General features: G+C 36.4%; 2 protein-coding genes across 10 annotated transcripts; both read right to left on the bottom strand.

Moving 5' to 3' along the window:
• Positions 1-25,343: 25,343 nt before the first annotated feature.
• ETV1 (ETS variant transcription factor 1) lies at positions 25,344-118,049 on the bottom strand. 4 transcript variants are annotated; one of them, XM_082845943.1, is made up of 14 exons: positions 117,941-118,008; positions 117,646-117,842; positions 117,377-117,508; positions 116,477-116,564; positions 115,060-115,107; positions 105,705-105,758; positions 67,415-67,544; positions 63,657-63,845; positions 59,111-59,358; positions 41,721-41,787; positions 40,055-40,125; positions 36,358-36,527; positions 30,601-30,702; positions 25,344-25,756 (listed from the first exon to the last, which is right to left on the bottom strand). In XM_082845943.1, exons 3-14 carry the CDS (start codon positions 117,419-117,421, stop codon positions 25,535-25,537), a joined length of 1,434 nt encoding a protein of 477 aa, XP_082702069.1. In that variant the 5' UTR covers positions 117,422-117,508; positions 117,646-117,842; positions 117,941-118,008; the 3' UTR covers positions 25,344-25,534. The 4 variants fall into 4 exon arrangements, with proteins under 4 accessions (XP_082702069.1, XP_082702070.1, XP_082702067.1 ...); XM_082845944.1 differs by lacking the exon at positions 117,646-117,842 and having other exon boundaries at positions 117,941-118,049; XM_082845941.1 differs by having other exon boundaries at positions 117,377-117,842.
• A 163,975-nt stretch (positions 118,050-282,024) lies between these two features.
• On the bottom strand, positions 282,025-919,780 carry DGKB (diacylglycerol kinase beta; the record flags this gene model as incomplete). 6 transcript variants are annotated; one of them, XM_082846621.1, is made up of 25 exons in its annotated part: positions 282,025-282,132; positions 317,790-317,850; positions 318,930-319,050; positions 470,063-470,258; positions 480,403-480,493; positions 591,669-591,733; positions 678,330-678,490; positions 684,013-684,102; positions 685,569-685,654; positions 709,393-709,467; positions 712,707-712,780; positions 721,145-721,261; positions 729,622-729,657; positions 755,256-755,354; positions 765,488-765,604; positions 765,687-765,775; positions 768,373-768,490; positions 776,686-776,805; positions 780,903-780,977; positions 784,195-784,244; positions 795,910-796,050; positions 810,583-810,736; positions 821,931-821,951; positions 825,815-825,891; positions 919,711-919,780. In XM_082846621.1, the coding sequence occupies 25 exons, from the start codon at positions 919,778-919,780 to the stop codon at positions 282,025-282,027; spliced, it is 2,412 nt and encodes an 803-aa protein (XP_082702747.1). The 6 variants fall into 6 exon arrangements, with proteins under 6 accessions (XP_082702747.1, XP_082702749.1, XP_082702751.1 ...); XM_082846623.1 differs by having other exon boundaries at positions 729,622-729,654; XM_082846625.1 differs by lacking the exon at positions 729,622-729,657.
• Positions 919,781-1,153,433: the final 233,653 nt, after the last annotated feature.

Below are 1,153,433 nucleotides of genomic sequence, written 5' to 3'. Positions count from 1 at the left end.
CTAGTAACAGGTGCATCTTGATTCTGGGGCCTTGAAACATGACAGCCTGTAGAAAGACTATTAAAATCGCTTTGCTAACAAAGAAAAATCAATTGTTCTCCACAAGGAGGTGCCCTCAGGCACAATCAATATACAATAGCACAAGGCTGGGCTGTAAAGCCTGGGAACAAACAGATTGAAGCTTTTGATTAGGTAAAAGCAAAAAGAGTAGCCATTTTTCATCTCTCTGATGGACTAAGAGAGATAAACATGTATTTTGCTGCAAGTTGCATTTGGTTTTCCTTCAGCAGATCAACATGCTAAAGGACAGTTTTTTTCCTCGGAGTATAATCCTTTCTAAAGTATCATTTTACCTGTGTTCAGTTCAAAGTATGTGGGAGAGAGCCAGAGTTGATAAGGGACCTACTTATGAGACTAGTCGAAGAATCAAAATGGAGAGACACACGGGAGCCGTGACACCATCAAATTGTTAAGTGCTCTGGTTGAAAAGTATACCGTATTGTGATTTCTCTGCTAAATGTAAGAGATACATGAGTGAAGATGTGGGTGAGGTCAGTACTTTTTGTGCATTTTTCTACCAACAAATCAATGATCGTCTGTCATTTACAGACATATGTTTCAAGAGTAGAAAAGTGGCATTTTCATGGCATTCACAACCTCCATGTACTTTCATAAAGCTTTACCTGTGTGCCAATAGTCTTTGAAGCAGGTACAAAATTCAAAATAAAACTCAATTCAGGCTGTTCAGATGTGTAAAAGGCACAGTCTCAGTAACAAAACTTTATGCTGAGAACATGAAATGCTTTTTTACTCAAAGGAATGTTATAGTTGAATAGTGCAGACAAAACCCATTGAACAATTGTCAGTAACTTTTCAAACTTAGCTAGAATGTGTAAACATTAACAAATTTGAAATTCAATGTCAAAAAATATTAAATGGTCTTGATTTTATACAATCAGCAACATACATAATTCAGTTTTTCATGGAAAATTAACTATATGAATTGATTGAGCATAAAACAAAAAGATACTTTGTAATTTACATGGTACTGGGAAGTAAACATAAATTAGGAGGTAATTTTTGTTCAACGTAGATCAGCTAGTAAGTATCGTTCAGTAAAACTTCCAGCCTCATGAGTTTGAGTTTAACCAGATTAATCTCTGGTTAATCTTGTCAGGTAGATTGCCCAACAGAATGCAATGTGGTTCGCAGTCTATGTATCCAAAATAAAGATCTGGAAGTTTGACAGTTAGTGGTAGGAACTGAGGCCAAAATTCTAAGACAGAAGAGTGCTGTAGAGTCAAAAACCAGGAGAGGTCTATGAGATTGTTTGCTCTAACAGCCGCCTACATACTACTGCCAACTTTTCAACTGAAATGAATTAGACATAGCTGTAAGTTATCCCCGATCTGCATCTCCAGAAAAGGGCTATGTTCATCTCTGATCAGACACCGTCACTGTCCATATGTTTTGCTCAGTAAATTCTAAAGGGAGTTTATCAGGCAGATGAAACTGATAAAAGAGGGAAGCATAAAAGTGAAGAAAAAGTATTTGAAAGAGCAATGTATTTGGAAATCCATAAGCAAACTTAGTTATTGACAGTATAAAAGAAATACAATGTTTTAAGTTTAAAACATATACTGGTCCAAGGTCATTGTATTGTCTGGAAAATAGTAAAGGTATTCATTTATATTTGACTTTAATCAGTCAAAAACGTGTGTTGTAATCTCTAGGGCGGATGTTAATATGTCAAGGAATGTTGTAACAGTAAAAATAGTACAAGAATGTATAACTAACAAGCTAATGGGTATGGAATTTAACAATTAAATACAAACAAAAGAAGACTTAGAAAGAGAAAACAAGGTACATAGGACAGATAGAAGAAACAGAAAACAAATAAGATGGTAGATTTAAACACCAATATATAAGTAAAAACATTAAATGTAAATGAACTAAAATTACAAGATGAAGATTTAAATACTTGAAAACAACTAAACTCAAATAAATGCTGCTTGTAAGAGATACTTTCAATTTTAAAATTCAGAAAAGTTAAAAATAAAAGAATGATAAAAGAATTATAGAGCAACATAAAAGGAAGTTTTTAAAACTACACTAATATTAAACAAAGCAGACTCTAAGGAAAGAGACATTATTACAGATCAAAGATACATTTCACAATGATAAAAGGGTAAAACCACTATAAAACCAGAATAATTCTAAATATGTACACACCTATTAGCATAGCCTCAAAATAGTGAAAAAATTCACAGTTCTACAAGAAGAAACAGTCAATTTCAGTTATACTGAAAGACTTTAAAACAACTCTCTCAGTGACTGATAGGACAAGCAAATAAATCAGTAAGGATAAAAGACTTGAACAACGTAATTAACCAATTTGACATAATTGACAAATGTAGAATATCCAAACCAACAACTACATACTATAAACTAATTTAAGCTAAAACTAAAGGGAATCTGTTGATTTATTATAATTTATTATAACTAGGAAGTCTGTGCTTGGATCTTCAGGTTTCAGGCATCACTGAACCAGGGACTGAAAATACATTATGGATGTTGCTGCATTTTTTTTCCTAGCTCAGTTCTGCTTAATTTTACATGTTTGATCTCATTATTTCCTGCTGCAAATAAGCTGTCTTTTTGAGACCTAGTAATATTGACCCAAGCAATTCTAAATCTGTATTATTCTAGCATTGAAATTCCAAAGGCAAGAGACAGTCATCCATAGTACTACTTGCTAAAAAAATATGGGGAGTACACTGATTGACCTGGATTTGGTCTCATGCTAATCCCTGAATTAAACACTGAGGGCTGGAAGATGGGTAAAGTATCAAATTCTGTAGCAGCCCCATTAAAATTCCATGGAGCAGAAGAGGAGTTTGCCAATTAAACATGTTTCATGTGACTGGATAACAAGTTCTAAACTTCCATCTTCCAGTACTGTGACCCCAAAGACGGTCTTTGATGCTGGATCATAATAGAAAAGTTATAAGAGAAGTTATGATTGGTCCATTTTGGGTTACAAATTCATCCTTGAATATCTAAAGCCATCCTTTAATAACTTCAGGGAATAGAGAGTATTCTTATTTTCTCCTCTTTCAACTTTTTATTTGGAAATAACTTCAAATTTCCATAAAGGTTACAGTAACATTATAATTAACTCCTTTATTTCCTTCACCCAAATTTACTAATTGTTAACATTTGGTCACATTTTAAAATTTATCACAGTGTTCATAATGTGTGTGTGCACGCTTATGTTTCTAAGCCATCTCAAAGTATGCTGCAAACATCATGGCCTTCATCCTTCTCAGCACTCATGTTCTAAGTACAAGGACATTCTTTTATACATTATAGCACAATTATCAAAATCAGGAAATTTAATGTCAATAAAATTCTATTATATAATATATAGCCCATATTCAAATTTGATCAGTCATCTCAATATATTTAACCACTTTCCAGTGTTGGATATTTAGGTTCCTCTTTTCTATCCAAACTACTTTTGATCCTATACTTTCTGAACCCCTGTATACCATGGTAGATCATCTACCTTCTGTGTCTCCTTTGTCTTGTTGCCTTCTGCTATTTTCTTCTCTCATTCCTTCTCTGTGTTGCGTCTTTTGAGATCCATACATACAGTTCGTGTTTCCTTCTGTCTCCTGTTATATATAGCTACACCACTGTGTTTATCCCCTTTTGATGTCAACAGCTATGCCTAGGTCTGCATGTCCTTTGGGATTCTATGGTTCTATGGCCATAAGATATTATTCACTACAAGAAAATTTTTTTTTTCCTCTGAAAGAAAAAGGAGACAATGTTCCTAGGTCTTTACCAATGTTCCTCCTAAGCCCAGAGTATATTTACATCTCCCTGTAGCTAATCAATTACCCTAATATTCAATAAACTATCCTGAACTTCCAGTCACGTATCTTAACTGAAAAAATTTCATTGATTTGTTTTTGCATGGTTACCTTTTATTCAGGAATATGGCTTCATTATTTTCTCAAAAATGACCTTTGCTGGTTGATTAAAACTTCAGCAGAAGTTAAAATAATGCGACAATAGCATATCCTGTGATCCAGTGATTTCACTCCTAAGAAATTTAACAATAACAAAACCCTAAGATAAAAATATGAAGATAAATCTATCTAAAATTTATAACAATACAGAAAACCCCTAGAAGCAACTAAGTGTCCAAATTTGAAAAGTGGTTAAATAAATTGTAGAACACCTATACGTAACTTTAAAAAGTCACAATGTACAGTTATACTCAAGAACACAGAAAGTCATCCAGGTCAATAAATCAGGTTAGAAACTGATTATTCTAGAATTATTCCCAGATTTAGTAGCAAAAGTTGAGATGAGACAGAATTCTTACTCTGGAGACAAAAGGAAAACAGAGCCAGAAGCAAAAACTAAAAATGTTCTTGAGGGAAACCAGACAAAATACATGAAACCCAAAAGAGTTTTCCGGGCCAAAATCAGTCTTAATACAGTGTCTTCCATATCTATTAATACCCACCAGTAACACTGTACATTTATAAGAATAGCTCCCTCAAGACCACTTGACTGCCAGATTCAGAGGATGCCCATACTCAGCCTCTGTGCCTATCACGGAAGGACTCAATCCAGTACCTTACAGAGCTCAGCGGGAGAGCCAGACTCTCTTAGCAGTGTGTACAGTTTGTATTCCTCTTCTCTAACCCATCACTCTCTTAAGCATGTTAGCCCTCCGGCCTAAGTATAGTGGCGAAACAAAAAATATTAATATAACACAACTATTCCTTTCCCTTCCTCCAACCCATAGGCAAGGTTGGGATATTTCTTATGGCAGAACCAAAATGACTGGGTTCTCCTGAAGCAGGAAACAGTGGACACATTATAGGCTCTGCAAGTCAGGTCTGACACACCCAGTCAACACAGTCCAGGATAATTTTGCACATGACCTTTATGGCTTTTATCTTCTGCTTCTACAGGACAGACACAGAGGATAGTGCCCTACTGTGCCACATACAGGGGTAAAGATCGGCTCTAGACTTCCCAACTCATTAATATCCCTGGTCATCTTCATGTCTGTGCACATAAGATATTTGGAATTCCATTGCCCCACTGTCCCTGCTGTGTTTATCAAATTAGCAATAGGACACAATTATTCAATGTTTGCTTACTATTTTATTAAAATACGTGTCACACAAGGTCAAATTTAAGCAACTTATTATTTCAATTAGTTATGAGACACTAATACAAAATACAGATAGCATAAGCAAGGAGATACAGTTGGAGGATGAGCTGTGGAAGACTTCCCAGAGTAAATGCTTATAGGGTGAGGTGTGGGACCAGTGCAGGGAAACAAAGGGCCTGTAAGAGGATAATTGTTGGGTTCGGTTTGGGACATGATACATTTGAGAGTCTTGTGGAATACCCAGATGTCCAGCAGGAAATGTGAAATTGGGATTTGGAGCTGGGGTTACGAATTCGATTTTTAGAATACGTCAAAATAAGTGGTGATAGGAACCGCAGGCTTCAAAGAGATAACCCAGGGAGAATCCATAAAGTGAGACTAGAAAAAGGCCAAGGATGGCCAGCAGAGCAAGAAGAACACACACAAGGGACTGACAAGAGTGACTAAAAAGGCAGGACAGGGCAATAGCCGGAAGTCTCTTCAAGACAGAGAAAGCGGCCAAGTGTTACTAAAAGATTTTATTTGTCTCTAAGTCCCCCACAAATTAACTCAGAACTCAAATTTCTCTAAGTATTTTCATTATAACCCACCCCCTCTGTGCACAGGAGAAACCGCCCCTTCTGATCAGAAGCATCTAGTGCTCGATAAGAAGGTTGCTTCCAGTTTTCCTTGGTGTAGTCTACCTATGTGTGTGACTCTGGCTGTACTCAGCTTTTAGGTCCTGTTAAGATCCTTCCTGATGCACTGGCTCCTGCTCACCTTGATGATGGGCCTTGGCCAGATACTCCTTTTGCTTTGTTCCATTCCTTGTCCAGCCCCCATCCACTCCTGTTCATGCTGCGATGCTACGAGACCAGAGTCTACCTCTTATCTGGTTTCTATTGGCATCAAAAGTTTTCAGCTACCCTGTTTCTCAGTGCCAATTATTCTAACAGGCCCTAAGTGATGGATGCCTGAACTATATAGGGCTATTTTTGCTCTTTTAACTTTCTGATTTAAATCTTTCGCTCGTTAGGACCTGTAACAGGAAGCATTGGTAACAGAAGCCAGGTTGATTCACTAGCCTAAATACATATAAATGTGTGTGTTCAAAGACACTCTACTCAATAATGCTTTAAAGGCCATCTTCCTCAAGCTGGAAGCCCCAAAACCTCAACCCTGGAATTCTTTTTTTTTTTTTTTTTTTTTTGCGGTACGCGGGCCTCTCCCGTTGCGGAGCACAGGCTCCGGACGCGCAGGCTCAGCGGCCATGGCTCACGAGCCCAGCCACTCCGCGGCACGTGGGATCCTCCCAGACCGCGGCACGAACCCATGTCCCCTGCATTGGCAGGTGGACTCGCAACCACCGCGCCACCAGGGAAGCCCAGGAATTCTTTTTTTATTAGGATGAGTTGATGGATCATGATAGTTAGAGAATAAAGACATGCATCCAAACTCCTATCTTCAGGCTCACACAGTATTCTGCAATGAAGGCCAACACTGAATAACTGTTCAAACAGACCTGCTCCTTCAGTCTCTTCTATAACTTATAAATGAGCCACAAGGTTACTACTGAGCTGCAATTTAGGGCAGAATTTCAAAGACCCTCCAACCAACTTGTTTCAGCTGTGGGTATTATGCTGACCTCCCTAGCATCATTGGCAATGTATTGAAAAGCAGTCTCTCCACACCAGGGTACCCCCGTTCTTATCCAACCAAGCCTGCGCTCAGAACCTTCCCACACACCCTTTCTTTCTTGGTTTATTCCTTTTCATCATTTAGAATGTCAGATTTTAAGCTTCTTGAGAACAAATGTGAAGATGATAGCTTTGTATTCTCCACAATTTCCTTGTGCTTTTAACATGGAAAGCAGACACTACTGTTGGGTAAGGGGAAAGGGAGGAGCATAAACCCAGGGTCCTTCTCTTAGGCTCTTCCCAGAGGAAGTCACAATTTCTAGAAAATGAGGCTCCAGGGTCTAATTATGATCCTCACCCATCTCTTGCCGTAACTAATTGCATTCTAATTGATGAGCTTGTCTCCACTCCACAGCCCCCAATATACCCTTCACACGCCTACAAAAGAACATTTTTTTTAAACAAAAATATCACTCTTCATACTTACGCTTAATAGACTTTGATGGCTCACCTTGGCCAAAAGCTGAGTTTCTAGAACTTGATTTATATTAAGAATCAGTTGAGCCATTTTATTTTATGCATTAAATTACATACAGTAAAACTGAATTTTTTTCCTACTGGTTTGCAATCCTATGCCTGCATGTTGCGGTAGGCAGAAGAGTGGATCCACATATTTACAGGCCGCACGAACCCCTTATCTTTTTTTTTTCTGGTTTTAGTTTTTTGTTTTAGTTTTTTTTTCCATTTTTATTGGCGTATAGTTGCTTTACAATATTGTGTTAGTTTCTACTGTACAGCATAGTGAATCGGCTATACATATACACATATCCCCTCTTTTTTGGATTTCCTTCCCATTTAGGTCACCACAGAGCACTGAGTAGAGTTCCCTGTGCTATACAGTAGGTTCTCATTAGTTATCTACTTTATACATAGTATCAATAGTGTACATGTCAATCCCAATCTCCCAATTCATCCGACCCCCCCTTCGCCCCTGGTATCTACACGTTTGTTCTCTATGTCTGTGTCTCTATTTCTGTTTGAACCCCTTATCTTTCCACAGAAGAATTTCAAGCCCTAGTTTCAGCCTCTCCCAATAACCTCAACCCCATACTTCCTCATGTCCTATATCCCATATAAGCGAGGTTGGTGGATCACTTATAGTAGAATCACATGGGATTAGGATTCCTGGGCCTTATCCCAGGCCTACTGAATCTGACACTCAGGCATCTTTATTTTAAAACAAAACCCCAAGTGATTCCAATGTTAAAGAACCCAGCTGGGTGGGTTGTTGATCTGCTGGAGAGCAGATCAAAGCATGGAGCGGTGGTGGTGATGATATTCGTAAGGGTTGTGCGTGCATTAGAATCACCTTGGAAGTTTTATCAGAATGAGCACGTCTCCCGCTTTTTTCTGTTGCGCCATGGGGAGTTGGGGGATGGGGATGCATAGCTTAAGAAAGGTTCCCAGAAGATTCTGACAATCCCAGATTTTCTCTCTCTCGCTCCTCACTTGCCAGTCTCTATTATCTACCTGAAATTATCCACCAAATTTACGTGCTTGGGCCCTACATCATTTCATCTAGAAAGACGTCTCCACATCCACATTCAAGCAAGATTAACTGCTCGCATAACTGTACTCAGATACTTATTAGATATCTGTAATATAAAATTTCACACATTGAATTACAGACAACGATCTGTGTCTTTCTTGCCTCCGACACTGACTTCCTCACGAGAAGCTGTCTTCTTTATTTTTCTCATTTTCAGAGCTTATTCAATAAATATGTTGAAGTAATTAAGAATTACTTGTTTTATAAACACAACAATACACATATCACAGTAACAGGAGTAAGGAAGTCAGTGAGACAAGTTCTGGTGTGGTAAATTTGACCCTCTCATCTCTAGAAAACTCCACATGGCCAGATGCAAAGCAGTTCTGTTCCATGTTTCCCTAACATTTTTACTATGAATATCGGTGTAGCAACCATCACCTTGTTTAAAGGTGTCATTTCCACTATGGGAAATTTTATGATGACTTCCAACGTTATTTTCCTTCAAATTCAAAACGAATATTAAGAGCCAAAGACGGTTTGTTTACTCATATTAAATGCCCCTCCCAGCAGAAAAGTTGTATATCCCCATTCTCTGGAACTCAAGCACGGGCAAGTGACACCCTTCGGCCAATGAGTATGAACCGAAGTGCTAGTGTAACTTCAGAGCAGAAGCTGGTTACCATGTTCTTTTTCCCTGTGCCATAACAACCATCAATGTTCTGCCTTAAGACTGCACTATCAAAACAAGTGTGAGACGGGACTGCCGCTGACCTATGGTGGATACTTAGACAGAAAAAGAAACTTTGTTTCTGTAAGCCACTTAGCACAAGCTAATATATCCTGACTGGTACAAGGTTCTTGTGACACCGACCCTTGAATTCCCCAAGCAGGTATGACAATAAACCTAAATATGGAAACCTTAATTAATGAGTTTGCTATGATGAGTGTGCTTAAAACTTTTTTGAACTTTTCTGGGATAGAGGGTGACATTAGGGGAACTTAGAAATGTGTGTGTGTAAGGGTTTGACTGTTATCGTCCTGGAGGACCTACTGGCATGTAGTGTCTGGGGGTTGCAGATGCCATACATGCTATAATGCATGGGAGTCCAGCTCAAGAATTATCTGGCCCAAATGCCCACTGTTCTGGCTGAGAAACAGGGTGGCACACAAACCACTTAAAAACATGGTTAATCATACCAAAAGAGAGAGAGAGGGAGAGAGAGAGAGAGAAAGAAAGGGGGGGGAGAGAGAGGAGAGAAGGGAGGAAGGGAGGGAAGGAGGGAGGAAAAAAGAAAAGGAAGGAAGGAAAGAAACAGAAAGAGGGAAGGAGGGAGAGAGGGTGGAAGGGAGAAAGAAAGAAAGAAAAGGAAGGAAGGAAGGAAGGGAAAAAGAAAGGAGAAAAAGAAGGAAAGAAAAAGAGAGGGGGAGGGAGGGAGAGAGAAAGGGAGAAAGAAAGGAAGGGAGGGAGGGAGGAAGGAAGGAAGGAAAGAAGGAAAGATGGGAGAAAGGGAGATAGGGAGAAGAAGGGAATGGCGGAAGGAAGGGAGGAAGGGAGGGAGGGGGAAGGAAGGGAGAAAGGAAAAAAGGAAAGAACATGCAGATCCAATAGTTATGGTCATAATGGATATATGAAAATGTGTATTGGAATTTGAATTTTTATTCAAATAAGTTATTGAATCTCTCAGTTTGTCAAGAAAATTCTTAAGTTCTTGGCAAACCCTTGTTCAGAAAGCCATTGCGTTTCTCTACGGTAATCAAAACAGTGTGGTATTGGCACAAAAACAGACATATGGATCTATGTAAAAGAATAGAGAGTCCAGAAATACACCCACACACCTACGGTCAATTAATCTTCGACAAAAGAGACAAGAATATACAATGGAGAAAAAACAGTGTCTTCAGCAAGCTGTGTTGAGAAAGTTGGACAGCCGCATGTAAATAAATAAAGTTAGAACACTCCCTCTCACCATACACAAAAATTAACTCAAAATGGCTTAAAGACTTATAAGATATGACACCATAATAAGATATGACACCATATAACTCCTAGAAGACAACACAGGCAAAACATACTCTGACATAAATCATACCAATGTTTTCTTAGGTCAGTCTCCCAAGGCAATAGAAATAAAAAATAATGTTTTTAGCACCTTTATCGGAATATAATTGTTTTACAATGTTGTGTTTCTGCTGTACAGTAAAGTGAATCACCTACACGTATACATATATCCCCATATCCCTTCCCTCTTGTGTCTCCCTCCCACCCTCCCTATACCACCCCTCTAGGTGGTCACAAAGCACAGAGCTCATCTCCCCGTGCTATGCAGCTGCTTACCACTATCTTACATTTGGTAGTGTATATATGTCTATGCCACTCTGTCACTTTGTCCCAGCTTACCCTACCCCCTCCCTGTGTCCTCAAGTCCATTCTCTACGTCTGCATCTTTATTCCTGTCCTGCCCCTAGGTTCTTCAGAACCACTTATTTTTTTAGATTCCATATATATGTATTAGCATATGGTATTTATTTTTCTCTTTCTGACTTACTTCACTCTGTATGACAGACTCTAGGTCCATCCACCTCACTACAAATAACTCAATTTCGTTTCTTTTTATGGCTGACTAATATTCCATTGTATATATGTGCCACATCTTCTTTATCCATTCATCTGTCAATGGACACTTAGGTTGCTTCCATGTCCTGGCTACTGTAAATAGAGCTGCAATGAACACTGTGGTACATGACTCTTTTCGAATTATGGTTTTCTTAGGGTATATGCCCAGTAGTGGGGTTGCTGGATCGTATGGTAGTTCCATTTTTAGTTTTTTAAGGAACCTCCATACTGTTCTCCATAGTGGCTATATCAATTTGCATTCCCACCAACAGTGCAAGAGGGTTCCCTTTTCTCCACACCCTCTTCAGCATTTATTGTTTGTAGACTTTTTGGTGATGGCCATTCTGACCAGTGTGAGGTGATACCTCATTGTAGTTTTGATTTGCAAGAAATAAAAATTAAAATAAACAAATGGGACCTAACCAAACTTACAAGCTTTTGCACAGCAAAGGAAACCATACACAAAATGAAAAGACAACCTACAAAATGGGAAAAATATTTGCAAATGATGAGACTGACAAGGGCTTAATTTCCAAAATGTACAAACAACTCATACAACTCAACAAAAAAACAAACAACCCAATCGAAAAATGGGCAGAAGATCTAAACAGACATTTCTCCAAAGAAATACAAATGGACAATAGGCACATGAAAAAATGGTCAACATCACTAATTATTAGAGAAATGCAAATCAAAACTACGATGAGGTATCACCTCTCACTGGTCAGAATGGCCATCATTAAAAAGTCTACAAACAATAAATGCTGGAGAGAGTGTGGAGAAAAGGGAACCCTCCTGCACTGTTGGTGGGAATGTAAATTGATACAGCCACTATGGAGAACAGTATGGAGGTTCCTTAGAAAACTAAAAATAGAGCTACCACGTGACCCAGCAATCCCACTCTTGCGCATATATCCAGACAAAACTCTAATCCAAAAAGATACATGAACCCCTGTGTTCATAGCAGCACTATTCACAATAGCCAAGACATGGAAACAAACTAAATGTCAATCGGCAGATGAATGGATAAAGAAGATGTGGTATATATATACAATGGAATACTACTCAGCTATAAAAAAAGAAGGAAATAATGCCATTTGTAGCAACATGGGTGCAACTAGAGATTATTATACTAAGGGAAGTAAGTCAGAAGGACAAATACCATATGATATCACTTATATGTGGAATCTAAAATATGACACAAATGAACCTATCTGTGAAACAGAAACAAAATCAAGGACATAAAGAACAGACTTGTGATTGCCAAGGGGGAGGGGGTTGGGGAAGGGATGGAGTGGGAGGTTGGGATCAGCAGATGTAAACTATTATATATTGAATGGATAAACAACAAGGTCCTACTATATAGCACAGAAAACAATATTCACTATCCTATGATAAACTGTAATGAAAAAACAATGTATGTATATTTATATATGTATAACTGAATCACTCTGCTATACAGCAGAAATTAACACTGTAAATCAACTATACTTCAATTAAAAAATTTGATAACCAAAAAGAAATCCATTGCATGTCTAACTTTTTGGCATATTCAAGTCAATTAATCAAAGGGTGAAACTTGAAGACTTTCTCAGATATATAGTGTCTCCCCTTCTCAAGATTTTAATTTTTTATTAATGTGGTTGTAAATTTATTCTCATTTTTTCAACTGTTTTACTGCCTTTTAGAAAATACTGATTCTCTTTTGCTACTCACCTTAACAGATATTATTATACATCTGCAGATTAACTGTGTAATTCCTTTTCCTTTTAACAATACTATACACATTTTGATCTTTCATTGTGAGACTATCCTGCCACTTCATAATCATTTTTTGTTGCTATGCTCTGATTTCCCTCTGTACCTTTTTGTTATTCTGGAAAAGGATGTTTCCAAAGGGAAAAAGCTCAGTCTTCCAGAAGGGACTTTAGCATTATATTAGAAACTGATGAATCTTTTTCAAACTGATCTAATAGATCAAACATTCTGCTACATCTCTTGGGTGATATCTGACATTGTAAACTCACGTGCAACTTGCTGTTTCCTGTCGCCTCCGGCGTTTCTGCTGAATGTTTTTCTCCTTTCCAAGCGACTCTTGCGCTTTGCATTTGACATACACATCTCTCAGCTGTGCCACAACACCAGCTTTAATTTTACTGGTCTCATTGCTTTTAGCAGCACCTCCCAATTTAGCTATCAACTGCGAATTTCATTGGAATGCTTCTACTGCTTCCTATTTACTTAATTAGGTATCCTTTTAACTTGCACCTTGAGGGCGGTAGCGAAGTCCACACACAGGTGGTGGGATTTAAGTCTCCTGAACACTAAAAAGTCGGGCAACCAAGAGAGCTTGTGTTATCTTCTTCATTGATCTTTAGTATAAGGCCAGCCAGACTTATACTAAAGTACACTATGACTTACCCTACGTAAGAATATGGATGATGTCAAAAACTGGCTCATCCCGGGCTTCCCTGGTGGCGCAGTGGTTGGGAGTCCACCTGCTGATGCAGGGGACGCGGGTTCTGACCCTCGGTCCAGGAAAATTCCACATGCCGCGGAGCGGCTGGGCCCGTGAGCCATGGCTACTGCGCCTGTGCGTCTGGAGCCTGTGCTCCACATCGGGGGAGGCCACAACAGTGAGAAGCCCGCGTACCGCAAAAAAAAAAAAAAAAAAAAAAAAACTGGCTCATCTTGAGACACAGAAAAGGGATCAAATAATAGCATCACAACAAAATCTTGGAGCATTAAGTGAATTAAATGATCCAGTGATATAAATAACTATTTTTAAAGGCATCAAAAACGTTTGAAGCTGTCTATTTTCTCCTTCCCCCAAATCTGGACTGACTGTACATACGGCCTGAAATCATGGGGTGCATTCTGAATCCTTTATTCCATTTCTTTTTATCAAGCCTGAGAAAGCTGTATGAATGTTAATATGGACTGAATAAATCCTGTGATCGCTGTAGTACCTATAATGATGTGTTCCCAGGCTGCCATATCATGGTTGATTATGACTTCTTTTTCTTTGCAATCCTTCATTGAATTTCTATTCCTTACCTCAGTGTTAATATTCCTGACTCTTTGAATTCATTTCAGAGTTCATAAGACGCTGTATCAAATGTTTTGCTAAAATCCAAATGTATTACATCTCCCACTTTGCATTCACCCACTAATCTTGTAATTCAATAAAAAAAGCAATCAGGTTTGTTTGGCATGATTTGCTCTGTGTAAACCCAGGCTGCTTGTTGCTCAATGGTGCTTAAATTATAAGCAGTGCTCAACGCAAATTTCCTCATCTAACTTCTCATTTTAGCCTAGAAAAGTTTACAGTGTTTTTGTTCATAGATTTTTTTCTCCTAGCACAGAGCAAGTTTCTAGGTCTTAAAAACCAGAGAACAGAAACAACATACTAATTTTTTTAGGGTACCACTTTTTCTTCTTTTTTTTTTTTTTTTTTTTTGCCTGCACCTTGCAGCATGTGGGATGTTAAGTTCCCCGACTAGGGACCAAACCTGCACCCCCTGCATTGGAAGCACAGAGTCTTAACCACTGGACCGCCAGGGAAGTCCCCCTACAATTTCTTATTAGATTTTCATTTTATTATGTGAGCAATCCCTTTACTTCTATTCTCCTATAACATTTTTTTTAGGAAAAGTGTTCATTGGTAGTGGGACAAGAGGACGATGAAAACAAAATTTATTTTGAACATCCACATTGAAAATAAAGGGCAATGCCTTGGTTATATTTATGCAATATCTTTATCCACATTAGTCATGTAATATAAGAAAGATACAGTTGTAATTTCTCTCTTAAGCTTAAATCTCACATGTAATGGATAATAATTTCATTTTAATGGATTCTTTCACTTTCGCTTGACCATAACTTGCTACGGGTTGAATTGTGTTCTCCCCCAAAAAAGAAACGTGAAGTCCTACCTGCAACAGGTCTGAAAGTGACCTTACTTGGAGATGAGACTGCTACCGAGCCAGGCTCGTCTTACCTGTCAAGTCAAAGCGCTGAGACACCGAGGTTTTCAGAGAAGAGAGCGTTTACTCGCAAGGCAGTCCAGCGAGGAGCAGGAAAACGAATCCCAAAGCCGCCTTCCGCCTTCCCAGAAGGCAAGGGGCTCCGGGTACCGATGGGATAACAAATGAGAAAGCAGGGCGGTTTGAGGCCTGGGGAGCATGGGGAAAGGTGATTGGAGGAAGGTGTGTGGTTCTGCGCAGGCGTAACTAAGCTACAGGCCTCTCAGTTCAGGTCACCGAGAGGACGCCAGCGCATGCCCAGTTGGAGGGTCTTAGATTCAGATTGATTTAGAGGCAGCTGACACCAAGTTCCTAGAAAACAACTCAGGCAAACAGCTTATCGTTAAGGCTACCTGCGGCCTGGAGGGCATGCAAATCTTAAAATGGCCTTGATTAGTAAAGGCAGGTGAAATGGATTTAACCATGGTTTCAGCGTCTTTACAGAAGTAAGTTAAAGTGAGGTCATTAGGGTGAGCCCTAACCCAATATGACCAGTGTCCTGAAAAGGAGAAAGTGAACACAGAGGCAGATGCAGGGGAAAGACGATATGAAGAGAAATGGGGAAAAGAAGAACAGCTAGAAGCTAAGGAGAGGGACCTGCAACCCATTGAGCTCCACAGAAGATACTAACCCTGCCAAAACCTTGATTTTAGAGGTCTAGCCTCAGAACTTGAGATAATACATTTCTGCTGTTCAAACCACCCTGTTGATGCTACTTTGTTACGGCAGCCCCAGTGAACTAATATGGTACCTGTCCTATATGCATGTTGGTTTGTTCTCATCGTTATTCCTCTTAGATTATACTCTTCTAGAACTTGGTAAATACGTCCAGTTCTTGCTAATCACTGCTTTTATGCACATTACCATGTCAGCAGGCTTTAAGGACCTATAGGAATCAAAATACTCTTGAAGGAAATGGAAGAACAAAAAGGACATTCTATATTCAGCAGTTTTCCCATTCAGATAATATTAATTTTGGGGACTTTGAGAAAGACTGAACACCCCCAGCCGGCAATTCCGCTTCTTGTTTATGCCAGTTACTTGAGGGAATTACTTCTCATCCAGCATGCAAGGGCTTCACGGGACTGTAAGATTCCATGCCCTTTTACCTGCAAAGGGTGAGGACACAAACAAAGGGCAAACCCTTGGGTTCTCTCTCCTGGGCTCTGAATCTTGAGTAAAGTAATACAAGAATGGAACGATAGTTGGTAATCTTTGATTTCAGTAATAGTGACCTGAATAGATTGATGACTATTTCTTGCTACTAGGATGTACACATACACAGCAAGTGGGCATTTGATAAATGCTTTTAGTCAACATTCTCAGGGTCAAGATAGTCTGGAAGTTAATGAGTCAGTAGTCTGCCCTGCCTTGATTTTTAGTTAAATGTTCAGCATTCTTGTCCATGATGGGCCACATAGACTTGCATGTAGTGATTAATTGAAAGCTTCATTTTATAGCAACAGGCATGATTGACCTGAAACACTCATTATATTTGAATAAAAGTATCCCTGCTTCCCACTGTCACTAGCATTTTAAAGACCACTTCGTTACCATACTCCTTCTCCACAGACTTTATGCACTAAATAATGGATTATTTCAGCCTAACTGATATATCATATGTAGTTCTCTAAGTGTGGGTTAGATTCATGTGGGTTAGTCTTATGTAGTTTGAGGGCAGGAATCGCTTTTATAAATCTACTACATCCTCCATAGAGTCTACTTATGGGGTGGGGTAACTTAATTTGGGTGCAGTAAGTACACAATCAACTGATTTTATAGCAATGTTTAAGACCAATTTGTAGAAGATTCATAATTGGGGATTTTTGAGGGATGAAATCAATGGATTTCCCAACAAAGAACAAATTGAAATGAATAATCCAAAGTCTGTTCTAATATGAGTGAGTTAATACTCACTCAATGAATAAATTAGTGAGCAATGTATTTCTCCTTTGAGATCTAAATTATCCAAATATTTATTTTCATATTTCTCCTTGTTTTGGTTTTGGAAAACTGCCTCAGGATTTCTACATGATCACAAATTTTTACGAAAATAACTAAACAGTAAATTCTAGGGAAGAATTATTTTTTCGGTTGATTCTATTTCATAACTTTTTAAAAAGATTTATTTATTTTGGCTGCATTGGGTCTCAGTTGCGGCGCACGGGCTCTTCATTGTGGTGCGTGGGCTTCTCTCTAGTTGTGGCATGAGGATTTTCTCTTCTCTAGTTGTGGTGCACAGGTTCCTGGGCACGTGGGCTCTGTAGTTTGCGGCACGTGGACTCTCGTTGAAGTGTGTGAGTTGTGGGATGTGGGCTTAGTTGCCCCGCAGCATGTGGGATCTTAGTTCCCTGACCAGGGATCGAACCTGCGTCCCTTGCATTGTAAGGCGGCTTCTTTACCACCGGACCACCAGGGAAGTCCTTCATAATTTTCGTGATGGTGAATTTCAAATGTTGGCATATGAAATAATTGAAATGGCAATTTTATGGGTGATTTGTTACACCTGTAAAGCAAGCTCTTCATAAAAGAGACAAAAATCAACAAACAAATTTGGAATGTTATCACATTTGGGCCTGGCATTATATATCTGAGGAAAAAATAAATAATAGACTTCTCTCTTCAGATACTGTGCTTTCAATAATAAACCAAAATTTACTCTATAAGTGAATGATTATAAACAAGTCACCTTGGGATTAAGCACCATATTTCAGGGGATAGATTTTGAAAGGAATATATGAGGTTTGAAAAGTCACAGAAAAATATTCAATTTCTGTTTTAATTTAGCAAGTTCTTAGTGTTTGGTGAGGGGATGGTGGCGTGATGCCCAGTGTATCTTGTTAACCTGATTTCACATTAATTCAGTACTTTTATTAAATCTCACATGTTTCTGTTTGGGAATTTTTTCCTAAAAAAACGTTACCTGAAATTATCACTGTATTAAAGAGCATAGCTTCAGTATGTTTGTGTCTTTATGATGTGTTAATCAAATCTGTCCATTCAAACTAAAGAAACAAGAGTGCAAAAGATCAGTTCTCTGTTTGATGTAGTTTGTTTTAAGGTTCTGGGCCGTTTTTATTTGTTAACATAGATGTACATAACTGAGTTATTTTCAAAGCATCCAGTAAGCTCCTTATCTAAATGAACTTTTTTTCCCTGCAATCATTGGGACTTTGTAGAAAAGTGTTTATACATAAAGTTCTTTTTTTTCTTTAATAACGCTATTAAACTACAGTATGAAATCAAGGCCAACCTATTAATAAAGGAACTACAAGTAATGTGAATTATTAGAAAGCATAAGGTTGCATTTTTTTACTTTTCTAATTCTAATATATAACAAAGTATCTCCTATAGTATTTTTTTAAAATACTTTAAGAATAAAATAATCTAAATGGATTGGAAATACTAGTGGTGATGGTTGCACAACACTGAGAATGTCATTCATGCCACTGAAGCGGACACTTAAAAATGGTTAAAATGGCAAGTTTTATGTTACATATATTTTACTACAACATTTTTAAATAGAAAAAATTTAAAGAATTTAATATTTTTAAATATCAAGTAAAATATTTCTCAAGTATTAAAAGTAGGAGAGCATTGTGCAGTTTAAGATGTAATGTCAGGACTTCCCTGGTGGTCCAGTGGTAAAGAATCTGCCTTCCAGTGCAGGGGGACGCAGGTTCGATCCCTGGTTGGGGAACCAAGATCCCACATGCCGTGGGCCAACTAAGCCCATGCCACAACTACTGAGCTCATGCCTCAGTGAGAGCCCACATGCCTGCAAACTACAGAGCCCACACGCCGTGGAGCCAGCACACCACAACTACAGAGAAGCCTGCACGCCGCAACAAAAATCCCGCGTGTGGCAGCTAAGACCCGACACAGCCAAAAAAATAAATAAGAAAATAAATAAATAAAAATTTTTTAAAATGTAATGCCACATGCATTATCTTATTTTCTCCCCATCTTTTTGTGCCATATTTGTCTTCTGTCAATTAAATTCACATTAAATTTTCTATAGGACAAATAGTTTTACTGGCTGTTCAGAAAATTTAAACGTACATAAGATGTCATAGTCCCCTCTAAAACAATGTGATAGTTTTTAAAAATTAAGATTTCTTTGGAAAATAGTTGCTGTGATTTCAGTTCTACTTTAAATATTCATTTGTTGCTTCTTCTGAATCACGTGACTTCAAATCTGCCATGCTTTAAAAGTGTTCTGGGCAATCTATTACTTTCAGAAGTCATGTCTAATAGCGTAAGTCATGGGGGCAGTGTTTACAACATTCTGAAGAAGTTGATCTGTCTCTTTGGGGATCATTCAGCTGTATCCTCCAGTGGAAAAACCAAAGTGATACTTCAATCATTTTGATTTCTAAATGCTTAAAGACTCAAAAAAAATTCATGTTATGATATTGCTATTGTTTAAGTAGTACTTGATTTCTTTTTCAGATTTTTCTATAAAGACTAATCAAAGACGTTTAAAGAAATACATTTTAAATAAGACTGTGTTTCAGCAAAATGTCACTGTTACATAATTTTTTTTTTTTTTTTTTTTTTAGTAGCTAAGTTTTATTTTCTGCAGTAATAAACATTGAAGCATCCCACTCCTCAAGCTGCAGGGAAACAAAACAAGTGAACCAAGAGATACCAAGGGCCAGTAGAGGCAAAAAATTAAACCCAAATAACAAAGTGGCAATTACTCTAAGTTTGAATTCCCTATGCCTTCCCTAGTAGGGACACAAGCTTAGGCCACAGCCCCCTTTCCTCCGCCTAGCCTTTGGGGAGGCAGGCGCCCAAAGCGCCGAATATTCCGAACCACCAGGGAAGCTGATCCAGGAATGAGTTGATGGAAATCCGGAAGAGGACAAGGTCTTCAGCAGACCGTCTAATAGCCAGGGCACTGCCATTCACTGTATATTCCTTATGAATCATGCCTTGGTGGCATTAGGCATCTGGGATCAGAGACCTGCGGGGCATGTCTGCCCCCACCCCCAGGGGGGGTCGGAAAGGCACTGTGAGTGTGAACACCAGCAGTCCACTTCCAGGCCCTACAGCCGTGGGTGCTGCATCTCCACCATGTCCTAGGGCACGTGGTGCCGGCTCACCCTTGGGACCAGCGGCAGCTACTTCCATCCCTGCTCCTCTGCCAGGCCCACCCCGGCCTTCTGAGCCCCGGTGACCACCCTCGCCTCCAGGGCTACCTGAACTACTCTGGCGATCAGGAGTTCATGAGCTTTGCTGACCAACTCCGCCCCCTGCCCCTACAGTGCTGTCCCCCGGGGCCTGCACGGCCGCCGCGTCCCTCTCTGAGCTGAGCAGAGACTTACATACATTTTTAAGTTATTTAAAATTTAAGTCAAGAAAGTAGCTAGGTCCAGGTTACAAAAAAAAAAAAAAAAGCATCGTTTATGAATTTGCCTGTGATCACATGACATTTTGAACACAATGACATTCTGGTTTTGTCTTTAGCCTCAGCTTCTCCTCAAAGCCAATCAGCGATGGAAACACTAACATCTGTCAAGCATGCACCCTGGCTGGCACATGGGAGTCACTGAAATAATTTAGATAGTTCCTTTCCCAAAATTTCTTTCTGATATAGCTGCTGAACAGATTAAGTGAAACCATGTATTGAAAGAGATTAGAACACAGTACTAGAAAAATATTTATCAGGTGTCCTGGGACCTAAATTACCAGAAAAAGAATAACACGTGGGAAGTGACAGGAGGGCAAAACACTACTCAAGTACACTGGTCATAAATTAAATGATTAAAATGATTCAAAGCAAGTCAACATCTTAGATGATATTTATCAGTTTTACATGTGCCACCTCCCAGAGTGATCACAATAGTGCAATATTTTCAGCTTCTGGGCTTTTATTTTAGATTTAAATTTTGAGCATATTTATTTGCTATGATCACATAAACTTCATGGAATGTTTTCTCAAACCGTAAGTATAATTTTAATATATCCAAGTGAATTAAAAATTTCTTCTCCATAGAAACATAATTTTAGGATGGAACTAAATAAGAATATTGGAGTCTATATGCAAAAAGAAAAAGAAAAAAAAAAACCCTATCTTACATATGAGTTTACAAACCACAGCTATTCTATGAATACTTTTAATGGAACGTTCTAAAATTGTCAATATTTTTCAGTAAAGGCATCCACTACTCTGATCAAATTCTCCTCTTCTTAAACTACATCTTTCCATAAAATTTTTTTTAATAAATAAATCTTTCTAAAGAAGTCTCATATATTAAAAAAAGAAGGAAAAAAAAAAAGCTAAGTCTTAAAAGTATGTACTAGTTGAGTTCTGAGTAAATTGAGCCGAATTCTTCAGTATCATGTCCAACACTGATATCTTATGGAAACTTGGCTTTGATGTAATTCTTCTCACAATTGCTCAATATGTTCATTTGCCTTCCACTTCCTTCTATTATTTTTACCCATCTTTATTTTTTTCTTACCATTCTATTTTTCCCCTTCCCCATATCAAACTGCAACTGGAAAATAGCTCACTCATTTCTTATTTTCAAATTTCAGTTTTTCTCTTTTGAGACACCAAGTAAGAAACATTCAAATGGTCTTCCCCTCTGTAATGTTTTGTCATTATACGCTCTGAAAATGCTACCTGATAGAACATTCATTTTAGAAGCACCTATGATCTGGCCAAATGCTAAGACATCTGGTAATAGATTTCTTTCCATGTCATATAAACATAAGTTGACTCATATTTTAAAATTGCTCTTTTGAGTAACAAACATATTCTACATATCATTCTTTCTTAAACAGTAATAACTTGTAGCTGTTAAGGCTGTAGAGTAACAACCCATACTAGCATCAAAAGAAATTTATATTAAAAAAAATAATCTGACTTGGATAACATAATTAACTATGCTATAACTCTGTAATTATCATACTATATTTTTCTCTCATTACATAATTTTTACATGTGGGGGAATTAAATAATCTAAAAGCTCTATGTGATTATCAGATGCTTTAATGGAGTAGGTGAACTTTAACATAGAATGCTTTCATTACCTTTTATGCAGAGTAAAGTGAGACCATCTCAATGGTAAACAAAAATGTTCTTCAGTAATTTCTCACCCTAGATCCATCAATAAGAACATTTTTGTCCATAGGTAAGTCAATCAGTATTTTTAATACACAGTGTCTTCATCTGTGTGGTAAGTTGAATAACAGCCACCCCTTCTCCTCCATAACCCCTTACCTGTGTCCTGATCCCTGTGAATGATAACTTACCTGGCAAAAGGGACGTCAAAGATGTGATTAAGTTAAAGATCTTGAGATGGGGAGATTATCCTGCGTTATCTGGGTAGACCCTAAATGTAATCACAGATATCCTTATAAGAGATAGGCCGAGGAAGATTTGACTACAGTAGAGGAAAAAGAGATGTGACCACAGAAGCAGAGATTGGAGTAAGGAAGCCAGGAGGCAGGAGCCAGAAATGACAACAGCTTCTAAAAGTAGAAGTAAGGATGGGCTTCCTCCAGAAGGAACCAGCCCTACAGACACCTTGATTTTATCCCCTTTAGACTCATTTTGGACTTTTGATCTCTAGAACTAAAAGAGGATAAATTTGTGTTGCTTTAAGTTATTAAACTTGTGGTAATTTGTTACAAAATCTACAGGAAACTGATAAAAATCTATAAAAAGGAGTTTCAATTAAGTGACCCCCAAGAACTTTCTATAATTCGAGAAAACTGCTCTGCACTGTCAGCTCTGCACTGTCAGCTGCATTTTTATTTTTAAGCATTTTTATAGGCATAACTTAAAGAAAACCATCTTTCATTAGTTATTGCAGAGGTGACATTCTTTGTTGTAATTAGTCTGTTGGGTATTAACATCAAAAGGCAGCAAACATGAGGGGAGATAATTCTTTTATTTTCCTTTACCAAGTTGAAGGAAAATGTTATGTTGTTGATTTCTATGTTTGAATAGCCAATTCAATTAGAAATTCAAAACACAAGAATCTTGCAGAAATCAGCTGCCAGATTTATTAATCTATCTGAAAATAAAAATACAACCAAACAAAAGGTAGAATAAGAACAGAACCAAAAAAAAAAAAATTTAGATACATTTCCCAAGAGTTTATAATGTAATGTCTTGAACCCTTCTGTATGAGAAATATACTTAATGTTGGCCAATTACTTACTTCATTCAGTGAGTTAGTACCGTAAACAGCAAAATATATAATTTGTCCTTAAATATTATATAATCAATACCAATTCTTCCTTGATTCCTTAAAATAACTCATAGCCCAATTTTCTCACTGTCAAACTAGAAGTTTTAAAAGAATAAAAGAAAAAGAGAAAAAAAAGAATACTCTATATAATTTTCACTTAGATCATATTTTAAGGACCCACTTTCAATTTCTCCTTCAATTTCTCCAAATGCGTCAATTCTCTTTCCAGTAAAACTTTAGCTGAATATTTTAAAATCTGTTTTTATTCTACATGCTGTAAATGGCCACATGAGCAAAGTGGGGGGGAAAAAGTTCTGATTTTTAAGGCATATTTATTAGCCCATGATGGGCCTAATGCTATATAATGTAAATGTAGAACAAGCCTTGAAATCACAGGTTACGTAGATGTGTTGAAATTAGAAGTTTTTTTGTAGGATTAAATGTGAGTAGTATTGATTATGGTATGTGGGTTTCCCAATAACTGTTCAATTTAAAGACATGAGTTGTGATCCATGTCATGTTGGAAAATGGGTAGCCAGGAGATCATCTTTCAACAATTTTTCCCGTGTTCATCATGAAAAGCTTTTATAAGTCGATTTTGGCTTTGTGTTTAGGACTTTTTAAAAATTTTGCTACTGACTCTTTAAAAATTTTTGTTCCTCTGGGATACTGATGGAGTGAACAAAATTCGTGTTTCTTGCTTGAATCATTTTAGCAAGCTCTTCAGAGATACTGTAACACCATTTACTTATGGTTTTGTTATACCCTGCTTTCAGTATTTTCTCCAAATGCAAAACAAAAGCAAAACAAAAAACCTTTGAAACTTTAAATCTTTAAATCTTCTTTCAAACAATCCAATCACATTTACACGAGTGTCCAAAACAAGATGATGGATAGTACCAGCGCCAGCACTATGTCATACAGCAACTTCCTCATATTCTTTGACAGTTTGTAAATAATTTTCCATTTCACCAGAAGTTACAAAATTTTCCACAGTTTCCCTTAGCAAGCTGAAGCTTACTCTTCATTTTGTCAATGTGCATAAAAGCTGCTTATAGCATAGCATGGCATAAGCTATTTTTTAAGCAATAAATGGTTCGAGTCATCTATTTTGTCCTGAAATGCTATCTGTAGTTAACTGCATTGCTTATAAATGGTCAGAGTAAATTCAGCATGAAAGAGAATATTACAGAAAAGACAGCAGCAGAAGCATTAGCATTATCTAATATTTATATATGTTTCAACATAACACAGCAGTAAAAGGTTTAAATGCATATCAATGGGTACCATGTCTAAAAATTACTATAGTACCTATTTAGTGTATTGGATATTTTTCTTAAGGAGTGCTTGCTGTATCTAGAACAGCATATTATGTGATTTAGTACAGTTAATTCTTATTGATTAAATAATGTTTTTATGTACTGAAGGAAGCGAAAGGAGACAGATATTTTTTGCTTCATTGTGATCCCAGATTTACCATTTAAATGAAGATCTCAAAGGACCATGAAAAATATCATTATTTAACTGACATGAGCTTCAAAATACTTTAACAACAGTATGATTTGTATCTAAAGAGCAAGGTGGCACCAGATACATATACTGCTACTGGCCTGTGACTCGGTTTGGAGCCAGAGTCCAAAATTGTGCCCCTCATTTACAGTCATGGTGATTACTCAACTTCAGAGAGAATTACCCATTTTATGGTTATCCTCTAAGAGTCATATATAAAGCAAAACGAAACAAAAAGCAGCAAATGCAATCTCTAGATACCTTTTTACAAGAGGTGCAAAAACAGTCATTTCTAACAATTAAACTGCCTTTTACAGTAGTTTTTTTTTTTGTACACCTTGCAGAGACTCAGAAATGATAGGGGAAAATGCCCAAGGCAAATAGTCTCCAAGTGGATATTTACACAATGTGAATTAACTGTGTACTATAGACACCCAGAGGAAGTGAACATTTTCTAGGTTGTTATGAAATCAAATCAACATGATAGAGCTTCATCATACTTAAAACCTGTAGGACCCCATCCCAAGCCTAAGTAAAAAGTAATCCCCCAATCCCCCCCTCCCATTCACCCATTACCTTCCTGTTACACAGAATAAATGTTTAGATTACTCCCACCCACCCTCAAATAAAGTGCACAGTCCATGGCAGACCATAGAATAATGCAACAGGAAAAGCCCCTTTTTGTGTATTATTATTTAAAAATAAAATACAAACAACAAAAATCAGACAAAGATTGAAGAGAATTCAGAGATTCTCTGCATCTCGCAAAAGAGGAGAGGCGCGAGGAGGCCCTTGACTGTCACTTGTGTTAATACACGTAGCCTTCGTTATAGGGGTGAGGGTTGCAGCAGCCCCCTTCTGGCATATAGGCCATGCTCTCGTCAAAGTGGGACAGAGGCACCGTGTCCTCTTCGTTGATATGACGCTCCATGTCTGTCTTCAGCAGTGGGCGCTGATTATCTGGAAAGGCCATGGAGAAGAGGGCTTCTGGATCACATACAAATTTGTAGACGTATCTCTCTCCAGCCACCTAAGGGAAACACGGAAGAGAAATCCCATCCTTATGTGCAGTGCCGGATGGTAACTGGACTTAGTGTGGTGAGCATTTCGCAAGAGATACAAATATCCAATCTCTGCGTTGCACACCTGAAACTAATGTGAGGTTGTTATGTCAACTACATCTCAGCTTAAAAAAACCCAACAACTCATCTTCACCATCCCAGATTGGAAGGGCAGAGAAAGAAATAAACAAAAACATGATTTAATACTCCAGAAAGGATGAATAACAAAAGAAGAAGCAATGAACTATTAACAGCTAGAAAAAAAATCCTCACTTTGTGTGATAAACTACGGTTCAATCGAGGGAAATGCAAAATGTTGACCTTGAGTAATAATTACATTCATTCCAGATATAGCTAGAAAGCTTAGCAGTTTGCTTGTTTTCATGTAAGTGTAAACTTACATTGCTATTTGGGGGGAAAAAAATCAACGATTTCATGCAGGCATCTTCACATTACAATGTTTTCCCCTCTGTTTGAAAAGGTAATATCTATAGTACTTATAAAATAACCAGGCCTTTAAAGTGTAGTGTCTCCCTCTTAACATTATATTTCTGAAACTGTAGAAAGACTAAACTTCCAAACCTTGGAAGAAAAATGTATTGTGTTCCTAATAAGACTAGACTAGTGATTCACTGATTTGCAGGGTGAACTGTTCTTTTTTTCTTTTTTTTTTTTCTTTTGCACTGTATATTCTCACCCGAAAAAAAAGATACATAGCCTTATTTAAACGAAAGATGGATCGAGATGTACCCAGCATTATCCTGGGTACATCACTTTTAAAAGTGAAAGCAAGATGCCTTAGACAGAAGGTAAGGATGTATATAAAGTGTCAAATTGAAGTAAGACGGTGTAAAAAAGTGAAAGGAATTTAAAATACACGATGCATAGGGAGGAAATGAAAAAAAGGAATGTGACAGCTGCCTGAAATAAAGGAGAAGTGGTGTAATCTGTAGGAAATAACATGTCCCAAACTTAAATTTTGAAGAGTAATGCTTCTCTAGGAAATTATAAACAATTGAGTGGAACAAATACAGCCCTGCCCCCGCTGCCATTAATAGACAATGCTGAGCTTCTCAAAAACCCACGGGGGGGTTGGGCAGGGCGGGAGTGGATGAATACAGTTCTTTGTATTAAGTTTGGCAGTAACTTTTTGTGTGTATGTAGAGTTCAGTAATTTTAGAAAGGTGCAAATTACTCAACCCCTCTGCTACTTGCTGTGTGACGTGGGGGTATGGTGAGTTCATAGTTTATAAACTATCTGTGCATGTTTGGGAAGGAAAAAAAAAATTACCAAAGAGCACTGCTGTTCTGGACTCAGATTTAGAATGTTTTTTGCCCTGGATTTTTTTTTACCCTGTAAGAGGAATCAATTTAGAGAATTCAAATACTCTGAATATCCTTAGGCTTGAAAACAGCCAAGACTTAGTTTTTATGAATTTGGACATGTTTCTTAAACTGCCCCCAGTTCCCCTTTTTTTTTTGTGAAATGGAGTCAGGAATGGCTTCTTGGAAAGCCTGTTGCAAGACTAAGATGGAAGTCTCTAGCACAGGGCATGGCAAACAGAGGAGTCTGGCATAAATTTATTCACTTTAGCCCTTTATAAAAAGGAAATTAAGTTCGTAAAGGTGAAATGGTGAAACTGCCATAAAAGTAAAAATAGACCATATCAGAAACAAAGCTTAACTATACTAAATCCTCGTTTCCCGTGTTTCTTTGTTCAAAGCACTTTGAGAATAAAAATAAAATAAATGGCCTGCATACCTCAGAGCATTTAATAACCTGCTTTGTTTTGTCTGCAGCCGCTGAGAAGGAGGCATTTGCTTTAGGATACTGGAAGTTTTTTTGTACAACCTGTTGCTATTGGTTATAATTAGAAATGATTCGATAAATCACTGTGGGGAATTAAAATGTATAATATACAATCAAGATTATAAAACCTCTTAAGGACTCTGCCTTGACTCACTGTTTTATTTTCCTTACAGTAAACATATTTAGGGCTACTACTATAATTACTGGACTGTGTTAAATGCCACAAAGTTTAGAACAAGGGCTGATAACCAGCCACGGGACAGAACGTCTTCTGTTATTCAGTTACAATATGGAAAATGCTATACATTCAGTATACACAAATTGCAATGCTTAGATAGATAAAACATGAATTTTGAAAGACTAGCTATTTAAATTATGTGAACTTTTAAAATTTCAGAAGTAATACAGGGATATTGGAAGAAAATTTTAAATTACAGATTAAGCCAAAAGAAATAATAATCTGATTATATCAACCAGAAATAACCAATGCTTAAATGTTTGTATATACTTTTCCCATCATTTCTAAATTTTGAAATTCATACATGTACTGTCTATAAGGTATAATGATCATTACTTCATTTCTTATTTCTTTCATAACTACTAAAATAATCAGGGTTTCTTTGATGTTTAGATCCACTTGGGTTTTATTTTATCCTCTAATCTTTCCGCTATATTTTCTTTTACATACACCACATACACACAGAGTTTTAAGTTCATTAACAAGCGTGGTCAGATAAACACTTTCCCCATACATTAAAATATAAAATTCTACATCAGAGTTTTCTTTTTTTAAAGGACTGCATCATTTTCCTCTGAATGACTATACTAGAACTTACTTAACCATTATGTTAACAGGTAAAGATAAGATGGCAGGACATTCTAAAAAGAGTGAAGCAATGAGAGTCACAGGTGTGTCAGTAGAACGGCTCAACACGTGGAAGGAAGAATAAGTATATGTACGTCTGTAAAAATTGTCCAAAGTCTTGATTGTTGTGCTAGTTATAAGTAGACTTCAACTTTTGCATTTTTCACCTTTAAACGACCTGGTTTTCCTTATATCATATGCAATACCCCAAAAGGCCTGTGATGTACAACATTTTGCTCTCCTATATTAGCTGACAAATAAATAGTTGCTAATAGTTTCCTTTGGCAATTACAGCCTAATAGAAAAAACGTGAGGAGCCACAACATTTCTCTTTGTTTTTTCAACATCTATGCTGTCGTTTGACTATTTGATAGCATCTTGCCTTATTAACTTATTAAAGTAAGGGGTAAATAAATAGGATATGTGATAACTGTATAAATAAATAGGAACATGGAAGTGGTGGTATCAGTAATAAGCATAAGTTTGAACACCTTTGAGAATATTTAAGACCAGACATGTCATCCTGAAGATACCCCCTCAAATACTGTGTCTAAAACCTGAGGTATGATTGGACATTTTACGATACTTTTTAGCTCTCTGTGACTGCTCCATTTAGTAAGGGACTTACTGGTCAAGACACACAAGCTAAATATGCCTTGGACTCAGGGTGTGAGATGCATTCACAGCTACCATTTGTTGAAGACTTTTGCGCCAGGTACAATGCAAGTGTCTCAAGTACATAATTTCATTTAATAATCACAGCAGCTTCACGAGGTAAGAATACCACTGCTTAGTAGCAGAAGAATTCGTTCAAAAAAGGTGATCTAATGAGAAGGTAGCATGCAAACCAAAGTCATGACTGCATTTTGTGTAACACTGCCCAGGGGACCTGCAGAGCACCTACTGTGCCAGCCCACTTGATGTGCCCAATTAGGAAGATGGTGATGAAAACGAAAAGAATGGGATGTATGTGAAAGGGGTTGGCTGCAAATGGGAGTGGTGGATGAGAGGAAGGGAGGAATTAAAAAAGACTCCAGGGTTGAGATGGAGAAGACAGAGCAGATAGTAACTGGTTTCACATTTTGAAGGTGAGATTCAGGGAAATAGGAAGCAATTAAGAATCTAATTCAGCCTTATCTTTTAAGGATCTTCCAAGTTCTAACTTCCAGGCTGGCCAACTCCAGAGCACAGATTCCCTTTGGTCTAGAAAACTCAATGATGCTGTTTCCCTGTCTTCTAGTAAGTTTCATGGATCAACTGGTCTAGTTTTTCTTGGCAGAGCCATGGTGACATAAAACTATGCCACAATCTGTGATATACGTCTGTGTCCCCCCAAATGAACAAAGGATGCATAATAAAACTATCATGTAATATTCACGATGAATAAATCCTAAACGTTGTTCACAGTCAAGACTATTAGATCGAATATGCATGCAAGGCTGAAGGATGTAACAATAACAAATACCCAAATGTTTTATCTTTATTTATTCATTTATTCATTACCTTCTTCAAAAATTTTATATTTTGTTCTAGGTGTAATTCATTTGTTTTATCTCACACCTTTTAAAAAAGCTACCTGGAAATATTAAGAGACACTCATTTGAAATAAAATAAATTTAACTTCATTATACCAATGAAATAAGATCAAATACTTATTTTTAATCAACGGTTTAAGATGTTAAGCTGTCAAGTAATGAAATCAGCCAAGAAAAAATGTTTTTCAGAATGAGAACAAGCAACGTTCTGAATGTTTTAAGAACCAGAACAAGAGGGAAAAGGTAACAATTCAGTTAGTATTCAAAATTATATACTTGTGGAGAATATAGCAAAATATCAATGACTTCTGGGGATATATGCTTGCCATATTAGTACGAAAACAACATTTTTTCTACCAAACACAGGAAAGTGGGGACTTCCAGAAAGTCTACTACTTTGTGTATGATATTATTACACATTTGTCTATAATGCCCATGCATTTATAAACAGAAAGGCTTGTAATAGCAAAACAAACAGCTAAGCATATGTTAAAGTGGGCGAAAACCTTGCTTCAGCAGTGTAATGATATGTGGCTTTAAAGTATGACATGCAGATGAATGTGCAACATTTCAATGAATTTTAATGCTGTATTAGCTGCTCACCTTTTGCATGATTCCTTTCTCATAATAATAGCGGAGTGAACGGCTAAGTTTATCATAGTTCATAGCTGGCCTGTTTTTCTGAATGCCCCAACGCCGGGCCACCTGCCACCAAAACAGAATTACAATGTAGTGTTAAGTATAAATTTATCAACATATCTCATAAAAATTAGTTAATTCATTAATTACTTCCAAACGCTCTAAAACACATCCAAATCAAAAACGTAAGTAAAGACACAAAAGCTATCATGATCTGCATATCCTGCGTCCTGGTTTGCTTTTTAAACCAGGCCTTCAGTGATCACCCTGGAGCCGAGGCATGCTTCGCACTCTGAGGTTCCCTGTTTTTTCCTTCTTATTTTTTCTTTTCAGATAAAATCTATAGATCAAGAGTGGCTTCGTGATCTCTTTGTAAAGGTGTTTTTGAGGTTATGATAAACCAAAGGAAAACAGATATCTTGCATGACGCTGAATAAAAGAGTGAACAAGTGGCACAGTGTGTACAGCAGAGGAAACAGTATACCAATCAGTAAGCTGAACTGCAAATAATTTTTATTGCCTGAAGCAGCATCAGGATAAAACTGTAGCCAATACTACACTGGGGAATTAAGCGTTCATTTAAAGAACAGTAATCAGATGCTAAAAATAAGAAGGTCACCGTGTATATGAGTCCACAGACAAAAATCTCTAAAGCAGAATATCTACTTTTGTTGTTTAGTGAACAATCTCCGAGCTTCAACAGAGCTTCAGCAAAACCTCCTTCCTCAACATATCTGCATCCCCTACCTCACCACTACCCTGGCTACATGCAGAACAGGGTGGCCTGCTTCTATGACCCCAGCTAAAGTCACCTTCGCATTAATTTCCACTTGTGCTTCATCTGAGCAGAAATTGCAGCTGCCATGCATACCTAGGTAACCCTGAGACACCATTTTTAAATAGGGTTAGAGTTTTCCTTCATGTTCACAGAATTCCAAGTTGTTGCTACGTGTAATATACTAAAACAGAATGCTTTGCAAAGAGATCATTCTGTCTCTCTCTACTTCATTAGCAATAACCTTTCTCCAGAGTTTTTTTTTTTTTTTTCTCTTTTAAAAACACTGATCCTTGCTATTTTCTCTCTCACTAATTTCTACTTCCTGAATGAAGATACAATGTAATTTAGTCACATATATCAGTATAATTTTTTAAGAGCAGAGAGATGTAACGTCACAGGGACGTGACTATATATCAAAACAGAGTCACTGTGACAGGCACATCTTAAAGTTCCAAAGATAAACTTCGTTTTAATGTAAATGTTCTAAGCAATAGCAAAATGGGCTGATGGCAATAAGAAGTGAAAGCAATAATTTCTGAATAAAATGTCTTTTAAAAAGCTAACAATGGACATCAGTGAATCTTTAATAGACATGACAACTGAACAGCCTGCGAACCTGGAGGGGATGTGAACATAAATTATTAGTATCTCCTGAAATTGAACAACAATTTCTGAACACGTATGCATTTGTAAATGATACTTTTCTAGAGGCTCACCAGGAGGCACCTAGAAAGTAAAATACCTGCAACAAACTAACAAACTTCAAGACAACACAGTGGAAGTCTTTGGGGAGAGAAAGATGTTTTTTTAATACCATAAGCAGAGTTTGACTTTTATGATGCCAGTTAATTCTCAGCACCATGGGTATCAGTAGACATTTTAAAACAATCAAATTTATTCTTCTTTTTTCTTTTTTTTTTGCGGTACGCGCGCCTCTCACTGTTGTGGCCTCTCCTGTTGCAGAGCACAGGCTCTGGACGTGCAGGCGCAGCGGCCATGGCTCAGGGGCCCAGCCGCTCCATGGCATGTGGGATCCTCCCGGACCGGGGCATGAACCCGTGTCCCCTGCATCGGCAGGCGGACTCCCAACCACTGCGCCAACAGGGAAGCCCCCAAATTTATTCTTAGAGCTGTTTCAATATCACATTCATTATAAAGTTGAGGGAAATGTATACTCATATGCCTGAGAGATGCAGACAAGTTGTGCAAGATGAAGGAATAAGATACAGATATCTGTCGTACAGCACTGTTCCTATAGTTAATGATACTGGAATGAACGCATAAAAATTTGATAAGAAGATAGATCCCATGTTGTGTTCCTATCATGATAAAAATTTTTTAAAAGATTGCAACTTAAAATGAACAGATAACATAAATAATTTCCAGGATAGGTTAGACCATCCAACAACTAAGAAAGTCCACTCAGCCCTCACATATGACCCCATCAATCACCACTATATCCGGTGCCACTAAAAGCCAAGGTACCAAATGTAAAACAGATAGCTAGTGGGAAGCAGCTGCATAGCACAGGGAGATGAGCTCAGTGCTTTGTGACCACCTAGAGGGGTGGGATAGGGAGGGTGGGAGGGAGACGCAAGAGGGAGGAGATATGGGGATATATGTATACATATAGCTGATTCACTTTGTCATACAGCAGAAACTGACACACCACTGTAAAACAATTATACTACAATAAAGATGTTAAAAAAAAAAAAAAAGCCAAGGTACCATTTTCAACATGGAGTGGGTACGATGATGGCAATACTTTCAGTAAATTCCTTTTAATACTCTTTCAAAAGAAAACTTTGGATGTTAATGAGGAGAGTGAAAAGATCTCTATAGCACTCTAGCATTTATCCTCATCACCAAATGAATTACACAGGAAAATGCAATCGTTCAATTATTATTCAATTTATTTTTAAAATCACGCTTGAATATGCAACAGTAAATCTAGAAACCACAATCAGGGCCTGGCTATCAGACTTCTCGATAACTCTTCCAGCTCAACAAGCTTGCATATTAGCAGAAGACTTCTACTCTGCCTCCTACAGATGCTTCACTATGTCAATAACTGTTCCCTGGAACAATTCCCCAGAACCCATGATTAATTAAAAAATAACATCTCGTTATCTTGAATATCTCAAAAAGAGATGTTAAAGATTATGTGCTTGCTAAAGTTATCCAAACACACTGAGCAGATAATCAGCCACAAGACTGCAGTCTCACTCAGTATCATTTGAAACTGCAAGAGGAAATACAAAAAGCGGAACTCATGAGTAATTCCAACAAGGATGGCTTCAGAGCCACCTTTCATGAGCTGTGCTGTCACAGACCCTCAATTAACTGCTGTGTAGTTGAAAGAAGAGGGTGACCGTGGGCCACAGAGACTAAAGAAATTTCGCAAACATTTTCCAAAGAAGAAATTTAAACATAAGCAGCACAGTCATTGCCTGATGGAAGCAATTGTAGCAGTGAGCAATGCAGCAATCAGAAATGGAATGTTTCATTTTGAACAAAGGGCCTTAGGAGACATTGAGCGCTTATTGCACAATTGCCAGGGAGTTAGGCTGACTCTGAATTCCCCTGTCCTTTTTTACTTTCTGAGTCTGATACAGAAAAGGTGTCTAAATGTTGGTTTGTTGTATGGAACAGAAATAATTGTATTCCTTCCCGGCATTTAAAAAAAAAAAAAAATCACAGAAATTCACAATTTGATGTAACTTAATGGTCCCCTGGTCAAGTCTCCTATTCTACTTGTTCAAACATGATCAGCTTAAAAATCAACAATTGCTATATAAAGAACTTAATCACGTGTGCCTAAGTATTTTTACACTTCTGAGTGGATCAATAATCACAGACATAATTCAGTCATTTCCCCCATCTTAACAGATAGATGGCAAAAATAAAAATTCTGTTTCTGCTCACTTATTTTAACCACAGATGGACGGAAGTAATTGATATAAATCCCTGTTGAATGTCCTCAGTTCTAGCATGAAGCAACTCTTGCAGAGATTATTAACATCTTTCACGAGGTGAAGAGCACACATTCCCATCATGTTAAAGGGCTTTCAAATTACTTTACGTTAAGTGTTTCTAGTCTCAATTTTTAGTGCTTCACATTTTTGCGGTTCTTTCACTTATATCATTTAAGTACACCTACATAAAAAATGAATTTCTTTTGACAGCCAAATTAAGTTTTAGATGCAGTACAAAATTCAAACACCCAAACATTTAGCCTATACTCAATTGAATTTCTGATTTAACTTGAGCCCTCAAATGCTACCAGGGTATTGATGTAACCCGGAGTACACTTAATTGTACTAACCATCTCCTCTGATTTCATACTTTATTTAATACATATTCGAATCGGATAATCTCTTAAATCTTAATAAGTAATGTCACCTTATCTTCTGGAAATCAAATTAGGACACGTTATCTGATTATGATTAAATACATGGTCTCATAGAGCAGAAAATGCAAGATGTATAGGCCCATCAGCCTAGTCTAGGTTGTAGATGTCTAGTCTACGTGAAACTAATCACTGTGAGTTAAAAAATAGCTGGATATCTCTCTCTGAATTTTGCGACTTTTCTGAGGTGTTTAGATCCTATAGCCAATATGATCAGTCATAGGCATGTTAGCTAAAAGTCTTCCATTGCTTTCTCAGCTAACGTAAACTGAAGTCAGTTTTAACAGCAGCAGAAAAAGCATCTTTAATAAGACACAAACATTTCATATAAAAGTCACCTTTCTTTTGAGATCCAAAATGCTATTCGGTAGGTTATGTTGTAATAATAATAGTAGGCTTGGGACTTCCCCGGTGGTCCAGTGGTAAGGAATCTGCCTGCCAATGAAGGGGACACGGGTTTGATCCCTGGCTGGGGAACTAAGATCCCACATGCCGTGGGGCAACTAAGCCCGTGTGCCACAACTATTGAGCTCACGCACCTCAACGAGAAAGAGAAATCCTGCATGCCACAACTAGAGAGAAACCCGAGCCCGGCAACGAAGAGACCGCCCCGTAATGAAAAGATCCTGCATGACTCAACAAAGATCCCATGGGCTGCAACCAAAAAAAGAAAAAAAAAAAAAAAAAAATAGTAGGCTTAAGCCTAAAGTTAGTCCAAGGCAGAATAAAAATTGAACTGAGAGGTTTTTCAGGAAAACACTCCATTGGTATGTGCATGGGGGAGGGTTGGAGGAAGTAAGACAGCTGAAGAGAATGAAAGGTGTTCCATTTACCTGTATTCTCTCTATCCAGAGTCTTCTTAGGTATGGTGACATTTTAAACTTTATTCCTACCTTCCAAAGGAGCGTACACAGCCCAGCTGATTCAAAACAGATGTCACCAATAATCAAAGGGAAACAATGGTTGTACAGGTCTGTGTCTCCTAAGAAACACTTAAGGAGTAAGAATTTCCCACTGTGGCCCTTGTGTGCCTTTATTGCCCACAGCTACGTCTCCCCTACACCCTCTTACACATGACTTTGTTCTCTAAATGTTCCTCTCTAACCCTCTTGACAAAAATCAAGACTGTCCAAATAATAACTGCTAATTCTCAAGAACAATTCCTCCATACCCAAAACTAGTTGAACTTTGATAGACATCTCTCTTCCTCAAAGACCATCAAACGTGCCCAACTTGGATGCACCTTTAGAGACTTCCCAAGCCCTGCTCTCTTGAATAAAGGATTATGCTAACAATCCGGTTGATTTCCTTCAATTCCTGTAGGATGGTATGCCACTGGAAAAAGCCTGCAACATATTCATGTCTTATTTTAAATACATTCCTGCTTTTTTTTTTTTTTTGGCCCACATTTTAATTCACAATGTTTCCCTATAGTTTTAAAATTAAAAAATACTTCTTTGGCATATTAATCAAGTCTATGTTTCCTTATATTAGAACATATCTGATCTTCCTAAGTAGAATCTACTAAACTCACCTCTTCAGGCTCAATCAATTTAAATTCCATGCCTCTCCCAGTCCAGGCAATGAAATGGGAATTGGAAGGGTCGTCCAGAAGTGCTACCAAAAACTGCCAGAGCTGAAGTGATCCCCGCCGCTGGTACGTGGGTCCTTCCCGATACATTCCTGGCTCTTGCTTTATATCTCCTAAATTAAAAACATTTTAAGTTTCTATGATTAGCCATGATATTTACATAAAATTTATATTAAACCAATCACTAAAATGGTTACACCACAACCAATTTAAGGGTGTCTATGAAATATACTGTTACCATTAAATAGGGATTTAAAATAGGTAAAAGGGTGAATATAACCCAGGAATCTACAAATTTACACACAACTGTATATATAAAGGTCACTATAAATGCACAAAGGCCAGAATAAATCCATGGAGGTCATTTACTTATAAAAATGCTGTATAACTTTTTCTTTCTTTAGATACTATTTTAAAAACTGTAGTATCCGATCATATTTCTTGCCTTCATTGTTAATGCTATTACTTACTGCTCTAAGTAACAATGCAGAGGGAGTAATCAATTTTAAGCTCTGTGCATTTTATTTGCACAAATTAAATTCTGCAATTTGTAAATACCTCATTGACCTGCACATGACAAACTAGTGAAAATTTTAATGCAAATACTTCAAAGCAAAAAAAAAAAAAAATACTTCAAAGCAAAGTTAATAGCATCTTAGGCTCTGTGAGTTAAGTAAAAACTAGGACAATGTCATGGGTAATTCAGGGCATACTGGATTACCAGTGTACCATCTTTCTTCCACACCTTCACTGGCACTCTGCTTTCTCAACTGGCAGCAAATGAAAATTCTCTCATTTTTCCTTGTCTCTTGTTTGTATTGCACTTATTTGAGTTTAGCTTGCTATTCTTTTTCTAAAAGTCCAATTTTATAATGTTTATACACACACAAAAAAGAATACACCAGAGTTTTCTGTAATCTATATTTTTAAACAAGAAAGGTTTGTTTGTGCTACATTTATTTGTTATTCATACAAAGTGTAAAAAACTCTATTAAATAGATTACAGCAGCAAAGGTGTTAGTTTCCAATTCTTTGGAATATCTGGCCAGATATTTTGATTTTACCAAAAAACAAACAAACCAAAAAAAAAAAAAAAAACACAACTCAGTTTCATGACTACTGATTATTTACTTCTATCTCCAGCAAATTGTCCCAAAAATATGTGGAATTAGTCACATTGGGGATTGAATGTCTAGGGCCCTACAAGCATATCACTATTAATGCATGAATTTCTCTCCTGCACTAAAGAAACAATTCAGACAGAATATATTCGAGCCGATCTTCTGACATTAAGTGTGAATTATAAACCAGACCAAATCACGAGCTTTTTAAAAGTTTCCTTTGGTCAAGAGACAGAAATACACCTCTTAAAATAATTACAGAAAAACACTTAAAAAACCTAAACCAGGGCTTCCCTGGTGGCGCAGTGGTTGAGAGTCCGCCTGCTGATGCAGGCGACACGGGTTCATCCCCGGTCCGGGAGGATCCCACATGCCGCGGAGCGGCTGGGCCCGTGAGCCATGGCCGCTGAGCCTGCACGTCCGGAGCCTGTGCCTGTGCTCCGCGACGGGAGAGGCCACAACAGTGAGAGGCCCGCGTCCCGCAAAAGAAAAACCTAAACCAAAATAAAATTATTCACTCAACAGCTGCTAAAAATCATTATGCTGTTTTGGTCTAAGCTATAAAATATAGAAAGAAGTGTCTCTTCATACTGATTTCAATGACAGGTCTATTTATCTCCGTTTTTCCTTCTGAGATTTAGAAATTTTCATGGGGGTAACTGAGCAATTATGCAGACAGAGTGAAACACTGTCAGATTCAGATTTTCTAACCTTTAGATTGTTTCTGCCTATAAATGTGACTGACCATACTGGCCTTGTACAATGAAAAAATAACCCTTTCTTCTTTCTTCTTGGTCTCTATTCCTTATAAAATGTAAGCCCAATACTATCTTCCCAAAAATATTTTCTTAGTATAAAATTGAGGAGTATTTCAAAGCCAAAGGGAAAATATAATCAAGACAGTTAGCTTCCCCAAACATGTAAGTGACTTAGACTTTGCCCTGTTAGATTATATCATAATCCTGTCTACAGTTTTGAGCTATTTTCCTTCCTTACATGCCCATACTAATTATCGCGATTTCTTAAAATGTTAAGCTCACTAAGCATGAAATAAGCTGATGAAGATCATGCCAAAAAGTAGACTTTATGCTTTATCTCAAGAGAAAAAGCTGGACTTTAAGGATGTTGATGCTCTGCGAATGATGCCAAAGAAAATAACACAGATCACACCTCTGAAACTCAAAGGTTAAAAGTAACATCTATTATAGAGTAAGGCTGAAAAAGTGATCCCTATTGGAGTTTAACCCTGTGACCTTGGCATGAATTTAGCGATGTAAAGGGAGGCTAAGGAAACAGATCTTCCCAAGACTTATATCACCCCTTCTGAAACGTCTACGTGTAGCGAAAGCCTGGGGAACACAGTAGACTTCAAGCAACTAATTACAGACTGAGAAGCAATCTGCACATACACTTTGCTGTTTAAATAATGACAATTAAAAACTCCTGAGAGCTAACCAGGCCATTACAGCCATGATCCCTAAAGTTTGTGCAATCAGCTAATCAGAGGGCCCCTGCTTGTTTCCTGTTAAACAATCAAAGCAGGAAATATGGAGACCGCTCTGAAGAACCACTAAGTCAATCAACTGTTCACTTTTTACCCAAGCCTCTGTGTAGATGCTGACTGCTGCCACCTTTGTCAAGAAAAGAAGATTCTAACTTGACACCCCTTTCTAACGTGTGTGTGTGTGGGGTGATATTTTCATTTTCATTGCCACAGCAAGTGATATTAAAAGAGTGATGCAGGGCTTCCCTGGTGGCGCAGTGGTTGAGAGTCCACCTGCCGATGCAGGGGACACGGGTTCGGGCCCCGGTCCGGGAAGATCCCACATGCTGCGGAGCGGCCGGGCCCGTGAGCCATGGCCGCTGAGCCTGCGCGTCCGGAGCCTGTGCTCCGCGACGGGAGAGGCCACAACAGTGAGAGGCCCGCGTACGGCAAAAAAAAAAAAAAAAAAGAGTGATGCTTTCCTAACTCCATCTGAAGCAATTACAAAGTAATGTCACATTAGTAATGAACATCTTCCCAGGGGAAAAACAAAAAAGGAGGACTCACAATCACTAACTAAATGGGCAGCTGTACTGTTCCTGTGTTCCATAATGCATGTTTTCGTGAACAATAAAAGGCAAGAGCCTGCATTAGTCATCCATGCATCCACAGTAGCACGCTTTCTCCTCTGCTTTGTTAATTACGGGATCAGCTCTCAGTAAATCTCAAGCAACAAGCTGCATGTCCTCAGCCGGGCAATGGAAAGGGCCCCCTTATTCTACATAAAGCCCAGCAAGAATGACACTCTGTCTAACTCTAAAAATGGGATCTCTCATAGGACAAAAGAAAAAAGCTTCTTAATGGGCAAAGGAAAGGGAATTTATAAGAGGCAAAGTTTAGCGAGACTTGAGTGCATCGTAAGTGACGGGCATAAAGATCGTTAAGTAGCGATGTTGACTGCTTTCAGGAGAGGCGAAGGTGATCTCTCCTCGCCCTCTTACAGAAATCAAAACTTGATACACAATGAAAAACCTACCATCGAATTTCTCTGGGACAACACAGGTGTCATCATAAAACTGCCTGGGGCCCTTTTCAAACATGCAGCCTGTGGGGGGAAATGAAATACATTTACTCATGACAGAAATAACACTCACAAATAAATCAAAATATAACCATTAACGCAAAAACGGAGGTAGAAAAGGACTCTTCTACTTTTCCACTCCGTGACCTTGGACACATTATTTAACCCCTGTGCCTCAGTCTCCTCATCTATAAAATGGGAATGATAACAAAGCATCTACCTTATAGGGTTGTTGTGAGGATTACATGATTTAATATATGCAACTTTAGAACACTGCCTAGCACATGGTAATACATGAGAGTTAGCAATTTATATTATTACTAACCAAAGCATAGAGCTTACGTAAACACTGGCAAACCTGGGATGTATAACGTATCGTTTCCTTTTCCATTTTCTTCCAAGTTTTGTTATTCAACCAGATGAGAGGGAAATCAGAGTGAATTACTGCCATGTACCTTGCATTATGACCCTGAGGAACTGAAACAGGTACGGTTTACCCCCTTACTTCTTTGCAGAAATATTTAGCTAGGTTAACTTTCTCATGTTTTCATCTTCAATAGCCAAGGCAGTTAAAAAAAAAAACTTTCCTTTTTTGCTGTAACATAACTAAGTCCACAGGAAAAATGCAAAATAAATTGACAGCTTTTCACAATCATTTTCTCCCCCAAATATCCTTGACTGTGGGACCTTCATTTAATTGCTGTTATCTTTCATCACCAGGAAGAAATTTCCCATAGTTTAGTCACAGTTTTATTTCTCAAAAGTATTGGTCTCTGTGGTAGGCACATAATATTAAAAATAGCAACAATAATTATATTGCATTTGTGCAAAATTTTTGGCCTCATATTTTCTGGATTTATCATCTCATAATACTACCCTTTAAACATGGGGATTTACTTCTATTAATGTTATTTAAACAAAACAACAAATGCTGGACTCAACCTAGAAGGATGGATCTAAGTCATTCACTAAGATACATAGTGTTGACATCAAGGACCATGCACATAATTCCGGAAATACTTTAAAGGGGAGTCTATCCAGATAAAATCATTTTCATTCATTACTTTGCAGGTATCATGCCCATTAGAACAAAACTTTCCCCCCACGGTTACCATAACACATCCACAACAGAAAACTCCTTTTCTAACTCTTTTTTGTGAAAGTCCATTCTTAACAATTACTTGTCCCAAAATGTAAAATCTAGGATATTTAAAGGTGAATGTATTTAAATCAACGGTGCTTTATTTCAAAACAATGACTTAGGTCTCTAAAGCAAAACTGAAAATTCCTAAAAGATACACTTCAGTAGAAAGCAGTAAGGTAAGGTGATCTTATAAAAGCACACGTTCTCTTTCAAAAGGATGTGGTTGCTGGCAAAAAAGAACAGAGAAGTCCACTTTTCAGCTGTTTATATGCACATGACTCATGTTAACAACCAAATATAAGAGATCATGACCTGAAAAATCTTCCTTTTACTTTAAAAAGAAAAGTTTTAAAATAATGGTTTAGTGGACATAAGTGATTTTCCCCATGTAATATAATGATAATCTGACAGCATCCTTAGGACGTCCAATTATGTTGACAGGTATTTACAAGAATTTCAATAGTGGAAAACTTAACTTCTGTTCTGCTGGGATGAGCCAGGAAGCCTTCTTGCCTCATATAAATGGAGTGGCAGCTAGGCACTTCTGCAAGAGGAAACAACAGCGGTCAAAGATGTCTGGAGCTGAAAATGTGCTGTTATCAGTGGACAGAGTGCAGAAAGGAAAAGTAACAGAAACTGACACGAGTCTCTTGAGGGGAACTTGTCAACACATAGTTAACGTTTCAGGCAGGGCCCACACAAGAAACTTAAGGATGAGAAGCATATCATGGTGGATACTGAGTCTCCTGAACAGGCAGGTGAATTCAAAGTTTTACCCACACCAACCTTCATAAAGTAAAGGTGGCTTTGCCAGCAACCCTGCATAAATGTGATGGTGTCCTCAAACAGTGTCATGACTTAAAAAATATTTCAGGACATGTATGGAATAGCTTTGTATACTCAATGTCATCCAAAGCAAAGATCAATAAAAGACTCATTCATAGTTTATTTCATGAACACTGCCTAGAAATTATTATGAGAAGACGAAATTGTTATATCTCTTAAAATTACTCCAGCCTAGTGAGGTGACTGCTCTTTTTTCTTCAGATATATACAAGACTGGCTTTTCATATTGTTAAGCCCACAGGTCAGATTCAAATCAGTGAGGCTATAAAAGAGAAATCCAACAACTTTTTAGCAAACACCATTGTTACCTTAAGAGTGAGGCCTTGCCTGTGTGACCAAGTTAACTCATCCCTGAGAAAATAAACTTGGTTAATGGTTAAACTTGAGTCATAGTGATGGTTGTGTATCTAATGTGTTTAGTAGCTTTAGATATGGGGAAAAGGAAAGATATATAGATTAAGAGACAAAAGATTAAAATTCAAGTCCTTCATTTACTACTAATAAAGCTACATGACTTTAGATAAGCCATTTTGTGTCTAAGTTTATATAAAACAAAGGGTTGGGTGAGATGTTATCTGAGTCTGTTATCGTCCCTAGTTATTTAACTCTGAATATAGAAGTTCACTCACATAACCAGAGGTCTATTCATGGTGAAGAGAGTGTAGTTTCAACCTCAAGACCCTCTACTTGCAAGAGCCCTACTGAAATCCTATGCCTAATTTTGTATATGTCATTTCCTTTTCCTTTTCTTTCAGAGGGTTCCCCAAATTTTATAAGTTTTAGGTACCAAAAACCTGGGCCCAACCCTACATATAACATATATAGGTTCCACAGGAATATATACACATGTGATTAAGTTGATTCTATCTTCTGTATGTATTACTTAAGTTTTTAAAACAACATGTACAAAACTAAATGTATAAAAATATATATGACAAGTGTGCTATTTAATATAAGAATATATCTTCCTTTCCACCACTTGTAGTAAGTACTTAACTTCTGAACAAGTAATAACATTTAAATGAATGGGAATCCAAAGGCCCTTATCTCTCTTTAACTATCCATCTATAGACTTTCATGCTGTAATAGATAATGAGCACTGTTTAGCCCAGATGTCATTCTTTCTTGGTCTGGAATGTTCCATTTTTAAAGTCTACCTGATGTTCTAAAATTTTTTCTAGTGATAAATATCAACCAAAATATGAGATATTATTTCACAGAAAAAAGCTTATCTTACGTGGTTTTAGTCAAAAATAGCTTAATGGCGATCCCTAATAGCAGTAATCTTGAAAAGTATGTGGCAATCAATACCTTACAAGCCGAAAATAGTGTAAAACTCATTTTCAAACACTTTATTACATTGTGCCTTCTTTATATAAAGTATTATGTGGTGTATAATTCTGGCCCTACAGGGTTAAACCGTGCTTTCTGATATCAGTGCTTACAATAGGGTTGCAGTGGAGTTGATCTTCTGGGTTAACAAATGATTAGCAATGCATTTTATCCCAACTCTTTAACCAATGGTACTTCAAATTAATTTTTCACGTTATTTTGATTTATTACCAAGGCGTAAGTTCCCTCAGGCAGCTGGGCCTGGAAACGAGAGTGTTAATGACTCTGCCATCAGCTCCACAGCTGCTTAGAGGCAAGCATTTTGTTGTACCAATGTTGACACCCTGCCACAAAATACTTTTACTGACTGCTGCCCAGCTGGAGTGTGGCTGTAAAAACAGCTGGCTGGCTCTGGAGGCAGCTAGGAAATGTAGAGGTTAAACTCTATTATATATTTAGCGTGACTAAATGTAGTTTCCTCCCCAAAGGGGGAGAAAAAGCGGAAGAAAGAAAATGCAAGCGTTTCTGAGAAACCCACTATTCAAAGTTGAAGGGTCGGCTTATAAAAGTGCCCTAACACCATATGAAATAATCATAATCCTGGAAAACTAGACATTTGACATCAAAGATAGGATTCGATGGATAATTTCACTAATACTCATGTCTATTGAACTAGCTGATTTATTGGTTTCTGTTGTACTTACTCTGTAATATTATTCATAAATTCTACTTATTATTCTATGACATTTAAAGTATACTGATTTAAAATTCATCGTAAATTAATGACATAAAATATGGCTAATGCCGCAGCCTCCATTACGTTTCCAAAGGCTCAACTTGTGGCCTAAGTTCTAAACAAAAAAGCACTGAACAGCAATTTAGAAAAAAATGCATACGTGAGAATATATTTGTGATTATGCCAGTTCTTAATACTATTGATTACACCCCAGAGTAAATAAAATTAACATCTAGCTCTTGGAATTGAGACACTTGGCCAGCATCGTTTAAGTCCAGTCTATCTTTAAAATCGGTGCCCTCTGTATGGTCCAGAGAAGCCTGAAAAAAATATGGCTAAGAGAAGTTTACTCCCCTAAAGTAACGAAAGTCATGTTATCCTAAAGCGATATCAGTTAATTTATGACCATCCGAGTGGGTCAGACTCTAATCAAATTGTAGAAACATTTCCAAAGTGATTATTCAATCAAATGACTAACATGGTTAATTAGGAGCCATAAACGTTGCTCTGAAGTTCATCAAAGTAATGACTTGCCCAGAAAAATTACTGCTAATTAAATTGCCTGCTGCTTTCATTTCTACCTTATCTAATAAAAAATCCAACCAATGAAGTTTGGCATTACATTTTAACTTTTGCTAAATGCTCAACTCAGATCCAAACTAGCTAAGTGGCGACTTCAAAGGGAAATGTTTTGTAGCAGGGAATGGAGGCATTTCATACGCATTTGTTTATGTTTATCCATGAAATAAAACTTACATAATTCAGTGACAATAATAAGCTGCAGTTTATCCTGTTCACAAACGTTAAGATGAGAGCATATTTACACTGTCTTAATATGCATCCATAATTATAATCTTAGGATCATTAGTCAGCAGTGATTACAAACGTTCACCTTGTCGTCTAAGAGACCTGGTTTTGAATCTCAGTTCTGATATTTTATGGGAGTATAACATTTTGTTAGTTATTTAACACCTCTTAACTCTCAACCTCCACATCTGTAAAATGGGAATAACAGTGATTTCCTTCAAAGGGTTTTTGGAAGACCATATGGAGTAAGCCACGGGCAACATTCTGCCCACTTTCTGCTAACACTCAGGATTCAATATAAGGTACTTATTATTAACAGAATCTACTTTTAAGTGAACCTCACAAGTATTTAAACTGTGTGAATCACCGTACTTAAAACTAGAAATAATTACACATCAAAATTATTTTTGTAACTTAATTTGCTATTCTTAAATCATGTATCTATTGAGATGGTTGACATTGCTTATTCGTGTACTTATTCAGTAATATTCTTCATAAATCTATTAACCTATGATATTTAAAATATATTGATTTTAGATTCATTATAAGTTTATAAGGTTTAGTGAGAAGCTCCATTATATTTTCAAAATATTTGGAGGTACCTCTTTTGAGCTTCTTTTTACAGTATTACTCCCTGGTATTTGATGCTAAATGGCTTTAGTCTAAAAAGTTTTAAATTCAATCTGTAAATTGAATTATGTATATTTAATTTAGGGTAAAGGATTGTTTTTTATTATTTGGAAACTTATGGATCAAAGAGCTCTTCAGCATGACCTTAGGATGGGGCCAAATCAGCTTGCAGAAACTAAACTGCCTATAATTTGTCACAGATGCGTTCATGGTGATGAAAGCTGATCTAATATGCTGCAAAAATTCAAAGCAGCAAAGCACTGTTGTCATTTTAATGCGCTAGTCATAGTCACTGTGGCGGAAGTTAAGAAGAAGTAAACTAACACACTAAACTACCTGATTTGATTAGTCTTCCCCTTTAGTAACGCAGTTAAAATTTCCTTTAAATTAAGATAAGCAAGTATGAAACTAAAAAGCTGTTTCTTGACTTGCATTTTAAACCTGTATTGGGAAACATAATACTGATTTGGGAAGCTTTACCAAAGGTCTGCCCACAAAGTGCAGTTTTGAAGTTGCTAGGCACTTTTCTGATTTGCATATGTGTTGCCCCATAGTACAGGATGAAGTTTCTTCTTCAGGTCATGGTTTGCCTAAAGTTTCTAGGAGCTATAACAGGCCGGATCAGAGAGAAACTATTTGCCACAGTTGTATGAGACATCCCTATGATTTGTTGAAATTCTTTGTTATCAAATAGTGTACGAAGCTGAAAACACTTCAGATTGTAAACTCTAATTAAGGGGGAAAAAGCACCTTTCTTTCATTTGATGCTTCTAGTTAAATTCCTGGAGAAACAATCAGTGTGATAACTTAATTAAGCATTCAAATCTCTGAGAGTAAATGAGAAATCCCAGTAAAATAGAAATAAGTTCGATGTTGTATTTTAATGTGATTTTGCTTTCATGTGAGTGTACACTGCAGAGATGGATTGATTACACACTTAACTAACTCCTTGAGGAGGTGATGTAACAAGATCAAGTCCACCTAAACTTGTTTATGGTATAATGATGATGGCGGAAATTAAAACTCCAGGGCCAAAATGTGTGTGTCAACATACATCCGAAATTAACAGGTACTTGGTGAAAAATGTGCTTGTGTGTGTGTGTGTGTGTGTGTGTGTATTTCAATGTAAACACAGGAGTTTAAACAAGTTTTCAAAGACATTTATTTATCATCTAAACAAATACTGAGCGGTACCAAGAACTAATGGCATCAATCTCATTCAAGAAAGAAGAGCATTATGACAGATCTTGCCTAAGTTTTGTCTTTCTTAAACTTAAGTTTTTTGTTTCTTCTCATTTCCTGGCAAATTCAGTTTATTGTTTAAAATCCAAAGGTTTTCCAGAGTGCATAAATAAATGAGCTTCATAAAGATGTATCTAAATGCACAGGTCTTCACATACATGCTAGTGTAGCATCCTGTACTCTGCATTTCTACTTACCACATGAAGAGATTACGTGTAACTAATCAAGAAAATATATTTTATAAAGTGTTCTAAAAAGGATGCTAACATGAGGATTTTTTTTACACCCATACAAGCTATTTATAGAACAAACCTGAAAGTAATTAACTCTAAAAAATAAGGCCCAGTATTAATATGTCTGAATTCAAGTGTGAAGGCTTTAAGTCAAGTTTTATAAGATCTATCTGTTGTCAGTCACAAAAGCTCTATATAAATATAACAACTTAGTCACTGAAACATGTAAAGAAGGCAGAAAAGTTGGAGGTGGCTGAAATCTTAAGAGAGTGATGCATTTGGTATTACTTCATTCACACTTAGATGGGAGCTTTGTCATTAGGATTTTTAGTAAATTGTGAATATAAATAATGTAAAATCTGCAGAGATATTTCTTTTGCCACAGATCAGATGTACTGAATCTACTGTTGACAGACTTTGAGGACAGAAAGAGAGCTATGTCAGTCTTTGTATGCCTAGAATAGTGCTTGCAAAACCTTAAAAAAGAAAAAAAAAAGTAACACAGTTATCTGCATTCAGATGCTTTTAAAACTTAAAGGCTATATAACCTAAAACAACAGCATAGAATTTTACCTAAGAAACCACAAACTTCTCTTGTAAGCATCTGGGTTTTTTGGCTTTTTTTTTTTTTTTTTTTGCAGGGGACAGTATCCTACACAAATAACCACCACATTCAAAGAGGATTAGCTTATTATGATCTAGTTGGCTCACAGTTTTACAAGCCTGTGGAGGTTTCAGTAAGTTAGAGTTGAAAATAAAGTTGCAATGATAGGAAACACAATTGCACAAAATAAGCACAATTTTAACTTTGACTACTTATTAGATATTATTGCACTCTGACAATTAACGGAAGTTTAAAAATATATATGAGAAAAGATGCCATTAGTTGCCAAAGCGGGCCACAAAAAAAATTCTGAAGTGGGGGAATTTTTCATGATGAGCTTCAATACTGAATTGTTCCCTTTCTGGAACCTACACAATTTGAAACAAATACATCATGAATTGCTTTGTCCTCTCACTCATTTTTCCTTGGATCACCTCAATATTCAGATGATTTAGTCTCCTTGCTTTAAACATGAATAACACTAGCAGTTAAGTTCAGTACGACTGTTTCACTACGTCAGAAACAGCATAATTGTACACTATCTTGCTGGCTATGCACAATATGATTGTTTTTTGTTTGTTTTGTTTTGTTTTTTTGCGGTACGCGGGCCTCTCACTGTTGTGGCCTCTCCCGTTGCGGAAAACAGGCTCCGGTACGCGTAGGCTCAGCGGCCATGGCTCACGGGCCCAGCCGCTCCGCGGCATGTGGGATCTTCCCGGACCGGGGCACGAACCCGTGTCCCCTGCATCGGCAGGCGGACTCTCAACCACTGCGCCACCAGGGAAGCCCCAATATGATTGTTTTAACATAAGAATATCTCTCTTATTTTGTCTTATCCTTTAGCACTGAAGTGTATTTATAAATATTATAATAGTGGCACCTCATTCAAGAACTAACAACAGTCTGAGGAAATCTCTAGAAGTTAAGATAAAATCATATCAACAGAAATCCTTATTCTAATTGCCTAGACCCCTAACACTATATTAGCAATTTTACAAACATAGTCATATTTAATCCTCACAAAAACACAAAAGGTATAGGAATTATTTTCCCCTTTCCATGAATGAGGAAACTGAGGACAAAAGAGGTAACAAAACATGCTCAAAATGACATTAGTAGTAAATAGGTAACAGGTCCAGGATTCAGTATAATGTTTCCAGTGTCATACCAAGTGGGTGGTTTTATTTTTTAATGCTAAGAATAACAAAAACATGTGGATGAAAACAGTGAACTGTGAGGGCCCACACACTGCAAAGAAGGGTTAGCAGAATGGAATGTTCAAAGATACTTTTCTAAACTTAAGAGAATAGTAAATAAATCATAATGATATATGCGTGTCATTCTTTCAGTTGTGCCTTGCTTTGTTTTTCACATGTGTTTTTGAATAGCTATCTTTGTAAAATTTTCAAGACTGTATTAGAAGCAATTAAATAGAAAATTTTCACACGTGTACACCCATGATAAAAACCATAATCTATTTAATCTGAAAAAAATTCCTTGAAAAGATTTCAATTAAGTTATGCCTATGTTAGGTAAAAATATTTTATGAAATAAAAAGTCTCCCTTTAAACTATTACATAGTTAAGTCACTTAAGTATAGAGATCCTTTAAGTGTAAAATATTCTATAACAATATTCTAAACCTAAAAATATATACTCAGACATATACTTGTAAAAAATAAATATTTATCTTCCCTCTCTTGTTCACGTTTATGAAACACACACAGAGGGAGAAATCCAAATGCGCATCCTTAAACTGTCTCATTTAATTGCAAATCTTAGTTGCACATATGAAAACAGTTGTATGTTCATCTCACCCACTCGCAATAAGCAGTTCTGGGCCTAAGCATCCTGGTTGTTTTCTTTAAAAAGAAACTAAAAATCCTACACTAAAAAAGTACACCCCCCTCCCCATTCTAATTCCCTTTTTTCATGCTAGTTCAACTCACAAGCAGATTATCCCTCCCTTCCCCCTTTCCTGCCTGTAAAATCCCAGTTAGACAAACACTGTGTGGCTGAAATGACATATTTGAATGGAATTCAGACCCACCAGTTCCTGTTTATGTTTCTGATTTGAGAATGTTGCCTTCTCATTCACTATACATTAGGAACACTGCAAGGCCATAAATAGTGTCAGGTTACATGCAGGCAGGACCAATGAGCATTAATCATTACTTCCAGTCAACTGGCAAAAGCAGCAGCTGATGGAACACTATACCCTTCAGCTCTGTATAAATGGACATTCCAGAGAGTAAAGAGTGTGTGTGTGTGTGTGTGTGTGTGTGTGTGTGTGTGTGTGTGTGTGTCCTTTCAGTCTCCATTTTATGAATGAAACTCCAGGCTCTATAGAGTCCATTCATGTAAGAGAAATGCTTACAGGGCTCTGCCCCTAGGGATCAATCAGTCATGGGTAAAACTGATATGATTGGTTTAAGACAGCCTTCAGCCTTCCATTACTGACTTAAAATACAGTCCCTGTCCATTTGACCTGTGTTAATGCATAAAGAGTAAATCCAGACCATAGTCTCAATTCTCAAATCAAATCACTAGCCAATGCCACTTACTGTAACTGTAGATTTAGAGCATACTGAAGTATTTCTTAGAAAAACTGATATAGTGGACCAAAGTACTGTTTGGGGAGATTTGCTATTTTAACCCAGAACTGAATGAGGAAAACTCATATGAGATCGGCTAAGCAATAAAAAGCAAAGTCAAATTGTGAGCTCTATTATAATAACAAAATCAACTAGGAAGGCATCACCGCCACTTTTCATAATTTAAGCACCTAAATATCAGAGATTAAGTGATCTACTAGTCCACAAATCACACACTGAGAAAAAGAAAATTATATTTGGATTCTAGAGAAACAGGTAAGATGTTAATTTTTTCTGAAGGATCAATAGCTCATTCCTTTAAATTCCCGAGTGATTCTCCACTTGAAATTTTTGGAGCAATGGTTTCAAAGTTAGGAGGGAAAAAAATCAGCTGCCATGTTTTAGGAGAAAATGTGGCCATAAGCAAATGATGCTTAGTAATGGAGTAGGGCCAAGGCTTGGCCTTTGGGAGCGTTAAATAGCAGGTACAAAAAGCCAAAGTTCATGCAACCATCATCATCACTGTGCTGGAAATTACTAAAGATGGTAATGCTTAAAAATATCCAGAGTTTTTAGGAGGGAAGAAAACTATTTATGAGCAATTATGGGAATGATTTGTAAAGAGTCAGTCCAATACCAAACACTGTTAAAACATATAATGGGTTTTATCAGCCATCTGTAACTTGGTCCTTGACTCCAGAGGGAAGAAAATACTTTTCTCTTCCAGTGACCTGAAGCCACATTGGGAAACTGTTGCAGTCAACAATCCCTGAATATATCTCTAACTGATTTCTCATAGGATCTTTGCTATGCCTATAGAAGAAGGAATGAGGAGAAACATGAAAAATGCATGGTCTTTGGTTTTAAATGTGTGCAAGATTTTCTACTATGGCGTTATAATTTAATATTTATCTTCCAATTTCTAATATCTGGCTAATAAAATGATAGAGAATAAATCAAGTTACTACCATATTTAACTTTAAACTAAAATTAAAATACTTGACACAGCCAGGAGGGGAGATGATAAGGAATCCTATAATCTACCATCCAGAGAAAACATGGAACAGAGAAAGACCACTGAAGAGTCAACGTACATTCAAGTATTACTTCTTAAATAACATTCTCTTTTTTTGGCTTTAAAAAATTTCAGTATTCTTTTAAGAATTAGTTTTTAAGGTGGTTCAAAGATACGTAAGTAAAAGTGATGAAGTAAAGCTTAATATTTTTAAATGTTTTTATTTCATATTTTTAAAAATTAAAGTTATAATTATCAATCACGGGGCCTTCCGTTTCAGAAATGAAGAAGCTAGTTTATGGCAAGCCTGGAAGTTCAAAAGAAATATCAGTAGCCTTTACTTCTCTTCTCTCTGTTCCATCCAACTTTAATGAGCATTTTTCAACAGTTTCCTTTTGTCATCACTGCATTCCTTGTATTTCTTGAACAATATTTCTGGTTGTTTACTTATGTATAACTCAATTGTTCAGAAGACATATAAGAACATTTATTATAAAATATATGAGGTTAGTTTCCCTAAAATATATATCCCCTCTTAAAAAGTAAATAATAAGAAATCATTAAAAAATAATATATCCTGATGACAGAATTTCTGAGCTATTACAATTTCTGAGCTAGTAACAATCATAGTAGTAACAGTTTAGAAATAAACTACTGAGTACATCTTGCCTTCTGAATTTTGGTGTTTTTTGGGTTTTGTTTTTTTGTAATTTTGTGCAAGTTGAGCCAGTTGATTGAGGCTCTGACAAATCATCTCCAAACACATAAAGCACTATTTACTCATATTTCCATGTGGCTGCAGAAAACAAGTACGTTTTTCTTGCTCTATTATCTACTGATTTCATCCTATAACTTTAACCTTCAAACCATATTCTAAATTCTGCAAGGGGAATCCCAAGCAATGCTCACTAAGAGCAGCATTAGGAATTACTACACTATCTTCTCTGCTATTTAAGATGAGTACCCATCAACACGGCAAAACACAGAATAACATTGACAACATAAAAATCTTCTCTCGCCACTTCAGAAACGCAAAACTATTTAACTCTTACGACTACGTTGCCAGCTTGGCCCTATGTGAGTACCAGATATATTTGTCAGCTTTCACAGATGAAAGTTAAACGTATTCCTAGTTTTAACATACTTAATATGAGCTAAGTATTGTGCACCTATTTTATCATTTCTCTGCCTACATATTATTTTTCTACACGCTAAGTACAGATAATTACTCTCTAAATTTGAAGGTTTGTCTATTGGCCTTCATCAAAGTCCTAAGGTGATGAAGTATATGGAAACTTGGAAAGGGTTGCTAGGATTTAAAAATGAAAGATATTTAAAAATGAAAGATTATTTTTCCAAATGTAAGCTTTCCTTATATGTTCTTTTGTTTGTTTTGTTTTTTAATTTTTTGGCCATGCCACACAGTATGTGGGATCTTAGTTCCCCAACCAGGGATCGAACCCTCGCCCTCTGCAGTGGAAGCGTGGAGTTCCAACCACTGGACGGCCAGGGAAGTCCCGTATCTGTTTTAGATACCGCAGTCCTTCATAAGCTTTCTGCTGAAAAATAGATTCAGCTGACAAAAGTTTGAAAATGACTCTTATAGTTAAATTTTAAGCCATCAAGCTATCAAGTGTTTTAACAAAGAGTGAAGTCCAATAAGAAAGAAGGCTCAGACACACTCAAAGTTTATATAATCAATCAAAGAATTTTCGAGCTGGCTAGGCCATCAATTTGATACTTTTCCTTCTAATAATTGTTCAGCCTTTTCCAGAAGAACTATTAGGAAAAGTTACTTCTCTGACAATCTCAATGTTTGATAATGTTTATGGTGTATTTTAAAAAAGGAAATAGAACACATTTTAATCTGAAATATCATTTGAAGTTTTATATTTTCCTACCTTACAACAGTGAGCACCTAACAGAATAAAACCTGGGGACTGTCTAATGTGAAATAAATACCCCCAAATTAGGAAAAGCACACCTTAAGTTTTAATGCAAATGCTTTCTTTGCCCTGGGTCACATAGAGCTTTTAAAAGACATAGGCAGGGCTTCCCTGGTGGCACAGTGGTTGAGAGTCCGCCTGCCGATGCAGGGGATGCGGGCTCGTGCCCCGGTTCAGGAAGATCCCACGTGCCGCGGAGCGGTTGGGTCTGTGAGCCATGGCCGCTGAGCCTGTGCGTCCAGAGCCTGTGCTCCGCAGCGGGAGGGGCCACAACAGTGAGAGGCCCGCGTACCGAAAAGACATAGGCAAATACTCATTCTAAGAATTAGAGAAAAGGATAAATAATATATCTAACAAATTGTAGATTGAAGTACTTTATTTTGGACAATTATATAGAAAGACAGGCTGTGGACTGTGCACTAAACTAAGAATAAGAAAACCTTGATTCTGGTTTTGGCTGTTTCACAAAACACCTTTGTAACTGATGGTAAGTTAACTTGAATGAGCCTCGGACATTTTATCTGTATAATAGGGCGTAAAGAAGGAATGTGAATTAGGCGATACCCCAGAGCTTTCATGAGTTTAAAGATTTATGATTCTATGAAACAGCTATTTGTGTCAATTTCCCAATTGAAAATAATGCTAACATTTACTACCACATAAATGCGACATGCCTCCAGACTGAAAGAAGGCCTCATCAGTACCAGGACTCATGGCCCTAAAAAACACAATTAAAAAATACAGAAACTTTTTCTTCAGAAAACATGACGTCAGCTTTCTCCCTTACCCTCTACAACTACTTCCTCCTCTCCCGAAGCTCCAAGCACACGCTTTCCCCCTTTTTCTTACTTCAGAAACCTTATTCTGTCCCTGAAAGTTCTCTTTCCCCTCTTCCTTCCCAGCTCCTAGCTTAAACTGCTCCACCACAGGGCTGGGAAGTATCTTTTAAACTAATTAAAGTAATAGAATAGGCGCTGAGTGTTAAAAAACACCTTATTAATGTACCACCCCCTCCAATCAACTCCTAGGTTAAGATTTTTAAGACATCCCAAAATGCAAAGGAACGTAATAGCATTACATGATGGTACTGCAAGAACAGTGCAGGGATGAACCTGAAACCCACCAAGTAGCATATTCATTCTCCTCCCTCTCTAAGGCAATCCTGGAAACAAACGAATAGAAAGTCAGGTTTGCAATGAATGAGACTGTGTCATCTTTAACTTAGCATTCTTTTCACTTATAGGACTGATGTGATTAATTTGGACACTTTTTTCCTTCAATTCTAAATTGGTTGATACTTTAAAATATAATACGTACTCTGTCTGAATAGGAAAGCAGTACGTAAGCACTGTTGAAAGACAAAGCACTTTACAGACAAAATAAATATTGCCTATAATAGCACCACGCATATATAACCACAGTATTTATGTCCTGAGTCTTATTTTGCATAAGTCGGGCTTTACACTTATAATTTTTTTTACTCAGTAGTCTCATTTCACTAAATATTTTTTAAAACCTGACTTCTAATGGCTGCATAGTATTTCTGTTATTGGCAGCCATAACTTACATTACCATTCAATTACTCTGTAATATTCCTCTCCCCCCCAAACATTCATCCTGCAACTCCCCTTCCTTAAGATAATTTTCTGAGAGTGAAAATACCTACTAATCAAAGCACATGAACATCGTGTGCTGATATTTTCTTGAGTCAAACTTTAGTTTCATGTGCCCACCACCCTCCTAAAAATACTACCCGAAGCTATCCAAAACAAAAACAAAAACAAAAGACGAATCAGCGAACACATACAATTCTAATAAAATATGTTGTTGTGAGTATCTAAAATATTTACCTCATTGGGCATTTTGAATCTGCAAAACCTCATATGCAAGCATGAAAATGGGAAAATAACCACGATTTTATGAAAATGGAGCATTGCATCCACATGAAGTGCACAATGCTTGTTCAACGCTTTTTACATAGTCACTTGGCCATAGGGGCAAAAGAGAGGAACCAGGTTGGATTCAAGACCAACCAACCAACCAACAAAAAACCTGTGTCCTGCTGTATGCAGCACTATTAGGCTAAAGAAGCAGAGGAGGAAAACAAGAATAATAGATGCAATTGGACTGCTGAGAACTTAATATCATATAATCATGATCACACTGTACTGGTTCACCAAATTGGCCCTAAATATCCATTTTTTTTATCTCCTCGGTGTCTTCTGATCCAAGATTTGTCCCTTTTCCTGAATAAAATTTCTACTCTACTAACATAATATTTTGCAATTTTTTAGCTTAAATACTCAGCAGTTGAAATTGCATTCCTGTAATTATAATTATAACTAATAGACCTTCCATTTCCCATATCATAATTAATGTCAGGCTTTATTAGAGCATAATCATGCTACCTTTTCACTTACAAAGCTTCTTTTATTTTCACAACATTTATGCTATATTGAATTAAGCAATAACGAGTTCTAGAGGCCTCCTTAAAGGACAACCTTTGGATCACAGATGCTGAGTAAATGGACTATGAAACGTTTTTGTATTGTCTTTAAATCACATTAAGTATTTTCTAATGTGCTACTTGTTCAACATCAATAAGTGAACAAAGAACTTAATGATTCAGTGATAAATACATTAGATTTCCTAAAAAGGTTATTTAATATTCTGTCAGCAAGGATGAAAGAACTAATGACAACAAAACAAAACATCTGGAGATCGTACTCGTTGACGGCAATGTATGACGTATACAGATGCGTCAACTTAATTGCAGCAATTTGGTGGCCAGTAAAACATATTTTGAAACACACAGGTTAATTTTTCATCTGCCCTGGTTACACAGTAACTACAGTTCTTTAGACCACATCCATCCAGAAGATACAACTTTACTATTTAACTATTCAAGCGAAACTGAAGTGTATCTTATTGGCAATATTGAAATTAGAATTCAAAGGTGTTGTCCAACTTTAGCAATTGGAAATATAATTTACAGGAGAGAAAGTAACATAAATTAACAGCTTCTCAAATATTAAACAAATATTCCACAAGTCATTTGTGGCAACTTACAAAAGAGATGCCCTATGTACGTTTAAAACAGGATACTGGACTGTTATAGACTGAATGATCGTGTCCCCCATAATTCATTGTGAAGCCCTAATGCCAAAAGTGATGGTATTTGGAGGGCGGCGGGGGCTTTGAGAGGTAACTAGAATAAGACTAGGTCATGAGGGTAGGGCCCCCATGGGGGAATTAGTGTCCTTATAAAAGAAGAGGAAGAGAGACCAGAGCCCTCTCTCTGCCACATGAGGACACAGTGAGTGAGTAGCCATCTGCAAAGCCAGGAAAAGAGGCCTCACCAGGAAATGAATCTTCTGGAACCTTGATCTTGGACTTCCCAGCCTGCAGAACTGTGGAAGTTAAATGTCTGTTACTTCAGCTTTCCCACTGATGATGGTATTTTATTATAGCAGATTGAGCTAAGGAATGGACTATCCTTCTTTAGGTTAGAAGTGACTGAATCTGTGCTTTTGAGGGTCAGACCGTAGCTGACTCGAATTCATATTATATATGGTCCACAAATAATGCAATTAAACCTCACAGCCCGAGTTCCTATTTTTTTGCCCTCAATGTATTATTTAAATCTTTTTCTTGTTTGGTTCACATCTTCTCAGGAAAAGTTACACGTCTTCAACATCATGTTACATATAATTTTATATATATATATTTATATTTATTATATATATAATAATATATATATTTATATATATATCTATATATACAATATAGATATAAGGAGAATATATACGTGTGTGTGTATATGTATATATATATGTATGGAAAACCACAGAATCAAGACAATGATTTCAATGATAATCTTTCTGAGATTATACATATAAAAACATTTCTAAAAAACACAAAGAATTTTCTAAAAATGCTATGCCCTACAAGTCCTTTTGAACCAATTATTTGGGCTATTTTAACTGATTTCCATGTAAAGTTTCTTGAAATCATGATGAATTCAAAAAACTGTACAGCAAATTAAAATGTGGTTAGGAGAGTAAGGATAACATCAGTTAACAGGACTAGAAACTTGCAGAGAAAAATGAATCGTGTCTATAATAAAGCCCATTGTAGTGCAGAGTTCTTAATCATGCCCGTAAATCATGGACAAACATAAAAGGTTCTAAAGTGTAAACACCATGGTACATTCTAGGACCGTCTCCAAATTACAGGGCCTGGGACAAGCATTCAAGTACAGTCCCTCACACCATATGTTTAAATTTTTAAACTATAAACCAGCCAAACAAAACGATAAATAAATATGTTCTCTCCTCCTATTCCTTGAAACTATAAAAACATAACAACTTGGAAGGCCAGGCCAAACCTAGAATTTGGGGAAATCTCTAGGATTAATGTTGAAAGAGGATGGTATGCAGCCAGTTTTCAGTCTTCAGACCCCGGCCCCTCCACACCCCCTTCCTGCCTCTCTCCCTATCCCTCAACCCCACCTCGTTCCACACCACGGGGGCCTCACACACCAAACATATGGGCACAACCAAGCTTCATCCTCATCCTCCCACAAGCAGCTGTCCCTTGGCCACCTCCTTGGACCTAGACAGGAACAGTGTGCTCTGCCTTCAGAAAACTAGGCCTGGGATAAACTTGCTCAGGCCCTGGAAGTGGACTCAAGGTTGGCTGGGCAGGGAATTCATGGGCCCTGGGTAACTGGTATACCTTCCAGAAGTAGAGGTATAGCCTCTCAGTGGGCAACTCCCCTTAGTCCTTTTCAACTTCTTGGCCAATGAGGAAGGGTGGCCAGAGGGAGACTCTCAGTGGTAGGGCTCCTTCTTGCTGAGCTTTAAGACCAGTTTATAATAAAACAGGTAACTTTATGCAAGTTGGAAACTGAAGACCAGCAGACAATTGTCTTTCCTCAAGTAGAACCGACAGAAAAACTCAGCAGAGTTATGCCTAGAGAAGCAATAGTTCCTTCATAAAGAACATCCACAACTTTGCATCCAGATGAAAGGAAGTCACATTGTTTTCCAATATTTTTAAGTCCACAACCATCTATTGACCGTGCTTACAATAACGTTAGTAATATTTTGCCTGGTGCCCTTCTTAGAAGCATTAGCTTTTATTTCATACTTTTTCCCCAAATTCCTGAGATTTCTGAAAGGCAGGTGTCCTGATTTTGAGATTATAACAAAAGAAATGAGCACAGAATAGTTAAGTAATTTTTCTGAGTTCTTAAGGTCAAGTATTGGCAAAGTTGGTGGTAACATTAACAATAGACATAAGCGCTTTTTACTTTCAGGAAACCCCAATTCTCCATCTTGACGTACTACTTAGTGAGATCTTTCAGGCTCAGTGAGACTAGAGCTAAGCCTATTATTGCTATTTTTGCTACCCCTCTCCCAATATGGAAGAATCCTTACTTCCGGACCCTTGGAATCTTGCCACAAAAATAAAGAAAGAAACAAACAAACAGTTATAAGCAATAAGCTACTTAGTACAGAAGAATATTGCTTTCTGTAAATATTGTTATTAAACAGTGCAGCAGGAGCAAATGGAAAGAAAGCCCAGAATCAAGAAAAGAAGGATCACGTTACTCTCTTGGGCTGAGAGTGCGCATAATTTTACAAATTGTACTCTTCTTTGGACAGGTTTCATTTCTAGACACTATTTCATCCATTGGCTCATGCCAAACTGGTTTGACAGTCCAACCCTTCACATAAAGAGAAAGATTCAAAGAAGGAATAAATCAGAAAGATTCCACCAAAAAATGGTCAGGAGCCACCCCATCTGTGGCCAACACTAATGAAACTGACAAGCAAGTGAAAAGATTTATCTTAAACATAACTTAAAGCACAGGCCTACCTGAATCATATGCAAAATCTCTGGGCTCCTGTTTGATCATCAGAGGAGGGGGGAAGCTTTGGCTGGCCGCACCACCAACCATGGTGTTGTGTTCATACACTGGGTCGTGGTACTCCTGCTTAAAGCCTTGAGGTGGGAAGGGAATGTTTGGCTCAGACATCTGCCGTTGGTACATGGGACGTCCTTCCCTTGGCATTGTCGGCAAAGGAGGAAAGGAATTACAGGGTTCAGAAAGTTGGCGGCGAAATCTGGGAAATAAGAGAGCATGTTTCAAATAAAATAGTAACAAGGAATACCCTTTAAAAATACTGGCACGATTTTTAACTTCTAGCTAATGAACATGACACCAGCTGACCCGAAGTGTGAATCTTTACCAAAGACTAGATACTTCCTGGGTCAGTAGCACTGTGATTTCTAATCATAATACACCTTGTGTTCCCCTTCTAATTAGTTCCATTCAGCACTATTTCAGTACCTGACAAAAAGTTAAAGATGTGCTTCGGGGAAGGCTAGGAGAGCATTGTAGTGTTTGCAAGAAATAACACACTCTAACAGTTAAAATGCCCAACTAGAAATCAACTGGATCATTTACCAGATTTCCTTATTAAGAGGGTCTCAAATTAATTATAGACAAGAAAAACAAAACAAAACAAAACAGGGGAACCAGAAAGAATCTGATTTCAAACTGCAGCCTCCAGCTTTTAATTCTGTTATCAAACTAACCAACCAACAAACAAAATCAACCACATAAAAACCTCCTTATTGGTTTTCCTTCCCTTACCATCAGTTATCAAGGGAGCGAGAAGGGAATGACTTTCTTCTCAAATGTGCAGGACTCTTACATCTTCAACAATGTCCTAAATAACACTGTATTCTAGTGAGAAATTAAACTGGGAAATATTATAGAGACTGAAATCCAAGCTAGTTGTAAAAGACTACTTCTTTACTGTCAAACAGCAACACAGAACTCACTGGCTTCCAAGATTTTCGAACAAAATATCAGGTTGATAAAAATAAGCATAAACTATTACAGCAGACCTCCAATGATGGAAGGAACATGCATGCGTCACATAGCTTTGGGACAGGTCGTGCCGTTAGGTCATGGGGAAGTTCTGAGGCCTTGGCAGAAGGCTGAGAGTGAGTCTCTACGCTCCTTCCTTCTTGGTTATCCTGTGTACTGATTGGCTAATCACTTCATCAGTTCAGTTCTGTGTTTCTCATCCTAATATCATTGACCCACCGCAAAGATGTGGATTAATTAAAGATTTAACAGCTCTAAACATGCCCAGGAGTGCTTAAAAATAACCTATCCAACATTTCTATGAGCAAATCTAAGCCTATTAACTCCCCTGCACCCGCCCCCAAAAGCATTCCTCAGACTTTAATTTGGAAAGTTAACATTTAATTTTGGTAACGTTAAATGAAAACAAGGTAAAAGCGAAAGAATGGCAGGGCAATTGCTTTAGCATTTCTAAGAACACTCCACCCTGTGATTTAACTCTCGCCTCTCTGGCTGCCATGGAAAGCACTGAAATTCCACCTACACCTGCAGAAAATAAACTCAGAAACTCAGATATAGCAAAATAGGCTGACTGGCACTGCATTCACTTCCCTTCGCTTGCTTATTTCATTAGCCAAAAAAAGAAACAAATTATCATTAAGAACTGTCAAGGAATGAATAAGAAAATTGTAAGTTGAAGTTAAAAAAAGAAACCAGCTCACTTGGGAAGCCTTCAAAGGAAGATAATAACACTTCTACTAAAAGCTTTGTTGAAAAATCAAGCCATTTGTTTTCACAAGTCAACATGATTCCAGTTGGTACTCACTGAGGACCAGGAATATATCAAACACACGTGCTTCCTAAGAAACTACAAGTTTGTGGTATCATTCTTATGACCCCCTGTAAAGAGAAAGCGACTCCAGAAGCTTTCTGGAGAGAGTTCATGGGTAAGGAGGGCGTGCTGACGAGCTCCTGGGTAAAGAAAAACAGTGCCTAAGTGGTGGGAAACATTGAGAAAAAGAGACAGGGCTCCTGCACAGTGGGTTCAGGAAAAAGTGCCAAAGGGCTGGCCCAAGGAGCAGAATGAGGCTGAGGAAAGGAAGCGGGGTGCAGCCCAGTTGGCCATGAAGCATTCCCAGAGTGAGGTGGGGTGCCTCGGCTGGATGGGGCTATTTGGGGGAAAGGATCTGTTCCCAGAGCAAATTTGCCAATTATAACTGAGGGACTGTCATTTGTTGGCTAGAGCTCTCCAAGAAATCCTCCTCAGAAGCATACGGCTTCAGAGATTTTTCCTGGGATCGGCCAGCTGGTGCTGTCCTCAACACTCAGTGGGGGGCAGTGGGAAAAGACCCTGAGCTTCCCTCTTCTAGTTCCGGGCCGGCTGTTCTCAGTCTCAAATATTTGAGTTCAAGTAGAGAAACTAAAATGGGTTTGGCTACAGCATTTCAAGTTAGGTCACCTAAAAACAGCCATACTGCTTGTTCAGCAGTCACCTCCCATAAGAAAGAACTATTCTGCACAGAGCACCGACTATGCAATCTCTAATTCTGGCCCTCATTTGAGGTGTGAGACGCGCTATCAAGAACTCTGGGGAGTCACCAGAAGTAGACAAAACAAAACTTGCTTTTCTTTGGTCGTCCTCTTTTTCCCTTTCAGCCCTGCACAATGTGCATCTGTTTAATGGCCCACCCGGCAATAAGATGTCTTTCATCTGTATTTACAAAACTGTTTACACAGATGCACATACCATTACACTCGGACAAAGTCTCAAGTCCACAGGGTGAGAAGGGAAAGATAATGGGAAGCATTTCATAACTAAAGCACAAGAGGACTCAGGGATGGAAACCAAGGTAGGAAAGTTATTACTTGGTCTCCCATTGGAAAGAATGCTTTCATCTTACCTTCATATCAAAAGAGTTACTGAACTTGAGATTGAGTCCCATTAAATAACCTATAAAAAGCAGATCTGAGTATTCCCTTATTTTCCGAAAGTTGCCAGTGGCACATCTTCTGGTTTCCTTTGCTGATCTGGGAGATTCCTCTGGCTGAGCTATTTTTATAATGGTGTGTCAGAGCCAATTTGCACGGGCTTATTGTTAAATTTTCAGGAATTATGGGAGCCAACTCTTAAACACAGCCATCGTTAAGAATTAAATTATGTAAGTTTAAAATTATTAAAAAATTATATTTAAAACAAAGGCAGAAAACACTCAAAACTCATCACTTCCTAATTCTTTTTCTACATTTTACTACTAATTATACTAATTATGCTCTAGAGGTTATGTCTATTGTATCTGTTTGGCAGAAATACTGTTTCATGGCATGTTACTACACATCTCTTTGCAATTCCACATTCAGGGTTGTCACAGTGATACCCTGGGGTCTGCCATGGGGGCAATATTTACATCACAGACACATCAAATGCTATAGATCAAGGTCCTTGGGTTTACTCCCATAGAGCCTCTTGTTAATCATTTACCAGCACACCACTCACTCTATATAAGTACAAGGTAGAAGGGGAAGAAAGGATGCTATACATAATTGACTTGTGTTTTAAGTTGTATTATTAAGGCCTCTAAAAGTCCTCCAATATTTTATTTCAATATGAATTTTTTCATCTCTAGGAGTCGAGAATTACCCACCGAAACATTCTCTTTAGCTCTATGTTGTGTCTTGCATTATTCCTTTCTAAGTAGTACTAATTGAGTCTCTACCTCTTTATATTCTCAGCGTTCAGGGTCATGCCTCTACTGACATTAAATATTCATTACTTGGAAAGGAGGAAAGATAGTTCTATCAAATAAGTTTTCTTCTGCAAAACTACGTACAGCTAAACCACTCATCTAAGGTAAAGAACCTCATTCTGTAAGCCACCTACTAAAATTAGTCTCCTAACTTTATAGAAAAAGTACACACATATGCTCATAAAAATGGGATGATCTGATTTAAAGTTTAAGTGAAGCAATTTAATTCAAGCAAACTGAAAGGGAAATGTTCAAATGTCAGTATATAGATTAATTTTCCATTTTAGCAACCAATTTAAATGTTTATAAAGGAATGTTTATAAATGACCTTCTCCATAAATTATTTATAGCTAAAGATAGAGCAAGCTCTTCCTAAAAATATTTTGCACAGATGTGCAAAATTAACACACTCCCCTTGAATTTATTATAGGTCTTAGGAATTGGTAGTAATAGGACTTTCTTCCAAGAATGCTAAAAACAGTTGTTTTTTTGGTTTGTTTTTTTAAATGGTACTTGCAGTTACCAGGGGGTAAGGGTGGGAGAAGGGATAAATTGGGAGATTGGGATTAACACATACACACTACTACATATAAAATAAGTAACTGATAAGGACCTACTGTATAACACAGGGAACTCTACCCAGTACTCTGTAATGGCCTATATAGGAAAAGAATCTAAAAAAAACAGTGGATATATGTATGTGTATAACTTAACCACTTTGCTGTACAGCAGAAACTAACACAACATTGTAAATCAACTATACTCTAACCAAAAATTTTTTTTAAATGGTACTTGCAGTTACCTGTGGTCCATGGGGTAGCTACTGTCTTGAATGGGCTGCGACGGAGGGAGGTGAGCTGGGAAGGCGCGGTCAGGTTTCGAAGTGTGAGCTGAGTTGGGAGACGCATGGTGCAGGGGGGACACTGGGGTGCTGGATGGTGTTGGGGGGTTGGAGGGCCTCATTCCCACTTGTGGCTTCTGATCATAGGCACTACCCAAGGAATGAAAGAAAAGAGAACATGTGCTTCTTGGGAGCAATTAAAACTTTTTTTTCCCCCCAACCCAAGGGTAGAAAAAATAGTTTAGGCTTAAGTCTCAAGGAAGTTGGAATTGCATGTTTTTTGGTTTCCGCAGCTCTAGAACACGTAATCTTTGAAACTGTCACACATTTAAAAAGAAAATGGGATAATGAATGTATAACTTGGTAACAGCATAAATATACAACATCTATTTTTAATATATATACAAACAACACAGTATAAGGAACATCTCTGTCAATGAAAGCAGTGGCATATTATTTCCATCTCGTCTTGATATGTGTCCTTAAGCAAGTTTCATAGATCTTTTCTAGATCATTAAATATTTCTGATACTATAATCCTTCTATATTACATAAGATTTTAGAATAAGAACTCACGTCAGTTTAACGAGATGCGGATCATACCTGGCTCGTCTTTATTTGTGGTAGAACTCTAAGAAGGCCATGCTTTTGCCTTATTGTCATTTTTTTAATGTAAAATAAATGACGCCTGGCATTAATCTCCTCACATAGGATAATAAAGGTTTATGAGGCAAATTAATAAAGATTTATGTCTCTGATCTCTTTCAACTTTCTTGGAGTATAAGAATAGGTACAAAATAATGTTCTTAAGAGTAAAATCCTGTTATCATCGTCTAACTTCTGAACACAGTTACAAAATAATAAAATGAGTAAGCTTGTTTTTATATACATTATGAATTTAAGTTGCTTTCTTTAGCGTAGCTCTCAGGAATATGATTTAACTAATTTTTGTAATCTAAAAAATATTTTATTGAAAACAAATTGTACTTAAATTTCTGAACAAAAAAAGATGTTCTAGATTAAAATACTGTATTTCATTTTAAAATAAAAAGCATTCATTAATATATATTTTTCTTTAAAAAAGAAACTTGAAAAAAAAACTGACTTATGTAATAATTTACCCTGTTGCATCATCTATACAACAGAATAACATCCAAGTGCAAAAATACTTTATAGAAGTGAAGGAGTATGTGCTGCATAAGTCTTCCTTGCTTTAAAGCAAAGTCAGTGGAACTCATATTATGTTTGGTCCTACCTATTTCACTTACCAATATTTCTGAATGTGAACCCACTTCTTTTATAAAATGGTTCACATGTCTCATTCCCACATAAAAAGAAAAAAATGATACATCTCCTGTCCTAGAATATTACTTTTTTCCCTTATGAAATGCTGTATTGAGTTATACTGTTTGTATAGAAATGGAAATAACAAAATTTAATCCATATATCACTGTGGGAATTACTGGTCCCCAAGAAGAACCTCAAAATATTCAGGTAATTCTTCTACCATTAATTTATGAAAGTCAGATATGTCTTTCTTCTTTCTAAGTCCATAAAGCAGCAGTTATTTCATAGTCACACTTCTGATCAATGCTAAAATGCAATGGCAATTCTATACCTATTTGGTTTATTAATTAAAAATTCCTCCGTATGTTAAATAATTACTCTGAGAATACACAGTACTCTTAAGGAGAAAATGCAAAAATTAAAAACATGATAAAAATAAAACTCAGATTGATCAATATTGTTTTATCTGAACTCAGTATGTTTTATTAGTTGGCGTCTACAAGAGATCTGTTTTATAAAAGCTTTGAAGTTCAACTGAACTGCCTCATCATTTCAGGCTCTGGTGAACCTCCTAGAAAAACAGATATAAAAGACAAGTTGGCAAGAACAAATAGTAATAGAATGTCCAAGCACTGGTCAGGTACTGTGAGACTGCACAAATCGAAGTTTCTCAAATCTTAACTATCTTGGACAACAAACTAGTGAATATAACAAAAAAGGAAGCAGACTCACAGATATAAAGAACAAACGAGTGGTTACCAGTGGGGAGAGTGAAGTTGAGAGGGGCAACACAGGGGTAGGAGATGAAGAGGTACAAACTACTAGGCATAAAATAAGCTACAAGGACATACTGGACAACACAGGGAATATAGCCAATATTTTATAATAACTATAAATGGAGTATAACCTTTAAATGTTGTGAATCACTATCTTGTACACCTCTATCTTATATAATATTGTACATCAACTATAGTTCAATTTAAAAAAAAGGAAAAAAATTATTCCACGAAAAAGAAAATATGTAAAAAAAATCTGAGGAAATAGAAGACTCCTTTGGATTATAACGTATTATGAACTGGAATCAACATAATTTATAAGACCACAAATATTTGTAATCATTTTTATAAGTTTCTAAACTAACTCCTTTAAAGAACTACGTACGTCTCTGCTATAATGGAGAGTAAAAACATACAATATACAGAGCCAACTTTTTCCGTACGCAATTAGAGGCCGATATGAAAAGCAGCAGAATGCAATTTACTATGAAGGGTTTTTAATGAACATACATGTTATCAAATTTTCCAACAAATGAACAATGCACTTCTACTGCTCCACCCCCCTTTATTATCATCCGAAGGAACAACTGGCTTTTTAATAGATAATAGCCTCTGCTAAGCCTTATAAAATTCTAACTTTACTGCAATTGTCCATGAATGCATCTTATAGATCATCTGCAAAACCTGTCAGATAACTAATGTACTGCTTAGACCTGCCAAATGGTTCATTTTTTCCTACACACTCTATCTAAAGTGCATAATGCTTTCTTTCTAATGAGAACTTTCAGCAGCTATTCATGCATGCAAAGTAAGAACCTCTCTCTCTCTCTCTCTCTCTCTCTCTCTCTCTCTTTTTTAAGTGAAGATAGACACAGGAAGCACCTTTCTCTTTTACTTGTTTATTTATTTATTTATTTGGGCACACCGCACAGCATGTAAGATCTTAGTTCTCCGACCAGGGATTGAACCAGTGCCCCCTGCAGTGGAAGTACGGATTCTTCACCACTGGACGGCCAGGGAAGTCCCCAGTCCCTCTTTTCAATCCCATAGTGCATCATTACAGTAGAAAAGTAACTCATGATTTGGATAAAAATGACTGCATTAAAATGATTCTGGGGGCTTCCCTGATGGTGCGGTGTTTAAGAATCCGCCTGCCAATGCAGGGGACATGTATTCGAGCCCTGGTCCGGGAAGATCCCACATGCCGCGGAGCAACTAAGCCTGTGCGCCACAACTACTGAGCCTGCGCTCTAGAGTCCGTGAGCCACAGCTACTGAGCCCGTGCACCACAACTACTGAAGCCTGCATGCCTAGAGCCTGTGCTCTGCAACAAGAGAAGCCACTGCAGTGAGAAGCCTGCAAAACCCAACGAAGAGTAGCCCCCCTCGCCGCAACTAGAGAAAGCCCCCACACAGCAACAAAGACCCCCCAAAAAAAAAAAAGATAGGTCTCTGACTTGACCTTTAATTAAAATGATTCTGAAAGTATGTAATCAGACAGTAAATGGTCCTTCCGAGTTCTGCTAAACACATAACCTAATTAGCTTGTTATATGCTGCAGGTGTAACTCATAAAATATGACTTGAGATTTTATATTATGCTGGAACTGTGTTTCAATAAGAACCATCAGGCCTTCTCTGTACACCTGATTGCTTTACCTGACATTGTACAGGCACTTTTCTCCATAGCTGAATTTAAAGGGCTGTTCTTGACTGCAGGCAGAGCCAAGTTCTGAACATGGACTGTGGGGTTCTTTCTTGATTTTCAGTGGGAGGCCATGAAAAGCCACTAGAAAACAAAACACAAATACCCACAAAAATGAAATACAGTTAGGAATTAAGTACACTAATCTGTTCTACTCCTCTTGGTTAAAATGTCACTAACATTTCATATTAACTTTCATACATAAGAAAAATCACATTGGATGAATTTCATGCAAGAAAAGATTCTGGAGGATCTCCATATACTCGTTGTTTGCTTTTACTGCATAACGAAATGCATGCTTAAACTCTCTCTCATTACTTAAAGTCAGATGAACTACTTGTAATTGGTTTAGCGGATACTGACAATACTAGAAGTTTTCAGAAAGTAAGCTTGAAAACATTTCAGAAAGGTTTCCAATGACTAAAGCAGAAGAAATACAGCTGATTATCCAAGAATTAACTGAAGACAGGAACATAAATTTAAGTATTATTGAAAGGAAAATACCTCAAATGTACCAATAGTAATGGTTTAATGGCATAACAACTGGACTATGAGAAAGAAAATCCAGATGCATGCAGTTCTCAGGGTAACTAATGATACTTTGGACAAAAGGACAAAAAACTCGACCTCTTTTTAGGCCAGCGCTCATATATAAAAATACACATAAAACTATTTGCCTAACTACTTACCACAAGTGTGAAGATACATTGTGAGAAATATGTTAAAGTTATCTTTCATATATAATCTACCATAAAACAATTATTCTATATGAAATGATGTTTCCTCCTTTTACATATGACTCAGTGTCATATGTCATTACTGTTCAATATAATATAAAGACAATATCATAAAATATGAAGAAATATGTATATTTGGGGTGGAATCACAGCTTTCAAACCAATAAATAAATAAGATTATATATTTTTATTCTTCTGTATGAAACTGAACAAATGCATATTAGAGATCCTCAGAATAATTGAAGTTTTAGTATAAATGGAAAATGAATAAAAAGATAAGGGGAAAATAGACATGAGAATGAATTTTATTTTCACACAATTTGCACAGGTATGAATCATCAAGGATAAACACAAGAAGGACACACTGTGGATAGTTACTCCAAGTCCTATAAAACCGGGGATTAAAACAAAATATTAAGTGTATATACTATAAAGGAAGATATTACAAGAGAAGCTTTGTGGCTTACGATGCCATTCAATCTTGATTATGATATTACATCATTCTGAACTTGTACTAACTTGAATGTCATATATAATTTTAGTATAAGAAATTGACATCAAGAGCTACCAAGCTCCAGGAAGATAAATGCTATTTGTTTACATAAGCACATAATTTGGACAAAAATGTTCAGTGGTACTCAAGAGACATCTGAAACACTGTAGAAAACAAATGTGCCACAGAAGTAAACAAGTTTCATCTAAATTAGTTGTCTAAGGAAAACTTAATAAATAATAATACAATTCTTTCGCTGAGTGGTCTATTTCAAAGTATTTTTTTCTAATTTAATGTGTGTTTAATATACCTACTCAAAGTAGAGAGTTAGAAACAAAGGGGAAATTACATGTCTCTTCATATGCAAAGGGTACGTATGTTCATTAACTTTACCAAGTCAGAAAGTTATAATTTATAAAACGTTACGATAGAAGAGGCTTAAGAACCTCAAGAATCAGTTGTAACATGAGGACTTGTTTGGATTCTGACTTGAACAAACCAACTGAAAGAGACACCTTTCCAACAAATAAGATATTTCAATGTGGACTAGGTATTAGATGTTTAAGAAATTATTGTTAATTTTGTTGGATGTGATAATGAAATGGCAGTTGTACCAAAAAGAAAGGTTTAAAGCTAAAGCTTCATAAAATATTTACAGATAAAAAATAAGCTCTGGGATTTTCTTTAAAATACTCTAGAAAAAAATGTATGAGGGAAGAATCAAATAGAAAAATGTTGATAAATGTTAAAAGCTGACTGATGGATAGGTGGGAGTTCACTACATTATTTTCTTTACTTTTACCTGAATTTGCAAGATGAAATGTTTTTTAAATGCGGGAAAAAAATCACAAAAGATTTAAAGTAGTATTCTATAAGAAAATTCTCTCCCTGTGTGTGTGTGTGTGTGTGTGTGTGTGTGTGTGTGCTACTTCTTAGAATGACAAATATTGTATGATGCAATCTTGTAATATCTTAACCATGCATTTGTTGCTTTCTTAACAAATAGTTTTCCACTGTTTATTACTTACTTGAACATATACAACAAAATGTGTATACCCTAGTTCAGCACTTTAGATTAAGTAGTAGGTTTTATATTTTCCTAAGAAAAAGCAGCAGCAACATCAAAGGAACTCATTTTGCCATTCAACTAAGTAACAAATCATTATACCTGAGAGATGAGATCTAAATTATATGAATGAAAATGGATAAGAACCTAAAAGCTAATAAATTGCCAGTATGATGCAAAGTTTATCATATTTATCAAAATATCAAACATACCAGAGACTGCCGTATTCAACATTACTATATTTTAAAAGTCTTTGGGACCATAGTGTAGGAAAAGATTAGTAAACAGGATGCAAAAGGCATTAACCATAAAAGAAAATAATCTACGAATTAGGCTTCATTGAAATTAAGAACTTCTCTTCATCAAGACACTAAGTTACAGACACCAAGAGGATACTTGCTATAGAAAGATCTGACAAAGAAATCATATTTAACATAATAAGAATTGCTACAAATTAATAAAAGAAAACAAGAGACCCAATTAAAACGGGCAAAAGACTCAAACGGGCAGTTCATAAAAGAAGATACCCAAACGACAAACAAATGAGCAACAAAGCAAGCATACATGAAAAAGTATTCAGCATCTTTACTCATCAGGAAACTGCAAATAAGATCACACGAGGTTTTCACTATACACCCACTAGAATGGCTAAACTGAAAAAGACTGGCATTACCAAGATATGAAGAAGACCTAAAGCAATAAGAACTGCTTATATATGCTGCTAAGAGTATAAACTGACAAAAACACTTTGGAAAATTTTTTGAAGTATCTACCAAGTCTCCATATAAATCTCCACTATGATCCGGTAACTATACTCCTAGGTAGGTATCAAAGAGAGAGGATTGAATATGTTTACTAAAGTACAGGTTCATAGCAGCTTTACTCATAATACCAAAAACTGGAAAAATTCCAATGTTCATTAGCAGAAAAATGGATGAGCAAATTGTGGCTTATTCATACAATGGAATATTCCACAAGAATTAACAAAGAACGCATTGATGACACATGCAGAAATGTGGATGGTCTCACAGATGGTAAATTGAGTAAAAGAAGACAAACACAAAAGAGTATACAAGGAGTACACAGTATATGAATTTCAAGTACAGACCAAACTAATGGATAATGAAAGAATCTCCCTCTGTTGGTGGATGCGAGTGTTCATGACAGAGAAAGGGCACTAGTAACCTACTAGAGAACTGTAAATATTTTATATCTTGCTCTTGGCGGTGTGTATATGAGTATATACCTATGTAAAATTCATCAAGTTATACACTTAAGATTTTTGCATTGTAATGAATGTGTATCTCCATAAAAAGACTTAAAAGTATGAGAAGCATCAAGCAATGCTATACAAATTAAGATGTCTGAAAATGTCTGGTGGCCTCCTCTTCCAGCAGAGACGTCTGATCATGTGCTTCAACTTCACATAATAAATAATTCCAGACGACTCGCGGGAGGAATGACAAGTCTGGGATACCACTGGGAATGGTTGCTAGCAGGACAGTAGCCTCCTATCAAACTGTCCATTAATATCAACCTAGAAGCAAAAGGCAGGACCCATCCTTGTAGATACACCATCTGGAGCTCTAGTGCTTTCAGACTGGCCCCATGAGTTTCCCAAAGTGACTTTAGAAGAAAGAACACATAAGGATTCCCAAAGTGCTATCAGAGGCAAGTAGATCCCTAAACAGGGGTCCCCCAAATGTGGCCAATCATCAGATTACCGAGGGAAATTCTGGAAAAAAACAAACAGGCATTCCCATACTCCATATGTTACAGGTTCAGTTGTGTCCCCTCCAAATTTTATCCTGAAGTCCTAACCCCACCTCAGAATGTGACCTTATTTGGAAAATTAGTTAAGATGGGGTCATTAGGGTGGGACCCACTTTGTGGTACCTTGTTATGGCAGCCCTAGCAGACTCATACCCTGTTCCCAGAAACTGATTCACTAAAGCTGGTATATAGATCAGGATTCTGTATCTTATAAAATTTTCTAGGTGATTCTCATAACCGGGCAAATTTCACATCCACTATGATGCTTGGCAACACCTGGATCCAGTGTGTGCTGCACTGAAACAGGTCCAGTACTTGAAAAGACGTTTTTAAAAAAACTAACGATGTCTTCCTTTTTGTTAGATGCCAACACTCAAGGATTCTCACAGGTTCTCCAAGAAGTTTAGGGCTCCCCTACTCTCTCCGTGTGTGGGCCTCTTAATCACTGTGTGCCCTTGGAATCATGACTTTTTTTTTCTAGTCGTAAGCCAAATGCGAGGATTTTTTTTTTTAATTGCTGTGTTGAGGGGAAAAAAGAAGCCAGCCTAAGATCGTCAACCTTTTGCACAAGAACCAGAGCTACGTTATTTTCCTCAATTTCACTTTTCTGCTTCCTCGAGATTTTAGATCACAAAAATGACTTCTGTTATTTATTATTCTTCAGTAAGAGTAGTACAGAGACTCCCACCAGAGAGGGCTGAGCTGAGACCCTGTTGGGTATTTCATCACAGGGCTGAGAGCCTGAGCGTCTGTGAACAGGCAGTTTTCCAGCTCACTGGCACAGTCACAAGTGGAAGCAGCACATTCATTTTGTGCAATTTGCTTTACCTTCCCACAAGGAGTTGGTGCATGTAAAAGGCTGTTAAGTACTAAATTATTCCTTATCAAATCACCATCATCTGGAGTCATGATCAACACTAATTAAATTACTTTCGCTGAACATGGCTCCAGCCTGCTGCCGAGGCTGCTTAGGTACATTTCATCTCGCTTACTGTACTGTCCTGGCTGGCTCTGGAACCAGGGCTACAGGAATCGGCATTGTTTGTAGTTTTAATTAAAGTGAATCTTTCCTTCTTCAAGTGTATCAAATCAAGTGAGTTAACTCCTTCATTTCATTTACAAAGAAGTGATGGTTCCCAATGATATTATATTATATCCTTATCCCTGACTTCAGACAGTTCAGATCATTTATCTATGAAATCTGCCGTCTTCCTCAAACACGTTTCCATGCAAACTTTTATGACCTGCAACTCCTCTGGACAATCAGATTTTTAGGAGGAGAAGCCAAGAGAACTCTCAAGAGATGATTCTTGCATTTTTTCTTTGATGGAGGCTTGACCTTTAAAACCACATCTTAAGGCTGACTTACAATGACTGAATTCCTCTAATGGTTAAACGTAAGTGCTCCAAAGTACCAGGACTTTAAAAAATGCACTTCCAAAATAAACTTAACCACTTCTTAATTCACACAGTTTACTTGGGTTTATGGTATTCATCGTAAAGTATTTGTTAGATTAGTGATTGTTTTCATTTTAGAACTATGAACTATGAGGCATCATCTTGGATTCCATTTTTTTCTGCCCACATTTTTGACCAGAGACCCACTCTTGTTGTCATCATTCTCCTGGAGCACAGAAATCCCCTTGGCTTTACAAATGCAACAATGCTGGTATACAACCAAGTCTTTGGCTCAGGGTAGACATATAAGTCATAAGTGAACACCTACAATATTAGAGATGGAGATAATGAATTTAAAAATTTGCTCATAGGAGAATAATTTCCTAAACAGTCATGACCCTGGAGTATTTTTTGGCACCACTAAATTGAGAACAGACCATGTTATGACTTACTGGTTCATGTTAGTCCAGAGAATAAACAATGAAACTTATGAATTGAGTTTCTGTTTATATTTCTATAGTGAACATGATATAAATTTAAGAAAGATAATATGCTAAACTGTAGGTGTTAACATACTGAACTCTGGTTGAGTTTGGAATAGTGCTAGAAAACACCAGCTATAATGCTTTTTTTTAAAAAAGACTCAAATTTACATAGTATTATAAAGTTTTCAAAGAATCTTCACCAACTCTCGATTCTCATCATTCAAGATAAGGACATTAGCATTCCAATTTTGCAAAACGAATTTTTAAAGGCATGAAGAAGCTAAGCTTCATGTCCAACTAAAGACCTAGGACTAACTTATAACAGCCTAGGAATTAAAGCCATGGGCTTTGGGCAGCAACTCTTGAACCCTTGAGCATACAATTCAAATATATTTTTGAATAAGCACACTTAAGATCTCCTTCATGCATGAGCACCACTACAACATTATATCAGATGGTTCTTTATCCATTTACTTCTTCATTAATTCATTCATTTTCTACAGCCCAGACATTATGCCAGTTGCTAAGGGGCAGGGAATGTGGAGCTATAGAAGAAGCTGAACAGTAAGGCACAGTCCTAACCATCAAGAGCTCACAGAAGTCCAATTAGAGCTTTACTTAGTTGTTTTTTTAAGAAAAGTTCTAATAAATACATTAGCCAGTCTTCTTTAAGTTTGATCAATTCGTGTGTATGCTATGCATATTTCTGTATACATGACCTTAATAATGTATTCTTGCACTTGCATCTAAATGAAAACACTTAGAGCATTCATGCTTGCTTTTAGGCATTCTGCCTTCTTTCAATTTATTGCTGTGGCCAAAGGCATTTAAAAATTCACACCACTCATATTCCACTGAAGGAAAAACATTGCTATCCAACATCTAAAGCTTCCCCTTGATTCTGATAACCAAAATGCCGCAAGTGATGGGTCCCCTTCTCTATGTGGACACTGAATGTAAATACGGTGATAAATTGTCTTAGCTCTGACCTTTCACTCTGCTTTCCTCCCAACTCTTATCCTAAGAGTGAAATAGAGCAGTAATTTCTGTGAGTACAAAACAATTACCCTGCAGAGAGAAGCACATCAGATTTTTAACTACTTCTTCTGTAAACAAAACTATGTCTTTGAATCACATCTGTAGTTTTTGAATCAATATTAGCTGGGAATTTAGAGCCTTGATGAGACTCTCCTGAGTTTGATGTTGCGATTTCTGGTCTGCTCAAAAAGTCTGTTTTAGAATAGTCTACTGTACAGTATTCTAGAACAGGGGTTAGCAAATTGCAGCCCATGGGTCAAATCCAGCTTCCCACCTGTTTTGGTAAATAAAGTTTTATTGGAACACCATTCTACCCATTCATTGAGGTAGAGTCTAGGACTACTTTGAGTAACAATGGGATATTTGTGACACAAACACTTTGACCCACAAAGCCTAAAATATTTACTATCTGAAAATAGAAAAACAGAAAAAAATGTCTGCTGATCCCTAGTCTAGATTATGGTCTGCAATGAGAAAGGAGAAAGATCTGCCACAGTGACCCCTGCTAGTGATAGGGAACAGCTAAATTAGTTAACAACGGATATTTAATTTTGCTTCACTAACCCTGTGTTTACTCTGGCTGTGTAGCCAATTTAAAGGGATATACACAAAAAAGATGGTGAAAATCATGACATGATATTCAGGCTCTAAAACACTAGAAATTTATGTGTTTTGAGGTATTTCAAGGCATTTACTTAGACCATGGTTATGTATAATGCAGAGAGTTTTTTACACTTGTCTACAAAATATAGCTGAGGAAGTCAAAACAAATCATTCTGTGGACACAAAAGTGTTTGTAAAATAATTTCACTTGGCTATAGCAGCAAATTAAAAAAAACTCTGTAAAAAGGGGAAAAAGTAAATGGTATACATAAATTAGGTTATTTAAGACCAGATACAAGCATGGCATGAAAAATGCATGTAGCCTTTTATACAAATCTATATAGTTGGGAATACACTCACTAGATGAAAAGCATTCACTTTAAGTTAACATCACTTCAATTTCAGGTGATAAATGGGTGGCAGTGACCTCAATTAGTACTGGGTTAAATTCCAGAAGCAAAGGGGAAGGCTTGTGTACAAATAAAGACAATAGTGTCACACACTCTGTAAATTCATCTTCCAAGTCTTACAGAAAATCGGCAGGCACTTCTGCTGCATCTGAGCCTCTCGAAGATTCTTTTCCAGTACATTTACTTCTTCCAAGCCCTCCCCACCCCCACTGTGTACACGTACCACTCACACATACACGCACCGACATCCATTACTAAAGGGCCTAATCTCAGCTATCAGCAGAGTGCCTCTACGGGGCCATTAAACCATTTCTCTTGTTTACAGTGCCCGAAGAAAGATGTGAATTATGCCTGTGACAAAACAAGCGATAACATTTCTAAACTGCTATCAAAATGCAAACTGAAACACATTTAAGGACAGAGACCCTGATTCCACTTTCCATGATTTTCCATTATTTACAGCATCTGGAAATAGATTCACCTATAATATTTCCGAGACAAAAATGTAGACCACTGCACAGCAAGTTGATATATATTTTTTCTGAAAGAATATTCTATGAGTAAAGCAGTTATCAAAAAGATGATACAATGTTTCTTAAAGGAATATTATCAGTGGGGATAGATCCCATACCTAGTTGGTCCTTTGATGTTAGTTTGGCAACACACAGAATGCTGCCCCGTAGTAATCACAAAGGTAAAGTAAGGGAGACTCTCACCTCTTGTTATCAATCTCAGAATTTTTAAATTGAAAACGTTAGATATGATCAAGTTTTAGCGACTGAGCCGGTGTTTGTACTGAGAAACCCCTGTGCTAAAGGAACCATAAGTGGACGCCCTTTGGGTAAAAATATAAACAAGAGGAGCTACTTTAATTGGAGGAAGGCAAACAGTCATCAAACTGCCCCTGCACTGCTCCCAGAAGTAAATGTTCGGCACATGCAAGGAACTTCCTGGGCAGTCTGAAAACCAGAACTGAACCTCAGAGAAGCCACACCTTTCTCAGAAGGGCATATCAAACTTTTTTTCCTAATCCCAAACTCCTCCTATCAGTAACAGGGACTGCATGCTCCATTGCAGGGATTCCTGAATGGTCCTGCCAGGGGTGTACATACCCGAACAAAAGAGGGGATGGAGCTTGAAAAAGTCCCGGAGGTCATCCTGCACCCCACAGCCCCATCCAGAATCTGCTGTGGTGTCTACAGACGTGGAAACCAGTGCTGAGGACAGAGCCAAAATCAGAAGCCAGGAATCCTCACAATCTACAGAGAAAAGCCTCACGCAAGACAGCTATTTCTTAAAAGTACACTTCATAATTCAACTTTCTCTACACCACAGACTACCGTTACGCCATCTTAATAGGCAGAATAGAATGGACAAGTATTCTGGATTTGGAACCCTCCCTCTTCAAAAGACGCAACCAACTCTGACTCATCTGAAGGTCACTTATCTACCAGTCCTGATGGTCTAAACCAGAGGTTGCCAATGTTTCTGTTTGGTTCACATAGTGGCTTCAAGTAATTTCAATTCGTTGTGATCTTTTTTTTTTTTTTTGCGGTACACCGGCCTCTCACTGTTGTGGCCTCTCCCTTTGCGGAGCACAGGCTCTGGACGCACAGGCTCAGCGGCCATGGCTCACGGGCCCAGCCACTCCGCGGCATGCGGGATCTTCCCGGACCGGGGCACGAACCCGTGTTCCCTGCATCGGCAGGCGGACTCTCAACCACTGCGCCACCAGGGAAGCCCCCGTTGTGATCATTTAAAAATCAGCTTAAAAATCTTTTTCTGGTTTAAAATTCTGGCTTCTCTAGAAAAAAACACAATATCCAGCAACACTGAATCCACTTTCCAGCCTGAAAAATAGGACAGCAGTTGACTGAGCCCTATATCACCTTCCCCTTTGGCCACAACCCGTGTTTTCCTATTTGTCACAGTTCCCACCATCGCTACCACTCCGCACCCCATTCTCTCTGGCACTAAATTCACTTCCCTCATTTCTATGCTTGGCATGAGAGTTTTCTACACCTCATCAAACACATAGCTAAGAAATCACTAGTCAGTGTGTTTCCACATGTGGATGTGCATGTGCCCAGACACACACACACACACACACACACACACACACACACACACTACCTCTAATCAGCAAAAATAACTATTACAAAACTTATAACACGCTCTGGCTTAGGTACTCAAGTACTCGTTCTCAGGCAATAGGGCAGAGCAGTGAAGGTAACAAGTACTTAAATCTGCCTGGTTTCAAATTTTGCCCCTGTTACTCACCAGTTGTAAGACTGGGCAAGCCTCTGTGTACTTCACTTTCCTCTCTTATAAAGTCGGCATGATAATAGCACCTGCCCTGTGGAGTCGCTGTTAAGATTAAGTGGGATGCTACGTGTAAAGTACGTAAGTGCTCAATAATATTAGCTATTGGCATTGCTATGATTCAAACCCAGAATATTTACACATGACAGCTAAAAGAGAACACGTAGATCACCCAGAAACATAACAGCAGTGGCTAAGAGCGTGGAGATGAAATTTGGCTTTGCTACTTACTAGCTTAAGGACTTCTGGTCAACTAGGTAGCTGCTACAGGATTCAGTTTCTCCCTGTGTAATATGGGGCTTACCATAGACCTTCACTCATGGAGTTTGTGTGAGAATTAAATGAGGTAATGCACAGGAGAACTCTGAAGAGTACCTGGCACGTGGTAAGAACTCAGGAAACGTTAGTTATTACCATTATTACTCCAAGCACTTCCTTTCACGGAAGATAAACTGAAACTCAAGAAAGTAAAGTGACCAATGATAGGAACGGGACTTCAACCATCAGAGTGTTACCATACTACGTTTTCTATTTCATCTTGGTTCCAATTTCATAGGGAAGCTTCACACATACTACACATACTACTTCACAGTAGTTATGTCAAGTCAACTACTCACTAAGAACAAAAAATGTACACATGGAGAAGAATCTATAAGGAAGGTACCTTGACGAGAGGAAAAAGCAAACAGTGTGGCCTGGCCGAATGAGCATTGGATAAGGAGTCAAGTACTCTGTACCTAGTTCCTACCACCGCTAACTAGCTGCGTGACCTCAGGCACAGTGTGCAACCTCTCTGGGCTTCTGTTCCTCATCTCCAAAACGAAAGCATCAGACTAAGCAATCTTGTAGTTCTAAAATGTAACTCTGGGTGGAAGTACCTGTTTGCTGCTGCTGTCAAAGAAAAATGTAAAAATCTGATGCAAGAATTCAGAGGGCGTAACATTCTGAGGCCACACAGCTCTAGGCACCTCAAGAATCCCTGAGGGCATTACTGGATTTTAGCAAACGGTGGTCACTGAAATTCATAATGAGACTTAATCACCAAGAAAAGGCAACATTGGGTGTGATCTACTATATTCAAGAAAGGAGGGTGCATATGCACATTAGAAAGGTGTACCTATGGTTAACATTTTAAAACACTTGATGCTTTAAAAGGCATTTCATGGACCACCTTCTTTCCAGCGGATGATGAAAAGTAATGTTATTATGTTGATAAAATAAAAAGCAGAATCAAAAGACAAAAAGTTATATTCCTAGTTTAAAAGCATCACAAGCACCATTAATTTAAAAATAGAGAGACCTCGGACAGTGTTGATTCATTCCTCTGAATTTTAAAGCCTAATCCTACTATAACAGTACTTCAGCAGGAGTGGCGCTAAATGATCCTCACCTTCACAATTTAACTGCCAGGAGAAAGTGCCCTGGTGGGAAACTGGTTCTTCCATCTGGAAAAGGGTAAGAACAGGGAAAAGAAGACCTAATGTAAAAACAATCCAAATCGAATCAGTTTTGCATTCTGTACTGGCTTCAAATCAGATCTTCCTTCCCCTACTGGTCCAGTAGATGGAAAGCAGCACGACACTATTTTTTTGGAAAGAGATTCTGTACAGCGAGCCCAAACAGAGAGTACTTCATATCCAGCTGGCAGGAATCAAACCTGAACAAGCTGCAGCTATTTGAGAAACAGATCTAATAAACTGAAATGAAGTTCTGAATCAAGATGCCCACCCAAACCCACACCCCTCAAAAACTGCCCTACTTCATCAATCACCTACTTACGACCTTTATAAATACACAAGATACCTCTTCTGCAGAAACTGTTCCATTGTGCTTTGATATGGATACTCGTTAAGACCTATACGGTTACAAAAATTAATATTACTTCTCTACCTTGTAATTCTGTAATTTCTTTCAAATAATGGACAATACTGTCTTGGAAAAGGCTGATCAGCATCTATTATTATTCCTAGGTGACTTGGAAGATGCCAACACTACCTGGTGTTTCTCAGTCTAGCATGAAGAAGTTCTGAAGAAGGCCATGACAGATGGGCCCTGCTGAATACCCAGACACCAAGAGTGCTCTGTCCTCCATACTGTGTGACCATGAAGACAGCTCCTTCCCATAGGAAGGACATGTAAAAGGTGGGCTTCTTCTATCCTGCACCCCCCTGCCTCGTCCAGCTCTCCAGAACAAACCTCAGAGTATCACCCTCTGCAAACTATCTGTATAGATCTCTAACAAGTGGTTCAGATAAAAGGTGGTACATATATTCTTTGAAATCTATTGATTAAAAAAAAGAAAGTAGACAACAGACAGTAGAGAAGAACCAAGGCAGAGAGTAGCATCTAAGGATATTTTTACTTAGACGTAGCAAACAATAAATGTAATCTTTAATTTTCCTTTTTTCTTAAATCACAAATACAGAAGCTCCAACCTAAAATTTTACATTAATTACTCTATAGACCATAGTAACATAAAAAACAAAATTAAGATGATATTTCATTGCCAAAGAAGACTGCCAATTACTAACATGCCTGTCATCACTTTGGAATAATAATTAGTAAAAAGACCAGCAGTTTTCTATGATTTGTAAGTCTTACTCACTAAGAACAAGTAGTCAAATAAATAAGTTTTTATGAAATAAAGTATAACCACTTTCTCCAGTATTATTTTCAAAGCAACGAAGTAAGTAATTAGTGATGCAAAGACTTGCTTAAACGAATTTGGTGGTCTTCAAAACTAGAGCAGTATAATTCTAAATTTAGAATTCATCTCACATGTAATGGCTTGAACTAGAAAAGTCTTTAAATAAGCCCAGAGGTAAGAGAAATGGTACATGGGCGACAGAGTGAATACCACCACCAAGACAACTGAAATTCCAAACGTATATGTCACACTCCCAAGTCTAACAAAATTCTATTATAGCACCATTTCTTCAATGTTTGGGCTTTACTTCTTTTAAAATTCACCTCTTGAAAAGAATCTTTCAATTCTGATTTGGTGACCCGGTACTGCTTGAAAGATTCTCTTTTCTTTCAAATTAGTGAATCCTCACTTTCGATTCATAATTTCAACATACTTTTCCTCCAGGCTGTATGTGAAAGAGCCTGTAATTTGCATGGTCTTAAATTGACCACTTTGGTTCCAAAATGATACACGGGATAAGTAGGGTACAACACTCAAATGGCTGAAGTACACCTGCAGTATTCTGATGTCACTCTCCTGAAGACATGATTGAGAACAATTCAGACATTATTAGCCACTTGGCTCCTTGTTCAAAAAGACACCATCGGAGACAAAGTTGAAAATATGTTGTGAATACCAGAGCTAGAAAAGTTTACCCCACAAAGAAAGGCAGCAGCCTAGAGCCAAAAAAAGTACCTTTCAGTAAATGCCAATAAACCTTTACAGGCTGCCAAAATAACAAAGAGTAATTACAAAGGAAACTTTGTAATTTTCCTGACAATAAACACCTTCTTAAAAAAGAAATTATCTGTCACTTGGCCTCAATTGTTACAGATGTTCCTACTAACGAGGATTAATCCCACAAACACATCTTACTTAAACCAACTACTAATTTGGTACAAAATGTTTAGAATTTCTTCCCCAAAATAAATTTGGGGATTTTCTTTAAATATGCCCTGTAATATTTAATTCAAGGTACACTAGAGCATTTTCCATGGAGAAATTACCATTCTTACAGAAAAGCTTTTATCCAAACTATTTTGCCCATCTTGAAAAATGGTTATTTAACTGTACCAGATTAAGAACTCTCTCCAAGAAAAGGGAGATTCATGAAATATAAAAGTAAATACTATGATTTGGGAGCCACATTTTTAACCCCAAAATAGCCTTTATGAAGAAAAAAATGTTTCATTATTACGTAGAAACATTTAGAAAAGTGCACGTTATTTTTCATACAGCAGATAATATTGCTGACCAAACTTCCTTATGAAAATCCGTAAGATTTTCTTAAAAAATGAGACTCATAGCTAAGTAGAGTGTTTGCTTCCTAAACTGTGACAATACCATCAGCACCTCCAGATGCCAATCAAGCCCTTTTGTCATTTCTTAACAATAAATATTAACTTAAAAAATCTATAGCACGAGTGATATCAGAATAACTATAAAAAGTCTCTACTGACACAGGCCCAGCCTTCATAAATAAAATAAGTAAACAAGCCAAAGGATGAAGGGAGCTTTGGATAGGCTTAAACATGGCCATGAAATAAACAGTCAAGAGATACTATGTAAGATACAGTATAGAAGGAGCTGATTTTACTCTGTAAATGTTTCAGAAAGCAAATGTAAACAATCAGTGTATACACAGATCGCATTTCCACAGCTAAAGGATATAATCCCAAGAAAACTGTTATTGGGATGAAGACTTTCAGAATTACACTAGCATTTTTTAAGTGGTTTCTGTGATTTCTTAACATACTTATTTTTAAAAGATTGCTTCCAGGGCTTCCCTGGTGGCGCAGTGGTTAAGAATCCACCTGCCAGTGCAGGGGACCTGGGCTCGAGCCCCGGTCCGGGAATATCCCACATGCCACGGAGCAACAAAGCCCGTGCGCCACAACTACTGAGCCTGTGCTCTAGAGCCCGCAAGCCACAACTACTGAGCCCATGTGCCACAACTACTGAAGCCCACGCGCCTAGAGCCCGTGCTCCGCAACAAGAGAAGCCACCGCAACGAGAAGCCTGCTTGCTGCAACTAGAGAAAGCCTGCACACAGCAACGAACACCGAATGCAGCCAAAAATAAATAAATAAATAAATCCATTAAAAAATAGATTGCTTCCTTTGAATATAAGTTTTTTTAAAAAATGTATTATATTATAGATTAATTTTTTTCTACAGGAAGACATCTCTAATTTTTAATTGGCATAACAGTTGGGAGTTATGAATCACAAATGCACCAAGTCAGTTTATGGTACTACATAAAGAGTTTAAGAGACTACTCTTGTCCACTTCCACAATCTTCACAATGAACAATTATTGAGAAAGACTTTAACCATGGATAATACAACTTTTTAAATATGATTTTTATACCCTGCAGCCCAATTTATCTCAAGACATATTTATATAAACTTACAATTATATGGGACTTACTTGCTATGATCTAGGGATATATAATCATAAGAATAGCTGAAAATACGAAATCAAGTATTATACAACTATTCATTAATTACACACACTGATAACCTTAGAAATTTCCTTAATTTTCACCCTATTCACAGTATTCCAGAAGGGCTTCTTAAATGTGTAGAAAATTATCCCCCAATTTTTATTACACTTCATAGAGTTGTTGATGTAACTTCGCAGCTGCTAGTTCAAAGGAAGTCTGTTCCTTTTTTCCCCTACTCTAGAGCCTTCCTATTGCATGACCCCACAAGTGCATCCTTGAGGTTACATTACAGGGGAAAACGCCATGTAATAAGATCATTCTGCTTGGTCCTTCAGGAACCAGCCCTGTCTGATAGGAACCAAGACTTCTCACCGGTTACTAAATTTGGCTCCAGAGCAATAGTGTCATGGCAACTTTCCAATGTACATTTTTTACTTTGACTTGCTGATTGCAAATAAGGGGAAATTAGATTACCACATTAAACATAAAAGGTAGAGCATAACTAGGTAGCAGTATTGTACAGGTGTTATTGGAAATAGAAAATCACAGCACGGAGGCAATAATATTTGTATATCACAAATCTTTTTACTTCTACTTTGGACAAAGCGTTTTGTGGTAACATCAAGGTACATATCAAATCATACTAATCTTTGCACAATGCAAGTCTTTATGTTATTCATAATATATAGATGCACTAACTGGGAAATAAATTCTGCATTGGATTGTATTTTCACATAAATTTCCCTTAAATAAATATTAGTTACTAATACTCCTTGTGGATTTAAAAAATTAAAGATGTAAGGTATATATAAATGGATCTCCATGCTCAAATGAGTTGGTATATCCAAACAATCAATGTATTCGCATGTTTAACTGCTTTCTTTTAAAACTGTCAAAACTAGATTTACTGCTGTGTCAACCTAAAGCACCTATTTAAAATTTGCCTCTTGAGATGCTTAGATGTTAACAGCAAGCCCCTGTGAATAAACGGATATTATAATGCCTACTGTAGATCACAAATTATACAGGAATAATCATTTTTCTACAACTGAGTGATCAGAGGATGACAGACAATGAAAACAAACAGCGTTTTTGCAAGCCGCTTAATGTTTTACCGATGTAACATAATGTAGGAAACTCATGAGTAAAATGGACTTTTTTATATTTCTTTTGTATGTTGTATTCTGAAATATAATCTCATTCTTTAGAACACAGAGCTCCACCAATGCGTCTGCTATAACTGCAGGTGTAAAGTCAGTATTAAGTGTGTCAAATACTGTAGCCAGCTGATATGTTCGGCAGCTTATATTAGCACTTAAACCACACAAAGAAGATTTACACAGCCCTCCTTTGTAATTGACATTTCCAAGAAACTAGAAAAATAGGAAGATGAAAGAGGACTCGGCTCTCCTTCCGTGTGTGCAAATAGAAAAGATGAACTTTGGAGAAACACAAGGATACCACCCACAAAACAAGCGTGTGATCACAAACAAAACAGGCCTGGTTTCAATTCTCCACCTCATTCCTTTGAAGTTAATCGAAGCTTTGTAAACTGAGGGTGTGCATAGGGATAAATATTGTCACATTAAGCTTGATTCCCCTCTCCCTTTACAACTGCATGCATATAAATTCTTAGCCACTGCACATTTCTTCAATTTACCACATTAGATTCCACCGACATAATTATAACATTTCTGATACAGGTGCATTACTTAGTATGTACCTCTTTTAAATATGGTTACCTACAGTGTGCTTATATGCTGAAATATATGTACAAAAAATATAGGGCTTCCCTGGTGGCGCGGTGGTTGAGAATCCGCCTGCCGATGCAGGGGACGCAGGTTCGTGCCCCAGTCTGGGAAGATCCCACATGCCGCAGAGCGGCTGGGCCCGTGAGCCATGGCCGCTGGGCCTGCATGTCCGGAGCCTGTGCTCCGCAGCGGGAGGGGCCAGAGCTGTGAGAGGCACGCGTACCAAAGAAAAAAAAAAGAAAAAAAAGAAAAAAAATATATATATTATGCGCCTTTGTTTTTTTCTCTCCACTTTCTCTTCCTCAATAACATGACATCTGATTTCATGCTTAGAAATTTCCAGGCTGGCCTGTTTGTCCTTAGGAATAAATCCCAAATGTACCTGACGGACTTTTGCTGACTCACAAATGTTGACTGTGACCTATCAAATTTCATCTTCCCACTATCCAATGCACACCTATTCTCCAAATACTGCTGCCTTTCTCCCCAAAGGACAGAAAATGCTCAGGCCTTCTTCAGAGAAATTAACACCTGGCCTTCATCTCACCTCACAGGCCCTCCCATCATGACTGGGGAAATCACACAAATCACGAAGAGCCAGTTGAGGTGGCGGATGCACAGAAGTATTGCAAATTAGGCGCTAAGAAGGATTAAGTGCCTAACTTCTTGGGCACTAACTACTAGTCACCTTGAGCAAATTGTTTTCCCCCACCAACCTTAGTTTTGGCACAAAACTCTATCTGGAACAGCATAGGATAGTGGTTATGGGTGTAAACTCTAGAGTCAGATCTGCAACTTGGTCACTGTGTGATCAGAAACAATCCACTTAACCACTCTGTGCCTTAATCTTCCCACCTGAAAAAAAGGAACTAATAGTTTGCAGTACACAAGGTTGTTGTAAAGATTGGATGATGCATGAAGATATATATAAAGTGCTTAGAAAAGTACCCAGCACACAGGGAGCACTAAACAAGTAAGTATTCACTACTACTGCCCATGAAGGGTGGATAATCTCTAGGTTCATTTCATTTCATGGATCATTTCATTCCATGAATCTGGGTTTCTAGTTCCAGGTCATATTTCATTTGCTTCATGAAGACATTCTCAACTACTCCAATTTACATTAATCTCTTCAAAAAGCTATAGAAGTTATGTAACATTTATTTAATTTGTTAGTCATGCAGGACTTTTATTAATTTTATAATAGTAATAGTGTCAATAATTATGAACGCCCTGATTAGTTGTATGCTTGTTCCCTTGTTCCACATCTATAGCATCCTTACCATTGAGAGCCTTTTTGTAAGCTGAGGAAATGGAAGTATTGGGAGACTAAGTGACTTACTAAGATCACTGAATTAGAAAGTAGCAGATCGAGTTATGAGCCTAACTAGTAGGACCCCAGAACCTGTACTCTTAGCTGCTATGTTAACTCCTCACTCTACTGTATCGTAACTATCCCAGGCATATTTCACCCTCTTCTTCCAAACTTCCCACTATGTTTTTTGAATTCAAGGATCATGGTTTTGGTTTTTAACATATTTTTACGCACAAGAACTGTACTCCATGTAAATAAAGACTTAAATATTTGTCTATCTTTATCTTGGCACTACATCTATGCAAATAATTCACACAATTTCTAAAATGGAATGACTCTTAACCATGGTTTAAAAATGGCTGGGTCTCAGAATTCTAAATTGTTGATATACTTTTTTTCCTCTACTAGAAATAAACTGAGGGAAAAAGATATTCCATGCAAATGGAAATCAAAAAAGAAAGCTGGAGTAGCAATACTCATATCAGATAAAATAGACTTTAAAATAAAGAATGCTACAAGAGGCAAGGAAGGACACTACATAATGATCAAGGGATCAATTCAAGAAGATATAACAATTATAAATAGCTGTGCACCCAATATAGAAGCACCTCAATACATAAGGCTACTGCTAACAGCTATAAAAGAGGAAATCAACAGTAACAATAATAGTCGGGGACTTAAACATCTCACTTACACCAAGGGACAGATCATCCAGACAGAAAATTAATAAGGAAACACAAGCTGTAAATGATACATTAAACAAGATGGACTTAATTGATATTTATAGGACATTCCATCCAAAAACAGCAGATTACACTTTCTTCTCAAGTGTGCACGGAACATTCTCCAGGATAGATCACATCTTGATCACAAATCAAGCCTCAGTAAATTTAAGAAAATTGAAATCATATCAAGCATCTTTTCTGACCACAGTGCTATGAGATTAGAAATCAATTACAGGGAAAAAAACGTAAAAAACACAAACACATGGAGACTAAACAATACATTACTAAATAACCAAGAGATCACTGAAGAAATCAAAGAGGAAATAAAAAAATACCTAGAGACAAATGACAATGAAAACACAATGATCCAAAACCTATGGGATGCAGCAAAAGCAGTTCTAAGAGGGAACTTTATAGCAATACAAGCCTACCTCAAGAAACAAGAAAAATCTCAAATAAACAATCTAACCTTACACTTAAAGGAACTAGAGAAAGAAGAACAATCAAAACCCAAAGGTAACAGAAGGAAAGAAATCATAAAGATCAGAGCAGAAATAAATGAAATAGAAACAAAGAAAACAATAGCAAAGATCAATAAAACCAAAATCTGGTTCTTTGAGACGATAAATAAAATTGATAAACCATTAGCCAGACTCATCAAGAAGAAGAGGGAGAGGACTCAAAACAATAAAATTAGAAATGAAAAAGGAGAAGTTACAACAGACACCTCAGAAATACAAAGCATCCTAAGAGACTACTACAAGCAGCTCTACGCCAATAAAATGGACAACCTGGAAGAAATGGACAAATCCTTAGCAAGGTATAACCTTCCAAGACTGAACCAGGAAGAAATAAAAAATATGAACAGACCAATCACAAGTAATGAAATTGAAACTGTGATTAAAAATCTTCCAACAAACGAAAGTCCAGGACCAGATGGCTTCACAGGTGAATTCTATCAAACATTTAGAGAAGAGCTAACACCTATCCTCAAACTCTTCCAAAATATTGCAGAGGAAGGAACACTCCCAAACTCATTCTATGAGGCCACCATCACCCTGATACCAGAGCCAGACAAAGATACTACAAAAAAAGAAAATTACAGACCAATATTACTGATGAACATACATGCAAAAATCATGAACAAAATACTAGCAAACAGAATTGAACAACACATTAAAAGGATCATACACCATGATCAAGTCGGAGTTATCCCAGGGATGCAAGGATTCTTCAATGTATGCAAATCAATCAATGTGATACACCATATTAACAAACTGATGAAGAAAAACCATATGATCATCTCAATAGATGCAGAAAAAGCTTTTGACAAAATTCCACACCGATTTATAATAAAAACTCTCCAGAAAGTGGGCATAGAGGGAACCTACCTCAACATAATAAAGGCCATATATGACAAACCCACAGCAAACATCATTCTCAATAGTGAAAAACTGAAAGCATTTCCCCTAAGAACAGCAACAAGACAAGTATGTCCACTCTCACCACTATTATTCAACATAGTTTTGGAAGTCCTAACCACAGCAATCAGAGAAGAAAAAGAAATAAAAGGAATACAAACCGGAAAAGAAGAAGTAAAACTGTCACTGTTTGCAGATGACACAGTACTATACATAGAAAATCCTAAAGATGCCACCAGAAAACTACTAGAGCTAATCAATGAATTTGGTAAAGCAGCAGGGTACAAAATTAATGCACAGAAATCAATTGCATTCCTATACACTAATGATGAAAAATCTGAAAGAGAAATTAAGGAAACACTCCCAATTACGATTGCAACAAAAATAATAAAATACATAGGAATAAACCTGCCTAGGGAGGCAAAAGACCTGTATGCAGAAAACTATAAGACACTGATGAAAGAAATTAAAGATGCTATAAACAGATGGAGAGATATACCATGTTCTTAGATTGAAAGAATCAATATTGTGAAAATTACTACCCAAAGCAATCTACAGATTCAATGCAATCCCTATCAAATTACCAATGGCAATTTTTACAGAACTATAACAAAAAAACTTAAAATTTGTATGGAGACACAAAAGACCCCGAATAGCCAAAGCAGTCTTCAGGGAAAAAAACAGAGCTGGAGGAATCAGACTCCTTGACTTCAGACTATACTAAAAAGGTACAATAATTAAGACAGTATGGTACTGGCACAAAAACAGAAATATAGATCAATGTAACAGGACAGAAAGCCCAGAGATAAACCCATGCACCTATGGTCAACTAATCTATGACAAAGGAGGCAAGGATATACAACACAGAAAAGACAGTCTCTTCAATAAGTGGTGCTGGGAAAACTGGACAGCTACATGTAAAGAATGAAACTGGAATACTCCCTAACACCGTACACAAATATAAACTCAAGATGGATTAATGACCTAAATGTAAGACCGGGCACTATAAAACTCTTAGAGGAAAACATAGGAAGAACACTCTTTGACATAAATCACAGCAAGATCTTTTTTGACCCACCTCCTAGAGTAATGGAAATAAAAACAAAAATAAACAAATGGGACCTAATGAAAATTAAAAGCTTTTGCACAGCAAAGGAAACTACAAACAAGACTAAAAGACAACCCTCAGAATGGGAAAAAATATTTGCAAACGAATCAACGGAGAAAGGATTAATCTCCAAAATATATAAACAGCTCATGCAGCTCAATATTAAAAAAAAAAAAACCCAATCCCAAAATGGGCAGAAGACCTAAACAGACATTTCTCCAAAGAAGACATACAGATGGCCAAGAAGCACATGAAAAGCTGCTCAACATCACTAATTAGTAGAGAAATGCAAATCATAACTACAATGAGGTATCACCTCCCACCCATTAGAATGGGCATCATCAGAAAATCTACAAACAATAAATGCTGGAGAGGGTGTGGAGAAAAGGGAAGCCTCTTGCACTGTTGGTGGGAATGTAAATTGATACAGCCACGGTGGAGAACAGTATGGAGGTTCCTTAGAAAACTAAAAATAGAATTACCATATGACCCAGCAATCCCACTACTGGGCATATACCCAGAGAAAACCATAATTCACAAAGACACATGCACCCCAATGTTCATTGCAGCACTATTTACAATAGCCAGGTCATGGAAGCAACCTAAATGCCCACTGACAGATGAATAAAGAAGATGTGGAACCAAAAAAGAAAAAAAAGATGTGGTACATATATATAATGGAATATTACTCAGCCATGAATAGGAACAAAATTGGGTCATTTGTAGAGACGTGGATGAATCTAGAGACTGTCATACAGAGTGAAGTAAGTCAGAAAGAGAAAAACAAATATGGTATATTAACGCATATATGTGGAACCTAGAAAAATGGTACAGATGAACCGGTTTGCAGGGCAGAAATTGAGACCCAGTTGTAGAAGACAAACGTATGGACACCAAGTGGGGAAGCAACGGAGGATGGTGGTGGTGGTGTGATGAACTGAGAGATTGGGATTGACATATATAATCTGTATAAAATGGATAACTAATAAGAACCTGCTGTATAAAAAAAAATTAAATTCAAAAATTCAAAAAAATAAATAAACTGCGTTCCTCATGGGAATGAAATACAGAATTGAGAAATATAAAGTACTTTAAAATACAGTATTGTGCCATGAATTGTATTTTGTCACTGAGATTCTTCTGCATTGTGTGATTTTGGAGAGGGTTGGGTTCTTTTTACATGCATTTTTCCCTCCTGTTCTCCAGGGAGCTTGTAGTACTTAAAACTGTGCTGAATAATAGTATAATCACTGTAAATTAAATGTGCCTCTGCCAATAAAAAATAAAATAAAATAAATAAAAATGGTTGGGTCTGTCAAACCACCTTTTTTTTTTTTTTCCCCCCAATTGTGAGTCATGAATACAGTGTTTATCTTTCCTACAGGAAAAACTTCAAGCACTGGGCATAGACAACCTACCACACCAACTAGAGAAAGAGCAGGATCTTCCACAATTTTGTAATGTATACGCTGCTACATCTGTAGTGTTTCTTCCTTGTGGGTTGGTAATGGAGCATAATGGAAAGGAGGGTGAGGTTTAAAGAACCATCTATTGATTATCTCTATCTAGAGTAGGTATATTACCAACAGGTGGTTAGGTAGCAGGAATGACAACACAAACCAAATTTCTTCACCACTAGGTCAATCAAATGCAGTCACTTTCAATTGTTTTTAACTGTATTATTAGCATTCCTATTCTGAAACTGTCACTGTAGCTTATGAAATCCTCTGGCCTCAAAAGAGTATAGACATCGATAACGTCTTACTTCTATAGAGTTACTGAGTTATCAAATACTAACTTGCATGCCAAAATCTTGACATAAAATATCTCATTTAATCATTACACCAATCCGTTTACTTTGTCCTCTTACTTACAAGGGTTAAAGAAGTTAAGTAATTAGCCCAAGATCACAAATATGGTAAATTGTGGAACTTAAGATTTGAACCTAAAGCCAACGTGTTGCCTTGTGAGATTATAGCTACTTTAAGATCTTTATTTACTTCAGTGCTGAACAAGCATCCAACGTTAGTAATTCCAGTTCTGTTTTAGGTACAGCTAGAACCAACTTTTCTTAAATTTAGCACGCAGAGTCCAATTCTTAGGTCGAACACAACTGGTCTGGTAGAAGCCCAGCCACTGCCTAACTAATTCATTCATCCTATTTGATAAGGATGATCTTAGGTCATTCACAACTTAAGCAACCAATTACTTTTAAATGGGCTTCCACAGGCCACATCTAAAGCTGAATACCCTTTCATTGCACGTAGTGTTACAGCAAAGGTCCTGGGGATTCATTTTTATTATTTAAATAAGAGAGGATCATAAAATTAGCACCCTTCTAATATAGTTCTCATCTTGATTATTGCTATGTAACTGGTGAAATTTTTTCTTCAGGCTGAGTGAACACTATAATTATTATCGCTTTGCACCGTAAAGGTTGCATCTTGAAAAATCAACACTTTTTTTCCCTTTCAATGAATACATCAACTTCAAAATCAACAAAAACACTGAAGATGCAGGCAATTTTGCTAGACCCACAAATCAGGGTGTCCTTGATCAACCAGAATGCATAACCCATAATCTTAAATGTAAGATGTTAACTGATCCTATAACCAGGTCTGTTTTTCAAGTACCAAATGTTTCCAGGTCAACTTTCTGTTTATGAATCCTTAGAGTCAAAATGACAGTAGGTTTGAACAAACAACACTTCTGAGTGTCTTCTGACAGTATCACTGTGGATATGCACTGAACTGCTTAGTGTGACCAACAGTAAAAGGTCAAATACTATTCTTTTGACCTTTTAAAATAGTATTCTTCTACTATTTTACAATATGTGTAGATAAGCCTGTAAGCTGGGAGGTATAGATAATTTCTGAATATGGCAAAAGCAAACAAAAACAACACAGAAAAGTAAGTTGATCAAAATAAATGCATTTGTGAAATATTATATGAATTATGTATTTTGTCTATTTCATATATATTTGTGTATATATAGAATAAAAGCTTATATGGTGTTTTCTACGTGCCAGACATACAGTTGTTGCCAAGCATCCTCAGGGTATTAGTTCTAGGATCTGTTCCCACCCATGGATACCAAAATCCCAATGCTCAAGTCCTTATTTAAAATGGCATAGTAGTTTATTACTCACTGTTCATTACTTACATATTTTATATAAACATACACAAGTGACCCTAAGGGATGGGAACATTATTATCCAGGTTTTAAACAGGAGGAAACTGAGGCACAATGATCTTAAGTTGCTTATACAAAGCCACACACCTAGTAAATAGAGATTTCAACTCAAGCATCCTAGGTCCAATGCCTTGCTCTTATGTAGTACACTGCCCTTGGTCCCCTGAAAGGATCCCATGTTTATATTACATGGCTTTAGTGTCTATAGCATTAATACTATAAAACAGCATGAATAGACATAAAAAAGTTGTACCAGACAGAATGTCAAATATAATGTTCAATTAATTTCTGCACAATATTAGGAATTATTTCTGGCCAAATTATACAATGCCCAAAGAGAAATAGTGTTCCAAACCAAAATTTAAAAATTCTCTTTTGAGAGCTTCATTATTTTGTTAATCAAACATTCAGGATTCCTGAAGCTGAAGGCTTATGTATACACAGGAGTTAACCATACCTCTCTACAACTCAAAGTATGAGCATGATTTTCATAGAGTAATAGGGAACTTAAAGGACTGTCTACTCCACCCGTGCTTTCCATATATGTTATTTTGTCCATTGTTATAAATTAGAAGAAATCCATAAACAGTAAGAAACTTTTGGATGTTTTCCATTTTTCCTTTAATTTATATTATACAAACACAAATTTATGTATGTATACATGCAAATGGAAAAAATACTTATGTTTTTTATTCACTTGTCTAGTCTTAGCATTTCAAGGAATGACGGGTTAACACATTCTGCTCAGATGCGTGTAAGAGAAAATGCTACAAGATGAGTTGGTTCTGACATTCACTATCTATGAGACTTTGGGAATCTCACTAAACCTGTATGACGTTGTCTGCTCTGCCTACATCCCAGGACCACTGCGAGGTACAAATGAAACGTGGGTGTGAAAATGATCTATGAATTCTAAATTGCTAAACAAATAGAGATTAGTATTATCACAAATATTGTTTTTAAATTTCATTCTATAGCACCTAGCATAATGCCTGGCACTATGAATATTTGTTGGCAAAACTTACTTTTCATTATGGAAAAAAAAAAAGCAATGGTAGGAACTCAACCAAAAGAGCAAGCTTCGATTTACCAAAATAAAGAAGCGAAATCTTAAGATTCTTAAGCTATTATCTATTTAACTACGTAATTAATATGAAAATAAGAGTATTATTTTTCTGATTTCACAATCAGCATTTGAACCTTTATCTCCTATGTGTGCAATTATTGAAAATTCACTTTAGGGGTTTAGAAGACATCTTAATACCAGTCTTAACAAAAATAGGTTTTATATATTTAGAGAGATAGGGAGAGAGAGGTTTACTGATCAGAATTTCAAAAAAAAAATTTAAGAAAAGTGAGAACGATATGTTAAATAAAATACAGTTAAAGACTTTTTTTTCTTTGCAGTACGCGGGCCTCTCACTGTTGTGGCCTCTCCCGTTGCGGAGCACAGGCTCCGGACGCGCAGGCTCAGCGGCCATGGCTCACGGGCCCAGCCGCTCTGCGGCACGTGGGATCTTCCCGCCCGGGGCACGAACCCGTGTCCCCTACATCGGCAGACGGACTCTCAACCACTGCGCCACCAGGGAAGCCCTAAAGACATTTTTATACGTGGATCTGCTTCTGTGTACATCACACACACACATTAAACTCATACGACTACCTCTCAATATACACAAGAGGATTGGGCTATACATTCCATAAGCACATTCTCCAAACCTTCAGAAACTGCCATTTAAAGGCTAAGGGCCTAATTTCCACTTTGATCAATGAAACAGTTTTATCACAAGATGGGATGCCTGAAGTTTATTGATTAGCTGATAACCTTCTAATGCACCAGCCTTTAATCTGCAATAAAACAGTGAACGAACGTAGAGCTCTCAGAAAGGAAAATAAGGTTTGATTACCCTAGAAGAAAACAAGAATGTGGAGAGACTGAGGAAGGCAAAAACATTCAGAAAAAAGGGAGCAATGACATCCAGTTACTTGGCTTTCCCTGCAGCCCTGTCAGTTGAGACAACTGAGTCACCTGACATTCTAGCCCCAGTGCCATGGACTAGAGAATCAAATCAAATCAATGTAATAAGGCTGTTGTGTCCATGAGGATGGAGGAAAACCACCTCAAACAGCAGTAAGAGTTCACTTCACAGCATGACCTCCATTTCAAAGGAAAAGCTAACACTATTGAAAGGTTTGCTTCAATATCATCCATACATCTTGATAAGAAAGAGCCACTTTTAACCGAGTCCAGTTGCCTTGAGAGTATTTGACAGAACTTTTCCAGGCAACTCTATAGCTGGAAGACAATCTAAGAAGAGCGCATTATGGTTTAGGATTAAATGTCAGTGTTGAGCAGTTCAGAGGGAAAAGTGGACAGAGCAGGGTATATATTTCTTTCTGATCAAAATGTATCCAGAATTTTGTAGCAGTTTATAGATGTTGATCATACTTAATGTGAAAAACCTAAATAATAGTAAACTAAGAATTAAATACAGACACACTAAAATTGGTAAAGCAGATAAACAAAAGCCTACCATAAAGACGTATTGAATTAAACCCATTCCTTTATCTGAAAAATACACATTTGTGCTAATAAGGTTGCAGAGTTTAAAAGTACCTTCTTGAATGAGAAAATGGTTGAGAAAAATATTTTTTATTCCAGGGTTACAAACAGAGAATTTGATAAAGAAAAGGTCACATATAAGTGACAGTGTCTAGGTTCATAGAATTTTGATTTGCTGTTTTACCTACACACAAGTGAGAGCATATACTCTTTTTAAAATCAGAGACAGCCCAATAATATTTCTGGATTTCAGTTTTTCATCTTTAACATAAGAATGGTGATATCACTAATCTATAATGTCTCTTCAAGCTGCAGCTTTGGGATTTTCATGAATATTTACTACATTTTGGCAATTCCACGGACACTACGACTGTGACTAGTACTCTTACTAATTCTGCTGCTGCTAACTACTACTACTGTCATAATTACCCAAACTATTCTTCTCCCTCCACCTCCTGCGAGGAAAATATGCCAGGTCTGAAACATTTCTGAAGTCAAAACCTGCACATAAACATGAAAATATATAGTGTTGTCATAAACCTCTCAAATGCTGGAAAAGTAAGATAAAATATTTGAGGAAGAGGAAAAAAAGCACTGTAGCCTAGATAAGGATTGGCAATAGTCCCCAAATACCAAGTCCTCCCATCTTGCTTTCCTGTAGGTAATTAGCTCATATCAGTTCACAGAATATCTTTCTTGGGACAAACGCCCGGCTCTCTTGGTCTCTGTCAGTTTATCACACCTTGATAAGAAGAATTTTCAAACAATATTGATGTCTCATATGAAGAACATTCTTTTTTAACAATGTAGGTTTTTTCCCAAGGGTAATAACAGTTTTGAAACCTTTACAAGTGGGCTAAGGAAGGGCTCTCAGGGAAGGAAGATTTCCACAGAGAAAGAAAGTACGAGCTGGGGTCTGACCTCTGTAATATCAGTCATCACATGCTTTACCTACTGAATTATTTTACATCCTAGGTTTCTCTCTGTATAAAACTGGAACAATACCAAGTTATGTCAGAGTATTCGTGCTAAATAGAGATTACTGAGAAATGTGAGATATGAGTCTTAAATAATATTTATCAGAGACCCCTAATCTGATAACTGAGACTTGGCTCTAATGTTACACAAATGCAGACAGCTTTCCATTATCCTTCAAATAAAAATGAAACATGGAAAATAAAAGAAGATATCTGCATTAGATTTCAAACAACTTAAGCCACCTGTGCATGAATATGTTTTTAGAAAGAGTCTAAGCACCCAAGAAGCTATTCATTCATTTCAATACTCATTCAACCGCCACAACATGTGAATCATACAAGGATGAGTAGGACATGATCCATCCTCTACAAGCCAATTGAAATAGTGTTTAAATTGAGATGCACACAAAGCATTTATGGGCATACAGAAGTCATTAATTCGAACATAATTAAGGAATAAATGACATATGAATGGAATCTTAAAGAACGAGTATGATCTCAAAATGTAGAGGTTAATACACTGTATATAGTAATATACAATGTATAGTATTGGGTTGGCCAGAAAGTTCATTCGGCATTTTCCGTACGATGTTACACGAACTTCCTGGCCAACCCAATATTAACATGAGAGTACATAATTTTTTAAAAGCTGTAAAATATTCTTCTTAGTCAACCATCACAGGAATTTAGGCTTAGGCTAAAGAGGTATGAACACAGAGAGTCATCCACTGGGAAATCCAGTGGCTACACCTTTAAGCAGAGTGCTTTCTGTGGAAATAAACATAAAATTTGAAAAAAACACCTAAGTACATTTTCTTCAGAACATAACAGATCAGAGTCTGAACAGACAATGACTATGAATACACACTGATCCCGATACAATTTCACATCCCTCAACATGGGATGAATAAGACTTTATCAGTTACATGCAATGAGAACGAAAGCTTCACGAGAGCAGAGGTATTTTTCTGGTTTGCCCACCACTGTATCAGCAATGCCTAGAACAAAGCACGGCATATAATAGGCTCAAAACACATTCGCTGAATGAATAAACTTTCAGTGTCTTATAAACTTACTTAGCATCCTTAATATACAACTGTATAGACGTATGTATCAGTAAATAAGTTAAATTAAAATCTCATAAGTAAAATAAAAATGTTTATACTACTAAGATATATTATTCATATTTTAAATAATAAAAATGAAGATAATGGGTATGGCTCACGCTTGTAAGCGTACATAAGCACTCCAATTTTGCAAACAGAAATATGAATATAATATTTCCCTATAAAACATAAAGGAACACTCACAATTCAAACCTCTTCCATGGCATCTAAAAATCGCTCTTAAAAGCACTGTAAATTCAACAACTAGGAGTAATTATGAAACAAACCTGAACGGTTTAACAATGTAGTATCTATGGCAAAATGAACTTTGCTAACCTTAGATTTAAATAAGATTTAAAGATGGCATATAAAATCATTAGCACACAAAAGTAGTTTTTCTTAAACTTTAATCAGACATTATGTAAGTAGGATTTTTAATCTAGCCACTCCTGATAAATTGCCGATAAATACGTTCTTGGGTTCACAAAAGCCTCAGCTAATGCCAAAGCAAAGTAGTGCTTGTTGGGGCACAATTCATTAGATTTAAAAAAGCAACCACATCAAACCAACCATTTTTACTCAGTGAGACACAGCACAAACTCTCATTAGGAGAAAATTCATTAACAGACAGAAGCAAATAAGCACTGTGCATATTAAGTAGACGTTTAATGTTATAAAAGGGAAAAAATGGAAAAAACAGAATGATATAAATAAAACCCCATAAGAACACTAAACATACAATTACGACATAAAGATTCTCATGTACTAGTTTAGCTCAGATTACCTCTTCATCGGTCCTTTATAGCTGATTTCATGAAATTTACATACATTTGGTGGCCCCCAAATGTACTCATTTTCATGACTGCTTTGGCTTTATTTGCAAATACTAATAAATGTTGTTTTTGCTTTTTTAATTCATCAATATATATATACGCATCTGTGTATATATTAAAAATACTAGAACAAAGAACATAACTTTGGTTCTGCAAATACTTTTCCACCTTCATCCCTTACCTAAATTTTCCAATAAATACTATTTGGCTTTCAGACTAATAAATCCAGTTACTGCATAACGATATACTTATTTAATATTGAGTAAGGTTCAACCAAAGGCACAGATCACTTTTCTCAAAATAATTTGTTACTAATTATAGGCAGGCTAAGTGGAAAGCATTTGTTGACGTACTCCCTTTGAGCATGTTTCTGAAGTTAATTTCTAGGATAATTTGTTATACTGAAGGCAAAATTAAAGAACGATAAAGAAAATAGGAAACAAAAAGCTAAAATCTTGGGTTGAAATACGTAATTTTAGCTTTCAGCTATAAGGAAACAACAAACTCCAATTTTTTTTGGAAGGTGGGGTTGTTTTCCTTTGTCTTTTGGTTTTCACTTTGGCACTGGGTCTGAACTATCTACCTTATGAAGAATAAACCGGTGGAACCAAAATTTGTGAAAGGGATCTCTCTCCTAGAGCAGATCTTAATAAAATTGATCCAACTGTTTACTTATAAGTACATAGTAATTTATTGTAATTTCTATTTATACATTTCCCCATTATGTTTTTTCTAAAGTCCACTTTCAAATTCAAGCAAGCATTTACCATATTTAAATGTTACCCTTCCTTTTTTCCCTTGAGCGTGGAAAAAAAGAGTCACAATCACAACGTGGCCTGGGTCTGAGAGATTATTTCTTTGTCATTTTACGGATAAGTAAATAAAGATTAAGAAACAGGCCCAAGGTGTATTATTTAGATTTTCTTTCTTCTCTAAAACTTCGTGGGTTCCTGGGAGGTTATCTAAAATGAAAATTATTGCAAGATGCAGCGTATTTTTCACTGGGTTTCTATTTTGGTTTGAAAAATACATTCCTTGTGAAACAATCAAGTACCAAATTAAATTTTTTTTGCTGAAAATGTGGCTGCTGGACTCAAAACTGGCATAGATAGGGCAGATGTGCACTCCCAAAGGAAGAGCAGACTATCTAATAACAAGAATCCCTAATGAATGTACTTGGAAGAGGATGGGGCCCCCAATGCTTGGTTCTCTCTAACCAGATTGGGAAAATTCACAATTTACTAGGTAGCCTTCTAAAGTAGAATTGATTGAAGGATGACAGGGATCTACAATCAGCCATGACTTTCTTACAGCTAAAGGTAAGAGAAAATAAGTAGAAAATAGTCTTTGCAATTGGAAAACACAAATAACTCAAGTAAAAATGATAAAAATGAAGAAACCACTTCAACAGCATCATTTTTATATAGATTCAATTCCCTAGTATATTTCAACAAGATGACAATATATTACTTAATAACATCTTCCGAAACTGTATCTATTACATAATGAATTGTGTATGAATAGCCAAGTCCATCTTACAACTTAACTGCAAAAAATTGATGCTGCTATCTTTAGTCTACAAATAAGTAAATAACAGGATAGTAAAATTTCTAACGTTGTGCTCCTTGGAAGGCCTGCATCAGAATCACCTAACAGCTCGTTAGAAATTACAGGGCCCAATTCCAGACCTAAACGGTCAAACTCTCACAGATAGGGACCATAAAGCTGCATTTGAATAAGCTTCCCAAATAATTCATATTCACACTCAAGTGTGAATAAGTTTACTGGACTCATGTAAAATTACATAGCTGATGACTTTCAGGAAAATAATTTAAACTTACCCAAAATGATTATCTATCTGAACAGGACAACAAAAAAACCCTAAACCTGATAAATCAATAAGTTGCAGTACAATTACATTATTTAGTATGTGAGCCAACTACAAAGGAAAAAAAAATGGTTGCCTCTAGAGAAGAGAACCGTGAAAAATGGGGAATGATCTCACTTGTGTTTTCCTACTCTATCAATATATTGCTTTGATAAAATATTTAAACTGTAAAAAAAGAAACAAGAAAAAAAACCCAAAGCAACAAACAGACCAAAACCAACAAAAACCACAACAAAAACCATACACAAAGGAATCAACCTTCAAGGGCTGGCAATGGCTGAGATCATACACAGACGTATGATCGCAGGTGAGAAAGGCAGAAGACACTTCATCCTTGAAATGGATAGTTTAAGTCTGATGACGGTGACATGCTTAAATTTACCTCCAAAAATGTTTAAAAAGGAGACAAAACACGGTAACAAACTCACTTCCTCAAATCTCAGAAACGGAATTCCTCTGTGAATGTGTGCTCACCTTCTGGTAAAAGCAGTTAGAGAAATAAAAAACAAAATCTTCCTGACCAGTCACATCCAAAACATGAATCAGGTAAGAAAGGTTTCAAAATGAGTAACAAAAAGTAAATTTTATAAAGTACTCACTGTCTGTGTAGAAAGGAACAGAATGCAGGAAGGTAGCTTAGTAGAAAGGAAGAAAATTAAGAAACACAAACACTAAGTGGAACTTTCCAACCCAGGACAAACGCATGTTAATATAAAAGGAATTATTCAGTCAGGGTCTGCATAGACCTAACTTCAGCTTTTTTCAGAAGCAGATTTGTAACATGAATCTGTTAAGGTATTTTTTTTCTCCACTTCACTGCAAAAAGCACCCCAAGTGCTATCTTTTTTTAAAAAAAAATTCCTACGAAGATGAAGTGCAGCTAGGACTTTCATTTACATAGACAACGTACCACCCGTGTAATAATGGCTTTAAACAGTTGAGTCCGCACACACTGGTTTGTCTTATTTTCAGAATGGGTCACTAGTATTGTGTTACAAACTTCAGTTAAAGTAGAGAAATTTGCAAACTTTTTATATTTACTTTCATAAATATATCAGAGAAGAGTCAAGGTTATTATTCCTTTAATGACATCATTCTAATTGATTTGCATTCCAGTGTTCTTTCTCGGGTGTGAAAGAAAGGTGTAGAGTTACAAGGATCTATCCTACTGGGAATTTTGCATAACCCTGGCTAAACCCCTGGGAATGTTCTGGGAGAACATAAAATGTAAATGTGAATATCATCTATCATGTGAATCACTGTAGAGGAAACATGGAAAGGAACTAATGTAATCAAATGGAAACGAACAAGTTAGAAAAATAGTAACACACAACTTTGTAAATGAAGAAAATGAGGGGTGGTAGATTTTAAGACTAGTGGTATAACTAAATTTAAAGTATATGACTTAAAATATAAGATAATTGATGTATTGAATTTAAAACACATGATTTACAAAAATTCAGTCTATACACAAATTTGTATCTACTTTGGAAAGATAAGGCTCATCTATTATTCTAAATACTCTTTTAATTCTCTTTTCTGAAGAGATATAATTCTACTTCCTCTGGACTAAAGCGTATCCTAAAGTTATTCTATCTTTTTCCACAGTGTCTGAATTCTGAAAAGATTCATGTCTAAGAAGCAGTTTGTTTGAGCCACATAATTGTTTTTCGTAACCTCCATTCAATTCCTAGGATGGGCTTGTATGATGTTTTTGTTTGTTCTCATTTGTTTTTAATGTCTATACATGCTTCAAATGTCAGCATCCTTCAAAGGTTACCAAACTATAGCATGACATCATTGAGATTCCGGGTTTCCAACAGAAAAACTTTATAAATAAAAATAAGAGATGCTCAGGAAAATTTTTAGGCAATACCCCAGTGTTATGGCTTAATTTCATTTTTCAGATTTTTTGAATGCTCTGTTCACTACTCTTCTACGTATGTTTATACACGTTACACTCGAATGTATGTTCTGTAATACAGTGCTGGGCAGAAACTTGCCATTCATTCTCCTAACCTACATTTACCAAAGGGCTAAAGCAATAAAAGCAAAAACAGAAGCATTTTATTCGATTGAGGTATGTAAGGAAATCTGATTATTCCCACTGGAAAAAAATAGCCCCACAGAAGTTATAGATGGGCCACACAGAGGGGATGGAGTTTCCTTCTGTTCCTAGAGATAGGATCCCTCTGCCCCACTAAGCTTTTCCAGACAGACAAGTATCAAACATTTGCAAAGGGCATTTAGGAGACAAGATGGCCTTTCAATTTCAATATTTGATAACCTTCTCCATCCAGAAATGCTCTTTAGAGTCTAATCCATATGCCCTATTCCTCTATTTAAATTATTTCCCTCTTTCTCCATCCTCAGTGAAGACTGAAATTAGCTGGTCACCATCATCCGAACAATAGTCCTTTAAGTCAGTGAAACTTAAAATAAATCACATCTCCACTTTCTTCTTATTAGACTATTTCAGGTTTATTTTTACGTGTGTTTATAGGTTTCCCTTTATAATCAGGTGTTTTATTCATAAGTCCTAGAGCCATATTTGTTAAACTGTAAATACTCACTCATTGAAGTAAAATAAAATTTCAGCATTCTGAAAGTGCTTGGCTAAATTAATTCATGGTTTTAGCATGTTTTTCCAGAAGGACACTATATATAATGCTTTAAGGCATGATCAGATGTTTCTACCTTAAGAAGGGAATTAGGACTTCGAAAATACTTAGGAGAAAATCAGCACTAAGAAGCTGATCATGGTTATGACAACAATTTTACTGTATGGTGCTTCTGAAACACGCCAGGCATACTGACTATGACATGCTCCTAATCCTCAAGAAGTTCACAGTCTTACTGACATGGATCTACAATATTATAATAAACAGAAGATACAAGATGCTATAGAGTCTAACTCTGCAGGGTAAGGATGCAAAGAAAGGTCAAGAAAGACCTCAGTGCGGTGAACTCGCAGCTGAGTCTGGAGTTGGAGGTACACCAGACTGCAAAGCAAAACTTAAAAAATTTTAAAGCAAAATGAACACGTGCAAAGGTAGAGGCATAAGAGAGCTCACTCTGTTTGGGGGACTGAAAAATTAGAAAGGCTCAAGTTTAGAGAATGGAGAGACACAGGGTGCTGGGATAGCAAGAGTTAAAACTGAAAAGATAGCCAAGGCCCAGGTTATAGAACAATGCTCTGTACAGCTAAAGAATTAGGACTTTGTCCTGAAAGAAGTTTAAAGAGAAAATTAACAAGGTCACATGGCTGTGTGTTAATATCATTGCAGAGAGCTGACTGGAAGGAGGGAAACCCGAAGGCAAGAACACCAACAGAAAGGCTGATTCACAAGTTCCGTGGAGGCAGAAAGTGGGTGTGAACTAAGGCAGTGAAATATTAGAAATGGAGTCGAAGCCATGAAATTAAGATACTTCTGAGACGTAGAATTAACAACTTGGTAAGCAAAGGGAGGTTAATGGTAAAGAACTGGGACGGACTGAAGATAAATTAAAGGTTTTCAGCTTGGATTGGTGATGCCATCAACTCAGAAGGGCAACAGAAGTTGAAGAGAGATGCTGGGCAGAAAAAAAGTAAAGATTTCACCATTGGCCTTACTGAGAGTGTACTGTCACTGGAGAATCACATTGAAAACTGGGGGTGCTATGTAAATGGTATTTTATGCTGATGCTCAGCTGAGGGCGGAGGGGGTGAGTGCAGAGGTGCTGCGTTTTTCTAATTTGCACCAGAACCTCAATGGTGGATCGGGGCACCAGATGTTCAGTAGACGGGGACAGACTGGAGACCCGCACTAGAGAAAACGACGTAGGAGACATAGCTCAACAGAAGCATGCTGACCACAGTAGCTGATAGCCACATGTGTTCACATACATTTAAAGTCATAAAAAATAAATAAATTAAAAATTAATTTCTTCAGTCCCATTAGCCACAGTTCAAGTGCTCAATGAGGAATGTGGTTAGTGGCTCCTATACTGAACGGTACAGACGTAGATTATTCCCATCATCGCAGAATGTTCTGTGGGACTGTGCTGGCACGGCATAAGAAAAGGAAGAGGAAAGGTCTGGGGACAGAACCCTGGGAAAGACAGAGAAAGCAGATGAGTGACTTGAGAAGGAGTAATCAAAGGAATAAAGAAAGAAAGAAAAAATCATATGCTGTGAACCTAGAGAAGTGAGTTCAAGGAGAAGAATTAATCAAGAATACGAAAAAACAAAAAGACGGCAAATAAGAAAAGGAATAAAAAATTACCTTTAGGCATTGGTAGAGTATTAAAATCATTACCAATTTCTTCAGATATAAAATGACTCCATGAGACTAACTCTCCCACTCAGATGACAGGTTTAGTTTTTAGAAAGAACTCCAGTGCCTCACAGGAAGGGACATGTGGAAATGTGACCATTCTCTTCCCACACTTCACCGAAGAAAGGGAGACCTTGCCTAGCTGTCATCCTTAGCCATCATCCTTCCGGGAATTTCTAAGAGTCTCTAATTAAGGTCTAAACCTTAGCTGAACAGGTTTCTTGAAGTCCTATGTCTAATAAATATATCAAACAGTACAGAAAATTCTCTTCTCAGATCAAAAATCAAGCTGATACAACAGCAGTTACCAGGTGCTGGGGGCAGGGTAAGTGGGGAGTTAGTTTTTAGTAAGTACAGACTTTCAGTAGGGATGCTAAGAAAGTTCTGGAAATGGATGGTGTTGGTGTTTGCACAACAACATGACTGCCATTGAACTGCACACTTAAAAATGATTCAAATGATAAATTTTCTGTAATATATATTTTACCACAAATGAAAAAAAATTGTAATGACGCCGAACTAAAATATGTAACATGGGAGAGAATCTGGAAGAAACCTCTTACAACCCTTGACACCTGGGAAATGTAAGATAGCAAACATAAAAGCTGAAAACATTGCACACGAACATCTGTTACTCAAAGTAACGTAGGTATTTGTGTTAGATTTATATTAGGTGTGAAAATATGGGTTTGATAAGTTGTAAGGTATTAAGCATCTGTTGTTGCTGTTGCTACTGCCTCCTGTGAAACCGTCAATGGCCTGGAAAAATGAAACAAGTTAGAGCTTTAACTGGTGCTAAAAGAACAAAAATGTATTAGGTCAGTTTTATAATCAGGATGGCATTTATACCCTTATCTTTACTATTCACACCTCAGGTCAATAGCTGCAGTTTGCTGATAGAGGCAAACCATAAATATCGGAAGCAAACCTGGAGGCAACCACGTTGATACAGGCCAAATGCTCATTCTTTGATTAGAGGAGGGGAGAACCCCTGAATCACTCCTCTCGCATGCTATGACAAGCCCTGGAGCAAGGCTCGGGGAAAGAAACACAGAAGGGATCCTAAGAGAAGCCAATGGCTACTTGCATTTGTGTGACTGCGACCGGGAAGCAGATAATGAGGCTAAAAATTAAATCCAAGCAGGTGAAAGTTCATGAGTGTAAAATAATACAATAAGCCAGAGGATGTGTGGTCTAAGATTTTTATGTTATACGATAAATCTCATGAGGATTTGAACTACTGACCGTCTCCCATCAGCACACACACTTTTCCTGCTGGACATACTGAAAAGCTGGAAGTAAACACTTGCATGTTCATGGATCACACCCTGTTTCTTCTCCAAGGATATTAACGAAATAGAGAACAGGACCCTCTTTTAATCCAATCAGTTTTCCTAAGCTCTTTTCAGATCCTACAGGGGTTCTACTGAGGTCACAACCTGACAAATACAATCACCTCATGACTGTAAGCTAAAAAGGCACGGACACAATGCAAGAAAAGACACTGGAAGTGGAGACCAACCAAAGAGAAAGGATAAAAGCAGGAAACAAAGACAAAGGAAAGTTCAAGAAATGAGTCATAGTATACTTACAACTTTCAGCCTGATAGTCTGGCACAAACTGCTCATCATTGTCAGGTACCTGAGCTGAAGAAAAAAAAAAAAAAGAAAACAAAATTAAGAGAGAAACTGCCAAGGCATAAAGAATGTCAAGTAAGATCTCTCATGGAAGAGCTTTTTAGACTGAGACCAAACCTATGATTATTTGCCAATGAGCTCATATTTAAAATGGCATTGACAGCAATATTTGGGAGGAGAAATAGAAGCCATCATCAGTGTCACCCAGAAAACACGTATGTCAGAAATAAAATGGTGGAAGTTGTAGTCCCTCTGAATTTCAGCTGCCACGTGGAAATAAAAGAAACATGCAAAATAAGAGAAGCTACAGGAATTCCATTAGATGCAGTGGGGTTTTTTTTCTTTTCTGTTTTTGCAAGAATGGAGTAAGAAGTATTTCAATTCACCTACTGCCGGTGCTTAAGCGGCCCATTTAAATTAACCACACAATTCTTCCAAATGATGTGTAATTACTACACATATCCCTCTGCTTTTTAGAAATATCTGCTTTTGATATGTTCGGTCTACTGCCAATTAGACTACCATAATTAAAAATGTTTGCCCTAAATTTGGCCAAAATATGTGACAAAGTTTTTTACATGAAAAGATTATCATTGATTTTGGTCATATATAATAAAATATTATATCTCAATGATTATGGTCACAATAATAAAAATAATAAATAATAAAAACAAACTCCATCTTTTCATGCAAAATATTTTCCAGGTGACTATTTAGTACTAACAAAAGAATATCACTATTTCATCAGTCCTAATGTCAAATGACTACCCTATTTTTAGTAAAGGAAAAAAATTCTGAAGAGCAAGAACTTAATGTATTCGGCAATCAAAACACAAGTATATTTTTCACTTCTAGAGTATTTTCATCACAGTTAAGTTAGGTGTCAAAATAACCTATTCCAAATTGACATATTAAAAAAATGAGTTTTCATCTGCACACACAAATATGCACACTTACAGACATACAAGCTACATAAAAGCTGGGTTTATAATGAGTTATAATCCTAATTAACTTTAGCTATAACCTGATTAGTTAGTATTACTTTACTAGTATTATCTAAGAGTGAAACTTTTTATCCAATCAAGTCATACTAAAACAGATGTCAATTAATTTTTTTAAAAGTGCCTATTTTGTATGGGGAATTCTTATTAACATAATCAGTCTTTGTTGAAAAAGTTTCGTGTTGGTAATTAAGAAAAAAAATTCATATAAAAAGAAATTCTACATTTTAAAAATTCTGTATAAAAAAGGAACACAACATACATAGAATTAAAATGTTGTGTCAGCTTATTTAATAGGATTTAAAAAAACAAATATTTGGTTGAATAAAATTTATGTTATATTATTAAGAGCAGAACAAATGATAATCTTGCCTATTACCAAGACATATGCAGTTTGACATTCAATTATTTTCTAACAACTTTCTTCTGTACACCAATACTTAAGTTTATTGAAGACAAATTCCGTCCTCTGCCACTTAAGAAAACCAAACAAATTAAGCTCTTTTTTCCAAATTAGAACTGATACCTATTTGATCAGCCTGTACTGGAGGAAGAGGTACTTTTTTCTTCCGATTCCACTAATACCTGATACCAAGGTTAACTAAAGGCCAACAACCTTCAAATCATTGTTCTATGTTATGCTGTGTAAACTGTGTAACATTATTTAACCTCTTTGAACTCCATTTTACTCATCAGTTTAATAGTGATAATATAGGTTTTTCATGAGGATTAAATGGAATAGTCTAAACACAACGCCAGACACAATATCAGATACTCAAGAAACATTACTTATATTCTTCTTTCCAAACCTCCACCACCCATCCCTTTTTTTCAATTCACACACGAAGTACTACTCAAATCATTACAATGCAAGTTTAATATCTTTACTTCTAATGAATTATATTGGAGACGGATAAAAATTGCAGCTAAAATTTGTACATTAGCATTCTCTTAGCTATAAACATTCTTTTGACAGTACAGTAAACCTGATTTTTCTCAAAGACTCACAAATTGTAAGTGGAGGAGTAACCATCAAAATAAGTCTTTTCACCAAAAAAATTACAAAAAGTGTTTTTAATATCTATTTAATAAATAACAGCAGGCAGACAGAATCAAATCCTACACATTTTTCCCACCATATCCACAGGTTTTGGTTTTCCTTTAAAATTAACAGCTAAACCCAGATAACTACTGAGATGCAAAATTATCAACCACAGCAATCACTATGCTTTTAAAAAGCCAACATTTACAAGAATCTAATAAAAACATAATATCCCTTTACAGGAATAGTTAAAAATAGCGGGTGAGTAACAAAAACGTATTTGTAACAGAATATGCTGGTATGACTGTCCCAAAGGCCAGACTTTTTTTTTCTTACTATCAGAAGACAAAGTTGCAATTCAATGATATATATCACTGCAAGAAAGGCGTAAAAATCGCTGATGGATAAGCAGCGTATGTTGGGAGATGGGAACTGGGGAGGGAAAACTTCAGGAGGAGAAGAAACCAGAAGTTCTACCTCACAAATACAGAAAATAGCTACATACCAACAATTTTGTAAAAAGAATAAGAACTGCTATTTCTGTTCTAACTCCTTAACATACTGAATAAATACTTCACACTTATGCCTGAACATATTCCAGAATTTTAACAAAAAACATATGACTCACATTTTCACAGAAGCTAATCTTAAGAAACTGAATAGACCAAATGAAGCAGCATGCTACTTAAATGGACAAAAGCTGAAGTCTACCTCTAACTTCAAGTTAGAGTCAAAGGAAAGCAGCTAACGAAAAACACAAGTTGGATCTGGGCAAGGAAAATATGACAAAGTATTGCCACACTCGTATCGTACATTTCCTTTTTTTCCTCCATTCACGGGGAATTCTGTGAAGTAGCAAACTACAGCTTCCTGAAAATTTGCGGCAAGCCATACCAACTCCAAAGTGGAAAATTAACAATAGAGGCCAACCTAAAAATAAATTAGTTTTTTCACTGCTATCTATAATAAACTATGCTTGGAATAATCACCTTTGGGGAATGAAAATGTTTCCCCACACTCTGTAATTAAAGAGGAAGGGGAAAGAGTAAGAAAGGAGAAGAGAAAGTATATACCAAAAGACCAATAAAAGGCTTTCAAGAAGATGAAGCATGTGGATTTTACTGGTAATAGCTGGAGCACTTCTATCAGTTCATCACACATTAATAGACAAGTTGCCATCAAGTCTCAGGACTTCGCCTTTATAAGGGAAGTATTTGCACTCTCAGCTATTTACCTACATTATTATCCAAAGTTGTTTCTCCTCTCTCTCCCCCCCCCCTCTCTCTCTCTCTCTCTCTCTCTCTCTCTCTCTCTCTCTCTCTCTCTCTCTCGTTCTACTATATCGCGATACATATTATGAGAAAGAAACCCATGAAAATATTAATCACAATCTTGATGTCACAGAATCACTAACCCTTATTTTGAATTTTAATATACTTTCTTAACTAACATTTCTTGGGCGGGGCTGGGGTGGGGAGTGGACAATTTTTAAACAGAGTTTGTCTGTCTTTTGTGCTTATTTTAAACCTTCAAATAAAGTAATAATCATTACTTAAGGAAAGGTGAGTGTTGAAATATTTTCCAAGTTTGGCTGCAAACAAGTAAAAACCCCCTTTTTCTTACAAACTAGGCGCCTGTCAGGTTTTCTTTTAAAGCTAGGGAAAAAGTGGAAAAATTACAACTGAAACAAACGTCAAGTTGAAAAGGGGTTAATATTTAATTAAAACCAGTTCTATCCACTGTAACAATGACCTGGAGCCAAACAAGGCGGAAGATGTATGAGTCATTCTTTCTGCCTGTGAATGAGACAGCTGATCTCCTCAGCAATTCCTCCAGACAAGCAGGCAGAGCTGGAGTTCCGCCTCCATTCACAAAAACACAGTCCAGCATGAGCCATGGGGCCCAACCGCAATCTTTTCATGTCACACCCTTCCAGAGAGCTAAAGCAAGTCAACTTGAACTTGCAGTATAAACATACCAGTTTTATTGCTCTGTCTCAAATACAGCTCAAATCCATTAAGGTACACGTTTAAATAAATGACAAAGTTAAATCCATATATATATTTACATATGTTTAACCCATCCTGCTTTATACGGTAATTTGTCACAGAAACTTAAATGTATAAAACTAAGAAGGAAAAAAGAAAAGAGGTAAAGATAGACGGATGGATGGATGGATGGATGGATGGATGGATGGATGGATGGGTGGATGGAAGGAAGGAAGGAAAGAAGGAAGGGGGAAAAAAAGCCAAACCATTAAAGAAATACCTTATTTTTCTTGCTTATTATTCAAATGCTCTTTTTATCTTAAGATTATAATAGTTTATTGCTGAACTTAGTAGCATTTCACTCTCACAGGGTTAAGAAACAAGTTTCTCTAAAGAAATTTAAATTTTCTTTTAAATAAAAGTAAAACAACAAGAAAATCAACCTTCACACAGTCATATTTTGTTTAATCCTAAAATGAAGCTTCAGGCCATGGAAGAAAATAATCATGAGGCCGCTAAGCCTGGTTTTATACCACATCGCTTTTAACATTAAAATGATTGTACCAATGTATAAACATTAATTAATGCAGAAATATAAATACACTGAAACAGATGAAAAAAGGGGGGGCATTTTCCCCATGACAAAAACATCTTTAATATTGATAAAGGCATTCTTTCTGTATGCTCTAAAAGAAAGAAAACAGTAAGTTTTAGTTGTCTTTAGTCTCAAATCAACTTCAATTTCCTAACTAACCTATAGAGAGTCTTGAAAACTTAAGTGTAGCTCAGAGCTGTTGTTATTATCCATATATTTTCTCTAATGCTACTGAGGTCTGACTTCTATTATTATTATCATTATTATTATTTTAATTACAATGTTGTGCACAGATCAAAGGAAATAAAGTTATATTATGAAATTCAAGAAATTATACATTTTCTGTAACTGAATTAGAAAAGTTCAGCAATATTTCATTAACATGTATTAGGACCCTCTGGAAAACCGATATCTAGGCTACATCAAATCCGAATTCTATTTTTAACAAATTTTTCTATTTTGCAAATAGACCCTAGATGAAAATGCATTTATATACTTCCAATAAATGTTGAGAAACAGAATACATCTACTCTACCTGCTATCCTTTAATGAAGTCCAAAACAAGAAGTCTTTGTTTCATAGTTTAGAGTATTTCCTGGTACAAGAAAAAGATGGAGAGTAGCTCCCCCCTCCCCCCATACAATGACTCTTGCTCAACTCTAAGAAATAGTATGGACTTCTGTAATTTAATGCCTAACTCTCAATTCCTTTTTTATTTAAACCACACAAAATAATGTAGTTTTTAAAGCTTTTTCTCCTTACTGCCTCACATTTAAAAAAAAATCGTGAGTACATACCCAATTTATGTTCCGTTTCAAAAAGAAACAGTCTAGTTTTTAAAAAATAAAAATGAGTACATTATGACTACTGTGTATTATGGGTGGCATTATGTATATTGAGTAACAAGAGCACATATTATTTGATGAAATTCATAATAAATGATTTTGATTATAAATTTAGTATCAGCCACTAAAGTGAACTGAGGAGATAGAATGACATCTCTACTTTTCAGCAAACCTGACTATTAATAGAAGTTCACATAAAACAAAAGGAAAAAAGCTTATCGGCATGAGGGCATGAGGTAATAATAATCTTTAGTGTAGAAAGGTTATTCTTGGAGGCACAACTTTGACTAAAGTGTCCTGGCAGCATGAAACTTGACTTACCACACAACTGAAAAACATTCTACCCTGATGGCAGCGAATCACTATCGACAATTTTCCTTAATATTACTGATGAAAAGAAACCTCAAGGACATCTAGACCAACATCAAAAATAACACTCAAAAGTTACTATGTATTTATATTAGATACATATGAAATGTATTATTTTTCTTTAAGTTGTGTTAAAGGTAAACTTTAACAAGCAACTTTAAAAGAACGTGATCCTCTTTTAACTCAATTTTACATCTTTCTACTTCTGTCCCCCCCACACAAAAGGTTCCATTTTAACTATGAATTTCTAGGACGCCCTTCCTTAAAGCACCACTTAAAAAAACAGGACGTTACCAGGATGTTGATAGAATTGATATTTGAACTCATTATTTCATGGGATCAAATAATTGGAATTGCCTGTCTGTCAATGGCAATCTAATTCAAAAGTCAAAGAATCAATAAATAAAGAATTGTACACAGTAAAATGACAATATAAACTGGCTATGGCAAAATTTAAAATAAGCACATTCTTCACTTTTTTAACTGCTACTCTGGTCACTGAAAACATTACCTTTTCAATTTTCTTCAGAATAAGATGTGATTATTTTAAATTGTGGTGTATATGTTAAAAAACCTTAAAATTGCAGTGTTAGTACTTCAGAACTGATACTAATATAAAGTTATATTCTTCAAAAACATATTTTTGATCCCTGTTTAGAAATTTGGGGGAAGAATGGAAGCATATTTTTTGGAGAGGACTTTAGTGAATTGAAAATACTGGTTCCAACCCCACCCTCAAATAAGTCCTACCTTATCTATCCAAATTTTTCCTTGGACATAAAACACATTTCATAATCCATAATAATTTACCTCTGACCAATCCATGTTACACTTCGGGTCTACCTTATAAAAATTTTTACAGGAAAAAAATAAATTAAACCTGAAACAATATATTATTTCCCAAGTATTTAGGGACTTTGATAATTTTTTAAAAATTCATATGACACATTACAAGTACCTTGACTCTCATGCCTAGTAACATTTTTAGACCTGTTTAACTTCCCAGTGGGATTCTTATGGGAGAAACTTGGTTAATTGCCAATGGTCTTTTTAAAAAGGGTCAAGATGACTTAAAATTCCATGGTCCCTTTCTTGGCGATAAAGAATTATGAAAAGAAATATGTAAACCGTTTATAGTCTGCCAGTTTGGCAATGTTTTAATTTCTGGATGACCAGAAGAACATAAATGAACAGATCTAGCTACAAATAAACTAGTATAATTTTGAGATCTCTTCTTAGCTAATATTGTTCAAGATGTGGGATAAGTTAACATGCTAATGCAAATAACATAATTATATAAAATTGCTAAAAATAAATGTGCAGTCCATTAACAGATAATTTTAAAAACCCACCTCTCTTCTTACTCTTAGATTTTTAAAAATAGAATTAATGTTATGCTTATATCATGACAGGATAAATTAACGTAAAGTATTCTGAACAAATGTTTAAATTATCCTCAAATGCAATCTTACTCATGGTTTGTAAATAGGAGCCCACCTGGGTATTCAATAAAACACTCCGAGGATTAATTCCTGAACTTATTTAAGCTTATAAATTCTTTTCTAAGTAAAAGTCCATGTTCTTTCAAATACATCAATCATTTTCTAGGTTTATTTTATATAAAGCTAAATCTTCAGATCTGATTTACAGGTAAGTTAATTATCATGGGTAAGAATATTCAGTGTAGAGTTTTAAAATAAACTTGGATAAATTACCAAATCACTTATCTGAGGGACAAAGAAACAAAACAAGTCAAAAGTAAAACACTGCACTGAAACTGATTATAAAATGGTAAGTCTGTCACAGATTCCACATTTTTAAATTCCAGGAACAGAGTTGCTGTGCACATTCAAAATCTGCCAGCAAGTGCACTGACTTGGAATCAATGAGACTTAAACATCTTAAGAACCAACAAACCTTCCAGAACAATTAAAATAGATATCTGAAGGTATTCTGGATAAGCGAATAAATTCCCTCATAAACATAGTGTTCTCACAACATTTAACTTTGCAAAACTAACAGATAAAATTCATGCAAGAGCCTCTGTGCAGATTTTTCTTGAGAAAGTTACATTTGAATATATGGCTTATGTTGCAATAATAAGTAATCTATTGCAATAAGTTTCATTTACAGTGACAAGCAAAATGACCTTTAAATGTAACTAAAACTTTCATTAATACTTACCTTTCATTAACATACAAATAAATTCACCCTTGCAAAGGGATACTGGAAAAGCTATTTAACTTAAAAGCTTTATAAAGATTGCAGAAGCCCTTTGGAAGAACTAGAATATCAGCAAAACAAAGAAACTTATTTTACATGCTAACGGCAACTTGATCAACTGCAAGCAAGACCACTAGAAAAAACACAGCAGTCTGCCTCAAAGTAGCAACAGCATTGCTTGGGTTCCTTTTAAAGAGACCCTCTCTCTTCTTTGAACCATCTTAAAAATCTGTTCCAAAAACTGCATGATTCCCATGTAATGCAAAGACAGAAATAACACAACTATACTCAATACCTAACTATCTATAATTTTCTCTTTGTATTTCCCACAAAACACATCGTAGGATAAAATTATTATTTCACATTTAGTGTACCAAATCCAAAAGAAAAATTTCAAATTATAGACGCCAACAAAAGTCCCTCAACATTAGACATTTCTCAAGTTGTATAAAGCTGTACTGAAGCAATATCTCCTTGTTCCTATAAAATAAAGTTTCACAAAAAAAGATACAATAGACTGCAACACAAAATTTTATCAAAATAAAAGTAATGCCTTTAAATAGCTCCTTGCTATATTAAATAAATCCTAATAAAAGTGTTATAATAGCAAAGATCAATTTCAACAAACATCACATCATAGTAACAAACAGAAAACATTTTTAAAATCCTCCAATCCCCCCAAGATTTATTTTAAAGCCATGGATTTCCTTAGCATTGGATACACACCTAACGTTCTGTGTTGTGAACAAGGTGGAAAGAAGACACTTGCACTTAAATCTTGAAGCATCCCGTCCTGATGAACCCAGAGAAACTAATTTCTGCCATCAGAAAAGTCCTCCGCCAGAACACCAAATAATGATATGCGCTGCTCTAAAGGAAACAGCAAGCCGAGTTCTGGCTCTAGGAGGTCTCTCGAGGTACAATAATATAAACCTGATCAATTGCAATTAAAATCTGAACAGAGGCTTAGAACTTGAAGTCTTGGTGCATTAGTTCTTGCCAAAAGCAGATGTGATTGTGAGCTGGAAGCAATTTCTCCTGGTAATTTGTGATGACACTGGGTAGTGCAGTCCCAGATTCCCCGAAGACAAACTCATCAGAGGCTCTAATGTATGCATGACACATGAGGTGGCTCTTTTAGAGCTCAATTAATTGGGCTGAACATTAAGACAGCAAGTTCAGGACTTTTTTTCCCTCCCCTTCTAGAGTTGCTTTTCCCCTCCTTTGAAAGCAATTTTTTGCCTTACCTTCTGCAAGCCATGTTTCCTGTAATTGACTTAGATCTTGAAAGAGTTCTAAAAAACAAGTCAAAGACATAAACAAAAGATTTGCAAACCTTTAGCCTACATTAAATGGAAATGTTTGTCATGAAATTAGTACTATAGATCAATTTAATTTGGGGAGGGGTGTCAATATAAAAAGAAATCAGGATTTATAACTTAATTATATCAATAATCCTGCCCATTTTGATGCCTATTAAGCAATACTTCTCAATATCTTTTTTTCCCCCTTTTTAACAGTTAGCTTAATAAATAAGCTTAGGGACCTCAAACAACACGCATACACTAGAACTCAAAAAGGCTGAGGTAAAGGCATGTCTATCCACAGAAACCTTTCTTAAATATATTCAACTCTTGCTAAAACAGTAGTAGGGGAAAAATCAGAACGACTGAAAAACGTTTTATTTCTATCTTCCGAATCTTATATAAAACATGTAACAGTACATTGTATAATTCTCAAAGTACTATATGTTTTGAAGTTCAACGTCTCAAAACTAAAAGGGACAACTTTTAAATACAAGATTTTGGAAGAAAATTTCTACAGGAATAGGTTTACAAAAGTCAGAGAGATAATTCTCTGGTACCTGATTATTATCAAGTCCAAAACTGTGTATTCTGTCATAGTGGGGAGGGAGAGGCACGTGTAACTTATTTATACTTATATGAAGATTTGAGGATGTTTCAGAATCCAATATACCTAATCTAAATGGCAAACTGAACTTTGGTAATTAAATCTAAGTATGGTAAGTTTATTAGGAATGCCTGCATAGGGCTGGAATAATTTATAATATATTGACCTCCTACCAACAGTTCATAAAAAGAATCTGTGACCCAATTTCCCAAATAGGTATTATAATTACTAATTAGGCCTTGATTATGATTCATTGAACATTTTAAGGCCTCACCATGTGGTCATCAAAATCATCAATGAAAAGTTTGATAACAGTATATTGTTTTAGTGTAAGGGGATGGGAAATCAAACAATCACTTACATTGCTCAACTTCTAACACAGGAGAAAAGAGAAATTAAGCAGTGTGCACAGCTGCCTAATTTGTCCCACTGTGTTGGATATTTCAAAATTGTTACCTTAGTGTATGGGATTACTTGTATGCCATATGGACAAAGGTATTTAAACACAAAAGAATGATTAAAAGAAGGTTGTCACTGTTTTTATTTCCTTCTTGCATTAGTTTGTGACAGAGCCATAAAATATCTCTCAACGCAAACTGTCACATCATGTTAATTGCTCCAAATAAAAGTCTTGGTGAAATGCAGTAATTTGAAAGTGTATTATTCTTAAGGTAAGACTGAAGTGCTTCTCTTCTTTATGAGGGTGGGAAGTATAGGTAAAGAGGGGGGATTCAGCCCAAAATCAAACCTCACCTTCTGAATCATGAGCCAGATCTCTGTTAATGAATTTTCTTTTCCTGACATTTGTTGGTTTCTCGTTACAATTTCTCCCACGCTGATTCTACAAAGGGAAAGATAAAATCCTTTAAAAGAATGTAAACCTCACATGGCACACACACATAGAAACACACATGCATACAAAAGTCTACTGGATCTTCTCCCTAAATAGAAAAATAAAAGTCCATCGTATCGATTCCAATAATCATTTTCTGTGTTCATTTGACAGTGAAAGCTTATGCTGAGAACTCAACAGCCAGGGAGAGTTGCTCCCCTGTGCCGATGGTAATACACTATTTATCAGTCATATATTCATGGTATCTCAACATCAAAACAACATTAAGCAATTACACTTAAAGTCGTTTTAGGCTGGATCAACGCCAGATTAAAACACAGTGAATTTTATTCTCCCTGAAACACCCCTAAAAAAAGAACAAAAACAGAGTAGTGAAATGAAAAATGTAAGAGAGACAATGAAAAAAAAAAAGAAAAAAAGAAACACCCCATATAAACAAAAAGTGTCAGCATTTGTCTCAACTTCATTCTTTTCAATGTGGCAGACAAACCCAGCCAAAAACTTTGAGAGCAGCAGCTGCTGCTGCCCCCCATCTCCTCTTCCACTCATCGTGAGCACTTTAATCAGAAAAAGGAGTCTTAAAAACAAAACTATGCCTTATCCAAATCACTGAAAGGTAAGCTCATTTTGAAGATTGGGCTTCTAGAAGCAGAGTCGCCCTACAGTGGCAACAAAGCAGATAAAGTATCTGCAATCCCAGCCCCCTTGCCCCCTCCCTCCTCATTCTCTCCCTCCTCCCCACCCCACCCCCTCCGTCGGAGTCAAGTTTATAAACAGCAACTTTCGAACTGATCACTCACATTGGTGACCATGTAAGGCACTTGCTGGTCATAAAATCCATCCATTCTGCTGCTCTTCGCAAATCTCAGCTCAGTATTTTATATTTTGAGCATTTAGCTGGAGATTTCCTCGGGATCTGGACTTCTATCAACCTAGAGGGGAACAAGATGGCTTTTAGGCTACAAAAAAAAAAAAAAAAATCATGAATGAAGCTCTTGAATTTGCATAGCTAATTACCCTCCGACAGTCCCATTCACAAAAATAACCCTCCCTACACCGCCTCCTTCACCTGGATCCAAAGAGAGACAAGAGAGTTCACAATTTACATATTTTCGGCAGTAGCAAAAATCCGAACCAGAGGCGATGTATTTATTTACACTCTCGATGTTTCCCTGCGCGGTCGGTGTACCCCGGGCAGCTCTGATTCGCAAACGTGTGCAAAACTAGCAATGGCGATCAACGAGACTTGCTTTGCACCTAACGGGACTAAAGAGACGGAGACACCTCTTTCATAAGGATAGTTTTTGCAACCCACAACCATGCAATTATCTGGAGAGACATAAAAAGTTGTTGGAAAGACCCACCTGAAGGCCACGCTAGGCGAATGGCTGCAAAAAATTCCCTCCAATTTTAATAAAAACATTAATTATTGCCCAGCACTTCCCCCTTGGAAGCCGAAAGCGCCTCTGACAGAGCTCAATTCGGTGGTTTTTCCTCTACTTCTCCTCCAGGGGCCTCCAATCCAAACTGATGGATCGCTGCCTCCCATTGGCTCCGCGTCTCTTTCACAAGATCGGATTTCGGGCTGTCAATCAGGAGGCTTGCTGCCCCTGCTCGTGAATCTCCCGCGCCCCTCTGCCCATACCCGTGCTCCGCCGGCTGGCGCGGTGACCACAGCCTGGAAACGCCACAGAGCAAATCGACTGCCGTCCTAACCCGCTGCTTATTGTTAAGGCGCCCGGGGACACCGAAGCCATGTGTTTCGAGTCGCCAGTTCCCCTTACTGGTGTGTTTGGTCCACTAACTGGGCTGATTTCCTAAAGCACATTCGTTCGGGTCAGATATATACTCTGAAGTGCGATCCACCAAGACCGTGCCTCCTTAGTCTCCCACCACCCCTCCCTCAAGATCTCCAGCCCCTCTACTTTGAACCTGATAAGGAGCCCACCTCACACTATAGCCTCGTTCCCACTAAGTTTTTGGCCCAGGTTCTCTTCCCATTTTTCAACACCCATCATAACCATTATGGCGCATCAAAAACATTATTTTTTTAACGTCATCCTCAAGTAAATCTTTCATGGGACAGTAAAATCTATGGGGAAAGCACCTGGGAGAAGCAGAGGAATTGCTTCAGGAGTGGTTGCGTTGGAAGGGAGAACTACAGAGCGATCTAGGTGAGGTAAAGTATTAAAATAAAATTTGTCCCACGTGTGCACTGGGACAAGGTGTTTCCAGTCCCTGGTGGAGGTGGGGAGGAGCAGGGATAGGTTAGGGGTGGCTCGGATATCCTAGGGACCCGCACGTTTCCTGAGCTTTTGTTATGTATACACGGAGGCGGAGGGTATCACTTACTGTACTTGACGCTTTCACTTCCTCTCCAGCTTTTAAACAGCCAGAGCCGGGAGTTGGGGGAGAGAGGCGAGGGGGGTCGGGTTTCAAGGACAATGACTAGGACGTTAAAAAGTGAGGGCTGCAATTCTGAAACCACTTGCCCTGACCCTCCTACGGGGCTTAGAGCTGTAAAGAGTCACTTCAGAAGCCTCGGCCCAACCGGGGATGAGAGGCCTCGGGGATGGGACCAGGGACTCAATGGTGTTGAAATTCATTTGTGATCCTGGTGGCGACCAGAGCTAGAGACCAAAGGATGTTTCCGGCAGCTGTTCAGCCCTTTGAGAAACGTGCTGCAGTTCTTAATTTCTAATTGAAAGTTTCCTTCCTTAAATGGAACGTTATGGAGCCGTATTAAACCGGAGTGTGAGCGCACAAGGCTCAATTCCGGACCCATGGAGGTCATGGGTCAAAAAATTTTTTAATATTAAAAAAAAACTTATTACTAGGGAAACACCCAGTAACTGTGGACAGCAAGGACACACACCGTGCGTTCCCTGAAAGTAGTAAATCGGAGTTAGCCCGTCCTGAGGCGCGCACCTACAAGCATTTTGAGCGGGAACTGCACATTTACCCGAGCCGGGGAGGGGTTCGGGCGCAGCCGGGCCTCGAGGCTGGCATCGTGACGCTCCAGGGTACTTTCTGAGGGTGCAGTCAGGCGGCAAGTGTGTCCCGCCGCCCAGCACTCCCGGGACAACCCAGCCCCCGTAACCTGACCAACAGTTTCCAAAGACCTTCTCTGCGGCTGGAGCCTGACGGGTAACGATGGTAACCGGGAGGGGGCGGAGCTTCAGACTCAGCCCCCGCGAGGTTCTCTCGGTAGCCAATAATTTACCGTCTGTTCCCAGCCCATTGTTGTTTATTGCTGACCCCGCAGCGCTCCGCTAGGAGATTGGCCGCTTTAGGAAAAGAGGCGGAGCCTCTCCCGCCCTGCAGCCACCTTTCGGCTCCATTCACAAAATTACGGCCTTTCTTGGTCACGTGGTTGGGGGCGTGACGGGGTAGGGGAAATGACACAACAAAGGCCCAAGTTTTCCAAACCACAAAACTTTTCTGCCTCGCTACCCCTTCTCTGTTCCGTCAACGAACAAATACTAGAATATGAGGAAAAGGAGGCTTGGGTCTGGGAGCAACAAAGAGGGGGGAAAAAATAAGTCCGAAATTAAAGGAAGACTCACAGGGAGATAATTACGGGGTACATACACTGCATATGAGAAAAGCTGCGAAAGAGGAAAGGAAGAGAATAAAGGAGTGGGGAGAAAGCCTTAAGGACAAGCTAGGAACTTAGGCTTGCTGTTTCAAGTCATTGCTTTTAGACTGTCAAAGAGTAAATGGATTTCAGTTTTCTCACAACACTCTAATTTTCATTCCCACCTTAGATTTATCCCATAGTGTGTTAACTTTTTAAAGCTTCTTTTAGGCACACTGCAGGTTTTCACTGGCTGACAGTTTTAGTTTCCATTTGCCAAGACTCCACTCTTTCACCGGCCCCCAAAAGCACTACCCCTACTTCCCACCTACGCTGGACTGACCAAGAGAAGCTGAGCCTTAATCTTCGGATTTGACTACGTATTGCAGGGGCTCCATATTTTCCCTTTGTATTCTTTAAACGAACTCAGCTTTTCTAACTATTTGATCTTAACAGTAACTGAATATGATAATATGTGAATAAGCAGACAAGCCAGTCTCACTACAGCTCAGTTTTGTTGAAACAGCACACAGTTTTGAGATTAATGTTTCCCTCTAGCAAGTGGACTATCGGACCACGCTCCCTCCTCCCTCCCACTTTCTCTTCTGCCCTTTCTCTTTCTGTCCTTTTTGTGCCGTGATACTTAGTGAGACGCTAGCTTTTAGTTTGGCTTCTGTTTATCTTCTCTGCTTGGCGCTGGGAAAAACCAGTAGACCTAGTGGCTGAAGGCATTGGAAGGGCTAAAAATTCGTTTTTCAGAAATTGTTACCATTGTGGAAAATGTCTACAGAGGCAGCTGTTGTATCCACAGAGAGGAACGTCAAAAGTTGCACAAAGTTTCCACTACTTTTGAAAGTGAGTCTTTAAAAATCAGCTTAGTAAACGCCAGTCCTTCTTGAATGGAAAATTTCATTTTGGCAGGATTTCAGGCATAGAATGGCAGAGCAGAGGCCAAGAGGCTTTGACATTTATTTACTTGTATTTTGAAATTCCATTTGGGTTTTGAAATTAGAGCTCTTGAGAGAAAGCCCACCTCCCCCCCTCCGCCCCCCATAAAAATCCATTTCTGAGTTTGGAAAGTTTTTAACTTGCATAAAAAGCTATTTAATCTTTACAGTTCCTTTGCTGTTATTTAATAAAATAAAATTCATTAGTGGCTTTTCTGCAGTTAACTTATTATAGCATTATACTGAAAATGCCTGATGTTAAAGCACATTTCTAAAAGCAGCAGAAACAAACTAAAATGGTACTACTGATAGTTTGAAGTGGTTAATATGATTAAAATTAAATGAAATTTGTTCAAATTGGGTTGATTATTAAGTAAAATAGTAACCTGTATAATTTTTTGAATTCTTTATAAGCAAACTGTTAATGGCCTAGTTTGCACAGAGCTACATCAAATAGATAAGGAAAAGACAGACCATTAAATAGACAAGTGGGCATAGGAATGAACAGGTGAATATAATTTTAAAGGAAAACTTAGAAACCTGCCAGAATAGTGAAAGATAATGAGTGGCTATAGTGGGCTCCCTGTGGGAAGAGAAGCAGGGATTTGAGAGGAGGGTAGACCCTAGGAAGAAGGTAAGGGTATCAAGAAAGTTGACACTGTGTACAAGGTGTTAGCTCCCACTCTAACCCTGCCATTCTCAGCAGGGGAATATCTCCAATATTCCCTTGCAGAGGAAATGTGATTTAAAAAATTGTTAACTGCACTGGAAGTCAGGACATTATTCATTAAAAAAATTTAAAACATCTTTATCCCATCAAATTGGAAAAAAATTCTAATGTCCAGGGATGTTAGTGTTGGGATAAGGGCACTCACATGTATTGCTGGTTGGAATGTGACTTTCTGCAACCTTTATAAAGCAAGTATCTACTAGACCATAAAATGTCTAAAGTAAGTATGAAGTCAGTATCTACTAGACCCTAAAATGTACAGTATCTATTAGACCTTAGTTAGACCCAATAATCCTGATTTGGGAAATCTGTTCTATAAAAATAAAAGCAATGTGCATAAGGACATTTACTGAAGTATTATGTATAGAGGGGGAAATTTAGAAGCAACTTCAATACCCACCAATGAGGACATGGTTTTTAACATAGTATGATCATTTCATACTTTGGAATTCAATTATGGTGCTTATATAGCTGTTAAAAAGTATGCTGTGTTCTTGGTTCTCAAACTTGAGATTACTTAAGAAACTCCTTGTTAAAACTTCAGATTCCTGGATGGACCCACAGAGTTTCCGATTCAGTAGACCTGAACTTGGGCCCAGCAAGCACATCACATGAAAATTCTGTTGCAGAGGATTTTGTTGTAGTTGGCCTCTGAATCTTTCTGGGGAAACCCTGGGTTGGACCTCTACCAGAAATCCAAAGGGAGACCTGCAAGGTTTACTAGTTTGCACATGTTTTGCTTGACCCACATAATGTTGACATGCTTGGAAATTTCATCATCAACACGTAAAATTTCGATTTCCACTATTGCTTGACAAATCAGAGAATATGATAACACTGAGACTGAATTCCCAAATAGCAACCATCAGCTGGAGCTTGTGAAGCTCTTGTGAAGGAGCATGGGTTTCAGTTTTGCCATGGCCCACACTCTTCCCTAATTCCTGTTTTTCTTATTTATGTTATGTTATTTATGTTACCCACCTGACCCCTGTAAGCATTTGCATGTGTCAATCCCGGATTACACGTGGCATAGCATGTTAATAAAAGCAAGGGACAGAATATAGAGTATCATATATTCTGTTTTTGTTCAAAAGAAAAAATAGTGTGCATAAAGGTGCCTGTATACACATATAGGAGACATATGTGTATATATACCTATACACCAGTGTTTGTCAACAATTTTTCATTACTGCCTCCCCAAAGAGGCTTTGTGGACATTTTTTATTTCTAATTGCCCCCCTCCCATTCAATTTTAATACTACAGATATACTATATATTTGTTTATATCCTTAATCCTTTGGAAGGTCACAAATTAGTGTAATATCTAACATTTATCCCTCCAAGAACCAGTTTTCAACACTTGGGGGCAATATCACCCCCACTGAGAATGTATAATATATACCTTTACTTTTCTCTTCCTATAGGTACTATATTTAGCTAAAAATACTGATTTTTATCATCCCGAAGAATACACATCCATCTCTTATTATTAGCTACAGGTACCTCTAGTAGGTCTGATTGGAGGTGTGAGGTAAAAGATAATCATAGGGGGCTTCCCTGGTGGCGCAGTGGTTAAGAATCTGCCTGCCAATGCAAGGGACATGGGTTCGAGCCCTGGCCTGGGAAGATCCCACATGCCGTGGAGCAACCAAGGCCGTGTGCCACAACTACTGAGCCTGTGCTCTAGAGCCTGCAAGCCACAACTACTGACCCCACGTGCCACAACTACTGAAGCCTGCATGCCTACAGCCCGTGCTCCGCAACAAGAGAAGCCCGCGCACCGCAATGAAGAGTAGCCGCCACTCGCGGCAACTAGAGAAAGCCTGCACACAGCAACAAAGACCCAACACAGCCAAAAAAAAAAAAAAAAAAAAAAAAAACCGAACAAAGAAATTTATAAAAAAAGATAATCATATTTTTCTTTTAGCACGTGGAATGGTTTGTTACAACATGCATGTATCAGTCATTGTTTAATCCATTTAAGGGATGAACACATTAGTAATTTAGAGTTAATTTTGTAAGAACCATAGAAATTTTCATTTATAGAATAACAATATATCTAGATAGTCATGGATCTTAACTTTGAGTGATTTATAAATTTTAGAATAAATAATGAACAAGGAACAAAACAAATCTTTTACCTTTCTTTGGAAAGAGGACTACTTGCATTTGAAGGCATGGCATTGGTAACATTAAACAGTAAGACATCAGCGGAGTTCACCAATCTCTACCCTTGTAGTTGTTTTCTGGACCACTGTGAGAGATGCAGGTTTGGTGGAGGTGCTTTCCTCATGTAAAAGGGAAAAAATGATTCTAAAAGTCCACTTTAGAAATGGAATTTTATTCTCCTGGGACACAACTTGATTTAGAACAATCTAAATCACCAGCAATAAAGTTAATCTTTTAAGTGTATTACACATTGGGAGGACTATTTCCAGGCTGGCTTCCCAAAGTACCTCCTCTGGGTGGTCCTCCTGGAAATAGTTTGTTTTCTCCAGTTCTGAATCCCGAGGTAGCTTTAGGAGAATTTCTTCTTCTGGCCTCTCAGAGCTGGCATTTTTTCATAGCTCTAAATTCTGTGTAAATGTTAATAACTGTCCTTCATTCAGTACTTAGGACCTGATTACAAGTATCTTAGCCACTGGCATATAGAAGGTGTTTAATGCTTGTTGTAGGATGAATGAATCAGTGAATGGATAGCCTACTACTGAACTGCCTCACTCTACAAATATAAACACATTTCAAATATTAACTAAGCAATGTTGTAGGCAGACTGTACTGAAAACAAATAAAAATTTGCTGAACAACTGAAAAGGGCCGATTTACCTGAGTACAAATGGCTTTTTGAGAAAAGTTTGTTCTTGATTTATTATCGAAAAGAAAATTAAAAGCTGCCTTGAGCTAAATATATTTCTCCTATGTATAGGTTTCTTTCATTTTTTTTTGACACAGAGAAACATTCTTTGTGATTTCTCAGGATCTGATATTTGTGACTGACAGCAAAGTATCTGAAGTATATAATTCAGAATCATAACTTGTACCAATGTAACCTTTCTTTCTTTTTTAAATGTATTAAATGAAGGGTTTGTAATAGATACCCTTGAGATCCCTTATGAAAGAAGTCTCCTATCTTATTTTTAGTCAATGACTGTGATAAAGTCACTCAGAGGAAAAAAAACAGTGGTGTAGTGGAAAGAGGATTTTGTATCAGATGGTCATAGATCTGAATGCCGGTCCAACACAGGCTAAATTATGTCATGTCTCTGAGTCTCAGTTTCCACAGCTATATAATGGATATAAAACCTCTTTTCCAAAATTGCTGAGGAAGAAATGAGCTAATGTATTTAAATTGCCTCGCAGAGTTGGTACTCATAGAAGTTGCCTTTCTTGTCCTGTGTGTTAGAGATTTTCTCTGACATGAGACAAAAGATTTCTCCTCTCTGGGTCAGTCCTCCTTGGCCTAATGTCACAGATCTATCCCTGTGACCTTCCAGATGACTTTTAGAACTGTCCTTAATACCTAAGAACAGTCAGCCTGACTTCCTGTTATGGACTTCCTGTCCATGTTTAAAATAATTTTCTAGCTTCCTATCAATGTGGAGGTCAATTCCTGGTCTCCAATACTTATCCTGCTCAGGCAGGGGCCTGACACATCAGATTCCTCTCCCTGGTCTCTAGTGATCAGCCAACGTGACGCCTGACACCACATGCCAATTATCTTGCAGTTAAGATCTCCTTGCTGAGTTCAAAACTCTAGCACAGCAGCTGAAGGAGAGAGAAAATGCTGCTTGACGGCAGTGCACAACAGAGGAATTAGTCTCAAGAAAGTAAAACAGAAAAGTTGTCCAAACAGAGCAGTTTCTGCAAAGGGGGCAAAAGAAGAGCCTCGTGTCCCTCACTTCCTTAATACCTAGAGAGTCTTCCCTGAATGAGGGTCACCAATGATCCTTAAGTCAGTTTCTTGGTATTTGAAGAACAATGTGTCTTTGAACTTTGTAATAGTGATTTCACTTCTTTGTGATCTTCCTGAATTCTCTTTTATATTTAAAATGTTCCTTTTGTCCTGAATTTCTTCTCAAGTTTAAAAATAGCCCTTTGACTACAGGCATTTCATGTGAGCACATCAAAGAAAGCTACAAATCTTCTTTGTATCTGTCTGACACACTCTAAATACAACTCAGGTTTTTATTCTTGGTTCACTTTTATATTCTAAATTGAAATTACTCCCTATTTCTCTTGTGTCAAATAATATCAATGCTCATAAGTTTATCAAATATATCTTGGAACAACATAGTCCACCCAGAAAAATAAGTTATTTATGATGAGCGTCTTACCTTTGTTAGGAAAGATTTGTATCTGACACTCTTGACATCATTTGAGTCCATAAAGGAAGGCATTATCAGAAAGGCATTCAGGAAGCAGGTATGTATATGGATGAGACCTAAAAATAATTTTGCATTCAGAGTTAAAACAAAGATATTCTTTCCTATACATATACATATTCTCACACCCACTCCTACTGAAATATCAGAATTCTTAAAATAATAAGTGTTATCAGTTAAAACAGAGGAAAAGGCCATGACATTCATTACAAATAGCTCTTGTTATTTGACTCATTCGTGACGTAATGTGAGATATTCGTGCTTGGTTTCTAGATAATTCAGTCTTATAGCTCAAAGGGGCATCAGTAGCTCATGAAGTTTGTTATCAATGCCATCACTACTCTTCTTATTTTCCAACACATAGAGCCATACTTATTTAGAGCTTATCAATTCTTACTTAAGCCTTCCATATCTGATCACTGATCAAGAACATTCTAGATCACTGTCTCTCAAATTATCTGCAGTGAAAGACCAGCGTTAGTTATCCATCACTGAGTTACAAACTATCTCCAAATTTAATGGCTTAAGTTACTCCACATTTATTATCTCACTATTTCTGTGAATCAGGAATCTAAGAAAAACCTAGCTGGGTATTTCTGGCTCAGGGTCTCTCCCGAGGCTGTAGTCAAGCTGTGATCTGGAGCTTGATCTGGAAATCTGCTGCCAGGCTCACTCATGTGGTGGCTGGTGCTCTCAGTTTCTTGTGACTATTGGCCACATAGCTCAGTTTTTCACCATGTGTGTTTCTCCATAGGGCTGCTGATAGCAAGGCTTTCAAGTACCAATAATCCAAGAGAGACAGCTCAAGATGGAAGTCAGTCTTTTACAACCTAATCTCGGAAGTGACAAACCATCAGTTCTGACATAGACTATTGGTCATACAGACTAATACAATGTGAGAGAGAGATGGCACAAAGGTGTGAATATCAGGAAGCAGGGATCTCTGGTGGCAATCTTAGAGGCTGACTATAAGAACTTTTTTCTTTTCAAATGTCCAGTCTATCACAGATTGAACACAGATTTACTTGCCATTTTAATGTATGCCAAGTGGCTTCCACAATTAGACCCAAGGCTCCAAGAGAACAGGGACTTCATGTTACTCATGGCTGTATTCCTATCACCTCAGTCATCTCTGAGGGATGACTGTTAAAGGACTTATTAAACACATCCTCTTGTTAAAGATGCGTGTATGGACTGAATGTTTGTGTCCTTCCTCCCCAAATTCTTATGTTGAAGCTCTAACCCCCATTCTGATGGTATTGGGAGGTAATTAGGGTTAGATTAGTTCATGGGGGTAGGGCCCTCACAAGAAGAAGAAGGAGGAAAAGAAAGAGGAACTCTCATTCTCTCTCTCTCTCAAATCCCTTCCCTCCCTCCCTCTCCACTCACAGCTTCTTGAGCACAGTGAAAAGCCAAGCCAGGAAGAGAGCTCTCACCAGAACATGACCACGCTGGCACCCAGATCCTGGATTTCCAATCTTCGCAACTGTGAGAAAATAAATTTCCATTGTTAAGCCAGTCTGTGGTATTTTGTTGTGGCAGCCCGAGAAAACTACAAGAACTTCAAATTACAACACCATTTAGGGATTTAACGCTTCAGGATTGGGATGTGCTTAGTAATAGCTAAACTAAATCCCTTATGCTGAAGTGGAAACTTATTTCCTCTTATTAAATTCTCTGTTCAGCAAATGAAGAAGTGCAGCTGCAGGTCTCAGCACTCATCATCACAGCATACCAGGCACTGTGTTATATGAGGAAGACACAAACAACATAGCACCCCCAATAGATGAAAAATGTAAGCTAGAAGGAGAGATATCCCAGCCAAGCAGTCTTTTAGAGGGGCCCTCCGTGACTCACCCCGTGTTTCCCCTAACTCACTGTTTCTCCGGCATATTAATCTGCTTTATTCATCATAGGATTTAGCTTGTTTAAAATATTCCCGCTTGTTTACATACAGGTCCTGGTTTTTGTTTGTTCCCTGACTCTTCCTTACCCACTACAAGATGTAACTCCAGGAAAGTTGGGTGGGTCCTGGTGGCCTTGTTGATTATTTTATTTACAAACCTGCCTGGAATTGGACTGAGCTCAAACGAAGCATTCACCAAATACACACTGAATGAATACAGTTAACTAGAGGTACGTTCAAGGCAAGATGGGATCTGTTACGCTTTTCTATAAATCCTGTCTCAAACTGTCCATGACAAGGCCTAAAATTCTACTTCGTTCATTTACGCTTTCACCTAATTTCTGGCCTTTCAATATTTTGATCATTGTTTTTTCCCTTCACTCCGTCCTCTTCTTCCGGCTTTTTAAGCTTTGGAGCCACAGTACAAGCACAATATTCTCGTGTCTGTTCAGTGATTCTACTTCATCTTTGGATCACCTAATTTAGTTTGGAATCAAGTGACATCAATGGGAGTTTTGCATGAATAAGGGCTGCAGAAGAATCTGTTTAAATTAAATGGAAATTAAAGAGATGTTTTCAAGGACATTTGTTCTAAAAATTGATCTGCTTTATAATTAGTCTCATGTAAAATTATTTTTCAGTAGTCATGGAAATTGCCAGGTAGCCCACTAACGCAAATGAGTAAATTAACCATTACCTAGGAATTTATAAAACTGGGATGGGATAAAGATGTTAAAAAAAAAAAAAAAAAAAGAATAAAAAAAAAAAACTAGGATGGGAAAGGTTTTTTTAATCAGAATTTTTTCTGGTTAATATTTAACTGTTTATTTGTGAAAAGAAACATTGAGTTCTGCTCTGTGCTAAGCTGTGCAGTGGGCATATTATATACTGCACAATTTCTCTCACTAGATCTTCAGAACAATACTGCAACAGTGGTACTGGTGTCCCATTTTACAGTCTAGGAAACTGATAAAAAAAAAAGGAAAAGGAATCACCCGAAGTCACAGAGCCATCAAGTGGAGGAACAGAGCTGCAAACCGCAGCTCATATGACTCCCAGGCACCTCAAGACCATGAATAATTGGCTGCTGAATAATTGCTCAAGTCTGGTTTGAAGCACTTTCTAATGTGTAGTCGGGACAAATGTGACTACACAATAAACAGAACAGAGTTCCCCAAAGTTTTTCTTGAGGGAAGGACTTGATCTTGAAATACTAATAGATATCTGGAGAGGAAAAAGTTGCCAGGGTAGGTTTGAAAGTTTGAGAAATCCTGAAGGGAACACAAATCAATTTACGACAAAACAAAAGAAAGCAAATAACCCTTTGGCACTTATCAGAACCTTCAACGCACTAATGCTCTGGGTGAATTAAATCTCCATGGTGGTGGTTTAGAGCCCCCTAGAGACTGGGAAGGTGGGGACCTGGATGGAGACAGTACAATAAAATTTCCAGAAGTAGTTGATCATCTAACATTTTTCCCTCTTAGAATATTTTTAGGACTAAAGCCCTATGGGTTACAGTTTGTAAAATACTTGCGTAAATTATTAGAGCAAAAAAAAAAGCAGCAATTCTGAAGGAGTTTACAATGAGGGCTGCTAATTATACTGATTCAATATTACCACGTGAACACAAAAGATGACCTTTTCGAATGCTCCTACACTGTTGGTGGGAATGTAAATTGGCACAGCCACTATGGAGACCAGTATGGAGGTTCCTTAAAAAACTAAAAGTAGAGCTACCATATCATCCAGCAATCCTACTCCTGGGCATACATCTGGAGAAAAACATGGTTCAAAAGGATACATGCACCCCAATGTTCACTGCAGTATTGTTTACAATCGCCAAGACATGGAAGCAACCTAAATGTCCGTCGACAGAAGAATGGATAAAGAAGATGTGGTACATATATACAAGGGAATATTACTCAGCCACTAAAAAGAATGAAATAATGACATTTGCAGCAACATGGATGGACCTGGAGGTCATCATACTAAGTGAAGTAAGTCAGACAAAGACAAATATCACTGATATCACTTACATGAAGAATCTAAATTTAAAAAATGATACAAATGAACTTATTTACAAAAGAGAAACAGGCTCACAGACTTAGAGAATGAACTTGTTTGACTTGAGTCCTAGGCTTTGTGAAATTGACCTCAGCTACCTTTTATTGTGTCTACTTTTCCTTATGATTGTCAGTATGGGTTTTAAAGTTATAAGTGATATTTGCATGAAAAGGATGATTCTTATTTCTTAATTTGTTTTGGTTGGGAAAAGATAATAGCATGCTATTGCCTGGGAAATATGAAGGATGCTAAATAATAGGCAGATAACTTTTGGAGAAAGTTATTTCTACAACAAAACTTAAGAGTGTTTGACTGTGAACTTTATTTTTTAATGAGAGGCAGCATAGCACAATGGTTAAGAACATGACTAGATTTGACTTCTTTGAACCCTGAATATCTTTGTTTTCATGGGCTCCTTCCTCCATTAAAAATTAATAGTAAAACTATAAAATTATATTGTTATATTTTAAGAATGTCTTGGCATAAGAAATCTGAAATTATATATTCAGTGTTATGATATTAGTTGTATCATACACTTGATATTATACTTATTATCTACTTGTTATTATTAAATTAATTTTTTGCTTCTGATTTTAAAAGAAACTTAAACTGAAACATTTTTTATGGTCCTCTAAAATATGGCAGGCCCTTGCCTCTATGTCTATGTGCCTAATGAGAAGTCAGCCCTGCTTAAGAATGTAGGTTCTGAAGCCAGACTGCCATGTTGCAAATCCTAGCTTTTCTACTTAGCAGCTGTGTGAGCTTGGGCAAGTTATTTTACTTTTCTGTGCCTTTATTTGTTCTTCTGCAAAATGGGGATAATTAAATACCTCCATCACAGAGTCGATAAAAGGAATTATCTCTTGTCAAGTGCTTAGATCAATGCTTGGCACATTCACTTTCTAGTAGGTTATACCAATTTATTTTATCAAATTAAAAATAGCTGATATTGGAGTTGAAGTTCTTTTGAATAGAAACAGGCTTCTCCTTGCCCAGGAAGACAAATAATAATAAAGAAGTGTGTTGCATTCAGCTGAGAGAAGATGGGAGAGGAGGTGGACATTGAGAAGGATGAATTCCTGGGGCTACATTGCCTGATTCCAAACTTGCTTCAGCCATTTAATAGCCGTGTGATCCTGGGCAGGTTGCTTAATCTCTCTAAGCCCTGTTTCTACATTTTTGAAATGCGGATAAAAATAGCATCCAGTTTATAAGGTCTTTGTTAATTGAAATGACCAGTTTATGATATACTTATAATAACAGCTACATACTATCAACAATTTTTTTAATTTATTTTTTCTTTGCCGTACGCGGGCCTCTCACTGCGGTGGCCTCTCCCGTTGCGGAGCGCAGGCTCCGGACGCGCAGGCTCAGCGGCCATGGCTCATGGGCCCAGCCGCTCCGCGGGCTGTGGGCTCTTCCCGGACCGGGGCACGAACCGTGTCCCTTGCATCAGCAGGCGGACTCTCAACCACTGCGCCACCAGGGAAGCCCAACAATTATTTTTATTTCTTAACTTTCTACCAGCTGTTTTGCACTTTAGTTCTCCCTTATTACTTCCACCTTTCCTTGGAATCCAGAGTGTTGGCCTCAACTCTATGGAGTGACAGCAGTAGCTGTACTTGGGGAGCCCAGAGTAGCCTCCTTGATCCAAAGTGTGTAAGGAACTATGAAACTAAGGAAATTTTACAGTATAAATACAAATTTTTTATCATTAAAAAATTCTTTGTCTCCATTTTCTCACCGATCTCCACAAGCACAAATCCTTTCTTGATTTGTATTATCAATTTAGCCATTACTAAAATACAAAAGTGGTGGAGTGTGAGGAATGAGGATGTAAGACAGAAATATTAAGTATAACTTCCAATGACATTTGCTGTATACATCATTGGTTCTAAAGAAGAATCTCTGATGTATGATCATTACCAAGAGTGGCTGAAATGACGTTTAAATGCAAGCTAATCAATCTTTTCAGGGCAAAATTATATTTGGGGATAAAAATTCATGTGAAGGCCTATATAAGTGTGGGACCCTTGTCAAGTATGAGTTCCCTCTTGTCTAAGGACAGAACTTCTTGGATGCTTCATAAGTCTCTTCTATTCCCTTCTATTCTTCCACACTTTTAAGAATGAAAAGGCATACGACACGTATGTACATTTGGTATTCATAACCTCATTCTAATGGTTGGCTTATGTTCAACAAGTCTTTAATTCAATGAAATGGCATATCTTTAATGGAAGAATAACAAAGAAGGGCAATTTGCATTTCCTGTTTGGTAAAGTGAATACAATATATAGAATTTAGGAAGTGACTGCTAATATTGTCAGGAGGTAGTTATATACTATTACAAAAGATTTGTTTTCCAAATAATATCATACATACAGACATAATTTTTAAGTCTTTAAAAAAAAGAGTTGTGAGTTTTATTTATTTTTTTAAAGATTTTTTGACATGGACAATTTTTAAACTCCTTATTGAATTTGTGACAATATTGCTTCTGTTTCATGTTTTGTTTCTTTGACCCCAAGGCATGTGGGAGCTTAGCTCCCCGACCAGGGATCGAACCTTCACCCCCGCATTAGAAGGCAAAGTCTTATCCACTGGACTGCCAGGGCAGTCCCCATGAGGTGAGAATTTTAAATCACAGATTGAAAATATGGGTATTTTAGGGTAAGTCTATGTGTGCATAGATAAATATACAAATATAAAGACATTTTTTAAATATCGGGAGAAAGAAAAATATTTATGACATTTGTCTATTCATACAAGTTTCTACAATTTGACTGCTTATTTTCTGTGGGTTAAAGAAACCAAAGATATGATTTCTTTGCTGTTTAGATGTAAAAATTTCATACACACTTCACAAGACAGACTGCATTCCCCCCCACCCCCGTATTATCTATTTTGTGTTAGTTAGTCGTATAATTTTCCTTTAGGGAATGGGCAAAAACTCGCCTTATTGGCTAAATATTCTTGTACTTCAGTACGTACAAAGTATAGCCAGAAAGTTTTACTGCGAGACTTAATCTAACTTTATTTCTTTTCATCCAATGGAAGATAAATGGCTTACGATTCTTTTTTTTTTTAATGGAAGTATTGTTGCTGTACATTTTTGTGGATTTTCCATTGAAAATTTCAGCAGTTCTGTTGATGTCACATGCTAACTGAAGTCCACATCGATTGCTCTTGATTTCTTGGAGTCTCATATTTTGGTCCTGATACATGAAAGGGGCTCCAGAATGTTTTAATTGGAGGATTTGAGACAACAACCAGGCAATAATCTGTCCTGGCTGAGAGGAAGGGCAGTGGAACATGGCAGTTGCATTTGCCTCACAAGTTTACTGTTCTTACACAGATTTTATTTAAGGTGTCTTGGGACACTGATCTTCAACTCAGATAGAAACAGAAGGAAAAAAAGGCCATAGTCAATATTAGAGCTATGTTAATTTAAATGTCTTTATTAGTTATATATTTTTCAAAAAAATGACTCGTTGGGTAGCTATTAAGGTACTAGAACTGATAAATGTGTACAGGGTCCTTTTGCAATAAAACTGACTATGACTTGAAAAATAATTCTTTTATGTTCTAGATTTAACATCAACATCCTCCATAAGTTTTGGAACTCAATTATGCCTCTGCTTCAGTTTTCCCAACTATAAAATGGAATTACTACCTTCTCTGCTTTCTTTCCTGCCCTCAAATCCTGTGGACTCCTCTGAGTATTGAGTTCAGATGAATGCCCTTGTTTTAGTCTCGTTAAAGTATTGCAAACAGTTCCCATTGATAAAGGCTAATGTACAAAAAATATGTATGCGTATTGTGATTGTGTCATTATTGAGCTGATTTCCAGCAAACATTCTAGATCTTTCAATTCAAAAGAATGCTGGCGCTTTGATATTTTGGCTCTTTGGTTAGCAGTGGGCATATGCCTAACAGATGCTTCTAGAAAAGGGCATTTCTTGAAGAAAATCATAAATAAGGCAAATATACATTCCTTATATTTAGTGAGTTGAATACAATATATAGACTAAAGGATGATGTTTATTTCAAAGACACCGCCATCACCTAAAGCACTTTCAGATTTCATCCTTTGTAGCTGGCATCAATGCTGGCAGGATATTCTTATTGAATAATTTTAACATAAGGGAGTCTTTGAGTATGGATTTTCTTTGAAACAACTAAAACCTTTTGGAGGGCATCTTGTGAATAAAACAAAGTGGGGGCTTCCCTGGTGGCGCAGTGGTTGAGAGTCCGCCTGCCGATGCAGGGGACACGGGTTCGTGCCCGCTTCCGGGAAGATCCCACGTGCCGCGGAGCGGCTGGGCCCATGAGCCATGGCCGCTGAGCCTGCGCGTCCGGAGCCTGTGCTCCGCAACGGGAGAGGCCACAACAGTGAGAGGCCCACGTACCGCAAAACAAAACAAAACAAAACAAAGTGGGTAATGTTGCTTTTGTTCAAACACTGATGTGAGTTTAACGTACTAGTATCGAGACTCACTCTGTTGTGTAACTCAGATGGACTCTGAAGACAATAAGAAAAGGGAATTCCAAAACTGTTAGCTGATGAGAGAATCATTGTAGTGACTCCTTTAACTTTCAACATTAATACATGAATGGCAGTTAAGATGGCAGTTCTTAGGATATTGGGCTAAAGGCCAGGGGAACAAAGTATTTGGAAAAAATTACCATTATAACAGAAAATTCAAGTTGGCCGAAGCTTTGGAGCCTCTTATCACAATCTTTTTAACTTACAGAGGATACTTTTGAGAATCAGAAGAGTTAAGCAATTTAACCAAGTCCACAGATGTAAAATCAGAAACTGGGACTAGAGTTAGGATACCTGACACACAGTAGAGTTTTTTTCGCACCACTGCATCATGAATGGTGACAAGTTCACTGGGCTGTCTCTCAAAATAACAAAGCTTTGTAGAGGCAAATCTCTTGAATGTGTGATGATGTACACAGATAAGGGCTAAAGAATGCTGTATTTTTTTTATGTTAGGTCTCACCCCTTGAGCTTGTAAAAACAAATTTGAGAGCTTTAAATTTTTCTGTGCATTGGAAAGTCCTAGAGAGTTTTTACCTACGATGATGCATTCTAACAAACAGAACATTGGATCATATATGTTTATTTGATATATATAGTTTGAACTTTGCCTTTTGATGTTTATAGCAGAGGAAAGTAATTCTAATTTAATTATTCAGTTATGTTTATAGTTAATTTTCAAAGGAATTTTTATTGCTCAATACTTGCAGCCATTATAATTTTCAGTTTCTAAGTACATGAGCAAGAAATGTCACATTATCTTTCTTGTTGTTAAATCAAATTGCATCTGACTCCAAGCCTCTCCTTGTTTGGCTGGTAAGAGATCCAAATTCAGTCATTTTGGCAACATCCGTCTGCCTCTCTAGGACCACACAGAAATCCACGTATTTAATAGGAAGACTGGAACATGGAAGAAGGCCTCAGTTCTTTAGTCAAATATGACTTTAGTGATATGCTCAATATCCAACCCCAGTTTTTTTCCTAAAACATAAATTATATTTTAATTTTATTTTTTAGTCAACTTATTTAAACTAAAAACAAACAAACAGTTCTTTCATTTATCCCATCCCCATCCCCAGCTCTGGCAACCACTACTCTGTTTTTGGACCTATAAACTTAGTTTTAGGTTTATTCTTTTTTATGCACTAACACACACACACATATATAGTATTTGTCTTTCTCTATCTGACTTATTTCACTTAGCATAAGGTCCTTGAGTTCCATCCATGTTGTTGCAGATAGCATGATTTCATTGTATTTTAAGGCTGAGTAATATTCCATTGTGTGTGTGTGTGTGAGTGTGTGTATACACACACCACCTCTTCTTTATTCATTCATCCATTGATGGACACTTACGTTGCTTCTATATCTGAGCTATTGTAAATAATGCTTCAATGAACATGAGGCTACATATCTTTCTGAAGTAGAGTTTTGGTGTTCTTTAAATAAATGCCCAGCAGAACTGCTGGAACATATAGTAGTCCTATTTTTAATTTTTGAGATAGTGTTTTCCATAGTGGCTGCACCAATTTACATTTCCACCAACAATACACAATGGTTCCCTTCTTCTCACATCCTCACCAACACTTGTTACTTCTAGTCTTTTTTATAATATCCATTCTAACAAGTATGAAGTTGTATCTCATTGTGGTTTTGATTTGCATTTCCTTGATGATTAACGACCTTGAGCATCTTTTCATGTACCTGTTGGCTATCTGCATGTCTTCTACAGAAAAAAGTCTATTCATTTTTTCTGCCATTTTAAAAATTGTTTTTGTTTGCTTGAGTTGTATGAGTTCTTTATATATTTTGCATCCTAGTCCCTTATCAGATACATGATTTGCAAATATTTTCTCTCAGTAGGTTACCTTTTCATTTTGTTGATAGTTTCCTTTGCTGTGCAGAGCTTCTTAGTTTGATGTAGTCCCACTTGTTTATTTTTGCTTTTGTTGCTTTTGCTTTTGGTGTCAGATTCAAAATCATCAACAAGACCTATGTCAAGGAGTTTACTGCCTATGTTTCCTACTAGGAGTTTTATGGTTTCAGGTCTTACAGTCTGTAAGTCTTTAATCCATTTTGAGTTAGTTTTTGTATATAGTATAAAATAGTATTCCAGTTTCATTCTTTTGCTTGTGGCTGTCCAATTTTCCCAATACCACACATTGAAAATACTCTCCTTTGCCCATTGTTTATTCTTGGCTCCTTGTCATAAATTAATTGACCATATATGTATGGGTTTATTCTGTTCCATTGACCTATGTGTCTGCTTTTATGCCAATACCGTACTGTTTTAATTACTATACCTTTGTAATACTTTGAAATCAGGTAGTGTGATGCCTCCAGCCTTGCTCTCTTTTTTCAGGATTGCTTTGGCTGTTTGGGGTCTTTTATGATTCCACATAAATTTTAAGATTTTTTTGTTCTAGTTCTGTGAAAAATGGCATTGGAATTTTGACAGGGATTGCATTGAATCTGTATATTGCTTTGGGTAGTATGGACATTTTAACAATATTAATTCTTCCAATCCATGAGCATGGAATATCTTTCCATTTATTTGGTCTTTTCATTTTTTTTTTCACTAAAATGTCTTATAATTTTTAATATACAGGTCTTTCACCTCTTTAATTAAATTTATTCCTAGATATTTTGTTCTTTTTGAGGCATTTGTAAATGGCACTGTTTTCTTAATTTCCTTGATTGTTCATTATTAGTGTATAGAAACACAGCAGATTTGTGTACTGATTTAAAACTACAACTTTACTAAATTTTTTATTAGTTCTAACAGGTTTTTAATGGAGTCTCTCAAGTTTTTTTATATATAACATCAGGTCAACTGCAGATAGTGACACTTTTCCTTCTTCCTTTCCATGGGTGAGTTATTTTTTCCTGCCTAATCATTCTGGCTAGGACATCTAAAACTATGTTGAATAAAAGTGGCAAGAGTGGGCATCTTTGTGTTATTCCTGATCTCAGAGGAATAGCTTTCAGCTTGTAACCACTGAGTATGATGTTAGCTGTGGGCTTGTCATACATGGACTTTATTATGTTGAGGTATGTTCTCTCTCTACTCACTTCGTTGAGAGCTTTGATCACAAATGGATATTGAACCTTGTCAAATGTTTTTTATGCACCTACTGAGATGATCCTACGACTTTTATTCTTCAATTTGTTAATGTGGTGTATCACATTGACTGATTTGTGGATGTTGGTTTATTCTTGCATCCCTGGAATAAGTCTCACTTGATTGCGGTGGCGTATGATCCTTTTAACGTATTTTTGAATTCAGTTTGCTAATATTTTGTTGAGGATTTTTGCATCTGTGATCCTCAGGGGTATTGGCCTATAATTTTTTTTCTTGTGGTGTGTTTGGTTTTGGTATCAGGGTCATGCTGGCCTTGTAAAATGAGTTTGGAAGAGCTCCTTCCACTTCAATTTTTCTTGGAATAGTTTGGAAGGATTGGTATTAATTCTTTGAATGTTTAGTAAAATTTACCAGTGAAGCAGTCTGGTCCTGGATTTTTGTTTGTTGGGAGGTTTTTGATTACTGATTCAATCTCCTTACTAATAATCAACATATGTTCAGATTTTCTATTGTATCATGATTCAGTGTTGGTAGGTTGTAAGTTTCTAGGAATTTATCCATTTCTTTAGGTTGTCCAATTTGTAAGTGATTATTCATGGTAGTCTCTTATGATCCTTTGTATTTCTGTGGTATCAGTTATAATATCTCCTCTTTCATTTTTTATTTTTTTAATTTGAGTCTCTTTTTTATTGGTGAGTCTAGCTAAAGGTTAGTCAATTTTGTTTAACTTTTCAAAGAACCAGCTCCTAGTTTCATTGATCTTTTCTATTTTCTTTTTAGTCTGTAAATTCATTTATTTCTGCTCTGACATTTTATTTCCTTCCTTCCACTAACTTTGGGCTTTCTTCTTCTTTTTCTAGTTCCTTGAGTTGTAACGTTAGGTTGTTTATTTGAGACCTTTCTTGTTTCTTGTTTTTTTTTTTTTTTTAATTTATTTAATTAATTTATTTATTTTTGGCTGTGTTGGGTCTTCGTTGCTGTGCACGGGCTTTCTCTAGTTGTGGCGAGTGGGGGCTACTCTTTGTTGTTTTGGTGGCTTCTCTTGTTGTGGAGCATGGGTACTAGGTGCGTGGGATCCAGTAGTTGTGGCATGCAGGCTCAGTAGTTATGGCTCATGGGCCTAGTTGTTCCGTGGCATGTGGGATCTTCCCGGGCCAGGGCTCGAACCCGTGTCCCCTGCATTGGCAGGCAGATTCTTAACCACTGTGCCACCAGGGAAGCCCCTTTCTTGTTTCTTGAGGTAGGCATTTATCTTTATGAACTTCCCTCCTGGAACTGCTTTTGCTGCTTGCCATAAATGTTGGTATGTTAATTTTCTATTTCCATTTGTCTCAGAGTATTCTTTGATTTCTTCTTTGACCCATTGGTTGTTCAGTAGCATGTTGCTTAATCTCCTCATATTTATGAATTTTCCAATTTTCCTTGTGTAATTAATTTCTAGTTTCATAACACTGTGGTCAGAAATGATGCTTAATATTATCTCAATCCTCTTAAATTTACTAAGACTTGTTTTATGGCGTAACATATGATCTATCTTGGAAAATTTTCCATGTGCCCTTGAGAAGAACATATACAATTGACCCTTGAACAATACAGTGGTTAGGGGTGCTGACCCTTTGGTGCAGCCAAAAATTCCTGTACAACTTTTGACTTTCCAGAAACTTAATAACCTACTGTTGATCAGAAGCTTTACTGATAACATAAACAAATGATTGACCTGTATTTTGTATATCTACATTTTTATTCATTCATAACATACCTTTTTCTTATTTTTTTGATATTTCTAGGCTATGCAGTTCACCTCTGAGTTTTTCAAATTGTTTCAAATCTCCAAAAGATTTTCCAATATCTTTATTAAAAAGAATCTATATATAAGTGGATTCAAGCAGTTCAACTCATGCTGTATAAGGATCAACTGTATTCTCTTGGTTTTGTATGGAATGTTCTGTAAGTACCTATTAGGTCTATATCATTTAAGGCTGATGTTTCTTTATTGATTTTCTGTCTGGATGATCTATCCATTGATGTAAGTGGGATATTATAGTCCCCTACTATTACTGTATTGATGTCTATTTCTTTCTCTAGGTCTGTTAATATTTGCTCTATATATTTAGTTGCTACTATGTTGGGTGAATAAATATTTACAAATGTTATATCTTCTTGGTGGATTGACTCCTTTATCATTATGTAATGCTCTTCTTTGTCTCTTATTATAGTATTTGTTTTAAAATGTAGTTTGTCTGATTAAATATGGCTATTCCAGCTTTCTTTTTGTTTCCAGTTGTATGGAATAACTTTTTCCATCTCTTCACTTTCAGTCTGTGTGTTTCCTTACATCTAAATGAGTCACTTGTAGGCAGCATATAGTTGGGTTTTGCTTTTGTTTTTGTTTTAAATCCATTCAGCCACTCTGTGGCTTTTGATTGGAGAATTTCATCTATTTACATTTGAAATAATTATTGATCAATTTATGCTTACTGCCATTTTGTTAATTGTTTCTGGCTGTTTTTGAAGTTCCTCTCTGTTCCTTTCTTCTTCTCTTGCTTTCTTCTTTTATGATTTAGTGACCAAACCCACTTCTTTTTTTTTTTTTTTACATCTTTGAGTATAATTGCTTTACAATGGTGTGTTAGTTTCTGCTTTATAACAAAGTGAATCAGTTATACATATACATATGTTCCCATATCTCTTCCCTCTTGCATCTCCCTCCATCCCACCCACCCACTTCTTCTTGAAGGTAGGTAGTGCCAGTGAAAGGAATCTTTGTTAAGGCCTTCAAGAGCAACCTCCCTAGAAGTCCCGTGTACTCAACCAACCTCCCCCAGCTTCTTCCGTACTTTTGGGGTTTCTGCAAGGCCTGAGGCCTGGATCCCTATAAATCAAGTGTTCAGTAGTCTTCCATTCCCTTCCTTTAATGCTTCCTCTACCTTGCATCTTTCTCCATTCCTCTCTCTCTCTCTCTCTCTCTCTCTCTCTCTCTCTCTCTCTGTGTCTCCAATCTCTAGTATAACTCCTCCTAGTAAACTGAAAACAAAAGCTGGGGAGTGAGTTTGTCTTCAGGTAACAAAAGGAATAAAAATTCTGGTCACTTACTGGAATGAGGACGGGAATGTAATAGAAATGTCAAAGTAAAAATAATTCGTGTTCTTTCTGATCCTTCCATAGCAGTGAAAATGAAACACAAATTAATATTTCAATAAATTATCCTATCACACATTCTGCCATGAATGTACATTGTATTTTGATCATTATAAACACTGGTATATAAAAATAATGGTTAAGCACAATTCTTTACTACTCTAGTATCCTATCATCAGAAGGGACTCTGAAGCTGAAACAGTATCGATTCCCCATTTTATAGGAAATGAAACTAAGATCCAGAGTGAGACATCTTCATTCTTACCATCGTATACTTTGGTAAAGTTAGTATTATTAACTCCCAGTGCAGCAACTTTGTATTAGAGAAATTCAAACACTTTTCCTTATCAATAGGAATAAATGACTCCAATGAAAACCAAAGAATTTCTTAAAGCACCAACACTGCCAAATTTGACAATAGTTTCAGAGTAATTTGCACATAGCTCTTCCCTGATATAGACTTAAACTCTAGTTAAAATCAATCAATAAAACATTGAATAAACGCATAGAAATATACAATTAATTTTCATTACAAATTACTTCAAATTAGAACATTCTTCCTGCCTCTCCACCCCACCTTATAGAGAAAGCAGAAAATCAACATGGATAGGCATGAAAAAATGAATTTTTTGTTTGTTTCCCTTTTTTTTTTTGAAAGAGAAAGCACCTTTTAATTGAAACAAATATTCATACAGTATAGGTCACAAAAATCCAGGTCTTACAAAAAATACAGAAAGGAATAGAAAATAACCACTTTTACACTGTCATCTAGTAAATCCCTTTACTGCAGCTGAATTATGAACACATTTATAGGTAGTACTGGTGGTTGTGTTTCCTCTTTAATGATGTAATGATAGTTTGGGGGCCCCACTTTCTTATGGAATCTCCCTTACCTTTTCTCTAACCATGGCAACTGGGCGCAAATAACATACTTGATGGGTTACCCTCTTCAGAATTCCTTATAAAAAAAAGAGAGAGAGAGAGAGAACAGCAATTATTAAACTGTGGGGGAAAAGAAAAGTCAGAATTGTTAGGCCCATTTTGACATGAAATTTCTAATAAAACTGGGCAAAGGATTTTTGGGTTGGATAGCCAACCCAAACAAATATAAAATAACTAAGAGAGAAATTTCAGTACTGAATCTTTAGGTTACAGTAACACCATTTAAACAACTTTATATTTTCAGTTTTCAGACCCCAGGTCTTCAGTGTGAGTGTTGTACAATAATTACTAGCTGCATATTAATTTCCAAGGGGAAAAAAAACAGTTAATCCCTAAATTCTCATTATTTTGAGCTTTCTAAAACGGTTCCATCTTGTATATAAGGGGTTTGAAAGCAATTTAAGGGTTTGACCATCTCAGTATTATTAATGAAAAATATAGCTAAAAGTATAGCGGTAGATCTTACTAAGTATCATGGCAAAGTAGTAGGAATTTTGAAATAAAATTGTATGATATATAGTATTTTGCTTCTCATATGATATTTTGATTAGACTACAGGCAATCACTAGCAATCACTCAGGGAGGCAAAGTTTTGGTAAAATTAATAAATGCTGGATATTTTGTTTAATGATGGCATTTTCACATGGAAGTCAATTTAAATGTGTAAAATATTCTGCAGTGTATCTATATAAACATGATTCATGAGGTTTCCCTTTTAAGGAAGGGTTGACTGAAACTGATTTTGGGTAACGTGTATCAGAATTAATCTGAGTAATTGTTAAAAGTTCAGATCTTAAGCAATTTTCTCATGAATTTTATTACTGCAGATTAAAAATTGTACCTTTTCATTCTTCTGTTTGGTGCAAACAGAAAACAAAATCCAAATCCCTCAATATTTTAAAACATAGTTTTACTCATTTAAATTGCTAGCATTGGGGCTTCCCTGGTGGCGCAGTTGTTGAGAGTCTGCCTGCTGATGCAGGGGGCATGGGTTCGTGCCCCGGTCCGGGAAGATTCCACATGCCACGGAGCGGCTGGGCCCGTGAGCCATGGCTGCTGAGCCTGTGCATCCGGAGCCTGTGCTCCATGGCAGGAGAGGCCGCGACAGTGAGAGGCCCGCGTACCGAAAAAAAAAAAATTGCTAGCATTTAAATGAAGTCACTAATTTCTCACACTAGTAGAAATATGAATAATCAAAAATAATCAGTATAGGCCAGTCATATAAACATTTTGTCAAGTATGAAGACAAAACTGAATATATATATATATATTTTTTTCAGTTTCGTAATGGAGATACAGAAACTAAATTTCTACATTGGTTAATTTTCATTTATTTTCTTACAAGTTGCACTTATTACAAGGAATATCTAGAATTGTATCTTTAGAAGTTAAACCATTTTGACATATATACATATTTCAGATATTAAATATAAATGTAAACATAATAAAAATTACTTCCTTTGGCCAATGGAATGTGGGCAGAAATGATAGTTTGACAAATCAGAAAAAAGCAAAACAGCATGCCCTAGGTAGCTGCTGCCCCTTTCGCTTCCCATCAGAAAGAAGACACATGAAGAAAACCTGAACCCACCCATCAGTCTGTAGCTAAGCCCAGCTGAATTGTAGCCTAATGCAGAATTCAGTGTAGTTCAGCTGAAGAACAGTGGACATCAATCTCCTAAACATGAGGATCGATGCTTCTTGTTGTATGCCAGTAGAACTGTGATGATTATACAGCATTGTTGAAACAATAGAATAAGCTTATACAGGACACTTACAGAAATGTGAAAAATAAATATACTGATGTATAAGTGTACACATATACAAATGAAATAAGTGTATAAATCATCTGAACAGAGAATTAGTCCAATATACTTCTGGACTCAGTGTCATCCTTAACAGTATGATTTGGGCAAGTCATTGTGTTACTCATATTTCTCAACTGTCGTGCTAGTGTTGGATGGGGTAGTTTTTAAGGTCCATATACAGTCGATAAAGCAAGAACACCCTTGCATTCCAAGAGTAATTAAAAGTGCCAAAGATAAATATTTCATAAGTTGAGCGTCTCTAGAAAACTATTATTGCAAGTTACATGTTACGATCATTAATTCATTCAGTGGTTCCTTTGAAACAACCATCCAGAGTCCAGTATTTATGCCAAGCACAACAAGGGATGAAGAGAAAGAGATAATGATGTGTTTTTTTGTCTGTAAGAAGTGAAAAACCTAACAGGTGACATAATACAAAAAAGAAAAATCTAAGTGTTTTAAGAATATTACAAACTAAGGGCTTTAAGAAGGTAATCTCTTGCAGCTGAAGAGATTAGGAAAAGCTCTTGGGAGGAAGTGCCATTCACACTGGATCTTGGTGGACATGATTTCAACCGGAAGAAATTTTAAGTCATTTGTTGACTGAAGGAAGGGCATTGAAACAGGGCAGAACTATTTATTTGAAATGCTGAGGGTTGTTTTTCTTTTTCTTTTCTTTCAGTAGAGTATACTGTGTCAGGGACAGGGTAGATATATGGCTTAAAAGAGAGGTAGGGGATATATTTTGAGGATTTTGATTTCTATGTTCAGAAGCTTAGACTTTATCATGTACAGGATGATTAACAACTAAAAATTTTGAAGTGTGCATAGTGAGTGCTAGAAAGTTCCTATGGGTTACATGCAGGAAGAAAAGAGATGAGGAAGACACAAGGGGAGTTGGAAGCAGTTTTCAATGGGCCTGAGCTAAGGTGAGTGGGGGGTAACGGGCATTTTAATTTAATTTTTTCCTCCAGTTTTACTGAGATATAATTGACTACAGCTCTGTGTACTTTTAAGGTGTAGACGGACTTTTTGTTTTGTTCACTGTGCAAAAGCTTTTTAGTTTGATGTCCCGTTTGTTTAGTTTATTTAATCCCACTTGTTTATTTTTGTTTTTTCTTGCCTGAGGAGATAAATCCAAAAATATATTACTGTAACTGGTGTCAGAGAAGTTACTACGTATGTTTTCTTCTAGAATTTTTATGGTTTCAGGGCTTATATTTAAGTCTTTAATCTATTTTGAATTTATTTTTGTGCATGGTGTGAGAAAGTAGTCCTGTTTGATTCTTTTGCACATAGCTGTCCAGTTTTCCCAGCACCATTTATTGAAGAGGCTGTCTTTTCCTCATTATATATTCTTGCCACTTTTGTCCTAGATTAATTGTTCATATAAGCATGGGTTCATTCTGGCCTCTTTATTCTGGTTCATTGATATATATGTCTGTTTTTGTCCTAGTACAGTACTGTTTTGATTATTGTAGCTTTGTAGTATAGTTTGAAATCAGGGCACATGATACCTCCAGCTTTCTTGTTCTTTATCAAGATCATTTTGGCTATTCAGGGAAGGGGGCATTTTAAATACAAACCCCAGCAATGTGCATTTATTTTCTTTCAGGAAGTTAGCATATTGATAAGATAAAATGGAGTTACTAAAGAGTGACTTTACACTACTGCCAGATGATAAGAAAACAGCATTTTAAAAAAGGAAATTCAAGTATTAAAGTAATGTTTCTCAAACTTTAGTAGAAGAAGTAAAACTGTCGCTGTTTGCAGATGACATACTATACATAGAAAATATGACACTATCAGTAAACTACTAGAGCTCATCAGTGAATTGGGTAGAGTTGCAGGATACAAAATTAATACACAGAAATCTGTTGCATTTCTATACACTAACAACAAAAGATCAGACAGTGAAATTAAGGAAACAATCTCATTTACTGTCACCTCAAAAGAATAAAATACCAAGGAATAAACCTACCTAAGGAGGAAAAAGATTTGTACCATGAAAAGTCTAAGATGCTAATGAAAAAAACTGAAGACCACACAAACAGATGGAAAGATATACCGTGTTTTGGATTAAAGAATCAATACTGTTAAAATAGCTAAAATGCCCAAGGCAATCTACCAATTTAATGCAATCCCTATCAAATTACCAATAACATTTTTCACAGAACTAGAACAAAAAATTTTTTAATTTGTATGGAAACACAAAAGACCCCAAATAGCCAAAGCAATCCTGGGGAAAAAAAAGAAGTTGGAGGAATCAGGCTCCCTGGCTTCAGACTATACTACAAAGCTACAGTAATGAAAACAGTATGGTCCTGGCACAAAAACAGAACTATAGATCAATGGAACAGGATAGAAATCCCAGAAATAAACCCATTAAATTAATCTTTGAAAAAGGAGGCAAGAATATACAGTGGAGAAAAGACAGTCTCTTCAATAAGTGGTGCTGGGAAAACTAGACAGCTACATGTAAAAGAATTAAATTAAAACATTCTCTAACATCATACATAAAAATAAACTCAAAATATATTAAATCCCTAAATGTAATGCCAGACACTATAAAACTCTTAGAGGAAAACACAGGAAGAACACTCTGCAATAAAGTGCACCAATATCTTTTTGAATCTACCTCCTAGAGTAATAAAAATAACAACAAAAATAAACAAATGGAACCTAATTAAACTTAAACTCTTTTGCACAGCAAAGGAAACCATAAACAAAACAGAAAGACAACCTACTGACTGGAAGAAAATATTTGCAAATGAAGCAACCTACAAGGGATTATTCCCCCAAATATACAAACAACTCATGCAGCTCTATATCAAAAAAAAACAAACAACCCAATCAAAAAATGGGCAGAAGATCCAAATAGACATTTCTCCAAAGAAGACATACAGATGACCAAAAAGCACATAGAAAAGTGCTCCACATCACTAATTATTGGAGAAATGCCAATCAAAACTACAATGAGTTATCACCTCACACCAGTAAGAAGAGCCATCATTGAAGTCTACAAAGAATAAATGCTGGAAAGGATGTGGAGAAAAGGGAAGCCTCCTACACTGTTGGTGGGAATGTAAATTGGTAAAATCATTATGGAGAACAGTAGGGAGGTTCCTTAAAAAACTAAAAATAGAACTACCATATGATCCAGCAATCTCACTCCTGGACATATATTCAGAGAAAAGCATCATTCAAAAAGATACATGCACCCCGATGTTCATTGCAGCACTATTTACAACAGCTAAGACATGGAAGCAACCTAAATGTGCATCAACAGAGGACTGGATAAAGAAGATGTGGTACATATATACGATGGAATATTACTCAACCATACAAAAAGAACAAAATAATGCCATTTGCAGCAACATGGATGGACCTAGAGATTATCATACTAAGTGAAATAAGTCAGAGAAAGACAAATATCATATATCACTCATATGTGGAATCTAATTAAAAAAATAATACAAATGAACTTATTTACAAAACTGAGACAGACTCACAGATTTTGAAAACAAACTTATGGTTACCAAAGGGGAAACATGGGTGGGAGGGATAAATGATGAGTTTGGGATTAACATATACACACTACTATATATAAAATAGATAACCAACAAGGACCTACTATATAGCACAGGAAGCACTACTCAATATTCTATAATAACCTATATGGGAAAAGAATTTGAAAAAGAATGAATATATGTATATGTATAAATGAATCACTCTGCCATACACCTGAAACTAACACAACATTGTAAATCAACTATACACCAATAAAACTTAAGTAAAAGAAAATATACATAAACATCAATGTTCATAGCAGCACTATTTACAATAGCCAAGACATGGAAGCAACCTAAATGTCCATCGACAGAGGAATGGATAAAGAAGTTGTGGTACATATACACAATAGAATAGTACTCAGCCATAAAAAGGAATGAAATAATGCAATTTGTAGCAACATGGGTGGACCTAGAGATTGTCATACTAAGTGAAGTAAGCCAGACAGAGAAAGACAAATATAATATGATATCACTTGTATGTGCAATCCAAAAAAAAAATGATACAAATCAGCTTATTTACAAAACAGATACAGATTCACAGACATAGAAAACACACTTATGGTTAGCAAAGGGGAAATGAGGGGGGGGGGATAAATTAGGAGGCTGGGATTAACATATGCACACCGCTATACATAAAAGAGATAACCAACAAGGACCTACTGTATAGCACAGGGAACTATACTCAATATTTTGTAATAACCTGTAAGGGAAAAGAATCTGAAAAAGAACAGATGTGTGTGTGTGTGTGTATACATATATATATACACACACATTATACATGTATATATGTATAATTGAATCACTAGGCTGTACCCCTGAAACTAATATAACATTGTAAATCAACTATATTTCAATTTTAAAAATAAAAAAAAAAACTGATTAAAATTGGAAAAAAATGTTTTAATATGCATAAGAATCACCTGGGGTTCTTGTGAAAAATGCAGATTTCTGGGCCTCAGCCCTAGAGATCTTGAAACAGTTGGTGCTGAGAGAGACCCAGAATTTGTAGTTTAATAAGTACCTCAACAGATAACAATGCAGGTGGTTTGCAAATCATTCTTTGACACTGGTTGGAATATATAACAGTAACAATAAAAGGAAACACTTATTGCCCACTTGGCTAAATGCATGTATACAGTATCTCAATTTACCCTTTTAGGAAGCCTAAAATGTAGCTATTAATATTATTTCTCAAAGGTACAAAAAACCAAGAATTAGAGGGGTTTTACAGCACTTTAAAAGTCATAGAGTTAATAAGTGATGAATTCAGAAGAAGAGTCAAAGACTGTCCAACTTCAGAACTCACATTGGATAAGTTCATGTTATTAAAGACTGTAGCTTTTGCCTCTCTTCTTATACTTTCTCTTTTCGAAACTTTCAACTGATTGGGACGAGTGCCACATTTAACAGGATTTTCTGATTAAATTTACTCCAGTAAAAAATTTCATTCCTAAGTAGAGAAAGACCAGCTGGAACATAATCAGTCATCATAGTGGGATGCCCTAGATATGAAGATGCCCATCCTACCAAGAATAATACATATGTGCATAGCAGTAATTCTAAAATAAATATAGGAAATTTCTGCAGCATGTGTTATTGTAACTATTTAAGCAAACACATAAGAACTTTAAAGTAGGACGTTATCATTGCCTAGAACATTTTTCTCTCATTTTTCTTTCTGTCTTAAAACTGACAGCTCAAAATAAATCCATCATCTAGAATTTGAAGCATTAATTATTGAAAGGAATGGTCCACAATAAAACATGCTAAAAGTCAGATTTAATTTATTCTTCTTAACTATCTCTTGACCTAAGCTACTATTTTTTTTTAAGACTGAAGGTCCAGTCATTTATCTACATTTCCTATGATAATGGAAGCAGTAGTAGCTTACGGTGTTTGAAGTAAAGGAAATGAGTTAAATATGTTACGTGCCACTATTCGAAGTCCAATCAACCGAGAAAAGACTTTACAAACACACTGAGAAAAAGGCCTAAAGTGGGAATCATTAATCGATTCTTTCCTCCAAAAATTTAAGGAGAAATGAACTCAAAATTTTTCCAGAGCTGGAGAAGCAATTGATATCTGTTATCAGTTGTAATTTTCCAGTTTCAAACCCAACAACTGTTCATTGTTATTTGTTCTTGAAGATGGTGACTGAGAAAAAGGTGATGGTAGTATATTGTCACTTTAAACTGATAATAGAATTTTTATTTGCTTTTCTTGTCAATGATATTCTTTCCAGTAGTTCCCTTGCTCCGCAAGTGAAAAGGATAGTGTTAGAAAAATTTCCTTTTAATTTCAGACTTACTAATCAAGGTCCATGTACAAAGTTTTCATTGTTTTCTCTAGGCCATGTAGAGGGAGCTTCTTTTATTTTTTTCGAATACATCTTTATTGGAGTAAAGTTGATTTACAATATTGTGTTAGTTTCTGTTGCACAACAAAGCAAACCAGCCATATGCATACATATGTCCCCATATCTCCTCCCCCTTGAGCCTCCCTAGAATCCTCCCTATCCCACCCCTTGAGTTCACCGCAAAGCACTGGGCGGATCTCCTTGTGCCATGCTGCTGCTTCCCACGAGCCAACTATTTTACATTCGGTAGTGTATATACCTCGATGCTACACTCACTTTGCCTCAGCTTTGCCCTCCCACCCCATATCATCAAGTGCATTCTCTATGTCTACCTCTTTATTCCTGCCCTGCAACTACATTCATCAGTACCATTTTTTTTTTAAGATTCCTTTTTTTCCCCACATCTTTATTGGAGTATAAGTGCTTTACAAGGGTGTGTTAGTTTCTGCTTTATAACAAAGCGAATCAGCTGTACATATACATATATCCCTAGATCCCCTCACTCTTGCATCTCCCTCCCACCCTCCCTATCCCACCCCTCTAGGTGGTCACAAAGCACCAAGTTGATCTCCCTGTGCTACGTGGCTGCTTTCCACTAGCTATCTATTTTACATTTGGTAGTGTATATATGTCCATGCCACTCTCTCACTTCATCCCAGCTTACCCTTCCCCCTCCCTGTGTCCTCAAGTCCATTCTCTACATCTACATCTTTATTCCTGTCCCACCTCTAGGTTCTTCAGAACCATTTTATTTTTTAGATTCCATGTATATGTGTTAGCATACGGTATTTGTTTTTCTCTTTCTGACTTCACTCTGTAAGACAGACTCTAGGTCCATCCACCTTACTACAAATAACTCAATTTTGTTTCCTTTTATGGCTGACTAATATTCCATTGTATATATGTGTCACATCTTCTTTATCCATTCATCTGTTGATGGACACTTAGGTTGCTTCCCTGTCCTGACTATTGTAAATAGAGCTGCAATGAACATTGTAGTACACGACTCTTTGAATTATGGTTTTCTCAGGGTATATGCCCAGTAGTGGGATTGCTGGGTCTTGTGGTAGTCCTATTTTTAGTTCTTTAAGGAACCTCCATAGTGTTCTCCATAGTGGCTGTATCAATTTACATTCCCACCAACAGTGCAAGAGGGTTCCCTTTTCTCCACACCCTCTCCAGCATTTATTGTTTGTAGATTTTTTGATGATGGCCATTCTGACTGGTGTGAGGTGATACCTCACTGTAGTTTTGATTTGCATTTCTCTAATTAGTGATGTTGAGAATCCTTTCATGTATTTCTTGGCAATCTGTATATCTTCTTTAGAGAAATGTCTATTTAGGTCTTCTGCCCATTTTTGGATTGGGTTGTTTGTTTTCTTGATATTGAGCTGCATGTAAATTTTGGAGATTAATCGTTTGTCAGTTGCCTCATTTTCAAATATTTTCTCCCATTCTGAGGGTTGTCTTTTTATCTTATTTATGATTTCCTTTGCTGTGCAAAAGCTTTTAAGTTTCATTAGGCCCCACTTGTTTATTTTTGTTTTTATTTCCATTTCTCTAGGAGGTGGGTCAAAAAGGATCTTGCTGTGTTCTGCCTATGTTTTCCTCTAAGAGTTTTATAGTATCGGCCTTACATTTAAGTCTTTAATCCATTTTGAGTTTATTTTTGCATATGGTGTTAGGGAGTGTTCTAATTTCATTCGTTTACATGTAGCTGTCCAGTTTTCCCAGCACGACTTATTGAAGAGGCTGTGTTTTCTCCATCATATGTTCTTGCCTCCTGTGTTGTAAATTAGGTACCCATATGTGCATGGGTTTGTCTCTGGGCATTCTATCCTGTACCATTGATCTATATTTCTGTTTTTGTGCCAGTACCATACTGTCTCGATTACTGTAGCTTTGTGGTATAGTTTGAAGTCAGGGAGCCTGATTCCTCCAACTCTGTTTTTCTTTCTCAAGATTGCTTTGGCTGTACGGGGTCTTTTGTGTTTCCACATGAATTGCAAGATTTTTTTGTTCTAATCTGTGAAGAATGCCATTGGTAGTTTGATAGGGATTGCAATGAATCTGTAGATTGCTTTGGGAAGTATAGTCATTTTCACAATACTGATTCTTCCAATCCAAGAACATGGTATATTTCTCCATCTGTTTATGTCATGTTTGATTTCTTTCATCAGTGTCTTATAGTTTTCTGAGTACAAGTCTTTCACCTCCTTAGGCAGGTTTATTCCTAGGTATTTTATTCTTTTCATTACAATGGTAAATGGGAGTGTTTCCTTAATTTCTCTTTCAGGTTTTTCATCATTAGTGTATAGAAATGCAAAAGATTTCTGTGCATTAATTTTGTATCCTGCAACCTTACTAAATTCATTGATTAGCTCTAGTAGTTTTCTGGTGTCATCTTTAGGATTCTCTATGTATAGCATCATGTCATCTGCAAACAGTGACAGTTTTACTTCTTTTCCAATTTGTATTCCTTTTATTTCTTTTTCTCCCCTGATTGCCATGGCTTGGACTCCCAAAACTATGCTGAATGAGAGTGGCTTGAGTGAACATCCTCGTCTTGTTCCTGATCCTAGTGAAAATGCTTTCAGTTTTTCACCATTGAGTATGATGCTTGCTGTGGGTTTGTCATATATGGCCTTTATTATGTTGAGGTAGGTTCCCTCTATGCCTATTTTCTGGAGAGTTTTTACCATAAATGGGTGTTGAATTTTGTCAAAAGCTTTTTCTGCATCTATTGAGATGATCATATGGTTTTTATTCCTTAATTTGTTAATGTGGTGTATCACATTGATTGATTTGCATATACTGAAGAATCCTTGCATTCTTGGAATAAATCCCACTTGATGGTGGATGATCCTTTTAATGTGCTGTTGGATTCTGTTTGCTAGTATTTTGTTGAGGATTTTTGCATCTACATTCATCAGTGATATTGGTCTATAATTTTCTTTTTTTATGTGATATCATTTTCTGCTTTTGGTATTTAGGTGATGGTGGCTTTGTAGAATGAATTTGGGATTATTTCTCCATCTGTAGTTTTTTGGAAGATTTTGAGAAGGATTGGTGTTAGCTCTTCTCTAAATGTTTGATAGAATTCACCTGTGAAGCCACCTTGTCCTGGACTTTTGTTTGCTGGAAGATTTTTAATTACAGTTTCAATTTCATTACTTGTGATAGGTCTGTTTATGTTTTCTAATTTTTCCTGGTTCAGCCTTGGAAAATTTTACCTTTCCGAGAATTTGTCTGTTTCTTCGTGGTTGTCCATTTTAGTGGCATATGGTTGTTAGTAGTAGTCTCTTATTATCCTTTGTATTTCTGTGGTGTCTGTTGTGATTTCTCCTTTTTCATTTCTAATTTTATTGATTTGCATCCTATCCCTTTTTTTCTTGGTGAGTCTAAGGGTTTATCATTTTGTTTATCTTCTCAAAGAACCAGCTTTTAGTTTTATTGATCTTTGCTATTGTTTTCTTCGTTTCTATTTCATTCATTTCTGCTCTGATCTTTATGATTTCTTTCCTTCTACTAACTTTGGGTTTTCTTTGTTCTTCTTTAGGTGTTTTAAGTGTAGTGTAGATTGTTTATTTGAGATTTTTCTTGTTTCTTGAGGTGAGACTGAATTGCTATAAACTTCCCTCTTAGAACTGCTTTTGCTGTGTCCCCTAGGTTTTGGGTTGTCGTGTTTTCATTGTCATTTGTTTCTATGTATTTTTTTATTTCTTCTTTGATTTCTTTAGTGATCTCTTGGTTATTTAGTAGCGCACTGTTTAGCCTCCATGTATTTTTTCTGTAATTGATTTCCAATCTCATAGCGTTGTCATCAGAAAAGATGCTTGATATGATTTCAATTTTCTTAAATTTTCTGAGGCTTGATTTGTGACCCAAGATGTGATCTATCCTGGAGACTGTTCCATGTGCACTTGAGAAGAAAATGTATTCTGACACTTTGGGGTGGAATGTTCTATAAATATGAATAACATGTATCTGGTCTATTGTGTCATTTAAAGCTTGTTTTTCCTTATTTATTTTCTGTTTGGATGATCTTTCCTCTGGTGTAAGTGGGGTGTTAAAAGTCCCCTACTATTATTGTGTTACTGTCAATTTCTCCTTTCATGTTTGTTAGCATTTGCCTATGTACTGAGATGCTCCTACGTTGGGTGCATAAACATTTATAATTGTTATATCTTCTTCTTGGATTGATCCTTTGATCATTAGGTAGTGTCCCTCCTTATCTCTTGTAACAGTCTTCATTTTAAAGTCTATTTTATCTGATACGACTATTGCTACTCCAGCTTTCTTTTGATTTCCATTTGCGTGGAATATGTTTTACCATCACTTCACTTTCAGTCCGTATGTGTCCCTAGGTCTGAAGTGGGTCTCTTGTAGACAGCATATATATGGGTCTGCTTTTTGTATCCATTCAGCCAGTCTGTGTCTTTTGGTTGGGGGCACTTAATCCGTTTACATTCAAGGTTATTATCGATATGTATGTTCCTATTACCATTTTCTTAATTGTTTTTGGTTTGTTTTTGTGGGTCTTTTTCTTCTCTAGTGTTTCCTCCTCAGAGAAGTTTCTTTAGCACTTATTGTAAAGCTGGTTTTGTGGTGCTGAATTCTTTTAGCTTCTGCTTGTCTGTAAAGGTTTTAATTTCTCTGTTGAATCTGAATGAGATCCTTGCTGGGTAGAGTAATCTTGGTTGTAGGTTTTTCTCTTTAATCACTTTAAGTATATCCTGCCACTTCCTTCTGGCTTGCAGAGTTTGCACTGAAAATTCAGCTGATAACCTTATGGGGATTCCTTTGTATGTTATTTTTTGTTTTTCCATTGCTGCTTTTAATATTTTTTCTTTGAATTTAATTTTTGTTAGTTTGATTAATATGTGTCTTGGTGTGTTTCTCCTACTGTCTATCCTGTATGGGACTTTCTGTGCTTCCTGGACTTGGGTGACCATTTCTTTCCCCATGTTAGGGAAGTTTGCCACTATAATCTCTTCAAATATTTTCTCAGACCCTTTCTTTTTCTCTTCCTCTTCTGGGACCCCTGTAATTCGAATGTTGGTGCATTTAGCGTTGTCCCAGAGGTCTCTGAGATTGTCTTCAATTCTTTTCATTCTTTCTTCTTTCTTCTGCTCCTCAGCAGTTATTTCCACCATTTTGTCTTCCAGCTCACTTAATCGTTCTTCTGTCTCCGTTATTGTTATTGATTCCTTCTAGTGTATTTTTCATTTCAGTTATTGTGTTGTTCATCTCTGTTTGTTTGTTCTTTAGTTCTTCTAGATCTTTGTTAAACATTTCTTGTATTTTCTCAATCCGTGCTTCCATTCTATTTCAGAGATTCTGGATCATCTTTACTATCTTTACTCTGAGTTCTTTTTTAAGTAGATTTCCTATTTCCTCTTCATTTATTTGGTCTTGTAGGTTTTTACCTTGCTCCTTCATCTGTGACATATTTTTTTAACGTCTCTTTTTTTTTTTTTTTTTTTTATGAGTGAGATTGTGTTCCTGTTTTACTGGTTGTTTGGTCTGAGGCTTCCAACACTGAAGTTTGTAGGCTATTTTGTAGAGCTGGGTCTTGGTGCTGAGATGAGGAGCTCTGTGAGACCTCACGCCGATGAGTATTCCCTGGGGTCTGAGATTCCCTGTTAGCTCAGTGGTTCAGGATTGGAGCTCCCACTGCAGGAGCTACCCCCCGACCCCAGGCTCATGAATCAAGATCCCACCAGCCACATGGGGCAGCAAGAAAAAAAAAGAGAATAACAAAGTAAAAAATAAAATTAGACTAGGAAAATAAGAGATATGTTAGAAAGAATGTAAAAATAAACATACAGATAAATCAACAACCGGAAGGTACATCAGTACCACAATAGTAAAACAGAGGAGGAGGGAAAAGAAAAAAAAAAAAAAAGGCAGGGGTGGGGCAGGAAAGGCCTTGGCTGTGGTGAGCGGGGCTAAGCAACAGCGAGGTTTGTGTGGTTTGTGGGGCCAGTGCTTAGGACCCACAGGGCTGGAAAACGCCCTGGGAGCTGTGGGGGATGGAGCTTAGGCTCAAGGAACAGAAGGGGCCCAGGCATGTCCCCCTCCCCTTGTCTCAGAGGGCAGGGGACCTCACCCGGGAGCCCAGCAGGCTTCCTGGGCTCAAGTGGGTGGGGTAAATACCTTCCTCTCCTCTCCTCTCCTGCTCCTCTGGTCTGGGGTCTAGGAAGTCCCCTCCCGCCTGCCACTCCTGATCTCCCCGGCCTCCCTCCTATGCCTCCAGGAACCACACTGCCTGGATGGGGCTTTGGAGGTGGGGGAACCAGCTTGGGAGCTCAGCAAGCTCCCCCCCCAAAGTGGGCCAGGCAATCACCCTCCACTCCTCTCCTGCTCTTCCTGGAAAGTCCTTCCCACCTGCCTCTCCTGATCTCCCCAAGTTCAGGGGCACCAATTTTGTCTGGCCTCCACTTCTCCTCCCCCCCTCGGTCCCCCTATGTCCTACCAGTTCATTCCAGGGTTCCTCCCATCTCCTTGGGGGTCAGAGTTCCCCACCAGGGGCCGGCAGGCACCATAGTTGTGGGGAGATGCTAACTCTGCATTTTCCCACACCGACATCTTGATTCCTCAGGAGCTTTTATTTAAAGTTTATTTAGAACCAACTATGTCCCAGACACTGTGCTAAACTATATGCAGAGCCCTGGTGGGTACTGATTTCTCTGCTTTGCTCTCCATTTGTATCCAGCTTGCTGTGTATCTTCTTTTATCCTCCAGGAGCTTATTAACCCTTCAAGCATAAGGGAAAAATTAAAGTCTACTCAGTACCATGAACAGAAATTTTGATATATGATAAATTATGTATATTTGAAAAATCTATCAAATGAGAGTGGCAGAATTTCTCTAATTCCTTTAAAAGAATCATTCATCAGAGGTGCTAGACATTTGGGGCTGACAGAAGATGTATCAGATAATCCTTCAAGATCCCATTTTACATATGTCCTCTGGTTTATACTTCAGTATAAACTTTTTGATTACTTGATAATGTGGAGAGAGCCTGGCAGTAGTTCTAGAAATGGAAGACTGAAAACAGGGTGCCATAGTTATTTACTTAGGATATGATTTTATTTATTATGACACCAAAGAGAATCCACTGAAACTATTTAAAACCAATGTATAAATACGAAAAGCAGATACAAAATGAATACATCTAAATCAACATTCTTACATTTATCAAAAAAATACATCAATAATAAAAAGAATATCCCACTCCTAGCAAAGAAATACAAAGTAATAAACCTAAAAAATGGACAGAAATTATATGAAAAATCTCTAGAAAATTATTATCTCTTTATGTAACATTTGCATAAATGAAGAGATAGCAGATGTGAATACTCAATATTGCAAAGATTTTGATCCATTCTAAGTGAATCCTATAAATTTAGCACAATTCCACTCAATATCCCAATTAGATTTTTCTTATAAAAATAAATAAGTGCATTTTCTTTTTGATGGAATGACTTTCTATCTCCAACTTTTGTTTCATTTTCTAGCAGCAACTTATATTCTTTAAGTGAATTATCAGCCTGCAATACTTGTTTTATTTTTTTCAGTTTAGAAAAATCTCTCTCAACCTCACGTATTCCTCAAGCTGCCATTTGTTTCCTCTTTCTCTTTACAGCAGTACTCCACCAAAGATTTGTCTATATTTTTAAAGTTTCCCTCTATCTAGTCTTTCTTCAATTCACCCTAACTCTCCACCAGAATGCTTTTATCAAGGTCACCAAGCAACATGACATCCAACATCCATGTTACTAAAACTAATTGTCCTTTCCCAGGTCCTTACTGTATTTGACCTGTCAGCCTCCTTAAACACAGCAAGTTGAGGCATGTTTCTCTCCTGACCTCCAGGATACCACACTCTCCTAGTCTTCCTATTTCCTTACACTTTTCTTCCTCTCAGGCTCCTACTTATGGATCCTCCTCAGCTCCCTGATCTTTAAATTTTGGGGTGACTCCCAGTTTGGTCCTTAGATCTTTTTTTGTTGATATATAAGTTCTAGGTGGTCTTATCTAAACTCAAGTCTTTAAATACCACCTACAGGTATTCTGAACATTCCCAAATTCATGTTTGCGATTGGGCCCTTTCCCTTGTTATCTGACTCATACATTCAATTGATGACTTGAAGCTTCACTTGGATGTGCATTAGGCATAGTCAATGGACAGTTGTCAGACTCAGCTCCTATTTCCATCACCTCCAAACCTGCTTCTCTCATAGTATTTCCCCATCTCTGTAGATGGCAGATCCATCTCACCAGATACTTTGGAGACATTGTTGACATTTTTCTTTTCTTTCCATACCCTCCATCTATTCCATCAGCAAAGTCTTTTGGTTTTTTCTTTAAATGTATCAGATTCTGATCACTTCTTAACACATCCACTACTGTCACCCTAGATTAAGCCTCCATCTTCTCGCTTGAACTAGAGCAAGCAAAAGCCTCTTAAAACTTTGCCATGGACTGCATGTTTGTGTCCCCTCAATTCATATGTTGAAACCTAGTGCCCAATCTAATGATATTAGGAGGTGGCATCTTTGAGAGGTGCTTAGGACATGAGAGTGGAGCCCTTAAGAAAGGTATTAGTGCTCTTATAAAAGAGGCCCTGGGCTTCCCCGGTGGCGCAGCAGTTGAGAGTCCGCCTGCCGATGCAGGGGACACAGGTTCGTGCCCCGGTCCGGGAAGATCCCGCATGCCGTAGAGCGGCTGGGCCCATAAGCCATGGCCACTGAGCCTGCGCGTCCGGAGCCTGTGCGCCGCAACGGGAGAGGCCACAGCAGTGAGAGGCCCGCGTACCACAAAAAAAAAAAAGAAAAAAAAAGAGGCCCTGCCCAACTCTGTAGCTCCTTTTAGCATGTGAAGATACAACAAGAACTCAGCAGTCTACAACCTGGAAGAAGAGGGTTCTCACCAGAACCCAGCTATGCTGGTACCTCATTTACACTTAAAGCCTCCAGAATTGTGAGCAATATATTTCTGCTGTTTATAGGCCACCTAATTTATGATGTTTTGTCATAGCAGCCTGAAAGTACTAAGATACTCTTCTTCTTGCTTATGTCCATATTCCCCTGAAATTACTGCCAGTAGAGCAGCAAGCAGAATCCTTTCAAAATGTAAGTCATCACAGCTCCGCCCAAAATTTTGCAAGAGCTTTTCATCTCACCCAGAGAGATAAAATGTCACCACAGTGGCCTATAGGATGTTAAATGATATATTAGTCATCTATGGCTATATAACAACTTACCCCAAAACTTAGAGGCTTAAGACAAGAAATGCTTATAAATCACAATTTCTGTAGGTCAGGAATCTGGGGGCAACTTAGTTGGTTCCTCCAGCTCAGGGTCTCTTAGAAAGCTGTAATCAAGGTGTCAGCCAGGGCTGTTGTCTCATAGAAAGGGTCCACTGTGGAAGACCCACTTCTAGTCTCACTCAGGTGGTTGTTGGCAGGCTTCAGTTCCTTGCTGACTGTTGGATGGAGGTCTCCCCTAGTTTTGTCCCAGTCCTCTCCTTAGGTCAGTTCACAACATGGCGGCTGGCTTCCACCAGATCAAGTAAGCAAGAAAGTAAGAGAAGTAAAGCAAATTTAGAACCAGAGTCTTTTTACACTTAACCTTGGAAGTGATATCCCAGGATTTCTGCTTTATTTTCTTTACCAGAAACAAGTCACTAGGTCCAGCTCACACTAAATCGTTGGTAGTGAAACACGAGCATGAATGCCAGGAGGTGGGCATCATTGGGAACCAACTTAAAAGCGGCCCACAGCAAATGACTGCCCCTCTTCCATTACACATGTGGCTTTTTCTCTTGCCATTTTCATCTCAGTCGCTCTGCTTTAATTACATAGGCTCCATGGATATCCCATGTGTGAGCTATACCCTCTCAGGCCATTTGGGCTAGACAGGTTGAAGAGATTTTTGATTTTTAAACGTTACACCCAAATCCTAAGAAGTTGTCTGGAGGATCAAGGATGGTAGTTATCTCATCTCAGCTTCATAGGAATCCACTGTTGTCCTGAAATCAGGAGCATGTTTAGTATCTTGCTGCTGAAACTAGGCTATGTGAAGTAGTACCATGAATTCACAGCATCGTGCATGATGGAAAGTATCTCAGAAATCATATGAAGCTGGCCTTGTAAACTGCAGGATTCTCTTGACCAGTTATGATTTTACCAGCAGGTAGGAAGTGAACCTCAATTAACCCAGAGCTTGTTCATTAGTTAAGATAAGAATGTCATGGTGGCTGCAATGTTCAGAATGATCAACAGCAACAAACAGACAAACCAAAAACCAAGAGGAAAGCAAAACTATTATAAAAGTTTACCAGGTTGAGCTTCACAGGACTTGAAGCAAAGGCTACAGACAAGCTAGAAAGCCTGTGAATGAACTGAAAAGTGAATATGATAGGATAGGGGTAAAATATACCATTATTATAGAAGCAAGGCCAGAGATGAGTACCTAAATTGTGACTGTGAAATAGTACACATCATTAATCTGTTCTGATGGAACGGTGAGAGGAAGCGAGAAGGTCTAAAGGACAATAGTATTACAAGAGCTCCAGTCTGATACAATATCTTGCCTTTGTTCCACCAGCTCTTTCATTAGTAACTCCTTATAAAGGTTGGCTACATTAGCAGATACTCCTTCAGACAAAGATCAGGCTTTGTGGGTTTCCACGGAACTTTACTGACAATTAATAAGTATTAAATAATTAATTTCAACTCAGCAAACAATGACAGGATCTTCAACAATAGCACTACATTTTCCCATTACATTATCTACAGATAAAAAAATAAAAAAAATAGTATGATTATTTAGAGTATATCTTTTTCACTAAGTTGCTATCTCCTACAAAACACTTATAGCGTATTTATTATGAACTCATATTTTCTATTTAAATATCAGGTAAAATTTGAGTATAATTACCAGTGTAAGTATCAAACACTAAGAAAGAATACTTAAAGAGAAGTAATTTTACCATAATATTAAAAGTTCTAGACCTTGAAAAATTCTTAGTCTGTAAAAAGTTCACTGTAAGTTAGACTACTAAGGCAAACATTCCCAGTTGGTTTATAGCACATAAATAGTAAGGTTTTTTAATATTATATGGTAATGGAAAGGGGTCATGGTTTGGATTAAATGTTTCTAATGCTAGCTAATCATATTCAGAGTTCTCTTTACCTAACATGGTTCACCTGACATTTAAAAATGGGAAGAAATGCATCTAAATCTATACTACACGTTTGAAATTGATAGTTTATATTTGGTATAAAAGGGATAAAATTTATAGTCCTGAGTGACAATTTTATGTAACAAGGCATGAGAATGTAAAATTCCATTCAAATTCCCCTCTTATCACTATTCATGAAAACAGCATTTCTCAGCTGGGAAAGCTAACAGCGATATTACATGGTGACATTATTTCAGAAGAGTTGTCTACGATGCAGAATATCTAATTTTTTCACACATGAGTAAGGACTATGTAAAATTTAGCATTTAAGTTGCATTCTGTACACAATATTTTAAAGGGCAAGGGTAAGTACTTTTTGAAACAATATAATAACCTAAATTAACTTCAAAACAAAATTTAATATTCATGTACTTCTTTTCTTTCAAGTCTTTCCAAACAGCTTTTCCAAAAAGAATAGTATATCTTGATATACTAAAAATACAAACACTCTTATTGCTGCTTTAGTAAAAAGGAAACTGGAGCATGGAATTGCATAAATGGTTTTTCGAAGGGAACCCAAATAAAGTATAGGGGTAGAAGAATCATAATATAGCCACAGTATTCCTAATTTTAGTGCTTGATGCTTTTCTTTTAAATATTAAACCCAGTGGAACAGCCTAATAACATCATGTGCAAGCAAGGAAGATGTTAACTGCTCTGTTTTCACAACCTTATGGAATCACAGCTGATGCAAAACCATGCAATTTAATCCCCTGTATTTATGGACAAGGAAATTTAAATTCAGAGGCATTGTGACTTGTTCAAGGCCATCGAGTATGTAAATAGCACATACAAGAATCAAACTCATGTGTCCTTTATCCCTTATATAGTGCTGTGTCCACTATGATTAAAATGAAAGAATTCATTCCGGTTGCCAGATATCAATACTTTGATCCTTTATGTAATTAGATTAATGGTATACAGAGTTTTGGTTTTGACTTTAGTATGTTTCAAAAATAGTCTGCACATGAGGCATTATACTGCACCTGCCTTTTATATTTAAGAGGTAACATAAGTTTAATAATCATTTTTACCTAATTCAGAAATAACAAGAAAATATTTGCTACTCTTCACAGCTGATTTTCCACTTATTTATTTTTTAACAAAATAGCCACCAACTCTTACATTCCTACAACTTAGCCATCTAAAGCAGGTGGCAGCAAGCTTCTTCTGTAAAGAGCCAGGCAGTAAATGTTTTTGTAACTACACAATTCTGGTGTAACTCCCAGGGTTTGTAGCATGAAAGCAGCCACAGACAATAGGCGACTGAACGGAAGTAGCCATGTTTCAATAAAACTTTATTCACAAAAACAGATCATTGGCCCATGGACTGTAGTTTGTTGACCCTATCTAAAGCATGGTGATTGCAGAATGAAGGACCAAGATGGTGATATGCTATGGCATTTCAGTTCAGGAGTATCTCAAGTTCTGTAATAAGAGCACCATCAAAGTCTGAGAGTTCTGGTTTTCCTAAGTGATATCTAGAAACCAGCTGAGTTGGCATAACTTTTAAAAAATAAAATATCTTAACCTTTCTCAGATTTCTTTTTTGTAATACTTATCTTAGTGTTATCACTGGCATCCTATTTTTAGGAGAGAATTAGACAATATACAGAGTTTAAACTTTTCTTTTGGCCATTTTGCACAGTTTGTGGGATCTTAGTGCCCCGACCAGGGATGGAACCTGCGCCCTTGGCAGTGAAAGCGTGGAGTCCCAACCACTGGAACACCAGAGAATTCCCTACAGACTTTAAATAACACATTATATTCCTTCTTAATTTGAACCTTTCCAAACCTTTGACCCTCACACCCATTTGTCTCATCACTCATTTTTGTCTCTTCAGAGTCCCAATGAAACGTCAATAAAAGAATTGGAAACAAACTAGTGAATGTAACAAAAAAGAAGCAGACTCACGGATATAGAGAACAAACTAGTGGTTACCAGTGAGGAGAGGGAAAGGGGGAGGGGCAATATAGGAGGAGGGAATGAAGAGGTGCAAACTATTAGGTACAAAATAAGCTACAAAGACACATTATACAGCACAGGGGACATAGTCAATGTTTTATAATAACTATAAATGGAGTATAACCTGTAAAAATCGTGATTCACTCTACTGTACACCTGAAACTTAAATAATATTGGACAGCAACTATACTTCAGTGTTAAATAAAGAATTTAAAAAGGTATAAACTCACAAGTTTACAGAGAGCCAGAGGAGTAAAATGATGGGCCAAAATTCTAAGCCCATTTTTGGAAGAAGGGAACCAGAGGGAGTGGTGTTGAGATAGATTAGTGGAGGAAGCTAAGTGTAAAGTACCTGCAGGGGAGGCCCTGCAGGGGAGAGGGCTGATCCCAGCTTCAGGGTGCAAAGTACCGGGAGACTCAGCACTTGAAGGCAAGTATCAGGGCAAGTTGACAAGGAAGTTAAGATGTGAGGCATGGAAGCAAAGACTGGATTAGAGTTTGCATATAAAAAGTGTAGTTGCCTTTTTCCCACTCCCAGAGTCCAACTGTCTCACAGCCTTACGTCCCTTCAATGCCTCCATAATTAGTAGGTACTGGACATTTACTTGGAAGTAACTGAGCCAGAGAAGCTCAGGGCTCAGGGACATCTAGTCTGATGGGGAGCTGGAGAGGAATGGGACAGAAAGCAAGGAGATCAAGCTCCAGTCAGCACAGTGAATTCGAGATCCTCTAGGCTTCCTTGTACCTTGTTCCTAGAACACCAGCCATAAAGCCCAAGGAGATGTCGCCTGAGAAACTAGTAGTCCTGGAGAAGAAAAGAGAAAACAAAAAAGCCCCACGAAAGGACTTCCCTGGTGGCACAGTGGTTGAGAGTCTGCCTGCCAATGCAGGGGGCTCGGGTTTGAGCCCTGGTCTGGCAGGATCCCACATGCCACGGAGCAACTAAGCCCGTGTGCCACAACCACTGAGCCTGTGCTCTAGGGCTCACGCACCACAACTACTGAAGCCCGCACACCTAGAGCCCATGCTCCACAGCAAGAGAAGGCCCCGCAACGAGAAGCCCGCGCACCGCAACAAAGAGTAGCCTCCGCTCGCCACAACTAGAGAGAGCCCGTGCATAGCAACGAAAACCCAATGCAGCCACAAATAAATTAATTAATTTTTAAAAAAACCACTATGTCTTAACATATGAGGGTCTCAGTTATTCACCCTAAATTCTCAAACCTCAGACTAAGGGCAAGTGGATTATGACACACTGGGATGATATGGTGAGAATAAAACATCAAACAATGAAAAATCTGGGTCCTAGAGCTCAGGATAAAGATCATTAAAATTGGAAAAGGAGAATATAATTATTCAATGTTAATTAAACACAATGCATCAAGTGGCAAGATAAGCATTTGAAACACATACATACTGATTTATTCTCAATGACAATCTTGTGGAATGATTATCGTTATCTTCAATTAATCAATTACTAAAGTGAGACAAAAAAATACAGGCGAGTTGCTATTGTTATCAAAGTAATTTTCACAGGTTGTATATTGTTCCCAACTCCTTTCCAGTAGAAGGATTATATATGTCTGCTCCTTGCTGTATCATTTGCTATGCCTCCCTGAGGAAGGAATATACTTTTGCAGATCATGAGCGTCATACTTGTTTATATGACTTACTCTAGACATATACGTAAGCTATATTCAATTAGAAACTTCAAGAACAATCACATGAGTTTGTTATTGTTCTTTTCCTTTTTCCAGAAGATAGGATTTTTCTCCTTCAGCCTGGCTCCAGTATAAATAAAGCATGTGAAACAGAGTAGAATACATATGACATAAAATATAAGCAAGGAAGTAAAATTTTGTGTTGTAAACAAACAAACAAACAAAGTTCTCAAACCTCCCTTCCCTGTCTCTCCTTTCCAATCTCTCCTCCCCACCCCAGCTCCTCTCAGCTTTTCAGCATTTTATTATTATATGTGGTTTGTCAGCTAAAGATCACCTGTTATTGCAAGAAATTCTCTGACACAAAAGCAAAAGACACCAAATAAAACATTAAAAACAAGAAAGAAAACTCCAGAATAGGAACCTAGAGGAAAGACCTAACACAGGAAATAGAAGGATACTTACATTTAATAGCGTCAGAGGGATAAGAATATTTATTACATCTCCAAAATGGGAACGGAATGCTATTATAAAGGAGCAGTGATAGAATAAAAGGAAATCTCTTAAAATGAAAAGTATGACCATGACTATAAATCAAAGGTAGAAAGATAAAAAGAGAAAATCTCATAAATTAGAACAATGAAGCAAGAAGTGAAAAATAAAGAAAAAATAAAATCAAAGGATTGATCCCAAGTGACAAACATCCAACAAAGAGAGTTTTCTGGAAAGACACAAAAGAGAAGGAAGTTCAATTATCAAAGAAGCAACAAAAGAAAAATTTTGAGAAATTATAAATACTTAAAAAAAATTCATAAAGTGTTGAGCATATTTTAATATTTTCTAGTCTATAGTACTTTTATATATAAAGAATGGTTATAATAGAGATCAGAAAATGTGATACTATAAAATTTAGAGCAATTTTGAAACATTGACAAATGAAATGAATTATGTATAATGTAGGAGAGGCTAATTTTGATCTATTCTGCTTTAGTCAGATTGGAAATGAGAATACTGTATTCTGTATCATACTTTCAAGGGATAGATACTCCAAGGATGGAGTAATGGAATGAGTAATGGGCAATTTACTGTATCGGTTATTTATTAGTAGGTATATTTGAAACCAAATCTTTGTGGTTTCAAACAACAATCATTTCGTTTGTTTGTGATTCTGGAAATCAGCAATTTGAGCTGGGCTCAGCCAGGCAGATCTTCTGCTGGTCTTGTCGGGGGTCATTCATACAACTACAGTCATCTGGTCACTAGACTAGGACTGGAGACCTCCTTTATGTGTCTAACAATTTGTGGTGGCTAACAGCTGAGCCGCTCTCATCCTCCCAGAGACCAGCCCAGGCGTCTTCACACGGATGTCTCAGATTCCAAGAAAGTGAGACTAGAGGCAACAAGACCTCTTTAGGTTTATATTCAAGCCTCTCATAACTTCACTTCTACCGTATTTTATTGGTCAAAGCAAGCTGCAAGGCCAACCCGGATTCAAAGCAGTGGAGCAACTCTCTCACTTCTTGTGACAAGCTACAAAGGTACGCGCATACAGGGATGGGAAGAAGCTGTAACCATTATTTTTCAATCTGCTATATTTACTCCAAACCACGTCACATGAAGAATGCTTGAAAAAGTTAGGCGTGACAGCTATGGTCATTATTTTTGACATTTGAAGTGTTGTAATGTGGAGGGGACATCACTCTTATTTTTTATGGACACTACAGATCAAATGAAGTAAGTATACAGAAGTTTCAGAGAGTCAATTTCCGTCAAATACAAGAAAGAAGTCTTTAAAACTTGTGAAATGCTCTATCAACAGGAAGGATTCAGGTGTATAGGGGACATATCTTTCCTGGGAGGATAAATTACCACAGCTGTGGGTTTAAAAATCTATGGTTACCTTCCAACCTCCTGCATTTTTAACTGAGTTTATATTTGGCCTCTTCTGAGAGAAACACAACTAAACAACCAGGAGAAGGTTGCATTACGTAATCCAGTTGTACATTCGTTGCAGGACAAAAGCAAACTCTAGCCCCAATAAGCAAGGTAGACAATTTCCTGGAGACTCTTGTGTTTCCTACTTCTCTACTTAGCTCTTACCTGGGACTGACTCTAGTAAGATAATGGTGATACAGAGACACCTACATTCTTATGAATCCCTCCCGACTCATATAGCAACAAGACCTTTATAAATTTAGTAGCTGAAAGACCACAGAAAGAATAAAAGCAAAGCTGTCGATAAAAGATTAATTATGAGAAAGTTTTCAAATAGAATCATGAAGCCTGCAGGTATATTGGACCAATGTAAAGAGAGGAACTTAATATACGCAGTAGACATTATGTTCAAAGTAAGAATGGGGTTCCTTCCAGACTTAGAGTTAGCACTGGATGTCATTTGATGTGGGTGTGTCCCTTTACTGAGGTGGCTTAAGGAATGAGGAGGGAACTGCTGGGCTGGAAGAATCCATGGATTCGTCCTGTGCCTTCCTCCAGCCTCGCAGGAGAGCAGACCATGACCAAGCAATGTGAATGTATGCTTTCCTGTCTGGGTTTTCCTATCTGGAAATCCCCTGGCTGGCACAATTGGCACTCACTTCCTTGCGGTATTTCTAGCAATGCAGATGTGTGTCCTACTACACCCATCATTAATTTTTTTCTACATCGTCTAAACTGGACTATGTCTAGGAAATTCATATTCTTCCTTCCAAATTCTTCTGGATTTTACTATGGCAATCTTTGACGACTAGGTAACCCACATAGCGCCCTTTTCCCCAGCTTTCTAAATGAATCTCAAATTTGGACGTTTATATTTATATAAATTTAACTTAAATATATGTTGTATATAAGAAAAAAATTTATGTGTATTATATATAAAAATTGATTTAGAGACATAAATATATGCCCATATATATTTTCATATATATGCATAATTATTTCCAATTTCTCTTTCTGTATCTTATGAAGTTTTAAAAAATCAAAATAAGGTTTTTAGGAGACTTTAAGTAGAGTTTCCTTCCTGGCAGCTGTTAGCTTTGGTATTTGTCCTCAGTTACCAACAACAAAAATGCCCATCATTTTATTTATACTCCCAAAGCAGAAAAAAAAATACTGGGATTAAAGTAATATGCTCACATTTCAATAACTTCAGCTTCTAATATATTTCTTTTTCCAATAGTTAACCAATCCTTGCTTAAAACACTTATTGCATATTCCTCAGAATCAGCAAGAACACCCCTCACTTACTTGAGAAATCACTAATTATTATTTTTGTTGATCCATGTTTTTATGTATTATTACTGATTCATATTCACATCACATTTGCGGGAAATAGATCAAGTAAGAGGAGAAAATTCCCTACACTTTTCCTCTAACCCCAAGTCTCAAAGGCCATTCCTGTTAACTATTTTATGTCTACCAGAATTCCCAGCTCCCAGCTCCCACCACTCTGTTCTTTTATTCCTGTCATTAACTGGCATCGTGTCATATGTTTTGATTTTGATAATTATATATCACTGACATTGTTCCAGATCAACATACATAGCTTTCTCATTAATCTTAATAGCTTACAGAATATTCCTCTATTTTATTTATTGATTTCTTCATTGACAGACATGTAGGATTTTTTTTTTACCCTATTACAATCAATGGTGCAATGAACATAAACACAGAGGCACAAACTTACACTTTTTTTTTTTTTTTACTATAGAGCATTATTTTTTAAGTGGAATTATTGAGTAATAAGAAACAAATTTACCTGTTATAAAAGACAGGTATATAAAAGTATCAAATTTGTACTCTCATCAACACGTTTTGAGAGTATCTTTTCTTCAATAATCCATGCCAAAATATTTTTAAATTTTTTAACTATGATGGGTAAAAAATATTAAAGTGGTACTTACTTAATTTTTAGTGGGAATAACGATTGCTACATAACCTTTGCCCATTTTTGAGTTGGGCCATCTTTTTTTGCATTGATTTTGTATCTAATGATTTGGCAAATTTTATATCTCTATATTTATGTCTCAACAGATCTGTTATAGTTGTTGCAAATGTTTTTCACCTGCCTATTATTTTTTCCATTTGTTTTTCTTTTTTTTCTTCACATTTTTATTGGAGTATACTTGCTTTACAATGGTGTGTTAGTTTCTGCCTTACAACAAAGTGAACCAGCTATACATATACATATATCCCCATATTCCCTCCCTCTTGCATTTCCCTCCCACCCTCCCTATCCCACCCCTCTAGGTGGACAGAAAGCACCGAGCTGATCTCCATGTGCTATGCGGCTGCTTCCCACTAGCTATCTATTTTACATTTGGTAGTGTATACATGTCCCTGCCACTCTCTCTTTGTCCCAGCTTACCCTTCTACTTCCCCGTGTCCTCAAGTCCATTCTCTACATCTGCATCTTTATTCCTGTCCTGCCCCTAGGCTCTTCAGAACAATTTTTTTTTTTTTAGATTCCATATACATATGTTAGCATATGGCATTTGTTTTTCTCTTTCTGACTTACTTCACTCTGTATGACAGACTCTAGGTCCATCCACCTCACTACAAATAACTCAATTTCGTTTCTTTTTATGGCTGAGTAATATTCCATTGTATATTTGTGCCAAATTTCTTTATCCATTCATCTGTCGTCGGACACTTAGGTTGCTTCCATGTCCTGGCTATTGTAAATAGAGCTGCAAAGAACACTGTGGTACATGACTCTTTTTGAATTACGGTTTTCTCAGGGTATATGCCCAGTAGTGGAATTGCTGGGTCGTATGGTCGTTTTTCTTATGAAAGAACTCTGTGTGCTGTCTCCTAATCACATCCTCTTATCTGTTCCCACTCCACAGAGATAATAATTGTCTAGAAATCTCTTTTCTCATTTCTTGCTCTTTTTCATAAAATATAATTTTAGCACATATGTATGTATTCCTAGACAACATGCTGCTGAATTTTGCTTGTTTTTGAATTCTAAAAACCTGGAATTGTACTGTTTATATTCTTCTGTATCTTGCTTTTTTCACGCAATGATATATTTCCAAAGCTGAATTCACATTGATATTTGTAGCTGAAGTTCATTTCTTTTCATGTATTACTCTTATGTTCAAAAAACTGGCTAAACCCTATTTTTAATTATAATAGATGATCCATGTACTTTGTTGTGTTTTCTATGTGGGCGATCATAACACCATTAAGTAATGACTGTTTTATTTCTTCCACCCCAACTGCTATCTCATTCATTTTTCTTCTTTAACTGATCTTACCCAGCCCTCTCTACTAGGTCGTGTTTTGACAAACCAGCTCCCTCCTACTGAGCCCCATTTCCCCCCACCCTCTACCCTGAAATCCTTGATTTGTAATATTTGCCAGATTCAGTAATGCAAATAACCATAGCCATTTTCAAGCTACCAATATTACCTTGGAGACGGGAAGAGGGAGAAGGCGTACCTAAAGGACTCTCTTTGAGCCTATAAAAGCAGGGTCCACGAGCCCATCATACTGTAGGCACTTTAGTCTGGTCCCTAACTTCTTTTTATCATTGAATCAGATGATTGCTGTAAGTTTTTTTGTTCTTGTGGTATTTTTTTTTAATAGATACCTTTGATAGGTTAGACAGTTCTTTTCTATTTCAAGTTTGCTAAGAGTTCTCATCATAGTTTTTTAATATTCCAGCAGGTTTTCTGCGCCTAGGGAAATGATTTTTTTTCCTTCCTCCTTTACCTGTTAATATGTAAATGAAATTTAGAAATTTTCTTGTGCTGATACCCTTTATTCCCTTGGTAACCTAACTTGGTGATTATCTATTAGCTTCTTTACATAATGTTAGATGTAGTTTGCTAGTATTTTCTTCGGGATGTTGTATCTGTGTACAAGTGGTAGTTTAACTTTATACATACCATTTGGCAATATAATACCCTTAGTTAGTCTTAATGTAGTTTGGGAAGCTTTTCTTCTTTATCTGGGTGAGTCTATACATGTTCTCAATTATCTGTTCCAGAAATATTTGGTAGAATTTTCCTAAAAAAAAGCAGGTTGAGACTGGTGCCTTCTTTGTGAGAAGATTTTTAATTAATAATTAAATTTAATTAATGAATATAGGAAATTTCAGGGTTTTTGTCCATAGGTTTTAATCACTTTTGATAAGATTTTTTTCTAGGAATTTTCCATTTTTTGTATACTTTTAATATTAATGAAGTATTTCATAGTGTTTACTACTATTTATCCTTTATTTTATCCCTAATTATGTCCCATTTCTAAATTGTCTTTTTCTTTTTTTCTTTATTAGTCTTATTAGAAGATTGTACATTACATAGTTTTCTTCAAAGAACAAATTTTGTTGTTCTTGGTTGAGCCGCTATTGTAAATTTGTTTTTATTTTATTAAGTTCTGCTTGTATATTTATTATTTCTTCTATGTTCTTTAGTTTTTATCTGTTTTTTAATAAATTTATTCATGGTGTACTTTAACATACGCAAGGTAATAAAAGTGGTATCATATATTTTCTTCCAGTACTTTTATCATTTCTTTGTTGTTGCTACTTACGTATTAAATCCAGTTGGGATTTACTTTTGTTATGGGGTAAGTTATTTTTCTCCCAAACTGACAGTTAATTGTCTCATCAAGGTTTAGTAAATGCTTTCAAAGTTTGATATCCTTCTTTGAAAACCATATATTAAATTCCCCTCTCTGCCTGGGTTCTTCATTCCATGCTACCTAGCTAGTTATTTATTTGTCTTGTGGTAATATGCTCTTTTAACGATAATAGCTTTATAGATTATTTTAACATTTAATAATAAAGTCCCCTCTAATTATTTTTTCATTTTCCTACAATTTTCTTAGCTATTTTCGCACACTTATGTTTCTTGATGAACTTTATTCCTTTTAGGATTTGGTAATATGTACGTGTGTTACAAAATTTACAAAAGGAAATACAGAGAAAAGCCTCTTTGTACACCTCTCTGCCAGCTCTTTAACCTCTTATTGGAGACAATTCCTCTTATTAGAGACATTCTATGCAATAAAAAAAACAAAACACATAAATATATTTCCCTTTTATTCTCATAAAATAATAGCATTTGTGATGTACTTTGCCTTTATTCACTTACTATCTTGGCCATTTTCTCAACATCAGACATAAGGGTTTATGTCTGATGAACTTCAGAAACAATTTGGCAAATTTTCAAACAAGTCTATATGTTCTCTCAAGCATATGACCAAATGCCATTTTCAAATGCTATTTCTAGCAACTTAAATCAAAGAAAGTAATATTTTATCATGTCGTATGAGGTCAATTTTTCAATTCAATCAAATAACAAATTATATCAATTTGTGGATAATATTCTTTAAAAGATGAAATATACCAGCTTTCCTGTTATCACATTGTACTGAGGCAGGAAATGCTAACTTAAATATAAACTTATATATATACATATATACACACATATGTATACATATACATATTTTTCATAAATTTGGGCAAAGTACTTATTCTCTCTATGCTTCAATTTCCTCATCTTTTACAGCAAGTATGAATAACTGAGATCTCTTTCAGCTCTAAAAGTCTACTATTTTATTATATTCTCAAAGTAATTACTTCCTGTTAGCTCAAACACAGCAATGTATTGGAAGGATAATGTAAAACATCATTGCCTTTTCTCGAAGAGGTGAATCGTTGATATTTAAAAAGCTTTGTGATCATAGCAGCGTCAGTGGCCTCAGCAGTAGCCAGCCATGGGCTGCTTAGCAAAGTATTGCCATTGATATGATTCAGCCTTCTAAACTTCCCTTTTCCCTGTCTCTGGGTTCAAAATTGCATGTTCTTAGGGTGGAGTATCTGGACTAGCTTGACTTGACTTGAGCCTCCAGCCACCTCTGGAACAAGAGGCCAAAAGGAGCAAGAATTGGAGCATTTCACTGTGAATTGAAGCTTTTCTGAAAAGAGGACAACATTGTTATGACTTTGGTAGCTGTATCAAGAGCTGTTTATTCATCCAATATGAACGGTACTCTGAGTATAATTCTGTATACTAGGCATATTATAGTTTTTGTAATACATTAGGGAAAGAGTACTGAACACCATTATTAAGTACATATTTTGATTTCACAAGGACAACTCAATTGTAAACACTAACTTTGCACTGCTTTATTTCTGTATACATAAAAATTCTTGAATTTTCTTTTCAGTTTACCTCCTTCTTGTTTGGGTGTGGGATTACTGCCAAAATGTAAGGTTGATTCCTTAAAAATATTTTAGAGTCTAATAGAAAATGAAGTAGTATTGATTTCATGAAGAAGTCAAAGATTTCTTATTATCTTACCTAATTTCTAAGATAATACATTCATGTTTGTTATTATATAGCTATTTATTTAATGGACATGGCAGTAGACTGAAAACCAAGGCATGTTACTTTATTTATCTACGAATGAGGACTAATAATTTTGACCTAAGGAAAAAAGAGACTGTAAGGGTTAAGTAATGTATTTAGAGGAACTTGGGAATGAAGGAAGTTGAAAAGGTGACATTGTAAAGGTTTATTCGTGGTCTAGCTTTTCCTCAATAGCTTTACCAGACTATTGCTAGTTTGTGAGCTCTCTAAGGGCTGGAATCAAATCCTTATCACTTATTATTCCTAGAAATTATGGCAAATGCTCAATGTCTCTGTATTTGATAGAAGGAAAGTGGTACTAGGAGAAAGTACAAATGGAATTACAATACAAAATATACTTAAAATGAGACTAATAAAGCCATAATTGTAAAGGTAAACTGGCATAGAAGCTCGACAGGAATGCACACACAGAGGAAACAGAATCAGGGAAAATGGAGGTCATAGCCCAGCTGGGCCAGACAACAGGCACACACAGAGGATTTGGCCAGCCCTCAAACTCTACTACCCTAGGTAACTGTTGATCATCTTCTTGTCCTTGCGCCAGCCTGTCACTCTCCTCTGATTCTTTGAAACCATACAGATTCTGAAGCCATCCAAGGAATATTTCTCTTTTATGGCTTTGAATCTTGAAATCATATTCGGTTGATATTTGACATACTTGTTGACAGCCTAAATGGATTTTTTAATAGTGTAGCTTAGATAAATCTCTCTTCTATTGTAGGGGAGCCAAAAATGTTTTTATGGCTAACTCTAGCTTAATAAGCAGCCACAGCTTTAAAAAATTCAACCATTTAATTTTTAATATGGATTGGTTCCCTTTGGTAATTAAAAACAAACATTTTGTAGAACTGCCAACATATTAATCAAAACAATATAGGGTTATGTACATCAGGCACTTAAATATGTTTTAAACCTTTCTGAGGTGGAACCATGAAATAAAATTAAAATAGATGGAAACAAGGCCTTTTATTGCTTATTCCCAGTATAGACCAAAGGTCATATATAAAGTTCAGTTATGGCCACAATAAACTTTAGTGGATTCTAAAGTTTGCTTGGGGTAATACATATCTAAATGTTGTGTCACTGTGTTAACATGTAGGACCAGGAAATAAAAGAACTATATAGCACTTCGGTTATGCAAGCCTCAGAGTTTTTGCCACTAGTCAAGGCTGATCAATGATGACCCAAATCTCTTACATTTTTCTTATTAGCAGCAGGGCGAACATGCTGCTCTTGGGTGAGGATAACAATGTAGCTACACCTTTTTTGGGAAACTTAGAGCTAGAAACTCTCTGTTTTAGCTGGAGACCAAATTTAAAAAGCCCCAAAAGAGATGTTTCTTTCTTTTATTTTCTGCCTAGAAAGCTAAGTAATTAGTATGCTCCCAGACATAAGGATTATCAAGTATAATTATTTCAAGGGCTTGAAATGGTTGTGCTTTGTGTAGTTCTATGCAGTGTGCTGGCGTTTCATTCACTTCTATTATTTCTGTACTGCCGGGGGTGTTCTAGAATTATTTTTTGCCATCTAACTGTTATTACATCAGTAAAAAGGAAATCAAATACTAGTTATCTTACATTGGTTTGTAATAAAAGCCAACATGTTAACACTTTTATCTTAATATTAACACGATATGTCTTACTCTTTGGCTAATATCTTACTAACTTTCCAACCTCAAATCCTGATATATACGTATTTGTATAATATTTTATTATGCCATCCTTGCAGTTCTCTTGGTTTAATCAGATTCTTAGATTATTGGAATATTAAGAATGATCAGACAGCATATGGAACCACAGAAGATCCTGAACAGCCAAAGCAATCATGATAAACCAAAGCTGGAGGCACCACAATTTCTGATTTCAAACTATATTAAAAAGTTATAGTAATCAAAATAGGATGGTTTCACCATAAAAACAGACATGTAGATCAATGCAACAGAATAGACAGTCCGGAAATAAATATGTGTGATTAATTTTCAACAAAGGAGTCAAGAATATACAATGGAGAAAGGATAATCTTTTTGATAAATGGTGCTGGGAAAACTGGATATCCACATGCAAGATAATGAAACTGACCCCCATCTTACACCATACAGAAAAGTCAACTCAAAATGTTTGATTAAAGATTTGAACGTAAGATCTAAAACCTTAGAAGTTCTAGAAGGAAACATAGAGGTTAAGCTCTTTGACATTGGTCTTAGCAATGATTTTTGTGGATTTGATGACAAAACCGAAGGCAACAAAAGCAAAAATAAACAAATGGGACTACATCAAACTAAAAAGCTTCTGCCCAGCAAGAGAAACCATCAACGAAAAGACAACTTACGGAATGGGAGAAAATATTTGCAAACCACATGTCTGATAAGAGGTTAATATGCAAAATATACAAGGAGCGCATACAACTCGATAGCAAAAACCCCAAATAATCCAATTTAAAAATGGGCAGAGAATCTGAATAGACCTTTTTTTCAAGGAAGACGTACAAATGGCCAACAAGTACATGAGAAAATAACATCACTAATTATCAGGGAAATTCAAATCAAAACCACAGTGAGATATCACTTTACACATTCAAAAGGCTATACCTTCAAAAAGACAAGAGATAACAAATACTGGTGAAGATGTGGAGAAAAGGCAATCCTGGTACACTGTTGGTGGGAATGTAAACTGGTACAGCCACTGTGGGAAATAGTATGGAGGTTCCTCAAAAAATTAAAAACAGAACTACCACATGATCCAGTAGGTCCACTTCTTGGAGAACCTAGCGGCAGGACAGGAATAAAGATGCAGACATAGAGAATGGACTTGAGGACACAGGGAGGGGTAGGGGTAAGCTGGGACGAATATATATATATGGTGAAATCACAATCTCAAAGAGAAAATCTGTAGTCCCATATTCATTGCAATATTATTCACAAAGGTATGGAAACAACCTAAATTTCTGTAGATGGACGAACTAATAATGAAAAATTAATGAATTTATGAATATGAATATGGATATTATTGGCCTGCCATTTGTGGACGAAACTGGAGGGCATTATGCTAAGTGAAATAAGCCAGACAGAAAAAGACAAATACTGCATGTTTTCACTATATGTGGCATGAGAAAAAAATAAAAATAGAGACAGAGATTAGAATGGTGGTTGCCAAGAGCTGGGGGTGAGGGAAATAAGGAGAGGCTGTTAAAAAGTACAAACACACAAATATGTGAATTAGTGGATGTATTAATTAACTCGGTGGGAATTGCTTCACAAAGTACACTATCATTTCATTGGTCAATTATACCCCGATAAAGCTGCAGAAAAAAAAAAAAAGAATGATCAGACATATTTGTCAATTCCACCCTTTCAAAAGGTTGAGCTGAGAAGGTCATAAAGTTCTTAATTCTGAGAAGGTCATAAAGTTCTTCATTCTGAACTTAATTTTTCTCAGTAAATAAAGCTAGTTTAATAGTAAGTGATCATCAATTAAATGATGAACTGAGTGTAGTTAGTTCAACACACTGAATTCAAGAGAACATTCCCTCTGCTCAAAGACAATGCAGCATCATTAATTTTCAGAGAACTGATAAGTTCCAAGTGCCAATAGTTTGGCCTATATAATATTTACAAGTTTTAAGCACTTTGAAATAATGTGAAGATGCAGATGGAGTTTGGAATGAAACTTGAACTACCATATAGATCTGTCTGCTTCCTCCTGATTGTTAGTTTTTCCATGTACTTTTGCAGAACTATGAAGGTGAAGATCACTAGACTCTCATTTTCTTTATGTTGATGGAGCCACTGAAAGCCCCAAATCACCACAAAGTCAGGAAATGTGAACTGTGGTCGCTTTCCACAACCTATTATGAAATAAAACTGCTTAGTCTTCTTACCTTATGTGAGGTCTCAGATATTGATCTGGAGCATACATCATCAACAAGCAAACAAATGAATGTGGCCCTCTTCCCCCCTTTAGTCTCCATAATAATCAGCCTGATATTATAGCCAGCTACAAACTTCTTTCTGCCCCCCCCAAAAGATTAGCATAGGTGCGCTATGAAAAAAGTGTTTTTTATTATTATATACCATTAATGTTCAGTTTATTTTTGCAATGAGACTCTAAAATTACCTTTTTTTATAAGAAGATTTCCTATAGTTCTGTGTTTGGGAAATTCAAGTATAAACAGTAAGAAATGCTCCACCTGAAATACAATATACTGAATTTTGGCCGTTGGAATGTAAGGCCATTTTATAGATGCCACTGAACTGAAATGGTCTTTATTCACTGAACAAAAGATAAGACGTATTTTGCCAGTTAATGCAGCTCTTCAAGTAAAAACGTATAGGTTGATATAAGCTTCCATTTAAAATAAGTTTTTGCCACAGCATCATTAAATATGTTCTTTAAACTTTTCATGTTTTCTTAAGAAATAACTTTATCAACTTTCCCCTGAAATAATCAGCCTCATTTGCAGCTGTGAACTAAGATTATTTATTGAGACAATTTGAAAATTCTTAAGAGTTTCTCTAAGGCCCCCAAAAGTCTGTAATGCAAAATACTATAGGATTTAAATGTGTTCTTTGTTTTAGTATCACTCTCCGCCATTACAAAAAGTAACACAAATGCAAGCCAAAATCCAAAACTAAAAACCCAAAACAAATTCTGTCATGACAATATAGTTGTGGAACATGTAGAATTTGGAACACAGTAAACTCAGGTTTGAATCTCAGCTTTCCTGTATTACCTTGAACAAAATATTAGCTTTTCTAAATTTTAAATTTATATGTAAAATTCTGGGCAATGATAGTGTCAATCTTGGGAGATTCTTGGAAATATTCCATGATATAGTCTGTTTAGAAGAGCAGCTGTCTCGCAGGAGACAGTGGTTTTCAGGCAAATGCTTGTTGGCTCTTATCAGACTTTATCTATTGTTATGAGCTGATTTATATTCCCCCAAAAGTCCTATTGAAGTCCTAATGCTCAGTAACTCAGAATGTGGCTGTATTTGGAAATAGGGCCTTTAAGGAGGTGATTAAAGTAAAATGAGGTCATATGGGTGGGCCCTAATCCAATATGAATGATGTTCCTTCAAAAGAAGAGATTTTGACACCGATGTGTGGGCACACAGAGTAGAGAGAAGTCAGCTACCCACAAGCCAAGGAAAGAGGCCACAGAAGCAACCATGATGGCACCTTGATATTGAACATCTGGCTTGTCTATCTATGAGGAATTAAATGTCTGTTATTAAAGCCTGTACTGTTTTGTTATGGCAGTCCTATATATCTCCCCAAATTTCTCCTCTTGTTTCAGACTTACTGTGTTGGACAGAAGGGTTGAGCTTATGACTAGGCTAGGCTGTGACCCTAGCACCTTATAACAGCCATAGTCATCAGGTACCCAGAGAGAAGTAAAGGTGAGAGGCAGAGAGAGAGAGTCCCAGAGCTGCCCTTTGATTCAGCCACTCTCTTTAATTTTGTGAGCTTCCCTCCAAACTTTTTTTCTTTTTAAGTAGGGTTGCAGTTACTTTTAGCTAAAAGAATACTGACTATTCTTTTGATTATTGTTATAAAATTGAACATATGGTTCCATGAGGAAAAAAGCATTCTCACATCAACAGAATTGACATGTTATGGGTTAAATTGTATATTCTCAGTCCAAAAAATAAGGTGTGTTGAAGTTCTAACTCCCAGTATCTCACAATGTGACTTTATTTGCAAATAGAGATTTTGCAGATATAATGAGTTAAGATTAGGTCATACTGTAGTAGGATAGGCCCCTACTCCAATATGACTGGTGTTTTTATAAAAAGATCACCATATGAAGAAGCAGAGACATGCAGGGAGAATGGTTTTTAAAGGCAGGCATCATTTCATATTTTTTAATAATACCAATGGCCTTCAATACAGTAGGTTTTCAAAAACTACTTGTTGAAGCTATTTTTGTATGAGGGTTCAGTTCCATGAGCAGCATGTCTTGTTTCAAACCTTGGATCACTACACTACTAGGTATGAGAAGAGTGTCTACCTCTTAAATTGTTGATTCTGAAGTTAGTCTTTACTTTTTCTGCTATTACGTTATTTTATTTCACTTTCTTATCATTTTTCATGTTATATTTTCAGTTTCGACATGCTATAATATTAATTGTATGAAATATCCAAATGAATGAGTACATTTCAGGTCTGTACTACAACAGGTTTTTCTATCTGGGAATACTGTAGTACTGACAAAAATTACAAACATTTCCATAATTCTCTCAGATTCATAGCTGATAAGTTATATCTAATTAAGTAATGGAATAGTCTCTTATGGAATCCTTTTGGCTAATCATTGTAACTTTGTTCTTTATGAACAAAAGAAAATCATAATATACTAGGATTTTTTGATATCATATAGATGACAAGTAATGATCACTTATCAGAGAAGAAAGAATATACATAATTTCACTGAAATGTTTATCATTTGGGGAAATATTTTAGAAAATCTTTTACATAATGGGAACCTAAAAGTCCCTGGACTGAATTTCCGAAAACCAGATTGAGGTTTAACTGCATAGTAATTGTGATTTCGAACCAAATGACTTAAATTCTTAGCATCCCAGCTTCCTTTCTTATGTATTATTTTCAAAGCATCTCATCAAGGTAAATAAATAGGAAGCCTTATTTTTCTCTTCTTTTAACAAGGTCTTATTCATACTTGTGTGTGAAGGTTCAGCCCTTTCTTTAAAATAAAAAATTTATGGCACAACTAGTCCTAAAATGAACATTTCAGCAGACATGCAACTAGTATGCAGTAGAGAATCTAGGCTACGGTTTCCTCACCTAAACATTATGTCCTAGTCATGCCATGTAGATTGAAAAACTGAGACATTTTTGCTTCCTTTCAAACTGGCCACTCAACTAGCATTCACAGAGTTTTGCATTTGAGTCAAACAGATGCTAAAGGGTTGGGAAGAAAGAAAAGGAAGGAATCAAATCTACATCCACTGCAAAAGGAATCTAAAAGACTAAATGACTTGTTGGAAGATATTCTAAATTGCAGCTATTACAAGAACGACATTTTAAAATGAAATTCTACATCAGGGGTTCATAACCTCACATGCACTAACCCCTGGATCCATAAACAAATTTCAAGGGCTGTGTGAACTTGTATGAGGAAAAATTACACCTTTATTTTCATTATCCTCCAACTGAAATTTACATTTCCTTCAATTATAAATGCAGGCAACCAAAGTAGCACTACATATAATTTAATCACCAATAGAAATCAGAGATATTTAAAATCACATTACAGTTGTTGGTGATATCATCAGCTACTGTTTACGCTCACACTGTTTTGACAGTGATTTTACACATTGCTAAGTCTTGTTATTTAATGTGTTAATGGAGTCACACCATTTTAAAAAATTAAATGCTGCATTTTAATATAATTGGCTTCGCTTTTTTTATAATCCTATATACTTTGTTTTATGCATTTCAAAACATCATTCTTAGAACTTAGTCAATAAGTGAATACCAAAAAGGTCCAAGACACAAAAAAATGTTAAGAATGTCTGATATTCTGTATTAAATTAGTATAATCTGCTAAGATTTGTGTTTTAAACCAATTTCAAGGACAAAATAAAAAGAATTGGGGGAAATTTTCCTTAAAATTCTCAAAATGGTATAACAATGTCAATTTTTAAAAAGCACTATTGAAAAGAATATAAATGAAACTTATAAGTTTATGTGTATTATTAAATGGTGGGAGGGTAACTATCTTCCAATAAAGCATACTAATACAATCCTAAAATGCTGACCCTGTGCCAGAAAAGGAAAGCTTTCTTATCTCTCTCACACAATTTCTGTAGTATGAATATGTGTCTGCCAGAGAAAAGACAACACTCACTTTCCATTACTTTGACATTGCCTTTGAAGAGACATGTGTGAAAATTCTCTCACAGAGATTTTGATATATTTAACATCAACTTCTGTATTGTTTGCACATTTTTGTTGAGAAATTTTCTAGAAACTATTGCCCTTGTGACGGAAATATACCAAAAAAAACCAGGTGTCTTTTTGTAAACCGAAAAGAAAAAAAAAACTTTAAATGTAACATTGGATTTGGATGCCCAAGAATAAGATTTTCATCAATCTTTACTCTTAAGAGCATCTCTACTTCAAGAAAGAGATAACTGAAATTTTTCCATTTTCTTTTTTAATTTCTGAGGAATTTTTGAGGTGTTGTTTTTTTCCTTGAGTTTTGCTTTTTCAAGTGGACATAGAATGTCTTTTATGTTACCATAACATTTGAAAAAACTCTATAGGCAGTGAGAAGTCACCAGATTGGTTCTGAAGATAAAAAGGAAGCATACTGACAAACAAAAATAAGCCCCAACATCAATAACAAATTGATTGTGAGGTCAAGGCATTACAAACCTAATTCAAAAAAATACTGGGCTTTAAAATAGGGTAAATAAATATTATTTATTTTAGGAAAGCCATACTCTGTTACATAGTCATTTGCATATTAGTCCTGATTTGTACATGAACATGACCCTAATATCCTCTAATTTCTTTTTCTCTGTATCTATCTTTCTTGAACTTGTGGACTGAAGTAAAGGGGTGAGGAAGAATGATAACAAGATATTTTAATCTTGCTTGAAAACTGAATGGTACAGTGCATACCAGCTCTTCTAACCATAATCTAACCATAATACACCAAAATAGATATTATGATAACCTTTAATCTCTCTATTGGGATTGTTTTCAAGGTGTGTTTTATGAGAGGTTAAACCAGAAATATTCCTTTTTCAAAAAATGGGGTAAATTAATTCAGAAATTATGAAACTAGAGCCACAGGTATTCAACCACCATCTAGTTTATATTTATTTTTCCACTTTGGGAAACAACATATGAGCCACAAACTGACAATAAAATATAGAGAGTTGAACAACATGGGGTACCTTCTATGTACCATGAAAAAGATGTCACTTTTTGAAGTGTTAGTAGTTAAATCTTTTTCACCATATCTCTTACTACCAAATAGAAAGGTCTTGAAATTGAAGGCTACCCAGTATTCCAGAAAAAACTGACTCATAACTTAAGTCTTTCAGAAGTTTTATAGTTGGTCCTTCTATCTATAGAGAGAAGCATGTTTAAACAGTAAAGTTACAAGAAAGAACGACTGAATTGATCAATTTTTTAGACCTTGAGTGAACAAAAGGTTAAAATCTCCCTCCGTTTTTATGATCAGAAAGCCTTTTCTCTCTCTCACCTAGGGAAATTTAACTCATTCATTAGCTTGTTAGTTATTCTCTGTTTGAGGATGCGTCATAAATTCCAACACAAATAAGGCAAGAACTGTAACTTTTGCTTTTCTTACTTTCTCTAAAACGTCTCACAATAATAATGATCCTTGATGTTTGTATGAATCAATTCTTAACAAATGTAGGCTCTCCCTCATACATTATTTTATTCAATTCTTACTAAAACTCAGGAGTAGATACAGCAGTGTTCTGGAGCCAGCCTGTCTCAGCTCCTGAGACCCAACTGCTAAATTTTCAGAAATAAGTTTAATAAAATTAAATATTAAGCTATATAGCTTATAATCACATAAATTATACTTGAAACAAAGGTACTAAATACTCAAGACTCATCATTTCCTAATTACCACAAACTCTATCAATCAGGGATCTTTTTCCTCTACTAAGTAGCTATTATTAGCCTAACTTTATTAATGGGAAAACTGAATCTTGAAGAGTGGAGAAAGTAAGTGACTTACTTAACACAATAGGAACTGGAGCGGGGCCTCTAACCCTTATCTTCTCACTCTCGTTTTAATTTTTCTGTGTCAGTTCCATAAGCCAAAAATATTGAGCACTAATCAATAAGTGAAAAGCATTATAACTGGAAATTTACAGGGAAATCCCAACACCACCTCCATCCTTACTCTCAGATGATGACTTTGCTCTCCACTCCATCAAGAACATAGAAAGTCTCAGGAGAGAATGTACTCAAGCTTCCTCAGCCACGTGTGATCTATCTCCTTGCGTCTACCCCTCATCTTAGGTGAGTTATTTGCATCACTTGATAGTGAGGACTACTCTTCTCTGAAACACATCCTTCTCTGGGATTCCAGGATATCACTGTGGGCTAGTTTTTCTCCCTACCTTTCTGACTGCAGTGTCTCTCTTGCTTTCCTTCTCATCTCGCTGACCTCCAAGTGTTGGGCTGTGACTAGGGAAGCTCACCATGTCTCATGGCTTTATAATCTGTCCATCTGTCTATTTATCCACCTTTCTATCAGATTTATATATCTCCAGTCCAGAAAGCTCCCCAGAACTCCAGATCTCTATCTCTCACTGACCTATTTGACATTTCCACTCAGATTTGACATCTTAAATTTAACATGCCTTAAGCTTAAGACTGAGTTCCTGATATACCTGCCTGCTACCTAGTGCTATATCAGCTCTTCCTACAGTCTTCCCATTTCAGGCCCCAAATCTTGATTCTTTTTTTCCCTCATCCCCCCAAATGCACCTAAAAGCCAATTCTTTCAGTAATATTTTCAAAATATATGTAGAATTTGGTTGCTTCCCAACACCCCCGTTGCCACCACCCTGGTCTAAAGCGACCATTCAGCAATCGTCTCGACTATAGCAAAGGCCTCCTAACGCACTTTTCTCTCTTCCCTTAGGCACCTGTTGTCTGTCACCAACACAGTAACCAAAGCGACGCTCTTAAAACTTGTCAGAACATGCCACTTCTCTACTCAGAACTTCCAACAACCCACCTCACCTGGAATAAAAGCCAAAATCTGTACTGGGACGGAAAAGGCTCATCGTGATCTGTGGCTCTACGTCTCACTCCCTCCTGGTCCCACCTCCCCACGCCCAAGGCTCTCAGACCTCATCTCCTAACATTCTTCCCCTTGTTTATTCTGCTAGTCTTTGAAAACACCTGCCACGAGGCCTCTGTGTTTGTTTTCCCCTCTGTCTGCATAGGATTTTCCAAGTATGCTCATAGTAATGCTCTTATTTACTTAAAGTCTTTACTCAAAAGTAATGGTCTCCCTGTGGCCTATTCTGGCCACTTTAAAACTCAACATCCCACCTTCCCTACTTCAGTGTTTCATATTCCCTTCCTTTGTCTTATTTACTGTCTTTCTTAGCATTATCACTATCTTATAAAGTATGTTTAACTTATTCATCTTCTTTATGGAATATCACTTTCTGTAACATAATTTTCAGGAGATCAGGAATTTATTTTTGTCTTTCTTTATTCAGAATCTTATCCTAAAACTTAAAACAGTGCCTAATGTTACTCAATAAATGTTTGTTGAATAAAAGATTAAATAACAAGACAAAAAATATGGAAATTGGAGCCGCGAACTATCCAGTTATGCTTATATTGATATAAAGAAGGGAAGTTCAGCCAAGCTTCTCCAAGTTACGAGGTAGTGATTGTGGGTATATATACCAGGAAGTCAGGAATTCTGAGGTTTATTACCAGGTAATTCCAAGTCAGTTCAGGGGACATGGGCTGTAAGAATTTGTGGATCCTCACTTAAGCACTGAACCATTTACTTGATTTTTTTCTCCCATCCTGCTAACCTACTTTCAGACAATGTATTCTTTTCTGCATTGTAGAGTTTTATTCTCTCATGCCTTTGGCTTGAACATAGCCCATGTCCCGCCCACCCCACTTCTGGCTTTATATACCAGGAACTTTCAGCTTCACTGCTGTTTACTTTTGTCTCTTACATGTAAATCATAAGAGATATAGTCCTCTAGTGGATATTTTTACAATTTAGGTAACTGGTCAGTCTAAGAATTGGCTGTCTTTGTTTCAGACACACTCTTAGAATGTCATCTGGTACAACGGCAGTCAGTGTCTTATTTAACAAAATGGTTTCCTAGGGACGAACACTTTTTTAAAAAAAATGTTTAACATGTCAGTTTTAATTGGAGACAAAATAATATGCCTTTGACTCTCTCGACAAATCTCTATTTCAGGATTAATGGCTACTATCAGTAATTTGGATTTAACATTTTCCTCACATCTTTCAGAAAATAATGTCAGAAATACCGCTATCTCATCTCATGCATTCAGTATAATAATTTTAGGTTAATTCATGCAGTTGAAAATATTTCCTAGTATTTATGCAAGAAAATGGAATATACAGAAAACCAAGACTGAGTCCTAAGGACTAACTCTTTAGCAGAGGCTATCAACAAGGAATGGTTGGCATCAAGACTGATGTATTCAGTAAAATCTAATGGCATAAGAAACATCACTATCATGTTAAAAATAGAACAATTATCACAATGCATGCTAGAGTGGTCAGTCATTCAACACATATTTATGGAGCAATTTTTATCTCCATATACTGTTCTAGGCACTATGCCACAGTGGTAAACAAAATCCATAAGGTCCTTGCTTGTATGATACTTAATGCTGGAGGACAAGATGGACAATAAACAAGTAAATAAAAGAATTTCTGACGGCAATGACTGCAGTGAAGAGAAGCAAAGTCCCGGCTGTTATTCTAGATTGGGAAAGAAAGTCTCTCAGGGATAGGTATTAAGCAAGATGTAAATAACAAAATGATACCAGTCATGTGAATATTGGGGAGGGGGCAATATTGCAGCTTAGTGTTATAAACTTGGTAAATTTGAGGAAATTTTATGATAGTGTGACTAGAGCATAATGGTTGAGATGTAGAGCCCAGACATTTTAAATTGAGGATTTTGGACTATACTCTAGGTGGGATAGGAAACCACAGAAAGTTCTTAAGAAGAGAAGCAGCCTGATCTTATTTACTAAGATCAGTTTGGTTGCATTTGTTGTAGGCAGACACAAGTGGAAGATGGGCTACAAATCAGTAGACTATCACAATTAGCAATCATCTAGGTGAGAAATGGAGGCCTAGGCAAGGAAGGTGTCAGTGGAGATGGCAAAAAGCGGGGAGACTTAGGATAGTTTTAGGGATTAAGTTGATGGACCGTGTTGATGAACTGTATTTAATAAATTAGAACAACTGGGGAGTAAGAAGTTTGGTTGCACCTAAATATTATTTATTGTCTCACAATAAACTCTACACTTTTAAATTGTTCTGTTTTGCAATGACTGAAAACATGGAACCAATGGTACTCCAACTCACTTTTCAGCAGGTACTGATTTCAGGTTTGCCAATGAGGGATTCTCGTGTGTGGTTTGGAAGTTGGACAAGGAAGAGGCATCGTTAATTTTCGGTGGGAGCTGTAAGCAGCTGCATGGCCATTGGAAACAGCAGTTTCCAATGTGACTTTCCCAGTGACTTTCAGCTTCCTGGGCAGCTAAGATTGGTAACAGTAGTCTCCCGCTTACTTCAATTTCATCCCTCCTTGGGGCTTTCCCAGACTTGCTAGTGGTTGTGTAGTTCTCTAGTTGCCTGAATTAAGTCATTTCCTGTATGAAATGCTTAGAGTGGTTAATATTTTCCTAAACAAACTCTGACTAATATAGGGAGAATAATCAAGAATTCTACTTTCTGGATTTCAAGAGAAAAAGATCAGAGCTGGAGATATAGATTTTGGAGTCACTGGTGTTTAGATAATGAACATGGGACAGGACAAGCTTCCTTAGTAGATAAAAGAAATAGGGCAGGAAAGCATCCTGTGGGTTCACATCTGCTGTCATCAAATAAAACAGAAGTTTTATTGATGAATAAAATAAAGAATACTGAGCAGGAGAGGTCAATCAAAAGGATACTCAGATGGGCATGGCATTATAAATGCCAAGGGAAGAAGATGTTTCAACAAGGAGGGAGGTTACTGAAATCTAGAATGGTCAGGGGAGGTTTAATAGGAAAGGAAGGGCCTTGAAAGGTAAATCTATTTTGGATTAGAAGGAACAATTTTTAGCTACTTACTGAAGACAGCTAGAAGAGTTTGAGCATGGGAGCAGAAATGCTAGAGTATACAGGGTCTTTGTGGATGGAGTAGGGTGTAAGAAACATGAGAGCCAGTAGAACTTGTGAAAGTTATACGTGGGGCAGGTTGTTGAAAAAAATAAGGTGAGGGCTTCCCTGGTGGCGCAGCGGTTAAGAGTTCGCCTGCTGATGCAGGGGACGCAGGTTGGTGCCCTGGTCCGGGAAGATCCCACATGCCGCGGAGCGGCTGGGCCCGTGAGCCATGGCCGCTGAGCCTGCGCATCTGGAGTCTGTGCTCTGCAAGGGGAGAGGCCACAACACTGAGAGGCCCACATACTACAAAAAAAAAAAAAAAAAAGTGAAATAAGCAAGAGGCTTTTCAATAGAAGACATTTAGTAGGTCTTGATGGCATTGATCATTGACATAAAATAGCTTGTTGGCAGTTTTAAGTTGGACTGATTAAGAGTAGGATAATATTATTGACAAAGAGGGAAGTTAGGAGAAGGAACTGATTCTGCCTTGTCTGTAAAAGTGGCAATTTTTTTTTTTAACAGGGAATAATTGTCATTCAACAGAATCAGAGTTAAAATTCATTGAATAAAAATTTTACTTGGAAATAAATTGCTTCTCTCTTTTGCTCTCTTATTATAGAAGTTCCAAACTTAACGCAAAGTAGAAAGACTAATCTGATAAATCTATGTGTTTTTAAAATCCACTTCAACAAGAATCAACACATGCCCGATCTTGTTTCATTAAACTTCCCCTTCAGCCCCCAGATTATACTGATGCAAATCTCAGTCATGGTATCATTTAACCTATAAATATTTTATGATGTAACTCTAGAACTCAAAAAAAATCATAACCACGCACAACTAAAATATTAACCAAAAAATCCCTTAATGTCAGTCCGATGTTTAGACTTCAGATTTCCCCGATTTTCTCATATTTCTTTGTTGGTTTGTTTGAATTAGTATCCAAATTATGTGGACAATTCTCTTTGGAAAAAACATGATGTGATGATAATACCCACAGAAGAATATACATATAACATATAGGAAAGATACAAAGCAGATAATACAACAAGTTATCTGAACCCCAAATCCCAACTCAAGAACTAGAATTTATCAACACTGATGAAACTACCTGTTTTCCTCTCCCCTGTTCAAACCCTGTGCCACTGTATCAAAAAGTAGCACTATGCTTGATTTTATATTTATCATTTCCTTGCTTTACTCCTCTTTAAAAAAATAGTTTTACCACATATATATGTGTTCTTAAACAATATATTGTTTAGTTTTACTAGTTTTTAAGCTGTAAGAAAATATTGCATACTGTAGTTTTCTTTTCACGCAACATAACATTTCTAAGTTTTGTCTGTATTGTTTTGCTTAGCTGCAATTAATTCATTTTCACTGCTGTGTAATCCTTCGTAGAATGACTGTCATCGTTTATTTATCCACTCTCCTGTTTATGAACATTTTGTTTCTGTCTAGTATTTTTTCCTATTATTAACTATGTGTCTCCTATTACACATGTAGAAGAATGTCTATAATATTAACCAAAGAATGACATTGCTAGATCACAGGTTATCATCACATTCAACTATGCAAAATAATGCCAAATTGTTTCTCAAAGTGATTATACCAATTAATATTCCCACTAGCAGTTTATTAGAATTCCCATTGTAGCACATCTTTACCAAAGCAAGAACTTTTAGAGTTCTTAAATTTTGCCTGTGTAGTTAGTAAAACCAACATCATCTTGATTTTAATATGTGTTTTCCTGAGTACTAGTGCAGTTGAAAACTTTTTGTTTTATTTACTGTGAAACTTCTCTGTGAAGTATCAATAGTAGATCATCTATTTTTGTCCTTTTTCATGGGTTGACTTTTTATAATTATTAATGTAAAGCTTTAATCTGGTTATCTATAATCCTATACTATTAGCATGATTTGAAACACTTTCTGCGAGGTTGTAGATTCTATTTTCACTTTCTTTGTGGTATTTCTTGATGAACAGACATTACTTTAGAATCATTTTAGTGTTAGTGATTTTGGAGTCGCTATTAAGAAAATTTTCTTACCTCAAGCTTATAAAAATTATTTTCTGTTTTCTTATAAAATTGTAGTTTTACTTTTCACATTTACATTTGTATTTTAGCCAGCTTTTGTTTGGATAATTCTGGAATAACTCAATATTACTTTCTTTTAAAGTATTTCATATAAAACTTTACTGATTATAAAATAAGTACCATGGGCTAGACTCCCTGGGAAAGACTGAGTTTTTTTGACAAGAGGTTGATTTGGAGAAGAACATCTGTGAGGGGTGAGAGTAGCTGGACTGGGCAAAGGGAGAGGCTGAACGGTGAGGAAATCACAACAGAGTTCTCAGTGACTCCAAGGAGGCACTCTGGAAGCCAGGCCATGCAGAGTAGTCCCAGTTGGGTTAAGGACCAGGGCTTTGTTCTGCCACGTCCACCAGCCACCAGTGCAGCTGCTACAGGGGCTAAAACTTTAAAAAGGCAGCCTCCTTACACCAAAGGCAGTTCCCGGAGAGGGACTGAGGTCTGGGCCTTCAGGGGGCAAAAACCCCTGGCAGCTGAGGGAAGGATCACGCTGAGGGGCATATGAGTAGCACACAAGAATGTAAAAACTTTAATGAGTTTACAAAATAGGGTAGAAAATTATGTTCCCAGCTTTATCTCCAGTAAAAACACGATGTCAGAAACAGAGAGGACATCCAATAAATGTTGAGGGAATGAATGTAACGTGAAGTAGACACAAAGGGAAAATATTTCTATTCCCCCTAAGCTGTTTTGTATGTATCTGATGTATTAAATAATTGAGTATGCCACACTGAATAGACTCTGTTGAAGTCTACACTCCGATCATCTTAATTGGAAATTGTTGTGTTCAGTCGGATCCTTTGGTTGCACACAGTGGAAGCTTAACTTGAAATAGATGATTGCCTGCCCTCCGTCCCAACTTATTCACCTACCTAATCTGCCTCTGACCATGTGCCCTCCACTGAACTGACCTTTTACTTTACCATTCAATTAAATAGCTATAAGATTTTGGTTGGAGTCCTTTTCCTTTCTAATGAAGTGTTATGATAATGATCATTAAGATAATTATTATCTTAATGATTATTGATAATTATCATTAAGATAATTAATTTTGGAATATTTCATTTTCATTAGTTCCATCAGGCCATGAATGTTGGTTTGCTTAAATACATGCCTCTCAATTAACGTATATGGAACACAATACTTGCCTGAGATGTTTCTTCTTCTTTATATGTGAAATTGATGTACCTGGGGGAATTTTTGCCATGTCATTTTTTAGTTTTTCAGGTAGCAGCCTACCTTAGATCACCTTATAGTCTATACTGAGAAGTCATGGTAAAGGTTCTTCTACAGTTGCTAACAAAGTTCTGTTTTAGAATTTGAGATAAGTTGGACAAATATGGCTAGATAGAACTTTATTTTTATTTTCCAAAGGAAAAAAAGGGACTTATTGAACTAGTGAGCCTTATGCGTTATGTTGCAGAGGAAAATACTTCTCTCTTAAGAGAACTAGCTGCTTTAAACTTGTGATAAATTTTTCAGTCATCTGAATTACACCTTCATTATAAAGCATCTAATTTTAGTCTTAGGTATTGTTCAATTTAGCTTGGTTCTTTGCCATCCTCATTTTAAATTATTTTCTACCTACTAGAGAAAAATATCTACATTATTTTCTTAAGCTTGTTGTGTGTTCAGAAATGATTATATGTATCTTTTAAAAACAGTCAAGAATTCAAGTTTTATAGTAGTTGAATAGGCTTTCTCCAATTTCTTTGAACTCAGAATTTTTTTTAATGCAATTCTTTTTTGTGTGTGGGAGGATATGGTAGAAAAGAAGTGATATACTTAGAAGAGTAATTACCAGAGGTTTTTTTTTTTCTTTTTTGAGAATATTTTTATCCAAGACAATCAGAATTTTTTGATCAAGTGAGCATAAGGGGATGAGGACAGGTAGGTGTGATTTTCCATGTGTCTGATTTCCCTCCATGAGACTGATGACCAATACTCCCTACTTTGGAAAATTACCTCCTATCCTCATATGTACGGTTATGGGGGGAGTGGGTGAGCAGTTTGAGATAGTCTGTCTTTGTCCCTCTTGTCATAGTTTATCCATCCAAAAATGGGCATCTGACTTAAGTCTGGTTCTCCAGAACCCTGTCTCAGGATTTTCAGCATTGTCATCCAGAATACTGTTTGTCTCTTTCTAATGATAACTGTAACATGTAAAGTGTGAGCTCTATTTTGGCTGACCTGAAGAAAAGTGAAGAATAGAGCTCAAAGAAGAGCAGAGCTGAGAGATGCTGAGAATATCCTGTGACATTTGCATCCCTGTATCTAGCAGCTCCTCTCACCCAGGCACGTTCTTGTTCTTGAGTTCATGAGACACAGTATCTTACATTAATGATCTTTTTTGTTAGTTATGAGAGACGAAATATTGTTTATGTCACATGCAACCAAAAGACTCGGGCCCAGTATGATTACAGTTTCCCCAGAAGGCTCTAGATAGTAGTCAACAGGTTTCATTTTGAATTCCAACTATGGTCCCTATTGGAACTAGCTGCCTGGGATATTGGGTTGAGAGGGAATTTGAGGTATATATACTTGATTGAGAGAGAGAGAGAGAAGGGGGCATGATCATGTAGAACAGGGCTTCTCGACCTCACACAACTGACATGTAGAGGTGAACATTTTTTGTGGTGGGCTGTGGGCTGCTGTTCTATGCATTGCAGGATGTTTAGGAGAATCTTTGGCCTCTACTCTCCACCCAGTTGTGACAACTAAAAATGTCTCCAAACATTGGTATATATCCCCTAGGAAGCAAAACTGCCCTTGGTTGAGAACCACTGGTACAGGGATATTTGCAAGGGATGGCACGGTAGCAATACGTAAACCAAATGTTTTCTAAAGCAATTTAGATCACATAAAGTGTGCATCCAATTTAGCAAAGGGAAATTAATAATGGGTATTTATTTGTAAATTAGCTGCCCTTTCAGCTAGTTAAAAAGATAATCACGTGTTTACATATAAGCTAAAGAAATCCACAGAAAGAAAAGTACATAAGCAAAACCAAATTTTACACTTCTGTTGCTTTTACTTGGGCAGCCTGACAGTGGTCTTCCTTGACATTGCTGTCACTCCTGCGGGCAGCAACCACAGCCTGAAACTGCTCTGACACTCTTTTAAAAACGACAGAAGTCGAGAGCAGTGAGGGCCCTCATGTAGAGGAAAACTATAGAGGATGGAGCCAACACAGAGGAAAGCTGACCTGAGAAATGGGTAATACCATTTGAGTCTGGAATCCAGCAGGAACTGAAGTCAGTATTTTTCAGATACTTGAGATAACATATCTCCCTCTCTGACTTAGACTGATTTTAGTTGTTCCCTTCTTTCACAACTCTAAAGGTCCTCAGCAATGCAGAAAAGTACGTCAAAGAAAGATCAGGATATAATTCTTTCATTATAAATGAACTTAGATTTATTTTGATGTTTGCATACCACAAAGAGAAGTTATAAAAGCACTGAAGATGGTGTAGTGAAAAAGTTTTATGAGGTAGGAAAATGAATTTTATGAATAGGATTTGTAACATATCTAGAGAAAATAAAATATAAACGTGCTTAGATATGGTTGACTGCTTTCTAGGAAAATTTCACCATGTATATAATATATATACACCAAATTTAATAGCGATATCATCAATCATTATGTCTCTCGGTATGTGGCTCCTCCCCTTGCGATCGATGGGGAATTATTTCTCTATGACTCCTGCTGAAGCCTTTCCTGGGAGCCACGGTTTATACCATGTGACCCAATCCCCAGGTACAGAACCAATTAGACTAGGAATGGTCTCGAGGACAGTTAATCTGTATGCTTAATGATGTCTGGAGCAAAACAATGAACTTTGCTAAACAGATTCCCTCTTTTAAGGACTTGGACACTAGGTCCTGGTAGAATACACCTGTTAGAAATGTAAGTTGAAGCAGAAATGTCTCCCACAGAAAGCAGTTAGAGAGACTATGATGAACATATACAAGTTACAATGATAAAGAAGGAACCCAAGAATGAAGAGAGAAGGGTAGATTTAAGAGAGAGATCTTGAGACAAGACTTACAGTCAGGAGAAACAGAAAAAAAAGGAACGGCTCCCTAATTGCAGACTTGATCGCTTATGATTTTCTAGTGTCAGTTATAGGTTCATTCCATTCACAATCGTGCCACTTATCACTTGAGTGCCTCTCAGCTCCAAATTCACCCTTCAGTACCTGCTCTGCAATAATGGATTTGACATCAAGCATTTCTCCCTTACAGGAACACATATTAAACCATCAGTAGAGGGCACAAGAGAGGCACGGGGGGAGGAAGAAGGCTGCTGACTCTGGGGTGCTGCCCTTTATCTTGTATTTTATTTTTGGCTCCTGCTGTATGTTCTGTCAGTGGTGGAAGTGTAGGGATATCCACTGATACTGTCCCAGTTGTACCCCCAGAACTTGCAGTCCCTCAGTGACCACGCACCCATGGCTCTCTGGTGACCCTCTAGGTGGCCTTCTCTCCTGGAACACATCATGTACGTAATGTTCCCTGCTCTGCGTGCTTGCCCACTGGCCTGCGCCTTGGACAGTTTTTCCCACAGCCCTGCCTATGAACACCAAGCACTTCAGGACTCACGGCAGTCCTCATGCACTCTGTGCACCTACTCCAGCATCGGCTTGTCTGTACACCTGGAAAAGCTGCTTCCCAGGGCCCTGTCTACACAGACACCACTGGCTCTAATTCTCCAGTGAAAGCTCCGCCGCTACTCCCTCTGTATACCCTTACTTAGGAATCTTGGCAAGCTGCGACCTTATATCCTTCTGTCTCAGCTGCTGTGGTGGACTATCTCTGACCTAAGTAACCTCACAAACTTTCCAGGAGGCTGCAACCACAACTTCTCCAACGAGATTCAATGCCTCCTTTGGAATTCCCTTGTCCAACCTTGTCCTTCACTGCATACTTTTCCTCTGCCCTTAATTAACCCATAGAGTTCTCTGTATATCCTTGTAGTTTCTCCCCTATCTTAATTTAATCATTCATTATACTAAAATTTGTACACACTCAAACTGCTGTGACTTTTTTCTCCTTATTGGACTCAGATGGATTCACCTTCTTTATAGTAAATTCCATTTCTCTCGGGCTAACTTCAATCAATTTCTATATCTTGTGATCACAAGAGCTGGATTCAAGCCGCCGGGACACACCACTTAATTCACTCTGAGATTCAGATGCTTCTGCCCTTTTCTTTGACTCCCATGGAATTTCATGAAACTGACCTCAAGGCCTAGATCTGACTGTACGTGCCAAGGTGTAGAACACTTAGATCAGTTTTGATGAACACAAGGTTTGACATATTTGTCAATAGTACCAGGAAGAGTTGTGCATACTATAATACTTAAACAACCACAGGAGAAGGGCAAACCTATATAATTAAGGTTAAGGGTATGTGGAATAACTGACTGAGAGAAGCTTAGTGTGTCCTTATTTCTATTTTAACTCTGTTCAGGTTCATGAATCAATGAGCTAAAGCAAAGACATACAGAAAGAGTAAATATTCAAAGAGGATTTGCTCAAGTTTCCCCAGATGAATTGTTAGTCATGCAGGTTAATGTATCCTTTGAGAAAGCAAGTAATTTTCCTGATATACCCATATGCTCTGGGGCTGCAGGTCAATTCTTTCATTTAAGAAATAAAAAATGACAAAATACCTTCAATAATTATCAGTGATTGATCTCATTAAGATGTATGTCCAACAAATTTCTGCAAAATTAGATTCACAGACGTTGGTCCACTTTGGCACAGAAAACTTTGAAAGGTGGAGATTTGGAACAAAGCTCCTATAACATATCAACCCTTTCTATTTTTAAATATGCTTAGTCATTAATTACATCAACTAACAAGCTAAAAATGTGCTATACAATTTTTTTTAAAATTAGCACTGATATAAAAATAGTCAATCATTTTAGGAAAAATGGATATAACACAATATTTCAGAGATTTCTATATATTTTTAAGTGATGTAGTTTATACTAACAAGGGAGAATTAAAAGTAGTCCGACAATCAATAATTATGTAATAATACTAGAAAGAGCAAAGTACAGTGATTTTCAGTATAGCTGACTCTTTAATTACAGGTAAAACATCTTACAGAATATGAAAAGATGAAGAGCATTTCTGCTTAGAAAATCTGATTAAACATTATGGTGTGCAATCAATATGATATTTGCAGCACATCAAAAATTAGTACTGAAATATCAACTACCTCAAAGAAAATTATGGCTAGGTCATGCCATATTAGAGAGTGACATTGAAAGAACTGATGAAAAATGTCTTTCTGCATAATTTACTTTTTCATAGTAAAATGTAAGGAAAAAGTTTTTAAAATGCCTTAAGAAATATTCTTGAAATAACATTTGACTGAGATCAACACTTCTATCATCTCAAGATAAAAAGAATAAAGGCATGAGCATTTTTGGTGAGAAGTGGAGTACCAATTTGGATTATCAGAGAAATTATTTCTCCTGAATTAAGCACACAGACATTATTTAACTATAATTTTAAGAACGTACCGAATAATACATTTCTAACGCAAGTATTCTTGCTCTGAAGAGCACACAGTATTTTGTGGGGATATTTCTTAACTTAAACATACTATTTACAAGTAGAATTACATACTTTGGGTATAAATCAAAGGTGCTCAGAAATTTTAAGTGTTCAACAAAATTTAAATTAAAAAGATTGAAAGAAAACTCCCCGAAAAGTAAGAACTACAGATTGTTAGTGAAAAATACTTGAATGCAAAAAGAAAAAAAAAAGATATTAGGGGAAAATATTAAATGTCTAACTCAGGCTCTAGATAAAAATAAACTTGTGGAAAGAACAAAATGAAAAGATATACAGAAAGTGAAACCCTTATGCCTTGTTTTTTTATAATTGAATTTCTGGAGAGTATAGTTCAAGAGCTAATAGATGAGTTTGGGAAAAAGAACTCAATTATTCCTTAGAGATACTGAGCCAAAATTGAAATATTCAACATATGAGTCCAAATGTTGTCCATTCCTGTTCTTTTGAAAACTCTAAAAGCTTTTTATTTCCACAGGACTCTGGAAGGGTAACATCACATGTTGGTTAAGTGTACAGTTCCACTCAGCTCCACACCTTATTACCCGGTTGAACTTGGATAATTTTCTTAGCTCTCTGTACCTTAGCTGCCACCTGTAAAATGGGAAAATAACACCTGTCTTCTAAGGTGATGTATCAAATAATCGCATATAAAGTGGTTAGAACAGTGTATAACTCATAGTAGCCACTCAATATTATTAGAATACAGTCGGATTATTTTGGTTTTTGGTTTTTTTGCTGCTCCACGCAGCATGTGGGATCTTAGCTCCCCAACCAGGGATCAAACCCATGTCCCCTGCGTTAGAAGCACAGAGTCTTAACCACTGGACTGCCAAGGAAGTCCTTACAGTCTGATTTATTTAGTAACCTTTCAACAGCATTGATTTTTATACACACATGACACAGTGATAATTAAAGATCATAATTATCGATTCAATCAGCCTATTCATTCCTTCCAGAATAGTCTTATTTAATTTTTCATCATTCTATTTCACTGTTCAAGAACTAATAATGCTTCCCTACTGCATAGGCCATCAGAGCTAAGTTCTATTTGGATTCTAAAACTTCTGTAATTGAAGCCCATTTTACTTATTTGAGCTCCTTTCCTTTTTCCCCCACATTACATCGCATCTGTTGCACTTGAGATTACCCATTCTTTCCTACAAGTGATGTGGATTTGTTGATCTGTTCCATTGGCCTAAACCAGCTTTCTCTTTTCCATTCTTTCAGAAACAGTTCCAAAGCATTTCACTGAGTCTTTGTGCTTGGAATTCCCTTCCTCCTCATTCTTTAACCAGGAATATTTGAATACCTAATCTTTGCAAGGCCCTGCTAGGTATAGCAGGGAGTTAGCCAGCATGGTCCAATGATCTTTAGTGATGATCTGTAGAGGAGATGCACAATGAAATAAGCAACCAGACCATAATCGATCTGCCTAGATTGTTCTTGCCAAAGCTCTTCACAAGACCTGCTCCTCCTTCACTTTCAGGACTTAGCTCCGATGGTACCTTCTCTAAGATGGCTTTTTTTTTTTTTTACCATCCTGTCTAAAAACAGCACCTGTCCTACCTACAGTCAGTATCTGTCTCATTATCTGTTGAATAATTTTTATAGAATTTACATTATCTTAAAACATCATTTCCACAAATGGATTTACTTCTCAAGAAGAGAGTTGCACTGTCCCCCAGCCCAAACCCCCAATTATCCATTAACAACAGTGATGTCGGTGCTTGGCGCTGATATTCCTCAGTTCCAGTGTGGGTCTTGATGGCCACAAATTCAACAGAATAATTTCTCCACCCTTGCCAGAGTAAATGGTTCAGGAAAGGTCAGTAACCCAGACCTAAGGTATTCAGTGCAAGACATCCTCCTGGCCACAACACTACAGCTCAGAGTCAAATGTTTGGAAGGGGAAGGGAAGAAAAGATTTCTCTTTTGCTCTGGACGGTATGGTATACACATGAGAAGTCTGGAATTGCTGCAGCCGTTTGGCTGCAAATAGGGAAGTTTTATTTTTTCCTTTCCTAACTGTGTGCCTTCTATTTTCTTTTCTTATCCTACTACGGTAACCAAATCTTCCAGTAATATGTTGAATATGAGTGATGAGAGTGGATATTCTTTCCTTCTTCCTGATCTTAAGAGAAAATGATCCAGTCTTTTACCATTAAGTACTGTGATGTTGGCTATAGGTTATTGTATAGACGCTTGTTAGCAATTCAGGTGACTGTCTTTTATTCCTAGTTTGCTGAAATTTTTTTCCTGAATTGGTGTTGAATTTTGTTAAATTCTTCTTCTGGGCCAATTGATATGATCAATATGATTTCCTTTTCAGACTATTGATATTAATCTCGGGTGGCCTCGGCCTGCTGCAGCTTGAAGCATGGTTTCAGTTCCCAGCCAGAAACTGAGGTTGGGTCGCAGCGGTGAGAGCACTGAATCTTAGCCACTAGACCAGTGGTCAGTGACAAGGCCCTGGCCCTTCGGCTTTGCATAAAAGAATTCCCACAAAGACGGAAAGTGGTGATATAAGTAAAGTATTTATTAGGGAAAAAAGAAGTACACTACGTGTTGATAGACACATGGGCAAGCTCAAAGAGAGAGTCGCACCCTCATGGCAGTTTAAATCACTTATATGGGGCATTTCTTCTGGGTTTCCTTTGGCCAGTCATTTTCATTTGCCTCGTTCAAAGCCCGTTTTTGGTATAGCTCAGGATTTTCCCATGTGTGCACGCACATCTCTTAGCCAAGATGGATTCTAAGGAAGAGGCCTATGGGTAGGTTTAGTCACTTGGCATCATTCCCCTTTTGACCTCCAAGGAGCCTTTCTGCACCATGTGTAGTCAGGGAGGTCTCCTGACTTTGAGAATGAGGAATATGTGGTCTCTTATCTTCTATCTGGGCAGGGCCCAGCCTCCTCTCTTAATTGTCCTGTTATTCCCATCTCGGCGGAGTATTGGTCCACAGGGAACGAACTCAAACTGTTTGCCCCGGGGCCCGTCTGTCTCCTGCCTCAGTAAGATGGATTATACTGATTGATAGTTGAATATTTAACTACCCTTGTATATTCAGAATAGTTACCACTTGGTCATGGAAAAAGTTTTTTCAATACTTGGTTGGGTAAGTTTCACTAATGCTGGTATGGAGGATTTTTATGTAGAAAGTCTTGAGAGACACTGGTCTGTCATTTTTTAGTACTGTCTGACTGTGGTATCAGAATAATTCTCTCATTCACAAAATAGGTTGGGAAGTGTCCCTTCCTCTTCTATTTCTGACACAGATAGTGTAAAATTTGTAAAATTGGTGTTAATTTTTCTTGAAGTGTTGGTAGAATTTTCCAGTGAAACCAGATGGTGCTGGTGATTTCCACTTTCCTCTCTGGGAGATTTTAAAATATGGATTCAATTTCTTTAATAGTTATGGGACTATTCAGATGATCTATTTCACCTCAGTTCAGTTTAGATAGTTTGCAGTTTTCTAGAAATTGGTACATTTCTTCTAAGTTGTCAAATTCATGAGCATAAAGTTGTTTGCCCTATTTCCTTAATATTCTTTCAATGGCTATAGGATCTAAGGTGACATTCCCTATTTCATTCTGGACATTAGTGATTTGTGGTCCTTTTGTTTTTATTGTTGTCAGTCTTGCTAGAGGTTTGTCAATTTTATAGACTTCTTTTGAAGGCCAACTTTTGTCTAATTGATTTTCTCTATTGTTCCCTTGTTTTTAATTTATTGATTTCTGCTCTTTTCTTTATTTCCCTCCTTCTACTTTCTTTGGGTTCCTTTTGCTCTTTCCTTTTTTCTAGATTCTCCATGTGGGAACCTAGAAAATTGATATGAGACCTTTCCAAATTTCTAAAGTAAGCATTTAGTGCTATATATTTTTTTCTCACATGGTTGTTGCTGCATCCCACATATTTTGCTATAATATGAAATTTACTTACTGAAATTTTCAGTTCTATATTTTCCATTTTCTTCTGCTGGTTCTTTTTTTTTTATAACTTCCTTTCTTTCCTGAGTTTTCTCTTTTCATTTGTTTCAAGACAATTTATAATTGATCTTGAAGTATTTTTATGAACTGCTTTAAACTGAATGTTGGCAATTCCAACATCTGATTTATCTCAGTGATGACATAAGTTGATTGTCTTTTTTCCATTCTACTTTTTATTTCCCTAGTTCTTACTATGATAAGTGATTTTTGCTTATACTGTATAAGTTTTGCTTGTATCCTATAAGTTTTCCCATTGTGTTAGGAGGTTCTGGTTCCAATCAGATCTTTAAATATTCTATTTTAGTAATCATTCACTCTGTTTAGCATGCAGATTTCAGCCTAGTTTTGTTCCATTGACAGTTTAATTTTGTGGGTTTTTTTTTTGTTTTGTTTGCCTTCATGGTTTTATTTTGGTCTTCTTGGTTCATCTTATGCTACTGCGGCTCTCACTGCTTCTTGCTGGTATTGCCTGGGGGAATGGATGGGATAGGGATTTAACCAAAGCCGTCTCCTTTGTGTTGCTCAGTACGAAAATCTCAGGCCCACAGGTTCCTGCTTGTGACATTCCACCACTATGGAAATGAAATCCCTAATGGATACCTGTCCCCCACCCAACTATAATTATACTGTAATAAAGGGACTCCTACTAGGAAAGCACTAAAGTGACTTTTGCTGTGAGAACTGTAGGAAAATGTAAAAGCAGCCATCACAGATCTTGTTTCCCAGCTTCCTCATAAGGGGCTTTAACATAATAAAAGGAGACAGCTATTCGGGGCATAATTACATGGGAGTCTCGAGATGGTTAATTATAAATGGTATGTATAAGGAGAAAACTGACAGTGTGTTCACTGAAAGCTTGGTGGAATTTTATAGGAAATTTCGGAACTTATAACTCTCTAACCTCGAACTTTCTAGGATATAAAAACCTCAAGGCATATATGCTCAGTCTAAGCTTAGACCAATAACTAAGAAAAGTTCTGATGCGGCTCCAGTATTGGTTGTCAAAATGTCCTCTTTTAACATTAAGTTTGTAATATAAGAAGAAAATTGACATGGACGTCAGGGTCCCTTGACCCAGTCTCCAATAAGTTACCCCAATATTGGGTGCAATGGTTTGAAGGCTGAATAGAAATGTTTAAGCCTATTAGATAAAGGAGTACAGTGTATAGTACTGCCTAGACCTGCCAGTAAGCCTGTTCCAGGTGTAGAATGAATGTATGGGGATATGGAGATGCTACAGTAGTTGGGAAAAATAAATGTCTGGTTAAATTTTGGAATGTATGATAAAAAAATGTATGTCCTGGTGGCATCTGCATTACTTGAGTGGATAATTGGTATAGACATAATATCTGAATGAAAATTCCTCCTAACCAGGTACACAAGAAAAGATATCTTCCCTTTGTCAAATGCTAAGTAGACAAGCAAAATTGAATCAGAATTACCCAAGCCAACTCAAATCAGAAAACATCAGATTCAGGTGTATTAGTGTTCAGAACTCATTGTATAATAGCCTGGTGTGGACAGTGAGGCAAGCCAATGGAATTAAGACACCAACAATAAATTACAAGAGACTTCATAACTCAGTATTCTCAATATCCTCACTTTGTGAGATGATATAACCTATTCAACTGATGAATATTGGAACTCTCCCTTATATTGTCACAATCTAATGAGGTGGGACCAAGTCTAATGCAACTGGCAAAATTATAATATACTATACTGATGATATTATAATTATTTCTGAAATTGAGGATCAAACTCAAAGCAACCTTACTATGGTCATGAATCACATGATAATCAGGGATTATTGATTAACCCAACAAAAATCCAGAACCCCACATAGGCTGTGAGGCTCTTAAGGATTACTTGGATGGGAGCAACATATGGCTTATCACAGATCACTAAAAACAAATCGTTTTCACTGCCTGTCTCTCAGTATGAACCATGCCTATTGGAATTTCTTGACTTTTGGAGAATTCATACTCCTTGCTTTGGGATACTGTTGGCTAGAATCCTTAACACCATTGAAAGAAAGTCCATATTTAACTGGAAGCTTGAGCAAAAACAAGTGTTCTTAGAACAGCAGAAGGTTGTAAATCAAGCTATTTCTTTATGACTACATAGTCCTAATGTTGAAATGACATTAACAAGTGTTGGCCACCTACACTCATGCCAACTGGAACCTCTCACAAAAGTCTGTACCTACTACTACTACTTAATGGCAACCTATCTAGTCTTTTGGACTAGAAGATTATCAGATGCGGTTCTCTGGCATACTCCCTTTGAAAGACAGTTACTGACTTGTTATTGAGCACCTTTGCAGACAGCCAAAATAAGTAAATGCTTAAGATTGTATTAAGACCTGAAATACCTATAACCATAGGTGATAGCTGGAAGGCATTCCAACAGAGGGCAACACCTAAAGAAGCTTCCTCACAAGATGGAAGGCAAATGGTACGTACAAGAACATGCTTTTTTTTTTCTGCAAGAAAGGGTCACTGCATTCATAAGCAAGTAGTCTCATTTCTCCTATAACCTACCGTAGAGCTGCCTGAGGACTTACTGATAGCTATTGCTTAATGGGCTTGCTTTTGACAGGGTGGCTAAAGATGCCAGGCAATTGGTCTGGTTTAGAGAGTGCAGTTCCAGAAGCATGACTGGGCCATGACTCAGTGTAAAAGTCAGCTACCCTGCAAACAGCAAATAGTAAAATCCTCATGTAAGAGCTGAATTACAGGCTCTGCTCCTTGCAATGGTAAAAGAACTGGGAAAAAAATAAAAGCCCTACTGTTTGAGTATACTGACTCTTGGGCTTGTAATTTGTTCTGCAAAATGGGTCATGAAAAGGACCTTTATAAGGGATACTACTCTTTGAAAATCTCTATGGAAATTCTGAGATAAAATCAAAGTGAGGTATGCTGACACTTAACCAAAACAACCCTATGGCCAGGATCTGAAGATGATCACAGTCAAGAAGTTGACACTCTAGTTTGATCTCTTGAAGTGGCAGCTTAGGTCCATGACAGGAACAGACGTAAGGGAACTCAAGTCATGCAACCATGTGCCAAATGGTGATATGTACTGGTAGCCCCCACCAAAGTCAAACGTTTAACAACCAGAAAAGGCAAAGTCTAAAGTTTACCCTTGCCAGCACATAGTGGGCTAGTAGATTACTTTCGCTTTTTACTTATGGCTGGGGGTAGGGAAGTGTACTTAAATGCACACTGACAGGACTTGATTCATGTTCCGGGTTTGGATTTCCATACCCAGTAAACTGAAGCCAATGTTGTTAATACTATTAAAAGACTGGGACAAAAAGGTGTCAATGCTAATACTATAAAAAGACTAGGACAAAAAAATATTGTACCAGTTTGGTCTTCCCAGTTACATTTCATCAGATCAACGCATTCACTTCTCTATCCACCTAATGCAGCAGTGGGTATAGAAACATCACTAACAATAAACATTTCATATTCTTTACATAATAACTGACATGGTCAATTAAAATATCTGTTTAAAATGATGGATGGTGACAAAAGATTAAAGGGCTAGTCTACAAACTTCTGGCCTTATATTTTGCAATTTAATATCAAGAGGTCTAATTATGGGTCTTCATTAGCTAAATTGTTATGCATTTGTGGTGAAATTGGGGAAAAGGGAATGAGGGAGGATACAGGAGCTTATATTCAAGACTTATATTTAAGCACAATATTTTTTCAATGCCAGTCTTAGTAGTTCCTAGACTAGAGCTACTGTCCCAGAGCGTGAAATGCCCAAAATGAGAAATTATTTCTGTTAATCTGAACCTATCTAAAAAAATTCCAAAGGGATGAGTGGGATGGATTATTTCCTCTCCATACCTTGCCAAGTTGGGGCTGATGGCTGTAAATGTTTTGTTGCCTAGTGAATGTGATAGTCCCACTCCGAGTATTTGTTCAATCTGACCCTCCGTAGGCAGAAATGGAATAAAGGAGATGTTTCATCTAGCTACCAGCAATATGAAGGGTCAGTGCCTGAACCTATCTCAGCAGGAAAGGTTTAGATGAAAATTAATGATAAATGAAAGAAAAAAGAGATTGTAAACTGAGGGAGAAGGAGTCAGTGAATGCATATAACAAAAGGGAAATGCTAATATAATTTTGGTGCCTTGAAAGAAACTTGGAGAAAAATAATAGCTACCTTAGATTTGACTCATATGCACTTGGAGGGAAGCACTCTGTTGAAATTTCCTCCTCATGTAAAGAACTAAGTAGTGAGGTGGATGGCAGCCATTCAACACATTCAGGAGTTGTCTGTGTACTCAAACTGGATAAAATGATAGGAGCTCTGACTATGATCATATGAAACAATATTAACATGGTTATGTATTTTGATTCTAATTTTCCGGGATGTGTCTATTACCAAAGAGACATGAAAGGAAGAAACTTACAGGGAATATTTACTCAGTGCAATCTGGAGAACACAAATTCATAATAATCTGAATAAACACTGTGAGGCCATTAATTGTGAGGGTAAAAGTTTAAAAAGGTGTTGAGATTTGCTCATGTAAGATTATCTGCTGCATGTCCCAACTGTCATAATATTATATATAAAAATAGGTAATTGCCCTGTTTTTGTGGGTAGAAATTAATATTGTAAAATTTAATAAAACTTAAGATAAAACTGATATTAATGCAACTAAACAACAACAAAAACATGTAACCCAATTTTAAGATTAACAAAGGACCAGAACAGATACTTCTCCAAAGAGGATATACAAGTGGCCATCAAGTATATGCAAAGACACTAAAATCTAATCATTAGAGAAATGCAAATCAAATCCACAATGAGATATCACTTCACACCCATTAGGATGATCACTACAAAACAACAACAACAAGTGTTCATGAAGATGTGGAGAAATCGGAATGGTGGTGCACGGTTGGTGGGAATGCAAAATGTTGCAGCCGCTATGAAAAATAGTATGGAGGTGCCTCAAAGCATTAAAGATAGAACTACCACATGATCCTGCACTTCCACTTCTAGGTATACACATATATACAGAAGAGTTGAAAGCAGAATATCAAAGAGATATCTGTACACTCATGTTCATTGCAGCATTATTCTTGATAGCCAAGAATTGGAAGAAGCCCAAATATCCATGGACAGATGAATGAATAAAGAAAATGTGGTATATACATACAATGCAATATTATTCAGCCTCGAAAAAGAAAGAAATACTGTCACGTGCTACAATATCATTGAAATTTGAAGACGTTATTCTGCGTTAAATGAGCCAGTAACAAAAGGACTATTACCATATGATTCCACTATATGAGATACCTAGTGTACTCAAAATCATGAAAACAGAAAACGGAACGGTGGTTTCTGGGGGCTGGGCAATGAGGAGGAAATCGGTTTTAGTTTAGTTTTTTAGAGTTTAGTTTAGTTTAGTTTTTTAGAGTTTTAGTTTTGCCAGATGAAAGAGTTCTAGAGATCTATAGCAATTAAATACAGTTAACACTACTGAACTGTACACTTAAAAATGGTTAAGAGGGTGAATTTTGTATTTTTCTTTCTGCTACAATTAAAAATTTTTAAAAACCACTGATATTGATGTCAAAGGCATGGGTAGATTAAGTGAAAACCTCCCCAGGTCTTTACATCGATGGAGGAGAATTGCCCTGAAGAAGATTCAGATTTGACTACTGATATATATATATATATATATATATATATATATATATATATATATATTTTTTTTTTGGCGGTACGTGGGCCTCTCACTTTTGTGGCCTCTCCCGTTGCAGAGCACAGGCTCCAGACGCACAGGCTCAGCGGTCATGGCTCACGGGCCCAGCCGCTCCGCGGCACGTGGGATCCTCCCGGACCGGGGCACGAACCTGCGTCCCCTGCATCGGCAGGCAGACTCTCAACCACCGCGCCACCAGGGAAGCCCTACTGCTATATATTTTTAGACTTATTATAGTTGTTAATCACTCAGTAAATGTGTACCATAAAGTACAGATAGCTGAAGATCAGAGATGCAAAAGAATTGGAAAGTTAGTACAAAAATACAAGAAAGTTTGTACTAATGTAATGGGATGATTCAGCTGTCTGTTTAAATCCATACCAACTATTACAAAAGTACAAAATGTAATCTGTAGGACATCTTAATTGTGTATTTAATTATGCAGTGTTGTCAGACAAGGGAACAGTTAATGACTAATGGAATCACTATCACTTCTGAATCTATTATTTCACCATAATACATGCACATTTGACCCAAACTGTATACTTTGTTTCCTACTACTACTAGGTTTTGTGGAATGACATATACACAGGAATAATTGTCATTTGTGGCCTGTCTTCCTATACCAAAGATATTTCTACTTTTTAGTTCTATTCTTCCTCTAAAGAATAGTACATGCTGATAGATTTTTAAAAAATTTGTTAGATTAAAAAAAAAAATTTGTTAGATTGGGGCTTCCCTGGTGGCGCAGTTGTTGAGAGTCCGCCTGCCGATGCAGGGGGCGGGGGTTCCTGCCCTGGTCGGGGAGGATCCCACGTGCCGCGGAGAGGCTGGGCCCGTGAGCCATGGCCGCTGAGCCTGCGCGTCCTGAGCCTGTGCTCTGCAACGGGAGAGGCCGCAACAGTGAAAGGCCCGCGTAGCGAAAAAAAAAAAAAAAATTTGTTTTTAGATTTTAAGGAATATAGGGGAAAGGTCAATTCCTTTATTCATACTAAATGATTAAAACTGGTATGATAGTTATTTTAAAATCTGATACTTCTTCTATTTATTACATAATTTTTATGACATCAACTGTAGAGTTACAGTATTCAATTATTATTGCCTTTTCTACAGCTACACTGAAGGACTTGTCTGTTAAGTTTATCTTAATGGTTTTGAGACCTTTATCCCAAGTTGGAATAGTTAGTACCATATTGGATAATAAATATTAACTATAACATATTTTAAAAAATGTTTTTTGATAAGATGCTTATTGAGCACATTGGGGATTTTCAGAACAGTTTTGAGGAAAAAAAGAACTGTTGAGTAAAAAGTGATGTAAATATTTCTACCAGCTATCTTACCACATATATAATTATTTGGCTATTTTTAAGGAAATAACACACACATACGTATAGATTTCGAGAAGTGAAGCTATAGATAGTTGTCTATAGTCATTAACAACTCTTTTCCTCAAAAATGGCATTCTATAAATGTCTCTGCAAATTCTTTATTAATTTAAATGATGTTATAAATTTGGTGCTTTCCTGTATTTCTTTCTATTTTTGTGTACTGTCTTCAGTTCTCTAGTTGGTCCATTTGAATAACCATAAAACTTAAAGTTAGGAGAAACTGTCAAAATTCTCTCATGGGTTAGCTGTGAATTAGCCTCTGGGAAAGCCCTTCATCTCTAGGTTTCCTTTTTGTTTGTTTGTTTGTTCTTAGACTCCAGAGTGAGACATTGAAAATGTCAATGACTTCAATTTTTTTTTTTTTAAGGTCCTGGAAAGTTCTTTCAAATCAAATCTTACAAAGAAACAATATGCAAAAACAGATGAAACTCAAAGCTTCTCTGATCATGATGGGAAGGCCTAGAGGAACCCTGCTTACTTCTATTATCCACATTCCCCCACCCTTGTTTCCATTAAATCCCCACCCAAAGGGACTCTTTGAAATTACCAGAAATCCATTTACCTCAATTTGAAAAACCTATGGATTCAACTATTGTCAATTTCATTTATTGACTTAAAATCCCAAGTACAGAACCTAATTTACATGTAAATGATTTACCTAAAATCAGTCTAATATATTAGCAAATTTCTAATTATTTAAAAGAATTAAATAAGATGTCATTTCTAATTTGTCCCTGCAAGGTTTCAGGACTAAGTAACATAAAAATACAGCAATGTGAGATTTTATATTTCTGTAGTAAGGGGGTCAGAGTTTGAGATACAGTAGCCTAGAGCCTCTTAAATTAAAGTAGATCCCATTTTTTTGTGAGACAGCCAAGAGAAAGTATGAGATTCCTAAATCTCATACTCAAATCGTATTTAGTTCAAGTCAAAATAAGACTAGATACACAAAAGAAATATGTTGTCTTATTAAAATTCAGAACTCAGGTTAAGAACCCCAGTTTTATCAAAGCATTTAAATTTTAAATAATTGTTGAAAGGGCATTGTTACTTATTTTGTGTCAATGGCAATTCAGCAATATAGAGGAAAAAAGCACTTAGCCCAAGAAAGGTAAAATAAATGCAAAGGTGAAATAAGGTACAGGGATGCTTTGGGCAACCGTGCCATGAGTATTCTGATGCTCAGTTTTCATTTCCTTCATTAGACCCAGATGGTGCAGTTTCTCAACATACCTAGTAAAAAGGCAACAACAAGATGTTTACAAACTATCAGGCTTCCAGAGATGAAAATGTGACTGTTAATTGCAAAGTTCTATTTCCAGATGTTCAGATAGCTGAGTGCTTTTCAAACAGCACAAAAAGATTCACAGAATAACTCCAAGAAAGTAAAGTAAGGCAAGAGATTAAAAAAAAAACAAAAAACACTACTGAAGTTTGAGAAATATGAACCCACCATAAAGGAGTGGATATTCAAAAAATCTTGGTGATGGGAACATCTGGAAGATATGTAAAAGATGCACTAGGAAATAGAACAACCAGTTTAGCTCACTTTATGAAAGATAAAGCTCATCATAATTTATTTAACTTGAATAGTAAAAAACATGATATACTTCTTTTATTAGGCCATCAGTTGTGAACACCAAGAATTCAACAAGAAGAAAACTAGTATGTTGGTTACTTGTTTTAATAAGTAAAATGATTCTCAGCAAAAGGAATATGATTCTTATCTTCTTTTTTTAAAGTGTTCCTATAGTTCATCATTCTTTCAAGAAAAAAAATCCTTCCAATGCAGAACATTGCTATATCTTTATTTAAGGACAGCTGCAAATTTCTGTGGATATATATGTCCTATAAAGTCAGATTCTACATATATATCAAAATTTTTCAGCAAAGACCATTGAAAAGCTTAATTTCTTCTGGAGCAGATCTGTGAACATGCTAAGAAGTCAAATACGGGTGGTTTTTGGAGCAGTGTAACAGGGTAATTTTCATAAACTGATCTCTAAACACTGCTGATCATATATCAATATTAGTGAAACATTTTAAAGTATGTACACCCTGTATATGTGTATTAATTTTGGTAATAAAGAATAAACCTGTACTTTTATTCTAGCATTCAAGCTACATTATAAAATATATATTATATATAATTTATATCTATATTTTAAAGGATTAAGTGGCTTCTGTGTTGGATGTAATACATCGTGGTAGGTATAACAACTAAACTTCAAAAGGATATCATAAAGAAAACTAATTTTGAGAACATCAGAGTACTCTGGATTAGCAAAGACTAAGTGAAATAAAATTCCAGAAATGAAAGGGCTCTCTGGGAGAGCTCCAGACCTCTAGCTGTTTCCTTTCCTGGGAGTATTTGCCAAATATTGGTATGAGCTGAGGTTAGCTTGGTTTAGGGAGAGGGTCCCTACTGGGGGGAGAGGGAAACCAGCAGAGCTTTAAACAACTGTACATTTTTAAATGATGGATTGATATTTGAGGAATCTCAAATGCATGACTGGCTTTCATCCTGGGATATTTGCTGACTTCTATGGTGGTGTGGGAAGCTGGGGACTGAGAAACATTTTAAAGGCAGAGTGAAATATTCTGTAGCTTTGTGGTGCTTAAGAGAAAGTTCTCCTAGAGGGACTGCTTCAAATTCACAGTCATCTCTGTCTCTAGATATATGTCATATTTTGAACCTCCACAGGGTAGAAGTTTAAAAAGCTTTTCTCAAAACCTAATAATGGTGGAAATTAATCCCTCCCAGTGTTTCAGGACCAAGGAAGCAGAGATCTGCCAGGCTCTCAATCAAAAGCCAGATGAAGGTCTGACTGAAGGTCAAACTCATCCAGACCCAGCCTTTCTTTTTCTTTCAAACTAAATAACTTACTCCACTCGGTTTCTGAATAGATGTATGATGTAATTCTTAACCTCTGCCTGCATAGGTCAAGATTTGCTGTTTGTCTTTGGTTTCTGCAGCTTGAACATGATGTCCCTAGGTGTAGATTTTTTTGGTGTTTATCTTGTTTGATAGTCTTTAAGCTTCTTAGATCTGTGGTTTGGTGTCTGTGATTGAGTTTGAAAAATTTTTAGCCCATATTACTTCAAATATTTTTTCTGATTTTTTTTCTCTCTTTTCCTTCTGTTATTCTCATTATGTGTGCATTACACCTTTGTAATTTTCCCAGTTTTTGGATCTTCTATTTTTTGTTGTTGTTGCTCTTTTTGCCTCTTTGCTTTTCAGTTAGACAAGTTTTATTGACATATCTTCAAGCTCACTGATTCACTCCTCTGCTGTGTTCAGTCTACTAAACAGGCCATCAAATGCATTCTTCATTTGTTACAGTGATTTTGATTTCTAGCATTCCATTTTGATTCTTCCTTAGTGTGTCTATTTCTCTGCTTATATTACCCATCTGTTTTTGCATATTGTCAATTATTTTTTCCATTAGAGCATTTAACGTATTAATCCTGTTTTAAATTCCCAGACTGATAATTCCAAAATCTCTGCCATGTCTGCATCTGGTTCTAATGCTTGCTTTGTCCCTCTAGACTGTGTTTTCTCTAGCTTTAAGCATGCCTTGCAATTTTTTTGTTTAAAGCCAGACAAGATGTATCAGGTAACAGGAACTGAGATAAATAGGCCTTTACTATGAGATTTTATGTTTATCTTCTAGTGTTCTTGTTATTACCTTTGGGCTTCCATAGAAACTCCATCTTAAAGGTGATGTCTTTCACCTCTCTTAGTTGTAATCTACTGTTATTTTCTTAGGGTCTCTTGATGTGTTGGTAGGCATTGGGGAGATGAAGTATTCTATAATAATTTGCTTAAATCTCAGGTTTTTTGTTTTTTTTTTTGCGGTACGTGGGCCTCTCACTGTTGTGGCCTCTCCCGTTGCGGAGCACAGGCTCCAGACGCGCAGGCTCAGCGGCCATGGCTCACGGGCCTAGCTGCTCCGCGGCATGTGGGATCTTCCTGGACTGGGGCACGAACCCGCGTCCCCTGCATCGGCAGGCGGACTCTCAACCACTGCGCCACCAGGGAAGCCCAAATCTCAGGTTTTTTAAAGAGGCCTTAATTTCTGGTATATGATTTTCAGAGTTTCTTAGCCTTTTTTTTCCTTCCCTTATGTAGACAGGAAGGCTAGCATGGCTGGAGTTGTCTAATAGCTCTCGCTCTAGGCCAGATAAGGCTTTGCCAAGGTAGTTTGCCTTGAGGATCCACCTTCGATATGGAGACCTGAAGGCTCTAGTCATATTTTGAAATGGTTACTTTCCTCCTTTTGCCATTCTGGAGCACAAGGGGACTTTTCTCTGATCTTTACCATGAGAATCTGGTGAGGATCCTGAAGGTAAAACTCATAAAAATGTGGGCAATCCCCCTAAGACTGTGCTCTTTTAAAATACATTAACTTTTTTATATTTAATAATGATTATATAGTGAAATTGTCCATTATAGAACTGAAACCAACATGTTTAGAATAAAATATAAAAATCCTCTTGGTCCCCACCAATTGCCATCTTCTCCTCAAAATTAACCATGTATCAGAGTTTGATGCAATCATATGTTTTGCAAACAGTTTTATCTCTTACTTTCTAACATTTATACCCCTTGTATTACACACATCTTACGTGAGGCTTTAGATCCTCTTTCACTCACCTATCTCTAGTCTTGCCAAGGCTCCCACTGTTCACCCCAGCCACAGACTTCAGTGCTTCCTTCTTAATAATGAAGGTATGAAACCCTATTGATTCTCAAGTATTTAAAAACAAAAAGTTTGGGTGTGTTAGCTCACTATGGGAGACCAAAGGGTCATAGAAGTCACTGGCTAAATCTTTAGCTTAATTTTCCTCCCAGACAAGACTTTTTAAAGATAGTTCTATGAGACAGAGCAACTAATTGTGCTTGACACCAAGTGATGGCCAGCTCAGGAATGCAACCTTGTATTGGTTGTTTTTCTTTCCTAACTCACTCCTGCTTCCCTATGATTGTACTCCTTAAAAAAGTAGCAGCACAAGAACTTTTGCCTTAAGGTCTGCTTCTTAACCTAGGGTAAAACACCATTTTTTTCCTTTTCTTACTCTATTACATTGGCCAGGACCTCCAAAAACATGTTAGAGAAAGATGATAATTATATAGATTTCATGTATGTGAATTTTTCTTTTTTCATTTTCATTTGACTTCCTGCGTGTGATGAGAGGCCTGATGTTGATTTCTTATTTTCCTTTTTTCTTCTTTTTTGAAGGAATCATACACTATTAATTTTTTAAAGATTTTAAAACTCCTCTTTTTTACACATGATTGGTTTGGTCTAGGACCTGGGAGTTTCTTAAGTGGCCTTAGATCTTTGTATCACCTCCTACAGAGGGCGACCAGTGCCTTCCCAGGACCTGTTGTGTGGCTACAATAAATAGTTAAGATCTCTGTTCCCTTCCATGAAATGGGATGGTTATAGTAATTAAGTGATTTGAATAAGGAACTACATCAGAGGTGCTTTATTCTTACCTGGAACTGATAGAGATGAGATTCTGGATTCTGGAGCTTATATACTTTTCTGGGATGAGAATTTGGGGGAACTTGGGAGGGGATGATAATATTTTGCCTGTGGAAGTGTTGTGAATTTTGGATGTCGGAGGGTGAACTGTAATAAATAGCCTCTAAGATATTCTATGCTTTTTATTCTGAACTTCTGTGTAGTATGTATCTATATATGTTTTTTTCCTTATATTTCAATTTTGTCTTTGATATTTCCTTTCCATTTTAAGACTTGAGTCTTTTCTTCATCTTGGGAAAATGTTTTTTAGCTGTTCTCTCTCTCATTATCTTTCCTTCTTTTCAAATTTCTTCCTTTGCATTCTTTTCCTTCTAACCCTCTGGGGATGAGATGCTGTATTTTCTGAGAACATTATGTCTTTCAACTTGATAACCTACACTTTTTTTGGTTTCACTCTGTAGTCCAGAAATTTGATTTTATCTTGTATAGTACTATTTATTCTTCATCTACTTATGATTTTACTCTAGTAAATTTTTATTTTGGCAATGACATTTTAAATGTTTCTTGTTCATACATTGAATCTTTCCTATAATCCCATTTTCTCTTTTTTATTTTTCTAGGTACAGTAACTTCTAAACACTCTGAAAATATTACAATTCTTAAATTCTTTTACTTCTTGTATTATATTCCTTTCTGTGGGCTCAACTGTTCTATTCATTCACTTTGGTCTTTCTTTTTTCTGCTGTCAATTTTCCATGACAGATAAATCTTAATCATCTACTTTTGCTTAAGAAATTAATGGAATATATTGACTTTCATAAACGAAATCTCTAGGAATGAGCAAGATCTCTCTCTTCCATTTCTAATCTCCATTTCTTATAGGTTCTTTTTTATTTTCAGGCAACAGTCTCCCAGTAGAGAGATGGCTACAACAACTCCAGGTTAATATTACCACCTTCATTCCCAAAACACTAGCTTTACTTTTGAAAACTTCAGCAAATGCCCCAGAAAATAATTTGTTTAGCCTGATTTAGATCATATATCTTAAGTCCATTTTTGAAGAATTACCAAGGAAATACACATTAGTTATAACACATTTCAATCTTAAACATAACATTCTTTTTAAAAATAGACCTCTTGCTCTTATTTCAAACTATTATATATATATATATATATATTTTTTTTTTTTTTCAAAGCTTTAGGTTACATGAAGTCAACTACTTTTTCCAGTGACATTTGAAAGACAAATTCTTCACTTTAAAATTGCGCTTTCCCATGTAACTAAAGGCTTCAAAATTCTGCCTTCTGATACACAATATTATGAAATCATAAGGAAGATTTTTGTTCTATTAGAATAAATACCAATAGATTGGACAGCTGTCTTGGTAGAACACAAATGAAAGGGTGAGGCCCTGTGAAAATGTAAAATGTTACTTTTTCTTTTTTACATCTTCTAAATTTGGGAGTTCATTTCTGAACATATATGGAATATTAGCAGAAATGTAGAATGTAAACTCTAAGAAGCAATTATTTTTACTGTGATTATGTCATAAGCTCATATTTATTATAGTGTTTAGTGTGAGTCCTGCAAATTTTAAAAGACTACATATAAGTTCAAATTTATTAGTGTTTTGACTGAGCCCTGTAAATTTTAAAAGATTGCATATAACTTATGTCCTCAAGGAAAGGTTATTCTGCACAATCTCTTCCATGTACTACCAAATCTATAAATTATCCAAAACACCAATAGTAATAGATTAAACTGTATTGACATGAAGAGGAGGACTTGCCTGTTGGAAAGAGGAATATCTTAAGTACAAAGAGATCACTACCAACCAGTAAGAAGTAGAATAAAGAACCGTAAAGATCAGCAGGAACCTGGGACAACTGCATTGAAGACATGTAATCTAGAGATAAAAAAGCCTATTTCAGAAAAGGATCAAAGCCCTAAGAACAGAGAGAAAAACCGCAAAAGGAAAATTTGGGGAGGTGATCATGGAAATAAGCTCTCTCCTGCGTTTTGGCACCAAATGCTCAGAAATTAAAGTTTTACAAAAAGTGGAAAAAAAAAAAAAGAAAGAAAGAAAGAAGCTCTCTCCTATTGGAATGAACTTGCTGAAATTTTGTTGCCTCATTCCAAAAATACTTCGAATACATCATAGAAGGGTTTCTTCAGAGACTCAGTATATCTAACATCTAAAAGTTCTTTAGTTGAAAGAGGGAGAAGAAAGGATTTTGTTATGTAATGTGCCATGCTTGATTTGAAAAACTTTACAGGTCTTGAAATATCTACTGCGTATATATATAGGTCAAGAAAGGGGAAGACCTTCAAGATGGCGGAGGAGTAAGACGTGGAGATCACCTTCCTCCCCACAAATACATCAGAAATACATCTACATGGGGAACAACTCCTACAGAACACCTATTGAATGCTGACCGAAAACCTCAGACTTCCCAAAAGGCAAGAAACTCCCCACGTACCTATGTAGGGCAAAAGAAAAGAGATAAAACAGACACAAAAGAATAGGGACGGGACCTGCACCAGTGGGAGGGAGCTGTGAAGGAGGAAAGGTTTCCACACACTAGGAAGCCCCTTTGTGGGCAGAGACTGCAGGTGGCAGAGGGGGGAAGCTTCGGGGCTGCGGAGGAGAGCACATCAACAGGGGTGCGGATGGCAAAGCGGAGAGATTCCCGCACAGAGAATCGGTGCCGACCAGCACTCACCAGCCCGAGAGGCTTGTCTGCTCACCCGCCAGGGTGGGCGGGGGCTGGGAGCTGAGGCTTGGGCTTCAGAGGTCGGATCCCACGGAGAGGACTGGGGTTGGCTGCGTGAACACAGCCTGAAGGGGTCTAGTACGCCACAGCTAGTGGGGAGGGAGTCTGGGGAAAAGTCTGGACCGAAGAGTCAAGAGACCATTGTTTTGGGGTGCGCAAGGAGAGGAAACTAAGAGCGCTGCTTAAAGGAGCTCCAGAGACGGCCGTGAGCCGTGGCTATCAGCGTGGACCCGAGACATGGGCATGAGACGCTAAAGGTGCTGCTGCACCACCAAGAAGCCTGTGTGCAAGCACAGGTTACTGTCCACACCTCCCCTCCCGGGAGCCCGTGCAGCCCACCACTGCCAGGGTCCCGTGATCCAGGGACAACTTCCCCAGGAGAACACCCGGCACGCCTCAGGCTTGTGTAATGTCATGCCGGCCTCTGCCGCCGCAGGCTCACCCTGCATTCTGTACCCCTCCCTCCGCCCAGCCTGAGTGAGCCAGAGCTCCCTAACAAGCTACTACTTTAAACCTGTCCTTGGGGCTTCCCTGGTGGCGCAGTGGTTGAGAGTTTGCCTGCTGATGCGGGGGACACGGGTTTGTGCCCTGGTCCAGGAAGATCCCACATGCCGCAGAGCTGCTGGGCCTGTGAGCCATGGCCACTGAGCCTGCATGTCCGGAGCCTGTGCTCCACAACGGGAGAGGCCACAACAGTGAGAGGCCCGCGTACTACACACACACACACACAAACCGTCCAGTCTGGGTGGGGAAGAGACGCTCTCAGGTGACCTACATGCAGAAGCAGGGCCAAATCGAAAGCTGAATCCCAGGAGCTGTGCAGACAAAGAAGAGAAAGGGAAATCTCTCCCAGCAGCCTCTGGAGCAGCAGATTAAATCTCCACAATCAACCTGATGAACCCTGCATCTGTGGAATACCTGAATAGACAACGAATCATCCCAAATTGAGGCAGTGGAGTTTGGGAGCAACTGGAGACTTGGAGTTTGCTGTATGTGACTGACTGGTTTCTGGTTTTATGTTGATCTTAGTTTAGTATTTAGAGTTTATTAGCATTGGCAGATTTGTTTATTGATTTGGTTGCTGTCTTCCTTTTCTTTTTTATCTGTAGATATATATATATTTTTCCTTTTTCTCTTTTTGTGAGTGTGTATGTGTATGCTTCTTTGTGTGATTTTGTCTGTATAGCTTTGCTTTTACCATTTGTCCTAGGGTTCTGTCTGTCCGTTTTTTTTTTTTTTTTTAATGTAGTTTTTAGGGCTTGTTATCATTGGTGGATTTGTGTTTGGTTTGGTTGTTCCCTTCTTTCTTTTTTTCTCTCTTTTCTTCTGAGCCATGTGGCTGACAGGGTCTTGGTGCTCCAGCTGGGTGTCAGGCCTGTGCCTCTGAGGTGGGAGAGCCAAGTTCAGGACACTGCTCCACCAGAGACCTCCCAGCTCAACGTAATAACAAATGGCGAAAGCTCTCCCAGAGATCTCCATCTCAACGCTAAGATGCAACTCCACTCAACAACCAGCAAGCTACAGTGCTGGATGACCTAGGACAAACAACTAGGAAGACAGGAACACAACCCCACCCATTAGCAGAGAGGCTGCCTAAAATCATGATAAGGTCACAGACACCCCAAAACACACTACCAGATGTGGTCCTGCCCAACAGAAAGACAAGATCCAGCCTCATCCACCAGAACACAGGCACTAGTCCCCTCCACCAGGAAGCCTACACAACCCACTGAACCAACCTTAGCCACTGGGGACAGACACCAAAAACAATGAACTTGCCGCCTGCAAAAAGGAGACCCCAAATACAGTAAGTTAAGCAAAATGAGAAGACAGAGAAACACACAGCAGATGAAGGAGCAAGATAAAAACCCACCAGACCTAACAAATGAAGAGGAAATAGGCAGTCTACCTGAAAAAGAATTCAGAATAATGTTAGTAAAGATGATCCAAAATCTTGGAAATAGAACAGACAAAATGCAAGAAACATTTAACAAGGACATAGAAGAACTAAAGAGCAAACAAACAATGATGAACAACAGAATAAATGAAATTAAAAATTCTCTAGAAGGAATCAACAGCAGAATAACTGAGGCAGAAGAACGGATAAGTGATCTGGAAGGTAAAACAGAGGAAATAACTACCACAGAGCAGAATAAAGAAAAAAGAATTAAAAGAATTGAGGACAGTCTTAGAGACCTCTGGGACAACATTAAACGCACCAACGTTCAAATTATAGGGGTCCCAGAAGAAGAGGAAAAGAAAGGGACTGAGAAAATATTTGAAGACATTATGGTTGAAAACTTCCCTAACATGGGAAAGGAAGCAGTGAGTCAAGTCCAGGAAGTGCAGAGAGTCCCATACAGGATAAATCCAAGGAGAAACACGCCAAGACATATATTAATCAAACTATCAAAGAAAAAATATTGAAAGCAGCAAGGGAAAAACAACAAATAACATACAAGGGAATCCCCAAAAGGTTAACAGGTGATCTTTCAGCAGAAACTCTGCAAGCCAGAAGGGAGTGGCAGGACATATTTAAAGTGATGAAAGGGAAAAAACTACAAACAAGATTATTCTACCCAACAAGGATCTCATTCAGATTTGATGGAGAAATTAAAACTTTTACAGACAAGCAAAAGCTAAGGGAATTCAGCACCACTAAACCAGCTTTACAACAAATGCTAAAGGAACTTCTCTAGGCAGGAAACACAAGAGAAGGAAAATACCTACAAAAAAAAAAAAAAAAAAAAAAACACAAACCCAGAATTAAGAAAATGGTAACAGGAACATACATATCAATAATTACCTTAAATGTAAATGGATTAAATGCTCCACCAAAAGACATAGACTGGCTGAATGGAAACCAAGAAAAAGACCCATATATATGCTGTCCACAAGAGACCCACTTCAGACCTAGGGACACATAAAGACTGGAAGTGACGGGATGGAAAAAGATATTCTATGCAAATGGCAATCAAAAGAAAGCTAGAGAGCTTCCCTAGTGGCACAGTGGTTGAGAGTCCGCCTGCTGATGCAGGGGACATGGGTTCGTGCCCCGGTCCAGGAAGATCCCACATGCCATGGAGCAGCTAGGCCCGTGAGCCATGGCCACTGAGCCTGTGCATCTGGAGCCTGTGCTCCGCAACAGGAGAGGCCACAACAGTGAGAGGCCCGTGTACGGCAAAAAAAAAAAAAAAAAAGGAAAGCTAGAGTAGCAATTCTTATATCAGAAAAAATAGACTTTAAAATAAAGAATGTTACAGGAGACAAGGAAGGACACTACATAATGATCAAGGGATCCATCCAAAAAGAAGATATAACAATTGTAAATATTTATGCACCCAACGTAGGAACACCTCAATACATAAGGCAAATGCTAACAGCCATAAAAGGGGAAATCGACAGTAACACAACCATAGTAGGGGACTTTAACACCCCACTTTCACCAATGGACAGATCATCCAAAATGAAAATAAATAAGGAAACACAAGCTTTAAATGATACATTAAACAAGATGGACTTAATTGTTATTTATAGGACATTCCATCCAAAAAGAACAGAATAAACTTGTTTCTCAAGTGCTCATGGAACATTCTCCAGGATAGACCATATCTTGGGTCACAAATCAAGCCTTGGTAAATTTAAGAGAACTGAAATAGTATCAAGTATTGTTTCCAACCACAATGCTATGAGACTAGATATCAATTATAGGAAAAAATCTGTAAAAAAATACAAACACATGGAGGCTAAACAATACACTACTTAATAACCAAGAGATCACTGAGGAAATCAAAAAATACTTAGGATCCAATGACCATGAAAACACGACGGCCCAAAACCTATGGAATGCAGCAAAATTAGTTCTAAGAGTAAAGTTCATAGCAATACGATCATACCTCATAAAACAAAAAACATCTCAAATAAACAACCTAACCTTACAACAAAAGCAATTAGAGAAAAAAGAACAAAAATCCCCCAAAGTTAGCAGAAGGAAAGAAATCATAAAGATCAGATCAGAAATAAATGAAAAATAAATGAAGGAAACGACAGCAAGGATCCATAAAACTAAAAGCTGGTTCTTTCAGAAGATAAACAAAATTGATAAACCATTAGCCAGACTCATGAAGAAAAAAAGTGAGAAGACTCAAATCAACAGAATTAGAAATGAAAAAGGAGAAGTCACAACTGACACTGCAGAAATACAAAGGATCATGAGAGATTACTACAAGTAACTATATGCCAATAAAATGGACAACCTGGAAGAAATGGACAAATTCTTAGAAAAGCACAACCTTCCAAGACTGAACCAGGAAGAAATAGAAAATATAAACAGACCAATCATAAGCACTGAAATTGAGACTGTGATGAAAAGACTTCCAACAGGGCTTCCCTGGTGGTGCAGCGGTTGACAGTCCACCTGCCGATGCAGGGGACACGGGTTCATGCCACGGTCTGGGAAGATCCCACATGCCACGGAGCGGCTAGGCCCCTGAGCCATGGCCGCTGGACCTGAGTGTCCGGAGTCTGTGCCCCGTAACGGCAGAGGCCACAACAGTGAGAGGACTGCATACCACACACACAAAAAAACTTCCAACAAACAGAAGCCAAGGACCAAATGGCTTCACAGGGGAATTCTATGAAACTTGTAGAGAAGAGCTAACACCTATCCTTGTCAAACTCTTCCAAAATATAGCAAAGGGAAGAACACTCCCAAACTCATTCTACAAGGCCACCATAACCCTGATACCAAAACCAGACAAAGATGTCACAAAGAAAGAAAACTACAGGCCAATATCACTGATGAACACAGATGCAAAAATCCTCAACAAAATAGTAGGAAATAGAATCCAACAGCACATTAAATGGATAATACACCATGATCAAGTGTAGTTTATCCCAGGAATGCAAGGAGTCTTCAATATACACAAATCAATCAATGAGATAAACCATATTAACAAATTGAAGGAGAAAAACCATACGATCATCTCAATAGATGCAGAAAAAGCTTTTGACCAAATTCAATACCTATTTATGATAAAAACCCTCCAGAAAGTAGGCATAGAGGGAACATACCTAAACACAATAAATGCCATATATGACAAACCCACAGCCAACATTGTTCTCAATGGTGAACAACTGAAACCATTTCCTCTAATATCAAGAAGAAGACAAGGTTGTCCACTCTCACCACTATTCAACATAGTTTAGGAAGTTTTAGCCACAGCAATCAGAGAAGAAAAAGAAATAAAAGGAATCTGAATTGGAAAAGAAGTAAAGCTGTCACTGTTTGAAGATGACATGATAGTATACGTAGAGAATCCTAATAATGCTACCAGAAAACTACAAGAGCTAATCATTGAATTTGGTAAAGTAGCAGGATACAAAATTAATGCACATTCCTATACACTAATGATGAAAAATCTGAAAGAAAAATTAAGGAAACACTCCCATTTACCATTGCAACAAAAAAGAATAACATACCTAGGAATAAACTTACCTAAGGAGACAAAAGATCTGTATGCAGAAAACTATAAGACACTGATTAAAGAAATTAAAGATGATACAAACAGATGGAGAGATATACCATGTTCTTGGATTGGAAGAATCAACATTGTGAAAATGACTCTACTACCCAAATCAATCTACAGAGTCAATGCAATCCCTATCAAACTACCAATGACATTTTTCACAGAACTAGAACAAAAAATTTCACAATTTGTATGGAAACACAAAAGATCTCGAATAGCCAAAGCAATCTTGAGAAAGAATACTGGAGCTGTAGGAATCAGGCTCCCTGACTTCAGACTATACTACAAAGCTACAGTAATCAAGACAGTATGGTACTGGCACAAAAACAGAAATATAGATCAATGGAACAGGATAGAAAGTCCAGAGATAAACCCACACACATATGTCACCTTATTTTTGATAAAGGAAGCAAAAATATACAATGGATAATAGACAGTCTCTTCAATAAGTGGTGCTTGGAAAACTGGACAGCTACATGTAAAAGAATGAAATTAGAACACTCCCTAACACCATACACAAAAATAAACTCAAAATGGATTAAAGACCTAAATGTAAGGCCAGACACTATAATACTCTTAGAGGAAAACATAGGCAGAACACTATATGACATAAATCACATTAAGATCCTTTCTGACCCACTTAAAAGCTTTTGCACAGCAAAGGAAACCATAAACAAGACGAAAAGACAGCCCTCAGAATGGGAGAAAGTATTTGTAAATGAAGCAACTGACAAAGGATTAATCTCCAAAATTTACAAGCAGCTCATGCAGCTCAATATCAAAAAAACAAACAACCCAATCCAAAAATGGGCAGAAGACCTAAACAGACATTTCTCCAAAGAAGATATACAGATTGCCAAGAAACACATGAAAGGATGCTCAACATCACTAATCATTAGAGAAATGAAAATCAAAACTACAATGAGGTATCACCTCACACCCATCAGAATGGCCATCATCAAAAAATCTACAAACCATAATTGCTGGAGAGGGTGTGGAGAAAAGGGAACCCTCTTGCACTGTTGGCTGGAATGTTAATTGATACAGCCACTACGGAGAACAGTATGGAGGTTCCTTAAAAAACTAAAAATAGAACTGCCATAAGACCCAGCAATCCCACTACTGGGCATATACCCTAAGAAAACCATAATTCAAAAAGAGTCATGTACCACAATGTTCATTGCAGCTCTATTTACAATGGCCAGGACATGGAAGCAACCTAAGTGTCCATCGACAGATGAATGGATAAAGAAGATGTGGTACATATATACAATGGAATATTACTCAGCCATAAAAAGAAATGAAATTGAGTTAGTTTTAGTGAGGTGGATGGACTTACAGTCTGTCATACAGAGTGAAGTAAGTCAGAAAGAGAAAAATAAATAGTGTATGCTAACACATGTATATGGAATTTAAAAGAAAAAAATGGTTTTGTAGAACTTAGGGGGAGGACAGGAATAAAGATGCAGATGTAGAGAATGGACTTGAGGACACGGTGAGGGGGAAGGGTAAGCTAGGATGAAGTGAGACAGTGGCATGGACTTATATATAGTACCAAATGTAAAATAGCTAGCTAGTGGGAAGCAGCCGCATAGCACAGGGAGATCAGCTCAGTGCTTTGTGACCACCTAGAGGGGTGGGAGGGAGACCCAAGAGGGAGAGCTATGGTCATATATGTACATGTATAGCTGATTCACTGTGTTATAAAGCAGAAAGTAATACACCATTGTAAAGCAATTTTACTCCGAAAAAGATGTTAAAAAAAAAAAGAAAGGTACACAGGGACACACTTTATGTAATCAAACTTAATGCTAATTCAGTTTCCACTTGTCAGATGCGGAAAACACTGCACTCTGAGGTACAGGCTAGAAGATGGACGTAATAAGAGAAAGATATCTTGACATTTATGATATGTATCATATCTTAATATCTCTACTGTATTTCACTCATAATTACCAGGAAGAATTCATGGTGGAGTGGAAATAAAACATGATCCACCAAATCTGGATTCTAGCCTTGATATTGGTACCAGATAGATGTGCCGTTTTGTTCAGGGCACTCATCCTTTCCTGGGTGTGGATCCTTTCTCTTTTAACTGTAGGGGTGAAGGGTGGAGTAGTAAACTCAAGTGGGTCCCTTCTAACTCTAGGCTGCCATGCTTCCTCTGATGTTCTCTGTCTAAAAACTAAATACCAAGGTCCCAAAGTATCTGCAGGTGATTCTAAATCGTTTCAGCTGCTTCTCACTTTACATGCTGGCAGCACTACAACTAAAAAAAGCCTTTCTGCCACGAGATGAGTAAGCAATTGGGATCCATCTACTCTGCGAGCAGCCTGGCTCCTTCTCCCTGCCACACGCCCTCAGAGTGAGTGGGATGTGCCTGCCAAGTCAAACACGATGAAACTGTGGATTTGAACATTAGCCTAAAACACAGAAAAAGTTAAATGCTATGACAACTGTCTATGATTCCATCTACACTTTAACTATGTATTCAATGATAGTATTCTGTCCTTTAAATCCATTTTTGTTGTTGTTGGTTTTGTTTGTTCTCTTTTGTTTTTGTTTCTTGCGGTACGCGGGCCTCTCACCACTGCGGCCTCTCCCGCTGCAGAGCACAGGCTCCGGACGCGCAGGCTCAGCGGCCGTGGCCCATGGGCCAAACAGCTCCGCGGCACGTGGGATCCTCCCGGACCAGGGCACGAACCCATGTCCCCAGCATCGGCAGGCGGACTCTCAACCACTGCGCCACCAGGGAAGCCCTAAATCCATTTTTATATTCAAATATTTCTATAGTGTTCCCCCTGCCACCTCAGCATTTTATCCTTGAGAATAGTGTTTGTGGCATTTTATCTGTGAAGAAATATAAGGAGGGGGAAATAATGCGTTTCATCTTACAAATCACTGATGCTCTGTACTCATCTGTGACTCTTGTGACAGAGAATTAAAGAGGAGCAAGGCGTCTAGAGCTGGTGCGAACCCCATGCCTTCACCTAAAATTGCAAGAGAGGTGCTAAGGTCAAGTTCCATTACACATTTAATTTTAAAGGGCAGAGATTTTTACCATGTTCCTTGATAGCTAAGATGTTTAATCACTGAAATAGGCTGGGGTTTGTAGTCAGGTTTCAGGTTCTGTTCATATGGGACCCCCTCTGAACCTTGCTTGCCTCCCCTGAGCAGACTCCACCGCTCTCTCCCAGTCCACATGGTGAACATGCACCTTAGCACCCATCACTTCTTTTTTTTTTTTTTTTTTTTTTTGCGGTACGCGGGCCTCTCACTGCTGTGGCCTCTCCTGTTGCAGAGCACAGGCTCCGGACGCGCAGGCTCAGCGGCCATGGCTCATGGGCCCAGCCGCTCCGCGGCATGTGGGATCTTCCCAGACCAGGGCACGAACCCGTGTCCCCTGCATCGGCAGGTGGACTCTCAACCACTGTGCCACCAGGGAAGCCCAACACCCATCACTTCTTGATGCAATCTATCTCCTTAGATGTTTGCAAATATGATAGAGCAGTCCTAGAGCAAAGACTTGTCCATTTTTTCTACTTTAGGAACTAAGAGCCACCTGTCACCTAGTAGGCTGTTATTAAATGCTTGTTGGATTGACTTATGAGTAATGTTCCCCAGATACTAGTTACATCCTCTGGAATTTCTTTGCTACAAGTTCTGCAACAGATGATGGCAGAACTTTGCCCAAGAAATTAATTGCCCAAATTTAAGAGGAAGTGAGGCTGCTTTTTTGAAAATGATAGAGAAAAACTTTATTCTAGCTAATACCTATTGTAGCTAATATTCAGGTAGAGTTTAATTCATGCCAAGCTATGTCGTAAATTCTTTACATATATTGACTAATTTAGTCCTTACTCAACCGTATGTGAAAGATGTCATTATTATTCTCATTTACAGATGAAGAAACTGAGGCACAGAGAGGCTAGTAACTTCAGCCAAGTCAGACAGACATTGGCAGAACTGGGAATCAAAGCCACACACACAGACCTTTTACAATGTTCCTGTTCTTAAACATTCATGCTATGGTTCTCTGGAGCTATATTCCATTGTCAGTCAGGTGGAACCGTAATTTTTTTTATATAAGTTATTTATTTTTGGCTGCTTTGGGTCTTCGTTGCTGAACACGGGCTTTCTCTAGTTGCAGCAAGCGGGGGGCTACTCTTCGTTGCAGTGCGCAGGCTTCTCATTGCGGTGGTTTCTCTCGTTGTGGAGCACGGGCTCTAGGCACACAGACTTCAGTAGTTGTGGCTCACAGGCCCAGTAGCTGTGGTGCACGGGCTTAGTTGCTCCGTTGCATGTGGGATCTTCCCTGGTCAGGGATCGAACCCGTGTCCTCTGCATTGGCAGGCAGATTCTTAATCACTGAGCCACCAGGGAAGTCCCAGAACCGTAATTTTTGAATTAATAAAGCTGATTTAGTTCATTAGAATTGGAATACATCATTCAGAAGAATTCTTAATCAGCTATACTGGTTAAAAATATTCCCTTTGGTGTTGTCTTTATTATTTAAAAAGAAATAACTCTATAGGATAAATGTAAAGGATTGCCCCATTTAGAAAGAGGATTGATTTTGCAAAAAATCTTTTGCCATCGACTTTGGTTTGCAAATCTGAGAAAGTGTAATTACTTAGCTCTCCCACATAGTTCTAATGTAGCTAAGTTTGTTAAACCAATGAGCAAACTCAAGAAAGCTTTACATATTCTCATATGGCTAGCCACTTGTGATTTTTTACTTTTTGCATTGCCTTACTGACCTTCCAAAACCATATTGGCTGCCTTATGATCCTTGTCAAAATGAGAATAGAAGTATGATAATGTAGACTTCTGTGGTCCAAAAATTGAAAATAATCTAGACAGTCTTAAAAAGCTAGTATCTGGGACTCCCTGCAACCCACACAAGCAGATTGCTGCCTTGCATTTCAGCAGTGGAATAAATATATTATGAATCTAAGGCTGCCTTAAGAAATAGAAAAGAAGGCGGAAAAAAGGTTAAAAAGTAGACACATACTTGGCATCAAGCCCTGTATTGTAAAAACAGATTTTGAATCTGCTGGGTCCATAAGTCATTATAGTACTGAGCAAATAATAAATATGCATTTGTAGGGGAAAAAAAAGTAGTGTTAATAAAGCTGTCAGACTTGAGAGAGGCATTTCCTAAATTGTCAAAGCACTTCCTGCTGCTTCAAATTCAGCTTCTCTTTGGTAAACTGATTATTGCAAAAGAGTATCTGAGGATCTCACAGGATCTATAGCAGTTTTAAGTTAAATTTCTTTTCCCATGTAAGTTACATTTTCATTAATTTCTGTGGGTTTTTTTTTTTTGGCCTTTGAAAAAAATAGTCACTTAAGGTATATTTACTATACGTATAATAATTTATTAGGAAATGGAAATTTGAATTACAAATCCAGAAAGTTTCATACAAAATTCCCATAGATGTTGTATTTCATGCAGAAACTGTGCTGCATAATGATCATATGTGATGGATTATTTTACTTTACAAATTATTTCTCCACTATTGATGAGTATTTGGAGTTTACTCTAAAAAATTGAACTAGTACCTGTACTGAAAATGGCATTTGCAGAGGGTGATGTATTTTTCAACTGCTATACTTAAATATATTATCTGATAATAGTGTTATTTAAATTACTATATCTGATACAATCTTTTAAAAATAGATTACGCATACATTGATGAAATTAAGATATATTTGAATATAGTAGAATGATTTTCAGAAAACCTGAAAATCCAGTAGAGTCTCATTCCAGAAAATTTTGGGCAACTACAGAAGCAGGAACGGTATGTGTCCCATGTCACACAGATCAATTAACACTTTTGAGCCTTCTTGCTTATTTACCTGTTGGCATTTTTTTACCTTATTGATTTATCTCTCCCTCTTGTTGTATGACTCTTATAATACAGGTCCCTACTTGTTTTTCTCTTAATTCTCTGGCTGTTTCTTCTGAGTCTTCTTTGCTTTCCCCTTCTACTCAACCTGTAAACGTTGATGTTCTTCTATATCCACAGCACAGATATCTCTCCTGAACTTTTTTGCAGATATTTAATGAAACATCTCCATCTCCATTTGAATAATTAATTTGTCCTTTTCCTCTTTCAAAAACAAAAACAGACCATGATACCTATGCTCCTGGGGCAATGTTTCCTATATTTGATGATTACACCAATAGCCATTCCATTGTTTAAACCAGAAATGAGGGAGTCATCCTTTTTTATTTCTTTTCTCTCTTCTACTCAGTCACCAGTAACTCTGTATTTTACCCTTCCAATATTCTCGCATATGTCTTATTTCTTTTCTCTGCATTCTCCCCTCATGCCAGGAGCAGCTTCCTTAAAGAAGAATCCAGAATAATACTAAGACTATCGCTTATAATACTTACAGTCCTATAACTGCATCATACTTTCTATCTCTGCTCATCCCGGTCATGACCAGTCTTTTCTCTGCATTCTCCCCTCATGCCAGGAGCAGCTTCCTTAAAGAAGAATCCAGAATAATACTAAGACTATCGCTTATAATACTTACAGTCCTATAATTGCATCATACTTTCTATCTCTGCTCATCCTGGTCATGACCAGATGTGGGAGCTTTCCAGGTATTACCATTCTACTTTCCTCTCCATGCTTGGTATCCATTCATCTGACCCAAGCACCCACAGTCTTCTTCACAAAAACCCCACAACTACCAGTTCACCCACTGTGATTACAAAGCTCCCTAGTACCTTTAACCTCCCCTTGAAATTTTCTTCTCTTCTCCTTGCCTCATGTAAACTCCAGATATCTACTGGGGTAACTTCTTCCTATTCTTAACTTGAGGTTGTTTTCTTTCTCCTCTTCCCAGTATTCCTTGCAATCCATTACTTCAACTTCATTATTTTCAGATTTATTCCTCTGGATAAGTTACTTCATCCTTCTCATTCACACTGTCATCTAACAGTCTTCCTTTCACCCAGCTCATTCACTGAATGCTAGAACTTACCTAATAATTTTTCTCCCTACTCATGTCACTTTTCTTTCCAACTTCAATATGTACAAATCCTCTCCCCTGGTCTTTCAGTTTTCTGCCGTTCTCTTTTCCAATGACCTTTTCATCCATTTTAGTGCTGCCATTACCTCTTCTGATAATATGAATAAACCTTGTTATCACTAGAAACTTTTAAAGTAGACTTAAAGTAATCCACTGTGAGATCAACAACTTCATTTTTATAGCTTTTCTATCAAATATTTCTATGGCTACAAATATCTGACCTCCGATATGTTAACTCCATCACTTTTTCAGTATCCATCTGCTTCCTAGATCAGCCTGGTTTCTATGGTCCATAAATAACATCTTGCTTTTGCAAATATTCTCAATTGGTTGTGTGGCTTTCCCTCTATTTTTCTCAACTAGTAGGTCTGGATGAGCCCTAACAGCTCTCTTTTCTGTATGTGAACTGAACTGCAGAATAGCTATTGAGGAAATCACCCACCTGAGCCAAGGAGATTTTGCTGCATACGTGTGACATTCACATTTACAAATTTAACGTGGTTAATTTAAGATATTTTGATTTGCACTCAGTGTGGCCCAATAATCATATTACATCTCAAATAGACTTATTGCCCCACTACCTGAAATTATTTTATACCGCTATCTTGGGGCAAAAATTGGTTAACTCCTCTCCAAATCATTTTGTTTTTCTCCTGGACTCACAAGCTCCCCTTGCCTCCTTTGCAGCTGGAAGTAGTCATGTTCCTGAGTTCTGGGCAATGGAATGTAGGCAGAAGATATATCCATCACTTTGGGACCTGGCCCATAAATAGCTTCTACATACAATCCTTCTCTTTCTGTGGGCTGAATGGAAAAGCACAGTGAGGACCTAGAAGATGGTGAAGTCACAAGTTGGAAAGAACCTGGGTCATGAGTGATTACGAAAACGGTAACTTGTCTATCAGGAATATTCACATTGGTTTTGTGTACACAATAAATAGGTGGGGTTTTTTTGTTATTTTCAGCTGCTGAGAAGTTGGGATTCGTTTTGTTATAATAACTAGTATTTATATTCTAATAGAATATTATTTCCTCCTAGTGTATGGTCAGGTAATATACAATTCATTAAGAAAATTGAAACCACCAGAAGCAAATTCTCTCCATTTTCCATCCCTAAACAACCTGCTTACATTAGTACCCATTTTTTCCTTCTTCTCTTTTGTTACAGTGGAATGATTAGCCCTGCTTGTTTCCAAGGACAGTCATTCTGCTAACGTTCTGTGTTCTATCCTCTTTAAGGAACTATGGCCCCTCACTTAATTATCTCCATCTCACCCACAGCATCAATTTCTAGCTACATAGGATCTTTCACATTAGCATACAAACATGCTCTAATCCTCTAATAAAAACCCTGCCTTGGGCTTCCCTGGTGGCGCAGTGGTTGAGAGTCCGCCTGCCGATGGAGGGGACACGGGTGCGGCCCCCGGTCCGGGAAGATCCCACATGCCGCGGACCGGCTGGGCCTGTGAGCCATGGCCGCTGAGCCTGCGCGTCCGGAGCCTGTGCTCCGCAACGGGAGAGGCCACAACAGTGAGAGACCCGCGTACTGCAAAACAGAAAACAAAAAACCCTCCCTTAAGTCCACATTTCCTTTCAATTATAGCATTTTCTCTGACTTAACCAAACCTTTTCAAATACTTTCTTACATTTACCCATTTAACACTTTCCTTACATGCATGTTTTATAAATTTTGACAGTAAAGTGGGGTGAGGGGATTCAGAACACAGCAGAAAAAAAAAAACACAAAGAAGAAAATAATCATTCACATGTCTACCACCCTTAACGCTGATAACATTATGAAATTTATGATTTTACTTTTTAAAATAACTTTGTTTTTCAAAGTGATAAATACAAGTTATAAAGTTTAAGTTTTGCAGAGAAATTATAAAGATGAAAGATTTGGAAAAAAATCTCCAAATACATCTCCAAATACATCTGAAATTATCTTCATTTATACAAAGCAAACGCATATATCATTCAATACATGTAAAAATGATTGATATTTTTTATAGAAATGGAATCATATTGTACATATTATTTTAAATAAGATGCTTCATTTGAATTTTGCTATTAATATTTTATATTCTGCAAACCTATGACTTACTTCTTTTATAAAAATAATTATTTTCAATGTTGTTTACAATTGGATTTCTGTGGGGTTTTTTTTTTTGGTTTAATGTTTACCACTAATTATTTTATGCTTTTGTCTTCATTTTCATCCTTCTCTTAATTTTCTGAATTTCTTTGTCAAACATTGTTTCCCTCCAAGAAGGGTGTTTAGGTTGTGTATTCCCTGATATTTTTCACAGCTGAGAATATATCCCTGTTGCCTTTATACTTGACTGATACTTTGGGCATAATATTGTTGGGTCACCCTTTTCTAAGACTGTTGTGGAAACTACTTCATTGTCTTCTGGCCTTGCAGTTTGCTAAGGAGAATTTTGATGTGAGCCTCATTTTCTCCTGTTGCAGGTGAGTTGATTTTTAAGTCTAGATGCTCTAAAAAGACTTCTTTAAAATACCACTTAAATAGCTGACTTAGAATATACGTTGGTCTTGACATTTCTATATCAAATCCTTGAAGAGCGTTCTCTTTCAATTTTCAGATTTAATTATTTCTTTATCTCAGGGAACTCCTCTTGTATTAAATTTAAAAATAATCTTCTGTTCTAATGTTGAGTTTTTCAACATTGAGAAAAATTATACTTAATGTCAGCTTATCTTGCTCTATCATCCGTGTCCAATTGTTTCTGTTTCTTTAAGCTTTTTTTAAATCTGTGATTATTTCAAACACTTGCTCTAGGTCAGCAATTTTATTTTTAGTTTTGTCATTTTTGTTCTTTGTTTCTAATTAATTTATTAATTCTATTATGATGCTTTAATCCTCATTCCCCCTTACATTTGCAATTCTTTTCAAATTAATTTTTATCTTATCATTTCCTCTTGGAGCTTTTTTATAGAAACCACATTTCTTAATTTGTTCTTAATTTGTTCTACAACGTGAAGCAGTTGGGAAGAATTTCATATTGTTCTTCAAGTAATGATTTCCTATTGGATGAGCTCTTTTTCTTTCTTCCCATGCTTTCTTTCTTAAGTTTTTTGCCATAGTGTATTTGCTTAGATGCCATGACAGTTAATTTTTTCTTTCTTATTCCTGGTTGTGCCTATCTAGACAGTACATTTGCTTGCCTAATTGTGAAAGTAACTTAGCTATTTTCCTGCAGTATCGAGGCCAGCACTGCTTTATTTTCTCCCTGAGATATGGTGTGAAGGCTGAATAATTGTCTCTATCCAATTTCTGTGGGACAGGGAACAGTCAAGAGGGTAGAGGTGGTGGTGTTACTTCTAACAGAATCTCTGCTTTTTCCTTTATGAAATTTTTATGTACACTACCAAGGTTTCCTCTTGTTAGTTATAGGCAAGGGTAAACTGACGTTTAGTGAGCTTATACAAATTTTAGGGCCCTTGTTAAGGAACATAAGGCAAAATTATGAAAATAAAATTAGGTTCAAGGCCTTAAAAGGGACTCACGTAAGTGAGTGAAACCTGAAGCTTAAGCTTTATTACCCTATAGTAAATCTGCCTTAACTAGGTGCTGCCTTAATTCCGTACCCACGTGATTCAAGATTATTTTTCTTATGCAATGTATAGTCCTGATGCCTTTCTCTCTATCAGAGTCACCTTCCGTTTTCTTTCTCCACTTTACATAACTCTACAGCACTTTCCAGATGCTGTTTCCTTTGTTTCATGATCAGAAGAAAAAGAGAGAGTGCCACCTTTGGTGGCTTCACTCAAGATTTTGCCATATTGCTCGGGATTGTCTTTGCAAATGTCAGCATGTCTGAGTCAAGGTTCTCCAGAGAAACAGAACGAGGAAGATACATATATTGATAATATACATATGAGGAGATATATTTTAGGAATTGGTTCACGTCATCATGGAAAATGAGAAGCCTTAAGATCTGCTGTCTGTAAGCTGGAGAAAAAGGAAAGCCAGTGGTATAATTCAGTCTGAGTACAGAGGCCTGAGAAATGGGGAGGCCACTGGTATACCCAGAGTCTGGAGGCCCAAGAACCAGGAGCTCCCATGTCTAAGGGCAGGAGAAGATGGACTTCCCAGCTGGAGAAGAGAAAGACAATTTGCCCCTCCTTTGACTTTTTGTTCTATTCGGCCCTCAGTGGATTGGATGAGGTCCACCCACATTGGTGAAAGCCATCTTCTCTACTCAATCTACTGATTCAAATACAAACCTGTTCCAGAAACACCCTCACAGACACACCCAGAAATAATGTTTTACCAATCCCCTGGGTACCCCTTAGCCCAGTCAAGTTGAAACATAAAATTAACCATCACAGGGAGGGACAGGATCTGTACCATGCTCTCTCTTTCTACTCTGGTATAGAGTCCTATACTTTTTCCTTTACCCAGTTTACTAATTTAGGTTATTATTGCTTGTTTGACCACTATTTATAAATTTTATCATGGGTTTTACTCTAGGAGACAAGACATAGATTTTGTGAGGAATTTCTTAGGGTAAAATTCTCTATTCACTCCTAATCCTTCCAAACTGCTCCCATCACTCCTCTGCTCGCATCAGGGGCACAGTCATCTCCTTGTGGAAAAAATAAGCAATTCTTTGAATTTGTCTTTCTTGATCTCCCAACATAATTTACTAAGACTGTCCACTGGCTTTTTAAAAAAATATTTTCCCCTCTGGGCTTCCCTGAAACAAACTGCTCTTAATTCACTGGCAGGGATTTTGCTGTCTTTTGGCTGGATTCTTCTCCTTGTCTTCTGAAGGGAAGTTGCCTTCAGGCTACAGTCTTGAGCCATCCTCATTTCCTCTGCACTCGTTCATTCCTGGCTTACGTACCTATTCCCGGGGCTAAGATTTCCAAACTGTTATCTGCAGCATGAACTTCTACTTTGAGCTCCAGAAAATGAACGTCTGTCTGTGCCTAGATATTTCACAACTATCTGCAACTTAAGTAAACAAAACAGAATTTTACTTTTGTCTCAGATCTCTACCTTGCATTCCACGTGATTGTGCATTTTAGTAAACAGGAAAAATAAATCACAATCTTGCTCATCTATTTACTGTTGAAAAATAAAACAGATGTACAAAAGATATATAGGTTCATAATATATGTACAATTTAATGACCATTAAATGACTATGAACAAGGTAAATACATACGTACATGCTACTGACCCTAAGAAATAGGTTAATATTAGGAACTTTGATGTCCTTTGCATGACCCTCTCAGGTCATCTCCTACCCAACTCCCCTATGTAATCACAATCCTGACTGCTCTCGATTTATCTTATGGTTATTGCATGTATGTAGGTGTCTGAATATAACCATATATGTATATGTTTATATAAATATACTCACATATATATACCTTATTTTAGAAAAATTAACCAATGAAAATTCAATAGTGAGCTCTGAAGCTAACACCTATATGAAAATATGATATATAACAAAGATGGTATTCAGAGATCATTGGGACAAATCTATGGAATAAATGGCACTGGGACAATTAAGCATATGGAAAAAGCTAAATTGGATTTCTGTACCACTCTGCTCATACAAAAATCACTGTTTATTTAAAACAAACACATAAATACAACAAGGCTTGGGAAACAGGGGTAGCACCCATTAGAACAGGAAGATCAAAAAAGATGTCATCCTCTTACACATGATGACCATTCTGTCCACTGTTCAGCTATGATCAAGATAAGTCAGAAAAATAAAAATAAGGAATGGGTAACTTTAAGAAGGAAATATGGTTATTAAAAGAAAGGGAGGGCCTTCCCTGGTGGCGCAGTGGTTGAGAGTCCGCCTGCTGATGCAGGGGACACAGGTTCGTGCCCCGGTCCAGGAAGATCCCACATGCCGTGGAGCAGCTAGGCCCGTGAGCCATGGCCGCTGAGCCTGCATGTCCAGAGCCTGTGCTCCGCAACGGGAGAGGCCACAGCAGTGAGAGGCCCGCGTAACACAAAAAAAACAAAAAAAACAAAAAAAAAACAAAAAAAAAAAAGAAAGGGAAAACATTCAACCAGTATTAAAGCAAAATTTTAAACCTATTAATTGATTTAAATGAGAAAGAGATAACCAAAAATTAAGACCAGAGACTAAAATTTGGAAAACTATAAGACTAAGAATTTGTAAGTTAGAATAAAATAATACTCAAAATGAGGAAAATTTTAAAAGTCAGGGAGATACTTTTTAAGTGGTAAAGTTGAGATACATCTGATAGCCAAAAGCTAAAAGATAAAATTGACAAATTCTTAACAATTTGAAGAAACAGAGTTGAGAGTTAACAGAAGAAAAAAAGTAAATAAAAACATTAGAAGGAGACAGGCACTGTGTATTATGGAAAGATTTTTTAAAAATATTTATTTATTTAATTTATTTATTTGGCCCTGCCGGCTCTTAGTTGCGGCACTCGGGATCTTTGTTGTGGCCTGTGGGATCTTTTAGTTGCGGCATGCGAACTCTTAGTTGCGGCATGCATGTGGAATCTAGTTTCCTGACCAGGGATCAAACCCTGGCCCCCTGCACTGGGAGCATGGAGTCTTAACCACTGTACCACCACGGAAGTCCATTATGGAAAGATTTTTGAGGGCTCTCCAACTTCTTTGGAAATATCGTATTCTATTACATATTTCATTTTCTCCACATTCTTTTTGGAGATGTGAGAAATAGAATCATTGATTGTCACTCCTTTTTATTTTATCTTTCATTCTACAGCACATCACAGAAATTTTTTATTTCTGGTATACTCTCATGCTTATATTGCCATTTTACTCTTTTGTTTTTCCTTTCCTTTAGAAGGGAAACCTGTTTGTCCATTTCAAGTCACCAAAGTTTTAATGTTGTTTTTTGTACAAATAAACCCATGCACAAATAAAACTCAGACAGCAAACTTTTTACAGGTACTAAGCATAATTTATGTATTTAATAGGTATTTGCTCAACACTCAAGAGAAAGAAGTACCATTATGGTTATCTAAAAGCAAATTGAGATTCCCAATATGAGACGTTTGGATCTCTCTGTCACTCTAAGGCAGAATCTTTGAGGTTTACAAAGTGCTTGGAACACGGGAGGATTTGCTCCTTAAATCACGGTAAATCCGATTATTGCTGTTTCTTCTTCCAATCACAACTAATGAACACCTGCTCTTCCTATTTCTGTCAAGCAATGATGCCTCTGAGAGGCTCAAAGATGAATCTCACTCCTAGCAGACTTAGCCATAAAGAAACTTGCTGCAGCTCTGCAGGGCTCACGTCTGGGATCCAGGCTTCCCAAGCATCCTGCCCTGCACCCCACCTCCTGCCTGCCGAGAACAAACAGGGGCCCTATGTCATCACTGAGAAAACTACACGAACTTCACCGAAACCTCTTCCCTTCCTAGTCAGAAAGAGGGTAAAACACACACACACACACACATACACCTTTCATTCTTTCAATCCCTTACTGTGGTGAAATCAACATCTTAAGGAAGAATTTCTGTGTAAACATGGTAGTCTTATCTGAATCCCTTTTGCATTGCGTCCCCTTCTTTTGCACTACTGGTCCCGCATCTGTAGCTCTCAGTGCCAATGTTCCACAACCGTTTATTTCTACAATTTCTCAGACTTTGTCACCTATATTTCTGTGGTTCTAGCCGCTCTGGATTCTACTGGTATTAGTGATGCCATCTGCGCCTGCATTGTCTACTCTGCTAAAAATTCTCCTGACTTTGACCCTTGTAAAGTATAAGGTCGTTTCTCTTTGTCTGACTGTATCTTTACTTTGAATATTTTCTTTGCTCTCTTCTATACTCTTCTCCTACTCAGAAAAACTGGGAGGAATAGTATGGTCCAGGCTGTCTTTTAGATGAAAGAAAGAAGCTTTCAGATCGCCTTTGACCCTCAGCCTTCTTTGATACATCTTGAATTGAAGCTTCAAACAGCATCTCCATTCTCCACTCCACCTGAAATGGCACAAAATTTTACAGCCTAACTCTTTCCTGCCCACTGCCCTGTAGGCTACGTCAAGAGATTCTAGTGTGCTTCCGTATTCGGCTAAATCATGAAAAGATTTTAATTAGAACTTAGGCTCATCAAGGAAAGCTTCCATTTTAACAGCTGACTTTCTTCTCTTTATGAAAAAAGAAATGGTGGCAATGTCTCCTATTAGCAACAAACTCTGCCGTTACCTAGTCTGATAAAACTCAGATAGGGCTTCTCTTGTCTTTCCTAAATCACCTATTCTTAGGTTTTTCTTTCTTCCATGTTAGAAAAAAGATTGAGCAGAAGAAAAAAACAATGGTAATTAGCTCTTTGGGATTCACGAATTACCTAAGACTTTGAAATTTTTGTTTTTATGCTAGAATAATTTTCTGGGTGACTAAATTATGTAATTTAGGTAGGTTTTTCTCTCAGAATTTTGCACTATCTAAAATGCATCTTCTGGCAAATGTTTAAATTTAAACTCAGTGATATGTTCCTACAATAGTCTGCTCTAGCCCTATGCTCAAAAATGCTACTATTCTTTTACTGTTTAGAAACATTTGAATGAAAATTTTCAATTTCCCCATAATTGTCTTAAAATCTAGAGCCCTAAAAGGGAAGATGAGTTTAAAAATCCATTAGCAGTTGGTAATTTCTTTTCCTTAAGTCTCAAAACTGTCTATGATATTAAACTATCTTGTATTAGAAGGCACTCTGCTATAACACAAGTTAGCACTGCTTTCATGTTCACAGGTCATTCCAATTCTTGTAAATTGCATAGAATAAACACTGACGATCATGTTGCTTTTCAACAACTGGGATTGAAGTTCTTTATCATCAGAAACCACTGAAAAATTCTTCGAACGCAAGTTGGGATGAGGGTATCTACTTTATAACATAACTATGGGAAAATTACTCAGCTGTCTGGATGTACACTAAATGCAGACATTCTTGGATAGCACCTCTCTGTTATTTCTTATTCTATTAGTACTATTTTTGACGTTTCTGACCTTTAGCGTCAGAGAACGTTCTCGTGATGCCAGTATTTGATCCATGTGCGCTGAAATTCAGATGGAGACACAACATAAACCTAGCTTGAGAGAAGCAAAAATATTTATAGGTTTGAAAAGTTTTGCTGGTCTTGGCTAAACATTTTAGCTTTCGAAACCTAATTTACTAGAAATTAAATATGAAATATGTTAATACATATTATATAAGTATTTTATACTGCTTTAATATGGCTCACCTATGATATTCTATGAAACTCTGAAGTGATACTCAGAGAATGGCTCTCTCAACCCCCTGCCTCTGCTCACTGTATAAACTTTACCCCCTTATCTCTAACAAGAAATGACATGACATCATCTCTTTGCCTAAGACAACAATGTATCCTTTTGTTATAGAGAGGTTCAAAAAGTTAGCCACACTAAATATGATTCTGGTTTTTATTATGTAACAAATGACACAACCTGTACTGAAGACAGAGTAACATCTCTCTACTGCAGATAGAAAATGAGACGACTGGAACTTGCTGTGCTAAACTGCTGAGATCACCATCATGCATTATTAATTGAAATAAATAAGAAATAAAAGAAAAAATGACTTTTGCTCCTGCTATTTGAAAGGTCTGTAGTGCATTATCTAGTCATCAGTTTGTTTTTACCACATCATGCATCCAGGCTTAAATGATGTGGGTGACAAAAACTCTTTCTGACCTTGTCACTTTAAGTTTTTTCCCCCACCCGGTGTCTGTCTCACAGTCATTAGAAACTCCCTTCCTTGAATCTTGTATTCACAATCACAGAGCCTTGGGAAAAAAGTACAACTGCTGTCATTGATAGGTTATTTCAAAATAACCAAAAATAATATGAGTGAATCTGTCACTTGGAAAACTTAGAGTTCCACATTCTGCTGGGTGACCTTGGAAAGAACACGTAAGTTATACCTACTAGATTTCCAAACAGACAACTGAGGTGGCCAATTGGGCAAAATGGCAGATTTTAGAAAAGAGAGGAGGAGCTGAGGAGAAAGAAGGAAAGGAGGAAGGAAGGAAGGAAGGAAGGAAGGAAGGAAGGAAGGAAGGAAAGGAGGAAAGAAAGAAAGAGAAAATTCAATTTATTGAAAAAGCCAATTATGTTTTAGTAAACTTACTAGCTTTTAGACTAAAGTAATCAGTATTTTAAGTTAAAAAATGAGGAAATTTTAATCTCCCAAATAATCTTTGGTGATTTAAAAGTATTTCTGCAAATTCACTGACATTCCTTTTTTCAAAAGGAGTCTAATTTCCCTACCTTAGAATGTGGGCTGGACTTGTGAACCATTTTTAATAAACAAAATGTGGTGAAAACCAAGGCTAGACCTCAAAAAGGACACATTTTTTGGTATCACTTCTAGAGGAAACCAGTTGCTATAATATGAGGATACTCAAGCAGCCCTGAGGAAGGTTTATGCAGAGAGCTGAGGCCTCTCAACGACAGCCAGCACCAACCTGCCAATGATATAAGTGAGCCGCCTTGGAAATGGCTATTTCTGACAGAGTCAAAGACACCAGATAACTTCTCACGTGACCAATATCTAACTACCATATCATGAGAAACATCAAGCCAGAACTGCCCATCCAAGCTGCACCCGAATTCATGACCCATATAAACCATGAGAGTTTAAGAGTATGTTGCTTTCTTGAGACTAAAGTTTTGGGGAACCAGACAAGGACATTACAAGGAAAGAAAACTACAGGCCCATGTCTTTGATGAACACAGATGCAAAAATCCTCAACAAAATATTGGTAAATTGAATTCAACAGTACATTAAAGGTATTACACACCACAATCAACTGGGATTTACCCAAGGGATGCAAGGATGGTTCAACAACTGCAAATTAATTGATGTGATACAACACATTAACAAAATGAAGGAAAAAAAAGCATATGATCATCTCAATAGATGCAGAGGAAACATTTCACAAAGTTCAACATCCTTTCATGATAAAAATCCTCAACAAAATTGGTGAAGAGGGAACATATCTCAACATGATAAAGGCCATATATGACAAGCCCTTAGCTAACACCATACTCAATGGTGAAAATTTGAAAAATTTTCCTCTAAGATCAGGAACAAGTCAAGGCCCATTTATTCAACTTAGTACTGGAAGTCCTAGTAACAGCAATAGATAATACTTAGCCATGATATACTTTCATTCTTTAGCATCTACCCTTTGAGTTAATGATGGAGATAAATGTCTATTATATATACGTATATATATATATATATACATTCTACTATGAACTTGATTCTTATAGTTCTCTGCTTAAATTGCAAAAGAAAAATAATGTAATAGAAACAAATATGAATTCCTATTAAAGATGGCTTTAATATGATGGAATAAACAGTCTCAAGGGTAGTGCTCATTTCTCCCTTTTTCTTTTTTGCAGCTAATTCATTCAACAGACATTTATTGAAGTCCAGCTCTGTGCCTGGTAGTGGGAATGTAGCAGTGAATACTATAGACACTAAGGACTTTACAGAGAAGTTAATCTATAATGTATACAATTAATTTATGCTATAAAATGAAGAATTGGAGTGATTCAGCATATTCACATTGTAGCTAGCAGGAAGGCCCTCCACATTTAATCTCTTTGCCTGTGCTACTCACAATTCTTGTCTATGAGGAGGTACATGAGTGTGCCTGAATGGAAATCAACACACTGTTGCCTTCACTGCAAAAGTCTTACTAAGAAAAAAATAGCAACTGAAGTTAAGAGTGTGCCTCATGATATAGGTAACTTATATTCTGGTACAAGCTCCTTATCTCATCACGCACATTCTACCAAGGTCCTTATCTTGCTGTAGACTAGCAAGAAACAGTCTGCAGATGGGCAGCCAGTCTTCTGACCTCACGTTGGGTTACACTGCTCTAGACTACATTCCAGCCTTATTAAGAGTTATCACCGGGGCTTCCCTGGTGGCACAGTGGTTGAGAGTCCACCTGCCGATGCAGGGAACACGGGTTCGTGCCCCGGTCCAGGAAGATCCCACATGCCACGGAGCGGCTGGGACCGTGAGCCATGGCCACTGAGCCTGCGCGTCCGGAGCCTGTGCTCAAGGGGAGAGGCCACAACAGCTAGAGGCCCGTGTACCACAAAAAAAAAAAAAAAAAAAAAAGGGTTATCACCTGTAGCTCAGTTCGCAAAAGCTGTAATTTGACTGCATGCATAAGAAAAGACTAAATCTTAGTATAAAAGGTCCCTAAAAAATCCCATTGAAGAGTATACTCTGGGGGCATAGTGCTTGTTTGTTTCATACCTGTCACGTGTGGTAGATGAAGGGTAAAATTTTACAACTATAATTTTTAGAGAAATGGTTTCTTTTTTAAATTTAATGTTTACCATTTTTCCCTTTCATCTGTATCATCCACTATTCCTTTTATCATTCTTTTCTAAGATTTATGTTGGTTTCATATATAATAGGAAATTAGTTATAATGCTGATCATTAAATATCGTGGAAATGGTTAGGAGAGAGAAATATCTAGGAAAATGCTTTCCTTTGCCTGGGCTTAGGGAAAGATAAATTTTACCCTTTTTGTTCTGTATTGGCATTTATGTCATTTTTTCGCTTGCTTTCTATAACAAAAACAATGTTTATTTAATATTATTTATTGAGCGTTCCAATTTTAAAAATTATATAAACAATTTTCAAATCGTTTAAAGCAGAGTAGTATAAAGGAAAGTTATTACAGTGAAACATGTTAAAATTATTTTCCTTGTCAGTAGGTTAAGACACTAAAATTTTAGAGCCAGGATCTTAGGATTTACCTGGTCTCACCCTCTCAGTTTATACTGTATATATTTTTCCTATCGAAAAATCAAAGCCCAATGAAATTGGGCCAAAAGTGGGGGGAATGATGCTAGAACTCATCTAGTAGAGGTTTTTACCACTTCTTTATCGTCTTGCTGCTTGTTTTAGACATACTTTTATCAGCGTGCCAAATTTACATTTGATATCATAGTTGCTATTTTATTCTCAAAATCTTACACGATTTTCTTACTTTCCATCTGACTACCCAAAGGAACATGCTTTTCTCTATCATGAAAACACTATGAAGCTACAGAACTAGAAATGGTTCAGAAAGACCAGAGGCTGTTCTGACTCTGCACTCTCGAATCCATCACCTGGGTCACTAGTGCATAGTTGCAGGTGAATAATTAATGCAATTGAACTGTGCTCTGGTTCAGCAGTACCTGCGTGTGTACACGTTATTTCTCCTCTACACCTATTTTCTTGAACGTATAATCAAGTTACTAAAGAACGGACTATGAAAACTTTTTAACTGCTTGTTCCACCGACAATAGGTCATCAGTGAAATCCCTCACATTCTTGACTTTTTTGCAGAAGTTGAAATCTGCCTACCTTGGAATCGTTTCAAGTGGCATAGGTTTGCTTCTTCACAGACTGCATGTTCCTCTCCCGGAGGTGCAATCAGCCACTTTCCTGCTCCTTTTTCTTTAAAAAATCCAGTTTTTATGCCCATGATTCCATGTCATGAGACTATCCTATCAAGTATCCTTCCTTGCTGCAGTTGGTGTTTGGCTCTCTCATCACTTTCTTTCATTCCTGGAAAATTTTAGTTCCTGGTTCATGGTCACTCTCTCCACCACTACTTCTGCCACACTTCTAAAGAATTTCAGTATCCACTTAGATGGTCCTTTCAATATCTTTGCCTAGAGTTCTTTGATATCCTTCCCTCCAATGCCTGTGTCTCCAGCTATTCACTTTCAAGGTCCACGCCCTAAATCTTGTCATTGCCAGGAACTACAGTCCCTCCACATTCCATTCACAAGCATTCTTTTTTCCCCCAGCAACCACATCCTGTCTTTCCAGTTCACTTAGTCTAAAATTCCAACTCCAACAATGGTCTATAACAACAATGGTCTATATAGGCTCATGGGTCTATAACCCATTGACTGCACCATCTTTGATTATCCCTCACCCATCCTCATGTTTCTACTTCTCTCCTTATTCTGCTTAAATTCCATGTTCAGTCACCATAATCACTCCCTGACCTCCACCCTTAGCTACCTTGACTTTCACTCATTTTCTCTGCTCTCTTGGCAAAGCCTGTATGTATCTGTTTACATCCAACTTGTCTCATTTTCCAGTCCTGCCCAGACACATACAGCTGAACACACTGGAGAAAAACATACCACATGTCTTCAAATATGACTGCCAATGAGTTTTTCGTGATGCCTGGAATTAACATTGTATTTCCCCAATCTAGTGTCTCTTCCATTTTCCTAGATAACTATTTCAAATTGTCTTCTCTCTCCTCAAATCTCCAACACCTACTCTTTCATGCACATTCTTAGTCCATGATGTAGCATGCTGTTTTTCTGAGACTAATGAAGCAACAGAAGAGAATTTCAAAATGCCCCAACAAATGCATATACCTACTATCTGTCCCTGTGCCTATGAACTGTGTCTATTGCTATAAACTGTTTGTACTCCAAGCAGTGATCAACCTTTCCACTTACGTGCTGGTTTCTACTCAACCACTCCAGCACATTGCTTTGGCCAATCTTCTCCCTCTGCTCCATCATTGTTTCTTCTCTGAGATTTTTCTCATAAACACAAAATATTCTCTATTAACTCTCATCTTAAAACAATTTTCCTTGGAGCTCTCTTCTTTCTTTAGATACTACATCAGATTTTTTCCACTACTTTACAGAAAAACGTCTCAGAATAGTCATCTTCATAGCACTCTCTAAATTCTCTTCCTTTCTTCTACCTTGAACTCACCTCATTCAGGTTTTCATGCTTCCAATTCCACTGAAATGACTCTTGTCAGTGTCACCAATAACCACTGCATTGCTTCTATTCTTAGTCCCCATTTACTGGACTATCAATAGCATTTGACAGAGTTAATGGGTCTCTCATCCTTAAAACACTATCTTAACTTGGCTTCCAGTTGTCATGGATTTTCTCCTGTGTAACAGGTCGCTCTTCTCGTAAGCTTTTTTACGCTGGGCTCTCCTCTCCTTGCCTACCTGTAAACTTAGAGTGTTCCAGGGCTCAATCTTTGGACCACTTCGCTTTTTAAACAACATATTTTTTTCTCATAAATCTCAACCTTAAGATCATTTAAATCTTGAGGAATTCTAAGTGAACATCTTCAGCCCAGACCTCATCCCTGAACTCCCAACTTGAACAAAAAACTGCCTACTTGACCTTTACACCTGAACGTCTAATGGGAGTCGTCAAGTTCACATATTATAAAATGAACTCCTTAGGTTCTAACCTTCCACATCCCATTTCCCTGCAATCTTTATCATCACTTAAACCCATTCTTCCAGTTGCTCATGCCAAATATCTTTGGAATCATCCTCTGACATCCTCGTTCTATCTGTCAGTAACTTCTTTTGGCTTTACCTTCAAAACGTATCCAGAATTTAACCACCTCTCACCACCACTTTTTTTTTTAAACCTCTCTAGTCCAAGCCTCCATTATTATTCACTCAAATTAATGCTCAAACCTTCTTACCGATTACCCAGCATCTGCCACGGGCCTTCTCACTCTGTTCTTATCCCAACTGTTAGAATGCTTCTTATAAGATATAAATCAGATCAGATCATCCTTCTGCTCATGATTCTTCAGAGGCTTCCCATCTCATTCCATGTACAAGCCAAGTCATTGGAAAAGATCTGGCCTTCTGTTAACACTTCTGGCCTCACCTGTTACAATATCTCACTTTCTCACTTTATTTAAGGCATATTAACTTGCTTTCTCTCCCTGAGACAAGTCAGACATGCTTCCACATGAGGGCCTTTCTTCTTGCTGTTTCCTCTGATGGCAATGTTCTTCTTAGGGACCCATATGTCACTTTTTACCTCCACCAGATCTTGGCTCATACGTCCCCTTCCCCAGGAAGACTTTTTGCAACTCTATTTAAAATTGTACCTTCCATGCATTCCCTACAATTCTTTTATTTTTTCCAATAGCGCCATCTAATACACTATGTATTTCATATGGTTTACTTATGATCCGCATTCACTCACTAATAAACTAAAAGCCCTGTGAAAGTATGGATTCTGCTTTGTTCACAGCTATATTTCTAGCATCTAGAATAGAGCCTGATGCAGAATATAAATATTAGTGGTATCTATGTTAATTATATTACACAAAGTAATGTTACAAAATGAATGAATTAATGTTGCAAAATGGTTTTTTTTTTTTTTTACATTCATGATGGTATGAGCAACATATACTAAAAGTGTGTTCCTTTTATTCCTTTAGAGGTGTTTAGCAATGGGTGGTTCAATACAGAAATGATTAAGAATGGAGACACAGGGTCTTCTAAGACTGGGTAGATATGGCAGGCCAGGATGAAAATGGTTAGAAGGGGAAACGTGAGGACAATTAGGACACGAAAGGAATATTTTCTGTGGCTTCAGAGTTAAAGCTGAGAGTCAATCAATTCAGGTACTCACGTGGTGGGAAGATCAAGGTACGGAAGATAATTTTATGAGCTACCCACGTATCCAGTAATTCAGACCAAGAAAAATGCACAGTTTTATCAACACTTATAAACTAGCAGGAGCCAGCATTCACCTTTTAAATAAGGTGCTAAGGACTAGCAGTCACTGATGGGGGCATATAACTCTTTACTATTTTCAAACACATTTTCACGTGTTCCCTTATTTGCCTTGGAAAAAGGCAAAGAATCATTTCAACTACAGAGATGAAGTTTAGAAGTTATGTGCCATAGGGGCAGGACAGGAATAAAGACGCAGACGTAGAGAATGGACTTGAGGACACGGGGAGGGGGAAGGGTAAGCTGGGACGAAGTGAGAGAGTGGCATGGACATATATACACTACCAAATGTGAAATAGATAGCTAGTGGGAAGCAGCCACATGGCACAGGGAGCTTTGTGACAGCTCGGTGCTTTGTGACCATCTAGAGAGGTGGGATAGGGAGGGTGGGAGGGAGACGCAAGAGGGAGGGGATATGGGGATATGGTATACATACAGCTGATTCACTTTGTTATACAGAAGAAACTAACACAACATTGTAAAGTAAAGCAATTATACTCCAATAAAGATGTTAAAAAAAAAAAAAAAAGCTATGTGCCACAGCTAATGTCATATGGCTTTAAATGAGTAGAATTGGTATCTTAGCCAGTCTCTCAGTTCAAAACACTTCCCTTTGTATCATTCCCAGCAATAAGCCAGGCATCCTGATTGGGCTGAATCTACCCAGAGAGGAGGAGGGTTTCATCTCTAGGGCACAAAGTTGCTGTACGGCCATTGGCATGGGACATTCCCTTCCAAGGCGCCAAAGGCTCTTTAGTGTGGCTCGATCCTTTCAGTGAGACAGGGCTTCATAACTGTTCAACACAGGGTACTGCTGCTATATTAGCCATCTACTGTACATAGCAATTTATCTCCACACATAATGGCTTAGAACAATAAACACTTATCATCTTTCAGTTTCTGTATTTCATGGATTTGGGAGCATCATAACTGGGTGGTTCTGGCTTTAAGTCTCTCATGAGGTTTCAGTCAAGATATCTGCCATCATCTGAAGGCATAACTGTGGCTGAAGGATCTCCTAAGGTTGTTCTCCCACGTAGCTGGCAAGTTGTTCTTGACTCTTGGCAGGAGGCCTCCTTTCCCGGTGACACTTCTTCCCCACAAGGCTACTTGAGTATACTTCTCTAACAATACCTGGCATCTCTGTAATCGAGTGATCCAAGAGAGCAAGGTGGAAGACGCAATGTCTTTTATTACCTAGCTTTAGACACCACATTCCATCATTTCTGCAGTAGCCTGTTGATTGCATATGTCAGCCCCACTTAATATGGGAGGGCCTGATAAAAGTGTGTGTTTATCAGGAGGTGAGGACCATCAGGGACCACTGTGGAGGCTGGCGCCCACAGCTGCCCGTGGGAGAACCAGGTCTCTTATTTCTAGCACGAGCATTCTATTTTTGAGAGGATGGGTCTAAATGCTGAGGCCTGGATAAATGGACTTTTCTAATGTTAGAAAAATATTTAACGTAGCTGTTTATGTTTAAAAAATAGTTTTCAATTCATACTTCCCTGCCTGCATTCAAAATATATCTCAGCATTCAATTCTTCAGGAAGCTTGGCCACATCAATCAGAGTAAGAGCAAAACAGTGACAAGACGGGATCTCTCTGCTCACATCATAATAAAACATCTATTACTGGCACTCTGAGAGTAGTCATGGGTGCATAATTCTCATTAATTTCACATTAAATGTCCAGCAAGCATTACCTCATCATATAGGCCCTGTTGCTATAGCACTATCACTTCAACTGTTTTCTAATCAATTTAAGAGTATTTTTGAGCAGAAATAGTGGTGTAACCCAAGTAATCTGTAGATTTATAACGTAATTTTTAGGTTGGAGGAAAAAACATACACAATCCAATTGAACTGGATTGATTAAATTGAGAATTTCATAACTCTCAGGGAGTTAGTGTTGTTTTTTACTTATTAACAGATAAGAACATGATTATCCACATTAGTAAAACAATTTGCTCAAGATCTAACAAGAAAAATACAGAATAATCACAATTTTAAGGCATCATGTAAAGTTCAAAATAACCTACTCTAACATAAGTAACAGGTAGTCATCTAGACTAGCACTCAGCCAACTATTTCTGTAAAGGGTTTGATACTAAGTATTTTAGATCTGAGGACAAGGTATTCTTCCACAAGTACTCAAAGAGCCATGGGCTATACATAAATTAATGAGCATGGTTGTGTTCCAGTACAACTGTATTTATAAAAACAGGCAGATACCTGGATTTGACCCATAAGCCATGGTTTTCCAACCCCTTTTAGACTATGGCTCATACACTGGTAACCCAGGCCTACATGAAAACAATAGTAGTTGCCTTTGATTACTATCGATTTCCTGTGTGTGTGTTTGTTTGTTTTTTAAGAATGAAATCCGTTAAGCAAACATGTTCTTGGAAATACAGCCATCTTACACTCTGCTGTTTCAAACTCAGTCAACTTTGAAACAATTGTGTTTATTGGCCACGTCCAAGTGCATTTGAGTCCAGTTCACAATTGGCTCAAAGGCCCTCTGTATTTGGGATCTCACTATCTCTCGAGGTAACTCATTAGCCGATTGATTGTATTTAAATGAATTAATCACTACATCCTCAGCTCTCCCTTAGTATATTGCATTCATTTATCACATTTTATTAATTTTAATAGTATGGATACTAGTCTCTTCTGCCTGACTGAAACCTCTTTGAGACGTGATATTTTGTCTCATGTACTTTTTTACCTCTGCATCAGGTGCATTGTTCAGCATATAATACATGCTTCAATGGTTTTTTGTTGCTGTTGAATTTATGTCCAAGTTTATCTTCCCCTTTGAACTTCCTTCCATGGGCCTCTCCTGCCATTGGGAGACTAATATTCTAGTTATCACTTCCAAATCCAAACCGTGTAGTCATGGCACACCACTATGCCACTACCTTCACGTTTTCTCTCAGGCTAAATAAATTCATTTTTTCCGAGGACTCATCACAGGGCATGGCCTTTGGACCCTTCATTACCTTCATCGTCCATCACTGGATGTGCTCCCACTTGTTGGCATCCTTCTTGAGATGCAATGCCCACAGTAGCACTCTACTGTGCAGTAAGTCTTTATTTAGCACTTACTGCATGCCAAGGCACTGGGCAAGGCACTAGTAAGCCCTGTGCTGAACCAGGGCAAGTATAAGTGGTGCTTTATCTTTTTGTTTTTTTCCTTTCCCTTGTAAGTGTTTTTTAAATATTCTGAAATTTAGCTCAAGATGGAGGACAAGACCCATGGTCTACCAGCACTGTTTCTGCACAGTTTTCACCCTTTGGCCTCTCCACTGGTCATCATACTGCATCCAATATAATGATAGGGGCTCTAGGAGATTTATTAGAACCCTTGGATATTACATTTCTGGACCAGAGATAAAACTTTATTTTGCAGTTTTATTGAGATATAATTTACATAACATTACGCAAATTTAAAGGGCACAATGTGTTGATTTGATACATTTCTATTGAAAAATGATTACCCCCACAGTGCTAGCCACCACCTCCATCATGTCACGTGATTACCATTTTTTTGTGATGAGAGCATTTGAGATCTACTCGCTTAGCAATTTTCAAATATACAATACAGTATTGTTAACTATAATCACAATACTGTACATTAGATCCTCAAAACTTACTCATTTTATAACTGGAAGTTTGAACTCTTTTGACCAGCAAGAGATAAAACTTGAAACAGTCACTGCCCTCTTTTAGGCTCATTATCTATTTTTGACTTAAATTCAGCCTGGCAAGTAAAGAGTTTGTTAGATGCTACTGGGACTCTTTTGGAATACTAATGAAGTAAGATTCCTTCATCTGTAACACACATGACTGACAGAATATATTAAAATTCTACAGATCCATAGAAAGGAACTAACAATCAGACTGACAGGCAATGATAAGACGATACCATTCACAGAAGAGGAAATGTGCATAGATAGCGAACCTCCTCAATGATCTGGGAAGCCTTGTAATACATATGTGGACACATGTAGTTACTTTTCACATGTATCTTATTTCCATTCCCTGGGTATTCATGTACATTAAGAATCTGATGCTAAAATTTGTGTTCCTGACACTTGTTCAGTTTTTTTCTGTACTGGCTACTCTATTTTCTTTTTCTATGTATTTCTTTTTCTGTGAATTTTAACTCAAGCCATCAAATTTTACTTCAATCTTTTCCCTAATCATAAACATACACACACACACACACACACACACACACACACACACACACATATACATACACAGAGTCATCTCTAATTTCTTTATTTCCTTTCCAATCCCCTTATTTCTCCTAACGAAAAGTTCAAAAGCACCAGCAGTGCCCAGGAGACTTCCAATTTCTTATTACAAAGATATGTAAGTTATGTTTCAGCTCTCTTCTAGAAACATTCCAACCTTCAGCATTATAGAAACTCAATAAATATTTGCTACACTGCATTAAGATGCATGTTCATGTTCTTCATATGAAGTCATAAAAGAGGTAGCAGTGATTAGAGTTGATATATACCACAGGGTAGAGAGATACTTTCTTACTAGCTCAGCTATACTTGCCTCTTGAGTACCATTCACCAATGGGTATTTTGACAAGTTCTCTGACTAAAATGAGAATTCTTCACCTCTCCCGTCCCCTAAGAATCATCCTTTCCACTTGGTTTCTCCTTCTTCCCAAGGCCTGGATCACTGTTTTACAAACTAATACTAATGAATCAGGAAACCAGTTTATGATTAGCATTTCTTAAATCAAGTGATACCTTAGCCGGAGTCCCTCCCATGCCTCTCTCCCCCAAAAGTAGAAGTTGAGTCTTGAGTATATGTGCAAGTGGTTTATTTGGGGTTTGATCCCAAGAAATAGTAGTCGGGGACTTAAGAGTTGTGAAACCACGAAGAGAAAAACCAAACCCCAGGTGTGTTGTCTTGGTCATTACTACAGGCACCAGGGGATAGAGCCCACCGGAGGGACTCTGAAAAGCCATGAGTCATGTGCCTCAGGAGAGGCATGGAAGAGGGATGGTTTTCCACTGGCTCCTATCCGCTCACAATCAAAGATACTCCAAAAATGAATTAATGACCTCACACTTTTAGTATCATGCATCAGAATAGTTGATGGTGTTCTCACCTAGTTCTAAGCAGAGGTGGTTGAGAAGCCCCATGGCAGAAAGCAAGAAACACCTGATGCAACCGAGGCAAATACTAGCTTCTGGTTGCACACCAAAGACCATAGTAAATAGGTGGAGAACATTAAGTCGCTCCAACACAAATAAACAGAATAGAATAGGATGGGATGAGATGACAGGGGATAGGATAGATCAGAAAATACCAGATATGTCACAAGTAATAATGGCAAGTGTTATTTCATTAAGGTGGTATTTCAGTTCTTCCTCACATGTGTGTGCATGTGACTGTGTGTGTGTTACTGGATAATGAAGTAAAAAATATATTTCTTGGCTTTGGCCTGTGGTCCAAGTTCGAAAGCCACTTGGGCCAGGCTCTTCTACTCTTGCATGTATTGATACCCTGACTTTCCTCTCTAGAACCCAGACTTTTTTTCTTACTTCTTCTGTGATCACTTTATATCGAACCATCATAATGTCTAATAAACAGAACGATACAGAGCAGTTCCTACATTGTTCATCCTCTACCATTTATAACTGAGTATTAATTTGTAGTTTAAGCATCTTGAATCATGTACAGAAAGCATGTGGACTGGATGGTGGTTTCCCCAGGAAGTTAGGCAAAAGTTTTATATTGTACTTTGTTTATAGCTGAGGAACAATGGCTGCACCTGGGAATCTACTTATGAGAAAATCAATCAAATAAAATGTGGGCAATGCATTGAATTTAAAACGAATTAAACTTCTGGAGTTTGAAACTGATCTCTATAAAATGCATCTCATTGTATGCATTTGCTTGATGCCCAAGGAGAGAGAAAAACTAAATAATATTTGGAGGCCTACAAATAAGGTACCATCTTTTTTAAAAAAAATTCAGAGATTTGATTATTAGATGATCTTCCCTGATTTCCTCCTTCATGCAAGGGTTTTAGCTATTGTTAGGATATTTTCAAGAAGTACAATGTTTGAGCACAAATGAAAGCACTGAGTTGGATCTTTCACCTGTTATGGCATTTATGTTGAAAGACTGTATTAAGGCATGTGAATTGACAGCTTTGGATAAATTATTCAAAACCCCCTCTATTTTTTTTTTTTTTTTTTTTTTTTTTTTGCTGTACGCGGGCCTCTCACTGCTGTGGCCTCTCCCGTTGCGGAGCACAGGCTCTGGACGTGCAGGCCCAGTGGCCATGGCTCACGGGCCCAGCCGCTCTGTGGCATGTGGGATCCTCCCGGACCGGGGCATGAACCCGTGTCCCCTGCATCGGCAGGCGGACTCTCAACCACTGTGTCACCAGGGAAGTCCTGGGATGGAAGTTTCTATTTCATGCTTAACATATTTGATCTTATTGGTAATTCAATCCGTCAAGTAGGCTAAAAAAACTTCATTTATGACTTAAATTTTTTCAGTCTTATAGAATAAAATTAATGTATATACATTTCAATGATCGCCTCATCTTTGTTTGGTTTGGAGCATGTGCTCTGCAAATCTTGCATTAGTGATGTCTAGGTATATAAACATTTAAACTATCATCTCAAGCACTAGAAGTCAAAATGAATTTACTGCTTTGGATTTTGACAAGCATGCGTCATTAGTGTGACATTTTCTTACTTAATCCTTGGCCATCCCTAGCTTTTAAATGAAATAATACTTTTTCAATTTCCATTTTCTACTAGCTCTAATGGCTTGAATGCTATTAAAGAGGGGCAGCCACTTCTTTGAAATGTGTGTTTCTGTTCTTGAAATCATTGACAGCATTACTCATAGACAGCTAACCAGTTTCATTCTAACTCTGGGTGTGTTGGTACTTCATCTGGTCTAATATTAAGTCAACTCATCAGGGAACAGAGCCAGAAGAAGTTTTGATAATGATGCAATTCTCTCTGCTGGGAAAGAAATAATAATTTGGAGCTAGATAGACACATGATAGGGAAGCAGAGGTGGTGGGCGTGGGGCGTGGGGAGGCGGATTAAACATGTTATCTTAAAGTCAGTAACGAGAATCCCCAGCTCCTCATTTTCAGTGGCTCCCTGTGTTGCTACAGGCCCACAGGAGGAGCACATTTATGTAGTAGAGAATGCCGCTACGAGCTCCAAATCCCTAGCTGGTGGTTCATGTTCATAAAGTAGGCTGGACCTTGTGAGAACTAAGAAAAATCCTTTTGCTTCTTTAAGGCTCAGATTAAGTCAAGCTCATACAGTCTACCATGATTTTCCTCCCAACCTTTTACTGAAGATTGACTCCCTTCATATGGTAAGAAACCATAGAAAATTCAACTCAGAGAAAAAGAATATCTCCCTCCCTCAAAAACTTGTGTGCACAGGCTGCACCTCACCTCCTTTGTGGCTCCAAACCCCACCCCGTCCTGCTCAACTTTCCAAAGGCAGAGAAGCAGATCTATGCTTACCTTCCTAGACTCTCCACTTGGAAAGAAACAGAGGAGACGGGGAATGCTGTCCAAATCCATAAAACTAATGATCAACATTTTTTTGGATCTTACCACATGCCAAGTGATGTCCTAGGCTATTTACATTTAATATTTTATTTTTATAACCCAAGAACTACTACTATTCTCATTTCATAGATTAAAAACCGAGAGTGCTAAGATTTGAGTAGAAGTCCACTGTCAAACAGCTTGTAAGTGGGGGAGCTGGCGTTCAAAAGATAAGCGTGGGGAGGTACCAAACAAAGACAATGCTTTATTCACCTCCCTCTTCCCACCTCAAGCCGTGCCCTTGAGCCACGCACCCCATCCTGCATACCACCCACCCACCTGTCCTCCTTAGGGCAGGGTAGGGACGGCTGGGAATTTGACTCACAGTAAGGAAGTCTTTAAATGTCATCATTTATTTAACTCTTGGCCTCTATTACTAATAGTCTTTCCTATGACAGAGTCTCTAGATTTCCAAGGAGGGAAAGTCCTAAGTCTTTGCAAAGGGAATCTGTTGCATTATGTACATTTACTGAGGTGCTTCTACAAACATTTCACTCCTGTTTGATGCCCGTGTCCAAACATCCCGGCATCATGCACAGCTCATCATCTAAAATATGTATTCAGAGCCTGTGCCCTTGAGAGTTAGTGTCCTATGGGATCGCCTTACTTAGGATGCAATTTTAAAGAGGAGAGATATTTTTACCAACTTTGTTTTTACATTTGTTTCACTCTCCTGCTGAACTTGTTTCTCCAAATATTCTCTAAGGACAGGAGAAATTAATAGTAATGAGCTCATTTGGAAAGCAGTGGGCTCATGATCATTTTGGCTTTGTTTACTCTGCTAAATGGTTCCTGCTCATTTTATTTTAAGGAATTTCGCTTAGGCAAGATGCTGAGCGCAGCAAGGTGGTTTTCACTAAAATAAACTTATTGAATTTTGGTGAGCCTCTGGGACAAGAAAGGAAAGACAATTGCCTACAAAATGTGGAAGTGTTATCTTCTGGTAAAGAAGAACAGTAGGTATACGCAGCATCTAAGTGACAAACATGTACATTCCTAACTTCATTTGTACACCTGCCAAATTTCCCCAGCAGCTGTCTGCATTACAGCCATCTGAGCACGAATAGAACAAATGTAAAATTTCCCTGGCAACATGCATCATAACTAAACTTGAAAATGGTTTTTCTATGATCAGTTGGAAAGTTTGACAGTATGTATATTTTAGAGTGTAAAGTTTGTGGAGATTTTTATTCCTTTCATTTCATATAAACATTATGGTTTCCAAAGACAGCACATTTAATACATGGGGATTAAGATGGCCACAGTTTCTTTCATGAAGCAAACTACCTGATACTGTTACAGAGACATTGGGTAGTAAGAGTAACTTGACCCAACAATGTCAAGGAAATGAAATGATCACATATCACAGCTTCCTGTTCTCCATGCACACAGTTCTGAATACCTGGGTTTTTATTTGCTTGTTGGAAAAAGTTGGGGACATGGAAATGAGAAGATACTCTCTGTTGCTTGAGGAGATTCTCCAAGGTGATGTTCCTAGGCTCACGCGTGAGTATCTCGGGAGTTGGCTTACCCAATGTAAGCCTTGGAAGGTAGACTGTGGAAGCATCCCTGCTAGTTTTGGCTTGTATTCCTGAACCTTCTCTGATTTATTCTGTTGCTTTATCTGTTTTGCCTTTCTGAGTTTACCCATTTGAAAAATAGGGGTGAGGACCAGCATCTATGGTACTCAGTTATTCCAGCTGTTAGACAACATAACGTGTGCAAAGTGCTTAGCATAATAGTTGGAACATATTCCTAAAGAAAGGCAATTGATCTTCTTATCCGTGTGAAAGCTGGAGAAATTTCTTTATGAATTGATTTTCTTTTTTTTTTGTGGTACGCGGGCCTCTCACTGTTGTGGCCTCTCCCATTGTGGAGCACAGGCTCCGGATGCGCAGGCCCAGCGGCCATGGCTCAAGGGCCCAGCCGCTCCGAGGCATGTGGGATCCTCCCGGACTGGGGCACAAACCCGCGTCCCCCGCATCGGCAGGCGGACTCTCAACCACTGCACCACCAGGGAAGCCCATATGAATTGATTTTCAATGTTCAGAAACTAGGACTCACGTTCAAAGGGCTTACGAAGGGGCCGAGAAAGTGTCCTGAAGGCTCTAATGGGACACCCTGAAAATGGCAGGAGGTCAGGTTTTGTTGTATAGTGAGGCATGATTCTTATCATACAAAGAAAGCTTTGTCTTTCATGAAGGAAATGAGGCAGATGACTCTGTGTGTGTGTGTGTGTGTGTGTGTGTGTGTGTGTGTGTGTGTGTGTGTAGTGTTTGCTTTTGGCATTCGAGGGGGAAAGAGAATTCAAAAGCATGTGAAGGCAGACAGAAATTCCAAAATTCTAAGTCTGATCTCAAAATTTAAAGCACAGGGGAGTTGGGAACAACATTCAGAAACTGATTCTCCAGAGGACGAGGGGGAAAAGGCGGAGGAGTAAGACACGGAGATCACCTTCCTCCCCACAGATACACCAGAAATACATCTACACGTGGAACAACTCCTACAGAACACCTACTAAACGCTGGCAGAAGACCTCACACCTCCCAAAAGGCAAGAAAGTCCCCACGTACCTCGGTAGGGCAACAGAAAAAAGAATAAACAGAGACAAAAGGATAGGGACGGGACCTGCACCAGTGGGAGGGAGCTGTGAAGGAGGAAAGGTTTCCACACACTAGAAGCCCCTTCGCGAGCGGAGACTGCGGGTGGCGGAGGGGTTAAGCTTCGGTGCCGCGGCGGAGAGCACAGCAACAGGGGTGCAGAGGGCAGAGCGGAGAGATTCCCGCAGAGAGGATCTGTGCCGACCAGCACTCACCTGGCGGAGAGACTTGTCTGCTCTCCTGCCAGGGTGGGCGGGGTTGGGAGCTGAGGATCGGGCTTCGGTCGGACCGCACGGAGAGGACTGGGGTTGGCGGCGTAAACACAGCCTGCGGCGGGTTAGTGCGCCACGGCTAGCCGGGAGGAAGTCCGGGGAGAAGTCTGGAGCTGCCGAAGAGGCAAGAGACTTTTTCTTCCCTCTTTGTTTCCTGGTGCGAGAGGAGAGGGGATTAAGAGCGCCGCTTAAAAGACCTCCAGAAACGGGAGCAAGCCGCGGCTAAAAGCGCAGACCCCAGAGACAGGCATGAGACGCTAAGGCTACTGCTGCCGCCACCAAGAAGCCTGTGTGCGAGCACAGGTCACTCTCCACACCTCCCCTCCCAGGACCCTGTGCAGCCCGCCACTACCAGGGTCCCAGGGTCCCAGGATCCAGGGACAACTTCCCCGGGAGAACGCACAGCGCGCCTCAGGCTGGTGCAACGTCACGCCGGCCTCTGCCACCGCAGGCCCGCCCCGCACTCCGTGCCCCTCCCTCGCCCCCGGCCTGAGTGAGCCAGAGCCTGCGAAGCAGCTGATCCTTTAACCCCGTCTTGTCTGAGCCAAGAACAGACGCCCGCCGGCGACCTACACGCAGAGGTGGGGCAAAATCCAAAGCTGAGCCCTGGGAGCTGTGAGAACAAAGAAGAGAAAGGGAAGTCTCTCCCAGCAGCCTCAGAAGCAGCGGATTAAAGCTCCACAATCAACTTGATGTACCCTGCATCTGTGGAATACATGAATAGACAACGAATCATCCCAAATTGAGGAGGTGGCCTTTGAGAGCAAGATTTATGATTTTTCCCCCTTTTCCTCTTTTTCTGAGTGTGTATGTGTATGCTTCTGTGTGAGATTTTGTCTGTATAGCTTTGCTTCCACCATTTGTCCTAGGGTTCTACCCGTCCACTTTTTTCTTTTCTTTAAAAAAATTTTTTTTCTTAATAATTATTTTTTATTTTAATAACTTTATTTTATTTTATCTTACTTTTTATTTTATTTTATCTCCTTTCTTTTTCTTTCTTTCTTTCCTTCTTCTTTTTCTCCCTTTTATTCTGAGCCGTGTGGATGAACAGCTCTTGGTGCTGCAGCCAGGAGTCAGTGCTGTGCCTCTGAAGTGGGAGAGCCAACTTTAAGACACTGGTCCACAACAGACCTCCCAGTTCCACATAATATCAAATGGCGAAAATCTCCCAGAGATCTCCATCTCAACACCAGCCCCCAGCTTCACTCAACGACCAGCAAGCTACAGTGTGGGACACGCTATGCCAAACAACTAGCAAGACAGGAACACAACCCTACCCATTAGCAGAGAGGCTGCCTAAAATCATAATAAGTCCACAGACACCCCAAAACACACCACCAGACGTGGACCTGCCCACCAGAAAGACAAGATCCAGCCTCATCCACCAGAACACAGGCACTAGTCCCCTCCACCAGGAAGCCTACACAATCCACTGAACCAACTTCAGCCACTGGGGACAGACATCAAAAACAATGGGAACCACGAACCTGCAGACTGCAAAAAGGAGACCCCAAACACAGTAAGTTAAGCAAAATGAGAAGACAGAAAAACACACAGCACATGAAGGAGCAAGATAAAAACCCACCAGACCTAACAAATGAAGAGGAAATAGGCAGTCTACCTGAAAAAGAATTCAGAATAATGATAGTAAAGGTGATCCAAAATCTTGGAAATAGAATACACAAAATGCAAGAAACATTTAACTAGGACCTAGAAGAACTAAAGATGAAACAAGCAATGATGAACAACACAATAAATGAAATTAAAAATACTCTAGATGGGATCAATAGCAGAATAACTGAGGCAGAAGAACGGATAAGTGACCTGGAAGACAAAATAGTGGAAATAACTACTGCAGAGCAGAATAAAGAAAGAAGAATGAAAAGAACTGAGGACAGTCTCAGGGACCTCTGGGACAACATTAAGCACACCAACATTCAAATTATAGGGGTACCAGAAGAAGAAGAGAATAAGAAAGGGACTGAGAAAATATTTGAAGAGATTATAGTTGAAAACTTCCCTAATATGGGAAAGGAAATAGTTAATCAAGTCCAGGAAGCACAGAGAGTCCCATACAGGATAAATCCAAGGAGAAATACGCCAAGATACATATTAATCTAACTGTCAGAAATTAAATACAAAGAAAACATATTAAAAGCAGCAAGGGAAAAACAAGAAATAACACACAAGGGAATCCCCACAAGGTTAACAGCTGATCTTTCAGCAGAAACTCTGCAAGCCTGAAGGGAGTGGCAGGACATATTTAAAGTGATGAGGGAAAAAACCTGCAACCAAGATTACTCTACCCAGCAAGGATCTCAGTCAGTTTCGACAGAAAAATTAAGAACTTTACAGACAAGCAAAAGTTGAGAGAGTTCAGCACCACCAAACCAGCTTTACAACAAATGCTAAAGGAACTTCTCTAGGCAAGAAACACAAGAGAAGGAAAAGACCTACAATAACGAACCCAAAACAATTAAGAAAATGGGAATAGGAACATACATATCAATAATTACCTTAAATGTAAATGGACTAAATGCTCCCACCAAAAGACACAGATTGGCTGAATGGATACAAAAACAAGAGCCATATATATGCTGTTTACAAGAGACACACTTCAGACCTAGAGACTCATAAAGACTGAAAGTAAGGGGATGGAAAAAGATATTCCATGCAAATGGAAATAAAAAGAAAGCTGGAAAAGCAATTCTCATATCAGACAAAATAGACTTTAAAATAAAGACTATTAGAAGAGACAAAGAAGGACACTACATAATGATCAAGGGATCGATCCAAGAAGAAGATATAACAATTGTAAATATTTATGCACGCAACAAAGGAGCACCTCAATACATAAGGCAAATACTAACAGCCATAAAAGGGGAAATCAACAGTAACACATTCATAGTAGGGGACTTTAACACCCCACTTTCACCCATGGACAGATCATCCAAAATGAAAATAAGGAAACACAAGTTTAAATGATACATTAAACAAGATGGACTTAATTGATACGTATAGGACATTCCATCCAAAAACAACAGAATATACATTTTTCTCAAGTGCTCATGGAACATTCTCCAGGATAGATCATATCTTGGGTCACAAATCAAGCCTTGGTAAATTTAAGAAAATTGAAATTGTATCAAGAATCTTTTCCAACCACAATGCTGTGAGAGTAGATGTCAAATACAGGAAAAGATCTGTAAAAAATACAAACACATGGAGGCTAAACAATATACTACTTAATAACGAAGTGATCACTGAGGAAATCAAAGAGGAAATCAAAAAATACCTAGAAACAAATGACAATGGAGACACGATGACCCAAAACCTGTGGGATGCAGCAAAAGCAGTTCTAAGAGGGAAGTTTATAGCAATACAATCCTACTTAAGAAACAGGAAACATCTCGAATAAACAACCTAACCTTGCACCTAAAGCAATTAGAGAAAGAAGAACAAAAAAACCCCAAAGGTAGCAGAAGGAAAGAAATCATAAAAATCAGATCAGAAATAAATGAAAAACAAATGAAGGAAACGATAGCAAAGATCAATAAAACTAAAACCTGGTTCTTTGAGAAGATAAACATAATTGATAAACCATTAGCCACATTCATCAAGGAAAAAAGGGAGAAGACTCAAATCAACAGAATTAGAAATGAAAAAGGAGAAGTAACAACTGACACTGCAGAAATACAAAAGATCATGAGAGATTACTACAAGCAACTCTATGCCAATAAAATGGACAACCTGGAAGAAATGGACAAATCCTTAGAAACAAACAACCTGCCAAGACTGAATCAGAAAGAAATAGAAAATATGAACAGACCAATCACAAGCACTGAAATTGAAACTGATCAAAAATCTTCCAACAAACAAAAGCCCAGGAGCAGAAGGCTTCACAGGCAAATTCTATCAAACATTTAGAGAAGAGCTAACACCTATCCTTCTCAAACTCTTCCAAAATATAGCAGAGGGAGGAACACTCCCAAACTGATTCTACGAGGCCACCATCATCCTGATACCAAAACCAGACAAGGATGTCACAAAGAAAGAAAACTACAGGCCAATATCACTGATGAACATAGATGCAAAAATCCTCAACAAAACACTAGCAAACAGAATCCAACAGCACATTAAAAGGATCATACACCATGATCAAGTGGGGTTTATTCCAGGAATGCAAACATTCTTCAATATACGCAAATCAATCAACGTGAGACACCATATTAACAAACTGAAAGAGAAAAACCATATGATCATCTCAACAGATGCAGAAAAAGCTTTTGACAAAATTCAACACCCATTTATGATAAAAACCCTGCAGAAAGTAGGCATAGAGGGAACTTTCCTCAATATAATAAAGGCCATATATGACAAACCCACAGCCAACATCGTCCTCAATGGAGAAAAACTGAAAGCATTTCCACTAAGATCAGGAACAGACAAGGTTGCCCACTCTCACCACTCTTATTCAACATAGTTTTGGAAGTTTTAGCCACAGCAATCAGAGAAGAAAAGGAAATAAAAGGAATCCAAATCGGAAAAGAAGAAGTAAAGCTGTCACTGTTTGCAGATGACATGATACTATACATAGAGAATCCTAAAGATGCTACCAGAAAACTACTAGAGCTAATCAATGAATTTGGTAAAGTTGCAGGATACAAAATTAATGCACAGAAATCTCTGGCATCCCTATACACTAATGATGAAAAATCTGAAAGTGAAATCAAGAAAACACTCCCATTTACCACTGCAACAAAAAAAATAAAATAGCTAGGAATAAACCTACCTAAGGAGACAAGACCTGTATGCAGAAAATTATGACACTGATGAAAGAAATTAAAGATGATACAAATAGATGGAGAGATATACCATGTTCTTGGATTGGAAGAATCAACATTGTGAAAATGACTCTACTACCCAAAGCAATCTACAGATTCAATGCAATCCCTATCAAACTACCACTGGCATTTTTCACAGAACTAGAACAAAAAATTTCACAATTTGTATGGAAACACAAAAGACCCCGAATAGCCAAAACAATCTTGAGAAAGAAAAACGGAGCTGGAGGAATCAGGCTCCCCGACTTCAGATTATACTACAGAGCTACAGTAATCAAGACAGTATGGGACTGGCACAAAAACAGAAAGATAGATCAATGGAACAGGATAGAAAGCCCAGAGATAAACCCACACACACATGGTCACCTTATCTTTGATAAACGAGGCAGGAATGTACAGTGGAGAAAGGACAGCCTCTTCAATAAGTGGTGCTGGGAAAACTGGACAGGTACATGTAACAGTATGAGATTAGATCACTCCCTAACACCATACACAAAAATAAGCTCAAAATGGATTAAAGACCTATGTAAGGCCAGAAAGTATCAAACTCTTAGAGGAAAACATAGGCAGAACACTCTATGACATAAATCACAGCAAGATCCTTTTTGAGCCACCTCCTAGAGAAATGGAAATAAAAACTAAAATAAACAAATGGGACCTAATGAAACTTCAAAGCTTTTGCACAGCAAAGGAAACCATAAACAAGACCAAAAGACAACCCTCAGAATGGGAGAAAATATTTGCAAACGAAGCAACTGACAAAGGATTAATCTCCAAATTTTACAAGCAGCTCATGCAGGTCAATAACAAAAAAACAGACAACCCAATCCAAAAATGGGCAGAAGACCTAAACAGACATTTCTCCAAAGAAGATATACAGACTGCCAACAAACACATGAAAGGGTGCTCAACATCATTAATCATTAGAGAAATGCAAATCAAAACTACAATGAGATATCATCTCACACCAGTCAGAATGGCCATCATCAAAAAATCTAGAAACAATAAATGCTGGAGAGGGTGTGGAGAAAAGGGAACACTCTTGCACTGCTGGTGGGAATGTGAATTGGTACAGCCACTATGGAGTACAGTATGGAGGTTCCTTAAAAATCTACAAATAGAACTACCATATGACCCAGCAATCCCACTACTGGGCATATACCCTGAGAAAACCATAATTCAAAAACAATCATGTACCAAAATGTTCATTGCAGCTCTATTTACAATAGCTCAGAGATGGAAACAACCTAATTGTCCATCATCGGATGAATGGATAAAGAAGATGTGGCACATATATACAATGGAATATTACTCAGCCATAAAAAGAAACGAAATTGAGCTATTTGTAATGAGGTGGATGGACCTACAGTCTGTCATACAGAGTGAAGTAAGTCAGAAAGAGAAAGACAAATACCGTATGCTAATACATATATATGGAATTTAAGAAAAAAAAATATCATGAAGAACCTAGGGGTAAGACAGGAATAAAGACACAGACCTACTAGAGAATGGACTTGAGGATATGGAGAGGGGGAAGGGTAAGCTGTGACAAAGCAAGAGAGTGGCATGGACATATATACACCACCAAACGTAAGACAGATAGCTAGTGGGAAGCAGCCGCATAGCACAGGGAGATCAGCTCGGTGCTTTGTGACCACCTAGAGGGGTGGGATAGGGAGAGTGGGAGGGAGGGAGATGCAAGAGGGAAGAGATATGGGTACATATGTATATGTATAACTGATTCACTTTGTTATAAAGCAGAAACTAACACACCATTGTAAAGCAATTATACTCCAATAAAGATGTTAAAAAAAAATTGATTCTCAGTCTGTTGTTCATTGATGTTGGATGACATACTGAGATGGAATTTGATGTGCTTCTAAACAGTGTTTGTTCTTCTACTAGAGGAGTACATAGTTCTCTTTTAGCTTTTAAGTTACATGATCTTTTGGGTTTTGAAGTCACCTGATAGACTAGAAAATTGATAGACTTCAAAGCAGGCACAGCTAAATTTGAATTCAGCTACTCTTATATCACAATGGAATTTTAGTTAAGTCAATTGCTTTGAACTGAGTGTCCATGATAAGACATTGGGGGGCTTTATACCTATCTTATAGGATTTTTGAGAGAATCAAAGTGAATAATCTATGAAACACCTAGGACCACGCTTGCCTCATTGCAGATGTTTGAAAGAGATTATGTTAGTCTTTTTCCCTTACATAATGGAGTTCTTGGTGTTAACTGTGGGTTGTGGTAGCTAAAGAGCTTATGGACATGAACAAGAAAAGGTGTTTCGTGTAAAAGAGCAATTGAATCAGATAATCTTAGGGGATGATGATTCAGTAAAGCCATTCACTTAGTAACACAAACTGAAACCAAAACAGGTACTAGGTTAGTTTCTTACATCCATCCTGACTGCCAGTCTGTACAAAAGCCCTCAAATAATAGGAAACATCTTATAAACAAGCAAACAATCTTAGAGAGAGTTGGCAGTGGTGCTTATTGTTCTTGTTACATGTAGGAGATAAAATGCAGATACAACCCCCTGTACACAAGTAATAAGCTCTAGCTCATTTTTAAAAACTATTATTTTCTAATCTGACTTAAAATGGAAGAGAAAAAAGAATTTTCTATATTTTGGTTTCAAATAAGACATTTAAATTACTGACAAAGTTAGATGTTCTTTTGGAGTACTTTTTTTTTTTTTTTTTTTAATAATGACACCTTACTATTAGTATCTTAAACTTGTCTGTGGTACATATTTGTAAAAGGTTTAGAACTTCACAATCCTCCTAAGAGGCAGTAGAGAGGCCAGAGCAGACCACCACAATCTTGAGTTTTCATTCCAAACCTGCTGCAATTTAACCTTCTAACTTTGGCAAAGTGAAAACTTTTTGAACCTCTCTTTACACAGTCATTGAAAGTATGATCTTGATTTTCTGTTAGATCTCTTCTTCAAAAAGCGTTTCAAGGTCATATAAATAAAACAAACAAATCATTTGAAATGACTGCTCTTTGACAAGGAAATCACTACAGTAAAGTAGCAAAATGTTTCCCACTACTGTGAAGAATCTGCTGTGTCATTTTTCAAAACCAGCTGAAGTGCATATTTAAGATTATTCATGAGACAATGTTTTAAGAAATACTCAATTAAAATTGTAATTTTATTCTTTCAAGTGTTGCAGGTTGGTTATGTACACGTTGACTCAAAATACATGTAAATTTAATTCTTTTATTTTAGACGCCACTGTTGAATAGCTTATCAATAAAACATTTTCCAAATCAATCCATGCTGAGTTTTCATATCTTTCTTTGTTTTGGTCATGTTAAATGTAGATTTTCCTATATGAGTTGCATATAGTAAGAAAATTATATTGTCACTACTAATAATACATATGAGAACTATTCTATAATCAATTCACTTTGGTTATTGGATTTATTCTTCTACTCCTTGCCAGAAGTAAGCTTACAGCTGGCATTGTAAGACTTTTGTTTAATATTAGAGGGCAAGTGCGATGGTTTCAGAGTTTGGTTATATGAGGGAAACATTAACAAACAAAATCAACGTGATTTGGAGCTTTCTAGCACTTAGTGGCAAAGTTCACTTTGAACTCTAAATTATTTATGGCACAGAAGGAGACACTCGGTAAATAACAGGAAAAGCTTAGAAATCAAATGCAGCTTGTGGTATTTGCTAACATTAACACTTGGGTTCCCAAAACCCAAGCCTAGCGATAATTTATTTACTCTGAATTACTTCCCAAAGAACAGTTACATTTCTGGTGGAAAAAAAAGTAGGACATTAGCAAATGACTGAAAAAAAAACTTCACAAGGGAAAAGAAAAATCATTCTTCTGATTTGATGTTAAAGCAAATTGTACAAGGCTTCCAGGAATCTGAAGATATTTTTTCTTAAAACTGATGAATGCTTGACAAATAGTCTATCTTATTTCAGTATAAATTAACATGGCATGTGTCCATGAAATGCAATATACCACTACCAGGGCAGCAAACAAATACTCACAAGAAAGTTAGAAGTTTAGGTGTGTGTATAAATTGTTACATAGATGTAAATAAGTACATTTTATATGTGTGTGTGTGTGTGTGTGTGTGTGTGTGTGTGTATGTATATAATCTGAGAACGCTATTGACTAAAGAAAAAAAAACAACAATGAAATCCAAACACTTTGTGTCAACTAACATGAATTAGAGTCTACTTATTCCAAACCAAGTTAGAGTTATAGAAAAATTGATCTCTTGAATTATCTTTTTCACTTAATGTATTTCAGTATCCCCTATGGTATGCAAGTAATTATCCTTAATTTTAAAGCATTATCTTTTAATACTTCAATAATTTTTATTTAAATTGGCTTCTACTTGTGCATTTCGTTTGACACCATGAACTTGAATCCTAAGGACTTGATCAACCTCCTTTTTCATGGAAGGAAACGGTCACAGATGATGCTTCCTTTTATTAAATTCAGTAGTGAACATTTTCATTGGCATCTGCTCCTGATGACATCTGGTTTATTTGTTATGTAACAAGGATTTTTTTTGTTGTTGTTAAAGTTGAAGTCATCATACTTTTTTCCTGGCACTTCCCTTAAAGTTTCACTATGCATACCTTCTTAAAAATTCAGTATTTATTATTTATACTGCTCAAGTTCATGGCAAACTCCCTTTAAATATAAATACCACATTATTCATTTTAGTTTCCAAGTGGTGGAGTCCAAATACAGTAATAACTAGAGCATGAGTGCAGCTTTTCCTTTTCTCATTCATCTTTGGGCTCTTACTCGGTTCCTTATTTTCCTTCTCTCATTATTTTATTTTTCTTAGGAATCTGGAGTTGAGTCAAGCTGACTGAAAACCCAGTAAACTTTCTGCTATGCAAGGCTGTTTCTCAAAGGAAGCACTTTATAAAAACTAAATCCCTATCTAAAGATGTGGTTATAAACAGTCCCCACAGACATGGGTTGTGTTATCAATTTTTTGTTCCCAGAGGCAAGTAAGATCTGTTTCAGTGGGAAACACTACACATTTTTGGTAGAATGCAACCATTTATAGTTGGGATTGGCAAGGGCACCCTTAGAGAAGATGACAAACATTGAAGGAAGGTAAGCTCTGCTGAATTTTGACCAAGGCCAGATCAGTATACACATGCCAGAATAAAAGGTACTTGATCAGACAGCATTTATGATTGCATCTATGCATGTGTGTAGGTATGTATGTATGGCTTCTCCAAAAAGAGCTGCAGATAAGTAGATCTGTATTATGGAATTGTTAAAGGGAGGAGCTAGGAGAGCAGGAACCCTACAAAATTGTAGGATAGAACCTCTTGTGACTTCATCATGACGGATTTCCTGAGGTTCCTCACTGGTGACAGGAAAAAAGAAGGAAGCAATAGGTATAACTGTGGGAGATTAGAAATCCTGACCCCTGGCTCCCTTAAATTTAAAGGTAAAGAGACCAGAGTAGAACAGGATGTTTTCAGAAAGACCTACTGGCAGGGAAAGTAAACTTCACTCCTAGAAGAAAATAGCTGTGAGGAAAGGTAAAATCTAAGCTGGTGTTTAGATTAAGACAAAGATCTAAGCAGACAAAGATCTAAGCAGTGAAAGTTGTGCGAACACAACTTTCGCTTGGAGGAGGAAGCATACCTCCGCAGAGCAAACGTTGCATGGGGTTATGTTTTATATTTGGGAAAATGGCCAAACATTGTGAGTAAAGGAAAGGAAGCACAACTTTAGAACCTGTGCTTGGGGTGCAGTCACTCTTAGAGCACTCAGGAATCTGCACCAGCATAGGCATCACCTCCAGGAGTTTGTGGACACCCTTTAGCGGTGTCACCTAGTGGCTGAAACAAACAATGGCACAATTGCAGGCATCAAGACTCATCTTGGCCTCTCTCTGTGCCATCATCACCCCATGCCTCCTTCTCTTCATACTACAGGATCCTGGTGATTCCTACACCAGAAGGAGGTATAACTTGGTTTTCATGTGAACAGGATATGTGAAAACATGAGCAATCAATTATAAAAATAAATGCTATGTGACTATATCTGAATCTTGAGTTGATAGAGAAGGTCAAAGATTGAATACATACACCTTTTCTTCTCTATCTGCGAGAACACTGTTAATCCACTGAAAGGGCACGAGCAAGTGATACAGACACCATCAGCAGAAGGGAAACAGACTAAGAATGCATGTCCATGTAAGCACAGGCAATGGTGGAAAAGGAGACACTTTCCTGTCATTTCCATGCAACCAAAGGTTGGTAACAAGCCTTGGGAGTGACTTTGACCTTAATTTAAAATCCATGTTAAGTTGGTAGAGATAAGCTAAAAGTGAGTGCATATACTACGAAATATTTATGAGGTATTTACTCTTTAAAGTGTTAAACTAAGGACTCTGTTTTATTGGTAAAATTGCTTCAAATCAGTTTTTAAAGAAATACGTTTTTAAAGTTAAAATAAATAAAAATATGCTCTTCTCTAATCTAAAAATCAAATAATGTTGTAACTTTGCTCTTACCATTATGATTGGATAGCACCATACCTGGCTGTAGTGTTTCTTAACCAATTTTTCTAAACCAAAAAAAAAAAAAAAAACGAACTTGAAAGAATCTGGAAGTCTAAACTTTTAAAATAATCAATAGTTAATATAAGTATATGCATGATTAGGTTCTCTTCTTGTTGTTGCTATTCTTAGTTATTTCAATTATAACTTTCAATTACGTACCTGATTTGGGGCTTTGCATTTTACCCAAGACATATTAAAACTCTGAAAAACCTTGCCAACTCCTGTCAACCCCACTCCTCAATTATCCATATTATCAGGCATTGTTTATTCAGGAGAAGTAAATTTTAGTATTTGCCTAATAAAACATAATTATGCAAATTGCCTCTAAAATTAAATATTCTCTAAAACCAAATATTTTGGAAATAACTATTCTACCATATACTTCTATTGGAGAATTCAGATTTAACTGAAAATCCTTCTATTTTAAAAGTCTCATCGTATTTTTTTTTTTTAACCATTTGGAAATATTTATGGAGATGGGAGTAGTTTTGGAATAGGTGGGTGTTTTATTCCTAGTTAACTGTGAGAATGCAGCCGAAGAACTTAAGCTATACAGGCATAATTTTTCAAGGTTTTTTTTTTTTTTTTTTTTTTGTGGTACTTGGGCCTCTCACTGCTGTGGCCTCTCCTGTTGCAGAGCACAGGCTCCGGACGCACAAGCTCAGTGGCCATGGGCCACGGGCCCAGCCACTCCGTGGCATGTGGGATCTTCCCAGACCAGGGCACAAACTTGTGTCCCCTGCATCGGCAGGCGGACTCTCAACCACTGCGCCACCAGGGAAGCCCTCAAGGTATGTTTAATGAGGTCTTCTTACCACCCTAAATATCTGCTTCTAAAACGTGCAAAGTATTACTAGGACTAATTTAGAGAAATTAACAATATGATAGAAATTAAATGATACTTTTGACAAGATAAAGACACCAGAGAATGAGAATTCTGTTCACATATCTGAAGTACAAATCCCAAGACTTAGAAAAGGAATACATAATTTAAAAACTAAAATGAGTTATTAAAAATTGTTTTTCAAATTTGAAAAAGTCAAATTTCAAAATAGCTCAAAAATGAAAATGTCCAACAATTTAAGAATTATAAAATTAGATGCTATTATGCTTTTTAAAAAATATATGGACTAGAAACCAATGGAAGCTTGAGTTTTAGCAAGGAATATTGATTTGATGTTATTGTTTTCTATTTTCTTTAAAGTCAACAGAGGTTTCCAGTGTAGGAGTATTTATAAACTAGAGAATAAAATCAACATAAAATCAAAGTTAAGAATTTATTCTTGAATTTATAAATGTTATTGTTCTTAAATGTCAATACTATTTGTTGAGCGGCAAAGTTATTTGAAACCAAAGGATCATTTAGAAACCTTCATTCATGCATTTGTTAAGCAACAGCATTTTTTTTTTTTTAAACTGAAGATCACCACTGATCTTCCAGCTGCATGAACAAAAGGGAATCTCTATTTGGCCTATTTGTTTTCTTATATGAAAATAAATAAACTAACAATTGAATGAGCATTTTCCAATAACATTCAAAATTCCTTTCTGCAATATAAAGTTTAATGCCTTGAAATTAATATAGGCTATACCTGACTCCCCCATTGTTCAATTCAATTTACTCTGCCAAATTGTGTGAGGTGGCATGTGTTATGTGTGTGAATAAATGAGAGGTAGACAAAACTTTTGTCTTTCTCTCAGAAACTCTCTAAAAGGTAGAAGACACATGCTGAGAACAAGAAAAAAATATCTATGCTGCAACAACTTTAAAAGAAACGCCAGATATTTAGAGGTGCATATGTTAAGGTAATCTAAAATATTACAAGCCAAAACCCAACAGAGGTCCCAGCAAGCAGTTACTAGAGAGCATAGAAAAAGTTACAAATATATATAAACATTTTGAAAATATTATTTTGCCCCTCTGCAGCTCTTTACAGATGCTAAGTGCTTTAAACTCCTATTTTATCCATTATTTCTTGCACCGATTGCATGATAAGTCACAATTCGTTTAATGACTGGAGGCAGGGAAACAAGTTTGGAATACATCAATGAATTCTCTAATATAAGCAATAAGATATTAAAAGCCCTGCATTTTCTAAGATTGCAAGGATGTTAGAGGGTAAAGGAAATATGAGGGTCGCGGCCTTGGAATTCCTTGGAGAGCTCCGAGTTGTTGAGAAGACTCCTAGAAGTCTTCTAGGTCAGCTATTATTCAACGCTTTCCTATCTATGTGGTGGTTAAAGTCCCCTCATCACTATCACACACCTAACTCGGCTCTGGATTGTGATTTTGATGAGATGATTGCTGCATATTTCTTTTATTCTCGTTCTTTCCTCCTTCAGTCAAACTAGCTTATTCTAATTCTAGCAAGTAAAGGCGTTATCATTTAAGAATTTTGAAAGCTATTCACATTTGTATGAAAAATAACTTCATTTTATTCAGTATATAGTCATTTTTCAGTATGTTATTAGTAGCGTATCAGTAATATATTGGTGTTTCAGAAAAAAACCCTTGCATCGTGTGGTAGATCACTGAAAGCAGAACAAAGCGAAACACATAGATCAGTTAGGTAATTATTGAAAAAAGTTCACATGAGGGGTAAGGACCAAAAGTTAGACAACAGTAGGGGGAGTAGAAAAGTAGAAGATGAAGGAAAAGATGCGAAATAAACCAAATAGAAAACCCGGGGTGACTGGTTAGATATGGAAGAGGGGGTCGTGTCATTTCCATGAAGTGAAAAAGCAGATACAGACAGGGGAGAAGGCTGTCAAGTGAGAATGCGGAGGAGGCAACTTCCGGGCACAGTGAGTCTGCAATACCCGGGGAGCATGCCAGGAGGCAGTTGCATACCGGACTGCACCTTACAAACAAGATCGGGCTGTTCGTCAAGATTTGAGTATGGGGCGGTGCTTTCCCCAAAGCATCTTCCAACGTTCTGACTACATAAACCAGGGAACTTGGCGGACTATCTGAAGTGACCTATTGCAAACCTTAAGTTTCACTTTAATATTTGTTCCGTTTTAAACATGTATATGGATTTGTGTTGGATTTTACATACATTTTTTTTTTCCCCAAATCTTAGGTAAATGTGTGAGTCCCAAAGATGCTCATTCTTTGGCACATTGTTACTACCCTACCTCAAAAGGCATGTATACATTGAGTCATGACAAGTACTTTGCAGTGATTTAAGCCTATACTCAATTCCTAGTTGTCAGCTATATGACCATAAGGAGGTTATCTTCAGCTCCAGTAATTAAAAATAGCAACATCATGTAATGTAAACAAAACATCTACCATATTGATTTTTTTTGTCCTTTTGCTTTCAGTATGTAAAGCCCTTTCAGTAAAAGTCCTGAGTGAAAATATGAGTCAATAAAATCTAACTGGGAAAATTGAGTAAAGAATGAAAAATATTCTAAACCTAATAATAATATGAAAGTTACTGCTTCTGCTGTAAAATACTTGCTTATAAACTTCCCTAGTACAGCCTCATGAAAAGTTTTTCATCACAAGTTTTAGATACTGCGATTTCAAATGGCTTACAGAGATGGTTTAACGGTCCCATCTGTTAGAATATAACCCACATGAGGACAATGGCATTTATTTTAGTCACGGATGTTTCCTGAGCTCACAGGCATCTTGTAAACAGGTACTAGACTTGTTAAAGGAACCAGTAAGAGACAGACATCATCTCTGTCTCAGTATTTCGGCACATTTCATCTCAGTTGAAACAATTCATGTAAACAATGTTCCAGACTTCTTAGCAGAGAAAGGGAGAGTGGTAGGACAGTAGTGAGTCTCATCATTACCAAGTAGACAAGTAGTTCTCCTTCTGACTGCAGAAGTGATGTTTTACAGAGGAAAAGGTTCTTAAATAAAAGGTAGTGAGTACCTTTCAGAGCCCGTGAGCCGAACAAAATTTATACAAGTGTTTTTGCTTACCTGTTTGTCAGCCACACAGCATTTTAAAATTAAGACTTCATACAAAAATCTTAGTTCGCCACTTCTCTTGGAAAGTGGAAGAAGTGGCGATGCCAGTGTACAATACCTTTCTCATTTGGTAAAAATCTGCTTGCCCCGAGTGGCTCCACCCCCTACAAACCACGTGTGAGTGGGCTAGTTCCAACACAGTTCTCACTGTTATCCGATGCCCACTCATGAGGTTTACCTGGTGGGCTATGCTATGTTACCCTTGTTTAAAAAACAATACAACAGGCCTCAAACGGAGTTGCTTATGCTAAGCTTTACATCACCAAACCGAGACCTAAATGTAGTTCCAGCTCTTGCAGAAATGGAATCTTAAACCAATCAGTCAGGAATCTCCCAATCAGCAGTAGTTAGGTAGCTGCCTAATAGATCCCTGCCATTCACTCAAGCAAAGGAACCTTGCAATAACCACTCAGATTTTTTGCCTGGAATTACTTTTTTGTTCCTGTTCCCTTCTGCCTATGAAAGGTTTTCCTTTTGTACAGATCCTTGGAACTCCTTTCTACCTGCTAAATTAGATGCTGCCTGATTCTAACGAAGTTTTGCTCAAATAAACTCTTAACATTTTTAACATGCCTCAGTTTATCTTTTAACGCCCTTAGTCATTTGATGTGCCACCCTTCCCTTCACCTTTGATATCTAGTTCTCTTTACAAGAGTGGTGGGCTTAGGTGGGACATTAATGCTGTCTTTGTGCTCAAAAAAGCTCCCTCAAAACAAGGCTCCCTCCAAAGCAGAGCCTGAGGTTGGGTGTCAGTTGTTCATTTGGAAGATAATGCCAGGAAAAACAAGTGAGAAACAGGCAAAAGTAAGAGACCCCAAGACAAGCTCGTAAAGGAGGCTACTGCTGTGTGGGCAAATGGGACTCAGTCCCACTGGGAACCCTCTAAGAAACCACACCTCTGAATTGTCAGACCTAAAAGGACAAGGGAGGCTGGGACACTCATCAGGGGACTTCCATCCCTGATCGGATGAAAGTTGAGCTGGTGGATATTACTGGGCAGCACACACTTCTGGGTAGAGCCCCCAGGATGTTTGCTTCCTTGCAGCAGAGTGTTCGCTGGCAGCGAATGATCAGCGTGTAGCGAACTTTCCAGAGCTGCAGGTAAACTCAGGTAGGATCTGGGGGATATGGCCCTTTTACAACCGCCTGTAGTATGGAATTGCAAATGATCAATGTCTTAAATCTTTGCATGGGTAAGAACACTACTTTCTACATTCTGATTTTTTCAAATTATTTTTTGATTGTATTTAATCTACATCAGTAGGAATACAAGGTGAATTTCCATAGGGAATATTATTTTATAGGGCTGGAACTTGGAGACAGTCCTTAGACTCTGGTAATATGCTGCCTGTATTATACCAATTTTCCATTACACCAAAGACTATTGTTAAAGAAAAAATTATTCACTGACACTTGTTAAAGCCTGCTAAGGAAGACTTTACTGGGGGAGAAGGTGGGGGATAGGTACAGGAACTGTAACTGAGCAGGACCCTAGGGAGCCTTCCTGGGACAGACCTCCCTCACCCATGACCTCCAACTGCCACTTGTTTGTAGAAACACCTTAGCTTCCTAGGCCTCCTCCAAGTTGCCAAGGATAAATTTAATCAGAGAAGTGAGAAAATGCAGAAACAAAGGAAGACAGTCAAGCAAGACAAAATAATAATAATTTAGCCATTAAAAAGTCAAGGACCTTTACTGCCTCCTTAAGGGCTCTAGATAATACCCTGAGCCATATACTTTGAACTGCTTTGCAGATACTGAAACCTCCACCAGGTGGAAGAAATTAATTGCATGTTGCCCACAAGCACATAGACCCCAGACTGGTTGGAACCAGAAGGTTCAGGATTTTTTAATTAAATTTATTTTTGGCTGTGTTGGGTCTTAGTTGCTGTGCACGGACTTTCTCTAGTTGTGGGAAGCAGGGGCTACTCTTTGTTGTGGTGCACGGGCTTCTCATTGCAGTGGCTTCTCTTGTTACGGAGCACCGGCCCTGGGCGCACAGACTTCAGTAGTCACGGCTCGCGGGCTCTAGAGCGCAGGCTCAGTAGTTGTGGCGCACGGGCTTAGCTGCTCCGTGGCATGTGGGATCTTCCCGGACCAGGGCTCAAACCCATGTCCCCTGCATTGGCAGGCGGATTCTTAACCACTGTATCACGCAGGGAAGTCCCCATGATGTTGACTCCCAATTTCCTCACCAGCAACCAGTCAGAACAATGTCCACAAGCTGGTCACACACCTGGTAACTCTGCCTTACCCTGTCATTAAAAACCCTTCCCTGAAAGCCGTCAGGGAATTCAGGCCTTTTGCCCACTAGCTGCCTTGACTCGTTGCTTGGTGCCCTGCAGTAAAAGCTGTACTTTCCTTCACCAGAAACCAGTGTTAGTACTGATAGATTGGCTTTACTGTGCAAGCCAGCAGACCCAAGTTTGGTTCGGTAACAGAACAACTGCAGTGGAATTATACGATAGGGGAGAGAGATCCAGGGCAAAGGGCATTCTTGTTGAAGGCAGGCAGGGTAAACAAGTATCACCTGGGCAGTAGTGGGGGATGAGAAACATGATTAGCTATGGAGTGATCAGCTATGGAGTTTGAGGAATCTGGCTAAACTGACTTAGCAAGATTCTTGCTAAAACTGGACGATGCAGAGACAAAGAAGTCCAAAAGTTCAGGCCTAGTTGGAAAAGCATTCAGGGGAGCCTGAAGTTCAAGGAGGGAGTTTCTGTCACTAAAACGTACTGAGAAGACCACCGAATTTATTAATGTCTCCCAGCTGTGTGGGTGGCAATAGCGATGTGTGAAACTCACAATAATAAAGGCTCTGGAATAGGAAAAGCACTCAAGTTAAAGATATGCTAAGTTTTCATCTGGCTGGCAACCTTCTTTGACTTGGGAAACTCTCATCTATGAATAAGAGGCCCGGAACGTCTTTCACACTGTAAAATATTTGCAAAGTACCTTAATTTCCCCCTCAAAACACCTAATAATTTTCAGATGAACCAGCTTAAATTCATTAGCATTTGCCAAGCACACTCTTCAAAAGCTTCAAACTGGGACAGCAAACCAAAAGCAGAGGTAAGGCTCTGACCCAGCGGGTAGGGGCGGCTTCATTAGCCGACTCTATTCAGCTATTGCTCCCGCTGAAGCTGAACTTGTAAAGTGAACGTGCAGGAAAACGTGGGGCAGACATAACATAAATAATTTAACTTGAGAGAAGTACTCTAAACCTCTCATTTACAGTCACCTTTTATTATTTCTTATTCCTACCGGCCAAAGTAGAAAGTGTCTTAGGTGTCCAGAGAAGGAGAAAAAATAATTATTAGATTGCAAGCTTCCACAAAACTAAAACCAGGACTAAGCGTATCACCAGAAAGAAAGAAATTACTGAGATCATTGTCTTCAGCAAAATAGGTCTCATCACAGCAGATGCTTTTATTTTTTTCAGTTTTTCCCTGCTAGAGTGGCATCATTCAAAAACGAATGAACTAAGAAATAACATTGCTCTCCCTTTCTTCCCCTTCCCCACCCATCAATTTATATACATAGGGTCCAAGGTGAGACTTGTGTACTGGATTCTGGTAATCCAAATGCATTTAAGTGAGGATTAAGCACTTCAAATGTATCAAGGATTAAAGTGAGAGAACTTGTACTCTATTTTAAAAGGCATCAACTTGTAGCAACAGCTCTGAACATGATTATTCTACTTGCCTACCTCCTTATGTTAGTTTCCTCTTGCTGCTGTAACAAATTACCACTAATTTAGTGGCTTAGAACATCACAAATTTATTATCTCACAGTGCTGCAAATCAGAAGTCCAAAATGGGTCTCACTGGGCTAAAATGAAAGTGTTAGGTTCCTTCTAGAGGCTGCAGATAACAATCCGTTTCCTTACCTTTTGCAGCATCTAGAGGCCTCCGCACTCCTTGGCGTGTGATCTCCATCCTGCTGTAGATTCCGACGCAGCACTACAGCACCTTCAAATCCCTTTTTGACTCTGACCTCTGACCTCTTCTACTTTAAAGGACCCTTAGGATTACATTACGCTCACCTGGATAGTTCAGAACACTCCATCTTAAAGTCAGCTGATTGGCATTCTTGACTCTATCTGAAACGGTAATTCCCTGTTGCTGTGTCACATAACATATTCACAGGTTCCAAAGATTAGGGGCTCATTATTCTGCCTAGCAGCTCCTCACCATTCCCTGGAGAATAGAAGGCAGCTACGCTAAATACAGACTATTTTTTCCTTCCTTTTAATATATTTTCTTCTGAAACAAGCAATGCATTTTATAGTGACTTGGGACTTGTTTTAGTGGCTGTCTGTTATTTACTCATTCAAAGATTATTGGGTATCTGATATGGGATGGCCCCAGGGGAACAGTAGTGATGAGGACCCAAGACTGGCTTTCAAAGGACTCACAAGTTTAATGAGAGAATCAGATAAGTAACTATTTAAAATACAAGTCAAAGAACTTTAGCATAGGTGTCAGAGTCTTAAAGGAGCACAAACGACTCACCAGAAAAACTCATTCCAATGCATTCGAGACCACGGTGGTTCCAGAAATCCTTCCGAATGGAGGTGAACCAACCTTGAGGAAGGGAATGTGCCAATCATTATAAAATCTTACAAGGTGCATAGTCATGGAAGAACATGGCATATCTAGTGAATAAGTAGAACAGTGTAGCTGGAACTACGTTTTGCACACGGGGATAAGAGGGAAGAGGTTACAGGAAAGGTTGACAAGGTCCAGCTTATGAAAGCCCTTGTGTACATGAGGGTTTTGAGCTTCTATCATGTAAAAAAGGGTGACCCAATAAGGAATATCATCTACTTCTAGAAAAATACTGTCGGCATCGTAGATGAAGGATTGAAGTAGGAACAAACAGGATTTTCCTGCTGTTGCTACTACTACTACTACTACAATTAATACTATTACATTTCCTTTGAAGCTGAAAGAAGTAATTTGAATGTTTGCCGATAGAAAATAATTTTGAAAATTATCTCTACTTAATCTTCACAGTAACCCCGAAACAGGTCTTATGTTTATCCCTATTTTAAAGGTGAGAAAACTGAGGCTTAGAGAGATTAATTTTCTCCTGAAACATATTCTGTAAAACAAGCAGCTGGGATCAAAATTTATACCTCTGTGCCCAGAATCCTCTTAAAGTTCCCAAAGGCAGATTTATCTTGAAGTTCTCACGCTGAATCTTCTGGTTATCTTACTGGCATGGGCCCATCCCCAAACTTGATGAATAGAGGGGGGAAGCAGCAACCTGCTCAGTCACAGGGCAGAGTCCCAGAGCGCCGTTTCACTCTGGGGACCACCATATCCACCAGGACACAAGACGACACCCTGTGTAGCCTAGGGGAGCATCCACACTAATCTTGACCTCAAGTAAAATGAACCCCAAGAGATGCTGCTCTACTCCAAGCTTAGAGGCCATTTTCACCTTGGCCTACTGGCCTCTGGGTCCTGTGAGGACCTGAATGAGCTAGACCACGACTACTGAGGGTCAAAGGGCTGGAATTCTCTGAGAAACCACCTGGGATGATATCGCTAATATGCAGAATCTAAAACAAAAATGATGCAAATGAACTTATTTACAAAACAGAAACAGACTCACAGACTTAGAGAACAAACTTATGGGTACCAGGGGGGAAGAGTGGGGTTGGGGGAGGGATAAATTGGGAGTTTGGGACTGACATGTACACACTGCTATATTTAAAATGGATAACCAACGAGGACATACTGTATAGTACAGGGAACTCTGCTCAATATACTGTAACCTAAATGGGAAAAGAATTTGAAAAAGAACAGATACATGCATATGTAACACTGAATCAGGTTGCTGTACACCTGAAACTAACACAACATTGTTAATCAACTATGCTCCAATATAAAATAAAAATAAAAAACAGTTAATTCAACCACACAAAAAGGTTACTTTGGAGAAATTACATTGGAACATTATCAACGGGAGTTAGGAAGCCAAAATAAATTTTGAAACAATCAATTAAAAAGCTTATTCAACCATCCTAAAGATTGTTATCTTTCTATTTGCTCTGTGAAAAAATATTACAAAACTGTTACCTACAAGGAGAGGACCAAAGAGGATGCAGCCAAAAAGTGTAGGGAAAAACAGGGAAGTGGACCAGGCAATTAATTCTCTTTCTAAAAAGATATTTTGCTTTGTAATTTTGTATTATTATTATTTTTTAATGAGATGTCACTAAATTTTATGAGCTTCAGGACAAAAAGGACCTGGATTGACCCCGGACTGCAATTATAATTTAGGTAGGAAATGAAGATCTGGACAAAGACCACAGGGATGATGAGTAGGGAAGGGACTTGATAAATATTAGGTGGTAGAGGGGATGGGACCGAGTGGACGGGTAGGAGTGGTATTTAGGAATGGTTGAGCCTTTCCCTCAATTCTCACTTCAGAGACCAAACTGGTGCAATTCACCTAGAAATTTGTACAGTAGGTGGAAAAAGGTTTGTATTATTTTGGAGATTTTTAGTTCGATACGCCTGTGGCGTACTCAAGAAAAGTAAATAGGCAGCAAAAATATAAACTGAATTCAAAAACAGCTGAATTAGAGATATACAATAGGGAGTCCTAGGTGTATAGGTATATTTAAAACCATAAATTAGGTGATGTTTATGCAGTAAATATAAGGAAACATGGGGAAGGCAATGATAGATGGAGAGAGAGAAGCCAATGAGCCTGGGCTGAAATTAAAAATATTTAATAACCTATATAAAAGTATGAGTGGATCAAAATATTTTAAAATTCCCTTTAATTTTTCAAAGAAAATACCTAATTCTCCAAAGATTTCTATGTATCTATGTACCTATCTATCTAATATCTATCTACTCCTGGAATATATTTTGGTGTAAGTAATCTATCAAATTTTTCCAATGATTTTCAACTCACTTGTTTCATCTGATGTAGCTGTTGCTAGTTGAATAACTCTGGTCCTTGAACTGTGCTCTGACATGGGAACAACATCAAATTCTTCCAACAACTTCTTTATACGTTTGTAGTCATTAGTCAACCCTGAATGTGTTTTTTCTTAGAGCAATTGACTCAATGAGATCAACTGGATATCTGGATAGAAAAATGGAGTAAGAGAGAGAGACTTTTGAACCTGCTATGACTCTGCTTCCATTTGTAAGATGTTAGACTATATTATTCTACTAGGATTTTTTTCTATTATTCTAGTCTATTATTATATTATGAATTTTAAACTTGTATTATTTTACATGGGTTTTCTAAATATTTAATTTTTATACATTTAGCATTAACACATTTTACAACTAGTATTCTCTATTACTTTAGTTTTCTGTAAGTTTTACAGTTTATAAAATTACTTACATTATTTTAACAAAACTCTCTGAAGATGCAGAATGGCCAGATATTGCTTTGAGGCTTTCTAAGCCAGACTTGGTAGTTGTTGTTTTGTCTCTCTTCCAGAATGCAAAATTAACTGACAGACACTTAATCCTAATTTGGGGTTTCGCCTTATTCTTTCTCCCTCCTTCATTACTTCCCTTCTTTATTTTTTCCCTGCTTCCCCCTTTTTCATCCTCTTCTCTTGCTCCTTCCTAATAATTTAAAATAAACCCACTATTCAAATGCCTGATTTATGAATTCCCTAAACTTTTAATGAATTGAGGCAATGAAGCACCCAGGACCTGGTTTCTATCCCTATGCCCTCACTCACCTTCTCTGATTCAGGAGCTCCTTCTTTCTCCTTCTCTCTTCATATAAAAGTCTAGTTACCCTGGAAAGCCATTTACAGATTTACCTTCTCTAGAGGATTTTTTAAAATACCTTCAACCAAATCACCTGTCCTCATTTGAATACGTATCATATTTTGCTTACCTTGGTTCTTACCTTGGTCAATAATTTACTTAACTCTTCCAACAGATGGAAAGACACTTAAAGAAGAGATTGTATCATTAAAAAATTTTTTTAATTTCTTCAACCCCTTTGTAAAATACCGTGTACCTAGTCAGTGCCCATGAGATATCTGGTGAAGTCAGTTACACAAAATAAAATCAGAAATCAGTTTCATCCAGAAAATTCAATGTAAGCCCTTACAGAACCCCCAGCCTAGTCTTTCAGTCCCCATGATTCTATCATCCAGTTTGCTGGCATTCCTGGAATCTCTGAAATTGGTGGAATAATGTTCACAGCAGCACCTTGGGGCCAAAGCACCACAAAGTAGAATGGTTTGATTCTTAATGACAACAAATTCCGCCCCCAAATACCCAGCCTCCTTTCTCCCTGACAAAAGACAGGTGGTCTGTCCGGTACCCCCAGTGGATATTCACTGGGGTAGACTGACTGTCAATTGCTTGGAGAGTTCATTTACGGAAAAAATCAGGGCAAAATGGCGGTAAGAAATGACACACTGAATGGTTAACATTTTTATTTCAAAAAAGCAGGATACTGTATGTAACACTTTCTGAGAAAATAATTAAGATAGTATAATGAAATGAATTCCATGTTTTTAAGCACAATACAGATGTATAGAATCCTTTAAATGTGAGTTTATTCAAACTTTATTTAAATAGAATGCACTTTAATTGAGAGATTTAAGGGGTGATTTCTGCATTTCACAAAATAAAAGTTCTTCTGCAAGTTTGTTTATTTATTTATTTAAACTTTACATTCTCAACATATATTACAAGGGCTTAATATTTTAATGTAGAACATACGTAGTGTATTTGAATAGCTCTTTGGGCTAATATGTGCCAAGAAAGGTACATTGTCCTTTTTATAACCAATTAAAAACAAACTAACTTTGACACAAAAAGGAATGGGGTCATAAGTTTCGTCTTATTCAAGTAGAATACAGTCTGAGATTCAAAACAGATTCTTCCTTGAAAACTGCAGTTGTTTCCCATCCTCCTAAACAAGGACAAAAGAACAAAATGCAAAAAAATATGTCATTCATTAATTCTCATTGGATTTAAATTTCCCCCTGCAGTAGAATACACTAAATATCTGAGTCTTTTGCTTTATTCTGGCTATAATCACATAAACTGTTTAAAAAATAAAAACTTTTAAAATTCTGTTTTCTTTACTTTCTTCCAGATATTTTCTCCTGCCACAATAAATTGACCAGCACTCTTAGCGTCAGATACACATGGTACACACATGTAAGTGGAGAAATACATTTATGTCCTTTAGAATTCCTGGATCTACACAGACACCTCCTTTCCTGTTAGAAGCATAGATATCCAGGTTTATTCTGGAATCTCTATTTATCTCCTCAGTGTATGGCAATGTTTAGCAAAGTACATATCTCTTTTCCCCTTTTCCTCTGACCCCTGCGATCCCCGTTTAATTTTTACTCAAGAGCTTCATCCATTTAAAACTTTGTACAACTACATCTGCTGTATTTAAAAGAGGTTGACTCAACAACACAAACACTCACCCACACATACGTAAGAAAAGTTTCCATCTTCCAAAGCTAACATTATTTAATATTCCTATATACCATGGAGCTTTCAGTTTGGAGTTTTTCTTAAAATATATATCCTTCACTTGAAGCTGTCATAAAAATGGGGAGAACACCTTCTCTGATTTCAAAACCATCAAAGTAGGTTTTTAAAAACTACTTTCCAAACCCCAGGAGTAGTGTACTCGAAGGGCAAGCTCATCAGTATCTTTAGAAAATGAGTTGGGAAAAGTAAAATTTGATTCCTATTTGAACATTTATTATTGGTACCAATGAATCCTACTGACTGAGACTGTAACTACGATCATCACTAATTATGATACAGCTACAGTGAAGTAAAGCTGCATCCCATTATTTCAACGATTGAAGTCTGATAGGCCGGCTGCTTGATTTCTCTCATCCCACTGTCTATTCAACAGCTTTTCATTGCACAGACTGTTAAAAATGATTCACAAACTGTTGCTGCCTTCAAACTATATACTATAAAAGGTAGCCAAGAAATAACGGTATGTTGTACTGAACGTAAAGTAATTAGTGGCTTCAGAATATGTTTTTGACACAAAGCCTGCCTGCCCATTGTAGAAAGTTTTGTCAATTTATGTGAAAATATTTATTACCTGTAACCATAGATACACAAAATCAATGTGTGTGTTATGTAACATGCCATCAGTAATGCATTTGTTACTGCTTTGAGATTTCTTCTGGTCTTGATTACAGCTCTGCCAAATAACTTTTTTTTTTTATTATACAAGGGCAAGTGATTGCTTGCTACATTTGCAATTGTAATGATAATTTTCCTGAGAATGTTAAATTATGTCTTAATTTATTCAAAAGATTTTATTTTCAAAGCAATTAAACTTATTGTTGATTGATATTTACCATCCAATGTTCCTGGAACACTAAAAGAATACGCTTTATACATAATCTTCCATTATAGCACAATGCTTGAGGGTAGCCATTTTACATAACAGCATTCAGTTGAGTCTTCAAATCAAAGAACAAAAATTATAGCAATTTCACTTGAAATCCATAAATCCATGCTCAGGATTATGTTCAAGAGAATCAATAAATGTTATTTGTAATTCAAAGATGAATGAATCAATAGAAAAATAGAACTGATAAATCATTAGTACTTTAATGCAGAGTGGAGAGAGAAACTAATAAATCATGCACTTCGAGCACTTGTTTTCCTTATGGCACGTTTGAAAACATAAAACATACAATGATAAGATGCAGGTCAATATGAATGAACAATACCAAATCTGCTCAGAATAGCATTTCATTTTATATCATAGGCTTAATGAAACACTTAAAAAATACTATTCCATAATTTCTTCAAACAATCAGAGAATCCACCCAGGCCATGAAATACTTTAACAACAATCTAGGCCGTTATTTCCAAATAAATATTTGAAATGTCACAGAGATGGGAGTAGAGGAGGTGAGGGGGAGAGTGCAAATGCATGCATGATTAACTTCAATGAGCTCAATATTATTACAGTATCAATTTATACTAGAAAGGAACTGATACAATCATTTACTTTCTCAAGTGTACTTAACTGACCCATTAAAAATTACAGACGTCTATACTTATAAATGACCAAAAAAGCAAGAAATCAGCCATTGAGCTTTGATTGTGTTGTACGGCTTATTGTCTGTGAAAAGTGAGAATTTTAATTATAATTAATGGGTAATTCACTCTCTTCCAGAGTTTTAGTCATCACAAAATTGCACATTAGAACCATAGATTTTCTCCACAATGCTTAATTAATTATGCATTAACCCATTTCTCTCAAAGCATCTTTTTCTGAATCTTTGGTGGGAAACACAGTTTATTAGGCACATAGTTTCAAACATCTATTTGGTTACTGTTGTGATTAAGAATCTTCTTCTAAATTCACATGCAGAAGGGAATAAGGCTTGCCATGTTAACATACTTTACTGCCAAGTAATATGTTTCCACTTATGTTTGGAACTAAAAACAAAACTAAACAAACTAAAAACCACTTCCTACTTCTTAGCATAAGAATACTTTATACCTGATATCTTAAATTCCACTCAGAAGCATCAAGATGTCGAAGAAAAACTACTTAGATACAGCAAGTAGACAACTATTTAACAAAACCTTTCAATTAAAAGCTTCTCCTCAACTCACAGGTCAAAGATCATTGATATACTGTTTGATTCTAAAGGGAAAAGTATAGCAATCTGCAATTATGATTATTGTAGCATTATTAAGTAGTGCTTATTAATAACTGGAATCACATTTCCCGTGATATTTCCTTTTTTTGTTGTACAGGTTTTTTTTACAGGTTAGTAAATGGAAATTGGAGAAGGAATGGGTAGGAGACAAAAAAATTTATGGGAATGCATGCAACAAAAATAGGCAGTATCACTTCATGTAAACTTCTGCTTTCTTCATGCAAAGATGCTTATAAAAACTGAGACATTAAATTTTCTAATAGCTGGATTTTACATTAGCTCAGTAACAAAAACTGTTAAACCAATTCCATGATTTTGCATGAGCAGGAGACTTGAAATTGTTCAACGATTTCCAGCATAAGTGTTCCATGGCCCAATTATGCTAATTAAATCTCTAAGAATGAAAAGATACAGGATTATTCCTTGCTTCGGTTTCTTGTTCTTTTGATGAGGGAGCAGAACAACCCGGTTTTTGGAGGAGGGCCCATCAGCATCGGGGCTTGGTTCTTGTGCATAATTTTTATCTAGGGAAAAAAAAGACAAAGAGGGTACAGTAATCTCCAGATACAACACCAATTTCTGAGAATCTCTCTTAAGGTTAATAATATCCCCTGAATTACTGAAACAACACAAGTGTAAAATGTATTTTCAGAGTTTCTATTATTTCAAAAATATTTTTAAGGAAGATAAGGTATGTATTTAAACTATATTCCAATGCTCAGGGTGATACCAAGAAATTAAATTTAATTGAAACTACATTTTAAATATCATATTACTTCTAACCTCTCTTGTAATAACACCCCCAAATTCTTTGTTCATGCCACGTGATTATCTAGTATAATTTATTGACCATTAGTTATGTATTATTTACTTAAGATAGGAAAGGCTGCACCATTATAGTATTCAGAATCCCAGTTATAGCCCAACATCAAGATGTACTTGATATCAAGGCAAGCCTTATTTACTCTGCTAATCAGATTGTTTCTCTCTTTCAATATGAACTGCAGGGCTTAATTTCAAAACAATCATTACGAATGAAAGTCAAAAGTTAGCGTGCATAAAAGGTCAGAAATGATGAACTAGCTTTCTAATTTGTTAATTAATTGGTAATAGAATAGAATCAAATATTGAAAAGCCTGCTTAAAACATTCTGAGAGACTGTTCTAAAGCTACTCTTTTTGATTTCTTTGAAATAAAACTACGAATCACCTTTAATGAGACAACCTTAAAGTAGATTATGTCTGCAATTTTCTCTAATTCAAGCCTAAATTAGAGAAGACATTTTATGAATATATGCTATGCTCAAAGCTAATTGAAAGCAATTATCAAAGTGGCATTTTGTCTGTGACTTTAAGATACATTGTAAGATAATAAATGATTCTCATTATGTAATAAAAAGGTCACATCTTGCCTTTGGGCTAGTGACGCTAAGAGTTTTTCAAAAGCAATCTGAGACATTTTCTTTAGAGAACTGCGACTAATATAAGAACCATCGCTTATTAAATATCAGTTGTCACCAGCACAGCACCCGCATCAGAGATGAGTATTTCTTTCAAAAAGAAACACCACCTCATTAAAAGCTGCAAAAATATATCTCTTAAAGTGCATAGCTGACATTTTCAAGTTAAACTGAATATCCTTCACTTGTCATTGACTAATAGCAATGAAACAAAAAAAAGTGGATGTCACGTGGACACGATCATTAAAATCAGCACTGGGGCTGTTGGGAAATGGAGATTTACTTCACAGTCTAGAAAGACAGAACTATGTTAAAAATCAGGATAAACGAACAACTCTTTATTTAACTCTGTTGGAATCAGGTTATTCTGGGAAGATTCAGTGTTCTTTGTACTGTAAAGATAAATTGCACCTGTAAAAGGCCACCAGGCTAAACCAGCCTCAAACTCTCTGGATATCTGATTTCATTTTATTTTATTTTTCTTATCTTATGAATTGGGGAATCAATAGCCAGACAGTTAAGATGCTAGAATGCACCTATCTATGTAGATTGAAAAAGATCTCTACCAGATTTTCTCTCCTAATAATTCACTTTCAAATTACGCCCTACCTTATGCCATTGATTTTATACTCCTCTAGAGTATAAAACCTAATACACCATCATTCACTCATTTATTCATTTCACAAAATGTATCAAGGCCCTACTATGCCTCAGACACTGTACCATGAACCTCTAATAAACAAAGTACAATCTCTATCCCCAGTAAATTATAGTCAAGTAAGAAAGAGAAATTTAACAAGCACGTTCAATAGTGTTATAGATGCTGAAATACAAGACTAAGCAGAAAGGCACTATTTTTTTTTTAACGCTGAAAATAAAAATGAATCTTTTTATAAAAATATGTTAGTTTAAAATGAGTACCTGATGAGGCAGTTAACACATATTACTTATGTCATAACCTTAGATTCAAACAGAACGTAAGTAGCTAAGGTAAAAAAATAAAGATTTCTGATTCCCAGTTGCTGGACTAAATCCTTTAGAGGGTATGATAATATTAGGGCCTTTTGGAAAACAAGATGATTATTAACAAATTATTGTTGTTAAGATGTTGGAAGAAATATATCATTCTAGTCACAAAAGATTAGCATCAATTTATGACAAGGCATAGCCAAAATACCTCAACTTATTGTGTATGAGATTTTGTTTGCCCTTTGTACTTTTTAAGTTATTTGGATTTTCTTTGATCATAGCTATCTTTTTATTAACAATCCCTTTTAAAAGAAATCACATGTTGCTATTCCTTTGAAAAATAGCACAGTATCTCACTCAGTGCTCCTGACACAGTGGGACCCTTAATCCATACTACTGACTAATTCGAATTCTAGGTTATAGTTTCAAAGCAGGATAATGGTCCTATTTTTAACATTATCTGTAATCTATCTTCTTGGTTATTTAAGCACTCCTATGGTCAAGGTACATAACTCTTTCTTTAATTTAACATTATTTCCGTACAAAATGCAATCTACATCTTTCTGTCTGTTATTCATAAAAATGAGAAACAGTTGGCTGTTCTCCTCTTAGGGGAGATTACATGGAGGAAACTCGCACTCATAAGATGTCTAGTATGTATCCAGGCTCTTTGCATACTTTATGTCATCAGATAATTATAGGTCTTTGTATATTTGAGCAGAGCAAAAACTACTCCATTAAGGATGAGAAAAATTCCAGTTCAGGTGAACTGTTGGTACTGTAGTCACAGCAAGTCCAGGTGAGGTTTCAGAAAGCTGTAGAGACTTAAGTGTAATTTAGGTTCAGATGGCCTGTGTTGGAGGAACCTGGTTAAGGGCGCCTCACCAGGCATGGGATGACTCACATGCCTGTTTCAACTCCACATCCTTATATTTTTATTACTACTTTTTTTAAGAACCTGTTATCTACAAGAAAAACAATACGGAGTAAGGAGCAGATTTTATCCCCCAAAGATTTTATTATATTAAGTCTCAGCAATCTGAAAACATGAACCAAACATTAGGTTCTCTTTGAGTGTTTCCATTTTTTTTGAGTCAGGTAGTTACTTCTTAGTTGTTTCTCAATACATCAAATATTTATGGAGCACCAGCTATGGGCAAGGCAGTTTGCAAGACTGTTTAGTTTGGAAGAGAACCTGAGATTATAATTGAGAGAGAATTGTGGGCACTCATAAGCAATGGTGATGGGGCTCCCAGGAGGTGGAATGGCTGTACGAAGGTCGAAGAGCATTGCTAAAAATGCAAGATAGATACTGTCAGAATTAGAATGATGTTCTATTAGGAACTCTTCATTTTTACTTATCATCTATTCCTTTGGAAAACAACAGCAGCAAAAGTCTCATGACTCTTTCTACTTCTGTCTTCCTATTTCAAATTAAGATTGGACACATCTAAAAATATAAACAGAAAAAAAATGATTTCAGTTTTATAATTATTCAATATGAAATAAAAATTCACATATAGAAACCAGATGAAGGATTATAAGGCACAGTTTTCTTGTTTCTATGACGTTGTCAGGGTTGCATGGTGTGATAGAGAGCTCCACCTCATAATTGTAATATGACCAATAATAACAAGAATAAAAATAACAAGATTTGGCTTTTACTGTGTGCTGAGTATTATGCTAAGTGCTTTACACACATTATTCACATGCTACCTGTTTCATCCAGCTCTTTGAGTTGCTCTTGACAAAAGTCTACTCCCATAAAAGTAATATTATCAAAGAACATAGAATTGAAAAACGATGTCCTAAAAGGGATAGAAGAGAGGTTTATATCTTACAGTACACGGTGAACAGTGTCTAGTCCCACCAGACTTTTGTGTTCTCTCTGAAGACTTTTAGTCCAACTAAAATTGAGGAAGACTGGAAGGTCTTCCTGCACTCATTCTCCAAGCAGTATTTGGCCCAGCTCATTGCAATTTTCTTTCCTAGCTCCCTGTCTCTCAGCATCAACTATTCCTAATACTCTTCATTGTGAAGAGTAGTTATTTTTCTTCCTCATGTGATAGGAACACCCTACTTAACACCCAGTCCCTGAATGACACATCTACCGAAGCAAGTGCTTATCAAAGCATCCTGATAAGATTGGAATAAAGATGGATCTATTCTATCTTCAAGGAATTCTCATACCTAATATCAAAAGAATATTTTTTCATAATTTTTAAAATATATTATCTAATTTTACCCTCTCAACAACCCTGGGAGGTAGGTGTCAACACCCTTATTTTACAATACAGGACAGAAACTTAGGTTCTGTAACTTGCACTACACCACTCAAGTTGCTAAGTACAAGAGCTGGGTTTTGAAAGCTGACTCAAATCTCCCAAGCACTCCTTGTTAATTCCCACCTCTGCACTTCTGTGTCAATTAGTGCTTTGGAGAACCTTCCCTCAAACTTTGACCCCTGTCCTGCCCAGCTCAAATAACACATTATTTTGAAATTTCAAAGCACAGTGAGATTCTAAATGCCCTCTGAGAGGAAAAACAGGTCACTTACAGAAAAATAAAAATCAGCATGGCATTAAGCTTCTCAAAAACATGAGTGGTAGAAGAAAATGGAGAAAAACCTTCAAACCCCAAAAGAAAAGTTAATTTTATCTTAGAATTCTATACTTAGTCAATGGATTGATTAAATGCAAGGGTACAATGAAGATACTTTCATTCATAAAAGGTTCTAGAGAGTTTACCATTTATGTGTCCTTTGAAACATTTTTGAGTGTGTTCTCCAGCAGAACAGATGCGTGAGCTAAGAAAGATTAAAAAAACAGAGGGTCACATTGACAACACCAAATGCTGGTGAGGATGTGGAGCAACAGGAACTCCCATACATAGGTGCTGGGAATGCAAAATGGCGCAGCCACTTTGGAAGACAGTATGGAGGTTTCCTACAAAACTAAATATACTCTTATCATATGATCCAGTGTTTTCACTCTTGGGATTTAACCAAAAAAGTTGAAAACATAGGTCTGCACAAAAACCTGTACACAGATGTCTGCAGCAGCTTTTTTCATAACTGCCAAAACTTGGAAGCAACCAAGAGGCCCTTCAGTAGGTGAAAGGATATATAAACTGTGGTATATCCAGACAAAGGAATATTATTCAGTGCTAAAAAGAAATGACCTATCAAGCCATGAAAAGACATGGAGGAAACTTAAAAGCATGTTATTAAGTGAAAGACGTCAATGTGAGAAGGCTACATCCTGTATGATTCCAATTATATGACATTCTAGAGAAGGGAAAACTACGGGGACAGTAAAAAGATAAGTGGTTGCCAGGGTTTATGGGGGAGAGTGATGAATAGATGAAGCACAGAGGAGTTTTAGGGAAGTGAAAATATTCTTTAGGATGTTATAATGATGGATACAAGACATTACACATTTGTCCAAGCTCATAGAATGAACAACACCAAGAGTGAACCCTAGTGCAAACTATGGACTTTGGATGATTATGATGTGTCAATGTAGGTTCATTGATTATATCAAAGATACCATTTCAGTGGGGAATTCTGCTAGTGGGGAGGCTATGTGTGTCAGGTGGTGGGAGGTATATGGGGAATCTCTGTACCTTTGTCTCAATTTTATGGTGAACCTAAAAGTGCTGTAAAAATTAAGTTTATTAAGAACAAGAATAACAACAAAAAGAGTATCCAACTGAGACCCAGGATGAGAGATCTGCAAGAAACCTAGGAAGAAACCTGCAGGGAAGGGCTTTTGCCATATAAAGAAGGGAGTGGGGATAATAGATTAATTGATACCATGTCGTTTAAAAAAATTAGAATTATAATGATTTTACAAAGAAAAAAGAGATTATAAAAGCTTTATAGGAAAGAAAATGTAATTGTGTGACAGTACTTAGTTCTACAGTTGACAACATTTTCATAATCTCAATCATTACATGTTTTATATTGATTTAAATAAAATTTTTCTTCAGAAGCAGAACAGCATACTGGTTAAAAATCAGACTGCCAGGGTCCGCCACTTCCTATCTGGAGACTTTGGGCAGATGACTATAATTAATTTCCCTCATGAATACTGTAGAGACTTTGGGCTTCCCTGGTGGCACAGTGGTTAAGAATCCACCTGCCAATGCAGGGGACAGGGGTTGAACCCCTGGCCCGGGAAGAACCCACATGCCATGGAGCAACTAAGCCCGTGCACCACAACTTCTGAACCTGTGCTCTAGAGTCCAGGAGCCACAACTACTGAGCCCGCATGCCACAACTACTGAAGCCCACGTGCCTACAGCCCATGCTCTGCAACAAGAGAAGCCACTGAAATGAGAAGTTCGTGCACCACAAAGGAGAGTAGCCCCCGCTCGCCACAACTAAAGCCCACGCACAGCAGCAAAGACCCAATGCAGCCAAAAATAAATAAATAAATAAAATAAAGTTCCATTAAAAAAAATACTATAGAGACTTTAATATAGTGTCCATTTCATTGGTTTCTTGTAAGGACTAAATGAATCAATGTACACAAAATGCTTAGAATGTTACCTGGCACATAAAAATCACTCAGTACATATTAACTATTATTAAGAGTTAAATGGAGTAATGTAAGAGTATTAAAAACCACTTTCCATAGCATAAATTAAGTAGAATATACCTAAAACTATTAAGTCAAAAAAGCTACAGCAAAGCAGATTGTTTACAGACATGCAGTAAACAATCAGAAGAGGCAGCCAAAGAATCAAAGAGTGGACCTGGTGACACAGAAATGATGGGACAGAGGCTAGCCGTTTTTCTTGGAACGCTATACATTCTGTTTTTTTTAATGTGCACATATTATTTTGATATGAGTGTTAAAAAAATTAACAATGAGGGGACCTACAAGATGGCAGAGGAGTAAGACGTGGAGATCACCATCCTCCCCACAAGTACATCAAAAACACAAATACACAAATACTCTTACAGAAGACCTCAGACCTCCCAAAAGGCAAGAAACTCCCCACGTACCTGGGTAGGGCAAAATAAAAAAGAATAAACAGAGACAAAAGGATACGGATGGGACCTGCACCAGTGGGAGGGAGCTGTGAAGGAGGAAAGGTGTCCACACACTAGGAAGCCCCTTCACCAGTGGAGACTGGGGGTGGGCAGGGGGGAAGCTGTGGAGCCATGGAGGAGAGCACAGCAACAGAGGTGCGGAGGGCAAAGCGGAGAGATTCCCGCACAGAGGATCAGTGTCGAGCAGCACTCACCAGCCTGAGAGGCTTGTCTGCTCACCCGCCGGGGTGGGCGGGGGCTCGGAGCTGAGGCTCAGGCTTCGGAGGTCGGATCCCAGGGAGAGGACTGGGTTTGGCTGTGTGAACACAGACTGAAGGGGGCTAGTGCGCCACAGCTAGCTGGGAGGAAGTCCGGGAAAAGGTCTGGAACTGCCTAAGAGGCAAGAGACCATTCTTCAGGGGGGCACGAGGAGAGGGGATTCAGAGCACTGCCTAAACAAGCTTCACAGACAGGTGCAAGCTGCGGCTATCAGCTCGGACCCCAGAGATGAGCATGAAACGCTAACGCCTGCTGCTGCAACCACCAAGAAGCCTGTGTGCAAGCACAGGTTACTATCCACACCACCTACCACCCCGGGAGCCTGTGCAGCCTGCCACTGCCAGGGTCCCATGATCCAGGGACAACATCCCCGGGAGAACACAGGGCATGCCTGAGGCTGTTGCAACATCACACCGGCCTCTGCCACCACAGGCTGGCCCTGCATTCCAATTATGACTACTGTACCCTTCCCTCCCCCTGGCCTGAATGACCAAGAGCCCCCTAATCAGCCGCTGCTTTAACCCCCTCCTGTCTGGGTGGGAACAGATGCCTAAGGGTGACATACATGCAGAGGTGGGGCCAAAACCAAAGCTGAACCCCAGGAGCTGTGTGAACAAAGAAGAGAAAGGGAAATCTCTCCCAGAAGCCTCAGAAGCAGTGGATTAAATCCCTACAATCAACTTGATGTATCCTGCATCTATGGAATACCTGAATAGACAACGAATCATCTCAAAATTGTGGCGGTGGACTTTGGGAGCAACTGTAGACTTGGGGTTTGCTGTCTGCGACTGACTTGTTTCTGACTTTTATGTTTATCTTAGTTTAGTGTTTAGCGCTTGTTATCATTGGTGGATTTCTTTATTGGTTTTGTGGCTCTATTTTTTTAAATTATTGCTATTTTCTATTAAAAAATTTCTTTTCCTTTCTAAAATTAATTTCTTTTTTTCTATTTTTTTTCTTTCTTTTGCTCTCCCTTTTCTTCTGAGCCGTGTGGCTGACAGGGTCTTGGTGCTCCGGCTTGCTGTGAGGCCAGAGCCTCTGAGGTGGGAGAGCCAAGTTCAGGACACTGGACCACCAGAGAATTCCCATCCCCATGTAATAACAATCGGTGAGAGCTCTGCCAGAGATCTCTGCCTCAGCGCTAATACTCAGCTCTACCCAACAGCCAGCAAACTCCAGTGCTGGACACCCCATACCAAACAACTAGCAAGACAGGAACACAACCACACCCATTAGCAAAGAGACTGCCTAAAATCATAACAACTTCACAGAAACCCCTAACACACCACCTGATGTGGTCCTGCCCACCAGAAAGATAAGATCCAGCCCTACCCACCAGAACACAGGCACTAGTCCCCTCCACCAGGAAGCCTACACAAGCCACTGAACCAACCTCACCCACAGAGGCAGACACCAAAAACAATGGGAATTATGAACATGCAGCCTGTGAAAAGGAGACCCCAAACACAGTAAGTTAAATAAAATGAGAAGACAGAGAAATATGCAGCAGATGAAGGAGCAAGGTAAAAACCCACCAGACCAAACAAATGAAGAGGAAATGGGCAGTCTACGTGAAAAAGAACTCAGAGTAATGATAGTAAAGATGATCCATAATCTTGGAAAAGGAATGGAGAAAATACAAGAAATATTTAACAAGGGCCTAGAAGAACTAAAGAGCAAACAAACAATGATGAAGAACACAATAAATGAAATTAAATATTCTCTAGAAGGAATCAACAGCAGAATAACTGAGGCAGAAGAACAGATAAGTGACCTGGAAGATAAAATACTGGAAATAACTACTGCAGAGAAGAATAAAGAAAAAAGAATGAAAAGAACTGAGGACAGTCTCAGAGACCTCTAGGACAACATTAAATGCACCAACATTTGAATAATAGGGGTTCCAGAAGAAGAAGAGAAAAGGAAAGGGTCTGAGAAAATATTTGAACAGCTTTTAGTTGAAAACTTCCCTAACATGGGAAAGGAAACAGTCAATCAAGACCAGGAAGTGCAGCGTCCCATACAGGATAAATCCAAGGGGAAACACGCCAAGACACATATGAATCAAACTATCAAAAATTAAATACACAGAAAAAATATTAAAAGAAGCAAAGGAGAAGCAGCAAATAACATACAAGGGAATCCCCGTAAGGTTAACAGCTGACCTTTCAGCAGAAACTCTGCAAGCCAGAAGGGAGTGGCAGAACATATTTAAAGTAATAAAATGGAAAAACCTACAACCAACATTACTCTATCCAGCAAGGATCTCATTCAGAGTTGATGGAGAAATTAAAACCTTTACAGACAAGCAAAAGTTAAGAGAATTCAGCACCACCAAACCAGCAGTATAATAAACACTAAAGGAACTTCTCTAGGAAGGAAACACAAGAGAAGGAAAAGACCTACTATAACAATCCCAAAACAGTAAAGAAAATGGTAATAGGAACATACATATCGTAATTACCTTAAATGTAAATGGATTAAATGCTCCAACCAAAGGACATAGACTGGTTGAATGGATACGAAAACAAGACCTGTATATATGCTGTCTACAAGAGACACACTTCAGACCTAGAGACACACACAGACTGAACGTGAGGGGATGGAAAAACAGAGTCCATGCAAATGGAGATCAAAAGAAAGCTAGAGTAGCAATTCTCATATCAGACAAAACAGACTTTAAAATAAAGATTATTACAAGAGACAAAGAAGGACACTACATAGTGATCAAGGGATCAATCCAAGAAGAAGACAGAAGAATTGTAAGTATTTATGCACTCAACATAGGAGCACCTCAATATATAAGGCAAATGCTAACAGCCATAATAGGGGAAATTGACAGTAACACAATCATAGTAGGAGACCTTGACACCCCATTTTCACCTATGGACAGATTCTCCAATATGAAAATAAATAAGGAAACACAAGCTTTAAATGACACAATAGACCAGATAGATCTAACTGATATTTATAGAACATTCCATCCCAAAACAACAGAATACACTTTCTTCTCAAGTGCTCATGGAACATCCTCCAGGATAGACCATATCTTGGGTCACAAATCAAGCCTTGGTAAATTTAAGAAAATTGAAATTGTATCATGTATCTTTTCTGACCACAATGCTATGAGACTAGATATCAATTACAGGAAAAAAATCTGTAAAAAATACAAACACATTGAGGTCAAACAATACGCTACTAAATAACCAAGAGATCACTGAAGAAATCAAAGAGGAAATCAAAAAATACCTAGAAACAAATGACAATGAAAACACGATGACCCATAACCTATGGAATGCAGCAAAAGCACTAATAAGAGGGAAGTTTATAGCAATACAATCCTACCTCAAGAAACAAGAAAACTCTCAAATAAACAACCTAACCTAACACCTAAAACAATTAGAGAAAAAAGAACCAAAAAAACCCCAACGTTAGCAGAAGGAAAGAATCATAAAGATCAGATCAGAAATAAATGAAAAAGAAATGAAGGAAATGATAGCAAAGATCAATAAAACTAAAAGCTGGTTCCTTGAGAAGATAAACAAAACTGAAAAACCAGTAGCCAGACTCACCAAGAAAAAAAGGAAGAAGACTCAAGTTAGAATTAGAAATGAAAAAGGAGAAGTAACAACTGACACTGCAGAAATACAAAGGATCATGAGAGATTACTACAAGCAACTATATGCCAATAAAAGGGACAACCTGGAAGAAATGGATAAACTCTTAGAAAATCACAATCCTCCTGGTTCTTCCTGAACAGGAAGAAGTAGAAAATATAAACGGACCAATCACAAGCACTGAAATTGAAACCGTGATTAAAAATCTTCCAACAAACAAAAGCCCAGGACAAGATGGCTGCACAGGTGAATTCTATCAAACATTTAGAGAAGAGCTAACATCCTATCCTTCTCAAACTCTTCCAAAATAAAGCAGAGGGGAAACCACTTTTAAACTTATTCTTGGGCTTCCCTGGTGGCGCGGTGGTTGACAGTCCGCCTGCCGATGCAGGGGACATGGGTTCGTGCCCCGGTCTGGGAAGATCCCACATGCCGAGGAGCGGCTGGGCCCATAAGCCATGGCCGCTGAGCCTGCGCATCCGGAGCCTGTTGCTCCGCAACGGGAGAGGCCACAACAGTGAGAGGCCCGCGTACCACAAAAACAAAACAAAACAAAACAAAACAAAAAAACTTATTCTTCAGGCCACCATCACCCTGATACCAAAACCAGACGAAGATGTCACAAAAAAAGAAAATTACAGGCCAATATCACTGATGAACACAGATGCAAAAATCCTCAACAAAATACTAGCCAACAGAATCCAACAGCACATTAAAAGGATCATACACCATGATCAAGTGGGGTTTATCCCAGGAATGCAAGAATTCTTCAATATATGCAAATCAATCAATGTGATACACCATATTAACAAACTGAAGGATAAAAACCATATGATCATCTCAATAGATGCAGAAAAAGCTTTAGACAAAATTCAACATCTACTTATGATAAAAACGCTCCAGAGAGTAGGCATAGAGGGAACCTACCTTAACATAATAAAGGCCACATATGACAAACCCACAGCCAACATCGTTCTCTATGGTGAAAAACAGAAACCATTTACACTAAGATCAGGAACAAGACAAGGTTTCCCACTCTCACTGCTATTATTCAACATAGTTTTGGAAGTTTTAGCCACAGCAATCAGAGAAGAAAAAGAAATAAAAGGAATCCCAATCAGAAAAGAAGAAGTAAAACTGTCAGTTTGCAGATAACATGATACTATACATAGAGAATCCTAAAGATGCTACCAGGAAACTACTAGAACTAATCAATCAATTTGGTTGAGTAGCAGGATACAAAATTAATGTACAGAAATTTCTTGCATTCCTACACACTAATTACGAAAAATCCGAACGAGAAATTAAGGAAACACTCCCATTTACCAATGCAACGAAAAGCATAAAATATGTAGGAATAAACCTACCTAAGGAGACAGAAGACCTGTATGCAGAAAACTAGAAGACACTGATGAAAGATATTAAAGATGATACAAACAGATGGAGATATATACCATGTTCTTGGATTGGAAGAATCAACATTGTGAAAATGACAATACTACCCAAAGCAATCTACAGATTCAATGCAATCCCTGTCAAACTACCAATGGCATTCTTCACAGAACTAGGACAAAAAATTTCACAGTTTGTATGGAAACACAAAAGACCCCGAATAGTGACAGCAATCCTGAGAAAGAAAAATGGAGCTGGAGGAATCAGTCTCCATGACTTCCTACAGAGCTACAGTAATCAAGACAGTATGATACTGGCACAAAAACAGAAATATAGATCAATGGAACAGGATAGAAAGTCCAGAGATAAACCCAAGCACATATGGTCACCTTATTTTTGATAAAGTAGGCAAGAGTATACAATGGAGAAAAGACAGCCTCTTCAATAAGTGGTGCTGGGAAAACTAGACAGCTACATATAAAAGAATGAAATTAGAACACTTCCTAACACCACACTCAAACATAAACTCAAAATGGATTAAAGACCTAAATCTAAGGCCAGACACTATAAAACTCTTAGTGGAAAACATAGGTAGAACACTCTATGATATAAATCACAGCAAGATCCTTTTTGACCCACCTCCTAGAGAAATGGAAATAAAAACAAAAATAAACAAATAGGACCTAATGAAACTTCAAAGCTTTTGAACAGCAAAGGAAACCATAAACAAGACAAAAAGACAACCCTCAGAATGGGAGAAAACATTTGCAAACGAAGCAATGGACAAAGGATTAATCTCTAAAATATACAAGCAGCTCATGCAGCTCAATATCAAAAAAACAGACAACCCAATCCAAAAATGGGCAGAAGACCTAAACAGACATTTCTCCAATGAAGATATACAGATTGTCAACAAACACATGAAAGGATGCTCAACATCATTAATCATTAGAGAAATGCAAATCAAAACTACAATGAGGTATCACCTCACACAGGTAAGAATGGCCATCATCAAAAAAATCTACATACAAAAAAGGCTGGAGAGGGTGTGGAGAAAAGGGAATGCTTTCACACTGTTGGTGGAAATGTAAATTGATACAGCCACTATGGAGAACAGTATGGACGTTCCTTAAAAAACTACAAATAGAACTACCATATGAGCCAGCAACCCCACTACTGGGCATATACCCTGAGAAAACCATAATTCAAAAACAGTCGTGTACCAAAATGTTCATTGCAGCTCTATTTACAATAGCCAGGACATGGAAGCAAACTAAGTGTCCATTGACAGATGAATGGATAAAGAAGATGTGGCACATATATACAATGGAATATTACTCAGCCATAAAAAGACACGAAATTGAGTTATTTGCAGTGAGGTGGATGGACCTAGAGTGTGTCATACAGAGTGAAGTAAGTCAGAAAGAGAAAAAGAATTACCGTTTGCTAACACATATATATGGAATCAAAAAAAAAATAGTTCTCATGAACCTAGGGGCAGGACAGGAATAAAGACGCAGATGTACAGAATGGACCTGAGGACACGGGGAGGGGGAAAGGTTAACTGGGACAAAGTGAGAGAGTAGTATTGACATATATACACTACCAAATGTAAAACAGATATCAGTGGGAAGCAGCCACATAGCACAGCGAGATCAGCCTAGTGCTTTGTGACCCACTACAGGGGTGGGATAGAGAGGGTGGGAGGGAGTCACAAGAGGAAGGGGATATGGGGATATGTGCATACATACAGCTGATTCACTTTGTTATACAGCAGAAACTAACACAACATTGTAATGTAAAGCAATTATACTCCAATAAAGATGTTAAAAATAAAAATTAAAAAAATGAAAGGAAAAAATAGAGCCACAGACAATTAAAAAAAAAAAAATTAACAGCAAAAGCAAAAATCCCTCTGCAGTGAACTGTCTTCCTCTCTAGAGCTTTGGGTCTCCTAATGTGGTCCACAAACCAGGAACACTGACTTCATTGTTAGAAATGCAGACTCCCAGTCCCACCCAAGACCTGAATCAGATTGTGCTTTGTAACAAGATCCCTAGGTGATTCACATGCATGCTTCAATTTGGGAAGCCCTGGTCTATTTGTCATTTACTTCTCTTTCTAAGGGGTAAGACCTATCAGAATCTGACTGACTAAACGAATGACCAGCACCTTCTTATACTCACCCCCCAAACATATGGCTGAAAGCTAATATCAATGGAACCAAATAACCTAATTTAACTCGTTTAATTAGCCTTATAGTTAATCTACTAGGTACCAGCTTATTTCAGCTTAGTGCTGGCGATTCCAAGTTGAACAGATACTTTTTAAAACATAACTGAGGTGCACATAGTCAAATGATGGTAACACATGCAGTGGTAGGATGTAACACGCCTTGTGCTATGGAGATATTCTCAGAATGCAATGCGAGCACAAAACAATGCCATTAAGATCATGGGGGAAGGAGCGGACATAATTAAACTGAGTCTTAGCAGCATCACTCTGGAAGTGTAGCTTAGGGGCTGTGTGCCATAACAGAGACAGGGAGATCAGATGGGAGGTGAATAAAATAATCTAGAAAGAAGTAAAATGGATTTTACTCGCAGCAGTGGCAATGGGGATAGAATACAGGGCAGATTTGAGAGATAGCAAGGAGGTACAATCTGCAGGACATGATGGATGTGTGGAGTATTAGAAAAAAGAAAGATTCTAGTATGACTTTCATGCTTTCAGCTTTGTTTGCTATGTGTGTGTGGTGGTGGTTTTTTATAGAAAGAGATGTATTTTTGGCAGGAGTGAGAACCAGGAAGTTAGTGAACTCTGTTGAGTGTGACATTCTAAAGGAGCTGCTTAGTGTCTTTGGGATATGAAAGTCTGGTGTTCAGAAGGGAGAACAGGTCTCGAGACAGATTTGGGTGTAACAATCCTATAAATAACATCATCCATTGAAAAGAGATTACTAAAGGACAAATGTGTATCAGATGTGAATATCAGACATTAGACTGCATAATGGGGGAACATGGACATATAATAGTGAAGTAAGAGTGAGATACTATGAAAGAATATGCAGACAAGTAGCCAGGGATGTAGGAGGAAAAAAAAAGGAAAGAAGTACCATCATACAAACATTTCCAATCAATCTTCAGAGAGGCCTATTCTTCTTCTATTGAGGGTGAGACCTTCAAATTACATGTATCTAGGCTAGGCATGCCTCCATTTGTCACAATCGTTTGCATATAAGTGATGTAAGCTACTAAACTGTTTATATTAATTCTAAATCTAGAAATCATATTTGAGAGTTATATACTATAGGATGCTTATGCAATTTAGGGGTTGGCAAGCATTTTCTGTAAAGGTCTATATGGTAAATATTTTAGGCTTTGTGGTCTATGAGGTCTCTGCCACTGTAGCACAAAAGTATCCGCAGACTTAATGTAAATAAATGGATGTGACTGTGTTCCAGTAAAACTTTATGTATGGAAACTAAAATTTGAATTTCATGTAATTTTAACATTATGAACTATTATTATTCTTGTGATTTTTTTCAACCATTTAAAAATGCAAAATATATTCTTAAGTCTTTGACAATGCAAAAACAGGTAGCTGTGCAGATCTGGCCCAAAGACCATTACCTGCTGATCCCTGATGCAATTACAGTCAAATACTGAAAATTGCATCTAGAATTATAAGGCATAAGGTGGAAGAAAGCAATTTTAATTTAAAATTATGACTTAATTGGTCAATAGCTAAAAGATGAATACAAGTGGAAATAGTTTCAAACGGCATGTCTTTGCTATACTGAGTGCCACCATTCAGAATTCCTTCTGTGAAAATTCTGAATTAGAACATATACTAGCTTTCCCAATTTTGGTAACATATCAACTGATCAAATTTGGCTTAAATGTTTAAACTCTTTATTGCTTTGCACCACGGTGGGCTTAATAATACTGTGTTTCTTAGAAAGTACATCAGCAGGTAGCGTTTTCCTTTTTAAATATTCTCCCCGTAACTAGCCAAAATTTTCTTTCCCTGATTCACCTCTTTAAGAGTTTATTATCGCTGGATTTATTCAGCTACCTTAAAAATGAATGGGGTTTTCAGAGCAAAATAAATGCCATAAAATATCTGCAGGGAAAGCTTAATTTAGCAATTACCTGGAACATTAAAAGTTACCTAGCTTGATTCTGGAGTAAGACTGTCTCTTTCCAATAATGGAAACCATTTTGAATTCATGCATGTAGCTGAGCCATATGACAGCAGGAATAAAGAGCACGCTAAAATTTTCAGGTCCATAACTGCCAAAAAGCAAAGCAATGAAACATAACAATTTTCTAAAATCCCTGTGCCAGCTTCTTTATGATTCCAGCCATTATTTTCTGGAATGATAGTAATTTCCAAATTTAATGTCAAAGTCTTTGATCTAACATCAGATTCAAAGAAATCATTGTGAAGATTTACAATAAAATCTCTAACAAATGGGTTTGAGAGGTTTACTTGCTGATTAAATTCACAGGAATTTTAAATAGGTATGGTAATAAGAAAAGAGAAACTTTCTCCTGAAAGTGATGGGCTATTTGGCCACACTGCATGGGAAATATTCATACCTGGATTTGAAATCTCTTTTAAGATATAAATTTGGTTCTCCTTTTATTTTATGGTTGTAAGTTGGTTACCAGGGATGGTCAATGACATTTTTTAAAATGTTTTTATAATTTTCATGTCTTTACAGAAAAATTATACCCACAACTTTAACACAGTCACTATTTTTCTTTTCTTACGGTCTCTCCAAATATTTTGTCATGTGGCAAAAAAGAAACAAAAACTTTAAAAATGAACAAAACAATACAAAAAATTCTCCTCTTTGACTATAACCAGAGAATATTAGCAATATATTCACAACTCGTGATTCTACTTCTTCATAATATTTCATATATCCTTTTTTACAAGGTTTTTTCACATAGCATTGGGGTTAAGATTATGGATTCAGGACATGAAGCAAGGGTTTGAGTGCCAGCTTGGCCACTGGCCAAAGGATCTAACATTTTTGAGCCTCAGTCTCTATTTACTAAATGAGGATAATGACACACCTACTTAAAAAGACCACTACAAGTACCAAAAGAGGCGATGCCTGTCATTTATATGCTTAATAACTGTTACCTAGTATTTTTAACGTAATTATGTTTAGTCCAATGGAAAACACATTTTGCTAACCTCTCTCCCATCTGAGACAACAAGGCTTTTGGGATTCCTTGGGTGACACGGAGAGATGACATTTATGGCCATCTGCCTTCTCTCTGAGGAGGCCAGAAGCACCTGGTAGGATTTCAGTCACATGCCAGGCTCCAGGTCTACCAAAGGAAAGACTAGAAAAAAATCCATGTCAGGCATTTACTAACCCCCAGAAAGTATGGGTGTTTTAAACCAAGGGAGACCAAAAGCCCATACTGACAAAAATGAGAGAAGAAACTTCTTTCCTGACCCAATTTCTACTCTCAGCTAGATCCTTAATTATCTGGAGCATCACAGCGTTGACCGAAAGACTTTCTCATCAACGTTAAACTATTTCATGGTAATCTAGTCAACATGTTGACAGGTTACTCATAAAAAATTGCAATCCCATAATGCAATGATAATTGATATTCCTAATAATGTGACTAAGATATTGATTAGGGAGCATAATGATTTGAATTAAATTGGAGTAGAGAGGACATAGCCTGATTACTTTCCAAATTCTCCTATTTCAGATAATTGTTCCGTCAGTTATTCAGTTATTCAAGCCAGAAACAGGGATCATCCGTGGCATCTTCCTTTTCCTCCTATAACCAATCTATTACAAAGCCTGATCAATTTTATCCCTCAAATATTTTCTGTATCTCTTGACTGGTATTTGGTCTTTCTATCACCACCATTCTAAGGCCTGAACAATTGCAAAAGTCTCCTGATTCGTTGTCTTCCCTTCCAATCTATTCCCCACCTACAATGATCTTATCACCATGCAAATCTGATCACATCACCTTCCTGCTTAAACTCTCTTTAGTTCCACCTGACTCTTAAACTAAAGCTAAAAATTCTTCCTATATGATTGAAGGTCCTGCAGCTCAGATTCCCATGGAATCACCTGCCTCACCCCACAACTCCCTTCCTTCTGTTCCACAGCCATCATGTCATCTTTCAAATCCTTCCTTGTAAACATCATGCTCCCTCCCACCCATGTTGTTCCCTCTGCATCGAACACTCTTCCCTCTGTTATGCCTAGTCATATGCTTCTCATCCTGTAGTTCTCAGGTCTATTTTGAGTTTCTTTGAAAGTCTTCTTGGATCTCCTCTGACAAGGTCAATTCTCTCTACTGTACCTTCTCTTATTACCATAGTTCCATAGTGTCACAGTTCACAGTACCATGAACCTTTCATTCACGGACCTTACATCTTTCTTGAATTTTTATATTTGTGTGATTCTTTGAGTAATGAATACCTGAAAAGAGTTCAGAGACTATGTCTTTGTTTTGTTTTCTCTCCATTATAACACTCTAGGACAAAATTCAGCACGTTTATAAAGAAGAAATTCAGTAAGAATTTGCTGAAGGAATGAAGAAATCAATCATGATATGCCTGACTTGGACTAAATAATTGTACTCTTTTCTTAATGTTTATTTACTGATTTCAAAATCACATTTAATAGTAAATATCTGTTTTGTTTACCCCATGAAATTGTGACAAGGATAAAGCAATGTATAGGCATACCTTCTTTTATTGCACTTCACTTTATTGTGCTTTGCAGATATTGCTTTTTTTTTTCTCTCTCTACAAATTGAAAGCTTGTGGCAACCCTCTATCAAGCAAGTCTGTGCACACCATTTTTCCAAGAGCGTTCATTCACTGCATGTATCTGTGTCACATTTTGGCAATTGTCACAATGTTTCAAGCTTTTTCATTATTATTCTATTTGTTGTGGTGATCTGTGCTCAGTTACCTCTGATGTTACTATTGTAATCGTTTTGGGGCAACATGAACTGTGCCCATATAAGATGGCAAACTTAACAGATAAATTTTGTGTGTTTTAACTGTTCCAACGACTGGCCATTCCCCCATCTCTCTCCCGCTCCTCCGGCCTCCCTATCCCCTAAGACACAACAATATTGAAATTTGGCCAGTTAATGACCCTACAATGGCCTCTAAATGTTCAGATGAAAGGAAGAGTCACATATCTTTCACTTTAAATCCAAAGCTAGAAATGATTAAGCTTAATGAGGAAGGCACGCCAAAAGCTGAGACAAGCGAAAAGCTAGGCCTCTTGTGCAAAACAGCCAAGTTGTGAATGCAGCGAAAAAGTTCTTGAAGGAAACCAAAAGTGTTACTCCAGTTAACACATGAATAAGAAAGCAAAACAACCTTATTGTTGAGGTGGAGAAACTTTTAGCCGTCTGACAGAAGACGTACCAGCCACAACATTCCCTTAAGCCAAAGCCTGATCCAGAGCAAGACCCTAACTCTCATTTCTATGGAGGCTGAGCAAGGCGAGGAAGCTGCAGGAGAAAAGTCTGAAGCTAGCAGAGGTTGGTTCGTGAGGTTTAGGGAAAGAAGCCGTCTCCATTACAAAAAAAGTACAAGGTGAAGCAGCAAATGCTGATGTAGAAGCTGCAGCAAATGATCCAGAAGATCTAGCTAAGATAGTTAATGAAGGTAGCAATACTAAACCACAAATTTTCAATGTAGAAAAAACAGCCTTACACTGGAAAATGCCATCTGGGGCTTTTATAGCCGTAGAGGAGAAGTGAACGTCTGGCGTCAAAGTTTCAAAGGACAGGCTGACTGCCTCTTGTTAGGGGCTAATGCAGCTGGTGACTTTAAGTTGAAGCCAACGCTCATTGACCATTCTGAAAATGTTAGGCCCCGTAAAAATTATGCTAAATCTACTCTGCTTGTGTTCTCTAAATGGAACAACAAAGCCTGGATGACAGCACATCTGTTTATAACATGGTTTGCTGAATAGTTTAAGCCCAGTGTTGAGACCTAATGCGCAGAAAAAAAGGTTCCTTTCAAAATATTACTGCTCATCGACAATGTACCTGGTCATCCAAGGGCTCTGATGGAGATGTACAATGAGACTACTGTTGTTTTCATGCCTGCGAACACAACATCTATTCTGCAGTCCATAGATGGAGAAGTAATTTTGACCTTCAAGTCTTATTATTTAAGAAACACATTTTGTAAGGTTATAGCTGCCATAGATAGTGGTTCCTCTGATGGATCTGGGCCAAGTAAACTAAAAACCTTGTGGGAAGGATTTACCATTCTAGATGCCATGAAGAACATACCTGATTGATGGGAAGAGGTCAAAATATCAACATTGATAGGAGTTGGGAAGAAGTTGATCCAACCTTCATATATGACTTTGAGGGGTTCGAGACTTCAGTGGAGGAAGTAACTATAGATGTGGTGAAAATAGCAAGAGAACTAGAAGAACTAGAATTAGAATTGGAGCCTGAAGATGTGACTGAATTGCTACAATCTCATGATAAAGCTTTCACAGATGAGGAGTTGCTTCTTAAGGATGAGCAAAGAAAATGGTTTCTTGAGATGGAATCTACTCCTGGTGAAGATTCTGTGAAGACTGTTGAAATGACAACAAAGGGCTTAGAATATTACATAAATTTAGTTGATAAAGCAGTGGCAGGGTTTGAGAGGACTGACCCCAGTTTTGAAACAAGTTCTCTTGTAGGTAAAATGCTATCAAACAGTATTGATGCTACAGAGAACTTGACTGTGAAAGGAAGAGTCCATCGATGCAGCAAACTTCATCGCTGTCTTATTTTAAGAAATTGCCAAAACCACCACAGCCTTCAGCAACCACCACCCTGATCAGTCAGCAGCCATCAACATCCAGGCAAGACCCTCCTCCAGCAAAAAGATTATGACTCACTGAAGGATCAAATGATAGTTAGCATTTTTTAACAAGAAAGTATTTTTAAATTTAGGTTTGTACATTCTATTTTAGAAACAGTGCTATTGTATACTTAATAGACTACAGTATACTATAAACATAACTTATAGGCACTGGGAAACCAAAAAAATTCATGTGACTTGCTTTACTGCAATATTTGCTTTATTGTAGTGGTCTGGAACTGAACCTGCAATATCTCCGAGGTATATCTGTAATATGTTAAAATCCTCTCATTTTTTAAAAGTCTTCTCAAATAACACATGTGCAACTGTGTTCTGACTATTCAAGAAAATAAAAACAATAAATTATTAAATTCTATTCAGTGTATTTTTGTTAAGTTTTTTCATTCAAATTCTTGTTTGAAATTGGTAACCCATCCTGGGAATATCTCTATGACACACTGTGCTCTGTTAGTGGATAAGAAAGCTTACTCTTTAAAACTTTCAACAATACAGTACGTTGCCTTTTGAGGAAAAGCTCAGAATATGTTAGCCATATTTTCTAATAATAATACACAAAATCAGAAGAAATGAAGAGCTTGATGAGGTCTTCCACAAGGCAGTTTGTGGGAGAAAAGTCAGGCTCAGGCCTTATGATTCTACAGTTTGTAGCCACCAGAAGAGAGACCTCTAACTGCTCTGGAAAGAAATCAAATCTACATACTAGTACGATGATGCACATCAACTAAGAGACTATTAACTTTATGCATTCTAGAGAAATATATTCAATTTTGAACCAGATGTAAATATAAATAAAATAACTATTGGTATTCTAGAAAGCTAATGACATAATTCTGTTAAGTGCATATAATTTTATCACTTTTAGTGTGTTTAGCAGTCCTGGATCACATCAGTATAAATGCATAAGGTATTATGTACTTAGTACATTTCTCATTTCAATTTTTGCCCTTTGATGTCTTTGGACATTGTGTCCACTTTGGGTTAGGAGTTCCTATCAAAGAACAAATCTATGAGAGATGCTATTTTCTTTGAGCTAAACTGAAATGAACTTTTGTAAATTAAAAATGAGTAGATTAATTCAGGTTTCACCATGAAAAATAAGAGAACAATGTAGGTTTATTTCATAATATTTACATAGAATGTATTAAAGAAAAGAGCTATAAAAAGGTAAGTATAATTGTAAATATAACCTGTTTGGGATAACTTTTAAAATATAATATAGTCAGAAAAAATTCTTTAAAATATTTTTGTATAAAATGCAATCAAATCTAATCAGTTTGGCATTAATTAAGCTCTAATAACATACTTCAGTATCTCCCCTAAGTAGTGTGATCCACTTCCCCTTCATCCAAGGCGATTTGTGCACATTATGGTGTCATGATAATTTTAAAACATACTGAGAAAATGACAGAGCTGCAAAATTAAAATAAATGATTAATGGTATTTTTTTTCATGTTTTGTACTAACAGGTATTACTGAGTCTTTAAATTAATAGAGCTGTCAAGCTCATGGGTGTTACAGATCCAGCAATGAACCAAAATGGAAATTATATATTCCAAAGACACCTAAAGATGACACTTCGGAATATTTTAAATTTTAATTAGTAGGTGCAATTGTTTTGTTCCCTGTAACTGCTGCAAATTAATTGGAAATTAGTCACAACCAATCCTTTTTCTTAACGGTCTGAGATGAAGAGGTTGGTGCTTTACACCTTAACATTCTTGTTTGGGGGCCAGAAAGTGCATATGCAGTAAATTGCATTGTCAATTACCAAAAAAAAAGCTGTTGTGAAATTAGGAAAAAATTATGCACAGGTAAACAAAACTAATTAATGCATAAGTAACAGGGGAACGGAACACGCAAACTAATGCCACTAAACACTAACATGCCAGTCTTTGGGGAAAAAAGGCTTAGAAATGCAAAATTATGTAAGAGTATTTACCAGTGAAGTCTTAGGTAACAGGACGCTTTTAGTTTATGTTTTATTTAACTGCTTTTGGAGTCTCACTACCACTCACACCTTAGAAAGTATACCCACCAGAACAGCAATCTGATTATCCAAATATGTCTCAAGATGACAGAAGACTGTTAGTTAATTTTCTGTTCCTCAAAATATCAAGATTTAGACTCATGGAATAATAAATGACAGTATTTTCTTAAGATTTATTCTTATTTTGTATTTAAGTATTAGGCAAAATGCAATTTCCAGGCACATCAAGAAAATATTCACTGTCTACACCTACCTATTAACAATTTTCCTACCGATAATTTATGGGTTACTCTTTTTCTTTTATCACTAAAAATACACATGTTACCTTGCCTGCTTTTCTCCCCCTCTAAAGTAAGCCATCAGAGCCGCTTAAGATTCTTTAAAAATGATGTGTCTGTCATCTCCAGGCGCCATGACAGTTCTGGAGGCTAACTATAAAAGGCCAAAAAGTGGGCAGTGTCCAATTCCTGGAAATCCCCACCCCTTCCCCAAAAGAGTCGGAATAATCCTCCTACTCTTTAGCCTAAGAAATTATCCAGCCCATAAAAACTAACCACCCCATATTTCAGGGCTGCTCTTGCCTTTTGAGACAGACCACATTCTGTCTGGGGAATCTGTATCTCTCTAAATAAATCCACTTCTTACCTAAAAAAAAAAAAAAAAAAAGAGTGCCAATTTTCTCTGATTTCAATGGCTTAAGCAAGTACTACTAGTTCAATGGTATAACTTACTTTGAAAATGCAACAACAGCTCAATAGGAGTTTCTTATTAATTTATTAATAAATATCTATTGAGGGTTAAAAAATATGGTGTGTCTGCAAAGGCAGCAAGTGTCACGTTTCAATAGCTGTGTAACTTTTAATGAGAAAATAATAAACTTATAAAATTTTCAAAATAAGACTGATTTCCAGGAAATCAACCTGGTACATTAGCTATTATTTAATATTATTTAAACTTAATAGACTTAACACAAGGGTCTTGGGAGATTCAAGAGTTAGGTAACCTGCAGGTTTCATGCACTATTCTATTCTGCATGAGTTTTAATATAATTTTCCTTTTAGATAATTACTAAAGATGTTAAATATTATGGGGAAATGATATCTTTTTTCCAGTATGAGTTTATCTGTGATTATAGGAAAACAGTAAAAGTCACTGCTACATTTTCTATAGCACTTTGGCTAAATCTCAAATAGATGTCATATATTATCCCAACATAAAATAACATGAGTTTAACTATTTTTTTCCTGTATGATTCAGGATAACAAGAAAGTTAGTCCAAACAATGAAAAAGAAGAAAATTCAGGTGCATTATAAAATATAACAATACTTAATATACACCACAAAATAATTAATACTTCCTTAGTGTTGATAAATGTGATGCAAAGTAATTTTCAACAACCCTTCAATACTCTCTTGTGATTTGTAGGTAGCTGGTTTTAGGAATAAGGAAATAGTTCCAAGATTAAGTAATTCTCTGAAAGTCCAGAGGTCACGGATACAACATATATGAGACACTGGATTCTGGCCTTTATTTCTGTTTTCTACCCATTGGGATCTAGTTATTTTGCACAGTATTATTACTAAGCAGTTCTTTCCTCCCCTTCATATAGAAATCCCATAAAACACTGTTTTCAAGGAGTGAAAAATATTTTTAACCTCAGACTACTTTGAATTGCTGCTAATGGGCTAGAGAAGTGGACCATTTTGGTTGTGGATGCCAGCTTGCTCAAACTAACTTCTAAAATATTAAAACCTAGAATGGGTTTCAAATAAAAAGCTGCCATACAGAAGTTGTAATAAAATGGTTGAGATTCTATAATTAAAGAGTGGTAAGGCTTTGTAATTTCTAACCTGTTTTCAGTTCCCAGGTCTGTGATCAGTTAATCCAGGTAGTAGGTATAAGGAGACCCACCTGCCATAAAGATAAGCAAATTCTAGCTGTTTTCCTACTTCTCGAATTTGCCCCATTCTCCCCATAAATCTTTTAACGTTCTGTTTATATTTAGGATTTAGTAGCTTCTTTTCAGGAAACATTGTTCTAGCCACAATTTGCCTTTAAAAGTATTTATTGTATCTTTAGTAACCAAGAGAGATGTAAGCATATAAACTATGGAAACAAGTAATCTGTCTGATATCCTTGTACTTCCTAATATAATATCGTGTGAAATTCTCATTCAAATGGTATTCCCAAGCAGAAAGAATTTTCATGATATTCAGCTGTACAAGTGAGTTGAAAGGGCTGTTAAAACAATCTCTTTCTGAAAATTGCTTAGTGTGCTTCTCAACTGTAAGTGCCCTATGTTTGGTTTGCTGTGGTTAGAGCTGCCAGAGAAAGTCTCACTGCCCCTGCCTGTTTTACACTCACTACTATGCATCACAGAAAATTTCAGAGACCTTGTATTTTCTTCTCTCTCAACTTTTTATCCTTAGGCAAATAAGCCTAATGAACTGATGACAGGTTTGGGAGTAGAAAAACAAGTTAGAAACAGTCCCAGTTTTATAACTCTTTGCTTCATGACCTTGAACATTCACCTAACCTCACCTCCACGGTCTAAAAGCCTCCCATATAATCACATAACTCACTTGCAATACTCTTAAAATGTTTGCCTACAGACAAAGTAATCTAAAAAAACATCTCATGTGGTCATCCACATCATTACTGCCTAGAGAAATACATAAAACTTAACTTTATCTTTATAGGTGAGTAGAGAATCTCTGCCTTTCTGGTCAATTATTTTCACTCAAATAACAAGGTAAGTGTAGTCTCAACTGCCTAAATGCAGGACATAAAAATGGGAAAAAAATTAATGACGTTTTCTCAAAATGGATAAGATTTATAATTCAAGGTTTAGAGTACTTCTCAGACTTATTTAGAATTTCTGTAAAATATATGTAAATGGGGACTGTACTGTGAAATCTGTAAGTTGGCAGATAAGTACTTCCGGCTAATAATATACCAATCTGATGGGGACTATTCATGCAGATCTCAAAATGGTCATATACAAAATCTAAGAAGAGTGGTGGTGTTTTCAGTTCTAGTCAAGAAGAAGTAAGCACGTGCTACCCTGTCTCTCCCACTGAAGGCAACTACAAACCCTGCACAGAATGCACGGAGCAGCTAACTGAGGATTGGTGAAAAGCAAATGACAGCACGTAGATTGGGGAAGGAAACCAGAGCATGAAGTGCCACTGAGCCAGTGATGACCTTTCTGTTTTTTCTCCCTTCTCATATTCCCCAGTCTGGAATTAAAGGCAGCTCAAAACCTGGAACTGTACACCAAGTACAGATGGAGAGCTCCAAGAAAAGCCCTGTGTTTCTGGGGTAGGAAATGAAGGACATACAGGGAGAGGTCAGAGAGGGTGAGAGAAGTATCTTGTGTCACTTCTCCCCCTCCCCCCCGCCACCCCAATCTCTCCCATCCCAGTCTCCTGGCAATTCCATAGCAGTGGCAGGTGACTACAACTCCACTAAAGGAAAGCCCTTCTCTCTGGTCAGTGAAACTACGGTCCCAAAAGCATGGGCAAATACCTGCTGATTTTCTTCTCTCTTCATCCCCTTACCACAGGGCCCTGGAAGCAGATACTATATGAAGAAGTACATGGTAGTTCAGAGAAATGAAAGCCTTCTGTTTCTAGTCAGAGGAGCCCTGGGAGTCAAAAAACATCAGGGAGATCCTAGAGTGGAGAGGGCCTCAAAAAGACTATCTCTTAAAGTTGTATGTGATCTCCTGAGTTTACCCCTGAGCAGTGTATGCACAGATTTGACCTTATGAAGCATACTGACAATGTAGAGCACTGAATTAGGGGATAGACCACCACCCAGGTTCCAGATAAGCCTGTAGATCTTGTACATGTAGGATAAATCTAAATAACACTGCAAAAACTTTGAAAATTGAACTGACATTAGAACCACAGCTCACAGGCAGCAGACCCGGATTTGTGGCCTGAACCTAACTGGGTCATTTACCTGCTAAAATAGCAACAACAATAACAAATCAATATTCCCCACAGGAATTAAACAACACCTAGAGTCTAATAGCATGATTGTATCATTGTTAGGATACAATCCAACATTTTTCAATATATAACGATCTAGGAAAATCTCAAAAACTCCCAAGGGGAAAGACAGCCAGTGATGCAACCTCTGAGATGATAAAAGTGTTGGAATTACCAGACAAGAAATTTACAGTAGCAACTATAACCATGCTCCAAGAAGTAATGGCACACACTCTTGAAATGAAAGGTAAGATAGAGACTGTCAGCTGAGAAATAGAGGATATGAAAAAAAAAAAAAAAAGGAACCAACTGAAAATTTTACAACAGAAAAACTCAACGACCAAAATAAAAGTTAACTGCATGGGCTCAAGAACAGCATGGAGATAAGAGAGGAAAAAGTCAGTGAGCTTGAATATAGATGAATAGATATTATCCAATATGAGCAATAGAAAGAATAAAGAGGAAAGAAAAAATTAACTGAGACTCAGCTATTGGGATACTACAGAAATATCTAAAACATGTCATCAGAGTTTAGAAGGAAAGGAGAAAGACTGTGGTGCTTAAATCAGTATCTGAAGAAATAATGGCTGCAAACTTCCCAATTGGGCAAAAGACATAAACCTACAGATTCATGAAGTCCAGAGAAACTAAAACAGAATAAGCTTAAAGAAATCCATGCCCACTCAACAAAATCAAAGTACTGAAAAGTAAAGACAAGGGGAAACATTCCTGAAAGCAGCCTGAGAAAAACGATGCATTACCTATTGCAGAGCAATGATTCACATGTGGACTTCCCATCTGAAACCGTATTATGTAAAAGACCCTATATGAGGTATGATGAGGAATTAAGGATGAAATCATAAAATGTTTACAATTAAGTCAGAAGAGCTGGACACATACATGCATTGCTGAAATACAAAGCTGTGCATTGGGATGGCATTAAGAAGATATTAACAGAGTCACAGGAGTATAAAGGATCAGGCAGTTATTTCAGACAAATGGGGAGTTAAAAGGTTTCATGAGGAAATTGTCGCTAAGTTTGGCATTGAAGGAAGGGATTTTATTTTATTTTTAGTATATATGTATTTATATCCCATCACTTTCCAGAAAGATTTTGAAGTAACTTATAAAAATATATATATATCCCAACAGCACAAGATAATTGATTCAGGCAAAATAATAAACTGTAGGTAAGATTAAATGAAAGAAATGCAAACCATGGGTCCTACAGAACTGCTGGAAGAAACCACAGATTTCCTGGGAGCCTGCTTGAAGGCCAGAAAAATGTGTCTATTTCTAAACCACAAAATAGGGGATGGAGATTGCAGGTACATAATTAAGCAGTATGAGTAGAAAGCCTTTGGAAAGTGGTCCCTATGAAGCATGGCTGGCTGATGGAAGCCTTGGGAGAATGATTTAATACCGTGACAAGGATATTGAACTCTACGCTGTGTGAAATGAGGAGGCAATGAACTTTGAGATCAGGGAGTTAGATGATCATAGTTATGTTGTTCAGCAGTAATTCTGGCAATGTGATGGATGGCTTTGGCTATACTGGGAAGCAAAAAATAATGTATTAAGTAAAGAGAAAAAATGTAAATAAGGTGAAAAAGAACTGAATTCTATTATAAATGGTAGAGTTGTAACTGATTACTAATACAAGCCACTGAGGGAGGCAACAAAACATCATAATTAAGGGAAAAGGCATTAGAGCCCACTGAATACCTCTAACTGTGTGGCCTTGGTCAAGTTGCTGGGCTTATCTGCTTCAGGTTTTTTTGTTTTTTTAATTTATGATATGGGAGTTATAATAACTTTACTGACTTCTTAGGGTTGTTTTGAGGATTAAACAAAAATCAATATGAATGTACAGAACAGAAACTAGTATATCATAAATGCTGCTAAATATTGTTAAGCATTATTACCATGGTTTCTTCCAAACATCTCAATGACATCTCAGTGTTTTGTAAATTCAATTAGCCTTCATCTACATATCACTAAATTCCTGGGACTGGAAAATCTTACATTTATAAAATGTTTATTTTCTATCTTAATGTCCTGAGATTAAATTGTATTTCAGGAAATGATTTAAGATTAAATAACACTTTAAAATTATGATTATTTTAAATAATTACAACAAACACATAAGAAAAAATTTAATAGGCCCTGAAACACTGTTCCTCTTTTTAAAGAGCTTACATTTTAAAGCTGTGCTGAATATATTCTCTTTGCAAAAACGAGTGTCAAAATGAAGATAAACTCCAAGTAACTGCAGTGTCTAGGGCCATGGGAAAAAGATCCAGCCTTCCTAAGAGAGGGTACGAGCAAAGGCTAGGCAACTAGCCGATGTGTGAATCAACTAGAAGCTAGAGCCAGAGACGCAAAGTGGCATGCAAGTCAGAAAGCAGCATCTTATAGAATGGTCCACTCAGTGGAAATGGGGACTGAAGGAGGCAGTGGCTCTTAGGGCACTAAATGACCAAGTATCTGTTCCAAGAATACTAGGGATCACACTTAAAGCAGTAAGACTACCAGGCTTGGCGGGGATTGGCTAATTACCAGCTCAGGGCTGAGTTGAGTGTTGAAGGTATTTAATACTAGAGGCTGAGACTGGGCAAGTGGGTCAGAGTCCTGAGAAGCATTATACCAAGGAAGGTATTTAAAACAGGCAAAGAGAGACCAAAACACATGTAAATGCCTTCCAGAAGTTGCCTTGACTTCAGCTATCACTTTCATATTTTACCTGTGGTCATTTCACCATTTAGCTTATGATCTGTTTGTGACGTCCCTCCCATTCTCTAACATGTGGAAGAAAGTTTCAGGAATCCTTTCTGACTTAATCATAGACAAAGCACCCAGAGTGATACTGCATTACAACCTGTTTGGCATTACTTTTCATAAAAATAACACAAGTAATAACTAGTACATGACTATTAATATTTCAGTGTATTAACAGAATGTAGCCTATACAGTGTGTAAAAGTTCAATCGTCCTATTTCAGGAAACAGAAAGATTACATCTTTTAAGGTTGAGAAAGTATTTCTTCTTCGATACATTCAAAATTCTTTGCTTTGCGAATGTAATGAATAAAGATAACTCAAAATAACTTTTACATGTATGTATATATGAAAAATATGTGAATGAATTGCTAGCCAACCTACATTATGTTCAGTGAAAGATTTAGTAGAAAGCAGTTTTTAAAATTATTATACTACCCCAAGAATTATTTAAGAAACTCACGAATTCAAAATGCACATGGTGTTGGCAGCCTAATGACGTGTGAGGCACAGTGCTATGCTCTGCAGGTACAGGGATGACTAAAATCATAGTGCCTGACCTTAATAAGCTTACGTCTACCCAGAAGCTAGTCAGAAAAGCCGATAACTTCAATTTAACGTAGTTAGTTCTTTGATAAAGCTATGAAGCACTGGGGCTGCGCTTTTAGACTAGTTGGGGTCAGGGACAGGATAGAGTGAAGGGATCGGTGATATTCGAAACAGAATTTATGGAGGAGTGGCAGCATGAAATGAATCTCAAAAAATGAGCTGTGTAACTCAACTAAAGAAGGAGAAAGGTTTATTTGGGCAAGAGGAAAGTATATGAAAATATGAAAAAGAAGTAAGTGATGACAGCAGTGAAACAGGAAGCCCGATTCAAACTATATTTTATCAGATAGAAAGTAATTAAATGTTCTAATTGGAAGAGTGTCATGGTGAGATTAGCATTTTCTAGTGATCGTTTTGGTAGAAAAGTGAAGGATGGATCTAAATAGAAAAAAAAAAAAAATGGGGATGGGGAAAGATTGATGTCACTATTGCTGAGAGTGAGGAGAAATGAAATGAGCCAAATCTAGGACAATGGTGGTAGGGATGAAAAGAAAAGAGTCCAGAAATATGCCATATTATCAAGTGGGCACAGTTAGTGAATTTTAGGGTATGGAGAGAAGTACAGGACGACTCTCAGATTTCTAGCTTAGGAAACACTGGGCTCTACTAACTCAATATGGTAAAGGGAGGAGCAGGAATTTTGGAATTGTAAGAAAAAGGTCATTATATGGTGGATGGGGAGGAGATGGAAGGAGGTACGTGATGCGTTCATTTTGGTTACACTGAATCAGAGGCTTAGCATGGTCACTCCTCACTTAATGAAACTTTACTAGACACCCATCACTCAGAATAAATTGGGGTGGGAGGGCTGGGTGTGCAGATACAAAATGAAATCTGACCGACTGACCTCCCCTATATTACTGCTCTTCCTTGTCTCCCCCCTAAGCTGTTCATTTTTTTTCTCCCCACAATGGGAACATATGGACAACAGAGTCAGTATGTTTGAAGTGGTCAGGAGGAAGAAATGGGGAGGAAGATAGGAAGGGGAATATAGTTAGGCTCTGAAGTCCACCCTAAAGAAAGGCTCTTCATGAACTGTTTCAATACAATGTCTTCTAGAATTAATTGTGTCTTTAGTTTGTTATGCTTATTAACATAGCTAACTGTTAAATGGCTAAAATCCATCCTCTGTTAACTCAGTGACTATTACAAAACTGTGAACAAAGGAGTCTCTAACAAGTTTCTGTTGACTACTTTATAGTGAGATAATTTAAAAGGTCCTAAAAATAATTACAACATGTGAAGAGACAGTTTTAAGCTTTTTGTTTTTCCTGGTAATTGGAACTTAGGATTAGTGAAATTTGTAAGTAAATATTATCTCATTTTTTTTTCAATTACTTTTTTTATTGTGATACAATATATGTAACATAGAATTTACCATTTTAACCATTTTTAAGTATACAGTTCAATGGCATAAGTACACTCACACTGTCGTGCAACCATCAACACACCTATCTTCAGAATTTATATTACTCTGATTCTTAAAAAAATATTAACTGATGTAAGAATCAAGACCCACTCATCACATGATCTTCTGTTTTATATATTCCACTTAAAGAAAAGCAGAACTTCTGCTGTGCTCTAAAATTATATCTAGAGCAATTTCTTCATAAATTGAGTATCAGCTTATGGATATTTAAATTCAGCGAAGAATTTTAACATTCTACCATTTTTATGTTCTGTAAGAGAAACGTGTTATTCAGTTGAAGCAAAGAACACTCTTAAGTTCAACCATACCAACACTATGAATACTAAATACTCTCTTTAGTTAAAGTGAAATTTAAAGTTCAGATCTCCATGTGGTTCTAGGAAAAGAAGAGTAGGCCAGAATGTGAAATAACAATAATGAGCCGTAGTCTAGTACAGTTCTTGGTCCACTGTGTTGACTGCAATAAGTGTTTTAAATGAATAAGAGAGTTTACACGGAGAGAAAACAAAATAGTCGTTATATAAAAATTAGTAACTTTACAATTGTTTAGATCATGATAATTAATAGGTGAAACGAATATCCTGTTACTCGCTGAGAGAAAAGTTAACAAAAGAGTCATTAGAAGAGCTTGTGTGAAATAAGCTACAAGAATTATAATGCACTAATTACATTTTAATAGATAAAGACTTTTTAAAGCCAGGGAGAGGCAGTAAGTGATTTATCAAAGGTCATACTCTGGAGCGGAGGGTCACAGGGGATGGCCTGGGGCCTTCTCAGGTGGGGATCCAGGGTGGGGAGTAGCCATGAAGAGTGCAGACAGTGGAGCCAGGCTACATGCGTTTCAAGTTCTACTCTGCCACTTACTATCTGGGTAGAATCAGGCAAACTATTTAACCTTTGTCTGCCTCAGTTGCTTCATCCACAAAATGAAGCTTATTATAGGATTTCTGTGAGAATTAAATTTGTCAATACAGGTCAAGTGTCTCAAACTATGTGGCACAAACTAAAAGCTTAATAAATGTTAGATATTTTTATTGCCATTAATCCTTCTTGATTTAAAACATGGCACAGGGACTAAATTTCCCTTCTCCCTGAGAAGAGTCCAAAGGAATGCAAAGTACTCATGGAAGGTGTTCTGTTTCACTGTCTTTCATTTATTCTTTTGTGACCCAGGCTGAAGAAAAGTGACCTTTCATTAAGACAAGAATACTGCTTCTACCACTGCCACTACCATCCTGCAACATGACCACAATCACCACCACCACTGTGACTACCATCAGTGACAGCAACTCTACCAGTTCATCATTACCACCATCACCACCATCACCACCACCACCAGCATCATCAGAACTACCATCACCATAAGTTTCACCACTTTTTCCACCATCACCATCGTGATGTTACCCCTAGCACCATCATCCTAATCTTTACCATCAGCACATCATCACCACCACTGGAAACAACAATAACAAGACCTTTAATATCCATGTGAGTGTAAACGTGAACTCAGAAATGTCACTGGGAGAGTGAAGAAAAACAAGATGTAAATATATACATGCTAGTAAAAGGAGGAACAGGAATTTTTTTAAAGGATATTTGGAACCAAGTACAGAGATGGCAGTAGGCATAGGAAGTAGTCATTTTTGAAAGATTTTTTGACAAGTTTGTCTTACATTATTATTACATAATTAATGGATTTCACAAACTTAGGGTTCAATTAGCTAAAGGAATATACCAGGAGTAAACAAAAAGTCATATTTATGTGCTGTACACAAAGATTGAGCCAAACGCTTCAGAGTAAAACCAACAGAAAGGTAAAAATTAAGACTCCCATATTATATGCTAAGCTGCGCTCTTTGAAATTGGTAGCTAACTAGTGGTTAAGAGAACGGGCTGTAATCAGAGTCCTGGGTTTGAGTTCCATTATGTGCTACATACCTGACCTTGAGTAAGTTATCTGACCTCCTAATGACTCAGTTTTCTCCATCTGAAAAATGGTGATATCCGTTATTTAGAGTTTGTGTGAATATTTAATGAATACTAATATAATGTTGTATGTCAATTATTTCTCCAAAAACCCCCAACACCACTCACCTGCAACCATGTTAACACCAGCACTTAGCACAATGCTTGTATTAATCTAAGATTAAGACCTACCTACCTCTAAAAAAAAAATTAAAAAAAAAAAAAGAACCTTGTCACTCCCTAAACACTTCCCCCTCCCAATTTTAACCACGGAGTAAATGGTACCCTCATTCACAGATAACAGCTACCCTCCATTCATCCCTTTCCCTCATTCCAATCCCTCATCACAAAGGGAACTCATTAACAACTTCTCCCTGTTTCACCTCCACAGTGTAGCTCAAATCCACCCACTTCCTGGCCGCTTCCGCTGCCGAAGCCCAGACCACTCTGATAAACCCCGTCTCCCAGCTGCTACTCAGTACAATCCATTCTCCACATAGCAGCTAAGGTGAACTTTAAACATGTAAACCAGATGATACTTAAATCTCTCAATAGTTTCCTACTGCACTTAGAATCAGATGCTAATTCTTTACCATCATTTTTTCTACTTGATCTGTCCCCTGCCCATCTTTTCTACTTTACCTCTTACACTCTCACCCTACCTCTAAAAATTGTCGTTCCGTCATCCTTCTTACTGTTTAACATACTGAGCTTTTGACCCTCCTTTCAAAAAGGGCTCCCAGACTCACTTGTCTAAAGTAGTACTCTTCGGGCTTCCCTGGTGGCGCAGTGGTTGAGAGTCTGCCTGCCGATGCAGGGGACACGCGTTCGTTCCCCGGTCCGGGAAGACCCCATGTGCGGCTGGGCCCGTGAGCCATGGCCGCTGAGCCTGCGCGTCCAGAGCCTGTGCTCCACAACGGGAGAGGCCACAACAGTGAGAGGCCCGCGTACCGCAAAAAAAAAAAAATAAAACTAAAAAAATAAAGTAGTACTCTTCATACTCCATCCAGTTCCTCTCTGTCATTTTTCATAACGCTAGTAATCAAAAGTTATATTTATTATGCGCCTGTTTATATTTATTAATTTATTTAATCTCCTATTATCAGAATGTAAGTTCCTTGAGGACAATTATATTACTGAATACATTCTATTCCATGTTCTATTATTCCTATGTTTTATTATTGATCATGATGTATATTATTGATCAGGTTTCTATTCTTAGTGCCAAGAGAAGTGTCTAGCATATTATTGAAATGCAATAAAATGTTCACTATACAAATGAAATTTAGGGAGATCTAAATGTCTGAGTGAAATAATATCTCAGTATGCAGAGAACAACTACAATGGTCGTTTTTCTATAGAGAAGGAAGACCTCAAATCCCCAAGTGGAGGCAAAAGAACAGATGGGTAATAAATTCAGGGAGAATTATGTTTGACGATCCCATAAATATTTTTCTTATAAGTTGTTCTGAAATAAGTACAAGAAAGGTTAAGAGAAACTTTATCAATTTTGCTTAGTTCCAGAGTTTATAATTGATCTACGGTATCCAAAGATTATACTTTCGCTAACACAAACATTCAAATGCTAATCATTGCCAAAAAAAAAAAAAAAAAAAAAAAAACGGTACTGGGTGATAGGTCCAAAGCTTAGGTATTGTGATTATTTACTTATAGGAGTATGTGATTAGTTAGTTATGGGAATATATAGTATCTGGGAAGCAAAATTGAAAGTGACAGCATTTTAATTACTCTGTACTCACGGTGCATGGGGTCTGCATCCATGGTTCCCCATCGATCTGCATTGGCAGAGACTTGCTAGTCCTGGGGAAAAATATTTCATTTTAAGTTTAACATGGAAATACTTGATACAACAGACTATATGTCCCATAAAAAATTATGAGACCAGGGAACGCAAAGATGGTAACAACTGGGCTCTGCACTCAAGTCATCTCTTTGAAAGGAACTTCAACTTTTTTTTTTGGCCACACCACGTGTCATGTGGGATCTTAGTTTCCCAACCAGGGATCAAACCCGCACCCCCTGCACTGGAAGCTCGGAGTCTTAACCACTGGACCACCAGGGAAGTCCTGGAACTTCAACTCTTGACTATTAATGAATACTTTGAAAGGTGTCTTAGTTACAGGAATGTTAAGAGTTTCCTGGTAACTGTCGTGATATAAACAAAAATTCTGGATGCCAAAAGACAAATGTAGTGTTTATGTTTAATGCCACAATCAGAATTCCTACAGCCAAAAGGGCCTCCCTTGTTTTCATGCAAACCCACATTGTAAATGTGGAGAAAAAGTGTTTGACATCTCAGATTTTCCAGTATCAACACTTTCATATATATAACACCAATTATATCTGTGCTATAATCTGTGGTTTTATGTTAGGGTAAAAATAGACCTTTTCTCTATAGGTAAAATTTTGAAAAAAATGTTTTTTGTAAAGATTTAAATGTAATACACATATAAAATCTTACTTTATAATAATCCATTATTTAATTTATAGAAGCAATGGTAGACTTTAGTCCATGAAAGAATGTAAGTTAATGGTGCGTCAAGAGTGTTTTCATTGGGTAATTTGCCTAGTAGATACTTTGATGCTTCAGTAAATTAAACTGAGTGTGAGCCAGATTAGAGGGGGTAGAATTTGTATGTTAGAATTGTATCCACGGTCTCAACAAAAGAGAATCAAATTCCAATGGACATGGTAAGTAACAGTGAACCAACACTTTGTAAATACTGTCATTTTCATTATTTTGAAATATATCAGCAATTAATCACTGATCACTTGAGGCACAGATAAAACAAACATGGTTATCAGAGTCTTGTATGGCTTTAATTAATTTGTAGTTATGCCATGTCAACCTCCTTTCTCAATTATAGAGAAAGAGCTACCTGATGACCACAGAGGAGCACTGAGCCAGCCGCCGCCCAGCACTTTTCAGTCCTGTGTATATTTGCCCCATCTCCATAGCTCCTTCCAAGCCAACCACCTCCAGCAGCTGATCGCTCAGATCTGAAAGAAAACAGAAACCTTGTAAATTACAGTGCATATGCATATGTGCACAATTTCATGTCATTAGATGTTATGGAAATGAAAAATGAAAGCTACTTCACAAAGAAAGCTTCTCTGTCTTGGATACTCTACTAAAAGTAACGACAAGATGGCCTACTTTTGAAACTCTCAGTTTAACCAGACCCTGAGGTGCTGTGGGAAAAGATGTGCTGTCAGCTTATTCTAAAACAAAACGGGAAGAATGGATTCTGAGCCAAATAATGCCAAAAAATATACCAGTAGTTTTTAACATCAACAAACTTAACGTTATTCCACATGTATATATGGAACGTTTTACATCCCACAGCAGACATTTGGCGGCAGCAAATACACATTTCAATACTATAAATAAAGTATGAGGATATGCTGTCAAACATGATTTTGTTAAATTACTCGAAAAAAAGACCTTAGAGATCATGGAATTAAAGTTTCTCAATTTAAAGATAAGACTTGAGGCCCTAAATCATTGAGTGACTCGTCCAAAGTCATAGGTAAACTTGAGCAGGATGTCAAGTTTTTCTTGAATTTGAAAAAAAGAAATTTTTTTTTTTTATGATAAGGAATGTGCTACCAAATTCTACTTGGGAGTAGGTTTGATAATTAGCACAATACAATCATAATTTTTTTTTTTTACCAGAGGACAGTAAAAAGAGGCTAATAGTATTACATATTGCTTGTTGACTGTTTCCTAAGTGCCTGTCACTGGATTAGTCACTCTCTGTATATCACCTTACTGGCTCCCCCCGCAAAACCAGTTTAAGACAAATATGATTATTAGAATTAACAGAGAGAGAAGCTAAAAATTAGAGAAGTTAATTTATTCATATTAACATACATAGGAAGTGACAGAGACAAAATTTGAATCCAATCACTCTGAGGCCTAACCACAATGCTGTATTTGATAAATGAGCCATACCAAAGAGAGATACTTTTAAAACTTATAGAAGTATTTCTCATTTAGGGAGTGAGAGTGTTCTGTGTGAGCTCCAAAGTCCCTTTTCAACCTGAAGACTTTCACTCAGTGGGAAAGCAGAGGAAGTACTAACGTCAGTAAAAGCCAACAGAGCGCGGTCTCAGCACACAGCCCCTCGCTTACTTATTTGGCTCAGAACGCCTGAACCCTTGATTTGAAGGTAACATTCTAGATGCACATATATGATCCTTTTCTATACTGATATTTTCATGTAATCCCATGTATTTTCAAATGTCAATAAATTGTTTAGTATTGTTTTAGCAGCAACAAAAGCTGCAGGGGGTGGCATAGAGTGGCACAGGGTAGGGCATGATGATTATACAGATAACCATGTAATAGCTAGTCGTAGCTGAGGGTGGACTTGAAGAAAAACCAGCATGTGTGTGTTGTATGTACTCCATTTTGTACAGAAAGCCCTCATTCCCCACTAATGAATCCATTTGAGCACGAAGTTCAGAGAAATAAATGATATATTTTCAGCGTTGTTCAAATGTGTGGTGAATAGCACTTTGAAATCTCAAAGTTTGCTAGGCCCATGATCTTTGGCAAATTTTATATAGGCCCTGAAAACAAAAAGTGTAACCAATCCACTGTATTTTTTTTTTGAAGAGAACTGACTTAAAAAAAACTATTATTTTTTAAACTTTAAGCTCTAGCTGCAGCATGAGATTTCTTCACGTGGACACGATCATTCAGCTACCAGATCAAATGTTAACAAGTCCTAATAACCGAGAACATTCACCTTGCTGTTCTAAACCCTATTTAGACTTACTTCTCATGAAACTTATTCTGTGTTTCTAGTTTAAATTTATGTTGCCAAGAACAGATGGACAAGGAATGGAAACATATTCTTTCAGCTGTAGCCGGCACTAAAATGTGCTTGGCTCTATAGCCTGGGTGTTAATATACGCATTTTTTAGATACATGTCAACCAGCAAACTGCACTGTGGCAAGCACTAAAACCCCAGATGTGTGTCTGGTGATATTTATAAAACAACAACCACCACAGAAGTGAAGTTCATATTTAGTATTATATATTTTCCACTGCTTGATAGGTGAAATGTTATGCTGATTTCTGTAAGGATCTGGTTGATGGAAACTATTCTACAAGAAATGAAATACTTTCTCACAAGAGAGTTAATCTGTATAAGCCCTAACTTCTCCATGAATCACAGGGATTGTCTACACCCACACCATATTGCTACTGTCTACCACCCTCCTTCTGATTTTTTTCTTTCTTTTAATTTGTCTTTGTTTTTCTCCCTGCAAAAATGCCATGAAAATCAATTCTACCATTAATAATTGGTAACGAAGACATTTCTTACAGATTTAGAAGACCTAGGCTTTCAAACTTTCATGTTCTTGCTAACACAAAGAACTGTAGAGAAATGGTGGTCTATTTACTAGCTTCTGGTCAAAGTAAATAAATACCATATTCCTTCTAATTAAGTGCTCAGAAAAAAAAGAAATTCTAATTTGTGCTACATAAATTTGCTCCCATAAACACTGACATTTTTTTATACAGAAGCCTGCAACGTCTGTGTACAATTGCTGCCTCTTACATACTGTCTTTGAGGTCAGGGTCCTGACTGACTTCAGACAAAGATAATTTCTATATAATTTTGAATTCTGTTTCTACATGCGGTATCATCTAGAAACATCAAAGACTTCCTCACGTCACATTCTAGCTAAAATTCACTTTAAGTGCAGGTCCCTTGGGATGTCATAACCAACCAGATTCACCTCCTTAATTGGTCTGCTACCTGGCTATTGCTTTCATACTTAAAAGTAGGAGTAGTGAACTACAGCCCATGAACCGAATCCAGACCACTGCCTGTTTTTGTATGGCTTGCAAGAATGGTTTTTACATGTTTACAAATGGAAAAAAAAATTTAAATGACATATTGTGACATCTGAAGATACATTAAATTCAAATGTCACCATTCACAAATTAGTTTTTATTGGGACACAGCCACTCATTCGTTTAGGTTGTGTCTATGTCTGCTTTCACACTACAATGGCAGAAGAGAGTGGCTGCAGCAGAAATCACATGGCCCAGAAAACCTGCAATATTTATTATTTGGACCTTTAGAGAGAAAGAGCCAAACTCTGCTTAAGAAAACATTAACTATTTTGGGCCACTGAGTTTTTCACTTTAGTACTGCCACTATAAATCCTAATGGCATCACAGTGAGTGGCCTGAAAGACATAATGTCCGAGCACTCATTCCTCAGTGTGTGTACTGGTGCGTAAAAGAGCTGCTCTCAACCATGGCATCTCACCACGCTCATGTACTGTGAGGTTTCTTATAATCAGTTTGTTATCAATCATGTAATACCAAAGTTTCTAAATAACTCGGTTACAAAAGAAACTAGAGCAGCTTCACATTCAGCATTACGCTCAGTCATTGCATCTGGTTGGCTTTCTTGCGTGTGAAAGTAGAATCATAGGTAGGAAGGCAGAAGTTGCATCTGGGCCAGGAGATGCAGGTGAGAGCTCCCCCTGGGGGAGTCATCCGCTGAGCACTGAGAAAGCCTGACCTCCTGATATTGGGAAGTGTGTCTATTCCAAGGAACATAGTGCTTTTGATCAATTAATGATATGAGATATACTTCTGAAGGGGAAAAATAGTACGTTCCTGAAAGAGTTAGCATATCTTTCCAAATTGCTCCAGGGGTACAACAGAGGCAACAGAATCTGCCAAATTTGGTATTTTCATATTTAAAATAGAGAGTCTAGAAGAGGTACTTCAGAGGGAAGAAACTTAATGAAATAAGCAAAACTGGCATATAGTAGAGCAAGATTCTTAACACGGGTCAGTGACTCTGAATGCAGAAGAATGTAACTTTTTCACTAACATGTAATTGAAATTAAGCACTTCTTTCAATTATAAATTTAGGCAAGAAACCATAGTCGTAGTAGAAATATCTCTGACTTTGTCACTGACAGATACCATAGATATTTCCATATCACATTACAGTTGTTGCAATATTTCAAAATTCTATTTATAGTAATCTTTACTGACACCTTAATAATTATTGAGCCCCTCCCAGATTTCTAAAGGTAATTTATTAATATGGGAAAAAAATCTAAAAAAGAGTGGATATATGTATATGTATAACTGATTCATTTTGCTGTATACCACTGTAAATCAACTATACTCCAATAAAAATATTTTTAAAAGAAGCACATATATTACTAAATCAAAATCTTAACATTTCAATATAATTGATTTCCTTTGTAATCCTGCATATTCTTTTGTGAATTTAAAAACATTACTCTGAGAGTCAGTAGATTTCACCAGACTGGCAAAAAGGACTATAATTCAAAAATGATAAGAAACTCTACTTTAGAGTTTAATTTGCCTTATGACTTTGTATATCTTTTTCTGAACATTGTAAGTGCTGCATTACTGTTACACAGGGAATCAGGGGTATGAAACGTAAAATCTGAAAGTCAGGGGTGCGGTATAGATTTGAGAACACAGGAGCAGAACAGCTAATAAATGGATAATATTTATTCGTAGCTTAGGCTCTTCATTTTTGACAGTTATACCCTGATAATATGTCTCATTATGTAATTGTTTCAGACTGCCATATGTAGGGAACAGAAGAGGATGCATTACGAACACAGACTGAATGTGGGTTGTAGCATTTTGGCATCTCGTTGAACATAGTGTGTACTGAAGGGAGAGGAATGGGGTGGAGGCAGGGCAGGACATACTCCTTCATGCATGGTGTCCAGCAACATACTGCAACACAGGGGGCAGCTATGTCCTGGGGCACACTCATTGACTCAGCAAGGACATTTTGTCATCACCTAAATTGCTAATTGTATCACCAACAATTAAGTCCTTATTTGGCCAGGGCGAGACGAAGCTAGCTGTAGAGTTGTACCTTCTGATGGTGGGTAGATTATATGCCTTCCAGTGATGCTCGTTTTATCTAGCAGACATTTGAAACATGCCTGAGGATCCAGAATAAACTTTTAAAAAGCCAAGGGATGTATGAAATTCCTCCATCAAAGCAAATGCTTCAAGGATTCTTTTCTAACATGTCCATCTATTGCCCGTTGATTTTTTTTTTTAATAAATTTATTTATTTATTTTTGGCTGCGTTGGGTCTTTGTTGCTGGGTGCAGGCTTTCTCTAGCTGCGGCGAGCGGGGACTACTCTTCCTTGTGGTGCGCGGGCTTCTCATTGCGGTGGCTTCTCTTGCTGCAGAGCATGGGATCTGGGCGTGCGGGCTTCAGCAGCTACGGCTCTCCGGCTCTAGAGTGCAGGACCGGCAGCTGCGGCTCACGGGCCCAGCTGCTCCACGATCTTCCCGGACCAGGGCTCGAACCCGTGTCCCCTGCATTGGCAGCCAGGCTCCCAACCACTGCGCCAGCAGGGAAGTCCTGCCCATTGATTCTTAATTTACATGTACTCCCCATGAACATAAATAGCTATTTTCCCCTACCTCCAAAAATTAGAAAATGCAATTAGCAAAGGGCGCGAGTGGACAGAGATAAGCAAAAATGTATTAATATGAACTCTGTGTTTCACAGTACAAGTATATTTAAAGCAAAATTTTAGCACCTCAGGGAACCTACTATACAATTACAGGTCTATCAAGAAAATGGAGATTATATATATGGTACGCCTACTATGAGCAGGCTCTCTTCTAAGGGATTTACAGGCATTTTTTCCATTTAAGACTCCCAATAGTTCCTTGAGGCTGGTATTATTCTCCCCATTTTATTGATGAGGAAACTATGTTACCAGTTCAAGTCTTCACACATAGTTGAAAATCTGGTTTTCCAGCTAGGTTTCTTGACTCCAAAATCCATGTTATTGTACATATTGACCACAGTAAGAAGTAACCAATTAAATGTTATCAGTAGTTGAAAGAAAAAATACTACAAAGAAATATGTGATACCTTAAAATGGTACCATTAATAATCCCATCAGTAAATCATTTCAGATGCTGTCACCAAATTATAATACAGTATAAAACTCTCATTCACAATGCTACTCCAGGTCATGTGTGTGAATTATACTGTGAAGAGTCTATAAGAAGGCTGAGAAACACAAAATACTTTTTGAAAGGACTTCTATCCAAAGTAGTCAGAAAATAAAAACGAAAAAGTTTAGAATGTAGTACACAAACGGATTAAAGAGAGTTATGAAAATCTAGCAGTGTGAAATATCCCATTCTTTGCTGAAATCTGAAAAAATAAGGAGTTAAGGTATATACATAAATATATGTACAGCGGAATCACATGCCTGACTTTAAAAATGACTTCTAAAGAATAGATTTCATCATCTCTTTTAAAGCCATCTGTTTTTTAAAAACAACCAGCTAGAGCTGACTATAACTTCGTGTATTTTCATTCTAAAATTCTGAACTTCCCTAAATGGATCCAAAAAAAAAGTAAAGACCAGAAATCATAGTGTGGCGTACTGTCAACACCTCTCTATTGTGACCAAAGTAGTTGCAGGGCCTGCAATCACTTTGTTATGGCGTACTTGAAGGATGACCTTCACCTCAGGACACACAACCCAAGAAATCGTACGCATTTCATTCACAAGGCCATAAAGAGCCAGCTTAAAGACTTCCCACAGCAGTCTATTACAACTGGCAACGGGGATTATCAGTAAATGTAAGCAGACAGTTCATGAGCACAAGCTAGCAGTGAATCTGAACACTGCTGCTTCTGGGATCTTGAGTCGGTTTGTTCTCGTTAAGCTTGGTGGAGGGAGTGAAGGCTGTCGCTTGTTTTCTGTGTGAATGAGCCATTAGTGTGTGAGGGGATGTTTTCACAGCACCATGCCTCCCCTGCCCTCTTCCATAAACCAAGCTACTTCATGTGTCTCCTCATATTAGTGCCATCACTAAACAAAGCGAGTGCCCATGTACGAAGGCTGATGTCAGCAAATTCTGAGTTAACTTCTGGAGGGGCATTCTGCATCATAACACTGATGCCTGCTAAGGGGCTAAAGTCACAACCAATCCTTACTCTCCTAAGAATTAAGCAGTTCCAGGGTTTCCCTGGTGGTGCAGTGGTTAGGAATCTGCCTGCCAATGCAGGGGACACGGGTTTGAGCCCTGGCCCGGGAGGATCCCACATGCCGTGGAGCAACTAGGCCCATGCGCCACAACTGCTGAGCCTGCGCTCGGGAGCCCGCGAGCCACAACTACTGAGCCCATGCGCCGCAACTGCTGAAGCCTGCGCGCCTGGAGCCCATGCTCTGCAGCAGGAGAAGCCACTGCAACGAGAAGCCCACCCATCTCAACGAAGGGTGGTCCCCGCTCGCCACAACTAGAGAAAGCCCGCGCGCAGCAACGAAGACCCAACACAGCCAATAAATAAATAAAATTAAAAAAAAAAAGAATTGGCTACCATCTTTAAAAAAAAAGAATTAGGCAGTTCCAACAATTAAAAAACAACTTAAAATCCAATTTAGTAGAGGGTAGTGCCAATATTATTTTACATATGGCTATGTATGTGATCTTTATATTCAATTTCCAGAAGCACTATGCACACCAGTTTTTTATTGAAATGTATTACAGAATATAATAGGATAGATTTACTGTCGCCTTATTTTAATTTCAACAAAATATGGAACACACTTGTGAAAAGGTAAAATTTTTAAATCATGGTAATACATTTGAACTAATTTATAAACTTAAGGCTATAAATTAAAGACAAAATATAATTGTGAAGAATAGTGATTTATACTAAAAATCATCCTGTATAAAAGAGCTGGTTTGGATATCCAATTATACCTGGTAACATATAAATGTTATACCCCTAGCAAGAGACTGAGGAACTCTAATACATTGGGGTTACTGTGCTTTCTCAAGCCATTTGCATAAAAGCACTGCTGGTCAGAAGTAAATCCTACTCTTCTGGCAGTCTGTCTTCAGAAAGGAGGCTACATAACTAGATAGAATGAAATCCAAATCTTCTTTGGAACTTTTTGATAGCGATTAAAATATAGGATTATATTCTGAAATCTGGTGTCCTGCCAGAAAGCCCTTGAAAACCTGCTGAGTTCAAGGCTCTGCACAACAGGAGTCCCAGTTTCTGATGAGAACAGTGTGGGTTTAAGGAGTTTTAATGTTTTGCAGGAGCAAGGACTCCACCCCAATCCCCACAACTGTGGACAGGGCACGAGGGCAGGACTGAGACAGGAACTGTGATGGCCTCAGGCACTAACAACACACTTAACATCGTCATTGCCTCGCCACTTAAAGATGAACGAACAGAAAAAAAAAAAAAGATGAACGCTTCTTTTTTATTTATTTTTTTTGCGGTACTTGGGCCTCTCACTGTTGTGGCCTCTCCTATTGCGGAGCACAGGCTCCAGATGCGCAGGCTCAGCGGCTATGGCTCACGGGCCCAGCCGCTCCGCGTTATGTGGGATCTTCCCGGACCGGGGCACGGACCCATGTCCCCTGCATCGGCAGGCGGACTCCCAACCACTGCGCCACCAGGGAAGCCAATGAACGCTTCTTGACTCATTCAAGTCAGAGAAGACACTGCTTCATTTGGCTTTTCATTCTTTTAGGCTTATGGTAGATTATAGACAGATGGGCCAACATCTTTAACAGGCTACCGGTTAACAAGTTAGTATAGATTTAAACACACCTGAATTCTTCTGTTTTGTACATATCCTCCCTCTTTTCTTTCTTATGCTGTAAGAGAATTCTGTTTCATGACTTTATAGCTACAGAAGAAGAATTATATTACATCTTGGATTACTAAATTGAATTAATGTTGACATAAGTAGTTTTATTTGGATGGCCTTTTTAAATTAATCCCATTTGTAAATACTTATAAGAAATTCAATATCCTTTGTCATGTCAATTACAAAGTTAGCAGAGAAATCCATTCCACACATGAAATCATTTAGAAGAGAGAACTTGTAACCTACTACTGTGTAGGAGATTTTCAGTGTCTATTCACCTCATGAGCTTATTAATCATGTACTGACAAGTTTCCAAAGAGCTTGAATTTTTAAAAAATAAAGAATAAGCCCTTGTTTGTAGACATGTTGAGGGATTCAAATAAGTACAAAAGGTCTCTGTGAAAAAGTTTTTCTTTACATTTTAAAAAGCATGTCATTTTATCTTTATAAAAGAACTACACTGATACTAATTCATCTTCTAGGAAATACAGCAACAACATTCATGACTAATAGTAACATGAAAAGCAGAAATGGAACATTCAAAGTATGTTCATCCCTAACAACACTTGAGAATGTAAGAGAAGTTCAAATGTAAACTTTCAGATTTCCAAACTGAGAAACTCAGGACTTTATCTCCCCTTTCAATGAGTGCCTTTGGGGGTAGTGGAAGCCAAAACCTCTTTCATAGTACAAAATTTACGAATATAATTCATTCTTCTCCTACCTCCTCATATAAGAGATATATTCTTTTTAAAAAATAGTTTAAAGTACTACTGTGTTGATACTCTTGGTACAAAGAAAATTTATTCTATTTAGTAGTATACTTTTAAAAGTTATTTATTTAAAAGGGCTTCACTGTATTGGTCTTGTAGCCCTTCATACAACTGAACAAAAGCAGTTCTATGAAAGAAGTCTAAACTTGGACAAATCATAAAAAAAAAGCAAAGTTCCTCTCTGTTTTTATCAAATTTGATTGCTGCAGCTGTTCCCAGTTTCTGTATTTTAAAAATAGTCTTATTCAGTGCCTTGTTGGCTAAAGGCCAGAGTGCCATTAGAACATGCTGTACGGAAAACCTCTATTCAGTTACAGATACAGAAATATATTTAAGATCAGTGGGGGTCATCTGCAGCAAACACTTGGAAAGGAAAATAGAATTTTAATGTGTTTGGACCGATCGCCACTTTTACCCGATAGTTTAAAGCTCCTGTGCAGAACCTTCCTATTCATTTTTTTCCTCTTAGTTGGGTAAAAATGCAGAATGAGTATCAATTTCACTGGAAAAATATTATTAGAAAGTTCTATTCCTCAAATAGTATTTGTATAGCTGAGATTCACATTTCAAAGAATACCTACTAGTGGCTTCTGTTGGACAAGTTGGTAGGTATGCACCCATCCAGTGGAAAGGTACATACATATTACTGAGCAAACGTTACAAAAGGATTTTCAACTTCTCTCTGATGTAGGCTACCTAACTAAGGTCACTGGGTGTGAAACAGACCCATGTATGCAAGGGAAATGAGCCTAGGGACTCATTCTGGACTGACAAATTCATACTCTTGGGCTTGAAGTAGGTGGGGATCAGGTCAAAGAGTTGAATTATTTGGTAGAATCTCAGAGCTGTACTCAGATATTCAGTTCTTTCCTTATTTTTTTTTTTCTTTTAGCAAAGGATTCAATAAAACTAGCATTTGGGACTAAACAGATTCATAATGGAATGTTAATTTAAGTTGCAAGTAAAAAGACTCTGTTCTGCAATGATCATCAATAAAAAGAAGAAATTTCTGAAGCCAAGGAATGAGAATAATAAGGAAGAATTAAAGAGCAGGTGTCTAGAGAGAACCCACGTGAGAGGAGAACTCTTCATTACGGAATGTATATCACTGACAAGAAGTTTACCTTTCTTGAAAGCTAACATGTTAGCTTTCCACAATTTGGGAAAGTCTGGCAGGAAACATGAATTTCTGGAGTCAGAGACCCAAGACTTTATTACCCACAACACTGCTATCAGCCCCCTGAACCTCAGTTTCCAAAAGGTGAAGCAAAGAGCATTTCCAGCTTAGAGTCAAAGGGGGATAGAGAAACTAGGTCAGCATTCTGCAGGCTTCTTGGGATAGGATTGGGCTCACTGTCAACCCAGGGGCAGAAGTAAAACCCAGACTCGTGTTATTTTCACAAGGAATGAGGATGAAGAGATGATGCCCCGGTGTTTCTGGTGCAAGACACATAGAACCAAAAATTCAGTGGGATTGAACTGGTATGTAGAACAAAGCTGTACCATAACTGGGCTAGGGGCAGTCTACTGTAAAGAATATCTTTATTACTCTACTAAGTTAATACAATAATTTAACCGTTACTCTTTATGAGTTTTGAAATAAAAGTAGTAGTGATGACAAAGTATACAATAAAATATATGATATTTTAGATCTCTGGGTAGAATCTTAGAAAATAAGACATTTGTTATTTACCACATGCTTATTATAATCTCAGGAATAACAAAAACAAAAATGTCAAAACAAAAAATATCAGAGAAAAATTAAAATCATACATATCAGTTGCTAAGCTAGGTGCTAAGGATACAGTGGTGAGCAAAACATAACTAAAGACTGAATACAATCTCTGGAAAGCAGAAGTTCACATTTCAGTGTAGGTGCAGAAATGAACATAGGTCTGGAGCGCCTAGAGGGCAACTTGCTACTACATGGGAGGAGCCATTCTGGTTAATAAATTGTTTGAGCACTTAGATTCAGCCATTCCTGAACCTTGCCAGTGATTTTTTTTTTTTCTATATGACCAAATATATACACTTTGTATCTTTCAAAATCATTTCAAACATTTAAAATAACAGTCTAGTTTTTTTTTTTCTTGAATAGATCTCTATTGGAGTATAATTGCTTCACAATACTGTGTTAGTTTCTGTTGTACATCAAAGCGAATCAGCCATATGCATACACATGTCCCCATATCCCCTCCGTCTTGAGCCTCCCTTCCATCCTCCCTATCCCACCCCTGTAGGTCATCACAAAGCACCGAGATGATCTCCCTGTGCTATGCTGCTGTTTCCCACTAGCTAACTATTGCGGTACGCAGGCCTCTCACTGTTGTGGCCTCTCCCGTCGCGGAGCACAGGCTCCGGACGTGCAGGCTCAGCGGCCATGGCTCACGGGCCCCGCCACTCCGCGGCACGTGGGATCCTCCCGGACCGGGGCACGAACCCGCGTCCCCTGCATCGGCAGGCGGACTCTCAACCACTGCGCCACCAGGGAAGCCCCTATTTTACATTCGGTAGTGTTATTTAGCCAGTTGAATTGGGTTTCCCTCACTTAGAACTGAATGGCACCTGAGTGTCATGACTTCCGGTTCTTAGCATTGCCAGATTCACCCTCCTCAGTGTACTCTGGTGGTATCATTCTCCTTCCCTGACACATTTCATTGATTTGTATTCACTAAAGTGCAAGAACCTTGGCATTCAGCTAGCCATAATCTTAACTTTATTTCCAATGTTCCTCTATGCGAATTTTCACACCTCGTTCAAACTACTATTTTTCTGTTCCCTAAAATAGGTCCCATTGCTACTACTCTACTCCTCAATATTAAGGAAAGCTTTTTCCTCTCTAACGTAAACTCTGTTAGTCCTTTAAGGTTCAGTTTAATAACACCTCTTCTGTAATGCTTTCTTTTATGTCACCAACCCGCTGCTAAATGTTATAAAAACACTCTATCTTTATGACCCTTTTGACACTCAACCCACACTGTGAGGCAGCAAACACAGTAACAAAGATTCACATAAGGTGGACCTGGAGTGCAAGACCTAGCAGTTAAAAAGTGACACATGTCACTTTTCACTTTGGTCATCTCATTGCCTAATGGACTATATGAGAGCTCCTAACTGTTGAGCATAACCATTATCAATATTTTAGTCCAATTATGATTCCCCCCCACTACTCACAAAAGTAATCCCAATTTTTACATAGCTATTATGAATTTCCGATGATCTCATTTTGTTCCATCCTGATTAGGAATTTTGGCAAGAATTTTTATTTTCCTGGTTTAAAGTTCATCTTTGTATTTTGTTATATCATACATATTGTTTCAGAATAACTAACATTCATTGCTCATTTATCCATTCATTTCATGCTACAAAATTACACTGAATACCAAACAGATTCTCAGTAGATCAATATATGCCAGGTACTGTGGAAAGCAACTGAGACTGATGTGAATGATGTTACAGTTCCTAACTTCAAACAGGTTAGTATCCTTAAGAGAAAGGATAAAAAGAGTAAAAAAAAAAAAAAAAAAAAAAAACACCAACAAAAACAAAAAACTGTAACGTAGTATACTTAGTGCTACAATAGACACATATTCTATGTATACATTGACAAAAATGCTGAGTGTTTAATTCTACGGATGGTAGCTGGGGTGGGGAGAACTTGGATAGGAGAAGTTTAGGGGAAGTCTTTCTGGACTGATGATATTGATGGTAAATTTTAGTTTTCTGATGCTGGGTTAAGTGAAGCTCTTCCAGGATGAGAAAAGAGTATGGAAACACAATGACATTTAAAATGACATGGTATGTTCAGTGAATTATAAAAGTCTCCATTTTCCTGGATTGTAAGTAGCATGAGGAAGAGTTGTGAGAAATGAGGTAATGAGGACTCAGTCATGAAGGGCCTTATAAACCTTGATTGGATCCTTGGTTTTCCCTGCATTTGACTGAGGGCCAGTTAACATTTCTAAACTAAGTAGAGAAGTGATTACATTTAAAATTAAAAGTAACATTTAGGGAGTGATGTGGAAGATAGACTGCAAAGAAAGGAGGTAAGAAGCAGAGTGGTCAGTTAAAGCACCGCTGAAATAACCCTGGTGAGGGATGACAAAGACATAAATAAGGCCACGACCATGTGCATGGAAGGGAAAGTTGCGTAGGAGATAGCACTGGCAGTGTCGTGAACTGGGAGATGGGGAGTGTTGGAAGGAACGATGATGTCCAGGTTCATGCTCGTGATGCAAGCTGATGGCAATGCTATCAACCAAGATGAGGAAAGCTGGCGGAAAGCCAGTGGGAAAGCAGAGAACAGGGTGAGTTTGGCTTAGGATATGCTGATATCATGGTCTCTGTGGGACATTCACAAAGAGCCCTGTGAAAGTCCAGAGAGGACTGCTTGGAGAAAACATATCTATAGATATGAACACTATCTCTAAATTAACTTAAAATCTTAAAAGGCTGAGAATCATACACTGGTGTTTTGGAGTTTGCTGTTGTTTTGTTTTGTTTTTAGATCCCCAAATGTACAACCTGGCACACAGCAGACAATCAATAAGCATATGTTAAATTAGTAAAAATGTACTGTATTAAGTACACTTGAAGCTTTTCTGATAGGCCTCTATAAGTCCTCCAAAAAAAGACAGACTCACCTTTGAATTTGTTTTATAATGAGTACTCACTGGGAAAAAAAGGCTCATGATTTTAGAGAAACATTCTTGAAGTGACAAACAACGTATTGTTTTTGATTAAAGATAAATATTCATAGATTATCTTTTATATAGTAGTTACTTCTTACATTTACCTGGCTCTGTTTTGTTTCCCACATTTTTTCATGATTTAATACACTCACAGTATTTAAGAACTATGGTTAAGCCATTGTTAGATGAATTTTTTTTTAACTTGCAATGGAAGATTTCTTACTCATACAATTTTATAGAGGGAGAAAAGAAGTCACAGAAGATAAATTAGGGTGTCTAGGGTTCTTCTCAGGATATTAAATTTACTCCCTGCATCTCAAGCATACTGGTGGAAAGATTCTTTGGAATCTGGATAACTGTCATTAGTTAATAATGTCAAGGTAATTTTGAAAGGCAAAAGCTCTTCTTATCTAGCCATTTTGTTTTTGGAAACTCCTTTGTCATTACTAATTCTTCTCAACCTTCGACATGATTCAAAATATTGATAACTTCATTATTTTTACTGACTGCTGTAAAGATTGAAATCAGTTGGCCACTTTCTTTGGTATATGTTAAATAGCATAAGTAAATTAGGACTAAGTCTATAATACAATAAAGTATTATATAACTACCAACTAAATGTTTTGTTTTCAAATGTTTCCAAAAATGATTATAATTTTTTTAACATCTTTATTAGAGTACAATTGCTTTATAATGGTGTGTCAGTTTCTGCTCTATAACAAAGTGAATCAGATATACATATACATATGTCACCATATCTCTTACCTCTTGCGTCTCCCACCCACCCTCCGTATCCCACCCCTCTAGGTGGTCACAAAGCACGAAGCTGATCTCCCTGTGCTATGCAGCTGCTTCCCACTAGCTATCTATCTTACATTTGGTAGTGTATATGTGTCCATGCCACTCTCTCACTTTGTCCAAGCTTACCCTTTCCCCTCCCCGTATCCTCAAGTCCATTCTCTAGTAGGTCTGCATCTTTATTCCCATCTTGCCCATAGGTTCTTCTGACCATTTTCTTTCTTTTTTTTTAGATTCCATATATATGTGTTAGCATACGGTATTTGTTTTTCTCTTTATGACTTACTTCACTCTGTATGACAGTCTCTAGGTCCACCTACCTCACTACAAATAACTCAGTTTCATTCCTTTTCACGGCTGAGTAATATTCCATTGCATACACATGCCACATCTTTAACCACTCATCTGTCGATGGACACTTAGGTTGCTTCCATGTCCTGGCTATTGTAAATAGAGCTGCAATGAACATTGTGGTATATGACATGACACTTTTTGAATTATGGTTTTCTCAGGGTATATGCCCAGTAGAGAGATTGCTGAGTCATATGGCAGTTCTATTTTTAGTTTTTTAAGGAACCTCCATACTGTTCTCCATAGTGGCTGTATCAATTTACATTCCCACAAACAGTGCAAGAGGGTTCACTTTTCTCCACACCCTCTCCAGCATTTATTGTTTCTAGATTTTTTGATGATGGCCATTCTGACTGGTGTGAGATGATATCTCATTGTAGTTTTGATTTGCATTTCTCTAATGATTAATGATGTTGAGCATTCTTTCATGTGTCTGTTGGCAGTCTGTATATCTTCTTTGGAGAAATGTCTATTTCGGTCTTTTGCCCATTTCTGGATTGGGTTGTTTGTTTTTTTGATATTGAGCTGCATGAGTTGCTTGTATGTTTTGGAGATTAATCCTTTGTCAGTTGTTTCATTTGCAAATATTTTCTCCCATTCTGAGGGTTGTTTTTTTGTCTTGTTGATGGTTTCCTTTGCTGTGCAAAAGCTTCTAAGTTTCACTAGGTCCCATTTGTTTATTTTTGCTTTTATTTCCATTTCTCTAAGGAGGAGGGTCAAAAAGAATCTTGCTGTGATTTATGTCATAGACTGTTCTGCCTGTGTTTTCCTCTAAGAGTTTGATGGTGTGTGGCACTACATTTAGGTCCTTATCCATCTTGAGTTTATTTTTGCGTATGGTGTTAGGGAGTGTTCTAATTTCATTCTTTTATATGTAGCCGTCCAGTTTTCCCAGCACCACTTATTGAAGAGGCTGTTTTTTCTCCATTGTATATTCTTGCCTCCTTTATCAAAGATAAGGTGACCATATGTGCATGGGTTTATCTCTGGGCTTTCTATGCTGTTCCATTGATCTATATTTCTGTTTTTGTGCCAGTACTATACTATCTTGATTACCGTAGCTCTGTAGTATAGACTGAAGTCTGGGAGCCTGATTCCTCCAGCTCCATTTTTCTTTCTCAAGATTGCTTTGGCTATTCGGGGTCTTTTGTGTTTCCACACAAATTGTGAAATTTTTTGTTCTAGTTCTGTGAAAAATGCCAGTGGTAGGGCTTCCCTGGTGGCACAGTGGTTGAGAGTCCGCCTGCTGATGCAGAGGACACGGGTTCGTATCCCAGTCCGGGAGGATCCCACATGCCATGGAGCGGCTGGGCCCGTGAGCCATGGCTGCTGAGCCTGCATGTCCAGAGCCTGTGCTCCACAACAGGAGAGGCCACAACAGTGAGGGGCCCGCGTACCGCAGAAACAAAAAACAACAACAAAAAATGCCAGTGGTAGTTTGATAGGGATTGCATTGAATTTGTAGATTGCTTTGGTTAGTAGAGTTATTTTCACAGTGCTGATTCTTCCAATCCAAGAACATGGTATATCTCTCGATGTATTTGTATCATCTTTAATTTCTTTCATCAGTGTCCTACAGTTTTCTGCATACAGGTCTTTTGCCTCCTTAGGTAGGTTTATTCCTAGGTATTTTTTTCTTTTTGATGCAATGGTAAATGGGGTAATGTTTCCTTAATTTCTCTTTCAGATTTTTCATCATTAGTGTATAGAAATGCAAGAGATTTCTGTGAATTAATTTTGTATCCTGTTACTTTGCCAAATAAATTGATTAGCTCTCGCAGTTTTCTGGTAGCATCTTTAGGAGTCTCTATGTATAGTATCATGTCATCTGCAAACAGTGACAGCTTTAATTCTTCTTTTCCAATTTGGATTCCTTTTATTTCTTTTTCTTCTCTGATTGCCATGTCTAAAACTTCCAAAACTATGTTGAATAAGAGTGGTGAGAGTGGGGCAACCTTATCTTATTCCTGATCTTAGTGGAAATGATTTCAATTGTTCACCATTGAGGCCAATGTTGGCTGTGGGTCTGTCATATATGGCCTTTATTATGTTGAGGAAAGTTCCCCCTATGCCTACTTTCTGGAGGGTTTTTATTATAAATGGGTGTTGAAATTTGTCAAAAGCTTTCTCTGCATCTATTGAGATGATCATATGGTTTTTCTCCTTCAATTTGTTAATATGGTGTATCACGTAGATTGGTTTGCATATATTGAAGAATCCTTGCATTCCCAGGATAAACCCCACTTGATAATGGTGTATGATCCTTTTAATGTGCTGTTGGATTCTGTTTGCTAGTATTTTATTGAGGATTTTTGCAGGATCTATTTTCATCAGTGATATTGGACTATAGTTTTATTTCTTTGTAACATCTTTGTCTGGTTTGGTATCAGGGTGATGGTGGCCTCATAAAATGAGTTTGGAAGTGTTCCTCTCTCTGCTGTATTTTGGAAGAGATTGAGGATAGGTGTTAGCTCTTCTCTAAATGTTTGACAGAATTTGCCTGTGAAGCCATCTGGTCCTGGGCTTTTGTTTGTTGAAACATTTTTAGTCACAGTTTCAATTCCAGTGCTTGTGATTGGTCTGTTCATATTTTCTATTTCTTCCTGGTTCAGTCTCGGAATGTTGTGCATTTCTAAGAATTTGTCCATTTCTTCCAGGTTGTCCATTTTATTGGCATATAGTTGCTGGTAGTAATCTCTCATGATCCTTTGTATTTCTGTAGTGTCAGTTGTTACTTCTCCTTTTTTCATTTCTAATTCTACTGATTTGAGTCTTCTCCCTTTTCTTCTTGATGAGTATGGGTAACGGATTATCAATTTTGTTTATCTTTTCAAAGAACCAGCTTTTAGTTTGACTGATCTTTGGTATCAATTCCTTCATTTCTTTTTCATTAATTTCTGATCTTATCTTTATGACTGCTTTTCTTCTGCAAACTTTGGGGGTTTTTTGTTCTTCTTTCTCTAATTGCTTTAGGTGTAAGGTTAGGTTGTTTACTTGAGATGTTTCTTGTTTCTTAAGGTAGGCTTGTATAGCTATAAACTTCCCTCTTAGAACTGCTTTTGCTGCATCCCATAGGATTTGGGTCATTGTGTTTACACTGTCATTTGTTTCTAGGTATTTTCTGATTTCCTCTTTGATTTCTTCAGTGATCTCTTGGTTATTAAGTAGTGTGTTGTTTAGCCTCCATGTGTTTGTATTTCTTACAGATTTTTTCCTGTAATTGATATCTAGTCTCATAGTGTTGTGGTCGGAAAAGATACTTGATACGATTTCAATTTTCTTAAATTTACGAAGGCTTGATTTGTGACCCAAGATATGATCTAACCTGGAGAATGTTCCATGAGCACTTGAGAAGAATGTGTATTCTGTTGTTTTTGGATGGAATGTCCTATAAATATCAATTAAGTCCATCTTGTTTAATGTATCATTTAAAGCTTGTGTTTCCTTATTTATTTTCATTTTGGATGATCTGTCCACTGGTGAAAGTGGGGTGTTAAAGTCCCCTACTATGGTTGTGTTACTGTCGATATCCCCTTTTGTGGCTGTTAGCATTTGCCTTATTTATTGAGGTGCCCCTATGTTGGGTGCATAAATATTTACAATTGTAATACCTTCTTCTTGGATTGATCCCTTGATCATTATGTAGTGTCCTTCTTTGTCTCTTCTAATAGTCTTTGTTTTAAAGTCTACTTTTTCTTATATGAGAATTGCTACTCCAGCTTTCTTCTGATTTCCATTTGCATAGAATATCTTTTTCCATCCCCTCACTTTCAGTCTGTATGTGTCCCTAAGTCTGAAGTGGGTCTCTTGTAGACAGCATATATACAGGTCTTGTTTTTGTATCCATTCAGCCAGTCTACATCTTTTGGTTGGAGCATATAATCCATTTACATTTAAGGTAATTATCGATATGTATGTTCCTATTACCATTTTCTTAATTGTTTTGGGTTTATTATTGTAGGTCTTTCCCTTGTCTTGTGTTTCTTGCTAAGAGAAGGTCCTTTAGCATTTGTTGTAAAGCTGGTTTGGTGGTGCTGAACTCTCTCAGCTTTTGCTTGCCTGTAAAGCTTTTAATTTCACCATCCAATCTGAATGAGATCCTTGCTGGGTAGCGTAATCTTGTTTGTAGGTTTTTCCCTTTCATCACTTTAAATATGTCCTGCCACTCCCTTCTGGCTTGCAGAGTTTCTGATGAAAGATCAGCTGTTAACCTTGTGGGGATTCCCTTATGTGTTACTTGTTTTTCCCTTGCTGCTTTTAATATTTGTTCTTTGTATTTAATTTTTGATAGTTTGATTAATATGTGTCTTGGCGTTTTTCTCCTTGGATTTATCCTGTATGGGACTCTCTCTGCTCCTGGACTTGATTAACTATTTCCTTTCCCATATTAGTGACGTTTTCAACTATAATCTCTTCAAATATGTTCTCAGTCCCTTTCTTTTTCTCTTCTTCTTCTGGAACCCCTATAATTCAAATGTTGGTGCGTTTAATGTTGTTCCAGAGGTCTCTGAGACTGTCCTCAATTCTTTTCATTCTTTTTTCTTTATCCTGCTCTGCTGTAGTTATTTCCACTATTTTATCTTCCAGGTCACTTATCCGTTCTTCTGCCTCAGTTATTCTGCTATTGATCCCTTCTAGAGAATTTTTAATTTCATTTATTGTGTTGTTCATCATTGTTTGTTTGCTCTTTAGTTCTTCTAGGTCCTTGTTAAACATTTCTTGTATTTTCTCCATTCTATTTCCAAGATTTTGGATCATCTTTACTATCATTATTCTGAATTCTTTTTCAGGTAGACTGCCTATTTTCTCTTTATTTGTTAGGTCTGGTGGGTTTTTACCTTGCTCCTTCATCTGCTGTGTGTTTCTCTGTTTTCTCATTTTGCTTAACTTACTATGTTTAGGGTCTCCTTTTTGCAGGTTGCAGGTTCATAGTTCCTGTTGTTTTTGGTGTCTGTTCCCAGTGACTAAGGCTGGTTCAGTGGGTTGTGTAGGTTTCCTGGTGGAGGGGAGTAGTGCCTGTGTTCTGGTGGATGAGGCTGGATCTTGTCTTTCTCGTGGGCAGGTCCATGTCTGGTGATGTGTCTTGGGGTGTCTGTGGCCTTATCATGATTTTAGGCAGCCTCTGTGCTAATGGTTGGGGTTGTGTTCCTGTCTTGCTAGTTGTTTGGCATAGGGTGTCCAGCACTGTAGCTTGTTGGTCATTGAGTGGAGTCGGGTATTGGTGTTGAGATGGAGATCTCTGGGAGATTTTCACCGTTTGATATTACGTGGAGCTGCAAAGTCTCTTGTGGACCAGTGTCCTGAACTTGGCTCTCCCACCTCAGTGGCACAGCCTTGATGCCTGGCTGGAGCACTAAGAGCCTTTCATCCACACGGCTCAGAATAAAAGGGAGAAAAAAAAAAAAAAAGAAAGAAAGAAGAAGATAAAATAAAATAAAGTAAAATAAAATAAAATAATTAAAATAAAAAATAATTGTTAAGAATAAATTTTTTTTAAGAAATAAAGAAAAACAACAACAACAAAAAAAACCGGACAGACAGAACCCTAGGACAAATGGTAAAGCAAAGCTATAGAGACAAAATCTCACACAGAAGCACACACATACACACTCACAAAAAGAGAAAAAGGGAAAAAAAAATATATCGTTGCTCCCAAAGTCCACCTCCTCAATTTGGGATGATTCGTTGTCTATTCAGGTATTCCACAGATGCAGGTACATCAAGTTGACTGTGGAGATTTAATCCGCTGCTCCTGAGGCTGCTCGGAGAGATTTCTCTTTCTCTTCTTTGTTGGCACAGCTCCTGGGGTTCAGCTTTGCATTTGGACCCGCCTCTCGTGTAGGTCGCCTGAGGGCGTCTGTTCTTTGCTCAGACAGGACGGGGTTAAAGGAGCAGCTGATTGGGGGGCTCTGGCTCACTCAGGCCGGGGGGAGGGAGGGGTACGGATACCGGGCGAGCCTGCGGCAGCAGAGGCCAGTGTGACGTTGCACCAGCCTGAGGCGCGCCGTGCGTTCTCCCGGGGAAGTTGTCCCTGGATCACGGGACCCTGGCAGTGGTGGGCAGCACAGGCTCCCTGGAAGGGGGGTATGGATAGTGACCTGTGCTCGCACACACGCTTCTTGGAGGCGGCAGCAGCAGCCTTAGCACCTCAAGCCCGTCTCTCGGGTCCGCACTGATAGCAGCAGCTTGCACTCGTCTCTGGAGCTCCTTTAAGCGGCGCACCGGGAAACAAAGAGGCAAGAAAAAGTCTCTTGCCTCTTTGGCAGCTCCAGACATTTTCCTGGACTCCCTCCTGGCTAGCTGTGGTGCACTAAGCCCCTGCAGGCTGTGTTCACGCCGCCAACCCCAGTCCTCTCCCTGGGATCCGACCTCCGAAACCCGAGCCTCAGCTCCCAGTCTCCGCCCGTCCCGGCAGGTGAGCAGACAAACCTCTTGGGCTGGCGAGTGCTGGTCGGCCCCGATCCTCTGTGCAGGAATCTCTCTGCTTTGCCCTCCGCACCCCTGTTGCTGCGCTCTCCTCGCGGCTCTGACGCTTCCCCCCTCTGCCACCCGCAGTCTCCGCCCGTGAAGGGGCTTTCTAGTGTGTGGAACCCTTTCCTCCTTCACAGCTCCTTCCCATTGGTGCAGGTCCCGTCCCTATTCTTTTGACTCTGTTTATTCTTTTTTCTTTTGCCCTACCCAGGTACGTGGGGGAGTTTCTTGCCTTCTGGGAGGTCTAAGGTCTTCTGCCAGCGTTCAGTAGGTGTTCTGTAGGAGTTGTTCCACGTGTAGATGTATTTATGGTGTATCTGTGGGGAGGAAGGTGATCTCCGTGTCTTACTCTTCCGCCATCTTGAAGCTCCTCCAAAAATGATTATAATTTGATAACGTTTTTAAAATTTAAAAATTCTTTCTTTAAATTAGAAATAGGTACTTGTCATTATAAGATGCTAATCATACCCTCACATTGTTAGTTGTTAGAAGTATTTTATGAATTTTGAATTCTATTAAATGATGATTTATTTTTTCCAGATAAGTCACCATGCAAGAGGCACTTACTTATTACACATGGTTTTCAGCATATGTTGCAAGTTTATTTTAATGCTGAAGAGGCACATTATGATCAAAGCAGAATTCTGCCCAATTTAAACTGTTCCAAGCTATTTTCATACATTCACTCATGTAATACTGTAAGATTTACATTAAAATGAATGCTCCTCTACAATTAAGTGATTCAGTCAACATTTAAAAAAAAGGTGCAAATGTGTGCAACGTGAAAAGAAAAACCAACAGATGTGCGAATAATCTCTTCTTGCGGGCCAGTATCAGAAAGAACAGTAGCCCCCCCCCCAAAAATGTTCCAACTTTTATTCTTTCTATACTCTAAAGTTTTCTGTGCCACATTAGAGGACACACACAAGAACATTCTCAGGATATTCCCTAATACTGATAACTGGATTAGCCAATAATAAATTGGAATAAGGAGCAAATAATAAACTATAAAATCAATAATAGCACTTAGAGATGGATATATATTTTGATTTTATCTCATTCTTATACTCCTCTATTCTGATAATGAATAAATTCCAAGGGCAGCAAATGGTTCATCCATGTTTAGAGAAGTTTCATATGTATAAACCAGAAATATTCAGCATTAAAGCATTTAAATTGGAGTGAGCCAGCCAAGGATACAGTAAGAAAAAGAAAAGCTTCTGATCCTAGAGGTCACGAAAGCTGTAGGCCAGTGCGTGCAGCTGTCCAGGTTGTATACCACATCTCTCTAGGGTCACCATTCACATCCTTGTCAAGTGAATGGTATCTCCTCAGATTTTACAGAGCACATCCTATACCATCATAAACACTTGGGCGCTGGAAAATGTCGTGAAGCTGTAGGAAATGTGAAGAGGTTTATTTAGATGGAATAAATGAGGTGCAAGTGCTTCATATGGAAACTTGTATACTAAGGCCTAATATATGCAAGCATGTTCAACTCTGACATGACATAAGGCTTAACTGTTCTGATTTATTGCAGCTCTTCTACACATATCTACAAGTAGCCCTCGGTAAACTGAACATTCTAAGTGTGTCTTATGTGTGTGCGTCTATCTAGACAAAAATGAGCGAGGAAATGATTAGCCTGAGGTTTCTGGTTAAGTCAGTGGCCATACTTCAGTCCATTACATGAGACCCATTCCCCACACACATTTTAAATTGGGAAATATAAAACTGCTGAGAAAATATATGGTTTACGATTTGGTGAAGAGTTAATATGATCTAAATTGTCTCATAAAAATCTTCATTGGCTCTTTGCCCATGAGAACTAGAAGGCTCAAGGTCTTCGAACTGGCTAAAAGGAGATTGTGTTTTTGAAATGTCATGAGAGCCAGTTCCCTTGTTATCACAAAAGGGTAGCTATTACTTTCCACACAAAAAAGGATATTAAAAGCAGGGTCATGGGTATGGGAGGGGAACATAGGCTCAAGTGGATCGATTCAAGGAGAAAAAGAAATATATCAGGTGAATTGTTTCTGTTCTTTATCTCTGGTAGTTATTTTCATGTAACTCTTTGAAATTAGGGGACGTAGTTTTATTTGGAAAGATTTTAATCATTTGAAGAAAGCATTCTGTGGGTGTGTATATGTGTGTGTATCAGCCCACGTCAGGTATTTAACAAAAATATCATAGTCTTTATTTCCTGTTAATCAACTTAATTCTGTCTCCATTTTCCCATTACTCCATCTTCTCTGTAAATTTCATCTCAGGTATTTTAAAGAACAATTTCCTCTTTAAAGGTTGTATAATAGCCAGGAAAATTTGAAAACAGCCTCTCAGTGTCATCTTGCCACTGTTATTCACAGTGTACATGTTTGCATTCTGATGCCATGAACATGTGGGACTGAGGAAACTTGTGGAGACTTGTTCTGGGGCTTTTCCCCAGCTCTTCCATCTGAGGACATCTTACCACCTTCTCAGGACTCTTCCAGGGAGCCGACTGTGGTGCTATACTGTTCTTAGGACACACCCACAGCAACCTTTTCCCCTGGCTGGCCTAGCAGAACCTCTCCTCTCTCTTTCCTTTCCCCTAAAAGTTGCTCTTTCTTTGGAACATCTCATATTATCTCTTCAGAGAGCAAAAGTCACAAATTGTTGGCCAGAGGGCTGAATCTGCTACACAGATTTGTTTGACTCATACTATAACATGTTCTAAAATTTTTAATTGTTGCTAACATCTTTTATTAATCTCTCAATTTTTTTTTTTTTTTTTTGTGGTACGTGAGCCTCTCACTGTTGTGGCCTCTCCCGTTGCGGGGCACAGGCTCTGGATGCTTAGGCCCAGCGGCCATGGCTCATGGGCCCAGCCGCTCCGCGGCATGTGGGACCTTCCTGGACCAGGGCACAAACCCGTGTCCCCTGCATCGGCAGGCGGACTTTCAGCCACCACGCCACCAGTGAAGCCCTCTTTTTCTTTTTTTAAAACCACTCAGTTGAAGTGTAATTGACATATGGAAGCTGTACATATTTAATGTATACAATTTGATGAGTATGGAAATAAGTATACACCTATGGAACCATTACCACAATCTATGGCACAAACATCCATCAGTTCCAAAAGTTTCCTCCCTTCTTTTTTGGTGATAAGAACACTTCAGATCTATTCTCTTAGCAAACTTGTAAAGTATACAATACAGTATAGTTAACTATAGGCTCTATGCCGTACGCTAGATCTCTAGGAGTTATTCTTCTGGTACATCTGAAACTTTGCTCCCTTTGAACAACACCTACCTGTTTCCCTTCCCCTCCAGTCCCTGGTAACCCCATTTCTATGCTCTACTTCTATGAATTTGACTATTTTAGATTCCTCATATAAGTGGGATCATGCAGTATTTGTTCTTCTTTGTGTGGCTTATTTCCCTTAGCATGAAGTCTTCCATTCCATCCATACTGTCACAAATAGCAGGATTTCCTTCCTTTTTAGGGTCGAACAATATTCCACTGTATGTATATACCACATTTTCTTAATCCATTCATCCATTAATAAACATTTAGGTTCCTTCCATGTCTTCCCTATTGTGAATAAGGCTGCAATGAACTTGAGAATACAGATACTGCTTCAAGATTCCGATTTCAATTCCTGTAGAAATACACCCCAAAGTGGAATTGCTGGATCATATGGTAGTTCTATTGATTTTTGAGGAACTTCCATACTGTTTTCCATAGTGGCTGCACCAATTTTTATATTTCCATCAACAGTTTACAAGGGCTGCCTTTTCTCCACATCTTCACCGACACTTTTTTCTTTCTTTTTTTAAAAGAATAGCCATCCTAACAGGTGCGAGGTGATATGTCACTGTGGTTTTGATTCATATTTCCCTGATGATCAGCGATGTTGAACACCTTATCATATACCTATTTTTCATTTATATACTTTCATTGGAGAAATGCCTATTGTATTTTTGTTCTGTTTTTGCTAATGAGTCGTGGGACTTCCTTCTACATTTTGGATATTTACTCTTAATCAGGCACATAGTTTGCAAATATTTTTCTTCCATTCTGGTTAACATTTTTTAGAAAATAAGTAGAGTCCACATAAACATGTAATTCTCAGATTCTTGAAAGATTGGAAGATCCGGCAACGCTGGGCTGACCTGCCCATCTTGCAAATCTCCTTGTCTAGTTCAAACAAGTTCCTGCCCAGAGTGTTTCACTTCTGGCCTCACTTGCCATTTGTGTCTTTGCCTTCTGAGCTTAGAATGCTAATTGCAAAAAGTCCCAGGCTGGAATGGGGAAGAGTCTTACTATATCCGTAAAACTGGGAATGGCAAAATACAGGCAGACAAGTCAAATAATAATATGTTGTGTATAAACTTTACAGAATGCAGACAGAGAGATGAATAGGCAGATAGATGTAAGCAAGAAAAACTATAGACTTTGAATAACGTAATTCCTGCTATTTTATACTAACCAGGTGATAATTAATTTAATAATGCACATATTCAAAAGAAAAATGTGTGTACTAAATAAAAGCTGTCAATTCCTTAAAGAGCTGGCATTTCTGAGATGAATTAGAAAGGCATGGTATGTGTCCTCATAGAGATTCCAGCCTAATAAAGAGAGGAGGTGGTGTGGGGAATCCATACAGGCAAACAGTTCATTAAAACACCAAATGAGAAAAGGTGACAGGGATTAAGACAGGGCTAATTAGGTAGCTTGTCGGAAGGGAAATCCTTAAGGGAAGATTTCCCAGAGGAACTCACGTGTCAGCAACAACCTGAGAATGAGACTCAGTCAGGTGAACAGATAGGCAATGGGGGTCTCAGGCAGAGCCACAGCATGTGTCAGGGCACCAAGAAAGGTGAGATAAATCCTGATGCTTAAAATGACTCAGAAATTGTTCAATATGGCTGCAGCATGGAAGTTCAAGGGTTATGAGGGAAAAGGCAAATTAGGTTTAGAAAGTAAGCAAGTGCTGGGCACATGGTTTTATAAACTATCTTAAAGAGTTTGAATTTATGTTGAAGGGCTGTTGGCCCTCCATTGAAATATTTTATGTAGCAGAGAGCATAATCAGGTTTTTGGCACTGAGACCCCTCTGAAATCCAGTTTCTTCAATCTGTAAAGTGGAAATAATGTCATTTAACATGCTTGCCTTATTGGATTATTGCAAAGATCAAATAATATAATACATGTTAAAGTTCAGCAAACTCTAAGATACAAGTAAACCTCATACTGAATAAAATTCACTTCTTTCAACTATTTTTGTAGCAAGATCTCTGATGGGTAACTAAATTTTATAAGACAACAGTAGTAAAGTAAAACTTACAGCAGTCACTAGCAAATACTCAACTAAGAGAAAGACAGATATTTACAGAAAACATAAATATTAGCGTAAAAATGTATGAGATGGAGATTAAAGGTGTTGCCAAGAACTTTTTTTTTTTTCTTGTGGTACGCGGGCCTCTCACTGTTGTGGTCTCCCCTGTTGCGGAGCACAGGCTCCGGACGCGCAGGCTCAGCGGCCATGGCTCACGGGCCCAGCCGCTCCGCGGCATGTGGGATTTTCCTGGACCGGGGCACGAACCCGTGTCCCCTGCATCGGCAGGCGGACTCTCAACCACTGCGCCACCAGGGAAGCCCCGGCAAGAACTTTTAATTAACCTTTTATATTGTTTCTCTTATTGGGTGCTGAAGACATTTGTTGTGCTTTTTAGTTCCTACCACTTTTAAAGTAATCTCCCTATGTTTCGGGAATATAAAATCTGCCTTTACCAGACAGCAGAAGCTCACTTGCCCTGCCTTCTTTGGAGTCAGCATATAATTCATTAGCATGTGACCCACCAGCACATGATCGATCTGCATGTGACCCATCGCAATGTGATCCACCAGGCTGTGACAAGGGCTTCGCCAACCAGGTGCACCAACGTGAGGCTTTGGTTTGGAATGCAGTGGCTTGAAGGAGGTGCCAGGCAGAAATGACTCTGGCCAGGATGGCATGGAGATAGCGTTTCCTGTGGGAGGAGTGTCAGAGCGTAGCATCCTGCGTCCTTCATCTCTATGGTAAGGCATTGTACTCCTACACAGAAGCAGTGACAGTCAAGTTCCCTGTGGAAAAGTTAGGTGATGCACTTTGACTGTGGTTCCTGGCAGTGCAGCTTTTAGGCCTGATTCTCTGTCCTTTTGAGAGACACTGGCGCTACTAATAACATTAAATAAATCCCTTCTTTCTTGCACAAGTTAGACTGAATCCTGTTGTTCGCAACTGAAAATCCTGATATATATGTCAAAGTAAGACTATGATTTTATCCTGAGATGGCAACTTTTTAGTGCTACTGCATTACTGTACTTGGGAACTAGGGTGAGAGTATAAATGTGGAACAAAAGGAGAAAAACATGCATCCCAATACTATATCCTCAAAGTAAAGTAAAAAATATTTTTAAAAATTGGTGTTCTTGGGCTTCCTTGGTGGCTCAGTGGTTGAGAGTCCTCCTGCCGATGCAGGGGACACGGGTTCGTGCCCCAGTCCGGGAAGATCCCACATGACGCAGCGCGGCTGGGCCCATGAGCCATGGCCGCTGGGCCTGCGCGTCCGGAGCCTGTGCTCTGCAATGGGAGAGGCCACAACAGTGAGAGGCCCGCGTACCTCAAAAAAAAAAAAAAAAAAAAATTGGTGTTCTTAAAATTTCAACTTGACTTATCAACACAATTTCTCATGTGATCCTTGAATATGTCTACAGAATTTTGTTTGTAAAACTCCACTCTATGATCTTCTTAGTAAAGGTTTTTAGTGATTAAACATTCAAACCTTATGAAATCTGAGACCACACTTCTGCTCCCTAAGTTACTAATTGTGTGACTTTGCAAGCACCTGTCCCTTTGTTTGTAAAATGAAATAAAAATATCTATAAGACAATATATTCAGAAAAGCACCATGCTTGGTACAAGACAGATCTTCAATAGTTGTTAGTATCATTAGCAATAAAAACATTTCATTTAGCTAGGAAAGCATTCCAAGGGTTGAACAGGAATAGTGAGTATTAGTACTTTAGATGCTAGACTGGGAGTGCAGTATTAGAAGGCCTTAAAAAAGTCAAAAGGCACAAAGACTAGTCTAGGATAAAGAAGTACAATACATTCTATTTTATCCTCATTTTTGAAGTAGGAGGCAGGAAGGATTAATGGAGGTTCAAGTTCTACTTCAAGCATCTTCCATCCATTTTACTGGATGACAGCGACTGCCAGAGAGCCCTGATTTCTTCCTCTTTATACATCTTCTTCTTTCTTTCTTCTAAGTTATGGATTCATGTTTCTTTCTGCCTGTGTGTACACATATGCCAGCATTTTTGTATTGAATCAAAGAGTTCTAAACGGAAATGGTGCACTAATTTTAGAATATTTTGGAAACTGGCTTTTACTGCTTTCTTCTTCATTTTTCTGCATTCTAGCTTTATGTCTTTAATTTTGGAATACAGCACTACTAGGTAACCTCTGCAGCCAGCCTGATTCTCTAACTATTCACTGAATACACTGCTAGTGTTTGTTCAGCCCTATCCTAGTGCCCCAAGAGTTGTCAGAAATAAACAAAAGGACATTCACAGCCTTCTGGATATGACTAGTTTTAATTTTTTTCATTTACTTTCTTTTGCTTCTTCATTCTTCCTTTTGGATTCTCCTCTTCTTTCCACTTCATCCCTTAATTAGCTGGCTTCTTGATAGCCTCTATATTCTGCACAATGAATTCCTAAATTACCAGGGTAATATAATGGAATGCATTGTTTCCCTTTTCCTCCGTGGGCGCATGGATAAATCTCAGACAGAATATAATTGTGGCCATATGCAGAGTGGGAAGTAAGCAGGACATGAATATAAACCTGGGAAACTAGTACTACTGATGAAAAAAACTCTAAAAACCATCACCACTCATCAATTTTTAAAATGTAGCTCATGTTTAAACATCTATTTGTTTCAAATGAGTAATGAAAGGCAGTTCCATCTCCCCCTAAACCAAAATTAAGTAGCATTGAAATTCCTTTTCATGGAGAGTTATTTCAAAATTAGGTATTTGGAAGGATACAGACACAGCTTGCAACTATAAAAACAAGATCAAACATTCTGATGCCCTTTCCCTACTTCAGTAGGACAGCAACTACATAAGTCTGTTCTCTAGAGTAATGATCTTGCCTCCCTCCAAAGGTTTTTTTTATCCCATATTCAGGAGGTCATATCCAGTCTCCAGCTGCACAGAGCCCCACTCCTGTTAATTTAAAACGGGGGCTTCAGAGGTTCACATACAGGAAAATCCGCTCCTTAAGAGGTAAGCTCTACCAATCTCCCATTTGAAGAAAGAAACGGAGAATTTAGCTTTGAACAAAACAATCTATTTATATAATCTATCTTCACTAATCAGAAATAAAAGCTTAAAAAAGTTAATAAAATATCTTTGCTTATACATAGTTCAGTTTACTTCCATGTCTTAGTAACAGTTTTATTTTATTATTATTTTAGTAGGGGAGAGATCTGGTATTGTTATTTTTATCATCATCATCAATATCATCATCATCATTTTGTTAAGTTATCTGGCAGATACAGAAGGTTATTCACCCTATAGCTGTCTCGTTTTTTAAAAAATGTTGAGCATTCATTGAAAAGAATGAAAGAAATCTGGTTGAAGATGCAGGTGCACTAATAAATGGGTGGTCTTTGGATTACAGTATTTATGTGTAGTATGGCAAAGCTGAACAGAAACCTAAATGTTATACATACAAAGTGGTACAACAAGAACATCTGTGTTGGGGGGATTGAACTGGCATGGCTAACACCTCCAGTGCCAGGTGCAAAGGAAATTTCAATACAGCTTGATAATCTTGACTGCTAGCATCTGCCTGCATCAGATTATCTCCTACGTTTCTAGTCCACCACTATCCGTTAGAGTATTTATGTGATACATCTGGGGGTGCAATGGCCAAGCACGAAGTAGAGACGCCTCCATTACCGGGGGCAAACGCCTGACTCTTTAACTCAACACAAAGGCAAACAGGAATTGTTTTCAGGATCAAGGGCAGCCAGCCAATTCTACGATACTGTTTAGCTGACAGCACTCCAGGAAGACGGATGCTTGTGGCCTTTCAGTTTAGTTAGATACATATCCATGTGCATAATCTGGAGAAGGTTAACTCTTCGGTTTAAATTTCTGTCTCTAAGTATTATTGCCAGGAAAAGAACAGAATTTGAACGTGTCGTGAGAATCGTAAGAGAGTTTTAATGTGACTTGGCGCGATGCGGAGTCTCTACGTACAGCTCATTTCAGAATCAATCAGTGTGGTGGGGTGAGGATGCTGGAGATCCTCCATCCAACAGTCTCCACAGCACGGAGCTTCACACAGATTATGTCCCTCTCTTCAAGTCTTCAAATCTCGCTTACCCTCAAGAAATGACCATGCCACCTACTGCTGAGAAACTAGAAGCCACTAGCGGGGCTGCTTCAACATTCCACCATTTTAGAGCCTACACAAACCAGCACCCACCTTTTCCCCTTTGTTTCCTGTTGCAATAGATTTGTGGGCTCTTTATCTTTACAGAACAAGCCCATTGACACCTGCATTGTATCCTCACCTTTACTTGAATTTTCATGCACTCTCTCTCTCTCTTCACTGGATTCCTTGCCATCTGAATTTTAACCCACTCAGGATTCTCTCCTTAAAAGAAACCTCTATAGATGCTTGTTTCCCTATAATGGTCACCTTTCACCACTGCTCTCCTCTTTTTCAACTAAACATTTTTATAAGTTTCCTTACCTTGTTCCCCTCCTACTCACCTCTCAAACTATTCAACTCTGGCTGTTTTCCTTAACATTTCATTAAAATTCATCATGTTGATTTCATAAGTCATCCTTTATGCTGCTAAAAATCAAAGGACTTCATCATCCTAATAGAGACATTGCAGCATTTGACATATATGACTACTATTTCTCAGGCAGTCACCTAGCCTCTGCTTTGTAACACACTCTCATGTTTTGTTTTGTTTCCTACATCTCTGGCCACTTATTCCTAGTTGCCTTTTCTCTCCCTGTTTCCTCTAACAATTAAAGGATGGAATTCTGCAAGGTTTTGTCTTGAGTCATCTTTTCACTATACTCTTTCTTTAGAGATTCTCAATCACCAACATGGCTTCAGTTACCACCATTTTGTAGCTGACCTACTCATTTTAATTTCCAGTTTTCTAAAATTCAGGCCGTAACAACAAACTAGTCATTCAGCATCTGAATTTGAATGACTCATAAGTACTCCAAACCCAACACTTCTGAAGTTAACTCATCATTCCCATTACCCCCCCAAATACTTATTTCTTTTCTAAAGTCTTCAATTCTTCCAAATTTCACTACCATCCACCCAATTAATTAAGCCAGATAACTTAAGCTGGGTTTTGACACCTGTCTTTCTCCTTCCTCAAATCTAACAATTACCAAGACTTGTCAGCTAACTTTCATAAATTATACAAGTTATACATGAATATGTACTTTATAAAAAATGGCAAAAATGTCCATTACTTCCAGTATTTGTCCATCTTTTTCTTTATCTAAAGGTAAATTGTATGAATTTGGTGTATATTCATCCAAATCTTTTGTCTATTCTTTTATGTATTCATGTATGTACCAGTTCAATTTCAAATATATGATTAGTTTGTATGTCAGTTTTTTACCAAACAAAAATTATAACATACTCTGTAATTTGATTTATTCAGACAAAAACACGTCCTGTGGAATTATTTTTGTATATAAAGATTTGTCTCATTTTAGTTAATGCACAAAATACCACAGTATAAATGTCCCACTGTTAGACTTTCTTCCGTCTAAACTCAGGCTTTCTCCTTTTTCAATTATAATGCTGCAATGAGTATCATTGTACATGACTCCTTATATGAGTGTTTCTCAAGGTTGAAGAATAGAGATAATACTCCCAAGTAGTGCTGGGAGACAATTCTTCTCAGATTTCCCAATTTCTGTTTTGTTCTGCGCTATCTTTTCAAGCATAAATAGTGAACATTCTTCGAAGATAACATGTCTCCCTCCAGAGCAAAAGGAAGGCATGCTTACCCTACAGTATAATAATGCTTTCCCTAAGCTCAGAGTTCTTCCCTATAATGTAACTCATTGCATGGGCAAATGTTACCTGGCCTTCTCTGAGTTGTCCTGTGGGAATTAGGACTTGGGAAACCAATGCAAAGCTGCCGATGTTCTGGCTACTCTATTGTTATGAGTATAAAACTATACTTCATCTGTAATTCAGGATTCCTGTGTCTTCCACCAGCATTTTTATAAAACGGTGGCAATGGCTATATAGTTTATATTCTCATCATAAGGGTATGGAGAATACAATCTTCCCCATATTGTAGCCAATGATTTATAGCTTAGTTTATTTCCAAACAGGAGAAAAATGGTATCTCACTGTTGTAGTTTGTGTTTCCTTGGTTATTAGTATAGTGAGGTGGTACATGTTTCTCTCCCCTTCTCCCTTTCCATTTGCTCCTTCCCAGTTACTCCTGATACTGTTTTTACTTTTGTTCTCTGATACCACCATCCTAGTCCAAAGTAACTGTAATAGCTTCCTAACTGGTAGCCTCGCATCATTCGGTCTCCCTCAAATGCAGAATGCAGATTTGATCACATCGCTTCCCTGCTTAAACACACTTAGTCTTTCTGATAATCCTTAGGACAAAACTCCAAACACTTGACAGGGCCAACATGGCCTCATATTTTCTTCTCCCTGCTCACCTCTCTAGCTCTATCCGTTGCCATTCTTGTCATCATTTTCTACAGCAAACATAGCTTTTCGCTTTCTCAAATATGTCAGTGTTGTTTGGGGGATGTTCATCCATTTATGAAATCAAATGCAATATGCTATTTCGAATTCATGTTTTCAAAGAAATTTATTATGATTTCATGTTTTGGAAATAAGAAATAAAAAATGTGTTTTGGTTGTACATTTAACTTTTTTTTTTTTTTTTTTTTTTTTTTTTGCGGTACGCGGGCCTCTCACTGCCGTGGCCTCTCCCGTCGCAGAGCACAGGCTCCAGATGCGCAGGCTCAGCGGCCATGGCCCACGGGCCCAGCCGCTCCGCGGCATGCGGGATCCTCCCGGACCGGGGCACGAACCCGTGTCCCCCTCATCGGCAGGCGGACTCTCAACCACTGCGCCACCAGGGAAGCCCGGTTGTACATTGAATACAAACAAAAAAAAGAAGTACAGGAAGAACACATATGGAAACGCTACATGGCAGTTATTTCTGGGTAGTAGGATCAGTACATATTTCTTATTTTATCAGTAGTTATTTTAATTTCTTTGTTCTTCCCTTTTCTGCAACAAACACATTTTACTCTATTAGTTAGAAATATTTTTCTCAAAATCTGTTTTTTCCTTCTATTTTGCACTCTTCTATCACATTATTAAAACAAAACAATGAAATTTCAAATGTGGTACATGGTTCTACCTGCAAGAACGTAGCACAAATCTGAAAATACCAAGAGAAGATTAAGTGAAAGAACTGCTTCTTTATCCTCACCTAAACTAACTTTAAATTCGTAAGAACTAAGGAAACACAGCATGAAGTTGAGAGAAAAGTCTGTCGACTGCTTCATAGGTTTTAGCGTCACATAGTACTGTCTTGGCTTCCATTTATGTCTCCCACCCTCTCGCTCGCGCTCCTTTGCTCTTCCTCCCACTCAACACTTAATAATCACTATCCCAGTGCAAGAATGCTGCTAATCCAGTCGAAGGAGTTCATGGTGAAATGGAGGAGTTGATCTATAAACACCTACCCTCACTATGATGGCAAATGATAAAACAAAAGCATGAAGGCAATGATTATGATGAGAGGTACTAGTGGAGTGGAGTCTTGAGGAAAATGTGGACACTTGTTTGGTGGCTGAGGGATGCAGTGAGATTTTTCTTACAGGGAAAACAAAAAGAATACTGCAGGTTAGGGCAAATAAAAACAACTTCATTAAGAGAGGAACCTGTAGTATCTGTATGCATGCGTGACAAGTTGGTTAGTGACAAACCCGGGAGAAAATTAAAGTTCTGAGACACATTTTTCTCAAGAGAAAAATATGGATAATACATTAAGAACACCTCACAAAGTGCAGGCCCATGGTAAGCATAAATGTTAGTATTCTTTCTCTTCCATCTCTTATATGCACATCTCCTTTCTCTCAAATTCCACAGCAGTCTATGCACGCAGATGAGCCCACAATAATAAGGATGGTAATGATAACAATATAATCATTACTATTTAGAACATTTAATAAGTGCAACTGTTTTATATGTTTTACCTCATTTAATCCTCAAATAGTCCTGTAAAGAGGGTACTAGTATCTCCATTTTACAGATGAGAAAACTGAGGTAGAGTTAATTAACTGGCCTAGTTAATTAATAGTGGAGCTGGGATTTGCAAGCAGGCATTCTGATTTTGGATTTGAGGTCTTATCTAATACGATTAGTATTAATGTTACTTCTCTGTGTACTGAAATCATACATATATATGAAAAAAATACTCGGAAGGCCTATATTTTATTCACAAAAGTCAAACATTTTCAAACATATTTGTTTATACAATGCTAAGCTTGTTTTCTCTATAAGTGTGCCACTGTGTACATATGGCCTGGATATTATTTCTTTAAGCAGACTGATTTGCAGATTCACTCACAAATAGTTACCAAGCTCTTACTATGTGTCAAGCCTTGTACTAGGACTTTAAATGGTTGAAAACAATTAGATACCATTCCTGCCTTCCGGGGCTTTACTGTCTAATGAGGATAACAGATTATAATCAATACTATGAAGGAAATGAACAACATGCAATGATGGGAAAGAATAATAAGGGGACAATTTTGATTTTTTTCCTTTACCTTTTTAATCAGGTTGGAAGTTGAAGGTAAGGAATGTGTTTAGGAAAAAAATAGAATGACATTGGTAAAATATGGTGAATATTACTCAAATCTCAGCCATGCCTGATACTTTTTGGACTTTAAGCTTATGCTAGTGTATTGGTTATGTCATGAGTGAAAAATTTTGCTTAAAATATTATTATAAACACAAATTATAGAATGAAAAAGGTGGTTATGAAATTACAGACAGTATGTTACCACTTTCATCAATGAGCATGTGGGGGAGGGGCCTGGGGAGGGAGGTTTATGTTCAGAAAATAATTTGAAGGATTTTTACCAATGTTTTGGTCATGGTTACCTTTGAAAGATGGAATTATGAATGATACTGTGTTACTTTTCAAAACTACATGTTTTCTATACATTTTATCAATTTTAAATATTACATTTAATTTAAAAAATCACACAACGTATTATATAAAAAAATTCTTCTGAACCTCTAACCTAGATTCTTATTTCATCTTGTCCACTGAATGAGAACTTGAAGGGGTTGAGAAAGTCATTTTTCTCTTTACATTCCAACGTATGCATCAAACAACAAGAGAAAAGGCTAGAGGGTCTCTAAGGCAACTTACAGATACAAAGCACATTGTATTTCTAAAGGATATATGGGAGGATTCTAAAGTACTATATCTGGATATTAAATTTTAAAAAGTGAGAATAATTCAAAGTTTTATTTATAAATAATATCATCTTTTCCAGTAATAATTTTAATAATTGTGAGCAACTGTCCACTGATTTTCTCTACCTTAATTAAATTTAATGTTTGGATTTTTGTTTGCTTCCTTGTAATATGGATTTTTTTTCTAGACACCAAATCTCTGAAGCTTGTACTCCAGTTGCAATCTCTACAATTTCACTTTTCCCATTTTCATTAACCTATAAGAAAAGCAATATCACAAATATTCTTTGTTGTTAATCTGGACTAGCAGTCTAAAGTATTTACAAATCTTTTGTGACCACTATCAACTTCTGAAATGATTAAACATACCAGGTTTATATAAAAGTCTTATGATGAGAGTATCAGAGTGAGAAGAAGGGTGCCAGGAGTCAAGAAATTCAGGTGCCTCAAGAACCTAGAAAAGATCTATTTTTACATGCAGCACTGAAAAATTTATCATCACACAGTACTCTGCTGAGCGGGAAAAGAGTGGTAAAGATGGTGAAGTAGGAAGATCATGAGCTCACCTCATCCCACTGGAACACCCAAATTACAACTATTTGCAGAGTAACTATTGATGAGAAAGATTTGAAAAGCAGAAAAGACCTGCTACAACTAAAGATATAAAGAAGGAAGCACGGTGAGATGAGTAGGAGAAAGAGATATGCTAAAGTCAAGACCCATACCTGGGGGTGGGCGACCCACAAACGTGAGGATAATTATAACTGCACAGGTTCTCCCCAAGGAGAGAGCCCACACTGGGCTCCCCAGCCCAGGGGTTCTGCACTGGGAAGAAAAGACCCCAGAAAGTTTGGCTTTGAAGGCCAGTGGGGTGTACTTTTTGGGAGAGCTAGAGGTCTGTAGGAAATTGCGACTCCATTCTTAAAGGATGCACACAAAATCTCACATGCTCCAAGACCCAGGACAAAAGCAGTAATGTGAAAACAGCCTGGGTCAGATCCACCTGCTGATCTTGGAAAGCCTCTAGGAAAGGCAGGAGGCAAGTGAAGCTCATCTTGGGGACACAGACCATGGTGGCAGCTGTTCTGAGGAGCTTGTTCTACCATGAAGACAATGGAGCTAGCAAGTTCCATTTTAAAATCCTCTTCTAGCTTATTAGTACTGGGCCTGGGCCCCACCCACCAGCCTTTCTACACCAGTACTGGGACAACTCAGGCCAAGCAGCAAGCTGGATGAGAACACAGGCCCACCTACCATCAAGCCAGGACGAACCCTGGACCCCAGAGCCCAGGCCCTACACACCAGCAGGCCAACATCAGCTGTGAGACAACTTGGACCCTGCTCCAGGTCCAGGATCTGGCCCCACTCACCAGTGGGCCACTACCAGCTTTGGGACAACCTGGACCCTGCAGCCAGCCATGTCGGGAACTGGCCTGCTAACCAGCAGGTCAACACTAGATCTGCGACATCCAGCTCTGCAACCACCCACCTCAGGACCCAGTTGCACCCACTAATGCACCAGCACTAGCCCCAGGAACCCCTGGGGCTCCACAGACTTCCTCACCCACCAGTGGCCAGACAGCCTCCACACAAGGTAGGGTATGGCAACCACCCAGACCAGAGGCCAGCCATGCTTATCTGACTGACCACAGTAGTCAGCGTGCTATAACAGAAGGGCCCATGCAGCCCACATGGGGGCACTCCTAGAGCATGCAGCTCTAGTGACAAGAGGGGAATGCACTGCTGGGATGCAAAAGACATACCCTACAAAAGTCCACTTCTTCATGATCAGGAAACATAACCAAATTACCAAATGCATAGAAATAAAAACAGTAAATCAAGCAAAATGAGGTAACAGGGGACTATATTCCAAGTTTAGGAACAAGATAAAAGTACAGAAGAACTAAGTGAAGTGGAGATAAGCAGTCTACTCAAAGAAGAGTTCAAGGTAATGATCATAAAGATGTTCAAAGAGCTTGGGAGAAGAATGGCTGAACAGAGTAAGAAGTCAGAAGTTTTTAACAAAGAGTTTGAAAATATAAAGAAGAACCAACAGAGCTGAAGAATACAGTAACTGAAATACAAAATACACTAGAAGAAATCATGAGTAGATTAGATGATACAGAGGAATGGATCAGTGAACGGGAAGCATAATAGTGGAAATCACTAAAGCTGAAGAGATTTTTCAATCTGCAAATCAATCAATGTGATAGAGGATATTAACAAATTGAAGAACAAAAACCATATAATCATCTCAATAAATGTGGGAAAAACTTTTGACAAAATTTAAGATCCATTTATGATAAAGCCTCTCAACAAAGTGGGTGGGTGGGGAACATATCTCAACATGGTAAAGGCCATATATGGCAAGCCCACAGCTAACATTATACTGAGCAGTGAAAAGCTGAAAGCATTTTGTCTAAGATTAGTAACAAGACAAGAATACCTATTTTCACTACTTTTATTCAACAGAGTATTGGAAATTCTAGCCACAGCAACCAGACAAGAAAAACAAATAACAAAAATCCAAACTGGAAAGGCAGAACTATAACTGTCACTGTTTGCAGATGATATGATACCATACATAGTAAATCCTAAAGACGCCACCAAAAAAAAGCTACTAGAACTCATCAACGAATTTGGTAACGTTGTAAGATACAAAATTAATACAAAGAAATATGTTGCATTTCTATATATTAACAATGCACTATCAGAAAGAGAAATTAAGGAAACAATTCCATTTATAATCGTTACCTAGGAATAAATCTAACAATGGAGGCAAAAGAACTGTACTTGGAAAACTATAAGACACTGATGAAAGACATTAAAGAGAACACAAACAGATGGAAAGGTATACTGTGCTCATGAGCTGGAAGAATTAATATTGTTAAAATAATCATACTACCCAAGATGATCCAGAGACTCAGTGCAATCTTTATCAAAATACCAATGGCATTTTTCCACAGAACTAGAACAAATAATTCTAAAATTTGTACAGAAACACAAAAGAACCAGAACATAGCCAAAACAATCTCGATAAAGAAGAAGAAAGCTGGGGCTTCCCTGGTGGCGCAGTTGTTGAGAGTCCACCTGCTGATGCAGGGGACAGGGGTTCGTGCCCCAGTCCAGGAAGATCCCACGTGCTGCGGAGCAGCTGGGCCCGTAAGCCATGGCCGCTGATCCTGCACGTCCGGAGCCTGTTGCTCCACAATGGGAGAGGCCACAACAGTGAGAGGCCCACGTACCGCAAAAAAAAAAAACAACCAAAATGAGATTATCATCCGACACCTATCAGAGTGGCTACTATCAAAAAGACAACAAATAACAAGTCTTGGCCAGGATGTGGAGAGAAGGGAAACTTCACATATTGTTGGTGGGAATGTAAATTGGTGCATCCACTAGAGAAAACAGTATGGAAATTCCACAAAAAATTAAAAATAGAACTATTATATGAGCCAGCAATTCCACTCCCAGATATTTATTCAAAGAAATTGATAATGCTAATTAGAAAAGATATGTGCACCATTATGTTCACTGTAGCATTATTTACAATAGCCAAGATATGGAAACAATCTAAGTGCCCATCTGTAGATGAATGGATAAAGAAGAGGTGGTATATATATACAACGGACTATTACTCAGCCATAAAAAAGAATGAAATCTTGCCATTTACAGCAACAATGGACAGACCTACAGGGAATTATGCTAAGTGAAGTAAGTCAGACAGAGAAAGACAAATACTGTATGATTTCACTTACACATGGAATCTGAAAACCAAAACAAATGAACAAATATGACAAAACAGAAACAGACTCATAGATACAAAGAACAAACAGCTAGTTGCCAAAGGGGCTGGAAGTGGGGGAAGAAGAGAAATATGTGAGCAAGATAAAGAGATACAAACTTCTAGTTGCAAAATAAATGTCATGAGTATGAAATGTACAGTGTGGGGAATATAGCCAGTACTTATGTAATATGTTTGTAGGTTGACGGATGGTAACTAGACTTATACTGGTGCTCATTTTGAAATGTATAGAAATACCAAATCACTATGTAACAGGAACTAACACAGTGTTGTAGTAAATTATACTTCAAAAACAAACAACTCAAAGAGATCAGATTCACTGCTACCAGAGGTAGTGGGTCAGCGAGGGGGAATTGGATGATACAGTTATAAAATAAATAAATACTAGGGATGTAATGTACAATATGATAAAGGTAATTAACACTGCTGTATGTTATATATCAATATGAAAGTTAAGGGACTGAACCCTAAGAGTTCTCATCACAAGGAAAAGAATTTTTCCTATTTCTTTAATTTTTATCTATATGAGATATGTTCACTGAACTTGCTTTGATAATCATCTCATGATGTAAGTCAAATCATTATGCTGTACACCTTAAACATGTAAAGTGCTACATGTCAATTATATCTCAATAAAACTGGAAGAAAAATAGTCTATGATGAGATCACAGGGGAAATTCCAAAAGATCTGGCTAGAACATAAATGGAAAACAGCAAAGCAGATCTCAAAATAAGCTAAAAGAAATGTATACACAAGTCTTTAAAAATGGCATCACTCCTCCATGTATAGACATATGAAAATTTCCATTTATAGTTGAAGTTATCAACTTCCTTCTCTCCTTGTGAAGTCACCACAAGTTTGCCAGGTGGACTGAGCCTTGACAGAAAGTTATGCTCCTCTCAAGGCAGCTGATTCTCCATCATTCTTTTTCCCACTTTCCTTTTCCTTTTTCCTCCCTTTATCCATTGAGGTCTAGGTGGTAACAACTTCACTGCATGTGATCTCATAGTCCTACCCATAGTACTTTGTAATAAGTCCTTTGTGAATAAACCCACCTCAAGGTAACCTTACTTGAGTGTTTAATCTGTCTCCTGTTAGGACCCTTACTAATGCACAAATGTTAGATTTCATTTGACTTTGAAATAAGATAAGTTTTATTTGGTTAGGTAGATTCATATAAACACAGATACACGTATCAGACATGGCTTTTGTTGCTAACACTGCAGTCTTCAAAGAGAATTTGAGCAAACAGAATGATCATTTTCAATATGAGTTATTTAATATTTATGTGTTCAAAATAGAGAACAGAAAAAGGAATGTATTGGTTTATTGAGAGGAAATGGAGAAAGAATTTGAAATCTTTTCCAAATGGATAATAAATCTGAGCTCTGGCCTAACTTAGCTATGACACTTGAAATCATATTTACAAGGTTAGAGTTTTAAAAAGTTCTAAATCCTGATCAAGATCATGTGTCTCAACATTGAAATCATTTTGAAAAAGCACTCGTTATATAAAAATATCATCCTAATAAAAAAAATTGTGAAAACCACAATGATATTTGCTCAACCTGTAGGTGAATTTGTTGGTGGTCTAAAGCTGTCTGCCAAAGAAAGCTCTTTTTGTGCTGTAAATTGACCAAAGGCCAAATGCTAATGGGAATGAAGACCTGAACTGCTTTGGAAGTGGCTCTTGTCCATAATGAATCAAAGATGGCTTGAAGGAAGGTAAGAGGAAGCTGATCATACTTTTGTCCATTTACGGAGATTCTACACGAAAATATTACATCCTTTGAGAAACTATTTAAACCACCATTCCTGGGACAGAGACTTTTTTTTGTACAGCTTTATTGAAATATAATTCACATACCATACAATTCACCCATTTAAAATACACAATTCAATGTTTTCAGTATACTCACAGATATGTGCACAATTACCATATTAAATGTTAGAACATTTTCATCTCCTCTAAAAGATACCCTGTATCCTTTACATATTGTCCCCTTAGTCCCTAATCTCCAAATCTCTTTGTCTCACTCTCTCCCCAGCAATTACTGATCTACTTTCAATATCTGTAAATTTCCCTATTCTGGATATTTCATATAAATGGAATCATATGATATGTCACCTTTTGTGATTTGCTTCTTTCACTTAGTATAGTGCTTTTAAGGTTCATCTATATTGTAGCATGCATCAATACTTTATTCCTTTTTATGGATGAATAATAATTCATTGCATGAATATACTATATTTTGTTTATTTTTCCAATGATGGACATTTTGGTTGCTCCCACCTTTTGGCTTCTATAAATAATATTGCTATAAACATTAATGTGCAAGTCTTTGTTTGACCACGTGCTTTCATTTCTCTTGGAAATTTACCTAGGAGTGGAAATTCTAGGTCATATGATAACTCTATGTTTAACCATTTGAGGAACTGCCAGACTATTTTCCAAAGTGGAAACATTTTACAATCCAACCAGCAAGGAACAAGGGTTATGATTACTTTACATCTTCTTCAACACTTATTATTAATCTCACCTTTTGATTTTAGCTATCCTAGTGGATGGGGAGTGGTAGTTCATTGTGGTTTTGATTTGCATTTCCTTGATCAGCAATGATGTCAAGCACTTTCCCCTGTGCTTATTGGCCATTTGTATATTTTCTAAGGAGAAATATCTATTCGGAACCTTTCCTCATTTTTGAATTGGGTATTCAACTTTTTGTTATTGAGATGTAAGAGTTCTTTATATATTATAGATATAAGTCCCTTATCAGATACATGATTCACAATTATTTTCTCTTATCTGTGTGCTGTCATTTCACTTTCTAGATAGTGTTCTTCGAAGCACAAGTTTTTAATTTTGATGAAGTTTAATCTATAAATTTTTTTTCTTTTGCTGCTCATGCTACTGGTGTCCTTTTTTTTTTTTTACATCTTTATTGGAGTATAATTGCTTTACAAGGGTGTGTTAGTTTCTGCTTCATAACAAAGTGAATTAGCTATACATATACATATATCCCCGTATCTCCTACCTCTTACATCTCCTTCCCACTCTCCATATCCCAGCCCTCTAGGTGGTCACAAAGCTCTGAGCTAATCTCCCTGTACTATGTGGCTGCTTCCCACTAGCTATCTATTTTACATTTGGTAGTGTACATATGTCCATGCCACTCTCTGACTTTGTTCCAGCTTACCCTTCCCCTCCCTGTGCCCAAAAGTCGATTCTCCATGTCTGCGTCTTTATTGCTATCCTGTCCCCAGGTTCATGAGAATCATTTTTTTTTTAGGATTCCATATATAGGTGTTAGCATACGGTATTTTTCTCTTTCTGACTTACTTCACTCTGTATGACAGACTCTAGGCCCATCCACCTCATTACAAATAACTCAATTTCATTTCTTTTTATGGCTGAGTAATATTCCATTGTATATATGTGCCACATCTTCTTTAGCTACTCATCTGTTGATGGACACTTACGTTACTTCCATGTCCTGGCTATTGTAAATAGAGCTGTAATGAACTTTGTGGTACATGACTCTTTTTGAATTATGGTTTTCTCAGGGTATATGCCCAGTAGAGGGATTGCTGGGTTGTATGGTAGTTCTATTTTTAGTTTTTTAAGGAACCTCCATTATGTTCTCCATAGTGGCTGTATCAATTTACATTCCCACCAAGAGTGCAAGAGGGTTCCCTTTCCTCCATACCCTCTCCAGCATTTATTGTTTGTAGATTTTTTGATGATGGCCATTCTGACTGGTGTGAGGTGATACCTCATTGTAGTTTTGATGTGCATTTCTCTAATCATTAGTGATGTTGAGCAACCTTTCATGTGTTTCTTGGCAATCTGTATATCTTCTTTGAAGAAATGTCTATTTAGGTCTTCCGCCCATTTTTGGATTGGGTTGTTTGTTTTTCTGATATTGAGCTGCATGAGCTGCTTGCAAATTCTGGAGATTAATCCTTTGTCAGTTGCTTCATTTGCAAATAGTTTCTCCCACTCTGAGAGGTGTCCTTTCCTCTTGTTTATGTTTTCCTTTGCTGTGCAAAAGCTTTTAAGTTTCATTAGGTTCCATTTGTTTATTTTTGTTTTGTTTAGGTTCCATTTGTTTATTTCTATTTCTCTAGAAGGTGGGTCAAAAAGGATTTTCCTGTGATTTATGTCATAGAGTGTTCTGCCTATGTTTTCCTCTAAGAGATTTATAGTCTCTGGCCTTAGATTTAGGATTTAATCCATTCTGAGATTTTTTTTTTTTTTTTTTATGGTACGCGGGCCCCTCACTGTTGTGGCCTCTCCCGTTGCGGAGCACAGGCTCTGGACGTGCAGGCTCAGTGGCCATGGCTCACGGGTCCAGCCGCTCCGCGGCATGTGGGATCTTCCCGGACCGGGGCACGAACCCTTGTCCCCTGCATCGGCAGGCGGACTCCCAACCACTGCGCCACCAGGGAAGCCCTGAGATTATTTTTGTGTATGGTGTTAGGGAGTGTTCTAATTTTATTCTTTTACATGTAGCTGTCCAGTTTTCCCAGCACCACTTATTGAAGAAGCTGTCTTTTCTCCATTGTATATTCTTGCCTCCTTTATCAAAAATAAGGTGACCATATGTGCGTGTGTTTATCTCTGGGCTTTCTTTCCTGTTCCATTGATCTATATTTCTGTTTTTGTGCCAGTACCATACTGTCTTGATTACTGTAGCTTTGTAATATAGTCTGAAGTCCAGGCGCCTGATTCATTCAGCTCCGGTTTTATTTCTCAAGATTGCTTTGGCTATTTGGGGTCTTTTGTGTTTCCATACAAATTGTGAAATTTTTTATTCTAGTTCTGTGAAACATGCCATTGGTAGTTTGACAGGGATTGCACTGAATCTGTAGATTGCTTTTTGTAGTATAGTCATTTTCACAATGTTGATTCTTCCAATCCAAGAACATGGTATATCTCTCCATCTATTTGTATCATCTTTAATTTCTTTCATGAGTGTCTTACAGTTTTCTGCATACAGGTCTTTTGCCTCCTTAGGTAGGTTTATTCCTAAGTATTTTATTCTTTTTGTTGCAAAGGTAAATGGGAGTGTTTCCATATTTCGCTTTCAGATTTTTCATAATTAGTGTATAGGAATGCAAGAAATTTCTGTGCATTAATTTTGTATCCTGCTACTTTACCAAATTCATTGATTAGCTCTAGCAGTTTTCTGGTAGCATCTTTAGGAATCTCTGTGTATAGTATCATGGTTGTGTTAGTTTCTGCTGTATAACAAAGTGATTCAGCTATATGTATACATATATCCCCATATCCCCTCCCTCTTGCATCGCCCTCCCATCCTCCCTATACCACCCCTCTAGGTAGTCGCAAAGCAGCGAGCTGATCTCCCTGTGCTATGCAGCTGCTTCCCCCTAGCTATCTATTTTACGTTTGGTAGTGTATATATGTCCTTGCCACTTTCTCACTTCGTCACAGCTTACCCTTCCCCCTCCCCAGATCATATGGTTTTTATCCTTCAATTTGTTAATATGGTGTATCACATTTACTGATTTGTGTATATTGAAGAATCCTTGCCTTCCTGGGATAAACCCCACCTGATCACAGTTTATGATCCTTTTAATGTGCTGTTGGATTCTGTTTGCTAGTATTTTGTTGAGGATTTTTGCATCTATGTTCATCAGTGATATTGGCCTGTAGTTTTCTTTCTTTGTGACATCCTTGTCTGGTTTTGGTATCAGGGTGATGGTGGCCTCGTAGAATGAGTTTGGGAGTGTTCCTCCCTCCTCTGTATTTTGGAAGAGTTTGAGAAGGATAGGTGTTAGCTCTTCTCTAAATATTTGATAGAATTCGCCTGTGAAGCCATCTGGTCCTGGGCTTTTGTTTGTTGGAAGATTTTTAAATCACAGTCTCAATTTCAGTGCTTATGACTGGTCTGTTTATATTTTCTATTTCTTTTGGTTCAGTCCCAGAAGTTTGTGCTTTTCTAAGAATCTGTCCATTTCTTCCAGGTTGTCCATTTTATTGGCATATAGTTGCCTGTAGTAATCTCTCATGATCCTTTGTATTTCTGCAGTGTCAGTTGTTACTTCTCCTTTTTCATTTCTAATTCTATTGATTTGAGTCTTCTCCCTTTTTTTCTTGATGAGTCTGGCTAATGGTTTATCAATATTGTTTATCTTCTCAAAGAACCAGGTTTTATTTTTATTGATCTTTGCTATCGTTTCTTTTTCATTTATGTCAGATCTGATCGTTATGATTTCTTTCCTTCTGCTAACTTTTGGGTTTTTTGTTTGTTTGTTCTTCTTTCTCTAATTGCTTTAGGTGTAAGGTTGGGTTGTTTATTTGAGATATTTGTTGTTTCTTGAGGTAGGAATGTATTGCTATAAACTTCCCTCTTAGAACTGCTTTTGCTGCATTCCATAGGTTTTGGGTTGTCATGTTTTCATTGTCATTTGTTTCTAGGTATTTTTTGATTTCCTCTTTGATTTTTTCAGTAATCTCTTGGTTATTTAGTAGTGTATTGTTTAGCCTGCATGTGTTTGTATATTTTACAGTTTGTTCCCTATAATTGATATCAAGTCTCATAGCGTTGTGGTCAGAAAACATACTTGAAATGATTTTAGTTTTACCAAGGCTTGATTTGTGACCCAAGATATGATCAATCCTGGAGAATGTTCCATGAACACTTGAGGAGAAAGTGTATTCTGTTGTTTTTCGATGGAATATCCTATATCAATTAAGTCCATCTTGTTTAATATATCATTTAAAGCTTGTGTTTCCTTATTTATTTTCAAATTGGAGGATCTGTCCATTGGTGAACGTGGGGTTTTAAAGTCCCCTACTATGATTGTGTTACTGTTGATTTCCCCTTTTATGGCTGTTAGCATTTGCCTTAGGTAATGAGGTGCTCCTATGTTGGATGCATGAATATTTACAATTGTTATATCCTCTTCTTGGATTGATCCCTTGATCATTATACAGTGTCCTTCTTTGTCTCTTGTAATAGTCTTTATTTTAAAGTCTATTTCGTCTGATATGAGAATTGCTACTCCAGCTTTCTTTTGATTTCCATTTACATGGAATATCTTTTCCCATCCCCTCACTTTCAGTCTGTACGTGTCTCCAGGTCTGAAGTGGGTCTCTTGTAGACAGCATATATACAGGTCTTGTTTTTTGGATCCATTCAGCCAGTCTATGTCTTTTGGTTAGAGCATATAATCCATTTACGTTTAAGGTAATTATCGATATGTATGTTCCTATTACCATTTTCTTAATTCTTTTGGGTTTGTTATTGTAGGCCTTTTCCTTCTCTTGTGTTTCCTGCTTAGATAAGTTCCTTTAGCATTTGTTGTAAATTTGGTTTGGTGGTGCTGAATTCTCTTAGCTTTTGCTTGTCTGTAAAGGTTTTAATTTCTCCGTCGAATTGGACTGAGATCCTTGCTGGGTGGAGTAATCTCGGTTGCAGGTTTTTCCCTTTCATTACTTTAAATATGTCTTGCCAGTCCCTTCTGTCTTGCAGAGTTTCTGCTGAAAGATCACCTGTTAACCTTATGGGGATTCTCTTGTATGTTATTTGTTGTTCTTTCCTTGTTGCTTTTAATATGTTTTCTTTGTATTCAATTTTTGATAGTTTGATTAATATGTGTCTTGGTGTGATTCTCCCTGGATTTATTCTGTATGGGACTCTCTGCGCTTCCTAGACTTGATTAACCATTTCCTTCCCAATATTAGGGAAGTGTTCAACTATAATCTCTTCAAATATTTTCTCAGTCCCTTTCTTTTTCTTTTCTTCTTCTGGGACCTATATAATTCGAATGTTGGTGCCTTTAATATTGTCCCAGAGGTGTCTCAGATTGTCCTCAGTTCTTTTCATTCTTTTTTCTTTATTCTGCTCTGTGGTAGTTATTTCCAGTATTTTATCTTCCAGGTCACTTATCCGTTCTTCTCCCTCATTTATTCTGCTACTGATTCCTTCTAAAGAATTTTTTATTTAATTTATTGTGTTGTTCATCGTTGTTTGCTCTTTAGTTCTTCTAGGTCTTTGTTAAACATTTCTTGTATTTTCTCCATTCTATTTCCAAGATTTTGGATCATGTTTACTATCATTACCCTGAATTCTTTTTCAGGTAGACTGCCTATTTCCTATTTATTTGTTTGGTCTGGTGGGCTTTTACCTTGCTCTTTCATCTGCTGTTTCTCTGTCTTCTCATTTTGCTTAACTTACTGTGTTTGGGGTCTCCTTTTCATAGGCTGCAGGTTTGTAGTTCCCGTTGTTTTTGTTGTCTGCCCTCAGTGGCTAAGGGTGGTTTAGTGGGTTGTGTAGGCTTCCTCTTGGAGGGGACTGGTGCCTGTGTCCTGGTGGATGAGGCTGGATACTGTCCTTCTGGTGGGCAGGATTGCATCTGGTGGTGTGTTTTAGGGTGTCTGTGTACTTACTATGATTTTGGGCAGCCTCTCTACTAGTGGGTGGGGTTGTGTTCCTGTCTTAATAGTTGTTTGGCATAGCGTGTACAGCACTGTAGCTTGATGGTTGTTGAGTGGAGATGGGTCTCAGCACTGAGATGCAGATCTCTGGGAGAGCTTTCGTAGTTTGATATTATGTGGAGCCAGGATGTCTCTGGTGGACCAGTGTCCTGAACTCAGCTCTCCCACCTCAGAGGCACAGGCCTGACACCTGGCTGGAGCACCAAGACCCTGTCAGCCACGTGGCTCAGAAGAAAATGGAGAAAACAAGAAAGAGAGAATGAAAAAGACAAAATAAAATAAAGTTATTAAAAAATAAAATATTATTAAAAATTTAAAAATTAAAAATAAAAAGAAAGAGGAACCAAACCAAAAAACAAATCCACCAATGATAACAAGTGCTAAATACTATACTAAAAAAAACAGAAAACAAACAAACAAACAAAAAAAAATGGACAGACAGAACCCTAGGACAAATGTTAAAAGCAAAGCTATACAGAGAAAATCACACCAAGTCCACCACCTCAACTTTGGGGTGATTCGTTGTCTATTCAGGTATTGCACAGATGCAAGGTACATCAAGTTGATTGTAGAGATTTAATCTGCTGCTTCTGAGGCTGCTGGGAGAAATTTCCCTTTCTTTTCTTTGTTCGCACAGCTCCTGGGGTTCACGTTTGGATTTAGCCCCGCCTCTGCGTGTAGGTCTCCTGAGGGTGTCTGTTCTTCATGCCCATCTCTGGTGTCCATGCTGATAGCGGCGGCTCACACCTGTCTCTGGAGCTTGTTTAGGCAGTGCTCTGAATCCCCTCTCCTTGCTCACCCTGAAACAATGGTCTCTTGCCTCTTAAGCAGGTCCAGACTTTCCTGGACTCCCTCCTGGCTAGGTGTGGTGCACCAGCGCCCTTCAGGCTGTTCATGCAGCCACCCCCAGGCCTGAACTCCCTGGGATCTGACCTCTGAAGCCTTAGCCTCAGCCCCCAGCCCCCATATGCCCCAGCAGGTGAGTAGACAAGCCTCTCAGTCTGATGAGTGCTGGTCAGCACCGATCATCTGTGTGGGATTGTCTCCACTTTGCCCTCTGTACCCCTATTGCTGCTGCTCTCTCCTCTGTGGCTCCGAAGCTTCCCCCCACCCCATCTCCACCAGTGAAGGGGCTTCCTAGTGTGTGGAAACCTTTCCTCCTTCACAGCTCCCTCCCAGAGGTGCGGGTCCCCTCCCTATTCTTTTGTCCCTGTTTTTCCTTTTTTCTTTTGCCCTACCCAGGGACGTGGGAAGTTTTTTGCCTTTTGGGAAGTCTGAGGTCTTCTGCCAGCATTCAATAGGTGTTCTGTAGGAGTTGTTCCACATATAGATGTATTTCTGAGGGAGGAAGGTGATCTCCATGTCTTACTCCTCTGCCATCTTGAAGGTCTCCTACTGCTGTCTTATATAAGAATTCAGTGCCAAATTAAGAAATCAAGATCTACCCCTATGTATTCTCCAAAGAATTTTATAGTTTTAGATCTTACATTCAGGTCTTTGACTCAAGTTAATTTTGGTATATGGTATAAGGTAAGGTTCCAATTCCATTCTTTATATGTGGGTGGCTTGTCCAGTTGTTGCAGCACTGTCTATTCAAAAGACTCATTTCCCCATTTAATGGTCTTGGTGCCCTTGTCAAAATCAGTTGACCAGAGACACATGGGTTTCTAATTTCTATTCCATTGATCTATATGTCTATCCTTATCCAAGTGCCACACTGTCTTGATTACTTAGTGCCTTATACTAAGTTTTGAAATTGGGAAGTGTGAGTATTCCAAATTTGTTCATCTTTTGCATGATTGTTTTGGTCGTCCTGGATCCTGTGCAATTCCATATGAATTTTAGAATCAGCTTGTCAATTTCTACAAAGAAGCCAGCTGTGCTTCTGACAGTGATCACACTGAGTCTATAGATTAATGTGGGGAGTATTACCTTTTTAACAATTCAAAATTTTTCAATCTATGAACATGAAATATTTAATTTAGAGTTTATTTAATTTCTTTCAACAATGTTTTATAGTTTTCAGAGTATTAGTTGAGGTTTGAATTTTGTTTAATTCCTAGTATTTTATGATGCTATTATTATATAAATGAAATTGTTTCCTTCATTTCATTTTTTTGATTCTTAATTGCAAATGTTGGAAATACAACAGATTTTTATATAATGATCTAGTATCTGACAAGCCTGCTCATTTATCAGTTCTAATAGTATTTTAGTAGATTTATAAAAATTCATAAATAAAAGATCATGTTATGTAAGAATAGAGATTTTTACTACTTTCTTCCCCAACTGGGTGCCTTTTATTTATTTTTCTTTCCTAACTGCCCTAGATGGAACCCCTAGTACAATGTTGTATAGAAATAATGAAAGTGGACATCCTCGTTTTATTTGTTCTTAGGGGGAAAAGTATCTATTCTTTCACCATTACATATGATATTAGCTGTGGATTTTTTTAAACAGATGCCCTTTATCATGTTGAAAATTTTTATACTAGTTTGTTGAATGTTTTTAATCATGAAAAGATATCAGAATTTGCTGAATGTATTTTTCTTTGTCCGTTGAGAAAATCATGTGATTTTTGGTTTTACTGCAGTGATACGATGTAGTACTTTAATTGATTTTCAGTTGTTAAACCAACTTACATTCTTAAGATAAATAACACTTAGTCATGGTGTATAATTCATTGTATATGTTGCTGGATTTGCTTTGCTAGTTTTTTGTTGAGGATTTTTATATCTATATTCATAAAAGATACTGGTTTGTAGTTTTCTTTTCTTGTTCTGTCTTTGTGTGGGGTTTTGGTGTCATGGTAATACTGACCTCATAGAATGAGTTAGGAAGTACTCCCTCCTCTTTTATTTTTTGGAACAGTTTGTGAATAATTAATACTAATTCTTCATTAACTGTTGGATAGAATTCACTAATGTAGCCATCTGGGCCTGCACTTTTCTTTGTTTGTAGATTTTAACATTATTTTAATTTACTTATCAATTCAGATTGTCTATTTCTTTATGAGACAATTTCTGTAGTTTGTGTCTTTCTACAAATTTATCCACTCCATCTAGTTGATCTAATTTATTGGCAAATAATTTTTCATAGTATTCTTTTATAGTCTTTTTTTTTTTTTCTTATGGAAAGTACTAATATTCCCTCCTTCATTTCTGAGTCTAGTAATTTGAATCTTCTCTTTTTCTTGGTCAGTCTGAAGTTTTATTAATTTTGTTGATTAATTAAAGAACCAGGTCTTGGTTTCCTTGATTTTCTATTATGTATTTTGCTAATTTCTGCTTTAACCTTTATTTTTTTTCCCCTTCCTTTTGTTTGCTTTAAATTTACTTTGCTCTTTCTTTTCCCCACTGTCTTAAGATGGAAGGTGAGTTTATTGATTTGAGATCTTTCCCCCTTTTAAAAAATACATATTCAACCTTATTACTTTTCCATTTTTTTCTAAGCACTGCAACCTATAAATCTGGAATCTTTTGTCTTTATTTTCATTCATCTCAATTTCCCTTTTGATTTTTTTCTTTGACCTATTGGTTATTTTGGACTATGTTGTTTAATTCATATATTAGTGGGGTTTTCCAATGTCTATTGTTATCAATTTCTAATTTTGTTCCATTGTAGTCACAAAACATACTTCATATTATTTCTGCCTTTTAAATTTTACTGAGGATTGTTTTATGGCCTAGCATATGGTCTATCCTGGAGAATGTTCCTTGTGCTCTTGAGAAGAATGTATAGTCTCTTGTTAGATGGAGTGTTGTAGATATATTATATAGATATTTTTCTATATAGGTGTTTGTTCAGATGTTATATAGTAGTTCATAGCATTGTTCAAATGTTCTATTTCCTTGTTGAGCTTCTACCTGGCTGATCAACCATTATTGAAAGTAGAGTACATATGTATCTGACTATTTTTGAATGGTCTATATCCCCCTTAGTTTCTGTCAGTTTTTGCTTCACATATTTTGGTACACTATGTTATGTGCACATATGTTTATAATAATTATATCCTACTGATGAGTTGATCCTTTATCATTATAAAGTGTCCCTCTGTATCTCTAATAAACAGTCTTTTTGTAAACTGTTTTTCTTTGTGATGTTAGTATAGTCACTCCAGCTGTCTTGTGATTGCTGTTTGTATATATTCTCCCAGTCTTCTACTTTCAACCTCTTTTTATCTTTGAATCTTAAGTATGTCTTCTATAGATAGTACAGAGTTGGATTATGGTTTTTTAGTTTGTTTGTTCATTTTTCCTTTCTGACAATCTCTGTCTTTTGATTAGGCTTTTAATCCATTCACATTTAATATCTTTTTTATATAGTTGGATTTATGTTTGCCATTTTACTTTTTTGTTTGTGTTTCTTTTGGTATGTGTCTCATATCTTTTTTGTACCTCTTTACTGCTTTTTTGCAAGTGAATATTTTTTAATATAGTATTTCAATTAATTTAATGATTTAATTACTTCAATGACTTTTTCCATTATATTTTCTTGAGTGATGTCAGTATTTGCCCTGAGCCCTACCACATACATCTTTATTTATAAGAATCAGTTTCAAATTTAGTTTAACTCAATTCCAGTGAGCCATAAAAGTATTACTCCTGTAACTCTACTCCCTTTTCTATCCTTTTGTGATACTATTTTCATATTATTTACATTATATATCTATAAATGTTAATAATATTTTAATATTACATTTAAAATTATTACATTATATAATTTACTGTCTTTTAAAGAAGTTGAGAGAAGAAAGGAGAGCAAATAAGTATAGGTTTTGCTAATTAACTTTATTTATAATTTCTGGATCTCTTCATTTGTTCCTGTGGATCAAGCTACTATTTGGAATTAACTTCCTAGCCAAAACAGCTTAGATTACTCACCTCTGTTGTATAAGTTTGCCAAATGTATCACATATGTGTATGTTATAGGTCAAACAATACATTACCCGTATAATGTTTTATACAATAGCTTTTAAAATCAGTTAAGAAAGGAGAAGAAATATATAAATATGCTATATTATACAGTTACATTATTATCTTTATTACTGTTTTTCATGTGTTCATGTGAATTCAAGTTACTGTCTGGGATCAACTGCTTTCAACCTAAATATTTTCTTTAGTATTTCATATCATGTGGGTTTGTTAGCAACAAATCCTCATGCTTTTATTTGGGAATATGCTTATTTTGCCTTCATTTATAAATCATAGCTTTGCTCAATACAGAATTCTTAGTGACATTTTTTTTTTGAGCACTTTTAGTATGTTATCCCCCCCTTTTTTTGGCTTCCACTGTTCTGATGGGGAGTCACCTATTAATCTTACTGGAATTCCATTGTAAATTAGAGTGGTTTTACTTCTTGCTGATTCCAAGATTTTCTCCTTATCTTTGGATTCAATATTTATACTGTGATGTGTCTGATTGTGGATCTCTTTGTGTTTATACTCCTTGGAATCTGTTGAGTTTCCTAGATGTGTAGATTAATGTTTTCAATAAATTTGGGAAGTTTTTAGCCATCATTTTTTTTTAATAGTTTTTATGCTTCTTTCTTCTTTCCTTCTGGTACTCCTATTATGCTTATTTTGGTGCGCCTGATAGTGTCTCATTATTTTTCTGCATTGCATTTTTCTTAATTTTTTCTTTATTCTTCAGATTGCATAATCTTTATCAATCAATTTTCAAGCCACTAAGGTAGCTCAAATCTACTGAATTTTTCACTTCAGCTACTGCATCTTTTAGCCGCAGTATTTAAATTTGGTTCTTTTTAAAAAACTAATTTCTACCTCTTATAGACATTGTCTGTGTGGACAAAGAATGTCGCCTGCCATATAGGTAAACAAAGGGTGTTCTGGCCATCAAGCCATCAGTCACTGCAGCCGCCCTGACTGTGCACCCTGAGGGGGATTCAGGATGGAAAAAAAACAAGACAGTTAAGGTGCATGCATATCAAAGAAATGATTTCAGTGAGCCCAGAAACTTGCATATTCCCATATATAGAAAAGTGCTAAATTCATCAACTTGAGACATCTGGTATTTCTTTAGTTAACAGTAATCTTTGGATGTTCTGCCTACCTGGTTTTTGTTGCAGAGACTCTATATATCCCTTACCTCTTTGAAACAGTCCCTCAGAGCTATCTGAAAGTCTGTCTCCCAGGCTTAAATCCTCAGTAAGTCTGCTGAATAAAATGTAATATTCAACTTTTAGGTTGTCCATTTTTTTAAATAGACGTCTTTATGATGTAACATTGTCATCACACCTTTACTTCTTTTATCATGATTTCTTTACTTTTTTGAATATATTTAAATGGTTACTTTGAAGATTCTGTCTGTTGAATCTAACTTTTGGTTGCAATCACAGGCAGTTTCTGTTGTCCGCTTTTCCCCCCTTGTGTATGGATCATACTTTCTGGCTTCTCTGCAGTTCTAGTATATATATATTTTTTATTGGAAACTTGACACTTTAGATAATACACTTTGGCAACTCTGGGTACTTCCCTCTTACCCTAGGGGCTTGTTATTGGCTTATTTGTTTAGTGATTATTTCAGTGAAGTCAATTTTCCCACTACTACCAACCCCCCACTCCCACCCTCTAGCATGCAGCCTCTGATGTTGCTCCTCAGAGAACACAGACTTGGATACACCTATAATCACTCTGGGATGACAATGATTTTTTCAGCGTTCTCTTTGTCTCCTTCCATTACCACAATAAGATCTAATACTTGGTAAGCTTATTTGTGCTCTTATTTTCCCTGAGGCATGAACTGCTTGATGGACTGATCCAATCAAACTTGGGACCATCCAGAAAGATACTTCCTGAGATTCCTGTTTGAAATCTGTTCTGATCCAAGGAAGATACTTTCCAGATGCATCTATGCCTGATTCTCCCCAGCAAAGTACCCAACTTAAAGTTTAGTCTATATCTCCAATGAAGCTATCAGTCTCCTCCCAACTGACTTTTATCATAACCACCACTGTTTCTGAGACCATCCTTCACTCTAAACTTCTCCACATTATATTGCTAGTGAAGTCAGTTCCTGTGGGAAGAGATGTGGAGCGCTCTATTTTACAACATGTTTTTTTTTTTCCCCACTGCAAAATCTCTGAGCTACAGCTCTGAAGCAGAAGTGGGGACAATAGGATACTTCTCTCTGAGAAACACCTCCACTTTATGAGCTGAATATTCAATTGATGGGCCAGGGCACAGTAGTTCTAGCAGATTTTCTTGAGTGTTGCTTAATTTGTTCATTACATGACCTATGTTTGCCTTCCTTAGAACCACTTCAGAGACTCTGAATGTTCCCCTAGGATCATTTCTGAAGACTTAATTTTTTTAAAACAATTTTTATCAGTTTCACTAGGGAGTGAGTCCACAGAGCTTTTTGTGCTATCATGTCAAAAGTGAAACTTTCATTTTTTTCTTTTTTTTCGGTTGAGATTTGGGACTGGATTTACATAATCCAGCCACATTTATTACTTGAAATGTTTGTCCTTTTTTACAGCTTGGATGCAGTCAAGCTACAGAACCAGATAATTATTATACATAGACATTAAAAAGAGAGTGACCAGTAAAATATTGTGATGAATTAGTTTTGATCAGGTTAGCTAAAGACAAAGACAATCACATGATCTATTAAGAGGAAGTGATAGAAATCAAGACAATAATAAAAATGAGTTAACTAAGAGTACAAATTTCTGTTTTCCCTACAACAAAAAAGACCTAAATTTATTCTCTAAAGTCAGCCAGGTTTATGCCTATGAAATGTGCTATTGTTACATAAAGGGAATTTATTTTTTTAGCAGAAGAATTCAGGCCATTTAATTTTATAATTAGTTTCTCTGAAATGAATTAGAAAAATATTACTCTCCTCCATACTTAATAGAATTTCTATTTATTTTTCCCTCCCCATGAGTCACTGATTTTCTAGTTTCTAGACTAGTCACTGAGTTTTGGTTAGAAATATCTGAAGGTCAAATTATTACTTGGCTATAGTGATCCAAGCATTGAAAAAATATCTAATCACAACATAAATAACCTTTCAGAATCCCAACAAAGTATAATAGAAATGAAATAAGTAAAAATAACCCCCTACACATAGACAGAAGCATATCAAGAATTATTACAAATGGCTGAATTTTAGGGAAAAATGCTATTACAAATATGTAATCCCTAGTTTCTCATTTTACCCCAGATTCTTAGATTTAAAGCCAGATTCCTTCATTATTTCTGACCTGATATGAAACACCATCTGGCATGTGAATGTTAAGAGGATCATATGTAAGCAAAATAGATATTTTCTCTCTTTCTGATTCTAACACTTTTTAAAGGCATGTAGATTATTTAGGTTTGAAATGTGAATTACAACCAAATTGATAAAGAGATAGGATGGTTTTCAGTATCAATTTTTTAAAGTAATTACACATTTAAATATTTTAATTGGCATTCCATAATTCTCTTTTAAATTTTAGCCTCATGACTTTTTCTTGAAGAAAGATTAAAATCAAGCCCTCACAAAGCAAATGATAATGTAAATATTTTTGTAATTATTTTATGATGTATACACATGTCAAACTGAATCCATAGTTCACCAAATCTATGTTGGCCAAATTTTCCAGATAATTAGCAAATATTTATCGATATCCAGTAGTCTTACTTATAATACATGAGCTGAATCATATGTGAAAAATACATTATGGCATTGCAATTAATTTCTATAATTACTTTTTTTTTTCTATAATTACTTTTTAGATGAGGAATTTCTGCTGTTTTTAACATTTACTTAGAATCATAAACTTTCAAAGCTGGTAGCTAATAGGTCATGTGGTTAAAATATTTAATTTTAAAGATAAGAAAGCTGAGGTCTACAGTTTACATAATTTATCTAAAGACCTACAGCTATTTAGTGAGGCATCCAGGGTTAGACTACAGGTTACCAAAGTCTTGGTCCATTCTACTTTGAACCCTACTATGCTTCTTTCATAACCTTGATGAACTCCTGTCCAGAAAATCTCACTTTGGAGGGTTTGAGATATATATGGTTGCTTCATTCTCACTTACACCACACTGGAAACTGAAACTAGATTTACACTTTAAAAAAGGTTCCTTTTTCTTAAATTTTTACTCAATCATAATGGCTAAGTGCTTCAGTTTCAAAACAATTCCGAAATGTGCAAGCTACTAGAGAAATTTATGAGCAAATAGCCAAAAAAAACTAGCCAATTTAAATTTAGAAAAATAGACTACAATAAAAATAAACAAAAATGATTTTTTAAGCTCAATCATCAGGAAATAAGAGTCAATTGAGTTTCCATTTCAAGTATGGAATAACTAAGGCTCACTGGGTTCTACCCTGATAAAATTACACAAGAAGGAGGGGAAAAAAGGAAGGAGGAAGAAGGGAGAAAGAGAATCAGCAATCTTTGTTGTTCCAGTCCTTTATGTTGTACTATATGAAAAAAATATGCAAATACCAAATGCATGGAACAAGCGTGAATGATTTATATACATCTCATATAAATATATGTAATATTTATTCATTTCATTAAAACAGAAAACCGCAGGAAAAATAATGGGACACTTAAAACTTGAAGTCCTGTTAAAGTTTGATCTACTCTTTTTCACCTCTTGCATGGAAGATCACATCTGTCTTCAGAGTTCTGGACAACTATGTGTGCTACTGAAAAATATTAAGTAAAATAATTTAGCAAATTTCATTTGCTGTTGTTAGTTGTGTCTACCAAGAATATCATCAATTAAGACAGCATTTATCAAGCCACTGTCTATGCTGATTAGCTACTGTAAAGAGTGATTTAATCACTCATATTCTTTAGGCTCAGAACTCTCAATGTCAGCATCATAGAGAATTTCTGGTTTTGAAGACTAAGGTTATTATGTCATGTGCTTCTGTGGTTCACTAATTCCTCTGACAACAGGGTTCTCTGTAACTTATTTTTATTTTATTTTATAACTGATGCCTGTTTGCCTAGCGACCACAGGATAGAAACAGCTAGAGTGCATGCTACTGATTATTTCCTCAATTTGAAGGAAATAAATATAGAGGCTGACAACATTGAAGGACAACAACTAAGTTGCTAGTGGACATACTCTGGTACACAGTCCACTTCCCGTTGCTACATGTTCTATGTTGATGTAGAAAATGTACTCATTATTATTTTAAAACTTCAACCTTCTGAAGTGGCCTGTCTCTTGTGACTGGGAGTTTCATCTCATTATGTTTTTGTAAAATTGCAGACTCTAATTTGAATAGACACTAAATTTAGTATGGGTAGTCCAAAAACCTCTTTAGAGCTACGTTGATAGCATGCTCACATAAGTGCATGCACACGCACGTGCACACACAATGTATAATACTACACTGAATGCATCATGATGATGGTTGTCTGAACAGCACTACCCACAATGAAAAGTAGCCTTACCCATAAGAGTAGAACTGAGCAGAAGTATAATTGGCAGATGCTTTTGTCTTTTGTGGTAATCAGAGAAATCATAAGAGAAAAATGAACAGTAAGGTTTCCCAGGACAAATGAACATTCAACCTCTGCCACTGTATAGAACGCATTAAACATTAAAAAAATTTTTCTGTTTCAAAACTCATTACTTCTGTTACTTACAAAGAACATTAAAGCTTAAAACCACCTGACATCAGTTTTTTTTCTTTTTTGTTTGTGTGTATGTGTGTTTTCAAATATTTTCCTATGAATAGTGGCAATGAATTAAGAAGAAAAGCATTTAGGATAAGTTATAGTAAATTTGACCACACAAATTTCATTAAGAAATTGAGAAAATGATCAGTTGGTACTGAAATATATATATATATATACACACACACACACATATACACACATATATATGTGTGTGTGTATATATGTATATATGTATGCATATATGTATGTGAAATTATACATATATATACATACATGCATATATAATTTTTTTAGTATAATAATGAAGATTTTAAAGGAAGCTTAGACATAATGTAGTCTGGTTCCTACATTTTATAAAGGAGAAAATCAAGGTATATATGTGTAAAAGTATAATTTTATACTGTATATTGCACAAAACAGCAGTATAACACATTTTATATTTATCCCAAATAAATTTAGTTATTTTCTATATAAAAATCAGATTTGATTATTTATTTGTTAAAGGTGTTTTCTAATTTTAATCATTGTACCTTATTTCACTTGTTCATAACATTTTCTCATTACTGATATATATATAAGAATATATATATGATATGTATATGCATATTTATGCATATATCATTCATTTATTTTGTTCTATGAAATTTACACCACGGTAGAAATGCAAGAAAATTAATTAATCCAAGGAGAAGATTCTCTGGGTTAATTGTTATGGCCTATTGCTTTATCAATAACTACAAAGTATATTTATCTTTTGTTCAATGACTGTCATTCATTCCCAAGAAGTGTGTTGCTAAGTGAAAAGTTCTTAAATAATTTTAAAAAATTAATTGTACTGAGATAAATTATGCTGTATTCCATCCTAAGCTAAGATAAACAAATAATTTTCACTATAAGAAAAATATGTGAACTGAATAACAAAAAGAAGTGTATACGTAATTAATGATAATTCAAAAGTAAATAAACATTAGTTTGTGCATAAACTACAATGTAATGAAATTTAATTTTCTTTGCCAAAAAAGCAGAGTAACTTTATAGTGAGAGATGGTTGGTGGAGGAGGTATGAAAAAGTTAGTTCTTGGAAAGTTCATTCTTACTGCACCATTTTTTTCCACCATATATATTTTTTTAACTCATACGGGCTCATGATTCTCCTGTACTAAAACTAACTTAAACTCACAGAGATTGGGGATTTTTGTTTCCATATATAAGGAGCTAAGATGTCAACCACTCTGTCCTAACAACAAGTAAAACCTGAACAGACTGAAAAAGTCAACTCTTCTTGGATCCCTAAGTGAGAGGAGAACACAGAGAAAATCGGTCTCCAAGACTGGAGAGACAGGCAAATGTAGGGAGTCTAGGCTTACTGGGGCAGAACTTAACTCACAAGCAAAAACTGCTGTGGGAAACAGTGCTGGGGTAGCAAAAGCTAAATGGTAAATTATGAATTGCTGGAGGCTCAGTGAGAACAACTCAGAAAGTTAAAACTTCCAGGGGCCTCCAGTCACAGGGGGGTCCTTTGAATATTGTAAGATTTACCACCAAAAACTTTACCAGATTCCCACAGTAAATATCGGAGAAAAATCCTGTTGGGCTCTGCACATGCAGGGGGTAAAAGGAACCATTTAAAAATATACCAGAGTGTTTTGTTTTGCTTTGTTTTTTTTTTAACATCTTTACTGGAGTATAATTGCTTTACAATGGTGTGTTAGTTTCTGCTTTATAACAAAGTGAATCAGTTATACATATACATATGTCCCCATACCTCTTCCCTCTTTCATCTCCCTCCCTCCCTCCTACCCTCCCTATCCCACCTCTCTAGGTGGTCACAAAGCACCGAGTTGATCTCCCTGTGCTATGCAGCTGCTTCCCACTAGCTAACTATTTTACGTTTGGTAGTGTATATATGTCCATGCCACTCTCTCACTTTGTCCCAGCTTACCCTTCCCCCTCCCCGTATCCTCAAGTCCATTCTCTAGTAGGTCTGCATCTTTATTCCCATCTTGGCCCTAGGTTCTTCATGACCTTGTTTTGTTTTGTTTTGTTTTTTAGATTCCATATATATGTGTTAGCATAAGGTATTTGTTTTTCTCCTTCTGACTTACTTCACTCTCTATGACAGTCTCTAGGTCCATCCACCTCACTACAAATAACTCAGTTTCATTCCTTTTTATGGCTGAGTAATATTCCGTTGTATATATGTGCCACATCTTCTTTATCTATTCATCAGTCAATGGACACTTACGTTGCTTCCATGTCCTGGCTATTGTAAATAGAGTTGCAATGAACATTTTGGTACGTGACTCTTTTTGAATTATGGTTTTCTCAGGGCATATGCCCAGTAGTGGGATTGCTGGGTTGTATGGTAGTTCTATTTTTAGTTTTTTAAGGAACCTCCATACTGTTCTCCATAGTGGCTGTATCAATTTACATTCCCACCAACAGTGCAAGAGGCTTCCCTTTTCTCCACAGCCTCTCCAGCATTTATTGTTTGTAGATTTTTTGATGATGGCCATTCTGACTGGTGTGAGATGATATCTCATTGTAGTTTTGATTTACATTTCTCTAATGATTAAGGATGTTGAGCATTCTTTCATGTGTCTGTTGGCAATCTGTATATCTTCTTTGGAGAAATGTCTATTTTGGTATTTGGCCCATTTTTGGATTGGGTTGTTTGTTTTTTTGATATTGAGCTGCATAAGTTGCTTATATGTTTTGGAGATTAATCCTTTGTCAGTTGCTTCCTTTGCAAATATTTTCTCCCATTCTGAGGGTTGTCTTTTCGTCTTGTGTATGGTTTCCTTTGCTGTGCAAAAGCTTCCAAGTTTCACTAGGTCCCATTTGCTTATTTTTGCTTTTATTTCCATTTCTCTAGGAGGTGGGTCAAAAAGAATCTTGCTGTGATTTATGTCATAGAGTGTTCTGCCTATGTTTTCCTCTAAGAGTTTGATGGTGTCTGGCCTTACATTTAGGTCTTTAATTCATTTTGAGATTATTTTTGTGTATGGTGTTAGAGAGTGTTCTAATTTCGTTCTTTTACATGTAGCTGTCCAGTTTTCCCAGCACCACTTATCAAATAGGCTGTCTTTTCTCCACTGTATATTCTTGCCTCCTTTATCAAAGATAAGGTGACCATATGTGTGTGGGTTTATCTCTGGGCTTTCTATCCTGTTCCATTGATCTATATTTCTGTTTCTGTGCCAGTCCCATACTGTCTTGATTACCATAGCTTTGTAGTATTGTCTGAAGTCCAGGAGCCTGATTCATTCAGCTCCATTTTTCTTTCTCAAGATTGCTTTGGCTATTGGGGTCTTTTGTGTTTCCATAGAAATTGTGAAATTTTTTGTTCTAGTTCTGTGAAAAATGCCATTGGTAGTTTGATAGGGATTGCACTGAATCTGCAGATTGCTTTGGGTAGTAGAGTCATTTTCACAATGTTGATTCTTCCAATCCAAGAACATTGTATATCTCTCCATCTATTTGTATCATCTTTAATTTCTTTCATCAGTGTCTTATAATTTTCTGCATACATGTCTTTTGTTTCCTTAGGTAGGTTTATTCCTAGGTATTTTATTCTTTTTGTTGCAATGGTAAATGGGAGTGTTTTCTTAATTTCACTTTCAGATTTTTCATCATTAGTGTATAGGAATGAAAGAGATTTCTGTGGAGTGTTTTGTTCTTTTTAACAAAACCTGTCTTGGGAAGAGGGGATGGACTAATTAGTCACAGCTTAACCTGCTGCAGTATTATTAGAGCTTAACCAGCCAGTGAAAGGGAAATACGCAACTCTAGCCCACTGTAGCCATTCTGAACCACCCAAGAAGGGAGCAAAAAGCAAAAATACTTCTAAAGTTCACAGTCAAGAGAACTAAAAGACTGAGACGTAATGTAGGACTATAGAATGCTCCCTTCCCCTTACAACTCACTACCACATTACTAAAAGCCAATTTATAGCCATTCCTTTTACTTGGTACATCACATCCTTCTATCAAGAAAATTTCACAAGGCATAGAAAAAGGCAAAAAGCAAAATTTGAACAGAAAGAGCAAGCATCAAAACCAGACACAGCAGGGATGTTGGAATTTTCCGACGAGGAATTTTAAACAACTGTGATTAATATGCTAGTGCTCTAATGAGGACAGTATGCAAGAACAGAGAACATAAGCAGAGAGATGGGAATCCTAATAAAGAAATCCCAAGGAAATTCTAGACATTAAAAAAGACAGCACTGTAGCAAAAGTTTTGAAAATGCTTTTTATTGCTTAACTGAACATAATTGAGGGAGGAATCTGAATGAAGACTGAAAAACACAGAACAGAATATCCAAGGACTGTAGGACAACTACAAAAGGTGTAAGATACATGTAATGGGAATATCAGGAGAAGAAAGAGAGAAAGGAAGAGAAGAAATATTTGAAACAATAATGACTGAGAATTTTTCCAAATTTATGTTAGACATCAAACCACAGATCCAGGAAGCATAGAGAACACCAAGCAAGATAAATGCCCCCCAAAACCCTATATCCAGGCATATCATTTTCAAATTAGAGAAAATCAAAGACAAAGAAAAAAATCCTGAAAGAAGGCAGAGGAAAAAAAACACATTAAACCTATAGAGCAACGAAAATAAGAGTTACATCCAACTTCTCCTGAGAAATCATGCAGGTAAGAAGAGAGTAGATAAAACACCTAAATTGTTGGAACCCCCCCCCCCACCAACCTAGAATTCTGTAACCAGCAAAATTACTCTTCAAAAGTGAGGAGGAAATAAAGACTTTCTTGGACAAACAAAAATAGAGGAAATATATTGCCTGTACTTGCCTTGTAAGAAATGTCAAAATGAGTTCTTTAGAGAGAAGGAAAATAATACAGGTCAGAAACTCAGATCTATACAGAGAAAGGGATGACCAACAAGAAGAAATAAGTGAAGGTAAAAGAAACACTTTTATTTTTCTAATTCATAATCAATCTAACAGATAACAGTTTGTTCAAAATAACTTCAACAATGTATTCATATATATGCTTATATGTGCTTATATATGTAAAATAAATGAAAGCAACGATAAAAGGGATGAGGGGAAGGAATTAGAATTATTTTGTTATTGTAAGGTACCCACACTATGGATGAAGTGGTATGGTTTCATTTGAAAGTGGACTTTTAATAACCACTAGAGAAAGTTAGAAAAAAAACACAACTATAACTGATATACTAAGGAGAGAAAATGGAATCATATGAAATGCTCGATTAAAACCACAGAAAGCAGAAAAAGAGTGGAAGACAAAAACAGGAACAAAGACCAAGGGCAACAAATAGAAAACAGTAATTAATATTGTAGTTGTTAACCCAACTGTATCAATAATCACTTTGAACGTCAAGGGTCTAAATGCCCTAATTAAAAGACAGAGCTTGGGCTTCCCTGGTGGTGCAGTGGTTGAGAGTCTGCCTGCCAATGCAGGGGACACGGGTTCGTGCCACGGAGCGGCTGGGCCCGTGAGCCATGGCTGCTGAGCCTGCACGTCCGGAGCCTGTGCTCCGCAACGGGAGAGGCCACAACAGTGAGAGGCCCGCGTACCGCAAAAAAAAAAAAGAAAAAAAAAGACAGAGCTTGCCAGAGAGGATCAAAAACCACAACCCAACTGTATGTTGTCTATGAGAAAACCACTTTAAATATAAGGACACACAGATTAAAAGTAATTAGATGAAGAACAATATACCATGTTAACACTAATCAAAAGAAAGCAGAAGTAGTTATATTAATATCAGACAGAGCAGACTTTAAAGCATGGAAATTTTTCAGAGATAAAGAAGTGCACTACATAATCATATAGGCATCAATTCTCCAAGAAGATAAAACAATTCTTAATGTGTATGTGCCTAATAACAGAGTGTCAAATGACATGAGGCAAAAACTGATAGAACTGCAAGAAAAAATAGATGAATCCACTATCATAGTTGGAGACTTCAACACCTCCTTCTCAGAAGCAGACAGATCCTGGAGGCAGATAATCAGTAAGGACATAGCTGAACTCAACACTACCATCAAATCAACTGTATATAATTGACACCTACAGACTATGTCATTGAACAATAGAAGAATACACATTTTTCTCAAGATCACAGAGAACATCACCAAAGTAGACTACATTCTGTGCAATAAAACACATTTTAATTAAAAAAAAATCTTATTCTTACAACGTCTGCTCTCAGATCACAATGTAATTAAACTAGAAATCAGTAACAGAAAGATAACTGGAAAATTCCAAAGTACATGGAGAATGAGCAATACACTTCTAAATAATACATGGGTCAAAGAATTAAATGAAAATGAAAACACAACTTATTTCTGGGATTCAGCAAAAGCTGTGCTTAGAGGGACATTTACAGCATTGAATGCATACACTACAACAGAAGAAAGATCTAAAATCAATAATGTAACTTTTCATCCTAAGAACTAGGAAAAGAAGAACAAATTAAATTTGAAGTAAGCAGAAGAAAACAAAAATAACTAGAGCAGAAACTAATGAAACTGAAAACAGGAAATCAGTATAGACAAATCTATGAAACCAAAAGCTGGCTTTTTGAAAAGGTCAATAAAATCAACGAGCCAGGCTAACTAGGAAAAAAGAGACAGGGTGCTAATTACTAATATCAGAAAATGAAGGAACGGATATCACTATAGATGCCACAGAAATTTAAAGAATAGAGGAATATTATGAACACTTCTGTGCTCACAAATTTGAAAACATCAATGAAACGGATCAATTCCTCAAAAGACACAAACTGCCAAAACTCACACAAGAAGAAATAGATGATCTTCCAAAACAGAAAGTACCGGGCCCACACGCGTTCAACAGTGAATTTTACCAAACATTTAAGAAAGAAACTATACCAATTCTATATTATTTCTTTGATGCAGAGAGAATACTTCCTAACTCATTCTATGAGACTAGTGTTACTGTAATACCAAAACTGAACAGTGACATTATAAGAAAACTATCACCATCTCTCATAAACTTAGATGAAAAAATCCTCAACAAAATACTAGCAAATTGAGTTCAAAAAGGTATTAAAAGTATTATACACCATGACCAAGTAGGATTTATCCCAGTTATGCAAGACTGGTTTAACATGGAAAAATCAATTATGTCTTGCATCACATCAACAGACAAAAATCCAACACCCATTCTTGATAAAAATTCTCAGTAAACTAAGAACAGAGGAGAGCTTTCTCAAGTTGATAAAGACTATCTACAGGAAACCTACAGCTAATATCATATATTAATAGTGAGAAATTCAAAACTTTCTCGCTAAGATCAGGTATAAAGATGTCCCCTCTTATCACTCCTTGTCAACATCATACTGGAAGTCTTTCTTAATGCAATAAAGCAGGAAATGGAAAAGAAATGGTGCACAGACAAGGAAAAAAGACATAAAATTGTCTTTGTTATCAGATGACATGATGATCTATAGAGAAAATTTGAAAAAAATGGCAAAAAACCCCCATGAACTCCTGGAGCTAATAAGCAATTACAGCAAAGTTGCAGAACACAACGTTAACGTACAATATCGGTTGCTTTCCTAAATAAAAACAATGTACAAGTGAAATTTGAAATTAAAAACAAAATATCATTTACATTTGCGCCCCCAAAATTTAAATCTAACAAAATATATACAAGATCTATATGAGGAATACTATAAAACTTCAATAAACAAAACTTACCAACTAAATAAATGGAGAGATATTCCATGTTCATGGATAGGAAAACTCAATATTGTCAAAGTATCAATTCTTCCCTAATTGATCTATATAGTCAATGCAATTCCAATCAAATCCCAGCAAACTGTTTTATGGATATTGACAAATTGAGTCTGAAGTTTATACGGAGAGGCAAAAGACTCAGAATAGCCAACACAATATCAAAGGAGAAGAACGACTGAGATTAGAAAACTAATGTTACCTGACTTAAGGACTTGCTATAAATCTACAGTGATCAAGACAGTGTGATATTAGTGAAATAACAGAAAAATAAATCAGTGGAACAGAATAAAGAACTCAGAAAGAGACCCTCATAAATACAGTCCATTCATCCTTGGCAAAGGAGCAAAGGCAATACAATGGGGCAAAGGTGGTCTTTTAAACAAATGGTATTGGAAAAACTGGACATCCACATGAAGAAAAAATGAATCTAGACAGAGAACTTACACTCTTCATAAAAATTAACTAAAAATGGATCACAGTCCTGTCATCACAAGATGAGAGGACCTAGATGACCTTGGGAATACCATTTTTAGGCACAATACTGAAGGCACGATCCATAAAAGAAACAGTTGATAAGCTGTACTCCATTAAAATTAGAAACTTTTGCTCTGAAAAAGACCACATCAAAAGAATTAGAGGAACCACAGACAAGAGGAAAATATTTGCAAAGGACACATCTGATAAAAGACAGTTATCCAAAATGTACAAAGAAGTCTTAAAAATCAACAGTAAAAAACCAAATAACCCAATTAAAAAATGGGGCAAAGACCTTAACAGACACCTCATCAAAATGATATACAGATGAAAAATGAGCATATGAAAAGATGCTTCACATTATATATCATCAGGCAAATGCAAATTAAACAAACGATGAGATACCACTACACACCTGTCAGAATGGCCGAAATCCAGAACAGTGGCAACACCAAATGCTGACAAGTATGTGGAGCAATGAGAACTGTCATACTTTGCTGGTGGGAATGCAAAATGGTACAGCTACTTTGAAAGAGTGTTAGGAGGTTTCTTATAAAACTAAACACACTCTTACCATACAATCCAGCAATCATGCTCTTCAGTATTAATCCAAAGGAGTCTAAAACTTAGGTCTGCACAAAAATATGAACATGAATGTCTATAACAGTTTTATTCATAACTGCTAAAACTTGGAAGCAACCAATATGTCCTTAAGCAGGTGAATGGGTATATTAACTATGGTAATCCAGACAGTGGAATATTATTCAGTAGTAAAAAGAACCGAGCTATCAAGCCATGAAAAGCCATGGAGGAAACTTAAATGCATATTACTAAGTGAAAAAAGCCAATCTGAAAAAAGACCAGTGGTTGCCAGATATTAGTGGGGAGGGACAAAGGAATAGGTGGAACGCACAGGAATTTTAGGGCCATGAAAATACTCTGTATGAGACCATAATGTTGACTACATGTTATTATACATTTGTTTAAATGCACAGAATGTACAATACCAACATGAACCCTAATGTAAATTATGAACTTTGGGTAATTATTATGTCTCAATGGAGGTTCACCGATTGTAACAAGTGTACCACTCTGGTGTGGGATACTGATAATGAGAGACCCTCTGCATGTGTGGGAAGCAGGGGTGATATGGGAAATCTCTGTATCTTCCTCTCAATTTTGCTGTAAATCTAAAATTGCACTAAAAATATGTTTAAAAAATAAAGTCATAGAACAGGAGCCAGAAAACATTGTTGGGACAAAAAAATGTTTAACACAAGTTTGCCTCAAAACAGGAGGATTAACTCAAAGTGTTGTAAAAGATTCTTTCTCTTCAGTCCCTCACTTGGCAAATTCACACAAATCAAATTTATTTTGCATGATTTATTTTATTAGAAAATGTGACTTCCCACAAATTGATGAATGCATTTTTGCCTAAAACACTAATGTCAATATAAAACTTCTTATGGTCTAGTCACATAGTATATTCTTGGGGAAAAAGTCATTTCGCTGTGATAAAAGAGAAATCTAGTCTGAAAAACGGTATATATTTTCAAAAGCTGTTGTGAAAAGTCATTAATTGAAGAATTATTATGTGAGGTAATCTGTAAAGTCAAACATCTTCCACAAATTAAGAAAAAGGAGAAATTAATGACACCAAGATAAGACAGAACAATAACTGAACTATTTCATTTGAAAAACTGGTATAACCAGAAAATTATTGTAACAGTAACAACTTTGCCACATTTCATATAGCAACATCAATTCACAAGTATTTTAAAATGTTAACTTAAAACTTCAGAACAAACTTGCTAGATTAGTAGACCATCCTCACTACTCTTGTCCCTTTTCATTCTCTTTGATGTTTACTTTCCTTATTTCAGTTCCTATTAAGAACCAACCTCCTCTATGCAGTGTAGCTCTCATACATGCTATTACATCTGTCTGGAAAATGACCTTCTCCCTATTTCCTGCTAAGTCCAAATACTTCAGGGCAGTCTTCCTTCCTCTGTTACCAGATGAGACATGTCCCTAACGTGAAGATCTATTATAAATATCTTTACAACAATTAATTACTATGTAATTATTTTTATCTTTGTTATTATGCTGTAATCCTCCTGGAGGACATATATCAAGTCTCTGTGATGTTCATTTTCGGATGACAGATTGGATTAAACAGGAATGTACTTTTTAAGGACTATTCAGGTGATGCCATATTTTTTAATACTATTCTATAAAATAAAACTGTTCCATAAAAAAGTAATTTATTAGCATTTTAAAGAACTGACTATATCAGAAATTAATGAAGTAACATCTACAAAAGAATACTTTGGCATATTGAAAATTAATTATTATGTGTATATACATTTGTATGTATTTGCACATATATGCTGTATCTGTGTGTATATACATATATGGGTGTATATATACATATATGTGTGTGTTGTACATATATATGTTTATATATATAGTCTCTTGGTATGGAATGGAAGATAATTTTCTGCTATTCAGGAAAAATATTGCTTTAAACTAATTACTGTGTTATATTCTCTGACAATGCCTTCAGGTTCATTATACAGTAATTCTGATGACAGAAAAACATGCTTACTGGTTTTCAAAAGGAAAAAGAAAAACTTAGTTGATGTGCATTTATAAGGAGAAAAGTACATACTATTGGAAGTATATCAATAATACTATTCAGTGGGCTTCCCTGGTGGCGCAGTGGTTAAGAATCTGCCTGCCAATGCAGGGGACATGGGTTCAAGCCCTGAGCCAGGAAGATCCCACATGCCATGGAGCAACTAAGCCCGTGCGCCACAACTACTGAGCCTGTGCTCTAGAGCCTGTGAGCCACAACTACTGAGCTCACGAGCCACAACTACTGAAGCCCGCGTGCCTAGAGCCCATGCTCTGCAGCACGAGAAGACACTGCAATGGAAGCCCACGCACCACAACGAAGAGTAGTCCCTGCTCGCTGCAACTAGAGAAAGCCTGCGTGCAGCAATGAAGACCCAACACAGCCAAAATAAATAAATAATTAAAAAATATTATTCAAATATCCCAAAGTTATCAAGTCTGTCTTATAATGTTCAATTTGGCTGAAGCCCCATCCTCTGAGTTGGAGAGAAGTTGATGAGGTTTTACTGAATTTTCCTATTAGTATTCTTAAGAGTTCTTAGGAATGCTTTCATGCCACGCAAATCTGCCAGATGCTTAGCTCCTGGTAACCACTGCCCAGATTTTTCTGCTGGTCCACTCAAGCTAGCTCTGAACCACTTGTTCAGATTGCTGGATTCCTTCTGCATCCTTCTGCCTCTCCTTTAATTCCCCTCCCATCTATGATACAATTAAATAAAGATTTAAGAGAAGGGAATTAAATGAAGAAAAGCAAAAGGTTAAAGTGGATATTAAATATCCCCTCTTCCAGAACGCATAACTCTTGCCTCCCCAGGAAGTCCAACCTCTGGGCCTTCTTTATCCTCAATCCTTCAGTGCTTGGAAGTTTCAGAAGCCATGTGTCTTCAGTAGACAAATGACTGCTCAAAATCCCTTCCCTTCAAAGTCCAGGGAAGTTTGGGAGAAAAAAAGAAAGTTCTTTCCTTCGGGAGCCCAATGTTGCCTCTGTCTCTCTGTCTCTCTGTCTCTCTCTCTGTGTGTGTGTGTGTATATGAAGCTGGTAAGATTAACAGTGTGACTATGCATTTACTATAGGAGAAAATTCCCATCCCACCAAACAGGGTGATCCAGACTCTGGAGACAAAGGTAAGTGAATCTTTAAAGAAGACCAATTGCTTCTCAAAATCTGTGTGATTGTCTTACTCTACCTGGCATGTAGCATGCACTAAGACAGGATGAGCTCAAATTCCTAATTTGGAAAGCAAAACCTAACCCTTTAAGGGCACAGTCCTTCTAAGGAAGCACCCAAAATACATTAAGAAAACTTAATATTTACTGTGAATTGTCTGATTATTTTACTAGTTCAAGGTTTATCTCAAAGCCATGAAAAGGTACTTGTATGACTAAAAAGTGCTCTGTAAAGTGCAGCTCCCAGAATGATGAGCACAAGTGCTTTAAGGACAAATTCCAGGCTCCACTTTACAAGCAAAAATTCTTCACAAGCCCTAAGATGTCAGTTTCCAAGCTCCAACAATTTTAAGGTCTAGACTACATCCAGAGCAACAGGAAGAATCTGCTGGCCACTTAGAAACAGCATTTTGTCCTTGCCACACAGAGACAACTCAAGCTTATTATCCACGCTTGATATTTTGCTTTCGTGGTTTAAAAATGGAAGAATGATTTCTTGAGGTATCTTGGCTAGAGTTGGAAGACAGAGGGGAACACATGAAGGGAACTCAAGACAATGTGAGCCTATGTATAAAACAGGCTTGCCTTAAGCTATGAGCAGGCAAAGAAAGAAGAAAAGGAACATAGAAAGGAAGTAGTGGGAAAATGATTTTTTCAGACAATTCTCCACCCTAGTCTGGTTAGCCAATGACAAGTTGGACTATCTGAAGCAACTGAGTGAAGAGCAGTGTAAAAGTCTCTCTTTCTTTTTCTTTGTACTTTACATCTTAGCCAAGGGAGGATGTTCATATTTGCTGTTTTGTAAAGAATTCATGCCAAAGTCTCTTCTTTCCCATACACTGGGTCCCAGAATTTCCTTTTTGATGTTCCTTTGAGTCCCAGACCTCATTTGTCACCACTTTAAGTTGCAAACTTAACAAGATAAATGTTCTCACTTGTTCCTTTTGTCCTTTTGTCTTTGTCTACTTAGCAAGTGTGAGAGAGTGTGATTGGGGAAAAGTCCTTCCTCATCATTGGTTCATAAGCCTCAGAGGGAGTAATAACTATTCTTAGTCAGAGAGACTGAAAATAAATCCCCGAGGTATAGGTAATAACATAGACATGCATTCCATCTGCTAAAATAATGTAGATAAGCATGGTATCCACTGAAATAAATATTCTATGCTCCTCTATAAATTGCTTAAAGATGATGATCAGTATCTAAGAACATGAAGTATAAGCTATACGGAGCTGGGAGGGGGGCAGGTAGTCCCAGAGGACAATTACCTACATAATTAAGAACCAAACGTCAAGAAATAGGAACCAGAGTAGAGGGAGAGTGAGTGAGGTGCATCCGTAGGTAGATGGAGAGAAGAGTGCCCCCTACCTCTCTCCCTGCCCTCCCTGCTCCTACCTCCAGAAAGGGAAAGAAAGCAGGAAATAAAGCTTCTGTTTGTCACTCCCCACATCAAAACTGCACTCAACTAGACGAAAGGCTTGGCAAGGGCAATTTTAACTGTGATCCTCCGAGTGAGACGCACACCTAGTTTGGGTTCAAAAAAGGAACCCAAGATGCCTAGAAGGCATGGTATCTTCAGAGTACTCTTTGCCAGGCAAATAACAGCCCTTGTGAGCTACAAACCTCTGTCTGCATGTTCGTTCTTCTACCTTTCCTTGGGATGAAACTTTCCATCCTGGAGGAAAAGTAGGGAACTTTGTGATAGACTTTGAAATTCAACATATTACATAAACAGTAAAGAAAAAAAAATCCTCTATTCTCCCTCACAAACACAGTCACATACATACTTGCCATTGTTAGGTAACTGGGGAATTAAGGATAAGGTGTTAACCACAGATTTAAGAGGAAAATAAATTTCATATACTATTCTCCAAAAGTAAGTAAGAATTCTCTGAAATTTGCAAATACACATCTGTATTTTTTTGGTTCTTAGACTATTTGGAACTATCTTAGCAATATCTCTCCAATAAAATATTCCTCTTCTTGAAAACGTGAACCACACAATGCTAAGTGAAATACTTACTACAAACATTTCCCCAGTGTTTTAAATGCTCCAAATGCCAAATAAATTACTAGAAAAAAAGATAATGTTTTTGAAAAAAGCTTCATGTGAATGGATTGTTTATACATAGATTTAATATCTGAAACAAAACAATAAAATTCAGTTTAAAATAGCCTCATTATATTACACCACCCTATCCAGATTTTATCAATACTTACACCCTTGGAAAGTTACTTCCTATTGATATTTTTCCACTGGCAACACTAAAATCCCAAAGAAGATAGAAAAGGTGATGGAGGGGGTGTATTCCTAGTCTTATATCATTGCAGTATTCACTTTAAAGCAATGTAATCCTTTTCTGTTTCTGCCCCAACATTTCATAATTATGTCATTTTACAAGAATTGTGTAATTTACATAACCACCTAAATTGTCATAATTGCTAGAAAGTGCTGAAAAAGCATACGTTAGGCATTTCAGATTCATTTCTGCTCTCTGTTTTAAATGCACTTGAAATGCCTTTTGCATAAAAATTCTTTTGGTCAACAAAAAAGTAACTTGGGTTTGATTTTGAAGGAGCCATCCCTCTGCTCAAGCCGACTCCTCCTCTTCCTCCAGGAAGCCTTTGCCAGGTGGATGCTGAGGTTCACCTAAGTAAATAACTCTCTCATCTTGATTTTATGGAAGAGGAAACTGAGAGCCACAGAGATCAACTGACTCCATCTGAGTCTCACAGGTCATCTTCGCAGACTCAAGGCTAGAACTCACTTTTTTTTGACTTGCATATTTTGTTTACTGTCCCATACCTTTATCCACTGCATTTAGAAAGAGGAAAAAGGAAGGACAGAAGAATGGAATGGTCTCCCCACAGTTTTCTCAGCATGCCATTTCCATTATAATTATCTTAACCATCTGTTTTGCTTGGAACAGGCAAAAGAGTTTGATATTAAGAAACTAAACTGTCATTCTGTACAACAGAAGAAAGGCTTCAGAGATGGGACCCTATTTCAGGATGCGGGAGTGAATGTCAATTTTATCAGGGGTTTCATCAACATCAGTGAAGTACAATGCCAGTATTTGATCACTACTCCCTGGAAAACTAGGGGCTCATAATTTCATTAATAACATTTTATAATTAAACATCATTGCAGTATATGGTAGTTGCTGAAAGTGTAATCAGGAAACCCTCTAAAAAGCTAATCTATCCTTGCATACTTAAAAACAATGTATTAATGTTTAGCTTCCTGAAGCTAATTTGGATGTTATGTGAATCTATAAAAATCTGTGGCAATATAAGTGATGTGCATTAATAGCAAACCACATTTCTGGAGTGTTTACCCCTTGCATGTGCACACATATATGAGCACATGCAGTGCACACAACACACAAACATATGCAATTTATGATACTACTAAGTCAGGATGAGTTCTGAAATAAAATAAATAAAAATGAGCTCATTTACTTATTTGATACTCTTTTTCAAATGTTACTGCAAAATATGCATTTTAATTCTGATTTTAAAATAGAATTTAAAGAGTGATGTCACTATTTTGCAGTTACTGACTTTTCAAATTATAGATATCATTTGAGGAACCAATAATACTTCATAATCATCATTTAAAATGAATTATAATTGTTACTTGTTCTGATGCTTGGTTAAATTGTAACTATCAACAAAAAAGGCAGCTTATCACTTCCCAAATAAGTAGGGAAGGCACAGCAATTTTCTTAGAAAAGTGAAGAGATTATTCAGTACAATTAAGGAAGAAAAGTAATAACAAACTATTATTTCTGCCAAAAAATTGGGAAAATATTAGCAAAGCTAAGAGGAACCAGAGACCCTTTGAACAATCATTATTGTTCCAGAACATATAATTTATCATAATGTCACTGAAGAAGAAAAAAGGAAAAAAATAAAACAATATATATTTTGATAAAAAGATATTCTGGCTGTTAAATAAAAATCAAATTGAGAATCAAATTTCACGTAGCTGATAAATGTAACACAGTTCCTGTAATTTTAATGAAATGATTTTAGAAATAGTAAGAAATCTTTATCTGAAAAAGAAAGTTCATAAAATGTTCTAAAAATCAAAGCAATTAAACTTTTCCCAACTATGAACTATGTACGAGAAAGAAGTAATTTAATTCCAGATTTCTCTTTTCTGACATAGTTATTAGCAAAAGATTTATCAACCTTATCAACTCAACACACTTAAGCCAATTTAATTCTTATACCAGCAATACTAATAGCTTGATGAAATCTCAAAAACTGAAACTAAATGGAAAAAAGTTTTAACGAAAATAAGCATGTGGGTCACTAAACATTTTCAGAATATTGCATCTTTTTTTTCCCCTTCTGGTCACTTTTCTTATTTCCTTTCTTAAGTCTTAATGTAATATTTACCCTCTACTTTCTGAAATTTTTCTCAGCATGGTAGAAGACCAATAAATCAATCTGGTATACTAACCCTAGTAAACAATTTGGGGTATAGAGAAACAACTTTCTGAGATTTCTTACATTTATTCTCTTCTTGTAAATAAGGTTTATTTTTAAAGCCATATGTAACATCCTGCAGTCCAGCATTACACTTGCCTAACATTTTTCTATACTAATTACTCATAATAACCTGTTACTCTTTTAAAAATATGTACATATGTATAGATATAAAACATCTATGTGTATATATTACTTTTGTATAAATATAAAGAATAAAGTTGAAATTGACTCCAATGGAACAAGGAGCATGGACATGAACGCTATACTCAATTTGTCCATACTTTCCTCCTTCCCTATGTCCCTTCTTTCCTTCCCATTATTTTTCATTACTTTCTGGTTTGTGTATTGTTTTTTCTTCCTCCAATTCGACCAGCTGGGAAAATGCTAATAAATGAGGCACCTACTCTTTAAGGTAGTATGGTCAGTGCACTAATGTGCCTGTGTAGCCACCAAATAGTCACTAATGTGAGAAAATATTGTCTTGAGTAAGTATAAATAATATATACTTCATTTTTTGGGTAATATTTTATAGTTATTCAAAGGATAACTTCTTAAAATACTATTTGAATTTCAATTCATATAAGGTTCATGCAGATATTCAAGATATTTTGAATAAGAATCAGAAACAGGTCTGACAGCAATGCAATAGTTTATATGAAGGAATCAACAATGTGATTATCTGAGATGTGGTACAAGCCATCAAAATACATCATTAATTTGGCAACAAAGATTAGAAATTATCATCAAGTTCACCTTTTAAAGATGATATAAAGGTTTTTCAATTTCATGTATATATTTTTTATAATCATTGTAGTGTTCAGTGAATGTTAATCATTCATTCAATATTAAACACAAACATAGTCAAGAAATCTGTGGTCCCTAAGAGTTTATAATTATTAAAGGCTACTTGTTATTACTATGTATGTCATTGAAACCTAACAAAATAATTTATATTTTGAATATATCTATTAAATCGGTTGGTATCCTCTCTATATACAATCGTATAATAAATATCTCTCAGAGGTTGGTGAAAGAAAAAAGTTTCTTTTAAACCCACGAACTTCCTTTTATCAGAAATAAAAATTAGTGAAAACTGTTATTTTTGTCTTGGTTTCCATGAATGCCAGGGCTAAATTTCGGGCTCAACTATAATAACCTTTCTTGGAGTATATTTTCTGATTTAATAAGAAAAAACTCAGCAATGCTTATAGCAAATAACCATTCTCAAAAGAGTATAGGACAAAAGGGTCGAGTTTTTATCTTCCGAAGGGAGCAGCGAAGTGGAATCGAACCTGAACTCAGGCAGAGAAGTTAAAGGCAACATTCTCTATGTTGGGTGTCTGGGTGGTGGTGGGTTGGTCCTTGAGTCCTCAGAACCTTCTGGCCCAATCTCCCTGGATTAGGTTGGTGGGCAGGAACATTCTTGGCATCACTGCTACTGGCCTGGAAGTTGCAGTGAGTTACAAGATCTGTACTATCCCTGCTGATATTTTAAACCAGAGGAGACAACTGTCTCCAGGTACCAAACCCGACTGAAATACAGGAAGATAAGGATGATGTACCCACACCTGTGGTTTTCCAGATGGGTAGCTGTATAGAAGCAACCAAAGCGACTTAATTAACTTCACAATGACACAATGCTGCATTTTATGCAATTGGATTCATCACATTATGGCAGGAGTTTACAGAAGTTTTCCTCCTTTCAACTCTCTACCATTTTAATAAACTCAACCATAGAATAGGTGAACTCAGTTAATCAAAACAGGTAATTCCTAGTAAAAGCATACGTCAAAGCAGTAGCTGGGTACTATTTGAGGAAAATATCAGTTGATAACTACATATTATACCTATGTATAAATGGTGATTAACTTTCAGATGCTTGTTGAAGTACCACAGGAACAACAGCCTAAGAAAGTTAGCATGCTTTGTCTTAGGTCTCAAAATTTTTTCTTTCTTTTCTTTTTTAACTTGTCAAAAGAAGACAGAGGCATATAGAGCAATGATTATATTACAGTGAAGAGGGATTTTGTTCTGTCAGCAATAGAGCTTCTTCCAAGGGAGACAGATGAATGCCCACTCCCAAAGCCTAACTTTGTAACTGCTTTTGCTGTTTGTTTCCTCTCATTCATTTTGCATCCATATTAGGCTTGCATCTGTTTATGTACTTGTCTATTATTCATCTACAGGATAACTGCTCAGCAGTCGTTACTTCCTTTCATATCTTTTCTGCATCTTTTGTTTCCATGGGTTGTTTTGGCAATAAAATCAAGAAAAGGGTACAAAGCTTATAAAAAAGTGCAGTTGGAACATCATGTTTTTACGGCTCTAGGAACGTTATTGCTGATTTCAAAAAGTTTAAAAAAAATGTTAAAATGCATTCAGCAAACTTTAAAGCTCATAGGTATGATAAATTTGAAAATTTGAGAGCAAGGAATTTAAAAAGTGCTTTCTAAAACAGCTCACTATAGTTTGATCTTGACACGGAAGACTGCCTTGTGCAATTTTCTGTACACTGTACATTTTCATACCAAAATCTCGAGCAATGCAGTCACAGTAATTCCTTACATTTATATAGCGTTTCATAATTTTATTATGTGTTTATTCATCCATTATGTCCTCTGAACCTTCTAGGTAGATAATCAGCATCTTCATATGAAGGCAAAAAAGGAGAGTAAGGATGTCAAATTATGTGCTAAGGTCAAAAGGTCAATGAATCTCTGGGCCTAGACTAGCATCTACATTTACCTGACACCCATCCAGCCTGGTGTGGGCCAGGAGAATCCTCACAATAAAGTTGCCGCAGGCTTCTTGTGTGCCAGTGGGAGTGAAATATAATTTGGAACTCTTAGATTATGTAAGCATAGTTCTTTGTGTGATTTTAAACTATTATTGTGTTCCCAAATTCAGTAAGACTCTATTGGTAATTAAGGTCCATTATCCCAGAACACAAAAATTTTACCTTTTATATCAGAGGGATAATGGATTCTCTGAAGCCCTTCCATTCACCCCAGAATAAAAACTTCAACTCTGTATGATTAATTTGGTCGCCTCAAACTATAGTGTTTCTTAAGAATCTGATGCAACATGCTAGGTTGAGCCCAACATAATGTTAGGTTATTTACAGAAAAAAAAATTGAAGGTACATAAAACCAATTCAAATACTCAAAAGCAAGATATCTGTATAAACTCATGCATTCGGAATATGCTTAACACTTGTTTCTTTGTGAAAACTTCATATGTTTACATGAGATAATCTGCAGATTATTAGGAGTAATTGCTATTTTCCTTATTCAGATACTTGTTAATCTGTTCAATAAGCCTTCATGACTATGAAGAACATGAAGAACTACTCAAAGGCAACTGCAGGGCTTCCCTGGTGGCACAGTGGTTGACAGTCTGCCTGCCGATGCAGGGGACACAGGTTCGTGCCCCGGTCCGGGAAGATCCCACATGCCGCAGAGCGGCTGGGTCCGTGAGCCGTGGCCGCTGAGCCTGCGCGTCCGGAGCCTGTGCTCCACCACGGGAGAGGCCACAACAGTGAGAGGCCCACGTACCGCAAAAAACAAACAAACAAACAAAAAGGCAACTGCAATGTTATTCCTTCAAATGCAAGGCCAATTAATCGTGACAATATTAAATTCCTTAAATTTTGATAACCACAATAAAAGAAACAATGAAAATCATGATAAAGTCCTTGTGTACTATTTAGGCTTGGTTGAGTTAAAAATGTTGAAAAAGACACACACAATTGGTTCTAACTAGGGCAGGAATTTTATCCGAATGATGCAAAATATTCCATGGTTTGGGAAGCCTAAAGGACTTCTCAAATTGAAAACAGTACTAATTCTTTCATTAAATTCCAAAGACTTCTACTGGAGCCTATTACGATAGGTTGTGACTTCTAAAACAATACTGAGATGGGGTCATTGGTGATGAGACCAAGTCTTCAGTTGGCCTGATTATTATGAGATTGAAATTTAGTAGGTATAGGGGATTCATATGAGATTGGAGTTTAAAGTTAAATCTATAGAGATATATGCATTTTACCACATTGCAGTTTATAGACCCTACAGGAGGAACATATTTAATGTTGACGGGAGATATCATTTTAAAATAACGTGATTACCTGACCAGCCACCATACATAAGTTGTATTTAAAACATTAATGGAAATGGAAAAGTGAGGAAGAGGAGAAGACAGCACAGCAGAGGTACCCAAATGTTCTATATGCCCCCTCATCAATTATGTATTGCTAATATACTGCCATTATTCAGAAAACACTTTTATGCTTAGGAGATTTCATTATTAACTCTCTCTGTTAAATTATTTCAACCTTCTACATCCCGTAGCTGCAAGAAAATAACAAAGCAATCCTGTAAAGCCAAGGTTCAGTTTAAAAGAATTTTTCGGGCTTCCCTGGTGGCGCAGTGGTTGAGAGTCTGCCTGCCGATGCAGGGGACATGGGTTCGTGCCCCGGTCCGGGAAGATCCCACATGCCGCGGAGCTGCTGGGCCCGTGAGCCATGGCCGCTGAGCCTGCGCGTCCGGAGCCTGTACTCCGCAACGGGAGAGGCCACAACAGTGAGAGGCACGCGTACCGCAAAAAAAAAAAAAAGAATTTTTCTTTGGTAACTAGTAGCACTTGTGAAAAATCACAGGATTTTAACAAGCCATTTGCATTGCATCCAAACTAACCAAGAAATGTCAATGTTTATATAGTTGCTTATTTAAAAAGTTATTATCTTTGGAGTGGTTAATCTATCATTCAGTGATAAGTGGCAAAATGATTTTATTTTGGCCCGTGATATCCAGGATTCTTCTCAGAAACCTACGTTCATGCTTCCTCATTGTTATCAGAGCTGTCACTGTGGCACAAGATGACTCGTAAGAAAAAATAAACTACTTCCCTCTTTCAGTGCTCTCAACCAGAAATGCCAGAAAGTGCCCCTTACCTTTTGTTCCCTACCAAAAGAAAGATCCTTGGTGAAAGGGCTTAACTTCTGCCATTTGGGTCTCCTATTTACTTTCAGCAAAAAAGAGACAAAAAGCAAGTGGTGAGAAGAAGCTGCCTTTGCCCTGTCATCTTGCTCTTCTTTGTTGTCTTTCAGTTGCTCGGTAATTAACTCTTGATAAGCTAAGTGACATGCTCAGTAAATGGTTACAATTTAGAAGGATTAATAGAGGTGCTATTTTTTAAAAAAACTTAATAAGCCAAAGAATGCTCTGGAAATTTTTATATGTGCCTCTTAGTGAATTTGTAGAATCTGTGAGTTAATCATTTCACAAACCTTTGAGGGAGGGTCTCTTCAAGTCTCTTTCAAGTAGCCATGACCACAGATATAGCCTTAATGTCTATGTGACTTTTGTCCTCTTTTTTTTTTTTTTTTTTTTTTGCAGTATGCGGGCCTGTCACTGCTGTGGCCTCTCCCGTTGCGGAGCACAGGCTCCGGACGCGCAGGCTCAGTGGCTATGGCTCACGGGCCCAGCCTCTCCGCGGCATGTGGGATCTTCCCGGACCAGGGCACGAACCCGTGTCCCCTGCATCGGCAGGCGGACTCTCAACCACTGTGCCACCAGGGAAGCCCTGTCCTCTTTTTTTGACTCTTGGTAATAAATGCCTACTAGTGGTTAGAAACTCAAGCACCATAAGGAAATGGTCCGAAGTAACTTAACTGCATTCTGACTTAGATCATTAATTAAATGTATGGATCCTTCTTGTAAGCTCACCTCATGAGTATCTAATTAAAGTAAATGCTCATTATTATTATTATAAATTATAACATTAATAATTCCTATGCACACTGTATATCAGATAAAAGCTCACAAAATAAAAACAATCAGAAGCCTGATTTTCACTTAGTAGGTCAAACATATAATTTTTCCTACCTAAGATTTTTACCTTAGCATTTTCTTCCATGGTGATCCATTATTCTATAAAGGCTATCAAAATCCTGAATAACTTTGACCACGTGAAGGAGCTCTATGTAAACCCTAATATATTAAAATTATGTATGTGAATGTTGCGTTCCTAAACCCAACTCATTCCACTTATGAAAAATGACATATAAGTAATATCCTATAACACTTATTATGCACGTCCTAAAATTGTCCTTAAGAAATAAGCTGACTTTTAATCAGCTTACGCACACTTCAACAAGAAACAGTGCAAATTAAAAGGCTTTAAAAATTTAATTTAATTAAAAATGTTTTGTTTTAGCTATTTGACTTTTACCTGAAAGTAGAAAAGCAAAATAAAATGAGTGAGTAAAAGTGATTTGCCTGAACTCCAGGGAACTTACAAATATATCATGAGAACATCTATGCAGACATAAGAACAGAAAGAAGGAGAGTGTTAGAGATATAACCTATGAACTCCAGGAGAAAATATTAAGAAAGAAACAATTTCACAAATATTATAAATGACTGCAAATTAATGATTAAATAATAAAGCATAAAGAAAATTCCTTGCAATAAATTATTTTTAGAAGTAACAAATATAAAATAGCTAGCTGGGATAATAGGACAAATTGCATTAGGTTGCTGACCTGCAGTAATTTATGTATTTCAATACATCTATACAAAAAGGCCAACATGAAGCAAATCAACATTCTCTGGTCCATATGTATTAGGCAGATGATGCCTGACGAACAAGAAAACCTAAGCTGATTTCATTTGATTCCATGAGTCCCTGACCTGCCTGCAGGCTGACATAATTTTCTTTCAAAGAAACCAGTCTCTGGTGGTTACCAGACTTGATCTCATCCAGTGGAGGATGAGTTCTCTTTGAATTACTGGAGTGGGGTGTACCCTAGGATGGATAAATCAGCCAAACAGAAAGGCCTAACAGGGCAAAGAAGCAGTAGGGCACCTATCCTTACATTGTCCTGAAAATGACCTCAAGAATGACTTTCCACGAGGTAAGAGGTAATTCTGTCTCCACTTTGGTGTAGCTTATATCACTCACAGTAAAGGTCACAAATCATGACAGTCTTCTGTGCTTGAGAATCAGATTACTGTTTGTCTGAGAAGGAGCGGAGAGCTGGAGGCCTGCTTCTCTTAGGAATCTAGGTCAGAATTCATCCAGTAATGCCACCCAAGCCCTTCAAAGCAATATCTTACATTGTGGAAATACTTTGAGCAAATCCTGACGGTTGTTCATAAATTATATTACAACCTGAAGGAAGAAAAAGTTATTCTGTTCTTTTTTTGGCTCTGGCTTTTCATAAGGTAAGTTATAAAATTTAATTGGTGACCTTGGAGAAAGGTCATAGTTCTTAAATTCAACTATACCCTTCATAACTTCCAAGTCAATAATAATAACTGAAGATGATGTTAGTGTTTTTAAATTCAATAGAAGTGTCAGCAGCAGTAAATATACAAGAACCACATCCAAATATATGAAGGCTTTATATCTATCTATCTATCTATCTATATATATACACATATATACACACATATATATATATGAAGCTTTCTGGGTGTTCCTGAAATACTACAAATGTTCAGAATTTGCACTTCATGCAAATAGGAAGCAGACACATATTCCTTAATAAAGGTGACAATATGAAGACTGGCGATCGGAAAAGGATATGATGGAGAAAGAATTGCAGCGATAGAATAATCTTTTTTAAAAAATGCAGTTTCAGACATTAAATGCAAATAAATGAGGAAGTCCATGAGCATTAAGCCTATTTTTAGGCAATTTACCTTTTCTTAGACAAAGAAAAAGAGAGATGGAAAAGGAGAAACTAAAATGGAAAAGGAGAGACTTCGAGAGAAATTTACATGTTGCTCTGAGGCTGTACAAATGTTGCCAAAGCTGTGCCCAGCACCTACTAATGTGTGGGAAACAGAATTGGCACTTAAGAAAGTGCTGTGTGCTGTGACTACAAACTCTGGAAACCTATTGCTCCTGTGGACAGAACTTTTAGTTCCCTCAAGGCACAAGCAAATCAAAGGAGGTGATGGACTGCTGATGAGAAACAAGCAATACGGAGACATTTAAAAATTCCCAGAGCTAGATGGATGTTTTTTATTTGCTTTTAATATCAAGTAACTAACTCAGATATCCTGATTTTTATCTTTAGAAGTCAAGTTCATATGCTGAAATTACCAGCATTTCATCCACCTACACCTAAGACTTACTCAAAGTAGGCGAAGCACACTTTTAGCTCCTGATATGGCATTTCGTTTTCCAAAACAAACAGATTAAGGAATGTCTTCTGAAGCATTAGCACATCAAAGCACACTGCTATTCAAATACTTCATTTAGACAGAAAATATTCAAGTTGGATTATTTCCTTAGCACACTGCATCTGATAAATAAAAATCTCCCCTCTTAACATTACTACTGTCCTCCCAATAAAACTGAGACTACAATCACCTTTGACTGTAGCTTCTTCCTGAAATTAAGCCCATAATACTGTCAATTCTTCCTTTAAAATGACGCTTACTTTGTCCTTTTTATTTCTACAGCCATTGCCATAATCTGAACCTAAACTGAGAGTAATAACTGATTTCTAGTCCCACTTTTTCTACTTGATACTGGTCAGATCTTCTAACTTTACTCTTTATTTATTAAATGGAGGAGTTGAAGATTGCTAAATCTAAATTTCTATTATTGGTATTTTCCTTCTATATGCAAAAGGTATGATGAGAGATTTTGTGGGTGATGGGGGAGCAGAGATCTACTTTACAAGTGCTTATTATTACATAAAGAGAATAAGGCGACTTCTGGCAAAATGAGAAAGACTGCGGAAGACATAAAGAGGAAATAGAACATGACCCAGGTCTTGAATAATGAGAAGAATGTTAAAAAGCTAGAGAAGGAAGTAAGAATGAATTTACCCACCATCATTGTGCTTGTTAATAGTTTTCTCAAAATTATTTTTTCATAAAATCTTTGAGCAGTGTCACTAAATACCAACCACTCATTTTTCCACAACTTTCATTACCTTTACGCACCTGTAGAGAAAGAGATGTAGGGAGCAATTTTTGAATGGAGGGAGGAATGAGATTCATGGAAATGTCATAGAGGAGTCTTCCCAAAATTTGAAACTAATTTATCCATCGGATTTATTTATACGAGGGAAATACACACACACACACACACACACACACACACACACACACACACACACTCACACACACACCATGATAATCTTTGGCAATAACAAAAGAAAAGGCTATCTGTTACAGCAAATATCCTACTGAAAACTCTGCTGAAGCCCCAAACTCTAATTATAATTACTTAGGGATAAGGTCTGGTAAAGAAGATTGAAATTTGACTGCAATTGATTAAGTAAAAACAACAACAAAATGACATGTTTTAATTACATCACGCCCTTTGGGGAAAAATACCACACAAACTAAAAGAAAGGAGATGAATAAGCCAGGTAAGCATAGGGAAAGGGGAATCCTAGAAGCTGGTGCTGGCCAAAAGGTGAGGAGACTATCCAACTGGCCTCCAACGTTCAAACATTACGGTTTTCTTGGCAAGACCAGTGAATTAATGAGTAAGAGTGCTTCAAGCTATTTTAACTAACGAACAAGTTTGCCAACAAAAATTATAATAATTTTACTCTCCATTTAATATGTCTTCGTGAAGAAAATGTACTGGCTAGATCAGAGTGAAAACAGATTTATTTGACAACTTTATCTCATCCTAAATAAGAACTGACATTCTCGTCATAAATTGGCTTTCCATATAACAAAAGAAAGAGGACTTCTTAAGGGACATTTCTTAGCTGGTTTGTCTGCAATGTTCACAACGGACTCAATGAGCCCAGAGATCTATATGTAACACTGCTTGAATTTTTTAAAATATCAGTACTGGTTAGATGTTAGAAAAATTCAAGTACGGTTTATTCCAGGAATGCAAGGATTCTTCAATACACGCAAATCAATCAATGTGATAAACCATATTAACAAATTGAAGGAGAAAAACCATATGATCATCTCAATAGATGCAGAGAAAGCTTTTGATAAAATTCAACACCCATTTATGATAAAAACCCTGCAGAAAGTAGGCATAGAAGGAACTTTCCTCAACATAATAAAGGCCATATATGACAAAGCCACAGCCAACATCATCCTCAATGGTGAAAAACTGAAAGCGTTTCCACTAAGATCAGGAAAAGACAAGGTTGCCCACTCTCATCACTCTTATTCAATATAGTTTTGGAAGTTTTAGCCACAGCAATCAGAGAAGAAAAGGAAATAAAAGGAATCCAAATTGGAAAAGAAGAATTAAAGCTGTCACTGTTTGCAGATGACATGATACTATACATAGAGAATCCTAAAGATGACACCAGAAAACTACTAGAGCTAATCAATGAATTTGGTAAAGTTGCAGGATACAAAATTAATGCACAGAAATCTCTGGCATTCCTATACACTAATGATGAAAAATATGAAAGTGAAATCAAGAAAACACTCCCACTTACCATTGCAACAAAAAGAACAAAATATCTAGGAATAAACCTACCTAAGGAGACAAAAGACCTATATGCAGAAAATTATAAGACACTGATGAAAGACATTAAAGATGATACAAATAGATGGAGAGATATACCATGTTCTTGGATTGGAAGAATCAACATTGTGTAAATGACTCTACTACCCAAAGCAATCTACAGATTCAGTGCAATTCCTATCAAACTACCACTGACATTTTTCACAGAACTAGAACAAAAAATTTCACAATTTCTATGGAAACACAAAAGACCCCGAATAGTCAAAGCAATCTTGAGAACGAAAAACAGAGCTGGAGAAATCAGGCTCCCTCACTTCAGACTATATTACAAAGCTACAGTAATCAAGACAGTATGGTACTGGCACAAAATCAGAAAGATAGATCAATGGAATAGGGTAGAAAGCCCAGAGATAAACCCACACACATATGGTCACCTTATCTTTGATAAAGGAGGCAGGAATGTACAGTGGAGAAAGGACAGCCTCTTTAATAAGTGGTGCTGGGAAAACTGGACAGGTACATGTAAAAGTATGAGATTAGATCACTCCCTAACACCATACACAAAAATAAGCTCAAAACGGTTTAAAGACCTAAAAGTAAGGCCAGAAACTATCAAACTCTTAGAGGAAAATATAGGTAGAAAACTCTATGACATAAATCACAGCAAGATCCTTTTTGACCCACCTCCTAGAGAAATGGAAATAAAAACAAAAATAAACAAATGGGACCTAATGAAACTTCAAAGCTTTTGCACAGCAAAGGAAACCATAAATAAGACCAAAAGACAACACTCACAATGGGAGAAAATATTTGCAAATGAAGTAACTGACAAAGGATTAATCTCCAAAATTTACAAGCAGCTCATGCAGCTCAATAACAAAAAAACAAACAACCCAATCCAAAAATGGGCAGAAGACCTAAATAGACATTTCTCCAAAGAAGATATACAGATTGCCAACAGACACATGAAAGAATGCTCAACATCCTTAATCATTAGAGAAATGCAAATCAAAACTACAATGAGATATCATCTCACACCAGTCAGAATGGCCATCATCAAAAAATCTAGAAACAATAAATGCTGGAGAGGGTGTGGAGAAAAGGGAACACTCCTGCACTGCTGGTGGGAATGTGAATTGGTACAGCCACTATGGAGAACAATATGGAAGTTCCTTGAAAAACTACAAATAGAACTACCATATGACCCAGCAATCCCACTACTGAGCATATACCCTGGGAAAACCATAATTCAAAAAGAGTCATGTACCAAAATGTTCATTGCAGCTCTATTTACAATAGCCTGGAGGTGGAAACAACGTAAGTGCCCATCATCGGATGAATTGATAAAGAAGATGTGGCACATATATACAATGGAATATTACTCAGCCATAAAAAGAAACAAAGTTGAGTTGTTTGTAATGAGGTGGATAGACCTAGACTCTGTCATACAGAGTGAAGTAAGTCAGAAAGAGAAAAACAAGTATCATATGCTAACACATATATATGGAATTTAAGAAAAAAAAAATGTCATGAAGAACTTAGGGGTAAGACAGGGATAAAGACACAGACCTACTGGAGAACGGACTTGAGGATATGGGGAGGGGGAAGGGTGAGCTGTGACAAAGCGAGAGAGAGGCATGGACATATATACACTACCAAACTTAAGGTAGATAGGTAGTGGGAAGCAGCCACATAGCACAGGGATATCAGCTCGGTGCTTTGAGCCCACCTGGAGGGGTGGGATAGGGAGGGTAGGAAGGAGGGAGACGCAAGAGGGAAGAGATATGGGAACATATGTATATGTACAACTGATTCACTTTGTTAAAAAGCAGAAAGTAACACACCATTGTAAAGCAATTATACCCCAATAAAGATGTTAAAAAAAAAAAAGATGGGGAAAGGAATCAGGAGTCAGACAGATCTGGGCTGACTATTGGCTATACGGCCTCTACCACTTCGTAGCTGTCTGACTGAGCAAGTCAACTTAACTTCTCTGAGCCTTAATTTTCTCATGAGTAAAATGGATTTAATAATACCTATATTGAGGGTATTATGAAGATTAAATGAGATAATACATATATAGCACTTAACAGAGTGCCTGCACATATTAAGCATTCAATAAATGTCATGTTATTTTTATGATTACATCATAGTAACAGTTCAAAGGAGAGGGTGACATTGATATGTGCTAGTAAAAATGTTATTGCTGGTGAAAAGTTTTATAACATAAATCTTCTGATCTCATGTAATTCTGTATTATCAGATTTAATAATTAAACTAATAAAATTATTTCTGGAAAGTGAAAAAAAAAAGAAAAATTAAATCTAAATGCAATGGCTAATGTTTATTGGGTGATGATTATTTGCCAGGTAGTGCTCTAAGTACTTCACATCTAATCTTTTTTTTTTTCTCTTTTTTTTTCTCGTGGTACGTGGGCCTCTCACTGTTGTGGCCTCTCCCGTTGCAGAGCACAGGCTCTGGACACGCAGGCTCAGCGGCCATGGCTCACGGGCCCAGCCGCTCCGCGGCATGTGGGATCTTCCCGGACCGGGGCACGAACCCGTGTCCCCTGCATCGGCAGGCGGACTCTCAACCACTGCGCCACCAGGGAAGCCCCACATCTAATCTTGAAAATGGCTTTGTGTTACGAATTTAAAACCAATCTCATTTTATGGATGAGGGGACTGAAGGACAGAAACATTAAGAATCTTGCCCACCATCATACAGGTGGTAAGTGGAGGAGCCAGAATTCAGAAGCAACTAATCAAGCTTCTGTAGGCACATTCATAACCACTGTATCAAACTGCCTATCAGACTACCGAAAATGCCTAAATTCATCTTCTGTGCTAAGAATGGCATATAATTTACTATAAAACTATGTAACAAATTATAATTGAAAAGAATACATTCAGTAGCTTTTAAAATCAAGTTCTATGTTTTTGTTTTTTGGTTTTGTTTTGTTTTGGGCTAAGGAACTGGGAGTAACTTTAAGAAGTCTGGCACAGAGATCAGACACGTGAGTTTTGGGCCTATACCTTCCTCTGGGTCCCAGCTGTCTGGCCTTGGCTATCAGCACTGGATTATCTAACATTTCCTTGAAGGCCCATATTATCTACTCGTAATAATTGATTATTAACCACTGAAATAGCTACAGCTCCCTATTTCGCTATCCTTAATGCTCTTATGCCTGAAGTCTCTCTGGCAACCAATTTTTTTTCCCCTCCTGCCGGATTAGAGTTTTGAGTACGGTAATGAGGACAATGTGATGAAGTCTAAGTGTTGTGTTAAACCAATTAAATTCACCTTCTCTTAAAGCTGTTCCCCATTGCTGGGCTAAGAATTATTTTCAATCAACAAACTTGAAAAAGTTTTGATGAAAGATATAAACGTTGCAACAAAGATGAAAACATTCCCATATTATCCCTGAAAAAATAAAATAATTTAATTGGAGGTGTTTTAATGATTAAAATATTTTAATATTAATCACTCTCCTTTGTTACTACATTATGTGTATTGCTACTACACATAATGCAATCAGCAGAGTCAATACATGTATACTCTTATGATGACAAAAACCAAGACACAGGGCTTCCCGGGTGGCGCAGGGTTGGGAGTCCTGCCGATGCAGGGGACATGGGTTCGTGCCCCGGTCTGGGAAGATCCCACATGCCACGGAGCAGCTAGGCCCGTGAGCTATGGCCGCTGAGCCTGTGCATCCGGAGCCTGTGCTCCACAGCGGGAGAGGCCACAACAGTGAGAGGCCCGCGTACCGCAGGGGAAAAAAAAAAAAAAAAAAACAAGACATAGAATTCAGTTAAAGACATATCACTCTACTCGAAGCATCCCCCTTGGTCCCTAACTAAGTGGGAAGAAAAGAAAAGCATAAAAAGGTCTTGAAATATTTTCAGAGACCTGTAAACAGGAAGCATAGCCAGAGGTTACTTGGAGACCTCTCTGCTGTTGTGAAGGTAAGAGTGAAAAACAAGGCTAAAATAATGCCCTTTCCAAAGACTTTCACACACAAAATAACACTATGGGTACCAACTTCTAGCTCCCAAACTTACCTCTCTCTACTAATCCCTTCACTGTAGTTTGTGAAAAAGCTCTGCTTCTTTATTGCATTATCCTCCCAGCTTTTTTTCCTTCTCTTCCCTTCATAGCTAAGCTTTTAGCACAGTTACTTGTGCTTTATTTTCTACACTTCCTCACCTGCCACTCACCCTTCTGTAATTGCATTCAAGCTTTGATCATGTGCTCTGACCCCACTGAATCTGTGCCTGCAAAGGTCACGGAGGTCCTACTAAGTGCGAGACATAATGCACATATATTTCAGTCCCTCTTCTCTTCACCTTTTGGAGGCTTGTGAACAACTCTATATTCCAGAAATTCTCTTGTTTCAATCTCTTTATCATAATGTCCTCTTATGATTCTCCTCATTCCTTATTTATCATTCCTTTTAAATCTTAGCAGAGTTTTTTCCATTATATTATTACACTTTCAAAGAACCAGTTTGTTTTATTGGCTTATCTATTAAATCTTTGTTTTCTATTAAATCAATTTTTACTCTTACCTTTTATATTATTTCACCCTTTCATGTTTTTTGCATTTATTCTATTTTCCTAACCTTCTAAGTTGATTTATTAGCTCATTATTGTCAATCTTTCTTCATTCCTAGTACTTACATTATAGCTAGATAATTTTCCCTCTACTATTTGAGCTGACACTCAAATTTAATCTATAGCATTTTATATTTAATTTCATTCTAATATTTTAATTTCATTTTGATGTCTTAAATTTTCCAAATTATGGATATTTCAAGTGTAACTTTTTTATAAAAATATTTTAAGTGGGAGAATAAAATGATCTGCTTTATGTGTTTTAAGATTACTCTGGCTTTTGTGGTGATAGTGGCCAGAGTAGATGTTGGGAGGTAAACTGGAGGTTATTGCAGTAGTTTGAGAGAGAATGATATTTTTATAAGGATGTACATAGTGAAGATAGAGAAGGAGTGGACAGATACAAAATAAAATTGAAATTACAACAGACAAGGTAAGCAGCGGCATCATGAAAAACATTAAGAGAAAAGTGTGTAAAGGGTAAGCAAGGGCCAGGAGCAAGTACTTTCTCTATATGAGTCCTGCGCTCTCTGCTTTCTCAATATGAGTCCTTTCTAATTAATTAAATAATAAGAGTAACTCATATTGGGTCTAAGATTTCAGTTATCTGAGCCTGCACTAATGATTTCCACCTTTCACAAAAACACAGATATATTTTTATTATCTTAGTAAACAGACCTTAAATGATGTCAATATAAAATAATGACATTCTTTATTTGGAAGAGTCTCTGAATAGGAAAAATAAACCAAGGGACCATGACGAGTATAAGTTGACATGCATAAGAGTAAGAGAACTTTGTGAAAAGGCTTTATATTAATAAATCCTGTTCAACATTCATGTCTTTGAAAACCAATAAGATTTTATGTTAGATATCATTTCCTTGATATACTTGGTTGAGCTTAATTTTTAATGGGCACCCAGAACAAGAAGACTTCGTGTTTATGTTAGGGATAGGAAGACCGTGCTTGGCGAAGGTACTTTGGATAAGAAGAGGAATACAGATTCTTTTTGTTGGTGCCTTAAGATTTTTTTCAGAGTCAAGAATCAATAAAAAGTCTGAATTAAATACATTTTAGACTTGTTGCCCAGAGGAGTAATTAAAGATATATTTTCAAAGACAACAGATGCAATTTACAGACTGCTGAAATTAGGGTGAAATGCAACAGGACACTTTGTCCTATAGCTTCCTTGCATAATCCAAGAACATTTAATCAGTTCAAATCTGCCTGAATGGAAGAGAACAAAAATTGCTGGAGGGTGAAAGAGATGGGAGGGAACAACCCAGAGATGGCAATTGCTGCTGTAGCTCACCAATAGCAGCAAGTGTTGTGGAAATACACATAAGCACAATCAACTCTATGTACAGCAGAAACTTGGTCTTTGGTACAAAGAGGAACAGACCTTTCACAGTTGATTTAATTTGCCCATGTTACAAAATGGAATAATGACCCTATAAGGAATGAAAAAAGGATCCGTAGCTCTAGGGTGTGTTGCTTCAACCAGGATCCACCTCTCTAGAAAAAATGTTATTAGCCCTAGGAAAATCTGCTTTTAAATTATTATCGGGAGGCATTTATTTTAAACCAAGAAATTTTTGATTCTTAAAGCCTGATTCCAGTCCTGCTAATTTGTAACGTACATGTCTTATGTATTTGTCTATGACATTTGTTCAACAGGTTTGAAGCAACTATGTTATAGCACAAGGTTTTTTTCCCTTGAACTCTATACCATTCCCTGTTGAATGTGGTTTCAGAAATCCCTTGGACACCCTTCCTACCTTGAGAAATCCCCTGGACATCTCCTTCCTACCTTGAATAGGGTACAGATTCACTAATGTGCATTGACAGTCTCTTGTCCTGCCTAATGAAATTTTTCATTGAAAGAAAAAAGTTAAATGCAAACTCAAAACAGAAAAGTACAACTATGTTCAGTAATCTTTGACATATAAGGGCTATTTTATATATTTATCAACAAGAATTACTTTTTTAAAAAATGCAATATTGGCAATGTAACAAGGTCTGTTAAGTTAACCCCAATGAGATTTTTTTGTATTTGTTCAAAATACAGTCAATGTTCATCTAGTTAAGTGAATACATTTAAACTGTTCATTGTCATTGCATTTGCCTTATAACTCTGGAGCACCTAATACTGTCAATGGAAAGCTATGGGTTTCTCTCTTTTGGTAAGTAATAGGAATTTCTGATATTGTCACTGGAACATTAATATTAAAGAAATTTTAAATTGTTTCCTCCTATTTCTCTTTTCACCTTTGATCTAATATTAAATGGTGTGCCTTAATTTCACAAGAATCTTATTATGTAAAATAAATACATTTTAAATTGTTGAGCACTTTTATCTTCTTGGTTGGCAAATATGCATGTCCTGACTTTGAAACTTTATTGCAGATTAAAAACAGATTAAAACACACACACACACACACACACACACTCACACACACACACACACCCTTCCTTGAATTTGCTTAGGAAAGAAATCCATCAAAATAAATAATTCATGTTGGGATGGACTGAAATCTAGTCTTTTAGGAGGTGCCAACAGATGGTTTACATTTATAGAACGCACACTTGCTGACTTCCAAACAGAAATTAAAATTCATAAAGTATATCATTAGTACTCCTTATAAGCAGCATTATGTTTATGATATGAATTTGGATTTTCCCAGGTGAACAGTTTTCCATCATAATTTCACTAAGAAAAAAATGAAACAAACTGCTTTCTAGTTACTATTTTGTGTTACCAAGTTTAAAATTAAACCTTGCTGGTGATCATCCAGCAACACAAGCCAATGGGCTCAGAGCTAGATGAGGCTGTTGTTTTCATGACATTCAAGATTTCATAAGAACTCTTAGACATTTTTCATCATTCACACAATAGGCATTATTACAAATAATAAAATAAGGCAGCTTCTCTAGCTTTCAATTCTTATCACATCAGTTAGGTTAGGAACTTTCAACCAATATAATTAAAAGTGAGACTTCAGCTTATTAAAGGTCAGGCAACTAGGCATTTTTAGTTAATTTTAGCAACTCTTTGGTCTAAGTGTGGCCACATAATACCATGGAATTACAGTAACATTTCATTTTTGTGAACCTGACTACTAACCAAAATGTTAACATTTAACTCAGGTAAGGTTATGATTAAAACTTGCTTTAAGCCCACAAAAAGAGATGCTTTATCGCTCATTAAGATTTTGTCTACCCAAGAGAAAGGGGAATATTGTTAACTATGCATTTAATGCAATCAAAAGTCAAGAAAACCATTATAAAAAAAAATAGGTCTGGGACTTTATTCACTAAGTGCAGCTAATGGCTTACTTGATTAAATTAACTAAATAAATGACAAAGCTTCTTCAGAATGACTGCATTTACACGTGCAGAATGTAAGAAAATTAACTAAATGAACCGAGCAATTGCTAGATGATTTTAACCATGTTTTAACTGCTTTAAATTATGCAAGGAATTGTTTTCATTCTCTTCTTCAACATGTTGGGTTGCTCGATGCCAAAATAATTTAGACAAATATTTATTTACAGTGGCGAAAACCTGTCATTTCAGTAAAAAAAAAAGTCAAATATAAATGTTTTGGTATCATAGAAATAAAGCAACTAGTGCTTAGGCTGCATTTGTTACTTTTCAAGCAATGTTTTCAAAACGTATAGCTAGCGCCTTCATATTTTTATGCAGACATAACTAAGTGCTAGCATGAATTATTTGAAGCAATGTAATATTCTCCCTTTGTAAACTTTAGATATTATATGCTCAATGGTGAAGGATGAGAGACGGAAGTTTTGGACACATCTACTCAAAACCACCTAGAGTTGAGTTGGTAATTTTTGATTTTTCAATGATTGACTTGATATGTTATTTAGGAATTAAAATAGACATTATATTTAGATTCTACTAGTCCATAATAAATTTAATATGTAGTATATACATGATCAAATATAAAATAAGATTGAGCAAGGTCCTCTTTCTTAAAATGGATGTAAGAAGAAACCAAAACATATTTTATAAAACTATATTTTATTCTAACATAGAATATAACTTTGGATGTTTTAAAAAGGGATACAATAATCTGGTGGTATCTTTTAAATTTTAAGTACCAGGATTCTTTTTTAACTGTCTGTCTGATTTTTTTCAACTAGACATGTAGTTGAAAAGTTTATATTACTATATTCTTTTCTGAAAAGCAACTGGCATTAAATGTCCTTAGAACACAAAGCAGAAATAAATTCTTCCCTGTAAAGCTTCCTAATTAAACAACTTAAGAACAAACTGTGAGAATAAGATTATGCTTAGTGAAATTGTGCTTAATATGTTACAGAAGACTTTGAATAAATCCTGAGTTTTGTGGTGAACAATTAATAACAGGGATTTATCTTCTCTGGCCTTAGGTTAAGATAGGTGTAGTGAGGGCAGAGGGAGCCCTCTGAAGAGTAACAGCTCCCCAGATGATAACACAGAATTGGACTTTTCAGCTTCACAAAATAAACTTAATATCCAATGGTGTTGAGTGGAAAGAGCTATCTCTCTTACCTTGCAGCATGGATGGAACCCAGATTTATACACTGTCCCTGGAGGAAAGGCTGGGAAGCCTTCTGGGCTCAGGGTCAGAAACCTACTACAGGGCTATTGCAAAGTATAGTTCAAGCAGATAGAGGTGAAACATCCAGACAGGGACTGGATATGAGATGATGGACTCAGAATTCTGGCCAAATCAGCTCTTACTAGTCAGACCACATTAAACTGAATCAAACTATAGCTCAGAACACCAACTGGGCAAGCAGCAATGAACTAGACAAGGGTTACTGCCCTCAGACCCAAGGGAGCTAGAAAACACTTTATCCAACAAGTCAAACTTTCCCTTACCATCATGAGGTGAGTTAGGCCGCACCCCTCCCTTCACACATCCAGATGAGATCTGGAAATCTGAGGAAGGGGACAGGTGGCTAAGAACTCTGAGGAGCTAAACATTTTATCTTAGAATAACTGAACATTATGTAAAGAGATTCATTAAGTGGCATAACAAGCACAGTTTAAAATAGATAGGACTATATGTTTTCTTTCCTGCTACTTAGCAGATGGCAGTAAATTAGACTTGATTAATTATTGGTAAAATAAACTAAATGTCTTCTACATACCTGAGTAAACTGTGAGTTTGCAAGCATACAAAAGCAGGCAGGACTGTTAGGACTATCATGTTCTTTATTTTGCAATGACGTATCCTACAACTAGGTGAAGGAGGAAACCATGAAAAGACCAACTTTTTAGTATTCATATATTTTAACAGAAATCTCTCTGAAATAGCCATAACAAATATTCTCAGTTCAGACTTTCTACCTTAACAAAGCCCAAAGACAAATGAAAACACCTGCTTCTCGGGACCTCAGTAGGACATCTAGGGATGCTCCTGTTGCTTTGTTTCCCAGGCAGGAATTCTAAAAAGATGTTTATAAGTCCTGATCATAATTAAGGTTCTCACTCAGAGTATAGGCTCAACTATACCTGTGAGTGGCAGAGATCATCAAAGAACAGGGCCCAACCCTTAAAAAGGCCAAGTAGCTACTGTTTTTGCACTTTTGGGAACTCTGACTCACCACACTAGAAATCTGGCTACTCGTATGGACTGACTTTTAGAGAGGTCATGTGGAGAATGAGAGTCTCAGGACTACATGGAAAGGAAGAGAGGCCAAGCTGTCCAAGTGTCCCAGCAGAGGTGCAGGTGTGAGTGAGCCATCTCGGACGTTTCAGCCCATCTGTGCACCTAAATGATCATAGCCCCAGCCAACATCACCGGGGGCAGAAAAACTGCCAAGCTGGGTCCAGTAAACGCACAGAATCACGAGAAAAAAAATGCTTGTTGTTTTAAGCCACTCAAATTTGGGTTGGTTTACCATACAGCAATACGTAATAAAGCTGAAACTTTACCAGAAGTAGGGTTTTGCTGAAACACAAATCAAAAATATGTGGCATTGGGCTTCCCTGGTGGTGCAGTGGTTGAGAGTCCGCCTGCCGATGCAGGGGACACGGGTTCGTGTCCCGGTCCGGGAAGATCCCACGTGCCGCAGAGCGGCTGGGCCCGTGAGCTATGGCCGCTGAGCCTGCGCGTCCAGAGCCTGTGTTCCGCAACGGGAAAGGCCACAACAGTGAGAGGCTGGCGTACCGGGGGAAAAAAAAAAAAATGTGGCATTGTCTTTGTCATGGGGACTGGGCAGAATCTGGAAGGACTTTGAGAAGATTGTTATGAGAGCTGGAAGGCTGCTTCTTTCAGCTTTCCATCCCCAGCTCCCATTATGCGACAGCAGCTTCATCTTCCTGTCTCTGGTCCGTTTTTTTCCCCCACGCCAGAGCTCATTCTAAAAACAAATCTGATGATGTCAGATTTAAAACCTTTCAAAGTAACTTCATTAGGAGTTGGATACAATTTTTCATTTCCATACCTGGTACTTTGTGATTGTGTTTATTTCTCTGGTCCAAATCCTAAGTACACACTTTTTGGCTTTAGGAACTTTTCTCTATGTTTGGAATGCTTCCCTTTGTCTTGCATTCTCCCATTTTTTTCTTTCCTCAGTAGTTTCAGTTCAGATGTTATTCATCTTACTCCTTAAACTTCCATACTTCTCTGCTACCCACCCCATACTGTGTTCATTGCTCCAGCTAACACATCTTTTTCTAACCCCCTGATATTCATATTCCTTTCATATTGTGCCTTCCAAATCCTTTCCTTGACTGAGCTAATTCCCAAATGTCCTTCTGGTACTTCATTTGGGAAATCTCTACCCACTTTTCCAAAGTTGAGTTAGGATCCTATGATATCCCATCCTTGCCCCAGTAACTGCATTTTTAAACTGTCTGTTTTATATGTATCTTTCCCCTTAGATTCTCACTAAATTGAAGACAAGAGCTATGTCTATTTCTCTCTGCCCCCAAGGTTGAAAATAGTATCTGGCACACAGTAGGGTCTTTAAATAAATATATTCTGAATAAATGAATAAGTAAAAATGAATAAATGATCAAGCCAACTACTTTTGTACTTTTTCCTAAATATAATTTTCTTTCTGGCAAAGTAAACATACATAAAACGTCTTCCAATTTGTGGTGTTTATATGAGTTTTAGTGTGCTTCTTGCTTTTACTGCAAGGGGATTATATAGTGATAATGGTGGTTAAAATAGGGGAGTTTGGGTTGTTGTTGAAGTACCCTCTTGCCCTTGGCCAAGATTAAGTAGGTAAATACTACTGAGTGCATGTTAGTGCTGCATAAAAGGCAACCTTCTCTATGGTGGTCTATTCTCTGTGCTCATTCAATTGTTATTTTTACAAAGCAAATAGCTATCAGTGTGTAGAGAAGCCATCAAGTTCTTATAGATGGTTTAAAAATACTGTTTTTAGTTTGTATGCCTTCAAATTGCGCTTAAATAACACAGTTATTTTTGACTGATTGATTCTAAGAATTTTGCTATTACAGCCAAACTATGACATTTTTCATCATATATTTTTAGCATTTTTAAAGAATGAAATGCTTTTCTATTTTTTAAAATGATTTTTCACTTTGAGTTTCAGCCAAATATCTCAAAAATCCATAGCTCCTAGAACTCAGAGAAAATTAGCAAGGCCAAATAAAATACATGTGGCTTACTGCTGCAGCTGTATATTTTAAAGAAAGCTAATATATCGACTGGTTCTTAGAAGTGCAATCATAAATTGCTGTCTTTGAAAAATGTTTGTAGCTATAAAGGCTAGAGATGATGTCATTTTGCTGCTACAGGTAAAGAGGTTTCTGTGTGTTCGACCTTTTAAGTATTTCTATTGAGATTCTAAATACCAATGTACCAAAATATATCCACCATTATTTATCCAACATGTTCAAAATAAAATGACAACATTCCACTGTATCAATTTATATCTTTATATATTTTTACCCTCTGATTATTTTAATGGTTCAGTTGCCTTTTAATACACAAAGAAATATACATTGGTTTAACTAAATGGACAATGCCGTTCATTTTAATATAGCCTCATAATTTAAAATCATCATTGTCTAATCAATTTCCTTGATATTAATGATCACCAGCAGCATTACAATACACCTGCACTTAAGCAAGCTAAGGTGCTTCAGTGTAACTGAAGTTTTTGTGTTTTAATTTCTTTGTCATATGAACATTACCTTATATTTTAAAGCCAATTTCACATGAAATATAGATTATGAACAAGTTGGTTTCCCTCTAGAGATATCTGTTGTATATGAGATTTACTGGTGCATAAGCAGATGTCTCTGCGTGTCTTCCAGGGTGTGGCAGATTAAAGATGCCACAATTCTTTGATGTTTTTCTTATCAAGTCTTAGAAGGTTCTGTGACTGTTTAAACTAAAAGAAAACAGCAGAAGTGATACTGTGCCAATTCCTGGGCCAGCTCTTAGGAAAAACTGGCATCTTCCACCTCCTGTCTCTTGGAACTACATGGACCATAGATGGACCCACATCTACTCAGGCTTTCAGCCCTCTATGCTAAGGTGCCCAACTGAAGCCCAGAAAGTGAGCCTGGTCATGCCACAGGGAGCAGAAGAATTACCCACCAAATTACTGACCCACAAAACCATGAGTTTTAATAAATGGTTGCTGTTTTAAACCACCAAGCTTTGAGTGTTTGTTATAGAACAACAAATAATCAGAACATAGGGTAAATGGTGTGATTCTCTGGGCTGACACTTCATTTTGTGATTCTCTTTCATGAAACTATTTCAGAACTATTCTAATAACTAGGTTACAATAGGCCAAACATCTAAATATCAGAAAATAACTCACTACAAGAATATATAGAAATATTGAAATAAATTAAGTCCATAATTCCAGGGCTAAAGAAAAAAATCAGGGTTGCCAACCAAGTATTACCCGGTTTTTCTATTTTGGAGATAAGTCAGGTCTGTTAGTTTCTAGCCCATTGATCTAACCACTGAATAGAACTATCTGACTTGTAGGTTTTAAATGTCTATCTTAAACATTAAAATAACACACACAAACATACACACACTCCAAATACTTCTTTCATATCACCAGATTATAAAGTGTTTTATAAGTCATCTTGTAAAGATTCTGTGAACTAAGCAATGAAGTCACCCACCACCCACAGGCAGCTGCTTCTGGGGAGGAATTAATCTTCAACAGCAATAAATAAATAAATAAATAAAACAATGGAATGAAAAACAACATGTACATTTTAGTATTCATATATATGTATATAAATACAAAGAGATGCTTCAAGCATATGCAAGGTTACTGGTTTAGAATTCAAAATGAAGAGGTGCCCAAAGAATTCTCAGAATAAAAATGTAAAAACATGTAAGAAATTCTTCTTCTACTTGGTTTCTTTTAAAATTTAAAAATGAAGCTAGCACAATTTAAGAAATAAAATAAATATGTTAGAGGATGTAGAATCTTTGGGAATTCCTAGAATTACTGACCAGTTTTGGAGAAAGTTAATTTTTCTTTTCCTTTAAGAAAAACATGCAAATCTTCCAGTGGTTGAACAATTTAAAAGTATAACATTCACAAAGTACACAAAGTATAACATATTTAGAACACACACTGAACATTTGGAAAATAAGTTACTTTATGCATCACTTCTAACAGGGAAGGGGTTACTGAAAAACAATCTGAATATCAGAACATTAAGTATCTTTGAGTTTGATGGTCTCTCTATAGGCTGTAAGGGTAACATACTAGTTATCTATTATAGCAGCTTAAAACTGCAAGCATGCATAAACTCAGAGTTTCTGTTGGTTAGGAATTTGGGAGTGGCTTAACAGTATGATTCTGGCTTAGAGTTTCTCATGAGGTTGCAGCCAAGCTGTCATCAAGCATCTGAAGATTTACCAGGCTGATCTGCTTCTGTGATGGCTCACTCAAATGGCCATTGGCTGGATGCCTCGGTCCCTCACTGGTAGTCCCTTGCCCGGTAGATCTCTCCATAGGGCTACTTCAGCAGCCTCATGACACGGCAGAGGGAGGGATGAGAGAGAACGATCAGGGGCTTTCTCTGAATTCACCATTTCTCCAGCTCCACCACTGAGTGTCACAAAAATCAAACATATTCTCTCGAAGTGCAACTTCACATTCTGGCAGTGTGGGAGCAATCCAGGTCAAGGTATTAGCTGGATCAGAGGAGAACAACCAGCACTGAATTGTAGTTCATAGATTTAGAAACTTTTTGTTTAGATGCAATCCATTTTTCTTCTTTGTTTTACTTGTTAGGGAAATTTGGTTTTACTCCTGAGAAATATCGGGATGTGATCTGAATCTAAAATACATCTTAGAATTAGCTACACAGAGAAGGTTTTACGACACTTCTTAAGATAGGTCGCAAATATTTAATTATCTGTATTAAAAATTCTGTAACGTTCCATAAGATAGAGAATTAATGGGTAGGCACTGTGGAAAGATGGAAATATACTGACTTTTCTAATCAGGGGTCAAGGAATCCTACGCCTTTAACTAAGTTTATTATAAGGCTTTTATTGTTGCTGTTATGAGAGAAGGATATCTATCAATTTACCTCATAGGAAAGGGGTTTAATTTTCAAGATGTACGTGGATAAGAGAGGAAACAGGAAAGTAGAGCCGTCAAAAGTGGTGCAGCTCCAGCATCGGGCTACTCTATTTCTCGCTCACAGGCTGCACACTCTGTCTCTCATGGCATTTTCACTTTTTACTGCACATACGCTACATTTTCATCTCTTTCTCCCTCCTAACTAGGCTCTTCTGCTTAATCATAGTTTCTATTCCCTCCCAACTCCAGCTGGCCTTTGGTATCCTGGCCGCCCTCACCCCTCTGTAAAGCATGCATTTCAGCTGTTAAGGCACTCCTCAGCCTAGCTTCTGTGTTGTGTAATTTGGGTCAGGACCCCACCCATCCTTTCGATCAGTCAGCTCTGACTGGGGCACACGTGGGCACAGGGGTTGCAAAATGCTGCCTCTTTAGGAAGAGACCTGGAAAATTTGCTCCTCTCAGCAGGGGTTTTTTGGTAATAAAGGCATTCATTCTGAGGCCTTGCCCAAGTAGTACAATGCTAAATAAATAGGTGAATAAATGGATACAATATTTTAGTCCTATCTCTTCTACTAATTTCCTATATGACCTTAAGAAAATATTTTTATACGTTTTATCTGTCAAAGAGAAATTAATTTTTTTAACTAAATAGACATATTGAAGGCTTATTTCTGTGAAGCTATGACTAAAACTTGTGGAGTCTTGAAAGATGCTTAAGAAGTCTGTTTACCTTCAAAAGTGATTAATAGGAGGGATGTAGCACGTAAACAAATAAATAAAATATGAGGTAGAAAGCGATTTTTTAAAAGAGAGAGAATTTAAATATATAGCTATTCGGGTTCAGATTAGAAGTAGATAAATCATAGATAGTAATATCTTCCTTAACTACTTTATAGAAAATATTTCAACTGACATAAAATGGGTACAAGCTTGAAGGGAAAGGACTGTAGGGACGAGTTTTGAAAAGAACAGATTCCTATGGCAACACAGGCTCTCTTATGAGTAAACAATAATTTAGGAATTGATGACTGACCAAAAATTTTTTAAAAGCTGCCTTGAACTTTGAAAAATATTTTATAAGCCTCTCAGAACTTTTTTTTTTAAAAAGTCTATGGTCAAGTTTAAATTCATTTTCTTAATACTATAATAGATATCAGAACTTCCATTCAAAGGGAAAATAATACGAGAAACAGAACATGCCGTGGTCCAAGCTACGCTGCTTGCTGTTTTTATGTTCTTGTACAAGTCTTTTAATTTCCAAGGCCTCAGTCTTCCTTAAAAACATGAAATGACTAGACCAAAGAATTTGAAGATCCGTGTACCTCTGTGATTCTATTGAATCTGATGCAATTAGTCAAACAGTTACCTGTCATTACAGAGGCTGTGGTGTGTACATTTTAGCACCATACCACAATTTAATAACAGGGCACTGAAGTCACAATGCCTCCTATTCTGTTCCATCGCTAATTTATCAGGGACTAAAAGCAACCGAACTAAGGATCCCAGGCAGACAATGGTTCCTTTGAGGGGCAAGGGAAGCACCGTTTAAAGGGAAAGCATTACCATTCTAAAATAATGGTAGAGCACATGGCCTGAGTACTTTGAAAGAGAGCACTACGAAAAAGGTATTCTCTGTTTAAATGCCTCAAACACAAAAGCTTTTAGTTGGGACTTATAAGGAAAAAAGAAAACAAATCCCAATAAATTGGTTTCCTTTTGTTATGTATGCTGGTGCTGAGGGGGTGAGGGTATAGGCAAACTATCATTTGCCAAAAATCTAACAATACTGTGTTTCTTATTTAGAACAAAACCTTAATATTTTGCTAATGAAGATAAAGAAAGCAGAAGAGACATTTTGGTGCTCTTGCCTGTTTTGGTTATTGAAAGATCATGCATACAACCATACCCCTTCAGTGTGTTAGCATTACTGTTACATGTCTTTTGGCCTCTACTTTCCTTGACACTTCGATTTGAAACAAGTAAACAAGCATACAGTACTATACGTGAAGATGTGGTTTAATTTAATATGATTTGAAAGGCAGCAATGAGACTAAAAGGCAAATAACTCTTGCTAATTATGTCCTTTATATATTATCTTTCACAAACAACATATGATGATAGTATATTTATTTGGAGAATTAGATGAATTAATGGTCTGTCAATTTAAAGAAATATAAAAGATATATGTGAAAGTAACCTTTTAATATCCAAATCAGGTTGGCACATATAAAAGATATATGTGAAAGTAACCTTTTAATATCCCAATCTGTTCACAGATTCTCAGTACTAAAGTTCTTTAATTATAAAAAATTCTATACAAATGCCAGGCATTATTACTGCCATATACAAAATAATAATATATGCAAAATTATTAGTTGGAAGAAAAATCTCATATGATAAAAAAGGAATGTGTTTTCTAAATCTATATACATGACCATAAACTATGAAGGAACTTTTAAAGATTTAGATCAGAAAAACATATTTTCCAATCATTTTTTGTTGAGATTTATGTCTTTGAAGAAGCCATGCACATAGTAGGTTGAAGATTACATTGTACAGTAGTTTCTTTATCTGCCACATTGTTAGGACCTCCTTTACTATGCCCATTTTCACTCTACTTTTGTTGTTTAAGCAAGATGTTATCCACGACTGAAAACGTTTTTTTCTCTGACCCCTTAGTGTCTCCATGTAACAAAATAAGTGACATAAGGACCATGAGATGTTCATAGTGCACAATATTGACGTTTAACAATTTTTATCTTCTACAAATGGCTGCTGCCCTAGCATTCTTAAATGAAAGATTCCAACTACAAATTCCTTGTGAATAATAAAAGATCTAAAAGGGAAAGAAGAATATAGTTTGTAGATGGTAGTATTGAGATTGGGAGCCTATTTTGGGGGGCAGATAGAATAGATGAATGAATGGATGTTTCTGATAATAGGATATTTGGTATAGCAGAACCAGGAGATGAAGATAATGCAAGCCAATATGTTTGTCCCCCTATTAGTTTAAATTCATAACAAGGATCACAATTTTCCTCAATAGGAGATGTGATGATGTTTTGGCAATCTCGTTTCAGATGAGATTCAGTAATAGAGTAAGACCATGAAACCGATGTGCATGTGTAGTTTATGGATTCAGGGTGACTGCTTGATACTCGTAGCCAATATGTTTCTATCAAGCACTGTGAGCTCTCTGGTTTATCACGTTGTGCCTAAAATGATAGCAAGGCTAGAGTGCTGGGTTTGGGGTTGATTAGGATATTACCATTCTGGTTAGCATAGTATCATATTATAATGGTGGGTCTTCATGTAATAAGGCATAGAGAACAGATTTTAATTGACTGACAACTCTACGTACAAATGCTGTGTATAAATTTTCATGGTAAAATTCATTTCTCTTGTTCTGAAAAGGCATGTTCTAAAATTGTACAGACATGATATTACTCAGTTGTTACTAGTAAGTGGTCCTACCTTCCTTTCCTTCCTTCCTTTCTTCCTTCCTTCCTTCCTCCCTCCCTCCTTCCTTCCTTTGCTCATGCTGGGGAGAGTGTGTGTACATTTGTATAAAGATATATCTGCATATTAGTAATTTCTTTTTGCACCCACAGACAAGCAATATGATAATATATGGAGTTAATTATTTTAAAATTTTACTTGCAGAATGATTTTTAGAGGGATTTAAATTATTGGAAGCATATTTATATTTCATCGTATTGTGGAAGACTGTCCTAGATTTGAGCATCTATGTCCCCTTCCGAGGGCTTGAGCAATGTACTTGCCAGCTTGGGTGCAGGAACAGTCCAGGATTTGAAGAGGTACCTGCCTGGGTGGTCACTGACTGCCCGCTTGCTCCAGAGTGGCTCCCCCCAAAATCTGACAGTCCCATGCTTCACTTTCTTCCTTTGGATTCTGGCACTGTATCCAGATGGTTCCTTGCAGGTAATATGCAATGATCTGTTCTGTTTTTGGCAATAGCCTCCAAATTTTACCTTACCTTTTCTCTTGTAATAACTAATCCTACCTTTTTATACCTGGCCAGAGTTTTTTTTTACTAAGATGCATACCTCCTCTAATCTATAAAAGATCTTCAGTGATTTCTAGTTACCCCAATTCAGATTTGTTGGTACAGCAAAAAAGACCCTTTATGAACTGACTCCTGCCTACCTGACTTTACATTTTTTTATCACTTGATACTTTTTCTCATTAACATCAGACTTCCAGTTTCTCACGCTATGCTGTTTCTGCCTGTGTGTGTGTTACAAATGCAGCTTCTTCTACTTTGAATGGCCTTCTCCATTGCCTTAGATAAATTTCTCTTCTTTGTTTAAAATTGAGATTAAGCATCACTGCCTCTGAAACTTCCCTCTACCACCTTTGGGCAGAAGTAATTAACACTTTTTACGTTTCCATTGCTTTGAATATACTTAACTTCCATAGTTTTGCTTTGTTTTATTCTGTTTTTAAAGGTGCATATCTTCTTGAATCTTGAGGCAGACACCACAGCTCATATATCTTTGTAGCCCCAATTCCTACCGCACACCCCGACACAGAGTTGTTAATCAATAAAAAGTCTTCTTATGAAAACTTGGTCAACTAATATTTAATCATAAGCTTTCTTTTCCCAGCGACAGAACACAAGGTACTTGGTTATAATTCAGCATGAGCCTATTTCTTCAGCTAAACCAGGCTTACGCTTCAATCTTTCCACATTTTCCCCCTTTAATTGCTTTTCATTCAGAGAGAGGAAAGCAACATTTAGCAAGCACTTAATTGCAGCATGTACAGAATGAGTCAAATGAACTCCATGTGTGTAAATTTTAATAGTTTCAATTCATACAGGGTCTCTGCCTCTGGAACAGCCATACTTTCTCTGCCTCGGACATCTGACAGAAGATAAGAAACAACTAAGAAAAAATAGAGTTTCTTAACAAAATCAACTAGCAATTCTTAAGAGACATTACCAAACCCACAATGTCAATGATGTCCTGCCAGTAAAGATTAGAAGAATTCCAGAAGTTTGAAAACACATCTCCAAAGCTAGTTCATAATGATGATGAAGCTAATCAAATTTTAGGACAATGTCAATTGTAAGTAACAAACTAAACTGTCATTTAATCATGTCTTTTTTTAAAAAAAATTTTTTTAAATAAATAAATTTATTTTGGGCTGCATTGGGTCTTTGTTGCTGTGCGTGGGCTTTCTCTAGTTGTGGCGAGCGGGGGCTACTCTTCGTTGTGGTGTGCGGTCTTCTCATTTTGGTGGCTTCTTCTGTTGCGGAGCACGGGCTCTGGGCTCTAGGCACGCGGGCTTCAGTAGTTGCGGGACACGAGCTTAGTTGCTCCACGGCATGTGGGATCTTCCCAGACCAGGGATCGAACACGTGTCCCCTGCACTGGCAGGCGGATTCTTAACCACTGTGCCACCAGGGAAGTCCCAATCATGTCTTTTAAAGTGAGTACTTTTCTAATTCTTCATTCATAAAGATAAATTTCTTTATTCTTTATGAATATAAATGCAAGAAGTTCTGAGATCTCATTCATAATTTTAGTTGCTAGCCAGACCTATTAGTATACAGAAAATATTTTGTTCTTTTTTTTAATACTTAAGATTCAGAATGTATTAAGTTCATGTTTTACTGTGATGTAGTAGTTGAAGCTTGATTGTTTCTTAACACAGTTACATCTGCCTCCACTAAGAACTATAGGCTATTTAGTGACAGAAATTTTTTTCATCAATGATACCACACAGCTCCCTATTCCCTATAATAAAGGCAAGTAAACCTGTTTATCATTCTTGTTGAATTGTAGAACTACATATATTTTTATAACCTATCTCCTCCCCTCAAACTTCTTTCAATAGGTAAGGATTTCTTGACAATCCACTTTTTTCCAAAAAGCATTTTTGTAGTTTATAAAGACATGATAAAACATGAGTTAAATTACAGTAGATCTACATGACAGAATATTGAACACCACTGAAATTTTATTAAAATATATTTATGGTATAAAGTAGATGCCCAGGGTACATTTTTTTTTTTTTTTTTTTTTTTTTTTTGCGGTATGCGGGCCTCTCACTGTTGGGGCCTCTCCCTTGCGGAGCACAATCTCCGGACACGCAGGCTCATGGGCCATGGCTCATGAGCCCAGCCGCTCCGCGGCATGTGGGATCTTCCCGGACCGGGGCACGAACCCCTGTCCCCTGCATCGGCAGGCAGACTCTCAACCACTGCGCCACCAGGGAAGCCCGCCCAGGGTACATTTTAACTGAAAATTGAAATGGTGCTGACATAGGACCTTCTAGAACTTGGTGCCAAATTGTTATATCATATTTCATTAACATGCTTTTTTAGATCTAAGTCATTTTAATAATTTTAATTTAATAGAAGGGCATCCTGGCCTCACAGAAGCTACTGTGAAGTATATCTGAAAGGTGAGAATTTTAAACACAATTCGATCCCATGGCCTTGCCTCATTTGCACCTTGGTTCTTTTGGGGTACACTGGAATATATAATGGGTAGGAAATGGCAGAGGCAGCTGAGGCTGTGACACTTCAGGAATGACAGAGGGTTTCTTTGCAAATTTTCTTAAGATTCTTATGATTCTAATGTTATCAGGATCAGAAATGGAGAAAATGGCAAATACTATGTCCGAGCCAGGAAGATCATGTTTGCAGGTATATGAGAAATCACACCTTGAACTTGCTGAACTGGCTGGGAAGAATTTGAAGGTGTTAGAATTCTTGACATTCTCTGAGTGAGGCCTCTATTTGAGTTTTTACTGTTATAGTCCTAGATGGCTTTGGCCTGGGAGAGAAAGATTATAATACATTTATTTTTACAATATCTTTTAGTGCCATGTTTCTGGTATATTTCATACATTGAATGAATATACTAAGTTCAAATTCCTAATTTGAAAAGAACTCACTCAGGAATTGATTGTAAGAATATATTTTAGTAGTTAGGCCTAATTGGCAATTGCTATTATTTACTTCTGACCAACTATATATTTTCCCAGGAATAATAAAGTGCCCCTTGCACTTTTAACCATTACCCTACCCTATTTTCTTCCTTGCAACTTTTATCCTGCTTTTCTGTGTTTCCCTCTTAACCGTCCACCTTCTTTACACCCTCTTTCTACTCTCTTTACCTTCATTATTTTATCCTTGTAGAGCAGCCAAAGTCAGCCTTTGCTTGTTAGTCAGTCTCCATGGGCAAGTCCCTCAATGTTTTCACTGTTTACATGAAAGCATCCGAATGTATAGCAAATAGACCAGCTGGAAACCTCCCCACAGACAGACGCATCCAAACAGGAGGTTCCTTGATGTGTTGCGGTGGGTCAGGCTGGTTCTGCTACCAGAAAGAACAGCCCACACCCATATGCACTGCTGCTCCTGAGTGCAAGGCTTGCGATAGCATCCACACGGTCTGGGTCTCAGCCAACACTTAGCCCTTAGAACATACAGTGATACAGAAAGATGTGACGACGACAGAGTTTTGGAGTACTGTTTGTAGCATGCTGTTCTTTGGCATAGTTCTTCAGAATCGAAGAACACTATTTCTCCTAATTTCCCAAGACACATAGTTTATTATAGAATCAGTCTTAAGAATGTCTATAGATTTGGAGGCAATTGATCGATTTAATATTAAACTCAATATTTACTGTAGATGTCTTAGAAATTGTTTTGAAATGTTGCAACAGAGACGCCTACTTGAAAAAACCACCTAATTTTTAGTTTTTTTTTCAGAGTGGGGAAAGAGGAATATTCATGAGACAAATACAATGATCTTTGGCTCTAACTGAAAAAATGTGGTGAAGATTTATCAACAAATGTAAAATATACTTAAAAACTAAGGCAAATATATTTGAATGCATTTTACAACAGGCAATTTCTGAACAAAACTAATATATTTGCATAAGTATGCATTTATATTACATACCATACTAAAATCCTGTTTAAAAATTAAACATTTCCGGCCATTTACACATTCTATTTTGAATATTATACATACGGGCTAATAACACACATTTAATCAGTAAATATTTTGTTCTAAGTCATGGTAACATGCCATAACAAAAAAAGGATAATACCATTAAAAAACACTGTCTTAGGTCTAGTTTTTAAAAATATCCCTTTCTTTCGTTATCACTATACTTTAAAAATAAAAGAAAAATAAATAAGAAAAATTCCAAAAAATAACTCTCTAACTAAAGCAATGCTGTAGGAGTAGTGTGGTTAGAGACACATACCTTTAGACCCTTCTAAGCAAATGCCTTGATAAGATATAAGTGGGACTTTGCAAATCTGTATGATTATTATCAAGGAAAACCCAGCAGTATTTTTCTGTCCTTTATGTTTGTTACTCTAGGGTGGCCACCCTGAACTACAAACTCATTAACTGACATTTCAAAAATGTACAAAATCAAATGCTATAGCCCAATCCAAAGTGTATGTAGCACTTTTATAAATCTGGCATACATTACAACCAACATGGAACCACATGTATGTAAGGATGCTCACAGACACAGTGAAGGAAAGGGAGACTCTGCCTTGACCCAAAAGCCCAACACAAGCACTGGGTGAAAAGCTGTATTCCTTATTCCAAGCAACCTCAGATTTTCAAGGCACTGCATTCCAAGAAAGCGATTTGGAAAATGAAAGAGTGAGCATTACCTCTCTTAACTCTCTTTGTGAAAGATACGAAATTGAATTCCAGAGACTGAAAGTTAATTATTTCATCGTCTACAATTTGAACATCTTGTATAAGAATGACTTCTTGGACTTTACTTTTGGCCCTGGAAAACCTACAAACTCTGAGAGATGAATGCTGTACCAGTCAAGAAAGGCTAGGTTATCCTGTTGCACAAAGAACCTAAGGTCTTGGTGACTTACAACCAAAAGGCTTTATTTAATTATTTATTTATCTATTTTTTTTTTGCGGTACGTGGGCCTCTCACTGGTATGGCCTCTCCCGTTGCGGAGCACAGGCTCTGGACACGCAGGCCCAGTGGCCATGGCTCACGGGCCCAGCCGCTCCGCGGCATGTGGGATCCTCCCGGACCGGGGCACGAACCCGTGTCCCCTGCATCGGCAGGCGGACTCCCAACCACTGCGCCACCAGGGAAGCCCGAGGTTTTATTTTTTATTCGTGCTACACATCCAAGATGAATTTGTAAGTTGGCTGCATATTTCCTTCAATCTACCTGGAAGACTGCTAGCTGTTGCAACGGCGGGGAAGAAAGGACATGCTAACTATACACTGGTTCTTAAAGGTTCTGCCCAGAGGAGACACCCACTACTTCTGCTCATATGCTATTCGGCAATGAGAATCTTATGTCACACCGGAAGTCAAGAAGTTATATGAGCAAATGTAACACTTTCTTCTATCAGGGGGAAGTCTGTGAACAATAATACAGTTTACCACAGATGGCATCAGGCAACATAATTTCCAGGAGTGAGATAGAGGAATTGCCTGCCACGGTGGACTAAATCAGGGAATGTTAGTTAGACACTTGGATGGACTGTAATTCTGTGGTCAAGGAAAATGATCACAAATAACGGATCCATTGTGCCCCCCACCCTAAAATACTAGGGAGGAAGTGCCAAAATATCACACTATCTAAAAGTAGGCAAATGCTGTTCACTGTTAAAAACAGAGAGATGAAACATTAATTCAAGGAATTATTGGCCCAGGTACATGAAAAAATTTCATTTATGTCTCAAGTAGACACGAGCTTGAAGTGAAATGGGTCCTAAAATGTCTTCTCAGACTTTGGCTCTTTCCTTGGTAATCCCAATTTTTTTGGGTTCAGGAACCTTAAATCCTCCTTAGAGTAAATTCTCCAACCAGTCTTATAGGAATCTATAGTTTTCGGTACTTGAAGACCTAGACCTAATGGAAGCTTGAAACTGTTTCTCTCTACCAGTTTTTTTAAAACAACATTTATTTATTTACTTATTTAGGCTATGCCAGGTCTTAGTTGTGGCACGTGAGACCTTTAGTTGCAGCATGCGTACTTCTTAGTTGTGGCATGCGGACTCTTAGTTGCAGCATGCATGCAGGATCTAGTTCCCCGACCAGGGATCGAACCCAGGCCCCCTGCATTGGGAGTGTGGAGTCTTACTCACCGGACCACCAGGGAAGCCCCTACCATTTTTGTTTTGATGAAAAAAATTTTCAGTGTAATTCCTTTTACGTGACCCAGATAAAAGTCCCAATTTTAAAATTTCATTCTCAGAAATTTTTATAGATTTCTAAATAGTAAATGGCAGGAATACATCCAAGTAAATTATTCAATGTAAGCAGAAAATTCTGCCATTGCTAGTAAAAAAAATCACAAACCCTATAAGTAGGCAACACATATTTTGTTGCACTAAATGTTTTGCTCTGTAAGCAGCAGACCATAATGTCATTTTAGACAACAAAGCAAACATTGGCACAGAGAGCTAAGAGCTAATCTCAGGAGTTTCCGATAGAGTACCTTCTGGAAATTGCTAGTAACATCTACTATTTACCTTCTTTTCAATTTCTTCACAAAAGAGGCACAATCTCTGAGGGACAAATGCTCACTTTTGAGGTTTGAATGTTATGTTTATCAATGCAGTGGAAACAGTAGAAATTATGACAACTTATTCATTCTGTTTGTGAAAGGTCACTTTGGTCTAATATTTTTGGTTTTAAAAAGTAATTGTGAATGTCTTTTGGGAAGATATTAATTATAATGTTAAAGTTCAAAAGTCCTTCTCTATGAGAAGTTCTCTCTTTCACTGCATTTTCATCTATAGTGGATATGACATGATTCACTTATGTTGCCTTCTCTTTCTTCTGCTGGATCTTCCCTTGCAAAATGGCACGACACTGTGAGCACTGACTAAGAATGCAAAACAGGGTAAGCCTGTCTTTCTCACAGTATTTTAAGTGTATTCAAGCTGTGAAAAGTGTCGCAGCAAGGGCTTCCCTGGTGGCGCAGTGGTTGAGAGTCCACCTGCCGATGCAGGGGACACGGGTTCGTGCCCCGGTCCGGGAAGATCCCACATGCCGTGGAGCGGCTGGGCCCGTGAGCCATGGCCGCTGAGCCTGCGCGTCTGGAGCCTGTGCTCCACGACGGGAGAGGCCACAACAGTGAGAGGCCCGCGTACCGCAAAAAAAAAAAAAAAAAAAAAAGTGTCGCAGCAAAATTCCCATTCTCTGTCAGCTGAACTCTATTTGCTCATATTCATATCTTGGATTGACTATAATTCAAACCTGTGTTTTTTTTTTTTTTTTAATAAATTGTCCCAAAATAAAAGGTATATTTCAGCAGTGTTTTGGAACTCCTAATCAGGGAACCAGTTTTTGGACAGATCTATACCATTCTTTCTCTGGGAGTATCAATACTTAAACCAGCAGGTGAAAGTACATTTTATTAAATGGCTCATTCAATTCAGATCCTGGGTGGTCTTACTTATGGATGAATTGTACTGCCATCCTAAGAAAACTATTTAACCTATCTGCACTTGGAGAGAGCCTCTGCATACCTTCTATCTGATTTCAGATGATGAGATGAGAGGTTTCTGGTTTTGAAATCAGGTTTCTCAGAGGTGCTGGTCTTGACAGTGGCTCTTACTTCATTAAAGAACGTATAAGATAAGTATGCAGAGCTTTGGCCACTGCTGGTTTCATTTTGGGCCATCTCTGCATGATGCAAAACGCCAGATCAAAAATTAGTGAACTAGTGTTCTGGGCTTTCTGGATGGCCGAATCAAAGACTGAGAAAGCTCAAATGACTGTGTGTAAATCATTCTGGTTTTTTTTTTTTTTTTTGAATTAGCATGTATTGGTAATTTTTAAAAAATTTATTTTAATTTTATTTTTTGGCAGCGCTGTGTGCCAAGTGGAATCTTAGTTCCCTGCCAGGGATCGAACCCGTGCCCCCTGCATTGGGAGCACGGAGTCTTAACCACGACACTGCCAGGGAAGCCTCATGTAAATCATTCTTTGGATGAGAGGATAAACGAAAAAAAGAAAAAAGTTCAGTAGACATCTACTGACATGTCCCTTCAAATATATGTGTTTAAAAAATAATTTTCTTTATATTTAAATTAGAGATATTGTTATTTGTTGAATATGCACATTATTAGTTTAGTACAGACATTAAGCTTAGAAACAGCAAATCACTGAATAGTCTGGAAATAAAGCTTCTTTTATAAATTTGCTCACATAAAAATATAAAAACTCCTGAGAAATCATGTCAAGAAAAACAGTTTATCTGAGTCTGCAGGTGCATGATAAAAATATCTCAGTGCCCAACTTCTATTTGTACCTGCCAAGATGAAGGCAAACAGGGAAAACCATGAAATCTTCCCATGGTTTCTGTATTTCATTCCATTGTGCATTACCCAATGTCATCTTCTTTTCTCTTCACAGGATAGGAACTAATATCACATACCTGTGGCTGATTTATTCTCCAAGTCCTATGCCATATATTGCTATTTTTTAAAGAGTACTTATGTAAAATATGCTCAATAAAGAAACTTATAAAACAGAAAGAAAAAAATTAAAAAAGAAAACATATGAATCACCTGACCTGTAACCATTCAAAATAGGTAATGGTAACAAATGGGTTGTCTTTCTAGTACTTTTTTTTTTTTTTTTTTTGTGGTACGCGGGCCTTTCACTGTTGTGGCGTCTCCCGTTGCGGAGCACAGGCTCCGGACGCGCTGGCTCAGCGGGCATGGCTCACGGGCCCAGCTGCTCAGCGGCAATGTGGGATCTTCCCGGACCGGGGCACGAACCCGTGCCCCCTGCATCGGCAGGCGGACTCTCAACCACTGCGCCACCAGGGAACCCCTCTAGTACTTTTTTCTTTGTCTACTCCTCATCTCTTCCTGGGCTTCCTTCTCTTTTCTATTTGCCTGTTTTTCTAGGTGATATCCTTCTGGCTTGCCTATAATCCATCCTCCACAGAGCAGACTGAGTTTACTTTCTAAAACCCTCTAGTTTAAAACCCTCCATGGTTTCCTACTTCACTCTGAATAACTTTCAAAGTCCTTATATGCTGTTCTTGCTGAATCTTTTACAACTTTCCTCTCTGACTTTGTACAGTCTGTTTTTCTGACTCTCCCTTCTTTATTAGCGTTCTATTGCTGAAACAAATTAGCACAAACTCAGTGCCAAAGACAAATTTTTTTTTGTTTGTTAGTTTCTGCTTTATAACAAAGTGAATCAGTTATACATATACATATGTCCCCAATATCTCTTTCCTCTTGCGTCTCCCTCCCTCCCACCCTCCCTATCCCACCCCTCTAGGTGGTCACAAAGCACCGAGCTGATCTCCCTGTGCTATGTGGCTGCTTCCCACTAGCTATCTATTTTACGTTTGGTAGTGTATATACGTACATGCAACTCTCTCACTCCGTCCCAGCTTACCATTCCCCCTCCCTGTGGCCTCAAGTCCATTCCCTATGTTTGCATCTTAATTCCTGTCCTGCTCCTAGGTTCTTCAGAACCAGTTTTTTAAATTCATATATATGTGTTAGCATAAGGTATTTCTTTTTCTCTTTCTGACTTACTTCACTCTGTATGACAGACTCTAGGTCCATCCACCTCACTACAAATAACACAATTTCATTTCTTTTTATGGCTGAGTAATATTCCATTGTATATATGTGCCACATCTTCTTTATCCATTCACCTGTCAATGGACACTTAGGTTGCTTCCATGTCCTGACTATTGGAAATAGAGCTGCAATGAACATTGTGGTACATGACTCTTTTCGAATTATGGTTTTCTCAGCGTATATGCCCAGTAGTGGGATTGCTGGGTTGTATGGTAGTTCTAGTTTTAGTTTTTTAAGGAACCTCCATACTGTTCTCCATAGTGGCTGTACCAATTTACATTCCCACCAAGAGTGCAAGAGGGTTCCCTTTTCTCCACACCCTCGCCAGCATTTATTGTTTGTAGATTTTTTTTTTTTTTTTTTTGCGGTACGCGGGCCTCTCACTGTTGTGGCCTCTTCTGCTGCGGAGCACAGGCTCTGGACGCGCAGGCCCAGCAGCCATGGCTCACGGGCCCAATCGCTTTGCGGCATGTGGGATCTTCCCGGACCGGGACACGAACCCGTGTCCCCTGCATCGGCAGGCAGACTCTCAATCACTGCGCCACCAGGGAAGCCCCATATTGTTTGTAGAGTTTTTGATGATGGCCATTCTGACAAGTGTGAGGTGAGACCTCACTGTAGTTTTGATTAGCAATTCTCTAATGATTAGTGATGTTGAGCATCCCTTCATGAGTTTCTTGGCAATCTGTATATCTTCTTTGGAGAAATGTCTATTTAGGTCTTCTGCCCATTTTTGGATTGGGTTGTTTGTTTTATTGATATTGAGCTGCATGAGGTGCCTTGCAAATTTTGCAGATTAATCCTTTGTCAGTTGCTTCATTTGCAAATATTTTCTCCCATCCTGGGGGTTGTCTTTTCACCTTGTTTATGGTTTCCTTTGCTGTGCAAAAGCTTTTAAGTTTCATTAGGTCCCATTTGTTTATTTTGTTTTTATTTCCATTTCTCTAGGAGGTGGGTTAAAAAGGATCTTCCTGTGATTTATGTCATAGAGTGTTCCGCCTATGTTTTCCTCTAAGAGTTTTATAGTGTCTGGCCTTCGATTTACGTCTTTAATCCATTTTGAGTTTATTTTTGTGTATGGTGATAGGGAGTATTCTAATTTCATTCTTTTACATGTTGCTGTCCAGTTTTCCCAGCACCACTTATTGAAGAGACTGTCTATTATCCATTGTATATTCTTGCCTCCTTTATCAAAAATAAGGTGACCATATGTGCATGGGTTTATCTCTGGGCTTTCTATCCTGTTCCATTGATCTATATTTCTGTTTTTTTGTGCCAGTACCATACTGTCTTGATTACTGTAGCTATATAGTATAGTCTGAAGTCAGGGAGCCTGATTCCTCCAGCTCCGTTTTTCTTTCTACAGATTGCTTTGGCTATTCCGGGTCTTTTGTGTTTCCATATAAATTGTGACATTTTTTGCTCTAGTTCTGTGAAAAATGCCATTGATAGTTTGATAGGGATTGCACTGAATCGGTAGACTGCTCTTTGTAGTATAGTCATTTTCACAATGTTGATTCTTCCAATCCAAGAACACGGTGTATCTCTCCATCTGTTTCTATCATCTTTAATTTCCTACATCAGTGTTTTATAGTTTTGTGCATACAGGTCTTTTGTCTCTTTAGCTAGGTTTATTCGTAGGTATTTTATTCTTTTTGTTGCAGTGGTGAATGGGAATGTTTCCATAATTTCACTTTCAGATTTTTCATCATCAGTGTATAGGAATAGAAGAGATTTCTGTGCATTGATTTTGTATCCTGCTACTTTACCAAATTCATTGATTAGCTCTAGCAGTTTTCTGGTAGCATCTTTAGGATTCTCTATGTATAGTACCATGTCATCTGCAAACAGCGACAGCTTTACTTCTTCTTTCCTTATTTGGATTCCTTTTCTTTTTCTTCTCTGACTGCTGTGGCTAAGTCTTCCACAACTATGTTGAATAATAGTGGAGACAGTGGACAACCTTGTCTTGTTCTTGATCTTAGTGGAAATGGTTTCAGTTTGTCACCATTGAGAACGATGTTGGCTGTGGGTTTGTCATATATGGCCTTTTTTATGTTGAGGTAAGTTCCCTCTATGCCTACTTTGTGGAGGGTTTTTATCATAAATTGGTGTTGAATTTGTCAAAAGCTTTTTCTGCATCTATTGAGATGATCATACGGTTTTTATCTTCAGTTTATTACTATGGTGTTTCACATTGACTGATTTGCATGTATTGAAGAATCCTTGCATTCCTGGGATAAACCCCACTTGGTCACGGTGTATGATCCTTTTAATGTGCTGCTGAATTGTTTGCTAGTATTTTGTTGAGGATTTTTGCATCTATGTTCATCAGTGATACTGGCCTGTAGTTTTCTTTCATTGTGACATCTTTGTCTGGTTTTGGTATCAGGGTGACATTGGCCTTGAAGAATGAGTTTGGGAGCATTCCTCCCCCTGCTATATTTTGGAAGAGTTTGAGAAGGATAGGTGTTAGCTCTTCTCTAAATGTTTGATAGAAATCGCCTGTGAAGCCATCTGGTCCTGGGCTTCTGTTTGTTGGAAGATTTTTAATCACAGTTTCAATATCAGTGCTTGTGATTGGTCTGTTTATATTTTCTATTTCTTCCTGGTTCAGTCTTTGAAGGTTGTACTTTTCTAAGAATTTGTCCATTTCTTCCAGGTTGTCCATTTTATTGGCATATAGTTGCCTGTAGTAATCTCTCATGATCCTCTGTATTTCTGCAGTGTCAGTTGTTACTTCTTTTTCATTTCTAATTCTGTTGAATTGAGTCTTCTCCCTTTTTTTCTTGATGAGTCTGGGTGATGGTTTATTTTTGTTTACCTTCTCAAAGAACCAGCTTTTAGTTTGACTGATCTTTGCTATTGTTTCCTTCATTTCTTTTTCATTTATTTCTGATCTGATCTTTATGATTACTTTCCTTCTGCTAACTTTGGGGTTTTTTTTCCTCTTTCCCTAGTTGCTTTAGGTGTAAGGTTAGGTTGTTTATTTGAGATGTTTCTTGAGGTAGGCTTGTATAGCTATAAACTTCCCTCTTCGAACTGCTTTTGCTGCATCCCATAGGTTTTGGGTCGTCATGTTTTCACTGTCATTTGTTTCTAGGTATTTTTTGATTTCCTCTTTGATTTCTTCAGTGATCTCTTGCTTATTTAGTTTAGCATCGCTGTGTTTGTATTTTTTACAGTTTTTTTTCCTGTAATTGATACCTAGTCTCATAACATTGTGGTCAGAAAACATACTTGATACAATTTCAATTTCCTTAAATTTACCAAGGCTTGGTTTGTTACCCAAGATATGATCTATCCTGGAGAATGTTCCATGAGCCCTTGAGAAAAAGTGTATTCTGTTGTTCTGGGATGGAATGTCCTATAAATATCAATTAAGTCCATCTTGTTTAATGGGTCATTTAAAGCTTGTGTTTCCTTATTTTCATTTTGGATGATCTGTTCATTGGTGAAAGTGGGGTGTTAAAGCCCCCTAGTATGATTGTGTTACTGTCGATTTCCCCTTTATGGCTCTTAGCATTTGATTTATGTAATGAGGTACTCCTATGTTGGGTGCATAAATATTTACAATTGTTATATCTTCTTCTTGGATTGATCCCTTGATCATTATGTAGTGTCCAATTTTGTCTCTTGTAATAGTCTTTACTTTAAAGTCTATATTGTCTGATATGAGAATTGCTCCTCCAGCTTTCTTTTGATTTCCATTTGCATGGAATATCTTTTTCCATCCCCACTCTTTCAGTCTGTATGTGTCCCTAGGTCTGAAGTGGGTCTCTCGTAGATCGCAATATATACGGGTCTTGTTTTTTTATCCATTCAGCCAGTCTATGTCTTTTGGATGGAGCGTTTAAGCCATTTACCTTTCAGGTAATTATCAGTATGTGTGTTCCTATTATCATTTTCTTAATTGTTTTGGGTTAGTTTTTGCAGGTCTTTTACTTCTCTTCTTTTTCCTGCCTAGAGAAGTTCCTTAGCATTTGTTGTAAAGCTGGTTTGGTGGTGCTGAAATCTCTTAGCTTTTGCTTGTGTGTAAAGGTTTTAATTTCTCCATCAAATCTGAATGAGATCCTTGCTGGGTAGACTAATATTGGTTGTAGGTTTTTCCCTTTCATCACTCTAAATATGTCCCACCACTCCCTTCTGGCTTGCAGAGTTTCTGCTGAAAGATAAGCTGTTAACCTTATGGGGATTCCCTTGTATGCTATCTGTTGCTTTTCCCTTACTGCTTTTAATATTTTTTCTTTGTGTTTAATTTTTGATAGTTTGATTAATTTGTGTCTTGGTGTGTTTCTCCTTCGATTTATCCTGTATGGGACTCTCTGCACTTCCTTGACTTGATTATTTCCTTTCCCATATTAGTGACGTTTTCAACTATAATCTCTTCAAATATCTTCTCAGTCCCTTTCTTTTTCTCTTCTTCTTCTGGGACCCCTATTATTCAAATGTTGATGCATTTAAAGTTGCCCCAGAGGTCTCTGAGACTGTCCTCAATTCTTTTCATTCTTTTTTCTTTATTCTGCTCTGTGGTAGTTATTCCCACTATTTTATGTTCTAGGTTACTTATCCGTTCTGCCTCAGTTATTCTGCTATTGATTCCTTCTAGAGAAATTTTATTTCATTTATTGTGTTGTTCATCATTGTTTGTTTGCTCTTTAGTTCTTCTAGGTCCTTGTTAAACGTTTCTTGTATTTTCTCCATTCTATTTCCAAGATTTTGGATCATATTTACTATCATTACTCTGAATTCTTTTTCAGGTGGATTGACCATTTCCTCTTCATTTATTTGGTCTGGTGGGTTTTTACTTTTTACTTTGCTCCTTCATCTGCTGTGTATTTCTCTGTCTTCTCATTTTGTTTTACTTACTGTGTTTGGGGTCTCCTTTTCTCCTTTTCGGGGCTGCAGGTATATAGTTCCCATTGTTTTTGGTGTCTGCCCACAGTGGGTAAGGTTGGTTCAGTGGTTTGTGTAGGCTTCCTGGTGGAGGGGACTGGTGCCTGTGTTCTTGTTGGTGGGGCTGGATCTTGTCTTTCTGGTGGGCAGGACTGCATCCAGTGGTGTGTTTTGGTGGTGTCTGTGAACTTATTGTGATTTTAGGCAGCCTCTCTGCTAATGGTTGCAGTTGTATTCCTGTCTTGCTAGTTGTTTGTCATGGGGTATCCAGCACTGGAGCTTGCTGGTCGTTGAGTGGAGCTGGGTCTTAGCGTTGAGACAGAGATCTCTGGGAGAGCTCTCGCTGACTGATATTATGTGGGGCCGGGAGGTCTCTGGTGTGGTGGTCAAGTGTCCTGAACTTGGCTCTCCCACCTCAGAGGCTCAGGACTGACACTAGGCTGGAGCACCAAGACCCTGTCAGCCACTCGGTCAGGAACGTGGGGAGTTTCTTGCCTTTTGGGAAGTCTGAGGTCTTCTTCCAGCATTCAGTAGGTGTTCTGTAGGAATTGTTCCACATATAGATGTATTTTTGATGTATCTGTGGGGAGGAAGTTGATCTCCACATCTTACCCCTCTGTCACCTTGAAGGCCCTTCTCCTTTTATTAAATATGTTTCAGGGACCAAAAATGTGTTTGAGTTATACAAAACTGCATGTAGCTAAAAGGAATCTGTTAAAAGGCCTGTGTGGTTTAGATTTTTACTTATCTTCATTTTCTGTCTGAGTTCAGGGTTATGGGACCTGCAACTTCACTTATTTTTTTTCTTGGACATGGTTTCCTGCAGTAGTTTATTTTCAATACATGCTGTCAAAAACATAGAACTTACTCTTGCTTCCCAGTAAATAAGTATCTGAATCTTCAACCCTCCCTCTACCTTGTTTCATGAGCTTTATGTTCTTTTCTATAATTGGTTATTTTCTAACCAATCCTCATAATTTTAATTTATATCTATCCAAAGTTAGTGGAGGTGCTGGCTATGGAAGTAGAGTATTGGAGGAAAGGTAGGTACTAGCAGGTAGAAAAAGTAAAGGGACATTTTATAACAGTTCAAGACTGGCTACAATGTATAGTTTCTAGAGAGAAAAGTAGAGGAAAAAAGCCCCATGTAGAAAAGCCTAAATAAATGTAGAATTACATTTCTATAACAAGTCATTTGACCAATGTATCATAATATTCTGGAGTAGTTTTTGATTCATTTTAAGGACTCAATATTAAAAGGGTGATGAATAAATTACAGAATATATTAACCAAAGTTTTGGGGGAAAAGCCAGATTAGTTTCAACACAGAAAGCTAAATAAGGTTAACAAAACTACTAATGTGCTTCATTTAGACCAAAAACAACTACAAAGTGTTATCCGCATTTAAGCTCATCGTTCATTCTCATATTTTCTTTCTCTCTCCCTCTCCCTCCCTCCTTCTCTCTCTCTCTCTGTCTCTCTCTCCACACCCACACCCACACACCATGTTATACCCATGGTGATAATATTTTATGAATCAAAAACTGAGTCACATGGTTTGACTAAATGGATAGGAGAGTATATGAGGGGCTTGGGGAAAGACAGAAAGGGGCCACAGTTATAAACTCACTTGGGGTTTACTTTTACACTTGCTACCTTTCTTATATTGTGTTACTACAGGTCTCCATGGGGCATACCCTCCACTCTTCACTCCTGAGAAGTATTGTCTATAGAGCTATTGTTAATAATTTGTGTTATAATTATTAGTATTACTGAGCCAAAACAGAAACAAAACATCCCCCAAAATCCCTGCATTTACAACCATAGGAAGAAAGTATTTTAAAATGGCATGATCCCCTATAATACAGGACCATAAGGTCATGATAATCGTATACTAACTACTTCCAAACTCACAGAGAAGAATATAATTGCCCTTTTATGATTGCCAAAAGAAATCTACCAAGAATTATAAAATATCTCTACTGTAATTTCTGAAGTCTACCAATATTTTCCAATCTTATGTGATGTAAATATTTCCTAATAAAATTAACTCAAGAAAAGTTTGTTTCTAGATGTCACCATTGTTTTAAATATAATAGCAAAGTACACCTTATTTGTCCTGTTTCACTTCTTTCTCCTCTAATCATTATTATGATATTTCTTAAATGGTCAATGATATGATTCACAGATTGATGCGTACAATGATACTGTTACAGTTACCCAGTGTATCACTTACTCCACATTTAAAAGCCCTTTGTGAAAATGATCATTTATTTTATTAGTAATTAGTAATTATAAACTTACCCGATAAAGTTAACTCTTCTATATATCTCTCAATACTTTCAGTCAAATTTAAAATTTTCTCTTGACTTCATATTTCATTCCTATATTAGACATTTCTTTTGTTCTTTAATACTTGTCCTTCTTGCCTTTAATCCTGACTTTCTTAGACATCCAGAATCCAGTTTTAACAAATATATCATTCATAGAAATGTCTCCTCTATGGCTCTACTCTTTTTTAATTTCCTGGTTTTGAATAGTTTTATTTCCAGTCTCAACAATGAACTTTCAGGTACCTCATTTCAACTAAAGCAAATGGTTGTTGAATTCAATGACTCACTCAGCAGAGAAACTCATTAGACAATAGTTTATCAAAGACTACATTTGTTTTGAACCACATGGGTTTTCTTAAGGAAATCCTTTAATTGGATGCATGATTGGATTTTAGCTTTCCTACACTATTAGGCATCAGAGTTTCATACAACACATGCAGCCTGCAATATATTTGTATATACTTGACATGATTTTAATAGCCAAGGTTTTAAAAATAAAAGACTGTACTATTCTTCCTTTAGTTTATCTGTTTGTGGTATTTGAAATTTTATTTGTTTTAACACATGTATCATCTTATAAATATATTTCCAAAACCTAAAATCTGAGAATATATTTTAAAAATACAATGTTAAAGAATAACACCAAAGAAGATAATCTCATTTGACTAAGATACCTAGTGGCAGTGGAATAGGAATAGTTGATCCTAGAAACAATTTTCCCTTGGAAGTCAACCTCTTTAAAACCTCTATTTCCCATATCATACGTATCCTAACAATTGGCAAGTCCTGAGATTTCTACATAAAGCAAAAAAATCTCTCTCTACAGCTATCATATCCAGCCAAAGACATCTTCATCTGTTGCACAAACAACAGCATTACTGGTCTAGTTTATATCCTGTCTTCAACTCTTACCACTTAAATAAATCCATTCTCCTTAAGGCAGTCAGTATTCTTTTAAAATACAAATTAGGGAGACTTTACTTATTGTAATAAGAACTAAGTAATTTGGGCCAATCCTACAAAGAGAACAACTAGTGCTGTTATATACATATGCATGCATATACATAAACATATTCATGTACATATACACGAACAGATTTATGTGTATGTGTGTACATGTGTGTTTATATGTATATATCCATCTACTTAAAGGCTCAGAAAGCTAATAAGAGAGAAAAGAAACTGGGCTACCATCTGACTATGGATGGAGATCCCCAGGGCAGGTGGATGACTTTTGCCCTGTGGGCTTTCATTCATTCCAGGAGGGGTGGCTGATAGAGTAAAGAGTGTTTCTGTCACACTCATGGGACTGAGTTCCAGGCCAGGAAAGTAGGTGGCTTGGGAAACACTCTTTTTCTTCATTTGGGACCCCAAATGGCAGTACTCTAGCAATAAGAGCCAACTGGAATTAGGCAGACTCTCCCAGGGACTCCAGTTCTGTTGTGATTCTCTCAATCTCTGTAATATTTTATAGTAACAAATATGAACAAACTAAAGCCAAAGACAACAAAACAAGCAAATTTCACAAATATAATCTCGAATAAATAAATGTAGATATAGAAGAATAAATACTAAATGACTGAATTTATTTCAACATGCAATTTAAACTATAATGTTTAGGGATGCCTTGTTAGGTGTTAAAATTACATGGAAAATCAAGAAAGCATTTATAATCAGAGTCAGGATAATGGTCTCTAATGCGGTGAGCAGTGGCTTGCAATTGAAGAGAGGACATAAAGGAATTTTCTGGGATGCTGCTGATGTTCTGTTTTTTGGTGATGTTTACACAGGTGATCACTCGGTGACAAATCACTGAAGTGTATTTTTTGTTGACACCTGTGTACATACATGAGTGCTATATTTTATCCTAAGACTATTAAAGTGTTTATTAGATCATGTTGTTCCCTACTGGAAACCTTCCAATAACCTGCCATTGTCTGTCTCCTACTCTCATCTGAAAATAGCCTGCTTTCCCCCTGCTCATTCCACTCTAGGCAAACAGAGTTCCTTGCTCCTGCTCAAAGAGACAAAAAAATTTTACCCACATCGGTCTCTGCACCTGAACTTCCTTCTCTTCCAGCAAGACACTTTTATTGGCTTGTCACATAACCGTTTCCTCGTTTTTCAGCTTAAAATTAATTGCAGCTTTCTTAGAGATGCATTCCTTGACCACTCATTCTAAATGCAAAGCCACCCACCAATTACTCTATATCACCTTGTTTATTTCCCTCATATTAGAGAGCTCCATATGATGAAGCTGAATTTAGAAGTTTTTGCATATATTTTTATCTTTTACTCACTGTAAAATCTTTGCTATAATTTAAGATCTACGATGGCAGGTATTCTTTTGGTCTTTATTCTCAACACGAATGAATCTTTGGCCAAGAAAAAATATCTTTAAGATTCTTGAGATTAGGGACTTCCATGGTGGTCCAGTGGGTAAGACTCCACACTCCCAATGCAGGGGGCCTGGGTTCCTTCCCTGGTCAGGGAACTAGATACTGCATGCATGCTGCGACTAAGAGTCCCAAAGGCTGCAACTAAAGATCCTGCATGCTGCAACTAAACATGCCACAATGAAGATCCCACATGCCACAATTAAGACTCGGTGCAGCCTAAATAAATAAATCTTAAAAAAAAAAAAAGATTCTTGAGATTAGTCTACTAGACGATGGAAGTTAGGAGAAGCCTAACATCTCATTATATAATTTGGTTATCATAGATATACTGCAAGGCAAAAAAGATATTTATTTATCCCAGCTATTTATCATCTGAGGACTGAAAAATCTATCAAGTATTAGAGGGGATATACTATCATACACACAAATAATTTAATGTTGTAATGAAATCCTAAATTAGAAAATGGGCTTCTTCATTCTTATTTTATTTTTTATGTTATATGTCTGTAGTCTATACAGCTTCCTCTTGTAGAATTAGCATCACACACTCTCACACACACACACACACACACACACACTGATACATACACAAACCTTAAGAAGGAGGTTGCAAATTTTCTTTTTCAAAAATAACAAATCAACCTGTAATTCTTCAAGTTAAAGGTAAGGTTTATTCATTTGCTTCAAGTTAAAATGTAAGGTTTATTCATTTGCTTCAAGTTAAAGGTAAGGTTTATTCATTTGCTTCAAGTTAAAATGACTAACTTTCAGATGAATTATCATTTTTAGATTTTATTTATTTTTTTGAGATCTGCCTAGGCTGTCAGGGTTCTACATTTGGCATCATTACACCCAGTTAATATAAGATAGCTTATTTTTATAGTGTGGTGTTTTATAGATTTTTTTTATTGCACCATTAAGAGCATTTTGATTTCTGAAATATTACCAGATTTTCTTGTCATAATACATAACATTCCACTGTCTCACTTAGTGCTAAGCCTCACAGCATTCACTTACATCCAGTTTTCTGCCTCGGAAGGCCAGGTAATGAGATGAGCTTCGAGAAAAGAAATTGCTGGTTTTGTTTTGTTTTTTTGTTTGTTTGTTTTTGCGGTACGCAGGCCTCTCACTGTTGTGTCCTCTCCCATTGCGGAGCACAGGCTCCGGACGCGCAGGCTCAGCAGCCATGGCTCACGGGCCCAGCCGCTCCGCGGAATGTGGGATCTTCCCGGACCGAAGCACGAACCCGTGTCCCCTGCATCGGCAGGCGGACTCTCAACCACTGCGCCACCACGGAAGCCCACTGGTTTAGTTTATTACATTAGAGTCCAAGCAGATTGTTTTCTCTTCAAATGTTAGCCAAAGTTCAGTTCACAGATCTTCCCCTGGTAAGCAATCACTGCCAGTTTAGTGTCCAGCAGTGAGTTCATAAATGTAATTTGACTTTTGATTTTTAAAATGAGAAATAAAATGTCTATTTCAATATACTGTGAATTTTAATGGAAAATTTGTGGAAATTTTCAACTTCTCGATAAAGTAAAAATTTGTCCATTTATGACACGGTAGGCCTACTTTAAGTCTAGTGAAAACCGCTAAGGAATTTAGATTATTGACACTGATTAGCTTTGGCAATACTATAGAATTATTTCAAAGATAGAAGCAGTCTCCAGTTTTGAAGTTTATACAGGTTATTACTGTATTATCTGTGACTATTCACTCAAAGTACATACATATCGCAAAAATACTACTTTAGATTCTGAACTTATTTCTTTTTTTGTTGTTGCTATTAGCTGTTATTATTTAGTTAACTTAATCTACTTGCACAATATTTTTGTTTTGTCTGCTTTTTTTTTTTTTTACCTCATTTCTAATGATATTAAGTAGAGGTCTAATCTCTGGTAGTTAGGTGTGAGGTTGACATGGGGGACAGTAATGCAGTCATGATTAGAATGAACTGATTTTAAAGACAGTGACCTCTATCATGTATGTGGATATAGAGGGTATGTTCGGAATCACTGTTCAAATGCAGAAATTCAAAGCTTTCTGAACACAGAAATGTTTAACGACGGCATTCATTTGTAGATCTAGTAGTTTGTGATCCATCAAATGGCACAGTTGCCACTAGCTTCAGGGACTAGAAGGTCTTATTGGCAGTGTCCCAACACGTTGCGTCAGTGTAATTTTAAGATCCTGATTTGCTAACAATCTTACCATAGTACTGATCGTTACAGTCTTTTCAGGTTTCTAATTTTAAAAGACAAATATTAGAAAGAAGACTCCACAGTAATTTCCACAGCTTGACAAGATGACTAGATTGCCAGTCTGTTTGACTTTATTTTTTCAGACATTCATATTTAAACTTTTACCTAAATGATTAATGTCAGTTTGTACGAGAAAAGCAGAGAGCAAAAGCAGATGAACTTTCGAGGGTTAAAGTGAATGAATAAGACCTAGTTTAATTCTAGGACTTAAATTTGAAGATTAGATTTATTCATCTAGTTGGCCTGAAATCTAAGTGATATTTTTTATCTTTTCCCTTAGAGGTGACAGTCCCAAGTAGGATTTAATTCATTCTAAAGCAGTTAAATTTTTTGAGAAACTATTTACTTATTTGGAACCATTCAGTTTTATCCCAGTGGCATTGAGTCAGTCAGAGTCCCTCTCTCCCTCTGTCCCCCCCATATATATATACTATATATGTATTATATTGTCAGTAAAACAAGATAAAGAAGTTAAACAGACTAGAATCAACAAAAAGCTTAATAATGTATAAAACTAAAATAAAGTGAGCAAAAAGGGAATAAAAGATATTAGTTGAAAAGCAAAAGAGTTACTGGAGAAATTAATGATTCTACATTTGGTTTCTAAGAAGGGGCTGTTAATTAATGTAGCAAGAAGTTGGCTGTGATTTGAACAGTGATTTTTTATTTTGGCCAATATTTATAAGAATAAAATAGATATTGATATTGGTTATTATATGTTTATATTTCAGCTTTCATCAAGTGAAGTGAATTTTTTTCTCAGAATTTTTGGCTGGCTGGGTTGATAGAGCAGAGAACTGAAGTGAAATGTTCCCTGGATCCACTGGCTCCATACTTCAGAACTAGGCCTGTGCTTTTGTTTTTGTTTTCTAAGAGTTATAATGTATACTGGAAACTACACTGGCTTTGGATAGAATTGAGTTCTTAACCTCACTTCACTATATAGCCACTTTATGAGTTTGAAGTTTGAGCACTATTTTAAAAGCTGCGTCAGTTGCATCACCTGTAAGGTTAACATTGAAGTATCCCTGTGATGTGCACAAAGTTTTTCCTCAGCTTCATGGGTTTCTGGTTCTCCCCTGGTTCCGCTGGTTCCCCGCCCCCCGCCCCCCCCCACAAATAATCATTAGGTTACTAACTGTGTACCAGGAACCAAGCTCAGTCCTGGGGAATACAAAAGGAAACAAAAGAGATATATTCCCTGCCCTCATAATTTTTACGGTTTAGTAGGAGAGAAAGGAACACAGTCCAAGTAAGCAGGCCAGTAATTAGCTAATTCTATTGTGACTTCTTGCTGAATGTCTTTAGCTCTTCAAATGTGTCCTCTTGCCCCACCAGAAACCTAGAATAATACAAACATTTCTCTCCCTCTTTGGGTACCTAATTCATTCTCATTCTTCAAGTCTCAGCTTAGTATCATGTATTTTCTAACTTCCCTAATCTCTTCCACAAGCTTTGGAGCTCCTAGTATATATTTCTATCACCAGTACTTACCCCTATATACATATAAAATATGCTTTTAATGGCTATGCCATGATTAATATAACATTTTCCCTAAATCTGGACATTTACATAATTTCTCTTTATGAAATGAATATATTTAGATATAAATCATTTCTCTGCTTATTAGCTTGTAATAGATTTCTCTAATAATGTTTATTAAAGGATCTAAATCTTTTTTATAGTATATTGCTAATATTAACATGTTATTTAATGGTATAAAAATATATGTTCAGAGAACAGCCAACATAGAAATGCAATTTTTCTTTTAATCACAAACATCTTTGCTGAGTCTTGTAATAAAAGAGAAAGTAATATTGAGGCCTAAGCATCTTTTTTAACATGTATGAGGTGAGGATATGGAATTAGTTACAAGATGACAAACATTAAACAGTAGTTTAAAAACTATCAGGTAAACCTAGAAACAAGTATGAAACTGTAAATCTTAATATAGATAGAGGGGAAATGTATGGGCTACGTGAGGGAAGAACAAGGGAATATTAAACCTGATGGGAAACTTAAGGGGAGAAAACCCTTAGAGGCTCTGCCAGGGTAGAATGAGGTCTTGTTTCTAGAATAAGCTAAAAATATGGGACACATTTTTCTCAGTTCCCTGGGTAGGTCTCTAACAGTCTCTATGCTCTCTATTCTACTATAGATAAATGATTTGAGTTTCTTCATCTTAAAAATTGGCAAAACACTGCTTTCTTTGTAGGATTGTTGTTAGGACTAAAGGAAATGATCTGCTAGAGGCAGAGCACTCTCTCTCTTGTTCATCATGTATACTCAGGGGCTAGCAATGTAGTAAATCTTGCATACAATTCTTTTAATGGCTTAAGTGAAAGCAGATACCATACTGATTAATCACCAATTCCAGGCAAAAAGTGAAAGCCAGAGGGCTTCTTTTGCAAGATTTAAGGAGATCTAACCTTCTGTAGCCAGAGAGCAAGGAGAGCAAAGGACCAGGCCTGGCACTCAGTCATGAAAGCACTGGACTTCAGAGAAGTTTGGTTTCCTATTCCATGATCAGAACCCTGAGAGTTGCAATAGTGATATACGGTTACCTGGACAGATGCAATTCAGAAATTAGATCTCCTAGATTCTCTCTGGGCTTGTAAAAATTGGCTCTATGTCTCTTTTTACTAGATACTATTCTCCACACCCCAACTTGAAGATCATGTAGAGACCTGACAAGAGGCAGGTTTCTTATAAAAAATCCTGCCTTCCCTCAGGATTTGCTGACATTGGTCCCCCTGACAACTAGACAAACGTTAACGGTCAAATACCAGCACAACCAGAACAGAGATGCTATGGGGCTGCCAAGAGAGGAGAGGGGCTATCAGTGAAACTGCTGAAGGATCTGCAGGAGCTGGGAGAGTATGCACAGCATGGGTCCTGTGGGTCAACAGGTGATAAAATCTACATTTAGATACAGTAGTTAATTGATATGAGAGCACTCTCCTGTGATACAGAATTTAAAACCCTGGCACATATCCTAGGAGATGGTGTTAACAGCTGCCAGGATGGTTCTTGCAAGCCTGGAAAAATTTATGACCTATGCTAAGTGGGTGGAAATTCCAGAAGTGCCATGGGATATGAAGGAGGAAGAGATCAAAAGACTCAGTTGCCTGAGAAAAAATATATACGTAAGGCTAGAAACCCAACCAGTTAACTAGAATCTACAGGATAGCCCATCAGACACTCCATGTACCAAACAGTAATGAATGTGCTATGGAGAGGGACACATCAGTATCACTGAGAAGCTCAGTGGTAGCTGTCTTCTGTAGGCAGGGTAGGAAATGACACTGCAGAATTGGGATTCCTCATAAAAATGGGAATGACAGAATCTCTAAATTATAAATACCAAGAAGTGGCTCTTAATGGCCAGGAGAAAGGTAGGTGCAATCATTGCAATGAACAGGAACATAGGAGTGACAAACCTGGGGTATAACCTTAAGAAAAAAGATAGAGTAAATCAACAGAATATGGAGCCCCTAAATCGAGACAGATGGGCAGGGTGTCACTCAATTTATACAATGAAAATAAATCCTTTCTCTGTTCCTCTGTCTACCCTGCTCCTGTTCCCCAAACACTATCTCTTGCCCAGTTTGTAGATCTGAGTTGAGTCTCAGACTTGTGTGTGAAGACTGTTTACTGAAGGACAGGGCAGATCTCTAAGACAGAGTACCTAGCAATACCATGAGAGCATGGAGCAGTAATTCCCCCAGTCCTTTCTGAAAGATACTAAAGGCCATTTACTCAAGTGACTATGCACTAGGCAAAGAAAAATATCCAGAACTTTTGAGGACTGCTAACTCAGAGTCAAAATTAAAACTGAGGCCCAAACTGATCCAACAGTCCTCCTAATAGAAAGAAAGCACATGGGAGGAAGCCAGATAATAAATGGAGTTCTGGCCTGCAGCTGGCACATGGTAGTCCACAGACCCATCAGGTGGTCTTTTCCAAGACCTCCAAATGTATTGTTGGATTGCACACCCTTGCAAACTGGCGGATCCTTCACATTGGTTTCTTGTCCTGTATATAAGAACTATCAATTAATGCCATCCACAAAGATTTAAAGAAAGCAGAGGTAGGAGTCTCTGGCATATTCTCTTTTATGACACCAGTCTAGACTTATTAAAAATAAGGGATGGATTATGGCATGTGACAGTGGAAAACTAAACTTGACCAAATAGTAATCTCAACTGCATTTGCTTTACAAGATACAGTATTTTTCTGGAGCAGAGTAACACAGCCTTCAGTGTGAGGTATGGAAAATGTATTCATTTCTATCTCTTTCAGAAAGAAGAATCAAAATAAGTTTAGATCCATGTGGAATAGACAACAGTAAACTACAGAGTCTTAGTCTGGGGCCCTGTTAACTCTCTTGACCACTGTCATAATGCATATGGAAGGACCCATTGAGTCATAAGCTCAGAAACCCATTGCAAGATAGAAGTAGTACACCTGGATCAGACATGAGTAGGGTCAGAAAGTATGGAAAGTTGCATGAAAAGGTGGCCCCGTCTCTACCATTGCTGGACCAGCACCTCTCCTTCAGCTCCTTTCTATAACTCTCAGGACTAGATGTCAAAGAAGGAAAAAGTTTAAGCAGGTTTCATAGATGGTTTGTCTTGTTATGTTAGTATGCATCAAAATGGGCTGCTGTTCTACTAAAATCCTTCTTAAGGATGGAGGTAAAGGGAAATTCTCCCAATGAGCAGAGTTTTGGGAAGCGTACCTAGTCATCCTTTGTGTGGAAAGAGGAGTTGTGGAAGGCTAGAATTTAGATGGATTCATGTATATATGGACAAGGAGTTCCAAAGATGCTTGTGTATAGATTTAAAGGAATGGGAACAAAGTCTGAAGATCTCTGTATCATAGATGAACACCCACCATAGAGGCTCCTCTACAACATAACCAGATAGACAGAATGACTCAGTTAGCTGATAGGGGAAACTAATCACATTGCCAAGGGACCCCTCTTTCAGCAAAGAAGTAGAGCAGAGGGCAATTATTGTGGAATACACTGGTCCAGTTACTTCAGCTACCAAGAAAATGCTGAACTGATAGAAAAATAGAGTGCTACTTAAAGACTCAGCCAAAGTACCGATCAGGAGATGATACCCTGCAAGGATAAAGTGTCACCCTCTAGACACAGTATACATCCTAAATTAGTAACTATTGTATGGTGCTTTGTTCCCAATACTTAGAATGCATGGATCTGGGAACAAAAGAAAGAAAGTACAAGTGGTCTTATTTACCCTCCCTCCTAATGACCCACCTTGGGAATCTGTGCTTTTCATCCTTGCAGCTTCAGGCTCTATGGATCTAGAGACCCTGGTATCCAAGGGGAAAATGGATGCTGCTACACAAAGGGAGGAGGGAACAATATGTCTGATGTTTAGGTTACTACGGGATTGTACCTTGATGCTTCCATGACCCGATTTAATGAAAAAGGGACAAGTACAGAAGCCATAGCCCAGGAAAGATGAGGATCTGGGCAAATCCGTCAGATAAGCTGCCTAGTTCAGCAGAGGTACTAGCTGAGTAAGAGGGCGCTAGAATGGTGGTGGTGGAGGAGGAGGGTAAGAATTATTGTGGCCTTGAGATCAACTGCTGCAGCAGAGACTTCTGTTAATCTCATTAACACATCTCTTGTAAGTTCCCCAGGAACTAAAGTCTGCCTTGAATCCTGGAGAAGTTGCCCGTAAGTGGGACAAACTATAAGAAGCAATTTGATTGCGTGGTTCAGTGGGTAAATTAGATATTCTGGTGTTCCATGCAAATCTGCCTTATGTCATGATCAAAGCACCCAGCTCCCATCTTCTAGGAATAATGGCTGCTGGCCACTTAATAGCTGCACCCCCATCCTGGGATCTGTCATCTATCCCAGGGAACTGACTCAATAATATCTACTCTCCCTTTCAGGAGGCATCTATTCAGAAGGAGGTTGATGGAAATATTCAAAAGCCCAACCGACAATCCAGGACAACTCAAAAGGGCTGTCCCAGGTCCTGGAGGATCACTCTGAGGTCTCAGTTACAATACATTTGTGGATCTGCTTTTCTGTCTTCCCAAACCTGACTTCCTCACTTCTTACATGTGTCACTCCTGAGACTCTTCTCCAGTAAACTTTTTGCATGAAACTCGCTGCCTCAAAGTCACAGTTTCCAAAGAATCCAATCTAAGACATCGGTACACCCGCATTAAACAAAATATATAGGGAGACTGATAATAGAATAATATTTAAGGGGATTGAAAATATATGTATAATTAAAATGTGACAAAAGCATCACACAAATCAGGTGTGTCAAAAATTTTGTCTTTTTGAGATAACAAACTTAATTGCATGCTGCTCATAAGAGATATACCTTAAAGTTATATAAAAATGTTGAGAATAAAGGATAGAAAGGGATTTGCCATGCAAAGATAACCAAATAAAGCTGTTTTTATCTATGTTAATATAAGGCAAAATCATCTTAAGGTAAGAAGCATATTTACAATAGGCGAAGAGGGATACATCATAGTGATGAAAAGAGTAAACCAACGAACAATAAGAACAATGAAACCTTCTAAATATGCATATCCAAAATATGTATGAACCTAAAACATAGCACTGACACGAGTAAAAACCAGTTGACAAAACTATAAGGAAAAATACATCAAAACATCATCATAGTGAGAAAATACCTCAATCCATAGCTGATAGGAATAGTAGATCAAAACCAATTTAATTTTAAAAAGCTTTGATCAACACATGTACGTGAAATATGTGCCCAAGCTGATCATGCGGTGGGTCATAAAGCAAGTCTGGTCACATTTCCAAAGACTGAAATCTTTGACAGTATGTTCCTGACCACAGTGATATCAAGCTAGAAGTCAACAACAAACAAAAATTCTCAAAACTATTAGAAATAAAGCAATGAGGCCCTAAGTGACCATGGGTCAAAGAAAAAATGAAATTAGAATTAGATAACACGATAATAATAAAATATCAAAATCTACATAATCCCACTAGAGCCATGCTTAGGAGGCAATGCAGAGCTGTCAATGCATATATTTGAAAAGAAGAAAAACTAAAATACATCAGCTAAGAAGTCAACCAAGAATGTCAGAAAAAGAACGGCAAACTAAAACCAAAGAAAGTAGGAGAAAGAAAAAGATATTACAAAGGTGAGTAATGAAAGGTTGTGTCATTAAACATAATTCCAAGGGAAAGAAAAAGTTCTCAAACTGACAAAAGAGGAAATATGGAAAATTTATATAACGTTATATATATTTTTAAGATAATTACATTTTCAAACATCATAAGAAAAACTTTGGGTGCAGATGGCTTCAGAGAATACAGTAAGATAATATACTCCTTAACCTGTATTACAAGGCTGGCATAATAATTTTAAACTAGTTAACCTAGCTAACTAGCTCAATCTGGTTAACCTTGTTAATTCAACCTAAATAATAACATTATAAGAAAGTAAGTAGTGATGATTTTCACGAACATAGATGAAAAATTCTAAATCTATTAGTAGTAGTAAATTCAATACAGTGCTATGTAGAGAAAATAACACATCATGCCAAGTTAGATTTATTTATGGAATACACGGTTGCTTTAAAATTTGAAAATTAAAAAAAGTAATTCACAGAATGAAAAATAAATTTGTATGATTTTCTCAATACATACAGAACCAGAATTGGATAAGATTCAACACCCATTTATAGTAGAAACTTAGTAAACTAGAAATAAAGGGGAACTCTTTAGTCTAAGATGTATTTATAAAAGTATACAGCAAACATCAGATAAATGGTGAAATACTGAAATCCACCTTTTCACCTTCCAAAATCAATATCCATTATCACCACCTGCATTCTGTGTTGTACTGTCAACCTTAAGCAGGGAAATAAGAAGAGGAAAATGAAAAGGTCTAAGAGTAGAAAAAGAAGAAATAAAACTGTCATCATTTATATCTGACATGATTACAAATATTTAAAATCCAACAGAATCTATGCATATACTATCAGAACTGATAAGTGGCTTCAGAAAGTTTTGTATCTGTATACAGTGACAATTAGAAAGTAAATATTAGAAAAGATACTATTTAGAATAGCATACCCAAACATCAAATATCTAGACATAAGACTACTACATCAAAAATTATAAATCATTATTATGAGAAATTTTTTTAAAAAGCTAAATCAATGGAAAGAGATAGTATGTTCATGAATCGGAAGGCACAGATTGTAAAGGTATTAATTTTCCCTAAATTCACCAATGCAATTCCCACAGTCCCCGCAGTTATTTATTTATTTACCTACTTATTTTTAGATTGGAGGAATTAACATGCTGATTCTAAAATGTGTAAGAAAAATTTAAAGGGGATGTTGTTCTTGAAAAATAAGACATTAATCAGGACAGTGTAGTATTGACATGAACGTCAAATAGACCAATGGTGTAGAACTGACAATGGTCAGAAAACTGTAGCTGTGAGTCAAATCTGGCTTGTTGCCTGTTTTTGTAAGTAGTTTTATTGTAACACAGCCATGTCCATTTATTTATGTATTGTCTTTGACTGCTTCTGTGCTACTGTGATAGAGTTGTGTAGGTGCGACAGAGAGCATCTGACCCCAAAATTTAAAATATTTGCTATCTGACACTAGAGAAGTTTGCCTATTTTTAGTGTAGAATATAGAGTCCAGAAATAAATCAATACATAATTGGAACTTGGCATCAAGATTATGTTACCACCAAGCAATGGGGTAGGAGCCTTTTCAACAAATAGTGCTATGTAAATTGAATAATGATATGCAAGAAGAAATTATTCTTGACTTCAATCTTAAACCATGCACAAAAATCAATTTCATTTAAAAGTCAAACAAGTAAAGCTTCTTCAAAATAACACAGGAGATGTTAAAAAGATTTTTAAAAAACTAACTGCTGATAAAAAGCAATAATCAAAAAGGAATAAATTAATACACTGAACTTCAATAAAATCAAATCAAGATGTTCTGATTTTCAAAAGGCATCATTAATAAAGAGGTAAGCCATACAGTGGGAGAATATATTTGCAACCTATAGAACCAACAAAAGACTCTAGTTCTTTCAAATACAAATACATAGCGAGCTAGCTAGATCGACCCAATAAGAAATAGGCAAGAGACTAGAGGATATCCAAATAGCCTGGTGACATAAAACAGTGCTCCACATCATTAGTCAATCAGTAATATGCATATTTAAAACACAATAAACCAGAATGGCCAGATTAAAAAGACTCATCATACAAAGTGTTGGTGAGGATACAGAGCCAATTGGAAGCCTTGCCTGCTGACTGGAGTGTAAATTGGTAAAACCACTTTTAACAGTATCTATTAAAGCTGAATATACACATACCCTATGATCCAGCAATTTTCATTTCTTAGTCTATACCCAGAAGAAATACATATCCACATCAAAAGACCTGTGCAATAACGTTCAAAGCATTTATAATAGCTGCACACTGGAAAAAAGCTGTATACTAATATAATGAATACACTTGAATAAAGAAAATAGAAATTAAAGAGCTAGACATAAATGAATATATGTTACATGATTCTATTTATATAAAATTTAAAAACTGGCAAAACTTATTGTTTTAGAAGCCAGGATATTGAGGAGGACATGGGCTTGGTGGGTAGAGTTCTGTGGGGTTGCTAATATTCTAATTCTTGATCTGGAAGAGTAGCTACATAGATGTGTTCACTGGTCAAAATTCACCAACTGTACAACTATGATGTGTACAGTTCTCTGTACCAATGTTATAGTTCAGTAAAGTGTTCAGGTTTTTAAAAAGGATAACACATAGTAAGGCAGGGAGTAGGGAGTGGGAGAGGACATTCTAGGTATGTGGTCAGGGAAACCCTTTCCCAGGGGAGCATATTTTATCAGCAATCTGAAAGAAGCAAGGATGAAGCCACGTGAAACTATGTGAAGATCTAAGGTAAGAATATTCCAGGCAGAGGGAGTATCAGTGCAAAGGCTCTGAGATGGTACCACGCTTGGTATATGCAATGAGCATCAAAAAGGTCAATTTGGCTTGAGTGGAGGAAGTGAGAAGGAGATGGTCACAGATCAGATTGGCTGGGCACATATTAAACTACTGAATGAGTAACTTATGTGCATATTGACACTTCTGGTCTTAACATGATGTTCTTTGTTATCTGTCCATTAAATATACATAGCACATTGTAAAATGATTTAAAAAACCCTATCTACTAACCTTAGGAAAACAGATTTAAAATGAGCGTAATAAATGTGCTCAATTTAAGAGCTTATTCCTGTTTCATTCAATCTTTAAAGCTTTGTCCATCCTACACAATTCCTAATGAAGACAGAAACCATCAGTTAATCAAGAAAATAGCTAGACTGAGAAAAAAAGTGTTGATAAAAGCATAATCTGCTCATTCACTGATCATTTATGGAAAAAAGGATTATAGGCACATTTTATACATACATATGAAGGGTCTGTATAGAGATAATGCTAGATTTAAGACCCGACGCCAGCAATAATGGAAACAGAAAAGCAGAAAATCATTCTTTAAAGGGACACATTATTCTTGGGATGCGCAGGCTCAGCGGCCATGGCTCACGGGCCCAGATCCCATGTGGGATCTTCCCAGACCAGGGCACGAACCCGTGTCCCCTGCTTCGGCAGGCGGACTCTCAACCACTGCGCCACCAGGGAAGCCCAGGACATATTATTCTTAAAGACAATTTATACTAGGGTAGTCCAAGAAGATCAGGCAGTGACATTTGAGACAACTGAAACTTATTCTGAGGGCAAAAGAATATGAACAACAATTATACTTTCTACATTTTAAGAGAACCTACACATCCCACACTCCAACTCTGTGAGAATTTTTCCTTTTTAATTTAAAAATACTAGTGTCAACAGTACCAACAACGGTAAAACAACACATGCAAGAACAATAAAAATTCAAAGTCTTGAGACCATCCAAAGAGCTTCCCTGAGAATTGTGAATGGCCTGCCATGAGATTATACCCCTTCTGCCTAGAAAGAGTTGTGCAAAAGCAGGAGGCTTTAAAGAAAATCACAAAACTCCGACTTTCCCCTTCTTACTGAGTCTATGTTAAAGGGCCGTAAAACTTGTTGACAGTTCTTGCCACATCTATTGGCACACAGTACCGGCTTGACAAGAGTTTTGCAGCCTAGCTGGTGCCCATGACCTGTCCCCTGTGCTCTCTTAGAATTTATTTTCACCCCAGCAGGCAGCACCTCACAACATCGGTAATTTGTCAGGCAGCTTGTACTCTCCAGTACAGCCTACTTAACAGGGGGTTCTTATAAACATCTCTGTGAATCATGAGTAATGCCGCCAGGAGGGAAACCGAAATTTAAGAGTAGTGAGTACAATCTGAATTGATGGCTCAGGTGACCTGGTCTTGGCTGCAAAATCAATGGGGAGTGGTCGTGGGGGAATTTGCTTATTTGGTTCCCAGGGAATCAGTACCGTGGCCACCACAATCTTAAGATCTATGTGAGAAAGTGAGAGATGGAAGGTGTGCAACCAAAGGGAGTGCAGAAAGCAAACAATGTGTTCCATGATTCACCATGAGGAAGAGAGGAATGAATGAGCAGATGAGACACCAAGAAACTAAGCAGCATAAACAAAATATTTCCATCATCCCAACACCTGGAAAGAGTGAACTGTATTTTAATCAACTTTCATTGGCACAAATATTTTAATAGGAATTGCCCCTTTCTTGGGAAAGGATGATAAATAACTGTTTTAATTCAAAGTTGGATCACAATGCAGTCAGTACTATACTCCTCATCAGATCTCATTTAAAGATTTCAAGTACTGAGAATTCTACTATTTAATCATAAAATAGTTTCTCAGGAAAGGAAAAATGTGTCATAATCTGAAGTAAGAGTCCTATTTATTTTTATAATTCTGTGGAGTCAGGATTAATTCTTAGAAGAGCTATTTTTTCCATAGCTGGAGAATGACCCCTGAACCTTTGCCTCCTCTCTCGCAAATGTGGGCCAAATATTAGAAGTGCTTCACATATTCTAGTGTGATAGCTTTGTGAATATCCTTAAGTTGATGAAATAAATATAAGACACCTTACATTTCTATAGTAAATTATTTGAAATGTGTTAAGATCCACAAATCACTCTATAAGGTAAAAAAAAATTCCGAAAAGACTATTTTCACTTACATACAGGTTAGGAAACAGACTTTGTCAAGTTAATACGTGGTCTGAGGTCACAGACTTCTTTCTCTTTTCACCATAGAACTTATTATAACCATATTCTTATAGTCCAGAAAACTAAAAACTAAAGCCTATCTCTAAGAAATCCACTGGCCTACAATGTCCACATCAAAAGTCTTTTCCCTCAGGGGCTGCTGACTTGGAAAGAAAGTAGGAGGCAGACAGCCTGGATTGGGAGAGAATTCTGTGTAAGACAATTGGTGTGATATTATTTTGCGTGGTTTTTTTCTTGCCATGGAATATAACTTCTTTTTATCATACACCTCATGGGAAGACATAAAACCAAAAAAGAAAAAAGTCAATACAGTATAGTCAACAACACGGTACTATAAACTTCAAAGTTGCTAAGAAATTAGATCTTAATTATTCTTAACACAAAAAAGAAATGATAATTGTGTGACACGATAGAGGTTTAGCTAACACTATGGTGGTGATCATACTGCAAAATATAAATGCATCAAATCAACACATTGTACAACTTAAATTTACACAATGTTTTATGTCAATTATATCTCAACTTTAAAAATGAGAAAAAGAAATGTCAATAGTGTCTTGGTACACAATTTTCCTACAGACCTCCAGAAGCTACTGTCTTCTGATCCATAAGTAGGTGTAAATGTGCTACAAGGATCGATCAAGAGTGAGCTGTTCAGCTGCTTTAGCAGGGTCACTCTGGGATGGGCCTTCTCATCTGAAGGAGGAAGAGTAACGGAATCTGAAGAAAGCATTATTCCCAAAGGATGACACGCAACGGAAAAAAAGGAAAGGAAGACAGAATGAAGAATTCCCTTCTACCTATTTTCATTTCTTTTTTCCCTTGAAAAACGGGATAATGATTTGTATTTTAGAGAATACTTTGTTCTATCACACTTTTCTCTACTGCTATTAAAACAAAAATAAAATTCCCCTTCCTTTCCTAAAACAATGCTTTGGTTCCCCTGGTTTTCCTTCTGATTGGGACTTTCCAAAATAAACTGTGTTCAGGTGATGCTTTGCTTCCATGCATCATTTTGATATCTGCATGTCTATATGTTTTTCCCCATAAGTGAAGTCGGTATATATACACACCTGCACAGATACACACTCACACACACAAACTCTGTCACAGCATATGCGTGATCAAGGCTTTTTATCTGAGTACTCACTAGTAAATACACTCTTCTATAAAGTCTGCCAGGGGTATTGAAAATGTCAGATTTTTTAAAAATTTAATTCAATTTTTATGCCTAAACTAACACATTTATTTCATTTTTTTGGTTTGCAATTTTGGATAACTTAACTTCTTGGCTTGCAATGGAAGTTAAATTTCAGTATCTACCATAAACAAAATATTCATTCCCTTCCTCAAGAATGAAAACACCTATTATAATTCCTTGTTAATTCCTAACTTTTGGATGAACATTTGGATGAAGAGTTTACAAAGATTACATATATAAAATATTCAGAAACCAAACAGCAAAAATAAAAATGAAACCAAAAAAAGCAATAGAAATCTAAAATAGTCTATCTTAACAAAACAAAAAAGATGAAGATCTGTATAATCCCTCTAGAAAAAACAGGTTTCATTAATAAAAAGGACAGAAAATATATTAATGAAGAATTGTAAAATAATACCTAACTATAAAATTGTACAAAACCTCATATTCAACCTTTGACTCAAAATAGCATTGTTAATATATCAGCATATTTTAGTTACATACGTTTAAAGTGAGACATACAGATTAACTCATTTCCTAGCTCTGAGAGTTCTTCAAATCCTACACATGTTTAAATTTGATTCAATTACTATCTTTAAAAAATCAAACAGCATCTTTCATACTTTTATACTGAATAAAAGATGCATTGACTCCTTGCTTCCCACTAAGCTCACTAGATATCTTGTACTTCAGTCTTAGTGAGTTTGCCTGGATGATGTTAAGACTACAATATAAGAACTCTTTGGAAGAAAGTGTTTATCATCAAGTATAGCAGGCTTGGCAAAACCATCCATGATTAATATAGTATTTTATTACTGCTCAATTACTTACCAGATTTAAGATGAGTTAAGGTATTTACTTGCATGTGACCATGGGTAGGCTTATTTCACAGCACCAACATGTTCAAATATGAGGTGATATGGCTTAGACCTATTTTCTATTGAAGTCACATTTTTGTGCATATGAATTTGCTTTTAATTTTGAAACGACATTTAGTCACAAATCCCATGAACCTTTCTTGCAGTAAATTTAAAAATGGAATGTTCTTTGATATTGGTTGATTTTCTACCTCTTACTATTCTAAAAAGATATTCTGAAAATGTGAATGACACTTAGTAAGAAAATGTATGATGTAATATTTTGGATGGAGAAGTATGTATTTTCAAACAACAGTAGGGAAGAAGTCAGTATGCTAAGGGCTTTAACTATCCGAACAGACATGGATTTAAATCATTGTAAAAGGATTCTTAAATACTTTTTGTTATTCGATATTAAAAAAATGTTTGTTTCATTCACAGAAATTGAGTTCTACAAATAGCAGCTGATTCTTTCATTAAATCAGAACCAAACTGCTGATTTCATTATTAATGGTTAGCTTTGACATGTTTAAAAAGGGTAGAAGATACTTAATAGACTTGTCTTCGACCTTGAAATGAACAACTGTTGAGGGAAATGGAATTGTTCAAAGATACATTTTCTTTCTGCCAATCTGTGAAATATAATTATTCTCTTAATGAATCTCTCAATGAGTAGCACTCGTTCAGAACTTGAACAGGTAAAATATAATGATAATGGGAGCAGCTTTATAAATAAAAGGATAAAATGAGGTTGTTATTTTATATCATATTACGGGATGATTAGAATAACAGTGCAGCATTCATCAGGCATTTGAACTTTCTCAAAAAAGCTCCCTGGGGGCTCATTTAAATTAGTTATGTTTATCTATAGAGATTTTTAGTCTTATTTCAAATGACTGTCACCTTACAACACTCAAGCCTCAATCTTTAGCTTACTCTAATTAATAGCTGTACTGTACAGTAGCCAATAGACATTGTTTTAAATACTGCCTAAAACAGACACTAACTCCCCCCCCCCCAGTTTATAAATCTACAATTTATCCAAGGAAGACCAATATAACTATTTTTATTAAACCAGGGGAATAATTATTCAGTTTGGAGGGAATGGTGGTCTATATGAATCTCTATCAATTTCCACAAGAACAGAGTTGGCTGGATATTGTCCAAGAAGCTATCATTTCTTTGTTAACTAGCTCTATACAATAAAAGACTGTATGTGTAAATACTAAATTCATGGCAATGGAACTCTAGTGGTTAGTTGTTTTGGTTAACTCAAAGGCACATACAGCTCAAAGATAATTAAGTAGATGGTGGGATTTGATTTTTTCAAGAAAAAAGTCTCTTTGCTCTCTGCTGGACGCACCTGGAAGCCTTCGGTAGTAAGACAAATGAGTGCAAGGAGTACCAGGTGCTAGACTGTGGTGTTTTCATTACATCCATTAAGGTAACCAGAAAAAAAAAAAGACATAAATAAAGAGGGGTAAAATAAAAGTTCAATATCTCTCCTGGCATGACATGAAATCTCTAAATAAGAAATCACTCCAAAAGTTGGTGCAATTAAAGTTTCATTCTCAATAAGATTATAGTTTTTCTTGGCTATTTTCTATCTTGATGGAAAAGAAAACATGGTTTTTAATACAAATAGTAAAAAACAGAATCATGACTTATATTTAACAATTTATGTAGCTGATTTCATGTTTTTTGATAGTTCTTTCATGTTTACTCTTTAAAAAAAAATCCTCCCTAAATTATTTTCATATGTCCTGATTACAGGAAAATTATTTTAACTTCCCTGGGACACACCTATTACCTGAGCTCCAAACCATCACCCTCAATTGACAAAGTTACTACAGGGTTTTATATTTAGGACACTTCTGTGACAGCCCTCATATTTGGAAACTTCATGTGAGCACTATTTGAAAGATGCTCTACAAGTGTTAATTAGTTGAGGCCTATATAATCAGCCAATATTTATTTAACTTGGAAATATGTTTTATATTTCTACCATGCATAGGTTAAATTTACTAAAAATTATAATGCAGTTTTAGCCTGTGTAAATGACCTGCCATTATCTTCAAAAGACTCAGAATTGGATATTATGTTGGATTGGATATTACAGAAACAAGTAAGGTGGTTGTTTTATCACTGATATTAGACATCAGCAACATAGAGAAAATGACCCATTAAAGCATTTCTATTTTACATCTTTCTCTGAAGTTACAATTAAAATCAATAGTTACAAATGCAGAAGAGTCTCAGAATAGTATTAGCATTTTGAAAATAAAGAAGGTATTCTGCCTCAGAAGTCAGAGAAGGTTAACAGATGAGCCTTAATTTAAAACCTCAAGTAAACAAATTCCTTTCCTTCTTCCCTTGCATCTATTAAATCGATTGCCAAAGCATATATTTTTCAAAATGCAACTGCTACTAAAAACTCATTTTTTTTCAAGTTTTCCCAGATTCATTAGGCGAAAGCAAGCGGCTCCTTGTTCTGTCATTCCTACCTACCTGTTCTTTGAATTTTCTCCATTTCCCTAACTTCAATTTGCTTTCAAGAATAAACCTTTGATTTCAATGATCTCATTCACATATTAGAAAACACCACTTTCCTGTTTAAATGTTACTTACTTACTATATTATATCCAAAATGATCTCGTGGCCTTACCAATTTCACTATAAGAAGTTGAGAATTGTACTGCATGTCAGATTTTGTTTCTAGAATTATACTGTATGTCAGATTTTGAAAATTTGACTGTTGAACATGGGGTATTTGTCAATAATCCCAGCCACAGAATGGTATTCTATATAGCTCCAGAAGGAATATAAGAATATTCTGAAGACTGTCATCTGTTTTGTTACTAAAATATTAATTTATTCATATTTATGGTTTCTGTTTTCAAATTTCTAGGAGGCTAGCAGTTTCTATGAAGTCTTTATAGTGTCATGACAAATAGAAATTTCATAAATGCTTCATCAAAATATATATGGTTTTATAGGACAACTAGGCCAAATATAAGAGTACATGATCTTATATTTTGAAAATGTATTTTTATTTTTACGTACAAGAAATATGTCTTGTATTTTCTAATTTCTTTTTACTTCTGTTTTATAAACTTTAAAGGCATGCCTTCTGTAAAAAAAAAAAAAAAAGAGAGCGAGAGAGAGCTATCACATTAAGATATCCAGGTTATGATGCAATCTTCAAATGCAAACAGAAATTTTGATATTTAGATAGCTTTAACAAGTACTTGCTATTATTTGCATTATCCAGTCCTGGAAAATTTCAAGGAAGGTAGTTTAAAAACATACAATTAGAAATTCATTTTGAGACATCTCCTTAAAGGTTACTAGATAACAAATGTTTGGATCTATGTATTTTCAACTAATGCAATTATCATGGTATTAGTATATGCATATATTTCTGTAAAATGCAACATCTCAAATGCCATGATCTTTTCTCAACAATTTTAACTTCCAGGTATAATAATGTAACATGAAATCCTTTTCTTGCTTCTAAATTTAATTGATTTAATCACTGAATTTAAATGCTTGGAAATTGTTCTGCTTGCTGGTGTCTGAATGCCAAATACATTATCTACAGTTCTAAGATGAATGTTGCAGTTATATTTAGACAACTTAAAACACTTGCCTTCTAAATTACCCTAAATAACCCAGAGAAATGTCTAGAAAAATTGATAGTAGTGCATGACAAATATCCATTACCACCAACTTACAGGTAAGTATAACTTTTACAAGGAGTAAAAAGTGTCAGACTTACTATTTAAATGCTCTTTGTGCAATTTTCCAGGCAATAGAATGGACAGCACACATAAGTTAATCTCAGCTCTTCCAGAACTCACAATCTCCATTTTAAAGATGAAGACCTTGAAGCCAATAACCTGATTTTTCTTCAGCGGCAAAAGACATTCATCTTTGGCCAAGCTTTCATAGACATCAACTCATTTGTTCTCTTTGATCAGTTTGGCTTGGATTGACCTTTTTTTCTTCCTACTTCTTCAGAGTTTTCAAAACAATAAAGTCATTTGATATAGACAGAGTCCTTGACAGTCAATCAGATCTATAGTGTCTCCCCTCTAGCTCCTAAAAAGAATCAGGATTTTAATCTTCCCCAGTACAGAGCACAGACATCAAATAAAGTGGGGTAGGGGTATGTGCAGTGTAAGTTTCTTTGGGGGGAACTTATACATAGTACATTTTATGCAAGATAATGAAGAATAAAAATAATGTGTTCACTAAGTATTCAAAATTAGGGCTATGCAAATTATACAAAGTGGTGGAATCTGTATTATTAGCCTAGTGGAATTTTCTATACTTTAGCCTTTCTGGTCCCACCGTCACAATTTTTTCCATATCCATGCACTCCTCTATTATTTTTTAGTTTTGGTTTTTACTCCATTTTTACTTAAATAAATTTATTTCAAAAATAAAATTATTTAAAATTACAAACTAAGAAAAAAGCATTCCTTACCATAAAGAGAAAACAACTGCAATAGTACATATAAAAACTGTCATACTTTAAAATATTCATCTGGGTACTGCTTAAAGTAGCTCAATTTTCCATCAGTGTAGTGTATACTACACTTTGAGAAATTCTGCCCAAAGAAAAGAATTTTCATTGGTAAATGGGAATTAAATCACTGAAAATTGCATGGACAATATCATGTTAATTAGTTTTTAAAATAAACTTTTCTATCTGTATCCTTATGTGGAGTAGACATGCACCTAGTTAATGAGGTTTCAAGCAGGAAGTCCAGCTGCTCCCGACAGTACCGCCCTTAGCTTCTGGCAAATGTTTGAAATTCTACGGCTTGAATGTAATTACTTTTGCTCAGTGGTTTTCAAACTTTTTAAAGCAGTCAACCTTTTCTGTTTTTCAAATGAAGCAATATTTTTAAGACCAGTAAATTAAAGAGAAAATTAGAATTTTATTTGTGCAAATATATTTTACACGTTTAAATTGCTAACACTTGTGATATAGTCAATCTATGAGAATAACAGTTATTTTGATAAGGATAGTTGCAGTGTTATAGTGTTATATATTTTTCAATGATCTCTGCAGTTTGTTTTTATTGTATGATACTGGGAATATCCTGATCCAGACAGATATGTAATCATAAATGATACGAACTTTTTACATCTCACTTGGCAGTCCTGCACCATTCTGCATTCATTACTGGAAAATGGTATAGTTGGACTTGTATCATCAAAGCTTAAAACCATTAGAATGCCTAAAAACTGCTCGTATTACTTGAGAGGTCCTCGCTGTCAAAAAGCACGTTCACAGGTGTACTTTTAATATAGTTTTTCAACTTAGTTAATATAAATTTACTTGCTGTTTGCCTCAGATGTTAACTAGAAGTTTCAATTAGTCAAATTTACCTTATTCTGCATATTTAGCTGAAACTTTGTTTCAATTTTATCACTGGTTCTTTACCAGGAGTTGTGAGCATGTTTATATCCTACATCTCTGTTAAAAGTGCATTTGATATACAAACTAGTACAAGTCTGTTATTTTGGGGAGCTAGTTAACTAATGCAATTTTTTATGAGCAAAAAATTTTCTAAGGAGTGATTTCCATTTTCATAAAAAACATTAGTATTGTCACCTTGTTTTCACTTCCATTGATTGTTATGCACTCTTTATTGCTTGTGTCAAACAAAAGTACCTGAGCTTGCAGGCCTTTTAATTCCTCGTGATTCACATACACTGTGGTGGTAATGTTCCCCTTGGTACATCATGGAATATACAAAGATGTATTTTAAAATGACCATTGCAGAGCTACAGACTTTGCAATTAATGTCATAGTTATTGAGTTGTTTTTTATTTAGATGTGTATATGTTTACAAACATATGTGTGGAAAGGTATAACTATCATTTTATCCATCTATCTATGGATCAATACACCCATCAGGAAGAAGAAGAGGAGGTGGAACCGGAGGAGGAAAGGAAGTTATTTTTCTTTTTTTTTTCTTTTTTTTTGTGGTACGCGGGCCTCTCACTGATGTGGCCGCTCCCATTGCGGAGCACAGGCTCCAGACGCGCATGCTCAGCGGCCAGGGCTCATGGGCCCAGCCGCTCCGGGGCATGTGGGATCCTCCCTGACTGGGGCACGAACCCGCGTCCCCTGCATCGGCAGGCGGACTCTCAACCACTGCGCCACCAGGGAAGCCCAGGAAGTTATTTTTGTCTGGTAACACAATTTGATGATTTGGGAATTGTCAGTATGACAAAATGTTTTTATAGAACACACTTTACAGTGTTTTTATTATAGGTTTTTATGTTATTGTTCCAAAATATGACAGAAATGAATTTAAACCAAGTTTTTACAGAACGTCTGAAGAACTGCAGTTATAGCTCAATGGAACACAGTTTGAAAAATAATGGTTTATCTGAAGGCTTTTATTTCTTTTAAATGCAAATACCTCTACTTTCACCAGCTATCAGTCATTTATATATTAATGTGAACAAATTTATTAGATATCTTTCTGAGACTTGGATTTAATGCAGAAGAAGAGGAGGCAAAGATTAACTCAGCAACTGAAAGAAATGGGAAAGACTGAATATTAAGGCTAAGAGCACTGAAGATCTAATTTGCCTACTTTACAATTTTGCTTAAAGACCATGACATCTACATATGATACACCCATTTTTATTTCCAAAAGAAGTAAAACAAAACAGGCAGCAACAAAAACAAAAGAAAATGACAAACACACAAAGAAAGTGTCTGAATTAGATGAATGTGAGTATGTGTATGTTTCAGAACTGCATCTGTTTCAGAGTATTTTCCTAAAACAATAATGTAATTAAATTAATTACTTATAATTTTGATCAACTCGAATTAAATCAACTGTAAAATTTCCAACCAGTGAATTTATTAATTGAAGATACTCTGATCTTATGCTGTGAATGTACTCAAAGATTGCAAGCAAAAAAATTGTGCAGGAGTTCCAGTTTATGTAGGGTGAAGTATAAATGAGTATGTAATGCTCCAAACCTGATCTTGTACCTTTGATCTATGACATTTTTTAAATTAAAACAAACTTGTAAACTTTTTTCTTAATTTAAATCCTTCTACTAAATTAAAAAATATATCTTTACTTCAAGAATCTATAGTTAGGTATGCTTCCCCCATTCTCCCCACCACCAAAAGCTTTCTAAAGTTTACGGAAACAAGCATCCATTCTAATATAGTAAACATTCAGTTTAAACTTCAAATTTTTTACAGAGCTATATCAGAAAAGCTGCTAGTTAATATTTCAAGAAAGTACAACTTAAAAAGAAGAAATTTACATGATTAATTTGTTCATTTATTTACTTATATTTTTCCAAGAGTGAAGTTACTAATTTGAATCTGGGTTAAGAAAAGTTGTTGGACTAGAATTACAGTTCCTGTTATTTCATTCTAAAGGCCATACCTGTAACCATTCTGTGTAAATCTGAAAATATATTTAGATTTAAAATACTGATTGACCCTTACATTTAATACTATTGTCTTTGTGTCAAGAAATTGAAAACAAGATCAAATGATAGAAACATTTACCCATTTCGGGAAGGGATACATGCAGATATTTTAAGTAGTAAATTTCTTTCATTTCCGATTATTAAGTGTAACATTTAAGAATTAACAGAATAAATGTGCAATCAAAATTTTGAAGCATTTTGAGATACTTTTAGCTATTTTGTTGTAAAATATATCAAAATGAAAAAAATCTTGATAAAATTAATAAAAGACTGATTAACACAGAAGTCTTTTTAAAATATTCAGCTGATAAAGTCATTTTAAGCATTCAATTACACTGATCTTGAAATAAAACTAAACCCAAACTTACAAGCATAGCTGGTTTAGAGAGGGAAATAAAAGTTGAGCCAAATCAATTATAAAGCATGCTTTTTTTATTACTCATACAATGACCTTCAAAAACTCTGATTTCTAATGCTTTTCCCAATCTCTGTACTGAGAAAAATGTATCCCTAAGTCACAAACCCTGTAGCTTCTCACTTCATTCCTCCTTCTTTCCCAAGTTTATGGAAACTTGGTCCCAATAGTTTCATACTACAAAGCAAGAAGACAGAATGGGAAGAGAGACCTTTTCCTAGGGTTATTTACGGGCACTGACAGTCTATACAATACTTCTGATTTGTGTGTGCTTCATTCCAAACGTGTATTCCTTAGCATACAAAGGGGGATGAGTGAGACCAACAGACAGCATGTCTGCAGTAGCTCCACAGTATACAGACACTTGTCCCGGTGGAGCACAGCCATGAGTTTTACAAACTTTAACACCTCCTTGGGCTAACATAGTTGGCGGCTGAACACTGAGAATCAATTCAGATACATATCTGAAACGTCTACATGCAAAGGACATACCAAGTATTAATAGGCAGTGACCAAACAGAAAAATAAACCTAGAAATTATCATTTTATCTATATAATATATGTAAAACTATTTTTTAACTATATGGACTATATTGCTATATGTACTCATTGCTTCCTTAGGGATAGAAGCAGAGATTTTTTAGGTTTGGTCTTAGTATGGTCCTTGAACTAATTTTTAAACTTAGAAAATTTTCAGGAATCTTTTTAGAGATCTGCATTTACATTTAAATATAAATGCATTATTAATGTCAATAAATCCTAGAAATTAGTAATTATACCTAATTTCTCTCATTTTAAAATTCATATAGCACAAGCCTACTCATCTTTTCTACGTACTTCTTCAAAAAACCATTTTCCTCCATGTTTTCATAGTTATATTCATTCTGAATAGAAAGCATCTTAAAGCTATTTCCTACCACCGCCAAGCCTATCAACCATCCTCACATTTTATTTTCTTTATTTAAAAAAATATTTATTTTTATTGAGCCCATAAGGCTGTGATCTCTTCATATTTTGCCTTTGCTACACTGAGCTGAGCCAATACGTTTTCTTGGCCATCCGAATGCCATCAAAGGTATTAGATAGATTCTGGAAGGTTAAAAAAAATAGTATGGATACTATATATAAACTGGGGTATGATCAATTATTATAATACCAAAAGATTATAATAACAATTTGGTGTCTTTGTTTGTACAGTCTATCAACAAGAATTAGTTGTCATGTCCCGATGTGAAGTATAATTCAATGGAGTTGAAAACTGATCCATAGTTATTCTACCCTATTTTGTTAGTCCTTTGACCTTTGTTTCCCAGGTATTCTACTTCTTACTAAATTTCTGGAAAAATAGAAGCAGATAACCAAAACTGATCGTGGGATATTTTAAAATGCCATCATATATAATATTTAGGACAACAGTTTCATGTAAGATAGCTTCCTAATCATAGCCTGACTGAAGAAAGCCAAAAATAAAACTTGCAACACACCTCAGAAAAGCCTTAACTAGGCCCTTGTTATAGCAACTCAAACATCTGACCAAGATGATCACATTCCAGAATTTAATGTACAATACATCCTATATTATTATCCACTAAATACCCACGTATATTTTATTTTCTGTGTCAAGAGCTATACCCACAAAAAAGAGAATAAAGGAGAAAAAAATCCATGAAAATATAGCCAGTTTATACATGATTTTAGAATCTATTATAATATTAATCACACTTGCATATCTGATATAAAAAATACAACTGCATAAATATATAGAGTGCAATGGAAAACTCTTACATTTAAAGTAGTCTTTAAGAGCCGATTAAGAAGCAACAATTAAATGTTAGAAAACTTACCTTGACTTGCAAACTTCAACTCTTTGGCATCTGTGAGCGTGGTCCTTTTGTCAGACCCTTTTTTCTCTGTTCGGCGATGGCTTCGTCTTTTCTTAGACTCTCCCCAAAGATTGGACCCTCCATGCATGCTTGGTATATTCAAAATAGCAATTCCTTCCAGAGAGATGTTTATTAAATCAATCTGTACTCCATCACACTGATTAGAAAAAGGAAAAGAACAGAAACAATTTGATTTCATCTTTTGTATTTCCTTATCTTTTAATAAGAATTTTAAAATCTATAATCTTGTCCTTTCTAAATAAACCTTTCAAGAACACTTAAATGGTTACCCTAAAGGTCAATATAAAAGATAAAGCAACCAATAACATTTACCAGGCATCATAAATAGTCTTTAAAAAGGATCAAATTAAATCATCAGTGTATCTCTGTTTACAGAAAACCTTCGAAAGGGGCCCAGTTTAGTGCCTGCATATATAACCAGCTGCAAATTTCCAATGTGTTACAAAGAGGTTGATTCTGGAAAGTTTTGTCAAATTTCAGGCAGAAATTTTAAGGACTGCTCCTATTTAGAACACACTGCAAGGTACTATTGGGGGAAAATAAAGAAACAGAATTCATAATTAGGGCCTCATCTTTGGGGAGCAGAGAAAGAAATGGCTTAAGAGACTTTTGAAAAAAGAGATTCAAAGAGATCTGAATTACAATGAAGTGGCCAAGGATGGTTTCTTGAACTAGATTAAGTTCCAAGCACAGTGTCAAAGGCAACGAGAGGTATGGTTATCTAAATGAACATGGAGAACCAGGCAGGCTGAGTGAAGGAAATGCCAAGAGCAGCAGCAGTAAAAGGAATCTCCAGGGGCTTCCCTGGTGGTGCAGTGGTTGAGAGTTCGCCTGCCGATGCAGAGGATGCGGGTTCGTGCCCCGGTCTGAGAAGATCCCACATGCCGCGGAGCGGCCGGGCCTGTGAGCCATGGCTGCTAAGCCTGCGCGTCCGGATCCTGTGCTCCGCAACGGGAGAGGTCACAACAGTGAGAGGCCCGTGTACCGCAAAAAAAAAAAAAAAAAAAAAAAAAGGAATCTCCAACCCATCATTACTTTATAGCTGCTTTAACGAAAAAATGAAAAGTAAAATCAGTCAGCCAGATTTTTTTGTTTGCCTGGTGAGAAGACACCCTTTCACTATGCAAAATATGGAACACTCTACCAGACAATGCTTTGCAATACTCAGAGTGATCACTTTTTACTTTTTTGAATTTTCCATACATTTCTACTGATGCGCATGTGTGGAAAGTGACAAGGCCATACTGTATTTTTGTAATTATGATTTATTTATTCATTTGCTTTGAGTTTCCTAAAATGGTACTTATTATAATACAGCCCAGATATCGTCCTCCCATTTTCAGTTAGACGTCAATATGAGCGGAGATGTCAATATGTAACACTGTGCTTTACAAACAAACTTTGTTAGGGATGTGCATTTCATCAGTTAAAGTATATCTGCAGCGGGACTGTTTTATTTGCTATATGTTTTATTACAGTAAAAAAAAAAAAAAGGTGGATACAATTTCATCATTCTCTTTCTCACCATAATCATGATTTTTGAAACTGGAAGAGATAATCCTTCACCAAAATTACAAAAACAAAAAACAAACAAAAACCCTCTCTTTTTCTACATTTTCCTCATCATACTGAATCTAATACTGTATCTTGTTCACTAAAATATAAAAACTGTGAAATAAAGCAACACATCTTGAGCCTACTTGGCAGGGCTAGAAACAAATTCTAGAGAAGGTGCCAAGTTTTCATTCAATTTATTTCAACGAGGGTGAAACCAAGGTCTGGATGATGCCTTTTCTCCCCCTAGAAACAACTGACTTTTTCCCCCTTCTTTTCATGTATTAAATTAAGATGACTTCTTTTTACTAAAGAATTCTGCTCATGTGTATACTCACTTACTGCTATATATTCTAGATAAACAGATATTAATTTCATAATTAAAAGTAATCTTGTGTAAATACCCTGCAGGCCTCAATGAATCAAACACATACTGTGTGTCAGGCCTCCTACTGTCTTCAAGTGGAATGTACTGGCTGGATAATTAGATAGTACATATTTTTTAACCTTATTTGCATGCATATTATATCTTTTGCACACTGACAAGCAGCAGTAACAACAAAAGTCAGATTACCACAGGGAATTCCCACAAAGAAGTCTTCATTCCTTATAATTTGCAGCCTAAATTAAAATAATTTGATCTTTGACAAGGATGAAATGTCAAGCAGAAGGGGGTCCTCTACAAGCCACGGCCTGTGGCTTCTGAAATCTGCCTAATTTATGTCAGTCACTTCTTAATACATATTTAAGTATTACACGAAAAAGACGATAAATATGCAATCTGACACCTTTGGTATTTCCCTGCTGTTAATTTATAAAGGTCTGGCTTCCCCCAAACTGACTAAAATCATTTAAATAACAGAAGAATTGTGAAATAAGCTGGAGTTGAGGCCTGGCTTCCATTTTCACTCAATATTGAACACAGCAGGTAGTACACTAAGACAATTATTTGACTAGGCCTTCGAACCCCACTGTGACAAGTTACTTTCAGAATTAGTGAAGGAGTATTCCTTTGTTCATCTGCAAAAAAGGAGAGCATGTTGCAAATAGGCTTTTTTTTAAACTGAATTAGGGGAATCACATGTGACAACTGAAAAACATCAGTGTATACTATTATTCATGTTTTCACTCTTCAGAGTCTTGGCACGTGTAGTTTTAAGGAAACAGTAAGCAGCTCTGTGAAAAGTGAAAAAAATTCTTAAGAAATTCCAAAGAAGAAGGACCAATGGAGAACACTGAGGTTCCTGTGAGAGGAGGACAGTGTACTTACATAAATACCTACTTATTAATAATTTGTTTCCACTAGTTCTTGACCCCAGGCTACCTTCCTCTGTTTGCTTTAACGTTATGTTCATTAGTCTGGAAATTTCCAGTGCTGGCTCTGATGAAGACCAGGAGTTGTATAGCACACCAGTTGAGTGCATGGAAATAAAAGCTGAGGTGAAGGCTATGAAATATAAACAAGTTATAATACTGTGTCAGATAATATTTTCATCCACTTTGAAGATTTATGATTTTTAAAAAGGTAGCTACAGAGAAAAAGAATATAAAAGCTTAAAAGCTAACAGCCTTGGTTAGTCAATAAATCCTGAATATTTTTATTATGCTGAAGAGAGGTCGTTAACGTATACTACTATGGGAGCTACTTTCAGAGTGCAATGTTGTGAGGCCATTGTCCACTCTTTTCAGTTTTGAAATGGAAGATCTTATTCTAGAGACAAATTTACCTAAAAGAATATGGTTTAAATTTTTCTTCCAATATATTTTAATCCTAGTTTATAAATATACCCTGCACCACATTACACAGAAGTGTTAAAGACAAACTTTTATATGTGAATTTAGTGTTTTAGATTCAGTTAACATGTCACTTGACAGAAATATTTAAAACATGTGAAGAACTTTGGAGAGCCATAAAAGTGTGGATAATAAATATGATGAGATATGATTAATGATAAACTGTAAATATTTTTTCATAGTGAGTCTAATTCTATGCCCAGGTCAGATAAAAATTATTCATAACTTTACTTAATGAAACATAAAAACATTGCTTTGTTCATTGTTTAAAATGGTATGGTGTAAAATGACTTAAATATACCTGCTTTAGAAGAGTTTCTGCAAATTCATACATAATTCATAGGATAAAATTATTTATGTTTTGCAGAAAACTATAGCAGCAAACCTACAAATTAAAACGTACATATAAAGGGCTTAATGGGATTAGAAGGCTGTGGTATTCTATATTTTCCCAGTGATTAAGCTCCGTGTTTTCTGAAATGCATTTGAAAAGTATTACCCACAAAACACAGTGTGATATAGGGACCCAGAACATGCCTTTTAGGTGATTTTACTGTTAGCTGGCAGTCCAGTGACGGTGACAACAGTACTGATTGCAGATAACTGCAAGATTATTTTTAGAGTGGAATGGGAGATAACTGGTAAAGGAGAGGAAGATGGAAGCACACTTGGAAAACAGGAATATTTGCAACTGGTACCATGTATGCACACACACAGTTGCTGAACATGTTGACAGTAACAATAACACTGCTGGTTCAAGATATCAAGCACTGGGGCTTCCCTGGTGGCGCAGTGGTTGAGAGTCCGCCTGCCAATGCAGGGGACACGGGTTCGTGCCCAGGTCCGGGAAGATCCCACATGCTGCGGAGCAGCTGGGCCTGTGAGCCATGGCCGCTGAGCCTGCGCTCCGCAACGGGAGAGGCCACAACAGTGAGAAGCCCGTGTACCGCAAAAAAAAAAAAAAAAAAAAGTATCAGCAGAAAAGCACTTCAATTTTACATGTTTCTCTCTTTCAGGAGATTCTGTGAAAGCCAAAAATTATTGCTGGAATATTAAATTTCTTACCAAAAGTTACCTTATTAAAAATAACTTGTGGTAACTAAAGAAGAGAAATTTCACCTGTGGTCACCTTTCAGCTGTCTCATTTCTTCCTCACTCTCCTCAGTAAGAAAAATTATAATGTATTTATCTTAATGAAACGGTAACAGTACCTCAACCCCACATTTCTTGTACTTTCCTGGAACAGGAAGGTATTTTTTTTGTTTTGGACTTGATGAGTCCAATTTTTGATTACTAGGACCACCTTTGTTGAGGTCTACACCTTTAATGTCTCCCTTCATCATTGTTTCTAGAATTTCATTGCAAAAAAAAAAAAACAAAAGAAATCACCTGGGAAGCTTTAGAAGAGAGGGAAGATCTTTTGCCTGTTCTTATCACACATGTGCACGCATGCGTGCACACACACACACACACACACACACACACACACACAGAGAAAGAGGGCAGGGAGATACTTTTGGAGGTGATGAAATGTTGATGGCTTTGATTATGATTATAGTTTCATGGGTATATTCTTTTCTCCAAACTCATTAAGTTGCCTACATTAAATATGTACAGCTTTTTGTAGGTCAACTATGCCTCAATAAAGGGTTTAAAAAAGAATGTTCATTCACACGTTTCATTTCTACTACTCCAAGATGGTGTTTTGGTAGGGGTCAGGATAGGCTACGGTTCTCTAAATGCATGCTGAGAGACTGTCCAGGATGAATTTGATATAGGTGAAGCACAGACTAAGCTGTGAAAATCTGCCCTACTGCCTTTAATAACTCTGTGCTTTCCAGGTTACTGGGCAATCAGAATCTTATCTTTCAAATTCTGCTAATTTATTTTGTGTCTCTGACACTCTTCTTGCAATTTGTTAATTCTTGAGCTCATTTAGGTTTTGTAGAAATACTTAATCATTAAGACAAAGGTCAGTATCTGAGGAAATTCCTGGCCTTAAAATATACCACCCTCCCAAGTCTTACCAAACACCAAAAGACTCAAATACTTTGGATAATGGGCCATTTTATTCTCTCATGAACTTTGCCTGGTACATGGAACAAATAAAAAACTCATGAACTTTGTAAGCTTCAATCCTAGATGGTGACCTGAGATTCTCAGGTACATATCCATGCCCCAGGTAGTTTTATACAAACTTTACTTTTAATATATTATCTTGTAAATTTAAAGATTTTCATTTAATCTTTTTATTTCTTTATCTTTTGTTACAAAGTTAAAAGACAACTGAATTTTTTTTTTTTTTTTTTTTTTTTGCGGTACGCGGGCCTCTCACTGTTGTGGCCTCTCCCATTTCGGAGCACAGGCTCCGGACGCGCAGGCTCAGCGGCCATGGCTCACGGGCCCAGCCGCTCCGCGGCATGTGGGATCTTCCCGGACCGGGCCACGAACCCGTGCCCCCTGCATCGGCAGGCGGACTCTCAACCACTGCGCCACCAGGGAAGCCCCTGAAATTCTTAAAATTAAAAATTTCACCTTTGTTAACCTCTCTATGTATATAGATAACTGAAATTCTTAAAATTAAAAATTTCACCTTTGTTCATCTATGTATATATTTATATTTCGATTCTCCAATTGATTTGTTTCCTTAAACATTTTGGCAGCAAGCAACACAATTCTTGTTTTTTTTTTTAATCATGAAAGAAAATGCTCATATGTGTGTCTCTGCAATAGAGATGCAAGAGAATCTCTAAATCATAGGATTTTGACGAAGACTAAGACAGGTAATGGATGTGCATTGCTTAGCTCCAAGCATGAGGTATATTTAATGATAGATAAATCTTAGCTATTGTTTTTATCAACTATTAGCCCGTGATATTAATATTATTCCAAATATTCACCTTTTTCAGAAAACAGCTTCCTAAATGAAACAGAGATATGAGGTAAAGAGTCACACAGTAAATGCTTTGTTTGGAAGAAGCTGTCATTAAAACATATATCCATTACTTGAGGTACTCTTGTACTGAAGTGGTTTTATTCTCTCATATATTTTCAAACCATAGTTGGTATAATTTTAGGCCAGGAAGCAACAGCAAACAGAATCAAATTTCCAAACAGCTGTTTTTATTATATTTAATTATGAAGTAACCTTGAGGGTAGAAAGGCGTATTCTGCTAATATGATAGACTGGATTCATTAAAAAGTGAGTAGAGAAGCAGATTTTACATTACCATCCTTCCACACACACACACACACACACACACACGCACACAAAACAAGCTTTAGAATTAAGATAAATTCATAAAATTATAACAGTATTTCAAGATATGCAACAATAGAATGGGGAGTGCACAGTGCTGTCTCTGATTTATAAATGCTACTCCAGTGGTGCATAGAATAAGGCAGTAAATGCAGAGCTGGGAAGCCAGACTTGGAGGGCATGTAGAAACATGACCCGAAAGAGTTCTTCTCAAGATGTAAAGCTCAGTGGAACAAAATCACCGAATTCTATCACTTGTAATGTTAAAATCAATGTTTTCCATACCTATTTTTATCACACGTCTTTTGCTATGTGACACAAACTTTTCCTTGGACATTTTTCACTTTGTGACATACATAATGTTATACTATAGATCGATGTTTGTCTTTTGTAAATTGAGACTTTACTTTTTAGAGCAGTTTAAAGCTCATGGCAAAATTGAGGGGAAGGTACAGAGATTTCCTGTATACACCCTGTCCCCACAAATGCACAGCCTCTCCCATTATCAACATCCCCACCAAAGTGGTACATTTGTTACAACTGATGAACCTACATTAACACATCATAATCACCCAAAGTTTACAGTGTCCATTAGGGTTCACTCTTGGTATACATTCTATGGCTTTGAACAAATGTATAATGACCTGTAGCCACCACCATTGCATCACATGGAGTATTTTTATTGCCCTAAAAATCCTCTGTGCTCTGCCTATTCCTTCCTCCGTCCCCCTTAACTGGCAACCACTGATCTTTTTACTGTCTTCATAGTTTTATCTTTTCCAGAATGCCATATGTTCACATCATACAGTATGTAGGCTTTTCACATTGGCTTCTTTCACTTAGGAAAATGTATTTAAGGTTGTTCCATGTCTTTTCACAGCTTGGTAGCTTTTCAGCACTGAATAATATTCCATTGGCTGGATATACCACAACTTATTTTCCCATTCATCTACTAAAGGACTTCTTGTTTGCCTCCAAGTTTTGGCAATTATTAAATAAGTTGTTACTAACATCCATGTGCATGTTTTTGTGTTAACATAACGTTTTCAACTCCTTTAGGTATATAGCATATATACTGTATGATTGCTGGATCATAAAGTAAGGGCATGTTTAGCTTTGTAAGAAACTTCCGAACTGTCTTCCAAAGTGGCAGTACCATTCTGCATTCCCACCAGCAGTGAATCAGACTTCCTATTGCTCCACATCCCCACCAGCTTTTAGGGTTTTCAATACCCTAATAGGTGTGTAGTGGTATTTCACTGCTGTTTTAATTTGCATTTCCCTGATGAAATATGATATGGAGTGTCATTTCAGCTGCTTATTTGCCATCTGTATAGCTCCTCGGGTGAGGTATCAGTTAAAGTCTTTGGCCCAGTTTTCAAGACGGTTGTTTATTTTCTCATTGTTGAGTTGTAGGAGTTCTTTGTATATTTTGAATATACAAAGTCCTTTATCAGATATGTCTTTTGCAAATATTTTCTCTTAGTCTGTGGCCTGTTTTCTCATTCTCCTGACATTGTCTTTCAAAGAGCAGACATTTTTAATTTCAGTGAAGTCCAACTTACCAATTATTTCTTTCATGGATTGTGCCTTTGGTGTTGTATCCAAAAGGCATCACTATATCCAAGGCCATCTAGGTTTCCTCCTATGTTATCTTCTAGAAGTTTTAAAGTTTTGCATTTTACATTTAGCTCTGTGATCCATTTTGGGTTCATTTCTGTTAAGGGTGAAGAAATGTGAATAGATTTTTTTTTTTTTGGCCTGTGGATGTCCAGTCATCACAGCACCATTTGTTTAAAAAACCTTCTTTGTTCCATTGTATTGCCTTTCATCCTTTGTCAAAGAAGAGCAGACTGTATTTATGGGAATCTATTTCTTGGCTCTATATTCTGTTTCATTGATTTGTCTGTTCTTTCACCAATATCACACTGTTTTGACTACTTTATAGTAAGTCTTAAAGTCAGGTAGTGTCAGTCCTCCAACTTTGTTCTCCTTCTTCAATATTGTGTTCACTATTCTGAGTCTTTAGACTCTCAGGATAAACTTTAGAATCAGTTTGTTGATATTCACAGAATAATTTACTGGAATTTGGGGATTATATTAAATCTTTAGGTGAAGTTGAGAAGAACTAACATCACAACAATGTTCAGTTTACCTATCCATGAACGTGAAATATCTCTCTTAGATAATTTTTTTTCAATCTACATTCAGTGGTAGGCGAAAGTAAGGAGAGGTGCAAGAGGCTTCAGGGTATCCACCCTATATTCAACCAGAAGCCATACCTTAAATTTTTTTCATTTTTGCCTTTTGCTGCAGATTTTCTTCAAGCATCGGTTTCTGAGGGCAGAAATGCTCAAAATCTACTATATAATGATTTCTTAAATAATGAGCTTTGAAGGTAAAGGGAGGTCTTAGATGATTTTTATAAATATATATGTACATATAGCTGTATAAGTATATATATACATATATATATATAACATACACATATTTATCATCACAAATAGCAATCAAAGTGCCTATTGAGCCCAAATCCTTTACCTCTTGTGATTATATCCCATTTCAGGGTTATGATCTGATTCAGTCATGAAGAGCTTTTTCTGTTCTATGACAATCAATTCTACCCCTAATACTTCAATTTATTTGTCAATCATGATGAGGAAAAAGTCCCAAAAGATTACATTCTTAAATAGTACCACTTTTGCTGTTATTATCATTAACAGTAAGTTAGAAAGCTGGGATAATGAAGAACCTAGCCAGACCATTATTATGATTCTCTGTGGTCCATAACTACTTTTGTCTACCAAACTTATTACCCTAATATTTGCCAGTAATGATTTAGGTCTCAGTAGACACGTTATTTATTTCTTTTTAAAAAGAAGTGTTAAAGCCAGTATTTCTCAATTCATATCAGCTAGTCATTAGGTGTCCCTGTTTCATAATTCTGTTCCTTCGATTTGTCTTTACAACTTAACAAAATATAACTTTTCCTTTTTCTTTAACCCCTAAAAATCTCTCAATAAAACTAACTCATTTTCTATTATAACTTGTCTCCAAAATTTTTAGTCCTACAATGTCTATATTTTTGGTAGACGTATTTGCTCTAAATCTTTTTAAAGTGTATCTTTTCCTGCTATCTTTGCTCTCTTTCTTGGCTTTTCCACTTCCTACAAATGTAATGGGGAAATGGCAACCTCAGGAACTGAGAAAAGACCTAGTTAATGAATGGGAATGGGAATGGAAAAGTATATGTTTTAAACTTTATTCATAAAAGTAAGTACAATTTTAGTGAACTGTGTTTTAAAGGTTATAAGATATTGAGACCTGAAAATAATAAGTTTTTAAAAATGTATTTTGCACCTTTTTTTCTTTCCCTTCAAGTACTTCCTTTTATCTTACATTTTTCTGTCCATACTATGCCCACTGATTTCTAAAGTTGTGTTCCACCTCTCATTCTTTTATGCTGTATTAAACAACTCATACTCAAACTTAACTTTATATTAGTATTTCAGATGTGCTAGATTCTCAATGAGTGACAGAAATGACGTTTTAGAATCTTGGGTAAAGCTATATGAGTCGCTAAAATCCTAACTCCTTCCATGGGCTAGCACAACATATTAATAATCAAACTCAAGCCATTTCATAGTATTATAAAGATAATTCATTTTCTTACTTCTATTTCTACAGATTCATGTAGCTTCTTGCAGGTGGCTGAGAAAGTTTCAGATGTGCCAAACTCAAAATACCAAAATTTGTTCTTCATTCTGAAAAAGGAAAGGAAGAAGCATCTTAGGCAATTATCAATAACAGGAGGGATTTTTAAAAATGGGGTAGGCCTGTCTTGTATTATAAGTGATAAAAAAGGTTGGAGGACACGTACCATCCATTATGTAATAGATGGTCACATAATTTTCAGAGTTTAACTGTAAGCATCAAATTATATGATTGTCCCAGAGGGGATTATAGCAATGTATTGATCTGATAGATTCAAGTATATCTTTGCCTTTTCTATAATATTGGTTGCTCAGATTTTGAAATATGGTTTTAGTGCTTATGATTCTTAGCTTGTTCTTAGACAACTTGATTTTAGACCAGCCACTCTGTAATCATAAAGAGAGAGAGAAAAAAGAAAAGTCTAGGCTTTTCATGAGGAAAAGGAGACCAAACTTAAATATGCTCAATTTTTCTAGATGGCTATGCATTCATTAGAAATTATCATGATTGGAAAGTATATTAAAAAGAAAAAATAGTAGTTATCTATAAAGATAAAATTTAGTAATTTTTGGATAACTATTAATTATTTTTTAAAGATACTGTCCTCTGTTATATGAACAAAATGGGAAATTATGATACAGCATGAAAGAACTAAAGAAATAATATATTTTATCAACATACAGTTACAAAGAAAATATAGTTTAAACTATTTCAGTATTTAATCTGGAAGTAAGATGCTCAAAATTTATTTTCTCCCACAAATCAATGACCATATCTTTGTTTCTTTGTACCAGATAATTAAATTAATGATCATTTAATGTAATTTTACAAAGGCTGACTAGATTTTTATATTAGCCAGTAGTGGATTTAAAAATTCATTCTCACGAAAAGCTGCAGTTATACATAGTTATACATAGTCTGCAGTTATACATAGTCTAACAAGCTATCACGCCCTCAATTAGAAGAAAATACAGGTAAAATGGGATACATGCTTCCTCACATGAAGGCAAAACAAAAAGAAATTTTTATAATGATATTCAAATATCTCTCTCACAACAAATTACTTTTTCCTTATAAACATGGATATGTACTTTTCACATTAGAATGTAAAACATTTCAACAATTAAAAAAGACACTTGGCAAGGACCTTACTGCTTAATGCAACCCTCTTACTTGTTATGTAAGATGACATGGAACCTAATACAGTGCTTATTATTATGCTGTGTTGTATAGAGTTCTCCGATATAAAATTACAAACTATAAAAGTAATCTTATCTATCTAGACATACCCAATAATATTTAGCCTCATACAAGTTTTTATTTGCTTACAAAATTTTCACTAGCCCTTCTTGCATTAATCACCATATTAAGGTCAATAATCTGAAAACCAAGATAAGTTTCATAGGACTCTAGCACCATGAATCATTGTTCTTTTCTAGAGAATATCTCCTTGGATTATGGCCTGATTTAATATATCTGAGTAGACAGAAATAGATGATAGCTAGTTAGATAGAACAGGGCAAACATTTAACAGTAAGATCTGTGGGCCTGAGTTTACATGTAAGTTTATATTAAATTAATGCAAATAATGTACATTATAGAATAAATGTAGTTTTACAAATTTACACAATGGCTGAAGTTAATGGAAAATTTAGTTTATGGAAAATTAAAAATATTTTCCTATTGATTCATCATTATCATGAAAAATATATCATTCAGCATGATATGAGAGGAAAATATTGTTCTGTATGAAATGGTCTCCAGACAATCAGAATAATATGTAGTATATGTTTTATTACTGTTTGGAATTGTCTTTCTACATTCAACAAGTTTTCTAATAATATCTTTCTGTTGGCCTTTTATCCAGACCTTCCTGGATTCATTTATTCATCCAGTCATTCATTCAACAAATGTTTAGTGAGAACATTCACTTCCATATGCTATGTTTAGTTCTAAAGATACAAATATGAACACGATTATCTTTGTCTCTAAGAAGCTCAGAATGGTTAAGATTATGGGCATATAAAATAATTGAAAAGTTAATTCTCTAAATTAGATATAAGCAAAATATTGTGAAAAAACACTTCAGTGAATCACCTGCTTTTGCCTTGAGGGGTCCAGAAAGCTTTAGAAGATGAGAGCGTTATAATGGATAAGTAGAAGGCAAACAGGAGGAAGGCGAGACAAGTTCTGGTGTTTTTAGGAGTGCAGTGTGACTTAACAGATTGCCTAAGTATGGGCTAACTAGGGTCTTTTTCAGAATGGGTATGCCAAGTTAAGGGGTTTGGAGTTGATATTATAGATTTATAGGATGTCTAAAAGAATTCTGTTAGCAGTGAAGCGACATAGCCAGCTTTGTTGGATAAATAAAACTCATAGAAATGAATAATTGGGCTGGAATGGCGAAATGTTGGTGCTGTGGACAGAAATGTGGCTGTTGGAATAGTACAAATGAAATAAAATTCAAGGCCTAAACGGAGAGGCAAGGAAAATGGAAAGGAGAGGCTGAATTTAAGAGACATAAATGAGGGAGAATCAATAGGAACTGGTGGTATTAGATTATACTGATTTCTGCCATATCTAGGTTATCTCTAGAGGTATATGTGGGAATATCAAAGCATTACTCCAGCAAAGAAAGGGCTATGAGTCTACATTTTGACAGGTTCTGTGACGTAATGATGTAATGTACACTGTATCACAGTTTGAAAATTATATATATACATACATACACACATACACATATATGGCTTCTAAATGCATGTAAATGGTTACTCCCTATTTTTTTTTTCCATTCTGTCCATCAAATTTCTTCATAGCTTAACCAGGATGATGAGGAGCTTGTATCAGCTAACCAAAATATACTGATTTTTAGCAAACACATCACAAGAAACAGAAATTCTGAGAATTTACATTCAGTCTTTATTCACCACATTAGTTAGCATTACTGCTCATGTGCAAAAGCTGCTTTAAATTCTCCATTATTACAACCATTTTATGTTTCACTTAGATAAATATATGGAGGTAATAAAAAGCACATAGAATCAGATTCCACATGACAAATTAAAAGCTGTTAAATTTTATTTTTTTTCAACCCAACTGGTCTTTAGGTTGTAGAAATGCAAAAAAGCACATTTAAGCATGTATGCTATTTACTTTTATGGCTCACATTAGAAAATGATCCAAATAATTCAAACTCAGATTTGTCAGAGAAAACATATAGCTGTGGATTTTAAGAAAAAGGTAACTGGACATTTAACCCACTATGAAATGCTCACACCAGAGTCAAATTTATTGTGTTCTTACACAGGTTTTGTGGATACAGGTATGATGACAAATGTCCTACAAAAAAAGTTATTCATACTGTTATAATTTTAAGTCATTAATATACTAAACCGTATTTCAATGAATTTAATTGTAAGTCTACAGGCTTCAGTTTAATATTTAAAGTGCTTGGCTACCAGATGGTCAGGTAAAAATAAAATTAGCTCCCATTTACCAGGCATTTTCTTACTACCAGTAATTCTGCTTCTTTTATATATCTTCAGGAAAATGTGAACTATCAGAAATATTGCTCAGGCAAAACAATTATTCCTGTCATAATGAAATTTAGTTAATATTTAGTTCTACAAGTTCTGTTCAAATACGCATTTTAATTTCTAGCAATATATTTTCCTTGGAACTTTTCTTCCTGGTTTACAAAGGTTTTTCGTTGTTTTTTTTTTAAACTTTGTCTGCTAAGTAATGTTAATGCAGCAAACATAAAACAAAACAAACAAAACATGAATTGCCAGTGCATTTACCAAAAATAATACCAAAGAACCTAATTAGCTATGACGCTCACTCCTAACAAAGATGCAACATAAAAAGGGTGAAATTGCCTCATTTACCCTACTGTAGAAAACTCTAAAGTCATAAACACACAAAGTTTTAATGCAATGAAATTACTCTTAAATTAAATGTCAACTTTTTCTCACAGGTGTGATTCTTTTATTATTTTCATGTATTTAGTGATGATATAGCAGCTTTGGAAGACCATTTATATATGTATAAAACTGAAGTCTTCTAATAGACACTTGAATCCCTTTTCAAGCATCCTTAACTGATTCTATCTATACTGTATGAATAACATGATCATCAGATAATAAAATCCTCTGACCTTTGCTTATTATTTATTTTTTTATAAGTTTATTTATTTACTTTTGGCTGCGTTGGGTCTTCATTGCTGTGAGTGGGATTTCTCTAGTTGCAGCGAGAGGACGCTACTCCTCACCGCGGTACGCAGGCTTCTTGTTGCTGTGGACTCTCTTGTTGCGGAGCACGGGCTCTAGGCGCGTGGGCTTCAGTAGTTGTGGCTCACAGGCTCTAGAGCACAGTCTCAGTAGTTGTGGCACACGGGCTTAGTTGTTCCGCGGCATGTGGAATCTTCCCGGGTCAGGGCTCAAACCCATGTCCCCTGCATTGGCAGGCGGATCCTTAACCACTGAGCCACCAGGGAAGCCCTGATCTTTGCTTTTATTTTATTTTTAAATTCTATTTATTTTTTAAATTTATTTTTGGCTGCGTTGGGTCTTCATTGCTGCAAGCGGGCTTTCTCTAGCTGCGATGAGAGTGGGCTTCTCATTGCGGGGGCGTCTCTTATTGCAGAGCACTGGCTCTACGTGTGCGGGCTTCAGTAGTTGTGGCTCACAGGCTCTAGAGAGCAGGCTCAGTAGTTGTAGTGCACGGGCTTAGTTGCTCCACGGCATGTGGGATCTTCCCAGACCAGGGATTGAACCCGTGTCCCTTGTATTGGCAGGCGGATTCCTAACCACTGAGCCACCAGGGAAGCCCCGACCTTTGCTTTTAAAATGAAAGCAAAAACATGATGTCCTAAGTAGCTTAGTTAAAATGGATTTTAAATGAATATTTTTTACTCATTAAAGATGTTTCAAAAATCTCATCATTTACATTACTTTGCTTCATTTTTGTCCTGTTATGAAAGCATTTCAACAGTCATTTCAAAACTGGTTTTAAAGTTATTTTTTCATGGAGAACAATGTTTCTAACAATTCGATAACTTTATTTTAATACAAAATTTAGTCTTACAATTTGATGGAATACTCTAGAAACACAGCAGAAATTTTGAATTTGGCTAACAATAGTGGTGATGAGAGACGTGTCACTGTTGACTTACAGCAATAGGGTAAGTGTTTAAAATGGTACATTTATGTCATAGAACTCAATTCAGTTTTGTTTTTCATTGCCAAGAGACATTACACCAGACCTTGGTTATAGGGTTACTCATTTATTCCTAAATGTAGTGAGGTATTGCTCTTAATATGATTATATTTTATAAAAAGAACTACATTTTATTGAAACCCTCAAATCTATGTTTTTTAAAAATAGCAATTTATATACTCTTATAGCAAAAGAATAATGTTGATAACATTATTTCATAAGGAAGGAACATGGCTGTAATTACTACCGTGGGGACATTTTATATTCACACCGAAGACAGCAAACATTTTTCATGTTTGCACACCACAGGCAAAGATATATTTTTTTAAATGACATATAAAAATGTTTGTATCTAATGTTCATTCTTAAGGTATGCTTGTTAAGCACTCAAGAGACAATGAAACAGGCTACAGAAACTTCAGACAGAAACATAAAATATTCCACGTTGGTATGTAAAAAGAGATGGATATTCTAATGGAAAAGTACAAAAGCAGTAGTAATGCCATATTGCAGAGTCTAAAGAAGTATACATACATAGTAAGTCCCCAAAGAACAATGATAAATTAATAATTATATGAAATGTAAAACTAAACCTATAAAATGTTTAAATGGTGTCCAAGATGTTTAGACCTGAATATCTTTCAATAATAATTAGATCTCTATTATTAAAATAAGTATTTCATAATCATAAAAAGTTCTTTAAGAAAACTGTTAGGGAGATGAAATGAAATTTGTGATAGCCATGTTTTCTGCTGTTACTGAGCATGGCACTGTCACAGGTAAACCCAATGAGGTTTAGAAGTCACTCACCCAACATCATATGGGAAGTGCAAAATGTAACTCAGGAATTCTAGCTTTTTTCCCATACTGTCTCTCATTAAATATAATAATGAATGCAGCATCGCATGAAACTTTTTTCTAAGCCATAAGGGAAATGTCATAGGTGAGATGGGTGATCATCATTAAATTGTTCTTTTGTTCATACTTCTACTTCTAGTTTTTTTTTTTTTGCGGTACGTGGGCTTCTCACTGCTGTGCCCTCTCCCGTTGCGGAGCACAGGCTCCAGACGCGCAGGCCTAGCGGCCATGGCCCACGGGCCCAGCCGCTCCGCGGCATGTGGGATCCTCCCGGACCGGGGCACGAACCCGTGTCCCCTGCATCGCCAGGCGGACTCTCCACCACTGTGCCACCAGGGAAGCCCTAGAAGTATTTTTAATTCCCCTCTCCTGATTATTTAAGTCAACTAAGGATGACAATGTAATCTAGCGCTGACAAACAGGACCTGAGAGATCTCCCATTCTGAAACAGAGACATGTACAATGGGAAAGCTAGGCCCATTCTTTCCCCTGTTTTTGCATGTTGTCAAGGAAGGAGATTCTAATTGGAAACGGAGCAGCCATCTTACCACCATGAAAGGAAAGGCAAGGGATACCCAGAGATGCTGATCCAGATTCCTGAAGAGAGTTGAACTTCCTAATCAGTCAATTCTGAAACAGTCCATTTCTGGATCTCCACTCATGTGAGATTTATAAATAGACTCTTATTATTTATTTTGTGTATTCTGTTACTTGTAGCCAAAAGCACACTGACAGCACTATTATAGTTCTAAGAGAATTTTCACATATATTATTATCAATGAGATATTTGGAAAATCCAAATGAGGTGATATATTTGTTATACAATCCTATTTTTCTAGGTGTGAAATTTGGTGGTAACTGAAATAAAGGAGTTAAGGTAGAGAATTTCTGTTCAGCATAATTCCCTGTGCTTATCTTGTGACTAGATATGCAAATATCACCGAATATGCTTTCCTCATCTGACTTGCTATCCCCTGAATTTTTAAAGAATTATTTCCATGTTTATATACTTCAAATAATCTTGGGAAAAAACTCACAAAACATCCCTTTTTGAAGTGTCCCAAATTTGCAACTGATGCTTTTATCAGAGTCACAGACTAGTAAGCAGTTGGTAAGTTCATACTTCTCACCTTCCCCTCTTCCATATCCAAAAACTTAGAAATAGAGTCAGTGGGTGATATCTGAATTAATAAAATATACCACGATGTCTGAGATTATATACAGAAATAGTTAAGGTAGAGTATTTCTCTCCAATATAAATAGACACATGTAGAGCCTAGCCAAAATTGATAGTGAAAATGTAATGAAGGTTTGTATGCATCAATATAAAATAAAGCTCTACTTCTTTTAAAGGGATTATTGTATTCATAAATAGAAAATGTCCACAACACAAAAACTCTCTTCAGTATGTATAAAAACAAAAAGAGGAAGGCACCACAAATGCAGGAATTAGCAAGTCTCCATGCCTAACTCTGAACGTCAGGGGAAACTAGACTGTTCTCTCTAGTGGTAAAAAAATCATTTATACAATGTTCTGAGCACCTACTCTAGACATGGTACTGTGATAGGCAACGGAATTACATTTGTACATAGGACAGAAGAAGTCTCTGCTCACGTTACAGTTAATTTTTAGTCAGGAAAAAATATACGAAATGATTTAATATCAATTGTGATAAGTTCTAAAAAAGGAGGTTTATAGGATGCTGTTAAGAGTGAACACAATAAAAGGGAACAGCAAAATTTCTTTAAGGAAGGAAATTGGCCAGATTTTTCAAAGAGTCTAGGTAACAGAGTTCCTTAACCCATTCTCCCTCCTTTGCTCTGATTCCACAGTTACCGAGCAATGTGGAGTTAATTTTGCTTTCCATGGATTTTGATATGATGTCCTGAACTATGGAATTGTGTGTATTCTACTCTCTGGAAAGGAATCACCACCACTTTCCCTTGGTAACGTGAGCAAGTGATTAAAAGCCTGATCACTTCTGGGTGCCATGATAAAATGATGTTTTTCCATTTACTAAAAATGAGGACGAGACTGGACTATGGTCACACACTTAACATACTGCTTCCTAGGATGACTGCTGGAAGGCCTTCACAGGCAGCTGGGACAACTAGCTGGATAATAAAGTGAATATGCTGACCTAGACTGTGTAAGAATTGCGTGCGACATCCCCTCTCTTTCTACCATTTACCAATTGACTTTCTTGGTTATATTTGTCTCTCTCTCTCTCTCTCTCTGTCTCCCTCTTTCTCTGTCTTTTTTATTTGCTTTTACTGAATGTACTAAACCAATCAGTTATTTAAGCACCAGATATAAGAATATAAAGGTTCTTCAGTGTTAATATATAGTTTGACAGATATTTAAGGAGCACCTACTTAGTTTCAGCGAAGTTAATTAAATGTAATAGTTCAGGTACACTTATAGTAAAAACAGCTCCAGTTTTCTGACCTGACCCATGGACAACTCTTTACAACTAGAATATGAATTAACTGGTAACTTTCTGCATTTGACTACGAGAAGGAGTCAACATTATTAAACAAATAACTCTGTCTGACAGCATTTGCTTTGCATGTTAAAATATTAATGACATCTGAAATCACTACACAAAGCGGTTTCAAACACAAGGAATTCAACATGTGAAAAAGGAGATTATACAAATAGTTTTGAAAAACACATCTACTTTTCATCACTGAAAGGCCAATTAATTCTTTTCTATTACTACCCTCAGTGTCATAGAATAATTTAAAATCAATAATTATGAATCATTAGAACATATTATACCTTGCTACATTTTAAATGTTTCTCCTAACCAATTTTTAGATGCTATGTTTTGTAAAACTTACAAAAATAAAGAAAAAAATTACACCTCTCTAGCTCCTTCACACATCATTTTCCTTACCTATATTCTGTGACGACTAACACAGCGTCACCACTTAAAAAAAAACTTCTAATAAAACTTGTTTCTATTCTCTGAAAACTAGGTAAGTGTTTTACCTTCTGATTTTCTTCACACATCAGCAGTCCTTTTCCAATTTTGTAACAAGAACCACAACTTTGCATTTTGAAAATGTTCACCTTAAAACTTCTCTCGCACTGGAATTACAAAATGGGGCAATCCTCCTTTTCCCAATGCTACAGAGGACTGGTTTTACACACACATTAATTATCTTGTAGAAAAACGATAAGAATAAGAATCAGACTACTTGAGTTATATTGAAAATATTGATACTTTTAATCAAACCGAAGAATTATATAGTCTAACATATGAATCAGTAAACCCATTATTATTTAGATTGCGTTTTTTGTCACTGATTTATGTCCTGAGGAACCCAGATGACTCCCGGAAATATCATGATCCGTTTTTGTTTCCAGTCAAGATGCTATAATTTATATAAAATATTCAGACTGACTTGTATATAAACTAACTGACAGATGTAGGCATTATTATTTGGAGATTAATCATTGTGCTGGTACACTCAAGTACATGTTGGGTAATTCTAAGAAACACTTCCTTTCCTTTTCTCTCTAGTATTATCTATTTTTTATTTTAAAAATAAGCCTAGCCCATATACTATTTTCTCCTGTTTGAAATTATGCGCAAATAAGCAGATAATAAATGGAGATGAATTATAGTTGAAGATATTTTACAAGATAAAACCTTTTTCAATTTGCATTACCATCAACAAATCAATAAACCAACATTTTTTGTCATATTAATATACTTAGCAACACGTTGTATCGCTTTCCAGAATTTAAATAAAAAGTCATCTGTATCTTTCACTTGAGAAGAACAAAATGATACCCTTGTTCAAAAAAGTGTATATAATCTGAACCTAGATACAGTATTGAAGTCATTTCATCCAAAATATTATTGGATATTTATAGTCGCTCATTTAGGTGACTCAGAGATGTTTCCTATTATGAACAGATTATAGAGACTGCAGAGGATAACTCCTTGTTATTTTTATCTATCAGTACGAAAACAAAATCTCTTGGAGGCCCTTTTTAGTAAGTCATCAAATGTAAAATAATCATAAGGTTACTCATACCTACATAATATGTTTCAGTGTTGCTAAATCTTGCCAGAGTTCATTATTATGGATTCATGGAAATACGTATGTGAGCAAGAACACTACTTTTCTCCTTTTTTTTTTTTTTTTTTGCGGTACGCGGACCTCTCACTGCCGTGGCCCCTCCCGTTGCGGAGCACAGGCTCCGGACGCGCAGGCTCAGCGGCCATGGCTCACGGGCCCAGCCGCTCCGCGGCATGTGGGATCTTCCCGGACAGGGGCACGAAACCGCGTCCCCTGCATCGGCAGGCGGACTCTCAACCACTGCGCCACCGGGGAAGCCCAAGAACACTACTTTTCATTCAGCTATCTCCCCCCAAATTTAGAACCTAATCATTTGAGACAGATGAAAACAAAAAGCGACTTGCTTAGGAACATAAAAGGGGAGACCAGAGAAAGGGATTTCTATTATTTTTGCTCATTCATTCAACAAATATTTACTGAATACCTCTTATGTGACAGGCACCGTTCTAGTTGCTGGTAATTCATTAGTGATGAAGTTCCTGCTCTTATATTGCTAATAGCTTTTATTTGTTTAAAGGTGAGATTAGATTGCCTATTATCACTTAGAATTGATGAACCACTCTCTCCAGTTCTTCTCATTCTTAGAGCAGAGCATACATAAAATGAAAATCCAAAACAAATACAAAAAATTATAAAACATTTATACCAGCCAATTCCTGGACTAGTTTTCAAAACTAAATTATAATTGCCTTTATAATTAATTAAAGTATTATTGAATACAGCAGTAGATTGTTTAAATGGACACAAATTCTTCCCAATCCTGTATGCAAGCCATTATGAAACGGGACTGTGCCACATCTCCCTTCCAGAGGTAGATCTCTTTCTTCACCCCCCTGCATCTGGACTAGCTTTAGTGATTTTGACCAACAGAATGTAACAGAAGTGATGTTGTCCAAGTTCCACAGCCTAGGCCTCAATGGCCTTGTAAATGCCACTTTTCCTCTCTTGGAGCACTGTCCTGAGAACTCCTTGTTGTGAAGACATCCAGAGTGGAAAATGACGTGAAGAGGAAGATCTAATAACCTAGTTGAGCCCAGGCCCAGCTCATTCACTAACTTATTGCATATGAAGAGCTGCCTAGTTCACCCAAAGAAGTAAGAAAAATAATAAACTGCTGTCATTTTCAGGTGCAAAGTTTTGGGGTGGTGTGCTGTGTAAAAATGGATGAAAGACACACAAACTTATCATATATCTTGGAACACGCTAACCACAACACACACCGAAGTCAGCAAAAGCTTCCATAAATTCTGCCTTATAGACTCTGCCCTACAGTGTAGTGGGAAAGACAGTAATTCCTCAAGCACACAAATATTGTGAAATTGCTATGGTACCATGGGAAGGAGGAAAAGTGGAAATATTTCATGAGAGGTTATAATTCCTGGGAGGGAAGCACATTTCTGGCACAGGTGACTGTCAGCACAAAGGCCCTGTGGCAGAAAACATACCTAAAGCCACGTTAAGGAGGCCAAAGAACCTAGAAGAGAGCGAATGGTAGCTCAGTGTGAGTAAGCGCTGCTAGATTAGGGCCAGACACTTCACTGCAGAGCATGCTTGTCTTATGATGAATACTGGCAGCAGCAGTGCTTATACTGAATTGGTATGTCTTTATCTATGTGTATTGTTTCTTTTTGATGCAACTATTTGCTGCATGAGCATTCAGGAAGTGGCAACACAATATGTTCCTAAAAGATCAGCAGAGCAATGCTTGTATTTCATTGTTAAAACTCCTTGCATATCTAAAGCCTCAGAGCTGAAACTAAGTAACCTAAATAAATGTAATGATGGAAATGAATTAGACAGAAAAGAGCTCTGGTAATTGTGGTTGTATTCATCTTTCAATTGAACAATTTAGACTTTTACGTAGAAGAAAAGGAATATGATAGGTCAATTAAGTACGGTAATAACCAGGCAAATCAACAAGTCTCTGTTGTACAAGTTGACTCTGTACTATGTGGTCATCAATTTCATTAACTTAGTATAATATAAAGAGTATGCAAAATTCTGAAGGGGAGATAAAAATTCTCAAACTCTTATTGTTCACATAAAAGGAAAGTGTCAAGTGAAAAAGTAACAGCCAATTATTTCCAATCAGATAAAACTACTGAAATATTTCTGTTGGGAACAAAGTCTTGCTTTCCTCTCAGCTCAAAAAATACAGACATAGCAAATTAATATTCCTGGAGTTCCCCTCCTTTGCTTATTAGACTCACAATAATACTGCTCAGAAGGATGAGGAGGCATTTGGGGAGATTATTGGTTTAAGCAATAACCCCTTAAAGCAAGGCAAGCAAAAAGAAAAAAGAAAGAAAAGAAAAAAATCTGAATTCTTTTTGTTACATTCAATCGTCACAATAGAGTCATTTTGTCTCATCATCTATAAATCTATCATCCTGCTAATACTTCGGTAAAATCATTTCATTGTAGCACATAATATATATTAATAAGCTACTAGACTTTTTCTAATAATCTACTTTCCTTTCCACTTTAGATTTAACAATCATATAATAATCACTGTTCTGCTTGCGAATGAATCATATGCAATAGTAAGGAAATAGCTAAGAGGGAGATGCAGCCCGTGAGAGATTTAATCATAGGAAATGGCTGACTTTTTATTTCCAATAACCATCTGCACTCGGGGTAAATCAGGTGCTAATGAAGCTCAGGCCCAGGCTGCATGGGAGCATAAATCTCAAGAACCAAAAGTCATGGAGCAACAGACTTCAGAAAAACAGAATTTTCTAAGGCAATGTACCAAGATTATCATATAGAAGGTCACCATCTGCAAATATGTCACATAAATGAATACATTTGGTAGACCTAATACCACTTTATGACACTGGCTATAAACATCAAATATATATATACCTTTCTTTTGAAACCTGACCACTCTAAACTATTATGTTCATTTATGGTTTCCTCCTAGAGAGTCACCATGTTAAGGGCTGGAGTTCCCCATGCTAATTTCATTTTAATCTTCTCCAAAGTGACTTAGAAGTACTCAATACTTAGAAAATCAGTGATGGAAATAAACGGATTAATTGTGGAATCCCACTTTTAGAGCAGAAGAGTACTAACAGATTTTTGTTTTCCCCAGTGAACGAGGAAGCCAGATCTAAACCGGGTAGAATTTGTGCCAGACATAGGATTAGACTCAAGTCTTTTGAGAATCAACCAATATGACAATGTCTTCTGAGACTTTCTGTTTCTGTCATCATAATCCTCCACTTCAGGCCTCACTCAACCACTATTGGGGTAATACCCACAATATGGATCAAGACAGAAATAGAAAGGCAAGGACAGGCCACCATCTCCAGAATCAATCAAATTCTGTCACAAAAAAAGGATTCAAGTCTTGAGCACTTGACAAAACATTGACCTTTGTCTACATGCTAGTGTAAAACATGGTTCACATCTATCCCCGTGATTATTAATGATTATATTCTTAACCCTTTGCAAATAATAACAAAAGCAAGGACCTGGAATCACAGGTAAAAATGAGGTGTGGGATTTCTAGTAACACTTGAGTCAACCTGAATTCCCTACCATCCCCAGCATAACATGGCTTCATCATTCTCCACTTGTTACCACATATGCAGGAATTCTAGTGAAGTGCTAAAAAGTCTTTTCTCTCACTTTTGTAAAAATAAATTAGAAAACAACAGCCAATTAGTCTGTAACTAGCTTTATGAATTACTGGGGTGGATACAAAGAGCAATGGTTCTTAATTATCTGTGGGTCATGGATACCTTAAGAATTTGATGAGTCATGAAACTTCTTTTCTGAAATACACACATGACACATATGTAAAGGATTATGCCTAAAATTTCAGAAGTTTTACAGTCTTCCTGAATTCTACTCACAGTGCCCAGAACCATGTAAATTCAAGTTACAAGTTATAACTATGGTCATATTTGCAACCTTGAGAACTGACAAAAATCTGAGGTGGTATGTATTATAAATGACAGACCTTTAATGTAAATTTCTTTTTTTTTTTTTTTGGCTGTGCCACACAGCTTGTGGGATCTTAGTTCCCTGACCAGGGACTGAACCCAGGCCAAGGCAGTGAAAGCGCCGAGTCCTAACCACTGGACCGCCGGAGAATTCCTTGTAAATTATTTTTAATTTCTTATTCAAAGTTACTTGGTACCAGCATTTATCATGTTTGATCACAAATGCAGTTTTCAAACTGTGTTTTCCCATTATCTACATGAAATAAATTGATGGTTGTTTTCATTTAAAATTGAGAAGACAGGCACATTTTACTATTTCGTAGATGTGAGGACATGATATTAGATATGTAGTTATATAGTGTTTTACTATTCTAACAAGAAGTCACAAAATTAGAGTTGATTACATTTTATGAATGGGTTTTAACCCTCAGTCTGTAATTGTGTCTCCCTCAAATTTACATTGCTGTATCCCAAACACACTGGCATTTGACTTCTTAGAACCTAATGTGCTGTTAGAGAGGAGCATTTGTAAACATATCGTATTACTTCCACTTTGATCTTTTTCTCTCATTGATTTTAATACATAGCAAAGAACTAATAATCTTTGTTTCATTTTACAAATTATTATACCTGAAGCCAAATCCTAGTCTAGTCTCAATTCCACAAATAATATGAAGTGCAAAGCAATTTTATGGCATCTAATGTTGTAATTAGGAACATTTTAAAAATAATCAATTTTTACTAAAGAGAGATGATAGTAAAAGCTAAATATTAGTTCTGAACTTAAAGTTTTCTTCAAAGATTTCCTCTAGAAAGAAATATACTTTTATAATTATATCCCTGATGGTGTTAAAAATATTAGAAATTCTTTAAAGCAAAATGTGAAGGAACATATAGCTGGTGATATAGCGTATAATGCAAGTACATCATAACTTGTGGCAACGAGCAGCAGAGAGTTCAGAAACGTGCCAAAACATTGCAGTCAGAAATATCTGCATCCTTGTTACTTCGCTTCTGCTTGTTTTGTGATATCTTTACCATTAGAGCAACGCATATATAGGAAGAATTCAAGATAATGGTAATTTCCTAAGGCATTTCTTAGAGCAATTAGAAGGTAACAAATATAAGTTATGAATCTATTACTTTACATATTCACATTGTTTTAGGTGTTCATATACTACCTTAGACAAAATATAAATGGTAAATGTTTTAAAAATTATGGCTCTAGAAGAATTTATTCAAGTATATCCTTCAAATCTGGCCATTTAAGTTTTATTTCTATTACTTTAAGTCATTATCATCCATTGCCTTATTTCATCACACAATTTGATAAATATTCTCTCTTTTGGGAACAAGGTGTAATTATAATTCTTGCCCCCTTTATGGTGGGATGGGGCCATGTGGTGACTTCTGACTAATGAGATGTTAAGGAACACGGCGTAGGTCATTTCAGGACTGGAACATTTAATTGCCAAAGTAAGCTCCTCTGGAATTCTCTTCCCTTTTTGCACATTGAATGACAAAGTACAAGTACATGGCTGTGCTATCAACTTGGATCGTTGACTGAATAGAGTAAACAAAGCTCCACTGTCCCTGCAAAGAGCTTGGAACGTGATGGAGAGGAATCTTTTGTGGTTTTCAGTCACCCTTAGTTTGGGGTTATTATCTTAGCATAATACTTCCTAACATGTGCAAAACATGCTCTAACATATATTTTCAAACATGTTGTTCTACTCCCAAACTATTCTCCAAAACGTAGCCATGTTTTTGTTCATTTGTTTCAATTTGTGAAACAGTAACTGTTATATTGAATTAAAATGATTAAAGTGATGTTATCACAAAAATTAATTTCTGAAATTTCTCTTTAAATTTATTCTATAATTGTTCTTTACTCAAAATAAAGTTTTACTTCATTAATTAAAATGCTGGTTTCATCAAGACTCCTGACTTAAAGTGGAAATTTCTTCCCAGCCATAGCTAGTGGCTGGTGTAAGCAGAATGCCTATGGTAAGGAAAGGGGAGGCAAATGCTTCACTCCTTTCTGACCTAGGACTTATTCTCTTTCTGCCCTATCTTACTACCCCGTTCTCTGACCTTTCTGATTTAGAGCATGGAGCAGGGGAAGAGGTAAGGAGAGTAAGATAGTTATTACTTGATTTGTACCACAGTGGGAAAACTTCCACTAGTGCTTTCTAGTTTTGTTGTAGTTTAAAAATTTGCGGGCTTCCCTGGTGGCGCAGTGGTTGAGAGTCCACCTGCCGATGCAGGGGACACGGGTTCGTGCCCCGGTCCAGGCAGATCCCACATGCTGCGGAGTGGCTGGGCCCGTGAGCCATGGCCGCTGAGCCTGCGCGTCCGGAGCCTGTGCTCCGCAACGGGAAAATCCACAACAGTGAGAGGCCCGCGTACCGCAAAAAAAAAAAAAAATGTGCTTCTCCCTTCAGCCCTTGCTTTCATTCTTCAGAGATTTCTCCCAGCACTGCCTTCCACCCCTTCCCCGCAACCCTGGAGATATTTCGACCATAGTCCCCTGACATGGTCAAGTGCATTTCCACTCCAGCTCATCTTGCCCTCCTCCACATCCTCTGGATGGCTGTCCATCTAACTTCCATTTCCTTGCGCTGCAGCCACTTTGTCGTTTCTGAAGGATCTAAAACAATCCCAAGGCACCTTCTGTTCTCCTCTCTGCGACCCCTCCTCCCGTCCTCACACAGCGCACGTTATCTAACCCGCAGGCTGCATGTCTTGCCCTGGCGGACTCGGAGACCACAACGCTTCCCACACTGCAGTCCTCTGCTCTGCTATCAATAGCCCCTTCAGTCAGTCTCCTGCCCTTTACCTCTCTCAGATACGAATCACACACACCATGGCCTACAAGGAGGCAGAGACACAGAGACATTCTCCAAGGAAGCTCCTGAAACCTCCCCTCCCGACACTAGGTTAGGTGGGTTTTGCAGGGGCTAACTTCACGAGGAGGGTAAAGAGATCCTGACAGCATATCTTCCTCCAGAGGAATCCACTTCAATAATCTTCCAGTTTATACCCATTGGCTCTTTTCTTCTTTTTGCGGTACGCGGGCCTCTCACTGTTGTGGCCTCTCCCGTTGCGGAGCACAGGTTCCGGACGCGCAGGCTCAGCGGCCATAGCTCACGGGCCCAGCCGCTCCGCGGCATGTGGGATCTGCCCGGACCGGGGCACGACCCCGTGTCCCCTGCATCGGCAGGCGGACTCTCAACCACTGCGCCACCAGGGACGCCCTGGCTGCTCTGTTTAAAATTATAATCCTTGACCCTACACTGGTATTCCCTGTCTCGCTTTCTTCTGTAGAACTTCCTACCTTCTGAAATACTGATGTACTTGTTGATTATCTGCCTCCCCAAATAGACTAGAAGTTCTTTGAGGAAAATGATTTTGTTTCATGACTATATTCTCAGTGCCTACAACATGTCTCACATTTGTTAAGTTCTCCATAAATATTTGTTGAATAAATACACAAATACATTTCCAGTTCAACATGGGGGGGGTCTTACTATTTGTTTTTTGTTTTTGTTTTGTTTTGTTTTGTTTTTTGCGGTACGCGGGCCTCTCACTGTTTTGGCCTCTCCCGTTGCAGAGCACAGGCTCCGGACGCGCAGGCTCAGCGGCCATGGCTCACGGGCGCAGCCGCTCCGCGGAATGTGGGATCTTCCCGGACCGGGGCACGAACCCATGTCCCCTGCATCGGCAGGCGGACTCTCAACCACTGCGCCACCAGGGAAGCCCTGGGGGTCTTAGTATTTGAACCAGACCAGACAGCACAGAGACCTGGGTTAAAATATTGGCTCAGACTTGTTTCAAGAATGATTTCCTTTCAATTTTCTACAAATCAGGATACCGGCTGTACAAATATTATACAGAAAATCTAGGATGGGAGAGAGAAGTGTCTCTCTTCTACCCCTCTCATTTCTGCCCAGGGAGCTAGGCTCCTAGGCAGAAAGCGGGTGGGTACCCGGCTTGCCCTTGTGGAAGGCTGCCGCTTAAGGTGGGTCTCAGCTGGCACAGAAAATCCAAGACAGTTGTGGCTGAAACTGGAGGTGGACAGAGAGAATTCTTCATAAGGCACCGAAGTCACTTACTATGATAAGACACCATAATAACCATTTATAGTTCTCAAAACTCTCTTTAATTTCATAAATAACCCAATCCATCATGCAGTATTTTAAATGTCTTTTCTATATTTCTTGTCACAAAGATTATGAAAACAGACGTATACTTTCATCACAAAAATAACCTTACATCGGATCAAGAGTTTACCAGTAGCCCCCCCAATTTAACAAAGTTACTAACTATGCAATTTTTCATTTTAAATTAAATCATAGGAATAATTTTCCTTTCTACCTAAACCCATTAAAAGTCCAATATTTTATAGCAGAGATAACACTGAATGATTCACAAATTAATGAAACCATTGTTAACAGTGCTCTAAACTTTAGGAAATAGAATTATAAAAGCCTTATAAAAACCAAGACTGTCCCTGCCCCCTGCCCCTTTCAGCACTATGTGTGTTGCTTATTCAAATCTAAACTTATGAAGACTTTTGTGCACATAATTTTCTAAGGTGATAAAGAAATACCCAGATATTTCCATGCAGGCAGATTGGTGAGAGCTTGATCGGATACTCCAATTGTAATGTTTCTTAAAGCAGAAGTGGTCTTTCTATAAATGACCAAACTTGGAAGAGAAAACTTCAGTTGGTGTGACAGTCTGGGGACTCTTCCTGGCCCCCAAAGCCATGGGGAAAATTTCCAGGAGATTCATGGCACAAGGCCGCCCATGGCCTCTGTAACTTAAGCCAATATTTAGGAAGCCTAAGTGCATGACTGTCTGCATTATGCAGGTTCAAGTAATGATGTTATAGCACTTGGGTTACAGTATAGGGGGTTCTGAACCACGAGAACCCCTGAATTTGAGACAATTTTGTGCCATGATATTCTCAGTTCTCTCTCAAGGGATTTTATCCTTTGACCCACTGTACAGAATTGTTTCCTAATTAGGCTCTTTCAAAGCTAAAAGGGACAAAAATAGGGCCGAGCAGCCAAATGTACCTTTTATAAATCCACCTCTAAACTTGTAGAGAACTCTAACAATGGTTTCATTAATTTAGCAATCACTCAATGTCGTATCTATTATAATGTACTAAGCTCTTAAGAGAGAAAGAAAAAAGAAAATTGTTTTATTCCCATGATTTAATTTAAAACGAAAGATGAAAAATTGCAATGATGGTAGTCTTTTAAACTTTTTTGATTTGCTTTATGACTTAAAGTATGGACTTGCTTTTCTTGAGGGCCATGCTTTTGTCTTCCTCAGTGTATAGTTTTATCTTTCTAAGAACAGGTATGAAAACATTTAAGTGACTTTAATAAAAACTGGTAATATGTATTTCAAACTTGGTAACAAATGCAGCCCCAAAAGATGCATATAAAAACAGTGCATACCAAGACAACATACCTAACCAGGACCCCAAGTTATCGGTGGTAACAACGAAGCACCTTGTCTCCCATCAATAATCATGTACCTTACATTGGCTGGGCCCCTCTCCCGGATCCCTGGGATATTCCAGAGATTCTTGCAGGATCTTCCGGAGATTCTTGCCAAATCCAGTTCCCAGCTCCCATGGTAGGTTATGCTCCCCTTGCCATGTGCAAAACTGTTCACAGCAAGGGATTTTCCCTCTGAAGTGTCTTTGTAGATAGTACAATACTTTTCCTTCTTCACAGTGCTGCTTGCATGATGTCCTAAAATTTCTGTCTTTTCAATCCACAAAGGGCTTTCCTGAATGGAAATGTATTGGATCTGCCAGACTACTCAGTGCCTCCTGTGATTCTGCAGTGCAGCTGAAGTATCTCAAAGTTATTCAGTTAGACAGTCTCAAGATAGTTTAGATTTTGCTCAGAATGGCCCAGCCAAAATTGTGTAAATTGTGTAGCTGCACAGAAGAAAGGCTTCTACTGAAAGCAGAAAATAATGAAAGACAAATGAATTTAATTTGACGCTCATGACACCCCTTTTCCTCCCTACTAATTTTGAAGCTGACCTCTTTATGAACACTGATTCTCTTTGGCAATTCAGTCATTTCTAGGGGAAGAGAATGACATTCTAATCCATTTGCATATGTAAACACAGTAAAAAAAATATATAGTAATGTTAATTTCTCAGTTTTGGATGTTTACTTCTTATTTTGGCAAATGTATTATGACTACCTAAGATGTTAACTTTAGGGGAAAGTGGGTAGAAGGTATATAGAAATTCTCTATGCCATCTTTGCAACCTTTCTGTAAATCAAAACTTTTTCCAAAATAAATATTTTACTTAAAAAAATTATTTAGTGATAGAAGTGATCTCCAGTAATTCAAAAAGTTAAATACACACTAGGGAATGATGCAATCAGTCCATATAAAGGACAGAAAATTATCTAATACCTATCCTAGATATACTGACTGTTTTCATTAGAGACTAACATCAAAATCCTCAATGGAAATATTTCTGTATAACACAATGACAGATCCAGGGGAATGCATACAGTGGGATACGGACTGAAAACTTAAAAACTCAAAAGGATCAAAACCAGCTCTTATTTTAAATAAACTGTGTACTTGAAAACATTTACCTACTTATTTTCTTCAGACCTCCTTTTTACTAAGTGATTATGCAAACAGAATTAAGAAGGGGAGGAAAAAAAAACCCCTGTATTTGTTCTTGTCCATTGTAAATATTTACACATTTTGGTGAAGGAGAAAAACAGTTGTTAGCAAAGTTGGCTTGAAAGAATAGGAGGAAATGTTGGTTAAAAATAAAGCATAATGACATGGAGGAAAATGTCACCTGAGGAAGAATTTTTTTTAATTTTTATTTTTCACCAACATCCTTTTTTGAGAGTACTGGAGACAATTATGCCACAATCACATTTTAAGACATTTTTTTCCCATTACAATAGATATCTTCATTTTCTAAATTTGTTACTTGTAAGTCGAATTCATTTCATTGGCTTCACTTTCTTGTCTCATTAAGCTAAATTCAGTGAGTGTTTGTTTTGAGCCCTCTTTAAATAAGAGCTCCTATTTCTTTTCATTATCTGTAAGTCCTCCATGTACAAAATCACTTTCGTTGCACCAACTTTCCTATTCATACACCACAGTTACTAGAAAGTGTAAGATGAAATCCATCATTAGGTGCCTCAAAGAAATTATGGAGTTGTTTTTTTCCCCACTTTCATTTCTTGCCCATACTTGGAAATTTGATGATTCAGGGAAGGAGGAAAGAGAGTGGGGGGAGTCCTGACTGATGTCAAGCGTCTGGCGAGTTGATGACTTCAGTTGGCTTTAAGCAATTGATTTTAATACAATAATTTTGTATTAAATAATACAATTGATTTTAATACAATAATCCTCTTTTAATCTCTTCTAGACCTATGTCTACCTCTAGAGACTGGACATTCCTCTCTCCTGATGACAGAATGTGCAGGTGTGCACCCTTAGGCTCAAGCGTTGTCCAAGGAGATGCTGTGTACAGGAGGTATATGCAGACTGAGGTGTCCTGCAGATGAAAGCTAAGCTCCTTACAATGCACCATGGAGCTGGGCATGGGAAAAGAAGAGGAAAGGCCATTGCTGAGAGCTGCGGCCAGGGCCTCATTCTCTCTGTGCTGTCATATCCAGGTGAGAAACGTCGAAGAGTTGGAACCTGGCGCTCTATGTTGTTGTACCAAGGTAATCAGATACAGCCTAGTTTACTTAACATCCATAAACAAGTTGATGTTAAATAAAATAGATTAGATTGATTAGATTGGTTGAATTGATTTAAAACTTTTAAATATTTAGATATACGTATGGTATGTGGACCTCCATTTTACTTTTCTTCCAGGTCCTAAAAAACTCAGGAACAACCCTGAGAAGAATAATTCCAGCGACTAAGACTTATTGAATGGCTTCTATGTGTCAGACACTATGTAAAAAGTTCTACGTGTACTATTTTAATTCAGATAACAACCCACTGAGATAGGAACAATTTGTACACACATTTTAGAGATGAGAAAATGGAAAATGGAATCTATCTTATGAACAGATTTTCCTTTTAGTCACAGTTTGTAGGAATGCTTCTTTTTTTGGCATTCAGGAAGTAGATGTCCTCCCCAATTTCTTCCTGTATTTAGACATGGCCTAATCACAAACTTTTTCCCAAAATATATTGGTCTTAGAGGATTGGTGATGATGTTTGCCACAGTTTCAATTTCTTCTGTGCTTGAAGTGGGAGAGCATCCAAACTCAAGCAATCTTTAGCTTTAGTTACTGATTCTGCCAACTCTTTGTAATAATGCAATCTTTTCATTTTATCAGTGTGATATCTTTCTGAATCCTGAAGTATGTGTTTCACACACGTTCAAATTCAGCCATCTTTCTTCTCCAACTGATTTTTACAAGACAATTTAGGCTTAGACTGCAAACAGCTTTCATATCAGATTTCACCTCTGACAGTCTGGTAGCAGCTGCCTGAATGGCTCTACAGACAAGGACAATGGAGTTGCACATGGATGCAGTAGGAAAGAGCAATTTAGAAAACGAGTGTTGGAGTACACTGTCTACGAATTTCGTATCCACAATTGATACAGTTCTCGTGTACAGATACACAGAAGGTAGCATTTTTGTCCACCGAAGTGTTATTCAGTGAGGCAAATACAACATATAGAGAGGAATATGCCTCTTATTCATTCATATATACTTTCCTTTTACTTTCTCATCAACCATCCCCAATGACCTTTTAAGTACTTGTGTACATATGCACACATGCACTCACACACACATAAACACACACATCCTAAAACATAAAGTATAGGTGGACTTATGCAAGAAAAAGGTTTGATCCCGTTCACAAAAGTAATTTCTGTAAGTTCTATTGATAGGTATGATCAGTTAAGGAACACTTACTAAGGGAGTATTAAAACCAGAAAAACAACTCAGGAAATTAAGCATTTGGGAGGACCCAAAGGTATTTTTTAAAAGAAGAGTGTTTACAGTAGGAAGGATCATAAGGCTTGTGAGTTTTTATTGAACTACAGAGGGCTTTCCTCTGTAGTTCTAGATTGAGGAGAAATAACAGAAGGTGCCTGGGGGTTCTGGGACATGTTTCTGAGTCTGAATGGACAATGGTGTCAACTCTCAGCTATGGTCAGGCAAGAAACTGAATAATCTCATTCCTGTTCTGACTGCCAATTTGGTAACATTTTGGTACTTCTTAGCAAAAAGAACTTCCTTATTTCCTTTTAGAGTAGCCTGAAGAGTAAGATCTGTGGTAAAAACAAAACTCAACAGCAAAGTTGTTTTTCAGTAACAGTTCCTATTTATAATGGCTTATTTCACTCTCGGGGAAGAACATCTCTGGAGAACACAGGGTTTCTAAATATCATTTCATGTCTCCTTACCTCTTTTCTTTTGGGACTGATGCCCAGGTAGTTTATCTGAGGTATACCAGTTCCTGAAGTACTCAGGAAGTCAGAATTTCACACAATCATCAAATGAATATTAGAATCATTTTCAAACTTATGATTAATTCAATCAAGTATGATCATATTTTAGAGCACATAATATAAAACCCAAAACCACATCAGTTTAGAAAGACAGGATTTTGTTCATTTTTCAGGTAGCAGACATCAGGAGGTACATAGTCCTTTGTGTTGGCTTCTCAGTGTCATCAGGGACCCAGATTTCTATCTTTTTGCTCAGTCATCATCAATGTGTGGTTTCTATGCCCATTGTCCAGCATGGCCTCTATTGCTCTAGCCCTCATATCAACATACCAGGCCAGGAAAATGAAGATGTCAAAGAGAGCAAAAAGAGGCTCCTTGCTAGTCAACCTTTTTTGCATCCTTCCTGAATGTCCCATACAACATATCTGTACATGTCTCACAGGCCGTAACTTAAGTCACACAGTCACATGAAATTGCAGAAGAGGCTGAGAAATCCAGTCTTTTTGCTGAATGCATTATCACCCTGAATTAAGCTCAGGGTTCTATTTCTAAGGAGAAAGGGGAACATGGCTATGGAGTGGTATCGTTTAACATAGCCTGTTTATAGAGGACATGCTAATTGGCTTTCATACTGATGTTATAATAAAGCATGTAGTTTGTTTATAAGAACCAAGATTGACTATACTGTGTGGCAGTCTTTGGTTACCATAAATCATGGACTGAGAGGCTTTTAAAGATGAGGTATCCACTGCCTAGCATTTCTGTAACAACCCACTTACTCATTTCTACCTTACTTTCAAGCACAAGATACCTAAATGTTAACAAATCTGTGAGGAATAGGCCAAACTGATCCATTAATTTATGTAAATAAACTTTTAGATAAGACACAGTGTCAATTTTGAATATCAGTGTGATTGAATTATTAGTTGAATATATATCAAATACATAAAATAACAGCTTCTTAAAAAGCATCTTTCCTATTCTAGACCTAAAATTAATAAATAGTATTTAAAGGAAGGGTGAGAAATACATGTTGCTGGCCAAATTTGGCTTACCATGTTTTTGTGTAAATAAAGTTTTACTGGAACACTCAAGTGTTTACATATTGTCTGTGGTTACTTTCACTGTATGATGGCAGAACCGAGCAGCTGTGTCAGACAGTCTGACCCACAAGGCCTGAAATATTTACTGTTAGGCTGATATTGAAAGAAATGTGCTAATCCTGGTAAAGGCATAACAAAATAAATAACAGGACATACTGAATTTTTCTCACACTTAGAAGAGCCCACAGAACTCTCCTGAAAAACTGCTTATATAGCTGTATCATTTAATTATATAGCAGATTCATCAGTTTTTACCTTGACTGTGACTTGCTCTTAAAGAATGACAAATTCCTTCCTCTTAAAAACGTTTACTCCAGTGTTTCTCAAATGGGGGCAATTTTGCCCACCAGGAGACAGCTGGCAACATCTGGAGATGTTTTTATTTGTCACAACTGGGGCAGGGAAGTGTGTAAGAAGCTGCCACTGGCGTCTAGTGTCCTGCAACGCACAGGACACAGCAGCCCACCATAACTCTCTGGCCCTACCTGTCAATAGTGCTAATCTTGAGAAACCCGGTGGCAAGTGAGAATGTGAACAGGTGGCTGCCAATTAGCAATCATGTCCCTTGAAAGAAAGTGTCCTGTGGTAGTCTATGTCAGTGGTGGTAGCTTTGCTATGTTCCCTTATCTTTTTTTCTCTCTGAACTAAAACGCCATTTTTACTTGCACTTATCAACTCAATGTTTTCCATTCATCACTTAAAATGTACTGCCACAATGTTTCTCACAAAGGGTATCATGTTAAATGCTAGCTCCTAAGTTCTGCTCTGAAAGACAAAAGGATTCCATGGCCAAAAGAACTGGGGAAAGGATGCTAATAATATCATAATATCACCACCTTGGAGATTCACCACATACAAGGAAAAGGCTCTGAGAAGTCTGGTGGTGAAGAAACCTATGAACTTTGGGCATGTGGATCCTGTTGGGGCAGCCAGTTATGGACAGAGCTCTAGAATAAATGCAGTAGATCAGTGGAGCAAAGTGCATGCCAGAATTTTCTAAACAGTGTTCCCAGGATGACTCATTCCAACTTGGTCATCAGTGGGAAAAATAAGGATTCCTAAATAAATAAGTTTGGAGATTACTAGGTTAGACATAGTTTAATAAGTTTATTTATATTATAGCAATGGTTTTAGCCATTTTATGTGACAAATCCTTTTGACAGTCATAGATCCCTTCTCAGCATAATGTTATTAAATACATAAAACAAAATGTATAGGGCTTCAAAGGAAATGAACTGTATCGAAGTACAATTATCAAAATATAAAAATAAATGTGTGGCATATTAATGCAAGTATTTCTTTATTAACACATCAAATAAGACCTAGTAGATCTAATAACTATGAACATTTTGAAATACGCTTGAGTATAAAAAATTTTTCATAATAGCTGCAACAACTATAATTTGATATGAAAACATCTGTGATTTTTATTTGGAGACAAAGTCTCAGGTATGGCTGTTACTCCTGGAGTTTTTTGTCTTCATGCAAATTGAAGGAAATACTTAATTTCAGTGAGAAGTAAAAACTAACATATAAAACATCACAGAGCCTTTAAAATGTTATGCTGATTGTGAATTTCCAAGAGTGAGAGTTGTAGGACTTATGTGAACTTGTATATGAATACAACAATATGGGAACTATTAATTTATTTCAAAAACACAGTTCCACACGGTATGTAGGAAATTCTGCTCTGAACCTGGAAGCTTCTAATGTCATACTGCAGTACTGCATTTACAATCATTGTTTTAAACTAGCATTTTCAAATCCAGTTCAACTCCATGATAACAGCTGTTGTTTTCTTTACTATTTCACTTTCAGAAATAAATTTTTAGAATTTTCTTTGAGCTTCACAGTTGTTCGTATCTCCATTTAAACTCCCAGGATAAAAGGAAAAATGAGTTGTTTCACACCTCTACATTTAGGGATTCTAGGCTGACTGTGACCTTTTGCCCCAACACATGACTATGTATCAAAGATGATTCCTTTCTAATTCAGTGAACTCATTCATCAAGAAAGATCTGTGGTGAGAAGGTATTTTTTGGCACGGGAATTGTGACACAACTATGTGCCATTTGCTGAAACAGTTGCACAGATTTTAGTAAAAAGCAAAAGATAAGTGAGAAAGAAAGTGTAAGTTGTCAGTCCGTGAATTACTGCTGCCCCTGGTCTACAGTAATTACAGCAAAGTGGTAGCTTACTGTCCCTCTGGTGAACTCCAGCAAGCATGGTTTTTTCAAGCTTATCAGCTTGACATGTACAGCTCCTCTCCCAGGAGGCCCGGTCTCTTTTAAATGATCAAATATTTTGATGGAGGAAATAAAGGACAAAAGGGCAGGGGGAGAGAAACAAAAAGATTATTAACATTAATTAGATTTTTGCAATTGTTATATTTAAAAGGTCTATATAATAGGAGGCTTCTATTTTTTGATTTCTCTAACTGGTGCTTGCCATTTTAGTGACAACTAATAGATATAACAGAAAACAGGCAGGGAGCTAAATTTTATACTGTGAAATCAAAATAAATTAAAAAATCAGAGAAAGCAGTTTTTAAGCTACACACTCAAATGACTGATCACCACTGCTATGGTGTTTTAAAGTAGTTTCATCCTCTCAAAAATCTCACGTGGTATGTGCTCTGTTATTATTCCCATTTTACAGGTTATTATTGTCAGATGGAGAAGTGTCCTTTTCAAACACCCACCGCTAGAAAACGGTGGAACTATTATTTGAAGGAAAATTCTTTTACAGATTATATAAAATGCTCATGCAGTTTTTCCAAATTTTTGCTTTTCATATTAAGCAAATATACATAAAAACCTAGCTCCCCCCCCCAAAAAAAAGACTGAAAGGGAAAATACTAAAAAGACAACAGTGCTTATTCCAGGCTGAAGGAATTATGGGTGATCTTTTTAATACTTAAAATTTTATGTATTACCTAAATTTTCTACAACATGTAAATATGGTTTTATTGTCAGAAAAAGAAAACATTATAAAGATAATTGTATATCTTTGAAAATTATAAGAATAAGTAGATTGATGAATGCAAAGTTCTCAACTGATTTTTTACTGATAATATGATTTTTTAAATTCTTTTAGTAAGGTGGGGAAAAAAGAATCACTGACAACTTTCCCAAACAGCACCATTTCAAAAACTTTAAAAGACAATAGATATGGTGATGACAACTAAGAAGAGAGCACAGAGATAAATCTGAAGCTTATTCAACTCTTTTCTCCCTCTGCTGCCAACACAGAATAGAGAACTTTTATATAAAATTTCAACTGTTGTCCTTTACCCCTTTGTTAACTCATTCTAAACATGAAGGCAAGCACTCTTGGGAGGATCATTTAAAACACTAACTGCCTTTTCATTACGGCATTGTCACACCTTGCCAGAGTGAACAGCAAGTCACAAACAATTTGTTGTTATTGCTGAAGCATGTCTTTCAATATTACTACTGATTTAAGAGTTGACATCTTTTCTAAAAGTCAGACTAACATGGTAGCATTTGGGATGAGCCCTCTTTTGTGTGTCTGCTTCATTCCTTTGTTGGAGTTCCACATTCTGTGTGTGGGATTGAAGAATAATGGAAAATTGCCACTTGTGTGATAAATTACTGTTTTCACCCATCAAACTTTGAAAACGCTCCATACGCGCCTTGCACGCCATTATGTTGTCCCATCTAGGACCCTTTGAAAGTCAGCAGGGTGCATCTGGCTGAAATTCAGTCAGGCGATTAAATTTATTCAAGCTTGGTGAACTTGAGAGCTTTCAAAAGGAGAGTAGCTGAAGGGATGAGATGATAGTCCTGACAGCCCTCTGGAAAGGTGTCTGACATCTGACTGCTCATAGTGAGGCATGATACCTGTTTCCATTGATTTGCAACAAAGTCTTTCTCAATAAGCATTTCCACTTAACATTTCCTCTCAGGGAACCCATGCAGTTGAAGATATTTACGAGTTGCTTTCAGCTTAAAAATAAATCACCTCTAATTCCTCTAAGTGAAATCAATCAAAAACCTGTAAAAAATGGACTGGTTGTTTGGTCGATTCAGGCAGAAAAGTAAACAGCACTTCAGCTTTTCTCCGCCATTAAGGCCTAAATGGCCTACAAAGTAAATCAATATTTCCAGTCAGCCTTCTGGCTATTGTTTAGCCAGTAGATATGGATTTGCTCTGGCTTACTGCTCTCCTTCGGGACTAACCTATAATCCTCCGAGAGGAATAATAAGTTCGTTATCTAGTTCAGCTCTCTGTTGTACATTTAAATGGACCACATCCATCAATGGCCCTTGTTAAAGTTAAAAGATGAGGCATGCCATTCAAGCCCCTTTATAGTGAAACACTTCTAACATATATAGGGGGACATTATAACTGGTTGGCAAATGACCTCCAAACCCTAAGTGGGGTGCAGGTAGCAATTTGAGTGTGAGAAGACATATATCACAGCTGTTTCCAGAGAGAAAATACTACGTACCCATTTCTGAGTAAACTATGATATACACATAAAGCTATATGGTAACAGAATCTTTCACTATGCCTACTAGTCTTTCTTCAATATTTCTATTTAAATACTGGTGTGATTCCAAATGGTAAGAGCTATTCAGAACTTCCTTGTCTGCTGATGCTGCAAACCAAACTAGCTCCCTGTCGTCACGTCAGCAAATGAAAATCTCTCATACTTTTATTAATTTCACTTTAATAATTTGTTTTAATAGCTTGATAATAAATTTCTTGAGGATTCTAGAAGAGGAGAATCTTGGGGAAAAAAGATTTCCTTGAAGAAATTAACTTTTACTTGTCGTTTTCAGCTTGATAAACTAAAATTCTCCTTTTTAGTGCCATCCATGGCTTAACCTGAGAAAGATATAATGAAGGAATAATTTTTCTCTGAACTATTTTATACACTTAATTCTTATGTCATTGTATTGATTTCTTGATAAGAACCACAGAGAAAAAGATGAATTATAATCATTTGAAATTTCAAACATAGATATGTAGAGTGCACAAGACATTTCTTCAACAAAATGACAGCCATAACAACAAAACAGAAAAAATTCGGGGTTACTTTTCATGCATCCAAGAGTCACAGGTATCTTTCATTATATCTTGGTCTACATTTCATTCAGACATCTTTTTTTTTTTTTTTTTTTTTTTTGTGGTACGCGGGCCTCTCACTGTTGTGGTCTCTCCCGTTGCGGAGCACAGGCTCCGGACGCGCAGGCTCAGCGGCGACGGCTCACGGGCCCCGCCGCTCTGCGGCATGTGGGATCTTCCCGGACCGGGGCACGAACCCGCGTCCCCTGCATCGGCAGGTGGACTCTCAACCATTGCGCCACCAGGGAAGCCCTCATTCAGACATCTTTTCCACAGATTTATTTAAGTAAAATTATCACAACAGAATTGAGAAGGGGAAATACAATTATTTGAGTAAAATATTGCAGAAGAATTTAGAAGATGGAATAAGCATGCAAAATATACTCATTTAGGAGAGAAAGTGTACCGATTAATCGGTATTGATTTAGAGGAGGTAAAATGACTCAATCTGAGGAGAGGTTTTTGCTGTTTCCTTCTTTAAGAACTCACGTCTTCAATTTCTGGAATGTTTGTTTTAGCTTCAAATAAATTATATCTTAAATTAGACAAAATATTTAAGTCTTTAGAAATTTGTTTTTAGTAAAAATTAATTCAAGAAAAATCAACATAAAACCAGTATATATTCAGTTTGACATATTTATTACCTCTACTTGCTAGTTAGAGGTATTTTTGTGATTAAAAAATTTAGTAACAATATCACATTAATTCACTTCTAAGAATTGACAAAATTAATTTTGTATGGAAATGTATAATTTTATCTATTTTGTTTTTGTTGTGTTTTGTAAGTCTATGGTAAGAGTCTGACTGAAATTTTGCCACTTGAAAGTTGAGCCCACTTTCTCTCCCCACAACCTTTCATATCCTCCATCCCACTTGAGCAATGATGTTCTAAGGAGGATGGAAGAAGGTAAGTTGAAAGATAATGAAAAACGGCTGTTTTGTGTCTTCCAGACATGACATATGGATGCTTAAAATTCATACTTCTAATTCTTAGTAATATACATATGTAAACATAAAATGATTGAAAAATTCTAACTATGTTCTCATTGTAACACTGGATTGGAAAGATATAATAATGAGAAACTCTAGTAAACATATGAATGAGAATTAGACAAATAATTGATTTAGAAAATTGAGTTGATTTTTATCTCTAACTGTACTTGAACATCTCTGTTAAAATAGTTATATTGGGGCTTCCCTGGTGGCGCAGTGGTTGAGAGTCCGCCTGCTGATGCAGGGGACACGGGTTCGTGCCCCGGTCCGGGAGGATCCCACATGCCGCGGAGCGGCTGGGCCCGTGAGCCATGGCCGTTGAGCCTGCGCGTCCGGAGCCTGTGCTCCGCAACGGGAGAGGCCACAACAGTGAGAGGCCCGCATACCACACACACACACACACAAAATAGTTATATTAAAATCGTTTGAAAATATACATAAGAGCAATACCTCCTAGTACATTTTTAATATAAATTTCATATGCTTCCTCAAAGAATATGGTATGACTAGCCTGACAGCGCCAAAGAGTACCTGACCACATTTTGTCAAGAAAGTTTTATCTATACTTTTGATATTAACTGATTTAGAAATTTTAAAGTTTGTAAATTTTCTACTTTTATTTGCTTCATTTTATTCTGATGTCTGAAAAACTAATTTATATAGAAAATATTGCTATATTAACATGGTTGAATATGTCAGGCAAAACTTTTTAAGATTATATGATTGTAACCTTTATCTGGGAACTGTGAATACTAGATAACAGTGCTATAATAAGGTTGCAAGGGTCTAGTTTACTCTGTTATCTAGTTAATATCATGAAGTAATCACTCGTCTAAGAAAAATATTCACAAAATATCTGTGTCCTCATAATTACCAGTGAGTGGGACATTCTATGTATTCAACGTGACTGTTGAAGAATGTATAAATAATTAATAAGTAAATTAATGTATATAAATTAGCAATTATTTTGTTTCTGTAACAGAAGCTTAGGCCATTTATCCATGGACCCCTTGGGTTTCACTTGGGCCTCAAGAGACACTGAGTGAATTCAGCAAGTGAAACAGATGTGGTGCTCTTATCTGCACTCAGGGAGTGAAGAGTAGTTGAAAATAAATGATTTGGGTCAAATTCTATTGGAAATTCCAAAACGCATTGGCAAAAAGTGGTTCCGATACACAATTACAACTAAAAAAAAAAAAGAATTCAAGGATATTTGATCACATTTAATTGACCAGAAAAACCTCTATTCTACACTTTAGGTACAGATCTACTTTGGGGTACAAATATAGATATTTTAGATAACTTTGGGCTAAGAATTTACCTAATTTTCCTACACAGGAGATAAAACTTCTACAGATATATCTCTACCCTGTAAGTATTTTAATAAAGGACTTGGCAAATTTTGGCTTGCAGCTCAAAACAAATCTGTTTCTGTATAGCCTGTACATTTGTAATTGATTTGATGACAAGGAACACAAAATTTGAACCCCAATAAAGCAAAATGTTACTCCCTCAAAACAGAAAATCCATGCTCTTCATTAGTAAACATGTATTACCAATATAGCACTCAATAAATATTATATTTTAATGTTATCAGTAAAAATGTATGAAAATTTGCTTTCCTTCTTGTTACTTAATAATGTATATAAAATCCTTAATTTTGCATCTTGGCCTGAAACCCCTAAGTATTTACCATTTGGCCTTTACAGAAAAAGTTTGCCTACCCTTTTTTCAGGATACTGCTCTACTCCCTAAAGATCATAAAATATTTACATTGCTAATTTACCCAATACAACATCCTTGGGCCTTCATGTTTTCTGCGTTTCCTTCACCATTTATTTACCTGTCTTACTGGTCCACCAGTTGATTATGGAGCAGCCACGGATAATGTTTTTATAGTCTCTAATGACTTGTTTCTAAATCAAGACAGGAAACTGTGACTACTATTCTCTTACAGAAAAACTATAAGCAAGCTCTCTGAAGTGACTTATATAACATGAATCTTGTGTATACCACCTCAGAGCCACATGACTAAGAACAATATGAGTCCAATGACACAGGCCAAAAGGAGATTATAGACACAGCTTTATGCTGAATTTTTAAAAAATGTAAGCACTTGTAAGTTCAGTTCATTTCTTTTTATCTTAAATAGCAAAATTAACCTTTTTCCATTTAATTCATAGTAGTATCTAGAAATCAGTGATGGAAAAGAAGATCAATTAGGTCATTTAGTTCCCTTCCAAGGTTCCAATTTTCTCATTCAGCATAATAACTTTGGCCTGTCCAAATTTATGTGACTGAAGAGATAGGTTTCCACAACTTAACTTGGGAGATATTTCTAAATCAAATTCATCTGTACCAAAGCATCATTAAAGACTTTGCTATTAGAATTATACTAAATTGTTCTGTGCTTAATTGCATCTCATTTTTCCTTTATTCCCCTTTGCTACCCAAAGCAAACTATTATTTTTTCTTTGACTATATTTTACACCAGCTAAGTCCACATATATTACTGAGAAAGAATGTATCAGTAATGGTTTCTGTTTATTGTGTTGTTGCATAAACATCTGTGTTCCTTTGCTCAAACTACTGCGAAAAGGAGACCCCTTTGTATTAAAAATTACCACATTTCATAGGAAAATTGCTTAAATTCAGCAAGCATTCCAGGGGCTTATATACAACCTTTTCTAGCTTTATTTTTCAACACGTCAAACCATGAACACCTGTGTAACTTGCACTTTCTTGTACATGTGCATTTCCCTCCTGCTATCCGTTTCCCCATCAATGCTCACATTTTGATTTTCTGAAACCTCAATCACATTGTGTTTTTTTTCCTGCAGTAAAGCATAGCCCCCCTACCCTTCATTGATTAAGTCTAACTCAAGAAATTCTGAGGATGCTAGGTTCCCCAGCATATCGTTCTCTTCTTCCTGCCCAATTGATGGATATCCTGTAACACAACCTTGAATCCAAAAATTAGCCGATTAAAGAAGTATTAAGAAAATCCATATATATGACTAAGTCAATCCATCAGTGTTTTGTTCAGTAGGATCACCTTTTTCTCTATAAAACACCACTGAGAAAATACCCCTGCCAGGAGATAGTAATGAACTATGACCTCTGAGAGTGTTGCAACAGGAACTAATAACAAGGAAACATTTGCTATTAGAGCAAATAGACTCCTAATCAACATATTATCGATCCTTCATTTTTGTCAAGTTCATTTTGTGCTTTAAAAAATGATCCTACAGTAAGGCTTTAATAGGAAAAGTGGACTAATCTGATTTAAACAGTAAATGCTATTAATTATGAAAGACAGTCAATAAAAAGCTTGTTCTTCCAAACATAAAGGCAAATCTTACAGTGGCTTTGATTTATGGTAATGAACACAATGATTTTCACTAGCACCTCTTACTCCCATACCACCATTTGCTCTTTTCCGTGCTCACACATTAGAAAAATCTTTAATCTTTGTAATTCAAAGGAAATTTTGGTTAAAATTATTTCTTCATAATTTTATTACTACACTTTTTTATTTACAATAGATAAATCTATTATTTAATAGTTTGATACTGTTTCTGGAGTAAATGTAAGAAAATTTAAAAATCTGATTTTATAAAGATCTAGGTAAAGTTTTTAAAGTAGCTAATTATAAAATGTTGATGTTTGAATTTACTATGTAAGCTTTAAACGAGAATTCCAGCACTCTGAAATCCAGATGAAAACATTTTAGAGAACCATTGTGTCTAAATAGTATCTTACCATATGCACAAATATGTACCTTACCATATGTATAAATATGTACAAATTCCAAATATGCAATATTTTAGATACTTGGATCAATTAAAGTCACTTATAGGTTGAATTAATTTATTATTCACATTTTCTGAAAGAAACCAAGATATGAATTAGTTAACTGATAATAAACTCAGTGAATTTAAGATAAGTAAAATCCTTGAACATTTAGTCCTAACCTATTGAATTTCTCCAAGAAAAAGGGTAAATATTTCCCCCTAAAAATGACTTCACTGTAAGCAATACAAGCTACTCTATATATCACTTCAATAACATGAAATTTCTTGGTTATAAAATATGCATTTGAAGAACTACCTTCAATATAAGTTTTTCCACTGTGAGTCAGCAATATATGAATTAAAGTTTGCTCTCCTAGACTGTAATTAAGTGACTATGTCACCAAAGGTAGAGCAGGTCAACCTTACATATCCGTAAGGATGCTATTTTCTTCTTTATATGAAGAGTAAGTTAACTGGTTAGGAAATAATATCTTTTAAATATAATAACTAAATGAAAGTAAAAACAAATTCCCAGAGTCTAGTCCGATTGCAAAATGTTACCTGAGAAATCCCAAATGTTATTCTAAATTTTACTGAAGATTTATTTATTTGAAAAAAAACAATTAGTGTCAAGGTGAAAATACAATAGCATATCTTATAGGATAGAAGAGGCAGAGAAGTCTAGCTCTGCATGGTGTATAAGTGATCAAAACTTTACACAGAACAAATATTTTACACCATTTTTCTCAATTATTAAAAGATTATCTTTTCTAAGTAAAGTATGTTGGCTTACCATTAGGAATCTCATTAATTACGGGTTCAGAGGCATTATTAGTTAAACCTTACATACTGGGATCTAGTACAAAGACAATACTCAAGCTCACCCCAAAGCAGGAAGAACCTCAGCTCTATGTTGTTATGGGCCAAAAGGCTGTTATGAGCTTTTGTTTGTTGATTGGGATTTTTCAAATAGCATAATATTTAACAACATTGATGACATGTAGGTCAAAGCAGAAAGCACATTTAAAAAGAATCAGTATTTTATTTTTAAAATGCTGTACGAACTGTGCTTTATAGTGCTTCTTGGTGCATTTCATGCTAGGGTGACAATATGCTTTAATTCACACCCAGCTCTTCCATAGCGGAAGCTGCCATGCTATGCAAGTATCTACTAAGTTGACAGAGTAAGATAACACTAAAGACCAAGGAAAGAATAAAACCATACAGGTTTTTCACTAAATAAAAGAAGCAGAATATGTTGCCCTGTTTTCTACATCTGACTGACTCAGAGGAGGGATAATTCCCAACTCTGAACCGGGTTGAGAAATTGTCTACTGATCAATCCCCAAGCTTTTTATTGTAAAAATTACGTTACATGAAAATATTGGAGGGATATAATATTCTGTACGAGGAACTTTTCAAGTTTTCTGAGTTTTATATTTATTTACACAAACTGGGGGACAGAAATCTCCATAAGAATTATGTTTTCTTTCAATTTTACATAGGTAGTCAGAACATGACAAACTTCCTTGATGACAGATTACCTTATTAGCATTAATACTTGTGTATAAGTATTATCCCCTGAATAGGGGATAAGAACTGTCAGTGCATTACCTGTGGATGTGTGCTGCCCTCAGACTGTTTAACCATAGTGGTTGGCCTACTTTTAACATGTAGACTATTTGGGGGGCACAGAAGTTCTTGCACATTTACATCTTTCCCCCTTTCCATTACCCAGTCATTAGAAATCATCTATGGGTGTATCTTCAGGTTCTAATGTGGTTAGTTAGCTCTTTGCTCCTTCTCTCCTTTTTTTTTTTTTTTTTTTGCGGTACGCGGGCCTCTCACTGTTGTGGCCTCTCCCGTTGCGGAGCACAGGCTCCGGACGCGCAGGCTCAGCGGCCATGGCTCACGGGCCCAGCCGCTCCGCGGCATGTGGGATCCTAACGGACCAGGGCACGAACCCGTGTCCCCTGCATCGGCAGGCGGACTCTCAACCACTGCGCCACCAGGGAAGCCCTCTCCTTTTAAGGTAGCTCATCTCTAGGCTATGCTTTCCTTGAGTTCTGGAGTCCAGAACCACTATTGCCTTCTACCAACAAAGCTGCTTTTCCTACTGTGCCTCTTCATGGTTCATTTTCTTCAGCATTGCAGTCACATTCACTACTTTCATCACTATCATTGACCTGCATCGTTACCACGATGGTCCAATGGACACTTCTTTGCCGTGTGTCCTCCCTTTTCACTACACATTTTCACTTTTACTTGGGTATGTTTTGTTTAATGCTGCTACTCTTTTGCTTCTTGGCTTTCATGTGAAAAAAGTGGATTGTTCTCATCAGCTAATCAAAGCATTTACTATTTGGCTGCTTTCTTATATCAAGTGTAATCTTTGAGTGTTCTACTTCTTTTATATAACTTTAATTGCTCTTAGTTGCCCAACCATTAGACTTTGTTTTCAAGGAGTTGGAAGCCTCATGTATTTATGCTCTTTCAAGATGAATGGGGGAACAAGAAGTCTGGTTACAGATAGCCAAAATTTTACTGCAATCTCTGAACACTCAGCATTGATATAAATATTGGATTCACTTCAAAGAATGCTTTATGCATTGCAGAAAATGTGACATTAGCACCATAAATTGCTCACATACTGCATGCAACTACCTAAATATCTACTTTGATCTCATCCTCTTGAACGATTTTGATCAATGATAATGACTGGTTGAAAGCTTAAAGATGGTAAAAAGAAGAAATGCCCAGTTTTATAGTATCCATTGTGAAACATTATGCTAAACGACATTTACCAATAAACAGTCTCCTATGTTTCCTATGAGCTGAGGCTTTGAAAATGTCCTTGCAAATACAAAATGTGTAATTAGGAAAATAGAAAGACACCTTATAATGAACATCAGTATGACTGGTACATGGTTCTAAAGGTATAATTCATTCAAAGGATGAGCAACTGACAACGCTTTGAGCACAAATTCACATTTATGATTTTGACAAATTCACACTATCATTTTGAAAATGAACAGTGAGGCAGAGCTACGACTACTTTCATAAAAAGAAAAACTAACTGGCATGTGTGAAGGCAAAACCTTGGACTCTGTGTTTATTACCATTTTGTTCTTCTCAAATAAGAAAATCATCTACTGAAGTAAAAGACTTAGTAGTAATTTATCTCTGATGAGCTAGAATGAGGGTGCAGACAGAATAGTGGTTAGAAACACATCACGGGAATGGAATTAGAATGAACAGAGGTTGACATTTATTATCTGGAGTCATCTATGAAGTAATGTGAGCTTAGATTCTAACCCATAGCCTATGGCTAAGAAAATGCAGGAACAAAAGGTAATGGTCTCTGAAAGGCCTTGATTTTGAAAGTCATTTAGGTTTTTAAGCTGGCTGTCAGTGGTGGGCCCAGTCTGAGTCTAGGTAAGATCTAGGGAGTATTTAAGTACAACTATAGGAAGTCGTCCTGAAACATGCCTGCAAATCCTGCAGATCTAGGAATCCTACTCCCATTTACACCTGGTGGACACAGAAGAAAGGTATGATGAAATTAGTAAGAAATTTTGAATCAAGAAATATGAATCCAATGAGTTTGCTCTGCAATTTATAAAACATATAAATCTAAACCAATATTTTAACTTCTCTAAGCCTCATTTTCTCACTGGTAAAATGGGAATACCACTATTATCATCACCACCATTACTACTCCTGAACCAAAAGTACTCTCTAGCTTTTGAGAATATATCTGAAAGCACTTTAGTACATAAAACAGTATATTAGTATCTATTATTATAAATACATAAGAAAAATTATATATCCACCATGTTTTTGGATATGGACCTAACTATGGAAAAAAAAAAACCAGCACTCCACTTGAGTGTTCAGTTCTTTCATAATTATCTATAGCTCTATTTTATGCCATCAACCTAAATGTTAGAAGTATTTATGATATTAGTAAATCCAGAATAATTATATTTTATCATTAACACTTAAGATTACTGAGTACCTCAATTCTAAAAAAAGGATATTTCTATAATGGAAACAAAGATGAACATTTAGACTCCATATTGAACCACACTGTAACCTTTAACTAATTCCACAGCCAAGTACTAAGGTTCGAGAAAACAAGGAGGTTGATTACCATGATTGTATAGTGATTGTACAGTGACTGTCCTATACACTTACTCCCATGAAAAAGTGAGCTTTGATTTTGGCTTAAGAAAAGAGAAAACTTAAAGGTTGACAGTAATTTAATTGAGACAGACTATGGAGTGACATTCAAAGTGTGTGTTTCTAGAATGGCAAAGAAAATCTGCTTCAACATGGTGCTCTTTGAAAAATCCATTTCTCTTGAAGTTCTCAAAGAGAGACAGGACACGAAACAGATTATTTTGAAGCCTTTGAAATTAACAAAATGAAAAATTTTTTAACAATGCTCAGACTGCCAATTTTTTTTCCCTTTTAATAGGAGAGATACACGATGACAATATTAACAAAAAATTTAGATTATTATGAAAACAACCATGAATTCTAACAAGAATACTAGAATTTCTTTTCAATCTATTTTAAGGGAAGATCTACACAAATATTTAAAAGACTATCAAAATAAAAGCATTTGTACACTACAGTGTGTATAATAATAGTTTTCTAAAAATCCATTTTGAAATACCATATAAACCTCTTCAATTAAGTTGTGAGTCTAAGATAAAAACACCCTTTATGGTCTCCCTCAGAGTCAGGATCATGATTTTACTTCCTTCCAACTGTCAGTAATGCCAAACATAATGCATATTCAGTAAACAGTCAGAATAACCCACAGATTTCCTTGCATTATGTTTAATAATTTGTGACTCTCAGAAAAGTAAAGCAGTGATTCCTTAGAGAAATCACCCAACTAATCCAGTCAAAATTTGAGTACTTCAGGCCTCTTCTGCTGTTTCTACACTGGCCAAGTACAAGCGTCTACTCTGGCTTTTGGACAAATACTGGTGCCTGTACAGAAAGCACCATATTCTCCAGATATCTGGCAAGTAACAGACTTCATCTTGCCAGTGTAGAAATAGCATTAGAGCAAGACTAATTGCTGGAAAGCCTGTTCAGAAAGATTTGTCATTCAGGATGGTAAAAATAATCCCACTTTTCAGAGTACATTCAAACTTTTTTCTTAATTATCCAGTATTTAATAGAGATCAAAACATTTCCACTTCTACAAGTGAATGCATTTTATGCAATACAGTTACTTCCTTTGATTTGAGTTCAAGCAGGGGAGCTAAAACGAAAAAAAAAAAATTGTCTAGACTTACCATGTTTGTTCCTTGTGTAAGATGAAATTTATTAAGCCTGAAATGTGTTCCATAAATATCTTATTGAAAAGTCGCAATGCCAAGAGGGAGAGATATTTTAGACATACACTTGAAAATACAGTAGAGTATAAACAGGTTAGACTGAAGTGGTGGCTCTAGAGATGCACAGTAGAGGGAGTTTCGGGGAACCTATGTGGCAGGCCATCCTTGACCCCTTCTTAACTCAATTTGCTGCCCTGTACTAGAATGTGATATCTTGTTACAAAAATTGCCACCCAAAATGCCTGCTTGTAGCAGCAGTAGCCAGCACCTCTCCTGACTTTAGTAACCTGATTCTGCCAGTGGCCACATCTCTAACAAAACCCATTGCCTGTGATTATTTTAATTGTGGGTTCAAATTTCTGATTTAAAAAAAAATGTTCTCCCCTAGAGTTACAATCATAATCCAAAATGTCTTCCATTGTGCTGGGTCAAACTACCATAGTCTTATCAAAACAAAGTCCAGATTAAGCCAGTTTCTTTACTCTTAACCTTTAATGGTGATATGAACATAGCTATTGGATTTCCAGCATTTAGAATCCTTATCTACCATCCCATGAGTCTAAGAAAGCATATCTCTGATTTGTAACACGAGAGCCAACATAACCACAGTAAATAAAAGAGAAACACGTTATGATGTTAAGCCATGTGCACTGCCTGGCATTCATTCAGTTCACTGTAGCTGAAAAAATAACTGTGAGGCTCCATAGCCCATTAACACAGTGTTAATTATTGTCATTGTCTCATCAGTGGTTTGTTTATGACAGCTCTGGCTGACAGGAATAGTGGGATGTTCTGTCAAGGGCATCACCTGATGAGATTTTTATTGGCAAAAGATCTTTCTTTCCTTTACTCGACTACATTAGGGGAATCGGTGCTTCATTAACTCCATACATAATCGCTTGCATTAGGCCAGTTTTAAAATGTTTTAAATAATTGGTATAATAGTCTCCTTCTAGCATTACAGTTAACCAATTCACTCTCTAAAAATGGAGACAGTCTTCAAACTTTCTCAGCTCAAAAAAATTCCACTCCATGGCAGTGAAAGGGAAACACTGCCTCACTGGGGGAGACTTTCTAAATACTGATCGAACTTTTTCTCCCTTTATGTATGACACCTGTGACTAAGAGCAATTCCATAGGGGGAAAAAACCTATCTCAAGTGGGAAAAACCCCCAATAATTTATATACACACACACATACACACATCCTGTTCAACTAATATGAATCACTGTCCTTTTTCTTTTTAATTGTGGTGAAAAGACTTTTAAATCTCCCTCAATGGGAGGGGGACTTCACATTCCTTTGCAGGGACTGATAATTGCCACTTTCTCTTTAATTCTTTCTCTCTTCTTCTCTTTAGATATAGGTTATCTGAGAGAAGTAGATCTATTTCGTTTCTTGTATGATCTTAATGTTTTTCAAAAGAAGAAAAGACAGTAACATTCTTATCGTCAAAACTGTTTTATCATAGTTTACCAGTTTCTGTAAGTGAAAATATTTCAAGCTAAACTGAAGTTGCTTACAAATCAAATACACAGAATAATTTTAATTTAATGATAAAGATGACACTCCTATCCACATCGAATAACACCTAATTTTAATTCCAAGAATATATTTTCTTACTAACAATTTTTTTATTGGCTGCTAATTATATTCTTTATGACACTGGATGTGAACTTCAATATAAAGTTTAAGAATTTTATGTTTTTAATGATTCTGTTTCCTTATTTATGTCAATGGAGTCAAATTTGCTTCCCTGCATAACTTACAATAATGCTGTCAGAATATGAAATGTATGACTATGATAGTGTGTAAAAATAGTTATCAAAATGTGAGAGGTTATTATCCATAGCACAGACCTGGGCCATAAGTAGGTACAGTAAGTGTGCTAGTTAACTGTATATGTCAAGTTGGCCAGTCTATGATGCTCAGTCAAACACTGGTGTTTGGTCAAACAGCAGTTTACAGGCTGTTGTAAAGATATTTTTTAGATTAACATTTAAACCAGGTGACTTGGAATAAAGTAGATAACCTTCCATAATGTGGGTGGGCCTTATCCAATCAGTTGAAGGCATTCAGAGAAAAGACAAAGGTCCCTGTGCAGGAAGGGATTCTGCTCTCCAGATTGCAACACAAATTCTGCCTGAGTTTCCAGTCTTTGGATTCATGACTGCCATGCCAACTTTAGCCAAAATTCCCAGCTTGCTAGCATGTCTTGCGGATTTTGTCAGCCCTCACAATCCAACTGCTTGAGGTAATTCCTTAAAATAAATCTCTTTCTTTCTCTCATATATATACACATACATACATACATATATATAATGTACATATATGTAACGTTTTTATGTATTTTATTACATGTGTTACATATATATTATAATATACATCCATCCTACTGGTTCTATTTCTCTAGAGAACTCTGACTAATACCTCTCTTATAAACTGAGCTCAGAATCTCTTCCCTGATAAGAAAATGTCTGACATTTTAGAGTAAGGTCTCTCATTGTGTCATCATCATTTCCTGCTCCAAGAGAGGAGGACATTTCTGCCAAGAGATACCACGTCCTCCTTCCTCTAGCCTTATGCAAGCACGAAAGTAATTAATTCTCATGCCTACTTGAGTCTGGTTTGGCTTCGGCACAGCATGCTTTCCCTAGCAAACCATAATTGTTTCTGAATAATTGATCAGTGACGAACATTCAATTTTCTTTATCTTCTCTTCCTCTCATTCTCCTATGATATATTTTCATTGGGGAACCATTTTCCACTTTAAAAAGAAAGCCCCAAATGTAAGGCCTTTTAGTGATCAAATCAATTTATGATGCTTTCTGCCAATTCGCATCAACTCCAATGCAACTCCTCTTGGAGAACTCTTAGAGAACGCTCATTAGTGTCCCACAGTATCCATTAGTTTTCAATAAGGAAGTAAACTCATGTAAAGACCTTGGAAACTATTTACATATGACTGCTTTGCCATCTATCTAATCACCACAGTGACTTGCTCTTTTCAAATATCCTTTGATAAAGACGGTTATTTAAACCACTGAACCCTACATGAATCATGGACTCTGCCAGGATAAAGACAGCTAAAATCAGGACCAGTGACACTCATCTAAGCTTGGTTAATTTGCTTAGTGATTATATTCTTTACTTTTCTCTTATGTAAGATTACATTATAGTAGCACCCCACTTATCTAATTATTATAATTCTTTAGCCAGGAGAATGAGACCTCCTTTTAAGAAAGAAGTAAGAGATTCCTTTGAGGAAGATAGTTTTCAGAAAGTTCATCCATTTTATCATGTCAGAAAGAAGAGGGTGGCTTTTTGGCCAAAGGCATGCTTACTGTGATATGCAAAGCTGATTTACAAAGGTTGAATATCTAATTTCCTCTTAGAGTCAAACACAGATATAAGACCAAAAGTAAGAGTAGAATAGGCTAGAAACTGCTGAATGCTGATATTGTGAGAGGCATCCACACGCACTCTCACATATCTCCATTTAACCTCCTGTTTCCTTCAGATGCAATGCCCTTCCTTCCTCTGCCAACATCTGAAATAAAAATGTTACCATTCCCTTTTCTTTATTGAATGCTATGCTATGTCATCCATATCTTTCCAATGTGCTGTAACCAAGTGTTTAAAAGAGCAAATCCACAAATGGACTTTATTTCATTATTCATTCTCCCTAAGAGCAAATTAGCATATGTACTCAATTGCTCACTCTGCTATAAATTATTCCTCAAATCAAATTGTAACTCAATATTCAAGGCAATCTTTGTTGTGTGAAATTAACATTTACTGGGTAGTCTCTATATGCCAGAAACTGAGTCCAGTGATGAAAACAGAGGTACAGCCTCATTTCATTAACAAACTTCCCAATGCAGTGGTTAAGATGAGACATAAAGGAGAAAGAGCTCTCTATGAAAAAAGTGAAAAAAGGCATTCTACATCAGAGCAATAAGAAGGACAAAGAAACTATGGCAGTAAAGAAATTGCTATCTTTTAGGAATAGATGCAACTACAAACTGGGACTGGCGAGGCAATGCAAGATTAGCAAGAGCAGTGAAGTCTCTACTACCTCTAACCTGCAGGGACAAAAAAGGAGACACAGGATGACCAGAGCCCAGGCAAAGTTTCACTCTCACCATAAGATGTCATCTGAGGTGGTCTGCCCAAAGGAAGCTGGAGTCAGTGAGGAAAGCCACTTGCTAGGGATGCTGACTCAGAAAGCGGGAAGGAGAGAGAGCTTTAAGACTCCCCTTTACCCCTTCCTCCATTATCCCATTCTCAATAAAGTCTCCATTATCAATGACTTGCAGTGGCTGAACCAAATCAGATGCCAGGTGACACAACATACCTGAACAATTCAGCCCCCGATATACCAGTAGGAAAAGCAAAGGACAAGGAACTGATCTGAGAACATGTTGGGCCAGAAGTGGCATAAGATTCTTCAGGTCTTTAAGGCTCACCTCATTTAATACTTTGGGAAAAGGACCTTACTGTGAAGGGAAAGAGGATGGATCTGGAAATACTACATTTTAAAGAAAAATACTGCCTATTCCAGATGTAAGAAATTGGGAAACTCAGACAAAAGACTGGGGTCTGTGACTTGGTATACTCCTGGTCAAGACCACACTTACAGGCCCTATCTGTCTGACTTCCAGAAAGATGAAAAACTAGAAATAAATTTTGATGGTGACCTTTATTTCTTTAAAAGAAAAACAAGCTCTTAGGGTGCAGAGGACTGGCCCACTTTGGGGCTGTCTAAACCATGTCATTCTGGTAAATGTACAGAGTGAGAGAAACCTCCAGAAGATCCTAAACTTTCTGCTATTAAGCTAAGTGACATCTTGAATAATTCATCTATATGATATGAGATACCAGCATATTTGCATCTCATTTTGTGGAATTATTTAAGTAACATACAATTTCCCAAGTGTTATGTCACTAGGCTGAATGAAGAAGTAAAGAGGAGAAATTGTGGCTCGATCTATGTTTGCAGTTTTCAGGAAAGATATATAGCAAATGAAAGAGGAACAGATTGCTTGAGGATACAGTCAAGTGAGTGACTATGGGTTCGGTACTGAACAGAAATCTTAGTTCAAGGAGATGCTGATAGTTTTGGGAGAAAATGCAGGAGTCGAGTACATGAGGTCTTTACGAGGTCAAAGAGCAGTTAAGGAGTGCAGGAGGGAGAGAGCTGAAAGGATAAGAAAAAGTCAGAGATTGAGGGTAATGATATAGTTTACTGTATGAATATGACAGGGAGTAGATGAACACCATAGAAAGGATAGTTTTTCTAGTTCACAGGTTTCAGAAACTATAATCTCAGGGAGCTAAAAAGTTGAAGCCAAATGGATTTGGATTCATCAAATGTATTACATGTTTATAATATCTGATTAATAAATAATCTCAAAAGTCTCACTGGTATATAATAAACATTTTGTCTTAAGCCCATGGGTCTTCAGTTTGACTGTATTTAGTTGATCAAGGCTGGGCTCACCTGGGCTACTCTGCTGCAAGGTGCCTGTGTGGTGGGGCTTTGCTCCAGTATCTAGGTCTCTTCCATGTTGTTCATTCAAGAGGCCAGGCTGATGGAAAAGAAGCTACCTGGACATGCTCTTCCCATTTTGGGTGACAGGAGCACAAGAGGCAAGCCTAACCATACAAACAAATTAAAGCCTTAACTCAATTAATATATGCTAACATTCCATTGGCCAAAGTAAACTGCATGACTCAAACTGAAATTAATGAGGTGGAGAAAAATAATCCACCTTTTCTAATGAGTTGTATTACAAACTGATAAGGCAAAATCTGTGATTAAAGACAGTGAGTGAAGAAGTCAAACGGTGATGCAATAAGAATGAAGACAAATACTATAAATCAGGTGCCTTGATGGTTCCTTGAGACAAAAGGGAAGTGAATGAGAGGTTAACAGACACCACCAACAAGAAGAGATAGAATAAATAGAAGTAGGTAGTAAATTTCAAAGATTACCCCTTCCCGCCCTCCTCTAAAAGAAAACAGAAGAATAACAGTCTAGATAGAACAATAAGGCAATGTTAAGAATAGAAGCTCCCATCCTCTGGGAAGCAGCGAGAGGGTGTGTGTGACTAACTTTGTGTTAATTTTGCCCTCTGTATTTTCCTCGCAGGTATATGAACAGTATATGATCAATAATATATACTTATTGGAAAGGATGGGTATTGACACAGGTGGATGTTAGAGGGGAGAAAATCATCAACTCTAAAGTAGTTTTGTACTGAACACAAAATCCAACAAGTCTGGAAGACATCACTTTTCAATTCTTGGAGTCCATATTGATAATTATTAGTAACCAGGAGCTAACACTGTATAAAACATACTCTAAGAAGGTAGAACACATTTTAGCACATAAAGTTGTGAAGAAAGAATACAGTGGTTCTTGACAAAGTAAACATATCCGTCACTCAGAGTGCAGTGATCATTTGAAGTTTTGGTCTCTGAAGGTATGAACTTTTCTAAGCTACAACTCATGCCTTTACTGGTCAAGGCTATGCTCTGCTCACCAGGCATCACTCACGGAGTGACTTTCTTCCTTCATGCTAAGTATCCGACACTACTGCACTGTAACAGTTATCATGCATATCACTGATATGAAAGGTACATATATTAATGGAAAGGACTAGGATCATAGGAACAGATATTATATTTTAGCTTTTCCAATAAAGCGCTCTATGACCTTGGGGAAGACATTTAAGTTCTCTGCTCCTCTACTATTTTTAGCAAAGATTAAGTGTTTTCTGAAATCCCACTCCGTCTAAAGTTATAGGATTCTACATTTTTGAGTGTATTTATGATGATTAATTCCATAATGTCAAAGATTTCCTTGTTTACACGTATCTTGATGTTGTTATATGTAGACACTGTACTAGAATAAAACAAAAACTGTGAAATAACCAGCAACTTCAATATTCACATACAACACTTCAGGAAACATGACAAAACATACTGTTATCTTGGTTCAGTGAGATAAGCTATGAAATTTTTGAGTAGTAAGAGCCATTGGAATTGGGAAGTATCTACTAATTCAGAATATAAAAATTTTGATATAGTTTCTCAATGTTTTCCTTGTTTACTTCACTTGGGAAACATTATTTTTGAACTTCAACAAAGATTTGATAAATAACATTTACAATGATTAAAAATCATTCACCACACAAATGAACTTATTTACAAAATGGAAGTAGAGTCACAGATGTAGAAAGCAAACTTACGGTTAGCAGGGATAAGGGGAAAGGGATAAACTGGGAGGCTGGGACTGACATATATATACTACTGGATATAAAATAGATAACTAATGAGAATCTGCTATATAGCACAGGGAACTCTACTCAGTACTCTGTAACGGCCTATGTGAGAAAGGAATCTAAAAGAGTGGATATATGTATATGCATAACGGATTCACTTTTCTGTACACCTGAAACTACCACAACATTGTAAATCAACTATACTCCAATAAAAAATTTTAAAAAATCATTCACTCGGGGGCTTCCCTGGTGGTGCAGTGGTTGAGAGTCCGCCTGCCGATGCAGGGGACACGGGTTCGTGCCCCCGTCTGGGAAGATCCCACATGCCGCGGAGTGGCTGGGCCCGTGAGGCACAGCCGCTGAGCCTGTGCGTCCGGAGCCTGTGCTCCGCAATGGGAGAGGCCACAGCAGTCAGAGGCCCGCGTACCGCAAAAAAAAAAAATAAATAAAAATCATTCACTCGGGCTTCCCTGGTGGCGCAGTGGTTGAAAGTCCACCTGCCGTTGCAGGGGACACGGGTTTGTGCCCCGGTCTGGGAGGATCCCACATGCCGTGGAGTGGCTGGGCCCGTGAGCCATGGCCGCTGAGCCTGCGTGTCCAGAGCCTGTGCTCCGCAACGGGAGAGGCCACGACAGTGAGAGGCCCGCGTACCGAGAAAAAAAAAAAAAATCATTCACTCAATTTAAGGAACTTTATAAATAATGATCTACAGTTCAATTTTGCTTAAAATTCTGCATCGGCATGTGACAATTGGGACTTATAATAAATTTTTCTGGTAATTGTTTTACTTTCTAATGTGCATACTATACATTTATCTTGCCAAGAATGCTAGGAAGAAATTCAAAGTAAACGTCAGTAAAGCTATCTTCTCCAGAATTTTGGATGAGTAGGATGGTTTGGATAGCTGTGTCTTCTGGAAATTTGAGGGTATATAACATTCAGCAACAAAGGAAAGAAAACAAAAAACTTTTAACCTAGCTTGCATACAAACACTGAATATATTATGTACTCATTTGATGTTTTTTGAAAAGTCAGGGAGTTACAAACATTAAGTAAACTTGGGCTTGATTATGCCAAGTCATCTTTGTTTATGAATGAATGTAGTTTTCTGCAGCACAGTGGTATTTGTAGCACCCCGTGTAGGTCTCTCTGTCTCTGCATTAAGTACAGATTATAATGCTTCCAGATGTTTCCTTAAAATATGTCTAAATTATATATATACATATAAATGTACATATACCTGTGTGTGTGTGTGTGTGTGTGTGAATATACATGGGTGGGGGGACGGGGCAGGGAGGGAAAGATCTCTATGTTTCCTTTATGGCAGGGTATATAATCTCAATTCCCTCTAATTAAAATAATAAAGCATACAGTGCAAAGCAACACAGTGTCTGATACACAGCAACTACTTTATAATTGTTGGTTATCATTATTACTATTAAATAACCATGGAAAGTTTATATCAATCCACTCATTTATTTTTAATCTATTGTTCTGCTGTAAATACAAATAAACACACAAACTACTCTGAACTATGCTGAAGATGATTAGCTTTGGAGTAAAAAAACTCCTGGGTTTAATGCTGGGTATGTTAATTACTAGCTGTGTTAGATTCATTATCCTTGCTATCCCTCTGAACTTCTGTTAGATGTCAAGTGGGAACAATAATATTTACCTCACAGATTTATGAGAAATAAATAAAAAATCAAGGTGATAAAAATACGTGAAATGGTCTAATAACATAGAAGGCATTCAGTAACAGCTAGCTGAACCTGAAATCAGGAAATAAGGTTGCTTCTTGAACTACAAACATCTGTAAACATTCACAACATTCCAGGTCATATGTTCTGCATAGCTCATCGCAGAGACAGGACCCACCTCCATTAAGAAGCCCATCATTGGGCTTCCCTGGTGGTGCAGTGGTTGAGAGTCTGCCTGCCGATGCAGGGGACACGGGTTCGTGCCCCGGTCCGGGAAGATCCCACATGCCACGGAGCGGCTGGGCCCGTGAGCCATGGCCGCTGAGCCTGTGCGCCCGGAACCTGTGCTCCGCAACGGGAGAGGCCACAACAGTGAGAGGCCCGCGTATCGCAAAAAAACCCCACTAAAAATAGAGCTGCCGTATGATTCAGCAATCCCATTCCTGGGCACATATCTGGAGAAAATTCCAATTCAAAAAGATAACATGCACCCCAATGTTCACAGCAGCACTGTTTACAACAGCCAAGACATGGAAGCAACCTAAAAGTCCATTGACAGATGAATGGATAAAGAAGATGTGTGTATACACACAACACACACACACACACACACACACACACACACACACACACACACACAATGGAATATTACTCAGCCATCAAAATGAATAAAATAATGCTATTTGCAGCAACATGGGTTGACCTATAAATTATCATACTAAGTAAGTCAAAGAAAGACAAATATCACATTATCATTTATATAAGGAATCTAAAAAATGATACAAATGAACTTATTCACAAAATAGGAAAAGACCCACAGACATAGAAAACAAACTTATGGTTACCAGAGGGGAAAGGGTAGGAGGGGAGGGGAGTAAATTAGGAGGTTGGGATTATCAGATATAAACTACTATATACAAAATAGATAAACTACAAGGTCCTACTGTAAAGCACAGGGAACTATATTCAATATCTTATAATAAACTATAATGGAAAATTATGAAAAAAGAATATATATATAGTTATAAATATATATAACTGAATCACTTTGCTATAAACGAGAAAGTAACACAACATTGTAAATCAACTATACTTCAATTAAAAAAAAATTATAAAACGAAAAAAATGAAAAAAAAAACTTTAGGAATATATATGTAGACATTCTACAATATTTTTTATCCAGTTCTTGTCAACTATAAAACTACTGAGTTTGGGAGATACAAACTTCAGTTTTGCAAAAGCTCAGATCATAATTCCTTTTTGGCTTTTAGTCGTAATGAAGGAGATTATAATCATCTATTTGTTGATACTTGCTATGCGGCCAAAGACAAAGTGAAAAAAATGTTATTTGGTTTGGGCCTGGTGATCATCACTAAACTGGATGTTCTCTGTGAAACTGTGTTGAAATTATTCAAAGTAAAGATATTTAATTTGAAAACAATATTGGAGAAGCACTGATGGTGTTCTACAAATTTTAATGAAACCATGACCAGGAAGTGGTTCACTAACAATTGAATTAGATTTAGAGGCTCCTAATTAGCTCTAAAAAATGGCCCTCTCCCTATCAAGATACAAAGTATGTGAAAAAAGAGTGCTAAATACCAAATAACAGTCCAAAAAGTCCACCCTATGCTCCATAACTGTGGTCTATGTGTTGTCAAAGAGATACATACTTGGTCAGATCAAAAAATGAAATGGACTTTCTACACGGTACTTGGAACATAGGGTGGGGGGGGGGGAGGAGATCATGCGACTTCTTAAGTAATGTCGTGTACTGCAGCACTTTTACTTGACAGATACATTTGACACTTTAAATATATCCAAACTGAAACTTCAAGGGACAACCGTTAATATTTTTGCTTATTTTATATATTAAAAAAATTTGAACTAAAATGCAGCCCTAGACACCGAAAACTGGTGTTTAAAAAAAGGTTCGTATTCTAGACTTGCTACATGAGAGTAAAGCTCCTAAAAACGATTTCATGGGAGAAAAATATATATATTATCTACTCTATATCAAAGATGAATTTAGGTGGCAATATTTTCATTGTGATATGACTAAAAAATATATTTTGAATCTTGTGAAGAATCCTTTTCTCACTGACCCTCAGTCTTTCAAACATAATATGCAGGAGGGTTTTCAGATTTCAGTTTCAATTCATTTGCCAATATATATTCTAGAAAATCACTTTAGAGAGAATCTAGGTAAAACACCTGTCTGCTTACTATAAATTCAGTGAGCAGACTTTTGGGGTCTCTGTCTCATTTATTCCAATACAGCTTTCAGAACGTTTTTTCTCTGTATTTCTGAACTGAATCACCACAGTAGATTTGAATGTGAAAGTGACTGCACTGTCCTTAATGTTCTACCTCATCCATGATATAAATTCAGAAACCTCAGGTAGAAATTCTCAAAGACATTGCATACTGCACACAGTTTCATTTACCTTAAACTTTAAATTTAGGCTGCAACTACATATGGCTAAGATGTTGATTTATTTCAATTCAGATATTAAGTAACTAAATCCTTATCTAGCTGATGAGAAAGAAGCCAATCACTCATACTTTACAAATGTATATGCTTGTTTTAATTTTTAAATTAGTGTCTCAGAATTTTACTTGTTCAGTGACTGAAAAGTCTCATGGTATTTTGGAAAAGTTAATAACTCTAAAGAACAGGGACTCTGATATTCAAATGGCTTTAAATAGTGAAGCCTTGTATCTGCTAGTTACTAGTTGTTTGGCCATAAACAAATGACTTTTATAGATAGATAGATATACAGACAGGTAGATAGATAGACAGAATGATAAAGATAACACATTAAACAGGATTTTGTTCAGGCTTAATAAAATAATTTATGTTAAAAGTACTTAGTAAACTGTAAACGATTACATAATTTATCACTTGTTATTGACCTTTTTTTTTTTTTCCAGTCAGATAAAGCAGAAAGTAGATATTTGTTCTAAAACAAGTTATTCAAACGTCTTGGGTCAACTGTCTCTAGAATTTCTGTTTAAAAAAGAAGGAAACATTTTGCCTTTCAATCCTTATCATGGAAAAACATTTCACTCAATCTCAAAATATAATTTCCACTGATATTTTATTGGGTAGAGTATATTTTAAAAGCTCTAAAATAAGAATATTGTAATGGAAAACAATGTTTAGTATCAACATTGAATAGGCAAAAGCATACTCCTGTAATCAGACATACTTAGACATGCAGCTAAAGAAAATATACCTTTGGGAGAAACTCTGACTGCTGGTACTATTCTCAAACAAATGTGGAACTCAAAAGTACCTATTTCAGTGCTGATATTAAATGTCTCACCATGTTCCCATTATAAACCCTTCTTTTAGGAGTTTATAATGGGCCATAAAAATTCACTTCAGGCACTACTTAGCATCCAAAAAAGCTATTACAGCCTCCTGGGAAAATAATATTTATAGAATGTATACATATAAATATTGATATATTATGTTTACTTATTTTTAAAAATGCACTTGTGACAACTAATCTCCTTTATCAATTTGCTGAATCATATTACCTTCTTCAGTTCCATTAACCTAAAAGGAAAAATACAATTAAATTCAGTGTCCTTTCAATTGTTTCTAAATATGATTAATCTAGTGTCAACAAAGTACTACTTCAGAATTTGCTTGCTGGCCTCTAGAAAAATCAAGAGAAGGACCAATCCCCTTCAATGGGAATAAACTCATATATTTTTTTTGAAGTTTATTTTTGTGTCGTTATTGTTAAGCACTGCCGTTGCAAAAATTGTATGCAAACAGAAACTCTGCTATTCTATTAAATAAATGAAGAGACATAATAGGAAATATATATATTGTCTTTAGATGATTACTTTAGAATCAGAAAAACTTGAAATTCATAAACATTTTATTCAGGTAAAAGACCATCCAATTTTCCCATAGTCACTCACATACAGCACCAAGGTAACAAAGAGAACTCCCAGGCTTTATTTATTTCAAATATCAAAGGACCCTCTTGAAAAGAAAATGTCTTTGTTGTATTTTACGTGATAGTACAGTTTTAAGATTCTATTTCTCCCACAGGATATTTTTAATCTTAACTGCTAAAAAGTTCTCCCATTAAGACATTTTTAGTGCTTAAGGCCGTGTTATTCATGCATGAGTTTGGGCCATTAAAAATTCTATGGATAGAATAGAATCTTCAAAATCTAATAATGATGAGGATGATTAATAACAATACAAGAAATACTAATAGCAAGTACCTTTTATTGAGTACTTTCTATATCTCTGGTACAGTGTTAAAGTTCTTTATATTCATTATCTCATTAAATTACCAAAATAACTCTGTGAGGTCAATGCACATTTTGATGGGAAAACAGGGCTCTAGGGTACAAAATGACTGATACAGTATTGTACAGCTAAACACTGGAAAACGCTGGGACTCAAATTTTATTCTGAGGATAAAGCCTGCATCTCATGATCATGCTCTACCTACCTCTCTTCTAGAAGAACACCATTATGATTTGGTAAATTAAAGGTCCTAACAATAGGAACAGTATAGCTGATCCAAGTAATAGATGGATAACTAGATGACAAGACAGCCAGATGGCCAGACAGTAAATAATACAATATCTCTTTGTGATTTTCAAATTCATAATATTTTTTGTCATTCTAGAAATCAGTCTTTAAGTTTATTACAACCTTTGTATTCCAGTCTGAAAGGTAAGATAAAAAAATGTCCTATCTTTAAAATAACTGTCGAAAAGAATAATGCTATTTACCTTTTGAAATCAGCAATGGAATATTAATTACATGAACACTAATAAAATTATCTGACATTTAAGAAGTTTTAAACGGCTTCATAACTCTTACACTTTTAGTCTTTACCAAATAGGTGCTCAAATATCATCTGGTCCATAATTAGTATATAAAAGCCAATGAATCTAGTTATGCATAAATTTTTTATTTAACTGTGTAATTACTCCTTAGTAGTTCATTAAACTGGTTTGGAAATATTTTGAAAGAATTAGTAATAGGTTTGCATCTTTCAACTCACAAGAATGTTATTCCATATAAAGCTGAACTAAAATTCAGAAAGGAGAATTTCTGAAAAAAGTTAACTGAAATCGTTGACATTTCACACAATGATGATTACATCTAAACCACTGACATACATTTAACATTTATAACTGCTCCAATCTTTGAATCTGGTACATGGAAATAAATTGAAAATAAAACTCTTGATCTCTTCTTCATCAATCTGGTTCTCCTATAATATTCTCCCCTTAATAAATGGTTCCTCTACTCTTCTAGTTGTTCAGGCCTAAATTTTAAAATTTACTACTATTTCTCTTTCATACCCCACATATAATCAATCAGTGAATCCCATTAATATCACCTTCAAAACATATCCAGAATCCAGCCTCATCCCATCCCCTTCACTCACCACCATCACTGCTTACTCCAACCAGCATCACTCCCTACCTAGACTTGGTGACAGTCTCGTAACTGCTCTTGCCACTTAAATCCTTATTCCCATTCAGTCATTATTCCATGCAGAAACCAGAGCTGACCTGGTACAACTTGCCAAACCCCACCAATCAGTAAAACCTAATGCTCGTCACTATGAGGCCGTAAGTGGCCTGGATGTCTGCTCTTCTGTCTTCATTCTCCCCACTCCCATTTTTCCTCTTGCTCACTCTGCTCCTACCTCATTGCCCCCTTGCCTTGAATATACCAAGCCTGGATTTGTTCCTGGACCTTCATACCAGTTCTCCTCGCTGCTCAAAATACTCTTCCCTCCAGATCTTCTGTATGTCACATCCCCTTCCCTTTTCTAACTCTCTGCCCAAATGCCATTTAGCAAAAAGCCTTCTTTGACCTCCCTTATATAAAACAGTTAAGCTCCATCAACTCTCTATCTGGAATCTTTATTATATTAATATCCCAGGCACTCTGCTAAATGTATTATTTACACTATCTCATAATCTTCAGAACAATTCGAAGAAGTAGGTTTTACTCTTTCTCTTTCAACCAGAAGACTGGAGAAGTTAAGTAACTTTCTAAAATTTACACAATAATCTAGACATGTGGCTAAGATTCAAACTGGGTCTCCAGATTCTTCAGCCCTTGCTCTTTATCAACTACCCAATCCTGTTTATTCTTCAGAATTCTCCCAGTTTTACAAAGGGGGACATGATGGTGAAGAGGTCAAGATAATTGTTCAAGACCACACAGCAAGTAGATGGTAGAAAAGGGATTCAAACCCAGGTTGAACAAATCTGGCGATTACTCCCCTGCATCACACTGCCTTCTTAAGGAAGAGGAGACATTGTCACTACTGGCAATCAACATCTAGAGATAAAACATGTGTTCACTCTGCATGTATTCTGGGTTTTTACTTACTTACCCAAGTCTCATGTAAGTAAATGATTATTTCAGTTCTATGGTTTGGTTGGGGTAGAAATGTAAGAAAAGTATTCATATTATAAAGAACATTACTAATACAGACTTTATCCTAGAAATTATTTAGAGTTGCGCTTCACGATTCCCATTGATTTTTCCTTCTTTTATTGGCTAATTCATTCTACCCTCTTAATAACATAACTGCTAAACTTCTCATTTTTCAATGTCCATACTGGGCAACTGAATTAAAATTTCTCTAAAATAAAAACTAGGAAACCCTTCAAATACACCTTTAACCATAATATAAAGCATATTCTTTTAGAATCTTTGTAATGTACCACCGGCATTAAGGCCATAACACAAATTATCTTTTATTGCTTGTATATTTAGTGAAAGATAAAGATCGATTGTGCAATACATTTGTTTTACACATAAACCAGCCTTTACATTCATTGAATTTAATAATTATCATGGGTGAAAAATCCCATTTATACACTAGAATCAAACATAATCTAACAGAAAGGGCATACATTTATAAATTTATACAAAGATATACTGAGATGTACCTGGTCTATCTACATCCAACACACGGAACCAATCAGCTACAAACAATAATCTCATAGTCCCTATTACACATAAAGTCATTAAACTAGAACTTGGTTACAAGATTAGTTATCTCCTATTTTCTCAACATTTATCCAATAGCAGGAGAAAGAAGACAAGCTGTCTTGTGACAACATTCTGCAGTGTGTCATTAACATTATGCTGTAATCAGACTTGCATTAAAGATGATTACAAGTGTCTTTGGTGCCTAATAAGTATAGTCCCATATCAGCACACAAAAAGGAATATTTTACATCATTTTAAGTTAGTATTAGTAATAACAGTTTTACTCCATTCCTCTCAAAGCCATCCCAAATAACAACATTTTCATCTAAATTTTTCTGCAATAGTTTGAAAAAAAAATACTGCAAGTATTTAGGATTACTGAAATTGGACTTTTAACCTCAAACTCCTTTTGTTGTTGTTTTTTAAATCTAGATTTAAGCCACCATTGTGGACATATATTTATATAAATAGAAAAAGGAATATTTGATTCAAGAGGAATATACCACAGACCAGTTTCATGTGTAGTCCTCATATGTAGTTTCATGAATTACCTACCCCAAATTACCTGTAGGCATTTGAGAAGGTTGTTCAGTCTACTTTTGGCAATACAAGCTCATTGCAATAGAAATTTGCTATTTGTGTATTAAAGGGTAAAACTGGACTTAGAAATCTGTATACTAAGCTAAATGATTTGAAGCCATGCAATCTGCATGTGAGATATATGAAATCAAAACCTGATGCTTTACTGTATAAATAAACTTCCCCTGGAATACAGCAGGAGGTCAATAAATGTTTGTTAAATGAATGTATGAATGGATGACATGACTTCATCGCATAAGAAAGCCACCCATCACAATAATTAAGGGCACAGAGGGAAATAACAAGCCTTTGCAAAATGACTTGACTAAAAGATCTTATACCTTACCCCATCACCCCTCTGCCCTGCCTCAGATTTAAGTGATTTCTTTTTTTGTTTGTTTGTTTGTTTAGTTTTGTTTTTTTTGCGGTACGCAGGCCTCTCACTGTTGTGGCCTCTCCCATTGCAGAGCACAGGCTCCAGAGACGCAGGCTCAGCGGCCATGGCTCATGGGCCCAGCCGCTCCGCGGCATGTGGGATCTTCCCAGACTGGGGCACGAACCCGCGTCCCCTGCATCGGCAGGCGGACTCTCAACCACTGCGCCACCAGGGAAGCCCTAAGTGATTTCTTGATAATGAAGTATTCCAGTCATTTCTCCTCAAATTATGAGTAAAGACAAACTATTAAGCAGATTACAGATCCTCATGAAAGCTATCACCGAGTGTTGAGTTTAAAGTTTGTTGAATCTAGTACAATTACTTCTACCAACTCTGTATTAATCAATACTACTATTGAAACTTTATTTTTACTTAAGGACAGTCATATCTCTAAATCCGTTTGTTTCATCATTGTTTTATTGTTTAATGACCGATAAATTACCTGACCTTTTTTTTATAAAAACATGATTTGAAACAAATCTATCTGCAGAAAGAAAAAAAAAATGTAGGGATTCAAGGCCTGAAATAATTAAATATTTCTTATATCACTAAAAGGTATCATTTAAGAGTCTTCCCAACTTAAGGTATTTAAGCCTTTTCCTTATTCTTTATTTATTTTACTTTAATTCGATCTATTCAGGTTTCCATTAACTTGCATTTGTTTTGGCTTGAATTGTTTTATAATATTTTATTTCTGTTTGACAGTTTAGTTTGAATAACTCATATCTCCAATGTGAAAATTAAATCTGACCATAATGTTCATATAAACACTAAAACAATGGTTAATATAAATCGGTGACCACTTTGCTGTTTCTAATCATAAAGTTGTCCCTATGAAATATTTTATTATGCATATTTACATGAATCTTGACATCTTAGATCCAATTCTTCTCAAATAAGGATTGATTAAATGCAGCTGGCTAAGACAAAGGAACTAAGTACTTTCACTTCTCAAAAGCACTTATTTGAACGACTTTCTCGAAGTCTCTGTATGAAGGCTTTTCTGACTTGCTTATGATTTCAACTAAAATTTTAACTAAGATAAATTAAAATAGTTAAGCTTATAATAAATTACTTTATATACTATAATAAATAATAAATGTACTTCATATATTGTTAAATAAATTTATACACCTATATTTCCTCATTATTTAAATAAAATTGTTAAAGAGAAACAAGTGACCCAAAATGGAGTCACTTATGCTTAGCCCCATCAAGACTTAATACCTAACCTAACTGCAGTTTTGTTTTAGCCTCTCCCAGTAGAATTTTAAACCTATCAGTCTGGAATTTCCTGATCCATATTAGTGAATAATCTGCCTGATAAGACCCCTGTACTTCCTGTTCCCTAAGGGAAGGTGATCTTGTCTGAAACAATCTGTTCTTTACTTTTGCTAATACCCCTCTTGTCCAACCCTGTTTCTGCCTATAAAACCCTTCCATTTTGTACAGCACTTCCCAGTGCCCTTCTACTTGCTAGATAGGATGCTGCCTGATTCATGAATTGCTGAATAAAGCTGGTTAGATCCTCAAATTCACTCAGCTGAATTTTCTTAAACAAAATCTATTAACTTTCCAGCTTCTATTTGTTTTTATTTATATTTTCATTTGTTTTATAAATAATATTTACAGAATGTAATTATCAGTCTTATTAAATAACTTGTATGCAACTTGTAGTTCTTTCATTATAGTATTGTTAGGAATGTTTTTTGCATGTTCAAAAATATTTGTGTCCAAGCAACATTTTAGCTGGTTAAAAATTTGGGGCCTCACTTTTTACATGTTTAAGAATTTTGTAGGTAAATATTCCTACTATCTTCTAAAAATGTATGCTTTTTGTGACAAGTCTGAGACCAACCAAAAATCTTTAGGATCAACTTGAAATTTTTGGCCCAGATACTCCAGAGAGCCTTTTTCTATATTTCAAACCTGATGTAATATGATATGTTTTCGTGTCAGTCATTTCATTTTAAACTGTCTTTAAACACATTTAGCCCTTTAAAACTATAAATTCAAGTTTACATTCATTTCTGGAAACTTTTTAAAGTATATATTTGTATTTTTTTTATGTATGCGGTTGTTTTCTTTCAGAACATCAATTTTGTATTGGTTTATTCATTTGTTCAACTGGCAATTAGCAATAATAAGGACTTACTGTTGCTATGCACTAGGCAATGACTGTTCTAGACTCTGTTTTATAACCTTTTCTGTGTATGTATGTATGTATGTGTGTGTGTGTGTGTGTATATACATATATACATATATATATACATGATGGAAAAACTTCTCACTACAGTCTTATTCACTTCCACTTTTATTTCATTTCACTTTGCTTTGCTTAATCAATTCTGTTCTCTGCATCCCTTACTCCTTCCATCAGTGCCTTTTTTGTGCTACTCTCATTTTGGCTTCATTTCTGTAATTGTTTTATATACATACATCTTCCATGCCTTTCTTAATTTCCCTCTTCCAGTTCAGATTTTATCTTTGTACATCCTGAGATATTGAATTTTTCCCTTGACTTGTTGCACTGAGGCTTTTGATGGGCCTGGGTGAGTGGATGTTTCGTGATAATAAGACAGATGTGATTACTTTCTGCTCATGCAATATTTTCCTGGTGGGCTTTCTCAGCCTGTATTTTTCTCCCTTTTTCTATTCCTGTATCATTGTATAGTCTGTACTGGTACATTTTCTTCATTATTCATCTTAAGTGAAGTATTTACTTCATTTGGACCATGGGGATGAGTTGGGAATTCTACTGCAGAAGAGCAGAGACCTTTTTGTCCTGATTTAGAGAACGCTTGTTAGGGCAGAAATAGATATTTGCGTAAGCGTGTGCATGTATGCATTTGTGTATTACATTATAAACCCCCTCCTCCTTTAATCTTGATAGTTACTGATTCAGAATAAGGGAAGACCTGAGAGCAAAAGAAATTGAGCCTTGTAGCCAGAGACCTTCAGAGAATTAATAACCAGGACAGTTGTCCTGGGAAGGAAAAAATCTATTTTGATAGGAAATAGAGGAATTTTTGTGTTATTAATGATAGTAATTTATGAATGCTATGGATGTCTTTAATCCTTGTCACATGTAATAAATATCTTAAAGATATTTAACATACATATTAAAGATATTTAATAATCTACACTTCACCCTGGGATTTTTCTACTTTCTGATGGGCTCTAGAGTACATAAGAAAACCTATTTGGAGGAAATAACGGCAAGCCTACTAGTTTTAACACATATCGTTCTGGCTTCCCTTAGTAAACCATTGGATTTACTCATTCTTTGCCTTTTCTACACTTCTTACTTTCATTCTTTCATTGTTGGGTTAGCTTAGACTGTATTTTGTTGTTAAAGTATGCTAAGTCCTTTTTTTGGCTGATTTTGGCCCCTGGCAGGATGATGGTTAGCTTGCACTTCCACATATCAATGGCACCTTTCTGAGCAAAACGAAGTAAGACTCAGAACAAGACCTACGCTCTTATATCCTAATATACACTAGTCTTTTAAAAATATTTCACATTCCCACCGCTTCTATTTAACATAGTATCAAAAGTCCTCCATAGCGATCAGGCAAAACACAAATAAAGGGCATCAAAACTGGAAGGGAAGAAGTAAAAGTGTCACTATTTGCAGATGACATCATACCATATATAGAAAACCCTAACGTTTCCACCAAACAACTATTAGAACTGATAAATGAATTCAGTAAAGTTGCAGGATATAAGATTAATAAACAGAAATCTGTTGCTATTCTATTCACTAATAATGAATTATCTGAGAGAGAAAGACAAAGAAACAATCCGGTTTAAAATTGCATCAAAAAGATAAAAAACCCAGGAATAAACTTAACCAAGGAGGTGAAAGAAAGACCTGTACTCTAAAAAACTATGAAAAACTATAAAACACTGATGAAGGAAACTGCAGATATAAAGAAATGAAAAGATATCCCGTTTTCAAGGACTGGCAAAACTAGTATTTTTAAATGTCCATACTACCCAAAGCAATATATAGATTTAATGCAATCCCTAACAAAATAGCCACAACATTTTCCACAAAACTAGAATGATCCTAAAATTTATACAGAACCACAAAAGATCCTGAATAGCCAAAGCAATTTTGAGAAAAAAGAGAGTTGAAGGTGTTACACTTCCTTACTTCAGACTATTCTACAAAGTTATAGTACTGGCACAAAAACAGACACATAGATCAATGGAACAGAACAGAGAGCTCAGAAATAAACCCATGCACTTATGGTCAATTGATCTACAACAAAGGGAGCAAGCATATACAAGGGGGAAAGACCCTCTCTTCAGTAAGTGGTGGTGGGAAAACTGGACAGCTACATGTAAAAGAATGAAGTTAGTACATTTTCTCATACCATATACAAAAATGAACTCTAAATGGATTAAAGACCTAAACGTAAGACTGGAAACCATAAAACTCCTAGAAGAAAATGTAGGCAAGAACACTCTTTGATATAAATTGCAGGAATATTTTTTTGGCTCTGTCTCCTTAATCAAAGGAAACAAAAATAAAAATAAACAAATGGGACCTAATTAAATATAAATGCTTTTTGCACAGCAAAGGAAACCACTGACAAAACGAATACACAACCTACTGAATGGGAGAAAATATTTGCATAGGATATGACCTATGACCAATAAGGGGTTAATACCCAAAATACATAAACAGATCATAGAACTCAATATCAAACAAACTCAATTAAAAAATGGGCAGCACACCTGAATAGACAGTTTTCCAAAGAAGACATACAGATGGCCAACAAGCAAATAAAAAGATGCTGAACACAACTAATCATCAGAGAAATGCAAATCAAAATGACAACGAGATATCATCTCAAACCTGTCAGAATGGCTACCATCAAAATGACCACAAATAACAAGTGTTGGTGAGGACATGGAAAAAAGAGAACCTTAGTACACTCATGGTGGGAACATAAATTGGTGCAACCACAATGGAATATAGCATGGCCATTCCTCAAAACACTAAAAACAGAACTACCATATGATTCAGCAATTCCACGCCTGAGTATACATCCAAGGAAAAGAAAATACTAATTCTAAAAGATGTATGCACCTCAATGTTCATAGCAGCATTATTTACAATAGCCAAGATATGGATGCAACCTAAGTGTCCATCAACAGGTGAATGGATAAAGATGATGTGGTAAATATACACAATGGAATACAACTCAGCCATAAAAAAGAATGAAAATTTGCCATTTGCAACATGGATGGACCTAGATGGTATTGTGCCTAGTGAAATAAGTCAGAGAGAGAAAGACAAATACTGTATACTACTGCTTATATGTGGAATATAAAAAAATAAATGAATGCGGACGTCCCCTGCAGTCCAGCGGTTAACACTCCACACTACTCTCAATGCAGGTGGCACAGGTTCGACCCCTGGTTGGGAAACTAAGATCCAACATGCTGCACAGTGTGACCAAAAAAACAACAAAAAGGAAATCTTTGGTATGGCCAAAACATTAAGTAAAATAAATGAATGAATATAACAAAACAGAAATAGATTCACAGATACAGAGAACGAACTAGTGGTTACCAGTGGGGAGAGGGGAAGGGGAAGGGGCAATGTAGAGATAGGAGATTAAGAGATACTAACTACCATATGTAAAATAAATAAGCTACAAGGATACACTGTACAGTACAGGGAATATAGTCAGTATTTTATAATAACTTTAAATGGAATATAATCTATAAAAGTATTGAATCATTATGTTATAATTAAAAAGTGAACAAGTGGCTGAATAACAGGAATTTAATTGGATCAACCTAATCTTAAGGATAGATGTAAACTGTGCTGGTGAAAATGTTTGGAAATTCAAACTACTCTACTTCAACTCTCTGAAACCATTTCATGAACTAAAAGGAACAATCTGATAGCTCTTACATAGTAGACTTTTACATTATCTTCAGATAACACTAAGTATTTACCTTCTTTAAGGCAATGCTGTAGCAGCCTTAATCGTTAAGCTTTATCTATAATTGTTAACCATAAATTTTCTGACAATATTTTAAACAGATTTATACTTAATCCAATAATTAAATTGATTAAGTTATACATATATTACTAAAGTATTGATAAATTCTTGAGGAAAAAGATGTATATATTGATTTATATGAGATTGCTCATAAAAATTATACTGAAGCAAAAATAATTTATATGTATGTAATCATGGGAAGGCCACATGAATACATGGTATGAGAGATCATGTCTTTATTATGCTCTTCACTTGCACATTTATATTATTACTTATAAGTGTACGTTTTGCAATGTCTTGACATTTGTTAACTGTGAAAGGCTATGCCAGATATGCTTCAGTGGAAAATGTAAGTGCTTGCCCAGAAATATAAAAATGATGATGTCTCTTCTCCTAATAGTTACATATTTTTATTTCTGTTGATAAAAATAGACTTCAATGTGCTTTCATATATGCAAAATGCCCAGTTTGCAAAATCCCTTGCAATTATTGGTTTCTCGCTAGTAGGTAAAGAAATTGCTACCATCAAATCAGAAATATTTCCCTTTGTAACTTTCTGTCCTTGTTGTTGCACTATGGCTCCTATAAAATGTTCTCTTTGTCACTCTATGAATTGTTACAATTTTCAAAGAGAAAGTAATGAGAAGTCCATATAATAACCCTTCCTTGAGTCATGTACTCATGTACCACCACCACGTCCTTTCAGTGAAAAATCGGGCTGCAAACACTACCAATGTGTGTGGCAGTCTTTTCCAAATGTCTTTGCTCTTTCAGGAAATACTTGTAAACTGATTCAGCCCCAAACTGTTTCCAACTCTTCTCTGTTTCTTATTCATGATTCGACTACTTCCCCAGGTTTGATCTGTGGCTCTCATGTCCCCGAAAGATTTTCAATTACCCTTCATGGCCTTTGACTTTAATTCTACCCACTATATTTCTTGGCTTGCTACTACTTTTAAAAGGTATACACAGAAATTGACCTCTAAGAGCCAGTCAATTAACCATAATCACCCAAAGAAGGAATTTCAGGAGTGGTTCCCATGTGCTTCCACGCACTGCCAAAAGTTTTGATTTCTTTAGCCTTGCTCTGATTTCATTTCCTCCATTTCCCTCACCTCATACTTCCCTTTCTATCTCTCCTCCTCCTTCCTTTTTTACAGTCTGCTCCAGAGCCATTTTTCTTTCTCAAGTGACACATTCCAGATGTGCCATCTAGGAGGGATAAGGAAATATGAAGCCCAGAAACCAGTCCTAGGGAAGAAAATCAAATGCAGTGAATGGAAGGAACTCCAATAAGCACAGATAGAAAGAGCACATGAGTGTTTTGGGGATCTTCCCAGTTCCCACCTTTGAAGACTAAAGTTTTCATTCCTTTTTTTTTTTAACGGTACACGGGCCTCTCACTGTTGCTGTCTCTCCCATTGTGGAGCACACGCTCTGGATGCGCAGGCCCAGCAGCCATGGCTCACGGACCCAGCTGCTCCGCGGCATGTGGGATCTTCCCGGACCGGGGCACAAACCCGTGTCCCCTGCATCGGCAGGCGGACTCTCAACCACTGTGCTACCAGGGAAGCCCAACCATTACCTTCTTTCATGTATTTATTTTAATTTTATTTAAACATCTTTATTGGAGTACAATTGCTTTATAATGTTGTGTTAGTTTCTGCTGTAGAGCTGCTGGAAATACTGACAGTTGACAACAGCTGACAACAGCTGGGCAGGGAAGAACCTCTTAGGCCTACATCATAGCTTCTCCCAGGGAAGAAGATAACTGGTCAATCCAAGACAAAAAAGTTTCACCCTTTGTTTTAAGAATGATTCTCATGGGCCATTCCTGCTCTAGAGCTCTCCATGGGATCAGCTGAAGCCTTTTTGAGATTTAATTAAAATTCAACTCTTCCCAATCCAATTTCTTTTGTTCCCTCAGCAGTGTTGATACCAACGCATTTCCTGTAAACAAATCTCCATTTCAGAAATTTTTTTTCTAGGGAACTTGACTTGAAACTATAGGCTTTGGGGTCAGAGAAATCTGGGTTTGAAACCAAGCACTTTTAACTTGCTCTGTGACCTTTGGCTTTTCAGTTTCCTCAGCTTCTATCAACAAAAAATGGTAACATGAAGGCAATGGTATTGTATTTTATGAGAATGACGTCATGGACTTGTGTAACCTGACTATCTGAAAAAAATGACTTAAGTGAAAAATTAAATAATATATTTAAAACACATCATTTTGCAGAAGAGATCCTCAATAATTTAAAAAAAAATCCCTTTCTAACTTTAGAGAGGCTGAAGAAAATCAGAGGGCAATCAAGCACATATACTGATAATTAAAAACAACTAATTACAATTTTTGGAATATAAGATAGTCATCTCAGAATCAAAAGTATCTTCAGTTATTTTAACTGGACCAATAAACTAAAGCTAGACAAGCAGTTTGACACTGCTGAGTTATCTTTATTTTGACCAGGAAAGCTTACTCTTTGTATCAGGCAGAATAACCCCTACCTTCCCCAAAGTTGTCCAATCTTTTTCTGTCCTCACCCCCTGAACCTATGAATTTGTGAGTCTACTTAGTCAAAAGAGCTTTGCAGGTATGATTAAATTTAGGACTTTGAGATGGGGAGATTATTCTGGATATCTGGGTGAGCTCACTATGAACACAAGAGTTCTTAAAAGTAGGAGGCAGAAAAACATCAAAGGGATATGTGACACTACAAAAGAGATTAGAAGATGTGATGTGAGAAGAACTCAGCCTGTCGTTGATGGATTTGAAGATGGAGAAAGGAGGTTATGCTGGAAAAGTCATGGAAATGGATTCTTCTCTAGTGCCTACAGAAAGGAATGCAGCCCTGCCAATACCTTGTCCAATACCTTGACACAGTGTGTCAAAAGTATCTGACCTAGGGAACTGCAAAATAATAAAACTGTGTTGTTTTAAGCCACTAGGTTTGAGGTAATTTATACAGTAGCAAGAGAAAACTAGTACAACCTTCATGACTCACAGTAAGATTCTCAAGAACTAAACCAGGTCTAGGTCTGTATGTAGGGACTAAGGTTGGGAAAACAGTGAAAGAAAAACATAAATGACTGGACTAAAATATATTTGTTCTACGCCAATGGTTGAATAAAATCTGCATCATACTTTTCCCACTCTAAGCTTGTTCGGCCAGTTCCATTCTCTTGCCCTTCCAATGTGCCCTCTTCTCCCCACCTCCCTTCAAATTCACACATACACCAGAAAAGTGATGTTGTTCCCAGTCTATAAAACTATCACGTGGAGGAACATCAGAAAAGTTTATTTCCCTACTTTTGTTTGTTACTTTATTTATTTTTGGGGGGGCTTAATATCAGCACCCAGTTATCTGAAATTAGCTCTTGATCTAGATTTTTAGCTCTTATCAACCCCTACCTAAGTTAACTTTTCTCTTCATATTTTTCCAGAAATAAGCATTGCTCTCACTTCCTTTTCGTTGTTGCTTATTCATATCACAAAGAAAAACTATAATCTTAACTAACCATCTGTTGATCAATCACAATTAAAGAAATCTCTACATTTGTATGTGATTTGAACATAAGACTAAGTTTCGGATAAGGAGGCAATATGCATAGGACTAAGTGAAGTCAGACAGACCTAAGTTCAGTTTTTGCTCCCCTGTTTGGTCAGTATCTGATGTCCAGAAGTCTATTTCAATGTCTAAGTCACAATTACCTCTTCTGAAAAGCAGGATACACTGACCCAACAGGGTGATTTTGAGTACAGTAAATGCACTTAAAGTACTGTGGCAACTAAATAGAAAAATAAACTTACAGTTTATTAATAAATGATTTTTAATTATTTTTTATTACAAGAATCAATGAAATTAATAAATAATGCCTTGACAATGCTCCCAACATGATACTGAATGTCATATTATCTTCAATGGTTTATCTGCTCATGTCCACATATTTTTCTAATTTATGCTATTTCCCTTGTGCAAAAAAAAAGTGAAATTACTTGCTTTTATCAATTGGAAAATTTAATTATATTTAAAAATAATATTCAATTTTCTATTGTAAATCATGACAGAAAGCAAGTTTTCTGAATTTACTTATGAGAGCAATCTCTGGAAATGTATTCCAAGCTCCCAAGAATAAGGTATAGTTGTAAATTTTTGGCACATATTGTACTAATATTTCTTTTCCGGAAATACAGGGCAAATGAGTATTGTTATTGATTATGATTTAGAAAAATATCAAAGAAAAGATCAACAGAAATTATCAGTGTTCTTCAGGCAGAGAGTATTTCAAATGGAATTTAATGCCCAACTGTACCCATTACATGTATTAGCATATTATTTAGAAATTGCAGAATTTAAAAAACTAATTCCCAATACCAATCATTATTTCCTATTTATTTTTAAGAGTACTGAATGTTTAACTCTGAGCAAAGACCATTATAAAATAAATAGAAGCTAAAAATTAAATTCATCAAACTAATATTTATTACCATAGTTGGATTTATTTAGCAACAGAATGGATATCACACCTCCTGTCTGGCTGAGGACTGAGAATTCTTGCTCCCTGTCTTCATAGGCATTTCTGACTCCTTGGATAGTTACATTGGCATGTCATCCACTTGGGGACAGGGTGCCATAAAGCCCTGACCGCTCTCTAGCCTTCTGTCAGAGAGGCCACCCTTTTTAAAAAAACACAGTGTTTTGTTTTTAAACTAAGTTTTTCATTTCACTCAGTGACTTCCTAGTGATTCATCTGCAAGTTGTACACCTATTTCTACAAAAAAAATTCATTTAAGGTAGTCTTGCCTTAGCTCAAACTCTAGGAGGCTGACCTTTGTTTTAAGTAGAGGGTTTGCAGTATTATATTATTAAAAGTACTGGAAAACAAAAAAGCGAGCATAATCCTCGAAAATATTTAATGGAATCTCAGAGTGAAATTACTTAAGTGAACTATTAACAACTATATCATTGTTAAAATGCTTTCACAGAATTTACTAAGACAACTAATTTCACCTTCCTTGATGAACTTACTCAGTTTGCATGTAGGCTTTTCTCTTTTCTGATTTTCTTTTTGCTTATTTGTGTGTTTCTGCAGTAAAGAACTGCAACCTCAGCAAACCATAAATTTCACTTTTATACACAAAACACTTTTCTGGGAACCAAGACACTATGATTTATGGAGATGCATTTCATTTTTAAATATACAAGGGAGCTGAAACGATAACAAGAGAAAAAAAATCCTTATATTAAGACCCAGAAAAAGTGATTGTAATTAAAAATTAAGCTGGATTGATTGATTCAGTAACCAAATCCATGAGAGTAGAGAATCAATTTTTACATTACTCAAGTATTGCAGAATTAACATAAAATGACTTTGATAATCCTAAAACTATTCATGCTTTTATACTGATTTCGAGTTCCCTCCACATTTACTGGTTTCTGGATTAAAAAAGTAAAATTTAGTTTAAGCTGAGGAGCAATACTGACTCTACAGAAAATACGTTCCACTCTTAAAAGTATGCTAAACATATTCCTTAAAGTTTCTCATTAGAAATTATTTACTTAGCAAATGTGACTGCACATGCCAGCTTTCTTTAACTGATTTATTATTTTGATTGCATATCTCCCAAATACGTTTTCAACTAAGATAATTATGTTAATTGGCATCTTTAAAGGGAATCTTCAACACAGAGAATTGTCTTCAAGGTAATCTCTGGGGAGTTAAAATATTTTCAACAATTTATCATGAGACTTTCAAAAGTTAATTCCCAACTTACTCTATAACCCCCCAAATTGCCCCTAGCATTCTCCTTTAAGTCCTTCTTAGGAAATAAGAAGATTGTGCCTTAGAGAATTCTAGGGAAAGCATTTTAAAGGCAGAATTTATTGGCCTTTAAGTAACTGAAAAATAAGACAAAGAAATTGAAGCTTAGAGTTTAATATTTTCCCCTCAGCATAGGAAAGATGAAATTACAAAATTAAATCTTTTATTGCAAGATACCAAAATGACTAAAACCATTAATATGTGATAGTACCTAGAGGGCAAAGCCTTATTGTCAAGCCTGAAGTTTGTGAAGTTTTTAAGTATTTTATTCTATAAGTATGTACCTAAATCAAATAGAAACTCAGGGATACTAGGACAAATTAATTCAAACTTGACAGATTGCTGATCCAACTTGTCAGTCTAGCACTAGAAGAGCCAGAATTAAGAAAGTGGGGCTCAAGCTCTCTGCCTTGGTATCAGGTACCCTGTCATTGCTTAGTGAGCCTGATGGATTCACATTAGTAAGTCAAGAGAGCAAAGGCAGTCTTTTTTTTTTTTTTTTAAACAGTCTAACCAAACATGTGACATTTGGAAGAGGACTTAGTAGAAAAACCATCAAAAATACTGTGTTATTTTTGTATTCATGTTTTAAAAAGCAGAAAAAAAAAAGTAAATGCAGACTCTCTTATTAAAGGGATACTATCAAGGGATACTATCAATTTAGACTTATGTGTTACTGAGAACAATTTACTACCCAAACCCATTATACAGTTAACATAGTAATTTAGATAAAAACAGAAAGTGTAGTGAATCTTGCTTCCTGGAGTGACAGAGGTTGGGGCATGCGTGAGATTTCAATGAACTACACTTAGAAGTGGCCATGAATTATAGATGACAGCATAGTTAGGTGCATTATTTCATCTCAAATTAGAGCTGACATTGTGAAGCAAGATGTCCTTCTAGCAATCTAAGTAAGTGTTGGCAGCAAGAATAGGTTTCAATCTAGAAATATATTCCTTAAAGAAACAGACAATTAAGTATCACCTAATTATCTTCTCTATAGCTTTTGAAAGGTTAACACTTCCATGTTCTAAAATCTAAGTAATGAGAAAAAAATACAGTGACCTGAATATACTCTCTAACCTTTAACAATTTCTAGGATTTTTTAAACATTTCAAATCCTATAATGATGAAGAAATTACATAACAGTAGGGAAAGCCTTACTATTTTTTTTTTTTAATCCAGGCTCTTTCCAAGGCAAGAGTGCCTTATATATCATTGAACACATAGCCAGATGAGACTTCTCCAACTAAAGTGTGTTTAAGGGAAACAAACATGAAAGGGGGGTGTGGTTTTCCTAAGGTAGGCTTGCTTTTATTACATGTACTTATATCCAAACTGCCTCTTTATATTTATTCTTCATAACACTCATTCCTGATATAAGCTGATGTACTGTTAATATTACTCCTACTTCAGTAGAGAAGAAAATGAGGTTTTTACGGCATTTGCAAATGTTTGTTAAAGAAGAATTTCAATATAAAGGCAATAAATATTTTTATTTCTATTGAAAGATTATCATAGAATATGTCAGATATAAAATGATAAATGAAAATAATATAAAAATACCTGTATTCCCCTCACATAGTTCCCCTCGTCTCTCCACATAACCACTTTCTTTAGTTTGACATTTGTCATTTACATGAATTATGCTTTCTCTATACATATATGAATCTCTAAAACATATAAAAAATTTTGCAAGTTTTAAAACTTTTCTGAAAATGTTTTCAGAGATATGTATTTTTCTGTACTTTGCTCTTTCAAATCCAGCATTGGGGTTTGTGAGATACATTCAGGTTGACAGATGTAACTCAGATTCTTTCATTATCATTGTTGAATGATATTCCATTGTTTGAATTTGCTACCACACTTTACTTACTGACCTACTGTTGACGGCACAGTAGGATGACTCGAATTTATCTTGCAAGTATAAACAATGCAAAGAGTGACATTTTAAAACAAGTCTCATGGTATACATATGTGAGAATTTCTCTAGAATACATAGCTAGGAACAGAAGTGCTGGGTCTTAGCATATGCACATCTTTAACTTTATATCTAACTGAAAAACTGCTCTTCAAAGTGTTTCTATCAACAAAAACATGATAGGCAGTGTTTAAGATTTGCCTTTGCTCCTCATGCATGCCAACACTTGGTATTGTCAGACTTTTAATTTTAATTATTCTGATAGCTATAAAATGGTAGCTTTTCATTTCCTTTTTCTTAATTGAAATCAACTGAATAGTTTTTCTTGTGTTTACTGGGTATTCATTTTTCCTCTTTTAGAAATGCTGTTTTCATATCTTCTGCCCATTTTAATTAAAAAAAACTCACTTTTCTGTTTATAACCACAGAAAGCCTCTTCATATTCTAAATAATAATCCTTTGTCAGTTATAGACATGCTTTCCTATGGAGGGGGCGTGTTTCCAGGCACTCCTTTCTAATAGTATTTTTCTATGCTTGCACCAATGCCACATTCCATATAACCTTAATTATCACAGCTTCTTAATACATATTGGTATTTGGTAAGAAAAACTCTCGAACTCTGTCTTGATTGTTTTTAAACATTTGCCTTCCATATACATTTTAAGATAAGCTTGTCCAGTTCCTTTCAAAAAATACTCTTTTAGGATTATAAATGAATTAAAAAACGAGGAGAACTGACATTTTGATGATAGTCTTCTTACCAATGAATAGGGTTTTAACACCTTTCCATAAATGCATCATTTTTTTGTTCTTGAAGGTCTTATGCAACTTTGTTAGATTTATTCCAATGTAATTTGTATTTTCTGGCATATCTGTAAATAGGACCTAATTCTCTTTCCTTTCAATTATATATGATAACTACCTGTTAAATATCAGATGGCTCATATTATTTCTAATAATTTGAAGGTAGACTAGTTAATGTTTTCCATAGAATCATGTATATGACAAATGACAAATAAGGACAATCTAGTTTCTTCTTTCCCAGTCATAATAAATTTTATTTTGTTTTACTTCATGTTTTTGACTTACTGATAAGTTCTAGTACAGTGTTCTACAGAACTAATTAGATTGTAAGCATCTTTGTATCATTCCTCAATCATAAGGATGTACCTTCAATTTTCATCATTATGTATCAGGCTTGTTAGATTTTCTAATAGTTATTCTTCATCTTTTACTCCCAGTTGCTAAGAATTTTAATTAGTGGATACTTAATTTTATTTACAGCCTTTCTTTTTTCATTTTAATGAGCTATTTAATAAATTATTTTAAAACATGTTCACTTTTGATATATGTCTACTATAATATCCTAATTTTGAACCGCTCTTGTATTCTTGGGATAATCCAACTTGATTATGATGTAGTTCATACTTTAAAACGTATTTGTTTTAGGATTTGATTTCCATGTATTTTCTTAGAATTTTACATCTATATTAATATTTGAAATTAGATTTAATTTTCCTTTCTCATCCTGTCTTAGATTACGTTTATCAATATGTTCAAACATAAAGTGAGTGGGTAAGAGTTTCCTCTTATATACCCTCTAGTTGGTATGCATGCTATTTAAATTAACACTTCCTTGAGTACTTGTTCAAAGTTGTTTTAAAACACATCAGTGAATGAAAGGGTGTATTAATTTTTAACTACTGATTTAATTACTTTATTTTATGTCTAATAAATTTTCTTTGGTTAACAGTTTCAAAAATTGTATTATTCTTGCAAATCGTTTTTTTCAAATGCACTATAATAAAGTTCTTTACTATAATATTATTTTATATTTATTATTTTTACTTCTGCATTTTAATTCTCTTATAAAATTCCTGAAATTCTTTATTATTTCTGTGTGACCTATCTTGCTAGAATTTTTGTCTTTTCCATAAACAAATATTTAACATGTTTTGAATTTAGGTTTTGTTCTATATCTTTAATACCATCTCTTACAAATATTTTAAGATATCTTCAAATTTATTTGAGTGTATTCTAACTTTTTAAGTTAAATGATTGGCTCATTAAATTTTTGCTTTTCCCCTAAAATAAGCATTTACAGCTATAACTTTCCTTTAATTACACAGTAACTCTATCGCAAAAGTTTTAATATATATTTTCATTATGCTTCATTTCTAAATATTTTCTACTGTCCATATGACTACTTTCTTTGATCTACAATTTATATGTAATTTTGAATTTCTAAATAAGGGTTTTACATATTTTCTTTCTGTTCTATATGGCAATTGATTTCAATGATTAACTTTTTGTATGAAAATACAGTTTACATGATAATGATTCTTGAAAATGTAGCATCATTTACATATTGGTCAATTTGATAAACACAAACTGCCAATCCCTGTTTTGTATCTGTCAAATTTAACTCAAAATGATACATTGGATATGCCTTTGTGTTTTCTATTTTTATTGCCTTTTCTAGGGATCTTTTATAAATCCTGTTACCTTCCTTTGCTTTACTTGACATTTATTTCCTTATTTTTTCCTTTACTGGTTTGGAAGTAGGGTTCTACTTCTAAAGCATACGGTAAACTTAGAACCTTTAAATCCCATCATTTCTCTCTCAACTCACATGTTTGAATTATATTTTGTTGTCTACTTCTCAGTTAGACATTACTGATTTATTCATCCAATGCTTATTTAGATATGTCTACTTTTATACAAATTTCTTTTCTTCTCACATGCTAAATCTTTTATTCTGAGAATACATTAAATTGAGAACTTCCTGAAGTGAAAGTTTATTGCAGATAAGCTCTCTTAGCTTTTGTAGATACATGTTTTCATGTGCCTTCTAGTGCCAAAATGTTTTAAGTCAGCTGATTTTCAAATCATGGGTTGACAATTACTTTCTCAGAAATGTGAAGATATTCTGCAGTACTCTGGCTTTTATTGTTGATGTTGAATAATCAAGTGTCCCTTGTGTTGTATTCTTTTGAAGATAATTTGTCCTTTCTCTCTGGCACTTTTAAGGTTCTCTCATTCTCTGTTTCTCTTTCTCTGGTACTCTGTAGTTTTAACTAAGATGAATCTGGAAGTTTTGTTTCCTTCTTTGTTTTTGTGTTGTCATTATCCTGGAAAGAATTTATTATGATTTCTGGATTCAGAATTTATGTTCTTTGTTAACTCCGCAAAATGTTTTTGCACTATCATTACCAATATTAGTTCTCTCACCTCTTTATTATCTACTTCTAGAATCCAATCACATGCTTCTCTAGTTAACATTTAATTATTTCTCATTTTTAAAATTTGTTTCCCCATGCGTTGTTCTATCTTTCATTTCACTAATACTATCTTGAGCTGTGTTCTAATATGCTTATTAATCCTCCATTGAGAATTCTTTTACAAATTTCAATAACCATATTTTGTATTTATAGACATTGCATTTAGTTTGTTTTCCAGACTGATTGGTATTTTTTTAAATAATCATGTTTCTTTCTCAAGTTTTTATTTTTTTTAATTGTTAACCTTTAAAAAATACTTTTAATTTCTGCTAATTTTAGTATTATATCTTTTGGGAGTTTTTTTTCTTTTGGTATAAATCTGCTTCGTTCTGTTTCTCCTGTCTTTTGTTCATGACAATTTATATTCTCAACCACTTTTAAATTTTCTATTGTGACTTCTTATTCATTGAGGCTTCTTATTTTATGGGTGGGAACTGTACAAGTCCTACGTTGAGAGTTAATCTCTCCAGGTAGAATTTGCTTTTGGCTCTGCAAGGTAACCAGTGGTGATATCAACCCAGAATTACTTTAAATTCTCACCTTGGGTTTTTTTTATACCTCCAGAGAGTGTAGAAACTTCAGTTCCAAATTTGCAGGAAGTTCACTCTGTGGTTTTTACTTCTACATGAATTTTTACTGTACCAGCTTTGTGTCCAGGCTGAAACAAGTATCTTTTGTCATTTCTTCTTGCTGAGGATGGATTTTTCTTTCGACTCTGTCTTTTCATTCAGTTTAGAGCATTTCAAACGCTTAGCTTTGTGTGAAGGTAACCTTCTAACACCAAATTAAAGGGGCTGAGGATCTTGTCTTATGACCCCAATGGAACAGATAAAATGAAATATTTGAGAAAACTAAATTTTGTAGACATGCCCAAAGCAGCTTCACTTCCAGTTAAACTTAGATCACCAATTTTCCCCTCTCAGTTCTTGAACACTGAGAAATTCCCTCTTACTTGCAACATAGTCATGCATTTACACACACACATATACATATATATATATATATTTTTTTTTTCTTTTCGGTACGCGGGCCTCTCACTGCTGTGGCCTCTCTCGTTGCGGAGCACAGGCTCCGGACGCGCAGGCTCAGTGGCCATGGCTCACGGGCCCAGCCGCTCCGCAGCATGTGGGATCTTCCTGGACCGGGGCATGAACCCGTGTCCCCTGCATCGGCAGGCAGACTCTCAACCACTATGCCACCAGGGAAGCCCCATGCATTTATATTTTGCATTTTATCATAGCTAGGCATTTACATTTTACCCAGCATTTTTAAGTGTTTGGTTTGAGTGTTTTCAGGACATCTATCCACCACAATGCCAAGAAATAAAAGACTATATTTAATTATTTGCATTTCTGACTTTGGAAAAGAAGTTTATAAACATTGGCTATTATATTATTATTAAAATAATTATTATAAATTATTGTATTATTAAAATAATTATAAAATAATTATACTTTATACACATAATTTAAAATCACCTCGTTCACTGCAAATACTCTCCTTTATATGCATATATGTTAGATGATGATGTCAACAATTTTGGTTATCATACTACCAAATTTTATAAATCCTTTTTATAGCTACAACTGTAGCAATTTGATAATAATGGTTCTCAACAATATTCATAATGATTACTCATCTGTAAGATGAAATAAAGTCACATGAGGTTTTAAAATTTTCCATCCCCAAAATTTCTAAATTTTTGTGTCAGATTTTGATATTGTATATGGTAGTTATAATTTTTAGTATTATTCAGTTGCAATGTATTAGTACTATTTTTTTCTTACTGATAATTTTGTAGTATTTTTCTTAGTAAAACTTTAATGTTATAGCAATATCATGTGTGACAAAAAGATAAGGTATGTGTTCATTAACAACATTATAGCATGGTTGCCAAATACATACACTTTGAAGATGGATAGATTTTAAAGATGGATAGATAAGAATTCAGATGTTGTATCCAACAATACAAGTTTTACAACTTACCCGACCTCTCTTACGTTCAGTTCCTAATCTGGAAAATTTGGATACTAAATATTGTAGCATTAGGTGCTAAAGTAACAACAACAACAATAACAACAACAACAACAACGAAATAGATAACACTGGGCATTTACTGAACACTGCACTAAGTATTTGATATTGATCAGACATTTTCATTGTAGGAGACTACAAAGGAGGTCCTATTGTTACTCCCACTTTACAAATATATATGATGCATGTAAAGCCCTTAGCTTAATACTTACTACAGGATAAATGCCCCAAGAAATAGTATTTGTTATTCTTACGTATTATTATAGCTAGTATTACTAAGTTTAAATCCCTACAATTTCCATATAAACTCATGAATACTGTGATCTCAGGAGTGCTATTTAAAAAGGCATAAACATAATAAATAATATATTATCATATCTGAAATGCCCTAAACCACCACTGAATATACCTGTTTATTCCCTGTAGCAAATTCATTTGAGAAATACAATAATTAACTCTTTGGTTACTAAATAAAAAATGCTTCTTTTCCAATTAATGAGTGATAGAGAAATGGCATTAATCCTTAATCTATTTCAGACTATCTATCAGTACCACTATTGTCCCCCACACCTCTGTCATTTGTATACTCTTAATGCTTCCTTTACTAGCCATCATGATGGTTCCTTTCTCTGCCTATAAGATCCAAGACTAATTTCTTTTCTGATTATTATGGTTACCTGATACCAATTCCTAGGTTTTCTTACACTAACAAAAAATGAATAGCAGAGTATATTTTGAAGGTCAAAATAATAAAAATCAAGGAGAGAAGGCTAATCTTATTTTTCTAAAGTATAGGGTCTATAAATTATGATGATTTTTATAAAAAGTATCATCTCATATTTTCCACGTTATAAATGAAAAAGGACTGTATTTATTGTTTTTCCTTCACTGAATGAGTCTGAAGTACTATAAAACATATCAAAACAAATACATATCTATTGGTTATAAAATGAAGGCATTTAAATTACAAAACATGGAAGACAAAAGAAAATAAAATTTTAATTAGAAAGATTGACTGATACATAGGATCACACATCTGAACATCTGAAGAATTTTAAAACTTATAGAAAACAAAGCAACTATCAACAGTCACTCACAATGTTAATCCTTGAATGATTCCTTACTTTAACTTCGTATAATCATATAAACTACACTGGACCTTCATCAAGAGGACTATTTTCAGGGAATTGTCCAAAGATAAATGAGCATTTAGAATGCTCATTAGAAGTTATTATGGCCAATTTAATAAAAAATTCATTAAACATTCCCAGGAAAAATTTGTGAGGGCAAATTTTAGCAACATCTTTTAGCAGGTGACTATTCTGTACAGACATTTAATAGGCAAGAAAATTGGGAAAAAGTTCCCAAGTACTAATGCCCCAGCTGTACAAAAACTCTAACATCAACTCATTACCTACTGTAAAATCATTTCAGAGAAAATGGTTCTTAAAAATTTGAACTAATCTTTTCCCTAGCTTGTTTCTTAATTCTTGCTGTTTTTCTTTGTGGTACCTTGTCGTGATGTGTCTTTTAAAACCTGCATGTCTTCTAGGATGACAAACTGTGATGAAAATAAAGAAGTAAATCCTCTGATCTCTTAATTTCCTGTATCTTCACAATATATTTTGGATACACTGTCTCAAAGACTGCCCACATTCCATTGCATTATTATGTGCAAGGTGAAATTAGTAATCATTATTAAAGCAAAAGTTGATCTACACCGAAAAAAAAAAAATCCAAGTAGAAATATCCCGATTTTGCTATAGTCTTTCTTCTTAGTTTCTTTTATTTCTTTTTATTTTTCCAAATTATTTAACGATGTTTTACTAGGACACACAAAATTCAGAAATATACTTAAATAAGAAGAACAAGCACAAAGGAAATAATGGAGAGAAGGCCATAATAATGGAGCCCAAAATGAGGCTAAAATGCATGAAGTTTGGCTTTAATTAACTGTGATTACAAGACTAGATAAATCATTTTTCATCTTAAAAGGTAGAACCTGTTTCCAAGGATCATAAAGAGAACCCTGCATCTTAAAAGGTAAAGTATCCCTAATGACATATATACATTAAATACAGCCACAAGTTTCATGTTCCTTATAAACCAAGGCATCTATCAAAAAGCTATTTTTTTTTTGGTTAGAATTGTGATTTTCCAAAAAAGCAAGCCTAAAAGTAATGCCTTCTGTGAAACTCAACTACTTTTTGCTGCAGAAATTCCCTAGAGTTCAAAGTCCTATCAGAAGAGGATGTCTACACTGAATTCTTAGGCTTTTTTTCTTTTTACTTTTAAGTTAAACTTCAATCACCATAATTTATAACATGAGGAAAAGCCATGTTTCACTGACTTCATTGGCTGTTTAGCCTGTCTTTCATACACATGACAACCAAAATTGTCTCCAAACACTTCTAGCAATCTCCTGTTTAGTAAAGGTATAGGGTCTCTCCATACTTCATAAAAGGACTCCCTTTGAAGTCAGTTTGTGCTCTAAAAGGCATGGAGAAAATCCTGTCAACAGTGGACCCGAGTGCCATACACACTTTTTGTATTTTGAAAAGCTTAACTAATGTTCCACTCAAACAAAGTGTATTCTTTTCTAGGACAGTTATTTGTACATCCTTAAAACCACTTCTAAGATCCTCATCAAACCTTCCTGAGAACTTAGGTAAATTGGTTTACTTAGTTTTTTATCAGCTGCTCTATTAACTCCTTAAGAGTGATACAATAGGGAAAAGATGTATAGTTTTCTTTAATAGAAACTTGCTTTGTTAGCTTTTACACACTCCACATATTACTTTAACACATGGCATGCAGCCAGAAACTGAGTGTTATCATGAATGCCAATTTAAAAAACAATTCAACTAAACATTGACAAATGATCAAATCTTTGACTAATGATATATACAATAAATTATGATAAAACACCAACTTCTATTCCATGTGTTCTAAGAGCTTTCTGTACTTCTCTCTTACCCAGCTTACCATTTGCTCAATTTGTATCTAAGGACACATGTGAAGTCCCTCCTCCAGGGTTCTGGGTAAGAATTTGTCCAAGGGCATGTAGAGGGTCAAATAAAAACAAGCTCATAGATATCATCTCCCACAGGTCAGAATGGCCATCACTAAAAAGTCTACAAACAATAAATGTTGGAGAGGTTGCAGAGAAATGGGAACCTTCCTACACTGTTGCTGGGAATGCAAATTGGTGCAGCCACTATGGAAAACAGTATGGAGGTTCCTTCAAAAACTAGAAACAGAGCCACCATATGATCCAGCAATCCCACTCCTGGGCATATATCCAGAGAAAATTCTAATTGAAAAAGATACATGCACCCCAATGTTCATAGCAGCACTATTAAAATAGCCAAGACATGGAAGCAACCTAAGTGTTCATCTACAGATGAGTGGATAAAGATGTGGTATATTTATATAAGGGAATATTATTCAGTCATAAAAAAGAATGTTGCAGCAACATGGATGGACCTAGAGATTTTCATACTAAATGAAGTCAGACACAGAAAGACAAATATATGATATCACTTATATGTGGAATCTAAAAAAAAATGATACAAATGAGCCTATTTACAAAACAGAAACAGACTCATGGACATAGAAAACAAACTTATGGTTACCAAAGGGGAAAAGTTGGGGGAAGGATAAATTAAGAGTTTGGGATTAGCAGATACACACTACTATGTATCAAATAGATAAGCAACAAGGATCTACTGTACAGCAAGGGAACTTATTTAATACCTTGTAATAAACTATAATGGAAAAGAATCTGAAATATATATGTGTACTGATGTATATAAAACTGAATCACTTTGCTGTACACTAGAAACCAATGAGATGGAGCAGGACCCTGTAAGGGCCCTCCCTGGTACACATTCTGTCCATGTTCCCTGTTTCTTGTCTGTAGAAAATAAGCTTCATTCAGCCCCCTTGACCTTTCCCGCATTCTAAAGGGCAGATTCAAACAGTTGCTAATCAGGGAAGGGAGGAAATGCAGAAAGAAAGGAGGAGCAGTCAATTACAGCCTTGGGGCAGGGTCCTGGTTCCTCCTGAAGGAATATACATGACTTTATCTTTGAGCTCTTCTGTAGGAACTAAGGCCCCAACCCAGGTGGAAGATGTTAACTTCAAGCTGAACACAGTGAACGCAAGATTCCTGGAACACCACCCTGTTACCTCGCCACCAGCCAATCAGAAGAAAGTCACACACCCTGCAGCCCTCACAACAAATTTTGCCTTTAGAAACTTCTCCCTGAAAACCATAAGTTCAGGGTTTTTGAGCACAAGACACCTATTCTCCTTGCTTGGCCCTGTAATAAACCCTTCTCTGCTCCAAGCTCCAACGTTTTGGTTCGTTTGGCCTCACTGTGTGTGGGGCACACAAACTTGGGTTCAGTAACACTAACACAACATTGTAAATCAACTATACTTCAATTAAAAAAAAAAAAAAAGCTCATAAATTTGGCCTCATTAATGCCAGGCTCAATTCCAAAAGCTTCCAAAATGTGGATCATGGGTCGGGTACATCAATATATTACAATGGGTCTGAAAATTCACATATGCAGAAAAACAACTGTAGAAATACTATGTTGCACCTGTATACACTGATAATTTTCAGAGATATTTATTTTAATTAGAGTATAAGATGCACTCATTTTAAAGCATTGGTATATTTATGTTACTTTGTATAACCTTATATTTTCTCAGTCACTGGGTACTAAAAGTACAACTACCAGCACATCCGGTTCTCAGCCTTGAAATATTGAAAACCCTTCCAGATATGAACAGACCTATGCTGATAATCATGCAATGGCTACCACAGCTGCTTCTGCCACAGCACACCCACTGGCATTCTAGAAGATAAAACCCATTAGCTGTTTCTAAGCTTCTATGTGTATTAGAATATTTCCCTGACTTTGGTCATCTCAAGCAACACTAATTCTGTACCTTCACTGGAAATTTTAAACCATGTATCTGATTTTTAGTAAGCTCTTGACTAAAGAGATATTATCTAAAGCCTGACAGAGTGACACTGAAATTCCAAGAAACTTAGACCATCTAATCTCTTTAAAACACAAGAAATGCCTTTGTTGGATACTCCAATTTATGCATGTATTTACTTATCTGCTTATTCATTTCCTCATTCACCATATACTTAGGAGCACCTTTTGGGTGCAAGGACATACACTAAGTGTTGATGCTATGCGCATTAAGAATTTAGCAACTTAGCTGGAGAGATACTATGAATTACAGAAACAACTTAGTACAACTTAATGTTTTTATATGTGTAGTTTAGGCTATTAGTGTTGGAGGAATTTGGAAGGGGAAGATCACATAGGAGGAGTGTGAAAAAGAAAACCATTATACAGGAGATGGGTTAAAGTAGACATCTGAATGTTGTGCGTGATGTAATATATAGCTTGTGGGTGGATACGGGTGTAGTATTGGAAGGCTGATCAGCAACCTAGTTTGAGGAAGCTACAGGTTAAAAGATGCAAGCAAGAAAATACAAAAGGAATGGAACACTGACACTAGAATGCTTGCCTGTGCAAACAAGGTTGGTTAAGGCAGGAAAATCAAACACAGACAGTTGAAAAGACCTTGAATGCCTTACTAAGAATTCTGAAATTTCTGTTATGCAACAGGGAGTCCTAAAGTTTCCTAAGCATGATCATGACCTTTAGCTAAACACTTACACTTGTGAGGTGTCCAGCATTGTTTAAAATCGTTTGCGAATAATAACGCATTTATTCTTCGTGATGAAACCGAGTAGGACCCTGGGCACAGAAGCCTTTCTCTGTGTGTCTCCCGTTTCTTGTTTGTAGAAAATAGGCTTCAGCCTCCATGACCTTCCCTGAGTTCCAAAGGGCAGGTTCAAAGAGTTGCTAATCAGGGAAGGGAGGGGATGGAGAGACAATGGAAGAGCAGTCAAGAAACAACAGTGCGGCCTTGGGGCAGGGTCCCGGTTCCACTTCAAGGGATACATATAACAATATCTTTGAGCTCTTCCACAGAACTAAAACCCCCAACAAATGGAAGACATTAACTACCTGATGAAGCCTTCATTCCAGAGAGAAGGTCACAGTTTGATAACCTTGAAAATCACAGACGCTCATCAGGAGACAACCGGAGGCCAGATTAGAGGAATGCAGGCCCTGAAAACACCCTGATCCTTAACAGCAACCCTGCCCTCCAACCACTGCTATAAAACTCCTCACTAAATCGCCCCCAGGTTGGGACACACAGTTTTTGATGGCACAAGCCCGCTGTGGTCCCTCTTTGCCTGGCAAAGCAATAAAGGTATTCTTTTATACCTCACTCGAAACTCTGTCTCAGATTTGATTTGGCACTGGGGCACAGAAGCTGAGTTTTCCGCATCAATAACAACTCTGTGAGGTAACTAATTTTATCATCCATGTATATGATACATACTTAAAGAGCTAAGAAACTGAGAAGTTAAGTAAGTTGCCCAAGGTCCCAACTAGGAGAGGCAGGACTGGGACTCAACCAGGTTCTATGTTCTTATACATGACTCTATCAAGTGAATGAATGAGCAAAACAAATCTTTAAGAAAATCAATCTGAGTGCAACATAAAGGTGTCTTAAAAGAACTGGAAAGGCTGGGAATGGACTTCAGTTAGAAGAATTTTCAGCAGTACTTGCATGGGGTAATGTGATTTAAACCAGAATTGGGGCTGTAAGTAATGGCTGAATGGGAAAAATTCAAGAGTCATTATGAACTCAAAAAATGGAATATAATGACAATACGATAAGTTAAACCATGTCACTTCTCAAAGAATCTATGTGTACAAATATACATAAAACATTAGAAGTTAATAATCATATCTTTTAAATGCTTGATAAAATCTGTTCTTTTAAAACTCAAACTCAGAAGTAGTTTTAGTATGGTTTTCCTAATTAGGAAATTAATTTTTGTTGAAAAGCAATAGCCAAGTGTTAAATGTGAAAACATTGACCATGGTTTGCTAGGTTGTATTCTACGTGGCGTTAACTTTCTGTTTGTGTAACTTCACATTTTACTGATTCCTTACAGCTGAAACTGTGTCTTTGTGAATTGTCTGTAAGCTTTGTGGGATATAAATTCCAGGTTATTTTGAAGTTATGCCTGTTTGTATCATTCGCCCACTCAAGATATCACACATTCTTCCAACCACCCCCTACACTTGGAACAGGCACTCAATTAATATACGCCAGGCAGGCAGGCCACCTTGCTCTTCTCCTTCAAAAACTCCTAAAAAACCATCTGTTCTGGGAGGCATTCCAGCTAAAATAACCACCTACTACTTTCAGTTGCCTGTAATCTCTACATCCACTTTCTTGAGCACAGCTGACATATTTTACCATTACAAAATCCATAAGACAAGATATTTTCTAAATATCTTATAGTGGTATTTAACCTCCCCTCAAACATCTACATTCCCTTAATGCATATTCTTGCAAGCTTTTCTTTCACGACAGATTAAGGAAATATCAGCTTCAAAAGAGTAAGAGAATTAACTTTGAATTTGTGTGTGGGCTCTTGGATCAAAATGTTTAGCCAACCCAGTTAGTTATTCTGATCTCGGTGTTGTGCCAAACTCTCATGGAGAACACTCAGTGCAACTATCTAATTGGATGCTTCATGGACAAAGTAAACAATGTAGTAAACTGTTTAATTAAATCAGTGCACTTCGATTTTCAAAGTTCAGTATGGTTTACTTTCTAGGCAACAACAACTAATTGTGATCTTATGATATTTTTGATAAACGGTTTCATAGAATAAAAAATAAAAATATGACAAGAACACATTTTATGATTATGCAAAAGAGATCCAACAGAGAATTTCTTCTAATTTTTGAAATATGAAATGCATGTATTGTCATGCTGGCTAATAACAAAATCCTGCATGCCTGTGAATCCCTACTACTTGTGTAAATATGCATAACTTTGTGGGGATGGCACTATCCAGGTTATAAACTAATCTAAAGACATGCATTTTTGACCTCTGCAAAAATCAGGCCTAGCTGAAAGATAAAGGGCCTTCTTTGTATTTCCAGAGCTGGGATTTACAGATCAAGAGACAGGTGTCAGAAAACTGAGAAGAATTAATGCATGGAAGCTATAGAATAAGGATACACAGTGGGGATTTCTGCTAAACTAGAAGGGCAAAGTCCTGGTATTGCTGGGTGGAAGTGATGGGCGACAAGATGGGAGCCAAAATGCTGGTAATGGAAAGACGAGAGATTAGATATAAGTGTTGGCCTCCTCATTCTTCAGGTCAACCCCTCAGAGTAGGAAAGGAAAATACCTAAGTAGGATGAGACAATCAAAGAACCTAAGAATAGCCTTGGGATATCCTACCTGTGGGTGGAAAGAACAATGTTTTCATAATTCTGTGCCCTACATGGCATAGGCTCAGTGAAGTAGCAATGGTGAAGGAGGTGTCCAGTCACATGGATCTGGAGAAAGCCCCTGAGGGTCGCAGAGACCTTACTGTGGTGAATAAGCATCTTGGAATTATAAGACCCTTCCACAACATGGACTCAAAAGTGTTAACAGGATGAAGGAGGAGGAGCCACAGATTTAGGATAAGTTGGTGGTTGAGTGTGTGGACCACTGAGAAAGAAGGCAGTAACACAGTCCACAATCATGGGGAGCAGGTATCTGCCAGATGCCTAAACTACCAAGTGGGTCTCCACAGAGGATACCAGGGGCAGATGCCCGAGGACCGCCTGACTTCTGCTACACTTCATCAGAGAGAGAGACCGCCTAATAGAGAGCAGAGAGAGAGATTTTTCCTAGGTTAACAGGAAATGGATAATTCCCTTCGCATCCAAATATTGTTCTGGGAAGGAAAACAGGCAGGACAAAGCCAGTGAATAGAGACTGATACCTAGAAAAACTGGGTTGTTAAATGAAAGAGAAAAAAATTTTAAATCAGAAAAGACAAGCATTTTAATTGACAGAACCAATTGTTTATTCCATCAGTGAGAATGGGGACTAAAAAACAAGATGAGATCAATAATAGAAATTAGGGCTTCCCTGGTGGCACAGTGCTTGGGAGTCCACCTGCCGATGCAGGCAACACGGGTTCATGCCCCGGTCCGGGAAGATCCCACATGCCGCGGAAAGGCTAGGCCCGTGAGCTGTGGCCGCTGAGCCTGCGCGTCCGGAGCCTGTGCTCCGCAACAGGAGAGGCCACAACAGTGAGAGGTCCGCGTACCGCAAAAAGAAAAATAGAAATTAAAGAAAGGCACTCTTTTGCACATGTAATTTAAGATTGCTTTATATTTTACTTCTTGTATTAATATGGCTATTGTCAAGGCTTGTAATTTTTATATAATAATGTGAAATTAACTTAGCTACTCTTACCATTACCTCTAGCCCACAAATACTTAGAGATCATTAAAACTTCCACTGAAAGATAACAAGAGAAGTTTAAAATGTGTATCTTTTTTTTTTTTTTTTTTTTTTACAGTATGCAGGCCTCTCACTGTTGTGGCCTCTCCCGTTGTGGAGCACAGGCTCTGGACGCGCAAGCTCAGCGGCCATGGCTCACGGGCCTAGCCGCTCCGCGGCATGTGGGATCTTCCCAGATCGGGGCACGAACCCGTGTCCCCTGCATCAGCAGGCGGACTCTCAACCACTGCGCCACCAGGGAAGCCCTATAATGTGTATCATTTAAAACCCGTTGAATACCTACTGTGTGTTAGGCACCTGATAAGCAGAGAAGATACAAAGATGAATAAAGCATGATTCTTATATTTAAAAATTTAACATAGTAATTATTTCTAACAATATTCCTAATTTGAAGACTTTAAAGACAATTTCTACTTTTTTAAAGTTCTTTTTGAAGTCTTTCAACAAGTTTGTTTTGAAATTTATGGAAAGGTACACCTGTTTTCTGACTGTTTAGAAAATATTAATTATCACCATCAATATGCTTGCAATACTTCCTGCCAAATAGAAAAGAGCATGCATGGCATACATCTCTATGCTTAAACATCTCAAGATCACATAAAATAATGCATAAAAAGCAAATTTAAAACTGTAAATCAGCAGGCACATGTGTTTTATTATTTAAACAATAATGATAAGGGTCAAAAAATTTTCTTAGAACATAATAACAAGCAGATAAATACTTAGGATAGGTTAACAACTTTATTCTCATATGAATTCCAAATTATTCAACTATGCATTATAAGATAATATTTATTTTGAAATTAAGGAAAAACCTGTGACCCTTGATTTGCAAATTGTGTCATTTAGTACAAAAGTATTTATGCTTCACTTCATTTATTAAGGCCCCAAAGAAGTATTTATATAGCAACTAACATTTGGATAACTATTGTTTGCAAATCATTTTATAATACACTTCCTTGACTGAAATTTTTAGATAAGATTCCATTTGTCCAAACAGATATATCTATCTGAAGGTAAATTTAAATCAGCCCTATGAAGACAAAAAACGGACCAAATGAGACTGAATTCACACTACACAATGAAAATCATAAATAGTAAATAAAAATGAAACAGCTAATATAAACTAATATATGCATGTGCATAGAAATGGAAGTAGTAATGGCTCATGCATATCACGGTTACTACATGCCAGTCACTGTTCTCTTGAGTTTTACATTAACTTACATACTCTTTTCTACTCTCCAGGGTAGGAACTACTGTCATGCCTTTTTTTACAGAGACGGAAACTGAGGCACAGAGAGGGCTAAGCTCTTTGCCCAGGGTCACCCAACTGGTAAGCAAAGAAGCCTGGATTTAGATTTAGGCTGTCAGGTTCCAGAGTGTGTCCTTGTCACCACTATAGACATTTCAAAGATCAAATTAAATGGTTCTGGTACATACTGCTTTTCCTAACAAACGAATAAACAAAGCTGACACAGATACGGACTGAACACTCAAGAGTATCTATTTCACATATTGTCCTAGTTCACAATTTTGTGTAACACACATAGATCTGAACTAGAATGTGTTACTTTTTGCATAGAATCTCAGTTTCTCCACAATTGCTCAAATTTCACACACTACTTAATATGAGAAGTCTACTTAAATTCCTCATCCACTGTACAAGTAGCACCCACTTTTTGAACGTTTGCTTTACGTCACTTCACTTTTGCAAAAGACCTACATGAGTACCTGTTCTCCCTAACCTAAAGAAAGCCTAAGAGGATTTTCACTTTTACAAAAAAAAAGACAAAAGCAAAAATAGCGTTCAGATTTGTTTTGCAGCAAGAAGCGGCCACCCTAGCAGCAGAGTAACACCTCCAAGCTCCTTCCCTGGGAACTGAACTCAGCATCTCAGTATCAAGTCACCGTAGCTTTAAACTGTGTGTGTGAGCATCTGTGCTTTATCTTGAATTATTTTGTGCATCCACTAGCAAGCCTCTTCGCTTTACACTATTTTGGCTTACAAAAGATTTCATAAAAACGGTCTACTTTTGATAGCGAGGGAAACTTGTATTTCTCAATTATATCTATTGTTTATGTCCCTATGTTCTAGAACTTGAGATTTCCCCTCTTTTCATACGCTCTGATATCTGTCCACACTCTTTTGAACATTTTCTCCATAGTTACAGTTTTCCATATATTCCAGGGGGTAAATTTCTTCTGTAAAGGATCAGATAGTAAATATTTAGGCTATGAGGATCACGTGGTCTCTGTCACAATTCAACTCTGCCCTTGTGGTTTGAACACAGACAGAGACAGCAGGAAAACCCATGAGCTTGGGTGTGTTCCAACAAAACTTTTTTCACAAAGCAAGCAGAGGACTGGAATTGGTGCGTGTACCATAGTCTTCCGGTCCCTAATATATCTTGCTATGCTACATTGGAAAGTGTTTATATCTTGTGCTGCCTTTTGGGAGGGAAGTATAATTTGAAAATTCTCTCCCATCTACAGAAGCCACTTAATTCTACAGCATTCCCTGTACGTCTCTATTAATTTTACCTTCTCTTTTGACCATGATTTTTACTGGAAAATCATCTTGGGCCAGTTCTTGGATAGTCGGTATTTTCACAAACATTATCACACTAGATAGCTACAGTAACCCTGTGAGGTGCCTGACCAAAATCATTCCAATTTACAGAGGAGGTTACTCCCACAACCAGGAATAATAATATAGCTTCTTTTTTTTATTTTTATTTTTTGCAGTACACGAGCCTCTCACTGTTGTGGCCCCTTCCTCTGCGGAGCACAAGCTCCGGACACGCAGGCTCAGCGGCCATGGCTCACGGGCCCAGCCGCTCCGCGGCATGTGGGAACTTCCCAGACCGGGGCACGAATCCGTGTCCCCTGCATCGGCAGGCGGACTCTCAACCACTGCGCCACCAGGGAAGCCCTAATATAGCTTCTTAATCTAAAGTCTCTGCTCGTGTTACTATATAACATACTTTTTGAATTACATAGAAAAATCGTATGTGATTATTATCAGATACTTGCTACCTCTTAAATACTAAAGTGGTGTTCAAAAACTTCCTACTCCATTTTCCACTTCCTACAAATCACTTAGTATTTCTGACCTGCCTTCCTAAATTCCTAAAGAATTACTGGCCCCTGTAATGAGGACATCACTGTTCCTCACGCACTTCATTCAAATGATAGTTTTGACAGTACATTCTGATGGGGATAAAAAGGAAAGAAAGTGGTATTACTTTAGCTATATCCTATGCATTATTCAATTTAATGTAATCTTATAACAACCCTGAGAACTAGGAATTCTGTTGTTATTCTGGAAATGTTTCTGTTGTTACAGGTGATAAAATGGAGGTAATTCTAAATAATTTGCGCAAAGTTTCAGAGCTGGTAAGAAGCAGAATCAGAATTCACACATTGTGTGCACTTTGTATGACATCAAGACATACCAGTTCCCAACTTCCAAATCATCAATATACTTTTTCTTATGTAAACTCTGCTTAGAATTCTCTATATTTCTTAATGAGGACCAGGAAAACTTGCTTGCATCATTTAAACAATAAAGTTAAAAATCACAGAAATAACTTCAATATGAGTTTTATTACTGTTTATGAGCTAAAGAGCTTGAAACATTCTGAATGAAATTAAAACACATTTCATTGGTGTGGAATCATGAACACTTGTCAAGTTGTTTTGTACAAAACTCTCCAGGTTTTCACAGCTATATAAAATCTCCCTCAGAGAAATAATTGCAGAATGAAAAAAACCAGATGTGGCATTTTTGCATATTATCAACAAAAATATCTTTTTATTTTATATTGCCAGTGTCTTACCATAACTGCATTTGTTGTAATTCTGTACATAACATGTACAAAGAAAGTACATGACATTAGCAGTACATGTAATGGTCTCCAACAAGGTTTTCTGGTTACTTACAGTTCTCTAGAGATTACCTTTGCACAGGAACTAATTCTGTATGTTTCCTAACTAAAACCCCACCTTTCATGCTGTGCGCTCAAAGCTACACCAAACTTTCTCCACTCTATTAAAAGTAATCGAATCAGAACGTTTAAAGGTATTTTAAATGAATGTGCACCGAACAGTCTCCAACTTGGTTCAGGAAATAGATTTAGGAAAGTTTTTAATACCCTGCAAACTTTAAGAGGAAATTACCTTTCGTTATTTAAAGCTAGAGAAAATTGGGCTTTAGAACTTTAAGACAATGTGCTATCATCAAGCCCAAGGCAATGAAAAGAGTCTTTCTTTTCAAAAAGTCACTGTTTTGCTTTTGTAAATTGTGTTTTCACTGTTGGAAATTCAAACACCATATAGTATTTTTTAGACTCTTACCTGTGGGAATGAGTTAATTTTGTGTAATATAAAGCTAAACTTGAAATGTAATCATTTGTAGTATCTGACAGCAATTTAAGCCCTCAACAATATTAGAAATTGAGGCTGCTAATATACATGCACAAACTGATTCTATGTGACTTCTGAAAGATTAAACTGCACACCCTTTGTGGACAGAGCAAGAAATTAAATTAGGATATGAATGAGTGCAGTTTTACTACGTAGATGTTCCAGCAAAGCCTAACACTATTGCTTTACTTGAAAAGTTAATCACCTCTCACGTTATTTTTTCAATTGTTAACCTTCCAATGAGTCATGCTAGCTTAAAATTAACTTGGTATATTAGCTGTATTCACCTGAAAGTTCACATAGAAACATATTTTATAGCTTTTAACTGTTTCAAGTTTATATAAAGGATTAAATATATTTTAACAAGCATCTACATAACTGACATGATTATTTTATTCTAATCTGAAAACCTAATTATCACCTTATTATGGAGGACAAGGAACAGCTTTAGGGGCAAATTAATGTATCCTATCAGTGGGACAGTTTGTCACTTTATTAAATAATCATCATCTTGGCAAATAAAATTGTTATAAGCTTCATCAAATGAAGAAAAGAGATGGGACCCCCTCACACTATTAAACATTAAAATTAACTTCCCACAGGTTTCTAAACAGTTTACTACACTTTCACTGTGTTGGATCATAAAGTAGAAATGACAGCATTAAGTTCTCTTTATAACATACAAAGCAAACATATTTCACATCTTTTAAAAGTAAACAGATTTCAGACACTACACAGATATATCATATATTTAATTGTACACAGTTTAAAAGTATGCTGCATGTTACAATAACAAGAAATCATCATGTACTAGTAAAGATGGCATGTAAAAGGGCCTGCATCATTAAAAACTAATTGATATTATTAAGCAATTACCTAAAACACACAGTTGTCAATAATTTCTGTACATTAAAAAGCTTCTATATGCTTAACAAATAACTGTTTTCCTTATTTTCTTATCTAAATGGAAAATTTAAGAAAATTATAATAAATATATGTAAAATAAGAGATTTGCTAAAATGCATTCTGAAGACATACAGTATTACTTTTTAAAATATTTATAAAATGAAATTTTTGCAAGATCATTAAATATTCTAAACCAAAGAGGTATGTTGAAAAAGTCTTATAAATAATTAATGTATTATATCATAGTAATGCTATTATTCCTAGCTTTAATTATCTAAGATTTTTAATTATTTATTTTAATTATTTTTATTATTTTAATTATTATTTAATTATTAATATTTTAATTATTCTAAGAATTTTTTCTTAGAATGCCCTCAGTTCCAATAAGAAAACTGTTACAGACATTCTGACTTTTATTTAATTAGTAATGCTACAATTAAGAAAGTATCAAAACTCTGACTTTTAGTTTGACTTAAGTAATGTCCTTCCCACATCAAATTAAAACTGGTCTTGTCTATCAAATGTGATCAAAACCTCCTTAATTAGTTAGCAGGACTATGGTACACAAATGGCCTTTGACCTCTCAACACAGATTGCTCAGATTTTGGCTTTTTGTAACAAACTCTCAAGTCCGTTGGCCGGCATTCAAATAAAACTCAAATTACACTTTGCTAAAAGAGATGCATATTTACACAAGAGAAGGGCTACTGGTATAAATAACTACCTCTGCCATTAACGTAACACTCAGCAAAACAATTACTTTGCCAGTGTGCTTATTAAGAAAGGACTCTTCCCGCCTCGTCTTGAGCTCAAGGATTGCTGCAATGACTGAGTGCATGTAGGCCATCGCCCTCTGCTGGTTGGATTCTTCAACTTCTTTAAAGTACTTAGAGAATCTTTTCAAGACTTGCTTATAATGATGTCCTAAAGCTTCTTTCTTTCTGTAATTAAGGATCTATGGAAACTACATAAGAATTTGAACTTTAAACTTAATTCCAAGAATTCTAATAAAAGGAAGCTTTCTGTGAGGATCACAATAAAGGTAGATTCTTACATTCCTTATCCTAAAAGTTAAAGAAACAATTTAATAAGTTAATATGCTTAAATAATAAATAAATGCTTCTGATAAAATAGTCTAAGCAAATAAATAAAACAATCTAAATAAATGCTAAATAAATGCCTCTGATAAAACTATTAATAATAATGTATGCAATTACATATATTACTATAATTATATGTAATATAATTTTATCTCATAATATATGAAAATATAATTCACCAATGACTTAAGTCAGTGTCTTCAAAAAGCATAGCTGATTATAACAAGTATAGTTCAAAATAACCAAACCCAGTCACATAACCCAGTTTTCACTAATCTGGATTTTACCAATGCTCCAGTTTACAGATGATGGAGCAAAACTGACTCTTATTTTACTAGCTGTTCATCTCAATCCCAGACACCCCACGTAATGCCACGCGCCAGTAAAAGGATCTACTGTCTATGGAACTGACCTGGATATTCCACAGATAGATACCTCACATTCGACAAGCACAGCATCAAATTCATAATCTTCTGCCCACATACTACCTCTTCTTCCTACATTCACCTCTTGGGTGGTGTTGCTACCATTCTGCTTTCATTCACCATTCCCTTCAACATCCACATTCACAGCCGTATCAATTACTAAATTTGATAACAGTAGTCACTTTTCTCTTCTAAAAATCCATTTCCTTAGTCTTATGTCCTTGTTTTAAACCCTACAGTTGTTTCATATTACCTCAAGGGATATAAGTCCCAGTTTCCAATGGGACTATTCAAGTTCTCTGTGATCTGAGTATGATCAACAAATCCCCTTCAATTTTCCGTTTCTTACATTTCAAACATTATCTATCTATCTATCCATCCATCCATCCATCCATCCATCCATCTACCTACCTACCTGTAACTATTTATGGTTCCCACCACATACTGGTATGTTCTATGCCGCTTTACCTTAATACATGACATTGCTTCTATTAACTCCACAGTCACTTGTAAAGCACCTAATCATCTTTTAGAACCATGTTCAGGAATTATGTTTTCTACAAAGTTTTCCCTCGTACCACCACACCACCACCACATGAAAATTATTTTCTCCTTTGTATACTTAGGTACGATATTTTGGTTACTGCATTCATCTCACGTACTACACGTATTGTTTGCATGTATCTTTCCCCTACTAAGCCACAAACTCTAAGAGGCTGGAATGGTATCGAACTCATCTGTTACCCTGAACAATAAAAATATTTTCTGGTTAGTAGATATGTATTAAATGACTGTTCATCTGGACAGAATGGTTAGTAACTTGCTGCGTATGTATCCTAGAGAAGTTCCTTAAAATTCTAACTCTGTTTTCTAATATACAGAGTGGGAATAATAATAGTAACCATCTCCTAGGGTTGTGTATGACTTAAATAAAATAATCCAGGAAAACAATTTGGTAGAGTATCTGGAACACAGTGCAGCCTTTAAAACATACTAGTGATGAGTTTTATTATAGTACATTGTTAGAACAAAAGACAACTATTAGATTTATAACTACTCGGCTACAAGAATTCATAATGAAAATAAGATGGGTACTAACTATCGTGACATTATTTTAAGGGGTCATGGTAACCCAAGTTTTTTTCCTTAATGCAATAATTTTTCTCATAAAGATTGATAAGATTAACAGATAAAGAGAAATCAATAGAGTTTTCATTAGACTTTGCATTCTTTCCCTCATATAATAATTTCAGTTAGTTTATGTATATTTGAATATAGTTTAGATCATTAAGCAAATACAAAACAGGCTAAAACATCTACTTTGAAATGTAAAAAAGCTGATAATGTAAAGTAATTGAGCATGAATATAAATATATTTCACATTAATAAATTCACAGATTACATGAATTACAGGACATGAATGTTTCTGTACCTTAGAAGTTACAGAAACTACAAATAACCTTTGTAATTTGAATATGTCTTAAAAATTAAAGCAGAATGAATAAGAAAAAAGTTAATGAAAATAAATATGCAAAAAACACATGTAAAGAATTGATTAGGTCTGTGTGTAAAAACTAAACAAATTATGCCATCACAGTGAATAATAAACTTATCAGCAAATTAGAAGGGTGGCATAAGTGGCATGTGCCCTGCCTAGAAATAAATGGACATATAAAGATTTAAAGTTACAAAGGTGATAAATGTGGGACTGACTGCTTGCACTACAAACAGGTTTTATTATATAATGTTTTCTCATAGTATCTGTATTTTTACTACATTAAACAGATGCAATAGAAGATGAGGACCACAGAAATTTAGATGTGAGTGGCTTCCTAAACCCAAGAGAGTGAACTAAGAATCCTAAAGTCTATGAACAGCCCAACTCACTTTCACAATACGTGACGATTTTGGCAGAGACTGCTAATCAACTTCCATTTTCCTTTCTTTCTGTGTGTACTAGAGCCTCCCAGGCTTTAGGTGGGCCCATGACCCCACAGTGGGAGACCACATTTTCCTGAGCTCTTGTCTTTCAGGATGGCTGCTTCACTAAGTCATAACGTGAGCAGAAGTGACATGTGTGACTTTCAGTGGAGGAACTTGGTGACGATGCTGTAAGCAGTGGACATGGGTATGAGAAGACTATCTTTTTGGGGGGATAACCTCTTTCTTTCTCACCTCAGACAGAAACAGACACATCCTTCTGGTAGCACAATGTACTTAATTTTGCACTTAACTTCAGTGATAGTTTTTACCACATTTTATTGTGATTACATGTTTGGTTTGTCTTCCCCACTGGCCTGCAGGCTTTTCAAGGCCAGGAAGGATATTTAATTATTAACCTTATTTATCTTCCAAGCACTTTTACATTACAGACCTGCCTGTAGTAACTATTTCTCTCATGTTACACATTAAAAATAACGGAAAAAATATGAAATTGCGTTAAGGGTTTTTGTGTTAAAGTTGTGGGGTTTTTTTGTTTTTCAAAATTTGGTAGTAATCATTTTGTTTTTATAAGTAAAAGGATATAACTGTGTAAAACTGTAACTCTTTACTGAATAAATAATATATTAGTATTCTTAGAATATTAAAACATTGGGCCATAAACTAAGAATTGCTTAATTTTCTGAGGTCAATATTTGCCTAAGAAAATGATATATATTTGATGTGTATGCCTGAAACATTTCTATTTTGGTTATATGGTAAATCTATTTGATGATTAAACAGTTTCTTGAATACTTATACTCAAGTTTCCCTCAGCACTTAGAAAGATTTTCTGAGAAGAGCAGAGCAGAAACCTACTTTTAAAAGATGTGTTACACAGCAAGTCAAATAAATATTAAAATAAAATATAAGCTATAAACAAAAATCAGTGTTGAATAAATACTTCTTTTTCTGTTCCACGTCAAAGACAGAGAGGAGAGACAGAGAGAGAAACAGAAAGAGAGATCAGGAAAAAAAATCAAACCCAAAGAATACACATTTACTTAATTATTTGAAGATCCACATTACCTAATTATTTGCGGATTCAGGTATGCTAGACCCTATCCGATGTCTTTTATAGAATAAAATTATTTTAATGTAGATCGTAACTGCTTTTAAATTTTCAGAAAGTTTAAAAGTACTTTTATAAATGAGCTTAGGACTTGGACAGATACTTATATACCAATATTCATAGTAGCATTATTCACACTAGCTCAAAGGTGAGAAGAACCCAAATATCCATCAACAGATGAATGAATAAACAAAATGTAGTATATACATACAACAGAATACTATTCAGCCTTAAAATGGAAAGAAATTCTGACTACAATACGCTACAAAATGCTACAATATGGATTAACCTTGAAGACATCATGCTAAGTGAAAGAAGGGACAAATTTGAACGACAAATATTGTATGGTTCCACTTACATGAGGTAGTCAGATCACAGAGACAGAAAGTAGAATGGTGGTTGCCAGGGACAACTGGAGGCGGGGGAGAAAGGCGTTATTTGTTTAAAGGGTACAGAGCTTTAGCTTGGAAAGAAAGAAAAGTTCTGGAGATGGGTGGTGGTAATGGCTGCACAGCAATGTGAATGTACCAAATGCCACTAAACTGTACACATAAAAGTAGTTAAAGTGGTACATTTTTTGTTATATACATTTTACCACAATTAAAAACAAATAGTTAAAATACAAAATATCGAATTTTGAAAAAAATTCCCTAAAACAAAATAAACATCTGGCTTCATTCCTGTGGCTTTAACAAAAGCCATATAAATGTGTTTACATAAATAAAAAGAGTTTTTATTCTGCATAAAGAATTCTACAAAGTTGTTAGGTTTTGTATATGATGAAGCTTACATTAAAAAACTGAAGTTTGAAAACTTTGAAAATTTGGAATTCTGAAACAACCCATAATCAGATTTAAAAAGTAAAAATAGAAAATTCTAACAACTAGAAAGAACACTGGAAATAGCAATCAGTAAGATCTTCCTTTATTTTTAATGTTTTTATGGCCTAACGCAGTTGGCATTCTTCCCTGTGCACCACCAACTCCAACATTAGTTTCCTGTTTAAGTACTTTGCTCTTTATTGCCAAATTCCTTTGAAGGGTCATAAAAAATACATGCATTTTTTAAATAAAGCTTTTCTATTGTTTGAGATCACTTCAGAGACTCTGTAATATCAGAATTATGATTATAACATAAATTTCATGCCCTGAGTCCTTCAGGCCTCCACTTTTGATATTCACAAACCAGAATTACGAAATTTTCAAATCTACTCTCAAACTTTTGTCTCTGACATGAATTTCAAGTCTTTTGAAATTTAATAACTGAGAATTGTGATCCCTTCCTTTTTAACCCTATCATGAAGTAGTAGTTGCATTAAAATACAGTTTGGAAAAAGGAAGGGCCAGGAAGTTAAATCAAAATTCTTCAAGGAGGACTTGCCTGCTGGCGCAGTGGTTAAGAATCCACCTGCCAGTGCTGGGAACATGGGTTCGAGCCCTGGTCTGGGAAGATCCCACATGCCGTGGAGCAACTAAGCCCGTGCGCCACAACTACTGAGCCTGTGTGCCACAACTACTGAGCCTGTGTGCCACAACTATTGAGTCTGTGTGCCACAACTACTGAAGTCTGCATGCCTAGAGCCCGTGCTCCACAACAAGAGAAGCCACCGCAATGAGAAGTCTGCACACCGCAACGAAGACCCAACACAGCCCAAAATAAATAAATTTATAATGAACTTTTTTTTCTAAGGATAACGAATGATCCTTAGGAAGCAGCAATTGAGTGGATTCATTCTAATGAATAGAAACAGCCAATCTAAAACTCAGGGAAGGGCAGAAACAGCAAAGGACAGAGAAAAGGTCAAAAGTCAGGCCAGGAACCAGATCTTAGATCGCCTTGTGAACTAGTAAAGTTTGAGAAATGAATGAGTTTGATAAAGCAAGGTAAGTTAGCTTTTTAAAAAGATCACTCTCAAAGAAGTTGCAAGAGACTAGAGAAGAGAGCATAAACTCCCAGAATTCTGAGGATCGCTAACAATTATGGCTTAGTTAGACAGCAGAAGCAGCCATAAATAAAATTAAAAACTTAGTAGGAATAGGTAAGATGGTATGTTCTATGGATTAAGACAACACAAGGTTTAGAAAGAGAGTAACTGACAAATTCAAAGTCAATTTCTGTAGAGGTAAAAAAAAAAACCTCTATATTGGATAGAGTAACTGAGAGATCTTCTGTGACCTTAATGAGAACATTTTCCCTTCAAATGGAAAGAGAATCCACATCAAATTGGTTTTCATAAGGGAATGAACGGACAATGGGAAAGTGTATAAAACTTATTAAAAGAGTTTGGTTATAAACAGATTAAGCTGGATCAGGTATAGCTGGAAAAAAAGGAAGATCAGGAGACTGATTTTTTTTCTCTCTTTTTTTTTAAGTATAAAGAGAAAACCTAGGTAGAACTTGACGGGAAGATGTTAGGAAAGAGCTTGAAATAGTAGGATATAAAAGATCTGGGAGAGAGGAATAAAGTATGCTTCAGGTATAGAGAAAGAGAAGATGGTGGTGGTATGGAAGAGATATGGCTCACAAGAGGTAGGGACTGGCCCTAGGTTAATGGATGGCTAACTTATCTGTTATGTTAGAAAGGACAAGGGAAAGATGGACGTTGATGTAGATAGACTATTGGTTTGTGATTTGGGAATTGGGTTAATCACTGTTTAACTTGTGGTTTCTATTTCTATCAATATTTTTTTCATTGCAGTATAAATCAGAATCATTACCAGGAGGAAAGGTTTGTATAGAGTGAGTAATGTTGGAAATGGGTGGTATTGTGGAGGTGGAGAGAAGGAACTGGATAAGCAAATAGATGTAGGATTACCATTCGTTACTGAACACTCAGGTAAGTTTGGTCTTGTTTTGTGATTTTCTGCAGTAAAGTTCAACATCCCAATGAGTTATGGGGAAGGGAGTCAACTGGGTAAATACAGAGCTAAGCTTTCGCCAATGGAAATCAGTAGAAGAGGAAATAAGTTTAGCTTACTGGCAACAGTGGTTGAAATAATAAACATGTAAGAACAGCATCAGGTATTTTCTAGTGAATGACACTTTCAGACCAGACTCTGTAAGGTAGTATTAAGATTTATGTACAAAAGAACAGGTTTAGAAAAAGTCAAAAAGAAAGTAAAAATGTAACATAAGGATCCAAGTTTAGTAACTGATGATTATAATTGCTTATTAGTATGTACAGTGAACACAGCAGCATCTATTTCCCAATCCCCAATCACTCTGTTGCCACCTAGAGATCTACATGGTTCTAAGGGAAGTCATTTCCATCCTCTGGTGAAAGTGACCGGTCCAGCGGCAGGCATGTAACAGATGCAGAGCCAATAAGAGTGACAACTTCCTTTCTCTCTTTCTCTCTAGACAGTGTGGGTTTGTAGATGTAAATCTTGGAAATATTTGACTACTATAACCTAAGTCTGTCTGAGGACTAAGTTAACATATGAAGCAGGACAAAGACCAGAAAATAAAAGAAAAATGAAAGTAGGACCTAATAATTGTATTTATCTTTGGATCAAACTTGGCCTGAAGTTCAGGTAACCGAACACAGACACTAAGAGTTGCCGAGCATACATGTTGCAGGGGTCCAGGTCTGGCTTTATTAGAGGCCATATTCCTTGCCATTCACCAGGAATAGGAGTCTGCAAGAAAGGCCTTGAAGGTAAACTCAGACTCTCTAAGAAAAATCAGAGAGGCAAGGTGAAGACAGTGTGAGAGCGCTGACGTGTCCTGTGGGGGTTGTAGGCAGTGAGTGAAGAGGTCATAAATCGTAACTGCTCATACTCATCAGGAACTTGGTATTCGCTAGTCACTTTTTTTTTTTTAGTTTAGTTTATTTTTTTTTTACATCTTTATTGGAGTATAATTGCTTTACAATGGTGTGTTAGTTTCTGCTTTATAACAAAGTGAATCAGTTATACATATACATATGTTCCCATATCTCTTCCCTCTTGCGTCTCCCTCCCTCCCACCCTCCCTATCCCACCCCTCCAGGTGGTCACAGAGCACCGAGCTGATCTCCGTGCTATGCGGCTGCTTCCCACTAGCTATCTACCTTATGTTTGGTAGTGTATATATGTCCATGCCTCTCTCTCGCTTTGTCCCAGCTTACCCCTCCCCCTCCCCATATCTTCAAGTCCATTCTCTAGTAGGTCTGTGTCTTTATTCCCGTCTTATCCCTAGAGTGCTCTTCATCCACTGTTTCTTACGTAGAAACAACCCCCCACGACCAGTGCTATTAGTAACAATCCTCGTTACGTGATTAGAGATTTGGGGCACAGAAAGATGAGCAGTCTTTCAGAAGTCACACAACTGATTTCTGAACGGGAAGAGCCAAGATCTGAAGCCAGGAAGACAGGCTCCAGAGCTCTAACTAGCACACATATGTGTCCATCTGGGGGAGAAAAGAATTCAGTCAAGGAGATACACGTATGGCTTTTCAAGATTCCCTGCTTATTAGTTCTAAGTGCATGGTGAAATACAGCTCACTGCTTCATATGATATATAACGAGTGCCACTCCTAGCTGTTCACATACACCACAAATATTAAGACTTTATAGGAGACATAATCCACGGGATTTTCATGAGTTGCAAATAGACATTTGGATGTTCACACAAACTGGCCTGAGGACAGAACTGAGCCATCAACTGTGAGAAGATCATGAATAAATGCACAAGATGGCCTCAGGAACCCTGAGGTCAATATTTTCCATATAGCTCTCCTTTAGATCTTACAGGTTTGGAGAGCTTAAGTACCATTTCCAAAGAAATATTCTGAATAAACAAGGTATTATTATTTAAATTTTAATTATTTCAGCTCCAAAGCTACTTCCAGGGACCATAAACCCAAGGGAATTTAAACCAGGCAGGAGTTGTCAGTGGTTAGGTGGACAAAGCATAGGAATGAGAAAATCAAACTGGTTTCATGTGTCAGTAAGTCAGTCAAAACATATTGCCAAGTTCCGATGCAGTGCCTACTCTGGATATAGCAGGTATCCATACAGCTGAGGTCCAAACTTTCAAACAGCAAATACTACATACGATGGTGTTTATACACAGAAGCTGGATAAATTCTGCTTGGTACCTTATTGCTGTGATCAAGGGAATTTATTTTGAACAGTCAAGCTACAGAAGTTTCTAAGGAGTCATCTAAAGTTGTGCTCCTTAAAGAGTAGCTCTTAGACCATGTTTTTCACAATTTCTAGATTTATTTAACAAAAATGAAGACTTCTAGACAGTACCTTAAACCTGTTAAATAAAAATATAAAAGGACAAAAACTTGTATATAAGTATACTATATATTTACCTATTTATATCTTACAATTATTATATACAGATCTACATAAACTTAAAAATTTATTATATGCTTATTTTGACAAATATATATTTATTTTAAAATTTTATTTATGTTTATTATTTATATATGATTTATTATAACAATGTTTATTTAGATAAAATATAAGTAATATGTAAACAAATGTATACATTTGTATTTATATAAAATATAATGTATACTTTTACCCTAGATGATAAGACAAAATGGCACCAATGGCCACAATTCACATGACAGAGTCATGCTGGTGGAACATCTGACACAGCAGGATTAGCACTGATGTGGAGGAGAGCTGCTCAGTTTCTGGAAAGACTCTATGCCTAGGATTACTGAAGCAGTTGTTCCTTCTTCAGAAGGTCTGAGATGAAAGTCATTAACCCAATAGAGTTGGGGATAAAGTGCCAGTAGTTGCCCAAAAATAAGAAGTTGTTTTTAAAATTTAAGTTGTCTTTTAAGTTACAGTAGCCTGTTTTCCAAACCAGATCATTTCAGTTCTGTCTATAGAGATGAATCCATTTCTATGTCACTTATATGAGCTATCTGAAGATGATTATACATAAAATCTAGCATTCCGTTTGCCACCCTCACCAATCCTTAGCAAATTATAGGCACCCTATGATCAGGCCTAGCGCGGTGAAGATATGGGTGTACAGGACAGGTCTCAAGGTCAGCATCAGTGTTTAGCAGTAGCTGCTGTTAGTGAAATGCAACCAGCATTAAGATTACTTAAATGCTACCAGATGCAGAGGGACCCAGAAAATGAAGAAGACAATTGGGAATTCCAACAGAAGCTTTAAGTCAAGAACCAAAAGAAAGTAAGTGCCATAGGAACAAGGGCAGGACATGGAGAAACAAGGAGACATTGTAGAGGCACAGTTTACTCCTGACTGTGCATATGTATTAAGAGCATGAGCTTCTGGTTTTCCTACTATGAAGTATTATGTGGACAGTATTCACCTCCATAAAATGAAAATAGCAACTGTTACAGAGTAGACTTACTTTGAGGATTAAAGAAGACATCATATGATAAAAATGAGTTAAGGATGTGGAAGTGTTATTCCTAAATAAATAGTAGCCTTTATTATAATTGTATGTTGCAATATTATTGCCATTAAACTCTAAGCTCCTTTGAAACAAGAACCTAGTATTATTCATCATTGAATCCCCTCTGTGAACGTTATAGAACATGTTTTAACAGTCCTCCGATTGAAAAGTGATATCTATATCCCCTCCCTTTGAATCTGAGTGAGCTTTTGACCACTTCAATCAATAAAAAGTACAGTGAATATGAAACTCTGTGACTTCCAAAGCTAAGTGAAGAAAATGCCATAGAGCTTTTCCCTGTTCTCTCAGGATACTAACTTTTAGAGGCCTGAGCTGCCATGTCAGAAGTCTGGCTATCCTAGGCCACCACACTTTGAAAATGCCTAGGCCACATGGAGAAGCCATTTTGTAGGTACTTGTGATAGTGGATTTTACGTGACAATTTGGCTACAGGGTGCTCAAATTAAACATTATTTCTAGGTGTGTTTGTGAGAGTGTTTCTGGATGAGATTAGCATTTGAATTGTTGTACTCAGTAAATTACCCTCCCCAGTGTGGGTAGGCATCACCCATACTGTGAAGGGTCTGAATAGAATAAAAGGCAGATGAAGGAGGAATCTGCCCCCTTTCCCCTGCCTCACCGACTGAACTGGGACATCTGACCTTCCAACTGAGATTAACACCATCTGCTCCCCTGGTTCTTAGGCCTTTGGACTCAGACTGAATTACACCACTGCCTTCCTGGGTCTCCAGATTGCAGAAGGTAGATTCTTGGACTTTTTAGTCCAGCATCAGCCACCAGACATGAGAGTAACCAAGATTCCATCCACTAGCTATCAAATAACTTCCAACCAGCGAGTCTTCCCAGCTGAAGGCCCAGACATGATGAAGCAAAGACAAGCCATCCTTGCTTCACCCTGTTTGAACTGCTGACCCACAGAAGCTATGCATGTAACAAAATGATCGTTTTACATTGCCAAGCCCTCGAGTAGTTCATTATTTAGCAATAGTAAGCGAAAGAGATTTTGATATGTGGAAGTGAATGGCCGCCACAACAAAAACAGAAAACATGTGACATTTGCTTTGGAACTGAAGGGTGAGAAGAACCTGGAAGAGACAGGAGGACACTGCCAAGCCTTAGGATACTGCTAGTGAGGGCTTGAACAACATAGGAACAATGCTATGGGAGAGGGGAAGAAACTGAACTCATTATATGGTGGCAGAAAGCTTGCTATGCAGCAATAGTAAAGGGAATACCTTGGCAATTAGCATATTTTTGGCCCCTTATAAGTGTTTGTCAAATAAAATCTTTAAAAATACAATAAAGTTATAGCATGTCTGCTATTTTTATTGCTAGAAGCTGAGGTGGGGAGGAAGAGATTTTTAAGATATTAAACTTAAAAATTCATAATACATCAAGATTTTGTATTTCTACTTTCTAAGTCTCCTCAGAAATTTACCCATTAAGGAAATATTTTCTTCATATTTTAGGGCTACTACACAGAATTATGAGGGTGGCTTAAATAAGATTCCCTACTTTGTGAAAACACTGCTCATGTAGAAATACAAAGCAGAAAATACAAACTTCAAAATGCTGCATATTCAAGAATATTATCTTTCTCTTCAAAGAAAAATGTATGTGAGGAAGCCTGTTTTTAAAAAGTAAACCTACCATTCAAAGTTAATATTTTAGAATTATTATATTCAGTCAGAAAATAATGCTGAACACATCCTTATAAGAACGTGTATTCGAAAAGGAAAAGCATTAGTAACTAATGCTTAGGTGGAGCAAGAAACAATGGAGAGCACCTAATCAGTTCCAATTAGCCATGCCAGAGGATTACTCTCCAGGTAAAATTACCTTATAATGAGGTGATTAACCTCTTTGGAAAGAGTTCAAGATAGACTTACTTTATACTTAATATATCCTATATAGAAGTGGTGTAATAAAGGTCCTCAAGGTTCCACGCCAGGGATAATTTCTAACAAGAATCAACAGATTTTATTCTAGAAGAACCCAAAATGCTTACATTATTGATGGAATAAATCGTAAAGCATCTAGATACTATAAATTAGGCATTTACACTTCATATCAAATTAACTAACTTATATGGAACTAACTTTATACTAAAGAATGTAACAATTGAACTCTAACGAATTACAAATGCTAGCCTCTAGATTATCTACAAAATCAAAGGAAAAAACATTTCTGTTGTTCACACTGGTCAGTGTTACAGGCTCATTCCCCAAAGTCAGCTGTCCACTGTCTAATTACTTTAGTGGATCCCCTCAGCCCCCAGAGCACACCTGGTTCTTGTTACAGTTAGAGAGACTAATGCTAAGCCAGGGAGTAGGTCTGAACACAAAGGAAACAGAAGCTTCAGTGTTTTCAACACAAAAACACTTGGTAAATTGAGGACAGGGTTCTTAGAAACAGCAGCTTTAACTGCTGGCAAAGTTGGTTTTTCCCTTAAAAGTGATAATTCATTAAGGACTACTTGAAATTATATATCTATATATCTATAATACGTATAAATTTATATATTATATATATATTTGCTGTCAGCTTATAATAAACAAGAAATAATTTACTTTTAATTTGATAATTATTTCCTGTAAGTTTCCATGTAGGCACAGGACCTACAATAATGAGCAGAAATTTTTTTCTTAAACTGCTTCTGTTTAGTACCCTTCCCTATAAGGAAACACTGTATATCTTGGATTATTCAGTTGTGATTTTTCGGACGTTTCTCAATTAACTACTGTTACTTCACAAATCTTGTTTTTTAATTTGGTATCCTAGGAAGTGGGTGTGTATGTGTTGTATGTGTATAAAATTTTTGCATAAAACACTTGCAAATTCATGTAAAGCAAAAACACAAATCCTGGGAATAGAAAGGCAAAATCAAGGAAGAAAACATTTAGAATATTTGCATGGAGATGCTACTAATAAAACGTAAGTATCTTGCAAACAAAAACTAGAAATAAATGTTTCTTCTTCAGCTAAATCAGAGAATATATAAGCAACCCTTACTTCAACATATACCCTTTAGAGCCCAATGCTCACCCTAACTTAGGAGTCCCAGAAAATACCCATCTGTACTGTTACAATGTAGACTTTTCTTTCAGTTTACATTCTTCTGCAGAACCTATAACCATCTAAGGTTTATATGTAACCCCAAATTCATTTTCCTCATTTGCCTTAGAGAGTCAAAAAATACAGGGTCTAGCTGGATGCCCATCATATAAAAAGAACTCATTAAATGTCTGCAGAATAATCAACCAAATCAATAGGAGACAGCAACGTTTTATCCAAACTTCAGGACCTTCACTGATCCTTTTGTTACTCCCCTGCAGTGTCAAAAATAAAGGAAAGAAGACAAGAGAGCAGGAATAAGAAATCTGGAGAGAATGAAGAAAAGACGGAGTTAAAGAATGAAGAAAAGTTACTGAATCTCTTCCTAATTTACCCTCCAGTTCTCACGCACTCTATTCCAAAGAACTGTCTTACAAACATGATTTTGAACAGCTCGGACATGAAAGTGAGCATTATGGTTTAGTGATACCAGGAAATAATGCAGAAAGATTCAGGTGAACTGAATCCCTTGCATCAATGTGCACACAGCTCTCACTTAACCATATTTTCATCTGCTCAGATCAGATATATTTAAGTGAGTCTCAACATACAAATGAAACTATATGGAGAGAACAGCATAGTTAGTAAATTATTTTAAAGGTCTTATATTAGAACTCTATTGCAGCAAGAATACATATTATGAAAAGCTTACATAAATATGATAATATGAAAAGCTGAAACTCACAGAAAATGTATGTAGCATATACATACACAAATAAATCTATGCATCACAAATATATATATATGTACACACATGTATAAATCTATATATTATCTACCCATCTATTTATCTACACACTATATGGCTTATATGAGGATAATAGTTTCATCATCTGGAAAAGCTGACTTAATAACGCTTACACAAAAAAATTCAAGGAACGTTATTTAAAGGATATAATTGAGTAGTCATGCTAAGTGATAATGAAAAATGAGTAAGTTTCATTTTTAAAAATAGACCAAAGTTGGGTACGTACACAGAAAATAAAGAAATAAAAAATGCCTTAGCTCATGGGAGTCTCATGACTATATAATTTTGTCCAAAAGGTCCCTGTACAATGTGAACAATTCTAATGAATAGAGATTTTATTCCGAAAACTGAACAAGACAGAGGTTTAAACTTTTAATATCAAGAGTGCCATTTCCCTAGCTGCTTTATAAAAGATAGTACCATTTACAAATGTGGAAGTTTACAATGAAACATAATTTACATTTTTAAATAGAAAAAAATGCTTCACTATACAATAATGAAGTTGTCTTGACTGATGGATGCAAAAGTGAGGTCAAATGCCTAAAATGCCACACAGAATTTAAACACTGCTTGTGAAGATTTGAACATTTATTTTGTTGAATTGTAAGAATATATTGTGACCTGTTTTGACTAATAAATAATTAATAATCATTAAGAATTATTGCTAACCGATAAAGTTGATAATACAAGTGCTAAAACAAATCAATAAGTAAGCATTCATTAGCAAGGCATTCACAGAGCTCAGGGATTTATACTGTAAAATTTTTGTTTGTTAACACTTCTGGCTGGAGTCCTTGGATATTAAATACAAGAATACCAGGGCTTCCCTGGTGGCGCAGTGCTTGGGAGTCCGCCTGCCGATGCAGGGGACGTGGGTTCGGGCCCCGGTCCGGGGGGATCCCACGTGCCGCGGAGCGGCTGGGCCGGTGAGCCTTGGCCGCTGGGCCTGCGCGTCCTGCGCGTCCGGAGCCTGTGCTCCGTAGCGGGAGAGGCCACAACGGTGAGAGGCCCACGTAGAGCAAAAAAAAAAAAAAAAGAATACCAAAAAACCTTTTAGTACCTAAAAGAATAGTTATTGAGGATCAAGACTCATTCTAGGCATATTTCAACTCTCTTTCTATTATATTTTTGGCACTATAAAAAGCACAAACTATAAAAATAGTAAGATATTTTGAAACAAATATACCACTTACTAATAAATAATGTAATGAATACATTTAGCAAGTATCTATTGAGTGCTCATTATATACCATGCACTGTGTAGATACTAACGTCCCACAGAGAGGCTCATTCCATGATCTTAAAGCCTACTGTCAGAAAAAAAAATCAAGAATCATTCCACAGAATGAGTGTCATCTTAAAGGCATAGGCACATTTTCTAAATTCATGTAGACTAATTTAATTTCTTGAGTAATGTGCAGAGCACAGAATCTTTTCAAAATTAGGTTTTATTAATATAGTAACATCAAATTATCAGTCTGGAACACCAATTTTTCAGTTTTGTTTCTTCTCACACATTTAGAAGGCAAGGCCCTCTGGCATATCTTATATCACTACCTAGATTCTGAGTTAAACTGCCTTATTTAAATTTACATATCTGTTTCAGTTTTCTAGTTGTAGATGTCTTCACAAAAAAGCTGAAAGTAGTACAGAAATAAGGCACATACCTCTTGAACAGGGGGCTAAGAAAACGATCTTTGTGCCATTCAGGGAGTTAGAGACCAGATAGTTTTTTGGGTTTTTTTTTTTTTTTTTTTTTTGCAGTACGCGTGCCTCTCACTGCCGCGGCCTCTCCCGGCTGCGGAGCACAGGCTCCGGACGCGCAGGCTCAGCGGCCATGGCTCACGGGCCCAGCCGCTCCGCGGCATGTGGGATCTTCCCGGACCGGGGCACGAACCCGTGTCCCCTGCATCGGCAGGCGGACCCTCAACCACTGCGCCACCAGGGAAGCCCGACCAGATCGTTTTAAGTGATCAATGTGACAATGAAATAGTATCTTTGTGCAGTATTGCTAACCCTCAGTGTTTGCTAGCAGGTGTATTAAGTGTTGTGTATTAAGAATTTGAATTGGTTCTTTAAAAACAAGCTATGACTACAATATTAAAAAATCTTTGTAAATCACCGATACTTTTTCTATACTTAGTTCCATTCTGCATATTACCTATAAGTCCTTGTCAATGATACACAGATTTACACATGGAATTCAACCATTTTACATTTTCTCCACAATTATTATAACCCTTCATAATTATAATGTTAATAGATATTATAGTGTGTTTCTGTACAACTGTTAATATCTTTTTTTAAAAAAAGCAAGAACTTAAAATGCTTTTACTAAATAAAACCCGGAAAGGTGTAATATATTTGAATTATGAGCATCAGTGTGATGGTAAATAGTAATAGTCAAGTTATATAAATATTTTAAATACCAATATTATGTAATAAATGGTTTTAAATAGTAGCATAGATACTTTAAGAATTATTTTTTCCAGCTTAAAACAACAGAAATATTTATTTAAATTCAGTTTGAAGACTATCTTAAAGTTTAGAAAGTTGAACAGCATATTTCCTTTTAACAGTTAACTTAGATTTACGTAGAAATTTGGAAAAGAATATGATATAAACCTCTCAACTAGCACTCTCTTAAGCACCACCGGAAAAATCATTATCTTTCCCAGTTCTTTCAATTTCTGTCATAAGAAGCATAGAGAGCAGAACTATATATTTTGGTAATTAATTTCCTTAAGATAATGTTAGAAACATCATGTTCTTTAAAATATAAATGAATTTCAAGGTGAGCATGCTAGAGGATAATATTAATGGCGTGTGATTTATTGTGACAAGAGATCTGATCTGAAACACCATTATTCGGAGTACTTAAAAAAATCCATTTGCAAATTCCTGAAAATATGAAAGTGCTATAGCCGAACCTGTCTCAATGTTGAAATCTGGAAACCTGTCCTTGTAAGTATGAAACGGCTTGTGCACAAGCTTGGCATGTCTTCCTCATAGAAATTTATTAGAACATTTTCATAATCTGAATATGCTGTATTGCAGTTTAGAGAATTACCTAAATGCTTGTAACTCTGAGTGAAGACAACCTACAAAAGTACAGATTGAAATGTATATGGATAATTAACTTGATGATGTATATAAATTTAGGGCTGATTGTTATCTTAAAAAACAGTTGGCGGTAATTTACTGAGCATCCACTGATATACCTGGCATTCTTTGAACTCACAACAGAAACATGTGACCTATAACAATCTAGAAGGTGTTTTCTATGTTATTACTGTTCCAAATGAAATATCCCCTTTAAACTATATAAGCAAGATTTACTTGTGACTTAAATTTACAAATAAGTTTCAATAAGATGTAATTTTACATCTTATAAATTCATCGGGGTATATAAACACATTAGGAAACACATTAGTAGTAAATGGCATCTAACCACATGTTGGGCAGTGAGCAACGTCATAAATTAGTACTGCAATTGAAAATAAAAACTTAAATAGATATATGTAAATAACAGAAGTCTTATTAAAAAGAACTAAAATTATTCTGGAGAACAGAACTGATTACCTTTTATACTTGAGGGAGGATCATAAATACTGGCATTCTTAAATATAGGCTGTCAAATTTGAGCATCACCTAAACATACTGATACATCCCCCCTCCCCCATGTCTCTCTTTCTCTCTGCTTCTCTGGTTTTCTCCCCTCCCTCCTTTTCTCTTCTCTCCTCCCTCTGCTGAATAAGTTTGGGACAAAAATTTTCCCCCTTAAGCATTTCTTAATTCCTTTAATGGGCTTTTAAACTGTAAAACTCCTGGTGGGGCACACCGCATGCAGCATTTTTCAAATAGCATTTTTTTTTTTTTTGCTAGAAACCTATTTTAATATATGAATATCAACACATGAATGTTTCACAGAATGGTACTGGGGTAAGCATAGGATAGTTGATTCTATAATATGGCTTTATGTGCATTAATAAATATGTTCATTTCCAGAACATTCAAGATGGGTCATCAAGTGCTGAAATATACTACAAAGTGAATATAATTTCATTGTTACATCAATTTTTTTCATAGACTTAATGAAATAAAATTAAATCTTGTAAAATGAAAGTGTCTATTCTAGATATAAAAAACAGGTGCAAAATTTTAATGAAATTACTTCTGACTTTTCATTTTGTAATATACATGACATAAAATTCAAACAGTACAATAAAAATTCAGTATCCATCCCAAGCACTTGGTTCTCTTTTCCAGAAGAAACCAAAGTTAAAAGATTTTTGTGAATCCTTCTAAAGATATTATGTGCACATACACATATTCATTATACACTTTTTCCATTTTCCTTAAAACAAAAATCATAGATGTCTGAACTATGAAAGAAAGAGCAAACCACAGCATCATGATTTATCATTAAGGCAATACCTAAGGCACATTTTACAAATATGTTTTCATATGTCTTGCTAAAACATTTAAATAGATCAATATAATGAAAAATCAGATAGGGTCTCACTAACCATGAAACTATTTAATATGATGATTCTTGTATAAAGTAGTACACTAAAGTCTACAGTTAAGAAAAATCTAAAACAGATTTAAAAATACATTTCAACAGCATTTATTTATTATGAAACTACATGGAAGAAAACTATGTCAATCTACTAGTGTATGACAAAACTGAAATAAACATAAGAATTTCCAGGAGCAGTTGTCTTATGTGTTCTGTAACGTTTATGGTACAATGTCAATCTAGCCAAATACAGAGACCATATTGACTTTGAACAGTAATATATAAAGCACTTAAATAACTCTATATAAATGCTGATTATGATTTTGTACCTCTGTGAAATGAACAGAGTAGAAATGCATATAACTGAAGCAAAAGATGATTCACTGCTTCTGCCCAATTTTTCCTGGCTAGTGGGGTGGAGACAGCCATATTTCCTTCTAGAAATGGGGAAGATAACAAAGCCAAAGCTTTCTCTACTTCCCTGAGTATCAGAAAAAAGTCAACATCTACATTTTAGAGGAAATAATTTCTGCCTATTTTGGTTTTCAAGCCTTTTTCACTGTGAAGACAAAGTCTTTAAAAGTAGTTTTTGTCAGCATTGATATTTCTCTGGTTTATTTTCCATTTAGTTGAGGCCCATATAGGACTGATAGTACAAAGATTAAAGGTCTTATATGATACCTACGTAATGTACAGTTACTCATCATGATCAAATCAGAGCCTCATGTTTTTCCTTGGGATTTAGGATGATCGCTCCTCATATACTTAGCCATGTAAAGACTTCCAGTATTATCTTAATAAGGTACTATTTTCACCTTACACTTGAAATCTTTCTTCTCAGCACATAAGAATGGGCTTAGATATGACCACACTGTATTCCTCATTATAACCTCACTAAAACCTAACAAGAAAAATGAACACTTTTGTCTTAATATTTACACATACACCAAGCCTTATTCAGTCATTATATGTGAAGTGCTTTATACCATATAGTGATCTTTTTTATGACATAGTTCATCAACAGCAACCATAATTAAAATATGTTATCTTACCTACTATTGAATTTTTCTGGGTGTTTTTCTCTCATTATGTGGAATCTGTGAGCAATGGAAGCATCCTAAGAAGAGAAACAGAAACGAAAAATAAAACAGTTTATGATCCTATTATCTTGTGGAAATAACGATTAAAAAAGAAAAAATTGAAGACTAATATTTTAAATTAACTTTTCCTAAACAACGTCATTGCAAAGAAGATATTCTGCTATTAGGCAGAAATGTGTAATCCACATAAATTCCGTGCAAGTGTGATTTAGTCACCATTGGTTACTTTTCATAGTTACCTCTAGGAATGGATTTCTATTTAATTTTTTTTTTTTTTTTGCAGTACGCGGGCCTCTCACTGCTGTGACCTCTCCCGTTGCGGACGCGCAGGCCCCGCGGCCATGGCTCACGGACCTAGCCGCTCCCCGGCATGTGGGATCTTCCTGGACCAGGGCACGAACCCGTGTCTCCTGCATCGGCAGGCGGACTCTCAACCACTGCGCCACCAGGGAAAGCCCTGACTTCTATTTAATTTATATATCTCCTTTAATAATTGGTTTTGGCCTCATGCTTAAAATATGTTTAAGATAGTTCATATGAACATAAATGTCAAAAAGTAGTTGAAAATATTGTTACACAAAAACTAGAAGAATGGCTTAAGTGGAGACATGATCAGGTGGAGAAGCTCCTAGTCCTTTGAGATTAATTATGGGTAAAAGTATCATTTGAGGGTGCATATCTAGTAAAGGTAAGTATAACATGTGGCTTCAAAGTTGGCTAAGAGTGTACTGGATGTGTAATTATTAACTGTTCATTCCACAAGCTACTTTCTGACATATCTTGCTTAATGGAGAAAAACAACAAAGGGAAAAATTTATTTTTGGAGAATTGGGGACAAGTGTAACTGAACTCTGAGACCTCAAATGCACCAGTTCTGCACCCTAATTGATGTTTCTCCCTTTTAGGAAATTCATTCAGAGTTTCTATGATACAGAATCACACAAAGTGTGAGATTGGTAGAATACTTTGATTCAGGCTTTTCAAGTACAGACTGTTCTTGCTGACTTTTAATAGTTGGCCCTGTTATTCCAAGCAGGGAGATAATTTCCCATGCTTCATCTACACATGATTAATCACTCCAATGAGAAACTAATATATTTACTAGTAATCTCAAAGGAAATGGGGCTATTTTAGAGATTAACGGTTAATTTCGTTTCACAGTAGAGATAAAAGAAAAAGAAAAACCAAACACAAAGGAAATAAAGAAGTTGTGTATTTGAGAGAATCCTGAAAACACTAATCAAGGATTAAAAGTCTAATGAATGAAATGAAAAGGCTAATGTGCTTACTCATGCATAACAAAGCATGAGGCACAACAAGAGAGGGACCAATGCCCGCTGCAGATGGCAGACCGAGAGCTGCTTTTCCCTGCAAGATAGAGCTGATAGAACTCTAGTTTTTTCTGTACAATTTTATCCTCTAAAAATTGTTGAGTAATTGAATTAATCCACGTGTAAAGGACACAAAGGTATAGATAGGTGCATACTGAAACAACACTTGTAAAATAAAAAAAGTTATTTAAAAATTTTATGGTTTGATATCCTAAGATATAACTCTGTTATATATGTGTGGTCAATTTCCTGGTTTGCTAAGTAAGAATATCAAGGTGTTCACGTCTATTGGCTCAACAGCTCTAAAACCCAGTCACAGAGTTTCTTCCTTTTTAAAAAATTCTCACTAATAAGTCATAAATATACTTTTTTGAGAATGTGCACTTGTCTTACTGTGGTACGAAATTATAGAAAAAATCTGAGTATGGTATATTATGTGGCATTATCATTAATTTTAAAAATCACTTATTTTGACTTTATCCCTAATCTGGTTCAAAATCAATCTGGAATACCTTATAATTAAATGCATACATCCAACAGACCAGTTAAACAAAAAGTAAAGAAATATGAATCAAGTACTAAGAATGAATGATCAATATTAGTTATCCACAGGGAGACTATCATTGAATTTACCTCTGCTTGAATTATTTGTTTCCGTAAGTTATAGCACTGAAACTTTTAAAAGCAGATTGTGTCGGATAATTTGCTTTATAAGCATACACTTTTGCAATAACAGATCTCTTCCTTTCCAAAGCAACACAAATAGTACAAAGAGAGGGAGAAAGGAAAAGAGAGGAGGAAGGAGGAAAGAGAGAGTATCAAAAGAAGACCATTTATGTAGACTAGACTATAACTGCCTAAATTCCCAGAAATACAGAACACCAAATGGCCAAAGATAAACTTAACCTTCGCTCCTCTATCCCCAAGACACTCCGGCAAAGAATCATGTAGGAAAGAGAGGGGAAAAATAAAAACTCGTGAGGAACACTGGTATGCCTTTTCCGTGTGTTGAATGGGTCCCACCCACAAAGAGAGAGCTGGCCTTGCTGACTACAGGATGGATAAGGAACAATGACAGCAGGTGTTCATTTGGATGAAAATTCAGACCAAATTCCCATGGGACCCTGTCCTTTTGGCATAACCCCAAGAGGCTTGAAAGAGAACTGCCAAACCCTGCAAACTTATCCAGCAGCCATATTTCAGGGGCACTAATGGGTCTCTAAAAAGAGACCAAACAAGAAAAAGCTAAAGTAATGTTGGTTTTTTACATAAACGTTGCACTTTTGGTCTCTATGCACCGCAGTTTGTAGGAAACAGAAATTAAATTGGCATCACTTTCATATCCTAGAACGGATAAACTTTGAATTTGGACAGACTTTCACTTCCAAGACTTGTGACTGTGAGCAAATTGCTTATTTACCATGAGTCACAGCTTCCTATCTTTAAAAGAGGATACTGATACCCCTTTATAGTATTGTAGTGAGATTTTCTGAGATTATTCTGTATAGCAATTGCAGTAGTGTTCTGTTATAGCTGGGGTGTTCATATATTCTATATCCATACTAGAATGTTACTTAAAGTAAAAAGAGGGTGCTAAAAAAGAGTTGAATTGCATAAATATGAAAGATGTATTTACTGACTCTCAATTTGGTTTTATTATTTCCTGAATTTATACTTTCGTTTTAATTTAAAAAATAAAATCAGATCTAAGAACTAAAACATATCCATCTTTATTAAAGTAAAAAAAAATAAATCCCATTATGTTCATTTTCAAAGTAGTCTGTGTAGTAATTTGTATGTTACTTTATATATATGCAAATATGTGCGCGCGCGCGTGTGTGTGTGTATAGACACACACACACACAGGTATACATATATCAGAGAATCAGCTTCTTAGCCACATCTGCCTTTAATACTCTGCACTGGTATTTTTCTAAAGACTGATTTTTTTCTTTTCCTGTAAGGGCTTATCATTGTTTTTTTAAAATAAACTTACCCTAAATCCCCAAAATTGCATTTTAAGTTATTAATTTGAAAAACTTCATTATTTTCTGTGGATCATAACATTTTAAATTGAGAAAATAAAAGTGCTAGATACCTATATACAGCGAATTCTACTAAGAGGAGGACATTATCAATACTAATCTTTTTCTTAAAGTGTAAAATATATTTGCCCAAATACGTCATAGGTACTATATTTTGTAATCCATTTAAAGAAACTTTATCTGACAAATATTTTTACAAAACTTGCCAAATAATTTGTATTTCTGGAAACTGTATTATTATTATACCAAGTTAAATATCTTCCCAATTCATTCCATTTTAGGATAGAATATAAATCTAGCCAATTACAAATAAGTATTATCAAGAGTTATTCCAAAACGCAATCACAGAATTTAAAACTGAACCTTGTATGCTAGGTGAAAGAATTTTCATTGATTTCTTGAAATAGTTCAGTTCCTCCTTACTTTTGGATGGATAAATCACAACGTCTTCCTGTGTGTGAGCTTTTTTTCCTTTAATAATTGCAATTTGCTAAGGAGCTTCAAAAGCTGAAGTTTGTGGTGTTTTATTTGTTGAATATTTTTAAAGATTTCCAACTGAATTTTTGAGGTATTATTTACATACAATAAAGCAATTTTAAGTGTACAATTAAATGTTAGACAGAGGTATCAATAACCACTTTCACAATCATGATATAGAAAATTTCCATCACCCCCAAAAGTTCCCTAAGGCCCTTTGCATTTATACACACACACACACACACACACACGTATATGTATATGTATGCGTGTATGTATATATATATATATATACACACACACACAAACACTCCTCCACCCTTAAAAATCACTGATCTGCTGTCATTATAGTCTGCCTTTTCTAATATTTCCTATAAATGGAATTTAAAAGTACTCTCTTATGTCTGGCTTCTTTCACTTACTATAATGCTTTTGAGATTCAGCCATTTGTTCCAGTGTCAGTGGTTTGTCCCTTTTTATTGCTAAGTAGTATTCTATTAAATAAGTATACTACAATCTGTTTATTCATTAGTTGCTGACATTTGGCTTTTATGTATAAAGCTGCTATGAACTTTTCAGCACAATTCTTTTTGTAGACATGTGTGATTATGTCTTTTGGGTAAACACTTAGGAATGAGACTGCTGAGTTATATGGTATGTGTATATTTAACTTTATAAGAAACTGCCACATTATTTTTCAAAGTACTTGTACCATTTTGCATTCCTACTAGTAAAGTATGAGCGTTCCAGTTACTCCACATCTTTACCAACACTACACATCTACACCAACTCTTGACAGTCTTTTTAATTTTACCATCCTAATAAATATGCAGTGGTATCCTTTCTTGGAACCTTAACCCTTATGAGTCAGCACCATCTGCTTCGGCAGAGAGGTCTGCCAATTCTGATGAAACTATACGATATGAAAGTTCTGGTACAGACTTAATAAATGTTCCCAGTTCCATCCCAATTGATTCATCTTCACAGCTTTTAGTATATTTTCTCATTTATGCTGTTCAACAATTCCAAAATAGCAATGAGCAGTCTCTGGAAGTCCATTTGTGCATTCAACCCCACACTCACCCCACGCACAACCTCAAGGGTTTCAAAGAACTTTTTTTTCTATTAAATTCCTCCAAAAGATATTCAGAGAAAATGTGCTTAGGGTCTCCCTTGAAGAACTCTGAGCTCTCAAATTGATTATGATCTTTTTCTTTGGTTAAACTATACTTTAAATAAAAGTAATGTTAAAAAAATTCAATATATATAAAAGTATATGAAATGAAAAGTGAGTCTCACATTTCCCCAATTTTAATTCCTAGAGATAATAACCAAGACCCTTTCTCATGCATCATTTTGAAAACTGTCTATATATAAAGTATACATGTATGAAAATATATATGCACATATGTAAATTTACAAAAATAGGTTTATATTATACAAACTGTGCTGAAACTGGGGTTTTTTTCACTTATAAATAAAGCTCAGACATCTTGTTATATCAGTAAACTGGTATTTTCCTGAAGTTTTTAATGTCAGGAACCTCTTCCCTTTAATGGATGTGCCATTATTTATGTAGCTATTTTCCTACCGGTAGTGGTTTGGGTTTAATATTTTGCTACCAAATTTGATGTTGTTTAATATTTTGATACCAAATTCTATACAACCTTTATGCAGCTCTGTCAATATTTCTTTACAACAAATACTCAAGTGGAATTCCTGGCTAAAAGTGTATGTAAATATTACATTTTATTATAGAGTGAAAAATTATTCTCCAAAAAGTTAACATATTCCCACTAGTAGTGTCTAAGATGACTGGTTATCATTAAGTTTATCAATTTCTGAATTTGACGGGCTAAAAGGTATGTCACAATTGTTTAAATAAATTTTCATTATTGTTGATTGAAATTGACTATCTTTTCATATGCTTTGTTCATATTTATTCTTATGTGGACTACCTATTCAAGTACATTATCCATTTTGTCTGTGTACATTAAGGAAACATTTATATTAATAACCATAATGATAACAATGAATAATAATTAAATATTTACTACTGTTAAAGCACTGTTTTAAAAGCTTTACATGTAGTATTTCATTTAACCTCATAACAATTTTTATGAGCTATCTATTGTTACCTATGTGTTATGAATGAGAAAACTGAGGATTATGGATCTTAGAATCATTCTAGACCACACAGGAAGAGGTTGTGGAATTAACAGTTGAATACAGGAAACTGCCTCTAGAACCCAGGCATTTTATGCTTTTTACTAGTGTAGACAAAGTCATGCATTGCAAATATTTTACAAGTTTGTTTTTTTACTTTGTTGTACCTTGTAGAGTTTTAAATGTTTTTATTTCAGATATATCAACATTTTCTTTCTGAGCTTTGAGTCATGCTTAGAAACATCTTTCTTTTCTCCAGAATTAGGAATACTACTACTTTTTGTATGTTTTGGCCTTTATGACTTCATATTTTGCAGTGTAATATTTGAATCATTTTGTATTATTTTGGCATAAGAGTTAAGTAGAAATCTTGCCAAATTTTTTCCAAAATACATATTATGTATATTAATAGGGTTTTTGAATAATTTACTTTTCCCTCTGTTTGAAAGACACAATTTATTACATAATAAATCTCCATCTCTGCATCTCTGTTACTCTGAACCAGTATACTATTTTAAATGTAGTTTTGTAATGAATTTTCGTATCTGGATGGGCAAGTGTCACATTCCCCATTTATTTCACTCTTTTAAAAAATTTGTGGTTATATAGAAGATTTGTACTTTCTGGTAAAATGTGACATCATTTTTATTCAAATTACCTTGCTATGAATACCCAGCCAAAATCCTTTGGTATTGCAATCAGATCTGATTTGATAGATAAATTCTGGGAGAACTGGGATATTTTATAGTATCAGGTCCTATCTTTTAAAATATATATTTTCCTGCTTACTATGTTTTCTCATATGATTCTTAGTAGGCGCCAAAGCTTCCTTCATATTAAGTCCAATGTATTTATTTATGTTAATTTCATACATATGTATCTTACTTTTGTATCTACTGTAATATACCCCTTTCTTATTTTATCTTTTTAACTGGCTATGTTTTATATAGAAAACATTTTTTTTTTTTTGCACGGTACACGGGCCTCTCACTGCCGCGGCCTCTCTCGTTGAGGAGCACAGGCTCCGGTCGAGCAGGCTCAGTGGCCATGGCTCACGGGCCTAGCCACTCCGCGGCACGTGGGATCTTCCCGGACCAGGGCACGAACCCGCGTCCCCTGCCATCGGCAGGCGGACCCTCAACCACTGCGCACCAGGGAAGCCCAGAAAACATTTTGATTATTATTAATCTTTTAAACCTTGTAATTCTGTTATTTTATGGTTCCTTTCAATTGATTCATATTTTTCTGGGAATACAGTCCTATCATCTATAAATAATGATACATGCTCTGGCTCTGTTCAAACATTTCCATCTCTAAGTCTTTTTTTCTTATCTAATTGCTTTATATAGTACATGCAGAACAATACCAAATGGAAATGCTGGTACGCTTTTGCAGATTTAATTTAATGAGACTATATGCAGTATATTATTATTAATCAAAATGCTGGCTTTCGCATAGCACAGGGAGATCAGCTCGGTGCTTTGTGACCGCTGGAGGGGTGGGATAGGGAGGGTGGGAGGGAGGGAGACGCAAGAGGGAAGAGATATGGGAACATAAGTGTATGTATAACTTCACTTTGTTATAAAGCAGAAACCAACACACCATTGTAAAGCAATTATACTCCAATAAAGATGTAAAAAATAATGCTTTACTTTTGAGAAATTAAGTTTTTATCAGGCTTGGAAATGATTCATCTAGTTATATTTTATTAAGAGTTTGTCTCCCTTTCTTGATATATTTTTCCATGCCCATTACCATCTTAACATACAGCATGTTAACGCAATCTGACATGCTATGCATTTTTCTTTTGCAGCTTTTTAATCATCTTCTCCTCTTAAGCTTTGTGTAAGGTTATATAAGCTCTATGAGGACATGACATGTTTTATTCATTGCCATATCACAGAACTAGGTATCATATCATATTACTAGCCTAGGAAAGACCAAGCACTCAAATTGTGATTGACTGAATGAATGGACAAATGATTAAAATGACCACCAGATACTGACTGACAATGTGCATAGCAGAGAGGTTAAGAACTTGGACTCTGGAGTTAAAATGTCTGGGTTCAAGACCTGGCTCTAAAATTAACGGATCTTTGACCTTGAAAAGTTTCTCAGGATATCAGTGTTTCTAATTTCCTACCTTTAAAATAGGAGTGATACTAATAGTACCTGCTTTATTATGAAGATGTGATGTTCTAATACCGGGAAGATAGCTAAAACAGCATCTGGCATGTATAAAGCAAGGAAATAAATGTTAGCTCTTATTACTATAGAAATATAGTTATCATTTTAAGATTCACATGATTTTCTCTTTTGGTTTATTGATATAGTAAATTAAATAAATTCCTATGTGCATTGGATGAAGTACCTAGAGACAGCTGTGCTTTGCTATTTAAAACTCTGTGGACTTTAAAAAGGCTATCCTGTGCATATGTGACACATTAAATAACAAACCCAGAGGGAACAACACACTGTAAAATTCACATATTTCTGTACTAGTACATATGAATACTGACTTAAAGAAAGATAAGTTAACACTACAAAGAACATGTTTTCCAAGGTTAGATTTTGAAATTTTAAATATGAGATTAGAGTCCCATAATATATTTACCATCTGCAATAAACAATCTTTGCTCTCCTGACAATCTTTATCTGAATGTCCGAATTACATAGTGTCCTCTCTGTTAATATATTATTTAAGAAAATTACACCAATAGCTACAAATGGGATTGTTTCATAGGCAGATTTTGTCAGATATTGATATTTATTGTGTTGGCTTAATAAAGGGAATCAGAAGGTTTCCATTTTTATGGTTCAGAATAGTTAATAGTGCATAGGATTTGTTCTTTGAAGGTTTTAAAGAATCATTTGTGAATCGCTGGCCTGGTGGTTTTTGGAAGCAACATTATGACAATTTTTTTAAATTTCTATGATCTGTTTAGGTTTTCTCTTTATATGTAAGTTAATATTTTTCACGATGTCATCTGCAGTGGGCTGAATGGTGGCCCCCCAAAGGTATCAAAACCTAATCCTTGGAACCTTGTAAAGTTTTTGCAGATGTGATCAAGTCAAGTATTAACATTGCTTGGGGCCGGTGACTCTTTTCTATCTTATTCTTTCTTTCTTTTAGAGTAGGAATGACTAACTGTTACACTATGCTCGTTTCATCACTGTTTAAAGCAGATAACTTGTTTTCTAGTTTTACAAGTTCACAATTTTTCCTCGGAATGCATAATACTGAGTCTCACCTATAACTGATTTTGATGATTTAAAAGATAGGATTTGGGACTCTGAGGTGATGATATTCAGATAAGACTTTTGACTTGAGTTGATAATATAACAGATTGAGACAATGGAGATACTCAGATGATGTGAAAACATTTTGCAAGTGGGACAGAATTGAATCTTTTGGGGTCAGAACGCGGACAGTAGTGGGATGAATGGTAACCCCTAAATATATCTGTCACTAATCCTTGGAACCTAGAAATGTTACCTTATATGGTAAACTTTTTGCAAATGTGATTCAACTAAGGATCACGAAAAGAGGAGATTACTCTGAATTATCCAGGTGGGACCTAAATGCCCTTACAAGTGTTCTCGTGAGACAGAGACAGAGAGAGATTTTACAGACCGAAGAGGATGAGGCAGAGACTGGAGTGATGCAAACACAAGTCAAGGAATGCTGGCAGCTACCAGAAGCTGCAAGTGGCAAGGAATGTATTCTCCTCTACAGCCTCCAGAAGGAGCACAAACCTGCTGACACCTTGATTTCTGCCCAAGGATACTCAATTTGGACTTCTAGTCTCTCGAATTGTGAGAGAATAAATATCTGCTGTTTTAAGCCACAAGTCTGGGGTAATTTCTTACAGCAGGCATAGGAAACTAATACATCGTCTATTCCTACAGTTTTTTTGAGAAAATCATTATCTAACAATATTTTAATTTTGTCTGAATCCAGTTATTTTTATTCTCAATTCTAATTGCATTTTATTTTTATATTTAACATGATGTTTGGAACCTGTAATTTAGCAAAAAGCAAAAAGGCATATGAGAAGATTAAAATAGGCATAACAAATTCTGTATGTCAAATACATACAGCGGGATGAAACAGTCAAACAGAAAAATCTTAGACAAGCAGAATCTCTTGCTTGGACAAGAAAGAATTCAACCTTATAAAACCCTGATTAGTATTTATTAACATTGCATTGGAGGTCTTTAGAAATACAATAGGTCAAGGAAAAAATAAGAAAAGGTGTAAGTATTATGAAGAAAGAGAAAAACTATAATTATTTATAGATGACATAATGCCCTATATAGAAAATCCAAAGGACTCATTTGAAATCCACGTAAGTTAAGAGTTTAAAGAGTTATACACATATACGAATAGCATATAAAATTAGTAGAACTACATTAAAACAAAGTAAGGGAAAATTATCCCATTCACGACAACAACAATTACAAATATCAAGGGGAAAAAAAACCTACCATTGCAAGTCCCACAGAAAAAAATGAGAAGTACTGAAGGAAACAGAAGAACAATCAATGGAAATGCATACCATCCTGAGCTGCAATGACTTAAGGAGTTGGGGTTCAAAGACGTGAGGGGTGGTAAGTTTCTTCTGAACTTGAGTATCAGTGGAAACAGGTGGACTTTTCTCTATTAGATTGCATTTACTGTCTCGGAACTGGTTTTTAGTATGTAGGTGTGTGCATGTGCATACGTGTATGTGATTCCAAAGGAACTCAGAGACATCAAGTTGTATATCTGCAACTTATCCTGCTGTGAGTACTTTAGATGGAACCCATTGTGGACCTCTGTTAGTTAGCTTTGGATTACATTCCTGGGACAACCAGGGCATTTTTCTAGAATTAAAAACTCAGACTTAGAGATATACATGACTGAGAGCAAGAAGAAAGGTCTTAGAATAAAGTCAGTCCTTGGGGTAGGATGCAGGATTTGCTAAATGGTAGACACAGATTCAAAAGCAGAGTTTTCAATGGGAGACTTTTGCAAAAAGTCTTCACTTTGAGCTGGCTTCTCGTGAATTAATTTTTTAAATTAAGAAATTTCTTTAAATTACTTTCTCTTGGATGATGACAAATGTTAAATTTAGCATTTAGCTTAAATTATTGCATTCAAATTTTATAATACTCTTTAGTTTTCTTTTCTTTTCCCCAATTATTTAATGAAGTTGGAGAGAGTCATGCCACTCTAGGTGACCCTGTTGCAGAGGGAGGTGAGACTTGGAATTATAAGTGAGATGAGGCCCATTCCCACTTCAGCGTCTTTCCACTCTGTCTCCCATTTATGAAGAGACCCTTGGGGAAATGGCAACTTTACATTGAAAGAAAGTACATCATCAGTATTCCATCAAAAAAGAGATGATATACACTAATCTGACAAGGTACATTTATCCTAAATGAAGGAAAGTTTATTCTCATTAAATGATTATCAAAAAGTCTTTGGAAAACTAACAGCCTCATGCAGAATACTGGGATAAGTAAAAGGAAGCTGTAACCACACTTAAGTCCTTCAGACAATGTGAGGAGGCAGTTACCAGACCCAGAAGAAGAGAGTTACCTGGAGAAGATGGCCTTGAAAGAAAAAGACATCCAGTTGCAGGTGAGTTTTCATTGAGGTAAGCAGGAATATAAATACACTAACCGTATTTTCCTCCCTTCCATCTCCCCCTGGGGCTCGCAACTGGCCAAGCAAATCAGAAGGAAGAGGGCAAGAGGAATCTGATACTGCTCAAGCAGAAAGAAAGATGGAGAAAGGCAGAGAGAGAATCTAGAGAGGCACACAAGCAATCCAGAATGGAGGACTTAGTCCTAAAGATTCAGTGCTTACAGCAGAATGGAAAACTATGTATAAGAACACAAAAGTCTAAGAAGCATAAGCACCAAATATATAAAAAATAATTGACAACTAAGATGTCCACTGGACTATAAAGTATAAATTGTGTCTATATATGTATGTATATAACATACATATGATTACAAAATGATATATAAAATTTTGGATTAATTAAATAAAACAGTATTACATGGCACCTGAAAATAAACACTGAACTTTCTTATTTTAAAAAGTCACATGCCTGGCTTTATCAAATTTTCTGGCTTTATCAAAGAATGATGTATTCCACATAAATATATTACCACCATATGTTATACACTAGACTTTTAAACTTTATTAATTTGGGATTAAAAAGTATTTTATGAAATATATAAATTTAACTTATAGGTTAATTTAATATTTTATCTCATTGAAATTGATATATAGCATCACCTTTAAACTACTCCTAATGGCTAGGGTCACCCTATTAAATATCACAGACTTTGGGTGAAGGGCTGTTCACTCTACACTGAATGACTCCAGACTGCTACGTCGTGGTGTTTCCTAGTTTTCTTAGGATTTTTCATTCCTTTCCTCTTCTATCATGTTAAACTATTATCTTTCATTTTTGCTCCAAGAAACAGGCCTGTCCCTAGCAGTTTCCTTCTGTTTCATAATCTCACTTTTCATATTTTGAGAAGAAATAGAACCTTAGAATTTTAAATACAGAATTAACCTCAAACACTGCTCATAACCTAGATGAGCAAAGTAGATTAAACAAAGCCAATACAGGTCTGGAATATGGTCAATAAGGATAAAAGGTGGTAGAAGAGTCTATAGTGTTCCCCTATAAGTGAATTTCAGGAATTCTGTGCATGAAATTACAGTTCATTATTATAACTATTCCTAAGCATTTTATTCTACTCAACCTCCTAGATTGCCATTTTATTCCAAAAAGCCAAAGCTATTTAAAATTATCTTTGATAAACATTACCGGAATGTAAGTATTATATTTTTCATCTCCTATAAATAAAAATCTGTTAAAATTGTAAGAGATTTTGACAAGAGTGAAAGAAAAAGTACAAATGATTAGTCCGAGTTTAAATTCCAAAACAGAACACCCATACCTAAAATTATGTAGTAAAATGAGAAGATTTCACCTAAATTTTAACAATCTTACTGAAAATTCCTCCTGTTTACAGAGCAGAAGAGCTCATGAAACCAGACAGACTAGTTCAGGTCACTGGAAAGAAGATTTGACTATAGGGAATAGAGAGACACAAGCCAAGAAGAGCACTTAAATCACAAGTCCTGATCCTGCTCTTTGTCACACACAATACATGGGATTAGCAGTGCCAGAAAACTTCTAGAACAGTTCATATTAACCTTAAATTCTGTGAACAAATTTGTAGAAAGAATAATAAACTTACTACACACTTACTAGTATCACAACTGTATGATTTCTATGGTCAAAATGCTCCCTTATATGTAATTTTGTTTTACTTCGCCAATTCCTGACTGGTTTTTAACTCCAATTCCTGACTGGTTTTTAACTGAAAGAAAAAAAAAACTAAATTTCTCTCAAAGTGCTTCTTTCGGTTAAAAATTCCTAAATTTGAAGGCCAAGAAATCTCAAATTTAGTAAACAGTATAGATAACATAATTGGTGACTGAAGTGTAACCCAAATGATTGCTTTTATAATTTCAGTTTGATTCCTAACAGGAAATGATGTAAGGAGATCTTGAAAAATCCATGAACACCATAATTCGAAAAGATACATGCACCCCCCAATGTTCACTGCAGCACTATTTACAACACCCGAGACATGAAAGCATCTAAATGTCCATCGACAGATGAATGAATAAAGAAGATGTGGTATATTTATACAATGGAATATTACTCAGCCATCAAAAAGAATTAAAAGAATTAAATAATGCCATCTGTAGCAACATGGATGGACCCAGAGGTTATCTTACTAAGTGAAGTAAGTCAGACAGAGAAAGACAAATATCATATGATATTGCTTACATATGGAATCTAAAAAAATGATGCTCTATTTACAATAGCCAGGACATGGAAGCAACCTAAGTGTCCATCAACAGATGAATGGATAAAGAAGATGTGGCACATATATACAATGGAATATTACTCAGCCATAATAAGAAACGAAACTGAATTATTTGTAGTGAGGTGGATGGACCTAGAGTCTGTCATACAGAGCGAAGTAGGTCAGAAAGAGAAAGACAAACACCGTATGCTAACATATATATATATATGGAATCTGGATATGGATATGGGGAGGGGGAAGGGCAAGCTGTGACAAAGTGAGAGAGTGGCATGGACATATATACACTACCAAACGTAAAACAGATAGCTAGTGGGAAACAGCTGCATAGCACAGGGAGATCAGCTCGGTGCTTTGTGACCACCTAGAGGGGTGGGATAGGGAGGGTGGGAGGGAAGGAGATGCAAGAGGGAAGAGATATGGGAACATATGTATATGTATAACTGATTCACTTTGTTATAAAGCAGAAACTAACACACCATTGTAAAGCAATTATACTCCAATAAAGATGTTAAAAAAATAAAAAAAGATACACAGTCTACAGTAAATATCACAAATGATTGTTGCTGCTGTGCTTACTATTCTATTAAACGTGTAAAATCCATAAAACACTTTAAGTTCAAAGTTAAATATGAATTTTTACCTTTATAATTATGTCTCTGCTATTCACAATTGTGGTTAATGAATCAGAGACTGTGGCATCACTAGTAAAAAATGAGCTTGTGAATAAAACAGAACTCAGGCCCACCAGACCTACTGAATCACAATGTGCACTTTTACCATCTCCCCAGTGTACTTGTGTACCCATGAATAGTTGAAAGGTACATTTCTACCTCAACATGTCTTTTCTGTCTGAGAAATACACACATTTCATCCAGTTTGATAGAAATAAAACTCAAAAATGCAAAACAAAAATGATGCAAATGACCTTATATACAAAACAGACATAGACCCACAGAGAAAACAAAAAAATAGTTACCAAAGGGGAAAGGAGGCAGGGATAAATTAGGAGTTTGGGATTAACATATACACACTACTATACATAAAACAGATAACCAACAAGGACCTACTGCATAGCACAATAGTTCGTAATAACCTATAAGGGAAAGGAATCTGTAAAAGAATATATATATATATTACATATAACTGAATCACTTTGCTGTTCACCCGAAACTAACACAACATTGTAAATCAACTGTACTTCAATAAAAATCCTTGAAAGCCCAATTAATAACACTTTTAGTAATAGCTAATCATTAGATCAGGAGCTCTCTTTCTATAGAGCCTAAGATGAGAACTAAAGAAAAGGTGTGCAGTTTATATAATAAAGACACAGAAGTTGATACCTTAGTAGCACAGGAATATTTAAATCAACTTTCATAGTTTGGTGATGCCCTGATTAAATTACTCTAGTAGAGAAAATCAACGTGCCTAAAACCTGATGTAAACCTGAACTTCTCAAGAGGTACTGTAGTGTTACAGAGCAGTCCTGGGAAGGGAAACCCTAGATATTCCCTTTCAGAGGGTTCAGATGGAGTCAGAAGGGACTACAGAGGGGAATATGAGTCAGTATAATACGAAGATACCCTCCTCATGACCGACAAGAAAGAAGTCAACCCTTGTTTCACAGTTGAGGTGTAGGATAGGACCAGAGTCAATGATACCAGGTCAGGACCCCAGGGCATGAGAACCTGGAATACTGCACATGATGTTACAGCATAAGGACACAAGACAGGGACCATTTCCATAATATCTCAAATAAGGAATAATTCTTGCTTTAGCAAAATAAATCTAATTTGACACCTGGTGTATGATTACCAGTCATTAAACCGAACGTGAGAATGACCAAGTTGATATGAGTGCAACAAGAAAATTGGAGTGAGACGGGGTGAAGGAAGATGTAGTGAAATGGGCAGGAGAAGGAGCTGAGGTGGACACGAAGGAAGAGGGGTACTGAAAGTTTGAAAACAACAGGATTTTTATTTACTGTCTGTAAGTAGGGAAGAGAGTAGTTGTTAGAGATGAGGGTGGAAGTAAGCCTGCATGTAAAACAGGAGGTGGGGGGAGTCCCCTGGAGGACAACAGTGATGCTGGGAGATAAGTAGTTTAACAAAACCAAAAAGAGAACTAGTATGATTTTCATGGAAAAAGTATAAAAGTAAGGCTCTCTATAAAACATTCATAAAGTCAATGAATGCCAGTAGTCCCAATGATGCACCAAGCATTAGTACAAGGTGCAATTATATAGTCTTTATCCTATTTAAATCTATAAGGTAAATACGATGATAAAACAAAATACTGAAGGGTTCATCAGTTTGTATAACCTATCGTAAGTCATCAAGTTGGAGTAGCCATACATACATATATACACACACACACACACACACACACATACATATAAATAGTTTATAGTCATGTAGTCCACTGTCTCTAAAGGCCAACTGCTTCCAAAATGATTCTAGCTTTATTACAGGAATTATTTCCAAATAAGATTATGTTCTTTATATCTGAAAAATGATGATACTAATTTGGTTGGTTGATCTCAGTAAGGTATTTGAAAGTGACAGCGTATGTTTTTATTTGGTCTGTCTTAGGGGAAAAACTCATTGAAGAGTATTGCACTACGTTTCATTCTCTTTCCTCTTTCCTACTCCTGTCCCTCCACCTTCTCCTTCCTATCTATCTGTCATCACATAGGAAAGTTCCTTAGGTAGATTTCATCTTTTTTTCTATAAAATATTCCTTTCCTAGAACTGTATACCTACCCAAGGGATATGGTTCTAACTGGGTAACACTGGGCTGTGGCAGATGCTGCTTGTTGCCTTCCCAATATCTATTTCCCTCCTTTTTTTTTTTTTTTGCGGTATGCGGGCCTCTCACTGTTGTGGCCTCTCCCGTTGTGGAGTACAGGCTTCAGAGGTGCAGGCTCAGTGGCCATGGCTCACGGGCCCAGCCGCTCCGCGGCATGTGGGATCCTCCCGGACTGGGGCGCAAACCTGTGTCCCCTGCATCGGCAGGCGGACTCTCAACCACTGCGCCACCAGGGAAGCCCTTCCCTCCTCTTTTTAACCAACAGAACTCTTATTTCATCTGGCCAGCCATATACCCAGCTAATAAACAAGCAAGCAAGCAAGCAAACAAACCCTAAATCCTCAGGGTTCCTCTTTATAGCAAAAAATGGTCATATAGATACAGTTCCTATCTACCCACCATCACCACCACCCACCACCAATTTACTTGTAGGAAAGTGGATGTAATTCCTAAGAGGTAAAGCAGATAAGTTAAGGATAAAGGCCACTGCTGAAAACTGCAAGGGAAAAAATAAGGAGCCTGGTCCTTTAAAACATCTTGATGGCCACAGTAGCTCTGAAGTGACTTCCTCCAGATGTCCTCCCGAGAAAAGAATCCCCTAACTTGTAATTTTGTTATTGCTCCATGAAGCCAAACACAAAATAACGAAAAAAATAAGGTGATACATTCCCTAGCAAATCATTCCTCTGAAAACACAAAGTCAGGGAGTCTGCAGATTCTGTAATGGTGATTGCTGGGAAATATTTCACTCAATAATTTTTCCTTATGCTTAAAATTACAATGTTATATTTATACAGAGACATGATTTCTAAAAGATTTCTGGAAAATTATCTGTTTTCACCTGATTACTTTTGCTAAATTAGATATTTGGCTTTTTTGACAGAAACAGACAGATATTTATATCTTTATTTCAGAATGAAAAGATCTATCTGGGTTTACTAGACTTTCCTGAGGTTATGCAGCTCTCCAGAAGGGCAATCCGTGGCTCAGGGTGTGACTCCCTTATTTAACCCAGAAATATGGATATTCACTTAATGTTCCCTTTGATCACGTTCTTGTCAAGAGGTGTTTCAACATTAACTGCTGTTAATGCCATTAGCATATCATATTTCCTAAAACAACTAATATTATTCAGAAAATCAGGAGAAGCTGCTTGCATCCATAATTCTATTTGTAATCTAATAGTAGGTTTCATTTAATTAATGATGTATTTCCTAGGTGATGTTGGGAAACAAAATGATGTTGATTGGTAGTTGTTAAATAAATACATCTGTCCTTATTATTTGCCCTCAAGAACAAATATAATGTTAACTGTCCTTTCTTGTAATCATATTTTCTCGAAGAGAATAAAAAATCATATTTTCTCCTTCAAGAGAATAAAATCAGTAAGTCAGTAGCTTGAGACCATAATCAGAGGCTCCTAATTTATCTAACTTAAGTTAAAAGAACTTGACTCCAAAATCACTCAGCAAAACTACCTCAAGCCTTGATGCTATAAAGGACATCATACAAAGTGACTACAGAACTCCCACATCAGTAAACTAGTACTTTAAAGAGGATAAAGGGCTATATACATCACCCTTATGAATGAATAATATTGGTAAGTGAATTTGCAAAAGATTTCAGAGATAAAATTACTTTTCTTCTAATGTAATATAAAAATTAAAGTCTACTCAGTATCTTGAAAAAAATTAAAATTATAAGGGAAAGCAATTCCTGTTTGTCTGCTTTTTACAACTCCAAAAGAGGGCTGTAAGTAGTCTATTAAGGGCCTTGTGATGGGCAGCAGAGAAAGTAGCAATCTTTTCAACAGGTTTTATTTACTGAAGGAAGGAGCAATCCTACTGGGAAGGAGGGGGGAGCTAGAGTCTGGGGCGGAGATGATAGCTCTAGTTGAAAGCACTAAAGGAAAATCCATAAATAAAAATAAAAGAACATATCAAAATTGCTTCAGTAACATTTAAAATATTTGGTCATGTTTTTCCAACCTAAAAGTAAAGGCCTAATCCTTATGCAAGGGAAAGTATCTTGCATTTTGGCTTGTTTGAAGATAAGTAAACACAGTTGTCACATTTATTAGTGTATTACAGATTACACAGACGTATAGAATTAATGAATATTAGAGACATTACTTTAATCTCTGCCTTGCACAAATCATGAACCCCTGTGAAGTATTCCTGGGATGTCCATAAGAAGAGAGGTAGTAAAATCTCAAACTCCTAAATATCTTCCACATGCCATTCCTGAGCAGTTATTACACACGATTCAGTACTGTGTGTCCCACAAGATTTATCATAGTGGCAAATAAAGACATATAACCCTTAAATCTTATAATGTATACAACACTATTTGTGATAGAACACAAACTGTTAACACACAAGGACTCACAACTTCCTCCTCTGCTGTTTGCCCACTGATTTTTTTCCCTCTTCCCCTATCTACTGCAAAAAGAAAGTTCAGATGCCTCTTAAACTGACTTTCTGGAGAAAAGTACTAAAAAAAAAAAAAAATTACATTTCTTATGAGATATCTAAAAGAGTCAATTTCATAGAATCAAACAGTGGAATGGTTGTTGGCAGGGGCTGGGGAGAGGAAAAACAGAGTTATTCATTAAAGGGTATAAAGCTTCAGTCAAACAAGGTGAATAAACTTTAGAGATCTGCTGTACAACACTGTACCTGAGTCAATAATATACTGGACACTTAAAATTTTGTTAAGAGGCTGGATCTCAGTGTTCTTTCCACAATAAAATAAAATAATAACATAAAAATAATTACTATCCCCAGAGGGGGAATACAGTACATCTGAATGGGAATGTAACACATCTGAAAGGGAATATAATACAGCTGATGCACACCCTGTGGGGGCGTGTCATCAAAAAGAGTGAACAGATCAAGAGAAGGCAACATAATGGAAGGGAAACCAGTGAGTGCTGTTGGAACTGGAGAGTTGAGAGGTGCTGGAGAATGGGAGTGGACCAACAATGTTCATATGAGTTGTGTTCAACGGAAATGTGAATATAGATGAAAGATTCTGTTTGGGTCATCCTTTAAATTCAACTTTGCTCCAAAATAAGCTAGTTGGTCAATAGTGTTTCACACACAGACTTTGACTTTTTGGACATATTAGACTTTCTCACTCTTTTTACACCTGTGAAGGTGGGCTCATCTCCATCACAAACACAGCTAACCAAAGGAACTTTCCAAACATACCTGGTTCTCCTTCCCTCTGTTACATCACAGGTCCCCTTCCTCCATTCCAAGACCAGTCCCCTGACCCGTGCTTGGATCCTATCCCTTATCCATCTCTTAGGAATCACAATACATTAGGAGTGTATATCCTTTCTCTCCAGTACTTCATCCTCTGCTTCTTTATAGGCTCTTTTTCCATAACATTAAGATTCTTCAGGTATCTATAATGTAAACAAAAATCCCTTAACCTCCTGTGCTTGCAAAATATTGGCACTTTCGTTTTACCCAAACTTCTTAAAAATACTGACTAGAATTTCTGACTTCACTTCCCTACTGAAGTCTGGCTTTCTACATCACAACTTAAAATTTTCAACTATGATTTCTCTCTTTGCTTTCTCTACTAACTTTTACTCCCTATCCTACTGCCATCTAGAGTGTAATTTATCACTCCATTATAACTGATATCCTCGATCCTGAGGCAAATTTGACTCTAATTGTTTCCCTCCTTTCTTTAACACTCTTTCCTTGACTAGGATCAGACCAACTCCTAGTTTTCCTCCTATTTTCCAGGCCATTTCATCTCAGTTTACTTGGTTACTCTCCTGCCTACCTCTTCAATAATGGCTTTCCTTGGAATTCTGTCCTCATATTCTTTTTTCTAACTCTACACAAGTGGGTCTGAAAAGGAAAGGCTACTCATGTTAGGGAGATGAGACTTGATTTCAAAAACAAGACACTACAGAAATGTTTTAAACAGCGCATCTTATTTGCATTTTAGAACAATTACTTGGACACTATGAATGATTTTTTTGGTGGGCTCAATGTTAGGAAGATATAAAATAACTGCTGAATTAGAACAGTAGTAATAGTAGTGTGGATGGAAAGGAATATTCATGACATATTTAAGAGATAAATACTGGCTTTGATGATTGATTGATTGAGTGCTAAGTAGGAGGAAAGTATTAGAAATGACTTGCTGGTTTTGGGTTTGAGTAATTTGATTGATATGGGGCCTCCAAGTGAGATAGAATAAGAACTGGAAGTTCATCAGAGATGACACAGTCTTCTTTGGTCACAATGAAGCTTTTTGCTTAACTTTTCCGTGAAATTTAACATCTAGTTTAAAAAAGTATACACAATGAATAAATGGACACAACTGTGTAACCAACATCCAGATTGAAAAAAAAATAGCACATTTGTGTGGTCTCCAGAAGTCCAGTCCCATCATAAGAAGTTGACTTTTAGTCCTATAACATTTTCTAGCGCGTGTTCACTTGACTCAAGTGTAGGTCATACATAAAAATTACACACACACACACACACACAAAGAATAATAGCCTCACCTAAATATTATGGTAAAATATGCGATTTGACTAGAGTCACTGCCTATGTCTTTGAAAGGCTGAATGGCTAAAAGCCTATTTAAAGTTATTTCTGGCATTCATGAACTTATGTGCAACTATAATTATGTGATGGTGTGTGTTAATAACTTTTAAATAATTAAACAAACAGTGGACTAGACCGATGGTTAATGAGACTATTTAGAGAGTCTGTGTTAACTAAATATTAAGAAGAATATTAGAATCTCAAATCTGCCCTGGTGGCACAGTGGTTCAGAGTCCGCCTGCCAATGCAGGGGACATGGGTTCGTGCCCCGGTCCGGGAAGATCCCACATGCCGTGGAGCGGCTGGGCCCGTGAACCATGGCCCCTGAGCCTGCACATCTGGAGCCTGTGCTCCACAACGGGAGAGGACACAACAGTGAGAGGCCCGCATATCGCAAAAAAAAAAAAAAAAAAGAAATAGGTGACAAGAAATTTAAATCACCTGGATATTTCATATTCAATAGCAATACAAATCATACAAATTATATATTTATAGTACATGGAAATAAACTTGAGTTGAAAAAGTAAAAAAAAATTATTCATATTCTTTGTATGTTTAATGAATAGTTATAACCACAGTCAAATTTTGTAGAAGTAAAACTATCACATATACAGACATAACCATTTTCAATATATCTACTTTGAATGCTTCACCTATGCAAACACTTTTAGAGACATATTTGCCTAGTGTTGCTACTTCTGATAAAATCATTTTATATCAATGTGTTTAGCAAAATGGTTCTATGATTAAGCAGACATAAATGTTCAATTACATTTATTTGAATAAATTGCGGATTAAAAATGAGTTTCATGTTCCACATTGCTGTTTGAAAACTAAAAAGAACTTTCTATGTCTCTGGACTTAATTCACCATGAAAAGTTCCACATATAAAACTATCACTTTTAACTCTAGGTACAAAAAAATTCATCACAGAATTACATATTGTGGCTATTTACTCATCAGGGTAAATAAACAGAAATGTGATCTTAATCAAATGCCATAATCCAATACAAGATCTATAAATACATGAATGGGCAAAAAGTTCCAAGTATTTTGGCACCAACATATTAGTGTCAATCTTTTAAGGGCTTTGAAGGTTCAAACATATAAAAATGTTCTTCAACTAAAATTATATATTCTCCCTGCTTAGAGAAGATGTATGGCTAAAATGTACTGTCTTATAAAAGTTTTCCTTTAAAGAATGAATTTTCTACTACATTCAGTATTTTATCTCATTTAGTATTTACCATTTAATCTTATATGGTAATGTGGCATTTTAGTTTATTTAGTGCTTTATAAAATGACAAGATTTTTGATGTCTCACTCAAAATGTATGCACAGCTTAAGACAAACCATATTGAATACTTCAAATGGGATAATTTTTTTTCCTGCTTTGTGCTGATCTTAATTCAGGACCCCACTATCTAAAAGAGGTACAAAATTTCTCAGTTTTTGCCAATATAAGAATATAAATTTAATCTAAACTTTGTTCACCTCTTTTCAAATAAACATTTATAAAAATGGTTTTCAATTAAGAATTATAACCACTTAAAATTAGTCTCATAAACAAAATATTATGGGGCACCTTGGACTGAAATGTTTTGCTACGCAAAACATCACTGACTCTCTGACATCAAATATGCAAAGTGAACAGAAGAATGAAAGCGCGTATGACTTTCTAAAGATATTCAAAATTATACATTTGTAAAACAGTACTTTGCTTCCATGATTTAGTTAAATCATTTTCTGTATATCAAATTATATGCTATTCTTTCGCTCTAATGTGAAATGAAAAAAAAAAAAAAAATACAGACACTAAACCAGTATCTAGTACTACTAGTGTTTGCAAGCCTAGTGGATGTATGTGATATGGCTTCATGATAAACAGTTATCTTCCCATAATTAACAATACTGGTTCAACAAACAAACAAAAAACAGCTCTTGAGAAAGGCAAAGGTATTAAGAGGTAGTTTAAGTCAAGTTTGACATTATTCTCGATATCTAGCACAATCAAATTATTTATTTTTGTTGTTTAAATGAAAAGTCCAAATACATTCCTATTATATTTCAAGTTGACCTGTGAACATCTAGATGCAGTTGCCACTAATTAGTGGCACCACAGAATCCAGAAACAAGTCTTTCCTGATACACACAATGGAAAAGACTTTAATAAGTGAATACCTAAGAATCTATAATACCATTACACAAAGAGAACTATAATAAGAGTCAACAAATGGCTTTTTAAAAATGTACTATTTGTCACTAAATACACTGCCATTATAACAAAAAACCTTTTGTGCTTTAAAAGGGTATGTTTCTCTCAGTAAAATATTTATGCTTTTATAAATTACCAGACTATATAGCTCATCCACAACAATTTCACTGTTGTTGCGTAAAATAGTAAATTATTTCTTTTAAATTATTAATTCAATAGAAAAAAGAATTTTTCAGGCTTATAGTCTTTTGAAAGGACAGAAAAATAGATGAAACAAAACCAAAATGACAATTTCAGCATTTAAAATTTACAAATGATAATTCAAACAAATGTTATGACATTTAAGATAATGAAACCCTTCATTTATTCTGCTATCTGGTATGAGTTTTATTTCACATATAAGGAGTCAGAACAGATGTCCAAATATTGTAATGCCAAAAGAGAGTTAGGGCATATCTTGATTAATACCCTCAGAGCAGCCTGTGGTGTCTCTTTAAAACTGGCATGCATTACCTCAAAACAACTATTTAAATCCATTCTAGGAAATATAGTTAGACAAAGCATTCCAGAGACAAAAAGAAAACAACAAAGCTCAGTATAATCCTTTTAGCAATGTGAGTTGCATCTTATTGACAGACCATTCATTGCAATCAGCAAATGATTAATTGCAAATTTGTTGCTAAATTGACCACACTCAAAAAAAGAGACAAGCTTCAGGCTACTGTTAAAGAGGAAAAACTTATGTTAAAAATGATTGGAGACTTTTTGCAGGGAATTAATTCTAATCAATATGCTTGTTGACTACACAGTAGAATAATGACTCCCTTAAATAGGAGAGGTACCCATTATTGTAGACATTGAAATTAATATTTAACCTACTGACTTGCAATTTTTAAAAATTTATTGAAGCAGCATTTTCTTGCCTTACCTTTAATAAATAGTTCATGTTTTATAAAACATGTGCAAAAGATTTGTTTTCCTATTTCAAATGTAGATTGCAGACGTAATGCCCATATGGTCAAACTTATAATAACTGCCTGAAGCAATTTGTTCTTGGATTTTTAAAGATAAACCTCAGTGGCATATTAAAAATATAAAAGGTGATAAGATAGTACGATGGATGAGTATTTGTCTCTCAGTAACAAATGGCTTTTATTTCTTTACAAACAGAGCACCTTTAGGGTTCTTTTATTAAAATCAGAGTGTTTCAGGCAAAAAAAGAATGGTGCAGTGGAATATTATTATAGATACTTTGTTCAAAATGACCATTTTCATAAAACTAACTTTCAAAGTCATTTCTTGAATAAATATTTATTGAGCACCTACTATTGGCCAAACATTGTGCTTGGTTCCAAGTTGACAACATTAAATACACTTAGACCTGTGCTTAGGAAAATCACAAAAGTTGTAAATCTCTACTTCCCTGTCTTATTTTTCTTTGAGCCTCACTGGGGATGCAACAGTGACAAAGAGGCAGGAACAATACTCTGAAGTTCTTGGGAACAGTAGAAGCAGTATTTTTTGCAATAAAACTGAAAATAGAAGATGAGCAGAGTTGCTTCAGATATTTACAGAAGTTCAATTACTACTAAAATTATGTCAGTGATTATGCAATTCTATTTTCAGGTAAGGTATCAAAAATCAATATACCTAATAGGAATGTATTTCTAAAAATGTGTGAGGGTGCTTCAAGATATAAGTCAGGAGAGTGGTATGAAAAGTGAAAATCTTTAGTTTTCAACACTAGCCCTCCATGTTGACATTACATTATTCTTTTGGGAAAACTACACCAAACTCTGAATTCCATTCCCCACAATACAGAGAATGCCTTCTTTGGTCAACGCTATGCTCCTGGGTTCTTCAAACAGGGCAACTTAACAAAATGTGTCACTAGTACACATCTAGACAGGCACAAGTGAGCTTAAAGAGCCTCTGCTACATAAGAGAACACCAAATGACCCAGGGCTTATAGGTAAGAATTGGAACCTGGCAGGATCACTGAGAATAATAACCAGAGAAAACCATAATTCAAAAAGATACATGCACCCCAATGTTCACTGCAGCGTTACTTACAATAGCCAGGACATGGAAGCAACCTAAATGTCAATCAACAGAGGAATGGATAAAGAAGATGTGGTACCTATATACAATGGAATATTACTCGGCCATAAAAAGGAATGAAATAATACCATCTGCAGTAACATGGATGGACACAGACATTGCCATACTGAGTGAAGTAAGTCAGAGACAAATATCATATGATATTGCTTATATGTGGAAGCTAAAAAAAAAATGGGACAAATGAACGTATTTACAAAGCAGAAATAGAGTCACAGATGTAGAAAACAAACTTATGGTTACCAAGGGGGTAAGGGGAGGGAAGGGATAAATTGGGAGATTGGGATTGACATATACACCCTACTATATGTAAAATAAATAATAAGAACCTACTATATAGCACAGGAAACTCTACTCAATACTCTGTAATGACCTATACGGGAAAATAATCTAAAAAAGAGTGGATATATGTATATGTATAACTGATTCACTTTGCTGGACACCTGAAACTAACACAACATTGAAAATCAACAGTACTCCAATAAAAATTAATTAAAAAATAAAAAAATAATCTACTGAAGGTATCGAAAGTTGGATATTACTATACATATAGTTGAGCAAACTGATGTTCAACAATGCTGGGTAAATCATGCAATGTTGCAAAATCAGTACCTGGCTTCAAATGGTATTCAAACTCAGCTCTCTTCTAGGAGACGGCTGGTTATCTTATTTACACAATATCACCGAGCGCTGAAAGAACTGCTGTCTATCACCAAGTGCCACTGAAGGAAGGACAATTGATGTTCTATCACTACTAAACCTCAAAGCAAAAGTTTGGTTGTACACTTAACTTTATTAATAAAAACATATTTTTACTTATTTTAGATTTTTACATCCCATTTGTACTGAATTAAATTCTTATACTTTTAAAATACATGGGAAAATAATCACGTTTTATTCTATTTGAAGGGTTTAGGTCAGTACAGGAATATTTTCTGTCAAAAGGCATGTAAGTTATATCTATTCCTCAATTTGTGAAAAGTATCTTTTAAAGCAAATAAACATTGTCTTGGTAAAGCAAATTTGCTGCCTTACGCATTCTCCTTCATAGCATTTGTTGAAGATGCTTACCTTGCTTAAATGTCTTTAAAGCTCATTAAAATATATTCACAAATATGTGTTCCATTTTTAAAAACTGCTCTACTAATGATGCATTAATATAGCTAACTTAATTAACACACAGTTTTATAAAATTATAGAGATACAAATCGAAAAGAAAAACAGCACAGGGAATAAGCTATTGAATTCTAAAAACTTGAAGAGTTTTTAGAGATTCAAACTCAAGAGATTCAGAGAGTAAAATAACCTGTCTAAATGTTAGTGCTGAACCAGGAGTACAACAAAAGCCTTCTAAATTAAAATGCAGGCATTCTTTCTATTTTACGTTAAATCATCTGAATTAAAGTCATTTAATGTAACTTCAGGGAATTATCAATTTGTTGTGTTTGGAGTTTTTCTGCCTCAAAAAGTGTAAAATTCTATCAACGAGTACTAGGATTTATCCATAAGCACTTGTCAGCTTTTTGCTAGCAAGGACACACAGGACCAAACTAATTTGGATTGTACAATGAGAAGACATTCACCCCAACAGACTGAAAACGTCAAAACTACTAATTACTTTAAATACTGGTATCTCTATATACTTGCCTTAATTAATACGTAAATGTATTAATTGCTCCCATGTGGGGAACAAATTATAATTGATAAGGAAGGAGAGGAATCACTTGGAGATGAAGCTAGAAAAAAACTGGATTTTGAAGAGAAAGAAAAGACATTTGGGTCAACATGAAAGGCTTTGACAATGTGAAGGTAGAGTTTTAATTTGATTTGATTGACGATTGAGTCCTCATCGTAAGTTCTTGAACAGAGGGAGGGGAAACGTATATCTTAGAGATGGGCCTCAATCTAAAAAGACAGCTGTGACTCTGTTTTGGAAAGGTTACCTTATTACTACATGAATAAAAGGTTTTCACATGTTTCTGAAGCGGTAACATGTAGCAAATAATGCTCCAAATGTATTTATGCTCAAACTTCCTTTTCTGTCCTGTTTACTGGTTTTTGCCCAGCAGTATAACTCAGTTTGATCTGAGACGGCATGAAGTAGTTGTCTGAGGCAGAGCATTACCAGCTTTGGTGGGACGCAAGGCTTCATTTGATTAAAATAATATATGGTTCCATTTTTTCAGTATGTTTTGCTCATTTGGAACTCTTCAAGAGAGAGATGGGTGAGGTTTTTTTGCTCCCACAATCTACAAAGACATGATTTTTATTGGCTATCAATATCACTTCTGAAAGATTCACTTTTGGTTTGACTCCTCTGTCTTCTGCTCCAAGTCTTCTTGAAAACCAAAAATGAAAATAAGATATCCCAGATCAGGGATAGATTAACTGAATCATAAAGATGTAATCTCACAGATCATCTTGTTTGAAAATTTCTTTTACAAGCAAGAAAACTGGGGGAAATACCCTGAATGGAATGATCTGCAAATAGGTAATGAGCTGTGGCAGAGATAACTGTCTCTTGATTCCTAGTGTACATCCTTAGACTACATAATCTAACTTTAAGGCCTAGTAGTAAATAACTAAATCAAATACCTTCTGAAAAGTGAGTGGCAGAAGTTGCTCAAAGCACGGCTGAGTGAAGTTAAGATAAAGGATAGAACAATTAAATACCTTTCCACATACTGAAAACAGAAAACCTAAGAACTGCCAAAGTGGATCAGACACCCAGCTCATCCCACTGTTTTCTTTCTGGCCATGGCAATAAGAAGAGGACACATTTCTTCTCCCACAGGTCAATCTCAAAATTGGAAAATAAGCTCAATTGAGACTATAACTCAACAGCCTGTTTGCCCCTGTGGAGTTATTATTCATGAATTTGTTCTAGCTTTTTTGAATATTTTTATATATTTTTGTTTCCCAATTTTATATGCTCCTATGAATATTCTTGACTGTTTATTTGCTATAAGTCAATTTTAACTTTTAAGAATCGAACAATGGCTTATTTTCTTGTATTTTTAGTTTGATTAACATCTTTGCCCTTATAACTTTACCGACCTAGACTACAAGTTATCTTAAACTTCAACTTTTTGGATAAAAAGTTCATAAGACTTTCATATTTTTATTGATCAACCTTTCAAATAAAATTACTTTACCTTTCTCTGCATTTAAAAATTGCTCATAGTTTACTATTAATTCACTTATTCATTTAATTTTTAATATATGTTTGGTACCAGAGTAAGGGCTTGAGATAAGAAAACAGACATGATTGAAGAGCTCCTTGCTTTCCTGTTGCTATCGTAACTTTCCTAAAGTGGAATAATCAGAAGTACAAGAAGTAACTCTAGTAGCATTTCCGTATACTTTGTGAAATCTCAACTCCACCCTTTTGATTTTACTATTATTGTTAACAATAATATAAATTAAAACTAAATGATATATACTACTCCTAAACATAAGCAATCTAGAGGTATTGTAAGCATTTTGCCTGGAAGTGTTGGTCTGCGGACTGGCCGGTGGGCAGACGCTCAAAGGACATCAGGGAGTCTACTGGTGGGGATCTGAATACAGTGCGGAAAATTTTACTGGGAACTGGAGAAAAGAGGACCTGTGTTGTAGAGTGGTAAACTGTCTAGCAACATTTCTCCTTCTTGTTACATGTAAGATAGGAATGGTATCTAATAAACTCATGAATACAGCTGCGAAGATTTCTAGGCAAAATGTAAAAAACAATTTCACATCTTCCAGCTGCCTATAGTAAAATGAGAGAGAGAGAGAGAGAGAGAGAGAGAGAGAGAGGGGGGGGGAGAGAGAGAGAGAGAGAGAGAGAGAGAGAGAGAGGGAGAGAGAGGAGAGAGAGGGAGAGAGAGGGAGAGAGAGGGAGAGAGAGAGAGAGAGGGAGGAGAGAGGGAGAGAGGGAGGGAGGGAGGGAAAGATGGACAAATAACAAAGGAACTTAAATTTTAAAGCAAAATTTAAAGAAAAAAATTAATGAGCCAGGACTTGATCGGTTTGAAAAAACTGTTTCTCATTTTCAGCCCCTCCCATCAAAAGATTCTTAAGAACTGGCTTCAGAGAGAAGATAAAATCCAGGCACTACAAATAACACATGAACTCAGGCTTAAGATCACCAAGTTGTTACTAAAATTGTTTGTTAAGACCTAAAAACTTTTAAGGTCTTGCTTAGTGGATCTTCTAAAGAGTCTGCTTTATAGACTTTCAGGTAATAGGGTTTTTAAGAATCTTAAGGGAATCCTCCCACAGCACGCTCTTAGGCAACCCAAGTTAGAGAAAAGTCTATCAGGAAGATATATAGGGGTATGGTCTGTTGTCTAGTGGAGTGGATTTATAATTTGACACACAGGAAGCATGAAAAGTTTTAAAGGAACTCTTCCAATTGGACTGATGGGGACAGAGACAGTACAAAATGAAAAGAAGTTGTTGAAGCTCCAACCTACTATATGGGAAGGTAGCAGGCTGAGAAAACTGTTTAACAGAAAACATGGGCTATTTTTTTCTGGAAAAGACATAGTGTCTCAGACAGCAGAACTAAGAGTTAAGAGAATCATCTCCAGGAAGCTGAGCTAGGTAGTAAACAAGAAACTGACAATATGTGCTCTGCTGAATTTCAGAATTATTAAGAACCAGTAACTACGTACTTTGCATTTCCTTACTTTTTGAATGGAAGTGTCTATGGCCTATTATCCCACACCATTGTATGTTGGGCGTGTATAGAGCGTAGAGATAATTTGTCTCTATAGTTAATAGATCTTTATTTCAAGATAAATCATACTCAAGGAGCTGTACTAGAGAAAGTGCACTCAGGAACCTCATCTATGCCTGCACCTGATTTAAATAACAAGCTTCTGGAATTTGAGCTGATGTCATAATCGATGAGGTTTTTGAGGGTCTTGGGAGATAGTATATTTTGTGTGTGATATGGCCATAAATTTGTGGGGGGGAGAGGCTGAATGCTGCAGCTTCTCTCAATAGCAGATGTCAATAGATTCTATGCCTATCTGATCACATGTCATACCCCAATGAAAGGTACAGTCTATTTCCATCTTTCTGAACCTGGGCCTAACTGACAGAATGCAGTGGAAGTGACAATCTAGGCCTTGAAGCTTCCACCTTTGTCTCTTGGAAAGCTGTTTCTGAAATGTGTGCTTTCCAGGGGACCCACCCAACCTCCAAGTAAGAAGCTCAACTAACTTGAGACCTCCATGATGTGAGAACTGAGAGAAGAGGCCTTCCCACCCTGAAGGGAGAGAGATAAGTCAAGCATCCTGGAGGGAGAGAGAAAAGTCAAGTACCAAGGTACCAGACATGTGGGTGAAGAAACTGTTTTGTAATTGGATCCTCCAGCCCCAGCTGCCAGAGCTAATGTCCATGAATCAGAGATAAATCACCCACTGATCACTTTCCAAATCCCTGCCCTACAAAACTGTAAGATAAAATTGTCATTTTAAGTCCTTACAGTTTGAAGTAGTGTGTTATACAACAATAAATAACTCAAGCCAAACACACCTATAGTATTCACTTATGATTCTGAAATACTTTTGGTAATAGTTGTTTTTTTGGGCACTAAAATGCAATTTATAAAAGTTGGAGCCTTACATGCAGTTGACAGAAATAAAAACATCATAAAATTTGACATTAGATTGACAACTTAATTCAAAGTTTAGTTTCCATTGTCTTGGGTTTTATAATTGCAGTTAAAATGCCAGTACACAGTCCTTGAAAATATGATACGACCTATACCACTGCTCCCATCAAAGTGCATCCCAACTGCAAAAACCCTCTTGGCATCTGTACTTATCATTCAAAGCCCAGCACAATTCCTACCATCTTTGAAAAACCTTACCTAGTATTCTGACTCTCAGACTTCCTTTCTCCTTCACTTAAGAACTTTCTACTACCCTCAGCTTGAACTCCAATCTTCCCTTCAAGGATCAGTTTACTTATAGAAAACTAGAATCAATGAAAGCACCACTAGACAGCTTAAGATTTCAAAGGGTTTGTACTGTTCTTTTGATTTTTTACTTTCACTCCAGCAATTAAGTTCCTGTCTTTTTTTCCCCTTGTGATTTTGTGCCTCTCCAGGATTTAATTTATGTAAGTGACTGTATGTTGTTGTTAGTCCTTGCTTTAGAAACATCTGCATGCTTGCACAAACTCCATATTTGTGTGACTATCTCCTCCAGTAACTGATCCATCCTTGTATATTGTGTTACCCTTAAGAGGAGATTAACAAAGCTCTTGCTCTCTACTATAACACCGCATGGATTACTTACATATACTGATTTGTCACATACTTTGAACTTACGATCTATATTTTGACTCGTTTTTACTTAAGTAAAAGTGTTAATCATCTTATTAAATTGGGAGTACATTTTAAGGAAGAATTACCTGCGGTATTCTTATTATAGAGTGATTTTCAAAGATTAATATAAATAAGATCATCTCGTAGATTTATTCAGGAGATCTGGAATGGGGTTAAAATCTGCACTCCAGATGTTTCTGGTCCAGAGACTATACTATAAACACTGTTCTGTGCAATGAGGATGAGAGTCAAGACAATTTTCTAATAGTAACATAAAGCGGTGAGAGACTAGAGAGCAGATCCAGTTAGAAAACCTTTGCAAAAGTGCAAAGGAGAGCCACCAGAAGCCTGATCTAGACAGTGGAATTGGGGATGGAAAGGAGGGGACAGATGGAAGCTAAACTAGCTATTAATACGTTCCTGCAACTGTTTTCTATTAAAGCTGCCTTCAAAAAATGAAAATGCACTGTTGTAAGCACTAAAGCAAACAGCCAAAAAGATGTTTTCTTAACTGGGAAATTATGATATGCAGTTATGTTTGGTATCTAAATACAAATTCTGCATGTAGGCTGCATTTATGGAAGAACCAAAAACAACCACAATACACTGTATCGTAGCAGAAACAAAATAAACTAGCTGTACTTGGCATAGTAATGATAAGCCCTTTAAATTAAATCTTTATGCAGATTCTATTTCATACTCCAAACTTTTCATGGAGCCTGTGTAATTCTGATATGTAAACCAACAAATAGATATGCTCTGTGTATTGAGTAGCCGGTTTGGGCACCAGCTGGCTTGGCTGTATGCCTTTCTAATGGTAATGAAGTCACACAGCTGCTAGGACAATCAGCTGGAGTTCAGATTATCTCCAGCTAAATGGATATCCATTGACTAGCTTCTTATCCGGACTCATTAAACTTCGGTATTGACAAATGAAGAGTGCTTAGAGGTTTATAGCTAAGAGGTATCTAGAAATGAACTTGTTGACTTTTTTCCCCTATAGCTTTCTCCTTGTGATTCACAGGGTATCATTCATCTATTTGAGATGTGTGATTACTAATGTACTATAAAATTTTAAGTACTCTTCCATTACTGTTTTTAAAGTGAACAAATATTCCAAAAGCAAGTAGTCACATGCATCAATAAGCTGTCACTATATGAAAACAAAAGCATCACCAAAAAGTACTGTTTTTCTTTAAACCAAACAGAGAAAGACATGATTCTCAGAAAAAGTTTAGAGTTGAACTGAAATTGATTTTTATTTAAAGACTCTTCCTTGCAAGTATTGTAGTGAATAATTTGCAAGATTTGACTGTAGCCACACTAGTTTACATGTCACAGCAAACTAAATTTCTTTCAACCTAACAAACTAGATAAAGTGTATCAGTGTAAGTTAGTTAATTCTGTATGTAATCATCCCTTGAACATGCTAAAACTTTTTCAAATCCTCAAGGTAACAAGAACTTGAATTCAATACCTGTTACTCTCTAAAGGTCAGAAGCAGAAACAAGCCTTCACATTACAGTAAAGCTCTCCAATGTTCCTCCTTTACCCCCTGCTGCAGTCAAAGCATAGAGCTCAGAAATAATATCCCATGTTTTGAACTGGTCAACTATTTATTTCATGTACTAAATTTTTTTGGTTTCATTTTGTTTCAGGATTGACTAACCTTATTTCCCACTCTCATCCTCATCCTCCCTTATCCTGCAGACTACCTTCTACTTGTCACAAGTTCACTGCCTTTGTGAAGATGTTAAAAATGCTTAGTCCTGGGACTTCCCTGGTGGCGCCGTGGTTAAGAATCTGCCTGCCAATGCAGGGGACACAGGTTCGAGCCCTGGTCCGGGAAGATACCACATGCCGTGGAGCAACTAAGCCCATGAGCCACAACTACTGAGCCTGTGCTCTAGAGCCCACGAGCTACAACTGCTGAAGCCTGTGCGCCTAGAGCCTGTGCCAAGAGAAGCCACCGCAATGAGAAGCCCGCACACAGCAACAAAGACCCAGCACAGCCAAAAATAATAAATAAATAAATACATTTAAAAAAAAAAATGCTTAGTCCTCGGGGCTTCCCTGGTGGCGCAGTGGTTGAGAGTCTGCCTGCTAATCCAGGGCACACGGGTTCGAGCTCTGGTCTGGGAGGATCCCGCATGCCGCGGAGCGACTAGGCCCGTGAGCCACAACTACTGAGCCTGCGCGTCTGGAGCCTGTGCTCCACAATGAGAGAGGCCGCAATAGTGAGAGGCCCGCGCACCGCGATGAAGAGTGGCCCCCGCTTGCCACAACTAGAGAAAGCCCTCGCACAGAAACAAAGACCCAACACAGCAACAACAAAATAAAAAAAACAACAAAAATAAATTAATTAATTAATAAACTCCTACCCCCAACATCTGGAAAAAAAAAAAAAAAAGCTTAGTCCATGTTTTCCAACTTCCACCTCCAAAAATCAGTTTAAAATTGCCTCCTAAATGTATATGTATATAATTATTTGCCTTGGAGTTTGATTAAATGTCCTTTAGCCTCTTCCTCTTCTTGAAACAGAAAACAAATCTTTAGCAGATCTTCCTCAAGAAGATATGGAAATAGAAAAGTGCTGGTGAAGTACAAATGTGAATGAAGCTCAAAACCCCAGTTTATTTGCTTCTTTACAATGTCCTCATATAAATTCTCTATCCTCTCTCTGATCTGCAGTGTACTTGTTTAATTTCTAGATCTCTTTACTGCTGATTCTAAAGACAGAGCAACATTCTTCCCCTGCCAGTAATGTGATTTAAAATGCTTTCGCTTTGAGCTACAGCCAGATACTTCTGTAGGTCTGCATCATATTTTCAAGTGTAAGTATTACAAGGCAGGACCTATGGCATTATTAAACGCATATTCTCTAGCTTACAGTGTGCACTAACACTATGACTAACCACACTTCCTGGTAACTCGGAATAAAGATTTTGGCAGAATCCTCGTACTAGGGAAGAACAAAATTCCAGGCCTTCCCCAAACCAATAAATGGAAACTCACCGCAGGACGGATGTTGTCCTGACCCCACAGAGCATGCTCAGAGCAAGTCCAGACCTCCACGCAAAGTACATTTTGGGGAGGCAAAACGGCAAACTCCTACAGTCAAAAACTACTACTTAATCGTTTTTTAAACTTTTTAAAGGGAACAAGTATGTCCTCTAGTCTCAAAACATTTACGCAAAAAAAAAAAAAAGGTAGAAAATATGCAAATAAAGTGTCCCTATATTGGCACAGCGTGACACCGGGAGTCAGAAGATCTGCTTAAGTCTGGGAATTTATGAGAATCACTTAATCGCTTCTGATTAGTAAAACAGGAGTTCAGATTTCATTCATTCACAAAACAAAGATATGCCATAGGCTGCGCAAGGCCCTGGAAACACAGAATTAGAAGTCCAATACACAGGCCTCTGAGGAGATCACACCTGGGATGCCTAGGGTACCTGGAAATTCAAGATTCTGTTAGTAGGTGAATGGGTAGGAACATCATTACTCCGTTGGATTTTCCACACAAAAAAGATTTAGTGCTGACATCCTCTGCTATAGAAGTGGCTGTTGATATTCCTTGATATTCTGTTCTCTTCTGTATTTCCTAGCAGCTTAACCATTGACTAGTTCTGGCCAGTAGATTGTAACTGGAGGAAACAGGGGCAATAAGTATCACCTGTAACCAGGAGTAGTTACCTGTCCAGGATTCCTTCTTTTTGCCCTGTTTCCCACTCCATCTGTAGGCTGGATGCTGCCAAGGTGACACTGTACTTACAATATAGCACAGGTACTGGCTGCAAGTACCTGGGCTATTTAGAGGACAACTATCTAACCCATGGACAAGATATAACTTCTACTGGGTTAAGCGATAGAGATTTAAAGGCTTGTTTTTTTCTTGCAGCATAACCTAGCATAACATGCTTAATTCAAACTATATAATATTAAAATTCTCACTCACTGACATAAAAAATTAAGATCAGTCAGTGCTTTTCATGACAATTCCAAAACCTAGCATCTTATTCTCTGGCCCTCAAAACGTAAGCATTTAAGCTCTGATATTTTCTCCAAGGAACGTCGCAATTTTAATGGAATACATAACTCTCCTGAGCATACTGTTAGAGATGCTCCTGAAATATTAAATGTGCCATGTAAAATCCTTAATGGTCTATTACTAATCAGTATTTTCATGGAGAACCCACATATGACTTAATGTTAAATATGTCAAGCCATAAGGTGTGTGAGGATGTTTTCATTTTGTACTTGCATAGAGATTTTCACAGTGTTCTTATTTTTGATGCCATTTGGGAGTATCTGTGGATTCCATGTCTTTGTTCACCCTTTCTCCTGAGGTATCCACAGAAGGCCATATGTTGAACCAACGTGGTACCCCCTGAAGTAAGTTTTCCTCTTTAAAATGCTACATTTTGCAGCATTCTACGTACCATCTATCTACATTCCATTATGTTGGCACAGGTCTGACCAACTTGCAAGCAGGCAGAATGCCAAACACACAGATGGTATGGGGGAAAGAGCCAAAAAAAACATGTGAATCAACTGTGGGTACTGATGGCATAATTCCCAGACATGAAAGTCCAAACACTTGTCCATCCTAAGCTTACAGTACATACTTACAGACACGCAGATTTGTCAACAATAATCTAGCACTGACAGATTAATTTTATAAAATATTTTTTAAAGCCACCTTTGGCTGCTGAGGATAGCTACAAGGCAATAACTCCACAAAGCTTGGTGTTCAATCTTTTGTCATTACCCAGGTGACTCTTCAAAAGCAAATAGGCAAGACGTTTAAAAAAAAAAACTGTTTCTAACTAAATCAGTTTTAAATAAATGGAAAAAGTGTATCTTGGCTTTATTCATATATACTGTGCAATAAAAACAGAAGACAAATGTCAATAAACTATATGCTAGGACCAAAGACTGCACAGCAGGCTTCAAATTGTGGCTGTTAAATACTCATCTTTGACCCTTATGTCTGTGTGATCAAAACTGTATTGTTTTAAAACCAGTCAACTTTATTATCAGGATTGGACCTGTGAGCACAAGAAATGGACAGTCCATGATTTGAGGATCTTTAAATGGATCACCCACTTACAGAATGCCTTCCCTGCTGTCTTGGCAGTTTGCCTGAAATTTCTTAAATTATTGCCACTTAGTTAGGTTAAGCTATTTTATCTCCTGAAGGTGCCTGTTAGAAGGAAAATGTTTTATTAGGGAAAACAGAACAGAAGACTTTGGATTTGGGGGATAAATGAGGTGTAATTATTGCAGCAAAGGCCCTCAGGACCTAGCGGGAAAGACCCCCAGAATCCCTTCACCTTACTCATAAGCTGTACTGAGGACAATTCCTATTAAATTGGTTTTAGAGAGAACATCTATTAAATAAGTTGATACTGAACTTCTTGAGGTTGAAAATAGAAAATTAATTCAGGACCTAGATAACCTATTTAATATGTTCAGAGTAAGTGAGTAATATATTTAACTCAGGTCTCTTGAGCCCAAATCCAGTGCTATTGTTATTATCCTATCATCCTGCCATTTTACAGAGTTGAACTAGTTCGTTTATTTAACTTCTAGAGTTAAAGATGTGAATACGAATATTATATTCAATTTTCAAGAGACCATTTATTAAATGACTACTAGCATGTAAGTGCAAGATTTCGAACGAGAATGGAGAAAATAAATTGTCCTTTCTAAGTGGCTGGTTAAATCATGTTACATTTCCATAATTTTCTTAAATTCCATAGCATATAGTACACACATTTAGTCTCTTCTATGATTAGACACCTCACTACCGTTTGAATCTTGATTCCAGGTCAATTTATGTCCATTGTCTATAGATGTATTTTGTTTACCAAATAATGAATACATACTTCCAGTGTAACACATTCACGTTTGCAGAACATCAAACATAGTCACAGAAACTGGCGTTTGAGAAGTCTACTTTAATCCTTATTTTCCTACAAGATGGAATTATTTGGCTACATTTGATTACCAAAGAGGATTTGTATAAGTGACATATATTCAGAGCCTACCCAGAGAGTAAAGTTTTTGCAATCATAACTTTGTTTTTCTTGAAAGATACTAAAATGTTAAGAAATAGGTTTACTCTTGAAGTTTACTTGGATATGAGATAGGATTAGAATGCCCTAAGGTTGCTTGAATCTTCTAAAATTTCACCCTGAAAACTCAGTTTCTTTTATTTTTAATTTGTCTTAAAACATTCCTATAGATAGCTCAGATTTTAGAAAGTGGCTTACAGCCATTCCTCAAACAAAGAATCTAGTAGAGTACTTTACAGATTTCTCAAATTATAATTAAGGTATACAACTGGTAAAAACTTACTGTTTCGTCAATTTTCCCTACTAAATGTAATTAAGAGACTCCCTGTCCATTAATATATTGCAGAACTCAACACACAGCTAACCATTACAGAGGTTCTGAAAGACCACAAATCATAAAATCTCCCTAACAGCAGAAGTTTACACACCAAAACCTGAACACAGCTTATTTGCTCTGTGACAATTCATTTATTCTCTTTTATTCCTTCCATCATTCAATCATATGGTCATTTATGCATTCACCAAGTAACTGTTGAGCATTTATTACATGTCAAGAACTGGGGCAGTTATTGAATACAAAGAAAATACAGTACGTAGCCAAAAGAAAATTCCTTTGGTACAAGATTCAGAATTGAAAAGATTATATAACTTCTGCAATGAATACCTGAAAGGAGATGAGATTTTCATTCAAGGTAGAAAATGTCATCTATTACAAAAGTGCTATTAATAACAGACCTTTAATATTTAATAGAGCAAAGTGATTAAGACAGAATCCATACTTTATTATTCTATCTTCTACATGTATTAAGTAGGTTTGACCACATTTGGGGGTATTACATGTAATTAAGAATAAAACTAAAAAACATTTTTTTAAATCTCTATAGGACATAGTAGATGCCTGTGTCCACTTACAGCAATCATATTTATGTCAACAGCTTATTCTGCTTTTATTGAATGCAAATTTGTTGTATAATTTTCACTTTCTCACTAAAAAAATAACAAAATGAATTAGCTCTGTGAGCATGAGGGGACGTTTTTTGAGAATTTATTCACTTTAAAGACACAGTCACACAGTCTAATTCTGGAAGCAGTTAGGACAAATAATTATTACCTGTATTTTCCTGTTATACCAACACAATGGTTTTACTAGAACAAGATTTTTTCAACATACCTACTGGATTTTAAACACTATAGTTGAACGCCAATTTTTTTTATCATGAGTGTTATCAAAATTTTATATTGAAATACTTTTTTTACTAGGTTGTAACTGTTTTTACAGGTAGAACTACATGTTCATCTTTGTATACTCCTTGGGACGTGGCATAATGTTTCATTTAATAAAAGAGTGTTAGAATGAAACTAGAATGGTGAACATATGGATGATTTTCTAAATATAAAAGTCCTCTATGCAGTTACTATGTTCCACTGATTACTAGTGGTTAAAATGTTCTACCTGCTATTTTGTGCCTAAATTTGTTGGTTCTGCTTTTGAGCTACAGACATTTCTAGGCAGTTAATTACCAAAAAGTAATCTGATTCTTGTTTTAAAGTTTCATTTCTTTACAAGGCAAATTAAAATCTTTAAACTCATGAGATAAATTATAAATGTTAAATGTATAAAAGCGCCAATGAAAACCCTACTAATTAACATGAGAACTGATTATATTTCAGATGCTATTTAAATCACGCTTTTCAGTTCTAGCCAATGAAATACTCCTATAACATCTTTCTAAATTGTGATGTAAATAATAAACCAAACTTTGATCTTCTTTTAAAATTATGCAGGTACCCACCCACCGTAAAAAAAAGCTGTTTTCCAAAATTCAAAAATTTTAGTTCAGAATTGACAAATGAAAATACACAAGGATCACATTCCCACCTGAAAATAACTTAAAAAATAGGACATTAACTTGACTTTCTTAAAAGCTATACACAAGTAGAACTATCAACTGCATTATTTGAACAATGTATGGATATTTCCAACTATTACTTGCACTCCACAGAATTTGATTGTAACTGAAAGTAATCTTTTATTTAAATATCTGAATATAAAATGTATTATGGATTGGTAATCTAATTATAAAACAAGTAATTAAATATTTATGAGCAAAACATGCTTATCAGAATCTCAAAGATATTTACATATTGAGCTATTTTTTTTTAATCAAATGAACCTATTTTTAATTTTACCCTGTATTAAGTATAGTAATAAAAAGAATGCTCTGAATTAAATTTTACTACAACTTTACAAGAAAGGTGCTACTAACTTCCCACTCAGAGGTGGGACATTCCCTCAACAATAAAGATTTCTTAGCTAATGGTTCTCATGTTTAGAACCTTATAAAGTCAGTTAAAATATTAAAATCAGGTAACAAAAATTAAAAATGGGAACACTCATTATGACATGAATATATTGTTTCATTTTTTTCTATTTCATTAGCAATTTCAGGAAAATTATTCAACATCTTTGAGGAAATTTATTATAGCAGATTCTGTGACTATTTGCCAGGAGAATAATGAAATCAGCAGTGGCAGTGTTCACGATCTCAAAATACGGAAGGGAGCTGTTTGCTTTGAGATGGATTGTCTCTTAGGCGCTCCTGACGGGCAGATCAGACACTCCCCCCCACCCCACCCCCCATTATTATGAACAAACCAGAAACTGATTCAAACAAGCTAACATGTTTAATAATTTAAAGTTATTAAACTATCTTTTCATTAGTCTATTAACTAGAATATCACTGTTTTCAAAAAGGACTTAGGCACTTTATCAAAAAATGTATGAATGGGGGAGAGGGAAAAAATCAATAAATTTCAAGCGTCTAATACCAAAGTATTCACACAGCATTGCTACAATCTGTGCAACATCTCAACCTTCTGCCTTTTCATCTAGAAATAAGAACTTTATCACTAAGTTCTCTGAATAATTACCTTGGCTATTTTTCTTAAAGCTACTTAGATTATAAATAAATGACATGGTTATTGCAGAAATGTAAGATTTCTCATTTCAAATTGCTATCACAGAAGCCCTATTTTTTTAAAGGCAAAACCAATTGTTTTACAACACAAGTAAAAAACAATCTATCCACTCTAGGAATAAGTAAACTATTATTGAGATTCCTGGGACATAAAACAAAAAGTAATCCTCCCCCCAAAGAGCACATAATTGGAACAAAGTCACTGAACTAACTGAAAATACAGCTATAAAAATCAAACTATATATTCTTCCAGAACCATTATAACAGTACTATCTTAAAAATACTTTCTTGCATACTTGGAGAATTCAATGTACTTTCCAAAATCTGTAATTTGCACTCGAGTAGTTTGGGTTTTAATTGAAGATCAAGAGTAAACAAATTAGACCCAAATGGGCCATGCAGATAATGAAGATGCATGAAGAAAGCTGTGTGGGACAGATGCACACTGAAGAGCCCATTTTGTCTCAAGGGATACACAGAATCTCCTCCAGCTCAATACTGCCATGTAGGGAAGATCAGAGGAGTACTGCCTCATCTTGTGATTTTCCAAGAGAAACACGAAATTTGAATTTTATACGTAATACTTCTGTTTAAAAAGTGTTTGCACTTTAAAACATTAAAAAAAAAACAACTAAAAATAGCATTTGGGGTTGCGGGGACTCAGGAGGTTAAGAATTTTTTCCCAAAGAGAGAGACAACCACACTACTACTGGAATATGAAGGTATGTGGCTCCCAAATTTTAGCATGTAGCAGAATCACCTAGAAGCCTTGTTAAAAATGCAGATTGCTGCATCCGTTGCCCGAAGTTTCTGATTCAGTAGGTCTGGGGTAAAGGTCTGATAATTTGCATTTCCAACAAGCTCCCAGGTGATGGTGCTGCTGCTGCTACCCTGATGTACATTGTCCTATCTTCTTTTGTAACGAGAAGTAACAAATCGTAAGACTCCATTAAAATTTTTAAACGTTACTGAAGTAAACATCAATACAAGTATTTACATGGACATAACTTTTCATTTCTCTTGAATGAATTAAATTTTTAAGAAACTGCCTAACTTTTGGAAAGTGGCTGATTCACATAACCCATCAGAAATTAATGAGGGTTTCGGGTTTTGCATATTCCCTCCATCACTTAGTATTATCTGGCTTTTGATTACAGACTTCCTAGTAGGTATGCAGCAGTATATTAGTAGAATTTTACTTTGCATTTTCCTAAAGATTAATCATGTTGTGTTCTTCATCTGCTTATTAGCTTTTAAAAATAGCTTTTTTGGTGAAATGTCTATTCAAGTCATTTGTCCATTTTATAAATGGAGCTGTCTTATTATTCTTGGATGATAGTTATTTATATTATATGGATAAAAGTCATTTATCAGACATATGATTTGCAAATATTTTCCCCACTATAGCTTGTCTTTTTATTTTCTTAATGGTGTCTTTTAAAGCACAAGCATTTTTACTTTTATTGGACTCCAATTTATCAATTTTTAGTTCATGAGTCATGCTTTCACTACTGTGTCTAAGTACACTTTGCCTAACCCAAAGTCACAAAGATGTTCACCAGTTTTCCTCTATATTTTTAGTTATTATTCTGGATTTTGGTAACTTGTATCTTTTCTCATATTTTCTTGGTCTAGCTAGATTTCATCAGTTTTGTTCATTTTATCAGAGACTAAATCTTTGATTGGTTTCACTGATTTTTTTCTATTACTTTTCTATCTTCTATTTCATTGATTTCTGCTCTAATATTTATTATTTCATTCCTTCTGTTTGCTTTGGATTTAGTTTGGTTTCTTATGGTGGAAACTTACGTTATTGATTTGAGACATTTCTTCTCTTCTAATATAGGCATTTAAATCTATAAATTCCCTTCTAAACACTGCTTTAGCTACATCCTATAAGTTTTCATATGCTGGGGGTTTATTTTCATTCAGTTAAAAATATTTTAAATTTTCTTTGTGATTTTTTCCTTTGATCATGTATGATTAGAAGTATCTCGTTTAATTTCCACTATTTGGGGTCTTCCCAGATTTCCTTCTGTTGTAGATTTTTAATATAATTTTGCTGTGGTCAAAGCAACGCCTTGTATGTCAATATTTTTACATTCATTGAGACTTGTTTTGCAGAACAGCAAACTGTTTCTACTGTAAAATGTTCCGTGAGTGTGAGTGAGTGAACAGAATGTGTATTCTGCAGTCATTTGGTGGAGTGTTCTCTATATGCCAATTTAACATAGTTGGTTGACAGTGTTGTTGAAGACTCCTATATCGTTGCTATTTTCTGTCTAGTTTTCCTATAAATTACGAAGAGTGAAGGATCGAAAAATCCAGGCAATGTTGTTAAAGTTTTCATTTCTTCTTTTAATCTTTCAGTTCTTGCTTCATATATATAGGGGTTCTATACATTTAGAAGTGCATGTACATTTACATCCTGTATTCCAAGGGTGCATGTACATTTTTAAGTCTTATATAGTCCTGATGTACTGCCATTTGTCATCTTTAACACTCCAGTTCTCTTATGGTTACTGTTTGCATGGTATATCTTTTACTATTCTTTTACTTGTAGCCTATTTGTGCATTTGAATTTAACGTGAGTCTCATATATAACATATAGACAATTGGATTTTTTTTTTTTTTTTTTTTTGCGGTACGCAGGGCTCTCACTGTTGTGGCCTCCCCCATTGCGGAGCACAGGCTCCAGAGGCGCAGGCTCAGCGGCCATAGCTCACGGGCCCAGCCGCTCCGCGGCACGTGGGATCCTCCCGGACCGGGGCACGAACCCGTGTCCTCCGCATCGGCAGGCGGACTCTCAACCACTGCGCCACCAGGGAAGCCCGACAATTGGATTTTTTAAAATTTTATTTATTTAATTTATTTTTGGCTGCGTTGGCTCTTCGTTGCTGCACACAGGCTTTCTCTAGTAGCAGTGCGCAGGGTTCTCACTGCAGTGGGTTCTCTTGTTGCGGAGCATGGTCTTTAGGTGTGCGGGCTTCAGTAGTTGTGGCTCGCAGGCTGTAGAGCTCAGGCTCAAGAGTTGTGGCTCACGGGCTTAGCCATTCCACCGCATGTGCAATCTTCCCAGACCAGGGCTCAAACCCATGTCCCCTGCATTGGCAGGCGGATTCTTAACCACTGCGCCACCAGGGAAGCCCTATATAATTGGATTTTTAAAATCCAGTCTAACAATCTCTGCTTTTTGATTTGGGTATTTAGTCCATTCCCATTTAATGTAAGTATTAATAAGGCTGAATTTATGTCTGCTATTTTGTTACTGTTTCTTCTTGTCTAACGACATTTTACTCTTCTGTTTCTCATTTACTGCCTTATTTTGTGACAAGTATTTTCAGTGTATCAGTTCAACCTCTCTGCTGATTTAAAAAATGATACTTTTCTCAGTGGTTTTGTTAGTGATAACAATATGTATCTAAGCTTATCTAAATCTAATTCAACTTAATTCTGCTAAAATACAGAAATTTTGCTCCAATATATCTCCTTTTCCCCCTCTCCATTTTATGTTATTATTGCCATATGTATTGTTATAATCAATATATTACAATAATCTCTCTATATAATGCCAAATTATAATAATTGCTTTATACCATATTATGTATTTTAAAGTAATAGAACAAGAAAAAAACAAATTTATAGAAACTTTTATATTTACTCATACATTTATCATTTCCAGCAGTCTTAACTTCTTCCTGTAAATGAGTTATTCACTGGTGTCACTTTCTCTCATCGTGAAAGACTTCCTGTAGTACTTTTTGTATGGCAAGAAATCCTATATGAAATCTTTCAGTCTTTATCTGGAAAGATCTTTATTCACATTTATTACTAAAGGATAATATTGCTCAATATATTACTCTTGTTGACGGTTTTTTATTCTTGCAGTAGTCTGAATACATTATTCCACTCTTTTCATCTTCATTGTTTCTGGTCAGATGTCAGCCATTTTCTGTAGTCATTCCCCTGTATGAGTTGTTTCTCTCTTGCTACTTTCAAGATTTTCGCTGTCTTCTAATAGTGTGACATATTATGGCACGTCTCAGTTTGATTCACTTAGTATTTACCTTATTTGCTTATTTGTTGATTTCCAGGATCTGTAGATTACTCTTTTTCATCAAGTTTCGGGAGTTTTCAACCACTGTATCTCAAATTACCCCCCGCCCCTCTTTCCTCTTCTTCTAGGACTCTCATTACCTGTATATTGGTATATGTAATATTGTCCCAAAAGTTTCATACTCTGTTCATTTATCTTCAGTCTTTTTGTGCATTCAGATTAGAAAATTATCATTCATCTGTTTTCATGTTCACTGGTTCTTTTTTCCTTCTCTTTTTACATCGATCTGCTATTGAGCCCTTCTAGTCAATTCTTCATCTTTGTTACTGTACTATTCCACAATTCCCACTGCTTTTTAAATAATTTTTTCTCCTTTGATATAATCTATTCACTGAGTCATTATTTTCATATATATTTTAATTCTTTAAGTAAAGTTTATTTTTTAACATATTTATAATAGCTACTTCAAAAACTTGGTCTACTATTTTCAACATCTGGGAAAATTCAGGCACTCTCTACTGACTTTTTTTTCCCTAAGAATGGGTCACATTTTATTTCTTTTTTTTTTTTGCGGTATGCGGGCCTCTCACTGTTGTGGCCTCTCCCGTTGTGGAGCACAGCCTCCGGACGTGCAGGCTCAGGGCCATGGCTCACGGGCCCAGCCACTCCGCGGCATGTGGGATCCTCCTGGACCGGGGCACGAACCCGTGTCTGCTGCATTGGCAGGCGGACTCTCAACCACTGCGCCACCAGGGAAGCCCCACATTTTATTTCTTTGCAAATCTCATAATTTTGTTGAATACTGAACTTTTTAGATAATAAAACAATCATGTATTATGCGTTTCTGTCCTTAAGGTTATTGTTGTTTTGCTAGTTTGCTTAACTAACTTGCCTGGACTAAATGTGTGAAATCTCTCTCTCCAGCAATGCATGATGTCCTATAATGTATCGTTCAGCTTGTTTTTTTTTAAAACCTGGCATTGTAATAGTCACCTTTGTGATCATATACCTCAGTGTTCCAATGAAGCTTGGTCAAAGTTTGTCCTCACCTACCTCGGCCATTAAGTTTTTTATTTTTTGCTGATGGATCTATTTGTGACCCAGATAGTACATTTAAACTTTAGACTGTGTTTACAAGTTTGTCCAGGGTTTTACTTCTTATAAGGCTCTAAGACATCTCTGTCACACAGACAGAGGCTCTACAGGCCAGAGACTGTGGGTTGCTTAGGACTATTCTGTTAAGAGCATGCGCTTAAGTTTCTGTCAACTTGTTATATATAGCAAGTTTACCAAGCCCTTTATGTCTGTCCCTCACATACTTCTCTGTCAAGTTTCTGGACAGTCTACTGGCCCGGCATATGCCATATGGCCTTGCACACTAAGTCTTAGAAAAGTACTAAATCATCCCTGTTCATTTGCTACTGAGCTGACCACTTTAACTGACAACACTTCAAATTAAATGAGCCACATTTGGCAGTGGCAGCAAGGCAGGCCCCTCCTGACTTAACTACCGGATTGATACAGCCGGGGAAGGGAGTGATAGCATATCCAGGCAATAATACGATAGACTTGAATTTTTCTTGCCTTAAGTTCAAATTTTTCTTGCCTTAAGTTCAAATTTTTCATGAATCAGCACCCTTCGCTTTATATTTTTGGTTTAATCCTAGAGCAAAGAACTGTTTGCTATTAAGTTTATCCAGCCTTATACTTGTTTTGGGGGTGAAAGGATTTATTGACCCCTCACTTGGTCATGCCATCCATTGACTTTTGATTGACTTATACAGGATTACTAAAAAATAAAATAAGTTTTTAAGATCAAGAAACCGACCTCTTTTTGTGCAGAAGAAAAAATTGAGACAAGAAAAAGTATAAAACTGACCAGATCTGAACTAAAAGTTTTTGACCAAGTTGAATCTAAACCCAACTTTAACAGCCCCATACCATCTATCTCATTATGCTTCCTGAGCCAAAGGAGTCAGAACTATTATAGTCGATAGCTGTTGATGCTAAAATAAAAGATAACCTTCAATAATAGGAAGCTGTGAATCCAGATCAAATGGATAACATCCTTTCCTCTCTTTGCTAAATAATAAATTCTCTTTAAAAACATATTTGAAGGTAAAAACTAAGTTATCAGTCACAAGTTCTCTAAAAATCACTTAATTTTGATAACATCTCCTTTGACAGAAGGTATCATGGAAACCATCTGAGAAGAGAGACTTACATTTCCCTTGTTCATGAAAGTTGTTTAAACTGAAGAGATTAGTCTTTCTAATAGCTGGTACAAGACATTCCACATGCACGCTTGTCACAGGTACAGCCTTCTTGATTGACAAAAAATAGGTTATTCCTCTATTCTGAAGGACTGCTTCCTTTATACAGTTAACAGTCCAGAAGGTAGACTTACTTACAGTAAGCTCAGGATCCCTGAGAATATCTGCGTTAAAACTACACTCCAAAACAAGGCTACATACAAAATATGTTTATATATTAGAACATAGTGTAATATGAATAATATCAATAAAACAGTCATATGCCATCTTGTTTGGATATAATTATTACATACAAATGTTCTCTGCAAATAATTATGAGTCATAAGATATCAAACTGCTACTGAATATGTTTCATATGAAACACTGAATACTATAGTAGAAAGACCTTGAGTTTCAGAGTCAGACTTATCAGCGCTTGAATCCCAATTCTACTACCTATTAGCTGGGTGATTTAGCCCTTCTCTGTTTTAGATTCCTCATCTTATTAACAAGGATTGCAATATTACCTATACTGTATTTCTCTAATAACTAAATGATACTACACTACATAGAGATATTTATTAAAGTATCTGACATTATAGACCAGAGGTAATAACTGCCCTTCTCTCTACATCCCCTAGCTCTGAATGGAGGCATGTAGGCATACTGAATCAACCGATTGCTCTGTACCTCCTCAAATAGCCATTTTGGAAATATCTCACACTGATTTAATAAGAGCTGAGAAATGATTGTCTATTAAATTTTTGTACTGTATATTTATTGTGTTATATTCAAAATATAAGATGCATTTCATATTCCAAAATAGTTTCTTAGGAAACACACTAGCAGTTTAAATTTAAGTTTGAAAAAAAGAAAATCCAATGTTCTTGGGAAACAGCATTCCCAGTGAATTGGTTATAGTTCCTTTCTCTGAGTATAGGTAACTGTTCTCACTCCTTTCGGAATTCCAGACAAGGGAATTGTAAAAACAACACTCTTTTCCCAAACATGAGCCAGGCTATTTGTTACTTGTGAAATCCCCAGATCCCACCTACATATTTCAAAATAGTTCATTCATTAAACTCTACTTTCAATTATCCCAATTTGAACGGTGCCATCTGTTTCCTATTAGGATTGTTAAAATATTAAGGAATTATTGTTAATTTTGTTAGATATGATAAATGTATGGTAACTGTATAATAATGCCTTTAGCAGTTAGAGACACATACTAAAATATTTACAGGTAAAATAAAGATGGCAAGACTGATAATTATTGAAGCTGCTTAAATGTACATAACCTTTATTTTACTCTTCTCTCCATTTTCTGGTGTAGTTGAACGTTTCCAGAGTAAAAAGTTAATTTTTTTTTTTCACTATGGCTACTTTTTCTTTTTCCTTTTTTTTTTTTAACATCTTTATTGGAGTATAATTGCTTTACAATGGTGTGTGATAACATAGTTTTAACATTATCTCTGGTTTGGTGGTCCTACCATGAACACAAACAGCACAACCATTTCTAAGAGATTATAGAGGGCTGGCTACAGCCCTCTACAGTGAAGATACTGTAGATATTGTATTGTTGGATATTTAGGAACATCCATGGTTTCTACTTAATAGATGTCAGTAATATCCCTCCTACCAAGTCTATGATAACCAAAAATGTCTCCAGACATTGCCAGATGTCCCTGGGGAGACAAAATTACCCGCTGTTGAGAACCAAAGCTTTAAGGTGCATATTGCTTTGCATCTACCTAAATTCTAATTACTACCAAAGGATTACAACTCAAAAAATAGCAAGAGTTAAACAAGAATAAGAAATGAAGGGGCTTCCCTGGTGGCACAGTGGTTAAGAATCTGCCTGCCAATGCAGGGGACACGGGTTCGAGCCCTGGTCCAGGAAGATCCCACATGTGACAGAGCAACTGAGCCCATGTGCCACAGCTGGTGAGCCTGTGCTCTACAGCCTGCGAGCCGCAACTGCTGGATCTGCGTGCCACAGCTACTGAAGCCAGCGCCCAGAGCCTGTGCTCTGCATGCAAGAGAGGCCACTGCAATGAGAAGCCCGCGCGCAGCAATGAAGAGTAGCCCCTGCTTGCCGCAACTAGAGAGAGCCCGCGCACAGCAACGAAGACCCAGTGCAGCCAAAAAAATAAATTAAATTAAAAAAAAAAAAGAAATGAAGAATTTTGAGAAAGGCGTTGCGGTAAGAAATAGGTTTTCGACTAAAAACATTTCTAAACGAAATAATTTCAAGTAATGTGTACTGAATGTGAAGATCTATAAGAGAGCGCCACAATGGGCTGTTGCTTGAAAGTCTAAGTTGCTTACAAAGCCCAGGAAATAGCAGGATGGCAAGCAATGCATTTTTCATCAATTTGCTTTGCTATACCTTCATCTAGAACAGTTCATCACAGAAAAGGAATGAATTTTAAACCTTCATACATAAAAGCCAAAACTGGTCACTGGTAAATACACACACACACTTTGATATGAGTAAACTGACTTTTAACTTACCTAGCATTTCACCTGTTTCTCCCACCATCCTTTTTAAAATATCAAGTGATAATGTTAAATATGGTTACTTGAAGAGCTAACTGAACTTACTCTTATGTATTTACAAAGCCTACAAGTAATAACATATTCATTTATTTGGCTTTTGAGGATCTTTATCTTATTCTAAATATACTCAGCATTTATGCTCAAAGATAGCCTTGAACTACCTTGAATATGCTTGCATATCTTAGCATTGATCTCTAGTTGATTTATTTCATCTCTACGACTACATAGGAAGCTCGTTTGGTTAGCATTGTCCACTGTATAAAGAAAAGCACTGGGAACAGAATAAAGCCTGAGTAAATACTTAAGACTTAAACTGAGGAACATTTTTCCTGTTTTGTAGTCACCTTAGCTTTTAGCGTCTCCATGGAAGAAAAGCCAAAATTAAAAAATAATAAAAGTAGGGCTTCCCTGGTGGCGCAGTGGTTGAGAGTCCGCCTGCCGATTCAAGGGACGCGGGTTCGTGCCCCGGTCCGGGAGGATCCCACGTGCCGCGGAGCGGCTGGGCCCGTGAGCCACGGCCGCTGAGCCTGCGCGTCCGGAGCCTGTGCTCCGCAACGGGAGAGGCCACAGCAGTGAGGGGCCCGCGTACCGCAAAAAAAAAATATATATATATATATATAAAATATAAATAAATAAATAATAATAATAATAAAAGTAAATATCCACAACTGCTGGTGAAATAGCAACTTTTGGCACCAGCAAATTAAGGTTAGAACGGATTTCAACTCAAAGTTTTCCTGGAATTTTTATACATGCCTGACTCTGTCTGAATTACTTTGGGGAGTTTCAAAGAAAGTGCAGGACAATATTACCGTAAATGTTATAAGTTTGGTTCGGTTTAGGATATACTTTTCCCTGTTCACACCAATAATGCCAATTTCTTTGAATCAAACATGGCTGTAATTAAAATAAACATGTAGAAAATAAAGCATTACAGAATTAAAAGAATTACATAGTTCAGTAGGAAATTCAACCATGTAAAGCTATTTTTAAAGCATCAACTTTTATTTAACTCTCAAAGTGGAAAATTATCAATTCTTGCCATGCAACAACTCAATAAAAAGAAAATGTGCTAACTATGATCTTTTGCTGAGTGCCAGGTGCTGGCACTTAAAACTTCTTGCTATAAGAAAGTGAGATGGAAATTTTTAGTGTGTGAACCTTGTACTGTGTTATTTAAAATGGTCTATTAGTAGCCTCCCAAAAAGCATCTTTGGGTAAAATGAAAAGAGATACTTTAGCAAAAATGAACAAACTGATGGACTACAAAATTTTCAACAGTTAAATTAAACTCTGGATTTTCTCTTTCTGTACATATTTGTATTTATTATCCATGTCAAAAATCTCAAAAAGCAGTCACCACTACTTTAATAGGCTTTTCTACTGCAATGCCACCTGCTCTCACTTTCACAACATGGCCCACTCGCTCAGGCAGTTCTTCCCCAAGGCAGCCTGCAGTGACCTTTCCATGCCTGAGTCATAAATCCCTAAACATAGGGGATGAAATCACTGACATGCTGCCTTACATATGCTGGTGTGAATGCACTACAATAATTGCTCTGTAATTACATGGTAATTACTGGCCATTTAAGTACATTTAAGAACAGGGTGAGTACTATGTAATCAAAGACTAATTATCTGATTATTCCTGTCTTTTAAACTGTAGGCTTACAAGATATAAAAATGCTAACTTGAAGTATAATTATGAAGTAATCCGTAGAAATGGTATTTGTATTGTGGTTCTCAACAGTAATTGCAGAATACCTATATTGTAATATATATTCTATAAAGTGATGACAGAAAAGAATCAATACTTTATACTAATAGAGCATAAATATGGGTAACCAAAAATATTACACAACTCATTAGAAAAACATGGGAATGGGGATATATATTTTACAAGATAGGTAATCAGTCTCTGAAATAGGAATTGTTATCTTTTACCTATAAAATACAGAATACTATTGTATCTTTTAATACTCATTTTTTTAAACATCTTTATTGGAGTATAATTGCTTTACATTGTTGTGTTAGTTTCTGTTGTATAACAAAGTGAATCAGCTATACATATACTTATATTCCCATATCTCCTCCCTCTTGCGTCTCCCTCCCACCCCCCCATCCCACCCCTCTAGGTGGTCACAAAGCACCGAGCTGATTCCCTGTGCTATGCGACTGCTTCTTTGCACACTACTTCAAAAAAACGTGATAGGGCAAATAACTGAGATAGGGATAGAGAAGTGGAATGACTACTATAAGGTCAAAGGAGACAAAGTTAAGAAACTGATCATTTGCACTGGGGTTTAGTGGCTTAATCCAAATGAAGAGTGTAGCTTAAATTCATTACTAACTGGTAGGACCCAAGTTGGAATCATTTATACACCCTCACTGTCTTCTCTTCCTGAAATTACTAAGTGACATGAGAACTGTCTGGATAACTATTTAAAATGGTACTGAAACACACTAAAGATATTTACTTAAAATTATTTTCAAAGCTTCAACCTTAAGTTTGGAAAGGGAATAATAAAGGATCCTCTCCTGAAAAGTTGTCTGATATAGGCTGAATTCAGAAACCTAAACAAATACAAAAACTGTGGAGTGGCAAGGATACCAGGAGAAGGATTTCATGGAATATGGTTTACATATGTGTTTGCTGAGGGTGAAGATCAACTATTTCGCTGAGGAATGGTGCTAAAAATTAATAATCTGTAAAACCTTTTAAGTAACTATTTTTTCTTTAGTAATATGATTAAAAAACCAATAATATGAGCCCTGAAATAAAGATCATGTGGATTCCATTACAAAGTAATTATGATGACATTTTGTATGTAATGTTGGCATGGAGCTCTAGAATGTGTTAATACCATCATTTGCCATGAAAAAATGTCTTTCAGCAATAGATAAAAATTCCTTCTCTAAGGGATAAGGCTGAGTTGACAGCATCCAAAGAAATGATAACACTATCAAAATGGAGCTTGGTTACTTTCAAATTTTTTGCTAAATTTTTCAACATAGTCTTAATGCTACTATTTTTTAGTATTTTTCTATTTTCTGCCACAGCCCCATAAAATACAATATATACCTTCAAGTATTTTTGCATTTGATTTATTGATTTATAAGCCTTGATTTATATTGTTTTGCCTGCTATGTTCCTACTCCAAGGAATTCTACACTACAATAAACTGCAATCTGAAGTATTTTCAAATACTGTCTTGTATAGTTAGCCAGATACAAATGCATAGTCAAATGAAATGCTATTAGTAGTCACCTACGAACTTGTTAATCTTTTAACCTGAGCAGCTATTCATAAAGTGACATCCAAAATGGACTGGGGTAGATTTATTTGATCAGCATCGATTAATTCTCATATCATTAATGAAGTATTTTCTTTGATTGAGATCTCATTAAAGGTTTCTATCTTATATAAAAACATCAATAATCCTTCAAAGACAGGAATGCCATTTTACTGAGACTATATTTTCTCATGTTGTAACCAAAACTTATTTATAATTGCTTTTCCAAAGTGAATCGTTCCACTGTTAATTTTTAAAATAAATTACTATACACTGTTTCATGAAGCATAAAAAATTGGGAGGTAATAAATAAAGATCATGCATTGGGTAATGCCTTTGGTCAGGCTGAGGAAGGGAGGTAGTAAGCAATTAACATGGCTAGCCATTCTGTGTACACAATAACTCATCTCAAGTCGCCTTCTTCCTTGATCACCTGTCAACTGATACAGCCTACAATTTAAAATTCCTGTCTCCTTTATGAGAAAGGAAAGCTGAAAAGTGAATGGCATATATAAAATATGAAAAGATGCTTTAAGTGAGTTTACCATACAATACTGGGCGTCTCATGAACACATCCATGAGCTCAAGCTACCCACTACATCAGGTTCCTGAGAAGAAATGTGCCATCACACAAAAGACAGCAAAGGTGGCTCAAGCTCACTTCTTAACAATTGCACCATGAATCATTTATGTAATTTACCATTAGACTAAACCTCTTCTTTGTTTTCATTTTCCCCTACTAATTCATTGCTCTAGTACAGGATGGCGTTTCTCAGAAAACAAAGAAGCTAGCAGAAAATGTCATAAATGGATACAAAGTTTTCCAGCTCATTTTATCTAGGCTGTTTCCCCTATAAAGTATCTTAAGAAAATATATAGTAGAGCTAAAGAATCTAAATCTAAAGCAAACCATATAAAAACCTGCTATATAATATGGAATAAAAAGAAAGTAATTTTAGTCCATTTAATAGTCTGTCAAAAATTTTTGCAATTATTTTTACATTTTTATACTGGCAAACGCATATAAAGGAAAGTTTATGTCCTCAAATGCACTTGAATCTATCCCTTGAAAAACTGCTACACTAAATGGAATATCCACTTTCATCACTTATATTCAAACATTCCACTGGAGTTTATAGCTAGAGCAATAAAGAAAAGAAAGGAATTACAAACATCCAAATTGGAAAGAAGAAAGGAATACTATACTTTATTTGCAGATAACGTAATCGTAGAAAATTCCAATCCAACAAGCCCAACAAACAATTACTAAAACAAGATACAAAAATCAATCTAGAAAAATCAACTCTATTTCTATATACTAGTAATGAACAATCTTAAAGTAAAATCAAGAAAATAATTTTATTTATAATAGTTCCTAGGACTAAATTCTCAAAAATACATTTAATAAAAAGGGGAAAACCTGTACAAAATATTGCTAAGAGAACTGAAGAAAGTCTAAATAAAGTGAGAGATAGTTTACGTTCATGGATCGGAAAACAGTATTGTCAAGATAGCAATTTTACAGAAATGTCCTATAAATTTAATGAAATCCTTATCAAAATGCCAGTAGTTTATGCTGGAGAAATTGACAAGATGATCCTATAACCTATGTGGAAATAAAAAGAACCCAGGATAGTCAAAACGATTTTTTAAAAGAAGAAAATTGAAAGACTTAAAACTATCTGATTTCAGAGCTTACTAAAAAGCTATAGCAATGGGGAGTATGGTATTGGTATAAGGATAGGCATATAGACCAATAGAACACATTTACGAGTCCCAAAATAAACCCTTACATTTATAGTCAACAGAATTTTGACAAAGACATCAAATTAGTTCAAATGGGGTAGAGGACAGAATTTTTAGCAAATGGCAGTGGGATAACTGGATAACAATATGCAAAAAAAAAAAAAAGGAAGAAGAACTTAGGCTTTTCATTCAAAGCGTATACAAAAATTAACTGAAAATGGATCCCACATCTGAATAGATGAGTTAAAACTACTGAACTTCTGGAAGAAAATATAGGAGAAAATCTTCATGACCTTTGGGTTGGACAAAGAGTTCTTAGACATGACATCAAAAAAACAATGATCCACCAAAAAATTTTTAAATTGGACTTCATTAAAATTAAAACTGTTGTACATCAAAATATACCATTCAGAAATGGAAGACAAGTCACAGAATGGAAGAAAATATTCAAACATATATCTGATAATGGGATTATATCCAGAATACATAAAGATCTCTTATAATCAACACTAAAGACCCAAGTTTTAAAAATGGAACAAAGATTTGAGTATTTAATCAAAAAAGATATATCAATGGCTAACATGCATGTGAATAAATGATCATCATTTGTCATCAGGAAAATACAAATTAAAATCATAATGAGATACCACTACACACCTACCACAATGGCTCAAAACACGACTATATCAAGAGTTAGTGATGATATGGAGAAACTGAATTGTTCATGTAATGCAGGTGGGAATGTAAAATGGCACACAGAGCCCCTTTGAGAAACAGTTTCACAGTTTCTTAAACTGTTCAACAGGTACTTGCCAAACAACTAAGCAATTCTACTCCTAGGAGTCTATCCAATAGCAATGAAGATATATGTCCACACAAAGGAATGCATGTGAATGCATCATTATTTATGATACTAACAGCCCAAACTGGGAATAATCCAAACACACATTAATTAATGAAAGGATATACACTACTTGATATAACTATATAGAACACCACTCAATATTTTTAAAAAAATGAACTACTGATGTATGCTATAATATTAATGAACTTAAAACATTATGCTAAATGAAAGAAACCAGATGCAAAAGACTGCATATTTATGATTCTAATTCTATAAATGTTTATAGACATTTTTCCAAAGTAGACATATAGGTGGCCAACAAGCACATGAAAAAATGTTCAACTTCACTAATCAGCAAGGAAATGCCAATCAAAACCACAATGAGATATCACCTCACACCTGTCAGAATGGCTATTATCAAAAAGACAACAAATAACAAGTGTTGGCAAGGATGTGGAGAAAAGGGAAACTTCTTGCTCTATTGGTGGAATGTAAATTGGTACAGTCACTATGGAAAATAGTTTGGAGATTCCTCAAAAAATTAAATATAGAACCACCATAAAATCCAGCACTTCCACACCTGAGTATTTATCCAAAGAAAACGAAAACACCCATTAGAAAAGATGTGCACCCTTATGTTCCCTGCAGCATTATTTACAATAGCCAAAATACACAATCAAGCTAACTGTTCATCCATAGACGAATGGATAAAGATGTGGTGTGTGTATATAATTTATATACATATAAGACACATAAAAATATATGCATATATATAACAGAATATTACTCAGCCATACAAAAGACAAAATCTTGCCCTGTGCAACAACATGAATGTACCTAGAGGGTATTATGCTAAGTAAAATAAGTCAGATAGAGAAAGACAAATACTGTAGGATTCCACTTACATATGGAAACTAAACAACACAAAAAATGAACAAATATAACAAAATAGAAACACAGTCGATACAGAGACTAAGCAGGTGGTTGCCTGAGGGGAGGGGTGGAGAGAAGATAGAAATGGGTGAGGGAAATTAAGAGGTACAAACTTCCAGTTGACAAAATAAATGAGTCATGCTATAGAATGTACAGTGTGGGAAAAACAGTCAATAATTACGTAATATCTTTGTATGGTGACAGATGGTAACTAGACTTATTGTGGTGATAATTTTGAAATGTATAGAAATATCAAATCACTATGTTGTTTACCAGGAACTACCATATTGTTGTAGATCAATTATACTTCAAAAACAAACAAACCAACAAAGCCACAGAAAAAGAGATCGGGCTTGTGGTTACCAGAGGTGGGTGTGGGGAGAGTGGGAATTAGATGAAGGCAGTCAAAAGGTACAAACTTCCAGTTAAAAGATAAATAAGTACCAGGAATGTACAACATGATAATTAACACTGCTGTATGTTATATATGAAAGTTGTTGAGAGTAAATCTGAAGAGCTCAGCAGAGGGAAAAATGTTTTCTCTCCTTCTTTAACTTTATATCTATATGAGATGATGGATGTTCACTAAACTTATTGTGGTAACCATTTCATAATGTATATTATTCAAATCATTATGCTGTATGCCTTAAACTTACACAGTGCTGGATGTCAGTTATATCTCAATAAAATGTCTAGGCAAGACAAATTTATAGAGACAGAAAGTATATCACTGATAGTCTGTGACTGAAGATGGGAGTTGGTAGTAACTTCAAATGAACACTAAGAAACCACTGAACTGTGCACTTAAAATAACTGAATCTTAGACCATGTAAATTATACGTCAATTGCTATTAAAAAAAAACATTAGAGGAATAAAAATGATACAGAACAGAAATTTGTTAAAATCCCCCCCAAAAAGAGCAGTAAACGAGGAACAAAGGAACAAAATTTCATGAGACCTATAGAAAATAAAGACAAAATGGCAGATGTGAAAACAACCATATCAGTAATTATAGAAAAACGAAAGGACCATCACTTGCATCAAAAAGTAGAGATGGTCAGTCTGGACACAAAACAAGATCCAACTATATTCTCTCTACAAGAAACAGGCTTTAGATTCGAAGACACAAATAGGTTGGAAGCAAAGGGGAGACAAACAGTTATACCATGTAAATAATAACCACAAGAGAGCTAGAGTCAACATAGTAATATGTAAGAAAATAAACTTTAAAACATGAAATATTGTTAGAGACCAAGAAAATGAGGTATCACATTAATAAACTGTCAAACATAAGGAAGATACAATAATCATAAAGTATGCACACATAACAATAGATTCCAAGATACATAAAATAAGAAGCGACAAAACTGAAAGAAAAACAGACAATTTAACAATTATATTTGGAGAGTCAAATACCCCACTCTTAATATTAGGTAAAACAATTCAAAAATAGATGGCTAAAACAACACTACCAACCATATCGACTAAGCTGACATTTCTTGAACACTATACCCAACAGAAGCTACAGATTCTTTTCAAGTGCACAAGTATTATCCAAGATAAATTATACATTAAACCAGTAAAAAGTATCAACAATTTTAAATTTACTGTAATGGGCCAAAGGATGCACTTCCACTACAACGACATGAAACTGGAAATCAACCACATGAGAAACAAAGAAAAGAGAAATCCCCAAACATTTCTTAAACACCACACTTCTACATACCCATTGATCTAAAGGGAAATCATGAAGGAAACTAGAACATTTCTGAACTGAACACATATCAAAACATAAAAAAAAAAAGTATGGGTTGCAGGTAAAGCAGTGCACAGAGGGAAACTGGTATCTAAAACTATCGTTTCTATAGATACAGAAAAATCATTTGATAAAATGCAATAAAACTCATCAGGATAAAAAAATCTATCAACAATCTAGCATTAACAAGGAACTTCCTCAGCTTTGCAAAAGACACTGGAATTTAATTGCTAAACTCAAATTTAATTGCCAAAGACTGGGTGTCTCTTCCTTAATATTGTAAACAAGGAAAGTATACCTACTCACTGGATTCTAGCCAGTGCAATAAAGTAGGAAACAAAAGACAGAGAAAGGAGACTCATGGCTGCCTAAGGTTGGAGGTGGGAGCAGAGACTGACTGCAAGAACGTGAGGAACTTTTGGGGATGACAGAAATGTTTTACAACTGTTTTATGCATATGGTTGCACAATTATATAAATTTAATAAAAATCACTGAACTTTACCCTTAAATGGGTTAATTCTATGGTGTGTAAATTATATATCCTAAATGTTTTTAAAATATTGCTGATATGAAAGTTGAGTAAATTACTTACATTATCCACAATTTAAAAATTTTTCATTTTTAATTTCAAAAAGACCCATGTAATGCTCATTCTTCTTGACAGCCACAGTAATTCAGTAATAAAAGCTCAATCCTGGAGTTGCTATCCAATCCCTCAAACAGCACACTAAAATGGTTTATACTTAGGACATGTCTTTTGGTCACCTTCAAATTACTGATTTGCTTCTACACTTAATCAAGATCCAGAGGTGTATATTTGACCGTTAAGTAGTCACAGTATGTGGACTGATTGCCTTTTAGGGTTAACCCCTTCAGGATGTAATACTTAGACTTTTAAATTATTGATCACAATATACTTTTAATTCTATGTAATAATTTGTAAAATAATTTTGAATAATCTCCTATAGCATGAATTTTCATGTGATAAGCAGAAAAAAACATCAAGCCCGTTTCCGTTATCACATCATTGGTTTCACTTAAGTGAAATATTTGATAGTATGCAAAAACCCTGGGTTTGCTCTTGCAAGGTGTAGGCCAATGACATTATGCCACAGTCAACAGTATCATTTGATAAAGGAATTTTCCCATACATCATTTTTGGGGTATAAAATTTACTAACCTTGCAGATGTTGTTATAATACTCTCAGCAACCATGTGACATATTTACTATGAAAATGTGACTTTAATGATGCCTTTGAAATGTTGGTCTTTTCCTTGCCTTTGGCAAAAGTAATAGTAATCAATTTTGTAAACATTGTATTATGATTGTCCTGAAATAACTCAATTGGTTTACCAGAGAGAAGTTATTGTGTTTTGTTGGAAAATTAAGCAAAAGTTCATACCCCCAATTGTCAGAGACATCTGACCTAAAAAGCTCTAGGGTGAGCTAAAAAAAAATCATTAATACAATAAAATCTAATTTTAAAAGATTTTTATCTTCATAATTCCTATCATATCATTTTCTGTTTTGGCTACTTGTGCAAGTTAATTTGCTTCCCTGAGAATATTCAGTTTTACCTTCTACACCTGTAAGAGTCTGGTTCACAGTTTGAGTTACAACTTCATGACTGATTTTATCATATTTATATTCGAATGGTTTATTTTGAAGCTTTGATTAATTTCCAATGAACTGTGGATAAAACTCAATGTAACTGTAAAAATGACAAATGCATATTTAAAACACACAAGCAATAAATGCAAATAATATGAAAATATTAGGTGAAAGGAAATTTACCCTGTTATCTGAACATGTTCTAGGATAAACTGATCAACACTGTCCTTTTAGCATGCATATACCCTTTCAAATGCAACTATTTTTAGTAGTGTAATAGGGTATCTATGAATATAGTAATTAATGTTATTTTCAAATTTGTGCAATACATGTGAAAAAAATTTCACTGTGGTTTCATCGAAGCCACCAGACACCTGGTTGACATTTGATAGGTTATAAAGATCCACTAGTGGTCCATGGTTTACACTTTGAAAAATACTGCATTAAAAATGTTGTGTCTCTTTTCTTCCAGATAGACTCATATTATAAGCGATAACCTGTCCAAAGATTTGTGATATTCCTTCATTCATGGGAACAGACAATAACTTAAGTAAAGAGCAATTTACCTGAGAATTATGAAAATGATGATTCGTTCATGTTAATGAACACTGAAATAAAAATGATTCACAAACACAGGTCAGTTATAGTACCATTTCACTTGTGAGGCACAGTGAAATGCTTCCAAACTGGATTAGAAGATTTGGCAGTGGCTTGGAGCCCAAATGGAAACGTGGGACTGTAGGAAATATACCTTGCTACTTGTTAAACATAACAAATGAAGTAGGAATGAACTGAGCCCACTGAGGGTAAACAAGTAATAAAAGATAAAATATCACTGATATTTCCCCATGAATACATGTATGGAATAACACTTTAAAGTAATTATTTCTGTTTTAGAGTTCTTATATTAAGAAACAATAGACTGAAATTTAAAGAGAGCTATACAGAAGCAACCTAAAGATTTAAAAATTTCCCAAAGTATGTAAATGACTTATTCTCTCAGCCATAGGCCACTCTGTTTTACATTCTATAGGATTTTCCCAATCACATCTACATTAACCTACTCTCAAATTTTTACCACCACATCCTCTTTTGTGTTACAGACCTGAATTTCCAACTCAATCAGTACCAGAGTGTTTCTGAAGTCAAAACATCTTTAATAGCCATGTCAACCTCAATTCAGATCCATCACCAAAATTTCTCAATTGTTCCTGTGGTCCTTAGCACACTGATTTCTAATATTCCCATTCTAAAAATCCTGTTCTGTTTCATCACATCATCACTGCATACCATGGAAACTGCTAGCCTCTGAACTCATTATTGGCCTCCCTGCCAGCACTTTTAAATACATTTTATTGGCTGAAGTCAGATTCTTCTTCCTAAAATACCATTCCTTTCCAATGTTTTTCCAAAATCTTCCAATGGTTCTTTATAGACTACATCTTAACTTCCAAACTCCTTATCAATTTTTTCATGGTGAACCAGACTGCTGTTTTTGAACTCTCACATGATCATCTACCTGCAAATACCTGTCAAGTCACAGTGGTCACTCTCCCCTAAACATTGTTCATGCTACCTAAATTCCCCACTTCATAACTTTGCTCACATCATTCTTCTTGCCCAGGAAACTCTTGCATACTTTATCTTCCTATTTAATTCCTACATGCCCTTGAATAATCCAGGAGAAGAAGATTTTCCATATAATTTTACCAGTTTTGCATTTCACTACGTTGCTTGGTCACCTGAACCAAGCTGTAGCTGCCTCTCTCTTGCAGAGGCAAAAGATTCAGATATTCAAATATGAATATAACACTTCTTCCTGCCAGTGGTCCAGGCACACAACTGGAGGATTTTCTGTTGGGGAAGATTCTGCTTGGGACTATCTTCCTGAGACGTCAATCACGCCTCCCCTCCCCTCCCCTCCCCTCCCCCAGCAGATTGCCAGCTAAATTACCATTGAGGTCAAGGTACTTCAGGAGATTGTGGTGCGCAAATAAAATGCCCTGTCTCTACAGCTAAACTGCTCCCAAATGTGTGTTTACCTGACTTTGCTGTGATGGCTTCGAAAAAAGAGTGGATAGGTCCACTGGAACTATTTAAGGAATCTGAGATAAAGATTTATTTGCACAGTTTCATGCTATGGGCCACAACACATTACAGGTCCACGTCATGTTTTATTCCATCTTAAAAAGGTCAGAAATTAAAATAATTTCTAAATGCACAACGATGAACAAATTTCCATTTTATCAAGGCTACGGTACTTAAAAAGGGTTTGTTTACAAAGAAAGAACTAACTTTAGAGTTCATGGAGTCAGAAAACCTACCTGAAAGAATGGAAAAAAAGACTGTATTTTGATATTGCCCTCCCCCTTACCAGCTGCATGAAGATGAGAAAATTGACCTCCCTGAACCTCAGTTTTCTCATCAGCAGGAATGAGACAGGAGTAGCAGTGACTAGCTCACAGTGATGTGGAGACAATTAAATGAATTAAAATTTGTAAAGCATCTAGTATCAAATACGCTCACGTATAGTAGCAGCTCAATAAACAACAGCTCATTATTATGGCAATAAATTTAAAACTCAAGATATCGCTAGCTCAGAAGGTAATGACCGGTTGTACATGCTAGAGAGAAAGCTCCACAAATTCTTTCTGGACACAACTGCATATACCTCAGGGATCTCAAAAGGACACAAAGAAGATTTTAAGTGTAGGACACCATAAGCATTTTTTAAAAATTTCATCTTGATAAAAAATAAAGATATTAACTAAAATTTCTTTTTAATATTTTATTAAACACATTACATTGCTTTCAGGATAGAATTTTTACTTCTCTATAATCTAGCCATTAATTCTGAAATTTCAAATGACCTTGAGATAATTAAAAAATATTCAAGTTACAGTTATAAGATAACCATCAGATATGTAATCACATATATTTAGGAAATTTCAGCAGAACATCAGAAGAAAGTCTTTGTGTTGGTACAGGTTATAACAATGAAAGAAAATTCCTTCTATTTCGGTGCAGTCACTGAGAATATTAACTGACTAACCTCATCTAATAAAAATTACACAATATAAATTCTTATAATTTTGTATTTATAAATATTTAGCTGGTGGAAATGTAAATTGGTACGGTCACTATGGAAAACAATATGGAAATTCCTTAAGAAATTAAAAGTAGAACTTCCATATGATCCAGCAAACCCATTTCTGGGGATATATGTCAGGTAAATAAAAACAGTATCTTGAAGAGAGATCTGCACTGCCATACTTACTGCAGCATTATTCACAATAGTCAACATACAGAAACAGTCTAAATGCCCATCTAAAGAAGATATGGGGTGTGTGTGTGTGTGTGTGTGTGTGTGTGTGTATATATATATACACACACACACACACACACACACAAATGGAATATAAAATGGAATATTATTCAGCCATGAGGAAGGCCATTCTGCTGCTTGTGACATGGTTAGACATGGAAGGCATTACACTAAGTGAAATAAATCAGGAAAAGACAAATACTGTATGATATCACTTATATATAGAATCTAAAAAAAACCAAACTCATAGAAACAGAAACTAGAATGGCAGTTACCAGCAGCTGAAGGTCGGGGGAAACGGAGAGACATTTTTCAAATAGCACAAATTTCCAGCTATAAGATGAATTAAGTCCTGGGGATCTAATGTAGAACATGGTGATTATAGTTAATAACCCTGTTTTATATACTGAAAGTTGCTAAGAGAGTAGATCTTAAATGTTCTCACCACAAAAAGAAATAGTAATTATGTGACGTGGTGCAGGTGTTAGTTAACTCTATGGTGGTAATCATTTTGTACTATATAAGTGTACCAAATAAACATGCTGTACATCTTTAACTCTGACAATGTGATATCATTTATATCTCAGTAAAGTTGGAATTTTGTATTTGTAAATGTGTAGTAGAACAGCAGTGGTTTTCATAAGCCTTGAAGATATTTATCAAGTGATATGTGCTTATAAAACAAAGTGAATAAACCTAACATACAGAATCATTTAAACAATACAAAAATCTTCATGATAGGAATTTAAAATTCATTAACACATGTTTGGAGTCACTCATTTTTGTGTATAAAAAATGTCAATAACATCTTTTATTCTCATGGACCCCTAACATAGCTGATACGCAAGCCAAATTTTTGTGTCTAATGGAAAACAGTTCAGGTTAGTTTTCAAAGAATATCCAGATTATCTGGCACATTTATTATTTGGATTATACGGATAGTCAAAAATCCTGGGGCATGAAAATAGTAATGATAAAACTTCACACACTGTTTTTGATGGGAAAATTCTTCTAGAACAAGGGTGTTAATAAATTCCTCAGTAGTGGCGTTTTCTCTTTTATAGAACTCCATTTTTGCTTTTTAGGCCTATCACACTATTTTTTCCCCCTAAAAGTCAGTTCTTTCTTTGCTTTCTAGGCTTGCTCCCAAATGTCAATTTTCCCTTTCATTCACTCCCACTTGTATTTCTACTGTCAGATGCTTCTTCGTGCTCGTGCCAAGATATGTATTTTTTTTCAATTCAGCTTTTGAACGTTTCCCATTTCCTTTATACCTGCTATTCCACCCTTTCTATCACCATCCCTTCTAACTCCCTCTATTGCTCAATGTTTTATCTCTTTCACAGATTCTCCTTAAACTGCATTTACTTCTACTCCTCTTTATGCACTCATGCTAGGATAGTCATTAGGACTGTTTATCCATATTTCAGTCTCCTTTCTCTGGGCACTATCAGAAATTAGGAGTGAACACGTGACTTGCTACAGGAAAAAAAAACAGTAAGTGAACCAAAGTGATACATATCACTGTCAGTCAGATCCCTTGAAGAGCCTGTGTGTAATTCACTCTATCTCTTTTTTGCTGCCAAGGAAACCATCAACTTTCCAAGTTGTGGAGACAACATTCAATTATGGGTCCATGAATGAGGACGATATGGATCAGAGAATCCTGGCAACATATACTGGACACACAGCTTGAATGAAAAATAAACTGTTTTTAATCCACTGAGACTTGGAGGGCTTTTTGTTACCACACTGTAACAGAAATTGTTATCTTATGGAGGATGTTATCATGATATTTTAAGTAAAGAAAAAAAAACCACATATGACATTGGCTTAGCTGTTAGGGGTAGGATGCTATGTAGTGAGGAAACTATGATCAGAGGTAGTAGGAAACAAGGTGATGATTCACATTATACTTTGGTGAAAGTGGATCATGTACTAAGTATCTTGAGCAATAAGAGAAGAAGTTTTTAAAAAAATGTAGGTACTCTGTGTCGGTTGTCACGGCTGGTATCTGGCAAGGTATTTCAAGGAAGAAATGAACACAAAAAAGAACTGGAGATTTTGCAATGAAGAATAAAAGAATATAAAGAGAGAACTCATTAGGGCAAGAAGAGGAAACTTCTCAAACCGTACAAGATAAAACTGAGACAGCTTTAGAGACACAAAAGCAGATTAAAACTCAGCTTTTGTAAAGAAAAAAATATGGATTCAGAGCTATTATTAAAAACTTTCAATTTATTAAACTGACTCAGGATAAGGCTGTGATTCAAGTTATAGTCTTCATGCACATTTTTAGAACCTCTGAAAGATTAACATTCATTAGAGAAGTCAAGCTAACGTGTGTGGCACATAGTAAATTCTTTTAATTGCAACAGATGGCTCAAGGAAAAAAATGATTAAGGTTGAGTGTCTATAGCTGAAGTTTATATAAATAAAGTACCCTCAATTAAAAGGAACTCTGGATGTAGGTAGTAGACCATGTTGCTGACTGGAATCGAACAGCTAGTCAACTAAGTAGTCAAAATATTTTAAAAAGCATGAACTAAAGGAGATAAGTGTAGAAGATTGAGATGACCGATGAGGCCCCAACAATCTATGAGTAGAATCTGTGCTGAGCAAACATATCATCTCTCAAGAGAGACCAGTTTCTAAATGCCTATCCCAGATGTAGCCAAAGAAGACAATGAAAAAGACTAAAGCAAAGGGACTGTGAACAATGGACAACGGGGTCCCTTCAAAGCAGAAAAAAGGTTTAATTAGCTTCCATTTCACATTCCCAGTGTTGGAATCCTCACAGTTATATGCTCAGCAACCTTTAAGAAACGCTAAAAAGCAGGCTCAGCTGGGTGACTTCCATTCTTTTCCTTTCTGGGAGCATGCACTGCGGTTATCCTGTTCCTGATTCACCATATATCAGGTGAGAAAGAGGGCAGACAATTTTTTTTTTTTTTTTTTTTTTTTTTTGCGGTACGCGGGCCTCTCACTGCTGTGGCCTCTCCCGTTCTGGGGCACAGGCTCCGGACGCGCAGGCTCAGCGGCCATGGCTCACGGGCCCAGCCGCTCCACGGCATGTGGGATCTTCCCGGACCGGGGCATGAACCCGTGTCCCCTGCATCGGCAGGCGGACTCTCAACCACTGCGCCACCAGGGAAGCCCCAATTGTTATTTTTAATTCTACGTTTCTAACTCAAGAGAGGTCACCCAAAGAACTGAGGTAGACTACTTCCTCACCTCCTGAAGAAAAGTCCAATTAGGCTGAGATCGTGGACTCCGACCAGTTTGGACATGACTGACTAGGAGTATAGGGTTAGCATCCTTGATCGGGGCAGGACAGTACTGGGTGTGGGGCAGAGATTAAACTGAGTATTTTCTAACCAAAAGACCTGATTCTGATAATCACTGGACATATCCCTCAATATTCTTGTTCCTCTAACGGGTTACGGTAAAAATAAACTCCCCTGCCCCCTTGTAGTTACCTGTGGCTGCATACTTCCTTTAGTAATAAAATGTAAAACTCTTCCGTGCCAGCTTTGGGAAGCCTTTAAAATCCAATATGAATTTACCATTTCCCCTGTCATAGTGAAAGGAGATGTTCCAGAAGGGGAAGACTCTATCAGCCTGAGTCCCCTGAAATAGCAGACCTATAATATAGTGCCTTTTGGACCATGAGGGATATATAACACATTAGCAAGAAACAAACCTTTGATTTTTTTTTTTTAAGCTCCTAGATTTTGAGGGTTTGTTTGCTCAGCATAACCTAGTCTATCTTGGCAAATACACATATTACTTTTATTTAACTTGTTATTCTGCTTTTACCTAGTAACTGCATCTGTAAAAAACTAAAGTCAAAAATAACTCAATTTTTTCATAGTTTTTCAAATCTTCTCAGCTATATTGCAATGTTCTTTAGAGGAAATATCACTTATTATGGTACTTAAGTAATATTCTTACCAACTAGGACAATTACTTGCATGTATATAGAAACCAAGGATTTGAATTGATTTTTACTTGAATCTTTCAGTTTCCTTCTTAAGTGACTTCCCAAGTTCTTAATGACTTCTGGTGAGCACATATCTGGCTTTGCCTATCAAATATCCCTTCCCTCTTTTTCAGAATAAAATCTCTCTTTATAATGGACAACTTATTCCTTGTGACTCAAGCAGAAATAAACTCATCATCATCAGGACTACCCTTCTTTGATGCAATAGTACCTCAGGACACAGTGATTCCTTTAGGAATGAGTCTCTGCAGGGCTGGGCTTCAGGGGCATAGGACTTGTGTCATCAAAAGGAGCCTCACCATCAGGACAGCCTTTCTACAGGTTCTACTGCTTCATTCTTGAACTCTTAACTTTTGAACAAGTTAAGCTTTTTCTTTTCATTTTACACTGGTCCTTACAAATTATGTAGCCCATCTTCAGTGTATGTCCAAAACTTTTTCAATCAAATACTTCCCTAGGGTTTGCTGCTGGAACTGTGAGGTAAGACTGCATCTTTCTACTATGGATGTAGAATTTCAGGAAGTGATTTCTTCCACTAGATGGGACGAGTCTGTAGTAAGCAGATCTGAAAAGAGAGAAACTGAATCCAGACAATACTGTCTGGACCCAAGCTAGAAAATAAATCAAAGATCAACTGAGCCACGGGACAGAATAAGTAATATGGTATTGATGACTGTGTTGAGCCTCCAAACCCAGCTTGAAGCCTGAAACACTCCTGGATCAGTTATGTAAGTCAACATGTTCCCATTTTAGCTTAAACTAGCATGACTGGGGTTTTGGCCATGTGAATCCCAAGCAGTCCTTAGAAAACATGTTTTATTTCTGTGTTGAGTCTCATTTGTTTCCCTAATTGGCTAAAATGTTCTTGGAAAAGCACTATACTTTGCATAAAGTAAGCTCTTTCCTGGTTAATTGATATCCATAACAATCACTGAATGCCTGAACTTGTTATAGATTCAGGGCTCAATATGGAATGATACGTATGGAATAAAAATCTGGTTATGGGTTTGAAAAGTCACTAATTCCTTACTTTATCTCTTTGAATTTTTCTTACACGTACTCAGTGCAGATGGAATGCCATACCTCTGCTTTAATGCTTATAGTAAAAATCTCCACATTCTCAAATAATCCGAAATAGACCTGATGCATGGAGTGCAAGGGAGAACTAACCTAATCACAAGAAATCAGGCTTTATCTTCAATTTATTCATTTCTGTATATACAATATAAAGAATAGACATCTACTCCTGCCTTTCAAACAGAAACGGTAAATGGAATAAAATGCAAATGTATGACAATTATATTATGATAATATGACTAACGTATTAAGATGGATTGTTAATCATTACTTAGCAAATTACCACTTTCGTATGGAGAAAATAATACCTTACATATATAATGAATAACATTACACTTGGACTAATATGGTTGTAAGTTAATTATAGACTACACAGCTGATTTAGTTTCATTTACCTAAGGAGCTGTTCTGACCCTGCTGCAGATTAATTACATCTTCAAGAATACACTCTCATTTATCATTGTCACTTGCAGCATTGTAGCTCTTAGCAAGTGTGTAGGGCTTTTTTTTAATATTAAAAAAAATTCCTTAGCTACGATACATTTTGCAAGTTTAGTCATTAAAAGTACATGACAGCTAAAACCAGGTGAGATTAAATTAGTTATGGAACATTAGGAAAGTCCATGTCCCAGAAATTAAATGACTAAAAAAAAATAAAATAAAAATTCTGTTAAAAATCATTCAAGTCAGACAAAGGCCTCTCCTACGTTTATAGCTTTTTTGGGAAGATCCCATGCTTTGAAATATATGTACAGAAAATGTACAGCATATTATGAATTCCTTTATGCACATTAAGCAGCTTTTCAATATGCCTATTTTCTAAAATTGTTAGAAACAGTCAAAAGAATAACATGCTAACCTTTATACACATATAGAAAGTTTTGTTTAAATTATGATGGAAATTTTATAATGCTTGCTTTTCTCTAACAATGAGAATGTTCTTAATTAAATAAATACAAGCGAGAAGAGGAACCAAAGAGATCTGTCTGCAGCCTGGAAGAGAGTGGAAAATTTATTCATTCACAGTAAATGATCATTTAATTATCTATTGGGAAATGCTGTATGCTAATGTATGTGCAAAGAGTAGGCACACCTGAATAACTTACATTCCTGACCTCAAGGTGCTCAGATTCTAGGGAAAGACAGACAAACAGATGACTATAAAAACATGAAAATGTGATTAATGTTAAATAAAGATCTGTGAAGAGTAACATGAGGTACCAAAAAAGAGTGGCAAACCCACTTTGATAGCTCAGGAAAGACTTTTTAAGGGGAAAAGAGCCTGAGTTGATTATTCACAAATGGACAGCTGCTGACCTTATAATTTGCTAACTAGAAAAGGGTGGATATATTTGTGAGAAGTTAGTGGTCGGGGCTGGGGGAGGGATGAAGAGGATCGGTTTCACCCAGACAGACTTGATGACATGAGTAAAACTACAGATCACGAAGAAGCATTTTAGAAACTACTGGCAGTTTCCAAAATGGAGATGAGGCTGAAGATGTGTCAGGGCCAGAACACGATAAGGAGCTTGGAATTCATCTGTATGAAATAGTGGGCCACTAGAGGCATGGCTGTCTAAGCAGGGCATGGACCTGAAGACTTGGGACTGGAGGCAGAGAAGAACCACAAGGAAGCACTGCAATAGTGAATATTAGAGGTGATAAGGGTTTGTGCTCCTTCAGGGCTAAAAAAAAAAAAAGGAAAAGAAAATACTTAGAGAATATTCAGATACAGAATCATCAGAAGTCCTCCATTAGGTTTGGAGGTTTGTGAAACTCCAAGATGAGATCTATGTGAGTGGTACAGAGAATGCTGGCCTATTTTCTGATGATGTTTGAAATCATGGGGAATGAAATAACCCAGGCAGATATGGAGAGGAAAGAGGAGAACTGAAAAGCAGTCCTGGTAATCTTTCACAATAAAAGGGCAGATGAAGTCAGAAAAGCACATGAAGGTGACACATACTCAGCAAGGTGGTCAGAAAAGAATTATAAGTTTTGAGAGGGTATGGGGTTGAGGAAGCCAAAGGAAGTAAGTAAAGAAGTTCAAGAAATAGAAAGTGATTCAAGGTTAAATGAAGCAAAATATTGAGAAAGATAGTGTTACTGAACTGGTACATTTGAAGGTCAAGGGTAACCACAGACGGAGAAGTTTCAGGAACGTTAGTGTGTGAGACACTAAGTAGCAAGATACAAAGCCAGCCTGCATTGGTTCAGCAAATGCGAGATGAAGTGGGGACAACTAAAATTAATTGTTTTGGACTCAGAAATTATCTGGGAATAAATATTTCCTTTTTTAAATGTAATGTGGGTTTTGCACTTTCTTCTTTCCCCAAATATTTTATATTTTAATTAAATATTTTAAACACTGCATTGTATCATCTTCAGAGATCAAAAATTTGTGTCAATAATCAAAAGCCACTATAAACTTTCTCGAGTGATAAAGAAAGTACAGGAAAAGTAACTCAAAAGTATTTAAGTCTACACATGAAAAAAAAGAAAAAAAAAGAAAAAAGAATACCTGGTGGGGAAAAAAAAAACAATTGGAAAATATAGCAATCAGTTGCTTAATGAAAGAGCAATACTTGAAAATTTATTAATAAAACACGAACAATTTTGTTTCAGTTTTAGATTCAAATTTCTAGTTTGGGGGTAAAATCAAATTATAGTATTCACTGTCGGTTTTTATATGATGGATCTGTTTTGAAAAAATTCTCAATATTTTGCTTGATCCTTAATGAATAACTTATTTATCATTCAGTAAAGAGTAAGTTGATTATTTTTTAAATAATTTACTGAAGAGTTTAATGTGGCCTAGCCAAAAAAAGAGAAACACTATGGAATCGTAAGAAAATGATTAGAACTGAATTTACATTAAAATTTTGTAGGTAAAATACACTGCTGTGAGGTAAAATTATCAAGCATTTGAGATTAGCAATCTTTTGGTGACTGACAATTTATTCAAATACCGTGAATCTTTCTTAAGATAAATAACCTATTTCAGAAACAAATGTCCTATGAAACAGAATCTTCCAATAAAAGTATGAAGTAGACTATCCAGGAAAAACATATTATCCAATACAGCATTAATGTCATTATAAATTTCTTCTTGTCATAAAATGGGAAAAAAACTTTTGAAAACAATGTCTTTCTATAATGAGAATTATAGGCTTTACTTGATTAATGTTTTCAATTTCTCAAATGTATAATCCAAGTTCCTCACTTAGGAAAACACATAAATTATTGTTGGCTTAATAACAGAATTATCTTTAGACCAACAGAATTTGGCCAAAACAAATTTAAAGTTAAGTAATAAAAGGGTGGTAGCTTAAAAATTGTATGTTTATAATAAAATCATAGATGAAGTGGATATAGAAAAGGAAATGAGATTTAAAAAAATAGATTTGATCATGTTCAGAGTCTAATTTTATTAATTTCAGGACCAGACCAAAAACTCTATGTTCTTTTTTTTTTCTGTACGCGGGCCTCTCACTGCTGTGGCCTCTCCCATTGCGGAGCACAGGCTCCGGACGCGCAGGCCCCGCGGCCATGGCTCACGGGCCTAGCCGCTCTGTGGCATGCGGGACCCCCCCCGGACCGGGTCATGAACCCGCGTCCCCTGCATCGGCAGGCGGACCTTCAATCACTGCGCCACCAGGGAAGCCCCCAAACTCTATGTTCTTAACCAGTCTGTGATCATAACTAAATTTATACGGTTAAGATACTTCCTTTGTATCTTCAGTAAAGGCACAAGGAAATAAGTAATGTAAGAAAGGGCTAATAACTAAAGGAATTCTGATTGCTAACTATGCCACTAACTTGAAATTTATAGTTATGAGAATTCAGTAGTCACATTTTTGCTACACTGGAGGAGTAAGAGGCTTTTAGTGACTAAGGCTGAAGGATATTAAATCATAACTATGCAAGTATCTATTTGATAGGACATTTGGGTGGTAATATAAATGGTGCACTAGAAGTCCACTAGTCTTTGTCAGATTTCTTCCAGACTCAGAGAGTAATTCCACAGAGCGCACAGACCCATTTCCAATTTCAGAAGTACTAATATGGAAAAGGTTTTAAATTTCATGTTGGCTTTCACTTTTTACACAGCGTGCGATACTAACTTGTTTCTGGATATGTTCTACAAAAAATGGAGGACCTTTCCAGAAGCCTTTGAAATTCTTACTGCCTTGCTTGTTTCTGCTCACAGTGCTGACGTCTGTGTTGAAGAGTATCCAAATTGGAACTTACTGGGATGATTAACAGCTGCTACAAAATCAATACTCTATGTAGGGAAAACAGAATTGGGCTAAGACAATCTTACATGAGCACTATTCTGTGGCTGAATATCTATCGATGTCAGCAAGCCAGATATAATTTATGTTAGTAGAAGCATTTCCATGGATATAATCCATGGGCTTTTCAGAGTCAGCCTCAGAGACCTAGGGGGTGGGGATTCATAGGTTTTAATTATGCATAATTATGCATATTCTCAGTTGCAAAGATGATCACTGATATACTTAGTGAGAAACAGGTTTACTTAAATCTTTTATTATTTTCACATTTATTATGGTTGAAATACTATGTCACACTATTGCTACTGCAGTCTAACTCAAAATGAGTCTTAAAATTTTTTCTCCACAAATTAAACTGAAAGGTAATACAGATGTTTGTGTATTTGGTTTATTATACACTGATGCCCCAATTAACAGTAAGGTAATGGCTGACATACATCCTAAAAATCCTTTATATCTATTTTTCTAGGGCTAAATATTCTTTATAATAATTATGCTCTTTGTAATAACTTAATATCATAAATTTAAAATAACAAGATAAATATGCTGACAGTTTAAAGGGACAAAAATTAATTCCCTGAAACGTTACTTATTTGTATCTCTTGTAGCCACATTTAAGGGAAGATGCATGTGTGTAATGTTTTACGTCCAATATGCTGGAATTCACACTTCTTTCTGGCATGATGTTCATCTTTGTATCCACTGTAACGCTTATCCAGGAATTACAGCAGGCACTGAATAAGTATTTGTGGAATAATCTAATAAATGAACTCTTTTCTGACTAAAATACTAATCAGAACTAGAGTACTAAATGACCACGATGACTCAATATTTTAGAATTTTTTATACTAATGTAAGTACAGTATACACCATAAGTTAAGAAATATTTATTCAACAACGCCATTTATAAATCCTGGTAAATGGCCCATAAGAGGATATTCTGCTGTTCTGTTAAACTGGATCCTCTACTAGGAGTACCTTTGCGTTCTAACACCCTTCCTTCTCTGACATTACACATTCATACTCTCCTTATTGCAATATGGCATGTGTTGCTTGGGTGGATGATTACTCACACGACAGGAAAAAGTTAATGGTTAAAGGGACTTAAAATGATCCTTTGTGTATGTGAGGCAGCTATTATTAATTTGAACTATATCTGCATTTTAAATATATAATCTCTCTTGCTTTCTGTACTGGTGAGAAAAGTGAATGTTTTTCAACAGGGAACTCCCATGGAGCCTGGGTTCTACAGTTCCCAGATGTTCAAGTTTCCCACCAGTATCTTTTCCAGAAATTAACTCTCCAGCTCAAAGCCACAAGGACAAAAACATGAGAAGTCAGGGTCACTGTAGTTATGGACTGGGAAAGTCACAGTTATCAACAAAACCAGAAAGGTGACAAGTAAAATTAATGAGCCAGTGGTCTTAAGGCTAACAATGAGGGCCTTGATAACTTTGGGATGCATAAGGCCAAATCGGCAAAGGGGAGATGGCCAAAGAGAAAGTGGAGCTGTTGCAAATGGAGAAAACACTAATTTGAAAAGATACATGCACCTCCAATTTCATTCGTGCACTGTTTACAATAACCAAGATATCGAAACAACCTAAGTTGAACTGATGGATGAATGGATAAAGGGGATGTGGTATACGTGCACAATGGAATATTAGCCATAAAATGAATGAAATCTTGTCATTTGCGACACCATGGATGGACCTTGAGAACATTATGCTAAGTGAGATTAAGTCAGAGAAAGACAAATACTGTATGATCTCATTTGTATGTAGAATCTAAAAAAATAATACAAACAAAACCAAGCTCACAGATACAGAAAACAGACTGGCGGATGCCAGGAGAGGGGATGCAAAATGGGTGATGGGGGTCAAAAGGTATAAACCGCCAGCTATAAAATAATTGTCATGGGAGTGTAATGTACAGCATGGTGGCTACAGTCAGTAACACCACACTGCATATTTCAAAGGTACTAAGTAAGAAAGCAGGTCTTAAAAGTTCTCATCACAAGACAAAAAAAAGAAAAAAACTGTGTATGGTAATGGATGTTAACTAGAGTTACTGCCATGTTCATTTTGCAGTGTATACAAATATTGAATCACGTTGTACACCTGACACAAACATAATGCTATATGTCAATTATACCTCAATAAAAAAAGAAAGAAAACAAGAGGAAGCAAAGGCAACAACACTTGAAACAGAAGCCTTTGTTATGGTCTGGTACAGGCAGCCCAGAACAGATGAATTCACTGTGCAAAGTGCACCAAATAAGCTCATACAAAACAGAAAATATTTTCCATTCAGCAGTGAAAGACCATGCACACGCTTAGTCACTTTCTATCATAGTACCTTGCATCTTTTCCTTCATAACACTTACCACTACTTCAAATTCATTTGTTTGTCTCACCCCCCCATGAAAATGCAGATTGAATAAGAACTGGTTATGTCTGCTCTATTCTCCAATACTGATTTTCACTATAGTACCCAACGTTTAAAGAATGTCCAGCACATAGTGAACATAAAGAAATTTAAGGAAAAGATGAGAATGTATGAAACAAGAATCAACAGAATGGCAAGTATAATTTAGTAAAGTCTATCCACTTAAAATAAGCAAATAAAACCACATCAAATCTCAAATCACTATTAAAACAATTTTTATAAGAGGCAGGGATATAGAACAGGTCAGAGTGAATATCTGAAGGAGAATTTAAGCATCATGGTAGCAGGTTTAGAGACTTCGATACATTTGAAAAATCCTGTGAAATTTTAAAGATTGCCCATGGTCTTACAATATTTTGAATCACATTAAGAAGAGAAAGTATCATTTCCCTTTCCAAATCCCTATGTAAGAATGTTAATATCGTTAACATTTTGGCATATATGTTTGCTGACTCTTTTATATGTTCTTAGAGACAAAGCTACATAAAAAACCGTTCATATTTTATCACCATCATCATTCTTAACATTTATTGAGCATCAGCACTAGATACTGTTTGTTGTAAGAGTTTTAAGAGTCCCTCACTCAACCCCCAATACTTCCTTAAGATAGCTATTATCCTCATTCTCTAAAGAATAGGAAAAAGAGTGCTTAATTACGGACAATTTGCTTTTGTGATTTACCATTATGATTTTGAGACCTCTTTTCCTGTTCAAAATGATAAACTTTTAGGTTGTTCCCAACTGTATGTCACTAAATATAATTGGTACAGTTTAGGCTTTTGTATTATTTACTTCTGCTGAATGGATTCTTAGAAATGGGACTGATGGCTCAAAGGGTATTCACATTTTAACAGATACAATCAAATTACTCTCCAAAAGATTAAATTGATAGACCCACCACACAATTATGAATGTGCCTATTTTTGTATACACTCATTGACATTAGATACTACCACTCTTTGTAATTTTCAATAATCTGAAACAAGATAACCCATTGTATAATTTTTAATTTCCTTATAAATTAATAACAGGAATCTTTTTATCTGGCTATTCATTGTAATTTTCATAGTCTTAGTCTAATTTTCCATTAGATGTTTTTTATTAAGAATTCAACATTTTAATTTATTAACACCATGTTTATTACTTGTGTTGGAAATATTCTTTGGCTTTTGTTAATGAGTTTTAATATACTTTTTTAAATGAAAGATTATGAAAAGTAATTTTAATTTCCTTTTCTTTTATGGGTCCTAAGTTTCTGGTTTGCCTCACACAGGTTTCTCCTACCCTAAGCAATATACTTTGATATTTTCTTCTAATATCTTATAAATGTATTACTTATATTATTATATTAACATTATCTTATACTATATATTAATTTATAAGATATAATTTGCATTTTTAATCTAGTGGATATATATTTCACATGGATATGAATGCAAATATAAGTTTATTTTCATTCAAAAGAGTAACCAAGTCTGTCACCTAATTTACTGTGCACTTCATTTTTATCCAATGATCTGAAATTTCAACATTTTACAAGTACTAAATTCTCTGCATATCTTTGTCATCGTTTTGGTCTAACTTTACATTATTTTCTATTTATCTATTTTTTGTACTCTCATATTTTAGTTACATTAACTTGATAGTATTCTGCACATGGCAAGGAAACTGACCATTAAAGGATATTAATTATCTCAAAAATATAAAGGCATTTTTGTATAATTGTAAATTATCATTTATCAAAACAACTACCAGTAATCCTACTATAATTCTCAGTAGCAATGGACTAAATTTATAAATTAATTCAAGGAGTCTTGATTTCTTCCCACATAGGAACATGAGATGACTTATTCAGGTTTTATTTTATAACTTTGTATTAAATTAGTTTTCTCCCTATAAGCTCAGTGTCTTTCTTACTAGATGTAAACCTTGATACTTCATAGTTTTCTGATATCATTAACTAAATTTATATTAACAGGTAATTTTTTTTTTTTTTTTTTTTTGGTGGTACGCGGGCCTCTCACTGCTAGCAGTGGCCTCTCCCGCTGCGGAGCACAGGCCCCGGACGCGCAGGCTCAGCGGCCATGGTTCACGGGCCCAGCCACTCCACGGCATGTGGGATCTTCCCGGACCAGGGCCCGAACCCGGGTCCCCTGCATCGGCAGGCGGACTCTCAACCACTGCGCCACCAGGGAAGCCCTAACAGGTAATTTTATAAAGGAAGGCTTCAGGGTCATTTTTCTGTATATTTATCTAGTATTTGGCAGCTTAAGTTGATTTACTAGTTTCATTTTTAGTTGATGCATATTTACTATATACGTCATCGTATCATCTTCAATTAACAATAAGCTTGTCTCTTGTCAATATTTATGACATTTAAATTTTTATTATTATTAGCTCACTTTTCTAAAAGTGATTAACTAGAGTGGTGATAGAAAAATCCCTGTATTCTTCCTGATTTTATTTGGGATGCCTCTAGTATGCCACTACTACTATAATATTAACTATTAATTTGCAGAAAATGTTTTACACATTTTCAGTAGTTTTTAATTATAAAATATAGCAAACCTGGGCTTCCCTGGTGGCGCAGTGGTTGACGGTCCGCCTGCCGATGCAGGGGACACGGGTTCGTGCTGGGGTCTGGGAGGATCCCACATGCCGCGGAGTGGCTGGGCCCGTGAGCCATGGCCGCTGAGCCTGCGCTCCGCAACGGGCGAGGCCACAACAGTGAGATGCCCGGGTACCACACACACACACACACACACACACACACACACACACACACAAAATAGCAAACCTATTTTTTATTTAAATAATTATACTAACATTGACCCATTTTGACTTTATTGAAATAAACCCTACACAGTCAATAGGTTTTAGTTAAATAGAATACCTGAATTTATTTGCTAATTTTGATGTTTGCAACTGTTGTATTTATATACACATATGTATGCTCTTTTGGGGGGTTGTGTTTGAGGTATTGATACTGAGGTTTGCCAGCTATGTAAAAAGAATGGGAAAACATTCCATGTTAATCTATATTTTGGAACAATTTTTAAAATGTAAGAATTATTTGTTCTATGAAAAATCATTTGAAATGACAGCAGTTTTAATAGTTCTTTTACTACATTTTTATGTCTTCCTCTTTGGCTATGTGCTTAGAGAAATGGTTCTCAAAGTATGACCACGGATAGGAAATATTGGGATCACCTGGGAGCTTGTTACAACCACAAATTCTTGGACCCCAGCTCAGACCTACTGAAAGCCTGGGTTTGAGGATCGTCAGTCTGCATTTTAACAAGCCCTTCAGGTGATTCTGATACATGCTTAAGTTTGAGAACTACTGCCTTAGATTTCCTACCCCTTCCTCTTCAGCATATTTCAGCTTTCTTCATTTGGACAGACAATACTCAAATTTCTTCCACATGATAAAGTTTACTAGCACAGATGCACAGGATATACTCATAATTATTTAAATGTTTTCCATAGCTGTGGTTATATTTTCAAATTTATTATGCTCTGTGTTTCTTTTTGTTTTAAAAACAAAAAAAAAATTCTTGGAGAGACGAGTCAGCAAGATGGCGGAAGAGGCGTTTTCAGCCATCACCCCCCCCACCCCCGCCTAAACGAACATAGATTTTGACAACCACTAAGGAATAGATAGTAATACCTTTGTTGGGAGTCGGGGAGTCCAGCGGAGAAATTCCAGCACACCACTTGAGCAAAAAATCCGAGATCAGACCCATTGAAGGGGGTAAGAACACTGTTCCCTTTACCTGCATGGCCTCTCCCCCAGAGTGGCACAGCTCAGTGCCAAGAGAGGCTCCACTAAGCCCGAGATTTCCCCCGGGGCGGGGGAAAGTGGGAGCGTTGGGAGTGAGTGTTCAGCTTCCCACGGCTCCAGGACGCTGCCCCAAAGGCCACTTCTTTCTTGCCTCACCGGGGATAGCGAGGGTCTCAGCACAAGCTGCGGTGTCGGAAGAGGCTGGGAGCAGGTAGGCGAGAGGAGGACTCAGAGCCACAAGGGCCTGGACCTCAACAAGGGGCGCTGGAGCCTACAGAGCCTACAGACCAACGCACGGACTCCTTCAGCAGGCTGGCGAACAAGCTGCTCTGGAAGCCTCAGCTGATAATTTCAGCCCACCAGGCGCCTGCCACGCTCTGCGTGCCTCAGCCCGCCCCGCCTCCTGGCTGACGCGCCATGCGTGCCCTATGCGTGTGTGCCGCGTGGGAGGCCGAGCCCCTGCGGACTGCTGGTGAGCATGCGCGGACGGATGGCTCAGCTCCGCGGAACCGTCCGAAGCTCCCCAGATCTGCGCATTTCAGGGCTCTGCCCTAAGGAAAACACACAGAAGGCTCTCAGCACCCACCCTGGCTTTGGGGGATGGAGAGAAAGCAAACAATGTTAAGAATGCCTCCCCCCACTTTCCCAAAGAGGGAACAAGAGGCGGGGAGTAGGTGCATCTATAGAAAAAATCCGACAGAGCCTCAGAATCCTTAGCTGCTATGGCAAGGTGTTTCTATGCCCAGGCCGTTCAGTAAAGACTGGAAAAGGTGACTGCTTTGTAAAATGCATACTGTGGCTCTTGAAGCAGCCCTGTAACCTGGCCTCAGTCCTTCTTAGCAGTGGTCCCACTGGTCCTGTCTCCTCAGGGACCCAGAGGGAGACATGCCCATCTACGTCCTTCCTATTGCCCACTGTGGATATTGAAGCAGCCTGTAACTCAGTTCCAGCCCCTCTCAGCTACTACATCTGGCAGTGTTTCCACATTTTGAGGTTTACACTTACCAACCGTCATTTGTGTTGTTCCCAACACTGTTTATGCCAGTTTTAGTCTTTATTATATCATTCAATTACCTATTATATAAATGGAAAATATGATTACAAAAAGAAAGTATTTTATATGAAAACGAAGATGATTTGGGAAGATCTGATATAAATGCAATTCTAAAACTGCTGTAGAATTATATATTCTTTGTTATAAAATCATATGTAAGAAAAATCATTATAAAAGATTTTTTAAACTATTGTAAAAATCTAGAAGGATTTTATACTGATTGCTTCACAAGTATCTTTTGAATTTTTGTTCCACTTAAAAGAAACTAAAAATGGAAATCACAGATGGTTTATTATGGAATGTGATTTATACAAGCAAACTTTGTAGAACCCCAGTCGATGATGCACATTTAAAGAAAGGACATGAGCTGGACCTATAAGAAAAAATTCGTCAATTCAATTATATTTATAGGTTTTAGGTTAAATGAAATATCCAAAGCTATGTGTACCTTTTTTATGACACTTATTTTACCTTTTAATTAATGTCTAACTATTACCTCTCATAGACAAACTCCTGCTGTACATAAATTGGATTTCATTTCCCGATTATATTCATTGCATCATTCAGTGGCCTCTCTTAAAAGACAGACACCACACCTTGGCTTCCAAGTCTTCAAGACATGGCAGCAGCCACTTCTGCTACTGCCTTTTTTGTCATTCATTCCCACCTTCTATCTTTATGTTCCAGGCACACTGACCTTATAGGTCTTTGAACACAACGGGCCTTTTCTCTCCTTGAGCTTTTCACATACAGTTATACCTGCTTGGTATGCTCTTTCCATCTCTTTGGTGTCCACCTGACTTATGTGTATTCCATAGATCCTCTCTTAAATGTATCTTCCTTATATAGGCCTTCCTTGACCATGAGACCTAACGTTGTTGTCCCTTATTCTAGCTCATGGCAACTTTTGTTTTCTTTCACAGTATACATCATAAGTTTCCAAAAAACTTGTATTTGTGCATTTGTTTTTCAATGCTTTTTCTACCATTAAACTCCAAGTTCTAATAATGAGGTTATCTCTTTTATTCACTTCTATAACTCCAGGGCCTGACCAAAAAAAAAAGGTACTTAGTTTTTTTGTTTATTAAGCAAATGAATGAAGAATCAACAGTGAGGATAAAACTAATGGCATGTATGAATTTGATGGTGATGCAATGGGTGAACAATTTTCTAACTGTGATCTTTGAGATTATCTATAGTTATTAAAGTGCAAAATCAGAATGAAAGGTAGAACATGGCAGTTTTTCTTATTAACTTCTATAATCTATATAACATCCAGCTGTTAAGTTTCTCATGAGAATTCTCTCTCACCTCACAATAATATGTTTAGTGATTATATAGACTTTTTCTCTCTTGTTCACTGCCAACCCTCAAACGGTATCTGGCACATAGAAGGTAATAAATAAATGTGCTTTTTATTTAAGGATCACCACTGTAGATGAATACCTATTCTCAGATTTAATTATGATTTCAGAATTATTTCCAATTGTTCTGGCTAAAAGTGAAAGGCATTACAAAAAGAAATTAGCAGAAACTGGCTAGTTATTCACCAATTTCCCTTCTCTTCTTGGGCAGACAGAATTCCTTTCCCAGCTTCCTTACAATTAGGTGCATCTAATTGATTTGGATATGGCCAATGGGTTACAAGCTGAACATCTTACAGGCCTGGTCTATTAAAAACAAACAAACAAACAAACACAAATGCCAACACTTCACCCTCTTTTGTTGCCCAACTGTTGAAATAGAGAGGGCTCCGTGTATCAAGAAGAGGGTGGAGCCACAAGATGGAAGGATGCTGGGTCAATGACTGACCAAGTGGAGCAGAGCCTCTCCTCAAAAGTCAACCCCTGCTGTCCTAACGTGAGGGAAGAACTAATTTTTAGTTGTTGTCAGACCACTAATATTTTGAGCTTTGCCTCACAGGTTCTCTAAAAATTTGAAGTAAGGTTTTATTTATACTGTAAATCACTTACAGTCAGTATATAAAAGGCAATCATTGAAATAATGAAAACAACACTGACAGTAGAGTCAAGTTTTGAGACCACCTTGTAACTAGGAGGTAGGAGGGTTCCTAGAGATAATTTCAAGTACAAATTATGTGCCATCTTAAGCTTGGCCCGTGAGCCATGGCCGCTGGGCCTGCGCGTCCGGAGCCTGTGCTCCGCAACGGGAGAGGCCACAACGGTGAGAGGCCCACGTGCCACCAAAAAAAAAAAAAAAAAAGTTGAAATATTCCCCTTATTCTTTCAATGCTCCAGTTCCACTGTTTCTTATGTATTCAGGAATATATAAGCTTGAGGTACACAATTCATTTCTTTTTGTTGTTTGCTGGATGCACTCACTGGGGCAGAGGAATGTAAGTTGCTAAATAGAAGGTGGCCTGGCTGAGTGACAGCCAAAGCTTGAACTCTCTATAAGGTCTACTGGTCTGATTGTGACCCTGAGTGTTGATCCTCCGTCTTGCTGGGACAGAGGCAAATATCTCAGGGAAGGATGCTCTCCCTCTCTTCACACCTCTCCTTCCCATGTCAAACTCAGTGAAAGAGGCTCCAACTTAAATGGAACAGGACCCTTCTAAAGAAACGCAATCAAAATCTACCTTGTTTAGTTCTGTTCTACCTTAAAATCATAAATGAATGCTATTACATATTCTTGAATTAGGTCCTAAACCTTGCATTTCAAATTTAGTACTTCAATACATCCAGCAATTGCCTATCTAATGTAGAGTTCTAACAAAATTTTCTCCCCCTAGAAAGGTAGTTTTTGAACACTTATCAACTAAGCACCATTATTTCTCCAATGAGATTTTGGGCCACATCTATACTGAGTTTCGATATGTGTCTCTCTGCTTCTCCACTGAGTCCTTCCTCTATCATTCATTGCACTATTTTATTATAATTATCCAATTCATTTGTAACATGTCTTATTTGGTAAAACAGTTCTCCATTTCTTTTTATTAAAATTGACTGAGCTACTTTGTTATATATATTTTGGAAAAAGTTCTTCAAATTTGTCATAAAATCCAGCTCTAATTTTGATTACTTACAGGTTAAAGGTATACATTAATTTGCGTATTACAAATTATTAAGCTATCCCATCTAAGAATAGAAAATGTCTCTGTTTATTCTGATCTTTTATGTCTTTGTAGAGAGTTTTAATGTTTCTGTTTTTAGGTCTTGTATATTCTTTATTAATTTTTGGATAGTTCTAATTTTTTGGTTCCTGTTTTTGTAAATGTATAGATTATTGCTTATATAATAGAATAATATTGAATATTTAAGTTGATTTTATATTTAGTAACTTTGCTACACTTCCTTATTTAGTCCTAAAATATTTTCAGTTGGGATATTATGTTTTGTCTTTACGGGGGGGATTTTTGGTCTTTTTTCACTCTATATTATTTATTTGCAATTCTCTTTACAATATTTTTATAAAATCAATTTTGCAGTAGATTTGATTAATTACTTTCAAAGATCCAGTTTTTGGTTTCACTAACATACTCAATTTTTTTTGCTCTTGTTATTCTTTGCTGTATGTCCTGTCTTATTTCTATTACAGCTTTCCTTTTCTTTGTGTGTTAGCTATTTCCCCTTTTCCAACATCTTGAGTTCTGTATTTAATATTGGTTTGTTGATGCCAGGTTTCTCAACCTCAGCCCTATTGACATTTTGAGCTATGTAATTCTTTCTTATGTATTTGGGGGCTATTCTATGAACTGGGAGTGTTTATCAGCATCCCTATCCTCTACCCACTAGCTTCCAGTAGGAATCCTCTCTTAGCCATGGCTATCAAATGTGTGTCCAAACACTGCCAAATGTTTCCTGGGATGGAAAGGAAATAACTTCTGTTGAGGACCACTGAAAATTGATCAAAGGTATATAACAAACTGAGAACTATTTATTCAAGAAAAACTACTGAACCTAAGAGAAGAACACTGGCAATCTGTGATGTTTCAACCTTGAGCTGCTACCTTACCCTCCACCTCCATCAGTACTAAAGATCTACCAGGGTGGGGCAAGTTATGAAAGTAAGCAACTTTACTGTCGGGGGAGCTAACATGACTTGGAGTGGAAGCTGGAAAAACTCCATGACCCAGAGTTATCCAAAATAATAGTAACCTCAGTGGCAAATGTAGCAGATTGCCTCAGTTTGCGAAAATGATTAAGGCAAGCAACTAACCAGCCAACTAGCCAGATATTCAAGGAGATCTTGAGAATGAGACAGCCATAATGGGCCTTGATATTTTGTCATATTCCTGGCTATCTGAAAGGCTATATGAACGTACAAGGTCGCACATATGTTCAGGAAAGTCCAAAGAGGGCCATAGTTATTTATACATCTTTGGCTAAGTGAGAGGCCTTCTACATGAGCAGAAGAGACAAAAAAGCCAGCAGATATTAAAAGCTGAATCAGATTAATAATTGCCTGCAGTTTGTATGTGTTCCCCAATGAACATACAGGTTCAGTGGCAAAGGGATGAACTGTCTCAAGGTGTTTAAGCACAAACGTTGGTCAATCATGCTGACACAGGAATGATCCCTAGAAGCCAGGATTAATATAAAAGCAAGAAGAAAAAACAAAAACAAAAATACTGAGGCATCAGTATATCCATACACTACAGGGGAGAAAGTCTCCTTATAATCAGTGGAGGGAAATCCCTAAGCAAACACAGGAACAAGCATAACACCTATGGGAGAATGCAAATCCACAGTTATAATATATTATATAAAATCTCTTGTTTCCAACAAAAAATTAGCAAATATGCAGAGGAATGGGAAAGTGTTTCACATACTTTGGAAAAAGCAAACAATGTCTCTGATGGACTCTAGATGTTGGACTTAGCAGACAAAGACTTCAAAACAGCTATTATAAATTGATCAAAAAAACTAATGTAAACTATGCTTAAATAATAAAGGAAAGTATAAGAACAATGACTATTCAAATAGAAAATATCAGTTAAAGACCTAGAAATATAAAAAAGAACCAAATAGAAATTTTTGAGTCAAAAAGTACAGTAAGCAAAATAAAAAATTAACTATAGGGACTCAAGACAGTGGCATTATTCATAATATCCAAAGACCAGAAGCAATCTAAATGTACATCAACCCGTGAAGAGATAAACAATATATGATATATCCACACAACGGGATACTTACTACTCAGCAATAAAAGGAATACAGTATTCATGTAGTTCATATAAGTGAACCTCAAAACATTATGTGAAGTGAAAGAAGCCAGGTGCAAAAAACGATATATTGTATTATTTCTTTTATATGAACTATCCATAAAAGGCAAATCTTAGAGGCAGAAAGATTAGAGCTTTGCTTGGGGACCCAGAATTGACTAGAAGTGGGCATGAGGGTTCTTGTCTTGGCGATCAAAACACTCTAATATGGGATAGATTTATTAAATCATTAAAAGGTTTACTTAAAATGAGTGAATTAGGTTGTGTGTAAGTTATTTGCCAATAAAGCTGTTAAAATATTGTTATTCATATCAAATATAAATAGAATTTTAATGGATCAAATGCATTACATTTTTCTTGCAAATAATAATAATCATTATCATAGTATTAGTAAAGATTGTATATTTAGCCTTCATTATGCATCATTATACGAGGCTCTTTAAATGTATAATCACATTATTTACAACTATGAGAGAGAAAATAATAACTATCATGACACGGGTAAATGAATGCACACTAAGAGGAAAAAAAAATTGCTAAAGGTAACTTGACTCCTAAGTTCATGGACTCAACCAATGCTTTTTATAGTTTGCTAGTTGTGTCTGTGTGTGTATGTGTGCACATGCACATGCATAAGAGAGAAATGAGACATGATGTAAGACTAATATTGGGAAAATATGTTCAATGGAATGTAATGCTGTAGATAATATATTTTAAGACTTCATAATTACTGGGTAATATATATATAAATACAAGTAAAATTACTGTTAAAATTATTAATTTCTTAGGGATTGAAATTTCAATAACTCTTTAAATTGCCAAAAGATATTTTAATTTCGGTCTCAAATTTTTCAAGAAAGTAAGTGAAAAATTAACCTTTTGACTTATTAACCACTTGAGAATACTAGCAGCATTTTTCTTAGACTTTACACTAAACCATAAATTTTAAAATAATGTCTATAAATAAAAACCTAATAGGTTATGATATTATAATGTAGATTTCAAAATAAGAAAAAATTTGATGCATTGTTTTCACATTTTTAGTAATGTGAAACTGTAGCTTATACTCTAAAACTTATAACTACCTTATAAACCATTCTAAGCTTCATTTTACTAACACAAATGGTCAAGCCAATTACATAAAATATAGTTTCTTTCCTTTGTTTAACACATGAAAAAATCATCACTGATTCTCTGACTTTAAATAAATTCATAAGCTTTACTATTACCCATTAGAAGAGGTGCTTTGCTGACACAAAGATAAAATAAATTATTTATAATCAGTAAATCTTCATAGTATAAGAGTTTACATCAGTGATTATCCAGAACTGGTAAAAAAAGAATGGTTAGTGGAAAATCTTACCACGCCAATGGAAAAGTAATTATTGATGATACTGTAAGGCACTGGGTCTCCCTTCTCATCTTTGTCATTAGGTATGACTTCAAACTTCCACCTGTCCAACATGATTTCTGTGCTGTTTTCAATGTCTTTTAAGATTTTCATCAGATTCTCACCTTCATAACCTAATGAAAAAAAAATTATCTTGAGAAAAAATATAACCAAATAACAAAAGCTATAATTATATATGTTTAAGCGTGTGAATATGTGTGTATCATTCTAAAGCTAAATAATGCATTTTAAAGCAAATTCTAACACAGGTTGGAGAATTAACTATAATCTTATTATACTCATACCAATATTTTATCTTTAATTTGTAACTCATATTTCACTCCTGTGGGACAAATTCACAGTACAGCCAACTGCCAAATGAACACCTCCAATGCATACCCCTCACAAAACTTTTTATCAATGTATTTATTCAAAGTGGAATTAATGATGTGCTTTGGTATCATCCTCCTGTGAACTCTCCCTCCGAAAAACAGCTGACTTTCCCCTCCACCCAGTTGCTATAGTAAAAAGCCTGGATGCCATGTTAGACTTGTCCCTTGCTTCTACTCCCTCTGCAGGCTTTATATTTGATAACACTTTTTTCCAGAAGCCACCCTCCCAAAATAATGGATTCTGTACTGTACCACAGTACACAGTTCTCAAAACTAGCCCTACCGTAGAACTAGCATGGTGCACTATAGTTATTTTCATTTTTCTCCCCACAAGTTCCTTTTACCAGGTGTGCCCTACAGTAAATGTCCAACAAATCCATTTTTAAATAAATCTACTATAGATAGCCACCATGGCCAGAAAAGAAACTTGTTGCTTAATATTATACTTTCTCTTAAATGTACCTTTAGGTATCTAACATTATAGTTAATTAGGGCTGTAGCCTAATCCTGGCTGTGTTATTTACTTCAGTGTCTGCTTTTAAAATTCTAAACAGTTTCTTCCTCTGTAAAAACTTAGGTTTGGTGTGAGAATTAATTGAGAAAAAAAATGAGAAAATGCATAAAAGGTCTTAGTATATAAGGCAAAAGAATAGAAAGTTGTCAACAATAATACTGACAATGACATTAGAATTTGAAATGTACTAAGTTAAATAATCTTTCTAACTCTATACACATCCTTACAATGATATTTTGAGTAGCAACAATATTTTCATAGATTTTTTTCCGTGTCCAACTTCATTCTATATTTTAATAATTTATTTGTTGAACAAGAAAATGCCAGAGGCTATGAGTCCTCGTTAGATGTGTTAGCACACATAACTCTGGAAAAAACGATTGGATTAAAAGAAAAGGGAATAGGCACTGTAATATAGCAAGATTAAATTACATTTATACTGTATTTGTTGAATTAACTTATTAGAGGGGCAAGGCAGCCAGAAACCAGGAATACGTATCTTGGAGCCTACCATCTCTTCTTACCTTACACAGGTCTAGAAACTAATTATGCACCATTCAATACACACAGCAAAAAGTACAACAAACAACGACTACACAGATATAAACATTAGAAGTATTAAAAACCATTTCAATAAATGTCATACCATATTTTATAGCATAATTCAAAAATTATGAACTTACATAATATACATATAATTGTACTCAGTGATAAAACACTGAATTGTTTAAACTACAAGAGTATAGTAATTAAGCGTACTTATTTTTCAGGTGTTTCTTAATAGTTCCACCCTCATTCCCAATGTTTATTTTCTTTTTAATTTTTAATTTCTTTTAACGTCCCCCAAATAAATTATATATATATATATATGTTTACCTAGTGCACTGAATTAAAAACAGTTAAATATATTCACCTATTTTCCAAATTCTACTCTTGTTTGAAAATAAGTATGATCGTTTTAGATATAAATGAATTTATATACATTAAACTAATGTATAATATAGTATGACAATATAGTATATTTAATATACAGTATTATACACAAACCCACTCAGCAGAAATATGAGTAAATGATAATGCTCTAAAACAAACATTGAGCTTGTCCTCAGCTACATCTCAGGTTAATAGAAGCATTGTTCAGCATAACACTGGAAAAATGTAGGAACGGCAACCGACCAGGAGACAACATAATAGAATTGAATTTAATGAAAGAATTAATACAGCTAGATTAAGTAGGGTCAATTAACTTAAATTCTTTAGCACTGGATATGTTCTCAAAGTTTTTATGGCTATGTATGAAAAAGGCTGGTATCAATCAGTCTTCTAGCCAAGGAAAAATGGAAAGAGAGAGGCAATAAATCTATTTGGAGAATCATACCTGCAGTCCAGTGCTAATTCTCAAAGGTGAAGAATTCCAAATTGTAGTTCCCCATTTAACAAATATCTATGCCCTACTTGTTTAGATTTATCTGTGCTCAAGCTTGTTTAATAATGATCCATAACTATAAATAGGATTCCTGAACTCAAAAAGATTATATTTTTTAAAAAAAGATAAATTAAACTTACTAAATATGCAAACAAAGCTTTTTCCAGAAAAGAATGATGCTATTTTGCTTCCATTATTTTGATTTAAAGCCTATAATCACTCTAGGCTAAGCAACCAAATGAAAACGTAATTAGTATTTATCTTCGCTTTAATGATATGATGTTATCATAATGACTGATTCTATCTAAAATGTCATAGAAATTTTTACAAATTTAAAATCACATAAAGAAAAGCAACAACATATTTGTAAGAGTGTGCTCCATGTAAAATTCTGCCTCCTACTCCCTTACTCTTCACAAAACAACATTTTTCTTGCAGTAAACTTCAGAATTTTGCTTGAGAGATTAATCATTGCCAGAAAAATTGCAAAGAGAATGTAAATTAAGTATTTTTTCAAATGTCCTACAACATCTTATATTTGTACAGTGTTATGTTTTCCAAAATATGTAAATATACTCATAAAAATTAAGCTTCCAGTCAATAGATTCCAGTGATATTACGTGAACAAAATGATTATTGGTTGAATAAAGTAATTTCTTTCCCAAATGTTAAGCATAATGATAATTACAGGAAGGACTCAACCCAGACACTGGGGAAACAATTTGATAGTCGGGTGTAAGAACCTCCAAGGCAGATACCATTATTTTCTTCAAGTTCTGATGAGGAGTCTGAGGCACACAGTTGTTAAGCAACTTGTTCAAAGTTAGACACCTGACAAGAAATAATGCCACCCCAGAGCATGTTTCTTTATTAGTAAACTCTAGCAGATCGCACCTCCATTTTCCTAATTGCTCACCTTGGGCATCTTGCATTCCCCCTTGATACCTCACTTTCCCCAAAGTCCCTACCCAATCCATTGGCACGCTGTATCAGTCTATCCCTGAAAATGTCAGTGTGTGCACTTGTCTCATTTGTACTACCACCGCCCTAGCCCAGCCCATTTATCCTCTAAATACAATGGTAATCCAAATTCTCCTTTCAAAAACTATGATTCCCCACATTGCCACATTTTCTTAACAGTCTTTTATGCCCCCAAATTAACCTATTTTGAAAACACAAATGTCACTGTGCCACTCTGCTTTTGAAACTCTTCCAAAGTTTCACTGTGTGCTTCAAAGTCAATCACATAAAATTTTTACCATGACCATTAAGACCTGCATAATCTGGCTCCAGATTCTCTCTCCAACGTCATCCTATTCACCCCGCTGAGGCCATACCTACCCACTGCCCCATGACCTCTTAGAGTTACATCAGCCTTCCTTCAGTCCTTTCAGTACAAAGAGCTCGCTCTTTCTTCCTCATATTTTAAATCCAGCTTAAATGTTACTTCCTCAGAGAGGTCTTCTTGACCATATAGCTGAATAGTTCCCCTCGGTTATTCTCTGAAAATACACTCTGATTCTTTCATATCCTTGACCTTATTTTGTAATTATATATTTCATTATTCAGTGATTTATTGTCTGTGTACACAATGAAAATGTAACCTCCAAAAGGGTAAGAACCCTTTATTTATTTTCTCATTTAATATCCATCACCTAGAACAGTGCCAGCACATGCTAGACATGCACAAAGAGTTCATCATCAATATACACTTTGACATATACTATAATCCATGTGTCTTTGGCCACTGATAAGAATATCTTTGAAACTGTTTACAAGGAAATAATTAAAGGATGCCCTGAATGGAACTTCTATATCAATTTTGAGATTTAAGTCATTTGCCAGCTTGAAGCCAAAATAAAATTATTAATTTTCAAATATCAAAAATATTTCCAGAGGAATATGTAAGAAGCCACATGCATGATTCTCTTCCTTTTAATCAATACACGTATATTAACATTGGCAAATATAAGCATCTCGTAAGCAATGGTTCATTCTATCTATCTATCTATATCTATCTTTAGATTCTATACAATTTAACTCAGTATTTTATAATATTCTTCTACTAAGTTATATCCTTAATGAAAGTTACAAATATATCATATACCATGTTTTTAACTTGGTTTCAAATTCTGTCAAATACACAAATACATGTATATACATCTTAGAGTTCACAAGTTGCCCAGGTATTCATGGAACAATTCTTCTCAAATTTTGTTGTAAATCAAGTTACTTAGGGAGTTTGCTTAAAAAAAAAAATCAACTGCCCGGGTCCCATCTCTAGAGATTTCCATTTAGCATATTTGAAGTAAGGTCGGTCCACTATATTTTTAACAAGCTTCCCAAGGGCTTCTGATTTATACTGTCTTACTAGACACTTTTCAAACTTCTCTGAGTTTAGATGCTAAAAATATTTAGGATTAGGTTCTTGTTTATTTAGCAAAATATGGTTTTCTTTTCTTTGATATCTTCTGGTAAGTTTAGCCTGTTAATGACACTTCAAATTATTTTAAGATCTCATCTTGAAATATTCTCCCTTTACTCACCTGTTCCATCTACACTATTCCATTTTCAGTTCCTTCAGTAATGTTAAGTGCCTTTGTATCTCTGGGCCTTTGGACTTGATGTTCCCTCTGCCTATAATGTCCACCCCCAGTTCTATATGGCTCCGTCATTATCCACCTATTAGGATTCTTCTTATGTCACCTCATCAATTCCTAGGTGAGGTCATTCATCATGTTGATTATCATCTTACTTGTCAGTAGGAAGTCTCACAATTTACACATGACTTCATGTTCCACTAGAATTTAAGGCTCCGTTGAAAGCAGATATTGTTTTCTTTCTATTCTTAACCCTGTACCCCAAGTGCAGAACACACCACCTGGTGCAAAGTGGGTCTCAGAAAATGTGTTACCTCTTGTACTTATTCCTGGACAAGTCATTTGTTAGCCTTTCAGTTTTTTTCCTTTGTTTGTGATTTTCTCACACACTCAGAGATTACAAATGTGAACATTATTTTAGAGTTAACCCATGCTTATCTCATTTCTTAAATTGGAAACCCCAAAACCAAAAAGGGTTGGAAGCTTGCCTGCCCCATCAAGTATATAATTAGCACTCACAGTCTAACTCTTGGTCCACTATTTGTTTCTCTACTCTAGACGATTGTTCAAAATTATACTACATATCTGACAGCAATTATGTTTGCTGAAATCACATGGCAGCTGTCATGCAGTGAAGAAATGCTGGATTTAGTTTTTGGGGGAAGGGTGCTCTGTACTATATCTCTGTTTTTTAAGATTTTTTTTTTTTTTTAAGCTATTTTACCTCCTCCCCATCGCAGGCATCTTGCTAGATCATTGCCGGTCCCGAGAGGCAGAATAGCCACTGGAGGATGCTTGACTACATTTGCCTTTTCTGTAGAATTGAAAAATTGAAATAAAATAAATTTTTGATCACAGACAGAACGACAATGAAATAAACACAGCTTGGCATGGAAGGCATTCCACCAGGTACTTATAAACATAAAACGTTCTATTTTATAGTTATATACAATCATAAATTGATTAATTTGTATGTATTTCTAGCAATTTATAAAACAAATAAATACCAAAATTCACAGAGTGACAGGAATTTTCAAGACTTATGCATGAGGAAAGCCTTTTAAATATGTTAATTCAGTTAAAAATTGTAGCGTGTTTGAATTAACTCTGTTGAAATTCTCAAGGATGCAGGTATATACAACACAGGAATATTCATACAAGGACGTAAGCAGAGTGGAGAAGTAGCTTCCTATAAAAAGTCCTTTGCAACATCAACTCGAGGTACACTTGAAGGAATAAAGTATTTTGAAAGTAGTGGAATTCTAAAGGTTAGTAAAACGCTAACAATGGTTTTGTGCTGCTCTGTGTCAGAGTCAACGACGTAAAAGATTACCTGGTTTTGTTTGAGGTTCAACATTATACAACATAGTGTTTGAGTCCAGTAAAGATATTTGCCACTGAAATTCCACATGCTTTTGTTTGAATCACTGAGCAAATCTCACAAACATATATTATTTTTCTTTATTCTTCTCCCTTCTCAGCCCTTCAAAGTAAGCATATGTGGGTGTGTAGGAACGCGGAGGGAATAGATTATGTAGGGATGTGCCACAGTGTACTAGCCAAGGCTTAGATTTTGAGGGCTAATGCAAACCAACAATATCCTCCTGTTTTCACTAAAATTCTTACAAGTTCTCAGATACTGTTCAAGCAACTCCTTAATTTTTGCAGTTCTTGAACTCTGGTTTTCTCCTTAAATATATTAATACTACTGACATTGTTTATTGGAAGGCCAAAGAATACAATTTTCCCTGTTTTTCCTGTTTTAAAAATGTTAGTAGATTAAAGTCGTTAGATGCTTACCAAAAGTGTGCTGACAATATGTATTCATTTTTAATTTGAATATTTTTGAGAGTATGAAAAGGTAGAAAATTCTCAACTGTACTGACTAAATAAAAGTTTGCTTCAATATATATAGATAGTAAAACTTCTTTTGAATCAATCTTTCCTTTTTATGAAGAGGCCTATTTTTAAAAAAGATTGGTCAATGCAGATCCAGAAATATTTGAGGGTTTATTAAATTCCAAGAGAAATGAATGAGAGAAGAGGGATTTCTAGTTACTTGTAAATTATTTTGTCAGTTAAAAATTTGAAATATAGACGAATAAATTAAGCCAGTAAACAGTGTGTAACATTCCAGATGTCTAAGTGTATCACTGTGTATTTTGTTTATTTAATGCATCCACATCCAAAGATATGGATGCACTAAATAAACAAACAAAATACACAGAATTTAAGGTTACCACTCTCACCCCAGCTACGTTAAATGTGTGTCTTCATTACCTATGCAGTCCAAAATCCACCCCACAGTTCCATCTCCACCGCAGGCTAACACTCTGAAATCAGGAACATCACGGAAAAAGCTTAACCTGAAAAATAAGCACGTTATGGCACGTGATTGATATTTCAAAATTAGGACATTTTTAGTTTTGTATATTTAGCATTTCATCTAATGAAAGATTTTGATTTTATTGAAAAACGTTAAATTCTTATGTAGAATGAAATTCTAAAATAAAAGTATTAACATGTCCTAAGTTAAACATTGTCATTATATACTCTATATTCTATAATAAATATATTTTTTCTTTTATCAACTCTAAAGTTAAAAAAATAAAGTTAATAAATTATAATGATTTTCATTAAGATATACTCCCATATGCGGTATGCAGTTCACATAATGCAGAGTGACATATACAAAATTGTTTCATTTACTAATTTTTATTGATAAACAATTCTTTTGAATAATTATATAAATGTGACCAATAGGTCAGTAAATATGTCTTTGAGAGTTTTCTGCCTTCTCCATTACTGGGAGAAAATGATCAGGCTGCAGAGGAGGTTTTAGCCAACTGTATTCAGTGTTTCCTTCTGACTGAATCTGCAACTAGAAGCCAGGCTTCCCCCTGTCTTTTGACCTGGCTGGCAGTGTTTGCCACCCAGGAATACTCAAGACTAATTGCGGGGTCAGCTGTGATAAATGTCCACTGCTTCTGCTGCTACTGCATGCAGTGTGCTTATTAATGCAACCTACCTTGGGGAAAATTACAAAGGCAGGTAGTGTCTCCAGTTATACAATCATACATGCCTATTTTCTTGTATAAAAAAAAAAAAGAATTGAAATAGGACAGAATATTTAGAATGTGCCTCTTCACCTTTCTTGCTCCAATGGTAACAATATAATACAGTTGGCCCTCCATATCTAGAAGTTCCACATATGCAGATTCAACCAACCAGGGATCAAAAATCTTAAAAAAAAAATCCAGGGCTTCCCTGGTGGCGCAGTGGTTGAGAGTCCGCCTGCCGATGCAGGGGACACGGGTACGTGCCCCGGTCTGGGAAGATCCCACATGCCGCGGAGCGGCTGGGCCCGTGAGCCATGGCCGCTGAGCCTGTGCGTCCGGAGCCTGTGCTCCGCAACGGGAGAGGCCACAACAGTGAGAGGCCCGCGTATCGCAAAAAAAACAAAACAAAACATATCCAGAAAGTTTCAAAAAGCAAAACTCAAATTTGGTGAGCCGCAACTATATATTTACAAAACATTTATATTGTATTTACACCTATTTACATATCATTTACATTTTATTACGTACTGTAGTAACCTAAAGACGATTTAAAGTATGCGCAAACACTATGCCTTTTTATATAAGGGACTAAGAGCATCTGTGGATTTTGGTACCTGGAGAGTCCTGGAACCCATCCCCAGGTATTCTTGTGGATACCACAAGAAAGTTTTCTATAGGATTACATATATAAATGTACACATGTAAATTTTATCACACACATATTTTTAACATAAACAGGATTATGCTATACATCCTTTTAATTTATCCGTGTACATTTTTTTGACTTAAAAACGTCAGAGATCTTTCTGTGTCAGTGTACATATAAAGATTTATTATAAGTGAATATTAAATAGGGTATATAGTCTATGATTAAATAAGTCATTTCATGTACTTTTAAACTCTTTAGTGTTTCACTGTCACAAAAAAACAGGTATTGTAGTTAACATTATTTGAATACATTTATGTGAACAAGTGCATTATGTTCTGAAAGCTAATCTTCTATAAGGGAAATACTCCACTACAACATTATGATACCCTCTGAATGGCGCCCACTGTAGAAAATTAAGGGCCCACTTCCTTGAAACTCCAAAACACTACATATAAACAACTTTATGATGTTTCTTCAATAAGTGAAAAATACCATGGTGCTGTTATTGCATAATCACATGCCTGTTTACTAGTGGGTTGAACATATTTTTGTAGGTTTACAGATGTGTGACCTCCTTTGTGAACTGCATCTTTAAAGCCTTGTCCTTCTTTTCCATAAGTTGCATTTTATTATCTTATAAACTCTACATATTATGAGTGATATTTTTATTTAAATTAGCATCATTAGAAAAAAACATTTGGTTAATGTCATACAAACAGTGCGTAAACATAATAGAAATGTAAACAAATCAACTAAAACCCCATCCCCTGATACTAAGAGCCATAAATATTTAGAACATGAAAATTTCCTGTATTTCCTCATGCATTGTATTGTGGGCATTTACCTGTCGTTAGACATGTTGAAATATTTTCTTCCAGACTATCACTGGTTAGTTTGCTGTTATATAAGCAATATAATAAACACCTATATACCAGCTGCCCACCCAGAGACCAGAATATTCCTAATAACTTACAAATACCTACGTTCTTTCCCTATAGCACCCCCTTCCTCGTTAACAAAGGTGACCACTATTCTGAATTTCAGGTTATCATGTGTATGCCATAAACAACACATTGTATGTTGCTTTTTCATCTCAGCATTGTTATTAACATTCCTCCACGTAGTAGCTGAATTTCCATCCACGTGTAGTTGAAGAGTTATTTCTACTGCTGTGTTTAATACCATTTATGCGGGTATGCATTTTAAAATCCATACAATGGATATTTGGATTGATTAGCTTTATGTTCTCATAAAAAATGCATTTTCGACATATTTTCTGGTGCTCATGGACAGTGACCACTTTTGCAACTTTACAATATCATGCCAAACTGTTTCCTATAGAAGTTGTACCAATGTAGGTATGTAAAAGGTGGAAAAAAACTGTGCCGAGCCCATCCTAACACTTGTAATGTCATACTTGGTAATTTTATGTGTTTCCTCGTTTGTGAAATGCCTTTTCATATCTTTACTCCTTTTTTACTTGTTGATTTGTAAAAATTCTTTACTTCTTGATTTTAATCCTTTTGGGTTTTTTTCTCTTTTTTTGGGCAAATATTTCCTATAGGTTTAAAGTTTTTTTACTTTCCTTAATGTATATTTTAACAAGTATCATTTTAGTTTTAATGTATTCAAGTTTATCAATCTTTTGATAAATGGCTAGCACTTTGGCCTGCTTTGTGTAACAAACAATGTTTCCTCAGTGGACAGAAGAGAGTTCACATTTACTCTCCTAAAATTTCAGTTTTAATGTTTTAAAAAATTTATTTAATTTATTTTTGGTTGCGTTGGGTCTTCATTGTTGCACGTGGGCTTCTCTACTTGTGGCGAGCAGGGGCTACTCTTCGTTGCGGTGCATGGGCTTCTCATTGCGGCGGCTTCTCTTGTTGTGGAGCACGGGCTCTAGGCATGCAGACTTCAGTAGTTGTGGCACGTGGGCTGAGTAGTTGTGGCTCGCGGGTTCTAGAGCGCAGGCTCAGTAGTTGTGGCGCACAGGCTTAGTTGCTCCGCGGCATGTGGGATCTTCCCACATGGCTTGAACCCGCGTCCCCTGCGTTGGCAGGCGGATACTTAACCACTGAGTCACCAGGGAAGCCCCTTAGTTTTAATTTTGACATAGAAATTTTATGTGGTGATGTAAGATAGGATGGTATGAGTTATTGGAATAGAATAGATAATACATATAAAATATACACAATATTCTAGAGTGGTTCTGTCTAGTAGTGATCCCTTTTTTCTTTTCCCTTCTTCACTGCCTTCTTTCATCCCTCTGCCCTCCCTTTCTCTTTCTCCATTCCTCCCGTTCTTGCCTCCTTTCTTCTGTCCTTTTGGGTGTTGTGCAACTATTTTTCTTTTCATTTTTAAATCCATCTTTTCATGTTTTGGATAATTCAGTTTTCTATCACGCAAGTCCATCATAAATCAAATTTCCATATGTGGGTATTTTTCTTTTTAGAATCTGTTCTATTTTATTCATGAATTTGTCCATCTCTGAACCAGTACCACACTCTTACAACATTATAGCTTTATAGTTAATCTATGTCTCATTGAACACGAAATCTTAGCTATTATTTTTTTCTTTGCTTTACCGTACACATATTAAATTTAACTTGTCATATCCCATAAGGGTGAAAATAAACACACACACACAAAAATCATAAATGTTTTAAAAAATTGCATTACATGAAGTCTATTGTTCAGTTTTAGGAGAAATAATATCTATATGGTGTTAATTCCTCATCCATGAATATAGGATTTTTCAATCAACTTATTCTTTAATATCCTTAAACAAATTACAACATTTTTTTTGCTTGCAGGTCATTGTTAGATTTATTCTTGGTTGTCTTAAAGTTTATGTTGGTATCTTAAATTTTTAAATTGTTTATTAAAATTAATGTTTTTGTTGCTGGTATATATAAATATATTTGACTTTTATATATTGATCTCACAAACAGCCACATTACTCCTCTTTTCTATTGCCTATATTATGTTTGTAGATTCATTTGGATTTCTATGTAAACAACTGTATCATATGCTAATAACAATGGTACTATTAGTGATCTTCAATCCTTATAATTGTTATTTCTCTCCCTGTCTTATTGTGCTGGCCAGAGCTTCAATACTTTATTGAATTAGAGTATTTATACAGAATATCCATATCTTGTCCCAGAATTTAAATGGAATACTTTCATAATTTCCCAACTCAAAATGATGTTTGTTGTACGGATTTTCTTTTCTTTTTCTTTCTTGAGCGACACCTTTCATACAGAGAATATTAAGTTTTCTTCTATTTCTGTTACATAGAATTTTTATTTTGAATCAATGTTAATATTCTCTGCACCTTGTGAGATATTGAGATGATTTCATTTCATTGGTAATGTGTGCATATACACTTACGTATTTCTGCATTATTAAAACATTCTTATAATACATTCATATACCCAAATTGGACACTGTTTATTAATATTGTTATAGAAAATTGGTTTTGCTTTGCTAACATTTTGTTCAGCAGTTTTTGTCTACATTCATGAACACAACAGACTATTTTTCTTCGTCATACCACCTGTCTAACTTTTTATCAAAATTTTTCTGTCTCATAAAATGAATTGTAGAAGATGCCGCCCTTATTTTCCATTTTTTGGAGGCATCTATATAATTTTGGAAGTTCCTTAAAACTGGTAGCACTTGCATATCAACTATCCAATTTCTAGTGAGTCTTTGATTTCTTTTTTTTTAATTAAGAGGTATTAATTGTTTCAATTCCTTTAATTACTGAAAAAGATCCTATTTTCTAATTCTTTCTAAATCAGTTTTTACCAATTACATTTCTGCTTTAATTTGTCTATCTCCTAAGTTTTCAAAGACCTTGTCACTGAAACCTACAAAAGCTTTTCAAATTAAGCCAGGAGCTGAGAAGTTTATCACAGAGCTGAAAAGTTTACCATAGTTGTTTCTGGTGAAAGCCTAACCATCCACATGACTCACCATCGCTCTTCCATCCATGATGATGTTTCATCTGTTTTCTTTTAAAATTGTCATCTTTGGTTCTTCAGCAGCATCCTAACCCCAAACATAAACTCCATGTGACTCTCAGACCAGCTTACTCTCTGTAAGTTGATTGCTAAATGGATTGAAAAATTGACTTCTCTATCTTAACTTCTTAATCCACTTCATCCATGCAGTTTTCCCTGGAGAGTCACTCATTCCTTATTTCATTCATTCCTTGAATAGTAGCCTTGGATAATTATTTAATCATTCTGAGCTTCAGTTTTCTTATCTTTAAAATTAAAATAATACCACCTGCTTTGTTGGGCTGTTTTAAGGAATAAACAAAGTGTGTATGTAAATTACATGGTACTATCCAGAGGTTATTATTAATTTAATAATTTTATCTTTATTAAAAGTAGTAAACACATTTCATAGGTCAGATTGCCACTCCTCTATTTTACCACCTCTCCCACCCACAGCATTCTGGCAAAACAGTCAGCAAGAGAATTTTCTAACAAGTGAAGCTGGATGGACATTGATGAGACTTCTCCTACCTCCAAGCTGATACTATTAGGAGACCTATTTATGGCACTGGGGATAGTAAGTTCAGATGATAACAGCTCTGACTGAGAACAAACAAATGCAAGAGAACGTGGAAAGAGTCAAAATGCAGGGCTTTATGTGACCATTGACTTTTCATTCATTAAGCTGCAAAGACCAGCAGATGTGAGGCTCCCACTTCATAGGTCATCCTAACGATGGGGAAGGTGAAGCCATGTGGAGCGTCTGAAAAGACCCCCCTTTGCGGAAACTTTAGTACCGTATACTGTACGTTCCACCTACCAATTTCAACATTTCACTTGAAAAACTAGTAGGTATGAACATTTTGTAATGAAATAATCATTCATGGCTCCTGAATTTATTTTTGCCATTTTATGGAAATTTTAAAAAATTAAAACAATTTTTAAAGCAGATAATGATTCTTGAGTCTTCAGTGTTCGTAATTATAGCACTGGTTCTCCTAGAGAGTTTTTTAATTTATCCATGATAGCTAAATTTGAAAAAAGAACCTATGTTAATGTATGTTTAGTAGCTCTGTGTCCAATGCCTTCTTATCACATATGCTCAACAGCCACCACTATAGCACATCCTAAAAAAAAGTGGGTGGTAAGATTATAATGCTTAATACCACTAAAAGCAAGTCAAAATATTTCATCTAAGATTCAAAAGTCTACTTTCCATTTTAAATAAGTTTTAGGATAAAACTGATATAGAAAAATTAGTGTCTGACAATAGTATCTAAAAAGCACATTACAACAACTCGTTAAGGAAGAAAAACTGCAGTACTGATTCCATTATCTTGGAAAGTGTCTAATAATGAGATTTCTTAAATGACAATGTGTAGGAATTTCTTTTTTATTCCAATAGCACATTTTATTATTCAAGGAAAATAAGTGATACCTGCCATTTATATCTAATTTTGTTGTATCAGATTGAGCATATAAATATAATAAATGTATGGCTACTAAAGAGTGTACATATTGTACATTATATGTTATAAAGTTATATTCTTTAATACTTAAAGGAAACCAATGTGCGATTGATAAATACTGTTAGCATAATACTCCAGAGTGAATGCTCATTTAATTGTACATATTCATTCCTTTGTCTTAAAGAAACACAAGGCTGAAGGATCAAAAATGATTTTATCATATGTCATCAACTCTCTTCCTCTTCTTCTTCCTCCTCTTTGTTCAGAAAAAATAGTTTACTTAAAGAGCTTGCCTTAAGAAAGGTCTGCATTTTGATTTAAACATTTTGAGCCAGATACAGCATACTTATCTCTTATTATTCAGCTCAATTCATATTCATACCTGAATGTACACAGTTATATATTATTCTTACACTTATAGGATTAGATGGCTTCACAACTGTCTCACTAAAATCAGGCAGAATTTTCTGGTCTGTGATGTTGCTATTGTTTATTAAACTTTTTTTTTGGGGGGTCTAGAAAACCAATTCTTAATACCTTCCAACTCGTTTTCTAATACCCAAACTGTATCTATACATACCTTGGTGTCACTGATATTATTACTGCTGCTGCAGCCACTCTGACAAAATCTATGCATGAAGCAATTATGTCCCTCAAAATTTCTCTATGCTATATATTTAAAAAGGGATGGGGGATATGCCATCTTTTTCTGTGGATTTTGATAATGTCAGCTTCAAAGTGATGACTCATCAACTTTAATGTACCTTCTGCATCATTTCAGCTTAAAGTAAAACTAATTATAACTATGTCTTCCCATCTTGAATCTATTTTACCAATAAATTACAAAGTTTAGGTAAATAAGGAAGTTCACCTGTTTCAACGAATTTGGCTAGTCTTTTGAGGATATTGTATGAAGATGAATTTATACTGTTTTGGGGGGCATTTAATGTAAACAGTGGAATGGTTATAAACAAAATGTTATTTGGACTCATCATTATGAACCCAGTAAAATTTAATGCTGTTCTCATCATATTCAGAAAAACTTTCAGAGTATTTGAGAAAATATATATCCCAATGAGCCATTAATAATTGAAATATTAATTTCATTATCTCTGGAAATCTCAAAAACATCTCGTACGCATATGTGTATTTTAGAAGAAAAAGGGAGAGAGGCAGAGAAAAATGACAAAAAGAGGTTAAGAGACAGAAAATGAATGAATATTTACTCTTGGGAAACCTATGATATTATGCCATTAAATAACTTCAGTATTCTCCTTAGTGTAATACAAAATAGAAGTCAATAAATAAGCTCTGTAAAGTAATCCAAATATTTGTTCCTTCTTTGAATGGTGCACATACTTTTTGGAAAATAAATGTGTTAAAATGAATATCAAATGCTTTCAAGTCATTTTTTTTTTCTTTTTGCGGTACGTGGGCCTCTCACTGCTGTGGCCTGTCCCGTTGCAGAGCACAGGCTCCGGATGCGCAGGCTCAGCGGCCATGGCTCACCGGCCTAGCTGCTCCGCGGCATGTGGGATTCTCCCGGACCGGGGCACGAACCCGTGTCCCCTGCATCGGCAGGCGGACTCTCAACCACTGCGCCACCAGGGAAGCCCTTTCAAGTCAGTTGTGAGTGAATAAAAACAAAGGAATACTTAGTGAGTTTTATTTTATATGCATCAGATCATTCCACCTAGTTAACTTTAGAATGTGAAGAAGTTATTTTGAATTAATAAATACATCTAGACATCTATTTTAAAAAATTACTTTGACTAGAATCAAATACAAAAGAATAACTATGCCTAAGAAAGAGAGATACATTTCATGGAAAATCCATATACCTAGAAAAGTAATTTTATGAATGATATAGCACCTGCATCAATTCGCTTATTTAATATGCATTTATTAACTACAACTGTGTATCAGGAACTGGGTTAGAGTCCAGAGACTCAAAAGCAAGATAAGAGTCCTTGCCATCAAGTATCTTAATTGAGAAGGCAGACAAGAAAACATCTGATTCACATTGCTATGGGATGTTTTAAAAACAGTTAATGCAGTTAATGCAGAATAACTAGAAGAGAATAAATGCATTGTCAGAGGGGATGGGAAAGTGAATGGTCTTTCCATGCATCAAGTTAGTGAATAAAGCTAGTGAACAGGTTTAGAAAAGGGTGAGAAAATGAGTTTAGTATTAGAATGTGAAATTTGAGATACCTATGGGACATTAACATGGAAATGTAGACTAAGTCAAATAAACCTACATGGACAGAGAAATCTGAGATGGAAGAAGATAGTTGGAAGCAATCCGTGTACACTTGATGATCAAAATCATGAAAAGAGAATAAGAAGAAGGAACATAGAGTTGTACTGCAGCAAAGGAAACCATAAGGTTCCTTAAACAACTGAAAATAGGGCTACTATATGACACAGCAATCCCACTCCTGGACATATATCCAGAGAAAACCGTAATTTGGAAAGATACCTGCACCCCAATGTTCACTACAGCACTATTTACAATAGCCAAGACATGAAAGCAACCTAAATGTCCATTGACAGAGGAATAGATAAAGAAGATATGGTACATATATACAATAGAATATTACTCAGCCATAAAAAAGAATGAAATAATGACATTTGCAACTACATGGATGGACCTAGAGATTATCATACTAAGTGAAGTAAGTCAGACAGAGACAGACAAATATCATATGGTATTACTTATATGCAGAATCTAAAATAAATGATATGAATAAACTTATTTACAAAACAGAAACAGACTTGCAGACTTAGAAAACAAACTTATGGTTACTAAAGGGGAAAGGTGTGGGGGTATGGATAAATTAGGAGGTTGAGATTAATATACACACTACTATATATAAAATAGATAATCAACAAGGACCTACTGTATAGCACAGGGAACTCTACTCAATACTCTGTAATAACCTATATGGTAAAAGAATCTGAAAAAGAATAGATATATGTACATGTATAACTGAAGCGCTTTGTTGTATATTTGAAAATATGTATAACTGAAGCACTTGTACATTTGAAACTAACACAACATTGTAAAAAAACTACACTCCAATATATTAAAAAAAAATGCTGGAGAGAGTGGAGAAAATGGAACCCTCCCACACTGTTGGTGGGAATGTAAAGTGGTACAGCCACTGTGGAAAACAGTATACAAGTACCTCAAAAAACTAAAAATAGAATTGCCATATTATCCAGCAATCCCACTCCTGGGCATATATCTGGACAAAACTATAATTTGAAAATATACATGCACCCCTATGTTTATAGCAGCACTATTTACAATAGCCAAGACATGGAAACAACCTAAAGGTGCATCGATGGAGGAATGGATAAAGAAGATGTGGTACATATATACAATGGAATACTACTCCACCATAAAAAAGAATGAGATAATACAATTTGCAGCAACATGGATGCACCTACAGATTCTCATATTAAATGAGGTAAGTCAGAAAGAGAAAGACAAATACCATATGATATCACTTATATGTGGAATCTAAATTATAACACAAATGAACTTACCTATGAAACAGAAACAGACTCACAGATATAGAGAACAGACTTGTGGTTGCCAAGGGGAGGGAGAGGGATTGATTGGGAGTTTGGAATTAGCAAATGCAAACTATATATATATATATATATATATATATATGTAACTAAATGACTTTGCTGTATATCAGAAATTAACACAACATTGTAAATCAACTATTCTTCAATAACTTAAATTAAAAAAAAAAACGATCATGTTGCAGTACAACAGACATGTACATGGATTTGCTCTTTTATGAGACTAAAACCTTGAGCAAATCTTAAGCTCCCTGATCATGAGTTTTCTTATTGGCAAATGGAGAAAATGCTTAACTCTTAAAGTGATAGTATTTTGCATATTCCCTAGCATACAACCAACAAATCACTATTATTATTATAAAATTAAGAAAGCATATATACATGAAATGAACGAAGTTCTGAGTGTGAAATTCTAAGAAAAAATGATATTAAAAGAAGTGACTAAGGAGAATGTATCCAGATATATAATAAGCAGCACCTCAGAGATAGGAGACATTGATTTTCTAATATCCAAGGGAGATGAGACTTTTAAGATCGGTGAAAACAGCTAAAACTACGTGACTTAACACTTAGCAATTTATCAGTGACAATAGCAATGTCAGTGGAGAGTAAAGTCAAAACCCCAACTGCACTGAAGAGGTGATGGAAAAGTGAAAGAATAGCCCATTTTATTAAGAATGTAGTTGTGAAGAGACAAAAGAGTTGAGAAGGTAAGTAGCTATACATATCCACAGAGATTTTTCAAATTAAAAATGAGAGTATCCTCAATTTCACATGTTGCTCATGTTTTTGCAACTCCACAATGACCTGGGAATTGTTTTTCTGTTTTCCTTTTGGTCTTGAACCTCTATCCTTTATCCATTCCTGTTGTAATTTGTGATTATTATAACACTTTCATCATCACACATGTTTTCATAAACTAATCCAAGTCATTTTAACACAGAGTAGTCATATGTTAAAAAGGGATTACATACTTGAGCTAAAAAGCCATTAGAATAGGAACAGCTCAAGATGTAATAATAAGAGGGTGGGAATAATAAATTAAGTATCAAAGAACCAAGAGGAACAGGGACCCAGAACAGAAGTTGAATGCACCTTATTTAGGAGGAGAGATGCCTCATCCAGTGAGAGGGAAGGAAGTCAGGATGGGTATGAATATCAATGTGTTCATAAGGGTAGGAGTAAGGAAAATAAGTTAGAATAATTTACTTGCCATGGCCTCTGATTGATTAATTAGGATCAGGGATGAATACTGGTTTTGTGGAATGTGATGTTTAGAAAAATCTGAAACCCTCTTTAAGAAAAAATATGCAAAAAATGTATATAAATTTAGGTTTAGATAAATTATATATAAATATATAAATGTAATATATGAATATATACATAAATAGTTATTTAAAATAAGAAATCACAACAAACTGAAAATTTAAGATAGCTCACAGATATGACATCATATGATCTAGAATAAAAACATAATAATTAATTAGCTTGATATACTTAAAAATTTTCCATTTATTGGCTTTTCATATGAACAATTTTGAATAACATATTTATGAAGAGATAAAAAGATGAGATCAAATTGTAGATTTCTATAAGCTGATTGCCTCTATATCAAATTGCCTTAAACTTTCATGCTTCTTGAGTTTTAGAGTTTTAAATGCAAGAGCAGGGCATAATTTGAAAAAGTCTAGTTGGTATAGTATTATCCATAGAAATGTTAGACTTCATTACTTCAGTGACCTAAGACTTGAGTCTTACTTTTTTTTCCCCAAAAGGTCCCTTAGCACCTGTAGGACCAATAAGAGAATGACTGAATAATTTGTGAATGTGTGTGTGTGCATGTGCACATGCATACAACTTGACAATTAAGGGCTTCATTGTAATTCATAGACTATTAAAGTGTCTTTGAAAGCAATTATGATTTATGTGCATACCAAAACCAATGCAAAGCATATATTCTTATCTGTATGTTTCTTACATTAGTAAAACACGTATTTTTGTCATGATGATGTGCTCCACCAAACTCTGTATTCCAATTATCACCATAGGAACAAATCATTGAATCTTAAGCGCTGAACTTTTTAACTGAGTCTGTGATAACATGATCAGTAATGTCCAATGTTTTACCATCATCCAAATGAACTTCCAAAAACTTGATTGGGGGTCCACAAGTTGCATGCACTCAAATCATTATTGCAATAAATGAATTTTCTATTTAAAACATCTGATCACTCTAATGTAAAAACGGCATTACTGGATCTTTTTAAAGTTCTTCTTTTGCTAGTGGACCAAAATCTTAACAGCTATTACTTCACTTACAACACACATAAGAAAACTTGAAATTGAAAATGCACATTAATTTAAAAGTCACATTTGATCTAAATGAAAAATCATGCTTAAAAGAGTGCTATACAAAGGGATTTTCTGCAGTTTCAATGATTGCCTTCAAGCAGAGAATTCGCTATTAATTTGAGGCAGATACTGATGCTTCTTTATCATTTTTGTGTTTATGGTTTCCACATGGTCAGTGATATCACTAGAGTTCCCATCACTGATAGTAAAGACTGATAAATATTTCATAGAAGTTATGTATTCATCATCAACACTTTTTAAAACAAAAATTCATAGAAATGCAGAACTTAATTTTTCAGTTAATATTCATTTTCATTTTTGAGATATATTTGCTGAAAAGTTTTATTGCAAAATAAAAATGCATAATATAACACAATATTTATAAACTACATGTTTAATTTGTAAGACACCAAGGAAGAGTATTCAAACTTCATTAAACGTTCTTGGCATGACTGCTCATCTTCTCTTCCTCACATATATTTCATGTACATCTAACCTGTGATTTCCCACATCTCCACTGACAATGCTGATTGCTATATTTGTTCCCATTTGCATCTCACAAGGAGAGGAGAGGCACAGGCCACAGCATAATGGACTGGTATAACAAGTATACCAGTTGGCCAACAAGGGCTTTCAGTGAACATTTATTTTTGTCTTTGAATTCTCTGTACACTGTATTTCACAAGAAGTTGTTGCTTATATGTGGGAAGGATTGGGAAGAGAAAGTTTTTTTTGCTTTTTTAGATGAAATGATTACAGGTTAAAGTGAGAGCTGTGTTCAGTGGACATGTAAGTGTCTTACATCTGACTAGAGGATAACAGCAGAAACAGGAATGTGCAAATTAGCTCTCAAACCACTCAAGTTTATTATAATGTATCCATTAATAATAATACTTAAACTAAAAATACAAAATTCTTATGCTAATACTAAATTGAGTTGGATGCTGGGACACCAGGAATAAACCAGAAGGGTCCTGGGTAAACTTAATTATTATGGTCGCAGTAGTTGTAAGACCCTATGTGATTTGGCCCGTCAGTGCTATTCTAATATGCTATCTCTATCCATTCCGCTCCAGCCATGCTGGCCTTCCTGCTAATGTTCCCCAATCGTGTCAAATATTCTCCCATCATGGTGCTTTTCGTCTTTCTCCTCCCTCTGCTTTAAATGTGATTCTATGTGATGACCAAATGGCTTGCTTCCTCATCTCCTTCATGTCTATACTCAGTGAGTCTTTCCCTGCTCAGCCTATTTAAAATAACCATCACAGAACACTCACTACCAATGTACACTCTGTTTACCTTCCCTGCTGACATGTGTATATTTTATTAGTTTAATGTGTGCCTTCCTCCACTAAGACCATGAGGGCAGGAAGTGATGTTTCTTTTGTTCATAGTGAATTGGCAGTGCTGAGACTTTTTCCTGACACCTGGTAGCCATTGAATTAATACATGCTGAATCAATTTATATTACTAATACTATTATATATATATATATATAGATTGCTGTTGTTATTGTTAAACTACCATTTCACTTTTACTTAGTTGTTGAATCATTATTCTGTTTGAGTGTGGACTACATTCAATAGTCCACTGTTATTATTTCTAATTAAATTATAGGAGTACGTTACTACATTATCATTAATAAAGGATTCTGAGATAATCATCTGCTATGAGTTTTCTTATTTTCACTCATTAGTAAGATGCTGTTATTTGACTCCCTGGAGCTGACGGTAAAGTTGTGCCAGGGAGCTTGCTGGACAGGCTTAGATAATAATAGCAAACTGACGATAGTCAAATAAAATAGTTTATGATACTTATTAGAAACTTGCCTTTTGTAGAATAAAATAAGAAACAGGTAGAAGGATATACACAAATGCATTGGTTATTTCTAACAACCAACTTAGGAGAAAATATTCTTCTAGAGTGTTCAAGGAATTTGGATAAAAAATCACCTCTAAACAATAACACATGGATCTACAGTCTGTTACTGAGCTCTTCTTTTCTCTGTGAATTGAGCAACAAAAGTTCAGAGTTTTCAACATCTTTAAAGTAATAATCGATTTGTTGATGTTTGTGGAAAGTGACTATAGACTTGTAATGCCCAAAATTCTTTCACGAGGCTAGAAGTTATAGGACTCTTAACTGTAAAGCATGTTACATTTTGTTACTTGTATTTGACATGTTGATCTTTAATACAGATGCATATATCGCTTCTCAAATTCAGTCACTCCATTGATCAAGGCAGAGACAAAATTATGCTCACACATTTAATTGGGGGGGATTGCAAAATAATCTGCATCATATTTTATGATTAATCATTAGGACTGAAAGGGTCAATTGAGTGCTTTGTTTTTACATTAGCAAAGCAATGATTTTTTTTCCTGGAAATTTGCAGTAGAGCTGCATTGAATTTTGATGAACATGTTCTTAGCATTTTGAGGATTTTGTTCAGCTCTCTGACACAACAAGATTTTATAACAAGAGACATATGTAATATGTCATAGTTCTGATTCAAGAGGGTTTTTATTTAAGTAAAATATGGTAGAAACTTTGTTATATAAAATGATATTTTAAATTAAGAAAGTAATGAAATCTGTGGAATGTGTTATGTGTTTTCTAAATTACAAATTTATTTTAACAAGAGAATGTATTCCAAGGCTTTACTATGGAAATATGTGTGATACTTGGAATATGTGAATCTGTATGTTGACTGTTAAATTTTATTTTTTTAATTATATATGTTTTACAGTTAGTTCAGGTAGATGAAACCAAAGATTTTTTTAAAGCACCTATTTCACAAACAATTCATTGTTGTGATTGTTCACTATGCTGAACAATCTGGAAAATAAGTTACATAATTTAAAAATATTTATCTTATATATTTTTTCAATTCAATAAATACTTGTTATTTTTTACTTAAATATTTTAGGGATGATATGAGAAAAAGCCATCTGTACTTTCATGAAGCTGATAGTCAGAAGGGAACAACCAACATCACGAGTATACAAAAAACTTGATATTAACTTTTCATAAGTCACATTAGCATATGCAGTTGGTATAACAGCTAGAGATGTGCATATTTATTTTAATGTTGTGAAGGAAAAAAAGTCTCATTCTGTGAAGACCAATGAGCGATATATGTTTTATATTTCATTTTTGCAACTAATTTATACCTCAAAACCATTCATTCAATTATATCATAATATGCTTCATCAGGAAGAAACAACTTACATGATACAGACTCTAGTTTCAGATATCTTTAAGTAGTCATTATCAGAGTGAGAGAATTTATGTAAAGAGATACAGTAAAGACAAACAAATAAACGTCTATTTCTATCTTGAAAACAAAGATAAAAAGGGAAGCGACCAGAGAGTTTTGGTGTTTACTAGATAATTTACACTAGGGATTAGCAGAGTTTCGATACATCAAGAAAAGCATCTAAACAAAATGTTAGAAAAGAAGAATAAAGATAGGACGAGAGAAGAGAGGCATACAAAAAGATCTAAAAATTTGGTATGGTAAAGAGGAACAATGGGGAAGAAAAGGAAATTAAAAGAATGAATAACTGCAGGCTCAGGGTGGCAGATAAAATATTTTTTAAAAAGTGTATCTATAGTACCATTGGAAAAGTAATAAACCAGGAATAGAAATGAAATTAAATCACAAATTAGAGTAGTAAAGAGACCTTACAGAATAGAACAACTTAGAAAGCAATACATTGAAAGGGAACTGCTGCAAAAGGCACCCTCTGCCCCCATGGCTGACCCAGGATCAGGGATGGCACAGCTAGAAACAGGGGTGGGAAGAGTTACGACACGTGAGGTCAGCTATGGGATTAAGTGAAGGATTACAGCGTAGCCTGGCCAGGGTCCCATTTCAGAGGAGCTACCTGGGGGTTTGCCTCCTGGATAACAACTGAGGAACGGCTCTCTAACAGAAGTGCACGTCTACCATTGGGCATGCAGCCTGGGCACTGGCATCAGATATAGAACAGGGCATTCTCATAGTTATCGAGATGAAAGTAGAAGTTCAATACAATTCCATTCAAACTCATACTTTAAAAACTCGAGACAATAACAACACATTGAAGAGAGTAAATGTCATTAAATTTTGAGAGAATTAGGGAGTTACATTATATAAAACAGTCTCCAGTGAGAATCAACAAATAGATCCATGAAGCAAAGGAAAGGGAAGCAACAGTCTAACATATATATTATTTCACCATATATAAAGTACGTCAAATCAGTGGTGAAACAGTGGACAAATGAACAGCTTTCGTTGGGACAGCTAGATTTCAATCTGAAGGAAAAAAATGTTCCATGCCTACATCATCCTAGTCTGTCAACGCATCTCTAAGAAAAATGTAATCTTTAAAGATTAAAGGTTAGAAATTGAAAACAAAATGAAAAATTAATAAAAGACATAACAATATTTCAGTAATTTTGGCTTGAGTAAAGGTTTTTCTGAAATATAAAGTTGAGAAATCATTCAGTGTAGAATTAGCAATGAAAATTTTATATATTTATATGGACAAGAAAAAGAACAAAATATACAAACTGAAAGCACACAGAACAAATGAGAAGAAAACACTTGCAACATATATAAAATGATAATATTTATACAATAAGATTTTAAAATGAACACAAAAAAGACAAATCGAAAGGAAAATAGGCAAATAAAAGAGCACATGTGTAAAACTGATAGCTAGTGGGAAGCAGCCGCATAGCACAGGGAGATCAGCTCGGTGCCTTGTGACCACCTAGAGGGGTGGGATAGGGAGGGTGGAAGGGAGGGAGATGCAAGAGGGAAGAGATATGGGGATATATGTGTATGTATATATAGCTGATTCACTTTGTTATAAAGCAGAAACTAACACACCATTGTAAAGCAATTATACTCCAATAAAGATGTTAAAAAAAAGAAAAAAGAGCATATGCTTTACATAAGAAATCAAAAGTTTAGTATATATAAGACAAAATGCTTGTTTGGAGCATCTGTTGGTTTTGCCTTATTTGACTGTGGGGAAACATGCTGCTGAATACAGTTTTGGTACGTCTATCAAACAAGGAAACCAACTGCATTGGCCCAAACAATGCGGTAGGCACGTGGCCAAACCTAGGCCTATGAGACACTTCTTTTCTAAATTTGAAAAATGTGAAACACAAAGATCACGATAGGTTGCTGGTGCAAAAAACTAATGCTTGTCTAAGAATTTATAGTAATTATTTAAATTTAATGGGGAAGTTACTCTAATTGTAGCATATCAATATGGCCTAGAATACCTATTATATAGTAATTAATCTACTAAATCAGTGGTTTTCCATGCTGTCTCCACATAATCAGCTGGGGAGCTTTTAAGAAACTGAAGTGCCTAAGCCCACCACTCAGATATTCTGAATCTGGCTGTACTCCCAACCCCTCCTTCAACCCATACCTATGCCCTCATAGGGAGTTCTCCATTCTCACAGTTTAAGGATAAAAAAACAGATTTACCAGTGCCTCTCCATGATATATCAGAAGTAGCTGGAGGTAGGCTGCTACGGCAGTACAAATAAACTGGGAATAATTTGAGGACAGAAAAGAATGCCATTTGACCTCTGGGCAGTATCTCAAACAATAAAATGTCCTGTTTACCTTTTCTGGACAGAGATGTTTAGAGTTTACCAATTTAATAGTACTGACTAACAAATATTTCTTACACTATTAAGGACTCGGAAAGGATAAGAATGGAGAATTAGTGATGGAAGCAAAATTTATATGAGTGAATTTCTCATAATGGACCCATAATTGGGAGTATAATTGCTCCAAAGGAATGCCAGTTAGCAAGTTTTCTTAGTCACTCCCAGTGAGTGTTCAAAACACTCATGTTCATGTTGGTAGGGTTGGAAGCTTTGGAAGGGATAAACAACATGAATTTATCTTCAACAAGAAGAGTAGGTACTGACTCTGGAGTACTCAACTGTCATCAAATGAACCAATTAGTGAATTCCAATATGTTGCTATACCTCAAGGGAACCTAAGCCAGCTACTTAAGGGTAGCCTAAAATCCCTGGACCCTTTCCATAATGCAACTGCAGCCATTTGTCCTCACTAACTAGACATTTGTTCTAGCAATTGGATTTACTTTTCTTTCCCATTATGCCTGTGTCAATGGTCATAGCAAATGACTTACTGAATGCCTTAACCACTATCATAGTGTCTCACATATTGCTGTCTCCTTTCAAGGAATACCTTCACAGAGAAGGAAGAAAGACAGTGGGCTGATGCCCCTGTGACATAAAGGCCTTCTTATATGTTTTATCAAGGAGAGACAGTTGTCCATAGAACACTGAAATAACCTACTAAAGACTCAATCACTGAATCAGTGGGGGCACTTAAATGGTGTATGATCAAACAGCTATATCATGTGCTCTGAACTATACGATGCTGCTTTACCCAATTCAGAAAACATGGTTCTGGAACCTAAATGTAAAGCTTGGTGAGGAAACTTACAATTACACTTAATACTCACTGTGAATCTTAAATTTATGTGTCAAATTGGCTGGGCCACGGATGCCCAGAAAGTTTATCAAGCATTATTTTGAGTGTTTCTGCGAGGGTATTTTTAGATGAGATTTAACATTTAAATCAGTAGACTTCATAAAGCAGACTGCCCTCGCTAATGGGTGACCCCCATCTAATAAGCTGAAGGCCTGATAGAACGAAAGGCAGACCCTAACCCAAGAAAGAGAAAATTTTCCAGCCTGATCACCTTTGAACTGGGATGTTGATTCTTCCTAGTTCTACAGCAGCTTGCCAGCCTTTGGACTCAAACTGGAAGATCAAATTACAGATTTGGATTTGTCAACCTCAATTAGCATGTGAGCCAATTCCTTATAATAAGTTTCTCTCTATACATATGTACTATTGGTCTGTTTTACTAAAGAACACTGACTAATACATTCACTTTCAAATATTTTGCTTCACATTCCCTTGGTTTTGAACTCTTATGGTTGAGATGTTTTAACACCAAAGAGGAATGGCAGCATATGAGACAGTAAAATTTTCATTGAATTGAAGCTAACACTTGGGCATTTTGAGGGTCCTCATACCACTAGACCAACAGGCAAAAAGACAGATAGGATGTTAACTGGTATAACTGACTCTGATTCCCAAGGAGAAATTAGGTTTGCTGCTATATAATGGGAAAAGGGAGTACTAATAGGACCTCTACTCCGATCATTGGTTTAGTTGTAAGGGCTAGGTTACATACAGTCACAAACAACCCAAAATCTTCACGGCATAATGTCACAGAGGCTTCTTTATCATCCATTCTACAGGGACGTGGGGTAAGCGGGGCTGGGGGTAGGGGCTCTCTCGCGTGGTTTTCACTCTGGCATCCAAGCTAACCAACAGGCCAATATTGAATACTGCTGGTCACTGTGGTAGAGGAAAAGAAAGAGTGGAAAATTTACTTTCTGCTCACAATTTATTGTAAGAGAAAGCCATATAGCCACTCTTAATACGAAGGTGAAAGGACTGAAATCAAGATCAAGTGCCTGGCAGAAGACCTGGAAATATTTGATAAACAGTACTAATACCGTCAGGTACTACCACGCCTGTCATTCAAGGCACACGAGAAACAAATTCAGCCCTATACAAGCAGTACTACCAAAATCTCAGACCTATCAGGTAAAAATATTTGAGTCACTATGCTGGGGAAACATTTCCAAGAAGCTGAGAAATGTTGTATGTTTCAGCTACAGTTTTCAATCAGTAGTAAAACCAGGACTATAGACTTTACATGTGTTTTATTCTTTGTATTATTAAGAATATCATTTAATGAAATTCATATTTAGAGTTAAATATGTAATTTTCTCATTACATTTCTGTATATTGAGACCAAATGGATGAAGGGAAAGGAGAAAATAGTCATCTCCAGAGATGTTTTAGAGAACCAGGACTTGAAGCTGGATATAGTAACAATATGAGACTTGGGATTGTCTACATTTTAGGAGGATGTGTATTTCTGGCTACATATTTAGCAGTAGCAATATGTTGAATGGTATTTTTTTTTCAACTTTTATGTTCAGAAAAGAAGAGATATTGGATAACTCAATGGTTGGACCGTGGTGAACACCTATTGTTTATTCCCACCGAGAATTCATCTTTCATCCTTAGGTTATATAGCATCCTCATTTGGCTTTGAGGAGACAAACAATTTAGATAATAGTCTTCACAGGACTGTTAAGTCAAGATGCTCCATCCCAAAGTAGCCAAGGCTGTGGCATGGGAAACAAGAGAGGCTAATAAATATGCTTCTCCTGGGGATATAAATTTTGAATATAAAAGCAAGAATACCAGAAACAATTGGAATCAATTTCTCTTAGCAGTAACTCCTACGGACTCTGTCTTTTTAGTCATAATTTCCTCAAATTGTCCTGATTCCTATCCTTTCTGAAACATAGTTCTTCATTTTTCCATTAATTATATGAGCTACTTCATAATTTTCCAGTAAACTCTATTTTGGATCATAAGCCAGATTATATTTCTGTTGTTTATAGAAAAGTCAATCTAACTAATGCCATATTCAACTTTATAACTGATTAGCCATGCAAATAAAAATGATAAGGATATATTTTCACCTAGTATATTTAACAATAATAAAAATTACTGAAGATAGCCAATTTAAAGTAGGGCATGGGAAATAAAACATTATATATTGCTGCTGGGATTATAATTTGATACAAACTTTTTGTGTAGTAATTTGGCAGAACCTGAGAAGTAAAACTGAAAATATTTGAATATGCTTCTAAAAACAGATAAGTTGATAGACATTAACTTAAATTATGCCAATTACTTAAAAGTGCAGGCAATATAAATATTTCCCAATAACAGAATAGTTAACAAAACTATGGAATACTGTGCAGCTCTTAAAAACATTTAAACTGATCAATATCTACTGAACTCAAACAATATCCACCATATGCTTTTGAGTAAAAGGAAGCAAGTTGCAGAGCAGTAAAAAAACTACAGTCTAAGTTATATTAAAAAATCCATTTATCTATGCAACACATATATGTGTGTGTCTATATATGAATACATTGTATATATATGAATACATTCTATACATACAGTAGTTTTTATATTTATAGAAGTTCTTGGAGGATATGCACAAACAATTCACAATAATATCCTTGAGAGGTGGTAGTGCTTAAAGTGGGGCCCTTAACTTAATTTCTAAATAATATTCATTGTAGCGTGGAATTGTACAAGTACACTTATTACTTTTATTTTTCAGTATATTAAACTAGAGAAGATAATAGGATGGCTAACAGTTAAAGAGTAAAAGGAAACATGTAATAGATATTTAACGTGGAGTAGGAAAAAAAAAGAAATGAGAAAACAAGGCTAAAATCAAGGTTATTGCAATAAATTTACACAGAGCTACAAAGTGATTATGTTATTGATTAATTAATAAATGATACTGATAACAAATAACAGTCATCGAGGACATATTATGTGGTAAGCACATTTTTATATGCTTCATGGGTAACACCCAACTTAATTTTATAACTAGCCTATGAGGCAGGTACTATTCCTTCATTTCACGGAAAAGAGCATGACGACACAGGGTGGTTAAATGATAAGGTTTATAATTAGCAGAGTCATTACGTATTTAGTTTAACTATAAAATACAAGCAAATCCTGGATTTACTTGGTCTGGTGGACCTACAGAGGTCTTGGAGTAGCTAAACTTCTTAATGCAAAATTCCTTAATCCTGCAGATTAAGAGCTACTTCTTTGAAGTTCAGAGAATACTAAAGAACAAGAAAAAGAGGCATCCTGACTGAGCTTCTGTGTTAATATCAAGACTTTACTTTTCCTTGTCTTTAACTAGACTGGAACTGGAGTCCAGCATGTGTCTCACCTAGCCAATAATCTGACCATGATCCTCTACCTGGTGGAGTCTGGAGTTTGACAAAAGCAGTGTTCTGAACTAAATTCCTGTGGTGAGCCTGCCTTCTACAGCAAGGAGTTCCACACATCATGGCTCAGCATTTGGAAACTAGCCCTGGACAACAGGTAGCAGTCAATGGAAGAAAAAGATGAGTATAATTGTGGGAGCCTGTGCTAATTAATTGCATATTATTTACATTTATCTAACATGAGATACGATGGCATAAATTTTATTCTGAGCATTTAAAAGACAATTTTAACATTTGGTTTCTCATTTCTGAGAATAACCTAGAAGACTTATTTTAACCATACCGATTTTGTTTTTTTTAAAGAAGTTTAGTTATAGAGCTTTTCTCTACTTCATCTGGTCTAATGTTTACTATCATGTTGATAGAGAGAAATCAGATCAGTGGAAGAAAATGACATTAATTAGTTAACTAGGCCAAGTTAATGATGAATTATTTCAGTGCATACTTGTGATATCAAAAGTATATGTATCTGTTGAAAAATAATTGTATTTCACTACACCTTGCCTATTAATAAAGTATCTTATAAAAGAGTGATATGTATTAGAGTTTGTAAGTAGTAAGTGAAAAAATCATATTATGATTTCCATTCTTTGTTAACGAGAAGAATTTAAAAAAAAGGTTTTTTTATTCTGTAGTAGATCTATGTCCTATATTTAATAAACGGAAGGAGAGCAGTTCTTCTAACACATAGATGGTTTAGTAATTTAAGGACCCAGCTAATATATGTGTATGTCTGTGGTGTGATTATTCTTATTAACATTACTACTAGCAGTATGAGAATTACTTCACAATATTTAGAAAGGAGGAAAATCTTATTGAAACAGGCCATTTTGAAAAACAGCACCTGCGTCAGTTTCTCTTATGTAGTTGATATTCAACGTTGTTTTGTATACTAATCTGGCTGCTGTATTTGAATAAAATTACTTCTACGTTTGTCTGGCTGCTTATTTAATTAATTAGTGTTAAATGAATTAATGGTAATAATATATATAGGCTTACCCTGGCATTGGTCCATTTCCAGCAAGACTGTAAACCTGACGAGGATTTAGCAGATATTGGAATTTTCTGTAAATTCTATAAAGATGAAAATATGGAAGGAAAAAATAAAATTTAGTGATATTTTTATTCTAAATATGCACATGCGTTTAGAACACCCTCTACCCTGCTTTTGAATGTTATTTAGCTAATAAGAGTTCAAATTAATATTTTAAAATATCACTATACAATTAGTTAAATATCTTCTCTTAATAGATCCTTGGGAAATTTACAGATTATTGGGCCAATGTAACAGAGATGAAAGTTACTTATCCCATATGTAAAATGGGATTGGACACTGTATGCATGAAAGTAAATACTGTGACTTTAGCTGCTTAATTATTTCACATGAACAATCATCTTGATGAGCTAGATCACAAAATTGCTAAACGATTTCTACAGGCACATATTAAATAATTCATTTTTTTCTGAAAGAACTCAATCTTTGCATAACAAATGCAACAGAAATGTTTCTAAGTACACACACATCCCATATCAGAATTCTGAGACAAAATATTAAAAGTGAAGGAATATATTTGGTTTTTAAAATTAGTTTTTATATATACATGTGAAAATATTACTATATATCTTAACATATTCATATTATGTGTACTGAAACTCTCCAAATATCTACTTATAGCCTCCCACGTCCTTGTGCAATACCCTCACATTCTAGATCTTGAATAATGATATCACCTAGCATCTCAAGAATGATCTTAGAGTCATTCTCAGAACCTCCTTTTCCCCAGCACCTAAAATCGAGGACAATCCTGCACCTTCTAACTGAGTAATGTCTATCATACCTGGTTATTCTCACTGCTTTACAAGTTCTCTCACCAGCTTTGTAAAAGTCTTGCCTATTCAGCCTTCTTCTGTACTTCTATTTAAGTACAGTCATGTTGTTTCCATGATGAAAAGTTCCTGTCAGTGGCAAGTTACTTTTTTTTTTTTTTTTTTTGCAGTATGCGGGCCTCTCACTGTTGTGGCCTCTCCCGTTGCGGAGCACAGGCTCCGGACGCGCAGGCTCAGCGGCCGTGGCTCACGGGCCCAGCCGCTCTGCAGCGTGTGGGATCTTCCCGGACAGGGGCATGAACCCGTGTCCCCTGCATTGGCAGGCAGACTCTCAACCACTGCGCCACCAGGGAAGCCCGCAAATTACTTATTAAATATTTTATTATATTTAAAATAGTTTATGTCTCGTCTTTTTCCTCCTTCCTCTTAAACTTCAACCTCGCTGAATATCTCTTGGTTCCCTACCAAAACACCACACCTCTTTCCACACATCTGTCTTTTTTCTTCCTTCACCTGGCAAACATCTACTTATATCAGAACCAACTCAAAAGCTAGACTTCTGAGTCTTCAGAGACAATCATTTCTTCCTCTGAACTTCCATAGCACTTTTATTTTAAACATTCCTAGCTTAGCTTTTGCCTTGGGGTTACTGTAGTAAATCTGTTTACGTGTCTGCCTCCCTGTATGACCGTGTCTTCTGTCTCATCCCCAGTTCCTAGTAGAGACTGGATTCCCTCAAGTGTTGCTGTCTGAATGATGTGTGAACATTTTCACACCTGTTGACTGGTATGGGAAACTATGTGTGAATATATAATTGTTACCTTTTTCTGCTTATCTAATACATCGAAGAAGAAAACCTACATATTTTGAAAGGAAAACCCTGAATAGAATTCCATTATTTGTGAAAGATGCTTCTTATGCATTCAGGAGAATTTATGACTGCATTAATAATAGATCTCCTTTAAACATATTTATAATTCTTTTGACTTTGAACGGTCCTTGTGGGTGTATAAAGGACAAAGCATAAGTGGGTGTGCATATAGGAGCACTCAAATATCCTCCCTCTCCCCCATTAAATTTAATTCACTGATGACTTCAGTGCATCTATCTGTAGATACATATTTTGTAATTTAAAGAACATTATTTTTATGTACTGGGAGAAGAGGGAGGCAGATATTCAATTAAGGGTCATTCTACATTATTAATGTTATCTTAATTTGAGGGGAATGTTTCCATTTGAAATATATTTTTTTCACTTGATACTTCATTTGTTTCTTATTTCCAACATGAATTTAAGTTTCATCTAATGCTTTGTGAAGAGTTTACTTCTTTTTCAAGATATCCATAATATATACAACTAACAAACTGTGAGTAGGAAAGGAGAAAATAATTTTAGCATCATTATTCATTTATATACCTAAAAGTGAGGCAATTATTCTCTTTAATAAAGCATTGTAAATATTTTATATTATTAAGTCACTAGTTATTTAAAATAACTTGTCTTGTTTAGCAGAGTTAAAAGTATAACTATAAAAGGGAAAACTTTTTAAGTAGAAATAATATTTTGTTGAATGGAAAATGACCATTCTTCATTTAATTGAAATGAAGCTGGAAAGTTAAATGGTAGGAAAGGAAATTACTTTTCAAAATTCCTTTATTCATGGAAACATTTCAATTTCATTATTTGGTGAAACCACAATGTAAATTTCTATTTTATTATCATAGCATCTGTGTGAGTGCTTTTATCTGATTGCTCATTTTTTGGCTGGAATTAGTGAAGAGTTCTAGAAATTATTAAGAAGGGTACAACTGCATTTCTGTTTCTGACACTCCTTCTTAGAAGGACATAAGATTTACTCTTCAATGTGGTGATTTTCAGATTTTTATTAAATATTATGATTTAATCATTAATTTTACAAAAAGGAAAATTTTTTGTTGTCCACATGAATACTGAGATACCTGGTAATGCAGCTCATTGTTATTCTGATTAAATATACTGTGCTTCTCCAGGATATATGGCATCATGTTCTCCAAATGAACATGCAGAAAATCATTGTAATATATTTTGTCTAGAAGCTGGATATAAATTCTGTTTCTAACTACTGGGCAATCATTTACCTGAAGTCACCTTGTTGACCATTTAGAGAACCAATTTTCATTCAACAGTATTTATGGAGCCATGTTGTATGCAAAGCTCCTTGTTAATGGCTAGGGGTGATAGGCAGGGTAGAGAGAATTCAGACACCTGAGATATGATAATAAAAATATCTACAAAAGGCCATTATTATATTAAAATTTCAACTGTAAAAACAAGGAGAGATCATACCAATATACATTGTTATATAGAGATGATAGCAACACTTATTTCACATTAAAATTAGTGAACCATGAGGTATAATATTTTTAAATGTTTTTATACTATAAATTTAGTTTATCTTTTTACAGATATATAACATAGTAAATAAATGTGATATTTAAAAACATACCGTTCTCCTTGCTTCCCACCACTTTTGGGGTTCACAAAAACTAAAAGTGGATGAGTACCAGGAACAGGAGTGATCTAGAAGAAAAGTTGAATATGTGGACAAATTATTTATATTATATATAAAGAGAACCCCCCCCCCCCGTCATTTCTAAGTCGTGAAATGCCAATTAGCAAATTCAAGAATATGGTTCTTTTGTTCTGTAATGTGGATAGAGGATAGATAGATAACAGATAGATCTAATTAGCAACATAATTAAATCCTGTGCTTTGACTCCATATATATCAAAATAAATACCCTCTCCACTAAGAGGTGATTTTTCTAGCTAGGAATAGGGCAGAGGGGAAGGCAGCTATGAAAAGGGAATAACCTCTCAATAGCTAGGAGATGAAAACAATAGGTACAATTCGTGGGATCGTGCGTAAACCATCCAGAATAGAGCGGATTATGGTGGTAGAAAAGATTAGAAAAGAAAGGGATCAAAGTCTAAGTGAGCCCTACTCTTACAGACAATCCCTACTTTAGAGCTTTATAGCACATTTGGAATCCATCTTCCCGACCACTTGTAAACTAGTATCTAAATAAGATGGTTTGAGGCCACTTTCAGTCAGAGTCCCCATCTATACGATGTTTCCTCCATGCTTTCTTTTCCTGCTTGAGAAGAGATGCCAGTTAATCCAGTCTATTTGCTAAACAGGAATCTATTAAATTGACTGTGTCCCTATATGCCGTGCACTGCTTTCATCACTATACATTCTCCTTTTAACCAAAACAAGTGCCTGTCTTAGTGGAGCTTATATTCTGGTGGAGAAACAGACAAGAAACAAACAAATAGGGACTTCCCTAGTAGTCCAGTGGTTAAGAATCCACCTTCCAATGCAGGGCACACGGGTTCAATCCCTGGTCAGGGAACTATGATCCCACATGCTGCGGGGAAGCCCACGCGCCACAACTAGAGAGAAGCCTGTGCTGCAGGGAAAGACCCCGCATGCCACAGCAAAGATCCCACATGCTGCAACTAAAACCCGACGCAGCCAAAAAAATAAATAAATAAATATTTTTAAAAAAGAGAAACAAATAAATATACATTTTGTAGTGAAAAGTATCACCAGAAATAAAGCAGGTAAGGTGCTAGCACTTCATCGGTTGGGGGCAGAAACTGTTTTTGATAGAGTGGCAAAGGAGAACACTTGTATTTTACTTGAAGTCAATGTTAAGAGGTAAGCTGTTTTAAATAAGAGTATTCCTATTCAGTGTATACCTATGTAACTCCCATCTAAACATAGTTTGATAAAACAATATTTTAATAACAAAAATATGCAACCAATGCGGTCCTCTAAATATTAAGTTGAAAAGTTTTAGATCAATTTACTTTTTGAAAGTAGAGTCAAAGTGTCCTTCATTGCTCTAGTATTTTTCCCTTAGAAAGTACCTGAAATATTTAATGAGAAGACTAAAAACAACCATTTTACCATATCAGCTTCTTCCTTTTGTTTAAACAATATAAGTTAAAATACCCTACCAACATATTTTCCTCCAATTCTTGTGAAATGCCATTTTTCTAATGAGTATAGGCACTGGGAAATTGTTGAAATCTTCACACTATATGAGAAGGTTGAGTAAAATATTCTCAATTCTTATACTCTTACCCAACTTGTTCCCATTACAATCTATTCTTTCTGACTCTGTTTTACTTCCTCTTGTAAAGAGGACACATGGGTTTTGTCCCATGTGTCCTCTTTACAATTTGATTTGTCTCTCATTCAGTTGGGAGATGAGATGGACAAGCTGGATCTGTAGTAACTCCTCAGCTCTTCACCCCTGAACTCCATGTGCTCAATCAGCTACTGGACAGAAAGTACCTACTAGCTTAAGACACTGTGCTATAAACTTGCAATGTGACTTCCCCCTCCCCCCATTAAAAGAAACACCAAAACACACCTCTGACTACTGGTATTCAGTTTCCTTTACTTCTCATTCTATTACAAAATCAGATAGAACTCCTGAAGTTTTCACATGCAAAAAGTAAGACTAACAAATGTGGATTTTAGTTGATTTTTGCATTTAATTTGAATTGTTATTCCTTATTTTTAAAGAGAGGGGAGATTCTCAAGGTAATTAAAATATTTTAGCAAAACATAACATCTGAATCCAAATACTAATTAGGATGATCGTCCCAAAATTCAATATTCAGTTTACCATTACATGAAATTACATTAAGTTCATTTGGGCAAATTTCCATATTCATTTGAAAATATATTTTGGAATAACTTTCAGAAATATTTATTAATTGAAGTGTTTAAAGGCATAATTATGACTTATCAAATAAAGGACAGTACCACGCTACACAAAATTGTGTTCTGAGGAAACACTATTACAAACAAAGAAAGATCCCACTAAACTATATTACAGTCTGTAGAGGATCTGAAAATATAAAAATATAAAAATATAAAAACCTAGATGTCATTTTTAGGGGTGAGTAGATGGATAATTAGATCAAATGGATTAGAAAAATAGGAGAGAATATAGATAAAGAATTCAGGATAACGATGATACTCTACAAGTGATAAAAGTCAAGAACCCAAAACGGAAGTACAGGAAATAATAAAATCAAATTAGCCAACTTTTCCTCACATATCCCCTTAACATAAATTATGCTTGTAAAATAAGACTGTATAAAAATTGGAAACTTTAGATATTTATTTGTAAGTTAACAGGGACTGTGGAATACCCCTTTGACAATGATTCTAACAGATTAAAACACCTGACCTAATGTAATCTCCATTTAAGGAGTAGTATGTGATTCAATATCAAACCCACTAAAACTCTGGTTTTAGGGGATCATTTAATGGTGGTATTTATACAAGAAATGTCAAGGTTTCAGGCAAATCAGTATCATTTTCAATGCTCATTCAAAAAGCTTTTAAATTCTGCTAAACTTTGGTACTATAAAAAGAAGGTCAATCGAGCAGAGTAAATTTAGGTGCCAGGAGACCAAAGGCAGCGTTTTTTAGATTTGAGAGCCAAAGACCTACAGTACTGCATAGCCATTTTCAAATCTACAAGTTAAAAATAAACAACTTCTGTGTTCACTAATAGTCCTGAAATAAGAAGCAGCATCTTAGTGACAGAGACTGCAATTTGTCACTTAATTCTCGTATTCCTCTTCATCCTTAGTAAAAGAACCCTGAGTTTTAGGATTGCCTACATATGAGGACATTCTCTTATGTAAACATAGCACGACCACCAAAATAGAGAACTTAACACAATTCTGGACTAGCTGCTTTTGTTATAAAAGCCATTATTGAGACAACTCGTGAAACCTGAATGGGATCTAAGGATTAGATAGCACTAATGTATCAATTTTATATTCAAGTTCACTAATTCTCTTTTGAACTGTATCTAATATAGTCTTTAACAGGACAAATTTTGGTTTTTTACTTTCATACAATAATTCTGAAATAAGATATAAAACTCATTTATTTTGAAAAGTGATGTACTGTCATCCTAAAATGTCATATGCATTTTGTTATAGACTTTAGCAGGATGGGAAGCAGTTAGACAAAAATACAAGTCTTTTAAAAATTCTGTTAGCCTAAAACTATTTGATCTTGGAAGTAAATATTTTTATAGCACTTGAAGTAATTTCAAGTGGAACAGTATATAAAACAGATGAAAAGCAAATTACTATGTCTGAAGTGTGAAAGAACCCTGAACCTGTTCTCAGCTTCCCATCACCCCACTCTTGTGCTTGAGGCATCTCTACGGAGTCCTGGGCTTCTCAAAACAGTTTTAAAAAAAAACATCGGGGGGCTTCCCTGGTGGCGCAGTGGTTGAGAGTCCGCCTGCCGATGCAGGGGACACGGGTTCGTGCCCCGGTCCGGGAAGATCCCACATGCCACCGAGCGGCTAGGCCAGTGAGCCATGGCCGCTGAGCCTGCGCGTCCGGAGCCTGTGCTCCGCAATGGAAGAGGCCACAACAGTGAGAGACCCGCGAACCGCAAAAACAAACAAACAAACAAAAATAACATCAGGATAGGGTAATACAGTATAACAAAGAAAATACTGACGGTGGGAGAAAGTGTTCAGGAATATTTTACAGCATGTGTGGTACTTGAAATCTTGCAGAATGGTTATAAATTAGGTGTGAAGGACACTGCAAGAGCAAACAGAATGGATTCTCCTCTATAAAGAATAGAGCTAATCACGTGAGATTGTATTTACTCACATAAAGGGGCAGTTTCAATCATATAGAGTAAACACTGAAGAATAGGACTTTAGGGTCAGACTGGTTTGGGATCCCAGTTCAACCATTCCTTTCTACAGATATGCTCTCCCTTAGTGCCATCAATATGCCTTTCACTCCCAAATTAATAACCGTCCTCACCCCTGAATTCTAGATTCACATATCTGTCTGCCTGCTCGACATTTCCATTTGGATATCTAACAGCATCAGAAATTTCGTTCCAAACTTTATTCATCCAGATTCTTTTCCATCTCAGTCAATGGCAACTTCATCATTGCAGTTCCATGGGCCAAAGTTCTTGGAGATGTCCCTACTCTTCACTTCTTAATGAGGCCTAATCCCACTATCTGACTTAAAATTATAGACAACTCCAACTCTCAGCCCTGACACATCTTATCTTATTCAGTTCCATTTCTTTCATTCCATTTATAACCTAGCACATTATATGGATGGAGACATGGACTCATTTTAGAGGTTGTTATATACTCAAAGTATAGAATAGTAATTCTGGACTTAGGGAGTTAAAATGACAGTGAAGAGCTGATTATAAGAATCAACAGGCCTGAGGACTCCAAGTGGGCATACACACACATATCATCAAAGAAAAGGAGTTAATTTTATACACACTCTATACATTTCTGTATAGTGCATATATGTATGTTTACAGTATTGGGAACTATAAGGATGAGATATTACAAATAATAAAGACAGTAGGGATAGAGAAAAGCAGTTGTGGTGGGGAAAACACTAGTTCAGTTTTAGATATTTCAGTATAAAAGTTCCCCTTTTTATCTTTTGCTAAGAGTATTACAAACTAGACTTTTTGGTTTGCAAGTGATGCTTATGCTTGGAAACTTTTTTCAAAGAATAATTAGGGACACGGTAACGTCGGCTTAATACAGTTTAAACAACAGTTCTGTTTTTTTACTTATTTGTTCACATGTGGATAATCATCTGTATTTTCACATCTATTGCACGTTAAGGAACTGTAGTTTCAATGACATTTGATCATATGTATTAAGTGTAAACCTATGGTATGAGTGATGACAAAGACGGAGTACCTAACCACCTCTATTTGAAGTCCCCTAGGACTGGGGTTAATTAATGAGACTCATCCTAAGGTTATACATGATCTATTACTTCCTCTAATTAGAAATAATAATCCTGATCATTATGCTGGTTAGCTGGAAAGAAGTAAGATGAATGTGCTTAACTATGATTAATAGTCTTTAAGTAGTGTAAATCTCTTCTGTCACCGAGTTATATGCAAACTGGGCTGCAACTCAATGCTTTTTTATGACATACATATATAATTTTTAAAACTTGCAGAAAGAATTAATTTTCTGTAAGAACTTTTTACCTTTTATGATAAAGAATAAGCATTTTATTATTTTAAAATTGATTACCACAACAAAAATGACTTATTTTTCCATTTTGTATGAAATGGTTATCCAATAATTTTATTCTCTTACCTTTTAAATATTTTCTCCCAAATTATGTGAATACCTATGTGCATCATATTTTAGTCCATTCTGCTGAGGTGAAACAGACCACTGCATGTGATTATATACCAATTTTTTTTTAAGTAAAAAAATTTTAATGATGATGTATGTACTTACTGCTGTTTTATAAGGGCTGATGTCTTCCCTTTGCTAACTGACAACTTTACCTGACACTTTTATATGTCAAAGAAAGCTATGAAAAGTCACTATCTGGTTAGAGAAATGAAACACATCCACAGAGAAAGTTAATCACCTATTGTTTTTGATGTGACTAATTTAGTTGTAATAAGATTGAAAATTTTGGATCCTTTTTGAATAAAAAAGAAAACACAACTTATATTGCTATGTCAGTTTAAAGTCTTTAGAACACTCCACATGCACCATTTAATTTTGGTTCTGATGTCTGAGTAAAGTCAGATGTAACTACACAAATCTTAGGAAACTGAGACTAAAGCAGTTATAATTCTAGTGCATTCATGCTTTTTATTTCAAACTTTGCAAGAATGTAATAGTACATGCAAGAGCAAGGTGGTCAGAAATATAGCATTTCTGGACCTGTTAAAATTTGTTAACCAAGGAGACAGGGATTTTAGGAGTAAAACAAACTCTGAGTCACATGGTCCTCATTCACACCTCACTAACTGTGAGGGCCTAGGAATAATTTGACTTCAGAACATCAATATGCTCATTTTTAAAGTGCTAATAATAATATTTATCATATGTTAGAGTTAAGAATTCATAATTATCTCATATGTTCATTGAGAGGTGTCACTTAATACACATAAAATATCATCACAGTGCCTAGCATATACTGTTTAACAAATGATGAGTGTTTCCCTTCCATGTTGAGAAGTATGTGCCTAGCCATATGTAAAATATACTTGAATTTTAAAATTAGGTTTCCCTTTTGTTATTTTCATTGCAGGAACCCAGAGCAACTAAAGATTTAAACTAATTGATATTGTCAATTGACTTATTAAAACTACAAATGTTGATTATTTTCCACTAAAAATTTCACAGGATCACTTAACAAACTAAAAGCTTTTGCTATCAAAATTATGAATAGATTTCATATTTGGGGCTTTCAATGAGATAGCTTAACACCCAAGTATGCCTTTCAAAAGGTGTGGACACTGATTTTCTCTTTCGGTAATTAACTTCTATACTCTCTAACCAATATAAATAAATTTATTGTTCCCAATTTCCTCTTTTTACATTTGAGTTTAATAATTCATGAACAATATTCTATTCTCAATGTGTTTTATTATGTCAAAACAAAGCAGTAAACTGGTTATCAATATTTAAGCAATAATTATTAAATTTTCAATGAGATATTCAAAACAATGAAGAAGCAAGCATTTAGGCAACTACTGTGTGCTCTCAACTGTGCTTGTAAATTAAGAAATATAAAAGACATAATAACCCGCAGAATCACAGATAAAATGAAAAAAAGATATAAAATCATGTATACTGAACACAACTATGTGACATAATATATCTTTGTGCGGTAAGAGGTTGGTAAATTTTCTTGGAGAACATGAAACTTGAAGCCTATTCTTAAGGAAAGGAATTAAAAATTGAAAGAGAGAAACGTATAGGTAGGAAAACAAAACAAAAGAACTTAATCCATAGATTAAGCCAAATTCTTTGACTGTGCTCATGTTTGACTGAGAAACAGGCAAATAATTACAATAGATTCAATCTGTAGGATGCCTTAAAATACAGATGGAAAGAAATGTTACTTTTGATGTCAGAGACCCTAGGGGTAATTTAGAGGTTTTTAAAGTACTCAAAACATGATTTTGAGCTACCTGTGTTAATTTAAACTAGAAATATACATGGAGTTTTAATTTCAACTTAAAATATTGGAAGATATGGATAAATTATAATAGATTTTATTAAATAAACTTTCTTTTTTGTAAGATTAATTTATTTATGGCTGTGTTGGGTCTTCGTTGCTGCGCGCGGGCTTTCTCTAGCTGTGGTGAGCAGGGGCTACTCTTCATTGTGGAGCATGGGCTCTAGGTGTGTGGACTTCAGTAGTTGTGGCACTCGGGCTCAGTAGTTGTGGCACTCAGGCTCATTAGTTGTGGCTCGCAGGCTCTAGAGCGCAGGCTCAGTAATTGTGGCACATGGGCTTAGTTGCTCCAAGGCATGTGGGATATTCCCAGACCAGGGCTCGAACCCATGTCCCCTGCATTGGCAGGTGGATTCTTAACCACTATGCCACCAGGGAAGCCCAGATTCTTTATTTTTATTATTGATTTAGAAAAAAATTCCACACAAGTAGAGTTCATTTTATTATTTTCTGAAGACATTTTGTGAGTCAAAATCACTTCCAAATAGATATAATATGTGCGGAGAACGTATACATAGAAATAAATAATGCATATGTATATAATAAAGGTATATATGTAGTAATAATTTGCCAAAACTTCAGACTGACACAAGATCTCTTACCAAGTTGAGTTTAAATGGAGATAACATCATAAATGATTAATCCAATCAGAATGTCACTGTCAATCAACTATAAAACTGACATCTTGATAAATTAATAAAAATGTTTCTGAAATTGTTAACTGAACAAATTTGCACATTAAATAAACGTGTTGATAGCTGGACATATGCCCTTCTAAGAGCATGGAAGTAACAAATATGAAAGCTACAAACATTTGGATTAAAAAAAATCATACCTGTAGGCCTTGTCCATCCACAGTAACAGAGTTGGCTCTTTGCATTTTGTTCTTGTCAATCACTTTGTTTGACAGCTGGAAACCACCCTTTTCCTTTTTCACTGTTGCTTGTCTTTCCTGTAAGGAAAAAATCTTTTATAAAAATACTGAATTGTTTCACTACAATGGGCAACATAGAGAAGAATTTCATGGCTACAAACTTGGGCCCAGGTTCCAAATTTGGAGTTTCTAGTGAATAATATGAAAGCTAATGTTTTCTACTGGCTCAAAATATATGATAGATGTATGATGAAAATATCAGTTAAAGAAAGGATGTGAAAGAAAACCAAACTGTATTTTCCCTACGTACCCAATTATGACTCTGTTAAAAATTATTAAAGAACACTAAAGCTAATCATTTTCAAAAACAATGGTGCAGATAATAATACAGGATTGTAATGGAAAGGATTTGGTACTAAGCACTGAAAATAATGCTTATAAATACATGCAATATTGAAAATGAATACATGATGGACCCTTAAGCTACTATTGATTATCAAGAATGGCACATAACTTAAAACACACATTCCATTCCAGCTAATTGCTACGTTCACCATAATAGAAAAAATTTTTATAGTGGTATTCTTCCTGTTTCTATTTCCTCTCTTTTCACTCTTTTCAACACAACCCAATAAACTTTTATCACCATTAATCCACTAAATCAGCTTTTATTAAAATCACCAATGACCTGCTCATTTGCGCCTCCCCTGTTGGTCAGTCTTCACCTTCTCAATTTTTAAACACAGTTTGACAGAATTGACATCTACCCTCTAGAAAACATGCCTCAACTGGGTTCCGGGACACTTCTTTCTCTTAGCTCTCCTCTTACTTGACTAACTGCTCCCTCATAGTCTTTTTTGTTGATTTCTCCTCCAGCTTTATAATCTGTAACGTTTAACACTTGACCTCTCCCTTGGACCGCTCATCTCCACAATCTATACTCACTCCCTAGGTAACTTCATTTAAAACCAAGGCTTTCAATTTCACTTTGATAATGAAGACTTGCCTACCCACCTTAAAAATAAATCCCAAACTGGACAATTATTCACCACATGCATCATCACATGGTTTAAGCACCCGTTATTTGCCTTAATTATCGTAGCCATCACCTTAATGGACCAATCAGCGTCCATCTTTTGTCTCCCTACAGTCAATTTCCTATATAACAGCCACACTTATCCCTTTTTACTCCACTCCAGCTACAACTACCTCACCTTTGTTTCTTGATCACAACATTTGTGCTCTTAAAACAGGGATCTTGTAACCACTCTGAACTCTGCTGGACTGTTTTGCTCCTGGTCAAATGTAAGACAGGCTACTCTATTCCTGTGTGTGTGTGTGTGTGTGTGTGTGTGTGTGTGTGTGTGTGTGTGCACTGTTTCACATCAGATCCTAGATCAGTGCCTGATAAAATCCCCATAAATGAATGCGGAAATAAATTAATCTTAACACTAAAAAATCAAAAAATTTAAAGTGCCTGAAATATTGTGTTGAGAAGGACTCCTGGGGCATGTCTAGGTTTGTTGTGAAAAACTGTCCTGATCAATTAGCAATGTCTGCCATGTGTGCTTAAAAGTTTGAGTGCCACGTATTTCCTATCACTTATTCAGATATATATACATTTCTGTTCCTATATTTACATATATCTTGTCGATTACTTTTCAATTACTGTAATTTAGGAAAATATTTTAAGTGGAAATATTTTAAAAGTAAAGCTCTTTTTAAATATATTAGGGCCAGATGGAACAGAAAACGTCTCAGACCAAAATAAATGCTAATCAGTGTAGTCCTTTTATAGTCCTTGCAATTTCATGGTGCAAAAATACTGAATATATTTTTTGTGTGGCTGAAAATGGATGGTGTAATAGGATTCCTGAAATTCAAATTCTTTGGAAAATGATGTACTTTCATATAAGCATAATTTCTGGCAAAAATATTGATATTTTAAAAAATAGATCATTTTTTCTAAGCTTGCAAATAACATTTTGTCCATAGATAGTTAAGGGTATAATGCATAAATGAGTGAATTATAGGATGAGGTTTGGAATCAGACATCCCAAGTGGAATCCCATCTCTGCTACTTAAATACTATGTAGACTTAGAGAACGTACTCTTATTCAAAATGGAGTTAGTAATACCTATTTCTCAAAGTTGTGTATGGCTTGACAGAAAATGTATAAAGTTCTAATACTGTGCCTATATTAGTGTATGTGCTCAATAAATGAAAGTTATTGTGAATTATGTAAAATAGGTATGGTTCTTCCATTAGGGTGCTCATCAATGTCACCATTATGCAAAACGCTTGTTATATTTCCAAATACATATATATGAAAAAATCCACTAGTTACAACAGGCATATGTTTAAATAAGTAAAGCTCAATGTTTATATTAGAAAATCCACAGCAGCTTGTGCTGAGTGCAAGCATGTAACACTGTTGGTGGGTATGGGAATAATTTTTTTCCGGGTTCTAGCATGCAGGTAAATAAAACATGGGAACAATGTTCTATAAAAATCTATACTGTGAAAGTTATAACTTATCTTATATGTCTTATATTCTGCCATGTAATCCAACAATTATTATTTAGTATTTAATTCCTAAATGCTTAGGTTATAAGAACTAAAATAAAATTTTAGCCACATTGGAACTTGGTATTTGTGACCAGACTATTTATAAATGTAATTCTGGAAATTTAAGACATGTAAGTATATGTCTGTAAAGAGTTACCAAATTATCTATTAATATTATTTTATTCTTAGCTATGCATATAGCTAGGGAGAATCCTGTGTGGTGAGAATCTCCAGCTAACAGTTAGCAGTTGATTAAGTGGTTTCATGTCTCTCCAGGGAGTCATCCCTCTGAATAAATTGTGGATTAAACTAAACTAATGCTTTCTAGTAGCAACTGAAATATAAAAAGAAATTTTAAAACTCTAAATTGTGTTTTCAATTGATAAGATTTTCTTTTTGAAATCTAGACTCATAAGAGGTATATAACAAGTTAATAAAAAAATCTTCAGTCTACCCATTGGCAGGTGAATTTTATTATATAATCTGGATAATACTAAAACTTACATTTGTTTAAACACACACACACACACACACAATCAAGAAAAGCAAGTGGTTTCTTTGAGGGAAATATGCTTAGTGGGTAGAATTTGTGGAATTAATCAAGGCTGACAATTTAAAAACAGGAGAGACTCATAATCATTTAATTTTTCCCATGGTTTTCTTTTTATTATACTCATTTGTTTTAGGTTTATTTCCAAATTGTATGGAAGTCTCTCTGAACTATTCACTGTATTCTACTTAAGCAGCATAAGCTAACAGAGGGTAGTTGGATACTTCTTCCTATTTCCACTAAGAAAATCTTTACTTCTTTCCTCTTTTATATGAGGGACAGGAAGGGTGAAGTAATTGCATCTTTGAAAAACCTGATGTTCACAGAAATTTCACTGGCCTCTTCGGGGGGTTAATTCACCCTGACTGACTGAGTTCTATGATGATATTTAAGAAACTTACTTCCTATGTTGAAGTTACTGAAAAGTTTCAGGAAGAGCTCACCAGCATTATTCTGCACCTTTATTCAGGATAAAATTGCTCTCTAATAATAGGGGGCAGTGCTTATCACTTCACCGTCTTTTTTTTTTTTTTTTAAAGTTTTTGGGCTCTAAATCACAAAATAAATTACTTTGTTATAATTAAGGCAAATTTTATTCTGCTAGATAAATTATCCCAAATATAAAGAGTGGGCTTCCCTGGTGGCGCAGTGGTTGAGAGTCTGCCTGCCGATGCAGGGGACACGGGTTCGTGTCCCGGTCCGGGAAGATCCCACATGCCGCGGAGCGGCTGGGCCCGTAAGCCATGGCCGCTGAGCCTGCGCGTCCGGAGCCTGTGCTCCCCAACGAGAGAGGCCCACGTCCCGCAAAAAATAAATAAAGAAAGAGTTGGAAAATGATTGCTTTAATCAAGAGAAATTATTCAAACACTGAAAAGGGGTACTCTAACAAAAAAATCATGAAAGAATATAGAACATATAACAACAAAATATAAAATACAGTTATTGATATTTCAGCATTTTCAAATATCAACCATTTGTGTTTGCTATGCAGACATTTAAAATATAGAATTCAATGTTTTGTGATCCTTAGACTACAAGTAGAGCAACAGATCTTAACTGGGGAATATATTGTATTAGAATTCCAAAAGAATAATCATCATAATGGACAGAGAAGAAAAGCTGAAAGGCCATTCACAGAAAACAGAAAGATGAAATAAATGAAATAAAAAGATGTCACTTTAAATATGTGCTCTAAAATAAGTCTTTTTCTGTATCATGCTGATTCTCAGAAGTAGAGTATTTGTAAGTTGTTGAAAACTGCTTTCACAAAAGCAATGCTTACCACAATGCTTAAGCCTGCTGTTATCGATCACTCACAAACGACAAGCAGCAAGTGATGATTACCTCAAGCACAGGGTTTTCTTCTTTTTGTCCAACCTCAGCATGAGAGACAGGCAGCAGCAAAGCACCGCTATTGGTACAAAGCCACAAAGGGTGGGGGTAGGCGGTGCTTGGCTGCCAAGAGCATCCTTTACTGGAACCCTGGAACTTGCTTTCTCTGCTACTGCACCGCGTGCCCAAATGGAGACTTAGCCCATTCAGCCACTGGATCTAGGCCCCAAGAATTTCCCAGGAACCCTAGAATTTTAACCTGAGGAACATATGGATATTCACAATATAAAAGATCTTCCTGAAGCAGGAGTGTTACCATGTTCATCTGGGCTTATACAAGTTATGAACTCCAAGAAACCAACTTAATGACAGTTGCACCTTTAATTATCATAACCTTATTATGGGATTTGAACATTTTCCTGCTGAGAAACGTTAATTCATTTCAAAAATGGCAAAGGCTTTAAATCTACTAGAAATCCTTAGAAGTTGCAGCGAGACATGGCTGAGTAGCAGTCTTGGTTTTTAGAAATACTTTTATAAAGTTTTAAACATAACTATAATAAATGATATAAAGATTTCCATTTCTTTTTAATCAGTTAAGTAAGTACTTATTCAAAAACAAAAACAAAAATTACTTTGGGCAGAGACAAAAATATGGGCTTGGAGGCCGAATTCTAGCTCTGTCTCTGTAAAGACTTGGGCATGTTATTTACTATCTCTAAGCCATCATTGAATTAATCTATAAAATGGGAGGGTTCATGTGATGACAAATTGAGAAAATGTCAATGAAGGTACCAGCATAAATTAGGCACTCAGTAAATGGCAGTAATTTTTAAAATATAAAAAAATTGGTATGTTTTATCATTAAGTTTAACACAGGTACACTGCTTGGATTATAGTAAAGATAGGTGTTGTGAAGAAGTCCTTTATTTACTTTACAGTATTTTATCTGTTTGTCCACTATGTCACCGTAACTTGGGATAATTGTTGTGATAATCTGAGTCTTATTTGTTTGTTTGTTGGTTTTTGTTTGTTTTTGTTTTTGCGGTACGCGGGCCTCTCACTGTTGTGGCTTCTCCCGTTGCGGAGCACAGGCTCCGGACACACAGGCTCAGCAGCCATGGCTCACGGGCCCAGCCGCTCCACGACATGTGGGATCTTCCCAGACCGCGGCACGAACCCGTGTCCCCTGCAGGCGGACTCTCAACCACTGCACCACCAGGGAAGCCCAATCTGAGTCTTTTGCAGGAGGATAGAAGACAACAAACTAGACAGAGTCAATCCTAGTCTTAATGTACTTGCAGGTACTACTCACCAACTCAGCCTGAAGGTATAATTTATATCTTGATCCATAGCCCTGGTTTTCATACATCGCACATGATGTGCATATTCTCTCCTAGGATAATTTCATACTGAGTGTGAACCACTTACAAGATTTCTGTTCAAGAAATCCTGATTGGAAGAAATGAAATTTAGGAATGGGACGGTCCATGTCTAAATCATTTGTTTGGGCTGTGTTTACTAGCATATGGTTGGGCCACTATAAAATTCTGTGTGAGTGTATGGACCTCAACCTTACTCACTCTCCATTCCCTTTGTAAACTACAATAATTGATGGCCACCATAAGCTGAAGCTTAAAAGCCAAGAGGCAGCTCTCTTGTATATTCATACTCATCATCTCTTTCTGCCAGTTGAGTTAAATGCTTAACCTAGTGATTTCTATGTAGTCCCCAATCTGTTTATTCAAGTTCTAAGTAGAATTTATTTTATTATTGGTACTGTGGAATTTAATTAGCACTCAAACTATTGAGTTTTGAATGTAAAATAAGTTATTTCCATGAAAAATTACTTGCATCCTTTGGAAAGGCACAATAAAACAAGATTGTGTGTGTGTGTGTGTGTGTGTCTGTATGTGTGTGTCTGTGTGTGTGTGTGTGTGTGTGTGTGTAGGAAGAGCAGTTAAGTTGGGCTGGACACAATGACTAAAAGCTTTGAGAGTTAATAATAGAAACAGAGATTGTTTTTTTTACAAGCAAATTGCTTTGCAGATGCCTGTGAGTTTTTCTTATACTTTAAAACAATTGAAAGTAATTGAAAGCAATTACTTTCATTAATAAACAAATATCTTTTCACAAAATAAGGAATGCTTTTGTTATACTTTAAAACAATTGATAATTGAAACTTATCAAGGGTGTTAAGGCTGTGCTATATGCAAGGAAGGGTATATGCCATTTCCAAATAATAGATGTATCCACATAGAAAAGCCCTTGATCCTATGTGAAAAGTTTAGCCAATGAATATACGTTTACATACTTTAAGTAAAATGTTTAAGGTATATACACATTTTTCTATAAGTTCCCCTACATACACTTTAACCACATGTTCAATTAACCAAAAAGCAATTGTTCTTGATGGTGGTATATAAGGCTTCTTGTGTGTGTGTGTGTGTGTGTGTGTGTGTGTGTGTGTGTGTGTGTGTGTGTGTGTGTGTATTCACACAGTCACCCATGTATAAATCTATACATGTGCTTAAAGAAATTTTTGGAACAATGTAGTTGAAAAAGCTTATATAATGATTTCAGACATGGTAGAAAGTTTAAGTTAATGTAAACCAATACAGCTGGCCAAAACAAAACAAAACAAGCAAACAAACAAAAAACAGTATAGGAAGACTTTTTAAAACTTTACAGCAGACAAAGAGTTTTTCTTGACAAATAAAAAAAGCATGTTTTGAAAACAGCAGTTTTGGTCTATTTATTCAATCTGTAATAATACATATTATTTAACTAAATGTGGGAGATATTTTGAGATTAACAAGTCTAAAGAGAAAACTTTAAATCTCTCAGTTCATCATTTGATGAGCTATGACGGGGGCAAAAATAAACTCAAGGATCTTAACATATAAAGTTAATTCTCTGACACTTAAATAATTAGACAAAATAATAAACTTTCCTAATACCTTTGTCACCTGAGTGTGAAATTTAACATCTACTTTATAATAATTATGATAATGATGGTATCAACTGACTTAAAGAATATAAAAACAGTTTAACATCTCTCTTAGAGTAGAAACATTATATTTCAAGCATAGCTCCTAGTATATTTGTAAGTATATCTATGGTTACAAAACGAAATTTTAAAAACTTTTAATGAGGCAGTCTACACTGATTAGAAAACGTTTCGGGGGAAGAGAGGTTATTACATTTTCGTGCAATTATGTTATCCTCTAAATAAATCATACTCATATAGTATTCAGATACTACGAGTAATATTTTCTAAGCAAGCAGATTCAAATTATAAATTTAGGTGAAAGAATACCACCTGAGGATATCCTTTAGAGATAACAGCAATTGAATGCGATACTGTCACAGAACAATGTGGAGGCTTTGCTTAATTAATTAAAAGGTAAAGTTAACACTTTACTGAAAATAAATGTTGCGGCAATGCCTACATTTATTTTCAAAATCAAAGTCATTTACTTTGTGACTGTATTTTATTCCACTGACTTTCTATGCAATGTCATATGCTAAGTGATTAATGCAGACCTACTCTTTAAAAAGCGATGAGGACTTCAAAGTGAGCAAGAGTTTCTCAATTTTCCATCATTGAAAAAAGCTACATTTTAATGGCTTAGAGGAGTGAACTGTTCGGGGTTTCTGCAAGGTTTAAATGTGACAGATAGGAATGATGCTATTCTTATACACTGGTCAAAACTCTGCAAAGGAACCTTTATTTTTTCCTGCATACTTTGGGCCATTTATCTTCTTGTTTCCCTAATGCTTGTCACAAATGTTGATTATAAAGGCTGCAAGTCTATCGCACATGAAAATACAAAGATCCCAATTTCAAATATCAAAATATGAGAAAAAATAAAGCCTACAAATTAATTTTAGGATGTCACTGATACAGCCCAAAATGTTCTTTATAACAATACGAGATGTACAAATGACCTATAATTGCAAGTGTGAAAACCTTTGCTTACGCACCTCAGGGACTGAAACTCCTGAAGTGGGCAGAGTCTGCTGAAAAAAGAGAAGCTCATATTAAAGCTGAACAAAAAAAGTCATACTGAAAACAAGTACCAATGAAGGTTCTTATATCACTACACACGTGTGAAATAAATGAATACATTACAAATACATTTCCTTGTCATAATTTTTCTGCTTACTTCCATTAATAAACCAAAATCTTTTCATGAAATAAGGAACATTCTAATGCAGAGGGGATTAGACTGTAGAATTACTTATCCAAAATACAATTTCATATACTTAAAGTAGACTAATCTTTGGCCAGCTTCACAGACCTCTCTACAATAAAACTGATGTATTACATTCATATTTTGGAATGAGAACTCATCTCCAAGTTCCATTATCCTTCATAAACCATTCTTACTAATTTTTTAAGTTGCCCATTTACACAGCCCACCATTTCACTTTCTAGTCCAACTTTCAACCCTTTCTACAAATACTCAGTGTCTTTTGATGTAGACACAGCTTATGGTGCTGATTTTATTTTGTGATACTCTGGAGATAAAAAATATATATTCCATTAATAGCAGTAAAAATAAAAAGATAATTAAATAAGTAGCAAAATTTTACTTGAGAGTAATTATTAAAAGATTAGGTTAAATACACTAAAACCAGTCTTCATGACAGCATGTCTTCCATTACCCACCACCCTTCCTTTTCTAAGTCACATTGGGAAAGTTTTTTTCTGGCAAGAAACAGAGAAAAGGTTACCAAATTCCAAAAGCCTGTGTCCTGTGGGACTTTATAACATAAAACACAAATTTGGAAGAATAGGTGATAAATCACACTCAATACTAGATAAAGATTTTCCTTGGTTGCGGGAAGTAGGAAAGCTGGATGGGAAGCTAGTCCTTAGACATTGTGTGTCTCTAGAAAGAAGAGAGCAGTCAGTATATTTGAGTTTCCTCTCCTGGACCAAGCTATGTGTGTGAGACTCCCAAAATGAGAATGAAAGATCTGAGAGCACAGTTATTAGTTTACTGCCTTACCCAGTAGAACTACAGGAAGGCAACAAAACACAAAAGAATAAATAGCTGCATGTGAGGCTTCATGGCTGCTTGTACAGATATGGAGTAGAAGGATCCAATGTACCCAAAAGTGGAACAGAAGGAGAAGAAGTCTAGGGCAACCCTAGAGAAAATTAAAGTGTCCAGGAATACAACTCTATTTGGAATATATTTCCAGGGGCTTCCCTGGTGGCGCAGTAGTTAAGAGTCCACCTGCCGATGCAGGGGACACAGGTTCGTGCCCCGGTCTGGAAAGATCCCACATGCTGCGGAGCCACTGCGCCCGTGAGCCATGGCCGCTGAGCCTGCGCGTCCGGAGCCTGTGCTCCACAACGGGAGAGGCCAAAGCAGCGAGAGGCCCGCGTACCGCAAAAAAAAAAAAAGAATATATTTCCATAATATAAGTAAAAAATTCTGCAGCAACAGATTTTTAGTAAAAAAAAAATCATGAAGTATGGGAGGATGAACTCGAGTCAACTAACCCATTAACAGGAGAAGCCTATGAGGGCCATTGCTGTTGTTTCTCAGATGGATTGACAACAGGTTTGGTAGAACTTTCATTGAAAGCTTCTGATGTCAGTAATATTCTGGATTTCTGAGTCCAAGTCAGCCTATATAACACCTGGGGCAATGGGTGGTGGGGAAAATGTTTGCGTTTGCTTCAGTCGGGACCAGCTCAAAGCATTTTGTCAGCCTTCTTTCTTTCTTATTTCTTGGTTGAACCTTAGACCTAAATAAACATTTAAAGACAAGAATGTAGCCCTTCCATCTTTATCATAATATACAAATATTCGATCTCCTCAAATCCAGATTAAGTGCCTTATCCTATCCCATCCCATTGACCAGGGACTCTCAAGCAATCAAACTAAGATGCCCATCAGGCAGTTTCTAGGGCATGAGTCTCAGATGCCTTCTATCTTGGGAAGTGTCAATGCTCACTGTGCATATGTCTGTACAGAGCAAGTCAATAGAAAGCCAAGTGAAAAGACTATAGTTACCAAATGATTCAGACTAACAACCAATTGCAGTGCAAGGACTTCAAATAGCAGAGCTCCTATCCACCCCACCACTACCACCAAAAAAAAAAAAAATCAATCAATCAATAAAGGATATTTTTGAGCTAATTATGGGCATATGATATAGACAGAATAACTACTGATATTATGGAATAGTTAATATTTTCAGGTGTGATAACACTATTGTAAATGTATAGAAAATTGTTCTTATCTTAGAATGCGCCTGCTGATGTTGTGTCATACTACCTGCAATTTACTTTCAAAAGGTCCAACTTATTATATATTATGTGTATATTGTAAAAATGTATATATATGCATATATAGTCATATATATACATATATATATAAAGAATGATTGAAAAATAATAATTAGTTCATATAGGTTGAGGACATACTGTATTTTGTTTGAGAATTTTTGTAATGAAATTTGGGAGAAAAACTGATCTCCCTTTCTAAATTTTTTATACAACCTTTTATTCCTAAAAGAGTGCAAAAATGTTTCTACAACGAAATAAAATATATGTGTGTGTGTGCGTGTGTGTGTGTGTGTGTATGTGTGTATTGGGTTGGCCAAAAACTTTGTTTGGGTTTTTCCGTAATATCCTATAAAGAAATATAGGTAAGCATCTAGGTTGCTGGGAAAAAGAAGCAGAGAGAGACAGAGAGGGACCATTTGAAAATAAACGATAAAAGGGGTTCCTTAAAAAAATAATGTTTCAGATGAGGCAGAAGTTCCTATAGTCAGGTATTAGCCTTTTCCAAATCTGTTCATTTTGAGGGAGTGTCTAATGATGGAAAAAGAGTTCTGAGTTTTTATTCACAGGGGTTTCAAGTGCAAAAATGTACAGGGGCCAAGAAGGTAATACAAATGGGCCCAATGCCACGAAAAGGCAAAGACTGTGCCAAGTTGGATAATAAAAATCCTACTTTAAGACATCCCCCACAGAAACACGATGGGATGAAATTGAAGCCTGGCTGCCATGTTGCTACCACTTTCATAGAGAATCTGTAATTTACAGATATTCATGTTTGCAGCCTTCGTTTTTCTCAGAGTAGTGGTGATGTGAGTTATCTACAGAGAGAGCGAGCGAAATTGGCAGAGAGGTAGCAAGATGAAGAAAGTAAGAAAATAGTAGAGATTTTGTCACTACTTCTCTGAGATTGGGAAAGCAGCTGATGAGTAACAGGATCAAGCGAAATTAAGGGCTCAGCTGGAACTAGAAGTAATAAATATGTAAGAGAGAAAGCCATCAGCTCTGAGAATTTCTCCAGTAATCCTCAGCCGTCTGAGAGCAACACTAGAAATTCATTCCAAGAATAAGGGGGATGAAAAGAACATATATATGAGCTCACTTTCAATCAAGATATGTAGGCAAAGAGTATACATTAAATTAACATGCTCATCAGTAGCCTAACCCTGAGTTACAATAAGAAAACCACGGCATCTGGGCAAAAGAAAAAGAAGCAAGTTGAAAGAAAACAAATTCAGAAATTACATACTTCTTTTTTATTCTACCACGTATAATTTTTAAATATCTAGGATGAACAGAGTAAATGTTTCAGTTTTTTGAAAATTATCACGTGTGTAATTCTAAATGTAATGTATTTTTAATCAGAATTAATACAGGAAGTGTGTATTTTTTATTTAATCAAATGTGAGGTGTGACTACAGAGGAATGTGATTGATTTTATTTAATCAGTATCATTTTAATATTAAATAGAATACACAGTACAGATAATTAGTTTAAAAGATGCATTTGCCTTCAGGGCACTTATTAAGTTTAACCTAATATCAAGAATTTTTAAAAGTCCTATTATTCTTAAGTATTGAGATATCTCTTGTCTTCATATTTCCTAACATGTAATCATTTTAAATTGACAATTTAATTCAAATTGTCATAGGACAAAGAAAAAAATCTTTGATGGAGAGATTATTAGAGGTTTGACTTAGGTTAACTATAATAAGAGTACAGTACTCACATTAAAAGGGTCATCAGTTATTTCAAGAAAAATGAACAGAATTATACCTTCTACCTATATAAGGATGTTCATATTTTTTTAAAATTGCTTTCATGTTTATGGTCTCATTTAATCCTCCCAATAAAACAAGAAATCCCATTTTCCAGATTGGAAAACTGAGAATCAGAAAGTTTAGATGACTAGCCAAGAAAATTAAGTTAGTGGCAGAATCCAAATCTATTGCTTCCCTTTGCAGGCTTCATTTATTAAAAGAACAGCAGGGTTCAACAAGAACTTTTTTTAAAAAGTTTCTTTTTAGCCATGTCTCATTTTTTAAGCGATTTGGAAATAAAATTAGTTTAAATGTTGATGAACACTCCAAATATTTAGAAACCACAAAGTATTACCGGTTCTGACAGGCTTGGATATCAGTATGGAGTAGCTGAATACAATAACTCCAGTGCCATGATAAACGTAAACTGGCCAAATAAAACTATTTAAAATAGCTTCTTTTCCTTATATAACTGGATATCCCTGGCATTAAAAAAAGTGAGAGACAGAAAAGCAGGTTTGGGAAAAGAACAACTGTCTTCCTAAAATGGTGCACTGCCTCAGTCTAAGAGGGGAAGCTGTTCCTTCCTCACACATGATAATAAAATGTATCCAGGGCATCTCTAGGTATAGAAACTAAATACATATTTGGTTTCCATGAATTTTATTTTTACATTGAAGCTTCATAATTTCTTTAACCTTTTATGATTTCACACATCCTTAAGTGTGTACACCCACACATCTGAACACAATACAAATTTTAAAAAGAAATGGATCAGAAGTGATTTTTATACTACTATTGCATTTATTAACATCTTTAATCAAAGGTTATTTCAGTGTATGACAAGTGTATCAATTAGAAGAAACATAAATTATTTTTCTTTTCAACTGGCCCTTGACATATCTAATAAATATGTGCGGGGGAGGGTTGGATTGGGAGTTTGGGACTAGCAGATGCAAACTATTATATAGAGAACAGATAAAAAGCAAGATCCTATTGTATAGCACAGGGAACTATATTCAATATCCTGTAATAGACTTCCAACAAACACATGGAAGGATGCTCAACATCTCTAATCATTAGAGAAATGCAAATCGAAACTACAATGAGGTTATCACCTCACACCAGTCAGAATGGCCACCATCAAAAAATCTACAAACAATAAATGCTGGAGAGGGTATGGAGAAAAGGGAACACTCTTGCACTGCTGGTGGGAATGTAAATTGATACAGCCACTATGGAGAACAGTATGGAGGTTCCTTAAAAAACTAAAAATAGAACTACCATATGACCCAGCAATCCCACTACTGGGCATATACCCTGAGAAAACCATAATTCAAGAAGAGACATGTACCACAATGTTCATTGCAGCACTATTTACAGTAGTCAGGACATGGAAGCAACCTAAGTGTCCATCAACAGATGAATGGATACAGAAGACGTGGCACATATATACAATGGAATATTACTCAGCCATAAAAAGACACGAAATTGAGTTATTTGTAGTGAGGTGGATGGACCTAGAGTCTGTCATACAGAGTAAAGTAAGTCAGAAAGAGAAAAACAAATACCGTATGCTAACACATATGTATGGAATCTAAAAAAAAACATGGTTCTGATGAACCTAGGGGCAGGACAGGAATAAAGACGCAGACCTAGAGAATGGACTTGAGGACACGGGGAGGGGGAAGGGTAAGCTGGGACGAAGTGAGAGAGTAGTATATATACTGACATATATACACTACCAAATGTAAAATAGATAGCTAGTGGGAAGCAGCTGCATGGCACAGGGAGATCAGCTCGGTGCTTTGTGACCACCTAGAGGGGTGGGATATGGAGAGTGGGAGGGAGATGAAAGAGGGAGGAGATATGGGGATATATGTGTATGTATAGCTGATTCACTTTGTTATACAGCAGAAACTAACACAACATTGTGAAGCAATTATACTACAATAAAGATGTTAAAAAAATAATAAAATGGATAAAATTAAAAAATAAAAATGCCATTTTAGGACTTAAAAACAAAATCCTGTAATAAACCATAAGGGAAAAGCATATGAAAAAGAATATATACATTGAATATATATATATATATATATATAATATATAACGAATATATATCTGAATATATATATATATATAATTGAATCACCTTGCTGTACACCAGAAACTAAAACAGCATTGTAAATCAACTATACTTCAATAAAAAATTGTTTTAGAAAATACACATATTGTAATCTTATCTAGCATCCTTTGCCTAACCACTTCTCACTGGAGCCAAATTTTGAAGTTTGCACCAACATAAATTGAAAGATAAAAAACATTTTTAACTGAGATGATTTTACTACTCTTATAACTGCTCACAAAAATGTTCTATTCTTACTCTTGTTACTGTGATTGTTTATGCATATTTGCAGAGTTTCGTTCAGGAGATACTGAAGAGAAGGGCGTGTGAAGCTCCCTCCTTAACAGCTCCCTCAACATTCACGTCTCTGTCCAGAAAGAAAGCACCTTGAACCGTCAGGCAAAGTACAATGGACATTTGGAGACTTAGGTGGTGCCAAATGTTTTCAATAAAAATGTTAAAAATATGTTTAAAAGCGATATTAAAATCATTTCAAACACAGATTTCTACATATAAAAGCAATCAGCAAGAATAATGTTATTGTCTTGCCTACTTGATTATCTAGTGAAATAAAGCCATTAGAAATGTTATCCTACTTGGTTAGGTCTCGTAAAATTTTCAGAAGCCAATATGGTTACAGAAGTGTTCTTCAATTTCTTTCTGGCTGTGATCCACAATAAATATTTGTATATTTACACAATTGTAAAATAATTTCACAAAGACCACTTACGCAGTGTGTGCCACTCTCTGATCTATTATTCTCTTTTTTCATTTCTATTCTCCTCTACTTTACTTCATTATTTTTCTTCCCATTCCTTTTTTGAAGGTATAGATCCCCTAAATTTATTTCATACCTCACCAATTTCCTTTGGGAGAGGGGGCGGCAGCACAAACATAAAAGATAAGTTTAAAACATGGGATTCAGGGTAAGGCAGGTATTGCTTCTGACACTTGCAGGCTCTGTGACTTTAGGTAAATTTCTTAATCTCTTTAAGTTTCTTACTCTCTTCACATGTAGAGGGAGTATCATAATTATATCTACCATTAGAATTAAAAGGATGTCTAGCTAATAAGTTCTCAATAAATGGTAATTGTTTTATTAACTGTAGAACCCAAATATTTCCACTGCCTGCTTAGGGCTCAGCAAGAAAGGACTGACTGCACTTTCTTCATCTGAAAATACTTTTCTTGCTAATAAGGAGGGACCCCACAGATTTATCTTTTAATGAAAGCATCTATGTGAGGGCTATTAGAAGAGACAGAAGGAAGGAAAGGGAGGGGGTGGGGAGAAGAGATCAAAGCCAGAAAGCAATGAACCAAAAGGAGAGGGGGAGTGGAGAGGCTTAGAAGAGAAGAGGGTGGGAAGAAGACAGTCTCCTTAATCTTACAGACTGTCTCTTCCAAAATCTGAGCAAAGGAAACAATGAGTAAAGGAAAGATGGGAGTCAATATTTAGACCATGGCTTTAGTTTTGTGTTTGAAGTACTGCAAAATTCTTAAATATCAGATTCAGATAATTCCAAAATGCATTTCAAAATGAAACATACACATCATTATTTTTTCATATTATTCTTTAGAACTCTTACTTTACAAATAGATAATTAAGAGTTACCTATTTATGGGTATGTGTGTGTATATATAATTTTTTGTGAATTTTGGGCACAGGAGTCCAAATGCAGTCGGTGGTTTGAAATAAAAAAGCACCCAAATAGAATAGATTAGTACCTACTGAATTTACATTCATAAAATGAATCAATAATACTCCCTGCTATGCCTATTTTTTCTCTCAACAAATATACGAACCTGTTCTAGAAATGTACCATTGTATCGTTAGTGTACCACTGCTTTCTAAAATAGAGAAAAATCACTGAAGGTAATGAAAGAATATTAAAAATAATATTTAGAATTAAAGTATTATGCTGCTAAGTTTTCATTTTCATCAATCTTGGAAAAGACTTTGAATTTAAAAACTAATAAGTTATAATGAGATTTGTTCTCATCCTTTGCCCCTCTAAATATCCACTGATCTCACACCAAAGCATTTTCTAACCAGGTTAAAGTCCAATTGTGTACTCACATTAGGCTTAGATTCAATTGACTTAAAATTTTACACTGACTGCCAGTCAACCTTATCATGAACTTTCATTATGTGCATGTAATTAATTGGGTCCAACGAACAATATCAGTACTGAGTTATAGACTCTTTTCCCCCGACCATATAATTAGAATATAATTACCCACAGGATATCAGAATGATGCAAAACCTTTCCTCTAAATGTGCCCTCATTAGGAAACAAGTCTCAATGTACATTTATTCAATCAGTGTGAATTAATTAAAATGTTACTGAAATAAAAGAGGGCAGCGATAAAGAGTATCTGATATCTATTAAGAGACTATCACTTGAGATCTGCATGCACAGTTTATATTTAAACCCATTTAGCTCAAGTAGGAGCTTTATCACGTAATGTTACATATATCCAGTATGCTAGGAAATCTGAGTAAATGAGTCAGTGTGTGCCATTGTTTTTGAAGAGAACATAATACACAATGAATACAAACATGTTAAAGAATCTGGGTAAAATTCCAAAGGCCCCACCACTCCCTGATGAACCTACAAATTTGTTACCATCAAATGGAACATATTTGGTGGACAAAAGTCATTTTTACTTGAAGTAGTCAGGTAATTAGTTGTTCATCTCATACCGTTTTATTACAAGTCTGACCTATTTATTCTGATCTGGCTTAGGACATGATAGTTGGGAAAGTCTAGACTTACCAAAGCACTAACTACTTTTTTTTTTTGTTAATTGAGAAAATAGCCTCAATTACTCAGGCTAGATCAAGTTATTTCAATCGCATATTTTCTTTAAGCAGAAGATTCCTATGCACCTAAGAATATATTCTTTTTAACAGTATGCATGGTATCACACCACACATTCCAATTACACAAAACATGGAAAAAATAGTAAATGCATAAGGAAGCCATAGGACATATGATCCATGTCCCACGGGAAGCTGCTGATTCACATAAAATCATTCTTCCTAAAAGCTATTTATCTTGGTTTCTTTAAACCTGTCATATTGTCATATGCAATAACATTTTACTGAATAAATTAATAAATAACCATAATAAAAAAGAATACTCAGCATTATTCAAGAGCGATATCATAAACAGTAGAAAAAATTTTAAAGCTATGTAGCATCTCTGTATAGTAAGATATACAGAGAATTTCAAACTTTCTATGTTGTTGCATAATTCTTCAGACATCTTTAGCTTTAGAAGTAGGTTTTATAAAACTTTATTCTGGTAATCAAAATTTGGTATTCATACTTATAAATAAATATGCAGTGGAAATTCTGAATGAGCTCTAAGATAAATGAAACCGTCTACAAATTACTCTTTTTAATATGTGCTTTAGAAGCAAACTCCAACCAATCTGTCAATTATTGCTAATTATTGCTTGTTTTTTATAAGAAATTTTAACTCCATAAAGTTGTATATTCTTAAATGTTCTGAATGTATGTTATATTTACAAAATGGTATAATGTTTCTTTCAGATATTAGATTGGTCTTAGGCAAGACCAAAAACTGAAAGAAATAATGAACTCACTCTTGCTAAGCAAGAAGGGAGATTACTGCAGACAGGTTTGATTTATTTTGAACATGAAAAGTTTTTTTAGAACGTCAGTAACAAAGACATGCAACTATAGTTCCTTGCTGAAAATGCTGTGATTTGACTAACATTAACTAAAACACCACATTTACTAATGGTAATCACCACAAAAAGAACAAAAAAATTTCTAATATAATACGAACAGTTTTAAAATTGCATCTTGTAGTAAACATCAATTTTCATTTTCTGAGAATTAAGAGAGTATTTATAATATTTCACATGGACTACTGTATTACTTAAGCTATATTTTTAAAAATCTGGTTTTAAATATAATTTAATATCCAGAGGAAAATGTCTTAATTCTCCCCAGAATTTTGAACTGTTCATTTAAACTCTCTAGCTGCAATACCACTTTATTTTAAATATTAGGCATTTTACAGTACCATCTATTGGATACTTTATACTACTGCAACAACATAACAATCACAAGCTTTTCAAAATTTAGTAATAAGTATAAAATACTTCAAATGCTACTCCAGAAACTAAACACAATGCTAATTTGACATTCATTAATATTATCTCATCATTATACACTTTAAACTCAATTTTATTAGCCTATAACAATAAAATTCAATTATCATGGGTTATCAATGATTTTAAAAACATAAGCTTCCCTGTTGCATATTCATTTTGATTTGTATTTAATATTTATATCACTGTCTGATGTATTTTCTTCTTGACTCAGGAAAAAGAGCGATGACTGTTGGAGTAAAAGAGCTGACTAAATGTTATTCATTAACTCAGGAAATATTTGTTGAGCACCTACTTCATGTCAAATTGAATTAGGTGTAGTATGTTGGCTTTCAGATCTCTGTGGGATACCCAAGAGGAAATTTACAACATGATGCTGAGTATTCGGATCTAGAGGGTTTAAGGGAGAACAAGCTTAGATATATTCAAAGGTGGTAATTGTAGCCATGAAATTGTACAAGGTAATTTATACAGAGCATAATGACATTAGAATATAGTTAAAAAATGGAAACCTAAACATATTTAAGAACAGAAAGAGGTCTAGGAGTTTAGCAATACGGATAGTGTGGCCAAAGAGGTAGAAGAAAAGCTAGTAGAAATGTCTTAGAGGACAGACATATGAGACCAGACATTTCAAATACTGTCAAATGCTGCAGGGGATTCAAAAAAGATCATTCTTGGAAAGGATGTCTAGTAGATGCTTCTGGTATTCCAAAGCAGATCCTTAGTTACCTGGCCAGGGCATCTACCCTCAGCTGCTCTGAGTGTCGAGTGCTGAGAACTCCCATCTGTCCCATTTTCTGCAGAATTAGCCTTTGCTCACTGCAGCAGGCTCTCCAGGGAGCACCACGTATCCTGCAGGAGGCCAAGGCTAATAATGACTGACACGGGTTACAAAATGCCAGCCCCTTGTTTTAAGTTGAGAAAAATCCTATGGTATGATTTTGTTCCAGAGCCCCCAAGGTTTAGGCCAAGGCTTAAACTCTCTCTGTGACCACCTCTTTGCTCAAAGCCTGCCTCTTTCCTCTTCTGCTTCCTCCTCCCTTAAAGATTTTCTTTTTTAAATAAAGAAACATTCCTCTCTTTATATATCACACATAATTAAATCCCCAGTTCATGTTCTACTCCTTGGGAATCCAACTAAAAAGAGTGCCATTGGATTTAGGATGGATGGCCAGAATAGTTTTAGACTCATTTTACAGTCAGAAATTAGAATAATGTGGGTTGAAGAGGAAGGAGGAAATTTGACACAGCGAAGGTATCTTTACACCTGCATATACTTATGGCTACATTAAGAGGCAGGCAAAGACCACATCATAAACAAATATGGAAAATAACACTGCACAGGAGAAAGAACAATTCTTCCTCTGGTATGGGTTCTTTGACAGACAAGTAACTAAGGGTATAAACAGAGAAGTTCAAGCGCTGGACTCAAATTACAGTGCTGTCAAATGCTACCTAATATGAGCATGTTGGACTACACCTTGTTTGAGTTTTTTTCAATTGGAAGCTCACAGATCAGTATATTATCAGATCGTGACTAATGCCATAAAGGGAGAAAAATGGGGAGTTCTAGGAGAGAGAGGGGCAGAAAATGCTCAAATGAAAGAAACTGGAGGAATGTAGGCCTTGGATGACTCAAGGATGTTGGAGAACTGGTAACCAAATGAAATAACTTGAGAATATTGGTGGTTGGGATGAAATAGGAGTAATGTCATAGGGAATAGAACACTAGGTGATCAGCTGTATTCCTCCAGAATTTGGGTTTCCTTGGGCAAATGAGAAGGAATTGGTGAACGCTCCTATGAGTATTAGGAACAGAATTTAAAATGATAGATCTTACCATCTAGACTGAATAGCAAGGAGTGGGCATGGAGGTCTCCCATAGAACTAAACTATCCGTATTCCATATAGAGGGAAAGAAGGTTGAACTAAGGAATGAACACAGGATTGAGTCAAAAATCACTTCACTATGCATGAAACTGCTGTATGGACAAAAAGTTATATATAAATTAATTCTGGCTCAGGTTTCAAGTGAAATTTGAGAATAGACAAGTTATATTTAATAGTAAAACAGAGGAAAGCACGTATCTAAATACTTCATGAGCACCACCACTTCATCTGGAATCATTAAAACCACAAAGGTTACCTTTGCAAGGTAGAATTTATTCTTAAGTGTCTAGTGGTGAAGGGACTGATTTTTACTGAACTCAAAATTTAAAACTTAGAAGATGTGAATGATATAAAGCATTTATTTCTATTGTAATGAAACCAGATCTGGATAATTGCCCTGCACTAACCCCAATCTTTCTTTGGGGGGTATAAGCAGAAATACCAACACAAAGGTATACTTGGGAGTTTTTATGACAGTTTGGGGCCATTTGGTCTTACCAACGTTTAATGAGAATAGCCAATTTTGTACATCCTTGCCAACACTGAGTACTATCATTTTAAAAATATTTGCCAAAATGGAAGGAAAAAGTTTATTTCATTTTTCAGTTTGATAGTCTTGAATATTTATAAGCTTTAGGTTTTAAAACTATTTTTTAGTTATTTGCATTAATATTACAAAACAGGGCTTTTTTTATAATGCTTATGTTTATCTTGATTTGTAAATTTTGGTCTTTGCCATTTTCTAAAGAAACTTTTGATTGGCCAAGGCTGTCAACCTTTTATTTCTCTTTTTAGGAAAAAAGATAAAAAGACCTTCTAAAGGCAAAAATTAAATCTTCAATCCATGTTTGATTTATTTTGGAATAGGTATGAAGCAGAATTTATCTTAATTTAGTTTCCCATATGGTTATACAGTAATCTCAACTCCCCTAATCTCCACTAGCCCCTACCAGATTTGATATGCGACCTTCATCATATACCACACCATTACATAGAGTTCAATATGTTTTAGACTTTCTACCAGTTCTTTATATCTCCTAGAGCCACTATTACATCATTTTGATCACTGTAGCTTTAGTAAACATATTCTTAACATTTGTTAAAACAGGTCTTTTCTTACTACTCTTCTTTCTCAGAATTTACGTTTGTGCACATTTATTCTTCCAGGCAAACTTTGGAATAATTTTGTCAAGCAAAAAATATTACATGGAAATTGAATTAAGTAGATGGGTGAATGTGAAGAAATGTAGGTACTTTTTAGTTCAACTTGATTTTCTTCAGTATACTTAGACTTAAGAGAATACTTTTAATTTTTTGTTTAGGGGTACCAAGGTCTCCTTCCACCTTGTTTTCATTCTCCTTTGTACTACAGGAGATTTTCGTAAGCTTCTCCTCCAAATACTGATTCAGTTGTTCTCAATGCTGATCTTTCCCTATGCAGATACTGATACATTTTAGTTTCTGATAAGGCTTTACTTTTTTCTCTACATTCTTAACCTTCTAGATATCCCTTTCAAATCAGTATACTGTGAAAGAGATGTTTTCTTTAGTATTCTTGGTCATGTAAATTTATTAACATTTTCATCTGCTTGCTGCAATGAATCTTCCTGTATGACATCCTTCTAACTTTTAACTGCTATGCATGTTTCTTTGTTTTCTTGTTGCAGAATTATTACTATTTTATTTTGGCAATAGGTACTTATTTACACTAAAATGCACTTTGGCCATAAGCCATCAGTCTGCATGACAGTTGTTATAAAAAAGCAAAACCAAAGGAAACAAGTACTATACCAATTATAGCAATATTATTGAAGTGTAGTCCTGTACCAATACAATTTCACATTGAAGAAATTAATCTCGGGTCTTCGTAATAACAGTAACAAGAAAAAAGTGTTGCTCTAAGTGAATGGTTTGTTTTTAAGTTGTGAGTCTTCACAACTTAAAACAATTGTCAAGCCAATATTCCCCCCGTTTTCCAAAGGCTACTAAGAAACTCAGGGACAAATTTGCAAACCACCTCTGTCAACTTTTTAGGATACTGTGATATGAATTTCTAAGTCTAACTTAATTTTGGCACAAACTTATTATGTTTTATATTGCTGCTTATTGTATATTCACATAAGCTGCCTTGAAAATTGTTGGTAATAAGTTGTAGAATAACAATTCACTAATAGATAATCTTGCATCCTCACTTTTGAATCAGACACATATATGATATCCTTTATTTTGTTTGAGTCTATTTTATAGATTTTAAATTTTGAATATTTTTAATCCTTCTTTAGATAATGCTTATTTTTGTCTACATGTTTTAGATCTCTATCACATTTTCACTTAGCTGAACTTCCAGTTTATGTCATATTAGCCTTTTGTTTTTCACCTTCTGTAAATCATGACAAAACCAAGAAAGTACATGTTTCTTTCCTTAAAAAATTATTATAACTTGCTCTGGATACAGCAACATTTTAAGCATAAATTATAGAAACTTGTAGGAATATTTTTTTAGCCTATTAAAAAATAAACTAAAACTTCTATTTAGAGTCCTAAAAATAGAATTCTATCATATTCATTAGGTAAAAAGTATCATTAACCATGATATATGAACTTTTTCTTTTATATTAGATCCTGCTTATGGGTATACATATTCTATATAATATAGCCTAGGTTAGCATAAAGATGGGCTATAAACCAATAAAACCAATCTAATTAAGACAATGTAACAGATAAATGGTTCATCTCACAATGCAGATGATGGAATCATCACTTAGTGATGCTGGGGCGTTTTCAGATTTCTTTTACTATGTGCCTTTAAAGTATATGTACATGGAAGACTATGCCCAACCAAAATGGATCTACACATATTTTATAAACATTATCGCTCTTTAGTGCTGAATATATCCTTCATTGGATTTTGAAGCAGAAAATGATAGGCAAAAAAATAGAAGAACATTAAGAATTTAATTCTACATACTTAAAAAAATAAATAAAAAGCAGGTATCCTTTATGTATAATACCATGAAATTGAGTCTGAGTTAGAGTTTCAAAATATGGGGAAAAAATGAGATTCCTTCTTGCCTATCATTACTCTGATGACAATTATGAATTGATCTATAATGAATATTAATTAAATGAATATTAAGTAATGACATTGATGAAACATTATTGAGCACTGACAATGTGCTTTATCCCACTCTTTAGACAAAAAAGAAAATTGCATAGGCACAAACCCATGGTACCTTACATAAAGAATTTTCAAGAAAATAGATGACTTCAGTTACTATGGTTAAGGTTAAAGAGGTAAATGGAAAAGAAGAGTGAAGCAGCTGAAATGGATGTTAAATAAAACCTGAAGCTCAGTGCAGCAAGTCACAACCTTAGCCAACTGTTCACACCTCTCCACCAGGCTCTCCTCACTTCTGGGAGCTCTCTAACTAGTTCAGGAAATAAGGTTACTGAGAATTCAATATCCAACTTTCAGAATTACAGAGAATTCGAATATCTCCCTCCCTCTTTTAATTAGCTTATGTTTGGTATTGAAGTTGTCATTATTAACTGTTGCTGGTTAGGGTTAAGTGAAAGATAAGACAGGAAGAGGCCATAATCCTTGGACCGTGAGAAAGAAATGCATGCTATACTTCCACTCCCTAACAGGCCCCTGACATCACTGAGGAGTAAACACATGCTCGAAGGAAAGATTTAACATACTCTATGCTATTTAAGACTTACCATATCTACAATGAATAATTTAGTAGAATTCTTATCATAGTGGAAGAGCAAGCAAGATCGGAAGAAGAGGAAAAGTTAATGTAGACATATGGTTCTCTGAGGGTGTTATACCTAGAGATACATAGATTGCTGCTTCAGCAACACCATCACTTGGCCAAGTTTACAGAGTTACAGTAAAGAAGAGAGAGAGGTAGAACTGGAACCATCTGAATCAGATCTAAAGACTATGTTTAAAATTTATATTTTCTCAATAGTTTTGTTTTCCTTTCTCTGATCTAACAAGTTTTATCATTTATCTTGCTGGCATTCTTAAAGGTTAATTTAAGGTAATATAGGGTATTATAATAAGAGAAAGTATTCCAGGAAGAACACACCACAATTGGTCCAAAAGAAGCACAATGATGAACATATTCTTTGTTTTATATCACTTCCTGCCAATGAACACTATATTTACTGTATATTCTGATAATATTATGTCTGTTTAAAAGTAAGATAAAATAATCCCACCAAATTAGTTTTTTGAATGTTTAAATAATTAATAGTTTATTGTAAAACTAACTTTTGGCTTTAGGATTCATTTCAAGCACTGTGTTCCTGATTCGGAGATGTGTTTACAGTACAGAAAGAACTAAACAACTGTGAAATCTGACTCATTTGAACAACCAAATAAGTACATTTTGGGAAAAAATGATACTTTCCAGTATAGATTAGAGAGTAACTTGGAGAAGCCACTCTTCATAAAGATGTTCACTAAGGTGTTATTTATGAGATTAAAATAAGGAATTGCAAACATGCTAAATATAAACACTGTTTCAACTGAATTATAATATCTTCAACTAACGAGATATTATGCAGCCATTAATAGTGATGTTACATAGTATACAGAAATACATAAGCACTTAATGATATCAGTTTAAATGTAAAAACAGGGTGTCACATGATATGTCAAGTTTAATTACAAAAATGCCAAAATATACATTTAAAAATCAAGAGGCAAACTTTAATAGTGGTTCTATTTATACATTAATAATGGTTCCTATATAACTGTTTTAGAGATTTTTAAATGTTTTCCTTTTCAACTTCTATTGTTTTTATAAATTTTATTTAATAAATGCATAGTTCTCTTTTAATAAAGGGTTAAAATTCACTTTCTGGTTCAACATAATGCTTACAATAGTAGTAATATTAGATGATATCGACTGAGAACTTACTATATTTAGGCATAGTTCTAAGAAATTTTCATGAATTAATTCACTTAATTCCATTTTCCAAATGGAATGCATAGGAACAAAATGTTAATAACTTGCTTCATGTCGTAAAACTAATGAAAAGGCCAGGGCTCAAAAACACAGTATACTGCTAGCCTTAATTGGGTTGAACCAATTCACTCTCACACTTGCAAAGTATGAACAATCTGATTGCTTCATGTCCTTTCCAAACTTAGGATTTTTAATTATCCTGATGGGTGTGTAGTGTTATCTCTTGAGATTTAAACATGTGCTCTCCTGACGAGTAAAGATGGTGAGCATATATTCATATGTTTATAGGTGATATGTGTATATATATTTTATTCAAATGATTCTTTAGATCTCTTGCCCTTTTGGATTAGATTGTTTGTTGCTTATCATTGGTTTATGTAAATTATCTTTATATTCTGGACACAAATCATTTGTCACCAGGCTGTAACCACTTGAAATAACTTGCCTACAAATCCAGAGTTCATGTTAGAAACTTAAGTTTCTGGTCTTCCATCCTTTCTGGCTATCACCATCCCATGCTTACTTCTGCTTTCTTTCTCTTCAATTGATCTTCCATACTTCATTTCTAAAACTTTTCATTGGGGTCTCTGAAAACTTTGCTCAAAACAAACTAATTATTCTCTTTCTTTCTAAGTCCCTGCCACTACCTCTATAACACTTCCGAGGTTGCTCATTTTCTCAAACATTACTTGCTCTATTATTTTGATCGTTTTGTGTTTGCTTGTTTTTGTTTTGTTTTTTATGGACTAGCTTGGCTTTGCATTAAAATCATCATTCTTCCAGCCCCAAAGTAGAAACTCTTATCATTTGAGACTCATGGAATCTAATAGTTCTCCCCTCTACTCTTATTCATTACTGTGATACAGCAACCTTTCCACCAAGACCCTGTAATTATCCCAGGTGGTTTTATGGACAAGATGAAACAGACCATGCCCAGAGTTCGTTGACCTCCTAACACCTAGCGAACCTCCTCTCTGCACACCAGCTGAGCCACCCAGATCCACGGCTGCATAATGGAATTTACCATCCTCTGCAACTAATCTATTCTGAAATCACATCAAACCCTAATATTCTGCTCTCTGCTACAATATTCTCTCCTGTTTCCCTCATTTTCTTCCTCTGTTGGTGTTTTCTGATGATTTGCCTCACAACCCAGTAATTATATTCTCATATCTCCTCTGCTCCCTGCTTTAAATTTATTGTAATTCACACTGTTAGCCGAATTATCTTTCTAAAACAAAATCTGATCATGTAGTCTCTTATTTATACTGGATAAAGCCCAAATCCTTGACAAGAAAGGTCAGACTTTTCACCATCTCAGACCTTGTCTTGCCTGTCTCTCCACACCTCACCTTTACTAATAAGACTTAATAAACATTTTGCTGTTGCAAGATCTCACTCTGTACTCTCTTATTTCTGAGACTATTCATATAAAGTTCACTTTGTATTTGCTGGCCAAATTCTTGTTTTATTCAAGATTCAGCTCAGACATCATATCTTCAAGAAAGTTTTCATTTACTCTTTGAATTACACTCAGGATAGATGAAGATTCTCTTCACTAAAGCCTCAGTAAGTTAATGTTTACCTCACCATAATATGTAACCTCCCTGCCTGTCTGGCCCAACAGACTTGAAATTACAGTAAATAAAAGAACTGTTCTTATCTGAATTTTTAGCTCCAGTTACTTTAATAAAAGCCAATGGAAGGAAGGAAGGAAGAAAGAAAGAAGGAAAGAGAAGAAAAAAACAGAAGGAAACTGGCACTGCAGATATTGTAAATAAAAATAATGTACATTGATTATCCGTAATGATCTTAAAAATTCTTTAAAGGCATAGTCATAACAGTTATATGAAGAGTGGATACTTAAATGTAAAAAACCCAAGTTTAAAGTAATCAACATTACATGATGTATTTTATCAACTTTACTAATATATGTTGATGTAGAAAATTATTAATAATTAACCCCTTATTTACAGACTAGAACCTTGCTTTTAAATTATAATGTAAAATATTTTATAAAAAGAAAACTAAATCACAGAGCTAAATATAATAGAAATGATTTTAATGATGATCTGCTTTTGCTGTTCAAATATAAAATTTAAAAAGCTACTTCTTCATGAGACATCTCAAGTATTCATTTGTTGAGAGTAGCAGAATTAATTGAATAAAAGCCTAACCCAAATTGAAGAATCAGTATAAAAACACGTGTAATCACAGAGACCCAGTTAGCCTGATAATTAAAAAAATACATAAAATTTATAATGAATGTAAGACTACACCATAGCTCCAGAGAAGTTGATCAAATATACAGCTTCCACTATAAAATTATTCTGAGAATCAGAGGGACTCTATCTAGCTTATTCTATTGATTTCTGGAAACTAAAAAAGTTATATACCAACAAAAATAGTTTTAAAGTACTAAGTGAGGCTAAATTTTTCTAAATTTTACTAATTTTTTCTTACAGTGCAGAAAAATTTATGAAAAGGACAACAAGAGACTTACAGATTAGCACACAGAAATAAACACACATCCCATCATCATGTTCAAATGTCAGTATAAATTGAACTCTACTCTTCTCAAGGATAGAAGATAAAACATGATAGTAATAAGGCTCATAGGGTTCGAAAGATAACAAACCATGATAAACAGAGCAGAGAGGGACTTCTGTTAGGTAATGAAGGCATCTCCAAAAACATACCTTTTTTGTTACAACGAGGGAATTTCATATAATTTTTTTAAAACCTTTCAGTGCACGTTGATGACATAATGGCGAGTCCAAATTTAATTAAAGCAAATCTGTGAGGGACTAACACAACATGGACCAAGTCTGTCTTGAGTTAGGGGTACAACTTGGAACACAAAGAAGTGGGCAAACTGCATGCTCATCAGGTCATGTTTTATGTGAAACTGCTACAGTTTTTTGCATTGACATTTGATTGGGATTGGACAGCAGAGATTTCTGAGTGTGATCCAAGAAAAGAATCAGGAATGCATTTTTGATGGAGTCCATCAAAGGCAGAACATCCGTTTTGACAATCAATTGGTAAAGGTTAATGGCCTTTTCTGGAAATTAAGTTGTTGATCAAGAGTCCTGACTGATTGCATTAGATTCACTTTCTACTTGTTTGGAGGTGGGATGAGCTATGCAATACCTCTGTAAACAGTTCAGAATTATCTTCAATATGGCAGTAAATAGACTGTGGTTCCAATCATTTTTTGCTGGAAAATTCTCAAAGAAAGCATTATAAGTACCTAAACATGGTCACAAAGAATCTTGATAAATTTTAAGCAATGAAGCTTTTTGTGATAGTATTCTCAAAATATACTAGAAGCCAACTGCAACTCCAGAAATCCGTGATTATATTTGATGTATGGAATCACTGATTACATTTCTATTTTAATTTCAGAGTAGTTGGTTTTAATCCATTTTTGTGGCCATAAGCACCATCAAGACAAATTATTTGTGGAATCCTATTTAATTATTTGTGGAATCCTATTTTAGTGCATGCTTATAAAAGCAGGTCATCAGTGCAAAGAAGATGCTGACCTTGCTAATCTTCATAACAGGTGAGCACGTACGTATTGAATCATTAAAGTTAATAAGTGTTGAGGAGGGATTGAGGGATGAAAAGAGAGGTACAGAAATTTCAAACAATAAATAAATAAAAATAATACCTGAAGAGATGTTTTAAAATATAAGAAGACTGCTGCTATGGACCTCGACCTTAAAGTGTGTCATTAAAATGCTTCAACCAGCAAAAAGGGATCTGTAATGAGTTTATATTGCTCATTGAATAACCAATTCCTGACCACAGGATCAAAAGCAAGGGATAAAAAACTTCAATAAAATCTTATGTCTTAAGTTCTTCATTTCACATTTTCTAGAATAAGCTAGAAATGATATTGATGACCACTTTGCAATAGAGTTTGAAACTCACCTGCTCTTCTTAGAGAACATGATCATGAAAAACTCATATTATTTGTGAGGACTATTTTCCTTCAATGAAATTTTAAAAATTTACAGCAGGTGATACAGTGTGAAATCATTCCTGGGAAGTTAATGAGAGTTCACAAATTGAAAAGCTTCCCGAGCCCATCAGTTGTAGCATATTAAGCAATTTTGTGTGCAAAACAACTTTATTAATTTGTTTAAAGTTTTAGTATTTAAACAGTTAATGAGTTTAAGAGTCAACGTACTTATTCCATGATTGGAAATTTCTACTTAGCAAGGCAGCAAGGTAAAGTGATTTAGGCTAATTTATTGACATGTACAAAACCACAAGGACTTCAAAGAGCAGGTGTACTTAAAGAATTACAAGTAGTTCAAATCCTTGATTCTAGTGTGTAAGGTGGTGTGTGAGGGATTAGACGGGTTGATCCAGTTAAAGAGCCTTGTTTACCATGCTAGAGAGTTTGGCATTGATTTAAAATACTTTAAATATTTAAGAAGGAAAATATTTTATTGTATTTTTGAAAGTGGATCCAGGGAGTAGTATCGAGAATGCAAAGAAAAGAGGAAATTCAGAGATTATGCTATTAGTACTAGGAGAATTCTGGAGAACAATTTTTGGGTGACATATGAGACAGTTACAGTTGGGCTGAAGAAAAGAGAAAGAACATCAAAATAGGCTGTCTAATGATTAATTTGATATTCAAGATGAGGCACCAATTATAATTCTTAGGTTTCTGGCTTGGGAAAGTTGGGGAATGAAGGTTCTAGATAAGGCAAATAGGAGAAGGCCTATATTGGGATTTGGAGAAAGGGCAGAAATGATGAGCTCAGGGTATGAGCTCTGGGTCTTGGGTTCCGATCGTTCTTGGGTTCCGGTCCTGAATTGTCACTTCATAGCCATGTGACATAGGAAATTACTTAATCTGTTTCTCAGTTTCCTCATAGGTAAAATAGAGATAGTTACAATATTTACCTTATGGTGCCGCTGTGATGATTAAATTAATTCATACAAATCATTATCAATAACTGCAAACCCTTCATAATCTCAACTGTTTGTTACCTCACTCATTCTTATAACTTGACACCAAAAACCTTGATTCCAACAATCTTTTTTTTTTTTTGCGGTACGCGGGCCTCGCACTGTTGTGGCCTCTCCCGTTGCGGAGCACAGGCTCCAGACGCGCAGGCTCAGGGGCCATGGCTCACAGGCCCAGCCGCTCTGCGGCATGTGGGATCTTCCCGGACCGGGGCACGAACCCATGTCCCCTGCATCGGCAGGCGGACTCTCAACCACTGTGCCACCAGGGAAGCCCCCAAACAATCTTTGATTCCATTGTAATCCACAATGTATTTTCCTAACACCCCTTACTGTACTTCACTCTTCATGTCCTTACTTCCTTGTTTCCCAGCTTAATTTCCATGGCCAATCCCTATAATTACTCCCTTGCTCATACTCTCAACTCCTTTGCTTCTCTCTCATTTCATCATATTGGGCAAAACACAGTCTCATTAAGGCTGCCCCATGCCTATTCTACTCCTGGGCCTAGAACGTAACTGGAGAAATATGACTGCATATGACCAGAGAAATATACCCATCCAAGCTGACTGATCTTGTTCTAAATCCACAGTTATTAACAGGAAGAGACTTTTCATTATTCCCTGGCAATCATATGGTATTTCTTGATCCACGTAGTTCCCACTCTCCCAGGTGACTCGTGTGTAACTCATTCCTGATCCTCAAAACTCTCATACCGTCTTTGCTCTTAGCAATGACCCACCTTCCTACTTTTCTAAGAAAATCTAAGTGTCATATCTTTTTTCCATTGTTACCCCCTGAACACACCAGTTAGATTGATTGTTCTTTTAAACATGTAAGTCAGATCACTCTCTCTTTTGGTCAAAAGCCTCTAATGGCTTCCAACTTCTTTCACAAGAAAAGCTAAAGACCTTAGCATAGCCTAAACTGTCCTACACATATGAAAATCTTAAGACATATTTCACCTTCTCTACCAGTATTCCCCCTGCAGAAGGAGACCCAGTCACTAATTTCTTTGATGCACTTCAGCTATGTCAGGCTTCTCCTGCCTCTGAGTCTTTGCTTGTCCTTCTTTGGTGACTCCTCTGTCTACAAAGTGCTGGCCCCAGAGAGCCACATCGATGACTCCCTCACATTCCTCAACTCTTTACTCAATTATTTCCTTGGTGAACTCTTAACTACTTCTTTTATAATTGTAGTTCCAGCATTTCTTCTCTTCTTTTCCTACTTTAGTTTCGTCCTTTAAGCTTTACATACCACCAGTAATTTAATATAACCAGGTACTAAATACTGTACTTATTGCTTTGTTTATTGCCTATTTCACTCCACTGGAATGAAGACTCTATGAAGGCAAAGATTTGATTTGGGTTTTTACTGTTTTTCCTTCTACTGTTAATACTACTGGGTACATACTAGACATTCAATAAATACTTTTTGAATGGATTAATATATTTAGCATAGTAGCTGGTATAGTATATGTGCTCAGTAAATAAGTTGCTGTGATTACTTATAATAATGATAACATATCAGGCACATAAACAACATGGAACCTCCAGGTTTCAGCACTTGAGATTCAGAATAGGAGGAGGAACTTAATATAAATTAATACGGTAATGAAATAAATAAATAAACAAGATCCTGCTGGGAAAAATGTTAAGAGCAGAAAGCTGTGGCATGTGAGGGCAGGGCGTACGGATGAGCCAACATGGGGCAGGTTGAAATCTTGAAAGCTAGGAAACATATTAAAAGGAAGTATCCAGAGAAGCAGAAGAAGAATAAGGAGACGATAGTATAATGGGTGTCAAGGTAAGGTAGACACTCATGAAAGAAGAGGTGGTTAGCAGTGCCTAATACTTCAGAGTATATAGTACCAAGGAAATGATAACGTAGCAAATGTCGAGCTACAAATCATGATAAATACCACAGGAAGATTTAATGAGTGAAAATAAATCTTCAGAATCAAAAGTATCTACAAAAGCAATGAAAGAGTTTGCAAGATTGTTAGAGACAGGACTATTCATTTAACCCATGTTCTTTACCTTTGATTCTCTCAAAGAAAGCAAGGATGGAATAATAAAAGAATGTATCTCATGTTTGAACTTATAAGACCAGAGGTTGATATAAGTAGGCCAAAGAAGTAGTCTCACTGAATTGAACAGGGCTTTATACCTAGATAGCTGGATAATAGAATGACATAATAGATTTCTTCTTATAGTTAAAATCTGAGCACAAGGATGCATCTAAAACAGTAAAATTACTACACTTCTTAAAGAGAATGCAAATATATAAAAATTTTATAAGTTCTTTCTCTTTAAGAAAACACTACAAAAGAACATAATACCAAAATTCATCTAAAATGTATTTTAATATGGCTCTCATTATTTTTAATTAATCTTATTTACTACAAGATGTATAATGTATCTTACATGAAGAAAGGAAATTTAGAATTAGTTACTGCTCTCCTCAGCCCCATGGAGGTATTTACTTCTGCTTTATATTTGCAGTTTGAGAAGAGAGTTTTCTTTTTTTTAAATAAAGGAATTTAGATACAACCAGCATTTTACAGATAATTACAAAATGAATCATAAGTGGGTGCAAATTGAGTACTTTGATTAATTTCTAAGTTGACCTTTAGAAAAGTATTTGTCTAACATTTCTTACTTGTTGTATTTTTATTATATCAAATTGAAGTTCCAGCTAGTTAACTTCCATGTTGTTTTAAAAAAATGAGAACTGCATTATAGATATGATAGTTTGTTTTGTAAAATAACTGTTTCACTTTAGAAAAAATTTGGATTTTGAAATGTAATATGAATATTATCTTTGAATAGCTGCTTCTCTTTCTATCAAGATTTGTTCTTTTCAGGATTACCTCACTTACACATTTTTCCCTTGTATATTTATTAAATCAAGGAATTATTTTGCAGGTAAATTTATTGTTCACTAATGAAAGATAAAATACACCTAATGGCAGTGCGTAACTCTCTTCAAGGTGTGTGTCCTCATTCTAAGTAGCCTCTGACTTAGGTGAAAGACCTCCCGACTGCAGATACATAATGTGCATCTCCAGCAAAACTGTCCATAAGAATAACTTCATTATTCTGGGAAGCCAGATCTATAAAACATGTAAAATGTGGAAGTGTTCTTCCCATACAATTTCTGGTAACTACAGCATGACTAAGTGACAAAACCTGAGTCAGCTTCAGTTACAGCATACCTTACTAAGACGTCTATTGTGCCATGAAGGAAAAAGGAAATATAGTGGGCAAAGGGGTATTTTCTGAAGCCATGAGGTATTTTAGGTCTATTGAGTTCTGCCTTGATCAATGGAAAAATGATCTCTGGAAGCATTGAGTGGTAGAGTGTACCAGTTAGTCACAGACACCCCAAGTTATAGCAGAATGATAAGAAGGAAAAACTCACCAGTACCACTGGACAAATTGTTGTAGGTGGTAAAATATGGTCCTTCAAAGGTCCGCAGTCACATTCAGGTTTCAGATGAGAAGCACATTTATTATGCAGCTAGGAAAGGAGAAAGAGGACACTATCAAATTTTGCATGGCAACAGCAAACATGAAGCAGATTATATTTTGCCCAAGATACAGCAAATATATTTAAAGAATTACAAGAACAAACCAACAAGATCTTAAAGGGATTCATACTACATTTGCCCTTATATATATTCTACCTTAAATAAACTGTTTAGCAACTTCTGTGACCCAGCCTATATATTTTCCAATTCTCAGAAATGTTTATATTCGAAATGTGCTTTAGGTTTTCTACCAAAAAGCCTGATTTCTTTGACAAACACACATTATTGTCCATTACAGTCCTTCCTTGGCTTATCTGTTAGCATAATCTTGAAACTACTATGCACTGTGGATGCTTTTTTTTTTTGACCCTCCTGTTTTCTCAAAGTCATTCCAAAGTGCACAGCTCAGTATGGGGCATAATTGATCCCATCATTAGTTTTAACTTTCTAATTCAATATGTAAATGTAACCAGAGATTCATCTCAGTAGGAGCAGGATATAAATATAAGAAGACGATTATGATTATAAAAATTTATATTTATCAGCTCTATATTAAGTATGTGTATAATCATGTAACATGTTATTTCCTTTTCTACATGTAAAAATCTAAGCTGATATTTTTATCAACCTTGTCACAAGTTTAAATTAAGGTGTTATAACATAGTGTATTAAATAGTGATTTTTAAAAAATTGAGATGATAATTCTTATTGGAACCATACAGAATTGCTAAAGTAGTAGTTGTTTAAAGGCATCTAGGGGTATATCTGCCCTCTACTCCCTATCAGTTTAATATAAATATCCATACTTTAGAAAAATGATACATATTAATAAACTAACGTCTTGTTCAAAACCAAAAAGGAGCTGCTTCATTTTTCAGTTTTGAACCCAAAACCACCCCGTTTACGTCATGATTACATTAATTAATTTCCGCAACAAACCTACCTTTGTAACAGTTAATTAACAACCAACCATAGGAGTCTAATGGGGTTGATCTACTGTTAGCGATAGTATAGCTCACCACTATTGAAGGGGTATTTCTGTCGTCCTTGAATCTAAAACATCTGTCACGTCCTGCCTTGGAGTTAAGGCTACTTGCACAGTAATTAACTCACACTAGGCCACATTACATGAAATAAAAGTATCTTTACACATCCATCAATAATTAGCAGTTCTGCTTCTCCGTGGATGTAAACTCCTTTTGAAAAAGTGGTTTAATCTGATCAGGCATTGCTGATCTTTGTGAAGAGGCAGGAGGTATTGAAGATAAAGAAGCAGTTGAAGTCACATGCAAAATAGGAATAAATTAACAGACACTCACTTGGCAAATGCAAATGCATAGTTTCCTCCAAATAAAATCAGTGACTGGTTTAAATATATTAATTTATTGGACTTAATTTTCTTAGAATAAATCATGGCCCTGAAATTTTGGATTTAAACCAATAGATTACCAAGTGTTGCAGGTTAAATTGGTCTTTCCCCAATTGATTTCCTAAATCCTAGTACCTGTGAATATGAACTCATTTGGAAATACCTTTGTAGATGTATTCAAGTTCAGTTGAAGTTATACTGAATTAGGTTGGGTCCTAATCCAATGACTGGTGTCCTTATAAGAAGAGAGAAATCTGGACATAAGGAGACAGATATGAAGAGAAGAAAGCCATGTGACAACGGAGGCAGAGATTTGGTGATGGAGCCACAGGCCAAGGGACACCAAGGACAGCCAAGGATGCAAGGCTCTATGAAGCCTCTACAAATAGAGAGATGTAAGAAAAAAATTCTGTCTGTACACATTGAGAAAGTACTGATTTTCACTCTTGACTGCAGTTAGTGAAGCTTTACATGCAACTCTGAAGGACAGAGATGCAGGGCACTGACCACAGGTACATAAGCTGAGGGCCTCAGCCTCCTCCATGCCTCCATACCATGTGTTTCTAACAATCTACAACTGATATGATAAGGGATGACTAACCTCTCTATACGGTTATTTGAGGGTTACCAGATGTAAGGAAAGATAACAAAGATAACATGAATTTAATGACAGCTTTTTGGCATTTAGGCTAGTTTCCCAGCAGGGGGGGGAAAAAAAGGAACTGAGGACTCAGGTAGAATCACACAGTTGATAAGCCAAACAGAATGTGTGTGTAAAGGGTAACTCTTCGTATTGAGGTTGGAGGGTTTCAGAGCATAGGTGCCAGCAAATGGTCCTATGAAATACTGCTCTCTGCAGAGCTAAATAAAACCAGCATGGCATTGTCCATTTTGATTGTCACGTGGTCCATATTCCCAAGTTTTGTCTAGGCAGCTGCAAGGCAGAGTCTTGCAAGAACCTAGGCATATAGCAGGGTCTACAAGGAGGTCAGTAACCATATCATCATCAGTGAAACAGGGAGACACAGTGCAAGAAAATTCTCCTCCCCAAGAAGTCTGTATTAACTAATAATGTGCAAGGTGCCTTATACCTTTATGAACACTGGAGTCTGGCAGCTGTTATAGTTGGATGTCCATCAACATCATGAGATTATTTACAACCAGGAGTGTCAAACCAGAGGACACCATGTTGGAAAATACTGATCATTCCACAAGGTGTATAGCAGGTCTAGTGCATTTATCATACTGCTCAGGGATATACTTGAGGACAAAATATAAAACGTGAAAGCCAATGAGAAAATGCTTATAGTTCCCAGGACTATTTATCAAGATTAAAAGTGAACCTCATTTTTGCTGTGAAACTAAAACTTCCGCATAAAGTCTCTTTTTTAAAAAAGAGCAAATATCAACAAAATAGAAACCATATAATAGAATTTAAACGGTACTTTCCCCCAAAACTACCCCAAAACGGGTTATGTTCTGTTTCTGGATTAGGTGGTGGCTACACAGGGTGCTCATTTGTGGAAAACTCATTGAGCTCTACCCTTAAGATATTTACACTTTTCTGCATGTATGTTATTTTTCAATAAAACTGTAAAAAGGAAAAAAAAAGTGAATATAACCAGCAATAAAAACAAGTTGCTTACACTGGTCACCACGACATTTTACAGAAAAAGACAGCACAGCTGAGTCCTTCTCAGTGTCAATAAGATACTGAAGTCTGACAATTGTCTTAAAGATAACCCAGATCCCAAATCAGCGAAACAGAAAAAGCCTCGTCAAGAAGAGAAATAAACTAGAACACTGATGAATCCTGCCTCTTAAATGAAATGGCCAGTGAAGCCCAGAGAAAGGAAATCGTTACCTTTTTAAAAGTGTTTTTATTTTTGTTCACATTTACCTCTGCATTTTTAAAGAGTAAGGCATACAAATCTCGGGTCGTTATTTTATTATATGTACAGAAACGTCCATTCATGTTAAGGGAATCAGTCCCTTACCTAGGAAATTCATAAAATATAAACCAGCTATTCCTGGAAGTGAATTAAATACTTGGAAATAATTTCAGAGTTTATGACAATTTCCAATAGCACCTAATTTAGAGCCAGGTCTATGTTTATTGAAAACAGCTGTCTCAATTTAGGAAGAAAAAGAAAATGTGTGAATGATGTGTGTGTGTGTGTTTACTGGATGGAGTTGAGAAAAGAGTGAAGGCATTGTATTGAGAAGAAAGCAATGTAATCTAAGAAGTCAAAAGGGAGAAAAATAGAAAAAAAAATTTTCATAAGAATTTGGAGTCAAAAAAGAAATAAATCATTTTCCTACAGAAAAATGAAGTGTCCAGATTTAGAGGCACATTTGCTGGTTTATATACATTTTTTCTAACATTTTGCCATTTCAGGGTGCTGCCTTAATGCTGGCATTGGCTAAAGCATGAACCTTTCTATTTTAAAGGCATCGGAAACCTTTAAACATTATTGTTAGGAGCTATTTTTTTTTTATTTTGGGGGGGTATTTGCCTCACTTTTTTATTTTTTAACATCTTTATTGGAGTACAATTGCTTTACAATGGTTAGTTTCTGCTGTATAACAAAGTGAATCAGCTATATGTACATATATATCCTCATATCTACTGTCTCTTGTGTCTCCCTCCCTCCCACCCTCCCTATCCCACCCCCCCCAGTTGGTCACAAAGCACCGAGCTGATCTCCCTGTGCTATGCGGCTGCTTCCCACTAGCTATCTATTTTACCTTTGGTAGTGTATATATGTCCATGCCACTCTCTCACTTTGTCCCAGCTTACCCTTTCCCCTCCCCGTGTCCTCAAGTCCATTCTCTAGTAGGTCTGCGCCTTTATTCTGTCATACAGAATGAAGTCAGAAAGAGAAAAACAAATACCGTATGCTAACACATATATATGGAATCTAAAAAAACAAAAAATGGTCATGAAGAACCTAGGGGCAAGGCAGGAACAGAAATAAGGAGTTACTATTTTAAAAGAAGTAGCAGCCCTACATGATACCAAAAGTCAATAATCCACAGTCATCATATAAGCTTTCGTTTGCGAAGCTCAAATGACATGTATCATCCTCCCATCCTGCGAGTCCTGCCTGACCGCGGGTATGTTACCGCAACCGGAGCAAATGATAACATGTTTTAAATAGAGGTTTTACATGTCAAGAAAATATGTTCATGGCAGAAATGAACAGGTGTAAACAGTGTGATCTTAAGAATCAGAGAACGTAAGCAAGGGGAGGAGGAGAGAAGCAATGATGACATTCAGCCCGGCTGACTGAATTATAAAGCCCAGGGGAAATGGTTGCCTAATGGTAGAAGGTAGTTTATACTGCTCTCACTTAGGATTTTTCTGTTTTTAGTTTTTAAGTGGTTAGATTTACAGAAGGAGATAAAACCCAGTTCTAAGAGCCTAACATTCTATCTACATAATGGCAAATAGTATTATATCAAGAAGCCACAGGTTCTGAATAAAAAAAGGGTGCTAAAATGTTTTTTTTATCTTTGAGCATTTGTCTACACATACTTGTATATTTGATGCAGATTTGAGTATTACAGGATGATTTAAAAAAAAATTTTTAAACCATGCATTTAAAATTCACTATTTAGCAGTAAGAAGAACAGTGTTATCAGTCATGAAAGTGAATTATTGAGGACCTCCTCGAAAGTCAGCACTCCATCAAGATTTAGGGTTATTAGAAGAAAAATGTGTATACTGGACCCGGAGCTGGGTGAGATGGTAGTCTAACAGTGTAGATGACGCTAGCATGCAGACGTGACACTGCTGGACAGCAGTTCAGTCTTTCCTTTGGTGTGGAATAAAAGCCTAGAAAGTGTTTAGAAAATGGCAAACATTATTATCAAGGAAAATTTCAAGGAAAATGTGGAACTTAATTTGATTCCTGAGGTATAGTCAAAATTTGAGGTGGGTGCCTTCAGGGCAATACTAGAGTAAGCAAAATAGGGGGGAAGCATGGCTTTCCCAGAGGCCTGTCAACAGACATGCTCGGCTACAGCAGGGACTGGGCATACAGGGGACTATTATATACGTCATGTGCTTAGGTTTGGGTCGGATATTTGGAGAAGTAAAAACCAGGTTGAGGTAGGAAGAGGTGAGAGCTGCATTTATTATCACAGGACTATTATAGGTTGCTGAAGGTGGCATATGATAACAAACTAGTATTTTCAGAAGATGACTCTGGAGGTGGTTTGCAGCCTGTGTTATAGGAAAAGTACCTTCTGTTAGGGAGATAAGCCAAGATTTCTGACTCTAATCTAGTTAAGAGGTGCTAAGAGCCTGCACGTGGGCTGTGAATGGTGAAGACAAAAAACTCAAATCTGAGAGAGATATTTTAAGGGGAAAACTTAAAGTCTCAGAGATAGGTTGGATATACGAAATAGAGGTGAAAGACAAGGATAAAAGAGATTGACTTCTGTTTCCAATGATTGCAAGCCTGATGTTACCATGTCTGATAGAATACAGTTGGAATAGCTGTTCTTAGTGAATATAAATAAATCAGCTTAGTCTAGGATTTAGTGATATTCGGGACCACATGGTTCTGGGTGCTTTTAGAATATGCAGGTGCTATTCTTAGACTGGGCGACTACAGACCCTTCCAGAAGTGAGTAAGAGATGGCATGAGTAACATTCATGGAGTGCCCTCTGTGAGCCACGGGATGGGTTTTGTGCCCTCACATGACATTTTAGCTAGTTTTCACTATGATAATAATTGTCCTTCCATAAGCACTAGTAGGTATAGGGTCTTCCCTGAACACAATGACATACATTTTTTAAAAAAATCCATTTAATTCTTACAAAAATCTTACAAAATAGGTATCATTAAGTCCATTTTACAAATTAGGAAGCTGGCCAAAGCTTTTTACATACTTGGCCCAAGATTGTACAGCTACTACCTTACTGGTTGGACAGAGACATTCTTAAGAATCTGGTCAGTCTAACTTATGACTAAGTTAAAACTCAAGCCATTTCCAAAAGTCATATGTACAAAGGAAGTGATGGCATTTGGAAAACCACTGAAATGAAGCCAGGTTTCGTTATCTTTGTTTCTCTCTGCAATCTATTCCTCACGGACTCCGTTCAGATAGGTCTTACTAAAGCTCAGCTTTGACGGTGCCATATCCCATCGCAACTTCTGCTAGTTCTTTGCTATATTAATAGCACCTTCTGGGAAGCATTAAGACATAAGAAAGTAGATTCAGTTTGTTTAAAGGCAACCAGTAGTGTGTCAGTCAAAAGCAGATCAACTTTATACTAAAATTTTCATACAATAGTTCAGGAAGAAAGTATAATTATACTAAATATATAAATGTTTAGAGGTAAATATCCTCTGTTTAACCTAGGCAAAAAAAATCTATAAATTAATAGATATAGTCTTATAACTGCTTAACATTAAAAACCAAAACAGCACAGAGGCTGAAGTTATTTTTAAGAAGGCTATATATATTCTTCTGGATACATGAGGACTTATATAAAAATATCAAGTCTTGTTTCATTAACTAAACACCCACAGGAACCCCGGAGATCATGGTTTACTGCAAATCAGGCTAAAGTTAGCCAGAAGCCTCGGGTCTTGGGAGAGCTTAGTAAGAGGGCAGCCACTTTTCCCTGACTCTGCCTTACACCCTTCAGTGGTCCCTGGTTAGCCTGTGTCCTGAGTAGAACTCGGGATTTAAATACATTTACAGCTTATATTGTGCTTTGCTGTAGTGACCAAAGAGTCATCTTCATGTACACTCTGATCTTTTGTTAAGAATAAGATGTTAGGGACATGCTGTCTGAACTGAATTAGATATGAAATCCTTAGATTTTAAAAAGCAGAGTTTATCCACAGGTAGCACCTTCTTTCCTATAAAAGGAAAGGCCTAATTTCTTACAACACTAGGAACAGGATCAAGACCAAATATAAATATGTAACTGGAGAGTGCCTGGGCTAGAAATACAGATTTTGGAGTCACAGATGAGAGGAACCACTAAAACAAAAGAAAGAAAACAAGAAAAACAAAATGGAATATAAAACAAGAAAAAAATCTCAAGATGCCCTGATTATCAATAAGACCGTTAGCAATGGTAACTTTGAGGAGAATGATTCCCATAGAATGAAAAGGGCAGAAGATATACCTCATAGAGATTAAATGGGGGAAGGAGAAGACGAGTCAAGTAAAGAAACTTAAAATCTCCAAAAGCTTTTCTATTAGGAAAGGTAGCAATGCATAGTTTTATTTAATTTTCTTTAAGTTTATTTATTTTTATTTTTGGCTGTGCTGGGTCTTTGTTGCTGCGCGTGGGCTTTCTCTAGTTGTAGCGAGAAGAGGCTACTCTTCGTTGCGGTGTGTGGGTCTCTCATTGTCATGGCTACTCTTGTGGCGGAGCACGGGCTCTAGGTGCATGGGCTTCAGTAGTTGTGGTGTGCGGGTTTCAGTAGTTGTGGCTCGCGGGCTCTAGAGCACAGGCTCAGTAGTTGTAGCACACAGGCTTTGTTGCTCCGTAGCATGTGGGATCTTCCCGGGCCAGGGATCAAACCCATGTCTTCTGCATTGGCAGGCAGATTCTTAACCACTGTACCACCGGGGAAGCCCAGCAATGCATATTTTTAGAGCGTTCTAACTTTAAACACATTGTTTTTTTTTCAAGAAATAAAAATAGGAGGGGCTTCCCCGGTGGCGCAGTGGTTGAGAGTGCCCCGGTCGGGAAAGATCCCACATGCCGCGGAGTGGCTGGGCCCGTGAGCCATGGCCGCTGAGCCTGCACGTCCAGAGCCTGTGCTCCGCAACGGGAGAGGCCACAACATTGAGGGGCCCGCGTACCACACACACACACACACACACAAAACAGGAAAGAAAATAACAGATCTGAAACATTACACTTGAAATGTATGAAGGAGGGCTTCCCTGGCAGTGGTTGACAGTCCGCCTGCCGATGCAGGGGACACGGGTTCGTGCCCCGGACCGGGAGGTTCCCACGTGCCGCGGAGCGGCTGGGCCCGTGAGCCATGGCCGCTGAGCCTGCGCGTCCGGAGCCTGTGCTCCGCAACGGGAGAGGCCACAACGGCGAGAGGCCCGCGTACAGCAAAAAAAAAAAAAAAAAAAAAGAAATGTATGAAGGATGGCAAAATAACTTGAAATACAACGAAGAAATAAATTCTGATATTCTCTAACTTCAGTTTATAGTAAAGATATAATTAATGAAAAATGCACTTTATGGGGAAAGTAAGAGGAACGGGCTCCTATAAGATCAGAAATAAAACCGAAATATTTTTATAGATGCTTAGCAAGAAAAAAAAAGAAAACTAATATTTTTTAACGGCCCAAATTTTTTAAAAAATGAAATAGTTTTGGTCTTCTTAAAACTGAGAACTCAACATGTTTAAGTAATTTCTATGTGTAATTTAAAACATTGTTAGACGCTTTATTACAATAACCAAACACTTCAAAAAAATAAAACTGTCTTTCATAATTGAGGAAATTTCAAATGTAAATATAATTTAACCGAGTAATAGCTGAAAATGATTGAAGAAAATGTGTTCATTTTTAAAAAGTACTTAATTGTACTTTTGAAATGCAAGTCACAGTTTGTTTTTCTCATTATCCTGTGTGTATGTGTGTGTATGTGGTTAAGAAAAATTTTTAAATAGCGTGTGTGTTGGGGAGGGGTGTTGAGGGGCACTACAGAGAAACGTATCTGCTTAACTGAAACAACGCTCCCTACCAGTTTATTTCCACAAAAGCAATAATTTGTCCTATAACAAGATGACTCATACACTAGCTGTAAAAAGAAAACACATCCGATGGGGGAAAAAACCCAGCCCCATAAACGTTTTTGGACCAAATTGTAAAAAATGGCTATTCTTAAAAATGTGCGTTCTAATTAATTTCCAGAAGTACAACATGAAACACTAGAGGTACCATCTAACAACTGCATTTATTCCAGAAGTTACTTGAAGCAGCTTTGACAATTAAGCAAACTAGGTAGAGTGCTAAGATTTCCTGGGAAAGACCAAGTGATCTCTTCTTTCTCGACTGTCAATACCATTAATGACTAGCGTTTACATCCATATTTGTTATCCCTCAATTTATGATTTAACTAAAGGAGCAAGGCAACACCATGTTGTAAAGAAGGGGTAAGTGAGTTCTTAGAAGCATCAAGAACTAAAATATGGACCACCTGCATCTCTACCTAGTCATGTGGTCATTGATGATTTGCATAGATTTTTCTTGGTCTTAGTGTCCTCACTATAAAATTAAGTCTTTATACCACATTATTCATTGTGCTACCCTTTTTAAGCCCATAGATTCTATGATTGGAATAAATTTAGAACATGTAGAATAGAAAATTTTACCAGAAAAGTGTTTTCCGGCAGAGGGGTAGCTGAGCTCTACCCAGTCAGTATCCCAGGCTCACTGCCCACCCACAGCCATGGTGTCTGGTTACCTTCCTGGCAGCTCCTAGAACTCCATGGAGCACAGATTGAACACCTTATGACAGTATTATCTCTAAGGTTGTCACTAGCTCTAAAATTCTCGATTCTATGAGGACAAATCTGACCTTGACATTTATCCCTTTGGGAGCCGCACATGCTATGAGAGGCCCCCACGAATTTATGCTAACTTGGACTTAGTCTAAAATTCAGAATGGACTTCCAGGATAGGACTCATCAGAGAACATGGGATATACCATCTTCATCGTGAGTGAATGCTAGAGATTTATCCTTCGATGTTACTCACTGTGATCTGACACCAAACACAATGCAGTCCTGTCAAGCCCTGGTAACATTTAACCGTTTTGTGGCACTTATCACACTTGGTTGGGCAGTTGCCTTCAACCCAGTAATGATGCATCACCTAGAACACAACAGAAGCACCGTGGTAAGAGGAGGCATCCATAAACAGCACCCTCAAAAGGCAAGCATGGCCACACACTTACATCAGTGTTCTTCTTGGACTTTACGTAAGTCTTGATGCAAGAAGGAGGTGCTCTAGCCACGCAGCGCTCATGGACTGTGTACTTGCAAACTGAAAGGAAACATGTACGCAAATTCAGAGCTAATCCTGGTCCTGATTGCAATTTTATACAGAAAGAATGACATTAACAGAAGCTCGTTTCATAGCCACTGCTCCCTAATCAATCCAATCAGCCACATCAAGGAAAAGTCCAACTCGACTGTTTTTACCATGGAATACAAAAGGCCAATTAGTACAGGAAATATTATGCATGTGAAGAACCAAGACTCCTCTATCATGGCAATAGCAGGAAATGCTTAATTAAATCAGGCCTCACTCAAATTTTTCACAATAATTCCCAGATGACAAACATACTAAAGACAAATTGATGACTGCCAAATGGCTTGGTGTCATTTGCTAGAAGGAAGAGATCTATATTTTACAAAGTATAGGCATGAGAGCAGCTGGCAGGCATGGGAATAAAAGCCCATGAGTTTATGCTATTTTGTCTATTGATTTATCTAAACCTTAAATGGCTGATTAGTCTATTTCCAGAGAATAGATTTCATCATATGCCAGGCCTTCAGTTAAACTTCATCCCTCATTGCCATCGTGGCACTGTTTGTCCAAAAGGAACAACCTTTGCTGGGCAGCATATTGTATATATATATATGCAAAATTTTATATGTATCTGCAAATATGTATAGAAACACATGTACAAACATATATATGTGTGTGTATATAAAACGTATAATGTATATAAAAAACCAACACATACACTTTATTGGCATCTTTAAATTACTTCATGGCTTGATTCTCAATATAACTCAGGGTCATATACAGATATTCGTTAATAAAACACTGGTTTCAAATTAAGAATTCTAAATGCATAAATACATAGAATAAAAATTAAGTGAAAAACAACCAAGCAGCTCTCTCAATATAACAAACAAAAATTGACCACTGCATGAAGTTAGAACGAAAATATAATATTTATATAGTAAAACTATTCCCAAACATCCACTTCTGTGATTTCCTTTGGCAACACTGAGGAAGAAAATGCAGTTTCTCTTCTCTTCCACATTGGCAATAATGTTGAGTATTACATTTGCACACTAATCAGTTAAAATTTGTGAGCAAGGTTCTCACTCTTATATGCTATTGCCCATGTTATTTGAGAATTACCATTTTGTTTCATAAGCTCCCATCAATAGACAGTACTATGAAAAATTATTTTCCTTAAAAATAATAAAACTTTGAAAACAAATTACTTCCTTTGTACATGGAGAATGTTCTGGTATAAACAGCCTTTTAAATGTGGCCACTAGAAACTGCCCTCTAACGCGGCGCGAGGTACTTTTATGTAACTTTATTAAAATCCTTAAACACGTAAGAAATCACTTAAAAGTGTACCTACTCTATGGTTTTTAACGTAAAATAAAACATCTGAGAGAAAGTCAACTCCCAAATATGCTACCAAAGAAGCTGTTAGCTAAAAATAATATCTGAAAATTATGTATTATATGGAAGCCAGGTAAAAAATTAGATTTAATATAAATGCGCGAAAATGGGATATGTCTAATGAACTTGACAATTTCAGTAACTCCATACACTGCAGAAAAGGGCGTGGATGGACAACGTGCTGGACCAAGACAAAGTCACACTTTAGTGAGGAGGACTCAATATTCCCTCTGTTTTTTTTTTTTGGCAGTACACGGGAGACTCTCTCTCAACAGTGAGAGCACTGTTGTGGCCTCTCCCGTTGCGGAGCACAGGCTCCGGACGCACAGGCTCAGCGGTCATGGTTCACGGGCCCAGCCGCTCCACGGCATGTGGGATCTTCCCGGACCGGGGCATGAACCCGTGTCCCCTGAATCGGCAGGAGGACTCTCAACCACTGCGCCACCAGGGAAGCCCTCCCTCTGTTTTAGCAGAGGCATCAGGGAATGCAAAAGTTCCTCAGGTATACATGTTGTTCATTTAAAACTTCTTAAGTGCCTTTTATAAATTGTTACATATACTACCAAAAAGTACGCCACAGAATAAAATAAATATCGTAAAGATAAGTGTACCGAAATAAAAATAATGGCCACAATTCATGAACTGGCAACACTTTGGGTTCTAATATCCATTAACCATATATTAGATTTTCTTCATTATAGAATTAAGAATCATGTGCCTGAGGTATAAGATTAGTGTGTATTCCTTGTGATTTCTTAGTTTGAATGGAAACTGATAATCAATCAATTATTTTTAAAAGACTGAAAGGAATTAGCTCATTATAGGAAGACAATGTGAATAAAGCGGTAACTTAGGGAGGGAAAAAAGACAAATATGCATAAGATATAAATATGAGAGACCAATGGATATTTTCATAATACTCCCAGAAGAAATGGGAACCATGAATAAATTAAACTACAGTGGAAAGAAAATGGCTAGTGAATTGGGAAATGTCCTTATTTCTTTTCCAAGAAGAAGGTTTTCCAAAATTGAAGAAAGTTAAAACTAGAGTGATCTAAACCTTCAGAAACATACTTCAGGGAAAGATAAATCATAGGTACGGGAAGGGTCAGGTGATTTCTTAACTCCGTCTACAAATAGGACTATTCCACGAAATCAATCGCTTCTCACCAGAGGTGATGACATCCGGGCAAAGCAAACATACTCACAGGAGCAGCAGAGGCCCTGCTTCCCCACGCCGATCAGCATGTTCAAGCAAAGATTGCAGTAGGCAGGTTTGTTAAAGTGCTTGAGTCGCCACACATGCTGTCCGTCATCCTTCACATTCTGCACGGGACGCAAGAGAAAAAGATTTCACTTAATGAAGTAAACAGTGGAATATGTAAGTGCCAATAAAATTCAGAGCTGGACTGAAGCATTTGAAGACAATCTGTTATTTCATCTCTGACTTTCTCCAAGATTGCCACAGAGTCTAGAAAACCACATGTGCTCTAGTGGAATGAGATCCTGCTAACAAATATCGGATGCTATAGCAACCCACAAATTCTTGCCTAATATCAACAGTTCAACAGCAGGTCCCAACCATTATAACCGTCCGCCAAACTGAGAACTCCTCAGAACAGAGGCGTGTTTGCCTCACCTCTGTATACTTTAGTCCTAGCACAATTCCATAAACAAATCAGTGAATAAAGGAAGAGAAAATACTCTTGAGTGGAAGATTCTGAGAGATGAAAACCTTGACAGAATATGTTAACCCTTGCTTAATGGTAGGAATATGCAAATTTCATGATGGTGGTTAGCTTTTATAAGGAGGTAGAAGGGTGGGATGGGATGGGAAAGAATGACACTTAAAAGTAAGTTATTCATGATATTCTAAGGCTTCAGTTGGGGGATTCCTTATATGTTATAATTGACACTAATATATTTTTGTATGTCTCAAATAGAAAATTTAAAAACATAAACTTTTATGAGGCTCTAATTACATTATTATTTTACTTCTCTTTTACAAAATATGAATGATTTTAATCTCATGGAAAGATGGCAAAAATATTAAAACTATATTACTGTATTTACTTATAACAGTCTCTACCATTATTTGCCACAATAAAACCTTGAGTTCAATTAATTCACATTTTAGCAAAACAACTGTAATTATTATTTATTCTTCTAAGTAAAACTCTATATAATATTATAATAGCTATTCTCTATTAGATACATTGAAGTAAAATGAAATAATATGATGCTTAAGATTCCTTACAAGGAGGTGAAGCTATTAAATGAAGTTATTATACATCATTACTTTTATTACCATCATTTTCTGTGTTAACATGTAGTCCTTGTACATCATGTACCAAACTATATCAAACTCAGATTAATTTTAGACATCATTTATTGGTATTCTATAGAAACCACTGCAGGTCATGGTTTTTGGTTAGTCAAGTTGCCACACTTCTTAGAACACGTTGAGCTAATACTTTTTTGAGCACCTATTATGTGCTGGGGCACTAATACAAATTCTGTGGTAGTGAGACAGTACAAACATGTCCAGATCATTTTGTTTCTCTGGATAATAAAATATTAATAATAATGCTTCCTAACTACTTTTTCCTATTCCCTATCAAGAGATAAACCACCAGATTTGAAGTACCCAATTGAATCCACAGTAACTAATTCCTACCTTAGAACCAGAAATGTCAAATTTGCATCATAATATGAAACATTAATGAAAATGCTTTCTGGGAGATAATTCTCCATGGGTCTCTTGAATTTCTGTACATTTTGTAAGAGAAGAACTGTCCTTTTCTCCAAGTTATCTTTTCAAAGGTGTTTGAATAACATATAGCCTTGCACAACAGAGATGTGCAGAGGGCAGGTTTCCTTACTGTCTAGTGTAATAAAGATAATTTCTCCCTTCTAAGCAAAGGTTTAGCAAGTTTGTTTACTGCGTATTATAAAAGATTTAGTTTCCCCAAGCCAGGGGTTCTGAGCTCTGATGCTGTGCAAGGCAATTACTTGGACCTCTCTCCATCACCCCTAAGAGACTTCATGGGCCAGGAGAACTAGCTCAGATGTGAAGCTCCTATTGCTTCTTTGCTGTGAGTAAACAAGTTTTTGTTTCTGACCCAGGCACTCATGTCCTCTGCCAGCACCCATGGAACTGTGGCAAGCTCACTTGTTCACTTGCAGGTAGGGTAACTCTCAGACCCTTCACGGTCCCTGACAATGCTCAGCTTCATTTTCCTGACAAAGAACTAACAAGTTCTCAGCAAAAGCACTTCTGCAGGAGGTGCCATGGAGGGGACATCAGAAGACAATGGTGTTTCAGGGTTTTTTTTCCAAAGCTTAAGAAATAGATTTTATAGTAATTTCTGAATCCAGTTCTGGTCTGCTCAAGTCATATGATTTCTAGTATCTTTATTATGTGAATGGAATGCTTTATATATTTGTTTAATTTTGCTATAGCTTCCAAACTATCTATGTTTTAAAATTTCTATTCCTTCAAATAAGAATAAGATACCCTGATGTTAAAAGTTAAAGAGGTTAATTTTTTTTAAACATATTGATAAAGTTAGCATTAAGTATTAGTTTAAATAATTAGATTAATGCTTAAAAAGACATTTTTAAGTGAAAAGGAGAAAAGAAAATTTAATTTTCATATGTATTACTGTTCTCATAAGCCTTGTCATTTTATTTTTAAATGAGTGTCCATTACATGTGAATAAGCCTTCTCTTGTTGAAGAGCACATATGGACTAAGTTAGCTGGCATTTTCCTTATCAAAAAATAAACAAGTCTGAACGTGGGTGTTCTGTCAATCAGAACACTTAGCCATGTTACAGGCTGCCACTGATGCACAAATCCATTACCCCGACATAAAATGCTCTACCAAAAAACAAATTAAATCACTTTATAGCTCTTAGCCGGATACATTGCCAGAATATTCAGAGGATGAAATATGTATGTGACTTCAAGAGAAGAAATGGAAACCAGGAGCCAACTACTTCTAAGCAGCGCAAATTAAACGCCAACGCTATGTATTTTCATGTCTTGTCTTGTTTGTCTTCTTTAGATGGTAAACTTACTGGGGAAGGGGGAGACTCTGTCCCTTACTATATTCTATCAGCCAGTAGAGCATACGCCTCTTAGTACTTCCACTGCAAATAAATATTTATTGTCATAGAGAGGAATTCATTTTTATAAAAAAGCAATGAAGAGGGAACCTGGAAGGCTTGATTCCTGGCCTCTGATGAAAATGTGGATAAGCCATTTCACCTTTCTTATTTTCCTCTCTAATAAAATGAAAGTAACCACTTTCCTCACCCAGGCCATGGTGTGAAGTTTCATTATACAATACCTGTGAAGTCAATTTAGCTCCTCAGAAGACTGGTGTTATATAAACAGCAAATATTATTACCGTCATTGGGTTGAGTCGTGTAACATCCCAGTGTTTCAGCCAAAAGATTTGAGAAGGACGTTGGTAGGTTTATGATACTTTATTTCATAAAAGTTGTGTTCTACTGGTTTTTTCATTACCAGACATTACTCTTAATGAAAATTTATTCCTGATATTTAGTAAACACTGTATTTTATAATGAAGCAGTTCAGTTCTGTGCATGTGTCAGAGAAACGTTTAATGAAACACTGGCAAATTAACACAGAGAGGGAGTGCCAGGGTCTTCCTCGCCTTCTAATCCCTTGTAAGTCAAAAGGAGGCTTTGAAGGGGCGAATGCTCTCTGGAAAATACTGAAAACTATTTCATTATCTTAGTGATTTCTAAAGTATTAGTTTTTTCTGTAAATACCTCAAAGATTGCAGACAGTGTTCAAGTGAACTAGGGCTGTTATAAATAATATCATTTTTTTTCGAAGGACCTCGAGGAGAAATTTCACTGATGTCACAGACAAAATGCTCCCATCCCCCTGCCTAGCCAGGTCCCTGTTTCAACTGACCTCACTTATGACACGCAGAAGAGCTAAGGTCGCACATGGATTCCAACTCAAGAAATAATAAGTGCCGTTAAATTACCTTACTTTCTGTTCAAGGTCTCCCAAAAATTATAATGATATGAAAGAAACTGTTCTTTTAGACAAAAAGATGAACTATATCAAGCCTGAGAAAAGAGAATGCAGAAAGAAGTTTTAAAAGTCTGAGTGGAGCTGCAATCAGCTGCCCATCTCCAGATCCCACTTTCTGAAGTCAGGCTCAGACCCTAACAGTCTTAAGGTTCAAATGCCATTTCAACTGTCAGTAGCATCACGTGGTTATTTTCCTTGAATGACCCAGTGTGGAATCTCAAGAATTGTTGCATTTATCCAGCTTCATAACTCCTTTCTAGATTGTACAAACAGCAGAACAACATCTTAATCAAATTAAATTTTAAAAAATAGAGTGTGAAACATTAGTTTTCCAAATATAGCTTAGTCTATTAAGAATACATCGTCTTCTGCTTTCCATCATACTCATCAAGGGACACATTTCATCAGAAATCAGGAAGCAAACCAAAGAATTACTTCTACTTTATTGAATCAGGCAAAAAACTGTATCCTAAAACATTTCAATCAATGGTAAAGTTTAAACTATATATAGGGATTAAAGACCAGGACTCTGAGAACATATAGTGAAATCAACATACATAACCTTTCAAAAATCATACAGGCCAGATTTGGGCCCAACAATCCAACACTAAGAAGTGAAGGTATCCTTATTTTAAGCCAGGCTCCTATTTAAATGTGTATTCCTGTTTTTATGATAATATGAATTCAGGAATTTTCCTTGAAAAACCTAATAATGATCCAAGATTACAGATTTCAGGAACTGGAGCATTACTAATTATCCTGTTCATCGAGGAAAACAAATGTTTGAACTGAGAGGATATCAGGAAAGGAAAGTGATATTCCTGACTAATTTCTTTTTACATGTCCAGATAAGATGACTGGCAAAAAAGTGACCTAGTTAGTTAATAATCAAGCCAGGGTGAAGGCCAATTTGATAACGTTCACTGCCACTCTACTATCTCTTCATTAGTTCTTATGTCTTGCTGGGGTGGTCTAATTGAGCTAAACTGAAAAAAAAAAATCAGATTTCTCTTTCCAAGATAATTTTAAAACAGTTAACACTCATTCTGTTTGTATGACAGATTAATGATAGAATAACTTGGGGGTCAGCAAAACTATGGCCCTTGGGTCAAATACGGCCCAGCAAGCTATTTTGTAAATAAAGTTTTATTGGAACACAGCCCTGCTGTCATTTAGGTGGTGTCTGTGGTGGCTTTTGCACTGTAGTGGCAGAGTCTAGCAGTTGCAACAGAGACCTTATGACCCACAAAGCCTAAACTATTAACTATCTGTCCTTTTACAGGCAAAGTTTGCCAATCACTAGAGCAGAGTTTATTGCTAGATACAGTTATTTAAAAAAGAAAATCATTTTCCTTCAAAATAAGATTTTTGTAAAAAGCAATTCTTCACTGAGATGAATGCTGAAGGAAGAATGAGTAAGTCTCAGGCATAAATTTTTCATTGTTATCAAAATCACATATGTCAACCAAACATTCTATTTTACTTCAGATGTAAGAGACTATACCATTTCATACTGGGTCTCATGAAGTGTGAAGGACTTCTTGTAAGAGAAAGGAAATGACTTCTACTCCCTAGCATTTGATAAAGAATTAGGTTCTGATAAACTACAATTCTGATCCTAGCACCACAATGGGTATTAGGTAAAATAGAGTACTTTAAAAAATTCTGTTGATGGAGAAAAATGAACTACAATAAAATCACAACTGCTCTACCTTATTTCACGTGAGGACTGCTCTCCCAGGGCAATATTCTTATCTGGGTAATTGGGCTAATACACCACGGTCACTTTCAAATACACTGTGGTATTTAACATGCACTATCAATTAGCATCTACTCCCTGAGCTCATAATTGACAATAGACAAGAATATATAGGACAACATAACAAGACAGGCCTCACAATAAATGGCTGAATTCAACCTAAAGCTTCTAGATTTCCAATCTCATAAGCAAAAGTGGGGGGCGAAGTAGGAGGGAATGACACCATGAATCAAATTCTCTACAGGTAATAACAAAACACATTTACTGCCTACAGAAAAGGAAATAAATCTCAATTACTAAAAAAGGCCCTCATCACTCAGTTGTCATTGTGTCATTACTGGTTTGTAAAACACCTACCATGCCTGGGAATTAAAAAGCTGTTTTTAACAAATAGATGCTCTGATTTGTGATCATAATTACATAGATTTTCCATTTTATTAAAAGCCAATTTTAAAAACATTATTGACTTATTCTTTTTTTAAGAAGTGAACAAAATACTCTCAGAATTGTTCTTCACAGGGGAACCATCCAATCTCATATCCAAGTTGATCTACAAATGTTAAATAATGTAGCCCTGCCATCTAGTGGCCATCACTGGGAACACAACTTTGGAACACAGCTTGGGTTTCTTTGAAACCCTGAATCGATTTCTCCTATTAGCTCCAAAAAAAAATCTTTTAACGAAAAACATAAAATATAAATCTAAGAATATGAATATAAAGTAAATTATGTATCATTAACCTGATGGACATTAATGGCAAAGAATTGTCATTCCGTTGAAATAAAGTTACTGCTACACTAGAAACTGATGAGGTACATTGTATTTGTTTAAAATATTTTTAGTTAAATCCACATAGATTTGTGGACTATATTTACCAATGCTATTTTCATAATTTCACAAATATATGTATTTATGAATAAAACTAAAGAATTTCTAAGTAATATTTTCCAAAAGGAAACATTATTTCAAAATCTTTCTGTGATATTAAAAATATAGATGACTATATCTCCATTTCTGTACTTTCCTGTCCAACTCTCAACTACCAAATGATTTACTTACTTCTTTCATTCTCTCATACAAGAATTTCCATAAATATTTAGAATAAAAACACTTTATCTTTAAAAATATAAAATTCCCTTTGGGAACCATTATCAATAGAATTTCTTGAATAGTCATTTGTCAACTATGTTTCAGTATAGAATAAACACCAAACCTTACAAAGTTAACATTTAGTCAGTTTTCTTTCTGTTTTCTCCCAACAGTCTGATTTACATATGCTTTTGACAGAAGGTATATTAAACAATAAACACATATTTATGATACAGAGATATATAGTAAGTTATTACAAAAGATACTAGGTTATGTATAGTATAAGAACATCAGATACAGGAAGTATTGCTTCATTAATTTGTAAAATGTAGAAATATGTATCTATTAACAATAAGGTCTATATTAACTTTGTTTTAATAAATTATTTACTTTAAGGGTAATTTCCTATTTATCATCTATTAGTAATTTTTCTTTTCCTTCCTCTGAGCATGTCTAAAATCCCATGGGCCTCATGAAGGCTAAGATTAACCTGAATGTAAACGAATTTGAAGATCCAGGTGAACTGGAGACAAATTCTACCATCTGAAACCCATTTATATATTCCCAAACCCATATGTAAATATGTACAAACCTATTTTTATATACTCTCACATGTTTTACAAACACAGACTGCAAGATCTCTTGAGAACTGTCTTTAAAAAAAATTGGTGTCTTGAGTAACTGGTATAGTCTTGAATCTGAAAAATCATTATTGCTGGTAACAGGAAGCATGAAAAATGTGGAGGTCAGCAGCAAAGTGGTGGACATTACATTCTTGCATCTCAAAACTCTAAATAGTCTGTGTGTCAGGGTGCTCTCCGTCAGTAATACTCTTTGAATCTAAGTATAAATTTTACTATACTCATATTATAGTTAATTCTTATTTATTAAGCTAAGTATAAAAATCTAGCATTGACTCATTGGATTTTTAAATTAACTATTACTAAAATTCACACGAAGCTGGGGCAGCAAGATTTGGACTCTAAGTCACTATCATATCACATTCTGATCTTATATTGATCTACTTTATTCCCCAAAACACCAGTTTTAAATACCACTGGAGGCAATGATATAAGAAAACTTCGACAGGCTTAGAAGGAAGAACTTTGACAGACTGTTGATATGTAAGGAAACATTTACACAAATACACACACACACGCACACGCACACACACGCATATAAACTCAACCACCTCTATATATAACTGGCTCCCCCAAGTATGGGTTTGGTTATTAATAAAATAGATCATCTTCATGGGGAGGGGGAGCACAGAATGCAATAATACTGGGATATTTCTTGCATTAGATAAAATAAGGTCAATGTTTTCTTTTAACAAGATTGCACTTTAAATAGTGGAAAAAAAGAGAGAGATTATGTATTAAATAATACGGTAATACCTAAAAAGAATTAATATATTCGTGGCAAGTATTACTATACAAGGAGTTATTGTCAACTTGTACTGTGACATACGTATTAGAAGCAGGCACTCACTACATACTTAATGGTAGAAAATAGCCAGATAAATTTATAATCAAAATGTATAAAAGAGAACCCCACTGACTTACCACCAGGCCACCCCCTCTCCGTAAATGCTTACATTTTCTAAGCCCAGGAGCACAAGAAGTGGAATTGTTGTCATGCCTCCTTGAATCCATTCCTCCAGAGAGACTGTTCCATCATGATCATAGTCAATTTCTTCCATCATTTCATGAAGGATCTGGAGAAGAGGAGATGAGGAAAAACTGGAAATAAATCAATAAGATAAGTTTCATATAACACAACAAAGTATTGCACTGAATTGCTTATGATAAACTGTGACTAGCAGCTAAGTAGAGAGTTGAGGTAAATATCTAAATAACTCGGTACCATGTTAATCCTACTGAGCATATAGTAGCTTTGCTATGATTTCAAAACCCTGACTACTTACACTGATCAGCTTTTATAAATAAATGCTTAACTTATTAATATTTCGTCACTGGATGGTACAGCTTAAACAAGAAGGTATCTCTAAGCATGAAAGTGATCTTTAATTGCTTTCTCTAGATTACTTTAAAAAATTCAAATATATGCCAGACAATGACAGACCAAATTAACTTCACGGCAAAGAGCTGAAATAATTCTTCGCTAAGTGGTGTGGGGCGGAGGAATTAAGTTGCTTTTAACTGCCTATCAGAACTTAATGGAGCCAAGAAGTTAAACAATCAAATAATTTTTTGATTAGATTTCTTTTCTAAGGAAGACTTGCACAGTGTCCTAAAGTGTTCTCCGTAGTGTCTGTTTGTAATATATTTATCTCTCGGCTGCACAGCGCTAATATTAGCTGTTAATTCGAAGGGTTGTTGTGAGGTCAAAGGTGCTAATACATTATAAGTATCTTTGAAGAGTGTCTAGCATATATAGTAAGTGTAATATAGGTGTTGTTAGTGTTATATTAGCAGAAATTATATTTGCTAATATATATTACCCAAACATATTACCCCTGGCTGCTGGGAAGGCAAAGTACCTCCCATCTAATGGCACCAAAGTGGCAAACATGGTAGAATGCAGTGAAGGAATTAACTCACCACATTTATCTAATATGGAGCTTTTAATCAACTTGAAAAAAGAAAGAAATACAGAGAGCATTAGAAGAAAAATTTGAAAAGGTGCAATAAATGGAATAACTTGATATGCGGACAGAAGTTATTATTTGCCTCAACATCCCTGAACTTAGTGGATTGGTGTCTTTCCTCAGCAAGTTTTTGAAAATCAGATTATTTTCCTTCATTGAAACAAACTTATCTATAGGTAGCGGAAAGAGACTCTTTGGAACAAAGTGATGTTGAAATAATTATTTCATCACACTCAAAATGAAAGACAAGGGAAATCATTTAGAATTGGGCAAAATGGCATAAGGTCTCATTAAAAGGCCCTCCCCCTTGAAGACACTCTGATGAACTAGCAGAAATGAACAAATGAAGAGAAGTAAAACACAGAGTGTTTGTTTCAGAGGGCTGATACTTTCATACTGTACTTAATAAAGCTAATGGTAGAACCTGGGTTAGTTTTTAAAAACTCCCTTCGAGGGCATCTCAGTCTACCCTGAGCCATCAACCTGAAATGTACAATTCTCTTTAGTTATTATGCAAACTTACCAGGAGTCAGACAACGTGTCCAAATGTACACATGTGTTTAAAATGGGGAAAGCTGCTGAATCATCAGGCAGGATGAGGCAGTTACTATGACAGCAAACAGCCGTCTTTTATCTTTACTCTTTATACTGTCCACAGAAAGGGCAGACTTGTCAGTATGTGTCACAAATGACTAATAATGCTATATAGCTTTTTATTTGTATTTTCCAGTAGGTATTTGTCCTAATTAGACTGCCGAACCACTAACTGTTCCTTCTTTAGAGCATCCAGATCCCTCTTTTCTCAAGCCCCCCACCGCCAAATATGGTGATGTGGTGGTGCCTCCTTCTGCGCTCCAAGCTGATTGAAAAAGACCCCCTTCCCTCTATTACTCCAGTGAGGACAAGAGCCTTGATTGACAGGTGAATTATATTCACATGAACATAAAAGTGCATGTATCTTTTACATTTACAATGTTGTGTTTTACATTAACATAACCAGAAAAGGCAGCAGAACTTATGAGTCCTTTGATTTCAGTGAAAATAGTATTAAGATGAATCAAACGGTATTCTTAGAATTAAATACGTTACCATCTACTTTATTATTCCATATGCATACTGCAATTTTGTTAATGATACCCGCCACTCATCATGTGCACAGCATGTGTGTTTCCATGTTCAAAAATAAAAAAAGGAAAAAGAAAAATCAGCTGAGTTAAAACTTGGAAAACCCTAATCCCAGTAAGAAAGGTGCTCTCCCTTTCCATGACATCGCATTGACTTTGTTGTACTTTAACCGCATTAGTTTGCAAAGCAAGGGAAAAGCTATCAGACCGCTCCTATCACACAATCATGCCATTACCGTTGTGTTGACTGCATAAATGTGAATTTATATGGTTAAATAGGCTCTTTGAATTCATACAAAATGTAAACTATTTACATAAAATTGATTTGTATCTACTTAATTAATGTACAATATGCTAAACTTAGTTGGTTTCAAAGAGAAACTAAAATCAATAATATTCTCCCCCAAATATTCCTGTGGCCAAAGTAAAAGTTGCGAATCATGTTTGTTTTAATACACATTTGAATAATATTGTAGCTTTGGTATAAATCTATTGAAAATAAGAGGTTTTTAATGCTCTTATAGGCATTGTTAGATACTATTTCTTGAAACAATTTGATTAAAGTTTCCTAGCTCAATCTTTAACTAGCTGCAGAGTTTTGGGCAAGTAACTAACATTTTGGGGCCTCCCAGAAAGCCCACTCCTGGGCATATATCCAGACAAAACTATAACTCGAAAAGATATATGCACCCCTATGTTCATAGCAGCACTATTTACAATAGCCAGGACATGGAAGTGACCTAAGTGTCCACCAACAGATGAATGGATAAAGAAGATGTGGTACATATATACAATGGAATATTACTCAGCCATAAAAAGAATGAAATAATGCCACTGGAGCAACATGGATGGAGCTACAGATTATAATACTAAGTGAAGTAAGCCTGACAAAGAGACAAATACCATATGATATCACTTATATGTGGAATCTAAAATATGACACAAATGAACTTATCTACAAAACAGAAACAGACTCACAGACATAGAGAACAGACTTGTGGTTGTCAAGGGGGAGGTGGGTGGGGAGGGATGGATTGGGAGTTTGGGGTTAGCAGATACAAACTATTATATATAGAATGGATAAACAACAAGGTCCCACTGTATAGCACAGGGGACTATATTCAATATCCTGTGATAAACCAGAATGGAAAAGAATTTGAAAAAGAATGTGTATATATATATATATATATATATATATATATATACACACATTCTATATTCCCCAAATGGGAATATAGTTATATATGTATATATATAACTGAATCACTTTGCTGTACAGTAGAAATTAACACAACATTGTAAAGCAACTATACTTTAATAAAATAAATGAAAAAAAATTGGGGGTCTCAATTTCCTCATCTGTAAAATGAATAAAATAGTAGTATCTACCTTGTAGAGTTATGAGCCTTAAATAACACATATGCAAAGATAACAGTGCACTGTGCATAGTAAACCATCATTAGTGTCTTCTTAATCGCCTTCATCCTCTTTTAGATTGAATATTTTAGCTATTTCCATATAAGGAAAATCATGGCGATCATAAAAATCATGTCAGTTCTGACTTTTTTGTGGCATGGTATGACCTTAGCAGTGTCATCAGCAGCTTCTGTTCACCTACACCTATATTAGACTACCATGCAAATTAATTTCCATGAGGAAGAAAAGCAAAAGTTATTATTACTAAGGGCTTCAGAAAACCACATATACTTTTTCTTGTTCAGAATCCACTTCAGCTATTGATTAGAAATAGTAATTTAGAGTTATCAAAAGACATATACACACTATTATATATAAAATAGACAACTAATAAGGACCTACTGTATAGCACGGGGAACTCTACTCAATACTCTGTAATGACCTATATGGGAAAAGAATCTAACAAAGAGTGGATACATGTATACGTATAACTGATGCACTTTGCTGTACACCTGAAACTAACACAACATTGTAAATCAACTATACTCCAATAAAAAATTTTTAAAAAATCAAATGCCAGTAATATATTAGGATTGCAAAAAAGATGAAAGAGAAAGGGGTCTTCTAGAATGTAGCCAACAGTTAAATCATTCCTATACCTACTGGATTAAGTTCAGTGACGTCCCATTCAAGGTACTCTGCCACATGCATCATCTGACTGATGATATTTTCTAGTTCCTGGAGGAGAGGGAAGGGAAGGGGAGGGAGGGAAGGAAGGAGAGGGAAAATGAATACAAGGTCTTAGTAAGTTCTTCAACTTTGACTTACAGGAATTGATTTGTTCAACATGTAGCTCAAAAACTAAAGGAGTGAGATGATTAATTTTATATAAAAAGTAAACATATACCTCTGCATTTGAAAGGCCTACTTAACTATACATAAAAGAAGAGCCTAAATATACATTCCTTTGTACTCTGTCTAGAAACCTTCACCAGGAGAGGGCACAACTATACAAAGAAAGGTTTTCTTCCAGGAGAAGATTTTTAAGAAAATTTTTGTTTGGAAAGCAGCATCTGATGAAAGTAGGAGCCTGCATATTTTCACAAAAAGCTGTGATTTTTAAGTACTGAGTATCCTGACCCCACAGCTTGAAAACAGGTGTGGAAGGGTGGTGGGAGGAAGGGTTTGAGGGCAGCTGAGAGTTTTATTTTTATTCTGATACACTGAGAACGTATACTGACAGTTCTAGCCATTTACTGGTAAAATTTGCTCTGCTAGAGGTGTGTTCAGGTTAAGGTTTGGAGGCTAAGTGCATGCAGAGTTTATTTTATCAGGGGATAGAATTTTAGTCTGAATATTCACATTCTTCTGCTCAACGTCAACTCTTTGAAGAACTGCTGGTTAATATATATGCCTTGGCTAAATAAATTATAACATTTTTACATACCGATTTATTTAATGTTTTAATTTTTCTGTATCTTCAGAAAAGATTAAACATACTTTGTGAATGCTAATAATTTTAAGGGTAGTCCATCCATGACAATTAAAAGCGGTATTTCATAGTATGATAATTTAAAATATAAGAAATATAAAGAATAAGGCTTGAAAGTATATTAATAAAATTTATTCTACTAAAACCTCTGATCTAATGTACGTGGTTAATATGCATAAAATGAAGAAGAAAATATAGTAAAAGAGGGGTTTTTTTTGGGGGGGGATTCATGGATCCCTCTGAGAAGCTGATGAAAGCTACACTCTCTCTCTCCAAAAATATATATATGAAATCATGAAAATGTTATATAACACAGGTCATCCCAGAAACAATGCAAATATGAATGTGTTTATTACAGATGTGAAAAATTTTAAACACTAATCCCTTGCAATTAGAGGCTAGAATTGTGTGTGTGTGTGTGTGTGTGTGTGTGTGTGTGTGTGTGTAACTAATCTTCCAGTTACTTTATCTTTGCTTATATATGCCTTAATGGTTTGGAACCGTTAAAGTCTCTGGATATGTTTGGAGGAACAGAAACTATTTTTGCTGGACTATTGTGTACACATGTGGCACCAGATAAGTCATCTAACCTCTCTAAGTTTCCTCAACAGTAAAATGGGTATTCTAATAGTACCTAGTTCACAGAGTTGCTACCAAGATTAAATATGCTGTTATATGAAATACATTTATCTTATCTGGCACAAGTGATCAATAAACATTAACTAGCATTATTAGACATACTGGTCATTTCTCAAAGTATTAATTTTCTTCTGTTGTGTCTCCAGTATATGAACATAGCCTTTAAATTTCAAAGACAAATGATATCAGAAGGTGCGCTTCCTACCTGACAGTGAAGGAAATATCCTGGGGTAGTAAGTTATATGGAGAAAATCACAGAAATTAAATCCAGACCTTTATTTTAAAAAAGACTAATTTAATCATAAATAAACTTATTTATCCTCAGCTCATTGTTTAATATTGGGAATATAGTTATAAATATTGCTAGTAATCTACTATATGTTAACCAAAAAATGGCCAGAGACCAAGAACAGCATTTGACTAAATTTTCTACTCAGCTGCCAACCCATGGCTAAGAGCCTAGTAAAGAAACATTGTTTTAATTTAATTAAAAAGAAAAAGAAAACAAATCTGCATTAAAAATATAATTTGCATTAGTGTAGTCAGAAACGCTACAATGAGCATATTGACATATGTAGAAGAAATCTAAACTTCTAGCCGTGAAATGCTACCAGAAAATGAGCAAATGTATCACGTTGCTTAATATTCCTAAGTGGAAAACTGAACACTACTAGGCACTTAAAAATAACAGCATTTGAAAAATTAGAAAGACCCTAACATAAGAAATCCCACAATCACAGCATCAATTCAGATTGGTGGTCATTTCCTAGAGTAGGAATTATATATTTTTATCTCTCTCTGGAGAAACGAATGCACCATTATCCTACTCAGTGTTACATCAATATGTCTCTAACTTCACTGCTTTGCTTGTAACAGTCTGTTTGAGTTCTGCCATAGAGAGACATATCAGATGATGAGAGAAACTCATTATCAGAAATAATGTTTATTTTAATCAATATTAAATATATCAAAACATTTGTTTTTACATGTACCTATGTACTTCAAAATTTCCATAATGTGACACTTACTCTTTTGTTAATATTCTTATATTACCTTCATAGAACAGGACATGATATAAGATACAAAATGTTAAATAGAAAATACATCATTGGTGGAAACTGAGATGGATACACTCAGGAGGCCCTGATTTGAGAACTAAGAGTCTAACTTCTCCTCTGAAAACTGTCAATGATTTGCATATACTACAAATAAAATAAACATTTAATTATTACTTTCTGTGAGATGGTATTTTTCTTCTACTGATTTTTATGAGTAAAACTATAGATAGAGTGTAAGTTGGATTTAAAATCGGATGAGAAGGGAAGTTTGCCAAAGCAGTTTTAAATATAATTACCCATTTCATCAACATATGTGAGTAACAGTACTTAAAAAGTGGGAAAATAATAAAATGATTGAATCGACTTCATAATTCCTTTAAATTCTACCTGTATTCTTGATATTTTCCTATATATATATATATATATATACACACACACACACACACACACACACACACATTTTTTTTCTTTTTAGATCAATGGTCTCATCTTTCTCTTATATTTTATTCAGACAGGGTTGAAGTCTTTTTTATCTTTCTGTACATAAAAAGTCACTTTTTTATAGTAAAATTATTCAATAGAACAACTGTAATCCTAACAGTTTCCTCAGATCACTTGCTTTCAAAAAGTCAGATGATAAAAATGCTGTGTGAGTGCATGGAAATTATATTGTATCTTCTGTGGTAATAGCTATAAATTTATTCATTGCATTTTTCAGAACAAACTACTTTGAAATTTTCACAGAAAATTTGAAGAAAAAAATTACCGAGCTGTCCAGGAAGCCATTTCCATCCGTGTCATAGAGGCGAAACATAACTAGAAATAAAAGAGGTGTTGAAAAAAAGATTATAGGTGAGTAAGATCAATGCTAGAATAAGGCATATTCTTTAAAATTTATTTTCTGTCAAAAACAGATACTACTAAATCCCTCCCCTCCTCAAAGCAATTGATTTTGGGATTATTTCTCAAGCTTAAAGATGAATTAATCATTAATAAAAATACTGGATATCAGATATAAATTCTACCAATTTTTGTTATATAGCTAGAAAACACTAAAAAGTGCTATTGTTTGTTCAAATTTGTATTACAAGATCATTAAATGGAAATTCAAAATAACAGAAGAGAAGAAATTCAGACATTCAGAGTCTGAATATTAAAGGACAGAGTGGATAAGAAGAAATAACTAATTCAGAGGTCTGGAAATCAATTATAATTTGGAATCTACCATCCACTGTTATGTGAGCTTAGTCAAACGCTGTTTTCTTATCTATAAAATAAGGATAATCACCCTGTCATAAGACACACATTTGTTAGGGATAGGGGTTAAGAGGTACAAACGACTATGCATAAAATAAGCTATAAGGATATACTGTACAAGACAGAAATATAGCCAATATTATATAATAATTGTAAATGGCGTATAATCTTTAAAAACTGTGAATCACTATGTTGCACATCTGAAACTTACATAATGTTGTAAGTCAGCTGGATATATGTATATGTATAACTGATTCACTTTGCTGTACACCTGAAACTAACACAACATTGTGAATCAACTATACTCCAATGAAAATTAAAAAAAAAAAAGACACATTTGTTGTGAAAGTGAGATGATACACACAAAGGTGTATCAAAAGCTGTAGGTCACTACACAAATATATAAGCCATTGTTTTGATTAATCCTTAAGCAGTATGGGAAAGGAAAAATTAGTGCAAAATAAGGGAATTTTCCTGATAGGGGATGCAAAGACATAAATGGCATTATTATCATGGGTATAATGGTGTATTTGTTTAAATCGGAGATGTAGTTTCATAGGGGAACCACTCTTTGAACTAATCAAATGAGGAAAAAGACACTATTGGCTCTGTGCTAGGGAGCTCAGGAAAGCAGGATGGCAGAGGTCCATGCCTGGCCTGAGGATTCCCTTGTATAATTCACACACCACCAGGAGACTACAGAAGAGGCTGCAGGTGCCGTTTTGAGATAAACAGAGAAGAATGACACAGCTGTAAAAATAGAGGAGTGGAAATGAGGGTTTGTGTTGGGTTTGTATAATTTCCTGGAGAGTCTTGGTGTCTGAATTCTATAATATCAACCAAAGACATTGACAACTAGGAGACATAATTATGCAATGACCTTAATCTGTAACTCATTGTTATTTTTATATTTAAAAATAAGTATTATATTTCAAAAATTCTAAGATATTTATAAGATGCAAAACTAGTCTGCACATCACTAAAAGGAAAAAAATGCTGCCAATCTAGCTAACGTGTTCTATTCACTGTAAAATGGAAACAGACTTTAAAGATGTTGAAATGTAAGTGGAAATGTATACCTATTGAATTAAAGGATAGAATGTTAGGTTTGCTAAAGAATGTAAATATCTTGATTTGCAAACCATGATAACTGTTCTCTGTTATATATTAAATGAGAATAAAATTCAGAAAGAAAGAAACAAACAAACAAAAAAACTTACCACAACATGGATACTAAGCATTTCAAGATTTTCTAGCACAGCACAAAATGGTAAAAATACCTTTTTAAGTGGCAAAAATTCATACACCATTCAGAGAAGGGGTTAAGTACCAGGAACAAGGCAAGGACTTCCAAAACCTAACTATATTTTAGAATGAGGGATGCTTGTGACTCTGTTAATCCTTATTGGAGTAAATGACTGCTAAACCGTTTCATACAGCTCAGGTATATGGACATTTACCTATGTCTACTGGTAAAGCTTGTTGGAAACATGAGCTCAAAGACCGTACACACAAGTGGGGTGGGTGTGTGGTACCTGTCATTCATTTTGGGCAGCATCTGAAACATCTTCCTAAATTCTGAAAGCCAGACTTTATAAAGCACAATAACAGATGAAAGGCCAGATACCTTCCTTTACTAGCCTCACTTGAAAATAGGGTTTGCACATGACCCAGCCTCTACCAATCAGAAGCACAAGCCCAGATGATTAATCAGATGCTAGTGACCCAAGAAAAAAGGGGCTTCACAAAATCCATGCTGATGAGAGGCAGCAGCAACAGCAGTAATTGAAGAAAGGGGTGTGTGGCAGGGATGGTAGCACTGAAAGGTGCTCTGTCCACAAAGAAGCAGTGATGGGTTGTCATATGTATAAGAAAAGAGTTATTAAAACTATCTTTACTTACAAATGATATGTTTGTACCATTAGAAAATTCTATTGAATCATCAAAAAGAATTGGAACGTATATGTATACATATTTCATATATATATAAGAATTTACATTATGTATATACGTATTAGAACTTATGTAACTGATATGTTATCTATATCTTATTATTAGAACATATATCATATGTATTATATCTTATATTAGAACTTATATAACTATATAATTAGATCTTATATAACATATAGGTTATATGTTTTATATTAGAAATTATATAATGTATAAATATTAAGACATATGTTTATATATAAATATACATAAGTATATGTATTTAGTGATATGGCCAGATTAAAAAGTCAGTTGCAGTTTTACATACTAGTGAAGAACAATTAGAAAATGAAACATAAAACATATCATTTACAATAACATCCAAAAACCTAAATATATAAGATAAATTTATCAAGAGTTGGATAAGACCTCTGTGCAAAAAATATAAAACTTCACCAAGAAAAATTATAGAAAACCTATATAAATGAAAAGATGTATTATGTTCATGAATTGGAAGATTCAGTATCATTAAAATGTAAATTCTCCACAGATTGTTCTATATAACAGATACAATCTCAATAAAAATACCAGTAGCTTTGTTTTAAATATTAACATGGCTGATCCTAAAACTTACGTAAAAATAAAAAAGACTTACAATACCCCAAACAACCCTGAAAAGGGAGAACAAATCAGAAGGATTTACATGACCTGACTTCAAGAATTGCTAAAGATCAAGTGAATCAAGATAGTGACATGCTGACTAAGGGCTACACAACAGAACAATGGGAAATAGGAATATAGATAGAGATCCACACACTTATGGTCAACAGGGACAAAAGCAATTCAATGAGATAAGAAAAGTCTTTTCAAAAAATGATGATGGAACAGCTGGATGGATATTCATATAAAAAAAAGTACCCTGACCCTTACTTCACACCAAACATGAACATTAGGTCTAACTGAATTTTAACTTTAAAACTAAAATTTTTTGAAACTAAACTTTAACATTAAAGAAGCGCTATAAACCTTCTAAAAGAAAATACAGGACAATATCTTCACAACCTCAACATAAGCCAATATGAACCATCAAAGACTTTTAAAAAATAGGTAAATTAAACTTCATCAAAATTGGAACTTCTGATCATCAAAAAGAAAAAAAGAAGACTATTAAGAAAATAAATAAGCCAGCTACAGATTTGAAAAAAAATTTTCAGAACACATATATCGAACAAAGGACTTGTTTCTACAATATATGAGCAAACCCTAGCTCAGTAATAAAATAGCAAACAACCCAATTAGTAAAGAGGCAAAAAATCGAACAGATGCTTCAAAAATGGAGAGAGGTGAGTAGTCAGTCATAACAAAGTACTCAACATTATCAATCGTAAAGAAAATGGAAATTTAAACCACAATTAGAGACCATCATATGCCTTCTAAAAAGACTCCAGAATTCAAGTTTTTTCCCCAAGACCAGTCTACCAAAGCTGCTTACCTTCTCAGCCTCTCAGGTGCCTAAGAATTTACAGTTTAAAAATACTGGCAAAAGCCTGGCTCCCCGCTCCCAGAAATTTAACCCACAAATCCAACTTGCCTTGATAATTTCCTAAAATTTACAAACAGATTTTTTTAAAAAAAATATTGAGTTTAAATGTTCTAGTTGTTTCTAGCAGAAAAGTTGGTCTGAGAACACTTTACTGTTGTATGAAGTAGAAGCCCTAGTATATTTTTATATTAATTTCTACACACATTAATAGGAGTTAATGGCTGTCTCTAAATCCTGTCTAATTCACCAAGGAACAAAGTTGGAGAACTTTAAGTTCTAGTTAATAATTACAGCAATAATAAAAACAGTATACATATATTGAGCACTAAGTATCTTGTAGTCTAAATTTCACCAATTATAAATCAATGATAAAACTTTCCTTTGATTCTGATGCGAGAGAGGAATTCTAGAACTTTAATTTTCAGAGGTAAGTCTACTTTCCTAATTTAAAATTGTAGTGGGGTCATGCAAAACAAGAAATATTGAACACACATAGTTACATTGCCTTTCTATTGAAGGTCCACTACAGTAACAGTAAGGGATGAAACAGGCATAAACCCACAAGTACAAAGAAAACGTGAGAGGAGATAAGAAAAATAAAATTTTAGAAGCTGGAAAACACATGGTGTCTGATGTAGAAACCTGAGAAATAAAGACGTAAGCTGGTGGTAAAGAGGAGGTACAGATTCACACAGAAAAGGAAACATAATCTTCATGAAAAGAAATTAGACCTTTAAACACTACCCCTCACGGCTTGCACCTGAGGGTATGCCCCAGCCCTCTACCTTAAAGAAGACTGGATCTTTGAGCTTTATAGCAGTCAAGCCACAGGGACTCTGAGTTCAGGGTACTCAGGCATTCTGATGGTAGGGGTCCAATACCAAAGAGTGTAATCATGTGAAAATGGATATACTGAACATTGAGAAATGTAAGTCCCCTTGCTCATCTCTAATGAGTCAGACTTAAACTTCATCTACCCACTCACCTACCCACAACCACCAAGTAGTTGTTTCAAAACGAAGTAATTTGGAAGAAACCAGCAAAGCAGGGAGAGGGGAACCTAATAAATAAGAGGAAAGATTCAATCCATAAATAAGAATAATAGCAAATAAGGATGGTGCTGACAACAAAAAGGATTCTCTGTGAAGTGAAAATTATGCTAGAAAGAGTAAAAAAAAAAAAAAAAAAAAAAAAAGTCATCCTAGATGTAGAAGATGTACCAGATGTCAAACGAAAGACATAAAAGAAAAGAAGTTGGAAAACAGGAAAATTAAAAAATATAATAAGTCAAAGTTCTGTCATGGAGTTTGAACATCTAAAAATAGTGATTTCAGAAAGACTGAACAAGTAAAATAAAGGAGAAGGTAACTAACAATGAAAAGATGAAGGAATAGATGGAGAGCACAAGTTTCCAAACCAGAATTTATGGTGGAGGATTTAGGAATCAGTTAGTTATACAGGAATAAAGAAACTAATCAAATAAAGAGAAAAAAAGGCAGTTATTAACACCACAGAAAATAAAAATTGTTTGGCTTGGTAAGCCTATAGAACCTTTCCCTTTTAAAAGCATATCTGAATAATACTGATAAAATTAATAGTGATCCTCAAACATTATAATAAGACTATTTTTTCCTTAGAATTTAAAAGTAAAGTTAGTCTCCAAGGTCAAGTGAATCATTGAACAAAGAGGTTTTATTTTTAAAACCAACATATAAGGATATAGATTTTTAGGTGCAAAAATAATTTAAGCCCAATATTAAAATTTTTCTGTCAACATGATAGCTTCCAAAGGTGGGTACCTCTTAAAAAGTTACAAACCAGTTTAACCCACATTTTTTCTATTTTTATGCTCATGCAATTACACTTTATATAGAAACAATTATGTGCCCACACATGAATTTGGTTAAAAGCTCAAAGGAAAGGCACATTACACAATATGAGGGTAATTCTTTATATCTAGAATTTGTTTCTTTTCCAAAAGATGTGCAAGTTTTTAATCTATTTTCCCATAGAATATGTTTTTGTACTTTGTATAATATGTTATTGATATGAAAATATTATTATGGAAATTGTTTTTAAAGACTATAAAGTATATATTTTAAAAAGCATTTAAGCCAGAATTTGTTTAACTCACAATTTTTTTACTGTTTTATGTATTTCAAGACCTATCTAATAAACCACAAGGGCAGAGGTGAAAATCATTTGTTTGGAGTTTTTTACATCTAATATAATGGTGTTATACTTTCTTCTTTTCTCTACAAAAGAAACAACAGGGCTTCCCTGGTGGCGCAGTGGTTGAGAGTCCGCCTGCCGATGCAGGGAACATGGGTTCGTGCCCCGGTCCGGGAGGATCCCACATGCCGCGGAGCGGCTGGGTCCGTGAGCCATGGTCGCTGAGCCTGCGCGTCCGGAGCCTGTGCTCCGCAACGGGAGAGGCAACAGTGAGAGGCCCGCGTACCGGGAAACAAAAAAAAAAAAAAAAAAAAAAAGAAACAATAATCTAAACAAGGAAAGGCACCTTTTCAAAATAAAAAGGGCACCTATACAGCAGGTCAGAAATCATACATTTTAGTCACAGATAGCTAAACTGGTGGTGTAATTAACAACCAGTCTCTCTGGGCTTTAAATGTTTCATTGACAATATAGGAAGGTTAACTAGATGATATTTGAGGACTTTTCAATATTAAATTTCAGTGGTTCTAAGATTAATACTAGACAGAGCTGTAACTTTAACATACAGGGTAGTCCTCATTATCTGCATGTCAATTGTGTATTTTTCTGGACATTTTCCTATTGATTTCTTTTTAGTGATATATTTTCAGTAACTTAAGCTAACTTAAAGTTATTCTAGCTAAGTCATTAATAATTTGATAAACTCTAATCCCAATGTGAATGCCACATTTATAATTTTAAATAAAAGTATAAATTTAGTACTATTTGATGCCTTCAATATTTCACATTATCTTCCTCTTGTCAAGCACCCATAGACTTCAATACAGTTCCATTTAACTAGCATTTATTGAGCATCTATCTTTTGAAAAACACACATATATAAGTGGTAGGTGCTAGAGTGGGAAGTTACACACAGTGCAATGGTACAAGGAAGGAGAGTAAAATAATCTGATTAGAGATGGCAAGAGGACTCATGATGTGAGCTTAGGCTTCAAGTGTAGACTGGACTGGATCTGATATACACTGGGAAAGATATACACCCCTAGCAAATGCACATTATAAGCAAAGGCATGAAGGTGGAAAAGTTCAGGGTTTGTCTGATAATTAAAAAGTAGATTCATATGACTGGGACTTTTTTGTGCAGGTCATAGCCAAATGCAAGACTGGCCAAGTAGGTTGGGGTCAAATTGTGGAGCCAGATTAGTTTATGGATGCTAAGTTAAGGACTTACTTTGATGTATTATTCAATAGGGAACTACAAAAGGGACCCATTCTTCCTGAGTCAGAAGAAGAGGAAAGAACAGGTATAGAAGTTGACAAGTTTTAGGCAACATGAGAGAAAGTTATAAGAATTTACAGCTAATGAGTGAGATGGTGATTAATTAAGTAGGTGTTTGAAGTAACAAAGCATCTGAATGAACTTTTAACTAGGAGAAGTCAATGACCAGAGAAACACTGAAGGCACTGAAGGCCAGCTGAGGTTTTGAGAAGAGTTCTAATCCACAGAATTATATTATCATTTCACAAAATCTCTGGCAGCTCAGTATATGAGCAAATAAATTGGATGTTCAAAACTAAGTGAGAAGGAATGATTGACCTCACGAATTACGGGGTCAGTCTACATTTGAAGGGGTGGGAGGCCCAAAAGCAGCAAGCAAGTTTAGGAGGAAGTGAAGCGGTCAAGGGGCAAGAATTCTTAACTTACTTTTTTTTTTTTTTTTTTTTTTTTTTTGCGGTACGCGGGCCTCTCACTGTTGTGGCCTCTCCCGTTGCGGAGCACAGGCTCTGGATGCGCAGGCTCAGTGGCCATGGCTCACGGGCCCAGCCACTCTGCGGCATGTGGGATCTTCCCTAACCGGGGCACGAACCCGTGTCCCCTGAATCGGCAGGCGGACTCTCAACCACTGCGCCACCAGGGAAGCCCATTAACTTACTTTTATTTCATTTAACATTCACATAAATGTGAAGGAATTTATGTGAGCAAATATTGGTTCATTTAATTCTCATAGCAAACATACAAGATAGACATTATTATGATCCCAATTTTACAGCTGGGGAAGCTGAGGCCTGAGAGGTTTTAACAATGTGCCTGGGTCACTCAGATAGTAAGGGTCAAAGCTAAGATTCATTCAGTTAGTGAAGTGAAGGGTCCAGGCTCCTGCGTACTGTGCTATGCTATATTTAAACTCAAAGCAGAAAAGTAAAAAGTTACGTGAGCTTAGGCTGTGGTCAAAGTAAAATACTAGAATTTAAATTTATAGAATAAGAGCAGTCTTTGGGAATTAAAAGACTTGGGGTATTGCAACAAAAGTGGGTGACTGAAATAAAGTGGAGTTGAGGTCACAGTATTTGAGGAATCTAAGGAGACTCAAAGAGGGATGTATTGAATGGCTCTCCATAAAGTACTGTAGTGGGCTTAAGGTGAAGAGGGCAAACCAGACCTGGTACAATGTTCTTATCTATGCACCTTGATGGTTGGTAACTTCCACCAAGACAAAAATAGAATTCCTCCACAACTTCAGGACACACACACATGCACGCACACATACTTTCCAAGGGTTCGTGGGAACAGGTAAATAAATACCTTCTACTTGACGGGGCCTCAGAACTGGCAAAGACCACAGGGAGGCATTAGGATTGAGTCAAACACTGAGTGAAGGAAAGCAAGTTGAAGAAATGGCATATAATCAGTGGAAAGTTCAAAAGCGTTTGTTTGTTAGTTTCCTCTCAATGAAAAAAAAATGCTTTATTCTAAACATTTTGTAAATGCTTGGCAGAAAAGAGAGGTGGGGGAGATTAGAAGTGGCAGTAAGCACTGAATAGATTTATAAAACATTGTTTTTTGGGGAAAAAATATTTAAAACATGTCATTAATTTATCTAATAACCCAGGTAAAAGAACGTATCAAATAATCCCACCATCAATTCCAAGAACAATTGTAGTTTCAGATGAATTATGTGTGTGTGTGTGTGTTTTCATTGGACTGAAGGAACTGCATAAACCAATGCTTCTCAAAATGTGGTCCCTGCAACATCAGCATGACCTGAAATGAAAACTCTGAAGTCCTATTCCAGGCTTGCTGAATCACATATACTCAAGTTGGGGCAGAGCAAGCTGTGTGTTCATAAGCCCTGCAGGTGATTCTTATGTGCGATAAAGTTCAAGAACCTCTGGCCTAAGACAACACGTCTGTACTCCTTTCTGCTTAGCTGCTTAGAAATTGAGATTCAAAAACATCACTCACCTGCAAAAGTTAACTATATCAGATGCTTGATTATATCTACTTCTGTGTTAATTTTAATTATTTTCTTCTTTTCTTTCCTCTAGTATATATTATGTTTAATAAGTCATAACCATTTTGGAAATATATATTAAATGAACAACCACTAGATTTCTTTAAAGACATTGAAAAAATTTTTAGAATCTATAACTATAATATACTATATGAATGTTAGGAATTTGTAAATGTGCAACTGTAGAAGGGAAAAATGTATAAGTACATAGCTAAGAAGCTGGGCGAAAGAAATGGATTCTGATTTAACTGATGTAGGAAAAAGCCTGGCACTGGCATTTAGAAAACAAACCAACAAACACAAGCTCCAGATGAGTAAGGACCAGGTTAAGGTCCTCCACACTTGAGGAGAGTAGAGAAGAAAACTATAACAGAGCTAGAACCTTAATGAGTTTCTGAAATTGAAATGCATTTTCTTTCAAGAGTCTGGTGAAAATCACAGAAGTAATGCCAGGTGGTAACAAGTCTGTCTATGCGGGAAGTCTAAAGAAATGAATGGTATAAGCTCGAAAAAGAGCTGGAAAACTTAAAGAACCGAGGGAAGGGGATTGATAACACTGAAGAGAGGTAAGTGGCAGGTCAGGTTCAACTTGATTCATCAAGTGTTTCTGAATCACTCATGGGTTAACATTATGCCTGGCAACTGTGGACGAGGACTGCTGAGACACAGATTCACATTGAGAACTTACAACATACCTCTTAGGAATTCTACCTTAAAAACAAAATACTTGCAGTTGACCTAAAAATAATTAAACTGGATCACAAAGACCATGTTGGGGAGAAGTAATGGTGTCTTTATTTATTCTCAGACCTGGAATAGAATCTTTGTTTTGTTTTGTTTTTTTGTGGTACGCGGGCTTCTCACTGTTGTGGCCTCTCCCGTTGCGAAGCACAGGCTCCGGACACGCAGGCTCAGGGGCCATGGCTCACGGACCTAGTCGCTCCGTGGCATGTGGGATCCTCCCGGACCGGGGCACAAACCCGTGTCCCCTGCATCAGCAGGCAGACTCTCAACCACTGCGCCACCAGAGAAGCCCGAATCTTTGTATTTTTAAAATCATCCCAAACACAGTCCTAACAACACCTGAGAAAACTTTCTCTCTGGCCATTACTTCAATAAAAATTCACTAAACATTAATATTTATTTTGGAATGAGAGAGATTTCTGTAGGTTCTTAGGAAAACAAATAAATCTTGAAATGCAAATATTCAACATTTAGAACTAATAAATATGTATTTAAAGAATGATGTTAATATGGTTTATTCATAACTTAAGCAGGTGTTACTATTAAATAATCATATTACATTAAATTCTTTATTAGTAAGAGAAATATTATTGAAAGTTACTGTTAAACTAAACATGCTACCCAATCATAATTCTGAGGTGTCACAATATTCTACATTTACTTTAGAAATGTCAAATTTAGGATTCATTATCTTTACTATCATTTCAGTAGCAAAAAAATTTAATTCATTTTAATGATATCTAATACAATCAGGTTAATCAGCTTATTGAACAAACCACCAGCTCTGTATTTAGCAAGGGCTTTGGAGATAGAATAGATTATTAAATGATGGGGCTTGCAGTAAAGGTTTGAAAAATATTTTCTTGCCTTGCAATGAGTACAGTTTGCCACCAGAGAGAGCTCAGTTACTGTATTTTATTAAAGAGAGCCCTTATTTCCTTTCAACTAGATTGAAATTCTCTATCTGAAACGCCTGCTACATGGTAAAAGAAAAAAAAAGCTATTGTTTAATTATTTATAATATTCAGTCAACTTCTAGAAATGAAACTCTCATGCTTGGCATTTAAGAAATTATTTGCCCACGGCAACGAAAGTTAGCGCAGAAGGTTTCAAGGAAGATTTCCGGAGAGAAAGGCTCAGGTTGCCTATGGATAGTGAACCCTTTTTCTGCCTAATGGGAAGACCTCCTACATACTAGAAATAAGTGTATTTTCAAAACAACACAAAGGATACTTTTCAATATCGTCTGGTTACCAAACTGAGCAAATTCAAAAACAAAAACCATCAATTGATAAACATGCTCAAGAAATACTCAGTAATAAATGGACCTTGATCAATAATAACCTAAAATTGATAGATTCTTAATATCTTTTAATTGTCTGATTTTCAATTGGAGAATTTTTTTATAATTATTAATCAAGGTCACTTTACTTAATAAGAATGTAAACAACCACAGTATATACAATTTTAAGTTCGTCAATATCCAGTCCTATCCCCCCACCCCAACCGTGATAAGTAAACTAAATGAAGAAACACATACACTCCAGTTTATCCTCAGGTCTTCCTCTTTCAAGGAGAGACAGGTAACAGACAATATCCTTCAGGTGGATTACTTCTGGGGAACACGTATTTGCTGGAGAAGTACGGGGAGAGGTGATGGCACCTTTATTCATTCTCAGACCTGGAAAAAAAGATCTGTCTTCATATACTTAAAAATATTCACAGTGCTCTCAAACAAAAGCCAACAAAGGAAATAGAGAGATAATGCCTAGACCATGTAGAGAAACTGTATACTTCTGAGGCGTGAAATAACCAAATTCTCTGGTCTCTAGTATAACAGAGACAGACATTCTATGATTCTTTTAAGTAATGGAGAGTCCTTTGGGATTTGGGGACATAGGGACTGCTCTGCCTACTCACTGGATGGTGTTTGGGCCAGAATCCTATCGCCCAGAGTTAGTTGGTAGACAGATTTCAAAGCATGAAGAACTACTTTCCTATTCCACTTTTCTCTGCCTTAGGCAGTGACAGCTGTGAATCAGCTGGGAAGACTGAAAAATGGTCTTTCACAAAAAACTGAAGACATGTGAGTCTGTCCCAATATGATTTATATATTGATGGTCAGGAATCATTCATACATAAAAACATGTATTTATGTCAAACGGTTGCCAGCACCGTGAATAAGACATCCTTTTTGCCATCAAGGAATCTGCCCATGAATAAGAGAGAAAGAGAACATAAACAAAAATCTGGATAAACATGACAGATTTAATTAGAGAGGTAAGAACATACAACTGTAGTTTGGTTTTAATATGGTCCATACTTTATTTATTACATCCATTCATTGTGCCTATTCCAAGACAAGGGTAGAGAACCTGAATATCTGTTCACAACAGCTGACGACTGCAGAGTATCTGATAATTAAATCGAAACTCTTTCACAATAAATAGTTCCATCTTACAGAGAAGTCTCTGAAACCAGATCATATGTATCTGACAAGACCTCACGGTAAACCCCAATTATCCTTTGAGGTCTATTTGGCCATATAAAAGGTATGTGGGTTAGATGGCTGATGGGCTGAATGGCTACTTGATTCCTAATTAACCAGGAGTTACTGGAATGCAGGGAATAATCTTAACCAAATACAGTTCTACAAGCCTGTCATTCATCTGGCATTCATCAGCACACCTCCACCTGACCACATCTCTTGCTCTGGTCTATCTCTTTCCATGTATAACTTTGATTGAACACCTGTGATTTCCTTCAGCCATTTCAAGATATCCAGGAGTATAATTTAATGCATGCTAAAAAGCCAGCAGTTAATGAGTTTAGTAGTCACAATGTTACTACTAATAAAATGTACCATTTATTGAATGTAAACTATGTGGCAGGAACCATGCTGGGCACTTGAACATGTATCATTTCAGTTAATTCTCCCATTAACCCTGTGAGGGGAGATTGCATTAATCCCATTTTACAGATGAGAAACAGGCTTAGGGAGATGAACTGCCCAGCGTTTCATAACTAGCAACTTTATCCTTTTTATTCTACACTAATAGCTTATAGATTATTTTTGTTCAAGGCCAATAGTAAGGAAAAGTAAGAAAAACAGTTTACATCTTAATCCAGCACAAATAACACACACACACACACACACACACTAGTAGGTTTCATAACTGTGCCAATGTTTTCTGTGTTAACCTATTCTCTTCTTTTTTATTCCATTCTTAAAATTCTGTCAAAGACCCCTTAAACTGAATTCATTACCCACCATGGGCCACAATTGACAGTTTGAAAAACAATGCTTTACATCTTTCATTTTTTTACCAAAGTCTTCTTTATTTCAAATACATCTCTATGCTTCACATTGATTCCACTTCTGTTTATAGTTATTGAAAAAGATACATATATATATATACACATATTATAAATGGATTTCCTCCCTTAACAAAAGTGTCACTGTATATCTGATACAAACTAACATAGTCACTTTTATAAACCAAAGGCAGAGAACAGAAGACAATCCTGAGCTTTGAAAAGAAAATACCTGACTAATTCTAACTAATCATCTAAAGCCTAGCCAGCTGCAGAAATAAGCAGTTTCAACTTATGATAAAAGACATTTTGGCACTGATCCTTCACATGACCATAACTTCCAGACTCGGAGAACACAGCCCTTGAATTATGGTTGGATAAACTATGACCTAACCCATCCTGCCTGATGAGCTAATCCTCTCTTCTATGCTCCCCGCTTATGGTACTGAAATGATTTAATCAGCTTGATTTAACTCTTTCATACAAAAACTCAGCGTAAAACAAGAATAAAAAGCATGTATCATCACATTCATTTGAAAGAATGCCAAAAGGTATACATTTTCACTTATATATATTCACTTATGATCATTTGTATATATAAAATAAAGGTTATGGTATTTCATTATCAATTTTCATAATATTAAACACAAACATTTGGAAAATATGAGTATCATAAATTTCTGTTTGCCTTTCCTGTATGTAATGTACATACTGAATATGAACATTAATGTATAATTTCAACTTAACACTATTTTTGAACAAGAAACGTTACTATACTAAAATTATTTTGTTTGACAAAATGAGTTGACTATTTGCCATTTTCTGTTCATGAGAGGTTGTAAACAAAAAGTTGTATCATGCACTGAACTGTGTCATAGTTTAACATTTAAAAGAATTTAAAGGTTATTTTAAAAAGAAATTATGGGCATGTATGACACCACACAATGAAAAACTAATCAGTATTTCCTTAAGTGCAATTTCAGCTAAATTTGAGAGGTAAAACATATACTTTTCGCAATGATTTATAGGGTGCATCAGAGAAAGAAAAATAAAATGTCAATGAGCTTTTCCACAATTACTTTACAACAAAACAATTAGAGAGCTGGACCACTAAATCTTGACGTGTTGCGTTGAAAAAGCTCATAGGTTTGTTTCAGCTCCTAACCCCCTACCCTAGATCAGCCCACTTTCTCTTAAGTGGTGAAAATGTTTCCTTATATTTTCACTTAATATTTTGAGAGCAGGCCCTAGGGCCTCAATCTGTCTTCAGAGAGGTTGTTTTTATACCCTATTCTACCCTTTCAAAATTTTTTTTTTCCTGTCCCTAAACTTGGCTATAGCTCTTTCCCAGTATTTACCTCCCTCTAGGAAAGTTCACTTCCCAGAAGAAAAGTCCTTTTCCTTTTAAGCAGTTTGTGCTAAGGCTTATACAGGACACACACGAGACCATGTAACTGGCAAACAGGACATAGCAAGCCTGGTTTCTTGGCTGCAGCTCCTCAATGAAACGAGATGGTAAATGGAATCTTACACTTCTCTTTAGCAGTAATAGCCTCTGAAGAAGAGGTTCAAAAGTCTACTTCCCTTGGGACTTCCCTGGTGGTGCAGTGGTTAAGAAACCATCTGCCAATGCAGGGGACACGGGTTCGAGCCCTGGTCCGGGAAGATCCTACATGCCCCAGAGCAACTAAACCCATGTGCCACAACTACAGAGCCTGTGCTCTAGAGCCTGCGAGCCACAACTACTGAGCCCACGTGCTGCAAATACTTAAGTCCATGCATCTAGATCCCATGCTCCGCAACAAGCCACCGCAATGAGAAGTCCGCGCACTAGAATGAAGCGTAGCCCCCGCTTGCCACAACCAGAGGAAGCCCCCGCACAGCAACGAAGACCCAACACAGCCATAAATAAATAAATAAATAAATAAATAAATAAATAAATAAATAAATAAATAATTTAAAGAAAAGGTCTACTTCCCTTTAACAAAGGCCATTTTAACCCATCCAAGCATCGGTGAAACTCTCTTTAGAATTGGAACTGCACATGAAGCTAGGTAAAACACAATGTGGTTTTTTTTTTTTTTTTTGCCTCAAGTGGTCAATATTTAGCTCTGAAGCTCATGTGACTGACATCCAAATTTGCAGGTTCTCTGACTTGCCCAAGGCTATGCTTCTTTAAATATTTCCCCACAAAAGTTACCCATATATATCTATACACATATAATATATATTACAAGGTACAACAAAGTACAAAATAAAGTGAAAAATAGGCAAAGTAACTAGAGCCTATTAGTTTTATTAGGAATAATTATCTTGTACTTTGATGGCATTTTTCTGTTTTTATGATGATTATATATATGTATATACACATATATATAAACATTATTCTCTTCAAAGTTTTAACTACAAAAAAGAGTTAGCGTTAGTCAAACTGAATATTGCCTACGATTATCACATTCTTCAAGCACACGATTTTCATTGTATTCCAATACAGACACTCCATTTCTTAAAACAATGACCTAAAAAGTTTTATTCTAATAGATACTTTTAATTCTAGTCTCAAGGTTCAATTGTTAGCAAATCAGTTTTGGGTACATGTTCAATTACTGCCTCTGCTCCAGTTTATTTTATTTTCAAACACTTGCATTCCAGATAATGAAAACGGTAGCGTTATCTCCACTGTTTCCCTTCATCTATTAAAATGAAATATTCAAAATTGTTATTATTACTATGAAATAATGATACGAATTAAAATTCTAAACTTATAAGGCAATAAAACACTCTGGCAATTTGGTTTTTCCATTTTTTTATACTGGTTCAATTTGCAGAAATTTAACAGGCTTATGAAGCTATTTGTCACATAGTGTAGTCACATATCATACTTCCAATATTCATATTAATAGTCATGATGAGTAGCACAGATAACCAAGAATAACAACAGTTACTTCATATTATCACACATTTCATGATTTTTAGACAACCTTCTAACTATGCTTGTCTTAAAATAATATAATTTTTAAAGAAAATTTTTATGCTTACACAAACCTGCAGCAAGATGAGATAGCCTGGGTAAACTAGATTGTGATTCCTCATAAAATGAGGACAGGCAATGGATACAGTCCTTGACAAGAGACTAGGGCCAGCAAAATCCCTCTAAGAACATCATATGGGTTTCATCTTTTTGGCCACTGGCAAAAACCTGAAACAAGCAATTATAAGGAACAGGGCTTGAAGCAGGTCTTTGGGGGTGATGTTCTAGGAGCAGAACAAACTCTGCAAAGGAGCAAGGCTCCTGGCTGTGTGCCAACAACACTGACCCTGCAATTCCATTTGTGAGAGAAAACCATTGTAAAGCAATTACATTCCAATAAAGATGTTAAAAAATAAAATTTAAAAAAAAAGGGTGGAAAATCAGAGAGTAAACTACTGATGGTCACATAGCAATCCCAGGAGTTCAGAGTTGAAGACAGGCCATCTAACTCCAAACTTTGAGTTCTTTTCAAAAGCAGTAAAAGGAAGACTTGCTCTATCAGTCCTGTCCAGTAAAATATTCTTCAATGATAGAAACGTTCTATGTACACCTTGTTCAATATAGTAGTATTAACCACATATGGTTGTTGAACACATGAAATGTGGCTGGCGTTTGACAGAAGAACTGAATTGTTTTAATTGATTGTTAACTAACTTAAATTTAGATTTCAAAGTTACATTGGGCTGGTGGCAACCATAATGCAGGTGACACACTGTGTACAGGCAGAGAATTGAGAGTTGGTTGAATTACTCTCTTTCGTGACTATACCTAACCATGGGAATTAAGCCACCATATATGAAAAGAAGTCATGCTACCAAAATCTGTATATTTGTCACATTAAAAAGAAATCCCAATAATACTCCTTAAATTTGACTGTATTCTTTCAGGATGTATGACATCTTAGTGGGAAAAAAAAAAAACTATATTGAATTTGACCTTTATCCTGTGTTTGCAAACTAAAACACAGGAAAATGATCTGTTTAATTAATAATGGTAAAAGTTGGCATTCCTAAGGTACCTAATGCATTACGTTTTTGAGTCCCACAATACCCAGTAAGATACGTATACTTCTTATCTCCATTTCGCATTTGAGAAAACAAAGACCAGTTGTGCATCCACAATTCAAAAGGCAGCCTGATGTGGGATTTCATGCTTTAAGTATAATTTTGTGGGGCCAGAGAGAGAAAAATAAAGCAGAAAAATCTGTCTCCTGCCTGTCAATAAATGACCTTTTGTTTTAAGGGTCTGGTTTTCAAGACTCTTGAGAGTGCATACATTATTTCATAAACCTTTGGAAGGAAATTAGAAATCCTAGCCATGGCTGAGAGCTCTAAATTCATCTTCCATTCAGATCAGTCCTTGGGCCATCCACTTAATACACCCACGAAAATACATATTTACCAAATATTTACCTGCATTTTCTTATGGGAAATGGATTATGAATGATTTTTCTTAACTGTGTTTTTTAATAGGTATACAACTAACATATCCTTTATAAACATAAACCTAAATAAATATTAAGGTCCTTTAATATTAGTCATGTAAAACCAGGTTCCAGGCATGTAAAACCAGGTTCCAGGCATTGGAGATAAAGTACTGAACAAAGGAGATGAAAACTCCCATTTTCATAGGGTTTTTCTTCTAGCAGATCAAAGCAAATGCTCAATACCATAGCTCATTTACTAGCTTGCTACTAAGTATTTTTAGAGCATAACACAAATTAAATAATATTATGATTGATTTGAATCTCTGTAAAGTACTAAATATCTTATTGCCCTCATGAGGATCTCAAAAACTGTAAATAAGTATTTGTTAACATATTATGCAAAAATCTTAAGATAACACTATCATTTAATATGTAATTATTAAGATGCAATTCAAAATACAAAACCCCTTTATTTTGGGTCAATAAATTTAATAGCAAAAATGAACACTTTGAAAACCAAAATTTTACTTAGCATATTCAGACAGAACAATAAAGAAACCTATATAATCAAGTTCAGTATATTCAAACCCATTTAATAATTAAAGAGGAGATCTGGGAGAAACTTTTCTTTTACCGACAGTAATTTTATCATCAGTGGAGCCTTGAAGTTACAGAGTTTTCTCTGGTTTCAGGGAAGGATTTTTAGGGCTTTCAGGGTTTCAGGCTAAAAAATTTATTGGAGTAAAATAATTTTTGGATTACTACTACTAATAATAATGATTAGAAGTCTGAATTTGGTACTATAGAGGCATAAAAAATGTAATGGCTGACATACATAAATGCTTATTGGCCAATGGATAGAAGTTCTTGTATCTTTATTTCTAGGGCATTTGTATGTAGGTATATAAGCTGCACAGACTATAATTGTTATTATCAATAAAGCATATCAACAGTGATAAAAGCACAAATATATTTGAAATGCCCTACTGTGTGCCAAGAATCTCCGCATCTCATAGTTACATAAGTCTTGTACTCTGTTCAATTTGTGTTTTATGGAACCTGGCCTGCCCTTGTTTGCATGGTGGAAACTGAAGGAGCTTATTAGACACAAAAGGCCTATAAAGCTACTTTACACTACACACACACACACACACACACACACATACACACACACATTTTTACTATCCTTAAAACAGTACTGATAAGAGTAATACTTTCTTCTCAGCACAGTTAATGAAGTGTGTTTCCTGGCAAGAACACTCAGTAAGGTCATTTGGCAAAAGAACATTTTCCCAAAGGTTTAAGTACTTCATTTTCATTGCACAATTTTCTGTTCTTAACTTGATTAACTTCCTTATGGACAAAAGGGCATTGTTTCTCCTTTTCTGTCTAAAAAATGCCACTGTGGTATGACTCTCTGGTTGTACAGACAACATGAAAAGAGCTAAACACCATTACTGATATTGTAGCTTCACAGAATTCACTAACCATTGCCACATCAAATGAGCAATGAGAGGGGACCCAAGATAAAGTACCTGAAGTTTTTCAGAGATAGTTTTTATTATTCTCAATCTTAAATATCTTTGGGACTTTTTTTTTTTTGCGGTACGCGGGCCTCTCACTGTTGTGGCCTCTCCCGTCGCGGAGCACAGGCTCCGGACGCGCAGGCTCAGCGGCCATGGCTCACGGGCCCAGCCGCTCCGCGGCATGTGGGATCTTCCCGGACCGGGGCACGAACCCGCATCCCCTGCATCGGCAGGCGGACTCCCAACCACTGCGCCACCAGGGAAGCCCTGGAACTTTTTTATATATCTTTAGCCTCATCTGTCTTCATGATAGCTTCCACACCACTGACAGTGGAATTATTTTCTGGCTTACATCCTTTTCATGGCTCTCCAATTTCTTCTGGATAAAATTCAAAACATAGCATGATGGACAACACTCTCTACCATGGGGTCCTGGCTACCCACCTCATCTCTCCTCCAGTCATGTCATCTGTCCCAGCCCAACTGAGTCAAGGCACAGCCCCAGATCTCTCAAGACTCCCCAGAAGTCTACCTTCCTCCACTCTCTGAAGGCAGTCAGGACTCTAATCCTGCCAGGATTGCTCCCCCAACTCTACCTCCAGGCTGTGCCCAATACTTCCAAGGTCATGACTACTATCTACTCTGGGACCATCAAAAATGACCTTATGACCCTCATCCCAGTTTCAGTCAGTCATGAGAAACCTAGGACTTTCAGTCATCCTCAGCCTTGACCTGCACTTTCTATCTGATTCATTTTTGCCAACAGCATTCATTCCATTTGACGTGCCACAAATTTTTATTTTTAGGAGTCTTTCTCTTACCACTAGAATGTATATGACTATGGGAGGGGTAGCTCTGTTTTGCTCACTGATGTACTCCCAGTAATTTGAATAGTACCTGGCACATTGTAAGTGATCAATAAATATTTTTGAATGCATAAATATTGAATGTCTTAAAGTTTGTGCACTGTCCTTTGATGGGACATGATTTTAAGATTTAAACAGAAATTGTATATGTTGCTTTCTCTTCTTGGAACTCCCTTCTAATCCACTCCTTCCCATCCCTCCCACTACCTCTACCTGGATAATTTCAATTTACGGTTAAAATCTCAGTCACATGCTCCTGACACATACAGCACAGCACTTGTTTTATTGTAGTAAAACTGACCACCTATCTGTTTTTTTCCCTGACTCTAAAGCATCCTCAGCTTTCTTGTGGAATTCCTGGCACATAATGTGTTTTTAAAAATGAATGGTTGGATGCATAAATTAGGGAAATAATAAAATGAATAATTAAATGGTACGACTTGTCAATTCACTACATGATCTGATTTAAACGGTGCTAGGAAAATCTTCTCTTTGTGTGCTATAAAACAACTAATAAGAAATAACAAAAACTCTTACACTGACCTATGGTTAATAAAGGATGTTCCTATTATAAAGTCAATGTTTTGGACACTGGGGAGCCCAACAGGAATATATAGTATGAGTGTCTGAACCAGTTAATAAATCACATCACATTCTCTTCTAATTGCCATATTCTTAGAGAAAGTAATTGTTATTAATAACTGCTGTTAATTGCTATCCTACACAAAAAGAAAAACAATTTAGCTGAAGAGGGTTAATTCCAGGAGTTTCTGTGTGACAACTGTCAAAGGTGGGATTTGGAGAGAGGCAGGGATGTCCCAGCTAATCTACAAGAGGCAGATGGTGGGACTTTAACAAGGGTGACAGGGTTGCTTCCCAGCTACACTCTCTAGGTATCCCATCTTACTGATCACTGCATCCATAGCATGGTACACAGCATATGCTCTTGAATTAAAATGAAGCATTAGCTGAGACCTGAAGGAGCTGGGTTTTGCTGTGAAATAAGGGCAGAGGGTACATCATGCAGAAAAGCCCAGAGTCCTGAGTAAGCACAGCAGGTTTTAAGTCACAGCAAACAGTTGGATATGAAAAGAATCTGGGTGCATGGGGCAAGGAGACAGAGAATGAGGACGGTAGGCAGACTCTATAAGCTGCATGGCATTGGCTTAACGCTATGGAACTCAGATTTTATCATCTTCTTAACTGCACTGTCCAGGCCCTGGAGTCTCTGTAAGGTCACTTCAGGAGGGGGTGTCTCCAGAGGCAGGGGGAAGGCAGAGTGACTAGGACTCCCTGTACTCAGACCTCTCCTGCACCACCCTCAAAGCAAAGTAACTCTGCTTTAATCGGCTTTAAATATCAAGGATTTATGTTTACTTGGGAAATAAAGGTTTAAAAAACATTCCACAAGGTGATTGTGAAAGTCTGCACTTGGGAACCCATGAATAATATCATCAGGCTTCTGTGTTAGAAAGAACATTTTCCAGATGGGAGGGCAGGGCCTGGCTGGGAGTCATGCTAATTGATAGTCTAGGACACAAACAATGATGTATCAAACTGACACAGGCAGAATGTTTGAGAAGGAGTTACAACGAGTAATAGCATTTTGTGATTAACTAAACCTAAGTAGTGAGGCAGTGAAGGGTAGGAAGGGTCCAAGATTTTAGGGTAGGGAAATTGATAACTACTCAGGTTCCTTTCAACCAGAAAGAAGATAGGAATAGAAGCAGAGTTGGGTAGAATATAATTATTTGACTTTCCAATCCACTTAGTTTGACTCCTTATGGAGCACTCACTCAGATGAAGGGCTCCATCTGGAATATAGTAATATGCATTCTCTGTGAGCTGAATAAACCGTTTTGGGTTGTGTGGGAAACAATTGAGCATTTTATTTTAGACAGCACCTGTTTTTTTGTATGATGTGAAAAAAAATGGCATCTGTTGAGAGTGAGGGGAAAGATGAATAAACTAAAGGAGGTTTAAAAAGTTTAACCTGATTGATCTAGGAGACAGTATCAAGAATAAATACTTTTCAGAACAGATTTTTTTGAGAGCTGAAGAGGTGTTAAGGCCATGTTAATACTGGGTGTTAGGAATGTGTAGTGACAACAGCCTGCATGCATATTTATGAGATTTCTCCCTGGTTATGTTCAGTGTGCAAATAGCAGGGACTGAAATATGGGATCATAATAGTGATCCATGGTTGAGGGTTTGTGAGCCACTTGCGGGAAAAAAAAAGGATTCCAAATAATTAAACATTTCTGTAAAGATAATAGTTCAAGTGATAGATTCTAGGGATGAAGGTAAGATCAGAAATTGGTTGTTGGACTAGCAGAGAGGTTTAGGATTAGGGATTTGGGATTTACAATGAAGCAGAAAAGGTTATAAGAAAGCTGGAAAGATGGTATATTGGGGATATATTTAAAAACTAAAAGACCAACATGGGAACAGCAGAATTAATCATCTTATATTTAAATAGGGGATAAGAGGCACTTAACGGAAACAAAATGTTCCAAAACAATACATAATCCACTACATGAAATGCCAGATGGATCATTAGGTTCAACAAAACACAACTACATACACACTCATAACTTTTATACCTATTTATAATTATTTTTAAATGTTTTATTCTATAAAAACTAAATGCTTTACTTTTACCAAATATGTGATCATTGTTCATTAACAAGAATAACATTTTTTTCCTTTTAAAAAGTTTGTCTTCGGGCTTCCCTGGTGGCGCAGCGGTTGAGAATCCATCTGCCAATGCAGGGGACACGGGTTCGAGCCTTGGTCTGGGAAGATCCCACATGCCGCGAAGAAACTAGGCCCGTGAGCCACAGCTACTGAGCCTGCGCGTCTGGAGCCTGTGCTCCGCAACAAGAGAGGCGGCAACAGTGAGAGCTCCGCGCACCGCGATGAAGAGTGGCCCCCGCTCGCCACAACTCGAGAAAGCCCTCGCACAGAAACGAAGACCCAACACAGCAAAAATAAATAAATAAATAAAAAATTAAAAAAAAAAAAAGAAGTTTGTCTTCTTATTGAGAAACCTTTATTGTTCAATTGATGTACAGAATCAAGAATGGCTACCATATTCCTGATGGTAATGTGGTAATGAAATATGTGAACTCTAAGAGCAGATAAACAAAGCAGATTATATAGCACCTCTTTATTCAAAATTAATTTGTAATTTTTTTCAACCACAAATACTTCTTCCGTAGATAACTTAGATTATTGCAAAGCAAGTTTCTAGGAATAAAAATCTATTTATCTTTCAGTTTCTGAGTCAAGGCTACCCCAGGCCTTGAAAATTTTATTACTGTCCAGGGTTCCTTATTTCCCAGAATAAAAACCACTATCAAAGGTAATTCTGAAAATACACAGGATGAGAAACAGTCCTACAAAGGACACTATGCACCTATGTCAAAACGTGGGGGCCATGCTTTGAAAAGGCATCACAGTTTAATTTATTATTGCTCCATGAGGGTTATGCAGCCTATCTTACAATTCCTTTCAAGTAGGTCTATGCAGGATGTGTGATTGTCCCAAAAGAAGTACAATTTGTTATTCCTTATTTTTTTTTCCCATTTTGAAACACGGTTTGATCTCTACTCCTTGTAAATTTGGTATCTTCTATGTAGTACTTACTATGTGCTATCTGAAGAAAGGAGGGTTTGAGGTTTGAATTTCTTATAAAACTACCAAAGTAATTAGATTGTCTCTTTCCTCCAAGTGTGACATAATTAGTCTGAGTCTGTTGACTCAGAGAGACAACATATCAAAAAATGTTCCCCCTTCTTCCTCAAGACAGTATTTGTCTTCTTGAAGAAGACAGTGTTTCCCAAGGACAGTATTGCTTCATGTAAATTTAAATAAGGGACAACTTTGTTATTTCTAAGGAATATGCAATCCATTTATAGCATGAAATGGAGAACACAGAAGTTTTCATTTCTAGATCCAAGTAAAACCCTGTCTCATATAAAAATTTTCAGCCCAGAACCCTTGTAAGCTCTGAAACCACACTTTAGGACAAACTAAACGGAACTCATTCAGAGAAAACAGCAAGTGTGGGGAGTCCTCTCAGTTCATGGTGTAAGGGGAATCATTTCAGGAACAAAAAAAATTTGATGGGTAAAGCTTATAAGCATATTAATTGCTCTATATTTTGAAGGGATCATCTGTTTTAAAAACCTTGGACCAACATGTGATTGCTCGAGGAAAAATATTTTACTCCATTAACAGAAAGGGAAGCAGCACAACGTAAGGCTTAATAGTGTGGACTCTTCATCAGATTGCCCAAGTTTTGTTTCTGGCTCAATCACCTGTTTCTTAATTATATGTTTTAAGCTTTTTATTTATTAGAGTGCTAATTAGTAAAATTCTCCTCACCTCTTTACCCACACTTCGATATTCTATGTTGCGACGCTAGGACGGGAAGTCTCGACCAAAGGCTCCCACGGGATACTTAATCCCCTCTCAGGGGATCTGTAAGGTCAAAATGCTATCAGTGATGACTCTGAGATATCATTTGCTTTTTTCACTCTCATTCTCTCATGGGTGTACAGTGGACTTTTCAAGGGGCTACCTGACATGATATGGCAACACAGCAGCGGATGTGGTTATTCAGCTGTCTTCTATGAAGTTGGATGTTAGTCATTTGCAACAGTGTGAAATAATGTCAATCTTCTCACTAATTTTGTTTTTGAAAATAGTCATTTTTCATAAAGATGTTATTTTTGTCAACATCTGAGGGGACGATCATTGTAATTTCTAGAATGTGTCATCTTTAATATGGTAAATAGAAATAAATATCACCCATATAAACAAGAGCATTTTGGGGTCCTCAATAACTTTCAAGAGCCTAAAAGAGTCCTGAGATCAAAGAGTTTTGGAAACACTGCTGTAGACTATATTTCTCCATTGCCAGATGGAAACCTGTTGGGTTCACAGGGGGCACTAGAGAGACAAGAGAAGGGAAGAGGGAGAAGGGACAAGTTCCTGCTGGTCTACCTGCACTTATCTGTTAGATCTCTCCAGCATCTCACCGTCCCAGCATCTGGTGCCAGTAGCAAGGCGCTCTAGTCTCGCGGCAGCTTACTGCCACACCAAGAAGGCGCAGTGAGCTCCCGCAATTCAGTCCTGCACAGACCATGGTGATGCTGTAAGAGGTCTGATTTCCAGGGCTGCACACTCCTCCCTGAGCTCCTGAGCTATCAGAGCCAATCAGGAAGGATCCCCTCCACAGGAGTCTGACAGTGAGACCTGCCAGGCAACACCCACCCCCCCAACTCTGCCTCCCAGCTCCTAGAGGTCCTCCTTCCAAGCTTCTGGGTTTTGAAGACTCCAACCCAGGGGAGGCATCTGCTTCCTGTGGTTCTACCTCAGTGTGTCTCAGTGCTCATCTTCACTTTTTCAACTCTCCAACACTGTTTAACCAGCTTCCTATTGCACATTTTCTAAAGTAATATAGTGAGATTTCTATTTTCCTGACTGTGTGGAGAGTGCTACAATTAGTGACAGGTAGTAATGCATTAGGCATCTCTAAAAAGCTACACCTAATGAGAGAACCAACCATCTCTATGGTGACAAACTGAATTAAGTATCTAAGAGAAAACTCTAAACTCTGTTCTGAGTTTATAAATCTAAAAATGTGAAAGTATATTGGTAATTTGAACAAATGACATTAAATACTAGTTTTTACATAACTTCCTTGTGACTACATATATTTATATATATATATACGTATATATATATATACGTATATATATATTCCAGTCATTTAAAAGAGCACTTTCCTATATTTGATGGAAGTATCTCTTAAAATTATTACCTAAACATAGACTTCTAAGACATTGAAATGACAAGTGATGAATAATGATAAAGCATATTTTCTCTAATGTTTAGTTGCACAGTCTTAGTATGAAAGGATAAATCCTGCAATAAAGGTAATTTTTAAACAAATCATCTCAGCTTACAGAGAACTTATAATGATTTTTCCCTTTGAGGTTTTTGCATTACATACATTTTTAAAGTAAATAATTAAACTTACCACCTGAGAGGAGAGCAGGCTTACTTTTTACCATTGGACTAGAATGAGGAAACTTGTTGCTAAATGACATGAAAAGGTGTGTTGTGAAATCATCAGGAAGCTCGGCTTCCAGGAATGTCTTCATAAATAGCTTGAAACCTTCAAAATCTATTGTCTGGAAAAAAAATTTAAACATATATTTTAAGACTCAGCCAATGTTAAGATTCTGTGCTATGCTCAAAATCATTAGTAGGAGACATGACCTCAAACATTCTTAAATCCAAGTCTACAAAAGGAAGGTAACTATTTGAGAAGTAAATCGGGCAGTCAGTCCTAGGTTGACACTGGTGAGTAGATTTGTATGTCTTACCTGAAATAATGGAGCAGGAAAACCAGGAGCTTTTCACTCAGACATCTCTATTTCCACAGTATCTATGTGGCCTTAACATGTTTACTCTTTGAAACTTAATTTCCTCCTCTGTAAATTGAGTATAATATTCCCAATCCCGTAAAGTTGTTATGATGATTAAATCAGACAATTATGTGAAGATGCCAATGGAGAGTCATGAACACAGCATGAATACTCAGAAAGAAAGGTATTTCTCTCATCTCCCTTCTTTGTCTGAACATTGTTTTCGACAATTGGAGAAAGTGGTTGACGTGAAAGTTTCACCCTAACACCAAGACGAATGGATATAAAATTCTAAAGTGAAATTCTAAATCTTCCTATGCAGATTTTCAAAGAAATCTACTTCACGATCCATGCTCACTCTTACTCATTGCAGGACTATAAAAGCGTCGACATTTACATGCAAAGAACCATTGCTACTTTGGGAATCTCCATGTCCACTTGGGGAAATGGTGATGGGAGCCACTTCTATCCTCAAGTTAATGAGAGGATTTCACAGGAGCTACTAGGAGAGCTTGCTTTCTCCAAGTAAATGAGGACAGTGGGCCAGGGTCTGACTCCTGCCTGGGAAACTGAGGACAAGGCTACAGGTACTCGGGACAAAGACAAGAAAATGGTATTGTACTGGGCTTGGCCAACCCTCCTTGTGACTGCAGGGACAATAATACATAAATGTTGCCTAGGAAATAGCTGTAGACCTCATGGAAGAGAAGGCCCCTGGAGCTGTGCTGGATACTATCCAGTAGGCCATTTGAAGGGACTAGGAAACCTACAGAGAAGAAACTGAGATAAAGCCGCATCTGTCCAGATCAAGAGACTGCAAGGGCTATAGGCCTCATAGGAAGCCCTTGAAGGGCACTCTTTTTATTACCCAGTTTAACGTAACTGACATGAAACTAAAAATAAGGAAAAAATAAAACTTGGCAGATTAATGCTCCTAAATTTTTACAGAATCCTGGCAGAAGAGAATAAAATTAATTCCATAAACTGATATTTTGGATACAAAAAGTCTATTTTTCCTATGTAAAAATATTGGGATAAGGTGGTAGAGAACAACTAATTTTATTATTGTACTGTTTTGAATAAACCTAAAAGGGAATCAGACATACAGGGGTATCATTAGGAGAAAGTAAATTTTTGCAGATTAGATCGCATGCCCTTTAAGTATATGTACTGTGTATGCTTTTGTACCTAACATAACCTCAAGCTAATATAAAACAAAACCAAAAACATCACTTTATTTATTAATGGTTCCAAGACTCTGTCTACAACTTAATCTGACATTTTTGGTTAAACTTAACTTAGTCTTGTTTTGCTTATTAATTCTCAGAAGGGCACTTCAGATGTTTATACTGGTGGCGGTAAAAAGACTTCATTTCCTTCCATATTTAATGAATCACCTCCACCACAGAATATTGTAAATTCTACTAGAGGATTGAACCACAAAACTAAAAACTGTGAATAATATGAATATATAAAGAAGAGCATCAATTAGCAGAAGTACTTTCAAAAAGCAAATTGCCACAATGAATGAAGCCAAGGTTTCAAAATACACAAATGAGGCCAGAAGCCAGACTAGTATATCCAAATAAGTTGCCTTGAGCTGGGCACCTATTCTTACTAATAGGATTCCTCAGGATGGCGTATCAAAAGAGAAGTAATCCACCCTCAGCTGGATGAGTGACCAACACTTGTCAATAATCTTCAACATGTAAGAAGGTCTATGGGGAACGCAGGAGTTAATGCTATATGCAAAGTTATAGGAAATTTATATGGTAAACATTCACAAGCATTGTGATTAAAATCAAAGTTACTTATAGTTGCTTTTCTTCCTGTACCCTTTTGTAGTCAGCACTGTGTTTGGAAACATAACAGATGACAGAGCATGGTTTTGAAGTCAGACTACCTAGATCAACTCTCAGATCCAACACTTTCCAACTGTGTGACAGTGGGCAATTTATTAAGTTCTCTGTGCCTCAAATTCTTCATCTATAATACCAACCTCTTGATTTGTTAGGAAGAATTCCAAATGGTCTTTGACGAATGGGCCTTAAAACCATATTAACTTAAATGTTTCCATTTGCATTTAACAAATCATTACATGGTTCATTGTTTTTTGGTGGGTGTTTTTTAAAATTGTCGTTGTTTGCTTTTCACTTTTTTTTGTTTTGTTTTTTGAGAAACCAGGTAATAAAATGTGAACAAAGACTATAATTGCTGAAATTTTTTTCTCTGAATCTTCCTTTACAATAAGATTATATTTTAAAACAATTATTTCAAGCCAAGGGTTTGATGTGGGAGCAGGAAAACAACAACAACTAACCAAACAACCAACAAAAACAAGGACTCCAGAATAAAATGATTTTGTTTCATATTTCAATACCTCCACTCACCACCTGAGTGATTTGGGGCAAGAAACATATTTTCTCTTTTTAAGGAAAAATCTGCCACATCCCAAGCATGATAACCCACATAGGACCTCCTTGAAATTGGTGCTTGTGATTTCATGATGAAAACCAGAAAAATAGACAACCAAAAGGAAGAAGTGAACTTAATGCATGACATCCCTCTTAATAAGGAATACATTTCTCCTTGGTCCTTCTTTTTTCAGATCTCAGGAAAATTTTCAGAATTTTCTCCAGTGTTGTAGCTCTCCCTTGCTCAGCAATCAAAAAATAGCTTAGTTTTATTATCTGACATCACTACACCTTAATTTCCTCCATATAAGATCAACTGTTCAGCATTGCTGCCTAAACGTAATAATAAATTGACGTAAAGCACTTAACGCACCCTTGGACACATAGGATGTAAAAGAAATAAAATAGTAAAAGAAAAAAAGGAATAAGTAAAAAGAAGTACTTGTTTGAGGTTAGATGGGTTTTTTCATTATCTTAATTTGCCCACCTCTTTATTGGTCCAAGAAACTAGAATTTCATTGCATTTTTCCAAATCTAACCCTCTGTTTTTGGGGTCTTAGATATTTTGCTGTAATTTTCCTGTGTCAGGCAACATTGGCAAATTACTGCCTTCAGAAAGCAAGCCTTTAAAAATAGATTATCTTACTTTAAAAAAAATAAAAACTTATCATAGACATAAGAATAGAATAAAGATTTCCCTAGTTCTTAAATGATTTCCATGAGATGATGTCATCCTATTCATGACTGAAGTTTTACTGATGATGTCAACTTTTTCCTCCAACTTCTTTACATTATTGGTGGCAGAAACTTCCTTTCTCTTACATTTCCTGTCATTACACACAGCTTAAAATGCTGCAAACCCCAAACTTCTTCAGAGCCAAAAGGCAGCTGCTTCAGTGTTTCAGATTCACTGAGGAATTAACCTTCAATGCCTTTCCTGGTTAACCCATTTTTTTCTTATTAGCAAAAGATTTTCCAATCTTTTCTAAAATTCTATGCTGTCCAAAGTACCAAACATTTCTGTAAGTGGATAATGTCCTCAATCTATACATTTTCCTTATCTCATGATTTAGCAGAATATCTTGAAATTTAAGTATCTTATTTTCTACTGCTATCATCTAGCAGCATTAGCATTGGTTTTTGAAGACTGTGACCTTTAAATAGAATGAGATCATTTATATGCATAGCAATCGAAACACTAATGAAAAAAGTAGGGTCAGGCAATTGAATGAGTGTTCAAAAATCGAACTGGCTGTAAGCTCAAAGACAGATACATCAAATGATGTTTAAAATTTTGAAAACTGCTTTTTCATTTTTTTTTCCTGAAGGAACAGGCACAGACTATTTAGGGAGATAACACAGAGAATCTGTAAAGAATACAAACTTGGGAAGCTGCTCAGATGTTGTTGCCAAGTTGGCACAAACCCAAAAACACATTTCTATATGCCTTTCATTACTATATCTGACCATCTGGTTTCTTGGTGTTTAAATCCCTGCTAATACTAAAGAAATAACTCTAGTATTCATCCAAGTAGATTCAAAGTGAATGAAAATAAATGTCGTCATTCTATCATTACTTTAATTTATTTTGGCAGTCTTGGGATGAAGATTTTCTCATATTCAGCAAATGTTCATCATGCATACATCCACTTTGTACTGGGCTCTGTTCTCAGTGGTGTGGTAAAAATGTTACTGATATATGCAAAACTCCTTCCACCAGGAGGCTTATCTTCTAATGAAGGGAATAAGAAAAAATCCAAAATAAACAGGATAAAAGTACAGTGTCTGAAGGTATTAAATGTTGCCTAAAAAAATAAAGAAGGAAAGGTTTATATATGGGGGAGGGGTGCTTATAGTTTTAAATCTGAGGACTAGGAAATGAGAATTGGTTCTTTGAATAAAGATTTAAATGAGATGAGGGAGACAGCTTCGTACATATTTGGAGAAAGAACATTCCAGATCAAACAGGTGGTGCGAATATCCTGAGGTATTAAGATGGTCCTGTTGTAGAGGATTTGCTGTAGGAGCTAGTGAGGAAAAGCAGGGGTCCCGAGCAGGACCGAGGGAGGACTAGAGAGATAGGATCTTTGGTGGTGTGTGGATGGGGGCTGATCCTGTAACATGTACTAGACAGTCAATAAAGCATTATGGTTTTAAGGTAGAGAAGAACAGTTACTGGAGGGATTGCAGCAGGAGATCACATGGTCTAACACATTTTAACAGGATCATATGACCATAATAGGATCATAAGAGTCTTTTATATAATAGGATCATTTTATATAATAGGATCTTATAAGTTTTATATCACACAAAAGATTGTCTAATTTTCACACTTTCTAACAAACTTGTATACACAGCTGATTAATAAGTGATCTTTAAAAGAAAAAAGGAATCATTGAACTATTATAGATTAAGGTACTAGCTAAAACCATTCACAAAGAAATGACTTTAATTCATTTACCAGCAAGTATGGACTGAGTACCTGCTATGTGTACAATACTGTTGGCTACTGGGCAAAAGAACTGATCAAATGAGGTAGGCAGTAACTTAAATTAGAGGCTTTCTTTCACCATTTCCATTTCAATTCTGCTGTCTAATTTATATCATTAACTAATTATATTAAATTGAACATTGATGTAAAGGTCACTGAACCAAAGTATATAAATTAATATGTAGCATGGCTAACTTCCTGAGATTTCAAATACATATTTTTTTATATTAAAATACTTTCAGAAGAAAACTGTGCACTTTAAATGTCTCATTGTTTATGCTTATTTTGTATGGCAATTTATTGTTCATTACTTCAAATTTCAGAGAGCTCCTTGATAGTCTCCTAAAACTGCCATGGAGAAACTTCTGTTAAAGATAAAGAGTTAAAGTGAAAGTGTGAATTTCACATTGGATTTTTAAAGCTTAGTTTTGGCAAATGAAATTACTTTTACTACCTCAGAGGCGCATAATTTATTAGTTGTACTTGTCTTTACCTAAAACTAACATTTATTAAGTCTCAGTAAAGAGAAAATTAGAAACATGTTTTTCAGTAAGACGATAAATGGCAAGAATAACAAACAATGCTACTCCAAGTTATTTTAGTAATTATGAAATACAAATAATGGATTAGAAGAATTTTAAGCAGATTATTTTTATCGTGATTTTCAGTATATCTTGTGATCAAGAGTCTGTATCCAACTACATTTTGTACTTAGCAGGAATCCGTCCTACTTTCACAGAGTAGGACGTTGTCTTGCCTATGTTTCAGTGCTGTCACTAGAACTGCTGTGAGCTGTTACTGAGGCACACACCATATGCTCTAAAAGTTATTTCTCCTCAAAAACTCAATAAAGATTTTGGGAACAACTATGCATATATAATTTTCATTAACAATGTCAGTTTTTAATGACTGCTTACTTGCATCTTTATTTTGAAAGAAAATTTCCAAAGGGAGTTCTCTTAATGAAGGTATATGTGCAGGCAGAATTACAAGTATCTCTTCTTCCCTGCTAGACTATAAGATCCAACACAACACTGCATCACATAGTGCTTAAAATAGTGTCTTTTACATTGTAAGTCCTCCTTATATATTTGAAGTATGGACACTGGAATAGCAAAAAAAGAAGAAACAAAATAGCACAATTTCACTCAATTACCTCTTTGTAGGAAATCTAGCAACAAAGAAAACTGATTCAGGTAGGATGGTAAGAATTCGTGAAACAGAATAAATAGAAAAAGCTTCTGAGCAGGAATATACTGTTTCACTTAATAAATCTCAAATGAGATTATTTTAAAGTATAATAGCATATGGTTATATATTTAATGTTGTAGATTAAAATAAAATAAAATCAATAAAACTAATGATAACAAAATAACCAAAAATTTGGAATGGTTTCAAATATATACTATCCTATAAATTCTATTCTTTCTAATCCATCAAGGCCCAAATATACCAGGGTTATTATTGGGAGAAAAATCAAGATGGGAAGGTGTAGAAGGCAGACTAGGAAATACTCAGCCAGCGTGTGAGAGTGAGGGATTGACATTTTACAACTGGGTAAAGACTTAAGAATTCAGGGCTTAAGAATTCCCTGAGTTGAAGCATTTTGTCAGCAATTTGAAAATATATTTATTAGTTTGACACTTTTTGATAGCAAAGATCATCTTAACCATTTCTATTTCTCCCACAGGTCCAGATACAATATCCAGTATATAACATACATGCAATAAATGCATTTGGGACGCAACCCAATTATTTTTGTTCCAGGTGCTTTTCTCACTTTCTGTATATTTATCTCTCACCAGTGCATGATTTTATGCCAAACTCTTTCTTAAAGCCTCCAGTATCTCCTTTTAATCTTCATAGTTAGTGATACACTCTATTATCCATAAGTGGAAAAATAAAATTAGGTGTTTGCTTAATATGTTTGTTGCATATAATGGAAACTCTCTAAATGTTATTGTGTTCCAGGAACTGCACTAAGTATTAATATGTTATGCGTATGCTATACTTCAATCCTCACGATAACCCCTTAAGTAAATGCTACTACCACTCCTATTCTATAGACAGAAAGCTGAGGCTCAGAAAAGTCAAGCAAATTGCCCAAAGCCAAAAGCTCCTAGTTAGTGCCAAGGACCTAAATATTTCTGACTTCAAAGGCTACTATGTTATAGTTAATCGAAGTATAATTCTATAGACAGATTTTTATTTTTCAATATTCATACCTAGTACAACTGGTTTATCACTGTCAAATGTATTGACTAGTGTATCAATAAACTAGCCATTAGAGAAAAAAGGAAAATAAAATAAAGTATAAAAATAAAAAGTAATGGCATAACTATCTCTACTCAGTTCCACAATCTTGAAAACTGAGTTGACTGTAACTGTTTTTGACATACTAAGTGTAACCTATTACTTTTTTTTTTTTTTAACCTATTACTTTTGACCATATATCTGCAATGTGTTCTAACTTTGCCCCCGGCCTCTATTACAATCCCAAATGCCCTCCCAGTTTTTATCATTTGATTGGACTGCTTCAATAACTCATACCTGGTCTTCTCTTTAACTTAAGCCTGTTGTTCACATTGGCTTTAGAAGTATTTTCCTAAGTGGAAAATTTAACTCGTTGATCTTAGGAATATCATTCATGATTTCCTTTACCTATTAAAAAAAACCCTTAAAATCCTTAGACACTCTAGGCCTTTCTACATAAATCTCTAGATTTATTTTCCCCTAATATCCTTAAATGTACTTCTGTTCAAAAAAACTATTCCTATTGATGAAAACACACAAACAGAAACAACATACAAACCTTAAGATAAGTTTTAGTTGTAGCAAGCACCTAAAGAGTTTGCTCTACTTGTCCCTGAACAAGTGAAAAAGATCACCTGAAGATCCCAGCGTCACCTTTTTCTCTAACCTGATTTTTAACTCATATAAATTATTTAATAAATGTTATGAAAGAAATGAAAGAGCAACCTACACAGAATGTTTAAATACTGCATATCAAAGTTAGCTGTTATGATTAAACTCAGGAGAGTTACTAGTTTTTTTAATTATTTAACCTTGTTTTTAAAACTCATCTGTAGAGAAAGCAATTGGAAGCAATTAGTATAATTGTATTTTATATACCCTAAATATTTACCTATTGTTAAATTTCTGTATATTTATTACAGAACACTAAGGGAGAAATGGATCAACTGTGACATATCAACTGTAACAGATATCACCTAGCCACGTGAAGCAGTCAAATCATTAATCCAAGCTTTCAATTTAGGATAGATGTAGCAGATGGTCCGTTCTCAAATTCTAGATGTTTTCAGAGATATAAAATAGTTTGTTTTTTTTGTAAATGTTGAGATTTGATCCTCAGTGCAATTAAAAGAAACCTGCAAGAAGTTATTCAACTTGATTTGTTTAATTATGACATAACTAATTAATCTCATAAGTATCCATGCAAATATTTTCTCAAATTGTTGGATGTGGTTCCATTCTATGCAAGAGCAATTCTCTGAGTATCAAGGCATAAAAACTGAAGCAACATGGCGAAATAAAAGTTACTATGTATTTAACAATAAGTAATACACAGGCAAAACTGGGTTAATGACAACTGTAGTAGGCATTTTATTCTTCAATTTGCTGGTACATTTTCAAAACTGTGTTCTGGTTGTAGCTTTGATAAGAGGAGGAAGATGACTGAAATTGTGCTGATAGTAATAGGGAAGAGAAGCAGAAATACTGGTTAACATGTTACATCCATTCCTTGCTAACTAACTGTCCTGGCATTTATGCAGTTGTGAGAGGTGGAGCAAATACAACAGACACCATAACTACTGCCAGGACAGCGCTCTGGATTGCAACCAGGCAGGCCTGATAGGGGAAGCAAATCCCATGTCATGTCCTCCACTCATATCTCACGGTAGAAGGAAATTAATTTAGCGTTGGGAAAGACATCAGAGTGACAGCGTTATATTTACTACTTTATAGATGAGGAAAGTGAGGCTCTGAGAAAATCAAGGTTACAGGATTGGTTGGGGTGTGTCTCAGATATTCTCCCTTTCACCTTTCATGAATTTTCCAGAACTTTCATATGAAATCGTGTTGCTCCTTACAGCGTGATTCACAGCCACTGCCTCAAAACATCAATGGAACACCTGGCAGACAGAGACTTAAGTATTTTGCATATACTTTAGAATTTAACCCTTTTAACAACTCAGTAGAGACAATACTCTCTTCATTTTATAGGTGAACAAATTCAGACTAGGAGAGATGAAGTAACTTGTCCAAGACCTGCTCATATGTGGCAGATATGGATTTGAACTCAGTTCAGTTGGAAACCTAAGACCCCTAAGACCACGTTTTCTCTGTTATACTTTCCAGGTGCTTTCTTTAATGGTAAAGATTGAATTTGGTTCTGGAAGTACAATTATAGCTTACAATACAAGGGTGTTTATATCATTGCTAATAATTATAATAGTGTCAATATCCTTGTTAAAGACATTTAAAATATACATCAGGCAGCAGCACTACAAAATGTAGGTTCTGAAATCCCAGGTTTCTTATTAAGGGGTTGAAGCAACTCACTTGTCTGAATAACACAAACCCAGTACAGAGTACTGAGTACAAAGATAGAGTACGCCCAGGGAGCTATGAAAATTTAACTCAGCCTTAGGCCAAGAATCATCTAATGACAGGAAATGTAAAAAGAAAACCCTACACTCACAGAACACTGATAAACAAAGAACACACATAGAGTAATAAGTATGCATGCCCTCATTCTTTTTCCTTTTGGCTACCCTCAGCTTTCCGCATTCTTTCTACTCTGCAACTGAAATTGCTTCCCTACTAAACAACTGCATATGGAACAAAGGCTGAGCCAGGAAAAGGAAGGAAGAAGCTCATTCTACTGACCCCAAGAAAAGACGCTCATTTGCCACCAGTTTTCAAACAGCCTGGAGCAGGGATGTAGGTTGTGCAGAATGGTGTGTTTGTTGAGTAAGGTGTTCAACAAATGCCCTTTAAAAACTAGGGCCTGCTTAATAAAAGCAACTGTTTACTCTGAGGGGTTGCCTCCTAACAACATATAGCTCATGTAGACTGTCTTTGGGGGAGCTAGTAGGTTTCCACAGAGGTCAGGGATGAGATCAGGGAAAGGCCATCCTGTGAAAGGGGCTGGTAAAAATCATCACCATCAATGAGTTGCCATTTCAGTTGTGCTTCATCCTAGGAGACTGTAGTATGTAGGACCAGTGTCTAAGTGAGTCAAGATCGTTCTGATGTAATCAATTGTACTGGGACATGTTGGGGATGAAACTGCAGTGCTTGTTGTCATTGAAACAACAGGGAAACTTGTGAATAAGAAGCAACTAGTACATAGCCAGTATTGTCCAAGGGAGACAATGTTATGGTTTTAGACAGCTCATGCATTTTAGTAAGATATATTCCCAGCAGGATATAAACATCTCCATTTAGAGAACTCAAAAATGTGTTGTAATTCTAGGGATCCAACAGAACTATGGACCTAAAACTTCCTTGACAAAATGGACTTTACTAGGAGAGACTGGTTGAAACAACAGATGGATTGCTCTTTTTCCCAGGAGGGCTAAAATCAAGAGCTTTTCACTCATATTTTCTTCACAGATTCTAACAGCACTGTAGACCCATTAAAAAGCCCTTATCCATCTCATTTAAAAGCAATTATTAAATCTCCCACTGTAAAATAATAAGTTAAGACTTTCATTAAATAGATCATTTTACCAGAGCCTGATTCTATTTCGGTGAAATTAGAAAATTAAGTTCAAGAGTCTATAAAACTGAAGCCGGCACTCTGGACCCTTTTTGATTCTACTGAGGTATCAGCTCCTCCATTTGAGTCTTTAATTTAAACAAATATCAGTCACTTACAACTTTATAAGTATTACAGTTAATATTGTATATTATACGCATCTTATTGGCACAGAAGTATAGCTCGGTGATACGGATAAGAAATTCATAGCTCACATCAGAATAAAGAAAGAAAAAACAGATTTTAATAGAAAAGAAAATGTCTTACTTGTTTAAGAATGTCTTGTTTCTGCGCATGCAAGGAAAGAAAGAATACATGTGTTAAGGTAAGATAATTTATACTTATCATCTCATATTGCTGATAATTTAACTAAAAAGTCAAGTTTACAGATTGATTTTAAAGCATACCCTAGATCCATGGGTCTAAAAATGTGGTTCGAAAATAGCAGCTTCAGCATCAGCTGGGAAACTGATAAAAACAGAAAATTCTGAGCCCCATTCCAGAAACTAAGGGGAGGAGGCAACAACCTCTGTTTTAAGAAGACCCCCGAGGTGATTCTGATGCCAGCTAAAATTTGAGAATCACTGAATCAATCAATCTTAGAATGTAATAAGCAAACAGTTCTAATTGACATGAGATAAATATAATGAATAACACATACAGTATAATTAAAACCTTCCAGAGAAGAATGTGAAAATATAACAGTATATATATAGATAAATTCGATTATACTTATTCCCCACTCCTATTTCCTTCTATTAGAATAACATACCCAGCCTCTCTCCACCCCTTTAAAGACAAATATCTTTCTATACATAAGCCACTGCTTAATTTCTTCCCATCTATTTAGATGTCAATGAAATAATTTGGTGTGGAATTTGGAATCCAGGGAAAAATTTATATACGCAATGCCAAACTGATTCTTTCTCATAGTATAAAATTCGACGACTCTCATGAATCAGTTACATCTGAGATGTTCTGAGTGTGTTTTACTATGAACCTTCTCACAAGGACTGGATGGCCACTACAATCTACCTGTAATCATACTCTTTATATTGTCCACATAAGATTAGGTGGAAACTAATAGGCATCTCTTACCTTGTTGGGCATGAGTCAGTAATAATTATGTGCAATGGAACAATGCTATGCTCATTACAGAAGCAATGTAATGCTTGCAATGACATGCAATGTCATTCAGTGCATGTGAAATACCTTTCCCTTCCCCTTATCCTTCTCATCTCCTCAGGTCTTCCCTCTCATTCTAATGGCCTAGCCAATTAAGTGAAGAGGAAATGTCTTAGACTGGGATCCCAGACAACCAGATTTTAACTACAGTTATTGTCACAAACCTAGATGGTTAATCTTGGGAAAGTCATTTTACTTTTTTTTTTTTTTTTTTTTGCCGTACGCAGGCCTCTCACTGCTGTGGCCCCTGCCATCGTGGAGCACAGGCTCCGGACACGCAGGCTCAGCGGCCATGGCTCACGGGCCCAGCCGCTCCACGGCATGTGGGATCTTCCCGGACCGGGGCACGAACCCGTGTCCCCTGCATCGGCAGGCGGACTCTCAACCACTGCGCCACCAGGGAAGCCCCATTTTACTTTTCTTAAGATGAGTTTCTTTACTTAAAAACTTTATAATCATATTTGTTTGGTTATCTCAACACCTTTCTCAAGTTTTTATTCTTAAAGAATCTTTAAAGCCATTGTTTAAATTTATATTTTATGAGTCTGTCATTTATTTCCTCATAGGAATTAAAAATAAATGAGTCATCCATATATTACACAATATTTCTCCTCTATTCAAATAGACTTAAACAGGTCACATTTTCATTGGATTAAGCTTTTATACACAGAGCTTTTATAATTCAGTAGTTCAAGTGAATCATAAGAAAAATAATGCATCTACTATTTAAGCAGCTTTACTTTGTAAAGGGGAGAAGCAATTTTAAAAGATATTTAGGTTGTTTTCTCTTTGTAAATACATTTTATATGGATGATACAAGCCACCTCCATTTTAGAAAACAAAGTATTAGTCATTTACTCCAAAGCAAGACTAGATTAATCACTTTTCTTGTACAACTGAACATCAATTAGGTAGTCACTCATGTATGCCTACTTTGGGCTCAACTTGACCAGTCAATAGAGAGTGGTAACTGCACATGTGAGTTGACAGTATGAATTATTTCCTACTATTAAAGTAACCTTTTATAAACTTGATGAAGGCATGTACTGAACAGAATCTCTAGGCTTTAAAGATTTATTTCTAAACACTGAATATTCGTAAATATTTCCTATTGGCTTTTGTAAAATACATACTAGTGTTTAAAACACTCATAAAAACTTAAAATTTTTCTCCTGATGGGAAAATACCTATCAGCTTTAAAATCTGAGAGTGATTTCACTCTTAAATTAGAAATACTTTTGGGTCTTAATGAGATCTAACTTTTTTGTTTTTCAACTGTTCATTATTTTAATAATGCACTTCAAGAGCAGACCTGTGCACTTATGGAGAGGTGTTACATTATTGAAAAGGCTGACATCATATGTGTGTCTAACAATGAATCTAGTAATTACCTCAATAAATCCAGTACATGGTGACTGATAATCCCCATGAAACATATAATATCAGTAAGACTAAGTCTTGAGAGTCCTTTAAATAAGAAATAATTGAAGCAAACAAGATCACATTCCAACTGAATTTAGAGCCGACAGCTATCTTCAGGGGGAAAAAACTGTTTTTCTCTCTGTATGTAGATTAGATAACATGCATGTTTTCAACTATGATTGGGAAATGTAAATATTAATGAATTTTTGGGGTCTTACAGCAATTCAGTAAAGCTGTCATCTTTACCTTTCCAACCCTGCTTTCTTGGTCTTTGAGATTTTCAGTTCTACCAATTTATCTGCCAACATTCTTTCTCTCACTCTAAAGCATCTAGGAAAATGAAATGTGAGGAAAATGCAGGCCAGATGCCTGCTTTTTTCCCTCATGATATAGGCAAATGGGAGTAGCTTTAAATTGTCTATTTTCTGCATCATTTGTAGGCACTAAACATTAACCTTATTTTTTAAAAAGAAAATAAATCTTAGGTTAAAGAGCTTTAAAAAGTATAATTATGTATCAGAATGTAGACAGAATAAAAATATGGAAGGAAAAATAGTAAATATTGGAGTAAGAATAGTAAGTACTGGAAATACTAAAAGGAAATTATAAAACAATATGAACATTTTGAGGTCAGAATTTAGAGATTCGGTTTTGACTAAAATATTAGTTCTATGAATCCCAGAGAAGTTAAATATTAAGGATAGACAAGAACTGTGCTTTTGTAAACATTCAAAACCACAATGGTAATGAAAACAAAAAACAGATCACGTTTTCATCAGCAAACAAATCTATCTAATGAATGGCTAGATAATACATCCAGGCGAAAGAGTCTTCTACAAAGGGCTGTTTCTTTTAGCTCCCATACAACCCAACTGTCACTTGGTGAAGCTGCAAAAGAACTTACAGCAATGATGATCAAACATTTAATATGTAACATTTCTCAGCTAACCTTGTCTTAAAGACAAGGTTATTAAGAAATAATTAGGGAGGGAAAGACATTCATTCAAGCAAGGTGCTTCAAAGCAATTGACAGGACATAAAATTTTTATAGGGAGACATTCATAAGCTTATTGGTAACAGGCTAAAACAAGATAAGGAGAAAAAATTCCTCTCTTTGTATCCAAGCCTGCTCTTTAAAGTAAGAGACCACTTATATCCATCACAAAATCTTTCTTCAGTCAAGGGAATACTGCCTGCCCCATGCCAATGTTCATTTGGGGTTAACATCTGTAGGTCATAGAGTGAGAGTCAGACACACTTTCTCTCCCGTTCTATCTAAAACTGTTTCCTGACTTTTAGGAAAAGAACCTAGCATGTATTATAAATAATCTATACACTTCCAAGCACACAATATAGAAATGTTCTTTTCATTAGAAAAATGCTTTTGGGTGAAAAAAGTAGTACACCGTTTAATGTATCTTCCAGAATAGCATTTCATTATGAATTTCATTTTGTATATGAATATCTATTTCCAAGGACTCTTTATTAAGAAATCCCTCCTCCAAACATCTATATGAAACTTAAATAAAGAAAAAAGGTTTTACCCCTTCAGGATTATACTTTGCAAGCACACCATTACCATGGAATTCTTCAAGAACGTCTTTTAATTTCTTTGTAGAATCTGTAAGAAATAGAAAACACACAAATTATTTATATATGCTACTGTGGTTATATAATACAGTCCAGAAACAAAGACTTCTTAAAATATAAATAAATATCACCAGATATTAAATTTTAAGACAAACATGCAAAATGTTCTTTACTATTTTTGAAGGGCTATCTAATTGGAAAAGGCAATCACAAAAAAAGAAACAGGGGAACTCCCTGGCAGTCCAGTGGTTAGCATTCGGTGCTTTCACGGCCCAGGGCCAGGTTCAATCCCTGATAAGGGAACTAAAATCCCGCAAGCTGCACTGCAGGACCAAAAAAACCCAAACAAACAGGAAAAAGTATGATTTGACCAAGAATGGGAACACTGCCTATGTATTATACAAACTAATGTGCAAATAAATGAATAGGTAGTATGCTTCCTCCCTGTTTCTTTTGATAACATAACTTCTAAATTAATGAAATAGTCTTAGTTTTTTTAAAAAAATAGGTATTCTTTGTTAAACTTAACAATACACAGTGCATTTTTCAAGAATCAGTCTATTAGCTAATAATAGTCCTGCTGAATAAATAAGAAAAATAGAATCCATTCAGAGGCAAACTATAGATCTTAGTATTTTGCAGGCATTTTCAGAGAGAATTTTCTAAACATACATAAAGTTCAACTTATTTTATATCAATTAAGAAAAAAGTTTAGATATGTTATGAAAAGTATTTTAAATTATGTTTTGTCAAAATCTTTATAATTTTCAGGAGTTTCATCATATTAAGATGGTAACAAAAGAATCTTGAATTAATGCATGAAATGATGCCATGGAAGAAGACAAATATTATGAGACTTAAAAATTATATATAAATATAATAAAATATATGTATTCAATCTACTAACATAATGTTCTCATAGTTATCAAAATATAATTTTCACTAAGAAATCTCAGAATTATATATTTAAATGAGAGGAAAACAACACCTAACAAATACTGCTGTCATTTAAATACTCAATCAGTTTAAATAACAGTGATAAAAAAAGCTTGAAATTAAAATGTGGGAAATAAAAGATTTTTAGTTTCCTATTAGGAAACAGGGCATGGATATTATTTCCTAGCATTTGAATATAATCTTTCCTGACTACCTCCTAAGACTCAGTGATTTTTAAATCATCATAAAACAAATTCCAGTTCCCAAAAAACTAATCTACAAATGAGCTTTTGAAACACTCTTTAAAAATTCACTCTTAGACGCCCATCAAATGCATCATGCCTGTATTTTATAAATTATACTTTCATTTGTATTTATAAATTTGTTTCTTTATACCGTAAATTCTGTTTAGTTTTATATGTATGTGACTATTTTTTTATTGTGATAAAATTCACACAACATAAATTTACCACTTTAATAACCATTTTAAAGTATACAATTCAGTGGTTCATTAGTATATTCACAATGCTGTGCAACCATCACCACTATCTATTTCCAGACCATTTTCTTCATCCCCAAAAGACACCCCAAAACCCTGAACTTGGAAATGGAATTATACAATGTATTGTCTTTGTGTTTGACTTCTTTCACTTAGCATAAAGTTAATGTATGTTGTAGCATGTGTCAGTAGTTCATTCCTCTTTACAGGTAAAAAATAATCCATTTTATGAATATACCACATTTTGCTTATTCATTCATCTTCTGATGTGCATTTGAGTTGTTTCCATGAATAATGATGCTATGAACATTAGCGTATACATGTTTTTGTTCAAATATATGCTTCAGTTCTCTTGGGTATATGCCTAAGAGGAGAATTGCTGGGTCATATGGTATTTCTATGTTTAACGTTTTGAGGAACCGCCAAACAGATTTTCACAGGGCTGTACTACTTTACGTTACTATCAGCAACGTCTGAGGGTTCCAGTTTTTCTGTATCTTTGCCAATACTTGTTATTTTTTAGTTTTTTAATTAAAGCCATCCTATGGATATAAAATGGTTTTGATTTGCACTTGAGTAGTCATTTACTAATGACTAATGATCTTGAACACTTCTTCACGTGCTTATTGGCCATTGGACCATTTTTTAACTGGGTTGTTTGTCTTTTTGTTGAGATTCTCTGGGTGTGTGTGCGTCTGTGTGTGTGTGTGCGCGCGCGCACACTATAACGTGCTTGAAGCCCGTACAGATTCCTATATATAAATATTTTTCATTACATATCTTGCCAGCACTTTCAATACTGTGATCAAGGTTAATTTGTTATTCTGTGTCCCTTGCTAAATTGAAGGTTTCCCTACGGAAGACAATGCACATTTTCATTTTTGCACAGCATTCAATTTATTACAAAGCTGAAACAATAGAATTGCAATAAATATTGGGATTGAAATAATCACAGCTATTCCTAAAATACAACAAATTACAGTAATTGCTTTGATGTGCACCTTGGCAGAAACTTATACTACTTCAGAGACCAGGTGCTATATTAAAAAGAGACATGAAGCTGACTCCTTACTCCCAAATCCTTCTCTGGGGATGATAAAGCACTATTCTAAGTTAGCAAAACACCTTTTACTTCCTCTTGTTTATAGATGTAGATTCAGACCCTTCTGTACGTACCTACAGAGACATACATATATAGATGTGTAAATCCTGGAATAATATATCCCAATAGACTATTTTAACCATAGCTTGGCTCCATGATAAAACTGAAGGGGAAGAAGAAAAATTTGGTTTCTTATACACAGGACTTCCACAGAACTTCACAGATACCACCTGAAGATGGGCTTTTCATTTCACTTATGCATAGGAATACACAATCAGTAATCATTTATAAATGCCCTGGAGAAAGCAACAGCCTTCAAAATTATTCACGTCACTTTTTAACAGTTTACTGGTCATAGTTTACACTGGAATATTCTTAGTGGGAGACCGCTAGGAATAAATTAATGAATTAAGAGCCAAAATCTCTATTTCTGTGACTGCATTTTCCATGAGCTGAGGCTCAGTGATGATCTTGGTCTGGGACAATTTAAGAAGCTCTGATTCATATTCAGATGAATCACCATCAACTCAACTTGCTCCTTTTCCAATTCTCAAGTTCCATTTTTAACATCTTGACATCTGAAGTTTACCCACAATCCAATTCCCACTTCACAATCTAGTTTAGAACCTGGAGCCTTATCTTGCTCTTCTATTCATGTCCCAGTAAACTTTTTGGGTCCAACCTCCCTGAGACTAAAGTCTTGACTTTTCCAGCCAATCTTCTATAGATGGAGATTGTACATGGAACATCAGAGGGTTCCAGATATCTTGCCTTAGCCCTGTATTATTTAAACAGAATTCCCTTATGTAAACTGTCTACATATCTGCTTGGATTCCCAAATTGCACTGGATTGTGAAATACCTACTGCTGTGTTCTAGTATCTTTATAGGAACACCCACTTACTTATTTTGTAACTCAGTTGCTTTTCTGGATTTGTTCCTATTACTTATCAACATAAACATTTCTAACTTTTGATTATAATAAACTGTCTGTCCAAAACAACATTGGGCGGGAATTCCCAGCAGCCCAGTGGGTGGAACATTGTGCTTCCACTGCAAGGGACATGGATTTGATCTTTGGTACGGGAACTAAGGTCCCACAAACCACATGGCTTGGCCAAAAAACAAGAGCAAAAATACACCGGGGCAGCAAAGAGAAGAAAGGATGCATAACTATGTCCAACCTACCCTCTAGTACAAGACATACCAAGGAAGTGACACCTAGATGAATAGATAGTAGTTGAGTGAAAGACATAGTTCCAGTCATATTTGAGCTAATATTGGAACTTCAAGTATGAGAGCACAGTGACAGATTCTGGGCTGAGAAATCCAAGCAGGAAGCCAGACAGGCAGGCAGCTGTGAACTGGGAGATCAATTCACTGCTAATACGTATTTGTAATGGGACAAAGGTCCGGCTTCCAAAAACGATTGGCAACTGAAATGCCAGGCAGCCAGGTTAAAACAGCTGCTTTAACCCTTGGGATAAGGGATTAGGACAGATGCTCAGCACAAACTATTGAGTCTCCTAGAAAGCAAAGGAGGATCATGATGAGGCAATTCTGAAATAGAGGGCTAATTCCAGAGTCAACAATGCTTGCCTTGGCTACTAGGGCAGAAAACTTAGAGAAGAACACTGGATACCAATGGCTGCCTTCTGACTAGCATAACCATCTTACGAGGAAGTAACTTAATGTTATTAACCACAACAAAGAGAACAGGGTCATTTTAGGTTGTCTTTTCCATCACTCTCAGCATCATCTGAAAAGTAAGGTGGTACTAAGCCCAAACGCAGGAGTAATTCTGTTGAGCAAACACTTTTGATATATGCTGAAATGGAGGAAATCTACCTGGGGATTGAGAGGGGAGATTCTGGCTTGTCTTTCTAGCACCTGCTCTAGTGCATGAGTCGTCCCAGAGGTCCTCTAAAGTACTCGCTCCCTGTGAATCCCCTCATGTCTGGCTGAGTCACATAATATCCAATGCCATGAGAGTTAAAGCAGCTACATTTCAGAAATGTTCAGTTAGGAATATTCTGAATGTGTACATGATTTTCAAGGAAAATTTAAATCCTTTCGTATAATTCTGACATAAAAATAAATTGAAAAGTGTATTTGGCGATGATTAGAAAATAGAAGAATCAAGCTAATGGGTCCCAAAAAATGCTACATAAAAAAATAGAACACTTTTAGTCTACTTCCTATCTCTTTAGGTGTCTGTTGCATCTTGAATAAGCTTCCCTTGTGATTTTACTGCCTCTTTGCTTCTTTATTCCAGAAAACTCAACATGTGTTTGTCAGATTAATTGCAAAGGCCCCATGGAGTAATGGAAAGATGTAAAGCCAGATAAATTTGGATCTGAGTCTTGGCTCCAGAACTCTTGGCTGAATGTCCCTGGGCATATATTTAACCTCTCTGTGGCTCAGTTTTCTAATACTTGAAATTGGAATAATGATACAGACCTTGAAATACTGTGTCTAGCAAAGTGTCTAGTGCCCAGTAGATTCCTGTTCCTTTGTTCCATCCTAAACAGACTTCAAACACATCATCATCATTCAATATCTCCTTTTGTCTTTGAATTGAAGCACAATTGGCATCATAGATGTCTCAAAATATGATCCAAACGTACTTACAGATATTTATTTTCTGTGCCTTCCATATTTACAATTCAATATATAGACATCCAATTCCCACGGTATCTCATGATTCCAGAGTCCTTCCTTTTCTCATTATGTTCTTTTTGCCCAGCATTCCCTTCAATGTCAAATGAAGTTCAAGCATAATATATGCCATAGTTTACCTGCCACCTTGTCTGCAAATCTTCTCAGGGCCACCTTCAACTACAGCAGACAGCAATTAGCCCTGTGTGGAACTCCTCATAATAATTCTCTTAGAATCTATACTCGATTTATGCATTGAGTATTGTTAACACTATGAATTAAAGTTTGCATGTGTAGAGTGTTTTGGAGATTGCAAAGTGTTTGATCTTCTTATGTCATTTAAAACTCAAAATTGGGCTTCCCTGGTGGCGCAGTGGTTGAGAGTCCGCCTGCCGATGCAGGGGACACGGGTTCATGCCCCGGTCCGGGAGGATCCCACATGCCGCGGAGCAGCTGGGCCTGTGAGCCATGGCAGCTGAGCCTGTGCGTCCGGAGCCTGTGCTCCACAACGGGAGAGGCCACAACAGCGAGAGGCCCACGTACCACAAAAAAAAAAAAAAAAGAAAACTCAAAATTACCTTCATCAAACTTTCTCCCCATTTAAAACATAAAATCAAGGTTAAAGAAGTCATTATTCAAAAATCACACAGATAAGAGATTAAGGTACTGATCCAAATTCTTGTATATGACATAAATCTGGTCTCTTTATGTTAGAAAAAGAACGAATAGAATTTTCCATTACAGCCAAGTCTTCTTCTTTGGAGTCCATGACTTTTGTTAAGTTAGTCCAGAGAATTTTATTACTTATTTTTCTAGTACATGGAAATATTCTCTTGCTTTTTTACTGACTTAAATTAACAGATGAAGGATATATCTTCTATGTATACAAGAAATATAACAGGAGGGGTCAAGATAGTGGAGAAAAAGATTCTGAGCTCATCGCCTCCCATGGGCACAGCAAAATTACAACTATTTACAGAGCAACTATAATGAGAATGACCTGAAGAATAGCAGAAAAGATCTTCTACAACTAAAGATATAAAGAAGGAACCACAAAACTGTGGGAGGGATGGAAATGTGGTATAGTCAAGAACAACAAACTGGAAGGCAATCACAATTGCAGAGGTTCCCCCCAAGGAGTGAGGGGTCCCACAACAAGCTCCCCAGCCCGAGAGCCCTGTAGCAGAAAGCCGAACATCTGGCTTTGAAGGCTAGAGGGACGGGCATTCAGGAGAACAGAAGGGCTTTAGGAAACAGAGATGCTGCTCTTAAAGGGCAAAAGCAAAATCTTCACATGCTCTGAGACCAAGGGCAGAGGCAGTAATTTGAGAGGAGCCTGGATCGGACCCATCTACTGATCCTGAAGAGCCTTTTGGAAAGGCAAGTCCCCAGTGTCTCACCCTGGGGACACACGATGGTGGCAGCCAGTAGTTTTACCACCCAAATAACAGTCATAGCCACTGTGAGAAGATTATTCTATTCCAATGGTTAACAACAAGACTATCAAACTTATAAAATTAATTTGTCATTTTTAAAAATAACAAGTTTTTAAAGAACTGACTGTAGATTGATAATCTTGTCCTTTTTTTTTTTTTTTTTTTTTTTGCAGTACGCAAGCCTCTCACTGCTGTGGCCTCTCCCGTTGCGGAGCACAGGCTCCGGACGCGCAGGCCCAGCGGCCATGGCTCACACGCCCAGCCGCTCCGCGGCATGTGGGATCTTCCCGGACCGGGGCACGAACCCGTGTCCCCTGCATCGGCAGGCGGACTCTCAACCACTGCGCCACCAGGGAAGCCCAATAATCTTGTTCTTTATCTGCCAAAGTAAACAGTGCCATGGGTCCCTGTTTCAGTGAGGACATTGGGTTTCCAGGGAAAACTGCGAGCTTTGACAACTTGAGAGAGGCTACCAATGCCTTTAATCTTCATGTTACACGGGACCATGGAAAAGTCATCTTTTACTTCTCTTAACTGATTGATTTCAAAAGTTTCCTTCAAAATCTAGACTCCCTAGCAGAGACTTTTTTTCCCCTTATCACAAAGGATATTTGTGGCCTAGAAATCTTTCCTGTGCCCAGTCAGAAGCATCTTTGCAGTGGCTGTTTTAACCCTGTAGTAATAGGGTTGTGTTAGCTGCAACTGTTTTAAAGAAGAGACTTTTCTAATATAAATATTGAACTAGCATTCATGTGCATAACATATGAGCACAAATCTTCCTCAACTTACGATGGGGTAACGTCCTAATAAACCCAACATAAGCTGAAAATACCATAACTCAAAAACGCATCGAAGGGCTTCCCTGGTGGCGCAGTGGTTGAGAGTCTGCCTGCCGATGCAGGTGACACGGGTTCGTGCCCCGGTCCGGGAAGATCCCACATGCCACGGAGCGGCTGGGCCCGTGAGCCATGGCCGCTGAGCCTACGCGTCCGGAGCCTGTGCTCCGCAACGGGAGAGGCCACAACAGTGAGAGGCCCGCGAACCGCAAAAAACAAACAAACAAACGCATTGAATACACCCAACCTAGCAAACATCATAGCATAGCATAGCCTAATGAAGATGTGCTCATAACATTTACATTAACGTATGACTGGGCAAAATCATCAAACGCAAAAACAATTTTATAGTAAAGTATTGAATATCTCATGTAATTTATTGAATATTTACCGAAAGTGAAAAAGAGAATGGTTGTATGCGTAGAGAATGGTTCTAAGTACATGGGTTGTTAACCCTTGCAATCCCATGGCTGACTGAGAGCTACAGCTTACTGCTGCTATCTGGCATCATGAGAGAGCAATGTACTACATATGGCTGGCCTGGAAAGAGATCAAAATCTAAAATTCAAAGTACAGTTTCTATTGAAAATATATTTCTTTTGCACCACCATAAAGTCAAAAAATCATTAAATTAACCCATCGTAAGTTGAGGACCATCTGTAAATGATACAAAATTAAATTTGATAATTAACATTTCCCTTAGCTATATATAGTACTTAAAATTAGCAAAAGAGCTTTATCTTTGTCTAACCAAAACAGTTTTGTTTTTAAACCAGAGGTACTCAAACCTGGATCCATCTTACGATCACCTGAGTGATTTTTAAAATACACTGATGCCTGGGCCCAAAACACAGTGATACAGATTGCATCGGTCTGGGGTGGATCTCAGACATAAGGATTTTTAAAAAGCTCCTCACATGATTCTCATATTCAGGTAAGGTTGAATTAACCATTGCTCTGATTCTTAAAAAAGATACACAAAGAAACTGAGAGTTAATCAGCAAATTTTTCCTGCTGTATTTTCCTATATATGTATATATATATTGTCTGGTTGTTGCTCAGTGGGCTTCTATCAGGGAAACAAAAACTTATTAGAACACTTTATATAAAAATTTTTCTACTCTCACCTCCGGTCACAATGGCAAAAAATAGTATTTTGAAATTCCAGAAGTTGACATTGCTATTAATGCAATTCCTCAGGTGATACAGAAGATGCTCTACTTAAATTGTAGTCAGCAGCAGAAAAGAAACACCTACAGCAGTATAGAATAAAACATTTGGAGAACTAGTCATCAAGAGACAGAAGTTCACATCTACTTGCGTGAAAATTTTAATAAAACTACCAAGAGACTGAAAAAAATAGTAACTATTGTTAAAAAATAGTCACACTGTAGCACTTTATATGCTAGTTGAAATCTATACACTTGGATTTTAAAATACACCCTAGGAAGAATATTCTAATGATACAACTACGCTAGGAAAAGATGTAAAATAAGCTCTTAAGGTGTCCTTAGTATAAGTTTCCTCTCCACGTGTTCTTGCAAGTTCTTGGGATCATTGTTAACTTGAAAAGACAACGGCCATAATATCTTCCAGAAAAGGGCTATACACATTGCAGTAGCTAGCTACGTCTATTTACCTGGAAAGACAACTATTTAACTCCAGAATAACTTGATCTGAGACCATGAAGAAAATCTCCTTTCTCCTTTTAATATCATTATTTGCTGATAATACTCTTAAACGACTAGTCCTTAAAACACTTTTATGCGTTTGCTATTATTTTTCCCCTTCTTCATCTACCTATGCTTAACCTTTTGATGTGTGCATCTACTGCAATGCCTTGGACAAAATATCTGTAGGAGTGAATCTTAGATAAACAAAATATCTGAGAATTTTGTTAATAAACCTAAGCCAGCTGGACACTGTCCTAAGAACCCGTGAAATAATTTATATTGCATGCATATTGTAATGTATAGGAAATGCACCAGGAAAATATATGCGCTCATTTGAGCCGATCATCTATACAATAACAAAAAGTTGATATGGAAAACAATTTTAATTAAGAATTTTAGGACTTGCCCGATGGTGCAGGGGTTAAGAATCCGCCTGCCAATGCAGGGGACACGGGTTCAAGCCCTGGTCCGGGAAGATCCCACATGCCACTGAGCAACTAAGCCCGAGCGCCACAACTACTGAGCCTGCGCTCGAGAGCCCGCGAGCCACAACTACTGAGCCTGTGTGCAACAACCACTGAAGCCCGTGCACCTAGAGCCCGTGCTCCACAACAAGAGAAGCCTCCGCAGTGAGAAGCCCGTGCACTGCAATGAAGAGTAGCCCCCTCTCGCTGCCAACTAGAGAAAGCCCGCACGCAGCAACAAAGACCCAATGCAGCCAAAAATAAATAAATTAATTAATTAATTAATTTAAAAAAGAATTTTAATTGGTGCTGAATTGCCTGGTTAGATTCAGTGGAGTGCTGGCAAATGTTTAACAACTGCTGAGGGTACAGAGTGCTGACTTGAAATGTTTGCTGATTTAGCTCTTATAAATATTCCCATCATGGCCATTTCAAGCCTTCAGTATGACATCATGAATGTGGAGTTGGGAAGAGACGATAACATTGGACTCGTATGAGCAGTAGTTAATGAACTAATAAACATAAAATTTTATATACTCTAGGGAGAAAGAACAAGTCTTTCAAAACAAATAAAGATAAAGGGCATAAACAAAAGCCCCAGCTGCAAGTGTGCAATTATTCTCTCAAATATTTGAGAGGCATGCATTGAGTTTAAAACAAGTATTATTCTAAGTACCTGGAATATATTATTGTACAAAACCAAAAATATTCTGGCTCACATGGTTTATAGTCTAGTGCAAGAAGATAGAAAATAAACATAATACATAAATGTTAAAAGATTTCAACTATTACGGAAAAATAGTACAAGGTAAAAGGGATTATCAGCTTGCAGGACAGTTTGTGATTTTAAACAACAAGTTTAGAGTAGACTTTTGTGAAAAGGCGAGACTTGGGCAAAACACTGAATCTAACTTATGTTTTAAAAGAAGTACTCTGTTCACATAAAGCTAATGAAATCTGAATAAGCTTTGTGCATTATACCAGTGTTTTGATAGAATTTTATAAACCATATTTATGTAAGATATAACCATCTGCAGCTGGTACATGGGGCCTCCTGTACATATTTTTTGGTAAGTTTCTGTGAATCTATCATTACTTCAAAATATTTTTTTAAAGGAGTACTCTACTGTATTGAATACAGACTGCAGAAGACAAGGATAAAAGCAGGAAAATAATTATGGAATTACTATATTAATCCAGTCTAGAGATATGACTGTGCTTGAAGGTATTAGTGATGGAGCAGATTATTTTTTATTATGATTATTAATTTTTATTTATTTATTTTTGGCTGCATTGGGTCTTCATTGCTGTGCGCGGGCATTCTCTAGTTGCAGTGAGCAGGGGCTACTCTTCATTGCGGTGCGCGGGCTTCTCATTGAGGAGGCTTCTCTTGTTGAGGAGCATGGGCTCTAGGCTCACAGGTTTCAGTAGTTGCAGCCTGCGGGCTCAGTAGTTGTGGCTCGTGGGCTCTGAGCTCAGGCTCAGTAGTTGTGGCTCACGGGCTTAGTTGCTCCACAGCATGTGGGATCTTCCCAGACCAAGGATCAAACCCATGTCCCCTGTATTGGCAGGCAGATTCTTAACCACTGTGCCACCAGGGAAGTCCCCTTTTTCTTTTTTTTTTAAATTTTTTTTTTTTTTAATTTTGACAGATTATTTTGAAAGCAGAGCCAAAAGGGTTTCCTGATGGATTGGATATGGGTTGTGAAAGTGAAGACTCAAGAGGATCCCAAGGTTTTATGTTTGAAGAACTGGATAAAGAGGAATGGGGAACACTACAGAGGGAGCAGGCTTGGGATGGAGAGTTCTCAACTCTAGTTTTAGGGATTTTACAATTGAGAAATCTATTAGACATCCAAGTGTAGCAATCAAGGAAGCAATTATACATAAGTGTGGAATTCAGAAGAGGGTCTGAGCTAAAAAACTCACTTTGAGTGTTATTTGTATAAATGATGTTTAAATCCAGAGCTGGATGATACCACATAGAGAATAAATGTAGAAAAGATACCAAGGACTGAGACATGGAACACGCTGAATTTCAGACATCAGGAAAAGAAGGGGAACATGCAAGGAGACTAAGAATGAGTATTGAGTGAAATAGCAAGAAAACCAGGAGAAGCAAGTGGCATGAATTCAGTGTCACATAATGTCAAGTAAGATGAGGGGCAGAAACTGATCACTGGATTTAGCAAGAAGAAAGTCATTCGTGTCCTGTCAAGAACTGTTTCAGTTTAGTGCTGAGACAAAAGCTCTATCACAGTGAGCTAAGAGAAAATAAGATGGGAGGGGTGGGAGGCAGCAAACAGAGGCAACTCATTCAAAAACATTTGCTACAAATGGAAGCGAAGAATTTGGAGCAGTAGCTGGACTGCAGGAAGTGGACTCAAGATAATTCTTTAAGAGGAGAAAAAAGAAAACAGCATGCTGATAGAAATGATCCAGTAGACCGGGAACAATTGAAAATGAAGGGAAAAGAAGGGAAAGCCACTAAAATGGTGTCCTTAAGTGGATAAGAAAGAACACAATCTCATTCACAGCAGGAAGTCAGAAGGTCTGGCTTAGGGTGTGGGGCATGGACAGTTTACCTAAGTGAGATGGGACAATATATGGATTCATGTGATGCGGGAGATAGATGTCCAGTTGGTGTGTGTAAAGTTTTCCTCTGATTACTTTAGTCAATGGAGGAGAGAGAAAGGCCATGAGCTGAGCAAAGAGGACAAAGGAAAAGATGGTGATTTGAGGAGAGGTGTGATGTGTTGAAAAGACAGTGGAAGTGAATGGACAAGGGAAATGGGGCATGACTGTCAGGCCACATGGAAGGCTAGTCAGCTATAAAATAGGGGGAGAGTTAAAATTAACTAGGGTTGTGGTTTGTCCATCCAAGTGCTATGGAGTGAGAGGGGCAAGAGAGTTACGGGGGGGAAGCAAGGAGACTATTTCAATGACTTCTCATGGGGCACTGCCCTCGGGTGTTAGATCATTACTTCAACTCAGGAAGAGTCCCCTGTGACTCCGCTGGTCATCCTCTTCAGTCTGAGAGAACAATTTTGGGCAGTTACTGTGCTTTTCAGAGCTTTATGCCCTCCACTCAGATGCCAACCTGCTTTGTACCAGCCATAATGGGATATGAAAGAGAGAAATTGGTACTTCAGGTTGTTTTCTATGTGTGTTTCCCCAGAGCTAACAGCACCTCAGTGGTTCTTGTCTTTCTTTTTGTCCCCTTTCCTTCAATTTTTCTCCATGCTCTTAAGTGGCCAATTATGCTTGGACACATAACATTCTGTTTAATAACTGTCTTTTCAGCCTTCCCCCTTGTCCAGAGGATAAAATAGAAAGCTCAAGTAGTTAAGGTCTACGTAGACCCATCATTGTTAGTAATGAAAAGGGTTATTTCTCTAGAGAGGCATAAGCCTCTTGTCCCTTTTTCCACCACCCCTGCTCTTCCCTTCCTTTCCGACGACTCTACCCATGCCAGCACACACTCACTCCATTCATTTTGGAGAGGCTGAAAAATAACAGGGAGATAATTGACACTTTCTGTTCCTTGAAAACACTTTATAACTTGCAAGGTTGAAGTTACATATTTTTTCCCCACTCCTTGAACTTAAAGTCTGCTCTTTTATTCCCTATATTTTTTTCTTTCTTTTTAAAAGTTATTTTGAGTCATTTATTAGATTCAGTGAGGGTAGGCTTTACAAATTGAATTCACAGTATTTTTCCAGAGAGATAGACTAGATTTATATATATATGTGTATGTGTATATATATATATATATATATATATATATATATATAGTTGCAAGAAATGATCATGCAGTATTGTTCAAGTCGTTCCTTCACAAATATGATGTGGCATCTTCAAACTAATGAGCTCATTTTCAACTAAATATCAAGATTTTTAGATTCGCTAGTGCTAATTAACCACCATTCACTATTTGTGATGACAATGTTGCTATTAGTAAATGGGGATGATAATAATAATATCTTCCTTGTGCTTCTGCTGAGATTAGTACCTGGTGCACATTAAGTATTATTATATTAACTGTGAGCCCTTATCCTCATCTCTGCTGTCAGATTTATACTGAGCTCTGGGAATTGTTTTTAACCATAAACTTAATTTCAGATTATTATCAATTTTCATTTACTTTTGCATTTTCACTAGATGCTTTAAACTTCCTATCTGCAACAACAACCAAGATACAATTTAAAATGATTTCAATTAAAGTTATATTTAAATTATCAATTTTGACCTTGTTATGGAAAATTCACTTTCATAGGCAATAGCATTAAGTGCAGTCATTATATGTTTCAATCAAAGTATTTAATGAAATGCAACTATGAGTTACAATTTTAAATCTGTACACCATTAAAAATCTTGAAACCCACACTAGTTCAGAAGATGAAAGTTTTGTTTTACTTTTTAAGTTCTTTTGTGAGTTGCAAAACATTTACTGAGGAATCAGACATTCTGGAAACAATAGTATATTCTGTAGTCGTAATGATAATAATATCCTCTTTTAAGACAATATAAAATTACCAAAATTTCTAAGTAGTTTCTGACCATAAAAATTGGCAGCTCTCTGTACATTTACCAACAAACACAATATTATGCAACCTGGAAAAATAGAAAACTATTTACTTTGCTGGCATACATATTTCAAAGAATATAATTTGTTCACATAGATATTTTAAAGAACGTAAAAATCCAAAAGACTGTCCCCAAGTTTTAAATTCAAAATAGAACTCAAGGAAAAGGAGCATATTTATCTTGTGGCTTTCTGTACCCACACTCACCCATACCATGCCTCTGGAGGCTGTGAAAGCTTTAATGTGAAAAGGCGGGATGTAACTGTACATGGAATTATTCTAGACCCTGGTTCTCAGATGATCTGCAGGAGATTCCTCTCATAAAACAGACCTCGATTCTGTCCCTCTAACACTGAGAGATTAGAAGACATAATATTTTAGGGCTCTTCCAGCCACAACAGTCCATGATTCATAATTTAAAACATCTCCAGATACCCTAGAAGGATACTCAGCTCCACACCCCCTAAATATCCCCCTCCTAAATATTCCCATCTCTAATTCTTACTTCTCTTAAATCTTATCCAACTTTCGAACAGAAAGTTCAGATTGAGGAATCTGGAGATGTCTAATCCCACTACCAGATAAACTGAAAACAGGAGAAAACAGCAAGAATCCCAGTTCAGAAAGGAATATGTTTTTCTGGCATGGCAAATTCTCCAGGACATTAGAACCTCTAATAATATTAGTACTGGTATTATAATCGAGAAATGTATTTAGAATTATACTTACTACTCTGAAAAGTGATTGGCTTTGATTAAGTTCCCTTCAGTTGACAACTTTAAGCTGAGGAATTTACCTACCATGAGACAATCAATCTTTATATGTTTACACGTTATCGATCAGAGAGCAAACTGAAGATGAAACACTGTGTTTGGATACTGTCGCTTGGTTTTCTGAATATCCCTATCAGGCAGTGTTCAGAAAGGAAATTTATGGTGGTGGTGGGTTTTTTAATGGTATCTCTCACAGTCTACATCTTACATTGGTATATTTGCTATAATGCTTCCAAGAAACTTTGCCATAATTTGTGATCAAATTTTAAAAAAATGCTAAGACGCTAATAAATGAGCTGGCTATTCTAAGTGAGAGGATTTCTGATGCAATTTAGCTATATTCCAGCCATTTACCTATTAGGATAAAGGCTTCTCCCACATTGTTTAAATATTTCTGGAAATCTAAAAAAAGAAGGAAATGATTAATGGTGATAATTTTGTAAAGGAATTTAGTTACAGAGCACTCAGAGATGGTTTAAGGACTGTGTACCATGGCACAAGTTACGAATCAGAAATGAGAAGATGAATGAGGCTGTAGCAGCCTCCCAGGGAACTGCAGGAATCCACTGATCGATATGCTTCTATCTACTACAGAGAAAATTCTCGGTCATTTTGGGGGAGAAAAAAAAATACCTGCCAGGAACACAAAGGCTGCTGAAAGTAAGCTAACACTGTTTGTAAGTTTCTTAGGCTGCTGTAAAAAATTACCACAAACTTGGTGCCTTGAAACAACAGAAATTTATTTTCTCATAGTTCGGGAGGCCAGAGATCTGATATTAGGTAACTGCAAGGATGGTTCCTTCTGGAGGCTTTGAGGAAGAATCTGTCTGATGCCTCTCCCTTAGCTTCCAGGGGCTGCTGAAAATCCTTGGCAATCTTGGCCTTGCTGACCGATCACATTGATGTCTGTCCCTGTCGGAACACAGTCTTCTCCATTTCTCTGTGTCTTCTTCTCTTCTGCCTTTTATTTACTTATTTATTTATTTTTTAAATAGATCTTTTTTGGAGTATAATTGCTTCACAATACTGTGTTAGTTTCTGTTTCACAACAAAGCGAATCAGCCATATGCACACACATGTCCCCATATCCCCTCCCTCTTGAGCCTCCCTCCCATCCTCCCTATCCGAGCCACATACGTCATTGCAAAGCACCGAGCCCATCTCCCTATGCTATGCTGCTGCTTTCAACCAGCCAACTGTTTTACATTTGGTAGTATACACAGGTTGATGCTACTCTCACTTCTCCCCAAATTTGCCCTCCCACCCCATGTCCTCAAGTCCATTTTCCATGTCTACCTCTTTATTCCTGCCCTGCAACTAGGTTCATCAAAAACTTTTTTCTTTTTTTTTTTTAAGATTCCATATATATGTGTTAGCATATGATATTTGTTTTTCTTTCTGACTTACTTCACTCTGTTTGACAGGCTCAAGGTCCATCTCACTTCAAATAACTCAATTTTGTTTCTTTTTATGGCTGAGTAATATTCCAATGCACATATATGCCACATCTTCTTTATCCATTCATCTGTCGATGGACACTTAGGATGCTTCCATGTCATGGCTATTGTAAATAGTGCTGCAATGAACATTGCGGTATATGACACTTTTTGAATTATGGTTTTCTTAGGGTATATGCCCAGTAGTGGGATTGCTGGTTCATATGGTAGTTCTACTTTTTAGTTTTTTAAGGAACCTCTATACTGTTCTCCATAATGGCTGTATCAATTTACATTTCAACCAACAGTACAAGAGGGTTCCCTTTTCACCACTCCCTCTCCAGCATTTATTGTTTCTAGCTTTTTTGATAATGGCCATTCTGACCGGCATAAGGTGATACCTCATTGTAGTTTTGATTTGCATTTCTCTAATAATTAGTGATGTTGACCATCCTTTTATGTGTTTGTGTGCAATCTGTATATCTTTTTTGGAGAAATGTCTGTTTAGGTCTTCCACACATTTTTGGATTGGGTTGTTTGTTTTTTTGATATTGAGCTCCATGAGCTGTTTGTATATTCTGGAGATTAATCCTTTGTCTGTTGGTTCATTTGCAAATATTTTCTCCCATTCTGAGGGTTGTCTTTTCGTCTTGTTTATGGTTTCCTTTGTTTGCAAAAGCTTTTAAGTTTCATTAGGTCCCACTTGTTTATTTTTTTAAATTTCCATTACTCTAGGAGGGGGATCCAAAAGATTTTGCTGTGGTTTATGTCAAAGAGTGTTTTCCCTATGTTTTCCTGTAAGAGTTTTATAGTGTCTGGTCTTACACTTAAGTCTTTAATCCATGTGGAGTTTCATTTTGTGTTAAATGTTAGGTAGTGTTCTAATTTCATTCTTTTATATGTAGCTGTCCAGTTTTCCCAACACCACTTATTGAAGAGGCTGTCTTTTCTCCACTGTATATTGTTGCCTCCTTTGTCATAAATTAGGTGCCCATAAGAATGAGGGTTTATCTCTGGGCATTCTATCCTTTACCACTGATCTATATTTCTGTTTTCGTGTCAGTACCATACTGTCTTGATTACTGTAGCTTTGTGGTATAGTTTGAACTCAGGGAGCCTGAATCCTCAAACTCCATTTTTCTTTCTCAAGATTGCTTTGGCTATTCGGGGTCTTTTGTGTTTCCATACAAATTGTAAAATTTTTTGTCCTAATTCTGTGAAGAATGCCATTGGTATTTTGATACGGATTGCACTGAATGTGTAGATTGCTTTGGGTAGTATAGCCATTATCACAATATTGATTCTTCCAATCCAACAACATGGTATACTTCTCCATCTGTTTATGTCATCTTTGATTTATTTCATCAGTGTTTTATAGTTTTCTGAATACAAATCTTTAGCCTCCTGAGGCAGTTTTATTCCTAGGTATTTTATTATTTTTGTTGCAGTGTAAATGGGAGTGTTTCCTTAATTTCTCTTTCTGATTTGTCCTTGTTGGTGTATAGGAATGCCAGAAAATTCTGTGGATTAATTTTGTAACCTGCAACCTTACCAAATTCATTGCTTAGTTCTACTAGTTCTCTGGTGGCATCTCTGGATTTTCTGTGTATGCTATCACGTCATGGGCAAACAGTGACAGTTTTACTTCTTCTTTTCCAATTTGTATTCCTTTTATTTCTTTTTCATCTCTGATTGCCGTGGCTAGGACTTACAAAACTATGTTAAATAAGAGTGGTGAGAGTGGACATCCTTGTCTTGTTCCTGATATTAGTGGAAATGCTTTCACTTTTTCACCATTGAGTATGATACTTGCTGTGGGTTTGTCATATATGGCCATTATTATGTTTAGGTAGGTTCCCTCTATGTCCACTTGCTGGAGAGTTTTTATCATAAATGGGTGTTGAATTCTGTCAAAAGATTTTTCTGCATCTATTGAGATTATCATATGGTTTTTATTCCTTGATTTGTTAATGTGGTGTATCACATTGATTGATTTGCGTATATTGAAGAATCCTTGCATCCCTGGGATAAATCCCACTTGATCATGGTATACGATCCTTTTAATGTTCTGTCAGATTCTGTTTGCTAGTATTTTGTTTCAGATTTTTGCATCTATGTTCATCAGTGATGTTGGTCTATAATTTTTTGTGTGTGTGATACCTTTTTCTAGTTTTGGTATTAGGGTAATGGTGGCTTCATAGAACAAATCTGGGAGTGTTTCTCCCTCTGCAATTTTTTGGAAGAGTTTGAGAAGGATCAGTGTTAGCTCTTCTCTAAATGTTTGATAGAATTCACCTGTGAAGCCATCTGGTCCTGGACTTCTATTTGTTGGAAGATTGTTAATTATGGTTTCAATTTCATTACCTGTGATAGGTCTGTTTATATTTTCTCATTCTTCCTGGTTCAGTCTTGGAAAATTGTACCTTTCCAAGAATCTGCCCATTTCTTCCTGGTTGTCCATTTTATTGGCATATAGTTGTTTGTAGTACTCTCTTATAATCCTTTGTACTTCTGCATTGTCAGTTGTGATTGCTCCTTTTTCATTTCTAAATTGCCTGATTTGCATCCTCTCCCTTTTTTTCTTGATGACTCTGGCTAAGGGCTTATCAATTTTGTTTATCTTCTTAAAGAACCAGCTTTTAGTTTTATTGATCTTTGCCCGGGTCTTCTTCATTTCTATTTCATTTACTTCTGCTCTGGTCTTTATGATTTCTTTCCTTCTACTGACTTTGGGTTTTCTTTGTTCTTTCTCTAGTTGTTTTAAGTGTAGGGTTACATTGTTTGAGATTTTTCTTGTTTATTGAGGTGAGATTGTATTGCTATAAACTTCCCTCTTAGAACTGCTTTTGCTGTGTCCAATAGGTTTTGGGTCATCGTGTTCCTGTTGTCATTTGTTTCTATGAATTATTTTTTTATTTCTTTTTTGTTTTCCTCAATGATCTCTTGGTTATTTAGTAGCTCACTGTTTAGCTTCCGTGCATTTGTGTTTTTTACAGTTTTTTTCCTGTAATTTATTTCCAGTCTTACAGTGTTGTCATCAGAAAAGATGCTTGGTACAATTTCTATTTTCTTAAATATTCTGAGGATTGATTTGTGACCCAAATGTGATCTATCCTGGAAAATGTTCCATGTGCACTTGAGAAGAAAGTGTATTTTGTAAAGTTATTTTTTATTAAAAGGTATGTTAGTTCAGATTCTCTGAGACGTTCATGAAAGACACTGGAGAGATATCTGTGAAAAATAAAAGGGACTGGGCATAGACAGGGAGAGCCTTTAGATTCTAAAGCAGGTCTAGCACTTGGGAAAGGAGACAAGAAGATGAAAACTGGGTAGGCAGGCCTCAGAAGTGGTGAAGCTCTGAGAAAGTAGTGAGCTCCTGGTTGGCCCCCAGGCCAACACCACTGTGCTTGGTTACTGCCTGGGAGCAATCCAGGGAGAGAATGGCCTCACCATCAATACTGTAGTAAGTCCAAAGCGTAATGCTAAATGATGAAGAGGTAGTCAAAGCTCAGTGAAAAGCTTTCTGTCACCATTCATCAAAAAGTTTCAAGAAGAATTCAAGAAGAAGGAAAAATCTGCAAACAGCTCTTTTGGTATATCTAGGGTATGTTCTGCTCAAGGACATCCTTCCAGGATTGTTGATTTTGAGATAACATACAAGGATCTTTACATCTCCCATTACCACTGTTACTGTTACAGCCAGGGGTACTGACAACCTTGAAGGCATATTATATGATATGAGTGATGCATTATGTGCAGTGAGGTGCTAATGGAGATGACTCTGCTCTAACAAAGGATTAGTGAAATGGTCCTGAGAGCAAGAAGGTACTCATATTAATCAACTGGGCTTTAAAACAGACCTCATGCCTAACAATAAAGTATGGAAAAACACACTGTTCTATACTTTTTTGGTAAACTTCCAAAAGTTTTATGAAGAGAACTAATGAAACACACATCTTGGGTCTAGTATAAGAGGCCAGATTTACTACTGTGAACAGTGAAAATGTTGCAGAATTGGTTTGTATGCAATAGCAAGAAATTACAGCAAGAAATTCATTCAGTGTAATTATTACTGTGAATTCAAAGAAAATATAAATACTTGGTACAAATCTCTAAATAAATTTTAGATCATGCAGATAAAAATAATTTGGCAAAATACCTGAATAAACATAGTCTGCCAATTATTCTTTCAACTAAAAATGGTATACTACGAGAAAAGTGAATAATTCAACTTGCACCTCCAATAAACAAAGCAAGTGCTTTTCCTTGGGACAACATCTTTCTGTGTCAATCAGAATTACTTATGCATACTTCCTATTTTATTACATAGAACATTAAGAAGATGCACTCAACAGCAATGATTTAATTAAACTGATTATTTGTAATATTTCTTCAAGGACATTCTTAAATAAATAAATTTAAAAAATAATTTGACAGGTGCATGTGATCATGACAGGAATATGAGCATCTCATATTATATTATCACCAGTTTAATTGACACAAACAAAGGGAATGGAAACAGATGCGGAATTCGAGTTTTAAGCCTCCTATTGTTGTGGTCTCTGGCATCAGCTGGTAGTTAACAACCACCCATTTCTGGAGTTAAAAGAGCCAACAAGACAAAACTGTCCACTAGTTCCATGTACTTGGACATGGTCAAACCTCAGGCATTTATTCCTGCCTCTCTCCCCGCTTCACCAGCCCCCTTCTGCTCATCCTCCCCCTTCAGCAAGCAGCAGCTTTGACTACATCTTCCACCCCACTTTTCACTTCAATCAAGAAGTCTGCAAGAGTTTAATTTTAAAATCTACCTCATAGGGGCTTCCCTGGTGGCGCAGTGGTTGAGAGTCCGCCTGCCAATGCAGGGGACACGGGTTCGTGCCCCGGTCTGGGAAGATCCCACATGCCGTGGAGCGGCTGGGCCCATGAGCCATGGCCGCTGAGCCTGCGCGTCCGGAGCCTGTGCTCCGCAACGGGAGAGGCCACAACAGTGAGAGGCCCGCATACCGCAAAAAAAAAAAAAAAAAAAAAAAAAATCTACCTCGTTTCTTTGTTGTTTTTGTTTTAAGGGTTATTTTTATTTACTGCATCTGTAACTTAATCGTTCTTCAAGTTTCTGCTTAGGGGGAATAGGTAATTCGTAGCTAATACTTTACCACAGCAGTATCATTATATACTACACACATATACACTAATAAGCTCAAAAAGTGCTAAATAATTAGGTGTTAAATGATTAAGTAATTGGTGCATGAGTGCTTTATATTATGCAAAAGTCTGTTGAGTTTTGTATAGGTGCTTCAGTATTTATTACTACTTTGGAAGATTTGGTTGGGTGTTTTTATAGGCTGGGAATGCATGTTAACTTTCCTATTAAAAATAATGGCATAGAAGCTTCTACTATTTTAAAAAATCAATAGTCAACACATTTTCAATAATGGATTTGATTCAGATAATGAGGGATGAATACATTACACCTACTAAGTAGAAACAGAATGTATAAAGTCAGTGAATTCAAAGTAACTAAAGAATAACCAAGAAGGTAATGAGGAAGAGACCGCAAGTGTGAGAAAAGCCAAGAACAGCGTTGGAATATAACCCAGCCAATTGGAGGAGTCAAATAAACCTGTTCTAAGTAATCAATAATGAGGAACAGAGAAATGCATAAACAAACCATCTATACCATAGAAAACTTCAGGAGATGAGTATGGGAGGGCTTCTGCAGTGGACAAAAGATGAGATCACCAGGAGGTATAAATGAATCTTGAGTAAAAATGATTATACTGTCCAATAACTGTGGGAAATTCTTTTGTGTTGCAACCTGTCAAACATCATGATAAAATCATGTTTATACTAGACAGCGACGTTCTCATAAACCCATACTGCCTCACAAAATTTTTGTAGTGTGCGCTGCAAAGGAGAAAAAATAAAGGACAGTAAGCTCATTTTCCTGACAGTGTGACTTTTGTAAACTGGCTTGAGTTACTAGAATGTGTGACAGCCAGCTGCCTTGTTAGTTTTTTGGCTCTGACTTGCTTTAGGGTTATCTGCTCTCACCTACAGAATTGGGAGGAGTATAACGACAAGTTACAAGTCTGAATGTGCATAAGAGATTTACAAGCTGTGGAGAAATCATCTTGATGTTGTTTTTATGATAGGAAGAACCTGAGAAAGACTGGGAAAGTATCTCCTCCAAAGTTAAAGTTAAATTAAGAGAATTCCAAGAAATTAAAATAAACTTCCATTATTACCTAGTAAGAGCTTTACCTAAGGCACATTATTCTAGCACATATACAACTATAAAGAAAATTCTAAATTGTTTGGATATTTGTTTCAGTTAAAATCTGAAATTATGGACAACCTGAGAAGAGGCAGTGTGAAGTGGAAAGTGTGAAAGATTTTAGGTTTTCTCTTATTCGTATATTACTATTATTGTCATTTTGCTATGGCGTACTTACTGGTTTTGCTTGAATGTTACTCTGAATGAGGTTATCGGATTACCTTTTCAACAACTGTCACTTTGCAACTGTTATTTAAATCTTGAGCAGATTATAGTTGAATATCAATTACCCTTTTTTAAATTTAAGAATCTATGTAGTCATATGCAAGAATCTTTTCCAAATTATTAGATTTTCTAAGCAAGTCTGAATTAACCAAGACAGATGGCCAATTACACGAAATTGGCAGCAAATTTATCCAAATTCATAATATAAAAAACAATAATTTGTTATTGTCTTTAGAATTCTGCGATTCCTTTCCTCCCTTTCTGTCACAGATTACATGCCCCGGCTCTCACTGCCCAGGATGACATCATATTAAGTGGCATGTGTCCCTTTGCCATTAAGATTTTCAAGTATGAAGGCAAGATTACTGTATTTTTTATGAATATACAGATAATAATGCCCATTAAAAAAAAACGGAATGCACTTAAATACAAAAAGATAACCATCTATAATGTCTCTATCTGCAAATGACTATTATTATCATTGTGATATCCTCCTGGAATATTTTCCATATGCATGTATAAATACATAGTTATAAAACTGGCATCAGAAGTTGTGAAAAATGGGATTACAGGTTACATGGCATTTTTCAAGGTGCTTTTATATTTAATGTATTTTAAATATTCTTTCATGTTAATAAACATATATCCAAACCATTAGTATCACTAGTATTGGCTGAACAGAGTGTCCTTGTTTGTCTGTGTTTCATTTACTAATCTCTTATATTTAAGCACTGAAATTATTTAAAATTTACATTAATGTTAAAAGTATAATAAACATGATATATACACGTACCATTACACCATATTTGGTTCCATCCTTAGGATAAATTCCTGAAGGACACATACATGGGTCAAAGGTTTTATATACTTTAAGGCTTTTTTTTTTTTTTTGGCCGTACGCGGGCCTCTCACTGTTGTGGCCTCTCCCGTTGCGGAGCACGCGCAGGCTCAGCAGCCATGGCTCACGGGCCCAGCCGCTCTGCGGCAAGTGGGATCCTCCCGGACCGAGGCACGAACCCGTGTCCCCTGCATCGGCAGGCAGACTCTCAACCACTGCGCCACCAGGGAAGCCCTAAGGCTGTTTTTACATCACGCTGATTTGCTCTTCAGCAAGTCTGTACCAATTTAATTTGTCATAGCAGTGTGTAAGTAGAAGATGTTTGTTAATGTGTATAGAATCTGTCCATGATTCAAATGTGGTGCAATTCTACTTGCATTCTAACTACATTAATCACGTGCTGAAGTAAAAATGACACATTAATTTCAGATTCCATATTGCTACGAATAATTAAGTAGACGTAGGTATTACTAGTATATAAATTCTCTATTTTTTCTTGCATTGTAGCAGAGTGATTACTCAGCATCATGCTCTTAAAGATTATCAAGATAAAGGCATTGAAGAATATAAGTGCTCTCAAGTGGAATGAGCATAACATTCAGAGTTTGGAGACCTGTACTACTAGGGCAAATATATTCCTTGGACCTAATTTTTCTTATCTGTACATAAAGATGATAGATTGTGCAATTTGTAAGCCTTTTCCCGTTGTAAAACACTCTGTATATGCTACATTGCAAGCTGCATTAAGCTAATGACCATGACTTACTTTCTTAATTTTTCCCATAGCACCTGGCACATAAAGTACTTCCATAAAAGTCATTTTTATATGCTACACAGATTACATTAAAATCTCTTTGTAAATGAGTATGCCAGCTGCTTATTAACCAAATCTCATTTCATAGGATTGTATCAAAATAAACTAAGAATTGATTTTACAGTATTAATTACTCTATAACCCTTTGCAGATGGAACCATTCTTACAAGTTGCTTGATTTTTTTCTAGAAAGTAAAGAGAAAAAGGTTGAGGTCCCATGTAACATTTACTGATACAAAATATTCAGTCAACTAAGAAAGCATTTGTTTTTATCTTTCTCGCCTTCAGCTTAAAGAGAGAATTGAAGAGGGAACTGGCCTTTAACTTCTACTCTTGTATAGATAGCTCTGCATTTTCAAGGTATGTATTGCTTCATTTCTCTGACTTATAAATATATTATGAATTAGTAGAAAGAAGAAAATATTTGTTTTTATTTTTATGTCAATTGCTTAAATTAACAAAGGGAAATTGAAAGGTTTAATTAAGAGACATAGCTGCCCTGTTTTAACATTATTCTATTACTCTATTTTTAATTATGGAAGTAGTATGCTTATAATCATCATTTAAGAGTAATATGGTTAAAGTAACTTGATTAAAATATTCGATCAGTACCACAGGGTATAAAATAAAAGTAAAGGCTCACCCAAACCCCAGAATTAACTGTTTTCACCATTTCTATTCTGCTTAGTGATTTCTGTTTCTTGTCACAATATCTATTTATTACCTGATATAAAAGAGCTATGTTTTATATACACCTCCCCCAAAACACACAGATCTATTCAAAATTTTACTGGTTATATGACTAGCTTTAGTTCTCCTGATTGACATTTTATAACTGATAACTGCAAATAATTCACTAAAACTCTATTTCTTGATCCTTCAGTTTCAAAGTATCTGTTGTCTGCTCTCTGTGAAGTCTGGGAAAATTGTTTGGCCTACAATCTATTTCTCTATTCCTTTTTCCAACTTTTCTTAACCACACCTTTATGCTTGCATTTTTATTCTGTGATGGAGATTCCTCCTCTATAATTAAATTTGTGGTTGGGCGTATGGCCAACTTAGATGTAAAACTGGGGCATGGAATGCAAGAAAGTCATCTGTGCTAATTCCAAATTGGGACACTTAAATAGTGATACACCTTCTTCATGCTTTGTCTTCCCTGTTTTTGCCACCTGGAAAATGAACAGGACCTACTCTCAGCCTAAATGGCAAGGCCACAAGATAAAAGTACTCTGTGAAGTAGAACCACCCAAAGATCTGGAACATGCCCCACGTATTTTGTGTAGGAAGGATATAAACTTCCTTGTTCTTTAAATCTCAGAAAGTTTGGTCTCTCTGTTTTCACATCTTAGCCCACCGTAACACACTTCAATATTTTGCCTGGTTTTTGATTCTAAAATTTCAAAACCACTTAGCATTTATAAAAATAAGCATGTAATAGTATAATTTACTTCTTCACCAAACACTGTGATTTGTCCCTGAGGGAAGGAGCTGAAAGCTAAATTAATCTTATGTCACTTGAAAAAGAATGTTTCAAGCATCAAGTAGATTCCATTTTCTTATATTCAATCAACAGCTCAAACCATGCCACACCTTTTAGTTTGCATGGTATTTTGAACATGATATTTTTATTTATCAATATTTTTTCAAAATTCCTTAATGCCTTTCTTTATTCTGAGTTTTTACTAAATGAATACTAGACCTTATATCTCTCTGTTATTTTGCCCTTTGTGTAAACTGGATCCACTATTTACAGTCAGAGCATTAAGGTCTTCTTCAAATATATATTGTATTACTCAATATTTTTTTAACATTGGCATCATAATTTTAATTTCAGAGATGTTTTCCTAATCTTCGTTTCTATTTCATCATAAATTTTCCTGTTTTGTGATGAAACATTCTCTTAAATCTCACTAACAATAATACTTACAAATGCTTTTTTATAATATTAATTAAACCTATACTTTAGTGGAAAATTAATATTTTTTCAATATTGGCTCTTCCTAGGATGAATATGAAATATTATTCCTTTTATTTATGTCAGCTTTAATAAGTTTTCATAAAGCTTTCTAACTTTCTCCATTAGGTGTTATACATATTTTGTTAGATTTATTTTTAGGTACAGTATATTTCTGTTGTTATTTTGAATGACATCTTTTTTTAAAATTACATTTTCTGGTTGCTGTTTTTGGAACATAGAGCTTTTTTCTATATTTATCTTACATCCAGCACCTGGTTACTTCAATTATTAATTCTCAAAATGTGTTAATAAAATGTTTGAATTTTTTCCTTTATCATTAATATTAATATTTTTTAAATTACAAAAGCTGTACAAATTAGTTGTAAATACATATACAAAAGCAATAAGAAAGTGCAAGCAGAAATTTTCTCCACCCTCCCTTGGGTTAATGTAAATATTTTTACCTTTCTTCCAGTTTTACCGAGATATAATTGACTTACAGCACTATATAAGTGTAAGGTGTACAACATAATGATTTGATTTATATACATCATGATGACCACAATAAGTTTAGTGAACATCCATCATCTCATACAAATACAACATTAAATAAAGAGAAGAATTGTTTTGCTTGTGATGAGAACTCTTAGAATTCACTCTCTTAACAACATTCACATATAACATACAGCAGGGTAAATTATATTTATCATGCTGTACATTACAGCCCTAGTACTTATGTATCCTATAACTGGAAGTCTGTACCTATTGGCTGCCTTCCTTCAATTTCCCCTCCCCCTTAACCCTGCTTCTGGTAACCACAGATCTGATCTCTTTTTCTATGAGTTTGTTTGTTTATTTGTCTGTTTGTTTTTGAAGTATAATTACCCTGCAAAACTACTGTAATTCCTTTCACACAATTAGGTGATTAGTATTTCCATACATTTCAAAATGATCATCACTGTAAGTCCAGTTACCATGAATTTTAAATATAGATAACCATATCATCCATATACTATGATAATTTGCTCCTCCTATTCCAACTCTTATATCTTTTGTTTCTTTTCTTATTTTACTGACAAGGACCTCCATTATAATGTTCAACATAAGTAGTGACAATGGACATCCTTGCTGAGTTCCAGATTTTAGAGGGAATACCTATACGGTTTTGCCATTCAAGATGATACTTATATTGTTCTGTTAAATACTTTTAATCAGGTTGAAGACATTTTTTGTTTTTCTGGCTTATAAAAAATTTTTAATCATGAATATCTATTGAGTTTTATTAAATGCTTTTAATGTTTCTTTTTCAACATGAATCTCTTATTGTAAATTGAAATTAACTGCATTTTAAGTGTCAAAAACTCTTTCATTCCTAGAGTAAATGTAGTGAGATTAGGATATACTGTATTTTTTTCAATTATCACAATCTATTGACTTGTCCTCCTCAGCCCACATTCTTTTTTTAAATTTATTTATTTTATTTATTTATTTTTTGGCTGTATTGGGTCTTCGTTGCTGTGCGTGGGCTTTCTCTAGTTGTCCAGAGCCGGGGCTACTCTTCGTTATGGTGCGCGGGCTTCTCATTATGGAGGCTTCTCTTGTGTGGAGCACGGGCTCTAGGCGCATGGGCTTCCATAGTTGTGGCATGTGGGCTCAGTAGTTGTGGTTTGCGGGCTTAGGTGCTCCACGGCATGTGGGATCTTCCCAGACCAGGGCTCGAACCCATGTCCCCTGCATTGGCAGGCGGATTCCTAACCACTGCGCCACCAGGGAAGCCCCCATACGTTCTTTTTTGTACCCTTCTGCTTTGTATGTTGTATACTGTAATATATTCTTTGAATGGTTACACTTGAGATAAGACTATACATACTTATATTAGAAAAGCCTAATTTTAATATAAAATCTGAACAATAAGAGAGCCACTGAACACTTTAAACATATTCACCTCCCTTCCAAATTATATGCTATATCAATTAGTTATAGTTATATATTTATTAGTCATCATAAGAAATTATCATGATTATTTATAGACTTAACATTGGCTTAACTTTCTGGTATTAATCTTTTTCCCAGGGCAACTTGGCTTCTTTATTCTATTACCCATCCTATGCTAGATTTTTTTTTTTTCTTTTTTGGACTTTGGGAATTTTCCACGCTTTTTGTGAGTTCAACAACAATATATTTTAATGCATGCTTACTTTTTAAAGACTTCTCAATATGGCTAGACTGCCACACTGATGAAAGAGTCTCTCATTCTTTTACTAGAGCACAGTTGTCATCAACTAAGGTTCTGGCTGTGTCACAGTAACATGTCCTACATCCCTAGGTAGTGTGAGATGAAGGTACCAATGTAATTTCTATGAAAAAGAGCAAGAAAGAGTCATCTAAATATTCTGAGTGACTTTCATCTCTATTTTCCATTTTCCCTTGGCAGTTTACACTTATTTTATCATATGATTATCATATCAAAGTCTCAGAAAAATATACAGTAAAAAGTAATAGCATATAAAAATACAATACTTCAAAGATTTAGAAACAGCTAATTGGCTTTTTAAAATCATTTTCAGGTATCTTATTCTTAGTATCTCAAGAAAAGTATAAAAAAAAATGGCAAAATTTACTAACTCTAGGAAATGGTTTTGGTCTTGCCTTTTCTAACCTTGCCTTGTCATTTGATTTATTTTTAAGTAAAATATTTTGGTTCTAATACTGACTCATTCCATCTAGGTAGTTCATTAAAATCATATATGTATATATATGTGTGTGTGTGTGTGTGTGTGTGTATATATATATATATGACATAAATATGTAATAGAGAACTGAACTAGAAATCCAAGGCCACCTGCATCAAAAAACTTGTGAGAAAGAGCACATAACAGGAAGAGTGTGACACAAAGAAAGTTAAGCCCACTTTTCCAAGCTAAAATTCTGAAATAGAAAATCAAATATTGAATCATAATCTCAAAATATACAGACGCTGTACATTCAAAAAATCATAAGATTATTTCTGAAATACCAGATTAAGGTAAATATTTATCTTACTTTCCAAAATTTGGGGTAACTCAAATTTATCTGAATAGTATTGGAAAGTGCAATATTCAGATATGAAAGGAAGAAGAATTTTTCTTTTTCGCTACAGCTGAAAGACCTATGGATAAAAGAAGGCTATATTACAACTTTTTGTCCCATAAGCTCCAAGAATTATTTACGAAATAGTTTTTGAACTCTTTGGCAGAAAATCATTTGGGAGAGTCATCTGTCTTTTTTTGCTCTTCATGACATTTCTAAGCAATGGTACAGAGATCTCCTGTGTTACAAACTTCATAGGACGCAAAGGTCAGAAAAATTTTCAGGAATACACACACACACACAAACATATACCCTTACAGTATTACAGATTGTGAAAAAATTCATGGCTAAGACTGAGGCTGGAGCAGAACAAAGACACACCCCAGACCCCAGGGACACTGCACGGAGTAACAAGCCACAGTAGGACACTGCTGGGAAAGAGAAGGATAGCCTTCCTGTACCCTGATCCCAAGCAAAAGCTTGCTGCTGTTGGAGAAGGAGCAGGAAAAGCTCTAACGCGCTCTAGAACTTTGCCCGGATACTAAGCAGAAGTATGTTGCCTTTGGGGTAAGGCCAGGAAAATTTGGTACCTTACAAGCCCTGATGATCAGGTATACAGAATCTTTCTCAGTCCGAGAACACAGCAGATGATAGGAAACCCTCTGCTGTCATCCCCATCCCACCTAAAGCCATGTGTATTAATCATGTCTTGGTTTTCTGTATTCTGGTGCTTTGGTATCTTAGGGCCTTGCTGAACCTGGAGGGATGGTTCCTTTCAGGGTTAGCTAATTCCTAGAGAGAGCAAAAGTCTTGCCTGTGAGTGCAGCTTTCATCTCAATCCAGAGCTTATATCCCAACTACGTCCTAGGTCAGGCTCTCACTCTGGACCACAATCCATCTGCTCTCCTTACCCCAGAGCCAAGTACCAGACAACTAGGGACAGGCCCGATGACAGCCTGCTGAAATTATTCAAATTAACCAATCCTAAACTGGCTTACCCTGCCTCACCCATTCTTTCCCACAGAAATCACAATAAAGGCTCTCACTCAAGTTTTCTCCTCACTCCCTCTGCCTCCTGATTGACCCTGGTGCTTCCCCAAGTGGCCCCTTGTCACAGGGTGTGCCCCCTTCTCTTAGGATCTGTAAGTGCAACAAACTATCTGCTCAACTGCAATCATTCCCTGATCTGTTGGCCTTGCCACACCTAATAATAATATAATCTATTTTTTTACATTAATTTTCATCAGAGTATTGTTGCTTTACAAGGTTGTGTTAGCTCCCACTGCACCACAAAATGAATCAGCCATACACATACAGATATCCCCTCCCTTTTTGGACTTCCCTCCCATTTAGAATACCACAGTGCATTAGGTAGAGTTCCCTGTGCTATACAGTACGTTCCCATCAGTTGTCTAATATAATATATTTTTAGAAACACCTTACACCAAGTGACACATGACAGCAGTCTACACCTGACGAGTCGGAGGCAGCAGAAAGTTTCATCTGTGCCACAGGTACTGAGCATCTGCTGAAAGATGGCAGTGGAGCAAGGACACTGAGAAAACAACCTCAGCATTCCAGACCTGACCTTCAGCAAAATAAAGCTGCAGTTTACTACTGGGGAAATTTTTTTAATTCAACATTTAAATTTGAGATAATGGTAGATGTATATGTAGTTCTAACAAATAAGGCAGAGAGATCTCATGTGTTCTTTTCCTACTTTTTCTGGGCATTAAATCTGGGCATTCTAGCCTGACCATTGATCTATATTTCTGTTTTTCTGCCAGTACCACAATGTCTTGTTACTGTAGCCTTATAGTATAGTCTGAAGTCAGGGAATCCGATTCCTCCAGCTCCGTTTTACTTTCTCAAGATTGCTTTGGCTATTTGGAGTCTTTTGTGTTTCCATATGAATTGTAAGTTTTTTGTTCTAATTCTGTGAAGAATGCCATTGGTACTTTGATAGGGATTGCACTGAATCAATCTGTAGATTGCTTTGTGTAGTATAGTCATTTTCATGATATTGATTCTTCCAATCCAAGAGCATGTTATATTTCTCCATCTGTTTATGTCATCTTTGATTTATTTCATCAGTGTTTTATAGTTTTCTGAATACAAATCTTTAGCCTCCTGAGGCAGTTTTATTCCTAGGTATTTTATTCTTTTTTGGTGTATAGGAATGCCAGAAAATTCTGTGGATTAATTTTGTAACCTGCAACCTTACCAAATTCATTGCTTAGTTCTACTAGTTCTCTGGTGGCATCTCTGGATTTTCTGTGTATGGTATCACGTCATAGGCAAACAGTGACAGTTTTACTTCTTCTTTTACAATTTGTATTCCTTTTATTTCTTTTTCATCTCTGATCGCCGTGGCTAGGACTTAAAAAACTATGTTAAATAAGAGTGGCGAGAGTGGCCATCCTTATCTTGTTCCTGATCTTAGTGGAAATGCTTTCAGTTTTTCACCATGGAGTATGATACTTGCTGTGGGTTTGTCATATATGGCCATTATTATGTTGAGGTAGGTTCCCTCTATGCCCACTTGCTGGAGAGTTTTTATCATAAATTGGTGTTGAATTTTGTCAAAAGATTTTTCTGCATCTACTGAGATGATCATATGGTTTTTATTGGTGTATGTATTAAAGTTCTGTCAGATTCTGTTTGCTAGTATTTTGTTTAGGATTTTTGTATCTATGTTCATCAGTGATATTGGTCTATAATTTTTTGTGTGTGTGATACCTTTTTCTGGTTTTGGTACCAGGGTGATTGTGGCTTCGTAGAATGGATTTGAGAGTGTTTCTCCCTCTGCAATTTTTTGGAAGAGTTTGAGAAGGACTGGAGTTAGCTCTTCTCTAAATGTTTGATAGAATTGGCCTGTGAAGCCATCTGCTCCTGGACTTTTGTTTGTTGGAAGATTTTTAATCATGGTTTCAATTTAACTACTTGTGATAGGTCTGTTTACATTTTCTAATTCTTCCTGGTTCAGTCTTGGAAAATTGTACCTTTCCAAGAATTTGTCCATTTCTTCCTGGTTGTTCATTTTATTGACAGTAGTCTTTTATAATCTTTGTATTTCTGCAGTGCCAGTTGTGATTTCTCCTTTTTCATTTCTAATTTTATTGATTTGCATCCTCTCCCTTTTTTTCTTGATGAGTCAGGCTAAGGGTTTATCAATTTTGTTTATCTTCTCAAAGAACCAGCTTTTAATTTTATTGATATTTGCTATTGTTTTCTTCCTTTCTATTTCATTTGTTTCTGATCTTCATGATTTCTTTCCTTCTACTGACTTTGGGTTTTCTTTGTTCCTCTTTCTCTAGTTGTTTAAAGTGTAGGGATAGACTGTTTATTTGAGATTTTTCTTCTTTCTTGAGGTGAGATTGAATTGGTATAAACTTCCCTCTTAGAACTGTTTTTGCTGCATCCCATAGGTTGTGGGTTGTCATGTTTTCATTTTCATTTGTTTCTATATTTTTTTTATTTCTTCTTTGATTTTTTCAGTGATCTCTTGGTTATTTAGTAGTGCACTGTTTAGCCTCCATGTATCTGTGTTTTTTACAGTTTTTTGTTTTCCTGTAATTGATTTCCAATTTCATAGTGTTGTGGTCAGAAAAGATGCTTGATATGATTTCAACTTTCTCAAATATTCCGAGGCTGGATTTGTGACCCAAGATGTGATCTATCCTGGAAAATGTTCCATGTGCACTTGAGAAGAAAGTGTATTCTGCTAATTTCGGGTGGAATGTTCTATAAATATCAATTAAATCTATCTGGTCTATTGTCTTATTTAAAGCTTGTGTTTCCTTATTTATTTTCTGTTTGGACAGTCTGTCCATTGGTGTAAGTGGGGTGTTAAAGTCCCCTACTATGATTGTGTTACTGTCGATTTCTCCTTTCATGGTTGTTAGCATTTGCCTTATATATTGAGTTGCTCCTATGTTGGGTGCATAAACATTAATAAATGTTACGTCTTCTTCTTGGATTGATACCTTGATCATTATGTAATGTCCTTCCTTATCTCTTGTAAGAGTCTTTATTTTAAAGTCTATTTTATCTGATATGAGTATTGCTACTCCAGGTTTCTTTTGATTTCTATTTGCGTGGAATATCATTTTCCATCCCTTCACTTTCAGTCTGGAAGTGGCCCTAGGTCTGAAGTGGGTCTCTTGTAGACAGCATATATATGGGTCATGTTTTTGTATCCATTCTGCCAGTCTGTACCTTTTGGTTGAGGCATTTAATCCATTTACATTCAAGGTTATTATCGATATGTATGTTCCTATTACCATTTTCTTAATTGTTTTGGGTTTGTTTTCGTTGGTCTTTTTCTTCTCTTGTGTTTCCCCGCTTAGAGAAGTATCTTTCACATTTGTTGTAAAGCTGGTTTGGTGGTGCTGAACTCTCTCAGCTTTTGCTTGTCTGTAAAGGTTTTAATTTCTCCATCAAATCTGAATGAGATCCTTGCTGGGTAGAGTAATCTTCGTTGCAGGTTTTTGTCTTTCATCACTTTAAGTATATCCTGCCACTTCCTTCTGGCCTGCAGAGTTTCCACTGAAAAGTCAGCTGATAACTTTATGGTGATTCATTTGTATGTTATTTTTTGATTTTTACTTGTTGCTTTTAATTTTTTTTTGAATTTAATTTTTGTTAGTTTGATTAATATGTGTCTTCGTGTGTTTTTCCTAGGGTTTGTCCTCTATGGGACTCTCTGTGCTTCCTGGCCTTGGGTGACTATTTCCTTTACCATGTTAGGGAAGTTTTCAAGTGTAATCTCTTCAAATATTTTCTCTTATTTTCTCTTCTTCTTCTGGGACCCCTATAATTCAAATGTTGGTGCATTTAGTGCTGTCCCAGAGGTCTCTGAGATTGTCTTCAATTCTTTTCATTCTTCTTTCTTTATTCTGCTCCTCAGCAGTTATTTCCACCGTTTTGTCTTCCAGCTCACTTATTCGTTCTTTTGCCTCTGTTATTCTGTTATTGATTCCTTCTAGTGTATTTTTCATTTCAGTTATTGTGTTGTTCATCTCTGTTTGTTCTTTAGTTCTTCTATATCTTTGTTAATTGTTAAACATTTCTTGCATTTTCTCAATCCGTGCTTCCATTCTATTTCCTTGATTCTGGATCATCTTTACTATCATTAGTCTGAATTCTTTTTCAGGTAGATTGTGTATTCCCCCTTCATTTATTTGGTCTTCTAAGTTTTTACCTTGCCTCTTCATCTGTGACATGTTTCTTTGCCGTCTAATTTTTTTTTTTTTTATGTGTGGAGTTGTTTTCCTGTTTTACTGGTAATTTGGCCTGACGCTTCCAGCACTGGAGTTTGTAGGCTACTGGGTAGCACTGGGTCTTGGTGCTGAGATGAGGAACTCTGTGAGACTTCACTCCGATGAATATTCCCTTGGGTCTGAGGTTCTCTGTCAGTCCAGTGGTTTGGACTCAGAGCTACCACCATAAGAGCTTCCACCCAAACCCATGCTCACAAATCAAGATCCTGCAAGCCCCGTGGTGTGGCAAAAAAAAAGAACAATAACAAATTAAAAAATAAAATTAGACTAGGAAATTAACAGATATGTTAGAAAGAATGTAAAACTAAAAATATAGATGAATCAATAACTGGAAGGTACATTACTACCACAATAGTAATAAAGAGGAGGAAAAAGGAAAAAAAAAGGACGAGGGAGAAGGCCTTGGCTGTGGAGAGCGGGGCCTGAGCAAGAGAGAGGTTTGGGCAGTGGGCAGGGCCAATGCTCAGGACCCACAGGGCTGGAAAAGGCCCTGGGGCCTGTGAGGGGTGGAGCTTAGGCTCAAGGAACAAAAGGGGCCCAGGTGTGGCCCGAATCCCTGATCTCAGAGGACACGGGACTTCACCTGGGAGCCCAGCAGGCTCCCCGTGTCTGAGTGGATGGGACAATCGCCCTCCACTTCTCTCCCGCTCCTCCTTGAGGAGCCCTCCCACCTGCCTCTCCTGATCTTCCTGGCTTCAGGGGCACCAATCTGTCTGGCCTCCACTTCTCCCCCCCAAGCTTGGTCCCTCTACATCCTACTGGTTCACTGTGGGGTTCCTTCTGTCTCCTTGGGGGTTAGCATCCCCCACTAGTGGCTGGCAGGCACCCTAGCTGTGGGGAGACGCTAACTATACATCTTCCTACGCCGCCATCATGACTCCTCCCCTACTGTTGAGTTTTGAGAGTTCATTATATACTTTACATAGTGGTCCTTTTTCTCAGGTGTTTTGCAAGTATTTTTCCCAATGTGTAGCTTGTCGTTTCTTCCTTATAACAAAGAATTGCACAAGTTTTTTATTTTGATGAAATCCATTTTATCTATTTTTCCTTTTATGCACTGTGTTTTTAGTGTCAAGTCTAACAAATTTTTGCCTAGCACTAGATCCCTAAGATTTTCTTCTATTTGCTTTTCTCCTAAAGATTTTATATCTAAAATATAAGGCTGTGATTTCAGTTAATTTTTTAATAAGATTTAAAATTTAAGCTCATTTTTTTGTTGGTTTCTTTATATAAAAGATGCCCAATCGCTTAAGCACTTTTTGAAAAGCTCTTTTCTCCATTGAGTTTTGAACCTTTTGTCAAAAATTAGCTGGACATAGTTTTTGTGGGTATATTTCAGTGTTCTCTGTCTCCAATTATCATGTCTCTAACCTGAAGATACTACACAGTCTTGATGACTGTGGCAATACAATAAAATCTTGAAAGTGAGTAGTTTAATTCCTCCCACTTTATTCTTTTTCTAAATTGTTCTGGCTATTCTAGTTCCTTTACCTTTTTCACATAAATTTAGAATAATATTGTCTATATCTACTAAAGAAATCTTGCTGGGGTTTTGATAGTAATTGCATTCAATCTGTATATTATTATAGGGATAATTTCTATCTTTGCTATGTTAAGACTACCAAACCATGAACATATCTGTCCATTTACTTAGATTTTCTTAGATTTCCTTCATCTGAATTTTTACTTCTGAGCACATAAGTCCTGTGCATATTTTGTTAGAATTATATCTAAGTATATTTTTGAGTAATTATAAAGGATATTGTTTTGAATTTCAGTGTCCATATGTTCTTTTCTAATTCACTGAATTATAATCGACATTTAAATGTTTCTTTTATCCTGAAAACATTATAAACTCCCTTAATAATTTTAAGAGTTTTAAAAAATGATACCTGAGGATTTTCAACAAAGACAACTATGTCATCTGCAAACAGCTATAGTTTCATTTCTTTTCTAATCTATATGCTTTTTTATTTCCTTCCTTCCCTTATTGCACTGGCTAGAAATTCAAACACTATTTGAATTAGAATGGTGAAAGTAAACATACTTCCCTTGTTCCCAATCTTGGGGAAAAAACATTTGTCTTTCAACATTAAGTAGAATGTTAGCTGTATCTTTTTTGTAGATGTTCTTTATCAAGATTAGAATATTCCTTTTTATTCCTGTTTTCCTGAAAGCATTTCTTTATGATACACATTTAATTTTAAAAAATGACTTTTGTGCACTGATTGATAAAATTATGAGATTTTCATTCTTTAGTCTGTCAAAACGGTATACTGTTTGATTTTCTTAATATTGAACCAATCTGATATCCCTGGAATACAGCCAAACTTGACTATAGTGCATCATTTTACATATTTTGTTTGCTGATATTTTGTTAAGATATTTTGCATCATATTTATGAGGGATGTTGGTCTATAGTTTTCTGATTTTGTACTGTCTTCATCTGGTTCTGGGATAAGGGTAATACTAGCTTCTTAAATGAACTGCTATTTCCTTCCTTCCTATTTAATGGAAGAGTATGTATAGAATTGGTGTTATTTCTTCTTTAAATATTTCATAGAATTCTCCAATGAAATCATCTGGGTCCAAGGATTTCTTTTAGGGGAGTTATTAAATCATGAATTCAATTTCCTTGATAGTTATAGGGCTATTCAAACTATCCACTTCATATTATGGAATTTATGATAGTTTCTGGTTTTTGAAGAATTCACCTAAGTTGTCAAACTTACGTGTGTAGAGTTGTTCATGGTATTCCCTACTTATCCCTTTGATGTGTGCAGGATCTACAGTGGTATCCTCTGCTTCATTCCTGATATTGTCAGTCTGTGTCTTCTCTCTCTTTATTTTGTCACTCTTTCCAGAGATTTATGAATTTTTATTGATCTTTTCAAAGAACCAGCTCTTGTTTTATTTTTCTTTATTTTTTTTGTTTTGTTTTGTTTTCAACTCCATTGACTTCTGCTATCTTTATTATTTCATCCTCCAACCTTCCTTTGGATTTCGTTTGGTCTTGTTTTTCTAGGTTCTTGAACTGAGAGATTAGAATATTTATTTGAATTTTTCCTCTTTTCTAATATATGCATTTAAGTGCTATAAATTTCCCTCTCAGTCTTCATTAGCTGTATCCCACAAATACTGTTATTTGCATTTTCATTAAGTTCAATCTAAATTTTTATTTCCTGTGGAAGTTCCTCTTTGACCCACTGTTTATTTAAAAATATGTTGTTTGGTTTCCAAGTGTTTTGAGATTTCCTATTAGCTTCCTGTTATGGATCTCTAGTTTGATTCCATTGTGCCCAGGGAATACAATTTCAATTCTTTTAGATGTGTTAAATTTTGTTTTATGGCCCAGGATATGGTCTATCTTGTTGCATGTTCTATGGGCACTTGAAAAGTGCCATGTAAGTATTCTGCTACTGTTGCATGGAAAGTTCAATAAAAAAATGATTGTATCCTATTGGTTGACGGTGTGGTTAAGTTTTTTATATCCTTGCTTTTTTATGTCTAGTTGTTCTATCAATTTTTGAAAAAGAAGTTTTGACGTTCCAACTCTAACCACAGATTTGAATATTTCTACTTACAGTTCTTTCAGTTTTGCTTTACACATTGTGAAGCTAATTGTTTGCTGTAAATACATAAGGACTGCTCTGTCTTCTCAGTAGATTATTCCTTTTGCTTTTATATGATGTGCCTCTCTACTTATGGAACTATTCTTTGCTCTGAGTCTACATTTTCTGATATTAATTTTTCCATTCTTATTTTATTTTGATTAATATTTGCATTATATATATATTTTTTCATCTCTTTACTTTCAATCTGCCTATATCCTTATATTCGAATTGAGTTCCTTGTGGACAGCATACAGTTGGTCATGATTTTTAATCTACTCTGGAACTATGTATGTTTTAATTGACTCACTTAGACTATTTGTATTTAATGGCTTAAGTCTGAATTTTTGTTTTGTTTTTTTTTCTCTGTTTTTGTTTCTCCCTTTTCTCTTGTCTTCTCGTGGGTTACTTGAACATCTTTTAGAATTCCATTATGATTTCTCTTTAGTGTTTATGTTTGTGAGTGTATCCCTTCAAGAGGTTTTAGTAGTTTCTCTAGGAATTATACTACACACATAAAGGTTATCATAATCGACTGGTGTCACCATTTTGCCAGTTAAGTGAAATGTAGGAAACTGACCTTCTTCTACATGGTTTTACCTCCCCTGTTAATAATATAATTGTTTTAAATATTTCTTCTCCATACATTTAGTTTGCCAAGAGAAAGGAAAATATTTAGAAATAAAAGGACTTGTACTCAAATGTTCAAAGCAGGATTATCCTTAATTGCTGAAAACTGATAACATTAAATTCACAAGTAAACTCATAAACAAATTGTGGTACATCAATACAGTGAAATATAGCAGCAGAAATAAGAGTCAACTACTGATGCAAGCAATGAGGCTGTATTCCAAAGCATTATGCTGAGTGAAAGGAGAAAAGAAAACAACAACAAAATGAAAACAATATATGACTCCATTTTTATGACATACTTAAAGAAAAAACTATAAAGACAAGAATCAAATTAGTGGTACCACAGGCTGCATGTGGTAGGTGTGAACTGACATAAAGTGGGCTGCAGGGAAGGAACTCTATGAGATGACGGAAATTGCAAATTAAAAATTCAAAGCAGTTAAAATCATATTACTACATGTCTAAAGTACTTTGCAAAATGATTTCATACATTATCTAACGTAATCACCATATGAACCTTCCTACATAGCTCGTGCTAGCCTTTTGTTATTTAAACCTAATGAGACTGCAGCTCAGAGAGAACCTACAATTTCCCTAAGGTCACTCATCTTGGGAAAGTTAGTAGAGACAGTAAAGCAGCAATTGGACTGACTAATCATATCCTATATTCCTTACATGAATATACTATGCTATGCTAGTATATGATTTCTCAAACTTCACACCTCAAGCAGAATAAGTGTTGCATGTAAGTAAAAAAAAATCCAACAATATGTTTTAAAGGCTGACATTCATGGGTATGGTCATGAGAGCAAGAAGGTTAAAGAGTAAAACTGAGGGACCTAAGAAAATGTAAACCAGTCCTTGAAGAGAGACAATAAAAGCACAGGAAAGGCAGAATAATCAGCTTTATTTTGCTGATATCTATAAATATGTTGTAAGTAAAAAGAAAAACTATTTGGTGCATCTTAAAAATTGTCTTTAATCTGCTTTTCTGAAAGGTTCATAGAGGTTGTTTTCAGCTCTAACATAACACATCCAACAGTTTCCATCAGAAATTAAATATGAGCACATCTGTCTCCTTATTGGTTATTCTTCTGTCCAATGTTCCAAAGCAATAAAAAATGGACAATCAGATGAATCACAGATCAGAGGGCAACTTGCCACTTTAAACTGTCTAAAGAATTTTCTGACATTTTCAGTACTGTATTACTTAAAATAGCCAAGTAGGTGGGTGTGGTGGTTATTACTGTTCCAGGAATAGATTTGCTTACAAGTGGCAGGAAACCTTGACAGAATTCTGATTGATAGTTGTACAGTCATTCACCTTGTTTCAAACCTATCATTTGCTTTGCCTTCCCAGAGCAAAATGTTCTAACAGTCACCATATATGAGAATGAACAAGTGCCGAGCTTATTCATGCCACTCTAATCCCCAAATCCAATTAGCATTCAACCTTGTCATGTAGCTACCCTTCTAACGCTTTTTCAGCTACCTGCAGGTCTGTGGCTCTGATTAAAAACAGTGGGTGGCCTTGATCACTTAAGATGCTTCTTATAAAATCATTAAGAGCTCAGCAGAGAAAGAGGATGAGACCAAATAGAAAGATGGAGACTACATAACAGTCCCAAAGAAATCCACATTGATATATACCAAGAAAGACGTTCTCATCTTAAACCATTCAATGACAAGATTAGACGAGGAAGATGGAAAAGCAGACAATACTCATATTTTTGCAATATGAACTTGAATAATACAATAGAGGGAAGAAAGAAAACATAATTTTCTACGATATGCCTATTATATGGCTACTATATGCCATATACTCTTCAGATTCATATTAATTATTTCATTTATCCTCATCATGATCTTCTGAGTTACCTATTATATTCTCCATTTTACAAAGGAGGTAAATAAAGATCAGAGATGCTAAACAACTTATCTGTGTCCATGGATTCAATAAGTATCAGAGAAGACTTCAAATCCAGGTCTCTCTGATCCTAATGACAAAGCTATATTTTAGGGTTTTTTTTGGGTCTCGCAAACCTATCATTATATAATTCCACTTTGTAATTTATCAATTAACTTCTCAAAAACTACATTCTCTTTTAATCATATTACTGTATCTTTGAGATATGTATTTTAAATGACTTTCTCTCTACAATTATGTATAAGTACAAGATGAATTTGTTAACTGCCAGGAGTGAAAGAAGGATCCTGCCCAATTACTAAAACAAATGTATATAACTTTGGGAATCATTGAAAAAGGACTGTTAGAGAGAAAACTTCATTAGGTAATAAAGAATACAATGTAGCTATAAAGAAACAGTGAGAAAGGTCTTTCTAGACTGCTAGGGAAACAGTACCAGTTAAAATAGGCTGGCAGACTCAAGTCAAAAGATGAACACTAAGGCAAACAAACAAACAAAAATCTGTTGAGCAAACTTTAAAACTTACTTTATAAATGTAATATCAGAATACTTTGGGTTTGCTTAATATACTGACACCTCATCTTTTTGCAAAATGGCTTTAAGGAAAAGGCATCGTATCTACAGAATTATCATTAGGCCCTTCATACTTCTTCTTTGCAAATACATTTAATTCAATCCACTAGAAAAATTTCCCCCATAGAAACATAATATTGATCTCATAAAAAGAAATACTAGGGCTTCCCTGGTGGCGCAGTGGTCAGGAGTCTGCCTGCCAAGGCAGGAGGCACGAGTTTGAGCCTTGGTCTGAGAGGATCCCACATGCCACAGAGCGGCTAGGCCCGTGCACCACAAGTACTGAGATGCACCCACCTGGAGCCTGTGCTCCGCAACAAGAGAGGCCACCACAGAGAGAGGCCCGTGCACCGCAGCAAAGAGTGGTCCCCACTCACTGCAATTAGAGAGGGCCCGTGCACATCAACAAAAACCCAATGGCAGCCAGAAATAAATAAATGAAATAAATATATTTTTTAAAAAAAGAAATACTATAGGGAATTATTTCCATGTTAAACTGAATTTCTTGAATTCAGCAATTAAATGAATTTAAAGAAAATGTTCTTTCAGCAGAGCACTGACATTCTAATTAAGGAGAAGAGGAAAGCACAGGTATGAGAAAATATATAAACGATACAAAAAGTCAGGTGAGACAAAATTACCAATTGAGATGCTTGACAAAGGACTGCACATACTAACCATACTTGTGTATAATATACATCTTAGAGGAAGAGGAACTGAAAACATCAGAGACAAGAGCTAGAGAAGCTTCTTAGAATTCCAACCAGAAAAAAGTGCATTTGCTACTCTGCATAAATACTGTACTAAATTTTAAGACAAATAATGGCAGTCATTCTGGCAAAACTATTGAAAATGCATTCTATAAGAAATGGTGAAAATGTGTCTTGGGATTGGTTCAAGATGGTGGAATAGAAGGATGTGCTCTCACTCCCTCTTGCAAGAACACCAGAATCACAACTAACTGATGAACAATCATTGACATGAAGAAACTGGAACTCACCAAAAAAGATTCCCTACATCCAAAGACAAAGAAGAAGCCACAATGAGATAGCAGGAGGGGCGCAATCACAATAAAATAAAATCCCATAACTGCTGGGTGGGTGACTCACAAACTGGAGAACACTAATACCACAGAAGTCCATCCACTGCAGTGAAGGTTCTGAGCCCCACGTAAGGCTTCCAAACCTGGGGGTCCGGCAATGGGAGGATGAATTCATAGAGAATCAGACTTTGAAGGCTACTGGGATTTGATTGCAGGACTTCGACAGGACTGGGGGAAACAGACTCCACTCTTGGAGGCACACACAAAGTACTGTGCTCATCAGGACCCAGGGGAAGGAGCAGTGACCCCACAGGAGACGGAACCAGACTAACCTGCTAGTGTTGGAGGGTCTCCTGCAGAGGCGGGGGGTGGCTCACTGTGAGGACAAGGACACTGGCAGCAGATGTTCTGGGAAGTACTCCTTGGCATGAGCCCTCCCAGAGTCCGCCATTAGCCCCACAAAAGAGCCAGGTAGGCTCCAGTACTGGGTTGCCTCAGGCCAAACAACCAACAAGGAGGAAATCCAGCCTCACCCATCAAAAGACCAGCGGATTAAAGTTTTACTGAGCTCTGCCCACCAAAGCAACAGCCAATTCTACGCACCACCAATCCCTCCCATCAGGAAACTTGCACAAGCATCTTAGATAGCCTCATCCACCAGAGGGCAGACAGCAGAAGAAAGAAAAACTACAATCGTGCAACCTGTGGAACAAAAACCACGTTCACAGAAAGAGAGACAAGATGAAAAGGCAGAGGGCTATGTACCAGATGAAGGAACAAGATAAAACCCCAGAAAAACAACTAAAGGAAGTGGAGATAGGCAACATTCCAGAAAAAGAATTCAGAATAATGATAGTGAAGATGATCCAGGACCTCGGAAAAAGAATGGAGGCAAAGATCGAGATGATGCAAGAAATGCTTAAAAAAGATCTAGAAGAATTAAAGAACAAACAAGCAGAGATGAACAACACAATAACTGAAATAAAAACTACACTAGAAGGAATCAATGGCAGAATAACTGAGGCAGAAGAATGGATAAGTGACCTGGAAGACAAAATGGTGGAATTCACTGCTGTGGAACAGAATAAAGAATGAAAAGAAACAAAGACAGCCTAAGAGACCTCTGGGACAACATTAAACACAACAACATTCGCATTATAGGGGTCCCAGAAGGAGAAGAGAGAGAGAGAAAGGACCTGAGAAAATATTTGAAGAGATTATAGTCAAAAACTTCCCTAACATGGGAAAGGAAATAGTCAGCGATGTCCAGGAAGTGCAGAAATTCCCATACAGGATAAACCCAAGGAGAAACACACCGTGACACATAGTAATCAAATTGGCAAAAATTAAAGACAAAGAAATATTATTGAAAGCAGCAAGGGAAAAATGACAAATAACATAGAAGGGAACTTCCATAAGGTTAACAGCTGATTTTTCAGCAGAAACTCTACAAGCCAGAAAGGAGTGTCATGATATATTTAAAGTGATGAAAGGGAAGAACCTACAACCAAGATTACTCTACCAGGCAAGGATCTCATTCAGATTCAATGGAGAAATCAAAAGCTTTATAGACAGGCAAAAGCTAAGAGAATTCAACATCACCAGACCAGCTCTACAGCAAATGCTAAAGGAACTTCTCTACGTTGGAAAAACAAGGGAAGAAAAGGACCTATAAAAACAAACCCCAAACAATTAACAAAATGGTAATAGGAACATACATATCGATAATTACCTTAAACGTGAATGGATTAAATGCTCCAACCAAAAGAAGCAGGCTTGCTAAATGGATACAAAAACAAGACCCATATATATGCTGTCTACAAGAGACCCACTTCAGACCTAGGGATGCATTCAGACTGAAAGTGAGGGGATGGAAAAAGATATTCCATGCACATGGAAGTCAAAAGAAAGCTGGAGGAGCAATACTCATATCAGATAAAATAAGACTTTAAAATAAAGAATGTTACAAGAGACAAGGAAGGACACTACGTAATGAGCAAGGGATAAATCCAAGAAGAAGATATAACAATTATAAATATATATGCACCCAACATAGGAGCACCTCAATACATAAAGCAACTGCTAACAGCTATAAAAGAGGAAATCAATAGTAACACAATAATAGTGAGGGACTTTAACACCTCACTTACACGAATGGACAGATCATCCAAACAGAAAATTAATAAGGAAACACAAGCTTTAAATGACACAACAGACCAGATAGATTTAATTGATATTTATAGGACATTCCATCCGAAAACAGCAGATTATATTTTCTTCTCAAGTGCGCAGGAAACATTCTCCAGGATAGATCACATCTTGGGTCACAAATCAGGCCTCAGTAAATTTAAGAAAATTGAAATCATATCAAGCATCTTTTCTGACCACAACACTATGAGATTAGAAATCAATTATATGGAAAAAAAGTAAAAAACACAAACATATGGAGGTTAAACAATACATTACTACATAACCAATAGACCACTGAAGAAATCAAAGAGGAAATCAAAAAATACCTAGAGACAAATGGTAATTAAAAAACACGACAATCCAAAACCTATGGGATGCAGCAAAAACAGTTCTAAAGGGAAGTTTATAGCTATGCAAGCCTACCTCAAGAAAAAACTCAAATAAACAATCTGAACTTACACCTAAAGGAACTAGAAAAACAAAAACAAACAAAACCCAAAGTTAGCAGAAGGAAAGAAATCACAAATATCAGAGCAGAAATAAATGAAATAGAAACAAAGAAAACAATAGCAAAAATCAATAAAATTAAAAGCCGGTTCTTTGAGAAGATAAACAAAATTGATAAACCATTAGCCAGACTCATCAAGAAAAAGAGGGAGAGGACTCAAATCAATAAAATTAGAAATGAAAAAAAAGAAGTTACAACAGACACCACAGAAATACAAAGCATCCTAAGAGACTACTACAAGCAACTCTATGCCAATAAAATGGACAACCTGGAAGAAGTGGACAAATTCTGAGAAAGGTATAACCTTCCAAGACTGAACCAGGAAGAAACAGAAAATATGAACAGACCAATCACAAGTAATGAAATGGAAACTTTGATTAAATATCGTCCAACAAGCAAAAGTCCAGGACCAGATGGCTTCACAGGTGAATTCTATTAAACATTTAGAGAAGAGCTAACACCCATCCTTCTCAAACTCTTCCAAAAAATTGCAGAGCAAGGAACACTCCCAAACACATTCTACAAAGCCACCATCACCCTGATACCAAGATCAGACAATGATACTACAAGAAAAGAAAATTATAGACCAATCTCACTGATGAATATAGATGCAAAATTCCTCAACAAAATACTACCAAACAGAATCCAACAACACATTAAAAGAATCATACACCATGATCAAGTGGGATTTTGGCAGAGATGCAAGGATTCTTCAATATATGCAAATCAATCAATGTGACACATCATATTAACAAACTGAAGAATAAAAATTGTATGATCATCTCAATAGATGCAGAAAAAGCTTTTGACAAAATTCAACGCGCACTATGATAAAAACTCTCCAGAAAGTGGGCATAGAGGGAACTCAGCTCGATATAATAAAGGCCATATACGACAAACCCACAGCAAACATCATTCTCAATGGTGAAAAACTGAAAGCATTTACTCTAAGATCAGGAACAAGACAAGGATGTCCACTCTTGCCACTATTATTCAACATAGTTTTGGAAGTCCTAGCCATGGCAATCAGAGAAGAAAAAGAAACAAAAGGAATACAAATTGAAAAAGAAGAAGTAAAATTGTCACTCTTTGCAGATGACATGATACTACACATAGGAAATCCTAACAATGCTACCAGAAAATTACTAGAACTAATCAATGAATTTGGTAAGGTTGTAGGATACAAAATTAATGCACAGAAATCTCTTTCATTCCTATACACTAACAATGAAAGATCAGAAAGAGAAATTAAGGAAACTCTCCCATTTACCACTGCAACAAAAAGAATAAAATACCTAGGAATAAGCCCACCTAAGAAGACAAAAGATCTGTATGCAGAAAACTATAAGACACTGATGAAAGAAAGTAAAGATGATACAAACAGATGGAGAGATATACCATGTTCTTGGATTGGAAGAATCAACATTGTGAAAATGACTATACTACCCAAAGCAATCTAAAGATTCAATGCAATCCCTATGAAATTACCAATGACATTTTTTACAGACCTAGAACAAAAAATCTTAAAATTTGTACGGAGACACATTGATATCTATAGTCAAATAGCCAAAGCAGTCTTGAGGGAAAAAAACGGAGCTGGAAGAATAAGACTCCCTGACTTCAGACTATGCTACAAAGTGACAGTAATAAAGACAATATGGTACTGGCACAAAAACAGGAATAAAGATAAATGGAACAGGACAGAAAGCCCAGAGATAAACCTACACACCTATGGTCAACTAATCTATGACAAAGGAGGCAAGGATATACAATGGAGAAAAGACAGTCTCTTCAATAAGTGGTGCTGGGAAAACTGGACAGCTACATGTAAAAAAATGAAATTAGAACATTCCTGAACACCATACACAAAAATAAACTCAAAATGGATTAGAGACCTAAATGTAAGACCAGACATTATAAAACTCTTAGAGGAAAACATAGGAAGAACACTCTTTGACATAAATCACAGCAAGATCTTTTTTGATCCACCTCTTAGAGTAATGGAAATAAAAACAGAAGTAAACAATGGGACCTAATGAAACTTAAAAGCTTTTGCAAAGCAAAGGAAACCACAAAGAAGAAGACAACCCTCAGAATGGGAGAAAATATTTGCAAACGAATCAACAAAGGATTAATCTCCAAAATATACAAACAGCTCATGCACCTCAATATTAAAAAAAGAAACAACCCAATCCAAAAATGGGCAGAAGACCTAAATAGACATTTCTCCAAAGAGGACATATAGATGGCCAAGAGGCACATGAAAAACTGCTCAACATCACTAATTATTAGAGAAATGCAAATCAAAACTACAATGAAGTATCACCTCACACCAGTTAGAATGGGCATCGTCAGAAAATCTACAAACAACAAATGCTGGAGAGGGTATGGAGAAAAGGGAACCCTCTTGCACTGTTGGTGGGAATGTAAATTGATACAGCCACTATGGAGAACAGTATGGAGGTTCCTTAAAAAATAGAACTACCATACAACCTAGCAATCCAACTACTGGGCATATACCCTGAGAAAACCAGAATTCAAAAAGAGTCATGTACCACAATGTTTACTGCAGCTCTATTTACAATGGCCAGGACATGGAAGCAACATAAGTGTCCAATGACAGATGAATGGATAAAGAAGCCGTGGCACATATATACAATGGAATATTACTCAGCCATAAAAAGAAACAAAATTGAGTTATTTGTAGTGAGGTGGATGGGCCCAGAGTCTGTCATACAGAGTGAAGTCTGAAAGAGAAAAACAAATACCTTATGCTAACACATATATATGGAATCTAAAAAAAAAAAAAAAAAAAATGGTCATGAAGAACCTAGGGGGTGGGCTTCCCTGGTGGCACAGTGGTTGAGAGTCCACCTGCTAATGCAGGGGACACACAGGTGCGTGCCCTGGTCCAGGAAGACCCCACATGCCGCGGAGCGGCTAGGCCTGTGAGCCATGGCCACTGAGCCTGCATGTCTGGAGCCTGTGCTCTGCAACGGGAGAGGCCACAACAGTGAGAGGCCCGCATACCACAAAAAAAAAAAAGAAACTAGAGGCAAGACAGGAATAAAGATGCAGACCTACTAGAGGATGGACTTGAGGACATGGGGAGGGGGAAGGGTAAGCTGGGACAAAGTGAGAGAGTGGTAGTGTATATATAGATATATATACACTACATACACTGCCAAATGTAAAATAGATAGCTAGTGGAAAGCAGTTGCAGCACAGGGAGACCAGCTCGGCGCTTTGTGACCAGCTATAAGAGTGGGATAGGGAGGGTGGGAGGGAGGGAGATGCAAGAGGGAAGAGATATGGGGATATATATATATATATGTATAACTGACTCACTTTGTTATAAAGCAGAAACTAACACACCATTGTAAAGCAATTATACTCCAATAAAAATGTTAAGGAGGGGCTTCCCTGGTGGCGCAGTGGTTGAGAGTCCGCCTGCCGATGCAGGGGACATGGGTTTGTGCCCCAGTACGGGAAGATCCCACATGCCGCGAAGTGGCTGGGCCTGTAAGCCATGGCCGCTGAGCCTGCGCGTCCGGAGCCTGTGCTCCGCAATGGGAGAGACCACAACAGTGAGAGGCCCGTGTACCACAAAAAAAAAGAAAAGCTAAGGAAAAAAAGAAAAACTAGAAATAGAATTACCATATTATCCAGAAATCCCACTACTGGGCATATACCCAGAGAAAACGATAATTCAAAAAGACACATGCACCCCAATGTTCACTGCAGCACTGTTTACAATAGCCAGGTCACGGAAGCAACCTAAATGCCCATCGACAGACGAATGGATAAAGAAGATGTGGTACATATATACAATGGAATATTACTCAGCCATAAAAAGGAACGAAATTGGGTCATTTGTAGAGACGTGGATGAGTCTAGAGACTGTCATACAGAGTGAAGTCAGACAGAGAAAAACAAATATCGCATATTAACGCATATATGTGGAACGTAGAAAAATGGTACAGATGAGCCGGCTTGCAGGGCAGAAATAGAGACACAGATGTAGAGAACAAATGTATGGACACCAAGGGGGGAAAGCAGCGGGGGGTAGGGGTGGTGTGATGAATTGGGAGATTGGAATTGACATGTATACACTGATGTGTATAAAATGGATGACTAAGAAGAACCTGGTGTATAAAAAGTAAAATAAAATAAAATTCAAAAATTCAAAAAAAAAAAGAAATGGTACGTGGAACTTCTCAGATTCAGAAAAGACAAAACCATTGGAATGGGATTCCTCACTTCATCTTGCCTTATCAGGGAGTGTCAATCCACCACTACTGTCCCAAACAAACCCTCCTGCCTCTTCTCCCTCCATGCCTCACTTGTGGTATTCAAATACTACATTTTCTCTCCAGCTCCCTGAATGTACTGACTCTGCTTTTGCCTTCTGTGTCTGGGTTTCTGAACCTTACTAGGATATTCAGCTTTTAGAAATCAGGGAAGATCGTATGATTTTTAAAGTGTCACTCAAATATTTTGTATTCTTAGTACTTAAGAGTTTTTATGAAGATTATTAATATTGCTTGCCAGAATCAGAGAGATGTACACACATCTCAGATTTTACAAAAAGTGTATGTACAAGTTTTAAAAGCAGAATTATGATAAGATAAACAATCTCCATGAGAAATTCTTGTATTATGTCTAATGTTACAATTACTGTCAAAGTGTGGGATCTTGCCCCTAATTTATGTTCCTTTTAAATCAAGTGTTTGCTATTTTATTACAAAGTAAAGACTATTAAGATGATTTTAAAAAATTTCTATACTTGATTTAATTTCCAGCTTATAAAATTATTGCCACTACTACAACTGCAACCTAATTTTAAAGGAGCAATCATTTCTACAATTCTTTTTTGCCTCTCTTATTTTTCATTTGTTATTAATTTTACAAATGCAATTATTTTTGTGCAAATGTCCACTGCAGTCAGTAGGAATGTGGGGCTACAGCATTTAGGTTGATAGACTCATTAAAATCTAGCTAGCCTAACATTACCAAGGTCAATAGTGTAGGTATTTGGCTTATCTCAGCCTATTTTGTGAAAAATTTGCAAAATATTATTTTTAATTTCTGTGAACCTCTTGGAATATTTTTTAAAAATCTTTACTTATTATCATTCTTAATATAATTAGTTTAAAAAACAAGGTTGAAATTTTACCAAATTCTGATAGATGAAATTATCATTCCATAGTAATATTTCAAATATGTGGAGAAGTTTAAAGCATAAAACCATGAACATCTGTGTACCCACCACACAGACTTAACAAATGTTAAAATGTTATATTTTTCTTCAGTTCATTTACAAAACTCAACACAAAAAATTACAGATTCACCAAAGCCTATATACACATTCCTCTCAATCCTACCTGGAAATAACCAGTCCTAAAACTGAAGTGGATCTTCACCATCCTGATTCTTTTTACATTTGCTGCATGTTTATTTATTATATGTATTTATGTATCCATATACAGAGAGACAGTAAATATTTAATATTTACATAAAAGTTTTTATTTTTGTAGCATAAACATAATGAAAAATCTTAGAAGTGACAGTGCTGAAAAAATAAAGCAGAAAAGGAGGGTTTGGAGTGTGTGAGCTAGGGGTAGTTTGCAATTTCAATAGAGGAATGAATGTAAGTCTCCTGGAGAAGGTGTCATTTGAGCAAACATTTTAAGAAGCAGGAGTAGTTTATTTTCCTCCTCTATTATTACACTGGTTTGGATCTCTCAATACCAGGATACAGCTTTCTTTATTTTTATTAATGCTTTTGCTTTTTTCTTTTATCTAACATTGCTGTACTAGCTAATTGTGTCAGTACGTTTATGTGCAAGGAGTGATTATAACTTACCTAAATAACTCCTGCCATTATTTTAACTTCACCCTGTCTTGTTTGTTTCTCATTTCCTTGTTTTTGGTTGATTTTAAAACGTCAAATGGCTTTCTTTTTCTTCAAATTTGTTAGACACCGTCTCTTCTTCATTACTGAATTAATCTGTTTGAATTTATTATGACTGCTTTTTAATTAAATTTATTTCTATCACCTGGTGTATGGGAGTGTGTGTAGTACGTGTGTGTATGTCTTATCTTATCGTGATTTTTCTTTGCTTTATATCTTTAGAAAACTAGATACCACTTTTTAACTTGATTAGTCTTATATGTTTAATACAAATAATCAATATAATTTTTCTAACAATGTCTAAAATAGTTCAATTTTTCTGTTACTTTTCCAAAAGAACGTTAGCATATTTCAGTCACAAATGAAGATGTCCCTTATTTTCCTTGTAACTACTGTCTAGAAATTTAATACTTTCTTTTGAAACTTAAAAAAAATTACTTGTTACTAATTATTCCACTCAATAGTGCATTAGATTTACCTCTTGTATTGTTTCTCCACACTGAGTTCACTTTTTGTTTTTGGTGTTTTTGTTAGTAGTTCTTTCATTCAGGGACTTTTTGTGCAAAACTTTGAGACTGAGTATTTTATTTGCCTATACTCTTGAAGCAATAAATATCAATTTATAAAATTATACTTTAACAGTTAATTTTCTTGAGCATTTTCAATCATTTTTTCATTGTGTTGTGATATCTCTCATTGAAGAGGATGTCAGCCCCCAGTCATTTTAAAAATAAAGTCAGGCATAGCTTTTTTTTAGATAAACTGTCATTTTGTTTTCAATTTTTGAAATACCTAATTTATCAACACTAGTAAGCTTTTGTAACAAAAGAGTGTGAACTTATAATTCCATCTTGATAAGTATTCCAAGGAAATGATCCCTATGCTTCATTTTGGTTCTCACAATTTTTAAGCCTATAACTTCCTTCCAAAGTAATTTTACTAAGAATTCATAGAACTTGAATCTCAAGTATATTTATATCTTTTAAATTAAAATATATCCTATATTTGTAATTATGTTTTAAAAGAGCTAGCTTTTTAATTCAAAGTGATGTTCAGAAAGATCAAAAAATGTTCTTTAACCAATTCATATCTGAATGATTCTAACTAATATCCTTTCACATACGTATAAGGGATTATTGCCTAGCATTGTACTATATCTAATGATCATATGGCTATAGATCCTATATTAAAGTTCCTGAAAAGAATCTGGATCTTATACATGTATAAATTAAAATGCAGTGAAGGTCATGACACAATACCTTGTTCTTCATTAACTAGTTCTGTAAATATGTGATTCTAAATAAAAGGAAAAGTAAACACAGACAACTTATAATTATTCTCTGCTTTATAAAAGCCATATGAATGGCACCTACAGTGCTATAGTTCGTAAGAGGAAAAATTTTAAATATGACATTGTACTCATGTTCTTAATTCACATGGCAATAACTCTATAATCGAGGCCCAGACAATGAAAGCCACAGCACTCCTGGCGATGAGAAAGTGAGCTGAGACACCATCTAGCATCATCAGCTCTAGGATTTCCCTGAACAATTAGAAACAATGACAGCTCTTTCTGCCAGATTTGTAACCCACTAAAGTATTCATCAATCACTGCTCGAGTCATCCTGCTACCAGAAGAAGAGACAAGGATGCTTTTGGAGAGAAAAATCAGAGCTGACAGATGGAGGCGCATTCCTGAGGGCATGAAGCTATGCCCAAAGCTCTAACGGTCCTGTAATTTTTCAGTTAATTAGGTAAATTCTCTCTCTTTCTCTCATTCTCTCTTTTGTAGTAGACAAATAGAGTTTAGTTTCTCTGTAACTGCAGGAGTTTTACCTCACAGATCATATAATTGCCTGTTCTCTCCTCTGTATCACCCACTATATTATGTCTCTTGAGAACAGAGATGATGCCTTGTTAACCATTTTATGTTCAGTTTCTATCATAGTGTCCAACTCTAATAATTAAAAAAGAACAAATGATTTTTTATTCATTTTTATAGTTATAAAAATGCATTCATTTTAGTTATAATACCAGTTATTATTAATTTAAAATAATTAATAATTTTGTCTATAATCCTGAGTTAAACATCTTGAATTGGCACCAAATAAATATTATTTTCCTTCTACACTGCCCCATGGGGGATTATTATGAACAACTGGATTATCAGATTAGAAAAATAGTTATCAACTATGGTGTCAAATCACACTGATGAGGTAAGATCGGTATTAATGTGTATCAGAAATGAGATAAGTGACATAGAAAGGGATGGTGTTGAAAGTCCTGGAAATGCCTCATAGCTCACATCCTCTCATCTCTGCCACAGAGCTCCTGCATTCCAGAATTATATTATCCAACAAATATGGTAAGAAACATTTGGGTATTACTGCTTTAGAGACTCTTCTTAGAACAACAGTCCTTTTTTGGTTTTGGTTTTGCTTATGAAATATTTCACAGTATGAAAAACATGCCCTCAAACTAGCTTCAGTAATTGTAGTATTTTGTCATATTTGTTTATCTGTCATTTATCTGTGTATTTACATATTTTGGTGTTACTTTATAGTGTTATAAACATAATGACACCTCACCTATACATTCTTCATCATGCAACTCCTAGGAGTAAGGATAATGACAACGTCACAATGCCACTATGACACCTAAAATAACTGACAATTCATATCTAGTATCTAAACCATATTCAAATATCCCCATTTGTCACAAAAATGTCCTTTAGAGCTTCCTTTTTTAAACTAGATCCATGCGTTGCAAATGGTTATTCAGTCTCTTTATTGTAGACTAATGGGATTTCTGTTAAGTAATGTTTCTATGAATGAATAGACCAGATTATCCTTTCCTGAACGTTCCCCAAAATACTATTTCCAAAAAATGTTAATGTTTACAGCACAGAAAATTTTACTATGAAACAAATAAGTTCTTAAAGAAGAAGAGTTCTATACAAAAGTAATAAATAATTAGCAATACGAAGAGGGCACACAGCTCAACAAGCTGGGGATAGCTGTAAAAAAAGATTCTGAGCTATTCAAGTCATGCATAAATACTACTAAATGTTCATCACCCTCCACTAAAACGCTGAAGAGTTCAAAAGAAATGTAGTAAGACTGAATTTTAAGAAAAGGGAAAGAGAGATTGCAACCCTAAATGATTTCAAGGACAGTATAAGGACACTGAGCTGGAATCAGTAGCCAGTGAAGTTGTTTTGTACAGGATGAAGACTTGATGAAGATAATAATTGGGGAAAAAAATGAACATAGCACAAGAGATTACAAAAATGAAGTAAAGCATGGACACAGGCTGTTACAGCAACCCAGGTAAAAACTGACAAGGGTAGAATGTTTGCTTTTAATTCATAGGCTTCATTTTGCCAGGAAAGGCCAAGAGACTCGTCAGAAACGGTGGAAATAACTATACTAAGATACAGGTATTCCAGGTCCTTACACAAGACATGTCACTAATTAGCTGTGTGGCCTTGTATAACTCAGGAAAAGTACCTAGACCTCAAAGTTCTCATCTGAAATCTAAGGGGGCAAAATAGATGACAACTAAGGTAACAGCTCCAAGTTCCTCTTACTTCAGGAATGAGTGCCTCTGCCGTATCAAACATCCTTCATACACACTCAAAGTTTCTTAAAGTTTTCAAATGATATGGATATAAAAGCACTTATTTTTTAACGGGAGTTAAAGAGAACTTTAGAAACAAAACTTGAGAAAGTGTTAACTTTAATGTAGGCCAAGTTTTCTCCTAGCATCCTCTTTATAGCTATTGTGGAAAAGTGCAATAAAACTAAGAGGCAGGGCTTCCCTGGTGGCGCAGTGGTTGAGAGTCCGCCTGCCGATGCAGGGGACATGGGTTCGTGCCCCGGTCCGGGAGGATCCCACATGCCGCGGAGTAGCTGGGCCCGTGAGCCATGGCCGTTGAGCCTGCGCGTCCGGAGCCTGTGATCCGCGGCGGGAGAGGCCACAGCAGTGAGAGGCCCGCGTACCGCAAAAAAAAAAAAAAAAAAAAAAACAAAACTAAGAGGCAAATGTAGATCAGAATATCTCATAAGAAAGTCTATATAGAAATTTAAGTATTTTTACTAAATTATTTATAAATAATTGTTTAGATGTAAATATTTCTTTGTATGTACAATTCAATTGTGATTTAATTTACAACAGTATTAACTATTCACCCATAAGCACTAGGTTTCTTGCTATAAGCGAGGGGTTAATATCTGATATTTCAGGCTAAATACTAACAGAGGCCATATTTTCAAGGCCATATCAAAAGGAGTGAGTGAAACATCAAGTTTAAGATTTCAAGTTCAACTGAAGCTAGGGCGAAGGAGTGTGTGTGAATTATATGGGATGTGTCATCATCCCCAGGAACATGGAGGTCTTATTTTACCTTCCATCCAAGTAAGAAATGTAGGGTTTTTGACAGCAAATATTCTAACACATCTGGGATCCTCTCATAAGTGTTCATTAGTAAAGAATGCATAACAGTAGGCATTTTATTTTTTGCCAGAAAGTATTTCATTCTTAGGTTTTAGAAAATATGTTTTACAAAATCAGCTTGAATATATGCCTGACAAATAGATATCAAATAAAAATATATAGTAATTTAGAGCCAATAATGCAGCAGAGTTTTAGGCTGTAAAAGGATAGGGAATGAGGAACATTAAAAACAGTAAATGTAGTTCTTTCCTCAAGAAAATTCTGATATTGTTCCTTTAGATTACATGTATGAAAGTGAGTAACAGATCCTTTACTCAGCATCCCCTGTCATATTTTAGCAATGTCAGGGTGCTGCATTAACAGGAACAACATGTCTACGTAGATTTCTAATATGAAACTTCTAGGATTGTCCTTACTTTCCTGTTTTCCACTAACTCTGGTGCACAAGCAAACCACTGTTAAGTAACTTAGGATCTTGTGTTAACTCCTTTAGATGACTGAATTCCACTTTTTTTAGTCCTTTATTTAAGTTTTTCCTAGAGAAGTGAAAGAACGTATCCATATTGAAAACATGAATGACTTACTATACTTAGAAACTTGCCTGAAACTAGGAAAAATGATTCTCCAAGGCTGTATTCAGAGATCAGTGGCAGAAGCTCCCATGTTGCCACTCTCAAAAAATGGCAATGACTATGGAACAAGACAAGTAAGCTATGGTCTGGTTTCTGACACTCTAGTGAAACCTAGTCACTCCTGACAATTAATCTCTATCCTGAGTGAGTATGTCTCCTGAACTGGTTTTCTCATTGTGATGCTCGGCTATGTTTAGGTTATAACATTCTAGGACAGCACTTGCTGTCATCTAAATATAACACAAGACACAAAGGTGTGTCACAAAAGTTAGTTAAAACTTTGTAGTAGCCACACTAAAAAAAAGTAAAAAGAAATGGGTAAAATTAATTTTAATAACTTATGTAATTCAATATTTCCAAAATATTAACATTTCGACATGTAATTGATATATTAAAATATGAATGAATACCTTTATCTTACTAAGTCTTTGAAATGTAGTGTTCATTTCATTTACGAGCAATTAGAGTAATGATATCACACATGTTCAATAGCCACACGTGGCCCGCAGCTACTGTATTAGACAATATAGTTCTGGAATGTTAAGGTGTCAAACGCTTTAAAAACAGTGCCAAGCAGAGTGCCATGAGCTTGAAGATTTTTAAAATGCTCTTTGATTATCATGGTATAACTAAAAGCTGGAGCTCTGGAGGCCCAGAAGAGACCTATTTGAAATACACTGCATTTCTCACTCTCTATTAATACAATCCTTGTAAAGTTGTGTTGCTTTAAAACCAAATAGTGAGGGATGAATTAGGTGTTTGGTATTAACATACACACACTACTCTATATAAAATAGATAACCAACAAGGACCTACTGTATAGCACAGGAAATTCTACTCAATATTTTATAACAACTTATAAGGGAAAAGAATCTGAAAAAAAGATAGATATTGATATAAATGTGTGTATAACCGAATCACTTTGCTGTACACCTGAAACTAACACAACATTTTAAATCAACTATACTTCTATTAAAAAAAAATAGTAAGGGCAATTTTAATAATATTTAAATTGTTCTCAGTGTTTAATGGTAAAGAATTATAACTAAGAGTTATACAGTAAGAACAGTACATACTTTTAAATATTGGCTCTTCTAAAATAAAATCCATGCTTCTCATAGAGTTTTTATTATTCAGATACTAAGTCCTTTTAATAGTTTTTATTTATTCTATATTTATAAAAGTGGAAATGGAGAATGAATAAATCCTATCCACTCTGAATGAAAGAATATTCAAATTAGCTATGTAATTTGTTAAAACAGCCTAAAATCACAATTTCCTAAGTTGATGATTTTCATCCCATCACTTATCAAGTTTCTAAAACTGGGGCTTCACTGTTGTGGCCTCTCCCATTGCGGAGCACAGGCTCCGGACGCGCAGGCTCAGCGGCCATGGCTTACGGGCCCAGCCACTCCGCGGCATGTGGGATCCTCCCAGACCGGGGCGCGAACCCGTGTCCCCTGCATCGGCAGGCGGACTCTCAACCACTGCACCACCAGGGAAGCCCCACTGTTTTTTATTGTGGTAAAATACACATAACATAAAATTTACCGCTGTAACCATTTTTAAGTATATAGTTCTGTGAATTAAGTACACTCACACTATTCTGCAAGCATAACCAGCATCCATCTCCAGAACTTTTTCACTCCTCCCCCAAGGACATGACATGTTCTACCCATTAAACATTAACTCTCCATTCCCTTCTCCTCCCAGTCCCTGGAAATTATCATTCTACTCTCTGTCCCTAGGACTTCGACTACTCTAGGTACCTCATGTAAGTGGAATCATACAAGAGATGTCTCTGAGACTGACGTGTTTTGCTCAGCATAAGGTCTTCAAAGTACATCCAAGTAATAGCAGGTGTCAGAACTTCCTTCTTTTTAAGGCTAATATTTCCTTCTATATACAAAACACATTTTGTTTATACATGCATCATTTGATGGACACCTGGGTTGCTTCTACCTTTTAGTTGTGTGAAAAATGCTGCTATGAACTTGAGTGTACAAATATCTGAGTCCTGGGCTTTTACTTTTATTACCTGTCCTAAGTTTGTGGACCACTTATCTTTCCTATTTTTCTTTCATTAAGATGGTGGCAGATATTTCTTTCACTTTAAAATAAGATAAGGGACTTCCCTGACACTCCAGTGGTTAGGTCTTCACGCTCCCACTGCAGGGGCACGGGTTCCATCCCTGGTCGGGGAACTAAGATCCTGCAAGCCACAGGGAGGGGCCAAAAAAACAGGTAGTAAAAAACAAGATAAAATCAAATCTCTCCTCTTTGTGCTGGTAATATACACAGTATTTTTCCTAACAGAACAGATAAATTTATTCCTCTGAAAACTTAAATTTTATCTGCTCCTTTTTCCCTAGTTCTTATTCTACTATATTCTTTTAAGGTCATCATGCTTTAATATTAAGTCACTGCACATGTAGAAATATTAGCATAATGAATTCTGAAAATTAAAAATATCTGCAGAATACTCTAACCTACAGCTCCCTGGTTCCCAGATAAATTATCCCAGTTTCACATTTTGGTTGGAATTTATCTTGTCACATACTCTAGGCTTCAATCTTTCAACTCTCTTCACTCTATTAGTTCTCTCAGCTCCCACATGTGAACTATTCTTGGTATTAAAAACTCATTTTTAAAGCAATACAATTTCAACAACTAAAATACCATGTGTGCTTGGTTAGGTTAAATTTAGCCTTGTGAAATTGCACCTTAGCAATTTTGCAGCATCAGTAAGTGCTTCTCCTATCACCCGTTCCGTTTTATCCTCAATCCACAACTCAGATTCGCTTGTAATCTCTTCCCCTCTAGTAAATACAGCTTTGAGGACGTATGATCCAAACCTTGGAGAAAAATTAACACAGTCATGTACCAAGTATGATCTAAAAATAAGAAAACAAAGCTCATGAAATCTTGAGAACTGATCCTCAAAGCAAAAGCAGACTGTTCTCTTACTTTTGCGATGCCATATTTAAAGTGTTCAAAGACTTGTGAGAAGCATATGATAACCTTATTAATAACCAGAACTATTCCAAGGACCTTGACTTCCTGAATTTCTAACACATTCAATATTCCTTACTTCCAGCTATTTCTTTTAGCGAGCCTTAGTAGGAGAGGAAGGGAAATATAGATGAGCAGATGTAAATAATGCAACATTTCACTTTTGCCTCAACTGCAAAAGAAAACTACTCTCATACTTAGTACACCTATCAGGCATATTTCCTCAACTTTCCCAGCCAGGATTGCTCTTGGGAACATCAAGCTACCACATAAATGAAAAGCAGTGAGAGAGAGAGAGATGACATGGAAAAAATACAGGATACATGTATGTAGCCACTTTGAGCCAGGATTTTTATTATTGTGGCTGAAGATACTCTCGACAGTAAAAATTTCTTCAATACTATTTTGATTAATAAAGGACTAACTGATTTCAAGATCACAAAATCTTATATAAACGTTTGGGTATTGGTCTCTGTTGTATTCATTTATGAATGGAACTGTGGTTGGGTTTAGAATTTTGGAGTCATTTTCCACTCAACATTTAACTAATGTAACTTTATTTTCTTCTGAAAATTGGTTAAGAGAGAAATCTGAAACTAGATCAAATGTCCTTACTTAGAAATCACCTGCTTAAGTGCTTATAAATGTTTTCTTTATCCTTCAAATTTAAAAATATTATGAGAGTATTCTAGGTAAATGTTTCTTTTCATTAATCCTATCAACCCCTTTGGTCAGTAGACTTATGTCCTTCGTCAGCGCAGAAAGGCATATTCTAATACATAATTAATGTTTATGATCAATTTCTTCTGCTCTTTTATTCTGGCATTTCAATTACATACAGTATTTTATAATTTCTCTAATCTTCATATTTACTATTTTCCTGGTGTTCTACATTATTTAAAATAAAACATTATGAATTACACATGAAATATTATGAACTACAAATAAAAACAAAGGGTTATAAGCAGAAAATGGAGGAATTAGGAAGGAGGGGATCCATTTTTGTTTGTTTGCTTCTTTGTCGCTTTCTTGTTTACATCTTGATTGCTGCTGCCTATCTGACTAGGGCTGCTGGTTGTCATTCACTGCAGGGCAGGCATGCAGGGCCCACAGTTTCCTGTGCAGGTATGAAATCATCATTCAGGGCCTCCCACTGCCCATTCTTCTGACACTGGAAACCTGCCTCCAGCTCATCCTCTCCTCCCACCCTAAGCTAGTCAAGTTCCTCTTCCAAGGTCCCCTTACCAGGAGGCCTCCCTGTGGGGGTACAGCACTTCCAAGATAATTCAAGCCTGGCCAGCTTTCACTAAATCCATTTAACCAAAGGGAAACTCACATGTCCCTGCCATGCCAAAAGATGAGGTATAGGTTGCCCCTCGTCTGCCTCACTTCTTCCAGCCACTCGTTTCATATGATTATTTTTCCTCTTGCGTTAGGCAGGTGCCTGGCACATGAACAAACCTACTGCCTAAGACAGGATCCTAACAGAGAGAAGTGTGTCTTAATCTCTTCTTCCACCATTCTGATCTCTAGGAATGGTTCTCTTGGACACCCAATCCCCTGGCTTTAATCTTGGGGGTCAAAGGACTTGAAACCACAGAACTACCCACCAGCTAGGCTCAACACTCTTTCCTCCTCTCCTTCCTCATCTCCTTCTATCAACAGCAACAAAAAGGAGTCATGAGATCACAGACTGTGTACAATCATGAAAATAAAGGAAGCAGCTGGGAAAATATTGTGAGAGACAAATCCCTGGACCAGATTTATTGGACACCAGAAAATGGATAAAATATAACCTTGGGTTAAACTGCAGAAGAAAGGTGCTGATTTTAAATATAAAAGGCTTATACTGCAGGCTGTTATAATATACTTTTACTGTCTATCTGTAGAGAATAGCAACAGAGTCCCTCTGCATGCTTATTAGGCATTATCTTTATGTTCCTTTTCATTCCCCACCAGCTTGACATTTTGCCCCAAGTTTTTCTGATTTCTTAACCATGTTGATGGTTGGAAGTTACTGAACCTATCATTGATGATTGTTTTTTGGTGTCCATTTGTTGTAAGGCAGAAGGAATGGTGAGTACTAGTCAGAATAGCAAGTGAAAAAAGAGGATGGGCTATGTAATCAGACAGACCCAAGTTCCATTTCTGACTACGTGGTAAAGCATGCCACCTCTCTAAGCCTTAATCTTATTAGTCTGGAAAACAGTATAAGTAATATCTCCTAGGTTTAATGTAAAGATTAAATAAAATAGTGCAAGCCAAGGACATAGCACACTGTTTTACATACGGATGTATGGTATTATAGGATGATACCTACATTCTCTGTGAATGCTTTTATTGTAACAGCAAAGACAAACACACAAACAAAAAAGAAACCTCTGAACAAACATTGCTTATAACAATAATGTTTGCAAAAAACAAACAAACAAGAAACCTCTGAACCAAAAATACCCTCTAGGTAACCCGACATATTTATGCAAATATCATTTAGGGATGAACTCCTGATGAGAAGTATGACTTTATGTTCTATGCTGCTGATGGGACACACTTAATACAGAAAAGCTCATGGACTACTGACACAGTTTTCTGTCTGTAATGTGCTCCATTTCATATTATGCATCAATATTTGCCTTTTTATTCTCATTTCAAATCCTTGCTAAAGTTCAGACCTAATTCCAATTTTTCAGATTTCAAGAAATACCTAAGGGCTAAGAGTATTATGAAGTTCAACTCCAAGTTACTTTAATTTGATTATAATCTCTCGCAGGGATGGAGACCTTCACTTCTGAGGATATTGGTTTACAGCTGTATCGACCACACACACATATGTAAGACTAAATGCTGAGATACTTTAAGTCATTTGTCCCGCTAAGAATGCATCTCATAGTCTAGTAAATGTTGCAAGTTTCAATTTGTCAGTCCTAATATATGTCTAGCTACATTAGAATAACAATTTAATTACAAAAAGCACAGGTACAATATTTGACTTTAGTTAAAAAAAGATGAAATCTAGTCAGATATTATTACTATATTTTTAAAAAATCAAACAACCAAATATAAGTAAAAACATAAAAGAGTCTAAGGGATTAACTACAACCAAAATGATCAAGGAGAAATTAGTAATAAAAAACTGAGCAAATATTAGATTTTGGTTTGCAAAGTTTTAAAAAAAAATTCTTTTTTGAGGTGTCTAATATCTATGCTTCTACAATAATATACTGATTTTAGAATTTGAATCAGAAGTAGATATGTTAATTAACATACGTTTTTTTTCCTTTTTACTAGGGAAATACATGTTTTCATCTATAATAAGCACAAATGACACAATGTTTAGATTATACTGTCAAAACCAATTGTCTACTTAGTGTCTATTCCCATATCTGCCACAGATATTGACAATAATGATACAGTACAAAGTAAAGTCTATTTTTAATCAATTCCCAGTAAAATATAATAATACAAATGTACATGTGCATGCAGAAGCACACAGATTATGGCATGATGCTGACAGCAAGAATCAATTCTGGTAACAATAACAATAAAAAAAATCAGTAGGCGTCGCATGTATCTGCCAAGTCTAATTCTGAATTGCTCTACTATGTGCTAATATAAAAGAAAGCAACCCAGACACCAACTGGGAAAAACTCCAGATTTTCTCTTGGGTATACAAATCATGACTTCTGCTAGGAAACTGTGATAATACCAATGTTCCAGAAGATCAGAACATGAATTCTTAAGAGCCTGAAACCTCTATAGGCTCACTGAAGGGTGGCCCTTAACAACTAAATACACTTGTTTCAAAAATATCAAGGGAAATTGGGCCATTGTTACAATCCTCCTACAAGGGACTGTTGAAAGTTATTTTCCAGAAATAAAAATAAAATGGCTAAATTCAGGGGTGGTCCAATTTCTATTCTTTATTAATTCTGCCCCCTCTAACTCATGCAGTTCTAGAACCTTGAACCAGCAGGTTATGATGAGAATGCCAACCAACGTACATCAAAGGAGAGCAATAAAGAGACAGGCGGGGTAGCCTCCTATGCTCCCCAGCAGTGTGGAGAAACTTAGCCTATTAGAACCCTGCAGGTGCCCCCTTCCATTCTGCCTCCTGCCCTCTTGCCACAGTGTTGGAAAACTTCTGGGTAAGGCTGTGGGTAGAGAATGTGAAGAAAGGAATTATAAAATAGCTGCAACATGAGGGAAACAGAAGCAGAAGCAATGGCTGTCTGGTGAAGAAAAAGAACTAAAGAAAACAATTGTCTCCAGTCCAATTATTGTATCAGTCAGGATTCTAAATCCAACTTTTAGTTGTCAAGTGGAAGTTTCCACTTTGCAAGCGAGGAGAAGGGAATGATGATAAAGACAATAGCATGTAAATATTGTTGAAACAATATTTGGACTACTGTATGCTCAAAATCTATGTTATTAGGGCTGGTACTATTTGAGGCACAGAGAAAATAACTATAGATGATGGTACTGTAATGATGTGCAGAAACAAAAAGTCAGACATATGTGCCTATTATAAAAACAGGCATAGTTCTACTGCAATTTAAAAATGAATATAATGTAGCAAATATTTAATTATTCATTAAAAGAACTGATTACAGCTAATCATTAGGATATTTGCTCTTTCCTTTATTCTACTCCTCTGTCCACTTTTCTCTTCCTTTTGGTTTCCCTTATTCCATTCCCTACCATTTCCAGATGCAAATGATTCATTCACTTTCCATATTTGATTTCTTTTGACCAATATCTTCCATTTTTGTAATACATACAGAGTACCTAGTGTATATGATACAAAAGGGGTATAAATGGACACAGAGGCATTGACTTCCAGTTATACGTATTCTATGTTGATAAACTAATTGGTTTATTGACCAATAACAATAAGTGGTAAAAATTATACTTACTAGCCCTATGTCCCCTATGACATATATACTATAATTATCTACAATTTACAGATGAGGAAACTGAGGAACAGAAATGAAGCAATTTGTCCAAAGCTGCTTAGTTTGTAAATCAAAATTCAAACCTAAGCAGTATAATTCTAAGACCACATTCTTAACCACTATATCATATGCCTTAAGAGTTTAAAAAAAAAAAAAGTACAAAAACATTAGGTTAAGTCATTACATGACTTCATTACATGAAGAGTGAAATGAATGGTATAACCAATATATGTAATAAATTCTGAAAAGACAGAGATTAGGATATTCAGTGAGAAAACCCTCCTCCCTCACCTGATGTAATGTTTAGAGATCTTGTGAGGAGGAGAGAAAGGTAGAAAAAGAAGAAAGAGAAGAAATAGAAGGTAGGAAGAAGAGAGGAAGAAGTTACCAAATTTTTTTCCACCCTTTCATCACACTGCCCTATGCCAATTCATTATAGAAATTACCTAGTACCTTCAATCATCCATCCTCTAATAATTCTCTATGCTTTAGGGCATGCCTGGTCACCTTCTATATAAACAACAGAGATTCTGGATCAACAAAAAACCTTTTAAACCCAGTTTAAATTTGCCCTTTTTTTATACACCATCCAGAAAATCCTACCCCTTTAGTATAATAATATGCAGGCAATCTTGTATTTAATTTTAGAATTTTATTTATTTTATATACAGCAGGTTCTTATTAGTTATCCATTTTATATATATTACTGTATATATGGCAATCTTGTATTATATAACATTGGGATACAGTAGTGTTTCATTGTTTTCCAAATTGCTTATACCACACTGCATTTCGACTTAGAGTTGACTGTCTCTATAATCTAGTCCAGTAAGTGCTAAAATCCTAAAACAAAGCAAAACCAAAACAACTTGGCAGTGGTATTTTGCAATGCCTGATATTATAACACTTGGAAAAATTCCCTTAGGTTGGGCGTTTTAAAGCATTTCAAAAAAAAATTTTTAACTGCACATATAATCAGGAAATAGTGTTTATCATTTATGGTTTCCAATTAGCTAAAATCTTATATTAAATAAGCTTGTTGAAAAATTCAAATTATTTCATTTCAAAGACAAGCACAAGAAAGAAGCAAACATTCTTTGCACAGGCTCCAGACGCGCAGGCCCAGCGGCCATGGCTCACAGGCCCAGCCGCTCCGCGGCATGTGGGATCTTCCCGGACCGGGGCACGAACCCGTGTCCCCTGCATCGGCAGGCGGACTCTCAACCACTGCGCCACCAGGGAAGCCCCAAGCAAACATTCGTAATGAACTTATAGTTGATCATTGGGTGGACAGATGGAGAACTTTTAATGTGAGTGGATTGTGCATGAAATGTTATGGGGGATAGTGCTCTTTCCTTGATATGACTTTTCTATTGGGTTTAAGGCAAGAAACTCTAACAAAGTTAATCTAAAATTATTAAAGAGATTTATCTCAGAACTAGCACTTTGAAAAGTCTAGAACAAAGTATGGCTCTGTTAAGTCAAGCTAGACCAGGAAAACTGCAGTGAATCCACTGAATACTTTTTGACCCAAATTTCATGGTGATAGCCTCAGACTAGGCATTTTAGAAACATCTTATGTATTTGCAATAAGTATGCTAAGCTCTCTGTACTCTCTGTGAACATATTCAACCAGATTCCAGAAAGGTCTACCTACACTTAATTACTGGGAGATATTTTTAAAAAGAAAAATAGGGCCTCCCTGGTGGCGCAGTGGTTGGGAGTCTGCCTGACGATGCAGGGGACACGGGTTCGTGCCCCGGTCTGGGAAGGTCCCACATGCCGCCGAGCGGCTGGGCCTGTGAGCCGTGGCTGCTGAGCCTGCGTGTCCGGAGCCTGTGCTCCACAGTGGGAGAGGCCACAGCAGTGAGGGGCCCGCGTATCGCAAAAGAAAAAAAGAAAAAAAAGAAAAATAAAAAAGGTCTATTCACATTCTTCATATCTATGTCAATAACATACCCATGACTAGGAAGAGGGGAATCTTAAAGTCAGAAAAGTTTATTTTTGTATCAAAAGTTTACTTTTGTTTATTTCCGAGTATCCTATCATGTCCCTTTCTATATATACAGACTAGAACAATTTTCTCTATCTTAAGTTTAATTAATTAATTAGATTCATATTTATTGAGTGCCCACTGTGTGTTAAATGTTATGTTCACAAGCTGGATATGTATCTGTGAATTCTAAAGTTATGGAATGATAATAGCACAAATTCAAAATGCAACAACCTAATGGAGTAACAGAATTGTGTTTAAATTTTTGTTTTATTTTGATGGACAGAAGGGAATCAAGAATTCAATTTTATATCTGTTAAATGTGAAATGTCAAGGAGACATCCCATTGAAGTTGTCAACTAGACAGCTGCATATTTAGAGCTGAAGTTGAGAGGAGAGGATTCGGTTAGAAATATACATCTGGAGGTCATTGTCACACACATTTCATTTAGAGGAAATGAAAGTTGAGTTTTAGAAGGTAAGTGAATAGGAACAAAATATATGCCTCTTTGTCCTAGTGATTATTTTAAACTGGCTGTTTTTAAGAAAGAATAGACACAAGTGAAGCTCTGAAAACTGAGTACAAGTTACTTTTTGGTAACAAAAAGAAATTACATTTATAAGAGAAACCTCCATTTGTAAGGGTTTTTCCCTCACTGTACCAGGAATAGGAGGATGACCAAATCTCTAGAAACTGTTACCAACGGAGAAAGCATCAACTTAAATCTGCAAACCAACCTTACCCATGTTTACTGTGTTTTACCTCCCATAACTGAGTCCCCACTCCCAACATCTTTTCTCTTTAGCTGAAGATACTATTTAAGGTGATGGCTTCAGCCATTTCAGAGGTTTACTCAGCTTTCCTGGGTGTCTCCCACATATATAGAAGGTGACCATGTTATTAAAATTTTGTTTGCTTTTCTCCCATTAATCTGTCTTATATCAAGTTAATTATTACACGAGCCAAAGAATCTAAAAGGGAAGATGGGAAAAGTTTTCATCCTTAAGCTGGCAACCCACAAAAGGACCTTTACTGCCCAGACACTGCTTGCTAAAAGACTACTGCAGCTGAGCGATCTGGGACCTCTGACAAAAGCCAGAAAAGGTAAGAATTCTTATGATGTCGGTTTCACAAATCTCTGCCTACAGGGTCTGATGAAAGTGGGAGTCCTTTCCTTTTTCTAAATTTAGATTAGCAGGAGAAAAGACTTGTGAAACTAATTATTTGTGTATATGGACTTTGGTAATAATTTCCTATGAGTACTCTTGTTTTCTACTGATGGCCCAGAGATGGTCATTGTTTGGTGTGTCATTGGTGTAAGGAGGAAAACCACAGGTCTGATGAGGTTTCCCTTTCATCTTGTTCTGTGTCCTGATAGATTGGCTTTGTTTCCAGCGAGAATATTCTCTCTGGTCTCCAACAACTGGAGGATGCACGTACTGGCATGCATTTGGTGGACAGCTGAATAGGCCATGCATCCAGTAAGCAGTATTCTCTTTGTCCAGCCATGACAGCTCTCAGGGGAGTTTGTCATAAGGGGGTTCCAGTCCATAATGGGCCTTTGTCATTTCAACCTTTGTTGTTTTCTTAGTCCTGGAAAAGTACCATTCAGGTAGCACCTGTACAATGTCACAGATTAGTGGGTCTGTTGCTGGAGGTATCTCACATTCTCCTGGGAACCTGGAGATACCGTTTGCACTACACCATTCTTAACCGACCGTGACAAGGAAAGTCCTCGCTTTCTGAGGCTAACTTTGCGAGTGAACTTTCTGAATCTTGTGAGGGCTGCACTCTTCTTGTGGTTTGCCTCTTACACCCTTAGTCAAGCCACAAAAAGGCATATTAGTTTGAATCACTATTGATACTAATAGATCTTACTCATCAATGGGCAGACAATGGATCTTTCGGATAGGACTATTTTTAAAAGGTTTTTAGAGTGCTCTCATCCTGCACAATTCTTTTACTGGTACCTACAGAAAGATCAAATTGGAAAGAGGACAAAGAATTATTAACAGCTGGCGTTAGGAGTTCCTTAATGGAATGAAACAACAAAAATTGGACTTAGAACAAGAAGTAAGGCCAACATCCAATGTAAATTCCTTTCTCAAAATCTCACCCCATCTGCCTGTTTTAACTTCCCTTTTCTTACAAGATTTATAGAAAGCACTCCAGCCTGATCTCCAGGACCTTGGTACACAGGTGAGTCATGTAAATACTGAAAGCCAGAAGATAAATTTAGCAGAAGCACCTGGGACAGGCAGTAGGGCTCACTTTACTGTTTCTTACCACTCCTCCTGAAAGGAGCAGGACCCTGTGGGACCCTCCCAAGTACAAATTCTTTCCATGTCCCCTGTCTCTTGTGTGTAGGAAATAAGCCTCATTTAGCCTCCCTAAACTTCCCAGGGTTCCAAAGGGCAGATTCAAACAGTTGCTAATCAGGAAAGGGAGGGAATGCAGAAACAAAGGAGGAGCAGTCAAGAAACAAACAGTGCAGTCTTGGGGCAGGGTTCTGGTTTCTCCTCAAGGAATATACATACCAATATCTTTAAGTTCTTCTTAAAACTAAGGAACTAACGCCCCCACCCAGGTGGAGGATGGTAACTTCAGGTTGAACACAAGATTCCTGGAGCACCATCCTGTTACCTCACCACCAACAATCAGAAGAAAGTCTGCACACAGTGGAAGATAATGAAGACTCTGACTCCCTCCCCAAATGACTCTCCCTTTAAAAAGCTTCATGGTCGAGCAGAAGCCTCAGAGTTGGTTTTTGGACATGAGTCCACCTTCTCCCCAGGTTGCCGGCCTCTTGGATAAAGCAATCCCTCCTTACCAGCCGACACTTGCCTCTTGAGTATTGGCTTTTGAGCTGCAAGGAGCCAAACCTGAGTTCAGTAACACTCCTACTTCCCAAGCCTCTGTAATCAGGCTCTGCCAGCTTCAGACATTTCTACACAATGTCCTCTGCAGATGTATCCTGAATTCCCATTGCAAATAATTCAGGTTCCCTGGACAGCTGCAAATCTTCAAAAAACTACTGAAACCAGAGGGTGTAGTGTGAAGGAATCGTTTCATTTTGTAGATCAGTATCATCAGCTTCCTGAGGAACCTTTATTGAAATGGATTATGAGGGTGCAGTTGATCCTTGAACAATGCAGGGTTTAGGGGCACCAACACCTCACACGGTTGAAAATCCATGTATAATTTACTCTCATCCCTATTTGTGGTTCTGCTTTCATGGATTCAATCTACTACAGATTCTGTAGTACTACTGTACATATTTATTGAAAAAAATCTGTAATAAGTGGACCCATGCAGTTCAAACCTGTGTTGTTCAAGGGTCAGCTGTTGTTACCAAGTCCAAGCTCACTCTGCTTGCCGCGTGGCAGGCCGATGAATTGGAGACGAGGTGTTGAGGCAAGGAACACGAATTTAGTCGGAAAGCAGGCAGACCTGGAAGACTGCAGACTAGTTATCTCTGATAAACCATCTTATCTGGGTCTGGATGCCAGTTTCTTTATAGAATTGGAGAGGTAGAGGAGGTGAGGAAATAAAGTAAAAGGGCTATCAGCCTTGCAAAACAACTGGAATGACCAGCCTTGGTGAGGGAATGTGTTAGTTTCTTTTGTCTTGCAGCCATTTGCTGGTGGGCAGGGTTCCCTGAGGCAGGACTTTATGTAAGATTATAATAACAAAAGCAACGAAAAGTCAAAGAAACAGATCCATTGTGGAGTCGGATTTAGCTCTTCCCTGTTACACTATCACTTGTTTGGGAGCCCTTTCTTTAGCTTTGAGCACTGCAGAGCAGAAGAGCACATTTAGGTTGATACAGAGCCGAGATCTCACTACTCCAGTCACATAGTAAATGCTGTAATTAAGGGGTCCCTTTCACAGGAGCATCTGATATAATCTTATTGTTGTGAAACCGAAAAACAGTTTTGGGAAACCTCATTAAACTTGCTGTCTCAGCTTCCCCTCATGGGTCTTACAGATGCTAATAAAAACATTAAGTTAATTAACAAGAGAATGAGAAGAGGCCAAGGGGAGAGGAAAGGGACTCTTCCCAACACTGGAAATTTTTAAATGATAATTAAAGAATAGAATGAATAAATTGAATATTGATTGGGGCAAAACAAAGAGGAAACAGAAAGGGGAGAATATGAGGACTCATCCCAGCAGTGTAGACATCTTTAGATGGTTATTAAGAATTGGATAAATAAAATGGACATTGATGGGGTTAAAACAGAGGTTTTGATACAACACAATCAAAGGTTGAGTGGGCCAACAGGGACCTCCTGCTGTTCCCCCAACGTTAAAGGGCCCCAAACTAGTCTACTCTATTTACCGCAGCTTGAAGAAATTTAAAAACTAGAAGGCAGAAAGCAACCATTTGGGTCAGTAGTTAGGCAGGTGAGTCAAGTTAACACTGACAAAAGGGCCAAGGTCCCTTGGCTCAATTCCTTTCTGAGTACCCAAAGCTTTTTACACAGGAGTGAGTAAAATGGTCACGAGGTGAAGAAAAAAAATTTCCAGGACTCTACAGGAGACCCATGCGCTGTGGCACAAAAGCCATTGGTGAATGTGGGTAACAAATGGATTGAAAGACTATAGAAATGCAAGGGTTGACGGGATCCTAAAAACCTGTAATGTTTAAACAGGCTTTATGTAAAGAATTTGTGTGAACTTTACCTGAATGCTTTATGGGAACGGATATTATGTCTGGGCAGGAGCACTTCTCCTACTCGGTGTTGTGAAACCAAAACATGTTGATGTAGTCCTAACTATATTCTTATAGATAGGATGTAAGAGTTGATGGAATGAAGTTCAAGTTTGTAGTGTGAAATAAAATTCATATTTTATGGCAAAACATGAAAAAATTAAACACAAAAAATTCTTCTCTGCCCTTTGGCCTCCTCTCTCCTGTCTATTGTGCATTGTGCATCTGCATTACGCATCGACCAAACCTCCGCATCAGCAGAAATACCTGCTCAACCATAAAGAGCAACATTCTCCTGGCGCCAACAAAACAACTCCTTAAAAGATAACATTCCTTCTTGATCTTGTAAGGGGTCACGGTGACCCACCACTTTGCACTGGCAGATCTGCATTGTGTAAACTGTCAATAATGTGTCATCTAATGTGTAGCCCTCTGTTTCAAAACACTTATATAGCTGCTTTGACTTCTAGCTGGTAGAACAGTTCTGGGAGCATTCTGAGATCCTGCTGCAGGGTTATAATCCTCAATTTGGCTCAAACAAAACTTTCCACTTCTTTCTTAGACTGACTGATTAACTTTTCAGGGACAGTATTAAAAATGGTCTATTTGAACAAGCTTTATGTGAAGTGGTTGTGTCTCTTCTACCTGACTGCATTATGGGGATGAACACTGTAGCTCACTGGAGAATGTATCCTCTACCTAATATTGTAAAACAGAAGGCATGTAAATCTAAGCAATATTAACTGGACATGTTAAAGGGAATCAACAAAACTGCCTGAGACCACATAGTGTGGTGTAGACGCTGCAGGCTGATTAATATTCAAGGCTTGATAGAAGCCAGAGGCTTTCCCCCCTAAAGTGAATTGGTCTAAGATTGAATTATGCACTCAGAAAAAGAACACCCAAAGGCCTTTGTTAGAATGTTTTATCCAGACTTTACAAAGGCATAAATCTTTTGGTTTCCACCTTAGCTGGAAATCTTCAACACGATATAATAAAGAAAATTGAAGGTAATTTAGTTGGGTGGGTCAGCCCTTGATACTCAGTCTGCAGTCCAATTCTTTGAGAACTTGCAAGTAAGCATCCTGTCTGTCAAATCTCCACAAGGCCAGAGGTGTGGCTCCACAGGCAATTCAACGCACGACCAAGACCCAAACCTCCCCTACTCATCCCAAAATGCCTGCAGGTATTGGGAGATTAGAAACAGAATTGTTCTGCACTTGAGGAAAAAAAAAAAAATTCAGTGGTAAGTACTCCAGACCTCTGATAATAGGGAAATATGCCCCAAAACTCCATCATGGAAAAAAAAAAAAAACCTCGATACTTTCTCTGTGCTTTTCTGATGTAGATTTTCCCACCCCCTCCTGTTCTCTAGGACCATTCCTTGAAACGCAAATTTTAGGGAGCTGTTTCTCATCAAAATAAATAAATAAATAAAAGAAGGAGGACATTTGGAAACTGGGCAAGTGAAAAATCTTTTCCACAAATAATAGTAACTATACAAGGTCTCTGTGTCTGTCTATAAGATTATTTGTGTCTATATATGTATACTGTAGATATGTGTTATTTTTCTACAACTGGATGGTATTGCCAACATTAATTTGTAAAAGAGCTCTATTTAATTGGGTTGAAGGCAAGCATTTATAAGGATTGGGGTATTCTAAAATTCTCAGAAATATAGAAACTAACTGAAATGTTTTTCAAGTTCATATGATGTGGGATAATCTTCGATAAATAAAAGCTAGTTGAAGTTTGTTGGCTTAATTAAAATAGGCATGTCTCAGAGTTATAAGCATTAAATACAATGCATACAACTTTTATTTTGCCTGAGTTTACTAGTCAAATAAATTCATCTTTTATCTTTTACAAAACTTGTCAACAAGAAAATTAGCTTGAGATGATTGCTGACTTTGTCTAATGTCTCATGAAGTTTTAACGAGTAATCTAAACACAACTGTTGGAAGCAAGTGATTTAGATAGATGTAAGTAGGATAAGAGTTTTTAGGTAAGCCTTTTGCAATAATTATGTTTCAGGGTAGGTGTACTTAAAAACAGCTTCCAAATATTTTTGGTAACTTGAAACTTCAGAGTTTTGCTAACTTAAATGATGGAACTTTACTAACATCTAAAAAACATTTCCAAAAAGATACACAGGAAAACTGAGTAACTCTCCAAAATGACCCAAGCCACCACCTTAAATACCATTTCAAGTTAAAGACAAAAGAAAGATGTTGAAGTAGGGGAGGCCAGTTATGGGAGATTACCAGGAAAAGCACAGTAAAGCAGGGTATATTTCTTATTCAGATTTAAGTTGGTGCTTTCTCCAGTGACAAGAGTTTCTAGAGATCTGGTCATCCTTCTCTTCCTGGTACAAAGAGGGAGATGCCTTTACAAATGAAGATTTCTCTTATAAATGTGAATCTCTCTTACAAAAGGATAACTTTAACTTGGTTTTCAGAGCTTCTCCTTTATCTGCAGTTTCTTAAAAATAACCAGCTCAAAATCATACTTATGTTGAAGCGGTATATTTGGGTATGGCATTTCTGTTCCCCCTCATAGTTAAAGAATAATTAAATAGGTGAGGGACTACAGAATGGGGTAAGGGAGCTTATGAAAGGATAAGTATAAACTACCAAATGACAAATACTAGTATTAGAGCCTTCTACCATTGTTCTTACAAGCTCAAAACCACAAATTAAAGACTTGAAGTTCTGATTATGAAGGTTTATTTCTAGGAAGATTTTTCTTTCATCTCAGAAATCAGGGATGTCTTCAACTATAATATTTTTCTACTCAATATTTTAAGTATAGTTGGATGATGTAATCTATTCTCAGCTGAATTCACCAAGGATTTAAGCCAATTTATATATTTTTATTGTGTGAAATAAAATTCGTATTTTATGGCAAAACACAAAAAATTGAAATATAAAAAATTTTTCTCTGCCCTTTAACCTCCTCTCTCCCCACGACTGTGTGTTGTGCATCTGCATTATGCATTGACCAAACCTCCCCATCAGCAGAAATACCTGCTCAACCTAAAGAACAATATTCTCCTAGCATCAACAAGACAGCTCCTTAAAAGATAACATTCTGGGACTTCCCTTGTGGTGCAGTGATTAAGAATCCATCTGACAATGCAGGGGACATGGGTTCGACCCCTGGTCCGGGAAGATCCCACATGCTTTAGAGCAACTAAGCCTGTGCACCACAACTACTGAGCTTGTTCTAGAGCCCGTGTGCCACAACTACTGAGCCTGCGCTCTAGAGACCGTGTACCGCAACTACTGAAGCCCGTGCTCCTCAAAAAGAGAAGCCACCGCAATGAGAAGCCCATGCACTGCAACAAAGAGTAGCCCCTGCTCGCCATAACTAGAGAAAGTCTGTGTGCAGCAAAGAAGACCCAAGGTAGCCAAAAATTTTAAAAATTAAAAAAAAGAAGATAACATTACTTCTTGATCTTGGTGGGTCATGATGATCCACCACTTTATACTTGCAGATCTGGATTGTGTAAACTGTCAATAATACATCATTTAATGTATAGCCCTCTTTTTCAAAAAACTTATGTAACTGTGCTTTGACTTCTAATGGATGGGCACAGTTCTCAGAGCTTTCTAAGATGCTGCTGCTGGGTTATAATCCTCAATTTGGCTGAGATAAAATTTTCCATTTCTTCCTTAGATCAACTGATTCATTTTTTTGTGGACAACTGTGAACAATTCATCTCATAATTTAAGAATTAAATTTATATCTACTTATGGCATTTCATACAAGTATAAAGAGCCTAAAATATCTTTGTACATTAAAACTAAGTGGAAAAAAAAAACTGTTCAGAAACTATAACTGAGAGAGCAATGCAATCTCAGTACAAACTAAACTTAAATTAGGTAGGACAAAGAAATAACTAAATTAAGGGACAGAATATTGAAATATGTAGATAAGCTGCAAGATTTAATTTTTAATTGATTTTCATTTCTTGTATCTTCAATTATAAATTTTTATTCCTAAACCAGCAGATTTTTAAAGTGTTTTCTCAAAAAAAATTTATCTCTGTGGTCTACTGAATATATATATCATTATATATATAAAATATATTATAATATATATTACATGTAACACATTTTATACATACACACACACACACACACACACACATAGAGAGAGAGAGGATACTTTTGTTGCAACAGAAATTAACCTTTGGGGGGAAAAACAGTTATTATAGCATCTTACTAAAGGTACAAAAAAAAAAAACACAAGGACACAAGATTTTATATTTTAGTTAACTTCAACTGAGAAAATGTAAAAAGTTGACAATACAATGTCAGAGATAAATTTTTAAATTTATGATTATTTTCTTAACTGAGAAAAAATGGCGATGTTTAAAATCAATTACCCCTAAACAACTCTCACAAAAATAACTAGATTAACAATCGAGAAGGAAGTGAAACTAAAGGTATTAAAATTTTCCCTGTTTCTCCATATTTTACAGATTACCTGCAAAGAATATATATGGCCTTTAAAAATAAATTTTAATTCCTTTAATTGCTCTTACTCCCCAGTCTATATTAGCATAACTGTAACCACATTGACTTTTCTTTTAGTTGCATAATCTTTTTCTCCTCATTTTTTTCTCTCTAAATAAACAGAAGTGATAAATGAAGTAAGATTCCATGTCTGAGAATGTAATAATTTTAGTTTTGCCAATTAAGATACTAATTTTTCTCTAGGATACTAATTTTCTCTCTCAGGATTATGATAAAGAAAAACAGTGATTGAGGGAAGAAAATAGGAATGAAGTAGAATGAAGAGGGAATACAGACTGAGAAAAAGGGAGGGTGAGAGATGGATCAAATTTAGTTATTTTGGAGAAGAAAATAAGCAGCAAAATATCTTCATTACTGATCAGAATTCAGATATTACATTATATAGCTAAAAAAATTATTAAGATCCTCAAAAGTTTCTTCATTAGCCTAGACTTGGAGAAATTTGTATATATGGTTTGATGTGTAATTACCAAGGCAAGTTACATCAGAGATTAGAAGACATATTAAGTTTATTTACACCTACTATTTTTTAAATTACTAAATTGATTTAGTCTTTGTCATTTAAGATCACATTAAACTTATAACAACGTCACTTAGGACCCTATTTTTATTGATTATAAAAATCATAATTTTAGACTTTTCAATTCTCATAATAAATGACCTGTTCCACACGGATCAGTCCCAAGAGAAACAGCTTGTTTGATGGACGTATAAACTGGAGACAAACTAAGAAAACTATGTACAGGTGAGCAGAGATACTACAGAACAGTCATTCAGCTGTTGTCCTGCATGTTTTCCTGGGTGGTGGGAAATACATGGCACCCAACAGGCTTGAACTGAAGAGCTCCTCTCTAGAGCAGGATGGTGTTTCAGATATACCAGGCTGTTCATTGGCTGCTTCCTAATAAGGCACTGCCACCACCCTCCAAAAATACTTTTTCAAAGGTTCACAAGTTAAACAAGTGAGGCAGGCAATTTCTTCTTTCCTTAAAATTAACGCTCTATTTGAAACAAAAGTAAAATCGAATTCCTACCTTTTGAAAACAAAAACATAACTGAATTCTTACCTGTACATTACAGCAACAAAGGCTAGACTGTGAGGTGGAGGACTGAAGGAACACAAATACACAGCTATCCTGGGCTTCCTGACTAATTCATTTCATTTTTGTCAACTGCATTAACTCTCCAAATGCAAACTTCCCTTTGCCCACTTACTGGATTATACCTTCAACATTTCTTGTTACTACCGTTGCCTGAGGCAGCCTATCTGATTTTACCTACCCTGCTCGGGCTTGCACAGAGCTGTAGTGTTAAACTTGCAGTAAAAAGGAGTCAAGCCTTTAAATGCATACTCAAACAACTTTGGCAGACCTCTTCCTATTTCTCCCTACTAAAGCCTGGAAGTGGATTCTGCCAAGAAGAAATGTACCTTCTCCATCGAAGCTTCTGCCCACAATCTCTGATTTTTTCATGAGTCTCTTACTGCTTTCAAAGTGACTCCAACTCCCTGCCCATCGGAACTATCTCAAGGCTGCCTTAAAAGGTGTACTGAAAACACATGGAAAATGATCCATTTCTCAGCCCAGCAGCCTCCAAGAAATATCAACTTTATATTTTGTCTTCTTAGCCAGAGCAAACATGTGCCTCCTTTATGAATAATTTGAACTTCCTAGTCCCTTTATTCATTTTTCCCCTTCCTATCCTCATTCCTGTTGGAGAGCAATTTTGTTTGTTTACACTTTGTTTTTAAACTAATGATCACCCAAAGGATAACATATAAAGAATCAGTACAGCAGAGTGATTAAATGCATGGATCCAAGACACAGTCCACCTGATTTGAGCCATGGCTCTATAATTTAATACCTCTATGACCTTAGGCAAGTTATTTAATTTCTCAGAGCTTCAGTTTCCTCATCTGTAAAATGGAGATAATCATAATAATTGCTGGCCTCATAGAGCTGCCATGGGGATTAAATATGTTAAAGCATAGGTACTTAGAAAAATGTGACCAAAGTGAACTCGTGATAATCTCTTTATAAGTATTAGATAGTATATTATATTTGCCATCCAAGATGTGTTCTGAGCAATAATAAATATCAGCATGCAAACATCTGGCTTGCTTTAAAAGTGCACCATTCTGAATACTCTAAAATAGACCCAAGGTCTGCAATGAGCTATCTTTTGTCCTCATGGGATGAAGCCATGAATAATAGCTGATCGTGACTACATAGGACACCAAAATAATGGTCTTGCCAGCATTGATCCTGTGGAACTAAGGCAAGATGGAGCCAAGACACTACAAAGGGCTATAAAAAGAGGAAGCAAAACAGGAGAAGAAAGGGCAGAATAGATGAATAAATGTTTTGTCTCCTTCGTTGTACTCTAGGTATATTTTTGATCAGATACTAGTGGTGTTACATTCTTTGTGAAACATGGACTGTTCCCGAGCACCCTTTAAACATTGTATGGAGTAATAGCATGGGAACAGTTGGAGAAGGCATTGCCCAGGATTTTTGACATTTTGTGGAATGGCTACACCTACATCAAGCATTCTATAGAAAGTTCCAGAAGCTTCCACTGTGGCATTTAAACTGACACTAGAGAGACACAGAGCATTTTAAGAGAAAAGTACTGACAACATGGAGTCATCTTGGACTCTGCAGTGAACCTGAAGAAGAAACATAGGCTTTGAAAATGCTGTATCCACTCCAAAGTTAGGAGCAAGCTATATTATGTGGAGGATGTGTGTGTGTGTATGTGTGTGTGTGTGTGTGTGTGTGTGTGTGTGTGTGTGTGTGTGTGTGTATGGATATGTATATATGGAGGAGAATCTGGAGAAATCTTGAGTAAGTGGCAGCATCTCTGTATATTGAGCTCTGTGCTATCAGTAGTTTAGAAAGCAAATTTTCATTAAATTAGGAAATGTTGAGATACATATGCTAAGCTCTTAAGCACCTGGGCAAGAGAACATAAAATAAATATATGCAATTCTGTGATACACTAGAAAGTTTTTACAAAATATGCTAGAGAGGATGGTTTAGGAAAAGAAAGCCAGTTAAGACTCAAACAAGACCTGGTAGGAGCAATCACATGGCCCAGAGCTAAGCTCTGCCAGCGATCAACCTCTCCAAGATGTCTGGATATCTCTGTGGTTTTTATTAATTCAAGGGAATCAAGAAAAGTCAGAGGTTATGGAGAACCAGGAAAAAAACAGAAAGAGTTGAAGGAGGAGGGATCATATATCAACCCATAAGATATGGCTAATTGAGAGCTGAGATGTTAGTGGACACGTTAGGTGGCTGAAATAAGAACTTCCAAACCTCACCTCATGAGTAGAGGTGACACCATGGGCAAGCTATGGGATCCACTTCAAAAGGACACCACACCACACCAGTGCAAAAGGACACACCAGTGCAAAAGGACACCACACAACACCAGTGCAATCGGGAGGAATGCATAGCACAGGTTATATGTATAAATTATGTTTCGAACGGATTCTTTCCTAGAGCTGGACAAAATGACATCCTATTGGATCTGACTGGGCTCCCTGTAATAGAGTCCTATTGGTGCCCCTAACTTGCCAGACCCTGAGAAAAGTGTAAAGAGTCCAAGGTGTCTGTACTAACAGAGGAAGAATTCTGGACAGAGTCTCAGGGGACTATTATTATTTAGTTCATCTCTGGGCATCACTGTCCACACTTCCCTAGAAAGACTATGGACATAACTCTCAGTGGTCTAAATGTACAAGGTTCTGTGCACCTGGGCTGACTGCACTGAGAAGCCCCTGCACGTGGACGCAGCACCTGTTAAGCAGACTAATGTTGCTAACTAAGGTCAATTCCAACTTCTTTTAGGTATTGCCCTATTCTTTACCTCTTACAGGAGAGACTGACTGGCATCTTCTCATGCTCTCCTTACATGCCTTTGTGCCAACTTGTATGGTCAGTTAGAGGTCAAAAATATCATGAGAGCAGTTCCAAATATTTCAGCCTACAGACTACAGTGAAAAGAAGCCAAACACAAAGTACAAACTTTTTTTGATACTGAAAGTTTTCAGATACCCAAGGAACTGAAAAGAGTAGATAAAAGGGAAACTACAAAGTAGGAGAAAGAGTTCTTTCATTTAATGTGGAATTTGGACTCAGAAACACTGAAGCAACATACAATTATAGGACACATGGAATTTTACCAGTGATCAATTTACGAATGTCTGTTTCTCCAAGATGGATTCTTTGAGGGACTACATTAAGGAACTCTTAAGTTAATGGTATTGTTTTTTACTTCTCAACTCTATGCTTTTTAGATCACACTGGGAGATAAGGTAATATAAGGAAAATTAGCAGAAAACTCAATATAATGGTGATGGCAGCCAATAGTAGAAAAAGAAGGAAGAATTCTGAAAGGTTCCCTTCACCAGAAAGCAACTTTGGAAATAGCAGAAATTATCATTCAATGGAGCTGTACCATATAATAGTGCCTCATAAATGACCTATGGAAGCAGTCACTGCTGCTTCAGAAATACTTCCCGGAGACGCTGAGAGTAACACCTGATGTCTTTGACACCCAAGAAGAGAAAAAAGACTGGAGATCATTAGAGTGCAAGTTTTCTGACCCCAAAGAGCCCAAAATGTTTAAGACGTTTAATTTTTTTAAAATTCTGCCACCCGTGAAGTGAATACGAGGGGAGTGGAAGGGAAAATGTGCCCTCCCAGAAAGGTTTATTTAAAATAATTCAGGCTCATAAGTTTAAAAAAATGTATGCAGTATTTTTTCCCATCACAACCAGTTAATTTGATATTGGTAATAGGGTATTTCAGTAATCACATCAAATCATATCCCACCAATAATCAGAATATATCCTTTGTTCTATGCTTTCTTTGGGATTCCTTTCATTACAGGCTACCTCCTTGAATATCTTCTAACTAAAGCAGAGCTTTTATGAGTAAATTTCTAGAGAAAGACTTTCATTTGGCAAAAATTTAAAAATACCACTATTAATCTCTGATATCCATAGGGAAACTATAAACGAGAAAGATTTGGCAGAATTGTGTAAACATCTGGAGGACTCTCCTCTCCAAGTCAAAGCCGTGGCTACCAGCATTTTACTCTTTTCCTGATTTTATTTTTCATTTGAGAGTTTTGATTTCCCACTGTATTCAGTTTGGGGGCAGGTTTCAAGGGACAGTGAATTATCCTAATCTAGTAAGAAACTAAGCCTTAAAAAGGTCTAGCAGTCATTTATCATTTGGCAGCTGTAGAAGCTCAAACAGTAACACATTCTGCTCCAAAGGCACTTATGACATGGGGCAGGACCCTCAACGTTCATTCAGTTGCAAGGAGTTCTCAAAGCATTCAGAAAAAGGGGAGACTTTGCCTGGAGTGGAGTTATTTGTCGCTTTCTCCCAGATCCTTCCTTTCTGTGTTCATTCTATAATATAAAGCACTGAAAAATAAATTAATGGTGATTGTTACTTGTAAGAAAAAGGTGTGTGTGTGTGCATAAATGTGTTTTAAGAAACTAATTTTTTTAAATAAAATTTACGAATTAAGCCTATTTTTCAGAGTAGACTCTAAAATACCTGTAAGTAAATGGGTTCCCCTTCATCCTCCCTGGATGAATACAGAAAAGTAGGTGAGTCTCCTAGCTTGAAAAGTAGGGCACAAATAGGATGGATCTAAAAACCCAGTGGTAGGGCACAGGGAAAAAAGAGGGATCAGAGACCAAGATGAGGAGACTTCTGGGCACAAGTCTGAGGCTGCCTTTATACAGAATGAAAGGCAACCTGGTGGGAAAATAATGTGTTTTCATCAACTTCTGGGCTACTGATTATGGTGGTAAAGACTATTATAAGCTTATATTCTTTGGGAGACAATTCTCAACGTTTCTTTCATGTTTCTGCAGGTTTTTCAAGCAGGGGCACAGACTACTTTTTTTTCTCTAAACTATCATTTCAAGGATGTTTTTGGAGTGAAAAACCTTGAGAGACACTGATTGTGACCCTCTGTTGAGCAAACGGAAGGTTTGTTTACTGTCTATTAAAAAACATTCAGCTTCCCTAAACTTGGAGTTCTCCTATGACTCAACCCACTGCTTGTGCAAAGGTTACCTGGCCCTTTTCATCTTTCCCTGTGAAAACTAAAGTAGGGGGCTTCCCTGGTGGTGCAGTAGTTAGGAATCCACCTGCCAATGGAGGGGACACGGGTTTGAGCCCTGGTCTGGGAGGATCCCACATGCCGCAGAGCAGCTGAGCCCATGCACCACAACTACTGAGCCTGCACTCTAGAGCCTGTGAGCCACAACTACTGAGCCCGCGTGCCACAACCACTGAAGCCTGAACACCTAGAGCCCGCGCTCCACAACAGGAGAGGCCACCGCGGTGAGAGGCCCGTGCACCGCAACAAGGAGTGGACCCTGCTTGCCGCAGCTAGGGAGAGCCCGCGTGCAGCAACAAAGACCCAACACAGCCAAAAATAAATTAATTAATTAAAAATAAAATAAAATAAAGTAGGGAGCCAATAAAAGCACGAGGTACATGATGTTTTCTGTGACATGATAAACAAAGTCCTCTTTCTCTGCCTCAGGAGTCTTGCATCTTCTTCTAGCAATCATGACGCCTCAGCAAGCTAACTTCTTACACTGTAAGTAGGGTAAGATCTCAGACCGCTACAGTCTTGGCAATGTTCTTCCTTATAAAATACATTTTTGGGTATGAGAAAATAATCCTTGCACCTGAAGATGCCTAGGCAAGGCTATGAAAGAGGCCGCAGGATTTCACGAGAAACTGGAAAACTGGGCCACAAGAAGTAGGAATGTATTTCTCACATAATCTCATAGACGCAAACGTAAAATTCAATAAATAATAAAATTAGAAACGTGTACTTGGGAGAAGCAGAGATACTGAACTACAGAAAAAGAAAAGAAATAGTAGAAAGATAACTCAGAACATCCTAATGATAATAACAATGAAAGCAGTAATTAACTTACATATGGTAGTTTGCATTTTACAAAGCATTTCCGCACATATTATTTTATGAGTCTTACAACATTCTTGTGAGTAGGTTTTATTATTTTCTTAATTACACAGCAGAGAAAATTAAACTTTAGAAAGGTTATGTAACTTGCTAGCGGCCAAAATGAATACATTAAGTAAATAAACAGTAGAGAAGTACTTAAGAAAACTGAATAAAACCAAAACAAAAATCTAGATTTGGCCATAAGCTCAGAATCTTTCAGCACCAAGTTTTTCCCTTTATATGCTGCCCTCCTTGTTCCCTATAAACATGTCTTTTTCTCTTATGTGAAAAAACAAAATCCCTCTTTTTATTCTATTAACTTTAGATATGATCTTTCCTCTTTTTTTTTTTTTTTTCACGGCTAAGATTCTATAATTGTAGTTTAGGTATTCTCTCTGCCTCTCTTCTTTTCCACTCAGTTAATATCTTTACTTTCTCCCAATGACTGTATGTCGATAGACAATGTTTTACTAATGCCATTCACAGATCCATATTTTATGATTGTTGCTGAATTCTTCAATCTTGCCCTCAGTGTTTATACACATGTCCATGTGCACACATACATGCTCAGACACAAATAGGTACATATACCAACACATACTTCCAATTCTTCCCTAATGTGTCACCTTCTTTCATGCCTCAGCACATGCTCCGATATCTAATTGGAGTTTCTCTGCTTTCTTAACCCCCATTCAATACTTTCAATTAAAATTACAATTCCACTCCCCTTTCAATACCTATCCACACGAAGAGTTAAAAGCTCTTGGAGAGTCTTGCATAGATTTTGGTTCAAGATAGTGACATAGGAGGCTGCTGAACTCACCTCCTCCCATGGACACACCAAATCTACAGCTACCTATGGAATAATTTGCTCTGAAAGAACTCTGTAAACTAGGTGAACTTGAACGACCCCTACGCATAGGGTAAACAAGAAAAAACCAACATCAGAATAGGTAGGAGAGGGCTTCCCTGGTGGCGCAGTGGTTGAGAATCTGCCTGCCAATGCAGGGGACACGGGTTCGAGCCCTGCTCTGGGAAGATCCCACATTCTGCGGAGTAACTAGGCCTGTGTGCCACAACTACTGAGCCTGCGCGTCTCGAGCTTGTGCTCCGCAACAAGAAAGGCCGCGACAGGGAGAGGCCTGCGCACCGCAATGAAGAGTGGCCCCCGCTTGCCGCAACTAGAGAAAAGCCCACGCACAGAAACGAAGACTCAACACAGCCAAAAATAGTTAATTAATTAAAAAAATAAAAATAGGTAGGAGAGGCTGAGGCACAAGCTTGCCATGAACCCCACCCCTACTGTGGTGACACACAACTGGGAGGGAGCTCACAACTCCCAGCTTGTCCCTGAGGAGCCAGGGGTTTGAACCCCGCCTATGGTGCCCCAACTTTGAATACTTCCACCTGAGAGACGGGCCCCCAAAACATCTAGCTTTGAAAGCCAGTGGGGCTTGTGTCTAAGAGACCCACAGGCTATAGGGAACTGAGAAACTGCTCTTCACAGGCTCAGGCAGACTCCCTGTGGCTAAGCCCCCAGGTCCAGTGCAGAGGCAGCAGGTTAAAATCTGTAATGCTCCAATTTCAAAATGAGAATATATTATGTATTGCTTATCAGATGTCTGTACATAGATAGAGAGATATAGATACACGTACACATTAATGTGATCGATACCACAGGGAGGAGATCATGGAGTGATACAGAATTTTAAATGAGTAAAATGGTTTCTTCCAGGAGAAGGTATGCAACATTTTGTGTAGGAAAGATGTCCAGTCTTTCCATTAAAAAGGACTACTTGCTTATCGTAAAAGCTGTGGCCTGAGGAGCAAGTATCTAATTCACTACACATCTAGGGGCTGACTGCAACACTCTGCAGAAGCAGGCACCACCTTTGCTCTGTCTCCCCCGCCTCAGTCCAGGTTGCTTAATATACCAGAAAGGAGCTTGCACACAGGTCTAGTGCCGCAGCTTTTGCAGCTGGGCCCAGGGGATGCATCCCTTGATTAACTGGCTCTGGTGGCCAGTGAGGTTTATGTTCTGGGGTCCCACAAGCCTGTAACAGAGAATCCATTCTTAACTGCCTGATCCCCAGGGCACAGCATAGAGGCTACAGAGTGAAACACACAGTGTCTCAGAGAAAGATGCCTATTTGCAGATCATGTACCAACAGGTACCTGAAAGGGTGCTCTACATCACTCATCATCAAGAAAATGCCAATCAAAATCACAATGAGGGGACTTCCCTGGTGGCGCAGTGGTTAAGAATCCGCCTGCTGGGGCTTCCCTGGTGGCACAGCGGTTGAGAGTCCGCCTGCCGATGCAGGGGACACGGGTTCGTGCCCCAGTCCGGGAGGATCCCACATGCTGCAGAGCGGCTGGGCCCGTAAGCCATGGCCGCTGAGCCTGTGCGTCTTGAGCCTGTGCTCCGCAACGGGAGAGGCCACAACAGTGAGAGGCCCGCGTACCGCAAAAAAAAAAAAAAAAAGAATCCACCTGCCAATGCAGGGGACACGGGTTCGAGCCCTAGTCCAGGAAGATCCCACATGCCGCCAAGCAACTAAGCCCGTGTGCCATAACTGCTGAGTCTGCACTCTAGAGCCCGCGATCCACAGCTACTGAATGAAGCCCACGAGCCTAGAACCCGTGTTCTGCAACGAGAAGCCTCCGCAATGAGATGCCACACACCGCAACAAAGAGTAGCCCCCGCTAGCTGTAACTAGAGAAAGCCCGTGCGCAGCAACAAAGATCCAATGCAGTCAAAAATTAAATAAATAAAAATTTTGAAAAATCACAATAACACTTCACACCTGTCAGAATGGTTATCATCAAAAAGATAAGAGATAACAAGTATTGGCAAGGATATGCACAAGAACCTTGTACACTGCCGATGGAAATGTAAATTGGTGCAGCCACTATGGAAAACAGTATGGAGGGTTTTCCAAAATTTAAAAATAGAACTACCATATTTTCCAGCAATTCCACTTCTGGGTATATACCTGAAAGAAATAAAATCAATATCCTGAAGAGATATCTGCATCTTCATTTTCACTGCAGCATTATTTGCAATAGCCAAGACATGGAAACAACCTAAGTGTCCGTAGACAAATAAATGGTAAAGATAATGGTAAAGACAGAAAAATGGTATATAAATGGCATTTAACATTTTATATATAATTTTCTTTACAACTTATTTGTATACATATATAATCTACCCATTAGAAAGAAGAACATCCTGCCATTTGTGACAACAACATGGGTAGACCTTGAGGGCATTATGTTAAGTGAAATAAGTCAGAAAAGAGAAAGACAAATACTGTAAAATCTCACTTACATGTGGAATCTTACAGAATTTAACTTACAACGAACAAAATGGTGGTTCCCCAAGGCAAGGGGCCGGGGGTGAAATGGGTAAAGGTGTTTAAAAGGTACAAACTTCCAGTTATAAGTATAGCAGAGCACCGTGACTATAGTTAACAATGCTGTACTGTATATTGGAAAGTTGCTAAGAGAGAGCACCTTAAAAGTTCTCTAGAAAAAGAATTTTCCCTGTGTGGTGATGGATGTTAATTAAATTTATTGTGGTAATCATTTGCAATACATATCAAATCATTATGTTGTACACCTAAAACAACGTTTTATGTAAACTGTACCTCAATTAAAAAGAATCTTGCATATATAATATCCAGAGTAAGTATTTCACTGCTTTATCATCGTTTGCCATGATATTTGTCTCTCTGAATAGACTAACCTCTTTGATGGAAAGAACTATGATATCCATTTCTGTATTACCTAGAACCAAGCATAATGCCTAAGAGTGAAGGGTACTCAGTACTGTTGGCTGAATAACGACCAGCGAGTAAAATTAAGTCCGTCTAAGTCTGCAGACTCATATTTGTGTGTGTGTGTGTGTGGGGCACTTCCTGCTGTAATGTGGGTGGTGGCATCTAAGGAAACTTCTAGCAAATCACAACCTTTAATCTACAGCTGAATTAAGGATGAAGTACATAACTTAATCTGTATGAATCTTTGCGATAACTTTTGTTACAATTTGTCATACTAATATTAGCAATAAAAACAAGAGTAATTATTTATAGGTGGGGAGCACTGTCCTCCTTTTATAAGATGAAGAAACAAGCTTAAAGTGATTGTGATGACTTGCTTAAGGTTCCAAGGTAAATAGTAGGTTATATTTTATTTGTGTGATACTGTCCACATTAGTAGTTTCACCAAGTAGTTCAGTCTCCCCCAATGCTGGATAGACAGAAGGAATGCATTTCTCTACTCCCTTGAAGTTAGATGTGGTCATGTGGATTGCTTTGGCCAAAGAAACGTAAGCAAAACATTATCAGGGAGAAGCCTTAAGAGCTAGCACCCAATGCACAAAGTCTATTTCTCTGTCACAGCATCTGCCAATTTTAAAGTTGATGACTGCTCCATTTGACTGGGACTTTTGATCAAGGATAATGTGAAATTAAACCATTTGCTGATTCAGATTTGGAAATGTAATAGGAGCAAGAAATAAACTTCTGTTTTGTTAAGCCACTGAGATTTTGTGAATTTTTCAATCACAGTCTAATTTGGTCCACTTTGACCAAAATACTTCACAGAAGTCCTAACTTCACTATTAAAGTTTGTTTGACCATAAAACTTAATTTAAGGTTTTGGGGCAAGTTTGAGAAGTTGAAAAAGATGTTTAAAAATCATTGAAAATGATATATTTTTAGCATACTAAAATAATGGAGACTTAGACATTCATAGTTATTACTTTCTTTTACTACTGCAGATTTAGGTATTGAAAAACTTAAGGTATATGGACCCAGAGAAGCCACCAACAGGAAATTCAGTCTGAAGCAGTACAACACATAGGAACTGGAGCCAGAGATGAGGCGAAAGAGATTATGCAGCCAACATACATTCCAGAAATAAAATCTGGGTCAGAGCCAGGAACTGCCGAGCTAATCAATGTGAATCAGAAGAAACAGGGTCGGAAATGAGAGACATGTATTATCTAAAATAGAGTCAGAGATCCTGATTTCAGACAAGTGTCAGGGCAAAATGAAGACGTTCCACATAAGTAGTATAACTGAGGAATCATAAATCAAAGAACAAAAAGTCCTCATTTGATATTAAACCACCACAGTCACCACCATCATGAGTCTCATCAAGACAATAACTGATTGAGTCCTGAGCACTTTCCAGGCCTCTTCACACTTAATCATCATTGCAATCCCAGGACAAAGGTGAAGAAAACGAGGTGCACATCACGGTACTGGAACTCAAACCCAGTCTAGTCTAACACCAAATTATGTGTTCTCAGCCACTAGGTTAATTGACTCTGTGCCATTTATTCTTCTGTCTTGTACAAAGAGAGTAATTAAGTGGCTTGGCCTCCCAAAACAGAGTCAGTGTACAATAACAAAGGACCTAGGACAAACTTAAGAGCTAATCCCAGTGGGACAAATTAGAAAGAGGGCTAATATGTGATCTAAATTTGCTTAACAATAAATTGAATATGCACAGGTCAGGAGGTCTAGTCTCTCCCTCCAGTCTCCTTAACCCATCATGTATGGATGAAGCACAAAACACATCTCAAAGACACAGATCATCGTGCTAGAGGGTGGGGTTTCTTGGGAGAGGAAAGCTACTTAAAATGGCCAAGCACTTTACCAAATGTTTTATTATAATGGCTTCCTGAGTTTATTCTCCTCTCTTTTCCCTCCTATGTTTTTCATAAGGAAGAGTGAAGGAGGTTCCAGAGACGGGAGAATAGCAGCGTGGGTAGAATGATGATAACTGCTCACGGAGGTTGACACAGGATCCCCGCCATGTAGCAGGATAAGGGAGCAGAAAGGTGTTCTGGGACCAAAGCCATAGTTAGAAGCTCTGCTTCTTTGCTTTGTCCTGTGTACAAAAGCCCTTTGAGAGATGGCTGTGGCTGATGGAGATAAGAGGACCTGAATCCTGGGTTCTAGATTCCCCTATTTTAGAAACACGATTACCAATCTGTTTATTAACAAAGTGATCTCTGTAAGAAATATAAATGAATTACTACTGTTTCGATCTTTGTTATTGCTTATTGTGCCACAGCAATAGGCCAGGCAATGTGCCTGATGGAGATCATCTGCCACCTCTAAGGCTTATTGTGAGTATTAAATGAATTAATATTTGTATATTATTTAGAATAGGGTACTAAAAATCGATTATTTACGATAATGATGATTACTGTCTCATTAAATCCTACAACACTGTGAGGTAGAATTCTTTTCCAGGTGAGGAAGCTGAGGCACAGGTAGTACATGTAAGCGTCCCAAGGTCCCAAGGCTAGTAAGTTGAAGTTGGGGCTGTGGTTCAACACTGTCGAGTATTAGTTTGCCTACAAAGCCTGTGCTCTTTCCACTAAGCCACACCACACGCCTCACTTCAATGGAAGAAACTGTACACTAGGTCCAAATATTAGGCATGCTGGTCCTTATTGAAAAGAACAAGTCATCAAATAATTCTGCAACTCTCTACAATGCCAGCTGCTATAAAAAGTGTGAAATTTATGAGAGTTTGGAAGTGTTCCCACTGTAATAACATAGTATTTTTCAAAAATAATGTACACGCTATATAACACGCTTTGTATACAGCAAATAAAAAGCTAATCCTAAGTGACGATACGTGGGCAGATAATGAATCACTTGGAAATACTGTGTAGATTTTACATAGAAAATATTATTATCCATGAAAAGATTCCAGGAAGCAACGACAAACTAATAGTGTGATAAGCTCAATTCTCTACACGGCAGGAGTGAGAGCTGTCTGTCTTATCACAACAGTTTGGATGACTTTTTATGAAGAGTGGAAAAGAAAAGGATACTCCTCTCCCACATATCAATGGAAATGCTCCCCATAGAGGGACTCAGCCTGAAACCCTAAACAGGAGCATGGGCTCAGCATGCTGTAGGCAGCCACAGCAGGCTTCACATTAGCTGCCTTCAGCCTTTGTGGGGACAACACAGATCCGAGGCTGCCAACAGCACCAGAAGCTTCTACCTTGTGGGAAGAATGTGGTCTTATAGCAGAAAAAAAAGACATTGGCTCTTAATGCTCTAAAATGCAGCACTTTTTAACTTGATCATCAACAATATGTTCAAACAGCCAACATAACACACTCACTCCCTCTCTATTAAAATAATAATCGTAAACAGTTATATAACTTGCAACTCACCAGGCACTGTTCTCATTACTTGACATATATTAACTCATTCAATTTAATCCTTACAACATTCGACATTATTTATTATTTTTCCCATTTTACAAGTATGAAAATTGGGACACAGAGATGTTATATAACTTGAAAGTCAGACATCTAAAATATGGTACGACCAGGATTTGAACACAGCTGTCTGATGTGCTACCTGCCTAGCCAGGAATGCTGTGCCAACGTCCCTCTATTTTTCCCCCAATTAATTATGAGGAAAGCCCAGAAACTGAAACAATATGTATAGTTACAGGGTGTAATGGACTAAAATTTGTGTCTCCCCTAATGCATATGTTGAAACCATACCTCGCAGTATGAGGGATCTTTGAGAGGTAAATAGAATTAGATGAGGTTCTTAGGGTAGAACCCTGATGAACTGGATTAGTGCCCTTATAAGAATCCCAGGAGAGCTTGCTGCTCTTCTCTTGCTCCTTCCACCATGTGAGAATACAAGAAGTTGGCGGTTTGCAGCCCCAAAGAGGACCTTTACCAGAATCCATGCTCGCACCCTAATCTCAAACTTCCAGCCTCCAGAACTATGAGCAATAATTTTCTGTTGTTTATAAGTCACCCAGTCTATGGTACTTCGTTATAGCAGCCTAAACAGAATACGACACGATATATTGTGGCACTTGTGGAGAGAACTCAAGATCAGATAACTTGAGAAAAAGATCTTTATGGTATTATTTAAGTACAGCACTGAATGATTTGGTTTTGTGGGTAGGGGTTTCATGAACTCATTCATCTCAACCAAGAATTTGACGACCCCACCCCATTCCCCAAAAGCGTATAGAACACTTATTTGAAATATATCAGATATAATCTTAGCATGCTGCAAATTTAAACTTAAATTAATAACTTTTTAAAAATTTAGGCATTTAATACATAGAAACAATTTCTTATGGAAAGTTACAAAACAATTAAAATCTAATATATCACTTTTCTAATAGACTACAGAGGGATGTCACTTTGCCAACACTGCATTGCAACATGAAAAATCTGGTCCTTAAATGCTGCTGATAAACTGATCACATGTACTGAATAGCATGGAAAATATACCACTTTTATAATCTTCAGGATAATAAGTTTGTTTTCTGTTATGTTTTGACAATGGCAATTCATTACACAAAGATTCATCTAATCATAATATTCTTTGCTATTTAATTATACAGGAAACTTCTTAGAGGATTCGGTCTAACACTCTTCATTGTTGTCTTGGTTATTTTAAAAAGAGTAGCAAGTCTAATGATCATGGAATCAGCACTATTTATTTCCTTCACAGTTAACATGTCTTCTCATAAGATCCATTTTAACCATGTTCTTATACTCACTGTGTCACTACTCACTACCAACTTATTGAATGCCCGTTAATCTTTGTCTCAAGAGGTTAGAACTTTTACATTTATGACAATTCTTTTTACCACCTGTCTTAGGTATTTCTGCAAACCTATTACTAAATCAAGCATTTTAATGATATAATTAAATGTACCTCCATATTCCTTAGCCAATAAAATAAAAGTGGCAGCCTGTAATATATTTAATACTTTAGTACTAAATTCTGTTTATCAGTTCAAATGCAATTTGACTATCTAAGCAAAAGTTATTGTAAATAATAATTTATCTATTATGGCAATAATTTATCTATTTTATACTAGTGCCTCCACAGGCATGTTTCCTGTAAGTACCCGAACACTGGAAAATATATTTTAATAATCCAGCTAAATTTAGCATAATCTAAACCAAACCATTATGTTTATTTTACTTGGGAGATTATGTCACCAAATTCCCCTGTCCTCCAAGTCAAATTTTTAGAGCTAAATTTTAGAACTGTCTCTTTCTGTCTCTCTCTCTCTCTCTCTCTCAATTCTCGTAATTTATTATTGCCCAAGTTCTCTTCCACTAGTTTTAATGATGTAATATTTGAATCTATGCTTTTCTGGTCATCATTCTCCATCCACGTTTTTTTTAGTCTATTCCAGTAGCCCACTGGCCTAATTTCAGTCTCTCTGTCACATATACTATTTTCGTATTTGTAAATTAAGCTTCTTGGAGCATAGCATTGTTCATGTCGCCCTATGCTTAACATTCTACAATTACTCTTCACTGCCTAACTCAAGTTGAACATTGTATATTTAAATTCTATCTCATTTTTATAGCCTTACCTCCACTTACTCCCTTAATTTGTAGTGTGGCTAAATGTAGCTCATCCCACTCCCTCAAATATATGCTAAATTTTTCCTTTAATTTATATCATTTTTTCTGCATTTACCATGAATCTATTTTTTAGGATTCATTTCAAATTCTACTTCTTCCATGAAGCCTTCCCTTTTTCCATCTCTAGCTGCATACTATTGCCCTACAGATCCCTAAACTTTGCTTGTAGCACTTAGATATTTCACCTAGATATCGTTTATCCTAGAGTTGTTTATCCATTAGTTTCTAGCCTTCATTAAACTGTAAATTCCAAAAAGGGAGGGTCCATATCTGTTCATATTTGCATCTCCTACAGTGCCAAGCAGAATACCCTCCCTAAAGAAGATGTTCAGACATATTTACTTAATTATTGGATATATCACAACAGTAAAGAGCATATAGAAATTACAAAACATAGGTAAATCATTTTTTAGCCAGTTTAGAAATCACTGAGTATAAACATGCAGACAGGAATTCAGCCATTCTGGGATAAATTGTCTTCATGTGATAAGTAGATGAATTGTGCTTCCAGTGGCTCAAAACAGTTTTTCAGTATAAGGACCACATTTTGATGTCAACAATTTCTGATTCTCCCCTCCATTTGATAGTTGCTGTATTTTTATCATTATTGATGGAGAAAACTTACAGGTTACATGGGTTTGCATCTCCCTTACAAATACCCACCAGCACTCTGATAACCTCACCCAGAACACTTCAGCTCTCCAGTTAGGAAAAGTCTGGAAAAACCTATGAAATTGGCCTCTTCAGATGATATACATTGTTTATTAATGTTCCTGACTTATACTATGTACCCCATAAATGTGTTATTATTTACTCACATATCTATTTCTTATTATTCCAATCCTCCATTTGAGTCTAATCCTTTTCTCTGCCTCTTCATAATATGATTTAATTCACTCCTGACACTTCTCTCCTACATGACCCAATTCTCTGCATAAGCATCTCCAGCTGTTCCAGTTTTTGCCTCTTTCACTATTGCGTGATATTGGTTCTTTTTTGGCTTTCCACTTCTTGCATTTTATTCTCTAACACTAACCATTCTTATTACATTCCCTGCATATTATTTTTTCTCTACTCATCGTGCTCCCAGGCTTTTGCTCCCTCCTATTTATTAGTTGCTTCATTTTCTCTCTTCAATACCTTGACACAGTTGCTACCCATATTTATTGTTGAAACTCAATTTGTGAAACAGATGTATTTTTGAAAATCCATGGTAAAAACAATAAATAAATACAATTTTACTGTTTATGTGTAAAGAAGCTTACCATATTTAAAAATTGCATACTATAAAGTGAATCACCATGGCCTATCTTTTGTATCAATACACACAACTAAACAACGTGGTGTAAGATCCTACACCTTCTCTTTCTTTTACAACCTCTAATTTCAATGCCATGATGTATCTATGACTCCCTACTCCCAATCTTTTTGAAATGTTATGCAGGAAAAAAAAAAATCTCACTTTTCTCCTTACTTCTGCTTATCCTTCTTCTTGGTTACAGACTCAACAGTCTCCATTCTCCCAAACTATCTCATCCTTTGCTTCACATCTATTACAGCGGGAGTGTTTCCAAGTTCACTTTTGCATCTAAAGTTCTAGTTCTTTTTCTTTGAGATCTAATGTTCGATTTAAGTTTACCTTTTCCTTTTTCTCATGCCAAACTGGTAGTCTCAAGTTCACTTACTTGAAAACACAAAAGACACACCTGTATTTATCCCAATGCTGAATGGGATTTATAACCTGTTTTGGTAAGTAAATAATTACGTTGTTTAGTGCAAATACCAAGTCAAATCATATTATCAATATGAATACTTACATTCAGCATATTTCTGAAGCTGGGAAAATTCTGAGGGGCTGAGATGGACCCATTTTTCCTGGTTTGTCATGGTGGTGGTGAGATCTCTTACATACCAGGTGAGAAATTCTTTATTCAGATGTTTGGCAGAATTTATGCTTCAAAGTTTCCACATGGCATGTTTCATTATAAAATACCTCAAGCTTTCAAAATATGCAATCTGTCAACAATGAGACCACTGTGGATATGGGTTTGTAGTTTCAATAACGTATTAAAGCACTGCAGAAAGAAAAAGAAAGATTGAAAGATTAGTATCATTAAACAAAGAAAAAAATTGACAAGTTATAGAATGTTAAAGATTTTTAATCCCTAAATAATATATTTCAGTTATTCTATTTTGCATAATAATCTTTAATTGCTCACTCTAATGGCATTTTATACACATTTTCTAACACCAAATCATAGAAGAAATATGATTAAAAATACAGTGTGAAGAAAATTTTATAAGGTCTAGTTTCATACAAGGAGACTTTTTTTTGGTTCAGTTTTTTAAACTTTGCTCATTCCAAGAGCAAAGAAGGGTGTCATTTTTATCAATCTAAACTTATCAATTTTTTAATATCTAAACAAATGTTATGTTTAGACCCAGATTATTAAATGAAGCTAAATAAGCTCTAAAGTTCCCTAAATATACAGTCTGCTAGTCTACCAGCTTTCCAGCAATGGTTTGGAATGGTCATCAGTGGTAGCACATATATTTGCAATTATGCAAATCAATTTGGGCAGGTTATATAAATTGGGGTTTTTTCCCCTAACAATTAAAAAAAAATGATAATTTTAATTTTACCATCTATAAAAATCTCAATAAAATTTACCAAATTAAAGCAATTCCAAATGTCTGACAGACTTTCATAATGATAGTAGACGGAACTACTGTGAATCATGCTTAAAAATAAACCCCTAGGTTGTCATGGACCTACATTCACTGCTACATCTGAAAAGGCAAACAAAATGAAAAACCATCTGGTTTCAACTTTTTATCAGAGACAGTAATCAATTGCTCATTAACAAAGCAGACTGGCACTGTAATCATTATAGAAACTAAAATATTTAGAAACAATTATTTAGATAATTTATGAAATTAAATGACTGGAAGGATTATGCATATAGATGTCATTACCTAAAGGCATGGTACCTGTATTTGGCATTAGTGCCTAACCTTTTTTCGATATCTATTTACTGTTCTCTATCAATCCCACAACCTCACTGTCATATTCTCTCATCTTATCCTTAAGAAAAAAAAACAAAAAAACTCTTGTTGGTCTCATCTCTTCAGGGTTCCTGCAATCAGTTTTATAAGGTGGTAGTTGGCTTTTTAAATGGAAAAAAATGCAGATACTGATGCATTAACAGAGGCCAAACTGCTAGGTCTTTTTTCTTCCCAGGGGATGCACTTACATCACAACCATGACTTTGTGGAAGCAACACAAACTAAAAGGAATAAGAACATGTGATGGATATTTCTTTGTGCTCTCTACCCAGTTTCTTCCTGCTGATTTCATCCTTCACATGGATTTCATCCTAATTCTTTGCTTCTCCCCAGTTACATGCCATTTTGGTGGGACTATAAAAAAAGGTGTTCCGTTCTCTCCTATCCAAAGGGAGACAGATGATTCCGTCACATTTTGATCATTAGAGTCCATCTCATGGGGCTTTAAATGTTGAGTGGAGTTATTCAAGCACAGTGTGAAAACAGCTCTGGTCTAAATGATTACAGCAATAATAGGATACCTGTCCCTGTCTGAGTCTGACTCTCCAGGTATCTTGTCACTTCTAGAAGTAAGTACCATTATTTTAATAAGGGATTAAGTGGGCCAGAATCAGTTTCTGTTGCCTGCTATCTAAAAATCTAAACTGATGATAATGGTGGTTCATTTATTCATTCAAAAAAAAAAGTGTTTATTGATCTCCTATGTGCTAGAAAGCATTCTAGGCACTGTAAATACAACAAAGATCAAAACACACAAAAGACAAAAATAAGGCTAATTCCAACAATGTGTCAGTTCTACTGAGAGCTTACAGTGTGCATGGCATTCTCCTAACAGCATTCCTGTGTTGGATCATTCAACCTTCACCAAACAACTCTGTGAGGTGCTAATAGTGTTCCATTTTGACAAATGAAGAAACTGACACCGGGTGATTAAAATCTGATAGATATGACAGAGACTGCTAGAAACCCACCCAATATCCATTCTTTCTTTCTTCCTTGGTAACAGAACCCTAATTTTATTAAATGAAAATATATCCATCTAAACAGCTATATTCCTCAGGTTCTTTGCACGAAGAAGTGGCCAGTGAGATGTAAGTGGATGTTGGGTGAGATATATAGGAAGGTTCTATTTGAGAAAAGAGCTAGCAAGTGCTCTTTTAATCTTTTTTCTCCTCCTCCAACTTCTTACCTGGAATGTTGACATACTGGCTGTGAATTCAGCAGTTTCTGATACTAGTGAGATAACTTTTAGAATGGAAGCCATGTGCTAAGACTGAGAGAGTCCCATAAAGTAGACCAGGGGTAGGCAAACAGCTGACTGCAGTAAACACTGGCCCACAATCTATTTTTGTAAATAAAGTTTTATTGGAATACAGACACACCTATTAGAGAAACCAGTAAGCAGCCAATTTTTGAAAGGATTTCAATGTCAAACAAAGAGGTTTGGGTACTATTCTAAAGGTAGTAAGGAGCAATGAAAGAACACAAAAAAGGCCAGAAACCAGATTACTTTGGGAAAATGTCATTTTGGAAAAATATCAGTGTCTTCATTCAGATTCTTTCTCTTTCACTTGGATTGTGATAGCTTCTTAACTGGCCCCCTGAGCTCTCTCCTTTCCTTAACATGGCCTACCCCTTACCGCCCATGGGTAGTCATGAACTGAGATGATTCCAGAGGTCTGTCTGATAAATTACCAACAAGTTAATTAATAAATTAGAATAGTAATTCATTACTTAATTAATTATAGTTTTCCACCTGGCTACCTGTGCTGAAATTTATTAAAATTCCCCAGTTAACTTAGTGTAAGAAACTCAAATTTAAAATGACTGGTTGGGCTTCCCTGGTGGCGCAGTGGTTGAGAGTCCGCATGCCACTGCTGCAGGGGACTCGGATTCGTGCCCCAGTCCGGGAGGATCCCACATGCCGCGGAGCGGCTGGGCCCGTGAGCCACGGCCGCTGGGCCTGCGCGTCCGGAGCCTGTGCTCCGCAGCGGGAGAGGCCACAACAGCGAGAGGCCTGTGTACCGCAAAAAAAAAAAAAAAAAAAAAAAAAAAAGACTGCTTAACTGACATCCTTCAGATCTTTAGATGAATGCTATCTTCTCAGTAAAGTCTCGCCTGGTCATTCAATTTAAAACTTAACATTCCTACACACCATCCCTCCATCACACTTTTGTTTTGAATATAACATCTTATTATCAAATATTTAAGTTATTTATATTATTTAATATTTGTCTCCTCACACTAGAATTAGGGGTAACGTTAAGTGGTTTTAAGCCCTGATGGGATTCCACAAAAAGAACAAAACAACTAAAAATACATATTGAGTTTGCCCTTGATATTCATCTGAACGTACGTGTTAGATTTTGTGCCACCATCCTCTCATGGGCTCTAAGATACACATCCCATGAGAAGAGGGATTTTTATCTGTTTGTTCAGTGTTATTTCCCAGTGCTTGGAAGAGTGCTTGGTATATATAAATATTTATAGAATGAATTCACTTAAAGGCTTTTTTCATAATGAAAAACATGGGTAGGAGAGTTAGAAGGAGCCCCTGAGGTTGATAAAGAGAAAATGGCTCATAAGGAAGGAGTCAGGAACAGAAGTCACTATGGGTTTCACTTTCCTGAGAGGCCTCACCCCTTCCCTTCAACTGAATGGACATAAACAAAAGAAGTTGTGCTTAGAGATACAAAGCTTTTACAGTTGAAAAAGAAAAAAGCTTTATTTCACAGAATTTTTATGTTGGGTTGTGAAATATAACTGACTTTGTATAAATGAGAATCATTCCCAAGGAACGCCATAATTGAGATGTCAGTTAAGCAATTAATAATAACACTTACACATGAGCATCAGGACAATATTTAACTTATTTGTAGATATTTAACAAAAACACTACTTAGCTTTCCTTTATTTAGCGTGATCTTGTCGACGTAGGTCTTTACTTTTTGTATCAAGAACAGCATTTCTGGATTGATCTAATGCATTGCATTCTAGCAAGAGGTATTTAGAGAGTAATGGCATCCCTGAACCATGCACAGTAAATTCTCTGGTTCTTAGATTTGGTTAATCCCAACACCCATATGCTTTGAATAAAACTTCTCATCCTTCTCCTAATGGGTGCCTGGAAGCCTTTGGTTTCTCACAATTCTGGTAGTTCTCATCATATGACATGCAGCCAGATAAGAAAAAAATTAAGGGTGGGGTACAAATGGAGAAGGCTCTCCTAATCAAATCTTTTAAACTAGTTGAACTAACATATCATAAGTCTGTAAAGAGAAATGTTGCATGCGTAATATTATATCAAGAGCCACAGCTATTTTCTATGCCTCAGAAGGAGATAGGAATGATGGCAACATTTCCTTATAGTCTCTGCCTCTTTATAAATGTATAGAAAGAAAATGAGAGTATTCAGTTGAGATTCCCTATGATGCTTTCACAGACTTCCTGTTCCTCTGCAAGGGGTTTTCTTTAGGCATATAAAATGAAAGCCAAGAAGAATCCACTCTGCTGGCTGTTGGAGTGCATTCTCATCTAGTGAATGGGTGTGCCACTTCAGTGAGTTGGTGGCAGGAAATAATTATATTGGAGGAGTTGGAGAAGGCTCTTTGGCCTATTGTACCTGGACTAAAACACAGTCTCCATAGTTAGTAAAGGAAATCAATTACCTCACGAATAAGGTACAAGCAATGTCTAGATAAATGGATCTGGCTGGTTGGATGCACTGTATGTTAGTCACATTAAGTGTAGATTTCTAAATATTTATTCAAAGTCAGCATGTGATGACTCCGATCATTGACTAAAGTTAATACACACTAAGGCACATTGAAGACTCTATGTATATGAATTTAAGGTATTAGGATGACTGAAAATATTTACTGGGTCTCAAGGGTCATAAATCCCCAAATATAAGGTAACCCATGGAAAAATCACAGAAGTGAAAAAGGATGAGACCCAAAATATCAATCCTAGAACCTCTGAAAGAAAAATAGAACGAAATTAAATGGAATATTACTGTTATCACTTGATTTATAATTATTTGTTCATTTATCCATGAAAAGAAGTCTAAATTGAGACCCAGTGACATACTAGGGACTGAGCCAAGTGCTGGTGATGTAGTTATAAGTAAGACAGTTCCTGGATCTTGTTTGGGGGAAAGATCCACATTAAACAAACCAACTGCACAAATAAATAATTATAAACTGTGATAAGTTATATGAAATACAGGTAATGGAATTCTATGAGAGTACAAAAGACAGCCCTGATTTAGATTAAGAGATTCAGAGTGCAATCCACAGAAAACTTTTATTTAAATTAAATCATAAAAGTTGAGTAATAGTTATAAACTTGAGTGAGAGGAACATTCTGAGCAGAATCCGGAAGTGAGGAAACAAACAAACAGACAAAAAAATAGAAATATTAGAAGAGTCCAGAGAAGGCAAGTATGACTGGAGCCTGGTGAGCACGAGGGAAAGAGGCACATGATTAGACCACAGAAACAGGTAAACGCCACATTATGGACATTCTTAGAGGCCGTACTGAGGATTTATCTTAAGTAAATTATGAAGCCATTGACATATTCTGAGGAGGAGATAAACATGGTCCACATAAATTTTAAGAAGTTTTTTTCTAATCAGTGGATTGGAAGGTGACAGGAATGGAAGTGGGAAGGCCAAATAGGAGGCTATTCCAGTAACTGGATGACAGCTGGTAGTGGCTTTAACTAGGAAAGTCATAGTAAAGATGAAGGTAAAAAGCCAAACTCAAGATACATTTCTGTAGCCAGATCTGATAATGAATAGGATACGTTGTATGCAGGATGAGGGGATCAAGAATGGCTCCTATAGTTTTGGCTTGAGCACAGGGTACAAAAAAGGTGGAGTTTAAAGTTCCTAATTACTAGAACAGTATCAGGTGTGAGAATAATAGAAAAATCAGTATATTTGTTTTGGGATGTGCTAAATTCATGAAGAGACATCTAAGTTTAAAGGATTAGTAGACAGTGACATAGGCCTAGGGCTAATAAAAGAGACACAGAGGTATGATATTGTGAGTTGTCTGATACAGACGATGTTTAAAGATGTGGAAGAAATACATAAGTTTGCCTGATATGGCAGCCATGAAGCTGTGCTACTAAGCTCTGCCTTCAGGAAAGAACTTGCATCAGCTGCAAAGAGTACAGTTAACTGACAGCCTCGAGCTCTTTTGCCTTTAGAATACATTCAGCTTTTGAACCAAGGTCATACTCTTCACAGGTAGAGGTCAGTGATTAAAGATGATGGATGCATGAGGGTCATGCCACTTTTGTCCAATGGGGGAATCCTTTATCGATCTCTATTTGCTCCAGAACACCCCAGTGGACCGGCTGAGACTCTGTCATGTCTGCATTATAATCTGAAGCTTTTCATAACCAACCCTGCATCTCCCACCTTCTTTCTTTTCCCAGATATTAGCTCTGCCTCATTGTTTGAAGGCTCTTTTTGCCTGATCCTGCTTTTCTTCCTTTTTATCTTTCACAGGAATAATTTCCGGATAAGCCTTTGTAACTGTAACTCCACCGAAGTCTTTGTTTCCTGGTGAAGGATCCCATGTGTCAGGATCCCAATAGGAAACAGATGGTACCCTTAAAATGAATAAGTAGGAGTTTAATAAAAGGATTATTTAGCAAGTGTGGACAGAGGTTCAAAGAGCTAATAGAAGCTGGTGCAGTATCCTGATCTAGAAAAAGCTGGGAACTTACTGACCCTAAGCTTGAAGGGACTAGGGATGTTGCAGCTAAGAAACCCCAGAGTATACAAGATCATTTGATAGGAGCCATGGACTTAGGTAGCAGGATGTATCACTCTTCGAATGACTTAGCTGGGCAGGAGATGGGAAAATAACTTCCCTCATCCTGTCATCTTCCAACTCTCCAATATCCTTCAGTGCCTCTCACTGACCAAACCCAATCATAAGCCAGAAGGCAAAGACAGCCATTGGTGCAGTTTATATAAAATTGCCCCGTGAGTCACAGAGCAAAATGGGAAGAGGATACATAGGGAATCTGAAGGGACAAGTATGAAATATGAAGCACATATGCAGAAAGTGTGTGGTATGAGAAAGTGTGCCCAGGACAAAGCTCCAAGGAATTCCCATATTAGCAATTAGAAGTGGAAAAACACTGGAAAAAAAAAGAAGAAGAAGAATATGGTGTCAAATAGACTACAGAAGAGGAAGAAAAGAATCCTTTAAAGAGAAGATAGAAGGCACTTTTCAAAAGTTGCTGAGTATTTAAATAAGAAGAGAATTGAAATATCCAAAAGCAACATGCTGGTCACTGGTGACCTTAGCAAAACAATTTCTCTGAGGCCGAGCAAGCCAAATTGGAATGGGTTGCATGGTAGAATTGAGTCTGGGAAGACTATGAATATCATCAACTCCTTGATAAGTGTGATTGTGAGGGGGAGTGGAGAGCTAAAAGTAGCGACGGAGAGAAGAATACGGAACCAATAGATTTCGTTTGTTTGTTTCTTTGTAGGAATCACTGGAAAAATTTGTAAATTGAAGAGAAGAATTTATAGTAGGAATGGTTCAAGCTTCAGGAGAGAGAAACTGACTGCTGTTTCAAAGACCTTAAAAAATAAAAAGGACTTTAAAAGTCCTTAATAGAAAGAGAAGTTCCATAAAATATCTGAAGGCCAAAATTAATCTCACCAATGTGTACAGATGCAAGTGGTTTTATAGATTTGGTGCTTAGAAAATGGAAGATTTCTGGTTGATGACTTAGGTTTTCACAACTTTTATATCTCTATGTATGTTATTAGCTGACAGATTAGTTAGGCAATGATGGGGGAAGAGGAAAGTAACAGTGGGAAGATATGAAAAAATAACATACAAATGTCGTAAAGTGAGCTCACTAAAGGCATATAGTAAAAAGAGCAGGCAGAGTTAAAAGCTAATGTGATATTGCTATCCATTAATTTAAAACTATAACAGCCTGATTTTAAATGATTATAGACTAAGGCAAATAAAGGACAATTAATCACATTCTTAACCTACCACTTCTGAATCCGATAGATCTGTATACTCATTCAAGTTCTGAGCTGTCTTTCCTAGGTAAAGCAATTCACTTAACCTATCTAATTCCTTTTTCATGGAAAGTGGATAATGCCGCCCACCTCCCAGAGGTATTAACATTTAATGAAATAACATGTGCACGATGCATAATAAAAGATTCTCAATAGAGGGTATTTTCTCCTTGCTTTTGTAACTAAGGATTTAAGATATATCTATAGTATTTAATTTGAACATATAGTATGCATATGGGGGAAATAGATTAGAAGTCTACAAACCTTTCAGAAGATTATGGAGTGGCTTAATATAAGATTCATAATTGTGTTATTTCTGAACTCTGCTGACACTTCTAAGGGAAAGCTTTCACAGTGCAAAACAGGGAAATCTATCTATCAAGCTTTGTATTGTCTACATTTTGTAGTCCCGGTTTTTAATTTGGATTATTATTTTATTTTATTCTTCTTAAGAAAATTACTTTAAGTGAATTTTCTCTTTCTTTCCACACACGGTTTTAAGGAGGACACATCTTAGAATAAAGAACATAAGGTGAGGGGAAAATGGTGATTATGTACTAGGTAGAACTTCTCTCAGTGTGAAATATTGAGTGTAAAGTGCCCTGAATGTAAAGTACCCTTCTAGAAACTTGCTATACTCTTCCAACAGGTGATGTCTGTTTCTTCCCCGTGTACTTGTGAGTACCTTTATGACTACCTTTTAATCAACAGATTACAGTGGAAGTGATACTCTTTGACTTTCTAGAAGAAAGCCCTAACTAGTCATGTGAAGAGACCATTTGGAGACACCATGCACAGGTGTACAAGCCAACAGTCTAGTGAAGTCTCAGTCAATAGCCAGTATCATCCCTCAAGTATGTGAGTGAAGATGCCTTCAGATGATCCCACCCCAAGCTATCAAGTAGCCCCCTTCTCCAAGCTGGCAGTCTCCCCAGATGAGGCGCCAAATAGAGTGGAACAGAAACAAGCCAACCCATTAAGCCCATTCTAAAAGCCTGACCCACTAAATCCATGAGCACAATAAATGGTTGTTTTAAAGCGCAGAGTATTTTGTGGTTTGTTATGGGATAATGAAGAGAAGTAACTTAGAGCGATATTTGAAACATACAAAAGTACAAAAAACTGTTATTCTACTATGACGATGATGATTACATTTTCATGTATGCTCAAATATGAAAAATGTATATGAGTGTATGTGTGTTTAACTTTTAATTTACCATTCTTACATTATATGGTCAAGTTCATATTGCTATGTATTTTCCATCTCCCTCTGAAGAGAGGAATAGAGCCTTTGGGAGTTGAGTATAAATAACATAGGTTTTCTTCTAACTCTGGACTTTACAGCAATGGATTGCTGAAAGACTGAGAATGTTGGAGCAAAAAATAAAAACCTAGCAGAATATATTGGAAAAAGGCAAAGATCCTGAACCCAGAAAGAGAAAAGATCCATTTCGTATGCCATTTTTTTTGTTGTTATATTTTGACAGGGAAGAAGGCCTGTTTGTACCTTCTATAAACATTTTCCAAATACAAGTTTAACCCCAAATAAGGAGGAGAAAATGAAAAAGAATAACCCTTTCCTTCCACTCTCAGAACGGGATACTGATTAAGGAAGAAGGCCATTAAATGTCTTTTTTCAATCTATTTGACCTGGGACTTTTTCAACAGGAACAGATACTTCCTAGAATGTTGATTATTGTAAGTTGATAAATCTATCTTTACTGTTTTCCATGCCTAACTTAAGAAAGCAGAAAATCACTAAAAATAATTCTCCAAATATTAACTGTTCCCCTGAAGAGCCTCTGATATAATACATTCAGATTTTGTACTGAATTAAATATGCATTTGTTTACAATCTTCTTCTATTAATTAAAAAAATAATAAATTCAGTCTCAGGCATTTCCTGGAAATTGATGATTGCTGGTAAGGAACTAATATCTCGCACACCTTTACTCCCTAGAAAATAATCAGCTTTAAAGATGTTATTCAACTTCAAGTTACAGTACACAACTGCCTAAGGAAAATCATTATTGAAGTACGCTAGGGGCCTTTTTATTAAATGAAATTTGATGTCTGCTCTGAGAAACTAGTAATGCTTGCAGTAAATCCACAGTATAAAAACACAGAGCTGGATTCAATTTACAGACACAGAGATAGATGACAGCCATAGAAGAATATTAAACATCTTTTAAAATTAGCGATTTTTTTTAACCATAAACTACAGAAACTTCTAGAAGTGAGCTTGAGAAACTTTTGGAATATAACCACTTTCCTCTAAAATTTATGTAAAAAATGGTGATTAGTTTAAATTTCACATGACATTCTATAAGCAAAATATACACTGTCTCCATCCCTCTGGTCATTGCATTATGAAACACCTATATGCCATCTTCCTTCATTCATTTGTCCTAGGCCTTCTCTATTCCATTATCAGCACTGAAATCAAGGTACCCTTTCTAAAAATCCATCAGCATTTGTGACTCCTACATATGACATATATAATTCAACATATATAATTCAACCATAAATTCTAAACTGGCTAAGAGAACACTATTTTAATAAGGTGACTTTGAAGCTATATTTGCCCTAAAACTGTCAATTTAAACAATATTTAACTTCCTTATATCCTATTCACATTTTGGGCAAAATGATAATACAAATAATCTCAGGAGGGTTAAATATGCTGTGGAAGGGCACCATGCTTATTATAGTGGATGACTGAAAGAAGAAGGATTTCTTTCAAAAGAACAAATCGACTAATGAAATTAGTCTATGGTCTATGTTACTTGTCCTAAAGAAAAAAAATGTGAAAGTTTTTATAACCAAAGAAACGTAAAAAAATGATTCAAATTCTAAACTAGAATAATTCCTTGGTAGAAGCATGATGTAGTATAATGCATTCAACAGAGCCTGCAGGACATCCTTCAAAAACCAGAAACAGTGACAAACTGAACCATATTACAAAGGTTTTAATGTGGGTTTCTAAAAAAAGAGACTGAAATTAAATTACTCTTTCTGAGAAGAATTCAAGGTGTGAAATGAGGTTGTAATATTTTAAATCAGGTCTAACTCAAAAAAGATTGAGAAACAGTAGCAGCTGTTTGGAGATCAGCAAAGAAATAGCACACCTCAGCCTCTCATGGTTAGAATGGCCTAAATATAGCAGCACTTGTAAATCCAGGGAGAGCTTAAATCAGCTGTGAGATCTACTTCCAACTAACAGATTCCATCTTCAAAGTTCTTTCAGAAAGAATATATTCCTTCCACTTAAGCACATAGTTTTGATCTTGAGATATTCGTTACAATTATGTTTCTGTGACATACTCGAAAAGGAGGAAGCCCTGGAAAGTTGATTCTGTAAATCTGTATTTCCATTGACCAACAGACATAGCTGACTCTCAACAGAATTAAACACACACACACATACACTCACATACACAAACACACACGTACACATTCTGTCAGAGACTAACTGAGCATTTTGCTTTCCTGAGCTATATAAGTCATTATATAGCTCAGATATTTACCCAAAGTTTTTTTGAATATAATGTTTTTGGAAAGATCAGATTCTTTCCATACTTAATTCACTGTTCTCATTTTCATTTCTAAATATTAACACCCTATTTAATTTTTATTGGATATGACTTTCGACAAAATTTTCTTTCTTTTCTTTTGAAGAGCGTCTCATGTGTACTTTAAAAGATATTTATCCTGAGAACAGGGAATAAGTAATAAAAACATAAATTTTAATGTAAAACATGCAGAAGACAATATATAAAAATATCATTTTATAGAAATATGATGGTATTTAGTGTCAATGTGCTAATTTAGATGATGTAATGAATACTAGTAATTAAACTTTTCCTGAACCTATAGTACAACTGAATCTCTGAAACACATATGTCTATCAGTTTTAATGATAGAAATAATGTTGTAATCAAATATCAAATCTGATAGCATTCAAGATACTTTATACAAGGGAACTCATAAACGAACAAATTTCAATTAATAAACTCTACCTTATTAGCCTCCTGAGGCTTAATTTCTAAGAACTGAAAAATCCCAGATTAAATTTTAAAAACTGTCTCGTTGGAGTATAACACATAGATCCCAAGATGTCCTTTGAAAAAATTTTCTCATTGAAATACAAATAGAAAAGTTCACAGTTACAACTGATCTTTTTTCTAATTGGTAAGCATATATTATTTTCAATCACACAAACTCACTCACATCTTTTAAAGTCCAGATATTAATGCTGCTGTGTATTATTTCTAGCTTCCTTTATTCTTTTACTGTGTTTGCAACATCAGTGTGTGTGTGTGTGTGTGTGTGTGTGTGTGTGTATATATATATATATATACACACACACATATACATATCTGTGTGTGTATATATATATATAATGAACACTGTATAAGTACCATTTTACCTGTTTTGTTACTTTACATAATTTTTATCACATTATCTTTTTCTGTAACTTGCATTTTTTCACTAAATTCTTCCATAAATAAATATATATATGAATATGTAGCTCTGATTCATTCATTTTTACTGCTGTGGAGCAAAAGCATTCATTGTACATTGCATCAAAAAGAATAAAACACCTAGGAATAAATCTACCTAATGAGGCAAAAGACCTGTACTCTGAAAACTATAAGATGCTGATGAAATTGAGGGAGACACAAACAGATGGAAAGATATACCATGTTCTTGGATTAAAGAATCAATACTGTTAAAAATGACCATACTATCCAAGGCAATCTATACATTCAATGAAAGTTCTATCAAATTACCAGTGGCATTTTTCATAGAACTAGAACAAAAACTTTTTAATTTGTATGGAAACACAAAAGACCCCGAATAGCCAAAGCAATCTTTAGAAAGAAGAAGAGAGCTGGAGGAATCAGGCTCGCTGACTTCAGCCTATGCTACAAAGCTACAGTCAGCAAAACAGTATGGTACTAGCACAAAAACAGACATACAGATCAACAGAACAGTATAGAAAACTCAGAAATAAACCCATGCGCTTATGATGAATTAATCTATGACAAAAGGAGCAAGAATACACACGAGGAGAAAAGACAGTCTCTTCAACAAGTGGTACTGGGAAAATTGGACAGCTACATGTAAAAGAATGAAATTAGAACATTCTCTAACACCCCATACAAAAATAAACTCAAAATGAAGTAAAGACCTAAATGTCAAACCGGATCCTATAAAACTCCTAGAGGAAAATACAGGCAGAACACTCTTTGATATAAATCGCAGCAATATTTTTTTGGATCTGGATCCTAAAGCAATGGAAATAAAAACAAAAATAATCAATTGGGACCTAATCAAACTTACAAGCTTTTGCATAGCAAACGAAACCATAAACTAAACAAAAAGACAACCTACAGATTGCAAACTAGGTGACCACCAAGGGCTTAATTTCCAAGATACGCAAACAGCTCATATAGCTCAATATCAAAAAACAAACAACCCAATCAAAAAATGGGCCAAAGACCTAAATAGACTTTTCTCCTAAGAAGACATACAGATGTCCAACAGGCACATGAAAAGATGCTCAACATTGCTAATTATTAGAGAAATGCAAATCAAAACTACAATGAGGTATCATCTCACTCTGGTGAAAATGGCCATCATCAAAAAGTCTACAAATAATAAATGCTGGAGAGGGTGTGGAGAAAAAGGAACCCTCCTACACTGTTGGTAGGAATGTAAAATGGTGCAGCCACTAGGGAGAACAGTATGGAGGTTCCTTACAAAACTAAAAATAGAGTTACCATATGATCCTGCAATCCCAATTCTGAGCATATATCCAGAGAAGACTATAATTCAAAAGATATATGCACCCCAATGTTTATAGCAGCACTATTTACAATACCAATACATGGGAGCAACCTGAGTGTCCATTGACAGATGAATAGATAAAGAGGATGTGGTATATATACACAATGGAATATTATTCAGCCATAAAAATGAATGAAATATGCCATTTGCAGCAACATAGATGGACCTACAGATTACCATACTAAGTGAAGTAAGTCAGACAAAGACATATATCATATGAGATCACTTATATGTGGAATCTAAAAAAATGATACAAATGAACTTATTTACAAAATAGAAACAGACTCACAGACATATAAAACAAACTAATGGTTACCAAAGGGGAAACTGGATAGGGAGGGATAAGTTAGGAGAGATTAAAATATACACACTACTACATATAAAATAGATAACTAACAAGGACCTACTGTATAGCACGGTGGAAAAGAATCTAAAAAAGTATATATATATATGGAATCACTTTGCTGTATACCTGAAACTAACACAACATTATAAATCAATTATATTTCAATAAATTTTTTAAAAAGTATTCACTGTATGAATGTACCAAATGTATTCATCTAGTCTATTTATAGAATTTAATTTTATGACTAATTTTTCATTATTAAAAAAATAATGCAATTGGACATTTTTGCATGTATTTTCCGGGCACATAACTATACATGTTACATAACTATATATAACTATATATATATAAAACTATATATATATAACTATATATATATATATATATATATATAACTATACATGCAATTGCTGGATTGTAGAGTACGCTTCACTATATGGTGCCAAATTCCTCTTCACAATGAACTTACTTTAGCGAGCTTATTAAGTTTTTGCCCATGAGTGTGAGAGATACACTGGAGGGTGAACCCCAATGGGTCATGCCCTTAGATAATCCCCTCCCCTTAAATCTTGGTGGGAGCTGTGACTTACTTTTAACCAATGGAATATGACGATGGTCACTCCCTTGATTAGGTTCCATTACATGCCAAGAGGTTTTATAGATTGTAAAAGTCCCTAATCAGCTGACTTCAAGTTCATCAAAAGGAAGATCATCCTGAGTGGACTCAAACTAGTCAGGTGAGCAAGCCCTTTGAAAGAGGGTCTAGAAGTCAGAGACTTAAAGCACAGAGTCTCTTTCTCTCTCTGTTCCTGGCTTTGAAGAAGCAAGCTTCCATGAATTCTACAGCCTCACAAGAAGAAATTCTGCCAACAACCTGAGGCAACACAAAAGTAGATCCTTCACTAGTCAGACCTCCAGGTGAGAACGTAGCCCTGACAACACCTTGATTTCAGCCTTGTGAGACCCTGAGCAGAGAATTTAGCTAAGTTATGAATCAGGATCAGGAATCTGGGCACAACTAAGAGATACTAAATGGATGTTATTTGAAGCTGAAAAATTTGTAGTAATCTGTTAAGGAGGTGTGTAAAAGTAATACAATGGTTACAAGATGGCCCATTATTTTTGTTTTAGTTTACATATTTCAGATTCTAGAACACTTAGCACCTTCTCATGTGTTCCTTGGCCAGTTATATATCCTTTCCAATAAGCTACTTATTTACATCATTTTTCCATGTTTCTACTGGGTTATTTTCATTTTTCTTTTTCATATATAGGAGTGTTCATATGAGTTTATTGCTTTAAGTATACCTCAGTTTTTGATGGTAACTTTATCATCAGGATTTTAAATTTTAATTTAAGTGTACATATTTTTATTTTATAATTTATTATACATTTTTAGTACCACATGCAATTCTAAATATCTCAAGAGACAGAAGTCTAGAAAATATAAATGTCCAAAGCGAATGAATCTTCTGTTGTATGGGTAATTTCTTACTTGACCTGTGACCTCTTAAAATTAATACTTAAAAGATACTGGCGCTCAGTTATAATTAAGGTTCATACTCTAGGGATCTATAATAGCATTTTTTCAACATAATGCAAATGAATATTCAAGATTATGGTAAGAATTGGGACTATGAAGTAAAACTGTTTTCTAATATTGGCCTACAACACTATAAAAAAAAAATACCCAAGAACAATGCTTTAGGTTCTTTTGTTTCTAATATATCTTTTGTTTCCAGTTGCTCCATAAGATGCTGCTCCAGAGATCGTCCACAGATTCCAATGTTCAAAAATAACTACAGTTAAAAGGACTCTGAAGACCAACAGTAATATAGTCAAAGAACTAACATGATTATACTCTTCTCATGTTCATTTTAGGATATGAATGTATATCTCCTGAGGAAAGTAAAAATAGAAAGTATGTGTATACAGAGATAGGAATACGGTAAAAGCAATGGAAGACATACGTAAAGGTGGACAATCAACTACATTAGCTTAAGATCCTGCCCTGTGGAACACAAACAAAATTTGTTAAATGAGGTGGCAGCTTTGAAGGGAGTATAATTACTTGGCCTGCAAAATGTGTGTTATAATTAGGTGGCAGAGCACCATGAGGGATATTAAGTTGTCATGGTGTCAGATGGCAACAGATCAAGGAGTGAGAGAAAAGAGAAAGAACCACTAGAATAGCAGTAAGCCAAGAGATATGAATAGGAACCTCAGTTAATGACCAAGATACAGCGACAAGGCAGATCATCAAGGGAGTTGATAAAAACTAGCCAGAGTAGATAAGGTGCAGATTTTCAAATCACACAGTCATCAAGTGACAAGTGCATGTCACTGTCATGGGCTCTGGGGGAAATAAACATGATTAGGCAGTGTTCTTGGATCTCAGTGACCTCACAGTCTATTTGGAAAGACAAACATAAACACATTCACCTTTATATGAGGCACCCTGGTGAATAACCGTGCTTTGGAAGCACAAAGGTGGGAGTGATTCTGACTGAGAAGATTAAGGAGAGCTACAAAGAGGAAGTGCACAGTCCAAGTTTGACCTTGAATTACATGTTCACCAGGAGAGAGAGAACATGACAGAGGGCTTTCCAGGCAGCAGAAACATTGTGATCAGCAACCAAGAGATGATACGGGCAGAGAGGACGGTTGTGGGGTATGTCAGGAAGAGAAACCAGAATCTGGGCAAAAAAGAGATTGGTGCCTGGACAAGACATCTGAATACCAAGAAAAGAAGAAGGTAAAGGGGGGCAGTGTCAGAGCTGGGTCTCCTTGTTAGTCTTGGTAATAAGATTTGATTCCTCAGTCATATGTGAAAATACATCCTCGGATGGGGAGGGGGGCGTGTCCTGGAACCAATCCCCAGTGGATACCCAGGGACAAGTGTATACTGTCATTACTTTATTAAATATATATTTGTTCAGAGTCAGAAACACACTTGTAAGTGAGCCAGAAAAAAGATAGGAAAGTTTGACTTCAAAAGATGAACCAAGGCTTCCCTCGTGGCGCAGTGGTTGGGAGTCCGCCTGCCGATTCAGGGGACGCGGGTTCGTGCCCCGGTCTGGGAGGATCCCGCATGCCGCGGAGCGACTGGGCCCGTGAGCCATGGCCGCTGAGCCTGCGCGTCCAGAGCCTGCGCTCCGCAACGGGGGAGGCCACGGCGGTGAGAGGCCCGCGTACCGCAAAAAAAAAAAAAAAAAAAAAAAAAAAAAAAAGATGAACCAAGAGAGCTGAAGTACAGGGATCACTGCTTTTTATCTTCAGCCTATACAAGAGTGGAGGAGGTAACGAGTGGGGTACGATGCTGGGAAAGACATTTTGGGTTTTGTTTGTTTTTTTCATGATTTTAAGAGTTCACAAATTTCCTTCTCCAATCTTCTCCTACCAAACCACTAAAGATTACTGCTCCTTTAATTGTGGAATCTCTGTGTTGTTTAATAAATATCTTCCTTTCTCACCTCCTTTCCTGACTAAATGCAAACACCTGAAACAGATTAAATGCACATCTTGCAATAGCTGTGTTAGATCCAAGGATCCCATTTATGTTATAATGTCACTTACAATACACTCTAAGGGCACCCAAAGAGATGCAACATATAGCCAAAGTTGTAACAAAGGCCTAGTAGCAGAAATTTAGGTGATTTCAATAAACAGCCATATGACCAGAAAATTGTACCAAGAAATAAGAAATAATTTGATGACATCTTATTGTTTTGATGACATCTTACTCATTTTCACCGTCACAAACAAAATGACAACAAGAAACAATTTCATTAACTATAGATATATGGAAAAAGCAGCTTTATATTTTCATGCTTAAGTGATATATTCTAACAACAATGTGCCAGGTATTTCCTTCTTTGACTATAAAGGACAGCATAATAAATACTTTAAATATCATCTATCATTTCTGTCATTTTAGAAATTGTGAAATTTTCTAACTTAAAGCACTCAGTTAAAAATGTTTTACATTTTAGATCTCTAAGGGAGTAAATATTTTCTCACCAAACACAAATGTCACTCATTCTTGATAATTCATTGCCTCTTTTGCAACATAATTGCTTTATGGACAAAATCTGAACTCTGATAACAATCATACACATCTATACTTATCTCCCATTACTTATTTCTTTTATATGTGTGTATAATGCCTAATAATTTGGTGCTCAGTAAATTACCTTGTGAAGGGCAGACAAAAACTGAGATAAGTCAGGAAGAAAATGATTTTTAAATGGTATTTTGGCATCATTTTCTAAAGACAAATATTCTGTTCTTTTTATTACACTGTAAAATTGGATGATAGGTAAATCCCAAGGGATGAGTATTTCAGTGAAACAACATTAATCTAGAGAAATGTTTAATTGGATGCTTTTACTATTACTTATTTATCAGTTTTATAGTTTCAAATGGCATAGTTAAATGTTATTTACATTTAGAGGATCACATACAATTATCTCCTTCCTTGACTTTTTCCCCTCAGGATATTAAACTGTTCATGGACAGGGTCAGGGGATCTTTGAACACCCTGTTAATATGTGCAAAATTGTGTGACTATGTGCACAAACTTAGAAGAGAAAATTCATAGATTTTGTGACATTCTTTAAAGGTTCTAAGATTCTAAATATTGACATCACCTGGGAATTTTAAATGATGCCATATACTTCCTTCATAAACAGTGAGGGATGCATTACATCCCTATATTAACTATATCCTGGTAAGAAAATGATTCTTAGCAGTGATGAAGGACATCATTGCAGGGGAAATTCAAACTCAGAATTCAAATTCAGGATGATTTTCCCACAATTTCATTATATTTCAAGGTAGCTGGCATATGTATATAATTATAGGCCACTGAAATTCTTTGACCACAAAATCTAGTATATGACTCATATAAATGTACTGGGTTTTTCACTGTTTGTATTTTTTTTTTTTTTTTTTTTTTGTGGTACGCGGGCCTCTCATTGTTGTGGCCTCTGCCATTGCAGAGCACAGGCTCTGGATGCGCAGGCTCAGCGGCCATGGCTCACGGGTCCAGCCGCTCCGCGGCATGTGGGATCTTCCCGGACCGGGGCACGAACCCTTGTCCCCTGCATCGGCAGGCGGACTCTCAACCACTGCGCCACCAGGGAAGCCCTGTTTGTATTTTTATATGTTATATTTCTCAGACTCTGAGGCAGCCAATAAAATGTACAAAAATATTTCTGCTCAGTTATACTTTCAAATAAGTGTATTAAATAGATTTTATAATATAAGAATATATGCTTAAATGTTTAACTTTCAGCTTAATCCATATTTAAGAAATTTGTGATATGGTTTAAAAAATGAAAACAGTAAATGATCAATAGAAAAATATAAAAATAGCTAACAATCATGAAATGCTCTCTATAACCTAGGTACATGTTTAACCCTTTATATTTATTTAGTGGTTATAACAACTTTCTGGTGAGATAATATTATTTCCATATTTCATATAAGAAAACTGAGATGAAGAGTTTAAGTTATTTGCCTCGAGTCACACAGTTAATGAGTGATGGAGCCAGAATTCAGATGCATGGGGACCAATGGAGGAACCTCCTCTCAGCCAACTGTAAACACTGAATTTTATTGCTACCTTATAGACTAAATATTTTATTTTATATTTAAAAGTCTGGGATTCAATGGGGAAAAAAAGCAAAAGGAACAACTAATGGGCCCGCATCACTTCTCTTTAAAAATCCTTTTTTTTTTAACATATAGTGCAGTTGTATCTCCTCACTCACCTTTACAATTTTTGTATATTTGTGTTTTATTTCAACCACTTTAGTTCTATTGCCTTAAATGGATTACACAGGTCACACAAATCATTAAATTTACTTTTGTTTTTTTCTGTGCTTTCCCTCAGGGAAGATTATTTAAAATAATTTTCAGTAGAACTCATTTTCTATTAGACACTACAAGAGGTGATGATAAGAGCACTAGCACAGAGTCAGGAAATGCAAACCTGCTCATGGCACTGAGCCCTAAGGAAATGTTTAAATTATTTTAATAAAATTATTCTTTATTTTTATTTGATGGTCCAGAAATGGTAAACCACTTTTAATTACACTTCTTTTAGTTTTAGTGAAGTTGTGAAATTTTAATATTTATTAGACATTTGCAATTTTTTGTACATATATGAATAGGCTCTTCTTTTTCACTTTGTCCATTTTCCCACCGGGATGCTGTTTTCTTAATATTTTATACTAGGTATTAATCATTTGTGTCTCATGTGTTGTATTTCTCTCATTTAAATTTCAAAAATACTGGGTATAGTTTGCAATTATAGTAAAAGGAAAAGCACTAGATCATAACGTGGCAGGGTTCTATGGTCTGGGAACATAAGGAGCTAAGGGAGCCACCTGACAGATTTTGTGGGGGCTTTGTTGGCATTTGGGGAGACAGCTGAGCAGTGGGTGCTGAAAGGACAGTTCCTACCTGCCCCACTGCAATAGTACAGCACCTCTGCAGGGAGTCTCCCCCTCGAGCCCTCACCCTGAGTGGAAAACCTTCCAGGCTGAAGGGGATGCTAAAGGATATAAAGTCAAGGTGAAGGATGAACTACAGAGAAGATGTGTAAGGTCATCTGCTAAACCTGCTGCTTCAAAGCCAGAGCCCAAGCCTCAAAAAATAAATAAAACAGAAACAAAACTAATATTATCTCCATTAAAGTTACATATTTTAGAATATAAAACTAAAATTTCACAACATACTATTTAATATGAGAAAATGGGAAAATCACTTCAACCCCAAGAGGATTGATATTTACTACATACTTATGGTTGTATAAAAACTTTAAGAATATTATAATATGAATCAAAATATAATTTTAAAGTTTGAGGTAGCATATGTTAAAATTAAAAAGATACTAAATTAAAAGTGGGACATTGACTTTGCAAAATTAAAGTTATTTAAGAATTTTTATCTTAGTTTAATTTGGCTACAGAAGTTATTTTATAATCATCTTTATTTTATATAATAGATACGTTTCTATAGGTATTCCTACTTGTTCTTAAATCACTTAAATGACAGAGCGCATATATATATATATATATATATATATATATATATATATATATATATATAAATTCTTAAAATGCTAGGAGATAAATACAAATAGAGTTATGTATGCCTGGTCATTAGAGAAAAGGTTTCACAAAAAATGAGGTATTTGAGCAGAATCCTTAGAGAAGCACTAGGAACTAGCCAGGCTGAAGGAACGATATATATAAAGACAGAAAAACACGTGTATTATCTAAGGGTGTTATAAGCCAGTTAACAGGACTAAAGAGAGGCTATGCACAAAGCGGTGATACATGATAACTGGGGGAAAACATGGAGTCAGAAACCAAGTAGAGGCCTTAAGATGTTATTCTTTGGGCAATCGGTAACTCTTGTAAAAGTATAAGTAGGAGAATTTCATGGTTTTATTCGTATTCCAGACAGAACTGTGCTGGCAATGAAAATAGAAAGGTGAGCTAGAGGCAGAGCTGCTGGTGAGGCAGCTTTGCAGGGGTACAAGTAGAGCTACGTAGGGAGAGACACAAAAGTCACTGTGGTGGGGATGAAGAGGAAATGGCAAATTCTAGAGATATTCTAGAGCTAAATCTGTAAAGAATTAATGACCTATTGATGAACTAAAAGATGATCACAAACAACCCAGGTGAATAGTAATTCCATTAATGGGACTCTGGAAAAGCAATGGATTTGTGTTATGGTTAATAAAATGACTTTAATGAAATTACCTTATATTTTTGAGACCTGTGAGTTTCCGTCTTTGCTTATTTCCAGTCCCTGTTTCTCCTACTACAGTTCCTGGCTCCCTTGATACCTGAGTTTAGCAAACCATGACATAATTCCCATTCAGAAACAGCTCACACAAGAAAGTCAGAAAAATTAGTTTCAATTAAGTTTAGAATACAGATGGCACCTAAGTTTTTAGTTATATTTGAATTTATTGGGCTCTCCCTTAGATATAATAAGTCCATTTCTAAAAAGTAAAATGAGTAGCTGTCAAAGAAATTGACAGTCATCAAAATAAATCGTCACATGCAGAATGTTCCACAAATATTATTTTAAGTCTTCTGAAGAGCATCCTCAAATAAAACGACTTTCATTCATTCATTCATTAGTAGTAAATAATCTTCTTGATTGACAGAGATGGAGACTGTCATGTGCTAGTACTAACTTTTGAGCTACAACATTATACAAAGCTTGTGGAAAGTAAGCACAAATAGGAAGTCTAAATTATTTTGTAATAATTATGAATAATATAAGTAAGTATTAAGCCTTAAAATCATGTATGAAAGTAGCTCAAATGGAGTTAAATGATTATTTTGATAGGGCAACAGTTCTCAACCTGTGACAATTTTGCCCCTAGGAGATAATTGGCAATGTCTGGAGAGAGTTCTGATTAAGACTGTGGGGTGGGTGTGGGGACACTTTGACATCTAGTGGGTCAAGGCCAGGGATGTTACTACACACCCAGCGTTGCACATGACAAGTCCCAAAGAATTATCTGGCCCCCAATTTTTTTTATATATATATAGGTTAGGAACTTTTCCTATCCTTCTTTTTTTTTTAAAAAATTATTTATTTATTTATATTTGGCCATCTTGGGTCTTCGTTGCTACACACGGGTTTCCTCTAGTTGCGGCGAGCAGGGGCTACTCCATTGCAGTGTGTGGGCTTCTCACTGCGGTGGCTTGTCTTTGTTGAGAAGAACGGGCTGTAGGCACATTGTCTTCAGTAGTTGTGGCACGTGCCCTCAGTAGTTGTGGCTTGCAGGCTCTAGAGCACAGGCTCAGTAGTTGTGGCACATGGGCTTAGTTGCTCCGTGGCATGCGGGATCTTCCGGGGCCAGGGCTTGAACCCATGTTTCCTGCATTGGCAGGCCGATTCTCAACCACTGCGCCACCAGGGCAGTCTTGGCCCCGGATGTTACTAGTAGCAAGGTTGAAAAATCCTGTTACAAAGCACTGCAATGTAAACTGGTGCTTTTTACCTATTGATATGCATAATCCTAGGTGAATTACTATTTTTATGATGCTGGTGACTATTTTATAGGCCACTTAATTATTTGAAGAGAGTGGTCCTGTTTCTTAATGCAGTCACATAAATTTATGAAATACTTGCAGAAAATACCCCTTTTCTACTTAAACTGTCTTTCTGAAATGTCATGTATCTTGGGTTTCAAGCACTTTAAGAACTAATTTCCAGCAGCATAAAGAATATATTAAGGCCAATATTTTTTGGCTTTCATTTAAAAAAAAATAATACATTCTTGAAATGTGTTTTATTTTATAAGATGGTACTTGCTAAATTACTCTTTAAATTTAAAAAGTGACTTTGTGCTTTCTGAAATTGGAACACTAATTTTTCAAAGTCATTTGCTTAACAGTGTTTGTGAAAAACAGTAATAAAGCTCTGAATATTTATAAATTAAAAGCAAATGTAATTAACCTAGATAAATATCTGAAATGAAACATATTTTCTCCTTTACTTTTAATAGAATATGAAACTAACTTAGGCTTCTGTTTACTCCTTTGAGAATCATCCTTACTAATAATACCAGCAGAGATGAGGAAATACAGTTTCTTAGGATATACGTGCAAGAAGCACTAGCACTGAGTTCTTGACTGATGTCTAATTCTGAGATATCTGCCAAAACAATCAAATCAGCTATCCAGATATCATTAACAGAATAATAAGTAAGGTATCATCAACAAAGGATACTGCAGCGTTTCTGAGGTGTTACCCCTTGGATTTATAGCTGATTTCAAATTGTACACAACGTGATGTAGTAACAAATTATGAGATTTGGAATCAGACAGGCCTGGATTGAATTCTGTCTTTAACATCTCTGCATCTCCGTTTCATCATCAACATGTAATCTCCATGTCAGTGGACTTTGTTCTGGCTCTCATCTGACCAAGAACCCTCCTGAGGTCAGTCTTTCACTGACAATATGTGGATTATATGGAAGGTTTTGTGATAAAATACAGAAGAAACTACTGCACACATTTTCCTTTAACCTCCCCTTGGCCACTGCTCCTTCTGTAGCTCCCCCATGCTTACCCATCCCCTCTGAGATGGATTCTCACTTTAGAGACCTTCTAGGCACAGCAGCTCTGGCTCTGCTCCCAATCTCATGCCTTCCTCCCATCTTCCTTTAACTCTCCACTTTACATTTATGAACCATTTCTCTTCCCTTCAACTTCTCTATTTTTCCATTTTCCAGTCTCCCTCTTTAGAAGTGGGAAAGAGGGTAAATCCTCCCTTATATGTGATATGAGAAAACAGTACCTACAGCAAGAGATTCTTGTGAAATTAAAGTGAAACCCTAAGAATCTACCATAGTCTCTGCTGCATATTTCAGCACTCAGTCAATGTTAGTCAATTGTTAGCTCCTTGCTTCCTTGCACAAATGCAAATTCCAGATGCCTTAAGGAAGATGAAGACATAAAACAATTCCATGAAGACACTGAAAAAGGAAATCCTCTGTGTCTTAGAGGTAAAGATAGAACATTTTTATCAAACTGCAAGGACAATCCTTCTAGATATTATAATCTAAACATTGTCAGAATTCTTCATAACTTGATGTTATAAATCCTTGCGATGACAATCACTAAAATAACCAAACCCACAGAGATGAGCAATGGCGTCTTGTCAAAGTGAATATTATATACAAAGTAAAAACAATCATGTTCCTCATCAAAACGAGTAATGAAAAACTAAAAACAGCCCATGTAATTCTTGGAAAATGCAATTAATAATTCAGTCTTGGTTTTTATTTCACGTTAGGGCCCACCTTAGAGACTTTGAGACTTTATCATGTTTTGACAATTAAATACTTAAGGCTTAACTGGGTCCATAATTTCCTGTGCATTTTAAAATTTAAAGGTTTTTTTTTTTTTTTTTTTACTAACTCATTTTATCACAATTTTGTAATTGAGCATACATTCCTCCCAAAAGAAAACATTCTTTCCCCTTGTAGGAAAATGTTTAAGCTGCAATGCTATTTCATAGTGTTGTTATCAATGCCCATTCTTAAATGAATCAATCAATTCATATCAATTAAGTACTTCACTCTGAAAAAATATGATCATCTCAATAAAAGCTTTTCTGAAAGTTTATTCTCATTGAATCATATAGAAGTAGTTCATTAGTAACGACGAATATATACATACATTTACTGTATATGGGCATTTCTCTGTTCCATGCCTAATTTATCTTTGAAACAATTATATACACAAAATATATTCATATTTTTAAATTAATTATGCTTTGCATTTATAATAATTTGCTTGTATCTAGTCACTATCAATGGATCATGACACAGCAATAAACAAACAAGAGATAACCCACTAAGGCTCATGCTATGTCAGATCTAGTTTATGATTTGGGAGACAATGTTAAATGTTTTATAATCTGGCACTTATATTACACACTCTTTGACTGTTCTTCCACCTCTCTATTTTCTAATTTCCTTTATCAACTTTTCTCCCTTTATGTAACACCTTGACCCAGAGTTGTATCTTGGGGGTCTTGGCTTTACATACATTTTCCCTGAGTGACCTCACTCACGTCTACGGATCCACTGGCACCTATATAAAAAAGCCTTCTAAACTTATCTGAACCCCTAATTCTCACCTGACATCCAAGCCCACAGAGCCATATATTAAACTGAGATTTTCATCTAGGTATCCCACAGATAACTTATACGAAGTGCTCTCTCCACTCCCCTGTTTAATCCCATCTTGTAGCTTCCTATAACCTGCACTGTAGGTACACAAGCAATTTTGTGGACATTGAATAAATGAGTGAAATGAAATAAACACATGAAATAATGAGTTAATTCTTTAGAAAATACTTTGGCCTTCTATTGAGAATATTTTCCCTACCATCTTTGAAAAAACTCTTTTCCCATTTTCTCTAATTATGGAAATCCTGACATAGACTAACTTAAGTCTGACCTTGAGAAAATTTGTCTCTAGGTTCCAAGATTAACCTTATTCTGATTTACTATCCTTAAGGTCAGTCCCATACAGCTTATTATTTATTTATAAAATGCTTGCTGTTCTCTGCTTTTGGTAATGTTAATATGCCTAAACGCTTGGTATGCTAATACTGTCTAGAATTTGGACTCAGAAGGATTAGGCTTCTTGTTTTTTATAAAACATGCCTAGTATAGTGCTGAAAAAAATTCTTGGAACACACAGATCACCCATCTATCAAATAACAAGCATTCAGTGAGCCTTTACTAAGTGCCCAGCACTGTTTAGATTTTGTGAAAATATTAACATATTTATTTTAATTGCTACGTATGAGAAGATATAAAGATGGATGGCATGGTGCAGACAACAGCTGATCATTATCAAAATGAATTTTAATGTTTACCCATTTAGTTTCTGTACTTTTATCTTAAATGACCTTTAGAAGTTTGAAATGTTAACATTCTCTAACGCTTTTTGCTAAAATTTCTATCATGGATATGGCACTTTGCCAAAAATAAGCTATCATGAAGACAGAACTGAGATTCTCAAGAACATTCACCTCCCTAAGTTCTTTGCGAAGCAAAGGGCAAATGGTGATTCATTAGATCTAAAAATAAATATAAGTTTGCAAAGGATGAAGAGTTGAGCATCATAAGTCATTTCTGCAGTTTAATAAAAGAACTATCATTTATTAATCTCCTCATATTGTTCATTACACAAATATGCTACCTATAAAGTATACCTATTTTTTCCAATGAAATGCTGATTCTAAATAAGAAAATGGTAGAACCGGGGTAACAAATACATGATATACCTGCTACCACTAGACACTCAAACAGCCAAGATAATAAATAAATAATTAAAATATTTTACTGTTGAGTCAAGAGGCAGGCTCAGACATTTCCTCCGTACAAAGCACTGGAGGCAAATACTACCAGTTGATTAATGTTGGCATATGTAATGAAACCTATTCCTTACCTGCTCTAAAATCACAGAATTTACAGGAAGTAGCTAGACAAAGTGTCTGTCATATACTGTATTATACTCCAAATGCCCAGTACAGTTACTGATTTAGAGTAGGTACTAGATAAATGTTTGTTGAATGAATAATATAATTACCGGTGAATATTTCTATAGTAGTGACATCATCATCACTGTTTAAAGAACCCAAGTGGCTCCAAAAATTCTGAAAATGAACTTCGCATGTTTTGCTGCCATTAGTTATTTTCAGAATTGTGCCCTCTATAGGTACCTTTTCTCTAAGACTTCTAGCCTCACTCCTAGCTCCCAGCAAAGAAACCTGCTTATTAAAATATTCACGTTATAAATAATACATATTTCTCTGAGAAGCTTCTTCAACTTTGAAATAGCCAATATGAAAGGCATTAAGAATTCAACATCTTATTTGATAATCAACAGAGTAGGAATACAACTATTTAGTGACAATCATAACACACTAAGATGCAATCCCTTGCCTCTAACGCCAAAATGTAAGTTCAAAAAAGTAATCGAAGAGTAGAATCAACTACAAGAATTGACTCATGTAATGGAAAATTCAAATCACCCTCAAAGACAAGTACCCTGGCTCAGCAATAGAACTTTCTAAAATCTCTGTTAAACTTCTTAGGAATCAAATATTATCTTCAGGAAGTTCTTGTTTTGGAAATTACTTTTTGGCACATAAGGTCAACACAGACAGCACCTCTTTCTATTACCCCTCTGAAGTCTTCCATTCAAATACGCAATCCCTCAATTTAGCCATCTTTACTTGTTCTGATACAAAGGACAAATAAAAATTTTCACATTTTGTTCTTAATCATGAAAGTATCCTGTTTAGTAGTACCATAATTAACATCTTAAAATATTTAATGTATTAACACCCTCTACTCTGATCACAATGACAAAGTAAATAGATAAGGCAGGAAGATAATAAAGCTGCTATAAATTTAGAACGTTACTCAAGTACAGCAAATAGTTAAAGTTCAAATACATTAGTTTTTTTTTAACAATATACCTAAGATTTTGGTGGGAAATGTTTCGAATGGAAAGAACAAATACAAATATCACCAATCTAGTATCAACTGTCCCAATCCACTTTTTATATATATTCTTTATATATACACACACATGCATACACACATTTATATATACATACATATGCATATGCACATGCTTTTCCATGACATGTACAACGACATAGTTAATTTTGAGCTCCACTATTTCTAGGCAAAGTTACCCTTACAGTCCAAAATTATAGATTCATTATTACTGAAGATCTCTGAATTGAGTGAAAATTATTTAAAAGTCATTAGGTTTCTTTAAAGAAATATAATTGGTAGAATTCAGTAATGGCAGTATTTATGTATTCTATTAGTAAGTTGATTATAAATTATTACACAGGTGGTTAGAACACAGATATAGAATGATTTTTATTAAGTAGTCAAAATGTGAAAAAAAAACAATGCTGAGTTACTAAGAATGAATCAAAAATATACAGTGGTGATTTAAAAATATTTTTAGTAATAGTATTTTTTTCTTTGAATAAAATTCTACTAGTACAGTCAATGTATCAGAGGTTGAATTTCTCTAGTTAAAGATAAAGAGATGTATCCAGTTACCCTGCCATATGCGCATGCACACACACGTTTGTCCTTGAGAAACGTGTTTTGAAAATGCTCAAAAAATAAGGACCTGAGTTTCTCTGCTCTATCTCTTTAGTTGCCTCATCCACTTCTCTTTAATCAGGATTTATTTTATCACAACTGATCTCATGGATCATTTCGGTGGACATGCATTCACTATGACACAATTTTTGTGGAGAAAAGTTTGTTGATACAGCTTAGCATTGGAAACAGGATATATTTTCCACGTTTCAAATTCAATCCATTAAGGTAAACAATATAAACATACTGTTTTCATTCGTCTTACTATGTCAGATGCGATTAATGTATGAGAATTCCAATTTTCTTATCTACAAAATCTCACCATGAGATTATAATGAGGAAAAATACTACACTAATTTAAAGTGCAGTAAATAATACACTATTAATATATAATACTAAATATTAACATATGATACTATGTACACATATATGATTTTTAAAAAGTAGGAGAGTATTGCTACGAAAGATAGCAGTCATCTGAAATATGGTTTTTTTCAGTAAAAACTGAAAAAAAGTAACAATTGCAACAAAATTTACTGTACCCTGAGCTTGGAGGCATTATTCATAATCAACCCCCCCACAGAGATTTATTATTAGATACATTAAAAAACTTAGATCACACAGTCCCCTGCATGTAAATTTTCAAGTTGTTCCTCTAAAATAAGTATGAGGAAAAAATAGCTCTGCAATATCTTCCCTTCCCAAACTCTTTTTTCATCTTGCTAGGTTAAGGAAAAATAATTAAACAATTAGATATTTTGCATAATTCCATAAGCATCTTTTCATGGTAAGAGATTTTTCTTCTGTTTGAGAAAATAATACTCATTATCTACAAAGGAGTTTGATGTGTCATTAAGAATTTCAGTGTGATGGGGTCAAAATGAATTTCCCTGAAATCTAGGACAGCATACAAAGAATAAGATAATTTAACAACAGTTCAGTCAACGTCGTATTACAAGAAGTGATTATAAAGAAATGAAGCTGTCTCTACAAGCCACAGACAAAATAAGTCCGTTCCTCTAAAACTATTTATCATCTAGGACCTTCTATTCTTTTTCAGACATCCTCACTGAATGCCAAATGCTATTTTTTTTATTTTGGAAGGGAAATTCTGCTTCCTGTATCTGCTTGTACCTTAAAATCTAGGAATACTTTATTCACTTTTTAGAAGTCATCATGCTTTTTTTTATTAAACCAAAGATAACTCAACAGTATATATTTGAACTATACCAGTTTGCACCCCTCTGTAAAATAAAAAAGCTTTTGGTAACTACTGGTCGGTATAATGTCTTATGTTTTCACAATTACTTATTTGTAAAAATAAATAATGCAAAACTATCAAGACCACCATCAATCTTTTTGCTCAATAATTGTCAATAAAGGTCATTATGAAATTTATGTGAATTAATATGCACATACATGCTAGATTTTGCATACACATACTACATCCTTATCTCAAAATGACCTGTATTAGGATAGAAAGAAGTGATTTTTCCTAATACACTATTAAGCATCATTCAAGTCAGTAATAAGACCTTTATAACTATCATGGCTACATTTTTGCGTTGAGTACTAAGAATCAAGCTAGAACTCAACCAACTTTCCTAAACTTTCCTAAACAGCTAGAACTCAACCAATTTTCCTATTTCTTGGGTTTTCATGCTTATTTACATCAGTGCTACCAAATCAGTTTTATATTGTTGTTTTTTTAAATTATAAGTTGTAACAAATTCAACTCAATATAACTTACTTGCATTTCTGGACTTGTCTTTTGTGTACAACTGATATTCAAATTGAACTATATGATGCTCTGTAGGGTCATTCGATGACATGGGCATGTCTCCTTAACAGCCAGGCTACATACATATTCTGTACTTCAAGTCCACTACGCCTAGCACTACTATAGTACATTCGATGTAAATATCTGTAATCAATTGAATCAAATCATAAATAAAATTTTAATCTATATCTCAAACCACGTTTCTCATACGCTGTGTATTATTTAACGAAGATTAGTAACATCCACCAAATTCTGTTTTTGAAAATAAAAACTAGTCAATGTCTGCCATTTCAAGATCTCCATGCTTTTTCTGTGCTTAGAACTGTGTTTAGTGCTGGAAAGATAATAAGAAGACATTAATATTTTTAGACTTGCATGTGAAAAAAATATAGTCAAAGGATTTACATGACCACAGTTAATTAAGAGGGTTATTTTTCTTATGAAACAATGCTGGGGATGCTAGGGGAAGTTTCATAACTACCGAATATTGTCACTGCAGTCTCCGAGAATTCACATATATGATTTGCCCTCTACGATATTATTGCTGAAATTTGGCCAAATTTTTTGGTCTCATCTCTACTTAAATATTCTTTTGAAAAATTCTGTTTGGGGCAATCACTCTGGCATTGCACTTCCGTCACCCTTGTGCACAGCTTGTGCTGGTCTGCATGTGTCAGTGGCTTATAACTTATATATAACTTCTTTTGCTTTGGAATGTTTTCCAGAAAAAAATCAAGCGTACGATAGATGCTTAATGTTTATTGACTAAGGTAACTTCAAATTTAAAAATTTTCCCAGGGGATAATTAAATAATGCTCCACAGTGCAGAGTTCTACAAATAACAGCACCTTGAAGCTTTTGAAAATATGCTGGTTTATTATGAGGAAAAATCACATATAGGAGAATTAAATCAAAGCCCAGCTTTGAGGGACTGATTATCATTTTATGACTTTTTGTTATCTCTAGTGCCTAGTTTATATAAGTTTGTGTTCAAAAAAGAATTCATACTTGTGCCAATTTTTACAGAAGGGCAAAAAACAGACTTTTCATTTTGTTTAACTTACAGTGACTTTGGAATTGTCCAGTAAGAGGGAAAATGCGCCAATAACATTTTATCAGTGAAATATGCACATATACAAATACAGTCTGTCAACAAACATTCTTTATGTCTGTTAAACATATGAATATATAAATCAAGCTAACCAGAAAAAATTCATGTCAATAATAATCCAGAAGTTAACACTTCCACCTTTTTATTTTATCTGCATTTATAAATAGTAGTGCAGAGTAAAACTTGTACCAATTGTTCTTTCTCTTTTCCAATTGCTCTAATGTTCCTACATTGAAGCTTTAAATGATGTCAGCAACTAGGTTAGTTATATGAGTATACATTTTACTGCAAAGTTTATAAGTTGGTGGAAAGGCCTTATAAACTACATTTTTATTGGGTGTAAAAAACACAGAGATAGATATTATTTATATTATGTGATCTATTAAAATATCTTACAAACTAATTTTGCTTTCCTCTTATTGAATTCATTTTGTACCTTGCATATATATTTTAGCTTAGGAGCTGTAGGTCATAAGATTCCCCCCAAGCCGTTCAACTTCATATCAAATGCCAACAACTATTTAAACATCATCATCACCAAAATAAAACCTATAGTTGTATAAATCATTCTATTTTAGGGCTCAAAAATCCATGCTTTCTTTGATAAAGAATAAATGATATACTCACGGTCTCATGTTACCAGACAGAATAATGTATCATACAGATTCCTGATATATTTGTTTTTATTAAGGAAGTATTGTGTATCAAGGCTCACAGCTCAAGGTAATATAACTCTTTCCAAATAATGACAAATAAAAATGATCTATATTAATGTGTTTCAAAATATTCATGACCTGAGGTAAAGGATATTATCCTGTTTAGATACCTGATTTGTCTATGGTTAGTTAGCCAGGCCTATTTAATGAGACAATTTAACATGACAAGCTTCCACTCTTTGCATTCAGTAAACGACTGTGGTCAGATATATCACTTGAAAGAGACTGTTTCTATCACTTCAGATGGGAGTTCACGCCCTAAGTATAAAACACTTAACTCTTTTCCAACTTATCTGGATAGTTTATACTTCATCTTGTCAGAACATCTAAAATAATACTTTCATTCTGTCTAAGTATTTATGTCTTTAGAAGGTTCTAATACAAATGGCCAAAACTTTTTTTTTAAATCTGAAATGACCTAGGGCTATAAAGTCCAAAGAATATGCCTATGATCTTGAATATTTATGTTAGTAAACGAACTTGTAAAACTCCTTTCTTTTATCCAACAAAAATGTTTACAATAACTACCTTATAGCTGGGACTAAAAATCAAGCAAGGGCATTCATTCTTCTCCAAGGTAAATTAACCCTATGTTGAAATAATCCTGTCACATGAGACCTTTGTATGACAAGTCAAAATTCTTTCGAAGTGAAACAATCCAGAAACTGTCAATGTAAGTAATAAATGACAATTATACGCCCGATCCTTGTTTTCTCTCATAATAGGATCCTACTTTTTAATAATTACATTTAATGGGCCCGTGAGCCATGGCCGCTGAGCCTGCGCGTCCGGAGCCTGTGCTCCGCAAGGGGAGAGGCCACAGCAGTGGGAGGCCCGCGTGTCGCAAAAACAAAACAGAACAAAACAAAAAACTACGTTCTTCAGAATCCTTATGAGAGTTCATGACTGGGGGACATAATCTCTATTGAAGGATCAAAGTGACAATTGTAGGCAAGTGACATTTAAACTAAATCAGCCAAACAAATTCTGGAAAATGTGGTTCCAGCCAGAGTGTATGGTAGTAAATAGGAAGCCTTTAAGGTAAGAAAGAATTACACTTTTTCAAAATAATCTAAAAACTAGCTATTGTTCCTAAATGCAGTTAAAGAGTGCTAGAGTTGCTCAAGGTCAAGCTGGAGCAGAACTGCATCACAAAGGACTTACAGACTGGGGTAAGAAGTTTGGATTGCATTCTAATGCCATAAGAAGCGCCTTGAAAGATAAAATTGTATGTATAATAATAAAATTAATGTTCATTTAAATAAAATGCTAAAGTATCAAAATTAAAAAGGTCTTTAGGAGCCTCATATCAATCTCATAACCTTAATCTAACCACTGGTAAAGCTTTGTGTATACCTTTTCTTTGCTGATACAACCTCATCATAAATAGGGAATATTGCTTTTCTAGTAGTTGTTTTTATTTTTTAAAGATATGATCTTTATGTAAGTCAAATCATTAAGCTGTACACCTCAAACTTATACAATGCAATATGTCAATTATATGTCAATAAAACTGAAAGAAAAAAACGATTTGATCATAGGCTACACATTCTACAATTTACCATTTTTACTTTAAAAGTAGAATAGACATACAGGTGATTCTAACTCATTCTTTATGACATCCACAGAATATTACATAGTATGGAAGTATAATTTACTCAGTAATATCTCTACTGATGCTTATTCGCTCTTATTTCCAGTTTTCTTGTTTTTTTTGTTTGCGGTACGCGGGCCTCTCACTGCTGTGGCCTCTCCTGTTGCGGAGCACAGGCTCTGGACGTGCAGGCTCCGGACACACAGGCCCAGCGGCCACAGCTCACGGGCCCAGCCGCTCTGCGGCACATGGCATCTTCCCGGACTGGGGCACGAACCCGTGTCCCCTGAATCGGCAGGCGGACTCTCAACCACTGCGCCACCAGGGAAGTCCTTATTTCCACTTTTATACTATAATAGATAATGCTGCAATAAAAAATCCCTGCAATATTTTATATCCAAGTATCTTTACTGAATAAAAAATAATGGAGCTGTTGGGCCAAAAATGATGAGAAATTTGAATTTTAATAAGTTATGGCAAAATGATTTCCAAATTCTCCACAGTATTTACAGAATTGCTGATAACTTGCTCATAAGAGAACAATTTCACTACACCCTTGTCAATACTGGATGTATTGAAATGTTAAATTTCTCCAATCTAATGGGTGAATTCTGGACTATATTACTGTTGTTGGTAGTTGTATGGTCATCATTTTGTTTCTGTGACAACAATTGAGATTGGGTATCTTTTCACAGGCTTAGATATCAGAATCACTTTTATAAATTGATTGTTCTTATCCTGTTGAATCATTTTTATGGCTCTGTAACTTTTTTAAAATTGGTTTTTGTACAACATTGAATATTAGCGAATTTAACACTTTCCTCATTTTATGAATAAAATGTATTTTCTCCCAACAAATCATTCATTTTTAAAATTTTAATTGATACTTTTTTTCATAAAGATGTTTTAAATTTCTATATAATAAAACTGTCAAAATAACATTTTGCAGGTTCCTTGAGAAAATATTAGGAGTTAAGAGTGTACACAGAACTATTAAGTCATACACTTGTGTCTACATTTGGAAACAGGTAAAAGGATTACTAGATGTCATTTCAGTATAGTGGCTAGGTGTTGTATACCAGACACACCCTAACTGGAGATTTTCTGACTTTCTAGGGTTGTGTACCTTTGTTCAACTTCCTATTTACTATTGATCAGGATATGCTGCAACTACATAAGAGTTAACTTGCAGAACTGACTGAAACGCTGATGACCCTTCTTTAAGAAAATTTTAAATAGTTTCTGTCCAAGAGAAATGCAAATGACTTCTATACCAAAACTCAACTGTTACTATTTATTTTCTTGTATGACTTTAACCACATTTGTATCATTTCTTAAATTCATTCTTCATTCCTTTAAGTGATGAACTCTGTAAACCTCACATCGTCTAATTCTCTTTTGAATTAGTCCGGGCATTTTACAAATTTGTTCATTAATTGATGACGAATAAAATCTTTGGAATGTGGTCATTTTGTATTTTTATGAAAGTCATATTTTTAACAGAAGTTTCCTAAGCAAGAAATTTTGGTGGTCTCAAATAGAGTGATGAAAATAAAGAGTAGTGGATTTTGCAGGTTAAAAATAAATAAATATGAATATATTTGAGTATAAGGGAGAAAGAGGAATGAAGGGTGAGAGAGAGAGAAAGAGAGAAAGAATGAGAGTGAATAAGTGATGGAAGGCAGTCCACAAGAAGGGGAGAGTGTTTGACAGAGCATAGACTAAGACCTGAGATTCCACAGGAGGACCAAATCTTCCTCTCTCATACTAGCAGAAAGAAGGAGGGGTGGGGATGGAATCATGTTATAATTTGGTAGGCAGTGCTGAAATTCCTGTTTTAATGTTTGAATTTCTGTTGTATGTTTCTACATGAAATATGAGTCATGACGATCTGAGAGTTGGATGAAAAGTAATGGTTGAAATTTTAAGAAGAATGGAAAGGTTGTCATTTTTAAGCATGTAAAAACAAGCTTTCCAGAAAAAAATTAATAGGATTATTAGAGTGAAGTACTTAGTGTATATATATATATTTTTTTTTTGATGTCCTTATTTATTCAACTAATACTACATTGTCGTACAAAAGACAAAAGGCTCAGGGTGGTCAAAATTACAAAGACATTGAAATTATTATCTAGAGGTGAAGAAAGACAAGTGTTGTGACCATCAGGCCAAGAGGTGACAAAATGAGGTGAGCCAGGTGGCCATGGAGAAGCCACGCCCTCCCTAAGGGATAACTGCTCCTCTCCAGTAGGTCACTGCTTCAAGAAGGGAGTACACACACCCAGGATATCCAAATCTGCTTTCCCAAAGGATGACAGACACGCAGATTTCCTGGTTTATACATATAAGAAACTCAGTGTTTTAGGAACTTCAGGTTTGAATCTCTGAGGTTCGAAGTCAGGCAAGTGCTTTTCCTTGAAGAGTGGGGATGACCAGGAGGGGACACCTGGGGGACTGCTGGGAACTTTCTGTTTCTTGATCTGGGTTGGTTACATGGGTGTGTGCAGCTTGTATTTCATGAAGCCATACACTTAAGATTTGTGCCTCTCCTCTCAGATAAAAAGGTAAAAAGAGGAAAGCTATACATATGTATGTATGTGTGTGTGTCTGTGTATATGTGTGTGTGTGTGTGTGTGTGTATATATATATATATATATATATACACAATTTGTTTGCAATGTATTAAATTTATCCTCTCCAATTACGAAGGCTTGATGAAGTTGGGAGCTATGCCTTTTTGCTCCCCTTTAGTACCTATCACAGTGCTAATATTTGATTAGATGATTACTAATGACTGCTGGTAAACAATACATAACTAGAATATACAATATATAGATGTAAGAGACATTAATAAATTCAAATTTTCTAGTTTCTCTGAATAAATATTTAAGATGGAAGAATACACACACACAGATAGAGATGTTAGAGACAGAGATGAGAGTGACAGAGATGGAAAGAGAGACAGAGGTACAGGCAGAGAAAGAGATAATCTGCCGGGCTTTTCTAGGAGTCTGTACTCAAAGACTTGGGGTTTCATATTAACCACTGTGACCATTTGTACTTTTGAACAAACTGGAGAATCACTTTTTGGAAACCTCTTATTAGAAGAGGTGACCTGAACCTAGATGTTTAATTGGCATTTTGCTCACACCAGTAGACTGAGTAATTCTGCAAATAATACCTAACTCTGTGATATCTAATTAAGCCCCTAATCAATGCTTTAGCTGGATGAGGCCGATGTAAATGTACAGTCTTTTCACTTTTAGCCCTATTCTAAACACAATTATACCCAACAAACCAATGAATCAGTAGAATAAGATACCAATAATAAATAGATGCTCTCATCACAATTCTGTCTTTTGTCACAATTAGAGCAAGCTTCCTATTCATGTCATTACAGAAAACAGAATGGAAATGTCCTTTTAGGACAAAGTTTCCTTCTAGGCCGGGGGTAAACAATCTTTTTCTTAAAGGATCAGAAGGCTTTAAGGCTTAGGCTTTGACGGCCGAAAGGTCTCTGTTGCAGCTACATAACTGCTGTTGGAGTGCAAAAGCCGCCACAAACAGTACGTCAACAAACGACTTCAGCCATGTTCCAATACATTCTATTTACAAAAACAGGCAGACCTCTCCTTTAGGAAACCCTGGGAGATTTTTGTTTTTGTTTTTGTTTTTTGGTTTTTTTGTGTGGTACGCGGGCCTCTCACTGTTGTGGCCTCTCCCGTTGCGGAGCACAGGTTCCGGACGCGCAGGCTCAGCAGCCATGGCTCACGGGCCCAGCCGCTCCGCGGCATGTGGGATCTTCCCGGACTGGGGCACGAACCCGTGTCCCCTGCATCGGCAGGCGGACTCTCAACCACTGCGCCACCAGGGAAGCCCGAGATTATTTTTTAATATAATTATTTATTTCTCTTATATCATGGTATCTATTCTTGAAACAGAAAGAAGCAGAACCATTTAACTAGCAAGTCTTCCTCAGCACAGCAGTACTGCAGGGGAAAAAAAAAAAGTTCATCTTTGAATAATCATAGATTCCAGATTATTCTTTATGCCCAGGCAGCCCATAAATTATAAATAAAATGGACATAAAGCCATGTCAGGCTGACCTTCTCCTTTACCTTAGAAAGTTCTCACACAGGTTTTTAAAAGGTCTGTACTTATCCTGGTCTGCTTCCCAAACATGGAGATAAATACGTTCCCTGACAGCCTGACTTTTTCTAAAGCAGCACTCAATGTATCACTCTCCTAGAGCACATTTTCCAAAACCTGACAGAAACATCCCTGAAACCTTCAGAGGGGAAAAATAAACCCTCATCTCAGGCTGTGCAAATTACCACCAAGTATAGCCATGAATAAAATAGGAATCAATCCTGATTCATGTTTTTGGAACATCCTAAAAAACGGCAGCTCAGGCTCCAAAGGCCAGTGCTCAGCAGAACTTAGACCACAGGAAATTAGGCAGGAAACAGAAAAGATGTTAAATATTCTTTTCTTATGACACTTTTTTCTTTTTTTCAAGAAGCCAATTATTGGAGATCTCTGAGTGGAACAGTATTAAGCTTGATGCTTGGCTACTTCTCCTAAGGCTGCTTCCTTCAAATTATGTATAACTGAGGGGAAAAACACCCCCAAATCTCCAGACTGATGACCTGGAACACAAAAGCAGGGCCACTGTTGCCAGAAGGGCTTAGTTAAATGTACTCAGTTCCTGAGAGCACAGGAAAACACATTAGCAATGATTGGTTTAGAAGACTGGTGACTTGAAAGCTCCTATCCTTAAGGAAAAAGATCTGGGACAGGTAACTTTATGTTTCTTGATGGGGAGTAGAGCCAAAACCAGTCTGTGTGAGAAGGAAAAGAGAGAATATGTACAGGTGGCTGAAGGAATTGCCCACTTACGTTGTAGTCATTTGTTCACAAATATTGGAAGCACTATGGATACTCTACAAATAAATTTCCTATGTTCAAGGACCACTGTGTGGTTAATATAAGAAAGCAACATGCAGGACTACAGACAAGGAGCTGATAAGATATATGTCGAAGTACATAAAAATGTGGCGGAACAGAACCTGGGATTGGGGAGGGGGAAGGGCTGAGTGAGAAAGGAATGTTTACTACAGAGAGAGATTAGAACTGGTCCTTGAAGAGATGAAAGAATTGAGACAGGAGGAAATCCTGTGGTGGGGGGGGAGTCTTCAAAAAGAAGAAGGAGAATGCATTCTAAGGGGAAGCATGCGAGAAGGCTAACGTGGCACCTAACAGAAACAAAAGGTGTGCTCTGAAGTGGTTAAACGTGCCTCTGTACATACAGGGGGCATAGTGGGAGGCTCACAGAATCATCACAGAAGCTGTATTAACTGATTGCCAGCTTTGTGCCAGGGGCCGTGCTAACAGAATTTCATGAATTTTGACTTTAAAACAACCATGTAAATGAGTTGCTTTTATTAACCCCATTTGTAAATAGAAAATTGTAACTAAACAACTCAACCCAAATCACACAACTGGTAAGTGCTAAAGTCAGGATTTAAACCAGGCAGTTCCTGAGGACTGTCTTATACAGTGTGGCAGGTTAAGGAGTACCAACAGATTTTATTTTTTTTAGCCTGAATGCCATCCCAAGGTGAACCTACAGCTTATTTAGAAGGAAAAGGGGAGACGCTGAATTATTTTGAGCAAGGACACGAGAAAATCAGAATCTTATACAGAAAAATTGATACTGAGGATTTAAAAAGAAGTATAAAGCAAGGAATGGATTGAACGTGAAGAGACCACATAGCAGGTTAAGAGTACAGGTGAGTGAAATTTAAGAGTCTGAAATTGCCTGGTAGGGGGAAAAATGGAAAAGAAGGAAGAAATGTGAGATAGAAGACGGGAAAGATCAAGAGATGGAACTGAGTCAGCTGATATGGAAGCTGAGAGGGTACTAGGAAGAGGGGACACTTCAGTATGACTGAGTCTGGGATCACAGGAAGGAGAAAGCTGGGAGAATGAAAATAAACTCAGTTTTAATAATATTCTTGAGTCAGTGGGATAATAGACAGAAAATCCTAGTAGGCAGATGAAAATGGCCCACAAAAATAACAGCAAACCCATGGAACCCTGCTCCAATTTTCTCTCAACTGGTGCCAAGGCACTGCCTCTCTATGACAAATGACAGAAGCTTAGAGGTCATTTTGGACTTCTCCACCTCGTTTCCTCATGTACTCATATCCTGATTGTCATAAGCACTATTCACTTCATAAATGTCAGATTTATCTTTCTCTCCACTTACACTGTTACTGCTGTAATCTAGGCTAAAATAATCACTAACCTTTATTACCACAATGGCTTGCTAATGGGCTACTCAACGTCCATCTGGTCAACCTGCAATTCATCCTATACACACTACAGCTAGAGTAACCTCATCAAAACAGATAATGTGGTCCACGTATCTACACCTCCCTTAAATCATCAGTTATGTCCAGTACTCTAAGGTTAAAGACAAAACAGCCTTGTACCATCTGTCTCCTCTTTAAACCCATACATACCCACTCCAAACTGCATGGATTTCTTTCAGCCCTCAAGTTTGCCATACAATACAGCCTTCTTATATGCTTTTCTACTCTTGCCTTATTATCTAGTTAATACCTTCAGACCTCACTTTATTATCGCTTCATAAAACCTTTCAAACCCTCTTGACTAGCTCAAACAATACTGTTATATTTGGACCACTCATTTCATGTGCAATTTCCGACTTATTTGTACTGGGGTTTAATTTGTCTTCTCTGTACTTTAACACCAACCACTCACATTTTGATCTGCTTCAGTCTGACTTTTGCTCCATCACTTCCCTGAAACTGCCCTTTGCAAAGTCAACCAAGACCTCTCTTTTCCCATCCTGTAGTCAATCTGCAGCCATCTCACTGGTCTTCTCAGTAGCAACTGACACATTTCAATAGCCTCTTCTTATGGAAACACTTTCTTATGTGGCATCCGGGAAAGTACATTCTCCTGGCTTTCTCCTAATGCCGCTTCTCACTTACCTTTGCAGATTCCTCCACCTCTTCTCTACCCCATGAAATGCTGGTTTACCCCAAGCCTCAGCATTGCACTTTCTCTACCTACATTCAATCTCTAGGTGACCTCTCTTCCTTCCAGTTCTATAAACGAAGTTCACTTTTTTTTTTTAATTGAGGTAACACTGATTTATAACATTATATAAGTTTCATGTGTACAACACTAGATTTCTATTTCTGTGTACCTGTACCATGATCGTGACCAACAATTTAGTTTCCACCCATCACGGTTGATCCCCTTTACCCATTTCTCCCTCCCTTCCAATCCTCCCCCTTTGGTAACCAGTACACTCTGTTCTCTCTGTCTCTGTTTTTGTTCAGTTTGGTTTGTTCATTTATTTTGTTGACACTGACATTTTTGTCTCCAACAACTTCCCTTAATTTCAGCCTTGTTTATCCAACTGCCTCCTTAATAGCACCTATTGGGTATATTAAAAACATTTCAACAAACTATTATATACAAAATAGATAAACAACAAGGTCCTACTGTATAGCACAGGGAACTATATTCAATATCCTGTGATACATCATAACGGGAAAGGTCATGAAAAAGTATATATATATATATATATGTACACACACACACACACACACACACATATATATATATACACATATATATATAACTGAATCACTTTGCTGTACAGCTGAAACTAACACAACATTGTGAATCAACTATACTTCAATTAAAAAAACATTTCAAATGTAATATGTACACAGAAGAATGAGACATTTTAAAAATAAATATAAAATAGTACGTTATTTAAATTAGCACCCATTCTCTATCACTTTCCACTTGCCCTGACTTACCTTTCTTCATGACACTCATATATAAAATTATATTATATATTTAATTTTTACTTTCTCTCTCCTCCAAGAAAATGTAAGTTTTTGAATGGACTATTTTTACACTGCATTTCTTCTTTTTTTTTTTTTTTTTTTTTTTTTTTTTTGCTGTACGCGGGCCTCTCACTATTGTGGCCTCTCCCGTTGCGGAGCACAGGCTCTGGACGCGCAGGCTCAGCGGCCATGGCTCACGGACCTAGCCGCTCCGCGGCATGTGGGATCTTCCCAGACCAGGGTACAAACCCGTGTCCCCTGCATCGGCAGGCGGACTCTCAACCACTGCGCCACCAGGGAAGCCCTACACTGCATTTCTGATGCCTAGAATAGAAACTAGCACCAAGCAGGTGCTCAAGTATATTTATTAAACTAAATAATAGATCATTAATATCAATCCCTCTCACTAAACTATAAAGTCACTGGCAACAGAAATTATTTATGTGTTTGAATAGCATTGTTTTCTGAGTGCCTGGCAAATAATGGTCAATAAATGCTTTTTGACTGTTTGAATAAATAGAAATACTATCATAGTAGTGCAGTCTTACCCATGACAAAGAAGGATAGAGTTGCAACAGTGAGTGCAGCTATCAAAAATGGCAAATGCTGAAGAGGCTGAAGATGACAAGAAATTATAAAAGGTAAATGCACCTGATAATTCAGAAATTACTAATAAATTTTAAGGCCGACTGTAGTATAAGTGCATATTGACAGCAATTATAATTGTCTAAGGTATTAGTGGGACGTACAGAGACAGAAGACCCCAGGGTAAGAATTCTATAGTAGATACTATTCTTAACACCTGGGTCTCCTTCACTGTCCCTGCCAGTGTTGATATTTCCTGCACCATTAAATCAACTGGGACTCTAATGCCTCTTTTCCCCACACTTAACCAGTCCTCTTTCCCAATGGCATTTTAAATCTGAAAGAACTGACCATCTTCATTTTTATCTTTGCGTGAATAAAGAGCCATGCATCTGAAAGTTAGGAATTAGGTCATTGCTTAGAATGCAGAACGCTGCTATAAAGTTAAGTTTCAAAGTTGGCTGCATGTAGGTAGTGTTTGAGCCCTCTTATTTAAATACTGAAATTAGGAAGTATAAGTAAATAAGGGCTGGTAACGTAATGTCTACTGGCTTGTCAGAATTTTTTTAAACTTAATGATTTCTGTAACATTTAACAAGACTATATAGCTTGCACTCTAGGGGGTATGATATGGATAAAGAGGAACACCATGGAACAGCAAGCGCCAGGAAGTGCTGATGTTATACAGGAAGTGTCAAGGAATCTATGTCTAGCCCAGTAAAGATCTTTTGTATCACTGACTCTTATCTGGTCAAAAGAAAAAAATCTGGTTCAGATTCTAGCATTGGCAAGAATTAGCACCACGACTCAGCTACATTTGGCTTTCACTTCTATTTACAATTACACTAGCAAATAATCCTTGCAGAGAATAAACACAGGATTAAGAATGCAGGTAAGTAAATGCTCCCTGAGGCTTTGTGTTATTCCACACAAGGGCAGTCAAAGTTCAATACTACCAGAATGCCGTGCAGAGGGCGGAATCCTCCCAGTTAACACAGTGCAGGACCTGGGATTTTGGTCTTTTATCACCATCTGGGTAGGGGGCCCATGTCAGCACTAAAATGCCAGCCCTCTTCGTTTTAGTGGCATTCTTGCTGCACCACAGATAGATACTTCTATCTTCTCTTTCTGGTGCTTCATAAGGCCAACCAAACATAAAGTTCAGCAGGTCTGGCTCTAGCCTACCACAAATCCCACTTGGAAAATCGCCTCCAGCCCCAAAATAGATGGGAGAGGAAAGGAAGCTCATCTCACAAATCGGTACTCAGTTTAAGAAACAGAATTGCATATTAGCTAACAGGCAATGAACATTCCTTGGGTAGTAACAGACCACCACCATTTTGCTCAGTGTATAAGAAAGAACAAGTCTTCAGAGGCATCAATGGATAGTTTGTAATTAATCCCTTGGCAATATAAAGTGGAAAGTGAAAGAAAAAGACTCTTAAAATAAGAAAATAAAATCCCACCCCCAACCGACAAAAACAAAAACGGTGGAACGAGCAGAATCTGGACAAGTAAGACAGAGGGAACCTTGACCTCTACGACCTCTACCACCTTCAACTCAGGCCTAACAAGGAATTCATTTTTCAAAACTGAAAATTCGTTTTTCATTTTTTTTTCCTGTTTGGCCTAGAATAAATATTATACAGAAACACATTAACCTCTTTCAGTGATGTATAAACCCAATAAAAAGAGAAAAAAATCTAGCATATGCGTTAATGATGTATCAGCTTACGAGAATTTACCTAATCCTAAAATCTAATAGTTTCCCAGGTTGAAAGGCTTCTCTTTCCACAGAGTTTTCACTTCCTTGTAAAGTTACACTTTTTCAAATCCCACAAATAAAATTAATGAGGGCACATACTATATTGTGTTCTAAGCAAAATGACTAACTGTACTTTTTTTAGGTCACAGCTAACCTTATTTATTTATATTGCTTAGGTAAAAGTACACAGAAGAGAAATACTAGAAATTCAACAGTTTTTTCAGGGACAACCGCAGTCTATGATTTCTGAAGCTACACGTAAGTGAAAAATCCACACTTGCAAAGTAGACTAGTGTACTGCTATGAATAAATCCACTTAAAGTTAAAGTTGACATGAATACTGTTTCCCCCCAAAAATGCCTTCATGTATCTTCTTAGTTGATATCTGCTTCTACGGAAAGAATGGAGGGTGGACAGGGTTATGGGAAAGCAAGAATCTGAACAAGTGACCACTCACTCATAAATTGTGCCTAGAAATCACAATGAAAGCTTTCTATAAGAATTTTCCCACATTTCTTATAATAAGTATTTGATGTGGCTAAGAAAAATATTTTCTTTCTGTCATTGGCACATCATCATTTAAATGAGGCTCTGAGAAAGTGACTAAGCACCGGGGAAAACAGACTAGGTTATTTTCTATTCTCTCCACATATGTGACCTCTTAGCTTTCTGTTTACTTCCTATAAGCCCTCAAAGTCTCCATGCTTGTTCTTGTCAAATACTAAAAACAACCCTGATCCTTTTACTTCTTTATATGCAGTTTCACAATGAATGCCAATAATCAATCCACAGAATGTGTCAAAAATAAAACAAATGCCTAAATCTAACATAAGCTGCTAAACTTGGAGAAATAAAGCTCTAATGACTACACTTGGTCAAATTAAAAATAATCTCATTCTCTCACAACAGAATCACGTGATTATCATCTCCAGAATGAGCAAACATATTTATTATTATTATGTATCAAGGGGAAAACATATGCTGAAGCACAGACAGTTGTTCAGAATTAGTAAGAACCATACTGAAAAAAGGCAGAGAGGAGGTAAGAAAGAGTAGCTTTCAGAGAATCAAGAATAAAAACACTGACCCAGAGAGATGCTTTACAAGTTAACTCATTGTCCCTACTCAAAAAAGAGGCATTTTCAAAGTTCACTTATTTATTCAGTGGTTTTTTTTAGGTACCTGTTTTGTACCAGCTACTGTTCTAAGCCCTGAGAAAATAAAGAACTCAAGACACAAAGGAACACAAGCAAGGTGAGAAAGGAACACTGACAGGGTATTTTAAGCAGCTTAATGTCAAAGGAACACTGGATTGGAAGAGGATAGAGTGGCAATAGACATTACTGAAGAGATAAAGAGGGGCCGTGTCATGGAGCTTTGTCTAAAAGCAAGGGTACAGAGAAGGTGGGTGGCAATGGGAGAGAGGGTTGAAGTAATTGTGGATATTAATATTTTTTACATTAAAACCAAATTTAATTAAAATATTTAAATGCCAATACAAAAAAATGTAAATGACACAAAGAGGAAAAGGTTACAGATACTCAAGCACTTCTTTTCTTAAGGAAATATAAAGTACATGTGTGGCAGGGCTTTATGCGGAGGCTGCTGTGGAGAATGGCAAGGGAAATTAAACATGGGAACTCAGAATTACCAACGTCAGACTAAGATGGGAGATCACAAATTTATTATGACACTAGCTTTCATGGTTTTGTGATTTTCAATAGCATTCAATACCCCAAGTGAAAAAGCAAAGCCAGAATGCTCAATCGAGAAAAGGTAAGGAAAGAAAAGAATACAAAGGAATAAAGACTTGGGCAAAAGAGTTATTTAAGTTGTATACTAGGTCTTGCCTGGATAGTACAGCAAGCGTGAATGAGAAAAGAATCACTGGAAGAAAACAAGGTAGGTCAAGGTACTGGAGACTGGTGGGAGGTAGAGAGAATGAGGTGATGATTGTTTCATGATTCATCATTTCAAAGATGGTAAGTTTCAGGTAATATCATTCCATATCAGGAATGGAGTCACTGTCCAGTGGTTAACACGGAATAGAGTGAAATGTCTAAGAAGGTAAGGTGGTTAAGGAATTTCTGTAGGGTATTAATTGACTTGTCAACCTATATACTTTAATCAATCATAATCAAGACAGGGGATATAAAGAAAAAGTGTCATCCAGATTTCTAAATTTGAAAGAGTAATAAAGAAGATGACAGATGATACTAAAGAGGGTAGGTGATGATGATATATTGATAAAAGGCAAAGCAAATAAAACAATGTATCTTGGATAAACTGTTTTCTTATGACATATCCTGAACTGCTGAAGGGAGTCACACATTGAGGTAAACTTTTATCATTGTAAATTCATAACTCAAATAGCCCCCCAATATTATCCAGATTCTAGTAGATGTCTCTGGTCAGTAAATCCTCCAACCCTGTCCAAAAACTTCAAACTTTCTCCACTTTGTACAAATTCAAATTCCAGAAATATCCTCAATTTAGCACTACAAAACATGCACACGTATTCAGATTGCTCTTTTTCTCCTTCCTTTCCTCTTTCTTTACAGAGAGTGTTACTCCTGGTCAAAGTCAACTCATATCCCTTATGTCTTTAAACCAATTTAATTCCACATTCTGTAGTACTCATCAAACATTCCCTTTTAGCTTCTATATTTTTAATTACCTCAACTTCTCATACATATTTAAACATGCTCAAAAAGCTCCCACTTTATGAGACAAAAAGTTCCCTCAAAATTCTATTATTCTCCAGAACCAGCTCTATCTTTTTTCAAAAGCTTCATAGACAGATTTTTTGAATGGGTCACTCTCTCCATTTCCTGAGCTCCTACTCAATCCTTAAAACATTTTCATTGGGGTTTCACCCCAATCACATCATTAGCTAAGATCAGCAATGATCTCTCTGTGTTCAAATCCAAGGATCTTTTTTTTCATTCCTCATCTTAATTAACCTCTCAGCAATATCTGGCAGTGATGATTAATTTGTCTTTCTTATGGGAGGTTTTTCTCTGGTCTTTGATATACCACAAATCTGTTATTGTTTTCCTCCTCTGTGACAATTCATTTTCCTCCTTCACAATCCCATCTACTCTAATACACTCTGAAATACTAGAATTCATCAAGATTCATTCCTAAAATTATCTTCTTTCTCATTCTACATTATTTTTCACAGATTCTTATCTATTCCAAAGGAATGGATTATCATCTGTATCACAAAATTTATACATCTCTTTCCCTGTTTGCTGCCCTCATCTCTTTATTCATGTAGCCAATTGTTCACTCAAGAGTTATGCTGGATGAATGAAAGGAGTACTGGTTTCCACAAGAGGGTAAAAGAATAATGCTCTCTAAATATATCTTTGTAAATGCTTTTATTGTCCTTTTTTTTGATAAATTCCAAATTTCCCTCAAGATCCAACTCAAATTCTAAATTATCCGTGATGAATTTTTGTCTCTTATTTCCTCATCTCCTATAGCAATCTTACATGTAATCCTCTGCACCTACTTTTATTGCTGCACGTAGCCCATTGTGTTATAACTTCTATATCTATGTGTCTTCCTCCAATGCCCACTTCAGGAGTTACTTAATGTTAGGGCCACATTCTATTTATAATTTTCTTCCCAGAACTTACTAATCTGAGGTATGCTAGATGCTTGAAATTTTTTAAATGAATAACTGAACGCCAACAACGAACAACAAATTGTGTTCTGGGGTTTTCAAAGATAATAGATGCTCCCAGAAGGAGAGATTCTATAATTAAATAAGGTCAGGGAAGTTTGTACTAAATCCCACTCCTAGGGAGTCTAACACACACTTGCATCTGAAGAACTATAATAAGTCCTTAATATAGAAAACTATTTAACTTTAATGTTTACATAAGGAAAGATTTCTTCCCCTTTTCTTCTTTTAAAACACATATTAGTATTCCTCAAACATTTTTTCCTTATATCTTGCGACAGTTTGGATTTTAACTTATTAGAATCAGCAGAACAGATGTTAAAGAACCAGAGGGGGGGAAAAAAAAAAAAGAACCAGAGGGTATGGCACATCCTCTTTACCCAGGATGCTCCTCAATGGTAAGACACAGGTGCTAATTCCTTCAATATAGCTCTGACTCATCTTTTATTTATTTATTTATTTTTAAATTTTATTTTATTATTTTTTTGGCTGAGTTGGGTCTTCGTTGCTGCTCGCGGGCTTTCTCTAGTTGTGGTGAGCGGGGGCTACCCTTCATTGCAGTGCACAGGCTTCTCATTGCAGTGGCTTCCCTTGTTGCAGAGCACAGGCTCTAGGCACGAGGGCTTCAGTAGTTGTAGCATGCGGGCTCAGTAGTTGTGGCTCGCAGGCTCTAGAGCGCAGGCTCAGTAGTTGTGGCGCACGGGCTTAGTTGCTCCGCGGCATGTGGGATCTTCCTTCTTATTGTTTTCTTTTTTTACAAAGTTATTAATTTCAAGAATTTAACCATATAAAATAGAAAAATTATTACAGCCACACTGAAACCATTATTTTATATATTTTTTGAAACTGCTGTTATAAAAATAATATTGTTACCTAAAAACCAAATGTGCCACCAGGCACTTATGCAGGTAGCTTGAATGATAGAAGCACTAAGAGCTCCAAGACACAATCCCCACTTGAAGCTCAAACAACTTACCACTTTACTCCCACAAAATATTGTCTAATACAGTTTGGATAGAGTACATTTAAAACCAAGGACCTGAAACATAACAACAGTCCTCCTCTGAATGACTTTTCTGCTATGCTTTCTTCAATGTGTGACAGGGAAGGAACCTCTACTTGCCAAACAGAAAGTTCTGACATATGGTGTGGCAGATAACATTATATAACAGTAAAGAACCCATCCTGGTAATCAGAACTCTTATTAAGAACAACAGGATAGCAAAGTGACTCATCAGCTTGTGTGCTCTTTCCCGATTCTAGTAATTTGGGACAAGTGTGGGGAAGTTACAGTTGTTTATGTGCAGCCCAAAATGACAGGCAAGAGAAGTTACTAAGCAACATTAAGTACTTGCATTTTTCTAATCTTTTAAAGCTGCCACAAGCTGAATAGTCCTGTAACATAAAGGTAAAGGGAAAAGCAATGTGGGAGTCATGTTTTTGACTGAATGAAAATGTTTTGCTCAATAATTCTGAAATTCTGATTCACAATGAGTTCATCTTCCTTGGTTTTAAGGATTACTTCATGGGTATAATCCCCTTCTACTCACTGTCAACACCAGAAACCTGCTCTATAATGAATAAAAGCATGGCTGGGGGGAGTAGTTCCTATGAGTCTTGAAACCAGTCTGTCCTCCAGTAAACAGGACCTTTGTTCTCTATTTCAGCTTTTTGTTTCTTTCATAGCACTTACTACTACAACAACAACAACAAATCATGTTCTTGCTTCCTTGTTTAGTGTGTTTGCTTCTGTGTTTTTCTCTTTCACTGATGTGCGTTCAGTATTGTAGGAACTTGCCTGTTATTTCACTCTTCCTTCCCTGAGCCTGGCACCATGCCTGACAATAACACTAGCCCATCCATGACTGAGGGATGAAACAGAATACAGTGTCATGGTGTTAGTAGTTCTGTTTCTTAAGGTGATGCTTTTAATAACTATGCCTATTGAACCTTAAATTTCCCAGAAGTAGCTGAGGGTTGCTTGCAATCTCTAAAACACACACTAGGAGAGGCAGGCAAGTGAGAATTCTCCAGCTCTTATTTCTTTTCATTAAGGAATCGGCAAAGGGATTCCTTGGTCGAAAGCTCAGGAAGAACATTTCCTTACATCCTCTGTCTCAGCAAAACAAGTTGCTGAATAAACTACAAACTCATCTTTTGTGCTTGAAGTCTGTTTTCAGGGCAAGGATCCTGCAATGCTTCTCCACAGCACCTCTGTTTCTTCCTCCTTTCCAGTTCATATAATTCAAAAGGAGCTGACCTAGGTAGTAATAAATGTCCTCACAGAAGAGGTCGCATTTTCCCAGTCTGCTTGGGTACAAACAGCAGAGTAGTCAATATAGATGAAAACAGAAGATCATTTCGTACCTTAAATGAATGATAGCTGTGACCAAATTTTAAGAAGAGGAAGAAAACTAAAACCATAATAAGAGGTTTTTCATTTAACAGGAGGGGAATTAAAATTTCTCAAGGTTGATTGTGTGCCAGCCACTCTCCTGAGGGGTGTTTTCATGTGTTATCTAATTATTCTCTGTTAACTGTTATCATTCTTTGTAATTCAATAAAACCCTTTTGGGCAAAAGAGTAAGTAAAGAAGACACTATATAGAGGGTGTTTATTGTAACATTTAATAGATTTTATGAGTCATATTTTTATTAATATAAAACTAGAACGAAAACTACTTATAGATTTAGATTTCATTTAGACCATTTTCTCTGCTACTGATACTTCCTTCTTTACCTGAGGCAATATCCCAAATTAACAGGAAACCATAAATAGCTAATGGGACTTCCCTGGTGGCACACTGGTTAAGAATCCACCTGCCAATGCAGGGGACACAGGTTCAATCCCTGGTCCAGGAAGATCCCACATGCTGTGGAGCAACTAAGCCCATGTGTCCCAACTACTGACCCTGTGCTCTAGAGCCCGCGAGCCACAACTACTGAGCCCACACGCCACAAGTACTGAAGCCCGCGTGCCTAGAGCTGGTGCTCCGCAACAAAGAAAAGCCACCTTAATGAGGAGCCCACGCACGGCAAGGAAGAGTAGCCCCCGCTCGCCGTAACTAGAGAAGGCCCACGCGCAGCAACAAAGACCCAATGCAGCCATAAATAAATAAATAAATAAAATTTTAAAATAAATAAATAGCTAATACTTTTGCTTATTTATTATGTCCCTTCTGTTCTCAGCCCCTTACATGATTAAATCATGTAGTTCTACGAAATGGGTATCATTTTCATTTCTCCCTGCTTTTCAAAGAGAAATCTAAAGCATAGAATTTAAGTAAAACTTGCTCAAGGTCATACAAGTAGTAAAGATTTGAGGCCAGGCAATCTGAACACAAAAAATAAGTTTAAGCCCTATATCACAGTGCCTAAGAATGGAATGATGAAATTCAAACGAGCATCTTTGCATACTGAGAAATTATACACGGAGTCAATTTCTCCACACCTTCATCATGAATCATCAAAACATGGTACAAGGGCTTCCCTGGTGGCGCAATGGTTGAGGATCTGCCTGCCAATGCAGGGGACATGGGTTCAGGCCCTGGTCTGGGAAGATCCCACATGCTGCGGAGCAACTAGGCCCATGAGCCAGCCACAACTGCTGAGCCTGCGCGTCTAGAGCCTGGGCTCCGCAACAAGAGAGGCCGCGACAGTGAGAGGCCCGCGCACCGCGATGAAGAGTGGCCCCCACTCGCCGCAACTAGAGAAAGCCCTCGCACAGAAACAAAGACCCAACACAGCCAAAAATAAATAAATAAATAAAGTAATTTTTTAAAAAAATTTTAAAAAAACCACGATACAAGCTGAGATTCTTTAAATGTAATTATACTTCCATTACAAAAGAAGGCCTAGCTACCTCACTGGGGTAACCTCATCCTGAGATTAGTCTGTTGATGGAATTTCAAAGAGATTTTAAATAGCTACCACACTTTTCCTTCCATCTGTCCTTTTCCTGGTTATAATTTCATATTTCATAACTAATTCACGTGGATTGGAAAGAGACTAACATAGAATTATTTGACCTAAGATGACACCTTTAATAAAGATATTGTATTTTGGAAAACCTTACATGACGTCTATCCAGTCGCATTGTTATAATACTTGAATACTTACTGAAAGAAATTTACAAAGTCATTAATAAGTAAAACCCAAATTATCCCATAAACGGAAAAAGGTTCTTTTGGGGGAGGGGAAATGGGGATTGATTTTTCCCATCATTTCTTCATTTTTCTCTAGTGGTAGTCAAGTTTCTAATGTCTGCTCACTGATATGACTCAATATTTTTCAGCTATGACTGAATCAAACTCTCAGGACTTTTCCTCAAAAGCAATAAGAGTTCAGGAAACAATTTATAAAAAGCACCGTTTCATAACTTTATTGTCCCACAGAGCAAAACATCTTTAATGAACAATTTATGCTAATATTTGTTTTTCCCCCTTAAAGATACATTGGTCCAGAAATTAGATATCACTAAAAGTTTCAATATTATGATTTGGAAATAAGTATGCCATCTGTCATATTCTAAAACGTTATCTCCTATACTCTAGATATGCAATACCAGAGAGGGTGATAAATGTCTTTTGAGTAATTTTACACTAATTATGAGTTCAATGTATTAAAATATACTATGTGGCTCAGACCTTTTAACTTGCATTTGAAAGACCATTCTCTAGTCTTTTTGGGGGGTAAAGCCTGTGAAAGTGGAACTCCTTATTACTTCAGAGAATTGAATTAGAGCTTTGAATTGTTTATAAAAGAAGTGTTTATTGAACTCTAATAATGTATTAGACACTAGGCTCAGCACTGAAGTCCCAGAGATAAAAAAAAAATATTTTGTTTCCTTCCTCAGTGTAGATAAGATTATTTCAACCTTCTGTGGCATATTCAATTTTAAAGTCAAGCACACAGTTCAGTGGAACCACAGGGGACAGTTGGGCCAGTGGTAGAATACAAATAGAATTCAAGAAGGTCATGATGCTAGAGCAGAAGCTTAAGGGATATAGATGCATCATCAGGTAAAACCTAACAGACTGAGGGCAGAGGGATCTGGGTGTCCAGAAAGAAGTTATAGACAGAGATAGGTGTAAGCAGAGACAAAAGAGGTGAACAAATAGCTTGCACCGTAGCTTATTTCCAAATCACATAACAAGCCAGTGATAGTTAAGAGTAGACTTGGAGCCTTTTGGTTAAAAGCATGGGCTCTAGGGCCAGACTGCCTGGTTCATGTCCCAGCTCAATTCTAATTTCTAACTGTGGGTGGTAAGTCCTTTAACCTTCTTACGCCTCAGTTTTCTCTCTTATAAAATGGAAATAATGATGATAATAGGATTATCACATATGAGTGTTTTCAAGATTATATGCCCAAGATGCTTATACAAGCAACTGGCATGTAGTAAGCACACAATAAAAGTTACTATCATTATTTTTAAACTATGAGGGCAAGAGAGCCAAAGCACCACATTCAAAAACCAACCCTTGAAACTAACTACTTCTAACCTCGACCTGCAGTGTCACAAATGACAAGAGAAAAGAGAAAGAATCAGGGCTGACAATGTGAATGTATTTGCAAAGCCCCATCACCATCTAGATCTATGACAATAATAGCTCAGTAGCATCAACTTTCCTTATGGAGCATGTACAAAAGTATAAATATACTTTGATTTTGAAGATGAGAGCTTTTGTGCTCCTTGATCTGTAGTGATTGGCTTATTGCCAATATGAAATAACTGAGTCAAGGACACTTTCAAATTTACAATGCAATACAGACTCCCTGCTAAAAGGCAAATTCTTCATTTCCAACTGTTGACTCAGATAATACTTGAAAAAGAATTTCATCTGTTTAAATTTAGCATGCTGAGAAAGACCAATCTTAAAATATTGTTTGGCTTATGCCCATAACATTTTCATTTTATTCCTTGTTAGTATTTGTCTTCTGTGATAAGACGACAAATGACGGTATTCACGCTATTCTCCGTAACACTCGAATTTTACCTAAATGAACTATTTTGTTTTTATCCTCACCACTTAAAGATGGCCTTTCATTTCCTGGCAAATTTTCAGAAAGTGATTATGCAAGAACCAGTAATATTTCCAAGCACTGTTTTACCTCTTCAGTCATCATCTGGCCTTTCTCCCTACTTTCCTTTGAATCATCATTTTTCCTCTTCAACACACACATACACATACACATACACACACACACACACACACACACACAGGAGATTATTTGAAAACAAGCTAATCTAATTTTTATAATCAGACCTATGTAAGGAGATATTCTGAGTCTCTGCTTCATGTGTGTTTTTAAAAATCCCCACCCCAGACATAGCCCGAAGAGGCTGTTTCCTAGAGTCCCTTGGAACACAGAATCTGGACAAGTTCTCGTCCCAGTCTCCCGCCATGCGATCTCTTTATTTTACTCCCACAATAACTCCATCATCTTTCGTCCCAGCAAAGATGCCCCAGCTTCACTGCCAAGGTTCACGAAGCCACAGCAGAACACTGAAATTGGAATTGCAAAGTATGCCACGTTTGGATCTAGAGTCAATTTAGGCTCCTATGTAGGTAGATCCAATCTTGGGTGTCAGTACAGCTGGGAGTTCTCTCCTGACTGATACAATTTTTCAAGCACTCTCAACCCACGCCATCCGCAAAACAATAGGCTCATTCCACTTGATCCATGGTAGAGTACCATCTTAATAAAACATGTGGCAAAGTCACTAAGAGTTAGAGCTAGTCACACTTGGGGGCTAATCCTAGCCCACCATTTACTAAATATGCTGTTTTAGGTAATTTGCTTGTTCCCTCTGGGGTTGAATTTCTTATAAATGGGAGAGCATGCCATCTCCCTCCTGTAGCTTTTATCCCATAAATGAGAAAACATATTTAAAGTGCTTAACCTTGGGAGGGGCAAGACAGGGGAAGATACAAACTACCATGTTTAAAATAAATAAAATACAAGGATGTAATATACAGTCCAGGGAGTATAGCCAGTATTTTATAACTTTAAATGGAATGTAATCATAGGAATATTGAACCACTATGTTGTACACCTGAAACTAATATTGTAAATGAACTACATTTCAATTAAAAAACAAAGTGCTTAACCTAGGGCCTGGCATTTGTGCACTCACAGTAACTAGGAACTAGTCATGCATTGTGTGGTGAGAAAATCATACATGCAAATAATCCAAGGAGTTATCAAGGAGTTGCAGTGGTAACCAGTCAATACCTAAGGGTGGGGACTTCCCTGGTGGCGCAGTGGTTAAGAATCTGCCTGCCAACAGAGGGGACACAGGTTTGAGCCCTGGTCCGGGAAGAACCCACAGGCCACGGAGCAACTAAGCCTGTGCACCACAACTACTGAGCCTGTGCTCTAGAGCCCGCGAGCCACAACTACTGAGCCCATGTAGCCCAACTACTGAAGCCCGCACACCTAGAGCCCGTGCCCTGCAACAAAGAGTAGCCACCGCTCACTGCAACTAGAGAAAGCCCATGCACAGCAACGAAGACCCAACGCAGCCAAAAATAAATAAATAGATAGATAGATAGATAGATAGATAGATAGATAAAATACCTAAGGGTGAGCAGGTGTACGGGATTCTTACTTGAGGTCATATTTTAGGTTGGTGTTTTACAAGAGAAAGAAAATGCCATAGATAGGAGAGGGGCAATAGGAAGACGTTTCTTCAATAGTTTATCTAGAGCTTCCTGCAGACAGATGCTTCTAAGCTAAAGGTATTACGCTTAAGAGAAGAATGCAAGAGTATCAAGCATACATAAGCACAGTTCTGTTCCAGTTCTGTTCCTGTAGCCAGGAAAATAAGCATCCAGGAAATGATATTCTTAAAATGTCATTTCAAGCTTATGTATCAACATCACAGTCATGATTAGTAGGCAGAATTAGACGGAGGGACCAGCTGATCTTTGTCTGGCTTGTCTGGCCACAAGTCTTCCTTCTTTCAAGTGTGCAAGGAAAAGCATGAGTCACAGGACACTCGTCTAGTTCAGACACTGTTCCAGCAAAACTTACCAATGTTTTAAACTTTAAAATAATTACTTATTTCAAAAATGGTTTTGGAAATCTTCTCCTCAGATATAACATGAGGTTTGTTTACCAGCAGCACAACCAAAATATGAAGCAAAGGTATTCCCGAAACTCAATGCCACCTACCTAAGTTTCTATCTTTAAAGAAATTCTGACAAACTCCTATCCAACCTAAATTCTTATCAATTCCAATCAGGCTCTCAGCCTGATTTTTCTTCTCTTTAGCTAAATTCTTAAGGTTCAGGTAATGATTTATTCTAGAGTAGCAGGGAACTGCTTGCAAACTCACTCCAAACATGTTCTTTTAGTCTTTGTATAGATGTTTCTTTTTCTTTTTTTTTTTTTTTGTTTTTTGCTAAAAATTATAACCACCATCATGCATGCACTATCATAAGAAATATATCCCCTGGATTACATTTGACTTGGTGATTTACTAAGTCATACGGACTGTTTTTTGCACCAAGAAATTATGCATGTGTGGAATGGGTTACCTCTAAAAAGTTGGATATTTCAATAATAACACAAATATATCTGGAGATCCCCAAGATGAGTAGGCAAAGTAATTCATATTATACTCAGAATATGTTTTTAATAAAATAATCAAGATTAGGTGGGTTAGAAAAAGATTAACACAACTGAAAACTGAAATAATTGGAGGAGACTGACCTTTAGTTTCCTCTTTTCTAATTGTGGAGAATTTCAGATTACTTTGCGTTTCACAATAGTTGTTTCCTAAGTTTTGACACCCTTTTAACCTATAGAATTTATGGAAGTACACACGAAAGTGTTCAGCTTAAAATCCTGGATTCTGTTTTAGATAACCTCTGTTTTTCCATTAATGTTTCTTGGAGAAAACTATAGTAATATAGTATTTTCTTCAGTGATCCTGTGGCTAAGTCTAGTATTTTTGTGACATATTCTTTCTGCTTAAGAGATTCCCGTTTTTTTCTCCATTATAAAAATCTAGTCAGTGTAAAAGAGGACCTGGTTAGAATTACCCCAATGATTTCAGATTAATTATTTCTAGTTTCCTTCCTGAAAAAGACCTTTAGTATTCTGCCTGCATTCACATTCATTTGGTCATTTGCTTTACAATGGGCTGGCCTTTGCTGACCTGTTTTTACCTCCTTTTAAAAGTTGGTTATCTGCAATTTGAGCCACCAGTAGAAGTCATTTTTAAAAAAGTTTTTTAAGCCTCACTTTTTGCCAGTGAACACCATGCAGCTTGTTTCTAAGTATAAAGCCATCTATGTAAAAAACCACCACTTAGAAATCACAAGGAAGGCACCATTTAGCAAGTGGAGGAGATGATTGCAGTAGTAAGAAACTGGGGGAATCCTGCACCCACTAAAGAGTACTTGAGTGTTTATCATAACATCAGTCTCGCCTCGACTGTTGCCTAGCAATTATCTAAAGACCTACTTCACATTTTATTTTAATTTAATGAAGTAAATCAAAGACTTTTGTTTTGTTTGATTGCTTCTTTACAGGTTAGGAACAAGTCTGGAATGAAACTTAATTAACTGGGCATTTGAAGATCTAAGCCAACCTGTTTACAAATTTTCTGTTGAAAATGCAAGCTGCTATCTGTTAGTAACTTTCAGAAGCCCACTCTTGTAATTAAATCTAGAATGCATGTACCAGTTTTGTTGCCGAAAATCACCAGAACAGGGTGCTTCTTGCAGACCTAACCAACAAGCGGTCTCTGTCTGCCAATAACTGAGAGTAACTCGACTATACCGTAACTAGGACAGGAGTCAAGGAGACAAACCGATTTAATAGCTCATGGAGAATTCAAAGCTCTGCTTTTCTAACTTTCCTCACCATTTCTTCTCAGCTTCCCTTCCCCCGCACTACATACCCAGAAGCCACTCAAACTGCCAACCGTGTCGAGTTGAACTTACTGCAGTGTGATGCAGGCGAAGGCTAGGCACATCTCTGAAGCCAGAGCAACTGCTTTTCTGGAGAGGAACTGGGACTAGCCAGCTAGCAGGATCCTTTCCAATTCACACGCTCCGCTCAGTCAGGAGTCCCCCTCACGGCTCGGCTTCCCCAGAGGAGTGGAGCTTCAAGAACTCTGCTCACAGCACCTCCTCCTCCTTACTTCCACCCCCTTCCAGAACACACAGCCCATTCTAACTAGTGTCTGAGAGATGGAAATCGATTTCCAGTCAACCACAAGGGCTGCCTGCAATCCCCCGGTTCCTGACAATTTGCAACTCAAAAACAGCGGAGGCTGAAAGATGTAGGTTTCCGGAGCCTGAAAGTCAGCTTTGGCAGTCCCCTTCCCCACCCCTCACTCCTCCCACTTCCCCCCTCCTCTATCGCGGCCACCTCCAGTCTCCCACTCAAGCTAGGTATCAAGAATGATTATTTTATTATCCAAACCAACAAGCATCAGGAGGAATTTGTCAGAGATGAAATACCTGTTGTCCATGACTAATGCTCTTCTCTCCTGTCTTTGAGTCCTTGATTGATATTAAGATGCGCTGATATTGGAAATCTGTGCGGGTGTGTGTGTGTGTGTGTGTGTGTGTGTGTGTGTGTGTTGACGAGGCAATCCGCCATGCAGCGGCTGCAAGCAACAGCCCTGCCTATCTCTGGCTGCCGCTTCTACAGCTGCTATTGCTACTATTGCTGTTGGAACTCAGGGGAAATGAGACAGGGAGACAGTGCTTTACAGCTATTTAACTGCTGGACCAGTTATAAGACATGGGAGGAGACTGTGCAGGTGTGACTAGCTGTTGTTGAAACATTGAGCTTGATTCACGGCAATTACTACCATTCAGGGTACAATTCCCCTCCAACAGGAAACCTGATACCTGTCTCCCCTCTCCCTTCTACTAACTATAGTCCTTGATGGGTCATTTTGCATCAAACACCTGCCTAACCCACTTCTAGCAACTGTAGAAGCTGCACACTCTATTTCTATATTAGAACTTGGTAACCTGGGAACAGGTGATTGGGGGATGGATGAGGATGAAGAAGGAAAAGTATGGGGGAGAGTAAGTGAATATTAAAAGAGCTGTATGTATGTCTAACCAATTACGGCACAGATAAAAATGCAAATTTTGAGCTCTGTGTGTAAAATAATGCATTGGGGTAACAAAAAGGCAAGCCGGTAAATAACGATGCCTGTTTTACAAAATGTGTGCAAAGCCAGCTAGTTATTCAGGAGCGTGTTTAACAGCTTAACTGCAGAGTATCTTGATACAAACGTGCCTTGGTAGCTCTCAGCTCCCCTGTGTTACATCTAGTGTGATTTCCATGTGTTAATATCACCGTCAGCTACAAATTCTGGTGAAATCTACTGGTTACCACTGCCTATGAACACTCCCTTTCTTCTTATTGGTTGTTCATTCTCTGCCCTGTTATATCTCCAGATTATTCTCACATAAGGTGGTATTCAGAACTTACAAATTAAAAGACGTTCTCCAAACCCCCAGAGACAAGAATACTTCTTAATGACTAACGTGATTTGCTTTAACAACAGTTTGTCTTCATGTTCTTGTTTCTGTAATAGATCAGGAGACTACAAACAACCCCTCCTAAATAAACACACACACACACACACACACACACACACACACCACTTAATTGAATAGTACTATTAATCCACTTTCAGCATTCAATTTTCTGAGCTAAAAATAAACTTAATTCCTTTTGATTTTATTAGTAATGAACACCTTTAAGTATTTCTGCCTTGCTCTGAGCAATTTTCGTATTTGCCATACATTCTTCCAGTTGTTAGGAATTGTATAGTCAGGATTAAACTGAACAGGTGTTAATGCAGAAAAAAGAAAGACCCTGGAAACAGAGAACCCAGAAGAAGGAAAGGAACCCAAAAGGATTAAATAATACATCTTTTCCTGATCTGTTTACCTTAGAAAATCACTGCCTTTAGCTAAACAAAGGTCAGTTAACATGCAAAGCATTTCTCAATTATCCAATAAATATCAATTGACCAAAACCAACCTATTTACAATTATAACAGAAAAATGTTTTCTTTTAAAAATCATGCAATACAGTAAATTGAGAGTATCCAGAACTTTTTTTTTTTTTTTTGCGGTACGCGGGCCTCTCACTGCTGCGGCCTCTCCCGCTGTGGAGCACAGGCCCCGGACGTGGAGCACAGGCCCCGGACGTGGAGCACAGGCCCCGGACGCGCAGGCCCAGTGGCCATGATTCACGGGCCTAGACGCTCCGCGGCACGTGGGATCCTCCCAGACCGGGGCACGAACCCGCGTCCCCCGCATCGGCAGGCGGACTCTCAACCACTGCGCCACCAGGGAAGCCCTCCAAAACTTTTTAAATGTCAAAATCCTAATGAAAAATGATGTCAAATAGCCTCATATTTTTGCCCCAATTTCTGTCTATTAAATAAGGATTATACAACATACAATCGATATTAAAAATATGAAGAACAACTTCACATTTTCATACTTATATATAACGGAATGTAAGAAAGTAGGCAAAAGTAGTGTACACTAGAGATACATTTGACACAGAGGCTAACTTTATCCATAGGTGATGTGATGTGAAGGTTATCCTGCCCTTCGAATTCCATAGTTTAGTATTTTGGCTTTACTTTTTTTGGCTTTACTTTTACTCTTATTTTAAAATTCAAATATATTTAGGAAGAACAGTTACAATTTAAACATTCTTGAGAGAGAGAATTTATTAGTTATCTTTATTACAGACAAGCAAGAAACTAAACATCCAGGTTAGGTAGAGAAGGAAAAACCAGGAAGTACTGAAATAATTGGTCAAGAGCATTTCACACCAGTTTGACTAGTTTTTAAAACACTGTTTACAACATTATTGAGATTTAAAGAAGAAACAGCTTTCTTAACAAAACTATCACACAGTCCCTGAGGTTTGGTAACGGAAGAAGAAAATCTTCAGCTGGGGATTAATGGCTGACCCTTAATCTCTGACTCCTGCCATTCAGGATTTTCCATTTTGTAGGAAAACTTATAAATCACTGCTTCTTTAACCCCATTCTCATTGCTCTAAGGTGCCTAAATTTTCAGAAACTTCATAAGGATCACTGTACAATTAATCAATCTAAAAAAAATAGTGATAGAAAAATGAACTTGCTCTGTAAATTCCCGTTAGTCAACAAAATCCACAATTTATGGGAATATAGAAAGAAATAATTTCTTAATTTTCAACTAAATCTCTTTTATCATAGAAACATGTATTCCCAAACTAAATTCCATAATTTGGTAATATTCAATCACTGAAGAAAAGCCAAAGGTCGGTAAACCTACAACGGCAGAAGCCCTGTTTATTTAGTTCACTCATGTACCTCTGGAATCCATCAAAGTGCTTAAAATATGATGTGTGCATAGCAAATAGATTTTTAATAAATGAGAGAATGAGTAAATGAATTAACCTCTGAATGCAGGGCATTGGGAAGATAAGTGAACTGGGAATAAAGATGTTTAAATTCTCCCAGCCTCTACTCTGCTGGTAAGTAACTGTGGCACTTTAGGCAAGTGACTCACTTCTTGTGGTCTCAAAGCATCCTTTCAGGCATATCACTCACAGACTCCACAACACTGTGTAATAAATGTCTGCCCCCAGTATTCCTCCAAAATATTTTTTCTACTATACAAGTTCAATCAATAAAATTCTCTAGAATCTCATTTCCTGAGCATTTTACAAATGGTAACATTAGGACCCATATAGTCTCTAAGAAACACATGGTTTTCCCCCACTTTTGACTCTCAAATCTGCAACTAGTCTATTGAGTACCAGACCACACACTTAAAGAAAATAGAATGTTACACATTTAAGTGTGTGTGTGTGTGTGTTTCTAAAATAATAGTCCTGAATCAGCGATTACAAGCAAGGCCTTTGTTGACCTTTTACAAATGGAAATAAGCTAACAAACAAACAAAAAATTATGAGAAACAGAGCTTAAATAACAAAATTTCATAGATTACTTACAGTAAATATAAATCCATATTCAATCACAGACTTTCATGTAAACTGCTGTTTAAAAACACCTTATGTTAATTTTATTCAACAAACATTTACTGAGCATCAATTCAGTGCAAAGCATTGGAAAGAGACACAGAGTCCAGTCACAGCAACTGCTTTTAAAGGACATATGGCCTTATAAAGAAATGTATTCCTACTTTGTAATTAAAATTTTTTGATTTAAGTATATTATGTTTCAGAAAAATAAAATAGCTCAAATTTATATCAAACATGATTTAAACCCTAGCCAAAGTTGACTTAAATGATGAAAGGAGAGCTACTTCCTAAATTGAGCAGACTGTCACATGAGAAATTTTCCACTGGTTTCCAATCCATGACTCAGTAGATGTAGGCTGGGAGGTTGGGGAAGATCCAGAAAAGATAAAATCTTATGGAACTACCTTTAAAAAATAATAATCGTAACATGTTGGATATGGATAGGTCCTTTGACCTCATCTAGTCCAATTCTCATATTTTATAGGATAGGAAACTAACATCTTAGTTCATCATGGCTTATTGCTGGGACGGCCAGTTACCAGTTTCTCCACTGGCGAGGAATAGCACAGTATTAGACATGCAAAGCTCTGGCACAAAAAAATCATGCTTTGATTCTCAGGTATGTCAATGACTAGTTGCATGGTCTTGGGAAAATTACTTTTCTACGCTTCAGTTTTCTCATATGTAAAATGAGGATAATTTTTTTCAGCTTCACTGAGGTACAATTAACAAAACTGGAATATATTTAAAATGTACAGTGTGATGATTTGAGATACACATACATTATGGAAGGATTCCGACTATCAACTTAATTAACACATCCATCACTTCACATATTTGATTTTGTGTGTGTGTGTGAAAACACTTAACACTTCTATACTCTTAGCAAATTTCAATCATACAACACAGTCCTACTGACTATGTCACCATCTTATATATTAGATCCTCACAATGTATTCATTTTAAAACTGAAACTTTGTAACCTTTTACCAGCCTCTCCCTATTTCCCCCACCCCCAGCCCATGGTAACAATCATTCTGCTGTTAATAGTGCAACTATTTTTTTTTTTTTCCTGTGGTACGCAGGCCTCTCACTGCTGTGGCCTCTCCCATTGCAGAGCACAGGCTCCAGACGCACAGGCTCAGCGGCCATGGCTCACGGGCCCAGCCGCTCCGCGGCATGTGGGATCTTCCCGGACCAGGGCACGAACCCGTGTCCCCTGCATCGGCAGGCGGACTCTCAACCACTGTGCCACCAGGGAAGCCTGCAACTATTTTTTTTTTTTATTCCTTATATAAGTAAAATCATGCAGCATTTATTTTTCTCTGTCTGGCTTATTTCACTTAGCACAATGCCCTCTAGGATCACTCATGTTGTTGCAAATCATAGAATTTCCTTCCTTTTAAGGCTGAATTATATATATATACATATATATATATCAGTCATATATATGTCATATGATATATACATTTTTATATATATGTATATATCATACATCCATCCCCGGGTAAGTGCTGAGTGGTGGAGGCCACAAAAAGGAGAAAGCTCCTGTTGGATTAACACTGCTGGCAGGTCATGGGTGGGACTCACAGTGACCTCACTGCTGACTCTTGCAGTGGTCCCAGTTAGTGCTGCTTACTAGAGTGAGAGCCACTCCCTGGTTCCGGCAGGGTACCCATCAAAGGACACAGGATAGGAAGTCTAGGATGAGAAGTGCAACTCAGAATGAAGGCCAAGGAGAAGCAGATGCTCTGCAGCAGCCAGAAAAGGTCCACATGCTGAGATGGAGGCACATCCTGTTATGTGTGGGCATATATATATAATTTTCTTTACGTATTCATTGGTCCACAGGCACTTAGGTTGTTTCCATACCTTGGCTATTGTGAATAATGGTGTCATGAACAGGGGAGTAGAGATACGTCCTCAAGACCATGATTTCCTTTCCTTTGGATATATATACAGAGAAGTGAGAATGTCAGATCATATAGTAGCTCTATTTTTAATTTTTTGAGGAACTTCTATACTGTTTTCTATAGCGGCTACACCAATTTACATTCCCACCCACAATTCACAAGAGTCCTCTTTTTTCACATCCTTTCCAGCATTTACCCTTTTTCTTTTTGATAACAGACATCCTAACAGGTGTAAGGTGACATATCATTATGGTTTTGATTTGCATTTCCCTAATGATTACTGATTGTTGAGCATCTTTTCAGGTTTGTCAATTCTGTTTATCTTTTCTCTATTATCTTTTAGTCCTTATTTCATTTATTTCTGCTCTGATCTTTGTTATTTCCTTCCTTCTACTAATGGGATTAGTTTGTTCTTCTTTTTCTAGTTCCTTGAGGTGTAAAGTTAGGTTGTTTATTTCAGATCTTTCTTTTTTCTTAATGTAGGCATTTATCACTACCGAATTCCCTCTTACATCTGATTCTGCTGCATCTCATAAGTTTGGTATGCTATGTTTCCATTTTCATTTGTCTCAAGTTGTTTTTGATTTTTCCTCTGATTTCTTTTGGATCCATTGGTTGTTAAGGAGTATGTTGTCTAATCTCTACATATCTGTGAACTTTCACTTTTTCTTCTTGTAATTGATTTCTAGTTTTATACCATGGTGGTTGAAAAAAATGCCTGATACAATTTCGATCCTCTTAAATTTATTAAGACTTGTTTTGTGGCCTAACATATGATCTATCTCGGAAAATGTTCCATGGGCATTGTGAAGGAATGCTAGTGCTGGAATGAATGTTCCATGTATGCTTGTTAGATCTAGAGTGTAATTTAAGTCTACCGTTTCCTTACTGATTTTCTCTCTGGATAAGCAAACCATTACTGAAAGTGGGGCACTGAAGTCCCCCATTATTATTGTATTGCTGTCTATATCTCTCTCCAGATCTGTTAATATTTGCTTTATACATTTAGGAACTCTGACATTTGGGTGCATAAATATTTATAATTGTCATATAATCTTGATGAATTTGCCTCTTGATCATTATATAATGGCCTTCTTTGTCTCTCATTGCCATCTTGGCTTAAAGTCTATTTTGTTTGATATAAATATAACCACCTCTGCTTTCTTTGGCTTATCTGCATGAACTCTCTATTGGGTAAATCACTTATCTCTGTTTCACTAAGATCGGTTTCCTAAAGATTTATCTTGTTCTTTTGTTTGGAACATATTCCCATATTTATTCATTTTCCTTGTCTCTCCAAGTTGGTTTCTGAACATTAGATAAGACAGCCACCTCTCATAGTCTTGACAGACTGCTCTCTTGTAGGGGATAAAGCTTATCAATCAGTCTGATCCAAGCTCCGGGTTGTCTCTCAATCCTTTGTGATTGTCCAAGCTGCAGTCTTTGTTCTTAGTGGTTCCCAGTATTTGAGAGTGTTCCAAGACCTGTCAGTGCCCCAAGAGGGATGATGGCAGTCAGCACCTAGATGCAGGGTAATTAGAAGCCAGATCCTCAGCTAGCAGCTGGGAAAGTATGCATTTAAGTCTCTCCCAGGGGAAAACTGGCAGATGGGCATTTTTGCCTGCTTCTTCTGTGCCAAGTATGGGTGTAAACCATGGTGTGCAGGTGGGGTGCTCCTGCTCCCATTTAAAACTGCTTCTTTAGGGGCTTCCCTGGTGGCACAGTGGTTGAGAGTCTGCCTGCCGATGCAGGGGACACGGGTTCGTTCCCCAGTCCGGGAAGACCCCATGTGCCACGGAGCGGCTGGGCCCCGTGAGCCATGGCCGCTGAGCCTGTGCGTCCGGAGCCTGTGCTCCGCAACGGGAGAGGCCACAACAGTGAGAGGCCCGCGTACCACAAAAAAAAAAACCCAAAAACTGCTTCTTTAGAAGACACAAATAAATGGAAAGATATCCTGTGCTCATGGATTCAAAGAATTAATGTTGTTAAAATGACCATACTACCCAAAGCAATCTACTGATTAAATATAATCCCTATCAAAATCCCAATGGCATTTTTCACAGAAATAGAACAAACAATCCTAAAATTAATATGAAATCACAAAACACTTCAAATAGCCTAAGCAATCCTGAGAAAGAAGAACAAAGCTGGCACTGCACTTCCTAATTTCAAACTTTATTATGAAACTATATTACTCAAAATAGTAAGGTATTGTCATAAAAACAAACACATAGATAAATGGAACAGACTAGAGAGCCTAGAAATAAGCTCATGCATATATATATAGTCAGTTAATTTGCAACAAAAGAGCCAAGAATATACAATGTGGGAAGGATAATCTCTTCAATAAATGGGGTTTGGAAAACTGAACAACTACATGCAAAAGAATGAAACTGGACTCCTTTCTTATACCATACACAAAGATCAACTCAAAATGGAGACTTGAATGTAAGAACTGAAACCATAAAACTTCTAGAAGAAAACATAGGGGGTACGCTCCTTGACATGGTTTCTGGCAAAGATTTTTTGTATATAATACCAAAAGCATGGGCAATAAAAGCAAAAATAAAAAAAGTGGACTACATCAAACTAAAAGCTTCTGCACAGCAAAGAAAACCGTCCACAAAATGCAAAGGCAACCTATGGAATGGGAGAGTACATGTACAGACCACATATCCAAAAGGGGTTAATATCCAAAATATAAAAGATACTTACATAACTCAATAACCAAAAAATAATAACTCAATTACAAAATGGGAAAAGAATGTGAATAGACATTTTTCCGAAGAAGACATACAAATGGTAATAGATATGTGAAAAAGTGCTCAACATCACCAGTCATTAGGGATGTGCAAATTAAGACTACAGTGATGTATTATCTCACACCTGTTAGGATGTCTATCATCAAAAAGACAAGAGATAACAAGTGTTCGTGAGGATACGGACAAAAGGGTACCCTTGAGCACTGTGGATGGGAATATAAATTGGTGAAGCCAGTATGGAGAACAGTATGGAAGTTCTTCAAAATATTAAATAGAGAACTACCATATGACCCAGAATTCCCACTACTACATACAGATCCAAAAAATGAGAAGACGATCTCAAAGAGACATCTGCACCCCCCGTTCATGGCATCATCATTCACAATAGCCAAGATATGGAAACAACCTAAGAGTCCATCAAAGAATGAATGGATAAGGATGCAATGTGTATGTATCTATCACGCATACATACACACACACACACAGTGGAATCTCATTCAGTGGTGAGAAAGAAGACAATACTGCCATTTCCAACAACATGGATGCACCTTGATGGCATTACGCTGAGTGAAATAAGTAAGACAAAAGAAGACAAATACTGCATGTTATCACTTATATGTGGAATCTTTTCTAAAAAGTCAAACTTATAGAAACAGAGAATAGAAAAGTGGTTGTCAGAGACAGCAGAGTAGGGTGAGGGAAATAGAGAAAAGTTGGTAAGAGTACAAACTTTCAGCTGTAAGATGAACAAGGTCTGAGGAGCTAATGTAAAACATGGTGACTACAGTTGATAACACTGTATTGTGGAATTGAAATTTGCTAAGAGAACAGAACTCAAATGTTTTCAGTAAGTTGAATGAATGACTGACTGACTGAATGAATGAATAAAAATTGAGGTGATGAATGTGTTAATTAACTAGATGGGAATCCTTTCCTTTAGATACACATATCAAATCACCACAATATACACTTTAAATATGTTATAATTTTACTGTCAATTATATATCAAGAAGGCTGAAATTTAAAACAAAATTTAAATAAAAACTACAAACTTATGTACAAAACAGAAATAGACCCACAGAGATAAACAACAACCTTATGGTTACCAAAGGGGAAAGAGAGGGGAAGGGATAAATTGCGAGTTTGAGGTTAACATACGCACACAATTATATATAAAACAAATAACCATCAAGGGTCTATTGTACAGCACAGAGAACTATACTATACTCAATATTTTGTAATAACTTATAAGGGAAAAGCATATTAAAAAGTGTGTGTGTGCGTGTGTGTGTGTATATATATATATATATATAATCACTTTGCTGTACACCTGAAACTAACACAGCATTGTAAATCAACTATACTTCAATTTAAAAAAAAAAAAGCAAAAAACAAACAGAACAACAACAACAAGAACTACTCTGTTTGCTATAGTCCTGTTGGAGTTGTGAATGCAAGCCCCATTGGCTCTCAGGGCCAGGTGATCTGATGGCCATGTCCCTCAGGTGCCTGTCATAAAAGTTGGCACCCAGGGTATGTGTACAAGCTACTTCAAGAAAGATGTGAGTGATGTGGTTTTATATAGTTGGAGTGCACTAGAGGGAAAAAGCAGCAGAAGTGCCCACTGGCTCCCTCTGGCAACGTGAAGGATCACAGCCAGCCCCGAGAAGCATGCAAATTAGAAGCAGGATGCTCAGGCAGTATCAAGTAATGTACGTAATAAAGTACCTTCCAAGAAAAGACTGATAAATGGGTATTTTTGCCTGCTCCCTCTGTGCTGAGCCCTGGGGTGAGAGTGTGGCTAGTGCCTGAGTGCCTGTTAAGAACTGCTTCTTTGTTTCCTATAGCCCTGCTGGTCTTGTGGACGCAAACCCCTTTGGCTTTCAGATCCCTTGAGTGGAAGCCTTAAAAGTTGGGGCACAAGATGTGTGTTTCAAACCATTCACTCCTCAGGGAGAAGCTGAGAGTTAGGGGTTCCTTCCCAATTTCACAGCCCTGTGCTATGAGTGGGGTTTATGGGGAAAGTATGTCTCAACCTTTTCTACCCATTTTGATGTGGGTACTTTCTCATTCACCTGATGTGGAGGAGTCACCCAGCTAGTTTCTGGATTTCTCTCAGCTCTGTGTATGTAGCTGCTGTACAATTGGTGCAGCCATGAGAGGAAAGAAGTTCAGGAGCCTCCGATGTTGCCATGTTGATCCCTCCCAGAATGAGAGAATAACAGCACCTACCCCATAGAGTGGTTTAGAGAATCAAAGAATTTGGCACATGTAAAGTACACAGCACACTGCCTGGTAGAGTTCTAATGTGCCCACGCACATGCATTCCTGTGCATGCATACACACACACACATTCACATGCACACACATTCACACACACACGGACTATCAGTTTTGTGATTATTACTTCTCTTCATTGGAGTCATAATTTATGAGGTTAATGTTTAAGTAAAAGACTTTCCAGTTATTTAATTTTTTTAAACGAGTAACGATGGTGGACTCTGCATGATTCACTTAGGGGCAGCAAGCACATTGCTGACCTAAGGAATTCTCCTTTTTAAAATCAGGGAGAATTCCTCGTCTACTTCAAAGAAGGTAAACGGTGTTAAAGAGGTCTGATGGAACAGTGATAACATGAATTACTGAAGAAACCATTCAATCAAACTTTATAAAGCACCCACAGTACGTGAAGTCCTAAGCTACATACATACTTAAGGAACCATAGAAAATGCAGCAAAACACGATTTAAAGCACAAAATAGAAAGCCTATGACAGAGAAACTGTAGTATTGAAACTGAAGTTTTATGTGGGAAATTAGCAGACTCTAATACAGCCTAGCCATTCATTTGGCTGTCTCCATGATAGATGTAGATTACACCATAATTCATTTAGCAATGGCCATTCACATAGTCAATTTCAGGAGAAATTCCTGAAAACGGCCATATTTTGTATTGTATGATCTCATTTTATTATTTAGACCAATGGTTTAAAAGAAGACAAAGCATACATATTCTTTCATGACTGTGTTTTTGTTCCTAAGAAACCAGATAGGTAGATTTAACTAATTCTCCTTTGTCTTCTCTAACCCTAGAAGAGCATCCCATCATTCTCCCTAATACTCTAGAGGCCATTTATTTGTTTGTCTTTTGCTGGACTTATAGGCCAACTTATATTTATATTTGCACACAGCCTACAAACAGAAAGCACTCAAAGATTTTTCAATTGCATTGATACAGAGTTGTAACAAATAATCCTTTTAAATGCCATTTTTGAAAGAGAATATAAGCCTTCATTTAACAGCTAAATATTTATAACTGAATGCCATAAATTTCAAGATAATAGATACTTTAGCTTTAGCTATTTAACTGGTTAAATATGGTTTATATCATTTACAGTTTAGGAAAGACTGCCTTAAGTTGGGGGCAGAGCTTGAATAGCTTTCTATTGTATCCTTTATGTGATTAAACCTTAAATTTTTACTAAACTGAAACTTAGATTTCTGTAACTTCTAGAATGGCAGGTAACCTGAAAAGAAGAGGCTGTATTAAAATTTGCAACAGTAATTATATCCACCTGCATTATGCATTAAAAATGCATACACATATAAATTGTTTTGGGTGAATTTAACAAAGCACTTCATTGATAAGACAAATGCTATACGATCATGAAAAATTTAACAAGATTCATTATCTTTATATTCACTACTGTGAAATCAGCCATCTGTGGTTGTATTTGTCCTTGAAGTTAGTTTGAGAAACTGAGGATGTATTTTTTCAATTAACCTTCTCAGTCCATACTGACTGAGAGATAAATATAAATATTAAAATATTAAGTATGTACACAAAATAGAGAAGCTCATTCTAAGCCTCAATTAAACATGTTTTTTTGTTTGTTTCTTTTAAACTGAACTCTTATTTCTTTGTGATGGATTTCTAGTCTATGATTTCCCTGCATCCAGCTTGAAGAGTTTGAAGGAGGGAAAGGATGATCATGTATGTGACCTGCACACCCCAAACAGCTATGTCTATTAAACTCAATTCATTTCACCCTACAGTGAATAATTTCTTATCTTCAGATTGTAACCATATTTTTAAATGTCAGATTCTCAAAAAACTCAGCATAAAGAAAAGATCTCCTGAAAGAGGGGGTGTTTTGGTGCACTGTTGTCTTTTTCTAATCATTCTTATATGCTTTTTATAGCCTTGGCATTCTTCTTATATATATCAATATCAGGCATATATTATATTACTGGGATTCAGCTTTGTCGATCTTCTTAGAGTATTATGGGGAGAAACAGAAAGAACAATATTTTTCATCGTAGATTTACTAGTTACACCCAGCTCAATGTTTAGAACTAAGATTTCTTGGCCAGTATGAAAAATTAAATTTGCAAATGGGCTTCATCACATGCCAGCTTGCAAACTAAAAATAAACTGCATAATTAAAAGACAATGACTAAATATATTTTTAAAAATCAGTCACTTTTCCTCAGTTGGCATGACCTGAATTCAGGCACCATATCTGCCCTGGATGATTTATCTAAAAATGGCTTTTGAGGTTGAATAGTTCCGTGAAACACTGGTACATAAGCGTCTTTACATCAACGGGAATTGACGTCAAACTCTTATGGAAAATTTTTCACATATTATGATAATCCTGGGAAGCTGTGATGTCATGATACTTCATACAAACAAAATACATGATATTGTTTTAAAAGCAGGGAAACTAACACCTACAGTAAGCAAATTTTTTCTTGGAAAGATTTATTCAAAAATACTTTTTAAAAGGTTTGATACAACATAAACCTTTATGTTAACTTTTTGTCCACCAAAATATATTCATTTTCAATAAGAACAAATCCTTTTCCAGTATTCTAGGCACTAATCAAAGAGCTATATATTACACCATGGCACCTCATTTAACAATCAGAACTATCTTATGAGGCAGATACTATTGTTACTTCCAATATTCAGATGAAGAAACAAACTACTGAGAACTTAAGTAGTTTATCCAAGGACCAGATTCAGTGATGAGTGATGGCAAAGGCACTGGAACTTTATAAGTTGGCTGCAGATGTCATATTCTTAAGCTCTGCAATATCGCTTCTCTACTTCTAACAGGTAAATATCACTTAAGATATGAAATCAGAATGCTTACAGCAATATAACAGATAACTGATTAATCTGTGTTTAATCAGTTCAGGATGTTATTAACACTTGAAATGTCAGTAATTTATATTAACTTTAAATTACTTGGAAGTAGATTTCTTGACAATTTACTATTTTAATTAAACTACAAATTCAAGATTCCTTACATTTCTCATGTTAAAATTTATTTCAAGCATATGCATATTTATTGTAACTGATAGTCTGTAGCAGATATATGTCATACCAAGGTAAAGAATAATTAATAGAGCCATTAATTTATGCATTTTAATACTATGTTAAATTTACAATGCATACATGTAATGGAACACAGTACAGTAGTACAGGTAGTTCATCTGTGGCTCTCCCTCATTACACTGTAAACTCAGTGAGGGAAGGACTATATCTCATTTGCCTTTGTAGCTTTAGTTCTTTGAAAAAAAGTTGGGATTAGAAACATTGCCAAAATTATCACAGCATCAATAAATGTATTTGTGTAAGGATCTGTCCAAATGCTGAAAATACTTTAAGCAGTTGATTTTACATTATGTAAATGTTATAATCTGGTGTTGAAAAGTAAGTATATTTTCCTTTTGAGGGCTTAGGATAATTATACAGTGTATTTGTTGTTTGTTTGCTTAATATTTGTCAATTTCACTAACTTGTAAACTCTATGAGAGGGAGGATTATAATTTTTTTTTTTTAACCGCTATAGCTCCAACACTTAGCTCAACGCCTGGCAGATGGTCACTCAAGTTTAATGATTTATTAATTTTATCTATTAATTATCCACATCTAAATAAAATTAATAAATTCAGGAAGAGTTGGTAAGTCTTTTTTCTTTGTTTCCCTTCAAAAAACACAGTCTTTTCCAAGTCTAAATCATCTTAGAAAGATGTGTGTGATCACCTGAGGCTTTCATGAGTGCCTTAAGCTACAGGATAAATATCTGGGTACCATGACCCAGAGAAGCCAAGTTGTAGCAACACTATATTTCATTTAACCTAAGATAGGAGACCAAAGATTCAAAATAAAAGTGAGAGTAAGTAACTGAATCAATGGACCATTCTCTATTACTCATTTTCTGACTTTATTTATACAATACATTGGAATGTTGTATGACACTAAAACAGTGTATAGAAGCCATAAAAAAGAAGGGGTTGGGCTTCCCTGGTGGCGCAGTGGTTGAGAGTCCGCCTGCCGATGCAGGGGACACGGGTTCGTGCCCCGGTCCGGGAAGATCCCACATGCCGCGGAGTGGCTGGGCCCGTGAGCCATGGCCGCTGAGCCTGCGCATCCAGAGCCTGTGCTCCGCAGCGCGAGCGGCCACAACAGTGAGAGGCCTGCGCACCAAAAAAAAAAAAAAAAAGAAGGGGTTGGCTCTCAGGCTAAGTTCTTTGGCCTATGATCAAAACACATCTGAGTTTTGATTTTTGGACTGGTTTTAGTTTCTGCTTACTCCCACTTAGCTCTACTTCCCTGTCTTTTGGTAAAAAAAAACTCTGGTTTTCCTTTGGAAACAATTTTGTTGCAATGTAAAGATACCCTGTTCCTAAGGTAAAGGGACCTAAGTTAAGCCACTCGCATTCTCTCCCTAGAAATTTGAGTTTCCCAAACTACGTGAAGGTACTGCAGTTGATAATTCCATTAGAAACATCTTCAAATCTTTCTATCTAGATCTTCAAGTCAGCCTGTTTCCTAACCTTTCTAAGCCTGGTCGTACTGTGGTTTATTTTAGTTTATGAACCACTTTATATTCGCTGAATGATACTATCTTGCATCAAGCAGCCACAATCTGTTTAACTTTTCTGCAACAAGAACATTAGCAGCTAGATCAAGCAATGATGAAACACTCAGAATGTGCATCAGAAGAATGACCTCATTGGGAGAATGGTTAGGGTGATTCACCTGGTGATCATGAGTAGAATGTATTAGAATAAAAAGAGACAAGCACCAAGAGAATAATACAGGATGCTATTGAAAGTTTACATGACAAGACAGAACTGTCTTAATGAAGTTAAAATGCAAGGTATTTAGTGTTATATAGAGTCAGCCACAAAATTCAAAAAATTGTTTTTTCCCTAGCTACAACTGAGTAGGACTAAGGAGATGCCAATGTCAAAGCTAAGTATTTTAGTGGAAACCAGTTGAGTTGTCTGCTTCTTCACCATTATCATTCTCATGATTTCAATGGTGGCTCCAGGCTCTATTTCTTTTGTAGAGTGCTAAGTGTCCTGCCTATATGATGGCCCCTCACTTACCTACCTCTTCCCTACCTACAAACCATCTCTTACATCGCCTTGTACAAGAAATTCTTCTCTGTTCTCTTTAACTTGCCCCTTCTTGTTTCAAATCACTGTCCCTTATTTAACTTGTCAAAAGGTCACTACTCTCATTTCCTTAATAGACTATTTCAGACTTTATGGTTCTCTTTGAGACTCCCACTTTGCACGACCTCCTTACTCATAGCAAATGACCATGTCTTCCACTTCATCAAGAAAGGTGATGCCATCAAGCATTCTGCTCAGCTTCAGCCAGACTTACACATAATGTTACAAGATATAGGTCAGTGAGTCTTCACCCCACCATGCTGTCACTCACATTCACACTCTTAACTCAAGATGTTTCCTCTGTCCTTTCAAAATTGGTCCCCCGTGACCCTTTTTTGCTTTGTTTGGGTCAAGCAACTCTTGCTTTCATATCGAGTTCAGGTCTCCTCTCCTCTAGAAAACATACAATTTATCCTCCTGTTAACTCTCATAGCACCTGTGCACTCAGCAATTCTTGTACATTTCACCTTATATATAAAATGCCTATTAGTTTCCCTGTTACTCCAACTAAAATATGTAACTTCTTGAGGTTAGGCATCATACTGATCATAATATTCATTATTCTTACACATGGAAATTACGCCCTGCCTGCTAGATATGGTGCTAGGCATTATAAATACAGAGATGAAAGATACATATTTTCCTAACATCAAGAGCTCACCAAGCAATTCAAAGACTACAGATGAAGGTGATAGCAATAGCAAAAGTAGGACCAGGAGAGTAAAGAAGGGTATGATGTAAATCAAATCAAATAAAAATGGGAAGAAAATGACATGGAACTTTTCATTAGGTACTTGACATTTGAGGAGAATTTTCAAGGATGAATTGCTAAATGAAATAAAAAGATAGTCTCTTGACTTAGAATGTTATCCTTGATATATAAAGAGCTTGGAAGTTGTCACTCCTCTCCTCACATCAAGACAAACCTGAACAAATGGAAATCAATGGCTTTTCTTGTAACTATCAGAGATTTGAGGTCACAAGGCAAAAATACCATCCAAACCTGGAGACACAAGCAAATACAAAGAATCACAGCTGTGATCAGCTTACCAGCAGCAGAAGCCATATATTTTGAGGCTTTGTTGAGAATACAGCCTCATATATAGTTAGGATCACTATGCATTCTTGGTAGATGGAAACTTTTTTCATTATGTAATGGCTCTCAGTCTCTAGTAATTTCCTTTGTTCTGTAGTCTACTTTATTTGATATTAATATAATCATTCCTGCACTTTTCTACTAATATCTACAAAGTATTATTTCTTTTACTTTCAACCTCTGTATATTTAAAATAAAATTGCTGTAGATGAATACTGTTGGATTATGTTTATTTTAATCTGTCTTTTAATTGTTGTATTTTGACTATTTACCTGTTAGTAATTATTCACATGTTAGATCTTAAGTATGACATTTTATTTTTGTTGTTGTTGGTTTCCTCTTTTTCCCTTTTCTTACATTCCTATAGGTGACTTAAAAATTTTTTTAGGACTTCATCTTGATTTATTCATGGTGTTTTTGAGTATATTGTTTTGTATATGCTTCTTAGTGACTGTTGCAGGTATTACAATATATCCTCCTTCAAGAAAGTTTAAAGATCTTTTCTTTAGAATGCTTTACCTTTCTCACTTTTAAAGTGGAATCTTAAGTGTATGTTGACTGACGATAATTTTGTTTTAGTTTTCTTTTGTCTGAGAATGTCTTTATTTCCTCTTCATCCCTGATATTTATTTTCATAAAGAATTTGTGGTTGACATTTGTCTTCCAAAACTTGAAAAATGCCACGTACTTCCTTCTGGTCCCCATAAATTTCAGATAAGAGGTCTACTGTCATTCAAATTAGTGGTTCCACTATAATTAATGGGTTGCTTCTCTGTGGTCACTTTTGAGAATTTTTTCTTTGTCTTTAGTTTTCATAAGCTTAATTATAATGTGTCTTTGATTCCTTTGAGTTTATCCTTTTTAAAATGTAACTTAGCCTTAGTTTTTAGGTTTATGACTCTAACCAAATTTGTTAAGTTTTCAACTGTCATTTCTTTGCATATTTGTCTAGTCCCACTTCTGTCTTCTCTGCTTCTGAGATTAGATGATGGGAACGTTAACTTGCATTGTAAATTTTTAAAACTATTTTCTGGCTGCTTCAACATCCCCACAAACAGGCTATGAGCACCCCACCCAGATGATAAGAACCAGTGTGATATTTTCACTTTCCTATGAGCGAGACCTAGCGACATTCAAATGCACCAAAGAAATCTCCTCACAGTTTCTGTTTGTGTACACCACCTGACCCCCCAAAAAAGGCATTTGTCCACAGGTCCTTGCTTTCTCTCAGCTTGCCACTGCTTGGTTGAACTCATTCCCTTAGGGTTCCTCTCATCTGGCCCCCTGTGGCATGTGGTGACTCTCTCTAAGACTTCTTAATATATTATCATTAAATGTGTGTGTGTGTCTGTGTGTGTGTGTCTGTGTGTGTGTGTCTGTGTGATTCTTTTCTCCTTCTACATCAAGCATCAAGTGTCAATACAGGCAATTTTAGAGTTTCCTGTTGCTGGAGCTGCTGGGAGATGGCTATTTCTACTTACCTGTTTCAATTATGATTTAGATTTTGTGCATCCTGATTTTATGCAAGATGGGGAGGATGGTGGTCTCCTCCACAATGAGTGGGCCCTAGGCTTTTGCCCTCTGTCCCCTGTATTCCTATTATGAACATATCTCTCAAAGTACTATGTCTAGATTCTATGATAAGAGTAACTAATGGAGTCACTTGGGATTCTGAGAAATCTAATTAAATAAAATTTTATTGCGGAAGTCCTTTCAACTTGGCAACAAAAACCTATTTAAAATTACATTTATATATAAAAGTTAATGAAAATAGATATACTAAAATATAGAGTAAGTCTTTCAACAAATATTTAGTGAGCAACTATTATTTGCCAGGCACTAGTAATTCAGAAATGAACATAAGGCCATGGCCTCATGGAACGTGCATCCCAGTAGGTGAGTTTATAGAAATTTATTTAGTAGCAGTTATGGTAATGTAAGGACTCATCATATACACAAGAAATATTAACCATATAAATACCTAGTTATCCTAGCAATAGTCTAACTATATCAAAATTTTCCCAGTATTTTAATGAAACCATTAGCCTCTCAAAATAATAAATAAATATGTTCTTTTCTCTGTTAGATTATTAAAATTTCCTTGATCACACAAATTTCTTTGTATGTTATTGAATTTCTCTGTTCTTTCAAAGCAAACCTTTTTTAATAGAGATATACACAGGCTGGATTAATATCCTCAGTGCTTCAACACACTCTTCTCTGTATTCTGTGCTCCATGTGTCATTTAAACCACTCTTAACAATGTCAGCAAGGACCTCTCTTTTGTCAAATCAACTCACATTTTTTTCTCTTTACCTGAATTACTAATAGTTTCCCAAATGCATACCACACTTCCAGATTTTCATACATTCTATTAATCCTGCAAACTGTTACACTTTGTAACACACATTACTGGTTATGCCACCTCCACGGGCAAAATCTCCCAATGCTTTTTATTTTAATTAAGTTTTCTCCCTGACTTTTTTTTTTTTAATAAATTTAGTTTATTTATTTATTTATTTTTGGCTGCGTTGGGTCTTCATTGCTGCGTGCAGGCTTTCTTAGTTGTGGTGAGCGGGGGCTACTCTTCGCTCCAGTGCACGGGCTTCTCATTGTGGTGGCTTCTCTTGTTGCAGAGCATGGGCTCTAGGTGCATGGGCTTCAGTAGTTGTGGCATGCAGGCTCAGTAGTTGTGGCTCATGGGCTCTAGAGTGCAGGCTCAGTAGTTGTGGTGTACGGGCTTAGTTGCTCCGCAGAACGTAGGATCTTCCCGGACCAGGGCTCGAACCCATGTCCCCTGCACTGGCAGGCGGATTCTTAACCACTGCACCACCAGGGAAGCCCCTCCCAATGCTGTTTTAACTGAAGTATAGTTGCTGTACAATATTATGTAAGTTACAGGTGTACAATATAGTGACTTACAATTTTTAAAGGTTATACTCGATTTACAGTTATTATAACAGATTGGCTATATTCCCTTTGTTATACAATATGTCCTTACAGATTATTTTATACATAATAATTTGTACCTCTTAATACCGTACCCCTATATTGCCCCTCCCCCCTTCCCTCTCCCCACTTGTAACCACTAGTTTGTTCTCCATATCTCGGAGTCTGTTTCTTCTCTGCTACATTCACTAATTTGTTGTATTTCCCAATGCTTTTCATATCAGTTAAGGGACATTCAAGAATTAGAAACCAAGCTAGGCTTTTCAAACATAGATTATTTACTATAAATAATTGGTTACTCAGATATCAAAAGGCTAAAGCAAAAATGGGATATAAAAGAAGTAGTTGAGGCCCCTACGACTTGAGAAACAAAGTCCCAAAAGTATCACCAGAAACTAGGAGTTCAACAAAGCTACTGCGATGCTGACCAAGGGGCTTCCAGATGGCATGTTGGAACCTGGCTGGGGATTGGCGTAAAAGAACAAGAGGTGAGTGAATGAAGTGGAAACTTTATGGGTAACTCTTGGGCCACTTTGGAAAGTGCTATGTGGCTGGCTCTAGAAGTACCAATCAGCACTAGAGCTGCTACAGTCTGCTGATGCTGAAAGGATGCTGACAGAAGCTACAGGCAGAAAGACAGTCCCTTCTCTTCTCTAACTTTCCAATCACACACCATTGCCTCCCAGACAGTAAGGGAATTTCAGAAATGGAGTTTGCAGATTCCCATTCTAATAACACAGAGAATATTATAAAATTGGTGAACATGGCAATGAGGAACAATAACCACCAGAGTATACTTCACTTATGATAAACCTTTGCTTCCAGATTAATCATCTACTAAAGCCATCACCACTTATTATTCTCGATTAGATTATTCCCTATCACCTGAACACACTTAAACTTGCCATTATGCACATCATATATGACAACTTCGTATCCCTGGAGTACTCTTCCTGTTCTCTCTTTATCACTGGAAATTGTATCTATCAATCCCTTAGGTTCTCTCTTAAATTTGATTTGTCTATAAAGATTTTCTTTATCCCCAGAGTTAAATTTTTATTCTTAGCATAGTGCTTCGCATATAGTCTATGGGAACTGTGTGTTGCATGAATAAAGTGCATTTTCCAGCTACATTTGTACCTCTCTCAAGGTTACTACATTCCTCCCTTTTCTTTAAATAATTATTGTGCTAGTTTTATCAGCTTACAAGTTCCTTAAGGGAAGAAATGATGTCTTACTCATATCTGCAGTCCCCGATGTTAAGTGCTCATCAATTGATGGAATTTCCAAAACTGATGTATACAAAGAGAAGAAAAGAAAAAGATCATATACTCACAAACGTTAATTTTCGGAAGACAAAATTTCAACTAGCTTCAGAACTCAATTTCTTTTTCAGTTTTTCTACTTTCCGCTTTTCTGCTCATTAATTATAATTAATATTTAAGAGAGCAAACGTACCTCACTTTCAGTGGCCCCAGAAGTCTCTCTATTCAGTTGACGTTTGAAAATTGCTAGGCATTGGCTTTGTGACTTTTTTTTTTATCAATTATGGCATATAAGTGAAGAACTGGGAAAGGCTGTCTCCCTAACAATACAACACCTCAGTACATCCTCTCCGGAATCTACCCCTGACTCTGTAGAAAAAGGATGTTCTGTTAGTAGTAATTTTTCTTCATGGCATCACAAAAAATGACCACCTTTCTGAATCCCCTTTCATTGTTTTATAACTGCACATGATCAATGTGCTCAGGAAAAAGTGAGCATTTAAAGTGCCTCAGCTCTGGATTCAATAAACAAGGTTTCAGTAGCTCAACCTCATGAATAATTTCAACTTCCATTTGCTCAACAGAAAAATAGTTTCAATTATTTTTCCTTTTGAACATCTCTAACACTCAAAATTACTAATTTAATAAATAGCTCACAGGGGATGAATACTACTTTAAAAGTTTTAATGACAAACCTTATTTATTTATATGAAAATATGCTAAAATACATTTTAATATGCTAAATAAGCATTTATGATAAGAATAAAAAGTATGCTATTTATAAATGCAATTATCTGATAACCTGTCTATCAATTCTTTGCATACAGAAGTGCTTGGCATGCTGTAAGTCATCAATATGATCTCATTGAATTAAAAATTCATTTTCATGTATTTATTTTTCAGTCATTGTTGTGAGGTTAAGCTACTGCTTTTTGAATGTGTTGATTGAGGACCCCAAAGTAGACAATTTATAATAGGAAATCATTAAATGCTAATTTTAAGAATAATCAAGAGTGAATCTTTTTATATACATCCTACCATAATTTGTTCCTGTTTATATCTCTAAAATATAATCTGCATAATATAATAAATTTTGTCATGTAAAAATAATATGCAAAAAATGGGCATATTTCTGAATGAATACTCAAGCAGATGAAAAACAGACAAAGCCAAACAATTACAATAAGAAATGTCTGTTTCAATCAGTCCCCTTAACTTGATTTAAAACTCCATGTGGTATATTGATCTGTACTTGACATCTGCCCAAGTTTTTTAATTCAGTGATTTTCATCAGTGACTGAAGCAAACAAAAAAACCCCACATAGCAGTATTTGTTTGCAGTTATCATTTTATCTACAGCGTAATGTTACATCTGGAGTCTTGTGGTTCTAAAACCGTATTACGAATGCTAAGACAAGGCTTAAAGCCAATTTGAGTTTTATTGGACAAAAAAGCATTCCAGTGCCTTCTTTATTCCGGACACATCAGCTGACAAATCAGTGGTGACCAGGGTCCTGTGTCACTGTGGGATTTAATGAGCTTGCAAATGGGATCTCAGTTTCAAGTGGCTTTGGAAGCCTTATCGATCTGTGAGTTCACGATGTTTTTATATGAAATCTCCAAAGAAGGAAGACAGCATTTATTGTGAACTGTGTAAGACATGTGGGTGTGTCACACTGAGTGTTTTTTTTTTTTAAACCAAGGAGAAAAATTAAATTCCTTTTACAGCAACAGCAGGATGAACTCTGTAGGTTTTGAATGGACTGCAAATGAGTCTCACCAAGGCTCAATAACACGCCTCAAATATGAGAATATCTGTCAAGAGTTTTTTTCTAAAAATATCCTACCATGTAATTCCTGACAAAAAATGTTTACATAAGAATAATATAATGAAACTATTACATGCATTCTTGACCTAAAGTATTCATGTAAATCTTTCCATTGGCTGTTTATAGTGGGGTTTGGTCATCATGAATAAGAGCAATAATTCCATATAAAAACAGAAAATGAGGGAGTCAGTGAATGTAGAACAGTGTTCTACATGCTCTTTATAAGACCTCTAAAATGTATTACATGCAGAATATTTTTTCTTTGCTGTAAGGCTTTAAGCAGGCTAATGACATTGTGAATATTTAAGAGGAAAAACAACATGTCCTCTCTCTTCTCTTCCCCCTCTTCTGTCCTCTTCTGCCTTCTTCTGTTCCCTTCCCTTCTTTCCCTTCCCCTGACCGCCCCTCCTCCTCTCTCCCTCCCTCCCTCCCTCTTTACCTTCCTCCTTCCCTCCCTCCTTCTCCATTTCTGTCCGTCACTCTCCAAAAAATTTCACGGAACTCATATTTGACAGGAAAGTGCTTCTCTAAACAAGTCATTTCAAAAAAAAGGATCTTACTTAAAGTGTAGATTCTAAGTCAGTAGGGTGTGGGGACTCTTCATTCCTACAACATTACCTGCTGAGGCCTATATTGCTGGTCTGTCAACCACACTTTGAGTAGCAAGAATATAGGATTCATTCTGAGAAATGTTAACCTAGGCAAAAGATAATGGGCAGCCAATCAGGGAATGGTGTGACTATAAAACAGGAGAGTGGTTTTGCAGAGCTATGAGCTTCAGTGATAAGCAGTATCTCCAGGTGTTAATATGGCTGACAAGAAGAAAGATGATATTATTAGCAGAAATAGAGGTGTCAGTATTCTCGGTGGATTTGACCTGTAAAGCGAGTTCCATTTTGGCATGGTGGAGGCATCAGCATGACACTAGGCGAAGACCCTTAACCAATAGTTAGAAATAAAGTTTTTAGTGGAGAAGAGAAGTCAGACTTGTACCTCTCAATTTAGTTAGTGTCTAAACATGATAGTGGAATGAAACAAAAATGGTTGAAAAACAGAGCTTAGAAAACACACACTTTGGAGGTGGGTAGTGTAAGAAATGTCACAGAAGAGACAGAGAAGGAGCTATCAGAGGTAGGAGGATAACCACATATGAAGTGCCTGAAAAGAAGAAAGTTTCAATCTGGTGCTTTCAGAAAATACAGAGAACTTGAGAGTACAAAGGATAAGAAATACATGAAATGATCTTATTTGCTAGTTAAGAAGTCTTTTTTTTTTTTTTTTTTTTTGCGGTACGCGGGCCTCTCACTGCTGTGGCCTCTCCCGTTGCGGAGCACAGGCTCCGGACGCGCAGGCTCAGTGGCCATGGCTCACGGGCCCAGCCGCTCCGCGGCATGTGGGATCTGCCCGGACCGGAGCACGAACCTGCGTCCCCTGCATCGGCAGGCGGACTCTCAACCACTGCATCACCTGGGAAGCCCAAGAAGTCTTTTTAAAAACAACTTGTGGAGTATTCAGTATCAGATACCAAAGCGTAGGTAAAAAATAGAGATGAGTCAATGAACCTAGCAGGTATAGAGTAATTAAAAAAAAAAAAAAAAAAAAAACAACAATGAGGAGAAAAAGAGAGACTGACTGAGAGGGTAACAAGGTTGAAGGAAAGATTTCTTTTGTTTTGCTTTCTCTGCAAAGGGCAAGCTTCAGCGCACCAGCTGGGGACTGTACAAATGAGAATGAAGGAAACTGATGGAGAACAGTTCCTGTAAAAAACTGACTAAACTGGATCAAAATCACAAGTGAACATACTCCACCTGAATGAAGAGGAACTCTTATTTCAGGAGCAGGATGGAGAGGAGGATGAAGGTAAAGAAAGTGTTTGGAAGCTTCTACATGTTACAACAGGGGGGACCAGGGGAGTGTCAGACAGGTATTTCTAGAGTGCACTTTCTGTTCCTTTGTCAGTCCTTAAATGTCCTGCATAATTTTGATTTGTCTATACAGATCATTCTTCTACTCCCTAAAGAAAACATGAAAGGAAGGAAAAGAGGAATTGAGAGGGAAGAGGTCACAGTTTAGGGTTGCATGTAAACACAGGGCAAGCCCATCTCCCGGCTCAGCATCCTTTCCACCTTCTTTTGGGAGCAGATGTAGACTTCCCTTTGGGAGACTATCCTTCGCCCATTTTGTGTGATCCTGCTCAAACTGTTACTCAGGAGTCCAAGTTTCCAGGTCAATAAAACTTGCCTTGGGGCTTCCCTGGTGGCGCAGTGGTTGAGAGTCTGCCAGTGATGCAGGGGACACGGGTTCGTGCCCCGGTCCGGGAAGATCCCACATGCCGCCGAGCGGCTGGGCCCGTGAGCCATGGCCGCTGAGCCTGGGCGTCCGGAGCCTGTGCTCCGCAGCGGGAGAGGCCACAGCAGTGAGAGGCCCGCGTACCGCAAAAAACAAAAACAAAACAAAAAACTTGCCTTTCCAGGAATATTCTAGGAGTATGACACCAGGATAGAGGATGATTAAAGTAAAATCATTCCATTTGTGGGATTTATGGGAGACTGGCCTTTAATTCCTATCACTGAGCTCCTTGCCCTCGTCTTTGTTCCTCCCATGATGTGAAGGTTTAACTCTGAGTCTAATTTTCTTCTTTTTCTTTTTGTATTCTTTTTAAATATACTTGCTCAAAATTGGTTTTGCAACCACAGAACCTTACCTAATGCAGTACTAAGTACTGGAGGTGACAATTTGACTTACTTGGTAGTTTCTTACAAGCAACAATAAGAAATATTTAATACAGATAAATAGACTTACTCATTCTTACTAGAAAGATGACTTCAAACCTCCAGGCAGTTAAATGTTCTTCTTGCATGCTTTTCTAGCATTCTGTGTGCATACCTTATAGCATATTAAATGATATAAAGTCACCTTCCCCACCAAATTTTAACTCTTCAAAGCTAGACTACCTCTTCATTATATTTCTGTTCCATGCATTTAATTCTGTGGCAATCAAGTAGGTGATCAATAAATATACATCTTTCCCCAGTATGAAAGCGTCAGTAATAGATCAGATCTTTTTTCTGTATGTTATAAAGAGTTAGTCTCAATACTAAAATCATCACTTGCACTTATATTTGATAACATATAGTTAGTGGCTTGTGAAATGTCCAAAACTCCCTTAAGTGTTTTATTCTTAACCTTGGTGGTTAAAATGTTTTTCTCTATTTAAAATCTTCTTTATGCAATGCTCAAATTCTGAGAAAATTTAACAGAACAGACAGCCCTGAAGGAGTGGCAATGCTGACAAATTCAGAATTTTCAAGAAAATTTTAGCGCAACCAATATTCCTGTATCTCAGAAATCTTTAGCTGGTAAAAAGCATATGGTTATTAAAGAAAGGTAAATACATGGTTCAATTTTTCTAAAATAAATCAGAATTGGGGGACAATGTTGATTAATGTGAGCAAGTAGAATGATGAGCCTCCCATGTTAGTGTGCAAAAATTAATGACTCCATGCTCAATTTTGCCTTTCAGTAGTTTTAGAAAATTATGTGATAAAATACGATTTTACCTTTATGGAATCTACTTAAAATTCACTTTGGAGCTGGTTAAATATCCCCTTATAATGACTTTCTGCTAAAGTGTTATGAAACTCACTTTTGATCTGATCATTATTTTTCATCCCAAATCAACTGGACCTGACTTCTTCCTTAGATTACTGAGCATCATGGTAATGACATTATTATATGATTAGATTTACAATTATCCTACATTTTCATCTTTTTATTATTTCACATAATACATAATATATCCAGGGCTTTTACAACACAATACTATCAATGCATAATCTACTGATTTATTACTACTAGAGTTAAGATAAAAGTAAATGCCATCTTTCTGTTTATATCAATAAATGCCGCTTAATTTTTACACGGATTCAAATCCTTTTTGAATATAAAGTTTATATGGAGGGACGGTTTCCTAAGGAAAGATGATCCCCTTTGAAAGGAAGAGAAAGCATGCATCTATATTTATAAAAATCTAGCTAGACTGTATGGTTAACATAATTGGGCAAGTCAGCTCCAGCCACTGGACAATCATGCTCACATGTACATATGGATGTAGATTTTCTAACTCCAAGTTCATTGTCGTTTCTTTCATGACATTCCAAAATATATATATAATATATATGTTCTCCAAAACATATATGATACATATAACATACATTATCTAATTTATCTCATTTGTAAAATAGGAAAATGATTAATACCAGCTTCATAGCACTGTTGCAAAGATTAAATGAAATATTTATATAATATGCCTGGACAGAACCTGACACAAACAAGCAATAAATAAGACATTTTTTCCTTATCTTTTCTTTCCTCTACTGTTTTCACAGCCTCTCTCTCTGCCCAGCTATAGTATATGTGAACGTACATACAACACACTAGGACCTGAGGAGGCACATGTGTTTATGCTCACACAGATGCAGTGAGTGATACAGAAATCTATGGACATACTGCATATTGTCCGTAACTCTTCAACACACATACAATTTCAAATTGCTTAAAAATATGTTTATGTTGCCCATTTCCAAAAGACCGTGAAAGGACTTTTAAATGTACTTTTAGAAATGACATCTAAGAGAGAAAACAGAACACAAAGGACCATGATTTAAATACTAGATGTGAGGAAGACAGAGTTATATTTTTTCATGAAAACTTATGAGATGAATTACTTATTCTTGCTCAAAGCAAAGGTCAACTAACTTCAACACGGCATGGACAGTGGGAATGATTACAAATAGAATTGATATTGTCATAAAAATTGCATCTATTCAAGCACATGTAAAAAAATTAAATTATTGAATCAGTAGTGCTTTATATAATGAAAAAAAGAATCTTAGCTTGAGATTGTATGGGGGAGGTTATATGAAGAGACTGCCTTATCCATAAAAGAATACAATATGTGGTTTTACATGATTTTTTAATAAAAATAAATAATTTTCTAAAATATTAATTTAAATCAGAATTCCTATCACGAGGTTCACAGAATTAAAGGGTACTTAAATGGATTTCGTGGAGAGTGTTCACTGTGGAAATTTTATGCATAATTTATAAATATATACAGCTATCCATGGAGAGAGTTTACAGCTATAATCTAAGAAATTATTTAAAGGGCATTATATTTTTTAAAAGAAATTAATTCACATAGCTATGTTGTTGTTGTCACAAGGATTAACAAACAAGGGAGAAAATCTGAAAAAGAAATTAATATTTGTTGTATACAATGTCAAGAACTTCTAGTAGAAAAGAGAAATTCTAATTTTTGTAGTGTGTCACCTTCTTATTTTACTAAGCATCTTCATAATGTTTCAGTTTGTTATGCTTAAACCTAAAAAGTATAAGGTCTGCTTAGGTATCTAAGAGCCTAGCAACAAGAAGATTGTTATAAGCCATTTGTTACTTTGCTTGTAAAACAAACTTCTTTACATAGAAACGGAAAAACAAAACTGTTCTGTTATGAACCTTTTATGTTTCTGGCATTCCACTTGTTTCTGGATCAATTATTGTTTAAATGTAAATTTTTACCTAATAAGATTTATTTTTGCATGCTTAACTTTTAGAAACATACGGAAAATATGTATATATATATTTAAGTGTTATCCTTGTATTAATACGATTATTCTGAGCACACTGGAGTCAAATTAATGTAGTTATATGGCATATAATAGTAGGTACTGAATAATACCTATATGAGAAAAACACTCTTCTATGTTTACATATGTGAATAGCTTTAAAATCAAACAAACCTGAAAATATATGTATGTGTGTATCTTAATTTATATAACATATAGTTTATCATGTACATTCAAAGAGAAGTTGGGGAAAAGCAAACGTCGAAAGAGATATACTAGACATAAGAGAATGTTCTCAGTTCCTCCTATTCTTCTTTTGTCCAAGCATCTCTTACTTTTTTTCCTTATATCAATGAGTTCAATAATCCCACTCAGCCCATTATCATTAATCTACTGCTTTCACTGCAGAACATTTCATACTAATTCTTATTCTTTCCCATTCACTGGCTTCCACATAAAATAAGCATATTATGAAGAGCGAAAGGGAAAAATACTCCTCCCAAGGGTCAAAAGAATAAAGGATAAAAAGTCATTTGTTCAACCAACGCATCTGAAGCAATTCTCTTTACCTAGGCAGCTTACAAATCTAAGTATAACATATTGAGAATTGTATTTTCTTCATCTGAAAGGAAACTTGTCAACAGAAGGCAAATAATATTTATGGGGCCTAGAAAATGAGATTCAGTAGGAAGAATGTATCAGAGCATCGGAAACAGAATAGCAAAACTGAGATTACAAACACCCTAATCTTATCCCCTTTCCATCTTCACTATTTTTTTTTCCTAATCTGGACTAAAAGATCATTTACTTTAAATCCACTCGTTATGAAAATTCTTAATTTTTCCCTCTTATGTTTCTACTGAAATTTTATTTTTAATTTCAAACTTAGCAGTATGGCATTTAAAATAGTGATCTGGCAAACCAATCCTCTCGCACCCCCTCACCCTGCTAAAATATATTAAGTCTCCGTATTAACTACAACATACAAAAAGTTTAATGCGCTACTGGGTTCATTAAAACGTGAAGGAAATTTCCAAACTGTAAAACAACAACAACAAATATGAAGTTTAACTTCTAGCAGAGGTAAGAGACAAGGAAAATATAAAACATAACGTGTTTTACCTTAAAATATCAACAATCAGACATCAGTATGCTATTTACAGGTCCCCCAGGTATCTGAAGAAGCTGAAGCTTGCCGCATGAACTTCAGGACCCATAGCAAGGTCCCAGAAATGTTTATCCAATTGACTTTTTTTTTTTTTTTCCAATTGACTTTTGATATGGTACAGGCATCAAGGTTTTTTAAAACTCCACCAGGTATTTCTCTACTGTGCAGCTAAGGCTGAGAACTACTTAGTAGAGCAAAAGGATCCTTCAAGTGTGGTCCCTGGACCTGCAGCTCCAACATCACCTGGGAGCTTGCGAGAAACACCGATTTCAGCCTTTCACACCAGCCCTGCTGAATAAGAAACTCTGGGGGTGGGGTACAGCAATTTGTGATTTACTAAGCCCTCCAGATGATTTTGTCGCTGCTCTAATTTGAGAATCACTTTATCAGGGGATCAAAGATGGTTTTTCCAAAAGAAGTTTTATCTATTTTGGGACTTCAGGTTTTAAGTAGGAGTGAAGAGGGAAAATGACGTAGGTCTGCATTTCTGACTCCTCGACCCCCAAGTTAAATTGTTCACGATGTGCTGAGATGCTGCATTTCTAATAAGATGACAACTGATGTCCATGACACTGACTATGAGAACAGTCTTTTAATAGTGGGTGGACAGCATTTCAGGGAGATGAGCATGGAGGATGAGAGAGTTTGGAGAAATACATTAAATGTCAGGTAGAGAGTTATGAGATGAGGCTAAAAAATAAAAAGTAAAATTACGCAAAGCCTTGTAAGGAACACCAAGGTGGTGAATTTTATCGTAAGTTATGGTAAGTCATCAATAGATTTAAGCAGCGTAGGGATGTGATTAGATTTGCATTTAAAATAATCACTCCAGCCACTGAATTGAGAATAAACTGCAAGGAAAGAAAAAGTGAAAGTTAGAAGATTAACAGAAGGGTATTAGAGTCATCCAGGTAAGTGTGGTGATTTTATTGAATTATACATATGGTGACAAGATAAGCAAATGTGGACATGTTTGAGACATATTCTGGAAGAAGAACCAAAATCAATAATTATTGATATGTTAGATATTAGGTAAAGACAAAAGGAGATATGAATAATGCATATATAATGAAATATATTAAATGTGAAAGTATAAAATATACAAAATATGTAAAGTAGGTACCTACTAGATAGCCAAGTGGGGATAATGAGTTAATAGTCTATACATGTCTGGAGCTCTGAAGAGAAGTTTGAGTTCAAGATCAAACGTGGGTGTCACTTGTATGTAGATATTTAAAAAAATACATTGAAGGGCTTCCCAGGTGGCGCAGTGGTTGAGAGTCCGCCTGCCCATGCAGGGGACACGGGTTCGTGCCCCGGTCCGGGAAGATCCCACATGCTGCGGAGCAGCTGGGCCCGTGAGCCATGGCCGCTGAGCCTGCGCGTCCGGAGCCTGTTGCTCCGCAACGGGAGAGGCCACAACAGTGAGAGGCCCACGTACCGCAAAAAAAAAAAAAAATACATTGAAGCTGTGGGGAGAGTATACAAAGAGAAGCTGGCACACAATTGAGCCTGAATGAAGTCTAAAATTAAAAGATTTTCTAGAGGAAGAGTGGCCAACAAAGGAGGCTTAAGAAAAGAAGCCAAGGAGTTAGGAAGAACTCCCAGAAGACTATCAGGTTATAAAGGCAAGAAAAGAAACTCTCTAGAATAATGTGAGACCAACACTGTGATAAGCTGTTGAGATGTCAAATAAATTTAGGACTTGGAAGCACACATTTGATTTAACAATGAAGATAATTTGCAGGAGCAAGTCCAATGCAAACTTCAGGGTAGAAATCAGATTTTTTTCAACTGCAGTAAGAAGAGAAGTAGAGAGAACCCTTGCGAACAATTCTTGTCAAAGTTAGTGCTTCTCAATCTCTTTTGCAAGCTCAATTCTCTTTTAATTTCTTAAATGTTGGGATTCCTCTCTTTGAATTTCATTCTACACACTTTCATAAGTTATCTGAACTATATCTTTTCCTTTAAGCAAAACTTTGACCTCAGAGCTATTTCGTTACATTCACCTAACTTCTTTCTGGAAATGGATTTCTATTGTGAAATTCTCAGTGGTACTTCAACTCCGAGTCCTCACCCCAAATAAACACACACATTCTTGATCATCATCCTTTTTTTGTGACTGGCAACAGCTTCAGTGAAGTTGCTCAAGTCAGAAACTTGGGAGTTCTCTTTGACTTTCTAGTCTTTTCCATGACTAAATACAAACATTCAGATGTCCTGTTGATTTTTGTCTCTCTTACCACTCTACCAAGGATTCTATTCCTATGCCAGTCTTTTTTTTTTCAACCTGTATGATTTTTTTTTCAATCTTTCTTTTCAACCTTTCTTTTTTCAATCTACCTCAATTTTGTTTTTCCAGTCTACAGTCCTCTTCCTCTCACAATTTACTCTCCAAATTAAATGCATTACTTGAGTCAAATTTGATCATCTTACTTCCCTTTCTTGAAATATGTTGGTTTCTCAGTGCAACCAGGAGGAAACCCACAATTCCTTAGCAAAATGAACAATTTTTAAAACATCACTCCCCCTTGACAATCTACTCAAACTATATCCTACCACTTCCACTGCCATACAAAATTCTTAAACCATAAAGCAACCAGTTTCCCAAAGTACTGTATTATTTCTTTCTGTTTTTACATGAATTCTTTCCTTTATGCTCAAAACTCTTTCGGCCACACCATCTGAAATTAACTAACTCCTACTCATCTTTCAAAACTCAGTACAGGTATAATTTCCCATATTAACTGAGCTTTTGGCCCATCTCCCTTCTCCAACCCCTGCTGGCTAGGCATCCTCCCCAGGTTTGTACTGTTTCTATTATAGCACTTTTTGAAAATTGTAATTGTGTGTTAACTTGTTTGTCCCCTTGACCAAACTGTGAGCTCCTTTTCTTTGAAGCACTAGTACTTGTCATATAGGAGTAATTCTATTAATGCTTGTTAAGGAAATGGGTGAATACTACGTGTGACAAAAAATGGTTGCTTTGCTATTGTATTAAGAGTCAAAAAGAACATTGTTGGGATTAGAGAATTATAAAGTTACATAGACCTTAAAAATTGTTTAACATATACTTTGTTGTAAAAGTGGGGTGAAATTATTAAGTCATATAGAATGGTTTAAAACAAAAAATGATAGTTGGAGACAGATGATCTTGATTCAAAATCCAACTGCAATGTAACAGTTAATGACCTTGGGAAACCATTTAACCTAAGTTTGTCAGTTAAGAGATTTAATAACCTCATAGGATGGTGTTATAGACTGAATCTGTCCTCCTCAAATTCATATCTTGAAGACCTAACCCCACCTCTAGCGTGACGATATTCAGAGGTGGGCCTTTGGGAGGCAATTAGGTATAGACGAGGTCATGGGGGTGGGGCCCCATGATGGGATCAGTGTACTTATAAGAAGAGGAAGAGACCAGAGCACTCTCTCTCTCCACCATTAGAGGATAAAAGAAGGTGGCTGTCTTCAAGGCAGGAAGGGAGCCCTCACCAAGAACTGAATGTTTGCACCCAGATCATGTAACTTCCCAGCCTCTAGAACAGTGAGAAATATTTATTGTTTATGCTACCCAGGTTCTGAGATTCTGATATAGCAGCCTGAATGAATTAACACAGTGGTCAAGCTCACAGGATAGTCACGCTTTTAGATAAGATATTGCATAAGAAAATGATTTATGCTCTCCATTGCTTTTATCAAATATTGGTTATAATTTTGAAGACCTAGGTCATGAAGCTATTGAAGAGGCAGAACCAGGACCAGAAATCTAGGTTCTACAGGTTTGGTTTGGGCATAGCACTGCTTGTATCTCCTAGGTTTCCAGTGGGGCCATGTGGGCCTAGAGTAGTCACAATTCATCTGCTCTGGCTGTAACTGGCCTTTTCCATTTTCCCAATGTACTATACAAATTATAACACTTTCTAGTTGTGCACTGACTGCATCAAAGTTAGATATCACTAGCTTACAAAACCAGTCCAGCTCCCCCAGCCCCACTGCCCACCAATGGTCTGTCCTGGTTGCCAGGCACTGACTGCTTTTAAAGTAGAACACTAACAGGGTTCTGGGCAGGCAGCTGTAACCCTGAAGCTACTGGCCAGAGGCAGAGCTTCAGTGCCCTTTGGAACCAAGGAAGGCCTGTTTATGGTCATGAAAATGTCTTTCCAACTACTCCTGCAGCAGCTGCATGGTACTCTGATGGTATTATCTGAATTATGGATACAAGGCTTAAGTCTCTTTGAGCATCCCTTGAAATTTTTGGTTTATGCTGCTTTGATTGATTGTACAGTAAAAAGTTGATGCACTTTGAGGGAAAATGACCTAGCCAAAGGATTTGCTGCCTAAAGGATAGAGTATCTTGAAGTCAGTAGGAGGAAAAAACTCATTACATACACCTTTGATGCCCTTGAACCATGTGCAGTGGAGGCCAGTCCTCTGATGCTGTAAACTCTGTGTCTGGCAGAATTTAATATTGATGTGAACAGGTCTAACTTTTCACTGGGGGATAGAGTCAACCTTCTTGACTGAGAACAGAAAAGCCAGTCCTATAAAATTTTACTTCATGGAGTGATGATGGCTTATCTTGAAGGACAGTCAAGGTCACTCAAAGCCATCAAAACTACTCCATTCCAAAGTGATTGAGTCCAAAAACATCTTAAAAACATCTCAGAAGACTGTAGAACATCAGAGGGAAACATTTAATATTATTCATGTGAACATTCAGCTTCAGGAAAATCTAAAGCTGCTTGTCCAAGAATATGTTAGCTGGAAAGAAAGACTGCAGGAGCTGAAGGAACAAAAAGGGATGCTTTAAAACTTCAACACCCAATGAGAAAAGAAGGGCAGTGATAAAGATAGCCAGTTAAAATATCTGACTGAAACTGTGCTCAGATGACATTCACAGATGTTGCATATGATCATGAATATACAGGTAATAACCATATAAGTATTTGCTGTTACAAATACTATAAGTAGAAGGCATATCTGAAGGTGGACATCTCTTAATTTGATTTTAGGTCATTAGAGTTTAACTACTTGGAAAGAACTACTAGAAGTTACATTGAAGAAGCAGGTATGAGATGTGTGTCGTCTGGAGGAGAGTAATACCTGTAATGTGGGAAAAGTGATTACTCTAAGAGAGATATTAAAACTAAGGTTGGCAAAGCTCAAGTGATAACAAGATGTATCAAAAAATATAATTCAAAGTATGTTAAGACCCCTGTCCAGTAACTTTAAGAAGCATGATTGCTTTGACAGAGGTGCAAATTGGATAGAGACTGAGAGATTAACTAAGATAATTGCCATTGCCATTCATGTGCAGGATACTTGACACTTTTCAAAGAATTTCAAATACAGTGATTTATGTAGCAGAATCTTTCCAAAACCAAAATTAGTTTTACCTCCTCACGACTCTGATGTCCACACAGTAAAAGACTAAATTTGTTAAAAGACTGAGTACTGTTACAGTAAAGTTGATTACCATCACACCTATATGCTGTGATTTAATTAGTATCACTCAATATCTGGTAAAGATTTTATGAAGCCTTTGTTAAAATTCAAACTCTGCTGCCGAGTAGTAACATATTATGGGGGCCCAAATTTTTAGGGGATGTGAAAGTGAGCTGCCCATGAATTCCATTTATCCAAAAATTAATATGCATTTTCTCTGTACCGGAGAGGCTACATGAATAAGACAGCTTCTCAGCTTTTAATTAGAACTTCTTATCCTCTAACAACATTCCAGTGCCTGTACAAGAAATATTATTGTAACATCACAGACCAAAGTAATTGCATAAAAATACATAGGCTCTTAGAGAAGAGAAAGATAAATATACCCATGCGTGCAGCACAGCAGATGTTAAGATGAAGTTTTGGTTGTATCTGAAGCATGGAGACTTCACTTAGGTAAAAAAAGGGAGAAAAGGCTTTTCATGAAAAAAAAAAATATACAAAAGGCAAATGAGCAGAGAACAAAGTTAAACATTCTTGCAGCCTTCCTTCTTGTCTCTCTCTTTCTGGCTTCCTCTAATTCAACCTTCACAATTCCATTGCAAAAGGAATGAAATCTCTAACCTGAGGCAGGCCAATCATATGCTAACATGGGCTATCAAAGGCCCAAATCTGAATTTGTGAGTCTCTTAGTTTTCTAGTTTCATGGTTGAAATTTCCTGTTGCTAAATGTATTGTCTTATTAAATATTTTGCTTCATTTTTTTAAACAAAGATGGCATAAGAAACGTTGAAAAATTCTTAGTCTGTTTCAATGCCTCCAAAAGTTAGTTCCCAGACAAACTTTGAAAACTGCTGACACTCCTTTTTTTCTTTCTAACTATATTATTTCTGAAGCTTTTTGGAAATGTTCCAAGAAGAAATGTGTGGAATGCTGCTTTGACCCACTTAAAGAGTTATTTATCTTGTGACACCTTTGGGATGGTAAAATAAATAATGTTGCCTAGTATTGGAGACATTTTCTTATACAACCAACTGTAATATAAAGTAGAATACCTTAAAAGTAAGAATTGGGGAGCAAAAGAACATGAGGAGAAAGAAATGGAGAGATTAATTCCAACCAAGGAAGACTGAGAAAGACTACAGGAAAGTGTCTACAAGGATGGGGTGGGATTATGAATGTATTTTCTGAAACTAGCTATTATTCACCTAACAATGGTCCTGATACTCTTTCCTCACATTATATATTGACATATATTGTGTTTTGTAAGCTCCTCTTTTGTACATGAGACTGTTATGATTTATTACCATGCCTATTTCTATATATTACAGATTTTATACCTGTCCCAAAATATTATATATATAAAATGCCTAAAATATATAATTTGACAATAAGACAAATAGTCTCATTTATAGAGTTATACATGAATAGGTGAATATAACATACAGTGAAATTTCAAAATTAAGTTCACACTTTATAGTTGCACAGAATCTGTTAAACTGTAGAATCTGTTATTTTGTACACGTACAATTTAAATGCACTGTTTTGAAACCCTTATACAACTTCTAAATCGTTCTTATATTATTCAAACAATTTTGGTAAGAATTAAGTCAACATCCAGTCAACCCTGGCACCCATATCACTGTACCCATCAGCATCCCCAACTACTGTGATAGGCATTAGTTTCCCTTCCATCTGCAAAGTTCTCCACGATGTAACTAAGAAGGTCTCCAGGAGGTACCTGTGATCTCACGAGGATGGGCTCTTCGTGAGGGACCCTTACATGAGACATGGTAGTTTAGTTTTAGACAAAGTCGATGGCAGATGGTGAACATGCAAAAAGGAATTGAGTGGTCTCCTAAATTATTAAGCACCCCCTGTTAAAAGATAAGCTGAGCACATTTACATTTTCAAGAGTTTATTTGAGCATACATCAGTTTGAATTGAGCAGCATGAAACCCAATGTAGTTAAGAGTGCTCTACCGAGATGAATCAGGGGAGACCTTTTTAGAGAGAAGATGAGGAAGGGAAGCAAGGACATTGAATGGCTAAATCTTAGACAGCTGCCTTAAATGGGAAAGCCTAGTTGGCTATTTGTGATGGGTTGTTCTTGAGTTTCATCTCCTCAGAGCTGACTGCATTGACTCTTAGATTTTGGTTTGCTTACATAGGCTACCGAGGCATTAGAGCCACCTCAGTCTAATGGCCTTCCTGTTTAATTACATTAACACCCCTCTCCACCAATACCTCTACACACATGCACACCCCTTCCAGAAGATGTTACTAAAATAGCAAAGAGAGAGAGAGAGGGAAGGTTGGGGGGGGGGGTGGAGAGAGAGAGACAGAGAGAGGGAGGGAAAGTCAAACCCTCAGGAAATTTGTTTCACTATTTTAAGCCAAAACTACCTGATTTTCTTCTTTAATGACTGGTTTTATCACCAAATGTCCCAAAGATGCCATTTCCATTTTCTTAAAGTAACCTGCATTTTCATTACTTCAGGGTTTTCAACTCCAGCCTCTTTGTAGATCATCTCCACATGAGTACCGTGCACATCCTTAGCCAATTTTTATCATCTCATCTCCTCATATGTGAATAGAGCTCTTTTCATGATGATTCCTGCCACCTGCTGGGCGCACAGCTAGATGTTGTTGCCGCATATTGTACCGTGGTCTCCTCGTCCTTAACAAGGAGCTTCTCTTGAGAAGGAACATTTAGGTGGGCTAAAATTCTAGGCATAAGGAAATGTCCCAGTTCATATCTCAATAAATAATCTTTATTCTTACATCAAAAGCCAAGAAAGAACCTAACTACATAATGCCAAAGTTTCAATGTGGACATTGTTTCTGGGATTAATTTCTTTTTGTGGAAAAATCACTGATGTTGATTCAGTATTTTTTTGGTTATTTTGTTTGGGATTCCACTGAGTTATAGATCAACAGGAAGGGAAGCTGGATGAAACCTGACATCTTTACAAATGTGTCTTCACATTTAGGAATAGTGAATACGTTTCCACTTGCTCAGATCTTTTATATAATTTAGTCAAATACTGTAAATTTCTTCATAAAACCCGTGCATCTTTACTGACAGGTCTATTTCTAGGTATTTTATAGTTTGTTTTTTTTCAGTTACATTATCTAATTGCCTATAGCTGGTTTATATGAAAACTTCTGATTCTGACAGAATGATTTTATACCTGGGTCATGACTCTCTTGTTTGCCAGTGTAGTAGAGAGATTTTTAAAAAAATACGTTTTTCATCCTTTTGGGATATTTTAAGAAAATGAGAGTTATATGCCTTTATTCACTCAATCTGCCATCATGATCCAGTTTCCTGAATAATATTTTTAAATTTGGGGGAGGAAACTAATTTGGGTATTCACAGCCCTACAATCCATTAAGGACAACATAACTCATTTGTAACCTGGTAACCATTTTTGTTACTCAATTACACATTGTGGTGCTAGCTGACTAAGTAACTGCTCCAACATGCCCACCTGAAAGAGGTCACTGGAAATCTCAGTAATTTAAACATTTTAGGTCTATTCTTCCACAATCCTTGCTGTCAAAAGAAATGAAAAGCTCCAAAGTTAGATTTTATCACTGAAAGTAGAAAAGAATGCAAATATAAACTTGTTTATATTGTAATTTGAGAAAATTTAATATATATATTACTTTAATAGAGCAAATCTAGCCAAGGAGTGAAAATGACAATGACAATTGTGATTTTCCTCCAAAACTTCAATTGATACTGACTAGTGTGATACTATTGTCACTGTCACATAGCATTGTCTTTTTATTCATTCTAAAGTTGATGTGAATACTGTATGCTTAGTACTGTGAATCCACTTATCTTCTCTACCCAGATTTTGAAAGTTATAATAACAAATACTTCTTTTGCTGTCAAATCAAATCAAATATAAGGCATTGATAAATTTTTCATTACCCAGGATCTCAGGCAGAAGGGCTCAGGACAAACACCAGACAACATGACATCCCAACTTAAAGATTTATTATATGTTTTAATTCCACACACTCACTTTCACACCTGACAATCCCATTCTTGGAAGTGATAGTTATTTTAGGGGTTGTATGGTTTATTTAATGTGTGTTCCAGTTTAGAAATTATTTTTTTAGGTTCTTTCTTTATTGCATTTTTCTTTGGCATAACTCTACTTATATTCGTTTTGTCTTTCCTTTTATTCTTGAATTTTTATCCTATTTTGAAAATGGCCTTGTGTTTCACTTGTTTTGTAGATTACTGTGCATGCAGGTTAACTGCTTGTTTGTATTTGTTTTCTGTTTTAAATATTTATTTGTTTCGCTGTGTCGGGTCTTAGTTGCGGCACATGGGATCTTCGTTGCGGCTTACGGGCTTCTCTCCAGTTGTGGTGCACAGGCTCCAGAGTGCGTGGGCTCAGTAGTTGCAGCACACAGGCTCTCTAGTTGTGGCCCACGGGATCTAGAGCGCACGGGCTCAGTAGTTGCGGCATGTGGGATCTTAGTCCCCCAACCAGGGATCGAACCCACGTCCCCTGCATTGGAAGGCAGATTCTTAACCAGTGGACCACCAGGGAAGTCCCAACTGCTTGTTTTTTACATAATAAAGTTTTATTGAACAGAATACTGACTTTATTTCCATATCTCTCCTTCCATTTTCCACTCAAGCACTTCCTGCTGTAGTTCAGTAAGCAAAACCTTTCTAATTTAAAAACACACAATTTGGAATTCTAGGCAATGGTCCTGTCTCTCAAAGAGTTGTACTCACTAACTTGATGAAAATATACCTTTCTTCTTAACCTATGTATCTCCAATGTGGCAGTCACGGAGATGTGCCATGATGATGCAAGGACAGACTCCCTGTCCAGCTCTGGAGAGTGTGGTGCAGATGACAGCTTCCACTTGTGAAGTCTTTCTCATTCACCACAAATTTTGAGCCAAGGCCACTCTTTGGATGCAGCGGATAGTTGAGTAAACTGTGGTACAAAGGTTGTGTCATTTCTGTTTAACAAAGGACTCTTCTAACAGGCAACCTTTCATTCAGACCTCTCTGTTGGATTGGCAAAATTTAATAAATCCAAAATCTGGCCTGAAAGTTTCTCCTGCAGAATGCTGCTTCTTCTCCCCCTCTTTATTTTACAGGTGTTACTCCACAATAAACCTCTGTAGCCCTTCTGAGTAGATCCTCAGCATCTACTTCTCAGAGGATCCAAATTGCATAACATGAAAACACATTAGTGCAGGCTACTGAATTATGACATTTATCCACCGGGTAAAAACACTTCTGCTCTTAGCCTTGATATCATGTGGGATGATATATTTATGAGTCCTTTATAATCACAGTCTCACCAACCGTACAACCATTTGTCTAGAATTGTAAAAATGTACTTGTCAATATGAATAGTGTGTGACAAAGTCTATAATCATCGATAATCATCAATTTGGTTTATTATATTAAGTGTGTAATGGTTTACATATTTTTATGAGGTACTTCAGACCCTCAAACATGAGAAATAAATTATACATCCATATTATAAGTTCCCCTATTTCTACAATTTCAGAAATGAATATGGTACTTTCCAGTTCGAAAAGAGCTGTTTTCAATGTCATTCTTCACTTCAGCTGCAGAAGTGTAGAGGACATCCTATTTTACCTTCAAACAACAGCAGTAACAACAGCAAAAGCACAGCATTGCTTTTTTTCAAAGATCAAAATGACTTTAACATTTTATGTTTTGAATAAAATGATTTATTCTGGGGTAGAGAGTACATGTTTACATTAAAAAGCACAAGCTTTTCATCATGATCCTAGCAAATCCAGATTTTGATGTAACTCACTCAAAATATAATGAAACATCTCCCTGTGTCTCTTCAGAACACATTAATATTTATGGAATTCCTTGTAAGTAGATGTAGGTGTACATGTGCATGTAGGGGTGTGTGTGTGTGTGTGTGTGTGTGTGTGTGTGTGTACATACAAAATAAGACAGTACTAGTAGCAAGGCTAATAAATGCTCCTACAATTATTTCAAGTGGTGGTTTTCATTTTCCATCTTATTTTCAACAAATATACAAAATCTCACACATGCTGATGTATATTTTATTATTTAGGATTCTATTGGTTTCAAGTGATAGAAATGCAGGTAAAATGATCTTAGGCCAGATGTGGACTACGGCCTCCAGAACCAAGAACTTGTGAACCAGTTGTGCTCTCTGCCCCTCTTTCTGTCTCTCTCTCTCTCCATTGCTCATCTTTGCTTCTCTTGGCCTACTTGCTTTTTTCATAAATTCACATTGGATTGGGGGTGGGTGGTATATTTGTCCTTGAGAATCAGTTACCTTACTAAAATCCAAAGGCAATTGTTTGACAACTGTTTGATATGCTAGGGAGCGATGGAGCAAGATTTGATTGGCAAATAAGCATGCTCTAGAGCTCCTGGTGTTAACGTGTGCTCTATACCCATTCCACAGCTAACATGTATCAAAAATTTTTTATTCTTCCTTTCAGTAGGTGGAAGATTTATTCTAATTCAACCAATATTAATAACAATCTACCATACTGCAGACACTGCATTAAGCACTGGAAATATGTGGATAAATATAGTATAGACATTTCCCTGAGGTAGTATATAATAAGGAAGAAAAAATGTAAAAATAAAATAATGAAAATGTAAATATATATGATATTTACTATAAGAAATTTATATATAAAACTTTACATTAGTAAACTTGATTATCTTTAGGAAAAAAAGGGTAGAAATTTGGGAGTAAGGAGAGATTCTACATTGAGATGATGCCTGATGAACATTTGGAAGAATTGATGTGTTTAACAGTTGAATTTTATAAATGAGAACATAAAGTGCTAAGGCATAGAGTCACAGAATAACACAGCACTTTGAATAATTGTAACTATTTCAGATAAATGGAGAAAAAAGCACATGAGTAAGCTTAATAGATAGAGTTATATGGATAGCCAAAGCCAGAAAAAGAAAGATCTTATAGGTTATGAAAAGAATATTGGAATTTATTCCAACATAATTAAAAAAATTTAAACAGGAGTTGGGTGAGCTAGGGGCAGTGAAAAAAATTTTTTTAATTTTAATTTTAAAGAGATCTTGCTGGCAAGAGTATGTAGAAAAGATTCATGAGTAACTAACTGTTGGCCATTAAATGAGATCTGGGGCAAGAGGTATAATTTCTTTAACCAAATCAGTGACACCCAAGATTGAAGACTAATGATAGAAACCTGAGCATCGTTTACAGCATGATTTCTAAGAAAAACGCTTTAGAACAGACCTTAACTCAAACAAACAAAACAAAACCGAAACACTTGTCTTTTAATTGTGGTTTAGTGATGGTGTGTATTCATCACATATACATACCACCTAGTTGTCATAAGTGAATATATAATTTGATTCAAAACACAGAAAAAGAAAATAGAACTGAGTGACAGTAGCATATGTTAACACCACTATCCATGTCTATTAAATTATTAGAGGCCTAGCATCAAAAGCATAGAAAACATTATGAGAAAACCTTCTGATCAGTTCTAAAGTCATGTATTTGACTTCTCAATACTCTCCACGATTTGGCAGCACTCCCATATATTAAAAACCGTTTCCAACTCACACTCCGCAGCCACACTCGAAAACGGCCACTCCCTTCTCCCGCTTAAATGCTCTATTTTCTTCCTGACTCCATACATTTAATTGTATTTTATCCCATCATGACATGCCTTTCATTCTTCTATCAACACAACTATATCCTCCCAAATTCTCAAGGCCTGGCTCGAGCTTTTTTCTTTCATGGTGATTTACTGTAACAGCTCATGCTAATCATTTCCTTCTCTTATTTCCTAGGAGTGAAGGAGCAAGATACAATTTAGCTTTTAAATTTATCTCCCTTGTTAGACACAGCGCCTTGATGGAAGGACTGTCTTAAAAGGCTTTTTTATATTTCACATAGCACAGTACTAAAGGCATAGCAAAATTTTGCTAAATAACTTTTCAGTGATTCATGCTGGTGATATCAGAATGGCTTGGCATCATTTTGCTTGTTCAAGGAAAAATCCTAATTAAATAGCAATGGTAGAAGTTTTTAAGAGGATGTTCAATCAATGTCGCATACTCCCTGAGTCTGTGCTACTTCTATTAGAAGAGAATGACCAGATGAGAGATCGAGCTGGATTTTTTTCCTTGACCCCATTCCACGATAACCTCAGGCAGTCTAATTAATTTTTAATTTTCTTTCTTGGTCACCTCAAGTACAGGGATGTTGTAAAGACAAATAACTGAGAATTAGAGAAGGAAATACTTCCGTTTGATTGCTAACACAATTTTGTTAAAATATACCATATAAAATCTATGTTACAGAACATTATATAAAAATAAAATGATAAAAGATTCTTAATAGCTAGAATTTCTTATAGAAATTTCTTATAGAATTTCTTAATTCTATAAATTTATAAATTTATAAATTCTATAAATTTCTTATAGAATTCTTAATAGCTAGAAATTTAGAATTTCATCTTAAGGACATAATATGCATAAATTGTACTTTTTACAACAGATTCTGACACATTTCATTCATTCTACACATAATGCAAATTTTTGCAGGAGCCAGTTATCTGAAATGAATGAATTTTAGTGATATGCCTCATAGTAGTTATTGGTTCAGCTGAACTACTGAATGAATACTAACTTTAAGTTTTAGACGGAAACTTCAGCTGGTTATCTACAGAATTTTTTTTTTTTTTACATGAAAGATGGAGACAATTTTAAATGAAAAATTTAATCTAAATGTGCTAGGGAAAAATAAGAGGATTGAAAAACTCCCACAGAATGTATACAAACTATTTTTACCCACATCACACCCTAAACAAGAAGTGCTTTCTAACTTTAGAAAATGTGATCGGACTCATTTAAGGTGGATGTTTTTCATAATTTTTAAAAACTACTATAAAAATTATTTGACAATTTCAGAGGATTTGGGGGCAAAATGTAACTGTAGAGCTTAAAAAGACTTGAATTATCTTTGCTGGTGAACAATCTTGTTTAAAATGTAAAAATCAGTAAAGTATATAAAACTAATGAATTCCACTGGAGAATATTAGCCAGAAAAATAATTAGAGCAAAAGGTATTTGAGAAACTGAGAGGGAGAAAGACAGACAGACAGACAGACAGGTGTAAGGTTAGTCCAAGGTAGGAACCTACTCTAATAGTTGCTGGGGATCTGTGAATGGAATATTCTTCTTTCTGACAAAGGCATGGAGAGGAAAGTGTGGCAGCCCACTCAGCCATATTCCACATATTAGAGAAATTCAGAACTGAAATATCTGTGCCCACCTTCTGCTTAATAACACTGACAGCAGAGAATTCACAAATGTTTCTATTATTCTCATATCTTTTTATCTCAGACAAGTTTGATCTCTTTTCTCCCTTCCATTTTCCCCCACCAGATACTGAAATACATATTAAGATAATAAAAACAAAAAACAACAAAAACCAAAAAGATAATAAAAACAAGCTTCCATTGACTTACTCTTATCATAGTCAAGAAACACAATATAACAAGCCTGCTCTTAGATGATAAGCAACAATTAGAATGTGAACAAGTAAAAAAAAAATGAGCTCCTAACTTGAGGCTTTAGAAAATTTTATTTGAAAGATCTTTGACTTACTGTGTTTGTATGTGTGGCTAACTGATTCAAGCTACATGTAATAGTGCTCTTTTCACAGTGAGAAGTAAAATATCTGTGATAATTACCCATTCGTAGCTCTTTTTAATATAGAAGATGAAACTAAAATCAGAGGTTCTCAAGAGAGCTCTTTTGATTAAAAAAATTAATATATCCTCTACCTTTGATGGCTGCAAATAAAAGATTCTGTCTTTTCCCATTTACCTTCAGGGGTTTTTGTTGTTGTTACTATTTGGGTTTTTTTTGGTTTTTAGTCTTGAATTATTTAGCCAATAATCAAATCTCAGACGTGGAAGTGACTTGAGTATCATCCACTCCTTTCTACTATCCATTGCCTGAATTCTACCTATAACCTGACTGAGAGACAGTTATTTATTCTTTACCCAAAGATTTCTTTGTGGTGAGAGTCAGGCCCCTTTCTTTGGGAAAACATGGACTAAATTAAATTGACCCTGCTGAAATGGAAGTAAATTTTTAGTATCCATCTTATAAATGCAATGTATGGTATCCTTTATTTGAGCATACATTTTTATCAAAGAACATAAAATTTCATGCTTTTAACATATTCACCATACATTTTCATCATTCAAAGAATGTGATGTATTTTGTTCTCACAATAATACTATTATTCTGGGCATTTTCTTATTATGTATTGTCAACTATTTTTTTAACTTAAATACAAGAATTTCCATTAATTTTTGTAAAACACTAGCTCTTTATTTTGACTTGTTTTCCATGTGTCAAAATTATTTTGATTGTTCATTCCTCACCTGAACTTTCACTGTCCTGTCCTGCATTCTGCCATTTGTAAAAGAATTAACAAAAACTCTGATAACAACAACTGTGCAAGGAACAGATGATGCCGGAATCAAAGCAAGGGTAGACTCTTGGTGTTACCATCAGTCCTCTTTAAGGATTCTTGAATCATATACAATGTAAAGACAATTAGGGCCCCAGCCTCAAGTGATCATTCATTTAATACACTGTTAAGATCTCACACAAAAAAAGTAATTCTAATTCCTGTTGAATACAAATATGCTGGAGGAATGGTAAAAAGGAGTGATTGCAGAAACCCTCTGACTATAGGAAACTCTGGGTTATTTGAAAGTGAAAATTTATGGGATCAATTGGTCATTAAGTGCATTAACATGATTTGGACCTAATTAATGCCAGTGATTCCTCTAGTATGACTTCATTCATTCATTTCTGAACATTTAAAAATTTTAGCAAAAGGTAGCTGCTATTAATAATAATTATTACTATTATTTACTATCAACACTACTATCACTAGATGCCCCCCAGATCTGAGAACTTCAGCACTGAACAACACAGAGAATTTCTTTTTCTGACAAAGTACAATTTGTGAGAGGGAAACAGACAATGTAGCAACATTTGTTTGGATGGTATCAAGCCGTGATGAATGCTTTGAAGAAATAAAATATAGTCATAGGAAAATGTAAAGTCTTGTAGTTGGAACAAATTTGTTAAATAAAATTAAAAAGTGGCTTATAATGCTAAATTGCTTAATAAATGTTAGTTGAATGAATAAATTAAAAAATGAACGCCACAAGGGAAAAAGGAAATGAATGAATGAATGATTTGGAGGAGAAAAAGACAAATAGGACAGAAATCATTCTCAAAATGCCCACCCATCAATCTCAAAGAGAATGCAGATAAAACTGCCCCTCAGAATTTCCTGTCCATTCCCCAAAGTTGCCTTTTTGTGACTTTTCCCCTGGAAGGGCTATTCTTGTTTCAACAGGGAAACAAATCTTGTTGAGAACACACTGTGTATTATTCCTAGACTCTTCCAAAAGATGGCCCTGAACTCCTCCTGCCACGGAGAGTATTTATAGATCTCTCTCTGGAGTGCAGATCAGCTGTTTATAGTAGGCTAACAGAGAACACAGGGCAACAGGAGGTGTCACAGGGCTCTTGAAACATTTTTGTGTAAAGCCCTAAAGTGCAATTTCAAATGCAAATCTAAATGAAAAATAATTAGCATTTTCTTTCCTTACCCCAAGGAGTCAGATCATGTAAACTATTGTATCAAAATGAAAAACACAAATAAACCCATGCTCCCTAAATGACAATTTCAGTCGTTGGAATTAATTTCTTAGTTGAACAACATCTGCAAGTTGGATTGTTCTTTTGCTGTTTCTGTTCAACTCAAAATATTTTCTGACAGATGGTGATATAGCAATAAATAAGGCCTGTGTACTTCAGAGGCCGGAAAGTGCCTGGGCTCATGAAATAAATATCATAAATAAATATATTTTAAGGTGTCCCTATGTTTACTGAACTCTGAGATCGTAGAGGAAAAAAATCTCATTTATATTGCAGAAAATAAAATTTCCTACGTCCTTTCTTACTTCCTCACAATACTAACAAAAGACTTATGGTGTATTCCTGGCAGAAAATTCTGGCCACAAGATAGCTGCTTTATGGACACTAAATATAGTACTTTTTAAATGGTTATTTGGTTTAAAATTTGTAGGTGAGCAAAAATATCTAGTCAATTTTCCATTTCCTAACTACAAGACAGAATCAACTGAATTTAGGGCTTCCCTGGTGGCGCAGTGGTTAAGAATCCGCCTGCCGATGCAGGGGTCACAGGTTCAAGCCCTGGTCCGGAAAGATCCCACATGCTGCAGAGCAACTAAGCCTGTGTGCCACAGCTACTGAGCCTGCGCTCTAGAGCCCACGAGCCACAACTACTGAGCCCACATGCTACAACTACTGAAGCCCATGTGCCTAGAGCCCGTGCTCCGCAACAAAAGAAGCCACAGCAATGAGAAGCCCGCACACTGCAACAAAGAGTAGCCCCGGCTCACCGCGAGTAGAGAAAGCCTGCACACAGCAACGAAGACCCAACGCAGCCAAAAATAAATAAATAAATTTATTTATTTAAAAAAAAAAAAAAATCTATAAAAAAGAACTGAATTTAAAACAAACATTTGTGAAACCAATTAGGTTTATTCAAGAAAAAAGAAAGGAAAAATAATTAAGCATATTAACATTAAGCTTATGAAATGCAATACTGTATGTGGAAAAATTCCTGGATTCATGAAGGCCTTTTATTTTTTCTTTAAGTCACAGTCATGCCTAAACCTGCTTGTAAAAGAACACTGAATGTAACTTTAAGGTAAATCAAGATGATGTTGTCTTAGTAAAATAATGACAGACTACTTTGCCTTAGGAACTGGATGTGACAAAAATCAGTGTCTGGAATGCTTGTCATTCTAGTCACAAATGCCACTTTTACCATGCACTGCAAATAAACTAAGGCTTGATATATACTCTAACATACATACTAGAAAAAAGTTTCCATTTTAAATTTAATATTTTTTTAAACGTTAGATTCCTTGTGTACTATAAAAGCTATTTGATGTAGCTTAAGCAGGCAAAATGTAATAAATCAGAGTCTGTGTATAACAAAGATTTTGCTGTCCTTTTGCCCTAAATGTATAAGCAGATTTTATTTATTTCCAGAACAATGAACTAAAACACTTGCTTTTTAAAGCCTAAAGAAAGAAAAAGAAGGCAGTACTTTGCTGCCTTCTAGTTCTGACTTGCTACAAAATCACAGAACTTAAATAAATTTAAAACACCAGGTGAGGGAGTAATCATCACATTAAAATGATTAATAAAATACAGGACTAATATCCTATGAGATCTGAACTATATATTTCTTAAGATTTGAACTGCTTTATGATTTTGATGCCCTAGCTTTCTCAGAGATTACCAAAAAATCTACTGTTGCTTAAATCTTCAAATAAAAAAACTGTTCTCAGGGTACTGAGTTTTAAGTTTGTTTACGTCTATAAGAATTTCTAAGGAGAGACATAAAAATAAAATTATTGTAAAATATATCACTTGGATTACAGAGAAGAATAAACACAAAAGCATGTAAGTGTATGTTTCTGTATGTGTGTGCGGGGAAGACTGCAGAAATTAGGTTAACTTTATATAGGATATAGGAAATCTAATGCTTGTGTTATTATATGATAAAAATAGGTTAGATGAATGTATTGAACAGATTTTTTAGTGATATACAATATGCTCTGCTAAAGACTTACTTTAAAATAGAAACTATAATTTGCAAGGAAATTATGACTCATGGAAACAAATCTCTTAAAGCAATCAATTTGACTTTTTTTCACTAAAAATACAACTCTGAAATTCTCTCCTCTTGAAGCTTTTGCATATCCAATAGACTCTGATTCTTTTTCTTCTCTGTATCTATGCTTATCTATGTTTAATTTTTTAAAATGCTAATTGAAGCATATTTAAAATGTTTTCTATTGAAATATTTATTTTCTTCTTTGTCTAGATGGTGTATAATACAGCTATATAAGTAGAATTTAGAAAACAAAAGTTGTTTAGTTTTCTACTAAAAATAGTATAACTGGGGGGAAATGTTATAATCAGATTATGTACATTTGTGATCTAATACAGAGATTTATACACACAAATATATATATAGAGAGAGAGAATGTTGAATTAATCATATCACTTCTCAGAGAAACTTCAGGCTGTTTATAGATAAATATTATCCATGTTCAAATTTTTGCAATTATTTTTCCCAATTGTTCCAGATAGATACTTGAGTAATACAAAAAACATACTTGAGTTTTTGCATCAAATAATATACTCAGAATAGCACACCCTTTGCCGAGAATGTTTGTTTTTCTTTCAGCATTTCTAGCACCTAACGATACAACATAAATTTACAATAAAAGAAACAGTGTTTCGATAATATTCATTAAGAATTTTGTAATTAAGGTAACACAGTGTCCATCTCCATGATTACAGCTCCTATCACTTACCTGCCTGTCATATTCTCTAACGGCTGAATATGAAAAGTAGACTTTTAAAATCAAGATAGGTTATACCTTTGTTTTTCTTTGTATCATCAACCATATCTTACAAGGAAGGAATTCCTCTACAGAGTTTCTATTTGGCTCAGATCAAATAAAAAAGGCAAACATCACTGGGAAAATTGCCATTTGTCAACTGTTGCATGTCATATCGTGTGGTGATACAGTTCTCTACACAACAAATGTCAGAATGCTGACACTCTACTGTACAAACTAAAGTACAAAATTGAACATAAATAATCTAAAAATATTGGCAGCAGTACATTTCTAGATGAATGGAGTTAGTGATGACTAATATTTTCTTCCGAAGGCTCTGGTACACCTTTATATATTTTCTATAGGACATCCTTAGTGGGAGGGGAACAGAGAACACTTGAGAGTCAAGTTATTTTTAAAGTTAACAATGAAAAAAAGATTTTGAATCCTTGCTTAATTAAAAATGGAACAGTACAAGAGGGTGACTCATTTCTATCATAAGGAGCTGAAAATTAAAAATTAAGCAATATCCTAAAAGTATATGTGCAATATCCTAAAAGACTGATTCAAATACTACTTCACATAAAAACCTTCATATAGATCTCAAAGCTCACTTATTTATTTAGACTACTCGTTGATATCACAACACTGTCCTTTCTTAAATGCAAAACAAACAAAACAAAAAAGCAGGTAAAGAGAAGGGTATTTATTGCCTCAAATAGCTCCTTATAATGGTAAAAGAATTGCTTCCTTTCTAACCAGCTGAAAAGTTACAGGATACAGTCCTCAAATATTCAAATCTCACCTTTAGAGAAACATAAATGTGAATGGTTTCCTCATCCAATTGTGATTCAACATTCCCTAATCATTAAGGTACTAATTTATGCAAGAAAGTAGGGGTCCTAATATGTGTTACATTTTTTTTTTAAATTTAATTTTATTTATTTATTTATTTTTGGCTGTGTTGGGTCTTTGTTGCTGTGCGCAGGCTTTCTTTACTTGTGGTGAGCGGGGGCTACTCTTCGTTGCAATGCACAGGCTTCTCACTGCGGTGGCTTCTCTTGTTGCGGAGCATGGGCTCTAGGCATACAGGCTTCAGCAGTTGCAGCATGTGGGCTCAGTAGCTGTGGCTGACGGGCTCTAGAGTGCAGGCTCAGTAGTGGTGGCGAACGGGCCCAGTTCGTCCACGCCATGTGGGATCTTCCCAGACCAGGGTTCGAACCCATGTCCCCTGCATTGGCAGGCAGACTCCCAACCACTGTGCCACCAGGGAAGCCCATGTGTTCCATTTTATTCGGAAATATAGATGACAATTCCTCTTACTAGGTAGCTTAGAGTGACTAGTTCTTGCCATAATGTTGTCATAGTGATAGTGACATCAATGTACTTCATGGTAATCAGTGCAGCGATTTATCTGAGAAAATATTAGTGCTGATTCCTGATGTGTTTTACATTTTAAAATGCTGAAAAATATACTATTTAATATATTACAGGTAAATGGGCTTTACTTAAGTAAAGCAGACCAAAACTCTAGACAGATTGATTGATCCATGTATCTGCAAAATGTACATTAAAAAAAAGCATCTGAATGGGTAAAGGGGATATTGATGAACAAGCCAGGAGATCATGATTAACCGGTTGCTAAGGAAGATCCTGCTCTCAAGTGCCTTTGCCAAACACAAAAGCTCCTCAAGTCATGGGCTCGGTTTAATTATTTTGTTAAATCCTTTTTAATTTCTTTGGACTCCAAAAGTGATATGGTGGTGACAGTCCTGAATTCTGGATTCCATCCCTCACAATCTTGGCAAAACACTTTCAGTCCTCACCTTTCATGCCAAAGGGTTGTTACTGAAACTTCAGATGTTATACTTGGTAGTTCAATTACCTCTTACTCCAATGCCTTGCAGACTAATGTCACAATAAGCAACAAGAACACTGGCAGAACCTCTCTGAGATGGAGAGGAATCCCCCGCTTTTAGGTCACCAGCACATTAAAAATGAAAACAACATATATAAACAAAAAGGGTTATAATTTTGTGTATCTAAAATGGTTTCTTTTTATAAACTATTTTAACATCAAACTGTGATACAATAATTAAGCTTTTCACACAAAATTATAGGATTTATTTTTAAAATAATAATTCATGAACTGTGGATATTAACCAGTAAGGGATCCCATGCTGAAATTTGGAAGAACATTACTCTCTTTTCCAATCCAGGCAGCGAGTCTCTGTAACTGATTGTGCAGCCTCATTCTTAGATCTTAATGCCTTCATGCATGTGTGAATATGGCCAGTCATAATGCTTTATCTATGAGTAATTAATCCTAATTTAAATAAAGGGATATCAGAGGCACTCAGGGCAAAGTAGACCTTACCATACCAAAATTCCAGACTCAGAAGTTTTACTTGTTGTTTTTTAAATTTATACTTTCTGGTCTGTGTAAAATCTAAACGCGGGGAGGGGGAAGGGTAAGCTGGGACAAAGTGAGAGAGTGGCATGGACATATATACACTACCAAACGTAAAACCGATAGCTAGTGGGAAGCAGCCACATAGCACAGGAAGATCAGCTCAGTGCTTTGTGACCACCTAGAGGGGTGGGATAGGGAGGGTGGGAGGGAGACACAAGAGGGAGGAGATATGGGGATATATGTATATGAATAGCTGATTCACTTTGTTATAAAGCAGAAACTAACACACCATTGTAAAGCAATTATACTCCAATAAAGATGTTAAAAAAAAATCTATCAATTTCTGGAGGATAAACTATGAAAACCGTAACTGGATTACTTTCAGTTAGCTATTTGCTTCATTAATCATTCTCATTGGATGGACTCTAAAAAGTAGCATTGCTTCTTGGCCAGCCTTGTAATTTCACTTCAAAAACGGTGACTTACACACAGCCAAACACGATAATCTCTCTGCACTGACAGGAATATCTTTTAGTTGATTAAAAAAAAGGATTTGTTGGGCTTCCCTGGTGGCGCAGTGGTTGAGGGTCTGCCTGCCGATGCAGGGGACGCAGGTTCCTGCCCCGGTCCGGGAAGATCCCACATGCCACGGAGCGGCTGGGCCCGTGAGCCATGGCCGCTGAGCCTGCGCGTCCGGAACCTGTGCTCCGCGACGGGAGAGGCCACAACAGTGAGAGGCCCGTGTACCGCAAAAAAAAAAAAAAGGATGTGTTTACTCAGGGCTCTGTTAATAAAGATAGATTTCATAGAGCTGATTTTGATTCAGTATTATTAATCAAGGGTTTTATTTCCATGTAGGCAATTTCACAAGTCACATAATTGATATTTGCAGTTTTGAGCATTTACTTTATGGCATACCATCTCAGACCGGTTTAGTGTGGAGGGACTGGAGGCCAAAAGCAATACTGAATGTTTGCTGTCAGTAGCCGGTTTGCTCACTATATTTACATCTATAGAAACATACATATGAATATATTCATACTCTTGAGAAATTATCATAGATCAGAGCTTCCCAAATGGAGGCTATTTTGCCACCCAGGAGGCATGTGCCAATATCTGGAGATATTTTTGTTTGTCAAAACTGGGTAAGAGAGGGTGCTACTGGCATCTATTAGGTAGAGGACATGGATGGTGCTAAACATTCTGCAATGCATAGAACAGGCCCTCACAACAGAGACTGACATGGTCTCAAATGCCTCAAATGTCAACAGTGTCATGGGGTAGAAACACTGCTATTCTCACACACACACACACACACGCACACACACACACGCACGCACACACACAGGATACATAAAACAAGCTGATCATCATGGCCACATACTGTTGCTCAGAAAAGCAGATCAAATAAGTTGCATCTTATAAAATGTTAATGTATCAAGGTTTAATCTTAAGCATGGTATGTGGTGAAGCATCCCAATTTTCAGACACATGCTCAGGCTACCTCAAAACCAGTACCAGTACTGGACACTGTTTCTTATATGTTGTCATTAAACATGTGGTTTGCTGAACTGAGATGAATGTATCTTGCTGCAATACATACCTATTTGGGAAAGTCACCATACTTCCACTCAGCAAGACTTGCTAGACAGTACAACCCTAAACGATGCATGATAGCCTGTTTACATTGTACACATGCTCTGTCTGGATGGCTAACCATATTGTCCAGAGCATATTTTCAGACCTATTCAGTAAAGTCTTCTGGATGCTGCATAAGAGCATAGGCTCGCTTTGTTTTTGTTTTGTATTACTAAACATGTGCCCAGGAAAACATTTACCACCCAGAAGAGATCAAATCCAAGATAACACACTCTCTCTGGTAGAAAAAAAAAAAAAAAGAAAAAGGAAAAGAAAAAGAAAAAGAAAGATTAATTCAAAAAGATTTGAGATATCAAGACTGCACAGAATGTTTTATCATAATTGGTATATCTGTCTTCTTTAGCTTAAAAATGATTATTTTCCCTAACTGCATGTTTTCTTACTTCTCATCACTTTTTCTCCCAGATTGTCCTATCTTATCCTTCAATTAGCAAGCATTCACCTAAAATACCTGATATACTCCATAAAACTATTCCTACAAATAATACTGGAAGTAGTTGAGGGAATTACTAGGCACTGGTATTGCAGAAGAGAACTGTCCAATAGGACTCTCTGCTCTGCAGGAAATTCTCTTCTGCACCCACCAACACAGTCACAACCAGTAGCACGTGCCTACTGAGACCTAGAAATGTGGTCAGTGTACCTAAGGAAAAAATTGTTCAATTTTATTTTATTTAACTTTGACTAGGAGCTAGTGTATCGAAGAGTGCAATTCTAGAATACCAATGACTCAAAGAATTGAGGTTACAGGGAACAGATAAAACCCGTTTGAACAGAAGGACAGAAGAAACACTAAGACAAAAAAGGAAAATGATTATGATGAATCAATGCCTATAAGAGTTTAATCTTCTTTTGACATTTAGGTTTCTTTGACATTTACGTTACACGGCTTTATTGGAGGTAGAAATGTCTTATCTAATTTTTCAGCAACTTGATGTGACTTATTTTTGCTTTGGGGTAATTCTAAGAATTTAGAAACTCCAGATTTGGGTGAAACATTCCTGTCATTGATTTATAGTAAAAGAAAACGAACTACATGTTTTATGAGATTTAAAGATCTTCTTGATAGAGGAACAGAACACATGGACATTTGGATAGATGAAAGGGAGAAGTCTGCTATTTAGCACTCCAGAGGAGAGATGGCTGCCAGACAGGGACACAGAAGAACTGCCCTCTCTACCACCCCAGCAGGTACCAGCAAGCTATAGCTGTAGGGGATAAAGGGGAGAGAGTCAGCGAGGCTCGGAGGGATCCCTGTGGGTTGGCTAATCTGGATGATTTTTCAGGCTCAGGGCATAGGGGCGGTCCTCAGTTTTGTCTGGTTCCTGACCCTGAAGCAGTTAGCATGCATGCACCGTGATCCTGAATGTGAGAGCCTGATAAGGGAGGTGGTTGGATTGTGGACTTAATCAGCCACTCAAGAAGCAGAACTGACCAGCTTTTAGTCAGGTCCTGAAAGCTGGGTCAAGACAGCGCAAAAACAAACCTCTCTTACAGTTGACCTCTTGTTGTCTTGGCATCCGTTTCGAGTTCAATTATCTGAAGAATTCCAGTAGCCCAAGTAGTAGAGGAGACTTTTACAGAGTGGCATATAAATGCCCCTAAACTGCCTAGGAAAACATTTTATTATGGCAGTCAGAAGGAGGGAGACAAGTAGAAGTATAAATAGGTCAACCGTATCCAAGTTTACTGTTTATATGGCAAAAACAGATCTGAAGTTTGGAGGTCTCTAACAAGATTATGGTGGACTTGTAAGGTGCGTGACAGTATGAATTATGTAGTTTTTGATAATAATATCTTGGTGTATCCCTTGAGTCAAGGTGGTAGGTACAGCAGTTTTGTTGATGGAGAGTGTGAACTGCTAGTTCAGCAAGGTATAGGTGAGTCGTACTTGTTTGTAGCCATGGGGAGGGGGTGGTTTTGGTGGCCGTAGACACAGGGTGAGCACTTGTGGGGGGCAAGGTAGAGCGAGAAGGGAAGTAGGAGTAGGCCCTGGGGAGTGGGAGGTCCAACTGAAGGGTGGACCAATGTGAGGAAGTTACCTGCCTGGGGAAGAACTAATTTCCATTAATTTTTTAATAGCACAGAGAGCAGTAACCTTTATAAGATTTCCCTTTAGGTATGCAAGTATAGCTATAGAACAAGGAGCATACCACAAGCTAAGTAAACAGCAAACGCAGGAAACACAGAATCCCTAACGTCCAACGAAAAAAAACAGTAACTGTTTCATGTCAGCATCTTAGGAGAGGCAACTGGTGGGTGTGGCTGCTATGGTGGTCTCAGTGTCCAGGGAGTAGTTGTCTCTGTCACAGGGTGCAAAGTCATTTCCAGTGGAGTCGTCTTTGGCCCAAGTAGTGTCATCAAGGGTGATACCTTCTCAAGAACAAGCTCCTGGTCCAGGGCAATGCGGTTTGGGATATGGCACTGGGGGTATCCTTTATAAGTGGATACCCACTCAAGTTAACATGGGTTTTGTTTTTGTGGCTCTGTGGTATTATAACAAGACTGAGCTTCTTGTAAAATATCAAGGTGATTTTGGTCCTGGGAGCTCGACTTATAAATATCTTTCAAACAAAGGCTTCATGCGTGCACAACTAGCAAAGATGACGCTTGCCTCAACGAAGTTGCTATCATTGAACCGAAGCACCAGAACCCAACTGACATAATTAAATCCCTGATTAAAGGTGGCCAAATCTAAAAGCTCCCAACTGTCCAAGATTCTGTCCAGATGGGTGATGACAGGGATTCTACTGCAGATAGTTTTTAAATCACATGGCCTGTTTGGGGTGCATCTTGTTAATAGGATGGCACGTTTGTCAATTAAAATATCCGTGGCTGAGCTTTGACCTCCAGCATAGCCTATAGGCAGGCCCTCCAATTTAGGCAATTACCATGGGCCCTCTGCCTCAGTTGTTGGCTTGGTTGGTAATGGACAAGCCAGTGAAGACTTCAGGTTGTAGGGGTGTGGGCTCCAGCATCTGCTAAGTTTGGTTAAAACGATGGTTTACTTGGAGTGTTGGAGCCTCTGGACTTCAAACCAATGAACGCATCAAGACCAATAGCAATGAGACCAACAAAATAGTGTGTGGCTGCACTTGATAGACCTTTGCTGTTTGATGTCAATTCTTCTCTGGCTTGTATTATTGCCAATGAAGGCTTGTCTGGCTTCACCATTATGGGATATGGTGTTGATTTTATTATTATCTCCTAATGTTATCTCCATTTCTATTTACCAAGTCCAGTTTCCTAGCTCCCTAGCAGCCCACACTGTCTGAGGGAATAGTCCTGGAAAAATAATTTTAATTTTCTGGAGGGAATCAGATGGAGAGCCAGGATTAATTATCTACCCCTCATAACCTGAATACTGATGAAGATTTTTTGAGTGGTAGAAGTTTAGGCTCAAATGAGTCACATGTCAGATGGGCAGGTTCCTGGCCCATGGGACAGTCTATGGTTAATGGGTCCCAGAAGAGTATGTACCCTACATCTGGCCTCCAGCACTATGGGGGTGGAATGGCAAATTTTCTGACTCTTGGGCCCTGTCCTTTATCATGGACATACCAGTTAGCAGATGGAAAGCATCACTGAGCATCAGTTATGATGGTGGCAATGCCACCCATATAGTCTATGAAGTTTCACTGCTGTTCCATCAGTTGATCCCAAGGGACTCCCCAGGTAGCTAAGGTAACTGGGAGAAGGGCAACCTCATCCAGCAGCCTGGCATCTGGCAAGAAACTGAGGAGAGGAGAGACACACCCCTCCTCCAGGTGGAATATTCCAGAAGGCCCAGGTCTGGTTCCATTCTTTATCAAGGAGGTCTAAGTAGAGGTGCTCAGATTGAGGAGTGCTGCATTTATGACCCAAGGCATAATGGGCAACTGGGTATAGAAAGTCACAGGCTCAAGGATCCATCAGAACCACAATTTCTAGGAAAGACCAGTATGTGGCCAGTGATTTTTGCTCTAATGGTGTACAGCACAGAGCCAAGGTTGGTTTCTAACATCAGAAGCCCAAAGGCAACCTATGGCCTTCATAAGAGTCCTGAGACTCCTGGAGGTGTGAGAAGAGGTTGCTAAAACTTCTGTGGTGAAGGAGCCTCTGAGGAGAGTAACGCAAGTGCCTGTCAATTTTTTTTCTAAATCAGTGTTTTTAATAAAGGGAAACGTGCTTCTGAGAGAAAGTAACTGAGCTTGTTGGTTTGTAGTCCTTTCAACAATACAACCTGATTATTTAGCTGAGAGTAATTACTGAGATCAATACCATTCAGTGACTCTCTGTATTTAGGCAAAGAGAAGCCTCACTGGTGTTTCCTTTTAGAAGAGATACATCCACTGAGATGAAAGGCCCAACTCGATTTTTCATGAGATGCTTGTACTTTGATTTTCATTTTCTTCATGTCGGCATGCCTTGTGAGACTGTGTTTTATTGCAAACCTTTTGCACCAGCCAGCATACTCACACATAAATGGGTGCTTTTCCTCAGGCAGAGAGAAAATATGGCTCTTGAGACCAAGCATGTTGCATAGCTTCCACCATGGTCTTCTCTTGGACACTGACACACATTCCTTTCTGGGACACGAGTTTTCACGTGTTGCTTACCCTCACCTCTCTGCTTGAATGTTTTCTGGCATACTTCACATGTTATTTTCTTTTTAGCGGGTTTCTCTCAAATGTTTTTGGCACAATGAACATCCCTTTTGACAACGTGGATCTCGTAGACTTTTCTTCTCATCCTTTCAGACTGCCGGGTGAAACAAAGTGCTTGCCATTTCTTTCAGGGTTTCACTTGAACAGTGATTCATTTTTCTGCTGGCACTGATGGATTTCTAGCTGCTGATGTTCTTAAAGGTCTTCTTACAACCTTCAAACTGGCATACGTATTGTTTTTGCTGATTTTCATGTTTGCACTCAAAATGTTTCTTCAAGCTTGATTTTGTTGAATTTTTATTTTTTTATTATTATTTTTTTTTGCAGTACGCGGGCCTCCCACTGTTGTGGCCTCTCCCGTTGCGGAGCACAGGGTCCGGATGCGCAGGCCCAGCGGCCATGGCTCATGGGCCCAGCCGCTCTGCGGCATCTTCCCAGACCAGGGCATGAACCTGCGTGCCCTGCATCGGCAGGCAGACTCTCAACCATTGCGCCACCAGGGAAGCCCTGAATTTTTATTTTTAAAAATGTTTTTGGCCTCACGGCGCAGCTTGTGGGATCCTAGTTCCCTAACCATGGACTGAAACTAGGCCCTCAGCAGTGAGAGCACAGAGACCTAACCACTGGAGCACCAGGGAATTCCCTTGTGTTGAATTTTTAATCACAACCACTCTCTGAAGAATAAATAGCTGTTCTCCCATGTGGATCAGGATGCGGCATCTCCCAGGGTAGTCCCTGGTGATGGCTTGGCTACACTCTTCATTATCACAAACCCATGCCCTCTCCCCATGTGCTTGCACAGGTGCATATCTAGCTTTCAGGCCTACTGCGATTGGCTCTGGAGTCTGGTAAGGAGCAAAAGAACCTCCTGGGGACCATGGGGAGTGGGGGAGGGAGCAAGGGAAGGGGTGGGGTGGGGCTGGGCTACTGCCTATCCCAGTGAACAGCATCTGCATAGAACATGTCAGTGACAGGCAGGAAGGACACTGCCCCCGAAATCAAAGCCAGGCACCCCAGGGAGCACCGTGCAGGGCCAAGAAGACAATCACACGTGTGGCCCCTTGTGTTCACCATGTTCAGGCAGCCAAGACTCTGGCCAGAGTGAACCACTCTGGACCAACCCCACATACTACCCAGGTGTACATTCTGGAATGTTTCCCCGTGGGGCCTATCGATGTTAATTTGGACCAGTTTTACAGCCTTTTGTTGGAGGGGGCCCCATTCAAGGTGGGCTGATTAGTAAGTAACAGTATCAGAGAGAGTAAGTAGAATCTCTACACGAGGACTATATTGCCTCCAGAATGCAACACTGACTAAACGATGCTGGAGTTTTATGTCCTTAATGAGTGTGTTAACAAATGTCCTTAAAGTAGGATGTCATCACTGGAATACCATATCCGTGCTGATGGAGAACAGTGGATGCAGTTAGATGTTGTCTGCAGAGATTGTGTGCAATTGCAAAGAGGTCCTTACTCTAGAAGGTGCCTGGAAAAGGTGCATTGCTTCCCTTGGGGGTGAAGGCAAACTGACGCTGAGAGGCTGTTAAAATAGGCACTGAAGAGAACATATTAGCCAAACCTTTTACTATCAAAATATTTACTGGTTGTTAATTGGATGACATTAGTAATTTTAATAATATCGGGTATTGGGAATGGGGACCTTAATGGATGGGACCATAGTATTAAAGTTGCAGTAATCCACTGTGAGGCATTATTCTTTTTTTCTTTTTTCTTCAATTTTTGAAGGTTTAAGAACAGGCAGATTTGCCTATTAAATGGAGAGGTGGTGGACATAATCACCCCTTTATTAATTAGGTCTTATATGAAGTTTGAGTTCTTTTTTTTTTTTTTTTTTTTTTGCGGTATGCGGGCCTCTCACTGTTGTGGCCTCTCCCATTGCGGAGCACAGGCTCCAGACACGCAGGCTCAGCGGCCATGGCTCATGGGCCCAGCTGCTCCGCGGCATGTGGGATCTTCCCAGACCGGGGCACGAACCTGTGTCCCCTGCATCGGCAGGCGGACTCTCAACCACTGCGCCACCAGGGAAGCCCTGAAGTTTGAGTTCTTGAAGGCCCTATTTTAACTTAAATTGGACCACTTTAATATTTTAACTGGGTCTTTTTTTGTCAAGCCAGTTTCTAAGTGCCAAAGACTTTACTTAGCTTCAATTTATTACTCATTATTTCAGAGTGTCTATTTCCAATATAGAATATTTTAGGGCAATAGATATTATGACTATGGGAAACTTAGGCAGGACTATAACATAAAATAAGGAATACCCTTTTTTCCTGTATTTTATGTTTAGTTACTCTCCTAGGGTTATAGGGAGTTCCATGTTTAAATTTAGTAGGATCTTCTGATAAAACTGTAATATGGGATCCAGTATGATTAAATCCACGAAGCTTTGTCAACTGGTGCATTTTAGCAGTTGTTAAAGTTAATTTAGCACCTATGCTGTAGAGGCAGAAAAGGCAATCAGCACCCTTTTTATCTTTTTGTCATAGAAATTATTTTAGTAAATTTTGGATTTTCAATTGTTTTAAGTTATGGACCTTTGTTTAAAAAATATTATACACACACACATATAAAATTCATTTTTTATTTTCTCCCTCTGTATCTAGGTTTTTTCCTTTCATTCCATTATTTTCCCTCTGTTTTGGGCTTCTAGGCACCTATGCCTGTGTTTTCAGTTTGTCTCTGTCTGATAACTCAGTGTGAAGCATGTAGGTGGTCATAGGAAACGAGGGGTAGGGGTTCATGGCCTGCCTTCAGGCAGCCGTCTCTTACTCCAGGCCTTCCCAATCCACCACAAGAGGACTAGGGTTTGCAGCCTCTCCTTGGGACAGTGCAGTAAGACCCACTGTCAGAAGTATCAGTCCCTTCGCATGTTATGTTGGGGCGCTTACTAAGGCCCAAGCACAATGGTTAGTGGTCTTGTATTATTTAAGTAATTGGATACCTGGCAGGTGTTCTGAAGGGGGTTGCTGGGATGAAATCTTTGTTTCCTTGAGCCAGAGGGCCCCTCCGGATTACACGTTGGGGGGCTGGTCTTAGAAGGTGCAGCCTGTGATATTCCTGACAGTCTAGGGAGCATAAAGCTCTCTGTGGACAGCAAGGAGATACGCACCAACGAAGAGAGGTAGCGGCTACCCACACCTGAGCAACATCAAAATGACACCCAGCTGCCATTTCTCTCCCATGGGGGGAGCCCAGCCAACATCTTCCTGCACAGGAGTCCCCTGAAACACACAGACCAACCAGAGTTCTGCCCCAAATAATGATGAAGAAACACCACCACCATCAAGGAGGGTCCCCTGGAATAGGTCTCTGCCAAACACAGACTGTGACTAAAAGCAGAACCACCGAATCTTCCAGCCTGGAAAGCACAGCTCAAGTAGCCGCAGGCTGCAAGACTAAAGCCCAAGCTCAAATTCCATCCCAACTGCTCTCCCTGTGGTCTGGAGCCAATTAGTGAGCCAAGAGCAGCTCGAAAGAAGTTATCCAAGAGTCAGTGGTTGTGGCCATAGTGCCAACTGTATTATAAGACTTTAAGAATTCTTTTGATGGCGGGATACAACACACTGATTCATGCAGATGAAAGGCTGAATGTTTTGTTACTTAACACTACTGAGAGAGACGGCCGCTGGGCAGGGCCACACAGGGAATGACACCCAGGGAGGGGGTCACAGCAAACTAGAGTTGTGAGGTGCAGCTAGGTAGGCAGCTTTGGCAAGCAGTGTGGGGTCAGTTAGGTTTTGCAGGCTCCCTGAGGACTGGCTGATTTGAATCATTTAGTGTAGGGCTTATCCCTAGTCTGGTACTTGCAGTGATTGGGGTGATGCCACGTGGCCCAGAGTATGAGCGCCTGGTAAGCGAAGTTAACTTTTCAGAGCACATGGTGGGCTCTAGCAAAGCGCATCCTACACTCAGAGGCCGACAGCAGCCGCACTGAAAGGCTGAAAGCCTGGCACTGGATAAATATCCAGGTCCCTTCACAATTTATAGGCACCTAGAGATTTAATTTAAAAAATTTGTTTAATGATTGACAAAGGCCTATATTTTTTTTCCATTTCTTGGCACATAAACTGCATGTTTAAATTAGGCACAATTTTCTTAATTACTTTTTTTATAAACATGAAATACTGGTTCATTTGATGAGATTCTTTCCAGAATTTTCTAAAATTCCAATAAAATACAGAGAAATGTCAGCTCTTAAAAACCTCCCATATGAGTGTTCATTTTGAAGCCTTAAGAGAGTTACTGAATTTCACAAAGTGCTATATATGTAATAAACCTGCTGACTAAGGAAATCTCACCACAGATTAATTCAGCAGGGTTAGGCAAAAATAAAATATCATAGTTTCCCTACTCTTGGTCAGTTTTTAAATGTTTTAAAAAAATTAACAGACACACTCCAATAAATGTAATTTTTAGGGTTTACAGCAGCCAAATTAATATAGCAACCCAATATAACATTAACAGGCTACTACAATGATTTTATGTAAAGTTGTGCAAAGTAACTCCAATTACATATTTCATACTGCTCAGCAATCCATCTGTGTTAATCTAGAAACTTCATCTCTCAATTTCCCCAATTATTACTTCAATTTTTTTTTCTCTTTCCCTCCTTCCTCTTTCTTTCCTGTTGCATTAGAGGCAGTTTTTCTTTTCCTATCTAGGGTAACTCCTCCCATCTGTGTGTTTGGACCCCATTATAATTTTTCAGGAGTATTATCCAACTTCCCTTTCCTGAATATTCAACCAAACCTTCTCAACTAGATCTTTTCCATCTATATGGAATTATTCCTACACCTCTATCCCATATCATCCTTACTTACAGCCCTATCTCTCTGCCATTCCACTGTTAATCTCTTTTAAAAAAAATTATGTTTTGCTGTCTTTGTTTTTTCATCTCCTATGCATTTACTAACATAGTTTATGCCAACACAGCTTTTGTACCATTTATTTATGGAACAATCCTTCCTAAGGTCATCAATGACCTCCATTTTTTGGCCCCATGCCAAATCTAGGGGACTTTTTAGTGCTCATTTCATTGATTTCTCGGCAGCATCTGGCACTGCTAACTGTTTACTCTTTCTTCTATCACCCTCTTACTTTAGCTCCCATGATGCAATACTCTTGTACAATGCCAGAATTAAAGTACCTGAGCAAAAGCAACATCAGTAGGAATTTAAGAAGAAAAGAGATGAAACACATCACCAGCAAACCTGATTGTCCAAAGATAATCATGTGATTGTTGCATACTATCCATCAAAGTCCCTCCTCCTTTCTTTAGTAGTAACTGGACATAATATGCCCAGTTATATTACATTTTTCAGCTTCTCTTGCAGTTCGCTGTGGCCATCTGCTGAAATTCCCTCCAAAGTTAGGTAAGAAGCACTACAATGGTCCTATGAAACTTCCCACATATCCTGCTCTGTGCTCCTACCTGTTTCATGGGGGCAAGTCGAACATGGCAAAGATATAGTCAGCTCGGATCTCTGAATGACTAAGTGAAGCAGAGATAACCCCCTTTCACTGTCATAAACATACATCTCCTTGGGCTGGAAAATGTTCCCACAGACTTTAATGTACATCAGAAACACCTGGAAAGTTTAACACACATTGCTGGCCCTCCACACCAGAGTTTCTGATTCAGCAGATCTAGAGTGGGGCTCGAGAATCTACTTTCCTGACAATTTTCTTTCTTATACTTTGAGAAGTGCTGTCCTAGACTACTACGCAAAAAGAAACAAAAGTCTTTTATGTCTCTTTTTTCAGCCATTAAATTCGGAGTCTATTGCTAAAGGACTTAAGCTTCCCCTATCTAATTCAGAAATGATTATGGAAACATTATCAAAATTATCTTATTTTCATGCTGGTATGAGTAGCCAATTTGACACAAAATACAACAACCTTGGAAGCACATTGAGTGACTGGGAAATGGGTCAAATTGTCATCTTCCTACAGATTGACCTATCTCCCCTAAATCTGACCTCCAGCTTCTAGGCCACAATACCGTCCAAAGATGCTCAAATGTGTAAATAATTAAGGAATTAAGGCTTAGAGCAGAAGAAATAGGGAGACAAAAAAAGGAGGGGAAAAGGTACTTCACAAAGCAACATGATTGTGAATTTTGAAACTAAAAAATATTTAGAAAAATAAAATTCATTCCAAAATTTATTTGGTATTTTTGGGTGGGAGTATCTGGGGTAGGGGGAAGAATGTGTATGCTATTTGGAACCAGGATACAAATTACAAATGCTCTCCAGAGAGAATGGGTATACTGGAGAGGAGTCATCAGAAATGGTCAGTGATTCAAATCCTGTAACTGAGCAGATGAGAAACCTTGGACTACTGAGTTCAACCACACGGGGAGTGATCTAGACAAGCCCTAAGATCCCAACCAGATTTGACAATCTGACTCTGTTGCTGAACTGCTTATTTTATAACAGGGAAAAGAATAGATCTTTACCATCCTGCAATGACACATATATAGTAGGCTGAAAGCATTTTTGATGGACAGATATGTTTTTCATGACATTTAACTAGAATAGTGAGAGAATTCCATCCTTAAACCTGACATATTTCAGTTTAAACGCCTTGGATTTTTTTTCTTTTTTGGTGGGGGAATAAAATTTGAAGCTTGAAACAGAAAGTTGAGACATGCTGATTCTTATAATTTCCAAGTCGTACAGGAAAGGGAAGAGAGCTTTCCTTCTTTAAAGACAGTTTGTATGACAGCTTTACTAATATTTAGTGTTTAAATTTGCCTCGGGTTTAGGAGATGCTTTTATTTAATTATCTTCTAAATGTCCTAAGGCCACTTAATGACTGAACATAGGTTTTCCCTTTCCCATTGTGATTCTCCATCTATTTCATATAACCATGATTGAGTTATTTAAATCGACAGTCTCTTTATTGGATGACATTCAAGACACCTTAAATTTTTCAAGAAACCATTCAGACAAAGTAATGACTCCTTTACTCCTTCTCTCCTTAGGTTAAAAGCATAAACCCTAAAGAAACAAAAATATTGGGTTTTTTTTTTTTTACTATTTCTTTTTTAAAAATTTTATTTAGTATTTATTTTTTGGGCTGCACTGAGTCTTTGTTGCTGTGTGTGGGCTTTCTCTAGTTGTGGCTAGTGGGGGCTACTCTTCCTTGCGGTGCGCGGGCTTCTCATTGCGGTGGCTTCTCTTGTTGAGGAGCATGGGCTCTAGGTGCGTGGGCTTCGGGAGTTGCTGCACTTGGGTTGAGTAGTTGCGGCACGTGGGCCCTAGAGCATGCGGACTTCAGTAGTCACAGTGCGTGGGCTCACTGCAACTGCAGTGAGTTGCAGTAGTTGGGGCATGTGGACTCAGTAGTTGTGGCTTGCAGGCTCTAGAGCGCAGGCTCAGTAGTTGTGGCTCATGGGTTTAGTTGCTCTGTGGCATGTGGGATCTTCCCGGACCAGGGAACAAACCCATGTCCCCTGCACTGGCAGGCAGATTCTTAACCACTGTGTCACTAGGGAAGTCCCAAATATTGTCTTTGTGTTATCAAAGATACTCTAAATTTTGCTCCTAAAAGTATATCTTATAACTTCTCATCATCCCATGTCTCTCTCCCGTTTGACTATTACAAGAGAAAATGGAAAAATTTCCAAGCAAGAACAAAGTGTGGCAAGTTAGGCAAACCAGAAATTGAAACAATAAAATGAGAAAACACCTACCAAGGAAATGTAAAGTTAATCTGATTTTGTAAAGCAGGAAGAGAACTGACAGATGACCACTAAAGTCACTGCACTGTACAATGTATTACAGAAGCACATTCAATGGAAATAAAAGACACGAGAGACTAAATTCTCATGTTAGGGTGATTTCTAAGGACATCAGAGCCCAGAAAACCTGAAAGTAATATGGGAGGTCTGATCTCAAGCCCTAACTGTTCTATCCCACATCTTACGAGATTGACTGGTTTACGGAGTGAACTAAATTTGATGGAAATGTGTTCTGGAAGTCTCTTTATTTTTAAGCAACTATTCCACTTGTCATTCCTTTTTGATCCTTCCCTGCTCCCTGATGGAACATTATATAAATCTCATAACTTCCAAGTCACTTCTATTTCCTCTTCAATCATTATGACTCACTCTCAGTCAACTTTATTCAAAAGATCAAACCAGTCTAAATCAGAACTTCAAACTCTAATTCCATTCAAAGCTTGTTTCTCCTCCACAACTCAAGACTGGCCCATGGCTCAAAGTCTTCCTGTGAGAAAAGGCATTTTTACTTATCTTTCGCTTTCCTTTATCCTTCTCCTCCTTCCTTTTCTGCTTCCTCTTGTACTGAGGTGAGAAACGGGGAATTGGAGGAAGACGGGCAACAGTCTTTCCTTATATTTTTGTAGTCAGGCCTTTGTTGTCTTTCATGACAGCATTCCTATATGTTTGCTCTCTTAGGGCATATGTGTGGATTTTTCAGAGGGCCAGGGGGTGATCTCCACAATGCATAGGATTGTAGTGTGGAAGCTAGGCTCTGGGGACTCTTGTTGGCAGCTTCCCTCTTTCACGGGGCACATTTAAGAAGACTTGAGCTGGGCTACTCTATCCTGCATCCATTGGCCTATGAACCCTTGTCATTTCCAACAGCAGGAATGCAAGCCACTTCACCCCCTCAGGTCTCTCTGCAATGGTGGACTGTTCTACCCTTTCTCCTACCCACAGAAGACTCCAGGCAATAAACAGGCCTAAGTCTTCATGTACGGGAATGCTTCCCCTCTGCCCGGATTCAATTAAGCAATGTCTCACGTTCAACTACAAGGGAAGTTGCAAGATGAGGCTGAAGTTTTATGCCTCTTAAAGCATTCAACCATGGTGTGCTGTAGTCTGCTTTTCTTAGAGACACTGCCAGCCTCTGTACGCTTTTCTTAGGTCACCTTACCTTGGGAGGGAAAGAGTCTCCATGTCCCAGTATTCTCTTCTGAGCTCCCAGCTCAACAACCCAGATGAATTCCCTGCCTCCATAAACTCTTCTAGACCTTATTTAGGCTGAATGGGATGTGAGCGTGAAGGTCAACAGAACCGTGTTGAGCGAATATGAAGAAGCCTATGGCACGGCACCTTCTATTTTATCAAAGCAACAAGGAAGGGTCAGAGGGGAGGCAAGTCCATTTAAGACAAGGCATCTGATTTGAGGATGACACACCAAAAATAAGCCACATGGACTACGATCACTGCCCTCATTTACCTCCAGAAAAGAGGACTGGGTGCTGTGCATCTTCTTGATGGCCTCCTCTAAAGAATTATTGTCACGTTATATACACTACCAAATGTAAAACCGATAGCTAGTGGGAAGCAGTCACATAGCAAGGGAGATCAGCTCGGTGCTTTGTGACCACCTAAAGGGGTGGGATAGGGAGGGTGGGAGGGAGACGCAAGAGGGAGGAGATATGGGGATATATGTATATGTATAGCTGATTCACTCTGTTATAAAGCAGAAACTAACACACCATTGTAAAGAAATTATACTCCAGTAAAGATGTTAAAAAAAAAAAAAAGAATTATTGTCACAGAATTTTTAGCTATTTCACCCCACTAATACTGATACTCAATCATTCTAAGCCTACAGCACTAGACTTTGGAATGATCTCATACCCCAGTAAGCACTGTCATTGCTGCACAATCTTGTGAGAATTACCTTGTTGACAGTGTTAGGTCCGTTTTGCAGAGAAGGAAGCAGAGCACTTCTGGGTTGACGAGTGCTATAGGAGGTCTAATTCGTGAAGGGCTGCTGGTCTGCTGGAGCAGGTGGTCTCTGCTACGGAAGTGTATTTGATGCTGAGTTTGTGAAAACCTACAACGAATAAATATTTTCCCATCAAAAAACCCCAGCAAAACAAAACCACACACTTACTGTGCCATCTTTTTTTAAGTACTCTAAGAATTACTTCTAACTACCTGACACTCTAAAACAGGGGAGCAATTTCTGCCTACAATGATACACTCTGGAGCGCCATCTGAGAGCACAGAAATAGAACACTGAACTTCCTGTTACCGAGGTGTTGTGATATTGGACAAGTTACCTAACCTTTACCTGAGTTCCCCAGCTGGGCTGCTGTATTAATGTCCTAGGAGCGCGATAAGAAACTACCCCAAATTCGGTGGCTTAAAACCATGCAAAGTTATTCTCTTACAGCTCTGGATGCCAGAAGTCTCAAATCAGTTTCCCTGGGCTAAAGTCAGGGTGCTGACAGGGCTTGTTCCTTCTAGAGGCTCTAGGGGAGTATTCATTCGTTTGCCTTTTCTAGCTTCTAGAGGTCAGCTGCATTCATTGGCCTAACATCACTGCAACCTCTTGTTTCCGAAGCAGTATCTGCCTCCTCTCTGATCTCCTGCTTCCATCTTTTAAGACCCCTTAAAAGACGGACTACAGCCCGCCTGGATGATCCAACTTAGTCTCCTCATCTCAAGATCCTTAGCTAAATCACATGTATAAGGTCTCTTTTTGTTACCAGGTATCATTTACAAGTTCTGAGGATTAGGATGTGGATATTTAGGAGGCCAACATTCAGCCTACGACAGTTGCTTTAAGGATTAAATTAGATAATATACATAAAGTACCCACCGTGATGTCTGGCACGTATTAACACTCAGCTCAATGTAGGAGCTCAATTAATGTTTATCAAGTGAATTAAGGGGATGTATAAATCTCATTAAATACTAACACTAATTCTACTTAATTAGTTTGAGAAACAGTGGTAGATAGACAGTTGTTTCATATCTAACTGGTAAGATAAACAAATACATTTTTGAACATGTGTATCATCTACCCAAAGATTGTAGTAAAAATGGTGAATTTCTGTGACTGTTTATCAGAAACTTCTATTTTTTTCTTTATAACATCTATGCCAAAGGATAAATGATAATCTGTATATAACATTTATTTTAAAGACCACATATATATAACTTATCTTTTTACCACTTAACTTGAAAAAAGTTGTTGAAAATGTTTCTCTCATAATCATTTTCTGAAAATTGAGTAACTAGAGGATGTATGCAGGAGAGAGATTATTTTCTCATACACAGGGAAGAAGTATACAGTACTACAAACATGCATGCAGATCTCTAATAATTATGAAAATAGGAAAATATTTCAATTCCAGTTGGACTTCATATTTTAATCTGTGGTATTTTTATGTTCAATGAATATAGATGAATTCATAAAAACACATGTTTCTTAAAATGAAAGCAATGACAGCCTTTAAATAACAACAGTATTCTAACTATGATTCACTTTCAATTATACAGGTTAGAATGAACAACTTAACTTGGTGACATGTTTACAAACCAGCAACTCTAAATTTATTGTTTTTAAGATGTTTGTCATTTAAACTAATGTCCTTGTTAACGAATTATTGATTGAAAATAAGAACACGTGGTATTTACCTGTTATTTCAATTAGTCACCATGTATATTATATGTATATATATTATATATACATATAATATATATATATTATATATATATATTATATATATATATATATATGTATATGTATATACATGTATATACATGTATACATGTATACATGTATATATATATACAATTTTGTTTAAATGAGCACACTGCCCAATATAGGATTCTAGATTTAGAGATATCTTTAAGTAAAAATATTCAAAATTGTTGTTGCCTGTTTTTTTTTTTGTTGTTGTTGTTGTTGTTTTTTGTTGTTGCCTGTTTTAAAAAAACCTCATTCAAGAATCCAATTTCTTTTTAAAATTGAGGTTGGTAAAAGTTATCTAAATAAAATTGAAATATATATTGGTTATCTGATCTACAAAAATTAAGAGCAGAGTTCACATACTACTTAAGTACATACTGCTATCCCAGACATTTCCACTAGTTCCAACTGTCTACATTGTAAGTCAATTTAGTTGTTTTGAGAGTTGGTAAATATGAGCACTCTACATTGTTTACAAGCTACATTATTCCATGATAAGGTCAAATGATATATTTTCACCGAAAATACTAAGGCTTCAGGATGGGTACCGCTCATTAAGGATGGCCTTTCTAGCATCACTGGTTCCTTTAGGGTTGATGTGTCAGAAGGTGATGAGCAGGTGGACTCTGCTTGTGCAGGGAGAGGACCTGCCAGGTTGGAAGCAGCAGTGGGTGGAGGCCTCGCCCAACTTCTCACTCTGCCATGGCCAACTAAATATGACCACAAATGCTTTGGCCCTCTTCCCATTAAGAATTGGGGTCTTGCAACCCTGCCCCTTAATATGGGCTGGCCGACGACAACTGACCAATAGAGTTTGGCACAGTGAAACTATTCCAGTTCTGGGCTTAGCTTTTAAGAATGTGGGCAGCTTCCACCGTGGTCTCTAGGAGCCCCAAACATCCACATAAGTAGTCCAACTACCTTGCTAGAGATAGCATATGGTGAGGCCCTAACATTGCATGACAAAAGAAAGGAAGAGAAGCCCAGCTGAGCCCAGCCCCCCAGCAATCCCCACCAAGACGTAAGGCATATAAGTGAAACAGTCTCAGACTCCCCAGTTCAGCTCAGCCAACAGCTGAATACCACCCAGTGATCCAAATCATTTCCACAGGGAGCAGAAGAACTGTCCAGATGAGCCCTACCTGAATTCCTGACCCCCAAAGCAGAAGATATATTAAAGTAGTTGTTTTTCTCACCCACTAACCTGTAGGGCAGTTTATTAGGACAATAGGTAACCATAACATCTCCTAAGTAAGTCATCCTGACTTTAGCATAATTACCTTATATGTTTGAAAATCATCTTTGTCAAGCCATGTCACCAGATTTAACTCCAGAATGGGACGCACTGTCTGTTTGCAGTGGCCACAGTGATGAACTGTGGAAATGAATGTCTCACCACTTGCACAGTAAATCTAAACTATGTAATGTTACAATGAGCATGCAAAATCACTCATGTTCTGCTTTACAAGGTCTAGGAGAAACTGAGAAGGGCAGATGTGTCAGTGTATATGTCCTTCAAAATCGGGCTCTAAAGCAGATCAACTGGACTTTCCTCTTTAGAAAAGAGCTAACACTGACTGTTCAGTCAGTTAGATTCAAGACCTTAGAATCATTTTCAACTACTGTATTGCTCAAGTAAAATTAATATCAGAACTCTGTAATATCTACCATTTAAAAAATCTATTGTAAAATCTTTGCCTAATCCCCATTTATGGGTTTGATATCTTCACTACCTTTTTCATAGTTCCCCAAATTCATTCCACTAATACTTTCATGATATCGTTTTCTACCTTAAAACCTTTCAATAATTCCTAATTATATATGATATTAAAAATCAACTTCTTATCCTTGTTTTCATGTCCTTCCACAGTTCTATAGTATTTTCTGCTGTCTACTCCAAAATTTACTATTTTTTAAACTGCTGGTCAGAGACTTCCCTGGTGGTCCAGGGGTTAAGAATCCGCCTTCCAATATAGGGGACGTGGGTTCAATCCCTGGTCAGGGAACTAAGATCCCACATGCCGCAGGGCAACTTAAGCCTGCACACTGCAGCTACTGAGCCTGCGTGCTCTGGAGCCCATGTGCCACAACTAGAGAGCCCATGTGCTGCAACTCCTGAGCCCATGAGCTCTGGAGCCCACGCACTGCAACGAAGAGCCTGCATGCTGCAACAAAAGATCCCGCATGCTCTAACAAAGATCCCGCGGGCCACAACTAAGACCCAAAGCAGCCAAATACACAAATAAATAATAAAAATAAATAAATAAACTGCTGGTCAGTAATATTTAACTGTGGTAAATAAGATCCAATCCTGAAGAGGTAAAAGTTACATTCTTATATCTGCCCAGGTTGAAGGTAGCATGATAGAGTTGAAGAGGTAAAACGGGCTCATGTCCATTGGCTGCTTTCAGATCACTGCCATGGGTTTTAAGTCAATTGAGAAACTGCTTGATGGGCCCTCTAATGGGTATTAGCTCATATATCACAATGACAGACTTATGGACCAAGGAAAACTACAGGAAACATTTCCCCGTGGTTAAAATATCTCTACTAAGAGCCTTCAACCAATCAGTAAATACCTCCTGCTTCTCTCAACCTACCAGTCTCAACTGATACTCTGTTTTGTACAGCTCAACTTTTTTTTTTTTTTTTTTCGCTTTACTATTATAGAGATCATTTATTATTTGGCAACTTTGGGAAACTTTTCAATTGATAGACATTCATATGCTTAACATCTTTAACATTTAATTTCAAAATGTTTAAGACTCAAATGAAAGGGGAAACAAACAGTCTAAAATCCTTTGTACACTCCTAGGAAATAAAAAATATGTAGGAAAAAATCAAAAACCTATTTTCAATATTTTTATATCAATTATATGTCTATAGCTTTAAAATGTTTTCCTCTTGGCTGTTTCCTTGCTGCCATATTGTAGAGTAGTGGTTTTTAAACTTTGGAGTGCATTGGGATGATCTGATATACATATTTAAAATGCTGGTTCTAGAGCCCATTCCCAAAGATTCTGATTAAGTAAGTCTGGCATGGAACCCAGGAAAAGATGTTTTCTTAGGTTGGCTTCAGTCTACTTTTTTTTTTTAACATCTTTATTGGAGTATAATTGCTTTACAATGGTGTGTTAGTTTCTGCTGTATAACAAAGTGAATCAGCTATACATATACATACATCCCCATATCTCCTCCCTCTTGCATCTCCCTCCCACCCTCCCTATCCCACCCCTCTAGGCAGACACAAAGCACGGAGCTGATCTCCCTGTGTTATGCGGCTGCTTCCCACTAGCTATTTATTTTACATTTGGTAGTGTATATATGTCCATGCCACTCTCTCACTTCGTCCCAGCTTACCCTTCCCCCTCCCCGTGTCCTCCAGTCCATTCTCTACGTCTGCATCTTTATTCCTGTCCTGCCCCTAGGTTCTTCAGAACCTTTTTTTTTTTTAGATTCCATAGATGTGTTAGCATACGGTATTTTTTTTTCTGACTTACTTCACTCTGTATGACAGACTCTAGGTCCATCCACCTTGCTGCAAATAACTCAATTTCGTTTCTTTTTATGGCTAATATTCCATTGTATATAAGTGCCACATCTTCATTATCCATTTATCTGTTGATGGACACTTAGGTTGCTTCCATGTCCTGGATATTGTAAATAGTGCTGCAAGCAATGAACATTGTGTATACAGCTCATTTTAAAACCACTCAAACCAAGCCCCAATACCCCGTAAAAGCTTGTCATTATTTCCTCAGATTGAGAAACTCCCAAGGTTTGCCTGTGGAGTGTCCTCCCTTGCTACACCAAGCTAAATAAACTTGGCATTGTATTACTACAGATGTATCCTTGGTAGCCTTTGGCCAATGGGCTTCAAAACTACCACTAATGAAACATGCAATCTTGGCCTATTTACTTAATAGTCATGAACCTTATTTCTCTTTCCTTGTATAATACTGATAATATTTACCCCGTAGTATGTAGTGAGATTTAGGGACAATATGGAAAAAGTACCTAGTGTGATATATACTAGATAGTAAACATTAGTAGATAGTGGGTAAGCATTTTATTGGTATATTTAAGTTGTTTTTAAAAATACAAATTGTACCTAATAGAATTGGCAGTGCTCCTGATATAACTCCTGGTTTATTTCTTCTAAATTCAATTTTCGTAGTAGCCCATGTCTGGGAATATAAATCTGAATGAACTGTCAGACAGGGACATCTTGAATAGGGACAACTAATGCTAATTTGGAGGACTGAATAGAATGTTCATAGTCTATTGGCTTTTGAAAACTAGAACTAAAACTGGACTCAATGACCTTTCAAAATTTTCTGTCCTTATTAAATCATGCATCTAGAAAAGAAAAAGTCAGCATCCTGCATTCTTGATGTGATCAGAATTTGATCAAGATTGTGAAAAGATGAATAAAAGGGAAGCAGTATGTTTTGAGACAAATGAGCAAAGTAATTTAATAAAATGACGGTAAGGTAATGAGAAAATGCAGAGATTTTCCAATTTCCTGTTAGAGTGTATGCAGTTTCAAATTATAATTAATTAGGGAGGAGGCCAGTGCCAAGGTCAATGCCCTAGGAGGCAGACTCTAAGACTGACACTTGCTTGCATGTGGTGTATTGAGCAGCACTCTTCAGAACAACAACCAAAAGAGAGGTAAGCAAGCAGGACTGGTCAGAGGAAATAGACAGACTGTGAAAGGGTGACCACAGAGGACTGACCTGGTTCCCTGGGGGGCTCTGGAGTTGGCGTTCCCCTTAAGAGATTTCCCAAATTGAGGCAAGGGTGCTCAGCTTTTGTTCCCTTTTACTCCTCCACCTGTTGTGGAGACAAAGCTCCCTTTGGCAGAAGGCAATTCTTGGGGAGGGTTGTGAGCCAGGAACACCCTCAGCTGTGGAGGGAACTAGTGCATTGTTTCTAAAGGGGGATCTATTGAGTGGACCTTAACATCCAGTACAGTAAATTTACAAATTTATCTACTCCTGTGTTTTAGGACATATTATCTGTCTTCAAATGTCTTCTATTTGCCCTTTGAGGAAATAAAGTAAATATTAATTTAAGACTTATTGAGGAAAGAAGTTTGAATGAGTCTATGCAATAATAAGACATTCTTAAAATAACTACCCCTTCTCCTTTCTGCATGTAGATTGTTGTGCTGCGGTTTGACAACTATTTTCACCTCGCTCTCCTGTCTGTATTTATTCTTTGAAATATTAAACTAGCTTTACGCGTGGTGAGGATGAACATCTTCAGAACTGGGTTGCTCATGCCTTTGTTCTTTAATCACATTTTTGGTGGGTTCCTATTTATTATTTTGTCAATAGCATAACAGTTGAGTTCTAATTTTGCTCTTCTTCTTATTCAAAATTGGTAGAAGGCTGCCTGAGACAAGCAATTTGCCAAGTGCAGCCACTGAGCATTCAATTGCTAGTGCATGGAAGAAAGGAACAGCTTCAGAAGTGTTTGTGTGAGACATACATCACATATCAATTTATGAGCTGAAACTTTCCCCAAATACATTTATTTGGTTTCTACATGAGACTGTTACCATTTGATTAATTTATTTACCTGGTGATATAATGTAAAACAACCATGTAGGATATTTGTATTGGTTTTGTTTTTCCTTCATTCAGTTTCTGAACGTCACCTCAGTGGTGATCTATGCTAGTCTGTTTCCTGCTGCATATTCCTATTTCCTGATCCATAAAGGCTATGTCTAGTACTTCATCAAGCAAACATGAACATTTAATAAATTATTTTCACGTGTGAATCACATGACTAGGTACCAACTTCTTTTATAATAAGAAACACTATTTAATAATGTGCTCCATCCATTTGATTTTTTTTCTTCAGGCACCAGTGTCCGTGCTATCTCCTTGAAGTCTTGTACCATTTATGAGGAATGTTAAATAGGTAAAGATAAAATGCTTCCCTGCAAATATTTAAAGTATATATTCTGAAATAAAACACTTTCCCTAGTAAGACAGTAGAACTACGACATTCTTGGAGACAAAGAGAGTAAAATATGGGGCTAACGTTCAGCTGAAAATGATGGCTTGTCCTGCTTGAGATGACTGATATGGTCTTAGCATGTAAACTGTGCTTCATTCCACCCCAGGCATTGCCATTCTTTTGTTCTGCCCATTGGAGTCTTCAAATTTACTGTGGAAAGCTCAAAGACCATTTTAACTCATCTGCAGGGATAGTGCCGTTCATTTTCCATTCTCTATTGAGACGCTAAAATCTCTCAATGAGTACCTTATTTTATGATCTCATTGAGCCTAATACATCCTGATGAGTAATCAATAGTACCTGTGGAACACCTATGTCACTTTCAGTAAACCTCTGAAGGGTAATATCACCCTAGAAATGAGAAAAATGTGTCCACAAGCAATTTGTACTATTTGAAATGCATAAAACTCTCATTTTAAAACAAATTATCCTTGTTCATCCTCTTTTAGATAAACAGAGGATGTGTCTTTTCTGTCACGCTCTGTTTTGAGTGTGCTGTTCTGATTTGCCCATTCCAAGTTAAAGAAAATGGAAATCAATTGTTATGTCTTGGAAAGTTCTCTGACCCGATATACTTGATGAACAAAATAATGTGATGATTAAAATTTTCAAGTTTATTAAAACCTATTCATTTTTATTCTCTTTAATGTGTATGTATTACGTTATAGGTCTACAACAAATTTGGTTGCTACTTTTAAAACTAAGAATCAGTGTTTTAGACATTAGCATGACAGAATGCCCTTTTAGAGTTTAGAATAATAGGATATATCATTTCACTAGAACCTTAAGAAAACTTCAAGAGGTACCCATTTTATAAATGAGGCCTCAGCTCAGACAAGTTAATAAGTAAACTGCTTGAGTCCACAGTACACGACAGGTCCAGAGCTTAAACTTTTGATTCTCAATCCAATTTCTTTACTCTTTTTTTTTTTTTTTTTTGCGGTACTCGGGCCTCTCACTGTTGTGGCCTCTCCCGTTGCGGGGCAACAGGCTCCGGACGCGCAGGCTCAGCGGCCATAGCTCACGGGCGCAGCTGCTCCGCGGCATGTGGGATCTTCCTGGACCGGGGCACGAACCCGTGTCCCCTGCATCGGCAGGCGGACTCTCAACCACTGCGCCACCAGGGAAGCCCAATTTCTTTACTCTTAACCATGGTACCTTTATTTATTGAAATGCACAAGGCCCACTGGCCTAGTTGAAAGATCCATTGTCTATGAAAAACTAACTAAAAATTTCAGCTTACCTAGCAGTGGTAGGTAAGAGTACTCAGAGTTAAGCGTACTGAAAGTTAAAGAAGGAAGAATGACAAATAGTAGTCAATACATGGCTTTAAACGTATGAGGCAGCAACATCTGTTTAAGAATTATAATTCTAAACACCTAGAGACAATATCATACCCTAGGTTCTCCTAAGTTTGTTCATTTGACACGTATAAGGTGAACACGAACTAGACTATAGCAAAGTTCCAGAGGCCTAGGGACTTTGTTTGCAGTTCTATCCCTACTACATAAAATAGTACCTGGCACATAGTATAATATATTGAGTGAATGAAAGAATTAATAGCTTTTAAACAGCCAACCTATGGAATAATTTATTTAAAAAACTAGTTCCTTGGCAAATATGAGATTAGATCCTTGGGCAGGAGGGAAAAATAAAAATTCTACTATTTTGAAATTACTCATTGAAGGCGGACTTTGATCATAAAATACAACCTTTGTGCTCAGAAAGTGTAAATCCTTGATTGATGTCTAATAAATAAATATCATAGAGCTAAGTTAATGAAGAATGCAAACTGGAGAATCTATCAATGAATTTGGAGTGATTTTTTTTAAACTCTTAAACACTGAGGAAAAAACTAACGCCTCTGGTTTTAATTAACATTTCTTCTTGATGGTTTACAATTAAGCTAAAAAGACCAACAGGAAAGTCTTTCCTGGGGGGAAGCAAAAATTGCAATTTACTCAAACATTTATCTTATTGGTAAACACTTATTTCTGAGGCTCAATATTCTGACCTTTAGAAATGTCTACAATTTACGGACTGGTAATGCTTTAAAATAATTCTGTTTTTATTTCTGAAATAAAATACTTCCCAAACTCATTTTGACAGAAAGTCATTTGACAATCTTCTGTGTGACATTTTTACAATTAGTCTCAATTACATATGAAGAGTGAGCTGTTTGCCTCATCAGGTAATAGGCACAAAGATTAATAGAATGTTGTTGAACTGAAATGGACCTCAGATAACCTGGTAAAGCCATTTTACTTTTGCAAATGAAACGGAATGAGATCCAGAAAGCTGACTTGACTTGCCCAAGGTAACAGAGTGAGATACTATCAGCGCCAGGATTGAAATGCAGAACCCCAGCCCATTTTGCAGCAGGGGACTCAATCGGTACAGAAGCATGGTCCTTAAAAAACTATGCAATAGTTTTTCTCTCGATTTAACCCATTTTGACAATTTACAGGTAGCACTGTGCCACTAAGTGCCTTCTAATGATAATCAAGAAAGCAACGAAACCCTGTTTTCTCAAAGAAAAGAGTACCCCATACTCTGCAGTTATCTCTGGCTCCTCTTTCTTTCAAGTACTATATTCATCCTGTCACTGCCTCCTTTGAGGCTACTTATATATGTCTATCCAGAATCCATTCTCTTTCAAGATTCACCGACCTTGATCCAAACTGCAGCCGTCACTCATCTGTTTATTGCAGCAGTCCTCCTCTGTCTGGTCTCCCTCCTTCTTATCCTACCTTCCTGTGTCTGTTCTCTAAAACAAGGTAAGTCAAGAGGTTTGTATAAGGCTGAAAATCTTTCTATGATTCCTCATCTGTCTCTGAATCTAAACCAAAGTCCCTACTGTAACCTCCAGGTTCCATGTTAATATTCCCTGAAAATTCAAGTCAAAGAGATAGAGACGTGTGTGTGTGTGTGTGTGTGTGTGTGTGTGTGTGTGTGTGTGTGTGTGTTTATTGGGAGTGGACGGCTCTCCTCCAAATTCATATTTTCCACTTCCAAAATCCCACCGTTCTCAGGGAGTTGCCAAACCCTATGGTCTCAATAGAACTGCTGGGACATACAACCAAATTCACTATCTACACAAGAAACACTATGTAGTATTTTCTTCCTAGTGTTTATCAAGTTGTAGCCTGAATATAGCTCAAGGAAAGTTTCAGATTCTCAGTGGCTAGAAGCAGGTATTTGAGCCAGTGAACTGATGTGGGTCTGTTCTGAACTAATAGTTGTTTACCTCTCAACCCAAAGTCTGCCACGAGGGCAGCAGGTTTTTCCATGAGATTAAACCATTTAACATCCCATTCAAGGATGGTCTCTAAAATTAAGGGCAAAAGCAACCTACGAAATGGGAGAAAGTATTTGCAAATCAAATACCAGATAAGGCGTTAATAGTCAAAATATAAAAAGAACTCACACAACTCAATAGCAAAAAAAAGAAACAAAAAATGATTAAAAACTGGGCAGAGGAACTGAACAGACATTTTCCAAAGAAGAGATACAAATGGCCAACAGGTATATGAAAAGGTACTCAATATCACTAATTATCAGAAAAATGCAAATTAAAACCACAGTGAGATATTGCTTTACACCTGTTAGGATCACTATCATCTAAAAGACAAGAAATAATTGTTGGCAAGGATGTGGAAAAAAGGAACCCTTGTGCACTGTAGGTGGAAATGTAAGTTAGTGCAGTCACTATGGAAAACACTACGGAGGTACCTCAAAAATTAAAGATAGGACTACCATATGATCCAGCAATCCCACTTCTGGGTATATATCCTAAGGAAATGAAAAAAAGAATCTTGAAGAGATACCTGTACTCCTATGTTCATTGCAGCATTATTTACAATAGCCAAGATATGAAAACAACCTAAGTGCTAAGTGTCTGTCAATGGATGAATGAATAAAGAATATGTGAGATTTTATATATATAGTGGAATATTATTCAGCCATGAGAAAAGACATCCTGACATTTGTGACAATATGGGTGGAACTTGAGGGCATTAAGTGAAATAAGTCACACACAGAAAGACAAATACTGTACGATATCACTTATATATGGAATCTGAAACAGATGAACTCATAGAGACTAGCATGGTACCAGAGGCTGGGGGTGGAGGGAAAGGGGAGATGTTGGTTAAAGAGTGCAAATATCCAGTTACAAGATGAATTGGTTCTAGGGATCTAAAAGGTACAACTCGGTGGTTATAGTTAATAATACTGTACTATATACTTGAAAGTTGCTAAGAGAGTAGACCTTAAATATTCTCACCATAAAAAAGAAATAGTAATTAGGTGATGTGATGCAGGTGTTAGTTAACACTATGGTGGCGATCATTTTGCGATATATCAGTGTAATAGTACTATGTCAAGTATATCTCAATAAAGCTGGGAAAACATAAATGGGCAGCCTTTTATTTTTTCCCATAAAACAGCCTCTGAAGGGAAAAACCAGTTGAAAAAAGAGACCTTATTTGGGCCGTATCACCCTTTTGAGCCAAGACTCAGCACGCTCATGGGGAAGCCATGCAGGTATGAGGAATGTTCTACAAAGTCTCTCACTTTTCTCCCCTCATTTCTACGTCTCTGTAATGTGTTATATCTGTGACTAATGTGGAAAAACTACAGTTAAGCCTTAGGTAGAAAATGCAAATGACAAAGAGAGGTGCAAATCAGGGTGTAGTTGCTGTAAGGATCTCGTTCCCACAATATTTCATAATCAACGGTGCCTTTGGTGTAAGTTGGGTTTTTGTTTCTAGTTGGGTTCTATTTTAGAGTGTCAATACCCCTCAGAAAGGCACCGTGCAACTAAAATGTTATCTGAATGAGTTTATCCAGCCCTTTCTTCTCCATCAAGCGGGAAGAAAGCAACCAAAATATGGGGGCAGGTGTAGGCAGGTACAGGGTGGGTGGGATGAGAACCTAAAGGAAAGTGGGTAGTCTAGAAGGCGGGTAACTATTATTCAATCCATTGTACACATCTGGATACTAAGGCTGAGAAGCTAGCCTGCCAGGCTACTAAGTGGTGAAGCCTAGGTATGCACCTACCTATAGCTGACTCCAAAACTCCATACAATTATTTGCTAGACCAAAGTCAAGTTGACCTGAGGGTTAATTATGTTTAATGTTATCAAGCTGCCTACCTTTCCTTTGCTCTTTCTCTCCTAAAGGAATAATGGACAAATACAATGTTATAAACAAATCACAGCAGATAATTCTGAAAATGAAAGGCAGTATCACTTGTTAGTTCAGAGCATTAAGTAATCTTGGGCTAGTTGTCTCTGTTCCTCATTTTTCATCTGACAAAAATGAGATAAAAATACTTACATCCCAGGGTGGTTGTGAGAATCAAATGAGGGCTTAGAATACTGCCTGGCACACAGAAAGCATTCAGGGAAGGCTTTGCTATTATTGGAGTTATTGGCTTCACTTCGATTCTACATCTTACTTTTTCCCCAACTGATCAGAATGTCTTTATTATTTTTATTTTTACTTATTTATTTATTTTTAACATCTTTATTGGAGTATAATTGCTTTACAACGGTGTGTTAGTTTCTGCTTTATAACAAAGTGAATCAGTTATACATATACATATGTTCCCATATCTCTTCCCTCTTGCGTCTCCCTCCCTCCCACCCTCCCTATCCCACCCTTCAAGGTGGTCACAGAGCACCGAGCTGATCTCCCTGTGCTATGCGTCTGCTTCCCACTAGGTATTTTACGTTTGGTAGTGTATATATGTCCATGCCACTCTCTCACTTTGTCACAGCTTACCCTTCCCCCTCCCCATATCCTCAAGTCCATTCTCTAGTACGTCTGTGTCTTTATTCCCGTCTTACCCCTAGGTTCTTCATGACCTTTTTTTTTCCCTTAGATTCCATATATATGTGTTAGCATACAGTATTTCTTTTTCTCTTTCTGACTTAGTTCACTCTGTATGACAGACTCTAGGTCCATCCACCTCACTACAAATAACTCAATTTCGTTTCTTTTTATGGCTGAGTAATATTCCATTGTATATATGTGCCACATCTTCTTTATCCATTCATCTGTTGATGGACACTTAGGTTGCTTCTGTGTCCTGGCTATTGTAAATAGAGCTGCAGTGAACATTTTGGTACATGACTCTTTTTGAATTATGGTTTTCTCAGGGTATATGCTCAGTAGTGGGATTGCTGGGAGAATGTCTTTATTTTTAAGGGAATTTTACTTTAATTTTGGGGTTAGTTTTGTATTTTTAAAAGTATTACATATTTGTTTAATAAAAGGCAAAACTGTTTAAGTCAGAAAATTAAAGTGCTTACGTTTTTCCTCAATACCACTTCTCACTCAGATGTTACTATTGTTTATATGCATATATAAATATATACACAATTTTTTTTAGTCATTTCCATTTCTTTTCCTGAGTTGTGACTTTGCTCTTCGCAATTTCTGGCTATCAGTGACCATGAAAATGAACTCGAAACACTGCCCATCTTACAACAAACTAGCTCTAACGACAGATTTAAATGTGCAAAAGGTGCACCTGGAGCATATACTGAAGCACCTGGGTGCACTTCTCTCCATCTGCAAACTCCCATGTTAGGATGAAAAGAAAGGTGTTTTTCATGCCCAGCGAGGATCCCAAAAAGGAATAAAATATTCCTAAACTGGCACTCCTGAAAGAGTGTGAACCAACAGCAAAAAATCTCAGCTGCAAAGCCTAGGTCCTCGCTCTCCCCGCCCATTTTGCCCTTCCTCCACCCCAGACAGCGCTAATCCAGGTGCAACCTGTTTAAAATCAACTCCAAGGGCAGAGGCAGCAAGTGAGAGGGGCAGGGGACTGGGGTTGTTGGAATGGAGGGGGTGGGAAAGGAGGAGGCTGCCTGGGTTGCCTTGGCAATACAAAGAAGAAAGTCAAGACGGAGGGATTTATATGGTGATGATAATTGCATTTGCTAATTGCATCTATTGTGCTGACCTGCCTGCTTCCCCAGTTCTTCATTCTGAGTCATTAAGCCGTTCCCAGAACTTCCCTAAGCAGTGTTATCGCCTTCCCATCTACTTTTGTCTCCTCTCCCAGTCCCCAGGCTCAGTTACCAGAATGCTACCTTTGCCAAGGCACTGGGGAAGGCTCTGGTGACTATGCAAGGTTTTAGAGATCCTGTAGGAAAATATCTCCCTGCTAGAGTTTGCTGGAATATTGCTTGGTGCTCAACCATAGCATGGATTTACAACTAAAAAAAGCAGCTGAAAAACTAGAGAAAGTAAATCTGAAAGAAACTGCCCACAGGGAAATGCAGGCTGCAAATAATTCGCCGGGGTGGTGGTGGTGGTGGGGAAGCGGTGGAGGGTGGAGGGAATATTGAGCAGTTCACTCTGGAATCCAGTGTACCTTCAGTTGGAAAGGTGCCTGGACAGGGCTTGGAGATTTGTTCCCTCACTCCCCCTGGTGGGGCTTTCATTTAATGACAGCAAGAATCTGAGAGGCTAAGCACATCTGAATGCAACAGTACCTACTGTGAATAATGCTTTCTTATACTCCCTCATCACTGAACTGAAGTATTAGCTTCCATCACTTCGCAGGTGGTAAAAGTCAACAAAGACATTACAAAGCATGCAGCTGCAACTGCTGTGTGGACACATTCAAAAGTCACGCAATATATTTAAATATCTCAAAAGTAATACGTGCGAGATCCATGCTGAAGTAAGTTGCTCACAGTAATGCTTTCCATTTCTAGACATATTCACTTTTCCCTCTGATCTTTATTTACAAGCAGAGCCTAAGAACTGGCCACCTCTTCAGTCTATTTTTGTTTCCCTTAATTATTTTTATCTCCTTTGATTTAAACATTTGCTCTCCCAGGTTGTTCCATCTCTACTAATTTTCTAAGAGTAAGATTTCTATTTTGTTCCAACTCCTGCATTTTAACAACAGACCTCTTCTGAATTCTCACCTGGTGTTTCTGTATTTCTCAGGCACTGACGCATTTCACTGCTCAGAAATCAAATTGGCTCCCGCAAGGCTGTAAAAGGCAGGTCAGGCCGTCTCTAGGCTGCTCAGTGTCTATCATCCTGTTTTGCATTTGGTCATAAAGCATGGCAGATTTATCTGAGTGGAAAATTTTTTCTATGGAAAAGTTTAGTCACTGTACATATTGGAAAAACATTGCCTGCCAAAGAGCAGATTCCACACCATTCCTAGTCTTTGGTCTCACATCAGTGTTTTTCACTTTTATAAGCCTATGAAATTCCTTGCAATCATCAGTGATGGTATGGGGAAAGGGAGAAAGGAGGCGGCTTTGGCTGGGATCCCTGATCATTTTGATGGATTTGCTATAAATATATCTGAAACCTAGGCCCATTACAGGCTCTGTGATCCTGAAACTGCGTTCATTACTTTGTCTTTGTATACTGTCACAGTATTTATCAGTACGGGGTGGTTCATCACGCTGGAATTGGGAAGGTGAGCAGAATTTGCCACCTCAAAATATGCCTCCCGTGGCTTAAGGGCTATTTTAGGCTGAGGATTTTTAAGAAACAGCAGACAGAAGAAAACCTCTGAAAAATGAGTAGAAATGACTCTTTTGTAAGAGAAATTTACATCTATAAGGGAAAATTTCTAAATCTCTAGCAACTCTTATCAGTGGAGAAGGCAAGAACTTAAAACCTGCTTAACCACCATTTCCTTCATAGCCTTGCTGGCTGGGTGTTTCCTGGTCACTTCCCATAACCTGCCTCCCTGCCCCCAACATCTTTCCTTTGTCTTTAGCTGGGGGAAGCATTTAAGGTGCTGACTTCCGTCATTCTGAAGAGTTACTCAGCTTTCCTGGTTATCTCCCATGTATACAGGAGGTATATATGTTATTAAACTTCTGTTTGTTTTTCTCCTGTTAAATCTGTCTTTTATTACTGTGGGGCGGGAGGGGGTGCAGGGAGGGGTGGGTGGTGGTTCCAGCCAAGAAATGAGAAGGGTAGAGGGAAAATTATTTTTCCTACCCTTCAGTTGCAAAGCATTTTCCATTAGATTTCAACACAGGTCTGAATCTGCCTGGCTGCCATGGTTGTTTTCTTACTGACACAAAATGTGGAGGGGGTGGTGGTGGTATGAGGATCCGCAATGGTATTCCAATGGTGCCCTAAAGGAACAAATGGAATTCAACTTGCTGAGAGCTTGGGGGACAGTGGCAGAGTCCCTTCACACGGGTCCTCTAGTGGCAAATATTAATAGAGGAGAGGGTCAGAGAGGAGGAAAGGAAACAGCAGACTTTATGGTGGCTGACAGGAATGGTTCATGAGCCCACATGCAAATCCCTTAAGATCTCCCAAAAGTAATGAAGGAGGACTTTTTAGGAAATGAAGGTCCTGTATTAGTAATTGAGGATGATATGTTAATTAATTTCTATTAATGGTAATTAATCTGTACTCTGGGAGAACAGAAATGGCAGAAAAGTGAGTTCTGTATTTTCAACTGTAAATTGACAAATGTTTGTGAATGAATATGTATTCAGTTTTGACTCTGCTCTAGGAAGTCTGTAATGTTCCAGTAAACAAGACAGACTTGGTCCTTATAGATGGTAAACAAATTATAACAAGAAAGTAGGTTAATTATAATTGGGATAAGGGATACAAATAAAAAGTACGTGAAAGTATATATTTGGGGAAAACCAATGCAAGCCTCAGGTGATGGGATGCGAGGCAGGCAAGGGAATCTTCACTGTAAGCAACATTCAGTTGGGATTTGAAGGAAGAACAGAATAAAAGTCGGCTAGCTGAAAGGAGTCTGAGTTGAAGGATCATTTTGAGCAGAAGAAACAATAGCTGTGATGATGCCAAGTGAGGGAATTATGTGGCTGGTCCACAGAGAGTGAGGAAAGTTGGTGCTGACTGCAGTGATTAATGTCGGCAGGTCCAGGTTAATACAGGGCATGTTAAGAATTAGAGGTTTTTTGTAAAGTAGTGATGTCTTCATGCTAAATATGTATAAGTACTCAAACCATTTATTCCCTCAAATATTTATTCTCAAATACCATATGCCAGGCTAGATCCTATGGCTAGATCCAGACTAGACCCTATCACGGAAAAATGAATCACTGTTTACTATGTACTCACATTATTTTTAAAATGTGAGAATAAAGTGTTGTAAAAAAAAACATACGAACTAACACAACACTGTAAATCAACTATACTTTGAAATAAACTTTTAAAAATTAAAAAAATTCTTTTTAATATACGGTACACCTAAAACTAATACAACGTTATATATCAATTTATATTTCAATTTTTTGAAAGAAGACATAGAATAGTTTATGATTTGAGAATTTCCAGGAATTCTGAGCAAACAAGACAGATGAGATTTCTCCTTTAACAGAGTTTACATTCAAGGGGGGGAAGTTATAACTAGTAAAAAATTCATAAAAATCAAATTAACAGTAGTTTAGTAATGGAGAAAATAAATCATGATGTGATAGAGAAAAACTGAGTAGAAGGGGCTACTTTAGATAAGATGGTCAGGAAACTCCTCTTTGAGGAGACACTTGGGCTGAGACATGATATGAGAGGAAGCCAACTATTCAAAGCTCCAGGAGAAAAGCAACCACTGTGATCCTGAGATGGACAAGAGCTTGTGCTCTTTGATGACACAGGGAAGACTAATGTGGCTCAGAAATAGTGAGCGAGAGAGTGGTATTATAAAAAGCAGGCCGTGGAAAAGATTACGGCTTTTATTCCGATGGGAATGGGAAGTCATTGAAAGATTCCAGTGGAAGAATAATGCTCTTGTTTTTGTTGCGGTCGTCTAATATTTCTCCAGCGCTGATATAGTATGGATGAAAAGGGAAAAGAATGGAAGCAGAGAGACCAACCTAAAGGCTATTGCATTGGTCCAGGAAAGTGAAATGGAGCAAATATTAAGAGTGGTGGTGAAGATGGGGAGAAGTAGACGTGTTCTAGCTAAATTTTGGAGATTAGAAATGGTATAACTTGTTGATAAAGTGGGTTATGGGGAGGAGTAGAAAGATGATGAAGGTAGATTCCTAAACTGATAATGGTGCCATTTCCGGAGATAAGAAAACTTAGGGGGAAATAGTAAGAGCTCTGATTTGGACATGTTAAGCATGATGAATTTTAGATATTTGATGAAGATGTCATAGGAGAGGCTGGACATTAATCTAAAGCTCAAGAGGAAGAAAACAGTCAAGAGTCAAGTCAACTTTATAGACCGGGGTCCATGGGCAAAATTTGGTCTAAAGGTATATTTTATTGATTTATATAGAATTTTATTTTGTTTTAAAATAGTCATCAACATTTAAAAATTGGGAGAATTCACAAAAAATGGGATCTGGTAATAATAGCTCTGCATTCTCACAAGATTCTAGTGACCTGGAGCTGAGTAATGCCTGTGCCTCTCCTGAAGGGCTTTTGCCCTTCCATCTGCCACACTCTCCACCACTCCCCACTGTCTCTTCTACAATTAGTCTGAGTGTCAATTGTCACTGAGAATTTTTTTTCTAGTAGAAAAATATTTCCATTTACTCATGTCTGAACCAAACAGGGAGAAAATAGGTAATCCTGAAGACCCTGTTTTATTTGTATCCAGCCTGCATGATTCTTCTTATTCATCTGTTTCCTGTGAGACACTTACAGGTAGTGAAATCAGATTTCACAGCATAGAAGAGAACGGGAATGTAGACACAGAGCAAAAGAGGGCCCCGTCACAGGGTTCAAGGTCTTGCCACTTTCCAATGATGTGAATCTTCCTTCAGATCCTATCAGGAAGGGAGGTAGCAGAAGATGAGAAGAGAAAGCAAAAGAAAACGGACATCAAGAAGGCAAGGCAAAGAGTAGCAGAGGAAGACTGGCATTGAAATTTCCCCAGAATGAATGGAAAAGGATGAAGTAACACACACAGACACACACACACACACACACACACACACACACACACACACACACACAGCAAATGGTCCCTCAATGCCTACTTGAGATTACTGAAGGAGGGCCACAATAAGATTTTATCATGGTTACTAAGCTCATTGTAGAGCTCATGCTATTATGGCTTTGAGCACTAAAAAGACAGTTTTAGAAAAGTAAATCCTCTCCTTTCTGACATAATGAAGGAATTTGGTGTTCTGGATAGTCACCTACCCTAAGGAATAAAGTGGCCCTATCACCCAGGTTGATATACCATATACACCACAAATGTATTTCCACAAATTTATGAAAAGGATGACTAGTCTTATGCAGAGGATGTAGTTGCCTCCATAGTACCCACATCTTAAAATATTTCCATCACCAAGCTGTCTTAAGCATCAAACTTCTATTATTCCTTAGACTTAGACTAGCCTAGCCAAAATAAAGTACAGATATTCGACCTTGACATTCCACACACTTTCAACATCATACAACTATCAACTGTCATGGTAACAAAGGCACGTGCAAATGTGAAGGGACTGGATGTTGCCAGAAGATAAAATAGCAGGCAACAGCTGCCTCTGCGTATACTGTTTTGTGTGCACGCACGTTTTGTGTATTATGTAAGAAGCTGTAAGTGTTCTTTTATTAAATGCATATCAGAAAAAACAAATGTAAGCAGTAGAAGATAATGGGTCAGATCTGATTCAAAGCCCAGCTGGCCTGGCCACCACCCTATCAAGAGACAGCATCTGTTCCTTCTCCCCACTGCACCTGTGCAGTCCTGAAGATGGCTTTGACCAGGAGCATACAGTGGAGAGGATGCTGTGCCAGTTCTGTGTGCAGCCTTGAACTGGTGTTGACAGCTGCTCTCTCTTTTTTTTTTTGCGGTACGCGGGCCTCTCACTGTTGTGGCCTCTCCCGTTGCGGAGCACAGGCTCCGGACGCGCAGGGTCAGCAGCCATGGCTCACGGGACCAGCCGCTCCGCGGCATGTGGGATCTTCCCGGACCGGGGCACGAACCCACATCCCCTGCATCAGCAGGCGGACTCTCAACCACTGCGCCACCAGGGAAGCCCAGCTGCTCTCTCTTGGAAGCCAGCCACTACATAAAAAGAGTGACTACCCTGAGATCACCATGTTGTGAGATGTCAGAGCCACATGGAGAGGCCCTAACAGATGTAATGCCAGGTAGAGAGAGGGAAGCCAAGGGGCACCTAGACACCACACCTGTGAGTGAAGAAGCCACACTGGAAATGGATCCCCTGGTTCCAGCTGCTCCATCTGATACCAAGAGGGTCAGAGACACACTTCCCAGCTGAGACTTTCCAAATTCCTGATGCACAAAATTATGTGAAGTGCTACATATTTGGTACCTCATACGCCCTTAATAAATTCTAATAACCACAGAAGAAAACAATTATTTGCACAGTTCATTACAGTTGAAAAAGGATATAAATTTAATCCTTAAAATTTCTCTATGAGGTAAAATTACCACTTTCACTTTATCAGTGAGAGTTTAGAGAGTCAGAGAAGATAAATCATGGGCCTAAGATATCACATAGCTGTGACAGAAACAACACCTGGTCTTCTAATTCTAAGCCAGATGCCCATCCACAGCTGTCCTCTAGAAAAAAATAATTTTCCCTTTTAGGCATTGATTAGACTACGGGACTGTCTACACTAGGAGAAAAACAGCTAATCATCTCTCTTCCCTTTTGCACAGTATCTGATTTTACATTGTAGGGAAAGGATTTCTGAGTATCATCCCTATGATTAATCCATGAAGCCCCGAGCTAGCATTTATTTCCATGATAAACAGAAGGTGAATCAAGGACAATTTCTTCTTTTCAGTAAAGTACTTTGTGTTATAAGAAATATGATTTAAACCAAGTCAAGTTTCTAATTAGGACCAATCATGCCTAAATTATAGTAACAGAAAATGGATGTGTAAACATGTATACATTCACATACATATCTATATTCACTTAAGGTTTTCAATAACAAACTACGCTTTTTCACATTATGTATTTATTTAATTTCAGTCTGATTCTAAAACCTCTTGAAAAGCTTGCTTAGCCATCATTGGAGATTTAAATAACATGGAGGTGGGCAAAGACAGTCCCCTACGAGGCTCTTCACCCCGATACACTCAAGTGCATACTCAGCAGTGGCATCTCCTAGGATTTACTTGACTTGCATCTCCTACTGATTTACAAGTCATGACTTGTGTGATGTCATCATTACTGAATAACAGCAGCCACTTCACAGCTTTCCTCTAGTTTTCACACCCTTCCCCCCAGATGCTAGCTGACAGCAGTACCAAATCTGGTATAAACCATACCCTTCATCAGTGAACATACTCTTGTTCCTGGTGGGTGGGGCAGGGCACCGAGAAAGAATCACGCAGAAATATATATACATATTTATGTAATAGATGTGAAGCTTTCTAGTTCATGCATAAAAACTACTGGTCAAATTTCCCCCAAATTATATTTCAAGATAGGACAGATATCGTAAATGATCATAAGCGTTTTTTTTTAAAACGCATCTTTATGTAGGTATTACTCCTTTCGAGTACCGAAAGGAAACTTCGTGTCTCCTTGGCATGAAGTATCATGCAATTAGGGAAGGGAGATGGAGGGAGGAGAGATTTAGCATTAGTGGATTCTCTAAAAATAATCTCAGTTTGAAAAGATTGCAACACTTTGTTCTAAGGATACATGAATGATAGTTACTTGATCATTGTATTTAACCAAAGAAAATCATACATTTTACAACCTCACTGTATTAAATAGGGCTAATACAACTCATACGTTGCCCTCTAAATTATTACATTTCACCCAATCCTTTCAAAAAATATATTACCTTTTTAACAAAATATTTTCCTTTTCTGGGAAAGCTTTTTTTATCCACGGCCTCCTCCCCCTTTCCAGCCCACACACATGCACATCCCAAATGGGAACTGAGATATTTTACCACACACTGGCTTTGCAACTGCTTTCCTAGCCTTTCTTTGGTGTCTTTTCCCATTCTTCCAGTTTCTAATATTCTTTAAATCTCAAAACCTCAGATTTGTTTGCTCAGTTGTGAGCTCATTCTCTAGAATTCCAACATAAGTATAGGTCCTTTTAAAAAAATAACCTATGTGGAAGTCATCCTTTTTGCTCTTATGTAATATATATATATATATATACACACACACACACACACACACACACACATACATACATATAAAACCAAACTAAGTTTCTCGTGCCCAAAGTACTCACGCTCACAATACTTGGTAGCAACACTGTCCTTAAAGCAAATGAGGACAAGGATAGTTGAAATCATTATATTTATATTCCTATTCCTATTCTTGGCATAGTGGAATACTAAGAGACCAAAGCCACTAAACCCAACCTACTACTTATCTACAGAAAACCCAGCCAAATCCCAGTTATATAAATAAAGTGAACACCTATTGTATTTGGAGTTTAAACATAACAAAAGAGAAGTAATTCCATGTCAAATAACTTGTGCCAGTTATTTTTCTAATATTTGTATGGTTATGAGATTGATATCTTGTGTGTACTTTTCTGGGATCTTGTTTGAAAGAGAAAGCAAGTAGGTCCTAGCTTAGACCATTTCTTGACGTCTTGTCTCCTACTCAGCTGATGAGTATCTATCATCACTGAGACTATATCAGTGGGCGTTAACCTTGGCTGGAAATGACAGTCACCTAAGGATCCTTTAACATTTACCAGTGACTGAGGCCCAACCTAGACAAGTTAAGTCAGAAACTCTGGAGGTGAGATCCGACCTTCTGTATAGTGAAAAAAAACTTCCCAGATAATTCAGGGCTAGATCTACTGAAGCATCCTCATTCCATTATTTTTTTTAAAAAAAGGAAAACAATTATTGCCAAGGTCACACCCTTTGACATTCTAGGATTCAATATATAAAACTTGGTGATTTGTCCCACAGCTGCTATAGTGAATGGTCTATAGTCTTGTAAGGATTATAAACTTAAAACAAAACCATGGTGCAAAGATAATCCTTTGGAGCCTATTAAGCCATGAAACCCAAGTCTAGATTTCAGCTGGCAGTCTGTTTCAAGCAGGTATGGAGGTGTCAAAGGTTAGGCAGCCCTGAGGAACAGCTCTCACCTCATATATAGGTTCAACAGAGCACTCACAATGAACACAGCTCAAGAAGAAAATGAAGTCCTTCAATCAATAGACCCTGCTTTCAGATAAGTCATCATCATAGTTGAGGATAATGACTGGGCCTGAATGGATTTTGAAGGACAGCCAGACTACAGATATACAAGTCCTGGACTGTGTAGAGAGCTGGGCGAAGGAACCAGGAAAAGAAAGACCGGGGTTCCATTAAAATGATTTCCCTACATTAACAATTTTTCTAAGCCTACTTTTATATTCTGGAAAGACAAATCATTCATCATTCTGCGTTAGGACTAAGGATCTCTGATTTGCCAGGTTATGGACACTTAAAATGTTCAGTATTTGACCAAATTATAAGGTTCTGAAATTAAGTGTCTTATCTCAGGAAGAAAAATATAACCTTATATTAAAAAGGCATCAGTCAAACTTAATATACTTAATTTTACCTATCCCAAAGTTCTTTTCCTAACAGGCATAATAATATTTGGTTCCATTAAGAATCAACTGTGAAAAAAATTTTTGCACCTAGTTACAAATGTTCTATATGGCATGGAATAACTGATTCTTCTATTTTTGGTTCAGTTAAGGAGCTTTCTCAAAGGAGATGACTGCAGTGCATTAAAAGAAATCAAGTAGGGCTTCCCTGATGGTGCAGTGGTTGAGAGTCCGCCTGCCGATGCAGGGGACACGGGTTGGTGCCCCGGTCCGGGAAGATCCCATATGCCGCGGAGCGGCTGGGCCCGTGAGCCATGGCCGCTGAGCCTGCGCGTCCGGAACCTGTGCTCCACAGTGGGAGAGGCCACAACAGTAAGAGGCCCGCATACCGCAAAACAAAAACAAAAAAGAAATCAAGTGAAACGCCTTTCCTGAATCAAATTAACGCTAATCTGTTGGAGTCTTAATAAATTTGTGATAGCATGAATAGTTCATGTATACTGAAATGCAATAAGCAGTACTCTCCCTGTACTTTCCTATGAATTTCCTACTACTTGCATCCTCACTAGTAATAGCGATCCAAGGATTAGTCTTGGATGTACTGGAGAACGTCCTGCTTTAGAAACAAGGACATTTGGTTCCTGATTCTGCTTGTGTTATAATATATTCTATGGATTCCAGTAAATTATGAAATTACTACCCTTTAAATTTCTCCATCTTTTAAAAGGGAGCAATATACCTTATTTCTTTCTGAAGACTTTTGTGAGACTAGTACACTCTGATGAGACAAAGGGCTTTACAAAGCACCTTAAATATCTGTAGAACTAAGTATGCTCAGCAACGACTTCTTTTTGGTACAGTGTGGACATACAGTTTGTGAAAGCAACTTACATGGATACAAAGATGCATTAATTCCTTCATGTGTGAATTATCAGTCTCTGGAAAGATAGACACTCTTAACCAAAAGGTAATTATGGCTGTAACTGGAGGAGGAAGTTAAGGGAGGTGATAAACGCTTGTCAACTGGTAGCGTCTGGCTTCACAAAGAGAAAATAGATGCAGGAATGATGATGATGCCCCTGTTGTCCAAGGGGAAACACAGTAGTAGACAGAATCAGAATGACCCACCAACAAGGTCAGGCTCATGGCAAAAGTGATTCTGTGGAGAGCATGAGGATAGCTACTGAAATGGATCAGCTCTTAGGGTTTTTTCCAAGGACAAGATTTTCCTTCCTCCCAATTACTGAGCTAATTATTTCTTCTTTAATTAGTGTTACTGGATGGCTTGTAAACAATATTTGATGCCGTCAAAGAAGCAATTATAACAGATTTTCTTCACTCAACTGGGAAACTAAACACATTCTTGGACTGAACTAGGTTTTCTCCTTTTGTTTGAAAAACACTAAGAAATTAAACTTCTTTGAGAGGAAAAATAAATTTTTTACTTAACTATTTATACTTCATATTAAAATGGCATGTATAACCCAATTTTTATTAAACATTTTCCATCTATGTATTTCTAGCTATCTATCCATGTGTTCTTCTCTTGGCACATATGAGAGAAATGCATGGAATTGTGTTAATCTAATTTTTAACAGTATTTACTTGCATATAAATACCAGATAATCTTTTACTTTTTTCATTTGGATTTGATGCATTTTTAAAAATAGCAAACATGCATTATTTTTAGAAAATAATAAATCCATTTTGAAAACATTATTCAAATATTTAAATATAGGCATAATTGTTATAGTGGGAATTCTCAAGGATCTACTAATGTGTGGTAGTTTTGTTTGTTTTAATCACAGTAAGAATAATGTAGAAACTCAGATTTTATCACTGACAATAATATATGGTCTCTGTCATGGTAGTCTATATATTTGTATGCAAATTTATTACCTGAGACAGTGCTGGAAACTTTGAAATATGTTCACAAATAAGAACATGATTGAGTAACAAATTCAAGACAGCAGAAGAAATCCTGTCACTGCTGCTTTGAAGCTATACTTTTTTTTCATTATTTCAGTTGGCATTAAAAAATTGGTAATATTATCATTACCCTATCCAATTGCTAAAACAATCTTTTTCCAATTTTTGTAATTCACTCTGCTTGAAGAGGTTTAAATTGCAAAAAGATTAAACTATAAGGTACTTAAGAGTGGGTATCATGCCTCATTCAACTTTATCTTTTCTCCTAACAGAGAGGTGAGACTCTCTAAAGCACGGCAGGGGCTCAATAAATGTTTGAAGAATGAATGGGAGAAGCATGGCTCTTGCTTTCTTGCATTCCTACTAGGATGAAAAGAGCCGTAATGTACTCTACTGACTTCCTATGTGATCGAGACAACATGGATTTTGAATCAGACAAACCTGGACTTGAATCTTGATTTTCTCATTGAATAATACCTAGTTTCTCTAAGCTAGTGTTTCTCAGTCTACCAAGGGGCCAATAACCTTCTTTTTGTGTAGGATTGTGTGAAGATACAATGAAATTGAGATGCAAATCCCAAATAGCTCCTGGCACAAAAACTGCCAGATGGAATCATATTTTTTTTAATTTTTGTTAAGCCATTCAAATAAAGAATGACTACATGATCTGGTTTGTGAAACTAGATGAATGTGGGGAATATGACTAAATCAAGGGGATACAGGACTATTCAGATCTGAAGGCTGAGATAAGGAGAGGGAGGAGTGGTAGACAGACAGTGAGTTCAGACTGGGACAAGTTGAATTTAACATTCCCGTGAGACTTCTAGATGGTCTAATTCAGGAAAGAAGTCTTTATTAAAGATACAGATTCAAGGATCACTAGAATCTTGATGATTACTGAAGTCTTGGAAGTGATGTGCTCACCCATAGAAAGACTTAACTTTCTTTACCTTTTCAGTGTTATTCACTCCTTTGACAGATTGGTAAAGTCTATGAAAGCCTTAAGTAAATCATTGAAATGTGTAGAATTAAATAAATAGGGTCACAAAGAAAACCACTTATTAAAATACAATTATCAAAATATTTACAAAACACATTTGAGTTATGATCACAGATCTGCCTCTTTACTAACAAATCAGTAACAAACTCCTGTGGAACAGCCTGGAGGGGTGGGATAGGGAGGGTGGGAGGGAGGGAGACGCAACAGGGAAGACATATGGGAACATATGTTTATGTATGACTGATTCACTTTGTTATAAAGCAGAAACTAACACACCATTGTAAAGCAATTATACCCCAATAAAGATGTTAAAAAAAAAAAAATTAAAAAAAAAAAAAAAAAAAACTCCTGTGGAAAACCTAATAGCTACTGTAATTTCAAACTAGTGGTGGGTATAAATGATATATTGGGTATTTACAGTAACTGTCATGTGGTATAAAAATATTCAATTTCTATTAGTCACAAAGATACAGGTACTGTTACCACTACTGTGGTTTTTGCCTACCTTCAAATTTTAAACTAAAGGTTAATGAATACAGTTGTAATGCTTTTTCTTTTTTTATAAATTTATTTATTTATGATTTTTGGCTGCATTGGGTCTTCGTTGCTGAGCCTGGGCTTCTCATTGCGGTGGCTTCTCTTGTTGCGGAGCACGGGCTCTAGGCTCATGGGCTTCAGTAGTTGTGGCTTGTGGGCTCTAGAGCGCAGGCTCAGTAGTTTTGGTGCACGGGCTTAGTTGCCCTGCAGCATGTGGGATCTTCCTGGACTAGGGCTCGAACCCGTGTCCCCTGCACTGGCAAGTGGATTCTTAAACACCGCGCCACCAGGGAAGCCTTGCAATGCTTTTAAATCTTATCCAAATCCATAGGTCCCCGTGAATTATAAGAATGGCTTTTAGGTCTGTGAACTTCAAGTTAAGAATACCTGACTTGGACTGACAGAACCCTGGGGAGAACTGATCCTTAAGGGGGACACATAGGAGAAGCAGCTGCCAGTTAAAGAACTTAAGAAAAGGAGTTGGGAGGGGAAAAAAAAAAAAAAATCAAGAGAGAGTGGTCATCTTGAAGTCAAGATAGAACACAGTAACTACCAGTAGGTGGTGGCCAATGCAATGCAATGCTTGAAGGAGATCAAATCAAGTTTGAAAAGCAAACAAGTTTAATAAATAAGAAGTGATTGGTGTTCCAATGCTCCAGTCTCTATTAGCTACACAAGAAGAACTCAATGCTCATTTTGAGCACAAAATAGAACTTGATATATTTAATAAAAATAATTACTCAGTTAATTTTGACCATATACCTTAGACATTGCAGATATTTCAGAATAAATTATAATTAAAACAATTCAACAGTTAATAGAAGGACATTTATAGATTATTGTGCTCTATATTACGTCATACCACCTCTATGTGATGGTCAAATGTCTGTATTTTTAACTAAATTAACTAAATGTATAATACATGCACCTGAAAAAAAATCCAGCACTGCAAAGAAGTTCAAACATAAGGATCTCTCCTGAGGTAATAAATTCTCCTCACAATGGCTATGCCTGTTAAACATCTGTGTATTCTTTAAAAAATTTTCAATGCATATAAAAGCATACATACATAGTAATTGTATATTAATACATATATAGACCTTTTTACACTAAAAAGTACAGTATAAACATTTCTCTACCTTTTACTTTTTACTTAAGAATATATCTTAGAGATAAACTGTATACCTTTTAAAAGTTATTGCATAGTAATTTATTAAATGGATGAATGCTTTATTCAATCAATGACCTATGGGAAGTCACTTTCAGTGTTTTGTTATTGAAAAAAAAAAAGCCCCAATATATTTGCATGAAACATATCTGAAAATCTATCTGTGGCCTAAATTTTGAACACTAAATTTTCTAGTTAAAAGTTAGATATGAATTTCTAATCTTTATGGCTATTGCCATATCACCCCTCTACGGTCCTACCAAGCTGCTCTCCCACATTCGTACGGTGTATGAAAATTCCTGCCTTCCCACACCCTTATCTGTGTACTATCAAAATAGGCTTTTGCCAAAGTAATAGGATAAAAACATCTCTTTGTTGTTCTAATTGCATTTATTTAAATGTGAGTGGGACTAAGCATCCTTTCCATTGTTTAGAACACATCTAGATGACTAGATATCCCATAACTAGACGGCTGAAATAATCTGAATGAATGCAGCTGATCTAATATTTAGGCTATTTTTATAACAGGTTCAAACACACAATCCTATTAAAACTGCTTGAATAGCGTGTTCAAGGCACATAAAATGACAAGATTAGAGTCCATCTTAATTTCCCTCTTTCTCTCACACCCCACATCCTTTCCATCAACAGATCCTTTATCCAGCATCCAAACTCTTCTCATCACCTTTGTAGCTACGCTTTAGTACTATAATCAACTCCTGCCTGGGTTATTACAATGAATCACATTAATAGATTCCATCTACTCTGTCCTTTCAAGCCTGCATTCTATTCTCAATACCCATTAGAGGGATCCTGTTAAAATGTAAACCACATCAAATCCACCCAAGTAAAAGCAAGAGTTTTTGCAATGGTCTACAAACCCTCCAAGAGCAGGGCCTCTACGGGCCATGGGACTTCATCTGATGCTTTGTCTGCTGCTCTTCTGCTAAGGTAAGGCCCAGCCACCCTGACCTCCTGGCTGTCCAGTAAACATGCCATTAGGCTCAGAAATTTAACAATTCTTAATTTTCTTTTCTCAGACAATTAAAAAAAAATAAAATAAACTGCATGGAAAAGACTGAGAAAGGAGAAGATTATTGTTAGCAGGGAGTGTTTCATTTAGAAGTTTGGTTTTGAAATCAGGAGTTTGGAATACCTATTCCTTCAGAGTGACACCATATCTGTATACTGATGGACATGGAACTCTCATCCTGATTTTATAAAATACAGTTCAAGAATAAGTAAATGGGAGTTATGTCATTTCTAAAGATGGTACAGTGTTCATTAACAAGTATAGCCGTGTCATGTGATTCTCAGCTCCAGTTTGGGAAATTCTGATAAGAGAAGCACTTGTAGTCCTGAGAAGGAGGTGTTAAGAAAGGACTCAGACATTTTACAGAGACAGCCTGTTAGATACGTCCCAGAGATTGTCAGGAGAACCCGTAAACAATTAAAATGGTTTTCTTTCAAGAGTCATCAAGCCGTCCAAGGGCGGAACACTCTGAACGTCCTCTTTGCTGCTAGCTGCTACTAGCCAATCTAAAAAAAAAATTACTTTTACCAAATCATCTGTATTTGTTTTCTTTTCTCTCTCATCTTTTATGTAAATCATTCTGCTCTTTCTCCTTTGTTGGATGAAAACAATCTATTGATTGATATAACTTATATACAGGTGAAAGCATTTCCTAAAAATTAACTATATGTTTGAATTATTCTTTGGAAGTGTGTATAACAACCAAAACATGCATCTCCAGATGGAAAACCTGGATTTACTTTTCTAAAGACTTCTTTATATGTACTTGTTGATTTAATTTTTTGTCAGTAATATCCAAAACCATTTTAAAAGAATAACAGGGGCACAGAGCTCTGCTATTATTGTGATATATCAGGTTTCCTAGTTTGCTCTCTTACAGTAGTCCAATGGGAAATAGACTAAACTAAAACCTATATCTAGTTTAACTGAAGTTCAATTTCTGCTGGCATTGAGGAGAAACCCACTTTGTCCCTATTCCTCCCCTGTCCCATCTTGAACAGTTTGTGGGGTAGAGAGAGTAGATGAATGATGGATCTCAAGGATGGATCAATGGATTTAGGGCACATGTGAGGCAACATTTGGAAGATATACAGCTACAGCTGGAGGGTAATGTGAGCCCACTCAGTGACGTGATGGCAAAGGTTAACAACTGGCCCTGTAGGTATTTTTGATGTGGAACTACTGTATTAAATGCCTAGGATTGCAAGAGTTTTTTTTTTTTTCCCCCCTAACTCTCAATGTGCTTGAGGTCCCATGTTAAGAGTTCAAGGGTTGAACTTCCAGGAGAACTTTCACCTTTCACTGATAATAGAAGACGTGAAGACAAACAAACGAAAACACTGTGATAATTAACCAGCAGAATGTGACTGCTGATCTAAAAATTCTGTATCATTTTTAAATGAGCAGGGAATCTAAGTGCCAGTAGAGGCTGGGAAAAAATAGTAAAAAAGAAGGGAGAAGGAAAAGAGTGACTGAGGGGGAGAACATGGAGGAGAGAGATAACTTGGTAATTGTTAGCAAAAGTGGCTGATTTGGTGAAATGAAACAGAAAAACATGGAAGAGGAAAAATATCATACTCATATTATTATTAAATTTGCTTCCAGTATCAACATATTTGGAAGAATTAAATACTGATATAATAACTAAGTCAATGTTCATACTGTGCATTAAAATACATAAAAGCTTGCAAAAATTTAAATGTGATAATTCTAAAAACTATACGCTCAGGAAATTGATAAGTCTCTTTGGACAGCTAAACTCAAGGTTTTTGTGTGCTTTAAAGTTTTAAATGAAGTAGTCATACAACCATCTACTTAAAATAAGAAATTAATCATAAATGATATGTGAATAATCTCAATTTCCTGAAAGTTCAACTGTTAAATTACAAAATAGTTCCTCACTTTCATTTTCAATGCTCACTAGGAGATAATTACTTTTATCTTTATGCATTTTTTCATGAGTAGGCCTCAGAATTTTTATAAACAGTTTTGAAATCTATATTAAATCTCCCACTGCCAAACAGCTCTAGGACAACAAAGAAGAGATGGAATTTCAAGGTACTTTCAAAGGTCTCTCTAAACCCTGTTTAAAAAAATGTATTCCACTTTTTTTAGTTTCTATCACATCTTTTAAATAAATGGCATATTACCAAAGCAATGAATTTTGAAATGAATTATTCAGCAGTGAGTTTGGAAATGTCCTGTTTACTGTCCATTCCCAGTTCAGTCATTACACGGTCCTAAATGATGTTGGAATGTAAGTATCACTGAGAGAGTTAAATTAGAGTATGTATGTGCCATCATAATTAAAACTCCTAGTGAGTACCAGAGAGTAACTGTCTACATAACAGGGAAAGAGTCTATCCCTTATTTGCACTTATGAATGATATAGCCAAGGAATCATATCAATAAACAAATGCATAATGACAAAAGAATTTAGATCTTACAGAGTATTATATGATGTTCAATAATACAAGCTAAGAGAAAAACAGAATATCCACAGTTGAAAGTTAAGAAAGGTTTACATATCCACATATTTCAGTAATTCTTTGTAATGCAGTGGACTGCTTTTGCATGTGCTGATGAGGGAAACTAAATTAAGCCTTAGAGGAAAATCCATAGTGACTAGAATAAATGGAGATGAGAATGTAAAATATGTGCTTAAAAGACAAAATGTGAGAGCACTATTAGGAAGAATAGAGAACAGAAGAAAATTAAAAGGAGGACTGAGTCTGACACAAGGATAGTTTGAAGATATAAAATGAGATTACATTGGAGTATTCTAGAACTGATAGGTAAAATTGATAAATATATGCAAAAATTACGATAAACCTTTTTCCTTCCCAATTTTTAAGAGAATCAAGACTAAATCATGTAATTTTTTACTCCCATCCTTCTTTCCTTTATATCAACTTTTTTCAATCTTCATCTCATACATTTCTGATGTCTTCAAAACTTTCTCATCAGTTTCTGAAATTCTACCTTCTAAGTCACTGAGATTTCTCTTTCTTTAAAACAATTTAACCAATAAATGATAAAACTGCCATTTATCCAGCTAGCACTCAAAAGACTGCTCTATCATTTTTCTTCCTATGTATGATTGAATGTTAATTTTAACTATTAAATTCTAAACTATACACTAAAAAATAACTATCAGAAAGAGAAATTAAGGAAATAATCCCATTTACCACTGTATCAAAAAGAATAAAAAACATAGGAATAAACCTACATAGGGAAGAAAAAGACCTGTACTCTGAAAACTATATGAAACTGATGAAAGAAATTGAAGATGACACATACACATGGAAAGAAATACCATGTTCTTGGATTGGAAGAATCAATATTGTTAAAATGACCACACTACCCAAGGCAATCTATAGATTCAATGCAATCCCTACCAAAATACCAATGGCATTTTCCACAGAACTGCAACAAAAAAAATCTTAAACTTTTTATGGAAAAACAAAAGACCCCGAATAGCCAAAACAATCTTAAGAAAGAAGAATAGAGCTGGGGGAATCATATTCACTGACTTCAGACTATACTACAAAGCTACAGTAATCAAAACAGTATGGTGCTGGCACAAAAACAGACACATAGATCAACAGAACAGAATACAGCCTAGAAATAAAACCATGCACTGTGATCAATTAATCTATGACAAAGGAAGCAAGAATATTCCATGGAGAAAAGACAATCACTTCAATATGTGGTGCTGAGGAAACTGGACAGCTACATGTAAAATAATGAAATTAGAACATTCTCTGACACCATATACAAAAATAAACTCAAAATGGGTTAAAGTCCTAAATGAAAGACTAGATACTATAAAACACCTTGAGGAAAACATAAGCAGAACACTGTTTGACATAAATCTCAGCGATATTTTTTGGATCCACCTCCTAAGGTAAAGAAAATAAAGCAAAAATAAACAAATGGGACTTACTTAAACTTAAAAAGGTTTTGCACAACAAAGGAAACCATCAACAAAATGAAAAGACAACCTACCAAATGGGAGAAAATATTTTCAAATGATATGACTAATAAGGGATTAATATCCAACATATACAAACAACTCATACAACTCAACATCAAAACAAACAAACAAACAACCTGATTTAAAAATGGGCAGAAGAACTGAGCAGACATTTTCCAAAGAAAAAATTTCATATGCAGACACATGAAAAGATGCTCAACATAGTCAGTCATCAGAGACATGTAAATCAAAACCATAATGAGGTATTACCTCACACTTGTCAGAATGGCTATCAACAACAACAAAAAAAAACACAAATAACAAATGTTGGCAAGGATGTGGAGAAAAGGGAACCTTTGTGCACTGTTGATGGAAATGTAAATTGGTGCAGCCACTGGGGAAAACGTATGGAGGTTTTTCAAAAAACTAAAAACAGAACTACCATATGACCCATCAATTCCACTCCTGGGTATATATCTGAAAAAAAACAAAAACACGAATTTGAAAAGATATATGCCCCCCCAATGTTCATAGCAGAATTATTTACAATTGCCAAGATACGGAAACAACCTAAGTGTCCAACAACAGATGAATGGATAAAGAACATGGTGTGTGTGTGTATACACATACATACAATGGAATACTACTCAGTCATAAAAAGATGAAACATTGCTATGTGCAGCAACATAGATGGACTTGGAGGGCATTACACTAAGTGAAATAAGTCAGACAGAGAAAAAAAACAGTCTGTGATATTACTTACATGTGGAATCTAAAAAAAATACAGCAAACTAGTGAATATAGCAAAAATGAAGCAGAGTTACAGATACAGAGAACAAACTAGTGGTTACCAGTGGTGGTGGTGGGGCAACAGAGGAATTGGGGACTGGGAGGTACAAACTACTTGGTGTAAGACAGGCTCAAGGATGTGTTGTACAACACAGGGAATATAGCCAATATTTTATAATAACTGTAAATGGAAAATAACCTTTAAAAATTGTATAAAAAATAAAGAAATATCCCATAAAGAAGATGCTCTATCATTTTTCTTCCTTTGTATGATGGAATGTTAAATGTAAGTATTAAATTCTAAACTGTATATTAGCACATTAGAGACAATTCAACTTGCTAAGGAAAAACTGATAAAAAATAAGTGCAAAATTAGAATATTATAGGACATTTGAAAAATGAGGAAATTTAAAAAAACTCATTCTCAATCTATCTATAGTTAATGACTCAGTAAAATTATTCTCACTGCCTTTTAAAAAAAAATCACTGATTGTTTTTAAATTACTTTAAAAGTTTCTTTTTTTCTTTAACTACATCAGTCTTTACTGACCACTCATTGTTCAAAGGACAGAACTGAGGTCAAGTGTTACTGCAAGCAGTTTTAGAAATACAGCACTAGATGTCATCTAAAATTGATTGGAAAGACAAACCAACTAAACAACAGTCCACAGGATGGAGTAGAGAGCAAAGGATATATCTGAGGAAATCACGAAGTAATCCGATTGTGAGAAGCACAGAAGCAGAGGGACAGCCAGCAGGAAGGAAACAGCATGTGCCTTCTATCCAATGGATGGTAAATCAGGTTAACTAACTGCAAGGAAATGGCATTACTTTTAGCTCTAACTTAACTTCACTCCCAATATATGTGTTCTTGGAAAATCTGTACTCATATTCCTATTCTCCTGGGTAATATTTTGGAGATTTTTTCTTTAATATCTTTATTGGAACATAATTGCTTTACTATGGTGTGTTACTTTCTGCTGTATAATAAAGTGAATCAGCTATACATATACAAATATCCTCGTATTTCCTTCCTCTTGTGTCTCCTTCCCCCCTCCCTATCCCACCCAACTAGGTCATCACAAAGCACTGATCTGATCTCCCTGTCCTATGTGGGTGCTTCCCACTGGCTATATACTTTACATTTGGTAGTGTATATACGTCTATGCCACTCTCGCAGTTCACCCTGCTTACCCTTCCCTCCTACCCCGTGTCCTCAAGTCCATTCTCTACGTCTGCGTCTTTATTCATGTCCTGCCCCTAGGCTCTTTAGAATCTTTTTTTTTTTTTTTTTGGATTCCATATATATGTGTTAGCATACAGTATTTGTTTTCCTTTTTCTGACTTACTTCACTCTGTATGACAGTCTCTAGGTCCAGCCACCTCACCACAGATAACTCAATTTTGTTTCTTTTTATGGCTGAGTAATATTCCATTGTATATATGTGCCACGTCTTCTGTATCCATTCATCTGTTGATGGACACTTAGGTTGCTTCCATGTCCTGGCTATTGTAAAGAGAGCTGCAATGAACACTGTGGTACATGACTCTTTTTGAATTATGGTTTTCTCAGGGTATATGCCCAGTAGTGGGATTGATGGGTCGTATGGTAGTTCTATTTTTAGATTTTTAAGGAACCTCCATACTGTTCTCCATAGTGGCTGTATCAATTTACATTCCCACCAACAGTGCAAGAGGGCTCCCTTTTCTCCACACTCTCCAGCATTTATCATTTATAGATTTTTTTGATGGTGGCCGTTCTGACCAGAGTGAGGTGATACCTCATTGCACTTTTGATTTGTATTTCTCTAAAGTTTAGTGATGTTGAGAATCTTTTCATGTGTTTGTTGGCAATCTGTATATCTTCTTCGAAGAAATGTCTGTTTAGGTCTTCTGCCCATTTTTGGATTGGGTTGTCTGTTTTTTTTGATATGGAGCTGCATGAGCTGCTTGTATATTTTTTGGAGATTAATCCTTTGTCAGTTGCTTCATTTGCAAATATTGTCTCCTATTCTGAAGGTTGTCTTTTTGTATTTTTTATGGTTTCCTTTGCTGTGCAAAAGCTTTTAAGTTTCATTAGCTCCCATTTGTTTATTTTTGTTTTTATTTCCATTTCTCTAGGAGGTGGGTCTAAAAGGATCTTGCTGTGATTTATGTCATAGAGTATTCTGCCTATGTTTTCCTCTAAGAGTTTTATAGTGTCTGGCCTTACATTTAGGTTTTTAATCCATTTTGAGTTTATTTTTGTGTATGGTGTTAGGCAGTGTTCTAATTTCATTCTTTTACATGTAGCTGCCCAGTTTTCCCAGCATCACTTACTGAAGAGGCTGTCTTTTCTCCATTGTAAGTTCTTGCCTCCTTTGTCATAGCTTAGATGACCATATGTGCGTGGGTTTATCTCTGGGCTTACTATCTTGTTCCATTGGTCTATATTTCTGTTTTTGTGCCAGTACCAGACTGTCTTGATTACTGTAGCTTTGTAGTATACTCTGAAGTCTGGGAGCCAGATTCCTCCAGCTCCGTTTTTCTTTCTGAAGATCGTTTTGGCTATTCAGGGTCTTTTGTGTTTCCGTATAAATTGTGGAATTTGTTGTTCTAGTTCTGTGAAAAATGCCATTGGTAGTCTGATAGGTATTGCATTGAGTCTGTAGATTGCTTTGGGTAGTAGAGTCATTTTCACAATGTTGATTCTTCCAATCCAAGAACGTAGTATATCTCTCCATCTTCTTGTATCGTGTTTAATTTCTTTCATCAGTGTCTTAAAAGTTTTCTGCATACAGGTCTTTGGGGGAGATGCTATTCAAACCAGTACACACTTAATGCTCCATGGTCCAGAAGTGCTCCCAAGCAGAAACCCAGGTGATTATGGGCATAATATATCTGTTTCCCCTCTATTAAATATCCCTGTTCTGCCTATTGTACAATATTGAAAAGTTTTTTCTTTTAGTATATTTGGTCCAAGGTTTCAGTTGTTTAGTGCAAAAGGGCTAGTCTGCTACTAGTTACTACATCATAGTCCAGAAGTGGAAATTTCTCTGAATACATAAAGTTTTAAAAGTTTTAAGTAAAAATTCCAAATGTAATTATTTTTGATATCTCAGTAGAAACTTTTTCTAGGTTTTGGCTGTGGAATCAACCTAAACTCAGGAGGACACCAAATTTTGATTTTCCTTCTCTGACATTTTGGTTCCTTTGTAAAAAAAAACCCAAAAAACTATGTGCATCGGGTCCTCTGAGAAGGAGATGCTGAGTTAGGAGAGTTATGAGTACAACAGATTTGTTGGCGAGTTATACTAGTGAAAGGAAAGAGGTAGAAGCAGGATTGGGAATGGGGAGCCATCAGGCCCTAATGCAGAAATGATGAATTCTGACAGCTCAATACGGAGGAGGGAAGAGCCCTCAGAGAAGTCCTGCTTTGGATGGAAATGACTGGGCCTCTGTACCACAGTGTTTTGCAGTCAGTGACTGGGGCCACCACCAGAAGAGTGTGATCTTAGCTCAGAAGTGGAGGCTGACCTGAAGGAGCTAGCACCTGAGGCTGATGGCACAACCACAGTCCTTGCAACTGGTCAATGAGTCCTTTCTTGAAGAAGAGCTGAGTGGCACATCTCCAAATCTGCCACTGTCCTTCCCGTGTGCCACATGAGTCCACCTATCCATACACATCTGGGGAGCCCTTATCCAGAATTTGAGTGCCCTTGCCTTTGTGAGGGGACACTTAGAAGGATAATATGAATGTGGATAAAATATGATCCCTTTCACAGTGGTGTCTTTCAGGTCTTCCCAGAAATGGAATCTTTTGGTAGATCAGCATGCTTTACCCAGAATACTCATTCATGCCCACTGCCCTGAGCTTTTTAATTCATTTATCAACTGTCTGCCAAAGCATTTCTGGCATTTCAACTTGGTGCAGCAAAGCCATCACTCTCTGGAGGTTTCTAGTACCATCTCAGCAGTAAATTTTAGAGTTCTTCCTGTGGTGTTAAATCCTGTATCTCAAAAGACGTCCCAAGGCAATAAAGGCACTCTTATCCAGTCTTACATGACCGTCTTGATCAAGCACCCTCAAAATTGAGTCCTACTTGTACTCTCCCAGTTCCTGACAATACTTGGCAGCTAACCATTATAGCTCTTTTGACATATAGCCCTTTTTCTCCCTTAAGATATGCGGCCTATTCCTAAGATATGCTGTTACTTATCCCTTGTTAGTGGCTTGAAGACAGGAGAGGAGGTAAGGCTAGGTCCTCAAGTTAACCCCTGTTGTTTTGGTTGGGAGAGGTTTCTGCAGTGTCTTCCCTCACAGGGAGATCGCAAGCTCTTAAAAGGAGAACTGGCCACGTATGCAGACTCTGCGGTTCACCAAGATTCCATGCATCAGGGTCCCAGGTTCTCCCAACCAGGGTCATGACCTTGGCACAATAGACCTGCTCAGCTGAATATTAAAATGTCACTGAAACTTAAAAACTCTATTAAATCCTTAGTTTATTTTCTCTTCTCTCCCCCTGCAGGAGATAAAGCCCTCTGGCTCTCACACTTAGTTTTCAATTATTTGTTAAAAGCTTTTAAACTTTCAACATCTTTCAGTTAGGGTATCAATGAAATTTAATTTCAATCAACAGATTCAACTGACCTTGTATGCATTATTTTCTCTGTATTTGCACCAGTGACATGGTGAAATTTTAGTAACCAGCTACCAGCTTGAGCTGGGGACTATCCATGCCCCACAGTCCTCCTGATATATGGTTATCATTTCCAGCTGGGCAGGAAGTGATCCCGTTCTAAAACTCCAGTTCTGGCATCGAGTCCTCTAAGAGTCAGATACCAAAATGTTGTTAAATGTACAACAGTTATATTGGGAAGACACACCTGAGAAAGGAAAGTGGAAGGAGCAGGATTGGAACGGGGTAGTCATCAAACCATGGTGTAGCTCAAAGAGTCTGCAAAACATGAAATGAACTGGAAAAGTTCTGAGCAGAAATGACTATGTCCTGACGTCACAGTCTTGCTCAGTCATTGGCTGGGGCCTTCCTGTAGAAAGCATGTCTTCAGTTCAAAAGCTGAGGTGGACCTGACGGAGTTAAAGCTAGAAGGCTCTCCAAAGTCCTTGCGGCTAGACAACGAGTCCTTGCTTGAAGAGGGATCTTGATGCACTTCTATGTCTACTGTAAGTAGCTAAGTAACCAAGTAACTGAATGAATGAATGAATGAATAAAATAAAATAAATATTCTAGCAGCAACAGTGATTTCACTAGTAAAGCAGCATGTCCTGGGTAAGTCCATGACATACCGATAACCAAAGGTCAGTTCAGGTTTTTCTTCCAGGTCATGATATGAAGACTTTGGGCAATGATGTATAGCAGATCTCCAAATGTTAATTTGAGAAGCCTGGGTTGTACTGTGAATTAGAAGCCAGTTTCAGAGTGATCCATTAAGGACAAGTGCACCATTGATTTTGCTGGATATGAATAACCCATATGTAATTCGGTATCACAAATGCTTTTTCCAGCTGTATTTTATTGAAAGTACCACCCTTTGCACAAATGCCATTGTTTCCTGTGGGGAGCATTTATTGTGCTCTGTATATAAACCAGACCTACTTCAACTCCTCACAAAGTCATAGGACACAATAACTGGAGAGATTAGTAAAGACAATAAATTCATCCAGAGAGGACGCAGCAGAAACACGTAAGAAGGACAATTTTAAAGTACAGTTGACAGTGAAAAGGCTGGTGAAAGTTTGGTAAAATAATAAACCTGTGGTAGGTGGAGAAAAAGTGAGGACTATTATTACGAGTGTACAAAATCCACTTTCAGAGACTAAGCCCAGAAATACAGAAAGTATCACAGATTGGGAAAAAGCATTAAAAAAACAAATCAGTTAGAAGTTAGAGGATATTAGGTATTAACTGGAGATTCAGAGAAACAAGAGGGAGTTCCAGATTGAAATCCTGTGTTACATTTGCTAAGGCAGGTCTACTGCAAGGTAATGAAGATCGTGCAACTATTTAAAGCAGAGACAAGCATATTTTCTACACCCTTTTCCTTTTCTTTTCCCAGGGAGTAGATCTGAAGGAAGGACAGTGGAGAGACTGAGGAATCATGTTCCTAACTAGACAAAGGGAGAGCTCTTCACAGAATTGGTCACCAGAAGTAAGCATGTTTGTGTTTATCTATGTATATATTTTATTCTTTTTTTTAACATCTTTATTGGAGTATAATTGCTTCACAATGGTGTGTTAGTTTCTGCTGTATAACAAAGTGAATCAGCTATACGTATACATATATGCCCCTATCCCCTCGTCTTGCGCCTCCCTCCCACCCTCCCTATCCCACCCTACATGTATTAGAGAATTCAAAATAATTTGCACAAAAATTGGAGCTAGGCACTTCATAGAAGGCTAATATTAGCAGATTTTTAAAAATCTGATATTGCAAATATCTGAAACATCTCTTCAATTCCCATGTTGTAATTTTATGCTCTACAAGCAATCTTCTGATTATAGCTTGGCTTTTCTAGATTTTGTCCAGAGAAAGAATGCATATAGGAGCTTAGTCCCTATACAGCAGCCTTTATAGTCTTTAATGTAAGCCAGTAAATCAGTGTTCTTGTTACAGACACTGGTGTTTTTGAGTTTAATTTGATTTCACCTGTGAGAGATAGCTATAGCACCATTTGGTATGTGCAACATCAGGTTTCTGTACCTATGTGGTTGAAGGCTAGACTGTGAAATGAGTTGATTTCACAAAGGTAAGAGCCAATTTATAGGGGCCTATCTGATAGGCACACAATCCCAGATCCCTCATTTACTGTGAGATGAATCTTCGAAATTTTCACCTATACTATAAATCATTATTAGAATCTTTTAGAACTTCAGCTCTATGAGTGCAAGCAACTTTGCTTTATTCACTGAGGTATCCCAAGTACCTATAACAATGCCAAGCATAAAGGAAGCACTCAGTTTTACATATTGTTAACAACTCACTCTCCTTAAATAAAATTGTTCCTGTGTAGAGTTTTAGTATAAGTTTTAGATAAATTTAGATTTCTATAAGTAATTTGGAATTATGGATTTATTTTCTTTGTACACTTGAACGATTCCTAGGGATCCTGAAGCATAAAGCAAAACACCACTCTCTATTCTAGAATTTATGACAAGCAACATATAGTGGCAGCTGTTAAATTAACAGTTAACATTACAACCTATCTAAATTTATTTATTTTACTATAAACTGTTTATTTTCTTCATTTGTATTTTTATCCACATTACAATTTGTTAAGGATGGTGAAATATTTCCATATTTGATAGACTATTTTCTCTAGAGAGGAATTTACTAGGTGTTGAGATATTTCATGGGTACAATTATCATTTTCAATACAAATGGAAAAGTGAGTATAACCAATTCTTGTCATACGAGTGAGTGCAGAAAAAGGTTTGGTGCTTATAAAAGCTGGAAAAGTTAGCTTCTAATTTTCTGTTTTTCTTGCAGTTATAAAATGCTCCTGAATTCTAATGTACAATATGATTTCAGATATTCCACTGTAACATACTTGAAATCAAGTAAAGAAATATTTACACTAGTCACATTGTAAATGGATTCTGAGAGTTTCTTTAAGTGTCATGATTTTCTAAATATTTAAAGACTAAGCCACCGTTCAAAGTGAAGTACTCTCAAAGAAATGAGTAAAGTACAGAGTCAAAAAGTGGTGGAGGGGGTTAAAACCTGAGCATAGTGCTGGGCTGTCATGGTGATTGCTTCTGATTGCCCAGTATGGTTTTCTCACCTGCTCCTTCTTCTAGAAAAGACTCTTAACTCTGGCTATAGAGTGAGCCCAGTGCCTAGACATACTCCACAATAATGTCAGGCACATGACCCAGCAGGACCAATCAGTGCCCTTCTCTGGAATTTTTATAAGAATATAGGGGGTTCAAAGGGGAGATTAACTTCTGCTCTAGAAGGTAATCTACATAAAGTAAACTTGGAACTTGGAGCAGCATTTTCTCAAGCCACAGGGCAGAAGTTTGTCAATGGAAGGAAGAAACACAACACAAAAACTAAACAGAAATAAAAAAGGAGATCAAGAGAAGGGCAGGTTGCAATGAAACTGATTTACAGGGGCAGATTTTTGAGATCTGGGGTGTCAAGGAGGCCTTTGATCAGTCACTTAGTCTACGTGGGCTGCCATAAAGAAATTCCATTAGTATTATTTATAGGTATTTATTTCTCACAGTTCTGGAAGTTTGGAAGCCCAACAGCAAGTGTTGGCAGATTTGGTTTCTGAGGAGTGCTCTCTTCCTGGCTTGTAGATGGCTACCTTCTTGCTATGTCCTCTCTTGGCCTTCCTCTTCTTCTTATAAGTCCCCCAATCAATCTGATTAGAACCTCCTCACCCTTATGATCTCATTTAAGCTTAATTACCTCCTAAAAGTCCCATCTCCAAATATCATCACATTGGTGGGGTACAGATTCAACATTTGCATTTTGTGGGGACACAGGTTAGTCCCTAGCAATCACAAAGTGAAATGCATTTCTTCACTTTTGCTTGATCTTCCCCACATGAGTGCCTTTCTGCGGCTGTTCCCTCCACTTTGCCTCTTTAACTGTTATTCATCCACAGCTCAGTTCATCATCATTTCTTCATGGGAACTTTCTCTGACGTCTATGATTAGGTGAAATATCCTTATTACACTCTTATTTTATGTTCTCATACTGTCCCATGCTTTTCTTTTCGAGCACTTTCATAACTGTCAGGTTATTTGTGCAAGAACTTGCTCCAGGTCTGTTTCCCTATTTTATTCTAATATTCTTGGGGCCAATGACTGTGTCTTATGTGCTCACAACTGTATCAGCAATATTATCATAGCTCCTGGTATTCTGTAAGTAGTAAATAGCAGTTTCTTGAGTAAAAAGATAAATATGAGACTAATCTGGTTATAAAATAAAAGCCCAAGTATTTTCCAAGCAGAGGTAACAACATATGCAAAGACTCTGAAATAGTTAGAATCTTATCTGAATGAAGGAGCTATGAAAAAGGAAACTAAACTAACACACATTGTTAATTAACTATACTCCAAAATAAAATTAAAAAAGGGGGCTTCCCTGGTGGTGCAGTGGTTAAGAATCTGCCTGCCAATGCAAGAGACACAGGTTCAAGCCCTGGTCCGGGAAGATCTCACATGCTGTGGAGCAACTAGGCCCTTGTGCCACAACTACTGAGCCTGCAAGCCACAACTACTGAGCCCGTGTGCTGCAACTACTGAAGCCTGTGCACCTAGAGCCTGTGCTCTGCAACAAGAGGAGCCACCGCAATGAGAAGCCTGCACACTGCAGTGGGGAGAGGCCCCCACTCGCTGCAACTAGAGGGGGCCCACACACAGCAATGAAGGCCCAACGCAGTCAAAAATTTAAAACAAGAAAAAGAAAAAAAGAAAACTACATTGAGTGAAACATGGAGGGTGAGGAGGGTGGAAGGCTTGGAAGGGATCTGATTCTGCAGTTTCTTAATTTTTCTGTGAGGGAACTTTGTCTTTTTTCCTAAGAGAAATGAGCATATGTTGAAAAATTTTAAGCAAGAAAATGGCATGCTTTGTTTCGCATATTATTAGAGTCTTTCTGGCTCTTAAGTGGGAAATAATTGGACAAGAGCAAGATGGATATAGGTCGAACAGAGGGGAGGTCTTCTAAGAATTTAGAAAGGAAATAACTGAAACTGAACTGAGGTAGTGACATGGAGGTGGGAAACCAAGAATATTAAAAGGTGCTTGAATGAGCACATACAATAGTTTGTATTTAACCTATAGTAAGGCAGTCCAATATTTTGATTATAACAGGCTAATGCTCTCCTTTGTAAATAATGTCAATTTCCACTTATGTCAAAATTACTCAATATATGCTGTTATGGTTAAGATAATTTCGTGCCAAGAAAATATAAATGAGGGGTAGCAGTAATAAATGCATGGAAAGTCAATGATTTGCTATTAAAATCCTTCAGGCATTCAATTTTATGGAGGCCCTGCAACCAGCTAATAAAGTAACCAATTCATAAAAATGTATAAACGCACTTCATAATGTTCAGGGTACGCTTGCTTATATCTGGTTGTTTTAATAATAAATTCCAGAGCTTAAGTCAATAGGTATACGAATTAGAGGTATTTTGCTGAGGGCTTTATTTTATAATCTTTTTGTAAAGTATGAAATGCTTAATTCCATTAAACAAAAAATTCAGTGTGAAGCTTATAAAAATTTTCAATAATCAGAAAACATTACTAAAGTTTTTGAAGGACGGAAGTTGTTTTGCTCTTTCTTTTGTTCTTCTATTGACTTTCAGTCAACAGTTGGGTGTCAGGAATTTGCTTATTATTTTAAAATTAATTTGAATAGTAATTAAAGACTGGTAGAAAATATCTGCATAATGAAATATTTAGGTCAAGATAGGTGACTGAATACTCAGGTTTTTCTCTATTCCTTTTGAAAAACATATTGAAAGGCCCAAAATAAATACTAATAAAATAATACCTGTGCTAGTGACCTCAGAAGACTGCAAGGACTTAGTAAACAAGAGAACTGAAGGATTAAAGGAATTGACTGAGAACTAAAAGGGGTCAGTATGATTGTGAAAATTAGGATAACTGACGAGTTGGTAAGTCCATGCCGCCCAATGACAGAAAGCAGCTTCAAAGGTGAGTTTTCATAACAGAATCTTGGAATCACCATCAGGAGGGGACTGAGGACTGTTTGCTTTATGTAGTCTGCCAAAGGGTGTCAAAACAACTGCTCTTATTTTCTTTCTCTAAATGCTGCTGGCTCCAGTGTTTGCCATGGCTTCACCAGGGGAATAAAATTCACCAAATGAAATGTAGACATTTTGATGTGGAAAACTCTAAGAGCATTGGGGTTGTGGAAGTAGAGTACTGCCATAAGAAAAAGGGGATCCCAAAATAAGAAAAGAAACTATGAAAAGAAAATTCACCTAGTCATGGTCCTAAAAGTCTTGCTTTACACTTCCACAACCACTTTAGAAAAGCTTCGTTAATTTCCACAAAAATAACCTGCTAGAATTTTGATATGGATTGTATTAATTAGATAGAGAAATTAGGAGACAAATCACATCTTTACCTTACAAGCCTTCCAGCTATGAGTATGGTATATCCTGCCATCTATTTAGGCTTTGGTTCATCGCTATAATGTTTTATAGATTTCCACTGTAAAGTTCTTGCACATATTTTCATGTTCATTCCCAAGTACTGCCTATTTCTGATGCTAATTTAAAAATATTTTCTATTAATTGATCTTATTTTGGAAATGCAATAGGATTTTATATATTGACGCTTTGTCTTGCAATCTTGGTTAATTAACAGACTAATTTTACCTCATGTAGATTGTTTTCGGTTTTCTACATATACACGTTGTCCACCTACTACAATGAAAGCTTTTTTTCCATTTTATTTTCTATTCCTATATATTTATTTCATTTTCTGGCTTTGTTGTAAAAATTAGGACTTCTAGAAAAATGGGTGACAAGAAGAGTAAGAGTGAGCATCTTTGTACCCTTCCAGCTCTGGAGGGGAAAGTTTTTGAAATTTCACTAGTGCATATAATATAGGCTGTAGGAATTTGTGGGTATGTTGTATCTGATTGAGAAAGTTAGTTTTTCCCCAGGGGTGCTTAAGAGGATTTTTTTTAAAAAATCATCTTTCACTGTTCAATTTTATCAAGCGCTTATTCTGCATCTATTAATAAAAGCATATGAATCTCTTTTTTTATCCTACAAATATGTAAAGTACACTAATTTTTGACGGTTAAACCTGCCTTGTATATCTAAAATAAATCCAACTTAGTTTTGATATGTCTTTTATATATTGTTGCACTTGTTTTTTATTGTTGTTGTTGATTTATTTGTATTTTAGCATCTATGTTCACTAGAAAGATCAGCCTGCAAATTTCCTTTAAGGTCTTTGCCAGGTTTTGATCTCAACATTATGCTGGCCACATAAAATGAATTGGGAAGGGGCTTTCCTGGTGGCGCAGTGGTTGAGAGTCCACCTGCCGATGCAGGGGACACGGGTTCATGCCCCAGTCCGGGAGGATCCCACATGCTGCAGAGCGGCTGGGCCCATGAGCCATGGCCGCTGAGCCTACACGTCCGGAGCCTGTGCTCCGCAACGGGAGAGGTCACAACAGTGAGAGGCCCACGTACCACAAAAAAAAAAAAAAAAAAAAAAAAAAAATGAATTGGGAAGTACTCCCTTCTTTTCTATCTTGTATAAATTGTATAGAAATTATTTCTTAAATTCACCAATGAAGTCCTCTAGTCTGTTTTCTTTGTATCATGCCTTTTAAAAAACAATAAAACAGCTCTATAGAACCATAACTTATATTCCACTACCCATATAAAGTTTGCAATTCAACTTTTTTCTTATATTCACAGAATGGTACAATAATCACTACAGTCAATTTTGGAACATACTGATCACTTTGAAAAGAAACCCCATATCCTTTATCCTTCCCATTTATTCTCAACCCCTACAAACCTAAGCAACCACTAATCTACTTTCCAACTATACAGATTTGCCTAATATAGACTTTTCATATAAACGAAATCATAAAAAATGTCGTCTTTTGTGACTCACGTGTTACACTTAGTGTAATATTTTCAAGGTGCATGAATGTTGTAGCATGCATCAGTATTTCATTAGTTCTTATTGGCAAATAATGTTTTCCTGTATGGATGTATATACCACATTTTATTTAACTGTTCGCCAGCTGATAGACAAGTCTTTTTTAAATTATTTATTGACTTATTTATTGGCTGTGTTGGGTCTTCACTGCTACATGCGGGCTTTCTCTAGTTGTGGACAGCGGGTGCCACTCTTTGTTGCGGTGCGTAGGCTTCTCAGAGCGCAGTCTCAGTAGTTGTGGCACACGGGCTTAGTTGCTCCGTGGCATGTGGGATCCTCCAGGACCGGGGCTCAAACCCGTGCCCACTGCATTGGCAGGCGGGTTCCCAACCACTGCGCCACCAGGGAAGTCCTGATAGACAAATTTTGAGTTGTCTCCATTTTTTGGATAATATGAACAAGGCTGCTATTAACAATCATGTACAAGTTTTGGTATAGACATGTTTCCAATTCTCGAGTATATACCTAGGAGTGGACTTGATGGGTCATATGATAAATCTACGCTTAACCTTTTGAGTAACTGCCAAACTCTTTTCCAAAGCAGCTGCACTATTTTAAATCCTCACCAACAGTGTGTGAAGTTTCCAACTTCTGCCCATTCTCTACACCTTGTTATTATATGTTTTTTTTTATTATAGTCATCCTATAGTGTTAATTGATATCTAATTGTGGTTTTGATTTGTGTCTGCCTAATGAATAATGATGTTGAGCACCTTTTCATGTGCTCAATGGCCACTTTTTTGGAGTAATGTTTATTCAAACCCTGTGTTCATTTTTCAATTTGGTTATTTGTCTTTCTTGTTGAGTTGTAAGAGTTCTTTATGTATTCTGCATATGAGTCCCCTATCAACTATATGATTTGTAAATGTTATGATAAAGGGATTATGCTCCAAGAAGAGGCAATAGGACTAAATGTTAGTATACCTAACAACAGAATTTCAAAATACTTTCAGCAAAAACTGAGAGAATCCATATATGGTGTAAGGCCTAAAAACAGAACCCAAAATTACGTGCTAAAGACATCTGGTGAAATCAAAAGGTTTTTGAATGCTCTAACTGCCAATTCTCCCCCTGGACTCTGATACCATGTATAAGTCTACAGTCCAAGGGAACCAGGCACAGTTCTTGCTTATCTCCAAACACCTGCCTTCCGTTAGGTAGGCCACAGAACTATTCAAAAGAGCCAAACACATCAACCACTGGAACAAGGGGTCATCCTACCTTCTTGATACTACAAAGCCCTTGCTTGTTCACCCTTCCCAAGTGTAAACCTGGCTGGTCTGGCATGGTGTGCAGTGTCTTCCTACTGCATGCTGTGACTTTATGTGACTAATAAACTGCTTTAATCTCATCTTAGTGTCACGTGTCATGTGTATGGCCATCCCCTTAACCTAGGATGGAACCCCTTCCTCACCAGTAGGATGAATAGGAGGCATTTAAAACAGCTGGCATAATGAACAGCACAACCCAGCCACAACCTAGGATACTTGGTTAGCTTTAACGAACTGCTCTTGGCTCACTAACTTGCTCTGTGATACACTGAAGCCTGCCTGGGACAACTGCTGTCAGGTTCCTCTAGTATATATAAGTGCTACAATTATACAAATGCTCGTGTACACTTTGTTGTCTTCTTTGGGTGTTGCCAACTCTACCAATCCTAAGATATTCTCATCTCTAAGGTGAGAACTGCTGTTAAGTGACTCTATCCCGTATGACTCTCAGGTTCAGACTGTATTTCGCAGGACATCTCTGAGGCTCCCACTGTTAAGGCAGCAATGACACAGTGCCTTAATCAATCTAAGCTTGAGTCCTGCTTACCAAGGGTCAGGCTAGAGCTCTCCAGTCACTGCATCTAGCCCGCTGACTGTCACTGGATGCCTGGTGCAGCCATTCGGATAATTTTTTGTCATTGTGCACCTCTGAGATAGGGAGACGGACCAAGTATGGTTCTCTGTGAAGTATGCAGAAATGGAGCCCACCAGCCCAGGGAGAATTATGCATGGAACCAGGTTGTTTATCAAGGAGCACTGTTGTTTAGGCAAGAGTAGTATCCTTGCCCGTCTTCCACGCTGCTACTCCTCTTGCTGTTGTCACGAGCACTGACACAGTGGTGATAACAGGCACATGAAAAGATGTTCAACATCGCTAATTACTAGAGAAATGCAAATCAAAACTACAATGAGGTATGATCTCACACCAGTCAGAATGCTCATCATCAAGAAGTCTACAAATAATAAAATATGCTGGAGAGGGTGTGGAGAAAAGGAGACCCTCCTACACTGTCGGTGGGAATGTAAATTGGCACAGCCACCATGGAGAACAGTACAGAGGTTCCTTAAAAAACTAAAAACAGAGTTACCATATGATCCAGCAATCCCACTCCTGGGTATATATCTGGAAAAGATAAAAACTCTAATTCAAAAAGATACCTGCACCCCAATGTTCACAGCAGCACTATTTCCAATAGCTAAGACATGGAAGCAACCCAAATGTCCATCAACAGATGAATGGATAAAAAAGATGTGGTATATATATACCATGGAATACTATTCAGCCATAAAAAAGAATGAAATAATGCCATTTGCAGCAACATGGATGGGCCTAGAGATTATCATACTAAGTGAAGTCAGAGAAAAACAAATATATCACTTATATGTGAAATCTAAAATATGATACAAAAGAACTATTTACAAAGCAGAAATAGACTCACAGACATAGAAAATAAACTTATGGATACCAAAGGGGTAAGGAGTAGAGGGAGGGATAACTTAAGAATTTAGGATTAATAGATATAACACTGCTATATATAAAGTACATGAACAACAAGGCCCTACTGTATAGCACAGGGAACTATATTCAATATCTTGTAATAAACTATAATGTAAAAGAATATGAAAAATAATACATGTGTATAACTGAATCACTTTGCTGTACACCAAAAACTAAAACAATCTTGTAAACCAACTATACTTCAATAAAAAAAAAAAAAATTAAAATCCAAAAAAAAAACCAAACCCAGTGGTAACAGACTTAAAAATAAATGGGAATTTATTACCTGAGAAAGGTGATATTTTAAATAATTAGAAAGCGTAAATTCCCTCATAAACCCTATGGTAAAACTGAATAGGAATTTGGGGTGAGGGGAAATAATGTGCAGTTTCGTTAACTCCTTCCTTAGGCAAAGCAGAGTGGGATCAAACTTTAATATAAAAATTTGTAACCATAAAAATAACAGAGAGGAAAAGAAACTTAAAATTAGATTGAGGATATAGTTTCCAGGACAAAAACGAAACTCAAGAGTCAAACAAGCACACTTAATTTTGACTGAATAAAATTTAGAAATGTTTAAACAGTAAATGATATTATAAACAACAAAGCAAAAGTCACAAAGAATAACTAAGAAACAAACGGTTGCCAATGTTAACTTCCCAAAATTAAATCTGTGGAATTAGGCCTGAACTAACAAGAATAATAATAAGTTTAGCTGGGGATGTGGTTGTGTTGGTTTGGGGGTTTTATTTTGGGTTTTTTTTACCTACAGTATTTTAAGGCCAGTCAATATTTATTGAGGTAAACATTAGGTTACTTTTATAGATGGGTTATATTTCATAGCATATAGAAATGATCTTTATTGTTTCAAAAGTCCACCTGATCAGGTCCAACTTCAGTTATAATTTAATTAATAATATATCAATTAAGTAAATTAAAAAATAATAATTATATGATCTAATTCTAGAAGGTTTAAGGAAATAAAATTATATATTGTAAAAATTATAGTAAAGCCATCTATATTCTGGAAACAGTATCTTAGAGTTTATAATTGTATAAAATTTCAAAAGAGTAAATGCAACTTCAATTAAGTAACAAGTTAAACCAAAAAGGGATCCATCAGAATTAATTTAAAGACAGAAAACAAAACAGATTCCTTCTGAGTGTGTAAATATTTGGGATAAGCCTCAGTCAAACCTACACACCACCCTGCATCCCTGAGAATTCACATCTCACCCCTCCTACTCTCTTGAGGTCTTGATGAGAGAGAGAATAACCAAACTCCCTAGGGCCACTGCCCTAGGCCTCATGTAGAACAGCAGAAACAAAGGGGCCACTTGGAAAAAAGTTGGATTTAAAACTCTAATTCAGCCAACTTTTGCCTGTTGTGACCATTTTCTTTCCTTAGATCATTGAGTTTTCTCTTGGTCGATATTATAGCCAACAAACTTTCTTGAGCTATTTTCTCATGGGAATTGATCCACCTTGGGTTGAAGGAAACGGAATATCCAGTTGTTTCTCCAGGTCTTTGACCATCTTTCTGTAGAAGTTAAGGTTTTGATACAAAAGGTTAATGTTTTCGTAAACTATGTAAAATTTCTCCTCCATTTCTAAGAAGTAAATTCCCTCCTCAATTGATTTTCTGAAAAACTGCATTTCATATTGTTGATTTAGCTCTGGCAGCGTCTGGAGAATCAAGGGAAACTTTTGAATCTCTCTTCCAAACTGTGCATTTTCTCACTGCACAGAAAGATGGCTGTTTTGTTTGGGAACTTTTAAAATACTCGTTCTTTCTTTCATTTAATTTTATTTAAGGAGACATTTAAGTTAACAGCATCAATGAGATTCTTCAAATTGACCTCTAATAATCTTGGTTTCCATTTTTGACATCCTTTTTGTCCAATGCCAGCTTGTCATCATTTGTGCAATCTTCTCTAAAGAGAGCAGGTAAGTTTATCATCTTAAGCACAGATTCAACCAGAGTCTTTGGTTTTTTTTTTTTGCGGTACGCGGGCCTCCCACTGTTGTGGCGTCTCCCGTTGCACGCGCAGGCTCAGCGGCCATGGCTCACGGGCCTAGCCGCTCCGTGGCATGTGGGATCTTCCCGGTCCGGGGCACGAACCCGTGTCCCCTGCATCGGCAGGCGGACTCTCAACCACTGCGCCACCAGGGAAGCCCCCAACCAGAGATTTTTAACTGGTTCTCTTTAGAGCTGACTTCTTGTTCCCTTTGTGTGTTGACATTTTCTGTTATTTTTTTTCTGTTCCTTCAACTTCTGTACTCTTTTCCTTTCAGCATCTTTTTGGGCAAGCAGCTGAACATTTTCATTAAAGACATTATTTCTTTCTGATTTTGTTCTGTAGTCTTCTGAAATGACTTTAAGATATTTTAGGCCTCAGTCACTTGAGACTGGGGAGTTTGACACCTCTTTTGAGTGACTGTGTTTGTCTTTTAAGACTAGCCATCATTCTCTCATGAAGTGAAATTTTTGGTGGACTCTCTTTTCTGTCCTTGATCGAGAAGGTCTACTGTATCCCACAGGGAAAAGGTAGACCTGTTTGCATCTCTACTAAGTGCTGCCAAACACAGAGTTTGTAACTCCAGGTGACTGGCTTCCATCACAGGTGACTCCAGGGCTTCAAAGGTGTATGTAATGGGTCTAACCATCTAACTGACTTTTCGTGACTCTTCAACTCAAGCAGCAAGTCTCATGGCTAGCTCTTTTTTTCCTCAAAGTACATTGTCTTTTTATAACAAAAGCAATCAAAATTTCCAAGGGAAAAATCAAACACACTTGAGGCTTGTGTCTATAACTGAGACAATACCATCTGAGCACTCCACAGCTGCCACAAGACTGGCTGGAAAGACATGTTTGTGGCCATTGGCAGGTCAGGCCTTCCAAGGCTCCAAAAGTCACTGCCGCTGGCCTCTGGACTACAACTTCCTGCCTAGAATCCTGTGAGTACTGTACCTTAAAACAAATGTCTAACAACTAAGACAGACCATCAGTGGGGCTATGGGGCAAGGAAGGAGGGCCAGTTTATAACCTAGTACTCTTTAATTTTGTTCTGGTCGCTGCACAAGTAGAAAGGGTTATTATTTGTAGTATACTGGGGGAAATGAAAAAGTCTGATTATAGCCAGAGAAGACCAGCCACAGGCTGTGACCCACAGGTTAACCATGGGGACGTAGGCGGAACCATGCCATAATCAAACCTATAGAACTAAAAATGAATTAAACTGGGTTTCTAGTTCTGTTTCTGTTTGCTCAACAACTTCATGACTTCAGACTTGAAAACCACAACCAATATGAGGAACACAATGCAGATTATAAATTATCTTCCTTTGGAGTACTCTATTTAAGCCCCACTATCCTATGAGGTTGGCAATCCCATGAGGTTGAAAATCCTAACAAGTCCATCATCCTATGGGGCTGTTAAATCTCTATTAATGGATAAACTTACACTTGGACAGGTTAAATGGCTTGGTCAAAGACACCAACTAGTAAGTTGCAGGGTTTGATTTTTAATAAAAATCAACTGACTCCAAGTTTAGAGTTTTTAAGAAATACTTCTACATATAGACAACCTACTCACCCATCCTCCACTATTAAAATACAGAGCTTGGTAAACAATGTCTATAGGCCACGAAACTCAAATATCCTCTAATCCCATTCTTTTCATCTTTTTAATACAACAGTAAAGTGTCTATCACATGTATCATTCATGCATCCATTTGATGATCCGTAACGGAACAAGTCCTATGTGACAAGTACTAGGGTTACAAAATAGTCTGGTCAAGGAGACAAGCAAGTTAAAAGACAACCAGAACATACTGTGAAAAGTGTTATCAGAGAAGCTAGTACAAGCCTAGGGAGATGGACCAAAGGCTCAGTACCATGGAGAATGACAATGAAGTGAGTTTTGAAAGAAAAGTAGAAATTAGTTAATTCCAGTGCTAAGACCAGAGGATAGTGTGTTCAGGGTAAAGAGAACACTACATTAAAGATAGTCAAAAAATTGACCTGTGATTTTCAAAACCACAAATACCTTTATATTTGAAGCACTGAACCTGATGACTAGAGTGACAGGATATCATTTGAGCACACTATCATAGAGCAATTATCGTAAAAACCTGGCAAGGACTTTTGATTTTCCATCTAATATGTAAGGAGCTTCTAAGCCATCACTCCAGTTCTTACACCAAAAAGAGCTGGAAAAACTGAAAAAGTATGTTTTGAAATATGCCTAGAGCTCCCTATGTTTTTTAACAAGAGAACTGCCCTCAAGAGAATCTATTTTACCTGAGCCTAACTGTCTGGGGTTTTACCTAAGCTGAACATACCTGGAGGAAGGGAAATATGCAAATATAGCCTTCTCTAGCCTTTGATATAGGGGAGGAGAAATATCCAACTCAGGCTCACTAAAAGACTGAGACCTAATCACAGGCATACAGAATGCTTCCCCTTCTTCCACACCTTACTAGGGCTCTTGTATAGTAGTTAGGGATTACAACATATACACACAAGTCTTAGACCTTATTTAAGGACTCTAGACCCAAAGAAAACATGGGAGATAAAAACAAGGACATTAAAGGAAATTTAGCCTCTGATATCACAGATACAGCAAAGAGTAAACCCAGCCTAACTCCTAGCCAGTTAAACATAAAGCTAACAGCCTACCTCTGTTCCTTTAACTTGATACAGCATGTCTGACTTTTAACAAAAAGTAAAATGATGTGCTGAATGCCAAAAAACCCAGTCCAAAGAGACAGAACAAGTATCAGAGCCAGACTCAGTTACGGCAGAGATGCTGGAAATATAAGGCTGGGAATTTAAAACACCTGTGATTAATATGCTAAGGGATATAATGGAAAAAGTGGACAATATGCAAGACCAGATAGGTAATATAAGTGTTTCAAATGCTAAGAATTAAAAAAAAAGTTAAGATGATACAAATTACAAATACAAAAGTGAAAGAATAGCCATCACTACCAATCCCATGTACATTAAAAGGATAATAAAGGAATATTATAAACAACACTATGCTCACAAATTTGGTAACTTAGAAGAAATTGACCTTTTCTGAAAGATGTAATCCACCAAAAGTCACACAAGGAGAAAATAGACAATCTCAATAGGACTAAATGGATTAGAAAAATTGAATCACTAATTAATAACTTTTCAAAGATAGAGTACCTTGCCCAGATGGGTCCACTGGTGAATCTACCAAATATGTATAGAAATCATACCAATTCTCTACAGGCTGTTCCAGAAAATAACAGAGGGAACATTTCTTAACTCATTCTATGAGGTCAATATTACCCTAATACCCAAACCAGGCAAAGACATTATAAGAAAGGAAAACTGCAGACCAATATTTCTCACAATCATAGATACTAAAATCCTTAACAAAACATAAGCAAGTCAAACTCAACAATGTATAAAAAGAATTATACACCATGACCAAGTGGAATTGATTCTAAGTACTCAAGTTTTACTCAACATTTGAAAATATTTACATACTTTGAGACTATTTTTCTATGTGAATACACACATAAAATTGTTATGAATTCCACTTTATCATTATAAAGTGTTCCTCTTATTATCCACAAATGGCTTGAGTGGAAAATACGGTGTGGCTTTAAGTAATGAGATTTTTTTCCCCCATATGTGCAGTTTGAAATACAGTTGAGTCATTTGAAATGAATTACTCAATTTTGCCTATTATTATACCAGAAGCCTTGATTGTACATGTTTATTGATATAGTTGAAATCTTCAAGTCCTCTTGTAATTAATGTTTTATCTTTAAATTTCAGAAAGAGACATGTGCATCCTGCAAGGGGGGTTTGCTAATATCGGACCAATTTTCTTGTCAAGAGTAATTAGCAAAGCTAATAAAAGACAAATAAAACCTTATTTTTAAAGGCATCAGAGAGTTACCAAGACTAGTAAGGACTTGAGGAAATAGTTAAGTGGTAAGAAGAACCTTTCCACTTCCCCCTCACATGTTGTAATTTTTTGAATTTTTAAACAATGTTAAGAAGACTACATATTTGCTTTATTCAATATCTTCAAGAGTTTAAAGCTATTTCAATATTATCCTCTTTATATTTCTAGAAGTAGTTTTCCAAATTTCTATACTTGTGTCCTTAAATGTAAGTATTGATAAGAGTCTCTAGAAATGTAAAATCTGGCCATAGCAAATCCACTGCAAATGTACATCGAAACAATGGGAATTTTAAATTGATAAGGGGGTATATAATCTTTTCTACATATTGGCCTCACTTAAGACAGGAAATCTAATCAGAGATAAAGTTTCTTAGTGAGACAAATTAGAAATTAGGGCAAATAAACTGTCATCACGTCTAAATCTTCTGTGAGTGCAAGCTTGTACGTTTCCTCATGGGTTTCATATGGAACTGCTCTGCACTGAAGAGGCAGACAGGATTAACTTGCTGTCAAACAAGGAATGAAAAGTAATCCTTGTTGACAACGTGTACCTGTTGTGAAGGAAGCGACGACACTTTCTTCTAAACACTCAATTTTCCAAATGTTCCTTACCAAAATCTTGTGTTTTCTAAGAAAAAATGTTTCATACAGGCCATTTCTCAGAAAGGAATGTTTTAAAGAGTCTGATAAAGATATGCTAATGTGATACCTCAATTTACATATGATTTGCTTATATACTTACGGCATATTGATTTTTTTCTAGTGAAAAAGATGCAGGTGGGGAAATTTAAGGTATGCACATCTGTATCTTTTATAAGAGATGCTTTTTTCCTAAGTTTTGGAAGAATACTACCGTAGTCCCCCTTTACCTGGGGGTGATACATTCCAAGACTCACAGTGGATGCCTGAAAATGAGCCTAGTGCCAAACCCTACGTATACTATGTTTTCTCCTACAGGTACATACCCCTGGTAAAGTTTAGTTTATAAATTGTGCACACTATGAGATTAAAAGCAATGATTACCAATAAAATAGAACAATTATAATAATACACCGCAATAAAAGTTATGTGAATGTGGTCTCTACTTCTCTCAAAATATCTTATTGCACAAATGTAAAGCCTTTTCCATCTTAACTGAGCATTTATGCACTGTGGCTCTACTTTTTCACTTTGAGGTGCAACAGCAAAACTACCACGAATTTCTTTTTCTTTTGCCACAATTTCACAGAAGACTTGTTCTTACTGTATATCTTAGCAATCTCAGCACATGATTTTTTTCCTTATCTCATTAAGTCGAGAATTTTCACTTTTTCACTTTATGGCTTCTCTTTGGCATAGCTAAATTACCAGCATCACTGCTCTTGTGCATTGGGGCCACTAAGTAAAATAAGGGTGACTTGAGCACAAGCACTGTGATATCAGGCAGTAGATCTGACAATGAAGATGCTACTAAGTGACTAATGGGCAGGATATGTTGGACAAAAAGTTGATTCATGTCCTGGGTGGGACAACATGAGATTTCATCATGTTACTCAGAATGATGTGCAATTTAAAACTTATGAGTTATTTATTTCTGGAATTTTCCATTTAATATTTTTGGAACTCGGACCATGGAAAATGAAACCTCGGATAAGGGGAGACTACTGTACTCTAAAATAATGTACCCTTCTAAGTATGTTTTATTACATGATGTAACTCAATTTGACATGTCATAGTAACAATATATCAGGCTGAGGGTATTTTGAAAAGAAACATTCTTGTTCAAAAGACTAGCAATTCAAGATATTTAAAATACACACTGTGCAAGATTTGGGACATTTTTAATCTCAAATTTGTAACAAAAGTCAGTAATTGTGCTATACTAGCTTTTCATAAATAAATGATTTATCCTATTTACTGTTGGGAAGTAGTATTTGTAGAGAAGGTCAACACTGATTTTTAGAATAATTACATGTGTTTCAAGATATTCTCCAGCATATATAAGTGCTTTAACTATACACACAGTTTTTCTCCCATTGAGACCTTCTCTCTACACTGAAGGTTTATCATTTTATTAAGTACAATTTAGATATTTACCTGCATAATGAAACATACAGAAATGAAGAGTTAGCCATGACTTGTTGACAAATAAGACCCATCAATTTGCTGCCAAGTTCAATTTTGTAACAGAGTAATAACCAGTTTGTAAAACAATAATCTGGCTGGAATTGACTTGAACAAACATTTAGTTGAACAGTTCTTCATTTCATCATAGAGTGGGAAATGGGACCAGAGAAATCTACACTTCTCCAAATTCTCAATATTAGTGTGAGAAAATATCAAATCTGAAATTTGGGTTCCTGTGTGTCTGTATATTGTACCTCACACACAGTCCTTTAAGCATGTCAATGTCCTCTCTACTGGGGAACAAAGATGCCATTGAGAGTGAAGAAGAGAAGTGGCCCCAGGCAACCACCAACAGTTTCATTTTCAGAATAAACAATGTATTTTTGAAAAAGGAACTAAAGTTATGTGAAAAAAGACCTGAACCTGGATTCAAAGTCAAAAGTAAGTTCATAGGCACTTGTTACTCTGTTTTTGGCCCCAAACAAGTCACTTTACAACCCTGGATCTGTTTCTTTTTCTGCCTGCTTTCCTTCATAAGGATGTAAAAGTTAAATAAGACACTGAATTTGAAAGCTCCTTGAAACATGTAGAGCGCTGAAGTGTGAGGCATTAAGGAATTGTATAAAGTTGGGTGTGACTGATTTGGCAAGTGTGGACCCAAGAAGCAGGCCTAGCAATTTACCTCAATTTCCAATGTGTAAAATATGTATAAATTAAAAATTATATTAATGATTTCATTTAATATATTGTGTATATTCTAAAGAGGGTTTTATTTCTCTCTTAATCTCCTTAAAGCCTCTCACAGGGACCTGCACATAGCAGGCTCACAGAAATACTTCATTTACATTGTGTAACATATATTAATTATATATTCATATACAAATAGAGTTGAACACTGTTTTAGATTTATTTTATACAATCACTCTTGAATAGAAAAATGAAACAAACTATGGAGCATGAGGAAAGAAATGAAAATATAAGAGAGCTCATTTTAGACCCCCAAAGGAAATAACTATAGGCACGATAAATATTGAAGTATATTTATATTAACCTGTACACACCATAATAGCATCTAAAACCCGAAGTGTCTATATTTCAACAGTTGTGTTTTGCCTTTTACAAATAGGGTATCTGCGAAACCTAAACACATAAAAATATAATAAAGTAATAAAGATATTTAGATTATAACAGAGAACATGGAAAGTAATATTAATAAAGTGTAGAAAAGTAACATGAAGCTTGAGTTCCAAATACACTGCTCAAGTAAAAACTAAATTATTTTATTTTAGCATATCTGTCAGTGAGAAATTGTTCAGTTAATTTGCTTCTGGAGTAAACGACCATGTTGATGTTCATCAAATATTTAGTAATAAGTTCTAGGCTCCCAGATATCAATGATTTGGGTCCTTTTTTGTGAAATATGTCAACTTGTAAATTTGTTACACTCTATGCAATGCATTGTGAGGGAGCTGGTTCATAATTTCAAGGAAAAATATGGAAACATTTATATATTTCTATTTTTACTAACAAAATATTAAGCCATAATATCCCAGAATATATCATGTAAAGTTAGTAATACTAAAAATCAAAGAAGCTCAAATTATATTATGCATTATTTTTACACATAGCAATGTGCCTGTTTTCAGTGAGAGCAGAGAGGGAATACACCTAACAGGTGAACTTACAAGTACTGAATAGTGCACACTAATTTATACGGAAATCTTTGGGGAGCCCTTTGAGGGAAATTATTTTTAATGAAGTTCATAATTGACATTAGGATATATACAGATATATTTGATAGACTTGGAGGAACAAACAGAAACCAAACTGTAGGAAACCAATGAGATGTGTAACAGATTTCTCCATAATGGAAAATGTCTGGCATAGAAAGACCAGTTTAGCATCAGGATTGAGGATAAACGTTTTAGATTGGGATTGGTAGTATTGAGAACCAGAATCAGACCAACCCAGCAATCTAGTGAGTATAAATATGTCTGGGAAAAATTATTCATTTGAATCGAAAGAACTATCCTAATAAATTCTATAACATGAAAAAAATGTGTGCATATTTTAGAAGGAGAGATTACAAAATCTCATTTAGTAGCCCACAGATTTCAAGAATATTAGGAGATAAACTCTATAAATATAAAGTAATGGTGGCAATTTAAAACTATTTAAGATATATTTTCCTTTTATGGATTAAAAGGGCAGAATAAAAATTTATAATTTTCAATATAATTTTTTCCTACAGATTAAAATTATATGTAGAGATTACAAAAGGACTCTGCAATAAACCTATAATGAATTTACTGAGGTAGGGATGATAGTATATATTTAGTTTTACTTGTTCCTGAGGTTTTATAATATGAAGTATTTTTTTTCCTTTTCCCTCTTTTCCCTTTCTATTCTCCTTCCACTCCTCTATTGCACATCCTTTTCCAACATTCAAAACTTCCTTATTCATCTCAAGAATTTCTAGTTAAATCATAACATTACTGCTAGCCTTCAGATATGCATAGCAACTTTGTAGAGAACAACAGTCTCACTAGACATAGCTTCTCTTGCTTGGTTGAGGAAGCAAACTAAAGAAAAAGTAAGTGAATATACACGATTACTGAGAAACCAGTTGAACACAAGTATATTTGTCATTTTCATACAAAATGGTAAACACAATGAACGCGGTTCAAGGATTCACGTATTAACAAATCATTTACTCGCTGACCACTGAGACAGATGCCTCAACTAAAAATAACACAAAATAGAGAAAAATACCTCCCACTATACTAATGATTGAAAATTTAGAAATACTTATGTTCTAAAATTATTTCTCTTTAATCTAAGATTAAAAGCATTATGAATTTAAATTTTTACTGTGTATATATGATGTAATAATATAATGAATGGAGACACATTAGGATAAAACGGAAAATCTGTAAAATCATTTGGCCATATTAATGAATTAGGAGATCTAACATGAAATAGACAGTTAACACCCCACCACGAAAAGTGTGAGGCTCTTAAATTGCATATTATAAGATCCCATACAAAGTTCCCAAGTATAAGTATATATATATAAGAAAAAAATCTATACACCAAACAGTAATCTCTGGCACTTGAAAGTACAAGATATTAAGGAATAATATACAAATGTGCAAATAGGAAAAGAAAAAACAAAACAAAATGGAATATAGTATGCCCTTTTAATGTCATCGTGTACCTTTTCTAATAAGGATCTTTTCATTTTCTAGGACCCAAGAGAATGTATCTGTTTTTTTACTTTTCTATTTATTATTTAATTGTAGTCTACAAACTGTGACGTTACGTATTAACTTGTGAATTTCCATCTGGTAGACAAGACTAGCCCAAAGGTTATGGATTTACTGCCATGTAACACGGTAACCAGGATTGTACCTAATTAACAATCTAACCCTTACAACATTCTTCTCCTACTCTTCCTCCTACTCCTCCTTTACCTTTTTTTTTTTACATCTTTATTGGAGTATAATTGCTTTATAATGATGTGTTAGTTTCTGCTTCATAACAAAGTGTCACACACAAACATATGTTCCCATATCCCTTCCCCCTCGCGTCTCCCTCCCTCCCACCCTCCCTATCCCACCCCTCTAGGTGGTCACAAAGCACCAAGCTGATCTCCCTGTGCTATGCGGCTGCTTCCCACTAGCTATCTACCTTACGTTTGGTAGTGTATATGTGTCCATGCCACTCTCTCACCTTGTCACAGCTTCCCCTTCCCCTTCCCTATATCCTCAAGTCCATTCTCTAGTAAGTCTGTGTCTTTATTCCTGTCTTACCCCTGGGCTTTACCTTCTTATACACCTATAAATTCTCAGCTTCTCAAATGCTCTTGGAGTAAGCTTTACTATTTTCTTTTTAGTGATTTGGGTGTTAAACCTTTGACATTTTATTAGGGTATAGGGCGGATCCTTACAGTTATTTCCAAGTGCCAAAATTCCAACAGTACTTTAAGCTACCCCCCATTCCTCCCTTTCACCCTTGCTCCTGTTCGTGTTCTCCCCAATTCTGTTTTCATTTTGTTTCAGGTACTTGATCAAGTTTGGTTCTGATTCTGGTCTGCGTATGGCCAATAACTTATTTCTAACTGGGTAGCAGCAGTGATTAGGATTCTAGTTTTACAATCTGAACATCTGACAATATTTACTGAGGTGATGGGGATTTTTTCTTTTTCAGTCATGTGAGAGATGATAGATAAACTGGTTATTTAGGTTTTTATTTTGTGTTATTTTCTATTTGTGAACTTAACTCAATGAAGAAAACATTTCTTGCCCACTGAAAGGAGAACAGCCCTTTGAGACAGCAGTGATTTTTTGTAATTGTTTTGTGTCCATTTTTAACTTGTGACTGAGGTTGTAAAAACGAACCTGCAAGCTCTACATATCTGTGTGTTTATAATTAGGAACACCTGTACCTCTTGATATGAGTTTGAAATTCTTCCTTCTTTCATGTTATAGCAATATACCGATTATAAAATCTCTTAACTTGAAGGGGCTTTGTTTAATTAGCTTATAGAGACTAATGAAGGTCACATAAACCAAGTATTAGGGAACCCAAGAATTAGGGAAACTTTGGGAACAAAAACAACTGAACTTCTAAAACTTTACGCTAGTATTTTAGGAATTGATAAGTATTATTAATTAAGAATTAATATTCAGTACATTTTGGTATGTAAGCATAATATAACATCCAATATTCTTACTTAACTTAAGGACCTGGACAAATGTTAAATCAAATAATTAATAAATAATATTTAGATACTTCATAAAATATTAAGACTGAATTTTATTTCTGTATAAAATTAAGACTGAATTATATATAAATATTTACACACATATGTATATACACACCTTTTTTGTTACTTTAGTATGTTAGAGAGTGGCCATTCTTGGCGGCCAAGTTAATGAACATGCCCATTTAGTCAATTAAGAATTAATAAAAGGGGTGTGGTTATCAGTAGGTAGCACATTATTTTGCTCAGGATCCTTTGCTGTCTGTCAACATGCTTAGCATTAACAGTCAGTTACCAATCACTACCTTCCAGTTTCCTCCTTGCAATAGAACTTACACTGACTGAAAGTTATAATTAATATTAATTTTTGAGATTAGACCAGGAATTATAATGGCATGGAAAAAATGACTCTGTATGTATGCGATAAGTTCTTGATTTTAAGAGAAAAAAGAGAGTAGTTTTCTCCGCAAGTAAATTTGTCAGGTCATTTCAGAATATACAAAATCAAGTAAAGAGAAACACTTGAACGTGTATAGCAAGTTTTAGAAGGTTTGAGAGAAGGTGATTTTATTTACCTTGGAAATAATCTGCCTGCAAATAATAAATCTAAAAAGAAGCAAAGAAATATGTGAAAAATTTGGCATAATGTTAGTATTGATGACCTTATCAATAATACATTTTAAAAGGAGCTTATGCATTTTTAATTGCCACATAATAATGCAAAACTGAATTTGGATATCAATTAATATGACAAGTATGTTGTCATTTCTTAACAAGGGGTATTAAAACAGTATGTCCAAACGTCTGCATTTTCATGCCTCATCAGAATAACTACATAATTTTCTGTTTTTCTGTTTTGACTCTGTCATGTCCTTGATATTTAAACAATGAAGATGTATTGCTCATATCTGAAGGAACTGAGGTTCCTTCTCTCATGTTTACTTAAAACATTATATTGCCACATTGGTTAATTGTTCTTAGGCATCGAGGAGTCTATTTTAATCAAATGACGAAATCTTGCTTGCTAATCTTTTTTGTTTTCCTTTAAATCAGATGCTAAATGTAGTCGGAAAAAATGCATGTCTTTTATATCTAAAACTAAGTTTAGAGTTCTCAGAGAGTTTCTGGGAACAAAACAGGATTGTTTTTTTCATCTTAATCAAAAGGGAAATAGAAAAAATTAGATTCATTTGATAAGCTCCATGTTTCTTGGCTAGCTTAACACTATTATAAAAGATGCATGGAAAGACATTTCAAACCAAAGGATGATTTTATACAAGTAAATTGTGAATTATATAAATATTTCAGAGATTTTACAATTTTCAAAATGGATTTGAAAGCCCTAAAGTTTTGTCAGTGCCCTCACTGTCCTTAATATGTTCTCAGAGGCAACACTGATAAAATTCTTATGAAAGAATTATTCATTGTGCCCCAATGAATTATTCATTGCACTCCTCTCCACACTGATATCATTGATTCTGTAATAAATTAAGTACAGTCATTCAGACTCATCTACAGATGTTTTCTGCTTTTATCTCATGCTTGCCTGAAGGTTCTATATAGAATATAGAGAAATGTTCGTCTTCAGCAAAGAAAGGTATGCTAGGTCTCCTGGAAAGCAATAAACAAGGTGTTTTAAAACTACTGATACTTCAAGGAATAGACTCACAGTTACAGGCTCTGGAGCTTAAACCTGCCGTCATTTAGAAAACTGTCAGACTGTACCAGGAGATTCAATCTGGATAGCTAGGCTTTTTTTTTTCCCCAAATCTAGAAGCAGAAAACTTTATAGACAGCTGACTTAAGACTAGGTAAAAGAATTAATCCCATTGGGCTGAATGAACTAAGAAGGGGAATTTGTGGTTCTTTGCAATATTACTGATTTAATTTCATTGTTCTATTTTTCTGATGGGTATATAAGTAAGCTCATTCTCTTCCTCTTAATCTATGTGTATCCTCAATTTACTAGTCTCTTTTATCCCTCATATTTCAGAAACATATTCTTCTGAGTGTCTGCACTTTTCATGAAAATATATTTGCAGAAGTTAAATAAAAATCGCTTATCCTTTTACTAAGGTCTAATGGGAGATATCAATGGTGAATCCAAGGTCATACCTAGAGTGTCATATTGGGAATGCTGCTCATTTAATCAGAATATGTCAAGCCCACATTTAAGGAAGAAGCTCCCACGTGCAGTCAATGCTCACAGGGGCCTCTCAGGTAAACTAGCCCGCTTGCCTCTTACACATTTCTAGCCTCACCAGTAACGAAGGTCCTTCCTGACAGACCAGAGACCTTAACAGATTTTATACACCTCAAAGAAAGTAAAATTCACCAAAGTTTACAGGAGAGACTTTATTGGTCTTGGTTTCCTAGCCTTGGTATAAAAGAACAAACAACATAATCTTGTAAAAATCCAAACGGAACTTCTTTATGAAAATTTCTAGACAGATTTAATTCTCCAGTAGATGTTCAGTAGTTACTCAAAATGGTGCAAAACTGGGTGCTTATGGAGACTTAAATTGTCAATAAACACCTCTTACTGTAACTATACAAATAAGTCATCCAACCATAATGTGGTCAACCTTTGTGACCAAGAACATTCTTTAGAGACTATTTAGCAAAATGGGGGGACTATTAAGAAAAACTATGCAAAATTTGGAAAAAAGGCAAAAGAAAGTACATGATGTTCTTTCAATGTCGTACCAGAGTACTGTTTTCATAGGTTCAGTCGAGGGTTATTAAATTCTCTAGAAGAATGTACCTGTGTTTTTTTGTTGTGATGTACCATCTAATTTGAGCTCAAAAAACTAAGAAGTGACATGGTCACTTGGAGATTTCTGTCTGGGAGAAAAGATATGCCCAGTGGGATTTTATTGCCCTGTAAAACATTAACAAGTTTTATATCTAAACTAGAAATCTTCTAATATTCTCTTTTTAAAAATGTATAAAAATACTCAGTTACACTGGTAACTACAGTTTAACTCCTACTGGTTCCTTCATTAATGAGTTAAAAATTCTTTGACATGTTCATTCTATACAAGAGTCAAGTTATCGAAAAATATGCTTTGAGAAGGTGAATTTGACATACTAATTTCTGTATTTTTTAATGTTTACATTGATTTTATATTACTTTGTTACCAGAAAAAAAGTCCCAAAGAACTAAATTATATTGTATCTGATATAGCAAAGCTAGTTTTTGCAGGGTGGGGGGATACATTATCTCTTGTTGTAATATTTTAAGACGAGGAAATTCCATTTTTTTGTTCTTTCATATCTAAAAATAGTCACAGTTATTTGGTATTGAGCACCCAGTCCACCCGCAATATATCTGAAATACAGAATATAGATTCAAGATACAGTGGTATTAGGCGATCTCTCAGATATACTTAAGGGCACTACTGTTCTCTTGCATTGATCAGAAGTATTTTTACCCTCCCTGACACTACTGGTCATGTCTTCTTACTAAGTTATGTGGACTATGTCTGTCAGGTAGTGGCAGTCTGTAAGTGAATGATGGAGAAGAACAGACACATCAATGCTATATCCTAAATACTCTGAAAATAGAAACTCAGCACCACTTTTCCACCTTTTCCTACCCACACTCTGAACATTCCCTTGAAGGAAAGGGCTACATTCCATTGTCCTACAAAATATCCTATCACAATGGAAGCCCAGTTGCATAAAGGCAATAAAAATTTTCTGAGAAAAAATTTTATACTTTATGTTACTTTGGGTGAAGCAGAAAACTCTGAATAAAAATGGATTTATCAGAATTTTACTTCAAGTAAGGATTTCCTAAATGGAAAAAGAAACCTCATCTTTTGCTACATTCCTGTTGCATTTGTGAGTACAAGACTGAAGAAAAAAATTTTTAATATGAATTCTCTGTGGCAATGAAATTTGTCACTTAAAGAGAATTCAATTTTCAGACAAAGAAAATGTATCTTAGGTTGCTTTTGGTTTTGAAGAGTTTCTAATTCTTTCTAGTAATTCTTTTTTTCCTTGCTGACATTTTCAGTTTGCACAAATTATACCAACCATTAGAGAAATTTTAAGGATTTCCAAAAAAGTAGTGTTAGGCCTAGCAGTCTTTTATGGAAGGATCTTTATACAGCATTTAAAAGTTTGAAGAAAAACACAAGATAATTGTCTATCCTACCTTCAAAGATAAACTTAGGAAAGAAAAGTAGGCTGTGTTGAATAGTGAGATCATAATATGTTGATGCTGTTTTTGAAATTGTAAATTGTTCTGAGGTTTCAAAGATATTGGTTAGCCTGTTTCTAAAGGGCTAAAAGTTTCTGAAATAAATTCTCAGATGAAGAAATTCTTCTTTGGAACTTTAGAGAAGGAAGCTATTAAACTACAAGAAGATTAATTTAAATGTGCTGATTCATTAGCTAAATTAATAAAAACCAGCTGTATTCATTCTAACAAAATGACTAGAATGAAATGTCCAAAAAATATGTGAGATGTGCCAACATGAAGATTAGTATAGTCATTTGGACACTGTATACATTTGCTCTCAGCAGGACACTATCACAGGTATTTTTATATCACAGAGATTAGGAAGCATTCCACCCCCAAAAAGATCAAGTACAAAATGAAGTGACTGGAGGCCCAGTTGCATTCTCCTATAAAACAGAGGGACAACAAGTGCCCTAACACACTCCAGAGGGAGCCCCCCACTCAGAACTCCCACACTTTTCTTCCATTACATTTCTCTGTTGGTTACATAATACACTGTAGATATTTCTGTTACTTTATTTCCCTCCTTCCTCTTGATGACTGCTGGCTCCACTGAGCCCTTTAACTTGAATGAATTTGACAATAAATTAGCTGTATATTTTCTGCAATCTATTTCCTTTCAGCTGGTTTTTATGTTTTCTGAAATAAAACTCTTAGAAGGAAAATGTCTCATGTGACTTATTTAGCTGATTTTTATGCATGAATATGTGTATGTGTGTATATGAAGAGAATTTTACTTGGAAAGAGTACTTCTTCAATTTAGAGAAGTACCTGTATGTTAGACAATTCTAAAAACATCTTATGCCTCCATTCTTTTATGACTTTATCTTATCCATCTAGGCAAACTCAAAAGCATAGGGGAAAAATATGTTTCTAATGCACCAGAGAACATTTTGGCCTTAGATTTAAAATTTCCAATTCAAGCAATAGAGAAAGAAAGAAAAAAATGGCCCCTAAGGAGTGGATTGAAACTGAAAAATAATTCAAAGGAACATTTGTTTTGGTTCTTAAATCACTTAGTCACACAAAAAAAGAAGTCAATGTAGAAGAAAAGAACTTGTACAATTATTTTAATGCAATTTGCAGGAAATATTAGGCTACTTTCAAAGACTAGACATTTTAAATTTGCAAAATCTAAATGATCCTGGTATTACTAATTCCCTATTGTGTTTTATTCTCATTCCTACTTATACTTCTATTTAATGATTTCTTTTAATAATGATTATTATTAAGGCATACTTTGAAAAAAACGTAGTGCCTTAAAGTATTTAATGGCAAATAGCTCCATATGGCTTTTCCCACACTTTTCCAATTTATTTTGTCAAGCGGAAAATAGTTATGCATGTATGGATATAAGAAGTTAAAAGTCTTAAGACCAATGCCTTTGCTTAGAGGAAATTTAACATCTTTATATTTCAATCCTACATACTTGTTGCAAATCACAGTAATAAATGCTGTCAAACTCATACCTGTAATTAAATATTTTACAGGCCTGAAATATTACTTGCACTTATCCTCAAGTAAATCACTATTTTATTATTTTTTAAACATCTCTATTGGAGTATAATTGCTTTACAATGGTGTGTTAGCTTCTGCTTGATAACAAAGTGAATCAGCTATACATATACATATATCTCCATAACTCCTCCCTCTTGTGCCTCCCTCCCATCCTCCCTATCCCACCCCTCTAGGTGGTCACAAAGCACCGAGCTGATCTCCCTGTGCTATGCGGCTGCTTCCCACTAGCTATCTATTTTACATTTGGTAGTGTATATATGTCCATGCCACTCTCTCACTTTGCCCCAGCTTACCCTTCCCCCTCCCCGTATGCTCAAGTCCATTCTCTAGTAGGTCTGTGTCTTTATTCCCGTCTTGCCCCTAGGTTCTTCATGACCATTTTTTTTTTTTTTAGATTCCATATATATAGGTTAGCATACAGTATTTGTTTTTCCCTTTATGACTTACTTCACTCTGTATGACAGACTCTAGGTCCATCCACCTTACTACAAATAATTTTGTTTCTTTTTATGGCTGAGGAATATTCCATTGTATATATGTGCCACATCTTCTTTATCCATTCCTCTGTTGATGGACACTTAGGTTGCTTCCATGACCTGGCTATTGTAAATAGAGCTGAAATGAACATTTTGGTACATGACTCTTTTTGAATTATGGTTTTCTCAGGGTATATGCCCAGTAGTGGGATTGCTGGGTTGTATGGTAGTTCTAGTAAATCGCTATTTTAAATTATATGTATGTGTGTGTCACTGCATGATACAGACACATATGTATATGCATTCAACCATAAAATGACAGAATTCTCAATTCATCTACTAAAAAATAAGGTGAGAGGAGACAATTATAATAATTTGCTTGGGGAAACAGAATCTAACATATGAAATAATTTGCCTGAAGTGTTGACATTTAGGAATTAGTTGGTACCATTACTGATAACAATATCAACAATATTCTGGTTTACTAAAAATTAATATATCTGAATTTTACCTATTTGGTAAAAAACTACTTAGTATACTAATGGCCTCTCTTGGGCAAAATAGTCTGATAATTCAGATAACAGAGAGGCAATGGGGAAAAAGCTTTTCTTTTAGATACTGGTAAAAAGAATATGCTCGTTCTTGAATATATCAAGGGATAAAATCATCTCTTTAAGAAAATAAATAGGGAAGGATGGGATACATGTAAATACAATTTTTTAAGAGCTCCTCTTTTAATCAAACTTGTATTACCATCTTAATACTTGGCAAAAGATACCACAACCCACAGAGCGGAAAAAACATTTGCAGTATATATATCTAACAAAAAAATGACATTCAAAACAAATTTACTATAGGAGAAAGAAAGAAAATCCAACAGAAGAATGTACAAAAGACTCAAGCAGATATTCGCAAAAGGTACTATTTAAAAAGCCAACAAATATCTGAAAAGGTATTCCTTATTGTTACTTATAAATCTCTAGATTGACTAAAATGTAACATACTTACAGAAAAATACAACACAGTAACAGGAATGATTTGCAACTATTAATACATGCAACAGCATGGATAAATTTCACAAGTAAAATGTTGAGACAAAGAAGTCAGAAACAAAAGTGTACATAATGTATGGTTCTATTAATAACAAAAAAGGCAGAACTAATCTAAGCTCTTAGAAGTCAGGACAGCAGTTATCTTTATTGCTGGGGGTATTAAGTGTAATGCGGTACCCAAGAAAGATTTCTGGTAGCCTAATAATGCCCTGTCTCTCGACCTGGGTGCTAGTTCCAGTACTGTGTTCAATTTGGTGAATACTCATTGAGTTTGACCCTTGAGATATGTTCTTTGCTTGATGAAAGTTAAAAAAATGAAAGCTTGTCTTCTGAACATTTCTATGAGAATGAAGAAAGACAAAATATTGTGGAGAGAATTATATTTATGAAAAAATAATATATAAAACTGTAACTCTTACTATTTCAAAGATAGCTCTATGATAAACTTCTTTGAACCAAAGGTTTCTTTTCAAATAATTATCATTCATAATTAAAATAAAAATCAGAGTTTTACTGTACCTGTATTTGGTTTTAGTTATAAAATATATCAATATATAATATAGCAATTAGCAGTGTACCTACATTTAAAAAAAAAAATTGAAGGATTCATTGTGGTTGGCCCCATTATATCCCCTTCAGTTCACTTATATGGCCTCTGGTTAAAACCATATGAATCATGGTGGATGATGATGTAAAGAATGACAGTGTTATCAAAATGGTAATCTTAATTAAAACTGCCGTGCCCCATATGGAATAACTCAGATTAGCACAGTCTTTGGCACTTAACATGCAGCAATTGATTTGGCAAAAATTTCCTTCTTGAGCTCCAAGATGGGGAGGCCAAAAGCAGTTTGCTTTTATATGTTAAGGCCAGCAGTACAACTTCAATGTAGAACTCAGATTAATTCTCTTCTTCTATCATAATATATCCACACAGACTTTGATTTTCTTTATATGCCACACAAAATCACATATGATGTTCTTATATGTGGTCTACAGAATATCACACACAATTTACTATCAATAACACCATATTGATCCTGGTGAGCAGAATGTTACAAGTATCCTAGATAACCTAGTAATTCATTGTCAGTATATAAAAGATATTTCTTGGAGCTGGCTTGCAACAGCTGTGAGATCCAAATGTGCATAGTTCTTCACAAGTACACATTTTGGAATGCCCCTTTGATAATTTGAAATCAGCCATGGTGGGAGTATTTCCATGAAAGAATTTACATGTCTAAAAACCACTACTTTTTTTTTTTTCCCTAGAGAGCTGATTGTTAAACATTTACCAGTACACTACTGGAGAAACTCTACAGATATTAAGGGGTTTACTGCACTGGTGAAATTTCGGAGGTCTGGATGACAATGTTCTATGATGTTTTGGGATATCTAAGATAAAAAGCAAGCCCTTTACATTGTACTTCCTGCTACAAAAAACTAAGACAACGTTATAGGCCTTTTGAGATTTCCAAAGTAGCATACAATACACTTGAGAATAATATCCTAGCTCATTTATCACAAGCTGTGAATGGTTGCTAGCTGAGAGTAGATCCCAAAGGAAAAGAGGGATCTGAAGCAAGTTCTAAACTGCCATCCATAAGCTATATGTTACTGAGTTACTAAGTCATGTGATCATGGGTTATTTCAGAAAATCATCATGCAATGGAAATCAATTAATCAGGACAGAACTCAAGAAGTTCTAAAAAGCACAAGAAAATTACATACATTAAATCATTTACTCCACATCAAACCTTATGCCATAGATACTATGACTTAGAAAGTTTTAAAATAAAAGGAGAGAAAAAGCTACATGAGAAAATCATGAAAAATAAATATGGTGAATTATAATTTTCAAGCAAAGTAGCATTCACAGCAAAAAGCAATAAATGTGGAAAGAAGTCACACTCTAATATAAGCAAGTGTGTACATTACAAAGGCATAAGGATTAAAAACGTGCCAACAGTGGAGCAATAACATTATACATCTAGTGAAAATGAACCCAAATCCAGTCTATGTACCTCTAACCAGTAATAATCAAGTATCAACAAACCAAAATGAAAAATCACATTCTACACAAATAACACCCTCACTATAGTTTGATGACAGAGAATGCAGAGGCTTTAAAATAACTTGAGTAAAGAAAAATAATAATTCACCACATAGCAGCATATGATCTCTCACACTATCATGTCACTTCCTCCCTGTCAAGAGGCTTATGGGAACGAAAGCAAAGGATGAAAAACCACAGCAAAGAGAAGAAGGAGCCTAAGCTATTGGTGTTATACTTGCTTTTTAAAAGGAATTTAAAATTTTTGCTCATTGCTATTGCTTTGGAGTGATTTATAGAGCAATGAGACAATCTGGTTTTTGAAGGTTTGGTAGAATTCCTTTGTGAAACCATTTGGGACTGGTACTTCTGTGATAGTTCCTTAATGATTTTCTTGATTAGGAAATTGCCCTATTGAAGCTACTGGGGTTAATTCTGTTAAGCTGTATTTCCCTAAGAAATTATCCATTTCATTGAGGTTTTCAAATTTGTTTGCATAGAGGTCTGCAAAGTAGTCTCTTTAAATTTCTTATGTTTCAATGGCTATCCTTGGTATTTCTTAGTTTGAATATTTATGCCTTCTTCTGTTTTCTCTTCATCAATTTAGCTAATGGTGGGTTTGTTTTATACCATATATCCATCATGAATGAAAAATTTATTGTATTTGCCTTATGGTCACTGTGTGCTTCTTTAATCTAGAAATTCATTTTCTACCAGGAAATCTATGAGTATGCTTCATTGCTAACATGGTTCAAAGGAGGAAAAAAATCATGAATTAAAGAAATGTCAAATTCTATAATATAAATCACTGTCCAGTCCTGATTATAAAACAAATAAAACTCTTATTAAAATATCAGTAGAAGAATACTACTTAACAAAATTTATAATCAGATGATAAAAATCATGCTAAATGGTAAAAAAGAGACATTTCTATTAACTGAAAAAGTACTGTAATAACTACTGCTAGGAATACTTTTATTTAACTGAAAAGTGTTAGCTAATATAGATTAGAGGAAAAAAATAGGAGCTAAAATATTTAATCAATGGGAGCACTATTAAAGTCTCACAAAGTAAATCAGTGATTCTAAAACTTTTTTGTGCATCAGTCTCCTTTGGGAAGCTGATAATTATTATTCTTCCCTGGGGAAAAAATGCCATATAATCTTCAAAGTTACAAAATTTTGTATGAAACATATTTTATCCCTTTGAAATTGTTATTATTTATATATAATACAGAAACAGTATTACAAAGACATATTTCTCCTACAATTTTTTTATCAAAAAGTTGATTACCACATCAGAAAAAAGGAAATTCATACAAGTTATACAATAAAGCAAAAGAAAATTTAATTATAGTCAAAAGTGATTTTCAAAATAAATATGCTAAAATGAAGTTTAAATAAGTATTTGAAAATGTGGAAGAGTTTGAAAAATGACAATGCACATGTAATTGTCTCTATTTAACCAGTTTTATTTTTATTTTAATGGCCATACGTGCTGAAAATTCAGACTCACAAATGTATACGGGAACAAAAAATATCAAGGATTTCTTTGACAAAGATGTCTAAACTGAGGAATATCAGAATTCTCAAATATTCTTCAAGGTGAATTTATGCTATAATTGCCTTTGGACTTATGCCAATAATACCTATCTGGGTTTGAAAAGTGCTATTTATTTCTGCAAAGAAACAATTGAGAAACCACCTTCAAGTGTGAGGTAATCTGAGCAGGTAACCCTCAAAAGAGTTTTACAATGTTTCCAGGTGACTGAACATTTTAACTTTCAGAGACAATAAAAACCACTGTCATTCTAGATCCCTACATTTCTAACATATTTAAAAGAGATGTAGAATATTTTAAGAAAATATCAATACCATGCCCACAATTAATTTGAAATCTCATTAAGTTAATGTTTTTTCTAAACATATGTAAAGAAAAAAATTGACTCAATAAAGAGAAAATATCAATAAATCAATAACTGCAGAAAATGTTGAAAGAATTAAAAAATTACATCCAAATAAAGCTCTGGGATTATATAACTCACCAGTGAGTTCTTCCAAGCTTTAAAAGAACAGCTAATTGCACATTATATAATTCATACACGCATTTTAAAGTTTTTTAGGTTAACAGTGTATCTAAAACCTAATTTGGGTGATGGGAATTTATTATACGTATGTATAAAGAAATTAAAAACTGAAATAGCTGAACAATCAAACCTCACAAAATATGAACTGGTAGACTACTCAGCATAAAACTGACCAATATATCTTACCTTATCCTTGACAGACATTTATTATTACTATCTAATCTAGCATTTCTTATTTACACCGACCACTTTTTTTTTTTTTTTTTGTGGTACGCGGGCCTCTCACTGTTGTGGCCTCTCCCGTTGCGGAGCATAGGCTCCGGACGCGCAGGCTCAGCAGCCATGGCTCATGGGCCCAGCCGCTCCGCGGCATGTGGGATCTTCCTGGACCGGGGCACGAACCCGTGTCCCCTGCATCGGCAGGCGGACTCCCAACCACTGCGCCACCAGGGAAGCCCTACACCGACCACTTTTTGATTTTTAATCTACTTTTGTCTTAATGACTTCTTTTCTCTTTGTAAGCTCTGAATTCAAATGTCTCATGGTGAGAAGAGATAAAAAAATGTAAAACTATTTGGGGTAAGTCAACATCCATTACTGATCACCTAGGTTGAGTACATTTTTTTCATATAGGCTCCATATACACAAAGCATGGATTCAAGCAATCAATTACATATATGTTTAAAAAAGATTGTATAGGAACAGTAAGATAAATATATATGTTAAAATCTTACTTAAATTCTAAGCAACTGAAAGCAAACACCATGATTAACGTAGATTTAGCCTATCAATTAAATAATAATGTTATATAATCACTACATTATATCCCAGGTGACTAGGAAAAAATGATCATGATTACCTTAATAGATGTCTGTCTCTAGGGAATTCAATTAAACTGTACTTAAGGGCTTCCCTGGTGGCACAGTGGTTGAGAGTCTGCCTGCCGATGCAGGGGGGACGGGTTCGTGCCCCAGTCCAGGAAGATCCCACATGCCGCAGAGCGGCTGGGCCCATGAGCCATGGCCGCTGAGCCTGCGCGTCTGGAGCCTGTGCTCTGCAATGGGAGAGGCCACAGCAGTGAGAGGCCCACGTACCACAAACAAACAAACAAACAAACAAAAACCTGTACTTAAAATTATTTAGAAAATAAAAAAGAAATCCCCTTAAACTACAAGCTAATATGATACTAGAATTATTCACATTAAAATTAGAATGTTGCTGTCAATGTTATTTTAAAGTCCTTCATTTGGTACATCTGGCCAAAAAAAATGTTTTTTTAAAAGAGTGTTGTACCAATGAAAAGAACGAATCTATATTTTTGTTCTGTTTTGTTTATGCAAATGTTGTTTGAGTTATTTTGCCTAGTATATCCAAAGCAATAATTTGGAAAATTATAAAAATTAAAATTAATGATTTCAGTAAAGTGGATGTGGATCAAGATCAGGGCTGGGAAATGATTACCTACAAACCAAATCAGCCTACTGACGGTATCTGTTAACTTTATTGGAACACAGCCACGCCCATTCCTTCAGGTGTTTTCTATGGCTGCTTTTGCAGGCAGAGTTAGAGTAGTTGTACCAGAGACTTTACAGCCTGCCAAAGCCTAAGATATTAATATCTAGCCCTTTACAGAAACATTTGCTGACCCCTGACCAAGAGAAAATATTTGATCATCAAAAATTTTAACCAGCAATTAATAGTTCCAGAAAGAAATAACAAAGAAAGATACAGGGAGGGAAATTTCTCAGACTTGAAACCTATGGGTATTCAGACTGTAAGGGTTCTCTGATTACTCCACATAACACAGGAAGAAAAACACCACAGCAAGTCAGGCAAGATCATAATGACACTTTAGACCTACATTCAGATCTCCTTTCCAGAGAAGGAAAAAGACTGCACACAGAATTTGCAGGACATTTCTAAAGATAAACGTAGAAAACTAAAAGTTGATGAAATAATTCCAGCCTATGACTCTATATATTTAATGTAAAGTCAAGTCATGATTATTCTGATCTCTTAGAGAATATACTCCACCAAAATGAGGAAGTAAGCACCAAAAGGAAGACATGAGATCCAACAGGGAAGTCAGAGGAAGAAAATTCTCAGGATGACAAAAAAAAAGTAATGTTTCAAAGCCATATGTGCGGTAGGCTTTGTGGAAAACCAGGTCAGATGGGAGCAGGGGGACAGAGAGGTCCCAGAGGGACACAGCAAGGGAAAAACAATAAAACTTATAGATGTATATGAAGTATTGGGCCATACTGAAAATAATTTTACAGTTCTTTGTAAGCATCTGGGTGCTGACTTACTGATAAGTATATAGAATAAAGCAACTGAAGTGAATGAAGTAATTCCAAGATAAAGAAAAACTCATAAAAGAAATGAAGCGTTAAACTGACCACTGTGATGCTTACATTTAGATGTAACAAATCTTGTCAGACTGCTCTTACTTTTCACACTCTATAGGGACTCTGAGGATAATGTGTTTTGTTATGTACTGCAAATTTGTTGATGGTATCCTTTATTGAACAGAAATTAATTTTGCTGTAATAAAATGTATCAATTAAGAAAAATGAAGTGTTAGTATCTTTAGTATGTCAATTAAGTGTGAGAGTTCTGACAATGGCTCAACTGCAATATCTGCAAAACCATAAAAATGTAAACACTGAAATCTGACTTAACCAGGAAGTTGGATATTAGTATTTTAGGAATATGGCTACAGAAGTAGAGTCCCAAAGGCAAGATGAACTCTACAAGCTAAATCCTCTTCTATAATGTAAGTCAATAAGTAATGTCTAACAGTGAAAAATAAAGACAGAGCTCTATAAACTACATTAGTTAGAAATGTGGAGACAGTTTTAAAAAGAGGAAGATGGAGGCATAAAGGAAGTAGTAACTGGGAAAGGAAAAAAAGGGGCATTTTTATTACCAGCTGTGTATTACTATTAGAGATTTAAAAACAAAAAATCCTTTTGGACCCACCTCCTAGAGAAATGGAGATAAAAACAAAACTAAACAAATGTGACCTAATGAAACTTAAAAGCTTTTGTACAGCAAAGGAAACCATAAAAAAGACAACCCTCAGAATGGGAGACAATATTTGCAAATGAAGCAACTGACAAAAGATTAATTTCCAAAATATACAAGCAGCTCAATTTCAAAAAAAAAAACAAACAAACAACCCAATGCAAAAATGGGCAGAAGACCTAAACAGACATTTCTCCAAAGAAGATCTACAGATTGTCAGGAAACACATGACAGGATGCTCAACATCACTAATCATTAGAGAAATACAAATCAAAACTACAATAAGGCATCCCCTCACATCGCTCAGAATGGCCATTATCAAAAAATCTACAAACAATAAATGCTGGGGAGGGTGTGGAGAAAAGGGAACCCTCTTGCACTGTTGGTGGGAATGTAAATTGATACAGCCACTATGGAGGTTCCTTAAAAAACCAGAAATAGAACTACCATACAACACAGCAATCCCACTACTGGGCATATACCCTGAGAAAACCATAATTCAAAAAGAGTCACGTACCACAATGTTCATTTCAGCTCTATTTACAATAGCCAGGACATGGAAGCAACCTAAGTGTCCATCAACAGATGAATGGATAAATACGATGTGGCACATATATACAATGGAATATTACTCAGCCATAAAAAGGAACGAAATTGAGTTATTCGTAGTGAGGTAGATGGACTTTGAGACTGTCATACAGAGTGAAGTAAGTCAGAAAGAGAAAAACAAATGCCACATGCTAACACATATATATGGAATTCAAAAAAATAAAAATAGTTCTGAAGAACCTAGCAGCAGGACAGGAATAAAGACACAGACGTAGAGAATGGACTTGAGGACACAGGGAGGGGGATGGGTATGCTGGGACGAAGTGAGAGAGTAGCATTGACATATATACACTACCAAATGTAAAATAGATAGCTAGTGGGAAGCAGGTGCATGGTACAGGGAGATCAGCTCAGTGCTTTGCTACCACCTAGAGGGATGGGATAAGCAGGGTGGGAGGGAGACGCAAGAGGGAGGGGATATAGGGATATTCATATGCATATAACTGATTCACTTTGTTATAAAGCAGAAACTAACACAACACTATAACGCAAATATACTCCAATAAAGCTGCTAAAAAAAAAAAGAGAGAGATACTCTATGAAGATCAGCATTTTGGGTAATTTTAGAAACGTTCCTAAGAACCTAGTTTTTTCAATTCAGCCTCTTAATTAGACTTCATACTTTCTTTGTTATATCTTTATATTGACCATTGTATATTAACAGCCCTTTTGAAACAATAAGATATCCTTCCCATTGTACCATTAATATTCATTTAAAATTACTGGTTATAAAAAACACTACTAACCTTTTGATGAAATGGGGGAGAAGTGTTTTAAAAATTTGCATACATATCTAAAAGCTTGGTCCAGAGATAAACACTTAAAAGTGTGTGAAATTGTTCTGAACTCTAAGGAAAGCAAAATAGTTCATAGACCTCCCCCTTCTCCCTCCAAATAGAATAATAATTATGAATAGAGACTGAGCTCATAGCAACCATTAACTTTCATTGTAAATTGAGGAATTTAACCACCCAATGTGTGACATCAATGGGATTTATAGTCTCAAAGTAGTCTGCCTGAATACACCCAACAATACCACACTTACACTTATAAAAATGTCCTGGCATCTTGGATATAAGGTCTGGAAGAACACGTGATCTTCTTTGCTGGTTCAATCCTGCCCTCATCACTATTGTGTGCACACCCAGATAGTTATGATCCCCTCCCTGGCTTAACTGCAAAAGCACCCCACCATTCTAAGGAGCCAGATACATTTTAGGATTTTCTGGAGAAAACAATGATATAAAATTCCACATTTTTTCTGAATAGCTAGTCTTTTAAAACAGACACAGTACATACCTACTTATATGGTATTTTAAAAGCATTTCCAAAGGTTTCTTTTTCAAAACACTTCAGGGAGCAAATAGAGGGGCATAGTAGGGATAATTTAGTAGTTCCCTAACAGGAAAAGAGAGTAACTGGACATAAAACAAGCCTTGTTTGGAAAACTTTGCAGAAATGTGTATACAGTTGATTGCTAGGGTGGACTAGATATGGTGGGATGATCCTGATTGGTAGGACACAAAATGGGAGAGCAGAGGCATCACAGGGAAGTAGAGATAGCATATCAGAATGGTTACAAGCCCAGTCTGGAGCCCTGCTGCATGGATTTGAATTCCACCTCTGTCACTTACTAGCAGTGTACTGAACAGTTGATTTACCCATCGTGTGCCTGAGTGTACTCATCTGTGTAATAGAGACAATGCTAGTACCAACTTCTTAGGATTGCACTGAAGAATAAATTGACTCCTGGTTGTGCTTAGAATAAGAGAAGCTTGCAGAAAGAACATCCACATGGGCAACCAAAGGTGTAATTTTCTTGCTCCTCAATTTGGCCCAGGTCTGTCTCCGATTATTTCTTTTTCCCCAGATTTGCTGCACTGGGGCCTTTTTACAGATTATTTCACATCTGCGTGAAATACTTCATGCGAAAATTCGGGCAGAGGGTTGACCTCCCTCAAAGGAGGATTAACTGGTAAATGATTGCCAAGCACTTGGAACACTTGAAGTGTTCCAAAAATGTTGCTTGTTAATTTTCCTCGTTCTGAGAAGGGCCAGCTGATGACAATTCTAGGCTGAAGTATCTCATGTCACATAAATACCTAATCCAAAGTTGTTGTGAAATTTCCAATTTGCAAGTGGCCAGAGGGCACACGAAGAAGACATTCACTGAAGAGCAGCACATTCTGCACCTGGCATAAGATTAGCAGCTGCTTAAGGAAAATGTTATTTCCGGCATTTGGTTTTCAGTTTGATTTATTTTTTCACATCTGACTGGTTAAGGGAGCCTCACATAGCAATCTTCCTGTCATATAAGAAGATCATATGGTGAAACACAATATTATCTAAGAAAAATCTGCCAGATTGAGACTATGGAAATAAATTAGATTTTTTGTGTGTTTAGTACGTCCTGCAGATGACAGCACATTCACAATTTTTATTGTATTATAATCCTTTAGAAAAGATACTTAATGGTCCCAAAGGCATCTTCAGCAACAGTACAAGGTGAAATCTAAAAGGAGGCAGTTTTCATGGAATTGTTAATTGCACAGGAGTACCATCGAGAGATAAATATTCATAAGTCATTAACAAATTCCAGATCAGTTCATGATTATTCATCATGAGAGCACATGTACTTGATTTTATATGAATTATTCATTGGCTTTGTTTATGAACATCTTTAACTGATTAATGGCAAATCTTGATGAATATTCCTGAACTGTTCAAACCGAAGCATAGATCATAATGAATGAAGTCATGCATTGCTTTTCAGGAGTGTGAGATGAATAGCTGGTACAGGAAGAAAAACAAGAAATTGCAATGGTTTTGCAAATATGTCTGGTTTGGAAATCTGGGGGCTCAGCTTTTGATTAGTAACACATTGACAATCAACATCCCACCCTTTAAGCTATGAGTCTTGGCTTCAGCCTCCAAAAAGGTGACGGAAGATGGTGCCAGGAAACATGTCTCAAGCACTTTAGAGTTTCTCTGGTCCATCTTTCTGAAACCAGGACTTGTAGATCATGCATTTAAATAGCTTCTTCAAATATGGCATTTAATTCTAATTTACCCAATAATATTATTTTTTATTTGTATTATACTGCGGTAATTACTGTAAAAATTAACATGAGATTTATCCTAATATATTTTTAAGTGTATAATACAATATTATTAACTCTAGGCATGAAAGCGTACAGTAGATCTCGAGAATGTATTCAGCTTGCATTACTGAAACTCCATACTCATTGGTTAGAAGCTTCCCATTTTCTCTTCCCTCCTGTCCCTGGCAACCACCATTCTGCTCCCTACTTCTGTGAGTTTGACTGCTTTAGATATCTTATAAAAGTGTAATCATGCTGTATTTATCCTCCTGTGGATGGCTTATTTCACTTAGCACATCATTAAAATTCATCCATGTTTTCACATATTGCACAATTTCCTTCTTTTTTAAGGCTGAATAATATTCCATTGTGTGTTTATACCACATTTTCTTAATCCAATCATCCACTGATGGATAGATTGGTTTCCATATCTGGCTATTGTGAATAGTGCTACAATATGGGAGTGCTACTATCTCTTTGAGACCCTAATTTCAATTATTTTAGATAAATACCCAGAAGTGAGATTGCTGGATCATGAGGTAGTTTTATTTTTAATCTTCTGAAGGACCTCCATACTGTTTTCCATAGTGGCTTCACCATTTTGCATTCCAAAAAATGCAAACTGGTACAAGGGCTCCAATTTCTTCACATCCTCAACACTTATTGTCTTTTTCCTTTAATATCCATCCTAACAGGTAGGAAGTGATACCTCACTGTAGTTTTGATTTGTATTTACCTAATGATTAACGATGTTGACCATCTTTTCATAAACCTGTTGGCCATTTGTATTTCTTCTTTGGAAACATGTCTATTCAAATTCTTAGTTCATTTTTTAATGCTACTGTTACCTGTTTCAATCTATTGATTGTTTCTTTTTCTGTGGTGAAGATTTTTAGTTTCATTGAAATATTTAATATTGTTAAAATGTCCATACTACCAAAAGCAATCTATAGATTCAATGCAATCCTTATCAAAACCCCAATGGCATTTTTTATAGACACAGAAAAAAACAATCTAATCTGTATTTGGAAGCACAAAAGACCCAAATAACCCAAAAACCTGGAGAAGGCATCACACGTTGAAGGCATCACACGTCCTTGTTTCAAAATATATTACAAAGCTACAGTAATTAAACCAGTATGGTATTAGCATAAGGAAAGACATTTAGACCAAAGGAACAGAATACAGAAAACCCAGAAATAAATCCACACATCATATGGTCAACTGATCTTCGATGAGGGTGCCAAGAGTGCACAATGAGGAAAGGCTGGTCTCTTCAATAAATGGTGTTTAGAAAAATGTATATCCCCATGCATAAAAGTGGAATTGGACCCTGATCTTCCACCATAAACAAAAATCAACTTAAAATTGATTAAAGACTTAAACATAACTCCCCAAACTATAAAGCTTCTAGATGAAAACGCAGGCAGAAAAGCTTCATGACATCTTGGCAATGATTTCACACATAAAACACCAAGGCACAGGCAACAAAAGCAAAAATAGGCAAAAACTGGAACTACACCAATAATATTCTTGACCACGAAAAATAACCTCATTTTTTCATAAGAATTGAAGTTTCTTGATGATAGATTATTTTAAAGCCAGTAAATGAAGTACATTAAAAAAATGGAAAAATTAAAAGAGAAAACAGTCTATGGTTTTTTTTTCCTATGTTAAAACTTAGTAGAATCCTGGCATATATTTATGTGTATTCATAAATCAATTTTCACATATATTTTTCTTATTTCTGTATTTTCAACCTGACTTCTGGCATACCAAGATATTTGTACTAAAATAACATTTTATGATGGAATTGGAAAATAACATTCTCATATTATTAATTCGAATGACACTAAAATACTAAAGGTAAATTTATTTTGTGGCACAGGCTTGAGTTAGAGTTTATTACAAAGTTATTATTAGAATAGTCTATTGAATCAGAGCAAGTCATAGAATGAAGACAGATCCTTTGGGAAGTCTGGATAATAAAATGAAGTAGGTAGTAAAACCAAGTGAAAACATGAAACAAGGCATCTAGGAGGAACATTTTATTGATGTTAGATATATTACTGTTCTTGATTTTTATATTTTGAAAAGCACAAGGGATAAATCACAAGCCATAAGGAAGAAAGTTTCCCTTGTATCCATGGCTTACTTCTCCTAAAATTTTTGTGGATGCCCTGAATCTGGTAAACTGCTTGACAATTCCAAAAATCTAAGTATATTCTGTTTAAGGCCAATCAAATTGCCACACCACATCTCTTGGTATTAATTTTATTAGGCTAGAGATTCCCAATCAGATTATACATTTCAATCATCTGTATGGATTTTTGAACACATATACACTTTGAATGAGAATTTTTGAGGGAGAGATATTATGTATGTTTAGGTTAATATGTTCCACAGATGATTATAATCCCTTACAGTAGTATCCAATGCGTTCATACCATAGGTGGTAGACCGTTTTCATTATTGACCTTATTCTACTCCCCACCCAGCGTCCATGTCTTTTGACCTAAAACCAAACAGTCCTCTCCCACCCTTACTATGGATTTGGGCATAAAACTTGCTTTGGCCAATGGAATATTAGCAAGTGTTTTAAAAACAGAGACTTGAGAAGTACTTCCAAGCTTTCAATTGTGCCCTTGCATGTCTGTCCTCACTAAGAGAATATGCTCAACCCAGACATTAAAGGGCACATGGAGCAGAGTCAGTTGCACCAGTTTTCCCATAGCCAGCCTACATCAGTTTATAGCTGGTTGATTCCCAGACCTGAGAATAAGTCCAGCCAAAATGAACAGAACTCCCCAGCTAACCCCAGCTAAATCACTGAACTGCAGACTCATGGTCTAATAAATGCTTATTGTTTTAAGCCATTGAGTTTTCATGTATTTGATAATTCAGCATTAGATTGTCCAAAGAAAGTTGATACACCATTTTAAGCAATAAATTATTTTAGCTTGATTCCAATTTATAGCTCCAATTACAACTCTTTGGAAAAGGCCAAAGTAGTGTAGGAGAGTTACAGAAAATATAGTCAGGTGATGAGTACATTTAGTGAGAAATATTTTAACTTAGTGATTTTGATCATTTGAACCACCAAATATGATTAACACATGATACATTGGTAAAAATTTTAATCCCTTATCATTCCATCATAAATGCCGCAGAATATCCATTGAGTCTAATAAACTCTGTATCTAAAAAACGGCTAAAATCTGTATCTAAAAATCAGCTAAATAAACAATGGGGTAATGTGTAAAAATTTTAAGAATCATTTTATTCATTGATCTATTATGTTTTAAGAATAATATTTTTGCTATTCTACTGTATACAAATATATGTGAATTATGATATATATGCTATATATGTATACATATATAGAAAATGAAATAAATAGCATAAGATAATAATGATAAAAAATTACTGTCCAACCTCTTAAAATATAAACAATCTTAATATCAGAAAGCATATTCTCTATTATATAACATGCTATTTAATTGATAACAATTGTTTTCCAAGTTTTTAGAAACTAATATGTCATGAATCTGTTTGGCTATAATTAAATATTCCTTTATTTTTCAATAGCATATTAATGAGTGATACATTTGTGTGTATGTAGAAAAGATATACTATGAATATAGAGATGCATTATACAGAGATGACACATTGCATATGGAGAGAAAATATATCATGTATACATTATTATGTATATAGAAAAGAGAAAGATTCAAAACATAGCCAAATATATTCCATCTAGAGAGTAAAATAAGGAACAGGAATCAGAAAAAAAAAAGCTGAGAAGAAAAAGTCAGAGAAGTAAGAAGAAAATCAGAAAAGTATGATGTTCTGTAAATTAGAGAAGTCAGAAAGCTTTTCTATTTATGGACTTAAGTGATCTCAGCTTTTCTCATGACAATGCAAAAGAAAAAGAAAAGGCAAAAGAGATGAAAAGAAAGGAAAAGGTATTTTTATAGCTAGCTAGGTCTGAGTGGTATTAAAGATTTTACTAAAATGTCAGTTCCCATTCAATATCTATCTGGTCTCACCTACACTGTTCTAGTAATGTTTGGAGACTCTGGGAACACCATTAAGTACTGGTAGATGAGAAATTACTGAAGCATCAAGTTGAGACACATGATCTCTTAAGTCAAAGAGAAGGTCATTTTGCCATCAGTGCTAATAGACAGAGAGACCATGTCCTGGGCAACATTTTCTGTCCAATATCCTATCAGAATAATCAAGCCATTTTCCTTTTTAGTCAGTTTAATACAGGTTTTTAAAACAGTTTTTTAAATTTTTATTTTAGGACAAGCTGCAAGCTTCATTATGTTTAGACTGAGGCAACTCAAGTATTAGGAGTCTATTTTACTTGATGGTATCAGGCTCCGACTATCTTATTCATTTTGGGATTGTCTCCTCAGGGCTACATATTTTAGCATCAACCACTATTGCAAACTGAAGCAGGAAGGTTAAGAGGCAGCAGAAAAAGGAAAGTGTAGAATGAAGTATATAAACAAATTGTGGCAGGGCAATTACACCCAAGCCAGCAGAATCGTGGTCAGAAAACCATTTATCTGGCACATATCTGGCTTATTCAATAGGCAATGTGTCAAAACACGTAGATATGTGGAAGAAATACTGTTAACTGTCTCTCAGAGCAAATAATGATGGAATTTAGGAAAACAACACTTGTTTTCACCTATGCATATGCTCCTCAGTAATTCTTTCCCATAAAAAAATCTCCACCACTCCTCCTTTTATTTCCCTACTTGCCCCAGTATCATAATTCTCTAAGTTTTTTTTTTTTAAATTCCCTTTCAAGCACTCTTCTTCATTTTGATTTTTAAAAATGTTTATTTCAAGGCTTCCCTGGTGGCGCAGTGGCTGAGAGTCCGCCTGCCGATGCAGGGGACACGTGTTCGTTCCCCGATCCGGGAAGATCCCACATGCCCTGGAGCGGCTGGGCCCGTGAGCCATGGTCGCTGAGCCTGCGCGTCTGGAGCCTGTGCTCCGCAACGGGAGAGGCCACAACAGTGAGAGGCCCGCGTACGGCAAAAAAAAGTTTACTTCCGGCTTCATAAATAACAGAGTTTCAAATAACTGTATTTACATTTGTGGGCAAACAGAATACATGGTCATGGACTAATGTAAGTCATTTTAATGAAAAACTTGAATTATCACAGTATAAACTTGTCATGCTTTAATGAAGTCAGTTGATTCAATTCATTTGATGTTTCTAAATTATCTGGGCTGTTACCACTTTGCTCATGTGAAACTGAGATACTCAAAATTTCCCATGTTACCATGAATCTTTTCTTGGATCCACTGGGGTCATACTCAGACATGATCTTCATGGTTTACTTAATGCCTCTTTTAGGATTATTAGAGATTCTTGCAGTGTATTCTCTTTTAAATCATTGTCTTGCTCATATCCTTTACAAAAAATAGAGCCATATCTGAAACTGAGCTGGAGTCCAGGGTCAAGGTGAGAACTTTAATGTTTATGGGACTCAACAATGCTGGCTTAAATTCTATAGATTTTTAAAGATCTGGATGACATAAAATTCTACATTTTAAAAAAATATTTATTATTTATTTTTATTTATTTTTTGGTTGTGTAGGGTCTTAGTTGCGGCATGGGGGATCTTCGTTAAGGCATGAGGGATCTCTTTTGTTGCGGCATGGGCTCTTCGTTGTGGTGCACCAGCTTCTCTCTGCTTGTGGTGTGCGGGTTTTCTCTTCTCTAGTTGTGGTGTGCAGATTCTAGAGCACATTGGCTCTGTAGTTTGCAGCACGTGGGCTCTCCAGTTGAGGCGCGTGAGCTCAGCAGTTGTGGCACGTGGGCTTAGTTCCCTGACCAGTGATCGAACCCACAACCACTGCACTGTAAGCCGGATTCTGTACCACTGGACCACCAGGGAAATCCCAAAATTCTACATTTTTATGTAAAGTTATGCTTTATTGAATTTTGCATATGACTGGATAATGATTCTTCTATCTTGAAAATAGTTTAAGAAAAAAAGAGAAAACATTTTGAAGCAAAATAATGTAACCTATTTTTGAAAAGCACTAAAATGCTCTTACCAAAAAAAGAAAAAAAGCATAAAGTTTGCTGAAGAGAAGGGAAGTTCAATCATAACTTTTATAAATTTTTAAAATAAATATTATGCTTTTTAGAAATTAAAATATCTCTGTTATTTAAAAACATGTATACTCCCAGTTATATTACTTACAAGCCAAGCAGCTTTGGGAAAGTTACCTTGTCCTCTTCTTTATCTCTAAAGTGGGTTCTCATATCGAATTGTATAAATGAAAAACTATACATGAAATTCCTCATACTTGAGCTGAATAAATAACTACAAAGAGAGCTGTTCTGTGCTATTAGGGTCAAAGAAGCACTTATGGTGCATCTATTATCAGCAACATGAAAACAATTTAGGGGGTTTATGAAAACAGTTTATTGGGCCTTTTATCATATGACTTATAACAATGCTGTCAATATTTTTAATCAATTTTAATTCTCTGTTTTTTGCCATCTATTCAGAGAAAGTGACATTTTAACTAATACCAGAAGGAAGGAGGTGAGTGGGTCCTCGTATACTTGAAGAAAAGAGCCGTCTATGAGGGGGAAAAATTTAGAGTTAAGACTGTAAACTAGAGCATGCTGGTGTATTTCAGGAACAGCAAGAAGGCAATTGTTGCTGGAACAAGTAATAAAGGAGGAGCTTAGGAGGACATGAAAGGGGCTAGGGAGGCTACATCATATATGTCTCACTGGCCTCGGTAAGGAAATTACAATACTTTGAGGAAAGTATGTAACTTTCCTTAAACTTAATATGAATAATTCATTTATGGCAGCATGAGATGTCAATATACATGTGAAAAAAAATAAAGAAAATATATTAAATCACCACTTCTAAACCATTGCCGAAAACTTCTAAGTAAAACTCAATCACGTAATTTCTATATTATCCTGTTATAATTTTAAACTATTCTACCACAGACCATATAGAATCTGAGAAGAAATTCATCTAAACTCTTACCAATACAATAAAGACAATTTAAAAATCTTAATTTCAAGACAAATACAGTGAATAAGTTATTTTTAAAATGGGCAATAATTAGCATATAAATTTAATATAAATGATACCATAGGAATATGACTGTCTAATATCAAAAAGTAAGAATCAAGTCATTATTAGGAAGTTCTTTTCTTCTTTCCACTACGATAGCACCATGGACAGTGACTAGCCAACACTAATAGTTAAGCCCAGGCTGTTGGTTAATATGGAAAATTCATAAATACCACCAAGGTTTTTAAAGAAGACTCAACTACATTATAAGGTTTTGAGGCAATAATTAAAATCAGACATTTGATTTAGTTCCTGAGCTTCAAGATAAAGCATAGTATAATGTAAAGAAAATTGATCCAGGAATAAAGACAAGTATTTAAACATAGATCTAAATAAAGTTCTAAATACAGAAAGCTAGGCTATCTTTGGTAAGCCAATTAACATTTCTGGAGTTCACTGTATTCATTGTAAAATGGTGAGATGGAAAGAAAATTCAGGAAATGTTATCTTAGGTCCTCTCTGCTCTAAACTTGAATAATATTACCTAAAAGTTGTCCTATACACTTGGATGAATGCAACCCTAATTTACATACCCATGCCACTGATATAAACTTCCAATGCTTTCAAATCCACTCAGAAAGAATGTCTAACACAAATAACTGCTTCAATATATTGAATACTGAGCATCAACTATATGGAAGTTAGAGAAGAACCAAACCAAGCTAACTTGGCAGTATAGAAATTTCATATTGCATATAAAAAGATCAGAGGCAGAATGACTGCCTTATTTAGTGGATACATAACATCATAATGAGTCAGTCTTTCTATGCTTTTTCTCTGCCTACAGGTATGTTGACCAATTCTTTTATGCTGGCTCAACTTATGTTCCCAAAATGAGTGCCAAAATTTCAGGTGTCACAAAAGAATCCATCAGAGAGAAGACTTTTATTTTGCCTCTACTTTTCCTTGATATCAGTGAGAATAACAGTCTTTTCCAGAATCCTCCTTGCAGATTTTTCCTCATCTCTATTGAGCCAGAAGTGAACCACATGTTTGAGCCATCAGCATGAAAACTGAATTATAATCATAGGCTTAGCTGAACAAAATTAGCCCCTGGTATGTACATTCTGAAATATATGACCTTCTCTTTAGTATATGGCTATTCAGTGCCTGTGCAGAATTGGAGTTCTGTTAACAAGAAAAATAAGAAATGGCTATAAAGTCTACAGAGGTTCTACCCCATTCTGTATTCTTCTCTCTATGCAAGCTGACATTGACAGACATGTGCAACTGCTTTGCAATGAGGCATCATTTAGGAAACTGACCATCTCTTAATAGGAAGACTCTTCATCCATGGCTTTTCAAACGCTTTTGAGTTTTATCAGTTATGAGCATCACTATTATATGACTTTAGATTAACAAATATGATTAATATCTTATTAGTGCAGTGCTTATAACTCTAGTTCAACTGATAGTTTGTTGACGAGTATTGCAACCACCCTGTTTTATACGTTTATTCCACCAAATTTATCCCAAAAGCTTATTAATAAACCATGACATTTCCAGTCACTCTCATTTGCTATTGAATGCTAAATTGTACCCAAAAATATTTACTAAATTATCTTTTACCAGGTGTAACATTATCTTACCCAAAATGAGATTTCTCCTTATAATTCCATTTTATCATTTCCCTCAATCCTAATACCCCTAAGATCTACATTTTAAGTTTTCTTAATGCTAATAGCCCTAAATCCTATGATTTAAATATGAAGTGCAATTGACTTAAAATATTAATGCAATTATTCACTTAAAATCTTTTTCAAATCATCATAAGAGAGTACGCCTTAGTTTTCTTTGCCAGCAGAGTCATTAGCACCTGAATAACATAAAAATTTTCAAGTAACATGCGAAATGTGAAATTTTACTTTCCAAAGCAAAGTCCTAAGCCAATGAGGAGGTAGTAAGCATTATTAGCCTTACTTTATCAGTGACACAGGGCAACAGATTTGCCACACTAAAACCGGAGACTGAGAACAAGGTCAACCTGAGTATAATAACCAACTCTATTCTTAATTCTCTTAGTCACAAAAATATGATTAATGCAGCAAATGCAGGCTTGTTACCTGATTATTATCCCTTCTGGGTATGACATAATTCTGTCTGTCTCTTTACAAATATATTCCATGTGTGATGTTGATCCAGTGCTCTGCAAAACACACCAGGAAGGCATTAAAGTCTCTTTGCTCAAGAGAAAAAAATCATTAGATTTATGCAAGCACTGAAAATGGAGATTTATATTATTAAATGCCATAAGCCATTTTAGACAGGGTTCTGGTTTTTCCGAGTACGACACCATAATTGTCCTATGAGGGAGACAAAGAATGGGAAAAACAGTGATTACTTGATCCTTCAAAGGGCAGTGGCTCTTGGATCTATAAAATGGATTACTATATGTTAATTTTCTGATGATGTATTTTGGGTTTATTTTGTTTATTCTGTATTTTGGGTTATGTTTTGTTGAAGATATGCAATATGAAAGGTGGTATTTAGTCCCATAAGTTGGGCTCAGTTCTATCCTTAGTGTCAAAGTCTGAAGTCAATGGGTAATTGCTATGAGAACGCTGCTTCTAACTTCTCCATCATGGAATGCATTTAATATGTTACAGTTTCTCAAAGTGGGGGAAAAGACAAAGACAGAGGTAATGAAAAAATCTGAAGACCCTCTAGATCAGCAGGTATGCATTATCTCTATTTATACCGCTTAATATATAGTGATTGCATTTTTAAAGAAGCTCAACTGCCCTGTGAAAGGTCAACCTGCCACGGGTAGCACATCCTTAGTAGAACCTAGCGCTTCAAGACAAGTGATACATATTGGCAGAATAATACCAAAGGGTGGACTATTATCACTTGGAAGCATTTCTCAGAGAGTTAAAGACAGGTTGTCTCGCTTTGTGAAATCTGCACTTATGGAGTTAAGTTATGCACCTTGAAAAATCTGCACTTATGGATTAAGAACTGCCTATAAAACTTTTCTGTATGGAAACAATGATTTATTAGAATCCTGAAAATAAGTTCCTCAATAAAATTATGAATAACACTTTATAATGAACAAAACCTTATGATTGCAATATTAGGCAGAAATAAGTTATTTTCAGGAAAAAAATTACAGGAAATTGTAAATATAAAGGTAAAGTAGTATTCCTGTTTTACACAACAGATTAAAGGTCACAGGCCTAGAGGTCCATAGCCGTACTAAAAAGGCAATTAAAGTTCAACAAAATCTACCAAAATTTCATAGCAGTTGTCCTTCTGAGTTTGATTTAGCAGATCACTGGGTGTATATTGTAAGAATTCAAGTAGATCTGTTGATGTATATACAAGTGGAAAGTCAATATCTAAAAACAAGGTAAAAATTCAAAATAAAATAATAAGTGAATAAACAGACAAACATAATTCTTACGAACATTGAAATAACGTAATTAGGTGGGGTTTGTTTATAAAACGCTTCTTCTCTGTAAAATCAAAGGTTTCTGTAAATCAAATGTCTGATTTTTAAGTGTACTTCTCCCATAAAAAGTTTTAAATTAACTTTGCTTTTTAAAATGTTTTCTATTGATTTCTTAAAATGTAGAAGTAACAAATAAATCTAAGGAAGAAAACATGAATCACCCATAACCAGTATATGAAAAACTGTCTTTTCTCTGATTATCTTGTAGGAAGCTAAAAAATGCACTAAGAAAAATGTAACATTATTAACCATTACTGTTTTGTTTTGGCAGAAGACTGCTCTATCCAAACATGTGGGGCTTTTTATAAATTATTTTTTTTGGTAGATGTTGAGGGTTTTGAAAAGATCAACAGTCAATAAACTCAGTTAATTTAATTTACATTTATCAATTCATGTACTTCACTTGTTCATTCATAAGTCGCAAGTGGAGGTTTCTCTCACCAAAGAAGATATGAGAGAACTGACTACCAAAGAAGAAAAGCTGGAAAGCATGTGACTCCAAAAGACATTTTGTTAACATTTCCGTTTTCTAAATAATTAAAATATATATAAAATTATTATGAGATTTTTAACTGAAATTACTATTCCAAATGGGAAAGAATCACAATAAATGAGAATCAAGTTATTTTAAAATAACTGAAAATTTAATAATTGAAGAATCGTTTACCTTCTAATATAGATAAGATTTATTTGAACTATTTCAGTTCTACTATACTAAGAAAACATATGGAAAAATCTTTAAACACGCTTTTTTCCAGGTCTCCAAATTTCTCAAAAATTATTCTTCATATCTTACTGTGGCAAGATGTAGCTACAACATTTATATAAATCTATGTATTTTTACATTTATGGCAAAGCCACAGTATAGTTGTCACTTTATGCTTTTATTAAATTGAATAAAACTGTAAATTATTAACTAACGGTAATAACTACCATTCATTGAGGATATTCTATGACAGACTATACCAGGTACTTCACCTACAGTTGAAGTCACAACAAACCAATGATATGGATAATGTAAGAGGAAACTAGAGATCAGAGAGGTAAAGTGATTCACCCAAAGTCATTCCATTGGTCAGAAACAACCAAGTTTGAACCCAAGTCTATTTGATTCCATTCTGTACTCTCAGTAATAATTATGTATCACCTTGCCAGCTAATACTCCTGCCACTTTCATATCAAGCAATGTAATGGATTATAAAAGAAAAAAAAGTTATGTTAGAAATCTGTTTAAGAGGCTTTGTTTAAATTTCATTCAAAATGTTTTGTTGGCATAACGTGAAGCCACACTCCAACTACTGATAGAGGTTTTGTACGAGAGAACCAGCTATACAAGGCTAACATTTCTATCATTTATTATTTATATATTGCTTGCCTCCAAAAGTAATCTGAGGCATTTCTAAAATTGACAAAATTAAGACATTTGTAATAGTTTTTAACATCCTAACTAATATGGCAGAGTAAAGACTGGCTGATCCTGGAATTTCCTAACTCAAAAACTAACAAAATTAATTGACGAGGATATCTGGGTTGTGTGTTTTCCAGAAGCAAAAGGATCCAAATACACTGGGGAAAAATTCAAAGCTCAAAAATATCTCAAGAAAGGATAGAACATATTCCAACCAGGTGGTGTAAGCCCTGTAACAGAACTCCTGACAAACTGCCGGTTCCCAAACTGAATACATAGTTCTAACGTAGCACTGTTGACCCTAACCCACTCCCACCTTCCCCTACACAAACACTGGCCCATGCTCAGGCTCTTGGAACACCAAAGAGGACATACAATTTATATCCCTCAAATAAAATGTTAGATACAAACAAGTCTTAGATAATGTAGTAAAGAGAGTTAAGGAGAATTTAACCATACCGTATCAGGAAAACAAAACATTAATAAAATTGTTCGAGTTAGAAATGAGTGAAAGGAGAAAAGAGGCAGAATGACATCTACCCACAACACTCTAAGAAGGTAAACTAAAGACCACAGAGTGATGAAATAGTCAATTTTGAGATTAAACAAAACCCAGACACACAAAAATAACCCTACTAATGTTATGGTTGTTTCCACAGAAGAATTTAAAGACAGCATATTTTTAATGAAATGAGATATTAAACATGAGATGATTAAAGTGCCAAATTAAATGAGTAGGAGGATTTTAGACTTACAGGAACAAAATCATGAACCAAGCCAACAATACTACAAAAGCAATGAGCCTGAGACAAGAAAGTGAATAAAAATGGCTGAAATAAAATGGCACAGAGAAAGGACTTAAAAATTACAGTGAATGCCAAACAGTGGAAAAAGAACTAATTAAGACAACTAGAAAGAATATAGTGGGTAAGGAGGACACAGATTATCCACTATCAGGATAATCTGTCTCTCTTTGGTAGACCACCCAACACATGGAAGAGAAAAAAATTATTAAAGGCTATGACAGAATAACATTTTCTTCCAATGAAGGAATAATTAAATAAGTATATTGAAAAGGCATGTGGTGTTACTAAAAAAAACTGATTGGATTATTGAGGAAACATTATACACTGAGACACACCCTGGTTAAAATGCTGTTATTTTCAAGATAAGAAAATAATTTTTCAGGTCACTGCACACAAAAGTAAGAGGGAGAGAGGCTGTGGGGAGTGGGAGAGAGAAAATCAGACTAGTCTGAAAATCAGACTAGTCTGATCAGACTAGACTTCTCATCAGTATCCAATATCATGAGACAAAAAACTAAAGACTGAAATATTCCAGGGAAAAAATAACATGATCCAACTTTTTTATCCTCAGTTTAGCTGTCCTTACAGTATAAAATTAATAGGCAGATACTGCTAAACTGAGAATAAGTCAAGGTAAATAGAACATATGATCCCGTGCTTAAAAGATAAAATGTGATGAAATTCAATCAATTTAGGAATTAAACTTTAAGAGCCAGAGAACGGCTCACCAGACCCAATTTCTTTCCATTTACCACAGTCAGCCAAAGAAATGTACTAGATTGGGGTCAATAAACTTTCCGAAAAGGGTCACATAGCAAATATTTCAGGCTTGGCAGGCTTTAGGGTCTCCGATGCAAGTATTTTACTGTGCTATTTTAGTTAAAATTAGCCAGAAAGAATACGTAAATAGATGGGTATGGCTGAATCTCAATAAAAACGTATTTACAGAAACAGACAGCATGTTGTATGTGGCCTGTGGGCTGTGATTTGTCAAAGCATGGGTTAGATGCTGGCCACTTCCCTACTAGCCTGGGCCGCTAGTGAGGAGAGCTAGAGGAAAAGCCTCAGTAACCCACCAAAGAAATGCGTCATGAATGAGAAATAAATCTAGTTTTAATCTGAGATTTTGGCTTTTTTTTTAAGTCAGCATAATCCACTGTGTCCTGCATGATAAAAATGAGAGTGTGAATTGGTGCAAACATTTTGTAAAGTAAACTGAACAGTAAGAAGAACACAGAGATCCCAATGGTGAAACGAGATACGGTTTGATAGGTGTGTACACAGTCGTACTTTTAGTAAGTGTAACTAAGTGTCCAATTATCGTCATCAATGTACATTAATTAAATCCGTAGTAGAGATTATAATCTTTAAATAATTCTAAATGTTTATATTATTATATTCTGTAATTTCCAGCTATAAACTGCAAATCATTACAATTTTTAGCTACCTGGCCATAGGTGTATCACTGTGATAGTTAAATTATAAGGTGATATGTTGAAGAAAACCTGAGTCACTGAAATTTTCATCTGTTGTATCATTAATTTCCTACTACGTTGAAATATATATGATGTGGTGAATACAGTAAATGTTCTCTTTTACTAACTAGTTAGGGATATGAGCATTGTAGTATATTTAAATGTGTTTGTTGCGTTCCTACTGATTTTTATATTTTTTCATTTTAGACTCGTTTCACAGGCTCTGTAGTTAACTCGATTTTTCAATGTTTTTGTTAGATTCTGGTAAATCTACATCCGAATACTTACGTGAAAAATTTTATTGAAAATACCCGTTCTCTCACAGTTCCTCATTTAAAGGACACGTACGTATGTTGAGCTGTACTTATTCTCCTCTAGGACTGTTAATATCATTGCCTACTCTATCTTAAACAGCTTTCTTCTCAAATGCAAGATTACAAATTGTATAATATGTGCTTCACTTTTAATTTGTGTTTTCACTTATACTCATAGGAAATGGAGGTGGAGAATCAATGTGGTAATCCAGTCTGGCTGGTGGAAAACAAATTCCCTCCTTAATTGCTTAATTCTTCATTTACTTTGTTTAGACACAGCTAAATTACACATAAATGAGACAGACAGTCATGGCCATGTTAAGGACATGTGGTTTTGTTTGTTTCTTCAGGGTAAATTACTGACATTCAGAACTGGCTGCAACATAAAAACATCAGTGAAGCAATTACTATACAATTAACTTTTTTTTGAAACTCAAGCAGGATACCCTCAGATATTATTGATGGAGGCTGCTAATTCTGATACTCCCTCTGGGAACTCTCACCAAATAAGATGTGTTCAATATGTCTTCAATCTATACTCGGCAACAGCAGTAAAGGATATATTAATCTAAGACACCTCCATAAACAAATCAATGAACCGGAGGACTCAAGCAAATTTGTATAGACCTTGTTCCAGTAACACATTTCACTGGCTGTACTTTTAAGTATCTCATTAGCTGTCCATTTAGGATAAGACATTATCTTTCCCCCCAGGTGGTTCACCCTATGTGCTCCATGGTGACAGAATGTCATTATCAAGCTTGCAGGGATGCACAATCCTTTAGCTACACTGCCAAAAAGGTGTTCCTGATAATGCCAGAAGCCATTCAAGTAAAACTTCAGAATTATTGGTTTTCCTGTGCAAGTTTTGAATCTTAATTATCAGTCTCTTTAGGTTTTTAGCATGATGGAAAGATTACCTGATAAAGCACTGTTTTTCTTCTTTTATAGATTGATCACCAAAAATTTTAATAATAAAAATCATCATAATGTATAAATTTGTTACAAGGAAAAAATTACATGTACTTGAGGTATTTTTCAAGGGATGTTCTCAGTTGTTTTTCTTTTTTCACATGAAAATTGATGCTCATGAAAGAAGTGACAGTTATAATTATCAGTCCACCTCCTCACACATGAAAGCTAGTAAAGATGTAAAAATTAGAGATGGCACCCTTATTACAGCATTTCAGTACAAAAGCAGGGATGAGAATCAAAATTAGATGAGAAGGGGCAGGGATCTTTTATTTCAGGTGGAACTGCAGGATGAGAAGGCATTATCGTCATTATCCTGGGGAAGTTATTCTTCAAATATGTGTTCTTTGAAAACATATAGGTCTCAGGGATTTGGATAACAATTTTGTCCTTAACGCTGCAGCTACTAGTAAAGCTACTCATAAAGCAATGTTGAGTTAAATTCCTTCAGATTGTTTTAAAAATAAATTAAATTACCAATAGAATAAGAAAAAATCACATGTCATTGAAAAAAAGGAAGACTAGGAAAACCCAAAAAATATATTGTCAATACAGTAATGGTCAGTTCCTGGTCCTATTACGCACACCTGCAAAATATTTTTCTTCACCCTACAGTCTCTCTTTAGAAAATGTGTGATTTGGTTATCTCTCTAGACAGAAAAATCCAAATTTATTTTCAGCTTAGATCTTACTAGCCACTTCTTCCCCAAACTAATAATAGTTGAGCAAATATAGTATATTTACCAACAATCTGCCTCAATAAATGGGACTATCATTATCCTATTTACCTAAGTTACAATATTGGGAGAAATCCTAGATTCTTCCCTAATTCAACTTATCCCCTACCATCCAGTTGACCATTTTACCTCCTAAGTATTTGGTGAGACATGAAATAATAAAGTGACCCTAAAGCAGCGGCTTTAGGTTGCCCGGTTAAAAAGCCAGCTCTAATTTTTAGTGTTTCTAAAATCTTGAACAAGTTACTCAAACTTTGTAAAGATTAATTTCCTCTTTTTTTTCAAGTGAAGATAAAAATAGGTCTAACCTTATATGGCTGTCATAGGATTATGTGATATGATTTACATAATAAATTTGCCACCGAACAGATCAAATAATAAGTACTTAAAGTGTTATCTGTAAACATCATCAGCAAGAGCAGCAGAAACAGCATCACCATCCTCATCGGCATCACTGTCATCAGCACCATCGTCATTATCATAATCATCATTTTGAATCTATTCCTCTCTCTATTCACACCTCCTCTGCCTTAATCCAATCTCTAGCTGCTGACCTTTGGTTGATAGGACACACTCCTATTAGCCTTCCTGTTTTCAAACTTATCACTCTTTGAAAGGGATTTTTTAAATGAAAACTGATCATGTCTCTCCCCTACTTAAAATATATCAATAGCAAAACCCACCTCTTGAATATACAAGTTTTGATGGTTGATCATTATGTGTCTCACCCGACTCATCTCACATCATCCATCTATTAAAGAAACTATATTCCAGCTGTTTCAGAAGTGCAAGCACTGCTTAACATAAAATTCCATCCAGCCACAATCTCATCTTCGCCTGAAGAAAACCTGCTATCTTTCCCTCTGGGGGGCTCTCCATGTTCCCCCAGTATACATGTGTGCTTCTGTGTTTCCAAAGCACCCCATTCATACCTCTCTCATTCACGTCACTGTCTTGTAGTAAACTGTCCATCTTCCTAAGTAAACATTATGCTTCATAGTGGAGAGACTATACATTATGTATATCTCATATCTCTAGTCCTTGCACAGTGCCTTAGGCATAGCTGAAACATACATGGATGGCAAATGAATGCTATTTTTTTCAGCATTCTTTTTGTAAAGACTTCTTGTTATCCTTGATCTTATTGTCTCAACAAACTACATCAAATTATTACAAAAACCTACAGGTGTGACATTCTCAGTGACTTACACATCCAATCCCAACCCCTTCTGAAGCCACTAATATGCATCAGCTCCCAATTTATTTGTTCTCTATTTTCTCCTTTGTCTAGTGCACCTCTACATTATTTTGGAGTTGATCTCCCAAAGACAGAGGGGGAAATTCATTTACTCTCTCAAACTAAGACTTACCTATCAGTGTTTTTCTCCTGCTTTCCTCCTATTTGCTTTAATATACATTACTATTTGAATTTCCATTGCATGCACACATGAACACACACACGCACACAATCTTCGAGTCTAACTTCCTCCTCTTTTCTGATCTGACACCCCTCTTAAATCTATGGCATTCTTCACTGTTTCTTCAGGTTGCAATGCTCTCATTCCACCAACTTTACTGGTCAAAACATTACCAGTTAAGACACACAACTCTTAAACTCATGCTGAAAACAAGAACAAAAACTTTTCAATTCCTATTGTAATCATGTAATTGCAATTATGTAATTTTCCTTAGGATCCTCAGAGAAATTTGTTATTCTCTTAAGACACCTAGTATGTTCTACTTTTGACATTAACTTTTCAGCCTAAATGAGCTATCTACTTAAACTAGCTCCACCATAAAAAGGCGGCCAAAAATGTTATTGTACTTTAGGCCAAATAAATTAAACCTTGCAGGGTTTTTAATTGTGTATCTTATTGAAAGCCATGGATAAGCAACTTTGCTTATTACTGGAAAGCTGATGTAAATACTTCAGGTATTATCACTGTTTGACTCAGAGTAGTGGAATACTTTCTTGCCTTTTCTCTTGGCATTTTGGGTAACAGCGACTTTTTTTTTTCTAATAATACTATAATCTTTTTCTGCTGTTAGTGGCAATTTTCATCATGTCAGTATCAGGATGCAATTGTTCTGTAGTCAAGGTATCATTTTACTACTCATAAATCATGACATAAATTTATCTCTCTCTTTCAAGTAGATTACTGATTTCATTTAAAACTACACATTAGGGCTTCCCTGGTGGCGCAGTGGTTGAGAGTCTGCCTGCTGATGCAGGGGACACGGCTTCGTGCCCCGGTCCGGGAAGATCCCACATGCCGCGGAGCGGCTGGGCCCGTGAGCCATGGCCGCTGAGCCTGTGTGTCCGGAGCCTGTGCTCTGCAACGGGAGAGGCCACAACAGTGAGAGGCCCGTGTACCACACACACACACACACACACAAAGTACACATTAAAGTAGCTGATGAATATCTAATCAAAACAAGGGTTCATGTTTCATGTGGATGAACACAACATGAAGTTATGCATCTAGGATATGATATAATAGTATTGCACATTATTAGCATGTATTATTACAAAGGTCTGGAGTGGGAGGTTGAAAACCTGAGGCCATTTGTAAAGATGGGCTCATCAAGGTGGAAAGTTTCTTGATTTAGATTGCTGTAAAGAGGAGTCTTACATACTAGCTGAATCAATTTAAACACATTGGACATACAAGCAGAAAAGCTTCTTACTTTTGGTATTAACTTCACTTTATCTAGGATTTCTAATCTTTTGATAGCTGTGAAATTACTTTTTACTTTAAAAAAAGTACACCCAGGGCTTCCCTGGTGGTGCAGTGGTTAAGAATCCCCCTGCCAATGCAGGCGACACGGGTTCGATCCCTGGTCGGGGAAGATCCCACATGCTGCGGAGCAACTAAGCCCACGTGCCACAACTACTGAGCCTGCGCTCTAGAGCCTGCGAGCTACAACAATGAAGTCCATGCAGCACAACTAGTGAAGCCCACGCACCGAGAGCCCGTGCTCCACAACAAGAGAAGCCACTTCAATGAGAAGCCTGCGCACCACAACGAAGAGCAGCCCCTGCTCGTCACAACTAGAGAAAGCCCGCGCACAGTAACAAAAACCCAATGCAGCCAAAAAACAAAAAAAAAGTACCTCCATTCTTTTAAGTCATATACCAGAGATATCTCTTGAATATTCACGTGAATTTAAATAACTGGCTTTAAGAATTTAGAGCAGGGGGAGAATAAAATTTTATCTTAAAACAAGGGCTGGGCATCAATATTTTCTAGGCCTAAAAACTACATTTTTGGAGATGTAATCTTGCTAAACATGATTATTCTGTTTCTTAAAAATTATAAACTATTTCTTTCCAAAAAGGATTTTGAGGTTACTTGATCACATTGAAGGCATACCTGCAAACATACCTCTGCTTTAGGTATGTTATTTTTTTTTTTTTATTTTATTATTTTTTTTAACAGCTTCATTGGAGTATAATTGCTTTGCAATGGTGTGTTAGTTTCTACTTTATAACAAAGTGATTCACTTATACATATACATATGTCCCCATATCTCTTCCCTCTTGCATCTCCCTCCCGCCCACCCTCCCTATCCTACCCCTCTAGGTGGTCACAAAGCACCAAGCTGATCTCCCTGGGCTATGCGGCTGTTTCCCACTAGCTATCTACTTTACGTTTGGTAGTGTATATATGTCCATGCCACTGTCTCACTTTGTCCCAGCTGACCCTTCACCCTCCTCGTATCCTCAAGTCCATTCTCTAGTAGGTCTGCATCTTTACTCCTCTCTTGGCCCTAGGTTCTTCTAACCACTTTTTTTTTTTTTTTTTTTTACATTCCATATATATGAGTCAGCATACAGTATTTGTTTTTCTCTTTCTGACTTAACTTCACTCTGTATGACAGTCTCTAGGTCCATCCACCTCACTACAAATAACTCAGTTTCGTTCCTTTTTATGGCTGAGTAATATGACATTGTATATATGTGCCACATCTTCTTTATCCATTCATCTGTTGATGGACACTTACGCTGCTTCCACATCCTAGCTATTGTAAATAGAGCTGCAGTGAACATTTTGGTACATGACTCTTTATGAATTATGGTTTACTCAGGGTATACGCCAAGTAGTCGGATTGCTGGGTCGTATGGTAGTTCTATTTTCAGTTTGGTTTTTTTTTTTGCATTATGCGGGCTTCTCACTGTTGTGGCCTCTCCCGTTGCGGAGCACAGGCTCCGGATGCTCAGGCTCAGTGGCCACGGCTCACGGGCCCAGCCGCTCCACGGCATGCGGGATCTTCCCGGACCGGGGCACAAACCCGTGTCCGCCCCTGAATCGGCAGGCGGACTCTCAACCACTGCGGCACCAGGGAAGCCCCTACTTTTAGTTTTTTTTTTTTTTTAAGATGTTGGGGGTAGGAGTTTATTAATTAATTAATTTTTGCTGTGTTGGGTCTTCGTTTCTGTGAGAGGGCTTTCTCTAGTTGTGGCAAGCAGGGGCCACTCTTCATCGTGGTGCGCGGGCCTCTCACTGTCGCAGCCTCTCTTGTTGCAGAGCACAGGCTCCAGACGCGCAGGTTCAGTAGTTGTGGCTCAAGGGCCTAGGTGCTCCGCGGCATGTGAGATCCTCCCAGACCAGGGCTTGAATCCGTGTCCCCTCCATTGGCAGGCAGACTCCCAAGCACTGCGCCACTAGGGAAGCCCTATTTTTAGTATTTTTTTTAACATCTTTATTGGGGTATAATTGCTTTAAAATGGTGTGTTAGCTTCTGCTTTATAACAAAGTGAATCAGTTATACATATACATACGTTCCCATAACTCTTCCCTCTTCCGTCTCCTTCCCTCCCACCCTCCCTATCCCACCCCTCCAGGTGGTCACAAAGCACCGAGCTGATATCCCTCTGCTATGCGGCTGCTTCCCACTATCTACCTACCTTACGTTTGGTAGTGTATATATGTCCATGCCTCTCTCTCGCTTTGTCACAGCTCACCCTTCCCCCTCCCCATATCCTCAAGTCCGTTCTCTAGTGGGTCTGTGTCTTTATTCCTGTCTTACCCCTAGGTTCTTCATGACATTTTTTTTTTTCTTAAATTCCATATATATGTGTTAGCATACGGTTTTTGTCTTTCTCTTCCTGACTTACTTCATTCTGTCTGACAGACTCTAGGTCTATCCACCTCATTACAAATAGCTCAATTTCGTTTCTTTTTATGGCTGAATAATATTCCATTGTATATATGTGCCACATTTTCTTTATCCATTCATCCGATGATAGGCACTTAGGTTGTTTCCATCTCTGGGCTATTGTAAATAGAGCTGCAATGAACATTTTGGTACATGCCTCTTTTTGAATTATGGTTTTCTCACGGTATATGCCCAGTAGTGGGATTGCTGGGTCATATGGTAGTTCTATTTGTAGTTTTTTAAGGAACCTCCATACTGTTCTCCATAGTGGCTGAACCAATTCACATTCCCACCAGCAGTGCAGGAGTGTTCCCTTTTCTCCACACCCTCTCCAGCATTTACTGTTTGTAGATTTTCTGATGATGGCCATTCTGAGCAGTGTGAGATGATATCTCATTGTAGTTTTGATTTGCATTTCTCTAATGATTAGTGATATTGAGCATTCTTTCATGTGTTTGTTGGCAATCTGTATATCTTCTCTGGAGAAATGTCTATTTAGGTCTTCTGCCCATCTTTGGACTGGGTTTTTTTTTTGATATTGAGCTGCATGAGTCGCTTGTAAATTTTGGAGATTAATCCTTTGTCAGTTGCTTCATTTGCAAATATTGTCTCCCATTCTGAGGGTTGCTTTTCATCTTGTTTATGGTTTCCTTTGCTGTGCAAAAGCTTTTAAGTTTCATTAGGTCCCATTTTTTTATTTTTGTTTTTATTTCCATTTCTCTAGGAGGTGGGTCAAAAAATATCTTGCTGTGATTGATGTCATAGAGTGTTCTGCCTATGTTTTCCTCTAAGAGTTTGATGGTGTCTGGCCTTCCATTTAGGTCTTTAATCCATTTTGAGGTTATTTTTGTGTATGGTGTTAGGGAGTGTCTGATTTCATTCTTTTACATGTAGCTGTCCAGTTTTCCCAGCACCAATTACTGAAGAGGCTGTCTTTTCTCCACTGTATATTCTTCCCTCCTTTATCAAAGATAAGGTGACCATATGTGTGTGGGTTTATCTCTGGGCTTTCTATCCTGTTCCATTGATCTATATTTCTGTTTTTGTGCCAGTACCAGACTGTCTTGATTACTGTAGCTTTGTAGTACAGTCTGAAGTCAGGGAGCCTGATTCTTCCAGCTCCATTTTTCTTTCTCAAGATTGCTTTGGCTATTCGGGGTGTTTTGTGTTTCCATATAAATTGTGAAATTTTTCGTTCTAATTCTGTGAAAAATGCAAGTGGTAGTTTTATAGGGATTGCATTGAATCTGTAGATTGCTTTGGGTAGTAGAGTCATTTTCACAATGTTGATTCTTCCAATCCAAGACAATGGTATATCTCTCCATCTGTTTGTATCACCTTTAATTTCCTTCATCAGTGTCTTAAAATTTTCTGCATACAGGTCTTTTGTCTCCTTAGGTAGGTTTATTCCTAGATATTTTATTCTTTTTGTTGCAATGGTAAATGGGAGTGTTTTCTTAATCCACTTTCAGATTTTTCATCCTTAGTGTATAGGAATGCAAGAGATTTCTGTGCATTACTTTTGTATCCTGCTACTTTACCAAATTCATTGATTAGCTCTAGTAGTTTTCTGTTAGCATCTTTAAGGTTCTCTATGTATAGTATCATGTCATCTGCAAACAGTGACAGATTTACTTCTTCTTTTCCAATTTGGATTCCTTTTATTTCTTTTTCTTCTCTGATTGTTGTGGCTAAAACTTCCAAAACTATGTTGAATAACAGTGGTGAAAGTGGGCAACCTTGTCTTGTTCCTGATCTTAGTGGAAATGGTTTCAGTTTTTCACCATTGAGGACGATGTTGGCTGTGGGTTTGTCATATATGGCCTTTATTATATTGAGGAAAGTTCCCTCTATGCCTACTTTCTGGAGGGTTTTTATAATAAATGGGTGTTGAATTTTGTCGAAAGCTTTGTCAGCATCTACTGAGATTGTCATATGGTTTTTATCCTTCAATTTGCTAATATGGTGTATCACACTGATTGATTTACATATATTGAAGAATCCTTGCATTCCTGGAATAAACCCCACTTGATCATAGTGTATGATCCTTTTAATGTGCTGTTGGATCCTGTTTGCTAGTATTTTGTTGAGGATTTTTGCATCTATGTTCATCAGTGATATCGGCCTGTAGTTTTTTTCTTTGTGACATGTTTGTCTGGTTTTAGTATCCATGTGATGGTGGCCTCGTAGAATGAGTTTGGGAGTGTTCCTCCCTCTGGTATATTTTGGAAGAGTTTGAGAAGGACAGATGTTAGCTCTTCTCTAAATGTTTGATAGAATTCACCTGTGAAGCCATCTGGTCCTGGGCTTTTGTGTTGGAAGATTTTTAATCACAGTTTCAATTTCAGTGCTTGTGATTGGTCTATTCATATTTTCTATTTCTTCCTGGTTCAGTCTCAGAAGATTGTGCATTTCTAAGAAATTTTCCATTTCTTCCAGGTTGTCCATTTTATTGCCATATAGTTGCTTGTAGTAACTTCTCATGATCCTTTGTATTTCTGCAGTGTCAATTGTTACTTCCCCTTTTTCATTTCTAATTTTATTGATTTGAGTCTTCTCCCTTTTTTCTTGGTAAGTGTTGCTAATGGTTTATATGTATGTTTTTAATAAAACTCATTTTAATCTCTCCTTTGTGGTAAATGTAATTTTTTCACACCCACTGTAGGATAGATGCATTCATTTTTTCAATTAATGTGTACTATATGCCTTCCACATGTCAGGCATATATTAAATTCTATCTCAATAAATGGCTGAGGCTATAAAGTAAGACACTGGTTAAAGGGTACACTCTTCTATTGCACCTTTTATCTAAAGGGACTCTTTCATGTGGTTCTTTCCTAAAGTGAATTTTCCAACAGAAACTTAGGAAACACCAACCTCTAATCTCACTCAAAACCATATGAGAGAATGCAGAGTCAAGATGGCAGTGTGGGGGCTTCCCTGGTGGTGCAGGGTTTGAGAATCTGCCTGCTAATGAAGGGGACACGGGTTCGAGCCCTGGTCTGGGAGGATCCCACATGCCGTGGAGCAACTAGCCCCGTGAGCCACAACTACTGAGCTTGCGCATCTGGGGCCTGTGCTCCGCAACGAGAGGCCGCGAGAGTGACGGGCCCATGCACCACAATGAAGAGTGGCCCCCGCCTACCACAACTAGAGAAAGCCCTCGCACAGAAACGAAGACCCAACACAGCAAAAATAACTTAATTAATTAATAAACTCCTACCCCCAACATCTTCTTTAAAAAAAAAAAAAAAAGATGGCAGTGGGCAGTGTGGGAAGACATGGAGTTCATGTCTCCCCACAACTAGGGTGGCTGCCAGACGCTGGTGGGAGACCTTGAGGCCTAAGGGAACAAGAGGAACTCCCAAGCGAACTGGTAGGATGTGCGGGGTCTGAGGGGGGAGGAGAAGTGGAGGCTGGACAGGACCAGTGCCCCTGAGGGGTGGCTGAGAGAGTGGATGGGTTCCCACGCCTGGAGGGACCCTGGGGGCTCAGATGGGGGGAGTGTGCCCAGTGTTTCCCCTGCCCAATCAGCCAGGGAAGTCTGCCCAACTCTTGGCCCAGGCTGGGTCCTCCACTCTCAGAGGCCCCCTCCAGGCCGTGTTGGTCCTGGGAGGCGTAGGAGGGAGGCCTGGGAAAAACAGGAGAGGTACGTGGGAGGGGCCCTCCAGGATGGGAGGAGGAGGAGCCAAGGTCTTTTGCCCCACCCACTCGAGCCCAGGGAAGCCTGCTGAGCACCCAGGCCAGGTCCCCTGCCCTCCAAAGCCCCCTCCAGACTACGTGGGTCCTGGGAGCATAGGAGGGAGGCCCAGGGGAGAACAGGAGAGGCAGGTGGGAGGGGCCCAACAGGATCAGAGAAGCAGGAAAGGAGCTAAGCCCAGGAAGTCTGCTGGGCTCCCAGGTGGAGTCTCCCACCCTCTGAGACCAGAGGCAGGAGGCACCCCTGGGCCCCAACTGTTCTTGAACCTAAGACCCACCCTCTACCCCCCACACCCCCCAGGGCCTTTCCCATCCCTGTGGGTCCTAATCAGAGGCCCCGCCCACTGCCCAAACCCCACCCCTGCTTAGGCCCTGCCTTCCACAGCCAAGGCCTTTTCCAACTTTGTTTTTTTCCTTCCTCCTGTCTTTTACTATTGCAGTTCTGTTTTACCTTCCAGTTGTTGCTTCATCTATATTTTTATTCTTATATTCTTTCTAATAATC

This window comes from Leucopleurus acutus (assembly GCF_964270905.1).
Source record: "Leucopleurus acutus genome assembly, chromosome: 9".
Lineage (NCBI taxonomy): Eukaryota > Metazoa > Chordata > Mammalia > Artiodactyla > Delphinidae > Leucopleurus > Leucopleurus acutus.
This window is presented reverse-complemented; position numbering and strand designations above follow the sequence as displayed.

What these genes read in the sequence shown, in the direction of transcription:
- ETV1 (XM_082845944.1), bottom strand. Translation starts at nt 117,421, where the DNA reads ATGGATGGATTTTATGACCAGCAAGTGCCTTACATGGTCACCAAT. An exon ending in GCTCATCCCAGCAGAACAGA is followed by an intron (nt 40,126 to 41,720) that starts AGTTAAGTTTTC and finishes ATTTCCCCCCAC; the next exon opens with AGGCTGCATGTTTGAAAAGG. An exon ending in TGTCCCAGAGAAATTCGATG is followed by an intron (nt 36,528 to 40,054) that starts GTAGGTTTTTCA and finishes TTTTTAATTTAG; the next exon opens with GAGATATAAAGCAAGAGCCA.